This window comes from Paramisgurnus dabryanus, chromosome 4, assembly GCF_030506205.2.
Source record: "Paramisgurnus dabryanus chromosome 4, PD_genome_1.1, whole genome shotgun sequence".
Taxonomy (NCBI): Eukaryota; Metazoa; Chordata; class Actinopteri; order Cypriniformes; family Cobitidae; genus Paramisgurnus; species Paramisgurnus dabryanus.
Window position 1 is genome coordinate 34,477,193 of NC_133340.1, and position 1,000,000 is coordinate 35,477,192.

The 1,000,000-nt window shown below is 37.0% G+C and overlaps 26 protein-coding genes and 1 pseudogene across 50 annotated transcripts in view; 11 read left to right on the top strand and 16 right to left on the bottom strand.

Moving 5' to 3' along the window:
* Positions 1–312: 312 nt before the first annotated feature.
* Positions 313–6,601, top strand: pip4p1b (phosphatidylinositol-4,5-bisphosphate 4-phosphatase 1b). The gene is made up of 7 exons (XM_065254327.2): positions 313–520; positions 1,759–1,952; positions 2,060–2,166; positions 2,329–2,434; positions 2,575–2,627; positions 5,279–5,369; positions 5,454–6,601. Exons 1-7 carry the CDS (start codon positions 418–420, stop codon positions 5,595–5,597), a joined length of 798 nt encoding a protein of 265 aa, XP_065110399.1. The 5' UTR covers positions 313–417; the 3' UTR covers positions 5,598–6,601.
* Positions 6,602–8,837: 2,236 nt separating this feature from the next.
* On the bottom strand, positions 8,838–19,518 carry LOC135735491 (FERM domain-containing protein 7). 2 transcript variants are annotated; one of them, XM_065253913.1, is made up of 12 exons: positions 19,196–19,518; positions 16,956–17,060; positions 15,256–15,298; positions 14,286–14,364; positions 14,092–14,189; positions 13,097–13,208; positions 12,489–12,636; positions 12,273–12,368; positions 11,820–11,983; positions 11,231–11,299; positions 10,952–11,021; positions 8,838–10,692 (listed from the first exon to the last, which is right to left on the bottom strand). In XM_065253913.1, the coding sequence occupies exons 1-12, from the start codon at positions 19,322–19,324 to the stop codon at positions 9,637–9,639; spliced, it is 2,169 nt and encodes a 722-aa protein (XP_065109985.1). In that variant the 5' UTR covers positions 19,325–19,518; the 3' UTR covers positions 8,838–9,636. The 2 variants fall into 2 exon arrangements, with proteins under 2 accessions (XP_065109985.1, XP_065109984.1); XM_065253912.2 differs by having other exon boundaries at positions 13,097–13,211.
* An 11,720-nt stretch (positions 19,519–31,238) lies between these two features.
* Positions 31,239–81,551, top strand: dachb (dachshund b). 6 transcript variants are annotated; one of them, XM_073814390.1, is made up of 12 exons: positions 31,239–31,847; positions 50,168–50,283; positions 59,428–59,550; positions 67,544–67,657; positions 67,759–67,928; positions 71,924–72,065; positions 72,458–72,529; positions 74,319–74,359; positions 74,444–74,591; positions 75,668–75,805; positions 75,894–75,959; positions 81,067–81,551. In XM_073814390.1, the coding sequence occupies exons 1-12, from the start codon at positions 31,405–31,407 to the stop codon at positions 81,102–81,104; spliced, it is 1,611 nt and encodes a 536-aa protein (XP_073670491.1). In that variant the 5' UTR covers positions 31,239–31,404; the 3' UTR covers positions 81,105–81,551. The 6 variants fall into 6 exon arrangements, with proteins under 6 accessions (XP_073670491.1, XP_065110405.1, XP_065110403.1 ...); XM_065254333.2 differs by having other exon boundaries at positions 31,240–31,847; positions 59,431–59,550; positions 71,927–72,065; positions 74,229–74,359; XM_065254331.2 differs by having other exon boundaries at positions 31,241–31,847; positions 74,229–74,359.
* Positions 81,552–88,311: 6,760 nt separating this feature from the next.
* Positions 88,312–96,184, bottom strand: cnpy3 (canopy FGF signaling regulator 3). The gene is made up of 6 exons (XM_065254337.1): positions 95,973–96,184; positions 94,994–95,120; positions 94,803–94,899; positions 94,501–94,623; positions 92,020–92,137; positions 88,312–91,534 (listed from the first exon to the last, which is right to left on the bottom strand). Exons 1-6 carry the CDS (start codon positions 96,070–96,072, stop codon positions 91,269–91,271), a joined length of 831 nt encoding a protein of 276 aa, XP_065110409.1. The 5' UTR covers positions 96,073–96,184; the 3' UTR covers positions 88,312–91,268.
* Positions 96,185–100,277: 4,093 nt separating this feature from the next.
* trpc5a (transient receptor potential cation channel, subfamily C, member 5a) lies at positions 100,278–194,318 on the bottom strand. The gene is made up of 11 exons (XM_065254340.1): positions 193,702–194,318; positions 174,895–175,289; positions 165,400–165,921; positions 121,694–122,030; positions 121,062–121,201; positions 117,054–117,376; positions 112,423–112,618; positions 109,828–110,037; positions 103,090–103,131; positions 102,786–102,875; positions 100,278–102,617 (listed from the first exon to the last, which is right to left on the bottom strand). Exons 2-11 carry the CDS (start codon positions 175,279–175,281, stop codon positions 101,742–101,744), a joined length of 3,123 nt encoding a protein of 1,040 aa, XP_065110412.1. The 5' UTR covers positions 175,282–175,289; positions 193,702–194,318; the 3' UTR covers positions 100,278–101,741.
* An 8,094-nt stretch (positions 194,319–202,412) lies between these two features.
* LOC135735492 (butyrophilin subfamily 2 member A1) lies at positions 202,413–203,303 on the bottom strand. Its single transcript, XM_065253914.2, has 3 exons — positions 203,178–203,303; positions 202,694–203,023; positions 202,413–202,605 (listed from the first exon to the last, which is right to left on the bottom strand). The coding sequence occupies exons 1-3, from the start codon at positions 203,296–203,298 to the stop codon at positions 202,520–202,522; spliced, it is 537 nt and encodes a 178-aa protein (XP_065109986.1). The 5' UTR covers positions 203,299–203,303; the 3' UTR covers positions 202,413–202,519.
* A 2,694-nt stretch (positions 203,304–205,997) lies between these two features.
* On the bottom strand, positions 205,998–209,112 carry LOC135735493 (OX-2 membrane glycoprotein-like). Of its 2 annotated transcripts, none has more exons than XM_073814560.1 (5): positions 209,004–209,112; positions 208,534–208,875; positions 207,162–207,467; positions 206,785–206,883; positions 205,998–206,646 (listed from the first exon to the last, which is right to left on the bottom strand). In XM_073814560.1, the coding sequence occupies exons 1-5, from the start codon at positions 209,041–209,043 to the stop codon at positions 206,612–206,614; spliced, it is 822 nt and encodes a 273-aa protein (XP_073670661.1). In that variant the 5' UTR covers positions 209,044–209,112; the 3' UTR covers positions 205,998–206,611. The 2 variants fall into 2 exon arrangements, with proteins under 2 accessions (XP_073670661.1, XP_065109988.1); XM_065253916.1 differs by having other exon boundaries at positions 205,998–206,679.
* Positions 209,113–214,708: 5,596 nt separating this feature from the next.
* Positions 214,709–219,066, bottom strand: LOC135735792 (nectin-3). The gene is made up of 5 exons (XM_065254341.1): positions 219,004–219,066; positions 218,544–218,885; positions 216,338–216,643; positions 215,966–216,055; positions 214,709–215,875 (listed from the first exon to the last, which is right to left on the bottom strand). Exons 1-5 carry the CDS (start codon positions 219,041–219,043, stop codon positions 215,841–215,843), a joined length of 813 nt encoding a protein of 270 aa, XP_065110413.1. The 5' UTR covers positions 219,044–219,066; the 3' UTR covers positions 214,709–215,840.
* Positions 219,067–223,138: 4,072 nt separating this feature from the next.
* Positions 223,139–228,761, top strand: mpc2a (mitochondrial pyruvate carrier 2a). The gene is made up of 5 exons (XM_065254342.2): positions 223,139–223,492; positions 224,972–225,012; positions 225,235–225,319; positions 225,897–226,008; positions 228,337–228,761. The coding sequence occupies exons 1-5, from the start codon at positions 223,303–223,305 to the stop codon at positions 228,377–228,379; spliced, it is 471 nt and encodes a 156-aa protein (XP_065110414.1). The 5' UTR covers positions 223,139–223,302; the 3' UTR covers positions 228,380–228,761.
* Positions 228,762–242,830: 14,069 nt separating this feature from the next.
* atp1b1b (ATPase Na+/K+ transporting subunit beta 1b) lies at positions 242,831–252,296 on the top strand. The gene is made up of 6 exons (XM_065254343.1): positions 242,831–243,049; positions 245,126–245,254; positions 247,796–247,951; positions 248,460–248,644; positions 250,783–250,866; positions 250,940–252,296. The coding sequence occupies exons 1-6, from the start codon at positions 242,956–242,958 to the stop codon at positions 251,195–251,197; spliced, it is 906 nt and encodes a 301-aa protein (XP_065110415.1). The 5' UTR covers positions 242,831–242,955; the 3' UTR covers positions 251,198–252,296.
* Positions 252,297–266,339: 14,043 nt separating this feature from the next.
* LOC135736139 (cyclic nucleotide-gated channel alpha-3) lies at positions 266,340–272,699 on the top strand. The gene is made up of 7 exons (XM_065254926.2): positions 266,340–266,413; positions 266,615–266,770; positions 268,383–268,451; positions 268,541–268,630; positions 268,722–268,823; positions 269,649–269,755; positions 270,764–272,699. The coding sequence occupies exons 1-7, from the start codon at positions 266,340–266,342 to the stop codon at positions 272,152–272,154; spliced, it is 1,989 nt and encodes a 662-aa protein (XP_065110998.1). The 3' UTR covers positions 272,155–272,699.
* A 3,237-nt stretch (positions 272,700–275,936) lies between these two features.
* Positions 275,937–285,558, bottom strand: cfap221 (cilia and flagella associated protein 221). Its single transcript, XM_065253917.2, has 24 exons — positions 285,305–285,558; positions 285,110–285,210; positions 284,732–284,818; positions 284,477–284,572; positions 284,290–284,390; positions 283,223–283,326; positions 282,901–283,060; positions 282,507–282,615; positions 282,071–282,194; positions 281,774–281,876; positions 281,603–281,672; positions 281,311–281,394; positions 280,867–280,950; positions 280,685–280,736; positions 280,516–280,601; positions 280,261–280,347; positions 278,221–278,328; positions 277,969–278,139; positions 277,581–277,736; positions 277,333–277,433; positions 277,163–277,258; positions 276,977–277,081; positions 276,843–276,878; positions 275,937–276,254 (listed from the first exon to the last, which is right to left on the bottom strand). The coding sequence occupies exons 1-24, from the start codon at positions 285,426–285,428 to the stop codon at positions 276,146–276,148; spliced, it is 2,454 nt and encodes an 817-aa protein (XP_065109989.1). The 5' UTR covers positions 285,429–285,558; the 3' UTR covers positions 275,937–276,145.
* Positions 285,559–287,765: 2,207 nt separating this feature from the next.
* On the bottom strand, positions 287,766–292,606 carry crfb15 (cytokine receptor family member B15). 2 transcript variants are annotated; one of them, XM_065254355.2, is made up of 7 exons: positions 292,407–292,606; positions 291,164–291,284; positions 290,588–290,754; positions 289,571–289,725; positions 289,120–289,291; positions 288,664–288,788; positions 287,766–288,436 (listed from the first exon to the last, which is right to left on the bottom strand). In XM_065254355.2, exons 1-7 carry the CDS (start codon positions 292,474–292,476, stop codon positions 288,098–288,100), a joined length of 1,149 nt encoding a protein of 382 aa, XP_065110427.1. In that variant the 5' UTR covers positions 292,477–292,606; the 3' UTR covers positions 287,766–288,097. The 2 variants fall into 2 exon arrangements, with proteins under 2 accessions (XP_065110427.1, XP_065110428.1); XM_065254356.2 differs by lacking the exon at positions 292,407–292,606 and adding an exon at positions 291,603–292,186.
* Positions 292,607–293,908: 1,302 nt separating this feature from the next.
* dmd (dystrophin) lies at positions 293,909–446,910 on the bottom strand. Of its 11 annotated transcripts, none has more exons than XM_065254344.2 (79): positions 446,683–446,906; positions 426,225–426,286; positions 423,249–423,341; positions 422,979–423,056; positions 421,819–421,911; positions 419,844–420,016; positions 419,213–419,331; positions 418,549–418,727; positions 418,020–418,154; positions 413,355–413,534; positions 408,762–408,943; positions 408,493–408,643; positions 407,135–407,254; positions 405,254–405,355; positions 404,865–404,972; positions 404,390–404,569; positions 404,006–404,178; positions 403,439–403,562; positions 400,885–400,972; positions 400,382–400,623; positions 396,109–396,289; positions 395,575–395,720; positions 393,916–394,128; positions 393,236–393,349; positions 392,548–392,703; positions 392,182–392,352; positions 388,820–389,002; positions 387,507–387,641; positions 386,522–386,674; positions 386,277–386,438; positions 385,037–385,147; positions 384,773–384,946; positions 381,832–381,987; positions 381,221–381,391; positions 378,248–378,427; positions 375,745–375,867; positions 373,620–373,790; positions 372,965–373,084; positions 372,560–372,694; positions 369,006–369,158; positions 368,538–368,708; positions 368,345–368,455; positions 368,021–368,166; positions 366,424–366,547; positions 364,159–364,334; positions 363,849–363,996; positions 363,574–363,705; positions 363,124–363,273; positions 358,613–358,693; positions 358,391–358,472; positions 358,108–358,274; positions 357,319–357,436; positions 351,346–351,557; positions 351,101–351,255; positions 349,630–349,819; positions 343,931–344,103; positions 341,473–341,629; positions 339,812–339,929; positions 338,493–338,758; positions 338,194–338,340; positions 336,909–336,987; positions 335,627–335,687; positions 327,044–327,105; positions 326,665–326,739; positions 325,383–325,584; positions 322,895–322,980; positions 321,962–322,119; positions 319,046–319,212; positions 317,763–317,874; positions 317,512–317,648; positions 314,925–314,963; positions 313,667–313,732; positions 313,029–313,094; positions 309,818–309,976; positions 307,626–307,869; positions 303,299–303,419; positions 300,296–300,388; positions 296,197–296,222; positions 293,909–295,684 (listed from the first exon to the last, which is right to left on the bottom strand). In XM_065254344.2, exons 1-78 carry the CDS (start codon positions 446,762–446,764, stop codon positions 296,200–296,202), a joined length of 10,746 nt encoding a protein of 3,581 aa, XP_065110416.1. In that variant the 5' UTR covers positions 446,765–446,906; the 3' UTR covers positions 293,909–295,684; positions 296,197–296,199. The 11 variants fall into 11 exon arrangements, 10 of the variants coding, with proteins under 10 accessions (XP_065110416.1, XP_065110417.1, XP_065110425.1 ...); XM_065254345.1 differs by having other exon boundaries at positions 303,299–303,413; positions 446,683–446,904; XM_065254353.1 differs by lacking the exon at positions 296,197–296,222.
* Positions 446,911–455,940: 9,030 nt separating this feature from the next.
* On the bottom strand, positions 455,941–473,238 carry knl1 (kinetochore scaffold 1). Its single transcript, XM_065254927.1, has 25 exons — positions 473,219–473,238; positions 471,939–471,975; positions 471,768–471,827; positions 471,593–471,678; positions 471,443–471,495; positions 470,774–470,795; positions 470,604–470,641; positions 470,397–470,449; positions 466,230–470,264; positions 465,965–466,073; positions 465,809–465,876; positions 465,536–465,634; positions 464,083–464,198; positions 463,379–463,469; positions 463,119–463,235; positions 462,868–462,955; positions 462,700–462,783; positions 462,551–462,590; positions 462,326–462,430; positions 460,006–460,106; positions 459,852–459,917; positions 458,558–458,667; positions 457,457–457,578; positions 457,081–457,206; positions 455,941–456,135 (listed from the first exon to the last, which is right to left on the bottom strand). The coding sequence occupies exons 1-25, from the start codon at positions 473,236–473,238 to the stop codon at positions 456,039–456,041; spliced, it is 5,943 nt and encodes a 1,980-aa protein (XP_065110999.1). The 3' UTR covers positions 455,941–456,038.
* Positions 473,239–473,847: 609 nt separating this feature from the next.
* knstrn (kinetochore localized astrin (SPAG5) binding protein) lies at positions 473,848–477,092 on the top strand. 2 transcript variants are annotated; one of them, XM_065253918.2, is made up of 8 exons: positions 473,848–473,945; positions 474,489–474,594; positions 474,675–474,701; positions 474,797–474,896; positions 474,991–475,105; positions 475,204–475,265; positions 475,672–475,746; positions 475,908–477,091. In XM_065253918.2, exons 2-8 carry the CDS (start codon positions 474,503–474,505, stop codon positions 476,037–476,039), a joined length of 603 nt encoding a protein of 200 aa, XP_065109990.1. In that variant the 5' UTR covers positions 473,848–473,945; positions 474,489–474,502; the 3' UTR covers positions 476,040–477,091. The 2 variants fall into 2 exon arrangements, with proteins under 2 accessions (XP_065109990.1, XP_065109991.1); XM_065253919.2 differs by having other exon boundaries at positions 473,883–473,950; positions 475,908–477,092.
* A 7,637-nt stretch (positions 477,093–484,729) lies between these two features.
* sdk1b (sidekick cell adhesion molecule 1b) lies at positions 484,730–812,970 on the bottom strand. 3 transcript variants are annotated; one of them, XM_065254357.2, is made up of 47 exons: positions 812,771–812,970; positions 811,694–812,531; positions 697,760–697,916; positions 690,832–690,938; positions 690,201–690,348; positions 675,073–675,206; positions 650,916–650,942; positions 641,181–641,292; positions 639,908–640,098; positions 637,045–637,128; positions 633,379–633,576; positions 627,206–627,322; positions 626,930–627,097; positions 626,230–626,332; positions 621,756–621,929; positions 606,787–606,923; positions 586,685–586,832; positions 578,919–579,059; positions 576,318–576,499; positions 574,381–574,496; positions 573,926–574,121; positions 568,565–568,663; positions 561,735–561,926; positions 561,036–561,157; positions 553,802–553,914; positions 550,742–550,892; positions 544,383–544,620; positions 543,094–543,209; positions 540,695–540,884; positions 537,122–537,220; positions 527,502–527,696; positions 526,952–527,153; positions 515,558–515,661; positions 515,375–515,445; positions 512,451–512,583; positions 508,882–508,938; positions 508,213–508,314; positions 497,722–497,837; positions 495,807–495,993; positions 495,307–495,444; positions 493,572–493,733; positions 492,036–492,161; positions 491,483–491,647; positions 488,983–489,120; positions 488,736–488,856; positions 486,654–486,783; positions 484,730–486,373 (listed from the first exon to the last, which is right to left on the bottom strand). In XM_065254357.2, the coding sequence occupies exons 2-47, from the start codon at positions 812,160–812,162 to the stop codon at positions 486,104–486,106; spliced, it is 6,846 nt and encodes a 2,281-aa protein (XP_065110429.1). In that variant the 5' UTR covers positions 812,163–812,531; positions 812,771–812,970; the 3' UTR covers positions 484,730–486,103. The 3 variants fall into 3 exon arrangements, with proteins under 3 accessions (XP_065110429.1, XP_065110431.1, XP_065110430.1); XM_065254359.2 differs by lacking the exon at positions 811,694–812,531; XM_065254358.2 differs by lacking the exon at positions 650,916–650,942.
* Positions 530,514–530,630, bottom strand: LOC135736155 (5S ribosomal RNA; annotated as a pseudogene).
* Positions 812,971–871,671: 58,701 nt separating the features above from the next.
* On the top strand, positions 871,672–874,473 carry LOC135735496 (guanine nucleotide-binding protein subunit alpha-12-like). The gene is made up of 3 exons (XM_065253920.1): positions 871,672–872,072; positions 872,874–873,092; positions 873,435–874,473. Exons 1-3 carry the CDS (start codon positions 871,815–871,817, stop codon positions 873,972–873,974), a joined length of 1,017 nt encoding a protein of 338 aa, XP_065109992.1. The 5' UTR covers positions 871,672–871,814; the 3' UTR covers positions 873,975–874,473.
* A 432-nt stretch (positions 874,474–874,905) lies between these two features.
* On the top strand, positions 874,906–878,470 carry LOC135735800 (guanine nucleotide-binding protein subunit alpha-12-like). Its single transcript, XM_065254363.2, has 4 exons — positions 874,906–875,315; positions 876,691–876,909; positions 877,142–877,195; positions 877,272–878,470. Exons 1-4 carry the CDS (start codon positions 875,058–875,060, stop codon positions 877,833–877,835), a joined length of 1,095 nt encoding a protein of 364 aa, XP_065110435.1. The 5' UTR covers positions 874,906–875,057; the 3' UTR covers positions 877,836–878,470.
* A 2,359-nt stretch (positions 878,471–880,829) lies between these two features.
* brat1 (BRCA1-associated ATM activator 1) lies at positions 880,830–889,637 on the bottom strand. Of its 2 annotated transcripts, none has more exons than XM_065254362.2 (14): positions 889,276–889,637; positions 888,911–889,092; positions 888,642–888,796; positions 888,411–888,558; positions 886,813–887,194; positions 886,124–886,243; positions 885,691–885,770; positions 885,492–885,595; positions 884,491–884,668; positions 884,279–884,352; positions 884,010–884,094; positions 882,279–882,377; positions 882,028–882,194; positions 880,830–881,904 (listed from the first exon to the last, which is right to left on the bottom strand). In XM_065254362.2, exons 2-14 carry the CDS (start codon positions 889,035–889,037, stop codon positions 881,194–881,196), a joined length of 2,430 nt encoding a protein of 809 aa, XP_065110434.1. In that variant the 5' UTR covers positions 889,038–889,092; positions 889,276–889,637; the 3' UTR covers positions 880,830–881,193. The 2 variants fall into 2 exon arrangements, with proteins under 2 accessions (XP_065110434.1, XP_065110432.1); XM_065254360.2 differs by having other exon boundaries at positions 880,831–881,904; positions 885,492–885,598; positions 889,276–889,636.
* Positions 889,638–890,836: 1,199 nt separating this feature from the next.
* On the top strand, positions 890,837–900,698 carry LOC135735801 (eukaryotic translation initiation factor 3 subunit B). The gene is made up of 18 exons (XM_065254364.2): positions 890,837–891,118; positions 891,781–891,973; positions 892,076–892,195; positions 892,554–892,611; positions 893,082–893,210; positions 893,299–893,456; positions 893,536–893,667; positions 893,847–893,913; positions 893,997–894,043; positions 894,221–894,431; positions 894,545–894,617; positions 895,706–895,828; positions 897,762–897,840; positions 897,918–898,056; positions 898,146–898,271; positions 898,480–898,557; positions 898,733–898,841; positions 899,349–900,698. Exons 1-18 carry the CDS (start codon positions 891,016–891,018, stop codon positions 899,444–899,446), a joined length of 2,043 nt encoding a protein of 680 aa, XP_065110436.1. The 5' UTR covers positions 890,837–891,015; the 3' UTR covers positions 899,447–900,698.
* A 3,050-nt stretch (positions 900,699–903,748) lies between these two features.
* On the top strand, positions 903,749–917,395 carry LOC135735802 (kinesin-like protein KIF19). The gene is made up of 21 exons (XM_065254365.2): positions 903,749–904,324; positions 904,765–904,845; positions 904,977–905,087; positions 905,739–905,826; positions 905,913–906,049; positions 906,223–906,348; positions 906,463–906,555; positions 906,652–906,753; positions 906,998–907,150; positions 907,222–907,344; positions 908,316–908,449; positions 909,074–909,238; positions 911,421–911,592; positions 912,659–912,929; positions 913,053–913,153; positions 913,495–913,652; positions 913,741–913,828; positions 913,896–914,264; positions 915,513–915,681; positions 915,790–915,894; positions 916,949–917,395. The coding sequence occupies exons 1-21, from the start codon at positions 904,283–904,285 to the stop codon at positions 917,092–917,094; spliced, it is 2,934 nt and encodes a 977-aa protein (XP_065110437.1). The 5' UTR covers positions 903,749–904,282; the 3' UTR covers positions 917,095–917,395.
* A 297-nt stretch (positions 917,396–917,692) lies between these two features.
* Positions 917,693–920,613, top strand: LOC135735803 (carbohydrate sulfotransferase 12). The gene is given in 3 exon segments (XM_065254366.2): positions 917,693–917,850; positions 918,886–919,016; positions 919,018–920,613. Coding segments are annotated over 3 exon segments (1,218 nt in total). The 5' UTR covers positions 917,693–917,833; the 3' UTR covers positions 920,088–920,613.
* Positions 920,614–936,563: 15,950 nt separating this feature from the next.
* On the bottom strand, positions 936,564–938,780 carry LOC135735497 (galanin receptor 2a). Its single transcript, XM_065253921.2, has 2 exons — positions 938,535–938,780; positions 936,564–938,439 (listed from the first exon to the last, which is right to left on the bottom strand). Exon 2 carries the CDS (start codon positions 938,427–938,429, stop codon positions 937,095–937,097), a length of 1,335 nt encoding a protein of 444 aa, XP_065109993.1. The 5' UTR covers positions 938,430–938,439; positions 938,535–938,780; the 3' UTR covers positions 936,564–937,094.
* Positions 938,781–943,824: 5,044 nt separating this feature from the next.
* Positions 943,825–986,927, bottom strand: ttyh3b (tweety family member 3b). Of its 2 annotated transcripts, XM_065254367.2 has the most exons (15): positions 986,432–986,927; positions 985,929–986,081; positions 973,937–974,106; positions 967,733–967,844; positions 964,675–964,895; positions 964,491–964,586; positions 960,184–960,256; positions 959,879–959,954; positions 956,382–956,437; positions 955,206–955,298; positions 954,901–954,993; positions 953,120–953,256; positions 951,317–951,496; positions 950,606–950,681; positions 943,825–946,824 (listed from the first exon to the last, which is right to left on the bottom strand). In XM_065254367.2, the coding sequence occupies exons 2-15, from the start codon at positions 986,052–986,054 to the stop codon at positions 946,651–946,653; spliced, it is 1,683 nt and encodes a 560-aa protein (XP_065110439.1). In that variant the 5' UTR covers positions 986,055–986,081; positions 986,432–986,927; the 3' UTR covers positions 943,825–946,650. The 2 variants fall into 2 exon arrangements, with proteins under 2 accessions (XP_065110439.1, XP_073670494.1); XM_073814393.1 differs by lacking the exons at positions 950,606–950,681; positions 951,317–951,496 and having other exon boundaries at positions 946,668–946,824.
* Positions 986,928–987,477: 550 nt separating this feature from the next.
* The window catches only part of iqce (IQ motif containing E), a 14,015-nt gene continuing 1,492 nt past the window's right edge, over positions 987,478–1,000,000 (bottom strand). For both annotated transcript variants that reach the window (XM_065254370.2, XM_065254368.2), the window contains 19 exons: positions 999,312–999,467; positions 999,035–999,154; positions 998,865–998,935; positions 998,466–998,579; positions 998,302–998,352; positions 997,791–997,861; positions 996,308–996,380; positions 996,164–996,204; positions 995,916–996,085; positions 993,692–993,747; positions 992,601–992,818; positions 991,896–991,994; positions 990,110–990,203; positions 989,835–989,957; positions 989,655–989,756; positions 989,172–989,284; positions 988,532–988,647; positions 988,381–988,431; positions 987,478–988,224 (listed from right to left, as the gene is read on the bottom strand). In XM_065254370.2, the coding sequence (XP_065110442.1) occupies positions 988,064–988,224; positions 988,381–988,431; positions 988,532–988,647; positions 989,172–989,284; positions 989,655–989,756; positions 989,835–989,957; positions 990,110–990,203; positions 991,896–991,994; positions 992,601–992,818; positions 993,692–993,747; positions 995,916–996,085; positions 996,164–996,204; positions 996,308–996,380; positions 997,791–997,861; positions 998,302–998,352; positions 998,466–998,579; positions 998,865–998,935; positions 999,035–999,154; positions 999,312–999,467 (2,000 nt within the window). In that variant the 3' untranslated portion in view covers positions 987,478–988,063. The remainder of the gene's footprint in view (positions 988,225–988,380; positions 988,432–988,531; positions 988,648–989,171; positions 989,285–989,654; positions 989,757–989,834; positions 989,958–990,109; positions 990,204–991,895; positions 991,995–992,600; positions 992,819–993,691; positions 993,748–995,915; positions 996,086–996,163; positions 996,205–996,307; positions 996,381–997,790; positions 997,862–998,301; positions 998,353–998,465; positions 998,580–998,864; positions 998,936–999,034; positions 999,155–999,311; positions 999,468–1,000,000) is intronic.

Sequence of the window (1,000,000 nt, forward strand, 5' to 3'; positions counted from 1 at the left end):
GAGGCACACCACATGTAATTGAGTGAGGACTCATTAAAATAGGATTAAATTATTTTTTTACTAATACAACAGCGCTCTGAGCTTAGCGCTAAATGGTCTGATCCCTAATCACGTGCTTGTGTTGTTAGGCGTATTCGACTTTACTTTATGCGGCGCTCCGCAGACTTATCGATTTATGATATTCAAGTATCGCGAGAATACAGAAAACGCTTCGCTCTCGCGGTACTTTGATGTCAAACGATGATAAGTCTGCGCAACGCCGTATGAACTCGAACACAGGTTTTGTTGTCCACTTCCTGGTAGCAGAATCATGTGATAATATGACGCTTCCTGAAGCGCTTTAGTTTCACGTATCACTTTTGCTCTACGAGACAACATTTACCAACAGCAAAATTCCCAAATCCGCAACGGATCGATATGGCTGACTGGGAAAGATCGCCTTTGCTGTCGGACAGTCGCGACGGAGTTAACGGGCTGTCACCGGGAAACGAGACCTACCGACCGCCGACCATACCACAAAGTAAGAGTCAAGCCAGATTGGCAGTTGCTGTGTGTTTGTTTTAAAACCTACTGAGCTGCCTTAATTGCCTGCTTAATCATACAGTAATTGTTTGGCATCATAAACACGTTTTTTTTTTTTCGAATCATCCCGGCTTAAGATGACAACAACTATGATGTTATCCAAGTAGACAGGTCAGATGGTTTTAAGACACAGCCAGAGATTCTTTATTTAGATTAATGTTTAAACATAGGCTGTGATTTAAAACTGCTGTTCAGTCTTTAATACAGTTTTATTTAATTGCAGAATAAAATATAAAAGATAAAGTATAAACATGAACAGGGAAATGTATTTTTAGCATAAAGTAAATATCCTACCAGGAGCAAGGAAGTTTTTTTCTTCAGTTTTGACGCTGTAATGCCAACATGATCCACAAATGCTGTCTATATAGGTACCTCACTAAGTTTTAAAACAAAGATTATTAAACAAATATGATTGTATTCATGCAATGATAAAGTAATTTAACTAGAGATGCTAATTATGCTGTATAATTTAAGATTATTGCAGATAGATTGGTGCCAGGTAAAATTGTTGTTCGACGTCATGCGACGTTGCGAGAACCGACTGGCTGATGATGACGATTAAGTACCGCGAGACCGATTCGAGAAATCATACGGACAAGTCTAGTTTCGCATCGCTCTCGCGGTACGTTGACGTCATCCACCTGTCAGCTTTTGCGGTGCCACATGAAATCGAACACACCTAGGTTACACCGAAGTCACGTGAATAAACAGGGTTCGTGGTATTTGCCCTCAGTCTTATCATTATCAATTTTGTATTTAGCCTAAACAGCAATAATACGCGTCACTGATTGCCTTCTGTAAGTTTTGCTGTCTTTTGCATATTGTAAAAAATCTATATTTTTACTTTGCAAGCATACAGTGTGACGGATAATGGAACATCAAAAAAACTGATAATAATGATGCAGACCTAGAATAAAGTAGTAAAAAACATTTTTTGCTCTGCTCACAAAAGTCATTTTAAATAGATTTTGGATAGACATTTTACTCCTGAAAACTGAAAAATAAAAGTCTTTAATAGAATAATTTCTTGTTATTTTACCAACTGAGCTACAGGAACATTACTTACTAAACTAATCAATGTAAAAGCAAAATAAACAAATTGCAACATTGCAATTGATAGTCTGTCGCCATATCCCTTTATATCTGTCTCTATCTCTCTTGCATTCTCCATCCTAGGTTTCTCAGCATTTCCATCAGCGCCTCCACCCCCCTCAGTAATGTTGGGAGAGGCTCCTCCACCGTACTCCTCGTTGGCCTCTCCGGAGTGTGGCAGCGATCCTGTCAGCTGCCGTGTGTGTCAGTCGCTTATCTGTGTGGACGGCAAGATCCACCAGCATGTAGTCAAATGTGGCGTCTGCAATGAGGCTACAGTGAGTTTAGAAACAATTTTCTGTGTCTATTCTGTTTTGGAAGTTTCACCAATGTGGATTGCTGAAGTGAAAGTTCTAACGGTGACATCACTTCCTGTTTTATCTAGCCAATAAAGAACGCCCCGGCGGGAAAGAAATATGTGCGTTGTCCATGTAACTGTCTTCTTATCTGCAAAGTGACATCTCAGAGGATTGCCTGCCCACGCCCTTACTGGTGAGAGAAATTGTAAAGGTTTACATTACGTATTTATTGCTCAAATGGTACATTTCCAAAAAAGATGATTTATTGTGTATTTATGTTGTTTTGAACATTCTGTAATGAATGTGGTGTTGTTGTGTGTGTGTGTGTTGTGTGTTGTGTGTGTGGGGGGGATAGTAAACGCATTATTAATTTAGGGCCAGTACATCCTGGGGCCGTGACTCCAAACCCTCAGCCCAGCGGTGCCAGAGTTTCATGTGGCCACTGTGGAAACACTTTTCTGGTAATCACTGTCACCATCAATATACAAAAAAATCATATTCATATCACCTTACATTTCACAGGTTCTTTTCAATTTATGTAGTCTTAATTGTAGTTTTAAGAGGATACTTGTAACATAATGTCTCTTTGTTGTTGCTTTAGTGGACAGAGTTTACAGATCGGACGTTGGCACGCTGTCCACACTGCAGAAAAGTGTATGTTTAATACCATCCACAAACATTCACACTGCGTCCAATATCGCGTACTGTGAGAGTACGTACTGAAATAGATGAAGTAGTATGTGTGGGTGCAGTAGGTATACATTTCGGACATACTGCATCTGCCATGTTTTCATTGTCGTGTGCCGTGTGTCTTATGATGTACATTCGCAATAATTTACTTATACATTGTTTAACAAGTACAGTTAAATCGCAAATAATTCATTTCTTTGTAACTAAATCACTTAAACTAAAGAACTGCCATGTTCATAGAGTTCTGGTAATGTATTATATTCCCTCTTTTTGTATTTGACGGCTTCTCAGCTCATGTGGCCTCGTGGGAGGCCATCGAATGCACATTAAAGGATTAGTCCATTTTCTTAAAAAAATTCCAGAAAATTTTCTCACCACCATGTCATCCAAAATGTCGATGTCTTTCTTTGTTCAGTCAAGAAGAAATAATGTTTTTTGAGGAAAACATTCTAGGATTTTTCTTATTTTAATGGACTTTAATGGACCCCAACACTTAACAGTTTAAATGCAGTTTAAAATTGCAGTTTCAAAGGACTCTAAAAGATCCCAAACGAGGCATAAGGGTCTTATCTAGTGAAACGATTATCATTTTTGGCAAGAAAAATAAAAAAAATGCACTTTTTAACCACAACTTCTCGTCTTCCTCCGGTCCTGTGGCGCGACCTCACGTAATACGTCATCACGTCAAGAGGTCACGGATGATGTATGGGAAACTACGCCCCAGTGTTTACAAGTGTGGAGAAAGAGGACCGTTCCGACGTTGTTGTATGTCGATTGATACTAATTAATGTCTTTGTGTCAGTTTATTGTTCAAAATGGTCCGCAAATTTGAGTTTCAGATATGTAACACGTGACCTTTCGACATCATTACGCAATTACGCGAGGTCGCGTTGGCTCATCACACAGCCGGAGGAAGAAGAAAAGTTGTGGTTAAAAAGTGCATATTTTTTTATTTTTCTTGCCAAAAATGACAATCATTTCATTAAACAAGACCCTTATACCTCGTTTGAGATCGTTTAGAGTCCTTTGAAACTGCATTAAAACTGTTAAGTGTTGGGGTCAATTAAAGTCCTGCGAAGTTTTCCATGATTTCCATAAAATAAGAAAACATAATTTCTTCTCGACTAAACAAAGACATCAACCTTTAGGATGAATGGTGGTGAGTAAATTATCTGGATTTTTTAAAGAAAATGGACTAATCCTTTAAAAAAAAATCTAGCCGGAAGTGTTAAGTCATCTGATTCGTTTTCGCTTACCGTTTCCCGAATACTATGAATTTGGACACAACACTCGCCTTGTATACTGATTTTTGCATACTAAATAGTACAGAAGTGGGTGATATTGGACGCAGCATCAGTGTACACTACTTATGATTCTCACTGATGATCTTATGATCTGAAAGTTTATACTTGAAATTAGTTTTGTAAAAAATTTAAATGATCAAGTATGTGATTTTGCTTACTTAAAATACTTAAAGTTTAAAGTAATTTTTTTTCTATTTAGGGTGTGTTCATACTTGTTGTTCAGTTCGTTTGGTTCTTTTGGTCCGGACCAAAAAAGAAAACAATTTACTAAGTTCTGGTTCGATTAGCATTCACACTAGGATTTTATTACGTTTTTTTTTTTTTTTACGGTTCGATACGGTCACCACCCGATTTGTTGGCTTTGATGACAAATTTTATGCAACAGAAGTCTGATCATTCACAAGAACAAAGCTGCATGCTGGAGTAAACGTGCTTATTTTATGCGTCTTTATGTGAAGGTATTATTAACAGCTCAGAGCTCATGAAGATATTTTACTATCACCAAACATTTTATAAACTTTTTATAAGCATTTTGTGCGTTTTTCAGCATATGCTTGATGAACCAAACGTTAATAAGGCTATTTACCTCTCCGTTGCTCCACGTTTGCCCTCCACTCATCCCGCTGTAAAATCAGGGTTGCTTTTTGTGATATCACATCCTGTTTTTGGTTTGTTGTGCTATATCTGGTCCATGTGCGTTCACATTTCAGTCGAACAGCACCAGAGTTTGTTTGCAAGCAGACCAAGACCCACCTTTTCAGCTGTCATGGTTCAATGTTTAGTGCGTACCAAAATTTGTGTGGCAGCATTGACATTTACTCAAAAGAACCGTATCAACCGAGCAATCGCCCCAGAGTTCATTTTTATCGAACCAAACATGTCAAGTATGAACATGCCCTTAGAGACCACTGTCACCAAGGGCCTAGCATACATGGGGTCTCATTTAATACTGTTCAAAAAGCATCCCAGAATGCACCGTTTTTTGCTATTATTTTAAATTTAGGATACTTTTAATAATAAAGATTTAGTGCATGTACAAACTTAGGACCGAGTATTGTTATTGCCAATCCTACACAAAATCTGCACCTGCAGAATCTTCTTATAATTACAAAATAGCTACCATTAAAGATGATGAACTCGGCTACTTTTAACATTTTTGACCACAATCAAATCCTTCCTTTAAAGTTCTCAATTTTTTCCAAACTTGTCATGTAAAATATGGAAAAATTCAGCAGATACCGTCTGGTTGTTGCTCATTTGGGAATATGTGCAATGCAGTGCACTTCAATATATCTTTTTTTATCCACATAGCTCATCCATTGGTCAGAGATATCCTAGAAAGCGGAGTCTGATTTGTTTCCTGTTGTGTTTGATCTTCACCATCGCAACAGCAGGACTGATGGTAGGAACGAAAGCAGTATATACTTCAGAATATAGTAAAAGCAGAAAGCCTGCAGACATTTTGATCTGTTCCCCTTTTCTCTAGGCTGGTACTTGGTGGAAGGCACGGCAACATAAAGGGATTTATTCATCCTGGGTTTTCTTCATCGTCCTGGTTCTGATCACTTTGGTCCGAGCTCTACATTGGGCCTGCATGAAGATCAGTGAACCACTGCACAACTACTCATAATAGGAAAGAATAAAATGGAGGTACTGTAGAAAGTGTAAGAGGCAAGAGTCCAAATCAGGGAGTCAGACCGAACAAAGACTTTAGATTGAATTATGTTTTGTTTATGTGAACACCTTAAGGAATATTTCGGAAAGTGCTTTAGACTAAATAGTAGACAATGATGAAGTCAATTATTCTTTTAACGTAATATGATGCTGTTTTAACTTTTTGAGGTTTGATGGATGTTATTCAGTGGATGTATTGTATGGCAATTATTGTCTGTAGTCCAGACTTTGACCAAACCTTTCTGCACAGGGTATTCATTTATTTACTACAGAAAAATGATACAACACTTTTCCAAATATCCAACGGTTTTCACAAACATTGGTTATGTAGTTATATGGCAGCATTAAAAAAGTCCCTATTTGCTATTAAGAAGTGCACCTGCACCTGCAATAATTCAATAAAGGTATTATTCAATAGTAATACAGGCAAAAATTACAATGCCATTTAGTAAATTTTTTACTATTTTAACATTAGCTCTGTAAAGATGTCTTGTTTAACCTTTGCAAAACTGCACATAGAACCATTGTTTGTGGTTAAATGTAAATATTTATGGGCATACAGTACATCAAAGACAACTGATTCACTAAATTAAGATGTAAATATACTGAATTACCAAACTAATAGATTTTATTCAAGCTGGAATGACTTATAACGTGTATATATGTGTATCATACATGTACTACATGAATGTAGATACACAGAATGAAACCTGCACCATCCCAATGTTTTATTTAATGAATTAGTTTATGATTTGTTTACATTGTTTTGCAGCTGTACTGTGCATTTATTCATTCGATTAACACTTTGTGTTGGAAATGTATATGTTCCTTGTTGCACTACATTTTAGCTATACAGTTAACAGATCTCGCTCATGTCAATTGATTTTGTGATTGATTATTTTGTACATTCTTTGTGACTAAAATATTTTAACTACCTCGGAGTATGTGTATGTTTTGGGGTGGGGGTGTTTCTGACTTTCTACGTAATTCTGGTAGCAACCAGCTTTGCTGTCAACCTTATTAAATTAAACGGTTAGTTTACCCCAGAAAAACATTTTTGTCATTAAACACTCACCCTCCTGTTGTTTCACACGTGTAAGAACTTCACTCATCTTTGGAACACAAATGTAGAGATTTTGGATGAAATCCGAGTGCTTTCTGATTCCTATAGACAGCAACGCAACTCTCTGTAAATCTCTGTAAAGTAAAGTCATGTGACTGCAGTGGTTCAATCTTTATTTCATGAAGCAAACAGAAAAACTTCCTATGCTCATAAAGATAGGCATAGATAAATAGATGCCTTGTTATTCCACCGCTCCATAGATGAGAACTGTTAATAGGGCATCTATACATGTATATATCTATGGCTGCCTTTAAAAAAGCAAACACGCTCTGCTTTTGTTAATATGTGTCAGAGACTGACTTTATGAGCACCAAAAGTGTTCTCTTCATCAAATGAAAATTATACCACTGTAATCACATAAACTATTTTAACACTTTCCTTGCCAGCGTTTTTTTTTTAAGTTTCCAGCCAGTGCCACCATTTTTTATGATTTTCACAAAAGTTGAATGCCTTCCAGAAAATGTTCTTCTTAAATATATAAGCATGCAATATATCAAATGAAAGAACAGACCCTCTGCTTTAAAAATAAATAAATGGTAGTTCCATCCTTCCTTTATTTGTTCTCTATATATCACCTCTCAAAAAATATAAATGCGTTTTTTGTGAAGGACTTTTGATAGAGATCAGATCCAGAAAGATGATCAAAACATACACACAGTTTGAACTGTTGTCCTAAGAGGATGCTTCTGGGTTTTATAAGTTGGGTGAGAGCACCACCTGGTGGATAATAGCGAAAATACGGATTGCCGGAAAAACTCGTCATTGGTAGGGAAGCGTTTTCTTTTAATTCACGAGTTAACTCGTCATTGGCGGGAAAAGAGTTAAACAAAGGTCTTACAGATGTGGAAAGACATGAGGGTGAATAATTAACGACAAAAGTTTCATTCTGGGGTGAAGCCCGGAACACACCAGAAGATAGTTGGGCTGAATTTGGGTCGATTTTCCCCTAAATTAAGTCCTGATCGTCTTTATGGTTGAAACGATTATCTTAAAAGATTTTCCTGTTTCCGCAAAATTTTCTGTGCTTCCCGTCAAGACTTGGGTTTTTTGTGAAGAGAATTTGAAGATGTGTGGTGTGCTGTGTTAACAACATAGCAGCAATCCACACACTATACAGGGGTTTTCAAACTCGTCCAAACTGCAGAGTTTAGCTAAAACATCCCTCAACACATCTGCCTGAAAGTTTGGCCCTTTCCCAAATGGCGCATTTCATGTGGACTTTCGGTCTTGTTGACTTAAATTGCGTGTACTTGCTTAGTCTACAAGTCCGTAGGGTGTCCCATCTGTCATTTTTACGTTTTGAAGTGTGCTCATCAGCGCCCCCTTTGCACCCTTGATGCAGTCTTCGGTGAAGTCCTTTGCGAAAGAGTAGTCAGACCAATCAGACGACGGAAGGGAGGAGTTCACACTGACAACTTTTTTTCCTATTTCCAGCATGACACTCAAGTCTTTCCCAATATACGACTCCGGTGCGCCCTCTTGGACTTGCTTCAAGGGTCCCTAAGGTCTGCACTACATGATGTCATCAAAGTGTGGACTCTGAGGAAGTCAATAAGTCCGGAGTGTGCCAGGCCTATCGGCCCTGTGTTCCAGTTCGTTTTTTTATGACCTTCCCTCGCTAACTTCCCTCAGTCTCGTTCACTCGGATGTACGTCATTGCTTACGTTGTACGAGTGCCCACTACTGCTAGAACACTTGAAGTGGGTTCAAATGGATCGCCCTAAGCCCTTGATCACATGGAAAGTGGAGACCGCCCCCTCCATGTGCAAAGCGCGAGTTGCTGAAGTGACGTCACAATCGTGTTGCATTGTGGGATATGAAGCTGCATGAAGGGTACATATGAAGCAGACTCGCTCTCTCTGTCAAAATCGAGGGAGCAAGGGTCTGTCCATACAAACTTCCCTCGTCCACTTGACAAAGTGGAACGCACTACAAAATGGCGACAGGGATTCCCCCGAGGGGAAGTGTTTAGGGAAGTTCGCGAGTGTGTGTCTAAAACTGGAATGGAACGCACCCCTAGTCTGCCTAGTAAGACATTGATGGAACAGGTGTGTTTGATTAGGGTTGGAGCAAAACTCTGCAGAGACACCGGCCCTCCAGGAGCAGGATTGGACACCCCTGCACTATAGGAACAAAACTGGTAAATCATAGATTTTTTTCATCATGTTTGAAAATCACATTTTGAAAATCTAATAAGAATTTTAAAAAGTATTTTGGTGTGGCCCTAGCTTAACGCTTTAAATGCTTGAGTATGGTGAACTTTAGGAAAGATTCAAAGTATTATTGGGGCTTTAGAGAGATTATGGATGGGGTTCAAAGGATGAAGGTGTTGGTGTTGATAAAAGAGGTCAAATTATTTAGTGATAATGAAGAGCAATGCTATAAAAATATCCTGTATATCACAGTGATTGACAAAATTTATTGACAAGTTTAAAATGTATTGACCAAACTCACATCCTAGTATTGAAAACATTGGTACAATAGCACAAATGTCGAAGAATGAATTGTTAGTGTTGTCCCGTCACATACTGTAAGCATTGTGTTGTTTTCATTGTTAGCTAACAGATGCTTTCTATTTGGTACATAACTGGACATAAATAATACTTTGCTGAATTTTAGGATGTACTCAAAATCACCACAATGATTATTTACTTATTCAATAATGTGAAATAATGAAATAAATTCAGTGCAGCTTACCACAAAATATAACTTTAGATCAGCTATGCAAATTTACAGTGATGTTACCTAATTTTCCTGAATAATAATAATTCTCCTCTGTCTTCATTATCAGCCAAAGGTCTGCAGGCCACAGCTTATTGTGTTATTTGTTCAACCCCATCAATAATGCCCACGTTCAACATTTTCCACACGGCTACAACTTCATCACCTTGACAGTAGTGAAAGTTGTATTCTCCTCTGGTTCATCTTGACAATCCTGCTCTTCTTCCTCATCCTCTCCGTCCTCTTCATCTAACTGGAGGCTTCCAGAAGAAAAGCGCATACGTGCCAGGGGACCAGAACGTACCACTTTGCCTAATGCGGGGAAGTAAGGATAGAATGTGTCAGAATCGGAATCGCTGTAACTTCCTGTGCCAAGTACGCATAATGAAGTCGGCCTTTCCGGGAGAGGGACGGGACTTAGAGGAAGGTAGGTGGGCCTGGTGGGAACCTGGTGTCGAGATAAATGTGGATAATAGCCCAGTGGGCGATATTCGGATGCGTAGGCAGCAGCGTTCGAGGCGAGTGTCGGTCTCTGGAATTTGACGTCTGGTTGGCTTGAAGCTCGACGTGGCAAGCCGGTCTGAAAGGTGGAGTCGTCACTGTAATGTCCCGCCTCCACTCTACTCAAGTCCAGTTTTCTATTCAGCCCAAGGCCTCCTCTGGGGTACAGTCTTGATTCAGCCAATCCCTGACCATCGGGGTGGTGTCTCTCCTGCTGCTTCAGTAGTTGCGGTGACAAGCAAGATGATGGCAAGGAGGAGTGGCCGATTTGTCTAGGCAAGTATTGTAGAGGCACAGAGTGGTGATGGGTTTGAGGGAGGCGGTCTAGAGAAGAAGACGTGTGGTCTTGGAATAGGTATGGGTGAGCGGTGAGTGGGAAGGTGGGCAGAACTGGGTGAAACTGCAGATGGGGTGTGTTAGGATAGAGGAGCACCAGATGCTGAGTGCTGGGAGACAATCGTCTCTTTGCTTTCTGTCTCTGTGCCCCTCTCCCGCGATGCTCCGGTCCTGATGTGGACAGGGAACGAAGTTTAGGCGAAGCAGAGTTGCTCGAGAAGGCAGGGTTTCTTGACAAAGGCCTGGATCGTTCTAGCTCATTCGCGAACATGACTTCAACTGCAGATAGGCTGCGCTTTGCTACACCTGGTTGTTCGTTGTGTTGCTCGGCAACAGCCGAGTCAGGAGGTAGATGGGACTGCTCGTACAGCTGTGTGAAAAAGGAGCACAAATTTGAGAAACCAAATTCAAAAACATTTAAAAAATGGTCAAGTGAAAAACAAAAAAACAAAACAAAAAAAAAATGGTCAAGTGTGTGCTGTTTGAAAAAAATTGGTGTAATATGTATGCAGTGTTACTGGGCAGTACCCTTTTGAAAGGTCCTAATACAGGTATGAACCATTAGGTGCAAAGCTGTACTTTTTTAAAGGGTACTGCCCCAGTGACAGATATATTTTGTGGTACGATACCTGCTTAGAGACGTCGGTAAGAATATCAGGTGAGGATCTGCACTGACGAGCATCATATTTACAGTGAGTTCTGTGAAAAAAGCATAATGTTTGGAGGAGAGAGACACAGAAAAACGAAAACATGCATTATGTTGGTGGAGCCCTGTAGTCATAGCTTAAAGATGATGCAATGTCCTCCTTGAAAAGTGTTTTAGTGATTAAAAGAACGTTAACAAAATTTAGTTTCACAAATTGGCCGTGTCTTCTATCCATATAATGACATCCGATATAACATCTTACCTTTCAAAAGGCGAATGTTTCTTCTCTCCAGAGCCTACACACTCAAGTAGTTGCCTCTGCGTCCTCCCGCTACGACACGAAAAGCATAAGCATACAATGACTTTTACAAAACTGCGCTTTAAGAAATGTTGGGTTGTGTAACCCCAGTATGGACAAACCCAAATTAACCTAGAAATTTGCATATAGGTCAACAACTTAGGGCGCGCTTACATTATCGCAACCAAACAGCACCCGAGCGCGTCTGACCAATGTGATGGCTCTGTCCCGTGCCCGGGTGCAGTTTGGTTAATCGTGCCCTGGCCAGCTTGCAGGTGGGCTTGGTTAACTTTGGCTCAGGCGCAAATGCGCAGTGTGATCGCAAATTGCGTCGGGGTGCGGTTCACCTTCATCTGCCTTTGTACCTTAAGGGTGCATATTTGTACCCCAAGCATTAAGCATACATGTTGGCACTGTAAAGACACTTATTGTTAACTCCGAGGCTTTTTGATGTTTCATAACGTAATGTATTTACACAACTGGGACTTCATATCAGATTCACAATTCATCTAATCTAAGGTTCTTGCAGGCACATGCTGTGTCTCTTTCATACCTGTATCTGAAACTGGATCCTTTGCTGGAGAGAATGGATTTTGGTTGTGACTTGGGTTCCTCGGCGAGTCTGAAGAAAGCATGGTACTCCACGCACATCTTCCAAAATGCCTTGCAAACATCTCTGCTGGCCATGGAGAACTCAACGGTGTCCCTCCTCGAAGGCTAACATGTAAATATGTGAATGAATGACAGATAGACTATTGAAAAAAAAATCAGCTTTTTAAAACATTACTGTCAGTCGTTAATATGATGAAGACTCGTGCGGCATTAAAAAGTATTAGGCTAGGGCTTTTCTGCTATAATGTATTAAAAAACATTTTGGCCAATCGTTAATATTACCCATGCATGACCAATTAAAATGTCCTCACAACCTCCTTGGTGCTGTCTAAAATAGATAAAGGTTGTGATAGTGCAACTTGCTTTAATTTAGGAGAAACCCTATGCATCTCACCCCAGTCTCAGTGTGGAGTTTAAGAAGGAAATGTTTCTTCTTGAAGCTCAGCTTACGGATCTTGGCCCAGCTGAAGGTATTGATCTTTGTATTTCCCTGATAAGGGTGATAGATGGTAAATGTTTTGGTGCATTTTAGGTTCTCATTGCATTCATATTGTACAATCCATACATCTGTCAAACTTCTTTTAAAAAGTGTGAGCGTATGTTTTTAGACCTGAAAGACGAGCACTCCCATGTGTGTGACAGCGAGGTTGATTCTCATGCCTTCTCCGTCATGAGCAGGATGCGGACGGATCCCGTACATGTCCATTTTGCGGGCGACCTCCAACAAGTGCACATCTGATTCAGAAGGAGTGTGACCTCTGACCCCAGACAACAAAAAGTATTATGTGAATGATTATGGTTGAAATCATCTCACAATGCTGGGTATGTATCATGGTATGTATTTTAAAGTGACTTTTTGGTTTATTTTTACGTTTATAACCCATAAAATAGCTTGAATGCAGCTGTGACTTTGGATAAAAGTGTGGTAAATGCAGTGTGATGTGACTGTATAAGAAAGATAGATAACATATATACCGGTACATTTCTGCGGATTACTTCATTGTGCATGGCATATTTTTACAATTGTCTTTTTTTACATTTATAAATATTATGATAAATATTATGCTAAATTGATAAATTATTATGTACACATTTGATATCACTTATGAGGTACTAATATGACCGCTTTAGGTACAGAGGTGTACTTTTTTGAAAGGTTACCGCCCCAGCAATAGCCAGGGCCCAATTTTGGACCATTTTTTTCTGATTGTGTGTTACCTGTGTCTTTTATGAAAGCGGATGATTTTGTGGTCCAAATACTCCTGGTTTGGCACATATTGCTTACTTTCAAGATGATGAGCATCCAGCTCCTCATCATAATCCCCGATTTCTGCTACAAAGGGAGGCAGAGAGAAATTTATATTATGTATTATAAATAGCAAAAATGTTTTGCTGTCTCTCTCAATTTTCAAATGCTGCTATAACCTGAATGGATTGTGTTAGGGGTGGGGCCATTGCTTTGTGGCTCTACTGCGTTAACCATCTGAAATTTGAGATAGTGTGACTTTTTGTAAGACTGGCCCAATTTCATCTTCATTGCGTGTCGTCTGCCGACTGCCGTGCATTGTACATGGAGAAACTACAGGCAATTAACCTCTCCCGACCTGCAACTGGATGGTCGGATGAATTTCTGACATGTTGGAGATTTTGGTTGCTCCTCATGAGGCTTTTGCGCAGTTGAAGCAGAGATACAAACCAATTGCTTTTAACTCAGTGTTTTTGCTTCTTGAAACACTGGCTTTATCGAGCCACTGTTTTAGCCCCGTCCAAATAATCCTAAACACAGAAATGTTGAAAATCTGTTTAACAGTGTTACATATTACTAAATAGTTCACATTCTTTGTAATGTTTTTTAAGCAATACGTTTTTAACATTTATAATAAGGTTCATTTAACCACGTTCGGGAGGAGCATGGTCATGTAATCCAACCAATCAGCGCGAAGAAATGTCCCTCGCCTCTGTCCCATGACAGTTTTTTCAGCATCCCTCCTCCACCCCATCACCTCACTCTCAGCTAGTACATCTATCCCAGTTAAAGAGGGGGAATAGCCTAGTCTGGGTTCAGGGCTAAAATTCCGAACTCTGAGCCCTGCTTCCGGACAGCACGCCAAATATGCTTTATTTGATTCCCTATTGATTACATGTTAATGAACTCATGAAACGGGTTTAGAAACAATTCTGTGAAATGAATTTAAGCCAGTGAAAGGGATTACCTTGCAGTATATGAGAGACCAGCAGGGCGGCACTGTTGTCATTACAGGTTAGGCTGCCATTAGACAGATCCTGTTTGATCTGAAGGGCAAACAGATACCTGCATAAAAAAGGTATGAGTCAGACTGAACCCATATCACATATTGTCATCTATCTATTTATTTGTATGTCTATGGTAAACGTGCTTGTGGTTTACCTGGTCAAGCCTCTCTGCAGTTGTCCTGGGTCAGGGGGGAAGAACTTTACAATAAAATGAAACGCCACATCACTGGTATCTGTGGGAAGCACAAGCAGTGAATACAGTCCAACATGATCTCACATAAAGTTGTGTTATACAAAAAATTTGATTAATTTATTTGTGTCCATGGCACGAAATTCAGCATTTTTCATGTCTTGAGCACAAATGTCTTTGTCGTGTCACTCATTCAAATTTCTATTTATATAACTTTCTTTTTCATGTGATTTTATGTATTGTTTTCTAATTTTTTTCTATTTTTAAATCATTGTTGTCTGGGATTAGATTTGGGGTTTGGATGTACTTTTATGTATTGGTTTCTACATGTTTTTTTCAATTATAAAGAAGTCAGCCATGGCTGATTAATTTCAATTTTGAAATGACCTTATTCAAGATATCAAGGTTATATTTTCACAGAATGTTTTTATGTTGGATGATTTTATGAAAATGATTAATCACAAAAAACTGACTTTAGCTAGTCTTTACAGACTGAGTCACATATTGTTGATGCTTTCTACAGGCACACCAATATAATTCAGCTTTTTTTTTACTTTCGCCCTTGTATCATTTCTCATACCATATAAGACCCTACCCTACTGAAAAATCCAGCTAAGACCAGCATACGCTGGTAGCTGGTTTTTGCTGGTTTAAGGTGGCAGTAGCTGGTTTAAGCTGGTCCTCCCAGCCTGGCAAAGCTGGTCAAGCTGGTGAGTCAGCTGGTCTAAAAAGTGACCAAAACACAGCTAGACCAGCTTGCTACACCAGCAATACCAGCAAAAACCAAGCTGGGAGATCAGCTAAAACCAGCTCACCACCTTATGCTGGTCTAAGCTGGATTTTTCAGTAGGGTACTCTGTAAATTGGGATGACAAGTAATCAATCAAAGCTAAGTGATCAGACTTTGTCACAGGATTATTATTGTAAAACTTACTCTTGATCTGTTTAGTCACAGGCTTTAGATGTTCGAGCCAGACCTGCAGAATAAAGATTTCCTTTAGATACATGAAAAAACAGCCAGCAAGAACGTACGTAAAAGTGGTGCTTTAGGTTTTCTGGATACAATGATTGTGACCAACTCTTCACCATTATAAAATAACTCCACATGACTCAATATGTACATTCCAAGTGTCTTAAAGACATATAAGTGTGTTTGGTTAAAACCCCAAACCTATTTTAAAGGTGCCAAAGAATGCATTACAATGATTTTTTTATAATTGTTCTGATATCTACAGAGAATATGTCTTTATTAAGTGCAGCTTTACATGTCCGTTTACAGATTTCCCTTTAGAATAAAATGGTCTCTTATTACCTTATTTGAAAGGGTCATGAATAATAATCTGATTGGCTGTTTCACAGAGCAGCTCCTTTAGTAGCTCTCTCTGTGTGTAAACAGACCTTATGTTTGAGCCTGTATCAGACAAATTGTTGGAGATTGTTAATTGACGTTTCTGAGTGATAAGTTTATGTTTTTTCATCTGCAAAACGTAACTGTAACATCAATAGTAGAACTTCAGCCTAAATGCTAGCATATAGCATTAACTAGCATATAGCGCCGCCTTATGTTTGAGCATGTATCAGACAAATTGTTTGGAGATTGTTAATTGACGTTTCTGAGTGATAAGTTTATGTTTTTTCACCTGCAAAACGTAACTGTAACATCAATGGTAGAACTTCAGCCTAAATGCTAGCATATAGCATTAAATAACTAGCATATAGCGCTAACTCAGCAGTCAACACTTTTTTTAGCATTGTAACATTGCACTTAAAGGTATAGAGGAAGATTTTCATGAAAAGAACCGCCCTCTCCACTTTAAAAAAAAAAATGGGGCTAGCATCGCTAATCATAGCTTACATCAACTTTTACTAGCAGTGATTTTAAATGGATTTCTCCAAATAGCATTCTTCAAACTTTTCCTGTCGAGTAGAAACTTTGCGACTGAGGCATCAGAAGCCCAACCTGTGTGAAATATTCTCCCAAAAACACTCTGGTCTTGTTTCTTTCTTCAGAGGCCTCTCTCTTCTGTCATACAATTCGTAGACACGTTTTCTCTTGCGACCCTCAGACATTTTGGAAAAACACGGTGAGAACGCAAGCTTCAATGAATGGTTGAAACCATAGCTCACCACATATATACACATGAAAGTGTGCAGTTGCAAAAAGCGAACCTAGGGACGACCATGTACGACGGCCTTACGCAAACATAACACAAGAATGATTGACAACTGGGATGACCAATAGTCTTCTTGATGATCCACCTGGAAAAAGAAAATCTTCCGCTATACCTTTAATTGAATGTGTAATTTAATGTTGGGTGTGTACACCCCGACATCACATGTTGTTATGTTGAGATTGGTCTGTTTTCCAGTGGTCTTTTGCATGCACAAAGTTTACATAAGGAGGAAACAATCGTGTTTGAGGCTCACAATATCTCATTACCATGTACAGAACTCGTATTATTCATCTATGCCTAGGTAAATACAGTTTTACTTTCTACGGCACCTTTAAAAATCCACGTTTTGGTTCTGAAGAACAAAGAAATGAGCGATTGGGTGAGTAAATACTACATTTCGGGATAAACAAATCCTTTAACACAGTTGCTGACAGGTACACTAAAGGTCTTGTGTACTCACATAACTGCCAGTATGGTGACGAAACTCCAGGGCAAAATATTCCTTCTCCAGCAGTTTTAAATGACCACACACCTTATTGAAGAAATCCGAACCAAGGATGTTTCTCTGTGGGAAAGTGAAGAACAAAATAAAGGAGAAAATGGCATACTTGTTTTAGTGCTGCTTGAAATTTCTTGAAGTAGTCATGGCCTGATGGTTAGAGAGTCAGGCTTTTATGGTCACCGGTTCAATTCTCAAACCGACAGGTATGAGGTGCGCTTAAGCAAGGCACCCTTCGTACAATCGGTCCCTAATACTGCAGTAACAGTTGCTCACTGCTTCGGGTGTTTATGTTCACTGCTCACTGGGATGGATAAAATTTCGAGTATGCGTTATCATATTTGACAGTCAGGTCACTTTTTTTGTGTGATGTAACTGCAATGTCCCTGTAAAATTACTCAATCAGATTTGGTTCTTACTGCATTACTTGTGACTTGATAAGGTTGGTAATGAGATCGCAAGACAGACTTTCATTGCTAATTGTGTCTGCAGCGACTGATGCGCTCAAATGGAATTATGGGAAAGTCAGATGCTCACTGAGTCAGCTTCAAAATACAGGGTTGGTATCTTGATGAGTGTGTTTGTGAGCGGTTATGTGTGAGAGGATGTGTTCCCAAACCCTGTATTTACTTTGACAGCAAGGAATAACTACCCTTACATTATCCCGTCAGAGGGATGGAACAAGAGAAGAAGATAGAGAGATAAAGTGTGAAACAAGCATGATGGGTTCAAGCACACAGTATAAAGATAAAGTGGGCAGAAGAAAAACACATTTTTTATCAGCATGTTAAAAAACACAGATTTTAAGAAATAAAGCAACCATTTGCATAAACCATTTCTTTTATGGGTTTATTCAGGACTAAATTGGATTTTCAAGTGTGAATCATTGCTGCCCATATAATCAAATTCACTGCTAACTTTATTTAATGTCCAGTGAATACAATCTGCATTAAATATCTCGATCTAGAATTTAACGTCGCATGATAATGCAAGTGATGCTGGCCTGTGCAAAAGGATATTGCTAAATTATTGCTAGGGTGTTCGGGGCAGTTGCAAGGTGCTGGCCCGAGCCAAAATAGCCAAAGCCTCTACTCTGGTACATGGATAAGACTCAGACGCCCCCTGTAATATAAGCATATCATTTTTCCCTTTTTTTTGCAGGTGCAAGTGTGATGGCTTAAAGAAGTACACTGTTTCTCAACAAGTCCCACAAAGAAGCATCATTGGCTGCAAGACGAGTTACTCATCTGAAAGTTAGTGATTTTTTAAAAACTCGACATTTATGAGCAGATCAGCAGAAGGATTAGGAATGCTGACTAAAGATCATCTATTACCCTGACCTGTAATTTCTGTATTTTCCTGCCTCTTTTGCTAATTGTCTGTTTTGCCCGAGGATGTGAGGATTGCTGGCATGCTGTCTGGAATGAGGCCAGGAGAAGCTCCTGCACAGAAGCCACCATATTCACCCTATTCAGACAGAAACATGCCTCACAGGCACTTCTCTATCCATCCCTTTTTTTTCCTTCCCCTCCTCTCTCACTTGATATCTTACCTGCTTTTTACCCCTCATCCTGACTGGGACAGCAGGATTGCTCTGCGTAAAAGCAGCTAACGCCCCTCAGGCACACACACACACAGAGCAACCCCCATAAAGATGCAGCAAGCACATATAGGACATAAAATGATGCTCCTTTACAAGCAAGACAGCTGGTCCAAAAGTGAGACACTCTCTCTCTCTCTCTCTCTCTCTCTCTCTCTCTCTCTCTCTCTCTCTCTCTCTCTCTCTCTCTCTCTCTCTCTCTCTCTCTCTCACACACAATGGTGCATAAAGATATTCCTTTAAAAAAATAGATATTTTTTTTCTAAAATAAGCTATTTTATTCAGAATTGATTAAAAGAATTAGCTTACATTCTGAGAATGCTGGTCCGTTTTTACTCATGGTTTTGGATGCAAAAATTATTTGAAATAATAAATACAATTTAAATAAAATTGCCTTCTTAAGTGACTGTTTAATAAATATCACAAACATTACAACTAAAAACCAAGTGGATTATATATGTAACTATATTTCTATACTCTGAATACATGTGTAAAATATTGTAACACAATATAACATTTTAAAATATACAATAAGATAATATCCAGTTGCATTCCAGCTAAACACTGGACACGTGAATATAAGATGAATATGATTTCTTACCTCCACCTCAAAAACTCTCTCGCTGTCGTCTAAGAAGATGACGCGCAAACGCAGTTTCTCATTCTTGCTTTTCTTACGCACAGCTCTCCTGTTGGCAGGTGTCTTCAGCAGCTCGAACTTATCCCCCATTTTATTCTAGATGTGCATGTTTTGTAAAAGGACTCGGTTTTCTTTTAAATAAGTGAAAGAGTGTCCATAAAGTGGGTCATTATCCGTGTAATGGTCTGTAGCGCGGGAGTTGCGCGCGGCTGTCTCGTGACGACTGTTTACGCATCCTACTGTTAAACCGCGCAGCATCAGCATCACTTGAGATCTGAACCCACATTCACGCCATACGCTTTACAAGTAAACTACAGAACTGATCAATCCAAATACATGATTATTGTCCAAATATTGCGGGAGGTGGTTTCCCCCAACGATTTTTTCCCCTTACGTATCTTACTGAGTGAAAATGAACAGACTACACAGGAATGTAATGCGTCAGAATAAACAAACATGAGGTAAAATAAAAAGTTCGAGTTCACAAAAAAATATTTTTTTTACAAATTTTTTTTTTAAGATTCGATCCTCCACGTTGACACTTAAAAGGCGGGATGATTTGATACACACTAAGTAAATAAAAATTATTTAAAAAATAAATTATAGATATTTAAGTTGTTCGATTCCCAGGGATTACTGTTTGGTAACATGTAGCCATACTATGTTTGTTGCTTTGGATGAAAACGTCTGTTAAATGCTTATATTACATTTATTTAAATATATTAAAATATATCGGTTGTATTGTACAATTAGAGACATTGTGAAAAATATTACACCATCTACGCATGACATAAACTTTATCAAACTTTTTCTTGACTGACTGCGCTGCGACTGGCAGCTAAACTCATGCAGTAGTAGGCAACGTTGAAGCGAGTCACGTGACAGGGCCGTCAGCTAGCCTACAACTGCTCAAATGCGCCACGCGGTGGAAGTATTTCCTAATATATAGAGAAACTTCCTAAAACAAAGTTGACTGTAGTATACAGTACTTTTGTATTCACTATAGTAAACGATGATGAACTTTCTAAATACTATAGTGTTTTTAAACCATACCATTGTATTTACAAGTAATCTAGCAGTATTTTTGTAAGTGTTTACTACAGTTTACTATAGTATACTTTATCAGAATGTGGTAAATACTGTATTATACTATAGTATTAAGTACAGTTTACTATAATAAATTGTAAAATATACTACATTATATTTACAGATCACCTACCATTTTCACATTTACATATTTACATGCAGACATTAAAAAAACATATAATCAGACTACTTTTAACATTGGCCTTATTGAAATACCTTTTATTAAACAAATAATATCATTTAGTTCTTTTGTGTACTGTACTAAGGAAAAAACTGTAGAGATGGTCTGCCCCACTCTCTTTCTCTATCTCTCTCTCTCTTCCTCACCTTTTGTGCTCTGTATACCTGGGCAGGTGAATGTAATCTCTTGTTTTGATACGACAGAGCGGAACGTGTAACGGGAGCCGAGGTAAGAGCTCTGCTGACCAGCTGCTGATCTTCATCACATATCATCATCGGCTCTGTTTGATTTTCCGAGCACCTGTCGGACTGTATGTTTTCCGTCGGTCCCTTTGAGTCTGTGGTGCAGTGCATGGGTAAGCTACTAACTGTGCAACATCTGGATGTTCATTTCTTGCTGTACATGCATTTTAACACAGAAACACAAATAAGGCATTATTTACAATGACAAAACCAGGCAAAAAAGCCAGAAACTCAGACTCAATTACAAAAATGTTTTTTCTTTCAAAGTTTTGAAAATGTTTGTGCGTCATGTGAACCTACACTCAAAGGATTATTAGGAACACCATACTAATAGTGTGTTTGACCCCCTTTCACCTTCAGAACTGCCTTAATTCTACGTGGCATTGATTCAACAAGGTGCTGAAAGCATTCTTTAGAAATGTTGGCCCATATTGATAGGATAGCATCTTGCAGTTGATGGAGATTTGTGGGATGCACATCCAGGGCATGAAGCTCCCATTCCACCCCATCCCAAAGATGCTCTATTAGGTTGAGATCTGGTGACTGTGGGGGCCATTTTAGTACAGTGAACTCATTGTCATGTTCAAGAAACCAATTTGAAATGATTCGAGCTGTGTGACATGGTGCATTATCCTGCTGGAAGTAGCCATCAGAGGATGGGTATATGGTGGTCATAAAGGGATGGACATAGTCAGAAACAATCCTCAGGTAGGCCGTGGAATGTAAATGATGCCCAACTGGCACAAAGGGGCTTAAAGTGTGCCAAGAAAACATCCCTCACACCATTACATCATTGCATTAAAAATCCTTTAGGTGAGTGTATGTGCATCATGCATCATGTCAAAATATGTGCCTGCTTGACACGCATCGAATGGGTTTATAATAAAAGTGAACCTCACGTCCACTCTCAAGACAGTAACTTTACTTTAAACTCTCTACACATGAGATTAAGCGAGTATCTGGTAAACTTAATCATCTGTTTTATCATAAACCCATTCAAGCATCTGCAGCAGACATGTATTTTGACACGACTCGTGATGCACATGACGGGTTAAATACATGTTTTGACAAGCTTCGCATCATGTGCACTCGAAAAAGAAGTCACCGGCCACCACTGGTGACAGCATGCCCACCTAATTGTCACCAAACGTCAGTATTTGCTAAATGAACTGTATTTTCATTTTATATTTTAAATAGCACACATACACTTGACTTCTTAAACCTCATGTAAAAGGAGTGTTGGTGTTCGTGTCCTAGCTTACCTCTCTGTGAATGTGTGTTTGTGTGTGTACCGTTGGGTGTAAATGACAAATTGTCTCATCCATTGTTATTACTCATTTTCCACTTGAAGGATATAAAAGCACAAATGCTCAGGAAAAGTTACTACAAAATGTCAAGAGGGCCATTCAGAAAATGTCACACACCGCCTGGCATAAGAAGGGTGATATATTTTAGAGCTTTGCTGTTAATTTACAAAATAGTATGCGGTCCTCTGGTTCATCTCAGCCTGGGGGTCTGAGAAAAAAATAGATAAAAGGTCTAAACCATTTCAATTTATGCTCTTGGTAATTCATTCACATGCACACTCAAATTCACATATCCAAACACCTGCCTTAAACTGTATTATCATTTAGCTCATTCGTTTTGGTTGTTTTTCTTGCCTGTTTGCATACAAGTGTAGGCTACAACAAAAACATTTGATTTTTTTAGTGTCAGGTTAAATGCACGGTTTATAGTTCAAAATTTAAAAAAATGTCATCATTACTCACTGTACCTGTTGACTTCCATAGTATTTATGGGAGTCAATGGGTACCCTCAACTGTGTGCTTCCCATTATTTATCAAAATCACAATTTTCATTTTAGGTGAACTATCCCTTAAAACTTGCCAGTTTACTGTAAACCAAATTTAAATTATATATATAAAAAAAGATATCTGTCAAAGTATACAAAGTATAAAATTAACATTGGTGTTTGAAATAAGTCATATTTTCATATGACACAGGACATTCAAGAATAAATGTAGTCTGTTTTGGAGAGAATGGAAATTGTGTCCAAGGATCCAGGTCGTATTTGAGCATCTACCTGCTGGGAACTGAAATAGCAACTGGGACATGAAAGGCGGTGAAGGTCAAGTTAGCTCTCAAGAGTGTCTCGGTGTATACCAACAGTGACGTTTTCTTTTCAAATCTATCATTAACCAATAGTCGGTGGGACCTATGGTGAAGTCTTTTCAAATATTTTAATGAAAGATTACCAAGGCATGCATGTACTTTCAGAATACTGTGTGCTGATGGTTGCATGAAATTGACATTAAAAAAGTTGCATTAAAAAGTTAATAGCAACTTTAGGAGTTGGACGTTTAAGGGCTTAGAAAGCTTTTGAAGCCTCTTAAATGTAAATGTAGTTTTTAAATAAAGTGGAATGATTTATGAATATGTCACATCACATTTTACATTGTCATCCCCTGAAGATAGAAGCCTCATCTTTATATGTGTATCAAGAAGATTTCCTTGGAGACCTCTAGCTAATGTATGTGCAGCTAACGGGTAAGGCTTACTTATAAAGAAAAGAATATGAAAGTGAGTCCTTAATAACTTGTTCACTTGTCTCGCAGGACAAACCCAAGTCCTTTTCCAGGCCCACTTGTCCCTCTTGGGTACACATCTTAAGAGAAGTGTGTCTGCGTCTTTATTCTTCAGCTGATGTCACAATCAAGGACAATGTCACAGGCTATTAAAATCGTCCACACTGTTGGATCACATTTTGTCTTTGGTTCTCAAAAGAAGTAGGGAGAACAAGATTGGAGCGCAATCCCTTTATTCACACTAAAAATGAAATTTAAACCCCTACAGTTTCATACGGGTGTTAATGTGGATTCATATTTTGTAAATCTTCTGTGTTTTAAATGAGATTACGTGTCACGGCTTGAAAGACTGAGGAATTTATACGAAAAGAGAAGATCAGTTTCATGGTTGCTTTGTGTGCTAATTGGGATGTTTAATGGTTTTTATGGAGAGAGCTAAAGTTTTTATAAAATGTTTGATCATTAAGTTCAAGGCAGAGCTGCTGTCTGTGTGGGCGATGGACATCAAGGCATTTTATTTTTAGTAGATTTTTACATTTATACGGACCATTCACCATTTTTTTATTTCTAAGGCTGTGCACATTTACATTATTGTTTTTTGAAATTAGTATGGTGCTGCCAACACTTTTAGAAAAAATGGTCCAGTACCCTTTAAAGGGTCCTAAAATGGTTGATTTGTCAATGTAACCTGCATTGAATCAATATCACATTTGCAACCTCAGTTAATATTGAAAAAATATTGAAATTTTAACGAACCATCATTATGGTGATCAGTGTTTGCTTACTTTCAGTAAGTTAAATCTTTTTTTTTCAGTGTATGTGTTTAAGTAGAAACACATGTGTCAAGTTGAGATAAAATTAAGCTGCTTTACATGATGAGGTGGATCCCTTTATGAATGTCATAATTGTTCTGGTTAGTAAATGCATGGTGACAAGGTAAACAAAAAGTAATTACTGACACATTCAAACATCATCACTCACCCTAGAAACCTCAATAATGGTGACAATTATCAAACCAATTCAGCTAAAACGATGGACTGCAATGCATGCTGGGAGTCATCATGGATTAGCTTAGTACTACGTTGATAGCCAGCATGCATTGAGGCATGAAACTTTCTTTTGTTGATTGTCACCATTGATGAGTTTCATGGACTGATTTATGATGGCAGAGTTACCTTTTTTAGTGTATTTTTATCATTCTGAAAATAATAGATGTGACACTGCTTTTATCAAGTAATGTAATATCATACAATATTTTCACATTATTAACACAGCACACAAGAACTACTATTTAGGTACACTTACAAGGATTAAATTAATTGATCCATTAGATCTAGTTTTCTTTGCAATAACAGATTATTTTAAAACACTGCTTCAACTGCCAAAGAAAACATGACATTAAAACGCAAGAGTCAGGAGCTCAACTAAAGCAAATATTGATCACCATAATATTGGTTTGTTGAAATTTCTATATTTTTTCAATATCAATGGAGGGTGCAACATGATATTGATTCAATGAGATTAACTTTGCTAAATCAACTATTTTTTTTACATTTTTTGAATGGTTGCTTGCTATCTGGGGTCTCACTCATTCAGTCTTGCTGTCCTCGGAAATGTGTTGTTTTAATTCAGACGCACGGTGTTGCCAGCGAGAAAGAGAGTTGACTGCTGAAAGCTGGGATGATTAATGGCTTTGCTTATGATTTCATTAATCTATTAATACCACTGATAAGTGTCCTGCTGCTGAGAGAGAAGGTCAGTGTCAGAATAAATCTGTACACTCATTAACCCCTCAAGTCAAGCCTGCTTCACAAAAAGGTCTGTGAGAAAGAGGAGAGAAATGCATACTGAATGTGTTTAGATAGAGTAGTGGTTTTGAATGTTTGATGTTCATGTAGACTCAGTCGAGCCATCATCAGGGTGTGACATACAGGCAGAATATGTTTTTCTCAGGCCTAACACCCTCAGAAATAAAGGTACAAAAGTTGTCACTGGGACATTACCTTTTAAGAGGGTCCTTAATTGTACCATTTTCAAACAGATATGTACTTTTCATGTACCAGTATGCACATTTTAGGTACAAACGTCTCCCGCTTTCAGGTTCAACCGATCTCAAATGCCATAGGAAAAACACTCGTATCCATTGTTCAAATTATGTCAAAGATTATGGGGGACCCCTAGCCTACCCCCCAACCCCGCCATTAGAGTTCACAAAGTAAGATGTGATCCTGGATCAACATTTTTTGGATTACTTTGTTGTAAAATTGGGGCACATAATGGACAGTATCGCTTTGTGGCAGCGCAGCACGAGAATTTTAAACTCATGTAGTATAATTTTAATAAAAACCAAGGGACCCCCTAATTTATATTTTTGTGCTTTATCCCTCAATGCTTATAGGAGGTCTGGGACCACCCCAGCCCCCCCCCCCATTAGAACACTGCTCGTATCATAATGCAAAACTCCCAAAAACACCAGATCCTAATTTTTTTTATCCCCATAACAAAATACGAGATGACCAGGACTCATGGGCATGGATTTTTTATGAATTATTAAAGGAAAACACCACCATTTTCAATATTTTACTATGTTTTTACCTCAACTTAGACAAATTAATACATAATTATCTTTTTCCAAAGTGTGCACTTCATCTTTGCACAGCGTGTCGTGAAGGTGTTTACATTTAGCCTAGCCCCATTCATTGCTTAGGATCCAAACAGGGATGAATTTAGAAGCCACTAAACACTAAACTAAACTGTTTCAATGAGTAGTTACACGAGTAAGTATGGTGGCACAAAATAAAACGTGGTGATTTTTTAAGCGGATTAAAATAAGAACTATATTGTATGGTGGAAGAGCACTCTTAACCTGCGCCCGTGTTCGGCAAACTAAGTGCAGGTATAACATTTTACTTTTAACATTTAGGTATAAGTTTTTGTCTTTTGTATGATTGATTTTTTGTGAATTTTTTCCTTCATGTTCATTTTTTTAGTTCTTCACTATATTTTTGGCCTTGTGCCTATATCCTGATAATGCTTGTATGCATTAAACATTCAGTGGAATTCTCAAGTTGGCCAAAAAGATAATTTTGTACATACTGCGTCGTTTCGATTCAATTTAATGCAGGCGTAACAAATATTTATAGTCACAATTAAAACCTCTAGCACTTCTTGGTCCATTTTAATTAAAGCGATAGCACTGATGGCATTGGTCCGTCGAAGATAGAAGAAGTAAAAAAGATTTTTAGTGCTTAATCAATGCTTAAACTTGTGAGATTTTATATCAGCAGGTTCCCTTCACTCATACTAATGCTATCCTTAAAGTGAATGACACTTTAAACTGTGCATTTGGTTCATTTAATTTGTGCATTTGAGTATTAAAACATTTACAATTCGTTGTTAAAAGTGTCAGAAAGGAATATAGTCCTAAAAATGGTCTCAAGCTGTCACTTGGCCTTTAAAAAGGTCCAAATATGTACCATTTAGGTACAGATATGTATACATTTGCTAACAAAATGTACCTTTGAGGCACTAATATCCACTCTATGCAAACCTGTACTTTTTGCCCCAGTGACAGCTATAGGGACAATTTATTGCGACAAAGTTTATAACTTTGGGATAGAGGTTTACACGGACCGAAAAGTTTGGAGGGATGAGGGTGAGTTAATATTTACATAATTTTTTTTTTATATTTTTCCTTAAAAATGATGCTTGTTTTTTGTGATATAACTGGACTGGGGTTATATCACTTTCTCCAGGCCATGAACCCAATGTTTTTCTCAACTTTTACCAAGACAGTGATATCTAAAACATGGCGGAAAAAATAAACCTGGCCAGGCATTTTTTCCCCTCTGGTTTTTATGGAGAATGAACGGAAAGTCATAAAATCCAATGCCAGGATTTACCTGGCCTTCCAAGCATAGAGATGAACTTGAAGCTGAAACAGGAGTCAGAAGCGATACACCCGTGATTTAAAGCCTCACAGTTGCTGGTCTTCGGAAAACTCAGAGGAAACTCCTCTCGTCCGCCAGGAAAACTGAGATGAGAGAGGTCAGTGGAGGAATGATAAGATCTATCAGACAATCCTAACAATAAGTAAGAAAATCTATTTCTATACAGGGAGACATAATAAATAGGTGGGAAGGGATGGAAAAGTTGTGTTGGACACCTGAAGTACCACATGAGAAGCAGTGAAGAGAGTAATATGTGACACTGAATGAGAAACGCAAATCACTGAATTGTGATTTAATGTTTTGTACATAAAATCATACAGCATAATGTAAAGAACTTTCTGTGAAAATATAACCTTGATATATTTAATATTAACTAATTATGCTCCCAATCTCATCATTAGATTATGAGACTTTAGCCATGATTTTGACATCTGTGTTTAAGGAAGTTTTGTTGGCAGTGAAAAGTCAAGGGTTCAGATCCTAGGGAAAACACACATAAAAAAAATGATACCTCGAATGCACTGTAAGTCACTTTGGATGAAAGCGTCTGCCAAATGCATAAATGTTAACTCCATTGACAGCATGCAGCATTCTGTCTATTACTACAAAAAAATCAGTTTTGCCTTGACCCTCAGTTTATGAAACATTCAAAAACATTGACTTAGTATTAATCTTTAGTCAAAGTAATATCATGGCTTTTCCCCACTCGTGTGAATCATTAAAAAGTTTCAGTTGCAAGAACATTGAATTACACTTGTGGTAGTAAATCACAGAATTGTCCAAGCTGAATTCCAGATTTTGTGCGCTCTGCTGTATACCCTTAAAGTCATTTAGTATTTATTGACTTTACGTGCTGTGTAGGAGACATTAAGCACATGTTACATATGTAGCATATGAAAGACATGTTAAAAATGTTAATACTGTTAAAAGTGAAGTTCGATACTTAAACAAATTTCTTGATAACACTTTAAAAAATTGAGTTCTGTCAAATAAAATTTTCTCACTTGAAGTGGAAAATTGTAGGTGATAAAACTTTCAAAACGAATTCAATTGGTAACACCTAAAACATTTAAGCTTTATATTCTTCAATTTTTCACTTCAAGTGAGAGAACTTAAACTGAAGAAATTTGTATAAAGGCGGGGTGCACAATCTCTGAAAGCTAATGTTAACTTGACATTTGAAATCACCTAGACAAACACGTCCCTACCCAAATAGAATCTGGACCTTCTTTTGATAGACCCGCCCCACACATACGCAACCCAGGCAAAGATGTTGTAGACACGCCCCTTACTGCTGATTGTCAAGTGTGTTTTGATACTCAGCCTGACTCCCTTTTCCAAAGCATTTCTCAAAAATCGTGCACCCCGCCTTTAAGATCCAACGTTCAGTTTTTACAGTGTATATCTCTTGCTTACTGACTAATACCATTTTTTTAGGAAAATAAAGATTTTTATATGCAATACCTAATTATCAATTGTATTTTTTTTAGGTTTTTTTTACAGCTTTGTCAAATTTCCCAAATTATTTGGTACACATTTGTAAGAGGCTTTCATCCAAACCAATTTACAGCACATTTGGAGAATGCATTTTATGAGCACATGCTTTTCTGGAGAATTCAAGCCCATTATCCTTACATTGCTAACATTATACTACTACACTAAAAAATAAAAGTTCTTAAATTTGTTATTCACAGTAATGCAAAATGTGTTTTCCAATAATAACACAAAGATGTGTCTAGTTAAACTAACACAGAATGTGTTGTTTTACAATTTTCATTTAAAATGTTGAGTTACTTTGACATAAAAAAATTAGTTGACTCAGCAATGAATTGACTTGAATTAACTCAAAATTTTACGGTAACCATGTAACTTACGTTTTTATGTTAAACCAACAATTTCATTATAAACTATGATTTAAAATTGATAAAATGAAATAATTCATAGAATTTATTTGACAACATTGTTTTTCCATTTGCTGAAAACACCTCGCCCCTCGTCTGGTCTTTTATTATACATCATTTGTGTAGGCCTACTGCTTTTTTAAGTGGCAGACCCGTGTCTGTCTGTCTGTAATGCATCTGTGTGAAATGGGAGAAAAGAGAAGAGAGGTGAGACTGCACTTAAAATATGGTCCACACTCATTCTTTAAACCATTGAAGTGATTTGATGCATAGCCAAAACTTGACCAACCTCACATTTTCTCTCTTTACAAATTATCCAGTACAGTACACTAACATTGAAGTAGCCTACACTGTAAAATAAATCTTTGCTGCCTTCAATTTTTTTATTTAATCAATTGTTTTGTGAATATCCATCAGGACCAAATTACATTTTCTTTAACTATCTTGTTAACATTACATAAAATACAGTATAATACAAAAACTGGAAAAGTTATAAGTAACAATTTAATCAGCAGGTGCATTGCTATCCTGTCCAATTTTTTTGTTTTTTCTTGTTCATCCTTTACATTTTGGGGCATGTGTCTCACTGCAGTCCTCCCTTTACTCTTTATAATCGTGTTTTAAAGCGAGTTACTGAAGTCCTATTAATTAACTGTCCATTGTCCGTTTAAACAGAGGCATGTCCATCTGAAACTAGTTGTACATGTTCTCCTTTAAATTGGATTGAAATGGATTAACTCATGTCTCATTTCCCACAAAGTCTCATTTGTGCAAGTCATAATTACATGTCACACTAAAATGTAAATTTATTTCATGATGTGAATAAGGTCACTCAAAGTGTATTTTGTCAAAGTGTGCTTCTTTGCAGCAGAAAATGTTTTACAACATGATCTGTACATGTATGATTATAGAAAAGAAAAAAGAAAGCTTTTAGCTAAATTATATTGTATCTAAATACTGTACATGCCATAATAAAATCACATTTAACAATCATCAAAAATTACTATTTTTTAAAATGCCTAATGCATCCAGTTATTACATAATAAACTATCATATTCTGAAGATGTTCAGATTGAAGAAGATTAAGTGGATGTGGGAAACCAAATGTGTTCGAAGGCATGTGTGGGATATTTTTATGGCATTTCTCTCAAAGGATTTCTCGTTGCTCCCCGGAGAGGGGCGCACAGAAGTCTTTCCACAGGCACATCCAGATGTGTGAGCGTGTTTTCACAATGATGCTGAACAGATGGCATTCAAACGCTTGAGTACCTGACTTACCCTGACCTATAAAAGACAAAGCTGATTCTTCTCTTGCTCAAAGATCATGCGTTATTTTCTTGACTCACTGTGTGTGCATGGTTTATACACAGGGCTGTGCTGTGCATTACACACTGATGTATGTGTGTAGAGTCTGTCTGTCTTGTTTTTTATGAAATAAAAATGATATGTATGTGCTGGATGAATCGATGGAGTGTGACAGAGAAAGCGATACATGGAAAACAGATAGATAATGTGGGTGATAGTGTAATAGATTAAGACATACAGACAGACAGACATGTGTGTGGCATAGAGATTAACAGATGAAAAGAGTGATGGGTGATAGAGTGAAAGATTTTAAAAGAGTAAAAGATGTAGTGCCTGATAGAATGATAGCATTGAAAGAGTATGCCAGACAGACAGATAAAAAGTGTGTGGCAAAAAGAGTGACAGATGAAAAGAGAGATATGGTGTGGGTGATAGATCGAAAAAGTATGACAGACAGACCGACCGACATGAAAAACAGGATCCTTTAAAATAAAACTTTATTTTGTATCAGCTATAAACAGTTTTTTTTATATGAGGGAGACAAATATTAGCCTACTCGTTTAGTATAAATGGTCCCTAAACACAAAACACATTAGTTTTTCTGAATCATTGAGATAGACACAGGCTCAATACTGAAGGGAGGGCTCTTATTTCTCCTCCTCCAGTCAAGTCTTTCCCCATAAATTGAAGCACATGTGGTTGGCAAATCCAAACATCATTCTCCAGTAAGAGGCGGGGCCACGCGCACCGAGAAACTCCGTTCATACGCGTTTTCACACGGGTAAAGAGACGCGCACAGATCGGTGGTGTCAGTTTGCGATCTGAACACTGAAAAGAGTGCGAACGTGTGGGGCAAGGGTATGATAAGAAAATATAGGGCCTGATACAACACATTGGGAAAGTAAATTGTAACGACCACCATGGCCGTTCCTGCGACTCTTCCGGTGCACTCGGGGACTTCTGCCGTGTCCGGTAAACTCTTCATCACTGACCCGTTTTTCACGAGTCCCATGGACTCTCCGAGACTGATCAGCTCACTGAACGCGACGCACCCGGGTGGCGCGGCGTCCAGCGAGTGCAAAATCGTGGATGTGCACGGGGTGAAAGTCGCTTCTTTTAATGTTGACGGCCAGGAGCTCATTTGTCTCCCTCAAGTATTCGATCTTTTTCTGAAGCACCTCGTTGGCGGATTGCACACCGTGTACACGAAACTGAAGCGTTTGGATATAAACCCGGTGGTGTGCACTGTGGAGCAGGTGCGCGTGTTGCGCGGACTTGGTGCCATTCAACCCGGTGTGAACAGATGCAAACTCATTTCCAGAAAGGACTTTGAAGCCCTGTACAACGACTGTACCAACGCGAGGTTAGTTTAATGATATTTTCAAGTGTAATTTTCAACCGTTTATATATTGAATAATACGTGTATTAACTTTTTGACTACATTATGCGCTTCAAAAGGCTCTTTAAAATAATAATTTCCACTTTTATCCGTTGCTAACACAATGCTCTACCAATTGAGCTATTTTAATTATTTTTGCATTTATCCTTTTTATGGTTCATGCTTTTTAATAGGTAAAAAAGTTGTTCTTCTTTTACGTGAAGCAATACGAACTGCTTTGATGTGGAAATGTTTAAAACTGAGGCAGATTGTATTGAAAGAGAGCTGGAAAGAGGAACAGAGCGTCCCGTTATGTTATGTTGCTGCTGCGCCCTTGACAAACTCAAGCCTCTTGAATTATTTCAAGATCCGAAGCAACAAGTACAGAATCACCCAAGCCTTGTTTATCGGATCTGTGTGCTTTCCTCACAAAAAAATTACCACATTTTATCCCACAAATAAGATGTCATTTAATGTTATCCACTTTCGAAGCGCGTCCTCGTCTTCTAATTGGACGCAACAGCTCCGTCAGAAAGCATTAGTCCCGTGAATACACATCAGCTTGTACATTTTTCGTGGTCAAAGTGTAATGGCCATTCTTTGAAGCCCAATGCACGCCTGTCCTGTTCAATCTCATTTGATCCTCGCGTTTACGTGACACAAATCAATTTTCCAGATACTCTATTATGCGAGCGCATGGGCATTGGTCACTTGTGATCCATTATGCACTTTCACAGTCATTTGCACAAAGTGTTCTTGTTTGTCCACTTGGATTTGTTCATGCTGCGCTGTGCTGGACAAGGACAAATACATCATTTTACTTTTTCCTATACAAGCGTACATTCTTAAAAATAACGGTTGTATATGGTTCTTGGTTGTGAGAAGAACCAGTTATGATTCTTTAATGCAGCAGAATGGTTTTGTGGATGTTAAAGGTTCTTAATAACCTTACAAACCAACAAAGGTATCTATATGTTTATAGGAATAAATGAAAAACTATTCTGAAAAGTGGGTTGCACAGGAAAACTATGGTGTACTATTTTTAATTGATGGTCACTAAAGGTACACATGTGTCATATGGATGTCTGTAATTGTTGTGACATGTCTCAAGCTTGTTAAGTTTAAAGTAGTTTAACTTTTAAAAATGCCCTCTGACCCCTGGTTCCCCATCTTCTTTGTTGCTCCTTTTACAAATATATTGCTGAGAAAGGTTCTTCGCAATGATGCCATAGAGCAGTGGTCTCAAAAATGTATTAATATTCTCAATTTTAATATTTATTTATTAAGCTTTTTAACAATTATAAAACATATAAACAAGTAAAACAAAATAAAAAGTTTTGAGAAGACTATAACAAAAAAGGAGCTCTCCAGCTCACAAAAATGTTGGAGACCCCTGCCATAGAGGAACCATTTTTCACAACAAACCTTTATTTTTAAAAGTGTAGCTTTTTTCAAGTGGAAGAACATGTGTCATGTGAATACCCCATAATAAACAGTAAATAAAATTCATCAAAATAAATATTTTTCCCATTTTTGCCTCTAATAATCTCCTGTTTTAAGTGAAACTGTGTGTTAATTTGAATGGCCAATGTTCCATAAAAAACCTTTAAGACTATTAAAGGGTAAATAATGTTTACTAAACTAAAAGGTCCTTTGGGAAGCCAAAAATGGTTCTTCTATGACATCACTACTATAAGAACCACTTTATCACCTTTATTTTTAAGACCAAAGTCTGATAATTGTATGCATGTATACATTTGCTTTGAGTATAAGCACGATTTAGTTTGATCTCTAATCCTCTTAAAGAGATTTACTACATAACTGTATGTGTTTTAGTATGTTTTGTACAGTGCTGAGAAAACATTGGGATCGTGTAACCTTTACAGAGTCAAGTTTCGCTCACGCTTTATCCATAGCAAACAAAAGGTTAAAATATGGCTCTTTGAACGTGATGTCTTAATCCTTCTCTTTGTTGCGGTCCATTTGTGCAGAGAGCATAACTGAAAAGAGGGAAGATATATTGTCCCATTAGGTCATGTGTTTTGAAGAAAGCCTGTCATCATGTTTCAAAGGGATTTTCGGATACATTCAAAGGTTGGCAGAAAGTCTTTTATATGGGGTGTGAAAGTCAAAACTGTTGCCGCTGGTTAGATCAGGCCTATCCTAATTTATACCTAATAGACTGTGAGATTAAACATTGTTATTGTATTACTGTATACCCCAGCAGTTAGTTTTTAATAATATTCTGTGAACAACTTCGTGTTTACATTTTAAATGAGTTTCAGACTAAATCGCTAAAACGAAATAAGATTAAATGGTTCCAGGAAAGGCATTATTATTTTTATGATTGTATTAAGAATTTAGTGTTGGTCAGATTTCACCTTTGTGTTATCTGAATTGGATTATGTTTCCAAGCAGATGGTTTACACTGGTGTGCATGAGTGAACTGCTTAATCACCTGTAGCACATTGCAGAAAAAAAAGCGCACACACACACGCAACACACACACACAAACAGACAATTGTATTCCTCTGTATAAACAGTGATGTCTCGCCATATGTGATCTCGAGTTAGAAGCACACATACACTGTCTTAAGCTCAAAGGGTGTTTTATTTTATTGCCTAACAAGTCGTGACCAGTACTTTATTTCTTTATTGTTTAGATAGGACTAAATAAACATGACTCGCATTTATTGAGCAGAATGCACAAACAAAATGTTTAGTTTAATAAAAGAATGTTATGTTCAAGGATCTTTGTGAGACATCCTTACCAATGTATTGGGTCATGAGTCATGAAGAGTCAGTAGAAAGTACCCACATGATTCAATAGTGAGTCTCCTACTGTGTAAAAAACACTTTGTCTGGTACACTCCATATTTGTCTCTGTTTTAAGACAAAATGGCATAATGCTGAACCTAATAATCCTGTACATCTCAGTGGTTAAGCACTGTGGTAGCAGTTCAAAAGGGCATGCGTTCGAACTCAGGGAACACACATGCTGATAAAAATGTATAGATAAAAGCGTCTGCCAAATGCATAAATGTAAATGTATTGCGTTGTAGAGCTTGTACTGTATGAGTTGTTTCTTAGCTGAGGCAATGGCGGTTTAGTACATTCAGTACAAATGAGCTGCAGTTGTACTCCATGAGGTTAATGTGTAGCATGCAGTGGACATTATGATAACACTTAATTACATTTGTCCAAATCAGAGGCGGATGTTTTTCATGGTATGACTTCTACCTCACAGCTTTGTGCCTCCTATCAGGGTGTATATATTAAACATTAAGACTTAAATCTACAGTTCAAGTGAAGTTCTGCAATATATGAATAATAAAGCTATTTTCGGCTTAGAATATGTATAATCTACAGGTGTGTATATATAATTAGGTAGAGGGGTTCCCAAACTTGTTTAATCTCAAAAGCCTCCAGAATAGTTTTGGTAACAATTTGTTAGCATAGTAAATGTATTAGCTAAGCCAGCACGAATTTACAATGAGAAATATAGTTTTAGAGGATTTAATATTATTTGTACATGTTAGTTATTGCTAGTACAAATGTTCATGTTAGTTCGTTGTGCATTAACTAATGTTATACTACGGGGCTGTTGAATGCTGTATTCTGATTGGCTGAGATATGTTCCATGGGTGTTGATTATTTTTTGTGGTAACCGTGGTATAAGCGGAATAATTATTTCTTACTTAACAGTTACGACTTTTGATTTTAAAAATGTTATAAATGTTAAAATTAACACAAACTAGGAAAAATAAATGCGGTTGAAGTATTGTTCATTGTAAGATCAGGTTAGCTAATACATTAACTATGTTAAATATATATAACCTTATTGTAAAGTTTTGCCATGGGGGGTGGTGCTGCTGGTCATTAACTGCACTGAACAGTTTTTTGTGTCATTTACCACAACAGAAAAGTTATTTTTTGCACCCCATTTTGCACTGTGTGACCCACAACTGGGTCTGGACCCATAGTTTAAAAACCTATGTGGTAGGGGAGTTTTGTGATGCAACTGATTGTTTTGTGGTATGTAAACATGGTGTTGACCAATCAGCATCCAGGAACAGAACTATATGTTTTGTAATGCAGGGGTTTTCAAACTTTTTTGTGAGCCAAACCGTCTTGACCTAAATTATTTACTTAAAGTAGCCCTGATTTTTTAGTAAAGTAAATATTTCAATAAACACATTTGCATGTTTAACTTAATTTTGTTACTATTTATTGGATCTTCATCTGGTAATTTTTTTATTGATACATAAAATCTGTCAATTTTTGCATGAGTTTTCAGTTTTCTGATATATTGTAAACTAGTGTTGTGTAAAAGTCATGACATGCATATTAGACAAACAAAATACTATGTGTGTGTATATACATATAGTTTATGTTTTATAAAAAAATCAATTAAAATGATTTATTTACATTTTATGACTTAATGAATAATTTTTTTTCACAAACCCCTCAAATTTGTCAGCGATCCACCAGGGATTCTCAAACCCTAGTTTGGGAAACCCTATTGTAATGTAATGGCACTTTTGCATTGGATAGTACCCCATACGGCAAAAAATATATATTTTCAAATATCATTTTATATATATTTCAAAATATACAAAAAATATATGTACTGAAATATATTTTTTAAATATGTTTACAAAAATGTATTTTTCACAGAAATATTTTGTGGCCATTTTTTGTAATTTTTTATTAATACATTTTAAAAATAAAAACATTTTAAAGCATTTATATTATATAGACTGTTTCAGTAGTAACAACATAAACAAGCGGCTTTCGTGGTCCACACGTAACTTCCGGTAAACTCCGCTAAGAATAAATAACAGCAAAGTCCTTTCGAAGTAGTTTTATTAGTAGATTTATATAACAAGCAAAATAAACAACACGTAGATTACCTAGAAAACCAAAACATTTGTTATTTTCCACAAGGTATTTGTTCAAGAGTTCAGTTTAGCAACTAGTCAGACCATTTAAAAAAACTGAAACCGGAGGTAAAGTTCTGACCAAACGCGTAATCATGTCACCGCACGTGCGTCCGATAAAACTATATATTGGAAGAAAAACTTTGTATGTTACAAACTTTCAAACAGGTTTGAAAAGGTTAAAAATAAATGTATTTTCAACTGCAAAAATATACTTATGATTTTATATTTTATACATATAGGAAACATATATATTCTTGCTGTATGGGTTGTAAAATTATGTATTTGTTTCCCCTGAAATATATTTTGAAATTTATGTTGGTAACAACTAAATGCATTTTCAAATTCAAAAATTGGTCCGAGAGAATCGTCACTACCAGCGCCATTGTTAAATGCAAGATTTGCTTACCCTTATGCGCCATCGAGCAAACCTAGTGTTTTTGTCATCTGTGCTATCTTGTACAAACTCCCTTTTAGTGGTGAGAAACATCCACATGCCGACAATCAAGAACGCAATTCCATTGATATGTTTTGTTACTACCATGTTGAGCATTTGTTTGTATCGCGTTTACAATAATGTCACGGTAGTAGAGGTGCTGCAACTGTAATGATAAGTCTTTAATCGCATTCACTCTAAGCAACACTAAACTGCAATGGAAAAGCAAACTGAGACAAAGCAAAGCCAGCCGAACCGCATGGTGTCGAGACGCATCATACCACACAATGGAAAATTGACTTAAGTTTAAGTCTTGAATGGGAAAAGTAATAGGCAGAGATAGCATCTTTTGTTAATTCACTTTTTACGAAAGCTATTTTGTGCAGCCATCTTATGATCCTAGATATGTTAATAAGTTGCCATGTGGTTCAGGAACGTTTCAAATCAAAATGGTAAATAATACCAAACAATAATGCATTTGAAAATGTAGTTAACCATTCAATTATAGGCTAAGCAATCTGTCCTAAAATAATTTTGTCTGGCTAAACATTGTTAAAATGTGCTAAAGCAAACAAAACTACAATAAAGCTAACATGACTTGTTTGTTGAGAGCTTTATACCAGTTGTGTAGAGTTTGCTTAGCGATTATTTCACAAAGAGAGGTTCTGTAGGCTATGCTATGCTAAGCGATTAGCTGATTGTGAGGTGCTAAGTGACAGGTTAGCATGTTAAGTGGTTGAGATACTGAATGAAACAAGAGCAATCCGACATCTTTTTTTCATGACCCGAGTCTGTGCGGTTCAGAGACGCATAAATGAATGATCCCGTCTAGACGAAACAAGAGTCATCTTGTTTTCAGACGAAAAGATCTCGCTACTCCAATCCCTATAGCATCATGACCTGTTTATGACTCTTGTTGAGCGTATCAGTGCGTCAATGTTTGCAGTGCGGTTGTGCAGACGGGTAGCATGCGGATGGAAAGATGCGATGCGATAAAGTTTCTCCGAATTAAATAAACGAGACTTCTGTTCGGCTTTTATCTGACTGAGCGAGATAAGCTGCTGTAAAACAGTCAGTTTCCCTTAAGACAGTCAGGCAGACGGCACGCTCACAAACACACACGCTGCCCTCCCCAACCCCTTTTCCTGTAGAGGTGTGGATGTTATGGATGGATGTTAGACACATGATAAGCCTTCTCTTCCTTCTTACCTCTCCATTAAGGGCTTACAAAAAACCTCACCGATCTGGTTGTAGAGAATGACATAAATACTGTTTTTATCCTCTTGTCCTCTCTTAGCCACTTTTCACCTGCCTTTATTATGTGTACTGTTTGACTCTGAAATATGATTGGTTAAGTCACGTCCAAAGATGTTGTAATGATATTCACACATCAGATTAATCATTTGAATACCGTATAACCCATAGTTAGACTCCAATACTTGGGAAACATTGTCACGTTGTTAATGTCTAATCTATTTTGAGCTTAATATTTAAAGCTTAATAACTGACCAATACCCAACATATCCGAACATGCAAATCATAGACTGTAAAAAATATGACGATGATCTATTATAAAAAAAATTATTTTACGCAGAAGATAAAAATAGTCCCCTTACTATCTTTCAATAGCAGGGGACTATTTTCGGGCACTACGTAATATCATTGCCCCTCCTGCAGCCATGTTACGGCAGCAAAGTCCTTGATTATTACGCCAGAATGAGAGTATAGGTCCTAGCCATATCTGCCTAGAAAATCTCAACTTTTAATTTTCCGTCGGTCTTAGTACACGATGTCAGAAGAGTCAAGTTTTAAATAAAAAAATGTCGAAACTCTTTGGTTATTTTTTAGGTGCGATGCTAATGGTCTAATCGGATTCAATGGATTGTGCTAAGCTATGCTAAAAGTGGTATGGCCAGACCCGGAAATATTTAACTCTAGTGGAGCTGGAAAATGAGCATATTTTCAAAAAAAGTGGAGTGTCCCTTTAAGTCATTTGGATCATTTTGAAAGCATTTTAATATAAAATCATTTGTGTTCTTCAGAAGAAAGGAAGTTGTATACATCTGGGATGGAATGAGAGTAAGTAAATTATGAGGCCGTGCATCGTTGGTGTTGAGCCTACAAGCAAACCATAACCATAGGATAAAATAAATGCTTAATTTCTAGTAGTTGTTGCCGTTTGTTACCCTAGACTCCTCTAGTAACCCGTTCTCCCAGTTTCACCCATTCCCGCTCTGCATCAATGTTGAGAATTCAGCTCGCGTCTCTCCGTCCGCTCACAAGGTGTCATCCCTGACTCTGCTGACTCCGCTCTTTTCTGACAAACACCCATCCATAAACACACAGAAGATTGTTTATTGGCTTGCGAATGTGTCCTCTGTCTAAAAAAAGGACAGAGAGGAAGGAAGGTAGAGAGAATCAAATGTTTTAATATGCAGGAGGCAAAGAGGGCAAGATGGAAACTATGAGAGAAAGTATTCATGAGCTATAGGTAGAAACTGGAAATAATTCAGAGCACTACGGTGACTATTAGTGAATACTGTGAGGGCAGGCATTACTAGTACACTCTGAACATTTTACTAGTAAGTTGTTGCTTATAATTAAAGTTTAGAAAATTTATGAAAATTAGACTTTTTCCAAGTGCTATAACTTACGTTTCGAATCACATTACGGTTTTTGAGGCACGGATCGGATCATTTTTCAGATCGGCAAAAAAGGTAAACAAATAAAAAAATTACAAACTTTTATAAAATAGAACAAAGTTGCACATTAAGTAAGGTCTAAAATTGGCATTAGGTACAGAAATCGAATTAAATTAATTATAACAGTGTCTTTATTGTATAAATTAAATATACTTATTTTTTAGAGCTACAGATATGAATTGCTCTTTGTCTTGGGTTGTTTGATTAACATTAATGACACAGGCTTACAGTAAGTAGATTCATTGAGGTTACTGTCTCTTTAAAGGTCCCATGTCACAAGAATTTTTAAAGATGTCAAATAAATCTTTGGTGTCCCCAGAATTCATATGTGAAGTTTAAGCTCAAAAAACCTTTTAAATGCAAATGAGCTGATGAAATGCAAACACTGATCGCAATGATGGGGTTTGTTGAAATTGAAACTCAATTGTGCTGTCAATTATTTATTTTATTCTCTCTTTTTCTCTCTGCACTAAATTGCAGTGCCATGGTTGGATAGTGCAGATTAAGGGGTGGTATTATTATAATAAGATCCCCTTATGACGACATTTTTTCTAGGTTGATAGCACTGTGGACCCAATTATAGCACTTAAACATGGATAAAGTCAGATTTTCATGCTTTTGGACCTTTAAGATAAGCACAGACCTGGTTTGTGCCTCTAATCCATACAAACTTTTAAACACATAAAAAAAGTTTTATTATAAAAAGAATACTGTGGTATTTCGAGATAATTTTGTTTATATGTGTCCTGTCACGAGCAGAAAGGTTTTATTTCTTGCTTGCTTTTTGAAACGCATCTCTCCGTGTGTACACTTTTGAGTGCACTTAAACGCGCGCCCACAAACAGACGTAGGGTGAATTCTAAACGGTGCTTCGGAAAGGAGATGCAGCATAAATGCACTGCAAAAAATGATGTGTTAAATTTTTACACATTGTGTGTGTCATGCCATTTAAGGCCTAATTTTATGTTAAAATAAATGAAAGCAGTGACGGGAGTAACGCGTTACAAAGTAATTCCGTTACTGTAATTTCACTACTTGTAGCGGTAATGAGCATGTAGCGAAGTATTTTTAATTTTTTTTTTTATCAAGTAATGCAGTTTCAATTACTGAAATTTAAATTAGTTGGTGTGTTAAGTTGCTAAACGCGTTACTCCCATCACTGTTTTTAACACAACTTGTGTTGGCCCTTTCATTAATTTTAATATGAAATAACGCCTTAAATGGCATGACACACACAATGTGTAAATAATTAACACATCACACATCATCACATTGTTTTTTATTGCTCTATTCAAATAATAAAGTTTTCCTATTTAAGTGTGCATATTATTCTGCGAATCACATGCAAGCTGAACCGTGGGTCATGATCTGTACAGATCATGGATCAAGTGCGATGAAATTATGATTTCCCCATAATTCATTGAGAAGCATAGCAAGCATCATCGGCCGATTTATCGGTACACACCTAAATATGAACCCTTTAAGTTGTAAAAGCTATGTCTTCCATCACATTTTTATTGAATATAAACTAAAAAACTTTTACACGCATGCACAAATCCACATTTATGTTTAAACCGAACACTTATATACATTATATACATAACAGCACAATGTTTTGAGATGATGGATTAAATACATTGTGTCCACGCTCTTATGACACAAAGTACAAACTCTTGGTCTTTTTTTCTCTTTGAAGGATTTCTATATTTACATAAGCAATAATAAAGAACATGCTTGAAGCCACCAGTTGTGTCCTTGTGGCCGTCTTCCTCTTTCACTCTATGAATAGAAATCAGCATTTATTATTTGTCTTCTGTGATTCTTTTAGAAAGCGAATGAATGCTGTCTTTGTGCAGTCTCTCTCTCTCTCTCTTTCTCTCTCACTGATATTTCGCTGGCTTTAAAGAAGTCAAATGTCCATTTGTTAACCCTAAATCTTATACAAAACTATGTTGATAAATATTCAACACTTTTTTTTTAGTGTTTTTCTTTTTGTATTAAGGTTACATTAAAATTCTTCTTATTTGCTGAATACTAGAGAATATTAAATATGTCATTGTGAATATGAGTTTTTTTTTAAATATTATTAATTATTGTAATGTATTACATAACTTGTACAACATCTTTATTAACACACCCTTGTATCATTCGAATGACATTTATGATATTTTAAGAAACAAAATAAAAGATTGGTGTGCGACTGTCCGCCCAGAGACTTTCATATAGAGAAAGGCAGCTGAAAACGGTCAAATAACATTACATGATCATTTAGTTCTGTTCATACTGTCCTCTATTCACAGTATAATACAAGTGCTGTATTCAACGCTTTTGTAGTTCTGTACGACTATAAAGTGTCAGGGGATGTAAATGATATTGGTTCGAGCATTGAATAAATTCAGTCTCAAATAGTCTCGTGTTCTCTTCTTCACTTTTCTCTTTGTTATTTTCTGTCACAAGCCTTTTTTCGTTTCTTTTTGGTTCTTGTCTCTGTCATCTTCTGTCGGCTCATCTTCTTACTCGATTGAAAATGAGAGACCGTAATTAGCCCTGCTGCGGTCTATACAAAACCGGCCAGAGAAAGATGGAGCTATTGTATTTCTGAGAAGAAAGTCAATAGATGTCATTGTGTATGTGTGTGTATATATACAAGTGTGTAAATGTGTGATTGAGCTTGCGTGTGTGTAAGCCTCTGTTTATGTGTGTGCTGCTTGTCTATTCTCATTATCATATGTGATAGCAGACTACATAAAGTCAATACATTGTTTGAATTCAAAGAAAGAAAGTAAGAAAGACAACCCTAACCAATCAATAAAGGGAGGGATTCCCTTCAGAACTGAACTCTGTGACATCATAGTAGGAAAAAAACATTTGAGACACAAAGAAACAGATGCTCTCAGTTTTGAAAGACAGCCCTTTGGACAGCGGTCCGGTTAAGGTCAATTCAATGAAGTGGACTATTTGATCAAAAGTAAGAATTTACGCGGGATCATAATCCACCCCCAAAACAAAAAGCAAGGAATAAGAAATTAAATGAGGCAAATACTTGTAAGATCATTTATGATTTGGTTGCGCTGATGCAAAATGCAATAGGTTTCCATAAGTTAACTACATTAGTTAACATGATCTAACAATCAACCTCTACAGAATTTATTCAAAGTAGGATATTTTCATGATTTATTAAATCAAAATTTGCATTTGTTAAATCAATGCATACTGAGCGTGAACAAACAATATTTATTAAACAATTAATTATTGTGTTTATTGGTATTAAATAACATTAAAAAAGTACAAACAAACTTGAAAGATTGAAATCGTGAATTATATTTCACAGCAGTATTTGTTGTACTGCCTTTACTGTTTAGAATCTAATTTTCTTGAAAAAGTTTTCCTTAACAATAAATAATTGTTTTCGTGGTAAAATGCAAAGTGGAAATTTTTCTTGAAATGTACCTTTAACAGTTATCGATAGAGGAACTACAATAATGACCTTTGGTAATGCCTATGACAGCTGCCTGATATCTATCACAGCAATAAATAGCAGAACTACACTGTGTGTGTGCGTGTTTAGACAAAATGGTTATTTGTTGAACTGTGTGTGTTTGCCTGAGCTTTAGTAATATGTCTTTGATCTCGTGGGGAATCCACCCCTGTCCTCCATCTGCCACCAATCATCACCGATGACACCGTATTGATTGAGAAGACGTTACTATAGTTACAGGCTCCTGGGTGTGATCCGATATATGTTTTATGCAGAATGGGGGGATAGTCTTTGATGAAATATAATTATATTTCTACTTGGACTCTTGGGCAAACACATCAATATAGAAAGAAATATTGTTTTGTATTCATTGCGATACAACAAATAACATCAAGAAACTCACAGATAGCTTTATGTGAGGGAGTCTACTGAACATACAGTAGATATGACACATTTTTGCATAAAAAATTGTTAAGCTTATGTTTTTATAATGAAGTACATTTTTTAAAGGGGTCATATTATGAGATTTTTTTTAAAGATGTAAAATAAGTATTTGGTGTCCCCAGAGTGCGTATGTGAGTTAATGTAAGTTTTAGCTGGAAATACTTCACAGATAATGAATTATAGCACGTTTAAATCGCTACTCTGTACGTCTGATCAAAAGTGTGACATTTATGGGTGTGTCCTTTAAAATGCAAATGAGCAAATGAAATGCAAACACTAATCGCAAAGATCATAGTTTGTTGTAATGGAAACTAAATTTGCTGTCAATAATTTTTTCTTTCTCTCTGGACGTGCCGTGTTTGGATTTATTGTAATTTGCCTTGCTACCTACCTCACAAAACAGACGAAATCTGAACGACCTAAGGTTGATAGAAGCACTACGGACCCAATTATTCATGATTGTGATCAGATGATGTCACAACTGAGGTCACTCACATCTCAAACTAGTCTGCCGCCATCTTGAGAACCTGATTCGCCAAGATAGATATGTCAGTCTATGTGTTTCTGTACTTTGTTTTATATCAAATATTCAATCAACAATCATAAACCTTGCATTATTTGAAAGGTAAAACACTCAAGATTCATGTTCTGAGCTTGTTTTTGCCATCAATATACTGGAGTGAAAAGGATTAAATGAAATGCAGACAGACTGCATATTAATATGAATTAATACTTGCCTATTCTTGCTATATGGTTCTGATCATTTTTGACAAATCCCAAAAACTTCAGCGTTCATTGCAACGTAAGGGCCCACTCTTCGAAATGCATCCCACATTTTAATCCCAAACAACGAAAAAGAGGGAAAATCTCGCAAGATCCTCCTTTGTTTACATGCACGCTTGCGGTTAGTGGGATCAATCATATTTATTTAAATATCCACCGTATCACTAAAAATGCATCTCTTCCTGCTTCGTTAGACTGTTTTTTTCTGTTTTGTCCAATCAGATAAGGCTTGAGAACTTAAAATGTCCTGGAAGCGCACATTGGGTAAGCAAGGTGTCATTTTGCGCACCTTTGTTTTTGACTAGATGAAGCCTAAATGAAGCCAGCATTTACCTATTCAGCAAAGTTTTGATTGATGGGGGTTGTTACAATCATGAAACGATTACAAGGATTCAACTTATGTCAGTAAGTGTACTTACACAAAATTTGGTACATGGATGCCGGCAAGCACAGTGGTTGTATCAGATGGTAAAGCCACAGTATTTTGATGTACAGTATACCATGATACTAAAATTCATGTACTTCACGTCCTCTTGAAAGTATTTACTATTAGTATTTACTATAGCAAACTCTAGTAAAATTCCTTAGTGTAGTACATACAATACAATACAATACAATACAAGTTGCCTTCTGTACACTGTATCAACTTACTATATGTTATACTATAGATTACTGTTCTACATGTAATTCAAGAGTACTATAGTATATTACTATAGTATAGTACACTATACTACAAGAATACCAAGTCCAGATGCTTTTAGCAAAGATAATTGCTGTGATATACCGGTAAAAGTACCACAGTATTACTATCTGATGTCATCACTATAGGTGTCAGTCATGTTTAAAGAGTGTGTTTCCAGTCCCTAAGCTTGGTGTTTCACTCATTTTTATGAGAATTGATAACTTGTGTGTGCAGTGAACTCGGGGTGACTTCATCGCTTCATCGGTTCGCCCTGACGTTCAGTAAGAGAGAGAGATTCCTTTTCTCTCTGATAATACAGAACAAAAGAGCCGTTGTCGGTAGATCTGGATTAGCTTTGTTGCCCTTCTGTATGTGCATAGACGGAGCAAAAGAAAGACAGACTGAAGTGGTATCAAGAGATGAATGCGTCTCAGAAAGCCGCATTACTGTAAGCTTTGTAAACAGCGTTCTTCCTTTTGTCTGCTCTTTTAAGAAAGAGGAAACCATTCGCACCCCCGTACATCAACATACTGTCCCACACACACACATACGCACACACACAACGCACATTCCTGTTGGGCTGACACAGCAGGTTAGTGGATGTATAAACATCACACACAGGGATGAAAAGAGAGATGTAAACGGATGGATCGCTTTGGAAATGCTTTTTTTGTCTCTTTGTTTGGATTTATCATCACATGCTTGCTGCTTTTTTTAAGTGTCAGACTAATTAATAGTACAAGCGTGCACAATCCTTATCCTTATTGTTTTAAAATCAGAATGTTATCTAAACACCCTCATTATCTGGATTTTGGAACCGGAAAATTGGATTTTCCTTGTTCTTTGGAATGGATGCCCAAAAGAGATGTTAGGTGATACGATAAGGCCCAGGTTTATTCTTCTTCCCATGCTTATGGGTAGATAAGTTGGAAACAGCTGAGCAATGCTAAACTTCTTAATAATATTTAAACACCATCTCCAATGTCATTTAAATGCAACTGAGAAAATTAACCTAAAGGGCGAAGTACAGACAACTTTTTAAAGTGTATGGCCCTGTCCCAAATGGAACACTCTGGACTTGTGGAAGTCCACACTTTGACGACATCATTGACGCAAGTCCGCGAGGGCACACCGGAGTTGTATTTTGTGACAGACTTGAGCATCATGCTTGAAATAGTGAACTCCTCCCATCCGGCGTCTGATTGCTCTTTTACAAAGACTTCTGGGTTGGTAAAGTGTGTGAAACCGGCAACAGTGTGGGCTTTGCTGAAGACCGCATCAAAAGTGCAAAGGGGGCGCTGATGAGCATACTTCAAAGCGTAAAAATGACAAATGGGACACCCTACGGACTCTTCGAGTATGCAAGCACGGGCAATTTAAGGCCATGAGACCGAAAGTCTACATGAAGTGCGCCATTTGGGACAGGACCCACCGTGGGGTGTTCTCGCACATTGCGAGTGACGCAATTTTCATCATTAGAAGAGTGCGCGCGTACTGTATGCAAACCAACTGATTTTTTAAAACCCCACGTACATTGTTCTTGTAGGTCGTGCATGCGCCTAAAGGCCAATAAAGTATGTAGCCCAAGATGTATTGCATTTTGTAGCCAATGCGCATGCGTTAAAGGTCTGTGTACATGTACAAGCCCAATGAACTATTCTTTGCAAGGCTGTGCTTTCGACTGTGCACGTTCCTTCGCGTACATGTAAAAACAGACTATATCCTGGGCTTTAAGGTGTTTGTATCAACGTAAATGGAGTCCTGTCTCACACCCACCTGTTACAGACCAATACTACACTCTAAAAAATGGGTTGTTTTAACCCACAGTTGGGTCAGATATGAACCAACCCAACAGTTGGGTTGATTTCAACCAAAATGCTGGGTTGTTTCAACCCATAGTTGGGTAACAACGACCCATCATAGGGTTATTTAAACGGGACATATCATGAAGATCTGACTTTTTTCATGTTTAAGTGCCATAATTGGGTCCCCAGTTCTTCTATCAACTTATAAAATGTGAAAAAGAACAACCCAGTAGTAACTTAGTCTTGGTAAATCATTCTCTCCAAGCATGTGAAAAATAGGTCACTCCCCTTGTGATGTCAGAAGGGGATAATACCGCCCCTTAATCTGCACTATCCAACCACGGCACTGCCATTTAGAGCAGAGATCAACTCATTTGCATTTAAAAGTACACACCCAAAATGACACATTTTTGCTCACATGTACAAAGTGGCAATTTTAACTTGCTATTATAAATTATCTATATGGTATTTTGAGCTAGAACTTCGAATACGCGCTCTGGGGACACCAAAGATTTATTTGACATCTTTAAAAAGCTTTGTGAAATGTCCCCTTTTGTCCCATATTTGACCAAATTTTGTGTTGAAAAAAAGACAAGGATTTTTTTTAAGATTGTAGTAAGAAATATTCCCAAAAGTTTATGCTGGCATTTTTAACCTCTGAAAGAACCTCAGAGCACCTTTTTGTTTTGGTTTAATTTTGTTCAAAATGATGTCACACCTTTTGTTTTTTGTTTCACTTTTGGTTGTGGAAAGAAGATTAGAAACTTAAGGCCTTACAGCCTTAGTCATCATTGTTTTAACTGCATGGACAAAAGGGAAAATGAAAGTAAATGAAGAAAAAAAAGGAGGTTTGACAAACATAAGGATGAGTAAATCATGTTAGGGGTTTTTTTAGTCAACTTTCCCTTTGAAATATGAAAGCCTGCTTACATTTCAACACTTTTTAGCAATATCTTTGTCTGTCTCGATATACAACAGTGTGAAACACTGATATGCATTATAATGTTCCTGTAGCTCAATTGACAGAGCATTGTGTTAGTAATGCAAAAGACTTCGGGGACCGATAGTGTAGTGGCCAGTGCTCCGACATCCGTGCATATAAACCGTTTGGTTCCAAAACGAGAATCTTGTTTTTTGTGCATTCCATTTAATATAAATCAAACTGCATTTGATTTGTTTTGATTTAAGCCTTCATTACAAAAAAATAAAGCTAAGTAGCACAATAAAACAATAAAAACATAATAACTTAATAATACATTTTTTTTGACAATCTTATCTTGTTTTGGAACCAAACTCTTCAGATGCACTTTCGGCGAACCAACTTCGATTCCCGGCTTGTGGTCCTTTGCCGATCCTTTTGCACTGTCTATCAAAAAAGGCAAAATGGCCCCAAAAAAGTAATACAAAGATCTTGGGTTTGTATAACACAAACTAATAGAAAATTTACACCTTGAATGCACTGTAAGTCGCTTAGGATAAAAGCGTCTGTCAAATGCATGAATGTTACTGTCATGTACAGTACTTTGTTAGCCATCCTTAAAGGGACACTCCACTTTTTTTGAAAATTCGCTTATTTTCTAGCTCCCCTGGAGTTAAACATTTGGTTCTTACCGTTTTGGAATCCATTCAGCTGATCTCTGGGTCTCGCACTAGCACTTTTAGCATAGCTTAGCACAATCCATTGAATCTGATTATTCCATTAGCATCGCACCTAAAAAAAAATAACCAAAGAGTTTCGATATTATTTATTTTATTTTCTGCAGTTACATCGTGTACTAAGACCGATGGAAAATTAAAAGTTGCGCTTTTCTAGGCATATATGCCAAGGAACTATACTCTAATCCTGGCGTAATAATCAAGGATTTGCTGCCGTAACATGGCTGCAGCAGGCGCAATGATATTACGCAGCAGGCGAAAATAGTACAGATGTAAAATAAATCTTTGGTTTCCTCAAAGTGCATATGTGTACTTCTAGCTCAAAATATTATATAGATAATTTAATATAGCATGTTAAAATTGCCATTTGGAGGTGTGAGCAAAAATGCGCTGTTTTGGGTGTGTCCTTTTAAAATGCAAATTAGCTGATCTCTCCACTAAATGGCAGTGCCGTGGTTGGATAGTGCAGATAAAGGGACGCTATTATCCCCTTCTGACATCACAAGGGGAACCAGATTTCAATGACTTATTTTTTCACATGCTTGCAGAGAATGGTTTACCAAAACTAAGTTACTGGGTTGATCTTTTTCACATTTTCTAGGTTGATAGAAGCACTGGGGACACAATTATTGCACTTAAACATTGAAAAAGTCAGATTTTCATGATATGTCCCCTTTAACAGATGATTATTGAAGTTTAAAGGTATAGTATGTTGACTTTAGGGTCCGAGAGAATGGAAAATGGCCATATAGTGTAAAACTACATTAGGATTGTTAATGCAATACATTATAAATGGAGCTGAAATACAGTCAAATGCTAGAAAATGTATTAAATAAAAAACATGCCACATAGAGTTTCGCAAAGAACAGATAATGCTCTTTATTTTCAAGTTTACTACCAACGCTGTATAAATCAACGGTGGGATGTTAAGCTCCGTTGTTAAAATCTGTTCTTCTGTCAATCACTGGCCTCTCTTTTGCACATTCTTTGGGCCAAAAGGGTCTCAGTGTCTTTTAACCTTTGACTGACTCTGAAATGGTGTCTCTACCCCTCACATGAACCTTTGGAGTTATAAACAAAAGCTTGACAGGCAAGAAGAGCTACTGGCTGTCTGATCTCTTTCTCCTCTTGTTTCCCCATCAAAGTGAATGTCTTGCTAGTCTATATATTCTGTTTCGCCAAATTTCAACCGAAATTGGAGGTTTATTTGGTCAGTTATTGATTAGGTTGACCTGTTAGGATGTAAGGTCATGTCTCATGATTGTTTGACTGAACAATGGAAGACGGAGTGGGTGGGAAAAGGATTTAAAAACTCCCATTTTTGCAAATTATGACTTTAAGGATGGCCACAATATTAACACACTTTACCCCCCTCACAGCTCTCGCCCTGGCCGACCACCGAAGCGCTCCTACGGGGTCAGTGTTCAAGAAAGCCCCAGAATCCTCCACCACAGAGCAAACAACCTGCTATCACCAACCTTGCTGTCACCCACAGGTAAACCCAACCAGACACACAAGTCTCATTTTTCACCTTGTAATAAATTAAGATGAGCTTTCATTTACTCACTCACAACCCCCTTCAGCGCACATGAGAAGTATGTTTAAATCACTCCCTTCACTGATGTCCTTGTGCACATCTTTCATTTTCTCTCTCTTTCTCTCCATCCCTCTGTTTGGTCATCTTTCATACGTACCTTCTTTTATGGGTGACAGTGATTAATGACACGCACCAGCGGGATCACTCATCCATCTGTTCATCCTTCTCTGTTTCCCCTTTCCTCTCGCTGCTTAAAAGCTTCACACACCCCCGTCATCTCTTCTCAACTGTACTGTATCATATTTGAAGGGGTTGATCTTGAAAATTTGCCATTTGATACAGTGTGTCTTATTTACAGTAACTGGGAGGGACGTGGGTCACTGGGGTCACTTATGAAATTTATGAATATGGTGCCATTTTGCCAGAAAATTTTACTTTTATTGTTATCATCTTAATTGAAATGGTTACTAAATTAATTAAATCGCAATTCATCATATCTGTACAGGTTTGGGTTTTTTTCCGTAAAGGGGACATTTCACAAGACTTTTTTAAGATGTCAAATAAATCTTTGGTGTCCCCACAGTACATATGTGAAGTCCTAACTCAAAATACCCCACAGATATTTTATAATTAGTGCTGGGAAAAGATTAATCACGATTAATCGCATACAAAATAAAAGTTTTTTTTGCATAATATATGTGTGTGTGCTGTGTGTAATTATTATGTATATTTAAACACACTCACATACATATATATACATTTCAGAAAATGTATATATCTTTTTTATTTATATACAATATAGAATATATAAAATACAAATAAAAATATAAATAAAATACATACAATGAATATGTGTGTATTTATATATACATAATAATTACAAACAGCACACACTTATATATTATGCTAAAAATCACTTTTATTTTGTATGCAATTAATCTTTGCCCAGCACTATTTATAATAGCATGTTAAAATTGGCACTTTGTACGTGTGAGCAAAAATTTGCCGCTTTGGGTGTGTCCTTTAATATGCAAATGAGCTGATCTCTGCACTACATGGCAGTGGGGTGGTTGGATAGTGCATATTAAGGGGCGGTATTACCCCCTTATGACATCACAAGGAGAGCCAAATTTCCATGAACTATTTTTTCACGTGCATGTAGAGAATGGTCTACCAAAACAAAGTTACAATGTTGACCTTTTTCACATTTTCTAGGTTGATAAAAGCACTGGGGACCCAATTATCGCACTTAAACATACAAAAAGCTAGATTTTCATGATATGTCCCCTTTAACAGAGTTGAACTGCAGAGTATATTTGAACAATGTGATCAACCATCTTTATGATCTCATAAATATAATCTCAGAATAACCAAAACATTGTTTTTAAAAAGATATTGGCACAGCATAAAAGTGTTGAACAGAAACTACAAATTTTCTTTTTTTTTTCATTCATGCATGTTATGTGCATTTGCACATACTCATGGTGGGCAATCGATTTAATATATAATATTTTCTATAATCGCATAATATATCATTAAAGTTGAAAATCCATGTCATGGTGAGACATATGGCACATAGTTCCATTTTATCCTATGTTTGTTCCCCTCATATTTTGGGTATAGTTATTTGAGTATACCGTTCTTCATGTAAGTTTTTTAAAATGTGTGAGCATGTTCATGTACATTAATGGCATTCTCGTCACACACCAACACAAAGTTGTGGGGTCACCATGGAGGATGCGTTAGACTGTGCAGCGATACTCTGCCGTGTTTCAGCAGTTACCGTGGAGATGTCACTTAGAGTCTTGGCATCGCCAAGTGCCAGATGTCAGAACTCATTAGGAATGAGAGTGGAGCAGTTTGCTTTGATTTGCCGAGTACTCAGTCATTGTTTAGGGCTCTGACAGTTGGGTTCGAAAAAAGGTGTTGGCACCATTTGAGTAATTCAGTGATTATATTCTGACTGCAGAATGCAACAGGCCAGCAAAACCAGGGGGGACTTCAACAAGCTTTGTATTTTGCTAAATAAAACTTTAATATCTCACTTGGTTTTAGAAATGACATTGAATTCTAGGTTGGTAAAATATTATTGGATTGGATTAATTTAAAAAATTACTTCAGTTGACCCTTCACAAAAAACCGCCCCCTTGCTATGTCCTGAAAGCTACGGCATCAGCCATGGTGCTCTCAGCGTCAATTTGTGCACTCCCTAAGGGAAAAATACTGATTAAAGGAACAGTATGTAGGATTGTGGCCAAAACTGGTATTGCAATCACAAAATGTGTGGCTAAAACTGGTACTGCAATCACACAGCTGGTGGCCAATATACCAAACGACAACATAAACATCAGTTGAGGGCTGCAACTCCACTGTTTAAATGACAATATCCTGGCCGGACTGCTGTTGTCAGTGATATAAGTATTTGAAATTAAAATGATTTCTTAATGTCTAGTGATATTTCAGGGCCATTTAATGATTAATTGATATAAATTTCTTACATACTGTTCCTTTAATTACAAAATATTCATTTTTATGATATTATGATAAAAGAGACGCTCGCGTTTGCCAGATACTCGCATTATCTCAAGCGTAATCAGAGTTTACTGTTAAGGGAGTGCTTGCGTGTTTTTTGTGAACGTGAGCGTCTCTCTTATCATAAACGGTTTTGACGGGTGTGCAGCAGGCACTTATTTTGACAAAACACGTGATGCACATGGTTTACATGACGCAACAAACACATATTTTTAATTTGCGCCCCTTGGAAGAACAGTCACGAGTCACCACTGCTACTCTGTGGATTGAATGTCAGACAAAATGGCAAATAGTGTTTGTAACGCATAATTTTCAGTGTTATGATTGGTCAGACCATAATTTTCAGTGTTATGATTGGTCAGACTTTCGCGAAAGGGTCATTTGCTTGCACCTAAAACATAGATTTTTTCTATGTAAATTTTCTCTCTTTATGTGAAAAATGTAAATTGATAAATCTTAAATTTTTAGGGATTACCAATTGAAATATTTTTTTTTGCATATAAAGTGACAACATTTAAGTTGGTAAATTGAAGTGAGTTTGATTTATGAAGGGATACATGTACACAAAAACATACAGCATATAGCTTGAATGTACTGTTAGTCGCAATAAATAAAATCATCTGCCAAGTGCGTAAATGTAAAAGTCTCATGCTTCCCAGTTTTTTTCTCGAGTAAAATACCCTTATCTCACATTTCAGTTCAGAAGACATTTGAAGAATGTCTCAAACTGTGCGTAGGTTTTGTCTGCAATTAAAACGTCAACAACTGTGTCATTTGTTTAAAAGGATTTTCTCATGAGACAAAGCTGAAATGTAAATGAAAACTTCATGGAATCCTTAGTTGTGTATCAGAGCTATGGAAGAGCAATAAAAATTTCTTCTGGGATCTGAGCAGATCGTTCTGTGTTATATGACCAAGGACATTGATATTGCTTCTCGCAGTATGAAAGCTTAGTGAAGTGTAATTTGATTGACTGGGACATTCATCTTAAAACTTTCTAATCTGGTTCTTAATCTGCAGCTGCTGTGAATCCATGGTAACATTACTGGCCTTGTTGGCATGTTTTTGAATTTTTGGAATTGTTTATCACATGACAGACAGCAGGGGGTGGAGCCAAATGAATGACAGATGAATGGAGAAAATATTAGACTTCCAAGTGATGGGTTCCATATCATGAATATACCACAACTGTTGACCAATCACCATCTTTTATGAAGTACTATAAAAGACTACTATATATAAAATAGTTCTATATTCCAAACATTTCCAAAGCATTTGATAGCTTTGTGTGAGGAAAATAAGGAAATATAAAGTCCCCATGATATAAAAATCTTTTTTTGCTTTAGTTTGAATATGTGTTGGCCTTAATTATATCTATAAACTGGTGTGCACCTAAACATTGAGAAAGATTAGGCAGTCAAAATTTGCGGTTTCTCACTTCTTCCAGTACAGATTTTTTATGACGTCATTTTGCACTTAAAGGGGTAGTTCACCCCAAAATAAAAATGTTATCATAAAGCAATTACCCCTGTGTTGTTCCAAACTATTTATTCGTTTTTAATTTGTAAGGTAAAGTAAATACTATTACACTGTAAAAAAAAAAAAATCCGTAGTGCAGCTGGGTTGCCGGTAATTTACCGTAGATTTAAATTTATGTTATTTACTGGCAAGAGTTTGTTCAAAGTTAAATAAATTTTAAATATTAAAAAGTCTTTATCTTTACAGAATAAAACTACACAATAACAGCCTCATGCAAAGCATTCTGGGAACCAGAAATCATCATCAACCTTTTTTTGTTTTTTGCTTCAGATTTTGTTTTCCAGAACGTTTTTCTTGATGCTGTTTTTTTAGTTTTACTCTGTAAAGACAAAGACTTGTAAATGTTAAATGTTCATTTAACTTTGAACAAAATGTTGCCAGTAAATAACATAAATTTAAATCTACGGTAAATTACCGGCAACCCAGCTGCAATTTCTACGGATTTTTTTTACAGTGTAGGTATTTTAACTCTTTCCCCACCAGCATTTTTTTTTAAGTTGCCAACTACAGAATTTTTTATGATTTTCACAAAAAATTTTATGCCTTTCAGAAAATGTTCTCCTTTAAATATATAAACATAAAATATATCAGATTTAAACACATCAGACCCTCTGTGTTTAAACTAGGGGTGCACTGATAAATGCCGATATACACTAATAATACGTGACCGATAACTATTCTGAATCGCACAGCCGATATTATGCACAGCTATGTCATGTACTACGGCTATTGATCAGTAAGTCCTTATCGATCTGAAATCACTGTTAGTTTGAGTCTTTTATAACATGCATCTGAAAAAGCAACATTCGTCAAACATAATCATTATAAATGTTCTTTATTATCATGAAAATACCTAAAAAGGTTTGAAGAACATCAATATAAATATATCCTTAAGCCATTTCCTGGAGCTGTGTGTCATAGCTGCGTGTGTATGGTTCTTCATCTACAGCGCAAATTGAGTTTCTGCACGAGAGCGCCCTCTGGCTTTTGGATGTACTGGCATTTCACCGTAATTCATTGCGCATAGCAAGCATCATCGGCCGATATATTGGTGCACCCCTAGTTTAAACAAAAACAACAGTTTAATCCTTTCTCCATTTGTTCTCTTTTTATCACCTCTTAAGTATGGGTAAATGTGTATATATACATTTTTTTTTCAAAATAAAATACCAAATTGTGAGCAAAAAGCTGAGATAATTGCATTTTTTTAAAGGACTTTTGTTAGAGATCAGATTCAAAGCGATGATCGAAACATACACAGAGTTTTTACTGTTTTTGGATCCATGGATGTTTTGGTGTTTTATAAGTTGGGTAAGACTGCCACCTAGTGTATAATGGCGAAAATATGGATTGCCATAAAAACTCCTCATTGGCGGAGAAGCGTTTTTTCTTAATTGTCAACTTGTCAATTATCCTGGTTTTTTTTTGGGTGAACCCTTTTTTTACAACATTTCTTTGTGAGTTGTATGTAACAAGAACCAAAACCGTACCATAACAGGCATAATTTTCTGCATCGTTTTGAACACAACAGAAAACTTGAAAAAATAAATGAATGGCACTATATTTTTCTAGTTATATTGATTTCATGTAGCTAAGCTTTGTTTCTGCGTTTCTGGTGTGCCTTCAAAGAATTTTCCCTTCAGGACAATATCACGAACAAGCGGTTTCTCGCTTGCGTAACTCGAGTCTCTGTGGATTACCTTTCCCAGATGCCCAGAACAAAGTTTGTGTAACAGCAGTTTACCATGGACTACTTTAGAGCCCTTCAGCATTCACAGAGATGTTAAAGCCATGATTAGCCAAGTAATGTTCTCTTCAGGGAACCTGCCCAGTTTTTGTGTGTTAATGGTGCATTATATTTTCTCATTCTCTGTGGTTTAGCAGAAGAGCATTGCAGGTGTACAAGAGATTGTGATCTTGTTTTGAAATTGAGATTTATACATCCTCTGAAAGCTGAATAAGCTTCTATTGATGTATGGTTTCTGAGGAAAGGACATTATTTGGCCAATATACAACTATTTGAAAATCTGGAATCTGGGTGCAAAAAATCTAAATATTGAGAAAATTGCATTTAAAGTTGTCCTAAAGAAGTCCTTAGCAACCTATAATACTATGATTAATACTTTTTTATACATTTACGGTAGGAAATTTACAAAATATCTTCATGAAACATGATCTTTATTTTTATTTTGGCATAAAATAAAATCAACAATTTTGCCCAAACAATGTATTATTGGCTATTGCAACAAATATACCTGTGCAACCTATGACCACGGTCACATATTTATGCTCCTGCTTACTTTGTAAAGCATTGCATTAACAACTCACAGGTCATGGGTTTTATCCCCAGGCAACACACATAATGATAAAATATATTGCTTAAACGTACTGTAGGTGTATTCAAATGCATAACCATCAAAATATTTTAAACCGATTGGCATTTGTATACTGCTTTTCACTCTGTAAATGTAGAGTAATGTACATGCATGTAACAGGCCAAAGGAAATCTCAAGAGTTGCAGAGTTGAGGATCCATCTTATTTTTGAACACTGAATTAAGTGACACATTTCCTTTTTTTGGTGATTGCGTAGATTATGGTCAAAACGAATGTTTTGTAGAGATTTACTGTGTTTGTACCAGCTATTATTGGCAACCCATAACTGCACAAATAATGTCGGCCTTTCTGGATTTTAAAATAAACATTAACTACTGTAGATCAAAAAGTCAAAAGGAAGGTGGATAAGAGAGAACAATTTTAACATCAATCACTGGTATTGATTACCTACTTAGTCTGTCACTAATCAATCATTTTATTTATTTATTCTTTTTTTTTACTATTTTTGTTGTTGTCCAGAGTAACCAATGACAGAGCTGTTAGCCTGGCTACTGTAAATGTGCTGGCAGTGGGAGGAGTTTAATGTGATTGATTGGCAGATGGTTATTTCTTGGACCACTTCCATGATGTGCTTGTATAAATAATACAGTTCACCTAACAGAGAGCTAATTCAGGTTCCTTATCTCACCGCAACCCTCCCGTTGTTCTGCATAAACCATGTCGATGACAACAATATACTATCTACTGAGGAATTTATTGCTGTCACATCTCTTAGCAGCATGTAACTAGTATATTAATAACTTGAAACCAAAAATTACAGGCCAGATGGAGTTTGCTCTTTCATAAGAGAATTAACTCTTTAGTTATGCTATCTTTAAGTGAACTTTACAATGCTTAGATTACTATTGTTAAAGGAATATTCCATTTTCTTAAAAGAAAAATCCAGATAATTTACTCACCACCATGTCATCCAAAACGTTGATGTCTTTCTTTGTTCAGTCGAGAAGAAATTATGTTTTTTGAGGAAAACATTGCAGGATTTTTCTCATTTTAATGGACTGTAATAGAGCCCAACATTTAATACTTAACTCAACACTTAACAGTTTTTTTCAACAGAGTTTCAAAGGTCTATAAACGATCCCAAACGAGGCATAAGGGTCTTATCTAGCGAAACGATTGTCATTTTTGACAAGAAAAATAAAAAATATGATCTTTTAAACCACAACTTTTCGTCTAGGTCTGATCCAGCGCAACCTAACGTAAATGCGTAGTGACGTAGGGAGGTTACGTGTTACATAAAACGCTAATTTGTGGACCATTGTAAACAATAAACTGACACAAAGACATTAATTAGTATCAGTTGACATACAACAACGTAGGAACGGTCCTCTTTCAACACATTTGTAAACACTGGGGCGGAGTTTCGCGTTCGTCTTCTGTGACCTCTTGACATCATGACGTATTGCGTAGGGTCACATCACGCATCACAACCTGATCTAGACGAGAAGTTGTGGTTTAAAAGTGGATATTTTTTATTTTTCTTATCAAAAATGACAATCGTTTTGCTAGATAAGACCCTTATGCCCTCTTTGGGATCGTTTAGAGTCCTTTGAAACTCCGTTAAAAAAAACTGTTAAGTGTTGAGTTAAGTTTTAAATGTTGGGCTCTATTAAAGTCCATTAAAATGAGAAAAATCCTGCAATGTTTTCCTCAAAAAACATAATTTCTTCTCGACTGAACAAAGAAAGACATCAACGTTTTGGATGACATGGTGGTGAGTAAATTATCTGGATTTTTTTAAGAAAATGGAATTTTCCTTTAATATTAGAAATTCAATACATTATTTTATTACTTAACTAAATACCTATAAGATACAAAAGAGTAACATTTAGGCATGGGCTACAGGAACAATGGTAACAGTAATATATTATATACAAAAATACATAAAAATTCTCCCTAGCTCAATTCTGACATTTAACAAAGGCAAAAAAAATATGTTACTATTTATTAATCTAAAAAAAGAAAAAGTTTATTCCGATTTAAAGCAACACTATGTAGTTTTCATGTAGAAATTACTTACAGCTCCCCCATGTGGTTGAAAAGCGCAACAGTGCCTGGTATCAGACACTCTTTTGCAGGCAGGGGGAGGGGCGGGGCTGTGTTTCCTACCCTCCACCGCCACTTTCAGAGTGTGCTTGTAGCAGCTAGGAGGCTGCTCAGGTTGCAGCAACAGTACAGTTTGTCCAGTTAAAAGTTGTTCTATCACTGAAATAATTTTAGAGACATTATTTAAAGGTAAAAAAACTACATAGTGTTGCTTTAATGTATGACAGTAAAGAAATAAAATTTTTTGTGTTTTTTTCTGAAGTGTATGTAAATATCTGGTTTCAACTGTTACTGTAATATTAATATGACTAGCATAGCACAAATAAATTCACTGTAAAATTATATCATATCAACATATATTTGAATGTAGCTTAACAAATTAACTGTTTAATTGTTTTTCTAAGCAATGTCAACTTATAATGACTTACTGACTTGCATAATTAAGTGGTTATTATAAAAAAAAACTTATTGCACAAAATCTGAAAACAGGAGACATCAGCATTTGAATATTATGAAGATCATATTATAAAAAACAGTATTTACAGTGTATGCATAGTTGTGTGTATGATTAATTTGGCTTGCGTGTATAGCAGGTTTGACGACGGCAGCGATGGCTGAAGCTTTGAAAATCCAGAAGATAAAGATGATGATGGATCTACACAAGAACCACAACGGCTCTGAATTCGATTCGGATGAACGGAGCGCTAATACAGGTATATTTTGCATTTCATTTGCATACTGCATGTGCAAATGTGTGTGTGTGTGTGTGTGTGTGTGTTTGTGTGTTACGTGGGCCCATCTGGGTATTTGCTCGTGTTTGTGTATGTTTGTGTTTCTTTAAGAAGCTTGTTTAAAGTGCAATCTGTAGATGTGCTAGCTAGACAGATGGCCTCGCAATAATAACCTGGGCCTTCTGGGTGAGATGAGCCCCATCACTGAGCTCGCTCAGGGGGCCCATGTCACAGGGCTATGCTTGGTTTACAGAGACTAATGGTGACATTAATGACTGCTGCCTGACTGTGCATTTAGAGAAGACCAACAACAGACAGGAGAGCAGTTAATTGTACACCAGCAGTCTCGGAGATGAAAAAAAAAACATTGGTGGAACGGCACACGCGTGTGTGCGTGCAAGAAAGCCAAGGAAAAATTGCAGGTTTTTTTACATTTTGTGAACATAGTTCTTGTATTTTTTGTTTGTTAAGAGAGCGAAAAAATATGGATGATCATTAAAACTTTGTTAAAACAACAAGCTAAAGGTGTCCTAAGACTTCTGCACAAAACTGTGTATATATACCATATGCATGAGGTGCTATTCATGCTCATGCTAGACACCATAATTCATGACAGGCCCCATTATTCAATCCTGGATCTTCACACGCTTTAGCAGCCACACACTAATTCAGGCTAAAACTAACACAGATAACATCGACATCAAAGGCCACTTTCTCGAGTGTTTGGCGTTCCTGTTGAGAACAGCTGCGGATGAATGAAACCGACGAGAGAATTTGGGGGAGGAAAAAAGACCTTCATCAGAAAGATGGAACACAGTCAAAGAACATCAGCATCAAAGATGACATCAGAAGAGAGGAAAGAGACAATGAGATACGCTTTTTCCTCACGCGTTGACAAGTTGAACGAAACATTCCATGCATTATTTAACAAGATGGCCGAAAGCTGTCATACGGGTGATTGGCTGCGTTAACAGAAACAGGTGTGCGATGTGTGTACGGGTACGGGTGTATGGTAGCACATGGATGCTTGTTTTCACGTCTGCATGTGCTTAGCGGGGAAGTCATGTATAGTTTAACACACACACATTTTGTATTTGCCTCACTTTCTCTCTGTGAGCATATGGTCCACACGCTTTCTCTCTCATTTTATCTGTTTGAAGTCGCCCTCATCTTTTAGATTACTGTCACTGCTGTTTAAATCAGTAGCTACTAGGAAAGCAAACATTGGTCTTGATATACTATAGTGACCTTCAGGCACAAGTAAAAATGCTTCTCTTTTGTGTTTACAAATGATATGAAGAGCTTAATTTAATTTAAAGGTTGAATTAAAAATGTACACAAATTTCATATTTGTTAGGAACCCATACTAGATTTTTACATGTTCTGAAGTTAACTGGCCTCATTTATTAATCCAACATAGAAAAAAGTCCAGATCCGTGTGCAAAATCATATTATAAAACGGGCAGTTCTGGTTCTTCATTCTGATTGGTTGAAACGCGTTCTAAGCCGTGATAAAATACACCGGTAACCTCACGGTTCAGACCACATTACATAAGTATCACTGCGCCACTGTTGCTGCGTACTGATTTATGAAAATAAATCTTTAATCATATTTTTAATTTGTCTACAATTGCACAATTAATGCCGATATCCAGATAACTGTCAATAAATATTGTTGAGTCATCTCATCGATAAAGAGAAAACGTTGTCTGAGGAGTTTATAAGTCAAGTTCATACGTCCGGTATTATCCACTGGGTGGCGATATTACCCAACTTAAACACTGACGCATTCACTCAACACTGAAAACACAGCGTGTAAGTTTTGATGACTTTGAATCTGATCTCTTACTAAAGTTCTTCACAAAAATGGAATTATCTCCGCTTTTAGCTGAAAATTTGAGAGGTGATAAGAGAACAAATGAAGGTAGGATGAAAAGTTTTTTTTGTTTGTTTTTGTTTGAAAGCGGATGGTCTGTTCTTTCATTTGATATTTTATGTTTATTTAAAGAAGATAATTTTTCTGCAAGGCATTAAACTAAAACTTGGGGGCAGCTTAAAAAAAACCCGCTGACGGAGAAAGAGTTCAGCATGCTTCCAAGCAAATTTGATCATCACTTCAACAGTTGCACAATATCAATGCATATAAATTAGATTAATGTTGATTTATAAAATAAACACCACAGTCTTAAATCATATTTTCATTGTGTCTTTGCTGCATCTCTGTTGGTTGTGAACTCTGTTTCAGTCACACTTAATTCTGAGGAACTACTTTGTTTGGCGGAAGAGTAATATTTGTATTAATGTAATTACAACTTATATGTGTTTTATTTTATAAAATCCCTCTAACGTTATGCATAAAGTAACCGTTTTATAAACGCAATAAACCCCCTCGAAGCAGTGGGGTTACAGTGCATTTTATAACAGCTAAGGGGGTTTTAGCTAACAACGCCCCTTAGCTGTTAGAAAATGCACTGGTAACCCACTGCTTCTTGGGGTTTATTGCTTTATTTCGACACTATTCATGCGGGGCTGCTGCCACACCAGCAAGCAGGCTCCTGATTGGTTAACGCGGCCCGAAAACCCGCCAAAGTTCAAATTTTACAACTTTGGTGTCAGGCGCAAATTCATGTCAAATGCAAAAAGCATTAAAAGCAACATTCACACGTACCGCTCATTTATCGGCAGACGCTCAATTCGTACCATTCGCACAAACTAGACGCGCAAATGAGGTGGAATCGCGTCTACCTCCAGACGCGCGTCAACATTCTTCACATTGACTTAACATTGAAATCACTTGCGCTTGACGCCTCTACCGCGTCTGGTGTAAACGCAGCATAAAACCTCCATTCATCTTCGGAACACAGTTTAAGATCGTTTTAGATTAAGTCCGATTTGGTCCGAGCTTGTTGACCCTTCATTGAAAATCTTCATACGGTATAGTGTCCATGTCCAGAAAGGTAATAAAACATCATTAAAGTAGTCCATGTGACATCAGTGGGTCAGTTAGAATGTGTTGAAGCATCGAAAATACATTGTGGTCTAATAATAACAAAAATTACAACTTTTCTCAGGATTGTCTTCTCTCCCACGTCTATTTGCAAAGCGCATGTGCGAGACTAAAGTCACATGACTGCAGTGACGTGTACGACTCGCCTGATGTGTTATCTGGTGTGCCCCAGCTGTTTTTTTGTTTGTTTTTTGTGCGCCCGGGCTTTGTTTACAGTCTGAGGGAGTAGCTGTATGTTTTTTTTTTTTTAAACTTCGCAAACATGTCTGAGGATAACACGTCAGCAGTATCGTAGGCTTGCCGTGCTTCAGCCTCTCACCGGTTAGATCACTTGCCCACCGCGACACCGTCTTTCACCGTCGTTTTGATATTTTCGTGTAATTTAATCATTTAGTTTCATTAGAGAGAGCAAACACTTACAACTGAATGTGTCTGCTGCCTGAATTCAGCGGAGCTGAACGTGCATCACGTCACAGAGCAGCCGGTGTCAGATTTCATTTATTTCTGTCAGTGTGCGAGGCGAGCTGACCGAGCAGACGATTGGAGAAGCCGCGTGCTTACTCGTTTTTGGTATAATATACATATATGATGTTTAATATAAGCGAGATCGTTTTGTTGTTGTGTTTTTCATCAAGAAAAATAATAAACCCATCATTCAATCAGCGCTTTATGGAGAAGTAGCTGGTTGCTCTGCTTGGGACTGGTGGGTTCTGTGAGAATTACCTGCGCACATTGACTCACTCAAGCACTTAATTAAACCAGCTGTTGCACTCGCCTTGCACGCAAATTCATAGGCGATTTAACGCAGCGTAAGCAAGCACTGCATTTAAACAGTTGCGTAATTCAAAAGTGAAAGTAAAATGTGCACGTCTGCATGCGCATTTATAAGCCCCTCCCACCCGGTGATACCGGAATCACCGTGTTTGTGACCCGCCGATTAACCGGTGGGAAAATTCTGTCACCGCGGCAACCCTACAGTGTCGTACGTCATCCGCATCACTGCAGGCACGTGAATTTAGTCTCGCTTAGCTTCTCTATGTGTTTCAAAGCGAGGGATGAGCCGTGGACTGAGCCGTTGGGTGCAATTTGAAACCTCACCACTAGATGCCGCTAAAATGTACACACTGCAACTTTAAAATGTATAACTATAAAATATAGTTGAAATTAGTCAACTTCAAGTTTTTGCAACTCATCTCTTGTCAAGATAAATAATAGTAAGTGGAAATGACTTCTGAGTTAAAGGTATTGCGGAGGATTTTCTTTTTCCGGGTGGATCATCAAGACTATTGGTCCTCCTAGTTGTCAATCAGGAGTGTTGCGCAATTGCATTTTTTTAAAAGTGGAGAAGGCGGTTCTTTTCTAAAATTCGAGAAAATCCTCCGCTACACCTTTAATTAAAATAAAATTAAAGTTTTTTTGCAGTGTGTAGTTAAAATTAACATTTACAGTACAAACAGCTCTCTACCTTAGGTTAGAAAGCTTCACATGTCTTTCAGCTTGTCTGTCAGATTTCTCACATGAGAAAAACTTTCTGTTGTCTATGTTAATGAGTTATAGTCACCTGACAATATTTCAGTTTTTGCATAAATTATTAGTTCAACACTTGCTTGACATCATTAACACGTCTGTATTGTGGAAAAATAGAGGTGCGACAATACCTTGTTTTGCAATACAATGTTGTCAGGAAACAGTGGTGAAGTAAATTTCCTCAGCGATGCATCATACTGTGGTGTGAAATGTACATTTGATACTTATTATTTATATTTTGATTATATTATACACTATTTTGTTTTTTCATGTGAATGAGCGGGTAAAATGTTTTTTAACATCTTTTTGTAACAAATTCTCAACACTAAAGCATGTCAAAACATTTCCAGGGCCCCCTAAACACTCTCAGACCCCAGAGGGTTAAAGCTACAATCCGTAATGTATGAAGCTATATCGCCATCTCTGTTTGAAACCAAAAATTGCAGGTTACTTTATGTCAAACTGACATTTCACACAAAATTGAAGTCAGATTTCCCACGAAAACAGCTCAAATATGAATCATTATTATACACTTACTGTTTCTTTATGGGGAAAAGGAAAGACGCTAGTTGTGTTTCCATTAAAGATTTGCGCAAAACTTTAGTGTTATTTTCAAAAATATCGACAAAAAACTATTGCAAAATGACAGCGTTTTCATGAACTGATGTTATGCGACTAAAACATAATTTTGTTGTGTCACAATAAGTAATTCGAAAAACCAGTGTGACGGGTATGTTTGACTTTATACAGCGCCGCACAGACTGAGAAATTGACTACCAAATCACTTTTGCTGTATTTTAATGTCATGCGCATATTGGTTCAATATATTTCTTTTTCGAATTGCCTGAAAAACCACCTTACCCAAGTGTAAAACTTTTTAGCAATAAATGGGAGTTTATGAAGAATTGCTGTGTTTCCATTGGGCGCGTTTTCAATCTGCGCAATTTGAAGGTAAATGGAAATACAGCTTTGAACACTGATTGTTAGGTATTTGCTCAAGTCAATTTAGTTTATTTTTAACCAAATAAAAGTTATGGATTGCATAAAAAGTTATACTGTTGGTATTCTGGTCTTTAAATGTGCTTGGTTTAATGTAAGTGACAACAATAGCACCAGCACTGTGTACTAATGTAAGCGTAGTCAATTTAAATTTCACGTTGACAGTTCACGGGATAACCTGCCATCGGTTTCTCCTACACAGGCTCGTTTCAAAGATGTCAGTAATCTAAAACAAGGCCGTTAACAACATCCATCAAAATCTGAATGCCGTATCTATTTGAGGACCTGACGCTGGAGAATATACGTGCGGCGGCGCGTGTGTTTGCGTACTCGTGTGTATGTTTGTGTTTGTTTAAGCGTGTTTCGCAGCACAGCTGCGTCTCTTGTTGTTTCTGATTGCTCCTGCTTTTCGACCTCTCATCCATCTTCATCTGCCTGATTACCGTGAATTAGCACCCTCTCACTTACGGTAGAGCCCCAGTCCCAGAAGATATATGAGTGTGTGTGTGTGTGTGTTGACACAGTCTTGATTTCCACAGACGTGCAGATCAGTGCACAGATGGCTGCTCCATTGTATAGTTTCATGTCGTGGTAAAGGGTCCGGGCTGCTAAGGTAGTGTTGTAATGTAACTCTTGTGTTTCGCAGTAATGAGGGAGCTTATTGTTTTTAATCAAGCTATTTTTGTCCGGTGTGAAGACCTTATTGGCTGGAGCATGCGAAAGTCTTCAGGGGACTGACTTTATTCTGGGTTATCATTGATTCCTTCACCACAATCTGCCACCTAAACGCCATCTGCTCGCAGTGGCACTGACATGCATGCAAATGATAGATTATATCAGCCTATTGTGGCTGCTGCTTTTTGGTCAGTTTGCTTGTTTTCCTAACATTTCTCAATGTAAAATGTCTTCACTGCACTGTACTCTACTGTATGATATAAATATTAAAATATAATATAAAAATATATAACATTATGGGGCATTTTTCCAGACAGTGCTTATCTAATCCCAGACTAAAATGCATGTTTAAGCTGCTTTATAAACACCTTATACTGACATATCTTAACACACTGTATATAAGTGTAAATTTTTTGTTTCAAAATGCACACCAGTATTGTTTTTTGTAAGGTATGTTTGTAAAAACTACTTAAATGTCCAACTAAGGACTATTTCTGGATTAATCTAAACCCTGTCCAGGAAACCAGCCTATTAATGTAAAATTACAGAAAAAAAGTCACTTTTTGTATAATGGAAAAAAAAATTATTTATTGTGCCTGTTATTTTACGGTATTTTTCCGGCACCCCAGCTGCCGGGAATTTTACAATTTTTTATACTGGCCTAGTCGGGCCAGTGGTTCAGGTTTTTACTTGCCCTGCCAAAATTTTCACTGGCCCCAATAAAAAAAATGTCAGTGTCGCATATTTAAAAATAATAATTCAAACGTCAACTATAATTGTATACATATACAACAGACAATGTTCCAACGAATAAAGGCTCCCAACTTTTCTGCTTTACCTGTAAACTGACAGCAAACTGTTCAAAATATTTAATTGTTTCTTTCGTCGTATTTTACCTAAGTAAACGTCTGCTTGTTTACAAGATGTTGAATAATATACATCGATGAAATATATATTTTAGTGACTGAGTGTGAAGCACTGGCCCGATCGGGCAAATGAGCTTTAACCTATGCTGGGTTGTTTTAACACATTTTTGGGTCAAATATAAACATATTCTGGGTTGATTTAAAGGGGCCATGGCATGAAAATCTGACTTTTTCCATGTTTAAGTGCTATGATTGGGTCCCCAGTGCTTCTAACAACCTAGAAAATGTGAAAAAGATAATCCCAGTAACTTCGGTTTTCTTAAACTTTCTCTACAAGCACATAAAAAATAGGTGGTTGAAATTTGGCTCTCTTTATGATGTCATAAGGAGCTCTTATTATAATAATACCACCCCTTAATCTGCACTATCCAACCACAGCACTGCCATTTAGTGCAGAGAGAAAGAGAAAATAATTTACAGCACAAATTAGTTTCAATTTCATTAAACCACCATCATTGTGATCAGTGTTTGCACTTCATCCGCTCATTTGCATTTTAAAGGACACACCCAAAACGGCACATTTTTGCACACACCTACAAAGTGTCAATTTTCACATGCTATAATAAATTATTTATATGGTATTTTGAGCTAAAACGTCACATATGTACTCTGGGGACACCAAGGATTTATTTGACATCTTAAAAAAGTCTTGTGACATTGCCCCTTTAACTCCAACAGCTGGATTTGATCCAACGCTTGGTTGAAATTACCAGTAGCATTTTTTTCTTTCAATGACAAAGGTTCTTAACCATACAGCCAACAAAGAATCATTTAAAGACCTTTATTTTTTTTATTTTTTTTTATTTAATATTAACAATATTCGTCTTGTGTGTTTTCAAAGGACATAGTGATTCGTCTTGGGAAAGAGAAAAACATTCTCCACCTGTTTCAGAGAAAACACAGCACAGTGTGAATCAGCTCAATCCTCTCCAACACACCCATCTACTGGCCAACAGTTAGTATTAAACGTTCACATTTACGCTGTCGTGCCCTGATTTATCAGTAATGATCAATATCTCTCTCACACATCCTTCTGTTTTTGTTCTTTTTCCACAGGACTGGATTTGCCCTTTATGATGATGCCCCATCCGCTGCTTCCTGTTGGACTTCCTCCTGCATCTGTTGCCATGGCAATGAACCAGATGAACCACCTTAATACAATTGCCAACATGGTTGCCAGCGCACAGGTGCACAGTCCTGTCTCCAGGCCAACATCTGTCATCAAGGTAGAAGACACACAACACTCGGATGTGCTTTACCGGCTCTTCTGCCGCAAGGTCATCAGGGATTTCTCAGACAAACTCATAGATATCATATAGCTGTAGTTTTAAGTTATTTTTAAGAGGTCAAAAGAATTTAGAAATGTCAATGCTGGTCCAGAGAAGCTTATGTTTACTGGTGTATCTGATGGACCATCATAGTCATGGCATTTAGCCACATGGTTTTTAGCTGGTGGAGAGTAGTTATGACAAAATGGGTGCTTGAGTAGAAAAGATACAGTACTGTGCAAAAGTCTTATGCCACCACCACCAGACTTGTTGTTGTAGAAGTTGTAATGTAAATCCATATTTATTTTTCAATCTATTTTATTAAGATACAAACAAAAAATACAGAAAATATGTAAAAAAAATTCAGGACTAAATGTGTTCTTTAGGCATCATCTGTGCTAAGTGTGACCTCTCCTGGCACTTAACACATCTTGAGCATTTTTTTAGCAGAATGAAGTAAAAAGATTAATTAAAATTATAAATTAGGATTTAATTTTAGAGATCCTGCAGTTTCCTACTATTGCTCAAGTGGAAGGGGAGTTCCCAGATAGCATGCAACCATTGAAACAATGTTAAAAATCGTTGTTTTGTCAATGTTAATACCATTGAATAAATATCACGTTTGCACCCTCCATTAATATTGAAAAAATATTGAAATTTCAACAAATCACCATTACCGTGATCAGTGTTTGCTTTAGTTGGGCCTTTTACTCTTGTGTTTTAATTTTAAGTTTTCTTTGACTGTTGAAGCAGTGTTTTAAAATACATCTGCTATTGCAAAGAAAACAAAGATCTAATGTTCTCAAGCAGTTTAATTATTGTAGATATACCTAAATAATATTAGTGAAATACAGTTAAAGATGTGTAAGAACTGGACATTACAGTACTAGTTGGAGACAGTGTCAGGTCTGTTATTTTGAGGATTATAAAAACACTTAGAAGTTTAAACTACTGAATCTATCTCTGACATCATGAATCGGTCTATGAATCTCATCAATGGTGACGATCAACAAAAGAAAGCTTCATGCTGCAATGCATGCTGGGTATCATCGTAGTACTAAACTAATTTATAACTCCCAGCATGCATTGCAGTTGATCATTTTATCTGAATTTGTTTATGATTGTCACCATTGTTGAGATTTGTAGGATGAGTAATGATGTCTGATGTGTCAGCAATTTTTCTGTTTGTCTTGTCACAGTGTATTTACAAACCAAAACAATTATAAATGTCAAAAATGGATCAACATAATCATGTAAAGCAGCTTAATTTTATATAATCCTGATATCTTCACAAAAATTAACTTTGAAACACATCTTTCTTTTCCAATGCACATGCGTTTCTACATAAACACATACAAACACCAAAAAAGAAAAGAAAGATTTAACTTAGTGAATAAGTCTAGAGTCAAGGACCCAACTAAAGCAAACACGGATCACAATAATGGTGATTTGCTGAAATCTCAATATTTTTTCAATATTAATGAAATGCAGTTAACAGTGACAAATCAACTGTTTTTAACATTGTTTCAATGGTTTGCATGCTATTTGGGTTTACCCTAAAAACTTGACACATCAGTTTACATTTTAATACAGTTTTTAATACTATTTACGCATTCCCTGTATTTTCTGGATGTATTCTTAAGAGACTGAGAAACAATCATATATGATCACTATAACATTGCAAACACAGCAAATCTAATTCTGGCATGGTGGCCTAAGTACTGTACATCAAAGTAAAACAAGCCAAAGTCGACAAAAGATGACATTTCAAAACAATTCGATAATTATACTATAATAAATCTATCTTGTTTTTGTCGCTATGTTGTGCTGACCCTGTCTTCTTTCACTTTGACCAGTTATTTATGTCCATTAGCTGGTCCAAACTGATTTGTTTGACTGTCTGCTGATTAGTTTTACAGTTTTTTTCGATTGCTAAACGACAGTGGGCACAACTGGAGCTACATGTGCAAAACTCTAACTACAGTCTGCAATACCAAAAGTCACATGAGCACAACTCTAAACACATGGCTCAAAACAGCTCCGTGCAGCCAAACACTAAACACAACCCTCACTGAGATAACACACACTGTCACTCACAACACACTGAGAGGAAAAACACTAACATCAAACACCAATACACAAAATACTAACTTTATATCTTTACAGCTTTAACAATTTCAGTGATGTCACACCAAGTAATGTTTTCTTTAAAGAATGATTTATTTATTGATTTATCACAATATTTTTTTTAGAACATCATAATTTTTTAGGGTAAATGAAAATTAGCAGTTTGCTTCAGTTGTCTGTAGTAATTTACGGAATTACAGTAATGAGAAAAAAGGTAGAAACTTAAAGTACATGAAAGGTAATATTATATATAAATGAAATATATATATGAAATTGGAATTTATATTTATATGAAATTGCAATCAGCAGTGTTTGAAAGGCACAAGGCTGAAATCAATTGTGTTTTGAATGTGTGATTCACAGTTTTGACAGCAGTGTGTTAGCATTTGAACAAAGTGCTGTAAATCCACAGTGTTGTGCAGGTTGTGGTTAAAGTCATGGGATAAGTGTGTAAAGTTTTGAAAACTGTGTTCAAGCAATGAAAAACGAACTAGAGTTTGGTCCACATGAACTGCTGCTGTGCAGACTGTAGTTAGAGTTTTGCACATGTGACTCCAGTTGTGCCCACTGGCGTTTAGCAATCGAAAAAAACTGTAATATCAACAAGACCCTAGACTGATGGTTAAATAGCAACATAAGCTTGAAATAAACTTTTACATGTAAATGGTTTCAAATCCAAACCTAAAATTGTATATTTGCTATATTTAAAGAGATGAAAATGAAAAATATGTCATAATTTACCCTCATGTTTAGTTTCTATATTCAAACAAGGTTAAATACTTTGATACTTTTATCAAATACTTTGACTGAATACTTTGACCACACGGTTGGTGGTGCCCATTGACTTTCCATAGTAGGAAAAACAAATAGTATGAAAGTCAATGGAATCGTCAACTGTGTGCTTACCATCATTAATCAAAATATTTTTTGTGTATGTGTGTGTTTTTAACAGAATAAAGAAACTCATACAGAGAGTAAATAATGACATCATTTTCATTTTTGGGTGTACTATCCCTAAGCATTGTTTTATATATAAAAAGAGACTGTCATTTACTTACTCTTACAAACATCTTTGAATAAACAAAAAAACAATAATAAAATGTCTACATTTTTGGGGGGTGAACTAGCCCTTTAATTATGCAGTTACTGTTATTATTGTAAGATATTGTGTATTTATATGTGACCCTGCCTCTGAAAATCCAGCAAAAATATTTTTTTGTAATTTACTGTTTTCCACATAAAATCACCCTTCATTATATAACCTTGATATCTTTAATAATGACTAAGTAAGATCGTGTCAAAGATTGCAATCAATGTGAATTCAGCAGTGGCGGCTCGTGACTGCTCATCTGAGGGGCGCTAATTCAAAATAAGTGTTCGGAGTGTCGTTGCTTGCGTTTTCAAAATATGTGTTTGTTGCGTCATGTGAACCATGTGCATCACGTGTTTAGTCAAAATTAGTGCCTGCTGCACACGCTTCAAAACCGCTTATGCTAAAAGAGACGCTCACGTTCACAAAAGACACTCCCTTAACCTTTAAACTCTAATTACGCATGATGATATGCGAGTAGCTGGCAAACGCGAGCGTCTCTTTTATCATAAACCCTTTAGACGCGTCTGCAGCAGGCACTTATTTTGACAAAACACGTGATGCACATAGGATCACTCGACGCGCGCAACACATATATTTTGAAATTACGTACCACACACATGACGGGCTACATACATGTTGTGACAAACTTTACATCGAGCACCCTCGAAAAAGAAGTCACTGACCGCCACTGGAAATCAATGAGCAAAATCAATCTTCTTCTGTTTAATTTTAGCAGGAGTGTTTTGAGGAGAGTCCCTCTTTGACAGCATCTGTAGAAGAAACGGTTCCTCAGAAACCTGAATCGTCGCCTCAACAAACCAGTTCATCTCTCAGCAGCCCTACAAACTCACACACACAATCTCCTCAGAAAGCAGGTGAATTTACACATTCAGACATGATATTACACATTAAAAACACACCCAGGACACATGGTGAGAGTGAGATTTGAAAGGCAAGAACCACTCGCCATATCTTAAGGAAATGTCGTTTTTGAATCATAATGTATTTATGTGAATCCTGTTATTGCACTGTGATATTATTCTTGTTTCATATCATCTTATGCAAATTATGCCTATAGCAAACAACATTATGTGATTTACATTGAAGAACCATATGTCTTAATCTGATCAACAATTATTGCAATGTTTTGTTGCATACTGTATGCAATAACAGCACAAAGCAATATACGTTCGTAAAAAAGGCTGTACCGGCCTTAAATCCTTTGATTTCATATATTAACTTTTTGAATCTCTCTCTCTCTCTTTAGCATACGACATTCATGAAGAACACAAAGAAACAAACCCAGCTCTGCTTATGAATCGGCTTTCCAACGACAGAGGTGCGTTTAACATAACGTTCATAGTGTATAACATAATATTACATAATCAAAACAAAGGTCTGACCTCATCTATTTCCAATATTGTAGTTCAAATATTACACACAGTTACATCATCTGTGTCGCATGAGATTACAAACTGTAATGCAATATTTTATTCGGTCTGATACATAGGTTAAAAAAAACACGATTAAAACTGCATGCTCATAAGTCATATCCTCTAATAGCAAATATATAAAATTTGTAAACCAACAGATTTTAATCACCAGGTAATGCTTAATGCTTGCATATTGAAGGGATATTAAAAATTATTTCCAAAGGTTGCATTTCAAAAAATAAACAAAATGACTAATTTTAATGTTAAAGCTTTAATAGGTGGTATAACATGTAGGAACATGTATTATTATTATAAATAATGTGCAAGTTAACATGTGCTGGGTTGTTTCTATCCATGGTTGGTTAAAATATAGACATTTTCTACATTGTAAAAAATTCCTTGTTGCAATAAAAATTTTCAAGTTTAAAGTGGGCATATTATCAAACTTTTTTCAGATGTAAAAAAAGTCTTTGGTGTCCCCAGAGTGCGTATGTAAAGTTTGAACTCAAAGTACCCCACATATCATTTATAATACATAGCATGCATTATATGTGCTGAATGTGCTGTTTTGGGGTCCTTTAAAATGCAAATGAGTATAAAATGCAAACACTGATCCCCATAATGGTGGTTTGTTGAAATTGAAAACCAATTGTGCTGTCAAATTTCTGAATGACCTAATTTTTCACATCGATGACCTAATGAAATCTGAATAACCACATTTTTCACATGCATGCTTGCAGAGAATGCTTTACCAAAACTAAATTACTGTGTTGTTCTTTAACTTTTTCGAGGTTGATAGAAGACCTGGGGACACAATTATAGCACTTAAATATGGAAAGGTCCAATTTTCACAATATGACCCCTTTAACTCTTTCCCCGCCATTGACAAGTTATCTTTTCAATTATGAGAAAACATTTGCATAAAAAACGTGTTCCTGGTTTTATGTTAATCTGTAATAACGCGATTATCCACTATCCACAATTTATTAAAACTGAAGCAAAAAATTATTTACTAATTTTAAACTAATTTTATGTGTTGATAATCGCTCGGAATTCCTTCACAAAAATGCAATTATTTCAGCTTTTTGCTATTTTTTTTTTTTTTTAAGAAAAATACCCATATTTAAGGTTTGTTTGTTTTATTGTTTCTTTAAAAGCAGAGGGTGTGTTCTTTAATTTGATATATTTGTATGTTTATATATTTTTAAAAGAGAATTTTCCTGGAAGGCATTTTGTAAAATGTTTGTGAAAACCGCAAAAATGCTGGAGGCAACTTTTCAAAAAATGGCTGGCCGGGAATGAGTTAATCAACTCAAATTTACAATCCATTATAACTTTCTTGATGAGTGAGGAGTTGCTATAATGAATAAAAATAAAGTTGAATTTGCTTAATTTATTTTAACTTTATTTTTATAATTTATAGCAACTCCTCACTAGTCATTAAAGTTGAAATTTGTCATTTCAAATTTATTAAACTTTAATTAAAATTTAAGTGCAACAAGGAATTTTAACAGTGTAGGTTATTGTCAAGTTTGTCTATATTTCATCCATCCATGGATTGAAACGCATTTTTAGGATGTAATTAATTGCATTCTTGATGTGTAGTTGAGCAGAATGCAGTGAAGCCAATGGTATTTGACAAGATCCCTCCTCAAGTGTTTCCCTCGGGGTTCCCTGCTTCTCTCCTATTCACAGATGGTCTTTCCTCTGTTGAGACACTGCTCACTAACGTCCAGGTACAGTCATGGAGAAAGAGACGCAAACACATACATATGAAGCCGCGTCCAAAATCATGTAACATGTTTGCGTGTATGTTTCAGGGCCTGCTGAAGGTGGCTTTGGAGAACGCTCGTCTGCAGGAGAAACAGCTTCAACAGGAGAGGAGAGAGCTGAAGATGGAGCTCTACAGAGAAAGAGAGATGAGGGAGAGTTTAGAGAGACAACTCACATCTGAGCTACACAGTCGAGGTATGAAGATTTTGGAGATATTTGGAGTCTGTTGACTATCATTATCATCATCTATTGACTTTGATTGTCATTGATTCACTATCAGAGTATTGGGTAAATAAAGGAGAAATAACGAGTTTGGTTCCAAAACGCAATAAATCAATTTTGACAAATTTTGGTAAAAATGTGTTTTCTATACCAAGAAAGTGACAAGATGAAAACCACTATTTTCTGTTACAAACTTTCACACAGCATCTTTACTGTAGGTTATAATAACATAAAAAATTCAAATCCATAATTTGATTTTCAAAGATTTATTATAAAAACTGATAATTTTTTTCCACAAAATGCATTGCAAGTCAAGGTCAATATATAAATGTGCATTCATCTTTGCCATGTTATATTCATTTAGTTGACTAGTGGTATACACTGATTAAAAAAATTAACATTAAATGCATTATTCGAAACACTTACTTCATATTAAGAACACTGTCACTGCTACGGTCATCCTTGGGACGTCGTCGCTGAACTTTTTTGACAGCGATCAGCTGTAAAATGTTTTGGTCCTGCTTGATTTTCGTTGACTTTGAGTAAAATAATGGAAAGTTTTTCATAAGATCCCCTGGGGTCAGTGTGTTAGCATGACTGAAGCTTGATGCTGTTGTGTGAGAACAAGCAACAGCCGGCATTTTTCTGTTGCCTGAGTGGCTTACGTTTCTTCCCCACTACAGACAACCAAAGGTTTATCCATTACAACAAAAGTATTATTTAGTTTTTGATTGTTTGTTGATCACGAAGTACAAACTAGATGAGGAAAACTAGGATTCCGTGTGTATTCAACACGCCACCGTTACAGTACGTGGAATGGTGCGCTGTGATTTGTTAAGCAGATTTATTGCATTCAGCAGAGAAGGAGGAGTGGTGTTTAGCACATTTTGGGAAAAAAGGAAGAAAAGATGACAGAATAACACAGCGGATATCGGATTTTACGTACAATTAAGAATTCTGTTTTTAATAAATGTAAACAATACTTAAATGTAAACATAAAAACTAAAATGCTATGTACAGGCCTTTCAATTCTGTCGTTCTCTCTACAGCCAGCATTCAGCGACGTCTAAAGAAGGAGAAGAAGGCAAAGAGAAGGTTACAAGAGGCGCTGGAATACGAGTCTAAAAGACGAGGGCAAATCGAGCAGGCGTTGCAACAGGCCACTTCAACCGACTCTCTCATACACGGTGAGATTCTCAGACCGTCTCTGTGTGTTTTGTTCAGAGTCAAACACTTTCAGCAGGCTTGGTCACCTGTTACTGTCTGTTAACACAGATCCAGTCAGTCTGGATATGGAGACAGGACACTGCAGAAGCCCAAAGGACAACTGCATGTTACAAGGTACAGTATTTTTTTCACAAGAAGGAGAAGAAGTGGCCTGTTTTATATACCATATTTTTTAATGTAGAACACAAATCTGACTTGTTGGTATTTAACTGAATAAAATAGTCAACAAACTTTGAGGGAAAAAGTCACATGCAGTATATTTTAATGCAAAAGTTGCATGATTGCTCATCCGAGGGGCGCAAATTCAAAATAAGTGTTCGGAGTGTCATGTTTTTTTGCTTGTGTTTTCAAAATATGTGTTGTTGCGTAATGTGAACCATGTCCCAGATAGCATGCAACCATTGAAACAATGTTAAAAATTTGTCAATGTTAATACCATTGAATCAATATCAGGTTTGCACCCTCCATTAATAGTGAAAAAATGACGAAATTTCAACAAACCACCATTATTGTGATCAGTGTTTGCTTTAGTTGGGCCCTTGACTCTTGTGTTTTAATGTTAAGTTTTCTTTGGCTGTTGAAGCAGTGTTTTAAAATACATCTGCTGTTGCAAAGAAAACAAAACTATAATGTTATCAAGTAGTTTCATTCTTGTAGATATACCTAAATAATATTAATGAAATACAGTTAAAGAAATGGATATTACAGTACTAGTTGGAAGCAGTGTCAGGTCTGTTATTTTGAGAATAATAAAAATACATTTAGAAGGTTAAACTACTGAATCTATCTCTGACATCATGAATCGGTCTATGAATCTCATCAATGGTGACGATCAACAAAAGAAAGCTTCATGCTGCAATGCATGCTGGGTATCATCATAGTACTAAACTAATTTATGACTCCCAGAATACATTCCAGTTGGTCGTTTTATATCAATTTGTTTGATGATTGTCACCATTGTTGAGATTTGTAGGATGAGTAATGATGTCTAAATGTGTCAGCATATTTTCTGTTTATCTTGTCACAGTGGATTTACAAACCATAACAAATATAATGGTCAAAACTGGATCAAAATTATCACGTAAAGCATCTTCACAAAAAGCAATCAGTTTTAACTTAACTTTGAAACACATCTTTCTTCTCCAATGCACTTCCAATGTTTCTACATAAACACAAACAATGAAAAGAAAGATTTAACTTAGTGAATGTCAAGAGTCAAGGGCCCAACTAAAGCAAACACTGATCACGATAATGGTGATTTGTTGAAATTTCAAAATTTTTTCAATATTAATGGAGGGTGCAAACCTGATATTGATTCAATGGTATTAACATTGACAAATCAACAATTTTTAACATTGTTTCAATGGTTGCATGCTATCTGGGTGTGCTTCACGTGTTTTGTCAAAAGAAGGGCCTACTGCACACACGTCAAAACCGTTTCTGATAAAAGGGACGCTCATATTCACAAATAATCGCAAGACACTCCCTTACCGTGAACTCTGATTATGCATGAGATTATATGAGTATCTGACAAACGCGAGCGTCTCTTTTATCATAAACCCTTTAGATGCGTCTGCAGCAGGCACTTATTTTGACAAAACAAGTGATGCACATAAGATCACTCAATGCGCAGAACACATATTTTAAAATTACGAACCACACACATGAGCGCCATTGAAAAAAGAAGTCACCTGCCCCCACTGAAAAGTTGCATTAACCCAATGCTGGGTTGTTTAAAGCTATAGTTGGCTAAAATATGGATAAATCCAACCGTTGGGTTTAAATTAAACTATACTCGGTTGTTTCATCTCACACCCTAGATTGTTTCAACTCATGGTTGGGCGAAATATGGATATTTTACGGCTAATTTAAATCCAACAGTTGGGTTTATCCATATTTTATCCAACAGTAGGTTTAAACAACCAGCATCTTTTAGATCCTCAAATCTGTACTGCATCACTCAGATCACATTTCTGCAATGTTTGTGGGATTAGTTAGATGCTAAAACAACACGGTCAGGACATACAAATAAACAACGTTATGGGAGGACAGTTCATTTCTCCAAGCAGTCCTTGTACAAAACGTATAAACACACTTACAAATGTAGCATGTATTTTTACAGACATGCACAATTTCAGCAGGAGATTAAGTGGTTTGTTCACATTTGATGTCTTGACCTCATTTACCCTTTCCCATCTCGACATCACCGCGGACCACTCATCCGCATCCTCCAAACAGATGACATCATCGGCTCCCACTGTCTCCGAATGAGACCATTAGCAAATAAACACATAGATGAATCAAAAGACCGGGGATTAATTGCAAGTTTCCTGTGTAAGCAAAGGCTCACCGCAGGAATATTTCAGCTTCACATATCTATTCGCGTATCTGCAGCTGGTCACTCTCTTTTTTTTTATCTAACCCCTTGCTACTATAGCCACATAATAAATTTCTTGAATTAGACATCAGGTTGATCTTAGTAAAATTGATTCCTAATACAGAGAAATTATGCTATATACAAATATACTTAATATAATTCAATTTATTTAGCTAAAACCTACATTTAGCTGTAGCTTAAAGATGAAACGGAGTTTGATTTATTAGTGCATTCCTCTCGAGTGGAATGGATTTGACTGACGACGCTCTGACAAGTGAACAGACATATGCGCTAATCGACACTTGATCTCTGGTCTTGACTTGTACTCGACTACAACACTGGATTGATTTCAATCATTGTCTTCACATTGATTTTAAACTTAATCGTGATTTCAAATCTTAATCAGTCAGTATTAAAGATATCAAGGTTATGTGCCGTATTCTGTCATGCTGCCATTTTGATTCCAAACCGAGGTCGTGAGGGATGGACGTCCAGAGCGGGTGCTTTAAACCTATTGTTTTGTATTAGGATGCTGGTAATTTAGCCATCAAAAACAGAAAATACATAATTTTACAAATTTCCACAGGAAAAAGAACCTCAGAAAACATGGTTTGTTAAAATGAGAAGGGACATATGACCTTATTTGAGATGAGAATGGCGCATTGTGTACATAATATCTATTTTGGATATTAGCCTGTTAGCTAATCGCTAATTTCTCATGTTGTAATCATGTTTACTTTTCTTTAAAACACCAATTTAGTTTAGTAACACAATATATTTAGGGCAGTACATTTTTTTTTCGTGATTAATCGCATACTGTATATATATATATATATATATATATATATATATATATATATATATATATATATATATATATATAAATAAAAAAAGACATAACATTATTCTCGCATGTATGTGTGTAGTCATATATACATAATAATTACACACAATACACACCCAAATATATTATGCAAACACAAACTTTTATTTTGTATACGATTAATCGCGATTAATCTTTTGACAGCCCTAAAATTTTTTAGAACAACTAAGTCCGTATCTCCAGTTTGTATTGAACATAAAAGTGTAAATCATGTATTTTCTTCGTTATGTTTTTTCAAGACATGAACATTATGGCTGTAACGATTAATCGCGTGTCCCATTAAAAATCCCTGTATGAAATCGACTCAGAATCGATTTTAAATCGGTTCTGTGTTTCATGCACAGCTTTTGTGTGTACTACGGGGTTTTGGTCAGTACAAAGTCCTTATCGATCTAAAACCTTTGAGTCGTAGTCGTTTAAAACATGCATTTAAAAAAGCAACACTCGTTAAACAAAAACATTCAAAATATTCTTTATTATCATAACAGAAATATAATAATCCTTATAGACATTTCCTGGAATAGCGTTTGTAATGCTACTTCTTCTGTGGCACAAAGGGAGTTTCTGCAAAAGAGCGCCCCTGGCTTTGGAATGTGCCAAGATTTCACCGTAATATAATTACAATTCATTCATTGAGAAACTGCGTATTTGCACGATTAATCGCTACAGCCTTAATGAACATTGACTTAATAATAAGTTATTGATGTGATAGTTTGTTGTGCAAAACCCATATGAACTCCCATAGTTGTGTACAAATGTTATTTAGTTAAAAATGAATCTTGCTTCTGTTGATTCTTGATTTTTGTGCTTAAAAAAACTTAATGGAGAATTTTTTTTAACATATTCTTACCTGGCTTGAATTTTTTGTAATCTGTACAAATTGGAGATATGTACTTAGTTATAGGACTATATTAGTGTTTTAAAGGGAAGAAAGCATGCTTACAACATTAGAGATTAATGATTAGCCAACAGGTTAATAACAAAACAAATTTTATGTACACATTGCGCTGCTCTTAACGCAGAATTAGGTCATATGTCCCTTCTCATTTAAGCAATCCATGATTTCTGAGGTTCTTTGTCCTGTGGAAATTTGTAAAGTGATGTATTTTCTGTGTTTAGATGGCTGAATGACCAGCATCCCGATACAAAACAAAAGGTTTAAAGCGTGCGCTCTGGACGTCCATCCCTCACAGCCTCGTTTTGGAATCAACCAAGAGGCAACCTTCCGCTAGAAGCTGGCTCCAAAAGGGAGTCAATTCCCAAAGACCCTCATGTTAAAATGCCCATCTTTAGAGCAAAAAAATATGTACAGCCTGGTACAAATATTGTTTTTGGTCTGTATAGCTAATTTTCCCCTTCAAGACAACTGTGAGGGGGGTGAAGTTTTTTGTAACTCATCCGTTTAAATTATACTAAGCTTTAAAGTTCTGCATAATTAAGGGAGTGGCCACTTGAGTGACAGGTGAACCGCCACTGTTGTCACTAGAGTCGAGCTAGGCGTGTGGGGTTTCAGCAACCAACCACCTAGGCTTCACCTAGTCCCGCCTCTTAACCCAATTTCAGATATCCGCGAGTGATGCGCGGTGACGCGCGGCTAATATGGCGACGGCAGACACCGCTTACTATTGGCTTCAAAAATCTTTAGAAACCTATGGGTGACTTCACGGACACTACGTCCATCTTTTTTACAGTCTACGCAATCAACATGGCGGCAGGCTGAACAAGGCGTATGTTTTCACAGAATTTTCTTTACATTGTATGTAGTCAGCAGTAAATCACAATAAAACCTTAAGCTGGGTTTTTACAGACAGGGTCACAACATAAATCGGTTAACCGGTTGCTTTAAATCAAAATGTTGGTCAGATATCCCCATATTTTACTTTATTTCAATGCTGAACATTGCTGTTCTGGACTGATCTGATTTATTGTTTTCTAACATTTGGCTTATTTCTTCCTTACAGAAAACAGAACATTTACAAAGAACCCACTAATGTATTAAGAAGAGGCAAACTTTCAGTGATAGTTCTCCAAATCATGGATACTCTCTACAGTTTTAAATGTTGTTACCAAACTATAGAGGACCTCCTTTAAATAATGGAGAAATGAGAGAGAGAAAGAGAGATAGTGGGATGAACTCTTCCACTGAACCTCACAACATTCCAGATTCTTTTATTTCTACATCCATTTAGCTTCACTCCCTGTTTTTAGTTTTGCTGCTCTATACAGGTAGTAATGTTACTTATTTGGAAGTATGTTCTGAACTGCTGTTATCACTGATGAACAGCTTTACAATGGTGACCTTTACTCTAATACTCAAGAGAGATGAAATGTAAATAATGGAGGATAACAGTGGGCCAAGAGAGGAAGATGAAAGGAGGATACATCTGGGTTTTGGTGTAGAAAACTTTAGTGTTTCTCAAATAAAGTGTGAGAATGTTTCCCTTTTTATTGCTTTCTCTCGTATGTCCATGTATGTCGTATGTCATCTGTCCATTTTTCCTGTTTATTTTAATGATATTTTAAAGCTGCATTTTGGGTTAACAAACAAAAGCAACTACGCTGTAAAAAGTAAAAGTTGGATCAATTAAAAAATTACTTCACTTGGTAGCACCTAAACATTTTAAGTTTTTTCAACTTCACTTAATGTGAGATACAGTGGTAAGATAACAGAAATTGTTTGTGTAATTATTTAAGCACATTATGTTTGGCAATACCCTTGACTTAGTTGAAGATCAGATCATGTTTTATCACAAAATTATTTAGAAAACCAAGAATTTCCAAAATGTTCACATACTTTTTCTGCCGCTATAATTTAAGTAACCAATTAAAGTATGAGCAGCTTTCACTTTTTTACAGTGTACATAAAAGACCCAATCTCACAGAAATTCATGTTATTGTCACAAAATGTTCAATTCATGAGAAAAAAATATTATGGCACAATAAAGAAAGTCATGCCACAGACACAAAAACTATAGAAATTCGTGCTGGGTGACACGAAAAAGACATTTTTGCTCCAGTGGCACGAAAAACAGCGGAAAATCGTGTCAATAACACAAATAAACTAATGAAATATTTCTTGACAATAACACTACAGGTGAGATAGTAAAGATCTGTATCTGCTTACCTTACCCTGATTTACAACTTTAAGCTTATAATAATGATTTATAATTTGAGCTATCAGGTACGATTTCACAAGAATTGTCAGTTTTTTACATTTGACTTGACCTCACATACAGAAGAAATGTAAAGTTACCTGCAGATCACGGTATAGAGGCAAAAGTGACCCATTGCAGCTTTATAGGGGTAGAGGACATGTCATAAAAATCGGACTTTTTCCATGTTTAACTCATTCCCCGCCAGCCTTTCTTTTTAAAAGTCGCCCACCTACATTTTTTTTTTTTTTGATTTCACAAAAGTTTTACAGAATTTTTTATTTTATTTATATTTATTTATTTGTTCTCTTTTTATAACCTCTTAGATATGGGTAGGTTTCTTCAAAAATACAATATTTGTTGTAAAATAGTGGTTTTCACTATCCAACTACAGCACTGCCATTTAGTGAAGGAAGAGATAAAAAGTAATTGACAGAACAAATGAGTTTCAATTTCAACAAACCACCATCATGGGAATCAGTGTTTGATTTCAACAGCACATTTGCATTTAACAGGACAAACCCAAAATTGGCACATTTTTGCTCACACCTACAAAGTGTCAATTTTAACATGTGATCAACATAAATGATCTGTGGGGTATTTTGAGCTAAAACTTCACATACACACTCTGGGGACACCAAAGACTAATTTGACATCTTAAAAAAGTCTTGTGAAATGTCCCCTTTAAGATGTTTGCCTTCAACAGGTCAACTATTTTTTTTCCAGTTGTATATGACTTTGTTTTGTAAATAATTTTATTGACTTTGAGTCACTGCGTCCCATCCCCAAGGTTTTCCTCAATGAAAAACGAAACCATTCTTTATATACATCATTGCAATTTGAATTCTTCTAGTCATATGGTATTGATTGGGAATATTTCAGCCAACTTTAAAGTCTAAAAGTGTATACTATGAAACTCAAATCATGCTGACCAGCCAATGGCAACTGGCCTAGCGACAAGAAGGTGCTTTCTCCGCCTGATTTTGTGTTTGTTTGAACTGTTTAGTGTCCAGTTTTTTTTCTGCTGCCATTTACAAAATTGGCAAGTGTGTGATATGTAGCATTTAAACAAGAGCAATAAACGAAGCAATGCTCATGTCATTGGTGTCACCTTTATCAATGCGATCCCGTATGAAGCAAAAGCCATCAAACAAGCCGATTGATTCAGATCATGCAAATGAGACCCCATTAGAGCTTAAATGTCTCTTCACAGCAGCGTATTGGCCTTTATTGACAGATATCAAAGTACTCATTTACATTCATACTGTTGTCTGGTCTTCTCTGGGTATAATAAGTAACCGTAGATTGGTATAAAAATTTTACGCTTCCAGTTTAACAATTTAAAGAGGGACAGCTAGCAGTTTGACTTTAAGTAGGTATAGTAAAACCAAGGGCTTTGGCATTGTAGTCAAAGCTGCCTGATTATTCACAGTAATACAAAAAACTCCAGCTGTGTAATAATATCCTTTTCCAAACAAGGATATCATGAATCAAAGTGCACACTGTATTGTGGAATTGTAATCTGTTTTTTAATATTTTTTAAACATCACTAGAGACCATAAATCTGTGGGAACCATAAATAGATCTCTGTTGATGATGAAACCGTATTTTTCCATTTACTCCGAATTAGAATCAGTCTCTAAAAATGGGAAATGGCCACTTTGGGACGTGGGAAAAGTGTGCTTTATAAAATACAGCAATCAAAGGGCCTGGAAGGAGCCGGAAAACAAACATATGTTCAGGACACAAGAAATCCAGATGTGTTTCAAAATAATTATTCTGTGAGAAATATATCGATACAGTACATCTGTAAACCTGTTTGTCTTCCCAGTTAATCTTAATGTTCTATGATAATGTTTTCTACAACGCACACTCTCAGAAATAAAGGTACAAAAGTTGTCACTGGGATGATATATTTTACAAAAGATCTTAATATGTACCATTTAGGTACAGATATGTACCTCTAAGGTACCAATGTTTACCTTAGAGTTACCAGTATGCACCTTTTAAATACAAAAGTCTACTTTTTGGAAAAAAAGGTATCGCCCCAGTGACAACTTTGTACTTTCTTGTATCTTTTTTCTAAGAGTGAATATATTAAAATTCTTAGTCAACCTGGAATCAAAATTGACAATAATTATTGAATGCTTTCAACCTCTTTGTGAACCATTGATCTGTGGAAAATTATGTTGCTGTTTTTGTTTACACAATATTTTTTCTCAATCAATATTTTTGTTTGCTCTTAAATATATCCTTATATATGCAAAATGGCTTCAAGAAATGGTTTTTCACATTTATAATTCACTATAGAAATCACTCTTAAAGGAAAACACCACTTTTTTTCAATACTTTACTATGTTCTTACCTCAACTAAGATGAATTAATACAAACCTATCTTTTTTCAATGCGTGCACTTAGTTTTTGTACAGCGTGTCGTGAATGTGTTAGCATTTAGCCTAGCCCCATTCATTCCTTAGGATCCAAACAGGGATGAATTTAGAAGCCACCAAACACTTCCATATTTTTCTTATTTAAAGACTATCACATGAGTAGTTACACGAGTAAGTATGGTGGCACAAAATAAAACGTGGCGATTTTTTAAACAGATAAAAATGAGAACTATTGTATGGCGGACGAGCACTTAGTTTGCAGCACGACCTTGGCGCGCAGTAACATCATCACTCCTGACTACTCCCCCTCTTGCTGAAACTTCCATCAATATTACTGCGCCCGAGGTCGAAGTGCTGCAAACTAAGTGCTCTTCCGCCATACAATATAGTTCTCATTTTTTATCCGTTTAAAAAATCGCCATTATCCGTTTAAAAAAGTGCCATCATACTCGTGTAACTACTCTTTAAATAGGGAAAACATGGAAGTGTTTGGTGGCTTCTAAATTCATCCCTGTTTGGATCAAGAGTGCCGCACAAGCCCTGAAAAGTGAAGCCAAAACGTCTCAATCGCCCCCCAGTGACTGGTCCCAGTATAGGTCATAAACCCCGCCTCCCCATGTTATTCAATGGGACTTGAGACCAACTAAAAAAATTAATTACACTTCAATTATCTTTTTTTCCGAACCTGGTTTCTGTCATTTATTGTAGTTTTTATCACACTGATGTAAATTCAAATGTTTGTTTTTAAAATAAGTTGGTGTTTAGTTAGTAATTTAATGATATAAAAACGGTGGTGTCACGTAATGATTGACAGCTGTGATATCGTGTGATATGCGCATTCTGCGAGAGCGAGGGCGGGGTTTTGATTTCACTTCCTGCTCACTACTGCGCATGACTGGTCCCGAAATCGCTACTGCGCAGACTCAAGACCCAAGATGTCAGCGCCATATCGGGACACTGGCGGCTTCACTTTTCACCAATGGAAGGGAGCGAACAGGCGTCGTCCATCTTATGGTTTGGATCCTAAGGAATGAATGGGGCTAGGCTAAATGCTAACACATTCATGACACGCTGTACAAAGATTAAATGCACGCAGTGAAAAAAGATAGGTATGCATTAATTCATCTAAGTTGAGGTAAGAACATAGTAAAATATTGAAAAACTTTGGTGTTTTCCTTTAAGGTGCATTTACGTGAAGAGGTTGATGTTTTCTCGGGGTGGTCTATAGGTCTTTATGGATCAGATGCATCAATATATTGATGTTCCCATTATCCTCAAAGCAAACAGAAGTTTGCATTCCTGATAAAAGGAGAAAGCGGAGTCTAAACAAATATGTGACCCTGTCTGTGAAGTTCAGGCTAACGTTTTATAATGTAATTTGGAGATTAGGAGCATTAATCTTACATTAATTTGTAAAGATATCAAAGTTATATTTTCACAGAATATTTTTTAAGTTATTTCTGAAGATTTTGTGTATATAAGTAAATCACAAAAATGGCTTTAGCTGGTTTTTCACAGGCAGGGACACATATTTGAAGCAGCGATTGAGAGATATGTGATTTAAAGGTTGTCGTCTCAAGTGAGATATTGGCCTATTTCACGCACCACAGCTTTTAAATAAAGATACATATTGTGAAGGAGGCACTCAAAAAGACATGAATGTTTGTGTAACAAGATTATCCATATTAGGGCACAGTGGAACGAAGGGGAGGAAATGGTTGAAAAGGAAATTATTAAATTGTGATTAAGTCATTGAACCCGGTAACAACATTTCTCATGACATCTAAAGATAACAGGATGTTTTCTCTCATCTTCAACGACTATTAAGTCTTTAATAATACTTGCTCTGTTGAAGTATCATTGTGTTTTAATTAATACAAATAAAATGGTCAGGTCAAAATCTTTCACTTGTCCACTATATATTTTCTGGTTGTTTTTTAAATCAGTATCTGTATTACTTTAAAAAATGTCTTGATAGACTTAAAGTAAACATATTTTCTAAGAAGATGTTATTTACACAGCAGTAAATTGTGTCCATATGTTATTTAATGGTTATTATACTTTCATAATACTCGTACAAATTGCAATGCTTTTTAATGACCAAAATAAGTAATTAAACATAAATTATTTGACTATTTGTTATTCAAAGTGCTTAAAGATCCAAAAGACTTACTTCTTGTAAAGTATATATACAATAAATGAACCTGTGCTCAAGACAACAGTTTGTTTATCTGAAATTGTTTGTATGCCATATAACTCAATATTTTGGATTGACAGATAGAGAAAAAAGATTAGTTGACCATGACAGCTTGCATGTTGCTGCACTTTGAAGTACTTTTCTATATATTTTTGTTTGTTTGTTTTTGGACAGGATCAAATAAGATGTGATACAATTCTTTCACTTACCGGCATGCAGTTAAACACCATGTCAATAATGCAAAACACTGTAAAACTCTGGAGAAGATGCGCTAAAGGAAACATCTGAAAAAACAACAAATAAATAAACAAACAAAGACCCAGAAGAGAGAGATTTATATTCTAGCTCACACTGTCTCTTGTGTAATACGTGGTGATTGCAATGTAAAAGATCAATATTTCAATTTCAGACTGCATTTTTATCCACAGAGATTAGAGAACAATCAAATTCTCGATTTTCTCCATCTGCCGAAGGAGGAAACTCTCGGCCTTACTGATAGCAAAACGAAAAGGTTTTAGCTTGGGTGCGAGATGTTTGTTTTTGTGAATTATTCATCGGGATCTGTTTGTGCAAGTGAATAGCCACTTGCTCCAATATCGAAGGGCAAATAATGCAGATTGCTCAAACACAACAGAGCAGGAATTTGACATTGAAAAGTAGCAAGACGGACAAAGACTTTTGCACTGCAGCAGGGTCACTTACTGATAAACAGACTTGTGGCAGCAAAACTGTATTTTGTATATATTTTAATATCCACTACTCCTTTTACATTATTTTTAACTTGAGAGAAAGTGCCATTGATCTCTAGCCTAGGTGAAAAAGTGCAATAAAACGCACTTTAAGTACACTTTGCAAATGTACTTAAATGTTCACTAACTAATTTTGTACACATGGGGGTCAATTTTGTACACATTTACTGGAGTAGATGTTATTTTCTTGTATTCTAGTGCCTTTTAATCAAACAACTGCTTTTATAGCCTAAAATGTTTGTTTACCTTATAGCAGCAGGCGAAAGTTGTGAAAACCCGGAATGGACTATAAATGAGCCAAGTGGAATGGATTTGAGCAGGAAGCAGGATCGTGGAAGTCAAGGCTGTATAGCTTAAACGAGGAACAGAGTGGTTCTCAAACTTTTTCAGTGTGTGACCCCCATGGCGTTTATGACATACAAGTTTCCAAAAGTTTTTGACTGTTTTTTTGTTTGTTTAATTTAAACAAATTGAATTAAACAAAACATATACAATGCAATAGTGTTAGTAGCCTTATTTTTTTCTCAGGTCAAATTATAATATAAAATTTATAATTTATGTTTTTATAAAATGTCATTAAACTGGTGGCCCCTGGAACCATCTCAGGATCCCCAAAGGGGCCCCGGACCCCAGTTTGAGAAGCACTGAATTAGGGCATTCCTCAAGTGGAATGGATTTGATGACGCCCTCTCACAAGAAAACAGACAAATGCACTAAATGAATGAATTAATGAATTTATTCTTTCTTTTTTCTTCTTCAGAACATGATCATTAGTAACAAAACATACTATAACTGAAAATAAACAAATTAAAAGTCTCAGCATGTTCAAAAGAAATTAATAAAGAAAAAAAGAAAAATGTGAGTGGGTCCAATATCATTGGTCTTAAAAAGTGGATGGGTCTTGTCCCACGGACGCCCATGTTTGTACGTAAATGATACAAAACTTATTTAAATTCACAAAAAATCTAAACTACTGATATTTACTATACTTTTCTCAAGTGCACTAATGTACTACTGAAAAACAACTTTACTTTTACTTTGCGTTCACACCAGAGGCGGTAAAATCCGCTATTCGCAGGTAGTTGGACGCTTGAACTTTGAGGTTACTCACTTCATTCAAGCGTAAAAGCCATGCGTGAAATGTAATGCTGTGTTTACACTAGCCGCGGTAGCGCGGCAAGCGCGGGTGATTTACATGTTAAGTCAATCCAAAGATGCGATTAGGCATCCTGCGGCGCGTTACATGTGGTACGCGAATCGAAAAATCTGAACTTCTGCAGATTTCTGAGCCGCGTTAACCAATCAGGACCTTGCTGTACTAGTGACGTGTTTAGAGGAAGCGAGCGAAGTGCCGGAGTCTCAGCAGAGTCGCAGAAGCCCCTCCCACATAACGTGAATTTCCACGTGAATATCTCGAATGATTAGAATTTCACACGCGAATGAAACGAGTGAACTCAAATGTTCAAGCATCCAACTACGCGCAAAAATCACGTTTTTGCCGGCTCTACCACGGCTGGTGTAAATGCAGCATTATGCTGCGTTTACACCAGACGCAGTAGGGGCGGCAAGCGCGAGTGATTTAAATATTAAGTCAATATGAAGACGCGTTGACGCGTGTCTGGAGGTTCCACGGCGTGGATGAGGCGTAGCGTGGCGCGGTAGATGCGTTTCCGCCTCATTCACGCATCTAGTTTGCGAATTGAGTGCCGTGCGCGAATGGTGCTTTTTGTGAATTTTGCGCTTTACGCGATTTTGATGCCTGAAACGTGGTTGGTGTACACGCAGCATTAGACATTCATGCGGAAATTCGTGTCATGGGAGGGGCTTCGATCTTCTGCCTCCGCTTGCTTCCTGTAATCACGTCACTACTAGAGCCGGCTCCTGATTGGTTAACGCTGCGCAAATATCCGCCAACATTTTCAACTCGCGCATTTCCCGCGTCAACGCTCAATTCGCGTGGAACGCACTGCGCCATTCGCACGTAGCACCATGCAGGATGCCTATTTGCGTCTTTACATCGACATAAAATGTAAATCACTCGCTTGCCGCCTCTTCCGCGTCTGATGTGAATGCACAGTTAGTGGAATTGAAAAAGAAATGGCGCTTTCCCGAGAGTGGGTGTGTTTCAGTGCCTACATTTGTCATTCAAATTTGACTGGGTGATTAAAGAGTATCTAAACCCTGGTCAGAGCCTGACTGAACCGGCAGCAAAAACAACTTTGTATTGAGCGATCTTAGGAAAATAATTGTTTGCCTAGCAACTGCATAGCAACGCATCGCCATGCTCTTAAAAGTGTTTACAAGAAAAGTTCATTCTCTGAACAAGCAATGATCCATTCTTCTCCTCCCATTGATCTTACCTCCACCTTGTGGCAAAGACTGCAAACCCATTGTTAAAACATCTACTCAATTCCTCATAAAAAATAAGAAATTCATTTTTTTATTATATTTTATTCGTCTGCAGTTATTCACCATTCATCAAAATATTCATTAAACGCTCCAGCCACAGTAATGAGCTGATGGCCTTAAACACATCCAGCATATTTTCACCCATACATTTGCATATAGAGTTCAATCTCAGGTCAATAACTTTCGTCCACAAGCTTCACGGTTCACAATTCAAAATAATGGGTGCAGGCAGGCACACAGACACCTGTGGAATCTTGTACGATAACACTCACACAGCTTTTGGAAAAAACAACATTCAGATAAACATTTAAAGTAAACAATACTGTCCAGAAAAATATTAGGGAAAAACTGCACTCAAACATTCCCGGAAACCCACATCACATATGTAAACAGTGCAAAAGCAAAAACAAATATGAAGAGATCAGACAAAATTTGTGCCTTATTTGGTTAAACAAAAACAAAAAGGTCACTGCTTTCGTACTGCCAAACCGCTGTCTCTCGGTTCATAATATTATCCGTATTACAACATTACTGACAAATTTATAGGCTAATATAAGTCTAAACTTGCCAAGTCCAAGATGCCAAGCTAAGATCGGTTAAATCGCAAAACACATTTAGCATTTGTTGCATCACAAAGTATTCTTTTAAAAATAGTTTTTTATGAAACAGGTAAAATATTAAATAAGCTCATATATCTCAGATCTGTGTGATTTTCTGAATGAAAATATCCAAAGTTACAGCCAAACCAAAATAGTGTCTGGATTTAACACTTCAAGTATGCAAGAAACAAACCGTGATCTGTATCTTCCAATGAAATACAATTAAAGGTCAGTGATATTAGGCCTGCTAGAGTATTGTCATTTTAACACCTCCCAAAAAAGTCTAAGCCAAATTTATATACATTTCAGACAACAAGAATTGGGGGGAAGAAAGAGCAAAAAAACACCAGAAGTTAAGTTCAAAAGGCAGTATTTTTTTTAAACGTGTCCAAGATTTACTGTGTAAACCCAAGCAAATGTTTGAATCAAAGGTCTGATTTGATTGGTCAACAAGCACATAACGCACCTGCATATAGCTGCCATTAGTTGGATCTGTCAATGGCATCTTTCCTGTACAGAGTAAATGTAACATAACGCAGTCGCTTCGAATCTCGGTTATTTCTTGTACAACTAACCTAAAATACAACTTACACCTGCTCAGAGATTTAGATGTCAAGGGGACAAAAGTCATCAAAACAAATGAACAAATAGTCTGCAAAGAGACACATCACAGTTCAGTTTTATCTTGCCCAAGAGGAACTTTCTTCTGAATCTCCTCGTCTGAGCTGTATTCAGCTTCCTCGGTTTTCCGCTTGCTTTTCTCAGTCTCGGGAATTTTGGACTTTTTCTTCTTCTTCTTCACCTTCTTCTCTTTATTCTGACTGCCCTCGCCATCTTTGCTCTTCTTGTTCTTCTTGCCCTTCTTTTTCTTTCTGTCCTCTGCGATGGCTGCTGTATCTCCCTTTTTCGCACTCCAGGACTCTTGAAGACAACCTGCCAAGAGACGCACACGTACACACTGTTGACAATTCCAGCTTTTGGACCGACTTTCCAAACTGTTATGTCCAGTTGATTATATCACAACTGTGTGTTCAGGAAATAATACAACTTCCTGGCGGATCTACTCTGGTTGCTATAGTAACATAATGGGCGTCAGCATCACGTCAAATCAATCTGTCCTCATATCACCAGCTTGCCGTTTCCTATTATAGCAGCCGACGGTTGAAATTTTTAGCTCCCTTGGTATTTTCACACAAGGTTCCAATATATTTAATGACTCTGATTCATTATAAGGGCTTGGATGGATGACAAAATACACAAGAGTAAACCCGTCAACTGGGAGAGATTTTGTTTTACCATACTGTGGTAAAAAATATTTTTGGATGGTACTGACTGAGATAAAATTGAATTGTTTAGAGGGGATACAGCACTGTAAGAGATGAACTAAAACAGCTGTGGTTGTGTCAGTGTCCCCATACCCAAGTCCTGTCCTTTCAGCACGTGTTTCTCACACAGGTAGGTGGTGAGATCTTCCTCCTGGTTTCCCTTATACCAATCCTCAATCACTTCTTCATACTGCTCCACCATCACATCACACTGAAAGAGAAACACGTCCCTTACTTCATCTTAACATCTGTCATTTATATGTAGGGTGGCCATTCGTGCCAGTTCCGCCGGACACGTCCCGAACATGTCTTCAGGTGCGTTCTCCGGAAGTCGGGTTGGTCGACCGCATATGTCATCAAGGTTTAATATTTCGGGTTTAATTTCGGAAAAGCAACCGTTACATTTCAAGGTAAGAATGAAACTACAATGATTGTATGTCTTAAAATAAATAAATCTTAATTTTCTAATGTATTTTAACTGAAATGTGAGAACCTCAATGACGTATGCGGTCGAGCAACGCGACTTCCGGAGAACGAACCCGAAAACATGTTCGGGACGTGTCCAGCGGAACTGGACCGAATGGCCACCCTATTTATATGCATTATCATATATGTGACCCTGCACCACAAAACCAGTCATAAGTAGCATGGGTATATTTGTAGCAATAGCCAACAAGACATTTTTATGCCAAAAATCATTAGGATATTAAGTAAAGATCATGGTCCATAATTAGTTTTTTATTTCCAACAGTAAATATATCAAAAATATATTTATCTTAGTAATGTGTGTTTGCTAAGGACTTAATTTGAACAACTTTAAAGAGACATTACACTTTTTTGAAAATAGGCTCATTTCCAGCTCCCTTAGAGTTAAACATTTGATTTTTACCGTTTTGGAATCCATTCAGCCGATCTCTGGGTCTGGCGCTAACACTTTTAGCGTAGCTTAGCATAATCCATTGAATCTGATTAGACCATTAGCATTGCGCTCAAAAATGACCAAAGAGTTTCAATATTTTTTATATTTTTCGAAAATAGTCCCTTTCTATTTCTTAATTGGTAACTTTTAATAGCTGGGGACTATTTTCAGGCATTGCGTAATATCATTGTCCCTGCTGCAGCCATGGTACGGCAGCAAAGTCCTTGATTATTACGCCGGAAAGAGAGTATAGTTCCTAGCCATATCTGCCTAGAAAATTGCAACTTCTAATTTTCAGTCAGTCTTAGTACACGATGTAACTACAGAAGAGTCAAGTTTTAAAAAGAAAAAATATGGAAACTCTTTGGTTATTTTTTTGCGAGATGCTAATGGTCTAATCAGATTCAATGGATTATGCTTAGCTATGCTAAAAGTGGATTCAAAAACTGTAAAAATCAAATGTTTAATTCCAGGGAAGCTGAAAAATCTGTATATTATTTAAAAAAAAGTGGAGTGTCCCTTTAACATCTGTCTGTCATTTATATGTATTATCATATATGTGACACTGGACCACAAAACCAGTCATAAGTAGCATGGGTATACAGTATTTGTAGCAATAGCCAACAATATATTTTTATACAAAAAATCATTAGGATAATAAGTAAAGATCATGGTCCTTAATTAGTTTTTTTATTTCCTACAGTAAATATATCATAAATGTATTTATCATTAGTAATATGTGTTTGTTAAGGATTTAATTTGGACAACTTTAAAGGTGATTTTCTCAATAATTAAATCTTTTTGTACCTTGGCCAAATATTGTCCTACTCTAACACACCACTCATCAATGGAAAGCTTATTCAGCTTTTGGGTGATGTATAAATCACAATTTCAAAAAACTGACCCTGGTTATGACTGGTTTTGTGGTCCAGGATCACATATACAACTTAAACCGCAGCTGAGCATTTATGTAGCCTATCTAATAAAAAACAGCATCATGTGCAGAGGGCGCTAGCAGGCTCGCGGATGATATCTTTACTTTTACTTTAGATTAAGAAAACATTTACTTTTAGCCAAACAGTTAGTTTTAAATTTAATTTTTTATATTTGTCCAATTCTTTACATTAGAATTGATTCAGCACTATTCTTGAGCAAAAACATGGAGAGGAGCGGTGAAATAATGAAATCAATAACTTGAGTTTTTGGTAAATATGAGGTCATCGTACTTGAACGAACATCCTGTAAGTTTCAGAATCGAAAACGTCCTTGTTACTGAAATATCAACTGTTATTCACACCAAGCCCAGGAAACACCAGGTTCTGGAATGTGCCTATCTATGACGTAGTAGCCGATTTTTTAAACACATAACGTCTACTTCAGTAGCCCCACCTACTGGTTCGCGCTAAAACCAATTATTATTGCATCGTCATTATTATGACTACTTGTTTATTGCTCACTTGTGGCTATTTTTATTACCCCAAAATAATAAATGTACATTATGAATTACCAAAATAATTGTTAGCGACAGTCCTAGATTAGTTCCGTCCTAATCTACACCAAAGGATGTATAACTATAAAGAGCCTGTAAGTGTCTCGTCACACCCCTAAATCCTTTTTTACATATATTATAATATTTCAAGATAACACAAAAACACCTGTTTCTTGAGGTCAGCCACTTCTGCACTGGTTTCGTTCCACAGTTCATAAGGAATGTCCATGACCACCTTCACTCCTTTATGGACGAGGTTATGTAGGGTGGAGAATGTCTCAGACATACCCTAAAAAAAGAGTGCAAGGGACTGTCACAACTTACCACCAATATTGATTTAATGCAGTTTAACATAACAGCACACACATTTTTCAATCTATGATCTAAGCATATCATCAGGTCTTAGTCATTTATGTTATAACAAGTAAAGGGATCCAGACTTCTGTACTAAGATCAAGTCATCATTACCTTTGCAAAGCGATTGCTTCCATCTCTTTCTTTGTGTAGATTGTACTGCATGATTCTGGAGCACACATTCTCCATTACCTCTATGAAACGAATATCACTAATGCAATAGAAACAGAAGTAAAAATAAAAATCAATGGTCATTTTTGAGTACACTACCCTTATAAACTTGTAGTCGTGAATAAGAGGCTTACGATTTGACGTATTTGATTGGTGGTGAGCCTTTATCGTCCAAAAAGCGGTAGTTGGTCTCTATGACTTCTTTTGTTTTGCCCGTCTCTTCGAATGCAGACTTCATCTCAATGCTCACAAATTTGCATACTATAAAACACATTTAGAAGATTAAAGGGAACTGAAAGTGGCTATTTCTCATAGCTTGTCATGAAGCCAACCCTTCTGAATTACACACACAGACACTATGCACAATACACGCTTGACATGACAGAAGTAACACATGAATTCTGTTGAAAAGAGGAAATCTGCTTTCTAGATTGTGTGTGTGCGTTGTATCTACATATACTATCTTTGTGAAGACCATTTTTTTAATACTGTACCCTGTAATACCATGATATATGTAATACCATGATGATCCAAGTGATGGACAGTGAGGACATTTTGGCCAGCTCTGACTTTATACTACCCCTTTAAAAGGCTGTTTGAGGGTTAAGACTTAGGTTTAGGATTAAAATTAGGTTAGGGTTGGGAAAAGCATAACGTCTATGAGTGTCCTAACGAGTGTGTGCGTGCACAAATGGCAGTTATGTTATATTTTCCTGTAGCTCATTGGTACAAGAGTCTGCCAAATGCCTACATTTACGTTTACATTTATGCATTTGGCAGATGGTTTTATCCAAAGCGAACCAATGTACAATAAATTCAATCGATACATTTCTTTTCTCAGTATGTGTGTTTACCAGCAGGTGGTTGGTAAAACTGTATTAACATTTGTCGATATGAAATTGTGCAATACAGAGATTAGTGTACCCTATTTTGATGCACAATGTTTTACCCATAAAACCGATCAGTCTCTTAAATAATTTCTTGTATAATACTAATATTTCAATAAGTTAGCGTAAAACAGTTATCTGTGAAAGCGATAGTGATCTGTGTCTGGTGTATCTGCAGCAGAATAATAAATAAGACAATTATTGTGAATAAGGACACTGTTCCTACCTTCACATTTATTGGGCAGATGCACCCATTCATCGTCTCCGCTTTTTTTCCCAATAGCAGCACTTACAAAAGCTAACACGACGCAAATAAAAACATTCATTGTTTGATAGTGTCAAAGACTTAACACGATGATTTACAAAACACTGCACATCCTTATTTCACTGGCCGCTATATCTGATGCTTTCACTTCCGCTTTGGCAGGTTGACGCAGATGCTGAGCAGTGGACCAATCGGCGACGACGGAGTGGCATCGGAGAACCAATGAAAAGCGTGGGTGGGGTCGAGAACATGAATTCATTAGGCGCTGCGCAAACCTATCGTGGTATGACATCAAGGTATCGCGAGAGCTATTTGAAAGCACAGCTCTCGCGGTACTTTACACAGAGCCTCAGATTCACCTCTTCTTTTTTACATGAGAACGTTACTATATTATCAGATATACTTTATAAGTTCAAATTAATTGAGATTTTTAAATGACAAAGATTTATGTAAATAAAAAATGAACAGTGCGAGGACAAACTCATGTACAGTATTTGCATTTATGAAGTTGTAACACGCGTGTTGGTATCAAATGCATTACATAGTTCACCAATAAAATCAATCAATCAATCAATCAATCAATCAATCAATCAAATTTCAATAAACTCGTGTCTTTTAGCACAGTAGTTGCGTTTACTGTATAGGCCTACTGAAATTATGTCTATTTCTATGAGTTGTTTTTCAATTGTGCATTTATGCAATAGATACAAGCAACCACCAGAGGGCATTACACTTCATATAATCACATTTTCTTTAAGATTTGAAATTGCTCTCATAAATTTCCATGTCATTTTTACCAATTACTACACACCTGTTACAGATCAGCACTGGCAGTATTGGCTCATCTTGCCAGGAGGAAAGAAATCAAATATTGAGATATAAATCCATTAGAACTGAACCAGACCACATCGGCTTCTTTTTTCATCTGACTTCTGGTAGCTATTTCTGTTATATAATAGCTATTGCATAATGATTTATTTACAATACCAGAAGGTTCAGGGTCACTCAGTCTTTATGATTTTTTTCACATTTAGAGTGATAGTTAACTCATTAAAACTATGGAATAACACAAATGTATAACTATGAATAAATACTAAAATTTTATATATATATAAATATATTAGCATCTTCAAAGTTAACCACCGTTTGCACTAGAGTGAACAAAATTTTATTTTCGGGTCTCTGTCTACCAGAATCTTGAGGTCTCACCCTAAAATGCTTTCCATTTCAAATGCATTTTATATTAAATAAAACTTTTATTTTGTTTTGTAATGAAAGAAATTATGACATTTTTTAATGATAGAAATATAAGAATTATGATAGAAATATGTTGGCACAATTATATTTTTCTTTACGTAACTAATTTCAAAGATTCAGACATATCCCTAAAAATAAAAGGTTTTCAAAATCATTAAAAACATGTTAGTCAAGCAACCCCAAACTTTTTAGACGGTAATGTATGGAAAGCTCTGTGCTGCAGTCTAATAAAAAAATGTTAATCTGCACTTTCCATGGGCACACAGACAAGGGTTTGCTGGGATACACTACATAAAAAATAAATTAATTAATTTTGCATCATTTACCATCACCCAGATCAGTGGTTTAAACTTTTCTGCATGCGTGCGTCCCTTCGCAGCCCTCCAAAGAAAAGTCTTTACATAAAATGATCTTAAACTTAGATATTGAATTAAATAAAACATATTATATTATCCAATTTAGTGTTGTTAGTTAGCTTTATGTTTCTGAGGTTTAATGATAAATTAATGTATTTAAATAAAGTCATAAAACTGGGGTCCCTTGGTACCATCTCACCCCCACCCACCCAGTTTGAAAACCACTTACCTAGATCACAATATGGCATCCAGATCAGTGAATTGTATACATCTACACACTAATATATCTCGTTCAAGAACTGGCATCAAATCAAACACATTACTACGGTTATTCTGCTTTATTGAATCTGCATATTCGGCATTCCCTTGAGTTTAGCTTCTGGCTGTCAGAACTACGTTTTAATCTTATTCATATGTTCACACATTTCCAAGGAAAAGTACAAACCGATGTAAGAATCATACAAGATGAGCGTGTATTTCATTCAAGTGTTTACACAAGCATTTACAGCGCCTTGACGAAAGTACTCAGACCTGCAACCAAATCTTTCATTTGACTGAATTACACAGTCCTACACTGAATTTTTGTGCTTTGTGATTTTTTATTTCAAGGCACTGCAACTGTAACTAATGTAACATTCCTCTACAGTATGTTATATAATATTCGTAACACAAAGTATTTATTCTTTTGAAGAAGCAACCTGTTGCAGCCTGTGAATTACGGGTCTATATTAATTCACATTCACATTTTCATTTTATTAACAAATCATTTTAAATTCAATTAATGAAAACATGAATCAATGCCAAATTCAAGCCATTTCAGTCTTTAGAAAAATGAAAAGCCATTTCCAAAATTTACTGCGATAACATGAAAGAGTTGGTTATATGTCAAAATGCTTTCGCGAGGCACCGTACATGTTTCATCAGCATTCATCATCGCACAATAGGGGGATTTCGTATTCGATGCATGTCCCTGGACATTTCCCCTGTACCTGATTATTATAACGTACTAATTGATATTCACACACAGTAAAAAGTAAGCAGCCAAACAAAACAAAAATTCAAAAACATTATATTAGTATACTGTATAAATAAAGTCTGTCTAGACTAAAACAGTCTTGAAATTAAATCATTTATACATGCTATTCAAAATACAAAAATAAGATTTCAGTCATGTTAGATTCTAGCATAACTTCAGCCCTCCGGGTGCATAACAGGAGTAATGCCAGACTATGATAGCACTAAAGTGAAAGATCTTATGGGTACACCAGGTGAGCGACACCTTCATCTCACCGATTACTTACTTCAAAAAGTACAGCGGAAAATAGCACATTTTATCACCGGTGTATAAACATCATATCAGATGTTTCTTGCCCCGTACATGGTCCATTGTGAACTTTATCTGAATGAAACACATGGCTATGAATTGACATTTCAGTGCACATTGATGATGCATTTGGAACAGTAAATGATAAATAAAACAAATCAGCAAATCTATGTTTAAAGTCAACATGAAACTTCTTTCTGTAATGTAGATAGTTTGGGCAAAAATGATATTAAACCCATGATTTACTCACCCCCAAGCTGTTCGAGTTGCATATGTCCATCATTTTTTAGACGAACACATTTTCAGTTATTTAAGAAAATGTTTTAGATCTTTCAGTTAATCAAAGGTAAAGTTACGTGGTCCATGTCCTTCAAAGTCCAAAAATGTGCATCCATCCTTCAAAAAAAAAAAATCCAAACGACTCCACGAGGATAAACAAAGGCCTCCTGAGGGTAATCCGCGCGATGTTGTTGTAGAAATATCCAAATGTAAAACTTTATAAACAAAAATAACTAGCTTCTGGTAAGGCCGCCATCTAAAGGGAGTCACACACCGGACGCGCAGCTCAGCGCACACTGCGTCGAGTCGCCGCTAGGACAACTCTTAGGGGTCGTGGAACTGGAAGTGCACATTAAATAGCGCGAGCTTAGTCAGATAGCATCTACTTCAAAATGCTAAATATATGTTAATCGTTAATGATTTGGGACAAATATGATGTCATGTAATGTTAAACTATGTGAGTGGCGCTCTGTGGCGCGACAGGGATTTGAGCAACTTTCTGAGTCGTAGCTGGGTGCTGTGGACAGGTGCCACCTGTCGGCGGCGGTGTGCGTACACTCATAGAAAACAATGTGTTCGATTTTTTTTAGAATGGCGCGGCGCTGAGCTGCCGTGTGCGACCCCCTTTAGGCTCCTCTGTATTCAGGAGAGAGTATTAGCGTAGTGTACGCACTTTTCTTAGTGACGTATGCCAAATTCGGAGGGCGGGGGTACTGAGCAGCAGCAGAGTAGCCTCCGTAAACTGCGTGCACACTCACCTTGAATGCAGACACAACTAAGATGGCGGCGTTACCGGAAGCTAGTTATTTTTGTTTATAAAGTTTTACATTTGGATATTTCTACAACAATACCACACGATTACCCTCAGAAGGCCTTTGTTTATCATCGTGGAACCGCTTGGATTTCTTTTGTAAAGAATGGATGCAAATATTTTGGACTTGAAGGACGTGAACCCTGTAACTTTACATATGATTAACTGAAAGATCTAAAACATTTTCTAAAATAAGTGAAAATGTGTCCGTCTGAAATGATGGACCTATGCATCTCGGACAGCTTGGGGGTGAGTAAATCATGGGTTTAATATTATTTTTGGCCGAACTATCCCTTTAAGAAACACAGGGCCTTGATCTAATCCATTTGGAAATGCTTGGATCATTAAAAGTATTAATGTTAAAGGTAAAGTACTGTACATGCAGGCATCTCAATGTATTCCAATGATCGACATACATTTCATGCATCTCGCCGTCACCTTTTTGCATACATGATTGGAACCGAGGGGCAATTCCCATAGACCTCCATGTTAAAATGGCCAACTTTACAGTAGAAAATAATATGTTTACAGCCTGATAAAAAAAATTGTTTTTGGTCTGTATAGCTAATTTTGCCCTTCATGACAACTGTGAGGGGGGTGAATATTTTTGTAACTCATCTGTTTAAGTGATATTAAGCCTTAAAGTTCTGCATAATTAAGGGCGTGGCCACGTGAGTGACAGGTGAACTGCCACTGCTATCACTAGAGTCGAGATAGGCGGGTGTGTTTTCAGCAACCAGCCACCTCAGCTTCACCCACATCCTGTCTTTTTATCCATTTTTAGTTATCTGAAAGTAATGTGCAGTGACGCGCGGCAAAGATGGCGACGACAGGCACCGCCTACTATTGGCTTCAAAAAAGCTCTTCACAAACCAATGGGTGATGTCACAAACACAACGTCCGTATGTTTTACAGTCTATGGGTCAAACCGGAGATCTTCGCATTAAGAATGCAATGCTTTATCACTTAAGCTTACTATTTGCTATTATTGCTGTAAATTTTATTACATTTAAGACAACCAGCTTTCAATTTGAGAAGTTTTTAGATTAACGTTCACCAAAATGATGAAGTCACTTCAGAGGCGGAGCAAGTTATTACAATCCTCTTTGGAAAAACGTGCGCTCATGAGACCTAGAATGGGGCGATTTTGATTTCATGTTGACTTTAAATTATTGTCATTTTGACACTGCATGACATCACCAGCATCTATTTGCATCTTTTTACAATTCTGTCTGAAAAAAACATGCTGGCTTTGAGTTTGAACACAGCATGACAAAATGAGAGAGAGAGAGAGAGAGAGAGGAGAGAGAGAGAGAGAGAGAGAGAGAGAGAAAGAGAGAGAGAGCAGCACTAATAGGTAATGAAAACAGTAAATAAATGTCTCGACTATATTACTTGTCCAAATATTTGTGTACCTGGCCTGCGGTTTACAGAACATTTCTAATGAAATGTTTCGTCTGTTCTGCTGGTTGTGACATGTTTTGGTTCCTTCTAAATCTATCTGTCGTCCATCGTTTCATTTGCTCATCCCTTCTGCCTTATAAATAGCTTTTGATTTGGTTAAATCTTAGAGAGAAAATACAAATATTGCAGCAGCAAACTAAATGCGATAAAACAAAGGAACCGGTCGGTTGGTAATCGTTATTGATATCGTCACTGATTATTGTTATTATCAAAGTGCTGTACAGTACATAGTAGCGATACTATAGCTGCGTGGTCACCGAATCGTCCTGTTCCGTTACCCAGTGGGAGGAGTCTTGCCTTAGTACGTCACAAGGCCCGACCAAACCCTGGAACACGTCCTCGCTCGAGTCCAAGAGTCGGGAACTGGAAGCTGAAAAACTGGAAGCACAGTGGAGGGAGGTGGGGGAGGACAGAGGTCCTAATGTCAGCAAAACATCCCTCCCGTTAACTCTCTGTCCATTTGTTGCCGTGGCAACACTGTCGCCCTCGTTTAAAGTGGCCGCATCCACCCGATTAAGGTTGGTCTCGCTGCGGGTGACGGGACCATCACCTCTGGTGAAGCCTAAGTCCTGCCAAGCCCCGGGCGGGTGAAGCAATCCATCTGAGATAGTGTAGGTTGCCGCCGTAACACCTGCAGGCTGGGGAAGGTGACTGCCCATGCGCGAGAACAGCAGGCCGAGCCGTCTGAAAGAGTTCTTCTTGGAACTGGAGAAGCGCGAAAAACGCCTCCAAGTCCGTGAAAGTGCAGGTCTCGCTGGAGCCACCGAGGACAGGGAAGAGGAGGGCGATGGGTTCTTCCTCAATCCGTTGATCTTTGGTTTAACCTCCCTGTACGTTGACGATGCTGCAACCTCTACCCCGGAGATGGAGCGAAAGAGGGCGGAGACCCCATAAGCCGGATCCGAAGGCGTGATAGTCTTAAAAGACACGCCCTTGGCTCCGATGCTGCCGCCGTCGCTGTGGTGCAAGTTGTTGCTCGACGCTTCGCCGTCATCGCTCGCCTCGTCTCTTAACGTGGCCTCGCTGCTGGAGGAGTAGTTCCTGCGGGGCGGCTTCCGGTTGCCGAGAAGGTCTAAAACTTCATAGCGGAAACTGGAGATGTCCTGTTTTAACTCCTACAATAAAGATGTATAGTAATAAAGTTTCGCAGGATGAACTGTACCGTACGTTTGTGCATACTTAATTTTTGTAATGATGTTGGCCAGAATTGAATACGTTTTGGTCATAAATGCATACTTTGTGTAATTGTTTGGCACGTCAAGGTTGGCTAAATCCAAAATTACCTTAAAATTCTCCTCCGTCAGGCCTTCTTTCGTCTTAGCGCTGCGAATCATGGATGCCACGTACCTCTTCACCAGACTACGGATGACTTCCTGGTAGGGTGAAGGAAATAAGGAGGTAATCAGTGATATGAAACAGCATCTCCTAATCGTGTTAATCTGGTAATGTACAGCTGCATGTTTGGTATGATGGTGCAATGAAAATAAAGAGTAGGAAAACAAAGCCAGGGGCGCATCAGCGTAATGCAATTACATGCACATTGTTTGTATACTCGCAGACGTGTGTAATCGCAGACCGCTGGCATACCTGATAATGCTGATTCTGGATCAGTCTGTCGGCGTGCTTTTCCTAAAAGGAGAAAGAGATATATTCACACTGTTTATGCAGAGTAATCGATCTCATAACGGCTCCATTTATTTGTTTGTTTAAGGGATACTTCACTCCAAAATGATAATAACCCTGTCGTTCTAAACCACAAAGTGCTCCGATTGTCTTCACAACACATTTTAAGATATTTTTGATGAAAACCCGGGAGGCTTGTGACTGTAATATTGACTTCATTAATTTCACAATTCTTTTCCAAATAAAAGAATAAAATACATCGCCAAAAAGGTCCATCAGTAGTTTATTATATTATGAAGCGACAAGAAAACTATTGTGCACAAAACCCCCCAAAACAAACAATTTTATTAAACAATTTGTTCTCCTTCAAGTCATTCAGTGCATGCTCACAAGCAGACTACGGCGCATGCTGCTGATGTCACCTGCTGCTGATGTTACCTGCTGCTGATGTCACCTGCTGATGTAGTTGCCAATGTTTTTTTTTTTTTTGTGCTTTTTTATTTAAGCCATTATGCAAACATTGTAAACAATACTTAAACAGCCCGTATAAATGTGCAAATTACTTGCCAGCGTATTCTGTGTCTGTTATGTGTCTACGTCAGCAGCAGCAGCATGCGGCGAAGTCTGCTCGTAAACATGCATTGAACAACCAAGGAGGAGAACAAGTTGTTCATTTTGTTTTCTTTGCGCACAAAAGTGTTCTCGTCACTTCATAATATTATTATTGAACTACTGATGGGGTGGCACAGTGGCTCAGTGGGAGCACTGTTGCCTCACAGCAAGAAGGTCCTCGGTTTGAGCCCCGGCTAGTGCAGGTGGCCTTTCTGTGTGGAGTTTGCATTTTCTCCCTGTGTCAGTGTGGGCTTACTCCGGGAACTCCAGTTTCCTCCCACAGGCCAAAAACATGCAAGTTAGGCAAAATTGTCCCTCGCCCAACTTGTGTATGGATTAACTGGTTCACGCCATGAATAAAGTAGTAGATGCTGGAATGGTGTAAAGAAATAAAAGGAAGGAAGGAACTACTGATGGAAAATGGATCTTTTCTTTCAATCTTTTATGGGAAAAAGAATTGTGAAACTATTTAATAAAATCGTTTGTTTTGTTTTCTTTGCACACAAAAGTGTTCTAGTTGCTTTATAATATTATTATTAAACAACTGATGGAACATGGACCTTTTTGGCAATGTCAATTTTTTGTGGGGAAAAGAATTGTGAACTAACTGAAATCAATGGGATAGACAGAAGCCTCCTGGTTTTCATCAAAAATATTTAAAAATGTGTTTTAAAGACAATCAAACCACTTGGTGGTTTAGAAAGACACAAGGCTAAATGTTATATGATAAAATTATTATTTTGGGGTGAACTATCCCTTTAACAATCCATTTAATTTCCATTACACTGCAAAAAATGACTTTCTTACTTAGTATTTTTGTCTTGTTTTCAGTAGAAATATCTAAAATATTTTAAATTAAGATGCTTTTTCTTGATGAGCAAAATGACCTAAGACAATAAGTCTAGTTTTAAGACAAATAATATACAATTTAAGTGAAATTGTCCTTAAAACAAGCAAAATTAACTGCCAATGGGGTGAGAAAAAAAATTGTGAAATAAGATTTCTTTTTTCTTAAAGGAACAGTATGTAAGAAATTTATATCAATTAATCATTAAATGGCCCTGAAATGTCACTAGACATTAAGAAAACATCTTCATTTCAAATACTTATATCACTCACAACAGCGGTCCGGCCAGGATATTGTCATTTAAAAAGTGGAGTTGCAGCCCTCAACTGATGTTTATGTTGTCGTTTGGTATATTGGCCACCAGCTGTGTGATTGCAGTACCAGTTTTAGCCACACGTTTTGTGATTGCAATACCAGTTTTGGCCACAATCCTACATACTGTTCCTTTAAACACTTAATTCAAGTAAAATTTTCTCACCCCATTGGCAGATAATTTTGCTTGTTTTAAGCACGAATTTACTTAAATTGTATATTTTTTGTCTAAAACCTAGTATTATTTTCTTAGGACATCTTGCTCATCAAGAAAATACATCTTGATCATCGCACTAAAAAATAACCAAAGAGTTTCAATATTTTTCCTGTTTAAAACTTGACTCTTCTGTAGTTACATTGTGTACTAAGGCCGACGGAAAATTAAAAGTTGTGATTTTCTAGGCAGATATGGTTGGGAACTAGACTCGCATTCTGGCGTAATAATCAAGTTGCTGATGTAACATGGCGGCAGCAGGTGCAATGATATTACGCAATGCCCAAAAATAGTGCCCTGCTATTGAAAGTAACCAAGGGGACTATTTTCGTGCGGTGCGTAATATCACTACGCCTGCTGCTGCCATGTTACGGCAGCAAAGTACTTGATTTTTACGCCAGAATGAGAGTATAGTTCCTAGCCATATCTGCCTAGAAAATCTCAACTTTTAATTTTCCGTCGGACTTAGTACACGATGTAACTACAGAAGAGTCAAGTTTTAAATAGAAAAAGATCTAAACTTTTTGGTTATTTTTAAGCGCAATGCTAATGGTCGTAATCAGATTCAATGGATTATGCTAAGCTAAACTAAAAGGGGTAGCGCCAGACCCTAAGATCGGCTGAATGGATTCGAAAACGGTAAGAATCAAATGTTTATCTCTAGGGGAGCTGGAAAATTAGAATATTTTTTAAAAAAGTGGAATGTCCCTTTAATGTTTAGTAGTTTTATCAGATATTACAGTATAACTGCTCTTTACTCAGCTCGACATGTAGGCAGGTTTATATAACGATTAAGGTTTGATAGCACTGCCTGAAAACATGTGGGAGAGTGCTGAGTGAAGAGAGAGAGAGATTTGTTACTATTGTGTTATTGTATGTTTCTTGTTTTATGTATAATGCTTTAGCAATATTGTATGCAGACATAATTTGAGAGAGAAAGAGAGAGAGAGAAAGAGATGTACATCAGTATTGATGTATGCTATTAAGGGCCGTGCTGAGAGATGAATTTGTGTGAGAAAGAGAGAGAGAGAGAGAGAGAGAGAGAGAGAGAGAGAGAGAGAGAGAGAGAGAGAGAGAGACAAGTACACCTGTATCGATGCAGGCTACTAAAGGCCGTGCTGAGAGATGAATTTGTAATAAACGCATGGGGCGAACAAGCGAGGTTGTAAATGAAACAAAGGCGACAAGCAGACCTGGCTGTTTCAGGGGACTTACATGGAAACACAGGAGGAGGTTGAACTCTACACAAACTCCGGCCATCTTACGCCTCATTACATCATCAAAGGAAAAACAAAAAGAAATCTTCCTTCGTAGAAGTTTTATTAATTCATACGAATTTCCACTCCACTGATTCAATTGAAATTCAATTTACTATGACTGGAACACGTTTTGAATGTGTGTGATGTCATCGAGTCGCAAAGATTCATCTCATGAATATTAATAAGTTCTGGCTGACATCGCTGGAAACCGTCTCTGTTACATAACCAAATTATTCAAGCGCCAAGCTTTCACCATAGTAGGATTAAGCCGCATCTTGTGGTGTAAGGTTTTGAACTTGTTAATCTAAAACTATGTAAAACAACAGTTTAATATGCATGCAGTTTGTAAAACAGCTCTGTCTAATTGTAAATTAAACATCAATTTAGCTTTTAGTGCTGACAAACGGTGTTAATGTTTTGCTCACACTGCTGTTTAATGTGTTAAATCAAATGCACAAATTGCAGTACGCTGTCTGAAATTTACATAACATTACATTTGGGCATTTGGCGGATGCTTTTATAAAAAGCAACTTACAGTGCATTTAATGTGTACATTTTATTAGTATGTGTTTTCACGGGAAATTGAAACCAAGGCCTTTGCACTGCTAACGTGAAGCTTTTCCAATTGACTGAGCTACAGGAACATACAAAGTTTGGTTTGTGATGAAAGAATCGTGTAGCTTTATTTTCTACTTTTTATTGCACTGTCAATGTTCTGCTTAGGATAAACACTCTTGGGATAATTTACTTTCATTCATTTATTTTCAGTCCAGGGATTTTGTAGGTCAGTGGCTATAGATGGTCCAAACAAGGTGACATTTTTTTCGTTTTGCAACACTGCAATTCCTTTCATTGTGACCTCATTTACAGTAAATACAACCATCAATTTTTTTTTTAATATTTGCAAGATTCCTCAAAATTCTGCACCTCCCTGTTAGCAAAACACTCTCTTTACTATTTTAAAATAATATCAGGTGTGTAAACTATGGTCAATAGCAGCTTATTATTAGGAATGCACTTACAATGTGAGCCAACAGAAATAAATGTGACCCTGGACCACAAAACCTCATAAGGGTAAATTTGTTAAAAATTCAGATTTAAATTAGGGCTGTCAAAAGATTAATCCCGGTTATTTGCATACAAAATAAAAAATTGTTTTTCAAAATAAGAAAAAAAGAAAACACTAACGCGTACCTTCTCAGGAACTGTCCCACAACTGTGGAATGATCTGCCGGTCGTGACACGATCAGCTGACACTGTAGCTGTCTTTAAAACTCGGCTAAAAACCCATCTCTTCCACCATTACCTAACTTCCTAAATTACAGATTTACTATCTTTATTTAGTTACCCTTCTCTTTATCTCTTTCTCTATCTACCTTCCTCTTTATCTAAAAAAAAAAAAAAAAAAAAAAAACTACTAACATACCCTTGGCTATGTATATTGTGTTGGACTTGATGAGACTATTTCCAGTGCACTTATGTATTGCTGTCTTATGTTGCCATAATTGCTTCTATTGTTTACCTCACTTGTAAGTCGCTTTGGACAAAAGCGTCTGCTAAATGACTAAATGTAAATGTAAATGTAAATATATTTCTGTGCACTGTGTAATTATTTTGTATATATAAACACACACATGCATGTATGTATTTAAGAAACACACATATATATATATATATATAGTAAGTATGTTTTTATATATACCTAATAATTACACACAACACACACACACAAATATATTATGCAAACACAAACTTTTATTCTGTATGCGATTAATCGCGATTTATTTACATAAGCTTTTCATTGATGTATGGTTTGTTAGGATAGGACAATATTTGTCACAATATTAGTACAACTATTTGTAAATCTGATATCTGAGGGTGCAAAATATTTAAAATATTGAGAAAATCGCCTTTAAAGTTGTCCAAATAAGGTTGATATATTTATGTTAGGAAATGTTCAAAATATCTTCATGAAACATGATCTAATGATTTTTGACATAAAAGAAAAATCTATAATTCTGACCCATACATTGTATTTTTAGCTTTTGCTACAAATATACCCATGCGAAAGGTTTTGTGGTCCAGGGTCACAAATATTTTCATATAAGTCGAGTGAGTTAAATTAAGTATGGTGGTCTTGACTGAAATTATGTTGTTTTGAAAGTCATGCAAGATTTTTAAGCCGTTAGCTTTGTTCATGTCAACGGTTATTATGTACATATTTTATCTGAACGCATTGCATGTTGATGCAAGTCTAAATACAATTACTGTATCCCGCCATGAGTCAACATCACAGTAGCTCAAAAAACAATAAAAATGTAAATCAGGGCCATATTTTATCTTACAACTATGAGCTCCCCTAAATAGCAATAAGAGTTTCCTTCTTAAACCTATTGAGAAAGCCCAAGAGACCAACTTTTACTAAGGAATAGGTAGAAATTTAAAGCTAAGAGAATGGTTGACCTCGTTGTAATGAATGATAAGAATAATAATAAAATTTTAATACTAAAGTAAGCATATTGAGACAAGTATCAAAGACTTTTAATGAACAGACTAGAATAATCATAGATGATAGTAAAAGACATGCAAACATAAAAGAAAACCAAACTGGATACTAGAACAGCTGTTACTTCTTGGTCAACGTATACATGAAAACAAGGCAACAGCCATTTTAGTATTGTTTGAGATTTGGTCTTAGTGACTTAGGAGTCCTCTCCACTACCCCTAACTTGTAGTAGATTAAGAAGCTAGTTTTAGCATGAAAACGCTTACAGCAAAAATTCAGGAGTCCTAAAATTAGGACTGACACAACCTTTATTTTTAAGAGTTTCTCCTAAATCAGCAAGTTAGGTGCTACTTCTAGCCTTAAGATGTTTTGTGAACATCTTAAATGAACACCAGCTTTTTAAGCATTCTGTGTGGTAAAGTATATTAGGGCTGGGCGATATGTCGAGTTTTGGTATCGGTATTTTTTCCCAGCGGGATATGGGATGAAACAATTCCGTCTATATGGGTATGGTCTGATATGATTTCTTTTTTCAACAGAAGCCCTGCCAGATATGTACACTGAGGTCAGACGTAAGCTTTCTAAGCTCACATTTTGTGGAGCTGTATATTGTCAAACAGTGAGGAAAACCCATCTTTGAATTGTATTTTTTTATCCTATACTGTTGATTGAGACATCTCACATGGGGCTTTGACTTGCATGTAAAATACATGTAACTTTGCAGAAAATACAGAGATATTTATTGTATATGCAACCCAAAAATACAAAGACATGAAATTTGGTCAGTATCGCCCAGCCCTACAGTATATGTGTGTGACAGTGCTGTTAGTTGTCGTTATGGATAACGTTTTAAAAAAGCAAGCTAGATTGTTATTAAAGTGTCATTTAAAACACACACACATTGATGGAATGGCAGCAATAAAGTTCGAATAGATTCAGGATTTTTCCTTACCGTGAACTCCTTCAGGTTCTCTGGTTTGTGGGGGTCTTCGGGCAGAGCAGCCTCTGACCCGCAGAGACGCTTGTGCACCCATCGACACAGGTACCAACATGACTTGGGACTGGGGATGACGTTGAAGGGAGGGGGAAGTGTCCCGCCCTCATCAAAATAACTCATCCACAGCTTGGTCCGAGCAAACTTCCACTCAATATCAGCGTGGTCCTGAAAAAAATATTATGTGGTAAGTGAATGATAAAGTGGTAAATAAGTCATAAATTATCTCAAGTGTGATTGACCAGTATAGCTTAAACATGCTGAATGTTAAATATTTACTAGTATTGGCAAAACTAGTAAAGCAGTGCTGTTCCGGGCAAACCAGGAAACCAGTCCAGAACTATAGTGGCAAACACGGTAAAACAGAGCTATAATGGCAAAACCTAAACCACTGCAGTACCGGCAAAACCAGCAAACCACTAAAGTACTAGCAAAACCAGTAAACCAGTACTGTACTGGCAAAACTACTCAAGCAGCGTTGTACTTGCAAAAACAGTAAAGCAGAGCTGTACTGGCAAAGCCTGTAAACTACTGCAGTATTGGCAAAAACAGTAAACCAGTACAGTTTCCTACAAAAACAGTAAACCAGCACTGTACTTGCAAACGAGGAAACCAATGCAATACTAGCAAAACCAGTAAACAAGTACTGTAGTGGCAAAAAAAACAGTAAAACAGCAATATACTGGCAAAACTTAAACCACTGCAATATCGGCAAAACCAGTAAACCAGTACTGTACTGGCAAAACTAGTAAAGCAGAGCTGTACTTGCAAAACCAACAATAAACCAGTACTGGAAAAAACATTGCTGTACTGGAAAAACTACTTAAGCAGCATTGTACTTGCAAAAACAGTAAAATACTGAAGTATTGGCAAAACCAGTAAACCAGTACTGTTTTGACATAAACAATAAACCAGAACTGTACTTGCAAACGAGGAAACCAGTGCAGTACTAGAAAAAACAGTAAACCAGTACTGTAGTGGCAAAACCAGTACTATACTGGCAAAACTAGTAAAGCAGAGCTGTACTTGCAAAACCAGAAAATTACTACAGTACTAGCAAAACCAGTAAACCAGTACTGGCAAAACCATTACTGTACTGGCAAAACTACTAAAGCAGTATTGTACTTGCAAAAACAGTAAAATACTGCAGTATTGGCAAAACCAGTAAACCAGTACTGTTCTGACATAAACAATAAACCAGAACTGTACTTGCAAACGAGGAAACCAGTGCAGTACTAGCAAAAACAGTAAACCAGTACTGTGTGGCAAAACCAGTACTGTACTGGCAAAAAGAGTAAAGCAGAGCTGTACTTGCAAAAACAGCAAACCACTTAGGGTGGCCATTCGTGCCAGTTCCGCCGGACACGTCCCGAACATGTTTTCGGGTTCGTTCTCCAGAAGTCGCGTTGGTTGACCGCATACGTCATCAAGGTTTAATATTTTGAGTTCTTTTTTAAAAAAACAACCGTTACATTTCAAGGTAAGAATTAAACTACAATGATTGTATGTCTTAAAAGAAAAAATCTTAATTTTCTAATGTATTTTAACTGAAATGTGAAAACCTCGATGACGTATGCGGTCGAGCAACGCAACTTCCGGAGAACGAACCCGAAAATATGTTCGGGACGTGTCCGGCGGAACTGGCACGAATGGCCACCCTAAAACCACTACAGTACTAGCAAAACCAGTACTGTACTGGCAAAACTACTAAAGCAGCGCTGTACTTGCAAAACCAGTAAAGCAATGCTGTTCTGGCAAAACCAGTAAAGCAGAGCTGTATTGGCAAAACCTGTAAACTACCGCAGTATTTTTAAAACAGTAAACCAGTACTGTTCTGACAAAAAAGTAAACCAGCACTGTACTTGCAAACGAGGAAACCAGTGCAGTACTTGCAAAACCAGTACTGTAGTGGCAAAACAGTAAAACAGCACTATACTGGCAAAACCAGTAAACCATTACTGAAGTGGCAAAAACAGTGAAACAGCACTATAATGGCAAAACCAGTAAACTGGTACTGTACTGGCAGAACTAGTAAAGCAACGCTGTACTTGCAAAACCAAGAAACCATTGCAGTACTAGTAAAACCAGTAAACCAGTAATGTACTGGCAAAAACAGTAAAACATGGCTATACTGGCAAAACCTAAACCACTGCAGTACTAGCAAAACCAGCACACAAGTAATGTACTGGCAAAAACAGTAAAGCAGAGATGTATCTGTAAAACCAGTTAACCAGTACTTTACTATAGCAAAACCAGTAAAGCAGTGATGTATCTGCAAAACCAATTAACCAGTGCAGTATTGGGAAAACCAGTACAGCAGTGATGTATCTGCAAAACCAGTTAACCAGTGCAGTATTAGCAAAACCAGTTAACCAATAATGTACTGGCAAAACAAGTGAAGCAGCACTGTAATAGCAAAACCAGTAAACTGAGTGCTGTACTATCAAAACTTTTAAAGCAAAACAGTACTGGGATAAACAGTACCATGGAACCAATAACATACTGGCAGAGCATGTTTCTAGCCACAGGTTACAGAAGTAATGCAGTACTTACGGCGATGAGCTGGTAGGAGTTGTTCATCATAGCGATGAGCATGTTAAGCAGAACCACCAGCGAGATGACGTTGTAGGTGCCGAACATAGTGGCGCCAACAAACTCAGTGAACTCGTGCCGAGCCTTGACGTTGGTCACGTACAGATTCAGGAGGCCGAATATCGACCAAAACAGGGACTGCAGTGTCTCAAATAACCTGAAAAGCAGACAGACTAAAATGAGACACAGTTCTGAATGATCTAAAAATAAAAGTATCGGGACAATATCCCAGATGAATTTTGGAATGGGCCAGAGATCACAAAGCTCCAGGGGTAAACAGTTTATAATCAAAGAATGAAAAATGGATCAATTTAGAAAAAAAAAACTAAAATCTTGTGAAATGCAGTGAATATGAGATATTATGTGTAGGGCAGACCTGAGGCAATTATAAAGCACTAAATTTCTTTGCAAAACAAGATTTGCAAATAATGACTTTTTCTATCTTGCCTGAGAAAAAGAAGTGATCATTTTCAATAAAAATTAGATTTTGAAGTTATTGTTTTGGAACACTGTAACAATTCAATATTATTATCAACCCCAAACGTTTTATTACTTTTTGGCACATTAAGTATTCATGTGTTCTCTTAAAAAAAGATGGCAGGTAGATTTGAAAAAGTTGATGATTTATAAATGAAAACATCAAAACTATTACATTTGCCATCTATACTAGAAATAACACAAAGGAAATGGAACAACAAAACAAGAAGAACAGACAGACGATAAATCAACTTGTGACTTGAATCAGGAAATGAACTATGTTTCTGCACTTTTATATTTATTCTATCGCGGTTCTATTTAAAAACTTTGAGTTTATTGTTCTCACTCCAAAAAAATTATTTAATGATTAATGAATCTCACAAATTGATATTAACCTTTGCACACACACAAACAGCCTGATACAACTGTGTAAATAACCTCACTACAAGCTATCGAAAGCTGCGACATCTGGTCTGCCTCTAAGATTCACCGTTTGTGTCTACGTGCACCCTTCGGGTGAAAGGAAATGTGATTTTTTTTTATTTTCATTGCATTAAATATTCAACGGCGTCAGCTTTCATCAAAGTCTTGGCAGAGATAAATACAACCTGGTTTCCTGAAAACAAGAAAAAAAGGACAGAAAGGACGCAGGAATGTGTACAAGCTAAGCTTATGGTATCTGGAAGCTTTGGGAGGAACACACAAGAAACATGCGGCCTTACTATTGTGAGAAAGCTGACAAAGAAATGTGCCATGCTTGGGGATCCAGGTGGGCGAAAAACTGTTTTATTTTCTGTTTGTCACAGATTTGTAACATCTCAGCGACTTTAATTCCCAATAGCACGTGCAGGGGCGTCATTCGTCTTTTTTCTTTTGTAAAGCCTAAGGCACTTTGTGCTCTGGGCACGATAACCCATGACCAAAGAAAAATAAACAAACTACACTCTTAGAAAAAAGGCATAAGAAGATACAAATGTTGTCACTGGGGCAGTACCTTTTTAAAACATGCACTTTTGGACCTAGAAGGTGCATATTGGTAACTCTAAGGTAAACATTGTTAGTACCTTAGCGGTACATACTGGTACCATCTTTACCAAAATGGTAAATATTTGGACCTTTTTAAAAGGTATCGTCACAGTGACAACTTTTTATTGAGGGAGTATGTGCATGGTATAGTTTTCAAGTTTTCGTTTAGTGTGCAAGAGGATTGTGAACTAAATACATCGTTTAAAATGTCATTAATAATAAATGTTATATATTATAATAACAAAAATGTAACTAAAGAAACTTCTTAACAACGCAAAAATATATTACATTTGAGCATTTTCAATGTAGTCATCCTTTGACTAGAATACATTGTTTGATAAAATAATTCATTTAAAAAAAATTACAACAATTTTGGGTCATTAGATTCATGAGGTGTCATGAAACATTTTGATAAAAAAAGTAAATGCTATCAAAATAAGAAGCATACAGTTACAAACATCTCTTTTGCACATTATTTCAAATGACATCATACAAACCAATTTTGTTGTATTTTCCACATTAAAGGGGGAAAATTTTCATTACCGCAACGTGTCCATGACTGGGTTTGGGTTCTTTGACATGGAAATATTTATAATTAAAAAAATCAAAAAAAATTAAAAAGCTTCAGTTCATGTTATACTATAAACATTTACAGTAAAGAGACATGTGGTATTTGGTGATCATTGGTAAATGTAGAGACAATAATAAGGAATATAAATGTGTCCAAGACCAATTTTCTCATTCTCCGCAACAATTTTCAATCATTGTTTAAGCCCTCAAGAAACTAACATTTTCAAACAACAAAAAAAAATGTTGGAAGTGACATAATTGACTGTGACACACAAGATGGCTACCAGGTAAGCAGTTCTTATTTTTTCTCTCCAGATAAAAGTTAAAATTTTGTTTGTCATAGCACCTAGACATCTTTTTAGTTCTCATTACCGAAACATGAGTTTGTAAATGCATATATTTAATGTAATATCATGTTGCGGTAATGATAATTTTTGAAAATGATAATCTAAAAAATGTAAATATTTCTATAGGAAATATTTTTTAAATCCTCTAAAAATAATGGTAATAGTAAGTTCAGACCTTAATCTTATATGTGCAAAAAAAATTGGCTTTAATGGCTTTTTAAAAATTCTGATGCTGGACACCTTCTAAATCTGGATTTCGTAAGAATCACCCTTTTGGTTTTGTAATGAAACAATACATAACCAATGTTATGGTTGCATTAACAGCATCAGATTAGAAGATTTTCACGGTCAAGAGAAACATTCAGTCAAGTGACCCTAAAAAATTAAAATGTCCCCCTTAAGGCCCCTTCAGTTTAAATAAGCAAAACTCTACTGAGAATGTGCATAGATGAATGCATTAGGGGCGGTTCACATATCGCGTCTTTTCAAGTTATTTCAAATGTTCTCATAACAGAAGCGATGCGCTCGTTTTTCCAGGTGCACCGCATCGAGTTAAAAACATTTCAACTTTTCAGAATGCCGCAAGCGCACTGCACATCATGTGACAAGAACCATCATGTGACAAGCATTTTCCACACGGTTTTAGATGCGAAATGTGAACCGCCCCTTTTGCATGCAATACTTATAAATACACTGTGTAGATTTTAAGTGGTGAAACGCATAGTGAAACTACAGAAACTGCCACAGGACAAACATGTCATCGTCTGAGACAACGTAGTGACAAAGAGCGCCCTATAGAGCAGTTTGTCCATGTAGGGCTACTGTACTAACATAGCGGTGCGAAATGGCGACTTCCATGTAAGGGGACCCGCGGTGTATGTAGATAAAAACGGCTCATACTAAGGTAATAAAAACAATACAGTTCATTTGGTAAGGTCTTTATACACCACTAATAATATAGTTATGTATATTACATTGCATTCCTGTCAAAAGATCCTTCTAAAAGTTACACAATGCACCTTTAAGTAACAGTCTCCATTCTTAACACCTGGGGCAGATTTTGAAGGCTGAGTCCATGCTATACTGTATTTTGGCATATTCAATGTCACCTGTACAATCAGCGAATAACAAATAATGCTTGGAAAGCACCTTAACCGCAGGCCTGCTGTGACAGCTCCTGTTGTGGAGCCCTAATAGAGGCACACAGGTTTGCCTCGAGCACCTCACTGACTCGTAGAAACAGTGACATAACTGCCAGCCCACTTCAGCCTACAGCTGTCCACAAATAAGTCCAGTTCCTGTGCCACTGCGGACGACATTTGTAATTTTGGCTTACGAGCCGAAAGGACAAAATATCACTCTGGACGTTCTGCACTGGTGTGTGTAGGATCCCTGTCAACGAAATCTCTTTTGCCTCTCTGTCTCTTTGAATTGGCACAGGCCCTGTGGAACGTCAAGCCTCTTAATCTGCGAAGGGCCGTCTGGATGACTGCACATTGGAAAATCAGCACAGGAAGTTCAGAAAAGCTTGTTCTCGTGAAGGGATATGGGTTGAGGGATTTGATATGGGACGTGACATATGGAAATGTAACGTTGATGGGAATGTAAGAATATCCCTAGACGTTTCAACAGCATGCTGAGGATTTTTGTTTTAGGGGTTTACGTGTCACAGAGCGGCTACGGTTTCTCTGAAGAGCAAAGCAGGGATATCCTTTGCAACGAATTCCTCTCATAAATATGCATGAGGTGATTTTACACCTGTTGTGCTGTGTTGGAAGATTGTGGGTTATTGATGTGTCAACAGATCATTGGAAAAGCATTAGGTCCTGATGAATATTCAAAACGGCATTAGTTCTGCCCAATCATCATTGAGCTACAGCTGCAATGCAGGGATGATAAATACGTTTTTACTTGGCAAACATTCTGGAATAACCTGGTAAGATTTTAAAATGGTCACAAGTTCTGGGTGTAACTGGTTCTGGTCTGGCATGGTAGTTGGACGCTTCAACAAGAAGGCTTAACACCAATACAATCACATGTAACTTAGTAGTTAAATAATTGTACCATTTTGTTTGCTATCTTTCAACAATGATTGTAAAAATGAATGAAGATATAAACAAACTAAAGGATGGAAGAGAGAAAAAGAGGAACGAGGAAAGAGGAAAAACTCACGTAGAGAAGGCATTGTTCTGTTTCTCACAGCGAATCCCTTTGCAGTGGTTAGGCTCATCTGAAGCCTTGGTCTCGTAGTAAAAGTAAAGCTGGTTAAGTCCGTTAGCGAAAGCCAGCAGCACCAGACAGTAGATGAAGAGAAACTTGAGGATGTCCAGCAACATGCGGCCCAGTGAGATCTGCAGCGGCCCCAGGTGCGAGTTGGCCGTGAAGAGGGAGATGAGCCGCAGCGAGCTGAAGATGTTGGCGATAGCGAACAATGCTTCGGCAATTAGCGTCGGATGCCACATCTCCCATTCCTCTCGAGGACGGGAGCTGTTATACTGCAGGGATAAACATTTAGAAACATCTGATCACTTATTATCATTTAATATCATTGTTAGAACTGAAAGGGGTATTCCAAAGCGAAACCTTGTATCTTTTGAATGCACTGCATGAACAACACAAAGGTCACCATTTCGATTACTGACATACTGATAAAAACATACAGCTTGAATGCACTTTAACCCTCTGGGGTCTTGGCTGATGTTGCATCCTTGAGCAGTTTTGTCCAGCACTGACATCTGTGCTTTTTTCAGTTGCTAAAAACAAACAAAATGGCAAAAGTCTCACAACATTGTGTTCAGCACAAGCTGGGCTACAATAATATATGAGCAACATGTATGTACATGCGTGGTTTTTGTAAAAGGCCAATTATTTTATACTAAACATGTTTTCACAAGACTTTTCAAAACAGGACCTGGTAGTCTAGTTTTTTTTTCTTAAGATGATGGTAAAATGTCAGAGCGAATGGTGAAGTGGGCAGCGCTCCGACATGTGGTGCTTTCGAACTTTTCCCGACACGAGTTCAATTACGGCTTGTGGTTATTTGCCAATCCCAAACCCCTCTCTCTTCCCTGTACTTGCCTTTCCTCTGCCAACCTCACTGTTTAAGGCGAAACTGGCCAAAAATTATAACTTAAAAAAAAAATTATTATGTGAAAATCATTCTGCCTATTCATTCACAAAAAACAATACATTGATTTAGAATTACTAAGACACTTTTTGCTGAGAAAAGCCATATGAGAGAAGGCGTGAAAGCTCTGTGATTGACACCTAAGGAAAAAAGACCCGCATAATGAGCAGCATAATGAGGCTTTTAGGCAGGAAAGTGAGAGGAAACTACTTTTTCTGTTGTAAAAGTGTTGCTTTAAAATGCATGCAATATCCACTTCTCGCCAGATGGTTATAGTATTTTTTAACTAAATACTACAATAAATACGTGAATAAGAACTACCGGAAGTGTTTGATATTTGGAGCTTTCAGTCCTGAGGTGTTTTTATTTTACAGCAACTGTTTGAAAATTTGCATAATGTTAATGACTCGATGGCGCTTGCGGAGTTAGGCTTTGGCAAACTATGGCATTAAAACTATACCTTTTAGGAGCTGAAGAGAAAAAGAGAAAAACAGAGAAAGAAAGGCAATCACTAGGTAAAGGCAGGCCTATTTTCTGCTTTACATTGTTTAATGCCTATGCTAATTTAAAAAAAAATGTCCATCACCCTTTAATTAACCCACATGAAAAAATACTATTATACTATATAATTTACTGCAGTAAACTGTATAGTAAAATTCTTAGATACTAAAAATATACTATAGTGGGGTTCAAAAACAGTATACAGAATACTGTAATACCCTACAGTAATTATTTTGTATTAATATCCATGATGTTTGTATAGCTATACAGTACTGTAGTTTTGTTGCACTACAGTTGTTGCACTGACAACATTGCTTAATATGTTGCACTTAAAGGAATATTCCATTTTCTTAAAAGAAAAATCCAGATAATTTACTCACTACAATGTCATCCAAAATGTTGATGTCTTTCTTTGTTCAGTCCAGATGAAATTATGTTTTTTGAGGAAAACATTGCATGATTTTTCTCATTTTAATGGACTTTAATAGACACCAACAATTAACACTTAACTCAACACGTAACAGTTTTTTTCAACGGAGTTTCAAAGGACTATAAACGATCCCAAACGAGGCATAAGGGTCTTATCTAGCAAAACGATTGTCATTTTTGACAAGAAAAATAACAAATATACACTTTTAAAGCACAACTTTTCGTTTAGGTCCGGTCCAGCGCGACCTAACGTAAATGCGTAGTGACGTAGGGAGGTCACGTGTTACATATATAAAACGCACATTTGCGGACCATTTTAAACAATAAACTGACACAAAGACATTAATTAGTATCAGTTGACATACAACAACGTAGGAACGGTCCTCTTTCACCACATTTGTAAACACTGGGGCGGAGTTTCGCGTTCGTCCTCTGTGACCTCTTGACGTATTGCGTCGGGTCACGCTAGCTCATGACGACCGGATATAAACGAGAAGTTGTGCTTTAAAAGTGGATATTTGTTATTTTTATTGTCAAAAATGACAATCGTTTTGCTAGATAAGACCCTTATGCCTCGTTTGGGATCGTTTAGAGTCCTTTGAAACTCCGTTGAAAAAAACTGTTAAGTGTTGAGTTAAGTGTTAAGTGGTGGTGTCCATTAAAGTCCATTAAAATGAGAAAAATCCTGCAATGTTTTCCTCAAAAAACATAATTTCTTCTCGACTGAGCAAAGAAAGACATCAACATTTTGGATGACATGGTGGTGAGTAAATTATCTGGATTTTTCATTTAAGAAAATGGAATATTCCTTTAATAAAAACTTCTATACACTTAAATATATACATTTTAATTTTTGTCTGTTTTAATTTCACTTGTCAAATTGCATTTCTATAAAAAAAATTTAAACCAGTGGGGCCCATTTTCAAGGTCTCGCCTTGGGCCTCATAACCCCAAGGATGCACCTTTAAGTAACTTTATATAAAAGCACTGGCCAAATGCATAAATGTTAATTTAACACGTGCATTCTAAAATGTCATAACACGATTCATAACTGAATGCAAGTTTGGTGAATTGTGGGTTAAATAGAAATGATGCTAATAGCGGAGGCAACTAATTCATTATTAAATTATGAAAATGACAGTCATTATATAATGTGCTGAACTGGCCTATCTGCCTGACGCAGTTAGCCATGCACTATGACTGCATATAATGACTGTATTTCATCATTTTGTTTTCATTTCTAGCAATCATGTCTGCAGTTATTTATCAAAAGATGTTGAAATTGCATTGAGAAGCATTATAAATCTACACTTTTCTAATCACACTGTAAAGTCAAGCTTTCTTTTAACATTTTAATGAGCTGATTCAACATTATGACTTGCAGTAGTGAACTAAAATTGTACAGTATGCAAAACCATCACATTCTGCTGCAGGCTACATAACCTATGACTTTTAGCACTCGATTTCTAATTAAGTGAAGCAGGTGCAACAACAACCAAAAAGGGAAATAGAGGTTACTCTTTCAAAGCTAATACACATATTGACATAAGCCAGGAGGATTGATTAAAGTATCAGCTTTGTTTTCTCTTCAACTCACCGGGAGAATTAAACCAGTCAGAACTGAGACAAATGCAAGAGTATAGATTGTGGGAAAGCATAACTCTGGGTTTGTAAAGAACAAAAATATAAAACCAATATATTCACAAAGCTAAAAGCTTTCAGGTTTTGTTTTGGATTTCCAAATCCTTTTCCTCCTCAGCCCTATCCCATAATTTCATGTGGGCAGAGAAATGAGAAGTCTGCTCTCCTATACATTACCACATTCACCCTTTAAGATTTTAATCATATTAGAACATAACAACACATCTGTAGACGCATTTCACGCAAACATTTACAGCCTATCAGGTGCATGCTTGACAAACTGACCAAATGATGCAAAACCAAACGTAAAATATGGACCACTGGAACATTTTTATCTCATACATGTACACAATTTACAGTGTTGTAAGCGCTTGGCACCTTTTTCATGCAGGCTGACTAACGCAGTCACAGATGGTCATGCAGTCTGGCATGCGTGAGTGTTCATACATGAACATGAATGACTACCGGGAGTAAAAGCTCACCTTGACATAGGCGACAATCTTTAGGGATATAGTGGCCAAATAGAGCGAATTCATTGCAAAATCCATTAGGTTCCACCAATCATGGACATATTCATTAAAACCTCCATCCCACATCTCCTTGATCTCAGCCCAGATGAAGCCTGTGAGGAAACCCACACACACACACAGGTCTAAACACCTGTATACGTAACAAATCAGCATATGCCTCATAAAAATAGGCACATATAAAACCAAAAATCTGGTTTTGATGCTGACTGCTCAACATACAGTTAATATACGACCTGTTCACAGAGCTAATTGAAGTATATTTAGATCTATTATTAGTATTTTATTGCTTTAATATATCATATACTGTATGTACAGTCAGCTGATTATTATTGCACATTATTGTTGCATACAAAAACATATTTGACTGCACAATGCCACAACTGACCAATTGGAATCAAGTATTCCAGAGAGCCGCACAACATCACATTACTTTAATGCATTATGCGTATGGTATGCATAGTATATATTTTTTTCTAATATGTGTGTCTATTTGGTTGTGGTTTTACTAACAGAATGCTCTATCAGTTGAGCAAAACTATATGCAAACTATACAAGCTACATTAACACACAATAGTAATACTCACCCAGCACCCAAGGTAGTATCATCCACTCCACCACAGTGGGCGGAGGGCCCTGCATGTGTAGGTTGGTGCGTGCTATGTGCTGCGAGGCCAGCAGGAGGAGGAAGAGGAAGGTGAGGTAGGAGGCCGTGTGGCAGATAAATTTGATGAAGGGTTTTTTAATGAAGAGCCCTAACGTGCTCTTTGGAGCCAGTAGGTAAATGATGGAGAAGATGGGAAAGAGTAGGCCGATAATGAAGCACATCACCAACTTCACCGCCCAGTGCCGGCGACGCCAGCCCGGAAAACCGTCGTACCACAGTGTGGCCAAGAGCTGTTGACAGTTTGGCTGAGCCACAAACTGCAGAAAAGGAAAAGAGAGAGAGAGAGATTTGTAAATTCAATGGATTCGGCTGGATTTCCATTCAACGTGAACCGAAACTTTTCAAATTTATAAATTACATTTGTTTCCATCAAGTTGTTTGAGCAAATGAAAGAAGAAATAAAAAAATTTTGATGCAGGCGCTAGTAGCAATGACATTGCGTCAACGTCGAGCCCCATATATGGGAAAGACAACGTAAGCGGAAAAAGCTAGATGGTTAGTCCCTTGGGTTTAATGTTCGCTACTTCAGAATTTATTCGGCTTAAGCTTTCCATCTTCCATTTACTCTTTATCACATAAGTAAAAAAAAGTGCATATAAAAGCTTTTTGCGAATTAAAGGTGCCAAAGAATGCATTAAAACAATATGTTAAATTGTTCTCTGATATCTACATAGAAGGTATGTGGCTTTATTAGGTGCAAAAATTATCCAAAGATGGTTTTACGTGTCCATTTACAGTAAGATTTATCTTAAAGGAACAGGCCAACTATTTGGGACTTTAGCTTATTCACCGTATTCCCCAGAGTAAGATCATATACTGTAAAAAAAGATGGACGACGCGACGTCACCTCCCACCATTGTAATGAATTGAAGCCAAAAATGTCCGACCACGGTCGCCGCCATGTTACGTAAAAACGTCAGTTTGGAGCCAAGGCATGCGCAGAATGAATCGTCCGTGGAGCCAGAGGCGGAGCCGCGGAATCAAACTTCCGCCCAAACGCTAGGGCGACCAATTCAACCACGCCAGTCATAACGACACGCCCTGTTTCTATAGCATTAAATTACTAGCTAAAATGAAACTTACCACAATAATGAACACTTGAAATATATATTAGATCATATATCAGCCCAGTCTCAAAAATTACGTACCTACAGGCACATAATCTTTTTATTCTTTTTGTGATACTGTCAAGAATTTCCTAGTTTTTTTGTGATCGTATCACGAATTTCTGTTTACGTGTCATTGTCACGTATTGATTACTCAACTGTTTTTCTAATTACTAATTATTCTTACCATTGTAACTTCAGTTTAGGGTTAGATTTACATAAAATGATGTCCTTATCCAAACCCAACTCTAACCCTAACGCTAGGTGACAATTTCAAATTTAGAACATATAAAAAAATCTGAAACAATTGTATAAACCAATACTTAAAGTGACATCCTACGCAAACACCAAATATAACCCTAAATCGAAGTGAAAATGGTTTGAAAATACGAAAAAGCAGTTGAGTAACCAATACGTGACAATGACACGTAAACAGATATCCGTGATACGATCACAAAAAAACGTGGAAATTCGTGACAGTATCACGAAAAAAAAATTATGTGCCTATAGGTAATTTTGTGAGATTGGGAAGTCCATACATACCTTTTCATTTCCGTACGTCCTGTAACTCTGTCTGCCGCACCCACCCCTAGCCTAGCTTAGCATAAAGACTGGAAGTAAATGGCTCCAGCTAGCATACTGCTCCCAATAAGTGACAAAGTAACGCCAACCTTTTCACAGAGCAGCTCCTTCAGTAGCTCTCTGTGTGTGTAAACAGACCTTATGTTTAAGATATGGAATTTGAGGAATAATTAATTGTTTGTGGACTTAATGGACGTTTCTGAGTGGTAAGGTTGTGTTTTTTCAGTATGGACCTGCAAAATGTAACTGTATGTCAATAGTAGAACTTTAGCCTAAATGCTAGCATATAGCATTAACTAGCATATAGCGCTAACTCAGCAGTCACAACTTTGTTTTAGCATTGTAACAACATTGTAATTAAAGTGTCATTTAATGGTGGGGCGTACATCGCGACTGTAACATTATGTTGAATTTGGCCTGTTTCCCAGCTGTGTTTTGCATGCAGGAGGTTTGTATAAGGAGGAGGAAACAATCGTGTTTGAGGCTCACAATATGTTATTATCATGTACAGAACTCTTATTATTCCTCTATGCCTAGGTACAGTTTAACATTGTACGGCATAAGATTTTTATTCTAAATTTGGCGTTCCTATCACTCGTGTCTTATGCGATACTTCAAAATGTGCATAAAATCAGGGTGATGGAAACCAAGCTAATGACTGAACGTAAGGGATTGTGTTGTTCCTTCAGTTCGACGTGAGTCAATCTTATTTAACCTTGAGAGAAATCTGCAGAAAAATGATCTCAATTATGAATGTGTAAAAATGACTGATGATTATACTCAATTATATATACTCAAGGATGTTATTGAAGCTCATAATTCAACTGATAAAAGTCAAGCCAAGTAGCTGACAAAATAAAGGGAAAAATAATGGATCTGCTTTGTTTTATTATTTATATACAAAACGCTAATGATGTTAAAACACTATTTCTTAAAACTTTTTACATTTATTTCACAAAACTGTCTCTCAAAGCAACAGAACGGCACAATGATGCATATCTCTGTTGCTTTAACCATGTACACATTAGCTCTGAAATGTGATTCATAGTTGCAGCTGAATAGGAACAGGGTGAGAAAAAGACAAATACAATCGGCAAATGCAAATCTTAATGCATCATTATTATTCTTAATCGTCCTCAAAGCAGGAAGCGGAAGAAAAATGGGGAAAAGCTTCTTTGGAGCGCAAACAAAGTTAATTACTATTTAGCGTTTCGCTGCGGGACGGCGACCCTAAAACATCTGCTTTGAAGCAAAGCGAGCCAAGAACAGACTTGCCTCATATTTCATGGCACATTTATTGTTAAGTTATCCAGTGGCTGTAATGGAAAATGTTGCGTGGGATGACAACATACAGCGTGTGATAGATGAGTAACAACTCTTTCTGAAATTTAAAGTTTCCTTTGTTGAAAATTTCCATAGCGAGTCTTTCAGTAGGTGATGACTTCTGATTCAGCCATGGTTCTGTGAACATCCGCCGAACTCAGAGACGATTCCCGGTTACCCACCTCATCCCATACATCACAAAAAGTCCCTTAGGAAAAGACAATCAACCTCCACTTAATGAAGTAAGCTAATAGAAACACCCAGACCCCAGGGAGGGGGCGTGAAAATGTGGAAAAAGGACTCGGGAGTGAATTCAACAAAGAGCTCAGGGAAAGGAGATAGGACATAGTAATTTGTTTTATAATGAAGAGTTGAGCTTTAAGGTCGTGAGAGTGGGTTGTTTTTCCATACCTGACTTGTTGGTATTTCTTCCCTGGTCCTATGGTAACTATACAGCAATAAGTTAAATTCCCTCTCCATCCATCAATATCAGTACTAACCTTCAGGCGGCCCCTTAGCTAACAACACCATTCCTCAACCTGCCCACGAAATGAGACTGATAACATCCCAGCCAGCGCGCACTGCTGTGGACTTTAGCAATGGTCAACAAGTGCGTGGCTTGCAAGCAAATATATGGCATTTTAATTTTTTAAAGTATTGGTCTTCTGGTGAACATGTGATTCGTACACTGTAAAAAATTGCAGCAGGAAGTTAAAGGCGGGGTGCATGATCTCTGAAAGCCAATGACATTTGAAATCACCTAAACAAACACGCCCCTACCCCAATAGAATCTGCACCTTCTTTTGATAGACCCGCCCCACACATACGCAACCCAGGCAATAATGTCGGTTAGTAGACACGCCCCTTACTGCTGATTGGTGTGTTTTGGTACTCAACCCGACTCCCTTTTCCATAGTATTTAAAAAAATCATGCAAGCAAATGTAAGGTGTCTTAATTTTTTAAGTACTGGTATTCTGGTGAAAATGTGATCCGTACATTGTAAAAAATTGATTAAAATTAAAGGCAGGGTGCATGATCTCTGAAAGCCAATGACATTTGAAATCACCTTAACAAACATGCCCCTAACCCAATAGAATCTGGACCTTCTTTTGATAGACCCGCCCCACACATACGCAACCCAGGCAATAATGGCGGTTAGTAGAAACGCCCCTAACTGCTGATTGGCTACAAGTGTGTTTTGGTACACGGCCCGACTCCCTTTTTTAAAATGTTTTTCAAAAAATCATGCACCCCGCCTTTAAAACAAATTGGTTTTGCAAGTCAATTCGAATATCCTTTTTAAGCCCTTACCTGTGATAAGTTGACATAACATATAAAATCAAGTTGAATTTAGTTTTATAAAAATATATGATGATTTGATATAATTTTTTTACAGTGTATGTACAGAAACTGTGTTTAAGGCAAAAGCGAATGCGAACAGGCATCTAAAACAGGGTTTGCTTCCCGAAATTGATCAAACATATCAACTTACTTATCGTTTCCTTTAATTCGACATTTGCGTCAATTTCGCTTGAATTGGAGAGAAAGGGTGCAGAAAAATCATTGTGAAAAAATGATGTTTAAAGTAAAAATGACTGATGATTATTCTCATAAGAAGAATATAAGAATGTTATTAAATCCCATAATTCAACTGATAAATGTCAAGCTAGTTCCTGACAAACAAGAGAAATATAATAGATCTGCTTGGTTTTATTGTTTACATACAAAATGCTAATGGTGCTCAGATAATATTTCTCGAGTCTCTTGATAGATCTACCCACATACCTTTACAAATTTCCTTAATAAATATATCAAGACTTGTTTTGTTGACGATGACTTAAAGGGATAGTTTGCCCCCAAAAAAAACAAAAATTACCCTATTATTTACTCACTCACGATGCCATTCTCGATGCATATGATTTATTATTTTCAAACGAACACAATCGGAGGTAAATTAGAAAACGCTGTGGCTGTTCCAAGCTTTATAATGGTAGTAAATGGTGCCCAAAAAGTCACAAAAGAATGATTCAAAATCTTTGTATGAATTACATTCACCATTACAGGCAAGCACGTGTCACAGGTAGGGGTGGACCCAGGTGTAAATAAGGCCACGCCCCTTTCTCCACCTCGAGGAGATTCCCAAAGCCACCCCAATGACCAGACACACAAGGTAGGCATAAAATTAAAATATACTTTATTAAATTACTTAAAAATATTAAACAGGGAAGGGGAAAGGGGAACTTAAAATAACGGCCCCTCTAGGCTCTCTTCACAGCTCGGCTTCTCAGGGTTCACGCTGGCTCTTTCTCTCTCTCTCTCCACAGATGACTGCTGGGACACAAAGGCACAATGAATCGGTTTTCCAATGGTTCTCTCACCTCTGCGCTGACTACAGCTTTGGGTAGGTATGGTTCTCTGCACAGTTCGGTATCTCAGTGCTCACGCTGGCTCTTTCTCTCTCTCTCCACAGATGACTGCTGGGACATAAAGGCACAATGAATCGGTCTCCAATGGTTCTCTCACCTCTGCGCTGACTACAGCTTTGGGTAGGTATGGCTCTCTTCACAGTTCGGTATCTCAGTGCTCACGCTGGCTCTTTCTCTCTCTCTCCACAGATGACTGCGGACTACCGCTTCGAGGTAGGTATGGCTCTCTGCACAGCCCTCATAGCACACTCCTCTTCCCTGTTGATTTGGCAGTTTTAACAGATCATATGTTACTTTAACAGGGTGGCGGACTTACGATAACTGGCTGCGCGATGCGTCAGCTAGACAGTGGTTTCCTATGTGACGCCGGGGGCCAAAACACTCTCGGCGAGCTCGTTGGTCTACAGAGGGGCGAGAACGTCACGCCGGCACACCGGGTCGAGCGCTGCCCTTTCCTAGAGACCCGTTGGTCAATCGAAAACTGGACCGGGGCGCCCTTTCGTCGAGACCTCGGGGCGGCGGATCTCCTTCGCCTCCAACTCTGTGATAAAAGGACACAGGTAAGGTAGCAACATATAGGCAATACTCACACACCGTCGATAGCACAGTTCTTCACCGCCACTCCTAAACTCAAGTCCGCCGAGCGTTTTGGCTGGGAAAATACTTCGAGGCGCCACTCCGTGATTTTAAGACTGGAACACACTCACAGCATATTTATATACAGGTCTTGCTCTAGAACCGTTCTTCCTCTTCGTCGTCTCAAGAACGAGTGACTGGAGGCGGGGGTACGTCAGACAAGACAATAGCAATCTCACTGCAATACACAGCATTACACAGCACCACTTCAAGTGAAAATTTCTACATCCAAGACTCCCCCACCACGCTCAGTGCTTACAATAGACGCCCGTCTTCCTTCACCTCCCTCTGGACGAAGAATATGGAGATGGTAACTTGGCCTAGTGTTTGTTTTCGTCACTGGAGCTGTTTCAGCACAAAGGCCCTCTGGCTCACCCACCGCGCTGGTTCAGGGGTAGGGCCACCCACTCTCTTCCGAAAACACTCAAAGAGATATACAGGTCAAATATATGTACAACACATCCATAAAGAGACTCCGTTACTCACAGCTGCTGTACTTTCTTCGTTTCTTTCATCCAAGGTCAGTATTCGTTTAATTCTTCTACCTATAAGGTCTTCGGTATCTTCATCAATGTAAGTCTATAATCCAAACGAGAGAGAGAGCAAATACAGCATTCCAAAATAGCGTACCCGGTGAGCCCAACTCAACGCTACGATACACACCACCAACAGGAATAATAAGCGATTTCGGGGTGCTCCTTTCTAAAAGATCCACCGCTTGCCTTCCTTTCACCCTCTGTGACTCTGTCCTCTTTCCGCCCGCTTCAGCGGTCGCCGGATCAACAGAGCTTCGGGCTCTTCAAAAGGTGCGTGTCTTTGTCTGCCTTTGGCAAAGGAGCTTCCCCGTGTCACTCGCCTCTCGTGTCTGAGTCTCTCGTGTGACTCCGTAAACTGTGGTTTAAACTGCCCTAAAATACTCTCCTGAGTGTTGCCATCGTCCAATCACCCGGCGCTCCTCTTAATGACTCTCAGCTGTATGTAATTTGGCTGATTTCAGCGTTCGCGACGCTACCGGATGTCCGGTGTTTTCCCTTACCGGTCCGGGCGGAAACATCCGGGCGGAACCAAAACTTTCCAAATTTTTGGTTCCGCCTAAAAGATCGTCACCTTGTGACATCCTCCCCCGCCAATCCGTTCTCGTCCCGAGAACGCGTTGTTTGGGGACTGATAATGCGTTGGGGGAACTTTACTTTTTTTTTTTTTTTTTAAAAACCGTGGTAGGTCATTGGGGGACCTTGGTCTCAACCCGAGGTGGACTGCCGACTACGCCAAATCTGTCACAGGTAGGGGTGGACCCAGGTGTAAATAAGGCCACGCCCCTTTCTCCACCTCGAGGAGATTCCCAAAGCCACCCCAATGACCAGACACACAAGGTAGGCATAAAATTAAAATATACTTTATTAAATTACTTAAAAATATTAAACAGGGAAGGGGAAAGGGGAACTTAAAATAACGGCCCCTCTAGGCTCTCTTCACAGCTCGGCTTCTCAGGGTTCACGCTGGCTCTTTCTCTCTCTCTCTCCACAGATGACTGCTGGGACACAAAGGCACAATGAATCGGTTTTCCAATGGTTCTCTCACCTCTGCGCTGACTACAGCTTTGGGTAGGTATGGTTCCCTTTCAGTCGGTCACTACGACGTCACGTCGTGACCGACGAATTGGGAACTCGCTTAGAGAGACCAATCTGCTTCGAATACTACTAAAACGCCAATGAACTTGGCATTGAGATATTTGCATAATGCTGGCGCCGCCCCGCCAGGTGCGTATATAAGCAGCAGGTGCAAATAGGGAAATTAGCTTTTATTCGCTTCGAAAGCCTGCAGTATCTGCTACTGAGAAGCTACTCTACTCTGTTGGGATCTGATTGCTGAAGTTGGTTGTACTAGCAGTACCACAGCGGACGCTTCGCTTATTCCACGGCTCTACATCTGTTTATTGTTTTGAGTTTAGTGTGTGCGTTGCCTTCCTGTGCGCTCATCAACTAAGCATCTGAGTGAATTTCCCTAAAAGAGTGATACGAGAGAGCTTTGTGCCTTGTTAAAGGCAGCCACTCTCTCGTATATTTCCGGACATCAGCGTCCTTTTCAGGATGGCTTTTCGTCCGTGCGATCTTGGGTGCGGCAAATACATGGGTCCGAAGGACGGTCACGAGCGTTGTCTTTCGTGTTTGGGCATCGAGCACGCAGAGGCAGCGTTCGCTGGGGGTAAGTGTTCTCACTGCGAGAGCATGTCCCTTGTGGATTTGCGGAGACGGTTGTCTTTCCTCCGGGAAAAGCGCAACCCTCGTCATGCGAGTGCTGAACGCCGCCACGGTGCGGCTGTGAAGCTCTCAAAGGACGACCTCCGCATCACTGTGCTGAGCCGGTCGGGGGATTCGTCCTCATGCTCTCAGCCTCCTCATCCACAGCCGGTTGATGTGCCGATGGAGACTTCAGCGTCGTGTTCTACGATGTCTCTAGAATCCATTGTGCCTCCCTCCGGGTCCACCGACGCCGCAGCATCCGAGGGTGGGCCTCCTCCCCCTGACGTGGACCCCGACGCCCTTCCTCCCTCTGGTCGGGTTGGGACGCCGGAGTTCGATCCAGAGATGGTGGCCGTGCTCGCTCGAGCGGCGGAGACCGTAGGGTTAGAGTGGGTTCCCCCCCCTCAGCCCGAGCCGTCCCGCCTGGATGATTGGTTCTTTGGAGCTGCCCGGGTGTCACAACCCTCTCCACCGGTGCCTTTCTTCCCCGAGGTGCACGAGGAGCTGACTAGAACCTGGAAGTCGCCGTTTTCCATGAGATTACGGCCGTTTCAGCCCTCCCCCCTCACCTCCCTCACCAGCGGAGCCGCTAAGGGTTACACGGGGATCCCTCCCGTGGAGCGTGCTGTCGCGATGCAACTGTGTCCGGCTCACGCTCCCTCTTGGAAGGACCGCCCAACCCTCCCCTCTCGTGCCTGCAGACAGTCCTCCGGTTTAACGGGCGCTGCCCACCAGGCATGTGGAGAGGCGGCTTCAGCCCTGCACGCAATGGCGTTGCTGCAGGTTCATCAAGCGAAGGCCTTGAGGGATCTGCACGAGGGAGGACACGACTCGCCTGTCCTTTCGGAGCTCCGGGCTGCCACTGATCTGGCTCTTCGCGCTACGAAGGTGACAGCGCAGGCGATTGGTCGTGCCATGTCCACTATGGTGGTCCAGGAACGCCACTTATGGCTATGTCTGGCGGACATGTCGGATGCGGAGAAGAACAAGTTCTTAGACGCTCCCGTGTCCCAGGCTGGTCTCTTCGGTGAGTCGGTGGAGTCTTTTGCCCAGCAGTTCTCCGCCGCCCAGAAGCAGACGGAGGCGATCGCTCAGATCATGCCCCGGCGCAAGCGACCTGCATCTCGCCCTCCAGCGCCGGCGGCCCCGTCTGCTCCTCGCCGAGGGCGCCCTGCGGCGGCTGCCTCCACCCCCCCCACTAGAACATCTTCCAGGACACGGAGGGGGAACAGCCGTCGGCAGCCCGCCCCGCCCGCCCCACCCGCTTCCCGTGGTAAACGGAGATCGAAGCGGCCCTGAGACGGGCGACCTGGATTCGGATGGGATCACTCTACGGGAGACGGTGATGGCATCGCTCCCTCCACCGGTAGAGGGCCGGGTGGAGAATCTTTGGTTTCGTTTTGTTCCGTTCCGCCGGCTTCTCAGCCGGCACCCACAAAACCACAAAAAGAGTGCATTCCTATTCCTTCTCCAGGTCTCCAGAGGATCGAGAGAGATGTGAGCGGGCATTTACGTGCTCTTCCTCCCTCTCCTCTGTCGCCAGCGGGTGTCCTGAGGAGTTCCAGCTCTCCGCTGAGGAGTCGGGACCACCAGCACCCTCCTCGGAGTCTGTGCTCTCCGCTGAGGAGACCAGACGACCGTCACCCTCAGCGGGCTCAGGTCAGTGTCACACACACATACTGTAGATGCTTATGCTGTCACAGCAGACGCACCGGCAGTCCCACCTGTCTCGCTTCGCTGCCCCACCGCGGGTACTTCGGTAGTGTCGTTAATTCTCCTCGTACGGTGCCTGGGTGCTTGGCTTCAGTTCCCAGCCCGTTTCGTTGGGTTTTACGCACAATCCGCCTCGATTACAAGATCCGGCACACCCCAAAATTCTCGGGCTTTCATTTCACTGTGGTGAAAGCGCCCGATGCACATGTACTGCGTGCAAAGGTCGATGTCCTGTTGGCGAAGGATGTATCGAGCCGGTCCCTCTTACCGAGATGATGATGATGATGATAGGGTTTTTCCAGCCTTTATCTCATAGTACCCAAAATACGCGGCGGGTTACGGTCGATTTGATTTACGCACCGGCTCTACAAAGGTGTTCTTTTGGACGATAACGCCGAGGCTCGTGTTTCAATATTCAGATCGTTTGCAGCCTTAGACCTGTAAGACGTGTACTTTATGTGTCCATCTCCCCTCGCTTTAGACCGTTTTTCGCTCTGCGTCGTGGGGTGGGCATATTAATACTAAGTACATCATTCGAGCTGTCTCTCTCTCTCCGTGTCTCCATGTGCTAGTCACGGCTTTAAAATATCAGAGAGAGGGTTGTTCGCATTCTGCTTTTATGTACGTCGACTTATAATAGCCCGTTCTTGGCAGACGTGCGCGAACACAGAGTTAATGCTTCGGCATCTCGCTCGTTTATATCTTCAGGTCGACTGGGAAAGAGTCCTTTGCCCCGTGCAGAGGATCCTTTTTCTCAGTATGGAAATTAGACTCGATCGACTAAATGGCGTGTTTTACAAGAGCGCGCAACCAGTCAGTTCTGACTTGCCTCGGTTTAATTCGAGGGAAGTACGCGGTCCCTCTGAAACAATTTCAGAAGCTCCTGGACATATGACAGCATGCTGCGGCGGTGACACCGCCCGAGCTGCTTCATATGAGACCGCTTCAGCGTTGGCTTACGATCGAGTCTCGAGGAGAGCGTGGCGCACCGGCATACACCGTGTAAACATTACACCTGCGTGTCATTCCAACTTCCCCGTGGTAGACCCGGCATTTCCGATAGACAATGCCCCCTGAAAGGTCTCCTGGCATTCTGTAGCATGTATGCCCTTAGCACGGGATGATCGCCACGTATGACGGGCTTGCAGTCTCAGGGGTGTGCATAGCACCCCAACTGCCGCGAGCGGTGCGCTGTATATCTGGGACTTGTACGCTCCGCTATGGAGATGCGAGGGAAGGATGTATTAGCCGACACCAATAACATTGCGACTGTTGCGTTATTTACCGTTAAGGCGGTTTTGCGCTCTCGTCACCTGTCGCATCTCGCTCGTCATCTCCTCCTTTGGAGTCAGAAGCATCTGAGGTCCCTTCGTGCCATTCACATTCCGGGCTCGCTCAATACAGCAGCGGACGCGCTTCTCGAGCTGCGCGCCCCGGCGAATGGCGACTCCACCCCCAGACGGTCCAGCTAATTTGGAAGAAGTTCGGTTGTGCGTAGATAGATCTGTTTGCGTCGCCGGACGATACCCACTGTCGCCTATTTTATTCACTAACCGAGGGCAGCCTCGGCGTGGATGCGTTGGCACACAGCTGGCCTCGGGGGATGCGCAAATACGCATTCCTTCCAGTGAGCTTAATCGCACAGACACTGTGCAAAGTCAGGCAGGACGAGGAGAGCCTTTTATTAATCGTCCGTACTGGACGACTGGAAATTGGTTTTTCATAGTTAATGCTCCTCGCGACAGCCCTCCCTGGCGGATTCCCCTGAGGAAGGACTTTCTTTCTTAGGAAGGGGCACATTGGCACTCGCGCCCCGACCCGTGGGATCTCCATGTATGGTCGTTGAGCGCGCGCAAGGTTTAGGTGATTTATCGCAAACGGTATCTAACACCATCGACGCGGTTCGAGCACCGTCCACAAGACGGGCTTACGCGCTTAATGAAACCTTTTTCGTCACCTGGTGCTCTTTGCAATGCGAGGACCCCAGAGAATGCCCCATTAACATTGTGCTTTATATCTTCAACATAGGTTAGATGGTAGGCTGTCCCTTCGCCATTAAAGTTGATATCGCCGCTATTTCTGCTCGTCACTCACTCACTTATCAACGGCAGATCAGTTGGCCAGCATGATTTGGTTATTACACTATAAGAGGCGCTCGCAGGCTAAACCCCTCGCGCCCTCCTTCTATTCCTCCTTGGGACCTGTCCATGGTGCTGAAAGCCCTTCAGGCCCCCCCGTTCGAGCCTTTGCAGTCTGCGAGTCTGAAGCTTTTATCAATGAAAGCTCTGACCCTGCTAGCTTTGGCCTCAATGAAGAGAGTAGGGGATTTACATGCATTCTCTGTTGACGACTCGTGCCTTCAGTTTGGTCCTGCTGCCTCAAGCGTAACATTGAGGCCCAGACCAGGCTACGTGCCCAAAGTTCCCACGACTCCTTTCAGAGACCAAGTGGTGAGCTTGCAAGCGCTGCCCCCGGAGGACGCAGACCCAACCGTGGCTTTGTTGTGCCCCGTACGCGCACTGCGACTCTACGTGGATCGCACGCAAAGCCTCAGGACCTCAGACCAGCTCTTTGTTTGTTATGGTGGCCAGCAGAAAGGGAAAGCTGTCACTAAGCAGAGGATGTCTCATTGGATAGTTGATACTATCGCCCTGGCTTAGTATCTTCAGGGTATTCCTTGCCCCTTTAATTTGAGAGCGCACTCCACACGGAGCGTTGCCTCATCTTGGGCTCTAGCTCGTGGTTCCTCGCTAACAGACATCTGTAGAGCTGCTGGTTGGGCGACACCTAATACGTTCATTAGATTTTACAGTGTTCGTATTGAGCCTGTATCCTCTCGTGTTCTTTCCTCACCAGGGGGAGCACGGAGAACAGTCTCACAGGTCGGCTTGCAGCCTCCATCTGATGCTTCATAACTGTGTCCGTATGGAAGGCCTTCAGAACAAAAATGCGTAATGGTTTGAATTGTTCTTCCTCCGCTGCCTTGGCAGCCTTTGTTGCGGAGCATTGGCTGTCAGCCTTCACTAGCTGCATCCTCGCGAACCTACGTGTTGGCTCGGGCTCCACATTGTGTCCCACCGGGTTCCTTTGTGAGTATTTTTCCGTGGGGTTAATCCTACTAGCCCACGTTTCCCTTAGCAGAGCACTGCTTTGCTTACACAGCCACGGCTGTCATTTTACCTCAACTACGGTTGACTTTCGCCCACCATTAACCCTTAAGACGGGTGGTGGCTTCCGCAGCGTTCCTATCCCGCTCAGGTAGGGCGCTTCCCAGTCGCTGGCACTTCTGTGGGGTTAAAGGAACATCTAGTGCCCGGCCTTCTGCCTTAAAACCTAATTCTCCTTATCCTTAAGTGGAACCGGAGGGCTTTACGCAGACACTGGAAGAGGTCAGCCCCTAGTGGCGTTTTGGTAGGGATTCCCAATTCGTCGGTCACGACGTGACGTCGTAGTGACCGACTGAAAGGGAACGTCTCGGTTACGGATGTAACCCTCGTTCCCTGAAGGAGGGAACGGAGACGTCACGTCCCGTCGCCACAGGTGCTGCCACCTGCTGTTACGGCCGGTCACACTTTCCGGCTTTCTCAGCGAATAAGAAGCTAATTTCCCTATTTGCACCTGCTGCTTATATACGCACCTGGCGGGGCGGCGCCAGCATTATGCAAATATCTCAATGCCAAGTTCATTGGCGTTTTAGTAGTATTCGAAGCAGATTGGTCTCTCTAAGCGAGTTCCCAATTCGTCGGTCACGACGTGACGTCTCCGTTCCCTCCTTCAGGGAACGAGGGTTACATCCGTAACCGAGACGTTCTCTGCACAGTTCGGTATCTCAGTGCTCACGCTGGCTCTTTCTCTCTCTCTCCACAGATGACTGCTGGGACATAAAGGCACAATGAATCGGTCTCCAATGGTTCTCTCACCTCTGCGCTGACTACAGCTTTGGGTAGGTATGGCTCTCTTCACAGTTCGGTATCTCAGTGCTCACGCTGGCTCTTTCTCTCTCTCTCCACAGATGACTGCGGACTACCGCTTCGAGGTAGGTATGGCTCTCTGCACAGCCCTCATAGCACACTCCTCTTCCCTGTTGATTTGGCAGTTTTAACAGATCATATGTTACTTTAACAGGGTGGCGGACTTACGATAACTGGCTGCGCGATGCGTCAGCTAGACAGTGGTTTCCTATGTGACGCCGGGGGCCAAAACCCTCTCGGCGAGCTCGTTGGTCTACAGAGGGGCGAGAACGTCACGCCGGCACACCGGGTCGAGCGCTGCCCTTTCCTCGAGACCCGTTGGTCAATCGAAAACTGGACCGGGGCGCCCTTTCGTCGAGACCTCGGGGCGGCGGATCTCCTTCGCCTCCAACTCTGTGATAAAAGGACACAGGTAAGGTAGCAACATATAGGCAATACTCACACACCGTCGATAGCACAGTTCTTCACCGCCACTCCTAAACTCAAGTCCGCCGAGCGTTTTGGCTGGGAAAATACTTCGAGGCGCCACTCCGTGATTTTAAGACTGGAACACACTCACAGCATATTTATATACAGGTCTTGCTCTAGAACCGTTCTTCCTCTTCGTCGTCTCAAGAACGAGTGACTGGAGGCGGGGGTACGTCAGACAAGACAATAGCAATCTCACTGCAATACACAGCATTACACAGCACCACTTCAAGTGAAAATTTCTACATCCAAGACTCCCCCACCACGCTCAGTGCTTACAATAGACGCCCGTCTTCCTTCACCTCCCTCTGGACGAAGAATATGGAGATGGTAACTTGGCCTAGTGTTTGTTTTCGTCACTGGAGCTGTTTCAGCACAAAGGCCCTCTGGCTCACCCACCGCGCTGGTTCAGGGGTAGGGCCACCCACTCTCTTCCGAAAACACTCAAAGAGATATACAGGTCAAATATATGTACAACACATCCATAAAGAGACTCCGTTACTCACAGCTGCTGTACTTTCTTCGTTTCTTTCATCCAAGGTCAGTATTCGTTTAATTCTTCTACCTATAAGGTCTTCGGTATCTTCATCAATGTAAGTCTATAATCCAAACGAGAGAGAGAGCAAATACAGCATTCCAAAATAGCGTACCCGGTGAGCCCAACTCAACGCTACGATACACACCACCAACAGGAATAATAAGCGATTTCGGGGTGCTCCTTTCTAAAAGATCCACCGCTTGCCTTCCTTTCACCCTCTGTGACTCTGTCCTCTTTCCGCCCGCTTCAGCGGTCGCCGGATCAACAGAGCTTCGGGCTCTTCAAAAGGTGCGTGTCTTTGTCTGCCTTTGGCAAAGGAGCTTCCCCGTGTCACTCGCCTCTCGTGTCTGAGTCTCTCGTGTGACTCCGTAAACTGTGGTTTAAACTGCCCTAAAATACTCTCCTGAGTGTTGCCATCGTCCAATCACCCGGCGCTCCTCTTAATGACTCTCAGCTGTATGTAATTTGGCTGATTTCAGCGTTCGCGACGCTACCGGATGTCCGGTGTTTTCCCTTACCGGTCCGGGCGGAAACATCCGGGCGGAACCAAAACTTTCCAAATTTTTGGTTCCGCCTAAAAGATCGTCACCTTGTGACACACGTTTACATGGAAAGGCAGATTTATGAGAAAGGTCAAAAGGTGAACAGAAGGACAGGTTACAGTCTGAGGTAAGATGTTGTTCATCTGCCTTGTTTGACAGAAAGTGATTACAGTGCCACAGATGTCCTGTTCATTTTCTGGTTGCTAGGGAGCAGTATGCTAATGTGCATTGATCTGCCTCTGATAATGCGAAGAGTTTGGGCTGCTGGTTCACTTGAAGAGTCACTTTCTTTAATCCAGACTCAAAGAATATATTAAGCTCCTTATAAGATATGCATCTAACCTGCGTGAACTGCAGTCAAATGATAACGGTTGAGGTGTGGACCAGACGTCCGAAGAACGTAAAGCAGGGGTTCGGCTTTAAAATTGACTGGCCACTCAAAACAATATTATCATTGCATACTGCACACCAAAAAATTAACTCGTAAGTTGCACGGTAACTCTGAAGAGTTACGCCATAAATCCATTTTGACTAATTTGGGTAAAAATGTGTTTTTTTAAACCAAGAAAGTGACAAAGAAACTTCCACATAGCATCTTTAGGTTATAATAACATTACAAATTCAAATCAATAACTTGATTTTCAAAGATTTATTAAAAAAGTATTCTTTTTTTTCGCATTAAAAAGTTTTTTTTTCAAAATGCTATAAATCTATTGAATGAGTATATAATTATGCATTCATTTTTGCCATGTTTATTCATTTAGTTGACTAGTGGTATACACTGATTAAAAAAATAAACATTAAATCAAAACACTTACTTTGTCATATTAAGAACACTGTCATCGCTGCTTGGGACGTAACTGCTGAACTTTTTTGACAGCGATCAGCTGTAAAATGTTTTGGTCCTGCTCAATTTTCATTGACTTCGAGTAAAATAACGTTTTTCATAAGATCCCCTGGGGTCAATGTGTTAGCATGACAGAAGCTTGATGCTTTCATTTGAGAACAAGCAACAGCCGACATTTTTCCTTCGCCCGAGTGCCTCTCACATAAATTATTCGATTTTGATAGCTTACGTTTCTTTCCCGCCACAGAAAACCACCACAGGTTTATCAATGCCATCAAAATTACTTTTTTGTTTGTTTGTTGATCACGAAGTACAAAGTAGATGAGGAAAACTAGGATTCCGTTTCTATTCAAAGCGCCACCATTTATGTTTACAATGCGTGGAATGGTGCGCTGTGATTGGTTAAGGAGATTTATTGCATTCTGCAGAGAAGGAAGACTGGCGTTTGTTGCGGTTTGAAAAAAAAGGAGAAAAGATGACAGAACAACATGGCGAATATCGTAAATATATTAACATTTTTATGAGTGGATTCATAAGGACTTCATTTGGACAACATTAAAGTTAATTTTCTCAGTATTTAGATTTTTTTAAGAGTCCAGATTTGCAAATAGTTGTATCTCGGCTAAATATTGTCATATCCTAAAATTTAGCATAACATTTTTAATTTAGTTTTAAGGTAATGTATGAATTTCATAAAAAATACTCGACACGAGTCAAATTTGGCCAAGAGAAGGGTTCTTGGGTTCTCCAGGGTTAAATTATTCCAAAAGTTCCCAAGGATTTGTAAATTCAAAGAATTTCCACATTTCTATAATGGCTCTTTCCTTGTCACTGGAGCCTATCAATGATGCATTATCTGTGCTATCCTTAGTTTCTGCTTGTAGAAACTATGCCAACACACATGGACAAATGCGGAGGTGGTGGTTATACAGCATCTAGCATGCTGCTGTTGTGTTGTTCAGTCATTGTGGATCACGATTATCTATTGGCATGTACAGAAGACCAAAAAAAATTAATTTATTACCTCATCCATGAATATGATTCATGAATTCCATAAATGTCCGGACGGTAAAATGACATCTCCTATTGTTTCACTCTCCTAGATAGCCTCCTCATGCTTCGCTTTCATCATTGATTTGAAAATGCGACCTCTGGCGAAAAAAACTTACATATTGTGCCTTGAAGTGTCTAAAAATGACAACAGAATCCTTCCAAAAACAAAATCCAAAGGAACAATCCTCTCTCACACGAAAAAAAAGCATCAAATGCGCGTTAATGTTGCAAGTGCAGGTTATGCGGGAATGTTAAATCATTCCCCTTTTGGAAAAGTTGCCTGCCAGCTTTTTTTGTGATTTTCATAAAAGTTTCTCAAAAATGCCTTCCAGGAATGTTTTCTTCTAAAAATATATAAACATACAAATATATCAAATGAAAGAACAGACCTTCTGCTTTCAAACAAACAATAAATAAACAAAAAAACAAAACCCAAAAAAAACTTTTCATCCTATCTTTATTTTTTCTCTGCTTATAAACTCTTAACTCTTTCCCCGCCAGCGTTTTAAAAAAAAGTTGCCAGTCAGTCTTTTTTTCACCTCTCAAATATGGGTAGGTTTCTTCAAAAACACAAATTTTTAAGCAAAAGGCTGAGAAAATTAAATTTTTGTGAACGACTTTTACTAGAGATCAGATGCAGAGCGATCTTTAAAACATACACGGTGTTCTTTCTCTTTCACGTGAGGCGCTACTTCCGGGTTGTATAAGTTGCGGAAAGCCGGAAATTCTCGTCATTGGCAGGGACGCGTTTTCTCTTAATTGTCGAGTTATCTCGTCAATGGCCGCGAAAAATTCAAATATGGGTATTTTTCTTAAAAAATATTTTTTTTAGCAAAAATCTGAAATAATTGTATTTTTGAAAAGGAATTTTGTTAAAGATCAGATTCAGAACAATTATCAAAACATACACAGAGTTTAAAATTAGTAAATAACGTTTTGGTTTCAGTTTTTAGTCTAGTGGATAATCGCGATATTGCAGATTAACATAAAAATTCATCAGGAACACGTTTTTTATGAGATAACTCTTAATTGACGAGATAACTCGTCAATAGTGGGGAAAGAGTCAATGTTAAACTATGATGAATATAATAATACTATAATAATAAATGTAAAACTCTAATGGGCAAGCATGCTAACTATCATAATGAAGGCTAGTGCTATCAACCATATGTCTGACTATTGTCGATAGACAATAGTATCGTCTATCGACACAACCCTTATGCTACATATACACCAAATGCAAAGCATTGCGTTTCTCGTTTAAGATTAATTGCGGGATTACACTTCGTGTCATGCGAATTTTCGCTTGAGTTGAATATTTTCAACTTGCGCGAAGACTCATTTGAGGCGAATAGTACCTGTTTTCGCGGCAATCGTGTCACTTAAGGGCGGGTTTTGATTTCGCGGCTTCACTTCCTGCTCACTACTGCGCATGACTGGTCCCAAAATCGCTACTGCGCAGACTCATGACCCAAGATGTCAGCGCCATATCGGGACACTGACGGCTTCACTTTTCACCAATGGAAGGGAGCGAACAGGCGTCGTCCATCTTTTTTTACAGTCTATGCTACGTACACACCAAACGCAAAGCATTGCGTTCCTCGTTTTAGATTACTTGCGGGATTACACTTCGTGTCATGAAAATTTTTGCTTGTGTTGAATATTTTCAACTTGCGCGAAGGCTCTTTTGAGGCGAATAGTACCTGTTTTCGCAGCAATCGTGACGCCCAAATCACGTAATTAATTTGTATCACCCTGCATGAGTTGGCGTCTATTTAAGTCTTTGCATTGACTTTGTTTGCAATCTACGCAAAACGCTGAATTCGCGTTTGGTGTGTAAGCCCCATTAGGAAGGTTTGTTTAAGGTTTTTAGGTTGTTTGAGCACTATTTTTTGCACTGTGATCAATAAAGGAAGCTAGTATCTCAGCTTTCAATCCTTTTGGGAACAAATATGATTTTCTGATATGATCTAGTTTTTGACTCGCTTTGTATTTTGTATTGTATTTTGAAATCATTTTATATGTGGATTGATAAATGCATGAACAACAGTACAAGTGTGAAGGTTTGTTCAAGGTTTTTGAGGTTGAAGTCATTTCATATGTATGACTATCAACAGTTATTTAGCTTCTACCAAGTATCCAAATACAGCATAGTTGGACGTGGAGCCTTTGACACCAACTACAAAATACATGGCATCATATCCTCCACCTTTTAAAAATTTTATAAGCTTCTTTCATATCTGCATTGTTTTCCTTCTCTACAACCTTATCAGAACGAACGTGTATTGAATTTTCCATCGCAAACCACCAAATAAAAAAGCTGCATGCGTACCACGTAATATTTCCCTTAATATAACATCTAAATGTCTCCGTAAAGTGATGACAAAGATAGGATGAAAAGCATACTTGTGAGGGAAGCGCCCTATGACTGATGTCTTGCTTGTTCTGCCAAATTACATCAATGCTGTAAAAGCGTTGGCAATTGGCCAACACTTTTACAAAATTGATGTCTCGTATAAAAGTGGATGAAACTTCTTAAAGGCATGCTGAAGCCGTTTACATCTCTTGCTATTGTTATGATGCTCATTTGAGAGATCTGCTACGTAAGCAAGTCACGCTTATACTGATGACTGTATATACTGTAGGTGAGCTCTTTTAAAAATGAGCCTTGTCTACAGAATCGTCTCTTTAAGGGGACATTGCAAAATCCCTCTGAAACCCTCGGTGATAAAAAAAAGCTTTGTGCATCAGTTTCTCAAGCTAAAGAAGCAAAACTGCATACCTGGCAATAAAGTGTGGAGCTCTATCTAAGGTCGTAGTAAAGTTAAGGCACAAGGGAATGAAAACATTGTGTTTATTCTCCATGCAATTTGATAATGGGTTTATGTGGTTCAGAGTGTTGCAAAACAATCATTAAAATCACATAAAAAAATGAAAAGTACTTTCAGATACAATTCCAGGCAAATAAACAAAATATTAACTCTGAAGTATGTATTTTGCCATTAATCAAATTTTGTTTTCTTTCCTTATAAAAAGAGATGGTAACCAGAATGAACTAAAGGTTATTCAGGCGCATAAGCGCTCTCTGTGGATTAGAGGTTGAACAAGGGCTATTAAGCTGCCACTTTGATTTTATTTGAGTAATAGAACTCGCAGGCTTGACGAGGCACCGGGTCAAGTCCGCAAGAAACTTTAAGACACATTAGTATGAGCTACTGTATAGGCATGGCAACTACTGAAAATATGGCCTAAAAAGATTCTTTTTTTTATGTTTTCTTAAATCAGAACAAAACGATTGTGAAAAGTTGTCTTCAGCATCAATACAGTAAACTATTATAAGCTGTTGTCTCATTCAACTTTGTTAATATGATGTAAGTTTTGTACTAAATAGCTACATTTTAAAAAATGCCAGTTCTTTCAAATGGTGATACATTTGTACATAGTATTCACCTACACTCTTTTAAATAAAGTTTCTAAGAAGGGTTATTTGCAGCAATGTAATAGAAGAACTATTTTAGTTCCCCAAATAACTCTACATTCAAAGGTTCTTAAAAGAACCATTTTCTTACCTTTTGATAGTCAAAAGAACCTTTTCAACAAGTAGGGCTGTGTATGGGGAAGAATCACACAATACATTAAGATGGGTTGCTGTGCAATATGTGTCGATGCAATATTTTTTATTTCCTATTTTAGAAATAAAATAGTACATAATTTAAGGAAAGTTACACCATCAAATGCAAACCTTAGCAAAAAATTGTGGTGCGCCCCTATGCTAGTACTTCCTGTCACTGCTTAAAGGATTAGTCAATTTTCTTTAAAAAAAAATCTAGATAATTTACTCACCACCATGTGATCCAAAATGTTGATGTCCTTTTTTGTTCAGTCGAGAAGAAATTATGTTTTTTCAGGAAAACATTCCAGGTTGTTTCTTATTTTAATGGACTTTAATGGACCCCAACACTTAACAGTTTTAGTGCAGTTTCAAAGGACTCTAAACGATCCCAATTAAGGCATAGGGGTCTTATCTAGAGAAACGATTGTCATTTTTGGCAAGAAAATAAAAAATATGCACTTTTAAACCACAACTTCTCGTCTTCCTCCGGTCGTGTGACGTGCCAGCGCAACCGCATGTAATTGCGTAATGACGGCAAAAGGTCATGCGTTACACATATGAAACGCACATTTGCGGACCATTTTAAACAATAAACTGACACAAAGACATTAATTAGTATAATTTCAAATACAACAACGTTGGAACGGTCCTCTTTCTCCACACTTGTAAACACACGAGCGTAGTTTCACATAATCATCCGTGACCTCTTGACCTGATGACGTATTATGTGAGGTTGCACTGGCTCATCACAGGACCGGAGGAAGACGAACATTTGTGGTTTAAAAGTGCATATTTTTTATTTTTCTTGCCAAAAATGTCCATGGTTTCTCTAGATAACACCCTTATGCCTCGTTTGAGATCGTTAAGAGTCCTGTGAAACTGCAATTTTAAACTACATTAAAACTGTTAAGAGTTGGGGTCCATTAAAGTCCATTAAAATGAGAAAAATCCTGGAATGTTTTCCTCAAAAAACATAATTTCTTCTCGACTGAACAAAGAAAGACATCAACATTTTGGATGACATGGTGGTGAGTAAATTATCTGGATTTTTTAAAGAAAATTGACTAATCCTTTAAGATCAGAGATAAGAATAATGCTATCAAGCAGTCAGGATGTAAACTCCAAATATAAAGACTGTCATGAATCTTTTTATTGTTAAAATATCAATATTAAAATTTTAAGAATCGTTACAGTATTGCCAAACAAAATGTATTGTAAATTGTACAAACTCACAAGTATTGATTTTTTCGTACACCCCTACTACTAAGAAAGTTTTGTAAAACAAAAAAAGATTATGAATTAAAAATACAAGTATTTATTGAACATTAAACATTTTGCTCATAAACATTTATGCTGTTATGTCAATAAGTTCACAATAGGATGTTAAACTACTAAATTTATTAAATATATTTGCTAACCCTATAAACCAACCATGTGACTTTTCTAATAGGGCACCTATTGTCCGATTCATGTGGTGTGTATGTGTATATTAGTTCATGTTGAAAATATGCAAAAGGTACCATACAAACCACAAAGTAAACGATGACGCAAGTTATCGTCTCCAACGTAAATCTCTTTTCTTGGACTTAAACAAACACACGGATTGTAGGCAACAGTTTCCTTCCAGTTTAATTCCTCCCACTTTGACTAACAGCCTGTAAGTTAACTCCTGTTAGCATTACATTTTGAGCAAATCTTTCAAACATGGTGAGGAGCGTCACATTTTCAGCTGACGTCAGAGATATTCAGGCCAATCACAACGAACAGATTAGCTGACCAATCAGGGACACAGCTCTTTCAAATGGATGAGTTTTGTACAAAATCCGTGCATTTTAGAAAGAGAGGGAAATCTGGAGCTACAAAAATGTACGTTATGTGGAAAATAGTGTGTTTTTTGAACCATAAAGCACACAAACACATTGTATGATCAACGTTTTGCTAAATGTTAAATAAGTTTTACTGCGTAAACTCAATGTGAAGACATTGCTCAGCTAAACTTTGCAATAGTCATGATGAATATTAAGTATTTATGTAAAAAAAGATGCAATCTCCCTGTGAAAAACTGGCATCCGTGATTCATCTTGCTGTGTGTGTTTTAGGGGTGACCCCGAATAGTCGAAGATTCGATGCATCGATAGGAGAAGCCTGATTCGACTACCAATCTCACAGTCGAATCGTCGCAGATGTGTTATGAAATGAGGATCATTCAATTTTGGACGTATATGGGTGCACACATTATCTGATTTCACATATAACAGCTTTCTTACAATATATTAATATACAGCATATTATGATAATGCTGCAAATAATATGTGAAGTAGCAGCTTTCAATAAATATTTTTAAAATGCGTTAATAAATCCAACATCCCCTGTGACCGGGCTACACGGAGGTTTCTTCGTTAATAAACCATTGCCTCTTTGTTTCTACATTTAAAAGACAAAGCTGGCAATTATATTATGGCTATACTTTTCTATTCTTTTAATAATTTATTTTATTTTATTTATAAATCACTCTGGGTTATCTGATTTAACTATTTGGCTTGTGTTTTGTTTCTGTGCACTTGAGGCATTTTGCACATTTGTTCTGCACTTTGTTACTTCTGACCTTATTTTATTAAAAAAATGTATCTATTATAAACGTAAATTCTGATCTAATTTAAGTCTGTAAATTTTGGATAGCTTTTCGTTGTATCGATGTTGCGCTATTGCGTGCTGGCCATGCTTGCGCATGTAATTTAGCCGAACGGGCTAGGTGCTCTGCGTCTCATATTTAGGAGTTCATCAAACTAAACATTAAAAAACTGATGTTTTTCGACAGGTATAAGTTTTTAAAATGAATTTATCATGCATTTTGGTTATCTTGTCAAAAGTTAAACTACAAAACAGGTAAGCCGTTTTTTTATTTCGGTGATAAAACGGAAACTATCTGCACCGAACCTATTTCTGCCTAACACGGATGTCTTTCTTGTGATTTAATATTATGGTTGGTGTTCACTTTTAAATGATAGCAAAGAGATTCCTGAAATAAATAATATCATCCGGTCTTTCTGTATCTAAAGTGAATACAGAGATTATCAAAGTCAGAGCAAGCAAGCAGGTATTTCTGTGCTAAATAATAACGCATAGTGTCTATAAAATCATTAATTTCAGTGTTTTTCATGCTATAAATTAACGTTTAATGAATTTAAATAAAGTTTAGTTTTTATCATTTACAGTCACAATCACAAATTATTTGTCATTTCTCATTTGTCGGGTTTTTTTTGGTCATGACTGCTTTGACGCGCTATATCTCCAAATTAAATAAAAACACTTAATTGTAGCCGGGGTTTCCAAGGCAGAATCACCTTTGTTATTTTTTTTAGGTTTAGTTATCAAAATGTATTTTTGTGTGATGTTCTGTAGATCGTGGCTTTAAAATGTTATGAGGAATAAATAAACAAATGTTGCCTTATATATTTTACCTTAAAAAAATAAATATATAAATGCATCGTCAGTTTTGTCTTCGTTCATCACTTGAAAGACAGTTTTGGTCACTTTAACAGAAAGTTGTTTATGTGTGCTGCTTGTGAAAGAAAATAAAAGTTACCAATTTGTACCTTGTCTGGCCCCCTCCCAACCCATGCACACACATAGATATGATTCGACTATCGGTCGACTATGGAAAGATTCAACAATTCTGATTCGAATATGTAAATCCTTAGTCGAGGACACCCCTAGTGTGTTTACAATTAGTGCATCCTGATGACGTTTATAAACTTGCATCATGGTCTACAAACAGTAAGTAGAACGATACAAAAGCTCTGCTCTCTAAAATGAACTTTTTTACTTTAACAGGAGATAAAAAAGACAAACGTTTCGGCCATTACACACTTGCCCTTCAAAGCAACGTGGTCCAATTAAATCATCTTATTAATCATTACTTTTCCACTGGACTTTTTTCTGTGGATTACACTATTTTCAGATTTTTATGTAAATTTTTATGTTAACTTTTTATATTAACTTCAAGATGAACTCAGGAGCTAATTTAGTGGCAAGGACTCAGGATCCGACCAAGGCAGCATTGCATATTCAAACTCTACGCATCTAATTTCCCCCTCCCCACCTTCCGGATCTCCTTCAGCTTTCCCCCTTCCCGTAATAAGCGATATGCTCAATTTCACTTTGCACAGTTCGGGTCAGATGTGATTTAAATGCTAATTCACTTAGCCTCTCCAGTCCCCCCAGCTGCATTGTTGCTGCAGAGCCACTGCAATATTGTAGTGCCCAGGCAGCACTCCAAACAAGACCACAAACAGCGTTAGCACAATGTCATTGTCCTTTTAGCCGAGCGTGAACGACCGGGAACATAATGCACCGCTGGCTCCAGAACACTTTGGACACGTCTCGAGCCAAAGTTGTCAAACTCATGATTGCTGATTTGATTTAACCTGCTTTACAGATTGGCTAAATATATGTTAGTCACAATAAAATTGAAATAATAAATATATTGTGGATTTGAGACTATGATGATGATGACATCACGCGCTAATTAGCATATATGTGATGTCATTGCATCGTGTTTGCATTTGATCTAGTGTTGGCACCTGAAATATGTTTCAGTTCTACTCTTTGATCTGTCACATTATTTAGCATTTTAACCAGCCTGGTCTCACTGTTAATACGTAGTATTTACACGTAACTTTAAAAAACAAAAAACTTATATTTTGTACGTTTAAATATTTGCCAAAACGTACAATGTAGACGTATTTACAACATTTAAACGTAGCATTATTACGTTTTGACAGCTAAAAAACGTAAAACATTTACGTATCTTTCATTCCATAAATATTACTGTATAATTTGCTTTTAACCATTTTAGCGATATGTTACCACCTTAACCCTACCCCAAACCTTACCCTAAACCCAAACTCTTTTTATACAAAATGTTTAAATACGTTAATGTATTCTTTTTATATTATGCAACGTAATGGACAGATATGTTTAGAAACATATTAGTAACAATATAGCATTCAAAAGATATTTTAATGTAATACAGTCCTACGCAAAACAGTTTATTAAAATCATTTAACGTTACGGTTTAAAAAATCATAACAGACAGACAAGTGTAATCACAACAACTTATTTATTGCGAATATTAAAATCAGTACCAAAAATAGTTAAAATGACGATGTGCTGCAGCCGCGGTCCTCTCTGGAGTATATGAAGTAAATTAAAGAGAAGTATTAAAGTTATTAATCCAAAAGTTTGATCAGCGTTGATCCGGCTTCCCTCTGTCACAAAACGCTTTTTAATTTCAAACGTACATCAACGGAAATGGAAATGACGCAAATATGTCACGTGGCACTCACAGAGCCAATGAGCTTTTGATATCACTGCCGTAAAGCAATATGTCATAAAGTTTCTTGAGTAAATACAGAAATGCTGTTTATTTTAAAGTTTTCAAATGTTAAATATTGTGAAATTCTCTTAATATCATAATCATTTCATTAGGTAAATAGGTAAACTGTCTTAAATAAATAAGTCAGAAAATATGACTGAAAACATGTCATTGTTATGAGTAAGAAACGGCAATGCCCTCGATTTTAATATTTATGAATAGGGATAACTTACATACAAATTTGTATGTTTGTAAAGCTGAAAATACGTAAATAATTTACGTATTAGTCCTGTCCAAACGTCGATATTGTACGTTTCAGTGTGTTTTAAACGTAAGAAAATGTACATATTGTACAACCACACTGAAACGTAAAAATACACATGTATTCTCATGAGATCACGTTGTTTTAACACAACTTAAGCTATTTTTACATATTATCTGCTCTGTTGTCAGACATAAAACGAGTAGGCTATAAAATAGTCACTAACACACATCCCAGTAACACATTGTGTTTAATCCAACCAGCTGTTCCTTAAACTGCTCCTAAAATCCACATCGTTTGACAAAATCACCATACATTTACATTGAAGCCTTACTGATGTTGCCCTCCTCATCAATGTGTTGTTGTGTTTTGAGCGCTTTTAAATTTTTTATGTGAGTGATAGTTTTATTGTATCGTGTATAGCACAGACAATTCGGCGCAAATTCAGAAAGATGAGAGAATACACTGTTGCTGTTACATAGAGTTACGACTACAGAACACAAATGCGTGCATACCGCATCGTAGGGAGGGAGAAAGCTCACACACAGACTCACATCAAGAGAAGAAAACGGGAGTGTGTGGGAAACACTACTGCTAACCTTTCATTAAGTCATGATAAACTCGATCAGTCGTCTTCTCTGTCAGTAACATCCCTGACGCAGAAGCAAAGTTGAAGCAGCAGTGCTGCAATCGTTACAGTGCCGAGTCTATGTGTTGAAGCGATAGGCTACATGTTTGTCGGGCAATTTCAAACCACAAATAAATAACAGCTTTTTTATCGAGAAAATACTCAAAAATTGTGTTTAATCATGAATTTGCACATGGTTTGTCTTAAAGAATATTATAAATACCTTAAACATATAAACAACAATAAAAAATAGATTTTCACCACAGGGGGACTTTAAATAATAAGTTGATACTGAAAGACAACTGAGAACTCCATTAAATTGCAATAAAACAGCAACCTATCAGCAATAAAATGTTCCTCTAGGTGGTCCTTTGGCTTGCTTAGTTGGGGTTTTTAAGACACTTAATATTCAGAATTATTATTGATTTGGCTGCACTGCCATTGAACAAAACTTGAAATGAACTGAGCTGGATGATACCAGCTTTAGTTTCATAACTGACAAATGTTCATCATGTATAACATACACTGTTTATCTCTGAGCTCCAAGGTTAAAAAATTCAACACATTATGGGCTCTATTTTAACGATCTGAAACGCAAGTGCGAAGCGCAACGCGCAAGTGAGTTTGTGGGCGGATCTTGGGCGCTGTTGCTATTTTCCCGGCGTGAGAAATAACTCGCAAATCAATAAGGGGTTGGTCTGAAGTAGGTTCATTATTCATAGGTGTGGTTTGGGCGTAACGTCAAATAAACCAATCAGAACGCTAGCCAACATTCCCTTTAAACGCAAGGGCGCAAGTTCCATGGCGGGTTGCTATTATTATGACGGATTTACCAGGCGCACGCCAGGAGCGGTTCACAGCCGAGGAGACCGACGTCCTTGTACGAGGGAATCCCACGCTTGCCAGCATAAATCGGGCACGCCGTGTAACGGGAGGTGGATCTGCCTCAGGACTTGACGCCAGCAGAGGACATCGCTGCGTCCACCCTCACCGCTGAAAGGGTTTGGGGGCTTTGAAATCGGACCCAAGAAACGCAAGCAAGGTCCAACCCCAAAGTACTCTTACAAATCAAGTTCATATTCATTAAGGTTTCTTATGAAAACATTTTAACTATTATTTACATAAAATAAACAATACAACAAAGTTATGAAAATATTTTAATCGTTATTTGCATTAGAATAAATAAAAACTATCACCACAATGCTCACCACTATGATTCCCCTTATCTCGTGTATTAATATTTTTAAGTGTAACAATTTATGATTTGCAAAAATAACTGTTGCATCTGTGTAGATTAGATAAGCAAAGTGTATGCGCGTTGTGCACGCTATACATTATGGTCAAGCATGCGCCCTTAAAATAGCATAATGAACCACGCACAACGCGCCACTGACTTTAGACTAGTTTTTTTTGGTTAGTAGCGCAATTGTTTTTTGAAACTGCAAAATAGCATAAGAGATGGTTTGCGCCGCAACACGCCTCCTTTTTGCGCTGAACCGCCCAGGGAGCGCAAGTTCATTCCCTAGTTTTCTGAAGTGCATCTGTGGAGGGAAAAACCCCGCTGTGCGCCGGCGCAAAATACGAATGATACATGCGTCACTGACAAAGTCAATTGCGCTGGGTGCAAGATAGGGCCCTATGTGTTGATTTTGTGTTCAAATAAATAAAAGGGACCACACAAGATGCGTTAAGACAGGGGTCTCAAACTGGCTTGGGCCATTTCTGCGATTGACATTTCATCGAAGGGCCACAGAGCTATTTTAACAGTCAAAAAAAGCACAATATTTCTGTTTAAATTATATTATTATAATTACTATATTATTATAATTATTATATTAACATATAATAATACTTAAAATATATAAGCAGTGGTTTCTATCTTTTTATATACATTATTTTATAAAATTAAGTAAATCTGATCTTAAGTAACTTTTAAAACCTATTAAACCTCGCACTAACCTAATAAATTCAATTCCTGAATACATTTATGAACTATTATACTATGAATTATTTTCAGTCACAGTTTTGACTTTATTATGTGCAATCTCTGTTATTCAACAGTTTTAATTAATTTGCTATTATAGTAATATGTAGAAAAATATTAATAATAAGTGAAAGTGATCCTAAAACATTTGAATGGGTAGTCAATGTTGCATAAATGAATATTACTGCTTTATGTGTACAGTAATTGCATAGCAAGCTACATAATGATATATTAGATATGCTTCATTATATACATATTATACTCATATTGAGATGATTGACATAGCAGCATACTTTCATCCTTTGTACGTTTCTCCTTATCTTTTTTCTTTTCCTAACCTGGGCACCTCATGGCTTTTTTTCTCATCCGTAATTCAATATGTGTTGCATTAAATCTAGTGCTCTCCCTTCCTTCGGCTTTCGCCACTGGAACATTAAACCTGTTGTCCATACACAAAATGTGTTGTTTTAACACAACCGTTTTAAGAGTGACATTACATATTCATCACATCCATATTCATAAGTCAAGTTTATAATGGTTTAGGTTAAAGGAATATTCCATTTTCTTAAAAGAAAAATCCAGATAATTTACTCACCACCATGTCATCCAAAATGTCGATGTCTTTCTTTGTTCAGTCGAGATGAAATTATGTTTTTTGAGGAAAACATTGCAGGATTTTTCTCATTTTAATGGACTTTAATAGACACCAACAATTAACACTTAATTCAACAATTAACAGTTTTTTTCAACGGAGTTTCAAAGGTCTATAAACGATCCCAAACGAGGCATAAGGGTCTTATCTAGCAAAACGATTGTCATTTTTGACAAGAAAAATAACAAATATGCACTTTTAAAGCACAACTTTTCGTTTAGGTCCGGTCCAGCGTGACCTAACGTAAATGCGTAGTGACGTAGGGAGGTCACGTGTTACATATATAAAACGCACATTTGCGGACCATTTTAAACAATAAACTGACACAAAGACATTAATTAGTATCAGTTGACATACAACAACGTAGGAACGATACTCTTTCACCACATTTGTAAACACTGGGGCGGAGTTTCGCGTTCGTCCTCTGTGACCTCTTGACGTTATGACGTATTGCGTCGGGTCACGCTAGCGCATGACGACCGGATCTAGACGAGAAGTTGTGCTTTAAAAGTGGATATTTGTTATTTTTATTGTCAAAAATGACAATCCCCTCATTTGGGATCGTTTAGAGTCCTGTGAAACTCCGTTGAAAAAACTGTTAAGTGTTAAGTTAAGTGTTAAGTGGTGGTGTCCATTAAAGTCCATTAAAATGAGAAAAATCCTGCAATGTTTTCCTCAAAAAACATAATTTCTTCTCGACTGATCAAAGAAAGACATCAACATTTTGGATGACATGGTGGTGAGTAAATTATCTGGATTTTTCTTTTAAGAAAATTGAATATTCCTTTAAGTTTTATAATGCTTCCTCCAAGCATCATCATTTGTACACCCCTAAAAATATTTTCTTTAAATATGTTCTTAAGTACGAAGCATCTGATTCTCTTTCTTAACAATCTGTTGTAAACTCCAGTTTAACCTGTCAGCAGTGAAATCCCAGTGCTATACTGTATGACAACTTTTTTGCAGCTATGCTGTAAACACTGATTCACTCAGCAAGGAATCATCCGGGCAGATTCGGTGAGTCTCCAGGGCGCAATCCACCAGCAAGTACTTGGACAACCTGCACACTCACTGCACAACAGCAAACCCACAGACCAGATAAAAATAACCGCTGCCAGTGATGGAGTCCGAACAAGAGGGAGAGATTAGGAGATGGAGGCGGAGGCCAGCGAAAGAATGAGGGATGCTGAAATGCAAGCGTAAGACTCTGGAGTGAAAACTAATGGAGATCCATTGTCCCTGATTGTACTGTAACAGCAGATAGGAAACATCACGGAGGAAACAAAAATGGAAGGCAAAAAGTAATTTAGATTGCAGATTAATAGTTATTCTGCATTATCCCTTTTATATCGCAAACCTTGCCACAGCATTTCCTACTGTAAATATCTGGAAACCACAGCTTGACTACATTACATTTGGCAGACGTCACGGCCGCTGTCCTCGCAGGCCTGAGAAATGATGTTTCAGGGATACATAAATTTACATGGTGCCACTCCAGTAAGCTGTGCCCATTGGCATGTTTAACTACCACAGAAGTGTAATGGCACCCTAGTGGAAAAATGACTTAGTACACAGCAGGTTCCAGTGTTCAGCTGTACAATACAATAAGTAAATACCATCTGGATACTTTCAATTGAATTATGAACAATGCTAATGTATAATTCAACCATTTATATGATGAAATCCCTCATAATTCGTATTTAATCTGTCGACAAACATCTTTAAGCAACTTTTAGGAAACCAGCAATAAATGTTTCATGGGCAGAAATTGCAGCGTAATTGGCGGTAAATCGTGAGCAGAACAGTACTGTGATTCAAATAAAAATATGTGATGTACGTATTCATCCACTGATGTAGTCAAATTTGTTAAATAACCATAACTTGACTTAAAGGGATAGTTCACCCAAAAATCAAAATTCTGTCATCATTTACTCACCCTCATGTTGTTACAAACCTAATAGCGGAACAAACAAGCGGACCGAGACCACCTTGAAGAGGTGGTCTCTGTACGCTTTCAAACAAACTCTAGAGTGGTTAGTTTGTGGTGAGAACACGATCAGAGATCTGCATGTTGATTCTGACCAATCAAGAAGCAGTTTAGGAAATACGTTCAAATATGTGTGGCCAATGAGTGATGTGGATCTTATCACATGACAGAATTTTGGTTCGATTCAACTGCAATCAGGTTCGTTGCAATCAGTGTGGTGTGAAAAAGAACCAAAACCTGCTAAAAAAAAGTTACAATGTACCATTTTTTGCTTTTGGTCCGGACCAAATGAACCGAACTACAGATGTGAAAACACCCTTACTAATGTTTGTACGTTTGATTTTACCAGTATTTGCACCATTATTTAACGGCGAACAAAAGCAAGTCTTAAATCATTTTGCATTTGAAATGGCTGCAATTGTTGCTGATAGAAGAGGCATCGCAGAGATCAGAGAGTGGTAGACAGGAGAGGAGTTTTTAACACATAACAGTTTATATGGAATGCCAGAGAAACATATTATTCAATATTGTTTGCCAAGCCATGTTATTTATTATTTGCTGGAGGAAATAAAAGAGAAGTTACTAGAAGTCACACAATACCAGGTGTTTAAAAACTTCTTGTAAACCTTCATTTTTTTTGTCCCCCAGTTCTTTTCAGTGTCCTATGGCTTCATTATCTGGGACTTCACACCCCAAATTTTCAGCTGAGATGTCCGTGGTGCTGAACTTAGGTGTATCATGTGTTAGTAGATCACCCGCACCTCATCAGCTCTCCTTAGAAATAATTTGCGCTGCGCTTAGCAAATTGCGTTGTTCATTATGGAAATCAGCGTTTGCGCCTGTGTTATTTAATTTGCGCTTTTTTGGTAAATGACCTGTTGATATTAACACTCCCATTGGCGCTTTTTTGGAATTGCGCTCTCGCACTAATTTGCCCTGTTGAGTAAATCTGGCCCTTCATTTACATTCATGCATTTGGCAGATGCTTTGAAATTTACAGTGCATTTAAGCTATACATCTTTTTTTTATATTCAACCAACTGCATACAGTATTACATCCTGCACACGCGGCACTACAGTACTGTAGTGGCTAAAACTAGCAACTATCTCGGTTAAGAAATATGTAATATACGGGTCAAAAGCTAAGATAACTGGTTGCTTAATGGGTTGTTTTAGAGAAATCCCCTGCCACCAAAAACTTCTTTGTGTGTTTAAGCACAATCTGCTTGTCAAACAGACACAGGAGTGCTGGTTAATTTATACAGCCTGTGCTATTCTTACCAAGTGAGATGAATAAATGACAAGGGAAAGGATAAGCATGTGTGTGGACACAGGCAGCCAATGAACCAAATCTCCGGTTCACACGCAAGCTGCTGAGGATAAGCCTGATCTTAGCCAGATCTTATTCTTGCCAGTTTGTTATAATTTTTCTTGTGGGAATAAGCTCTTCTCTCTCTCTTTCTCTCCCAGTACCTTCTTGCAAAGTCAAATTTACGATCCATATAAAGTTTTACAGGGTTATGGTTAAACTCCTGTTAGGACTCTTGTATGACATCTTAAGTAAGCAGGATTAGGTTGTTCACAGGAAACTTTCATTATTAAATAACTATTATAAAAAATCGTACCATATGTTGAGAGTCAGGGGTTTGTAGTATTTACGAGGGTCAACTTTTGTGAGCCAATCACATGAGTTGCATTTACCATGTGACTCATTTCTCTATATTAGAATTTCTTGCATCAGACAGGGAAATGCTTTTTTTCAGTGTTAAGATCCCTCCATAAATGTTGAAACATATTTTTGAGATTTATATGTTGCTTGCAAAATATTTTGTGAAAAAAGGTGGTTAACAAAGTAAGCACACATTGGCACATTGAGCCTTGGTAGGCATTGAATAAAAATGATGAATTAAAAGGCAAATTAAAAAGTTGTTTTGCCAAAGTTATCAGATAAATCCTTTGGACGATATGTCATTATCACAGCTGAATTTCACTGATTTGCACAACAGCAGCAGAAAAAAAGAGCATCTCTCACTATTTTTTCTTTCATTCTTTCTCTCTCTCTCTCTCTCACACACACACACACACGCACACAGAACAAAAGAAACAGTGCCGAGCAATTGGCCATGAGCGATCCAACCTGCCGAACAAGCGGTGAGAGAAATTGATTTGTGCTGCATTATTCTACAACAATTTGTTCTCAGTCAGATCTTCTCTCACCGTCTTTATCTTTCACTCGTCCTCTCCGCCACCCCTCTATCTCTGTGTGTTTGACTTGAAAGCAAAGCAAGCATGAGCATGAAGAAAATAATCCCAGGATGCCGCTAGTCAGAGAGAGGTAAGAACACAGTCAGCAATTCTTCCGGCAGGACGCATTACCAAAAAATATATGGAGAGATCTGATGTTCCCTCGCCGCCTTCCTTATCCATCTCAGCTTGAACAATAGTGTGAAAATCTGTATGATGTGGTCTCCTTGAACTGACCTGGATTGCAGATTGAAAACCGTCTCTTTAAAAAATTGAAGGTGTGCGTTCTGGGAGTGGTGAAAAAATGTCTCAGTTCGCTCAAACATGAAAATTATATCTCTTCAAACCTCTATGACCAAATGTCCTTTAAGGAAAATATCTCTTAGCGAAGCCTGTGCTGCTATTTCAGTCAAACAAAACCATCTACTGTATCTACTTGAATGGGGGAAGAAAGTTCTCTCCATAATCGTTCACCAAGGTCACAATAAACCATCATACTGTATTTCAGACCAATCGCCCCTTCAGATGCTTTAAGCAAACAACCAACTAAGCTAATATACACTCACTGTGCGCAGTCAAACTCCAGAAAAATCACAGTTGTAACCTTTACCTCCATACTGATATCTCAGATGGCCAAAGAGTAATTCATCTTTATGTTATATTGTCCGGGATTCAGTGAACATCAGAGTTAAAAAAAAGTCTTAAATGTGTGCTATGAATAAATAGCACTCATAAACAGCTGTTGAGATTGTAGTCTCATTACAGTGAGTGAAAGCTCGGACCCGGAAATGGTGCAAGTTTACGTAATGACTTAACAATTGGATACTACTGCATAAAAAACTCATATTTGCATTAAAAATTACATAACTGAACAAATGACTCTTAATGACAGTAAAGTCATAAATGTGCAAAAAAAAATCGCCTTTATGTTAATGACACATGTCATGTCATGTTGATTATGTAGGTTTTATGTCAGGCTTATGAACACCCCTTCAAGTAAAGTGTTTCCAAATATTTAATAAAGGTATAATAAAATAAAGGTATATATATAAATGTAACAATTTACAATCACTTGGTTGTATTAGTACATTACTTTATTAATTAAAGTTGTTTGGCTTCCGAATTGTTTTTATTGATGACATTTTCCCAAAGACATTTGCCCAAACCATCAAGGCTGCTACGATTTCCTGCAAACTTCGATGAGCTGAGCATTAAACAGCACAAGCTGAGACCCCTTCTGTACAGTAATGACCTGGCACAGCTGTGTCTATGGATGTACATGAATACAGCATTGCTTTGAAGCAGCGGTCCACATAAGAGCCGAGGTAGGAGATTGAGCACAGCAGAAAGCCGCAGTGGGTATATTGAGTATGTAATCTTTATCGATTCAAAAAAAAGAGAGAGAGCGAGAAAAGGGGGAAGGGGGGCTGACACCGCCAATGTTCCCTTCTGCGGTCAATCAACTTGATTCCCTTTTTCAAAATTACAAGAGGATACTGGGGGTGGAGGAAAGGGGTTGAGGAGAACAAGAGAAAAGCGAAGAAAAAGGTGAAGACGAAATGAGATCTGCCAGCTCACTACGGCCAATAGGACACTAGAGTTTTCATATATGTGTTTCATTTAATGTTACATATTGTGAGAGAGAGAAAGATAGATGGACAATTGCTAGATAATAATATGTCTGTGGTCAACAGTGTAAGATAACTTACAACAGGTTAAATTGGTGGTACCCATGTGTCTTGTTTATAGCTGCCCAGTACTATAGATGCCAAAGTGTTGGTATGGTTATCACTACACAATACCATACTGACATTTGGGACAAGTGTTAGCAATTTTTTATGCTGTACACACATATATAGTAATCTTGCACTAATAAATGTGGTTGTCACATCTACAATGTAGTGTGTACACAGCCATACTTTCTAGTACGGTACACGCGTTTTCCAACAATACTTTTTCCTGACATACTGTAAATGAGCATAAGCTTTAAATAAAATCATCCGCACACGTTGCATTGATTATCTTTCGATGTCGTGTCCCATCAGGTTGGTTGATTCCCATTAGGAGCAAGAACAAAAAAGTTACCAAAAACCATGATCATTAGAGTACAGCTCGAAGCAAGCCCTTGAGTCAAGTTTCAGGCGAACTTGACATCTTTAGCACGACACCAGTAACATTTCCTCAAACGTTAAAGGTGCAGTGTGTAACTTTTAGAATGATTTAATGACAGGAATGCAATATAATATACATAATTATATTATCAGTGGTGTATAAAGATCATACATAATTAACTGTTATGTTTTTATTACCTTAGAATGAGGCGTATTCATTTACATACAGCGCAAGTCCCCTTACATGGAAGTCGCCATTTTGTGCCGCCATTTTCTACAGTAGCCCTAAATGGATAAACTGCTCTACAGAGCGTGTTTTGTCCCTACTGTATTTTGTCTTAGACGACAACATGTTTATCCTGTGATGGCTACTGTAGCTTCTCTATGCATTTCAGTGAACGGTGGACTAAACTGTTGGTTGCAATTTACAGTCTCACTGCTAGATGCCGCTAAAATCTACACATTGCGCCTTTAATCTTATTTTATAAAGCTTTTATCACTACAAATGAAGAGTTTGGTTCCAAAAGCGGTAAACGCCATTTTAAAAAATAGTTTTCTGTGGAGGGGAAGAAACGTAAGCCATTAAAATCAAATAATTTACATGAGAAGCACTCGGGCGAAAAAGAAATTCCCAGCTGTTGCTTGTTCTCCTGACAGCATCAGGCTTCTGTCATGCTAACACATTGACCTCAGGGGATCTTATGAAAAACGCCCATTATTTTACTCAAATTCAACAAAAATCAAGCAGGCCAAAACATTTCACAGCTGATCGCTGTCAAAAAAGTTCAGCGACGACATCTCAAGGATGACAGTAGCAATGACAGTGCTCTTAATATAACAAAGTAAATGTTTTGATTAGGGCTGGGCAAAAAAATCGATTTTCCGATTAATCGTTGTGGTCGATTCAGAATCGATTCTTAAAGAGCAGCTTTCTTTCATATTTATTTCTGCAAACATTGAACGAAAGATTAACGTTAATCTAATTACTAGTCTTCTTCACTAGATGTCACCCTATTTTTTGCTCTGCGCGAGGTTACCAAGGAGCGAGAGGCAAGCCTGTCATTCATTAATTCAGTGGTTAAAATGGCGGTTTCAGGTGCTTCATCAATTTTAATAATTAATTACCAACTTGAAACCTGCTGTTCACTGTTCTTTTTATTAGTATAGTATTTGTATTTAATCTATATTTATTGAGTTGAATCGAGAATCGAGTATAAAAACTGCCCCGAGAACCGGAATCGAAAACTGAATCGAGAATCGAAATCGAATCGATTTGACAGCTTGTGAATCGAAATTGAATCGATCTGGAAAATCTGAATCGATACCGAGCCCTAGTTTTGATTTATGCCATTAATGTTTATTTTTTTAAATCAGTGTATACCACTAGTCAACTAAATGAATATAACATGGCAAAGATGAATGCACATTTATATATTGATTCAATAGATTTATTGCATTTTGTATAAAACTTTGAAAATCAAATTATGGATTTGAATTTTTAACTCTTTCGCCAATCAAGATATCTCGTCAATCAAGAGAAAACGCTTCCCTGCCAATGACGAGTATTTCCGGCTTTCCGCAATACCGCTATTATCCACCAGGTGCGCCCTTCCACGATTTTTAAAACCCAGAAGTATTGCCCTATGGCAAGCGTCAAAATGTGGTGTTTTGCAGAAACCTACCCATATTCAAAAGCTGATTACAAAAGAACTACTGAAAGAAGGATGAAATGGGGTTTTTTTTGAAAGCAGAGGGGCTGTTCTTTCATTTTGTATATTGTATGTTTATATATTTAAAGAAGAACATTTTCTGGAAGGCATTAAACTTTTGTGAAAATTATGAAAAAGCTGGCGCTGGCAGGCAACTTTTTAAAAAAACGCTGGCGGCGAAAGAGTTAATGTATTATAACCTAAAGATGCTTTGTGAAAGTTTGTTACAGAAAACAGTGGTTTTCATCTTGTCAATTTCTTGGTATAGAAAAACAAAATTTTACCCAAATTAGTCAAAATGGATTTATTGCGTTTTGGAACCAAACTCGTCAAATATAACAGCTGTGTTGTAGTGGTGCCTGGAGAAGTGGGTATACTCTAAATTGACGCCCCTGTTTTTTTAGTAGTAGAAGTAGAAGTGGGTATCCCCATGCCATCAAATGAAGAAGTGGGTATACTCCGTATACCTGCATATACCCTGCACTACACCACTGTATAACAGCCTATTTTACAGACTCATGACAATCATGACAGTCTCTTTAAACTGTATAGCAACTTTTGGCTCAAGACAAGTCCCCATATCTGTCTTGACTAGGGTGACCATATGTGCCATTGTTCCCGCACACATCATGGCCCGAATTTCTGGTGCGTCCTGCGAAAGTGGCATTTGTTGACCGTCATCGAGGTTTTTCACATTTCAGTAAAAATGCAAATGAAAATGCATACATACAATGATTGTAGTTTTATTATTAACTTGAAATGTAACGGTTCTTTTTCTGAAATAGAACCTAAAATAATAAACCTCGATGACGTATGTGGTTTGCGACCTTTAGAGGACTCACCTGAAATCCTGGCCAGAATATGCTTGTGAAAAAGGCACGTATGGTCAACTTAGTCTTGAGCATTTTGTTGAGGGCATGCGTTCAACGTCCTGATCTGTATTCACAGCTTTTTTCTTTCAGACACAAAAAACAATTTAAGTTAATTGATGTTGCATCACCACGCTGATAGATCCTCTGTGTGAAAAGTTAAAAAGCTCACTAGAATCTCCCCAGAGAGTTTTTATAATAAACTACGCTGTCTTGCGAGGAAATTGTGATTTAGATAACAAGTCGCTTTACGACCATGATTCATCACTTGGTTTTAACCTCAGTTTATAAGATTCCCTAAAATGTCCTTCAGTGCATCGTTTATGACTTCAGGTTTGCACGTTATTTTATTTTTAGTTTGGTAATAAAAGTATTAGATTAACGTTGTTGTAAATTTATCTGTCTTTTACTCGCTGCCATTTGCGGTGTTGTACTAGGTATGTTAGCATGCTTACTGAAAACAGAAGGCTAAAACAGAAGATCATTTTACTCAGTATGTTACGTTTGTGTACGTTAGCCCCATCAACTTTTACTGTAGCTTACCTGATAACAATGCAAAGGTCATGAGTTCGATTCACACACACACACACAAATAAAATTGGTACATTTACTTCTGGCCCTGTTTACACCTGGTTTTAAGATATGTTTTGGTTGATTGGATCACAAGTGGAAAATGCTTAATACATCCCTGTATTACATATTTTAAAAATGGGCATAATATAGTGCCATTTAATACCAGGTGTAAAAGTCCAGTGTTTCCCATACATTCATTAATTGTGGCACCGCAACGCAGCCTTTTTATTAAACTTTGCATGCGGCTCTGCATCTGAAAATGACAAATCAAGCAGAATATTAGTTACCCATTATTTACCTATTCCCCCTGGAAACACTAAATGAGCCGATAAACTATTTGATTACAAACTCAGTGGCAGCCGGTGACTTCTTTTTCGAGGGCGCACAATGTAAAGCTTGCACAACATGTATGTGTGTGGCTCGTCATTTCAAAATATGTGTTCGGCGAATCATGTGAATCATGTATATCACATGTGATGTCAAAATACAACCCTCCTGCAGAAGTTTAAAAGATGTTTATGATGAAAGAGACCGGTCGCCACTGTTCAAAACTTTTGAAAGTCGAAATTATTTTCGATACGGTTGGCAAACCACATTTCAGTACAAATTTTAACTTACACTAAAACTGGAATATTTCTAATGATTTAAGCATAGGGGTGCGCGGGGCAAAAAGTAATGCGGGGTTAGTTGTAACACGGACTGTTTACATTGTTGCACAAGGTTGAGCATTTTGGTTTTTGGGTATTTTTTCATGCCAAAAGACGATCTCCTGCAAAATTTTGGAAATGTATTAAGTTTTTCCAGAGAGTTATTGATGAATAAGTGTTTTGGTGTCATGTTATTTTTTCATCATGTGTTTTTTTCGGTTTCTAAGTTGGGTGTGTAAGATACCAAATCCAATGCTATGTCATATTAATCAGTGTCTTGTTGACTAAAACATAGCATTATTTTGAAATATGTCTGCAGCTCTTAGCATCTGTTTTGGTGGGACTGAAAATGTTTTGACCCAGCCGGGGTTAATTGTAACGCTGTGTTACAACTAACCCCTCAGCACTTACGATAACGTTAGCGTAATTCTTGCCGTTGTTTTAAATAGGCTACACACGAATGATTGCTGCCTGCCAACAAAATAAATGTGTCTGTCTTATCAAAAATCGTGTGTCAAATTTATTTTTGTTCATATCTTTAATTTTGATCGAATAAGGTCACGTCAAAGATTGAAATCATAATTAAATGATTGGCTAAAATCAGACTTTGATGCTCATTATCTTAGAATTTGATTTTGAAACTGTAGTATAATAACGGTTAATAACTGTAGTATGGTTTACTATATGTAGTAAATATTTTTTTTATCATAATTGTGCTGCTTTTTCTCACATATTTAGTAGTGATGCACCGATGTATCGGCCGCCGATATTTATCGGCCGATTTTTAATGAATCTGAAACCATCGGCATATCGGCAATAGCACGAGAAAGGCCGATACCGATTGTTTATTAATTAAATGCATAAAGAAATCCATTATATGTAAAAAAAAAATCAAATCCATGTTCAGTAAAAATAATTTGATGCAGAAATAAACTAGCTAATAGACCAACTGTATAGTATTGTATACAAGTGTTTAATATCGGTATCGGCATCAGTAGAAACAAACTTCAAATGTTCATTTGTAGTAGAGATTTGTGTAAAAATATAATTAATCAAACTCAAATATTTTTTGAATGATTAAAAAAGGGTAAAGGTTGTGCGCCACTCCCCCTTCCTTTGTGAATGACCAAGCTAACTAAAATAATTAGTATTACAACATCTGAGCATTATCTGACAATTACAATATTACAATAATTACAATATCTGACGGCATTGATGCAGCTAATTGCTACATTGTCATAGCAAGGTTTCTACCGCGAGACAGCTGAGATGAACCATGTGAAAAGACTACCAACCCATGTTCAGAGAACATTCAAAGTCTTCTAAGAAGCCCACAATACAAGAAAGGAAACTTTCGCTAAAAAGTTCATGTAAAATAAATCAAAAGAAAGCTGTATGCTTAACATGCTCAAAAAGGAGTCACATTTCTTGCGCACACAGCTACAGAAGAACTCTGCTTCTGTCTGCAAACATTATAGAGCTACACTTCTTGTCTTTCATCTGCCCTGTTCTTCTCTCTCATTCTCTCCCTATCTCCTGTCTTTCTAATCTCATCAAGCCTCTGGCCTTTAACACCCGTCTCTCTCACATATCAGTGTGGATCAGTCGAAGCTATTCAAGAGACTGAGATAGGGACGATCCGTTGCTTTAGGTTTGGCGAAACATATTTAAGAGAATACGCTGAGGGTCTTCTGCAATACCCAGACAAGTAATTCATTTTCTCTCTCTAGCAGGGGCATTGTGGCATTGAATTGAATTTCAGGTGAAAGAAATCCTTTATGCAAGTGCACCATGCTGCATTTAAGTGCTGGTGTAAAATACGCCTAAAAATATTCTGTAAATACAGCTCTTCTGCTATTTTGGTTAGGTGTATGTCAATTGATCCATTAGTGATATAGAGTTCAATAAAGTTTAAATGTGTGACTTTATAGTTAAGTGTGCATACTGTAACACTTCCAAATCAAACAAAATATTTAATCAGAAAATCATTTAAAGAGGACATTTCATAAAAATCTGACTTTTTCCATGTTTAAGTGCTAAAATTGGGTGCCTAATGCTTCTATTATCTTAGAAAATGTGAAAGAGAAAAACCCAGTGACTTTGTTTTGGTAAACCATTCTCTGCAAGAATGCAAAAAAGTAGGTCATTGAAATTTGGCTCCTCGTGTGATCTTGTGGTCGTCATAAGGGGATCTTATTATAATAATACCGCCTCTTAATCTGCACTATCCAATCACGGCACTGCCATTTAGTGCAGAGAAAGAGAGAGAAAATAATTGACAGCACAATTGAGTTTCAATTGCAACAAACCACCATTATGGTGATCAGTGTTTGCATATCATCATCTCCTTTGCATTTAAAAGGACACACCCCAAAACAGCCCATTTTGCTCACACCTACAAGTGGCAATTTTAACATGCTATAATAAATTATCTATATGGTATTTTGAGCTAGAAGTACACATATGAGCTCTAGGGTCACCAAAGATTTATTTGACATCTTTAAAAAGTCTTGTGAAGTGTCCCCTTTAAGATGAGATATTATCCAACTAGATTGATAAAGTGGGCAGATATAGCAAAATAAGCCAGGCCTTAATGGGAGTTAGCAGTGGATTTACCCACTGGTTAAAAATGAAAGGGTTCATAGCATGAACATTTGACTTTTTCCATGTTTAACTGCTGTAATTGGGTCCCCAGTGCTTCTATCAACCAAGAAAACATGAAAAAGATCAACCCAGTAACTTTGAGTTGGTAAACCATTCTCTGCAAGCATTAGAAAAATTAGGTAATTCAGATTTCACCTGTTTTGTGACGTAGTCCAATTACAATAACCATCCAATTACCACCCCTTAATATACATCCAACCACGGCACTGCCATAGTGCAAAGAGAAAAAGAGGAATAGATAATTGACAGCACAATTGAGTTTCAATTTCAATAAACCATCATGATGGTGATCAGTGTTTGCATTTCATCAGCTCATTTGCATTTTAAAAGACACACCGGCACATTTTTGCTCTGACCTACAAAATGGGAATTTTAACATACTATAATAAATTATCTGTTGGGTGTTTTGAGATAAAACTTCACATACTCACTCTAGGGCCGCCAAAGATTTATTTTACATTAATTTCACAAATGTCATAATATGACCCCTTTAAAGAGAGAGAGGGAGGGAGAGAGAGAAAGAGCGAGAGAGAAAGCAATACAATTGAGTTTCAATTTCAACCACTATTATGGCGATCAGTGTTTGCTTTTCATCGGCTCATTTGCATTTAAAGAAACCCCCCCCCGGAGACAGTGTAGACTTAATTTACATCTTAAAAGTCTCATAAAATGTCCCCTATAAGACCTGCATTAATATCTATGTTGGTCCAGGCCATTACAGCTACACTTGCTGAGCTAATCCCTTTTATGCTCAGCACTACACTATTACAAATAAAAGGTTCTTTTAAAAACTTTACTTTTAAGAGTGTACACTACACGGCAGTGACCAGCAATAGGCATACTAAAGAAGCCACTCACCTCTTTCTGGTGGTATTTAATGGCCAGTTTGAGTTTGGCCAGATCCCTGCACTCTCGCGGGTCCAACTCCTCGCTCTGGTCGTCACGGTGATTGAGTATGGTTTCCAGCTCACGGGAGCTACGCGCCTGGTCCAGCAGGTCTTTAGCAAAGAGCTTACACTGTTGAGAAAGTTCCTCGTACTCCTGCCGAAACTCGTTCTCCACCTTACTGAGTTCCTTGAGTTCCCAGCCCAGCCTGAAGGCAGTCAAGATGGGATCTTCGCTGGACAGGGCGATGAGAGAGGGGCTGGCCAGGGCTTTGTAGATGTTGAGACGAGATCGAGAGTGACGCAAGCTGTCCACCTCGGAGCTGGACACGCACTCCACACAGTCGCATCGGATCTGGTGCGGCCTAGGGATGGTGACCTTCCGCTGAACCAGGAGTTTGATGATTTCGTAGTTGTTTGTATGGGCGGCGAGCATAATGGGGGTGATGTCGGGTGTGAATTCTGAAAACTGGGCGTCCATCATTAGGGATGGGACCTGGGAAAGGGAAGCCAAGAAAAAAGTGTTTAATAAATGCTAAATGTATAGACTGCCTTACCCGCACACGCTGCAGAGTCCATCAGTGTGGCAATCCACACTTCACAGAAATGCAAACCGTGCTGCTAGGCAGAACAATAGAGATGACAAGAGAGATCGCAAGCAGGTCTTCCCATAGGAAAGATAAAAAACACAAATGAGATCTCTATAATAAATAATTGTTAAAATCCTAGGCAGCTATGAGATTCAGAGCAAAAGGAGACCTCTGATGAAGTCTCGGGCTCTTTGAATGTCTCCTGAGAAAAGGCCCTACGTGTGTCTTCTCTACAATATCTCATCTTCATAAACTGTGCTTAGATTTGCCGACAGACCACAATGCGTAACGAAAAGTAAAAATCTTAAAGAGCACCTATTTCATTGCTTAAAGCTCCCATTCTTTCTGTGTTTTTGAAGCTTTGATTGTGTTTATAGTGGGCAATATAACATGTGTTCATGTTTCACGTGGTATTTTTCACACAATTTACTTATCTGTATATCACTGTTTTTACTGTCCTCAAAACGAGCTGACGTCTTACTTGCTCTATGAAGTCCCTCCTTCAGAAATGCGTATCAAGTTCTGATTGTGTAGCTTGTTTAGTGCGTTTTGATTCAATAGCAGCTTAGCTTGCTGTTAGCTTAGCTGGCAACTGACGTATTCCTGTGGGCGGAGTTTAGTCAAAAAAAAAAAAAAAACGTTTTACTGACGTCATTAAAGCAGGAAATAGAGGGCTGTAGTCCAAACCAGCCGTTCGCTGTAGGCTTTGAAAGGCAAATTCTGTTAAAGAAAATATATCGCCTGGCAGTGAACTTTGAGCTTTATCATTTTACAGGTATTATTTATGCTATTATAGCAACATTACACACTAACTAGGGTTTAAAAAATTGGATCAGGAAGAACGTGACCTTTAAAAACTACGTTATTTTTTGTATTTGGTATAATACAATATGTGGGCATGGTTTATAAAACCGTAAATTTTTGTAGCTCCAGATTTCACTCTCTTCCTGAAACGCATGGATTTGAAAAGCGCCTTGTCCCTGATTGGCCAACTAATCTCTATGTTGTGATTGGCCTGAATACCTCTGACGTCAGATGGAAGCGTGAAGCTCCTTACCATGTTTGAAAGCTTTGGTTGCTATGAGGAGTTAAATATTAGGCTGAGTCCGAAGCGGGAATAATCTACATCAACAATCTCATGAAGTAAACTGTTGCATACAATCTGTGTGTTTGTTGTAGTCCAAGAAAAAAGATTTACGTTGGAGACGATAACTCACTTCATCGTTTACTTTGGGGTTTGTACCTTTTGCATCTCGTTAACATGTACTAATACACATTTACACACAAAAGGAAATTAAAAAAACGTGAATCGGACAATAGGTGCTCTCTAAAATATTTCACAATTTTGAATAGGCTATTATTTTCCTAGACCAAATTATCAACGCTACTCAATGATGTTAAGATGTTGAGCTGCAACTGTTCAGCGGCGCACAAATTTAGGATAATTTACCATTAATAGATTTCACAAGTAAGGCGTTTTCTATGCGTATTCATTTTATTACACATACGCGTTTTTGAGAAATCAAATTTTGGACAGTTTCTACGCAGCATTTTTTAAATGAGGCCCCTGGAGTTTTGGTATAACAACTGTTAATCTGTTTAATTAACAGTTAACCAAAAAATTAGATTTTTCATTAATTCCTCTAGTAAATAGTAATGTAACAAGCCAAATAATATAGTTAGCGAGTCATTATAACAAAAACCTTCAGGATACCCCTCTCCACAATGATCATCTGTAAATTTCTACATTTAAACTCATTAAAATTGTGACTATATATCAAAATGATTTTTATGTCTTAATGCAATTTATCGTTAATATTCATCAATTTATTTCTAAAAACATCCGAGACAAACTTAAGTCAAGTTGAACATAAATATAAATGCTATTATATTGTCTAAGCTACATGCAAGTTTCCTCTATATAAATTATGTTGGAATTTTTTTATTTTAAGTATATTTTGGGGCTTAGGGTCTCTTTATAAAGCTTATGCCAGATGAGAAATGTAATGCCTAACGTCTGCTTTTTTAGCTTCAGGAACTTGGTGCTGATCCTAGATGAGTGTTTCGTGGACCCCCAAGGGGCCTCCAGGAGGTTCTAGGGGGTCCCCAGAAAATTTCAGAGAAAAAAGACAAAGATAAAATTGTAAAGTTAATTTATTAAGTATTTATATATTATTTATAGAATATTTCCTTTGTATCTTTCTACTGTGCTTTTTTCTTAGAGTCCAATTTATCTTCCTCTGGTTCATAAGGCATTACTGTAAATAAAGGGTTTATCATATATGGGGGTCCCTTGGCATCATAAAGTTTGTAAATGTTACATACATTTTTTTACACAATATTAATGCTGAGACAAGTTAATTTCTTATTCAAATGTGATTTCTGGTCACCCTAATAACCCCAATTCACGTTCATGTAATCAGCATTAGCATGGTTTGATTTTGTAAGAGTTTGATAGGAAATGTATGGGTAAAATCCCCAAACTGTGATATCACTGCAGATCTGTGCACAGTTTGAGACACTGTTGAGAAAAAAATCTCTTCTTAATGGAAACAGATGAGAGAGTGTGTTATAACATAGAAATAAAAGGAGCAAAAGACATCATTAAAAGTTTCCGACAAACAGCTAAAATATTAATAACATCTTGATTGTGATTTTTATTTCATAAAACAAGATAGAAAGGATTAAAACCCCAATAAACATCTTTCACATGACGCATATTTTCAGAAAAATTGAATAACAGAAGAGTCCAGAACATGTGTCAACCGGAAGCCCCGCCTCCTCTGCCTCACACTTCACCTATCACAGATATTTTACACAGACAGAAAGAGACGACACATGAGCGACTGTGAAAAGAAAGAAAGAAGTGGAGAGACTTGATAGAGGAGAAGCACATATAACAACACCATGAGCTGCTGAGGGAGCTGAACCCTGTCAGAAAGATGAATCACAAGTCAGTCAGATCCCTTCCTCTGTTTAACCTCTCCTTCTTGCTGTCTTTCACCTCTGTTTCTATCTTTTCTACCCATATATTACATACCCACACATCCAAAGGTCTTTTCATGTATCTTCTTTCCCGTAGCTAAACTGGTAGAGCTCGGAGTTTGGAACGGCAAGGTCACGGGTTTGTATCACGTGAATGTGCTGATATAATGTTAACCGCTGAATAAGCTGTGAGATGCTTTAGATATAAGTATGCAAATCTTTTGTTTTCAAAGTATTTTTATGTATGCAACAATATTCTGAATTATGGAAAAAAAATTAATCAAAAACTCAACAAAGCAAGGACATGTCCATATAAAAGTTGTGGTAACCATTTTGGCTAATGATTATTAAAACTATGGTTACTATAGAATAATTTTTTTGTGGTTTGTATTTGTATTATTTGTATTCATTTGCAAGGTTTTTTATTACTATGATTAATTCAGGGTTCCCACACCTTAGTTAACTTCAAATTCAAGGACCTTTCCAAGACTTTCCAGGTCCAATACCCTCAAGGACTAAATGTGGGGACACATTTCAAGTTACATTTTAAGATACATTGTTACAGTTCCCTTTCGAGGGAACTCGCGCTGCGTCACTTTGGAGACGCCTCCAGGAGTAGGTGTGTCCGAATGTGTATATCAAATTCAACCAATGGTGATGCTTAAGGACAAAGACAGGGTGACGCAGGAGCCAGGATGTATGGCAAGGGAGACACTCTTCTCAGGGAACAACAGTTACATACGTAACCAGAGACGTTTTCATGTGTCCAACACAACTAAGCAAAAAGGCATTTTGGTATAAATCAACATTCGCATACAGAAGATTTAAGCATTGAAAGCGAACAGTTTAGCACATGTGCTTAAAAAGTCCAGAATGTTTATGATATAATCCTACACGACACAGGGAATAATATGGATTTTTTTTCCAGAAAACTTCTTGCATAAATTAAATTCAAGCACTTTCAATGACCTGTATCTATGTATGTATATTTTCAAATACTTCCCAGTGCCTTGAATTTTTTTTTCCCCAGATTCACAAACTTTCGAGGATTTCAAGGATTTGTGGAAACCCTGTTAATTTTTTCGGGGGTATGCTTACGTTAGACATTCACTACAGTCGTTTTCTATGGTTTTAATTTGCATACATAATTGCATAAAGTTTGCTATTTTTGCTAAAATTATTTTTTGGTCAATTATTCTCGCTTATTTGCATAGTACAAAAGTAAAATCTAGATAAACTTAATTAACTAATCCATTGCTGGACGAGTAGTTGACCATTGTAGACCATCCTTATAAAAATTCCCCCGTTATCCTTTAGGAGATAAAAACCATGATTTTTAAGAGCAGATGGTTCTTACATGACAGCATGCAAACAGGTATACATCATAATTTATAAATTTTTAAGTGGCCTATATGGCTAAAATACTCATAAATTCACCCGTATCTGCCATGAAAACATTACGGAAATATGATTTGTGATACGGCAGTGTTACAAGCCAGCGAGTGAGTAACTGAGGTTTGCAAACGCATTTTATTTTAAGATTTATTTACAGTCCATTAGTATAACAGTCCTCCCCCAGAACTCCCGAGTGGCTGCAAGGGTTGCTATAGTGATAGCAATGCAAAATAGCCCATGCTCTGAGCGGCAGGCACACGGTAAATGGGCGAGATTCCAAATTAAGGCCCCACGGCACTTCCTGCAACAATCTCACTCGATATATCTGCACCGCCACAGTTCACTTCATAAGATCAAATAATAAAGCTTAAACACAAACTTAGCCACTGGCTTGTTTTGGTTAATGCCCTTACGTTTGATGCATAGAGTATAGTTTCTTAAATTCATACAATACGTCAAATCCATCAGGGAATGGGATGACTGTGCAACTGAGTAGATAACTGCACAGCTATGATGGCTTAATAAATAAGCTTAGCAATTTTTAAAGGGGAGAAAAACGTTTCCCATAAAATAAATTTTATTGTTAATATCAAAAGCTGTCTGCTCAATTCAACTTTCTTACTTAGTATTTGTGACTTGTTTTCAGTGCAAATATCAAAAAATTCTTAAATCAAGATGAATTTTCTTGATGAGCAAAATTACTTTAGAAAATAAGTCTAGTTTTTAGACAAAAAAAATACAATTTAGGTGAATTTGTGCAAGCAATATTATCTGCCAATGGGGTGAATTTTTTTTCTTGAATTAAGCTTTTCAGAAAAAAGTAAACTTATTTTTATTACATTTTTTCTCACCCCATTGGCAGATATTTTTGCTTGTTTTAAGCACAATTTCACTTAAATTTGGTATATTTTGCCTTAAAACTAAACTGATTTTCTTAGTTCATTTTGCTCATCAAGAAAATGCATATTAATTAAAAAATTTTTTATTTAATTTTAATTTAAAACAAAACAAAAATGCTAAGTAAGAAAGTCATTTTTATACTAGCATTAAAACAGACAGGGATTAAAACAATGACGGATATGCAATATCAATCAACAACAAGTTTAGTTATTTTTAACTGATCAGGAATTGAAAGACTAAAAAAAAATTCAGTAAAGTTTTCCTAATGCAATTGTTGTGTATGAATAACATGATTTAAAAATCTATAAAATCATTTAGTGAGAGTTTCTGCAAATTCTACACTTTCTTGGCTTCATCATTTCTATCCATTCAGCTGGAGATGAGACATAAATGATTCAGATTCTCCTTTAAAAATGTCATTAACTTGAATGTCAAGTACTGATAAATGATAGTGATAACTACTTTCAAGCGTCACGCTGTATGCTACTGTCACTTGTCCTCTTTCAGCGCATGTTAGCAAAACTTGCTTCAAGTCCATTTCCCCTTCATTCTCTGGCGACGAAATGAAGCATGTGCCCACTGCAAAACCCAATGAGTGAGAATACAGGAACTCAAGCGTCTGATGTTAATCTACCCTTGAATGGGGTAAAGATTAGAGGATAATAAAATGCAATCCAATAGCGATTTATCGTGCTACGTGAGGTGAAAATTTAATTTGAAACACAAATCTCTGCCACCTTCTACTGAAACACCAACTCATCCAAACACATGTGCATGTTATAACCACACATATGAACAGTTCCCACCTGCATACACGCTGTTAGGAAGCCACAGACATGCAGTCTGCATACATGTTGTACAAGCAACATTTCTGTTGCACAATAGGTTCTTGGTAATGGAAAAACGTGAGAAAGGTGAAAAAAGAAATTAAGATCTCAGATGCAAAAGCCACTAAACCCCAACTCTACCAAAAAATTAGATTATTATATTAACCAATTGCTCTCGGCACGTATTATACGTTCACCAAATACTTTCGCTTCAAATCCGCTTAATACCGGGCTCAGGTCAATCAGAATCATCATCAGCAATCAGTGCATGGAAGACGAATTGTATGAACGTGAGAAGGTGCCAGGGGGCCCCAGTTTTATGACATTTTATGAAAATACATTAATTTATCCTAAATTCTGTGTAATTAAACCTCAGAAAAATAAGGTTACTAACCAACAGCACTACATTGTACCTAAAATGTGCATAATAGTACCTTAAAGGTACACACTGATACTTCAGGGGTACATATCTGTACCAAAATGGTACATATAAGGATCTTTTTAAAAGGTACCAACTTTTGTAACTTGTCTCTGAGAGTGCATACTGTATTGTATCATTAAGTTCATGAATTTTCTTTGGGTGGGGGCAAAGGGATGCACCCTACACAAGGAGGAGGCACACACCAAAATGTTTGAGAACCACTGACTTAAAGGGTTTTGCAGCGAAAGACAGTGAGATTTGTTAAATACAGTACCAATAAAATGGCTTTTGTACAAATAAGGCATATCAATTACTGTCAATAAAAAAATCATTGCCATTAAAATGAATGTATAGACCGTTTTTACTGTTTGTACACAATAATGATGTGGCAACGTATGCGCACGCAGTTTGGCAATGGAAGTATGGCAAGAATCAGCAGTGAAGCAACACAGACAGAGAAAGTTATTTTAAAAAGTTGACTTATCAACTTTTTTAACACAGCTACCAGATCCGTGTACTATAGTGGAGTGGATAGAAGACGTTAGCAGATTGCCAAAAATAAAGTGGCCAGAAACATATATATTAGTATATTATATTAGTGCAACCAAACGCAACAACCAATGTTGATGCTGGGAAGCCGTTTTAATAAACTTTCTGAGTTGCTTACACATTAGAACCAATGGGGAATAACACCACTTCTGTTGCCGAAATGCGCACGCAGGTTATTTGATCACGTGGGCTGTAAAAGGGTCTATTTAACCGAAAAATAAGAGCCTGGTAAAAATGCTAATTTACTTGCTAATTTACTAATAACTGAGTTCTTCAAATGGTACTTTTAAAGTGGACGTTTCAAAAATGTTTTTTAAGATGTCAAATAAATCTTTGGTCTCCCCAGTATATATATGTGAAGATTTAGCTCAAAGTATCATATAGTAATAATTAATAATAATAATAAAATAAAATAGTAAATAATTAAAGGGGCAGATTAAGGGCAGAATTATCCCCTTCTGACATCACAAGGGAAGCCAAATTTTAATGACCCATTTTTTCACATGCTTGCAGAGAGTGGTATATCAAAACTTAGTTACTAGGTTGTTCTTTTTCACATTTTCTAGGTTGATACATTCACTGGGGACCCGATTATAGCATTTAACTCCTTCCCACCATTGATGAGTTAACTAGTCAATTAAGAGAAAACGCTTCCCTGCCAATCTGTAATTCCGCTATTATCCACCAGGTAACTTATAAAACTCGGAAGTAACGCCTTAGGGCAAACAGCTGTATGTCCATGTATGTTTTGAGGATCGCTCTGAATTTGATCTCTATCAAAACTCCTTCACAAAAATTGAATTATCTCAGATTTTTGCTCAAAATGTTGTGTTTTTGGTTAAACATATTGAGAGGTGATAAAAAGAGAACTAATGAAGGTAGGTTGTTTTTTTTAAAACAGAGGATCTGTTCATTCATTTAATATATTGTATGTTTTTATATTAAAGAAGAACATTTTCTGGAAGGCATTAAACTTTTGTGAAAATCATGAAGAATGCTGGCGCAGGCTGGCAACTTAAAAAAAAAACGCTGGCAGGGAAAGAGTTAAACATGGAAAAGTCAGATTTTCATGATATGTCCCCTTTAAGAACTTTAGACTGGAAGGTTTTTCGAGGAACCAAAAATGTTTCTTCTATGGCATCGGTGCCATGAACCATTTGGTAGGACCTTAATTTTTAAGAGTTTATGCAAATAAATAATTTTTAAGTAAACCACATCCTAACCAGGTGTGATGGGTTAGAAATAAAAATCAATGGATGCACAAAAAAAAAACATTTAACTAATTATTTTCATGATGCTTGGTTGCATTAATGGTTTTTTAACAAATTACTTAGAGCATTTAATTAATCTGTCTGTTACAGTATCTGTACTGTGTGATGCTAAAAAGTCAATAAATAGACAACACGTCCTGTTCTATAGCTTTTCCTCCACAATTTACATACAGCACAACCAATAGTCTACTTAATAAACCAATTACTGTATTGCTATAATTAATCGTTCAAAAAATGATTTTCAAATGAATTAAACTCATTAATTATTGATGTTCACTTACTGCCTTGTGTAATATGCTGAGCTAGTTAATTGACTTACTAAGCTATAATTATTTGGGCAGGGGGGTAATGTAATCAATAAGAAACTCATTAAATTCAGTACAATTCCCAAGTTCTGGCTATTCTGTTTCACCTTCCAGAGCCGCACAAACCAGCACTAAAAATCAGAAACATATCTGGACCAGCATGGAAATCCCAAGCTGGTCTTTTTAATTGGTGATATGCATATAAAACCCCAAAACACAAACTGACCTGTTTCTCTCCACTGGGTTTCCTATGGGACAGCAGTAACTCCACAGCCCCCACTACTTCTTTGCGGATGGCGTAGAGCAACGCATCCCCGGTGTTCACCCCGTGGTCCAGTAGAAGCTCCATCACCTCCAAGTTCTCGTTCTCTATAGCGATTAGCAGCCCACTGCGGCCTAATGGATCCACGCAGTTCACGTCGATGTTATAATACACCTCAGCCTCACGCAGGGCATGCTGGACACCTGCATAGTCGCCCTTTTCCACGGCGCAAAGGAAAGAACGTTCCTCTGGAGAAAGTTCTACCTCCGCCCTGACTATCTGGAGCGGGATCCGGTCACGGTATGGTGAGTAGCTGGTCTTTTTGTAGTATAGATGTGACATGGGATTCATGATGGATGCTGGAAGAGAGGAAAACAGAGACAAACTCAGAATCATAAAGAATGTGACATTCTCAGAAACATGACATTATTTTCAATCTTCAATCAAAAGTCAATATTACATTAAACATATTAATATTTTCACAGAATGTTCTTTATATTTTGAAGGATGATTTTTTTTGTAAAAAATAGTAAATTATAAAGAGTTTTCACAGACTGGGTCACATACGCAATTGGATGCAACTCTTACTATCACTTTTATTTAAGCTTACCCAAAATGTTTGACACACTTTACCTCATTCTTCCATTTTGGAAACAACAAAGTCTGTGCCTCACAGAAAAATGTGATATTAACCACATACAGTAGCCAAATCTAAATGATTAAAAAAAACTGTCAAATAAATAAAATAAGTTATCAAAATCTAGAAAAAACAGGCAGGGTTCTCTACTCTCAAACGTTGGGGGCGTGTCCTCTGTCAGCGCTGAAGCCACGCCCACTTCACTATCATTTTGTGGCGGGCCATGATCGGTGGCTCCAGTGCATCATCGAGCCACCGTTTAGTCGCATCAAAATAATCCGAAACACAGAAATGTGGAAAAACTGTTAACGGCATAACTCCACAATTCAGTACTACATAGTTCACAGTCTTTGTAATGTGTTTCAACAATACATTTCTAACATTTATAACGTGTTTAGAAACAATTCTCTAAAAATGTCTTTACACAGACTTTAATGTGTAATCTTTTGCCAGAAAATTCTCATAAATTTACACATAGGCAATTCAAGTACTATTTGATATCAGACCTGCGTAAGTTTACTGCATAAAACCTTTGTAAATGATCTCTAGGTCATTTACATATAAGGTCATGTTACAAATAGTGCGCAGTTTGATAGATTTAAAATAATAAGAGATATGCATTAATAAGTGAACATTCTGCTTGTTTTATTAGGACTCTTTGTTCCGAAATGACTTTTTAATACATTCCTGCGAGTGATTGGTGCCGCAAGACATTTCTCTTAATAGCACAATGTGGCCACAACCAACAGCTACCTAACAGTCATCATAATGCAGTGCTTTAATTCAGCGATGCCAAAACCAAAGGATAATTTGTTGTGCATTTTGTAACACTAAGCACATCTTGCAACAAATGGAGGACGATGTGTGTGTCTGTGGTGATGACATCATTATACAGTAGTCTCAACGCTGTTACTTAAACCATTTGGGTAATGGCACTGGTTGATATTAATGTCATTTGAGATTCACTGCTGACAGTGATAACAGAGTAATTTTCACACATTTTAGTGCTATTTACTTGTGTGTATGAGGCTAGTGTGTATACACTGCCTCATATTTAATCTGACAGAGATAGAGTGTACAGTACCATAAATGAAGCAATACAGTCATTGTAATGATAATCTTGACAGCTTTAAGTGTAACGTTGTTTAAATAGCAAATGCATTTGCGCCCAATTTTGCGCTCATGGGCGTTCTGGTCTGGAAACGAGGTATGTTCAGGCGCATTGTTGGCGCGTTGCTATTTGAAGGGAACTAAAATAGACTACGCCATTGACCAACTAAAACCTAGTCTAAAGTTATGATTGAGTGTATTAGTAATATGCGTCTATAAACGGGACAAAAACGTGCATTTGCTTACTACACAGATGAATGCACAAACATTTTTAAATATGAAAAATTAAAGGATTAAAATGTAAAAGATTATTATTGAGTCTCTTGGCCATAAATTAGGACTGATTATGAGATGTTAGAAGGGGTAAAGAGCTGCTTCACCTGTAGCCTGGTAAGTAATTAAAAATTTTGCTTTAAACAAATATAAATATTGCATTTAATTTTAAATGTTTTTTAATGCTATCCCATGGATTTATTGTATATGATGACTTTGTACCTGTGGATATGATTGGATGCCAACATTTTTAAGTAATGCTTTCAAAACACTCACGGCGCTGTCCGAGTGCTGAAAGTTTCGGCTCTCCAAATGTTTGTAAATTCTTTATGTCTTGTTTGTTACAAATAAAGTATTTTTAGAGTACAAACATTTTCTTGCATATTTGTAAATTATTCTTTGAGAATATATTGATCATGTAGGCTATCCATACATTTAATACAATTACAAGCCTGCTATTTTTACTTCTATGACTGAAAGAAAATGACTTAATAAGAAACCAAAAGGTTTAAATACAAAAAATAACAATTTCAATACAACACAGTTTTTTAACATCAATCTTAAACTGGTGATCTTCTTCCTCTGCTTACTCTTTTAGTTTACAAATTTCGCCATCTAAATAGGGAATTGGTAATGTGCGAGTGTAACTGGCTTTTAAAGGTGATCAGAGATGAGACTCTCATTGGTTTATTGCATGTTGCGCCCAAAACACACCTATGACTCATTACGAGAATAGGAACAACACTTTTAGACTGTACGCTAGGCGCACAAACCATTTTTCCTGTTGTTAAATTAGCAAAAGTTTATTCGGACACGCCCTTTAAGACGGTGTGCCATGCGCTTTAGACCATGCACTTACTGTAGATCGTTAAAATAAGGCCCTATATTTTTTAAAGACCTAAAAGAATTATGCAATGACTGAAAGATGCTAAAATCATCATTTTAAGAGCAACTTTAAATCTAAACTTATTTTATTTATTAACATAAATGCAAAAAGCTTTCAAAAGATACCATGCCTAGTTTGGTGCTCCACAACTTATAGATTTTTTTTTCAAATAAATGTGATGATGCAATATATTGTAACAGGGGTTGACAGAGTTTACAGTTTTTCTCAGTTGCTTTGGAGCAGTTCTCGAATCATTTTTATAATTTGCAAAATAATATGTGCATTTCTCAGAACAATTCGTACAAACTGCACAACATCATGGGTGTCTTGCAAAAGCCCGTAACTTGTTCAAAATCCTTAGTTCATCTCTCAAAAGTAAATTTTTATGATATGTCAAAATGTTTAGCCATGTTGTCAATTTAGCAAGTTATAAGTCAATATAGACAATTATAAGTGTCAGTATTTTCTGATGTAAAATGTGGATGAATTAACATTTTCACCTTTTTTCTGTAATCAAAATGTACACATATTGTCATGAAAAAACAAACATATTAAACAGTATAAATAAAATATTACAAAATTAGAAAGGTACACAGTAAGGAATTACAAATTTTCTGTAACTCAAAATTTCAAGATTCACCTGATGCCAATTTATCAGTTCAGTTCACATTTAAAGGGGACAGAGAATGAAAAACCATTTTTACCTTGTCTTTGTTGAATAATGGTAGTCTACCCACATTCACGAACATACAAAAAGTGCTAAACATGCTAAACATCTCAGTCTCATAGAAATTCCTCTTTTAGAAATGTCAGCCAGAAAACGGCCCAATCTGAAAAACTGATGCTTATGACATCACAGGCATCTAACTGTCCCTCCACTTTAAAATAATTGGCTACATTTTTTGAGTGGAAGCAAAGTCAGCCAATCAGTAATGAGATTGCAAGTTAAGCCAGTAGGGGGAGCCAAATAGGTGCAAAACCACTTGTTTAAAATCTCCCACCCTAATTGTGCTATCTGAGAGAGGTTTTTAGGAAGCTTCTAAGGCATTACAGACCCAAACCAAAACATTTTTGTCTACATGTCACATCACAGAACAAGGATAAATACTCCGTTCAATCATTCTATGTCACCTTTAAAAAATACAAAAAAAACCTATGGAAAAAATGCTTCAACTAAAAACCAGTATAATGTATTTTGATGAAAATGAAATAAGAAACTGAAAATGTAGAAAACAGCAGACAATTGTGCATAATCATCTGCATGATTGGATCAAAGCATTTGCTTTTATATTGTGCACAACTGAGTTAATTATGTGGAGGTTGAACAAAGTGAATTCAGATGTGAGAAATTCTCCAAAGCGACTGAGAAAAACTTTAAACTTAACCCACTTTATTGTGTGTTTTACTTTATCTGCTGCTTTATGTCTGTATAGATAACATGTAATTTGTTTGGTTGGTAAGCAAATCATTGGACTGTTCAGTGGCTTTATTAAGATGCATCAATTAATCAGCCGTTTTGACATCTCGACTCATTCCAAAGTTTACAGATGAGCGAGTGAAAAATATCCAGCTAATTTCTAGGATAAACGCTACGACTTGGGTAATTACGGTGATTGACTGTGTGATGATGGCGCTTCTTGCTTTGATCTTTTTCTCTAAAGATGATCAGACACACCAGGTGGCGTCTTCCATATGGTCAAAAATGAAATGACACCACACACACAACCACACACAGTTATCAATACGCTCAGACTCATTAGCACCTCAATCACATTACGCTGAACTTGACATTTTAGTGTCTAACCAGACGTAGATGCACTACGAATATATCATATTATAAATATATATTATTATATCTTTTACCCAATAGCTGTTCCTAATAGCTATATTCTTTATAACCACGTAGCTTTAACATTAACTAATAGCCTACAATTTAATATGCAAGATAGATTTTTCAAACAGCTGCATAGCTCCAACCTTGATTTCACCGGATGGGTTGTCACAACTTTTCTCAAACTCATTTCTGTTTTCTAATGTGGTAAAACATTTCCACAGCTTGTAAATCCCATGCTGGTGAGCACATCAGCGCTCAGTGCACTTGCCCTCACTGCTGATACACCCACACTGCTTTCTGCTCCTTAATGCTAATTCTGATATACTGGATAGGCACATGGTGCAGGGCTGCAGGCCAACCTATCCAAGATCAATGCTGTTTTTAAAATGGATCCTGGTTGCTTCAGAAACAAGTCATTTTGGTACAAACCCATTGGTTTGTGTGTTTGAAAAGCAAAGATCCTGCATGCTGTTGCTACATCGCAAACCTGATTTCACCAAGAACAACCTTTTCCTTTGAGTTTTTGTTGTTATTACCAGGCCTTTTCACTAAATTGTAAATAAAATGAGCGGTACATTTGACAGGACAGTATTGCAGCACCAGTTACTCTTTAACAAAGCACCAAACGACCAAGTAATTATCTCTTCAGTCTAATCGCAGATGGCTTAATTGTGTAATGAGTCTGCGGTCGTTGGTTCTCTAAGGGCCACTTCTCTAAGGAATATCATTATTAGAGTAGAAGATGGGCTAAGCTGATGAAATAGACGTACTGTAAACGAACTGTTTAGAACGATCCCCAGTGATCCATTTGAGGTGGAGAGCGCTTGCCTGGTAAAAACGGGAGTCATTTCGGAGAGCCTGAACTCATTGATATTTTCTTCTGTACCAACTCAAGCCTTACTGACATATTTGCTGCAATAATAAACAATAACTCTGTTTTAAAACCTAATGAGCTGCCTCTTAAAAATAAAGCTTCTTTACAACAATGCCGTAGAAGAACCATTTTTTGTTCTCCAAAGAACCTTTTAAGTCAAAGTCAGGGCTTAAAGGAATAGTTCATTTTCTTAAAAGAAAAATCCAGATAATTTACTCACCACCATGTAATCCAAAATGTTGATGTCTTTCTTTGTTCAGTCGAGAAGAAATTATGTTTTTTGAGGAAAACATTGCAGGATTTTTCTCATTTTAATGGACTTTAATAGAGCCCAACATTTAATACTTAACTCAACACTTAACAGTTTTTTTCAACGGAGTTTCAAAGGACTATAAACAATCCCAAACGAGGCATTAGGGTCTTATCTAGCGAAATGACTGTAATTTTTGACAAGAAAAATAAAAAATATGCACTTTTAAACCACAACTTCTCATCTACATCAGGTCGTGATGCGTGATGTGACCCCACGCTATACGTCATGACGTCAAGAGGTCACAGAGGACCCACGTGAAACTCCGCCCCAGTGTTTACAAGTGTGTTGAAAGAGAACCGTTCCTACGTTGTTGTATGTCAACTGATACTAATTAATGTCTTTGTGTCAGTTTATTGTTTACAATGGTCCACAAATGTACGTTTTATATATGTAACACGTGACCTCCCTACGTCACTACGCATTCACGTTAGGTCACGCTGGACCGGACCTAGACGAAAAGTTGTGGTTTAAAAGTGTATATTTTTTATTTTTCTTGTCAAAAATGACAATCGTTTTGCTAGATAAGACCCTTATGCCTCGTTTGGGATCGTTTATAGTCCTTTGAAACTCCGTTGAAAAAAACTGTTAAGTGTTGAGTTAAGTATTAAATGTTGGGCTCTATCAAAGTCCATTAAAATGAGAAAAATCCTGCAATGTTTTCCTCAAAAAACATAATTTCTTCTGGACTGAACAAAGAAAGACATCAACATTTTGGATGACATGGTGGTGAGTAAATTATCTGGATCTTTTAAGAAAATGGAATATTCCTTTAATGATCTGAAATAAACCTTGATGACGTATGCAACCTGCATATGCGACCTTCGGAGGATGCAGCTTTCTATTTGACCCTTTTACAGTGCATGCATTATATTTGTCATTTACTGCTTTTGCTTTTTTGTTTAGGTTTCCAATAATGTTCGTTTGTGAACTCGTGTGAAGTCTGAGACGCGTTGTGTTTGTCTATTGATCCGTGTCAGATGTGAAATCTCAGCAGATTAAACCCTCACACAGAGTTACATGATTTAATGTCTGCATGTTCTTGCTCAAAAAATGACAGTGTCTGTATCATTTCTAGTGTAAGGAAATGGACATATATTAAATATTAATATGGATTTAACCATTGTTTGTCTAAAAACAAGCGTTTCTCTCTGTCTAAAGTGAAAGTGAAAGTGAAGACATCGTCCGCGAGGCGAGTCCTCTATCGCCCCCTGCAGGCATTTGATATAATACATACATAATACTTTTTATGCGATTTCAGTTTCTTATTCATTTATTTTATCATTGAGGGTTTCTTAAAAAGTGTAAAAATATCATCTCGTCTCATTCTTGTGAACCCAATCTCGTGTTTCGTCTTGTCTCGTGGATTAAGTGTCTCGTCACACCCCTATTTTTTTGTTCTCCAAAGAACCTTTTAAAGGGACTGTAAGTAGGATTTTAAGTGTTTTATTAATCAAAATAAATGTCTTTATTTATAAATATGTCCTTGTTGGTGTCAAATGACCTCTGCCAGTGATCTGACTTTTCTTTGTAAGCTTAGAATTTCTTCTCTTTATTTACATTGAACGGGTAAGTCCAAGGGGAAAATTCAGAACAAGTGATCCAGCTGAAACGGACAAGAGGATCAGCGATTACATAATGGCGATTACATTCAATTGTTTCCAATAGAAAAAAAAATTCCGCTTGTCAATGAGTCTTACGCCGATTATGCTTAATAAACTGATAACACATGGGGTCATGTAAACGCGTAAAACTATTTTGTTTTATCAGGGAAAGCCCATAAACTGCGTAAGCAAAAACCGATCGGCAGAGGGAGTTTTTTGCTCATTACCCCAATTTTGGGTGACATGTAAACACCTTAACCGGCTTTCTCACGGTTTTGACCATGTGCGCATGTCTCTGCGTGTGAAAGATAAACGTCACACGCGGAAGTGCAAAGCAACGCATAAAAGTCTCTGCTCAACTTAAGCAGTTGGCAAAGAAACTGCTAAAATAGAAGCTTATGTTACATTTACAGGTTCTCCAGACACGAGACGAGATACAGCAGTATAGCTTAAGACAGATATGCCGTCGGCTTTTTGAACGACTATTATCGACTATAGGCGGTGACGCCAATGCCTCAGGAAACCTGACAATTCTAGTGTCAAAGTCCCATGTAAACACAGTTGTCTGCATAGCCGGTTTACTGAGTTGCATGTAAACGCATGAAAACAGTTTTCTATAATATGCAGATTTTTTTGCTGCGTTTTTCCACCAAAGTTCAAATTTTTAACTTGCGTGTTTACCGCGGCAACGCTCAATTCGCGCCAGACTCAATCGCATCTACCGCGCCGCGCTAAATGCCTCATTCGCGCCTATGAGACCTCCAGACGAACATCAACACGTCTTTACATTGACTTAAAGCAACACCAAAGAGTTTTTTTACCTTAAAATAACATTTCCAAAAAAGTTTCAGTGGTCCCTCCACTCAAAACAGGGTGAATGGCAGTTTCAGATTCGCTTTGCAGCCCTCTATCGGCCAAAACCGCACTAAAGAAGTTTCCAACCGTCGGGTAGTGGTCCTGTAGTTCGAGTGAAAACTACAAAAACTTGCTTTACGGCAGACCTACAATCCAATCAGAGCCAGCTATGCTGCAGTATTTACGACAGTGGTAATGAACAATTACGCTTCTAACCTGTAGGGGGAGCAAAGAGCAATAAGTCTTTAGTGTTGCTTTAACATTGAAATCACTCGCGCTTCACGCCTCTACAGTGGCTGGTCTGAACGCAGCATAAGATTAATGTATGTGCATCTTACAAAAAGTGTATGGAATACAAATACAGAAATTAAAATATGTGAAATAATGTGAAAATAAAAAATACATTTAAAGCGTAACTAAACCCCTTGTCAGAGCCTGACTCCACCCACTGGCAATATTTGAAAAATGCAAGAAAAATGGGCAGATCCCAACGGAGATAGAGGGGACGAACTAAGCTCGTACCAAGTGTGTGGTGAGATCTTAACAAGGGCGTGGTGAGCTTGAACCTGCTTACGTCACGAGTCATTTTTTGGACCCAACATCCAATAGGAAAATTCAACTGCAGTAGCCACTGTTCAACCTGAAGAGGGCAGCACTCAGACGTTTTTACACCATATATTGTAGTATTGAAACACTTTATATCCAAATGTCAAAAAACTTACTAAAATCAATGAACAGCACTAATAAAGCATCATTCTTACAGATCATTAACTAAAATAAATTGGCATAGGGTTTAGTTACTCTTTAAAAATATTTCCACTGTGGTCTCAGATATTTGATGGCACTTTATTTTCTGACACTGAAATGTAATATTTATGCTTTGTCAACAATGTGAATTGTGAAATAACACCAAGTGCTCATCATTACTAAGAGATTGATACTGTTCTGCCGAAACTGCTTTCTGTTTTCCTTGTTATCTTAATAGTAGTGAAAAAACAACATCAAAAAAGTGACACTACACTCAGCGAGGGAATAACTTTAACTTGCAGCATCGGTGGAAACCCGCTGACGGAGCCTGGAAGGGCGATCTGAACAAATCAATTCATCGACAAGTATTTTACTGATTAGATCAGACAGAGAATATGGATCACTTGGAGAAACCTCAGGGGAATCAAACAGATGCTTAAAGGAACTCAGCTGGGCTTGTCTGGTCCCCCGACACGACTAAATTAAATTACAAAAAGGCCCTGACACAGCACAGTGGTGTCTTTGTCACAATTCCCTAAATTACAAGAAGCGGGGAGATTAGCACATATAGCTCAAGACGTAACTAAAGCAACATGCTGGGACGAAAGGCAGACATTTACGGGTATTAAGGGCATCAGGAAAGTAAGGCGTCAGGCATCTAAAAAAATGGAGGATGCAATGTTCACAACACTGTAATCCAATTAAGCTTTTGCTGTGTGTATGTAGAGAGAGGCACTGTCTAAACCTGTGTGTGAAATAAATTGTTTTGGCAAAAACCATTTCATCTTATAAGCCCTGATGTGTCTCCCTAGTCGCTGTTTACGTGCAAATAATTTTGTGTGTTCGATGTGAAAAAAAAAGGTGTGCTAAACACCACTTGCTGTCTGATTACTGCAAATACCAGTGACGGTGTTGTGCTTTGTGCTTTACATTTATGCATTTGGCAGATACTTTTATCCAAACAATGCATGCAAGTTTTACATTTTATGTATCAGTATGTGTGTCCCCTGGGAATCAAACCCATGACCTTTGCGCTGCTCACACAATGCTCCACCAATTGATCTAAAGGAACATTGTTATTGTGTGCCGTTGTAACCTTTGCAAAGGGCTTGACAAAAAAATCATGTTGGCCTGACAAAGCTATCATCTTGTTAGTGTAAACACAAAGGCTTTGTTTGCACTGTACCCAATGCGGTTTGTTTTTCAGATATGCCATTTTTAGAGCTGACTCTGCGAACTGTCATTTGCGCAAGTAATGAAATCAGATCCAATGCCAAGGGACCCGAGAGTAGCTCTCAGTATGGAAAAAGCGGACAGAAACTGAATATTTAGCTGCTGGATGTCTATAATGATATCTCACTGGGGTTCGGGACTTGCTTGCTCATTCATTTTTTACTACATTATAGTTTCTACATGTGATGATAATAATACTGTGGAGAATGAAATACATTTTCCAAACATTTAGGCACTCAAAGATTGAGAAAAGAAACTTTAATTAAGTAGGGGTGAGCGGGGCACAAACGCAGGGTTAATGGTTACACGGCTACTTTCCATATTTATATGGGGTGAACAATCTGTGCTCTAGGTCTTTATCTCTTACTGTCAGAAAATGATCTCCTGTGAATCTGTGAAATGTTTTGAGGTGTTTTGCTTAAGATATTGAACAAAGAGTGTTTTGGAGGCATGAAAGTAAATTTCTTTATCTTACTTTTTTTTCTAAGTTGGTTGTGTAAGTCACCAAATCCAACCTTATATTATTTTAATCACTGTCTTGTTATCTAAAGCAAAACACCATTTTGAAACATGTCAGCATCTCCTAGTAACTGATAGCTGGGATTGAAAACATTTTTGCGCATGGGGTTAGTTGTAACACAGTATACAATGATAATGAAATGAAAACATGTCAAATGTTGATTTTTTTTGTCTTGATTGTGCAGCACTTTCAAACAAAATATTTATATGCATTGATGCATAATAAAAGGATGGTTAGAGGACCTATCATGGATGGATAGATGCGTGTATATCTATCTATTATAGGCAGATATATAAACAATATCAACCATATTAAGTTTATTGACAGAATTTTATTGAATAATTTTCTAGCATGTTAATTTTCTAGCAGGTGTAACAAACAAACCCTCTGTTAACACCACCTATGGGGTAAGTTGTAACGTTTGCACTCGTGTCACTTTATTGTACAATAATGGTAGGTCCCACAAACAAATTTTAAAGGGATAGTTCACCCAAAAATGACAATTCTGTCATCATTTACAAAGGAAGATATTTTGAGAAACCGTTCATGGCCCCCATTCACTTCTATAGTAGGAAAAAAATACTATGGAAGTAAATGGGTCCAGGAACGGTTTGGTTTCAAACATTGTAACAACATGAGAGTGAGTAAATTATGACAAAATTTTCATTTTTGGGTCAACCATCCCTTTAAGTGTTTGTTTTGTAGCAGAGATGTTTCTGGTGATTGTGTAAAAAAACTTAAATATTTTTTGAATGATAGTTTGTGCCTGCTTTCCCCTACTTTATTAACTCTTTCACCGCCAGCGTTTTTAAAAAAAGTTGCCAGCCAGCGCCAGCGTTTTTCATGATTTTCACCAAAGTTTAATGCCTTCCAGAAAATGTTCTTCTTTGAATATATAAACATACAATATACCAAATGAAAGAACAGACCCTCTGCTTTCAAACAAAAAAAACCGTTTCATCCTACCTTCAGTGGTTCTAATCAGCTTTTGAATATGGGTAGGTTTCTGCAAAAACACCACATTTTGAGCAAAAAGCAGAGATAATTCCATTTTTGTGACGGACTTTTCATAGAGATCCCATTCAGAGCGATCTTTAAAACAGACACGGACATGCAGCCGCTTGCCATAGGGCAATACTTCCGGGTTTAAAAAGTTGCGGAAGCCACCTGGTGGATAATAGCGGTATTGCAGAAAGACGGGAAAACTCGTCATTGGCTGGGAAGCGTTTTCTCTTCATTTACAAGATATCTCGTCAATGGCGGTGAAAGAGTTAATAAGGCTGTAGTTTAATTTTCACTATTGTTTTCTTTCTTGTTTTAAGCATAAATGTAATTTGTATATATTTTTTCAGGAAACAAACTTAATTCCTTAGGTCATTTTGCTTTTGAAGTAAATGTATCTTAAGAATTTTTTGATGTTTGTTCTGGAAAAAAAAAATATTAAGTGAGAAATCCATGTTTGAAGTGCAACTCCCTAACAACTGCACCGTACCTCTAAGCAACTGCTTAGCAACTGTTTAGTGCCCCTTAGCAACTGCTGAGTACCCCTTAGCAACTGCCTTGCAAACGGTTCAGTACCCCTTAGCAACTACCAACAGTAGGAACTGGTTAGTACTCCTTATTACACATCTTAATTGAATGCTTGATTCTGATTGGCCAGTTGCGACATTTGCAGGTTTGTTATTCCCAGATAACAACCACTTAAAAATAATAACACACGACAACCCGAATGCTGCAAATCATTTTGACAGGTTCATTTTAATATTACACAAAAATTTAATATAAATATGTCTTTATTGAACATGTTTGACATTATATTTACAAATGATCCAACCAAATAGTGTGTTTGTGACATCTAAACGTCTTGTCTTCTCTTAAAACCGAAAGTAAACGGGTATTCCTTGTGGAAGGTCTGCATTCGTAAAAAATGACAAATACGATATTTCAAATCAATATTTAATCTTCCTCACCCGACTTTTGAGGTAAATGGCCATTTCATAAGCGTGATAATGCACAGACAGCCGGTTGTTATTGCAAAATTAGACCCTTTAGTGCGATTCGTGTGATACAAGCACTCATCACACTGTTGGGGCTTATTTCTGCGATAACAATTGCCTGTCTGTACATTATTTCTTACTTAGCAAGTGCCTAACAACTGCTCAGTATTCCTTAGCAACTGCCTACCAACTGCTCAGTACTCCTTAGCAACTGCTTAGCAACTGCTCAGTACACCTTAGCAACTGCATAGCAACTGCTCAGTACTCCTTAGCAACTGCCTACCAACTGCTCAGTACTCCTTAGCAACTGCTTAGCAATTGCTCAGTACGCCTTAGCAACTGCTCTGTACTCCTTAGCAACTGCTTAGCAATTGCTCAGTACGCCTTAGCAACTGCTCTGTACTCCTTAGCAACTGCCTAGCAGGTGAAACCACTGTATCAACCACAAAAAGTACATAAGCCCTAAATCCATCCATTGTCTTCGCAAACTTTCCTTTTATGGTATCAGTTGTTTTCTCCAGCCATAAACTATCATCATGGTCAATTTGTCTTGTCCTACAGTTAACATTTATTTTATCAGGCAAAGGCAACTTCTGCCATTACTCAGCCGACAAACCCTAACAAACACTGACAGGTTGACGTATAATGAAAATTTAACGTACGTCTACGAGGAAGACAAATGCTTCCTCCCGTAAGATTCTCCAACAATACGAAGTGACGCCTCACCTCAGCATATAGTTTCCCTTTTAGTAAACCCATCCCCATGTCAAAAAGCCAGGAGAAAACCCATGAGGCTGTTTTGGAGAGCTTTAGAATTGTATGATGAGCTAAGCTCTGCAATCGCATGTGATCCAAAACAAGCTCACCAAAGACATTGCTGGCTGTGTAAGGTAAAGACTGTGAAGGCAAGAAGGGGCTACAACACCCCGGTGGCCGCTCATCCCAGCATGCCTGTCAATAAGCACGAAAAGCCGTGAAATAGCTCTCCAAAGCTTGTACAGTTACATCTGACAAGCAGGATAGTTGCAAAATTAGTTTTTTGCAAGCTATCGAGAGCTTTCAGATGATCAAAGATCTTCTTTTCTTGCTGTCTTCCGTTTTACACGTCTCATAAGACACATTTACGTCACCTATTATGCGTTAAGGATAATTTGTGACTCGCAATGGTTTGTTTTTATTGTGGTTGCATGAAAGCAAATAGGTTGCATAAAAAGAAACACTTCCGTAATACAGATCATTTCAAATTCAACCTTTCAGTGTATCAGCAAATTAACAACCAATAGTCTCCTTGACATTTGTAACACAACCAATTTTATATCATTTATCCACGTCAACAAACTCGCTGGTCTGCGGCTCTTTAATTCAGTGGCGACGATAATTGCGAGAAGAAAAAGCCATGAGTGAGTTCATCTTGTGAATCATTTTCGGGGTTAAGAGCTGTACAGCGTGACATATGGAGACACGGTGGCAGTGATGTAGAGCTTCAGTGTGAGAGTTTAATATGCCAGGCACGTTGATTTACTCTTTTCCCGGCAAACTTGGGCTGTACTTCAAAGCCGCGCTTTTGTCATGTCTAAAGAATGTCTCATCGATGGGATCAAATATTATCTTTTGCTTCTGTTCCAAAACCTCACCGACAACACAGCCCGCTTGCTTCTAACGAACCATCCCTGACCAATTTGGAACGCTTTACACGTGAAGTAACTACTCACGTGAAGTTCACAGGTGACTTGCAAAGATTTCAGAGTTTGGCATTAGTATTCTGGGTATGCTATAAGCTTGTTAGAAGCTATGAGCACAATACTCCAATAAGCAAACAAATTTTAGTAAAGCAGTCCTTATTTAATTACACTTAACAAAGTGTACCTGTTTTTCTCAGAAAAAATACAATAATGGTAATTTATGCATTTATTTAAATATATGCTTTTTTAGTACTTAATCTACATTTATTGCTCAACATAATGCAGTGCTTACGCCAGTGCATTCTGGGATTGCCAGGGCGCAAAGCATACATGGTTAAAGGGGTGGTCACAGTACACTTTTCAATCTATTGACTTGCATACATACGTATGCAAATGCGAGATTGAAAACGCAAGCTCGTGCGAAGATATTTTACTTTTGGCTGCGTACCAAAGTACATGGAGATATGTGACCAGTGGAAAACCGGAACGTCAAGGCGTGATCTTTCTTTCTACTGAAAAGTTAGTTCATTCATGTGCTTTAACTATACTGTGTATATTTTAATGTGTTAGTAAATGCTTAAAGGGGAAATTTTACAAGAATTTTATTTAAATGCCAAATGAATCCTTGGTGTCCTCAAACTATGTATGTGAAGTTTTAGCTCAAAATACCATATAGATAATTTATTATAGCATGTTAAAATTGCCACTTTGTATAGGTGTGTGCAAAAATGTGCCGTTTTGGGGTTTGTCCTTTTAAATGCAAATGAGTTAATCTCTGCACTTAATTGCAGTTTCGTGGTTGGATAGTGCTGATTAAAGGGATAGTTCACCTTAAAATGAAAATTCTGTCATCATTTACTCATCCTCATGTTGTTCTAAACCTGTATGAATTTCTTTTTTCTGATGAACACAAAAGAAGATATTTTGAGAAATGATGGTAAACACACAGCAGAGAGTGACCATAGACTTCCATAGTAGGAATAAAAAAACTGATAGAATTTAATGGGTACCGTCAACTGTGTGCTTAAGATCATTTGCCAAAATATTTTCTTTATCGTTTATCATAATACTTCCAAAATATTTTTTTCCTACTACGGAAGTCAATGGTCACTCTCTGCTGTGTGTTTACCATCATTTCTCAAAATATCTTCTTTTGTGTTCATCAGAAAAAATAAATTCATACAGGTTCAACAACATGAGAATGAGTAAATGATGACAGAATTTTCATTTTAATGTAAACTATCCTTTTAAAAGGCGGTATTATCCCCTTCTGACATCACAAGGGGAGCCAAATTTCAATGACCTATTTTTTCACATGTATGCAGAGAATGGTTTAACAAAATTAAGTTACTGGGTTCTTTATCACGTTTTCTAGGTTGATAGAAGCACTGGGGACCCAATAATAATTCCCAAAAATATTTTGGAAGTATTGTGATAAATGATGAAGAAAATATTTTGATGGAAAACAACTTAAACATGGAAACACGATTTTCATGAAATATCCCCTTTAACTCTTTCCCTGCCATTGACGAGATTACTCGTCAATTAAGAGAAAACGCTTCCCTGCCAATGACGAGAATTTCCGGCTTTCCGCAATACCGCTATTATCAACCAGGAACTTATACAACCCGGAAGTAGCGCCTCACGTGAAAGAGAAAAAAACTCTTGGTATGTTTTAAGGATCGCTCTCCATCTGATCTCATTCAAAAGTCCTTAACAAAAACTGAATTATCTCAGCTTTTTGTTCAAAATTGGGTGTTTTTAAAGAAACCTACTCATATTTGAGAGGTGATAAAAGAAAACTAATGAAAGTAGGATAAAACTTTTTTTTTTTTTTTTTGAAAGTAGAGGGTCTGTTCTTTCATTTGATATATTGTTTGTTTATATATTTAAAGAAGAACATTTTCTGGAAGGCATTAAACTTTTGTGAAAATCATAAAAAATGCTGGCACTGGCTGGCAACTTTTTTTTTTAAACGCTGGCGGGGAAAGAGTTAAGTTAAAGGGATAGTTCACCTAAAAATGAAAATTACAAAACTGTAGAAATTTCATTGTTCTGATGAACACAAAGGTAGATATTTTGAGGAATGTTTATAACCAAACCCTTTGTGAGCTCCATTCACTTCTATTGTCTTTTTTCCTACTATGGAAGTGAATGGGGCTCACAAACCATTTTTTACAAACATTCCTCAAAATATCTTCCTTCGTGTTCATCAAAACAAAGAAATGTTTACAGGTTTGTAACAACATTAGAGTGAGTAAATGATGCTCAAATTTTCATTTTTGGGTGCACTATCCCTTTAAAATATTAATCGGCTTTGAAGTTTTCCAAAAAAAGTCTTTAGCAGCACATATTACTAATTATAAATAATTGTTGATATATTTATGGTAGGGAATGTACAAAATATCTTTACTAAATATCCTAATGATTTTTGTCATAAAACGATCATTTTGACCCATACAACGTATTGTTGGCTATTGCTACAAATATACCAATCCGGCTTATGACTGGTTTGTGGTCCAGGGTCACATATATTAAATTATATTTTTCCAAATAGGTCCAGTGTGTGAGATAAGCAAGCAAAGTTTAATTCATAATTGATTTTTCATCACAGGGGACAATCATTTAAAAGTTTAGATGCAAATCCGAAACTAATAACAATCAACTTTGCATCTAAAGCACTTTCAGTAATGACCAAAACAGTATGGCACATTCAGTTTTTCCAATGATGGCACATTATTGCTAAAGAGCACTGGCAGTTTCCATAAAGAGTTTTGATCTGATATAAATCACGTAAGCAGCTTGTGTGAGTCTGGGACTCGGTGACTTCTGTTGGTCTTAAACACCCAGTCACAGCGAAGCCAGACAGCACGCCACCCTGAAACTCTATTAGATTTATTATCTTCTCACAGAATAAATCTGACCTTCTTCTTTTGTCCCTATTTCTCTACATTTACCGTCTTTCTCTGACACTCTTTCACTCTTTATAACTCTAATGAAGATCGAGTTACTGTAGCCCAACCTTTAAAGAACCTGTACTTTCATTCTTGCCAGTCTGTTATGTCAACCTTGTGTTCTGACTGATGCCAAAGCCCGTGGCGACAAAATAAGCAGGAGGAATCCAAAAAAAGAGGTTTGGAAAAACGTATTGTCCACCTTGTTTTCCTACAGGCATCCAACGTGGATTTAGCGATAAATCCCTCATAAGAGATTGCTAAAATGATGACGCTTCCCTGCACAAGCTCCGTTTCCAATCATCTGCGTGTGCACCTGTATCTGCCTCCAGTCATCAGTCCAAAATCTGGTTGCCTTATGTAATGCACCATCAAGCAGTGTAATCTTTTTTGAGGGATTCACTCTGTCATTCACTTATAATCAAGAGTTTACGGTGGACCCTGATGGTTCCTGTGCAATTTCATTACAAGCCCAGAGATGAAATACTGGGGACAAGGTTAAATCAATCCCTAGAGACATTAGCCCAAATGAACCCAAACTCAAAGCATCTATCACAGGCCATCAAACCAAATGTTAGTGTAAAGATTTTTTTCTGTCACCTCCTAATAGCATAGCTCACACCAATTTCTCTTAACCCCCCTGAGGCAACAAACATGGGTTATCCAATGGGACAACCGCTGTCTAAATGCTAGACAGCACCTGGTATAGAGTGTAGAAACCATTGTTTACAGTCCTCCCTATGCAACAATAAGCAGAATACAATTATTATTCTGTAGTCACCATCGTCTGCTTATCATGTATGCGAAAAAGAATGATCTTTGTTTACATAACCAATACAATCTGGGAAGTTGAACTCAAACCAACACTGCAGTAATGAGCCTCCATGCAGTGCATTGGGATAAGAAACACTGTTTTATACCCCACACCATATAAGCATCTTTAAGTCTTTAGATGAGAAATCTGGCTTGGGTAAATGAAACATGTATCTGTTAGATGCCATAAAATCAGATTATACAAGTTGTCAACTGCCTGTGAAATCTTAAAGAAAGAAAAAATAAAATTCAGCATTTAAGCAATTTGCAAACGATTGGATATCGGATGATGTGTCGATTTCTGTTGATCACACGCTATACAAACGCATGGGCACATGCATCTGCAGGTGCCAAGGCGCTGATGCGCTTCCACTTTTACAATGCATCAAATTACCCTCGATAAAAAAATTACCTCGTAACTTGAACGTAACGCGTCGCTTACCTGATGCGCTTTACAATTTGGATATTTAATAGCCCCTCGTATCAAACAGGGGTTCTCTGAGGAGGAGGAGCAGGATCCGTGGTGCTGGTATCGTCTTCGTGTGTGACAGGGTCTAAAATACAATTTATCAGCCGCGTCCTCTGGAGATCCTCATATTTCCACTGCGAAATGAAGCGCAGAGCTCGTGGAAACCAAAATAATGCCTCGTTTTCTTTCGCACTCTCTCACATTCACTTACACGCACGTTTACACACACGCCCCAGTGGGTTCTCCACGCGTAAACGCCATTAGGGGCACCCAATACTCCAATGCGCATTTCATGGTTCCGTTGCTCGCAACCACCGACCCCTAATTTTAATATATGTGAAGCGACGACGCATCGGCGTAGTTCTTACTGCACTGATTTTTTTCAACGAATTGCCCGTTCAGGGGTAGCCTATCTAACTCACACTGGTGACGGCCGTTAGATACAGGTGGTTTTGCAGATATCCGACGTCCAAAAGTGCGAAAGGAGCTTAACGAAGAATATTTCAAGAGATGAAGTGCGTCTTGTGCGCGTACGGCGGCATCTTGTCTTCATAATATTTGGCTTGGCGGGAGCTGCACAGATTCCAGCGTTCGCGCGCTGCGGTTGTCATGGTGTCAGACTGATCTGACTGATGCTGCTGTGGCGCGAGCGGCTCGTGACATCATAACGACAAATCACGTAGAAAGTTTATTCAATTGGTTAACGCTAAAGATGTTTCCCTTTTAATTATTTAACCCTTCATTGTTGTCGTAAAATAATTTATTATTAATTAATCCTTTTTAATTTTATTATTATGTTAGAGATTAGGAAAAGCTTGAAATCCGTAGGCTAATTTAAATATTCAAGTTCTTTGCGGTTTTGCATTGCTGCAACACACTGTGGAACAGACAATACATACAGATATAGTAGGTTAATAAACATTTAAAGTAATAATAATAATACAGAAATAGAGAAAATATTTTATTATATTCTAGCAATATGTATAAGTGGGGGAATATGAAAATAACCTAATTCACCCCTTAATTATTTTATCATTTTAAATTTCATTGGCACTGGCACGTGTTCTGCTTACAAGTTTAAAGTCAATGACACCATTGGTTCTAGTGTCTAATAATCTCAGGTGTCCCAAATCTGTTATGTAGGCACCCATACAATTCATGTTATTGATGTCTCCCTTATCTTCAGATCATGGAGACACTAATATTCAGTCAGATGTGTTGTATTAGACATCCTACATGTGCTAGGGGCTAGAAAAACAGGTTGCAATGTGTCAAGTTTAAATACATGGAGATGCTAATGAGATTGAAATTACATTAGGATAAGTAAATGCTGACAACAGACAACATTTTTGGGCGAACTTTAAGATTGCGCCAGACACAATTAGGCCGACTGTCTTTAAAAAAATGTTGACTGAGAAATATTTCTTTACTTTGACTTGCCAGCTGTATTAAAGCGAAGCTACATTACCAGCATCTTAATTCAGAATGTCTTTAGACAGCACTTCAGCAATTTGTGTTCCTGGGTATTGACTGATGCTCGTAATTCTTCGAGCCCCCTAAAGGCATTGATGGTGGAGTCACAATACCTGTTTTTCCCTTATTAGTTAAGAACCTGATGACAAGGGAAACATTACGAAGGCCAAATGTGATCTCATCACCATTAAATTCCCACTTCCCCTGAGTTCAATCCATCATTACAGAGAAATTTACCAAGTCACCACAATTTACTTATAAAGTCTAGGCTCTGCTTTTTCTACAAAGCATCCACATCCACAAGTTTGGTAAATGCTGAATTTCCTGTAGTTTAATTAGCAGAGCATTCCATTAGCAGGTCAAAGGTCATGGGTCGATATCAGAGAACCCACATAATGATAAAATGTATACTATAGCTTAAATGCAACATGTGTCCGTTTGGATCTGCAAAATGTTAAAGTGCACCTATTTCATGGGTAAAAACAACGTTAGAAATGGAAGGAATTAGGATAAAGTCTTGTCTAAATCACCAATCCCAGGAAGAAACTGTTGCCTACAATCCGTCTGTTTGTTGTAGTCCAAGAAAAGAGATTTACGTTGGAGACGATGATTGCGTCATGGCTTATGACGCACCAAACTTAATGTCGGGCATTTATTGATCAGGCATCTTCCAGAAACCTAGAGACCTTATTTGTGACAGCGGGGTGTAGGAACAATTTGAAAGGTAGGAATAACACAGACATGGGTATCGATTATCCTCTGTAAGATTTTAGAAACAGAGTAAAAAATAAAAAGGTCTATAACATTGTAGCAGGTGTCCATTTCTATTGTAAGCATTATTTCTATAATAGAAATCTTGCAGTTTGCCATATTACTTAATTTTGTGAAAAGGGGATGAATTGAAGAACAACTTTACAATAGATGCGACATAGCAAATACTTTCTAGCCCTTGCATTTTTATTATTGAAATGAAAGCGCCTCTGTGCTTGAAGCACACTGGTTATTCTGGACAATTCAGCCTGTTACTTATCTATTAATGCCCACATGTATGCCTAGTTTCTTCTGACTTTTGTATTCAAGAGTAAGAGTAATAAATAATATATTTGCTTTTCCACCACAAAGGAATAGGCTGTTCTTACGGTGTTGTGCATATACTGCAAGACCTTTTTTCAATCAGAAGATATTCTCATAATGTTACTGTTTCATAAATGGTTCTTAAAAAAAAAATGCTGTGAAGAACCTTCTAGTAGTGTTGTAGTCAAGACCACCTAAACCGAGACCAAGTCATGACCAAGACCAAGACAGGCCGAGACAGAGACAAGACCAAGACTTTAAAGGGTCGAGAGTCAAGACCAAGAACAAGACAGGTCGAGACCAAGTCAAGACCAAGACCATTGCAAATCACTGCATTAAAACACTTGATAAAATGTGGAATATGCATATGATTAGGCACTTCTTGTCTGTGTGTGTGTGTGTGTGTGCGTGTGCGCGTGTGTGTGTGTGTGTGTGTGTGTGCATGCGTGCGTGTGTGTGTGTGCCATCAGAGAAGTTGATAAAATAATCAAAGGCATTGCAGATATGTGGGAATTTATCTTTGTCTATATAAGCAAATAAAAGTGAACAAACACTAAAGATCTAAAATCAACTTAACCATTTATTCTGAACTGTCTTTCCATGGCCATCCACTTAACACAATGCAGGTGTTTTTAGTAATAAAATTAGAAAAATTGTTATTGGGAGAAATTTAAAAAATGCTTTAACAATGCCAACATCATAGCCAAACCTGAATAAACTGCATAAAATCTTGAACCTTTTTCTTAAACACTAAATTCAAGAAAAAAATGTGTTTTATGCACAATTTGATATTTTTGATCTAAAAACTAGACTTATTTTCTTGGGTCATTTTGTTCATCAATATAAAGTTTTTTTTATATTCTTACTGAAAACAAGACAAAAAAACAAAGATTTTTTTTCTTGAAAATAATTTTTTGCAGTGTGCCATCAGTTGTGGTCTTGACGGTCTTGAAATAAAATTCCGAGTCCTCTTTGTCTGAGACCGAGACGAGACCGAGTAAAAATGCGGTCAATTCCAAGACGAGACCAAGACCTTTAAAAAGTGGTCTTGAGACCGAGATCGGTCTCGAGAACTACAACACTACCTTCTAGCTCCTTTTTAAAGAGTGTAGGCATATCCGATAATTGTTTATGAAATGCAGACATGTACAGTAAGAGCCTATAAAAGAGACTTAAAAATAGAGATGCACCAATATCGGCTAAGAAATGGTATTGGTCGATAAAAGCAATTTTTCACACTACTGGCTGGTAGTTTAAAAACAGCCATAAGTCATGGCTGTCAATCAAGAGAGAACATGAAAATACAATGAATTTGAGCTCTGTGTATAGAAAATGTCAAAAACATCACTAGTTTAATATTCAATATTAATGGTCATGATATGAATAACATTCACAAAATGTAATCAGGGTATGTGGAAAATAATGTGTTTTTTGAAGCATAAACAACGTGAAAACATTGTATTATACCAAATACACAAAATAATGTTGATTTTCAACTTTTTGACAGTAAGAATCTTTAGTTACTATCTTTAGGGTTATTTTTTTATTCTTCTCACACCTTTATTTAACAATAATGGGGGGGTAGCTAGGGGACCCCCATAATCTTTGACATATCTGAACATGGATCTTGAAGGAACATTTGGTGGCACCTTTATTTTTAAGAGCAAATAACTGACATTAACACTTACAGTCAAAGTTAAATTTGGATATATTAAGTCAAATATACAGTATTATGACATCCAAATCACAGATTCTTGGCACAATCCATTCTGCTAGTAAATAATAGATGCAAAGCTTAAAATCATTCCACTGCATAACAGACACCTACACCACCTCTCACCACCGATCATGAGCCACATTAACAATGGACAAGCTCTTCGGGCCCATTTGACAAAGTGATGCATTTTAACCGCCCAAGATTGTTTTGTTAAATAATAAATTAAACACGGGTGTAATTTGGATGCATGCAAAGCGAAGGGCTAGAACGAATGAGATTGGTTTATCACATTGACATCTAATTATAAAAAAGAGAGGCTGGAAGAGGGTTCATAGATAACGTGAACTGAAAAACCTTTTGCAATTGAAATGTGAAGTATGAGTACAGATACTGGCAATAGCACAAATAGGGTTGTTGACATTTCAATAACATTACGTTTGGGATTATTTTGGTGCTACTAATTTTAAACTAACCTTTTACATAAACTTCTCTGATTGACTGTTTAGTTTACCGTATATGTAACTTCCCTTTTACATACTGTAAACTTGTTCCCTGTTACTGTAATATCATGAAAGCCAAGACTATTTTAGGACAGACACACACAAAATGTGTGATTGACTTGATTTTGTAAAACCTTAGTAGATCTAGGAAATGATGCAGATTTTACAATGGAATCAAATCATTTATCATACAAAAATAACAAAAAATGTCCTTAAAATGACATTTTAAATCTTTAACTGCATAATTATGCCCATGATGATACATTAAAGTTATAGCTAAATTCTACCACTAGATGGCCACGTTAACAAAGGTTACATGAGCAAAAAATAAACTGAAAGTAAAAAGGTTTCAGGAAATCTATTTTTAGGATCTAAAAGTTTCCAAATGAAAACCTCAAAATTACCTGACATCACGTTGTCATCGAATGAGTTCACAGATACGAAAACAAAGGCCAAGGGGAGAGTCTGCATCATGATAACGAGACTGAATGTTGAAAAGCACGTTAAATTAATTTGCCAATTAAAAAATGCGAAACATATTACCACAAAAGTCTAAAGGTCAGGTTTTGACAACAAGCAAGGGTCAGGAAAATGCGTCACTTCCGGAGAAAACTGCGCAAAATACAAATGTAACATGTTTGTAGTTACTAGGAAAGGCATTGGGATGTTTTTAATAAATTAGATTTATTTACGAACTTCTTAAAAAGTTTATTTTTAGTCCGTCACCTGACGTTGAGGCAGTCACACGACTTATACATTTATTTTCCATATGCTTTCGTATTTTTATTCGGCAGATTTCTTTTATATTGAATATCCACCTCACTGGCCTATATGATAAATGTTAATCTCATCTAAAACATTTTATTATACCAATTAAAGCACAGGCGGAGTTTCGCATTGTCCTTGGGGGCCCCTACCGGCAAAGAAGGGTACTGCACTTTGAGAATAGTGAGAGAGTGCGGCTTCATGAATAGACTAGTCATAGACTTAAAGGAACAGTATGTAAGAAATTTATATCAATTAATCATAAAATGGCCCTGGTATGTCACTAGACATTAAGAAATCATTGTCATTTTAAATACTAATATCACTGACAGTGGTCCGGCCAGGATATTTTCATTTAAAAAGTGGAGTTGCAGCCCTCAACTGATGTTTATGTTGTCATGTTGTGTATTGGCCACCGGTTGTGTGATTGCAGTACCAGTTTTAGCCACAAGTTTTGTGATTGCAGTACCACTTTTGGCCACAATCCTACATACCGTTTCTTTAAAGCAACACCAAAGAGTTTTTTTTTACCTTAAAAAAACGTTTCCAAAAAAGTTTCAGTGGTTCATCCACTCAAAACAGGGTGAACGGCACTTTCACATTCGCTTTGCAGCCCTCTACCAGCCAAAACCGCACTAAAGAAGTTTCCAACCGTCGGGTAGTGGTCCTGTAGTTCGAGTGAAAACTACAAAAACTTGCTTTACGGCAGACCTACAATCCAATCAGAGCCAGCTATGCTGCAGTATTTACCACAGTGCTAATGAACAATTACGCGTCTAACCTGTAGGGGGAGCAAAGACCAATAACTCTTTAGTGTTGCTTTAAATCAGTGTTTCTCAAACTTTTTCAGCCCAAGGACCACTTTATCTTCCAATTTTTTTCTGAGGACCACCTAACAGAATCCCACTCTATAACACTCCCCGAAAAAACAACAAAATAGGAAGGATAAGCTAAGTTTAAGTTTAATATGCAACTGTTTCAAGTCAAAAACAAATTTTTTAAAAACAAATGCAATGCTATGTTCAAAAATTATTATATGAATTTTATTTCATTTGAAAAAGTAAATGTGAAATGAGTTGCAGCTTAATATGAACAACAAACTGCACATGTGAAAAAAAATGCAATTAAACATACTATAACAGCCTAGGTCCCACTTAATGTCATTCCAAAGAGCCATTAGTTTAAACTGAGGTGGTGGGTATATGAAGTCTTTGGTTGTAACTACTGTAAGGTAACAATAAAATACTGAAAAAAATTTCCTAAATGTCCAAAATCACTGAAATTACAGGGATTTTACACATGAAACAAAAACTAGTACATTACAAAACTAATAGATCTTTGGATATTAGTTGTTTTCAGTTGACGCTTGATCTTTTATTTTGACCCTCTTTGGTTTAGCCAACCGATCCATTTTTACGTTATTAAAACAGAAAGGCAAGAACTGACATCACAGTTTCGCAAGTGCATTAAAAATCTACTTAAATAAGTGACGATTGTACAAACACTTGCCTAGTTTAGGTCATCTTTTGGTGGACCACTGGGGGGGTTTTGCGGACCACTAGTGGTCCGCGGACCACACTTTGAGAATAACTGCTTTAAATAAATGTAAGAGCTGTCTTAACTGAAAACAGCTTGCACTGACATATCTTAAAATACATCAGTTCCATTTGTTTTGCCTCAAAATGCACACAAGTAATGTTTTTAGTAAGGCATGTTTGTAGTTATATTTCCAAAATTAAACTAGCTAGTCCCTGTCCTGGAAACCACCCCATATGGTTTAAAGCAGTATTTCTCAGTACTTGTCCCAGAGTACAGCCCAGAATGTTTCAGATGTCTTCTAATTTAAAACACCTGATTAACTCGTTCACTTTTAGACATGTTTACCATTTTGGAAGTAGGCTAATGCGCTGAATCATGTGTTTTAAATAAGGAGACATCTAAAATGTCTGGGAGGGGGAACTCCAGGACCAGTATTGGAAGCACTGATTTAAAGAAATAAATATATTCACCTTATGTTACAATATCAAGATTAGACAAATAGAACATGTATTCATATATTTCTATTTCATTAATAGCCTATAATTGGCTATGGCCTGCGGGGCCTGACCCCCCCCACCAAAAAAAAACTTGGCCTGTGAATTAAAGCCCCCCCCCAAAAAAAAAACAAAAACAAACATTATGTACAAAAACAGTAAATTTGCAGGTGGCCCGGACGCATTTGAAGCAGAACAAGGCAGACTGCAGGTCATTCACATCTTTTGGTTTATTATTATTGCCAACAAAAGGGGCACCATTTTCGGTTACTGAACCCAGGTGTGCTGTTTGTTAATTTAATGCCCCACACACACTCCTCTCTAACGCAAGAGATAGAAATAAATGCCTATAAATGCCTACTGGACCCTTAATCACAATTTAACACAGTATGTTAAAGTCTTCATGAATTCAAAACTGACAATTCGTATTTTTTAAGGGAATATTGCAGTGTACATAATGCATGATGTGTGTGTGTGTGTGTGTTCGTGCGTGCGTGTGTGTGTGTGTGTGTGTGTGTGTGTGTGTGTGTGTGTGTGTGTGTGTGTGTGTGTGTGTGTGTGTGTGTCCAATACTTACACATTATGGGTCAAAAATAACCAAGCCATTTTTAGAGTGCATTTACACCCATATTGGTATGGCTGGTCTGAAACACTTACTCCATGTGTGCAAGTATTTACCAACATTCAAACAATAATCACCAATGCAGCATGAAACTGTTTAGCAAATTAAGAAATTGGTAATGCAAATGGTGAAATAAATAAAAATGAATGAAATTGTCAATTGTGCTCGTTTCAGACCAAGTAACCTTTTTAATTTGGGCATTTACAGAAATCACCCAGTAACCATAAAGCCTTGTTTCATCATCATGCCAGTAAACATATATTTGTGGAGGGTTGTCACAACCTAGCTTTCATTTTCACCCACAGGTCTAAACCACAGCACTGCTCTGTTTCACTTACAGTGTAGCACAAAAAAAACATCTACTATTATAATACTCATTTAAATGTAATCTTAATGTCAGCATGCTTTTAATAATACAATGACAGTGAAATAGCAATAAATATCCTAAAAAAAAACAAATCACACTGCTTGAAGCTCGAATGAAAGTCAGTAGTCCAAATTGTTTCTGTCTCTGGTTTATTTTGAATAAAAAACATTTTTTAAATTATGTAAAAAAAATAGATTCACAGCATGTTGTGTGTCATATCCACCCTTGTTTTTGTCCTCATTAACTCCATAAAAGTAAAGCGACACTCAGTGTAAGCAAAGCTGTGTCCACCTTGCTCTGGCCGCTCCATTTTGAGGCTTTCAAACCTTTGTATGGAAAAACACATTCCTAATATTAATAAAAGTTTCATATAGTACAAGAACAAACTAAAAATCTGAAAAAATGAGCTCAAACCTGTCACATTAAGGTGCACGAGATGGCCTTTGCCTTCGGTTCCGCTGCTGCACACTGCATTACACTGATAGTAGGCGGTGTCTTGGCGTGTCAAGGAATTGAAGGTGACAAAAATGCTTCTTTGTCGATATTCTTTCTCTTGTGTCTCATTTACTTGAATTAGGTACCTGGATGGATCCTTTAGGGATGAACAGTGGTCTACTTTGTCTAGACAGCACCATCTGGTTTTAATGTCTTTGCATGTTTTTGGTTCATAGTGCACCATGCACTTGAGCGTTAAAGTATCTCCTTCGGCTTTAGTATATGGGTCTCGTGGATATTTCACAGTCACTGCCAATGGAAAATATTCAGTATAAACTCTTCAGAATTGATTACAAAAATAGCAAATAAGCACATTTAAAAACAAATGTGTCATGTGAAATAACTGAAAAATGTGACACTAATAATTTAAAATTTCTGATCAAAAACAAATTGTGAGACTTACCTCCTGCTAGACAAACCAGCAGATTGCAGAGAACAGCAAGCAATAAAAGCACTGAGGTCGGGTGAGAGATATGCATTGTGCAACTGCAACGCTCTGACAGTTTGAGAGGATGGCTGAACATGGCTACATAAGTTGGTCTAAAGCTTCACCACAATAGAGGACTTCCTATACACTTTGCAGAAGCAACACCGATGCAACAATTCACATCACATACCTGCTGAGAATGGAGGAAGCCGCAAGGACTTACCAACTTTGAGCTGGCCACCATAAAAAATGCTAAATACAATTGCAGTCAGAATGGTAATCTTTTAATACTTATATCTGTTTCAAACACTTTACCAAGCTAAATAAGCACACTGGTTGAGGTGTTGTGTAAGAGTTGTGGTTAACAGCTTGAAGTGCATTATTTTCAAACACTTTGTGAATAGATATATGCTAAGATTTTTTAATAGGCAAACATTTCATTTAGAGAAAAATTCTGATGCATTTTACGAGATGGGCTAATTCATTAAATTCGTATGAGGTAAATTGTACAAAAATGTACAAATATTAGAAAAATGATTATTGTAACCCCACCCCTCCGCAACTTAATCTAATGTCACTGGGGCTAAAAATGATTGTACATAAGTGCACAAAAATTGTTGGTCCGTATAGCATTATATACAAATAATGCATTTGATAAACACAATAAATATGGATGAGCTTTATACATCAAATAAATTCAAAGGTGATAACGGCTGAATTAATGTGAAATGTTTGACAAAGTATGAGTGCTCTAAAGATCTAAAATAAAAATAAACATCACTATATCAATGGTGGGTGTATTTAGTATTTAGTAGACGGTTTCAGCAGTAACAACATAAACAAGCTGCTTTCGTGGTCAACACGTAACTTCCGGTAAACTCTGCTATAAGAAAAAAGTCCTTTTATATAACAAGCAAAATAAACCACACGTAGATTACCTATTTGTTATTTTCGACGAGGTATTTGTTTAAGAGTTCAGTTTAGCAACTAGTCAGACCATTAAAAAACTGAAACCAGAAGTAAAGTTCCAACCAGGCGCGTAATTGCATCACCACACGTGCGTCTGATGAAACTGTCTATACTATATAGAGTAGATGGTTTCATAGGATTTTACACAGTAACGTTAGCTCAGTGTTGTTTTTGATGAACTTTAGCTATGAATTTAACTAATTTACAGAATTATTGGCCAGTCAGGGACACAGCACTTTTCAAATCGATGAGTTTTGAACAAAATCAATGCGTTTGAGGAAAGCAGAATATCTGGAGCTATAAAAATGTATGGTATGTGGAAAATAATGTGTTTTTTTAACGTTTAACCACGCGAACACATTGTAATACTGTAACAAAATACCTTGAGTTATTTGCAGAGTTTACCAAAAGTTTAACAAAAACCGTTTGTTTATGTTGTTACTGCTGAAACCACCTATATTCAATTCTTTCTTTAAAAAAATCCCTCTTTCCTCCAAATATTTCCTTATATCCTTGTACTGTAATTTACTGGATATGGAAGGTCATTGGCCAAGTATTTCCAAGTCATTTTGTGTCACAGCTCTTAGAAATGCATATGTTTGTCATTTCGTAAGTGGGTGTTTTCCAAATGCATTCCTTTTCAGCAACTCCTTTGAAAAATTTCTTTTCTTTTCCTGTGATATGCTAATTTGGTATCATTTTACGTCGCTGTCCTCTTTCGTTTCACATTCAGTTTGAGATTTTTCACTGAGTAAGAGTTTGATAAAGGAGCTATACAAACAAATGAACTTGAGCAATTGTTTTGTAATGACACTCATAAAGCTGACACAATGCATCTTAGCACACTTTCCTGGAAATTAATAATAAAAAATTATGTATGAGTATTAGTCACTGCCATGAGCAAATATCAGAGTTTCCTTTGAGGAAACCACAAATTTCAATGTCAATGAACCGCAACTTTCACTTTTTAGATTACTAAAGGCCTATCCTTTGGCTTTTATGATTTGTAAACTGGAGTCTTTATTTGCTTTAGGATACTGTAACAGAAGAAAATATAATATCCAAATACACTTCTACAGATCTACCGAAAAGGGAATGCATTCTTTTTTTTTAAAGATATTTTTTGGGCCATTTTTGCCTTTATTGGATAGTAATTAAGGAGACGACAGGTAAGGGTGAAGAGAGGGGTAGGGATTGGCAAAGGACCTCGAGCCGGGATTCGAACTCGGGTCGCCAGAAGTGCGTCTGCACCATGTGTCGGAGCACCGTCCACTACACCAACGGCTCCGACAAGGGAATGCTTTCTGCAGGGGGAGGGCCAATTTGGCATCTCCAATTCACATAAGCTGCATGTTTTTGGCCGGTGGGAGGAAACCCCGTAACCCTGACACAGGGAGAACATGCAAACTCCACACAGAAAGGCCACAATAGGTCTCAAACCGTGGGCCATGTGAGGCACTGTGCCACTCTGCATTCGATATAATCCACTATTATGTCAGAGACCACCACAAAATGGCTGTCACTTCTGATATGTGCTATATGTATAGGGGGTTATTTCAGACACAGACAGGCAATGCTTTATGAGTGAACCATAAACAATGAATGTGGACTGGTTCTTAACACAACACTTTACAGCAAAAAAAACTTTTAAAGCAAGAGTTTTGTTTCTGCTAAGATAATATGGTATTGGTACTGTATAATTGTCAAATCACCCTCGTTGTTCAGCATCAGGGGTTGAGGTAAAAAAGTAAGACAGCAAAGGAACATACATAGCATGTATTTTTATTTTGACAACTACACAACAAAATAACAGCTTATATAAATTAAAAAAACTTTAATAAAGAGACTATGGGGTGATTTCCCGGACAGGGATTATCTTAAACTAGGACTAGGCCTTAGATAAATTAGGAAATATAACAACATGTGTGCATTTTTAAGGCAAAACAAAGAGCACTGATGTATTTAAAGATATGTCAGTGCAAATTGTTTTCAGTTTGGACAGCTTTTACATTTATTTTAGTCTAGGATTAGTCTAATCCCTGTCCAGGAAATTAGCCCTATATAAATTAAATAATGAAACAGTTTATAGTTTTTAAGTGTAAGTGCATCATTATGAAAACTATAAAGTGCAGAGCAAATGTGAAATGTTTTGAAATACATGTAGGTGTAACAGACATGATGCAAATACTCTGAAAAATTACAAAATCTGACTAATTTATGGGCTGTGCACACTGCACAGTAATGTAAACATGTGTGAATAAATACATAAAACTGAATATAAAAATAAAATACATAAAAAAATATAAAACTATATAATAATACAACAGACATTCACAAATTATTTAAATAACACAGAGGTAAGGCAAACACAAACATCAAAATACATCCATGAAGGTCATTTGACAGAAATGTTGAGGTAGTTGAGGACTTTTAAATTTCATTCAGCATTCTATTACAACTTCACCACGAAGTGATTCTGCAGAAGTAAATTTCTTCATTACATTGGCACCTTAAGAAAAACGAAGCAGATTTATTTAAAATATTGTTTAAATAATTAACCTTTAAGACTTTAAGTGTTCATTCAAAAGCTAAATGGTAACATTTTGTTACTTACCTTTTAGCAGCTTGTAAAGACAGATGATGACCAAAATAATAATAAGCATGAAAACGACGATGATAACTGTAATGATATAGGATCTTGATGTAATGTTTTCTGTAAAAAAATATATAAACAGTTAGGTAAGGTTTTTGGGGTTTTCTGAATGAAAATATACATTACACTGGAATTTTACTGTGTATTTTACTGTAAAAGTTTTTTTTTTTCAGGTAAAGTCAACTAAATCAAGTGAGTTATATTATTATTAAATAAAATATGATTGTATTTTTTATATATTTGATTGGGTAGAAACTGTTTAAAGTACCAACTATAAAATTTTACTGTGTATGTTTCCTATATCAATCCAATATACATTGATAATATACAATATTTACCTTCATCATTTTCTCCCTTCAAGTAGATTTGGTACTTTTCCTCTATGTTGCCACTAAGAGCCACACATTCCACATACTTCCCATGATATTGTGACGATGTAAGTTTTAGGATACTTGTAGTAGTGTTTGAACCATCATTGTTGACATTTACTGAAGTATTTGATCCAGAAAGTTTGAGGTTCTGGTGTTTCTCTGTGGATTTCCACTGGAGTATCGGTGTGGGTTTACCAGTGGCCGAACACGTGACTGAAACTTCTGAATCAGAACTGGATGCAGGATTTATGTTTGCTGTTATTTCTGATATACCTGGAAAATATCAACATTTAAATTTAGAAAGGTGCAATGTTTAAACACTTAGATACCTACTAAGAAGACTTAATACTTCAGAACCAATAGTGGTAAATATGTAAACATTTTATTAGTATGTTGTTGCCTAAGAATAGACGGGTTGCACGGCGACGTCACTAACTGGTTGCGCGCGCAACCGAGGGGCAGAAAGAAGAGACGTGCATTGTGTTGTATGCTAGTAGCGGTGTCTGTAAGTCAAAATGCCAAGGAATTTTTGCGTGGAAAATAGTACCAACAGAGTCAGTGCTGGGTGCCTGATGTTAAAATACCAGTAGATGCGACTATTACGTTACTAGCATTATAATTATAAAATTATAATTCATACATGTATCACAGTAACACTGCAAAAATAAAGACAGAAAAACAGAAACAACTAAAATCAAGTCTTATTTATGTACAAACATTAAAGAACGCTTCAATAATTAAGGTTGTTGCAGTAGCAGATCAGCTCACCAATCGGTCTTTCTGCCCCTTGGTTGCGCGCGCACCCTGCAATGTTTGTAAACTTGCAACCCCTCTATACAACCCATAAACTTGTTCTTGCTGGCTTTATGGTCTGTCAGCTGAGCTACAGAAACACTTCATATTAAAATCTATAAAAAACTTAAAGTAAAATTTTACGTTTAGATTAAAAGAAACACAAGAAAGATCATAAAGTGGGGCACAAAATAAAATGTATCAGCTAAATTCATGTGGTCACATTAAATTCCCCATGAAGTAGACCATTACTCTACTTTGTTAAATTTACTACGATTTGGGACAAACTAATTATATTTTCGAATACTACTTAGGACTAATGGCATGTGTTAGACTCCTCTTTACTTTTTGGGAAATAATCAGTTTATTATACAACAGTTGGCCGCACATTGGCAGGCTTTAGGACCCAGCAGAAGCCCTTTGCAAGGCTGTCGCTCTTACTAAACTTTCTTTTTTACCTGAGGACTAGTTACTACTGATAATATTACTGACTCACTGAACCTAGTACCTTCATAACATATTTTTGTAAATAGACGTTTCACTGTACCTTTAACAGTTAGACACAATGTTTTCCATTTGGCGCCGACTGGATACGCTTGGAAAGAACAAATGTAGCAAGCCTCGTCCTCAAATGTCACGTTTTTGATCACAATAGACGTTGAATTATATGACGCCGTCGTCAAAGTCACTTTTCCGACGTACTGATCCTCAACATGATGCTTGTAAACCTCGCTGAATGTAGCCAAAGTCTCCGCGCGGTCGTCGGAGCGCGCCCTCTGCCAAGTCACCTGTTTGACTCCAGACGGATTCGATAGCGCGCAGGAAAGCGAGGCTTCTTCACCGAATACAACTGATGTATCTCCTCGTGCAGTAATATCTGAAGAATAAGCTGTGAAATAAAATGAACATGTTATTAGGTGATGTTACAAACGGCACACAGTGTCTTCGTGAAAGCAATGTATTGTTTTTTGGCTATACATTTGATTAGGCTAAATAAAAAATAATAAAACGTATTACCTCCATTCATGAAGCATACAATGATAAGGAGACACAGCATGGTTAATGTTTGCCATGGTCTGCTTGTTGCCACAATATATATTCTTATACCGAAACTAAAAGTTCCGCTTGATTGAAAAAATCCCGTGATTTCCTGAAACATAGGCTGCGCTATAGCCGATCATTTACTGTTGCTCTCTTGCCCATGGTAAAATTCCGACGTTAGGTCACGAGAATTAATTTTGATTTTAAACAGAACTATTTGTTTATTTCGCAATATAGTTTTCTATTGGAGTATAGATTAAATTGTTTAATCTGCCTTTACAAAAGGCACATTAATGTCTAGATAAAAGTTATTAATGTTTATACCCTTACGAAAATTAACCGTGGTGTTTTTATAGTAAAAAAAAAAACATGGTTACTGTAGTAAAACCATGGTAACCACAAATAATCATGGTTTTGACAACCAAAAAACATAGTTAAACCATGGTAAAAAAAATGATTATACCTTTATTTAACCAGGGAAAAAAATCACATTGAGATAAATATCTCATTTACAAGTGAGCCCTGGCCAAGGTGGCAGCACACAACATAAAAACAAATTTATTACATAGAACAATATTCCCAACAATAAATAAGATTAAGAACAAGTGCAGACAGAGTAAGTAAGTGTAGTAAAACCGTGGTTTTGCTGATAGTAATCAATACACCAAAAAACATGGTTACTACACTTTTACCACAAAAAAAACATGGTTAATTTTCTAAAGGGTACAGTAATGTCATGGTGATTTCACTTCTTAACGTAAGGAATCATTTTTACAGGGCATGAATCATCGACATCCAGTAACAGAACTTTTTCCAGATTTATGGGGAGAGAACCAGTGAAATTAGTTAGCATATACAAAAAATATATTTTTGTTTCTAGGGACTTTATTGTGGTACATATATTGTGTGTTTCGTATAGTAGGCGGAGTAAATTAGCTAAGTGTAAATAAAGCTTTATTATTTAATACTGCTGAATATGAGGTCATACATTTTGCATGGTTGTACAGACAACATAGGCATGGAAAAAATATAATTTCTCTATTAATTCATATAGCCTATTGTTTGGCTCTTTAATTCACTTCTTTAAAATTAAGTACAGTCGCTTTTTGAAATAATCCATGATTAAATTTACCTTTGCATGTTTTGTGAATGAATTAGGATTCTTGAGCATCTGGATGTTCATTTCTATGGGAGATCTTTAACTTATTTACCTAGCTTCATTAGATTGGTAGTATGATGTAGATTTCCCATCCTTCTTTCTGGCAAGCTCAGAAACAAGAAACTTTTTATAGATTTATGGTATTCCCCGGCCCTTATCTCTGCGGAAAGCCTGCACCAAGATGATACAATATCACAACTGGGTCGGACCAGCTTTCCTGCCATTGTAGATAAGGACCCTCAATTCCACATTTGGTTCATGCCCCATCCATCGTGGAGAAGCATTCGGCCATCCAGTTTTTTTCCCACAAGCAAGACTTCTTAAAAGCTCGTCTGAAGTACTAAACTTACCACACAGATACAGTCAAAAGGACTCTGACCAACCCCCATCACTCCTCATTCAAAGGCTTACTTTTTACTATACAGATGTGTTTATATATACATTATATGTGTATGTGTGTGTACAAACACAACATTTATTACATAACACTGCAATACAATCAATACCCAAATGCTGCTTATCAATCGCATTTGTTTGTTTTTACTCCATGAATCTTGTAACATTATTTGCTGCTTCTCTTGGTCGTAGTGTATTAACATTATACTGTATGTTCTCTACAGGAACTATGGTTTGCCACACAATGAAAAAAGTTCAATTTGACATAATGAGATTTGCATATTCACATGAGTAACATCACTCATGTGAATTAAGCAGAAATTCTCATCAATGTTATCTTAGCTGCTCTTCCACTTGTGATATTCACTGACCTGGGAATCTTAGCTATCAAAAGTCCGAAATGTCATGTGAACAAAAATACTGGCTATAAATAATTTGAAGAAATCCCAGATTAGCATTTTCTGTTAATGCTTGATTTGTTAATGTACCATAAGCTGATCTTGTACAGATCCTGTAGTCCATCTATAGGAAAGTTTAATAAGAACATAGGAAAAGTGTATTTTCTGCATAGAGAATGTCCAGAAAGATTATCTAAAGCAAGATCAAAAATCCACTAAAATTTCAATCTTTTTATTAAATTTAATTTAATAGAAACTTTTCTTTCTCTATTTGCTTTGTGGATACTTTGTCATATAATAAACTAAATAAAGTTAAATGCAACAATGTGTTTTCAGCCAATTTTTATTAAATTAAATGCTAAAATAAAAAAATAAAATAGCAAAATACGTCCCAAATTATTTATTTTTTTCAAGGTGATAATGCATCTTTCCTGCCAAATTGAAAAATAAAATGCAATTGATGAATTGACATTTCATTTTCAATACAATCTCAAGGCAAGACTGATGATATTAAAATGAAAAGGCAAACTTGAAAATGAATCTATAAATATTTTTTAAAACGGCTTTTTATGCATGCCCAAGCAATAATAGTGACAAGTTTTCATTTATGTTTTCTTTAATTTATTGGTTTTCATGTTGTTGTTTTTTTTTCATTTACAACTTGTATGCAAATTCAATGTTAATCAGTGGGTGTTGTTTACTTGCACAAGAAATGGGGATTGGCTGTAGCAATGTCGCCAACTTAGCCACTTTATTTACATTTACATTACATTTAGTCATTTCTACATTTAGCAACTTTTATACCCATTGAATTTGCAGTTAAAAACGTAAATGAAAACCAATAAATAAAATAGAACATAAAATTAAAACTGAACATTACTGTACATTTTAATTTTGTCACTATTATTGTTTGGGCATGAATAAAAAAACTTTTAATTTTGGGTTAGCATTTTATTTTTCAATTTGGCATGAAATGTGATGTGCATTATCACCGTTAAAATTAAAATTCAACAATTTTATGTTTACATTTTTATTTGAGCTTTTAATTTTTTTTAAATTTGCGACATATTCTGCCAGACACACCAGGTTTTAATAAGAAAAGAGTTTAAGAGGTACAGTGCAAGATTTTAAATGACCAATTTCTGGTTTGTTTCTCAAATAGCTATAGGCTGCAAAACCACTAAAAATATTAGTATTTTTTAAAAAAATGCCCAAAACAGAAGATAAGGATGGCATGCATTCATTTGAGAGAATACCTGAGTTATGTGGGGACTTTTGGGACTGTTTCTACCTCAGGATTTGAAATGAAAATAGCAAACACTAACAAAAACTGCTGGGTTATTTCCTACCCACCGTTGGGTCAAAAAGGGATAAACCAAACCTCTTGGGTTGTAATTTAAAAGGCACATATTACGCAAAATCGGCTTTAACAAGTTGTTTGGACATAAATGTGTGTTGGCTTTAACCCCTCCTTCTTTTGTAATCCCCCACTGTAAAAAAACATGGAAGTGTTTGGTGGCTTCTAAATTCATCCCTGTTTGGATCCTAAGGAATGAATGGGGCTAGGCTAAATGCTAACACATTCACAACGCACTGTACAAAGATAAAGTATGTATTTAAAAAAAGGTATGTATTAATTCATCTGGTAAGAACATAGTAAAATATTGAAAAACGGTGCACCTGATGCTGCGCAGCATCAGGCGCAAATGGGTTAAGAGTAGAAGAAGTGAAAAGGGTAACTCAGCTTGTTATACTGAATATTCACATTTTTGCTTTATTGTAAAGTAAAGATCCAATGAATTTTGTATGAGACAATAAAAAAATGCAGAGCACATAAACAAGGCTACTAAAATGAATTATCTACATAAATAAAAAACCACGAACTCTAAATATTATTATTTATATAGAGTATTATAATTAGGGATGCACCGATACCGATACTGGTATCGGGTATCGGCCTCGATACCACATTTTCTAAAGTACTCGTTAAAAGTCCCCCGATACCTGGAATCGATACCACGGTCTTAGAAATGTCTATGTTTGAGCGGCGTGTAAGGGGTTAATGCCTCTTGTGTTGTCCAAAGAGGCAGAGTTTACAACAAACTGGAAAACAAGTCCTTTGTTTTTTTTTTGTTAAATTATATGACTAAAGCTGTTACCTGTAAATTTAAATCATGTTTTTTATTAAGTACTCGGTATCGGTAAGTACTAAAATGCAAGTACTCGTACTCGTACTCATATTCCAAAAAAGTGGTATCGGTGCATCCCTAATTATAATATACAGTATTACAAAAGTAGTTTATAATGTTAAAGGTCAATATTTTACTATGTTCTTACCTTAACTTAAACAAAATAATACATCCCTGTCTTTTTTCAAAGCCTGCACTTCGTCTTTGTACAGCGCCTTGTGAATGTGTTAGCATTTAGTCTAGCCCATTCATTCCTATGGCTCCAAACAGGGATGAATTTAGAATCAACCAAACACTACTCATGTAATTGTCTTTAAATAGGGAAAACATGAAAATGTTTGGTTGCTTCTAAATGCATCCCTGTTTGGAGCCAAAGGAATGAATGGGGCTAGGCTAAATGCTAACACATTCACAACGCACTGTACAAAGATGAAGTGCACGCATTGAAAAAATACAGGAATGTATTATTTAATCTTAGTAAAGGTAAGAACATAGTAAAGTATTAAAAAACTGTGTAGTTTTCCTTTAAATATAAAAAACCAGTACACAACACTCACAGCAAAATAACTTAAAATCACAGCAAAAAGTGAGCTTATCACATTAGGGTCGACATAAGGCCAACATGTTTAATACACATTTCTTCTTTATGCATGATTCATCACTGCACTTTATTTTAGAAAAGCTTGTAATACTATATGTCATAAAAATGTATAGTTGCAAGAAAAAATATGTAAACCCATAAGAAATAACTGTTTTTTACAGTTATTTGCCAAAAATGTGATCTGATCCTCGTCTAGGTCACAACAATAGACAAACACAATGTGCATAAGCTGACAACACACAAATAATTCTAGTTTATTGTGTCTTTTTTATTAAACATTCATAGTGCTGGAGAAAAATGTAAGTGAACCTTTGAATTTAATAGTTTGTTGAACCTCCTTTGGTAGCAATTTCTTCAAGCAAGCGCTTTCAGTAGTTCTGAATCAGATCTGCACATTTTTCAAAGGCATTTTTGCCCATTCCCCATAGTATGACCATAGTATGAGCACACTGTGAGTGTACCATGACCTCACATTGTGACCATGGTATGAGTGTACACTGAGAGTGTACCATGACTTTACATCGTGACCACAGTATGAGCACACTGTGAGCGTAGCCTGACTTCACATCATGACCATAGTATGAGCACACTGTGAGTGTACCATGACCTCACATTGTGACCATAGTATGAGCTCACTGTAAGTGTACCATGACCTCACATCATGACCATAGTATGAGCACACTGTGAGTGTACCATGACCTCACATTCTGACCATGATATGAGTGTACACTGAGAGTGTACCATGACTTCACATCGTGACCACTGTATGAGCACACTGTGAGTGTACTGTGACCTCACATTGTGACCATAGTATGAGCGCACAGTGCACAGTGAGTGTACTGTGACCTCACATTGTGACCATAGTATGAGCGCACAGTGTGTGTGGTATGACCTCACATCATGAGCTATTCACAATGTGAGGTCACTGTGCGCTCATATCATGGTCACAATGTGAGGTCATGGCACACTCATTGTGCACTCATACCATTTTGACATCACAGTGAGCTCACATAACTCACACTGTGATGATTATGGTATGAGAATGGTGTGACGTCACTATGATCATGGTGTGATCTAACGTGTTAACTGGGATGATGCCATCTATGTTCTTCACGATATGATGTCATGATACACTCACTTGTGCTCTCATATCATGGTCACAATGTAAGGTCATGGCACACTCATTGTGCACACATACCATTTTGAAATCACAGTGAGCTCACATAACTACACTGTGATTATCATGTATGAGAATGGTGTGACGTCACTATGATCATGGTGTGATATAACGTGTTAACTGGGATGATGCCATCTATGTTCTTCACGGTATGAGGTCATGCCACACTCACTGTGCTCTCATATCATGGTCACAATGTGAGGTCACGCCACACTCACTGTGCACTCATACCATGAACTCAACATTTTGAATTCACAAAGAGCTCACATATAGCTCACACTGTGATTATGACGGTATGAGAATGGTGTGACGTCACTGTTATCATCGCGTGATCTCCTGTGTTGACTGAGTAGGCAACTCCAAATAGTGCATTTTGTTTTTTCTTAAGCCAGTCTGTGGTGGATTTACTTTGATGGTCATTGTCCTGCTACATGAACCAACTTTTAATGAGCTTCAACTGGCAGACAACCACCCTGAAATTATCCTGTAGGATACTTTGTTACACTTGGGAATTAATTTACCATCTGATGGTGGCAAGTGGTCAAGTCCCTGAGGCAGCAAATCATTAAGTTCCCTCCACAATACTTCACTGTTTGGATGATGTTTTGATGTTGGCAAGCTGTGCCATTTTGACGCCATAGTAAAGAATTCAACTTTTCATCAGTCCATAAAATATATCCCAGTAGCACTAGGGTTTGCCAGGGTGCTCTTTTGCAAACTTCAGGCTCACAGCAATGTTTTTCGGGAGAGCGGCGGCTTCCTCATCCATAGTGTTCTCTATGGTGTGCTCGTGGGGTAAACATAAAGAGTGATTTTCATAGAAAACAATATTAGGATCTAGACTTGTAGATTTTAAATAAAGTGGCAGCTATACAGTCCATCCGAAATGTTGTTCATGCTATACAAGTAGAATGTTTAACCCCTTCATCTGTAAAAAAATTAAAATTTTAGTACTGGTTAATACCTTACTGTGGTTTAAATTAAAACTGGTATGTTAAAGCTTACCATTGTTGCTTACCTCTGAACCTGATGTAAAGAAAGATAATTACAATACCCATGATAATCAGAAGCGAAATCGTAATGGTGTAATTTCTTAATGTGACATTCCCTGTAAAACAACAAAAAATACAATTAAAATGTACAACTTGACATAAATTGCACACAATGCATAAAATGTATGTTTTGTGAGAATGTGCATTCCTTGCCACCATCATGCTCTACCAGTTGGTTACAAATAAGCTTAACTTTTGCGTTTAAATTAACAAAAATTTTTACTAAAAGTACAAACATGCATCTTGATTATTCAGCTTACTGGTGGAATTACAATATTGCCAATAAAACCTACAGCCCCATACACTTAACATGTACAGTATACGTTGAAGTGAGTTACCTTTATCATCTTTTCTAGGCAAGCTGATTTGGAAACTTTTCTGTGTTTTGCCACTTTCAGCCACACATTCCACATACTTCCCATGAAATTGTGACAATGTAATTTTAAGTTCACTTGTGGTGGTGTTTGAACCATCACTGTTGATCTGTATTGAAGTATTTGATTCAGAGAGATTGAGGTTCAGGTGTTTCTCTGTGGATTTCCACTGGAGTATTGGTGTGGGTTTACCAGTGGCTGAACACGTGACTGAAACATCTGAATCAGAACTGGATGCAGGTTTTATAGATGCTGTTATTTCCGATATACCTGGAAAATACCAGCATAATGTCTTGAATATTCAATCTTTCAAAGCAAAAGCAGAATTGCCATGATATGTGCAACATAATTTATTGCATTTAATTTGAGAATATACATTGTGCATTTAGTTTAAAGCTTAAAGGAATAGTCTACCCTTTTGCCATATTAAACTATGTTATTACCTCAACCTAGACGAATGCGTGCACTGTACAGCGCGTTGTGAATGTGTTAGCATTTAGCCTAGCCCCATTCATTCCTATGGTACCCAAAAAAAAGTTTTATTTTGTGGCACCATACTTACTGGCATAACTCTTCATGTAACAGTCTTTAAACAGGGAAAAGTATTTGGTGGCTTCCCTGTTTGGTACCATAGGAATGAATGGGTCTAGGCTAAATGCTAACACATTCACGACGCGCTGTACAGTGCACGCATTGAAAAAAGATAGGTATGTATTAATTCGTCTAAGTTGAGGTAATAACATAGTTTAATATGGCAAAAAATATGGTAGACTATTCCTTTAAGGACAAAGTTAAATGTAAAGCAGGCTATAAGTGTTTTTAGATTCAATTACTTTCTAATGAGTATCACATGTGCTCATTGAGTTGTGCCAGCTGTTCAGTCTCATATCATTTCTTTAAAACTGAAACTACAGTATCAAATGTGGCTTTTAAACATGAAATGAAAGTGCCAGGTGCAATAAGACTATTTGGTCAGCATTATTCTTAGGAGCGTCTTTTATAAAATATCAATGTTGTCCACCACAAGTTGAAACTCTTATTTAGGTTTCATTTCTGCTTTATGAAGAACCTTTTCAGTAATGCAACACTGGGGCAAATTGTCACAGAAGCAGTCTGAAACTTATGCTGATTAAATTGCATTTAGAGATATCATTCAAAATAAAATTTCAATTTAATTATAAAATACTTATTTTGATAATGGAAAATAAAGTTTTAAGTAAATAATTAAGGTACATTTTAATAGAAAATATAAACTGTGTTCTCTAGTAGTGTATTTTTCATACGTTTTGTTTATTAACATTTTTTGTTAGCCAAAACAGTGGATGTTTTTGCATATTACCTTATATTTTTGCAGTTTTAGGATTGTATTATTATTATTATCAATTTAAGGTTTAATTTTATTTGAGAAGGCACTGAAGAGTCAGTTATAATTATAAAGTACTGTAAATTATTCAACTTTTTAACAGTTTCAATAAACAGCAGAGACCCATTGTGACAACATGCCACTCTATATGACAACGTGTGTTTAATGCTCAGTTATACGGTAAATACATAATGGCTCGGTAACTGTACCCTCTAAAAACAAACGGTGCTATATAGCACCAAAAGTATAGTTCTTTGCTCGTAATCATAGAAGAACCATTTTTGGTGCCATATAGCACCGGTGAAGCACCTGTGTAGAACCATATAGGGGCCATATAGCACCACATATGGTTCTACATAGCATTATATGGTTCTACACGGGTCCTTCACTGGTGCTTCACCGGTGCTATATGGCACCAAAAATGGTTCTTCCATGATTACGAGCAAAGAACCACTTTTGGTGCTATATAGCACCGTTTGTTTTTAGAGTGTCCAATATTTGTTAACAATTAGTTAATGCATATGCTAACATAAACTAACAATAATCAATACTTCAACAGCATTTATTAATCTTTGTTCATGTTAATTTTAATCTTATTAATGATCTTATTTTAAGATCAAGTGTTGTAACTGGTAACATTAGGCTAATTATGTTGCATAAATTGACTAAAGAATTAATACATTCTGAAAACTATATTATATTGTTTGTTCATGCTAGTTAATGCATTTACTCATCTTTACTATTATAGCATCATTGTAAAGTGTTACTAATTGCTCTTTATCACTGCCTTAAGCCAAATGTGCCTACCTTTAACAGTGAGGCATAATGTTTCCCATTTGGCTCCTACTGGATACGCTTGGAAGGAACAAATGTAGCAAGCCTCGACCTCAAATGTGACGTTTTTGATCACGATAGACGTTGAATTAAACGACGCCATCGTGAAAAAGACTTTTCCGACATATGGATCTTCCACACGTTTCTTGTAAACCTCGCTGAATGTTGCCAGGGTCTCCGCGCGCTCTTCGCCGTGCACCCTCTGCCAGGTCACTTGCTTGACTCCGGATGGGTTCGAGAGCGCGCAAGAGAGCGAGGCATCTTTACCAAACACAACATTCGTATCCCCCTTTGTCACTATATCCGAAAGGCAAACTGTAAAAAAACAGCAAAAATGTGTTATAATCCTCCAAACGTCTCCATCCAATTTAAGCAAAAATAGATCTAAATTATTGCGACTTTGTTTTATTAACTAAAATAGCCAATTACCGACCCCCTTTAAGCAGGATGAAAATAACCATAAGAGACAGCATGGTTGACTCTGTATGATGTCTTAATGAAACATCTCTCTTATGTAGCTGTCTGGGAATGTATGGGGATCTCCAGTTCCACGTATTAAATGTGGCTAACAGCTGTGGGGGGAATTTCTGCCAACACCTAAACCATGTTATTAAACTGAATGCATTTTAAATGTACATTAATGTGTCGACTTATATAGCTGAATTACCCAGAGACCACACAGCACCGCAGAGAAAAAAACAATGCATTTTTAATAGTTTCCATAACAAATAACATATGAACTATCAGCTGTTTACGGGTTAAAACACAATTCCTTTGTGGGATGTTTTAGGGCGTTATTCCAGGAAGATAAAGGGATCTTCTTGGTTTCTATTCACCAGAACATCCCAACCAATAGCGCACAATACATTATAGACATAAAGAAACCATTAGTTTACATCAATATCAGTAGGCTACATTTAATAATACAACAGTATTTCTAAAATGTTTTTCTTGCAAGAAAAAGGAAGAAAGCAAGAAAAACATTACAGAAAGTTTTATTATGAAGTGTATTGGTAGAAAACCGATGCCAATAAGTGTGAGTTTGATTTGCATGGGGTTTAAAAAAAATTTCCGGAGAATCTTTGTGAGTCATCCTTTGAAACACTTCCTCTTTTATTTACCAGTAAACAACGAATGCGAAACTGAACTAAATATAAATCGATTGTTAAAAATAGAGATAAAAATACAAAATAAAAAACAAATACATAAAACTTCAATATCGTCAATATCGACACTCCTAACTTTGTTACGTAAATTTTTACTTAACTTTTTTTAAGTAGCCTTTAACAAACATTAGGCTACATTAGTAAACAAAATTGTTTACATTACAAAAATGGACGTCTGTTGTCCTGGACCAAAACAAAAAAAAAAACTAAAAGGTGGCTCGACATCCTAACTAGACATTAACAGAGATGCACCACTGTCTGTAACGAGCAGTCCCGAGAGCTTTGCATTAAATCAGCTAAATCCGCTAATTTCACAGTTTATCCCGAAGAACGACGTAACGTATACAAATATAATCCTTGTGACAACAAAATCCATACACTCATTTAATTGAATTTTCTTAATTCCTTCCTTGATGGTGATGAGTAAAAGAAGTAGCGTACTCTACAGTAATTTCCCGAAATGACGCATGATGACCAACCCAAGATGTTGTCAAAATAAAAGCCCGTATAAAACTCTTAAGCGACACGCTTCAGTAAACGAAAGATGACGTTATTAAGAAGCCTACATGAAAAAGTAGCCTACTGTAGTACACTTTAATATTCACTAAGTAAACTGTATTTCTAGATACTATAGTGTTTAACATTATTTTTATTAAAATATACTATCGTATTTAAATATGCATTTTCAAACGTTTCTTCACTAAAGTTAATACTACTACACAATACTGTAAAATATATTAACAAAGTGTAATCAGTCTTATAATATCCTACAGTACACTACAGTTTACTATAGTGGCTATATTAAAGTATACTACAGTTTTTCCATGCTTACATTTTATTTTACATTTAAAAATGTCAACGTGAACGTTTATAAAGGTGATTTATTATGCTAATTTATGCACATTTAATAACCCTCTTCAGTAGCAAACATGCTGTATAGATGATTTTTTGTGTTTGTTTTTTGGAAAGTATCTGAGCGGACAGCATTTTCTATTACTAATTTTTTTTTTGCCATCCTTTTGTTGCTTTTAGAATGATTGTGAAGACACAGTTTTGTACATATGTGACTTTTTTTTTAAATCTGACATCTGACGTCAGATAATGTCACAAAATTATATTTGGCTTGCTTTTGTTCCAATTAGAACAGAAAGAAATTGGCAAATGAGTCACCATATTTACTGATCAGGAAATCCTCATTAAATAATTGTATGTGTCAGAAAAGTTTGTTAGCAGAAACCAGATATGACACAGGCTGCTGTTCTTCTTTTATAGAGTATGACATAGCATTTTTTGGGGCAAATGAGTGATCTCATCAGTTTCTCTGGTTATTCATTGTAATGGTTATGTATATATTTAACCTAGACTTTAAACATCTGTTGGATTTTGTCCAAAATAATAGCCAAGAAGACATATTTGTGAACCTGTACCTCTAATTGCCTAATCTATATTTCAAGATCTATTTTTTATATATCTGTGATATTTTTCAGAATGTACATTTCCTTAAATGCAGATAGGTAAGGCCTTTAATCAGCATCCATGATTATCTTCCAACCATGGGTGTGTTTTGAAAAATATTTAAGCTAAGCGTCAACAAATTACATAAGTTACTGTTGCTGTATATTTATCAAAGGGAAACTCCACCAAAGGGAATTTAACAGAAAAAAACAACAAACAAGAAAGAAAAAACTTCCAACAAACAAAAACATTCTCAGATCTGCATGCATAATGCATCTTTGTTATCAAAGGTGGCTTCCTTGGTTTTGTTTAATTTGCACAAACATTTTTTGTTGACATTTTTGTTTACATAGGCTGGAAATTTTTAAAAGATTACAATTTACTTTATTATTTCAACATCTTGTAATTTTTATTTACCTGCTCTACAGTACTCCATGCATTCCATTCAGTAGGCTCATCCCTATGCCCCAAGCCCTTCAGAGTGACAGCTTTTTGGAATGCACTTCTACATAATTTTAATGAGCCGATCAAGGAAGTGCCTTCATTGCACTTGTACATTGATTCATACAAAACATGCTTGGACTGAAAAGTGAATATTGAGCCCACTTTTAATAAAAAACAGATATGTTTTGTAAAGTGCATGTTTGGTTTAGTGTTAGTTTGTTTAGGTTTGTGCTCACTTTGGTGGCACCATGGCCAATGTATATGCATTAAGTTTTTATGGATACATTTTGACTATGATTCCTGCTCATGCGGTTTAAAATTCGACATTCCGAAGGGCCCTTTGAAGCACTTCGGTTTGAAATGACCCATCAATATAGTGATTGTTTAAAGTGCCCTTCAAACGGATTCTAACAAGAGGGGATACAACCAAATCTCGGGAGATGTAAGGTTTGGTGGAGTTCTGGCTAGAGGGGATACAGCTATAGTTATATCTTGCAATGTGTTGGGTTTAGGGTTAGGTTTGGGCTTTAGAGATAGGATTAGTGTAAAAACAGTGGTTCTGGCAAGGTAGGATACAGCTACGGCCCAAATCCTGTGAAACGTTGAGTTTAAGGTTAGGTTTGGGGGTAGGATTAGGATGAAAACAAGCACTCATCCGGCAAACTTTCATGAGATTTTGGCTGTATTCCTTCTAGTCACAACCATTTGGGGCTAGGATTAGGACGAAAAACAGCATACTGGCTATAGGATACAGCTACGGCCTATCCCCTTGGGTTTGGTTGAAGGATGAAAACAGCACTCCTTCAAGATTTCACAAGATTTGAATGTAGCTGTATCCCCTCTAGCCCGATCCCTTCGAAAGGGGCAATATCCCATTTGAAATGCACCTGTTTCCTTGAAATTAACATTAATAATTATTTTAAAATAAATTAAATTTAGCGTCATTATTAGAGGAAGTTTCTAAATTTTACTTGTACTCTAAAAATATAATTGACAAATTTATCTTAATCCTAATTTAAAACTTTATTCAAAACTTTTATTTTTGAATTATTTATTATGTCATTGACATTCATGCCATAAATACTAAACAACAACATAGTAATAAAAACTACAGGAAATTATAGTAAAATACAATAAGAACCTACACCAAAATATGAAAAATGACAGATTCTCATAGTCTTCCAAGGCTTTTGATTAAAATAAAATCTAATGTATTCAATATAATCTAATGCTACATTTTAATTGAAAAGGAAAGCATTGTTTTTACAGAAAAAAAAATAGTAATTATAAAAACTTGGCAAAGATTTTATATTGTGTTTTTTGTTGTTTTTAGCGTCGGTATGAGATGATAGAGCGATAGTGACATCTGGTGGCGCAAAGCTGTCATTGCAACTATCGACAGAAGGCGCTTTAATATTCCACTACGCTGTTAACTATTAATAGATCATACGACCACATTTACCCTGCAAAGGTCGAACAGGTTCATTTCACTTTAGCTATAGGTTGATATTTATTAATTTACCGATTCATTTGTTTATTCTAAATGCTATCTTTCACAATCAAACTCACATTTCATAATCTGTATAGGTTCCCCTGTATTAAGCAGGGTCTTCAGCAATGTGATAGGTTACAAACAGAGGGAGGAGAGAACGTGTGAACCACAGTACATGAAGATCCACTGCATTGCTCTGAAGCACTGCATGATACTGGAAACCATGAGTCGCAGCAGGGTTTATATGCAACTGCGATCATGTCGCTTTTATTCCGGTGGTTTGAGAGCGACATATCACCGAACCCTGGACCGGATCGAGTTAATGCTGCCGCCAAAACTGAGACCCATCTACAATCACCCTGCTGGTAAAGAAATTATTATTATCCATCAGTGAAAAGAAATACTCCAATTTATTCAAAATTATATTTACATTAATATGCTCCACTGTGGCATCTGTCTGTGCAAATGAGCTCCATAATTTTAGGTTTACAGTGACGTAATGACTGCACACTTTAGCCATGCTTATAATGAATAAACGCCATTGCATTAGATACAAAGTGTTTGTTTTTTGTTTTTATTTTTATTATGGTAGCACAAGCATTGTTTAGGCAAAATATTTCACTTTTTGGTTAGTAAACAACAATAATCATTGCATGGCAACAGTAGTGGTTTCTCAAAGGGCTCAGCTGTGTGAACTTGAAGGGAAATAAATTCATCTAGGCCTACTTAAAAATGACCTTGTGACCAGTTAATCAAAAAACAATAATTTTGCTAAGAAGTGATTTTAATTTATATGGACTTTATATTAAGTGTGACATTTCTTATAGTGTTTTGTGAGGGGGGTCTGGTTAAATGAGCCAGTCTGATATTAGGGACAGTTTTCCGTACAGGGCTAATCCTAGTCCCAGAATCCCTTAAAAAAATGTTTGACATCTTGCCCTGATGTATCTTCACTAATATCAGTGCCATTGTTTTGTCTCAAGATGCATCCCAGTATTGTTTTTTGTAAGGTCTGTTTGGAAAACTACTTCAATCTCCTAAAATAACTAAGGCCTAGTCCTGGATTAATCAAAACTCGGTCTGGGAAGCCACAATTATGTTAAATGCTCTCTCATTTGTAAGTTGCTTTGGATAACAGCATCTGCTAAGTAGAAATGTTAATGTAATGTTAATCTAGTCTGGCTCACACTGGCACATCACAAGGCTAGTGCAAGACGAGAAGTTGTGGTTAAAAAGTATTTTTTTTTTTTGCAAAAATAACAATCGTTACTCTATCTATAGATAAGACCCTTATGCCTCGCTTGGGATCATTTAGAGCCCTTTGAATCTGCACTGAAACTGCAATTTTAAACGGCATTGAAACTGTAACAGTTGAGGTTCAATAAAGCCCAATATATGGAGAAAAATCCTGTAATGTTTAACTTAATTTCTTCTCAACTGAACAAAGACAGACATGAACATATAGGATGACATGGGGGGTGAGTAAATTATAAAAAAAAAAATTATGGAAGTGAAATAATCCTTTAATGGTACATTTTATGTTTAAAAAATGTAAACATTTTGAATAGGTCATTACACATCTGATTAATATTTGAGTGTCATTTTAATTGTATATAGTTTTTAGTGGGTGGATCTTATCCAATCACAAGCCTATTGACTGTTTGCTTACTAAGCGTAACATTTTTGAGGAATTCAGCGGAGAGTTTTTTGCATATGTGTGGTTTTTCTTTTCTCACATCAGCATTCAGTTCTGGCCAGTCGCATGAAATCAATTCCTAACAATCTCAAGCTTTTAGATCAACATCATTTCTCAAAAATTCTCTCTCTCCCTCTGTCTTTCTTAGGACCAAAGACAGTTTTCTTCTGGGCACCAGTTTTCAAATGGGTGAGCTGGGTGTCCTGTTTGTACCACAGTAAAATACACTCCTAAAATATGCCATGGAAAAAGATTTTTGCTTAATCAGAAACTAACATATAGCACAATGAACTACATTTGCATTTTGCATATATGGCAATTTGCAGTGCTACAGTGAAAGCAGTCTTACAATCAACTGACCTGCTGATCAAAGCCCAATCTTATTTGCTCTCTATCTTTTCTTTGTTGCAGGGTTTAGTTGTGGCTGGATTCTCTGATATGACCCGGCCACCAGAAAAGCTCAGCGTCTCCCAGTCCTGCGTCATTACAGCCACAGGTAGCCTACTGGTTCAAAGTGCAATGACGAAGGAACGCTGCTTGTTGTTTGGTCAAAATTAAATACATCTACTGGTGTTGATAAGTGTCCACTAGATTAGAATATCTAAAGCCTCATAGTAACCTGAGATTAATGTGGCCAAAAATAGAAGTACTTGAAAACGGATCCAAGAAATGAAATAGGAACAGCCCATCCCACATTATTATTTAGTTTTTCTGCAGACATTAATAATGTACCTCAAAATATGTGTGACTTATTGAGGGAAGGATAGTTGTGCTATTACTTTAGTTTACAGGTTTAACTTTGAAGGATTGATCTTACCCATATCTAGGGACCAGAATATCATAGAGATTACAGTAAGCAACCACCCAACTAACAGAGCAACTGTTTAACTGTGCTCTGTTAATCATCTAGTATCTTTAGAAAGTAGTTTATTTAGAAGTAACACAATCAGTTTGTATAATACATCCATGCATTTTCCAATTTGCTGGGTCACAGTGAGGCTGGAGTCTATGGTCATTGCAGGCCTATAGGTACAATGTTGTTGGCTAACTGCAACTCTTTCTGTTTTTTCCAGGAATTGTTTGGTCAAGGTACTGCATGGTTATCATCCCTAAAAACTGGGCTCTGTTTGCTGTTAACTTTTTCCTGGGGATATGTGGCAGCATGCAGCTCATAAGAATATGGAGGTTGGTATGGGAACAGGATAAAAGTTTTACAGATTTCTGTTTTAGGGTCAATATACACGGATAAGCACAGTTATCTTGGATTAATAAGCAACTACACTGTAAAAAAAGATTTTTTTGGTTCAACTTAAAAAAGTAAGTTATCTGGTTACCTTAAAGTTTTGAGTTTATTGTGTTAATGTTAGTTAACCCCTCCCCCTTTAACGTTATTTGTAAATTACAAAATTTGGCCACCAGGTAACTCACAAAATTTGGCACCCAGGTAACTCACAAAATTTGGCACCCGATAACTTAGAAAATTTGGCCACCGGGTAGCTTACAAAATTTGGCCACTGGGTAACTAAAAAAATTTGGCCACTGGGTAACTCACAAAATTTGGCCACCTAGTAATTCACAAAATTTGGCCACCGGGTAACGCAGAAAATTTGGCCACCGGGTAACGCAGAAAATTTGGCCACTGGGTAACTTACAAAATTTGGCCACCGGGTAACTTAAAAAATTTGGCCACCGGGTAACTCACAAAATTTGGCCACCGGGTAACTCACAAAATTTGGCCACCGGGTAACTCACAAAATTTGGCCACCGGGTAACTCGGAAAATTTGGCCACCGGGTAACGCGGAAAATTTGGCCACCGGGTAACGCAGAAAATTTGGCCACCGGGTAACGCAGAAAATTTGGCCATCGGGTAACTTACAAAATTTGGCCACCAGGTAACTTAAAAAATTTGGCCACGGGGTAACTTACAAAATTTAGCCACCGGGTAACTTACAAAATTTGGCCACCGGGAAACTCACTCAATTTGGCCACTGGGTAATTTACAAAATTTGGCCACCGGGTAATTTACACAATTTGGCCACCGGGTAACTCACAAAATTTGGCCACCGGGTAACTCACAAAATTTGGCCACCGGGTAACTCAAAAAAATTTGGCCACCAGGTAACTTACTAAATTTGGCCACCGGGTAATTTACAAAATTTGGCCACCGGGTAATTTACAAAATTTGGCCAGCGGGTAACTTACAAAATTTGGCCACCGAGAAACGTACAAAATTTGGCCACCGGGTAACTAACAAAATTTGGCCACCGGGTAACTTACAAAATTTGGCCACCGGGTAACTCAAAAAAATTTGGCCACCAGGTAACTTACTAAATTTGGCCACCGGGTAATTTACAAAATTTGGCCACCGGGTAATTTACAAAATTTGGCCAGCGGGTAACTTACAAAATTTGGCCACCGAGAAACGTACAAAATTTGGCCACCGGGTAACTAACAAAATTTGGCCACCGGGTAACTTACAAAATTTGGCCACCGGGTAACTCAAAAAAATTTGGCCACCAGGTAACTTACTAAATTTGGCCACCGGGTAATTTACAAAATTTGGCCACCGGGTAATTTACAAAATTTGGCCAGCGGGTAACTTACAAAATTTGGCCACCGAGAAACGTACAAAATTTGGCCACCGGGTAACTAACAAAATTTGGCCACCGGGTAACTTACAAAATTTGGCCACCGGGTAACTCAAAAAAATTTGGCCACGGGTAACTTACTAAATTTGGCCACCGGGTAATTTACAAAATTTGGCCACCGGGTAATTTACAAAATTTGGCCACCGGGTAATTTACAAAATTTGGCCACCGGGTAATTTACAAAATTTGGCCAGCGGGTAACTTACAAAATTTGGCCACCGAGAAACGTACAAAATTTGGCCACCGGGTAACTTACAAAATTTGGCCACCGGGTAACTTACAAAATTTGGCCACCGGGTAACTTACAAAATTTGGCCACCGGGTAACTTACAAAATTTGGCCACCGGGTAACTCAAAAAAATTTGGCCACCGGGTAACTTACCAAATTTGACCACGAGGTAACTTACTTTTTTAAGTTAAAACACTGGAGTTCAATTTGCTGCCACTTTAGCAAAATTTGTATTTGATGGCATCCTTGATGTGTATCATTTGAATATTATTTAAAATGTTTTTGTTTAAAAATGGGGTCATTTGTTCAATTACACAAAAATAGTTTACAGATACTGCAGATTGACCTTTCCGGCAATTGTAATTATTTAAATATTTTATATTGTACATGGTCTATTCTAGTGTACGCAACATTTCATTTCTGCTTTTAAAAGATGACTAAATTATTTATTATGGCCCAAGACATAAATGCTTTCGATGGCTGTGTATATGTGTGTGTATGCTTTAGAGGTCATAGTTGTTTAGGCACACGAGTTTCCAGCTGGCTATTGTGTTCCTTTAGCTCCAGCAGTGCTATGGCTAAACAATAATGCATTCAAAAGTGGTGTGAGACACTTTGTATTTGTGTGTGTGTAGATACAAACAACAGCTGAAAGAAGAGGAAGTACTGCAGTCTTAAATTTCAACCACCTGTGGTCGGTGCAAAGATTTTCGGTGCTGATGAAGAACGTGCCTTATGTTATTTTCAGTTACTGTGATAACCACTTGTGAGCATTTTTGCACAAATGATTTTCTAGCGAACAAAGAAATTAAACCTTGTGTGAATCTAAAATGATAAAATAACATTATTTAATTGTTTTATGATGGTCCTTTTTAAAATTGTAATCATAATGCAATGTGTTATTTATATTGCAAGTTATTCTGATTCTTCATTATTTCAGTCTAAAGTGTTTTACTGATAGAACGTCATTCTGCATAATAGTTATGTTACAGTATATCTATGTATCAATGTATCGTTGATTTAATGAAAGTTCACGTAAGGTATTAAAAATGTCTAGTCTTAGTTTGTAGTGCACTTTACTGCTGCATCCTTAATTGAGTTTAAATAGATCCTTAAGGGTTATTTGGAAGGAAATTTGTGTTGGGTACCGTGATGTGATAATGTTTATATAGTTTGGACTTGTATACCCAACCCTTTTATTTACGTCTTCTACTGTTTACTGATACAGGGAGCGGTTGTGTGCATGAATAATATAGCAAACATTAAGGAAGGGAAACAGGTCAGTGAAAGGCTTTAACTCCCAGTGTTTTAATGGGTTACATTTAGGGATCATTCCAAGATTACTCAAAGAACTTGGAAGGGACAAGCCTATTGCTCAAAATCTCTTCCTATAATCACGAATTAAGGACTTTTAGAAGGATCTCTTGACAGAAATGCATTATAATATATATCTGAACTGAGCTGTGGACTGACCCGTTGGTTGCAACTTACAATCTCTGATGCCGCTAAAAGACCCGTATTGCACCTTTAAAGACCAACTGAGGGGCCTTAAAAGCGCAGCTTTGTTCGATGCATTGGCATAATTTCTACTGAAACAGGAAGTTAAAGGATTAGTCCATTTCCCAAAAAAATCCAGATAATTTACCACCATGTCATCCAAAATGTTGATGTCTTTCTTTGTTCAGTCGAGAAGAAAATATGTTTTTTGTGGAAAACATTCCAGGATTTTTCTCATTTTAATGGACTTTAATGGACCCCAACACTTAACAGTTTTAATGCAGTTTAAAATTGCAGTTTCAAAGGACTCTAAATGATCTTAAACGTTGCCAGCGTGACCTTGCATAACCGTGTAATGCTGGCCGAAAGGTCACATGTTACATATATAAAACACACATTTGCGGACCATTTTAAACAATAAACTGACACAAAGACATGAATTAGTATCATTCCACATACAACAACACTGGAACGGTCCTCTTTCTCCACACTTGTGGGGTGTAGTTTCGCAAACTTCATCCGTGACCTCTTGATGTGATGATGTATTATGTGAGGTCGCGCTGGCACGTCACGTGAATGAAGGAAGATGAGAAGTTGTGGTTTAAAAGGGCATGTTTTTTTTTTCTTGCCAAAAATGACAATCGTTTCGTTAGATAAGACCCTTATTCCTCGTTTGGGATCATGTAGAGTCCTTTGAAACTGCAATTTTAAACTGCATTAAAACTGTTAAGTGTTGGGGTCCATTAAAGTCCATTAAAATGAGAAAAATCCTGGAATGTTTTCCTCAAAAAACATAATTTCTTCTCGACTGAACAAAGAAAGACATCAACATTTTGGAAGACATGGTGGTGAGTAAATTATCTGGATTTATTTATTTATTTATTTTTAAGAAAATTGACTAATCCTTTAAGATGGGATATACGGAGTGGCTCCTCCCCTTTTAAAACAGCCAGTAGGATTTAGTTTATCTCACAGCCTGGAATCTTATGAGAAGTCGGAATGTAAAATGACATCATAAAAATAATTGATTCGTATTAGCGAAGAAAGACACTATAAGTTTTGAATGCTTATATCTTATATCAATATTTTGGAGCACACTAGTTTATAGATATCCTAAAGGCGAATTCATTCTTAAAGGCAAAAAACTTTTTTTAACTCAAATTATATACTTTAATTCGTATTTGCGAAGTGTTTAAAATTGTCTATGTATCTACAAATACTGTACCTGTATTATATACGTGAGCATTTTCCCAGAGAGGTCACATAGGTACACATTAACTGCACTGCACTTTAGTGTACCGTTGCCTTGGTAACGTGAACAGCTCATCATCTTATGCTCTCAAGGTCAAGCTTTAAATTGCTGCAGTGGCAGGTGTAATTCATTTCAGTGACATCTGACACTATCTCTCCTCCATTTCTCTCTCTCTCTTTCCCCACTTCAAAGCACTGTTGAAAAAGATTAAAGCCTCTCTCAGCTTATTAAATGTCCATAATTATGGATATACCATATATGACATTGAAGTCACAGGCCGTGCAATGAGATCCAAAAATAACTTAGCAAGCTGTCGTCACAAAACCTGTGTGCCGAGGTTGTGCACCATACGGCAAACCTGCTTGTCTCCCACCTGGTTTCCCAGGGAATGTGTGTTTAGAGGTGCCTGGAGCTGGAAGAACAATAAAACAGGCCTGTTCTCTAAGGACAAATGTAGACACAGCGATTAATGCGGCATGAAGGACAAGAGATGCGAGCCAGCATAGGCCTTTGTATTCATGAAGAAGAGCAGATTCTTCATCACCTCTGCCTCAAAATGCGACACTATAGCAATTCTATATATCACAAAATGGCTTGGGAATGAGACAGAAATATGTCCTATGCTTGATATAAATTAGCTATAGGTTGTCACCGGGGACAGGATCTTAAGTGAGCCTCATTATTTTGGGATTATGTTTGCTGCAAATTGGCAGCAAATTCCCTCGAAAGGACTTCAGCTACACGCTCTTCAGTAATAGTAAAAGCTGAAAGAATTAGTTTCGTGCAAAACCGTATCTCAGTGATATTGTGAATGAGTGCTGCATAGCGTTTATAGCCCCTTTGTGGGTTCAAGTAACAATGCAATTGTTGTGAAGAGGTAAAACAGGTTTGTTTTCTTGACTGACAGCATTAGCAACATACATAAACAAGTGCCAGTGGTCAAACTGTGGCATTTGGATCATGAAGACCTGCACTGAGATGCCTTTCAATGTTTAAGGAAATAAACTGCACAAGTTACATTTTTATGCGTGTAGACTATCACCTCACATGACCCTGCAGATATTACATAAACACTAATATTCCACTAGAGGGCGCACACAAACTCATTATACACTGAGCGGGGACTTCCAGTTGCCATACGGCCTCTTTAACCAGTCTGTGACTAAACAGTTAACACACTGTTGAAAAAATGTTCTCTGTGGATGTCTATTGGTAAGGTAATGGGTGCTAACGGTGGGATGTTATCGGATAAACGTAAACCAACATTTGTCAGTTTTACATGCAGTGTTGCTTTCATGTGTACATGAATGTTGCCTTTGAAGAAAATTTCTTGCTGCTCTGCGCAGCCCAGTCGGTGTATGACGTCAAAATATCGCGAAAGCATACAGAGTAGTGTGCTCGCAAATCGCTCTCGCGGTACCTTAACGTCATAAACTGGTCGTATGTCTCTGATTCGATTTCCTGTTTGTACGCTTTACGAAAATTTTATTAATAACATTGTTACTATGATTGCTTCTTTAAAAATGTGCATGTCCACCTCATAGAAACATAAATGGTAAAATAACAAGTATAATCTTACCACGGTGCGCACCTTAAGCCGGAAACGGCTATCTGTCAATGTGAGGTAAAAGTGGGAGGGGTAACACATTTGGCCGCATCTCACGGGGAGGATTGTGGCTAGAAATGATACAGCTACGGCCAAAATCTCGCCGGATGAGTTTTGTTTTTGCCCTAACACCCCAAACTAACCGTAAATCCTACATTTCACGGGATTGGTGTCGTAGCTGTATTTATCTAGCCAGGACCGCTGTTTTTCATCGTAATCCTACCCCCCAACCTAACCCTAAACCCAACATCTCGAGAGATTTTGCCGTAGCTGTATCCCATCTAGCCAGAAGCCATGAGGAAACTGGTTATGCAAATATCGGTTTTTGGTTTTTGAAAAAGAAATTAAATTGTATATGAAGACAATGTTTATCTTGGTCATTTGTAAATTCTGTCAATTCCTTTAATAAAAAAACAAAAGTTTTACAACTAGTAACAAACAAATTATTTTCAGCAGGTTTAAATCTGTTTCTCTTTTACAGGCAACACACATTTTTATATTTAGGTGTAGTTGTTTCATGTTGCTCTGGTCAATTTATTTTACTTTCTTTAAGCATTCATATTAAAATTTTTAATATTTCTATTATAATATATTATAGTTACTCAAATAATTACTTTGCGATTTAATACATTTATTTATATAATAATTTAATTTACAAATTAATTTCTAAATAAATGTATACAATTAGTTATTTACTTATGAAATGCTTATCACTTTTTCTGAGACCGATGTGGAGACAAGCGATGTAAACAATACCACGAGACCACCAGCAGATGGCGAGCAGATGGAGTACAGTAAACAGGAAACTCTAAGCACAAGGTGACCTTATGCTCACGCCCGGTTAGTGAGGTCACACAACAAGAAAATATATAAACACTGCTTGAAGACAACCACTATCGGCCTGGGGTGTAACAAAATATGTGTGTTGCGAAAGTCATTTACAACGAGATTTAACATTCAGGATAAGAAATCAATCGAAAGAAAAATTCTATTTGCCCATACGGAAATGTAATATATGTGAATATATGAAATATCCCTATATGAAATATATGGTAATATAAAGTAGAAACATATATGTGCATATATGTACAACTATATATGACACCTATTCGAAAATGGAACAATTTCATATATTGACATATATGTCTATCCCATACAAATGTATATGTCTATGTGTGCAAAAAACATACATAGACATATATGTCATCTTTATAATTATTTATATATGTGACATACATGACTTCACATATATGTGTAATATATGTTGCATACATATACTTATCATATATCATAAAATAATTAAATTTAAACGGTAGTTTTTATCTACTTTTTGCATGTTTCACACCACAAGTAGGACATACAACCCATTCACACAACTTAACACACAAATACAACTTATTATTTGTAATGTACCTGATGAGTCCAGTCGGGCCTCGAACCCAGGTCCTCTCGTTGAAAGTCGCCTGCGCTATCCGCTGATCCACCCAGCAGTTGGATAGGCGGGGCTAACAACTTAAGCTATTTGTGTGTTACTGAAGTAGGCGCTGTTTCGCTTGTATTTACAGTGTTTGATTTATCATTCCTCCTGTTTTCATTTTATGCAGGGGTACACAGTGTAAATTTAACCCTTGTGCATTGTTCAAATTTAATACATCCACTAAATTAAACATCTGTAATCTGAAAATTTATCAGATTATTATTTTTTTCACTTTATTTGCATAAATCTGTTAATCACAGTCAGTACTGATCAAAACTACCAAATCTTTAAAAAAAATTCCATTATTTTAACTCTTTAATTGCCAAGTTAATAAGTGGATTTGGGGAAAAAACTAAATGACAAATTTTCAATATTAAAAGTGATTGTGGACTGGATTTTTTTTACCTTTTTCGCTGTCTTGGGCATGTCAAAGATAAAGTAAAAACATTGGCTTTTGATTATTGTTTTCTCCCTCATTTATTGTTAGCGGCTGTTTTTGCCCCTTGACTTCCATTATAACAACATTTTTTGATTGCAGAGCAATGACACCTTGTTATCATGCATTTTTGAATGTTGGTGGTTTTTCCTTTTGCAAAGAGGTCAGATTTGTCATTTTTACTGTTGATCACCATGTGGCACCATTAACCCTTTAGTAGACCTGTGCAGAGTTTAATTTCTAGCTTGTACATTGAGTAATATGGAGTATAACTATGAAGTATAGTATTGTGTGTGTATGTGTGCGCATGGCTCTCCTGATTTTGCCAAGTGGTTGATGTTTTCCCGGGAACATGTTGACCCTGGGACAACATTTCAATCAACCAATCAGATTTCAGAAATAAGTTTACAGTTTGTTTTAAGTTTAAGCTTACAATCAGGATTAGCTGTTTCTAGACCATTGTTTTTCAGTTATCATGTCTCTCTGATTTTAGGTTTTGGTTATGGTTAGGGTTGGGGTTTGGGCTGGGTTTAGGTTTTATTTAGAAAAATGTTGTCCTTGGGTCAACACAATATGTTGCCCTGAGGACATCAACCACTTGGCAAAATCAGTTTGAGCGTGTGCGCATACGTGCGTGCAAGTGTGTTTTAAAATAATCCTGATCCATTAATAGGCTATTTTATGACTTTATGATCTGGTAAATTGACACGATCACATGAATTTTTGCAATGTTTATCGCATATTGAGACAGAAAAGAGACTGCTTTCATCCCTAATGAATATAACCATAGTAATAATAACATTTTTTCTAAATATTAAAACTAAAACTATAGTGCACAATAGTAGGCCAATGTAGTATAGTCTGGTTAAAAATAATTTTGAAAAGTGTAGCATACTATAGTACATACATAGCCTATGGTGGGGATTGTCAGTAGAATGTACACACTCATAAAAAAAAGTACAAATGCTGCCACCGAGGTGGTTTTAAAAAAAGTAACTTACACCCTATTTGTGCGTGGTATTAGTATAATTAAATGTACATATTACCACAGAGGTACATGTTCCAAAATGTATTCATATCTGTACCTAGTGACAGCTTTTCTTCTGAGACTGCAGTTTACTAAAATAACTAGTATTTTTTCACATGGTTTATTATATTATGATTATAGTGAGACAATTATACATTTGTGGTTAATATGGTTTAACTAAAAAACCATATTAATTTTTATGAAAGCTAGATAGTGTTGGTGAGGTTATTTAAGCTTGCAATAGAAAAATGAATGACACAGAAGAGCTTTTCACTCTGGAAATAGTTAACGCCGTGTTATTCTAAACACCGGGTTAACGGATTCCTGGGTTATCTTCGCTTCACACTATTAATACTTAGCCAGGGGTTAAGAGATAACCCTGGGTATTCATAATCTGACATTTCAAACTATGCATTCCTAAACCCTACCCTTACGATCACTAACCACAGTTAAAACCAAAAACCATGGTTCCTGTAGTAAAACCATGGTTCTCTCTAAACCCCACTTTTAACCCTAGGTTAAGGAGCATTTCACACTTGTAATTTAGAAGCAGGGTTATCCCTGAAATTAACACAGGGTTATGAAACACTGCTCGGAAGCACGGTTAGCCCTGTTTTTGTGGGATTAACCCCACATTGCGGTGCCAAATGCATGCAGTGTGAAACTAGGCAGGGTTATAATGTTATGACACTAATAATGGTTAACAATATATTTACAGACCTATAGGCTATGTTATTTTAGACATCTAGACATAAAACATATTGATATCATATGGTTGGAGCATACAGTACCATGTAAAAATCCATCTTATATGGTTGTAAAATACAAACCCATATAAGAATTCATACATATACATATTTTAAATATATGCATTTAAATACATTTTAATATGAGTATTCCATATAGGTTTAAAACATATATCTTCATATATCAAGAGTATCTATATTTGTGATATTCATATATGTATTTATATACATTTTAATATGAGTATTTCATATAGGTTTAAAACATATATCTCATATATCAAGAGTATCTATATATGTGACATTCATATATGTATTTATATACATTTTAATATGAGTATTTCATATAGGTTTAAAACATATATATTCATATATCAAGAGTATCTATATATGTGATATTAATATATGTATTTATATACATTTGAATATGAGTATTTCATATATGTTTTAAACCTATATATTCATATATCCAGATGATCTATATATGTGATATTAATATATTGCATATATATGTAGCATATATGCCAAGATCGGTTTTGATATAGGGACATATATGTCATATATTACATTTCCGTATGGGTGAACACATCACTGCACAGTTCAACACAAACTGCAGCAAAAAATTTGACTCTAACACTAGGCAGTTCAAATGGTCCATCACGAGCAGGCCTCTTGGGAAAATGTAAACAATGTCACATGCGTAAATGCCATTTTTCCAACTTTCCGAGGAACTACACACAAAGATATTCTCAGAAAAGCATTGCTTGAGCTTAAAACTGTCCCGACCTCTACAGTAAATACGAAAACAAACATCCTGCAAAGCTCTCTGGTAGGGGACTCGTGTGTTGTGGTGTCCTTGACGGCAACGGATGTTCCATTATCTTTGAAATCATGCTGGATATGTTGCTTAAACACATGCTAATACTGCTTGACTCAGCTTTACGGTATATACAAACCTTTTCTGTACACCACAAACCTCTCTATCAAAGAATCTGTCATGAAAACAGCTCTGGGTGGGTGGACTTTACAGAGGTCATGTATTGCGTATGTCTGCATTAAACCGAAAATATTCCATATATCTATATCAGCTTTTTAACATGATTATCTTCCTTTATTAAAATGAATTTTTAAAATGCTAATTTATTTGAAAACCCAGGTAATAATTTTTTTTTACATTTATTCTAGTTACATAATATAAAGAACATTATGTGAAAATATAACCTTGATATCTTTAATATTGAATGAGTAAGATTGAAATCAATGATTGAAATGCAACTTTAATTGGCCAATTTTCATAAGATTATGAGACTTTAACCTGGATTTCACAGACAGGGTTGAATATTTTTATTTGTAAGTTGGAAAAAATGTGCGATTTACCATAGCCCCTTACATTAAATGGATGTTATTAGAAAGCAACTTCAACCATTAGTGTGATCTGTAAACCCAGGCAGAGTTTAACAACTAAGCATCAACTGACGTACTTCATCGATCCTAAATGTCTTATTTCTGTATTCTGACCTTTAGCAGGCAATCGCCGGTGCATTAGGCTAAGCAACGAAACAATGAGATCATAAAGTACAACTGTGTTATTTTTAGCCTGTATTTATTCTGGAGTAGACAGCAAAAAAGCTTCTTTCTGAGGTGATGTGATGGGGTCTCAGGCAGCTCTTTACATGCTCCTGTGAATTCCAAATCCGTCACACATAGATACAGCCGAGCTAGTTGCTGTGGCAACAGAGGCGGTGACTCAGCGAATGTCTTCTAAGGTGATAGACGAGACATATTATCTGACATGGAGAGAAAACCTGCTTCTTACTTTAAAATGAGACCTTTATTCATGTCGAGGGTCTTTGAAGGGCTTGAAGGTGGTCTGAAGACTTGGTGTAATAATGGGAGAGAGAGGTGCTCTGATCACACATAAATGGCCTTCCTCGAGTTATGTGATCGAGATATTATGTAACAAGACAAAGGTTTATTTTAGGCTGAATGGTTCCATAAAGAGCCTTTAATATCCGAAGCACCTTTATGTTTCACAAACAGGTTCTTTTAGGTTCTTCATGGTTATACAGCCAATTAACAGATAAATCAACAAAATTTTGTTGACTTAGTTTAACTAAGGGAATAGTCAGTTATACAGTTTAAGGTCATTCTAACAAATATGAATGGGGGGATTGACTAATCAAAATCAAGTATTCCAGAAAGCCGTGTAATAATATATCAAAAACCAAAACAAATTTTGTTTCATTTATCGTACATATGAAAAAGACACCGTTTTTGCGTCTCCGTAATGGCTGGATTTGCTTGCCCTGTATTTTGTAATTTGTTCCTCCATTGATGCAGTTTAGTATCCTGAGCTTTTCTGAGTAATCCAAGGTAGCAATCACGAGGAGCGTCAGCGTGTTTGATGTGACAATGACTTATCTTATGATCTACAACTCTTTGTTGGGACACCAGCCTTTCTGACTTTAAACTTTTCCTTAGTTTGTCACGTGTCCAATGGTGCCAGAATCCAGAGGAAAAGTGTGTAAGGGTCAATGAAATAAAAGTTTCAAATGTATCAGGCCCACTTCTACACTATTTCTTGAAATATTAACTAATAGTAGTCATTCACTCAAAAAATTTCCCATAATGGGTAAATATTGGACAGAACACACCGCTGGGTTTAAATTGATCCAATGCTGGGTTGTTTGAACCCAACTGCCGTGTTCTGTCCAATATTTACCCATTATGGGTCAAAAATAACCCAGCCATGTTTTCAGTTTGCAATCTTGATATCGATTTTTCACTTACAACACCACACTTGTTAAAATCCACTTAATGTATAGCATTTGAACAGGAAGTGTGTGGCTGGTGTTACATTATAAACCACACTTCCTAATGGGGTAGGTGCACAACTTACTTCACATACTGTATGGGTGGTCAGAAAGTGTCCCTATGAATTCACCTTGATTCTGACAGATGTCATCTTGAGAATTCAGTTTTCCACATTTGTGACATTGAGGTATCGGCCTCTTTTGTGTGCTGTATTTGTGATTCAGTCTACGCTCTGTATACATGTAAACAGTACTCCAAGGTGGTTCAGTACGTTGTCAAGGGTGAGTGTGTAGGTGAGTGCAAACAAATGCAAAGGGGTGTAAGGGTCCACTATCCAGAAATTTCCATGCTCAATTTTTGATAGAAAGTTAAGACTTCACTTATCTAATCATTGTGTAGGTGCATGTGTTTATACGGTTTGTGAAAGCCAGGTTAAAGTTTCATAATTTAATGATGAGATTAGGAACATTAAAGTTTGTTTTATTAATTAATTTCAATCTTTGGCATGACCTTACTCAGTCAATGTTAAAGATATCAAGGTTATATTTTCACTGAATGTTCTTTACATTTTATAGGATGATTGTTTTGTTGAAAACAACAAACAAGGTCACATGTTTGCCTATTATTTTGTGAATCAGATGCAACCACTTTCAATTACTAATTATAGTCTAAGAATTGAATCATCTTATTCAAAGTTAAGGATATTAAGAAGAACATGGGATATAAGATGAATTCAGGCCAGTTGTGACCCTTTTTGACAGCCATCTCAATGTCAAAACTTGTGAATTTTTGTGAATTAACCCTGTATATACTTATATAGGGCCTGCAAGCCATTTATTCAATTCAATTAGTTTTCATCACAAATTACATTAACTGTAAAAATATGCAGCATTTTTGTCAAATCTACACATATTTTATTTTACTTTTAAAAATTTAGTTGAACAATTTTTTTATATCAACTTTTTTAAGTCAAAACTTAAAATGGTACACTGTCAGAAATTAAGGTAAAAAAACTGTACCTTTTCTATCACTGGGGCTGTACCCCTAAGTTTACGTTTGGTTCCTTTACAGGAATACAAAACAGAATACAATTTTGGGTAGATTACGGCAGTGGTTCTCAAACGGGGGTCCGGGGCCCCCAGGGGGGCCGCGAGATGGTGCCAGGGGGGCCGCGAGATGGTGCCAGGGGGGCCCCAGTTTTATGACATTTTAATGTATAATTAATGTATTTTATAAAATGTCATAAAACTGGGGCCCCCCTGGCACCATCTCGCGGCCCCCCTGGGGGCCCCAGTTTTATGAGATTTTATAAAATACATTAATTTATCATGAATTCTGTGTAATTAAACCTTAAAAAATAAGGCTACTAACCAACAGCACTACTTAATTTAATATGTTTTGTTAAATTCAAATGTTACCTTTTAGTAAAATTTCTTTTGGGGGCCGCGAAGGAATGCACCGTACACAAGCGGGGCCTCACACTGAAAAAGTTTGAGAACCACTGGATTACCGTATCTTAAAGGACAAGTTCGGTATTTAAGACTTAAAGCCCTGTTTTCAGATTGTTTATGGTCAAATAGAATGGTTTTGACTGAAATTTCGACATTTTCGGCTGCCCTGAGAATTTTTGCGTGTTTGTATTTCAGCTCACACCTCTACAATGGGTTTAATGGTGCACTGGAACAATCCTTCCTAAAATGCATTAAACTTTCATTTACAAAGACGTGAAACTCACCGAGTGGTCAGGGGTGTTCACTGGTATGCTCACACAAAAATCGCTCCAAAAGACGCATTCCAACAGGTTTTATCGTAGTTTTTACCAACTCCATTGACTTGTATTAGTTGTGCTGTGAGGTACGGTATTACTCCGCGCCGGGAACTTTGTTTCTATTCTTGCAATTGGCAATGGCGGATTAGCGCCACCACCTGGGCTGGAGTGTCTATTATTCAAGCTCTAAGCGGAAGAATGTACGGGTGTGAGGCGTTTGGGGAAATAGGTCCACAAGTTAACAACGAATGCTAAAACAGCTGTTGGAAAGCATCTTTTGCAGCGATTTTTGTGTGAGCATATCAGTGAACACCCCTGACCACTCGGTGAGTTTCACGTCTTTGTAAACGAAAGTTTAATGCATTTTAGGAAGGATTGTTCCAGTGCACCATTAAACCCATTGGAGAGGTCTGAGCTGAAATACAAACACGCGAAAATTCTCAGGGCAGCCGAAAATTTCGAAATTTCAGTCAAAACCGTTCTATTTCACCATAAACAATCTGAAAACAGGGCTTTAAGTCTAAAATACCGAACTTGTCCTTTAAGGACCAACATTGTTAGAAAAAGTCAAAATATGTCCCCTAGCTGTCAGTGGGGCACTCTTTAAAAAGGTAATTGTATGGACCATTAGGTACAGATATGTAAACATTTAGTACCAATATGTACCTTACTAATACTAATATGTATTTTTGAGGTACTAATAAGCTCTCTTTGGTCCCAGTATGTACCTCTGAGGTACTAAAATGAAATCCTTAGGTGCAAAGCTGTACTTTTTGAAAGGGTACAGCCCCAGTGACAGTTTGCAGCTGGGTTGCTGGTAACTTACTGTAGATTTAAATTTATGTTTTTTACTGGCAACATTTTGTTCAAAGTTAAATGAACATTAAACATTTACAAGTCTTTGTCTTTACAGAGTAAAACTAAAAAACAGCATCAAGCAAGATATTCTGGGAAACAAAATCTGAAGCAAAAAAACAGAAAAAGGTTGATGATGATTTCTGGTTCCCAGAATGCTTTGCATGAGGCTGTTATTGTATAGTTTTATTCTGTAAAGATAAAGACTTGTTAATATTTCAAATTTATTTAACTTTGAACAAACTCTTGCCAGTAAATAACATAAATTTAAATCTACGGTAAATTACCGGCAACCTAGCTGCAATAACATTGTAATTTTTTTACAGTGTGTAAGTTGAACTAATTTGCAAAACCAAGTTTTTTTAACTTCATGCTGCATTTTTTTACAGTGCACACAAAAAAAAATCGGCTTTGGTTGAAAATGAAATTATGGACATACAAATTTTTGAAGCCTGCCCACCTTCGGCAGCCAGAAAGGTCAGAGGTCTATAATAGGAGCCCAGATTTCCCTAAAAGTTAATTGTTCAAGTCGTACTGTATCATACAAAAGAAGTTTGAACAGATTAAATGTTGGAGGTCTATGTTGGTTCTGGTTAAGCAAATTGCATTTTTTTGCTATGTATGATATTATGCTAATTATTTGGGCAAATACAGGATCATGTGTCTTATCAAATGCAGTCCCGAAAATATTGTATTTTTAAATATTGTGTGTGTTTGTTAATGTATGTATGTGTATATGTGTATGTATGGATATATGAGTATTCTTTCTGTTTCCTTTCCTTACCCTTTTCTATGTACAAATATTTAAAAAAAACTCATAAAAAGAAAAAAAAAATCAGATGAACGTTAGCATTTTATTGTATCTCTTTTGCTTTAATAACAGTATGCACGTGAGCTGGACTCCACATGTATGTGCAAAGCCTGATCCATGTTATGCCTGCATGATTTGAGAATTTTCTATAGTCCACCTTGTGTGCTTTAACGGAAGTACGGAAATTTGATCTTTCTGTACAACGTTACTATATCAATATGATCAATATCATATTATTATCAAGGTCAATACCACACATTTGCTTTAAAATATTTTAGTCTTAAATAAACATATTAATAAAAATTGTATGTTCAGTGTTACATATTTGACACTCTTAAAAATAAAGGTTTCCATTTCCTTCTTGCATTTAAATAATCTGTTAAACCTTAATGCACTATAAAAACCTTTTGTACCCATACAGACAGACAAAGGAACCTTGATTTTGTGCTGTATCGTGCAGATCTGTCTGTACTGTATTGGGTTGGCTTTTATTGTTAATGTTGTATAACACTTTATCTAAAATCTGGCACAGGTCTAAATATAACCCCCTGAATGCATATACTAACTCGATGGGCATGCTTAGATTCCCACCAGCTGTTTCCACGCGTATCTGGCTCTTGCGTCATGCGTTTTTACATCACCATCCACCTGCCCTATCCATACAGATGCTTTTACATCTCTTTACGCAATCCTATTGTAAAGTGATTCCCATCCGAATTTCGTGTGCAGCACGACTTCGTTACGTGGACGGAGGCTCTGCTTCTGATTCGCCGGTTGGTACCCGAAGCAGCGTGGTGGGCGGGACTTGTGCGTTCCGTTGGATATATTACGCGGGGCACCTTGGCGAGAGCCGGGTACGGCTCCATGTCAAGGTGGGCTTAGTGCTCCGGGAAGGGGTGTAGTGTTTTAAAGGAGGCAAGACAGGAGACACGAAGTTTAAGAGGACAAACTAAACTATATCATTAATCATGCCTGCTAAAAACAAAGAAGAGGGTGGATGGAAGAAGTTTTTATGGAATTCGGAGACGAAGGAACTTCTTGGACGAACAGGCAGCAGTTGGTGTAAGTATGAAGGATATTTCTATGGCTTAATTGGTAGAGCATTGCAAAAGTCATGGATTCGATCCACAGGAAAAAATGTACAGTTTGAAGTCCCCTTGTTGTTGCGTAAATGTATTCAAATGATAAATCTTCTTATTCGCTCTTTATATTGTCGATTTCAGCACGTTGGACAGCGCTGTGATGTCTGTCATTGCCGATTAATAGCTCGTATCGTTTCTATGGCATGTACAGATAGGCTGCCAGACTGGTCACGAAGCACCTGTATGATTTGACTTTGCAGCAAATGTCTCGCGGACTTTCGTCTACATCTGTTAATACACTATATGGATACATTAAAGGCACGATTTGAGATTTTACAGGATGCATTTCGATAGTGCGCACCTTTTTTGGGGTTTACCAGCGTTTTTTCATCACACCTGTTTCGTGTCGAGACGCCTCAAGGTTTTCGCGCTTCCCTTGGGTTTTTTTGCGTTTTATTTCCCAATATGAACATATTTAAATAATGCGTAATGAACGATTTAGGAAAAAAGAAAAGGTCATGAAAGGACAGCATTTGGTTATTGATCGGTTTTGATGTTTAACATTTTTGATCAATTAAATAACAAACACATTTTCTGCGTAAAAATAAACTAGCCTACACGAGAAGATTATTGATGTACTGTAGCTAAAAGTTTAAATGATTAAAATGCACATGTCTGCGTCCTCGCCATTAGATCAATACGCATGACATTCAATTAACATACTTGTCATTATTCATGTGATATAGATAGAAAGGGTTAAAAATGCATCATTGTTCAAGGTGACTCAAGGTGAAAGGCCTGGTCTTTTGGGTGTGAGTGATATCACTCTTCATCTAAGGTTTCATTGTAGTGACATAATGCATTGGTGAGAGCAACAGTTACTAATTGATTCAATTGAACAGCATGTACTGTTCAGGCAGCCATCGCTTTAAGTCCTAGTGTGTGATCTTTACACCTTTAATTGAAGGTTCATAAGTTAATATTATTATATCTACAGTAATATATTAGAGTCAAATGACTTGGAAAGCTTTAATTTATCTCATACTAATTGAAATGACTGTAACCAGTCTTATGTAACATTTAGTGAGTCGTTAAAATGTAAAATCCACATATGAGTTATTTATTAAAAAGTGTGAGAAGTTTCTGAGGATGGGTGGTCATGGTGACAGCAAAGCAATCCATCATTACCTTACAAATAGATATATCTGACATCCATTACATCATCTAATAAGAAACATGTTCAGGATGACATCAAAGAGCTTTTTTCCCAGTGACCTTCTGACATTGGTTAATGCACCACTGGAAGATACAATCAAAGGGATTAGCCCTTGCCTAAATGCTATATAGAAATGTAGATCATTAAAATGTATTTTGTGTCTAATTCAGGTGTGGACTATTTAAATAGAGTAGTTTGGGATTCAAGTGGGAAGACTGGTTTAACTGGTCTGGATGACACTTAACATATGACCTTACTGGTTATGCTTATCCCTACACATTGTTGACGTTTAAAACATGGAGATTACTCATCGTATCCCATCATGCTGGCTCCTCCATGCCTGTCTGTGGACAGACTGAGGACATTTGTATTGCTGGTATGGCGTCAGCACATTTGCCTGTTTGATGTAACATCAAGTTGCACCCAGGGATCAAATGTTTCCGAGTATATGCTTCCAACATTGTATGAATTCGGTATTTTAGGTATAAATATGGTTTGTATATGCATAAATACGTTCTGGTTAATTGTGTCTTTGGTATCAGTAAACATTTTTGGATCTCATTTTACAATTACGCATCCGGACGACGCTTTTATCCGAAGTGACATACAGTGGATTCAAACTGTACATATCATCAATTTGTGTCTTCCTGGGGATTGAAGCCATAACCTTTGCGTTGCTTTACCAGTTGAGCTACAATAATGTATAACTTTAAAATATTATAAACAACTAAAAGCATGGTGCCTTTTAAATAATTAACATGATTAGACTGATAAATACTCTATGTCACGTACTGCTTTCATATCATCAGATGAATAACTGTTTCCCATTTCTGTCCACAGCAAAAATTATCCTGTTCTATCTCGTCTTCTACGGTGTCCTGGCTGGGATTTTCATTGGCACCATCCAGGTTCTCCTCCTCACCTTGAGCGATTACAAACCCACCTGGCAGGACAGAGTAGCCCCTCCAGGTAACACCTGTCCCTGCAACGCTAGCCTTTATGTCCCCCTTGTAACGTGTAAAGTGTTTGTGAGTGTAAACTTAAGTGGTGGATTGATTTAAAACAGGGTTTTAAACTCAGGGTCCATGAACACCTAGTGGTTCACATTGGCACTGCATGGATTTAGGACATTAGGGGTTTTCAAAAATTATTAACTGGATAAATTGGAAACAATGAAAATTTAACACTTTGCTTTTGGTATACAAATTGCGTCATATTTGTATTAATTATATTCACTAAGACCATTTAGAGTGTTGACATCTCATATTGAAATTGAAAGAAAGTAGCACATGTCTGTTTATGTCAGCCCAGCAAAACCAGTTTGCTGTTTCCTTTCTTATTTCTAGGTAATGATATTAGATTTTAGGGGGAGGACATTCACGTTTGCAAGAACAAAAATATTTATGTACAGATGAGTGATAAAATTAAAAGAGAAAGCCTATACAGTGTTCGCTTTAACTCTTTCCCCGCCATCATTTAAAAAAAAAAGTTGCCAGCCAGCGCCAGCATTTTTCATGATTTTCACAAAAGTTTAATGCCTTCCAGAAAATGTTCTTCTTTAAACATATAAACAAACAATATATCAGATGAAAGCGGTATTGAGGAAAGACGGAAAATCTCGCCAATGGCGGTGAAAGAGTTAAATAGCAAATTTTTTTGGTGGGGACATACCAAACGACGGCAATAAAGTAGCGCAGCTGTAAAGTCGGCTCACATTGGCCATGTGCTGGCTGCATCTGTGTCCAAAGTTGCACACCAAATTAGTTTTGCGCCTGTGTAAGATGAGATAACTCTCCAGACCAGCAGGTGGCAGTAGCTGGCGTGCATTGCTCAAAATGTAAAAACCGGAAGAGTTATTGACTGCTGGAATACAAAACATAAACAAAGTGGCGCTCGCTTACCAGTTTCACTCACCAGTTTTTTATTTATGATACTTTCATAATATCTTATGAGATATATTTAAAAAAAATAAATTCACATTGGAATGAGGGATGGAAAAAATGTAGCATTCTGTGCGTTCCCTCTTGACTTCGTCATTTTCTTGCTTTGTTACTTTAGTTTTTTTTCCTTGTACACTGGGTGGCTATGCCGAACAGCCAATCAGAATAATCCGACGCCACTGCTGATTTGACATGCTGAAAAAGGCGAGTTACTTTAGCAGACTAAGAAAAATACAAAAGGGCTCAATATAGTTGTGCGTAAGTTGTATGGCGTAGCGTCGGTTTGCATATATACTTCTGCGTCGTCATCCGCGCCGAGGTGCAATTACACATGCAGACCCCTAGTAGGCAGTATCTACGTGTGTAACCCACAGTAGCAGTGCAACAGCCAAAGAAGAAGCAGCTCGGCCAGTAAACCAACAAACGAAGAAGAAAACGAAGCAGATTGTTGTGTACCTGACGGGAGGGGTTCTAGTGGACCAATCACAGCGCTTGCGGTCCACGTAGAATGGATGCATTGTTAAAATTTTGCAGAGGTGCGAAGTACTAAGTCAGACGACGCTCAAAACCTGGCCGACCGTCGATTTGGTGCATACCTAGCTTTAGGAGAATATACAATGATATTTAAGCTACATGACATGGACTAAGAGTTACGAAACTCCAACTATGATAATATACCGGTTTAAATCTTAAGATTATTAACAAAATCTCAAAGGTTACTTAAGGTCGATATACAGTATAAGGTCAATAAGGGAATATAACGGATATCGTAATTTATCTGTGATGCGGTTTCTGTAACCCGGAGGCAGTGACGCTGATAATGTTCCTGTTTCATTTGCTTCTGCAGTGTGGTCGGAAGGGTTGGTTCAATTTAACAAAAATTTTGTGGGTTCAGAGAACAGATCACTGGCTATAGGACAGCGCCGGGGAAATAGGGTATTAAAAAGCTGTTAGATTTACGTCATTGCGTCAGATTTATAACTCTGAATCATTGCGAGGCGAGCGGGATTTAAGCTTTGTGTACTGCAAATAGTTTTGGATGTGAATCTTTTTAGAAAAGATTTCATTTAAAATGCAGAAACGGTTGGATCTCTTTTTGTGAACAGGGCATTATTTAATTGTGATCTTTTTCCATAAATTATCAAATGAACCAAATAAAAGATTAAATAAAGATTTAACAATACATTGCTTATTATTTAAAGGAAAGGAAACTAATGTTTGACTTAAAAGTGTAATTTAAAGCATTCGCTGAAGGGATAAATCAAAGCTACTGTATAGTAGTAGGCTCATTGAGATCTGAAATTAGTCCAAAAAATATTGCTTTCTTCAATCTCATTAATATTAATCTAATAACACTTGGTGCTGTTAGTATCGCCTCATCTTAACTGCCCACGATGAATGCTAATAGGCCCAAAAACGAATTAGTGGAGCAGGTGTTGGATAAATACAGGGCTGCTTGACAAAAATATGATTACAAATGCAGAAGATGCAATCCAAAAGCGACTTTTCTCTGAGATTTATCGGCTATTTTTATTTTACGTATTAAGCATGATGATTTACCTGTCCGCAGGACTCGCCCATTACCCTCGCTCGGACAAGGCAGAGCTGATCTTCTCCCCAGATGACGTCGAAACGTACCTGAAATACACCAAATCCATGAGAGAATTTCTAGCAGCTTATGACCCTGAAAAACAGCAGGACCAAATGAAGTTTGAAGACTGTGGAGGTACAAAATTAAGTCTTGTGGAACTTACAAATGGCTATTTTGATGTTGTGTTAAATGATACACCATTACTGCATATATTGTTTTACTAGCCCTATCAAAGCAAAAAGGAAAATAAAAGGCTATGATTTAATCCACATTTGTACCCAAGTGAAATACAGCATGCTCTTCTTTTTAGTGTTGCCTCACGATTAGTCATGACTAATCATTTGCAGAATAAAAGTTTTTGTTTACATAATATATGTATACATGTATATAATTAAGAAACATTTGCATGTGTATATACATGTTTATATTTCTATATAATTTATATTATATATAAATATAAATATTTATTATATAAATATATCTTTGTCTTAAAATTATACATGTATGTGTGTGTATTTATATATACATAATTATTATACACAGTACACACATATATATATGTAAACAAAAACTTTTATTCTGCAAATGATTAGTCGCGACAGCACTGATCCTGTTTGGTTTCTCACATCGATATTTATTACAGATCAGCCTCTGGACTACAAGAACAGAGGTGATTTAGAGAGTGACATTGGTCCGAGGAAAGCCTGTCAGTTCCAGAGATCTTGGCTAGGGCCCTGCTCTGGTTTGGAGGACCGTAACTTTGGATTTGCTGATGGGAAGCCCTGCTTGATTGTTAAGCTCAACAGGATTGTGAACTTCAGACCAAGGGTTTGTTTATTTGATTTTACGAATTTATTTAAGATACATAAGTGCAGAGAAATTACACATTTTTGGTACCAGTAGCTTGTAACATGCATTGTTCTTTTTTGGGTATTTTTATTATTACTGTATTTATAAAATATAATTAAATATAATAAAAAAACATCATTATTTCTGGCACCCAGTCACTAAGGCAAACATTTAAATGATCTCAGAAATATTATCACTGGTAACACTTACAATAACGTTGTAATTGTTAACATTATTTAATGCATTAACTAACAGGAATTAAAAATAAACCTCTACAGCATTTATTATGCATTATCATCCAAATTAAACATTTAAAAAGTAAGTTACACAGCTATTTACCTCATAAGTAAGGTAAGGACCATTAAATATTGATTTGAAATATTTCATGAGCTGATTTTTAACAAATGCAGACCATACGCAAAGAAAACCTGTATACTTTTGGATTTTAACTAATTTTTTTTTTTTTGTTAAAAACTCAGTTTCCCATCCAACATTTTTTGTCATTTTCACAAAATGCCTTCCAGGAAAATTTTCTTCTAAAAATATATAAACATACAAATATATAAAATGAAAGAACAGACCCTCTGCTTTCAAACAAATAATAAACAAACAAACAAAACGGGGGAAAAAACATTTCATCCTAAACTCTTAAATATGGGTATTTTTCTTTAAAAATATTTTTCTCTTTTAGCAAAAAGCTAATATAATTGCATTTTTGTTAAGGAATTTTGTTAGAGATCAGATTCAGAACAATTATCAAAACATACACAGAATTTAAAATGAGTAAATAATGTTTTGGCTTCAGTTTTTTTATAAATTTGGGTAAGTTCTTCAGGAATGGTTTTTATGCAAATGTTATCTCTAAATTGAGGAGATAACTCGTCAATGGCGGGGAAAGAGTTACGATAAGATAACGTCCAAATGTCATGAACACACTATTTGTTTTAATTATTTGTAAATATAATGTAATATATTATTAACTTTTTTTAAGTTGCCACCCATTGCCAGCATTTTTTAAGTTTTTCTTCTTAAATATATAAACATACAATATATCAAATGAAAGAACTGACCCTCTGCTTTAAAAAACAAAAAAACATTTCTATTTAATCACCTCTCGAATATGGAAAGGCTTATTCAAAATAGGGCTGTCACAATTACTAAATTATCGTCTCCGTGCGAGTGTTTGACCTCATCTCGATGATTTCAGATCACCGCAATGATTGCACATCTCTTTTAAAAACACAGGGGGAGCTGCAGCGCCTGTATAAATGAGAAAATATCAGATTACTTTTAAATGTATATTATATATGTGTATTAATATTTTCGCCAGGTAAACCTGGCAAAAGATTTTATTTAAATAATCACAACAATATGTGACAATTATTTCATAAACAAAGAAAAAAATGTTTGAGAATTAAATGTCAAATCAACAAGATATACAATTAATCGTTATAATTGTCAAAGCACTAAAACAGGCAATTAATCGTAAAAATTTATAAGACAATTAACCATCAGCCAAATTTCATAATCGTGACAGCCCTAATTCAAAAATGCCAAAATTTTAACAAAAAGCTGAGATAATTGTATTTTTGTAAAGCACTTTTGCTAGAGATCAGATTCAGAACAATAAACAATGAGTTTTTACTGTTTTTGGATCAGTGGATGCTTTAGTGTTTTTTAAGTTGTGTAAGAGTGCAACCTTGTGGATAATAGCGGAAATATACATTGCTTAAACTTATCAATAGCAGGAAAATAGTTAAAGACATATTTATATTTAATTTTGGTGTATTATTCAACTGTAGCTGTCAAAATGATTTGCAGCATCCATGTTACCGCGTTATTAGTTTTGAGCGGTTGTTATTTAGCAATAAGAGACCTGCAAATATCGACTGGCCAATTAGAATCAAGCATTACAACGAGCCATGTAATAAAATCAAAAGTTGTAACTGTTAATGCACAATGAACTAACATGAACAATTGTATCGCATGAAATAACATCAACAAAAATCTATTATTGTTCATGTTAGCTAATGCAATTACCATTGTTATTTGAACAAATACAACCTTATTGTAAAGTTTTCATTATTATTATTAAACAATATAATTTTTTCTTTTAGCCACCAACATCAAATGAAAGCATTCCAGCAGAGGCTCAACACAAAGTCCAAGCGAATGTGATTCCCCTACACTGCACAAACAGGGTGAGCATGATTATTTTGCATATATTAACCGTTGTACTTAAAAATGGTACTAATCCACTTTCTTATTCTGTAGAAAGAAGAAGATGCAGGTAAGCTACGCGAGGTGAGGTACTACGGTATCCAAGAAGGCTTCCCCCTTCAGTATTACCCCTACTACGGGAAGAAACTGCACGAGCACTATCTGCAGCCGCTGGTGGCCATCCAGTTCGTCAACATAACGCGGAACGAGGAGATCCGCATCGAGTGCAAAGTCTTCGGGGACAACATTTATTACAACGACAAGGATCGCTACCAGGGACGATTTGATATTAAAATCGGTGTCAAGTCATGACCTCTGAACTAGTGTACGTGCGCTCTCTCCCTATTTAAAGGCAAACTATGGCCCCTGTTCTGACTTGAGATACGAAGAGATGTTTGTGTCTCACCGGTCTTCCACAGCGTTTAACGGCGGGATGTTTTTTTTCGAATGTATACGAGTGTCTCATGTCAGAAAGTGGCCTCATTGTAGTTTAGGAGAGATACATAATTTAAAAAAAAAAAAATTTGAAGAAAAAAACGAATATTTAAAAACACTAGTCTAAAACGTACCATCTTATACATGTGGGACCTAACATTGTCTGTACTCTTTACTTCGCTTTTTACTACCGCTACCAGTCTAAGGGTTAGAACGTACTGTATACACCTGGAAGCTTAGCCATAGCGTAGGATATTTATTCCGCTAGCGAATGAAAACTGTCCGTGATCAAAAGGGGCATGTTTGTTTTACTGTAAATGACATTTTTCCAGTGTAGCCAGCACTGTTTTGTCCCTCTTGTATTGTATTGCTGCCTGTGTGATTCCCTTATATTTAGTAAGTGCACAGTAGTCGCATATGTAGGTCGTCTAAAGCCATGCCAAGTGTGTGATTTAGCTTCATTGTCAAACATGCCTACGTATGTGTATAGTTATTTAACGGAAGCACACCGGACTCTTATATCATTGCCTTTCGGGGGTATCGATGTTTTCTCTCTGCATCTTTTAGGTGTGGTAGGTGGGTATTTATAACTTTCTTTTCTTGAGAATCACTACAATGTAGGGAAGATTGTTCTTCTATTTAATTCTTGTCGTTCACTCGTCGCTTTTATTTGTACGACTTTAATTTTTTTATTCGTCTTTGTATCGACGACATCACGTGGTGCGGTTGACTATTCTTAAGCGTTCTGTTCTTGCACATGCTCCCTTTTTGCAGAAATCGTCATGAATGTTTTCAAATGCCAAAGCCATTAAGATTATTCTAGTTTCTGTCAAAAGAAATGCAATACCCCGTCCGTTGGGATCCTCTTTAGGTGTGCGCAGTCAGTGTAAACCATCAGAAATGTCAAATTTCACGAGTCCCATGTTGAAACTAAACTGGAATAGACTAACCAAAATAAAGTTGAGCCTCTAAAGTTGTACTGTTTCTCTCTTCTTTTGTGATGAAAATTCATTTTGGCATGCCACATACATTTTGGGGGATACATGCGGGATATTCCTAAATTTTCAGAGGGGGTAACATGACTAAAATGTGAATTTTATCTTAAATATTATGACTTTTTCATGGGTAAAATATATTTAAAGCAAAGATGTAATATGGACCCATAAAACATGCAAAAAATTAAGATATCTAAACAATTGTTTGCTTTATATTTAAAGGTATAGAGATAGAGAGCAGGGACAGATAAAAAAGCAATTTTTCTGTGTAGTTTTTATTAATGTTTTAAAATATTTAGTTTAAATTTGGTGTTAGATTAACATGCAGGACACTTTGCTTAATAATAAAATGTTTTTTGGAGTTAGTTTTCATGCATTTTTATGGGGACAGCAATTTTACTCATTGGATCGTAATATAAAAGCACGGTATAATTTCAATAAAACATTTGAGTTCTTAGATCAGGATATGTACTTGACATTTAGTGAAGCTTAACGTGACCTTTAAAACTGGCGGAAAGACATTTCTAATGAGACATCACTAAAACATCTCTCACAACTGTGCTCCTGCAGATATGCTAAAATTTGCCATTTGAAACAAATAGAAAAATGTCTTCAGTATTGGAGGCAATTCAAGCCGTTTTGTCATAATATTACCGGCTGTTCTTAGATGGGAGTTATCTAATGCAGTGGTTCTTAACGTTATTCCTGGAGGCCCACTGCCCTGCACATTTTGTATGTCTCCCTTATTTAACACACCTGAATCAAATCATCAGCTCATTAGAAGAGATCTCAATGAACTAAACTGAGTCTGCCAGATAAAAGAGATATACAAAACATGCAGGGCAGTGGGCCTCCAGGAATAACGTTAAGAACCACTGATCTAATGTGAGCCTTGATTAATTAAAAATGTGCTTTTGCACCCAAGAGGAGCCTCATGAGCCAGGCAGAGCCACCTGATCTCTTCAGATGTGTACGGTCAAGATCTCACACAGAGAGAAAAATATCTGCTTTAGATGTCTGTTTGTCTGTGGGAGGAAGATAATATAGAACAACAAAGAGAAAAGAACAACATATTTCTATGAAGGTCATCTAATTTAATTTACGAAATATGATGTGATCAATGAGTCATGGCAGCATATGTTTTTACATTTTTTATTCTACATTTGTTTTAGGTTGCAGCAACTCATAACAAGTAAAGATTTATTAGTAATAATAATAATACACTCTCAGAAAAAAGTACAAACATTGTCACTATGATGGTACCTTTCAAGAAGGTCCTAATATTAAGCACCTTTAAGGTACCAGTATGTAACTCTAAAGTACCAATGTGTACCTTTGAGGTACTAAAATGGACCTTTTAGGTAAAAAAATTTGTTTTTACCATAAAGTATAAGGACACAGTTGGTTCACATACCATGTTTTAACGTTAAATATTTAAATAGCAATTCAGTATAATGAATAAGAAATAATGTTTAAAATCGGTAACACTTTATGTTAATGTATTAACTAACATGAACAAACCATAAGCAATACATTTGTTACGGTATCTATTAATCTTTGTTAATGTTAGTTTATATAGAAATAAAGCTTTTAATTTGTAAGTTTGTTCACGTTAGTTCACAGTGCGTTAAATAACGTTAACAAGATTTTAATAAAGTATTACTAATTGTTGAAATTATAATAATATTATAAATAATATTAAAGCAACACTATGTAGTTTTTTTTTACCTTTAAATAATGTCTCTAAAATTATTTCAGTGATAGAACAACTTTTAACTGGACAAATTGTTCTGTTGCTGCAACCTGAGCAGCCTCCTAGCTGCTACAAGCACACTCTGAAAGTGGCGGTGGAGGGTAGGAAACACAGCCCCGCCCCTCCCCCTGCCTGCAGAAGAGTGTCTGATACCAGGCACTGTTGCACTTTTCAACCACATGGGGGAGCTGTAAGTCATTTTTACATGGAAACTACATAGTGTTGCTTTAACAAAAACTAATAAATGCTGTATAAGTGCAGTTCATTATTAGTTCATGTTAACTAATGTAGTTAACTAATGTTAACTAATAAACTTTATTGTGATGTGTTACCAATAAATCTTGCTATAATTAAACATTTAGTACAATGTACACTCCTAATAATGCTTGGTTATTTTCAGCCTATGGTTGGCTCAAATATAAATATTTTCTTAGTAAGAAAGAGAGGAAACAATGTGAACTGGAGTCTTGACGAAATGGCCTGAATCCCATAGATTAGGTTAAGAAGAAAAGCATAAAGAATGAGCCAAGTCCAAGAATAGAGCTTATGGAGATCAGCCCAAAAAAGAAGAAGAGCAGAGAAAAAGCAAAAACGCAAAAAACACCAGAGCTCATGAAAACCTTGACTTTTATCCTCTATCCCTTGACCATGTGACTAAACCTAACATGATACATACAAATTGACCAATCAGAAGATCACCTTTAACCCCCACTGTACTGGATAAAGGACTCTGCCCAGGGGCGCTGTAAAGGGGGGGGTAAACAATGACGATTCTTGGGGCCCACCCGTAAGAGGGGGCCCAGAGAAGCCCCCAAAATTGTGGTGCTTAAAAAATATATTTAATAGTAAAAATTAAAATGACTTTCTTACTTTTTTTTGTCTTGTTTTCAGTAGAAATATCTAAAAATTCTTAAATTAAGATGTTTTTTCTTGATGAGCAAAATGACTCAAGAAAATAAGTCTAGTTTTAAGACAAATTAATATACAATTTAAGTAAATTGCCCTTAAAACAATAAAAATTATCTGCCAATGGGGTGAGAAAAAAATTGTGAAATGTCTTTTTTCTTAAACACTTAATTCAAGTAAAATTTTCTCACCCCATTGGTAGTCAAAATACCATAAAAGCGCACGATTTTATGTAAATTAATATGAAAAAAGTCTCAGCTGTGTTGGGGGCCCTGTCAAGATTCTTTTCATGGAGCCCAAAATCCTTAGCAGCGCCCCTGACTCTGCCAAGAGTCAGTGAGCACAGGAATGCAAATGGTACAGGATGGAAATGGGGCTTGTGACGGAGTAATACATTCCTATATTTCTCACCTCAAAATGTTTATTTTTACTGGTCCCATGTAATAAAAAATGAATGCCACTTCTGATTTAAATTGATGGGCCACACTTAATGGTTGCATAATTGGTAGCTTTTTACACTAGCAACATAACCATAAATCATAATTTATGCTTTTGCCATTTGCTAAATTTAAATCCAACCATAAAGATGTATTGCGACAAGATTAGTGTACTGTTTTACCTTTCAAACATGATTGTTATGCCATTGACTAATACAGTATCATTTAATCCCTCTCTGTATTACCTTTAGACAGTACATTACATGCATGGCTCTCCAGAATACTTGATTCTGAGTGGCCAATTGTGTCATTCAGTGACGAACATTTTAGATAAATTACTTTCATGGGAAAATGCAATTTTCCTTTATAGCCATGTTTATATTTTCAGTATTCTCTTCAATTAATAAAATACAAATATTTAATCTAAAATTGATTTTTTTCATGTCCATATATCTGGGAAGAGGCTATGTACAGTAAATAAGCCTGATAATGCAGCATTAGATGGTCATGAGAGCACAATAAACCGCTTATCCAAGACTTGATCCGGTTTATTTTGCAGTAATGAGTGTCTGGCTGCTTATTATCTCTCATACAGTATGTACATTATCCCTTATATGAGTCGTCCATCTCCCCTTGTTCCTTTGATGTTCTAGCAGGAGAGCAATAATAAAAGACAAGACGTCTTAAACAGATTACAAACACTTCAGATCATTACAGTTCTGGCTTATCTTTATGGTTAGATACCACTCCAATTTTATTGACATTACTATGATCATATACAAATTTTTACACATATTTTATGATCATATAAAATGCGGGGAATTTTCAACCTATGGTTGGGTTGAAAAGGGACAAACCCAGCCAAATATCAAAATTACCTCAAGCCATCCAAGATACAAATATCCATCATCTTTTAGACGAACACATTTGGAGTTATTTTAGTTATTATGCCCTTGCTCTTACAAGCTCACAACTAGAGGTCTTCACAGGTCCACTTAGATCCGAAAACCCGAGGTCCGACCCGAGACCCGATCGGGTCTAAAGGTTTTACGTGTGCCTCGACATGGGTCGGGTATAATAATAATAGTATCAAGTCTCTGGTAATTTAAAATGAATAGCCGTTTCTCAATATGCGTTCCTGTCTGTACTTGTGTTCTTGTGGATTTGTGAAACGTCATCAGCCAAGTACTGTTCCAATTCAAAGTTCGCATCAAGCCCAAGTTCACATAAAATCCCCGGATGTGTTCTTGATCCGCCCATTTTATCGAAGATGAATCAGAGGAGACTTGTGTGGACTTATGACAGCGACGTTTCCCAGAATGCATTTCGCGTAAGGAGTTCGTTCTTCCGAGTCTGAACTTGTAAGTTCGAACTACGAAGGACACAAGTCCGAGTTTGGCGTACTTGGTATTGAGAAACCGCTATTGTGTTTTCGCCGAATGGACCCGAAGACACAAACTCTATCCGGTGTGTGCAAGAGCGCTTGCGACATTGTGTGGCTGGCGGTAGGTTAATTTTCCTTGAGACAGACCTGCAGAGCCGATCCTCCCTATACGCAGGCTACGCGAGCTGCGTAGGGCCCCGCACCACTAGGGTGCCCCCTTGTTCTTAACTTCATGCAGCCCTGCACAGACCAGCTGGGAGTGACATCATTTAATTCCAGTTATCAGTCCATCTATGCAGCTCCGCATGTGGTTGACATTTTACCGGTTATCTTGGTGTCGTCGTCAGATAACAAAGTAAAAGAAATGGAGCAGCTCACCAAATTGGTTATGACACCAGCGGGGTTTCTTTCTGTCTGACTGCTGCGTGCGGGGCTGCAGACTTCACATTTGGGTCCAGTCAAGTAAAAAAAAATTGCCACTGGTTCGGGTCGGACTGGGGTCTAATTTTCTCGGGTTTGTCTCAGGTCAGGTCTTTCTTTAGAAAAAACGTATTTATGCACGCCGTGTTGGGGTATAAAGTGATTCGGGTAGTTTCGGGTCGGGTAAATTTCTTTGGACCCGAAAAGACCTCTACTCACAACGCTAAAAAACAGGGATCAGGAAACCACTTCTGACTTTAAAGTCGAAAAAAATGCATTCATCCTTCACAGAAGTAATCCACATGGCTCCAATGGGTTAATAAAGGTCTTCTTAATCAATTTGATTTTGATATCCATATTTTAAACTTTATAAACTATAATAACTAGCTTCCGGTAACGACGCCATCTTGGACGCCATTCACAAGAGTCTTTAACAGAATTTTTCTTTAACAGAATTCGTCTTTCAAAGCCTTCTGCGAACGGCCGGATTGGACTACAGCCCTCTACTTCCTGCTTTAATGACGTCAGTAGAAGAGTTTTTTGACTAAACTCCGCCCACAGGAATACGTCAGTCGCCAGCTAAGCTAATGGCAAGCTAAGCTGCTATCAAATCACAACAGACTAAACAAACTACACAATCAGAACTCGATACGCATTTCTGAAGGAGGGTCTTCATAGAACAAGGAAGACATCAGCCCGTTTTTAGGACAGTAAGTAAATTGTGTGAAAAATACCGCGTTTTTTTACACGTGAAACATGAACACGTTATATTAACGACTGTTAACACAATCAAAGCTTCAAAAACACAGTAAGAACAGGACCTTTAAAGTCCAATACTGTAGGTCATGTAGATATTATCAGTTCTTAGAGAATAATGACACAAAATATATGGACGTACAGTGATACAGTGGCCATCTGGAACATATTGTTTATGTAAGTGGAATGTGATATTAAGCTTTGGTAAGCACTTTCTGTGTGTATCAGAAATGGGGTTGAACAAAATCAGCAAGCAATGTTACCGTACACTACAGTATGTTATATATGTATATTAATATATGTAATGTATATTCTGTCCTTTCATATAGTTTCATAAGATAATAGCCAATCTTTTTGCAATAATCATGTTTTATTCCACATGTGGCCTGTTTTGATAAAGATGTGTGCTCTTATAGCTTTCCATGTGGAAATGTCCAAGATTCACTGAGACTTAAACCAGATGCAGAAAATCTCATTAAATTGGTTTATGAAATTTGCACAGTGTTTGGAAGTTGTACTCTTAAAAATAAAGATGCTAAATGATGCCATTAAGAAATATGTTTGGTTGTATGGTACATTAAAGAAACTAACGTCTACAGAACCTTTCTGTTTCACAAATATTCTTTGTAGTAATAAAAAGTTAAGACAGAAAGGGTTCTTTTCATTGACTTAAAGGTTATTTGAAAGTGATGTAATGACCAATGTATGGTAACCAATGGAATGTAACCTTTGCATTTATCCCATTCAGTGAGTTAGGGGGCAGATGCCTTGATCAAGGGCACCCCAGTCGCAACCTGCGGGTGATCTTCAGGTTACAAGCCCGAATCTCAAACCATGACTGTCCCATTCGTAGAACTCTGCATCACTGCAAAGAACCAACTGATTGACAAAAGACTGAACTCACTTTGAACTGACACTCTGTGTCCCCTCCCAGGACTCCCCAAGACCCCTTCTATTTCTGTCTCTGGGTATCCGGTGCATTCCCACTGTTAGGATAAATAATTAACATGCGCTTTTGGTTAAGCAGCCCTATAAAATAAGCCAGAGTTAAGCACCACTCATCTGCACTGAACAACAGCATTTTTACGGCGAATATGAAACTCACAGTATGCACAATGCTGACCGTGCACCTGCGCTATTTTTAAATCTCATTTTTGTCAGAGAAGCTCTACTGCTCACATCAGGAATATAATGTATATTGGGTTACAACCTAACTGGAACTGTTACCTTCAAATGTCCTCTGCCTGCTCCACGTTCAGACAAGATGTTTTGTTTTTTACACGCGCACGCACGCGCACACACACACACACACGCGCTGTAATGACTGTGGTCTACATGACATGGCATTAAATATTTGTGTAAGTCTTATTGCCATTTCTAACTACAAGTCCAATTTGAAACAAACAAATTACTTTACTAAACATCTTACCATTTGAGATTTAAGACAACTGCTATCCAAATAATGTTATTTAAGATTTTATGTTATTTAATTTTTTTGAGAAGTTGAATTCTCTTTAAAGTGACATTCCACTTTTTTGAAATTTTTACAGCTCCCCTAGAGTTAAACATTTGATTTTTACCGTTTTGGTATCCATTTAGCTGATCTCCGGGTCCGGCAGTACCACTTTTAGCATAGCTTAGCATAATCCATTGAATCTGATTAGATCTAAAGAGTTTTGATATTTTTCCTATTTAAAACTTGACTCTTCTGTAGTTACATTGTGTACTAAGACCAATGAAAAATTGATTTTTTTGTAGGCTGATATGGTAAGGAACTATACTCTCATTCTGGCGTAATAATCAAGGAACCATGGGTGCAGCAGGCCAATGATATTATGCAACACACCAAAATAGTCCCCAGTTCTGCAAATACCCACACAACTTAGTGCCAGTCACATTGAAAGTTACCTAGCTGGGGACTATTTTCGGGCACTGCGTAATATCATTGCGCATGCTGCACCCATGGTACAGCAACAAAGTCCATAATTATTACGCAAGAATGAGAGTATAGTTCCTAGCCATATCTGCCTAGAAAATCCCAACTTTAAATTTTCCGTTGGTCTTAGTAAACAATGTAACTACGAAACTTTTTGGTCACTTTTGAGCACGATGCTAATGGTCTAATCAGATTCAATGGATTATGCTAAGCTATGCTAAAAGTGGTACCGCCAGACCCGGAGATCGGCTGAATGGATTCCAAAACGGAAAAACAAATAAGAACTTTCCTAGGCAGCTTTTTTGATAAAACAAAATATTCTTAACTTTTTTCTTAAGTTTGAATTCAAAGCCCCCCTAACCAAAAAATGCAATTTTAAATGTATTTCTATCAGAAAATGTGTGTGCAGAAACATCCTGTTATACAAATCCATTTATTCTTCTTTGTATAATCTCCTTTAAACCGCAATAATCACACAAAACAGGCTGTTGGGGATCCACTAGCAATGTGATGTCACATTGATTACGTCCCACCCATGACCGCTCACAGACTCCACCTTATTAGTGGGTAGTTCAACCTTCCGCCAGAGAAACATGTTTTGATGTAGTCCACAGCACATGCGTTCTACCCCCTACTTTGCATACAGGGAGGGAACAAAAACTTTCTTTGCATTTAAAGAAAAATGGCCATGTTCAACATCACATAATGAAAGTTTTTTGAGCTGAAACTTTACAGAGACAATCTGGGGATACCAAAGACTATTTTAATATTGGTGAAAACACCTATGTTAGGGGCCAAATAGCAGTTGAGAAGAATTTTCTTAAGAATGTTTTGTGAATCCAGTGACATTTGTTGTAAAGCTTAACATATGCTAATCGTGCCAGGACTTTGTTAGCATTTCTGACTGAGAGAAATATTATTTACCCTCGTGCTAGAAAGTAGAAGGGAACAAAACTGTGCTGCGTGCACTAGAATTTTTTTTGGCGACAGAAATAATGGCGTTATAAAACCGGGACAAATCTACCGGTTACCTTCCTGTTCATCTCAATGACTGTTACTCGGTTGGTGCAGGATTACCCAGAGGGGCACAATTTAATTTACGAGCCAATCGCCTGAGCTGTATGTGTCATGTGGCTGGATTCATAGAAAATTATAGTGATGTAAAGGGTCTACTCAAATGAGTCTAATTTCATTGGTTGAAAGTCTACTTCATTTAGTTACAGCATCTTAAACTGGGCTGTGCTAACCAGGGAAACCTTGACCCCTTGGATTCATATACACACACACACACACACACACACACACACAATGACATGCCAAATACTTTGTCTGAATTTCACAAACAGGGTCATATATTCAAACATGCCATGCATCCTAATTTTAGTTCCCTTTTCTGCATGCACAGATATGGCACCATGATTGTTTTTGACCGTGGTGCATATAAAATGATCATCTATTCTATGTAGTCTGCACGGACATTTGGACACCCACCTGAGACCGTTTTCATGCTCTGCTTCGTCGGTCCCATAACACGATGCTGCAAAGTCAGAGCAATGTCAAAGAGCCTTAAAATAGCAGCCCTGCTCATATATGCAACGTCAGAGCAACATAAGGCTATTTATTAATAACAACAACAACAGCATCAGACTCTGGCAAATGAGAAATGTCAATACAGCATGGCATTTATATTAGCATAACAGTGGCCAGTGATGCACATTACTCAGACGGCCCAATGTTTCGCTGTTACTGTCACGACACACGCTGAAAATAAAAGCCTATAGGAGATAAGGTTGTGATTGGATAAGGACGGCTGGGCCTTTTTCTCTATGGGGTTTAGAAGTAAACCAAAGAATGGGAGATGCATGATTTGAGACCTACTGTTATTTTCAATAATGCACTTGACTTTAAACCACAAATTTATTTCCATGAAGAATAAGCCTTTAAAATTGAAATGGGAGGTCAATGCATATATCCAGCATTTCTTAAAGTAGGAAAGAGAGGTTGAAAATCTCTATAATATTACAATATTAATAACCTCTATATGTAATGGTTTCTTCCAGACAGCAATGATATCAGACAGGGAGCAATTGCATTAACATGAGAAAGAAATTCAATGTGAACTTCAGCACATCTCATTAAATTCCTCCAAAACGAAATTACTTGTGCTGTGCTATCCACATTCATTTCATAGCTTGATAGTGTTTGTCTTATTTGTGTTTTTATTTCTCCTAAAGAAATTGATGCGTCTCTTGTGGTTAAATCTGCTATAGCTGCTATAGGACAAGACATGCAAATCATAATGGTTATTATATAGAGTAGTCCAGCAGAGGGCCTCCATGTTATATATGTAATCATTTTACTTCAATTGTTGGTGTCCTGAGTTTTGGTGGTGATATACTGTACTGTTACTAAATTTAGATTATTAGAGCATTAGGATTTGCCATCACAAAATAATAAAAAATTATTCATTAAATAAATAAATGTATAGTTACTTTAGTGTCGATAATACTACATTATGTATATATTTAATTACACAAGTATTGTTGCCATTAATATTTGTAATGTTGCAAGTTTAACACAGTTGTGAGTATCACACAAAAAAAGCATTGGGTCAAAAGGACAAATATAATCCCTGTAATTTAACTCTGCGCTGAGTTTTTTAAAACCCAAAATTTTGGGTTGTTTTAAGGTAAAATATAAACATTAATTGAACTCAACAGCATTTTTCAGAGTGTATGTAGGGTATGTATTTGACATTCTTATACATTGATTTTTTTAATCCAAGCATTCTTAAGTTAGTTTTAGTGTAGAGAATGCAGAGGAGGCATATAATCATATAGGAGTGAAGTTAGATACGGAGTCAGGGGAAATAAACAATTATATCACACAGCAATTAGATGCAGACTATCAACAACACCTGTAAACAAGACTTCATCTCCGGAGATAAAGATAGGATGCTTGACAGCGTTGTATTACACTGTGATTAACACAAAAGATCATCTGAACACGAGTTGTTTGATTGGTAATAAAGACGTGCACTACTTAAAATGGCTAAAGGTTTTTGCAAGGTTCTTTGCTAGGCTGTATGGTTCCATAAAAAACTTTTACTCTGTTGCACAAAAGCTTCTTTGAATTCAATCTTTTTAGAACCTTTAACCTTTTTAATTTACACTGTAAAAAGTTGGTTCAATCAACTTAAGAATATTAGTTGACACAAAAATTTGACACAACTTTTTTAAGTCAACAAATTAACATAATAACATAATCAAAAATTGGTTTGACTCAAAATTTTAAGGCAACCTTTACTTTAATCTGAACCAACAATTTTTCACAGTGTAGGCAGGAATTGTGACATCTAACAATATTTTTAATAAACAGGACAACATATTACAAAAATACATGATATACTGCCCTACCAAGCCAAAGCGCGGTAATACGTATTTGGTCAAAATTGAGTTAAGGGTTAAAATGGGCTTTGTGAGATCTGTTGTGTCTTGTGACAAAGTCTCCTGGTTCAATTTTGTCCCATTTCAGAGAAACGTGTGTGCCAAAATTGCAGTAACATGTTTGACTGGCTGGTGTAAAAAACTTTAAGGGCATTTATTTCTTGATTTCAGTGTTTGCAAAGTTGCACTTAGCCTTTGTAGGGCAGTATAGTGAAAATAAATAGGAAGCTAATTATTGGATACAAAATGACTGATATCAATAAGCATGGATTAGAGTAGAGTTGGATTAGAATTTGCCAAATAATACTTAAAATCAGTTTGTAAGAAGCCGTTTGTTTATGTTGTTGCTGCTGAAAAGTTTAAAACAAACAGGCAAATATAATAAAAAAATCTACTCATACTAGCATTCTTATATGAAATGACTCATACATACTGCGCGTGTTTGAAGACATCAAAAGACTAAAGTTAATCTCATTGATGATGGTTTATCTCCTTTGAAAGAAGACTTTTATCAGAAGATTGTAATAAACTACTGGCTCTTAAAGGGATAGTTCACGTTATAATGAAAATTCTGTCATCATTTACTTGTCCTCATGTTGTTCTAAACCTGTATGAATTTCTTTTTTCTGATGAACACAAAAGAAGATAGTTTGAGAAACAAGCAGGAAGATTAGAAAATAAAATAAAATAATAAAAACAGACAAACAGAAAGAAAGAAAGAAAAAGATTATCTCTCTTTTAAAGTGTGTCACGTTTTTAACACTTGTTCCAAGAAAGAGCATTAGTGGGTAAAGCCAGATTATGACTTCTGTTTAACTGCCTGCCTAAACCAAACAGATTCAAAGGATTGAATGGGACTTGATAACAACAGAAATGTGAGATGTTGATGAATGCTTAGAGGGCTATTACAAATTTACTAATGTTTACCAATACATCCTTATTGTAAAGTGTTACCGTGTTTTGACTCTGTACTGTGTTCAAAAGACTTCAAAGCCATACTACTAAATTTAGCACACAGTCAGTAACAGTCTGTCACTATAGGATGGGCCAGGTGCAGTGGGGAGGGGCGGGGCTGTCTGATGTGTTTCAAAGTCAAACATTGAACTCATGGAGGCAGAGAAAGATGCAGTCAGCTCGAAACCTTTAAATACTTCATTGGATTTGAATCAGCATCTAAATGATTTTTATCCATATATTAAAATAATGTGAGCATCTGATGGAAGGAGATCTGGAAAATTACTGTGTGGAGTTGCCTGCTGGACAGTACAGGTACATTTACAAAAATACATTAACAATAAAACCTTACAGTAAGATTCAGTTCATTATAAAAAGATAATGAGCAATATATGTTTACAGCTTCTATTCATGTTAGTTAATAACAGTACAATTGGTATTGTTTGTTTATGTTAGTGCATTTACTAATGTGAACAGCTACAACTTTTAAAATGTAAACAACAATGTAAAATTAACATTAACTAAGATTAAGAAATGCATTAAAATGTTGATTTTCTGAACTAATGGTTACAATATAACCTTATTGTAAAGTGTTATTTATTTATTTATTTATTTATTTGTTTAAGAGTATAAATTTGTTTTAATTAAATAAAATAAAAAATATTTAATTTCAGTGCACAACATTTTACGATTATGTTTTCATGCTAAGGTCTGAATAGGGAATTGCACAGGATATGAACTCGAAATGCTCCAAAACAGATATATTAAATAGTCTGCATTTTAAAGGAAACCCTCAATATCGAAAGACACACATAAAAATGCACTAAAAATAAATAAATAAACAATCATTATTCCTTGTCGGAGGTTGGAAAAAAATAAAAATCCTGTCATCATCCTCATGTTGTGCTTAACCTGTATAAATAACTTTGTTCTGCTGAAAACAGATTAAGATATTTTGATAAATGATGGTAAGCACACAATTGATGGTCCCCATTGACTTAAATAGTATTCGTATATCCTATAATAATAATAGAAGTCGATGGGTACCCGTCAACTGTGCATTTACCATAATTTCTCAATCTGTATGCTTGCCATCATTATTTTGTGTGAACTATCCCGTTCATTTCAGCGCTTTTGCAATCCATTGTTTTTTGCATTGTTTTTTGCAAATTGCATGTGACTGGATGAGGAGAGTAAATGTAAAAGTAGTTGTTTTATGCATTTTTACCCAGATTAAAAACAGAAAGAGACTTTAATGATAGGTTAGATTATTTAAATTTGATTTTGTGTCTTTGGTGGTTGAAAAGTGCCATGAAAAGCTTCTATTAATGTTGCACTTTAATTTAGAAAGCACATATAGGCAAAAATATAGTCACAGTCAGAAAAGTCCAGCACACACAGCACAGCATCTGTCTTTGTCTTAAAACAGCTTATCCTCTTTGAATACACTGCTGATCTCACCTGTGATGTGTATTTATAGAGGATCTGTCTGGTAAGGACCTCACTGTTTCTTATTATCCAATCTTTAAACAAAACAGTTGTATTCTTTCTAAGACAAAAATAGTAACGCTGCTCTAGTTTCACTTTAACCTTACAAAAAAGAGTGATAATATTAATTGAATTCAAGATTATATGACATCATAATTGTAATTCTACAGATTTTGTTAATGTTGTTTGATACCGATTGTTAGAGTTGACTTAATTCTTTACACTATATTTTTTTACAGACAAAATTAATCTGAAAATGAAGATATTGTTTACTCTTTTCAGTGAATGCAATAGCTTGTACATAAAATGAATAGTAGTAAATAAATAAACTGGTCCCTTACTGTACCAGTACGCACCTCAAAGGTACTAATATGTACCCTTTAAGTGCAAAGGTGTACTTTTTAAAAGAGTAGCACCCCAGTGACGGCTATTTTTTTTCACTGTGGATGTTAAGCATATTTATTTGCATGTGCAGAAATGTGCATCTTACCTAAAGTCTCCAGATGTGATTCATCTTGGTGAATGGCACATAGTCGTACACAAAATGCCTAAAATCTGCACAGAGCAGTCGTACCCATCACAAAGATCTGCCTTCACTCCTGAGCCAGATAATGAAAGGTAAGCAGATTACTAGAGCCTAAAATAATCAAATGAACCTTTATGTTCTCTATGCATTATTATTATAAACTTCCATTTTTTTTTTTTTTGCTGCAGTGATCAGCCATCCTATGGATTAATGGACAGGTGATAAAATCTTTAGTGCTAAATGAGATTTTAGAAACTTAGGGTACTAAGAGACCATTGTACCTTAAATTTCAGGATGTCCTGGTTCATTCTGAGGCTTGGCAGAAGGTCCAAACGATGTCACGCATCTGAATGCAGTCATTTAGATTTAGCAGAAAAGTCTGCAGATACTGGAGGACAAGAGGAGTCATGGGGGGACGAGAGAGAACGGGGCAAACTGCATTACAGGAAGTAAGTGAAAATTACACACGGGCCAAAATCTGTAAACACTTCACATATTGATCGAAAAAATGCCTTTAATCTTTAAAACACACTACATTAACTATTCAGACTCTGAAATACTGAAAGGTGGGCTCCGAGATATGCCGTCTCTTTTGATCACCTGAAATCATACTTTGAAATCGTTGATCAAGTCTCTTGCTTTCATATGAAAGTCACTCTTAAGTCTGTATAGTTCAAAGGGTCTGATAGATCAAAATCCATGATGCAAAGCTGAAAAAACCCTCAGTAAACCTTTAAGCTACCAAAATACTTCAATACAGGTGTAAAGTTATTTGAAACTAAAATATGCAGGCGGTCCTGGATGAGTAAGTTCTGCCAACGGTATTTAAAGAGAATAACACAATTTAAAATCCAGTTTGTTCAATTGGTAGAGCATTGCATTAGTAAGGCAAAGGTCTTGAGTTCGATCTCAGGGAATATACGCACTGATATAAAATGTATAGATTGAATGCCCTGTAGAGATAAAAGCCAAATGCATACACATAAATTAGATCGTTTACTGTTTCTTTAAGACACAATTGAGATTTATTGGAAATCGAATCCCAGTCTCACCCCATTTCGTCAATATTTGACGACACTTGACCATTCGTCAATATGTGACGCGGAGGGTATACCTTTCGCGTCATTTTTTGACGAACTGGGGACTTCAATACTATTATGTCCGTTGCATTCTCTTCTCCTATTTTCTTACCAATTTCGCGTCGGTTTAGGGTTAGATTTACATAATGACATCCCTACCCAAACCTAACTCTAACCCCAACGCCAGGTGACAACTGTTTCTAACCCCAACGCCAGGTGACAACTGTTTAATTTCGCGTAAACTGTTTAATTTCGCGTACACGGTTTAATTTTGCGTAATCTAACCCTAAACCGACGCGAAATTGGTAAGAAAATAGGAGAAGAGAATGCAACGGACGTAATAGTATTGAAGTCCCCAGTTCGTCAAAAAATGACGCGAAAGGTATACCCTCCGCGTCACATATTGACGAATGGTCAAGTGTCGTCAAATATTGACGACATGGGGTGAGACTGTGTTAAATCCTCATGAGAGATTTTGCTTAAGTCTCCTGCTTCTCAGATTTGCTTTTCCAGTAAAACTCGAAGGGTCAAAACAGTCATTTTAAATATACTCTATAGGTGCTACATACAGTACACATATACTCTTTATATACTAATAATAGATGGACAGGAAAGTTGGACTCATGACTAATGCAGACTCCATGATCTGTGCTGAGATTAAAAGTCTTTTTTAAGACATCAACAGAAGAGTAGTGGCTGTAACCTTACAGTATAATCCTCTGGTGTCTCCTTACTATCTTACAGTACTGAGATTTAACCATAACCCTTGCATGTGACAAAAATATTCATCATATACACAATTCATCCTTTAATTATAACTGTAAGCACTATTGTAAATATTAATATAGAATAAAATTCATACAGCATTTTACAATGCCATTATTAGAGCTATCCATTTATAATATCGGATTTTAAATTTATACAGTTATTATGCTGTGTGGTACTACAGTATTTAAGTTTTACATAACTTTTCTTTTTACAGCTGCAATAACAATGCTGGTCATTGGCCCTTTGCAACAATGAATATGAACAACTGCAACAATACAGACAAGTATGTGGTAAAGTAACAGCAGGTGCTGTTTAAACAGATTTGTTATATAAATGGTAAATATTTATGATCAAATATCAATTGTAACGCAGCAAAAAGGATGACAAGGGCATAAAGAAAGAGGAGCCAAAAAAGGACGAGAAGAAAGATGACAAGAAGGATGATAAAAAGGAGGAGAAACCGTGAGTAATTTCACTCAATAACTTTTGTTATTACGCCTGATAGCAGAATATATATACATATCCGTCTAATATTTTCCCTTATTTTTTTTAGAAAAGATGTGTGGATAATGGATCCAGCCTCAGATTTGTATTATCACTGGCTGACCATTGTAGCAATACCTGTATTCTACAACCTAATGATGCTTATTACCAGGTGATTTTAAATATTTTGTTTTTTTAATATTTTACCACAATATAATTACTGTATATATAAAAACATAAAGTGCGTAGCTCTGCGTAGCCTGACGCGTACCTCGCAAAAATTTTAACAGCACGTCAACAGCATTTCCGTTTGTGACGGTGAAAACAAAGAAGAGCCAAGTTGAGGAGTGAATTAACTCAAACTGCATCAAAAGTCGCTGTTTATTTATTTCCATCATTGCTGGTCTTCTCAAATTATACACAACAAGATGCTGTTTCTTCTTCGTTTGTGGGTTAACTTGCCAAGCTTCTTCTTCTCTGACGATCGCGCTGCTACTGTGGTTACACGCGTGGATACTGCCCACCAGCGGTCACGCGTGTGTTTGCACGTCGACGACGAAGCAAAAGTATAAATGAAAACCGACATGGAACATACGCCGTCGCTGCTACGCCGTAGGACCTACGCACGACTATAACGAGCCCTTAAGGGCCAGATTTATTAAACGGGGCAAATTAGCGCAATAGTTATGTGCGGGTTATTTACTAAAAAGGTCAAAATAAATAACACAGGCCCAAAAGCTGATTTCCATAATGACCAATGCAATTTACTTAGTTCAGGGTCGCAAATAAGCAGAGCTGATGAGGTGCGGGTGATCTACTAACGCCAGATGCACCTGAACATTTTTTAGGATTTAAAAAAATGGAGCAAATATGTTTAAAAGATCTTTAAAGGCATTTTCATCTGTATCTTGTTTATTATCTTTAATTAATGCAGTGTTTTGTGTATAACGTGTTTTATATAATTTTTATACAATGGTTCTGTTTTATTGTAAAATAGAGCCTGTTTTAATGAGCTGCAGGATGACTTCACCACCTTATGGGTCGTCCTGGACTACACATCAGATGCCATCTACTACATCGACACATTTGTGAGATCAAGGACAGGTAAAGCCCTCTTTGAGATCATTTCGTAAAGCTTATCTACATACATTTAACATGAAATTAGAAAGGTTGTCAGTGCCATAAAAAATTACATAATTATTAATATATTCAATATACAGTACAGTGACGGTCAAAAGTTTACATGCACCTTACAGAATCAGCAAAATGTTGAAAATTTTGGGAGGATTTTAAAAAAAGTTAAAGTTTTTAATTTAGTCATGCCCTGAACAAGTTATTTCACCTAAGAAATGTATACTGTAAAAAAATTCCGTAGAAATTGCAGCTGGGTTGCCGGTAATTTACCGTAGATTTAAATTTATGTTTTTTACTGGCAACATTTTGTTCAAAGTTAAATGAACATTAAACATTTACAAGTCTTTGTCTTTACAGAGTAAAACAAAAAAAAACAGCATCAAGCAAAACATGCTGGGAAACAAAATCTGAAGCAAAAAACAGAAAAAGGTTGATGATGATTTCTGGTTCCCAGAATGCTTTGCGTGAGGCTGTTATTGTATAGTTTTATTCTGTAAAGATAAAGACTTGTTAATGTTTAAAATGTATTTAACTTTGAACAAACCCTTGCCAGTAAATAACATAAATGTAAATCTACGGTAAATTACCGGCAACCCAGCTGCAATAACATTGTAATTTCTACGGAATTTTTTTACAGTGTATACATACATTTTACAACACAGAATAATAACGGAGTTTCAAAAAAATCAAGAGATTAATATCCAACTAATAGATCCAAACGTTTAAAATTCAGGTGGGTGTAAACCTCAGATATGATAATTGGTGCAAATTTTTATTATTTTGTCTTCTGGGACACATGTACTATTTATAGCTTCTGAAGGACAAGCTAAACCTAACCCTACCCCTTTCATGATCACCACTGTATATGACATAAGAAGAATCAAAGACAATTAAGAAAAAAAAAACGATTTTGAATTATGTTAATAATATTTTACATAAAAATAATACTAATATAAAAATATAAAATGTTTTTCCCAGGTTTCTTGGAACAAGGTTTACTAGTAAAAGATTCTAAGAAGCTGTGGGAACAATACAAAAAGGCACCGCAATTCAAGTCTGACGTGATTTCCATGATACCGACAGACTTAATAATGCTGAAAGTGGGTTACAACAATCCAGAACTGAGATTCAATCGGCTTTTCAAGATGGCTCGTCTATTCGAGTACTTCGACCGCACCGAAACCAGAACCAACTTTCCCAACATCTTCAGAATCGGCAACCTCGTCCTCTACATCCTTATCATCATCCACTGGAATGGCTGCATCTTCTTCGCCATCTCGAAAACAATCGGTTTCGGGACGGACACTTGGGTGTACCCCAACATTAGTGACCCAGACTTTGGTCGTCTTACTAGAAAGTACATCTACTGTCTGTACTGGTCTACTCTAACGCTCACAACCATAGGAGAGACTCCACCCCCGGTCAAAGATGTTGAGTACTTATTCGTAGTAGCTGATTTTCTCATCGGCGTGCTTATTTTCGCCACCATCGTCGGTAACGTCGGCGCCATGATTTCCAACATGAACGCCTCACGTGCCGAGTTCCAGGCCAAGATTGACTCCATCAAGCAGTACATGCAGTTTCGAAAGGTCACCAAAGATCTGGAGGCCCGTGTTGTTAAGTGGTTCGACTACCTTTGGACGGAGCAGAAGACCTGCGATGAAAAGGAAGTTCTCAAGAATCTCCCTGACAAGCTTAAAGCAGAGATCGCCATCAACGTCCATTTAGAAACCCTCAGAAAGGTGCGTATCTTTCAGGACTGCGAGGCGGGTCTTTTGATTGAGCTTGTCCTCAAGCTCCAGCCCCAGGTTTTTAGTCCCGGAGACTACATTTGCAAAAAGGGTGACATCGGACGGGAGATGTACATAATCAAAGAAGGCAAGCTGGCCGTGGTGGCCGACGATGGCGTCACGCAGTTTGTGGTTCTCGGAGATGGCGCTTACTTCGGCGAAATCAGCATCCTGGGTATCAAAGGAAGCAAAGCAGGAAACCGCAGAACTGCTAACATACGTAGCGTGGGATATTCAGACCTGTTCGCCCTCTCAAAAGACGACTTGATGGAGGCGCTAACCGAGTACCCGGATGCCAAGAAGGCTTTGGAGGAGAAAGGCAGGGCCATTCTCATGAAAGACAATCTTATAGACGAGGCTGCGGCCACTGCGGGCGCCGACCCTAAAGACATGGAAGATAAGGTCAACGCATTGGAGACAAATCTGGAGGTTGTGCAGAGCAAATTCGCTCGTCTTATGGTAGATTGGACAGCTGGCCAAAACAAGATCAAACTGAGGATTGCCAACATGGAGGCAAGAGTGAAGACCCTTAGGGAAGAGGATTTGCCAGAGGAAGTGGAGGATAAGAAAGACAAATAGTTTTGCACAGAAATAGATTAATTTCACGGCATCCCAGCATGGATTAAACATTTACCCATCCAGTTTTGTTTTGGAGAAACTGCCTGTCATTAAAGTGCAAGTCCAGAACCATGCACTATTTATAGATCAGAGATTTGCCAGTGCACGAGACTAAAGCCAATTGTGATGGCTTTGCTAATGCAGGATGGGCTTTAGGAGGAATCTGGATATGCACAAACACCAGTCGTTGTTGGATTTCGCTGATTTTGTTCCTGGTGCTATCAGAATAAAGTACCGCATGTCAGGATATCAGGAAATTTAACACTTCAAATAGTGAAAATTTTATTTTAAGGGGCGATTGTGCAGCTATACTCTCTGTGAGATGTCATGTTGGATTTTTTTCTAGACATAACTGGTGACTCCTGTATTTTTGCATTTTAAATAATTGATTGCAAACATGCTTGCTTGTATTGAAATATCAAGTATTTGAAGTTTGAAAAATATATTAAGCACCTGCTTCCTTTCTCCCTCTGGGTCTTCAAAGCAATGTAGTTTCATGTTGTACATCCTCACTAAACATTCAAAGGAGTCTATGTGCTTTTTAGAATTTATTATTGTGTATTTTTTCAAATAAAAATGTTTTAGAAATAATTAGATTTTTCCTTTCGTTTAAATTAATTTTATGGAGTTTATTGAATGAAACTATACAAATATTATCTGAAGTAGTTCCCATCAGTGCTGTACGACCAAAAACCCATGCTACATTTTGTTAGTGATGATTATTTATTACACACATCTTTCAAAATGGGCAAAACTGGATATGATAAAAGCCAAGTTATAGCTCTTGTTATGTTGCAAAACATAAAAAGGTATGTTTGCTATAAATCAGGGGTTCTCAAACTTTATTACTTCAATGCCCCCCTATTGTCCAAAACAATATTTGAAGGCCCCCAGCTCACAATTTCTAGCAAATAAAATAAACTAGAGCTAGACAAATTCTATAGAAAAATAATCAAACGCTATAGATTTTGAGTTGTTTTAGCTTATTTAAATGCGTGTTTTGTCTTATTTTGAATAAGTTTATGCAATCTTGAGTCCCCATGGAAGTTTGGGCAAGCACCACAAGTAATATATTTGACATTTGGAGAGTTTTCTCCAGGGTTTATCATGCAAGTTTATCATACTGTGCAGTTTTGTATGCAGTCCTGTTCAGACTTGCCCTTTATGTTGCAGTCTATGACTTCTGTGTGTTGTCTATGGGGAAAAGTAGCCCAGCAATTATCTAACAGGGTAGTTAAGGAGCTGGGCCATATCAGTGCAAACGCTGCAGGTTTGAATCCTAAGACGGCCACACAGAGAAACTGAAAGGGCTGGGTATTGCGACTGATTTGTACCACAAAACTAGTCATAAGTAGCACAGGTATATTTGTAGCAATAGCCAACAATACATTGTATATGTAAAAATGATCAAATTATGTCAAAAATAATTAAGATATTAAGTAAAATGAGATCAGGTTCCATGAAGATATTTTGTAAATTTCCTACACTGTGAAAAATCTCTGCTGCCTCAATGTTTGTTCAACTCAGAAGTCATTTTAACTTACTATTATTTATCTTGACAAGAGATGAGTTGCTACAACTTATAAAATGAAATTGACTTTTTTCAACTATATTTTATTAGTTATAACAACTCATCTGTAACTCATCTCTAGACAAGTTAAATAATAGTAAGTTGAAATGACTGATATGATTCCACAACAAAAAATTTAAGGCAGCAAAGTATTTTTGACAGTGTGCCATAAATATATATTAAAATGTATTTATCATTAGTTATACAGTATGTGTTGCTAAGGACTTTATTTGGACAACTTTAAAGGAGATTTTCTCAATATTAAGATTTTTTGCACCCTTATTCCCGATTTTTTAATAATTGTATCTCAGCCAAATATTGTTGTATCCTAACAAGCCATGCATTAATTGAAAGCGTATTTATTCATGATGTATAAATCTCAATTTAAAAAAATACCCGTTCACTCAAAAATGAAAAATCTGTCATTATTTTCTCATCCTTATGTTGTTCTAAACCTGTATGATTTTTTTTATTTTGATTAACACTAAAGAAGATATTTTGATAAATGATGGTAAACACACAGCCTATTGTAACCACTGACTTCCCTAGTAGGAATAAAAATATATGATGGAATTCAATGGGTACCATCATCTGTGTGCTCACAATTATTTATCAAAATATTTTCTTCATCATTTATCAGAATACTTCCAAAATATTTTTTCCTACTATGGAAGTCAATTGTTACAATCAGCTGTGTGCTTACCATCATTTATCAAAATATCTTCTTTTGTGGTAAATAATAATAATATTAATAATAATTATAATAATAATGATACAGGTTTAGAACAACATGAGGGTGAGTAAATTATTGCAAAAAAAATTTTTTTTGGTGAACTATTCCTTCAAGACTTGTTTTGTTGTCCAGGGTGTTGTTTTGTTAAAGGAACACGCCAAATTATGGGACTTTAGCTTATTCACCGTATCCCTCAGAGTTAGATAAGTCCATACATACCTTTTACATCTCTGTGCGTGCCGTAACTCTGTGTGACACACCCACCGCTAGCCTAGCTTAGCACAAAGACTGGAAGTAAATGGCTTCAGCTAGCATACTGCTCCCAATAAGTGAGCGCTGCTACTTGGGCGAAGTGATTAGCGCAACACTTTGTATACGCTGTGACTATACAAATTACAACATATAAATAGAAAAATGTTGCATTATTTTGTCACTTATTGGGAGCAGTATGCTAGCTGGAGCCATTTACTTCCAGTCTTTGTGCTAAGCTGGGCTAGCGGTGGGTGTGTCAGACAGAGTTACGGTACGCAAATGAAAAGGGTATGTATGGACTATCTAACTCTGGGAATTTATTATTGTGTATAGTATGGTACAGTATACTATGTATAGCCTATACTTTAGTTAATTCCAGCAGAGCAGCTTTAAAGAAAATGTTAGTAGAGGAAAAAATATAAAAAAGATTTTTAAAGGATATTATAGAATAAGGAGGCTGTAAACACAATTATTAATGTAAGCAAGCAAGAACCAGAATAACTTGTGGGCTCTTTTTACTTGGTTTAGGGCAACCACCAAAAACACCTAGTTTGCAACCACATGCAATGCCCTGGCAACTATAACAACACCCTGAATGGTGGCATTTATATTTTCTTTAGTATATGTAGAAAAATGCAGTTATAAGAATATTTTATTTATGGCTGTTAAGAGGTGTCAACCAATCATAAACGTCTGGCAATACAGGGTGAGAATAAGGTTGTTTTGGTCCCTTTTGTTCTTTGGACAGAAATGAGAAGGAGTGCTTTGCTTCTGGTAGGATAATGTGTTATAGTGAGAGCTGGATAAAAGAGAGAATGGGGTGGGCTGACGCTTGCCTCAGGGCACACCAGAATGATTGTTTGTGTACATCGTTTGTCTTGGTTTCTCCAGCTTCATTATTGCAGTCAATTTCATGAAATGTCTCACTGACTCTAACAATGGGAGTCTCATTTTTTGAGAGCATAAGACTATACAGTGGGGTCAAAAATATGAGACCACCATCGAAATGTTAAATATAAAAATGGTAAAAAAAATATTTTTTTAGTATGCCAAGAAATTTCGATTAAAACAACAACAAAAAAATGAATTAACCGAAAAAAAGATTGTGGGTCAGAAAAAGTTAAGATTTTTATATAAATTCAATCAAATGAATTAGAAGCATCTGTACAGATATTAGACATCATTTGTTTTACTGAGATACATCTGCTGAGTTTTATATCACAGACTTTTAATGCCACCTAGTGTCAGTATATTTTACTACAGCCTGTATATTGTACACACAGTAAATTTTATTCAAGTTTTGCTTAAATATAAATTTAAATATACTTAAAATTACAAATCAGTAAGGCTTGCATTTTCTACTCTATTATTTAAGATAAAAGTGCTATTTATTATTATCATGGGATGCTGGTCATGCCTAAAGATTTTAATTGTTTAAATTTCTGCACAACTTTTGGTCCCAGTTTGTTGCTGTGGTTTGACTCCAGTGGCGTCTCACATGGCTCTCTGGGAAGGATAAATGATTACAGAGAGAATGGTTATCTAACATAATCTATTATATCAAATATTTCATTGTCCTCACAGCCAGACTTCAAACTCAACTTCTGCCAATGTCGGTACAGCCAAAAACAAACACAAGCTTTTGTTTTATTTCTTCTTATCTTATTAAGACATGTACACATGCCCTCTTTTCCGATCTCATGGTAGCCACAGTCTGAATATCTATACTGTACTATATGTAAGTGTAAATATATCAGTATTGTAAAATACATTAACTCAAATGCATCGATGGAGAATCATCAATGCTGTCTTATTTTACAAACTGTTTTCAATTTTTCATGTTCTGTGTTCATGTTTCATCAACTGTGGGTAAGGGGTAAGCTGTAAATTTTCGCTGAATGAACGATGCATACATTACATTTGCATAAATTAGCATATAATAAACACATATTGGGATTTGTGTATCTACACAGCTGATAAAGCACATCCCAGTTATATCCAACACCCTTAATGTCAGTTGTAATGATCACATTCTGACTGAGTCACATGTGGAGTATTGAGTATGGTGTGCTACACTGATGTGATGGTGCTCACCTGCTGGTTGTTCCTGCCGATTTTGTCATTCGAATTCTGTGGAAAGAGTGTGGTTATGAGTTTATTTATTCATCTAGCATCAACCCAAAAAAATTGCCTTATGTCAAATGCAACTTTTTAAGAGTGGCACCTACCCATCATCTTTATTCTCTTTCGGAGATGGCGCTGAAAATCTCTCAGGCAGGCCAAACTCTGCTTCCACCATCTCAGGAGTGAGACTGAGCTCTGAGCCGTCTGACCTACAAGAAGATCCAAATTGTGAGTTTACAAATTCTGTCTTATTTTCAAAAGATATTCGATTTATTCCAATCTATATTTACAATCCAGCTTGAATCTCGTCTATGATGCTGTCAGGCAGATTCTTAAGAGCAGGTGGTGCCTCCACAGGAAGCAATATGTTACTGAAGGGATCAGACCTGGCGATAACAAAACCACATTTTAAAGGTTGAATGTTTAATTAAAGTAAGCCAACAAATGGGTGTTTGCTCACATGCATGGGGCGTGATCTCCTGTAAATGTTGTCATGCTAGATATAGTGCTCAAAGCCACTGAAGGAAACTTCTTCCATGTCATAATCCCTTTGATTATATCCTACATTTGATAAGATTAAAATCATTTTTACTGTATGATCATAGGTGGTTTTCTTATTAGTAACAAAAAGCTAACCCTTTACATTTGATTTCACTGATGACAAACAATTGAGATATAAATGACATAAAATGCAAATTTTCCAGGCACCTTTCTGTCTAGAAACTTCTTCTGTGTTGCAGGGGCGTACATGCCCACTACATTGCCCTTCGGAGCATATCGTTGCAGTGGGCAGAGGTGAAAGTCTAGATCACACTCCAGGTACAGCGGGGATGATTTGAAGGCGTAAACATGTGGTGCAGGATTCTGTAATAAAGATAAGACTGAATAAATATTCAATCAAATAAACAAAATAGACAGAATTACAATTAAATTGTGATTTAAAGTGTGTTCAAGGTATACATTTTATTAGTATGTGTATTCCTTGGGATTAAACCAAAGCCTTTGCACTTCTATGGCAGAAATTATAGTATTTAAAATGTGATAAGATAACAATTAACCACATATTATATAGCAGATATAGTGGCTGAATACATACAAAAATCCGGAGAGGATGTGCATTCGGTGGTTTGAGTAATGCTTCAGGAGCACAGAAACTAAGACTGGAATGTAAATCCTGATTTGATCCCTCAGGTTCCTCTGTGTTCCTGTCCTCCTCATCCTCGCTGAGGTCTGCAGATGAACATGCCAGCACTGGCAGAAGCTCATCCTTTAAAAATACAAGAAACTTATCAGACCTTAATTGTGTTGTCATACCAGCATATTAAAGGTTAAATAAATGTTCGTGTACCTCTGCTCCAGTGCGTAATGTGCTAAACAGGTTAGATGGAATTAATGTTGCTGCAGCATCGTACACAGACACTGGCTGATATACAACTGGTCTGATATACTGGGGAACCTTAAAGGGATAGTTCACAGAAAAATAAAAATTCTGTCATCATTAACTCACTCTTAAGTTGTTACAAACCTGTATAAATTTCTTTGTTCTGCTGAACACAAAGTAAGATTTAACCGAACAAATCTGGGGCACCATTGACCTCCATAGTATTCTTTTTTCCTACTATTGGAGTCAATGGTGCCCCAGATCTGCTTGGTTACAAACATTTTTCAGAATATCTTCATTTGTGTTCAGCAAAACAAATACATTTATTATATTTTTTATATCATTTCTGAGTATTAATGGTTACAAATAATTGACTCTTATTGAACACAACGTTTCAGTACTACAAACAATACAATAATATTGCAGACATTAATGTTATATATCAAGTGGTTACAAAATTAAAAATGAGACAAAAACATATAAGGTATCAAATTTGACACCTGTTATTTATCATATTAATTGACTACGCTTGATAGTCAATGAAGAGTATTTATGATTTCAGTATACAGTAATCTATTTGGGTGATTCTCACGAAACCATTGAAACACCACGACAATAAAGATTTTAGCTATAAAATGTGTAATATAGTAATATTAAAAAGCATCAGAATTAACACAATACTGTGTTCTACCTTGCACAATGTGTGATTTCAACATAAGAATTTATAATTTGTCAATTTTATCTCATTTTCTGCTGAAATTCTCATTACCGTAATGTGTCCGGCTGTGTTTGAACATGCGTTCTGTTGTAATTTAATCAAATTAACACAAAAATATTTAGAAAAAAAAATGGATGTTTTACTAGACTACTTTAGATGACAGAAAAAATATTTACTGAATATTCATGTATAATAATAATAATGAAGAAAAATTAGGAAAATGATGTGTCCATGCCTGATGTTCTCATCCTCCGCAACACTTTTTGAGAACAGTTTAAGCACACATACAGAATTTGAATAAAGTTTGATTTTGAGTGACCAAGCACGTGGACCAGTTACTTCAAGATGGCTACCAGGTAAGATCATTTTTTTACAGTTAATTTGAAATATTGTCTTGTCAGAATGCTTACACGACATTTTGATTATCATTACCGCAACAGAGGCTTATTAAATGTTAATTTAATTAATAGAAGTATAATACTTTGATTTTAAATTCATGTGCAGAATCTCCAAATTATGTTCTTTCAGGTTGTCATGTCATTTTGAAAATATGTCAGTGTTGATGTTTTCTGACTGTTGCGGTAATGAGATTTTTTAGGACTAATTTTTTTAATTATGTTACAAAAAGTGTTAAATGATAAGTAAAAGTGTTTAAATTAATGTTCCCATTTACTCCAGACTTTGTTTTTTAATGTCTGGTGGGAAAAAAAAGTAAATTTAAGCAGTTTTTACATTTTCATGTTTGACATTTTTAAATAAGTTTTCGTGAGAATCACCCATTTATACAGACAATACAATTTGGAACACTACTCGATTTGTTGAAATATAATCAAACAAATAATTTTTCTTTTTTTTTTCTTCGTCTTTCTTGTAAAGCTGTTTTAAAGCAGTGAAACCTTGTAAAAAAATATCACTGGTGTCTAAAAGAAATAATTCAGATGCCAAGATTAGTTTTATTCTTACGTGACAGTATACTACATTATAATATACTGAATTAAACTACAGTATTTCATTTCCACTTGTCAGCATTACCAGAAGATATTAAAACAGAAGTTGTTAAGTAAATGGCCTGTGTGTTTAAGTTCTGTGCTTTAAAGTGTTTCCTGTTTTTGTGTCTCGCCACCAAAGATACCACCAAAAACACCATTGACGCACTTTCAGAAAACTTCAACATTTTGCAAAACCACAATAAACATTTTAAGGCATAAGCAACCATATAGATTTTCAGGAATTTTATAAAAAAATTAATCAGAAGTGGAAAATAAGAAGAAGCTCATCTATTCATGTACCTTTAGACTGCAGGATGTTGGAATGGTGCTGGGTTTCATATCCGGTATTAGCGGACTCACAGGAACGTGACCCAATGCACTCACAGCCTTAAAACCACAATACAGGCTTATCATCAGTGCCACAGAAATGCCCTGATGGGTATTACTGTATGTCTCGCATGCTTAAGTGAAATTTCTTGGCATTGTTCATAAAAAGCACTACTTCTTCTTATAAAAAGAAACATGTAAATGATAACCAGATGGAGTGTATCTCACCAGTTCATCAGGTTGGTCTTCAGGCAGAAATGTAGGAAATCTGAAGGGCAGAAGCTTTTCTGGTGTCAGCTTCAAAAGTTGTTCAGCTACAACAAAAGTAGGAACAAATAAAACAGATCTTTAATATGAATGTTACTTTTTCTTGAAAGGTGCGGTTTCCCCGACTTACCCAATTTTTCGTCTGCCTGAAGCCTCTTGTTCTTTCGACATTGACGAACAACCTAATATAAATCATAATGTATCTTTATTAGTACAGCAGCGTACTTGGTTTACTAGGAAACAGCACAAGTGCCACACAAACACTATAGTAAAGACAGGTAAAATATTTTTAGTTTAAATGAGTTATTTTACCTTATGAACAGCTTGCTGGAAGAGCCTAAGTGCTTTTGGTTTGACCTCGAGCTGGCCAGTGTCCACAGCAGGGCATCCTGGGAGCTACAACACAAAGCTATTGTCTGAGTGTCATGATATACATCTATATACTAAACTAAACTAAACCATATGGCGGAAGAACCTATAACTGTTTTCTATAGATTTTTGTATCAAATAAAGTAGATAGTATATGACGCATCTACATGTTAAGATCCCATCACAGATAATTTCCCCTACTCTTTCTTGAATACTATGAATGCGGACATACTACTTGCCTTGACTACAGATTTTTGCCTACTATATGGAAGTAGGCATTTTCGGATGCAGTGCTGGTTTTCAAGGTACACAGTCAAGGGCGAAAGATGCATACAGTATATTCCAGTTTTTACCACACTACTAAAAAATGTATAATACTTTATGTACCTGTCCTGCATTTCTCATAATTCCTTGTGAAGAACGTTTCGGTGAAGATCTTGAAATGGCCATTGACTTACCACTATATTTTTGCTGAAATATACACAGACACACAATATATGAAAATTCTGTGTAAATTAGCAGAATGTGGAAAAAACTATATTAAATCAAAATATAAATATATAATATTTAAAGCTGTGATATAATAATATCTGCAGTGCACACTATAAATGAATTAATAAACAGTACAGACATCTTAACTATGATCTTGTTATAATGACTGAGGATGATGATGGCTTACTTTACATACACCAACAGCCTCATCTTGCATCTTCAACATTTTAAGCTTTTCATTACCCACATCAACCGGCCTGAAGATAAAATTAATTTTAACATATCAAGCACATTATCTTGTATTAAGTGTACATGAATTCAATATGTTTGTAATGTAATATATTACAGAGCAACACACCAGCGTTTATGAGTGGCTTTTTCCTGCTTTTGTTTCACCTTCTTTAAAAATGTGGCTTCCCTCATATTTTTAGTGTGGTCTGCAGGCTTGGTATTAGAAATGGCTTCAACAAATAAAATATAATGGTGTTAAACAATCATAGTCACATTAATTTATATTTGATAAGTTAAACATAGTTAAAAAATCTACAAACAATTCTGTAAATGTTTGGTGGGAACACCAGCATCACATTCTGAGTAGCAGTAACCAAAAAACAATACTGGTCCATATATTACATAAAAATTCATAAAATCCTACCCTCTTGGAGATCCTTATTTCTCAATTCGTCCTGTGGTTGGATATCATTCAGTCCTGCATGAATGGTGAAATCTGTGGTGGAGACCATCAGCTTTGAATCACCTTTTCTTTTCTTCTCACCACCCTGGAAGTGATTGTGAAAATGTAATTGTAAACTACTATTAACTTAAAGTTTTAAACTTTTACATCTGGACTTCCTATAAAGACATTCAGACCCTGTTAAAGAGACAACCACAGATGGTCACCAATGTACGCTGTCCCAACTAAAATGCTTAACTAGACAAAGTTCTAGCCACATTAATTTGCTGGTAAATACTGTGCTGTAAAGGCTGTGCTGGTTAATGCTCGACCTGACCCATGCTAGACCAGCCTGGATTAATTCTGGTCTTTTTAGAAGGGGTGTATGCATACAGTGCAAAATGATTGCTTACTGTACCTTCGACAAGGCAAGAGCCATTTTAGGTCTATGATGGGATGGTAAAGGTTTTCCATCAGCAAGCGTTTGCTTTCCAACCAAGACATCATCTTCAGCAGTTTCTTTTTGACTAAGGCAAAGAGAATAAAACATCACATGTGTAAAAACATATAGAAAATGTGAGTGGAATTTAAGGTCATGGGTTCAAATCCCAGGCAATGCAAAAAGGGACAGAACTTATACCTAATGCAAAATTCATGTCCATAGCACAAACTATTGTATTTGGGGTGACTTATATAAACAAGTTGATATTACACATGCACAAGAGAAGTAAAGTGACTTGGCAAATGTTGACAACCTTTATATTGTAACAGTTTACTTATGAAATAAAAAGAACAGACTTTTATGGTGTTACCTGAGTAGCAGATATGGAGAAGAGGAACCTGTAACTGTCCAAACAACAGGTTTACAGTTGAATTGAGAGATAACCAACTGCAGTGTAATGTCAGCTGTACAATACAGCACAGGTGTGAAAGTCACTTTTATCTCCGTCTTTCCATTTGCTGGAATGATCCCTGAATAACAGAGATAGCAGATCTGTAATCTATGTGATACACAAAGTATTGAGGTCTGTTGTTTTATATAGTGTTTATATAGTGTTTTCTTACTGACAAGAGGGTTTTTTATGTAAATACAGTACTTTATTCTCAGTGTTGACTTGAATGGAAGCAAGTTACCTGATAGAGGGCTCACATTAAAGGCTTCATGGGGTTGAAGGCAATGCACATGAAATTCAAAGTCAATCGGACAACTGCAACTAAGTGGAATCACATGACTGATGCTAAAAAAAACAGAAATAAATATTTTTTTAATCTCTCATTTTAATGATCAAATGTTTCCTTTTGCATAAACTAAATGAAAAGCTATAAATGAGTCTATGCTTATTTTGTTAAATTCATGGACTTCTCAATGATTCTGTATTACTAGGGGCACACAATTTCTTACAGACAGGTTATGGGTTCAAAGTTGCTTTGTATAAAAGCATCTCCCAAATACATAAATGTAAGTGTAAACACATCTTTGCATTGCTCGAGATATGGAGACTGAGAGCCCCACTTATAATTTTGTGCCAGGCCCAATCATTTCAGGTGGTCTCCTTGATTCTTTCCCTAAATTTATCAATTTGATTTCACAAGACATTTTTATATACCTAAATTTTGTTATTGGTTTAATGGGATATGTGGCCCTGTACCACAAAACCATTTATAATAGTCACAAAAAAAACTTTTTTTATTACATATTATTAGTAATATGTGTTGCTACTTCATTTAGACAACTTTATAGACGATTTTCTTTTGATTTTGATTTTTGCACCCTCAGATTTTTTAATTGTTGTATATATTCCTATCCTAATTAACCATACTTTAATGGAAAGCTTAGTAAAAAACAGACCCTTATGACTGGTTTTGTTCTCCAGGGTCACACATTATAGACGGTTTTATCGGACGCACGTGCGATGATGCGATTACGCATCTGGTCGGAGCTTTACTTCCGGTTAAATTTTTTTTAATAGTCTGACTAGTTGCTAAACTGAACTCTTGAACAAATACCTAGTTGAAAATAACAAATGTTTTGATTTCCTAGGTAATCTACATGTTGTTTATTTCGTTTGTTATATAAATAAACTACTTTAAAAGGACTTTGTTGTTATTTATTCTTAGCCACGTTAACCGGAAGTTACGTTTTGACCACAAAAGCCGCTTGTTTATGTTGTTACTGCTGAAACTGTCTATACATTGTTTACCTCTGTCCAAGTGGCACAGGTGGTAAAGTAATGTGAGATGGAATATGAAGATCATTGATAACGGGATATGCGTGAACAGGAACCAGTAAGTTCTCCTCTCCCTAAACAGAGACAAAAACAGAACCCATTACAGCATTAATAGCATTCACTGTGCACGCACAAACATCAGACAAAAACATTTTCTCACCTCGCAGTGAATTCTGATGTTGTCAAAAAAATAATGCCACTCGTCTGGATGGAAGCTCACTGTAACAGTGTATGCCAGACCCGGAACCAGTCGGCACTGTAGTTAAAAAAGCACTTTTTAAATCTTTTATGAGTAATTTGAACTTGAAATTTACTTAGTTTTCATATATTTCCTTTGTTTGCTTTTTGAGATTCCCAACTATATTAAACCAGGAATTTTACAGACCGTAAGTGATATTTGTAAGACGATGGGTACCTTTTTTATGTACTTTATTTGAAAATTCTTAGTCAGAGGTGGAAGAATGTGGACACTGATAACTTCAGAAGAGATGTTGATAAGTTTCTGGTAAGGTAAAAACAGCATTTATCATTACATCAGTCAGTACTTCCTCCTATATTGATTTTCTTCTCCTTTTAAATGATGGTTTTAGTTACAACACATATTTCCCCATAACCACAGTGTAATGTTTTCTCATGGGTTTCAGACAATGGAGTCTATAAACGGTGTGCATGATAATGTATCATTTGTTTTAAAGCAATGTGCCAAAACTCCAAACCCATTTAGACACTCCACAAAAGTTTCCTTAAATATTTTACACCAGCAAGAATAAGTTGAGTAATTGAAAAAACCAACCAAGATCTTCCTATAATCCTTTCCTAATTCAAAGCCACTGAAATGCAGTTCTGATGGTTCGGCTTGAACTACACTGTTACTCTTCAGTTTTGTGAACTCCCCTAAAAAAAGACAAACATTTCATTAATAAGTGGCATTATTAAAAGGCTTTAATAACTTTAAAAACAAGCAAATTCTGGAGGAAACTGGGCTTACTGGTTTCAAGCAGGTGATGGGGGACACTTTTTCTGGTGTCCTCTACCAGTTGGCTCAGAGGAAGCAGGGTTTTTTTCCTTAAACTGCTGGAGAAAGTCTCTGGGGCAGAAAGTACCACTTCCATCACAGCCAGACGTTATACACTTTTTTGCACAACAAACACCCCGAACCTATACGGTAGTTGACATGACATTTCATGTAGTTACAATGATATTATGTCCAACTTCCTCTTGCATGAACTTTTCTGAACTCTTTCTGTACATATTGTATAGGGCACATTTATTCTTGTAAGCCTTGTCCTCAAAAAAGTTATTGAACATTTCCAAGCATAACTGCTTGAAAAAGTGATTTCAGTAAATTTCAGCATTTTTTCCTATTTTCTTACCATTGTCACTTGGGTTTGGGGTTAGAACGACTTTCTGTTACATAAAAATGTTATATTGCGCACTGTAAACACAATCAAAGCTTCAAAAACACAGAAAGAAAAGGACCTTCAAAAATAGGAAAAACAATTGAGTATCAAATACGTGAAACTGACGGGGAAAAAAAAGTCCATGGTACGGACACAGAAAAATGCGGAGATCTGTGACAATGACATGGATAAATGAGCCACTCAACCGGGGGAGCTCCGGCATGGTGACGTCAATGCATACCCTCTATAGAAGATTGGCAACTTCCAGCGACACGCGACAGTGACAGTTCACGACTGGACACAACAATAAAGTTGAGAAATGTTTAACTTTATGGAAATTATGAGCAACTTTCGGGAGCGACTACCAATTAGAACGAAGCAGTGGAGTTCACGTCATCCGCCTCTCATCAGTTACTGGAGAGGACCTTACTCATTTGTTTATGTAAACATGATTTAGAAACGCCTCTTTTGAGAGAGACGAGCAACACACAGCGACAAAGTCTCTTATAATGTTAATGTACCCTTACGCATCTGGTCGGAACTTTACTTCCAGTCCTGTTTGTTTAACTAGTGTCTAAACTGAACTCTGGAACAAATACCGTGAAGATAACAAATGTTTGGGTCTCCTAAAGATGGGGGAGAAGGCGATCGTGGAGTTAACATTGTATAAACTACTTTTTATCTAATTTTGCTTGTTATAAGAAATAAACTACTCTTAAAGGAATCCATTGTTATTCATTCTTTGCAGATTTACAGGCAGTAATGTTTGTTCCACGAAAGCCGTTTGTTTATGTTGTTACTGCTGAAACCGTCTATACCCCCCTTATTTTTTTACATTACGCAAACGCTCTGATCCTAACCTACTTTATCATAACTATAGTACCCTTAAGCAATACGTTTTATCAGTATGTGTGATCCCTGGGATTCGAAAAAACTATTTTTTTACGAGTGCAACATTGACAACATTTCATACCAACGACATACCTGCTGATAAGTAAGTTACAATGTAAGTTAATCAAGGTTTATTTTTCTTCAATCATCAGAGCTTTAAACAAATAACAGACATTAGTCAAATTAAAATACATGGGAAAGTTTCCAGGTTTCCAGAAAGACATGCAACTTCCGTTTTCACGTGCAGTAGCTTTGAGCGGAAGTCGCAGCTGAGGTAAACTCACATAATAAGATAGGCTACTACACCAATAAACAAACAACGTTTATAGAAATTTGTTTAACAATTTGGATATTTTTATTCATTTGTTTAGTTTAAACCGAATCGAAATTGTTGACTTATTAAGCAGACACGCGCAAGAAAAACACAACAGTACCTGCTGATCCTCTGTTGCGGTCACGTCAACAATCCCGTCACCATGGCAATAAGACACGCTGTACCAAAGGCATGAACAAAGGCTGTATTTACAGCACAAAAGTCCAATAATCTTTGAGCAAATAAACGTAAAAATAATTTATATGCTAGGGCTTTTTTATAATGTTTTTACAAAAGGTAAAAAGTAAGAAAGGTACTTTTATAAAACTTCCTATCATTAATACAATAGCTACATACCTTTGTTTTCATTAAAAGCTGTCACTAAAACCTTATACCGGTTAAGTAATATGAAATATGCAAGTAAAATAAAAAATAGAGAATTTTTATAATACATTTTTAATAAATAAATATAGGCTACATATACTACAATGTGTATACAGTTTGTACCTGTACCCTATTTTTTGTGTTTGTGCATATTTTGTATATCCTTCATTGAGTATATTGTGAGCATCGAGGAATTTTATTTTGCACTGTCTGGTGCATGCACTCAAGACTTTACTCACCACTGCAGTTGATATGATACCCTTAACACTTACATCAGTAAGATGTAAGTTAGTTCAAAACAGTATATTTTCCGTATAGTATCTGACCTAAAGGAAGATTGCGTGCAGCTCAGAACCAACAACTTGAAATATTGTGTAAGAATGAACAGACTCAACGTGAATCAGGGAAGTGAAGAGATCACACAATAGATTGTTCCTTTCCATTTTCCATTTACTCTTAAACACATTATTTACAACAATAAATTAAAAAAATAAACTGTTTTCTCAACACAGAAATTATTTACATTCTAACTTATTGCACCAGATATAATATAAAAAATTTCATAGCCTATAACAAACATATTCTGTAACAGAGAAATCTTAAATTGTCCAGCTGTCCCTTCACTGTAAATTAAGATTTGTTGGTTCAACTTTAAAAAAGTACGTTACCTGGTTCATTCAACTTAAAAATATTAGTTGACTCAAAAAAGCTGGGTAAAAATTGTTGTGTCAACTAATATTTTTAAGTTAAATTAACTCAACATTTAATGCAAGTTGGAATTTTTTTACAGTGTTCAGGAAACACTATTAGTATTTTTCTCATCAAAGTTGGTGTCGTTAAAATTGTAGTAGGTCTGAATGGCAATGGAGCTTCCAATCCCAGGTTGATTTAAATGAGTAAGCAGCTTGCTCTTCAAGCACAATGGGTAGATATGGTTTGGGTAAAAAGTAGGTGTTGGTTGTGTTTCCATCAGGTGTTTGTAGTCATCTTCCATTTGAATCGGGGTTAGACAGCATGTTTCCTCCGAAATCTTGTCTTTCACACTGAGTCCATCATGAAGATGTTCCTCAGTTATAGCACTTATTTTATCCAGCCTTTCTTTCTGATTTGTTGCATGTTGTATGGCCTCAAACTAAAAAAAGCCAGTGTTAAAAAGTTAATCAGCAGGTCAGACATATATTTTAACTATTTGTGTACACACATATATAAAAGCTGTCATTGGTACCCTTTAAAAAGATTATAATATGTACCAGTACACATATGTATACATTTGCTACCAATATTGGTAACCCTTTTAGAGGGGTACAAAGGTGTACCTGCACCACCCCAATGTTGTAGAGTTATAAAAGAGCAAGATACCTTGCTGAAACGATCTGGTAGTTTGGTTTTGGGATACAGAAACGCTTTCATTTTATATATCATCCAGGAAGCCAGGATCACCAGAGGAAGCAGGATGGCTGCGGCAATCACACAACTGGTCCCCACTGACGCACAAACAGAAGGAAACATCACTAAAGGTTCTTTGTAAAAATCAATCTTGACATTAATCGTATACACGTGCTTACTTACTATATAAGATATAAGATACAAAAAATTGTAGTTACAAAAAATAGTCCCAAGCTGTCACTGGGGCAAAAAGGTCCTACCTAATATGTACTATTTAGGTGCTGATACTGTACATTTGGTACCAATATGTACCTTTTGAGGTACTTATATGCACTCTTTAGTTGCAAGCTTTTCATTTTTATTTATTTTTTTGACACATGGATGCATGTGGGTTCCATACATTTTAAAAGACAAACAGAGTTCACTTACCAGGAATATTGAGCACACAAACAGGTGTACTGAACGGGGTCACTATTCTGTAGTCCTTGGGAACCACTCGCGCCTGAACACAATATCTGCTCCATAAGCTTAACGCTTTTATGCTTCTCTTGACATCTTCCATACTGTCCTCTTCTGTCTTTTTAATCTTTTTCTCGATCACCTACGGGACGAAAGTTCATTATTTGCAAGCAAGCAAGTCAGAACTCATTCATTTTGTCAAGAGGCAGAGCATTGTGATCTACTATTATAGAATGAATGCACTAAGTTTCTTTGGGGAAAAGTGTGCAAAATGCAAATGTAAATTAATTAATTTACCCAATTTCTTAACTTTAAAACTTTATAAATGGAACTATAAGCTTTATTGCAAATTAAAGGCGTATATCACTAAACCTTATTTAACACAGATACTTGAAATGTGTGAATTAAAAAAAAAACTTACCGAGTCTTCCAAGCCATCAATCCAATATTTGATGATGTAAGACACTGGGGAGTAAACACTTGTAAGTGTGCCCACTTTCAGCACTGGGTCTTGAACACGCACATCCAAAATATTATTTCTGATGGCAAGATGTACAGTAGGCGGTCCTATGATAGCTATGGGGATAAAAGTAGTAATTGTTAAATACAGTAGAGCTCTGTTTGTTTAAAGTTATTTTTAATAAAAAGTAAACATATTTAGTTGTTTAAAAATGTATATAAACTTATTTGCTTTAAATTATTCAAGGTATTCTCTGATACAACATACTTTTCTGTGCTTAAAAAGGCACAAGCAATAATACCCAACAAAAAAGGGACAGCTTTACAAATAACATTTAGGAGCAGTTTCCCGGATTAATCCAGGATTAGGCCTTATTAGGAAATTTAAGTCGTTTTGACAAATATACCATTTAAAAAAAATACTGGTGTTCATCTTGAGACAAAACAATGGCACTGATATATGTTAAGATATATGTTTTTTTTTATCTTATATTTTTATAAGATATATGTTAAGAGAATGAAGGCAGCTCAAACATGCATTTTAGTCTAGGACTAGGATTAGCCCTGTTTGGGAAACCGGCCCTTAATATTTATTTTATTTTAAGTTTTGTATGTGTATTTTTGAGGAAGAAACAATGTTATGGATGTGACATTTCTGACATTTGCACTTACTTAACTTATAAAAACTTTAATAGAGACTTTGCATGGGTATACACTGGGATATTAGCATGGTTAAAATCCATGAATAAAAACTTCATTTTAATTGATAAGTTTGACAATTGCATTTAATTGCCCAATATTTATATTTGGACTTTGAGAGAAGTCAGTAGTTTAGAGAATTTTTTTTATTTTATTATTTTACCTATAAACACACATTAAAAATAAGCGAGTAATTTTAGAGCGGTCTCTTAAGTTTTACCACAGCTGTGTAAGTTAAAAGACATTTGAGTTTGAGCTTTTAATATAAGGTTACACTCACTGTGGTCTTTTGGTATGAATTTAGATGCATTAGTCCACTGAGAGAACCGTCCTTGATGCTCTGCTCGCACCTGAAACCTGTAGCTCCCATATGTAGTAGGTAGGTCTCCTGCGTCACATTGTAGCTCTTTCGAGTTCATACAGATGTAAGTAATGGCTGTTCTCAGGCTGTAGGGGCAGAATTAGGATGTTAAACACAGCACAATGTTTGGTAAACATGTTCACTGTGCAGGTACAGTACAATAGGGTTATTGTTTTTAACTTCTGCAAAATAGAATGTTTCAGATTCTAACGAAAAACCAGTTATGACCCCCCCTTGAGATTAGGTGTCTACTTTGTACTTAAATAAAAACACATACAATGGAAATATTGTGCACAGTATATATGTTTAATTAAACTTTACTTAGATTTTAAGGTACTGTATCGGCATGTAATTACACTCTTGACTCATAACCCCCCCCTCTAACCCAAGACAAACAAATACTTTTATAAATAGGCTATAATAGTGTCCTTTGCTTAATTTTTGTCTTTTTATGGTAGCAATCAGAATGTTGTGTGTGTGTGGATGTGGTCTTACATATATCTTGCAGTATATGTTACATTATCCATAAAACTGTGTGGAGATGTCCACTCAAGAATTGCACCCATGTTGATAGACGTTATCTTCACATTCTGAGGTGCAGCCAATTCTGACATTCCTTAAGTAAAACAGAGTAATACCACTGTAAGTAAAACAATACACAAAATAATATAATCTGACAATGCAGAAATACAGTTGTATAAACCGATTTCCCCTCCAGTGTTGAAATATATTTTTCTTTTTGTAACGCAACCAATAAACAGCGTTCAACTAGAGCCAATCTTGGTGACTTTAGCACCACAAATCACAGATAATTACGGTAACTTAATGGGTAACGCGCTGTACATTCCATAGCGTTTATGTGTACTTTTAAGACATTAGGCTACTTAAAGCAATAAAATACCATCGTGCCTATTGAGAATTGTGTTTTCATTACCTATAACTGAAAACTTCTTAAGAACAACTATCTCCAACTTTTACGTTTTGACTTTTATCCAGAGCGTGAATTTGACGAGAGATGCTGTCCGCAGCGTAGCGTTGCCAAGTCCTCAGCTTTTTTCATATTTAGATTTGGGCTACTGTTTAAATTATTTACACACGTTGTTTTTTTCTGCGGGTTAAAGATGAAATTATTTGTTGATTAGTTATTGATATTTGGGCTGTGGACAGTCATTGATATGCTTTTGGGCTAGTTTTGAATGTCCATTACGATGGTTTTGATAAGCGAATCTGGCAACCCTGACGGTGCGCTTGCGCTGACGTTGGTTACGGATTCTGTAGATTAGAATGTACATGTAAACGAACTTTAAATCAGATTGCAATTTTTAGGGTGCATGTAAACTTTTTGTCGTAATCTTCAATCGTTTTGAATTCAGTAGAATTGACAAAATGTTGTGCATGTAAACATAGCCAATTGGATCGGGTTAAATGCAGAGGTAACATTTCTAATAGGCTATGTGTTGCATCCTTTCACTTTCACTTTTTTCAGCATCATAAAATGTTAAAATCAATGATCTAGGTTATACAGCATGATCAGGTACAATTACAACATTTAGAATATTTGTGAAATGCAAAATCATTATTTGTAATATGTTAAAACAACATAATCTAATCATTAAATTATTTAGATTATAATATAAGATTTCAAAGACAGGGTCACATATGTTAATATAACCACAACAGAAAACATTATAGTTTCAAAACAGTATCACCTAGTTAGAAACCACCAAACAATACTCACCAGCATATGATGGGTGAATGTTCAATATCACACATAATATTACACTCAATGCTCTGATCTCCACAGACATGACTGTAATAATCACTGACAGGACAGCAGTGGCAGGGAATTTAAACTCTGCGTGTGTGTGTGTCACATGATCAACAGGAACCAAGAGTAATGATTACTTTACTTCCTCCTTAAGAGATATGTTTATATACAAAGACTAAGAGGGGGGAAATTAATCAAGCTCATGGAACAACAAAATGAGAATCTGGAAATTTCATTCTTTTTTTGTGACTTACCTGCAGTGGTTCTTGCCCCCCTTGTTTCACCAAGGAAAATTTGAGATGTAAAACAATCTCAAACTTAAAAATTAAATAAAACAAAACATATTCAATTATAAGATAGTGTAAGACAATTATAAGACAAAACCTTTGATAAATTAATGTATTTTAAAAGATAAAATGTCATAACCCCCTCCCTTCACCCTGGTCAGTAATAAGTTGAACCTTACACTTAAAATTGCCAATATAAATATAAATTATTGCACAAATGACTAATGCGAATTATTGTAAGGTAAAATATAACTAACCAGGGAAAAAACAGAGAGAGTTGACTGTTCTTTAGAAATCAACATTGAGGTTGCTGTGGTCATCTGTCACAAAAATACAGAACTGCTTTATTTCGCTCTTTTTGTTTAGTTCTCATGAATGAATCAACCACACACGTATTCAAGTATGAGACCAATGAATCTCCAGTGAAGAAATAACTCAAAGTTATTGTAAAATCCTGTTTCCTTTTATTGATTCAGACCCTGTAACAGAAATGTTGCCAAATAATTTCCCAGATTTTGCTGACGGTAAAATGCACTTATTTTCTTTTTAAATGCTACTCTTGTTGATTCATTTTGTGTGTAAAACTGGTTAACAAAAACAAAAAGATTAGTCTAGTCTAACACAATTACTATTATTTCTAAAACAACCTTGGTGACAAATGAGGAAAAACAAAATGGTGGCCAAAAACTGTAAAAAGTGAAACCTGCTATATAAAAATAACTTTGAAAGTACTTCAGTTGGCAATAATAACTTTAAGGATTTTCAACTTAAAATTTTTATTTAAAGTAAGAAAATTTAAGTTGAAAAAAAATCACATTTTAAGTATTACCAATAAAGTTGATCCAACTTTTATTTTTACAGTGTAATGTGATTCCATGTTTGAAGCACCAAGTTTAAAAAAAACTATTGTTTTTCATTGTTTGGTAAATTATTCATTTTGCAATTACAAATAAAATGTATGATTTCAAACAACAGAACAAAAAACACATATTAAAAATAAATATGTAATACTTTGGAGTGTAATTGGTACTTTTTCCAATAGGATAGATGATAAGATAATATACCGCCTGTATTGTTATGGTCTGATATGCAACAGGAGCTCTGCCAAAAATGTACATGAGGTCAGACGTAAGCCTCACAACCAGTTCACATGTTATTCAGCTGTATATTTTTAAACAGGGAGCAAAACTTTGAATTTTATTTTCATCATTAACTATTTTTTTTAAAAAGGTGATTGTGACACCTCATACGAGACTTTGACTTGAAACATTTATTCCACCTTCTAGAACATACAGAGGGATTTATTGTATATCGTCATTCATCCCAAAATTACGGAGACATGAATTTAGGTCAGTATCGCACACCCTGGTCATAAGTAATATGACAAATATATCATTCCAACTCAAAATGTATTCAGTGACAATGCAAAGTGGAATAGATAGATTTTGCCCAATTTTTTTAATTTACTTTATAACGGTGCATTCACACGGGGTCCTGTGACGCGCCAGCGCGACCTCATGCAATACGTCGTCACATCAAGAGGTCACGGATGCCGAATGCAAAACTACACCCCAGTGTTTACAAGTGTGGAGAAAGAGGACCGTTCCGACATTGTTGTATGTTGAATGATCCTAATTAATGTCTTTGTGTCAGTTTATTGTTTAAAATGGTCCGCAAATGTGCGTTTCATATATGTAACACGTTACCTTTCCACAGCATTACACAATTACGTGAGGTCAATTGTATAGTAATGCAAAAAAAAAAAACTTCCACGTAAAAAAAAAAACAATTACGTGAGGTCGCACTTGGCTCGTCACACAGCCGGAGGAAGACGAAAAGTTGTGGTTTAAAAGTGCATATTTTTTTATTTTTCTTGCCAAAAAGGACATCGTTAAGCTACATAAGACCCTTATGCCTCATTTGGGATCGATTGGAGTCCTTTGAAACTGCAATTTTAAACTGCATTAAAACTGTTACGTGTTGGGGTCCATTAAAATAAACAAAGAAAGACATCAACATTTTGGATGACAAGGTGGTGAGTAAATTATCTGGATTTTTTTTAGAAAACTGACTGATCTTTTAACGCTTTCGCCTCGTGTGAATGTCCCGTTAATGTTTTCTAGCAGTTTTTTAAATAACTTTAGCTTAGCTTTAGATGTGATATTTATAGTAATAAACAACATGTGATAAATAGCTGATGTTAAAAACAATACCGTTTACCTCTCTTTCTTGTGAGCACATTCCAGTATAATAATGGGGATTAATATGAATGCTGTATTTGTTGAGGTATTTTATATGGAGATGTATTAGTCATAAATAGTTTAGGAGTTATTCTCCACAAGCCAATAATAAATAAACATTATGAGGTGGCCAGAACACAACCATTTCTCCTATAAACTATCATGACAAATATAAACTAACAGCTCGAGTTTAATGGGCGGGACACATATGGAAAAAATATGAGTTGCTTTTCATACATACACACTTTCACACGCACACAGAGGACGGAGTTGATTTTTAATATGCATTTGTTATTTTGTTACAAACAAAATGAGTTGATAAAGCACCCTTGCGTACATTCAGTCTAAAACACGCTCCACGCTGTACAAAGACATGGCACGCAACGTTACATGTTATAACACACCGCCCTTTTCGTTTTTGTACAATTGCATAGAAGTTAAAAACCTTTTTGTAAGAAACAGTTCTCATCTTGCAGTAAGAAACTACCGAAACTACTAAAGATCAAATCTACAATGTGGAACCGCGATCCTTCAGAAAAATAGATTTTTATTGATATTCCCATTGTAAACATATCCTTTTCAGTCATTACACTACAAAAGCATGCAAAGAGGAGAAGACGTCTTCAGTCTAAATCCCGCTCCTCGGTTATTACACTAACCAACGACTCCATGGCATATCCGATGTTATCAACCATGTGGAAAAGACTTCCCACATTAGGACCTATGTGAGAGATGGAAAAGCATTAAGCATCTGTTATAACATTCATGTGCTACATTTAAGTTAGTTTATGCTGTGTTTGGACATCTAGTTAGTTTTGAGGACTAAAATGTGTGCCTACATGCACGCTCTTGCATTTCTTAATGTGTAACTTTGTCGTTTTTCAACTCACTTTATATTGTCTTTACTATTTTCCGTGTTGCCAAGACTGGGAAAATTATGTTTATTTATCAGCAAAAGTTAGCCAGATGATGCAAAATGTGTTTGGTTGAAAATCAGTGAAGTTACACTTTTAGAAATATCACATGGCAAGCATATCGACTATACTAAATAGCGGCCCCGGCTGTGATTTATTGAAATGATATTGAAAACAGCACAAATGTTACTTATTGAGAAGCTTATGTTTTTTAATTCATTGATGCAGATGTGTAAAGCGTTGAAATGTCTATGAATATATCTGCAAAGAAGGGTGGATAAGAAAGGAAAGACAGTAAATGGTTAGTTACAGTACTAACCTCTCATGGGTTTAGTCGTCCACCTCCTTAGACAAAGAGGAAAATAGGAAATAAGAAAATCAGTAAAGTTGGAATAGGTGATAGACAGTCAGAATTGAATCTCAACAGGATGTGTATTGCAAGCAAAGGTAATAAATGCAACACTATTTGTTATCTATAAGTACATTTTAATTAAAGTTGCACCCTTGGAAGTATTGCTTCCAATACATAACCTATGAAGAGTCACTGTTTAACTAAGATACATAGAGTAAAATATACCAATTGGAGTACGAAAAGATTTCTTGTTTTTGATTATATATAATTAAAGACTCATTCAATGTCATTTTTATATTGTATAATATTGATGGACATGATGGAATGCATTCTTATAAGACAATAAGAAATAAAAGAGGCAAAAGGGTCATTTAGTGAAGTGATCATGCAAAGATTAGAAGTAAGAAGGGGGAAAACTTATGATAAAAACTTTTAAAGAGAAAACAATTCACTCTGCAAATAAAACCGACTACTCTCTCATTTTTATTCTCAAAAATCATTAAAAAATTACTATTGACATCGTTACTTTCACCTCATCCTACTGTGACGTGTTATTAAAGTTGGTTAAACGCTTTTATATATAACCAAAGAATTAAATCACTCTTATAATTACTAACCACGCTGGAATATAAAAATGCAAAAAACTCTAATTCATAATTTTCTTACGCATATTATTATATTAAAACACCACTTAAAGGGGCCAAATAACAATGAATCTTTTAAAAGAGTTTGGTCATGGTGAGTAAAATAAGTAGGATAAATGGTTTTATAACTAAACAAAACTGAAATACAAAAAAAGCTTCAGTTTCTAGTAGCTCATTTCATAATTTACATATTTGTGACCCTCATTTGTCATTAAGGATTTATACTGGGGATGCATAACGATTAATCACGATTATTCTATAGCGAAATAAAAGTTTTTGTTTACATCATATATGTGTGTGAACTTAACTGTGTATAATAATTATTTATATATAAATATGCACACATGCATGTATAATTTTAAGAAAAAATATATATTTATATATAAAGTATTTATATTATATATAATATAAATTATACATAAATATACAAATGTATATACACATGCAAACATTTCTTAAATATATACATGTATGTGTGTGCATTTATCTATACAAAGTTATTATACACAGTTCACACACATATTTAATGTAAACAAAAACTTTTATTCTGCTCTAGATTAATTGCGATTAATTGTTATGCAGCCCTTATTTATACATCATCATCTAAAAGCTGAATCAATACGCTTTCCATTGATGTATGGTTTTCAACTATTTGAAAATCTAGAATCTGAAGGTGCAAAATATATATATATATATATATATATATATATATATACATATACATATACATATACATATACATATATATATATATATATATATATATATATATATATATATATATATATATATATATACATATACATATACATATATATACATATACATATACATATATATATATATATATATATATATATATATATATATATATATATATATACATATACATATACATATACATATACATATACATATACATATACATATACATATATATATATATATATATATATATATATATATATATATATATATATATATATATATATATATATATATATATATATATATATATATATATATATTAGGGCTGTCAAAAGATTAATCGCGATTAATCGCATCCAAAATAAAAGTTTGTGTTTACATAACATATGTGTGTGTACTGTGTATAATTATTATTTATATATAAAAACACACCCAATCATGTATATATTTAAGAAAAAATTGTTATATTTATATATAAAATATTTATATTTATATATAATATAAATTATAGAAATGTATATACAGTATTTAAATGCAAATATTTCTTAAATATATACATGAATGTGTGTGTATTTATATATACATAATATTTATACACAGTACACACACACATATGCTATGTAAACACAAACTTTTATGTTGGATGCGATTAATCGCGATTAATCTTTTGACAGCCCTACTTTATATATTACAAAAAATTGAATCATTTTTATAATAACTAACCACGCTGAAATATTAAAATGCAAAAAACTCTTATTCATATTTTTCTTACTCATATTATTATATTATATTAAAACACAACTTAAAAGGGCCAATCACAACAAATCTTTTAAAGAGTTCAGTCATAGTAAGTAAAATAAGTAGGATAAATGCTTTTATATCTAAAAAAAAATGAAATTCAAGAAAGCGTCAGGCTCTAGTAGCTTAGTGAAAAAGTTCATCATTTTATAATTTACATATTTGTGACCCTAGACAACAAAACCACTCATTGGGGATTTATACTAGGAATGCATAACGATAAATCTAAAGCAGAATAAAAGTTTTTGTTTACATCATATATGTGTGTGAACTGTGTATAATAATTATGTATATATAAATATGCCAACCTGATCTCACGAATTTCCGTGTTATAGATACGTAATATTTTGCCGTGTCTGTACGACAGACTTTCTTTTCAATGTCAGTTTCACGTATTGGTAATTTTCTAACCATTTCCGCGTGGGTTATGGGGTTAGAACAACTTTCTGTAACATAAAATGACATCCTAACCCAAACCCAACTCTAACCCTAAAGTCCGGTGACAATTGTGTAAAAGACCGGAAAAAAAACTGTAAAAACCAATAGTTAAAGTGACACCCAAACCCCAAATCTAACCCCAAACCCACCCGAAAATGGTTTAAAAATAGGAAAAACAATTAGGTAACCAATATGTGAAACTGACACAGAAAAGAAAGGCTGTGGTACAGACACGAAAAATGCGGAGATGACACGGATAAATGAGCAAAATATTCCGTGACTACACCACGGAACTTTGTGAGATCATGTTGAAATATGCACACATGCATGTATAATTTTAAGATTTTTTATATTAAGTATTTATATTATATAGAATATAAATTATACATTATACATAAATATATAAATGTATATGCACATGTAAACATTTCGTAAAAATATAAATGCATGTGTGTGCATTTATCTATACAAAGTTATCACACACATGATGTAAACAAAAACTTTTATTCTGCTATAGATTAATCACAATTAATCGTTATATATCCCTAATTTTACATCATCATCTAATACAGTGTTTCTCAACCCTGGTCCTCAAGGACCCCCTTCCAGAATGTTTTAGATGTCTCCTTAATTAACACACCTGATTTAAATTATTAGCCTGATAGGGAGACATTCTGGAAGGAGGCTGATGAGTTAGTTCAGGTGTTTTAAATTAGAAGACATCTAAAACTTTCTGGATGGGGGTCCTTGAGGACCAGGGTTGAGAAACACTGATCTAAAAGCTGAATCAATAAGCTTTCCATTGATGTATGGTTTTTAACTATTTGAAAATCTGGAATCTGAAGGTGCAGAAAAACTAAGAAAATCGCCTAAAGTTGTCCAGATGAAGTCCTTAACAGTTCATCCACTCACAAAAATTAAAGTTTTGATATATTTACAGAATAAAATGTACAAAATACTCTGATGATCCTAATGATTTTTGGCATAAAAGAAAAATGTATAATTGTATTGTTGGGTAATGCTACAAATGAAGAGTTTCATTGCAAAACGTGATAACTCGGTTTTTAACATTTTGTCAGAACATGTTTATTATTATGTTATCATGTTATTATTTTGTTTTATGGTGCTACTTAGCTGTATTTTTTAAGTTATGAAGGTTTAAATCAAAACAACCAAATGCGCAACCAAAAAACTAGATTTCTGAAAAATTAAAAGAACGGAATGATCTCGTTTTGCAACGAAACTCTTCAAATATCCCTGTGCTACCTAAAAAAAAGCCTATTTATTTCTAAGGGTCAGGAAGAGGTCGCAGGACGGAAAACTAAATTTTTCAACTAGCATTATTCTCCCATTTCTCCTTTTTCTCTTAAACTAATATTAATAACAAAGGTGGCCAGAGCTCAAATACTGCTCCCTCATGAGTGCCCGATCAGAGCAGCTCATGATTAAAAAAATAAAAAATAAAGATGAGATCTCACCTTGACTGTGAGGAAAGGAATAGTTGAGCTGCTCGATGACGTCCTCTAATCCAGTGCTTGCATCCTGGGAGGGACTGGACAGCTCATCATCACCTGAACACAAAACAAAAGAAGACACCTTACAAACTCTAGACCATGTTTCTGATGTGTCCATGGGACAAAAAAAAAAATTCACGAAGAATCAACTCCAGCAGATTTACTCTCCAAGGAGAAACAAACACATTCTTATTCATATACACACACACTTATATATATATCCTACTGTATATCATAAATAATTATTGTTTCAAACTGAAATACTTTGTTTCAGTGAGTGTGAAAATCAACAAAAAGAGCAAATAAGATAAAATACAAATCTTAAACAATCATGATCAAACTTTCTACCATAATGTGGTACATTATACAGTACTTAAAATATCAGAATATACTGTAGAAGAAATGTAATCCTCTTGATTTTATTACACATGAGCTATGACTGTACCTAATAATCTGAATAAAGTTAGATACAGTAGATGACAAATAACATTCAATTTACAACATCAGGAATTTAAAGTTAGACTTATTAGGCTGCATTTACACTGCAAGTCTTAATGCCCAGTTGACTATATCTGATTTTTTGACGACCCACTTACATCATCTTTTAAAAAGTGACTCGCATCTGCTTCAGATAGGAAGTAAAACAGCACGATATGAAATGGATGCAGATGTAATGATTATATTGTACAAAGTTTATATATATAGACGGTTTCCTCAGACGCACGTGATACACGTCTGGATCCGAACTTTACTTCGGGTTTCGTTTTTTTAATGGTCTGACTAGTTGCTAAACTGATCTCTTGAACAAATTCCTCGTCGAAAATAACAAATGTTTTGGTCTCCTAGGTAATCTGTGTGTTGTTTTTTTGCATGTTATATAAATAAAGTACGTTTAAAGTACTTCGTTGTTATTTACTATTAGCGGAGTTTACCGGAAGTTACGTGCGGACCGCGACAGCGGCTTGTTTATATTGTTACTGCTGAAACCGTCTAGACATAAAACTTCAGCATTACTTCACTAAGTGGATCCGTTGTCCTCTATCGTGTTGCTAAAAAAGACCTGATCCGGACACAGGTGGCCTAAACCTGCCGGTTTTTTATTGAGTCACTTAAACCATGCAGTGTAGATGCCACCTTAGAGGAGTCCATGTAGTTTCTGAATTAAAATGAGGACGTTTAAACCTTAAAAGTGCTAAAAACAAAAGATTATAAGCTTAGGATGATGCAATACATATATAATATAAATTTTGGTTTGATCTATAGCAGTGGTTCTTAACTCCAATCCTCGGGGGACATTTTAGATGTCGCCATATATAAAACACCTGATTCAGTTCATCAGCTTGTTTAATAATAATAATAATAATGATAACAATAATAATAATTATTATTATTTTATTATTAATCTGCTGGTCAATGAAGCATTTAAATATATAAATATAAATATAAGAATGTATCTATACACTGTAAAAAGTGAAAATTGCTTAAAATAACTTACTTTTGTTAATTACAAGTGGTAACACCTAAAAATTTTGTTTTATAAATGTTCTCACTAAAACTTTTAAAATTTTAATTTTCAACTAAACATTTTTTAACTAATTGAAGTAATTTTAATGTGATCCAACTTTTACTTCTTACTGTGTAAAATCAAAACTTTTTTCTTCTTGTAATTCTATAAAATGGTATAAAAATAAACATTTGAAACTGGAAAAAAACAAAAAATTCACCTTTTAGGATTACAGTATCTTGATTCAAGTGAAAAAGAAAAACTGCAGCACATGACTCAATATCTAAATATGTAAATTTCTTACAGATGAACCCATAAAGTTGCTATTAAAGGACTGTTTGCTGAATGTTCTTAAGCAAAATAAAAATAAACGTGAATCACAGATGGGTAAAATGTTAGCTGGTGAAGGGAGAAAATTATTTCAAAGTGAAATGTTGCGATTTAAACAAATTGAACATCAAAAGGAAGTGAAAACATTTTAAAAGCCATGCAGAAAATGGCACTTTGTTTGAATATTTTAAATCTGTTCACATAAAATCTGAAGACAAATACAATTCTGGCTAAAAAAGACACTTCGTTTTGTATCCATACTCAAAGCTTACATTTAATCATTTTGATCGACCCGGATAAGATCATTGCCTCTTTGCTGAAACCAGCCTGGGCTTCAAGCCAAGTATTACAATGAATCATCATAAATATAGTTGTTAAACATAATAATTATTATTCTTATCAATTAATTACAAAAATGTATTTAATGAACAGTGGTCAGTAACATATAGAGGGATCTGTATTAATGGCTTCATTTACCTGCATGTTTTACACACAGTATAATTCAAATGATAGCAAAATTGAACGTGTGGCCAATTAAAAGCCTAATCTTTCAATTCTAAACCAGCTTTAAAATACAAAAACTTTTATTCAAACACTGCAGTCATAATGTAAGGAATTATGTTAGGTCAGTTATATACTAAGGATTAAGTTTCACCAAATCAAGATTAAAGTCCCTGTAAAGTCAGATATAAAATGTGTTCTGAAAAAAAAACGGCTAATAAATAAAAAAAGTTATCAAAATCTTAGGCGGCATTGGCTGGTCTCAAGCGGTAGGGGCGCCGAAACTACGCCCACTCGCCGGGAAAGCTGTCAGTCTCTTTCAACTTTTAAATACTGCTATAATCTAAATGAACGCTCACCATTGAGTTAGGGGCGGGGCCATGCGCGGGTATTCAAGTGCGTCAGTGACCCGCCTAAAAACTCCTAAACTCAGAAATGGTTTAGTACTACATAGTTTAGTCTTTGTGGCAATGCATTTCTAACATTTAGAAATTTATAAGATCGACTGTACAGGGACTTAAAAAAAAAGATGGACAGAATTGCATGATGAGTTAATATTAGTTATTAGTCAAATGTATTGCTAAATTCAAGTTAAACATAAGTTACGTCTGAACTAGTTAAACTGAAGTTACCCATGGTCTCTGTGGTTTGGCTTGCGGCCACACGCAGTGAGGCCAGGCTGGTGTCAGATCTCGGGGAGGCAGTGGACGGTGTGGACAGGGCGGTACCATTCACCTTGGATTCAGTCTGTTGCTAGGACATAGGTAGAAAGGAACCATACAGATTAGGCAGGGGACTGAATGTAGACAGCAGTACTGGGTACTGAAGCATTTTTACGATTTCTAAATTCATCTAACAAAACATTTCTTAAACATATTTTTAAGTTTTAATCAAAGCCTATTTTTTTTAAATATCCTTCCCCCAAAAATGGGCCTCAATAACGTTAAATTTAAATTTTAGTTTAAATATGAAGAGGCGGATTTGTCCTCATTGGATTACTGAATGTAACATTATTTAGTTTGTATAAGTTTTGACAAATAAAATAGACAAACATGCAAACAAAGTGAAATGCAAATACATCTCAAATACTGAAAAGATTCCTTTAATTAAATTTCACTTTCAAGTGTGCGTTTAATTTTTTTCTTCTTTGTAAAGTCACAAAAATCAATATATGATAGTAATCTCAAATGTTGCACATAAAGACACAAAAAGCCTTTTTTTTACAATTTTTAAGCAATAGTACAATGATTTACGTTATTTGTTTACATGTAATCTACATTTAAAGCTGTTGAAATTGTCTAAGAGTAATTTTCCAGTCTGAAATAACTTCAATACGTTTTTGACCACGATATTATAAACTATGCCACTAATACAAATATATATTACATTTATTGTACTGAATATACTTTTCAAAACTCAGACATTTACTAAAAAACATTGAACACTTTAGTTATTCTTCAGCTTCAGCCTGTATTTTAAGCTAATACTATACACTATAAAAAAATATTGTTTTAAGTTTAATCAATTTGAAATTACAATTAATTTTAACTTTCTTGACTAGTGAGCATTTGCTATAAATTATAAAAATAAAGTTAAAATAGCTTAAGCTAATTCAACTTTACTTTTATTATTTATTAAAATCATGATACATGTTGAATAGTTTTTTTGTTTGTTGTTGTTGTTGACAAGAGAAACACATGAGCATGAATTTTATATGGAAAGAAGTTTATTAAAAATAATAATAAAATCATATCTGTCAAGAATAACAAATAAGAATGGTGCATATATGGCAGGCAAAGCCTTGATTGTTAATGCAATGAAAAAATTGTGGGTATGTTTGGGGCAAATCTGCTATAAAACCAAAGGAAAACAACAGAGAAGTAAAGCCAAAGCCTTTGAATAAAGTCAAAAGAAGAGCTCATTTATATGTATACTCTTTTCTTCAGCCCAGGCAGCCGCTGGAAGTCTTGTGAGATTTTAGTTCAAAGGGTGCACATGATGCAATTCTTTCAAACAACACATTTGATATACATTCAAACTAATGCTCTTTCAGAAGTGACTGTATATGCATCAAGTCATGATGAGTAATTTCTGCTCAAGCAGACAAATATGACTTCAAACAAACTCTTAAGAGCTCTTAGAAATGACAGAAAGATAATGGTTGCTTGAATAGGATGCCAGATCCTTTTAAAATGTTAAAAACTCCTCCTCACCAACTAATTTTCTCTGCCTGACGATAACAAATTGCATATTTTTAATAATGAGTTACTCAAGTGTAACCAATGCAGTCAATGTAGTAGTACAGTCAAACTATATGGTTGTAAAATGCATGTAATATTTAATTCTCCTAAAAAATTATTAGGGCTAAACACACCCCATTGACCATATGTTTCGATAACATGTCGCTTCCCTTAGTTTACAGGGAGACAAACATAATGCAATCAGTCCCTCCAGAAAAACGCGATTATGTGATAGCATGATTCAATGCATAATCAGCCAAAGTCCGCATATTTATGCGGAACCCGCATTTTTTAAATACACCACACTTTCGCCAAATAAATTGCAGATTTCTGCTCGCAAAATATTGCACAATTTTATAATTTGCGTCATATAAAAAGTCATATATATCTTAGCAGGAAGTTAAAAAATTTTGTATTTACTTCACACATGCGCAACCATGTCCCGTTGTCATGTTAGGAAGTGACGTAATTACGCGACGTGTAACAATTTTTGCAAGTTCCCCCAATTTTCATCACATAAAATTGCATAAATATCCAGCATATTCCATTGCATTTTTTAAGAAAATGTGCCGCAAGATCAAGGATTTTTACCGAGCCCCTAAGGTGACATTGGAGTAAAAAAATCTATAGTTTAGTTTCATGTGCTCACGTGAAACTTTCATGTGCAGATTTATTTTTTTAAGTTTAGTTTCGCGTGCTCACGTGAAGCTATCGCGCGAGCACGTGAAACTATCGCTTGCTCACCTGAAACGATAGTTTCACGCGAGCGCGCGATAGTTTCACGCGAGCACGCGATAGTTTAATGTGAGCATGCAAAACTAAACTTAAAAAAATAAATCTGCACATGAAAGTTTCACATGAGCACATGAAAGTTTCACGTGAGCACATGAAACTAAACTTTATTTAATTTTTGCTCCATGTCCCCTTTGGGGGTCCGTAGATTTTTGCACGCAACAATCACAAAAAACCGTTCAACTTACAAAAGTAAGTGCACTGCAAATTTTTTTTTTTAAAGTAATTTCAAATATCTTCACAAGTTATGAGTTGCTGTAACTTATAAAAAAACTTTGAGACAACTCAAGCAAATTCAACTTGTTTGAATAAGCTGCCGCAACTCATCAATAGTCAATACAGTTGAGATGACTTGTAAATAAAGTTGATAAAACTTAAAAATTTAAGTTTGACTTCCCTTAGTGAAATTTTGTAACTTTTCTTTTTCTGAACTAATATTTTTCCTCGAAATTTTAAGGTATCACTAACACATATTTTTTAAGTTTAAACAACAAATCTTTTTTTACAGTGTATATAGTCCTGTTCATATCATATCAATTTAATGACCCTTAAATATACAATTTTCACAAACAATTCCTCACAACAAAAACAATGCTTGCTGCAGATCATTTTTATTTTCTGAGAAAAATTGTGTTTCTGTAATACACTACACAAATGCATTGAGATGTCTGCATTTAAATAAAATAACTGAACATAAACAACAACTCCTCAAGTCTTTGGCTTGTCTTATTTGTCTTGTCAATCAAAAAACCTTTAAACTCCGAAAAGTAGCTGTCATTTTGCAGAAAAGAAACAATACATCTTAAGTGTACTGCACAATACATCTTTGAAAGGCTTTCAGTCAAAATATATCAGAGTCTCAAAATCTGTAATAACTGTACAAAAACGCGTAAATGCAAAATCACATTCATTTTCTCTATTGACCAAAAAAACATAAATCATAAACAGTCTCACACTAAAACTGATCAGTAGTTATTAAACCCAACTACATTTAAAAGGTGCACAAAGTCATTTGACTTTTTTTAGATATTTTATTGGCACTTACTGGCGTATATGCAGCATATTATAAAAAAGTTTTGGGTGACTGACGCCATGGCAGAAATACCCAAATCACAGGCACATTAAACATCCATAACACATTTATAAGAGGATTAGCAAAACAAAATCAGTAGCATTTAACTGTGACCTTAACATGACAGCCACTAAATAAAATAAAACTCTTTTTCAATCTTTGTGTTATTTATGTTACTTTTTTACCTTGACATATTATTACTTAAAGCACCTTTTAACTTTCCAAACTATAAAACTATTTATAAAATCAATCTCTTACCAGTGGCTTTATAAAAGTTTAAAAGACGTCAAACAATTTCAACTAGACTAATACAGTGTTTTTCTGTAAATGCTTACAATATAGATTTCCAATCTGTCGAGTAATAATCATTTCTGTAGCATAGTGCTTGCAACACCAAAGTCATGGGTTCAATCCCCAAGGATCACATGTAATTCAATGTCTCTTTGGATAACATTTCTATTTGAAATGTTTAAATATAAATGAAAAACGTAAATCAAATTAAAATGTTAAATTCAATAAACATGCAATATAGAGACAAAAAATGCATTACTGATGTAACAAACAGAGGTGGAAATATCCACCAAGTTCATTCACTTAACTATAAACTTGACAAACAAAAAATGTCATGACTTTTTAAATCATTCTGCATGTCATTTCAATCTTCTGTCAACAATCAAAAGGCAACACATACACAAACAGTTTAACAATCTGTCTGATACTCTATTAAAGAGAGATTCACCTTCAATGCACAGACATTTCGACTTGTTTCTTTTCTGACACGTTTGAAATATGCACTCCTCTGTATTCAGCGAGTAGTCAAATGGAGAAAAGGATTTAAGGATGCGTGCCACCCACCTGCTCGAGTAACTGTCTAAGGCGTTTGAGTTGCGATTCAAGCTGTTTGTTATGATCCTCCAGGATTTGCATTCTCGCCTCCAGACGACCCTTGTGTTGCCGCAGGAGTTTAGCCTCAGCGATCAGCTCGGCGTCTCGTGAACTCTGGGGTGAAACCGGCAGCATCTGAGGGGGCGATGGTAACGGTGACAGTCCCTTGTGGTCGTGTGCCTTTTTCAGACGATCGTACTCAGCTTGTAGTTTCCTGGAAATTGATGAAAATCAACTTCAGAATGAAAGCTGTCAAACAGAAGTCATCCTAAATGATGAACTATGCACTTATAATATACACAATGTACTCATCTTATGCACTTAAGGGGGCACTATTTAGGGTGCACTCACACTATCCAAATCAAACCGCGCTCGGGCGCGTTTGACCCCCAAAGCCTGGTTTGTTTGACTAGTGTGATCGCTCAGGGTCCGCTGCTTGTTTAGCAAGTAAACATGCTGCACAGTGTTTTGTACGTGTATATGTTAAAGCTTTCTCTGAATTTTCAGCCCAATTGATGAAATAGGATCGCGCAACCTTCACACGCTTTCAAAACGAAACTACGGAGATCAGCTGCTTTAGTTTTATCAATGAAAGCTTAAAATAGCACTGTTCACCGTCTGTTCATGCCAGAAGTCAGAAAAGACGTAAAACTTGTGTTTAGTACCTCAGATTGGATAAATGGGCGGAGGGAAGGTGGTCGCGTGTGGCTGTTCGAACGCATTCAACCACATGTGCGTTTACACTACAAAAGCAATCCGATCGAAAGGGGTTTCGACTACCTCTGGAAGTGGTCGAAAGTGGACGAGCTCAAAACGTTTTGAACACCTTTAACACCTGGCATTAACATCGTCCACTTGTGATCCGATCGATGAAAACGAACGTTAATGCCAAGTGTAAACAGCCTCTATATTGTGCATTTAATGGTGCACTAAACACGAAGCACTTCAGCATTATATATTTATACTGCACACTATACACAAACTATGCACTTAGTGATGCACTATACACTTCACACATACTACTTAATTGTGAACAATACACTGACTATATACTTATCTAATGCACTATACACTACACACATACTATACACATACTATGTACTTAATTGTGCACTATACACTGACTATATACTTAGTGATGCACTATATGCCATGCTATACACTATATACTACACTATGCGCTACACACTTATGGCACTTTTCCATTGCATAGTAACCGACGGTTTGGTTTAGGTCAGGTCAGGTCAGCTCACCTCACTTTGGCTTGGTTAGCTTTTCCATCGAGTTAGTAACACTTCGGAGTGGGAGGGATTATAGGTGTGTCGTTATATTTGCGCTGCCTACTGCTGTGACATCATGTGAAAGCGTCGTTGTACATTCCCATACATTCATTTATTTCTCAAAATAAAAATTGACCACAGTTTAAATGTTTGCACATCGCGTTTATTACTTCCTCTGTCTCACATGACAGTTTCTGTACAAACACCTGTGGCGTCGGTCGAAGCGCTCCGCTGAGCCTCATTTAAGTTGCATTTAAGCATATATGCGGACGTGTGTGCCGCGAATGTGCCGCCACAAACTGCAAGTCTGGAAAAAAGTGTTATGGTGTTATGATTCACAACCTGTGGAAGGTTTTTACCACTAAATGGGAGTTTGGGAACTTATAGCAAAGCACAGACGACAACAGGTTTACTCGTGACAGCGCAAGCTAGCACGAAGGTAAAGCTAATCTTTTACATTATAGCGGTGACGCTGGTAGTGACGATTCTGTCAGACCAATCAGTGATCTACAGTGTTTTCGCGTCACGTTTTGGTATCAGCTCGGGTCGCTTGGAACCCCGACCAGGGTGGTACTAAAAAAAAAAGTATCGGGAACTACGTACTGCACCCAGTGGAAAAGCTCCCAAAAATAAGCGGACCCAAACCAAACCGTGGGGTACTACGCAATGGAAAAGCGCCATTACACTATGCTCTTAATGATGCACCATACACTATTAAACTACACACACCTAAAAAAATCATTGTAGTACTTTGATGGTCTGATTAAATATGATACTACATATAAGGAGAATGCAAGCAAACAATTAGAGACATAGCTTTACTATACATATCTGAAGTATGACATCACATAATTGTAACAGGAAGTTGTAATGCATTCAGACCTGTTTTCCTGCTCCAGGTCATTGAGGACTCTCTCCAGCTCTCCCTTCTCCTCTGACTCCATTGAGATGAGGATCTGAGCGGGGCTTTGAGGTTGGCTGAGAGGAGAGCTTTGATTCAGACTCTGGCAGTAATGCTGGATCAGCAGATGCTCATCATCTCTGCAGTAACAACAACAACAACATCAGCTCTCCATTTCCTCTTCGCAATATCACATCCTTCACTGTAGATTTCAATTACCATTTGCCGCCTTAAAATCCTAGAGGGGAATTCACTAAAAATGAATTGCACTCGCTGAAAGCGCTTTTTGTCCCATGAGCTGCCTGTATTATTTCAGTTTGAGTAACTAAAGAGATTATGCAAATCGGGTAATGGCGCAAACACAAAATCTATGCAAAGAACAATTTGCGCATATATGTGGTAAAGCGCTAGCTCTGCAAACACCAAGGTTGTGGGTTTTCCAGGTGCGATCTACAGTGAACCTAATTTACAAAGAAACATTTAAAACCAAATTTAAAACCAAAAATATTGCAAGGAAAATAGTGGTCAGTTGTATAACATGAAAGAAGCATGCAAAAAAGCACATTAGTTTAGTGAATTCACCTCTAATAAACAGTTATAACTAATTATTTTTAGCACTTAGTACACGGAGTAAATAAGCCCACATTTAAATAAATTAAATCACCCAGTTATATGCCCCAGTTGGGCCAGTCATGCCTAACGGTTAGAGACGGGCTTGTAACCCTAGAGTTGCCGGTTCGAGTCTCAAGGCCGGCAGGCTGCGACTGTGGTGCCCTTAAATGCAGAGGTCACATTCCAAGTATGGGTTACCATACCATACTTTCAATTCATAATATTGGATGTTATTTTATTGCATTTCTATCAAGTAAATTGTAAATGTTGCATCACATTATTCTGGAAGATGCCATAAGGAGTGTGAAACACTGGGTTATTTTTAACCCCTAGTTCGGTCAAAAAGGGATAAACACAATTGTTGGGTTGAATTAAGGCAAAAATGTCTATATTTGACTACAACCCTGCATGGGTATAAGGGTCAGTGACAAAAACGGTTTGGCAAGATCTTTTTAAATCTTTCCCAGCCATTGACGAGATATCTCGTCAATCTGCAATACCGCTATTATCCACCAGGTGGCGCAACTTATAAAAACCGGAAGCATTGCCCTAGGGCAAACAGCTGTATGTCCGTGTATGTTTTAAAGATCGCTCTGCATCTGATCTCTATCAAAAGTCCTTCACAAAAATGAAGGTAGGATGAAACAGATTTTTTTGTTTGAAAGCAGAGGGTCTGTTCTTTTTTTCATATATTGTATGTTTATATATTTAAAAAGGAGCATTTTCTGGAAGCCATTAAACTTTTGTGAAAATCATGAAAAATGCTGGCGGTGAAAGAGTTAAAAAACTTGTTTTAAAAGCATGCATCAGGGTTATTTCGATGCACATTGCGTATTTTATGCAATTAAAATTACATTTGCACCATTTTTATGAAAGTTAATACTGAATGGACCTGAAAACCTCACCAAAAAAATTAGAAATATTAAATATTTTATCCACCTTGATGGCATGTAAGCGTAGCTATCAAAAAAATATTTTTATTAAGTTATTTCTAAATGTAAATTTGAATGCGTTTTTGTAATTTTTGTCCTGACATATGCTGAAAATGGATATGGTTTGTTTTCTAAATAATCTTTGACAAATGATGTAAAAGTGTATGTTAAAAAATAATCATATTACACTAAACTAGATGATTATATTTTATTCCACATTTTTTATGAATGTATTTATATTTTTGTTTAAAAAAATACTAGGCCTGGGAAAAGATTAATCGCGATTAATCGCATAAAAAATAAAAGTTATTTTTTGCATAATATATGTGTGTGTACTGTGTGTATTATTGTGTATATTTAACCACACACACATACATATATTCATGTCAGACTGTTTTTATTTATATATAATTTTTTTTATTTATATATAATATAGAATATATAAAAATAAAAAAAAATATATATATATATATATATATATATATACATACACACACATGTAAATGTTTCTTAAACATATACATGAATGTGTATGTATTTATATGTACTTATTACACGGCTCTCTGGAATGCTTGATTCTGATTGGTCAGTTGAGACATTTGCAGGTTCGTTCTTTTCGAATAATAACCGCTCCAAAATAATAACGCATAGCCGGACTACTTTTACGAGTAAGATCGCTCCGCGCCAATAAAGATTACTGTTTGTTTGGCGCCATCTTGTGACAAACACTGGACAACCACGACAAGACACAGAGAGCTTACTGAGACTGAACTTGACAAAATAGAGCATGACAGCTACGAAGCCAACACACAAAAAAAATACAGAATGGGCATTAAAACTTCTCAAAGACTGGCTAAAAGAGAAAAAAATGGAGACAGACAAGTATGAAGCAGAGGATCTTAATAAGGTATTACGATCATTTTATGCATCTGTGCAAAGTTTCGCGGAAGGATAAAAATGTTAATTTAAAACAAATATGCCAATAAAATGTTTCAAATTCATATTCATGTCCAGTTTTTTTTCTTATGTGACAAGTAGCCGTGTAATAAGCGGGATAATGTAGAGTCAGCCGGTAGTTATCGGGAAATAAGCCCCTTCAGTGTGATACAAGACCCTCCGCTTCGCGTCGGGTCCTGATCACACTGTCGGGGCTTATTTCCCGATAACTACCGGCTGCCTCTACATTATCCCTTACATAATAAATACACACAGCACACACTCATATATTATGCCAAAAATCACTTTTATTTTGTATGTGATTAATCGCGATTAATCTTTTCCCAGCCCTAAAAAATACTAGTTACACCAATTGACACCACACTGACATTTTTGCAATTATCCCCCAAATATTCTGTCAAAATTAAATAAAACTAAAAATTTTAGACTTTGTACTCAAAAAGAGAATGTATGCAAGACATCTGCTAATTAATTTAGAAATCTTAACCCTTTTACATTTAAGTGAACCATACAGACAAAAAATAACTAATGTCATGTCACTGACCCATAAATGTATAACTCAATGCTCGGGTTTATCCGTTTTTGACCCAATACTGGGTTAAAAATAACCCAGTGATGTTTCTTTCACATACAAAATGACATTGGTTGTATAATAGTACTTAGTGTCAAGCGTAATAAGTTGCAGGCTCACATGCTTTCATTGGGCGATACATTCTCATTCATATACGAGCCATTCCGGTTCTCCATTTCAGCTAGCCTGTGAAAACACAACATCATTCCTCACTCATTCATGCCAGCTGCATCCATTCATGTCAATACGGCATCAACGCGTTACGCGTGTTAAATATTAAAGCAACACATTTCCTTTGTTACTACACAACCCTGCAAGCAACAAACACACAAGCAAATACGAACATGAAAATAGTGTTAGTTCTCTGAAAGTATTTTTGATTAAAATACACAATAACATTGTCAACAACAAGTTAAGTTGATCTAATTCAGCTTATAAAGAAGAACCATAAAAACACAACAACCTTTACAGATTTGCTCTTGATTCTGATTGGCTGTAATTCATTTCAATCTAATTTAAGAAACTACAAGCACTTGTAACTGGTATAAAAAGTAGCTCTACATACCAGAAAGTGTTTTAAAGAAAAATATGAGGATAACATCTGACATTAAACACTGGTACATGTAGCTGTAGTATAAGACTTTACACTAATTCTTTGAATTATTGAAAAGTTAATGCACATTTTGCTAGCACACAGCAGCACCAAACGTGACTTTCTTGTAAATAAACAAGTTTTAAATGTATTTTAAAAGGCTTACCTGCTAGCGTAGTGCTCGATGCGTGAATGCGTGTCGTCATGAGAGAGCTGTGGAGATGATGAGGGCCTGTCGGTGACAAAAGAAAATATGTTTCGAAACCACAGCTTAATATTTTGTTATGTAGAAACAACATTTAAAGAGCTTAGATGCAAAACCTTCTGTGTGTGTCTAACATGCTTTCTTAAATGAGCATTTTTTATCAAAAGAAATTAAACCACACATCTAGGGGGCGCTATGGTCCATGTGACTGCCACATTCCGATTGTATTGTAGTCCAAGTACTTACAAGGGACACAAGTTCGAATGTCATCTACGGCCAATTTCTGTGCTGTCGTTCATCCAATTCATATTTTGTGCACTTAGAGGACTTTGCTGAAAAATTGATGTTACCAACAAAGCGGTATTTCTGAATGGCCTAAGGCCGGGATTAATCGAATTTGAAGCGAAGGTATCTGATGAATGTATAATACGTTCCAAAAGCATTCGGTATATATAATTTTCAAATTTTTGACCGAGGTGGTGCTTAGGGGCTTTTGCATCTGTGCTCCTCATTTCAAAACCACTGAGCATATTACAATACATTTTTCACAAAGCTATAGAAAGCTATATAAAAAGTGGATATTAAATAAAATATATTAAAAATTATTCTCTAATTTAGAAATCCTGCAGATTTCCACCATCTATTTTTGGTTAATATGCTGCCCCTTGTGGTAAAACAGCGTTTTGCAGTTTATGATTTGGCAGAGTTTGGTTAAATTAGGCAATTTTAATTTTGATAAGCCATAAACGTACAGGAAAAATGAATGTAACTAGTGTCCAGATCCCCAATAAAAGGAGCTCCTAATAACATAGAACTGAAACATGTTTATATCGCAGATGAATAGGGAAAAAGCAATGGGATGAACGTTTCAAAACACTTCACATGTCTGAGGATGAGTGTGTTGTGGAGTGCTGTGTAAATATAAAATAATGTCATAATTTTTTTAATCAAACTATGATGTAGCCAACTATGAAATATTTTACAACAATCCCTGTCAATCATCACTCACGATCCACTTGAAGTGCGTATTGGGGTTTACAAAAAAAACAATTGTTTTTTATCGTTTTCCATTTGGCACAAAGGTTGTAGGTTCAATTTCCAGGGAACACTCATACCAATTTAAATTTTAGCTTAAATGCACTCTTGGATAAACATGTGTGCCAAATGCACTAATATAAACATGTATGGTTGTGTGTGCAGATGTACTGGAAGTACTCACGGATGGTCAACAGGCCAGAAGTTGATCAGTGTTATAGGACTGCAAGACAAAAGAAGATGCAATGATGGACAGGACAAATAGATGCACTGCGAGCAGGATGGTGGCGCGCTTGTTAGAAAGCACCAAACACACAAACCCATTTGCACAAAACCTATAAACTCTCTTAGTGGCCAATAAACCAAAGTGCAAGTCATAAATGCCAGTGTGACAATGATTGAAAATTATACATTTCAAAAAGCACGATCTGATTTGTCATTTTTGGTTGTGTGTTGGGGTTGAGATGAAAAAGGAAAACAAAAAATTAACATTTTAATGTGCGAATGCATCTAGAACTGCCAAATCGCTCCTCTAAAGGGGGAACAAAATCCTAAATACATGTCACATGACTAATGCGAACATAAACGCAGAACACCTTCCAGCTAAATTCCTCTATAACTTCTGTTCAACCAAGCATTCGGAGTAATCTTTATTTATCTTGTTTGATGACCTGTGTTATGTTGCTTAATCATTTACTACTCGTGAAATTATTATAAGCATGCCTCAGATGTTGTTATACATTAACCGTGCATTCACACCGCCGCCGGCGAGAGCGTCAAACTGGCCAAAAGTCAATCATTTTCAATGTGAGCCGGGCTTGAACGGCGTGAGCGTCGAAAACAAAAGCTACACCACACAAATGGCTTTTAATTGGTTTATTTCCTGCAAAAATTTTACTATAATTGTTAAGTTCTTACTTTGACATTTAAACTATGGTTAATGAGGTTAACTTATGCACTACTTGTGGTCAGTCTGCACAAGATCAACATGCTTGTTTGCTTTGCGGCCCCTTTAAATAAAATTCACAAGACCACGAATACAATAGTCAGAGTGTCCATAAATCTTTTTCTACAGCGTTGGTGACAGGGCAGCCAAAGCATATTTTGACGCTCGTCGGCAGTACAGTAAGGTGTGTTATTGGTCAATTACAAATCCATTTTGCTCTCGATAAAAAACTATATTTGCAAAGTGATGTTAAACACGCCAGATAAAAAAAACTATGCTATATAAGAAACACATTTTTATTAAAGTCAAGCTGGAATCAGGATCCAAGTACCATAAACAATGCATCTTATGTTTATAATCAACAGCCAATAGAGTGCCGCAGGGATGAGGTATTTTTATAGGCCAACCCTGAAGTTAGCGGGACACAATACATAGATATGGATCGATTTTATTTCTAATGAGCCGATGCATCATAAAAAATATTTTTTTCTAAAACTACACCTCAGTGATTGTCACTATTGCACATTTTGGCACAAAATACTGAAAGACTTTGACTGCTGCCATCTAAGTTCATTATTATATTAATTTTTCTTTATTTAAATAATTGTAAAAATTTATTTTTTGTTAGTTTATTGTTGTAAATGTTCCAATTGGAACAGAGATTGTGCCATTTTCAAAGAGTTTAATTAAATGTTCATGTTATATATTTTGTAAGTATAAATGAAACTCAGTCCTTCCAGAAAAACGCAGTTTTTTTGTGATTGTTACATGCAAAAATTCTTGATCTTGCAGCACGTTGTCTAAAAAAATGCAATGAAATATGCGTGATTTTTATGGAATTCAATGCAATAAAATTGAGGAACTTGCAAAAACTATGGGAACTTGCAAAAAAATTATGTTCGCGTCACATAATCACGTCAGGTCATAACATTCCCATGGCAACAGGGCACACGGCTGCGCTTGTGTGGGGTAAATGGAAAATTTTTCAACTTTCTGCTAAGATATACGTGAGTTTTGCTACGAAAATGCGGGGATTATGAAATCATGCAAGCCCCGCATATTTTGCTCCAGGAAATCTGCAATTTATGCTGCGAAAGTGCGGCGTATTTAAAAAAATGCGTCCCCCGCTTAATGTTCAGACTTTGGCTGGTTATGCGTTAAATCATGCGATCACATAATCGCGTTTTTCTGGAGGGACTGGTAACTGCTTAACCAGGCACGTAATATAAAAATATTAATAAATTAATTGAACCGAAATCGCATCGAAGAAGCGTTTGATGTATGGGCAAAAAAAAAAAAAAAACGTATCACTGGAGGAGAAAATCAATATTGTATCGGATCGTAATAAACAGTCCATATAAACAGGATGCACCGTATTAAATGTGGGCCGCACGCTGAAAAAGTTTGAGAACCAGTGGTTTATGACACTTAGGCTTAAGGTTACTCCAAGACTAAAACACCTGTTTTTGAGCTGTCTTAACTGAAAATAACTTGCACTGACAGATCTTAAAATATCTCAGTTTCATTGATTTGAATAACACAGCTTTTATAAATTTAAATTCTTTAATGAATTTAAAGTCTAAATTTGTTTTTGTTTTTTTTCTAGTAAACCCATCCAAAATCATAAAAAAAAAAATGTGTTCATTTGTGAAGATTAACTTTAAAACAAACTTTTGTTAAACACAAATCTTATCTTTTGCAATAATCCAAATGTCTATGGGAAAAATGAATGGGCTTTTTGGCTAAAACTTCCGGGTTGACCTACAAAAATGCGTCATCTCTGCGGCACACTACAGAAATGGTATAAAAATAAAAAGTGTCTCACGTCTCCATGTTATCTCCCTCTAGGATGGTCTGGACGGGTAGGTAACCCATGCGGGGGTGCTTTGCAAAATAGCGCTTTGTCCTAAACTTATTCTTCAACACCTTGGCAAAGTCTCTCACATCTTCTCCTGATGTCGTCTACAAAGAAAGATGCACACATGTGTAAAAAGACCACATCACTACACCACATACTAAATTAATAGAGAGATACAGAAAGCTGCATGCAACAAGAAGTGATGTAAACCATCTTACCGGTGTGCAATATTCAACCATAGGATACTGAATCTTGTGACCTTTGGCCACTCTGCCAGAAAAGAAGCAGCTTTGGCAGATGTCGTAGTTAAAGTGCTTTAAGCTTCTGTACCTGTTGAGATCAGACACAAGGCGTGAGGTCTTTTAAACGCTAGAAACGCTGGCAAAGCTTGAAAGAGTCAGAAATTACTCGGATCTGAGTTGACATGCATGGAATGCATGCAGGATTTCTTAGAAAACAGCAGTAACTACTTGATCCTCCAGGTGGAGCTGTTTCATATTAGCATGGGTGTTAATTTAAAAAGAGAATAAGTGTTTATTACTTTATGCCCCTATTTTATTAAAATTCAGTTACTGTAAGGAAAACAAAAAGTTAGCATAACGATTAATTGAATTACATTCTTAGCCTTTAAAATGGTGTTATGCATTGTAAAAACTTCTGTTATCATTTACTCTTCATATTAAAAGTCAAGCTGGGATTTTCGCAAATGTGCATATCACATGCATATCAACTGAATGATATCAATACTTCAAAATATTACGTATAGTCAAAGCTTTAGGATAATGCAGGTAGCAGAAGGACTGGCAAGATGCTTTCTTTTTCCCAGAAATATATATATATATAAATATATATTATAATTTAATTTGACTTTACAAACTTAAAGCATTATCATATTGGATATTGTACATTGCATTTTTATTAAGTTATCACATATTGCACTTTTCTTCAATATCATGCAGAATCTAATCTGGATTTTATTGGATACAAGAAATGTGCCTATTCCATAACAGGCAGCAGCCAAACCTAAACATGACAGGTTAAAACAACACATAAATTCCGGTGTCTATTGTTATTAATTCTGACTTCAGTCTGATCGAAGCCGCATTGACTTTCATAGTATTATTTTTTTATACTATGGAAGTCAGTGGGGCTTCTTATTGGTTTGGTTACAAACATTCCTCAAAATATCTTCCTTTGTGTTCATCAGAATAAAGAAAATGTATACAGGTTTGTAACAACGTGAGAGTGAGTAAACTTCATTTTGGGGTAAAGTATCCCTTTAACAGACAAATAGGATTGTGTTTCCACTAATGAAACTTCTAAGAGCCGGAAACGAATGCGGCAGCTGTTCGAGTCAAACAGACTGCAGACTCGCTTTTTCAACTTCTACCTTGAAGTTTGGTGCAATGCTTAAAAATGCACAAAAAAACTGCTGACACCTTTAAACCATCTGAAGTAAAATCAGTCATACTAAATCTTGACACTAAAGAAAGGTCCGTACCTGAAGCCGATAATAGGACATTCCTTACAAATGTTGCATTTAGCCTGGTGCTTTGCTGTCTCAGCAGCCGCCACACGATGCAGGACGGGAAGCCAAACCATGGACTGAGGCTCTAAACGCATCCAGTCCAGGAAGACCGAAGCCTCCAGCTCTGGTTTGTTGTTGGCCTTCATATTAAGAGTAGAAAAAAAATGTGTTCAGTTGCTGCAAGGGAATATACATGGTTGCTTACTAAATCCTTATATAGTAGGAATTTATGTTTTTGAAACAATACATCATGGCTATAACTTGCCTGAAACTATAAATGACATTGTTTGTGAAATATTGCAGTAAATGACATTATGTTTTTGAAATATTGCAGTAAATCTTAAAAATCTCAGCATATATCAAACTTTGAAATGAAATATAAACGCAACACATTTTAATTGTAACAGACGCATTACAGTGTTTCCCATGCAATCATTTATTTGTGGCGCACTGCCACAATATCAGAATTGAGCAACACAAAAACATTTTTGGCATCAGTCGATGCACTCTGGTGTGTATGAAACACTTTTGGTTTATATTTGATGCGTACGCCATTGGCGCAGAGTACACGTGGGGGTTTGCACGCCAAAATGACCAACCTTACAGCATATTAGTTAACCATTATTCATCTAAAAAAGCCAAGAAAAGACCTCCATAAATATTTTTTTGGCATCAATCGACGCACTCTGGTGTGCATAAAATGCTTTCGATTTATACTTGATGCACACACCGCTGGCACCGCCGAGTATGCATGGCGGTGTGCAGTGTGATTGGCATTTTTTGTAACTTTACATGTGGCCCCAAATCCAAAAATTACTGACATGACCGCATATTAGATAACAAATATTTATCCATCTCCCTGACAAAATTAAAATGTAGCAACACAAAAAATTTCTGCATTAGTTGAAGCACTCTGGTGTGTATGCAATATTTTTGGTTTATATTTTATGCGTAAGCGTGCTGGTTTCCACCCCATTTTTTTGTAACTTTGCGTGTGGTTCCGCTTCTAAAAAATACTAACATGACCGCATATTAGTTAACTATTACTCATCCAATTCCCCCAAAAAAGCTGAGAAGAGACCTCCATAAATACATTTTCGGCATCCGTCGACGCACTCTGGTGTGTATGCAACATTTTTGGTTTATATTTGATGCGTAGGTGTGCTGGTTTGCACACCATTTTTTTTTACTTTGCGTGTGGCTCCGCATCTAAAAAAAAAAAATCAACAACCTGACCGCATATTAGTTAACCATTATTCATCCATCTCCCTGATCAAAATCAAAATTGATCAACACAAAAATAAATTCGGCATCAGTCGACGCACTCTGGTGTGTATGCAACATTTTTGGTTTATATTTGATGCGTAAGCGTGCTGGTTTGCAGGCCATTTTTTTTTACTTTTCGTGTGGCCCCGCATCTAAAAAAAAAAAAAAAAAACAACCTGACCGCATATTAGTTAACCATTATTCATCTATCTCCCTGATAAAAAGCAAAATTGAGCAACACACAAAAAAATTCGGCATCAGTCAACGCACTCTGGTGTGTATGCAACATTTTTTTGTTTATATTTGATGCGTACGCGTGCTGGTTTGCAGGCCATTTTTTTTTACTTTGCTTGTGGCTCTGCATCCAAAAATGACTAACCTGACCGCATATTAGTAAACCATTATTCATCCATTTCCCCCCAAAAAACAGAGAAGAAATAAATAAAATTGGCATCAGCCGACGCACTCTGGGGTGCATAAAACGCTTTTGATTTATACTTGTCGCACACACCATTGGTGCCGCTGAGTATGCATGGCGGTGTGCAGTGTGAATGGCATTTTTTGTAACTTTGCGTGTGGCCCCACATCTAAAAATTACTGACCTGACTGCATATTAGTTAACCATTATTCATCCATCTCCCTAACAAAATCAAAATTCAGCAACACAAAAAAAAATGGCATCAGTCGACACACTCCAGTGTGTAGGAAAAGCTTTTGGTTTAAATTTGATGCAGTGTGCACTGCATTTTTTGTAACTTTGCGTGTGGCCCCACATCCAAAGATAACTGACCGGACCACATATAAGTTAACCATTATTTATACATCTCCCCGTCGGATGTGCCGCCACAACAAAAATATACTCTGAATTAGGGATGGGCATTTGATTAAATTTTGTAGTCGATTGTCGGGAGAATTAACGATCGACTATTGATTAATCATTAATATTTTTATAATAAAAAATAATTATTTAACTTTTATAATTCAAAAATGTTGAATACAAAAATACAGCGTGTTTTCCTCCATGAGACCTTTATTACAAGATCAACTTGAGGCAAACAGTTGAACTACATTTAGTTAGACAAACGGAACATATATGCACTTGAATATGCGGTGCTCTAAAGCAGTGGAACCTGCTGCTGCGAGCCGCATTCTTAAACAGAGACCTCATCTGTTCCAAAACATCATGACCTCTTCATGATTATTTTTTTGAAATCAAAACGGAAGGTCACAGATAACGGAGTATGGCGTCAAATATTGCACCCTGGTGGTAAAATGTTGAATTGCTGCCACACAGTGAAATTCATTTAATTGCTTCCAGACACACGCTACGCTAGGCAACGCAACCTGCATTAGATAAAAAAAAGTATTCGATTAATCAATAACAAATTAACGTCCTCGACTAAATTCTTAACGATCAATTATCGATCGTCGATTAATCATGCCCATCCCTACTCTGAATACAGTGCTTTAATTACACCCATTTATGTAAACTGCTTTAAAGTTTTTAATTTTTGGGAGAATTATCTCTTTAAAAAAAATTGGTCCAATGAGAAATCAGAAAAGATATCAGGATAATGATGCTTTTTCAAACAGGTTTCCTGAACATAGGCAGCACTGACTTACAAACTGAAAGCAGCTTCGCACACTGGGTTCAATATTGCTGCCTCCAAATGATGCCACTTCGCCCAGCTGCCTGGGGATCTGAATGGCGTCGTGCAGGAGGAGGCCGAGTCGCCGCTGGTCGCAGAAGCCCGTGGCACTGGCCACCTCTCTGAATAAGACTGGAAAAACCACAAGAGGATGTTCGAAAATAATTACATTTTTATATATGACGCAGCCATGTGACCAATAGTGTAAAGCAAGATTGCATTTCAAAACAAGCGTAAAGTAAATAAACGTGTGACCTAAAAGATGCATAATAATCAATTCGGGTTTACATAGCCTTAATTCGTAGCTTCCCTTTCTTCCATTTTATCTTAATTTTTCGCCTGAGGCCATAGGGCATGGGTTAGCTCGGGGTGAGTACTTATGTAAACTAATTGGTTATTAACATATAAACTTAACATATACTCAAATTTAGTTGTTTTAAAGAAGCACATGCAATAGTGATTTAACTAGCCCCGGTATAATGCTATTGCAATACTGTGACTAATTGGTCACCTTCTCACATTTAGTGTACTTCTAAACAGATGTGGCAGTATACTGGGCCACATGCTGCAAATAAGCAAACCACAAAACTTTACAACGGTGTTTACTGTGCTGTTCTGAGTAAGCAGTGTAAACAAAATACAAGTACAAACACCTGGGAGAGCAATAAACCGACTTGGAGTAGCACAGCAAAAATCAATTCGAAGACTACAGGCAGAAAAAACTAAGAACTGTACAAAAAACCCAACATAATGCTTTGCATCTCCCCCTGTGAGAAACAGGGGCTGTCAAAACAATTCAGGATTGCAATTTTGCAATAAACCGAGCAAATACTTGATCTCTTTTATTATGACTTGCCTTTTCTTTTATAGACCAAACAAAGCACATAAGATAAACAGAGGAACTTACATCTGTACTTATCCTCAAGGTGAGCTTTGCACAGACAGATTACTCCCGTTTTGAAGGATAGGGTACGGATCTTTCCGGTTCGTCCTCTGCGGGAAAAAATTAAATATCAAGGTGACAAATGACTAAAGCAAGACCGTCAAATGCTTGTTTTATCTTTTGGTTAGATAAAGAGACAAAACTGAGAACAAAACACTTCAGATGTTGCCTCTGGAAAACAGGTTGAAGTTTAAGGGAAAATATATTATTTAAGCTATTAAGACCAGGATTGTTTTTAGCGTTCTTGTCTCAATTTACTTTGGGGGAGAATGAATTGTCTTCTGTGGAATCTACCACCTCTATGTACAAACACTGAAAGATTTACGGCTTCATGTGACTACAAAAGGAAACTTTCTGAGAATCAAGAGTATTCGAATACCTCAGTGATTCTGAGGTAAAAAAAATACACATTTTGATCTATAGTAGTTATGTTACAAAAATAGAATTGTCCCAAGAAATTTCTTTTATAACAAAAAATCATTACAAATATTTTTGAAATAAATGACCAAATAAGGAAATAAAACAGCCAATAATATTCCACTTTCATAAAAACTAATTCTGATAATTTACTCACCCCCATGTCATCCAAGATGTTTATGTCTTTCTTTGTTCAGTCGGAAAAAAACATTTTTTGAGGAAAACATTCCAAGATTTTTCAATGCAGTTTAAAATTGCAGTTTCAATGCAGCTTCAAAGGGCTCTAAATGATCCAAACCGAGGTGATCCCAACCAAAATGATCATCATTTTTGCCAAAAAATAAATAAATTAAAAAAGGCTTGTCATTCCACATCACCGAATTCTATATTCATTAAATTACATAAATACAGGAGCAGCATATAGCTGACTCTCGCGGCTGTAGATGGTAATGTTGTCTTTTGCCTCATAAATGTCTAAATTAATTTATACTGACTTACAAGTCGCACCTGACTATAAGTCGCAGGACCAGTCAAACTATGAAAAAAGTGTGACTTAGAGTCCGGAAAATGTGGGTTGTGGAAAAAAAACACAACTTCTCAATCTTGCACTAGCCGTGTGACGCACCAGCTTGACCCAACGTATTACGTAATCAAGTCGAAAGGTCACGCATGATGTATGCCAAACTACCGCTCCAGTGTTTACAAGTGTGGAGAAAGAGGACAGTTCTGATGTTGTTGTATGTGGACTGATATAAATAAATGTCAGTTTATTGTTTAAAATAGTCGGCAAGTGTGCGTTTCACATATGCGTGACCTTTTGATGCAATTACGTAATAGGTAAGGTCGGACCAGCGCATCACACGGCTAGTGCAAGACGACAAGTTGTGGTTTAAAAGTACATATTTCCATTTTTTGTCGAGAAAGAAACAGTTTAGCTGGATAAGACACTTATGCCTCCATTGGGATCGTTTAGAGACCTTTGACGCTGCATTGAAACTGCAAAGCTTTGAGGTCCACTAAATTCCACCATATGGAGAAAAATCCTGAAATGTTTTCTTTAAAAAACTTAATTTCTTTTAGAATGAACAAAGAAAGACAAAAACATCTTGGATGACATGGGGGTGAGTAAATTATCAGAATTAGAAGTGAATATTCATTTTGAGATGTTCTGGGCTCTTATTGGTGGTTTTATTTCCTTATTTGGTCATTTATTTCAAAAATATTTTTTTTGACAACACACGTTGCCATGGTTACATGCCTGCCCCGAAGTTTATTTTTTGCTCTGACAAAAATAAAATATTTTAAAATACGAGGGGAGTCGCCAAGCATGGATCACTGCTGTGCGAAGAGAGATTTGGCAACCAGGCAAAAATTTAATGATCTGTAGCTAACATAGCATAAATTCTATTTTACAAAGTAACGTTAGCTCAGTGTAGTAGTTACGCTTTAGGTATGATTTGAATTAATGTAATTTACTTGATTTTTTGCATTTTTATTAGAAGTAATCTATTTAAGAGAGACTTTGTTGTAATTGGCGTAAGTTAAAGGTGCTGTGTGTAGATTTTAGCGGAATCTAGTGGTAAGATTGCAAAATGCTCAGTCCACCACTCACCCCTACCGTGCAAAACACACAGAGAAACTACGGTAGCCGCCACAGGATAAACATCATCTTCATCTGAGACAACATAGTGTCGAAATGTATTTTATGGAGCAGTTTGTCCATTTAGGGCTACTGTAGAAACATGGAGGAACTTCCATGTAAGGGGACCCGCAGTGTATGAAGATAAAAACGGCTCATTCTAAGTTAATAAACACATACTGAAAATTTAGTTATGTATATTATATTGCATTTCTTTAAAGAGATCCTCCCAAAAAATTACACACTGCACCTTTAAGTTTGAGCCACGAAAGCATATAGCTGAAACCGTTTAGAAAACGAATCTGTGAGTGACCCTAAACTTTTAAACAACTGATTCTAATCTGATTCTTCCTCTAAATCTCAACCAAGCAAGATGAAACAAAAGAAGGAACGTACGTATCATAGACGTTGAGCAGCCAGTTGAGACACATGTCCACACATAGGGGCACGTTCACCAGACTGCTGTGCTGTTGCTCCAGACGGTCGTAGATGCTGGTCAGACAGTTGATCACCTGCATGATGTCCATGAATTGTTCATTCTGCTTCAGGTTGTGCTGCTCAAAGGCCTCGCAGGCAGCAGGCATGCCCAGCAGATCCACTGCGTGTAGTAAAACAACCAAGGTTACTAAGATGTGTATTATACACATTGCTAAAAGGTTCCTAGTGTGGTCTGAATGGTTGCCAGAGTGTTGCTATGAGGTTGCTATGGTATTTGTAGATGGTTGTCAAGGTGTGTTTCTTTACAGCATCCCTAAACTAGTTAGCTAGGTTACAGGTGTGGTTGCCAGGGTGTTGCTATGGTGTTCTTAGTGTTTAAGCACATTGCTAGATAGTTGTCAAAGTTGAGTCATCACAATAGTTAGTAGATGGTGTTGCTATGTGGTTGCTAAGTTGTTCAGGGTGTCTTTTAGAACGTCGCTAGATGGTTGCTAGATGGTTGTTAAGGTGTGTTTTTTATATAGAGCATCACCATAAAAGTTAGCTAGGTTACTAATGATGTCCGAGTAGTTACCAGGGTGTTGCTATGCGGTTGCTAAGTTGCTTTGAGTGTCTTTTAGCACATTGCTAGATGGTTGCTAGATGTTGTTAAAGTGTGTTTCTTTGGAACAACACTACACTAGTTAGCTAGGCTACTAATGCTGTCTGCGTGGTAACCTGGGTGTTGCTATGGTGTTCTAAGTGTTAAGCATGTTGTTCGATGGTTTTCAAGGTGTGTTTTAAGAGTCACCACAATAGTTAGTTGATTGTGTTGCTAGATGGTTGTTAATATATGTTTCATATAAAGCATCACTACACTAGTTAGCTAGGTTACTAATGTTGTCCGAGTGGTTACCAGGGTGTTGCTCTGTGGTTGGTAAGGGCATGTTGCTAGATTCTTTCCTATTGTTTTCCAAGATGGAGTCAAGGAGTTTTTTTTTAAAGCATCCCTACACTAGTTAGCTATACTACAAGTGTGGTCTGGGTGGTTGCCCAGGTGTTATGATGTCATGTGGTTGTTAAGGTTTTCTGAATGTTTATAGCATGTTGTTTTGCGGTTGCTTTGGTCTTCTTGACGGTCGCTAGATGATTGCTAAGATTCGGACCTCATGACTGACATGTTAGATGCGTGCAACTCCAGAAAAAAGCAGAGTAGACAATGTTTTGTGACTGTGTGAGTGAGCTGTATGCATTGACTCACAGCAAAGAGCCTTCTGCATTCGTCTGAGCTTCATTGCTGTTCTGTATGCTGAGAACCGTACATTGTTCAGATCCGCTGTTCAACAAGAAAAATGGTGCAAGAAAACAAACGTTAGTTGATTTAAATCAAATTAATCCCACAACATCTCTACATCAGATCATTTCTAATTTGGTTTTCATTTTGATCTCCTTATTTGCTGTAATCTAAAGAAACATGAAACGGTTTTTATCCAATTAGCTTTTCAATGTTTGATATTGAGCTTATGCATTGATCAAAATGTTTAATCTAACAATCAGACATTTTACTTAAAGGCAAATTCACTTTTTATGTTTAGATGAACGTGTGGTAAAAAAGTTTTTGCATTTCAGATGAGAATTACCTAAAGACAGGTAGAGCTCGGCCATCTTTGGGTGGTCCCAACATGTTGTTTGGGTCTGATGGCTGTAAAAAAAAGACATGAAAGAAAATAAACACAAATTATTTCTTAAAAACAAGTTAAAAGCATCTAAAGTTATCTCTAAAGACTATACAACATCCAAAAAGTGAATATGACCCATAACAGATAATGGCAACTATTTAATCTTATACAGATCATGACACGTATGTTAACGTATGCATTAGAAGTAGACCGATTAATCGGTTTTACAGATTTATCACAACAATCAGTTATCACCAAAAATCCATGCCGATAGTGTTGGCTATATTAAATAAAAGACATACCATGAAAATTTGACTTTTTCCATGTTTAAGTGTTATAATTGGGTACCCACTGCTTTTATCAACCTATAAAATGTGAATAAGATCAACCCGGTAACTTAGTTAAACCATTCTTTGGAAGCATGTGAAAAAATAGGTAATTGAAAATTGGCTCCCCTGGTGATGTCAGAAGGGGATAATACTGCCCCTTAATCTGCACTATCCAACCACGCCACTGCCATTTAGTGCAGAGATCAGCTCATTTGCATTTTAAAGGACACGCCCAAAACGGCACATTTTTGCTTACACCTAAAAAGTGACAATTTTAACATGCTATAATAAATGATCTATATGATATTTTGAGCTAAAACTTCACATATGTACTCTGGGGAGACAAAAGATTTATCTCACATCTTAAAAAAGTCTTGAGAAATGTCCCCTTAAATATATCCAACAAATTAAAATCTGATTTCCGTTTTTTTTAATCATCACTGCAATATATATTTTATTATTTTGATTAGATAATCATTACATGTTAAAACCACTGATCTATATAAATGACTGGATTGCGCATGATGTCACACTTGTGAAGCCACCGCGCCGCCATGTTGGTATACCCAAACGTTCTATTAAATCAATGGACGTTATCAGATTTTAATGATAAAACATCACTTTACTCGTCTTCGTTTTTATATGTGAAGTTACCCTGTACATTATTACAACACAAACGTCCAAAGAATGTAAATAGGTATTTATTAAAAGTTGTACATTTTGCGTTTTAAACAGTTATTATATATTCGTCTTTATTACAGTATCAGATCAGCAGACAGACCGCAGCATATTTAGTATTAATGACAATAAACGTGCTCATTCTGAAATCTAAATAAATATTCATGCTTTGTACCGTATGTGCATGCAATAATTTGCTAGTTTTGTAATTAAGTTATCTAAACTTACAAGTTACCTAAACTTATTTGGAGAAATAACGCTGACCGTCACAGTGTAGCTGAATGTCAAAAAAAAAACTTTATTTATACCCGTGTCATTAACAAATGCAACAGACACACTCACCTTAACGGTTTTTTATAAATCCATTATCCTGCCCGATTAAAACATAAACATTGCAAATAACACCAGAATTAACAAATAATTAACGTACACATATCCTAAAAAAGTAACCTTGTGTAACTGATACGCTGTAAAGGGGGTAAATTTTGATCATGATTTTGAATGGAAGTCAATGACGCTCTCTGCTGGTTGGGTATACCAAGATGGCGGCTCGAACTCTGCGTTGGCTTCACCTCACGCAGTTACGTCAAGCGTTCTATGCGCAATCCAGTCATTTATATAGATCAGTGGTTAAAACAGAAGCAAAAAGTACAAGACTACGCATATAATATACATTTGTGTTATTTCAGTTGTACCAGTGGGAGTTTTTCACATTTACGTCAATAATTGTTAATATAATTAATATATTTTTATTTATACATTTATTTCATTTAGCACATTTTCATGCTTCAGTACTGTTGTTTTATTACTTTTTTATTTTTAGTGTTATGTTTGTTTTTTATCCACTATCAATAAAAAAAAATCTGTTGATAATCGGTTATCAGCAAGTACGGACCAACCTAGTTATCGGTTAACGTTAAAATCCATTATCGGTCAACCTCTAGTAAGCATATGTATGCGTGTAACTGTTTACCCAGAGAATTCTTGGTATGTTATTGTGCTCCTGTAAAGCATTGCGTTTGAAGTGCAAAGGTCATGGGTTCGAACACTGAGAACGCACATACAAAATGTATACCTTGTAATCCACTGTAAGTCGCTCTGGATAAAAGCATCTGCCAAATGCATAATTACTTAAAAATGTAAATGTTTCTGAAAAATCCTGCCTTAATTCGAGTTTGCCGTCCCGTTGCGTGGCAGTTAAAACAATTTAGAAACTTCAAAAGCTCATCTTGCAATTTATTTGACTTATATGGGAGCAGTCCTGAAAGTTGTTGTAAAAGGAGTCAGTCCACTGTGAATCTCTCACAAGTTTAAATTTCTACATTCACAAAAGCACTTGTTTTGTTACAGAGACCCTAAATGAGTCCATTAATGAAAATGCATTTTGCGCTAGCTAGTCTTTTATCCAAGGGTTGCTACGGGCCGGGATGTTTTTGTGATTTTGGGGCTTATGCCAGGCGAATTGCTCTGTAGAATTCTAATGAGGAAGTGAAACTTCTAAACTAAACTATAAATTACATCTACACCCTACAGTGTTTTAGCAAAGAATAAAACACTCTCTGACAAGGATTTTCAATGCACAAAAATGAGATCATTCATTTTAAGAAACAAACAAATCTTATCATAAAACAAATTTCAAAAGAGAAAGTTTTAAGTTACTTTGAAATAAGATTGTATTTAAATTTAAAACGTCTCGAGTCACATCCACATCCAAACCACTGGCACTTACAAAAAGTTTTTTGGACACATACTGTACACTACAATTACTTTTAGGACATCTACCATGTTAATATCATGTCATGATGTTGGTAATAGTTAGTAATAATATTGTATAATCATCTTGATACCATCACAGTACATTTCTGTATATCAGGCACTCTAAATTGCACATTGACATTACATTTAACCCTGATTTTTGGAGTAAACACTGTTATGTGTAGGTTTACTCGTAGTTATTGATAAACTGCAGCAAATAAATCACTGGACTTCAAGTCATCTGCTTTTCAAGAAACAAATGAAAACCTGAACGCCATCTCAGACTGAATTTCTAAATGCATTACAAGCCCCTGCTCTATTCAATCCAGTGCTCTGTTGACATTGTATTAACAAAAAGAACGAGTAAGCACACAATTTAGCATAGCTCTTTAAAAATTCCCAAAGCTGGGCACACAGGGTGGCTGGCTTCATAATATTAAGATCTGCCTACCAAGCCTTTTGGGTGCCATAAGCAGAGTGCCCCAGATAGCATGTTTGGGCATCACAGGCCTCTTACTATAGTTTGAAGCACAGGGCGCCTACATTTCAAAACCGAGATCTCCCACCACACAGCATTTTTGGGGCATCATAGGCCCTTCACTTGATTTTGAGGCACAGTATCTTCCAGCGCCCCCTAGATTCAGGTAGAGTCGGTGGAGCATGCCAGTGGCCTGATGCCAAATTCCCAATCCAGATCTCCATACCTGCACACTCGAGGCATTGCCACAGGCGGAAGTACAGCAATAACGTGGGCTTGAACGAGAAGCAGGAATGCCCACCTACATGCATGCATGCATGCATCAAACTGCACAGGGTACCCACACGCGCGCGCACGCAGACGCATCTGATTTGCGAATCTGCATGAAAACGCAAATAAGTATGCTGCTAAAACCAAAACAGTGATCATCTGTGTGGCTTCCGAGCCCTTGTGTACATGCACTTTAATGCTAACTGACGGGAAACGCACGAATGTGGAGATTTAAAGGCCAAACATCGTTATAAACACGCATCAAATGTAAAACACAAGGACGGCGCGAGTGATGCATTAGTAACCTTCGATGTTACAAACAGAAAACAAACAGATAATGCATGCTTAGACGCAGAAATGCAAGGCACCTTGAAAATATCGCAGCAAGCACCTGCTAGGCTGTAATGACAACAAGAAACGAAAAGAAACAGCGCTCGTACGGTAGATGGAGGATCGCTGAACTCCTTCGGTGTCCGCTGCTCGCGCGAGCCGACATTTATTTCTCGTTTGCGCTGCACTTACTTTCTCAAGTTCTCCCTCATCTCGACTCCCAACGACCGCCGTATCCGAGGTGTTTATTTTAAAATCCCGATGGATCGTCGTTTGGGGCGAATCACCTTCGCGGTGTTCCCTCTCTACGAGAGAAAAAGCATCAGACTTCCCAGCGATCTCCCTCAGCCGGAGCGGCTCAGACGAGGCGGAGCTTTTCCTCCTCTTGCTCCCTTCCCCCTCGCTCCCTTCTCGCTCACTCATTTACAGACTGTGTCACAAAACATCCCAAACTGCCTATGTAGGGAACATTTTTCAGGGGGCACGGGCGCGTTTGATTTAGACGATGGCCGTAGTGAAACAATTGAAGTCGATTACTAAAAACAACTGAACAATCAAACACTGCTTTAATGACCAAAAACGACCTATATGTACTATATTAGTATTTAACTATGGTAAACTCTACTAGTTAACAATACTAGTACAATACTATAGTATAATTACACTTTCTACAGTACACAACAATATTGTTCATGTATGGAGTGCTTCTAAACATCCAATCAATGCTCACGATTTCCAAAATCACGTGAATTGTACATAGTGCAACTTTATGGGGCCAAAAAGTGGTCCTATCGAACTTAACAAACTAATAAACACATTTATGGTATGAAATAATGCTTAAATTAATCATTTTCATGCACCTTTGATGAAAAGGCTTACTGTGCGTTCACACCAGACGCGAATAAAGCGAATAAATCGTGCTATTCGTGCGTAATTGGACGTATGGACATCTTGAGTTAACTCGATTAATTTGCATGTGAAATTGGCGTCATTCGGGCATAAAATTTAGACGCGAATATGCTCAATTTGCCAGCTTTAGTTAGCTTGTAGTCTCAATATGTATATATATATATATATATATAGCTGAAATTGAGTAAAGGGCGTTTTTTACAACTTACCAGACTGTCCGACCTCCTAACTTAATTTCTTTCAAGTAAAGGTATAGTTCACTTTAAAATGAAAATTCTGTCATCATTTACTCATCCTCATGTGGTTCTAAACCTGTATTAATTTCTTTTTTCTGATGAACACAAAAGAAGATATTTTGAGAAATGATGGTAAACACACAGCAGTAAGTGACCATAGACTTCCATAGTAGGAATAAAAAATATGATGAAATTTAATGGGTACCGTCACCTGTGTGCTTACCATCATTTATCAAAACATTTTCTTAGTCATTTATCACAATACTTCCAAAATATTTTTTTCCTACTATGGAAGTCAATGGTCACTTACTGCTGTGTGTTTACCATCATTTCTCAAAATATCTTCTTTTGTGTTCATAAGAAAAAGAAATTCATGCCGGTTTAGAACAACATGAGGATGAGTAAATGATGACAGAATTTTTATTTTAAAGTGAACTATTCCTTAAGATCCTTTTTATTCCCGTTTCTATAAGAGTACAAAGATGTGTCGTACAGCTCCGGGTGTCCACAGCAACGATGATTTTGTCCACCATTGTTGTTTCGTATTTCTGCCTCCGCTTGCTACCTAATCATGTGACTACTAGAGCAAGCTCCTGATGGGGGTTGAATATCCACCAAAGTTCCGATTTTTTAACTCAAACGCCTGAAATGCTCAATCTGCATGAATCGCGCCCCCTTATTCGCGCAAATCGCACCTCAGGATGTCTTTCACGTCTTTGCATTGACTTAACATGTAAATCACTCATGCTTAACGCTTCATTTCCATCTGGTGTGAACGCACCATTAAAGAACACATTAGGGGGCGCATGTCACTGCCACATTTGGCATTATCAGCGCAGTGTTTTACTAAATATTTTAAAGTTCATTTAGTTGGAATGCATCTCCTGACAGTTAAATAGTAAATGTATGCAAAATGTCAGTAAACATGAAATCATGTTTTCATATTTGACTGTACATATATTGATCTGTCAAGGATTAATGTTTAAACATAATGCCATTCTGACTTTCCACAAATATTGTGGTTTTATATTTTAAACATTACATGATTATCCATTTTCACTGAGTAAGTAAAAAATGCATTACAGGTGAAAACACTGTTACCTGCTCTCTCAGGGGGCTCCCACACAAAGTTGTTAAAAAATATATCAGATTAAATTTTAGAAGTCTTATAAATTGACCTACAAGGGAGAAAAGCCAGCATAACCTCGACTCGATAAAGGAATTTTACAGATACATCAGTCAACCACATAAAGTGGCTAATTTTGAACTATTTCTAAGGAGGATATTGATTTGGAGCCACATAGTTTGGTCAGCAAGATTTTTCAAAGTGGGAACTGCGCAACTGGCATCTTTTTAAAGCCGTCAAAACGTCTCTTTCATTTCAAGTTTCTTAAGAGATGAAGATTGTATTGGAATGTTTTTCCTACTTATACTTCAGTTACAGTAGTTACAGTCCTCGAATCTGATTGAACGAAAAGCTGATATACAGTAGGACCAGAATAAAAGGACGGTTTACTATCCAGTAAGTGTTAATATAACGTATCGTGATTCTGTACCATAAGAAAGTAGCTGTACACTGCAAAAAAATGATTTTAAAGAAAAAAAAGTATTTTTGTCTTGTTTTCAGTAGAAATATCTAAAAATTCTTAAATCAAGATGCTTTTTCTTGATGAGCAAGACGACCCTAGAAAATAAGTCTAGTTTTTAGACCAAAAATATCACATTTAAGTGATTTTGTACGTAAAACAAGCAAAAATTTAGTGTTTAAGAAAGATTTTTTGCTTACCCCATTGGCAGATTTTTTAACTTGTTTTATGCACAAAATCACATAAATTTGATATTTTTGGGCTAAAAACTAGACTTATTTTCTTGGGACGTTTTGCCCATCAAGAAAAAGCATCTTGATTTAATTTCTAGATATTTTTACTGAAAACAAGACAAAAATACTAAGAATTTTTTTCTTAAAATTATTTTTTTGCATTGTATATACCAAAGGACTTTTGGGACACTCGTTTGTTTTTCTGTATTAAAAAAACTTTCTAGTGTTCATTGAGCTGTGACATGACGTGACTTCACTTTTGCTCATGTGATATAGCTTTAATTTACTGTAATGCTATTATGTATGGAGGACGAAAAATGACTTAAGCGTATATAAATAAAGAAATGAATAAATACGTAAATGCATAAATAAATAAATACAGGAATAAATAAATACATAAATAATAAATAAATAAATGAATCAATACATAAATGCAAAAATAAATAAGTAATTAATTAAACACAGAAATAAATGCAAACATAAATAAATAAATAAATAAATATATTGTTTTGTCAAAAGTATCAACTTTTAATTTTATTATTTTTGCACCACTACATTTATTTCTACATTTATATATGTATTCCGATATTATTTATTTCTACATTTATTTATTTTTACATTTATTTATGCATTTCTACATTTATTTATTTTTTACATTTATTTATGCATTTCTACATTTATTTATTTATGCATTTATGTATTATTTATTTCTGTATTTCTACATTTATTTATTTATTTAACTATTTATTCATTTATTTATTTGTGTATTTCTACATTTATTTATGTATTCCTATATTTATTTATTTCTACATTTATCTATTTTTACATTTATTTATGCATTTCTACATTTATTTATTTTTTACATTTATTTATGCATTACTACATTTATTTATTTATGCATTTATGTATTATTTATTTCTGTATTTCTACATGTATTTATTTATTTAACTATTTATTCATTTATTTGTTTGTGTATTTCTACATTTATTTATGTATTCCTATATTTATTTATTTCTACATTTATTTATGCATTTCTACATTTATTTATTTTTTACATTTATTAATGCATTTCTACATTTATTTATTTATGCATTTATGTATTATTTATTTCTGTATTTCTACATTTATTTATTTAATTATTTATTTATTTATTTTGACTATTTATTTATTCGTTTATTTATTTCTGTATTTCTACATTTATTTATTCATTTATTTATTTATATACACTTAAGTCATTTTTCGTCTTCCATATTATGGTATCTAGCATTACCAATTTACATTCATTTGCATAAAAATATCTTAGAGTAAGTTTGGTCACAAGCATTTTCTTCACTCCTTTAAACATAGATATGCATATTTATTTGCCATGTTAATTATGCACAATTGCATTTTATTATTAACCGTTAGCAATGTTTTCCCTGCTGGATGTGGTGTGCTTTTGGGTTGCGACCCACTACGGATGGCAGTAATGCTGTACTTCCGAACCCTATATGATGCAGATCGCCCAACTCACTTTGTCGGGAGAGCCTAATTTATCATCTTAGATTATTCTGCACAAATTTTACAGGGGTGAGATCTCAGTTCAGAAAAGGTCACGAAAAATCACTTTCTTTGGTAGTCTGCCGTCGGCTGTGATGGATTTGTTACTCTTGGAGTTTGCGTAACATCGGAATTAAATTTCCTAATTCAGCGTGGACCTTGAATGCGCAGACCATTAACATGTGGACTGAAAAAACTTACTTGATGTAGTACGGGACATTGTTGGGTGAAATCGAGCGTTCCAGAGGACTTGCAACAGATGCTGAAATAGAAATAGAAACACGTTCACCTCATAGATTTCCTTGGTCAATGACACATGTTAATGACTCAGCAACCCATTACAAAATCCATTATATCACGTCATGTTACGCTACATTATCTTTAAAGCGGAAGCCATTATTATGAATCATGGACAAAATAACTGAAATAATTAGGTCTTTTTTCTATTTATTTCATGTAATGCACATGCTATAGTTGCACATTGGATGAGTACACGACTGTGACATCACACATTGTTAAAAATATGCAGCATGAAGTTAAAACAACTTAGTTTTGCAAGTCAATTCAACCTACTATTTAAAGTTTTGGCTTGTGTTGACATAACTTATAAAAACAAGCTGATTTGTTTAACTTAATTTAAAGTTAAGTTAAAGGGACACTCCACTTTTTTGAAAATATGCTCATTTTCCAGCTCCCCTTAGAGTTAAACAATTGTTTTTGACAGTTTTGGAATCCATTCAGCTGATATCCGGGTCTGGTGCTAACACTTTTAGCATACCTTAGCACAATCCATTGAATCTGATAAGACCATTAGCATCGCGCTAAAAAATAACCAAGAGTTTGGATATTTTTCCTATTTAAAACTTGACTCTTCTGTAGTTACATCGTGTACTAAGACCGACAGAAAATTAAAAGTTGTGATTTTTCTAGGCGATATGGTTAGGACTATACTCTCATTCTGGTGTAATAATCAAGGACTTTGCTGCTGTAACATGGCTGCAGGTGGCGTAGTGATATTACGCACTGCCCGAAAATAGTCCCCTGCCATTGAAAGTTACTAAGGGGACTACTTTCGGCTGCTGCGTAATATCTTTGCACCACATCTGCCTAGAAAATCACAACTTTAATTTTCTGTCAGTCTTAGTACACGATGTAACTACAGAAGAGTCAACTTTTAAATAGGAAAAATATCCAAACTTTTTGGTTATTTTTTGGCGCAATGTTAATGGTCTAATCAGATTCAATGGATTATGCTAAGCTATGCTAAAAGTGGTAGCGTCAGACCCGAGGCCGGAGATCAGCTGAATGGATTCCAAAAAGGTACAAATCAAATGTTTAACTCTAGGGGAGCTGGAAAATGAGCCTATTTTCAAAAAAACTGGAGTGTCCATTTAAAGTAACATATATGTTGATTTGACAAAAATGCTGCATATTTTTTACTGTGCAGTAATATTGCAAAACAAAACCACACAAACACACTTACCATCTAAGAAAGTTTGAGACTGGGGGCCTAAGTCCTTATAGGCTGTGGTCAGCTGGGTCAGACGTTCTTCAATTGAGATCTGAAATGTTTATTTTGGGACAAAATGAAACACAGGATCGTTCACACACATTGGAACCAAATTTGGATTTAAAGGGACAGTTTACCAAAATATGAAAATGGTGTCATTATTTGCTTATTCTCAAGTTGTTACAAACCAGTAAAAATTTCTATTTTTTCTGCTAAACGCAATGATATTTGAAATCAAGCATGAAGTAGAAGCACCATTGACCTCCAACAAAATACTACGGAAGTCAGTGGTGCTCACAAACTGTTTGGTTACACGCATTGCTTAAAATACCTTTCATTGTGTTTGGCAGAACAAAGTTTGGGTGAATAATAGATAACATAATTTTCATTTTTGGGTAAACTATCCTTAATGTCCTAAGCTTCCTAGTTATTTTTAATAAACAACACCTTTTGGTCTCCTCTGTCATATCTTTGAAGTTTAAAGGACAGATTTTTCCTGTAATCGGCTTGTTGTACTATTGCTGACATGAAATATTATTTATGCTGTTTATTGAACTGTTTATTTTCTGTCAATGTAAAGTTTCTCTCTTTTGTTTCTTTCTTTTCTTTTCTTTTAAATGCCATACCAGCTTCTAAGGCTATTTTCATGGTGAAAATAAAGTATAATTAAATAAAGGAAGACTAGAAAATATGTTTAAATTTATTTCCACTAGAACTTTTAAAACCATGTCTGAATTCAATTGATTAAAAACCTTTTCAAAAGTATCAACAAAGTAAAAAAGGTTTCTCACAGGGGCAGCTGTAATACAATTTAGAAGGATCTGTTTAATGGACAATGATGGATTCTGACAAGATGAACATTTTGGATGATTTTCTTCTGAGAGTAAAAATGTATGTGTCATCATATTCTGCATCTTGTCTAGATGACTTGATTCCAACATTTGTCAAAACAGAAATTATGTTTTTTCAGGATTTATTTCATGCTTATTATGTAGACATTGATCCCATTCTGATTGCTATTTATTTCTGATGTATTCATTTATCGTTTGTTTTAAGTCTGTAAAAGGTATAAAACACTTTATTGATTCTGTGGATAGTGCTTCTTTTGCTGCATTGTCCGCTCATTTCCAGCAATTCCTGAGTGTCCCTCTTGTGTTTCAGAATACTGTAAATCAGTGCCTGACCTTTAACATTTGATCTGATCTTTCATGTTATTTTAATGATAGTTATGTTAGATTTGTACAGTAAGGATGGATACCTGAAGAAGCCTCCATCTCATGTTTAGGTCATTGTTTCTGCTTAGGTTGTCTGGAGATAGCTGAATGTCTGGAGGTCCAAATGTGGAGGCCAGTTGGTTGACCTGATTTACATTTTCCTGGATAGGCGCTATCTCCACTTGGAACACCTAAAAACCCATAAAACTTTCATCTATTTTGCCTACAATCCTTAAACTTAAAATAAAATATTAGCTTTATACTACTGTGACATCAGTCCATTGATGGTTCAAATGACAATTGATATTCTTTAGTATTTCAGCAAATATCTTTCTGTACAGACCTTTATTCTATCTATGAGGTTTTGAAGATCATCTACGATCACATCCCCAACTGGCTTCCAAGAATTCTTCATGGATTCAGCCTGGCGAAGCTTTGCATCCAGTTGATCCTGGGCGTCCTGGAGCTCCATCAGTCTCTGCAAGGCCAGTTCCAGCTCCCTCTGCCAGTCGACGGCAGCCGTACCCAAATTCTTCCATCGCACGGTTACGTCGTCCACCTCCTTACGCAGTATGCGGCCCACATTTTGAATGCTCTCTGGACTTACATCTGTGCAGAACGCAAGAAGTGTCTCTATTGTATTCTGTGTATTGTATTCAATCCAGTCTCTGAATGGCTAATCCAGTGCACAGTTAAACTTCAATCCTAATCAAACACACCTAAACTAGTCTCAGCCTCAGATGTCGTAAATTAAAGATTTACTGGTTGCACACCCGTCTGTTATTGTCGAGACATTTCCACGCCCCTAAGCATGACACGGCACAAAGCGAAATGTGATAGGTGGATTTACGTGTCAGTCTTATGGCCTCTTAGGAGGTCTTTGGCTAATCAAAGCAGCCATGATTTGCAGCCCTTTAAAGGGACATCCCACTTTTTTTGAAAATATGCTCATTTTCCAGCTGCCCTAGTGTTAAACATTTGATTTTTACAGTTTTGGAATCCATTCAGCTGATCTCCAGGTCTGGTGGTACCACTTTTAGCATAGCTTAGCATAATCCATTGAATCTGATTGGACCATTAGCATTGCGCTAAAAAAGATTCAATATTTTTCCTATTTAAAACTGTGTGAAAATAGTCCCCTTGATTACTTTCAATAGCAGGGGACTATTTTCGGGCAGTGCGTAATATCATTGCGCTCCTGCAGCCATGTTACGGAGCAAAGTTCTTGATTATTAAGCCAAAATGAGAGTATAGTTCCTAGCTATATCGGCCTAGAAAATGCAACTTTTAATTTTCTGTCGGTCTTAGGAGACAATATAACTACAGAAAAGTCAAGTTTTAAATAGGAAAAATATCTAAACTTATTTTTTTAGCGTGATGCTAATGGTCTAATCAGATTCAATGGATTATGCTAAGCTATGCTAAAAGTGGTACCGCCAGACCTGGAGATCAGCTGAATAGATTCCAAAACAGTAAAAATCAAATGTATAACTCTAGGGGAGCTGGAAAATGAGCATATTTTCAAAAAAAGTAGTGTGTCCCTTTAAGAATGCCCTGAAAGGTTAGTATGTTTGACTAGGCTTGGATCTAAACTCTGGAGGACAGTGGTTCTCCTGGACCAGAGTTGAATTGTAGTATGTGTATGGATTTAAGATTTCATACCCTTTTGACCAGGCCTCTGTTTCAACCCCTCACGAGGCATCTCAGAAAGGAAGGTTTTCACGTTGTCAAGCGTTCCATTGATCACAGGTTCTTTGGCAGCCAGCTCTCGTCTGAAGCCCTATAAAACACAAGGGCTTGTTTTGAACCACAATGACGGGCAAATTCATTAAAATGCACCACATAAACAATAGGATATTTTGAAATGTTTAATTTACATAAATCCTCACATTTCGGCTCCATGTAAATAAAACAGAACGCCAGATTTTCTTTTGTGGTCTTAGACTTTGGACAGTCCAATCAATAAGACTCAAGTACCCTTTCACACAGCCAATATAAGTTTTTCATAGAAATGGCCATTACTACAGTCATTATTACAGGTGAAAAACAGACTCACCAAGTTGCTTCCTCTCAAACTGAAGCGGTTCGAGAAACAAAATCTGTTATTTTATAAAATACACAACGCATCGATCGCTAAAACTTATGAATAGTTTTCCCGCACAAACATATAATTTCATTTCAGAAGACATTAGATTACTTTTATGATAGACAGATATGCTTTTCTAGCTTCGTTGCCCACCATTCAATGTGATTACAAATGCCAGGATATTATTTAAAGGTGCATTGTGTAATTTTCAGAAAGATCTCTTGACAGAAATGCAATATAATATACATAACTATATTATCAGTGGTGTATAAAGACCTTACAAAATGAACTGTATTGTTTTTATTACCTCAGTATGAGCCGTTTTTAACTACATACACCGTGGGTCCCCTTACATGGAAGTCCCTATCATGTTTCTACAGTAGACCTAAATGGACAAACTGCTCTACAGCGTGTTTTGTCACTACGTTGTCTCAGACAACGACATGTCCTGTTGGGGGCTCCCGACATGTCCTGTGGGGGCTACCATAGCTTCTCTATGTGTTTCAAAAGAGAGGGGTAAGCTGTGGGCTGATTTTGCATTCACAATTTTGCCACTAGATCTACACAGTGGACCTTTAATATTACATAGACTGTGTTCAGCTAAAAAATAAATCATTGGATAATTTTCATTTTCAGGTCAACTGTTCCTTTAAAAATAAGCTTTTAAGTAGTTAATAACATGAGATTCATTGCTTTTGATCATTTTAATCAGCTCTATTATTTTAATTTTTAACTTGTAATTAATGCTTTTGTGGTTTAGCAAACCACAATTAAACTCTTAAAGAGCCCTGCTTAAGCCTCCCTGAGGTTGGGAATCACTGAGCTAAAACTGCAAACGTTTTAGTAGTTTGCAAATCAAAATGCTTTAATTACACTTCTGATGGCACTTTCTTCGCAACTCCTACGCATCTGACAATCCTGAACATGTGGACCGACTCTCACAGCCTCCCCTACACAAACTACACTACGACCGCATCCTGTTTACAGCCGACCCCTGACAGCTGACGGCCAATAGCAGATGTTAATTGGTCCGCACAGCCATGCCAGGAGACAAGAGATTTTGCACCTCTCCTACGCAACGTATCATCTCCATCTGTTTAAATATTTAACAAGAACAGACTGTGATACGATTACGCTTCAATACAGAATTCACAAATCATCTTCAACATCATTTTTCATGCCTTCGGTTAAGGGGCGTAAGCCATGTGCCGTAAGCCATGATGGGCCGTATCCTCACCTTGTGCGTGAGGAGTTGTTGGTGCACGGTCGGGACGTCGCCCCCTACTGGCTTCTGATGTTCGAGCTCCTCCCTCTTAAGCTGTAGCCAGTTGAGCAGCTCTTGCAAGGACATATGCAAGTGTTTCCACTGATCCACACCTGCATCCAGATAGGGCCTGAAGAGTCATGAATAAACAATGTTATGATATTAGACCATCCCAATATTTAATGCTATATTAACAGAAACCACCAGAGGGCACTCTTCTATCACATCACGTTTCGAAAAAAAAAAATCACTGCAGGAATAAAGTGTCGAGTCTTTGAGAGATGAAAGTGTCATTTGAATATTTAGTTTGAATATGCATGAGCATTACTGTAAAGGCTTTTACCAGCTTTTTATTTAAAGGCACAAATTATGTGCTCTTATAGGTTTGACACCTACATTTGCATACAAAAGTCATGAATTCAGACTGTGAGCTCAGACACCATGTGAAAGTAAATATTAATAAATTATGTATAAACATAATCAGTGGGTGCCGGTAACTTTTCTTCTGAGGAGGTTCATGTGTTTTGCTTGTCATGTCAAAATATTTGGTCGGTGCATCATGTGATTCTATGTCCATCAAGCATCATGTCAAAATACGTGCCTGCTGCACAAACGTCGAAAGGGTTTACGATAAAAGAGACTCTTATATTCACAAAATACTCATTAAACACACACTGAAGACTAAACTCTGATTACGCGTGAGATTAAGTGGCGCTCTGAACACAAATTTTGACATGAAACGTGATGCACATAAGTTCACATGGCGTGCCGAACACATATTTTGACATGACACGTGACGCACATGAGTTCAGATGGCGTGCCGAACACCTATTTTGACATGGCACATGATGCACATAGGTTCATATGGAGTGGCGTACACAGATTTTGACATTACACATTATGCACATAGGTTCACATGGCGTGCCGAACACATATTTGGACATGACACGTGATGCACATTAGTTCACACAGGGTGTCGAACACATATTTTGACATGACACGTGATGTACATAGGTTCTCATGGTGTGTCGAACACATATTTTGACATGACACGTGATGCACATAGGTTCTCATGGTGTGTTGAACACATATTTTGACATGACACGTGATGCACATAGGTTCACATAGCATGAGAACACATATTTTGACATGATGCACAGAGGTTCACATGGCATGCCGAACACATATTTTTACATAACGCGTGATGCACATAGGTTCACATGGTGTGTTGAACACATAATTTGACATTGCTTGTGATGCACATAGGTTCACATGGCATGCCGAACACATATTTTGACATGATGCACATAGGTTCACATGGCGTGCCGAACACATATTTTGACATGAAGCGTGATGCACATACGTTCACATGGCGTGCCGAACACATATTTTGACATGATGCACATAGGTTCACATGGCGTGCCGAACAAATATTTTGACATGAAGCGTGATGCACATACGTTCACATGGCGTGCCGAACACATATTTTGACATGAAGCATGATGCACAAGTTCACACAAGTTCAAATGGCGTGCCGAACACATATTTTGACATGACAAGCCACACACATAACTAAATACATGTTGTGATGAGCTTTGCATTGTGCGCCCCTCAAAAAAGAAGTCACCAGATGCCACTGTATATAATACACTGTATATATACATTTGTGACCCTCTCCAGCCTATAGGTTATAAAGTGCTCCTGTATAGAAGGGAGCATTACTTTAGTAGCGCAAAAGGTCAAGGCTTCAAACCCCCGGGAACACACATACTGATAAAAATGTTTCCTTTGATGTGCACTGTAATTCGCTTTGGATAAAAGCGTCTGCCGAATGCATAATGTAAATTTAATTACGAGATTTAGAGCATTATAATCATTGATTTCACATTTATTTCAGTCTTGGACATAACCTTACTCAGTCACTATAAAAGATATCAAGGATATTATGTAGGATGATTTTTATGTAGAAAAAAATCTTATATTGTAACCCCTACATAATATTTTCACACACTATTGTATTACTTGTGGCCTGTGGCTTGCCCACCCCATCTCTATTATATCTCTATCCATCTCTATTATATACTGCTGGTCACTAGACGTAGCTTCTTTATTATGTTTTATCCCCGTCGGGCAAAAATGTAACTCCTCAGAAAAGTAATAGGCACACTGCTCATCAAGCACACATGGTGCGGAACGAATTACGCGTCCAAGCTTAATACTCACCGTAAGTATGAGCAATAGTAATAGTGATGTTTGCCCTAGCAAGCACCTTTAAAAATAAACAGGCCTACATTTTGAATATAAAGTAAAATAAATGCAATGGATTACGCAAGCCTGGGGCTTTTATAATATCGCAGCAGAATTTTTCACAGGCAGCTTCCGTTCAGCGTGAACTTCCCCAGGTTAAATTTAGATGATAAATGGGTCTTACCTTATACTCATAACTTTGTTACACAACTCATGCCAACGCTGTCCCATGTCATCAAGACGTTTCTGCAGCACCACGGCATTATCCGTCCCCTCCAGAGATGACACAATACGGTGTCCGTTTTCATCTAATGAATGATACATCTCCCGGTGGCCATCGATCTCCGCTTGGAGATCCTGCGAGGATTAAGATAGATCTTAGACATTCATGAAGTTACGGTTTAAACTTAAATATATGTGACCCTCTCTGTGAAATCCAGGTTATAGTCTCATAATCTTATTACTGTATGAGCATAGATGCATCAGAGTTTGCTTTCATATCTTTGACATGGCCTTACTCAGTTAATATTAAACATATCAAGGTTATATTTTCACAGAATGTTCTTTACAGTATGTACACTCTCAAAAAAAAAAAAAGATAAAAAAGTTGTCACGGTCATCATTTTCAGGGTTCTCACACCTTAGTAAACTTCAAATTCAAGGACCTTTCAAGGACTTATCAGGTCCAATACCCTCAAATTTAAGGAATAAATGTGGGGACACATTTCAAGTGAGAGCAAGATTACATCGTGTTACCTTTAAATATACATTGTTACAGTTCTCTTTTGAGGGAACTCGCGCTGCGTCACTGTGGGGACACTTTGGGGACGCCTCCAGGAGTAAGTGCGTCTGAATGTGTATATCAAATTCAACCAATGGTAAAGGCTTAACCTCAAAGACAGGGCGAAGTGGGAGCCAGGAAGTATATCGCTATCTGAAATATTGCCAAAGATGGCGTTACAGGGACGCAGGAAGTATGGAAAGGGAGACGCAGCGTCTCATTCCCTTCTCAGGGAACAACAGTTACATCCGTAACCCGGGACGTTTTCATTTGTCAAACACAACTATGCAAAAAAGCATTTTGGTATGAATCAACATTCGCATACAGAAGATATATACATTTAAAGCACGTGTGCTTAAAAAGTCTAGAATTTATAGGATATTATCCTACACTACACAGGAATTAATATGGACTTTTTTCCAGAAAACTCCTTGCATAAAATAGATGCAAGCACTTGCAATGACCTGTATCTATGTATGTATATTTTCAAAAACTTCCCAGAGCCTTGAATTTTTCGGATTTACAAACTTTCAAGGATTTCAAGGACCCGTGGGATCCCTGCATTTTGGTACAGATATGTTCCTTTGAGGTACTAATATGCAACCCTTAAGGTACAAAAGTCTACTTTTTGAAAAGGTACACTCTCAGAAATAAAAGTTGTCAAAAAGGTCCACCTTTGTACCCAAAGAGTGCATATTAGTAATTCAAAGGTACATATTTCTACCTAAATGGTACATATAAGGACCTTTTTTAAAGAGTACTGCCCCAGTGACAGCTTTGTACCTTTATTTTTGTCAGTTTACCTCCCCAGTGACAACTTTTGTACGTTCTTTTTCTGAAAATTTAAGATGATTTAATGTGGAAAACATTCAATCACAAAAAAAGATTTTAGGTGGGTTTTCATAGGCAGGGTCACATATATCTACTTTCTTGATTTTATATTTTTTAGCAGTGTGAATGTGCATTCACTCAACATTTTATACTCTCATCCACCTGCAAATTCTCTAAAATGTAAATCTTATTTTGACACATAAAATAATGTGACAGAGCCCTTAGGGATTTTCTCCTTACCGTATGTCTTAAGTTTATCTATGATAAATAAAAACTGTTAAGCAAAAGAAACACTTTATTTTACTTTCTTTGACATTTATTGCAACTACTCTGTACATGGGTAGTTATGAATTACAGAAATAAATTCCTATTGTTGACAGGTCCTGCGGTGTAACATGCTCTATTTCATCTAAAATAGCTTTTGCTATTTATCACATATAATTATGCATACATCATAATTATGCATGCAGCTTTTATGACCTAATTTAAATCAAGTTAATGGAGAAAAACAGCTCCTATAACAATAACTGATTGAAAGTAAGCATGTCACAACACAAATGATCTATGAATGGAATGACTCATACAATTACACAATGATAGAGATTATATTTAAAATTAAGTACTAAAATATTATACTATATGCATTTTCTTTACTTTTTATCATTTGGAATGATCAAAGTCCCAAACATGCAAATCCTAAAGTTGACAATTCAACTCAAACCTTAACATGGTAAGTCTTCCTATGCAACATTTCCAGTAATCCAAAGACATCAAAGGAATCGTGAACAGTCCGTCTGACTGTCGTTAGCAAAGATCCTTTAATTCCCCACCATGTGGACGTGAACGAAGCGAGACGAAAGCGACGAAAAAGGGGACATCGTGAGGATGAGAGCGAGAAAATGTATTCTGCGACCATGTGTCTAGATGCGAGGTGAAATGAGCTTCAGAGCCTCGGTCGCGGAGGCACACTGGCCCTGTTGTTTGTGGCGAGAGTGGGCACTGCTAGTGAAGACTGGGTCAGTGCTGGTTTCTGGAAGAACAGAGGCTTCTCTTTACAGCCCACATCTTTATCTGCCTCTTCATATTTAGCTGCATCTCTGCACCATTGCCAAGTACACATATCTCCCATACCAGCGAGAAGCGGGCGACCCCAACAATAGACCCGTCAGTATCCACGGCCGGCCTAATAAATAACACTTAAACTCTCTTGTTTCCCCAGAGATGCTATTGGAATGAAGTTCAGCAATATTTTCCTCTCGCTAATATCGTTGTGTCACAAAGCTTTAACTGATTAAAGAATTGCATGTATATGTTGCTCATTTACAGTAAGAAGAAAGTCCCTAAGGTCTCTTAGATTATTTTAGGTCTCAAAATGAGACCTGTATTCTAATGCAGAAAATTTGTAAAAAATTTGTATAAATGTGGTATAAATTAACCATAATTTAGTATAATAAGTGTTGTTATGTTTTTTTGTTAAAGCGTCCATAACACACGCTGTTTCTGCGTATCTGATGATAATCTTGAGTACCTATATAGTAGAGTAGTATTACATCCTTCATATCTTCGAATTAGGGATGCACCGATACCGATACTGGTATCGGGTATCGGCCTCGATACCACGTTTTCTAAAGTACTCGTACTCGTTAAAAGTCCCCCCATACCTGGAATCGATACCACGGTCAGCGAAATGTCTATGTTTGAGCGGCGTGTAAGGGGTTAATGCCTCGTGTTGTCCAAAGAGGCAGAGTTTACAACAAACTGGAAAACTAGTCCTTTGTTTTTTTTGTTAAATTGTATGACTAAAGCTGTTACCTGTAAATTTAAATCATGTTTTTTTTAATAAGTACTCTGTATCGGTATCGGCAAGTACTGAAATGCAAGTACTCGTACTCGTACTCGTATTCCAAAAAAGTTGTATCGGTGCATCCCTACTTCGAATAGTCTTTAGTTTTTTCCGATTTATTTAAGATTAGCTTTACCGATTCTTTCAGATAACGTACAAAAACATTCGGAAGGAGGAGTTACGAACTGCGGGAGGAGCGAGTCACGAGTCAACACTTTATACAACACTGAATGAATAACTTATGGTTCACTACATGTTCGTGTCGTTTATATTATATGCACTTACGCGCCTATTTCCAACATAACATGCATGCAACTCATGACCCGGTTAAGACTTTTCAAAGAAATCCAGCGTTAAACAAACACACACGCAAAACTCTGCTGCTACCCTGGATAACAAACTCTATCCATTGTTTCCATAATGCTGGCTTACTTCTTCTTGCATCCAAAAACACACTCATGCCATTGTTGAGTCTTGATATAAAACAAAGCTATCGCGTGAAGTGATGCCTGTAACTTAGCGTCCTCGGATCTCGCGTGGGCATGGTTTCCCGGGGTTGGAAATGATATATTAGAAAAATACAAAGAATTGCAAGGCTGCAGAGAACAGTGCAGTATTGCAGACTTATATAGGCAACTGAGAATTTAATTATATTATTTTAATATAGTCAGTCGTGAACTAAAGTGGGCTGGTCTAATGGTGCGTTCACACGAGATGCGAAAGAGGGGGCAACCGCGAGTGATTTACATGTTAAGTCAATGCAAAGACGCGAATAGGCATCCTGTCGTGCGGCAAGCATTCCGAGCTAATTGAATGTTGACGCATTATCCGTGCGAGTAGAAAAATCTGAACTTTGGCGGATTTTCACGCTGCATTAACTAGGGCTGGGTATTGATTCAGATTTTCCAGATCGATTCGATTTTGATTCACAAGCTATCAAATCGATTCGATTTTGATTCTCGATCCGATTTTCGCTTCCGATTCTCGACTTGATTTTTATACTCGATTCTCAATTCAACTTAATGAATATAGATTATATAGATTTTTATATTATACTATAATATATTAGAAAATAGACTGAATGAATGACAAGCTCGCCTCTCACTCCTTGGTAACATCGCGCAAGGCAAAAAAAGGGTGGAGAAGAGTATTAATTAGATTAACGTTAATCTTATGTTCAATGTTTGTGGAAATAAAATTGGAAAAAATTCGATTTGTGGCCTGTGAGAATCGATTTTGAATCAACCATGGGGGAAAAAACGATTAATCAAAAATCAATTTTTTTGCCCAGTCCTAGCGTTAACCAATCAGGAGCTTGCTCTAACAGTGACGTGATTACAGGACGCAAGCGGAGGCAGAAAAACAAAACAACAATGGAGGACAATCCTCATCGCTATACAAGACATCTTCGTACTTTTACGAGGAGGTAGAAGAATCTGGTAAGTTTACTCAATTTGAACTATATAAGCCCCTCCCTTGAGGCGAAATTATGCGTGAATGTCTCGCATGACTAGTATTTCACTCGTGAATGAAGCGAGTAAACTCAAAATGTTCAAGCGTCCAACTACACGGGAATATCGCTTTTTTGCCGCCACTTACGCATCTGGTGTGAACGCACAGTTAGCCATTAAACTCCAAGACTGAATATGAGAATGAGTCGAACGTCTGTGTACATATGTGTCTATGCTTTGCAAAACTGTGCGTTTGACCCATAGCCTGTATAAAACATGGACGCAGTGTCCATGACGTTAACTGCAGGTTTCTAAAGAGCGTTTTTGAAGCCAAAAGTGGTCGGAGCTGATCACCGCCATCTTGACAAACGCGTAACCGCACATTACTCCCAGATAACCAGAAATGGCCAATTAACGGAATGTGGGTATAACAATAGCTGTGCGGAAAAACAATGGTGCTAAAATGATTTTATTTTTCGTAGTGACAGAAGATCTTTTTTAAGGTTACCCAAAGTAGACTTCCTCTCAAAATGCAACCATACAGCCAGACAAGGAACCATCGATTTTTGAGAAAGTATATCAGCTTATTACCATTAGGAGTGTGTCCTTTTAGATTGTTACAAAACCGGTTCAGTTTTGTGAAGAAGGTCCAAGAAAGCCTGGTGAAACGTTTTAGTGGACTTTCATGATGAAAGGACAAGCTTGCTTCTCTATTCTGGCATTTACCTTTTCTTTATTGTAAATTTGCTTAGTATTATGATTATAGACATGATGCCTGAAACGTCATTCTGGACTCCTCAGCTGCCATGGAGATGACTACAAAACTAGGCACTCTTTTTGAAAGGTGCCTCAAAATCCTACCAAAATGAAGGGACCACTTAGAATTCTTGTGGTAACATGTATGCTTCAAGTTTCTCAGAGAACCACACTTTCTGAAAAAAGTGTCTAAATCTGTATTAGATGCACTTTTTACACACCTGCCATTCATCCAGTAAGTGCTGCACCGTGGCTGGATGTTCCAGCAGTCCTTCCCTAAATGTGGTGTCCTGTAAGACATTGGCTGTGGTTTCTGCTTCAGTGAGCCAATTAAGGAATTTCTCCAGATCCAAGTAATAAAGCTGCAGCTGCCGAAGTCCAGCTTCCAAATCTGCCTCCTTATCCCCTGTACTGTAAAAAGCAACAAAAATCATTTATTTATAGGAACCAAGAAGTTATCACATTACTGTACCTACACTTTGGTAGTCAACATGGTTATATTCACAAAGCATTAACTTATTTATTGATTAAATTGCCCAGAGGAAAATGTTTTTGATCATAGGTTGATCTTTCATAACTCAAGAGATTTGATGGAGTTCTCAGTTGTGTTTCATTTTGTGTAACTTTTAGGAGGATCTCTTGACAAAAATGCAATATAATATACATAACTATATTATCAGTGCTGTATAAAGACCTTACATAATGAACTGTTATGTTTTTATTACCTTAGAATTTACCATTTTTATCTACGTACACTGTGGGTACCCTTACATGGAAGTCGCCGTTTTAAGTTTTGTGACGTTAGTAGCAAGTCCGATTTGTTGAAATTGAAACTCAATTGTGCTGTCAATTATTTTGTTTCTCTCTCTTTCTCTCTGCACTAAATGGCAGTGCCGTGGTTGGATAGTGCAGATTAAGGGGCGGTATTCTCCCCTTCTGACATCACAAGGGGAGTCAAATTTCAATGACCTATTTTTTCATATGCTTGCAGAAAATGGTTTACCGAAACTAAGTTACTGGGTTGCTATTTTTCAAATTTTCTAGATTGATAGAAGCGCTGGCGACCCAATTATAGCACTTAAACACGTAAAAAGTCAGAATTTTCATATGCCCACTTTAAAATACATTAGGAAAACGAATTTAAAGCATTATGGCTTATGCATAATATTTAAGTTTAAAAAAATCTGGATTTGGGTCAATTTGATATTGAGAAATATTTGAGTTCATATTGAAATCTTTAATAATATTTACTTATCGTTGCAGACTTGGCAAGTTTGTGGCATTTCTTTTGAAACTTTTATTTTAGATTTCTGGGAAATTGAGATCCTCGGTAGAAATATATGAGATGCAGGAGACTTAAATTGCTTTCCTTTTAATGTCATTGATGTCTAGGAGAAATAATTGAGGTATTAAAGAGATCTCATCTGTGATTGTCTTACGGTCAGTAACAAATGTTTCAAACATTGAACGTTTTTTAGAAATCTTGTTGTTTCGATGTACTGCATTTCTTCTTAAAGCAATTACACCTTTAAACCTTTGAAATAACCTCAGGGTTTTTATTGTATCTGCAGTACATTATTTTCAGTTCCATAAATACAAAAGACAGTCCAATTAAGTTGTTAAAAATGCTTATCGTTATATGACTGCATTTTAGTATTGTTATTGAACATATATATACACACACAAGCTTACCGCTTTTTAATGTTGGCCCAGGCCAGATTCATGCTATCGGTCATTTGTTTAACTTTGCTGGTGTCATCGTCTACATACAGAGTGAGCAGTTTATTTGCCAGCTCATTGGTGACATTTATCTGGGCTTGCCATTGCTGTATGTCCTTAGAAAGTTGCTGCAATATAACAACAAAATTTATAATATAAAAAAAATTATTTCTCTCATGTTATTAAAAGGAGCATTTTATTGGTTGACCCTATATTACCTTGACATCAGCATTTTGACTTTTTAAATCGCCAGCACCGTGAGAAGGTTTCTTCCAGCCATCCAGTCTTTCATTGGCTTTCTTAATGAGAGGCTCCACCCTTTTTCTGGCCTCCAGCCAATCACTGGAGTCCTTATACATGCTCTGAAGTTGAAGGACCCTGTTTGTCAGCTTGGTGTGGGAATCTTCCCAATGTGCCTGCAATTTTTCAACTTTTAACAAAAGAGAAAAGTTTTGTTATGAATAGCTCAGGACATGGTTATCATTGTGTTGCTATGCAGTTGCTTAGGCGTTAGGTGGGGATCTTAGAATTTAGCTGTTCAAATATTATGGGTGGAACACAAATGGTAGAATTATAAAATAATAAAAAAAAAATAATAATAATAATAAATTTTGCCCTTAAGTAAAATTAAAGGAGCATTTCACCCGTAGAAACATTAATCTTTATTGAAAGGGTGTCATATTTGTAGTCGAAATGTAACATAAATTTAGAATTTGGTGCCTATTTGACCGAGAAAAGGGGTGTTTGTAGTCTCACTCCCTCAACAAAGACATTGCACTTCCTTCTTTCAATGATGCAAAATGATGATTTTTACATCATTGAAAGAAGGAAGTGCAACACTGAAATCTGTATTTCTCCTGTCTAGGCGGCAACTGAGAAAATAATGCATGACCATTCAAAAACATGACTGGGGTTCTAACTATACAAAGCTTAATGCAAATGGGTGAAGTGTCCCTTTTTTAATGGTTTTATTATAGTATGAGTGTAGTAATTGTAGTTTTAACCATTTGTACAACCATGGTTATAATAGTAACCATATTTTTTTCTAGGTAAATTTGTAGTAAAACCATAGTGAATTTTAGTAATCATAAAGCCGAACCCCAAGTCTACGTAATATTCTGTTCCTTAGACGAGAACCAATTAAATTTGAATTTACAGATGAGTCGCCATATTTGAATCCAGCTTTTTGATCTGTTTTTTTTTTACATTTCAATTTTGCTAAATAAGCTTAAAATATTAAACACTTTCTCTCACAAATTTATCATTTCCTTCAGAAGACATAAATTAACCCACTTGAGTCATTTAGATTCCTTTAAATTTAATATACTACGCAAAATTGCCTTTTACAGGGTATTTGGACATAAATGTATGTTGGCAGCGTGTAAACGCAACTCTAAAATGAAAAAAATCCACTGTCTCCTTTTTTAAATCTCATTCAACCAAAGCAGTCTCATAAGACATGCTGCTTTGATTTTCTTGGTAATGTGTAGGGCTGGGCAAAAAGATAGATTTTTCGATTAATCTTTTTTTTACGTGGTCGATTCAAAATCGATTCTCAAAGGAAAAAGAAACTTTTCCCCCCCCATATTTACACTAAAAAAATTCCGTAGAAATTGCAGCTGGGTTGCCGGTAATTTACCGTAGATTTAAATTTATGTTTTTTACTGGCAACATTTTGTTCAAAGTTAAATGAACAATAAACGTTTACAAGTCTTTGTCTTTACAGAGTAAAAGTAAAAAAACAGCATCAAGCAAAACATTCTGGGAAACAAAATCTGAAGCAAAAAACAGAAAAAGGTTGATGATGATTTCTGGTTCCCAGAATACTTTGCATGAGGCTGTTATAGTATAGTTTTATGTAAAGATAAAGATTAGTTAATATTTAAAATGTATTTAACTTTGAACAAACTCTTGCCAGTAAATAACATAAATTTAAATCTACGGTAAATTACCGGCAACCCTGCAAACATTGAACGTAAGATTAACGTTTATTTAATTACTAGTCTTCTCAACTAGATGTCACCCTCTTTTTTGCCTTGTGTGATGTTACCAAGGAGCAAGAGGTGAGCCTGTCATTCATTCATTCAGTCTATATTCTAATATATTCTAATATAACATATATAATACTATAGTATTCTATATAATCTATATTCATTGAGTTAAATTGAGAATCAAGTATAAAAATCAACCAGAGAATCGAGATCAAAAATCGAATTGAGAATAGAATTGATTTGATAGCTTGTGTATCGAAATCGAATCAATCTGGAACATCTGAATCGATACCCAGCCCTATTAATGTGACATCACATTGATAAAGCCCCGCCCACGGCCACTGACTGACTGGTTACTTTTACCCAAAAGCTTTTTTAAATGTGTTTGCAAGCACGCTGTAGCACCAATGTGCTAAAGATACTATTGTCTCAGACTGTATTCACAGGAATCAGATCTATTTTAAACAAAAGCGCGTAATGCCTGGCTCACACTACAGGATTTTTAAAATCCTGGCAGATTTTGAAATCTGGTTGCAGCACACACATAAAGAGAATCTTGTCAGATATTCTTCTCTAAAATCTTAAACATGCTCACACTACAGGAATTTAAAATCCTAGTGCATCACACACTACAGGATATTATTAGGATTATCTTGCCAGAGCAAGCACTTCACTTCACCTCAGGAGAAGAGTATATAAAGTGAAGATTATGACACATTTATTATGATTTCTTTTTTAATATTTACAAAGTAGCAGCTTTCTTTTTGAAACCTAGGCGATTTCTCCTCCTCAGCTCTTGTTTATGAGGCAACAATCATGATATGTTTTAAGGATGTGTTATGCAGGCAGTGTTTGAATGCATACTGTATAGCACCAAGTCTAAGTCTAATCCTTATGCAAGATTTATTTAAATGTAAATACATCTATTTAAAAACATATTTTTAATATAATTGGCTAGCCTATATATCATTATTTTTTGCACATTTAAGAGTTATTATAAGTGATCTAGGCTATTTCTATTAATGCTCTGTTTTCCTGTTCCTTCCTAACAAGAATATTATTGTAGGCTAAGCGTTAAATGACTGATGCTTGGTTAAACTTGTTTTGCACTGTTGTTTGCATTATTTAATTCCACTGTAGGGGAGAGCGGGGTATGTTGTCACACTTTTCACACTGTCTAACATTTACTGAGCACCATACATCAAAATGGTATAAATCTCATACCAAATGAAAGAAGGAAGTCTTGGGCACATATGTTGTATTCATAACATCTTTATATCTTATCTCATTACAGAGTTGTAGACTGTTGAATAGTGACTGTGCACTTGTGACAATTTGCCCCATCGGAGGGTAAGTTGTCACACTAGGGCGGGTAAGTTGTCACACTAGATTATCTAAAAATAAGAACACAACTACTTAATTGTGAATATTGATTTTAATTTTTAAACTCAAACCAAACTGGAAATATAAACATCCGTGCCTGGAGAATCTGGAAAAACAATTATTTCAATCCAAATAATGCACATTTCAATTAAGTGGCAAGACCACTTTACTTTGAACTTTGGTTCAAATGTTCTATGGCTTTCACATAAAACCAGATAACTGAATGGAACGCTGCAGATAACTTGCTTAACTTAACATGTTTAACCTCTGAACAAAACAGATGCCCTGTATGACTAATAGGACTCATCTCCAGAATCACAATTCTGACACACATAAATTGCCTTGCCTGAGGTGCAAGCATCATGGGCCCAATTGTTGCATTTTACACATTTTACCCAGGTCTCCTTTGGACGACTCTTTGAAAATGGCTCTACACAGACGAGGCAGAAGCACTCTTCATCATCTGATGATGACTCTTGCATGATTTTTCTTCCTTCCTTCCTTCCTTCCTTCCTTCCTTCAAACATCTTATTGCAATTAGAAAGAAATTACAATATCACAATTTATCATGTTTTCTGAGCATGTTCGATGTGTTTGTTTGTACAGGGGCAAGTTGTCACATGTGACGACTTGCCCCAAAGTCATTGAGACAACTTGCCCCATACTTACTTGTGTGCTAATGTTGTCTAAATCTCAAGTTTAGCTCATCATATCACTTTAGCTAAAGTATCAAAAGACACTTTACGGTCTCCTCTATTTTGTGCAAAATAATCATTTTAAACATTCACACCTAACAAAGTTGTATTGCATAAAATGTAAAGTGATTTTTTTTTACTTTTTAAGCAGAAAAATAAGAAAATTGTGCTAACCTCAGATTACAGTGATCTTGACCACATGTGAACAGGAAGTTGACTATAGAAGAAGAAGTCACATAAAGTGGCTATTTGATTTTTGAGATAGAGCCTCTACTGTTGGAGTTATGAACAGTGTGACAACTTACCCGTGTGACAACTTACCCCGCTCTCCCCTATATATACTACTCTGCAGTGATATTATTTTGTAGCTATATACTATGTGGATTCTATTTTTGTTGTTTATTCTTCTGAGGCTGCTGGTCTTTGAGAGCTTCTAAACAAATTTTATTATAGTTTTATAATGACAGTAAAGTTTCTATTCTATTCTATTTTATCTTGCAGTGTAGGGTCTAGTGTTTAATTCGGTATTTACATTACCAATGGTTTTGGACAAATATGTCATTTAATGTGAAACGTTGTAAGTGTCGATATGAGGCGCATTAGATTCTCAAGTGTGCGGTATTTCAGCAATCAGTGCTGCACTTGGGTGAGGCTCAAGCGGATCATTTATATTTCGAACAACTAATGGCGTGATAATGTTTGTTAGTACATATCCTACATGCCGGTGAACACTGAACAGCAATGCATGCATGATGACCTTAAATTACTTTTATGGTTACATGGTCATACAGATAAAAACTTTGTGCGTCTGTAAAGTAATATTTAAAACATGATGCGCTTTCTGCCGGCTGCCCCATCGGGTTCTGTGCGTTTGTGGAGCGCGTCACAAAAAAAGAACTGAAAATCGTCATATCATTTTAAATTCATTTTGTAAATAAGCTAATTATTTAAGTGCAACTTATTTCGTGTATGCCTATTTATTTTATTACATTTCCTCTATACACATAATAGCTGCAGGTGCGTGATGTGACTGACCATCATCATGTTCTGTTGTTTTTAGGATATTTTAGATAGCCTAATGTTTATGACAACGTGAATCAAGCAAGGAATTAATTTCTATATTTTATATAGTCTGACTGCCCCAACGAGCTGCAGTTGTGGCGGAATGAGTCCGGCTGCGCTGTCTACCCGTACAGCAGCTTGTTTCGCGGTCCCGAAAGCTGTCAATCATCTACGTCTCTCATTGATTATTGTGAAAGTATGACATAATTATGCGGATTTAAAATCCTAAATATCAAACATGTTTGATAAGATCGGGGCGGCCCCGATTTGCTTGAGAGCATATCGGAAGGTGTGAGTTTAGATTTTTAAACGTCTCACATTACAGGATAATCTGGGCCGAACTTCGGAGCCGATCAAGGTCCGTTGCCCGATTTTCCCTCGGATTCTCGGGAGGGGAAAATCGGGGTAAATTCGGCCCGATTATCCTGTGGTGTGAGCCAGGCATAAGGGAGTGAGGAGCTGTAGCTCATTTGCATTTAAAGGTACACACATGCTCCCACCCAAATAAGGGCATTTTGAACATGCTAAAATAAATGATCTGGGGGGTATTTTGAGCTTGAGACTTATATTACATCTTGTAAAAATGGGAATAACATGTGCCCTTTAATGATGGATGTATCTGTTCTTTGCAGCTTTGCCATGTTGACTGCCATATACGATTAACAGCATTTTTATATAAAATTATTTGTTTGTGTACAACTGAAGTAAGGATGTCATATACGTTTAGTAAATTATTAAACAATTTTGAACTATTCCGTTAATGCAAGTTTTTTTTATATATTTTTTATCATGCAGATTCAAATAACGCTTAAAAAGTAATTCTTTCCTTTAATTAAAAAATTAATACCACAATTCACCTCACTGTTTAACAGCATGTGTAATACGAACAATGAGATGCCCAGACAATTCTTGAAAACACCCATTGTTTGCTTTTTGAATTATTTAAATGATTGACGAATATCTTTAATAACCATCAAGCTGTAAAGCTGTTGAGATATCACCACAAACACAGTGAATTACTGACTCTGGATTAACATAAGGACTGGCAAAGCTGACTTACTCCGATCTGTAATGGCTGCCCGTGCCTCAGGGTTATTGGTTTTGTTCTTCAGGTTCTGGGCTGCAGTGATTTGTTTGCTCAGCTGTGGGCATCTTTGCTCCATGTCTTGCAGGGATGACTGTCAGTTAGAGAGAAAATTACTTTGTGAGGAGGTTTTATGTGCCACCATATAAAGGGGATATAATGGCAAGTTAAAGGGGACACATCATAAATGCCTAAAAGAATCTAAAAAAGAAAAAGATTTGTGGGTTTTTTGTTCATGTCTGTTAGCTTTTGAAGTCATCTGTATAGTATTTTCCTAAAGGTTGACAAAATGTATTGTAAAAAAATTGAACTAAACAAAAATCATATTTTGTGCAATAAGTGAAATGTATCACCTTTAAAGGGATAGTTCACCCAAAAATTTAAATTCTGTCATCATTTCCTCAACCTCAAGTTGTTCCAAACCTTTATTAATTTATTTACGCAAACACATTTAAAAAATGTAATAACCATACTGTACCTGGGGCACCATTCACTATCATAGTATTATTTTTTCCTATTATGGAAGTCAGTGGTGCTCCAGATATGCTTGGTTACCAACATTATTCAAAATATCTTCATTTTTGATTAGCAGAACAAAGACATTTATACAGGTTTGGAACAAATTAATGTTGAGTAAATGATGACAGATTTTTCATTTTCAATGAGCAATCCCCCAGTAGAACAAAGTATAGATGCTAAAACAGAAATCATTTGTAAACATTTAATGGAATAAATAAAAAGTGCATGATGACCTCACAGACTGACCTTGAGTTTTACTGTCATCTCATTAATCTCATCGAGATCTCCGACCGTCACTCTTTGGGTCTGCACCATGTGATCCAAGAGAGAAAGCCAATCATTGAGGTCCGCCCAGGATTTGTTAAATTTGTCAAGGGCCGCATCTCCAGCCGCGCTGCCGGTCAAAGTAGTGGCTGGAAAACAATGTCTTGCGTTCAGAACTCAAATGCAAAATAAGAGTTTAATTTTACAGCAATAGCATGTTTACTGTAAATTCACACAATTTCTGAGACATTAAATGATGTCATACTTGCAAGTTGACATTTGTCTTTCCAATCCTTAAGGAGAACCTGAATGGATGTCCAATCTGCACTGAGACCATCAAACTGTCCCTGGAATATAAAAAGATTTGGCTAATATGCTCATAATGGTTAATACCTAACAATGATGGTATATTGTACTGCTAAAAGCATCTACGGTAGTACTCTAATATCATAGTCATATCTAGGATACATCATGGACAATTTGACACCTTCTCCGGTTGGGATGGTGGCCTCTCCCTGGACAGAACTCTTTCAACTGCGGGCTTCTTTTCTTTGACATCCTCTTCAATCTATAAAGAAATGCCAAACCTTTATTAAAAGTACAGCAAGTATAGTAAGTATAGTATACATTACACCAAATAAGATGCATTATGTATTTAGATAGTAACATAATAGTAAATTTTTAAAATCACTATTTACATCAACTAAAACAAACTTGTTACAAACTAAAAATGCAAATGCTGTTTTTATTAATAATTATTTTCACGACTGTTAATATAGTATAACATTACAGATTTTTGGCCAAAAGATTGGCCAGGGTGGGCCAAGGCTCTGATTGGGTGGGCCAGGCCCACTCTGGCCCCCCGTGGAGCCGGTCCTGGTACAAATGGACAATATGTGTCCTTTAAAAAGCGCGTAAAAACAACAGGACTGAGATCTTTTGGTAATAATCTCGATAAGTCAAGAAACAAATTATTTCCTATACCTATTAGTTTCAACTATGGAGAATCTGAAACCTACGGCCTGATGGGAGCATTCATGGACACAATGCTGGAAGTCTAATTAAATAGACAGCCTGTGTCGTCTCAAATACCCTTACAGTACAAATATAAAAACAGACCAATGACTTTTGTTATTTTTCAGTCGGCCGGAAAACCAACGGGTGTTTGAAAAGGTCAAAACTGACTTTAAAAACTAAGTAAAATATCCATCACTGTAGGATTTTAGCATCATAGTCACGGCTAGTTTTGCTGATAATACTTTTCTTAGTGTTTAAATAAGCCCCACTGGTCTGTTGTTGAATCATTGATTTAGAATAGAGATATCACAAAAGATATCTCATTCATGTTTCAATTATTTATCCTATAATGAGATTAAATGGATCTTAAATAAACACTTCTGCTCAAGTCTCTGCATCTCACTTTGATCATTTACAAAAAAACATTGTCTGTAATCTTACTTGTTAAAATCATATAAAACTGTGTCTCAAACTGTGGTCGGATTTGCCAGCGTCTTTTATTAAACTCACATTTGCTGAGCCATGCTGTCCACATCAATTTTATAACACATATCGTATGTCAGCCGCTCTTTCTTTTATGTGCATTTTTATTAGTATAGTAAGAATCATCCAAGACAAAGTACTCAAATTAAATATATACTAAACAATTCCATTATGTCTCCTGAATAAAATATTCTATAGATGTCACCGTAAAAGCAAAATCATATAATTTTACATTTTAGATTTTACATTTTAGATTTCTTTATTACACTCTACAAACGTTATTATTACCATTCAACCAGGGCTATTCAAAATCTTTAACTTTCATAAAATGTAAACAGATGCTTGTAATGTGTATTAGAGGTCTTGACGAGTCTACTTAGGAACTAGCCGAATGTGACCTCAGTCATTTTGTTGTTCACAATATAGTTGATTCAAAAGAGGACCCAGTTCTTTTTTTGGTCCTCTTCAGAACTGAAGTGATCTCAGACCCTTTCTTCTTCACATCACAACTTCATAAGAACTCAGACCCCAGCTTTCTGTGCAGCAGTTGATTTTAATACAATGTCAACTTAAAACGACACGCGAAGCGGACCGGGATCTCATTGATTTCACAAATCAAAAGAAATCAATCCACAAAAGAACCCAAAAGCGTACCGTACTCAGACCACCTCCGGACGTGGTCTGAGTTTGATTCACTTTTGGGTCCTTTTAGGGGGGTCTGAGATCACTTGGTTTGTTCACATATACACCCTGAACTGCCCCGAGAGCGTTTGGAGGGCTCAAACGAACTAGGTGCCCTATCTTGCAGCCAGCGCAATTGACTTTGTCAGTGACGCATGTATCATTCGTATTTTGCACCGGCGCACAGCGGGTTTTTCCCTCCACAAGCGCACGTCGGCAAACTAGGGTATGAACTTACGCTCCCTGGGCGGTTAAATGCAAAAAAGGAGGCGTGTTCCGGCGCAAACCATCCCTGATGCTTTTTTCCAGTTTCAAAAAACAATTGCGCCACTGACCAGAAAAAAAAAGTTTAAAGTCAGTGGCGCGTTGCGCGTTGTTCATTATGCTATTTTAAGGGCGCATGCTTGACCATAATGTATAGCGTGCACAACGCGCACACACTTTGCTTATCTAATCTAAACAGATGCAACAGTTATTTTTGCAAATAAAAACACATGAGATACAATAAAAAATATTAACACATGAGATAAGGGAAATCAGAGTGGTGAGCATTGTGGTGATAGTTTTTATTTATTGTGTGGCTGCGTTAAAAAATTCTCATGCAAATAACGATTAAAATATTTTCCTAAGTTTGTTGTGTGGCTGTATTACGTTTATTTTATGTAAATAATAATTAAAATGTTTTCTTAAGAAACCTTAAGTGTACTTTGGTGTTGGACTGCTTGCGTTTCTTGGCTTTCAGCGGTGAGGGTGGACGCAGCGATGTCCTCTGCTGGCGTCAGGTGCTGTGTAGAGGCAGATCCACCTCCCGTTACACGGCATGCCCGATTTATGCTGGCAAGCTTGGGATTCCCCCGTCTCCTGACATCATTGTAGCGCTTGGCGCAACGATGGGGATGCCAGCTGGTGAGACAATTGTGGCTATTTCCTCTAACGCCGGTTTAACATACGCTGATTTTGGTCGGGTTTCTCCTATCCCCATACAAAACAACTTCTCTGTCTTTGACTGCTCTTACAAGAATGTCGGTCTCCTCGGCTGTGAACCGCTCCTGGTGTGTGCCTGGTAAATCCGTCATAATAATAGCAACCCGCCATGGAACTTGCGCCCTTGCGTTTAAAGGGAAGGTTGGATAGCGTTCTGATTGGTTTATTTGACGTTACGCCCAAACCACACCTATGAATAATGAACCTACTTCAGACCAACCCCTTATTGATTTGCGCCTGGCGCAAGAGTTATTTCTCCCGCCGGGAAAATAGCAACAGCGCCCAAGATCCACCCACAAAGTCACTTGCGCTTCGCACTTGCGTTTCAGATCGTTAAAATAGGGCCCTAGGTGTGAAAACAGATCCAAAAACCAGAGGTCCGACTCAAGACCCCAGCGGGTTCGGGTCTAAAAGTTTCCACGTGTGCCTCGGACATGGTCAGGTATAATATTAGGTCTATCGGGTCTCGGGGAATTTGAAATTAATGTATTTTTGCTGAACGGTAGGGCTGGGAATTGATTCCAAAAAGAATCGATTCCTCGATTCCAAGGCGTTAGGAATTGAGAATCGATTCCAAAGGTTTTAATCGATTCCATTAAGAGGAATCGACTCCTCTTTAAGATTTTTTTAATACAAACCGCGCCCGAAGCCAATTTCATTTATCAACGCAATCATGTCACCTGTAAAGAAATGAAGTTCAACTAAATAAATGGATCTAGTCGTGTGTAGGCAATCAGCGCAGTGACTGACCCAAAGAAATATTTAAAATCTTACTCGTTGTAGTTTAGAACAAGAAGTATAACTCAATAAACAATAAATCACGCAAAGAAGAATGCCTCCAAGGTCAACATCAGTAGTCTGGTGTTGTTATGCGTAAAGAACTAAAAAGTTTGTATGTGTAAAGTGTGCATGAGTCTGTTTCTGAACGAAATGCTTTTAGATTTTAACAGGGACTTTAACTGTAGTTTTATGATACTGGATGAAATTTATGTACCACAAATAAAGAAATCTATCTATCCACATACATAAGTGTATGTATACGTGTGCGTGTGTGTATGCATGTATGTAAATAGAATCTACCGCATATGGTGAACATATTCCTAGACTTTACATTGTGTCTACTGTCTACACCTGACGCAGGAAGCACGACGTGAGAAATCCCTGAAGTAAATGCCTCATTATTTATGACCAAGCTCGCAAATACGTCTAGGAAGTAAATAGATTTGTAACAGTCGCTTTGTCACGGCCGGTGTAACGTTAGAGAGCTTCTCGCTGTGTGGCACGGTAAGACGTGACAATGTTCGACACGGTGCTGGTTTAAAAAAGAATCAAAAGTAACACTAAGGAATCGATTCTTGGAATCGATTCTTTTGATTCCAGATACAGGAATCGAAAATGAACAGACCCGAGAAGACCCAATCTAATGTGGGGGTCTGCAGACTGCACACACGTCGGTTCTCTTTTATATAAATAAAAAATTGCCACTGGGTCAGGTCGGCCTCAGGTCTAATTTTCTTGGGATTGTCACGGGTTGTTTCTTACTTTAAAAAATAAAAATTATGCACATCAGGTTACATTTCTTTGGACCCGAGAAGACCTCTAATGTGTATTACAGAGTCAATCCCTTTGGAGCGACCTGAGACCACATGCTTTATTAATGTCACAATGTCTTTCATCTCCCTAATTACATGGACTGAATCATCAGCCATTCAGTTGCCAGCCCTGAACGTTTACCACCACACCACCCCATATTTTATGGCATACGACTGAAGTGAAACATCAGGTAGACTATTGACGATATTTTGTGCTTTATCTATGTGCTTTGAAATTGACCTTGGGATCCACTGCACTTGGGGACTTCTCAAGCTGATTCCTCGTAGCCGAGGCCCAGATGGAAAGTTTGGAAAGCTGGTCCTGATACAAAGACAAATCCCTGAGAAGATCCTCGATTTGGCGTTGCTTCTCGGGGAGATCATTGGAGACCTGTGGATGTGAAGAAATAAGCATTCACTTCAAGAACATATCTGGGTCCATAATTCAACCTAATTTCAACCTAAAATTAACCTTAAAATGATGATTTTAGGGTGAAATGCGACCTGGGTGTGTTCGACTGCAGAGTTATAAGTTAAGCTTTATTCCCTAGCGGATTTTGTAAATACCTATTACTGTTTCTTTAATGAAAATGCCTTCTTTAGACCTGTTAACAGGAACAATCCTAATGATAATCCTAATGCATTTAATGGTCCAACAAAAGAAGAGATTACAGAAAATCATTTGAAGTACCTTGGCCCATCGCATGTTGATAACCTTAAGATGTTTCTCCATCGGTTTGACTTTATCACTGGGCACAGATGAGCATTTGTTGGTGATCTGATGAAGCATTTGATTTCTGCTCGGGAGTTCCACCACCCGGGCCTGGCAATTTTCACACACGTGTTAATTATTCTGTGTCTCACATTTGGTAATTTCTCTCATGGGATACTTAGAATACGTACCTAAAAGAAAAGTTTATACTTATTTGCGTAAGCTACCGCTTATACTGCAAATGTCATTTTTACCTTCACTTTCTCCAGGGTTGAATTGAGCTGTTGCTTGTGACCTGGTTCCACGGGAAGCGCCAACACAGTTTCTGCCTCATCCAGCCAAGATTGAAAGTCCCCCATGTCTTCATTTAGCTCCGCGAGAATGAGCTTCGCCCCTGCGGACCTAAAACACACAGTAATATATATGCATTCCTTCAAAATAAGGACATAAAAGAGCAATTGGGTAGGTGCTTGGTGGTCAAATTTAATTATGGTAAAATATTCAAACATCTTTGATGCTCTCACCAGGAGCTTGCATTAATAATCATGGATCTTTCGTACTAACCGTCTCTTAATCTCTGTGAGCTGGTTGGACACTTTGGCCCAGCGGGAATTGATGGAGGCGAGTTGATGTTTAATGTGATCTCTGTCATCCCTGCTGCATTGTGGACTCAAGTCTGTCCCTAGAGTATTCAGGCCTTTAATTGAAGCTTCTTGCTTCTCCAAACCATCCTGCAGCTCCTGTGTAAGTGAATGAAATAGGTGATCATGTGATATAATCCTGCAGACTAATTTAATACGGTCGATTACAAAAAATCAGGTAGCGATTTGTATGATATGCATTTATAAATACATAACTTACATATGATAATTTTAATGTAATGCATTATCAAAAACCATGTTTATTATGAGGTGATGATAATTTCTTTTTTAGAAGTGCAGTGTGGGACTTTTAGAAGGACCTCATCACAGAAGTGCAATATAATATACATAACTATATTATCAGTGGTCTATAAAGACCTTACATAGTGGGCATAATGTGCAATAAACTAATGAGATTCTCATCTCTCATCTCTAGTTGCGCTTACGCCATGCAGATTCCCTATATGGATGGCGGAATTTGTAAACTGAAAAACTAAACGGAGGAAGAAGACCACCAGTTTAAGATTGATGTTCAAAAATTGTGTTGTTTTTATTTGTATTGAAATAGTTATTTTTGTTTTAAAACCTTTGTTTCTTTTTTATTTCATTCATGGAAGTAAAAATAGCAGGCTTTTAATTGCTGTTAATGGATGGATAGCCTACATGATCAGTGTAATCTCAAAGAATAATTTACAAATATGCAAGAAAAGGTTTGTACTTCAAAAATAATTTATTTGTAACAACCTGAAAATAAAGAATTTACAAACGTGTGGAGAGCCGAAACCTTTCAGCACTCGGACAGCGCCGTGAGTGCTTTGAAAAGAATTACTTTAAAAAGGTTCTCATCTCACCATATCCAGAGGTACACAGTCCTCATATACAATAAATCCGTGGGGTAGCATTTAAAAAAAATGTAAAAATAAACGCAATATTTGCATTTGCTTAAAGCAAAAAATTAAATTACTTACCAGGCTACAGGGCAAGCAGCTCTTTACGCATCCTAACATTTCGTAATCGGTCCTAATTTATGTCAAAGAGACTGAATAATAATCTTTTACATTTTAATCCTTAAATTTTTATATTTAACTCTTTCACCGCCAGCATTTTTTTTAAAAGTTGCCAGCCAGCGCCAGCGTTTTTCATGATTTTCACCAAAGTTTAATGCCTTCTAGAAAATGTTCTTCTTTAAATATATAAACATACAATATACCAAATGAAAGAACAGACCCTCTGCTTTTAAACAAAACAAAAAAAAAAAACGTTTCATCCTACCTTTAGTGGTTCTTTTGCTATCAGCTTTTGAATATGGGTAGGTTTCTGCAAAAACACCACATTTTGAGCAAAAAGCAGAGATAATTCAATTTTTGTGACGGACTTTTCATAAAGATCCCATTCAGAGCGATCTTTAAAACAGAAACGGACATGCAGCAGCTTGCCATAGGGCAATACTTCCGGGTTAAAAAAGTTGCGGACTTTGCGAATTATGCACCTGGTGGATAATAGCGGTATTGCGGAAAGACGGAAAAACTCGTCATTGGCGGGGAAGCGTTTTCTCTTATTTGACGAGATATCTCGTCAATGGCGGGGAAGGAGTTAAAAACGTTTGTGTGCTGTCAATGTGTGTAATAAGCAAATGCGCGTTGTTGTCCCGTTTATAGGCGCATATTACTAACGCGCTCTTAAATAACAAAAACAATATTGCGCCATTGACTTTAGACTTTGGACCAGGTTTTAATTGGTCAATGGCACCAACAATGCGCCCAAACACACCTCGTTTTTCAGACCAGGGGAGAAATGCATTTGCTATTTAAACAACATGATTCTGGATGTGAAAATGATAATTGCCCCGGGGCAGAAACTAGCAGAAACTACCTGCATTGCGCCAGATGTGTGATAGGGCCCTTTATGTGATTTAATCATCCTACATAATGTATAGAACATTCTGTGAAAATATAATCTGGATATTTTTAATATTGACTGAGTAAGGTCATGTCAAAGATTGGAATCAATGTGTAATCAAACTTTGATGCTCCTAATCTCATCATTAGATTATGAATTTTTTGTCTGGATTTCTCAGACAGGGTCACATATGAGCCTTTATTAGGATTTATGATGCAAGATTAATTTGTATGCAAGACTTACAAACAAAAGTTTGTAAATGTAAAATAATGCTTTTATTTATGATTACCTTGAGGTGATCTCTGTTATTTATAGGGTCTTGTTCATACTTCACGACCGTCCGCTCGGCATCAGTCAGCCAATCATCAGTCGCTTTGAGCTCTTCGCTGAATTTCTTGCATTTTTCATAACGCCTAGACAGCAATAAACATTAGACACATTGTGAAAAAGAAAGTACTGAAAAGCACAAAAATATACTGCACATAGTATTTTAAACTGCAAAAATCCTTAAAAAATGCTGAGAGCACATTGTTTTAAACAATACGATCTTAAACATTAAACAAACATTTTTGATTTTGTCTTACTTTGTGAAATTACGGCGACCATACCCATAAAGGTACAAAAAGGAACCTTTGATGGTACCATCCCAGTGACAGAAAAGGTACAGATTATACATATATTTCTTTTAGTATCTGAATGTATTCATATCTAGATAGACAGTGCAGTATGGTTAACAAGATGTTACATCTCCAAACTTACATTTAATGCAAATACAACTGATTGATTGCTTGGAAAAAGATAAACTCCAACAGATAATAGCTGAGTAGCAACCATAAATGTTTTTGTAGTTGAGCTGGTAGAGCATTGTGTCAGCAATGTAAAAGGTTGTGGGGGTTCGATCCCAGGGAACACATATACATTCATAGTAATAAAAAAACGTATAGCTTAAAGGATTGGTCAATTTTCTTTAAAAAAAATCCAGATAATTTACTCGCCACCATGTCATCCAAAATGTTGATGTCTTTCTTTGTTCAGTCGAGAAAAAATTATGTTTTTTGAGGAAAACATACCAAGATTTTTCTCATTTTAATGGACTTTAATGGACCCCAACACTTAACAGTTTTAATGCAGTTAAAATTGCAGTTTCAAAGGACTCTAAACGATCCCAAACGAGGCATAAGGGTCTTATTTAGCGAATTGTTATTTTTGGCAAGACAAATAAAAAATATGCAGTTTAAACCACAACTTCTCGCCTTCCTTCGGTCGTGTGACGCGCCAGCGCGACCTCACGTTATACATCATCACGTCAAGAGGTCAGGAATGACGTATGCGAAACGCCCCAGTGTTTACATGTGTGAAGAAAGAGGACCGTTCCAACGTTGTTGTATGTCGAATGATAATAATTAATGTATTTGTGTCAGTTTATTGTTTAAAATGGTCCACCAATGTGCGTTACATATATGTAACACGAGACCTTTTGGCGTCATTACGCAATTACATGAGGTCGTACTGCCGTGTCATACAGCCGGAGGAAGAAGAGAAGTTGTGGTTTAAGAGTGCATTTTTTTTCTTGCCAAAAATAACAACCGTTTCGCAAAATGAGACCCTTATGCCTCGTTTCAGATCGTTTAGAGTTATTGGAAACGGCAATTTTAAACTGCATTAAAACTGTTAAGTTTTGGGGTCCATTAAAATGAGAAAATTCCTGGAATGTTTTCCTTAAAAAACATAATTTCCTCTTGACTGAACAAAGTAAGACATCAAAATTTTGGATGACATGGTGGTGAGTAAATGATCTGGATTTTTTTTTTTAAGAAAATGGACTAATCCTTTAAATGCACTGTAAATGCGCAAATGTAAATAAGTGTATTGTCACTTATACTTACATGAGTCTGTCCTGATAAAGCTTTTTGAGGTTCTCCCAGTTGGTTTTGAGCAGCTGGACCTGCAGACTCTCCACAGGATCGGTGGTGCTCCTGCTCAGAGCGTTTACCACTGGAGGCTCCAGTCTCTCTAGATTTGCTTTAACCTCCTAAATCACAAAATATAATTTTCACGGCCAAGAGAAATTTTGGCTCATGAAAACAACCTATATTGTCTCATACTTTAAAAAAGATAATTAAAGAATCATAATGTATTGCCTGATCCAAAATCTAATGCATAATCTAGGGGATTTTTCTTTATAGATGAGACATGATTTATGAAATCACCTTAAGGCACTTCTCTTGTTGGGGTACATTGATGAATGCTGCAGACCAGCGCTCAGGAGATTTCAGTAAAGCCTCGTTTTCAGCGATACGATGCAGTAAAGCCTCCAGTTCCTGTAAATACATCGGTGATCTATTTACAATGGGTTAACATTACATTGCACACTACATAAAACATGACAAAACGATCACATACACTTCTGTGGTGCACTTGAGCGAAGTTCACGTCAAGCTCCGCCCAGCGTTTATTGACAGGAAGTAGGCGTGGCTCCACAAGCTTGGAAGCTCCACCCTCTGAAAGCACATGGCCCAGTCCACGCAAGTCCTCCAGCTTTGGACGATGCTGTTCAATCTCGGTACTGATCACCTGATGGACAAAGTATTTTTTGCTTCGTAGTTTTCAGGAGCAGAAATTTGAGTTTGAAATGCTCACAATAAACACAGACACAAAGTACACATCAATTCAAATTAAATAAAAAAGTCTGTAAAAGAAGTTTGCAATAAAACAAAAGAGATTTCTGAGCTTTACAGTCAAATCCATCCCTCGCGAGCAACTAATGGTATTTATAAAAAATAGATTTTAAAAAGCATCTCTGAGGTTACGTCTGTAGAGAAACATTTTAACATTTTGGGCTCTGAATGTTCAGAAAACTCATGCTCTCACTTTCACTTTCGGTTCCTCTGGGGGATCTGGAAGCTCGTCTAGGGTCTTCTCAATTTTATCCAGCCAATGAGTCATGTCATCCGTCTTCTTACAGAACTGGTACCACTGCTGAGTAAGAAGCAGGGCCTTTTTTCTCCTTTGGGCTCTCAAGTTCTGTTAGTGCAAAATCAATATATTAAAAATATGTATTAAAGATTATCACCAACCAAACATGATTTAACACAGTCTGACCTGTTGTTGATAAAAATGATAAATACGCTTTGACGTTCAAAGTATAACAAATGCATTTTGACATTGGGACATATTTCAAATACCTGATGTTAAAATCAGAGTGTAGTTCCTCGCCATATCTGCCTAGAAAATCACAACTTTTAATTTTCTGTCGGTCTTAGTACACGATGTAACTACAGAAGAGTCAAGTTTTAAATAGGAAAAATATCGAAACTCTTTGGCTATTTTTGCTAATGCTTATGATGCTAATGGTCTAATCAAATTCAATGGATTATGCTAAGCTAAGCTAAAAGTGTTAGCGCGAGACCCGGAGATCAGTTTAATGGATTCTATAACGGTAAAAATATAAACGTTTAACTCTAGGGGAGTGTCCCTTTAAAAGTAGCCCAAATCTAAACTTGCCAAAAAGCAGAGGACTTGGCAACGCTGAGAAGAAATCGAGAAGAAATTATGTTTTTTGAGGAAAACATTCCAGAATTTTTCTCATTTTAATGGATTTTAATAGAACCCAACACTTAACACTTAACTCAACACTTAACAGTTTCTTTCAACGGAGTTTCAAAGGACTCTAAACGATCCCAAACAAGGCATAAAAAAGTCCTGAAAGTGATGTAGAAAGGTCACATGTTACATATATGAAACGCACATTTGCGGACCATTTTAAAAAATAAACTGACACAAAGACATTAATTAGTATCATTCCACATACAACAACGTCCAAACGGTCCTCTTTCTGCACACTTGTAAACACTGGGGTGTAGTTTCGCATTCGTCCTCTGTGACCTCATGACGTCATGACGTATTGCATGAGGTCGCACTGGCGCTTTCTGGACCGGAGATAGACGTGAAGTTGTGGTTTAAAAGTGTATATTTTTTTATTTTTCTTGACAAAAATGACAATCGTCTCTCTAGATAAGACCCTTATGCCTCGTTTGGGATCGTTTAGAGTCCTTTGAAACTCTTTTGAAAAAAACCGTTAAGTGTTGAGTCTGTATTTCTCCTGTCTCAACGACAACTCAGAAAATGATGCGTGATCATTCAAAAACATGACTGGGGTTCTAACTATATAAAGCTAAATGCAAATGGGTGAAGTGTCCCTTTAAGTTGGACAAAGTTGTTCTTATGAAGTTTTCAAATATATGCAACGAAAACACACTTTTCGAAAGGCACAGCACTATTTTTTGCTTTATGTACTGTTATGAAAGTACACATGAACGCTGCAGAATGTACAGCACGTGACCCCATTACCTTAATAATGCGTGTTGCCATTGCCTTGCTATTGCATGTTTCTGTGATGAGAATCATGTGATACACGTCAATAAGAGATACACACAATTCTTCTGTGCATGTGCACAAGGTATTATTGAATCTGATTGGGAAAAAAACTATGATTCACTCCTTTACTGTACATGCGTACTTTTCCCCTGATGATCGGATCACAGATTGGACCACATCACCCCTCTCAAAACGATTGTAATTTGCATCCGATCGACCTCAATTGTATTGACTGAGGTGTTTATATGAAGGCTTTGAGCCATTAATATGATTACAAACGGATTATTTGGTTGCATGTAAACGTACCTAATGAGGTCTTTAGCAGGCGTTTCTTATTCTGATTGTCATAAATAACTAAGTGCTGTCCACTGGCGTAATGGACAAGAGACGGATGACGTGAACTTTACTGCTTCGCTCTTATTGGTAGTCTCTCATGAAAGTCGCTCATAATTTGCATAAAGTGTAACTTTTCCCAACTTTGTTGCGTCGCTGGACACGCCCACAAACATGTCTGACACGTTAACGCTACATTCACATGGGGGCGTAAGCGTTAACGCTTCCCATTCACTTTTAATGGGTGACGTCATGCGTTGTCGAACTGAATTGTGGATCCGTTGGCGCCGCGTCAGTGCCGTTGCTCACGGCAGAAGTTGAACATTTCTCAACTTTTCAAGCGTCAGCCAATCAGATCACCTAATGCAAATAACCTAGGCATTGCCAGCCAAAGACCGGAGCATGTGTTGCGGCCACTGTGATTGGCTGTTGGCCACGCTTCAGACAAGCCTTCTGTCAACGGTACATTCACAAGGCTTGTCTGAACCGTGGCCAACAGCCAATCACAGTGGCCGGTACACATACTCCGGTCTTCCATAAACGTAATTCGCTGGCTCTGCCTAGGTTATTTGCATAAGGTGATCTGACTGGCTGACGCACGAGTTGCCGCTTGAAAAGTTGAGAAATGTTCAACTTCGGCGGCGCTGACGGATCCACAATTCAGTTCGGCAACGCGTGACGTCGTCACCCATTAAAAGTGAATGGGAAGCATTAAAGCTTACGCCCTGTGTGAATGCACCATTAACGCCTTTGCCCCGTGTGAATGTATCGTAAGAGTGAAAACGCAAGCTAGTGCAAAGATATTTTGCATTTCACTGGGTACCAAAGTTCAACTCTGGTGAACTCTGACCTGCGAATTCGTATCATGTAGAGATAGCGCTTCCCACCCATATTCGTAATAACGTCCGAAAAATATTTAGATGCTCAAAGTGATAAAGTTATCACATCAAAGAAAGAAAAAATAGCTTGTACGTGTAAAAATGTATTATTCATAAGAAAACAATCTGTATTATTGTCTTTTTAGTACAATATATAGATATTTAAAGAAAAAGTTTACCCAAAAATAAAAATCTCTCATCATTTACTCATCCACATGCCATCCCATTTCTTAAGCACACCTACTGTTTCTCTTCATAAGACATTTATTAACATACAGTACAGGAGATTTGTTTTTATGATGGATGAATCTGCTTTTTAAACCTTCAACATTTTAGGAGCTAAATACTGTATGAAGATACAGATGCAAATATTTTTATTAAAAAACTTTTTGGATCAGCTAAAGAAAGGAAATCATAAACATTTGGGATGCATTAGGGTGAGTAAATTATGACAAAACTTTCATTTTTGGGTGAACAATATATTTTTTTAAACAAGATGCAGATGCAAAAAAGAAAAAACATCTAGCAATAAGATATAAATCTTAAAATTGAATTAAATAAATGACTAGCAAGAATAGAGCAATAAAGCAAAGATAATTCGTATGCTCTGAAACTGTATATCACTTAGATATTCTTCACTAGAAAACAATGCAAAATACAATTTGAGAAAAAAAAATGTTTACAGCCTATAATTTTGCATCACGGCAAAATGACATGAAATTACCGGATTGACATGTAGTTATTAAAGCATGTGCTCTGTCAAGAGCTTATACATATACTCCCATAGCCTTGATTTTTTAATAACATGTATTTGATGTGTCAGCGCTGTGAAATCACCTTTAAAGTGTCATATTTGTCATGAAGAAGGTTGTGTTTCTCACGGACGCCCTCTTTCTTCTCTCCGCTAGGAATTCTCTTTAGAAGATTTTCACCTTTCACAAACAATTCATTCAGTGCACTCTCATCTATGCCCTGGGAAGACAAAACCACACAAACCATCACCTTTAGATCATTTAAAGCATGAGCCGATTGCATCAGTCCTGTCTTTCCTTCTGTCTGTCTCTCTTGTGTATTTGTTGGAGGTTTATCAGTGAATACACCCAGTTATACCTTTATTAAAAATACCTAAGCTATTAAATAGCATGCATGCATTAGTTACCTTTCCTAAAACTCATTACCTTTCTGGTTGTGAGATCTTAAAATAAATTTTAGCCTAAGTAACATATTAGTGCATTTTCTTACCGCCGCGTCCTCCAGGAAATCTTCTTCTTTTAGATTTTCACCCAATTTAATCTCCTCGTCCAGCACCTGGAGCCAAATATTGGCCTGTCTGTGATACTCATCTAACTCTTGGTTAGAGGCCTGAAGGAAAATGCGAAGAAATGCATACAAATCCAATGATGTAACGATCCCATTTTGTAAGTGGAATAACATTACAAGACAACACTGTCTCTGTGTTTATTGATATTTCTCTTTCTGGTAATCAATGTATTTAAAAGATGTGATTACAAATGTTCCATAAAGTAGAAAAGCACCATAACGTATTATCATTTTCCTGAACGTTTATGATATTTGAGATAACGCAGGCATTGGTAAAGGTAATAATATAAGTAGCACTATCATCTGATACAATCACTGCACCATTGTACTTTAATAACAAAACTTGTGCCATAAAACCACTATTAGCACAGCTACTGTACACAGTTATTTGGGATTATTATGAATAACACATTTGTTTCTGTTACTTTCACACAGTGATAATGCGCAGAGAACAGGAAATGATATTAGGAATTGAGACAAAACTGAAAAATAACAGGAGCTAGGATCGAACTCACAATTCTCACATAGGCAACATGGTTTAACATGCTTTATACATGCATATGTATACGAAACGTACCTTTCCTGTTAAAATCCTTCTTGTGATGATGTCAAAACGCTGGTTCATTTGTTCTAGCTTGGGTTTCACCTGAGCTCTACAGTGTTGTCCTCTGTTCTTTATTAGTTCCTCGGCCAGACCCTGCACGCCATCAACCTTTCCTTTCATCTCCTCCAGCTCTTTCTGCAAACCCTGCTCACACATTCACATAAGAACAACACATTGCTTTTTAATACACACTGAAATGTGCAAAGGGAATCAAAATGCAAAATTTATATATGTCATCTATATCATGAGTCTTTAAAAAAAGGGGTGTTGGGAGCCCCTCGGGGGTCTGTGGTGGTATTACCGGGGGTCCCCTCAAAATTATTTGAATTCAAAATATAAAAAAAATAAATTAGGCATTTATATTAATATGTTAATAATAAAAACTTAAACTTAATTAAAATAAACAGCATGACATTCCCAGTTTAAAATCTATTCGGTAAAACTGTAAAAAAAAGTTGGTTCACCTTAAAAAGGAAGTTACCTGGTTGCCTTAAAATATTGAGATAATTCAACCTAAAAATATACTAGCTGACACTTCACAACTTTATTTATTTTTTATTTAAACTAATATACTAATATTTCAGAGTTGATTTAACTACAAATTAGGGCTCCCTAACAATTAGTTGCGAATAATCGTTTGCAGAATAAAAGTTTTTGTTAACATAATGTGGATGTACTGTGTATAATAATTATGCATAAATACAAACACACACATGCATGTATATATCTAAAAAATATTTACATGTGTATATAACATTTTATATTTATCATATAAATATATTTTTCTTGAAGTTATACATTCATGTGTATGTATTTATTTATACATAATTATAATACACAGTACACCCACATATATTATGTAAACAAAAACTTTTATTTTGCAAACGATTAGTCGTGAATTTTAAGGCAACCAGGTAATTCACTTTTTTATGTTGAACCATCAAATGATTTTTTACACTGTAGTCAATCCCGCCAGAAAAATGCAATTATGCGATCGCATGATTCAATGCATAATATGCCAAAGTCTGCATATTTATTTTTTCAAATACGCCGCACTTCACTGCATAAATGGCAGATTTCCGTGTGCAAAATATGCGGGGGTTGCATGATTTCATAATTCCCGCATTTTCGTAGCAAAAAGTTAAATATATCCTAGCAGAAAGTTGAAAGATGTTGCATTTACTTCACATAAGCGCAGCCATGTCCCCTGTTGCTATGGGAACATTTTGAAGTGACGTTATTACATGACGCTATTCCGTGACGTAATTACGTGACGTAATTACGTGACGTAATTACATGACGTGAACATCATTGAAAAGCTGCAGACCCGAACCGCAATTTTTGCAAAATCCCGCAATTTCATTGCATAAAATTGCATAAATATCCCGCATATTCCATTGCATTTTTTAAGAAGATCAAGGATTTTTGCCCGCAACAATCGCAAAAAACTCTGCATTTTTCTGGAAGGACTGAGTAGTATGATAACAGTAGGCCTATGTGAATGTATACCAAAAATGATTATTTGTATGTCTAAGTATATATATCTTAATTTGATACATGCACTAGGGGTCCTTTCTCCTGGTCCTTGGCTTGAAAAAAATCTCTAATCTAAATAACATTTAGTTCACATCCAACTCAGTTCTGTTTTATAATATTTATGGACTATTCTGAAATGTAAATATTAAACAAAATTCAAATTTTCTATCATAAATAAGGCATGCAAACTTTCTACAGCTTTAAAATGCTACAAAAAAGCTAAAAAAAAATACAATAACCGTTGAATTAGAAATGCACAGAAATAAAAAAAAATATGCTAGGAAATTGTAATTGTGTTTTACATAGATGATAATAGCATTATAATAAATCTATACTTTATTTGTGACTATCTGTCTGTGTTTTCACTAATGGTCTAATAAAAAAAAAAATATTTGCTTCAAATTAATGAGCCATGCAACTATTACAGCAATAGATGAGATGGATAATGATGTATTTCTTTTGAAGCGCAAGTTAGCCTGCATTAAACAATCTTTAGTGTTCAGCGATGGAAATTGGATGTCAAGGGGATCATTGTGTGTGCCTGTCATGTTTCAGTGAAGACCTTAATAACATGCTCGACGCAGCCCTGGCTTTCCATATTATCCAGAGTTTCTTCAGTCCGATCCATCCAGCCGTTGATCTCAGCGACACTCTCCTCAAATGTTTTTATTTGACTTTGGTAATCCTGTGTGACAGATGGAAAGCTATGTTTACATTTGGGCTATTGTGCAATGTGCCATTACTGCCTCTTAAAATGAATAGCTGATGCGAAATCTTATGCATAAGTGCAGACATTCTACAAACAAATATTCAGTCTTTTTAGTATTTTTAAAACAAAAAACAAACACATTTGTAGTTATTTTAGTATTTGCCTTTGCTCTTCCAAGCTTTATAGTGGTAGAAAACAGGGATTAGGGAAAAACTTCTAGTTTCAAACCTCAAAAAAGTGCATTCATCCTTCCCAGAAATAATCCACACAGCTAAAATGGTTTAATAAACACTGTCACTATCTTTTTGTACTAAAGAAACTGTTTTGAATATGAGTTTAAAATAAAATGAAATAAAATAAAATGTTGATGTGTAAGGGTAATGAGTTCAATTCTCGTAATGATAAAAATGTATAGCTTGAATGCAGGGGCGCCGTTAGGGGGGGTTCAGAGTATGCCAGGCATATGGGCCCATGAGTACGCTAGGGGGCCCCACCGTCATCACTTTTCCGGGTTTTTTATTGTACACATTTAATTATTTACACTGTAGTAATGTAAAGTAAATTAATATAAAACTACTGTAAATTAATTTGTGTTAAGTAAAATCGATACACATGCCACTAAAAAGCGTTCATGCCGATCCGTAAACTGTATGTTTCATGAAAAATGAAAAATATTTGTGTTAATACAAAAGGACAGCAAGAGATTTATTTAAGGAAATATGTATGTTTTATATTTATGTTTGAGTATTGTTGTGTTTAAATATTGTTGTAATGTTGTTAATGTTTTGTTTTAATTTAATTCGATTATTAAGACTCTTATTTTAAACGGCATATATTGGGCGTTGTAATGGATTGAAGGCTAATATGATGGTACAAATGAAGTGAGTCATAAGACATAATTTTCGAGTTTAAATTAAGTTTTGATGCTTCAAATGTTTGCTACAAATGAATTTCGTTTAATATAATTTGTCTCCTAATTTTAATCAATGTTTGGTTGACAAGTGTTGTGAACATTAAAGAAAAAGAACATTAAAAAGAACACCGTGCATCTCATTACGTAACAAATATAAACTACTGCAATATACTACCAAATGTCAAAACATGCAGTATTATCTTTGTAATGATATAGTTGTTGTTGGATGTGCAAAATCATATTATGGAGTATATCACTTTAATTGCTTTTAAAAAACAGCCTTCAGTGCACAGAAAATAAATGTGCTTTTAAAAATCAACGTCATATTTAAAACTTTAGCCGATTGTGCTTTTTGAAATGTCTGTGTCACTGGCGAAGGGCGTGTGCGGGCGAAGCGCACACTCTTAAAGATCAACGTAATATTAATTTTGCCGGCCACGGTTTTCTGTCATGAGCAGAGGACTTATTTGGTTTTTTTCTGACGAATACAGTCAGTTTGTAAGAACATTTTTAAATGGACTATAAGATCTTAAATATGAACTCCGAAAAATGAACTATTATAGGCTAAACATAATTGTACACATTTCGCTTCTAAAACCGCGCAGAAAACCCGACAGCCGCGACTTTCAAAGCACCTTCCATAGATTCAGAAATCCATCTCCATGCATTATTCTTCTTTTGGTGATCTATTTAAAATCACGTGCATGTTTTCTGCCTTTCCAGATTAAAATGGTAGGCTATTCGTTTTTCGAATAAATCTTTTTCTTTTTGCTTCATGCATTTATTTTTAGTTGCAAATGCGACCTGTTAAATTAAATAAACACACTCAACTGAGTAATTTTATATAGCTACACATTATGGTATGAAAATCAAACAATCATCTAAAGGAAGGGGCCCAAAATTCTGTCTTGCATACCCCCCTTGAAACTGTTCATTGCGCCCCTGCTTGAATGTAAATAAACACTTCATATCTTTTGTCTAATGTTTAAAACCTTACAAAAATGTTCCTGTGTTTCCCATCTGGTGTTTGCAAAGCACTTTTGCTGTATCTGACTGTATCTGCTGTAACAAGACAGATAGACTCGAGAACTAAGCGTAAAAATACACATCGCTTTAACCGTCTCATTTTACCTTTGAGGCCGAGCCTCATCCCCTGACGTACCATCAAGTTATTTATAGAGTTATTTACAAAGTAGGAGAGGTGAAAATATATTCAGAAGGATCATGATAAGATAAAAAAGTGGGAAAACCAGCAAGCAGTATGGCAGAGGTAATAAAGAGGAACAAGAGATAAATGTGCTTAACATTACTGTCGCCTCTAGAAATTATAGTGTGGGTTTTAAAGAACAATATGGAGATGTGAAACAGAAATGGATTTTGGCTTTAACACCAGACATATTTAGTATGGGGAAAAAAATGAGATGGTTTCTGTGAATTACTCACCAGCAGCAGTATTAGCCATTGCTCGCATCTTGACGTCACTGCGATCCAGTTGCAGTTCAGCAGACTGACCTTGTCATCAATCAGGTTCTCCTGGGTGTGGAGTAAACCCTTCAGGGTCTCGGCCAGCTCCCGGACCAGCTTCAGCTGTGGTTTGTGTTGCTCGGTGTCTTCCTGCGTTCCCTGGTCGATAAGGTCAGAGAGGTGGTTTAATTGGCTGCTGTTGGCTTGTTTACTTTCGAATAACTAAGTCGCACGGCTTTGCGCTTTTGCTACGTGTCAGCAGTAATTCATCAAATGATGATCACATTATGGAGGACAGCAGTATAACCAGAAATATACAGGTATATAATGAAGTGCATTTTGAACAGTGTAAAGAGCTGATTCAAGTGTCTGGACTGCACAGTGGACTAATAATGTACAGTCCCATTAAAGTTTAATACATCATGTCAATCTGCTATATCCTCCACAATCCTAAACTAAGAACTGGCCTGCAAGGTAAGGAATTTTTAGCCTGATCTCATGGGAATACCGTACGTAAGTATTTTACGAGATGGGAAATTCATAAAAATTTGTACGAAGATGAACTGTACCAAAGCATACAATGATTAAAATAAAATAATACAAGCCCCATCAGTAACTCCACCCCTAAATCTAACTATCGGTGACACAAAAGCAGATCGTACTAAAACATGCAAAGAATATTGTATGAATTGATTTTAATTAAGTCACAGTGATATACTGTAAAAAAAAATATGCAGGATATATTTTTGTTACTTAACATTCACATTGTTGACATTGTTAATTTAATGTCAACTTATCACAAGCCAAAACTTAAAATAGTAGGTTAAATTGACTTGCAAAACCAAGCTGTTTTAACTTCATGCTGCATATTTTTTTTACAGTGTAATAGTTATGAATAGCCATGAAATTATACAGTGCAAATTGCATTCAGTAAAATTTTTTAGTTTTCGGTTTCGCACGAGCAATGCTGAGAGCATGCTTATATTGTAAAAGCACAATTGATGAGCTCATTGTGTCTTTGTTACGGTATAAACACAACTTTGCTGTTCCTGGGCCCGGCAACTAAAAAAAACAAAATCAATCAGAACTGACGATTTCAACCAGCTTTTGCATTCAAAACATGCAAATTTTAAATGAATTGTTTATATCTTATCCTTACACCGTAAAAAAGTGAAAGTTGAATATACTTTAATAAATTACTTTAATTGGTAACACAAAAAACTTACATTTTATCAACTTAAATTTTCTCTCTTTAAGTGAAAATTTTAAGGCAAAATAAAAAATATTTATTTTAATTTGTATTAATTTCTAAAAATGTAAGCTTTCTTAACTTAAATTTGTCACTTAAGAAAATTCACTTTATCAAAATTTTTTTTTTTTTAGGTGCACTCTTAGAAACGATGTGTTAATTTTTTTTACACATCTTTGTGCGTTAAGCTTTTAACACATTACATGTAATTTTAACACATTATGTGTCATATTGTGTTAAAAGTAACACAAAATGTGTTGTTTCAATAACAACACAGATATGTGTGGATTCTGGGACAACGCATTTAGTGAATCAACACTAATGTGTTGTTTTAAACACATTCGTTCTAAAAGTGTGTTACCAATTACAGTATTTTTTAAAGTTAATCCAACTTTCACGTTCACGTTAAGTTTATCCAACTTTCCAATTTTTTGCTAACAAAATCTCAATACTGGTAAACTATTGCTTTGTAACCTGCAGGTTTGTGTAAATTCAGATCTAGTCCAAGGTTTTGTAAATATTTTAACTCTTTCCCTTCAGCATTTTTTCTTTTTTTTTAAGTTGCCAGCCAGCGCTTTTCATAAAAGTTGAATGCCTTCCAGAAAATGTTCTTCTTTAAATATAAAAACATACAATATATTCAATGAAAAAAAAATCAGACCCTCGGTGCTTTCAAAAAAAGGAAAAAAAAGCTTAATCCTACCTTAATTTGTTCTCTCTTTTTCACCTTATAAATATGGGTAGGTTTCTTAAAAAATACCAAATTTGATCAAAAAGCTGAGATAAAGACATTTTTGTGAAGTACTTTTGATAGAGATCACATTCAGAGCGATTATCAAAAAATACACAGAGTTCTTACTGTTTGCCCTATGGGGTTACTTCCGGGTTTTATAAGTTGGGTAAGAGCGCCACCTGGTGAATAATAGCGGAAATATGGATTGCTGAAAAACTCATCATTGGCAGGGAAGCGTTTTCTCTTAATTGACGAGTTAACACGTCAATGGAAAGGATGGAGTTAAACTTGACAACAAGTGAACAATTATATTATGTTTGTGTCAAACAACATTTTTTTTACATTATACAATGATCTTATTTTTTTTCTTGTTCTTCATTGCTATCCCTAAACTACACAATTTTATTGCATGTATGTGGGAGGACCAAGCATTTTACTACATTACTCAACCCAGTCTCACCCCATGGCGTCAATATTTGACGACACTTGACCATGCGTCAATATGTTGACGCGGAGGGTATACCTTTCGCGTCACTTTTTGACGAACTGGGGACTTCAATACTATCAGGTACGCGAAATTCTCTTTCCTATTTTCTTACCATTTTCTACCATTTTCGCGTCGGTTTAGGGTTAGATTTACATAATGACATCCCTACCCAAACCTATCCCTAACCCCAATGTCAGTTGACAACTGTTTAATTTCGCGTACCTAATAGTATTGAAGTCCCCAGTTCGTCAAAAAGTGACGCGAAAGGTATACCCTCCGCGTCAACATATTGACGCATGGTCAAGTGTCGTCAAATATTGACGCCATGGGTGTGAGACTGTGTTGCATTACTGTGTATGGTTGGAAAAAAAATTGACCATTTCTGAATTTTTTAGTAGAACATTTTTCAGCTTCAGGGATAAAAAGCCTGTCTGAATCGTATTTTTGTTGTTGAAATGAAACTGGGATGAATTATTCTTTTACCTTGGCCCATGTCAACTCTGCCTCCAAGTCACTCGGCATCCCTTCAATGGAAGACCGGCGCGTCAGCTCCCCATCAGTAGACGCCAGCCACTCTGTCAGACTGTTTACCTCCTTCCTAAACTTCCTAAGTAACTTCAAAATCTTCTCCAGTTCCTGTTTTCCTTCTGTCACCTGCATAGAGATGAATATGAGAAGCTGTCACTCACGATTACCAATGAATTACCAACTTGTCAAATCAGTGGATTAATGAAAGTCACCTCGAAACAAATTTATAGTCTCTCACCCAAGCAGTATCAATTTTGTATACAGGTAATACATACATATTCTTTATCTAAATGTTTTACTCAAAAATATGTGTAAACAAGATTTTGACAGGCTTTGACATGTATGAATTTGTGCTTGTACTGGAAATAAGTTACTGGGCACATGAGCCTGGCACACAATACTTAAAAACACATGACGTTAAAGATGCCCTAAGTGGGCAAAGCTGTGATCTAGCTATTTTAAAGATGTTTAAACATAACATAGGTTTGTTTCTGGCTCAGTTGAACCACTGAATATGTGAACATTTGACGGGTACTGTACATGTCTTGCATTCAGCTTTACTATACCTGCGATCCCAAGTCATTGTATGCAAATTTAAGAGCCGTCAATCTGTCATCCAGTTCCTTGGGTTGCTCTGTCTGTTGTCTCTGCACAATCTGTCTCCCTGTCTTTATCACTGTCTCCACCTCTGATTTCACTTCACTTAGATTCTTATACAACTTCTGCAAATGAGAAACAGATTGAAAAAATATGTTAAACCTATCAATGATGTGACATAACCTTCTGAGTACATTGTTTGTTTGTTTATTCTTATAATGCCATTCCAGCATCTATGCCTACATTCACGGTGAGAACAGGTTAATCCAAACACAAATTAATCTATAAACACGTTGGAGAAGGGACAATTAGTATCTCCAGTTCAACTAACCAGCATGTTTTTGGCCTGTGGGAGGAAACCGGGAGTAAACCCACATGCAGGGGCGCTGTAAAGGGGGGGTAAACAATGACAATTCTTGGGGCCCACGCGTAAGAGGGGGCCCAGAGAAGCCCCCAAAATTGTGGTGCTTAAAAAATATATTTAATAGTAAAAATTAAAATGACTTTCTTGCTTTTTTTTGTCTTGTTTTTAGTAGAAATATCTAAAAATTCTTAAATTAAGATGTTTTTTCTTGATGAGCAAATCAAGTCTAGTTTTAAGACAAATTAATATACAATTTAAGTAAAATTGCCCTTAAAACAATCAAAATTTTATGCCAATGGGGTGAGAAAAAAATTGTGAAATGTCTTTTTTCTTAAACACTTAATTCAAGTAAAATTTTCTCACCCCATTGGTAGTCAAAATACCATAAAAGCGCATGATTTTATGTAAATTAATATGAAAAAAGTCTCAGCTGTGTTGGGGGCCCTGTCAAGATTCTTTTCATGGAGCCCAAAATCCTTAGCAGCGCCCCTGCCCACATGGACATAGGGAGAACATGCAAATTCCACACAGAAAGGCCACCTGACCAAGCCAGGACATCATATACTCAATTTCATCGGTTTCAAACCTGCATGACTTTCTTTTATCATTGGAATACAAGACTAAATCATTTTGGGTGATGCTTTTTCATCCCAACAATGAAAGTCAATAGGGAATAAAGCTGTCAGTCACTCATGTTCTGTCTAAGGATCTTCCTCTATGTTCCACAAAATAAATTCACACGAGTTTTGGAGCAACCAGTGCCTTACCCACCCACCTCTGTATTTTTATTTTTTTATGTGTAATAAAAGTCATGAAATATTTGCCTAATAGTCCTAACTGTATTTTAGTGCTGCAAATATTGTACAACACCTAGAACTGTTCGGCACTTGTCAATATCAAAATGATTTAGGTTGCAAAGCAAATTAAATAAATCGGGAGTTACTAGCCAATCACATGAAAGCAGGTGGGAGTTACTGTTCAGAGAATATTTGACAACTGTTATATAAAAAAAATGTTGGTGGTCCAGTTGGTGGACCTCATTATTTCAACAACCCTGGGAGCAACATGAGTATATAACATGAGCACATTTTTTTTCTTTTTGGTCAAATATAAAAAAAAAAACAATCATTATTTTCTGTAATAACTTCGGTTTCTTATCACTGATAATACAAACAATTAAACCTTTTAAAAAAAAAATAGTTGGCCTTAATAAACACGTATTTTGATCTAACAATATTTCCCATGTATAAATTAAGCTGCACATCAATGATTTCTACATACTGTACACAACAAACAATATACGTATATATATAGATAGATAGATAGATAGATAGATAGATAGATAGATAGATAGATAGATAGATAGATAGATAGATAGATAGATAGATAGATAGATAGATAGATAGATAGATAGATAGATAGATAGATAGATAGATAGATAGATAGATAGATATTTATATATATATATATATATATATATATAGATAGATAGATAGATAGATAGATAGATAGATAGATAGATAGATAGATAGATAGATAGATAGATAGATAGATAGATAGATAGATAGACAATGACGTGTTTGTCCTGTGATGGCTACTGTAGCTTCGCTATGCGTTTCAAACAGGAGGGGTGAGCTGTGAATTGAGCCGTTGTTTGCAATTCACAGTCTCTCCACTAGATGCCGTTAAAAGTCCCACATTGCAGCTTTAAAAAGACACTCCACTTTTTTTTAAAATATGCTCATTTTCCAGCTCCCCTAGAGAATTTTTTTTTATTTTTACCGTTTAGGAATCCATTCAGCCGATCTTTGGGTCTGGCGGTACCACTTTTAGCATAGCTTAGCACAATCCATTGAATCTGATTAGACCATTAGCATCACAATAAAAAAGTAACCAAAGAGTTGTGCTATTTTTCCTATTTAAAACTTGACTGTTCTGTAGTTACATCATGTATGAAACCACCGGAAAATTAAAAGTTGTGATTTTCTAGGCCAATATGGTTAAAAACTATACTCTCATTTTGGCGTAATAATCAAGGACTTTCCTGCCCTTGGTTACTTTCAATAGCAGGGGACTATTTTCGGCTGCTGCGTAATATCACTGCGCCTCCTGCAGCCAGGTTTCATCAGCAAAGTCCTTGATTATTACGCCGAAATGAGACTATAGTTCCTAACCATATCAAACCACAAAATCGCAACTTTTAATTTTCCGTCAGTCTTAGTACACAATGTAACTACAGAAGAGTCAAATTTAAAATAGGAAAAATATAAAAACTCTTTGGTTATTTTTGAGCATGATGCTAATGGTCTAATCAGATTCAATGGATTACGCTAAGCTATGCTAGAAATGGTACCGCCAGACCCGGAGATCAGCTGAATGGATTCCAAAAAGGTCAAAATCTAATGTTTAACTCTAGGGAAGCTGGAAAATTAGCATATTTTCAAAAAGTGTCCCTTTAAAATATCAAATCACTTTATTGTCACATCTTTGACACAGGTGTACATGGAGTAAAAATATTTATTTTTAAATACAAGCACATTACCCACCATACATTGCTCCAACTGTGACTGTACCACTTCCTGTTCCACACTCCGAACACTCAGCACCCCCAGCTTTCCTTTAACCTCCTCCAGCACACGTTCACATTCCCTCAACCTCTGATCAAAGTTGGCTGGCTTTTGGAAAAGCCGGAACTTGGCTTTCACTTGCATTAGTTTATCCTGAAGAGACACAGGTGCACTTTAAACAGGCTTGATGGATCTAATGTGAAAAAAAAAAACAGCTTTATAAAATAACGTGACGTGTCTTACAATTGTAGCGTCAATGTTTCCCATCACTTTATCGGGCGAGTCAAGCTGTACTGCTTTTTTCCTCATATCGTCTAGTGTCGTCTCATGATCATTCAACTCAGACTGGATTTGCTGTGGAAAGAAGACAATAATAAAGTTAACCCTGATGTCCTTTTATATACAGTAGAGAGCAGACATTACACCCAAACTTTTTCAGTGTGCGGCCCCCCTTGTGTACGGTGCATTCCTTTGCGGCCCCCCAAAGAAAATTTGTGACAAAAAACTGTTCTAAAACTCAACATTTTAATAAAAAAAAAAAAAAAAGTAGTGGTTTTGGTTAGTAGCCTTATTTTTTTAGGTTTAATTGTACAGAATTCATGATAAATTAATTTATTTCATAAAATGTCATAAAACTGGGGCCCCCTGGCACCATCCCGCGGCCCCCCTGCATTACACCATCATTCAAGTTACTTTTTTTAGTTTAGTTTTAGCACATTATGAATAAAAGTACACTGATCAAAACTATTGAGTAACACAAATAGGTAACTTTAGGAATTATATTGTAAAATTTAGATTTTTTGTATCTTCAAAGTAGCAACCAAGAATTTGAATAAATGTACTCTTGGCATTTTATTAAGCAGCTTTATGATACCTCATAGTATCACCCGGTCAGCTTTTTTAGCAGTGTTGAAGGACCTATTCTGGGCTCTTATTCAAAAACATTTAATATTTTAGTTAATGTAATAAAAAGCATTGTAATAAAAGTCATTTATCTATTGGCGAAAATATATCATTATCTATTAAACACCATTTTGAGCACCATTGACTTCCATAGTATTTTTTCCTATTGAGGCCGATCATGCTCCTGCTTCCTGCTTGATTACAACTTTTCCTTTGTGTTCAGCAAAAAAAAAAATATATAGGTTTGACAGAATTATTATTTTTGGTAAACTATCCCTTTAAGCTTGGTAAAATCATTGTAATTCTTACACTCAACTCAACTCAAGGTTTATTGCGTTTTCAAAGAGGTTGGCAATAATGACATAATAAAAACACTAATGTTCATCATTAATTAATAATTCAGTAAATTAATAATTCATAGTAATAGTCTCAAAATAAGCTATTCTTATACACAGTAATATAGTTAATTTGCTGAATGCCAGCACACTTTTTGTAGGATATATCTAGAGCACCATACTCCAAAACCCACAGATATTAACTTTAATGTGTGTTTGGCCCATAGGTGACACAATATGAATACCTGGGCCTCCTGAGGAATCTGTGCGGCGTCTATTCCATCTGCTAGGTAAGCAGTTAAATGTCTGTCAGTGGTATTTAAAGAGTCCTGAATGAGCTGCAGCGACCTGTCGTTCTCCTGAGCCCACTGCAAGTTCTTTTCCAGATGCTGTCGTCTCTGTAAAACCTGTTATCAGAACCAGGAGAACCAAACATGTGAAATCCAGCATATGCGCTTAAGGTTATATGCTTTCAAAGGGAGTCTCTTACCCTTTGCATTAGCTCGTCCCAGCGCGTGTTGTAATCTTCCACTTTTTTGTGTATGAGCTCATCGAGAACCCTGCCGTCCATGAGGGTCTGGGCTAATTCGCGGATCTGGTTGCGATTGTATTCGGGATGTTCCTTTATCATGGTGTCTATGGACTGAAAGAAATGAGAAACCACTTTGATATTTTCTCTTTAAATGTCATTTCAACCGAAAACTCAGGATGGTATTTATAAAAGTTTAAAACATGGTTTTCATGGTGATGATGCAATATTTAATTTTATTATAGCTGGTAGATTTATTAGCCCATAGGAAAGAAAAATTAATTTATATTCAACTTTCCTGTTAGACAGAATAAATTAATTGCTAAATGCGTAAATGTAAATGTAAATTAAGTAAAGACCAAATTTGGACTTTTGTTGTGCCATTTTTCATTCATAAGTGGCTTTATTGCAGATTGAAACCTCTCAGCATGAAACTCTTACATTAAAAAAGTGACGTTAAAGGGACATTCCACTTTTTTTTTGAAAATATGCTCATATTTACGCACTGAACGAAAATAGTCCCCTTGATTATTTTCAATAGCAGGGGACTATTTTCAGGCAGTGCGTAATATCACTACGCCTGCTGCAGCCATGGTACGACAGCAAAGTCATTGATTATTACGCCAGAATGAGAGTATAGTTCCTAACCATATCTGCCTAGAGAATTGCAACTTTTAATTTTCTGTCGGTCTTAGTACACGATGTAACTACAGAAGAGTCAAGTTTTAAATAGGAAAAATATCCTGGTTATTTTTCAGTGCGATGCTAATGGTCTAATCAGATTCAATGGATTATGCTAAGCTATGCTAAAAGTGCTAGTGTCAGACCCGGAGATCGGCTGAATGGAGTCCAAAACGGTAAGAGTCAAATATTTAACTCTAGGGGAACTGAAAAATGAGCATATTTTCAAAAAAGTGGAGTGTATCATAAGTCTTAATGCACTTACAGCCAAAGCTTCTTCGAATTCCTTTACACCTCCTTGAATGTTTTCCGTTTCATCAAGTCTTTTCTCCAGTAGGTCCATCCAGGCGTTCTCCAACTCTAAATATGAGAGGAGTTCACACCAGCAGGCCCACACTTCCTACAACATCCAACAAACACAAAGAGAGATGCACCTTAAAGGGGACATTTCACAAGATGTCAAATAAATCATTCGTGCTCTCAGAGTACATATGAAGTTTTAGTTCAAAATATCATATTTTTATTATTATTATTAACATCATCATAGTTTCACATTAATATGCGACATGCATACTTTCCCTCACATGAGGCTGTATTTTGCGCGAGAGATCTTGTAAAGCTCGCGGATTCCTTCTCGCACACACGTGGACTAAATGCGCACATTTTGGACTCTTACTCGGACCTGAATGCGCTTGGCCTGGACTCCTTCTAGCATCTGAACTTGTAATACATGTGACTCTGACATTACTTAAAGGGACACAAGGCAGCATTTTATGTTAATAAATCATCTTCGTAAGTCGGTATATGGTTAAATGACTCATTACATGACAAATGAAGACTCTCTCGCCCGCCCCTACCGTCTGTAGGAAGAATACCCCACTTGCTTCGCTGTATCCGACCCGGTGTCCTTCAGTCTTGTATAGTCTTAGATATAGAACGCATTTACTCCCAGACACTAGGGGAAGCTAGTAGAGAAATAATACTCAGACTTGCCTTGTGTGCCTTTAACTAGAGAGGTTGTTAGGCACACAGAGGGTTAAAATCAGTGAGTTTGTTGTTCCCAATCTCTGGCACGCAGGACATTTCACACAGAAAAAAGCGCCTGGACTTAATGAAGCGGAAGGATTAATGGCATCAGTTTTAAGAAAATTAACAAAACAATACATGAGAAAACTACTGCCCCGCTCCCCGATACTATCGTGTATCGGCGATCTCACAGGCTGATGATATGATGATCTCAAAATGGGGCATAACGGCCAACACCAGGCAAGCGTGTCAAACTCAAGGCCCCACATTTTATGTGGTCCGCGAGACATTTTTTTTTAAATAATCTGTTAAATATTTGGACACTTAAAAACACGTTGTCATTATTTGCCCTGTGTTTTTACTTTTAAAAGCTAGGTATTAATTAAGTAGTAAACCAAAACCATAAAGACGTCAAATAAGTCCGGCACTTTGAGAGCAACTGTAATGTTAATGTGCCCCGGTATGAAATTGAGTTTGACACCCCTGCTTTGCACCCTGGCACCTGACTTCAACTCCATAAACAAAACTCCACTGAGGTAAACTCAAACTCACCTCTAAAGTCTTGCATTTGCCATCAAGCCGACTGCAGAGTCGCTGGTAGTTAGACGTTAAAACATCCAGTTCTGCCTTCAGGGCATCGTGGGCCGCAGGAGGGGCCTTTGAAACGAAATTGGTGACTTTATCCGTCAGTAGCTTCACCTTTGTTTCTTTTTGATGGACTTCCTCTTGAGCTCTCTGGAGTGGGAGAGAGAAGATTACGAGAGGAATCAACAGGTGTTAAGACTAAAGTCAGCAAAACCTCAGCGTTTCTTAAAGCACCTGTTTACAAGGACAAACCGAATCGGAAATAAAGGAGGTGCGGAGTAAACGAAAGAAATAACTTTACCTATTAAGGTATAGAATCTAACTGCAGGTGTCAGCGAGATGAGATAGCACCTGTTTGGGAATTATTATATCGCAGTTGTTTAAATGTCAGTCTTCTAATTTTATGACAATTGTCTGGGGAGCCTCTCAGGCACTTTGCTCTTAGCGCAGTCATTTTTATTGCCTACAGTTTATTTTATTCCCTTGCTTTATTTTTAGGGTTTTCAGTGTCTTAGCACTTTGAACAAAATTACAAAATAGTACCATTTATTAACGGCGAACATCATGTAATTTATTATTATTTTGTTTAAAGATAACAATATTGAAAATATATTGAAAAGTTATCCTAACTGCAACACCATATCTTAGCTAATGTTTTTTACTGTAGTCAACTATTGCCATTTTAATTTCTCTTATGAAAAATCAGATATGCAGTACTGTGCAAAAGGCCACCACCACCTGAAATGGTGTTTTAGAAGTTTTAATGTCCATCCATATTTATTTTTCTAACTATTTTATGAAGATACAAACAGAAAATACAGGAAATATGTACAAAAAAAATGACTAAAGACTAAATGTCTTCTTTAGGCATTGTCGTTGTTTAATGTGAACTCTCTTGGCACTAAACACATCTTAAGCGTTTTTGAGCAGAATGAAGTAAAAATACGAATTTCTTTACAATTAGAAATTAGGATATCATTTTATTTAGATTTAAGAGATCCTGCAGTTTCCTGCTATTGCTCAAGTGGAAAGGGAGTTTACCCTAAAAACTTGACACATCAGTTTACATTTTTATAAATTTTTTAATCCTATACACATTTCCTGTATTTTCCAAGTTTCCCAATTTTGGGGTGTTTTCAGACTGGGATTAGGGGTTTTTAACCATCCAATAAAAAAAGTACAGAAGCCCTGAAAAGTCATACATCATCATTATTTTTTAACACCTATTTCAGTTTGAAGATGATCCAAAATTGGGAAACGCTTTTTGTTTTGCAAAGACCTCCTTCTCGTATTTTCTTGATGTATTCTATTAAAGAGACTGACAAACAATTATGATCACTATACATTGCAAAAACAACAAAACTAATTCTGGCATGGTGGCCTAATGCTGTGTTCACAGCAGCCATGGTAAAGGCGTAAAGCGCGAGTGATTTCAATGTTAAAAATTTTAAAGAAGCGTTTACGCGCGTCTGGAGGTCTCTTAGCGCGAATAGAATAGCACGATAAACACGAAGCCACCTCATTCGCGCGTTTAGTTCGCACAAATGAAGCTAATTTAGCGTTGCCATGGGAAATGAGTGAGTTGAAAAATCAAAACTTTGGTGGAAAATCGTACCGCGTTTACCAATCAGGAGCTTGCTCTAGTAGTGACGTGATTTAAGGAAGCGAGCGGAGTCGCAGAAGCCCCTCCCATGACGCGAATTTCCGCGTGAATGTCTCGAATGACTAGAATTTCATGCGGATGAAGCGAGTAAACGCAAAATGTAAACTCAATGCGAATAGCTGCCTCTACCACGTTTGGTGTGAATCCAGCATAAGACCTTTGCACAGTACTGTATACGTAAAGAGGTTGTAGTATACTTTTTCATATAACTTCTTACTTTCTTTTTTTATCAAGATACATTTAATTGAGAAGCAAAATAGTCTAGGATATTTGTCTATGATAAGTCTTGTTGTACTTGAATTAAGTTTATTGAATTATGCTAAACGTGAATTAAAGGTATAGCACAAGATTTTCTTTTTACCGGTGTATCATCAAGACTATTGGTCATCCCAGTTGTCAATCATTCTGGTCATATGTTGATGTAAGACCGTCGTACGTGCTCATCTCTAGGTTCGCTTTCTGCACATGCGCACTTTCAGGTGTATATGTGTGGTGGGCTACGGTTTCAGCCATTAATTGAAGCTCGCGTTCTCATCGTGTTTTTTCATAATGTCTGAGGGTCCCAAAAGAAAAAGTGTCTATGAATTGTATGACCAGAAGAGAAAGGCCTCTGACGGCGCATTCACACGGGGCGTCAGCGTTGACGCTTCCCATTCACTTTTAATGGGTGACGTCAAGCGTTGGCGAACTGAATTGTGGATCCGTCGGCGCCGCGTCAGTGCCGTTGCTCGCGGCAGAAGTTGAACATTTCTAAACTTTTCAAGCGGCAACGCGTGCGTCAGCCAATCATATCGCCTTATGCAAATAACCTAGGCAGAGCCAGCCAATTACGTTTATGGAAGACCGGAGCTTGTGTTGCGGCCACAGTGAAAAAAAGAAAGAAAAAAAGACCAGAGTGTTTTTGGGAGACTTTCACACACTGGCGTGCGCTAAAAGCACAGGTTGGGCTTCCACGCGAAGTTTCTACTCGGCAGGAAAAGTTTGGCATGCTATTCGGAGAAATCCATTTAAAATCACTGCTTGTAAAAGTTGATGTAAGCTATGATTAGCGATGCTAGCCCTGGCACAAGTCACGAACCGCGCAGACACGGTTAACAGGCCAACAGCAACTTGTAAACAGAGCGAAGAGAAGAACTAGGCTCGTGCATGCTCTCTCTCGTGCACGCTCTCTCTTGTGCACACGTTTAATAGGCGTTCCCTCTCTGGAGCAGGTAGGGTGTTGCGCATGTGCATTTTTTTAAAAAAGTGAAGGGGCGGTTCTTTTAAAAAATGTGGAAAAGTCTTCCGCTATACCTTTAAGTAAACATTTCTAGTCATTTTGTTAAACAATACTTTGCAAAACGGCAAAGTAGGATCTCTTTAACCCTTACTATAAATGTGTATCTTGAGTCTTTAGAGACCTGGAATGTGATTCGTGCATAACTATAATGTTATATTTTTGGCATCTGTTTAATGGCAAATAAAATGTAAAAACATTACAACATATGCTTAATTTGATCATTTTGTAATTCATGATTGTGATTTGTGTCACTGTAGACATTCATTCAGGGTGGTTAAGACCCAGATATGTAATAATGACTGGTGAAACATCCATGCATTTAAAAGTTAAACCAGACCTCTTGCAATTTGTTTGAGCTATGAAAGAGCAATGTTGAAAAATTCAAACCTTTAGCTCCTCCACAGCCTTGTGAAGCTCCTCGGGTGTTTTGTACTGGAAGTCTCGTTCCAGGTACTCTTCTTCAGCCTGAGTGATCCACTCCTGCATCTCCTGCATCTCTTTCCTCAGACTCACCGTCATGTCCAGTCCTCCTTTCAGGGCAGATTTCTTTGCATAGGCCTGAAAGATCAACAACAAGTTTGATTTGGTTTCCATCTCAAGCATTTTGCCTAAAACTGTAGGGGATGTCATAAAAACACCATTAAGTTTCTTCAAAAGTGTGCATGGATGACTAATTTGTACCTCACCTGATAGCGAATTAGTATACAGTAATGGGCTGTAAGCCCGGTTGGCACGGTAATTACTGTACAGTACCTGTTTGCAAATGAGTTCCCACTGAGCGTTGAGTTCATCGAGCATCTTCTGTATTTTGATGGCAAACGGAGGTTCGGCTTCCCTCTTCAAAGCCATTCCCACCTCATTAATTCCATTCAGACTCGGTTGGACGGTATTGATGTCCTTCACCAGAGCCTGGCAAATCAAACAAGGTTGTATGAAACTGAACGTCCTGGTCATTCTGGAAACCAGGTCACGCCAATGCACTGACCCAATTCTATTTCAAAAGCTAGCTCGGTGTGGGGTACAAAAAAATACCCAAATGGCATTTGAAATAAAAAAGTAATTTCGTGTTCAACTGTGGTCATATCCAACGGTTGTATAAAAAGAGATGGCAAAGCTGTACAGAGTCAGGTCCCTGTGGATTTATAGCTTATTCATTCAACTTAGCAGATCTCCCAAAACAACACAGTCCTTCAGATTTGATCTAAATGAGAAGCAGTTTGTTTTTTCTTTCAGACCGATGCTTTAATTTAGGCTCTGAATATAAAACTCCCTCTGCTGAATTTTAATTTTTGGGCCATGTTCATGAAACACCATGGTGAGGATTTGGAACTCGGTTGTTTTAGCACGTCTTGCTGTAGATCAGTACGGCATCGACAAATTCTGGGCATCCAAGTTTTTGTGTATAAAGTTTTACTGCTAAATAAATAAAGATTGTCCTCACCGTGCACTGTTCCAACTGTTTCTCCAAAGCCTCTGCGTCTCCAAGAGCCGGCCATTCCTCATTCAGGAAAACATCGACTTCTGCCATCCACTTCTGTAGAGTCTTGGTGTCATTCTGCCATTAGAAATAAAATCTTTTAGATGCATTTTAAAGAAAATAAAAATAAAGTTGTTTTTTCTAACCAATGAGACTACTGTAAATGTAGACAAATATTGAGAGATCTTCCTATCAGATCTTTCTCATAAAAACGGAATCTCCTTTATATTCCAAAATTCATTTAAAACACAATTAACTTTATAGACAAAATGGCATAATATATCAATACTTATTTATAGTGAGAGAATATATCTTCAATTGTTTCTTTTCCTAAAGGCAATTTTAGACATTTATACTGGGAAAAGACAAATTTACTAATTAAATTTATGCCTTATTTTGTTTTTTGCCCCATTTGTGCCATCTGTGCTCAGTTTTGTCTAACTTTTTTGCCATCTACATTCATTGATTTTTTTATTCATTCCAAGGCACTTTGGGTGAAACATCTAAAACATCCATTCTAAACAATAAAATACCAACCTTTGAGCAATAAAACCTTCTCTGGCTGTGTAAAATAAGCCAATATCTCCAGATACCTGTATCTGCATTAACTTGAAAAGCCTGCAAGAGGGAAACTATAGCCGTGCCTGAAATTGCTGTAATTTGGTCATGTGATCCTGCAGTTTCTGTACGTTCTCCTCCAGTTGCTCGGACACGCGTCTCCAGCGCACCATCACGTTGTCCAGGTCGGTCCGGTACCTCTGACAGATCTCAGGTGGTGCTTTCTGTAAAACCTGATCAGCCATCTTATTGAGATCGTCAACTTCACTTTGATGGTCCTTCTGTGATGCTTGAATCGCCTACAAAATATTTTGGCATAAAACATTAGTTTTTATTAAAGGTCCATTGTTTACCTTTAAGAAATGCAATGTAATATACACAACTATATTATCAGTTTTGTATTAAGACCTTACAAAATGAACTGTATTGTTTTTATCTACATACACAGCGGCTCCCCTTACATGAAAGTCACCATTTTGCGTCGCCATGTTTCTACGGTAGCCCTAAATGGACAAACTGATCTATAGAGTGTGTTTTGTCACTATACGCTGTCTCATGTTTAAACTACCGTAGTTTTACTATGCGTTTCGAAAGGAAGGGGTGAACTGTGGACTGAGCCGTTGTTTGCAATTCACAATCTCACTAAATGCCGCTTAAATCTACAAAGTGCATCTTTAATGCAGAAATGTTAATTAGCATAATTACAGAATTTCAAAAATTGACACAATTTTTTTTTAACATATGTTTATTCCTCCTCTCCTTCACTGTGATTGGACGGCCATGTGAGAACTGACATTGACGAGCTAAGCTTTTCACCCAAAGTTTAATATTTTAAACTCTTGGGACTCAGTGCTGAGCGCGGAAAAACCGCAGAGCGCCGGCTTCCAGGAAAAAAACACCAGCTGCTGACTTTTTTGAAAAACACAGCGCTTCCACTGGAAACAATTGTCAGCGTTAAAGCTTTGGTGTGCTTAAAATTTTTACGAATGTACTTGTGGCATTTTTTCAAGCAGATTCTTATCCTGACATGCTTTTAAAGTCGTCATGAAACGGAAGTAGCAATTCTTTATTTTTCCGTTTTCCTTGCCGTTATGTACATCCAAGTGAAACGTCTTCTGAAATGAGGAAAAAGGTAGGGTGGGACTTGATTTCATCCAACGAGAACTGATTGTATCATTGGAAGTCAGGTCATGTTGCCAATTGCTAATCGCTGCGATGTTTTCCCAGGCCCCACCCTCGCGCCATTCCTCGTGACAGGAAGTAAAGAGAGGTTGTTTCGAGAAGGGGAAGAGATTAGCGTTTCTGATTAAAGATGATGAGGGCACATGAATAAAAAATATAATGAAGCTCACAGTCATTTATAAAAATACACCAATATTCCTTAAAAATTTTTTTAACTTTAAAACATTAAGGATCGATTCTGGCCTCTTATTGGCTGCTTTGTCTTCATTTTTTGGTCCAAGTGTTTCATTTTAAAAAACAATTCTTCAACCTAAATTTTAATTTTTAATGAAAGATAATATATTGGCACAAATATGTTTGTCCACAAAACCAATTTCAAACATATTACTTCCCTTTTGATCAAAAGGTTTTTAGGATCATGAGAAGCTATATCAAATGAACCTAATATATAAATGACCTGTATTTTACAAATGTTATTAGGTGGCGCTTTTGGCACAAAAAATATTTATTTATTTATATTTTATATTATCAGTTGCCATATCTATAAGAAAAAAGCAACAAACCTTAATGTCTTTTTGTCTCTGCTCCATAACTGGATACTCGGTCACAGCGGTGGAGGGGATGGCAAGTTTATTCTCGCACTGCTGAAGCCAGGCCAACAGAGCTGCCATCACATCTTTATAACGTGCAGGAGGAAGACTGGATTGAACTAATATAAGAAAACATAGGACAAACCAAGTAAACAAGCCGAATATACAGTCTTAAGCACAACCATCTCTCTATATAGACTGTATATACTGTATAAAAATACACACAAACATACTGCATACTGTATATAAACATAATACACACACATATATCATATTTATATATCATCAGGGTCATATTTGTCTTTATTTTTCTTATCGTATCGTTAAGGCCCTGAAAATGTCAAAAGCTTGTGAAGAATAATGAGATGGAGAAGCTTGTCGATTTAAAAGATTTATAAAAATGCTGCAAGTTCAGCATCTTACAGAATCAAACCAGATCACAATGCATCCTGCACATCCTGGTTTCTAGGGTTGCCACGGTTTTGTGTGTTGTAACCTATTGCTCACCCAGAACAAGCTGTCTTTCCCGCGCCCTCAGGTCCTCGAGGACATGATGGTAGTGCTCTTGGAAGGCGGAGATGTCCGCATCAAAGAGGACCGGCGTCTCCTCTTTCTCTCTCAGGTCCTGGAGTTGTTCGTGTAGTTTCTCCACTTGTGGTTGAAGAGCAGACAGACGAGCGATCTCATCCTGTGACAGACACAAAGCATTTTCCCCGTAACGTTTCAAGCTTAGATGATACAAATATAGGTGAAGGCTTTCTCTTCACAACTTCAAAAAAGCTTTCCTCTACTAAAATGAATAAAGAGTTTAACTCCTATATAATATAACGTTTTTATAAACATTAACGTGTATATAGATTAGTTACAATAAAAACTGTAACTTTCCAAAGCTTACAAAAACTTCTTAAAACTTATTATTGCTTATTATATTGCTTATTATAGTATCTTATTATTTCTATTTGAATGAAAATCTTATTTTATGGGCATATGGGCATTTAATTATTTAAACATTACTTTACGTGCGGAGTACACGATTTCAGAAAAATTGAGACAATTACCAGAACACACTTGTAGCCAATCACCAGTAAGGGGCGTGTCTAATAAAAGACATTGTTGCCTGGGTTGCGCATGTGTGGGGCAGGTCTATCAAAATAGGGTCCAGATTCTATTGGGGTAGGGGAGTATTTGTTTTACCAAAAGTTACTTCTAATATTTAATGTTTTAATAAAAACTTGCAGTAATATGATTTATTATAATAAAAAAAATCAGTTTAAACAAAAAAAATCAATTAAAAATTTAAAATGTTAACACATGTATCAACTTTTGCTGAAAAAAGCCACCGAAAGAACATAATTCGGAGACATTGCGGTGCCATTAACTCTTTCCCCACCATTGACGAGTTATCTTGTCAATTAAGAAAAAACATTTGCATAAAAAACTTGTTTCTGATTAATTTTTATGTTAATCTGCAATACCGCAATTATTTAGTATATAGCACTTACCCACTTTATAAAAAAAAACTTTTTAAACTAATTTTAAACTCTATGTAGGTTTTGATAATCAATCTGAAAACACAATTCCTTCACAAAAACGCAATTATTTCAGCTTTCTGCTAAAAAAAATATTTTTGAAGAAAAATACACATATTTAAAAGTTTTTAAGCAGAGAAAAAATATTGATAGGATGAAACTTTTTTTTTTTTTTCGTTTTGTTTGTTTGCTTGTTTGTTTGTTTATTATTTGTTTGAAAGCAGAGGGTCTGTTCATTCATTTGATATACTTGTATGTTTATATTTTAAAAGAAAATTTTCCTGGAAGGCATTTTGTGAAACTTTTATGAAAATCACACAAAAAAAATGCTGGCGGGCAACTTTTCAAAAAATGGCTGGTGGGGAATGAGTTAAATGACGAGCAAAGAGTAAAGCATACATTAGATAGAGACATTTGTCATTTTATAGTTTATTTTATTTCCGTATCACTGTGCAAAAGCATGCTTCACATTTTATATGTGACCCTGGACCACAAAACCAGTCATAAGTCGGATGGGTGTATTTGTGTATTTGTATAATAGCATCCAACAATACATTGTATGGGTCAAAATTATAGATTTTTCTTTTATGCCAAATATCATTAGGATATCAAGTCAAGATTATGTTACATGAAGAGTTTTTGTAAATTTCTACCTTAAATATATCAAAAATGTACTTATTATTAGTAATATGTGTTGCTAGGACTTTATTTGGACAATTACTTTAAAGGCCATTTTTCTCAATATTTTTATGTTTTTGCACCCTCAGATTTCAGATTTTCAAGTAGTTGTATTTCAGTTAAATATTGTCCTATCCTAACAAACCATACATCAATGGAAAGCTTATTTAGTCATCTCAATTTTAGATAATTGACCCTTATGTGGTCCAAGGTCACATATTTGTTTTGCACATGGGTCTTTAATGAGAAAATAATAAAATGTGCTGATCTTTACGTAGCTTTTTTAATAGGAATGATCTGCATTGAAAAACCTGATACTGAACATGTTGGATCTCATGAAACGATTAGATCACAAAAACTCAAGGGCTTTAGGGAGGCATGTCTCTACCTAAACACATAATATCTGATCAAGAGACCGAATTGAGAAAGACATTCATATAGAAAGCTGTCAGGCACACATATTCACGGTTAAAAGTTGCAGAAATAAATGAAAAAAGACAGACATAGACTTTAAACCAGCCGAGCTTTGATCATTCAATCTTTTTATCATACAGCCTCTCTTAGGCTTGCTATATTGTATTAAACAGGCCACTTCTAACACTTTTCTATCCAATCTTCCTGCATAATTACTGTCATTACAGCGAAAGTACACTGCATGAAAATGTAACTGCAGTCACTTTCACCTTGAAAACAGTCATATCAAAAAAATCGATTTTACTTGATCTTTTGAAATAAGAGGATTTGAATACTGCAGGCAATTCTGTTAGTGAAGGATGGGATGTTGACAATCATATTGGAAAACAACACACCCATAAGAAAGTGTTGTTGTTATTTATTTCATATGCAAAATAGGTCATAACAGAGGACATTTACATACTCAGCAGCATGCAGCAAAATGCCTTATTTAATTTTAATAAAAGTGAAAATTTGAATATTTTTGGTGCAAGATAATCATTGACATTATCAGTGGACCTCAGGGGACCATTAAATTACCCTTACAATTAAACTGTCCTTTCTTAAGAAATGCCTCCATCGCATTGTAAAATGATAAAAAGTGATTTACTTCACCAAAATATTGATTCGGCCCCAATATAGATTACCGCCCCATCCTTTAGCAACAGCAAAGCCTGGGTTATAATTGGACAGATAAAACAATTCACAGTGAATTGTACCACATAAATAGCTGAAAAGAATTTAGTTACAAAAAGAAAAGAATTGAATCCTCAGGAACTAAACGTTCGCCACTTTTTTCAAACATTGGGATTTTTCAGTGAGTAGGCCATTCTCATGTGTCTGATCACCAAAAAAAAGACGATCACTCATGTATTTTAGGGTTCCCACACTTTAGTTTACTTAAAATTCAAGTACCTTTCAAGAACTTTCCAGGTAAAATACCCTCAAATTCAAGGACTAAATGTGGAGACACATTTCAAGTGAGAGCAAGGTTACATCGTGTTACCTTTTACGATACATTGTTACAGTTTCCATTCGAGGGAACTTGCGCTGCGTCACTGCGGTGACACTTTGGGGACGCCTCCAGGGGTACGTGTGTCTGAATGTGTATATCAAATTCAACCAATGGTGAGGCTTAATGACAAAGACATGGTGATGTGGGAGCCAGGAAGTATATCGCGATCTGAAATATTGCCAGAGACAGCGTTAAAGGGACGCAGGAAGTATAGCAAGGGAGACGCAGCGTCTCGTTCCCTTCTCAGGGAACAACAGTTAAATACGTAACACGGGACGTTTTCATGTGTCAAACACAACTATGCAAAAAGCATTTTGGTATGAATAAATATTCCCATACAGAGGATATAGACCGTTTCAGCGGTAACAACATAAACAAGCCGCTGTCGCGGTCCGCACGTAACTTCCGGTAAACTCCGCTAATAATAAATAACAACAAATTCTTTAAACATAGTTTATTTATATAACAAGCAAACAAAACAACACATAGATTACCTAGGAAACCAAAACATTTGTTATTTTCGACGAGGCATTTGTTCAAGAGATCAGTTTAGCAACTAGTCAGACCATAAAAAAAACGAAACCGGAAGTAAGGTTCGGATCCAGACGTGTATCACGTGCGTCCGATGAAACCATCTATAAGCATTTTAAACGAACAGTTTAGCGCGTGTGCTTAAAAAGTCTAGATTTTTTTATATTATCCTACATTAAAAAGGGAATAATATGGATTTTTTTCCAGAAAACTTTTTGCATAAAATAGATTCAAGCACTTTCAATGACCTGAATCTATGAATGTATATTTTCAAAAACTTCCCAGGGCCTTGAATTTTTTCCCCGAAGATTCACAAATTTTCAAGGATTTCAAGGACCCGTGGAAACCATGTTGTCGTTTCATCCGTGACATTTGACCATTTAAGCTGTGACATAACCTAAAAGAGCTGAAGAGTGTTACAATTGTCCTCCCTTCTCCCCTACTGAGATCAGATAAGCACCTGAACAGACACAGGAAAAGACTTTGCCCTGCATATGAACATAGAACAGACACACATAAAGACAAATCTAAGGAGCAACGGGACCCCATGCACGCACAAGACATCTACGGTTACCCTGCAACGATCGAGCTGTATCCTCAGTGGCTCCGGCTCGGATGCGGGCGGCGACTGCACCTTCAGCCAGTTTTCGGCGGTGGCCACGGCCTGTTCCAGTTGTTGGAAGAGATTGTAGAAGGCCAGGACTTTGGTCTGGTGGGCCAACCACGCCAGCCTTTCGGAGAGAAGAGTGCAGAAGTCGTCCCAACGGGTGCGTAGCTGGTGAGCCGCTTGCTGGATGTCTTCTGCGTTCTGGCCATCTTTGGATAAAGATCCATTAGGACAAATGAGACTCATGCATATTGCAACAGCATTTGCCAGAGCTATTAAGCTGCCAAAAGCTTTCAAAATAGCTGGAAAATGTCCCTTAGATGTGTATATCACCATGTATTATTAATAAATCTGATATAATGCAAGATTATTACATTTATTACGACCAAAATGCAAATGAATCCTTTTCAAACAAGAATTTGAGGTGTAATAAAAGTTCATATGCAAATAATTATGGAAGCAGAGTTTACCGCTGGTGAGCTGATCCACCAAAGCCTGAGCTGAACGTGTGGCTTCCTGCAACTTCCTAAACTTCTCCGGTTTTTCCCTGTCGATAGCCTTAAAGAATAAGGGATCACAGAGTAAATACTAATACAACACATTTTATGAAGAACACTAGGGCAAGACCCTAACAAAATAATATGTATTGTTTTTATTACCTTAGAATGATCAGTTTTTATCTAAATAAACCACAGGTCCATGTCACCATTTCATGCTGCAATATTTCTACAGTAGTCCTACATGGACAAACTGCTCTATAGAGTTATCTTAGATGACGACGTGTTTGTCCTGTTTCAGGTACCGTAGCTTCACAATGCGTTTCAAAAGGTAGGGGTGAGCTGTGAACCATTAGTTGCAATTCACCGTCTCACTGGTAGATGTTGTAAAACTTCCTACATTGACCTTTAAAGGGATAAGTTAGTTCACCCAAAATGAAAATTCTGTCATTATTTACTCACCCTCATGTTGTTTATTACCTGTATGAATTTCTTTATTTTGATGAACACAAAAGAAGATATTTTAATAAATGATGGTAAGCACACAGTTGATTTTACCTAATGACTTCCATATTTGATATATTGTATGTTTATATATTTAAAAAAGAACATTTTCTGGAAGGTATTAAACTTTTGTGAAAATCATAAAAAAATTGCTGGCATTGGCTGGCAACTAAAAAAAAAAAACGCTGGCAGGGAAAGAGTTAGTTTATCAAAATTTATTATTTTGTGTATGAGTAAATTATGAAAGAATTTAAATTTTTGGGTGAACTATACCTTTAACTATATAAATAAAATTTTCTGTAAACGCTGTGTTATATATTTATTTATTTATCATGCTCCGTGTAATTTTTTATGTATCTTCACAAAAAATCTTTATTACTAAACTGATTATGTTAACATTTACCCCCATGTTTCAAAGCTACCATTTAAAAATAATTTAAAATAAATAAATAAATAAATGTTTTGTATTATACAATAATTTTTAAAATAATATTTTGTCTTCATAAAATTATAAAAAATTGTCTTCATACAATGATTAAAAAACATAAGTGTTTTGTCTTTTTACAATAATTTACAAATATTTTTTGTCTTCATACAATAATTGAAAAAAAATAAAGTTTTGTCTTCATACAATAATAAAAAAAAAAATGCTTTGTCTTCATACAAAATAATGTTTTGTCTTCATACAATAATTCAAAAATAAATGCTTTTTCTTCATACAGTAATTTAAAAAATATATATATTTTGTCTTTATACAATTATTAAAAAACAAATGTTTTGTCTTCATACAATAATCAAAAAAATATGTTTTGTCTTCATACATTAATTATATAAAAAAGTTTTTTCTTTGAACAATAATTTAAAAATATTTTTTTGTCTTCATACAATAATTAAAAAAATAAATGTTTTGTCTTCATACAATAAGTTAAAAATAATGTTTTGTCTTCATACAATAATTTAAAAAAATTAAAGTTTTGTCTTTATACAATAATTTTAGATATTAAAAGTTTTGTCATTTACAATAATTTAAAAATAATGTTCTTCATACTATTTTTTTTTAAATAAATGTTTTGTCTCCATACAATAATTTATAAAAATGTGTTTTGTCTTCATAAATTAATTTAAAAATAATGTTTTGTCTTCATACAATAATAAAAAAAGTTTTGTCTACATACAATAATTTGAAAAAATAAATGTTTTGTCTTCATACAATAATTTATAAAAAGGTGTTTTGTCTTCATAAAATAATTTAAAAATAATGTTTTGTCTTCATACAATAATAAAAAAAGTTTTGTCTACATACAATAATTTGAAAAAATAAAAGTTTTGTCTTTATACAATAATTTTAGAAATTAAAAGTTTTGTCTTCATACAATAATTTAAAAATAATGATCTTCATACTATTTTTTTTTAAATAAATGTGTTGTCTTCATACAGTAATTTAAAAAAAAAGGTCTTTTGTCTTCATAAAATAATTTGAAAAAATAAAAGTTTTGTCTTCATACAATAATTTGAAAAAAAATAATGTTTTGCCTTTATACAATAATAAAAAAAATAATGTTTTGTCTTCATACATTTTTTTTTAAATAAATGTTTTATCTTCATACAATAATTTGAAAAAAAAAAGTTTTGTTTTCATACAATACATCCACTAAGTTGGTTAGTAGATCTACTGTATGAAGACAAAATGTTTTATTTTTTATTATTGTATGAAGACAAACATTTTTTATTATTGTTATTGATAAGCATTAAAAACCATAACTTATTTTATTTCTTATTTTCCGAGTATAACAACAGTATGTAGTATTTTTTCCGTACACATGTGTTATACGAAGAAAGTGCTGATTATGCCTAAATCATGGTTGTTTTAACCCATGGTTGTGAACAATATGGACAAACCAACCATTGGGTCACAAATAAACCTATGCCGGTTTGTATCGACCCAAACGCTGGATTGTTCCAACCCGTAGTTGGGTTTAAATAACCCAGCAAAGGTTTACCGAACAAAGCAGTGTAGCCTTACCAGTACTTTCTCATAGAGATCGGCCACGCTGCCCTCTTTACGGGAAACTGAGAACTCTGGATTTTGCAAAACAGCATCCGACCGAGTGATAAAACTGTGAATTTCAGTGAAGTCCACATCAAATCTGAAGAGAAATTGATGAGAGAGTTATTTTTGTTGGTTATTTAAACTGAGTACTGCATGATAAGTGTTGCTACTATGTTAAGTAGGTGGTTGCTAGGATGTTCTGTGTGGTTGCTAAGGTGTTGCTATAGTGTTCCATCACTATCATCCTCTTATCTGTTCTCTCCTTTAACACAGGCCTTTGGTAATTTTTAGGTCAATTTCTGCCCACAGGACGAATTCCCTAAATCGTATCACTTAGAAAAGCAATATCTCTGAATCTAAGGTTTCGCTTGTGTGTGTAGCTCAAACTTTCCGGGGACGGAGTAAGAGCTCTTAACCTTAACCCTAGTTTAAAAGTAATAATGATGCTTGCCTTAACAATTACTCAAATATCACACAACAAACAAAGTCTCCTATTTCTGCTAAACGGATCCCCGACTGACCCAGGACACATAAGCTCACCTTTTTCGCAGCTCTGAATCCACAACAATCTGTCGCTTCTTCTGCGGTGGGGGAGTTGACATACCCTCTTTAGTATGCTTCACCATCTTTTTCTGGTTCGTGGTCACCTTGGTGACAGTTGCCATGGTTGTCTGTGTGAGCTCCGACTGGGATGTAGTGACAATGGTTGAAAACTAAGAGGGACAAAAGTTGGAAGCCAGGCGTGTCAGAGTGCACACAAGTCTAATTTCATTCGTTTCAGAGAGATGCAAAGCGAGCCATATACATTTTTTCCAAGTGATGACAGATTCATGCAGGAAGCCATTTAAATTTTGAGTGAAACAGATGGGACAGTATTGCAGAAGAGATGACACATAGTAAATGAAACCGCATTTGCATAACCACCTTAGTGTTGGTGAGCTGAAGTGACTGCACCAATTTGTCCCAGCGCTGAGCGAATCTTTCAAGCTTCGCCTCGAGTTTCCCAGCAGCGTCTTTGTTCTTAATATTAGTGAGCAGATCTTGAACAAGGGCGCAAAGCTTGTCCATGGTCGTTCTCTTTAACTCCAGGTCTGCCTTTAAAATCTGGAAAACATATAGCTTTGTTAGCCACCATTCGAGTCGATATAGGTTTTATAAGTCAGTGTTCGATTATAAACACCACCTTCCATTGCATTGCATTAACAGTGCAAAAGGTCATGAGTTCAAACCCAGGGAACACACATATTGATAAAAATGTATATTGTATAATGCACCATACGTTGCTTTGGGTAAAAGAGTCTACCAAATGCATAAATGTAATGTAAATATGTATAGGAAGTAGAACTAAATAAAGTTTTTGAATGAGTTTGGATAAGTTGGTCTGCATGTGGCCACTTACAGCGAGCTTCCTGAGATTGACGGACACTTCGTTTGGGTCATTTGTGCCGCTGCGTTGGATGGATTGAACTAACTCTTCCTTCTGAGTCAGCCAAGAATCAAACAGCAGCTATGAAACAAGCACAGGGGATTAAATGGAGATTGCGAGATGTGTTCTGCACCGGTGCCTTTCTTGTTTCCGTTAAGCACTGACGATGTTATCTTGCGCTCTTGAGAAAAGAGGTCTTGGAAACCTTTATGTTACCCCAGACATGCTCTCATTAGACTCGATTAACAAGTAGGATTCGAAAGCTTTTTAAAAAGAGTCCAGAGAGGATCTATTTGGAAGTGTGGACATTATTTCCATCTGTTTTGTTGACACGGTGTTATTTGGTGGTTAAGATGTGTTACCTGTTCCTCTGAGAAATGCTGCCAGCACAGCAGGATCTTCTGGAGAAGGAGCCAGCGGTCTTCGGTCCATTTACAGATGGCTGCCCATCGTTCCCCTAAATTCTGATTAAATACGAGGGTGTTAGGGGAGTCCTATTTAAGTAAACAGTACATAAAAGTGCTTTCTGGCAGAAACTAGAAGTAAATTCTTTGCAAAGTAGTTTGTCGTTATTTGGCACCGATAGCTTGTTGGATGCAAATTACAGGGACAGTTCACCCAAAAAATCCCTTTCTGACCATGCTGTTCCAAACAAGTGTGACACCAAAAACAATAAAACCCTTTGTAGCTCTCAAATGTTTATTGGTTACCATGCAAATAGTTGAGTTTTATAGTGCGTTTTTGGAACTTGGGGTAACCAGCGCCCATTATTTGTTTAAATGAACCTCCGCCTGACAGTTCAGAATGTGAATAAAGAAAGTCACACATATAGTAAACAATAGCAATGTGTAAAAAACACTATTATACCACGGGGCTATTGAATGCTTTATTCTGATTGGCTGAACACATTGGGTGTGCATTATTTTCAAATAATTCAACAGCCCTTCATCAATTTATCACTATTCTTAAAAATGTGACCCTGTCTGTGAAATCCAGACTAAAGTTTTATAATCTAAATGCTGAGATCAGGACCATCAATCATTGATTTCAATCTTTAGCCCTATTCGGACGGGATTAGTTTTACAGGGGGACCTCTGAGAAAATCGTGCTTCTCAGAGGTCCTCTGTGTTTTTAATCCCGTCCGAATCGGCCATGTCTGTGTTTTTCTCTGACGACCTCCGTAAGAATTCCAGAGCAATTTACCTACTGTTTTTCGCCGAGCTCAGAGGTCCTCTGAGAAATTTAATCCCGTCCAGATGCAAATGTCTGTGTTTGCTCGCAATATCTTTTGAAAACGCGGTTCATTTCGTGTTTTGGCCAACGTGATCTGCCGTAAGGTCTTACTAATGCCCGTTTATTGTATTTCCTGAGTCCCATTCATTCAGATATGGATGTTTTTTCGCATTCGGCAAAATAAAATAATTAAATCAAGACGAGCTGAATATCAAACACTGTTAAGACTGGCCACTGTAATATCAGTAATGTTATAAGAAACCCCGTTCAAAGTTGTTCAACTCTGGAATGGTAATGATAATTAATAAAGATAATAAATTGTTATTAATCATTATTTCTTCATTTTTTTGAGTTTATTATAAGCAGACAGTTATATAAAACACATAGGCTTATGTTACTTTAGTAGGATTTGTTTATTTTATATAAATTACAAAAAACGTATAAAAAAATTTCTGCGTTATCATTTTAGCTTTTCTCGTGCTCCCCCTTGTGGCCGTTTAAGCGCAGTGAAGCGTGGTCGACTGTGAGTGACGTCGCTTCCAAACACTCCCTATAATATAACCCCACCTCCAACACTGTGATTGACAAGTTTTAGTACAGGCATTGGAAACGCAAATGCAAAGAGGATTGCGATTTCATTTGAGTTTTGGCAAGATCCGTACGCGATGCTAGAGGAAGTGAAATAGCAAATTATGAATTGCAATTGAGATTGAAATATTGCAGGGTCATAACTCAAAAGACATAGGAAATTCAATTGCAAATGGACTTTGATTTTACATTTGAAATTTGGCATATATTGTACGTTCGCGTAAACGGAAATGCAAACAGTTTACATTTGTGTTTGAATTAAGTCACAGTTTTTACACCCACAAGTAGGAAACGCAATTGCAAATACCATTTGCAATTCCTTTTTAATATTGTCCGCAAAAACGTTCCATATGCCTCGCACATTACGCTGCATTGCGCCAGGTGTAAGATAGAGCTCTTTGTGTTTAAATGACAAAATCTACCTGTAGTTTGTCCTCCAAGGCTGCTGTGGCGTTGTCACCGCTGTTCTCATCAACTACCACCACCATATGAGTAAGAGAGTTCACCCGCACCTGCTCCAGCTCCAGATCTTCCTGCAAGAGCTGGTGGGACAGCAGACATTTTGTATTTTACAGTACCATCCCAGCAATGAACAGCCATTATTTCTTCGTCTTAACTATAGACCCAATAGAGTATAAATGTCAACATTGGGATATGAAGATAAGGGAAATTTTCCCTCGCGTCAAAAGGGTTTATAATAAAAGCGACGCTCACGTTCACAAAATAATCGCAAGACACTTAACTCGGAGATTAAGCGAGTATTTGGCAAACGCAAGCATCTCTATCGTAAACCTTTTAGATGTGTGCAGCAGGAACTTATTTTGACAAGATGCATGATGCACATGGTTTACATTTTGACATGAGGGCCACACACATGACGGGCTACATACATGTTGTGACCGAGTGGCGACCTTCCGATCTCTCTGATGAAACCAATACGGAAGTTATTTAAACTGCAATTCATCGACTGCCCACTAGAGGCAGGCTCCAAAAGGGAGTCAATTCCCATAAACCTCCATGTTAAAATGGTAAACTTTACAGTAGAAAATATATGTTTACAGCCTGGTACAAAAAGTGATTTTGGTCTATATAGCTAATTTTGCCCTTCATGACAACTGTGAGGGGGGTGAATTTTTTTGTTACTCATCTGTTTAAATGATATTAAGACTTAAAGTTCTGCATAATTAAGGGCGTGGCCACTTGAGTGACGGTTTGAACAGCCACTGCCATCACTAGAGTTGAGCTAGGCGGGAGTGGTTTCAGCAACCAGTCACCTCAGCTTCACCCACGTCTCGCCTCTTTACCGATTTTCGGATATCCGCGAGTGATGCGTGGTGACGCGCGGCCAAGATGGCGACGGCAGGCAACGCCTACTTTAAGCTTCAAAAACTATCTTCAGAAACCTATGGGTGATGTCACGGACACTACGTCCATTTTTTTACAGTCTTTGGTTGTGACAAGCTTCGAATCGTGAGCTATTGAAAAATAAGTCACCTACTGCCACTGGAAAGATAAAAATACAATACGGGATGATGGCAGGATAGAATGGTAAATTATGTGAGAATTTTAGGAAATACAGGAGGCCCAAATTTTGCCTTGTTTAAGATGACTGGGCTGTGTTTGGATGGCTATTAGACATCTTTAAACAAAAAATAAAGCAAAATTATTCCATCACATGCATCATTTTCACTCTTAATAGTTATCTTTATCTGTTAGCTGTAAAAGAATGTAGCAAAAATAGTCAAATATAAATAAAATACATTGAAAGTACAGGACATACTTTTTGCTCCTCAATTTGACGTTTGATATCATCAAGTTCAGGACCGAGTGGCTGTGCACCCATTCTTTTGATTCGAGCTTCGGTCATGTCCAGCCAATCGGACAGCTGCTTCAACTGCTGGTTCTGCAGGTCCATCAAAACTTCATGAAGTCTAGAAATCCAAAGAAATATCCCACCGTGATTGTGAATTTGTTATAACAAAGATCTCTTTGTAAACTGTTACTGGTATATTTTCCTGTCTAAATAAAGGAAAGGAAGCATGTGACAACCTGCTTTGTCGTTCCATACTGGACACACGCAAATGTTCCCAGCGCGAGTTGAGCAGATTCATCTGTTCCCGCACTTCCTTCTCTTCATCATCGGTCAGCTGCCCGCCAGACAGTAGTACACTTCCTGCTTTAAGGACCCGGCCCACACTTCCCTGATGAGATGTTAACTCTACCATGTAACCCTGGACACAAAAAACATTTTTAGGAAATTAGACAATTACAGTAAGTTGCACTAAATTAGGTTCATGTGTAGATCAATTGGCAGATCATTGCATTAGCAGCGCAAAGGTTATGGGTTCGGTTTCTAGTGAACACACAAAAGATCTCCCAAAATGCATTTTGTTGTTGATTATCTCTGTCCTTTAACATCCCCAAATAACTTTTCAGCTCACACCCACGCTAAAAGCGCCTAATGGTTTGATCCCTTAACTCCCATACCGACAATTCCAAAATATGTTGAAATATGAAACTGAGACTAAACTCTCATAATTACCATCTGTCATGAAAGGAGAAATATCATCGCTGCATGAAAGAACCTGATTATTTAGAGAGAGTAAACACATGGGTCATATGCAGAACCGAGTTAATAACTAAAGCCCACATCTCCGTGAAGATAATACATCTTAGTCCTGAACAATTTCCGCCAGCATCCTTCACCCTCTGGGTTTAAAGTTAGTCGGAAGATATAAATCACACGTCCAAATTTAGATCCTTTCCCATACATCTCACATATAGGTGTGAAACATCAGTCTATCCTGGCCAGATGTACAGTAAACGATTGAATAAACATACTGCAGAAACATCTGTTGTTTGTTTATGCTAATCTAATGTTGAATTGTTCAAGAAATAGTTCACCAAATGTAAAGTAATACTCCACTTTCTTAAAAAAAATCTATAAAATGTACTCTACCCCACGTCATCCAAAATGTTGATGTCTGTCTTTGTTTAGTCAAGAAGATTTTTTTTTTGAAGAATGCATTACAGGATTTTTCTTTAATTAGGACTTTCAACAGTTTACAGTTTAAATGCAGTTTAAAATTGCAGTTTCAAAACGATTGTCATTTTCGGGAAGAAAAATTAAAATATGCACTTTTAAACCACAACTTCTTGTCTTGCACTAGCAGTGTGATGCGCCAGCTTGTCTTAACATTATGGGCCCTATTTTAACGATCTAAGCGCATTGTCTAAAGTGCACAGCGCAAACGTCTAAATGGGCGTGTCCGAATCCACTTTTGCTAATTTAACGACGGGAAAAATGGTTTGTGCACCGAGTGCATGGTTGAAAAGGGTTGGTCCTTTTTTTTAATGAGTAATGGAAGTATTTTGGGCATAACGTGCAATAAACTAATGAGAGTCTCAGCTCTCATCCCCTTTAAAAGCAAGTTGCGCTGGCGCTATGTCTAATCCCTATTTAGATGACGGACTTTGTAAACTGAAAAACTAAGTGGAGGAAGAAGATCCCCAGTTTAAGATTAATGTTAAATAATTGTGTTGTTTTTCACTTGTATTGAAATTGTATTTTTTTATTAAAACCTTTAAAACCCGTTTTCTTTAAGTCATGGTAGTAAAAAAGCAGGCTTTTAATTGCTTTAAATGTATGGCTATCCATTTTCATCAAAAAATTATTTACAAGTATGTAAGAAAAGGTTTGTACTCTAAAAATACTTTATTTGTAACAAACAAGAGACAAAGAATTTACAAACGGCTCTCCGCAAGGTTCAGCACTTGGACAGCGTCAGTTTTTTTAAGCATTACTTAAAAATGTTTCTCATCTCACCATATCCACAGAGTCATCATATATAATAAATCTGTGAGGTAGCATTTAAAAAACCATTTAAAAACAGATGCATTTGTTTAAAGCAAAGCATTTATTTACTTACCAGGCTGCAGGTGAAGCAGCTCTTTGCGCCGTCTAACATCTCTTAATTAGTCCTCATTTATGTCCAAGAGACTCAATAATAATCTTTTGCATTCAATCTTTTAATCTTTCATATTTAAAAGCGTTTTTGTGCTTCTGCGCATTCATGTATGTGATAAGCAAACCCGCGTTGTCGTCCAGTTTATAGGCGCATATTACTAACGTGCTCTTTACATAACAAAAACATATTGCGCTATTGACTTTAGAGCAGGTTTTTGTTGGTCAATGGCGTAGTCTATTTTAGTTGCTTCAAAATAGCAACACGCCAACAATGCGCCTGAACACACCTCGTTTTCAGACCAGAACGCCCATGGGCGCAAAAGGGGGCGCAAATGCTTTGCTATTTAAACAACGTTGCGCTAAAAGTGAAAATGATAATCACACAGGGTGGAAACTAGCAAAAAACACTTGCGTCGCACATTGCGCTGCATTGCGCTGGTTGTAAGAAAGAGCCCATTGTGTAAACATGTCAAAAGGTCACATATGATTTATGCAAAACTACGCCCCAGTGTTTAAAAGTGTGGAGAAAGAGGACCGTTCTGACGTTGTTGTATGTAGAATTATACTAATATGTGTCATTTATTGTTTAAAAGGGTCCGCAAGTGTGCGTTTTTAACGCGTTACCTTTTGACGTGCTTACGCGATACTTAAGGTCCTGCTGGTGCATCATATGGCTAGTGCAAGACGAGAAGTTATAGTTTAAAAGTGCATTTTTTTTTCTTGTCGAAAATGATGATTGTTTTGCTAGATAAGACCCTTATGCCTCGTTTGGGATCGTTTAGAGTCCTTTGAATCTGCGCTGAAACAATTTTAAACTGCTGATGTCCAATAAAGTCTATTAAATTGAAAATCTCGACTGACCAAAGAAAGAAATTTTGGATTACAGTCGGGGGAGAAAATTATCTGGATTTTTTAAAGAAAGTGGAGTACTCCTTTAACCATTTACTCACCCCCATGAATCATTGAATCTCATTGGTTCTTGAGTGTCAAGTGACAAAACATGCACATAAGTGTGTTCAACTTCATGCTGTGCCACTAAAACCAACTGGCGTATGACATCAAAGTACAGTGACAGCGATTCGAAAAATCATATAATTCGCTCTCGCTGTAATTTGATGTAGCCTCACATGAAACCTAGTCATGAGACATGCGAGAACCAATGAGATTTGGCGTAACTGACGTCGGTAATACATGTCGCAGCACTGCCCACTACACCACCACCTTGATGTGATGGCAATATAAAATAATTTGCCTGTGTTAAACTGATGAGACTAAGTCATACATCTGGGATGATATGAGGGTGAGTAAATTCAAATTTTGGTGAACTATTCCTTTAAATTTAAATTTATTATTAAACGATCACTTTTATGAAAAAAAAACTAGTGCCAAAGTCATAAAATGACACATCAAACTTATATTTCTCATGCCCTTCAACTATTGGCCAAGGTTGGTCATGAGACTCTTGAGCTTATGTGGGATCCTACAGCTGTCAGCTTAACCTCGTGAAATCACAACAATTACAGCCAGCTTTAATGGCATCACAAACCCAGCTGAAAGACCTCTCTCCTAGAGGTTCTATATAGTCTCTATATCTCCATGTATAACTAGATACATCATCAACAGCTTCTATGGATCATTATATGCATGTTGTCCCCAATATTGGAACGATCCTAGGCTGTATGAAACCAAGTGTTGCCAAGTTGGTGGTTTCCTGCGGAATCTTATTTTAAAACTGTTTAAATGTGGAAGGATTTTGGTCACCTGCTGTAAATATTAAGCTAATATTATTTTATTTCTGAAAGTACATTTTTGGTATTTGGGAAAAGGTAATTGGGTCAGATTAGAATTTTACGCAAATCTGGCAACCCTGCAAAGCCAGAGTGCAAGCCTGTGTGCCAACAACTATACTACTGTATATTTATAAGATGTTATGTGCTGCTCTGTAGACCCAAACATTTTAACTGCTTACACAATACACCAAGACGAAATCGTTAGCGAACACCGCATAAAAAAGTAACTGTATTTTAAAAAATGTGTAATACTGAGTTAGTACAAGATTCACAACCAATCTTCCAAAGGCTATCCATTGAAAAGCTGTGAGTGACACATGCATCAGAACTGTTCCAAAATGGCAGAAACGTCAACTTATAGAGCGGTAGATTGTCGAATTTTGTTATACATAATCTATAGTGCCGCAGCTATGGCCTAACATAATAAAGTAATAATTAAAATATCGTAGAAGAAAACATCAACAATGTTTTGGCCCGCAGCAATGACACATGGTCACATTTACAAGCACTTGGCTGAGGACGTTAGGAGACATCAGCATTCGGTCAACTTTAGCTTAATAGAGCTCCCTCTGCAGGTCAGGAAGAGTAAGGCAAAAAACAAAAACAAAAAGTAGTAGCATGTATGGTAAAATTAAGTTACTTTAACTTAACAAATTAAGTTAGACATTTTCAACTTGTTTTTCTTATGTCAACGTATCCATCACAAGTAAAAACAAAAACTGCCTTGCATGATTAAGTTCAAGTCTCAAGAAAGTTACTAACAAATTTCTCAGATGCATCACCCTTCCACATCCTGAACTTTATCACCTGCGGCCAACAGCAAGTACGTGTCTTAGTTCACCGGCTTTTATCCTAAAAGCTTTTAAAGACAAGCGAGTGATTTACCTCATGGGTGTGAAACTGCTCTTTGACTTCTTCGACAAAAGAAGAGATGGGCGGCTGTGCCTGCAAGCCTTCCTCAGCAGACAGCAGCCAGGTCAACACCTCCTCCAGGGCGCTCTGGTAGCTTTCCAGTTCATTTAATCCCTGAGGCAGAGGACTCTGGGATGGTCGCAGTTCATCGAGCTGTGAGCAGAGAAAATGAAGACAAATGGATTAGGTGATGGTATGAATTTTAAAATAATAATAATATTGAGGTTTATGCCATATTTCATGACTTGCCAAAGAGCTTTTTGGCAACCAGTCAGTTGGAGTGGTCGGCTAATTATGGGTATACAAAATAGACTATTGCTAAAGCCCCTACCTCTGGTTGTTTCATCATTAAAAGTTGGCTGATGATTTAGCCTTCCAATTATCATTTCCTGCTTTGGAAATACCCTGCCCTTGTATGGGGCAGACGTGCTAGTTAACGGATAACATCAGGGTGGTTCTTGATTGGATTTAAAGATTGTTAGGGGCTTGGTGGTGGTTATTCAATCAAGTTCAGTAGAAGTTTATTAGTATTAGGACAGAAAAACTAAATGGGAGGAGTACTATTTCATATTCGGCAAAAGCCTCAATTACAGCTGCCATTTGTGCCAGTTAAGGTGTCCTTTACCCATCTATTTTGGATTTTTTTACTAATAACCTAATCTCCATTATTATTTGTCATTATATTATTTAGTTTAGGATGTTTAAAATTGCAGCTGCTTCACAGAAAGTTTTAAAACATTTCAATAATTCAATGTAAAATCTATTAATCGTCAATAATAATCACAATTATAATATGAAGGTGAATAATCAACAATAATGATTTATGTCATAATCGTGCAGCCCTATGAAAACTGTTTTTAATACTTCTTGAAATAATATAAATTGTTCATTTTAATACTTTTGGTTAAAATGAATGTTACAAATCACCACAAAAAAACTAAAATTTTAACAAAACGTTTGTGAGAGAAAAAGATAAATATTTTTAGCTTATATACAATCTATACGTTGCATATTCATGGCATATTCAACATAGAGATCAGGTTGGCAAATTCAAATACGGCGACACGACAAAACATGAAATCTCATTGGCTCTCGTGTCCCAGATAGCAATAGACCCTGGGGGGATCCACACTGGAGGGAGTAGATCTTTGCTATCTGGGGTGTGCCGTAAACTACATTATAATTACATTTATGCATTTGAGACACGCCATTATCCAAAGTGCTTTACAGTACATTTACAAGACATACATTTCATCAAGCATTTCTGTTACCTGGGACGAAACCCATCACCTTTTACACTGGTACAGCAGAGCTACAGGAACATCAGTTTTCACCACTGTGATATTTTACTTCATATATTAAAGTATACATATGTATAAGGAGCTTAAATCAAAAGCAGTTAAACGCCACCTCTTTCAAAAATGAGGCAAATAATGATATTAACCGAATGCTCTCAGCATAAGTTCATTAAGGGCCGGTTTCCCAGACACGACTTCTCCTTGTCCCAGACTAAAGTGCATGTTTAAGCTGCTTTAATTTCAAAACACCTTGTACTGACGTATTTTAACATATATCAGTGCTATTGTTTTGTCTCGAGATGCACACCGTTATAGTTTTTTGTAAGGTTTGTCTGTAAAATCTTCTTAAATGTCCTACAAAAACTAAGGCCTAGTCTTGGATTAAAGGGACACTCCACTTTGTTTGAAGATATGCTCATTTTTCAGCTCCCCTAGAGTTAAGGGCGATTTAAAGTCGTGCATAGGTCCTACGGCGTAGCCGCGACGGCGTAGGTTCCGCGTCGGTTTTCATTTATACTTGTGCGTCGTATTTTATATATATATATATATATATATATAATTGTTACTTTTTTAAAATTGAGACTTGTAACAATTGGCATCATCATTGTGTCATTTTTATGATGAAAACTGAATGAGCAAAAGCAGTATCGCCTCCAAATATCGGCTCAAGAAAATCGTAAGCCTGAATCGGTCATCGGCACAAAAAAAAAAATCCATATCGTTCGATCCCTACTATTGAATCACAACACACTAAACAAACTACACAACTCAGAACTCGTTACGTATTTCTTAGACATCAGCCCGTTTTGAGGACAGTGAAAACAGCGCTATACAGATAAGTAAACTGTGTGAAAAATACCTTGTTTTTATACGTGAAATATGAACATGTTATATTGCGCACTGTAAACGCAATCAAAGCTTCAAAAACACAGAAAGAACAGGACCTTTAAAAATAAATAAACATACAAATATATCAATTGAAAGAACAGACCCTCTGTTTCTAAACAAACAAATAAACAAAACTGGAGTAAATGTTTCCTCCTATTTATATTTTTTCTCTGCTTATAAACTCTTAAATATGGGTATTTTTCTTTAAATTTTTTTTTTTTTAGCAAAAAGTCAAAACAATTGCACTTTTTAAAGAACAAATATCAAAACATACACAGAGGTTAAAATTAGTTAAAAAAATTCTGTTTTTTATACCTTGTGTAGTGGATAATCGCGGTATTACAGATTAACATCCTCATCAGGAAATTTTTACGCAAATGTTTTCTCTTAATTGACGAGATATCTCGCTAGATTTTGCATAATGGATGTGCTAGGTCCAAAACCGCCTACTTCATACTATATAGTACGCGAAATGCAGTAGGCGAGGCGAGTAGTATGTCCGAATACATAGTATTCGAAAAACAGTATGCGAAAAGTACCCGGATAACCTTCTACTTCCGGTTAGATTTTGGAGTGTGCATACGATGGACACTTCACTATCCCATGATGCCCTGGCAGAGGAGTTATCCAACGAAGAAGAAGATCATGCGGGTGTTTTCGCGCTGGAATGACATGACGTGATGACGACGTATGTCACGTGATGTAGCAACATGGCGGATGTAGTACGTCCGAATCTCATTCATACTATAAGGATTCATACTATACAGTACCCAGGGGCGTCATGCACCAATTTTTTTTAAGGGGGCACAGTGTGCACAGCTTACAGAAATGTGTACATACATAGTGATGGTCGTTTTCGAAGCACTGCTTCATGAGGCTTCGAAACATTTACGAATCTTTTGTTTCGAATCGGTTCTGAGCGTGTTTCAAACTGGCCCAAGTCACGTGATTTTAGCAAACGAGGCTTCATTACGTCATAACTGTTTCGAAAATCCGATGGTTCACCACTAGGGGAAGTTGATCACAAATGACCAGTGTCTAATTTGTTTAGGTGAACTCGGGTCAGTTTTATTATGCAAGTTCATAAAACATTTATCCGATCTGACTAATAACACTACCATTTTGTCTACTTTTTGTTTATAGACAGATTTAATGACAAAAATGTGCATAATTAAAAGGGTAGTTAGTTTTAATGATTTTTTTGCCCCAAATAAAACTAAAAACACATAATACACTTTTAACTATGTCTTAGTTAAGTTAAATATTTTTTAAAACATATTTTAATAAAAATCTTGCTATTATTTTGTAAAAAAAAGTTTAAAATGTTTGGACATATCTGCTTTTACACTCTTTTGACCAGCAGGGGTCGCCAGCGTGTGTGGTGTTTGGAACTACTTTGAAAAACTGAATCAATTTTCGAAGCAATTCGTTCAATCAATATTATAGAGCTTTCAGTCTTTTCCATGGCACTATTTTGAGCCTTCCTGTTCCTGCCTTCATGACAAAAACCTCCAAAATAAAAGTGTTGACTAACTTTCATATCAAATACTATTTAATTGGAATAATGACATATTGGCATCATATTTACATCTGGAACGGCATGTTTTTTATTTACGTTTTGTTAAATGACTTGTTTAATTGTGTCAATGCATTTTGCACAACAACTGCATAATCCTATACAATTAATGTAATTTTAAAAGAAAATTACATAGTCACGTGATTGAGTTTAATGTTCAATAATGATTAAAAGTTTTTTTAGATAAAAATTATTAGAGGAACGGATTTTTGCATTCAACTTTACCTCATATGTGAGCATGTGTGATTCCGCGCCCCCGTGAACTCTGGCGAACTTTGGCGTTGTACCAAGAAGATGAATCTAGAAATCTCTACTAATATAACATTGAGACGGTCACATTTTAAACCATACATTTTCTACACAGAGGAGGTTAACTGCACATTACCGTACTGGGGTTTGGAAATAATGTGAGCGTTTCTTGCACGTTTTAATTCCTCGGATAGCAAAATGCAGCAGCAACAGCAAAGAGCTCGTGAGCGTGCTCTGACGTTGATGGCGCCAGAAGTAATGTAACACGATCAAAACACTATCAAAACGGCGAAAATCTCCGAAAAGTGACAAGGATGCAGCACAGAATTAATAATATTGTGCATAGTAAACAGATTAAAAAGACAAATAACAGATTAATGGGCACTTCTTTGATTTTGAGGCTCAAAAAACCGCAGCCATGGGTGTGGTTTTCGGAGCTTCGCCATGTTAACCCGCCATTTAAAAAATGTATTTGTTTGTGTATGACTGAGATGGCACGGTGATAAATCAAATATAAGAGAATTTTCATACTTTAATTGAACTATTGTTTTAATATAATGTAATTTCCGTTCAGCCACCAATAACATTCATAGATTTTATAAATGGAGAAGACAGCAGACATCATACCTGAGTGGTGAGAAACTTCCTCTGCTGTTCAGGGGTCCTGACGTAGGCAGCTTGAGTGTAGGCATAGCTTTTGAACCGAGGCTTAGAGGAGGGAGAGGGGCTTCGAAGACGACTCTGTGCCACGCTGACTGTGATCTGAAAGATAAATATGAAGAACTGATCTTTAAAAAGAACCCTCTTCTGTTTCAGTGATCCCAATATGAGGATTTTTAAGTCCCAAGGAATGTGCAAAATGTGTAAACCGTACATCATTGAATAAACAAACAAAACAAAACTACTGAGAAGAGCTGAGTGATGGTAAGATAAGTTGAATTTGAATAGGGACGCTGGATGCGCAGGACGAAATTGGATCACATATTAGCAAAAATGTCGGCTTGTTGACAGCTGGAGTCCTTCTTAAAAGTCCTTTTTGTGAAACCAGAGAAGCAGCCTTAACCCTTAGCCATGTTGAATGTTTGTGGGTCAATGCATTATGATCCCCAGTACATACTGATAAGTATAGGGCTATTGATAAATGTGTTTTACTGACCTGCTGGGAATAACGCTGTTGGGTTTGGTAGAGGATATGTTCCTCTTTAGTTACTGTAGCTCGAGGGAGGGTCTCGACCTCCTGGACGGCCTCCAAACTCACTCCATGGGGAAGCACTTGGAACAGGGAAGTGACGTACATAATGATGGACTTCTTATCTGGAGCGGTTGTGGCGACATCTGCAAAGGAGAAACAGTATATTTATGACTTATCCAGTGACTTATGTTCCCATCGCAACCGAAATGAAAGGAAATCAGAGTTTACTGTCTTGACCCAAATGACAAGCAGTAACCAGAGGCGAGTTTTATGGCTCAAGGGATGTTTTTGGTCCTTGGTTATGTTTTATGTATATCGGTGTGTGTGTTGACACACAATACAGTAAGACTAAAGCATAAAAATGTTAAGAAGTGTTTTCAGAATTCACATTTAGGGTTTTTTTTGGTAAATCTGAGCACAGCTTGTTACAGTAAACATCATTTCTCATGGGGTAAATCCAAAAAGCAGACCAATGAACCATATGTCTCAATTTCCTTTCCATCTTAACCTTTGTGAAACGACTGAGATGTTAAAAAAATCTCTCTTGTGATTAACAAAGACTTTTTCGGTAATACTCGAAGCGACTTCAAAGGTTAATTTGAAAGAGTACAAGAAAAGCGGTCAATACCCTCAGGGTCCAGCAGTCGGTCAATGCCTAAACTCTTCTCTGCGATTTTAAAGGCATGATCCAGTCTCTCGATGGCACTGTCCTGTTGCTCCACCAAACTCCAGTTAAAAAGATCGGGCCTGGCGACAAGAAACGCATCAGATGATGTGAACGCTCAATGAAACACACTTACTGTATATTATCTAGTTTTTATGCCCTTGTGTGAAATAGCTAAAAGCAGGTTGGAACATCTGGTTCATAAACTAAATGAACGATGGTAAAAGAAAAAAAGCAATAAAACATAATCGACTTCAAAAACTGCTTCAGGTCCAAACTGTCTCCAACCATGCAGTTTATGACCAATGAATACAAAAACGACATGTTCATATTACACAATGTGAAACAAGTAATCCCTCAGTTTGCTTATTAACAGCATTGGTATAGTGGTTTACCCACCAGGCTTTACGTCAACAAGCTTCATTAGAAAAGCCATGGTGGCTGACTTCCATAAAAACCAGCACTAACCAGAATAAACATCTATTATAAACGACTAATGCTTTCGTATTATCGCAACTTCCTTGGGTAATCTAATTTTTGCAATTAGCTTTGGATAAAAGTGTTGCTTAATGTCGTAACGCTGAACCCTACAAACCTGTGGCTGTGAATGAGAGCATTGAAGGCGACACCGTCTGCCCAGCTATTGGAGAAGTTGACCACATTGACGTCCTTGTAGTTTTTCGTGGACTGCCTGACCCAGCTCAACAAAATCTTCTCACTGTTTGTCTGCTGTAGATCTGCCATGACATCTTTCATCACATCCTTAACCTGTCGGGTGATAATTATTAGTACAGTTACAAATACCAGCCATAGCATTTTTACCATTACAGCGGTGTTTTGGACATGGTACATTCTCAGAAAAATGGCCCAAATTAGTCCCTAGTTGTCACAGGGCTGGTACCCTTTTAAAGAAGGCACACCTTTGCAGCTAAATAGTACATATAAGTATGTCAGAGGTACATATTGGTACCAAATGTATACATATATACTCACCTAAAGGATTGTTACGAACACCATACTAATACTGTGTTTGACCGCCTTTCGCCTTCAAAACTGCCTTAATTTTACGTGGCATTGATTCAATAAGGTGCTGAAAGCATTCTTTAGAAATGTTGGCCCATATTGATAGGATAGCATCTTGCAGTTGATAGAGATTTGTGGGATGGACATCCAGGGCACAAAGCTCCCGTTCCACCACATCCCAAAGATGCTCTATTGGGTTGAGATCTGGTGACTGTGGGGGCCATTTTAGTACAGTGAACTTATTGTCATGTTCAAGAAACCAATTTGAAATGATTCGAGTTTTGTGACATGGTGCATTATCCTGCTGGAAGTAGCCATCAGAGGATGGATACATGGTGGTCATAAAGGGATGGACATGGTCAGAAACAATGCTCAGGTAGGCTGTGGCATTTAAACGATGATCAATTGGCACTAAGGGGCCTAAAGTGCCAAGAAAACAACCCCCACACCATTACACCAGCAGCCTGCACGGTGGTAATAAGGCATGATGGATCCATGTTCTCATTCTGTTTACCCAAAAATTCTGACTCTACCATCTGAATGTCGCAACAGAAATCGAGACTCATCAGACCAGGCAACATTTTTCCAGTCTTCAACTGTCCAATTTTTGTTAAGCTCGTGCAAATTGTAGCCTCTTTTCCTATTTGTAGTGGAGATGAGTGGTACCCAGTGGGGTCTTCTGCTGTTGTAGCCCATCCGCCTCAAGGTTGTGCGTGTTGTGGCTTCACAAATGCTTTGCTGCATACCTCGGTTGTAACGAGTGGTTATTTCAGTCAAAGTTGCTCTTCTATCAGCTTGAATCAGTCGGCCCATTCTCCTCTGACCTCTACATTCAACAAGGCATTTTCGCCCATAGGACTGCCGCATACTGGATGTTTTCCCTTTTCACACCATTCTTTGTAAACCCTAGAAATGGTTGTGCGTGAAAATCCCAGTAACTGAGCAGATTGTAAAATACTCAGACTGGCCCGTTGGGCACCAACAAGCATGCCACGCTCAAAATTGCTTAAATACCCTTTCTTTACCATTTTGACATTCAGTTTGGAGTTCAGGAGATTGTCTTGACCAGGACCACACCCCTAAATACATTGAAGCAACTGCCATCTGATTGGTTGATTAGATATTGGATTAATTAGAAATTGAACAATTTTTCCTAATAATCCTTTATGTGAGTGTGTGTATATATATATAGTATTTTTTCTTAACCATAGTATGTATCAAACTTTCATACTGAAACCTGAAACATCACTGTACCATAGTACCATCACAAGTAAGTGTATGAAAGTGGCTTAGCGGCTTGTGTTTTTGTATTTCTTTGCAACCACATAAAGTAAAGAAAGATGACATCAGTAGCTCTGAACATAAACCACAGTTGGGCATCTTATCAGATGATGAACACAGAGGAAACGAGTCTCTACAGATAAGACGGTACAAATGTGCAGCATATAGTATCTCTAAAACACCACAAAAATGGATGATCGAAAAAGTCCTTGGTGTTGCCCTTTTAGGCCCATCATACAAGGTCTAATTTCACTGTGTTGTCCTACCTGCCAGTGGACAATGATGCTCCAGATGAGACCCAGGATCAGTTTATGATTCCCATCTACAATATCAGCGCCACCAATGTTAACCAACTCAACCTAAAAAAAAACAAAGTGGTAAAAGTAAGAGCTTCAAATACTTTTAAGGGCAAAATCAAAGACAAGGGAAAAGAAACGTGAAGGGTGAAGCGTGACAGAATATTTTACAAGAAAATAAAATGATGTGGATTTTATCCATTGGGAAATGTTTGGATTAAGCCATTTGTAAATCTTTTCACATCTTCTGGCTTGACGGGATAGTTCACGAAAAATATATTTGCCCTCAAGTTGTTCCAAACCTGTATACATTTATTTAAGATATTTTGAAAAATCTTAATTACCAAAAAGATATGGGGCACTATTGATTTTCATAGTATTATTTTTTCCTACAATGGAAGCCAATGGTGCCCCAGATCTGCTTGGTTACATACATTCTTTAAAAAAAATAAATTGTGTTCAGTTTGGAAGAAATAAATGATGACAGAATTTTTATTTCTCGGGAGTGCACAATTTCTGAAAAACGCTTTGGAAATGGGATTCGTGCCTACTAGCAAAACACACTTGTACCCAATTAGCAGTAAGGGGTGTGTCTACTAACTGACATCGTTGCCTGGGTTGCGTATGTGTGGGGCTGGTCTATCAAAAGAAGGTCCAGATTCTTTGGGGTAGGGGCGTGTTTGATTAGGTGATTTCAAATATCAACATTGGCTTTCAGAGATCATGCACCCTGCCTTTAAACCAATAACATAACTTTGGGAAGGTCTTCCTTTACATACGCTGTTTAGGTGGGAATTGATTAGTACGAACAAACAATGGAAAAAGGAAGCAGTCTGGAAAACTACGAACTATTTAACAAAATTTTAGCGTATTAGAAGCACACAAAAACAATTTTCAGTTTTATTCGGCTTTTATGTGTTTCTATAAATTTTTGAGCCGTCTAAATATTTAAATACATTTTATGTATTTGCACTTTTTATGTGAGTGAAATGGATAAGTGGCATTTTATCAATCTGCAGAATTTGTTCAAGCATAATTTTGTCTCGCATTTATTAAAAACAGCTCAACAGAAACATTAAAATTCCAAAAGCCATGAATATCAAAACAGCCGACTGAGCCAATTAACTCACATTGTTCTTCTGAAGGATCTGCAGGGCCCTGTTAACATTGTTAAGGGAGTGCACTCGAGTGAAGCCACGTTCTTTAACCTGCAAATGGAGAATACATCAGAACTTTACTGTGAGCGTCTATTGCAAATAATCCCAATCATTAATGCGCTCATACTAATAAAAAAACGTGTATTTTTCCTTTATAAAACAAGAACAATGAAATGTGTCTCAGAATACAGCCTAGCTGGGCCAATTACAAGCCTGTTTCATAATATTTAAAGATAGACCCACTAGTTCGGTGCCAACCAAGGTCTCTAACAGTTCAAGAAGTCGTCGGCCATCGCAGAAATCGGTAAAGAGGTCTTCAATAGGAGGTCTTCTTGCCTGGAAGATAAACAGAACTGATGTGTATAACCCTAACATTAACAAACGTTTTTGTGGACTAAACACAACTTCCACTAGACTTCCACATAGAATCAATAACAACAGAGTCATAATAAACAGTAGTTTACTTCTGATAACAAGGTAAATAAATGACAAGTAAATTACATTTGTTATAAAATCTAACGTGTATCAACTATTACACCGAGCTAAAATAACTGTGTAATATTAAATACAACAATGTAAGCAGGTCCGTGAATTGTTGTCTGGCTGCCAAACATCTCTGCACAGTTTTCGTAGTCTTTAGTAAACAAATACATTTTTAATAAGGTATTTGTTTCAGAGTTTAGCCACTAGCCAGACCGATAAATAAATACAAGACCGGAAGTTCACTTTGGTTCAGGCCCTATCCACGATACTGCCCTGCGTCTGAAAAACCATCTAAAAAGATCGGATCAGTGACAAAAACGGTTTGGCAAGATGAGAAATAAAAAAAATGTAAAAAAAAAATTAAAAACATTTTAAAAGCACACATCAGGTTTATTTCAATGCACATAGTGTATTTAGTTAATTTTATAAAATAAAAATTACATTTACACCATTTTTATTAAAATGTCAAATCGTGTAACCGCCAATAGCGCCAAAAATTATTAAATATTAAATATTTTATTATTAACCTTGATGGCATGTAAGTGTCATCATCAATAAAAATAATTTTAAAATATAATTTTATTAATTATTTCTAAATGTACATTTTAATTCGTTATTGTAATATTTGTCCTGACATATGCTGAAAATAGCTCTGTTTTCTAAATAATCTTTGACAAATGATGTGAAAATGTATGTAAAAAAAATCATATTACACTAATATTATATTATAGATTATATTTCATTCCACATTTTTTTTATGAATATATATATATATATATATATATATATATATATATATATATATATATATATATATATATATATATATATATATATATATATATATATATATATAAAATCTAGTTACACAACATTGACATTTTTGCAATTATCCCCCAAATATTCTTTCAAAATGAAATAAAACCAGAAATTTTAGAATTGGACGTCAAAAAAGAAAATGTATGAAAGTAATCTACAAATTTATTCTGAAATTTTAACCCTTTTACTTTTAATTGAACCATAATGACACAAAATAATTAACGTCAAGTCATTGACCCAAACACTGTTGGATTGTGACCAACCTGATCTCATGTGAAATCGTACCTATTTTACGTGCTGGCAATTAGGTATGAAGTGGTATCATGTTAGTAACCGAAACGTATAATTATGCAAACTAACTCAAACGTCACTTGGGGGTGAAAGCCGATCGTACATTTTCGAATGAGATTCTACAAATTTATATGAATATATGAACCCCATTTTGGGGTTAGATATTTTCGACAAAGATGTTTAGGGTTATGCTGGAAAGTATTTAGCATTATCACGGACCGTTGGCTGAACGTCTGATGCATATGGAATACTTTTCTGAAAATACTTCAGCAAATGTCGAAGTCGTCCTCTGATTGGTTGGATTACACAGGATTTCCGGGAGAGGTGTTCAATGCTATTTTTAACGGTCCGCCCAAAAACAAAAAACAAAGCCGTATGATCGAAGAAAACAGCTTTCATGTTTACATCAGTAGCAAAATATGCTTTATCAAAATTAATTAATGCTGTATGTTTTGAAGTATTCAAGGCATTTTAACGTGTTCACCATTATTATTAATTTTTTTTACTTTAGAGACGTTTGTGAATGATGGTTGCACATGGTCTGTTATTGAGGAACATTTGCAAGCCCTAAACATGATGCAGCACAAAGCAAAACAACATTGGTTGCTTTCCATGCTCCTTGGCCATTCACAGCGGCCATGTTTCACAGACCTTCAGTATATCCATACAATTAAAGTAGTGAAAAACAGACAATTTTTTGCACCACACCACAGATGACACGCCGGTGTCCAAAGCAGAATGATGTCATTGCAATTTCAGTAGTTGTTCGATTTGGTTCTGTACACACTATGCATATAATGTACTGTAAATGCGACTGTCACCCCATGAATTTTTTAGTAGTGAATTTGGTAGTGGATTGTGATGGTCACAGTTGTAAATAACCTAAGTCTGCATGAACAGAAGGGGATTAAAGACGGTTGGCATTCATATTTAGCGGTAATGTGACAAAAAGCTGTGGGTCAATGAGCCGTTGTAAGTCTAAATACTTAAATCTCATATGAAAATTGAATATTGTCTATGAAGTGCACTTAATGTTTGTTTTTTTAAACTGATTTTATACTTAATAAATAGCAGTGCACAGATCTTTTCATAAGACCTTTTGTATTGAAGTTCTTTTTCGAGCTCTACCTTGAAGCAAGTATTTCTCGGGGTGTGAAGGACGCGAATTGATGTCCTACTTTCATACAGTAAAATAAAAGCAGCAAAGAAACCAACTAATGCATGTGCATGTTTGTACAAGAAAGCCTACATTCACACTTACCTTCACATTTAAACATATGGAGGTGCATGATCTGTGTAAGTTTCAATCTTAACTTTTAACCTTAAAATCAAAACGGTGTACAAGTGCGAATCTTAACTTGTAACCTTGAGATCAAGCTCTTTTGTAACTCGCGTCTTTGCAGCCACCCACCATGCAGTGGGTGTATAAAAAAAAAAAATCACAACGTTTTGGTTTCTACAATATGTTGTTTTAAATTGCAACAGTGGGAATCAATCAAGATTTCTGTGAAAATTTTAACGTTCATTGTAGAGGCTGGCCAGCAAACAGACTTTGCTTGATTATGCATTTGTTTTAGTCATTATTTCAACACATGGTGAAAGAAATAAGCAAATGAGTCACTGTACCTTAGCAAACTGTGAGTTTACCCATTTTGTGAAGGTTTTCTTTTGAATGTCTTCTCTTTCATCTGCAAATTAAAGAGAAAACTCTCAATAATGTCATCTTAATTTCCAATAACATTTCTTACAATACATGAAGAGCCACATGAAATTCACATGTGATAATATCACAACAGTTCACAAGTGACTTTTTCCATGTTTAAGTGCTATAATTGGGTCCCCAGTGCTTCTTTCAACCTAGACAATGTGAAAAAGATCAACCCAGTAACTCAGTTTTGGTAATTCTCTGCAAGCATGTAAAAAAATAGGTAATTGAAATTTGGCTCCCCTTGTGATGTCAGAAGGGGAGAATACCACCCCTTAACCTGCACTATCCAACCACGGCACTGCCATTTAGTGCAGAGAAAAAGACAGACACATGACGGGCTACATACGTGCTGTGACAAGCTTTGCGTTGTGCGCCCTCGAAAAAGAAGTGGAAACTATGGTAATGCAGGACTGTAAGTGGGTGGGGCTTTATCAATGTGACCTCACATTGATAAGGGAATCAAAATGGCATGACTGCTTTGGTTAAATGTGGATTAAAAAACAAGGAGCGGGTGGATTTTTTTATAGTAGGGGGATTGTGTTCACACACTGCCAACACACATTATGTCCAAACACCTTGTAAAAGTGGATTTTGCATAATAGAGGGTATGCACGTGACGTCACCTTCTTAGAAAATGACTGCGGTTATGCCCACTGAGTGGCAAAAAGTCTGAGCCACAGCATTAGCATAACATGAAAAAACGCATCTAAAATGGGAAAAGTAGCTGTGTGATCGACTGTGCTAACAGATTCAACAAAAATGTCAAGCGGTCTGCAAAAAACACTCAAAGGAGGAGAAGTAAATCAGAAGCAGTACACTAAAAAAAATTATTCATTGAATTTAATCAATTTTTTTAAGGTAAGTGGTTGCAATCAATTTATTTAAGCTACATTTAAACAAAAGTTTTATATTTTATTTTACGTTACTAATCTTTTTTGTTTAAATGTAGCTTAAATAAATTGATTGCAACCACTTACCTTAAAAAAATTGATTAAATTCAATGAATCATTTTTTTCAGTGGTCAGGTATGTAAAAATAAAAAATAAAAATCCTATAAAAAGTCAGTCTATAAGGCGTCAACGTATATAATGTCTATGATCAGCTCAGCTCGCTTGGAACCCCAACCAAGGTGGGTACTAACTATTGGGTACTATGTACTGTACCATTGAAAAAGCCCCCAAAAATAAGCTGACCCAACCTGTAAAGTACTATGCAATGGAAAAGCACCAATAGTGACCAATTATGAAAGGCACAGTAACAAATTATCAAAATACATCTTTGATCAAGTCGGCTGTGGTTTATTAAATTAAACTACAAGGAAAGTGTTTAGGCATACCGTGCGTTTGCGCATATGACCATAAATACCAAAAATGCACAAATCTACCTAACCAAGTTAATTTTGTGTATGTGTCTGCTTCGTAACATTCATATTTTATTGAATAAAGCAGCAATATGAACCAGGTTATGCAAAAATGCAAGTCTGGGTAGACATGGCTATATGCAAATAAGAATAAAAAAATCATAGGCATTGAAAACGCTGTGGTATTTGATATGATGAAGGTTAAAATACACAGAGACCATATATGAAAGGCGCCTTTGAAGGCTTTGAGAGATAGGGTTGAGGGTATACAGATCAATGGTCTGCTGCCATTCAAAATAAGATTACTTCTTAGAGATTAAGGGGTAGTTCAGGCAAGCTTTACAAACACACAGACAATGAGTGGTGGGAGATTGATCCGAGAAGCCGAAGCAGAAGAAATTCCTCCCTATTTTCGAAAATGTACAACAATTTGGTTCTTGAAAAAGCACAAAACAGCTCTGGCAATTCTAAATCTCAAACAAGTTATCAACAAGAACCTTCAAGCTCAAAATAGTAGATATTAAATCTAAGTGTGGCATCTTTATGACTTGGTCCACCTTACATACAAATCCAATTTGGTTTTGAAATCTGATATTTGGGACTGACCGTCCAACTCTTTTATTCTGCAAGTGATGAAATCTGATAAGTCTGAGCACTGTCTATATAAGTTGCTATAGTAGGGGTGCGCGGGGCAAAAACTAATGCGGGGTTTGTTGTAACACGGACTGTTTACATTGTTGCACAAGGTTGAGCTTTTTGTTTTTCCGGTATTTTTTTCAAGACGATCTACCGCAAATTATTGGAAATATATAATGTTTTTCCAGAGAGTTATTGATGAACGAGTGTTTTGGTGGCATGTAAGTAAATTTTGTCATCATATGTTTTTTTCAGTTTCTAAGTTGGGTGTGTAAGATACCAAATCCAATGCTATGTCATATTAATCAGTGTCTTGTTGACTAAAACATAGCATCGTTTTGAAATATGTCTGCAGCTCTTAGCAACTTTTTTGGTGGGCTTGAAAATATTTTGACCCAGCTGAGTTAATTGTAACGCTGTGTTACAACTAACCCCTCAGCACTTACGATATGAAAACAGCTAACGTTAGCGTAAATCTTGCAGTGGTTTTAAATAGGCTACACACGAATGATTGCTGGCTGCCAACAAAATAAATGTGCCTGTCTTATCAAAAATTGTGTGTCAAATTTATTTTTGTTCATATCTTTAATATTGATTGAATAAGGTCTCGTCAAAGATTAAAATCATAATGAAATGAATGGCTAAAATCAGACTTTGATGCTCATTATCACAGAATTAGATTTTTGAAACTGTAGTATGGTTATTACAGACTGGGTTACATATTAAAAAATGTTTTGTCAATTGTGCTGCTTTTTCGCACATATTTAGACATTTGTATCCATTTATAATTGAACTATTGTTAGAAAAGGGCTGGATGAATGAATACAGTGTGGATAGCTGTCTATTATAGACAGATATATAAACAATATCCACTTCAAGTATATAGACAAAATAGTATTGAATTATTTGCCAGCAAACTTAATTTTTAGCAAGTGTTACAACTAACCCCCTGCCTGTTACAATTAACCCCACCTATGGGGTAAGTTGTAACGTTTGCACTTCTGTTACGTTTGGTGTAATTGTCCAAGAACGGTAAGTATTAGAAACAAACTTCATATGTTCATTTGTAGCAGAGATGTGTGTGTTGCTTGTGTAAAAATATAATTAATCTAACTCAAATATTTTTAATGATTTAGCCAAAACCAAAAAGCGTTGTGCCCCGCTCTCCCCTACAGATTGCCAGCACAATGCTCAGAGACTTTCTTATACAAGAAGAATAATTACATCTCACCTCAGCACAACACAGAAGTGCATGAGAGGATGTAAGTGGTCAAAAACAGCGGGGATAGTAGCCTTTCAAAAAGTACACGTTTGTAAGTAAAGAGTTCATATTAGTACTGTAAAGGTGCACATTTGTACCAACCCTTGCATTGGTAACTCAAAAGGTACATACATGTCTGTACTTACATGATATTAGGACCTTTTTAAAGGATACTGCCCCAGTGACAGCTGGTGACCATTTTTTAAAAACAATTTGTAAAAGGGCGTCCGGCCGAGTACCAAAACACACTTTTAGCCAATCAGCAGTAAGGTGCGTGTCTACTTAACAACATCATTGCCTGGGTTGCGTATGTGTGGGGCGGGTCTATCAAAAGAAGGTCCAGATTCTATCGGGGTTGGGGCATGATTGTTTATGTGATTTCAAATGTCAACCTTGACTTTCAGAGATCATGCACCCCGCCTTTAATGTATTCTCAAAAACTTCACTATACTGAATTGCATTCCACATACAGATGTGGTTTAGGAAACAGTGGGTTTTATGTTTTATTTGTACTGTTCAAAAGATCGATTTGAGTCTGATATACGAAATTTTTTTTGCACATCAGAACAAAGTCTCAGAGTTGGAAATAAGATCGGCCATTGACAAAACGCCAGAAAGTTGCTCTAGCAACTGGAAAGCATGTGAGGGAAAGGCCGAGTCTTGGGAACATTAAAAATCAATCAGTACAAAGAACACTTGGCTCCCATATCACACATTAAAAGCTTGTATTTTTTCCACGCTACAATATTCTCCAATTGCTTTGGTTCAGATCCCCCTGTGTTTATGGGTTGCTTGGCTTTGAGATTGATTATAAATGTGTAATTCCTATCCACGGGCCTCGATAATACAAAACCATTAAAGGATATAACTATTGCTTTGATTCCTTCGGTGCGGTGCTCCTTATGCATAAAAACGGCAGGTGGTGAATCAGACACTTCCCAAAGTCAGCACGGAGGACAGCTTCTTCATGCATAATGGATTTCAAGCTTCTAGTTGTTCCTTTTCCACTCCATCTAAATAATCATGATGAAGCGGATAGTTTCGCTTCATTGTTCTCATTGGTCGGCCTGAGTGCCAGCTGAGTGTGTAATCACAGTAGCATGGATCGGTCTGGCTTCAAGCTTGACTGCACCATGTCACGTTTATAATCGCATATAAACACACTCGCGCACACACACACGCACGCACGCGCGCACACACACACACCTGTTATTGCTATAATAATGCAATAGAAGAGTCAAGAGCACCAATGTTTAAGAACACTGAGAAAGATAAATTAAAGTTTCAAACTCCAAATGTCAAAAGTTAATTCGTGCCATAATGGCAGTATTAAAATAGATTTGAGAAATCAATAGCCTATTCATACTAAAATTTAAAAAGCAACAAGAAGAAAAATCGCCTACTTTCATATTATACAATAGGTGAAAATTAGTATGTAAGGCAAGTATTATGTCCGAATTCATAGTATGACTCTAAAATAAAAAAATGTGCATTAAATGGACACTTTATTATCCCGTGAGGCTATGTGAGCCGCCAAATTCCAAAAATGAATATTAAAAAAAAACATAAAATCTATGAACTGGGTGGCTCTTTAAGTGAATTAGGTACCAAGAAAGGTCATTTGACCACGTCACTTTCACTTTTCATATTGCATCCACACAAGATATATATAAAAGATCTCTCTTTATACTGTATATATAGCAATTTCTGTTAAGTGCATATGGTATCCTGTGTTATGTCAACAAAGTTGAGTAAGTTCAGAATTAATTGTTTTCGCAACATAGTTTTGAAAAATGGTCTTCCTCATTAACTCCGCGGACGTTTTGAATTCTGAAAGTTAAGGTGAGCTTTCAAAAACATCAAAGCGCTTCTATCCTGAAAGATCAAAGAAAATTAGCTTCCTCGTGAAATGACCCTTTAATTTGAAGTTTTCATGTCTTATCTAAACCTACATTCCCTAGCTGTCACTGGGGAGCTCGGTTTCAAAAAGTACACCCTTGTACCAAAATAGTTCATTGTAGTACCTCGAAAGTATATGCCTCAGAGGTATATGGTGGTACCAATGAGTGTACCTCAAAAGTACAAATTAGTACCTCAGAGGTACAGTACATATTGGTACCAATGAGTGCATAATAGTACCTCAAAAGTACATATTAGTACCTCAGAGGTACATATTGGTGCCAATGAGTGTGAAGCAGTACCTCAAAGGTACATACTAGTACCAATGAGTGCATACTAGTACCTCAGAAGTACATATTAGTCCCTCAGAGGTACATATTGGTACCAATGCGTGTACAGTACCTCAAAAGTTCATATTTGTACCTCAGAGGTACATATTGGTACCAGCAAGTGCAAAGTAGTATCTCAAAAGTACATACTGGTACCAATGAGTGCATAATAGTACCTCAAAAGTACAAATTTGTAACTCAGTGGTACATATTGGTACCAATGCGTGTACAGTACCTCAAAAGTTCATATTTGTACCTCAAAAGTACATACTGGTACCAACGAGTGCATAATAGTACCTCAAAAATACATATTAGTACCTCAGAAGTATATATTGGTACCAATGAGTGTACAGTACCTCAAAAGTACATACTGGTACCAACGAGTGCATAATAGTACCTCAAAAGTACATATTAGTACCTCAGAAGTATATATTGGTACAAATAAGTGTATATTAGTACCTCAAAAGTTCATATTATACCTTAGGGGTACATATTGGTACCAACAAGTGCATAAAAGTACCTCAGAAGTACATACTGGTACCAATGACTGCAAAGTAGTACCTCAAAAGTACATATTAGTACCTCAGAAGTATATATTGGTACCAATGATTGTACAGTACCTCAAAAGTACATACTGGTACCAACGAGTGCATAATAGTACCTCAAAAGTACATATTAGTACCTCAGAAGTATATATTGGTACAAATAAGTGTATATTAGTACCTCAAAAGTTCATATTATACCTCAGGGGTACATATTGGTACCAACAAGTGCATAAAAGTACCTCAGAGGTACATAATGGTAATGACTGCAAAGTAGTGCCTCAAAAGTACATATTAGTACCTCAGAGAAATATATTGGTACCAATAAGTGTACAGTACCTCAAAAGTTCATATTTGTACCACAGAGGTACGTATTGGTACCAATAAGTGTATATTAGTACCTAAAAAGTTCATATTATACCTCAGAGGTACATATTGGTACCAGCGAGTGCAAAGTAGTACCTCAAGTATACATATTGGTACCTCAGAGGTATATGTTTGTACCAATGAGTGTACAGTCCCTCAAAAGTTCATATTTGTACCTCAGATGTATATATTGGTACCAGCGAGTGCTAAGTTGTACCTCAAATGTACATACTGGTACCAACGAGTGCATAATAGTACTTCAAAAGTACATATTAGTACCTCAGAAGTGTATATTGATACAAATAAGTGTATATTTGTACCTCAAAAGTTCATATTATACCTCAGAGGTACATATTGGTAGTACCAACAAGTGCATATTGGTACCTCAGAGGTACATATTTGTACCAATGACTGCAAAGTAGTACCTCAAAAGTACATATTAGTACTGCAGAGGTATAGATTGGTACCAATAAGTGCATATTAGTACCTCAAAAGTACATATTAGTACCTCAGAGGTACATATTGGTACCCAGAACTGCAAAGTTGTACCTCAAAAGTACATACTGGTACAACGAGTGTATAATAGTACCTAGAAGTATATAAATAAGTATATATTAGTACCTCAAAAGTTCATATTATACCTCAGAGGTACATATTGGTACCAACAAGTGCATTTTAGTACCTTAGAGGTACATATTTGTACCAATGACTGCAAAGTAGTACCTCAAAAGTACATACTGGTACCAACAAGTGCATAATAGTACCTCAAAAGTACATATTAGTACCTCAGAGGTATATATTGTTACCAATAAGTGTATATTAGTACCTCAAAAGTACATATTAGTACCTCAGAAGCACATATTGGTACCAGCGAGTGCAAAGTAGTACCTCAAAAGTACATACCGGTACAAACAAGTGCATAATAGTACCTCAAAAGTACATATTAGTACCTTGGAAGTATATATTGGTACAAATGAGTGTATATTAGTACCTCAAAAGTTCATATTATACCTCAGGAGGTACATATTGGTACCGATAAGTGCATACTAGTACCTCAAAAGTACATATTAGTACCTCAGAAGTACATATTGGGTACAAAGGGTTTTTACAGTAAACTGATAAAAACAATACCTCACATGCACTATAAGTTGCTTGGATAAAAGTGTCAAGCAAATTCATAAATAAAGAAAATTTCCAAAAGCAAAGTCATTTATCATGTCAGGACTGTTTTAGTTTTATTATTATTTAGTAATGTCAAAAGTGCAAGATGCAGCAATGGACACCATCTATTTATATCACAGATCACTAGTTTCGGAAGCAAATCTGATATCGCTTAACATTCCATAATGGCAAAAATGAAGTCATGCTTTTACTCGATTATTGCAATCTGCTTCGATCACACTGTCAACCCCCTTGACAAAATGTGTGGAATACAGCGGCTCAGCAAAAAGGAAAAGTTGATTATTAGTCTTGTGCCGCAGAGGGAACCTTTGTAGGCTATTATCTTACTGTATTACTGATACTGATCTTTTAAAAGCCCAGGACTTGATGGGAAAATTTCAGCTGCTTATCTTTCTCTGGTTTAGGAAAACAACGGGGTAGGGGACCTCCCGATGTGCCCCTGCCCAAATTACATTATAAATGCCTACATTTTCAGCCACTGTTCATTTTTTAATACATTGTTATTTCAAAGATGAAATAGTAAAGCATACTAATTGATCAGATTAATCATATACAAGCAAACAAGAATTAAGAAGAGTAAATATCTCTACTGGTTACCTTAAAGGGATAGTATACCCAAAAATATATAAAAAACCCTGTTACATCAATTACTCAACCTCCAATTCCAAACTTCTGTTGAACTCAAAAGGATAAATTTAGCAGAATGTACAAGCTGCTTAAAAAAATCAATGGTGTAGGCAAAGAGACGTCAGGCTCCAATAAAATCCTCATAGTAGTCTGTAAGATTTGTGCACTTTATTCTTTATTTTCTAAAGATATATGACAGCTTTGTTTGAAGCAACTGAAATTTAAATCAATATTTACTGAAAATCGATCTTGACAGCCATGGTCCATGCTTCCATTGTATGGAAAAAGAGCAGTCTGGATTTGCTGCTATAAATAACTCAATTTGCATGCAGCAGAAAACTAAATCAGGTTTCAAAATATATGCGGGTGACTAAACAATGACACAATATTACTTTCTGAGGGAACCATTTTTTCACCATCTGTCCCTAAAATTTAAAGGTACACTATGCAGGATTTCAGTTATCGTTTGTGAACACAGCTTTCAAACTTGTGCACAAAGTAACAAAATATTTAGCTAGTATGTATATGCAAACTTTCAGCAATGAATTTATAGTTACAAACACAAATCTCTATGTCTCGGACATAGGGATGCAGCGATTAACCGGTTTCACTATTAACCGCGCTTTAAAACGTCACGGTTAAGTAACCGTAAAGCCTTCGCTACACCGCATGTTTTTGTTTCACGCACGCACGCACAAACCAGATCCACGAAGCACCAAGAGGCGCATGCGTCATGATGCATTGTATGACAAAGCTCCGCGTTCAAAAGAGTATGTGCGCGTGACGCGTCTTTTGGTTGTTCGTGCATCTGGTTTGTGCATTGTATGACAAAGCTCCGCGTTCAAAAGAATATGTGCGCGTGACGCGTCTCTTGGTTGTTCGTGCATCTGGTTTGTGTGTGTGTGTATGTGTGTGTGTGTGTGGGTGTGTGTGTGCGCGCGCACCTGCATCCGTACATGAAAGAGCCACACTTCAATCGGTCTACTCTGTACAGCATTAAAAACCTCCTGCTCGCGGATCAAACCCGGGCGGGGCTCCTGGTGGTCTGACTGCATTTCATTACGTTGAATTATTTTAACGCGTTAATGATTAATTAATGAATAGCATGAGTTAACACGTTAATCTTGCCACCCCTAACATTTATATTTGATTTTTGTGTAATATTAAGCTACACCTGTCAAAATGACTGGCAGTACCTGGCCCAGGATGACCCTGTGTTATTATTCGTTTTGAGAGGCTCTTATCATTTTTTCTTCATATATTTTACTTCAATACTTCAAACAAACCAAAATAATATAACTTTATTCAGTCCAAATGTAAAGTTACATTTATTCAAAAGATCATTAAAATGAATAGCCTACAGGTTTTAAAGGCACCTATATGGTTTAAGTCAAAGCCAGCTAAGTTATTATTATTTTCATTTGTCCAAGAATTGTAGAAAAAATACACAAACTGAAAATACAGAAAAATGTAGCAATTGATTAAAAATTTATTCATGTGATTTTATACATTAATGTTGTGAAATAAATGAATCCTTAATAACCGTAATAACCGTACAACCGTGATTATTTATCAGACTATAACCGTACCATCAAAATCTATAATCGCTGCATCCCTACTCGGACAATAGCTTGAGTTTATCACTTCTTAACTTGACCCATCTTTGTTTTTACTGTCATTAGCAAAAATCCATATGATGACCTGTTGGGAGGGGTTTTAGGGGACCAATCACAGCACTTGCTATCTGCGTAGAACAGACGCATTGTTACAATTTTGCAGAGGTGCATGTCAGACTTTACGCAAAGCATACGGCGTAGAACCTATGCACAACTATACATTTCACTTTGAGCTAAAATTATATTTCTGTTTTTACACATCAGCAAGGGTCGGCATATAGTGCGCGTGACGCAAATTTCGTCATCATACTTGTACACGTGCTGTATATGCACTGCTGGATTTTTGTAGCCTTGTACGTGTAGGTCATGCATGCGTGTACAGGAGAATGTGGTATATAGCCCAGGAGATTTTCTGTGTACACGTAATATTCAAATATACTATGTTTGCATTGTTTTTTGTGTGTACGCGAACGTATGCGCAAACTATACTCCAGGCTTTAAAGCCTGTCCACACAGCCGCATTAAGCTGTATACGTAAAAAAATGTATTGAATCGGCATTTTTTCCAGACAAATCTGGTATTTTGGGAGCCTGAATCCGCCATTTTTTGAAACTGGGTTCCAGAGTTGATATATCTTAAACCAACACCCTTGCGTCTTCGTATGTACAGCCAATCCATATATTTTAGTCCTTTTCTCACACCGATTATGGAAAATACACAGAATTTTTTTTAAATTTGCTTATCATTTACTATTTCTCTATTGAGAAACCAAGTGTGTGATGCGTGCACATGACGCACACTGTTTTATGAAGCTGGCGATCAATAGTGAGGAGCTCCCTGATCTCTGCATTATTCCAGTTTGCACACATTTCTCTTTGTGAATGTTGATCTGCATTTAAAACTCCTGTGTCAAAGAGCTGAAAGGTAACTTGTTTACAACACGCCCCTTAAAGGGACACACCCCTTTTTTTGAAAATATGCTAATTTTCCATCTCCCCTAGAGTTAATAATTTGATTCTTACCGTTTTAGAATCCATTCAGCTAATCTCCGGGTCTGACGCTAAATTTACTATTAACTATACTCTCATTCTGGCATAATAATCAGGGACTTCGCTGCTATAACATGGCTACAGGAGGCACAATGATATTACGCAGTCCCCGAAAATAGTCCCCTGCTATTGAAAGATACTAAGGGGACTATTTTCGGCTGCTGTGTAATATCATTGCGCCTCCTACAGCCATGTTAGCGCGATGCTAATGGTCTAATCAGACTCAATGGATTGTGCTAAACTATGCTAAAAGTGCTAGCACCAGATCCGAAGAAAGACTGAATGGATTCCAAAACGATATATATATATATATATATATATATATATATATATATATGATCGGACAGCAATGGCTTCGTGTGGATGTGGGATTAGACGAAAAGCTTTATTCAAAACTCTGCAGTCAATTCTGCAGACGTCAAAGGTTTTTTTACAGTAGTAGGAGGACTTAGCATATACATGAAGGGTTGGTTTTCCAGACAGAGTTTAGATAAAGCCCTCACTAGGACTTATTTACATTAGGACAACTTAGTTGTTTTTTAAAACATACCCTACTAAAAAAAATGCATTGCTATTGTGCATCTTGTAACAAAACAGTGACACTGATATTTTTTAAAAATAGGTCAGTGCAAGCCATTTTTAGTTGAGACAGCTCAAACATGCATTTTATTCTGAGACTAGTCTTAAGCCTTGTCTGGAAAACTGCACCAAAGAGTTTTGGTACATTACAAGCTACTATAGGCAACAACACATAACTGTGCAAATAACACAAGGAAAATAAAAACCAACTCCAAACTTGCTCTGTTTTTACAATGAATCTTGTCTGCCTGATGTTTTGATTTGCTTTACAGTATTTGCATAGGTTTTTGCCATTGTCGTAGGTGCTGTACATCAGGTCACTACATTCACCTGCGGGTCATTATTGGCTGGGGCTACACACGCCAAAGGCAACATACCGAGCACCCCAAAACAATAAAATAAATACAGGCAGAGGACACAACCGCCACACTGCACTGACTGCAGACACAAACACCACCACACAACGCCAGCGGATCATAATGATTGACAGGTTTATTTTCATATCAATCTATACTTATTTTTCTATTTCTGTAAAATCCTGAATAGTTGCCATGACACAACATGTTTTACAGTCTGATCTCAAATAATAGATACAGAATCTGTCAACAAATCTAAAGGTAGGATACTTATTGTATGAATGACATAATATACAATTTCAATCAATAGGCCATTAATTGTTGCTCATGAAATAATAATTTGTGAAGAACTCCAAAAATGCAAAGAGTTCCTATAGCTCAGCTAGTAAAACATTGCGTTAGCAGCGTATAGGGAATGGGTTCGAATCCCAGATCCAACACATACTGTTAAAATGTATAGGTTGAATGCACTATGGATAAAAGCGTCTGTGAAACGCATAAATGTAAATGAAAGGTAGCCTTGGCTCTGTATTACAATTGTTTTCAATTAATAGAGCCCGGTCTGGCAGACATACACAGACAGCGGAATAAATGTGTTGCTTGCCATTGATCGGAGGCGTGACTCTAGGCAGGTGGCAGATGTTGTTGCTGGATTATAGCCGCCCTTGTGTAAATAGGATGATGATGTGACGGGTACGAGCCGAAGCTAACGGGCAAATACAAAGCCATTGGATGGACACCTGAGGACGACGCGTATCCATCTAATCCCAGCACGCGCATCGAGACTCAGAATTCTGTTTCTCACAACAGTCACCTAAATTTATCGTGTCACACAGTTTAAAAACGACTTAATGTGTTTATAGTGTTTATATAAAAAAAAACAGTCAGGGTCTTTTTGTTTTAAGAGCGCACTCGCATTGTAAATGTATTGAACTGCGTGTGTAGTTTAAATAGGAGCAAACTTTCTCTATTTTGTCGGTAAAATCACAAACCGTGTTTTAAAACAACACGCTTAATAACACAGACTGTTGTACGATTAGTTAATAAAAAAAAACAAAATCCGTTATAAACAAATCCCTGTGAAGATAAACGCGCCCGGATCTATTGTTAAATCTGGTCGCCACATGCCAGAATAAGCCGTTTGCCACAATCCCCTCACACCGCAAGAGTATTTCAGTTTGACGATTCAATCATACCCAAAAGATGATCCGACACAGAAACAAACGCAACTATTTCCTCATAACGCGCAGCCGCGTTTATGGTGCGGCGATATTTGGACGTTACCTGTATATTGTATATAGCGTACTTACCGAAACCTGCTTTGATTATCTGGCTTCTGCGCTGTTAAATAAACGTGTCGTAACTCTCCGTGCCCGAGCTGTAGACGGTTTGGTGAAGGGACTGAGGGTGGACACTTTAGCGCTTTATTTTCTCGGAGTCGCTCACTTTAGGTGGCAGTTAAAGCCCTGCTGTGATCCACTGATATGCCGGCAGGTGTGACGGTGTTGTGGCACGCGGGCTGATTTACTACCGCTTTATCTAACGGGACCGAGCTTCTTAACGTGGCCTGTATATGCGTAGCTGGCCACCGGAGAGATATCAATATCACATGGATACAATTAACAACTTTACTAACGTGTATTACCATGTAATGAAGTACATACTGATCGTAATGACTAATGCACCACCACATTACAAGTATACTACTGTAGGATACTAAACTGTAGTCACATTCTAGTTACTAGCCTATTTTTATTTTACTGTAGTTAATACTATGAGAATACTTAGTATAAATTAAAGTTTAGTAGCCTAATTGTTATAATATACTAAAAAAAATCGTAATCATAGGGGAACCATTTTTAGTTATATAGCACCTATAAAGCACCAGATATATGGTTCTACACAGGAGCTATACAGGTACAACATAGGTGCTATGGCACTTAAAATGGTTCCCCTATTACGAGCCAGTGAACCACTTTTAGTGCTATTTAGCACTGTTTGTTTTTAGCGTGTACAGTACAATTCAATATAGTTTACTATAATAAATATTAAATGGGACATTTTTGACTTTTTCCATGTTTAAGTGCTATAATTGGGTCCCCGGTGCTTCCATCAACCTAGAAAATTTGAAAAAGAACAACCCAGTAACTTAGTTTTCGTAAACAATTCTTGAGAAGTTTAGGAAAAAATAGCTCCCCTTGTGATGTCAAAAGGGAATCTTATAATAATACCGCCCCTTATACCTACCATCTGCACAATCCAACCACGGCACTGCCATTAGGTGCAGCAAGAAAGTGAGAGAAAAAATAATTGACAGCACAATTGAGTTTCAATTTCATCAAACCACCATCATGGCGATCAGTGTTTGCATTTTACCAGCTCATTTGCATTTAAAAAGGCAAATTTTTGCTCACACCTACAAAATTTTAACATGCTATAATAAATTATCTGTTGGGTATTTTGAGTTAAAACTTCACATATGAACATATGGGACACTTAAGATTTATTTTACAAATGTCCCCTTTAAAGTAAGCTACAGTAGTAAATACTAGTAGTTTGGGTTTTACTACTATTAGTCCTGTAGTACACATTAAAAGTGTAGTAGTTACTACAGTTAACTACAATAAAGTATAGCCTACTACAGTATTTACTATAGTTAGTTAATTAAAGGTGCAGTGTGTAATTTTTAAAAGGATCTCTTGACAGAAATGCAAAATAATATACAAAACTATATTATCAGGGGTGTATAAAGACCTTTTTATAATGAACCGTTATGTTTTTATTACCTTAGAATGAGACGTTTTTATCTACATACACCTTACGTGGAAGTCGCCATTTTGTGCCGCCATGTTTCTACAGAAGCCCTTAATGGACAAACTTTTTTACTAAGTTGTCTCCGTCGATGACATGGTTTCCCGTGGTGGCTACTTTAGCTTCTCTATGCATTTCAAAAGCAAGGGGTGAGCGGTGGACTGAGCCGTTGGTTGCAATTCACAACCTCACCACTAGAAGCCGCTAAAATGTACACACTGCACCTTTAAGGAATAATTGACGACGGGACATTAAATTTTTTGAAAATAATGCGCACCCAAGATGGTAATGTGGCATCAGTTATACCACATTTACCACAGACATTGCTCTGCTGGTTATTTTAAGACATTTGACAGGTCAGATGTGTGTTAATTGAAAAAAAAGTGAACATTTCTCAACTAAAGCATTCAAGAGCACTGTGGTATAATGAATATTACCAAGTACAACCGTATTGTAAAGTGCAACTAAAATATGAAATGTTATGATTAATGTATTCAATGGCTAATGCAACAATCACTCCACTTTTACTAATCTTATTACATTTTATTTCGGTACTTTAAAAGTAGATCTTACAGACGGATATTTTAAGTAACCTATAAAGATGCTGTGTACACCAAACTGCTTTGACTGGTGACATCACATGAATATCAATGTTGTGCTGTAACGACTAAATTGAAAATTATTTCAATTATGCACCATCATCACGCCTAGAAAATGAACTCATATCTAAACCCGTTTTGGTCTATTTTGGTCCCTTCATGGCCTTATGAGTTTGCATTCTCCATCCTCTATATGCTTCTATACAATACTGATGCCGTTTTTACTGTGTCGTGTTTTGGTCTGCTGTAATATTTCTACGGTCCATTAAAAATAAATGAATTCAATACAATGGTCTGGCCTTTCAAAATGTGATTTTTCTCTTAACAAATGGTAAGATCTAAAAATAAGGTGACATGACTGGTTCAAAAATCATATTTTAAGGTCAACACGAAATGTATTTACTGTAATGTGTGTTCCTGGTCTTTATGTACACAATTTATCTGATTACAAAGAAAATAAAATATTTATCTTTATTATCCTCACTGTCAAAATGCCTTGACTCTGAAATGACTTTCCTTTAAAGCGTTTCATGTTCAACCTTTCTACTCCAATCACCTTGCTTCAGTTTGATATGCAAACCCCACTTTTTATAATCTAATCAATTTTTTTTTTGATGCTGCTGCTGGTCAGCACACCTCACATAAAGACAAAAAACACATCATCATGCCATCTGTAAGTCTGTAAATAAAATCCTGAAAAAAAAATCTGTTAAACATGATCATATTTCTCATGGAAATGTATTCCATATATGATTGAACTATGTTGTACCGGACCCCATGTTTTTAGGTAGTGGCTGTTTGTTAAGTCCAAAGATGCAACAACGCTTGAATCAGATGGGCTGGTCAATCATTATTTTGTAATAATAAACTGTATGCCTTTAAGCTATGGGCTTTTATTAGACATTCATCCGAATGGAAGAATGTAACATTTGCCCCTTCAGGGCATTTAAATGCTCCCGGATTCAGTTTAGTCCCTAAATGTATTTCAGCTTTGAACTTCTGCATTTTAGGCCAGCTTGCACATTCTATATTCTTCTAGTTATATAATAAAAAATGATCACAGGTGGTCTCGAGTGACTGAGTTTGCAAAGAGTTATGTTAGGGAAGACCCTTAGCTTACTTTGCTCAACACTGCCTTATAGTGGCTGCTGTATTATATGCCATTGAGTATCTGTGTTTACGATCTTATGTATGTCATATGAGACTGACTGGCTCCATTAGAATTCTCATTCAAGGTAAAAATAGCAAAGCCTGTAAACTTCTGACGCTCCCTGAGAAGGGGCCTACCCGGTTTCTTTTATACTATTTTTATATATTATCTTTTAGTATATTACAGCTCTGCGGTTTTTTATATTAATGTTTTTGAATACAATTCTAGTCTCTGAAATAACTTGATGATTCTGTATTAAACACAAAGCTATTTAGAGAATTTCTAAAATGCACTCACAATGCCCACGTTTTTGCAGTGATATTGACGGCAAAACTTGAGCTCTAGAATGCATACGGTGAGCAGAAGATAAAGTTGCAACCCAAAATTCTCCCAGGAGTCAATCGGTCTCGCCCAGCAGTAAAAATGCCACTGAATACCGGGAGCCTCAGAGGGGTGCGCAATACGTTTTAAATAAGTCAAGATATTTTCCTTAACATAAACAATCATGAACACGAGCCAAAAGCATTGCACTTAAAAATAAAACAAATAAGGATAAAACCAAACAGCCTGCTGCCTTCCTGAAATTTTTGAACATTTTAATATTTTTTATATAATCAATCCCGTCTATGAACTATTATTAAGAGCATAAAAGTTGGATTTTATTCACTGATTTTACTTTAATTTTAATCTTTGACATGATCTTATACTCATTAATTATTAAGGATATCAAGGTTATATACCATATTTACATAATGTAGGATGATTTATGAAAAACAGTAAATACAAATAGCAAAAAATGACTTGATAAAATAATGACTAGAGCTGGGTTTTCACAGTAAGGGTCACATATCAAACACACACAAAAAAAAATTTTCATAATGAAAAATATGTGACTCTGTACCACGAAACCATCATAAGGGTCAAGATTTTGAAATTGGAATTTATACATCATCTGAAAGCTTAATAGATAAGCTTTCTATTGATGTATCATCATTTAGGTAGGGCAATGTTTGGCCGAGAGACAACTATTTGAAAATCTGAGGATGCAAAAAATATAGTCAACATTTGAAGTGGATCACAAACGTTAAATTTGTCCTAAGAAAAGAACGGGTATTAAGAAAACTTTTAGGAAAGGTTTTGATCCACTTCCAATGTTCACTGGTGTATACACTGTAAAAAAAACTTTGCTGCACTTTTTTTTGTTAAATCAACTCAGATTTACAAGTCATTTCAACAGAAATTAGTTGTCACAACTTATAAATTTAAGTTGACTTTTCTCAACTATATTTTATAAGTTATAACAACTCACCTGTAGTTATAACAACTCATCTCTAGTCAAGATAAATAATAGTAAGTTGAAATGACTTGTAAATCCGAGTTGATTCAACAACATTTTTTAAAGCAGCAAAGTATTTTTTACAGTGTATATACAGTGGCAAGAAAAAGTATGTGAACCTTTTGCAATTTCATTTATTTTTATAAATTTGTCATAAAATGTGATCTGATCTTCATCTAAGTCGAGGGTATTGACAAACATAATGGGGTGGTTTCCCGGACAGGGATTAGCTTAAGACAGGACTAGACCTTAGTTAAATTAGGATATTTAAGTCATTTTTAAAAACATAAATTAAAAATAAACATTACTGGTGTGCATCTTCAGACACAACACTCACTGATATATTTTAAGGTATGACGGAGCAAGTTGTTTTCAGTCAAGACAACACTAACATTTAAGTTAGTCTGGGACTAGGCTAAGGCCCTGTCTGGGAAACCGCCCCAATGTGTGTTAAAATAATAACACAAAAATTCTGATCTTGTATGTCTTTATTGAGAACAACCAAAAAACCTCATAGTGTTTGTGTGGAAAAAGTATGTGAACCCTTGAGTTAATGACCTCAAAAATACTAATTGGAGTCAGATTTTAGCACACCTGGAGTCTAATTAAGATAATATGTTTGGAGGTGTGGACTACAGCTACTTTATAAAAACCCTTCAAACTTTTGAAGTTTGCTCTGCACAAGAAGAACACACTTGCAATTTGTGAGCCATGCCTCGCCAAAAAGAGCTTTCAGAGGAGCTATGATCAAGAATTTTTGCTTTAAATAAAGTTGGAAAGGGTTAAAAAGTTATTTCAAAGACTTTATGAATTTCCAGTCTACAGTTAGGCAAACATACTACAAATGGAGACGCTTTTGGACTGTTGCTACTCTACCAAGAAGTGGGCGCCCATTCAACATGACACCAAGGCACAATGACGACTCATCAATGAGGTAAAGAAACAACAACCAAAGATTGAAGTCATCATTGGAACTCGCTAACATCTCTGAGTCTACAATACGTAAACACTGAACTAGCAGGATATCCACAGCAGGATACCATAAAGGAAGCAACTGTTTACTAAAAAGAACATTGCTGCATGCCTGAAGTTGCAAAAGAGCACACTGACACTCCACAGCGGTATTGGCAAAACGTTTTATGGACTGATGAAACTAAGTTTGGACTATTTGAGGAAAAACACACAACGCTACATTTGGCATAGAAAGGGCACGGCGTATCATCATGAAAACATGCCCTGGCAGCTTGCAATCATTGAGGGGAAGATCATGAATTCCCAAGTATATCAGACAATTCTTCAGGATAATGTGAGAATGTCTGTACATCAGCTGAAACTGTGTAGAAGGTGGGTGATGCAACAGGACAACGACCCAAAACACAGGAACAAGTCCACAACAGAATGGCTTCAGAAAAACAAAATCCGCCCTTTTCGAGTGGCCAAGTCAGAGCCCAGACCTCAACCCAACAGAGATGCTGTGGATTGACTTAAAGAGGGCCATACACATGAGACGTCCAAAGAATATGACAGAGCTAAAGCAGTTCTGCCAGGAGGAATGGTCTAAAATTTCTCCTCAACGATGTGCATAAGTTATTACTTATGATAAATAAATAGGAAATTTACAAAATATATGTAAAACTTTACTTAATATCCTAATGATTTTTTGCACATACATATATACATAGTTATATATAATATCGACCCAATATGTATTGTTGGCAATTGCTACAAATTTGAAGACACCAATATGGGAATCGTAATATCAAAGACTTTCCAAAACAACAAGAATCTACAATGCATATAGCAATAAAAAAGTTTTTAATAAGAGAGGATATTGGTGCTACTATCATTTAATATTTTTTAAAAAAAAGTCTAAGTTCAGAAGTAGCACATGCACTTTCAATGGATTTGAACAGATGTGCATCTTCGATGTTTACTGTACTTGTTGTTTATTTGCTAGTTAATTGCTATTGACTCATTCGTTCTAACTTTCCCTGCCGATCGTTAACACGATTACACAAAAGATGATAGAGAAAGAGTTGCTTGCCAGCAAAACAAGGCAAGGCCAACAACAACACGGCTAAATCTCGAACCAGTGAAACTCAACACCAGGCAGCTGCGACTATTTCCAGCTCTTAAAGACCTGTCCTATTTCCACCAGAGAGCATATATAGATCACCCAAGCTCCCTACTGAATACAACATGACAGGGATGAAAAAATAGATATGAATGCACTCGGGTCAGAGATTAGTTTATCAAAATGTTTTAGAATAAATGTCAACCTTGGTTAATAAGAAATGTGAGAGTATAAGAGAGAATATGGGGGTATAAACATGCATTCTCTGACAAGTGCATTACTCTCAATGTCAATGCTGATTTATGTTCATTTTGCATTGGGCGGGAGTGCAATAAAAAAAGAGATTATGACGTCATGCAAGAAAATGATTAAACTGAAAGAGCCCAAAACTCGAATTATACAATAACACTTAATTTTATTAAATAATCTCACAACTATGTATGTATGTATGTATAGGATCTTCATATCTAACATGTAAACAACACAAGTAAATAATTATTTTTTTGTTAATCAATTCCTTAAAATACAAAGCAACAAGCAGGGTGGCTATTTATATGCTAGCAGTATGTACTCTAATCTATAAGCCAATCATGTTTCCTCCTACCTGATCGACTCTTAATGATTTCTCCAAATTCATCCTCAAACCCTTCCTCCCATTGTTCATGCGGGCTCCCTGCTTCAGCCATGACATCAGACCAGTAATCTTTTAATCCTTTAGTTTTATCAGCAGAAAGGAGAACTTAAGAAACTCAAAGGCCGCACCACCACACAAACCGGACTTTAAACACGGGGACTGGATTTTGTGAATGACACTGGGACGAGACTGTCTGTGGACTGTTATGATAGGGGGAACCAAGCTGTCAGGGCGTCCGGAGAAGGAGAGGCAGGTGGCAAATTTTACTCGCCTTAAAATAGAGTTTGTGAAGGGCCCGCTTCGTTTCACTCTCACACACAAATGCGGTATTTCAATAGGTAAAAAATAGTTTACTACATTCATTTTAGGGGAAACTGGAACAGTAAGGTTCTTCTGATATTAAAGATTGTTTATGGAACCATAGAGCTTAAAATGGCATTCCTATGGGACCTATATTTTTATGCATGTACTTACTTGATGGTTACTTAATGGATTGTCGCTATAGTGGGATTAAAACCACCAACAACTAAACTGTCTCCCAAGACCTTCATTAGACTGAAACAAGTAAGCTTTTGTACTTTTGTGCCTTAATGCGACAAAGGGTGCCTGTTTTCATTTCTTCGTTTACAAAGTTTCCTCCTACTCTTAAAATGATTTTGAATTTGAAAAGCTACACACACATGCAACTATACAAAAATAGACAACCCCCCAGATTATTATATTATACTATATAGGCTTGTTTGGTGTACCCACGCAATTTTATTTAAATGTTGTATTACAACACAGTGGGTGGTCTTTTCAATATGTACAGTAAGGTGTGGACTGCTTAATATGGCCATGTCAGAGTTGCAATGCAAGACTCAAACCCCAATAGGCCAGATCCAGACCCAGATCTGTCAGGCCAAAAAGATGCTGTGCATTTTAATGAACTGAAATATGCCGGATTTATTGAGGTAATAATGTTGCTTGCCAAGTTTTTGATAGCTATGTGAAATACACGTAATGGCAGCATTTGCGGTGACACCACCAGTCGGGCATCACCCGAAAATAGACTAAAGACTTACTTGAGATGGTAAACAGAGACATCCTGTTCCAGGCGTCATTCTAATGCATCATACAGTATGCATAAGCTAAAGATATCAAAACTATGAGGTATTCACCATGATTATAGGTCTTCTGACAGTAGATGACCCCGGACCTGAATGCATGAAATACCGTTACCCCCCCAATTCACATTATGGGCCCGTCCCATTTCTCTCCCCTTAAAACTTTCATTTGGTTTTAAGTGCCCTCGACAGTAAAGACCCTCAATGAGGGGAGTAGGAGTTAAAATCTTTCCTTATGAAATGGGACACCACTATATGGAAAGTAGCATAGCGAATGTATCGAACGTGCTCACCTACGTCATGCGCAGCATTGACACGTCTACCGGTCTCGCAAGGTATCCTGGGTAATTTCATCTCCCACTTTTTTTATTTTAAGCCTAAATCATTCCTGACAACTTTTTGAGGGTTGATTCTAAGGGGAAAATAGCATTCCGTCTTGCTCCCTAAAGTAATGGGACACCCTACCCCTACACATGCACGTGCAAAAGCGAGGGTTAGGGCAAAAATGTAGGGGAAGGGGAGGTATTGGGACAGGCTCTAAATGGGGACACACACCAGACGCACAACTCGGCACCGCTCAAAAAAAAAAAATCAAACACATTGTTTACCATGAGTATACGCACACCGGTGCTGACAGGTGGCGCATGTCCGCAGTGTCCAGCTTTGACTCAGGAAGTTGCTCAAGTCCCTGTCGCGCCACAGAGCACCACTCACATAGTTTAACATTAAATAACATCATATTTGTCCCAAATCATTAACGATTAACATTGGCTGCTAACGTATATTTTGCATTTTTAAGTGGACGCTATCTGACTAAGCTTGTGTTATTTAATATGCACTTCCGGTTTACGATACCCCGGAGTTGTCCTAGACCAACTCGATGTGGCGCGTCTGGTGTGCTACCCCCTTAACTCTTTCCATGCCACCTTTTTTTTTTAAAAAAAAGTTGCCAGCCAGCTCCAGCATATTTATGATTTTCAAAACAGTTTTATGCCTTCCAGAAAATGTTCTTCTTTAAATATATAAACAAACAATATTTCAAATGAAAGAACAGACCCTCTTACTTTCAAACAAAAAACGGTTTCATCATATCTTCATTTGTTCTCTTTTTATCATCTCTCAAATATGGGTAGGTTTCTTCAAAAACACAAAATTTTGAGCAAAAAGTTGCGATAACAGCATTTTTGTGAAAGACTTTTGATAGAGATCAGATTCAGAAAGATTATCAAAATATACACAGAGTTTAAACAGTTTGCCCTAAGAGAATACTTCTGGGTTTTATAAGTTGGGTAAGAGCGCCACCTGGTAGATAATAGTGGAAATACAGATTGCCGGAAAAACTCGTCAATGGCAGGAAAAGAGGTAAATTATCAAAACACGACTTCAGCGAGACAAAAATTTGGGTGGGCGGCAAAAATAAAATGCAGAAAAAACATGCAAAAATTATAATAATTAAATAAAATATCATGGGCCACATAATAAAATAATATTTTATAATCTTGAGGGCCACATAAAATGTGGGGGAAAGGTCGGATTTGTTCCGCAGGGCTTAAGTTTCACACCCCTGTGCATAACTTATAAAAATTGCCATTGCTTAACTTATTTGGTGTAAAGTAAAGAGTAGACACATTTTAATAAAGTTGAAATGACAAAAAACTATTTTAATATTTATAAATATGTAAGGCAGCAAAAAAACATTTTACAGTTTATGAGAATAAATATACAAAAATACAAAAAGTTTAGGGTCACTTGACTAAAATGTTTCTTGTGATTTTTAGAATCTAATAATCTGAAATTATAAAGATTATATAATCAATATTACAATTTTATTGAAAATTTGTTAAAATGGATAACCCTGAGTGAATAATCAGCGAATAACAGGGTTCCCACACTTTAGTTAACTTCAAATTCAAGGACCTTTCAAGGACTTTCCAGGTCCAATACCCTCAAATTCAAGGACTAAATGTGGGGACACATTTCAAGTGAGAGCAAGGTTACATCATGTTACCTTTTAAGATACATTGTTTAAGTCCCCTGTCGAGGGAACTCGTGCTGCGTCACTGCGGTGACACTTTTTGACACATCCAGGGGTAAGTGCGTCTGAATGTGTATATCAAATTTAACCAATGGTGAGGCTTAATGACAAAGACAGGGTGATGCGGGAGCCAGGAAGTATAGCGCTTTCCGAAATATTGCCAAAGACATTGTTATAGGGATGCAGGAAGTATGGCAAGGGAGACGCAGCGTCTCGTTCCCTTCTCAGGGAACAACAGTTACATACATAACCCGAGATGTTTTCATGTGTCAAACATAACATAGCATTTTGGTATAAATCAACATTCGCATACAGAAAATATCTTAAAAAGTCTAGAATTTTTATGATATATGTATGTATATGTCTATATATATTAAGAGCGCAAGTAGGTTTGCTGCCTATGCATTCCAAATCTAAATGGTCACATATGAGAATCCATTGCAGTTGCCGTATTATAGAGCAGCAACAGTCTTGTAAGTTTTAAAACGCAGGCGATGACTTTGTTTATGCCTTCTCAAGGACAAAAGCACAAATATCCTGACTCTAGCTCGGTCACACATGACATCCATCTTGTAAACATCTAATCATCCATTTACTGATGGGAGACAGCATTTCAGAAATATGAAATGAAATTCTGCTTGTCTATTGTAACTGCTTGGGAGCCGTAAACAAGTAAATGGCATCCGCTGGCTTGATTTCAGTAAAAGATTTGATCAAGGCAAAATAAGGTTTGTTTGCCTTTTTTACCAGTGTAGTGTGTTATTCAGTTAATGGAATATTTACAACCCCAGCTCTTTTTTGTGTTCGTCTGCCTTCTGAAGGTCTGTAATAGCAAAAATAAAATACATTAAACAAAAGATTTGGTTAGCTGTTCACAAAAGCGCCCATAAAAGCGTCAAACAGATCTATAAACATAAGAGCAACACTCTGTGTTAAATTCAGTAAACATGTTTTGACACCCACCGGATGGGTTTTAAGTAGCATGATCAAGGAAAATTTGTAAGAGGAAAACAAAAATATCACAAAATTATATTAATAACCAGATACCCACACAACGCTCCGTTCAATAAATGCAGCCTCTGGGCATTGCATCAAAATTATAATTACAAATCATCATAAGCAAGAATATTTGGTCATTAAAACAGCCGAACAAGCAGAGTGCTTGCATTTAAAAGCATAACATTAAAATTTAAAACAACGCTTAGAAATGTTGGGTTTGCAAGGCACCTAAATGCATGCTCTTCATTAACAACAAAACACTTTTAGGAATGTATCAGTGTTTGGCAGGGTTGGCTGTTTTTTATATAAAACACTACAGTTCTTACTTTGTAAATGAAATGCTCTCTAGAATAAAAATGATTTTGTAAAGCATGATCTATGGCTCTGACATACAGTAAGTATAAGGGGAAGAGAGGGGGTAAACAGAGGTTTGGGATGTACCCGGGTGATTCTCATGAAACCATTGAAACACCACGGCACTAATGATTTTAACTATAAAATGTGTAATATAGTAATATTAGAAAGCATCAGAATTAACACAATACTGTGTTCTACCTTGCACAATGTGTGATTTCAACATAAGAATTTATAATTTGTCAATTTTATGTAATTTTCTGCTGAAATTCTCATTACCGCAATGTGTCCGGCTGTGTTTGAACATGTGTTATGTTGTAATTTAATCAAATTAACACAAAAATATTTAGAAAAAAAATAAATGGATGTTTTGCTAGACTACTTTAGATGACAGAAAAAATATTTCCTGAATATTCATGTATAATATTAATGAAGAAAAATTAGGAAAATGATGTGTCCATGCCTGATGTTCTCATCTTCCGCAACACTTTTTGAGAACAGTTTAAGCACACATACAGAATTTTAATAAAGTTTGATTTTGAGTGACCAAGCACATGGACCAGTTACTTCAAGATGGCTACCAGGTAAGATCATTTTTTTACAGTTAATTTGAAATATTGTCTTGTCAGAATGCTTACACGACATTTTGATTATCATTACCGCAACAGATGCTTATTAAATGTTAATTTAATTAATAGAAGCATAATACTTTGATTTTAAATGCATGTGCAGAATCTCCAAATTATGTTCTTTCAGGTTTGTCATGTCATTTTGAAAATATGTCAGTGTTGATGTTTTCTGACTGTTGCGGTAATGAGATTTTTTTAGGACTAATTTTTTAAATTATGTTACAAAAAGTGTTAAATGATAAGTAAAAGTGTTTAAATTAATGTTCCCATTTACTCCAGACTTTGTTTTTCAATGTCTGGTGGGAATAAAAGTAAATTTAAGCAATTTTTACATTTTCATGCTTGACATTTTTAAAACCAAGTTTTCGTGAGAATCACCCACCCATGTAAGGTGCTTGACATCTCCACAGCTTTGTGTTAATAATGAGATTAATACGGAAAAATAAAACTGAGCATATTAAGTGATTTTAAGGAAATATCACACAATAGACACTTGGTGGATTTATACACTTACTTCAGACTGCCAAATGAAAACTAGGGATGCATCGGTATTCGATAATGATATTCGATTACTTAGAAAGACATCTAACGATACCGATAGTTTAGCTTTTTACTCATTGTTTCAAAGAATTATGTTAGGAAATCCACAGATCTCACAAGAATTTGTACGCATTATACGAGTTGGCCAATTCGTATGAATTTGTACAAAGTGAAGCGTACAAAATATATGATTATCATAAAAAAACATGATTATCATTTAAAAAAAAAAAATATTACCAAACCCACACCTAACCGCAAGGTCAAAGAGGCAAAAACAAAATGTACAAAAATATTGTACTTATTAAAGGGCACCTATTTCATTGCTAAAAAAAACAACATTATTTTGTGTATTTGGTATAATACAATGTGTTTGCATGGTTCATGGTTAAAATTTCCAAATTTCTATACCATACATTTTTCCAGATTTTACGCTCTTCCTGAAACGCATGGATTTTGTACAAAACTCATCAATTTGAAAAGCTCTGTGTCCCTGATTGGCCAGCTAATCTTTACGTTGTGATTGGCCTGAATACCTCTGACGTCAGCTGGAAATGTGATGCTCCTTACCATATTTGAAAGATTCACTCATAAATACTGTGCTAAGAGGAGTTAACTTACAGGCTGTGAGTCCGAAGTCGGAGGAATTATGATAATGTCGGTGCTGTTGTCTACATCAACAAGCCCAGGAAGTAAACTGTTGCTGACAATCCGTGTGTTTGTTGTAGTGCAAGAAAAGAGATTTACGTTGGAGACGATAACTCTCGCATCATTGCTTACTTTGGGGTTTGTACCTTTTTAATATCGTTAACATGTACTAACACACACTTACACACCAAAGGAAATTTAACATCTTGAATCAGACCATAGGTGCCCTTTAATACGAATTAGCCACCTTGTAAGATATGGAACTCCAAAGCTGACAAAATCAAAAAAAATTAATACATAAATAAATATACGTGAAAATGTAAAAAAAGCCATAAATATAAAAATATATACACAAAGAAATGTAAAAAAAAATTTATTATGTATTTTTTCCCACATTTATTTATGTTTTTATTTACTTTTATGTATTTATGTCTACATTCGTTTATTTTCGCATTTATTTATTTCTATATATTTGTATTTTCACATTTCTTGATTTATTCATTCCTTTGTCTGTAGGCTTGTTTCACCTCAGACATAGCAATGGATCTCTGAGTGCCAGGGCTGAAGCTTTGTCGGCACATTCACACGGGGCGTAAGGGTTAACGCTTCCCATTCACTTTTAATGGGTGACATTATGCGTTGCCGAACTGAATTGTGGATCGGCGCCGTGTCAGTGCCGTTGCTCGCGGCAGAAGTTGAACATTTCTCAACTTTTCAAGCGGCAACGCGTGTGTCAGCCAATTAGATCGCCTTATGCAAATAACATAGACAGAGCCAGCCAATTACGTTTATGGAAGACCAGTGCATGTGTTGCAGCCAATGTGATTGGCTGTTGGCCATGCTTCAGAAAAGCCTTCCGTCAAGCGTTAACGCTTAAGGGCTCGTTACGGTACATTCACACGGGGCGTAAGCGTTAACGCTTAACGGAAGGCTTGTCTGAAGCGTGGCCAACAGCCAATCACTGTGGCCGCAACACAAGCTCCGGTCTTCCATAAATGTAATTGGCTGGCTCTGCCTAGGTTATTTGCATAAGGCGATATGATAGGCTGACGCACGCGTTGCCGCTTGAAAAGTTGAGAAATGCGTAGGTCCTACGGCGTAGCCGCGACGGCGTAGGTTCCGCGTCGGTTTTCATTTATACTTTTGCGACGTCGTCCACATCGACGTGCAAACACGCGCGCAGACCGCTGGTAGGCAGTATCCACGCGTGTAACCACAGTAGCAGCGCGACTGTCAAAGAAGAAGCTTGGCGAGTTAACCCACAAACGAAGAAGAAACAGCAACTTGTTGTGTATGATTTGAGAAGACCAGCAATGATGAATGTAAATAAACAGCGACTTTTGTTGCAGTTTAAGTTAAATCACTCCTCAACTTGGCCATTCTTTGTTTTCACCGTCGCAAACGGTAATACCTATGATTTTTACCTGACGGGTGGGGTTCTGGTGGACCAATCACAGCGCTTGCGGTCCGCGTAGAACTGACGCGCTGTTAAAAATTTTGCGAGGTGCGCGTCAGACTACGGATAGTCTACGCCGTAGAACCTACGCAAGACTATAAATCGGGCTTTACGCCCTGTGTGAATGCGCCGTGAGGCCACAGTGATACCTTGTGGTGTGACCAAGCAAACGAAGTTGCTCAGTGAATGACTGTGAATGACTTAAAATCTTATTTCATGTTTTAAAGGAACAGTATGTAAGAAATTTATATCAATAAATCATTAAATTGCCCTGAAATGTCACTAGACATTAAGAAATCATTTTCATTTCAAATACTTCTATCACTCACAACAGCGGTCCGGCCAGGATATTGTCATTTAAAAAGTGGAGTTGCAGCCCTCAACTGATGTTTATGTTGTCGTTTGGTATATTGGCCACCAGCTGTGTGATTGCAGTACCAGTTTTAGCCACACGTTTTGTGATTGCAATACCAGTTTTGGCCACAATCCTACATACTGTTCCTTTAAGTCATTTTATAATCCCCCTAACTGTGTATATAGGGTCAGTACTACAGACAGCATACATTCTGTACTCAGGACATGGCCATATACCGCCATCCGGTCATGATTTCTAAAATGTCTTGGCACACATCAATGTAAAACGCGGGTCTAATAACAGACCCTTGGAAGTGTATAAAAGTGTAACTTTCCATATGCGACTTAAATACAGCCTACTTATACACACAGTCATTTGCTTTTACACTGCCACAGCCAGCTTGATTCCTCACAATTATCCTGTTATTATACTCTATCCAGACGGCACATCGGAACTCAGATCAGCAGTGGTTTAATAATACAGAAAACAACCACAACATATCATCACAGAAGATGTACTTCTGTGCTCTGTGATGCTTTGATTCTCCTTTGTGGTACAAACCCATCAAACAGTGCTACGAAAAATGCCCATGGTGTAATATAAAAAAGATGTACCTTCAAAAGAAACTGAAGATCCATCATTCTCAATTATATTCCAGCAAACGATGTTCCTTGAACAGCTGAGCTTCTTTAATGCCACAGTCAATGCCTGCATGCCGGTGAATTGTGAGTCACAACATTGTGGATTCAACATTCCCACTTAACAATAGCTTATATCTCTGCTAATGCACGTGCAGACTAATGCAAAGCACTTAAAAAAGTCTTATGGGTTTTACCAGTAACAATCAGACTACATTGTATTAATATTTATGCAATGATGGTTAAATGCATCGTATGCTTCCTATGTTGCATTGATTTCTTCTCAAGAATGAATATTACATACCTGTGTCTCCATCTTATACGGTGGTCTGGTTAACGGTCAACATCATACCTGCATGTTTCTGTCTGGTCTTGGTTCAGTTATAGGTCATTATTATGCTGTATTATTTTTCCCAAACTTGAAAATCAGACATTTAAAATGCCTAAAACAACACAAACTGTATGTGCTTTTATTATTTTTTTATGAAATTAAATCATACGAACACAAATATATACAAACATTTAAATGAACAGAAGTGAAGAGAGAGTAAATACAAAAACTTAAGAGTCTAGCTCAGGAGGTCACTGTGGATCTTCTTCAGGATATTTGTCAGATAGTTTTTGTCTGGTTTGACAGAAGATATGATGTCTTCTATTTGAGCCAACCTAAACAAAGTAAAACATGTTAGCAAAGCATCCATTAATAATACACTAAGGGTCCGGACGGGACCAAAATTCACATGCTATTCCAGAGGTGGAAGTGTGTTTAGTATTTTGGGCGTTGCAGATCAAAAGCTCTGGATACACATGCTTGTGATGTTCCATAATCGTTTTAAATGTAAAGTAAAATTTCAAACATGTCATTTATTAATTTTATTTTATTAAATCAAAATCAATGGCCAATTCGAAAGAGATTACAAACACAGGGGACATCTGAGAAGCAAGATTTTCTCAGAGTTCCCCCTATAAAACTATTCCCGTCCGAATTGGGCTTTAAAGAAGACTCAAGTGTGAACACCATAGATATGTATAATAAAGACTAGATGTCTCACCCGCGCTGCTGGCCAATGGAGGTCGGAGATGTACTTATGACACTGCATACTTATGAACAATTTTCATGAAACATGTTAAACCATCCAGAATTTTACCACATAACGTTTGTAGTAACTAAACCATTTAAAAATCTGTACAAAATTGAGCAAGTTATGGTCATTTAAAACTACATGCACCATTAAAACACAATGCTACAAGTGATGACTTTAGAGACTCCGCCGTAAGAGATCTAGCCTTTATTATACATATCTATGATGAACACTCCCTAGGATTCATTTAAACCTTCACCCGCTATAAGTATTGCACCCTGCCCTTTGGGAAGCACCGAATAAAGGTATGTAAATTGGTTTGTGGTGGAGAGATGATGTTTTGTGATTAAGCCACAAATAAACACGTTTTCTATTAAAAAGATTCAATTCCAATTATAACGAATTTAATATCTTATACTTGTAATCACAGCACACCACTTTAAATCATTTCTTATTAGCAATCCTGGTTTTGTTAACCACGTATATAAACGCACTTAAAATCTTTGTGATACTGAAAATGATTTCAAACCTGGTGTTTCCAATGTGATTTCTGAAGTCCTGAATTTGTAGTGGTTCAAAGGGATAATCAGGGGTGACCATCAGACTTAACTCAAACTTTATAAACGCTTTCAGACTTGAGAAGATGATATGAACTCTGAAATTAAACAAAGTACTTTTAGTTTCATTCATACAGTTATGATCAAACATCTGATACAGAAAACTATTAGGGAAACAAATGGCAATGACTCCACAGTCTACACAAACCACACAAGAACCGCAGTTGGACATGTCAAGAGCATGTGAGCTATCTGCTTTCATTTAAAAAGTATGGATGAGGTTTAACACTACAATACAAATGTTGTAATTAATGAATACTAAGAATGAGTAAATGTCTGTTGACATACTTTGTGTCCACACAAGTGATCTGTCGAATGCAAAGCCTCAGTCCTCCCCACTTCTTGAGCCGATGGATCTCCTCACCCAAGAGTCGAAGACGTCCGACCACCAAACTGACATCATGAAGTAGCTGTTAAGGAACCATAAAAAAAAAAAAAAACACACTCAGACATCTCATATATAGTTCTTATGTATTTGGGGGGGTGGGGGGGGTCTAATGGTATTTCATACCTTCTCACTACACGGTTAATGAGTTGGAATCCTCATGCTAAACATGGGCAAAAGTTCAAAGAACCAGAGTATATCTCTGCCGAATGCACTTCGTCAGCAAATTTTGAAAAGTTTCTTTCGACTACTAAAATCTGTTGTGTGAGCAGTGCAGGAAGTACAGTGGAAGTCCTTATATGGGCACTTCACCCGGAATAGCGCATGCACACACCAACCAAAAGCTGACACAAAAACCAACATCACCAGAAAAGTGTTTTTTTTGTGAGGGAAACTTGGGAAAAAAGAATCCCATCCTTATGGGAACAATGGATGTAGTTTGTTTATCTGGGGTAGAAGCAGAGTTGTGCGTGTGTGTTTGGCGCTGGATTTCGTTAAAACAGGGCGTCCCAACCGGGTCATGAGTCATGGCGGTAAGTAAAACTGTATTAAAATGGTGCGTAAGTGCATGTAAATGACATGAACATGTAGTCAATCAGAGATAGTGTGATAATGTTTTGTGTGCGTTGCCCGCTCGTGACTTGCCCTGCCCGCAGTACGTCTCGAGGAGCTTGGCTTTTTCATAAAGTAGCGGTACAGTTGATTTGTCTTTTATAAATCTGATAAAACTAAAGACTCTTTGGAGATATGAGGGATACAATGCTACTTTATAGCTACTCAAGAATAACATGAGATTAGCAGAAACAGCTGGTGTTATGTAGGCTTTAATCTGACAGATCAAATAGCACAGATTGTGTGGTGCAGACGCAGAGTTAACCAAATACCAACATTTGGCATTTGAGCAAACAGCGTATCCATGTATTAAAAGCATTTTATGTTAAAATGCAATTTTAAATTTATGTAACACTATGTAATTGAACTTCTAACATGTCACATGTTCTTACCTCTGGTATATGTCGGGTTGTGGGGTATTTTTGCATCCATTGAGTTTGCAACTTCTTGTGCAATGCGAGCAATTTGTGAACCATGCTTGCATGACACTCAGACTTATCCACTTCAGAAACAAAAGAAAGGCATGTATACATTAAAGTAAATACAATACAATCTATCTACAAAACTACAAAAACTACATACTATAGACGAGTGCAACAACTTAAACTTTTTTTTTGGCCCAAGCTTAACTTCTGGTAGACTTCCGCATAAAATCGATAACAACAGATTCGAGTTCTTCTAGAGCAGAGGTGCCCAAAGTTGGCCAGCAATGACCTTTAATTTGGCCCGCCATGCAAATTATTTTTTGTACATGCATACTTGAAGGTGTATAGCATGCATCATAAAACTCAACAAACTTGGGTACTATAGGGCTAATAATGGAGAGGTTAAGGAAGTGACATACAGACAAAAGGAAAATTTTAAATTATTGGCAAAATTATTTCTATTTTACAAGAATTACCTATGAAAATAAAACTGCATTAGTAATGCATAAGCAGAGTAATGTTTGCTTATTTAATTTTTTAAATATTAAAAATTTATAAATTAGGAGAATCAGGGCAACTTTGATATAACACAGCAACATTTACTTTCGGCCCTCAGTCAGGTTTGATTTTGGGCACCTTGGTAGGAAAAGTTCGGGCACACCTGTTCTAGAGTAAATTATTTCTGATACCAAGCAAAATAAATAACAAGTAAATTATCTATTCAAATCATAGCTAAAGTGTATGAACTACTATACTGAGCTACATTTAATGTGTAAAATAATGTGTAAAATTAATGTACACAACGTTAGCTACAGATCCTTGAATTCTTCCATGGATGCCAAACCTAGTTTCGTTGAGCAGTGATCCATAGTCATCACCTCACATTGTCTTTAGTAAAAAAAAATTTTTTTTTCAAAAAGTAAGGTCAGTTTAGCCACTAACCAGATAGAAAAACAAAAAAACAGACCGGAGGTTAACTTTGAACCAGGCGCGTAACCGTGAGAACGGTTATTATTATGTAATAAAATATATAATATTATAATGTGATCTTAAATTTGGGATACTGTAGATCTAGGCAATTGCTATCACAAAATAAACACAGAGAGTGATGCATAAGACTAAATAACTGGTGAACTGATGCATATTGGCTTTAATATTTGTATTGTGCTGCAACTGTTTTATAAAAGCAATAAGGTACTGGAGGCTAGTGCTGCATCGTGAATAAATCACAGATGAAGTAGTTGCATTGACACAAACTTACCATTTAGCTGGAAACTAAGGGATACATCCATATTCTGCTCCATACCTTCAGTCATCCATTCCTTCCCTGATAGATGAGATTGTTTTTAGGCTACTTGCAAATGTGATTACAATGAAAATAATTTGGAGTAATTGTAAAACAGTAATGAACTCACCAGCAGGTGTCTGTAGCTTCACCTGCAGGTGCACGGTCTTGTGAAGGAAAGTAAACAAAGCTCCTCTTTCATCCGTCTCATCCAGACGCCACTCATTCAAACTGAAAGACAAAACAAGATTTGATGTTAAACACAAAAAAAAAATTATAAGGCTTGTTTTAAGAATAAACCAAGCAACCTTTTATAAAACAAGACGTGTTATAAGCAAGATTAGTATTGAATTAGTATTTTAGAGCTGGTTAGGACAGATGTATTGATTATAATGAAAGTTTTAGATTTGTTAGCCTGGACCACAAAACCAGCCATGAGGGTATTTTTTAATTGAGATTTATTAATCTTCTTAAAAGTGAAATAAGCTTTCATTGATGTATGTTTTATTAGGATAGGACAATATTTGGCTGAGATACAACTAATTTAAAATCTGAAATCAGAGAGTGCAAAAAAATTGATAAAATCACTTTGTCCAGATAAAGTCTTTAGAAACACATATGATATACATTTTTGATATATTTACAAGTACAAAATATCTTTATGGAACATGATCTTTACTTAATATCCTAATGATTTTTAGCATAAAAATATGTATTGTTGGCTATTGCTACAAACATAGACAATAGTTTCATCAAACGCACGTGCGTTGTTGCTGTTACGCACCTGAACCAAAGTGAACTTCCATTCTGTATTTGAAGTTTATTTCCAAAACGCAATAAACGCCATTTTTTTAAAAAATGAGTTACTGCCAAAATCAGTATTATATCAGGTCAGTATTGTGTACAACTGTTCAACTACATGAATATTAAATGGCAAAAATGAATGCAAATTTATACATTGATTGAATAGATTCATAGAATTTTGAAAAAAAACCTCATGGATTTATTGCATTTTGTGGAAAAAAATAATTTGTTCTTATAATAAATCTTTGTAAATCAAGTTATGGATTTGAATTTTTTTTCTTTTTATAACCTAAAAATACTATGTGAAAGTTTGTAACAGAAAAAAGTGGTTTTCATCTCGTCACTTTCTTGGTATAGAAAACACGTTTTTACCGAAATTTGTCAAAATGGATTTATTGCGTTTTGGAACCAAACTCTTCATTTATTTATTGATCTGACTAGTGGCTAAACTGGCAAAACCCTGAAGTTTCAGTTGATTAACCCAAAACCTGCTTATCCTCATCATGTCTGTTCCAAAACACCTGATAGAAGTTGGTTTAATCAACATCCTACTGGTAACCTAGAGTTAATGTGTGCACACGGGGAATACATTAAGACGTTTTCAATTTCAAACATACAAGGGTATGTCACATAACCAGCTTTCTACAATACCCCCTGAGCTCTAAAAAAAAATACCTTATTCATAACAAAATATTTAGTTTACTAGGGGAGATGGCGAGAATGGATCACAACTGTGCGGAGAGGTTTGGCAGTCAGGCAAGAATTCAAAGACCTGTAGCTAACATTACATTGTATACATTAATTTTACACAGTAACTTTATAGTAATAGTTGATACGCGTTAGATATTATATATGAACAAATTTAATTTACTTGTCATTTATTTACCTTGTTATCAGATTTAAACTACTATAAAAGACTTATTGATTCTATGTGAAAGTCTACCGCAAAGTTTTATTCCAACAAAGCTGTTTGTTTAGTTAGTTGCTGCTGAAACCGTCTATTACCCATGCAACTTATGACTGGTTTTGTGGCGCAGGGACACATTTGTCATTGTGACTTGTGCTGTAGACCAGTGGTTCTCAAACTTTTTCGGCGTGCGGCCCCCCCTTGGGTACGGTGCATCCCTTTGCGGTCCCCCTAAAGACAATTTATGACATAAAACATTCTAAAATGTATAATTTTAATTAAACAATACATATGAAATTATACGACATATTGCTATCGGTTAGTAGCCTTATTTTACGGAGGTTTCATTACACAGAATTCATGATAAATTAATGTAATTAATACTAGGGCCTCCCTGGCACCATCTCGTGGCCCCCCGTTTGAGAACCACTGCCCTGGGGGGTCTTGAGATTGTGCAAGGGGGGCCCCAGTGTAGACATTTAAAAAAAATACATTAATTATTAATAAATACTGTGTAATTAAACCTCATAAAAGTAAGGCTACTAACCAACAGCAGTACATTGTATAATTGAATATGTTTTGTTTAATGCAAATTTTAAGTTTTGAAATGTTTTATGTAATACATTTTATTTGGGGGGCCACGAAGGGATGCATCATACACAGGGGTGGACCACACGCGGAAAAAGTTTGAGAACCACTGTGTGCTGGAGTTTAGCTAGAATTCAACAAAGCAAATAACCTGTTCAAGGTTGCAAGATGACTTTTTAAACCACTGCATTCCTCTTGAAGCTTCTCGTCTTGGCCCTTTAATGTCTTCAGCTGAATCTGTAGCTCATCAATTCCCCTGAAAGTTTCACAATTATTTGAAATTAGCCTATTGGCAATTACTTACCCAAAATTTTTTGATTTAGTATTTAGCAAACAAAAACAGCACAAATCTTTAATATTACACAAACTGGCATACCTCTCTTTCTCATTCAATTCTGAATTTAGCTTGTGTAAATCTGTTAAGTAACAGAAAACAGAAATGGTAAAACATTACAATTTCCTTTAATAATTCTTAAAGGAATAAGACTTTAATAAATCTTCAAGTTAAAATTAAAGAGACATTACCATCTTCTTTTGCTTTCAAGGCTGGTCTGGTTTGGTTAGAGTTGTGATGGTTTCCCTCAATCGTAGCATCTACAGCTGCAAGTTCTGGTTAAAAAGAAACACTGTGTTATTTAACAAAATCATGTGTGCACTTCATAATGTTCAAACCGAGAATCAAGTCTTCTGTACCAGTCTCTAAATTATTAATGCATTCATCCAGCTCAACCATCATTTCGTCCGTCTCCTTAATTTTAGCCATCAGGTGTTCCTTTGCATCCTAAACGTCATAAAATAAGAATATGTCCACTTATCAGAACTTTAAAACACTTAATGCTTAGATGAGAATCAAAGAGAAATGCTTTATCTCTTATAATTTCGGTTTTTAGATCAAATATAAGAATATTGTTTAAATGCAGGTTAAAAAATGCAAAGGCTTTTACCTGTGTTGTTTTTATAAGTTTGGTGTACAAAACTCCCTTCATTTCATGAGAAAGTGCTTTGCTTCTTTTTCCAAAGTAGACTCTCTGCGCTTTCAACTTGGAGCCAAAGCTTTTTAACTGAGGAAAATGAAGATGACTTAATCTTAAACATGAACCTCATTACATCTGACACCACTGAGGCTGTGGTTTGGCGGCACACGCTATGATCGCAATGATCCTTAACCTAAGACGACGCAGGATTGGGTATAAAAACAACATACCTGCTCTTTGGAGAGACTACATATCTGTTGCAGAAGGGCTTCGTTGATGCATATCAGGGACTTTTCTTGTTCGGGGGTTCGTTCTTTAAGTCTATGGAGGAATATAGTTCACAAAATGTTTACGTTTTTGAGAAGCAATCAAAGGTGAAGTGTGTCATCTCAATTTCATCTAGCAGAACCACTAACAAAATTCCAATCTGTATGTTTATGCCTCGTTTCAAAAACATTTTTTTAAAGATAAGTGTTTTGCTTTTTCTCAGGATTTTTTGTATACTGAAAAATAGTAGTATATTTTAATAGTCAAATTAAAAATATTTTTACAGCATGTGCAAATGGCGATTCTCTTGTTAACCACCTTTCGGTATTGTACTATTGTGCTAGGTACTGTAGGGAAGGGCCCTTAAAAAAGTGGTACAGCACGTTGCGCTATTTTGGTACCACTGACAATAAAAACAGACATAATTGCATACCGTATTGTTGAGGCATTAGTGGACCATGAATTCACTGTGTAAGTTTGAGGCCGGACTATCTATTTGCCGTTAGTAAACTTCTATAAACTATCAATGTTTGCTATTCTGTATGGTGCTGCAAGCAATGCATAATTTGCACACTTCATCTTTAATTTGTGTCAAAAGACTTACACTAATTTAAATTCTACAGTGGTGAGTGTCACACAGCATGATCAAAGCAAATCTGATTCGTACCTTTCCACTATATCTGTAAGCTCTTTACATTCATCCTCATACACTCTCTGCTTTGGGTGGTGTATGTATTTCTCCTTGAGCAAATCTTCCATGGTGCGAGTCTCTCCGGCTCTATGCTGCAAAGAGAAAACTTTGTTAAAGGGATAGTTCAGAAAAAAAACTAAGAAAATAAATAACTCCATGATTTACTCACTTTCAAACCAATCAGATAAACCCAATTTAAGTTATATTAGTAAATGTCTTGGCTTTCTAATCGTTATAATGGTAGAGGTGGTAATGGCGCAGTGGATAAGATACACGCCTTTGGTGTGAGAGACCCGGGTTCGAATCCACTGTGACGCACAATTGTGTCCCTGAGCAAGACACTTAACCCCTAGTTGCTCCAGAGGCGTGCAACCTCTGACATATATAGCAATTGTAAGTCGCTTTGGATAAAAGCGTCAGCTTAATTCATATGTAAGTGGTAGTAAATGGTGCTTCTGATTTAAAGCCCAAAAAAGTCTTCACAGAAGTAATCCACACGGCTTCAGCGGGTTAATAAAGGCCTTCTGAGGGCAATCAATGCGATTTTGTAAGAAAAATATAAATATTTAAAACTTTACAAACTAAATAACTAGCTTCTGGTAATGATCAACTAATAAAAGCTAAAACACATGAATGAACGTCGGTCATTAAGTTTGTTAAATATTCAAATTTTTCTAACAAAATCACATCGATTGCCATCAGAAGGCCTTTTTTAAACCCCTGGAGCTGTGTGGATGGAGATTTTGAGATTGAAATCAGAAGCACCATTTACTGCCATTATAAAACTTTAAACAGACAGGGAATTTTCTAATATAGCTCTTGAATTGGTTTGTCTAAAAAATATAATCATATCAGGGCTAAACGCAAATAATTTTTTATACTGTCCCGGTCAGGCCAGTGGTTCAGGTTTTCACTTGCCCTGCCAACATTTTCACTGGCCCCAATAAAAAAATGTCAGTGTCACATATTTAAAAATAATAATTTAAAAGTCAAATATAATTGTATACATATAAAACAGACATGTTCCAACGAAAAAAGGCTCCCAATATTTCTGATTTACCAGTACACTGACAACAAACTGTGCAAAATATTGCATCGTTTCTTTCGTCGTGTTTTACCCAAGCAAATGTCTGCTTCCAAGATGTTAAATAATATACATTGATGAAAATATATTTTAGTGACTGAGGATGAAGCACTGGCCCGATCGGGCAAGTGACAAATCTTTTTACTGGCCCGAACGTCTCTCACACTTGCCCCGGGCAACCGGGCAGTCCTTTATGTTGAGCCCTGCATATTCATTGAGGATGGGTTGAGGGTGAGTAAATCATGGGCTAATTTAAATTTGTTGTTGAACTATCCATTTAAAGGGACACTCTACTTTTTTTGTTAAAAAGAAGTAGAGTGACCAGCAGAAAGTCTGATTACTTACAATGTCTGGAAGAGCACTTGGTCTGGATCTGTGGATGACAAAGTTGATACCAAAGTGGCTCAAGAACTCATTCACGGTGATGCTTCCATCCTCAAGTTTCTGGTGAAATAAACAAAATGAGATCATTTGTGGTATTATTCATTGCCATACAGCAAATAGTGCTAAATTATCAATACATATATACTGAGGTTTAAGACTTTTTTCATCTCTAACGCTGAATATGAACAATGCTATAAAATAATAATAAATGTAAGTGTGTGCGAATGGTAGTACCTTGTTGAAATCAAATTCGAAATCCATTGTCCCATCTATATGAGAATCACACTGGGAGTATCTGAGAGCTGTAAATGAGATGTTTTTCATAAACATATACATCCTCCATCTGAGCTTATATTTGAATGCATCGGATAACACAAGCAAGCAACTCACTGGATTCAGAGACTCCTGTATCTTCCATCATCTTTGCCTTGGGATTCTGAGCGACATGGCTTGTAAAATTACCTTCCCACTGTACACCACCTTCATGACAGTCAGACCCCTAAAGAAACATGAATCTTAGACATTAGCATAATAATGCACATGAATGAAGCCGACGCGTAACACTTTATTACAAAAAAAAATCCTCCAAGCATGTAGCAGGAAATGCCATGCCAACAAATGATTGAGCAGAAAATTATGAAAATTTTGTGCGTACCGTGTCAGAGATGCAGGCTTTCTTGGCACGTTCTGCCGTAACACTGGTCTCCTCCAGATACGGCCTTTTTAAACTTTGGCTCGTGTCCACGTCTGGTTCGAAGACATCATTCTCTAAGGGCTCCTGATTCTTAAGTGCATCCGAAAAATCTACTTGTTCATCTTCTTTGTGGATCGGCCAATTTTCAATACTTCCCGACAAATCTTCCTCGCTGCTCATCTCCGGTAACTCCTCTTCATTGATGTTGACTGAAACGCACTTGCTGTTCTGCTCGACATCCAAATGTTTCTCAAGTGGAAAATGCTGTAAACTGGGAGTGCTTACGGTCACGGTCTTGTTTGGAGTTATAGCCGTACTTCTCTTGGTAAGTTTCGGCAAAATGCCACAGAATGAAATCCTTGATGAAAAAGGCTTATTTTTGAGTCTGAAAGGTGTGGCCTTCTCACTTCTCTGTTTGACGTAAGGTGTAACATTCGAAGCTGGCTCTACGGACATTGCAGATTCACATTGCTCTTTAGGGGAAACCTTTGGAAGTGAAAATGAAGGCAGATGCGCAGTTGCTCCCTTCATGAATTCTTGTTCTGTGTTGATACGCTGTGACATATTTTGAAGCCCCATCTGAAACTCAGCTAAACTCCTCCGCCTTGATTTTTTATGTTGTAGCTCTTCTTTAACGAAAGAATCAGATGTTGAGGAAAGTTCGAGTTGGACTGAGTTTTCACTTTGTTCCTTCGTAGGCCAAAGACCCTCCATTACTTTCTCCTCCATTCTGGAGCCAGAGAAGGTCTCTATTTTTGCCACTTCATTCTGGTTCAATCTAACACTGTCCTGTGTTTCAAAAGGCATCGTGATGACTTTTGTCACCTGCATGTCGTCGTCTTTACCAACAGGCTCTGTGGTTATTACCTTGCTTGCACATGCCATTTTGTCATTTCTATCCACTTCACTGAGGTTGGTGTCCAGATCTGACTTCAGATTGAATGGGATATGGTTTGAGTGGTTATTCCTCTTCGCAGCAATAATATTTTGTTCTCCACTTGACACTGTACATCTAGAAACCGGTATTTCACTTTCAATTTCTTTGATATTTGTGTCAGTGTCCGCCAATGCATCAATTGCAATGGTATTGCAATTTGTAAACTCCATTCCATCTTCTTCACAGGGCATTGCTAGATCTGAAGTACTGGCCTGATGCAATCCTGATCCAGACCTATCCAGCATTTGACAACTTTGTGCAGTAGAAGATAAGTTTCCTTCTGTCTTCCTTTTCTCAACGGTAATGCGACTCTTAAACATGATATTGCCAGTAAACGCTTGGGTCATTTCCATACAGTCAACATTAGGTCCAGAGGAAGCAAGGTTCGGAGTGTTTCTTGATGTATCCAAAGGTTTGCACCTTTCATAGTTTTCGGCCTCAAGCACAATGGTCTGACATCGTGTCATTTCCATTTCATCAGAGTTTGAGAAGTTATTGACTTCAATATTTTCAGGATTGGAAAAGGACATTATACCTCTTCCTGTGGTCATTGACTTTCTTCTGGGCATAAATGCTTTTCGCTCACTGATTGGTAATATTTGCACCGCAGTCATCTCCATGGGTACAGCCACAGTGATGGTTTGATTTGCTCTTCTTGTTGAGGTTGCATCGGCAGCACTTGCTCGCCAGGTAGGATTCGAATCAATGTTAACAGTCGTGCATCCGGTCAGCTCCATTTCATCAGGACTTGGGGGAGCAATTCCAGCGAAGGTACTGGTTTCACCTGTCATGTCCATACAGTCACTTTGATTTTGCTTTGAAGTTGGCAACAAAATACTTTGCTGTTTTACTCTCTTGGAGGTTGAATGGGGGTTCAGTACGATACGTCCAGTGAACGCTTGAGTCATGTCCATCCCATCACTGCTTTTAGTTCCCAAACTTTTTCGTGAGGTGTCTCCACTGAACTGTTTGGCCTCGAGGACGACAGTTTGGCACTGTGTCATCTCCATATCGTCGATATTAGCAGTTTGGTCCGTTACCTCAACATTTCCAGTCAGATTAAAGGACTGTTTGCTTATTTTGGAATATTGAAGCAACATTTTCTCCTTCTCACTGACTGTATATTCTTTGTCTTGAACAGACACTTTTAAAGCCTCGGTCATGTCATCAGAATTAATATATTGAGCTATTGAGACATTGGCTGACTTGTTTTGATTCACTAACTCTTCCTTTCTACTCATATTATTGGAGAAACTCTTCCTTGAATTGCTCGACGGTTTGTCTCCACTGAATTGTTCGGCTTCGAGAATGATCGTTTGGCATTGTGTCATCTCCATATCATCAGAATCAGAAGTTAGGGCTATAGGAAGATGGTAAGATTTGTTTATCTCTGCATTTTCAGTCAGATTAAAGGAAGACTTCTTGCTAATTTGGGAAAAACTGTCCTGAACAGACACTTCTAAAGCTTCGGTCATCTCCATGTCATCAGAATTGGTTGTTTGGGCTAATGAGAGATTGTTTCGATCCATTATTGCTTCATTTCTAATCCCATTATTTGAGAACATCTTACTTTGTTTGTGAATTTGAAGCAGAGCTCCCTCCGTCATACTTGCTGCATAAGGAAAACTCTTCCTTGAGTTGCTCAATGGTTGGTCTCCACTGATCTGTTTGGCCTCGAGAACAATAGTTTGACACTGTGTCATCTCCATATCATCAGAATGAGTTGTTTGGGCTATTGAGAGATTGTTTCGATCCATTATCGTTTCATTTCTAATCCCATTATTTGAGAAAATCTTGCTTGGTTTGTGAATTTGAAGCTGAGCTCTCTCCTTTATGGTTGGTGTATGATGTAAACTCTTCCTTGAGTTGCTCAATGGTTGGTCTCCACTGAACTGTTTGGCCTCGAGAACAATAGTTTGACACTGTGTCATCTCCATATCATCAGAATTTGCAGTTTGGGCAATGGAAAAATTGCCAGATTTGTTGTGATCCATTACCTCTCCACTTCCGATCACATTAAAGGAGGACTTCTTACGTACGGCGGGAAATGAAAACAGGGATTCATTTTTCATATGGGCTGTGTACTCTTGTTCTTGAACGGGTACATCTAAAGCCTCAGTCATTTCCATTTCATCGGAATTAGTAGTTTGGACTATTGAGAGATTTGGTTCGTTACGATCCATCATCTCTCCATTTCCAAACACACTGAAGGAGGACATTTTGCTTACTTTGGAAATAGGACCTTCGTCTTTCATACTGACTGTATGTTGTTTTTCTTGACGGGATACATTAAATGTCCCTGTCATGTCCATTGCATCATCATTCTCAGCGAAATAATGGGATCTATTTTGATCTAGAGCAGATTGGACATTGCTACTGATATTTCCTGTAAGCCTTACATTGATAGCAGCAGTCTGGCTTTGAGTGAGCTCCATGTCATCTTCGCGTGAAAACGCAATACTTGCATTATTTCCAGAAATAAAAGACAGAACAGGTTGATCGTTACTTTTGTTTTCGATTACAACAGTGTGACTCTTGGTCGTTTCCATATCATCGTCTTCAGAAAATGCAACACGGGAACGTCTACGCTGAAGTCCCTGTGGTATTAGTTGTGGGTTACCCTTGCCAATGGAAGGCTGAACTTGTTTCATTAAAAATGCTGGCAACTGATTCTCCTTATCAATTTCTGATGTGCTTGTATTGGCTGAACAGATGAAACCACCACGCTCTTTTTTTGAAGATAAAGGCACCGTATTTTTCACGGTGGGTAGCGATATGCTGGCGAGAAAAGCATTGAAGTCGGAGTCCATGGCTGGATTTTTAGGCTCGACTTTTGTGTCACATGACAAACCCTTCTGACCGGCAACAACAATCTGACCCCCAGCGATCTTCTGAGCCACTTTGAGGCCAAAATTTGGGTTCACCTCATCGTTTTCATAATCCTTATCAATTGTGATTGTGTGACTGTGCGTCATATCCATGTATCCGGTATCTTCTCCAAGCAACATCGTCCTGTCCACACAGTCATCTTGCAGGACAGGATCTGAGAAGAAATTTTCCTACAAGACACATTGATAATAACCACAGTGTCAAAATGTGGGAAGTGGCAGCATATCAAGGCTATCACAAACTGCAGCAACATAAAATGCAATATTATTTCAGTTTCAAGCATTAGATAGGTTGGTACCGACCCTGCTCAGATGTTGGGATACATAAAGAGGAGTGTTCAACAAAGTGTCCAGGCCTGAAAGAAATAAACAGATTTGGTGATTCATTCTCTGTATGTGGGAATCATTTGGAGAAAGAAAACTCACTTGCATGGCATAAGCACCGCTGCGAGCACAACAATATAAGTGCTCTTATACAGATGTACTTTTTGTGCTAAAAAAAAATCTTACCTTTGATTTGATTTCCCTCGTCAACAAAACGCAGAATCCTTTTATTAAAGGACAACAGTTACAATCATATATTTATACAATTACATAGACACACAGAAACATCAAATAAGCAATACGGGCAATTTAATAAAAAAAAAAAATGATATGAAATAGTACAATCTATGACCTACTTTTCATCTTGTCTGTGATCTCCTGTTTACAGAAAAAAAGCAAAACACAATGAAGTTTATAACAGCATCAAAATTCTTATATATAGGCTGTGATATGAATAATAGCACAACCAACAAAGTATATACAATATGTAAGGGATAATGTATAGGCAGCAGGTTGTTATCGCAAAAAAATAAGCCCTGACAGTGTGTTCAGGACCTGACAGAAAGCAGAGGATTTTGAATCACACTGAAGACGCTTATTTTGCAATAACAACTGGATATAACATGGCTATTTACCTCATAAGTATGGTAAAGAACATTAAATATTCTTATGAAATATTTGATTTGCTCATTTTCAAAGAATGCAAACCTTCGTCACACTATTTGGTTTAATCATTTGTAAATATAATGGCATATATGTTATTAAAATACATATTTATATTTAAATCTTTTGTAATATCAAACTGTATCTGTCAATGTGTGTTATTCGTTTTGAACGGTTGTTATCTGGGAATAACAAACCTGCAAATGTTGTGACTGGCCAATCAGAATCAAGTATTCCAATGAGCCATGTAATAATATACCATATAAAACCTACAACTAACGGGTGAGTTACAAATAAATCTAGATAATCTAAAAAAAAAAAGAGAAACTTAATAACTAACTATAAAAAAGAAAAATGCTTACCAACAGTTGGGTTTTGTGCGGTTGCCAGAACAGGAGACTCACCCTTTGCATCTCTGTGAAATTAAAAAACATTGTCCATGTATTACATATATATGCGTTTATCATTTCTATTATTTTTAGCAAACATTAGGCTGAGATCATTAAACTTACTTTGAAAAAACACGGACGTTTTTTGTAGCTGCAAAACTCACTCTCCGTGAATTCCTCTTCTTCTCAATAGGCTTCGTGATTTCCTCCTACGTGAATATGCACAGTAAAAGAAACTTTATTAGAGAAAGAAAAAATAACAAAAATATAACACTTAAAGCACTGAGTCATGGTTTACCTGTTGCACCTCCTGTTCAGGTACAGGTTCTCTCAAAGATGTCCGAGGAGCTTTTAAAATCTATTCGGGGACAATCAAAACACACAATTTTACAGATATATGACTCAGGAGGAATGTATTATTGCCACACATTACTCAGAGCCTAATGTGGAAAATAAAAGAAATACATACCGATGACAACCTCCTCGAAGATTTTACTCCTTCATTTCTGTACAGGACAAAAGTGAAAAACATTTGGTAAAAACAAATCCCCCACATATGCCCACATTATCATCAATATCTCTTGCATTATGTGACTGTTCCAACATGAAAAGAGCTTATGCATTTTGTAGTATTGCAGGGGATAAACACTAATATAAAGTATAGTATCCAAAACAAATGTTTAATGTTAAAAACATGTTTCTTGAAATAGCTGGAAATTATAAGCGTCTAGCTAGAGATGCAACAGCCAGACGCTTATAATAAATGAAGTGCTAGTGAGACTGTGCTACATCCAACACACCATAATGTGACAAAAGGTTAATCAAACCTGAATATTGAATCATTTTTTTGCCATACATATGAAAAAATAAAAATGTACTATTGCAGGCTTCAAGGGATAGTTCACCCAAAAATGAAAATTCCGTCATCATTTACTCACCCTCTTGTTATTACAAAACTGTATACATTTCTTTGTTCTGATGAACACAAAGAAAGATATTTAGAGAAATGTTTGTAACCAAACTGTTTGTGGAGCCCATTCACTTCCATAATAGGAAAAAAATACTATGGAAGTAAATGGGGTCCACAAATTGTTTGGTTACAAACATTTATCAAAATACCTTCATTTGTGTTCATCAAAAACAAAGAAATTTATAAAGGTTTGTAATAACAAGAGGGTGAGTAAATGATGACAGAATGTTCATTTTTGGGTGAAGTATCCATTTCATCATTAATTATGGCACTACAGATGTTTTTGCATTGTTAATATGAGTGTTACAAATCTTGGAATGGGTCAGTAAAATATCAGCAGGGGATCAAATTTAAGATTCTGGTCGAATAAGACAACTATTATTTTCTGAAAGCTCTTGCTTTGGATGCAACACATCATGGACATCAAGAAAAGATAGACTGAACTATAGATGACTGTGTGACTGATTTATTCATCCAAAAATAATACAGATATTAAAGGTCTAAAACTTTTAGAAAGTTGACATGTTAGATGGCACTATTTAAACAGCACTTTAATGTTGGTAAACTTTATTATGCATTAAAACACTATTAGTTTCATATGTATTAAAACATATACAAACAGCTTGAGAAACAACGAATAGCCAAATCTAAAGGAAACGTTCATATTTCTTATATTAAATAAAAATGTTTATGGACACGTTAACAGTCAACCACCCATCTGTCTACACGATTATTTAGTTAACTACTGGAAAATAAAGAACATTTAAATATCAACTTACCCTAAATTTAACTGCTCCATCTTCAATACCTCGAAACAGCTCTCCGGGAAACTATTTATACACCACAACAAAAAAAGACTTGTCTCAGTAACTCTTATCTAGGTAACTCAACGAAATAATGTTATTATTAATCATAAGTTAATGCTAAAGTCAAAACACGAAGGATCCAAATCTAGGAATCTGACAGGCATCAGCGCATAACATCAACAACATGATAATGAAGAAAACAAACAGCTCTCGACATTTCAGTGACTTCAATATATACACACATTTGAAGTAAGTTAAAGCCAGTCGGAGTCCGATTTATATTTCACATAATAAATAAACAATAAAGCGCAATACCTAAATGCAACTTCCCTCCATCCGCCGCTTGTAAAATTTGAACCCAACCGCCGCGTGTCTTATTCGCCCTCACAACGCGAGACAAAAGCCCCTCAGCGTCCTCTGCTGGAGAGGAGGAGGTATAAAACTAGCGCAATATTATAAACAAAACGTATTAATTGACAAATAGATCGATTATCCATTTAAACTGTGTCTAACACATCTTTTCCACTCAAATTTTATTTCATTTTCAAGACTGTTTGTAGTAAAAGCAGATTAAAAGGCTAACCGGATTAGCAGGGGAGGAGGCGGAAGTGACGCATTTTATTTTGAAAATTCGTGGCGCTGAATGAAAACGCAACTCTAATCTTATCTCTTCTCTCCACGTCGATATAACTTTCTTGTGGTAAGGTTATTATTAATATCATAATTCTCTAGATACCACTTTAGAGGTGGTTAATTTATGCTGTAAGATCTGTCGTTAAACTGTGGACAGTTAAACGGACCATCACAAGTTGCAGCAGTGACGCAATTGCTTTCCCTTAGGAAAATAATCATGGTTTTATCACAGTAAACGAGTAACTGTTTTTGGCAGAATAATTATAATTTGTGTTTTGGTATATCTTTGGTTATTATGATCAAATAACGTAAGGATTATTCCAACTAAAATCGTTCAGTATGCAGGAATATTACAAATTATCAGCATGTGACATAACAAACCTTGAGATAAATACGTTTCTGTACTTTGATAGGAAAGCCTTATTTCTTTACAAAAGTTATATTCAGAACTGACCTTCAATGAAACAAGATTGGCATCATTCAGGCAGTAAAAATCAGTTTGTGCCTATTTTTCTCTAACGTTACCTGATTCTAATAAAACGAACTGCCTCCTTTGATAAATGTTGATTTAAAATAATAAAGCAGTTTATGTGATTTAATGTTCCCTTAGAAGTGTGCACAGTCATGAAGAAAGCTCAGGTGAAAGATACAGCCATCCCTCCACAGACCGGTGTGGCATCCAGAGCAGCAAATGCCAAAAACGATGTTGACAATAAGTGAGTTACTTTGTTTTAAACCTTTAATTTTCTTTACATGTACATTTTAAATAAATATGTATATATATATTGTTTTTAAGGAAGAACCAGCCCAGATCTCTAAAAGTGTAAGTGTAATAACGTCTTTATTTTTATCTTTTATAAAGATTTACTCTTGAAAATGCTCTTTGTAAATATTAAATGCATACTTTGCCGTTTCTAGGCCAACCACAAGGTATGGACAGCAAAATGACTTGAGGGAGCAGAATCGAATCTTGACTGCGACAAATGAAGACCTGCAGAGACAGCTTGAAGAAATGAAGGTGATCATGTCAAGCATCTCATCCAATGAATTGTTTTCATTTTATAGCACTAAAAAATAATACCTGCGTTAAATAATATTGTTTGTTTCTAAAGGAAACAGTGACTGAACTGAACCATCGATGCTCGGACCTCCAGGGAGAAAACGGAGAGATTCAGAAACAGCTGCGAGACTGTCATGTCTTACTTGTTGCGGAAAATCTCGACCCAGGTGATTGGTTTTTATCTGTCTGCTGGATCATTAGTCCCAACACATGGTAATGAGAGTTATTTTCTGTTCTGTTGAAATCTTACAAGCCTCAAATTCAGTTTCAGGAGAAAAGTTGGGCCAGACCGCACAACAAAAGGATGAAGAACGAAAAGAAATAATGGTAACTCAGTATGTTTGTTTATTCATGCATATATGTGCTGCTGAGTAGCTCCACCCTCATTTTAATAAGTAATAAATAAAATGTCAGTGATTTATGCATTATTATAACTATTTTGTAAGCATGCACGTTATATTTACTATTAATTTTTCACGTCATACATGGTTAGGACACAGTATTCGGCTAGTGAACTAAATTACTTGGAGGAGGAACTGTTCATTGCACTTATTACATATACATTACATTAATGCATTTGGCAGTCGCTTTTATTCAAAGCGATCTGCATGTGCATTACAAAGTATACATTTTATCAGTATGTGTGTTCTGGGTTTGAACCCATGACCTTTTGCGCTGCTAAGGCAATGCTCTACCATTTTTCCATTAATTTCTTTCATTATTTTATTTACAGACTGTTTCCCAAAATCTTTTGAGTGAGCTTAAACTATTTGGTGAGATGGCGCTGGAGCAAACAGCTAATTTAAATGTAAGTATCATTATTAGCATTTCTTTATCATAATGCAAAATTATGGATTATTTTTCCACATTTAAATATCCCACATCACTCGCTGTGTAATTAATTTCATCACAAGTTTACAGCTATAAAATATGAATTTGAAATATTACGTATTTCTGTGACGCTTTTAGGAAGTGCAGCACACCATGAGAGACCTGACGGAAGCTCATGAAAAGCTCCAGCAGGAACGGGCGTTGTTCAGTTTGGATGTGGAGGAAATGGAGAAAGCTTTGGCAGATGCAGAGAGGCTCTTGATAGAGTAAATGAAAGAAACTCTTTTGTTGGCCATAAGTACTGTTAAACCATATGGTGGCGTTCCAAGAGCTGTCAATCTAAAAACCTAAGAGAAAACCGGGAAAAAAAACAACAACATCTGAACAGAACTGCAATGTAGTCGGTTAAAGGTACATGCACACTGTTATCAAAACCAGATTTTTTAAAAATACTGTTTTTTTTTTTATTAATGGATTGTTCACCCTAAGAGGAAAATTCTGTCATCGTTTACTCACCCCAAGTTGTTCCAACCCTGTATACTATTTCTTTGCTGAACACAAATGAAGATATTTTGAAGAATGTTTGTAACCAAGCAGATCTGGGGCACCACTGATTCCGATAGTAGGAAAAAAATACTATGGAATTGAATGGTGCCCCAGATATGTTTTGTTATTAACATTGAAATATATACAGGTTTGGAACACCAATGGGGTGGGGTTAAATGATGACAGAATTTACTTTTTTCTTTTTGTGAACTTTCCATTTTTAACTTATAAAACAATACTCTTGTTATAGAGATGTTAGTTGATGTTACAATAAGAAATGTAAATATAAAAATTTTGATATAAAATGTAAATAAGCACTTACAAAAAAAGGCATATATCAGATGTTAATTTCTGATTTGAATGCTGTTTAGAAACATAAGAAATTAATAAAAGCTAAACTGACTTTTGTATGTTAACTATTGTTTTTGTTCATATTGTGTCTATTTCTGTTTAAATTTAGCCAACATGCCTATAATAGGCTATAGTAGTTAAAACTTGTTTAGGGCAGGTTTTATTGTGACAACTTATCCTATATATTGTGCAGTGGCGGCTGGTGACTTCTCTTCCAAAGGGCACAAATCCCAATAATTAGGAATGCACCGATAGGATTTTTTGGGCCGATACCGATTTAAACAGACAACTTCTGGCTGATGCCGATACCGATATTAAACACTTGTATACAATACTATACAGTTGGTCTATTAGCTAGTTTATTTCTGCATCAAATTATTTTTACTGAACATGGATTGGGTCTAATTAACATTCAACTGACCAACATAATAAGAGAGGCACAAATTGAGCTAAAACAAATATAATAAGACTGCATGACAACCTACAAAGGTGGTTTTTGTTATTCAGCATTTATTTTATTAACAATATTAACTCATTTTTTTAATATAATGGATTTCTCTATGCAGTTAGTTAATAAACAATCGGTATCAGCCTTTCTCGTGCTATTGCCGATATGCCGATGGTTTCAAATTCATAAAAAATCGGCCAATAAATATCGGCGGCCGATACATCGGTGCATCACTACAAATAATGTGTCCATGTGCAATCATGCATCCTCTTAAAATAAGTGCCTGCACATGTGTCTAAAGGGTTTATGATTAAAGAGATGCTCACGGTTACAAAATACTTGCAAGACACTCATTCAACAATTACACAAGATTAAGCGAGTATCTGCCAAAAACTCGAGCGTCTCTTTTATCATATATACCCTTTAGTGTGCAGCTTATTTTGAAACGACGCATGATGCACTTGGTTCACGTAACGTGTCAAACGCATATTTTGAAATGACAAGCCACAAATATGATGGGCTTAATACATGTTGTGATGAGCTTCGCATTGTGTGCCTTCGAAAAGAAGTCACCGGCAATCACTGATATTGTGACAACATTCCCTAACCACTTATCTAATTATCTAAAAATTTGCCCAGTAACCCTTAAGAAATCAAAATATTATTGTCAAAAATAAAATGGTGTAATACCACAGGCATGCTTTATTCTGATTGGCTGAGAAATGTTTCATGGGTGTTGATTATTTTTCTGTAAACTGCACACCTAAAGTGTCAAATGTGGTAACCATGGTATAAGAGGAATAATTGACTCCGGCCCTTGGGTGTGCATTATTTTCTTATAATTCCACAACCTGTCGTCAATTATGTATATCATAGGCAGCATTTTGGGGGGCACTGAACCGATTATGATTTTGTATAAGCTGTTAATGAAATAGAAGTAAGAATATTTTATATGTTTAATCTTAATATTTTAATGTGTAGAGTAACTGAGTTAAGTCTAAATTTTTTTAAATTCATTTAAACCATATTTAAAAACCATAAAGCCTCTATCTCTCTCTCTCTCTCTCTCAAAGCATGCACTACCCTTGTTTGCCGGTAGGTGCCCCCACAAGCACAGATGTGATGTATTATATGATTTGATTTGATTTAAAGTGAAGTTTTAGGAGTATTACTAACCTTTAGTACACAGTGAGCGTCTTTTTGAGTTTTCTTTTGATGCTTCCACAGAGAACCTGTCAGAATAATTGATCAGGACTAAACGTGGCCTAGAATCAGTTATCCTGACATTGACTTTCAATCTATCTAAGGGATCTCTCTCTATGATCATGAAGATTTAAAGGGATAGTTCACCCAAAAATGAAAATTCTGTCATCATTTACTCACTCTTATGTTGTTAAAAACCCACATAAATTTGAGGAAGATATTTTGAAGAATGTTTGTAACCAAACCGTTAGTGGACCCCATTCACTTCCATAGTAGGAAAAAAGAATTTGGTTAGAAACATTTCTCAAAATATCTTCCTTTGTGTTCATCAGAACAAAGAAATGTATACAGGTTTGTAACAACATTAGGGTGAGTAAATGATGACAGAATTTTCCTTTTTGGGTGAACTATCCCTTTAACACTTTGACAAAACTAAAATGTGATCACTAGCAGAGGAACTACTTTTTGTCTTTCAGCTTTCTAATTATCATACTGTCTGCTTGAATTCATTTCTTAAAGGGATAGTTCACCCCAAAATGAAAATTTTGTCATCAATTGCTCCCCCTCATGTTGTTCTAGATCTGTATGAATACATTTTTTCTGATGAACACAAAAGAAGATATTTTGATAAATGATGGTAAGCACACAGCTGCTGGTAACCATTGACTTCCATAGTAGGAAAAAAATACAGTGGAATTCAGTGGGTACCTTCAACTGTGTGCTTACCATCATTTATCACAATACTGCCATCGTTTTTGTTTTTCCTACTATGGAAGTCAATGGTTACCTGCAGTTGTGTGCTTATCTTCTTTTGTGTTCATCGGAAAAAATAAATAAAGATAATAATAATTTTGACAGAATTTTCATTTATGGGTGAACTATCCCTTTAAACAAGAAAGTCACTTAACCATTAATAACTTTTGTTAGGCCAAACCTGGGAAAAAAGATTATGAAGTGAAATATCTCATCCATTTAATCATAGTAATAAAAACAAGTGCATTACAATGAAGAAGCCTCAATATCACAGGCAGTTACAGTGATGCAGTGTTGCTACAGTGAATCGAAAAAACACTTTAGCCGCAATTAAAAATGCATGAATGTCATTGAATTACATAGAAAATGTGTTTTTAATATAATAACCACAAGTTATTTATTTTAAAGATAACCATGTTAGGTTTTAAGTGTTTTGGTTTGACTTTGGAAAGATGCATCTGCTAAATAAACATGAAATGCATTTCATTTGTTTGCAGATAGCACTTTGTTTAATAGTTTATCTTATGACATTCATACATTTTTTTGTGTAAATGACCACCCACATGCCTTTCAGGGCCACTGTAGATCTCATGAATGAACATACGAGACTGCATTACATTCAAATAGCATTGACTTATTTTAGTCACTGTTTATTATAAATTAAAGAGCTGATGGGGGATTTGTTTTAGCAATAATGTCAGTAAATTATAACGTCGAGTACGCTTAATAATATTTTTGAAAATAAATACTTGTGCAGGTTTGCTGACTAAAGAGTTTGTAATTTTAAACAAATGTGCCTTTATACCTATAGCTGGGTCATGCACAGCTCATTCAATGCTTGTAAAGAATAAAATGTAAACATTCTCTCAGTGTACCTTGTGCTTATGATGTTCTGGGTGGTAGCCACAGCATTGAGATGTGATTTTTAGCATATTGTTGTATATTGTGAATGCAATGGTTTGCTAAAAATGTTTACTTGCTTAAACCCCCAAGTGTCTAAAATATTCTGGACCCTAAACATAGATCTGGTCCCTCTTTTAATGTCTGCCTGTCTCTGGCACATGCTGTCTCTACATCATATTGGCCAATGACTACACACTGTAGGCAGCATAACAAAATTATATTTAAATTATGTGACCCTGTCTTTGAAATCCAGGTCTCATGATCTAATTATAATGAGGAGCATCAAAGTTTGATATGGGTCATTAACACAGATTTCAATCTTTGATATGACCTTACTCAGTCAATATTAAAGATATTAATTATTATTATTATAATTATTTTTCACAGACTGTTCTTTACATTATGTAGGACAATTTTATATAAAAAAAACAGTACATCCCAAGGGTCATATATAAATAATTAACGTGTTGACAATAACCAAAAATTGTAAATAAAATGCAAAACTTTTTCAAGCTCGACCAGTCACCTTCCCCACTTATGCACACTCAGGGGATTGTGGGATATTGAAGGCAGTGTAGAATACATCTATACTGCCTTCAAACATTGATTAGATTAAGGTATCTCAGGAGACAAGAAGTAATGCAAGCATTGGATTTGGTTGGATGTGCCTCGATGCCTTCCTACCTTAGAATGTATCCATCGAAAGCAACACTTTATGGCTTTTAGGACACAGCCAAAGGAAAAGTTATTTGAAGAGCAAATCCTATGCACGTTTTACAAGATGTAATGTAAGTCTTGGGTGTGCCTAGAATGTGTCTATAAAGTTAAAATACCCCACAGATTATTTGTTATAGCATGTCCAAAATGCTTCTATTTGGATGCGAGCGAAAAAGTGCTGTTTTTGTGTCTGTACCTTTAAATGCACATGAGCTACAGCTCCTCACTCCCTTAACAATAGATTACCATCTGATTCCTGTTATTACAATTTGAGACAACAATAGTATCCCTAACTGCATTAGTGTTACAACGTGCTAACCAATGCATTTAGAAAAGCCTTTGGGTAAAATTAACCAGTCAGTCAGTGGCCATGGGCGGGGCTTTTCAATGTGACATCACATAAACAAGAGAATCAAAACAGCATGTTTATTGAGACTGCTTTGGTTTAATGGGGATTAAAAAAGGAGAGGGTGGATTTTGTTCATTGTAGGGTTGTTGTGTTCACACACTGTCAACACACATTTATGTCCAAACACCTTGTTAAAGTGGATTTGCTTAACATGTGCCCTTTAAAATAATATCACACCTCTCTCAAACTCAATACGTTAGAGGTGCAATTCTTGTCTGGAGCGTGAAGATAAATACTTAGATTGAAGGAAATAAAAAATATGAAAATGAATTACAGCAGATGCAAAAATAACAACAACATGAGTGCCAATGTATAGTAAATAAGTTGTGACTTGATTGCTTTGATGGGCTTTGGCTACGTTTACTCTATATCAAGCTTTTAGACACCAGATATTTCTAAATGCCATGATGGTTAAAGGACAAGTTCGGTATTTTAGACTTAAAGCCCTGTTTTCAGATTGTTTATGGTGAAATAGAATGGTTTTGACTGAAATTTCGACATTTGCGGCTGCCCTGAGATTTTTCGCGTGTTTGTGTTTCATCTCACAACTCTACAATGGGTTTAATGGTGCACTGGAACAATCCTTCCTAAAATGCATTAAACTTTCGTTTACAAAGACGTGAAACTCACCGAGTGGTCAGGGGTGTTCACTGGTATGCTCACAGAAAAATCGCTGCAAAAGATGCTTTCCAACAGCTGTTTTAGCATTCGTTGTTAACTTGTGGACCTATTTTTCCAAACGCCTCACACCCGTACATTCTTCCGCTTAGAGCTTGAATAAAAGACACTCCAGCCCAGGTGGTGGCGCTAATCCGCCATTGCCAATTGCAAGAATAGAAACAAAGTTCCTGGCGCGGAGTAATACCGTACCTCACAGGACATCTAATACTAGTCAATGGAGTTGGTAAAAACTACGATAAAACCTGTTGGAATGCGTCTTTTGCAGCGATTTTTGTGAGCATACCAGTGAACACCCCTGACCACTCGGTGAGTTTCACGTCTTTGTAAACGAAAGTTTAATGCATTTTAGGAAGGATTGTTCCAGTGCACCATTAAACCCATTGTAGAGTTGTGAGATGAAACACAAACACGCGAAAATTCTCAGGGCAGCCGCAAATGTCGAAATTTCAGTCAAAACCATTCTATTTCACCATAAACAATCTGAAAACAGGGCTTTAAGTCTAAAATACCGAACTTGTCCTTTAACACTGCGACGTACACACTGTGCATTTTGACAATTTTAACTCTTACCCCACCAGTGTTTAAAAAAAAGTTGCCAGCCAGCTGTAGCATTTTTTATGAATTTCACAAAAGTTAAAGGACTTCCAGAAAATGTTCTTTTTTAAAATTATAAACATACAATCTATCAAATGAAAAAACAGACTTTGCTTGAAAAAAAGTTTTTCATCCTACCTTTATTTGTTCTTTTTTCTCTCAAATATGGGTAGGTTTCTTAAAAAAATACCAAATTGTAAGCAAAAGCTGAAATAACTGCATTTTTGCGAAGGACTTTGATAAAGTTCTTCCTATTTGCCCTAAGGGGTTGCTTCCAGGTTTGTAAGTTGGGTAAGAGCGCCACCTGATGAATAATAGCGAAAATTGTCATTGGCAAGGAAGCGTTTTCTCTTAATTGACGAGTTAACTTGTCAATGGATGTGAAAGAGTAGATAACTCGACTGCAATCTTGGTAAAAACAATCAGATTAAAGGGATAGTTCGGGCAAAAATGATGTTAAACCCATGATTTACTCACCCCCAAGCTGTCCGAGATGCATATGTCCATAATTTTTCAGACGAACACATTTTCAGTTATTTTAGAAAATGTTTTAGATCTTTCAGTTAATCAAATGTAAAGTTACGGGGTTCACATCCTTCTAGTCCTTCTAAATGTGCATCCATCCTTCACAACAATAAATACAAACCGAGGGTAATCTGTGCCGTTTTGTTGTAGAAATATTCATATTTAAAACTTTATAAACGAAAATAACTAGCTTCCGGTAACGCCGCCATCTTAGTCACGTCTGCATTCAAGATGAGAGCGCACGCAGTTTATGAAGGATTCTGTGGTGCTGCTCTGTGCCCCCGCCCTCCACATTGGTCATACGTCACTAAGAAAGTGCGTACACTGACTACGCTAATCAGTGTTGCCAGGTTTACGGTTTTCCCGCACAATTGGGCTATTTTGAAAATACAGTTGCGGGAACAAATTCAGAGCTGCGGGTTGCGGTTTTTTGGGCTAGTTTTATAATGTGCCACGGTTGCGAAAATGTTTATCTGTAGACTTATTTAAAAAATGTGCATTTATCCCATAAGCAATACCTGTCAACACAAGGACCACTGCAGCGTCAGGAAGTCAGTGGAAAAGTGAGTGGAAGGGCGCGTTTTGCTCTTAATATCACGTCAAAAACAAGAAATTACCTTATGTAAGAAGTTATGTCTATACTGAAAGGATATTTACAGACCATGTGAACCCATCTTTGTATCTGTTCGAGTTAAATAAAATTTTTTTTAATGTTAAAAGGGCAGAGTTCATATACTGTCTCAAAATGGCACGGTTGGGTACACTAAGATAATCTTAAGAAGTACTGAAGTAGATTTTTTGTATATTTAGAACAGAATAGAGTGTGAACATAGAGCACTTTAAGTGCATTAAAGGGATAGTTCACTTTAAAATGAAAACCTGTATGAATTTCTTTTTTCTGATGAACACAAAAGATATTTTGAGAAATGATGGTAAACACACAGCAGATAGTGACCATTGACTTCCATAGTAGGAAAAAAATATTTTGGAAGTATTGTGATAAATGATGGTAAGCACACAGTTGACGGTACCCATTAAATTCCATTATATTTTTTTATTCCTACTATGGAAGGTCTACGGTCACTTACTGCTGTGGGTTTACAATCATTTCTCAAAATATCTCCTTTTGTGTTCATCAGAAAAAATAAATTCATACAGGTTTAGAACAACATAAGGATGAGTAAATGATGACAGAATTTTCATTTTAAAGTGAACTATCCCTTTAAGAAAATTTTCATCTGGAAATTCCCTTAAAAACAATAGAAAAAGTTTATTTTACAGCCTTTGTTGTATAACTGTGATTGGACAAATGTAAAAATTGGGCTAGTTTTCATTCCTTTTAGGCGGGTTTTAAGTTGTTATTGGGCTGAAAATTTTTCTTGGACCTGGCAACCCTGATGCTAATACTCTCTCCTGAATACAGAGGAGTCTAAAATGGCGGCGTTACCAAAAGCGAGTTATTTTCGTTTATAAAGTTTTAAATAAGGATATTTCTACAACAACACCGCACGGATTACCCTCAGAAGGCGTTTGTTTATCATCGTGGAGCCGTTTGGATTTATTTTGTGAAGGATGGATGCACATTTTTTGGACTTGAAGGACGTGGACCCTGTAAATTCACATTTGAACAACTGAAAGATCTAAAACATTTTTCTAAAATAACAGAAAATGTATTTGTCTGAAAAATTATGAACATATGCATCTCGGACAGCTTGGGGGTGAGTAAATCATGGGTTTAATATCATTTTTGCCCAAACTATCCCTTTAAGATTCTCTGCATAGTACTTCCTGTTTTGAGATTGAGACCTAAGGTCTTTTGCCAAAATTAGTAGTCGGTCCTTATTTATGTGCTGTTTAGCATGATCATTTTTTTATTACACAAAATAAAAATCGTTTGCCATAAATATGATTCACACAAGTATGCGCATGTTTGACCATTATGTTTCCAAGTATGCAGTCTCGTTGTGCATACTTGCTTTATTACAGTTTTAAAAACAAACCTAATAAAGAAAGGAGCTTCAAATGTCACTATAGAAATACTTTTCATTCATTTGAAATAATGTGTTTCCTCGTATGGCTATGTTAAGAATAGACTGCTAGCTAAGGCAATATATACTGTATACTGCGTACCATTTTTTGAAGTAATATAGAAATAAATATTTCAAAGAGTAGTACACTATTTAGTCAAATAATACATTACAGTATAATCAACGTTTGTGTAAAAATGATCACATAGTATACACACTATATACTAGTAGTATGTATACTAGTGTAGTATGGTAGAGTTCTATTCTGAACATAGCCTTTATTATGGTCAAATAAAGTAACTTATAAGCACTTAAAGCATAACCATTTGGTCACCATCACAACCAACACTTGTATGCACACCGTTATCATATTTGCTGTGTTTTATTCATCAACACTGACGATCTTTCATACTGAAATAAATATTTGTTCACCATTAAAAAAGAGAAATCTGCGTATATTTGGATTTGTTATCAACTCTCCGCATGACTGGATTGTACATACAACGCAAGCCCGTCAAACAAACAGCGTGGATTGTGACATGAACATCACTAAAGTACTACGTCGACTTGGCACAGATCTACACTACGGTAAAAACATTGTTCGTACAAAAGTGATCCTAAAAATATACACACATACAACGTATGTTACATACAGTATTGCTAACCTAAGAAAACGTCTGTCGCGCACATTTTCTTCATCGATTAAAGCATCACTCTTTTGGTTTAAGAGAGCAATACGTGTGCAAAGGCAGTATTTTCAGTCGTCCCACCACAAAAACACACAAACACGTCGTCGTTCCTACCACGCACTGTACAATTCCTGTGATTTTAAGGGATCAGAATGTTATTCGCCCAATCACTCGAGCGTGTTTGCCCACACATTACGGTTAATCCCATGGAACGGGAATTAATTTCCTTCCCGTTTTGCGAAATAGGTGTCGCCTCTTGCTAAAGAGTCTCACAGTGTAAAGTCTTCGCTCCTTTCGGGTTGTGGTTTATCTTGGAAAATCCACCAAGAAACACACGAACAATTAAATACTTTAATACCCTCCCTTCTTTGAAGAGAGTAAAATACACATTTCGGGGGAATTACAGGTCATTCATCTCTGTGCCTCCGCGATGACTCAACTCAGCCCCACATTCTGTTTGCTTGTTTTTGAGTGATTTCATTGGTTAATCAGACAAACGAGGAGAAGCCTGTCACAGGGGTGCGTGTTCCCGGTGCCGGCTGCCCTGTGGGCGTATAGACGCCCCCGACGCTGTGTTGGGTCACCACAGTCTGATAATAACCCCCCTCCGCATCCGTCATGGGACATTCCTCGAAACCTCCTCCCGTCTTTGCACCTTTGGGCTGACGCTTCCACGAGTTGTAATAGGTGGGGTCACTCATGTAGTGATTTACGAACGAATGCTTGGGTTGCTCGTCCTCGTAGTCGCTGTCGCTCACCTGCACACAACGGATAATGGGATGGATGCAGACCAGAGTTATAAAATGGACACTGCTGGTGCCTGATTGTTTAATCTTTGACATGACCTTATGTAGGTGTTTGTCGTGTGTTTATGTAGAAAACAGTAAAGCACAAAAAATGACTTTAGCTGTGTTTTCAAAGTCTTTAAGAGTTACTGAAAGTGAGTTTTGGGTGGTCATGTGATCTCTTCAGTTGACATGATAATGGGATCACACATACTGATAAAAAATATACTTGGCTTGATTAGATATTGTATACCTCTGACTCAGAAAGCTCTGTTGGTTTCTCCGTAAGGGTGGTGCTCTCTGTTAAAGCTGCGCCGTTATAGTTATTACAGATGTCTTCATCCGAGTAGTGCAGTCCACCCGGGCTCGGTCGTGGTGGTGACCTGTGGACCAATCACTAAAGTTAATGTCCAACATCACATTCCTCATGATGATATTACATAGTAACATACCGAATGGATTCATACAGGCACTTATTTACTGTTAACAAGTTTAATATGATGTAAGTAGAAACCATAGGGATCGATTTATTTTTCTGTTGGTGGGTGCTTGGCACAATGTCAGGCAATGTTTAGGTTGCTTAGCAATGGCAGACGCTACGGGAGCGCCCAATCGCTTTGGAAAGAAGGAGGAAAGCGGCACGGCGACGCATTTTCTATGCAGTTTTGGATGCAAAATGTAAAGCACCTCTTACTTATTCATCAAAACATTGTAGATCAGGGGTGTCCAGACTTTTTTGTGTGGCGATCTACTTTTAAAATGATAAAGCCGACAAGACCTACCTGCTAAAACACAGTTACATTTTTAATAACACTTTAAATGTGTGTTAGGACTATACTGCATATATCTCTACGTTGAAGTAAGGGCTGTGACCATTATTTCATTCTTTTTGAGAAGTTTAAAAAAATCATTGAGTACATGCCTAGTACTCCTTAAATTAGCGGAGATGCTGTTTTGATTAAACGCACATACGGTCGCACATACACCGTGCGTGTGGATCAGCTCCTGCATGAAGGCAAGAATGTGCATCCACATTTGGGAAGTTAGACGACTCAGCTGCAGCCGGCAAGCATAAGATTTTTTTGTAAGATTTGTTTGTAAAAACGACTTAAATGTCCTAATATAACTAAGGCCTATTCTTGGATTAATCTAAACCCTTTCCGGGAAATCACCCCAAAGTTATTAGCCTCCGGTTTCACAGACCAAACTTATTGCTACTCCTAGACTAAACCACATTTGAGCTGTCTCAAATGAAAAATAATGGCACTGACAGATCTTAAAATATGCCAATGCCATTGATTTGTCTTAAAGGATTAGTTGATTTTCTTAAAAAAAATCCAGATAATTTACTCACCACCATGTCATCCAAAATGTTGATGTCTTTCTTTGTTCAGTCGAGAGGAAATTCTGTTTTTTGAGGAAAACATTCCAGGATTTTTCTCATTTTAATGGACTTTAATAGAGCCCAACACTTAATACTTAACTCAACACTTAACAGTTTTTTTCAACTGAGTTTCAAAGGATTTCAAACGATCCCAAACGAGGCATAAGAGTCTTATCTAGTGAAACACTTATCATTTTTGACAAGAAAAATAACAAATATGCACTTTTAAACCACAACTTTTCGTCTATCTCCGATCCTGAAAAGCGCCATTCGCGACCTCACGTAATACATCATCACATCAAGAGGTCACAGAGGACGAACATGAAACTACGCCCCCCGTGTTTACAAGTGTTGAGAAAGAGGACCGTTCGGACGTTGTTGTATTTGGAATGATAGTAATTAATGTCTTTGTGTCAGTTTATTGTTTAAAATAATCTGGGTTTCCTACATGTAACACGTGACCTTTCTACTTCACTACGCATTTACGTGAGGTCGCGCTGGCACTTTTCAAAACCGGAAATAGACGAGTAGTTGTGGTTTAGAAGTACATATTTTTTATTTTTCTTGTCGTAAATGACAATCGTTTCGCTAGATAAGACCCTTATGCCTCGTTTAGGATCGTTCAGCGTCCTTTGAAACTCCGTTAAAAAAAAACTATTAAGTGTTGGGGTCCATTAAACTCCATTAAAATGAGAAAAATCCTGCAATGTTTTTCTCAAAAAAACATAATTTCTTCTCGACTGAACAAAAAAAGACATCAACATTTTGGATGACATGGTGGTGAGTAAATTATCTGGATTTTTTTAAAAATAAACACCTTTAACGTATTTTTTCAATGCATGCTTCAACGTCTTAATTTAACTAGGGCCTAGTCCTGGCTTTAGCTAAGCCTTGTCTGTGAAACCGGGCCTAGGTATCGTAAACTGAAATCTGAACTCATTGAACCCTTACCTTGTTCCATTCTTCTTGAGGAAAGAGCTTTTCACATTGAGATGTCTGCTGTTTAACTCTAGTGCTGTGAAGCCACCGTTATCAAGGGTTACAGTCTCTTCTACAGTGGAGATGTGCTTTCCTGTGGATAATATTATATTACATCCGTGTAACTAAATGTGTTGTAATATCACTCATTTTTGATGGAGGTGCCGTTTAGCGGCTTTTGCATCTGAGCTCCTCAATTACTGAATATATAATATAATACCTGTACCACAGCTCCTGTACTTTTTGTTCTGTCCAAGCAGCAGCAAACCAAACACAACCATCAGAATCAGAATGATGCTTATCAATGCCATGACCACCAGGAACCACCACTCCTCGTAGAAGGGCGTTTCAGACAGAGCTAGAAAAACAAATCACGCTATAACAGGAGAACATCCATACTGTATTTGTAACTTAAATTACAAGAGCATTTTGTTAATGAAAGTTTTATTCTTCTAGGTACAGATGTGTGAATGTGAAGATGTTTGACACAAGGTGGCAGTAGAGACTGCAGAATGAGTGAAGAAGATAAAAATGCTCTTTACAGTTCTTCATACTATGCCTTCTTACTTCATACTTATCATTTCCCCTAAAAGTATGTACTGTTTTTGTTATAGTAATTTAAATGCATCAAAATAGATGAGACAAACTAAACTAATTTCGATTACATTTTAGTACTAATAGTATGCAAATATGGATGAAGAGTTAGATGTCTGTACTTTTAAAAAATAGACTGTTAATATGCTGCATTGCATTCTAAGTTTTTAAACAAGTATGTGATATAGCACTAAAAAGTTTTCATCACTATGATTAGTTTTGAAATTATTAATGTAATAAGATGAACGTGTTTAATATTGCATACTTTTAAAAATATCAATGTGCTGTATATGGCATTAAGTTTTTTAAACTAGTGTCTCTGATATAGTATGCAGTATGCAACCATAAACATTTTTCTCTTGTGATATATCAGTATGATCCGTGTTTATATCATTAATTTTATAAAATGAAAATGTTTAGTGTGGCATACTGTATACTTTTCAAAGTAGACTTTAAATGTGCTGCATATGGCATTGTGTTTTGAAACTAGTATCTGATATAGTATGCAGTATGCAACACTAAACATTTTTGTCTTGTGATGTCAGTATGATCTGGGTTTATATTATTAATTTAATAAAATGAAAATGTTTAGTGTGGCATACTGCATACTTTTTAAAGTAGACTATTAATGTGCTGCATATGGCATTGTGTTTTGAAACTAGTATATGATAAAGTATGCAGTATGCAATCATAAACATTTTTGTCTTGTGATGTCAGTATGATCTGTTTATATTATTAATTTAATAAAATGAAAATGTTTAGTGTGGCATACTGCATACTTTTTAAAGTACACTATTAATTTGCTGCATATGGCATTGTGTTTTGAAACTAGTATATGATAAAGTATGCAGTATGCAACCATAAACATTTTTCTCTTGTTATATATCAGTATGATCTGTGTTTATATTACTAATTTAATAAAATGAAAATATTCAGCGTTGCATACTGCATACTTTTTAAAGTAGACTGTAAATGTGCTGCATATGGCATTGTGTTTTGAAACTTGTATCTGATAAAGTATGCAGTATGCAACAATACACATTTTTGTATCAAGATATCAGTATGATCTGTATTTATATTATTAAATGAAAATGTTTGCATGCTGCATACTTTTCAAAGTAGACTATAAATGTGCTGCATATTGCATTATGTATTTTATACGAATATCTGATAAAGTATGCAGTATGTGACACTAAACATTTTTATCTTGTGATATCAGTATGATCTGTGTTTATATTCATATTTTCATAAAATGAAAATATTTAGTGTGGCATACTGCATACTTTTTAATGTAGACTATTAATGTGCTGCATATGGCATTGTGTTTCTTAAACTAGTATCTCATTAAGTATGCAGTATGCAAAAATACAAATTTTGTATTGTAATATCAGCGTGATCTGTGTTTATATTACTTATTTAATAAAATGAAAATGTTTAGTGTTATATACTGCATACTTTTTAAAGTAAGACTAATAAGTGTGCTGCATATGGCATTGTGTTTTAAACTAGTATCTGATAAAGTATGCAGTATGCAACAATAAACATTTTTGTTTTGTTATATCAGTTTGATCCGTGTTTATATTACTAATGTCATTAAATGAAAATATTTAGTGTGGCATACTGCATACTTTTTAAACTAGACTATTAATGTGCTGCATATGGCATTGTTTTTTTTAAACTAGTATATGATAAAGTATGCAGTATGTAACACTAAAAAATTTTGTCATATGATATCAGTATGATCTGTAATTATATTATTAAATGAAAATGTTTAGTGTTGAATACTGCATACTTTTCAAAGTAGACTATACATGTGCTGCATATGGCATTGTGTTTTTTTAAACCAGCATCTGAAAAAGTTTTCAGTATGCAACAACAAACATTTTTGTCTTGTGATATCAGTATGATCTGGGTTTTATATTTTCAAAGTAGACTATTAATGTGCTGCATAATGCATTCTATGATTTTTAAGCTAATATCTAATATAGCATGCAGTATCCAACACTAAACATTTCCATCTTATAGTTTACCTGTATGCATGCTACATTTATCACAACATAACCATCTACAATAAACTTCCAGTCAACAATTGGTTAAATGTACATTAAAATAATAAAGAAGATTACCAGACATGGCGGTAGAAGGCGGGCTGGGATCACCATAGCCGAAACGGTTGATGGCGATGACACGAAACTCATAGGCCACACCTGAACGTAGGCGGTCCAGACTGATGGTGTACGAGAAGCTTCCAGGTGGGAGATGCTTGACAAATGTGTCCCATAATCCTTCATCTGGAAATGTAGGGGGAGTAATTGGTTGGCACACACGGGAGGAAAGATGGAAGATGTGCAAGTCAGAAGTGGAAGGTTAATTGAGAATAAGACCGATTTAAAACAGAACATGTAATACAGAGAAGTCAACCATAGGGGGCGCCAGAGATACAGACAGGGTCACGGAAAATCTATAAACTGTAGATGATCTCATTTATGGTACATTTTGAAAGGTTGTACAGCTGCAGGTTATACCTCAAATGTCAATCTATCTATCTATCTATCTATCTATCTATCTATCTATCTATCTATCTATCTATCTATCTATCTATCTATCTATCATTATAAAAAGTCAATTGTGAGATTAAACTTGAATAGATTTGCACTCAGGTCCTCGGTTACCGCTCACCTGATGGACGGGCTTCAATGACGTATCCTGTGACAGGTCCCGCCCCTTCAGCACCCTTTGACCAATGAAGTGTCAGAGCCGCCGCTGATTTTGTGATCAAGGTCTGCAAGGGCGACCCAGGAGAGCCTATAAAATATAAAGCGTATTATGACTCAATTCTGAAAGCGTCTCATTTCTCAAGGATCGATAACATCACAGAAAGCAGTTTCTAAAAATGGATCTGGACGATTTGATCAATCATAACACTTCAGACTAAAACACAGGCCTCAAACGTCAGGCCGAGGGATGACAGTGATGAAATTCTGATAATTTAATCATTTTTAAATAGATTTTCTCCACTTACAACACGCGCTTTCAAAACCGACAGCCTGATCGGTTTGAAAGTTGTTTAGATTTCATAAAGGTCACAATGAAGCCTCAGGGATACACCTTCTTCAAAACATGTTCTTGATTGGTTACTGTGACCTTACAACATTCACATCCACTATACTGTTAACACTCGACATTACCCACAAATCCTTGCACCTTTAAAATGAACCAGGCTGTTGGAAATGTCATGTGATTCATTCAATTTACTCACACATCAACACAGGAAGTCATTGAGGAACTATCAAGTAGACCACTCCCCTTTTTAAAGTAAAAAATAGCACGTTATTCTGCACAATGTAGGGGGTGGGACGATTCAGAGCATTTGATTGGACGAGAAATTTGAAGAGAAGCTGAAGTGTAGGATGACATCATAAAAGTTAAAAACTTTTTTAACGCACATGCCAAACTGTACTGTAAGGTTTGAATGCTTATATCTTCTGTATATATGAATTTTGTCAGTGTTTTGGGCCATAGCAGTGCATATACATATCTTTAACTCTAACAACCTAAACAAACTGAAAAAAAAGTTTAATTTTAATTTCATGTTGACATTTGAAATCACCTAAACAAACACGCCCCTACCCCAATAGAATCTGGACCTTCTTTTGATAGACCCGCCCCACACATACGCAACCCAGGCAATGATGTTGTTTAGTAGACACGCCCCTTCCTGCTGATTGGCTACAAGTGTGTTTTGGTAGTCGGCCCGAGTCCCTTTTCCAAAGTGTTTTTCAATAATCATGCACCCCGCCTTTAAATGTTTTTGCTTGTTAAGCCTTTGCCTGTTTTTTGGCCTTTGGCAATTTTATCTCCAAATTATTTCTATTCATTTAAATCCTAAATAGTTACTGCTCTATAAATTACAAAAAAAATACAATCATAGTACAGCGCATTACTCAAATTAGTTTTCCGGCCTTATTTCCATCTGCAACTATTTTTAAGCTTTGGAATAATAAAGCATATATCTAAACCACCGACTTCCTGGTGGGTTACAGGATGTACGTCTTAAGATGGAAAAGCACTAGTTCAGTGACTCAGACATTCAACAATTCATTTAATACTCTTTTAATCCGGTCCTGTTTCTATAACAGCAGGGATGGTTCTCATCCATTATGCATGCTGTTTTGCATTATTATTAGTTTATTAACTATTCATATTTGCTCATACCTTCCACTGGTCCGGCAGTAATATTGGCCTCCAGCTCAGGTCCATAACTGATGGTTCTGGCCTGAACCCCAAAGCGATAGACCACACCCCTCATCAGGTCTCGAACCTTCAGCCAACGCTGCCAGTTCCCCTTGATGTCCACCGTAACTGTCTTACTGACACCTGTCAAATGAAGGGTTAAAGTGGTGTGTGTGATATAAAAGTAACAGAAACCTCATTCACACGGCACTTTGGTCCCAGAAAATACGTCCTGTAAATTTTCTGGGATTGCTCCTAGAAAGTGGACCTAGTAACATTTCCATAAGATACCCGGAAAGCCCTCTGTGTGAATGAGACGCAGAAACAATGCCGTAAGGGGCGTGCCGTAATGAGGATGCCGTGTCATGGTAACATGATTTTGTGGTTCAGCTCTTTAAAACGAGTGGTTTGCATGCACATTAACATTCACGATGAGAAATGTCTGCAAACTGGACTGAAGCAGAGATCAGGGATTTCGTCAAATATCCACTCTGAGCTTAAATCATTCATCAACATGACAGAACAGGGCGTCACACACTCTTTTATAGTCTTAAGTTATGATAAACAAAAATGCATGTGAGTGGTTTCTGGAAAGAGACTTAGTGGATAATAAGCAACCTCCAGAAAAAAAACTACCAAGTGCCGGACTTAAAAATACGTCACGTGTCTTTACCGGATTGGCAAATCATTGGCACTGTGTATGAACCTAAAATCAATCAAATCCTGGATGCTTTTTCTGTGTATTTTCCGTAATGTCTGTGTGAAAAGGGCTAGAATGAAATGTTCTTCCTTTGTTACATAAGTCACATTCAATTTGTCTTTAAAAACTATTTACGGAGCATTTCTAATATATTTTAAAGGTCCACTGTGTAGATTTTTAGCGGCATCTAGTGGTTAGATTGTGAATTGCACAGCTCACTCCTCCCTTTCGGAACGCATAGACAAGCTACGGTAGCCGCCACAGTACAAACATTGCATCGTCTGAGACAAGGTAGTGTCTAAACGCTCTTTATAGACCAGTTTGTCTGTTTAGGGCTTCTGTAGAAACTAGGGATGCACCGAATCCAGATTTTTTGGGTTCTGCCGAATACCGAATCCACTGTTAAAGGAACAGTATGTAGGATTGTGGCCAAAACTGGTATTGCAATCATATTTTTTCTCTCCAGATAAAAATTGAAATTTTGTTTGTCTAGGTACCAAGACGACTTTTTAGTTCTCATTACCGAAACATAAGTTTGTAAATGCATATATTTAATGTAATATCATGTTGCGGTAATGATAATTTTTGATAATGATAATCTAAAAAATGTAAATAATTCTATAGGAAATATTTTTAAATCCTCTAAAAATAATGGTTATAGTAAGTTCAGACCTTAATCTATTTAATGTGCAAAAAATGGGCTTCAAGGGCTTTTAAAAAATTCTGATGCTGGACACCACCTAAATCTGGATTTCGTGAGAATCAACCCTTTGTGTTAGACCTAGACCTCTATTGAAAATATAAATCTTATTCCAAAAAAAATCCAAATGAAAGATTAATATGTTGGCAAACAAATTTAGACACGCCTTAAGATCAAAAGGTTTTTAAGACGATGAAAAACATTTCAGTCAAGTATTTCTAAACTTCTGAACAGTAGTGTGTGACTACAGAGGTTTTAATGGTTTAATTTTTGATGGATGGCTATAGGGTGACAACAGTCCTTTACATCATGCTCACCATGAACAGGTGCCGTGGGCTCGTAGATCACTCTGTAACCTTCCAGCACTCCATTGGGCTGTAGAGGTGCTCCCCACGACACATTCAATGAGCTCCCTGTTACCTCCGAGAACAGAACATGACTGGGAGCTCCAGGAGCTTGGGAAAGAGAGAGAGAGAGAAACAACATAAACCTCAAAATATTAAGAACAACATAAATGGGTAAAGTAAGGTCACAAATGCTATGAGTTCGATCCCAGAAAACACACATAGGCAAATGTAAAGACTGAATAAGGATAAAAGCATCTGTCAAGTGCATGAATGTAAATATTAAGTGAACGTATTTTTATTTGCCAAAGCAAGTATAGAGACTCGTAAGAGCAACAGGCTCTGTGTTTAGTTTTAACAGAAGCATTAGAACCAGTTGAGTGAAACAGTTTGACAATATTTTGAACACGAGCGTCTTGCCGGCTGGCACATCTGCCTCCAGGCGAGCATAACGCCGCACCAGCGGGACTCACCAGCCTGCAGTGTTCGTCCTTTACGGGCGGCGCTGAGTGGGCCGTCCCCCGCCGCATTAAACGCAGACAGTTGCACGAGGTAGGTGGCGTATGACGTCAGATTCTTCAGGTGCACGGAGGTATCGGGAACAAACAAGAGCAGCTCCTTCTCCGTCTCATTCTGTTTATCCTTTTCCCAGTAGTGGATCTGTGGAACGTGAGATTGTGTTACTTACAAATGCGGGGGCAAAGAATATTTGTGGATGCCTCTACGTTGCATAAAAGTGCAAAATATCAACAATAATAGCTGATTATTTAGACTAATATCTGCCAATACCAATAGTTTGGTGTTTATGTGAACTTGCATTAAAGGAAAACACCACCTTTTTTCAAAATTTTACCTCAACTTAGACTAATTAATACATACCTATCTTTTTTCAATGCGTGAACTTAATCTTTGTACAGCGCGTCGTGAATGTGTTAGCATTTAGCCTAGCCCCATTCATTCCTTAGGATCCAAACAGGGATGAATTTAGAAGCCACCAAACACTTCCATGTTTTCCCTATTTAAAGACTGTTACATGAGTAGTTACACGAGTAAGTATGGTGGCAAAAAATAAAACGTGCCGATTTTAAAAGCGGATAAAAAATAAGAACTATATTGTATGGCGGAAGAGCACTTAGTTTGTAGCACTTCGGCCTCGGCGCGCAGTAATATTGACAGAAGTTCGAGCAAGAGGGGGAGTAGTCAGGAGTGATGTCACTGCGCACCAAACACTTCCATAGGGAAAACATGGAAGTGTTTGGTGGCTTCTAAATTCATCCCTGTTTGGATCCTAAGGAATGAATGGGGCTAGGCTAAATGCTAACACATTCACAACGCGCTGTACAAAGATTAGAGCATGCATTGAAAAAAAATAGGTATGTATTAATTTGTCTAATATGAGGTAATAACATAGTAAAATATTGAAAAACGGTGGTGTTTTCCTTTAACTAAATTCTAAAGATAACATTATAAATTCATGTGTTTTAAAATCTCTAGCATTATTTATTTGAAGAAGCCACTGTGAAATGTTGTGTCTAATGCAATGATATTTATTGTAAAATGTATGTTTACATGTTCAAAATAAGTTTTATGGCCATGGTTTATTTATTATGCACACCATAATAAGATCTGAATAGGATGTGAATGATGGGTACTTCATGTTTATGCTGAGAATATAAGGATTTATTATCAGTTCCTGTTCAGCTGTCCATGAAAGACAGACGTACAGATGGCGTAAAAACAAAATGAGGATGGAAGCTAATATAGTGAAATCAACAAATGACTGTCAGATAAAGGATTAGAGACTGCAAATGAACTTCAGTATTTATGCGGGCAAACAGATGGAACACCTAACTGCGTTTGGAATTACTTTTTATCCCGGTTCATGTCGGTATTCCAACTAAACATTTATGGATTACGCATTTTTATGCATGAAAGTATTGCCCCGTAGTGTAAAATCTGACAACGCAGAATAAAGCACAATATGTGCAGGCTGGCCAATAGCTGATGGAGTGAAAAATGAGAAGAATGGTTTTCTCTCACAAACATATCGTTTCACTTCAAAAGATTTATATATTAACCTATAAAAGTCATTTGGATTACTTTATTGATGTATGGATGGATGGACTATTTTTAACCCCTTTTAAGATGATAACACTACAGCGTTTTAATAAAAGAATAAAGAATAAAGAAACTCATACAGATTCAGAACAACACGAGGGTGAGTAAATGATGACCTGATTTAAACTTGTGGGTAAACTACCCCTTTAAAAAGAAATTATGTATATGTATATATTTTTTCTGACATAAAAACATGTTGCCTTACATACTTTTTTGTGTACTTCTTTGTGTAAATATTTAAACCCTATATTCACAGTCATTATGGGTCACCTTGTATCCCTGAATGTTCCCGTTCTGTGTCTCTACGGGCGGAGGCTGCCACTCGACGTCCAGCTGAGAGGAGGAAACAGCTTTCACCTGGATGTTCTGAGGGGATACTGAAGGAGCTATAAACACACACACACACACACACACACACACACACACACACACACACACACACACACACACACACACACACACACACACACACAAAATTACTATTTTAGATTCAAATATCAAACAAATCAAATGTGCAATGTGGGGGATGAAATGTGTCATAGCACGAAAGCCATTAACATCATGCACCGTCTGCCTCAGGTGAAGGGTAAATGACATTTCACTGTGACATAATGGACAGTAACTAAAGTCAAAGGAAATATAGCTTCAGTGATTTATTGAAACACATAATGTGGAAACTGTAATGCAACTGTAAACAGGCCGCCATAAAAATCAATAAACATGCATGAGATTTGTACTAATTCGAGTTGAAATGTTTTAATGAGAAATTTAAATGTGCAATGTGTGTTCTCTTGACAGAAATGCAAGATAATATACATAACTATATCATCAGTGGTGTATAAAAACCTTAAATAATAGTTTTGGGCGATATGTTAACCAATCAGGAGCTTGCTCTAGTAGTGACGTGATTACAGGAAGCGAGCGGAGTCGCAGAAGCCCCTCCTATGATGTGAATTTCCGCATGAATGTCTGGAATGACTAGTGTATATAGTTGTGTATATTATATCACATTTCTGTCAAGAGATCCTTGTTACACAATGCACCTTTAACTGAAGAAAGTAAGTCATACATCTTTTATTATTTCCTTGTGAACTATTTCTTTCATAAAATAATCACATAAAATGCAAATACATAAGCAGATTCCATCAGGTTCTATTAATAAACCATTCTAATGTAAATCCCTGTGTGACTGCGAGTCATTTCATCTCATTTCTACCCTAATATAATAAGAGATATGTAAGTAAGATGGCATGGTTGCCTTTCATGTTACAGTCATGCCGTGGGACTTTCTATTTAAGGATGTGACATCACTTTCGTTCAAATCTTTCAGAGGTCAGATGTGCTCAATGATCTGTTTAGTGCACATGGCTCATTTTTAAAATTAGCTTAAGTAATGGGCTTTCATGATGCTCTACATATCAGATGAGTTTGCAGGCAAATTAGTTTTGACATTGTGACACAAGCTTATGCATTAATATGCATTATAGGCAGTGAAATGCAACCGTATTTATCCCTTTTAACCTATACATACAATAGCTCTTTAACTCTTTCCCCGCCAGTGTTTTTTTTTAATTGCCAGCCAGCGCCAGCATTTTTCATGATTTTCAAAAAGGTTTAATGCCTTCCACAAAATTTTCTTTTTAAAATATATAAACATACAATATATCAAATGAATCAGCTTGAACATTTCGAGTTTACTCGCTTCATTCGCGCATGAAAGCCGCACGTGAAATTTTAGTCATCGAGACATTCACGTGAAAACATGCGTCATGGGAGGGCCTTCCATAGGCTTCTGCGACTCCGCTCGCTTCCTGTAATCACGTCACTACTCGAGTAAGCTTCTGATTGGTTAACGCGGCACGTTTTTCCCGTCAAAGTTCAAATTTTTCAACTCGCGCTTTTCCCACGGTAGCACTCGACTAGACGCGCGAATGAGGCGGAATCGCGTCTATTGCGCCACACTTAATGCCTTATTCTCGCCGCGAGACCTCCAGACGCGCTTCAACGCGTCTTTACATTGACTTAACATTGAAATCACTCGCGTCTGACACCTCTAGCGCAGCAGATCTGAAGGCAGCATAAGAGCACCACCTGGTGGATAATAGCAGTATTGCGGAAAGCCGGAAATACCCGTCAATGGCGGGGAAAGAGTTAATTAAATCAGGTATGGCTATTTTTAGACACTAAAGCCTAATGCACATATGATATTTTGACACATTAGATTTTTGTTGTACTGTTTTTAAACAGTATTATTATATTATATTAAAGGAGTAGTCCACTTTATAGATGGGGCCCATTGACTTACCATAGTATATTTTTGTCCTACTATGAAAAGTCAATGGACCCCATCTTTAAAGTGGACTACTCCTTTAAAATATGACATAAACAACTAACAAAATAATATCCAGCCAAGTAAAAAAAGGCACAAGCAGTGATGTTTCCATGAACACTCCTGAAATATTATAGATTATATAATCCAGGCTTAATCTAATAATGAGATAAGGAGAATTAAAGTTTGATTTCAATAACTGATTTCTATCTTTGACATGACCTTACTCAGTCAATATTAAAAATATCAAGGTTATATTTTCCCAGAACGATATTTATATTATGTAAGATGATTTATGTAAAAAACAGTACATTGTGTAGCATGCGGTAGCTTGTGTAGCAGGTGCAAAAGTTTGAGCAAGTTGGCTTTCCATTCATCCTTAGTGTGTTAGTTTTTAATAAGGTCTCGAAATCTAACTGACTCATTAGGCCTTGATCCAAGTCAGGTAATAATAGTTTTACATCTTAATACCTGTAAATTCTCCAAGTCTTAAACACTCAGGGTATTGTGCTGGCACTCAAAAGCTCGAGCTCTCAGTGCAGATGAATGAAGATCTTGAAAATAATTGATTTTCACAAAGAGGAAGGCTATAAAAATATCTCATGCTAGCAAGTACCAAAATAATGTAAAGAAATGAAAGTTAAAAGGTGAAAAAAAGATCAAGAACATGAATAAAATGTCTGGAAGAATCGAATTCGATCTTATACCCCATGTATGTAAAAGGAAAATATAGAATAAGATAGGATAGGATAAGGTAGGATATAGAATAAATAGGGTGGGATAAAATATAAAAAGAATCTGATAGGAAAGGATAAGATGTTAGATAACGAACAATGGATTCCAACAAATCCTGCAAGATGATATCCCACAGTCAGTGAAGACCTGAGACTGAAAACAGGTTGATTATTTCAACCAGACAACATGGCTCTAAATCGACCCTGAGCTATCTTAAGAAAGGAAAGATTAAAGTTTTGGAGTGGCCTTCACCGTTCCCAGACTTGAATGCTATTGAAAATCTCAGGGTAGATCTCGAACATGCAGTGCATGCTAGATGCTGTAACAATGCTCCTGAACTAAATGCACTCTGTTAAAAGTGGGGAATGAATCCAAATGACAAATAGGTAGACTGTTGGCCGGCTACATGGCAATCTTGCCAAAAGAAATATTAACCGGCTGAACGGTTTCTCATTATTTTGCACCTGCCACATTTACATCTTGTTTACATGAGTTTAATACATACACAATAATATAATACCGCTTACACTATGTGCTATATCAAGGCTCGCAAAATTTCAAAATGCCTGGTAGCCCGTCGGGCATGTGCTCTTGCCCGAAATGAATATAAGTAGCCCAAATAAAAAATACATTATTTTTAATGTAAAATATTAATCAGTCCTGGATTTCCAGAGATTGCTTTGTGTGTATGTGTCCGGAGAAGACACGAGAGAGCTGAATTTTGTGTGCGTGTTGTCGGAAATGCTACTCTCTTCTAAACGTAGCTTGCCAGTAGAGTCCTGCAAGCCCGTCGGGGCCAAACGGGGCCCGACAGGCTAAGCCCATTTGGGCCGGGCTCGGGCCGGTTTTTTTTTTTACAGACCGGGCTCGGGTCGGGCTCGGGCTTATTTTAGCATCTCTCCTCATTGTGTGTGTGTTTGCGTGTGTAGCAGAGACAGCGTGCATCTGAGGCTATGTTAACATTAATGCGTTTGTCATTTAAAACGTTACTTTTGCTACGTTTACGCCTTTCATTTACACACCACCGCTTTCATCCCTCATAAACGGATTCGTTCGCAAAAGCTGCAGACCCTATTTTAGTTTGAGAACTCAGACGTTGCGCTGCAGTGTAAATGAACGTAGATGGAGTCTTATGTAAACGAACAGCTCATGTTAATGTGACAGCGCATCATTTTCAAAGTAAAAATTATTTTTATTCAGGTAAATGGAGGTTTGCAACGGAGGTTTTGCCAAAAATAATAAACATCTACCAACCAGCTATTATAAACGCTATATCAGATTGTTTTATGTATCCTTATAGATAATGTCTGTTTTATATTTATGTTTGAGTATTGTTGGGTTTGAATATTGTTGTAATGTTGTTTATGTATTGTTTAAATTTAGTTAGCTTAATACGAAAGATAGACCGTAATTTTAAACGCCATATAGGGCGTAAAGGTCAATTTGAAGGTAGAATTTTAATGATTCAGACATTATTTCCGAGTTTAATTTAAGTTTTTCTTGCTACTTTAAAATAAATTTTGTTTCATATAATTTGTCTCTTAATTTTAATCGATGTTTTGTTGATAAGTTTTGTGACTATAAATTAATAAAAACAAAAAATCAACGTCATATTAATATTTAATGCTCGTTTAGCCGATTGCGCTTTTTGCCATTTCTGTGTTGTTAGCTGAGGACGTGCACGGACCTCGCACACTTTTAAAAATTAACGTCATACTAATTTTTATTTATTAATTGCACACTGAACAGCGAGAGGTAAGGGAAGGGAAGTTATTTAGTGCTTTCTAAAGAATACAGTCAGTTCGTACAAAAATTTTCAAATGGACTATAAGATCATAAATATGAACTGTGAACAGTGAGCTATTATAACTCCCTACATTAAAGCAATAAGCATTTCTGTAGGCTAAAGCTATACTTCACCTCTTATTATGTTTGAGAACGCGCGTCCAAGAGAGAGAGCGCCCATCAAAGAGCGCGCACGTCAGAGAGAACTTAAAAGTGATTGATATTGGTCTCGGGTCAGGTCGGGTTCGGGCTGATAAAATTGCAGGCATTGTCGGGCTGGGGTCGGGTAAGGCTTGAACACGTCGGGTCAGGGCCGGGTTAGGGCTGGAGTTTTGAGCCCGTGCAGGGCTCTACTTGCCAGTACAGAAATACTCACTCAATACTTCAAATGTTGGGGCTTTATTTTGTCATAGCAATCATTGACAATAATATTTCATTTACCCTGAGTTACAGCAAATTGCACTTCTCTGGTCTTTGTTCTTCTCAGGGATTTTTGACAATTCTCTTCACTGCGCATGCTAAATCATGTTTAAGCTTGCTGGGGACCATTTCACTTATTACGTGAGGATAGTAATGACTGAAAAGACGACATTGGAGGAAATTGTGCGCAACAGGTCCAGAGCATTAATGACAAATCAGTAATGCCACTCCCTGTAAAGTTAGAGCGTTTGCGAATAAAAAGCAAAAGTAACTGTGAGCGCAGTTCAACGCGATTCAAGCGCAATTTCAATTGTTTCAAATAGTTTCAGGTATTTTGATGATAATAAATAATATTTTGAATGATTTTATTTAACGAGTGTTGCTTTTTTAAATGCATGTTATAAACGCCTCAGACTCATAATGATTTTATATTGATAAGGACTTCTTATGGCCGTTTCACACAGTACGCGGTAAGCGGCAAAATCGCCGCGCGGCTTCAGCTTTTCTCTTATATTGGAAGTGTTTTGTGCAGCATTAAGTGCAAATATGTGTATCTTCAACGGCGCCTGTCATGAAGTACCATGTCTGGAGAAGGAATAGGATTTTGGGTGCACGAGCAAGGTGTGTGGACCAACTCCGCTTCACCTTTGTAACCGCCCCCGTTTTGCCGCTTTCCGCACGTCTCCTATTGAAAAAGAACTAAACACTCGCGGTTGTACGGCCTTTACTGACCAAAGCAGAGATACGTTTTGGTAGCCCGACATTCACAGGGACGGTATATGTATGTATGTAAGTGCGTCTGACCGCGTCAATTTTCTTGTAAATTAGCATTTTTATGTTCAGTACAAGTTTATGTTCAGTAATTTCACTCTAATGGCAATAAAATAGTTGTTAGTCAATAACTCAATTTAACTATTTGACAAATTTGCCATTCACTGCAAAACCCTCTAACTGTGTGTTCACATCAGCCGCGGTATAGATGGATTTCAGTCATGTGACCTTTTACGTCATGCCGCCATCTTGAGGACCTACCGAGTACCAGTAGGCTATTGACAAGCATTGGCTACCTTGCTACGAACTACGGATTTCTTATCTTTTACTGTCTATGATTCTTACGGATACAGTAAAGGGCTACAAAAGACAACATGTCGCATCTCGACTGTCATGAAAAAAAACGCTATATCTTGGTTAGGGTGTGATGCCTTCTCGATCCCTGGTGCGTTCTTCCAGCCGCTGTCCGCTGCTACCGAACTACCACTATTTTACAACATAAGAAGGCGCGACACAACATCATGAAACTTTGCTCGAAGTATCACCTGGATCTCTACACATGAACGCGAGCATTGAGAACAGTGACTGCGTTTACATGCAGCCAATAACCCGTTCAAATCCGGAATATTAGCAATAACCCGGTCGCGCACATCCATGTAAACACCGGCAAAAACCCGAATATGCTCATATTCCTGTTTTTAAAATCCCGAATATTACCCCTGGGTTACCTCTTTTCTAACCCAAAATTTTGGTCATGTAAACGCGCATCGGGATATTCCCATCAAAAGGAACATTGATTTGTGTACTGCGCATGTTCTATTCGCAAGGAATCTTGGTCTTTTGAGTAGAGGAACTTCTTATGCGCCAAAAAATCCGCAGGGAGTAGAGGTAAGCATGGCGAGAGAGATGCACCACACTTTTAGAGCGAGGAGGAAACCAATTGCAACAACCGCGTTTTTCACGTTAAATTAATATATAGCTATTCTTGTTTTTCAAAGCATACATGTATAATAAAGGTCAAATAGATTGTCAATAGTTATGAGAGTAACTTGTATTTTTTTGTGTGAATTTGAATTCAAAATGTAATACTATGCTATTCATATTTCGTTAAATACAGTGAATGTGTGAAAAAGTTAAAGATGACAGAATAAATGTAGCGTCATCTGCATCTTGATGCAGTTTCTAAGATTAAAATTACTTTAATTTAACTGATCAACACAAATACAAAGCGGCAAATAACTGATTGCTTACCAGCATTAAAACCACTTAAAATAAAAACCTTAGGTTTTTTCTTTGTATACAGCGTCCGCTCCGTGGATAAGGATGTTGCAATAACGCCGGTGGCTTTATTATTAACTGACTGAATACTTATACCTGACATTTAGATATGAAAGTTTATCATCAACAGTACCTGCGTGAAACATTATAAACATTGGTGATCATCTGCCGACTCGACTGTTTCTGCACGTTCTCAGTCCGCTTAATTAACGGCTTTTCGTTCTATCCGCGTGAGGTAAACATTTTTGTTCTGTACTTTTTTACTTGCATGTATTTCTACATATTTTCGGCCAAGTAACACTCAGGATATAATGTAAGTTATTATAGATAGCATATAAGCTTGTTCTGAAAGGATGACAATTATAAAAATTATCCATCCAGCTTAATTTAGCCAAAATAATGATTTATTCGTTTTCATACTTTATAGATGTTAATTTATCTACTAATATATTATTGAAAATGCCATAAATAAATATTCATTGCCTTTTGTAAGCTATTGCATTCGTTTTGTACATTTACAGGTGCATGAATACTTTCTAATTTTAATTTCTTTAAGACACTGTTGTGTTCTGTATTTACCGATGCTCTGTAAATATGCACTTAAAAAACCTTCTTGTTAGAAAATCGTTCTTCAATTAATTTTTTTTCAAAAATATATTTAGCTGAAGGCTAGTATAGCTTGTTAATCTTTTTCTCATAAAAGGAAAGACATGTAACTTAGCCTACCCTGCTTCTACATCGGTGCAGCTTGTTCTGGATTTAAATAATAATTTTCTTTTAGTAAATGAAGGCGGTAAAACCACATAGCGCACTAGTGAGCCACGCAAAATCACCACATTTACCTTTTAATCACAGTTTACATCAGGATATTGCCAATTCCATGTATACAGGGGTAACTCTCTCTGCTCACGCATGTAAACGGGTTATTCCGAATGTTTCAGAAACCCGAAACCCGACCTTAAACTGACCATAACCCGAATGTTTACAGCATGTAAACGTAGTCATTGTTTGTGTACACAGAGTTTACTAAAAAGAAAGGTTTTGTACAACTGACTTTGACTGTTATGGTGTCCGCTCGTCATCTCTGCCAGACGTAAATAATCGATTTCCGAAAGCCGTGCATGAAATTCTAGTAATTTGAGACATTCACGTGGAAAGTCTCGTCATTGGAGGGGCTTCTGCGACTCTGCTGGCTCCCTGTAATCACGTCACTACTAGAGCAAGCTCCTGATTGGTTAACTCCCCGCGAATATCCGCCAAAGTTCTGATTTATCAACTCGCGCATTTTACTGCACCAACGCTCAATTCACGCCATCCGCGCGCTCTGCACCATTCGTACCATGCCGCAGGATTACTATTCGTGTCTTTGCATTGACTTAACATGTAAATCACTCGCGCTTGCCGCCTCTTCCGCGCCTGGTGTGAATTAGAGGTCTTCTCGGGTCCAAAGAAATGTACCCGACCCGAAATGACCCGTATCACTTTAAACCCTAACTCAAAAGGCATATTTTTTTTGAAGAAAAACCAGACCCTAGACAAACCCGAAAAAATTAGAGCTGAGTCCGAACCGAATCAGTGGCAATTTTTTTAACCCGTCTGGACCTGAATGTAAACGGCACCGACGTGTTTGCAGTCTGCAGCACTGCACGCAGAAGCCCCACAGAAAGAAACCCCGCTGGTCTCGCAACCAAATTTGGCGAGCTACTCCATTTGTTTAACTTTGTTATCTGATGACGACACTAATGTAACCACTAAAATGTACATTTACAATAAAATTGACTGACATGTCTGTCTCAATGAAAATTAACCTACCGCCAGCAACACAATGTCGCAAGCGCTCATGGCAAACAGAGGAGAGGTTTGAAAAAGACATTGACGCACACACGCGAGAGAGTTCGGGTCTTTGGGTCCAATCGGCAAAAACAGATTTATTTTAAATTACCCCAGACCCGATGCCACTATTGTTTAAACCTGACCCGTGTCCGAGGCACACGTGAAACTTTTAGACCCGATCGGGTCTTGGGTTGGACCTTGGGTTTTCGGATCTAAGTGGACCCCGTGAAGACCTCTAGTGTGAATGGCACATAAGTACATACTTCTAAAAAAGTCTTTAGTCACTCTTCACTGTCCTGTCTGGATCAAGGTAAAATGCTTAAAAATGTCCTCATATATTTGGTAAACCTCCTTTACCCGGGTAAAAAGTCGACAATTGAAATCTGCACTTTAAAGACTTCAATGAAAAATCATCACGGTGATTCTGCCAACAAACTGGCATTTCTGAATGGCCTAAGGTTGGGATTAAGTGAATATGAAGCATCACTTTGGTACCACCCCGGTATTTTTGCAAGGGTGAGCTAAATTTATGGCATGCTTGTGGTTGGAGTACGAGATCTGTCATATCTTACAGTTTTTCTCAATTGCTTTGGCTCAATTCTCAAATGAAAATTTTATTTTCCAAAACAATAAGATCAGATCTCTAAACAATTAGCTTATTGTTCACATCAGATTGGAATTTCTTATTGATTTGAGCAAATTGCAAATGCTTTGGCACATGTGTGCAAACAATAAGTACAATCGTCTGCAGTTTGCCCAACAACTAATTGCATATGGCTTGTTGATCAAAACTGATGAGTCAATTCTCACTTAAACTGTCAAACTCTTCACAACTTCTCAATCATTTGTCATCGTGTACGCCATCACATTCAAAACGATCCATTCACTTATCAAAAACTACTAAACATGCATGTACATTCCATAAATATCTGACATTGATATTGTTTGTAATGTCTGCTTCATTGGAGATTTTTTCCCTGGTGCATGGCAATAGAAAACATAAGATGTGATGTGAATGAAAATCTTCGGCCTGACCAACAAGAGCGACAGGATGTCCAACAAGAGCGACAGGATGTCCAACAAGAATAATTAGTTTATCATTGAGGTTATTTTGTAGTTATTTTCTATTATATTTTTTTTTGTAACATAGGAAATATGAAATGTACAGCAATTGGACAAGCAAGATTTCAGTTTAAATGTAATACACATACAAAAATAAATGAAGTGAATAAATAGAAATGTTAATTTACTTTTTTCTATGTACTGTTGACTCTTCTCAATTATTACGATTTTTTTATGAAACCTTATTTTCTATGGTGGACTTTCATGGTGAAAAAACAACTAAACATTTTGACCAGTGTTGCTCACACGATGACAAAAATACTTTATATTTTGGTGCCCTTGGCCAAATTACTGACAAGATAACTAGGTTTTGAAGCATGAATTAAATGTTTTGGGTGTGTAACTTCATTTTGCAGACATGCAATTAAGTTCTGAAGTTCCAGCAAACAGTTGTGACATTTGCACTCACAGTTTAGAGAATAATAAGACTGTTGCGAAAAATGTGCCAAAGCAATTGAGAAAAACTGTAAAAAGCCATAAACACATACCTGCTTCTCCTACAAACACCTCAACAGGTGAACTTGAGGGACTTTCTCCAACAACATTAAATGCTGTTATGACAATCTCATAGCGCCGGTACTTGCTGAGCTCTGGAAAAACAATAAATGCATTAAGATAGATAGATAGATAGATAGATAGATAGATAGATAGATAGATAGATAGATAGATAGATAGATAGATAGATAGATAGATAGATAGATAGATAGATTAGATACATACATACATAGATACATACATAGATATATAGATAGATAGATATTGAGGATAGATTCTGAAAGAATAAGCTCTCAAACAAAAACTATCAAAATAATACGTCAGAGAAACACAGCGGGACAAAAAAGTAAGAAAAAAGGGATTTTTTAAAACTAGGCGACAGGATAAAGAAGTAGATTTGAGATGAAGGGTATGGAAATAAAGAAAAAAAAAGACCAAATAGATTTAGATTTCTTTCCTCACAGCAGCTCATGACAAAGACCAGAGGCTAAACAACAAAAACCTGAAGACTAAAGGAAGTGTTTGTTCTAGAGGTAAAGCAGATTAGAGGATTGAACCGTCAGTTTGAAAGCCTTCGGGCTACAATGCCACTTTGTTAACACTTCAAAGTTTACAACTATTGAAACGGCTCAGCAATTAAAATAAAATCAAAACATACTTACGTGTTAATTCAAATTCGGTTAATGAAGGGCTGCTCACTGTCTTAAAAGTGCTCTTGGCTGTTTGAGTAGTGAAATAAAGCGAGAGACAGAGGGAGAGAGAATAAGAGAGGCGTTTTACAAGAAACACGGTTTAAAAGCCCTTATAAAAAGTCAAATAAAAAGGAGCAAAAAACGTACAATATATTCAATATATTAAGCATTATTATTAGTATTAATAGTTATTATTAATAACAAATTATTTCATCTGGACAAAAAAGAATTTGAAACAATATTTTATTTTAATTCAGACCAAAACTCTAGCAGTGATTATAGAGACAAAAAATAAACAGACAGGGACAGAAAACAGAGACAGACAGACAGATAGATTAGAAAACACTCAAGTGGACAGACAGACAAACAGACAGATAAGCAAACACATAGACAGGCAAACAGATGTAAAGACAGACATAATGATAGGCAAACCTATGGTCAGGCAGACTGACAGACAGACTAGTAAGCAAACACATGGATAGGCAGACAGACAAACAAACAGACAGACAGATAAGCAAACACTTAGAACAGCAGAGAGACAGACAGATTGACTGCTAAGCAAAAACATAGACAGACAGACAGAAAGACAGAGAGACAGCTTGATAAGCAAACATGTAGATGGGCAGACAGACCGATATATACACAGAAAGGCAGACAGACAGACTGGTAAGCAAACACATAGACAAGCAGACAGACAGACAGACATAACACTCAAGTGGACAGACAAAGAGACAGACTGGTAAGCAAACACATAAACAGGCAAGCAGGCAGATAAAACACCGAAGTGGACAAACAGAGAGACAGACTGATATGCAAACACATGGACAAGCATACAGACAGACAGACAGACAGACAGACAGACAGACAGACAGACAGACAGACAGATAAAACACTGAAGTGGACAAACAGAGAGACAGACTGGTAAGCAAACACATGGACAGGCAGACAGAAAGACAAAAACACTCAAGTGGTAAGACAGAGAGACAGACTGGTATGCAATCACATGGACAAGCAGACAGACAGACATTAAAACACTGACGTGGACAGACAGAGAGACAGACTAGTAAGCAAACACATAGACAGGCAAGATGACAGACAGATAAGCAAACACTTAGAAATCCAGAGAGACAGACAGATTGACTGCTAAGCAAAAAAAATTGACAGATAGACAGAAAAATAGACAGACATAATGATAAGCAAACATATGGGCAGGCAGACAGAAAGACAGACAGACAGCTTGATAAGCAAACATTTAGATAGGCAGATAGACAGATATACACTCAAAAATGCAGACAGACAGACTGGTAAGCAAACACATAGACAAGCAGACAGACAGATAAAACACTGAAGTGGACAAACAGAGAGAGACAGACTGGTAAGCAAACACATGGACAGGCAGACAGAAAGACAAAAATACTCAAGTGGACAGACAGAGAGACAGACTGGTATGCAATCACATGGACAAGCAGACAGACAGACAGACAGACAGACAGACATTAAAACACTGACGTGGACAGACATAGAGACAGACTAGTAAGCAAACACATAGACAGGCAAGATGACAGACAGATAAGCAAACACTTAGAAATCCAGAGAGACAGACAGATTGACTGCTAAGCAAAAAAATTGAAAAACAGAAAAATAGACAGACATAATGATAAGCAAACATATGGGCAGGCAAACAGAAAGACAGACAGACAGCTTGATAAGCAAACATTTAGATAGGCAGATAGACAGATACACACTCAGAAATGCAGACAGACAGACTGGTAAGCAAACACATAGACAAGCAGACAGACAGAAAGACAGACAGAAAGACAAAAACACTCAAGTGGTAAGACAGAGAGACAGACTGTTATGCAAACACATGGACAAGCAGACAGACAGATAAAACACTGAAGTGGACAGACAGAGAGACAGACTGGTAAGCAAACACATGGACAAGCAGACAGACAGACAGATAAAACACTGAAGTGGACAGACAGACAGGCAGGCAGACAGATAAAAAACACTCAAGTGGACAGACAAAGAGACAGACTGGTAAGCAAACACATGGACAGACAGACAGACAGACAGACAGACAGACAGACAGAAAGAAAGACAAAAACACTGAAGTGGACAGACAGAGAAACAGACTGGTAAGCAAACACATGGACAAGCAGACAGACAGACAGACAGACAGACAAAAACACTCAAGTGGTAAGACAGAGAGTCAGACTGGTAAGCAAACACATGGACAAGCAGACAGATGGACAGACAGACAGATAAAACACTGAAGTGGACAGACAGAGAAACAGACTGGTAAGCAAACACATGGACAAGCAGACAGACGGACAGACAGAAAGACAAAAACACTCAAGTGGACAGACAGAGAAACAGACTGGTAAGCAAACACAAGGACAAGCAGACAGATGGACAGACAGACAGATAAAACACTGAAGTGGACAGACAGAGAAACAGACTGGTAAGCAAACACATGGACAAGCAGACAGACAGACAGACAGACAGACAGACAAAAACACTCAAGTGGACAGACAGAGAAACAGACTGGTAAGCAAACACATGGACAAGCAGACAGACAGACAGACAGACAGACAGACAGACAGACAGACAGACAGATAAAACACTGAAGTGGACAGACAGACAGGCAGGCAGACAGATAAAAAAACACTCAAGTGGACAGACAAAGAGACAGACTGGTAAGCAAACACATGGACAGACAGACAGACAGACAGACAGAAAGACAAAAAGACTGAAGTGGACAGACAGAGAAACAGACTGGTAAGCAAACACATGGACAAGCAGACAGACAGACAGACAGACAGACAGACAGAAAGACAAAAACACTCAAGTGGTAAGACAGAGAGACAGACTGGTATGCAAACACATGGACAAGCAGACAGACAGATAAAACACTGAAGTGGACAGACAGAGAGACAGACTGGTATGCAAACACATGCAAAACACAGACAGGCAAGCAGACAGACAGATAAGCAAACACTCAGAAAGGCAGAGAGAGACAGACAGATTAACTGCTAAGCAAAGAATTAGACAGACAGACAGAAAGATAGACAGACAGCCTGATAAGCAAACATATGGACAAGCAGACAGACAAACAGATAAGCAAACACTCAGACAAGCGTCAGACAGACAGGAAGACAGACCGATGGATAGAGTGATGAGCTAACCAACAAACAGGCAGACAAGCAGAGAGACAAATAGACAGACAGATAAGCAAACACATAGATAGGCAGACAGGCAGAGAGAGAGACACAGATAGACAGACAGATAGACAGACAGACAGACAGACAGACTAATAATCAAACACATAGACATGCAGACAGATTGATAGACATACAAACAGACAGACTGATACGCAAACACACTGGTAAGCAAAGACGTAGGCAGACAGACAGACAAATAGACAAACAGATAAGCAAACACATAGATAGGCAGAGAGAGAGAGAGAGAGAGAGAGAGAGAGAGAGAGAGAGAGAGAGTCAGTAAAGTGAATAGACGGACAATATAGGTATTCTAACCTTTGAACTCTGGACTCATCGTTGATTGGCTGATTTCAGTTTTCGGTTCGGCCGTTGCGTCCTCCCGCGGGAGCTCACGATAATACACGCGGTATCCTACAAGAATCCCATTCACGGTTCCCTCCTGAGGCGGCTACAGACAAATACACATCGCATTTCAATCAGTTAGTGAGTAGCAAACCAGCATCTAATTACTCCATTTAACACAGAGCATGAAATATTCACCTGACTTTTCAGTGTATGACCCGTGATGATACCAAATGAAAGAGTCTCTGTTGTCTGCTGCCGGGCTAATTAGCAGCTAGAGACAGTGACAGAAAGTAATTACGGCACAGTGCACACCAGCCCAGAAGATAGCGCAGATCAACAGAGGACAAGCTGCCTGAGACTGCAGGTCAGCTAAGACCTAACCTGGCTGTGTTACTCATTCTCCTTTTCTATTACGGACGTGTCTGTTTAGTATGTGATCAGTGTTATAGGCAAAGTTAATTAAGACGGGTCAAAACAGACCGGCTTTGTAAACGTATCCTTATGTGTGTGAAAGGATAGAGGAGGAACGTGAAATGATTACCAACTAATTAAAGGGTAAAGTGTGAGGCCGGGAACCTGCTTGCCAAACACAATTAACATTGAGAGGGCAGCTAAATACATCGCACACAAGTTAAATTGAACTTCTGAACCATTGCTTTTTCAAAAGGAGAAAAAGTTCTTTGTGACACATACACTAAAGTTATAAAGTAAGGATTATTAGGAACACCTGTTTAATTTCTCATTAATGCAATTATCTAATCAACCAATCGCATGGCAGTTGCTTCAATGTATTTAGGGGTGTGGTCCTGGTCAAGAAAATATCCTGAACCCCAAGCTGAATGTCAGAATGGGAAAGAAAGGTGATTTAAGCAATTTTTAGCATGGCATGGTTGTTGGTGCCAGATGGGCAGGTCTGAGTATTTCACAATCTGCTCAGTTACTGGGATTTTCACGCACAACCATTTCTGGGGTTTACAAAGAATGGTGTGAAATGGGAAAAACATCCAGTATGCGGCAGTCCTGTGGGCGAAAATGCCTTGTTGATGCTAGAGGTCAGAGGAGAATGGGCCGACTGATTCAAGCTGATAGAAGAGCAACTTTGACTGAAATAACCACTCGTTACAATCGAGGTATGCAGCAAAGCATTTGTGAAGCCACAACACGCACAACCTTGAGCCGGATGGGCTACAACAGCAAAAGACCCCTCCGGGTACCACTCATCTCCAATACAAATAGGAAAAAGATGCTACAATTTGCACAAGCTCAGCAAAATTGGAGAGTAGAAGACTGGCAAAATGTCGCCTGGTCTGATAAGTCTCGATATCTGTTGAGACATTCAGGTGGTAGAGTCAGAATTTGGTGCAAACAGAATGAGAACATGGAACCATCATGCCTTGTTACCACTTTACAGGCTGGTAGTGGTGGTGTAATGATGTGGGGAATGTTTTCTTGGCACACTTTAGGCCCCTTAGTGCCAGTTGGGCATCGTTTAAATGCCACAGCCTACCTGAGCATTATTTCTGAGGTTTATGGTAAGGTGTTTGGTAAGGATTCTAAGGTGTTTGTCTGGTGGCAGCGTATGAACACAACAACCCTAAAAATCCACCATCTTCTTCTTTTTAAATCTCTATTAAGCCAAAGCAGTCTCATTAGACAATAATGTTTTGATTTTCTTGTTAATGTGACGTCACACAAACAAAGCCAAGGCCACTGACTGACTGGTTCATTTTACCCAAATGCTTTTTTAAATGTGTTAGCATGTTGTAACACTAATCCGGCTAAAGATACTATTGTCTTAGACTAGACAATAGTATCTTTTGACACACAAATTAGATTTTTTTAAACCAAGAGCGCTCAATGTCTGTTGGAAAGGAAAGGAGGAGCTGTAGCTCATTTGCATTTAAAGGTACAGACATGAAAACAGCGCTTTTTTGCTCCCACCCAAATAGGTGCATTTTGGACATGCTATAACAAATGATCTGTGGGGTATTTTGAGCTGCAACTTCACAGACATATTTTAGGCACACCTGAGACTTATATTACATCTTGTAAAAATGGGTATAATATATGCCCTTTAAAATGTAGCTACACACAGTACTGTGCAAAAGTCTTATGCCAAAATCCCACTATTAGATTTGTTGCTTTTACATTGGTATAATGACCATATATAATTATTTCTTATTTCTTAGTCTCTTTATTAGAATACAGCCAGAAAATACAGAAAATGTGTATGTAATATTAAAAACAGAAAAAATATTTATATGCTAAAGTTTAGATATTTAGTGTGAGCCCTGCAATAGCAGGAACCTGCAGGCTCTCTTAATCATAAATTAAATGAAACCATAATTTCTAATTATAATCGAATGACTTCCGGATCTTCTCAAAGGAGTTCAAGATGTGTTTAGTGCCAAGAGAGGTCAAACTAAATCAGGGGTCTCCAACCTTTTTGTGAGCAAGAGCTAACACAATGGATAAAAAAATCTGGAGGGCTACTTTCTTTTATAAAGTCTACTCAAAACCTTTTTCTTTTACTTGTTGATTTTATTTTATTTTAATTGTTGATATGTTTAATTTAACATACACAAAAGAAGCTAAGCTAATATAAAAATATGTAATAAATAAACTTGAGTCTAATAATAGAATGTGCTTTGGCGGGCAACTCACAGACTCTTTGTGGGCAACCAGGTGCCCGCGGGCACCATGTTGGAGACCCCTGCACTAAATACCGACTTTTTGCATTTTGGGCTGTAGTATAGTTTGTATCTTAATAAAGAAAGTGAAAAATAAATATAGTTGGTCAATACAATTTTGCTAAAACAACAAAGCTGGTGGTGGCTGTATGAATTTATTGGTATTGGAATAGAAATTTAGGCACATCTAGTGTAATGTTTTACCTGCCACTGGACGATCATAGATGTTGTGGTGGACGGTTTGACCTGCAAAATTGTAGGAGCTTCACTCGGCACTAAACGCGTGGAAAAACACAAACGATTAATCTCTAAACATGAATGCACGACTCACATCCATTCTTCAACAAATATTCAGATCCAGAAACAGAACATGGAGTCTAACATTACCATCTTGCAGTGTGGTTACTGGCTCGGTTTCCTTGCTGAAGGCACTTTCACCCACATCATTTGTGGCCATCATTCTAAATTTGTAAGAGGTGTACGGCTTCAACCTAAAGGGAGAAAAGAAGGGTTTCAACACACAAGCTGGATGGTTCACACAAACCACAAGAGGTGCATTTTAGGTCTTCCTTTGTGAAGAACATCAAAAAAAGACACTGCTGCTGGTAACCTATCATAGAAAATGCATCCATAAATATGGTTAAATGACCTCATCTAAAATCCTAAGTATGAATCACAATCTGGCGAGCAGACCTGTTTACTCCACCAACAATGCCTTGCAGGCAACAAGCTTGTCCAGAGAGGCACCATATCTCTGAAACAAGTGTGGAAATCAGAACATATGCAGTGCTAAAACACTAGGCATCTAAGGTATGAAAGCAAAGTATGCGATGTCCTTGACATAGTCTAGCGTGAAGTTAATATAGACGTATTTCATGATAGATGCTTGATTGTACTTCACTGTGATATCAAAAGTTCCAGCTTACATTATTATAAAGAAACAGCAAACATTAAATGTGCTATCGACAAAATTAGCAATTCACACAATGATTTTTGTTAATTAGATTTTTTTTTTAATTATATTACTAATTGCATTCTGATGTTAAATTGTTGTCATTTTAGTTTTTCCATTACAGCGATAAGCTCTCTACACAGACCAGGGGGCGTATTACAGAAACTTTCTATCTTAGGTCTTAACTTAAGATATGATGTGTTAAGTTAAGATTTTTCACAAATTCATATTACAGAAGCAAATCTTAAATTGATTTAGGATTCTCATCTTATTTCACCAAATCTTATCTCATCTCTAGTTAGGAAATCCCAAATCGCTTAATCCTGTTCGGCTATCAACTGTCATGTCTGTTACCAAGCAACCAGCAATGTGTGAGCTGCTGCTACAGTAAACAAAAGAATTGTCCTTTTAATTTCAATGGGCCAATTTTATTAAATTCATAGTAATCATAGTCTGTGTTTTTTGTATTAGTGTTTTAGCACATCATCTATCAGTTACCTTTAAATTTAAACATTTAGCAAATGTGACTTACAAAAATTAAAAAAATTATTATTCCTAAGTGCTAGGATACTATTGTACATTTCAACATTTGATAGACACATGACAAGAAATAGATGCTGAGTCAAGTGTGTACTGTATTCACTATAATCCCATCAAGTTTTCATGGATAAGATAACTGTTTTTTAATAATGAGGGATGACAGAAATTGAAAGATCGCTCCAGTAGTGAGAAACATTGTGATTATGTGAATGTGTGAAGGTAAAAAAACATTCAAAGAGTAATCCAAAAACAAACATTGATGTTTTTCATCCTCCACTTTGTTAAAAATGTTATGTCATTCTCCCGCAGCTCTATCATAATGTGATTGTTTCAGCTGGCTATCATTAAAGTTTTAAGTTAGGACACTTGTGAGGTTACCCTAAAGTTAAGACCGTTTTTAGGATGTTTTGTCAAGTTAGGATGCTTCTGTAATACCACTTTCCTATCTGCAGTTAAGATAAGATAATGCATTTAGGAACATCATTCTGTAATAGCTTTTGTCTTAAATGAGGTCCTAACTGAAATTACCATGGTTACCAAACAGTTAAGATAAGATTTTAAAGTTAGGACTTTTCTGTAATACGCCCCCTGATCTTTAAGTTAACTAACATTAAAAGGTAATGAAGTAAACATCAAGAAACCAACAAAACTGGCTTAAACTTTTATACAACAACAATTTAATAAAAAACAGAAAAGTTTCTGCTTTGCGTTTTTGAAATTTCACGTACACGCAACAATATTCTCAAAATGATCTGCATTCATGTGGATCTGCGAAAACAACTATAAATGCTGTATTAAAGGGACACAAGGCAGCATTTTTATGTTAATAAATCATCTTTGTAAGTCGGTATATGGTTAAATGACTCATTACATGACGAATGAAGACTCTCTTGCCCGCCCCTACCGTCTGTAGGAAGAATACCCCACTTGCAATTTGCTGTATCCGACCCGGTGTCCTTCAGTCTGTAAAGTCTCAGATATAGAAAGCATTTACTCCCAGACACTAGGGGGAGCTAGTAGAGAAATAATACTCAGACTTGCCTTGTGTGCCTTTAAGCTGCATTCAGACTAGCAGCGACTCACATAGCGGAGCAACATGATCTCATTTATTTTAACTGAAGCTTGCAGACTTCCGGCGACAGTTACTGTTGGCGATCGGATGGGGCGTGTCCAGGGATGCGACAAAGTTGAGAAAAGTTTAACTTTCTGCAAAAGATGATCGACTTTCGGAAGCGACTAATAATGAGAACATTGTTATGTCATCCGTCCCTCGTCAGTTACTGCAGTGGACGATACTTATTTATGACAACCAGAATTAGAAACGCCTCCTAACAACCACACTGAAAGAGATGGGCAACACAAATTGACAAAGTTGCTGGTAATGTGTATGCAGCAATTGAGTTTACACAGAAACTATCTTGCACTTTAAAACTCTTTTTTGAAAGTTAGCATTTTAAGGATCCTGTTGTTGTGTAAACAAACAATAAAAAGCATAAAAAGATTTGTTTTTGTATAAAAAACGTTGCTTAAACAACACCAAATTTGTGCAGCTTTTATCTTATAAATATTACCCAGGCAAAATGTTTGGTTGGTAAAAACTAATAAGGAAAGGTGAATTAATGGTTTAGATTTACGTTTCTAGTCTCCAAGCTGTCACCATGTATTCAAACATTTTTACTGAGTTAATAATTTTGTAGTGTTTTTCATAAATTATTTATCTGTGTACTTAATAATAATGTGCCTCATAATCAAAAATAATAAAAAAAACGTTATCCTTCAAATTCAAGTACAAGTCTCTGCGGAACAAAAAAGGGGGCGTTTACCAATTTTGCGGTGTTGTCAGACTAGGATTATGCGTTTTTAACCATCCAATCAAAAAGTACGGAAGCCCTGAAAAGCCATTCATCATTATTTTTTCTTTCGCATTTTATCTTCATCAATGATTTATGTACAATAATAAAAAGATAAATAAAGACATAAAAAAGAATGCAGCATGTCACTTTTTCTGAGTGCCTAAGTGCACCCTCACGAAAATTAACCATGGTTTTACTACAGTAAAAAAACATGGTTACTGTAGTAAAACCATGGTAACCACAAAATAATCATGGTTTTGACAACCATGGTTTTTAAAACCATAGTTAAACCATGGTGGTAAATGTAGTAAAACCATGGTTTTGCTGATACAGTAGTAATCAATACACCAAAAAACCATGGTTCCTCCACTTTTACCACAATAAAACATGGTTAATTTTCTTAAAGTTCACCCAAACATGAAAATTCTGTCATCATTTACTCACTCTCATGTTGTTACAAACCTGTATAAATTTTGTTGTTCTGATGAACACACAGCAAGTATTTTAAGAAATGTTTGTAACCAAACCGTTTGTGGACCCCATTCACTTCTATATAGGAAAAAGAATACTATGGAAGTAAACGGGGTCCAGAAATGGTTAGGTTACAAAAATTTCTTAAAATACTTGCTGTGTGTTCATCAGAACAACAAAATTTATACAGGTTTGTAACAACATGATGGTGAGTAAATGATGACAGGATTTTCATTTTTGGGTGAACTATCCCTTTAAGGTCAGACGTATGAAAACATTTTCTTTACGAATACGCCTATCCAACATAATTTTAAGTCGCTAAAAGGGAACTACATATCAATAATGTAATTCAGTCAGAAGAATAAACTATTTAAAGGGATACAAACTATTTATTGTGCTAAATTTACAAAAAAGAAAAAAACTATGAAGTAATCTTGAATCATTCATAAACCATTTTATACCATGCCATAACAGTATTATGTTCTTGTGCTTCAAAATATGTAAATAACACAGAAAACTAGCAACAGAGAGCGATAAGGCACTTCATTTATATAGGATATATAAGGCACTTAATTTGAGCCAATTAGACAAAGAGGTGGAAACACACCTATTTCAGTTTAAAGACGCCCCAAAATTGGGAAACGCTTCTTTTTGTTCTGCTGAGACCCCCTTCTCTCCAACTTCCTTGAAAATGACTTCTCTTCCAGTCAGAAGTTACAGCACAAGGGCGGGACTATTGGGGGCTGGCTACATTTGATCGTTCTCATTTTTTGTTAGCAACATCCAACTTGGATCCAATCAGTTCCCGATGGACGAAAATCAAGTCCTGCCTTAATTTTTTTCTCATTTTCATTTCTGAATCCATATCATTTCCGATATAAGTTACGATAGGGAAATAAAGACAATCACAATTTTGGTTTCATGCCACTCGTCTACGTGACTTTCTAGTAAATCCTCAACTCTGGATGCTTATGTGTGTGCTCATAATTAATTTATCATTAGTCAACATGGATTTGTTTTTGTTTTTCAGACTTTGAAGGGACACGGAAGAGAGGCACTGCAGGGTGTTGTGGGTAGAGTTTATCAAAGTGGGCCATCAGTGCTGTGTGTGTCTGTGTGCTTGAATGTTTGTGAGTCAGCAATTAGGGTTTTGAGAAACAGGTCTGTAGGGGTGCTTGTGTCATTGTGGCTGTTTACTTGTGTGTGTGTTTATAATTAGGCGTTGAAGACAAGGACTGATAGTGGCATTTCTGTTTTAATAGCTGCAGGCATTTCCTCCTCTGAGAATCAAGATGGTTTGAATGCAAACATCCTCTTGGTTGAGAACGTTCGCTTCGTACAGAAATGAAAGTGTGATATATTATAATTACTGATTTTCAACAATCTACTCACAGTGTTTTAGTCGCTCTTTTCTGTGATTAAATGTCTCACTTTACCTTCTATGACTTGTCAAATGCCTGAAGAAACATTTGAATTAGATTTAGCAATTAAAATGTTTTTATCATACCCATAACACACTGTTAAGCTAACAGGTGCACGTTAGCTTAGCACGAATGTGTCGCCACAAACTGCAAGTCTGGAAAAAAACTTGTTCGATGTTCCTGATTCTCAGCCTGTGGATGTTTTTTTTCTGCTAAAAGGGAGTTTGGGAACTTACAGTACAGCACAGATGACAATAGGTTAACTCGAGACAGCGCAAGCTAGCATGAGGGTAAAGCTAATCTATTTTATTACACGGCTCTCTGGAATGCTTGATTCTGATTGGTCAGTTGAGACATTTGCAGGTTCGTTCTTTTCAAATAATAACCGCTCCAAAGTAATAACGCATAGCCGGTACTACTTTTGTGTTTAAAATCCCTCCGCGCCAACAAAGATTACCGTTTGGCGCCATCTTGTGACAAAAACTGGACAACCACAATTAACATTGAAAAATTTCGACATTTATTTTAACATGTACAGAAAAAAAAGGTCGATAGATTTGGACAATTCAAATGGCTCCTCAATTAAGACGAAAAAATTATTACGAACAACAAACAACAACAAGACAGAGAGCTTACTGAGACTAAACTTGACAAAGTAGAGCATGACAGCTACGTAGCCAACACACACAAAAATACAGAATGGGCAATAAAACGTCTCAAAGACTGGCTAAGAGAGAAAAAAATGGAGACAGACAAGTATGAAGCAGAGGATCTTAATAAGGTATTACGATGCATCTGTGCAAAGTTTCGCGAAAGGATAAAATTTTTAATTTTAAACAAATATGCTAATAAAATGTTTCAAATTCATATTCATGTGCAGTTTTTTTCCTTATGTGGCAGGTAGCCGTGTAATAAGCGGGATAATGTGCAGGCAGCCGGTAGTTATCGCGAAAAAAGCCCCGACAGTGTGATCAGGACCCGACACGAAGCGGAGGGTCTTGTATCACACTGAATGTGCTTATTTCGCGATAACTACCGGCTGCCTGTACATTATCCCTTACATAGCGATGACGCTGGTAGTGACGATTCTCTTAAACCAATCAGTGATCTACAGTGTTTTCGCGTCACGTTTTGGTATCAGCTCGGCTCCCTTGGAACCCCAACCGAGGTGGTACTAAAAAAAAAGTACGTATACTACGTATTGTACCCAGTGGAAAAGCCCCCTAAAGTAAACTGACCTGACCCAAACCGTGGGGTACAATGCAATGGAAAAGCGCCATAAATTGACCAATTAGAGCAGAGTAGGCTAACGAAAGGTGGGATTTAGACAGACTAAATCTTTGAACGGCACAAATTGTTTGGGGATCTCTGAGATATTAAATTTATATTTTCAAAAGATGACAGTGTTTTATGACCTTGCATAAATGTAAACATTTACAATAATAGAAAGCAGGGGCGTTGCTAGACATAAAGCTCTACTGGGGCACAGGCCCCCCATTTTTTGCTGACTTTTTTTTTGAAAGCCTGCTGTGTGCAAGAGGTGTGCAACACTTCTATACAATGTCCTTTGCTTAACCCACTATTCTACAGTGCAAAAGATACATATATACAAGTGTAATCTTCATTATACCTAACATTATTAACATGTTTGGAGGCATAAATGGCATAACATGTTTGGAAATAATGACAGCAGAGAAATATTTTCTACATTATACAATGATAGCAATGATTAATAACTTATTTTTGCAAGAATATTTTAAGAAACCAGTCATTTTATGACTGCTATACTAAATACTCTCAGTCATAGTTACTGCTAACTGTTTGTGTTATGTCCTAGAGTTAAATATTAGTAAACTTAATATTAATTTCATATCTGAAAATACAGAACAGTATAACACATACATCTGTTGATTTTCTCAGCAACAATGCAATTCTTTAGACTTGACAAGAGGTTTTCCTGAGATTTTTCCTTTAATGTTTGAGACCTGACAGGGTCAGGATGTAGTTTGTCCATCCTCCCTTAAACGTTTCATCTCTCCTTTCTTCTTCTCTTTCCCTGCTTTGCACAAAACATTTCTGATGTCCATCTACAGAAGCCAATAATGATCGAGTCAAAATAAGATTAGCATTATTATTTAGAAACTTACTTTAGTTTCGTTATGCTTTCATAAGCACTCGCGTGGCGTCACCTTTTGAATGCGGTTGTGCGCGGTGAACGCAAACGCGCGCGGCCATGGATACGTGCGTGCACGCATCAATGCGAATGCTTCGTCGCTTTTACAAGCCTAAATTGAGTAACTACTTTGCATAAAGATCCGTTTTTGCCGCGATTGTCTTTGTAAAGGATTGCACTAGTTAACTGCTAAAATTTTAACTTGAGATTTACACCGGGGCACAAAAGATTTACACTGGGGCACGTGCCCCAGTAAAAGGGGTCTAGCGACGCCCCTGATAGAAAGCTTAGAAATTGGACCTGACTGGCACTTTAATTAATTCTGCCATCAAACTGGTATTTCCGAATGACCTATGGCCGGGATTAAGCGGATTTTAAGTGCAAGTATTTGATGAACATTTAATATTTGCCGAGAGGATTCGGTAAACATCACATTTTTATCTCATTTTTGACAGAGATGGTTTTAGAGGCTTTTGCATCGGAGCTTCTCACATATACAGCGTTCAAAATCATCTCTGTGGGGTGAAGATGCCTTATATTAAATGTCAAGAAAAGATGATTAAAATGACAGGCATGATGGAGGTGGATAATCAAGGGGTTCTGAATTCAGGAACGGTTCCACTAGACAACAAGTTGAGAGGAATTGTGTTTGGTGGTAAGCATCTTCTCAAGTGCTTTAGCTCAATAAATCTTTTGCCTTAATGCATGTGGACGTTTTGAGACGTGAGCGAGGAAGACGGCGCGAATCAGGCAGATGACGGTAAGAAGAACAGGCAGGTGAAGGAACATGCGGCGTGCTGAAGGATGGAGGGCAGAAAACAGGTTAGCGAGCGGGTGGAGCTGAATGGATGTTTGATTAGATATGAGGCCACCTGATGGTCAGACTGATTATGATTGCAGTCTGTCTCTAACACACTCACACTCCGTCTTCTCTCTCTCTCTTTATTCTTCTATGTGATGTCTTATCTGTCACACTGGATGTCTGTAGTATAAAATGTCTTACAGGTTTATTTTTCAAGAGATTTCAGCTTTGGTTCATTCAGTTTTATTGTGAGCTGCACTTTTAATATCTATGCACAGTGCTCAGTTCATGGTATTACCATGGTAAAGTCATGATGTCAGATGGTAATAGAAGATAGTGACACATTATCATATTTATATAACTGTACACCAGTGGTTCTCAAACTGGGGGCCAGGGGGGGGCTCAGTTTTATGACAATTTATAAAATACATTAATTTATCATAAATTCTGTGTAATTAAACTTCAAAAAATAAGGCTACCAACCAACAGCACTGCATTGTATAATTTAATATGTTTTGTTTAAAGTGGACATCTCATGAAAATCTGACTTTTTCCAGGTTTAAGTGCTATAATTGGGTCCCCGGTGCACATTTTCTATCAACCTAGAAAAAAAAAACAGTAACTTAGTTTTGGTAAAACTTAATCTTAAAACCACAGCACTGCCATTTAGTGCAGAGAAAGAGAAAGAGAACAAGAGAGAGAGAAAAAGATGTTCTTAATTGCATTGGAACTGTAAACTGTTGAGGTCCAATAAAGTCCGCTATATGGAGTAAAATCCAATCAACATTTTGGATGACATGGGGGTATGTAAAATATCACAATTTTTTTTTAAGAAAGTTGAGTATTCCTTTAAAGGCGGGGTGCATGATCTCTGAAAGCCATTTGAAATCACCTAAACAAACACGCCCCTACACCAATAGAATCTGGACCTTCGTTTGATAGAACCGCCACACACATACGCAACCCAGGCAAAAATGTCGAATAGTTGACCCGCCCTTACAAGTGTTTTTTGGTATTCTGCCCGACTCAACAAAAATCATGCACCCCGCCTTTAAGCTTTAGAATGTTTGATGTTATAAATTTTCTTTGGGGGGCAATAAAGAAGTGCAGCAGGGGGGCCCGCTAAAATTGTTTTAGACTATCAAAAGTTTGTTGCTGTTTCGAAATAGTTAAAACTTGTAACTTGATATAAGCACTTCTTGTATTATTGCCTCCCTTTGTAAGTCGCTTGGATAAAGGGGTCTGCTAAATGTCTAAATGTAAATGTTTAAAGCAGGGGTTTTCAAACTTTTTTGTCAGCCGAACCCCCTTGACCTAAATTATTTACTAGAAGTACCTCCTGAGTTTTAAGTAAATATTTGATTTATTTAAAATCACATTTGCATGTTTAACTCTTTCGCCGCCATTGACGAGATATCTCGTCAATCAAGAGAAAACACTTACCTGCCATTGACGAGATTTTCCGTCTTTCCGCAATACCGCTATTATCCACCATTATTCCGCAACTTTTTAAACCCGGAAGTATTGCCCTATGGCAAGCGGCTGCATGTCCGTGTCTGTTTTAAAGATCGCTCTGAATGGGATCTCTATGAAAAGTCCGTCACAAAAATGGAATTATCTCTGCTTTTTGCTCAAAATGTGGTGTTTTTGCAGAAACCTACCCATATTCAAAAGCTTATTACAAAAGAACCACTGAAGGTAGGATGAAACGTTTTTTTTTTGTTTGAAAGCAGAGGGTCTGTTCTTTCATTTGGTATATTGTATGTTTATTAAAGAAGAACATTTTCTGGAAGGCATTAAACTTTGGAGAAAATCATGAAAAACGCTGGCGCTGGCTGGCAACTTTTTTTAAAAACGCTGGCAGTGAAAGAGTTAAAGGAATAGTCTACCCTTTTGCCATATTAAACTATGTTATTACCTCAACCTAGACGAATTAATACATACCTATCTTTTTTCAATGCGTGCACTGTACAGCGCGTCGTGAATGTGTTAGCATTTAGCATAGCCCCATTCATTCCTATGGTACCAAACAGGGAAGCCACCAAACACTTCCGTGTTTTCCCTATTTAAAGACTGTTCCATGAGGAGTTATACCAGTAAGTATGGTGCCACAAAATAAAACTTTTTTTTGGTACCATAGGAATGAATGGAGCTAGGCTAAATGCTAACACATTCACAACGCGCTGTACAATGCACGCATTGAAAAAAGATAGGTATGTATTAATTTGTCTAGGTTGAAGTAATTACATAGTTTAATATGGCAAAAGGGTAGACTATTCCTTTAACCTAAAAAAACATGTATTTTTAATTCAAAAGTTTTTTATCAGTAGTATTTTACCCAATTATTGTCAGTATACCTCTTATTGGACCTTCATCTGGCCTCCATTTTCTTTTTTTTTTTGGTACTAAAATTTATTAATCGTATCTGTCCGAGTTTCTGACATATTGTTGTGTTGTGTATTGGTCACATAACATGCAGATTAATCAAATAAAAATATATATTTTGTTAGTGTTTTTTTCCAGATTTTTATTTCTAAATTATTTATTTACATTTTATAAATTAATTTTAATTGATTCATGTCTCATCAACTTTCAAACCTCCTGAAATTCCCCAGCGAACCACCAGGGGTTTGCAAACCACAGTTTCGAAAACATGTTTTACAGTATGATCAGATTGGTTGTGCAAGTCATTTTAACTTATGCTGGGTACACACCAAAAGATTTTTTACATCTTATAAGATTTTCAAAATGTGATAGACCACAAACATGAGTATAAAAATCCTAGATTTAACCGTTTTATAGTGTGTGGTGTGCCATGATGTGTCAAAGACAGCACACCACACAGAAACGTTTCAAAAAAAGTCTCGACTGTGATATAAGACTTCAGAATAAGCATGGCGGACGATATGCAGGAAGCAATTTCAGGGATAGTGTTTAAAATGATTTTCACAGAAAATTCAAGGGAAAAAAAGAAAAGGGTTTGGGTGAAGTCATGGAGACATCGGGAACATGTTCTGTACAAGTTCACTTTGCATCAAATTCACTTTGTGCTGCGCCATGACTATTTTCGTCTCCCATCATCTCACTTTCTGATTGGATATAGTTTCGTTTCACGTGATAATCTCAATAGCGTGCACGTGTTTGTCTTTGGGGTTCCCCAGCATTAGTATTTTAAATTCTAACTAGTCTCGTCAAAATTTAAAGAGTAACTAATTTTTTTTACAATGTACATGGTACCTCAAGGTTTTTTCAGTGTACTACCACAGTGCATGTCCAAAAACAAATAAATGAATAACAATAAAGCATGGTATTACCATGGTACTTTTTAATTTTGTTTTATTGTGCAATACAAAAGTTCATTGTTAAACCATATCTTCAGTTATTTGCATGTCAGACTACTAAAATCCAAACGTACCACGACTGTACTCTGTATATTTAAATGCATGCAGCCTGTTGGTGCTAAACAACATTATGCTATAAATAGTGAAAGCTCATGTTTGTGTGTGCATCAGTCAGTGCCTCACAGGCAGTTATGACTAATCAGGGAGAGATATGTGTGTGTGTCTTACCTATCCACGTCCCAGGAGGTGTTGTTATGACCGATGGAGGACGTGTGGATCTTCCATTCTCCATCTGGCAGCTCCGACGTCTGCAGGGTGTAGTAGCGCACAGGGGACGACCCGTCCCCGCCCGCCGTCCACTGAAGTCGAAGCTTACGAGACTCCACCCCTTTCTGCGGCACCGTCAGCCGGCGAGGCGGCTGTGGACGGTCTGTGGGAAATTCATAACGAGATATCACATATGCGCGTGTCTTGGGGCTAAACGGGCACGGATTGGGCTCCAAAGGGCCACATGGTGATTTGGTGGTGCACTTTATATGCTGTATGATTGGCGTTTCACATGGACAAACAGATCATACAAAATCTGGGTAAAAATACAGTTTTAGATAGATAGATAGATAGATACTTCATGAACCAGAATCTTGATGTTATTGGCCTGGTAGACCACTTTGGACCCAACATAAACCAGCTACCATGCTTTAAACTCAATCTTGATCACCTTAAGTCGACATGAGTTATTTCCAGCAAGCCATTAGCAATTCCAGATGTTCTTTCTTACCTCTTTTCTCCGTTGTTATGACGACCGCTTCCTCCGCTGATCCCCAGCCCTGCTGTGTGCGTGCTGTGATTTGAAATACGTATGCAGACTCTGGGCTCAATCCCGTCACTGTAAACTGCCGAGCGTTGGACCCCACCTCGACCGTGGTGAACTTGTTGGGATCATTGACATCCAGTCGGTAAGAAATCCGATAACCTACAGTAACAAAGACGAAATAAGGTCAAAGCTGCTGGAGTACACATAAGTAATCCTTTGTCCGGCTCTGGAATAACATTAGGAAACTTCTGGTAGGCATTAGGCTGAATTTGTAACAAAGTTTGTGAGTTTCGATTCTCTGGAAACACATACTGATGAAAAACGTATACAGTAGCTTGAATGCGTAGTCACTTTGTGTTGTTAAAGCATCTGCTACATGCATAAATGTATTTTTTTGTCTTTGTGTTAAATATGGCGATGACTAACTAAGGTCTACTGAGAAGAAACAATAACCAATGGTTAAATAACATATATTTAAAGCATACAACACTTTTTTGAAAATATGCTCTCAAAGTGGCGTAATAATCAAGGATTTTGCTGCCATAACATGACTGCAGCAAGCACAATGATATTACGCACTGCCCGAAAATAGTCCCCTTGGTTACTTTCAATAGCAGGGGACTATTTTCAGGCAGTGCGTAAAATTACTACGCCTGCTGCAGCCATGTTACATCAGCGAAGTCCATGATTATTACGCCAGAATGAAAGTATAGTTCCTAACCAAATCTGCCTAGAAAATCGCAACTTTTAATTTTCCGTCAGTCTTGGCACACAATGTAACTACAGAAGAGTCAAGTTTTAAATAGGAAAAATATCCAAAGTCTTTGGTTATTTTTTTGCGCGATGCTAATGGTCTAATCAGATTCAATGGATTATGCTAAGCTATGCTAAAAGTGCTAGCGCCAGACCCGGAGATCAGCTAAATGGATTCCAAAATGGTAAGAATCAAATGTTTAACTCTAGGGGAGCTGGAAAATCAGCATATTTTCAAAAAAAGTGGAATGTCCCTTTAGCATATAATGATTTATCCTGTATATGCACTGACCATGGATGTCTAATTTGAGTTAAATACCTGAAGTCATTATGTAAGTTTGCAACAGAAGCCCTTCTTCATAAAAATTAATAATCCTCTTCTAACCACCGACATGGCTCATTTCATTTAAATGTAGACGCTACGACCAAAGTGCCTATGAACGTTTTTATAGTCTACAAGCATGTTTTAATCAGAAGATGTTTTTGACACGTGGTGGAAGAAAGTACAGCGTTTTGTAAAACGTAGGAACCCGGTGACGGGCCATGAGAGTTTTTTTAATCTCTGCCACATGGGGCGTGCACCGTTTGGTAGGATTAGCACGGCGCTAGCCGAGGGTGCGATTTCAATTCAATGGAAATCTCTGTCCTCCGTCTTGTCTTCTTAGATTCTCATTCACCCTTTCTTTCCTTTTCCCGACTTATTAGGAGGCCATCGCTAACCCAACCCAAAAAAAGCCCAGAGGGGCCTATGCAAAATCCTCTTCTTTTCTCGCTTGTTTCTGAGCTCCTTCTTTTGATGGTATTTCTCTTTTGTGCGTGTTACGCTAGGGGCAGGAATCAAGTATGCTTTATTCCCTTTCCTTCGATGTTATTAAGAGTAGCTGGGTGTGGAAATGGAGAGACGAGGGCGAGGGATAAAGTATGGTCATCTGTTCAATTGTTCAGGCTTTGTTTTCTTCGTCATTCATCATGCTAGAGCTGTGATCCATGCCAGGTGGTTAGGTACTCATTTTTTAAAGTCTGGGTTGCCGTGGTGAGAGCAGTAAGCCGTGTAATTGGTCGAATCGGCGGCCCTTCAGTCAGGAGCATTTTATTTGTGCGCCCTGTTACCACAGTGATCACTGATCCCTAACCACAGGACACATTACAACGGACACTCAATAGTAAGAGAGGATAACACAGAAGAGGAGAGAAAAAGAGGGAAGAGGAGGTAAAAAGAGAAGAAAGGAGGGAAGGATAGAGAATGAAAGAGGAGATGAAAGGAGAGGAGGGGAGAAAAGAAAAGAGAGATTGGTCTGCCCATAGCAAATATATGTACAGCAGCCCGTCCACATACTGTATAGCTTGTATCCCTATGTACACTATATTTACAAAAATATTGGGACGCCCCTTCTAATAAAGACGTTTATCTATTCCAATAATAACAAATACATGTATTTATGCTTTTTTATTTTTTTGTATTTTATGTATTTATTAATACCATTTTAAAGAATTTAGTTGCAACAGGTTTGGATGGGCCTTTTTCTGGTATGACTGTACCCCTGTGTACCCACTGCGAATATATTGAACCTTGCTTTGTGCAAAGGATATTATCATGTTAGAATAGAAAAGGTCCATTCACAAACTGTTGCTATGAAATTAGCAATTAATTCTCTTGAGCAGTGGTTCTCAACCTTTTTCACTTCAAGCACCCCCTATTGCCCAAAACAATATTTGAAGCCCCCCCCCCACTCACTCTATTTCTACTTAATAGAATATTCTAGATGTTATTTCATTACAAAAATAATAATTAGTTAGTTACATTTATATAGCGCTTTTCCAGTGCTCAAAGCGCTTTACATATGAATGGGGGAATCTCCTCAACCACCACCAATGTGCAGCATCCACCTGGATGATGCGACGGCAGCCATATTGCACCAGAACGCCCACCACACACCAGCTTATTAGTGGAGAGGAGACCGAGTGATATAGCCAATTAGTATGAGGGATGATTAGTAGGCCAATGGGCAAGTTTTGGCCAGGATGCCGGGGCACACCCCTACTCTTTTTCGAACGACATCCTGGGATTTTTAATGACCACAGAGAGTCAGGATCTCGGTTTAACGTCTCATCCGAAGGACGGTGCTTTTTTTTGACAGTATAGTGTCCCCGTCACTATACTGGGGCATTAGGACCCACACAGACCACAGGGTGAGCACCCCCTGCTGGTCTCACTAACACCTCTACCAGCAGCAACCTGGTTTTCCCAGGTGGTCTCCCATCCAAGTACTAACCAGGCTCAGCCCTGCTTAGCTTCAGTGGGCAAGCTGTCTTGGGCTACAGGGTGATATGGCTGCTGTAATAACCAAACAATAAGAAATAAAGTGATTTTTGGCTGTTTTATCTTATATTAATGCTTTTTTTGGCCTTTTTTCGAATAATTTTAAGTTATCTTAAAGGTGGGGTGCATGATCTCTGAAAGCCCCACCCCAATAGAATCTGGACCTTCGTTTGATAGACCCGCCCCACACATATGCAACCCAGGCAATGATGTCGGTTGGAAGACACACCCCTTACTGCTGATTGGCTACAAGTGTGCTTTGATACTCAGCCGCTTTTCCAAAGTTTTTTCAAAAATCATGCACCGCACCTTTAAGGCCCCCATGGAAACCTGGCTCCCTGGTTGAGAAACACTGTTCTAGAATATAATTATGTCAGGGTTCCCACACTTTAGTTTACTTCAAATTCAAGGACCTTTCAAGGACTTTCCAGGTCAAATACCCTCAAATTCAAGGACTAAATGTTACATCGTGTTACCTTTTAAGATACATTATTAAAGTTCCCTTTCGAGGGAACTTGCGCTGCGTCACTGCGGTGACACTTTGGGGACGCCTCCAGGGGTAAGTGCGTCTGAATGTGTATATCAAATTCAACCAATGGTGAGGCTTAACAACAAAGACAGGGTGATGGGGGAGCCAGAAAGTATATCGCTATCTGAAATATTGCCAAAGACGGCATTACAGGGACGCAGGAAGTATGGCAAGGGAGACGCAGCGTCTCGTTCCCTTCTCAGGGAACAACAGTTACATACGTAACCCGAGACGTTTTCATTTGTCAAACACAACTATGCAAAAAGCATTTTGGTATGAATCAACATTTGCATACAGAAGATATAAGCATTTAAAGCGAACGTGCTTAAAAAGTCTAGAAATATAATTAAATTATTACACTACACAGGGAATAATATGGATTTTTTCCAGAAAACTTCTAGTATAAAATAGATTCAAGCACTTTCAATGACCTGTATCTATTTATGTATATTTTCAAAAACTTCATAGAGCCTTTAATATTTTCCCCCAGATTCACAAACTTTCAAGGATTTCATGGACCCGTGGGAACCCTATATGCTTTTAAGATTTACACCCCAATACTACCCTATATGCCCATTTAGGGGCAAATTTACTAAACAGGGCAAATAATAAAAGCACAAATTTCTGTGGGTGATTTACAGAAAAAATCTAATTAGTGCTGTTGGTTAGTAGCCTTATTTTTGTAGGTTTAATTACAAAGAATTTATGATTTGAATTAATGTATGTTATAAAATGTCATAAAACTGGGGTCCCCCTGGCACCATCTCGTGGCTTCCAGTTTTAAAACCACTCTCAAGGGGGTCGCACACCGGACGTGCAGCTCAGCGCCACGCCATTCTAAAAAAAATCGAACACATTGTTTTCTATGAGTATACGCACACCGGCGCTGACAGGTGGCGCCTGTCCGCGGCACCCAGCTACGACTCAGGAAGTAGCTCAAATACCTGTTGCGCCACTCACATAGTTTAACATTAAATAATATCATATTTGTTCCAAATCATTAACGATTAACATTAGCCGCTAATGTATATTTAGCATTTTGAAGTAGATGCTATCTGACTAAAGGCCGCGGTATACTTTTTTTCCGTGTCCGCGTCCGGCTCGCGCGCGCACGCGTCCGCGCAGCTTTTCGAGTATACTCCCCGCGGCTACACGCGGATGGCCGCGTTCGACACTATACGCAATACAAATGATTTCTTATTCAAATTATTAGTCTAACAGGCTGTCAGGGCAGCACTGATTTGGCGACATTTAAAGTACATTAAAACATTAGGATAGGTGAAGAAAAGTAACTGATCCACCATTGCAAACACAGTTTAGAACAAACAACAAGACAACAAAGAACAGGAATCAAACAAACATGCTCCACAGCTTTCTGTTCTTGGAAGAAGTAAAAGTTAAAGAAGAAAAACGATAGTGTGTGTACAAATGCTGTCTATTTCCTTTGAATAATTGTTTATAGTGGAGTGCACTGTCTAAATATTTTCACGCGCATGCGCTGTTGTACGCGGACTGTCCGCGCGGTCTCAAATTTTGGGCTGCACGCGGCCGGCCGCGGACCCTCTTGATGACGAAAATGACATCATGCGGACGGCGCGCATACGCGGCGTCCCTAGTATACTTTCGGCTTAAGCTCTTGCTATTTAATATGCACTTCCGGTTTACGATACCTCCGAGTTTCCTAGACGCGACTTGACATTGCGCGTCCAATGTGTGACCCCCTTTAGGGTACAACCCCAGCGACAGAAAATGTACAATTTTGTACAGTTCTGACAGGATACAAGTGCATATGCAATAAGGTCAGTAGCAAAAACAACTATACACTACTGTGTGTCTTAAGTAAATCCTGACAGTAGTTTATTAATTCTGGCCCATAGTGTACAATGTTTCATTTTCATAAGTTATGCAAAGTTATTTGGCACCATGCCATTCACTAGTCTTTCTATGCTGCAAAGTTTACGTAACAAAATGCACACTTTCTATTATGCCAATAAATCTCACTTAAATTGAAACTGTGAAAAAAATACAATGAAATAGGTTGACAATGAATGAAAAACGAACGGGAGAGAGAGAGATAGAAAATGAAAAAGCATAATTATAAGAGAGAGAAAGAATGAGTACAAGAGAGAGAGAGAGAAAGAAAGATATATTAAAGGGTGTAGTGAAATGAAACACAACAAGACCTCCACCAATCAATATTCACCATCATCATCTCTCGCTTTCAATACATTCCCATTGAAACTCATCTGAGAGCCACGATGAAAGGTTAAACTGCAATAAAACAACAGTAATGTATACGCGCATTAAACCAGTGGCGGCAAGTCACGTCTTTAATGCAATACAGACATGATCCAGTTCTGGCCTTAAATGGTTTATGGATTTGATGACTGAAATCTACTGAAGGTCACCGCTTCATTCGCACTGTACGGACAGACGCGCGGTAATTGCGAGAGCAATCGACTGCTGTTAAGCGCAATCACAGAACAATGACATACACTTTGTGAAAGTCACATTAACTGCAAATCCCAGTGTATGAAATATATTACAAAGATCTGAGAGGATAAAATGAGCGTTGGAACACTGACAGGTCCGCTCTGATTGAAGATCTGCGGCTCGTATCGCTCAATCCTATAGGGAACGATTGATCCAATCAGATGGGAGCTCTGTGTGCGAGCGTGTGCACGATGGAGACAGAAGGCAGGAGATCATTCGAGGTAAAGAGGCTTCACATTTATATCACTATTAAAGGATTATATGATCCATCACGGGTGGTTAAGTGTCTATAATCCAGTCATCTATAGCCGCACACTAGCGCCCGAATGACCCATAATCTTGACAACGGCATAACTGAGTCGGTATAATCTCATCGCCGTTTCAAAATCCCAATACATGAAAATCTCGTAACACACATACACGGGGTTTGGAAAGGCAGATGTGCTGTACAACAAGTTCAGTCAGTCTGAATCCAATGCAACACTTCAGTGTTGACTCTAATAGTGATGTTTAAATGTGCTTTAATGGCCCAGTTGGCAATGGTTACAAGCAAACCTTGTCACACTTATAAATTCAGTCATTATTCTGTGTTGTGAAAAACATTTATTATGTTAAATAGCTTAGTCAAAGCAGTATTAAAACACTGCATTTTTATGTAAATAGTAACATGTGTCCTGTATGTGGACATGTACACTGTAAAAAAATCAGTACCTGTGGTTGCCAGATAACCTCATGTATCATGTAAACAACTTTGCAGTTAAAAACTAAAAAAAAATAAGGTGTGTATTTAATTAACTGTTATATACGTCTGTTAATATAAATCTCTTTTGTACTTAATAACATATGGCTTACCACCATAACACAAATGATAAAATGGATGGCCACATGCCTAATCAAAGTTTATCACAAGTGGCCTTTTCATAGATTGTTGCTAATATATGTAGAGATGTGTGAGACTAGTTGACTAGTCAACTAAATGGTACAGCTGCTACTAGTCCCCTAAAACGAGTGTTGGGGGTAACGCATTACAAGTAATGTGCATAACGTAATAATATTACTTTTCTGAAGTAATGAGTAAAGTAACGCATTACTTTTTAAATGTACACATTAATATTTGAGTTACTTTAAAAAAAATAATGCAAGTTACTTTTTTAGTTTAATTTATTTGATTTAAAAAAAAAAATGTACTGAACTAAACTAAACAAGGCCTGAAAGAGATCAAGCCTCAGTCAAGAAAAAGTAACGCAAAAGTAACTTAGGGCGTTTTCACATTAGCACTTTTGGTGCGCACCCGGGTTCGATTGACATCAGAGTTCGGTACATTTGGATGATGTGAACGCTGTCTTCCGAACTCGGGTGCGCACCCGCGAAACGTACTCGAGTCCGCTTAAAAAGGGTGGTCTGGGGTTCGTTTCATGTGAACTCCAGATCGGTTCGCTGCTAATGTGAGCGCAATCGTACCAAATCGCGGAAGTGAACCGCTGTTAATTACGTATTATATGGAATGTCCCACCAAAACAGACGTGTGTGTTTGTGTGCGTGCACTTACCTTGACAACAAAATGCATAGAATGCTTGCTTGACTTTTGTTCTTATTTTTTTAAACCTTTGGTTTTGTTTTCAAAGAAATAATACAGAAACGCACTTTTGTCTGTCTGCCGCAAACATACTAAAATCGTTTCGATGACAACGCGGTCTGTCCGCCGACGTCAATTTTTGCGGAGGCATTCAGATATCATCTCTCTGCTTGCAGTTAGTCAATCACACTTGTCGTCTTCTCATTTACAGCGGTTGCCAAGCAACATGAGAACGCGCCGGCTGCAGCTTGATGATGCAAGCGTACCGCGGTTCGGATGCAAAAATAATATGTGAACACAGTCCATGGGGGGCATGGGGAGGGGGGAGCAATCGAACTCGGGTTCGGACCAGGCAATCGCACCAAATGTGAAACCGTCCTTAAAGTAACGTAAGCCTTACTTTCCATGAAAAGTAACTAATTAACAGTTAATTAGTAATTACTAATTAAAAGTAATTAGTTACTTTTTTGGGAGTAACTTAATATTGTAATGCATTACTTTTAAAGGTAACTTTCCCCAACATTGTCTAAAACAGTATTTTTTTAAATTGTTTAATTTCAAAATATTTTAATTTAGATTAAAAACATAATTTTAAAGTAACACATTAAAGTGAAATATTTAAAATATATAAAAAATTATTAGGGGTGTGACGGATCACAAAACTCACAGTTCTGATCACAATACCATTTTTAGGGCACGGATCGGATAATTTTTTTGGATCACCCAAAAAAAAGAGGGTAAAAATCACAAAAAATAACAAATAAAAAATTACATTTATAAAAAAGAACAAAGTTGCACATTAAGCAAGGTCTAAAATTAGCATTAGGTGCAGAAATCAAATTAAAGGAATAATAACGCTGTCTTTATTGTACAAATTAAATTTTTTTTTTTTGAGCTACAGAAGTAATTTTTTCTTTGTCTTGGGTTGTTTGATTAACATTAATGACACAGACTTATTTATTGAGGTTACTGTCTCTTTAAGATATGCATGGACACTAAAGACATCAACAAATGTTTTTATTACGAAAGAATACTGTGGTATTTCGAGATCATTTTGTTTGTGTGTCCTGAGAAGAGAGACTTCATCGAGTCTAATAAGCAGGGAGGAAAATTATCCTATTAAGTTTGGAGCTGGCGCATCAGAACATGTTAAAAAGCATAACCTAACACGAGCGCACCACATATTTATAATCTTTATTTAGCTGCAATAATGATGGGATGGCTGTTTATTTAAAAATAAATAAGATGCACGTTAAACACGCAGGTTTTTGGACGGTTTTTATTTTATCTTTTAGACTAGTCGACTACAAACTTTTTGTTTAAACCAGTGGTTCTCAAACTGGGGTCCGGGCCCCCAGGGGGGCCGCGAGATGGTCCCAGGGGGGCCCCAGTTTTATGACATTTTACAAAATACATTCATTTATCATGAATTCTGTGTAATTAAACCTAAAAAAATAAGGCTACTAATCAACAGCACTACTTTGTATAACTTAATATGTTTTGTTTAATTAAAATGTTACATTTTAGAACAGTTTTTGTCATAACTTTTCTTTGGGGGGGCCGTGAAGGAATGCACCGTACACAAGGGAGGCCGCACACGGAAAAAGTTTGAGAACCACTGGTCTAAACGACTGCTAAATTTGTCGCAGCGCACATCCCTAGACATTAATTAAACATAAACAAAAATAAAGCATAAATAAAATACAAATAAAACACAATTTACTGTAAAATTAAAAGTAATGTTTTGTTAAATATTCTGCAGCCCTAGTATATGCATATAGAGTAGATGTAGATGCATATGCACATGCATACAGTTCTTTAAATAGGATAAAGCTATTGGTATGCCCTCTTTTGTACAGCTAGCTAACCATATATATGTGTATGAGGGGTGTGAGGTTTATGGTTTCTCTTACCCATAATAATACCATTTGGCTCGGAGGGAGGCTGCCAGACAACCCTCACAGATGTGAGTCTCACATCTGGAAACACCAACCTGACAGGTGGACCAGGAACTGAGAGAGAGAGTGAGAAAGAGAGATACAGTGTAGTATTTAAAAACAGATTACTGTAGTTCACATTTTTACATGTTTTTTATGAAGATCATATTTCAAACACTTCAAAACATCTGTTTGCCAGGCCTAAGCTTTTAACTCAGCCACGGCAAACAACATTTTAATCTCTTCATACAAATACTCCCTGTAAACTTAAAATCCATAAATATAAATATTAGTGATTTATAATCCCTCATCAAACACATTTAATTCTGCTATTGGACACTCGGCCAACAACACTGCTAATCCACTAGTTTTGATATGTGCATGTGTGTGAGGAAAGAGACTAGGAACATAGACATCCCAGTATCCCTTGTATCTCTGTACAGTATATTTTAGACTGAATGTCGTTCCATTGAGCCGATTAAGAAAAATGACAGAAATGGGGCATTTGTCATTCTGCTGGCGAGACTCCACAGTCCACATATAAACGCTGTCTCTCATTTAAAATGGGAAGATGGCAGCGTTTACTTCCCTGTGCTGTGGAAAAATATTGCATACGTGCAAGCACATATTTCTTCAGAGATATGTCCCAAAAGAAATTTTATTGCTCAGAGGTCGCTCTTTCTTTACTCAGAGGACTCTCGGTAAGGTGAACTGTCAAGAAACATCTGCATCATTTCTCAAAGAAAATAAGATATTATATTCTGCATAAACAAAATCAAGCCTGTTTTCAAGAACGTATTTTTTGCATTTTCAGAATGTCTAAAACTATTTAGAAAATTGTTAAACAACTATATAAAAATTAGGGCTGTAAAGCGATTAATCACGATTAATCATGATTAATCTCATACAAAATAAAAGTTTGTGTTTAATGTGTTTACATATATATATATTATATATATATATATATATAGAAAAATTGTATTCATATAAATGTTATTTATATATATATTTTTTATTTAAATTTATAGATTATTTATTTAATTTAATTGATTTATTTATTTATACAAATGTTTAACATTGATGAGTTATCTGTGTTTACATATATACATATATCCCTGTTTCTTCATATATGAATTTATTTTTTCCTAAAATTACAACTACACAACTTAGAAAGCATAGCTTGGTGAATTCATATTAAAATCCTGATTTCCGATTTTATACTTTGGTATATTGGCAAATCTGTGTACAGTTTAAGACGTTGTTGAGACCTCTGCTCACACTTTAAGACACATCAGTCAGGAAATAAATCTGAATAGCACAAGGCCTTTAACTTATTTCCACCATGTCATCTCATTGCTGTCTCAACTGAGACATGAAAGGAAGCTCCTTGTGATTTTATCTTTCCTGTAGGTCAGCAAACAATACATTTAGAGATATAGAGGTGGTTCATACAGGTGAATAAAGCGAGGGTGAGGTTTCATGCAGTAAGGGCATCAGGAGGACAGGCGGGTGTATGAGCACACACGTGTGTCTGGAGCCATGTGGGAGGTAATGCCAGTCTAAATGTCGGGCACAGCTGGAAACCAGCAGAGCATGAAGCAGCACATAACTTTGCGTTACCATTTTGAATGCGTGTGTACTGGTGTGTGAGTGTGTGGAGGAACATCTGCTAAATGGGTAGCTTTCACTCAAAGTCTAATTTTGACCCAATTTATGTGTGGACATCAGCCTTATCTCACGGGAATTTGCAACACCGTGCCTACACCGGACACGACAGCGGACGTGACAAAAGAAGAAGAGTAATCCAGTGTTTTGGATGTGACATTTTCAGCCCAAACTTGAAATATAAATTCCTAGAGAATGGATGTTTTCACAATATATTGAACTATCTGTTAATATTTTAGTCCTGACAAAAAATAAAAATAGCCTATTCGGGTGTTTTCTATATTAGATGTGGGAAATATACATATGTTATGGATGTGACAAAAAATACCACATACTTTTTAGAAATTCTGTTACTTAAATTGCACAAATGCAAAGCAATAATACCCAACAAATGGATAAACGATGACTCTCCGAAGAAAATAAATATTTCTTTAAAGGATTAGTCCATTTTCTTAAAAAAATTCATATAATTTTCTCACCACCATGTCATCCAAAAAGTTGATGTCTTTCTTTGTTCAGTCGAGAAGAAATTATGTTTTTTGAGGAAAACATTGCAGGATTTTTCTTATTTTAATGGACTTTAATAGAGCCCAACACTTAATACTTAACTCAACACTTAACAGTTTTTTTCAACGGAGTTTCAAAGGATTCTAAGCGATCCCAAACGAGGCATAAGGGTCTTATCTAGCGAAACGATTGTCATTTTTGACAAGAGAAATAAAAAATATCCACTTTTAAACCACAACTTCTCGTCTAGGTCCGGTCCTGTGATGCGCCAGCGCGACCTCAAGCAATACGTCAGGATGTCAAGAGGTCACGGATGATGTATCGAAACTACGCCCCAGTGTTTACAAGTGAGGAGAAAGAGGACTGTTTGACGTTGTTGTATGTGGAATGATACTAATTAATGTCTTTGTGTCAGTTTATTGTTTACAATGGTCCGCAAATGTGCGCGGTCGCGCTGGCGCATCACAGGACCGGACCTAGACGAGAAGTTGTGGTTTAAAAGTGCATATTTTTTATTTTTCTTGTCAAAATGACAATCGTTTCGCTAGATAAGACCCTTATGCCTCGTTTGGGATCGTTTATAGCCCTTTGAAACTCCGTTGAAAAAAACTGTTAAGTGTTGAGTTAAGTATTAAGTGTTGGGCTTTATTAAAGTCCATTAAAATGAGAAAAATCCTGCAATGTTTTCCTCAAAAAACATAATTTCTTCTCGACTGAACAAAGAAAGACATCAACATTTTGGATGACATGGTGGTGAGTAAATTATCTGGATTTTTTATGTGACATTTCTCCATTATAGACGTGACGAGTCTGGAAGCTGCGCTTACCTAACTATGGCACAAAAAAGTTAAAATGCTTTAAAAACTTGCAAGCGTATTTAAATCAAAAAAATTACATCTGAAATATCAATATGCTTTCAAATCTTTGGTAAAACATGTGGTATGGTCAGAACCGTTTATAGACAGTTTCATGGGACGCTCGTGCGGTGACGTGATACGCGTCTGGTCTGAACTTTACTTCTGGTTTCAGACTTACTAAACTGAACTCTTGAACAAATACCTCTTCAAAAATAACAAATGTTTTGTTTTCCTAGGTAATCTACATACCTAGGAATTAACCTAACCATCACTGGCGTAAAAGCAGTACAAATGTGATTGTATGAATTCATATGAATTAGCAATCTCAAAAAAAAAAACTTAGGAGTTTCCATGAGATTGTGTTGTGCACATACATACACAAATGTGATTTGTTATTACCATTGGGAACATTAAAAAAATTGGCCACGGGGCTGCACAATTTGCTGATTGACATGCGTGACTCTGCATTTGTTTAAGTAGATTATGATGCACATATGCACAAATTGTATTTGTTGCTTACCGTCTTCCTTCGTTCTCTCAGTTGTTGGGGGAAGGCTGGGTGGTCCTTCTCCTACACGTGTAAACGCAAGCACTTGGACTTCATACACGATGAATTTACTCAGGTCCCGCAAAAGAAGAGAGTGAACCTGATGCCCGTTCACCAGCTGAACCTGGGGAGCCCGCCCTGAATCTTTCTCTTTGTATAATACCTAGTGACAGAGGGAAATCATTTAAGTCACACAGAAATAGACAGCATGTTCTAAAAACTCAAATTTTGTGCTATAGACATAAATGATGGATCAAATCATGCTATAAACTATCATGAAAACTGTAGAGAAAGGCTTTCGTGACTTAAAGTGACACTCCACATTTTTGAAAATATGCTAATTTTCCAGCTCCCACAGAGTTAAAAATTAGATTTTTATCATTTTGGAATACATTCAGCCAATCTCCGGGTTCTCCAATCCATTGAATCTGATTAGACCATTAGCATTGCGCTAAAAATGACCAAAGAGTTTTGATATTTTTCCTATTTAAAACTTGACTCTTCTGTAGTTACAACATGTACTAAGACCAACGGGAAATTATGTAAGGATATGGTAAGAAACTATACTCTCATTCGTAATAATCAAATAAATAGTCCCCTTGGTAACTTTCAATAGCATGGGACTATTTTCTGTGTATTCACTGTGTAATATTATTGCGCCTCCTGCAGCCATGTTACAGCAGCAAAGTCCTTGATTATTACCCCAAAATGAGAGTATAGTTCCTAACCATATCTGCCTAGAAAATCGCAACTTTTAATTTTCCGTCAGTCTTAGTACACAATGTAAGTACATAAGAGTCAAGATTATAGATATCATTAACATGTACTAAAACACACTTACAGACCAAAGGAAATGTAAAATCGTGAATCGAATAATAGGTGCTCTTTAAATGCTAAAATCTAGTTTAAATTAGAAGATTCACATTTTGCCTATTTTTGGTCCTGACTTTAAAAGCAATCAATAATTCATTGTTTTTTTTAATTTCCCCACTTTTTACAGTCTTAGCATTTTATCAATCGGTTTCTTCCTATGGTATGTTTCAGCAATTTCATGATGTTGCATCATGTCACCCTAAGAGTAAAAAACTTGAGAAAGTCCTAAAAAAGTAACAGCTCACATGGTTTTCAGCTTTATACAGATTATAGATGTGTTCGGTATGAACTTGATATGAACTATGTGCATCAAAGCAAGATAACCAGAAGGACCTTTTTTTAAGTTGGGTGCATGCCATTCGTTGTGGTACTGTAGGTGTTTTTGGCTTACGACCCAATGTTCAATGTGTACTACTTTACCTTCGGCAACAGTTATTTTGTTTTGCTACACTAAAAAAGGGCAAATGCACTTACAACACAATTTAATTGCTAAAATTGTCTTGCTAAGAAAGAGTTTTTTAAGAAAAGGGCATTTTTCAGGACCTTGCAAAGTGGATATTTCTATTTTATTTTTTAATCCCCTAGTCTCCATGATATTCTGGTGCTTCCTTCAAAGTAATTCTTTAGGATGTTATCATCCATCAGGCAAAAAAGTACTTTTCTCAACAAGCCACACCATTAGGTACACATGCCAAATTTTTTAATACCTAGGAGGATTAAGGGATTGATTTAAACCCCAAAGTATGAGCAAGCAATAAAACCACAGCTAATATATTAAATTCCCATTTTCCCCCCAAAATCTCCACATCCAATAGAAATTCACTCAAATTAGTGTTCAGTAGGCATAATTCCTGTATTTATCCTTGTTCTGTGATGTAGACAACAACATTTTGGTTGGGTCTGTAATGCCTTAGAAGCTTCCTAAAAACCTCTCTGAGAAAGCTATATCAGGGTGGGGGATTTTAAACATGTGGTTTTGCACCTATTTGGTGTCCCTTCGGGCTAAACTGGCAACCTCATTATGACATGCAAGAACTTGATTCTGATTGGCTGCTTTTGCTGTCACTCAAAATAATGTAAACTTCGCCTTCTTCAGAACACGGACAGACCAAAATTTTACAGATAGAAGAGCACACCTCGTAACGCGACTCTCCATTTCGCCTTGAACTTCACAAACACTGCTGCAATTTACTTCCCATTGGAGTCTAGAGGCCGGATGTATGCAAATTATTTTGAAGGGGAGGGAATTGAATGATAGTGGGGGGAGTCAGATGCAATTTATGTAACATGTATCCGTTGTTCAGATTGGGCCATTTTCTGGTGGACATTTCTAAATGAGGGATTTCTATGAAATGGAGATGTTCGGAGCACTTTTTGTATGCTCGTAAATGTGGGTAGACTAACATTATTCAACTAAGACAAGGTTAAACGTTTTTTTTTTTTCATTCTCTGTCACCTTTAAGGGTGTTAATGCATTCCCTTTGATGTAGTTACTGTACCTTATATCCAAGGATTTGGCCGTTCTTCTGGTGTTCAGGGACTGAAGCCCAGTTGACCAGTATACTCGTGGAGCTCATCGCTTCTGCGCTCATGTTTTCTGGAGCCCCAGAGGGAACTGCAAATTCACCATAAAATCAAAACTGAGCATTACTTTTTTTGAATACTTAAATGTTTATGATGATTTATCTGTGCATGTCAACTTTTTTATTCATAATATTTAATAAAAACCCAATTCTGAAATCATATTTTTTTCTATTTCACCATGAAATACGCAACAATATGGAAGAAAAGACCAATCGCTATAAGCCCAATAAGGCTTATTTGTGCCTTATGTTCCTGTGATTTTAGCACAGTTGAGGACATAGTTAATGTTTAATGAGTAAGTAAATACATTATTATTATTATTATAATACAAGCATCAATGATGTCACCAAATGTTCATATAATGTATAAAAATATTATAAAATATTACAAATACTAGCCTAACTGTTAGAAGTTACAAGATAAAATGCATTTTCAAAATGTAAATGTTTTATGACTTATCAAAGCTGTAAATAACTCTTATGCTAATAAAGGGAAAGTTCACCCAAAAATAAAAATTCTGTCATCATTTTCTCACTTCACTTGTCATTTTGTTACAAACCGATCAGAGGCCCCATTGACTTTCATAGTATTTTATTCCCTACTATGGAAGTCAATGGGGCTTCTGATCGGTTTGGTTACAAAAATTTTGTCATCATTTACTCATCCTCATGTTGTTCTAAACCTGTATCAATTTATTTTTTCTGATGAACACAAAAGAAGATATTTTGAGAAATGATGGTAAACAAACAGCAGATAGTGACCATTGACTTCCATAGTAGGAATAAAAACATATGATGAAATTTAATGAGTACCGTCAACTGTGTGCTTACCATCATTTATCAAAATATTTTCTTCATCATTTATCACAATACTTCCAAAATATTTTTTTCCTACTATGGAAGTCAACGGTCACTATGTGCTGTTTGTTTACCACAATTTCTCAAAATATCTTCTTTTGTGTTTATCAGAAAAAAGAAATTCATACAGGTTTAGAACATGAGGATGAGTAAATGATGACAAAATTTTCATTTTAAAGTGAACTATCCCTTTAAAAGTGACAACCACGGGTGATCCATTTGTAAGCCTAGACATCACACTTTTTACTATTTTGTAACATAAACCAAAAAAAAATCTTGAATGATTATTTAAAGACTAGATCCATCAAGCAAATAGAGTATAAAGGAAAGTTATCCAGATGTGTCACCTGATTCTTTAGTTTTGCCGAGCACTGGATTGCTCCAGGGTCCAGAGCCGATGGCATTGAAGGCCTGAACGCTCAGCTCATACTCCATCCACTCCTCCAGATCCTCTACCGTCATCTCTCGAGACAGACGTTCATTAACCGTCTCCATCCGTGGCTGCCCGAGCCCGTCCGACCTCCGAGCGCGTACGCGGTAGCCCACGCTTTCAGGATTTCCATTGTAAGCTGCTTCTGTAAGTGGCTACATGAAGATGAAGGGAACGACATGGAGATGGGTGATAAACACAGAAGTATCACCAAAGTAATCCACAAGCCTTTTAAAGCATGATAGCTTTCGTGACAAACATACCTTAATTTAAGGCCCTATTCACGAATCTTGACATCCCAGCTGTCCTTGACATGTTTATAAGAAACGGTGTATTGTGTGAGTGCATATGTGCATATTTTCCTTGTGTGCTAGTGTGTTTATGCCCGTGTGTACATGAGATGAGACTTATAGTCAGATAAATTGCACTTCAAGGTCAAACTTATTGAGGTGGACAGAAATGCTTTTTTCTATTCAACACATCTGAAATAACCAATCTTTATTATATACATGCAGGCGATGCACTCAGCACCCACCTTAAAGGAATAGTCAATTTTCTTAAAAGAAAAATCCAAATAATTTACTCACCACCATGTCATCCAAAATGTTGATGTCTTTCTTTGTTCAGTCGAGAAGAAATTATGTTTTTTGAGGAAAACATTGCAGGATTTTACTAATTTTAATGGACTTTAATAGAGCCCAACATTTAATACTTAACTCAACACTTAACAGTTTTTTTCAACGGAGTTTCAGAGGATTATAAATGATCCCAAACGAGGCATAAGGATCTTATCTAGCAAAACGATTGTCATTTTTGACAATAAAAATAACAAATATACACTTTTAAAGCACAACTTCTCGTCATGTAGATCCGGTCGTGATGCGCCAGCTGACCCCACGCAATACGTCATGACGTCAAGAGGTCACAGAGGACGAACGCGAAACTCCGCCCCAGTGTTTACAAGCGTCTTGAAAGAGGACCGTTCCTACGTTGTTGTATGTCAACTGATACTAATTAATGTCTTTGTGTCAGTTTATTGTTTAAAATGGTCCGCAAATGTGCATTTTATATATGTAACACGTGACCTCCCTACGTCACTACACATTTACGTTAAGTCGCGCTGGACTTGACCTAGACGAAAAGTTGTGGTTTAAAAGTACATATTTTTTATTTTTCTTGTCAAAAATGACAATGGTTTCGCTAGATAAGACCCTTATGCCTCGTTTGGGATCGTTTATAGACCTTTGAAACTCCGTTGAAAAAAACTGTTAAGTGTTGAGTTAAGTATTAAATGTTGGGCTCTATTAAAGTCCATTAAAATGGGAAAAATCCTGCAATGTTTTCCTCAAAAAACATAATTTCTTCTGGACTGAACAAAGAAAGACATCAACATTTTGGATGACATGGTGGTGAGTAAATTATCTGGATTTTTCTTTTAAGAAAATGGAATATTCCTTTAAAATAAATAGGTATGAGCCTACAAACCTTTGAAAAATGATAATAACTGTATGAATGGGGTGTTGAATGTTTTCTTAAAAAAAATGTGTAGCTCGCAGAAGCGAACTTGACCAAAAATTCAAAACGTAAATTTCTTTATGTTTAATGCTCTCCCATCCCTGTATGCTCGTGTAGCTTAACTGGTTAACATGGCATATGTAACAACAACATCAAGGGTTCGATTGCAAGAATAAACTGCATAGCTTGAATGTGCTATACTGTACATTTATCTGGGTGGCTAGATTTTACAATGATCTAAATAAATTAAAACTAACACAGGCATCAAATAATGTGCATCAAACAGAGAGGATGTTCCTTCAGCTCTTTATGAACGTAAATTAAACATTTCAAATCGTCCATAAAGCATCTCAGCACTGCTTTTTATTGGCACATGGCTCAGATATTTTCCAGCAATGAACGCCAAGGGTTTGCCCACAGTTGCTTTTCTAGGGTTGAAATGCTTTTTTATGAAATGTTTATAGCTACGCACACCGACTGCTTTTAAAGCATTTCATAAAAAACGCTGGGAATTGTGGCTAGCTGGGAAATCAATTGCATCAGTGATTTTAATAAATCATTATTCAAATTCTTGTGGTTCCAAGTTATTTTTTAATACGGCATTACAAACCAAATACTGAATTATGCCCCCCAATACTGGGCTTTATGTTGTGATAAAAGACAACCAATATAAATTAAAACCATGTTATATGTAAAAAACGTAAAAAGTAAAGTATAACATGTTAAAGAAGTTCCCATGTTTTCGGGACTCACAATTTTTTTATTTTAGTTTTTTAATAAGAAATAAATATGCTGGCACAGGTATAGTACATTTATGCCTACAAGCATTTAAAAAAATTAAGATCATGAGAAACATTTTAGTTAAATGACTCTAATGCTGCTGGATATTTTTATTCACACACACACACACACACACACACACACACACACACACACACACACACACACACACACACACACACACACACACACACACACACACACACACACACACACACACACACACACACACACACACACACACACACACACACACACACACACACACACACACACATATATATTTATGTTCTCTTAAATATAAGTTTAATGTGCAGAAATAATGTAAGCCATTTGACAAAATAAAATCTAAACACAGTCGAAATCATTTTGGAGGTCACTGCCACGTTTCCACGGCGACTAGTGATAAAGTACATCTTATTGGAAATCCTTTTCATTAAAGACATTAAAACTTGAAACACTTCAGTTACTTGAGAATTGTAAAAGTATAACCTTATCTTTAATGGCAGCTACATGAAAGTTTTAGAGCGAGCGTAATAAATTACTGTACCCAAGAAATGCATTAATCTGCTATGTGTCCCCAGGGTCATTTTCGGCATCAGTACCTCACAAATGTGTAGCAGACGTTTTACAGAAGTCGTTTTTTAGATTAAATGGAGTCCTGCCTTATGAAATGACAGCCTTCATGTTTTGTGCCTTTACAACTCAAATTCTTCGATCGCTCTTCAAGCTTTGAAAAGGTGAGAGGGGAAAAAAGGAGAAGTGAAGGAGAAAATAACAGCAATTACATCTGATACTGACAGACGCTACGGCTCGTGATAGCAGGAAAACAGAGAGGAAAAATAAGCTGTCAAGCGCTTTCGCCTATTTCCCCTGCCTATAAAGCAGGCGCACAGAAGCGCAACAGACTGCATTTGTGTCTGTATCTGATTGCGTTTGAGTGTGCATGTGTCCGTATCTGTTGTGTTTGTCTATTTATGATAATGTTAAAACCTGTTCACACTAGGGATGTGCATTTATGTACTCGAAAAACTGGGGGCGGGTCTGTCAAAGGAGCCATAGTGTCAGGGTGAAAATTAAAATATTTTTATTAAAAACAATCAAATAAAACTTAACTTAAGCACATTGTCTAAAGCGTACAGCGCAACGTCTAAATGGGCGTGTCTGAATCCACTTTTGCTAATTTATCGACGGAAAAAATGGTTTGTGCGCCGAGCGCATGGTCGAAAAGGGTTCGTCCTTTTTTTTAATGAGTAATGGGAGTATTTTGGGCGTAACGTGCAATAAACCAATGAGAGTCTCAGCTCTCATCCCCTTTAAAAGCAAGTTGCGCTGGTGCTATGTCTAATCCCTATTTAGATGACCAACTTTGTAAACTGAAAAACTAAGCGGAGGAAGAAGACCACCAGTTTAAGATTAATGTTAAATAATTGTGTTGTTTTTCACTTGTATTGAAATTGTTATTTTTTAAATTGTTAACCATTAAAAGCCATTTTCTTCTAGTCATGGAAGTAAAAAAGCAGGCTTTTAATTGCTTTAAATGTATGGCTATCCAATATAATCAAAAAAAATTAACAGTAAGAAAAGGTTTGTCCTCTGAAAATACTTTAATTGTAAGAAACAGGAGATAAAGAATTTACAAACGGCTCTCCGCACGTTTCAGCACTTGGACAGCGTCAGTTTTTTTTAAACATTACTTAAAAATGTTTCTCATCCCACCATATCCACAGGTACAGAGTCATCATATACAATAAATCCGTGAGGTAGCATTTTAAAAAAACATTTAAAAACAGATGCATTTCTTTAAAGCAAAGCATTTATTTACTTACCAGGCTACAGGTGAAGCAGCACTCTTCTAACGTCTCATAATCGGTCCTCATTTATGTCCAAGAGACTCAATAATAATCTTTTACATTCAATCCTTTAATCTTTTGTATTTAAAAGCGTATGTGATAAGCAAACCCGCGTTGTCGTCCCATTTATAGGCGCATATTACTAATGCGCTCTTTAAATAACAAAAAAACATATTGCGCCTATTTTAGTTGCTTCAAAATAGCAACGCACCAACAATACGCCTGAAAACAGCTCATTTTCAGACCAGAACGCCCATGGGCGCAAAAGGCGACGCAAATGCATTTGCTATTTAAACAACGTGGCGCTAAACGTGAAAATGATAATTGCTCAGGGTGGAAACTAGCAAAAGACACTTGCGTTGCGCTGCATGGTGCCGGGTGTAAGATAGAGCCCTTGATGTTTAAATATGAGATGATAACCCTTGTGACAGCGCTGTACATTATGCACTTGACTGACTGTATTTTCGTTTTACCAAAAGCGAATCCGAAAATCATGGCATCCTTCTAAACCACAGTGGCTCAGTGATGTGAGGTGTGTTTGACTTCACAGCATTGTGCAGATCGGCAGGTTGCTGCGGCGGGGATGTGTGTAGGAAATGGACTTATCTGTTTGATTTTGAATCATGCATGGTACAGATGTCATACGCCGGTCTGCGCAGCTCACCACGATGTCAAACAGGGACCCAGTCTTTACTACCAAAGGCGCATCCAAATGTAGCCATAACCACAATAAATAAATAAATAAACCCACGCGATCATCGTTTTTGTGATCGATTATCGATGCCACGTTTGGGTACTCGAGCAATCGAGTACCCATGCCCATTCCTAGTTCACATCAAATCCAGAACCTGTTTAATCCCAATTCTTTTTTTTTTTGACCCTGCCTCTAAAAATGTAGCTAAAGTAATGTTTTGGGTTTTACTGTTTTCTACATAAAATCATTCTAGATAATATCAAAATCATTCTGTGAAAATCTTCACAGAAAGTTCAAAGTTCATGTTGAAATCAATGTGAAATCAAACTTTGATGCTGCAATTATGAGACATTAGCCTGGATTTCAAACAGAATCCTAGTTTTCCTCATCTACTTTGTACTTCGTGATCAACAAACAAACAAAAACAAAATAGTTATTTTGATGGCATTGATAAGGTGGTTTTCTGTGGCGTGGAAGAAACATAAGCCATCACCATCTAATAACGTGAGAAGAAAAAATCCTGGTTGTTGCTTGTTCAAACACGACAGCATCAAGCTTCCTCATGGGATCTTATGAAAATGTTCCATTATTTTACTCAAAGTCCACGAAAATCGAGCAGGACCAAAACATTTTATAGCTGATCGCTGTCAAAAAGGTTCAGCGACAACGTCCCAAGGATGACATCAGCAATGACAGTGTTCTTAATATGACAAAGTAAGTGTTTTGATTAATGCCATTAATGTTTATTTTTTTAATCAGTGTATACCACTAGTCAACTAAATGAATATAACATGGCAAAGATGAATGCATATTATATATTGATTCAATAGATTTATTGCATTTTGTGAAAAAAATTATCAGTTTTTAAAATAAATCTTTAAAAATCTAATTACGGATTTGAATTTTTAATGTTATTATAACCTAAAGATGCTATGTAAAAGTAACAGAAAAAAGTATTTTTCATTTTGTCACTTTCTTGGAATAGAAAACAAATTTTTACCCAAAATAGTCGAAATGGATTTATTGCGTTTTGGAACCAAACTCTTCATATATTTTTAAAATGTTTAGGCATCTAGGTAATTCAATTTTTTTAAGTTGAAGCAACACATCTTTTTTTACAGTAAATATACATATTTATATTATAAAGTATTAATATGGTAAGTTAGCCTACACACAATAGGGATAGTAAGACACCTCCAGAGGTGTAATTTAATTATTAAAGTAATACATTTTTTTATTGTTATTTCCATATGCAATCACAATGCGGAGTCTATAGATAATAGTCTATGCAGAATCAAAACCTGTAATGTTTTTTTCCAAGAAATAAGCTTAATTAAAAATAAGCTATATCCACTTTTTCTTGTTCCTAATGCAGAATAATAAAATAGAAATCATCTTAAATATTACTTTCAAGTGTGTGTGACCAATTCTCACCTCCCACCGAATCCTCAGGCTGGTTTCACTGGCGGAGACCACGCTGAGATCTGCAGGAGCCACGTCTGGACTGGCCTGAAGGGTCTGCATCACACGTGACGGCTGACTGAACGGACTCGAACCCACGACGTTCACCTGCTTCATCCTGAACCTGGTACGCATGTATAAAAGGAGGGAGGTAAAACAATGTTTTTAATCTTCTGGTCTTGCTCTTGAATAGTGGTTGAACAGGGGATTTTGGACAGGATAACAGATCTCTACACCCTCTGATCATCTGTAATCCCTTTAGGACAAGATAGTGTGCTGAGAATCAGAAGACCATCTTTTCACAAGACCTTGAGAAAATCAATTAAGGAGAGAAATGGAAAAGGGTAACGGAGAGAAGGAGAAAGAGGGGAATGAAACACAGGGAACTAAAGCTAGTAACAGAGATAGTGGGAGATGGAGAGATATAAGGAAATCTAAAAAAAAAAAAAGTTGTATGTAAGCAATCCTGCTAAAAAGTGCATCCATGTTACCTAATCCATCTTTCTTAAAGGGACAGTGCACATAAACATAAACAGCCTGTCATTATTTACACCTCAAAATTTTGATTGTTGAGATTAAAATCAACATTCCATTATTTATTCCTCAACATTCTCTGAAATCATTCCAATGAATCCAGTAATTTTCTGATACACAATATCTATTAGGCTCCAAAAAACGATTCGCTGAAAGTCTGGCCCTTCATTGCGGCTCTCATATTTCATTCATTTCAAACATGGAGTATCACTATGTGTTGCGACAGGTTTGCCATCAGTGACAAGATACGAAAACCAATGTGACGCGTTATGACGTGCCATGTTTAAATTGAACAGGAATGAGATTTGACTGGTACTGTATGTGAGATTTACGGCAGTTCTGTCTTTTCCTTACACAAACCTGAGAAACACGGGACTGACTCTAAAACACAGTATCTTCTCTTAAACAAAGAAAATAATGTGGGTCTGGGTAATCCAATTTCATGCTACTTCGTGGTATAGTCACAAATTTTTTTATTTGTTTATTTGTGTTGATGGACACGATTTTCCCTCTGTTTTCATGTCAGACATCCTTACCCAAACCCCCACCTTACCCCAACCCCAAGCGACAATTACTATTAGGGGAGAACCAGGGCAAAAGTAACGCGGGACAAAGTAACAAAGCGATTTTCTACGAGCCCTGATAACATTTGCAACCCAAACTATGACAGCATCTTTAGCATGCAAACCCTTGCCAGAGCTGACAAATATCGCGTTATTTACTCATTTCTGAATTTTTCTTGTATTGAGTAAATTACAGAAAAAAATCTTATTCCATTGGCAGATTTTTTTGCTTGTTTTAAGCACAAATTTACTTAAATTTGATATGTTTTGTATAAAAACTAGACATATTGATTTAAGAAATTTTTGATATTTCTACTGAAAACAAGACAAAAATACTAAGTCAGAAAGTCATTTTTTGCAGTGCAAATAAACAAATAAACTTTTTCCCCATTATACCATGAAATAACGTGAGATAGGGTTGGTTTAGGAGGATGTGAGAGTAAGTAAACAATGACTGAACTATTCCTCTAACTATCCTAAACACCAAGGGCTCTATTTTACACCCGGCGCAATGAGGCGCAATGCGCGACGCAAGTGCTAGTTTCGACCCTGCGCAATTATCATTTTCACGTTTAGCGCCACGTTGTTTAAATAGCAAATGCATTTGTACCCCCTTTTGCGCTCATGGGCGTTCTGGTCTGAAAACGAGGTGTGTTCAGGCGCATTGTTGGCACGTTGCTATTTTGAGGCACATAAAATAGACTACGCCATTGACCAATATGTGTTTTGTTGTTTAAAGAGCGCATTAGTAATATGCGCCTATAAACGAGAAGATAACGCGGGTTTGCTTATCACAAACATAAATGCGCAGCAGCACAAAAACGCTTTTAAATATGAAAGATTAAAGGATTGAATGTAAAAGATTATTATTGAATCTCTTGGACATAAATGAGGAGTAATTATGAGACGTTAGAAGGCGCAAAGAGCTGCTTCACCTGCAGACTAGTAAGTTAATAAATGCTTTGCTTTAAACAAAAGCATCTGTTTTTAAATGTTTTTTTTTTTTTTTTTAATGATACGGATTTATTGTATATGATGACTCTGTACCTGTGGATATGGTAAGATTAGAAAAATTTGTAAGTAATGCTTAAAAAAACTGACGCTGTCCAAGTGCTGAAACGTGCGGAGAGCCGTTTGTAAATTCTTTATCTCCTGTTTGTTACAAATAAAGGGTTTTTACAGTACAAACCTTTTCTTACATACTTGTAAATTATTTTTTGATGATATTGGATAACCATACATTTAAAACAATTAAAAGCCTGCTTTTTTACTTCCATGACTAAAAGAAAACGTGTTTTAAAGGTTTTAATAAAAAAATAACAATTTCAATACAAGTGAAAAACAACACAATTATTTAACATTAATCTTAAACTGGTGGTCTTCTTCCTCCGCTTAGTTTTTCAGTTTACAAAGTCCGTCATCTAAATAGGGATTAAACATAGGGCCAGCGCAACTGGCTTTTAAAGGGGATGAGAGCTGAGACTCTCATTGGTTTATTGCACGTTACGCCCAAAACACACCCATTCCACTCATTAGGAAAATATGAACAACCCTTTTCGACCCTGCGCTCGGCTCACAAACCATTTTTCCCGTCGTTAAATTAGCAAAAGTGGCATCGGACACGCCCATTTAGACCGTGCGCCGTGCGCTTTAGACGATGCGCTTAGATCGTTAAAATAGGGCCACAAGACTATCTTTACATTTACAATTTTGCTGATGTTTTTATCCAAAGCGACCTACGGTGCATTCAAGCTATACATTTAATCAGTATGTGTGCTCCCTGGGGACCGAACCAGTGACCTTTGTGCACAATACAGTTAAGCTACAGGAACACTAGACTCTCTTTTTTTAGATTTGACCAGCACTACACTGCCTAGGAAAGGGTGGAATTGCATGTTTGTGTAATCTTCAGCAGGTAAATAAATGAGAGTCTCACCTGTACTGGGTGAATGGGATCAGATTTGGAATCTCCAGAGAATCTCCAGAAGCTGGCGGATTGTCTTTCTCATACAAGACCTTCCACTCATCTGCCTCTCCCACAGTCCCCACCTACAAACACACAGAGCATATGTTCTGAATGCAAAACTTACTGCATACTACGCTATGCATACTGCATACTATGCTGTCAGAAAAAAATTGTCAAAATGGTCCCAAGCTGTCACTGGTGCAGTAACTTTGGAAGGTCCTAATATTTGCCATTTAGATACAAATTTGTATACATTTGGTACAAATATGAACCTTTGCGGAACTAATATTCCATCTATGGTAGCAATATGTGCCTTTTCAGGTGCAAAGGTGTAATTTTTTTAAAAGGGTACCACCCTAGTGACCATTTTGACAGTGTAATTCTATTGATGGACTAAACTTTAAACAGGAAAAAATGACTGCAAAACACTAAGCTGTCCACAATACTCCGGTGTCCTTTTTATGTGCTTGGTGATTTTTTTTTCTAGTTAAAAGCATATTGTCATAAATTGTCAAGACTCAAGGCTCTAAGAGTGTGAAAAGGCTGTTTTCATCACCACCTTGATCTTAATTAGGCTGTAATGAGATAATGAGCTAATTAAAAGTCAAGCAACTCACATTCTCTCTAGTACCTTATAAAAGAGTCGGTTGCATTTATTTATTAAGCGGTGTTCATTAATACATTTGTGTAAGGCATTTTATGTGATATACTGTAAAACAGGGGTCTTCAACGACTCTTCTTCGAGGGTCAGATTTTAAAATTGTAAATATTATGCGGGCCAAACTTTTACCGTATTTTTATCTTTTATATATTTTTTATATATTAAAAAACATGCAAAAAGATTATTATTACTGAAAACTCATATTTTCTTTTTTAATATTTTAAAAACAATTGCAGTTTAATATTGCAAGAGCCAAATGTTAATAGTTCAACTATGAACATTGCACAAAAAAAGTGTAAGTGTAAATAATCAACACATTTATTTTTGTATAGCACTAATTGTGATGTAAAGTTCTTAAACTTCTTTTGTTTATAACTGTTTAACTTTAATAAATTGTTACAGTCCAAGTATTCACAACATATAGCCAGTCTTCTCCTAATGACTAAAGTTGCACTTCACTTCATGTTTTCTTTTTTAATATTGTAAAGATACATACAGTGTGCTAAACCACCTTTTCATTGTACACTACATTCGTATGTGACTGTCGACGTTCGCCCCCTAGTGGCATTTGTAATGAAATTTCAGTTGAAATGTGTCAACATGGGAGAGAAGCTCATTTCAGCGCAAAAGCCTTTAAAATACAAATTAATTTATAGTTAATAATTTACCTATCAGTAATTAAACGTTTTTAAAGGATTCAAGTGTTACTGATAAAGTTAAACAATTTTTTTTATAATTTTCACCTTGCACAGTGTTTTGACAGGAACACACTGAAATACATCACTTCCGGTCAGCATGTGGTATAGTCGCACAAGTTAATTTTTTTTTAATTCATCCAAAGTTCAATTGGATCCGATAATTACGCACTCGCAGATGGTTGGCACCCCATTTCTGACTCTCCTTCCGGTTTATCTGCTGTTATCTGTCATGTACGGTAGAAAGGTAAAAATAACCATGCTGATTTTAAATCAGACAAAGGTGACCGGCGAGCCAGATAAAGATGATTGGAGGGCCGCATTTGGCCTGCAGCCGTCAGTTGACTAGCCTTGTAAAAAGCAGACTATTTGTGCTACTGTACCTTTAAGAGATTTTGTATCACACTGAAGGGGCTTATTTTGCGATAACATCCGGCTTCATGTACATTATCTCGCTTTTTACATGGCTATTTACCTCATAAGTAAGGTAAGGAACATTAAATATTGATTTAAAATATATTATGAGCTAGTTTTTAACGAATGCAGATCTTCCGCGAGGAACACCTTTTACTTTCCCATTTAGTAACCGTTTTAAGATAATAAAAGACATTTAAATGTCATGAACACACTATTTGGTTTAATCTTTTGTAAAAAATAATGTCATATATTTTATTAAAAGTTATATATTTAATTTTGTGTAATATTAAACTGTACATGGGTCAATGAGGTGACGTTAATTATTTTGTGTTCGAATGGATACATTAAATGTAAACGGGTTAAATTTTCAATATAAATTTGCAGATTACTTGCATACATTCTCTTTTTTGAGGACCAAGTCAAATATTTCTGGTTTTATTTCATTATGAAAGAATATTTGGGAGATACTTGTGTCAATTGGTCTAACTAGTATTTTTAAATAGAAATATTTTAATAAAAAATGCAGAATAAAAAAATCATCTAGTTTAGTGTAATAAGATTTTTACATACATTTTTACATCATTTGTCAAAGATTATTTAGAAAACAGATCTTCAGGAAAAATATTACAAAATGCATTAAAATTTACATTTAGAAATAAGTTATAAATCAATAATTTAAAATGTATTTTATGATTACGCTTACATGCCATCACGGTGGATAAAATATTTAATATTTATCACTCTTTGGAAACATTGGCGGTTACACCATTTAACATTTTCAGGTCCATTCAGTCTTAACTTTCATAAAAATGTGGCAAATGTAATTTTCTATTGCATAAAATTAACATAAATACACTGTGCATTGAAATAAACCTAATGCATGCATTTAAAACAAGTAAAAAATTTTTTTTTAATAATTTCTCATCTTGTCAAAATAAGTTACCAAATGTTATTAGTTTTGAGCGGATGTCATCTGTGAAAAACAAATCGGCAAAAATTACAAACTGGCCAATCAGAATCAAGCAGTCCAACGAGCTATGTAATTATTTTAAATAATGTGTAACAACTGTAACAACAGGGATATCCATAATAAATGAGTAAATGTCTTCAGGACACTTAAAATATACTAGTCAACATTTAAAGTGGATCAATAAAGTTCATCAAAGTTGCCCTATGACAAAACCTGGAATTGGGTATTGGTTTTCAAGACAACTTTTATAAATGGTTTTGATCCACTACAAATGTTGACTAGTTTATATGGCACAAATCGAGTGAAGTTTTTTATTTAACACTTTTAGGGGTCTCTGGACCAACCCGTCACCATCCACTCCCATAGTAACCAGAAAACCCCAAACAAAACTTAAAAAATAAAATCTGAGGCCTTTGGTTCAGAAGAAGTGTTCAAACGACATATGGGTGAGTAAATAATGATAAAATTTAAATTTTGGGGTAAACTATCCCTTTAAATCGAGTCATAACCGTAAACAGTCTGAAAAAAGGAGAGAAACCTTTGCAACATTACAATGAACTCTTGCCTCAAACAGTAAGTGCTTCTTTCAATGAAATGTCCCATTTAATATTGGAAACCATATGTTGAAATGAACCATACTTTTGCAGCGCTCCCACAAACCAGCATGTATTTTTGCAGCCTCTCATTTCACCACAAAAAAAGGTGAAAAGATCACAAAAAGAAACGAAATTGGCAACCGCCCGGTCCAGCGTACAGCTGTGAGGAATTCAGCTGTTAAAAAAACTCCCCTACACAAGCTGATTTCTAACCCATAGACTTAAGACCCCATTAGTCCCACCTCAGTACCTCTAATCTTCTCCTCTCGCATCCCTCCCTCCTGCTCTCCGTCGATTAAACAGTATTAAAGATGGGAGCGAAGAAGAAACAGAGAGAAAAAGGGGGGGATCTCATTAGGAGAAGTTTTTCTCTTCACGCTGCACGAAGTTGAACGCCATCCAATAGGGGCTTAACACATATGCTGCGCACACACACACACACACACAGATGGGCATCACACCTAAAGGGGCCAGGAGACCCAGTGCATGACATCTCCTTAGCCTTCTCGTGCAGTGTCAAATGCAGCGTGTGTGTATGTGAGCTTTTATGCAAGAGCTTGGTGTGCGTTTTCTCCAGGGGACGATGTTTTAGTGGAAGAGCAAGCCTGTTTGTCCCTAGAGATGAAGTACCTGCCAAACAACAGCATCTTCACTGGAGCACAGCCTGCCAGACAAGGGCACACAAATGCACACACATACACCCACCCTTACGCTTACAAGCACACACTGAACAGTCATACTGCGTAGAGTGGTGCTGACAGAAAGAAAATTGCTATTTGTGGCAAAGTTAACCAACAAGGCAAAGATAAAATTGCCATTCGTGGCAAAGGTTTACCTTTTATATAAATTTGTGGCAAAGCTGAACATATGGCTAATGAATATTGATAATCGTGGACAAATGTTACTATTATTTTATATTATATACTATTATAGAGAAAACATTTTTATTTGTGGCAAGGTTAAGCATTTGGCAACTTTCAACAAAAAAGGGATAACGTATAGGCAGCCAGTTGTTATCGCAAAAAAAAGCCCGGACAAGATTTATTTTGCGACAACAACCGGCATTCCAATGAGACGTGTAATAAGCAGAATGAAAACTGACAAATGCCGCAAAGTTTACAAATGTGTAAAAATTTTAATTGCTATTGGTTGCAAAGTAAACAATTTACACCAGGAAATCTTAAGGTTTGCGCGATGTTAAGCAGTTTGCTATCTGTGTAAATGGCAACCATTTTGCACAGAGAAATTTGCCATACTTTAAATGATAAATAATGTAGCTGTTTGTGGCAAACTAAAACATATGGCTGAGAGAAAATTGCCATTGGTTGCAAATTTTATCTTAATAGAAAATTGATATCTGTGGCAAAGTACAGCTAAGAGAAAATTGCTATTTGGAAAAGATTAACTATTTAAAAAATAAAAACTTTCCATTTGTGGCAAGGTTAACCATTTTGCTATTTGTGCATTTTGCAGATAGAAAGGATTCCCTTTTTTAATAGAAAATTGCTATCTGTTGCCATGTTGAATGGCTAAGAGACAATTGCCATTTGTGGCAAAGTTAACCAACAAGGCAAAGATCAATTTGGCATCCGATTTACCGTGTGTTATCAGTTTGAGCAGTTGTTATCTGGAAATAACAAACCTTCAAATGTTGCAACTGGCCAGTCAGAATCAAGCATTCCAATGTGCCGTGTAATAAGCAGAATGAAAGCTGACATATGCCGCAAAGTTTACAATTTTGTAAAATTTAAAATTGCTGTTTGTTGCAAAGTAAACAATTTATAACCAGGAATCTAAAGATTTGTGCAAGGTTAAGCAGTTTTTTTTATCTGTGTAAATGGCAACCATTTTGCAAAGCGAAATTTGCCATGTGTGGCAAAGTTTAACATGACTTTAAATGGTAAATAATGTAGCTGTTTGTGGCAAACTAAAACATATGGCTGAGAGACAATTGCCATTGCTTGCAAAGTTTAAACAAACAAACAGACTAAACAAACAGAAATTTTGTATCATACTGAAGGGGCTTATTTAGCGATAACAACTGTCTGCCTGTACATTATCTAGCTTTTTACGTGCCTATTTACCTCATATAAAAGGTAAGGAATATTAAATGAGAGAAAATTGCCATAGGTTGCAAAGTTTATCTTAATAGAAAATTGCTTTTTGTGGCAAAGTACGGCTAAGAGAAAACTGCCATTTGGAAAAGATTAACTATTTAAAAAAGAAAAACTTTCCATTTGTGGCAAGGTTAAGCATTTAGCTATTTGTGTATTTTGCCGATAGAAAGGTCTACCTTTTTTAATAAAAATTTGCTATCTGTGGCAATGTTGAACACATGGCTAAGAGACAATTGCCATTTGTGGCAAAGTTAACCAAGAAGGCAGAGATCCATTAGCCATTTGTGGCAAAGTTAACCAATAATGCCCTGTTCACATTACAAGCGACATGCAGCAAAAAAGTTCAACTTTATGCAAATGATGAGTGACTTTCAGGAGTGACTACCAATGGGAGTGAAGTAGTGGAGTTCACATCATCTGCCTTTCGTCATTTACTGAGAGGACAGTTACTCATTTATTTATAGTTGCTACTAGGACAACCAGAATTAGGAACGCCTTCTAACGACCTCATTGAAAGAGACAAGCGACACATAGCCACAAAGTAATGCGTTCAGTGTATTAGGTAGAGATCAAATTGCAATTTCTGGCAAAGTTAACCCTCTGGGGTCTGACCATTTTGGGACACTGGCAGAGGTTCTGACATGCTCTTACATTTGGTCTTTTTTCAGTTGCTTCAAACAGATTAATGGCAAGTGTCTCATGCGTTCAGCACAAACTGGTCTACAATATTATATGAGCTACATGTATGTACATGTTTGTATTTTTGAGAGAAAAATGTTTATGCGTGGTTTAAAAAAAAGCAAAATTATTAAGTCTCTGATATAAGTCCACAAAACCCACACTAAACATGTTTTCACAAGACTTTTCTGAACAGAATTGAGAAGTCTAGAGTTTTTTTTTTTTTTTAAATGATGTGAAAGTCATTCTGCCTACTCATTCACATAAAACAATATATTGATTTAGAAATTGTAAGACACTTTTTGTTTAGAGGGGTCGTATGCGAGAAGGATTGATTGACAGCTGAGGAAACAAAAGACTTGCATAATGAGCTGCATAATGAGCCAACAAGGCAGAAATCTACTTGCCATTCATGGACAAGTATAACAAGTCTAAAAAGTTATTTGTGGCAAAGTTGAACAAAAAATATTGCTGTTTGTGGCCAAATTAACAGTTTTGAACAAAGAAACTTTCTATTTGTGGCAAGGTTAAAGTGCACCTATTTCATTGCTAAAAACAATGTTATTTTGTGTATTTGGTGTAATACAATGTGTTTGCTAATCTATACGTTGTGATTGGTCTGAATACCTCTGACACCAGCCGGAAATGTGACGCTCCTTACCATGTTTGAAGGATACAGTTGCTAACAGGAGTTAATTTACAGGTTGTAAATCCGAAGTGGGAGGAATTATGATAATGTCGGTCTTGTCTACATCACCAATCCCAGGAAGTAAACTGTTGCCTACTATCGGTGTGTTTGTTGTAGTCCAAGAAAAGAGATTTATGTTGGAGATAATAACTCTTTTGCATCTTGTTAACATGTACTAATACACACCTACACACCAAAGGAAATTTAAATATTTGAATCGGACAATGGGTGCTCTTTAAGCATGTTGCTATGTGTGTAAACGGCGACCATTTGTGGCAAGAATAGATATTATTTAAAGAGTTGTGCAGAATTGCAAAAAATTGTCACATTTAACGACAGTTTGACAAGATGGAAAGGTTTTACCCAAGTCACACATACACACCTGTCCTTCCACAATCCATTTGGAGATGGCGGTTTTGCCATCGCTGCCAGGGCGAAATCTGATGGTGGTGGATCGAGGACTTATGTTGGAGATAACCAGATTCGAGGGCACACCGGGCAGCTCTGTTCACAAGCAAAGCACATTTATTTACATTACAATTGGCTCCGATTTGAAACATTTCCACATTTTCCCTGTTGGTCCTCTCCATCCTGCGTCTTCATTATCCTTCAAAGAAAACTCATGTAAATGGGCCCATAATTCACTTCAGAGTCGATTAGGTTTTGTGTACAGCACTGTTCATTGTGTTTGGGTATATGATTAATTGGCAATTAAATGGATTGATAATGATATTTGGGTGGCTCATTCAACAGTAGATAAAGCTCCTTCTCTTCTGACTCCATAGCATATCAGTGGGAGATAATGAGTGTAGCTTGGCTTTTGGTCATCATCATTTGTTTCATGTTCTCTCTCACGCACACACAGCATCCCCAGGAGCTTCATACTGACTCCCTGTGATGTATTAGAGACTTACTGACTGTGTCTCGGCTTGCTGGTCTATGTGAAATATGAGCCCTACTGCGGCATCCCGTTTCACGTGTTAGATTTTGAACACTGTGCCTATCGCTCATAGCCAAGGGACAATTTAATACATTCAAATATTGTTAGCATTGGAGTGTTCGTTTGTTTGAGCGTACAGACCTGGAGGCAGTCCTGTCGAGATGGTCGATGAAGTGGTCGTTCCGGTACCGGCCTGTGTTACTGCGGCCACCTGCAGCGTGTACGTGGTTAGGGAAGTGAGACCGGTTACTTTAAAGGCCAGCGTGGAGTTGGACAGTGTATGAGATACACGGGTTTCGTTTTGGTCAGCTTCTTCCCAACATAAGATGTAGCCTGTGTAGAAACAGAGACAGAGGAGGACTTTATGCTTTGAGCTCATGAAATTTCTCACCACATACAGTTTGCATACTTTGGGATCTAAACTCACAGCATCTGATCTTTGAACCTTATTAGTGAATGATGTGAAATGCTCGATATCTACAGCAACTTTACTAATGGTTTCTCATGCAAATACAGACTCAACTACTGTTGCTAACAGTTGCTTCCATCAGACAGGGATTAGCATGTTGCTAAGCTAACAATACAATGCAATTACATTTATGATTTTGGACATAGACTTTTTTATCCAAATGACTTATTCAAGCTATATTTTTTCTGTGTGTGTTTCCATGGGAATGAACCCATATGGAAGAAAAATAATGACAAAAGTTTTTGAATTAAAATAGCCTGTTGAATTGTACTACCTGAAAAAAAATGCATTGTATTAACCGTACTTGAATTTTAATGCATTGTATTTTTATGTTTTTGAATTAAAACAGCCTGTTGAATTGTACTACCTGAAAAAAAATGCATTGTATTAACCGTGCTTGAATTTTAATGCATTGTATTTTTAGGTTTTGCATTTTTAAGGGCTGAAATTCAACATGCGTGTATATTTTCTGTATTAAAAATTCAATAGTCCACATTCACCTTTTAGATTTCACTTTAAAATATTCGGTCTGTTTAAAAATACAACGTAAAATATTCAGCAGGCAAGTTTCAGTCCATTTAAATTCGCGTCCAAAAATTCAAGTCCAAAAATTCAGTCGTACAGATTTCAACATTTAACATCCGGGAACTGCAGGAAAAGCAGTAGAGTACCGAGTATAATCTCATCTGCTGTTAATCGATCTGGCCAGCAGGTGGTGCACGTGTTCGCCAAAACTTTGTACATGTAAGATGATTTATCCACTGCAGTGATGAATGTTGGCTTTTATGTTCAGTTTTAGTAGAACAACTGTAATACACTCATACAGAGAGTGTATTGTTTGGTTATGTTATTGACAGGATACTAAACGGTTTTTAAATGCCATATAAATTAAATAGGGCCTTTCTGCCTGCTATTGGCTTCGTTTCTCAAAAGCTAAGTTGATTGTAGATTTTATTGGTGGCAATCTACCATCTTCTTATGCCTACGAGAAACGGACACGTTTTTGTAATTCGTCACCTCAGTTTATAAACCATACTCGGATTATTGAACTGTTCAAGTTACAAATTGTGCGCGCGGATTAATAAACCATACGCACAATTAAACAATCAGTGCTCTCAGATTTTCAATCCATATCCACAAATTCATAAACAATAAATAAACAGTGCACACGCTTTCGCAATGGTTTTGCAAACTGAGTCCACTACCGCAGAGGTCCCCAACCACCGGGTCGTGGACAAGTTGCCACCGGTCGCAAGAACATCCTGAAAAAATTTGTATAATAGCTATAGTTTAATCAGGTGTTTTGTCCTTTACGAGCCGACTTCAAATAACATATCAATCCACTTCTATACAGGGCCGCGCTCTCTCTTTTTCTTTCTTTCTTTCTCTCTCTCTCTCTCTCTCTCTCTCTCTCTCTCTCTCTCTCTCTCTCTCTCTCTCTCTCTCTCTCTCTCTCTCTCTCTCTCTCTCTCTCTCCCAGCGCATCGGCGATCACATTGCTGTCATTAGAGTTCAAGCATACAGTACTTCTAAAACACAATCGATCAAAGAATTGCAAAGGTATGACTTTATGAATAAAATGAAGACATTCATTTGATATCGCAAATGAAACTAATTGCAGGCAGGCGCGGAGATTGACAGCTGGCCCGCCCAATCAGAAATGAAAAAAAAAAAATAATACTCGGGACGTCGGGGTAGCGATTTTGCGAGCCCTGCATAGGTTTGTTTTGTAGAAAGACTTTCTTTAAAGTGAATTTCGTTTTGTATAAATTGTATCTTAATATTAATCAATGTTTAATCAAACAATTGCCTCGATTTAATAAATAAGAAGCAAACCAAGAACGTCTGTGGTGAGGATTATAGTGAACCCACTATATTTCCGCAGCCTATTCTTTCTGCTTTTAATGCATTTCTCAATTACACAGTAGGCTTATAGGTTGTTATGATAGGCTATTTGTTGCTAAAAGCAATAGACTATATTGTATAAAGTGTAGCAATAAACATGGCGTGACTTAGTGCTGAGTTAGAGAGCTGGTAGGCTATCAAACAACATCACTGTGATCAGATGTTTCCTTTCTATTTTTTACCCCGCTGTCATATTTGTTGTGTGTTTATGTTATTGAGAGGAAAGCGCGCAGCACATATTTATAACGTATTGTTATTCAAAATACGTTTTCCACTTGCTTGCAAAAAAAGTTCTCAAAGTGATCATGGCTGAAAGCTGCTCGGGAATATTTTTTTCATTAGAACCATATAACGCAACATTCAACTTCTTTATAATAGTTTTTAAATAGTTATCAGGCTTACTTATAATTTTACTGTTTTTAACATAACATGCAATAGGTAAAATACACCATATGAAGTTGTATCCATGTCTAACTGTCCCGGGGCTATGGCGAATTCCTGTCGGGCTACAAAGATGTTTCTGCGCCCTGCCCGTCGGAGGAAAAAATATTGTAATGGGTTTGCATTCTCTCAGATTTAGTTAGGTAATTATATTGTATGTAATTCGGTGTCATCTTGTTAGTTATTACTATCCCCACTAACAAGTGAAACTGTCAGGAAATGAAGTGAAAGCATAACTAAACCCATTATTCCTTCGTGTTCACGTCTGAAATGCGCGCTCCTCGGCTTCGCTCTTTACGAGTACCCGCTTCTTATGGTCATCAAAAAGTATATTAAATGTTTATTTATTTGTCATTTCGTTTAACCTCAGAGTCAAACATTATTCTAGCAATTCCCTTTTTATTTCTTTATTTAGTAAGTTAACTTAAATATGTGAGAACGAAAATATATTTTTAGTGATTTGTATGAAGAGAATATGATGTTAGAAGCTTTATTTTATAACACAAAATAGTGACTGCACACTCACTTGCAAAAATTATTTATTATAACCAACGTATCGGCAAATGGCCTTCGTCAAGGTATGTGTTCGCTCAGAGTGAAGCTTCATTTTAAGCATTTAGTAGCTTAATTTATTTAAACAGTTTTAATAGGCTATTTTAAAAAGTATTAGGTTTTTTGTGTTCATTTATATTTCTTGTCACTGTGTGCAGGTTCTTTTTTGTAGGCTATATGACAGCCCAATAATTTTTTTAACCAAAAAGGCTTAATTAATGTCATGTTGCATTACAATTTAAAGTATATCAATAATGTCAAAAATGTGACGTGCAGTTCGGGTGTTCTCACCAATACGCTTGTGATTCCTGAAGTTTTGACGAATTTTATAGACTTGTTATAGTTTCTTATTCAAAAGTGACACCCATAGATTCAGGTCCACCCGGACTTAATCCATGCCCACCCATATGTCACGTTCTGCATCCGCCACTGAAAGGGTGACTTCAGATGATGAAATGTAACCATTGATTTTTTTGGGATGCTTTTAGTCACCAACAAAAATTCTCACAGACACAGTTACATTTGTGCTATTGTAGTTTGGACGTGTTTATTATTATTCTGTAATATGGAAAAAATATAAATAATAAAAAAAATGTAGGGGTTGTCCTCGGTATTTGAAAAATCCTGGCTACGGCCTTAATATGACAGCAATGTGATCGCCGATGCGCTGATAGAGAGAGAGAGAGTGAGAGAGAGAGACAAAGAAAAAGAGTGAGCACGGCCCTGTATAGAAGTGGATTGATATGTTATTTGAAGTCGGCTCGTAAAGGACAAAACACCTGATTAAACTATAACGTAGCTATTATACACATTTTTTCAGGATGTTCTTGCGACCGGTGGCAACTTGTCCACGACCCGGTGGTTGGGGACCTCTGCGGTAGTGGACTCAGTTTGCAAAACCATTGCGAAAGCGTGTGCACTGTTTATTTATTGTTTATGAATTTGTGGATATGGATTGAAAATCTGAGAGCACTGATTGTTTAATTGTGCGCATGGTTTATTAATCCGCGCGCACGATTTGTAACTTGAACAGTTCAATAATCCGAGTATGGTTTATAAACTGAGGTGAAGAATTACAAAAACGTGTCCGTTTCTCGTAGGCATAAGAAGATGGTAGATAGCCACCAATAAAATCTACAATCAACTTAGCTTTTGAGAAACGAAGCCAATAGCAGGCAGAAAGGCCCTATTTAATTTATATGGCATTTAAAAACCGTTTAGTATCCTGTCAATAACATAACCAAACAATACACTCTCTGTATGAGTGTATTACAGTTGTTCTACTAAAACTGAACATAAAAGCCAACATTCATCACTGCAGTGAATAAATCATCTTACATGTACAAAGTTTTGGCGAACACGTGCACCACCTGCTGGCCAGATCGATTAACAGCAGATGAGATTATACTCGGTACTCTACTGCTTTTCCTGCAGTTCCCGGATGTTAAATGTTGAAATCTGTATGACTGAATTTTTGGACTTGAATTTTTGGACGCGAATTTAAATGGACTGAAACTTGCCTGCTGAATATTTTACGTTGTATTTTTAAACAGACCGAATATTTTAAAGTGAAATCTAAAAGGTGAATGTGGACTATTGAATTTTTAATACAGAAAATATACACGCATGTTGAATTTCAGCCCTTAAAAATGCAAAACCTAAAAATACAATGCATTAAAATTCAAGCACGGTTAATACAATGCATTTTTTTTCAGGTAGTACAATTCAACAGGCTGTTTTAATTCAAAAACATTAAAATACAATGCATTAAAATTCAAGTACGGTTAATACAATGCATTTTTTTTCAGGTAGTACAATTCAACAGGCTATTTTAATTCAAAAACTTTTGTCATTATTTTTCTTCCATAAACCCATGACATTTGTGTTGGTCATGGTTCACCAATTAAGCTACAGGAACACAATATATATATATATATATATATATATATATATATATATATATATATATATATATATATATATATATATATATATATATATATATATATATCAACAACCATAATGTACACAATAAATTATTAGGCACAAAAATTCATAGTTAACAAGATTATTTTTAAGTACAAAATTAATTTATAATCAGCATTTCCCATTGAAACACAACATTTGTTATGGATATTAAAGTCTGGATATTAAAAAGAGCACTATAAATTTGCTGCATATTGTTTAAACATCATGTTGAAGTTAAGGCGCTGTGTCCAAAATCGCTCCATATACCATACAGGCAGCATGACTGTCAGTAAACACTACAAAAATGTTGGCTAAATAATGTTCATATACGTGTCTGTTTTTGTTTATTTGTTTTTTTTTTTACAAATAAATACATTTAATACACATTACTGATTTTAAACATATGTGTTTAGGAAAAAAACATATAATAGTATATATAATATATATATGATAAGTAGGGCCACAAAAACTATTAAAAATATTCGATAAAAGTCAATAATATTCAGTAATGAAATTTGTGTTAAACAAACGTCATTATTGAGTAGTTGCTTTACTGCAAAAATGACTTTTTTGTATTTTTGTCTTGTTTTCAGTACAAATATATTTATATACAAATTTCTTGAGGAGCAAAATTGACAAAAATATACAATTTAAGTGAATTTGTGCTTAACTCTTTCCCAAACCATTGTTTTAAAAAAGTTGCCAGCAAGTGTCAGCATTTTTTATGATTTTCACAATTTTAATGACTTCCAGAAAATTTTCTACTTTAAATATAAAAACATACAATATATCAAATTAAAGAACAGTCAGTCAGAGGTTTGAACTGTTTGCCCTAAGGGAATTCATTCGGTTTAATAAGTTGAGTAATAGCGCCACCTGGTGGATAATAGTGGAAATATGGATTGACGGAAAAACTTGTCATTAGCAGGAAAGCGTTTTCTTTCAATTGACGAGTTAAGACGTCAATGGCAGAAAGATTTAAAACAAGCAAAAAAAAAAAAAACTGTCAATGGGGTAAGAAAACTTATTGCTTAAGAAAAGGGTTTTTTTGCTTGTTGTTTAATTCACTTAGATTTTTTTTTTTCTACTAAAACTAGACTTGATTTCTTAGGTCATTTTGCTCATCAAGAAAATGCTTCTTAATTAAACATTTTTTTTATATATATGTACTGAAAACAAGACAAAAATAAAAAATATCAAATATAAGTAAATTTGTGGTTTAAAAAGCTAACAACTCTGCCAATGGGGTAAGCAAAAAATCTTGAACTTTTTTTAAACACTTAATTCAAGAAAATTTAAAGAAAAATTTGCATACCCCATTGGCAGATTTTTTTTGCTTGTTTTATCCACAAATTCACATAAATTTGATACATTTTGTCTCAAAACTAGACTTATTTTCTTAGGTCATTTTGCTCATCAAGAAAAAACATCTTGATTTAAAAATGCAGTGTAAATATGTTTTTTTATTTAAACATTATTTTGTGGTAATAACCATGATTTTACTACGGCAACCATGTTTTTGGGTTTTAACTGTAGTAAAACCATTGTAATTTTCATAAGGGTAGTAAAAGTTCCTGTGATTGGAAGGTGAGTGATTGGCAACTGTGATTTGTCTTGTGTGACTGAATATTATTACCTGTGATGATGCCATTCTTGTCTTCTGGTTCCTGCCAGCTAACCTTTAAAGATGTGTCCAGGATCTCAGTAAAGCTCAGTTGAGAAACCGGACCCGGTTCTGTGGCAAACAGATAAACACAAATAACCGTGCAGTTAAAGATGTGTATGTTTGTCTTAAATCACTCCCATGACTGTAGTTTTCATCTCATATGCATTTCCTAAAGGTATTTTTGTATAACCACATATAAAACCAGCACAATTAAACTTGCTTGTGAGACTGTACAACATACTCAAATAAAAAGAAAATCACACGTGTTTTATGGACGTATGTTAGCTGGTTTGTTCGTCAAAGCATGTACAGTAAACATACACATATGCAATACATATGCAATTTTTATAACTTTATTGGAAGGATATCTAAAGAAATAGAAAACTTTAGTAATCTATAAACACACAGAAATATGATTTTATTGGCCAAGGATATATAAAATGCTAGATAAACAGTAGGTTTGTAAACACCCTGCTGCTAGTATAAACACACGTTTACTTTTGAATGGAACAAAGCTTATTATTTATTTGGCAGCACTTTATAGATGCTTTAAACCCGCTCATGGTAAAGGATTTACCCACGCTCTCTGTCCACCAGACCGTAATACTTCCACGATGAGCTTGTTGCCGTGGAACCGGTCTATTACGAATGCAAATGGGTGAAAGCGAATTATGTGCTTGTTGGTAATTACTAGGGGTGTAACGGTACGTGTATTCGAACCGGACCGTTTCGGTTCAGGGCTTTCGGCACGGTGCGCACGTGCACCGAAAGGCCGAATGCATTTTGTGTGCGCCTGTGCGGAACATAATACGTGCGTTTCCGCACGAACATATTAAGTGGCGGAAGTCTCCGCGTTCAGCGCAAGTCTTCTGTCAAACATATAACATAATTCGGCCCGCAGAAAGATTTTTATTTTACTTAGTTGTATATCCGTTTGATTATTGATGTAAACGTTTACGTGTCGTATCTAAAAGCGCATGTTAAACGCGTGTCAACGCGCTGCTTTGTTCTTTCAAAAGTGCGTGAGAGAATGCACGTCTTTCGTTGCTACGCATCCATGAAACGCGCTTTCTGTGACAGCAAGAATAAGGAATGCGTGATCAGATTTTTCATCTGCATATCACGTCAATCATATCATTGTCACAATGCGATCAGCTGGTCGGGACAGAGAAGAGCTGTAACCCGGGCTTACTCAGCTGTTACTCAGCTGCGGAGGGGTTCGTAAGTAAAGTCACAGCTTACATTGATGACACAAGCAAAGATTAGGAGAAACATGCAAAAGATCAAAGATGGCTATGTATGCAGCTCACTAATCTCAAAATGAGTGTATAATAAGTATATCATCATGTTGCTTGGTATGCAGTTACACATAGAGCAGTAATATTATTTTTATACAGAGATGGTACATAGCCAATTCAATTCTGTGAGTTAAACAATCCAAAATAAATCAAAACAGAAAATTTTTAGTGGCAAAAATGTAGGCTAATAGTTCATAAATGTATTCAGGAATTGAATTTGTTAGTTCAAGGTTTTAGTCGAAAAAGTTTAAGAGAAGGTTAAGATAAGAGTTACCTTCTGTTATAAAATAATGTAAAAAATAACTTTGCAGTAGTATTTTATTTATTATTTTTTCATTTTATATATATTTTATCTGTTATATTTTAATAAAGTGTTTAAAAAAGTGTAAACAAATTGTAAAAAAAAGTTTAAAGTAATAAACAACCTGCAGTTTAATGTTTGCATTTCTCCCTTACTGTACCGAAAATGAACCGAACCGTGGCTTCAAAACCGGGGTTCGCACCGAACCGTGATTTTTGCGTACCGTTACACCCCTAGTAATTACCCTCATGCGTTAGCAGTCATTTAGTGGTTAATCAATCATGCATACACATCCCGCAAGACAATAAATCCGACAGACGTACATGACAGTTGCCTGAAAAGCTGTGGTTAATGTGTGCGGATAAACCTTCAATCTCATTAGATCTAGCGCAAGCGTGGCAAACTCTTATGCCCCGACTGCCAAGCGGACCTTATCAGAGCGGGTCGTCACGCCAGACTGACAAGTGAATCAATCACCCGTGCTTATGAAAACGCATGAGTCCATTTAACTGACTGCACTGCCATTCAAATCCCAAATCAATCTTTATGCGCTTAGATTTTGTTAGTTCCGACAACTTTCGTTCGCATTGTTACTTAAACGGCTTCTTGTCGTACACGTTTGCTTCAGCTACTTACTTAATTTACTTATTTTTGTTTTATTCCAATCTGTTCTTATAAAAATAAAACACTTGACGTTTACAAACAACCACAGAACTTTGTCAAGTTAAATGTTAACTATTAATTATAACTATTAAATTGCAGACGTTAAGCTGTGTATAACATGGCTTAGTCTAGTTTCTAGGTTTTTCTAGGGGAGTTTATATTTTATTTTATACCCAGCCTGATATCAAGAATTTCCATGTTATAGCCACGTAATATTTTGCTCATTTATCCGTGTCACGGATCTCCGCATTTTACCGTGTCCGTACCAAGGACTTTCTTTTCCGTGTCAGTTTCACGTATTGGTTACTCAATTGTTTTTCCTATTTTCTTACATTGTTGCTTAGGTTTCGGGTTACAACGACTTTCTGTTACATAAAATGACATCCAAACCCAACTCTTACCCTAACGTCAGGGGACAATTGTTTAAAAATCCAGAAAAAATTATAGAAACCAATAGTTAAAGTGACATCCTAACTTAAACCCCAAATCTAACCCCAAACCAAAGGTTTAAAAATAGGAAAAACAATTGAGTAACCAATACGTGAAACTGACACGGAAAAGAAAGTACGGATACGAAAAAATGCGGAGATCCGTGACAATGACACGGATAAATGAGCAAAATATTCTGTGACTATAACACGAAACAGGTTGATTATACCATGGCGTTGTTAAATGCTTTAAACTGATTGGTTGAGAAATGTTCTACAGGTACACTGCAAAAAATTATTTTCAAGAAAAAAAATTCTTAGTATGAAGTATTTAGTATGCATAATATCTAAAAAATTCTTAAATTAAGGTGCTTTTTCTTGATGAGCAAAACGACCCAATAAAATAACTCTAGTTTTTAGACCAAAAATATCAAATTTAAGTGATTTTGTGCATAAAACAAGCAAAAAAATCTGCCAATGGGGTAAGCAAATAATCTTGAACATTTTTCTTTAAATTTATTCCGATTTTTTTTTTTTGCTTGTTTTATGCACAAAATCAATAAAATTTGATATTTTTGGTCTAAAAACTAGACTTATTTTATTGGGTCGTTTTGCTCATCAAGAAAAAGCATCTTAATTTAAGAATTTTTTTATGTTTTTACTAAAAACAAGACAAAAATACTAAGAAATGGTTTTCTTGAAAATAATTTTTTTTGCAGTGTGTATGCATTATTTTTCGATAAACGAACACCTTAAATGTCTGTGGTGGTAACCATATAAGCGAAATAATTGACCCCGGTCAGTTAAATTATATGGTAATAATTCACACCTGCGCTTCACATCCTGCCGCATTACTAACTTGGGTGTGCATTAATCAAATAACATTTAAATAATTCAATGGCCCATCGTCAATTATTCCTTACTTTATACCATGGGTCTGTTGAATGCTGTATTCTGATTGGCTGAGAAATGTTCCGTGGGTATGCATTCATTTCTGATAACCGCACACCTAACTTGTCAAATGTCTTACAAATAGGCAAAAGAGCAATGTTTGTTGTAACCGTGGTATAAGAGGAATTATGGCCCGTCGTCAATTATTCCTTATTCTCATTGGTCTCAAATTGATTCCTTCTTTGCTTTAGCTATGTGAAATTTGGTTCACTTAAATCGGTTTCATTCCATTCCTTTCCTAAAACAAACCGAAAGTTTGAAAGAACCCTGTAACGTCAATCAAAATATCAAACTGAATGTTTAAAGAGGACATATCATGACAATCTGACTTTTTCATGTTTAAGTGCTAGAATTGGGTCCCCACTGCTTCTATCAACCTAGAAAATGTGAAAAAGATCAACCTAGTAACTTAGTTTTGTTAACCAATTTCTGCAAGAATGTGAAAAAATAGGTCATTGAAATTTGGCTCCCCTTGTGATGTCAGAAGGGGATAATACCGCGCCTTAATCTACACTATCCAACCACAGCACTGCCATTTAGTGCATAGATCAGCTCATTTGCATTTAACAGGACACACCCGAAACGATGAAACACCTACAAAGTGGCAATTTTAACATGCTATAATAAATTATCTATATATTGTTTTTTGAGCTACAACTTCACATATGTACTCTGGGGACACCAATTATTTATTTGACATCTTATTTATTTCGCATCGGCACAACTAACACAGAATAAATAAAAGCCTGAAACACGGGGGTGTTGGTAACCTGTTGGTCTGATTGAGCTATTCATTGAAAACAAGCTCCTGTGGCTCTCAGTGCAGAAAAGACCACAAGCTGTTATCATCTGATGAAAATTACATTGTCTGTTAACAGCTGCGCACGCACACGCGCGCATATTTGTGCGCTCGCGTGCAATAGGACAATCAATACCGAGCACATGCGAATTGACTAACAAAAGTGATCCTGCTTCAATAATTGCAGGTTAGTCCAAGCCGATTCTCTACGCCTGCGGCGTGGCACAAAAACAGCGCCCGGGTGGCCAATATATATTCAGCAAAGACTAATCAATAGCGATGTAAAAGCACAATTACGTGGCAAATTGCAGTATGCATTGTGAAGGAGCCAAATCTCTCCTCTATATTGATTCTGGTGGCTGAAATGTCAAACAAACGGGCTTGTTTTTGCATGGAGACATCTTTCTCAGTTTTGAAATAAAGAGCATACTGTTAGCCGAATGTCTCCAATTAACTACAGACCGACTGACTGTAAGTGTGCGTATGCACTGCGCGTGAAATGTCAGGAAAACATTACATCCCTGAGGACTATTTAATTGGTCACAGGTTGCTTTTTATCACTCATAGCTTTTGATATTGAGCTTATTGAAGATCTCAGCTGTGTTTAATGGATGAACTGTCTCATACTCTCCTTTCCCTCTCATTGCTATCTCGGAGAAACAACTAAGACATTAGCCCCCTCAGACCCTCCATCCACTGGAATGGACATCACATGTTTTGTGGTTCAAACCAATAAAATGCTGACCAACCAATCAAAATAAGCCACACTGGGGGAAAAATCAGATCTGAAGGGGTTAAAAAGAAAATTTGCGATTTCTTCTGTTGAAAAAGCAGAAGATGAATTGAATGGGTTAATATTGTGTTGTGCCAGGGGTCAGTGAGTGTACTCACTGTCAGCGTGTGTCTGGATGAGCTGTGGTGTGCTAGCCGGACCGTCGCCGGGCGTGGTGAAACAAAGCACGGCCGTTTCGTACCATGTGAACTTTTTTAAATCGCTAATGTAACCATAGTGACGTGACCCGTGGAACTCAGGGGCAATAGTCACCATGGTGATGCATTCGGGACAGTGTTCAGGCCATACCAGCAGCTGTGAGAGAAACATCAAGAATTAGATTTACAGTAACACTGCGCTCACAATATTCAAACATGAAGACAAACCATGATGTTGCCTAATATCAATCATTTTAATATTACTCTATTTCTCTATTTGTATTTCCTGTTTTGTTTTGTTATTGGTAGCCATTAAGGGTTAATCATTCATGCATACACAGCCCAGAAGACAATACATTTTTTACCTCTAACTGGAGATATGAGACCGTAATAAAGGGATGACTCTATACTCTTACCTTGTACCCCTGGTTAATGCCATTGATAAACTGTTGGGGCGGTGGCGTCCAGGTGAATTTGATGGTGGTGGAGTTGAGCGCGACAGCCTCCGCGTCTTGTGGTGGCGCTGTGGGGACTGCAACATGGAAGGACAATTAGTCATTGAAAAATTTGGAGAATTTACAATTATATGTATGCACTTTAATCGTCAATAAGATGTGTCTGCCTCCATATATATGTACTTTATACATAGATACGTAATTTAACCGCTCAGTGTAGATGTGGCCGCCATTTTGGAGCGCTTCAGATGCAGAAATCGCTCACATTTTCCAGTATACCACGACATTGCGCTAAAGGACCTTGCTTTAAAACTATGAGATTATTTCTATTGTCACAACCTGGCCTATGAATTTAAACATTTACCCTGTTTCCCAGTTCAATAGACAAAGCCAACATTCACATAAAAGGTAAATGCTAATTCTACATTTAAAATGATCATTTAAGTACAAATGTGTGTAAACACACAAATTTACAATGAATATTCACTCACTTACTACAGTATATAAGACTTTATAGTCTTTAGCTTATCACTGCTTCGCAGCAGGCCCGAGCATGAGGTGTAAAAAAGGATTTCCATAAAGAATGCTTTTACCATTTAATGTGTTTAAAATGGTCGCTTTAATGGTCAGGCCTGGCGAGTCGAGCACAGATTAGACATCGCTCAATGGGATTGGGCCCTCTCGATTCGTCCCTTATCGTTTCAAACGCAATACGTTGAAGGGAAACGAAAAGACAAAATACATTGATCTTCACCACATACACATCATCAAGTCTTCAGAAAAGAATGTAAAGGGTTTTGTTGACAGCGTGTGAGGAAGGATCTTTTAATAAAGAGAGTAAGTCTCCATTAATCTTGGCAAGAATATCATTACACTGACAGTAAATAATATTAATAATCACGGCTCAAGAAACTCAGAACACCCCCATATATTTCCTGTGCACACACGCACACATCTTTAGGCACATAAAGCAAATTAGATTAATTAATGGGCTATGGTCACTGGTAGCCTCGAGTCCATAAATTTACTCTTAGCAATAATCCTTCAGATGGCCAATCCGGGCAGTAAAGCCAGCAAATGGATTTTACGGTTCCCAGAGTTACTGTAGATCCTTTATGATAATAGCAACCCTGAGGAGAACAGAGAGCGTCTTACTTTTATACTTGTTGCATGGGTTACAAGTATACGTTATTTATAGTCCATTTACTTGCATGGTACTGAATTCTAAGAAATACTCAAAGGGTGATTGCACCCTAAAAACACTTAGGGCCCTATTTTAAGGATCTAAGCGCATTGTCTAGAGCGCACAGCGCAACGTCTAAATGGGCGTGTCCGAATCCACTTTTGCTAATTTAACGACGGGAAAAATGGCTTGTGCGGCGAGCGCATGGTCAAAAAGGGTTGCTCCTATTTTTTTAATGAGTAATGGTAGTAATGTTAAATAAAGGTAAATATAGAACAGATAAAAATGTGCGATTAAGTTGCGATTAATCAGAAGTTAACTCATGACAATCATGCGATTAATCTAGATTAAATATTTTAATCGATTGACAGCCATAGTTTTTACACATACAAGAGGGTCCACATAAGTGCAAATTTCGTCATCTGAATAGGATGCGTGCACTGTACATGCACCCACAAAATTGTGCTTTGTGCGTGTAGTTCGCGCATGCACATACAGGAGAATGTACTGCATTTTGTTGCATGTCTGTGTAGACGTACGAGTCAAATAAACTACGCTTGGTGTTCGACCATGCACAATGTTAACAATGTTAACAAATACCACTGTATTGTTAAGTGTTACCGGCTAAGCTGTACAAGTTTGAAGAATGATTTGCTCAATAAAACATTGATTCTGTGTGTGCGTGTTTTTGTGTGTGTGTGTAGGATTGTCTAACCTCCTTGTAGAGTGTACTCAGTGACAGACTGGCTGTACACCCCCAGGCCGGCTCCAGTGTAGGCAGCCACTTGGATCTCATACTGCGTCCAGATGATGAGGTCTCCAATCAGACAGTAATTAATCTCTGCACTGGTGATGTTCTTCAGCTGAAACTCACCAGGCAGACCCGCCAATCTATATCTGAGTGGGAGGGGGAGAGATTGTGTTTTTTAGGAGCTGATTGTCAAAATCAGCCGCACACACGTTTTACATTTTTGCGTGATATGTGAACTGTGTTCGGATGTGCAGAACTTCCTAAAGAGTGTTGCTGTGCGGTTTCTAGGGTGTTCTTAGTGGTTGCTAAGTGGGCCTTGTCAAAAGGGTTGACCCCAGATCTCAACGATATTCTGGACCGTACGTTCTTAAAAATAACGTTGTTTCAAAAAGGCGAAGGGGAGTTGATAAGACTGATACGTGCCATGAACATGAAGGAGATTATAGCAGGCTTTTAATTGCTGTAAATGTCTGGCTATCCAATATCATCAAAAAATAATTTACAAGTAAGAAAAGGTTTGTACTTTATTTGTAACAAACAGGAGATAAAGAATTTACTTATTTGTTTAAAGCAAAGCATTTATTTACTTACCATGCTTCAGGTGAAGCTGCTCTTTACCCCTTCTAACATCTCATAATCGGTCCTCATTTATGTCCAAGAGAATCAATAATAATCTTTTACATTTAAATCCTTTAATCTTTCATATTTAAAAGCGTTTTTGTGCTGCTGCGCATTCATGTATATGATAAGCACACCGGCGTTGTCGTCCCGTTTATAGGCGCATTTACTAATGCTCATTAAATAACAAAAACACTATTGTGCCATAGACTTTAGAGCAGGTTTTAGTTGGTCAATGGCGTAGTCTATTTCAGTTGCCTCAAAATGGGCGTTCTGGCCTGAACACACCTCGTTTTCAGACCAGAACGCCCATGGGCGCAAAATTGGGCGCAAATGCATTTGCTTTTTAAAACAAGGTGGCGCTAAACATGAAAACGATCATTACGGTGGGTTGAAACTAGCAAAAGACACTTGCGTCGCGCATTGCGATAATGGGCCGGGTGTATGATAGAGCCAATAAGTGTCATTCGTTCAATTATGTCATTTTTAATGCAAAGATGACATTGTTTGAGATGTCTTTGTTATGACACCTTGACATTAACCAATTAATCATAACTTGTCATGACAATTTGACATTACCAAGACAACATAACTGACAACTTTTTACAGTACCGGTAACACAAATTGACATTGTTATTAAAATGTCATTAAGGGTTAATACTCTGTCAAATCACAACATCAAGAATATTCTTCAGTTCATAATGTTTTTTTGTAAGTTTCCTCCATGTGTTTAAGAAATAAAATCAATCATTCAATAATAATAAAAATAGTAACTGAAATTAATAAAATTATATTTTATTGCATTTGGAGACCGATTCACCTAAAATTAAATGAAAACAGTACAATAATGGTTATAATGTACTGGTTTATGTCAAGTTGTCATAACCAAGATATTTCAAACAAAGTCATCTTAAAAATGACATAATTGAGCAAATGACACTTAATGACAGTTGTCATAAATGTGCATAAAATCTCCTTCATGTTCATGACACGTGTCATGTTATGATTATGAAGGCGTCATGTCAGTCTTATGAACACCCCTTCGAAAATGTATGAGTGTATCAGTCAAAGGTTCTTAAAAGAACCATTTCATAACAGTTTAAAGAACCTTGTGGAAACCAGAAAAGTTCTTGAGATGTTAAAGGAACCATACAGATAAAAAATGGTTCATCATGAGGTGTTTTATCATGTACCAGGTGGAAAAACATACATAAATACATATAGTACATGTGCTTCACAATCTGAATCATCATTTATGTTTTTTGGACAAGCTATATACACCAATTTCTAATAATTGGGGTTATTAGTGTACAAAAATTCCAAGAATTTAAACTAATACAGCTAAGGTTTCTTTTTGTTTTATGTAGGTTTGACAGTTGTCACGGTTTGTAAACAGCTTTATCAAGATGGTCTACCATACCAACTTAAATCTTATCAGCTTTGAAGTCCATCTGATCGAGCAACTGAAACAGCTTAGACCAGCTAATGACAACAAATGTCCTGCTTGGACCCACAGATGTTGGTTTTAGTTGGGTGGTCTAGCAGATTTGGAGATAACAGCCTTAGTCGTTAATCTGTGCCATTCATTTACAGCTGAAAAACGATCTAGTTACAGCTAAAGACATTTCTATCACATTATAATTCAGTGCGTGTAAACACCAGTAGCAGCAGTCTCCTATAGCAAGTGTGGAGAAAGAAAAATGATCCAAAAAAATGAAAAATAACAATCCAAAATATTTTTTCAGTACATACCTGACCAATGCTTAATTATATATTTTTTTAACTACAAACAGACTTACTTTTCAAGTTTCAGCTTGTCGTTGTATATTTACCTTCAATGCTGTGTTTACTGTTGGCTCTTACAGCAAATTGCTGCATCATTTGTAAATGGCGTTTTTTACAAGCATCTGCTAAATGAACACATTTAAATGTAAAATACTATTATACCTGAGCACATAACCCCGTAGGACGCCATTTAGCTGTGGCTCTGGAGGCGGCTGCCACTGGACCATGATGCTCTGATTGGTTCTGCCACTAGCCACGATGTTTTTAGGAGGTGCGCTGGGTGGTTCCTCCCGCAGCATCAGCCTGACAAAATAAAATCCTGAGATAAAATCATGCGAATCGCATCATAAGAGAGACATTTCAAAACCCGGGGTCTTATCTCAGAGTTCTCTCCCAGACTCATCAATTTTTTCTGAAAGTTTCAGAGCTTATTCGGTAGTCTTGAAGAGATAGAAATTGATCCTTCTGGTATGTCTATAAAGTCTTTAATAGTACTGAAAAAACACTGTGCTGATCCAGGAGGTGAGTTATGTTCACCAAAAAACCCGAGTTTAACTTGGTGCTATGTAAGTATATACAAAATTGGAAAAATGCATTGTGTTAATGAAAGCATTCATATAAAAAGACCTGAGGAGACACTTATGTTCATTGTGTCGTTTAAAAAGGTTTGCTTTTTGATTAAAGGGCACCAATTTCATTGCTTAAAAACAATGTTATTTTGTTTATTTGGTATAATACAATGTGTTTGCGTGGTTTATGGTTCAAAAACACATTATTTTCCACATACCGTACATTTTTGTCGCTCCAAATTTCCCTGTCTTCCTGAAATGCATGGATTTTGTACAAAACTCATTGATTTGAAAAGCGCTGTGTCCCTGATTGGCCAGCTAATCTGTACGTTGTGATTGGCCTGAATACATCTGACGTCAGCCGGAAATGTGACGCTCCTTACCATGTTTGAAAGATGCGCTAACAATGCAATGCTAATAGGAGTTAATTCACACGTTGTGATTCCGAAGAAGGTGGAATTATGATAATGTCGGTCTTTACTACATCACAAATCCCAGGAAGTAAACTGTTGCCTACAATCCGTGTGTTTGTTGTAGTCCAAGAAAAGGGATTTTTGCATTGGAGACGATAACTCGCGTCATTGTTTACTTTGGGGTTTGTTCCTTTTGCATATTGTTAACATGTACTAATACACACTTACACACCAAAGGAAATATAAAAATGTGAATCAGACCATATGTGCCCTTTATAGCAGGAATATGTTTAATGAAGCTCTTAAAAGCAATGTCAAAAGACTGCCAAACAGAAGCGTGCGTCTGATGAGACCGTCTATACATTTGGGATGGCATGAGCAAGAGTCAATTTTGGAAAAACTATTCCTTTAATTACAGAAAAACCTTTGACTAGATTTTGCAAAACCCCTAAATCTCCCCATCAGCCTCTCTTGTTTGTTGTAATGTGGTTATTTTTCCCAAACCAAATAAGAGCAAATTACGTAGTCAAATGTAATGAAGTAAACAAGAAAATAATTTTTGAAACCAACCTAGAAAACGAATGAACAACACATATTTTACCGAAATACTACAGAAACAGTAAAGTCTATTTATTTTTTAGATTCCCCCCAATTAGTGTAAACCAGTAAGCCCTCTAATTTCTCATTTGATCAATCCCATGGGTTTTGGCACTCAAACGGTGTCTGAAGATTTCCAGAGACTGAAGATTCCCAAAGCAGGCGATAAACAATCCCGGGCTCTAATCTGCAGTTTAAAGGTTATTAGCTTGATTAAGTGAGCAAGCCATACAGTGCCTCAATCAAGCAATCTTGAAGGAAAGTTGCTAAGTCTGATTGATGTTTTGTCAAATAAACAATAATAACCCTAAACCAATTTTCAAGGCTTAGAAACATTCGTTTTAGATAAATATTTTGTATTGTATACATTTTATTCTTCACCTGTTTTAACTGTATGCAGTTTATCAACTCAACAAGGCAACATATTTGTATATTATTTTTTCTAATGTAAGCATCAATTGGCTCACAAGTGTTAAAGGGATAGCTCACCCAAAAATTTTAATTCTGTCATTTAATCAGTTTCATGTTGTTACAAACCTATATAAATATATTTGTTCTGATGAATACAAAGGAAGATATTTTGAGGAAATGTTTGTAACTAAACCGTTCGTGCTCGTGACTGCTCATCCGAGGGGCGCAAATTCAAAATAAGTTTTCTGAGTGTCATGTGTGTTCAAAATATGTGTTTGTTGCGTCATGTGAACCATGTGCATCACGTGTTTTGTCAAAATAAGTGCCTGCTGCACACGCGTCAAAACCGTTTATGATAAAAGAGACGCTCACGTTCACAAAATACACGCAAGACAATCCCTTAACAGTAAACTCTGATTACGCATGAGATTATGCGAGTATCTGGCAAACGCGAGCGTCTCTTTTATCATAAATCTTCAGCAGGCACTTATTTTGACAAAACACGTGATGCACAAAGGATCATTCGCCAAGCAGAACACATATTTTTTAATTACGAACCATACACCTGACGGGCTACATACATGTTGTGACGAACTTCGCATCGAGCACCCTCGAAAAAAGAAGTCACCGGCCGCCACTGTCCCATAGTATTCTTTTTTCCTACTATGGAAGTCAATGGTTACAATCAGCTGTATGCTTAACATCAGTTATTAATATACCTTGATGTGGGTGAGAAAATGATGACAGATTTTTCATTTTGGGTGAACTATCCCTTTAAAATGACACATATAGCATAACTATGTCACAAGGGTCAAAAAGTATAACCCCCAAAAAAATGTGTTGGAAAATGTCCAAATCATTTAAATATATTACTAGTAGGCTACATAAATGCTTAATAAGTTAACTTTGTTTGCCGTGTGCCAAATATGAACATATTGTGTCTACATATAAAACAGCCCCCAATATTTGAGAATTCAAAATGAATAAATAATGAGAAAAAGAAAATAAGTTTGTGCACATTCTGGGAGTTATACTTTTATCTTCGATAGCACTATGCCAAGAAATGAATAAGAATAAAAGAAATAGAGGTTTAAATCTTTCATATAAATGATGAAGATCCAGACATTAATTGAAAATGAAGCCAAAGCAGATAGGTGCTCAAATTTTAATAAGTGCTCTCTCCATCAATATTTGATTTTTTGTGTTTCTCTTCCTCTTCATCATTTTATTCTCTTTCCTCTCCAACTGTTCCTCTTGTTATCACCCAGCTTTATGAATTAAACATTCAGTTTGAAAGATATGCGATAACACACGCAAATCCTGTGATTTGAAATTACATTCAGCCACGACTGTACGTTTTCATCAGCTGAAGAACGCACACAGGAAATTGTGTTTTTTGTGAATTAAATAATGAAAATGTGAAAAAAGGACAAAAAATCTTGAGCATGCAGGTCTTGGCCACAATAAACTGCAGGTTCCTATACGTATGGGAGGCTAACATCACGTCTTTCAAGCACTTATGTTGGGTCGAAGTAAACATACCATGAGTACTTCTGGTGTGTGAAATTGACCCTTGTCTAAACATGCCAATACAGCGTAAGGTACAAATGGTCAAAGCCCACTTAAGCGGCAATCGAAAACGGGAATCTCTACATTAAACATAGTGATTATGAGAGCAGGGGAGACTTAAGCCAGCCTAGCTACTATTCAATATAAAGTGGAAATGTCAGTTTAATGGATACTGACTTCAAATAGAAGCTAAGATCTGCGAAACAGCATGACAACCTTTTCAACATGTCCTTGGTGACTGAGCAGGTCTTCTGCCTGCCATTTAGCATAGAGTCTTTGGTGCATTAGCTTCATGCCTTTGGCTTTAAAACACTCATTTGAACCCTTTAAAGACTTTTTAGGGTTTTTTGCATTTTGATCTAAAATGCAGTCTTTGTGACGCGTGCCAAATTATGCAAGAAAAACACTAAATAAAGAACCAAAAGGTCTCCCTGCGGCTAAGATTTTATTTGAAATGTGCAATTCGCTCTGTCTCAGCTTTTTAAATGGTCCCTAAATATTTCATCTTTTACGTCTGTGTCATAATGGCTCTCGATCTGGGCGTTTAATGTAATTTAATTACAATATGTTTTTCTTCTGAAAGGATTCAAGTGTTGTGCTCACACATTAGTAACCTCTTGTCTAGCTGTGTATGGAGTCGGCACTAAAATGGCAACTGAAGTTACTGAAAATTACAAGTTTTATTGTTTTAAACGGATAGTTCACCCCAAAATAAAAATTATGTCATCATTTACTCAACACAGTCTCATGGCAAGTTGTGTTATAGTAACGAAATTTTTTATTAATTTATTCGTGTTTGCTGACATTAATTTCACTTGGCGCTTTACAGGACCGGAGATCGACGAAAAGTTGTGGTTTAAAAGTGCATATTTTTTATTTTTCTTGTCAAAAATGACAATCGTTTCGCTAGATAAGACCCTTATGCCTCGTTTGGGATCGTTTAGAGTCCTTTTAATCCCCGTTGAAAAAAACTGTTAAGTGTTGAGTTAAGTGTTAAGTGTTGGGTTCCATTAAAGTCCATTTAAATGAGAAAAATCATGGAATGTTTTCCTCAAAAAACATAATTTCTTCTCGACTGAACAAATAAAGACATCAACATTTTGGATGACATGGTGGTGAGTAAATAATATGGATCTTTTTTTTTAAGAAAATTGACTAATCCTTTAAGGTAAGTAAATGATGACAAAATTTGTATTGTTGGGGCAACTATCCCTTTAATACACTCTAAAAAAATGGTGCTATATAGCACCAAAAGTGGTTCTTTGCTCGTAATCATAGAAGAACCGTTTTTAGTGCCATGTAGCACCGCTGAAGCACCTGTGTAGAACCGAATAGTGCTATGTAGAACCATATTTGGTGCTATAGTGGTGCTATATGGCCCACATATGGTTCTACACAGGTGCTTCACCGGTGCTACATGGCACTAAAAACGGTTCTTCTATGATTACGAGCAAAGAACCACTTTTGGTGCTATATAGCACCATTTTTTTAGAGTGTACATTTGGCTGATTGCTACACGACTCTTTTAAAATAGCATTCATATACGTATTGTGTTTGTATTATTCTAGAAACGTGTTATACTTGTAATTCTGCGTCTGCAAGTATTCCTGAGGGGTACAGGAAGCTTTAACCAAATTCCCTGCATGCATGATTGAGAACGCTTAACTTCTTTCCGATTCCGAATCTTTGAAAGATAGTCGAGAGTTTTGTTTGAGACGGTCTGTCGAAAGTACACAGCATAACCTCGAGCACAAATGTATATACTGCTTTGGTTTTAAAGTTATGTTTGTCAAACTGTTAGGAACTTATTGCTTTTAGATGGATGGCTACAAACAGTTCTCTAATACCTTTCAAAGCTCCCTTCATTTGAACAAGCAACTTCTTTGCATGCTGGTCTACTATTATAGATTTACAAGAAGGCTGTGATATTCAATAATGCAATGCACGATACGATAATGCTTGCATGTTTGTAAAATCAATTTGAACTATGAAACTATAAAACCGACATGCTTTCACGTTCTTTCTGATTATTGATCATCTGTCAGAGCACACACATGCACTCATGCACACACAGGCAATAACATTTACATTCCAGTCTCTGCATCAACCTAAACTTTGTATGTACATAACATTATGTTTTAAAAAATTAAAATAATTTAGCGAAGGCAAAACTGTGATATGCAAATTGCAATATTGTGCAGAACTAATTTAAACTGTTTCTTTGTCACGTTACAAAAATGGTGCTAAAAATGGCACTAAAAGTGGCTCTTAAGCATTTATAAGCTGAATAAATATGCTTTCCATTAATTTATGGTTTGTTAGGACAATATTTGGTATGCGGGTGAAATAATTTGATAAAACTTGAAGGGACTGACATGACACATTTATAATCATGACTTGACATGTACTATGAACATGAAGGATATTGTATGCATGTTTATGACAACTGTTATTAGGTGTAATTCGTTCAGTAATGTTATTTTTAATGCAAAATGACAACTTGAAATTAACCAATACATCATAACTTGTCATGACAACTTGACATTACCAAGACAACATAACTGACTACTTTTTACCATTAAAATGTCATTAAGTGTTAATACTCTGTCAAACAGTTTTTTAACAACATCATGAATATTCTTCAGTTCATAATATTTTTTTAAGTTTCCTCCACATGTTTAACAAATAAAATCAATCAATCATTCTATAATAAAAATAAAAATTGATAAAATTATACTTTATTGCATTTGGAGACCGATTCACCTAAAATTAAATGAAAACAGTACAATAATGGGTTAAGCCATGCAGCGTTGGGTCCATATTGCTGCAAAGTTAATTACATTAAATTAAACTAATTAAATGTTTTGTTCGTTTTTTCTTTTATTTAGAACCCTCTGTGTGAGGAAAAACAAGTTCTGTTAGTTGTCAGTTTTTTATGTATTGTGCACAAACACAAAATTAAGTATAATATTTTGACGTGTTTGTTGCATTTTGTTAAGGTATTAAAAATAATTTTACATAGTTTTAACACTTAATGGCATTTAAATGACAGTTTAATGTAATGTTTACCCATAAAGCTAGGTAGTTTCTTAAGTTTGATCTTTATTCTGCTATGTCATGTTAATGACAAATTTATGACAAGTTATAATATATTGGTTTATGTAAAGTTGTCATAACAAAAAAAATTCAAACAATGTCATCTTTGCATTAAAAATGACATAATTGAGCAAATGACACTAATTGACAGTTGTCATGAACGTGCATAAAATCACGTGTCATGTCATGATTATGAAGGAATTATGTCAGTTTTATGAACCCCGTTTCAAGTAAAGTGATTTTGAGAAAATCGCCTTTAAAATTTTCCAAATGAAGTCCTTAGCAAAACACATTACTAATGATAAATACATTTTTGATATATTTTTGCTAGGAAATTTCCAAATATCTTCATGGAACATGATCTTTACTTCATATCCTAATGATTTTTGGCATAGAAAAATATATAATTTTGACCCATACGATGTATTGTTGCCTATTGGTACAAATATACCTGTGCTACTTGCAACTGGTTTTGTGTTCCAGGGTTAAAATAGCACTTAAAGTGGTTCCCCATATGATTACGAGCCAGTGAACCACTTATATAGTTATTTACTTACTTATTTAGTTACTTTTATTGTTATTTTATTGTTATATCTAGACATGGGCCGGTATGAGATTCTGGGGGTATGATAACCGTAAGTAAAAATACCACTGTGTTGCCATTGTAACACTAAAATGTGTTATTTTTAAATGTCTGCGTATAAAAAACATAAACTTTTTAACTGGACACAATACATTTTATTTTTAAGCAACATACAACATTTATGTCAGGTAAAAATAAAGCCTTTAAGTGATAATATTCTTTCAAAAATAAGTAATTGAAATGTAAACATGAATCAATTACATGATTTAATTAATTTTGTGTAAACATTTTAGTGGTTTTGAAACCTTGACTCTTAAAACCTCGGTATAGACCGTTTCATCGGACGCACGTGCGCTGACGCGATACACATCTGGATCCGAAATACTAGTTGCTAAACTGATCTTCTGAACAAATGCCTCGTCGAAAATAACAAATGTTTTGGTTTCCTAGGTAATCTATGTGTCGTTTTTTGCTTGCTATATAAATAAACTACGTTTAAAGAACTTTGTTGTTATTTATTCTTAGCGGAGTTTACCGGAAGTTACGTGCGGACCACGCCAGCCGCTTGTTTATGATGTTACTGCTGAAACCCTCTATACCTTGAAACCAGTAACCGACCCATGCCAAGCACCATCCAGAACAAGCTTTAGTGTAGATCAGACTCAAAAGTTTTGCTTTGCAAGTGTTTACCTGTTTGTCTCAGGGCTGTACTGCCCACGTCCAACCTGATTGACAGCACATATTCTGAACTGGTATGTCCTCGCTGGTGTCAGACCACTGACTAACAAACTGGTTAGTGTAGGACTAACGTCAGCCATGTAAACCTTCCACGGAGAATCTGTAAATCAAAATCAACAGGAAAAAATCTAAAAACGGATTATAGCAGAAACAACAATTTCACCCTTGAATTTAAGTAAAACAGATATTTTTCTCACTAATTTCTATGTTTAATGGTCATAGGGGAAAGGGATGCATTTACTTTCATGTTTAAATAGTTTACAAACAAATCAGTTTTTTTTTTTTAAATGCCCCACACAGTATATGCAGTATAACATAACAGGGGCTAAACATCAATTCATGTGTCATTATCTGGACTCTGTCATATAAATTTACAACACGATGGGCTCACTGTTGCTACAGTAAGGTTAGCCGAGTGTCAAAGTACATATTTCTAGGAAGAAAGAAAAGCCTGCTATTTTTATATCCTTTTTTATTTGATTTATCATCAGTAGTTTGAATCTCTTTCTATACAACGGTTGAGCAAATGATGAATTTTACTGTGCTGTTGTTTATTTGGAGAGTATGACTGCGCACGACACCCAGTTTGTGTGTGTGCAGTACATTAAAAATGATGGGGAGCAGATCAATGAACAATTTAGCTTGAGAAACCACTCAAAGCAGACCCGAGAGAAAAGACGACGGAAACTACGAGGAGCCATGAAAATAAATCATGAAGTCAACAGGAACTGTAAATATTAAGCCGCGGGGACGCCTATGAATATAAATGCAGACAAAAGCACACAGAATAGCTTCTGTAGGACTGTCAATCAATAACACGTTTGAATCGAAATAAATCACCAGATTTGTTTCATAATGACAGATATCGCTTACAGATGTGGCCTTTAAAAACGCGCGTTTTCTCCCGCGGCATTCGCCAAATCGTCTCGCGGAGTCACGCAGAATTCTGCAAGTGTTTTCGGGGGGGCTACTTTCCCTTTTCCCTTAATGTGTTTCGCTTCACAGAAAATCCACCAGGTGGCGCATAAAAAACTACATTTTTATATGCGTTGTCATTGCGGTTGTTTCCAGAAGTTAATAAGGGCATTGCTGAATATTTAATATTTCTATTAAAACAGCAAAGTGACGTCAACCCCTTCTTGCCAGCATAACAGCGCATACATATATTAAGATGACTGTACGTGCAATGGGCATTTATACTAAGTGCAACAAAGAATTTAGTGTGAGCCTAATACCCTTAACTCTATTTACAATGAATATCTTAATTATTTGTGTTGTCGAATTTTGACACCGTTTCATTGTTTGTTTATAATATTAATAATTATGTCCGTTTTTCTAAAAGTATTAATATTTTAAAGAGATTCATGTGGTATAAAAATACATGTTTTAAAGTTAAAAATGTTGTAAAAATATATTAGTATTATTGTTCTTAATATATTAAGAACAATAATATGACACATGTATATTGCGCTAAAATGCTATACATATGGAAAGAGGAATTCTTCTCAACCACCACCAATAAAGTTAAAAAAATATTCTTTAGAAAAATAGCGTTTAAACCCACGCAGAGCGAACAAGAAAACATGGGCCTATGCTTACATACTGTACAGTGGGCATATGATATCTTTATTTAGTTTTACATATTTAAAACTTTAATAATACCTTTCTTGCGCATATAGGCAGTCAGTGTTATGATTTTTTTTAATCCTTTCAGCCGTTATTCATAACAATAAACAGATTTCCTTATTGAAAGGAAAACGTAGAAAATGTTATTATGGGTATAGTTGATGCAAATAAAGTGTGCAGTATACAAAAAATGCAAACAAATTATTTCTAAAAGTGGCAAGATTTTAAAAAGATAAAGGTGGTATAAAGAAAGACATGAGAAAAGTAGAGGTATGCAAAAGAGCACAGTTTAGTTATTGTTAATTAAAGCGGTTTTATACACCTTTGTTTGAATTGACAAGCATTTTATTCGCCACTTTCAACACATTTTGTGATTCATTTACTGATTTATTACAGAAAATTGTTGTCAGAAGCAAAGCTATTGTACAAAGCATCTTTATATGTATGTTTTAAAGTTAAAAATGTTGTAAAAAATATATTAGTATTCTTTAATTTAAGAATAACAATATGATACATTTATATTGCGCTAAAATGCAATATACATTATTCTGCAAGCAATATAAATTATTCTCAACCACCACCAATAAAGTGTAAACATTATTCTTTAGAAAAAAACGGCGTTTAAACCCGTGTTGCGTGGAGCGAACAAGAAAACATATGCTTACATGCTTATTCGGCATATGATATCTTTTTTATTTAGTTTTACAGTTTTAAAAGTGGCAAAAAAGTTCTTAAAATCTAATGAATACTGGTTTTGTAAAATGTATATAACTGCAGATGCGTGCGTGGGATCCGGGCAGGTATCATTTTCCTCCAGACCTTGACGCATGGTCGCGGGAAGGCGAGAAATATATTTTTTTTAGGTTAAAATATTTTGCACAATTGATATATTACTTATGAATATTTTAGGAAATTATTTTTGACACACGTAGGTTATTACGTGTATTTTGGATTTTAATTTCATTACTGTGCCTATCCGTGGCCTCATCCGAGCGCACTTTCTCCGCCTTGCATCTTTTGAAGACATTGGTATGCAGCACCATGACCCAGAAAAGACTCACACACCTTTCCCTGATGCATGCCCACACAGAAATACTGAACTCCCTGGATATTAGTCCTCTAGCTCATGAGAGACTTTGGAATCTCTATTATACAACCGGCGCAATTCGCGAGGCGAGTTTTTTCTGTTCGAGTAAAGAGCGCGTTGATAATATGCGTATTAACGGAATGACAACGCGGGTTTGTTTATTACATGGATGCGCAGCAGCACAAAAACGCTTTTTAATATGAAAAATTAAAGGATTAAAATGTAACAGATTATTATTGAGTCTCTTGGACATAAATGATGACCAATTATGAGACGTTAGAAGGCGCAAAGAGCTGCTTCATCTGTAGCTAAGTAAATAAATGCTTTGCTTTAAACAAATGCATCTACTTTTAAATGTTTTTTTTAAAATGCTACCCAACGGATTTATTGTATATAATGACTCTGCACCTGTAGATATGGTGAGATGAGAAAACATTTTAAGTAATGCTTTTAAAAAAAACATTTCGCTGTCCAAGTGCTGAAATGGCTCTCCACACGTTTGTAAATTCTTTATCTTTTGTTTGTAACAAATAAAGTATTTTTACAGTACAAACCTTATATAAAGCCTATATTCTAAAAATGTAATTATACACCATGTTTTTCTTTATAAAAGTATACAATATCAGAACTAAACCCATTATTATTTTTGTTCAAATTATGAATTATTTATATGTTTAAAAAAGACAGTAATAGTACTATTTAGTAAAAAAAGATCTATATAAAAATATACTAGGTATGTTAATGTGAGAATATTTTACATCTGTTAATCGACGTGTGATCTTAACTTAAAAACGAAAGTAAAATATGTTCGTCCGCATGGACATTGAAAACTGTGAAGTTTAATTAATATTATATGTTGTTATAATATTATATGTTGTATGTAAATTGTAACGAAAGTAATTCCCCCTGGGATAAGCATTTTTGCTTCTGATTAATAGCGCATATTCATCTGAGAACTGATGATGTCTGTGTTTCAGACCCTGGCTGTGTGCCCTGAAGTGTATATGACAATAAAGTAGTAAATCTCAATGTATTTATTTTTAAAATGTATTTTAAATAGGCCTATAGGCTCATAGTTTTTTTGGTTAAAAAAATTCACAGCACCCCCTGTTCAAAATGACTTCCAGCGGCCCTGCCTTGACGCTTTGTGTGTTCGACTTTAAATGGTGCGGCGCTGACTGGTCGGCGTATGACATCAGAGTACCGCGAGAGCAAAGGTAAAGTCGGACCATTTGTAACATTTCGACTTGCTCTCGCGGTACTTTGATGTCTTAGTTGCCGAACTGTCTGCGCAGCGCCACATAGAAACGCCCTTTGACTCTTTAAGGCAAAGTACCAGCAACATGAGAAGTGGTGGCACGCAAAAGAAAGTGAAGGTACGCAGTACGCTAAAATATAAAGTGTCTGTACTGCGAGCACTGGTTTAGTTATTTACATCGTGTGTTGCTCTTTCACCATTGTGCACCCGCGCACTCGCTCTGTAGTTTGTAGCTCGCGCTCCGGCTTCGATAAACAATGCCCGTTTCTCAATACCAAGTAGGGGAGAGTGGGGCAAAGTGAGCCAGTGGGTAAGTTGACCCACCCCCTTTATCTAGGCAACCATACAGATTTGTAGCCGTGTGACCACAAATACAGGTAGCAACCATAATTTATATTTGGCAATGTTAAAGAGAAGGACAAATTAAAGAGTTATGATTAAAGTATGATTTAAAAAAAAAAAAACAGTTTTTATCCTATCAAAGTAAAATGTATACATACCAGGTATAATGGCTGTTATGTCAAAGTAGATTTATCCAGGTCTAAATATTTATACAATACATATTGGTGATAGGCTAATGTATAAAACCATGTGAATGATTTAGCTAAAGATTAGCCTGAATTACTAAGCTAGGCAGTTTTCCAAAACGGTGGCTGTGGGGCAAAGTGAACCAGATGGGGTAAACTGAACCAGGGGTTCAACCCCACCATGAGGCACTGTAACCATTGAACATGTTTCATAACAAAAAGAGCCTAGGTTATATCAACATATGTCAAATTAAGTTACCTGATATCCACTTAATTTTATAAGTTATAAACATTCATTTAAAATAACATACAGCGTATGTATTAGGCCTATTTGCTTAAATTGCATTTTAACAAAGAAACTGCAAGGGTTGAAATTAAAACCCAACGCGATGGTGAAAACTGGATAAACCGGTTTTCTTTTGATTCCCTGATGATGAGGTGATCGATTAGCATTGGGGGTTGGCAAAGAATTGGCAGACCTAGGGGTGGTTTTTAATTTCTTGACTCTGTGTCACTGGTAGCTGCTAAAACAAGCAGCTAAACCATGTACAATTAATTACATTTTGGAATTAACTTCCTTCATGTCTTTTTATTTATACACTGTAAAAAATATTTTCTGAATTTTTAAGTAGTTAGCATTAAATATGTTTACAAACAATTGGTTTACAAACTCTGGGATGTTTGTGATTATCATCATTCAGAAAAGTGGTGCTTGTGTTTAGACTTGTGTTTTACGTGATTAAATCATGAAGATTACATTAGTTTCTTTTCAGTGTAGAACAGTTTGTAATCAAATTGCAAAAATATAGTATATTTATAAACATCGCTGAAACAAAGAGTGAATTAAAATTAAAAAAGTAATAAAGTTAAAGCTGCTGATAATTTTGTTTATATTTACTAGCCTTTTCTGAGTGAAAAATGTTTAGATTTTGTTAAGTAGCCTAAATCCTACTCCAATTTATTTCAGTGTGGGTTTCTCATTTTTATCAGCTTTCTTTTGCTTTTCAAAGGGCCGTCTACCTTTGCTACCGCCAGTGCTTTAATGTGGGCCGGTAGGCGCCAGTACTCAGTACCGCCACTTCCAAATATAGCTCTTGCGTACCACCACCTCTCCCTGCGCCCAGAACGTACTTCTAGCGTACCAGAACGCTCATTTGCACATCTGTTTAAATCAGAGGCTTAATTTAATCCTTTGGCTGCGCTGCCGCTTTTCAAAGCGCCCTTCACAATGCAAGCTACCTAATTCGTCCCACCGAGAGCAGAGACTACATTACCCATACACCTTTGAGTTTTACAAGTTAAAAGCGCATGCGTAGCTTTTGCTGCTGTCAATAGGCTTGTTCGACTTCATGCGGCGCCCCGAGAATCGACAGCCGGAAGACGTCACAGTATCGCGAGAGCGAGGCGAAATATGATTTCTTGAATCATTCTCGCGGTACTCTGACGTCATCCGGCTGTCGGTTCTTGTGGCGCCGCATGAAGTCGAACAAGCATAGTGTTAACAACGTGGTTTGGAGAGGTGTGTGAAACGCGCAACCATAGCTGCTCTGTTAAAATGAAAATACAATGAATACTTAATATGCCTTCCTGGTTTTAGACTCTGAGGAGTAAAAGAACAAGGCCAGAATCAGAGGACTCTCGCTGGCTGACATCCCACCAAGCCAGAATGATATCGCTGCAGGTACCCTTTTGTAGGTACTACGTGACAATCTCTGCTGTCGCGGCTGTCAGCTTGGTTCCCCTCGACGCAACTTCGGATTTCCTCAGACGATGTGCAGTGTAAAAACATTATTGAAATTGTATTATACATACTTGCTAAACTACAAGTGAACAAAATTTCAATGAATTTGAACGACGTGCACAGGAGTTTTATCACCCGCAAAATGGAAAACAATGGGACAAAATAAAGTGATGACTTTCGAGTTTCAAATGGCCAATATTTTGTTATTCTTGAACCCATAGACATGGTCTTGGTGTCCAGAGAGTATCTTTGCCCGACAGCGACAATATGTTATTAAAAAATAAATTACATCATTATGGATAAATGAGTGCTTGCAGAAAATACATATTTGAGAATGCTTATCAGTACTTTTTTGTTTCTTTAACTTTAAAGATGAATATTTTTCTTTAGAGATGGGCAATTTTCAGCAATAGCACATTATATTAAACATTTTGAGCTCATAAAAAAGATTTTTCGCTTATTTAAATGATTTTTTTATGTTTTTATGCACGTTTAGTTTTGGTGCAATTTCATCAAAAGCTTATAATTAGGAAATACACACAACACGCTTAACGTATATTTTCTATATGTTAAAAATGTTGTAAAAATTGCGTATTCTTATATAATAAGAATAACAATATGATACATTTATATTGCGCTCAAAATGATTTAGAAATGGAAAAAGGAATTCTTCTCAACTGAGTGCATGCAGAATATATAGGCTGTATTTGAGAATGCTTGTCAGTACTTTTTTGTTTCTTCAACTTTAAAGATGAATATTCTCCTTTAGAGATGGGCAATTTTCAGCAATAGCACATTATATTCAACATTTTGAGCTCATAAAAAAGATTTTTCGCTTATTTAAATTACTTTTTTATGTTTTTATGCACGTTTAGTTTTGGTGCAATTTCATCAAAAGCTTGTAATTAGGAAATTCACACAACATGCTTAACGTATATTTTCCATATGTTAAAAATGTTGTAAAAATTGCGTATTCTTATATAATAAGAATAAAAATATGATATATTTATATTGCGCTCAAAATGATTTAGAAATGGAAAAAGGAATTCTTCTCAACTACCACCAATTAAGTTTTAAAATTCTTCTTTAGAAAAACGGCATTTAAACCCACGTGCACCGAACAAGAAAACGTATGCTTACATACAGTCCGTGTATGATATATTTTTTATTTAGTTTTACATATTTTTATTTATATGCATTTAATAATAGTCTACCGTAAGGTCATAATGTACACACTGTTAAAAATGATTCAGTGGCTTTGTAAATATCTCTAAAATAAATGATTAAAGTAACTTAATAAAATCTCTTAATGCAGTTATGCGATTTTTTTAGTTGGAAAATAAATTACTTAAAATAGAACAGATATTTTGTGTAAAATGTACATATATTATTTGATGTATACGCCTTAATAATATAAGTATTACATTTACAGATTATTTTAGTCAATATATTTAAAAAGGTCAGAGTAATATATTTAAGTTTTTTAAACTGTAATAATTGCATATTTCAAATTATTATTATTTCTATTTGACATCAAAAATGTGTAAGTTTTACGCCTAACTTGAAGTATGAATTACTTATATTTTCACATTGATATTATTTGAGTAAATGTAGGCAAAAAATAAATTAATAATAAGTAGAAAAAATGTCAATTTTAAACAATCACATAGCCAACGGTTTTTAATCAGCAACAAAGAAACTGCACATTTTGCCGATGACAAACACCTCAGAAACTCCTCCAATTTATGAATATTTACACTCACAATATGATTTTATTTCCTTAGTACAAAAGTATAACATATTATACAAATTCTCAGTGAAATGTATTAAACACCATTGCATACTTTTTATCGTGTTTCATACCATGTAAATGGAAACATGATAATATAAAAAGTAGCCTACTGTTCAGTAATGCAGAAAAGTGCAACACAACCATGTTAAAGCTATTAAAACGTTCAGATGCAAAAATGAACTAAATGTAAAATTAGATAAACTAGTTAATGATATTGCGTAAATGCGCTCGGTCTCTTCAAAGGTCTTCGCGAATTATTTTGTTATAAGACTCGATTATCATACATCACGTCTCTTCTACTGTAAGTACACGGAAAAAATAAGACAAATGATGCGCGTTAGAGTCGGATTTTTATGAAGAATATGTGACTGTTTATGTAACTGGCAAAAGAAAACTTCGCCAACAAAATGTTTGCCAAAAAGCATGCATTTGTATGACATCAAAGTCTATCGCCTAAACATTGATAATCCGTGTCATGTTACTTCAATATCATACAGTATACGCTAAGCATGAAGTCGAGCACACACATTGTCGTCAGTATGGCCTACATGAAACACGCCTGCCCTCTACAGGTTTTTATATTTCCTGCGTCCCCCACCGAACTCCCCTTCTGCGGCATCTCGCAGAATTTCGGAAGTCTCCGCGGCATTCTGCTCTCAGAAACGCGCATTTTTAAAGGCCACATCTGTAGGTTACTCACGTAACCCCGGTTCCCTGAAATAACGGGAACGAAGCATTGCGTCAGTTAGCTGACGCTATGGGGGAAACTCCTGTTTACTCCGTGACTGAAGCCTATTGGTTAACGTCTGTACAAAGTACAGACCAATGACGTTTGAACCCGCGCGCGGGAGGAACGCGTCCTTATATAAGCTTTAGTTTAGTTTTAGTTTTATTAGTTTATAATAACGTGGACAGTCCCTTTTAATAAAAAGAGCAGCTTTAGCCTGTACGGCTAATTTCCAGCTGTAGTCCCCGGCCAGAGTGTTAATAGGCATACATCAAACAAAATACATTACAGTTATATTACAACAGAACTAAACAAAAGAGAATAAAATATACAATCCTGCAACACACAATTTAGACAAGCACAGTCAAAAAACACCAATTACAAAAACATAAAGCCTGTTACATACATGGGAGCAGTACAGATTTCACATATAATTATGCAGGAGCCACATTAAAACACATACATAACCAAACATTAAGGCAGCCAACAAAGATCTAACAGCAGCAGCATGACCATGTCACATCAAATGCCCATCACATCTGTCTGATTAATGTGTGCATTTATAATTGACGGATAGCCAGCTTTTAAGATGTGTAGTAAAGACGGAATATGTATGTAGGTCTTTAATTGTGGTGGGCAATGAATTCCAGTTTTGTATTGCTGTAACAGAAAATGATAATTGACCAAATGTGCTTTTCCTAAATGGGATTGAAAGATCACCGCGTGTAGTGCTTCTGGTGATCTGACTGCTATTTTTACGTTGAATTATAAATGAATTAAGAGGAGTAGGAGCCTTATTATGCAGAATTTTATAAACCAGACAGATATTTTTGTATTTAATTACATCTTCCCAGCTTAACAGTTTATGGTCATCAAGAATGATACAATGATGTGAACTGTTAGGCTTCTGGGCCAATACTTTAAGAGTTTTTTTATAAAGAATTGCTATTGGCTTTAGTGATAAGCTATTTATTTGTCCCCAGCTTGTCAGACAATATGTCAGATGTGACACAATCATGGCATCCATAAATAATTTAGCAGCATTAAAAGTAAGTGCATTTCTAATATATCTAAAATTTGCTAATGTAAACTTAACCCTATTGCACACTTTCTTAATATGAGGTTTAAAAGAGAGATTAGAATCAATAATAACACCCAAATACTTAAATTGTGGCACAATACTGATGTTTTGACCTGAGATCATTATATTTGACACAATATTACTTTGTCTCTTTGTGAAAAACATTCCCACTGTTTTATTTACATTTAGTTGAAGACACGAACGATTTAGCCAATTAGTAATGTGATCCATAGCTATGGTCAGTTTGGCAGCAGCCAGATGTTCTGTCTTGGCATGCACATATATTACAGTATCGTCCGCATACATTAATGTACTGATATCTGGACAAACTGATGGCAGATCATTAATATATAAACTAAACAAAAGCGGGCCAAGTATCGAACCTTGTGGTACCCCTGTAGATAGATTAAGAACTGATGAACGATAATTATTAATGGAAACGTATTGAGTTCTACCAGTTAAATATGACTCAATCCATTTGATTGCAGAAGGGGAAAAATTAAAAGTAGATAATTTGGCAATAAGTACCTGATGGTTAACTGTGTCAAAAGCTTTACGCAGGTCTAAAAACACAGCACCAACAACACCTCCCTTGTCAACCATTGCTCGGACAGTTTCTACAAAGAAACAATTGGCAGTTTCTGCAGAGTGATGGGCCCGGAAGCCAAACTGCATCGGATGAAGAGTAAATGAACTATTATTAAGAAAAGAAACAAGTTGCTCTGATACACATTTTTCAGCAACCTTGGAGACCACAGGTAAAATACTGATTGGGCGGTAATTAGATAAAATTAGAGGGTCATTTGACTTAAATATAGGAGATACAATTGCAGTCTTCCAAATAGTTGGGAATATCCCCTGTAATACTGACTGGTTAACAATATGTGTGATAGGGTAGGCTAGATGTTCATTCAGGGATTTAAGCATTTTAGAATCCATTCCATAAATATCTTTTGCTGTTGAGTTTTTAAAAGAATTAATAATTGCCTGAGTTTTAATTTCAGAAATAGGTTGAATGATAAAAGATGGCTTACTTTTATCTATTTCAACAATATCTCCATTTATTGGAGGAAAATTCACTGCAATTTCATTCACAGAATTAATAAAATATTCATTAAAAGCTATAGCTATTTCAGATGGATCTTGTATCAATTTACCATTCAAATTCAGTTCTACCCGGTTTCTAAGCCTATGGCTAATTCCCATCACATTCTTAATCTGTTCCCAGATCAGCTTTGTATTACCCTTTCCCTCATTAATAATTTTTATAGAAAAGTTAGCTTTAGCTTTTCTAATTACTTTGACTACTTGATTACGTAGTGAGGTGAACCTATACCTATCACTATTTAACTTTGTTTTTAATGATCTTTTTAAAGCAAAATCCCTTTCTTTCATCAGATTAAAAATGTCATTATTAAGCCAGGGGAGTGCATTTGTTTTTTTCTTTCCTTTTACCTTTCTAGTAAACTCCTTAACTAAACTTTGTAGCTTAGTTGCAAACATCTTGCTGACTTCGTCTATATTGATCCCGGTAAGAATATCTGACCATTTAGTCTGCTGTACTGCCCTTTGAAAATTATCCATTTCATTCTTTGGGATCCTAAGTTGCTCCACAGATTTATTAGAATGATGAAAACGCTTTTTTGTAAGTTTTCTTGACAGTAATGTCAGATTATGGTCAGACAGTCCAGTAATAAAATTAAACGTTTTTACAATTCGCTCGGGCTTATTACTGAATATTAAATCTATCTGTGTTTGCGATGATGTGGTTATTCTAGTTGGACCTTCCAACAATTGGGTAAAATCTAGACTGTCTGTGATCTGCTTAAGGGGTTTCCTATTAGTCTTATTTAGCCAATTACAATTTAGATCTCCAAGTAATATTACCTCCGTTTTAAAATCACACGCTTGAAGTAGCTTTTTAAAAGTAATATAAAAATCATTATTATTGGAGGGAGGGCGGTATACAACAATGAGCACAAAGGACATTTCAGATGAGAGCACAATATTCAACCCAATACACTCCAAATCATGATCAAAAGGCCAACATATTTGATGACAGTTAATGTGGTCTTTTATATAAATCATAACCCCTCCCCCTCTTCCCTCAGATCTGTCCCGTCTAAAGATATTATACCCGGGTACATGTAATGCGCCCAACGGAGAGTTGTTATGTAACCACGATTCTGACAGGCCTAAAAAGTCTAAATTAGAGTTAGTGAGAAGATGATGTATTTGTTCAGACTTTGGGGTGAGGCTACGAATGTTCATATGCCCTCCAAAAAGACCCCTAGGTTTAAGTTGTTGATCCCAGATAAGTCGAGAATGATTGACAATTTTAAAAAAGTTCAGTTTGCGATGTTTTATCCGGGCAGGATTTATGATGCTTTTAAATGCATTGTGAGCTGAGCCGTGCAGATTTTCACGCTTACCTTGAGCGCAATGACCAGTTACCGTAACATCATTAGGATCAGAAACGTAGGGCAAGGAAATAGATGTTTGCTCCTTAACGGTGATAGCTCCATTGTTGACAGTACACGTGCCAACAGACGGCCAACCCAGGCTTTCGGCGCTCACCAAGCCCGACGTCTCAGCCCTCTTTAACTGAGGTCTCAGCTGCCCGCCACCGATAGATCCACCTCCCGGTCGATGTCGGATAAGCCCTAGCCCCCGAGAAGCAGGGATTATACTCCCTGCGTTCTTGCAGCTGGCACCACGGGAAGCTGGACCTGGGCACGGGTGCACATCTCCGGACAGCAACAGGTAAAGTATGATAATAATCCCACTGTCATCCTGGCGTTTGCCCCGGACCACATGACCTCGCTTGTATTGGTCCCGGCCGGCCGCAGTGTTTACAAACGCTTGCATTAAAATATGCTTTCCGTAACCGAAATGCTTTATTGGCGTTGTTTTTCTGAAAACGGTTATATCTTGGGTAACTCGCTTTGAGTTTACAGACTCACCCGAATCCGTTAGATTTAAGATAACTCCAAAAACTAAAAGTGCCAGGAGAGCTCCTGACGCACCTGTCCCGCTTGCTCTCGCCATCTTGCCCCTATTACGTTGAAGCGCGGTTCAATCGTCAGGAGCTCATTATATTCGACTGAAGCGCGCAGCCGAATAACACTCGCTGCGTAGACGTTTGTAGCACGGCAAGAGACGCAATGCTTCGTTCCCGTTATTTCAGGGAACCGGGGTTACGTGAGTAACCTAAGCGTTCCCTTTCAATACGGTTCACTTCGCATTGCGTCAGTTAGCTGACGCTATGGGGGAACGTAATCCCATCACGCCGTGCATACACAACGTACTGAAGTGCCTTACCGGAGAGACACTGCGTGTGGCCCTATACCCGGCATATTCACAGCTTAAAAGCAAATGAGTAAGCACCATATAAATTGTTGACGCGCACACGGTGGGGTTTTAAACGCACCGGGGGCACATAACATAGCACAAGACGGCGAGGTACCGAGCGCGCCGCGGCTGTGCGAGATAAGTAAATTCAGAGTCACGTTGGTGAGCTCGCTGAGCGCACCGTGGTGTACACATAAAACGCATGAGCGTGCATGATTGAGCCGAGAGAACCTGCGCTCGTAGGGCAGGGACGTCTAAGCTGTACAATCTGACAACGTAGACGGCGAAGACCAGCCGGCCGCGTAGCAGATATCAAATATAGATATAGATACCCCTGTAGACCAAGTTCATGAAGAAGCCAAACTCGCAGAGAGTGGGCTCTATATAGGACATAGCTCATAGAGGGGCGTGAGCCAGTGCGATGGTTTCAACGATCCATCTAAATAACCACTGTTAGCAACAGACATACGTGGTGAGTGATCTGCGAAGCTCACGAACGGCCGATCTGACTATAATATGCGGCAGAACGGTTCGTAGCGTGGGATTATACAGATACCACAATAGTGTGAACCCAGGTGCACCCTCGAGCGCATCGGGATGCATATAGGCTAGGTAGTATTATAGTGCACAGATCGGTGAGCTTTCCAAGCGCGCCGTAAATGTGTATTGACTATAAATTGCACGGGCACAGGTGAACACTTGAATACATCGTGAATGCATATAGATGAATCAGAGTGTTATAATGCACAGGCCGGCAAGATTCTCGAGCGCGCCGTCATGTGTTCTGATAATAAATTGTGCGCACACGGGTGAACTCTTCAGTGCACCGTGAATGCGTATAGATAAATCAGTGCACAGAACGCGCCGTGAATGTGTACAAATATGATTGATGAACGTAACGGTGGGCACCCAACGCACCGTGAACGTACACAGATGAACAACAATGTATGTGTCACAAATCATAACACAGCTGTGTATACAGGTGAGCTTTCCCAAGCGCATCTTATTGTATACCAAAATGTTATAGCGTGTACATGTGAGCTTCTCTAAGCGCACGGTGGACGCATATAATTAAAAACCATATCGTGCATACAGGTGAGCTAATGGGCGCACCTTTAATGCAACAAACCTCAGTAGTGCGAAGCAGGGATGTCGAAGCTGTAAACTGACAACGTGGACGGCGGGGACCAGCCGGCCGTGTCACAATTGTCAAATGAGAAACCTCTAAGACCATGCCCATGCTCTAAGACAAGTGAGCATAATTGTCACGGGAGGTGATAACGTCAACGATCCATAAATAGCCTGTATTGACAGGTGCTCTAGTGAGTGATCTGTGACGCAGATGAACAGCTGATCGTCTGATGTACGTCAGACGTATGTGTCATCCAGGACCTTGGACAGTTCCAGAGCGCTGTGCCTCGGGCACCGTCCGCATCTGAGAAATGACAGGCTTATGAATAAAGTGAATGGCCAGCCGTAAAAGCATGGTTCGCTGTTACCGCCGCCGTCCGCATCTGAGAGATGACAGGCTTGTGAATTAAATGAATGGTCGGTCGTAAAAGCGTGGTTCGCTGTTATCACGGCCACATAGATATAGGTAGGGGAGAGAGCCGCCGTGCCTCTGTAGTGAGGAGAAAAGTGTTCCACCCACGATTCGCGGGGGGTATTGACTTTCAAATGTCACTAGACAGAATGGATCAGACTTTGCATAAGGACGCCTCGTGAAAGGGGTCCTAGCAGCTTGTGTCAATGTGTCATAAGGCACGTAATGTAGGTCGTGTCCCACGGATGCCATCTCCGCACGCCCATCGTAATGGGTTAATATTGGTAGTTTAAGCATGAGATGCGTATCACTCTGATTGAACATAGCTTATAAAGCGATGCAATGAGTTTATAAAGGAGATGACTCGTCAGCTTGTTCAGGGGGCGAGATCTCAGTCTGGTTCGGTAAATAATGAAACCACCGTAGATTGCCCGACCGCATTATCACAATAACACGGTCGAGCGTGCTGCAGTGCTAAATCATCCTCTTAATGTACCGTATTCACAGTACAAGGTGATTTATATGAGACAAACGGCGTTCCACGCGCCGAAGGCTGATTGCCGTCGTAAAGCGTGTTCAATCCACAGCAAATGCTGGGCTAGCTTGTAATGACAGCACTTCATGCAGCAGTGTGTAACTTAAGCAAGCTTCCCGGCCGTCAGCTCGGGGCGGGACCTTTGCTTAGTCAAACTGAAGTGGACTTATGAACAGAATGCCACGATATTCAGCTTTCTGAGGCTCGTTAGAGGGGTACGTGTGCCCGTCTTAAACGAGATGCCGCGCGCGTCTGACTGTGCGCGCGCTTTAAGCTTTGAAACTTATTGTGGCGGGTAGCAAGCTCACTTGAGGTTGATATTACCCTTAATATCTCCGAGTATTGGAGCGGAGGTGTGAGCGTCTTCGGATCCGCTAATATAAATCAGCTATATGGCCGAAAAACGTCATAAACCGCTTGGCTGTAAGCCTTTGAGTGGCCGTCCGGAGAGGGCGCGATTCAAACGCTTGGAGCCATGCAAAAGTCTGAGGCTGTCCTTCCTCTAGGAAGAGAGAGAATAACAGCCGTAAGACCGTGCTCGTTTGCGCCATCAGCATCGTAGCGGAGAAACTGAGGTGGGCTGCGAGCGAATTTGGCAGAAAGGTGTTAGAGACACCGTACAGTCGTGGGGTGTCAATACACAGTATATGGCCAAACCGGGGTTTTTTCGGCTAGCGTCGATAGAATTATGGACAGCGGGCCGTGTGTGCGTATTACTGATTGCTTGTCAGTAAGGCGATAAAGTGTTTAGAGACACCGTACAACCGTGGATGTCAATACACAGTATAGTAAGCACGGAAATTACTCTTTTCAGAGGAATTAAATACCGTTCGCCACTATAGGGAGGTCGCATAGCCGACAGTATTACACAGTATGTTTGGATAAACAGCACACAGAAAACATTTCAGGGCAGTCCAGCCGAGGCGCGACATAACCCCTTTTTCCCAGACAGTTTCGTTCTCTGCTGATGCAGCTATGCTGCGGAGACCAGAGCTCAGCCGTTCAGGTGCACAAGCCTCAGTAGTGACGGTGACCGAACGGCTCACGGAGCAGGGTAGTATGTCTAGGTAGTTTAATGTCAGACTGAACCCATCGCAGAGAGGAAGTCTGCCGCGAGGCCCGCGGTTTTGCCGTTTATTAAAGGGCAGAAAAACCGGGTATATATATATAAGAATGTACCAATATTCAGCGCACTGATATAGGACGGGACTGAATAAAGGGAGGTATTCGGGCCTCAGTATATTATAAACAAATTCGTTCTGCCTCTGATTCCGTCTAAACCAGAGAGAAATTACCAGGCAGACGAAAAATGAGCTATCTGAAGTGAGATCGGCTCAGGCCAGTAAAGCTCTATAATAAGTGTTTTAGCGCTCCAATAGAGGCGTGTCCGCCTTATCGAGCAGACGAATGAGATCGTGCCGCTCCAGGAGGGGAGGGGCATGAAGCTCTCTATAATGAGTGTTCTTGGTGCTCCAATAGCGGCGAATCGGCCCTATCGAGCAGACGAATGAGATCGCGCCGCTCCAGGAGGGGAGGGGCATGAAGCTCTGTAATCGTTGAACACTGGACAGCTGCATTTAGAGGCAGCGAGCCGTAATACCGCGTGCTAGCTAAGCCGTTAAGAGACCTCACCACTGTGGGGAAAGGAGCGAGGGACTCCGCGAGCGTGGAGCACGAGTGGCTGTGCTATGACAGAGACAGGGGCAGACCGCCCGTGTTTGCTTGTCGTATGCATCTATCCAGGTCTACGGTTCCCCGCTTGTTCATCTCAACAAGAGAGGAACGGCAGAGGGGAGCAGCAACACAGACAGAACAGCCATGCATCGTGACGGTATCACCCGATGCACTCGGGGGATTCATATATGTGCCAGAGATCTCGCCACTGAATGTAAGAGGAGCGAAGGGACTCTGTAAGCATGAACGGTTGCGGTGTGACAGAACACAGGGGGGGTTAGTCCGTGTGTGCTTGTCTATGCATCCATCTAGTCTCATGGCTCGCCGTGTGTTCATCCCGGCGAGAGAGGAACAGCAGGGGGAGCACGAAACATGGATAAGACAACCAAAGCATAAGCGCGGTCCCGGCGTGGGAGGTGCCAGACCGGTAACGCGCTCGGAGGAAATTCATAGCAGAGAGGCTCACAGAGCCGCTGTGCTGGACGCTATTACAACAGCGCCTGCTCTTTTAGCTTATAGCCTTTATATTAAAAATATTGATCTTACCGGGCGGCCGCAGGGGAGACCTCGTCAGGCGTGTGTCCGCTGCACAGGGCTCAAACCACGGCAAGCGAAGGCTATCTTCGGTTCTCGGCCGGAAAGCGGCAGGGGAAGACGCTAGACCTGGACTCTGCTATCTTCGGTTCTCAGCCGGAAAACGGCAGGGGAAGACGCTAGGCCTGGACTCCGCTGCAGGGCTTTTGTCAACGGCGAGGTAAGGCTTCTTCTTTTTCTTCGGAGCAGCGAGAGGTTCGCGCTGAAGGAGAAAATAATGAGCTCCTGACGATTGAACCGCGCTTATATAAGGACGCGTTCCTCCCGCGCGCGGGTTCAAACGTCATTGGTCTGTACTTTGTACAGACGTTAACCAATAGGCTTCAGTCACGGAGTAAACAGGAGTTTCCCCCATAGCGTCAGCTAACTGACGCAATGCGAAGTGAACCGTATTGAAAGGGAACTACAGGTATTTGTAACACAGTGGCGGCTCGTGACTGCTCATCTGATTGGCGCTAATTCAAAATAAGTGTTCGGAGTGTCATGTGTGTTGCTTGCGTTTTCAAAATATGCGTTTGTTGCGTCATATAAACCATGTGCATCACGTGTTTTGTCAAAATAAGTGCCTTCTGCACACGCGTCAAAACCGTTTATGATAAAAGAAACGCTCACGTTCACAAAATACACGCAAGACACTCCCTTAACAGTAAACTCTGATTACGCATAAGATTATGCGAGTATCTGGCAAACGCGAGCGTCTCTTTTATCATAAATACTTTAGATGCGTCTGCAGCAGGCACTTTTTTTGACAAGACACGTGATGCGCATAGGTTCACTCGACACGCCGAACACATATTTTGAAATTACGAACCACACACATGACGGGATGCATACATGTTGTGACGAACTTCGCATCGAGTGCCCTCGAAAAAAGAAGTCACCTACCGCCACTGATGTAACAATAGGAACTCCTTTATATAAAAATAACTGAAAACATTATACTGATGTACTGTATCTCATGTCAATTCATTTGTATTTTACAAGGTGGCTAATGCGTATTCATTTGTACAACCAAATTCGTACATTTTTGTATGATTTGCTTTTGCCCCTGTGACTTTGAGGTTAGGGGCGGGGTAAGGGGTGGGGCTTCATTTTGAATTAGAATTAGCATTCATATGAATTATCCAACATTTAAAATATGTATGATTTTCTTGTGAGATCAGGCTGGTTTATTTTATTTCCATATCACCAGCTTACAGTCCACACCAATCCATTTCCAAAAAATTTATTAATCTGTCCAAAAAAAACGTTCACGCTTAAAATTCTTGCATCTTCTATCAGACATCTTTGGTGTATTTTCAGCATCACGAGCGCCTCGAGATTACAAAATAAGCAGTCAACTTTAAAAAACACATCTCAAAGCCCCTACATCCTTTTCCATTCCGTTGAGCTGAGACTAGCTGACTTCTGAATGTAAGACCGTCACATTTCTTTTGTCTACAAACAGCATATTTACATATTTGTGATGTGAGCCAACGTTAGTTGTCAAAGACGCAACTAGTGACAGGAAAAAACTACTAGTCGAAGCAATCCATAGTGTCTATGTGTGTGTGTGAGAAGGAAAAAAGAGCCGTTCCACCACATTTTTCACTGTCTCTCCGTTGACAATACGCAAATCAATCTCTCTCTCTGCATTTCTCATCACTATCTGTTTCGGCATTAATCTTCCACCTTCCCGGCTCAATACAGTGAAAAACAAACCTCCCACTAGCCCCTATTACAATCAACCGTTTCTATTCAGGTTTGTCCTTTAAGCCTCTCTGTCTGTTTAAGAGCTCAGGAAAGAATACAGTGGGAAAAAACGCATAACAGCTTAATTAAAAGCTGCAGCTATGGTACATTTAGTTTAATAACCATATGTCAACATTCATGTAAAAGATACACCTGCCTGATCTCATGACAAATTGTATGTATTTTACATTGAAATTGAATGTATTTTAAAGGGAAAATCAATTTTTTTTTATCAAATATGCTCATTTTCCAGCTCCCCTAGAGTGAAACATTTTATTTAAATTTTTTTGTAATCCATTCAGCTGATCTCTGGGTCTCGCACTTGCACTTTTAGCTTAGCTTAGCATAATCCATTGAATCTGATTAGACCGTTAGCATCGTGCTAAAAAATAACCAAAGGGTTTTGATATTTTTCTTATTTAAAACTTGACTCTTCTGTAATTCCATCGTGTACTGAGACCGACAGAAAATTAAAAGTTGTGATTTTCTAGGCAGATATGGCTATGAACTATATTCTCATTCTGGCGTAATAATCAATGACTTTGCTGCCGTAACATGGCTGCAGGAGGCGCAATGATATAACGTGGTGCCTGAAAATAGTCCCCAGCTACTTAAAGAAACTAAGGGGACTTTTTTCGGCTGCTGGAAAATTTGCATATTTTCAAAAAAAGTGGAGTGCCCCTTTAAGTTGGCTTATTCGTATGAATCCTTACGAAGTAAATCATACAAAAACTTACATTTATCATCAAAAAACTATAATGAAACCCCAACACACACACACACTTACTGTTCTCAGAGAGTTCAATGATGTAATGCAAAAGAGGGCTGTTCCCATCAAAGGGTCGAACCCACGACAGGAGAACCGTTCTGCTGTCCGTCTCATTCAGTGCAACCTGCAGATTACGCGGTGAATGAGGAAGTTCTCTAAAGACAGAAAGAGACACAGACAGTAAACACAAAAATTATAATTCATCATTCTAACAACATCAAATGTAAAACAGACATTAATGTGTAATTTTTTTTATAAATAGATACTGTAAGACATTATACAAGACATTATACAGGATGTATTATATATTCATACAACATCATTTCTAACAAAGGCAATAAATTAGTGTAATTCAGTATTCTTTAGAGCAAAATTACAAAAGCAGAGACAATTTTCTCATGATCTTGAGAAAACAACAGTTGTTTTTTTCATTATCCTGACATAATCCAAATCTCATGATGCAATTTCCTCTCCATAATATTTAACTCTTTCCCCACCATTGACGAGATATCTCGTCAATTAAGAGAAAACGCTTCCCAACCAATGACGAGTTTTTCCGTCTTTCCGCAATACCGCTATTATCCACTAGGCAACTTTTTAAACCCAGAAGTATTGCCCTATGGCAAGCGGCTGCATGTCCGTGTCTGTTTTAAAGATCGCTCTGAATGGGATCTCTATGAAAAGTCCGTCACAAAAATGGAATTATCTCTGCTTTTTGCTCAAAATATGGTGTTTTTGCAAAAACCTACCCATATTCAAAAGCTGATTACAAAAGAACTACTGAAGGTAGGATGAAACGTTTTTTTTTTTTTTTTTGAAAGCAGAGGGTCTGTTCTTTCATTTGGTATATTGTATGTTTATATATTTAAAGAAGAACATTTTCTGGAAGACATTAAACTTTTGTGAAAATCATGAAAAAACGCTGGCGCTGGCTGGCAACTTTTTTTAAAAACGCTGGAGGTGAAAGAGTTAATGTATGTTTAATAAATAAATAAAGTTGATATTTGTAAATGTAGGGACCATTGCTAAAGTTATAATGTTCACGTTTCAATAGCATTTAACAATTTATTTTAAAGAGCACCTATTTCATTGCTAAAAAACAAGGTTATTTTGTGTATTTGGTATAATACAATGTGTTCACGTGGTTTATGGTAAAAAAACACATTATTTTCCACATACAGTACATTTTTGTAGCTTGAGATTTCACTCTCTTCCTGAAACACACCGATTTGAAAAGCTATGTGTCCCTGATTGGCCAGCTAATCTGTACGTTGTGATTGGCCAGAATATCTCATCAGCCATCAGCCGGAAGTGTGACGCTCTTTACCATGTTTGAAAGATTTGGTTGATAACAGTAGTTAACTTACAGGTTGTGAATCCTGTTGCATACAATTTGTGTGTTTGTTGTCATCCAAGAAAAGAGATTTACGTTGGAGACGATAACTCACGTCAATGTTTACTTTGGGGTTTGTACCCTTTGCATATTGTTATCATGTCCTAATACACACTTACACACCAAAGGAATTTAAAAAAACGTGAACTGGACAATAGGTGCTCTTAAATAAATATCAAAAGTGGAAAAACTAAGCATTGTAACTGACAACCACATGAACGCTGTACAGTTGGTTTTGTGACATTCCATTTAAATGCTGTTAAAAGTAGAAACGTGTTTATTAATTTGTAACTTTAGAGACGGTCCCTAAATTCATAAGTATCAAATTGCCCATTACTGACAGATATATTTCACACAAATTTCTAATCCAAGTAAAATTTAATTTGTACATCTGGGCTAATTTTGCTAAATGTGCTTTTGCAGTCTCTAAACAAAACAACACATTCTATCGAGTACACATACGCTTTAATCACACTTTTATTATCATAAAATCATGAGAAAACAAGCAAGCAAAATTATTATAATACATTGCATTTCTTGGCTTCCATACAAAATACATACGGTTAGACATTATACAGGTAAGATATAGGATATTAAAGCAATATCGCTCAAGTAGGAGTATGATATGCCCGTAGTCCGAGTGCCAGAGGCAATCATAACCAAGCTGATATAGAGCCATATCTATATAGGGCTCAGGTCTCAACAATAATGTACACTCTTAAAATGGTGCTTCATGCTGCATTTATGGCTAAATGGATCCATAAAGAACCTTTGTGTTTTAAAAAGGTTATTTGTAGTGAAAAAAGTTCTTTAGATTATAAAAGATATAAATAAAATTGTTCTTCCTCTGGTTGAGGAACCAAAAATGGATCTTCTGTGGCATCGCTGTGAAAAACCATACAGTATAAGCGCCTTTATTTTTAAAAGTCAACTTATAGTGCGCATGATTTTATTTTTGATTGTTTTTTATCTATCAACAAGCACCAGTAATGAATATTAGTCTGTATAGGCCTGCATCTTTGAATACATGGACAGTTGCTTTGTAGATTTGCAACTTTCTTTCTCTGTGCACTTTTAAAACTCTGCTTCTAGGGTCCTGTGGATGCCGATGGGTAGGCAGGTAAAAGCATTAGCACTCAAAAAAGCTTTTGCAAGCAAAAAGGGGTCTTCATGGCTGCTAGGGGTTCTTGGTGCTGTATCTAAAAAAGCTCCCTTGCAGCTTCTAAAGGGTTTTTTGACTACAAAAGGAATTTTTGACAAAAAGCAGATGGAAATGTTATGCTTTTGAGTTACCAAGTTGAATTCGTTATGTGCATTCTTTGTATCGAGCAAACTAAAAGTCATTTTCTAATCATAAAAACCCTAATTAAACTCAAAAACAACAATATAATGTTGAACGAACAGATGACGTAAATGTAAATTGTCCTTTCCTTGGTACACAAATTATTATAAAAATATTTCAATCTCATCACTTAGGAAATCGATCATGGGTTTTACTGCATAATTCAACTAATGTATTGTAACCCCAGTAGCATCTAATGTCATTAAAAGCGAGAAACTGTAACGTTATAACGTCTAAAACGTGGTAAATAAGAGCACGTCCACTACTGTATGAGATTAACCTGAATGCCACTGGAAACACATTAGCATGTAAAGCATTGCCTCTCCTTCAAGCGCCTGATGAGTTTCCTTCGACTAAATTTGGTTGCTGTAACATTAGAGTTAAGAGCGTATTGAGGTCTCCTGTTATCTTAATTCAGCTGTTGAATTATTATTGCTATTATTTAAATTGCATGTGTTTTCAATTTCTATCTCATAATTTTTACCGTCAGTTGTTGGCTGGCTCTTTGAACTTAGCCTAAAACCAGTTTTTCTATCAAAACAACACAGCTTTGTGTGAGGATAAGGCCGATGCACTCACTATTCACTGTTGTTGCTCTCAAATTGTTCCTGATTCAGTATGCACATTGTCAGTGAATAACAACTTCATGTCTTTTCTTGCCGCATGGTTTCCCATGGAATGTGACTGGTAAACTTAATTTTAAGGATCACATAAAAAACACCTTTTTTAAAGGTAGCAGATATTTATATGCAATATGTACAATACTGTGCAAAGGTCTTAGGCCGCCATGCCAGAATTAAATTTGTGTTTTTGCAATGTTATAGTGATCATAATTATTTCTCAGTCTGTTTAAAATAATACATCCAGAAAATACAGGAAATGTGTATGTAGTATTAAAAACTGTATAACATAGGGATGTTAACCGATGACCGTTTGACCGATCAAAGTTGTCGGTTGTCGGTTAAAAAAAGGGATCTGTAAATTAGGCTATTATAGACAGTGGACTAAACTCTACTACAGTTAGTCATCTCTTTCTTTCCAAGATCATTTTGTGTGAAGTGAACAAATCCCTCACACTCAGTTTTTCATAACTGGTCTGTTTGTACTTTATAAACCAATAAAAAAACATTTGGCGCAAGGTCACTGCGTTTGGTTTTGCATGCTCACAAGGTTTGCGAAAAGTAAATGCTACAGGCTATTTTTTGATAAATTCCTTTATTCGAATAGTAAATAAAATACAGCAATAAAATAATTAAAATTAAAGTCTCTCCTGGTTGTGTTCCAAATTATTAACATTTATGTATTTTAGGCTAACAGTAAAGTGCAGAGTAAGTTTTGTTTCTGTAAATCCTCAGCCATGATTTTTACCACTTTATTAAGTTTTGCTTTGTAGAAAGCATTTCTTTAAAGTGAATTTTGTTTTGTATAAATTGTATCTTAATTTTAATAAATGATTCATCAACCAAATGCATGTATTTAATAAATAAAAAGCAAATACAGGGTTTATACAGAAATGCTTAAGTTAAATTTACTACTTTTTACTACCTTTTTTACTACCTTCAGAATATTTTTTAAAACCCTCACGACACTGAATTGCAAGTGTTAATCAGTGACCTTTCTATTATTTACACAGATTTTGACATATATAACATACAAAAAAGAATTAAAGTGAAAAAAATTCTTCTGACTGAAATATTTTTCAGGCCAAGTCATATTCCTTTTCCTAACACTTAATGTAGGCGAGACCAATAGCATTTTAAGGGGAGATTTTTTTGCCATAAATTCCATATTGAAGTCTCATGTGGCATATAGGTAGCTGTAGTTTGCAGGGCATTTCAGATTAAGGCGAAACAGCTAAATAACTCACTATACTGTATAAAAAGAAAACATGAATATCACCACCTTTAATAAATCTTTTATTAATTATTTATTAATTGTTAATGTATTTATTTTAGAATTTACTAATAATTTTTTAATCAAAGTTGAAACTGTTAACATTAGTGAATGCACCATGAACCACGGTCAATTACTGTAATGACATAAACAAGAATTAATTAATGCTTATATACTCTATATTTTTCATTGTTTGTTTATGTTATATAATGCATTTATTAATGTAAACAAATACAACTTTTTCATATGATATTATTCAGTACACATAAACGAATAATTCAGGGTCTGTTCTGTTCACACAACAGCTTACAGTCACAGCTCTAATACAGTAACGTTATGTATGAATATAAACCCTGAACGAGTAACTCGAGTCAAACTCGTGTAGAAATCGCACATGATGCCTATAACCATAGTGACAGTTGTAAATTGAATGATTGTACCTTTATCAACAAATTATTATGTTACAATAGAGGCAGCGCTGATGTGCTAGTTTATGCGCAATGTTTCTGCTGTTTACTTTCTCCTAAGACCTAAATGGTCGTGTTTATATGAGGATATTTGCAAAGACGGGAATTTTGAGGCATATGTGTTATTTAAGGCCAATAAAGCGGCAAAAATACGTACAACACATGCTCAATGAGAAACGAATGCGCGGCTAGCGTGCTCCTCTGACACAGAAACAGCGGACGCACTGTTGTTTGTGTTTGAATGGCTTAAAATCACTTGTTTTTAAACTGCTGTGCTTAAATATATGTACAAATGTTACGTTTTTCTGACCACACGCAAATGCAACTGCAAGAACCGACAGGTGGATGACATCAAAGTCCCGCGAGAGCATTTCGGAAGCAGTCTCCTCTTATGATTCCTCGTCAATCGCTCTCAAGGGATTTGGATGTCATCTGCCCTTTGGTTGTTGTGGCGCCGCATGAAGTTTACCGACGAGTTAAACAAACCCGTTGTACCAGCCACTGGCTATATCAGCATAGCATTAAAAAGCGTGCCGCGGATGATCAGTAACTTGAGAAATCATTTACCCCCAAAATACAGGACCCCTTACGTTAGTCATACTGTGCAAAGACACGCAATTACCTGTTTGGTTTTCTTAGCCCACGAACTGAAAGGCTTGCAATCTTCATCATTTCGCTAAGCCAAGTCAATCGTCTTTTACACCTTTATCGATCTTCAAAACATCGGAGCCTTCCTGCTTTTAAGTTTGACCATGCTAGCTGAAATAAAGTTTTACCTCAGCTTAACGTGATACAGTCAGAAAACCCGGAGTGGATCCGGTCCGTAGTGATTACAGAACGCTTACAGCGGAGAGAGGAACGTGATTTGGCTCCACTCCAGGCTTTGATCAAATCCCAGAGACGAAAGATCTTTGATTATTTGCCCAGATATGCAGGTGATTTGAACTAATTTCCAGGCATCATAACATTACAAAAGGCAATCGAAAATTTACTACCTCGTCAGATGACGCTTACTACTTTTTACTACTTTTTACTGGCCTTAATTTGGCATAATTTAATTTACTACCTTTTACTACCTTTTACAACCCCGCGGAAACCCTGAAATATAGCAGAGTATATAATTACCGGTCCGTGCATGAAGGCGCCGGCACGGCGCGTTCACTTGCATTGCATTGTTAATTAGAACGCACCTCATCATAGATAAATAAAACTAAGTGTAGGCCTATATGCCTCATACAAGCATTAAATATCTTTGCTGCATTTGTTCTAGAACAAACACAGTGCGAGACCTGCTTTGGCCGGTGCGTCTTTTACACATTCTGAAGGTGCCCGTTTAATCCATTGGTTTTAATCGTGTTGCAGTCTATTAGGCAACATTCCGCATAAGATGGGTTTAGATTTGGAAATACATTACATCTATATTTCAGTGGTAACAGAAAAGGTGATGATGATCATCCTATGTCTTTATTATTACTACCCCAAACTAAAGCGCAGTCTCTTCTGAGCTGTCATTTTCTTAAATGAGCCGCGGCAATTTTCAAATGGGCTTCACAAACGCCTTTATTTTCTCAAGTTCAGCGCGATCACCTAGTACCTAAACTATTTCGAAACTAAGCACGGCGCCGCGTTTGCGGGACTTATGTTTCGCGCTGTAGGGGATTTAAAAAGTGTTGTGAGGTCTGTGTGTGTGTGTGTGTGAGCCGGAGGCAGAGAGATGCAAGTTGCGAAATTGCAGGCGCGGCTCGAAATGGTGACAAAAAAATATAAATACTAGAAAATTCATATATAATTATAAACATATGATAGATAATAAAAAGAACTTTAACATGGTTTTAAAATTATTAAAATCGGATAATTATTAAGAAAGTTATGGAATTTTTTATCTCGAAAATTAGGGGGCATTTTTGTACCCAATTAAAACGATAAAACTATGAAAAACTGTGACCTCTTCCGCTTGACCAAACACTTTAAAATATCATTACTTCCTCATTTCTTGGTCTATTTGCATAATTCAAACACCACATTGTAGGTAATTAAAAGCCCAACAAGATTAAGATGACATCTTTTTAAAAGATATATAAAAATGTTATTATTTTTGATTAACCACTAATTAATGAAACCTAGAGCATCAATCCACGCATATCTTTCCATATGAAATCAAAGCCCTCTCAAATAAAATTGCTGTATTTTTATATATTAAAGAAACATTTAATTGTTTCTTTAATATTTCTTAATTGACTAATAATGCTGGCGAGCAATTTAAATGGTCAGATATTATTAATACATTAATTGATGATTATGTTATTTATCATTCATAAATCAATAAATGCATGCATGTTGCATGCATGTATTTATTTATATGTTTCACAAAATTATGCCAATAATGTAATCTAGAGAGTCTAATCCTTCGTTCTGTATGATTACTTTGAAACATACTGCATGGATTGATGAAAACGGAGAAGTTTTGGAAGCCAGTATGATTGAATCGCAGATTCTGCTTTTGACAACAACGTCACTTGCGGATCTTAAAAAAGCACATGCGAATGTTACAATCAATCAATCCCAAACTTCACCTAATTCAAGTTAAATGTATATTCTATCAAAAGTATTTGGTTTGAAACAAAAAAATACTCGCCTTCATAGAGGATTTCAATGTCAAACACGAGAGAAATTTTGCTTCGCTTTCTTTCTTCTTACGACAGCTGTCTTGGAAATTCGAACGTGAGAATCAACGTGAGGAAGTAATTTATGTCACTAGTATATGGGCTTTAGAGGTATTCACAAAGCAAAGATATGACAGATTTCCTAAGTCACCAACGTGTCTGGCGCTGAATACCTGCTGGGAACACAGCCGTGGGAACGCTCGTGCGTATTACGTCATTTTGTCACATACCTAGAAATGGCTGTTATTTTAAATAGCATAGCATATTTTAAACTAATAGGCCTATCGGTTAACCGGTTTCAACCGGCTAATGAGGCTCGGTGGCCGGTCAAGAAAATTTTTCGTTTTCGCCATCCCTACATGTATACTGATGTGTCAAGCAGGGCCTGAAGTTAACTTTTTTGATCACCAGCCACTGTGGCAGGTGGATTTAGAAATCCACCTGCCACAGAGAGTTTTTACCAGCCAGTTGTTTTTTTTGCCCGAATAGTAAATTATAACACTGTCTTTATTGTATGAATTAAATATACTTTTTTCAGAGCTACAAAAGTGAATTTCTCTTTGTCTTAGGTTGTTTGATTAACATTAATGACACAGACTTAAGTAGGTTAATTGAGGTTACTGTCTCTTTAAGACCAGCACAGACTGGTTTTTGACACTCTATTCATACACTTAAGACATAAAGAAATGTTTTATTAGAAAATGAATACTGTTGAGATCATTTTGTTTATATGTGCCCTGTCAAGAGCAGAACGATTTTATGTACGCATGCTTTTAGGAATGCGTCTCTCTGATGTGCCCTATTGAGTCCCCTTAAACCCGCGCACGCACACAGAGACAGAGGGGGCACAAACTGCGCACATAAACGCCGCACATACGTTGTTTTTCATTACTATATTCGCAAAATGTATGTTAATGTACTACAGTATAAGGCATAGTAAGCGCAACTCTCTCTAAAGTTTACACATCAAAAGTTCTGATCCGTCACAGCAGCACTACACATCTGTGCAACTGTGAATGTACAGCAGTATATGTCAGCATTGCATTCTCATCCCATCTCACCAACAATTTAATACTTACTCGCACATCCAAACGTGTAGTGCCTCATCTTCTTTCCAATCGCATGAACGTTGCGAAACAGCAGTCGCATCCTCTCAATGAATCACTCAATTTGCATCGGTGATATGCGCAGGTTGATAAGAAATGAGCGGGTGCCGGTTACGAGTCATCCAAAAATATTTTAATGATATTCAGGACGCGGTCAGTCGGTCGAGTTGGGTTAGTTGAAAATGTCTGTCGGGAGTGGGTTGTTTATACAATGACCCGCGCATCACTGATTCGCATTGGCTACCCGCCAATGTGGCTGGTAGATTGACAGTGTTACCCGCCAATTGCAAAATCCACCCGCATTTGGCGCGTGGTCGGGTGTTAATTTCATGCCCTGGTGTCAAGTATTTAGAGTAAACTCCTCTTCCACTTGAGCAATAGCAGAAACTGCAGGATCTCTTAAACCTAAATAAAATTAAATCCTAATTTATAATTTTAAAGAAAGTTGTCTCTTTACTTCATTCTGCTCAAAAACGCCCAAGATGTGTTTTTGCCAAGAGTGGTCACACTAAACACTGACGGTGCCTAACGAAGACATTTCCTGAAAAAGATTTTTTTTTTTTTACATATTTCCTGTATTTACGGTTTGTATCTTATGGAGCCCCTAAGGGGACATGGAGCAAACATAAAATAAATGTTATAAATTTCAGGCAATAGTTTCACGCGCGCACGCGATAGTTTCACACGTGCACGCGATACTAAGCACGGTAGTGTCACGTGCGCACGCGATACTACGCGTGATAGTTTCACATGCGCATGCGATAGTTTCACGTGCACACGCAATAGATTCACGCAAAACTAAACTTTAAAAAAATCTGCACATGAAACTAAACTTTAGGTTTTTTTTACTCCAATGTCACCTTAGGGGCTTGGTAGTATCTTAATAAAATAGATTGAAAAATAAATATGGATGGACATTAACTCTTTCGCCGCCATTGACGAGATATCTCGTCAATCAAGAGAAAACGCTTCCCTGCCAATGACGAGATTTTCCGTCTTTTTCGCAATACCGCTATTATCCACCAGGTGGGTGCAACTTTTTAAACCCAGAAGTACTGCCCTATGGCAAGCGGCTGCAGGTCCGTGTTTTAAAGATCGCTCTGAATGGAATCTCTATGAAAAGTCCGTCACAAAAATGGAATTATCTCTGCTTTTTGCTCAAAATGTGGTGTTTTTGCAGAAACCTACCCATATTCAAAAGCTGATTACAAAAGAACCACTAAAGGTAGTTTTTTTTATTTGAAAGCAGAGGGTCTGTTCTTTCATTTGGTATATTGTATGTTTATATATTTAAAGAAGAACATTTTCTGGAAGGCATTAAACTTTGGTGAAAATCATGAAAAACGCTGGCACTGGCTGGCAACTTTTTTTTAAAACGCTGGCGGTGAAAGAGTTAAACTTCAAAAACAACAAGTCTGGTGCTGGTGGCCTAAGACTTTTGCACAGTACTTTAGATATGCAAATTCTATCAAAGCAATCATATTTAATAATATTTTTGAGCCAATACATTCTTCTGAGAGTAAAATTAAGAGAAAAATTTACTTTGTTCAGGCTGCAATAAGTAACTTTTGCCTCTCTATCGCCATCTCTGTTTGAAACATATCATTGCAGCAAGCAATAATCGCAGCAAGCATAAAAAAATAATCATAATTTGAATCGCAATAAACGTGCATGTAAATACTTTAATCACATCTTTTCTTTTTCTTTGCTTTGGTCGCGCACTTTAAACGCTAATTCGTACTAAACTTAGGAAGTTTTTCCTGAATTTTTTCTTCAATATTTTGCTTCATCCAGAGGCAGCGAAAATAATGCAAAAAACTGCTAAGAGGCGTTTATTACGCCGCCAAATAACAAAATACATCCATAGGAATGCATTTGACATAAATTTATTAAAACTAGGGCAACAACTAATCAAATAATTGATAATATTTGATAATGAAAATAGCGTTCAACGAACGTCATTATCATTTATTTTGTTCTGTGACATCAATTGCCCATCGCCCATCACAAAAGCTGCACCATACTGCTTGTTTATTAGGCACGCAACACAAAAAAACGTTATTTACATGATGACAAGAGACGATGGCAGAGGTAAAAGAGCAATGTTTTTAATACAGTTGAATTTCTTCATTTAATATAAGTGACTTTTATTTTTGTTGGGAGCAGGTGCGCATGACTGTATAACCACACAGCTCACGCTGTTGCAATGGGACGATGGGCAAGTGACATTACAAACCAAACTAAAAGATAATGATGTTCATTGAACGCTTTTTATATATATTTTTTATCGATTATTTGATGAGTTGTTGCATCCTTAATTAAAACAGCGTCCACACACCTACTGAATGTGAGTTAATCATTTGTGCTGTGCATTGGGGTGTGTGAATAACAATTCATAGCGAATAAAACAAATAATTGCATTGTATGTAAACAGGAGTGAAAGGGTTGGCTGGAATCATGCAATTAAGTCCTTCCTCTGAATTATATTGGAGATAATCACATTATTGGTGGGCATGTAAATGTAGTCAATGACAAAACAGATATTGAATAAATACTAAGATTAAAGGAGAGAAAATTACACCTCAGCTGCTTCAAATGTAAACCTAATTTGTTTGGAGTCTGCAAGTGCTGTTAAAAAGTGATAAAGATGTTGCATTTATAGATACAGAGCTTTTTAAATGTTCTTTCTTTGTTGTGGTCTCCAACTTTTTGTAAGCAAGGGCTACTACAATGGATAAAACAATCTGGATGTCTACATTTTTTATATATATAGTCTACTCAAAACTTTTTGTTTTACTTGTTGACTTTATGTTATTTAACTTGTTGATATCTTTTATCATTGTTTAAAATGTTAACATACATAAAAGAGGCCAAGCTAATATAAAAGATATGCAATAAATACATATAAAAATTCAGGCTATTAATACAGTAGAATGTGCTTTAGCAGGCAACTCACAGACTCAAACCGCGTGCGGGCAACCGTTGACATTTAAAATGGTAACATACATAAAAGAAGCCAAGCTAATATAAAAAAATATGTAATAAATACATATAAAAAGTCGGGCTATTAATAGAATGTGCTTTGGCAGGCAACTCACAGAGTCCGTGTGGCACCATGTTGGAGACCACTGATCTAAACCATGCGTCTCCTGGAGGGCACCTGTCCTGCAAATTTCACTTCCAACCCAATATGCCAACCCAATATCCAACAATATGCAGGACAGGTTCCCCTGCAGGAACAATGTTGAAACCCATGATCTAAACCCTGTCAATAGTTCACCAAAAAAAATTGTTGTCATCATTTACTCACCCTTAAGTTGTTCTAAATATATGTGTACTAAGGGTGTCACGATTTCGATTTTAAATCGAAATCGGTCGAAATCAAGTCACAACCTCGAACTTCAAATAAAAAAATGGGATCGTCGATGCTGCCGCGCGCCCATGTCACGTCCGGTCGGCGGGGGGAAAAAACTCTCAGAGGTGCCTTTAAAAGCATCGGTCCAGCGGAACGCGATTTATATTTTAAACACGAGGGATGTATTGCTACAACTCCTTGAAATGCATATCATAAACAGGATTACTACCTAGTGGTCTGCCTTCGGACAGACACGTGCACGAGAGTGAGAGAGGCGCCAAGATTCAGCGGGTTATTTTTTAAACAAAAGGGATAGTTTACCTCAGCTCGCTTGAAACGCATAAAACTGAACAAATATGTTAGGATTACTACTTTAGTTTATGTTTAAACTTCGGACAGATGCGAGAGCACGTGCACGTTTCAGCTGCTAGGAGGAATCCAAGTAGCACGCATTAAATCCATGTGCGTGCAAGCATCTACAAGCTCTCTCGCGTAAAGTGAAGCCCACAAACCCCCATGCGAGGAAAAGTACGCAATGTGCATGTTAGTATGAAACTATAATAATAATAATAATAAATAATAATAACGGCATAGCATTTTTATTATATTTAAACAAAATAAAAAATTGAGAATGGAATCGTGACATTATAATCGAAAATGTAATCAAATCGAGGTTTTGAAGAATCGTGACACCCCTAATATGTATACATTTCTTTGTTCTGCTGAATACAAAGTAAAATAACTTGAAATAACCAAGCGGTTGTGGGGCACCATTGACTTTCATAGAAGGAAAAATAGTACTATGGAAGTAAATGGTGCCCCAGATCTGCGTGGTTATTTACATTTTTCAAAATGTTCAAATGTTTTGGAACAATGTGATGGTAAGTAAATAATCCCAGAATTTATTTTTTTTAGTGAATTATCCTTTTACCAGTCCCTCCAGAAAAACGCGATTATGCAATCGCATGATTCAACACATAATTCAATTCAATTCAATTCAATTCAATTTTATTTATATAGCGCTTTTCACAAAAGTCAATTGTTTCAAAGCAGCTTTACATAAATAGAAGCAGTGAAAAGCACAGAAAAACGACAGATAGCACAACAAAATACATGATAGCATAGGCAGTTAAATTTGCTGCGGCTATGACTCAATATTATAAGTGAACCTATTACTAAAGTAACGTCTAGAAGAGGAAGCTAAGTAAAGCCCAAAAAGGCTGCCTCCCCGGGGTGAAAAACCCCCTAGGACAAAAAACCCCCCGGGCTTTTATCCGAGGAAAAATAAGTCCTAGGAGGGAAAAACCCTTGGGTTTAGCGAATCATCCAAAGTCCACGTATTTATGGAGGGGATGCATTTTTTCAAATACGCTGCACTTTCGCACAATAAATTGCAGATTTCTGTACGCAAAATATTAAGGGCTTGCATGATTTTATAATCCCCGCATTTTCGTAGCAAAAATCACATATATCTTAGCAGAAAGTTGAAAAATGTTGAATTTACTTCACACAACCGCAGTCATGTCCCATGTTGCCATGGGAATGTTATGAAGTGACGTGATTATGTGACGTGAACATCATTGAAAAGCTGCAAAAGCTGCAAACAGTTTCCGCAATTACATCGCATAAAAATTGCATAAATATCCCGCATATTCCATCGCATTTTATAAGAAAAATTTGAGCAAAATATCCAAAGCTTTTCTTTGCCAGCTGATCTATAGTCAAACTTTCATGCCCATGACATTGGCAATGCCAGCAGTGACACTTCGTCCCCTGGCGTCTTTCTTTCAAAAATTTGATTACATTTACGCATTTGGCAGACGCTTTTATCCAAAGTGACTTCAAGCTATACATTTTACCAGTGTTTGTGTTTCCTAAATCAAACCCATGACCTTTGCGCTAATGACGCAATGCTCTACCAATTCATCTACAGGAACAGACACAGTATCTTCCTTATACAAACCCACTGTAGCTCACTTCTGTTCATGTAAACAAACTGAGTAACTGTGCTGTAAATCTAGAAGTGTGCGAGTTGTTGAGCTTGACCCCTCACCTTTTGTCACCCTCTTCTCCCACCTTCTCACTCCCATTTCTTGAATCTTTTTTCCAAAATGAAATGGGGCATCTTCGTGACCTTTTAAAAGGAATGTTTGTGTACATTTTCTATTGACCGTGGCAGCAGTAATTCATCAAATGATAGAGAAGAGCGTTTTAACCGGGCGTAAATCCAAATGAGCGGTGTAGACGAGCACCCTTTCGGCATTTTAAAGAGCTGATTCAGGTGCCTGGAACTCAATATTGGAGAAACACTGTACAGTGCCGGAAATGTTGGGCAGGTTAAGGTAGTCGGATTCATCCTCCGCAACCCAGAACCGACTTACAAGGTGTGTACAGCAAATGCACCTGTGACAATAGCATTCAGCACAGATTATCCTTTGCATACATTCATATAACAACACGACATTCACTCATCTAAGTGTACATAGGAGTTTGTTAAATTAGTTACCGGTGCCACCGAAAACTAGCAACTAGGCTAGTCATCAAAATCTTATTCCAGTCTTGCTTTATCTTTCTGCCAGCACACGCATACACAGCTGCACCATCCAGTTTCCTATCATTACAGCCCATTTTTGGCTGGATCTTTTGGCTTAAGGGATGTTACTGGGATCCAAGCATCTTTCATCAACAAAAGCACTCCAGAAAGACACTTGTGCTCGTACGGACGTTTTGTTTTGAGAGCGCGTGTTGGCACGCTCGCTTCCACTTACATGACTTCCAGGCGAGCGGTTTTCGTGTCGTTTCCAGCTGGCGAGGTGACCCTGCAGGTGTAGTCCCCGATGTCTCCTGACCACGTCTGGCTGATGTGAAGGGAACCTTCCTTCATTGACACTCGCCCACCGGTCGTCACGCTCAGCGGGCGTGTTCCCCTCTTCCAAGAGTATCTGAGGAGAACAAGACTGATCTGAGACACAATCTACCGAAAAATATCACACCATGCTTTTAAGATAAAACAGCAAAGAATGACATGACTGCTTTTGTTTCTGATGTGCTCAGTAATGACTTGATGATAATGGGTGAAGATTACAACACCAGTCATTCTTAAATTGCACTTAACCATCATAAGAGACAAATGTGTATTTAATCGGACTAAAATTAATTCATTATTGAACTAGATGTTATCCTGGACCACAAAACCACTCATTACAGTCATTTTTATTGAGATCTATATTCTGAAAGTTGAATAAATAAGCTTTCCATTGATGTAGGAAAATAAATATTTGTTGAGATACAGCTATTTAGAATCGTGGATCTGAGTATACAAAAAAAATCGCCTTTGAAGTTTTCCAAATGAAGTCTGTAGAAACTGCAAACATAAAGTTTTTATATGTTTACGGTAGGAAATTTACTAAATATCTTTAATTAATATTCTAATGATGATTGGCATAAAAGAAAATTTTATACATATATTATACATATTACATATATTCAGTTGCATGGATGTCAAAATGATTGATGCACCCCAGTATATCTGGTCACCAGCAAACGTAGTGTGTTTTGGTCACTTTTACTCATAATAGGATGTTAATTAAGATCAGGCTGTTTACTTAACATAACTAGCAAAACTTGCTTGAACAACCAATCTCACTAACTCTATCTTATTGGTTGTCCAGCATCCACTAACTGGCAAAGCCACTGTACAAAGTACTGTGCCAAAGTCAATAGACCACCACCCGCTTTGGTTTTTAGTTTTATTGTAATTATTTTAGTTTCAATGACCATCCATATTTATTTTTCACTCTGTTTTTTAAGATGCAAAGAAAATACAGCAAATATGTGACTGTGGAGTAGAAAACCAGTCATAAGTAGCACGGGTATATTATAGCAATAGCTAACAAAGCATTTTATGAATCAAAATGATCCTTTTTATGCCAAAAATCATTAAGATATTAATTAAAAATCATATTCCTTGAGGAAATTTTGTACATTTCCTACCGTAAATACCACCGAGGAAAAAATTAAGAGACCACTCCAGTTTTGACTTTAATCATCATTTCTAGATGTATTGTGACCCTTTCAGTCCAGTGTCTGTTGAATTTCAACTAAAGTCACGCAACAGCATGAAAGATCAGGGTTTTTCAATAAAAAATATATAAAAATCCTAAAAATCCTAAATCACTTGTAATTTGTAATTTGAATTTGAACTTGTTTTCTTTGCAGTATTAAAGATCGGAAAACACTGCATCTTTTTTGTTATTTTGACCATGTTTTCCCCCTTTAAATGTTCAGTAAATAAATGCAAATAAAAACATAATTTTTAGAATTTAGAATTTTGCAGAAATGTTGTTGGTAGCTGACAGAATGAAACAAAAAATATAATTTTACTTAAACACATACATATAAAGAGTAAATCTAAAAAACTGAAAGGGACCATTGAAATGATTTTTCTGCAGATTTATATCCAAAATGTATTTGTTATAAGTAATATGTGTAGGTCCGTCACGATAGCTACTTTTCATAAGTCGGTAAATTGCCTCAGAAATAATGGCGATAGTCAATATTATTGTCTTTTAAAGGGAAAGAACACCCAAAAGTGAAAATTCTGTCATTATTTACTCACTCCCATGTTGTTACAAATCTGTTTACATTTATTTGTTCTGATAAACACAAAGGAAGATATTTTGAGAAATGTCTGTAACCATACCTTTCGTGGACCCCATTCATGTCCACCAACGGTTTGTAAAAATGTATCAGATAAATATTTTTTTCTATTTTTTGCATAAATCTGTTAATCAACCAAAAAAATCCCATATTTTACCAGAAGTTAAGCTTGGTCTGCGCAGGTCTACTAAAGGGTTAATGGTGCCACATGGTTATCAACAGTAAAAATGACAGTAAAAACAGTAAAAAAATGTTTACCTCTTTGCAAAGGGGAAAAACACCAACAATCAAGAATGCATGATTATATGTTGTGTTGTGTTGTGTTGTGTTATATGTTGTGTTGTGGCTTTGCAAATCAATAAATGTCGTTATAATGGACGTTAATTGGGCAAAAACAGCCACAAACAGTAAATGAGGGAGAAAAAGATTACTCTGATGCTGCACAAAAACTAACAATGCATCAAAGTCAATGTTTTTACTAATCTTTGACATGCCCAAGACTGTAATAAAGGTAAAAAATCCAGTCCACAATAACTTTTTATATTGAAAATCAGTCATTTTGTATGTGTGTGTTTTTTTTTTACAAATCAGTGATGATATTCATGAATTTGGCCATAAAAGAGTTTTTGTAAACAGTTGGTAGTTTTGATCAGTACTGAGGTGGATTAACAGATTTATTATTAAGAAAAATATATTCATCTGATACATTTTTACAGCCATTTAAATTAGTGGATGGTTTCATCCAGGAACAACAGGAAAGGGTAGTATATTTTCCCCACGGTGTACTGTTGAGTTTTTTTTTTTTTTCAAAGCATTTCCCCAAAAATATGTGTCAATATAAGATTTGTCACCAAAAATCATTCCATTTGCAGAAACACAGAGAAGGTTATGGCCACATTAATTAAAAAACAAAAAACATAGTGGATGAAAACGTTCTCAACAACACATAAGGGTTAAGATGAAAAATATGAAATGTTTACATAAATAAAAATACTAATGACATTAATTTTTATGTAAAGAAACACAAATGTAAAAACTATGGCAATATATCGTCTCTCTAAAAACTACAAAGGTCATGTTCCCTTATCGTGCTACAAGTCAATAAAGTCAGTATGGTGTCAGGCTTAAATATGTGTTGCTAAAGGAGATTTTCTCTATATTTAGATTATTATGCACCCTCAGTTTCCAGATATTCAAATACTTTCCTTATTTATTCAGCTATCAGATGATGCATGAATCTCAATTTCAAAAAATTTACCCTTATGACTTGTATTGTGGTCCAGGGTCACATACTGTATGTACAAAAAATGTAATGGTTGTATTTAATAAAAAGGCTAAAAAATAATAATATATAAAGAGTTTTTTTTATGAGTTACTGCCAAAATCAGTATTGTATCAGGTCAGTATTAAAAAGTCCATTCTTAATTTTACACAAAATCCAATATCCGCCATGTTATTCTGACACCTTGTCTAACTTTTTTCCCAAAACGCGATATACGCCAGTCCTCCTTTTCTGCAGAATGCAATAAATCCGCTTAACAAATTACAGCGCACCATTCAACGCATTGTAAACATTGAATACACACAGAATCCTAGTTTTCCTCATCTACTTCGTGATCAACAAACAAATAAAATAATACTTTTGTTGGCATTGATAAACCTGTGATGGGGAAGAAACGTAAGCTTAGGGTCTTATGAAAAACTTTCCATTATTTTATTCGAAGCCAACGAAAATCGAGCAGGATCAAAACATTTTACAGCTGATCGCTGTCAAAAAAGTTCAGCGACAACGTCCCAGGAGCAATGACAGTGTTCTTAATATGACAAAGTAAGTGTTTTGATCAATGCCATTAATGTTTACTTTTTTTAATCAGTGTATACCACTAGTCAACTAAATGAATATAACATGGCAAACATGAATGCACAATTAAGCATTTAAAAAAAAAATTGTTATTGCATTTTGTGGAAAAAATAATCAGTTTTAATAATAAATCTTTGAAAATCTAATTATGGATTTAAATTTTTTATGTTTTTTTAACCTAAAGATGCTATGGGAAGGTTTGTAACCGAAAACAGTGGTTTTCATCTTGTCACTTTCTTGGTATAGAAAACACATTTTTACCCAAATTAGTCAAAATGGATTTATTGCGTTTTAGAACCAAACTCGTCATAATACCATAGCTAAAACATCGATGTAATAGTGGCATGCCGGTCTAACGGCGCATTCACACGGGGCGTAAGCGTTGACGCTTCCCATTCACTTGTAATGGGTGATGTCAAGCGTTGGCGAACTGAATTGTGGATCCGTCAGCGCCGTTGCTCGCGGCAGAAGTTGAACATTTCTAAACTTTTCAAGCGGCAACGCATGCGTCAGCCAATCATATCGCCTTATGCAAATAACCTAGGCAGAGCCAGCCAATTACGTTTATGGAAGACCGGAGCTTGTGTTGCGGCCACAGTGATTGGCTGTTGGCTACGCTTCAGACAAGCCTTCCGTTAAGCGTTAACGCTTACGCCCCGTGTGAATGTACAGTAAGACTTGTGTACAGTATTATACATATTAAACAAAACCCAGCTTCTGACCTCACTGTGAGTCTTGGGTCATGGGTTGCGGCACAGTTCAGCACGGCAGTGGTCCCTTTGATGACGCGCTGATCCTCAGGGGATGTCGAAATAAAGGTTCGGCCTGATTAACAAAACACAGTTTATTACTTAATCACACCACATTTTAATCAGCACCAACATCATTATTCAAAGTTGCTGTTTAACCTATTAAGTAATTCTCACTGACAGCTCCATTAGCTAAACAGAATGAAATTTACAAAGCATGAAGGTTCTCATACTCCAACCGCATTCCAATGACATACAACAGTACAGCCGAGCAAACGAACACGCTCTCGTCCATAAAACACTGCCTACAACTGACTTGATTCAAGTTAATGGGGGTAATATCTTTGACAGTTAAACTCTCCTACATCAGACTAATGGGAGTTAAAAACAAGACCAACCCAGACCTTGGGTTTTAAAAAAAGACACTATACCAGTGTGAAATTACAAAGGAAGACTCTAAATTTCATGTATATTGTGCCCTGCTGTGCCTTTATAATCAGTCTGGCTAATGAATGCGGCTATTAAGCTGAACAATGACTGCTGATAAAAAGCATGTTTCAAAAACATTTGCAATTCTGCGCCTACGTTCAACAGCGTTCACATTGAATATCAAGTATGTTGTTTGTTTTTAATTTTTAAGTCATTAAAAAGTCATAATATTATGCCTCCGTACTCAAGACCGTGAGAGCCGCGGTGGCGTTGACTAATCCCTCAGTGTTAGACGTCGAGCACGTGTAGTTCCCGGCGTCGCTCTGCATTATGGGTTGAATCTGCAAGCCTCCAGACTCCAGCAGAGTGAATCGAGGCACCTGAACCGTGCCGCTCGCTAGCACCTGAGAACCTGCAAAATCCACAGGGTTCAGTTCACAGTTTGATGTTCCTCTCACGTAAATTGAGACAGATGTCTGGGACTGCAAAAGACATTTCTATGGGATTGTACAGTACGTACCTTTTCTCCAAACAATGGCAGGTTTGGGGGCGCCGGACGTCTTGCAGCTGAAGACGGCTGATGTTCCGTCAGTCACAGTGATGTCAGAGGGGGGAGTGACAAAAGATGGGGACACGCCTACAATGTAAGAAAAACTCGAATATTAGTGGTCTCAGAAGGCATTTGGGGGTTTAAACCACACTTAAAATTCAATGACAATGGCACTTATTGATGAAAATCAGAGGAATGAGCAGTAACATTAATAGCTGTTTACAGATGCCAGTTGGTTTGATATATCAATATGTACATCTATGCATCTATTTGGCAGACACTTTTATCCAAAGTGACTCACAGTGCCAAACCACACATTTTATCACCATGTGTGTTGCCTGCAAATTGAACCCAAAATCTTTACTCAGTGTTTTCAAATCCTGATTCTCGCGTGCCCCCTCGCAGAAAGTTTTAGATGTCTCCTAATCTTAAACAACTGATTTAAATAAGCTGGTTTTATTTGAATAAGGAGATGAAGCAGGTTAAAGCTGGTTAAGCTTCTGTAGCAGGCTAGCTTTTGAGGGGTTTTTGGTACTTTTTAGCTGGTCAGGCTGGGAGACCTGCTGATCCTCAAGCTTAAACCAGCTTGACCAGACTGGAAGCTTGGCCAGCTAAGGTGGTTGGCTGGTCTTAGCTGATTTAAGATGGAAGTAGCTGATTTAGGATGGTCCTCTCAGCCTGGCAAAGCTGGTCAAGCTGGCCTTCCAGCCTGGTTTTAGCTGGTTAAGCCGCCTAGTTTTTGAAGGGGTTAGGACACTTTTTGCTTGTCAGGCGCAAAGGTCATGGGTTTGATCACACACTAATAAAATGTATAGATTAAATGCACAGTAAGTTGCTTTGGTTAAAAGTGTCTGACAAAGGAGATGTAGCAGGTTAAAGCTGGTTAAGCTTCTGTAGCAGGCTAGCTTTTGAGGGGTTTTTGGTACTTTTTAGCTGGTCAGGCTGGGAGACCTGCTGATCCTCAAGCTTAAACCAGCTTGACCAGACTGGAAGCTTGGACAGCTAAGCTGGGTGGCTGGTCTTAGCTGATTAAAGATGGAAGTAGCTGGTTTAAGCTCTTGTAGCAGGCTAGTTTTTGAAGGGTTTGGACACTTTTTTGCTGGTCAGGCTGGGAGACCTGCTGACCCACCATCTTAAACCAGCTTGACCAGACTGGAAGCTTGGCCAGCTAAGCTGGTTGGCTGGTCTTAGCTGATTTAAGATGGAAGTAGCTGATTTAAGATGGTCCTCTCAGCCTGGCAAAGCTGGTCAAGCTGGCCTTTCAGCCTGGTTTTAGCTGGTTAAGCCGCCTAGTTTATGAAGGGGTTAGGACACTTATTGCTGGTCAGGCTGGGAGACCTGCTGACCCTCAAGCTTAAGCCAGCTTGACCAGACTGGAAGCTTGGCCAGGTAAGCTGGTTGGCTGGGCTTAGCTGGTTTTACATGGAAGTAGCTGGTTTAGGCTGGTCCTGCCAGCCAGACAAAGCTGGTTAAGATGGTAAAGCTGACCTTACAGTCTGGTTTTAGCTAGTTAAGCCAGCTAGTTTTATAAAGGGGGTTTGGACACTTATTGCTGGTCAGCCTGGGAGACTTGCTGACCCTCAAGCTTAAGCCAGCTTGACCAGACTGGAAGCTTGACCAGCTAAGTTGCCTGGCTGTTCTTAGCTGGTTTAAGTTGGAAGAAGCTGGTTTAAGCTTGTCCTTCCAGCCTGGCAAAACTGGTTAAGCTGGTCAAGCTGGCCTTCCAGCCTGGTTTTAGCTGGATAAGCCAGTTACTTTTTAAAGGGGGTTTATACACGTATTCCTGGTCAGGCTGGGAGACCTGCTGACCCTCAAGGTTAGGCTATCTTGACCAGACTGGAAGCTTGGCCAGCTAAGCTGGTTGACAGGTCTTAACTGGTTTAAGATGGAACTAGCTGGTTAAGGCTGGTCCTCTCAGCCAGGCAAAGCTGGTTAAGATGGTAAAGCTGACCTTCCACCCTGGTTTTAGCTGGTGAAGCTGGCTTTAGTCGGATAGTTTTTGAGGGGGTGTGGACACTTTTTTGCTGGTCAGGCGAGGAGACCTGCTGACCCACCAGCTTAAATCAGCTTGACCAGGCTGAAATCTTGGCCAGCTAAACTGGTTGGCTAGTCTTAGCTGATTTAAGATGGTCATCCCAGCATGGCAAAGTTTGTTAAGTTGGTCTTCCAGCCTGGTCAAGCTGGTGGGTTAGCTGATTTTATCTGGTGGGTCATCTAAGGCTGGTTTTAGCTGGTGGGTCATCTGAGGCTGGTTTTAGCTGGTGGGTCATCTTAGGCTGGTTTTAGCAGGTGGTTCATCTTAGGCTGGTTTTAGCAGGTGGGTCATCTTAGGCTAGTTTTAGCAGGTGGGTCATCTTAGGCTGGTTTTAGCTGGTGAGTCATCTTAAGCTGGTTTTAGCTGGTGAGTCATCTTAGGCTGGTTTTAGCAGGTGGGTCATCTTAGGCTAGTTTTAGCTGGTGGGTCATCTTAGGCTGGTTTTAGCAGGTGAGTCATCTTAGGCTGGTTTTAGCTGGTCTTTTCATTAGGGTTGTTATGGAGACATTCTGGAAGGAGGCTGATGAGATGAATCAGGTGTTTTAAATAAGGAGACATCTAAAACTTTCTGGTTGGGGATACGCAAGAAAGCGGATTGGAAAGCACTGTCAGAGGAAAACATAGTTATGTTCCTGTAACTCAGTTGGCACAGAATTGTGTAAGCAGCGCAAAGGTCATGGGTTTGATCACACACTAATAAAATGTATCTAGATTAAATGCACAGTAAGTTGCTTTGGTTAAAAGTGTCTGACAAATGCATAAACGTAAATGTAAATCTATCTAATCCCAAAAAACAATCTGACAACTTTAATCTCATTTACAGTTTACAAGTTATTAGCTTCCTAATGAATTATGTCAAAGTCAGGAATCTGCCAGACTTTAAAACTTTCAAACTTCAATAAAAAATGGTGTTAACTGGAGAGAAAGTTGAGAGAGCTGAATAGAGATGAGAATGACTAAGCGAGAGAGAAGAGAGCTGAAGGTGTTGATTAAGTGCTGAGTGTCTGTGTATGTATGTGTGTGTTAAAGGTTGATCTCTCAGCAGACACTGATTAATTACACAGATCAATGAGGGGTCTCTGAACTCCCTGATCAATTCACAACCTCTTCATATGCCGAGAGAGAGAGACTGAGAGAGAGAGAGAGAGAGAGAGAGAGACGGGGAGAGAGAGAGAGAGAGAGAGAGAGAGAGAGAGAGAATAGAGAGAGACTAGGAGAGAGAGTCAAACTTATTGACTTTACAATGCATGGTTGCGTTTACTATATGCATCATCCTCACATTAACTTAAATAGATAGTTGTGTTTGTGGAACACGAAAGGAGAGGTTTTGATCAATATTTATGCTGTCGTTTTCTAAGCAGTCTTCTGGGGCTGTTAGCATCTTAAAAGTGCTATGTGTAAGGAATGTGCATTTAAGTTATTATTAACATATATCCTTTTTGTAACCATTACAAAAATCACATTAGGGAAGTTGCGTTACTCTGCAGACATATTAGCAACGCCTCCAGGGCAGTTATTTTAGTCATGCAAGACTACAATCCTATCTACTTGGATGGGGAATGACAGATATGTCTTAAATAACAATTAAAGGTGCACTGTGTAGATTTTTAGCGGCATCTAGCTGTGAGACTGTGAATTGCAACCAATGGCCTAGTCCACAGCTCACCCCTCCTTTTCAAAACACATAGGGAAGCTACAGTAGCCACCACAGGACAAACACGTCATCGTCTAAGACTTTGTCTAACTTAGTGACAAAATGCGCTATATATAGAGCAGTTTGTTCATTTAGGGCTACTGTAAAAACATGGCGGCGCGAAATGGCAACTTCTATGTGAGGGGACCAGTGGTGTATTTAGATAAATACTGCTCATACTAAGGTAATAAAAAGGTCTTTACACCATTGATTTTATAGTTATGTATATTATACTGCATTTCTGTCAAGAGATCCTCCTAAAACTCCCACATTGCCCATTTTTCTTTTCACCTGTAATATAACTTCTGTTTCTTAAGCTCAAATTGTGCAAAAAAAAAACTTTCTGTGCAAAAAAAAAACTTTCTTCAAGATCGTTTTAGCTACTGCGCATCTGCACATGTTGTCAAGTTCTTCACTTCACTATGTACAGAGCCCCTCCCCCAGAAAACCATCAGTCTTTATCGATTGATGATTGGTTCTTTAAATTTTGCCCCATTAATAGTAATAGCAGTGCCCAGTCTTGTTATATGTCAGTCTTTCCAGAAAAAGCTTTTTTGTGATTGTTGCGGGCAAAAATCCTTGATCCGGCGGCACGTTTTCTTAAAAAATGCAATGGAATATGCGGGATATTTATGCAATTTTATCCTATGAAATTGCGGAAACTTGCAAAAACTGCGGGAACTTGCAAAAACTGTTTGCAGCTTTTCAGTGATGCTCACGTCACATAATCACGTCACTTCATAACGTTCCCATGGCAACAGGGGACATGGCTGTGCTTGTGTGAGGCAAATGAAACATTTTTCAACTTTCTGCTAAGATATATGTGATTTTTGCCAAGAAAATGCGGGGATTATGAAATCATGCAAGCATATTTTGCACACAGAAATCTGCAATTTCTGTTTGTACCAATTGGTACCAAAGAGTGCATATTAGTACATCAAAGGTACACATTGGTACCAAAGAGTGCATATTTGTACCTCAAAAGGTAAATATTTGTACCAAAAAGGGCATATTACTACCTCAAAGGGTCCATATAGGTACCAAAGAGGGCAAATTAGTATGTCGTAGGTGCGTATTGATAGTAAAGAGTGCATATAAGTACGTCAAATGTCCATATTGGTACCAAAGAGTGCATATTAGTACCTCAAAGGTACACATTGGTACCAAAGAGTGCATATTTGTACCTCAAAAGGTAAATATTTGTACCAAATAAGGCATATTACTACCTCAAAGGGTACATATTGGTACCAAAGAGGGCAAATTTGTATGTTGTAGGTGCGTATTGATAGTAAAAAGTGCATATAAGTACGTCAAATGTCCATATTGCTACCAAAGAGAGCATATTAGTACCTCAAAGGTACACATTGGTACCAAAGAGTGCATATTTGTACCTCAAAAGGTAAATATTTGTACCAAATAAGGCATATTACTACCTCAAAGGGTACATATTGGTACCAAAGAGGGCAAATTTGTATGTCGTAGGTGCGTATTGATAGTAAAGAGTGCATATAAGTACGTCAAATGTCCATATTGGTACCAAAGAGTGCATATTTGTACCTCAAAAGGTAAATATTTGTACCAAAAAGGGCATATTACTACCTCAAAGGGTCCATATAGGTACCAAAGAGGGCAAATTAGTATGTCGTAGGTGCGTATTGATAGTAAAGAGTGCATATAAGTACGTCAAATGTCCATATTGGTACCAAAGAGTGCATATTAGTACCTCAAAGGTACACATTGGTACCAAAGAGTGCATATTTGTACCTCAAAAGGTAAATATTTGTACCAAATAGGGCATATTACTACCTCAAAGGGAACATATTGGTACCAACGAGTGGATATTAGTACCTCGATGGTCCAAATTGGTACCAAATAGGGCATATTACTACCTCAAAGGTACATATTGGTAACAAAGAGTGCATATTAGTACCTCAAAGGTACATTTTGGTACCAGAGATTGCATATTAGTACATCTGCTGCGAAAGTGCGGCGTATTTGAAAAATGCATTCACCGCATAAATATGCAGACTTTGGCTAATTATCCGTTGAATCATGCGATCGCATAATCGCGTTTTTCTGGAGGGACTGATATGTATTTTTTTGCCATTACATAGCTGTCTGCCAAATATGAAGACATAACCGAAGTGCATGAATCAGTGTTTTATAAATATCAAACCTGGTTAAAAATGATATATATATGGTGCTTTACTTTCTTTCTAGAGCAGTGAAATATTGTAGAAAGGCCCATCATGAAACTAGTATATACTCTTAAAAATAAAAGCTCCTAAAAAAAGTCTGTCGAGCCTTTAACATCCATCAAAATCTTTGTCTTGTACAAAAAGTTCCAGCAAAATCCCCCTAGTGGGTCATTTAACACAACATGCATCTTATGTGTCAGTTTGCAGTTCATCTTACTTGTGACAACCAAGTTGGTATATGCTTGGATTTCTCCAGCCGTGTTTTCTGCAAAGCACTGGAATATTCCCGCATCATCCGGTTGAATTTTCCGCACTTGTAGAACCATCAAGGAAGAGGTTAACTTGTATCGAGGGTTATTCAGCGTGGAGAGAGGAACAGCATCTTTGTACCACTCCAGTTTTGGTGTGGGAACCCCTGAGTAGTACACACCATCATGCATTTTAATATGACAAAACCAATATAAAACATTTATTAAGTACCCCAAACTCAAAGCAGTAGATTTATACATACACAAACGCCCTGTGGAATTTGGTAGAAAAGAAAATGATTACCCAAGTAGACACTCTCAGACACAACCCTACACATACACACCACCTCACACACCACTTGATTTATCACCCGAGTTAATGTTTCCATCAATAGACCTTCATCAGGGCACACTTTGGTTTAATTAATGAAAATTTAATCTAATAAATTGGCTTTGATTGATTAAACTTCCAATAAAGTTTTGATATGCCTCACCGAAAAGAGTAGACTTGGAGAGGAGGAAAAGCGGGCAGGCGAGAAAACGAATAAAACGGCAATTATACGTATTAGCAATAATTATAAATTTTGTTCATCTGAAAGAGCTCATGATATGCTCATAATGATATGCAAATGAGAAGCGCTTTAAAGAATATATAATGGATAAATCCTCCAGCTCAACGTTTTTAAAAGGTCAAAAAAAACTTGAATCTATCCAGCGCTTTCTATGGATGAGTCGAGGCGTCTCATCGCACCCACTGGGATGCAAGACAAGAATGTTAAAATAAGAGTGTCAAAAACAACCTCGCCGTAATTAAATTTCTGACACTTTATGACAAAGTGCGTACAAACTCAGCTTCACACCCTTACGAAAGCGCAAAGAGAACGAGTCGAGACTCTCAGCAAGTGTAAATTGCATAGGTACAATCTCTGGAACAAGAAAGTCAAGTCGATGAACTTTTAAACTTTCATGATGAGAAAAAATTTAAAAAGCATTGCCTGAGATCTCCCTTTAAAAACATTCAAAGTCACCAAAAGTTTCACTTTTTAGGTCAGATTTGTTTGTTAAACTTAATATTTAGCTGGATCCCACACTCTCATTGACCTTTGTGCCAAGGATATACGTAATGTCTTAACTAAAACGAACACGAGGCCAATTAGCGACTAATAGCGTTAGCAAACGTCTCGGCTTTTCTAATGTACTTGACCGCCTATTCCACACCACTCATTAACTCTTTCCCCGCCATTGACGAGATATCTCGTCAATTAAGAGAAAACGCTTCCCCGCCAACTACGAGATTTTCCGTCTTTCCGCAATACCGCTATTATCCACCAGGTGGCGCCCTTCTGCAACTTTTTAAAACCGGAAGTATTGCCCTATGGCAAGCGGCTGCATGTCCGTGTCTGTTTTAAAGATCGCTCTGAATGGGATCTCTATGAAAAGTCCGTCATAAAAATTGAATTATCTCTGCTTTTTGCTCAAAATATGGTGTTTTTGCAAAAACCTACCCATATTCAAAAGCTGATTGCAAAAGAACCACTAAAGGTAGGATGAAACGGTTTTTTTTGTTTGAAAGCAGAGGGTCTGTTCTTTCATTTGGTATATTGTATGTTTATATATTTAAAGAAGAACATTTTCTGGAAGGCATTAAACTTTGGTGAAAATCATGAAAAACGCTGGCGCTGGCTGGCAACTTTTTTTAAAAATGCTGGCGGTGAAAGAGTTAAGTCAATTAAATAAAAATGAATTCAAATAAGGATGCCTTGCGCAAAGGCGAGTGGGGGTCGATATGACACGCTTGGTGAAAAGGTCAATTTTGTGAGGGTACAATAAAAGCAGCATGTCTCATGGTTGAGTCAGCACATAAAGTAAATGACATTCTCACATCTAATAGCTGTCTGTAAGCACACTAGCCGCAGTAAAACATACTGTATGCTTTGTACACAAAGTGTGGAATTTGAAACATTATGCGATGACTGCACGCTGCTTTCACGAAATACTTCTGGAATATCAGGTAATGTCGGCCTGGAAGTTAAGTGGCTCTTTTGTGCAGCCGCTGGCACTTTTGTATTTGTGACATTATAAAGATTATAGTTTCTCTGAGTCTTGCGAGGGAATGATTATACACTAGTGGAATTTGAGTTATATGACTCCAAAGTGGTCAAACTCAGAGATACTTCAATTATTTGAAGGTACAACACAGCTACATTTTGTACACTGCTGTTTGCCACAAATTAGGGTACACTGTCAGGAAAACGGTCAAAAATGTTCCTCAGCTGTCACTGGGCCGGCACCCTTTTAAAAAAACACCTTTGCACCTGAAGAGCTCATACATGGTACATATTGGTACCAAAGAGGGCATATTAGTACATCTAAGGTCCATATTGATACCAAAGAGTGCAAATTGGTACATCATAGGTACATATTGGTAGTAAAGAGTGCATATTAGTACAACAAAGGTACATACTGGTGAATTTTTGTACATCATAAGGTACACATTGGTACCAAAGAGTGCATATTTATACCTCAAAAGGTAAATATAGGTACCAATGAGTGCATAGTAACTCAAATGTAAGTATTTTTACCAAAGAGTGTATATTAGTACATCAAAGGTATTGGTACCAAAGAGTGCATATTAGTACATCAAAGGTATTGGTACCAAAGATTGCATATTAGTACATCAAATGTACACATTGGTACCAAAGAGTGCATATTAGTACCTCAATGGTCTCAATTGCTATCAAAGAGTGCATATTAGTACCTCAAAGGTACTTATTGGTACCAGAGAGTGCATATTAGTACGTCAAAGGTACATATTGGTACCAGAGAGTGCATATTAGTACCTCAAAGGTACATATTGGTACCAAAGAGTGCATATTAGCACATCAAAGGTACATATTGGTACCAAAGATTGCATATTAGTACCTCAAAGATACATATTGGTACCAAAGAGTGCATATTAGTACGTCAAAAGTATATATTGGTACCAGAGAGTTCATATTAGTACCTCAAAGGTACATATTGGTACCAAAGAGTGCATATCGGTACGTCAAAGGTACATATTGGTACCAAAGATTGCATATTAGTACGTCAAAGGTACATATTTGTACCAGAGAGTGCATATTAGTACGTCAAAGGTACCTATTGGTACCAGAGAGTGCATATTAGTACCTCAAAGGTACATATTGGTACCAAAGAGTGCATATTAGTACCTCAAAGGTACATATTGGTACCAAAGAGTGCATATTAGTACGTCAAAGGTACATATTGGTAGCAAAGAGTGCATATTAGTACGACAAAGGTACATAGTGGTGCATTTTTGTACATCATTTGGTAGACATTACTACCTCAAAAGGTGAATATTGTAAATGTATAAATATCTATACACGGTACATATTAGGACCTTTTTAAAGGGTACTGTCCCAGTGACAGCTTTGGGACAGTTTGTTTTTTTTACTTTTTTTACTAACTCTGGTAGTTATGATGCTCTTATTTGTAATCATCACATTGTGTTCCTACTTAATCTTAAATCAACAGCTCTCGAATCAAAAAACAACAACTTTCCACTGTTTTGGTGGTGCATCTCAGTGTCAGCGTAAACATACATTAAAAAATCTGGGACAGGAGGCGGGGCTTACCTTTGGCCTGACACTGAAGTTCAATAGTCTTCTCAATTTCAGTTATCACCATCCTTTTTGGCTTTGATGTAAAGTACGGAGGCTCTGTGTTTATACCAAAACAAGACCACATACTTATTAGTGTACATAAAACTTGGGTTTGTTACAACCCACACATTTTGCACTTTAAAAACTTTTTTTAAGTAAATATGAAAAGTAGAAAACATCCACTGTGATGGAATGAACACATCAATGTGTACTTCCACTAAACTACATGTAAAAAGCATGGAGGCGCACACTTTAACCAGCATTCTTCGTTGCTACGTTCAGCTCATCTCACTAGTAGCTTTTATACAAAACCCTTTCATCTACTGCTCCTTTATTCTCGCCTTTATTTTCAGATTTCGTGACAGGAAGAGCACGACTCTCGTTACCTTTTCACACACCTGCCGCTTTTTTGCCTTTTCTCTCACTCGAAACAAAAGTGACAAAGGATCTGTTAAGCATGATGCTGATAACAGCTTTTCACCTACTGAAGAATGATGCCAAAAAAGAAGGAGGGGTTGAGCGGGGGAATGGTTAAACAAATAACAACAAAAAAAACAACTGCATAACAATGTCACAATTTCTCTATATCTGTTCTCTTATTCCTCATCTTTTTTGCTCGCCTTTTCTTTCTTACCCGACGAATCAGCCCGTATTCACTCTTATGCAGATCACGAAATACAAATTCAGATCTGGGCCTGGATTGGATTCAACAGCAGAAACAATAAATACCTCCCTGGTTTCTTCTCTTTTTCCGCTGCTGGCTGCTCTGACATGTTCACTTTATCTTTCTATAAAAGTCTCTCTCCAACAGCCCCAATTTATTCATCACTCCATTGGCTGCCTCATGCATATGCATGCCTCTCTTTCGCCCAATCATGTAAGGCGCACACCTGTCAGATAAGCTCATTGAATGAATATCCGTTGCTCTTTCTAATAAGGGTGCAGAGTATAAATATTCATAGCTCATTTTTAGTCAAATATCTTGGTGGTGGAGTGTAATATTTGTGTTTTTGGATCAAAGAGAAGTATGATGGTTATAAGAGGGGCCTAAAGATATATAAAACTACTGACCATATAAAGACATACAGTACTGTGCAAAAGTCTTACTGTGGGTTCACACCAGCCGCGTTTGAGGCGTGAAATTCGCGTTTTCCACGTCTAGTTTGCTGCTTGAACATTTTGAGTTTACTCCTTCATTCGCACATGAAGGCCGCGTGTAAAATTCTAGTCATCGAAACATTCATGCAAAAATTTGTGTCATGTGAGGGGCTTTGGCGACCTTGCTCGCTTTCTAAAATCACGTCACTACTAGAGCAAGCTCCTGATTGGTTAACATGGCATGGTTTTTCCGCCAAAGTTACAATTTTTCAAGTAGTGCGCAATGCTCAATTTGTGCCATTCGCGCGAACTACACACGCGAATGAGGTGGAATCGCGTCTACCGCACACGCTAAATGCCTCATTCGTGCCGCGAGACCTCCAGATGCACGTCAACGTGTCTTCACATTGACTTAACATTGAAATCACTCGCGCTTGACACCTCCACCGCGGCTGGTCTGAACACAGCATTACTGTGCGTTCACACCAGACACGAATGCAGCAAATAAATCGCACGTAGTGGGACGCTTGGACATTTTGAGTTTACTCGCTTCTTTCGCGTGTGAAATTACATTATTCGCGCGGGAAATTCTGATGCAAGTACGCTTAATTTGCACGCTTTAGCTGGCTTGTAGTCTATGTTTACACACACACACGCGATCATGATTAATCTATAGCAGAATAAAAGTTTTTGTTTACATCATATGTGTGAATTATAAATAATAATTATGTATATATAAATATGCACACATGCATGTATTATTTTATGAAAAAAAATATATTTATATATTAAGTATTTATATTTATATATAATTTAAATTATACATAAATATACAAATGTATATACACATGGAAACATTTCTTAAATATATACATGCACGTGTTTGTATTTATCTATACAAAGTTATTATACACATATATATGATGTAAACAAAAACTTTTATTCGGCTATAGATTAATCACGATTAATCGTTATGCATCCCTACTTTCAAGGCAGGGATACCTACTTTTTTTTCTATAAAAGTACGAAGATGTGTCGTACAACTCTGGGTGTCCACATACAGTGACAATGACTTTGTCCTCCATTGTTGTTTCGTAATCATGTCACTACTAGAGCAAGCTCTAGATTGGTTAACGTGGCACGAATATGCGTCAAAGTTCAGATTTTAAACCACATTATGTGCGTAAAACGAGCAAAACCCTAAATTTGCGCAAATAGCGCCGCAGGATGTATATCGCGTCTTTGCATTGACTTAACATGTAAATCACTTGCGCTTAGCGCTTTATTCGCATCTGGCGTAAATGCACCATTAGAGGGTCAGTGCAGTGTAGTTTCAACTCTGCGTTGCACGTTCCAATCACAATGGCGAAGGCATTACTGTGCTTTTGTTATAACATTAGTTGGACCAATCTGAAAACTCAGTATTTTTGTCTGAATTGGGCTGATAAAAAGTTATTTATAATACCTCTGAAGTCATATATTTATTTGTTTATGCATGCATGCTGAATGCCAAATAGCTTTAGAGATTTCTGCTTTTCCCTATTAAGTGTAAGTCGACCGAAGATGTGCTTGTACTAGAAACAGATGTCCAGAAGTTGTCAACAGATAGCAGAGTGAAATTGAAGTTTTCTGTATTATTCAAATAAATCAATGATTATAAGTCTAAAACAGTTTATCAGCTAAACTACCGCTGTTCAGTAACCACCCTAAAGGCTCCTTTCAGAAAACAAGGTCTTACCCAATACTGACAGGTACGCTTTGGCCTCTGTGTTTTTTTGGCTGGTGTTTGTGAGCGCCGCCTCGCAAACATACAGGCCTGTGTCAGCTGAAGTGGGGTTACTGATGACCAGCCTGCGACTGAATGAGTCCACTCCTGTTGTTAGTCTCACCCCATTACGCTTCCAGAACACCTGCAGTCTGTCAAGAGACCTGACTCACACCAAAACACACAGGCACATCCAAAACGGAGTGAAAACAAAAGTTTAAGGAACTGTACAACTACAATAATTATGCTTGAAAATACTTTTAAGTACAGAATTATAGTTTGATTTCATAAACATGTTCACGCCCATAGGAAGACAAATCCCCCAAGAGACCTTTTTATTGGTGCAATGTGTACATTTTAGGAGGATCTATTGACAGAAATGCAATATAATATACATAACTATGTTTTAAGTGTTGTATGAAGATCTTAAATAATAAACCGTTATGTTTTTATTACCTTAGAATGAGCCATTTTTATCTACATACAACACGGGTCCCCTTACATGAAAGGTGCTGTCATGTTTCTACAGTAGCCCTAAATGGACAAACTGCTCTACAGAGTGCGTTTTGTCACTACGTTGTTTAAGACGATGACGTGTTTGACCTATGACGCTGCTGTAGCTTCTCTATTTGCTTCAAAAGGGAGGGGTGAGAGGTGGACTGAGCCGTTGGTCGCAATTCGCAAGCTCAATTCGCTAAAATCTACCTATAAAGACCCAGAAATCCCCATTGGAGTTTCAGAAGAGATCTTAACAATGGCTTGCTAAGCCTTTAGAAATTCTTAGCAATATCGAAAGTCTTTGGTTATTTGTTAGCGTGATGCTAATGGTCTAATCAGATTCAATGAATTTGTGCTACGCTTTGCTAAAAGTGCTAGCACCAGACCCGGAGGTCAGCTAAATGGATTCAAAAACAGTAAGAATCAAATGTTTAACTCTAGGGGAGCTGGAAAAGGAGCATATTTTCAAAAAAAGTGGAGTGTCCCTTTAATGCATTTTAACCATTGTCGCATTTCTGTTTTTATCTCTCCCAAGCCATTTAAGGAAAAACATCTAAGACTAAGTAGAAACACAACTGAGATCTCCATTAAAGGAGTTATAAAAGAACCTCCAAGCAATAAAATGTTCCTCTGGATGAATGCAAAAATACAATGCAATGACGTTAACTGTTCAATAGCCATGACCAACATCTTTGTAAATGGCGATGGAGCGACTGGCGATGAGTCACTGCAGTCGGGGGCAACCCACCTTGCATTAGCGACGCACTCCAGAGTCGCTTCACTCGCCCCGGCAACCACTGATGTGTTCTTAGGTGCGATCACGATCACCGGGGCAACCAATTCAGCGGGTGCAATAATGTCTGAAATGGAGAAAAGAGAAAAACTAGTTAAAAAAATAAAAGACTGGCTGATTATTGGCACAATCAATCAGGTTAATAGACTCAGCATCACAGGAAGAGAGATAAGGCTTTCTGATGAGCCGCTAGGTTTTTTTGCTTCTTTTCATCCTCTCTCTGAATCATTTCTCTATCTGAAACATAATACATGCAGAAGGAAAAGTCAAATGACTGTCTATGGAAGACAGATGAGGGTGGAGGGAAAGAATGAGCAGAAGATGGAGAGAGACCGATGAATGCTGATAATGGGATGTGATTGCATCTTTAAAGGGATAGTTCACCCAAAAATGAAAAATTTGGTCTTTATAGACTTTATTCAGTAACTTCATGTCGCTGGATGACTTTCTTCTAAAGAAACCCAAAACGAGAAATTTTAAAGAATTAAGCAGTCAACTCTTTCATTTGGTTACATAGATAGGGTCTGCAGCTTTCAAGCTTTGGAAACTATGCAAAAGCATCGAAAGTATCATACAAGTGGTTCATGTTACACAAGTAATATATTGCAAATCTTATAGACTCATACACTTAACTCTTTCCCCGCCATTGACAAGCTATTTCGTCAATTAAGACGAAGAGTCAAGAGTTTTTCTGGTAATCTGTATTTCCGCTATTCTCCACCAGGTGGCGCTCTTACCCAACGCAATTTTCAAAATGTTGTATTTTTAAAGAAACTTACCCATATTTGAAAGGTGATAAAAGAAAACAAATGGAGGTAGGATGAAACATATATATATATATATATATATATATATATATATATATATATATATATATATATATATATATATATATATATATATCTTTTTTGAAAGGGTCTGTTCTTTCATTTGATATTCCCATTTTCATTTCATTAATTAATTTATTTAAACAAGGACAGTGTAAAATATACATTAACCTTACGAAGGAGAGGAGCATTTTACCAAGTTGTAGCGTTTGTGCTAATTTACCCCTGCAGTCCCTGGACAGGCTAATGTCAACAAATCAAGTTAATAATACATTTATCCCCAAAACAATATTAAATCTTATTAAACAATTAGTTAAATTAAACAATATGAGATCTTTTTCATTTCCTCAGTTAACATTCGGGCAACATCCTTAATAGTTTTACCATGAATATACACCACTGTGTCATCAGCGTTAATATACACAGACGGAAAATCATTTATATAAAGAGAAAACAACAAGGGCCCTAATATAGAGCCTTGCAGCACACCCATGGTGCATGCTCGTAGGGAAGATGTAACAGTATTTATCAATACACATTGCTGCCTTGCATTGAGAAAAGATTAAATCCAGTTTATTGTACTTCTACTTGATAGAGAGAAATGTGTTAATTTATCTATTAGTAGTCCGTGGTTTACTGTATCGAATGCCTTACGCAGGTCAAGAAAGAACACTCCTACAACTCCTCCGCTATCCAGACTTGATTTTATTTCCTCTATTAAATAGCCACATGCTGTCTCCGTTGAGTATAGTTTTCTGAAACCAAACTGGAGAGGATGTAATGAAGCTTTGTAATCAAGATGTTGCTGCAACTACTTTTCCAAAGACTTTGAAGATAGTGGGAAGGATGCTTATAGGTCAATAGTTAGAGACCTGGACCTGATATATTGTATGTTAATTTATATAAAGAAGAACATTTACTGGAAGGCATTCAACTTTTGTGAAAATCGTAGAAAATGCTGGCACTGGCTAGCAACTTTTTATAAAATGCTTGCATGGAAAGAGTTAAAGAGATAGTTCACCCAAAAATGAAAATTCTGTCTTGAAATTTTGATAAATGATGATAAGCACACATCTGGTGGAAACCATTGACTGCCATAGTAGGAAAAACTAATCATATTAAATTTAAAAGGATCTGTCAACTGGATCTGTCAATATTTTATCAAAATATATTTTTCATTTATCACAATACTTCCATAATATTTGTTTTTCCTACTATGGAAGTCAATAGTTTCTGTGTGCTCATCATTTATCAAAATAGCTTCTTTTGTTTTCATAAAAAAAAGAAAAGAAAAAGAAATTCATACAGGTCTAAAACAACATAAGGGTGAGTAAATAATGACAGAAATGTTTTGGGGTTGAACTATCCCTGTAAGCTGACATTAGGGCGGCACGTTTAAAAATGTTATTTGTACTTAAGGGGTGCACATTAGTATATATCGGTATCTCAAAGGTATATATCGGTACCTGAACTTTAAAGGGGACTGTTCCAGTAACAGCTTTACTGTACTGTACCTTGGTACGTATAAGAAACTGAAATTTACACTATGTTACAAAATGAAATGTACGGTTACAGTAAATTAATTGAATCTTATCACATTCAGAATAGTAGTGATGTTGAAATCTTAGATAAGTTTTCATTTTTACTTGAATCAAGTTCATAACACCAGTCTGAATGATTCATAATGAATCAGACTGATTTGGTTCATAAGTCAATGACTCACTGCTCTAGTCCCATCTTATAACAGCATACTTTGAATGAAAGATTATCAATAAAAAAACAAATGAAATATTCCTATTTTGTACTCGGTTAACGTATCACCTCAGTTGTAAAAAGCACTCTGATGGTATGCTTTGAACACTGAACACTTCAGTCCCCATTTACTTGCCTAGGAGAAAAAAATCAACTAGTCTCTAAAATTGTTTTTGTTCCATGCAAAGAAAAGTCATACAAGATTGAAAAGACATGACGTAGAGTAAATAATGACAGGGTTTTCATTTATGGGTGAACAATACCTTTAGGAATCAATGAAAATGGTGAGAAAATGAATATCGGATGAAAAACCAGCCACACACACAAGGTTTGATCTCATCTGAGATCAGTGAATAGAAAGGCGTAATGCAGTCTCTCAACCTCCAAATACAACCGTGACAGATGCTGTGAGGAATATGTGTTATTTATGCATTCGTAAAATAGGACAGAAAAGCCCAGCTGAAGACGAAAGTGCAAAAATAAAAAATTTCAATGAATGTCAAATGAAGCTGGACAGGAGAAAGCGAAAGGACAGAATATACAGTATAGCAGAATACAATAAAAATAACCAAAATTTTAGTTTTTGTAATGTAGCTAGCATGTGTTGCAAAACAGCTCCTTAAGTTTGAATCTCGCTCCTCAGCATGCACCCTAATTTGCATAAGCTGCCACGTTATAAATGTATGCCCAATTTATAAACGTAAGCAAAACTTGGACATGTATGGTGGTTGTGTTGGACTAAACCGATTTGACACGTCACTGCAGCCTTGACAATGGTGACGCTGAACTTCATTGTTGGGTTACCATGGGAACTGACTGACTGATATTATAGAAAAGTTGTTCCAGCACCCCAATTGCGCTACTTGTCTGCATCAACATATGAGTATTAATACGAGCAACTATAAGCAACATAAGAGTAGTTATTACAGGTAGCATATGTACATTAAAGGAATAGTAAAATTAGTCCATATTTTACTCATCCTAGGTGTATAAGACTTTATTCTTTCAACCAGATATAGTCAGAGTTATATTAAATAGTATTCTTCTCAGCTTTGTAATAGTTTTGTTTAGTGGCCCATTTGTAAACCTCCAAAAAGTGCATCCATCTATCAAAAACTAATCATACTGTTATTAAATGTCTTTTGAAGTGAGGTGAGGGGATTCTGCAAGAAAAAATATTTATATCTCAACTTAAATCTCTTGTGAATGCGCATATGCCGTTGTCTGAAGCTAGTGATAGTAGTTTATAAAGTTTGAAATATAAATATTTTTATACAAAATCCCACTGCTTCTCTTCTGAAGACATTTAATAAAGCATGGAATTACATTTGAATGATGAATGTGCTTTTATTGGAGCTTTGAAAATGGGGCACTATCCAATGCCATTACAAAGCTAGGAAGAGCCAGAATATTATTTAAAGTCCCCATTAATTTTTTTAAGGAATATTGCAGTGTATAAACAATTTATCCGTGTGGGTCATTATTTTTTAAAAGATTCATGTGCCATCATAAACTTAAATCAAAATCTGAAAAAGTACTTCCACTCTCTTTTTGGCGATAACGTCAATTTGATGGGTTGACCCCGCCCCTCCAACTCTCAGTCTGCTGTAAGTTCCATTTCTGAATGAAACGCCTACTATATCCAGTCAATTCACAGTGGAAACACAAGCCATGCCTGCTATTTTCCTTGTGTGAAATTCCTTTACACTTGGAAATACACCGATCAGCCATAACATTATGACCACTGACAGGTGAAGTGAACAACACTGATAATCTCGTTATCATGGCACCTGTCAGTGGGTGGGATATATTAGACAACAAGTGAACATTTTGTCCTTAAAGTTGATGTGTTAGAAGCAGGAAAAATGGGCAAGCGTAAGGATCTGAGCGACTTTGACAAGGGCCAAATTGTTATGCTAGACGACTGGGTCAGAGCATTCTCAAAACTGCAGCTCTTGTGGGGTGTTCCCGGTCTGCAGTGGTCAATACCTATTAAAAGGTAAACCGGCGACAGGGTCATGGGCGGCCAAGGCTCATTGATGCAAGTGGAGAGCGAAGGCTGGCCATGTGGTCCACTGCTGAAAAAGTGAATGCTGGTTCTGATAGAAAGGTGTCAGAATAATAAATGGACTGCATTTATATAGCGCTTTCATAGACCCATGGCCATCCAAAGCCCTTTACGTATTGCCTCACATTTACACACTGACGGCGTCAGCCATGCAAGGCGTCATTCAGCTCGTCGGGGGCAGCTGGGGTTAGAGGTCTGCTCAAGGACACCTCAACACTTGTTTTGGTGGAACTGGGGATTGAACCACCAACCTTCCGATTTTTAGACAACCTATGTGAACCACTGAACCACTGCCGTCAGAACACACAGTGCATCACAGTGCTCCCCCCATGCTGACCCTGTCCACTGTCGAAAGCGCCTACAATGGGCATGTTATTCATCAGACCATGCCACCTTCTTCCATTGGTTCACGGTCCAGTTCTGATGAATCACATTTTCTTTTACATCACGTGGATGGCGGGTGCGTGTGCGTCACTTGCGTGAAGAACACATGGCACCAAGATTCACAATGGAAAGAAGACAAGTTGGCGGAGGCAGTATGATTCTTTGGGCAATGTTCTACTGGGAAACCTTGCGTCCTGCCATTTATGTGTACCACCTACCTAAGCATTGTTGCAGACCATGTACACCTCATTCATGAAAATGGTATTACGTGATGGCATTGGCCTCTTTTAGCAGGATAATGCACCCTGCCACAAAGCAAAAATGGTTCAGGAATGGTTTGAGGAACACAACAACGAGTTCAAGGTGTGGACTTGGATCTTAAAGGGATAGTTTGGCCAAAAATGATATTAAACCCATGATTTACTCACCCCCAAGCTGTCTGAGTTGCATATGTCCATCGTTTTTCAGACAAACACATTTTCGAATATTTTAGAAAATGTTTTAGATCTTTCAGTTAATGAAATGTGACGTTACGGGGTCCACGACCTCCAAGTCCAAAAGAAGTGCGTCCATCCTTCACAAAATAAATCCAAACGGCTCCAGGATGATAAACAAAGGTCTTCTGAGGGTAATCCGCACGTTGTTGTTGTAGAAATATCCATATTTAAAACTTTATTAACGAAAATAACTACCTTCTGGTAGCGCTGCCATCTTAGTCGCGTCGGCATTCAAGATCAGAGCTTTACGTAACTTACGGAGGTTTCTCTGCTGCTGCTCTGTGCCCCCGCCCTCCGAATTTGTCATATGTCACTAAGAAAAGTGCGTACACTACGATAATACTCTCTCCTGAATACAGAGGAGTCTAAGATGGCGGCGTTACTGAAAGGTAGTTATTTTCGTTAATGAAGTTTTAAATATGGATATTTCTACAACATGATTTATTTTGTAAAGGATGGACGCACATTTTTCCCAAACATTAATTTATTTCTCAGTCCGCCACAAAATTTTAATTGACCAGCACAAATAGATGTTTGCACATCGCGTTTATCACTACCTCTGTCCCACATGATAGTTTCTGTACAAACACCCGTGGCGACACGCTCCACTGAGCCTCATTTCAGATGCATTTAAGCATATATGCAGATGTGCATGTCGCAAATGTGCTGCCACAAACTGCAAGTCTGGAAAAAACTGGTATGGTGTTCCTGATTCTCAACTATGTGGATGTTTTTCACTGCTAAAAGGGAGTTTGGGAACTTACAGATGACAACAGGTTTTCTCGAGACAGTGCAACCTAGCACGAAGGTAAAGCTAGAATTTTTCATTATAGCGATTATGCTGGTAGTGACGATTCTCTCAGACCAATCAGTGATCTACTGGGTTTTTGCATCACATTTTAGTATCAGCTCAGCTCGCTTGGAACCCAAAAAAAGTATTGGGTACTACGTACTGCACCCAGTAGAAAAGCCCCCAAAAGTAAGCTGACACGACCCAAACCAAACTGTGGGATACTATGCAATGGAAAAGCGCCATTACAAAACTTAAAGGATCTGCTGCTAACGTTTTTTTTGCCAGATACCACAGCACACCTTCAGAGGTCTAGTAGAGTCCATGTCTCGACACGTCAGGGCTGTTTTGGTGGCAAAAGAGGGGCCCAAACATAATATTAGGCAGGTGGTCCTAAATTTATGGCTGATTGGTGTGCGTCACAATACGTAAGTCGATGGCGACTTCCTGTTCACGGGGACTTAAGAATAACTGTGAAAAATGATAAAATATAGGTATGGGCCAATTTTTGTTTTCGGGGTGACCTATTCCTTTTCAGCTGCAATCTGTAAACTTTCGCCTCTTTATTGCCATTTCTGTTTAAACATAAAACTGCAGTTTACTTTATATACTTAGGTTTATGTGTATTAATAAACAACTGACATTTCACTCGACAGCTCAACTTATTAATCATTATTATACGCTTACCGTTGTGAATTGTGGTATGATAAGAAAACTATTTTAAACACTGTACTTGCTCAATAACTTTTTTTATTTTAAGCTTAAAAAAAGTTACAAATTGCAGCTTTAAAGTAAAAATAAAGAATCACACTCAACATCACATCCTTTACCACTGCTGACAGTCTAATTTTGTAAGTCTGTCTATTCTCAGTCATTGCTTCAGGACCTGCTGATTATAGCTGGGTGTTATTTTTCAAAAGTACAGTACAGTAGCCTGGAGAACGCAGCCAATAAGTAGGATTTTCTTTAAAGGAAAAAAACAGTGTGTCGTGCATCGGAGGTAAAGTTGCTGTCAGTCAGTTAAACAGTCTCCGGCACGAGTCGGAATGGTTTTGACATGGTGTTGACACGGTGTGGTTTTCATCAGGCAAAGAGATTAGCTGCCTGAGCTTGTAGAAATGATTGTAAGAACAATGTAGGACACTGCCATCGGGACATGCAAGAGTCTGTAAAGCGTAGGGGTCATTCAGAGAGATCGGATGCAATAATCTTAATCCAGTGTATACATGTGTAGTGCGGGAGATTATGACATGTGGAGATATTAAATTTGTCTCTGAGGAGAATCCATTATCATAAGCCTCTAATAAATCCATCTGAACACACAACATGAGAGATTACGAACACACACACACAGATATAGAAATGGAAAATCAAGCCTGACAGAAAAGAAGGACCAGGCATATTATTTTTTCCGTAACTCTGATTGGTCGATGGGTGTGCACATTATAAACCAGTTGGATACTGGATATCATGCTGTGTTTATGAGTTTATCTTCAGGATTTCTCATTAACTGTAAAGGGCCCCAAAACCATTTCAAAATACCAGATATAATGCTTATTTATATTAGGATTTATATTATGGGTGTTTTTATGTGTATTTTGCACGACAATGCACCAAATGTGAATTAGAATAAGAAATATTTGCATTGGGTTTGGCTGCATAGTGCACATTTGAGAAAAATAAAGTGTATTATGGAGAAATAGTAATGTTGGCTATTTTACGAAAAGTATAATTTGATATTACTTTCTTTTTCACTTTTCAACAAACCTCTAGTCGTATGACCTCAGTATTACAGTACGTGCAAAGCATGCAAACTGTAATGCAACTGCGGTGCTGTTTATGTTTGTCTATATAATAAATACAACGGAAGTCATTTCATAACCAATATTTATGCTTGTTTTCCAGCAAAAATAACTAAACATCCTTCGCACATATACATTTATATGGGGTGTGTAAGATAAGAGCTTTTTTAAAAGAACATTTGAAGAGCTCAGATGCAAAAACCGCTAAACTGAGATAAAATGAGATAATGATATTACTTAGTGGCAAAGTCCAAAGTGCACTGAAGATGAATTGGGTGAACGATGGTGTGCGCATGTCGACGTGCAAGAACTTTTTACCAGGTAAAAGGAGATATATTAAGTTATTGACCAAATATTTGAGTCTGTAACCTTTTTTTTTTTTAGAAAGGGCAGTAAAGACAGAATGGAGATTTTTTATGTACTTGGAGGGTTTTGCATCTAAAATATTCATTTCATGAATTAAGTTTCATTTTCTTACCCAACTTAAATGTTTTCTTGTTTGGTGATGTACAAACCTCATCAAATTGTGCATTCGCTGTAAACAAGCTTTATGCACATTTTGCTTTTAAAGGAAAAGTTAACCCGAAGATGAAAATAATGTTATTAATGACTCACCCTCATGTTTTAAATTTAGTCAGAGTGCTTGTTAACCCTTCATTGAAAATCTACGTACGGTATACTGTTCATGTCCAGAAAGGTAATAAAAACATCATCAAAGTAGTCCATGTAACATCAGTGGGTCAGTTAGAATGTGTTGAAGCATCGAAAATACACTTTGGTCCAAAAATAGCAAAAAGCGCATGCTAAAGTCACGTGACTGTAGTGATGTGAATGACGTACGACGCGGCTGACGTGTTATCTGGTGCGCCCCAGCTGTTCTTTTTTTTGTGCGCCCGAGCTTCATTTACAGTCTAAGGGAGACGCACGCTGTAAGTTCGAAAAAAACTTTGCAAACATGTCTAAGGATAACACGTCATCTGCATCACTGCAGTCACGTGACTTTAGTCTCACGCATGCGCTTCACAATAGAACCAGAAGAGTAGACAATGCTGAATAAAGTCTTAATTTTTGTTATTTTTGGACCAGAATGTATTTTCTATGCTTCAACACAATCTTACTGACCCACTGATGTCACATGGACTACTTTGATGATGTTTTTATTACCTTTCTGGACATGGACAGTATACCATACATAGATTTACAATGGAGGGTCTAAAGCTCTCAGACTAAACTTAAACATCTTAAAATGTGTTCTGAAGATGAATGTCATTAATGACATTATTTTCATTTTTGAGTGAACTATCCCTTTAAAACAAATTCATCTTGTTTTAAGGAAAGTTTGATACTGGAAACAACTTAGTATTACTAAAAAATTACAGATAAAAACGTTTTAACATGACTCGAAGGCAGAATACGGGTAATAATCTGAACATCATCTGGGCAATAATAGAAAGCATGCCACAAGCTTGGAAGAACTTTATAATTTAAAAGGTAGAGAGAGAGAGAGAGAGAGAGAGAGAGAGAGAGAGAAAGAGAGAGAGAGCTTTAAGAGTTGACTGGAGTGCCTTACCAAGAGAACCACGATTCCTCTTGTTTACTGCTCATCGGGTCACACAGAGAACAGAGAAAGAAAAAAATAACAAAGAAAAAAATCATTCTTCTTATCCAAAATATCTCATATATCCTCAAACCTACATCAACCCCCTGTCGCTTGTACCAAACCACACCTGCCAGGGTTTAGCATTTAGCAAAATTATTACTGCCTAATTACAGTATGGGAATTTGCTGACCCATAACCTGGAAGCACAACAATTACTGCCGGCCTGCATCTGATTACCTAACTAAAACAAAAAGTGCAGAAACTATGAATTATATCTGCTGCATATTTTATCATTCAAGTTAATAATATGCATACTAAACAATTGCATAAATTTGCACATCTCCAACTACTGTGCTCTTATTGGTTCTTCATTTGTCGCACTGCAAGAACAGGAACCAAAATTTGGGACACTGACACGCAACGGCAATTTGTTAGCTGTCTCTGCCAAAGTCACAAGGTTACCAATTGTACCTCACACTGACAATCTGCAAAAACTGCACCATGATTTAAGCTAAAGTTGGCTCCCCATTTCATCTCATTGCTGTCAAGGAGCGATGTTTGAGATATTGAAAAGATCTCATTTGTGACTTCTCTCGTTTCTTCTCCCAGCCATTATTTTTCTAAAAACTTGACGAACAAGAACAAGGGCAAAGCAGAGAGCGGGCGATGAAGTTTCAGGGAGGAAGATGATGAGGAGAAGAAGAGAACGGGGACAGACGAAAAGACAAGAGAATCAGAGGATGAAAGAGAAAAACAGGACTAGCAAGAGAAAAAAGTGAAAATGAAAGACAAGTCATGAAAGATTTACAACATCAGGAACTGAAAGAGGAACCCCAGCAGCATCAGATTTATGATAGAGAGATGGAGAGAGAGAGAGAGAGAGAGAGAGAGAGAGAGAGAGAGAGAGAGAGAGAGAGAGAGAGAGAGACTATTTCAGATTCATGCATGAGCAAAAGCCACACACAAGCATATAACTACATGCAAGATTTGGATTGAAGTTTGATCATCTGTCAATCTTAATCAATGGATCTGTAATTGAACAGCACAAGGTAAACTACCATGAAATAAGCAGATGAACCCCAGCGGTAAACAGAGAAGATCTCTTTTTAACATATCACTTGCCAATCCTCAATATTTTTTCGATGTCAAAGAGCATCAACTCAAATCTGTTGGTCTATCGACATAAAACTAAGTTTTGTTGTTGTGTGAAATGCGTCTTTAACAAAACCAAAATGGCTTTGAGATTTAAAAAAAAATGAAATGAAATATGAAGAAGCATTCCCTCCATGATATTTTATGGATTTAACATAACTCTATACAAGATACAGCAAGACTCGCAAAATTTCAAAATCCTTGGTAGGTAAAATTTTTGGTAGCCCGAAATGAATATAAGTAGTCCAAATAAAAAAATACATTGTATAATGTAGAATATTGATAAATCCTGGTTTTCCATGCAAGCCAACTGTTCCTGCCCACCCCCTTCTAACATCATCTCATTAAAAATCCCAGGATGTCCTTCGAAAAAGAGTAGGGGTGTGCCCCGGCATCCTGGCCAAACTTGCCCATTGGCCTACTAATCATCCCTCATACTAATTGGCTATATCACTCGGTCTCCTCTCCACTAATAAGCTGGTGTGTGGTGGGCGTTCTGGCGCAATATGGCTGCCGTCGCATCATCCAGGTGGATGCTGCACATTGGTGGTGGTTGAGGAGATTCCCCCATTCATATGTAAAGCGCTTTGAGCACTGGAAAAGCGCTATATAAATGTAACTAATTATTATTATAATTATTATTATCTCTCCATATAGACAGAAAGCACTCAAATATATTTTCCTTCTCACATAATTAAGTTAATAAATGATGAAAGAGAACAAAATAAATGCTAAAACAATGTTGTCTCTAAGGTCAAAAATGAAAAGACAATTGTTATTTTTGTAAACGACTTGAATTTGCGCTTATTTGCTGAGTACAAGAGTAATGCTGTGTTCAGACCAGCCGCGGTAAAGGCATCAAGCGCGAGTGATTTCAATGTTAAGTAAATGTAAAGATGCATTGACGCGCGTGTGGAGGTCTTTAGCGCAGCGAATTATGCGTTTAGCACGGCGCGGTAGAAGCGATTCCGCCTCATTCGCGTGTCTAGTTTGCATGAATGGTGCGAATTGTGTGTTGCCGCGGGAAACGTGCAAGTTATAAATTTTTAACTTTGCCGGAAAAATGCGCTGCATTAATCAATCAGGATCTTGCTCTAGCAGTGACGTGATTACAGAAAGCGGCGGAGTCGCAGATGCCCCTCCCATGACGCGAATTTCCGCATGAATGTCTTGATAACTAGAATTTCACGCGCGTCTTTCAAGCGTGAATGAAGCGAGTAAACTTAAAATGTTTAAGCGGCAAACAAGACATGGTAGACGCGAATTTGACACCTCAAACGTGGCTGGTGTGAACCCACGGTAACTGCGTACTTGTGAAGAGCGGAGCCCGGAGAAGCAGAAAAGCGCACACATTACAGACAGTTTCACTTGTTACGTGAGGAATAAGGATAGAAATTATTGACAAGACGACATCGGAGGAAATTGAGCGCTAAACCAGAGTATCAATGACAATTCAGTACTGCCACTCCCAGTTCGAGTGATTGCTAATGGAAAGTGAAAGTACATGTAAACGTGATTTCAATACCTGATGCCCGAATAACATGATTACCTAACTGAATCTGAGAGAATGCAAAAACATAAAAAAATGTCCTCCCTAGGACAGAGCAAAGATACATTTGGGTAGCTCAATAGGAATTCACAATAGCCCCGGGATGTCGGGCTAGTGATTTTGCGAGCCCTGTAGGTTGGGACGGCAGTATATCTAGTCGCATTAGCGATACAACGTGCCAACAAACTTATTTAGAAAAGATTTTGGGTAAAGTTAACCAGTCAGTCAGTGGCTGTGGGCGGGGATTTGTTTGTGTGACATCACATTAACAAGAGAATCAAAACTGTATGTTTAATGAGACTGCTCTGGTGCATTTTTTTCCATTGTAGGGTGGTTGTGTTGTGTATGTCCAAACACTTTGTGTATGTGGATTTTGCATAATATTGGCACATAATAACCCCTGGCACTAAAATGTGTCTTTCATGGCCAATGGGTATGGTTTCTGGATTCATGACTACATGCATTGCTCACTACATCAGTGTTTAAGAAAAACTTGTTATGTAGTCTTTCCTAATCCTTTTCTTAAAGCAAATCACAAACATGATGTTTCCAGCTGAATTTGCAGTAGTTTTAGTGAGGTACCTGATGTGTATATGTGTGCTTTCCTAATCGAGAATATTTTCATTAAAACTCGACAGGTTTATTGGCAGCGAGTGGGTGATCGAATCGGCCTTTAAACAACCAAGCAACTGCGAAAGAATTGTGTGGAAAAGGAAAGAAAATAAAGAGACAGAAAGTTGAAAAAGAAAACAAAAAAGGGATTACAAAGAGATCTTTCCTCCCCCATTGCACACCAGCACCTATTGACCCTCTCTAGTTCCAGTGTCAATCACCTTAATGAACAGGAGAGAGGTAAAACGAGGCCAAGTAGGAAAGAGAGGGGTGTCCACTCTCCGGGCGTAATTCCTTGCAATTTTTCCACTTAACACCAAGTGAAAAACACCAAGGTGGAGCTGTTTCTTGCATTCGTCAGGTATTTCACACACTCAACATTAAACCGGCTCATGCACAAAGCAGATAGGGGTGAGGAAAATAAGTGAAGTAGTACGAAGACCTAATTGGACCTTGTTTGTATCAGTTGGTGGAATATAGCATGGCTGGATAAGGCTCTCAGCCAATCAGATTCCAGAACAAGAAAGTACTGTTGTATAATATGATAATAAAACCTTAATTTGTTCAATATTGACTGAGTAATGATTTTAACAGGCAAGGTCACATATTACAGTTAATTTTTTATATTATATTTAACATGTGATAATTAAACAAATTAAATGTGCATTGTCCGAATACACTAGATCGTAAGATACAAAGAGTGACAGTGGGCTTATCCTTCAGGCTTCCTGGGGTCTAAATGAATTCATAAGAGTTGGATCTCAGCGTTTCCCTTGGGAGTCCTAACAGACTTAGCTATTAATATACTTTCAGGGCTCATTTTAATCGAAGGCATCTCACTGTTCTGTCTGCAGAGATCTTTTGATCATGCCAAGAATGCCGAAGGAACGCCAGTTAATTAAGAAGCGGGAGAGGAACTTCACACATCATCTTTGAACACCTTCTATTCAGTGAATGGCAAATTGCTCGATCAGAAATACTTGAAAGATCCTCACCTAGATTTTAAAAGTTTGGTCCTATCAGCTAAGTTACGTCTTTTAAGTTTAGTTTTTGATGTCCCCGTTCAAAACTTTTGTACAATGAGCTGTGAATTGTTTGTAACAATACAAAAATTTGCTTTACAATGCCATAGAAGAACCAATGGATTCATCAAGAACTTGGATAATTTACCCAAAAATGAAAATTCTGTCATCATTTACTCACTCTAATGTTGTCCCAAACCTGCATAAATATCTTTGTTTTGCTGAACACAAAGAAAGATATTTGTAATAAAGCACGAGAACTATTCACTTCCATAGTGGGAAAGAATATTATGAAATAAAATATATTTGTGTTCAGCAGAACAAAGAAATTGAAACAGGTTTGTAACAACTTGAGGGTGAGTAATTGAAGAATTTTCATTTTTGGGTGAACTATCCGTTTAACATGCGAAAAACCTTTCCTTTTAACCCTTTAACTGCCACACCAAGAAAAATGCATTTGAAAAATTATTTGTTTGCATTTTTTATCTCCTTATGTGGCTAGTTAACACACCCAATGTATTTTTTTTAACACATCCCATCATTTTTTTTTAATCGGCCTCTACCAAAAGAAAAATTATCACCAAAAGAAATTCAAACATACTATGGAAATAAAAAAAAAATGAACTATGATAGTAATAAAGAAAACAATCAAAATAAAATAGTTTTGTATATTAAATCTTCTTTGTCTAATAAAGTATAAAATATTGAAATATTACAGGTTTTCATTTTAACGCAGGAAATTAAATGTTAATTTTTTTTAACAATAAAAAATAACTAAAAAGTAACAAAAATAAAAACATTAAATTTTTCTGCATTCAAAAAGAAGAAAAAATATAGTAATACAATGGCATTTTAGGCTTTTTTATTTAAGAAACACACAGTCAAGTGTGGTAGTGCAACAGTCTTTTTTTTCTTTTTTTAGATAAATGAACATTTCTTTGTAAACCAGCAATGCTGTGTAGAGTAAGCAAACATTAGAAACAATCCTTTAAACAATATAAAACATCATTTAAGAAGAAGTAATTTCTGATTAATTAATCAGTAATTATGATTTCCATACATTAATTATATGAAATCATTATATTTATTTTAAATAAATATCCAGAAGTGGCAAAAAATACATACTTAGGAAATTATATTAATACATTCAATAAGAAATAACAATAGTTGTGTCATATTCATAGCTGTAAATGATCAGAAATTTATATTTCTCAGCAAATAGTACATTGTTACTGCAGAAATGGATGATCTGAAAACATTACCTTAGCTTTTCTACATTTACCATAAAGAGATAAATCAACCTTTTGGTTGAGCACGTTTTTGAAAATTGTTAAAAACATACGAAAGTTTTTTTCATGGCACCAAGTAACATAATTTTGTAAAGTTAGGGCTCTTACAGTGTAATATGTCAAACAATATGCTTTCCTTGCAAAATTTCAACAAAAACAGTTCACATAGCAGGAGTGATTTCTTTCTCTCTGACATCCATCTAAAAAGATGTGTTGTGACAAGTGCTGTTGATTGACACTTTGACATCTAGTGGATTTTTTTGGCATAACATAGCTCAACCGAATAGTAGAGATGGCTCAATCAGCTTGAGTTAAGTTAGGTACTCCTCTCAATAAAATATAGGGACTCAAAATGAGGCAGTTAAAGGGTTAAAAAAAGTTCTTTTTGGTGGGAAAAGCTCTTCGTATTATAAAAAGCTAAAAAAAGAACCTTTGACTAAATGGTTATTTGAGGAACCAACAATGGTTCTTCTCTGGCTTTGCTTTTTTATATTTACTTACTGAAAATATAGTTTAACCAATGATGTATCTGTTAATAGCAACTCAGACTAATGTAATACAACATTAATTAGGGTCTGAGCAAGGTGCAAGGACCCTATTGTTCTTCAATGAGTTATTAATATTATTATCATTATTATCATTATTATTATTATTATTAATGTAATGTTATACAAGCAATCTATGTTTCATACAAAACCATTGATGAACGAATATAAATAAAAAAGGTTGCCTGTTGATTTTTTGTTATGTGTTTGGTATAGCCATGTTCACAGGTACCAATCCAGCATCACATATCAAACATCAAAAATCTTCTGATGGGCTGTGATTTTGTCATTTTATGCAACATTTTGCTTTCAGTGGAGGACAAAAACATTTCTTCAAAAGCATGATGGGTTTAAAACAGACATCCGGTCAGGACACGTATAAGTTTGTTCAAGGTAAATACGCTACATTACATACATTTACAATTCACACTCTTTAAAAACGATTCCTAAAATGTATTTTTAAGGCTGTGTGGTTTCATAAGAAACCTTTGATATCCACAAAACCTTTGTGTTTCACAAAAGACTCTTTGTAGTGGAAAAAGGTCCTACAGACTTTTAAAAGTAAGAGAGAAATGGTCTTTTGGAAACCAAAAATGTTTCTTCTATGGCGTCTCTATATTATTTCATTTCAATGCTTAAAAACAAGGCTATTTTGTGTATTTGGTATAATACAATGTGTTCACGTGGTTTATGATTAAAAAAAATTGTAGTTCCAGATATACTGCGGCCTCAGACGCATTGATTTTGTACAAAATTCATCGATCTGAAAAGCGCTGTGTCCCTGATTGGCCAGTAAATCTGTACGTTGTGATTGGCCTGAATACCTCTGACGTCAGCCGGAAACGTGACGCTCCTTACCATGTTTGAAAGATTCGCTCACAATGCAATGCTAACAGGAGTTAATTTACAGGCTGTGAGTCCAAGCTGGAGGAATTATGATAATGTCGGTCTTGTCTACATCACCAATCCCAGGAAGTAAACTGTTGCCTACAATCCGTGTGTTGTTGTAGTCCAAGAAAGAAGATTTACATTGGAAACGATAACTCGCATTGTCGTTTACTTCGGGTTTGTAGTTTTTGCATATTGTTAAAATGTACTAATACACACTTATACACCAATGGAACTTTAAAATCGTTTATCGGACCGTAGTTGAGTGACCTATTAAGTTTTTTTTATTTTTTTAAGAGAGCGTTGTTTTTTTCTTTATTCATTTAAACTTGGAATTATCAAGAAAATGTTAGGATATTTTAAAATCTTAAACTAATAAACTTAATTTAGACAAGAATACAAAAGATTTGAGACTTCTGAACCCTACTGTAGATATAAACAACTGGACTATAGTCTCACGGTCTATGGAGAATCACTCAGAATGTGAATATATATCAGATAATCCTGGATGTACTAACAACAACCTCAAAAATAAAGAACTGAGGTACATCTGAACTCCAAAGAGCATGTTTCCGTGCACCTATAACACTCTCGAGCTGTTACTTAATAGTACTGAATAAAATGTCCTTGAATTTTCTATTTGTGAACATCCATGCACAAAAAAATACCCCAAACGTCTGTTTGTACACTTCTGAGTGGCTCTTTCATATCTGACCTCTTAACATGCTTGTTATAAGACGGTTAACAATATTAATTCATTAAGTGTCAGACTCATCCACCCACAACCGACCAAATTAAAGAGGCGAGATGATGAGAATTCTCAATGTCAGTGACTAATACATAAATAATAAGTGCAGTGACTCTACAGCTGTTTATAGATGAAGATTAGGGTGTGACCTGAGGACAGTTGTTTTCCAAATAACAAATAGCTGTTTAAAGATATGTGGTTAAACTTGGATAATCACATCATTTGGTCTTTGACTCAAACTCAAGCTGAGGGAAAAACAATTATTTCTTAGTTTAATAAAGCAGGAAGTCTGAGAAGTCAGTTTTCATTCACTAACTGAATTTCTCAGCTTTTCATTCATTTAACCAATCACTTACTCATTTAATCGTTCATATAGATATATATATATTGGTTCATTTACTCATTCAGTCATCATTATTTTTTCAATTAATCATTCGTTCATTCATTCATCTGTTTTTTTGTTCATTTATTGACTTACTCATCGACCTGCTCCCTCATTCACTCTTTCCCTGACTATTTACGTATTCATTCACACTCCCCTATTTACTCACTTATTTCCTTATTCACTTGCATACCGACCCAAACCAACATTCATTCATACAGTTTTTCCATTATTTGTTTATTCAATTGTCCATTCATCCAGTCTCTCCGTATTTCATTAATTCATTCATTTAGTCTCTCTATATTTCATTCATTCATTCATTTGGTCTCTCCATATTTCATTCATTCATTCAGTCCCTTCATATTTCATTCATTCGTTATCTCCATATTTCATTCATTCAGTCCCTTCATATTTCATTCATTCGTTATCTCCATATTTTATTCATTTATTCATTCATTATCTCCATATTTCAATAATTCATTCAGTCTCTTCATATTTAATTAATTAATTCATTCATTCATTCATTCATTCTCTCCATATTTCATTCATTTGTTCATTATCTCAATATTTCATCAATTCTCTTCATATTTTATTTATTAATTAATTCATTTAGTCTCTCCATATTTCATTCATTTATTCAGTCTCTCCATATTTCACTCATTTATTATCTCCATATTCATTCATTCAGTCCCTTCATATTTCATTCATTCGTTATCTCCATATTTTATTCATTTATTCATTCATTATCTCCATATTTCAATAATTCATTCAGTCTCTTCATATTTAATTAATTAATTAATTAATTAATTCATTCATTCATTCTCTCCATATTTCATTCATTTGTTCATTATCTCAATATTTCATCAATTCTCTTCATATTTTATTTATTAATTAATTCATTTAGTCTCTCCATATTTCATTCATTTATTCAGTCTCTCCATATTTCACTCATTTATTATCTCCATATTCATTCATTCAGTCCCTTCATATTTCATTCATTTGTTCATTATCTCAATATTTCATCAATTCTCTTCATATTTTATTTATTAATTCATTCATTTAGTCTCTCCATATTTCATTCATTTATTCAGTCTCTCCATATTTCACTCATTTATTATCTCCATATTTCATTCATTCATTCAGTCTCTCCATATTTCATTCATTTATTATCTCCATATTTCATTCATTCACTCATTATCTCCATATTTCATTAATTCATACATTCATTCATTCTCTCCATATTTCATTAATTCATTTACTCTCTCCATATTTCATTCATTTATTATCTCCGTATTTCATTCATTCATTCAGTCTCTCCATATTTCACTCATTTATTATCTCCATATTTCATTCATTCATTCAGTCTCTCCATATTTCATTCATTTATTATCTCCATATTTCATTCATTCACTCATTATCTCCATATTTCATTAATTCATCCATCCATTCATTCATTTATTCTCTCCATATTTCATTAATTCATTCACTCTCTCCATATTTCATTCATTTATTATCTCCATATTTCATTCATTCATTCAGTCTCTCCATATTTCACTCATTTATTATCTCCATATTTCATTCATTCATTCAGTCTCTCCATATTTCATTCATTTATTATCTCCATATTTCATTCATTCACTCATTATCTCCATATTTCATTAATTCATCCATCCATTCATTCATTTATTCTCTCCATATTTCATTAATTCATTCAGTCTCTCCATATTTCATTCATTTGTTCATTATCTTAATATTTCATTCATTCTCTCCATATTTCATTTATTCATTAATTCATTTAGTCTCTCCATATTTCTTTCATTCATTCAGTCTCTCCATATTTCATTCATTTATTATCTCCATATTTCATTCATTCACTCATTATCTCCATATTTCATTCATTCATTCATTCATTCTCTCCATATTTCATTAATTCATTCAGTCTCTCCATATTTCATTCATTTGTTCATTATCTCAATATTTCATTAATTCTCTCCATATTTCATTTATTCATTAATTCATTTAGTCTCTCCATATTTCATTCATTCATTCAGTCTCTCCATATTTCATTCATTTATTATCTCCATATTTTATTCATTCACTCATTATCTCCATATTTCATTAATTCATCCATTCATTCATTCATTCTCTCCATATTTCATTAATTCATTCAGTCTCTCCATATTTCATTCATTTATTATCTCCATATTTTATTAATTCACTCATTATCTCCATATTTCATTAATTCATCCATTAATTAATTAATTCATTAATTAATTCTCTCCATATTTCATTCATTCATTCAGTCTCTCCATATTTCATTCATTCATTCAGTCTCTCAATATTTCATTCATTCATTCAGTCTCTCCATATTTCATTCATTCATTTGTATCTCCATATTTCATTCATTCATTCATTCAGTCTCTCCATATTTCATTCATTCTTTCATTCATTCATTTAGTCTCTCCATATTTCATTCATTCATTCATTATCTCCATATTTTATTCATTCATTCATTCATTCAGCCTCTCCATATTTAATTCATTCATTCAGTCTCCATATTTCATTCATTCATTCAGTCTCCATATTTCATTCATTCATTCATTCATTCAGTATCTCCATATTTAATTTGCTTGTTTGTTCGTTCATATAGTCTCTATTATTTGTTTGTTCAATCAATCGTCCATTTGTCCAATTATTTATTCATTATCTCCATATTTCATTTATTCATTACTTCGTTCACTCGCTCATTCATTCAGACTCTCCATTATATACCTTTTCATTGATCCAGTCACGCTCAACTTCACTCATTTATTTATTCACTCGCTCATTTACCTACTTACTCACTCACTCACTCACTCACTCACTCACTCACTCACTCACTCCATCATTAATGCCATATTTTACCCAGTCTGTGTGTTCAGAATGATGGACGTGGGTTACAGATGCTCAGGATGTTGTTGCTATGAGAAACTGCACAGTGAAAATAGGAAATAATCCAGTTTACTGTGAAGCTGCTGGAGTGACTCATATGGGGCTTCATTCAGGGACACATCAAATGACACATAATATTCAAAAAAGCACATATCATACAGAGAGAACAAACAAACAAAAAAGACGATATGCATTTATTATTGTAACTGCTCAGACATACAGTATGCTCGCACACACTGAAGACCTTTAGAGATGGAGTTTCTCAGCTATGGGTTTATACTGAGCTAATGAGATTTTCTAACCCTACTCATAAACTAAAAAGTCACAGAAACCTTTTTACATGTTTTAGATTTGATTAAAACACTACTTAGTATATTTATTACAAACTATGCCACTTTCCTTGGCAAACTCAACAAACCCTTCCACACACTTTGGATGCACACCTTTCACATTTGGCCCGCAAAAGATAAGAAAACAGCTATACTAAAACACACTTCTATCATATTTGCTAAAACACATTTCTTGAAACCTTTGCCCACTTTCTCAAAACCTTAAACACAAAATCAAATCTTCAAACTACATTCACACAACCTCTGACTCTACTGACAAAATCAAACGATCTTCTGACCATCAAGATTGTTTTCATTCATTGTTGGTATAAACATACAACACACTTGTCTACTATGAGTTGGTTTATATTGTGTACAATTGGTAAAAAAAACATTATAAGAAAAAGGGTAAACAATTTAAAGTTGTTGTGTTTACTCGAGGATAACTTATGGTTGTGTTCAACTTTTGCTGACTTGTTAAAGTTTAGCAAAAGAAGTGCTGGAGTATTGCAAAAAGTGTCTACCTTTCTAAACTTGTTTAGGGTTTTGCCAAAAGAGTGAATGATTTAGGGTTTAGGGCACTGGGAATTGAATTCAGCAATTCAGAAAAACTGTAAAAGCAAGATTTGTATCTCACAAGCATGGCTTTAGTGTTACCTGACAAAGACAGGTTACTTCTCTGCAGTGACTTGCAATTAAACAGAAACTTTTTCATCAATAGTTCTTAAAGTAAACTAATTGCCGGAGAACACGAAACAGTACCGGGATCCCCGGGCAATGGAATTGAATGACGTACTCTGTGTTCTATGATAACAAAGTGGGATTGTGATTTCAGTAGGTTTCGATGAAATCCATTCTTCGTTTGAACTCGCAGCCTTTATGTCAGGAGCCGAAATTGCTTTAAGGGGGATATCACGGAAAACTGGATTTCCCTGGTTCTTTAAGAGGAAAAATAGTTTGATTTACCATGTAGCTGGGGAATGAGAGAATGAAAGTGAATGAGAAAATAATTGGCACTACAAAACAAAACAAATATCATGAACATGTTTATGTAGTTGTTCATTTTTGTATGCTTTTGGCTATACATTTTACCAGTTTGAGTGTTGCCTAGGAATTGAACCTATTGGGCTCTATCATACACCCGGCGCTATGCAGCACAATGCGCAACTAAGGGTGTCACGATTTCGATTTTAAATCGAAATCTATCGAAATTAAGTCACACCCTCGAACTTCGAATAAAAAAATGGGATCGTCGATGCTGCCACGCCCCATGTCATGTCCGCTCGGCTTGCCAAGCTCGCATGAAACGCATAAAACTGAACAAATACGTAAGGATTACTACTTTAGTTTATATTTAGACTTCGGACAGATGCCAGAGCATGTGCACGTGAGACAGAGAGAAGCGCAGCTGCTTATGACGCACTGGTTTTATTTCAGATGTTAGGAGTCCAAAACGCGCGCATTAAGTCCATATGCGTGCAAGAAAGAATCCTACAAGCTTTCTTGCATAACGTGAAGCCCACAAACCCCCATGCGAGGAAAAGCACGCAATTTGCATGTTAATGTGAAACTATAATAATAATAAATAATAATAATAAAGGCGTAGCATTTTTATCTTTCAAAAAATAATGTAAAAATCGAGAAACGAACCGAATCGTGACCTTAGAATCGAAAAATAAGTAATCGAAATCGAGGATTTGGAGAATCGTGACACCCCTATGCGCAACGCAAGTGTCTTTTGCTATTTTCAACCCTGTGCAATTATCATTTTTACGTTTAGCGCCACATTGTTTAAATAGCAAGTTCATTTGCGCCCAATGTTGTGCCCATGGGTGTTCTGGTCTAAAACGAGTTGTGTTCAGGCGCATTGTTGGCACGTTGCTATTTTGGGGCAGCTAAAATAGACTACGCCATTGACCTGGGCTAAAGTCGCAATATCGTTTTTGTTATTTAATGAGCGCGTTAGTGATATGCGCCTATAAATGGAAAGACAATGCGCGTTTGCTTATCACATTGATGGCATGCAAAATCGGTTTAATGAACGAAAAACTACCTGTGCCGATCGATTTTTGCTTACAACGTTTGTGGTCTTTTACCCAATAGAAAATCGTTTTACGTGTTTACATTATCCCACACGTAATCAGTTTATTAAACATAATTGGCGATGTAAATGCACTCAGTGGGTAAGTGCTAATGAAACAACATGAGGCCATATTTATTTTTTGACGTGCAAAAACTGCACCGGAACATGGATGTTTACACATACTTTTAAAATACCTAGCTTTAGTAGGAAGTGCACCAAAACAAAATATACCAAGGGTCAATAAAGAGAGAGAAAATGAGACTTGTATGTAATGGAAATCTCTGCAATTAAATCAGTAAACTGTTAAGAGATGAACTTCTCTTCGTTTCGTTTCTTAACCCCCTCACCCACCCCAGCAATCCTCTCCTCTTTTCTTTATCTCTAATGATTTGGTTAATTCACTTGAAGGAGACTTTGGCTCACGTTGTGCGAGCGGGCTGCCACTACGAGATAAAATTTTGGCCCGCATGTTCTAACTGGCAAAGACAAGACCCCACTGAGGTCACACAAACTGAATCAACAACGCCTTGTGTTTTAATTAAACATGGCAGAAATAAAACTTCACGATAAGCTGAGGTGAGCAAACGTCACCGCGGATGGACTTTATTACAGGAAAATATGCTTAGACAAGGCAGGAGGAAAGTAGACACGCGAACACATTAATTCTCAAGTTGCTCATATATAAGATCGCCCTATCAAACCCTGTCACATATCCAAAATAATTACCAGCTCGGTGGTGTGAAGACAGAATATGTCCAGTTGCTAATTGCCTAATACACGACTGGAGATCTAGAAAACTAGACTGAACTAGATATGAAGTGAAGGAAATATTTATAACATCAGATGATGTATCGAGTCTCCAAGCTAAACAAGTACATACCTGCCCCATCTACCATTCCCAATGAGACAAATATACTGGATTAAGTACAAAAGACACATCTTAGCACAATGAAGCTACATTTACTGTCCTGCTGTTAAATACAACAAAAGCTATTTTTTCTAGTTAGTATTTTTAAGTTCGTGATAAGATTTAAAAGTAAATGCAAACGCAATAGAGAAGTTAACAATACATAAGGGCTTTCCACATTTCCAAACCTGTTTTACAGTCATTTTTTACTTATTTTATTTTTGATTTAGCATTTATTAATCTTAGTTTATGTAAATTTCAACATTTACTGATATAGTTTTACAATCAAAAGTTATCTTTTCATCTGTTAACATCTCATGAGGATATATTTATGAATATATGTATGTTTAAGTCACACTGTGTACAAATAACAAGGTGATATGAGACACAGCGATCTTTTAACAGTATCACCTTGTTAATTGTACACGGTGTGACTATACAAATCAAAACATATAAATAGGAAAATGTTCGCGTTATTTTGTCACTTATTGGGAGCAGTATGCTAGCTGGAGCCATTCACTTCCAGACTTTGTGCTAAGCTAAGCTAGCGGGGGCTCCGTCAGACAGAGTTACAGCACGCACGGAAATGAGAAAGGTATGTATGGACTTATCTAACTCTGGGGGAAACGGTGAATAAGCTTAATTCCCAAAATCTGCGCGTGTTCATTTAAAGGTAGATATTGGTACCAAATGTATAAATTTCTGTACATGGTACATATTGGGACATTTTTAAAGGGTGCTGCCCCAGTGACAGCTGGGGAACATATTTTGACCATTTTTTTGAACCGTGTACATATTGAGATGCAATGTATTTATTCATATCTAGCTTTCACATTAAACATACAGTTTAGTAAAGAGGTTCAACAACTGTAAATAGCATGCATTGTTTAACATTGGTGCCTTTGATCATGTTGCTATAGTAATAAACCACTTGTGGATGCGTAGTGATTTCACAACAATTAAAGTTGTAATTGGTGCATTTTACTGCCTTATTGCAAAAATTCCTAATTACACGACTAATGTGCTTAAAAACTCTAACGCTGCACAAAATCAAATGACTAAGGTCACGTCCTCCATCTGCTACCCCGTAAGGAATTCAAATAAACGTGAATGCAACTCGTTTAAGTGTAATGAACCTTGTTAAAAGATGGAAAGCAAAGAAACATCTAGAACAGATACTCTCTAGAAGTACACGTTGCCGTGGTGATGTCTTGAAAAGGAAGTTTGTTTAAAATTGACGAGGTAGATAATGACATACCGCAGCCTTAACAAAGACATTTCGGGCTAAAAAGATAACATAATTAAACTTCACCTAAAGTTAACTATGGCGACGTCTTGTATTGAGAATATTCTGCTAAAAATGAGAAAAAACTAAATTAAAAATAATTTTGAACAAAGATGTAATAACTGCAATTAAATTAAATGCTGGAAAAGAAAAATAAATAATCAAAGCTCTGTCGAGTGTCATGAGACATGAAACTACAGTACCACACCGATATAGGAAATTGGTTGCCTGAGACAATGGTCACACAGTTTTTCGGTCACTGCACAAAAATAATTGGCCACAGAATGCAGTGAATGGCCAATCAGAAACAAGATTTCCTAAAAGCAATGACAACTTTAAGTTTTATTATGGATAATAATTATAATACCATACAAGTTCATTTCAAATTTATTTCTGTAGCACTTTTTACAATTTTGCATTGTAGCAAAGCAGCTCTCATTTAAATACAGAGTAGTGCAAGCAAAAGGCTTATGAAAAATATCAAATGTATGTTTTTGTACATTATGTATGTACATTATGTTTACAAAATACATGTACATTAGGAATTGTAAATTTGTAGTGCTATAATTTTTTTTGAAAATTACCTTTTTGGTTTGCTAAAGACGAGGGGAGACGACGAGCATGAATTACAACTGCTCGGAGAGGTTTGGCAGCCAGGCAAGAATTAAAGGACCTGTAGCTAACTTTGTATACCTTGTTATACATTGTACACTCAACTAAAGGATGATTAGGAACACCTGTTCAATTTCTCATTAATGCAATTATCTTATCAACCAATCACATGCCAGTTGCTTCAATACATTTAGGGGTGTGGTCCTGGTCAAGACAATCTCCTGAACTCCAAACTGAATGTCAGAATGGGAAAGAAAGGTTATATAAGCAATTTTGAACGTGGCATGGTTGTTGGTGCCAGACGGGCCGGTCTAAATATTTCACAATCTGCTCAGTTACTGTGATTTTTTTTCAAGCACAGCCATTTCTAGGGTTTACAAAGAATGGTGTGAAAAACATCCAGTATGCGGCAGTCCTGTGGGTGAAAATGCCTTGTTGATGCTAGAGGTCAGAGGAGAATGGGCCGACTGATTCAAGCTGATAGAAGAGCAACTTTGACTGAAATAACCACTCGTTACAACCGAGGTATGCAGCAAAGCATTTGTGAAGCCACAACACGCACAACCTTGAGGCGGATGGGCTACAACAGCAGAAGACCCCACGGGGTACCACTCATCTCCGTTAAAAATAGGAAGGAGAGTCTTCAATTTGCACGAGCTCACCAAAATTGGACAGTTGAAGACTGCCTGGTCTTGATTTCTGTTGAGACATTTAGATGGTAAAGTCAGAATTTGGCATAAACAGAATGAGGACATGGATCCATCATGCCTTGTTACCACTGTGCAGGAGGTAGTGGTGGTGTAATGGTGTGGGGCACACTTTAGGCCCCTTAGTGCCAAATGGGCATCGTTTAAATGCCACGCCCTACCTGAGCATTGTTTCTGACCATGTCCATGCCTTTATGACCATCATGTACCCATCCTCTAATGTCTACTTCCAGCAGGATAATGCACCATGTCACAAAGCTCAAATAATTTCAAATTAGTTTCTTGAACATGAAAATGAGTTCACTGTACTAAAATGGCCCCCACAGTCACCAGATCTCAACCCAATAGAGCATCTTTGGGATGTGGTGGAACGGGAGCTTCGTGCCCTGTATGGGCATCCCACAAATCTCCATCAACTGCAAGATGCTATCCTATCAATATGGGCAAACATTTCTAAAGAATCCTTTCACACCTCAATGCCACGTAGAATTAAGGCAGTTCTGAAGGCGAAAGGGGGTCCAACACAGTATTAGTATGGTGTTCCTAATAATCCTTTAGGTGAGTGTATATATTGTATTTAATATTACACAGTAATGTTAGCTCAGTTACATAGTTGATACGCATTAGACATGATAACAAATGTAATTCACAAATTCATTTATTTCCCTTTTTTATAAAAAAGAAAAACTACTGTAAAAGCCTTTGTTGTTATTGATTCTTGTGGAAGTCTACCAGAAGTTGCGCTTAGTCCACAAAAGCCGTTTGTTTATGTTGCTGCTGCTGAAACTGTCTATACGGGCAAACCAGGAGGTACTTTATGATTTTGATATGGAATATAGGTTTATCATGATAATCGCTGTATAACATCATCACCGGTCACATACAATGACAGTTTTTCAGAGGGTGATGGGTTAAGCTTTCCATTTGATCTGATTTCAATAAGCTCCAATACGAAAGCAGGGCGGTATTATACATTTTTCAAATTAATTCAAAATCTGTAAGTATTTTTAAAAATAAATCCTTTCAAAAACACTGTGGATGAAGCAATCTATCAAGCACTAGACCTAGTAACAGGTGCAAAGAACCTATAAATCTAATCAGGATTAATGAGTCATTTTCCAGATGTGTTAATCCTGAATCAGATAGGTATGTATTAATCTCCAGGATTAAACCTGAATTTAAGAGAATAATAAACTTGACTTGATTACAGTCTGACAGGTTTTGCTGATAATGGAGGAAATATTTCTCAGTGTTCTCAAAGAAATAACGTGCCGTAGCCACCCGGAGAGTAACAAAGAGCAAAGGGAGAAACAAAACTTGTTCTTAGGGAACCAGCAGACATCTCATGAGACACAAAGCGAAAGGAAGAGAGCTTTTGTGAGACAATTAAAAATTTATAAAGTATGACACCGTGGACGAGAGTCTGATGAATTTAAAACGTGTATAACATCTGGCACGCAAGCACTAACAACTAAACAAAAAAAAAAACAGTGGGAGAAAGAGACATACTGTAGAATAAACTTGTCAAAGTATGTGTAAAATGCTTTTATATGCATACATTGCATACATTCATACGAGTGTGGGCTTATACTGTATATTTACATTTTTTTGCATATTTATACTTAATAATTTACTTACCAGTAATCAATCGTTTTTAAAGTATTCAAGTGTTACTGATAAAGTGAAACTAAATTCTTATTTCAGAATTTATCAAGTTGACTATTATTCTTAGTTAATCATAAATTGTTGTAATATGCTTATGATTTGTGAATGTAATGCTCAGTTAACTTAAACTTGATGACGTATATGCATCTGCATATGCGACCTCCGGAGGCTGCAGCTTTCCGGTTGAGAAACGGCCAAAGATGACCGGCGGGCCAGATTAAGATGATTGTAGGGCCGCACTTGGCCCGCGGGCTGCCAGTTGACTAGCCCTAAACTAAAGGAAATGTAAAATCGTGAATCATATAATTGGTGCTCTTTAAAGGATTCGTATTGGTTTTTAAAGTTAAAGTATTAGATGTGGTCATCAGTGATGGGCAGTAACGCGTTAGAAGTAACGCGTTACTGTAATCCGATTACTTTTTTCAAGTAACGAGTAAAGTAAGGGATTACAATTGCAAAACGAGTAATTAGATTACTGTTACTTCCCCGTTAGCAGACTGCGTTACTGCGTTATTTTTTAATCTTGAATTTGTTTCATGAGACTCTCTCGTGCCGTGACGCGAGTCGGGTGACAATGACGTATGAGCACCGCGCCGTCAGTCAGTGTATTGTTGAACGTGAGAAGACAACATGGAGCGCGGAAGAGAACAAGACTATGCAGAGTTTAATGCTTTGATGTACCGACATTACTTTGAGTTTAACCCAGTTAAAGGTGACAAAAACATCAGCGTCCGCTGTACACTCTGCGTGGGAATAAAACTTTTATCCACAGCGAAAAATTCCACCTCAAAACTAAGCAAACACCTAGCAAGCCGGCACAGCAATGTGAAACTTACTGAAAAAATCCCTGAACCCCCAGCTGACATGACCGCTGCGGCTCCATCTCATACACGTCCACACGAAATCTGATGTAAAACAACTGACTATATATCTGTATTTCATGGATTATACGCATTTGTGGACAAGCTGACGTGACCGCTGCGGCTCCATCTCACGTTCACGCGAAATCTGATGTAAACAACAGACTACTATATTTCATGGATTATACGCATTTGTGGACAAAAAATGTCATTTGATGAATTTTATTAGACTGATTTTATGGGTTATTCACACAACTGAAACAGACCGGATTCGACTTGCGATAGTTATAAGGTAAGAAGTCCCGTTTATATTTTGCATGTTGTCATCTGAAATTCTGTAACAAAATACTATATTTATGATGCTTGAGCATGTATCTCAAAACAGAGACCCTCACCAAACACTGATGCTAAACCCGTAGACCTTTTAAACGATGTATAGTAATGTTGATATTAATATTATTAATGTTTGTAGACAGTATGCTATATAGATATTGTTAGCAGGCTTAAAAAAAAACGACGCTGTCACGCCCACGAATTAGTGCGCGTCGAGAGGTTAAATCAGATAATGTTTCATTTGATTCAATTTCAGATGATGGAATATGCAGAAAGAATAGAATTAGGCTGAAAGGTCTTGGCCCGGTTGCATAAAGCACCTTAAGTTTTTCTCTTAAGTATGACACTTAAGGGGTAAATTCCCCTTACCTACAGTAAGAGAAAAATTTAAGGGTGTTGCATACAGTATAATCCCATAAATGGTTCTCTTAGGTAAGGGTAATCGTTAAATGTTTCACGACAGCGACCCAGGTTTATAAAATACTATTGTTGCCATGGAGATGCAACAGAAAAAGCTTAAGTTTTTTTTGCAACACCCTTAAGTTTAAGGGAAAATTACACTTAAGGTGCTTTATGCAACCGGGCCCTGTTGCATACTGTAGCATATTCAGGTCGTGCATCATGTTTTTGAAAAGTAATTAGTAAAGTAACTAGTAAAGTAACTAATTACTTTTGAAAATAAGTAATCAGTAAAGTAACGGGATTACTTTCTTAGGGAAGTAATCAGTAATCAGTAACTAATTACTATTTCCAAGTAACTTGACAAACACTGGTGGTCATATTACAGTTTACATTTTAGTGTCCATCCAAATGCACTCAAATGCCAATGTGAGAGAAAAATCCCAAGCAGATTTAACATTACATGTGTTAGATAAACACTTTGTGTAAATATACCTATGAATACTAACAAGATTGCTCTCTCTCTCTCTCTCTCTCTCTCTCTCTCTCTCTCTCTCTCTCTCTCTCTCTCTCTCTCTCTCTCTCTCTCTCTCTCTCCAGATGTCATCATTTGGTTTCCATCCTCTGGTCCAGATGGATGACTAGTTTCTCTATTCGGTGGAGAGATGAGTCACACCAACACTCAACAGAAAATTCTAATAAAGTGATGCTGCCACCATTTCCATGGTTAAATGAATCTGAATGTCCTTACTATTAAAGCTGTTTGAAGTTCAACAAACAAATATCATGATTTTCCAATATTATCTGTCTACCAAACATGACATCAACATTTCTTTTGCTTTATTTAGCTTTATGTAGAGACCAACTACAGATCAAATCTAATTTTTTATTATTATACTTTAAAGCATAACTAAACCCCTGGTCAGAGCCTGACTCCACCCACTGCAATATTTGAAAAATGCAAGAAAAGTGGGCAGATCCCAACGGAGATAGAGGGGACGAACTAAGTGTGTGGTGAGATCGTAACAAGGGCGTGGTGAGCTTGAACCTGCTTACGTCACGAGTCATTTTTTGGACCCAACATCCAATAGGAAAATTCAACTGCAGTAGCCACCGTTCAACCTGAAGAGGGCAGCACTCAGACGTTTTTACACCATATATTGTAGTATTGAAACACTTTATATCCAAATGTCAAAAAACTTACTAAAGTCAATGAACAGCACTAATAAAGCCTCATTCTTACAGATCATTAACTAAAAAAAGTTGGTTTAGGGTTTAGTTACTCTTTAATAATTTTTCTTTCAAAAAAACAGACCAAAAGTTTTATGACTCATCTTATTACACACAAAATGTACCTACCCAATCACGTTTTTATATAAATGCATCAACACATTGAAAAAAACAACGTATCCATCAAGCGATTTAATGGGTCTTTAATAATAAACCTAATACTGCAAACACAAAGGGGTCTCTGCCACCTTTTAAATCCAGCTACCTACTTCCTGGCTTGTTGAAACCCTGCTGTGTTCCTTCAGAAATGTTAATTTAACTGTGACCAAAGTGTCGCCGTCTCCAATAAAAGCTTCTAAACCGGTACTGCATGAACAATTGTGAAAACATGAAAGGTCCTAAACTTCTCATAGGTCAATGCAGAAAGACCTTAAAAGCCAAAATAATAAATCAATTAAAAAGCAGAGACGTTTCTGTTCAAAATCCCTCCTGCTGTCAGCTCGGAAACCTTTATTTCTTTGTTCTTCCTCCTTCTCATGTCCTTGTCATATTCGTTCAACTCAAAAAATCTGTTTGCCGCATATCGGCTCCTTTAAAAGTACTTTTAACATCTCCTTTGCGTCTTCCTTTAAATTTTAGATTAGCAAAAATGACGTGACTCTAAGCAATATGTTTGACTGACAGTTGCAAACCTTGTGTCTCTAAGACACCACAGAGAAAACCAATTATTTGGTAAAAAAAATATATATTTTACGTGGCTTTCCTAGTCCTTTTGTTCAGCAAGTTTCAACTGAAATAAAATTTAATGATGTCTTCTGCATTTTCCTGCCAGTCTACTTACAAATTAGTAACTTCTTGTGTAAATGGTAAGGTGGGTAAGGTATAAAAAAATCTGGATTTAATTAAGTGCCGAAACAACTTCTAAATTGTTCCCAGTGGAAATACAGAATTAAAGTGCACCTATTTCATTTCTAAAAAAACATTGTTATTTTGTGTATTATAATACAATGTGTTTGCGTGGTTTATGGTTCAAAAAACACATATTTTCCACATACCATACATTTTTGTAGCTCCAGATTTCCTAGTCTTCCTGAAATGCTTTGATTTTGTACAAAACGGTTTGAAAAGTGCTGTGTCCTTGATTGGCCAGATAATCTGTACGTTGTGATTGGTCTAAATACATCTGACGTCATCCGGAAATGTGACGCTCCTTACTATGTTTGAAAGATTTGAATGCTAACAGGGGTTAATCTACAGGCTGTGAGTCCGAAGTGGGAGGAATTATGATAATGTCGGTCTTTACTACATCACCAATCCCAGGAAGTAAACTGTTGCCTACAATCCGTGTGTTTGTTGTAGTCCAAGAAAAAAGATTTACATTGGAGATGATAACTCGCGTCATCGTTTACCTCGGGGTATGTACCTTTTGCATATCTTTAACATGTACTAATACACACTTATATAGCAAAGTACATATAAAATCGTGAATCGGATAATTGGTTCTCCTTAATATTCTTATAAAGCAAACTATGTGTTGTGGATTTTACAAACTGCACTTGTGACAGTAGGCCAATGACATGACATGCATATTTTTGAGTCCAGCGGCATTGTACTATAAAAATAACTTTATTCTATAAAACCTATTTAGTTTGGATATATTTTCAGTATTTTTCAATAATAAATACAAATTTTTGTTGCTATCGCAAACTTGTAAAATGGCAACTGTCTGTACAAATGAGCAGCTTAGGAAAACTGTAAAAACAAAATTAATTCTTAAAAATTAAAAATATGATACCTTGGCATTAAACCTTCCCTATAAACATATTTCATAAATATCAGTAATAGTTGGGATGTTTGGATAATTAAAAACCTTCTGTCCAACTAAATTTGGATGTTCTCAAATGTCAAGGTAGTCCAACCACATAATTTAATAAAAGGTTAAGATGCATAAACAGTAAACATGACAAACATTGCATTATCCAGTGAACCACTCTTTATGGCTGAATGCAAGTTTGTAAATTTCTATCAAATACAGAACAAAAATTATTTATAAAATGTTACCCTGTCTGTGAAAACAAATCTTAAATCACTTTATAGTGCAAAGAAGATTTTGTGGAAATATAACCTTGATATCTTTAATATTAACTGAGTAAGGTCATGTCAAAGATTGAAATCAATGACAGAAATTAAACGTTTGATGCTCCTAATCTTAAAGGAACAGTATGTAGGATTGTGGCCAAAACTGGTATTGCAATCACAAAACTTGTGGCTAAAACTGGTACTGCAGTCACACAGCTGGTGGCCAATACACAAAATGACAACATAAACATCAGTTGAGGGCTGCAACTCTGCAACAATGACTATATCCTGGCCGGACCACTGTTGTCAGTGATATAAGTATTTGAAATGAAAATGATTTCTTAATGTCTAGTGACATATCAGGGCCATTTTATGATTAATTGATATAAATTTCTTACATACTGTTCCTTTAAATGAGACTTTAGGCTGGATTTCACAGACAGAGTCACAAATATTACCACAATAATAAAAATATATTTAAAATTAAACTTTTATAAACATTATGTCTATATAAACGTACCTGCTATACTCAGGTAAATGAAAGGGCTGGTTTTGTTTTCTCCATTGCGTTCATTCACAGCTTGCACATAATACCGGCCTGCGTCTGCTGCTGTTGTACCCAACACCACGAGCTGATTCTCCAATGTTATTGCTCTGAAATTAAGAAAAAAAGAGCATTTTATTATTTTTATGCTGTGTTGCTCCAATCGCTCATTTCAAATCATTACAGTCCTGTAGCTCAAATGGTGGAGAATGGCACTTGCAAGCAACACTACGGTCATAGGTTTTGTTTTCGAAGAATACACTGATAATACAATGTATAGCTAGAATGCACAGCGTGAAAGCATGAATGTAAATGGATACACACAGATACTTATTCACGAAGTAAAACTTTTTGCCTCTAGAGGACAGAAAAACTGATAAAAGATAAACAAAACAAAATGAATTAATGAAGAAGAGAGAGTGGTCTTCTGTGTTTCTCTCTGGTCGATGTTCAATAATGCTCTTGTGAGAAATGTCAATAGCGCTTTCGCATTTTCACACACATATAACACAATCGCACTTTTATATAAGCAAGTTTTTAAAAGCACTAAGAGCTTCTCTATTTAGTCACCACGACTAAAGTGTCACAGCCCGAAAAACCTGCAGAAAGTCTGGTAGGGGAGAGCGGGGCACAACCTAACGCTTTTTGGTTTTGGCTCAATCATTCAAAAAATCTTTGAGTTTGATTAATTATATTTTTACACAAGCAACACACACACACACATCTTTGCTATAAATGACCATTTGAAGTTTGTTTCTATTGCTTACCATTATTGGAAAATTACACCAAATGTGACAGAAGTGCAAACTTTACAACTTACCCCATAGGTGGGGTTCATTGTAACAGGCAGGGGGTTAGTTGTAACACTTGCTAAAAATTAAGTTTGCAGGCAATATTATTTTGTCTGTATACTTGAAGTGGATATTGATTATATATCTGTCTATAATAGACAGGTATTTACACTATTCATCCCTCATCTAACCATAGTTCAATTATAAATGAATACAAATGTCTAAATATGTGAAAAAAGCAGCACAATTATGACAAAAAAAATTATACTGTATGTGATCCAGTTTGTAAAAAAAGTCTCAAAATTAAATTCTGAGATAATGAGCATCAAAGTCTGATTTTAGCCATTCATTTCATTATGATTTCAATCTTTGACGTGACCTTATTCAATCAATATTAAAGATATGAACAAAAATAAATGTTGACACACAATTTTTAAAAAGACTGGCACATTTATTTTGTTGGCAGCCAGCAATTATTCGTGTGTAGCCTTTTTAAAACAAAAGCATGAATTACGCTAACGTTAGCGGTTTTCATATCATAAGTGCTGAGGGGTTAGTTGTAACACAGCGTTACAATTAACCCCGCTGGGTCAAAATATTTTCAAGCCCACAAAAAAAGTTGCTAAGAGCTGCAGACATATTTCAAAACGATGCTATGTTTTAGTAAACAAGACACTGATTAATATGACATAGCATTGGATTTGGTATCTTACACACCCAACTTAGAAACCGAAAAAAACATGTGATGAAAAAAATTACATGCCACCAAAACACTCTTTCATCAATAACTCTCTGGACAAACATTATACATTTCCATAAATTTGCGGGAGACCGTCTTTTGGCAGCGTGAAAACAATACAGAAAAAACAAATCGCTCAACGCTGTGCAACAATGTAAACGGTCTGTGTTACAATTAACCACGTGTTAGTTTTTGCCCCTACTGGAAAATCCTTCCTAAAAAATAGTACAAGTCAAACGAAAAATCCTAACAGCTTTGACTGTAATAATTAAAATACAAAACAAAAACTTTAAACTACAGCTTACCATCTCTAAACCATCATAAAATCATCTTACAGGTATACTGTTGCAGAGAAAGTAGGGGTAAGTTGTCACAATGTGAACCTGCTGCTTATTTTTTAACACTTTATTTTTACTATTCATTATAAAAGGAAAGTAGTTGCTGTTATAAAACCTTTATTTATTCCAACCCCATTTCCTTTCAGATTAAAAAATGTTGTATGGTTTTAAGTGTGCGTAATAATGGTCAGAAATAGGAAGAGTGGTTGTAAATATTCATTTCCTTGCTTTATTCGAGGGGCCAGAGGAACATAAACAGAATGTTCATAAGAAAATAATACAAAAACATCTAAAATAAATAAATTATGCAGGATTAGAGCGGCCATACACTTATACAAGGCTCGTATAATTAATCATTTATTTATATTTTAAAAGACTTATTTCATGCTTCAGAATAAAACATGGATCTCAGAACATAAAAACGCAATATACATTGTGGAAATTCATATGACAAACCTAAGCAGCATTAAACAGTACAGTGATTTCAGCTAGCTTCTCTTCAATGTAGTTATTATTACAATTTCCATGACATAACCATAAAAGCATGTTAAACCCCCAGGTGAAATGATACCCTTGGGAAGGCATACTGTAGGGCTACTGTGAGCAACTTTTATGGACCAATGAAAACTACACTTCAAAAAAATGCATTCATTTTTCAACCCAGCATTGGGTCAAAAAGGGACAAGCATAGCCGTTGGGTTAAATAAACCAAGAATTTTTTCATATTTGACTGAACAATGGGTTAAAACAACCCAGCATACGTTAAATTACAACCCAATGGCTGGGCTCGTCCCTTTAAAGCAACACTATGTAATTTTTTTACCTTTAAATAATGTCTCTAAAATTATTTCAGTGATAGAACAACTTTCAACTGGACAAATTGTACTATTGCTGCAACCTGAGCAGCCTCCTAGCTGCTACAAGCACACTCTGAAAGTGGCGGTGGAGGGTAGGAAACACAGCCCCGCCCCTCCCCCTGCCTGCAAAAGAGTGTCTGATACCAGGCACTGTTGCGCTTTTCAACCACATGGGGGAGCTGTAAGTCATTTTTACATGGAAACTACATAGTGTTGCTTTAAGAAAATAATACATTGTTTAGAAGAGTACATATGCATAAAAGACTAAAATAATGTTATAAGAACTCAGAAAAAGCAAAACAAGTTTGAATAGGAAAATGGAAATACATTCAGCGCAGCTTTATTTAGACATTACTATGTTAAGGCACAGTTCTCCACAGTCACACCCCAAATCTTGACGCAATGGCAAAACTACTAAACCATGGCCAAAATCTACAGTAATCTTTAAACAGAGCAACTTTGTGCTCGAGTCTCTCTGTAATGTCAATAAAGTCGAGTCATGGGTGACTGTCCTCATTTAAATATATAGAGCTCTTATGTAAAGATTTAGGAGACTGTGGAGTTGTTTCGATTATCAGACACTTTGGTACACTAATGTGTGCAAGCATGCATAGAAAGAGTCAAGGTGAATGGCTAGGAACCGTCAGAAACAAAGTGCTCTGCCCTCGAAATTCACCGTGGCAGGGCTTTTAGGGCAGGAAATGCGAATCAGAACAAGCAAACAAGCAGAAAGATGGAGTAAAAGATGTGGTGAGATATTTAATGAGCACTGGGTGTTGTTCATTTGCAGTTCAAGGTGAAATAAAGTCAAGAAGGAGAGAGAGAGAGATAGAGAGAGGGAGGGGGTTTGGGCGAGCGAGAGCAGTGACAGGAGAGAGAAGTAAAGGAACCACATTGAACGTCAAGAATAAGCGTTTTAATCTGTCTCCTGTAAGGAAAGATTGTCCCTTTGAACTCAGAGTCTTTAATTCAACCCTTTCCGTCTGGGGGAAAACTGAGGAAAGGAAAAAATGGAAAGTCTGGCAGTCTGGTTGAGTCCAAAATAAATTCACAGTGGAAAAATCACAGCATGGGATGTTTTGACACATTCAGCTCTGACTTCTGAAAAAAATGTGGTGTTTCGGGTTTATTTAACAGACTAGATTTAAGAAAGTTAAGTGTGTAGGGTGAAGTGCGCAATTTTTCAATGTTAAAATATTTCCTCCCGTCTCGGTTGAACGCGAAGAGACATCTGTATGTAAGCCATTTGTAGGTAGACTTGCCAGAAGTAGAAAGAAGATAATCGTGGCTCTGTGGCGCTTTTTAAACATTGATACGTTTGTCTGTGTGGGACGACTTCAAGCTCCATCAATAGCATGATTTGTGGTTGGACCGAGCACTTGCTTGTCCTTGCTTGAAGTTAAAAATCTGTACTAGAAGGTTAAATGTTCCTGTAGCTTAGTTGGCAAAGCATTGCGTTAGCAGAGCACAAGATCATGGGTTTGATACCAGGAAACACAAATACTGATAAAATTTATTGCTTGAATTCACTGTAAGTTTATTTGGATAAAAGCGACTGTAAATGCTGTCTGTACTTTTAGTACTGCATGTGTTAAAACATTAAGGGTGTAACAGTACACCAATTCTTACCCCGGATTTCCACCGACTGCAGAGCGGCTGCGTGCTGAAGTGACGAGGACCAATGAGGTCTCACAAATTCACGTGAAGATCGCGCGATACCTAGTTCTGTCTCTGCCCATTATTCCGTTGACTTATGACGTTCCAGCCCAGATCACAACATGAGAACTCACGTAGACAGAGCAGTACATCATATCCATCCAAAATTCAAAAAATAAGAAGGCTGCTAAAACATTTATTTATGCTCTATCTTTAATGTATTTATTTGAAACTCCCACTGGCTCTATTCTTGTCTATTATTTGTTGTTTCTGTATTAATGACTTTATTTGTGTGTGTTTGTAATGTTTGTATTGCAAATATTTAAAAAAAAAACACGAGTTCTCGCGTATTCAGGTATGATCACGCGATAAAGTCATGGCTCCGCCCTGCGGAGCTGTCCGGCATCCGTCAAAAATAGAAGCTCTGCGTATTTGTGCCGGAGGGCTGCGGATGGCCGGAGCTGTGACGGATTCGGAGCGCAGTCAGTGGAAATACACACATTGACTTGAATGGAAACCGATTGACTCCGCCGCCGTTCCGCAACGGATCCGCAGCCGTTCCGCAGTCGGTGGAAATCCGGGGTTACCAAACCATTTCGGTGTACCGAATGCAAGCTCTAACAGTAGGCCAGTTTTACGTGCGGAACACACTTCAAATCGTAATTCCTGCACAAGCATTTTAAGTGGCGGACCGCACATTTGTTTAAAGGCGAACACGTTTTTTTTATTCTACTGCACTACTTTTTTATTGCTTTTCTATGTAAACACTTGCTAGATGGGCGTGTTTGACCGTTACGTGCAAGTCTTGCATCTTTCGCAGCTTTTGGCGCTAGTTTTTCAGGCAACAAAGCTCATCAATGTCAGGTCCAGAAAAGTGGACCAATCAGGAAACCCCTGAGGCGGGGCAAGTGTTGCAAGGTTTTGCTGACAGTTGCAAGTTAGAATAGCAATTTCTGTTATTCCTTTATATTTTATCTTATTTTATTTTGTTTAATTTTAAAATATGTTTAAAATGTAAACTATTTTACTTAGAGGTAGACTGATTAATCGGTTTTGCCGATTAATCGGCACCGATAGTTCATTGGGTGGAACAATCGGCTATCTGGAAAAAATTCATTTTGATAGTTTTTCTGAGTGCATCCGTTACTTCATATCGTTATGAAGTAATGAATTTGCTGAATAGATGCTGCATTTGCAAAGAAACAACAGCAGGAACCAAAGTCTGTCTTCAAGGCTGACAAGAAATAATATTAGTACCTCAAACTGTTGTAACAAAAATACACATAGATAAATCCAAGCCAAATGTTTAATTTCATAATTATTACCATCGATTGCATTAATTTATATCCAGCTGGTTACTTTTATCCATGATTTATCCATATTTTAAGTTAATAACGACATGCAGCTGTTGGATACGTTAACATATCCAACTAATCAAAATATGAATTCTTTTATATTATCATTACTGCAATAAATCTTTTATTATTTAGATAAGACAATCATTAATTGTTAAAACAGAAGCAAATAAAGTACAAGACTACACATATAATATACATTTATGTAATTTCAATTTAACCAGTGGGAGAATTTCACAAAATATTACTTCAATACTTATTAATATAATTACTATATATTTTTTTATTTATACATTTATTTAATTTAGCACATTTTCATGGTTCAGTACTATTGTTTTATAACTTTTGTAATACATTTCAGAACTGTTTTACTTTTATGGCCCTATCTTGCACCCAGCACAATTGACTTTGTCAGTGACGCATGTATCATTCGTATTTTGCACCGGCGCACAGTGGGTTTTTCCCTCCACAGACGCACGTCGGCAAACTAGGGAATTAACTTGTGCTCCCTGGGCGGTTCAGCGCAAAAAAGGAGGCGTGTTGCGGCGCAAACCATCCCTGATGCTATTTTGCAGTTTCGAAAAACAATTGCGCCACTGACCAAAAAAAAAACTAGTCTAAAGTCAGTGGCTCGTTGCGCGTTGTTCATTATGCTATTTTAAGGGCGCATGCTTGACAATAATGTATAGCATGCACAACGCGCACACAATTTGCTTATCTAATCTAAACAGATGCAACAGTTATTTTTGCAAATCATAAATTGTTACAATAAAAAATATTAATACACGAGATAAGGGGAATCATAGTGGTGAGCATTGTGGTGATAGTTTTTATTTATTGTGTGGCTGCGTTAAAAAATTCTCATGCAATTTAAATATTTTCATAAGTTTGTTGTGTGGCTGTATTACGTTTATTTTATGTAAATAATAATTAAAATGTTTTCATAAGAAACCTTAATGTATATGAACTTGATTTGTAAGTGTTCTTTGGGGTTGGACCTTGCTTGCGTTTCTTGGGTCTGATTTCAAAGCCCCCAAACCCTTTCAGGGTGAGGGTGGACGCAGATCTGTGTAGAGGCAGATCCACCTCCAGTTACACAGCGTGCCCGAATTATGCTGGCAAGCTTGGGATTCCCCCGTCTCCTGACATCATTGTAGCGCTTGGCGCAACGATGGGGATGCCAGCCGATGAGACTGTGGCTATTTCCTCTCACGCCTGTTTATCCGTCGCTGATTTGGGCGGGTTTCTTCCATCCCCATACAAAACAACTTCTCCGTCTTTGACTGCTCTTACAAGAACGTGGGTCTCCTCGGCTGTGAACCGCTCCTGGCGTGCGCATGGTAAATCCGTCATAATAATAGCAACCCGCCATGGAACTTGTGCCCTTGCGTTTAAAGGGAATGTTGGATAGCGTTCTATAATACTGGATTATAATTCATCAACTTTTAAGTTTATTCATGAAGAGACACTGTAAACAGGTGGTGTTGTTAACACAATAAACTAAGTTTATTTATGAAAAGACACTGTAAAACAATTAAACCTCAGGGGGTGTTTGTAACCCAAATTTGACCCGTAGATGAAAGCGGTCTTCAGATATACAACTCTTTGATGTCTTAATCTATTCATCACAAAGGTTTTTGAACTGTTAGCCTTTAGGCTCACATCACTGAGTATCTGCTGAAATGTATAATGTAATGTATACATATTATGTGGTTTTAAGATTGTGTTTTGTAATATTATTTTAAAGGTCATGGTGCGATGAGTAAAAAGGTCTCATTTCTATATATCTAAAATAAGATGGTTCAAGGGTTTAGATAGAAGATGCATTTCTTTGAGAGGTGGGGTTTTTGCCAGGACACCTCTGGCTATTTTGACCAGATGTTCTTTAGGATCATTTGGTGCAGGTCAAACTGGACTTTGTGGTTTTACGATGTCTTTGTCTCACGCTGTGTATAAAAGGTGGCCTGGCTAGATGTTCGGGGAGCCATTCTGTACTCAGAAGCTCCCACACTTTGTGTGTATTCAAACCTTATGGAAGAAATCTTTAACAAGAATCTTCCTAGACCACTTCGTGTGTCTTTGATTGCCAGGTATGCTTTGTATTTTGTGAAATGTTCATTTTTCTATGCTGATCTTTAAGTGAATGTTTTGATATATTTTTGATGGATTTGAATAACCAAATTATTGATTTAAGTGTAACCTGCCTGGCAAAATAAATTGTTAATCTTTATTCATTCTAAAAACTTGTCAAATCTTTATTATATTTTCAGGGTTTAAGTTAAATGTATTGAAGGGGGCATAGATTAGGAGAATTGCCTCTATTGAAAATATTACTGGAGTAATTGCCTCCCCGTTTAAAGGTTAGATGGAGTATCCTCAACCTAAAACATAGATGGATCCTCTTATTTTCAATGTGTTTGGAGAAACCTCTAACTTTAACTTAAGTTAGAAGGAGAATGCCTCTATGCCCAGCTGTATGGAACTGCCTTAGCACCTTCAGAATTACACCTTATTCCCTATGTGAATATAATTCATTCTAAATAAATATAATAATAATTTTATAAATTATGATCAGCATCAGAATAGTATTGTTAACTAAGAAATTGGAGTCAGATTATAATTTAACCACAGAGGTCAAAGAAACAAATTAAATAAATGGAATTACTCTTTTAGAAGCGCTACGGAGGGAACGAACACGAGACCCCTTCACCCACTCCACTTGTATCTGTCGTTGGGCTTGTGGGTGGCGTCTTACAGTTCTGATTGGTTTATTTGACGTTACGCCCAAACCACACCTATGAATAATGAACCTACTTCAGACCAACCCCTTATTGATTTGCGCCTGGCGCAAGAGTTATTTTTCCCGCCGGGAAAATAGCATTAGCGCCCAAGATCCGCCCACACGCATTGCGCTTCGCACTTGCGTTTCAGATCGTTAAAATAGGGCCCTTAGTGTTTTTTTTATCCAGTATCCATTTTAAAAACTATCTGTCGATTTATCGGTTATGTGTTGTCGCGGTTGGAACTTAACTTCCGGTCCGGTTAACTAGTGGCTTAACTGAACTCTGGAACAAATACCTCGTCGAAAATAACAAATGTTTCAGTTTCCTAAAGATGAAGAGAGAGAGCGATCATGGATCACCGCTATGTGAAAGGAGGTTTGGCAGCCGATCTGTAGTTAACATCGAAAACATTATACATTTTACACAGTAAAGTTAGCTCAGAGTAGTTTTTTATACGCTTTAGCTATGATTTAAACTAAGATAATCTACTTTATTAATATATATAAACTACTCTAAAAGAACTCTGTTTTTATTGATTCTTTGCGGAAGTCTACTGAGGGTTAAGTTTGGGCCACGAAAGCCTTTGTATGTTGTTGCCACTAAAACCGTCTATATGTAAACTGTTGATGTTTACAAATGTTGACGTTTACAATTGTTATTAATAAACGACAAATAGTTTTATGTTCTGGATTTTTACCCCTAACTGTACCAAGGAAAACACACAAGGTTTGTACCGAACCAGGAATTTTGTGTACTTTTACACCCCTATAGAACATATACAAAGAGAAAAATGAATCATAATATCTCCATAATGCATAGTGTCTGGTCTAATTCCAACGCTGGAGAAATTATTACAGGATGGCGATAACGGTGGAAACTTTTTAGCTAAACAGACAGCACCATGGGAAAGATACCGTGAAAGGGATCAGAGTTTATAAGCCAGGGAACTGTACTTCGGTTGAATTTGAATTGCTCCCAAGGAACCAATTACAGTGCACCGCAAAAGCACACAAGTCATGTGTAAAGGTAAAAATAAAATAAAAGCATACCCTTGTATGTTTATATCATGTGTCGGCACAGTGAAAATATATTTAATGTAACCATTACTGGATAAATTGGTCAACATTGCCACTACACACGAAGCACAGCTCAAACAGAAACTATACTCCTGTGCAATCCCAGAAAACAGATTTAATGTTGCATACTGAAGATGTGGATTATCAAAACCTGAGGCAGATTCAGTGTGTTCAGCTGTCACATAAAATACATCTTCACTAAAGCTGTATTGTTGTAAATCACTAAAAGTGAATCAGTATCAGTCTTCATCTATGTCTTAAAGGCTTACTCAAGAACCAAGCACCCTTGACAACTGAGACATCACTGTAAGCTCCAGAGCTTCAGGTTATTGTGATAGCAGCAGGACACCAGCTGTTTAACATCATGTCCATCGGGTGTTTACATTGCCTAAAGGTACGTAATCTAAAATTAAAGATACAAATTTGAGGCTGAAAAGGTTTTGCAGTCAGGGGATAACCTTTTTAAAGTTAAAGTTAAGTGATTGTCAAGTATGGTGACTGACTGGGACTGTAACACTTCAATGACTTTTGCGAATAAAGAGTAATCAATAATAAACCTAGCTTACTTAAAAAATGTAGTCGCGTTTGCACATAAGAACGACACTGATTGTTGCGCATACTGTATTTGAATGCATGGTATTGAAGTGCACCTCCAAAAGTGGATCGCAGGCACTGAATAAACCGCACATTTAAGTTGTGCAAGTGATTAGTAATCGTATTAAAGTCTGAGAAAGTTCGATTGAAAGTCAAGTGAGTATGAGTATGTTGGATGGTGACACTGATGACACTGTAGTCCAATCTGTGATGTTACGCTGTTAGGGTACCAAAGAGCCAATTTAATTATCACAATCAGACAGAGCAGAAAGAGGAAACAGCAAGAAGAAACTGCTAAAATGTGGGAGGGATGGCGAAGGAGAGATAGATGAAGCGAGAAGACGTCTGCCTCTGGAGATGTGAAGTTCAAAGAGCAATCAGGAGTGAAGATGGAAATTTGGAAATTTCATGCAGATAAAAGCAACACGAACGGATTGATTTCAGCAAATTTCCTCTGAAATCGCAAGCTTCAATTTATACTTCAAGCACATGCCAAATTACCAAACCAGATACACAAATTACACCTGCATAAAAACATCCCATCTTTGAAAATTTTGTTCAGATTTTATTGGCCAATTTTGAAAGTTTTAAAAGTTTCTTGTTAAAGGAAAACCCCACTGTTTTTCAATATTTTTCTGTTTTTACCTCAACTTAGATGAATTAATACATATCTATCTTTTTTTCAATGCGTGCACTTTTAATCTTTGTACAGTGCCTTGTGAATGTGTTAGCATTTAGCCTAGCCCCATTCATTCCTATGGCTCCAAACAAAAGTTTTATTTTGTGCAACCATACTTACTCGTGTAACTACTCATGTAACAGTCTTTAAATAGGGAAAACATGGAAGTGTTTGGTGCCTTCTAAATTCATCCCTGTTTGGATCCTAAGGAATGAATGGGGCTAGGCTAAATGCTAACACATTCACAAGGCGCTGTACAAAGATTAAAAGTGCATGCATTGATAAAAGATAGGTATGTATTAGTGCTGGGCAAAGATTAATCGCGATTAATCGCATACAAAATAAAAGTGATTTTTTGCATAATATATGTGCGTGTACTGTGTCTAATTATTGTGTATATTTAACCACACATACATTCATATATTCATTTCAGAATTGTTTTACTTATATATAATTTTTTTAAATTTATTTTTAATATAGAATATATAAAAATATCAATAAATATATATAAACATGTAAATGTTTCTTAAATACATACATGAATGTGTGTGTATTTATTTATACATAATAATTACACACAGCACATACTCATATATTATGCCAAAAATCACTTTTATTTTGTATGCGATTAATCGCGATTAATCTTTGCCCAGCACTAGTATGTATTAATTCATCTAAGTTGAGGTAAGAACATAGTAAAATATTGTTTTATTTGGTTTTATTTGGATTAACTATTGGTGAGGAAGACATTTTAAAGGGATAGTTCACTCAAAAATGAAAATTCTGGCATCATTTACTCACCCTTATGTTGTTACAAACCTGTATACTTTCTTTGTTCTGATGAACACAAAGGAAGATATTTTGAGGAATGTTTGTAACCAAACCGTTTGTGAGCCCCATTCACTTCCATAATATTATTTTGTCCTACTATGGAAGTGAATGGGGCTCACGAACGGTTTGGTTACAAACATTCCTCAAAATATCTTAATTCCTGTTCATCAGAACAAATAAATTATATAGGTCTGTAACAACATGAGAGCAAGTAAATAATGACAGAATTTTCATTTTTGGGTGAACTATCCTTTTAAAATCAAATCAGATTGATCATTTTATTGTATATTGTCCATACTCTATATACTGAAAAAAACATAATCTGTATTTTTACAGTAAATAGTTTTTTTTAACATACATTTTTCAAATAGTTAGGATATGTGATTTTCAAATAGTTGTATCTCGGCCAAATAGTGTCCCATCCTAACAAACCATATATTAATGGAAAGCCTCAGATGATTTATAAATCTCAATTTTACAAATTTGACCCTTCTGACTGGTTTTGTGGTCCCGGGTCACAAACATTGTGATTTTAAATGTGGTTTTAAAAGTAAACATTTTAAAGGCGGGGTGCACGATTTTTGAGAAACGGAGTCGGGCAGAGTACCGAAACACACTTGTAGCCAATCAGCAGTAAGGGGCGTGTCTACTCACCAGCATCGTTGCCTGGCTATGTGTGGGGCGGGTCTATCAAAAGAAGGTCCAGATTCTATCGGGGTAGGGGCGTGTTTGTTTAGGGGATTTCAAATATCAACATTGCCTTTCAGAGATTGTGTACCCCGCCTTTAACTCTTTCACCGCCAGCGTTTTTAAAAAAAGTTGCCAGCCAGCGCCAGCGTTTTTCATGATTTTCACCAAAGTTTAATGCCTTCCAGAAAATGTTCTTCTTTAAATATATAAACATACAATATACCAAATGAAAGAACAGACCCTCTGCTTTCAAACAAAAAAAAAACGTTTCATCCTACCTTTAGTGGTTCTTTTGCAATCAGCTTTTGAATATGGGTAGGTTTTTGCAAAAACACCATATTTTGAGCAAAAAGCAGAGATAATTCCATTTTTGTGACGGACTTTTCATAGAGATCCCATCCAGAGCGATCTTTAAAACAGACACGGACATGCACCCGCTTGCCATAGGGCAATACTTCCGGTTTTAAAAAGTTGCGGAAGGGCGCCACCTGGTGGATAATAGCGATATTGCGGAAAGACGGAAAATCTCGTCATTGGCGGGGAAGCGTTTTCTCTTAATTGACGAGATATCTCGTCAATGGCGGGGAAAGAGTTAAGGATTCCTATTATGTATTTGTAAAAAAATTTGTTTGAACACAATTAAAAACAAAATACAGAGTAACTACTGTTGCAAATGCTAATTCGTGTTGCTTTAGCTTATATTTTATCTGTATTGCTGACTACTGTATCCACAGGTTTGAAGCGAATCTGTCATACAAGGCTTACTGTAACTTACAGTGAGTCACCTGTTAGACAGCCTCTCTAGTAACCGTTTATAAAAAGAAATAAAACGAAAATTGAAAACATGACAGAAATACGCATTACATTCAATAGCTAGAAATATCACCAAGGAAAAATCTGTGCTCTTTGAACGTTCATCCATACTCAAATCTACACCTAGGTTTTAGAGAGTCTTAGCTTTCGTTCAAAGGGAGACAAAGGGCTAATCCCAGATTTGTTAGCAATGCAAATCCAGCCTGTTCAGGCTCAAAGAGAGATCTGCACGAAGGCAGGACTTGGTGATTTATCTACAACTCACAAAGTCTAGTAAAAATGTAATTTAGCAGCTTAAATTCACTCTCATCTGACCCTGATTTTTCATGTGCTATGTGACAGAAATAAGAAGTTGCTGATTTCTTCCTAGTGAAGAAGAATCCAATAAATGACTATACAGTTGGTGTCTGCGGATGCTAACACCTGCAAAAAATACTATAGACATTTAAGAACTTTAAAGGGATAGTTCGGCCAAAAATGATATTAAACCCATGATTTACTCACCCCCAAGCTGTCCGAGTTGCATATGTCCATCGTTTTTCAGACAAACACATTTTCGGATATTTTAGAAAATGTTTTAGATCTTTCAGGTGATTAAATGTAATGTTACGGGGTCCACGACCTTCAAGTCCAAAAATATGCGTCCATCCTTCACAAATTAAATCCAAATGGCTCCAGGATGATAAACAAAGGTCTTCTGAGGGTAATCCGCGCGGTGTTGTTGTAGAAATATCCATATTTAAAACTTTATTAACAAAAATAACTACCTTCCGGTAGCGCCGCCATCTTAGTCGCGTCCGCATTCAGGATGAGAGCTTACGCAGCCTACGGAGGCTACTCTGCTGCTGCTCTGTGCCCCCGCCCTCCGAAATTTGTCATACGTCACTAAGAAAAGTGCGTACACTACGCTAATACTCTCTCCTGAATACAGAGGAGTCTAAGATGGCGGCGCTACCGGAAGGTATTTATTTTCATTAATAAAGTTTTAAATATGGATATTTCTACAACAACACCGCGCGGATTACCCTCAGAAGCCGTTTGGATTTAATTTGTGAAGGATGGACGCACTTTTTTTGGACTTGAAGGTCGTGGACTATGGGTGGACCCCGTAACATTACATTTAATCAACTGAAAGATCTAATACATTTTCTAAAATATCCGAAAATGTGTTTGTCTGAAAAACGATGGACATATGCAACTCGGACAGCTTGGGGGTGAGTAAATCATGGGTTTAATATCATTTTTGGCCGAACTATCCCTTTAATTAAAAAAATTAATTAAAATTAAAATTTTAAAAATGGCACATCCGATAAAATATTTTTACTTTTTTTTAAACTCAAGCGTATCACTGTAAGTTTACGCTTAAGCCATAAAATGGGGAGTTGCGTAAGATGAACAAATCAATTCTGAAAAACTCCTTTTAAAAATCTCTCCTCTTTAGATATAAGTTCTTTGAAATGAAACCCGTCTCATAGGTGTCATGACAAGCGTTTGACTGACAGCAGCGAGGTGAGTTAACCTCAGATGCTGTCGTGAAGCTGACAGCGAGGCGTAATGGGCCGACGCCTCGACCCTGTTACGAACAGTCAGAGAACGAGAAGGCTAACACCAACAACCGTAGGACTTGGCAGTTTCATTTAAAGAATCAATGGCTGTCATGAAGCCCATCATCGCTTCAGGTCCAACTGATGCAATCGGTCTAAATACGCAGTAGACAGTTATTGACGTGTCGCTGTTTTTGTCGCATGCCTGCATGCGAGTGCGAGTGCTTCGCTTAGGACAGATTGTTGCTTTTGGACTGCATTTGCATGATAAATTAAGAGCGGTTTTGATGTCAATATCCATTGATCACTTCACACAACAAGCTTGATGGTTCAGGATAGGGTCAAAAATGCAACTTACATCCGATGGTTAGGGATGATTTTGTAGCCCTCTCTAAACCATGTGACCTGAGGGCGTGGATAACTAGCCACAGCGGGGGGATTCAGGATGGCTGCCCTTCCTTGAGAGATTGTTTTTCTCTGTTCCAGTTCGGCAAAGTCATCCATGTCTGAAATAGAGAAAGAAGGAGAAATAAAGTTACTGTTGCTCTTAATGACCATCTGCCTCATAAAAAACTGTGAATCCCATTGGACCCTTATATTTCGACTGTGTTTAGGTTTAGGAACTACAACGGAGGTAACCATCGGACCGGTCTGTAGGATTTTTTCGCCTCTTTACTGTCTACCAGTACAAAAGCTTGATCGGTTAGATCGCCATGGTTCAAATCACTGTAATACACAGTCTCCTGTGGCCTATTGCTTTACTTGCAAGTGTCTCGTATATCTACTGTATTTTATGAAGTAGATAAAGTGCACTAGCATGACAGCACATTTAGAAATTACTGGAGTGACTCTGAATGTCACTGCTAGTTCATCCCTGATGGGACCCTGTAGTACATGCATAAATGTGTGTTGTAGGTGAGAGTGTTGATGTGTGAAATCCATTTGTGCTTCAGACCCCGAGCACCCTCTCTAGCAACTCGTGTACTTACAAGCCACACGAACATCAGCTCTCGTTTGAATCAGTGCCCCCATCCTGTTCCTCACAACACATTGATATACGCCCGCATCCTCACGATTTAAAGATCCCAGTGTGTACCTGAGAGAGAGAGAAACGCACATACTGATAAAATGTACAGTATAGATAGTAGATAGTAACTGAATTTGGATAAAAGTTTTGCCAAATACACAAAAATAAACAGAATATTATGCAGTGATAAAACTTCTACCAGTTCTACCATATTATTTTGTAAACCATATTGTTTATCTTTATTAACAGTTTTGTATAAATTGCTGTTTTGCATTTCAATTAAACTATGAATCCAAAAAAATTTACCCAACCTGAAATTACCCGAATAACTTTTTACCCGAATAATTTATTTTGAAAGAAAGACCCTACTTGAGAAAACCCCAAGAAAATTATTTTATACCCGACTGGACCCGGATGTAATCGTCACCAATGTGTGTGCAGTCGGAATCCCCGAATGCACCAGTACAACAGAAAGAAACCCTGGTGGCCTCGCATCCAATTTGGCCCATTGCTACATTTATTTTCCTTTGTTATCTAACGACGACAATGTGAACTGAAAATTGATTGACAGGTCTGGCTCAATGAAAATTAACCTATCGCCAGCCACACAATGTTGCAAGTAGGGCTGCACACCAGGGCTGCAACTAACGATTATTTTAATAATTGATTAATCTGTTGATTATTTGTTCGATTAATCGATGAATCGGATAAAAAACAAAAAAACAAGAAAGCATTAATTTCCAACCCCTTATTCAAAACAGAACTAAAATCTTTAGAAATTGCACAAACATTTTGCTCCTTGAACACACCTGCGCTGTTACAATAATAATAAAATAAAATAAAAATGGACTAACACAAAAAAATACACATGTATGCTTTACATCTGCCAAATATATAGACTTTTTTATGATGCATTTCCCATCAAGAAGCCTCTCTTGATGGGATCAAAAAGATAGTATACGAGTACACTCTCAGAAATAAAAGTACAAAAGTTGTCACTGGACAGTACCCTTTCAAAAAGGTACACCTTTGTACCCAAAAAGTGCATATTAGTACTTCAAAAGTACATATTTGCAGTTCAAAGATACATATTTGTACCTAAATGGTACATGTTAGGACCTTTTATAAAGGGTACTGCCCCAGTGACAGCTTTGTACCTTATATTTGACTCTCTGATCGGATAGCTATCTCATTTGTTAAAACTGTTCTATTTACATTTGGCCACATAAATGCGTCTTCTGAAAACGAAAAATGCGTCTTCTACTCCCGCGCAAAATGCAAATACACCATTCATTACTTCGCCTTAAAAAATGTAAGACGATGTTTATGCAACAAAAGGCGGCACTTACTGTATGTTGTACTGTATGTTGGACCGGCACGCGCGTCTCCTTGCTCGGCATGAGCTGGAGCGCGCAGTACAGAACAGCAGGAGAGTGACAGCGCGATGATTTAACATACAGGTCCATGATGGGGAAAAGCGTTCATACAACTCTCTCTCAACGTTTTATTTCTTTGCTAAATATCATTGGAGTTTGTCATTGGAGTTTTTTTTTCGTTCTAGAAACTCTTTTACTCGCTGTCGTCGCTCCATAAAGCATAAGCGTGTTGTCTTTGTTTGTTTACCTCTTTGCCGGCTATAACTTTCAGGTGACGCGCTTACGTTTGGGAGGTCTTTTCTCCGCTGCCCTGTCATTTCTCCACCCTGTCTATGAGGCGCCGAACTCTGCAAGCAACAGTGCGCGAAAGAGACCGACGCTCCGTCCCAAACCACATACTTCCATACTATATAGTTGGCAAAAAGCACAACTTCTCGTACTCTTTGCCTACTATATAGTATGGAATTAGGCGGTTTGGGACGCAGTGCGAGTGTGTTCACGCTTAACTGAAGTTTTTCCTTTTTTTAATTAAACGTCTCTGCGTCACGCGACACAACGAATCGATTATGAAATTCATTGACAACACTTTTAGTAATCGATTTTTATCGATTTAATCGATTCGTTGTTGCAGCCCTACTGCACACTGTAAAAAATGATGTGTTAATTTTTTACACATTGTGTGTGTCACAGTAACAGAGTTACTTTGTAACGCGTTACTCCCATCACTGTTTTTTACACAACTTGTGTTGTCCCTTTCATTTATTTTAACATGAAATAACGCCTTAAATGGCATGACACAAACAATGTGTAAAAAATAACACATCATTTTTTGCAGTGCATATCGATTAATCGCGACTAATCGTTGGCTAAATAAAAGTTTTGTTTACATCATATATGTGTGTGTGCACTGTGTATAATAATTATGTATAAATAAATACACACGCATGTAGATATTTAAGAAGTATTTTGTGTATATACATTTTTATATTTATATATAATTTATGTTTTATATATACATTTTTAATCTATACAGATTTTTTTCTCAAAATTATACATGTATGCATGTGTGTGTTTTATACACATAATTATTATACACAGTACACACACATATATGATGTAAACAAAAACTTTTATTTCGCAAACGATTAGTCGTGATTAATTGCTATGCAGCCCTAGTCGCTAGTGCTCTTGGCAAACAGAGCAGGGGATGGAAAATGACTCGATGCACACACGCTAGATAGTTTGGGTCTTCTTGGGTCCTTTCGGCAAAAACACATTTATTTTTAATTACCCAAGACCCGATGACATTAATATTATACCAAAGTCGTGTTTGAGGCACAAGTAAAACTTTTAGACCCAAACTCCCTTCAGGTCGAACCTCAGGTTTTTGGATCTCAGTGGACCCGTAATGACCTCTTTGCTGACTTTAATGTATTGCTTCATAGTAAAGTCATGTCATAGAAGTGTTTTTAAACACATTAGAAATGTTAGAAATGTATTGCTGAAATATGTTACAAAGACAATGTAGTACTGAATTGTGAAGATATACCGTTAACTCTTTCCCCGCCAGCATTTTTTTAAAAAGTTGCCAGCCAGCGCCAGCATTTTTCATGATTTTCACAAAAGTTTAATGCCTTCCAGAAAATGTTCTTCTTTTAATATATAAACAAACAATATATCAGATGAAAGAACAGACCATCTGCTTAAAAAAAAAAAGTTTCATCCTACGGTACCTTCATTAGTTCTCTAGTCATCACCTCTCAAACATGGGTAGGTTTCTTCAAAAACACCCAATTTTGAGCAAAAAGCTGAGACAATTCAATTTTTGCGAAGGACTTTTGATAGAGATCAGATGCAGAGCGATCTTTAAAACATACACGGAGTTCTTTCTCTTTCACGTGAGGCGCTACTTCCGGGTTGTATAAGTTGCGGAAGTGCACCACCTGGTGGATAACAGCGGTATTACGGAAAGACGGAAAATCTCGTCATTGGCGGGGAAGCGTTTTCTCTTAATTGACGAGATATCTCATCAATGGCGGTGAAAGAGTTAAGCACTTTGTATATCTCCATTCCAACACAATCGCGAGCATCCATTCAGGTGGTAGCTGTATTTGAAAGTTGAGAGCGACGGCAGCTTTCCTGCAAGTGGCCGTGGTTTCAGGGCCAACAGAGGACATTTTTCCATAATTTTAATAATTTATTTTATTTATTTGGTGTTTGTAATCATTCAAATTTGGCAAGGTGGTTAATATCACATTTTTCTGTAGTGTCAAAAACTGAGAACATAGGGTTGTTAAAAGTATCGGGTCTTTGGTACCAAGCTGATACTTAAAAATAAAAAAGTCATCGGTACCAGGATTTATAAGTACCGGAACCACTGTGGAAACAAATTCACCTGGAACTGATGCGCTGTCTGAAAGGTTGCGAGTCGAAAACTTATAGACGCAACAAGAAGACGTGAGCCGCGACGAGCGCTAATAAAGGGTCACTGAACTCAGTTTGACATTTCTTTGCAGATATAAAGCGATCAGCAAGAACGAGTAAAGTGAAAGAAGAAAACACATTAAAGATGTTGGCTCAGTTCAAACAGGTGAGCTTCAGTTTTAATTGCATTTGCATTATGTATGTTGTAGCATTTTAATGTTGGATTGATATACACCCCTGTTTGTAAACTTAATAGTAAGTACAGTACCAGCAGGGCTAATGCTCATTCTGTCATGTGTTCGTATTAACCTTTTAATGCTTTTAAAACTTTTACATGGGTAAAAAAAAAACACAGAAGCTTACAGATTTTACACAGCAGAGACTATTTGATGCCATGTATATACAAAATTCTTGTGTTAGAAAGTAATGAATGTTTTTATCCTTAATTTGCATGCAGGTACTTTAATCTATGTAGTCTTTTGTAAATGTAATATAATTTAAAAACATTTATTTAATGCCAATCATCTAATGTTGTATATGCATCTATGTTCAATCAGTTCAAACTTCCTAAAGTTTATTGTATTTGTCTTTTAAAGCATCATAGGATGATGTTCATCAGCATAAAGGACTCTGGTACAGACTACTGAAATTTTGGTACCATGACAACACTAGGAGAAAACATTTAATATTAGACTGTACATAGACTTTATGTTTCATTTGCAAAAAAAAGTAGTATAATTTATATGTGTGCACAGTAAAAATACAGTACTATACATTTTTATTTAACTCTCGTGCAATAGATCACAGTCAAATTTGCGTTATCCGCCAAACTGCAACATGGCTTCTTGATGTCTGTGCAATAAACAGCTCAATAAACAGTCAAGGCGTTTGAAAGCGATGGCTAACAAGCCTTTTGATTTATTAGCGGATGGATGCGAGCGTGAGCTGTTGAATAAAAAAGATTATGAGCCCAGAAGGTCAGAGTTGTGTTGATTTGGTTTAACAGAAGACAGTTTAATGCAAAACCAATGGTTTACATGGACTGAATGTGCAATCCGCTACCATTAATGAAACTCAACGTATTGCTGGTTACTGTTAAAGACATATTTGTATGCAAGTTCAGTGAATTTTTAATAATAAACATCTGTCTGTCTATTAATAATAGTTATTTGATTAATTATAGTAAATCCCAGATCAGTAAAAACTCACCATTTTATTATCAATTTGTCATCATTGATCCTCCTGTCATCACTGAACTTTTCTTGTTATGTTGCACTGTTCCTTATAATTAACATAATTTGACTTTATAAAAACAGACCTCACTGCTTGTCTTGCTAAATCTGTTCTTATTATAAAGCACTTCTTTATTATACAAAACTCCAATAACATAGTCTCCAAGACCCCAGGGTCGAAGATGGATGACCAGACAGGAGAAAGAGGCCAAAGAAGAGAACAGGACAAATGAGATCCCGCAGGACTCAACATTGTCTCTTTTTGGTATGAAACATTATTTTACACTGCAACACTATTTTGTACCGTACAACCTAAAACCGTCGAAATCAGTGCATGTGCAAGATAATGGTTATTTGTACCAAAACCAACCAAAGCCTCGTCGTGTCTAGTACTGTAATGCTAAAATCGACAACATAGCATTGACATAAATAAAGGCACAATGTCACTAGGGCGGTCCCCTTTCAAAAAGTACACCTTTGTATCTAAAGACTGATATAAGTACCTCAAAGGTACCAAATGTATACATATAACTTAAATGGTACATATTAGGGACTTTTAAAAGCTTTTATACCATTATATATTTATACCAAAATCTGGAAGCTGATGGTGCAAAAAATCAAAATATTGAGAAAATCGCCTTTTAATCACCTTTAAGGTTCTTAGCAACTGCATTCTCTCAAACAAATAAAGTTTTGATATATTTACAGTACAAAATTTACATAATATCTTCATAGAACATGACCTTAATTTGATATCCTATTGATTTTGGCATATAAGAAAATCTATAATTTTGACCCATACTTATTGTTGGCTATTGCTACAAACATACCCGTACGACTTAAAGGGACACTCCACTTTTTTTTATTTTGGAGCGGATCTCCAGGTCTGGCGGTACCACTTTTAGCATAGCTTAGCATAATCCATTGAATCTGATTAGACCATTAGCATCGTGCTAAAAAATAACCAAAGAGTTTTTCTTATTTAAAAGTTACATCGTGGACAGAAAATTAAAAGTTGCGATTTTCAGGGCCGATATGGCTGGGAACAATACTCTCATTCTGGCGTAATAATCAAAGACTTTGCTGCCGTAACATGGCTGCCGGAGGCGCAATGATATTATGCAGCGCCTGGAAGTAGTCCCTTTGGTAACTTTCGATAGCAAGTGGAAAAAAGTGTGTGTCCAGTGTTACATAAAACACATATATACTTGTAAAATTAATAAAATTAATAAAACATAAAAATTCAAACTGACCCTATTTGTCTTTTCTAATGCACGTATTTACTTTCTTTTTTTGACGTTTGTTCCTGTATTTTCTGCAAACATAACAACAATCTTATTTAACATGAAAAATGTGGGAGGGGTGTGATTTTATCCATAGGGCATTGATTGGATCGTGATAAATCAGTATTACATAGCGACCCTCAGAATGCATTTTGAATGCAAGATTGCTAAAATAATGCATAATAGCCATTTGGCTATTGGTTAACATTGACAGAGGTGACATTAGAGGAGAAGGTCCTGTAAGAAGTTTAATCATTTTAATTAAAGATCAGCTCTTTTATTTAGAATCACGCATTGTTAGTGATGACTTTAATAAATGATTTCTCCGCATAACATTATACGCCAAACAAAAGCTGCATTGTTGACGTTAAATGTGTTGTTAATTTTGTTTAATTTTCTTTTTAAAGACGAGTAGCAACTTGAATATTGAAGGTTAAACAACAAAGAGTGTCTGGGATCCCATATCAGCATTGGTCTAAACCGCAGGTTGCTTCAAGAGGATTATCCCTGCTTTGGAGAAGATATTTATCCGAGTCTAAGCATCCATGCAGCGTTATTTAGGATTTCTTCAGTACCTGTACTCAGGAGAATATTCAGTGATGTCTGTAGTGTTTCTGATCCATTTGAACTCCAGCGGCCAGCTGCCCTCGGCCAAACAGGTGAGCACAAGTCTGTTCCCCTCCAGGTGCGTCTGTGCACCTCCTGCCTCGGTTTTAAAGTACGGGGCGATGTCTGTAGAGAAAGCAACAACAAATTAGTTTAAGCACTTTAGAAAGAACTCAGTAATGAGTCTGTCTGTCTGTCTGCCATGAATTCAGTAATGAGTCTGTCTGTCTGTCCACACATTTGACTGAAAATTTGCATGTGTGATCTCTATAACATCTCAGTTCTATGTTTTAGAAGAGATTTCGGCATTGTCTCAAACATGCCTCAGATTTGCCAAAATTTTTTGTCTAGCATAGATAGACAACTTCTTTTTTTTCAAGCCATAACTGATTCCAGTTCCAAGAGTTTGATATTACTTTGCTAAGCTGATGATTTTAATAAGGCATATGATGGATACTGGGTTAAACACCTAATATAATCGCTAAACCATCTACACTAGTTACTAGTATAAAAAAAGTATAATCACAATTGATAATTTGCTTGCACTTGTCACAGTGCATTTTGAGATTGCCACTAAAGTCCCACTTGAAGCCGTCCCGGTAAATGGCCAAAATGAGGCATCCCAGGTCAACGTTCAAATAAGGCATTCTTACCGTTTCTGCAGGAAAAGTGCTTACAGACTGTGTTTTTGTGAAGCTAATGGGCAATTTCTCAGTGCCTCCCACCACACTTGTTAGTAAATTACTCGCCATTTAACGGATGCTTTCATCCAAAAAAGACTAATTGCAGAAACAGGCCTCCTGGAGAAAGTAAGTGCTTCGCTTAAATGCACAAAGGTCAAAGAACATGTGAAGTATTAAAGGATTACTCCATTTTCTTTGTTCAGTCGAGAAGAAATTAAGTTTTTTAAGAAACACATTTCAGGAGTTCTCTCAATTTAATAGAGTTTATTGGACCCCCACAGTTTAAATGCAGTTAAAAATTGCAGTTTCAATGCATAAGGAGGCATATCCCAAACGAGGCATAAGGGTCTTAACTAGCAAAACGATTGTCATTTTCGGCAAGAAAAATTAAAAACATGTACTTTTAAACCACAACTTCTCTTAAGGCGGGCCGGTGTAAGTATTTCACAATCTGCTCAGTTACTGGAATTCTTTACGCGCAACCATTTCTAGGGTTTACAAAGAATGGTGTGAAAAGGGAAAAACTTCCAGTATGCGCAGTCCTGTGGGCGAAAATGCCTTGTTGATGCTAGAGGTCAGAGGAGAATGGCCCGACTGATAGAAGAAATAACCACTCGTTACAACCGAGGTATGCAGCAAAGCATTTGTGAAGCCACAACACGCACTACTTTGAGGCGGATGGGCTACAACTGCAGAAGACCCCACCGGGTACCACTCATCTCCACTACAAATAGGAAAAAGAGGCTACAATTTGCACAAGCTCACCAAAATTGGGCAGTTGAAGACTGGAAAAATGTCACCTGGTCTGATGAGTCTCGATTTCTGTTGAGACATTCAGATGGTAGAGTCAGAATTTGGCGTAAACAGAATGAGAACATGGATCCATCATGCCTTGTTACCACTGTGCAGGCTGGTGGTGGTGGTGTAATTGTGTGGGGATGTTTTCTTGGCACACTTTAGGCCCCCTAAGTGCCGATTGGGCATCGTTTAAATGCCACGGCCTACCTGAGCATTGTTTCTGACCATGTCCATCCCTTTATGACCACCATGTACCCATCCTCTAATGGCTACTTCCAGCAGGATAATGCACCATGTCACAAAGCTCGAATCATTCTGATTCACCCTGGATGTGCATCCCACAAATCTCCATCAACTGCAAGATGATATCCTATCAATATGGGCCAACATTTCTAAAGAATGCTTTTACACCTCAATGCCACGTAAAATTAAGGCAGTTCTGAAGGCGAAAGGGGGTCAAACACAGTATTAGTATGGTGTTCCTAATAATACTTCAAGTGAGTGTGTAATAGTACAATATGTTGCCTTCTCTGGTGCTACTTGGCCACATCATCAGTGAATAAACAAACTACATTAGACATAAATTACCCAACTGGAAGTATTTGGATTACTATGATGATGGATGGATGTGCATTTTGGACCTTCACCGTGTTGACCCCCACAAGAAGATAACGATGGCATTGTAAAAGAAAATTATTAGTTTGTGTTCAATTGAAGAAAGAAAGTCCTAGCTGTATCTGGGATGGCATGAGTTTAATTTTCCCTATTTACATGACCTATTCCCTTAATAACTCTCGACTTCATCGTAATCAATTACAGGTTTCCTTTAGACTGATTACTCAATAAGTCATTCAGGCAAATCGACCGGCCAGTCGAATTTAAAAATGCGTGCACATCCAACGTCACTTTCACACATTACGAAAGCACTACGCGATCTGACCTTTAGTGGGATTCTAATATGAGGTGATGTGACAGCTGCATGCACTTGTTACAGTCACACAATTTGGGGGAGTTAAGTGCCCCCACCACCCATAATGCACCAATCTCTTCCTGTAGCCTAAGGACACAGTTACCCACAGAGAAGATCTGAGCGTGCAGACAGGTAGAAGCAAGCATGAGTAATCAGGTGGAAGAAATGAGGTGATCAGTGACATTTACACATCAAACACGCACACACAAACATTTCGGTGAACTCTAGCGCAAGCCATCCATCCACACACACACACACAAATATCAGCGCTAGTACACACACACACACACACACACACACACACACACGGACTCACGCGGTGGAAGGGACAGGGTGATCAGTGACATTTCCATAAAGTGGAGGCAGAAGAAACTCCAGGGAACAAGAAACACCACATATGCACACACATGCACACACAACCGGCTCTTTAAAAGTGTCTTCAGACCAGACAATCTTTACAGTTCGCTTGAAGAATAGGGAACAGGGTTTGACAGGGAAGGCATGATATGTCGCCCTAATTCTTTCATGTAAAGCCGCTTTCAAACAATGCAATATTGTAAAAAAGCGCTGTATAAATACATTAAAATTGAATAATTTTTTGTAACATGAATAGCTTGAAAAATCTCTGAAAGTCTTCATTCGCTATGTTTACATGTGCAACATTTTTCAGGGCCTGTTTACGCTTGAGGGTAAAAATATTTTATCGGATGTACCTTTCGTTTAAATGGCGACTGTTGGATTATTTCCATACGTCGGACCTTCAAGTTGCCATAGCAGCTCTGATAAATATACAAGAGTCTTTCCAGCAGTTGTATGAAATATTCACAGCTAGTATTACTGATCAGAGAAGGTGCATTAATTACCTCCATCAAACTATTGATGCACCAATTCGTCTGAGGCAAAACAGACGGCTTTGGACGAGACCTGGGAGAACAAGGAAGAACGTTGTACGCAGGGGTGCGGATTTGGTGTTGTTGTGTGTCAGTGCTTTACATTGCCACCTAGCCGCCTGGAGTGCATACTACATCGAATATCACACACTTTTGCGTCACCATATGCACGCAGATTTCCCCTACAAAATGCTCGTATAAACGCTTAATAAAAAGTGATAATGCAACTTTTGCGTTTTCTTTTCAGATCGTTTCCATGTAAACGTAGCCTCAATCCGACTGAATTTAATCCGATTGTTATGACACAACAGTTAACATGCACCCTAAACATTGCAATCTTTTTAAAATGTCTGTTTACATTTAAATTCTATATAATCCAAACCAAATGTATGCGCAAGCGCAGGGTTTCCAGATTCGTGTATCAAGACCAGCCCAATGGACATTCAAAACTAGCCCAAAAACATTCCAATGACAGCTCAAATATCAATAATTAAAGAATGAAATCCTTTCATCTTTATTATCATAATTCCTCCTGCTTGGACTCACAACCTGTAAATTAACTCCTGTTAGCATTGCATTGTGACCAAATCTTTCAAACATGGTAAGGAGCGTCATATTTCCGGCTGACATCAGAGGGATTCAGGCCAATCACAACATACAGATTAGCTGGCCAATCAGAGACGCAACGCTTTTCAAATCAATGAGTTCCGTACAAAATCAGTGCGTTTCAGGAAGAAAGTGAAATCTGGAGCTACAAAAATAACGTTGTTTTTTAACAATGAAATATGTGCATTTTAATTAATGTTATGAAGTTTGTGCTTTTGACTGTCAGTGCATTCGATCAATCTCAATCATATAGACCTTTTGCGAGTCGACGTCACAGTTACGTCACGCGCGCATGTGGTGGCAGAAAAACATTGGAAATGAATGAGACACGAGTGAAACGAACAATATAACTCACTAGAAAATGTTTTGTTGTGCTGTTGAGTGTCAGAATAGGAATGCCAAAATAGATGACATTAATTTTTATAGTATACCGTCGTCAAAGACACCATTTGAAGATAAACGTAGGTGTTTATGGTTGCAATAAAAGCCCTCGACCGGACAGACTGGAGTGATGAAATCATCTGAAAATCTTTTAATAATTTGAATAGAAAATAATTAGAGAAGATATCCGGTGTTCTGTCGAAGTCTGATCCCTCTATGTGTTTCTTATAGCGTTTTCATCACGTTACGTTTATAATTTATTTAGAAAGATTAAAGATTTTAATTAGTTCATAATATCAATAATATTACCATTTATTAAAGTTTTTGTATTTTTTTTTCGTTTTCTATTTCTTTTTACCTTATATCTTAGCCTATGTCTTCTTCCTGTTTGTACTAAATTATGATGTTTACTAATAAATATATAAACTAGGGATGCTCCGATCGATCGGCCGCCGATCGGTATCGGCCGATAACGGCATTAAATGACTCGATCGGTGCTCGCTAAATCTGCCGATCTCATAAACCGATCTTTCTGTTTACTTTTGTCATCAAAAGAATCCTGAATGCGGGTGCAATTAAAGACATTTTTACGTAGCGCGAGCATTTTTACAACCCGTTGCTCACGTGCGACGTGGAGATTTGTATGTCTCTCTTTGCCTTTACAGAGATATGCGTATTTTCTATGAGGATCGCGCTCCGGTAAACAGCGCGAGGCGTCTTCACATCCCCATCAAACAGCGTATACAACACATATCTATCACGGACAATTGCATCCTCATGCCAAAAGTTTCTTATTTGCATGCGTTTTAAAGTTTTGAGCGTTTAAACTTTTATTTTCCTCACAGCTGCTTGTCTGTGTTCAGCCGCCGCCCACACACAGCAGCCTGTCATCAGTGCACGTGAACAGAGCGATCTCTCTCTCACGTCTTAAAGCTGCAGTAACATAATTCATCTCTCAATAAAATCACTCTCTGCTCTTGACTAAAGAATTTTTATACTTCATACGAATGCGTGAATATTTAATTAATACAGTAAAGTCTGTGAAGTGTTTTATTTTCAGTACTTTTAGGAGACATAAGCCTTTTTAAAGCCATATTACATTTCTCTTTGCAGAATAAATATTTGTTGTGCTTATTTATTTGAGTCTCTATTAAAACAATAATATACCTAATTACTGCAAGTACAGATGTGGCCTTTAAAAACGCGCGTTTTCTCCCGCGGCATTCGCCAAATCGTCTCGCGGAGTCACGCAGAATTCTGCAAGTGTTTTCGGGGGGGCTACTTTCCCTTTTCCCTTAATGTGTTTCGCTTCACAGAAAATCCACCAGGTGGCGCATAAAAAACTACATTTTTATATGCGTTGTCATTGCGGTTGTTTCCAGAAGTTAATAAGGGCATTGCTGAATATTTAACATTTCTATTAAAACAGCAAAGTGACGTCAACCACTTCTTGCCAGCATAACAGCGCATACATATATTAAGATGACTGTACGTGCAATGGGCATTTATACTAAGTGCAACAAAGAATTTAGTGTGAGCCTAATACACTTAACTCTATTTACAATGAATATCTTAATTATTTGTGTTGTCGAATTTTGACACCGTTTCATTGTTTGTTCATAATATTAATAATTATGTCAGTTTTTCTAAAAGTATTCATATTTTAAAGAGATTCATGTGGTATAAAAATACATGTTTTAAAGTTAAAAATGTTGTAAAAATATATTAGTAGGCCTATTATTGTTCTTAATATATTAAGAACAATAATATGACACATGTATATTGCGCTAAATTGCTTTACATATGGAAAGAGGAATTCTTCTCAACCACCACCAATAAAGTTTAAAAAATATTCTTTAAAAACGGCGTTTAAACCCACGCAGAGCGAACAAGAAAACATGGGCCTATGCTTACATACTGTACAGTGGGCATATGATATCTTTATTTAGTTTGACATATTTAAAACTTTAATAATACCTTTCTTGCGCATATAGGCAGTCAGCGTTATGATTTTTTTTAATCCTTTTAGCCGTTATTCATAACAGTAAAAATATTCAGTGACTTTGTAAATATATTACTAAAATAATGGATTAAAGTAACTTTATAAAATCTCTTAATGTCACTTATGTATTTTTTAGTTGGTCAAAACAAAATAAATGGCTAGAAATAGAACAGACATTTTAATTTAAAACGTACATATATTATAGGCGTTTATTATAGGTCCTTCCAGATATCTTATCTCAGACGTTCGCAGTCAACACTTTTAAAACGTATTTATATAAAATCTAATATATATATTAAAAAACAAAGTTTTAAGTTAAGACAATAATAAATATGTTTATTTTTATTGAAAGAAAAACGTAGAAAATGTTATTATGGGTATAGTTGATGCAAATAAAGTGTGCAGTATACAATAAATGCAAACAAATTATTTCTAAAAGTGGCAAGATTTTAAAAAGATAAAGGTGGTATAAAGAAAGACATGAGAAAAGTAGAGGTATGCAAAAGAGCACAGTTTAGTTATTGTTAATTAAAGCGGTTTTATACACCTTTGTTTGAATTGACAAGCATTTTATTCGCCACTTTCAACACATTTTGTGGTTGATTTACTGATTTATTACAGAAAATTGTTGTCAGAAGCAAAGCTATTGTACAAAGCATCTTTATATGTATGTTTTAAAGTTAAAAATGTTGTAAAAAATATATTAGTATTCTTTTATATTAAGAATAACAATATGATACATGTATATTGCGCTAAAATGCAATATACATTATTCTGCAATATAAATTATTCTCAACCACCACCAATAAAGTTTAAACATTATTCTTTAGAAAAAAAACGGCGTTTAAACCCGTGTTGCGTGGAGCGAACAAGAAAACATATGCTTACATGCTCAATCGGCATATGATATCTTTTTTATTTAGTTTTACAGTTTTAAAAGTGGCAAAAAAGTTCTTAAAATCTAATGAATACTGGTTTTGTAAAATGTATATAACTGCAGATGCGTGCGTGGGATCCGGGCAGGTATCCTTTCCTTCAGACCTTGAAGCATGGTCGCGGGAAAGCGAGAAATATATTTTTTTTAAGTACAAATATTTTGCACAATTGATATATTACTTATGAATATTTTAGGAAATTATTTTGGACACACGTAGGTTATTACGTGTATTTTGGATTTTAATTTCATTACTGTCTGTGCCTATCCGTGGCCTCATCCGAGCGCACTTTCTTTGCCTTGCGTCTTTTGAAGACATTGGTAAGCAGCACCATGACCCAGAAAAGACTCACACACCTTCCCCTGATGCATGCCCACACAGAAATACTGAACTTCCTGGACATTCGTCCCCTAGCTCATGAAAACGCGAGTTTTTTCTGCGTGAGTAAAAGAGCGCATTGATAATATGCGTATTAACGGAATGACAACGCGGGTTTGTTTATTACATACATGGATGCGCAGCAGCACAAAAACGCTTTTTAATATGAAAAATTAAAGGATTAAAATGTAACAGATTATTATTGAGTCTCTTGGACATAAATGATGACCAATTATGAGAGGTTAGAAGGCTTAAATAGCTGCTTCATCTGTAAGTTCATCTGTAAGCTAAGTAAATAAATGCTTTGCTTTAAACAAATGCATCTACATTTAAATGTTTTTTTTTTAATGCTACCCAACGGATTTATTGTATATAATGACTCTGCACCTGTAGATATGGTGAGATGAGAAAACATTTTAAGTAATTCTTTAAAAAAAAACATTTCGCTGTCCAAGTGCTGAAATGGCTCTCCACACGTTTGTAAATTCTTTATCTTTTGTTTGTAACAAATAGAGTATTTTTACAGTACAAACCTTATATAAAGCCTATTCTAAAAATGTAATTATACACCATGTATTTCTTTATAAAAGTATACAATATCAGAACTAAACCCATCATTATTTTTGTTCAAATTATGAATTATTTATAAGTTTAAAAAAGACAGTAATAGTACTATTTAGTAAAAAAAAGATCTATATAAAAATATACTAGGTATGTTAATGTGAGAATGTTTTACATCTGTCGTGTGATTCTAACTTAAAAACGAAAGTAAAATATGTTCGTCCGCATGGACATTGAAAATTGTGAAGTTTAATTAATATTATATGTTGTTATAATATTATATGTTGTATGTAAATTGTAACGAAAGTAATTCCCCCTGGGATAAGTATTTTTGCTTCTGATTAATAGCGCATATTCATCTGAGAACTGATGATGTCTGTGTGTTTCAGACCCTGGCTGTGTGCCCTGAAGTGTATATGACAATAAAGTAGTAAATCTCAATATATTTATTTTTAAAATGTATTTTAAATAGGCCTATAGGCTCATAGGTTTTTTGGTAAAAAAATTCACAGCACCCCCTGTTCAAAATGACTTCCAGCGGCCCTGCCTTGACGCTTTGTGTGTTCGACTTTAAATGGTGCGGCGCTGACTGGTCGGCGTATGACATCAGAGTACCGCGAGAGCAAAGGTAAAGTCGGACCATTTGTAACATTTCGACTTGCTCTCGCGGTACTTTGATGTCTTCGTTGCCGAACTGTCTGCGCAGCGCCACATAGAAACGCCCTTTGACTCTTTAAGGCAAAGTACCAGCAACATGAGCAACAAGGGTTAAAACATAACCCTTTCATTGTTAAGTATGAGAAATTAAAATGAATTAAATCACGTTTAAACGCCACAGAGATATCAGAGCCAGCAGTCGATTTCTGATGCGCTTGCCGAGGCGAGGCTGCGCTGGGCGGGGTGTGAGCACTTAAGCGCCGGTGATTTTCTGGAGCTCATATGGAGCTCATCTCCGTCCGAAAGTGTCAGAGCACACGTTTAAATAGACGCTATCTTTATTAACCGACCGCATATTTAAACTTTAAGCACATACATTCACGCCTGAACAACTCTTACAATTACATTTTGTGACCAAATAACAGTAATATTAGGAGCATTTTGCTGTCAGAAAACATAGCTGTCATAACTCCACATATTTACCTGATTTGTCTTAATTAGTTCAGTCAACATTAGCCATTCTGAATGTTGACTGGATTTGAAAATAACCATTCATTTAATGTTTTAAACACAGATTTATCTAGACTTAAAATAATATGTCTTCTCAACTAGCTCAAACAAAAAAATTGGTTTAACTTATATATTTTTGCCCGTCCAACATTTCATTAATTTGATTTTTTACAGTGTAGGTTATATCAACATATGTCAAATTAAGTTACCTGATATCCACTTAATTTTATAAGTTATAAACATTCATTTAAAATAACATACAGCGTATGTATTAGGCCTATTTGCTTAAATTACATTTTAACAAAGAAACTGCAAGGGTTGATATTAAAACCCAACACGCTGGTGAAAACTGGATAAACCGGTTTTCTTTCATGAGGTGATCGATTAGCATTGGGGGTTGGCAAAGAATTGGCAGACCTAGGGGTGGGTGGTTTTTAATTTTTTGACTCTCTGTCACTGGTAGCTGCTAAAACAAGCAGCTAAACCATGTACAATTAATTACATTTTGGAATTAACTTCCTTCATGTCTTTTTATTTATACACTGTAAAAAATATTTTCTGAATTTTTAAGTAAAGTTAGCATTAAATATGTTTTACAAACAATTGGTTTACAAACTCTGGGATGTTTGTGATTATCATCATTCAGAAAAGTGGTGCTTGTGTTTAGACTCGTGTTTTACGTGATTAAATCAGGAAGATTACATTAGTTTCTTTTCAGTGTTGAACAGTTTGTCATCAAAATGCAAAAATATAGTATATTTATAAACATCGCTGAAACAAAGAGTGAATTAAAATTAAAAAAGTAATAAAGTTAAAGCTGCTGATAATTTTGTTTATATTTACTAGCATTTTCTGAGTGAAAAATGTTTAGATTTTGTTAAGTAGCCTAAATCCTACTCCAATTTATTTCAGTGTAGGTTTCTCATTTTTATCAGCTTTCTTTTGCTTTTTAAAGCGCCGTCTACCTTTGCTACCACCAGTGCTTTAATGTGGGCCGGTAGGCGCCAGTACTCAGTACCGCCACTTCCAAATATAGCTCTTGAGCGTACCACTCTCCCTGCGTCCAGAACGTACTTCTAGCGTACCAGAACGCTCATTTGCACATCTGTTTAAATCAGAGGCTTAATTTAATTATTTGGCTGCGCTGCCACTTTTCAAAGCGCCCTTCACAATAGCTACCTAATTCGTCCCACCGAGAGCAGAGACTACATTACCCATACACCTTTGAGTTTTACAAGTTAAAAGCGCATGCGTAGCTTTTGCTGCTGTCAATAGGCTTGTTCGACTTCATGCGGCGCCCCGAGAATCGACAGCCGGAAGACGTCACAGTATCGCGAGAGCGAGGCGAAATATGATTTCTTGAATCATTCTCGCGGTACTCTGACGTCATCCGGCTGTCGGTTCTTGCGGCGCCGCATGAAGTCGAACAAGCATGGTGTTAATAACGTGGTTTGGAGAGGTGTGTGAAACGCGCAACCATAGCTGCTCTAATACTTAATATGGCCTCCTGGTTTTAGACTCTGAGGAGTAAAAGAACAAGGTCAGAATCAGAGGACTCTCGCTGGCTGACATCCCACCAAGCCAGAATGATATCGCTGCAGGTCAGATGCAAACTTTTTCCAGTACCCTTTTGTAGGTACGTGACAATCTCTGCTGTCGCGGCTGTCAGCTTGGTTCCCCTCGACGCAACTTCGGATTTCCTCAGACGATGTGCAGTGTAAAAACATTATTGAAATTGTATTACGCATACTTGCTAAACTACAAGTGAACGAAATTTCAATGAATTTGAACGACGCGCACAGGAGTTTTACCACACGCAAAATGGAAAACAATGGGACAAAATAAAGTGATGACTTTCGAGTTTCAAATGGCCAATATTTTGTTATTCTTGAACCCATAGACATGGTCTTGGTGTCCAGAGAGTATCTTTGCCCAACAGCGACAATATGTTATTAAAAAATAAATAACATCATTATGGATAAATGAGTGCTTGCAGAATATATATGTTTGAGGATGCTTATCAGTACTTTTTTGTTTCTTAAACTTTAAAGATGAATATTCTCCTTTAGAGATGGGCAATTTTCAGCAATAGCACATTATATTCAAAATTTTGAGCTCATAAAAAAGATTTTTCGCTTATTTAAATGACTTTTTTATGTTTTTATGCACGTTTAGTTTTGGTGCAATTTCATCAAAAGCTTGTAATTAGGAAATACACACAACATGCTTAACGTATATTTTATATATGTTAAAAATGTTGTAAAAATTGCGTATTCTTATATAATAAGAATAACAATATGATATATTTATATTGCGCTCAAAATGATTTAGAAATGGAAAAAGGAATTCTTCTCAACTACCACCAATAAAGTTTTAAAATTCTTCTTTAGAAAAACGGCATTTAAACCCACGTGCACCGAACAAGAAAACGTATGCTTACATACAGTCCGTGTATGATATCTTTTTTATTTAGTTTTACATATTTTTATTTATATGCATTTAATAATAGTCTACCGTAAGGTGATAATGTAGCTACACACTGTTAAAATTGATTCAGTGGCTTTGTAAATATCTCTAAAATAAATGATTAAAGTAACTTAATAAAATCTCTTAATGCAGTAATGCGATTTTTTTAGTTGGAAAATAAATTACTAAAAATAGAACAGATATTTTGTGTAAAATGTACATATATTATTTGATGTATACGCCTTAATAATATAAGTATTACATTTACAGATTATTTTAGTCAATATATTTAAAAAGGTCAGAGTAATATATTTAAGTTTTTAAAACTGTAATAGTTGCATATTTCAAATTATTATTATTTCTATTTGACATAAAAAATGTGTTAGTTTTACGCCTAACTTGAAGTATGATTTACTTATATTTTCACATTGATATTATTTGAGTAAATGTAGGCAAAAAATTAATTAATAATAAGTAGAAAAAATGTCAATTTTAAACAATCACATAGCCAACGGTTTTTAATCGGCAACAAAGAAACTGCGCATTTTGCCGATGACAAACACCTCAGAAACTCCTCGAATTTATGAATATTTACACTCACAATATGATTTTATTTCCTTAGTACAAGTATAACATATTATACAAATTCTCAGTGAAATGTATTAAACACCCATGCATACTTTTTATCGTGTTTCATACCATGTAAAGGGAAACATGATAATATAAAAAGTAGCCTACTGTTCAGTAATGCAGAAAAGCGCACCACAACCATGTTAAAGCTATTAAAACGTTCAGATGCAAAAATGAACTAAATGTAAAATTAGATAAACTAGTTAATGATATTGCGTAAATGCGCTCGGTCTCTTCAAAGGTCTTCGCGAATTATTTTGTTATAAGACTCGATTATCATACATCACGTCTCTTCTACTGTAAGTACACGGAAAAAAATAAGACAAATGATGCGCGTTTGAGTCGGATTTTTATGAAGAATATGTGACTGTTTATGTAACTGGCAAAAGAAAACTTCGCCAACAAAATGTTTGCCAAAAAGCATGCATTTGTATGACATCAAAGTCTATCGATAATCCGTGTCATGTTACTTCAATATCATACAGTATACGCTCAGCATGAAGTCGAGCACACACATTGTCGTCAGTATGGCCTACAAGAAACACGCCTGCCCTCTACAGGTTTTTATATTTCCTGCGTCCCCCACCGAACCCCCCTTTTGCGGGATCTCGCAGAATTTCGGAAGTCTCCGCGGCATTCTGGTCTCACAGACGCGCATTTTTAAAGGCCACATCTGTAATATAACAAAGGCAACATCCGTGGTATTTTATTTAGAAAGATTGTAACAGTTTCAGTCATCAAAGAGCTTGCATATCAGCTTTAAAAAAAAAAATCGGTATCGGAATTGGTATCGGCCGATCACGAAGATTACAAATCGGTGATCGGTATCGGCTGCAAAAATCCTGATCGGAGCATCCCTAATATAAACATAGCACACACACACGCACACACGATGTAAAGTGTTAATAATATATAAACAGGCCTATACAAATTAATTTGTATGTAAACATAATAGTTTTAGATCAAACATGTAGGCTAAAAATATAAGGAAGAAATTGAAAACAGGAAATGATGAAATATTTAATAAATGATATTATACAGAATACATGATAATATTGCACTTATAAGTACTTCAGCGATTCATACTGTAAAAATAATTGATTTACCAATAAAGAACAATACATATACATTACATACATGCACACAATTAGTAGCCAAGCCATTTAAACTTTTAATTTATTTAAAAAATAAACGTTACTTGGTGAAAACTTTATAAGAAACATTACACTTAAGAGAAATATAGGAGAAACAGACTTCTACAAAACACCGGATCCTTAAAAATCACAGTTTAATGCTAAAACACTTCACACAGCTATTGAGAAGCATTCACTTTCTGCCACCAGTTGGGCTCCGCCCACAAAAAACCTCATCTCTGTTTGCAAACACGCAAAAGGTCTATTGATTAGGTGTTTACATGAATCTGATTGAGCCATCAAACGGATTATTTGGTTGCATGTAAACTTAACTATTGTGTGAAAAAGAACAGCCGTAAACCATAGACTGTAAAAAATATAGACGTAGTGTCCGTGACGTCACCCATAGGCCAATAGTTATCTGAGCCTGCTTTCGCCATCTTGGGCGCGTGTCAGAGCAGTGGCAGTTCACCCGTCACTTGAGTGGCGCCCCCTTAATTATGCAGAACTTTAAGGCTTAATATAATTTAAACAAATGAGTTACAAAAATATTCACCCCCCTCACTGTTGCCATGAAGGGCTATATAGACCAAAAAAACACAGTACCAGGCTGTAAACACATTTATTTCTGCAGTAAAGTTGGGCATTTTAACATGAGGGTCTATGGAAATTGACTCATGAATTGCAGTTTAAGTCACTTCCGTATTGGCTTCATCAAAAAGATCGGAAGGTTGCCCTCTGGGGAATTTTTTTTAAAACGTATCTGTGTTTCACATTGGATAAAAAGTCTGGGATTTGGAATTAAGCAGAGTACAACACAATCTCATGGCACTACATAACTATTTTACAAGGTGGCTAATTCGTATAAATACACATTTGTATGTTTTTGTACAATCTCCTTTCACGCCTGTGGCATTAGGTAAAGGGGGTGGGGCTTCATTGTGGCTTTTTTCTAATAATAAAATAATTTTGTCAGATTTACGTCATATGAATTAGCCAACTTGTAAAATATATCTGAATTTGTATGAGATTAAGCAGGAGAGGAGTACAAGATAGCAGTTTTTTAAGGTGAACTGTCCCTTTAAGTGATTCAGCTAACAGTCTCTGTGTAGTTCAGGTAGATGTGTTTAGTTACAGCTGACAGAGTTAGTTATTCTTCAGAGGGCAGATGAAACAATAGCACAATAATTACTGTGTGCCGCTAGATAAGCCGACAAGCCAAGCATTCAGTGCGATTTGTTTATTTATAATCAAACGAAAGTTCAAAAGGATGCAAAATCTGACAGCTTGAAAATGAAGGGGATGATGAGGGAGACGGAAAACAAAAATAAATGAAACAAAAGAAAAAACACATGCACTTGGACGCTGACAAATTGGCGCTAAAAGTCCATCATTTCCAAATGTCTGGTCCTTAAGGTCATTTTACTTTCTTTTTTTGCTCCCCACCACTGTTTTATTTACAACCTGTACAATCCCAGAGGAAAAAATGTTTAAGCTCATTTTGAAGTCTATGGCTTTTATAACAGACTTTGGCATCTTGGCACAGTTTTGACATTGCTGAGATCTCTGAAACTCTTCACAAAGAGAAGTGCGAGATTCACTGCAAAGACTTGAATGTTTGCCGAAAGCATCGCAAGCACGCAATTATACGTAGTGTTCTCGCATACAGGTATTTTCAGCAATGAAATACAAATATACGTTTTTGAAAGAGAGCTTCAAATACTGCACGTCTAAGTTATACAGACACATATCCTGAAAAGCAGAGAAATGATCTTGACAGTCCCGCTGTTTCACAAGGACAAACATCTCAGAAAAGTCCAACCGCGTCCCAGAAACGCTCTTTCATGTAAAACGTGTGATGGGCCCTATCCAAAAGAGTTATCAGACTCCAAAAGAGAAGTTATGACATGCTCGATTAAGAGTCAACCCCATCAAATATTCCCCCGGTACCCTGTAGACCTCAAGCTTTCAACGATTTTATTAAAAGTTCTCGCTTTAACTTTCTAAAGAGCTGGTCATAGACCTACTTGCTTGTTTTCTCACCGATTCTTTTATGGCTCTTACTGGCGTAACCTTGGTGTGCTTGTCATATATCTTGATATTATGGACAGAAGGATCTACTTTAATTCATTATTTAGGCGGGTTCAGATCAAACACCTTTCACTCCAGATTCAGCCTGATGACTGGACCCTTACAGACAGAAAAGGGCTGCGAAGAGAAGTTCATTTAAATTAAACTGCAATGGTAAAAAGGTTTTAAGAAGTGAAATATTATAGGTATAACAATAAAATACCTGTAGACTCAGTTATCTGTGCTGACATAGGTGGGTGACTAAAGGCTTACAGTAAAAAGCTTGCTGTATTTATAGTAGTTGCATATAAAATACAAAGTATGATGATGATCTCTTTGTGAGGTTAAAAAAGCGCTTACCGAATAGAAATATTACACCAGGCCAACAGTAAAAAGCAAATCGACTGTCAACAAAAAAATCAATGATAACACCTGAGGCAGAAAACTGACACAATGAAGTCTGCGCAGCTACGGCCTTGACAGGACTTTTAATCTAAGGTGGACAAAGACTTAACCTTGTTTTTTCACCCTTTTTCTTTGCTCTTTCCACACCTTTTTTTCTTCTGTTGATTCCATAAATAGCACACAGCGAGTGCCTGTTTCACTTGACTTATGTTTTCTATCAAACGTTAAGTTTTATTTTGATATCTTTTCAGGACCTTTCTACTTTAAAGGTAGGGTAACAGATTTGATCCTGAAACATTTTTAGTTATGCTGGTTAAAAGTCTCCTCACATTCTGATTGCAATCACTGTGTTAAGTTGTTTAAAGGTATTTGTAGAAATTTATGTCATCTGTGAAAGGCGTAGGACCAAAAAATGTTCAACAAATCATAGATTTCGGTCCGAACGGACGTTTACTTTTTTGTCCCTCATACGTAAGCGTAATTTGAATTCCCACCGCGCAGCGAGTCCACCCAGACACCATACGTCATTGGCGCGTTCACGTGCGCTCACCTCCTGTAAACAGCGAGAACAGCAAACTTTTCTGCTGTATTGACAACCTACACAGGAGGCACAAAACTAAAGGCATCTTTTATAACAACAACAGCAAAAACTGCCTGGATCAGCAAGAGCAAAAACCCAAATTAACATCGGTAACTTTACTGCTTTACCACGAGATGCAAACAGCTACAGGAGGCAAAGGGTCTGAAAGGGTCGTTGTTTATTTTGGTAGGTACGCGATTAGTTTGTATTGAGATGGATTCAGATATTCTACTTTGATGAAACATTGTGTTGCTTATGAAATTTGTGTTCGTTTACGGATTAGCGTAACAATACAGTTACTACGTCTACACAATCGAATGTGTGCTTAAACTAATTCTGATGTAAACCAGTTGTTTATGTTGGTTATTTTGGAAGTGTTATTTACATTGTACTGCAAAGTTTTCTCACTGGTGAATGAGACATGAGATGTGACCGTCTGATCTGTGCGTGTTCATGTGGTTGAAAGAGGCGTGACTTTGGATGGCGATTTGACTTGAGGGTGGGATCGGGATTTCATTGCTAGGCGGCTACCGTTAGCATTTTTCAAAATGTGTTACCCTACCTTTAACTTACAGATTTTTTTTTCAACTCTCAGGGAGCGTGTACACCTAGACATTTACATCTGCGACCAGCGTATGTTTTCAATTGTTTTCAGTGGAAGTGCCAGCTTTTAAAAACGCTTTTAAATACAGTTTCTGTCGTGTTTTATTTGGCATTTTGTAAAATTCCATTGACTTTTCTTGGAAGACTCATTGCTCGCTGATATATCACTCCGCCGCCGGGAAACAGAAAAGGGTCTGTTTACATGTGGTTGTAGTTTTTTCGCTCAGTTTAAATAAATTTTTCCCATATTTGATGGCTCAGTGATCAGCTTTAGGTTTGAAGTTGAGATCGATTGTGACTGTCTATACGCTAGACACTGAGCGTACTTGTATGGCAAAGTGGTTGTCGTCATCAAGTGGTCGGGAGTGTGCTAACGCTTCAGACTCAAATATAGAGCGGAAGTATATACGCGGTTGTGAGGTATCTGAAAAAAATAGTTCCACTATAGCAAATAACACGGATTGAAATCATACATTGCGCCAATATATTTGTTTTTAATCATCAACGAACACCACAAACCACTCGGTGAGTAGCACAGTTTTGAAAATGAACGTTAAGTGATGTTTTAATGACATGTTTGTGCATGGTCATTGACTTCCATTCTGAAGCAGTCAAGACACGACCCATTGTCAAAATTTCTGTGTCCATCACTGTAGTTCATCCAAAACAAACCAGAAATGAGACTCAAAGTTTTAAATACCGGAATTATCCTTTAAATGTGTTTGTTTGAGGTTTACAATTTATAAAAAATTATAACTAATAATGTTTTTAAAAGTACATTACTAACTGCACATAATCAGACTACCCACACTGTAAAAATTCCTTGTTGCGCTTAAATTATTAATTTTAAAGAACTTAATTTAAACTTTTTTGACAAATTTTTGAAATTATATAAATAAAATTGTAATAACTTAAGCCCATTTAACTTTTAATAGCAACTCCTCACTAGTCAAGAAAGTTGAAATTACTTGTCAATTCAAGTTGTTTAAACCTAAAAATTGAAGTGCAACAAAGACATTTTACAGTGCATCAGTTTCATACTGTATATCTGCTTGTTATAGTTTCTTTTAATGAGCTGTTCAATATGCAAGAGGAAAAAAACACCATCGCCTTACATTAATCTGTGTTTTTAATGCACTAACAATCCTCAGAAGTATAAAAGCCGAGATAAAAGAGAAGTGTACACATGGGAAGTGCTAATTATTACAGATACCAAAAACCTCTTTGGTGTTTTTCAGGAGTTTTCTGAAAGCTTGCCAGCACTCAACCCAAACTTCAATTATCACTCCTGACTGTTACATGTAGTTAAATAAAGTTCAGGCAGTGACTGTCTCCTGCGGTATGATATTGCCATGGTTTGCTACGTCACACACACGTAACCAATCACATCATCACATTTGCACTCCCTTGTGCTGAACTCACGTGCAATGTGTAAAACTACCAAAATAAACATCTATTTACGTGTATAAAAGGGTGGAGGCAGGGAACAAATTTGAATATTCATATCTATGGTCCGAGCTGTGCGATTGAGTAGAGTCGGAGACTCATTTGCATATTCATAGATCCGCATAATAAATGAGGGAATTACATTCAAGCAATTTCAAAGCTTGTAGAAATTACGGTCACATGAAAAAAACGTTTACATATGATAATATGATGCTCAAAGATGCAAAATTATCGAGACACTTATGTGGGAATGCAGCAAGGTTTAAATAAGGTTCAGATTGCCCCCCTCCAATGTCTCCATGACTTATGACCACCGTCAACTTGTGAAAGCCACTTTATTATAAGGCACAGGTGACTCCTGAGGGACTGTTTCAGTAATAAGTAACCTAAAAAAAGTTATCTTGGATAAGTGTTTTATTCTGACGCTGTAAGTCTAAACAGTGTTTGAGTTATATGCCATCAGTCTCTTTATATACTGAATCAGACAAAATCGATAAATGCAATGTTCATAAAAAAGTGCCTTTCGAAGCATAATGCAGTGCTGTGAATGGCTTCAATTTCTAACACCTTTAAATAAAAAACCTGCTTTTTATCTTCTTTCACATTTATTTTTACCTTAAGAGTGATAGGTAGAGCAACACTTCAATAACATAGAAGAACAGCGTCGAGCTGAATTCCATAGAGATAAACTCCAGGGGTGGGACACAGCTGCCTGGATTAAGTCAAGAAAAGCTGGATTTCAAGTGCCTGATCTGTAATTTTAAAAAAGATTAGACTTGACTAGAACTTAATGTGTGTATGCGAGTTGGCGTACGCGGGTGCCGAGACAGCGGCTTTCCCACGGGACGCACCGTAGTACGTGACCTCATTAAAGGGAGACACTTTAATATTTGGCAACATCCCCTTGAGGACTACGGGCAAAGCATGTCTTCCTGTCTTCCCAGATTGGCTCTGTAGAAGATGAGGGTATATGTGTGTGTACCTGTAAAAAGTACAATTATATACCCACACACACAAATATTTCTATCTGTCATACCACTGCACAGATCAAAAAACAAGTTGCTTGGGCAACTACTTATATTATGTGTGTAAGTTGCAAGAATACTTTATTTGGTTTAATCGTGCTTGACTTTTCCTTATTCTTCATTTTGTGATGTAGTCCTTTGACCAAATACAGTTTAGTTTTGGGTCACTATTTAAATACAAAGAAATCTGTAACATTTGACCGCGTATGTCAGGGCTAATCAATTCCAGTCCTGTAGGGCCGATGTCCTACAGGGACACACGGTGACGCTACACTAAGATGGTGACAGCAAGAAAAAAAAAGCTCTTTACAAACCTATGGGTGACTTCACGGACACTACGTCCATAATTTTTGCAGTCTGTGGTTCCAACCCTAATCTTCCATTAGCTTCTTCAGGTGTGTTGGTTTAGGGTTAAAGCTAAACTCAGACACCGTCCCTCCACGATCTGAATTAAATTGCCCTGGCGTATGTGAACTTCTTTGCATTTTTTATGGGCCTTTCAGTGAAGGCTACAATGGAAGTCCTTATATGGGCACTTTAACCGGAATAGCTCACGCACACACCAACCAAGAGCTGACACGAAATCAACGTCACCAAAGAAGTGTGTTTTTGTTTGTGAAGGAAATTTAAGCTTGTTTAGCTTCCCAAAGAACCCAGCCTTATGGAAATAATTGATATAGTTTGTTTATCCGGTGTAGCAGCAAACCTGTGCATGTGTGTTTATTTAACACTGGATTTCGTTGAAATGGGGCGGTCCCAACCAGGTCATGAGTCACAGGCGGTAAGTAAACCTGCATCAAATGTCAGTGTTTTGTTGGCAATATGGCACATACGTGCACATAATGTAAATGACACAAACATGTAGTAAATCATAAATTACCCAGAGATAGTAGGATAATGTTTTGTGTGTGTTGCTTGCTTGTGACTCACTTCGCCAGCGGTACACCTCCAGGACCTTGGATTTTTTCGGAAAGAATTAATCTGATAAAACTAAAGACTCTTTGGATATATGAAAGATGTAATACACTATAGGTACTCAAGATTAAGATTAGATAAGCAGAAACAGCGTATATTTTGTGAGCTTTAAAGGCATAATATGTAGATTTTTACCACTACAGGTCAATATTTCACAATAACAAAGGCAAAGCTTAATGACATTATGAAGGGGAATGGAACGATAGTAGATGTTGTTTTCACCATCCAGTGACATTGAATTTACTAATCATGTTCACGGATGAGGTAATTAATTAATGTTTTTTTTTACCTTTAAAGGGGAGGTTTAATGCTATTTCATGCATTTTGACTAATTAACACAGTTTAAGAGTTGTAGTCCTCATGCTAAACATAAGCAAAGTGTCAAAAAAGCAGTTGAGCTTGTAACAGAGTATTTCTGAGCCAAACTCACGCCTCCTTTTTCCTACAAGTTTCGGAAAGTTTTTTTTTCAAATGGGGGTATCCGTTACGACTGATTGACCCCATTTTCCTTTTAAGGGCCTTTACCCCCAGAAAAGCACGCCTGCCCTGCACGTCAAGTGAGAGCGCGAACGCGTCACTGGTATCATTGCTCAGCATGCGACGACTTTGTTTTAGCAAGATAGTTCGACAAAAGAAGTGTGTTTTTGGATGTAAGGAGAAGAAAACCTTATTTACCTTTCCCTGTCTTAAGACAACAGTGGATGCAGTTCTGTTTTCCCGGACAGTAACGTAATTGCAAATGAGTTTGTTTGTTCCCTGGCTGCATTTCGGAGAGGACTGCTTTACAAACAAGGCTCAGTTGACGGCGGATTTTCCACTTTTTTACAACTATTGGAGCGGTCAAAACTTTAAAAAGACCCCGTTTAGGAGTCACAACCACAGGCGTAAGTAATTCAAAATCTCACGTGTTTTGTTTGCAATCGCGCATACGTGCTGTAATGTAAACAACACCACAGGCGTAAGTAATTCAAAATCTCACGTGTTTTGTTTGCAATCGCGCATACGTGCTGTAATGTAAACAACACCAACAACAGCGCTTTGTACTGCATTTACAACATTTACACCTTTTAAAACGGGCAAATGCAGTTAAAAACTGGATTATGTTGCTTTTTTATTAAAATAGCGGATAAACAAGCAAGGATTAATTACCTGATAGAGACGTCCTGCTGTAATCGTTGCTGCTATTGTTCCTGTTCGTCCATTACTGACTAAGTATCCGATTCTGGATCATATTATTTATAATATAAGGCTGGTTATTTTAAAAATAAGTTTTTTTAAAGTTTGATTTTCCATCTATGTCGGCTGTGAATCCAAAAGTAGTATCCGAAGCTGCGTATACTCGTAACTCTTCAGCTCCGCCTACCGCACGCCTTCAAGTGTTCGACCTTTTACACAAAAAATCGAAAAGGCTGTTTTTTCTTTTATAAATCTGACTAAACGAAAGACTCTTTGGACAAATGAAGGATGAAATACTAGTCTATATATAAGCAAGATTAACATTCGATTGGCAAAAACGTCTTGTGTTATGTCAGCTTTAAGTGTAATCATTATGTTATCATTAAAAGGACACTCGGTAAAAATCAAATGTTTCACTCTAAGGGAGCTGGAAAATGAGTGAAAAAGAGTGTCCCTTTAATTTATGCTATCGTAATGAATCAGCTGTGAGGCACAACGGTTGCAAGTTAGATGCTGTATAACCGTCACTTCCGCGTTTGACCACACATGTTGCAATAAAACCGGAAACTGAGGATAGTGCAAATATTAAGTTAATAAATGGTGACAATTACAAGGAATGAGCCATTATGTAAAACAGGAATTTCTCTGAATTTACAAATCCTTGGGAACTTTTGGGATAATGTAAGTACACAACTGCATTAAATACATCACACTGGTCCAAGTGTTTTTTTGGATATTTAAGTTACAAAAATCTGACTAATTATGTTTTTAAAGTGCATATATGTATTCAATTTTCCCATTTTTTGTTTCTGGGAACCAACCAATTCACACTTCAAAGTGAACAAAAGAAGCGACCAAGGTCAAATACAGCACAGTTATTTTCTCAAGCTCTCTCTGGCATACAAACGTTGGTGTTAACCCATAGCAAAGACCCAGAGAGAAACTTTAACATCTCTGATGGGTTGCGGGTTCATCTCAGCTCCTATTTGAGGTTCATTTTATCCTGCAGTTCTGTTCATTTGTATTCTGAGTCACAGACAGCATTCTTATAAGGCCTAAAACACACACACACACATACACACACACACACACACACACACACAGGTAAACCAATATCATTTCATCAGCACTCCTTTTTTCTACCACTATTTTTCTTTCTCTCACCTCGCGTTTTGCCTCCCTGTCATTTTCACTGGCTTTGATGAGGTGCTCCATCATTCACGGCCTTCTCATTTTTATTCTATATTTCTAAACTTATTATGACCCCCCCCCACACACACACCCATCCACCCATGACTGACTCATTATCGCTTATATCAAGCTTACATGTCAACACAGGCTGTGATGTCGAGCTCAAGGATGCCAGAATGCGCGCGGGTACGACCGAGCGTGTAAGCGTGTTTACTCGGTCACGTTCGGCATCTCATGAATATCTGATGGGCAAAAACAGAAGGGGTTTTGATGTGTTGAGAATGAGTTTTTGGGCTTCCAAAAACTGCCCGAGCATAAAACGGGCGCATGATGAAATGTTAGGCTTTGAAATAGCAAATCTGTATCAACCGTACGAAATGGGACTGAAGTAAATGGAGAATAAAAGTAGCCTTTTGAGACACGGAGACAGTGAAAAGAGACTTTTCCCATTGACCTGGGTTGTGCAAGATGCATGAAATGAGTTTATTTTGTTTCCTTAAGGCATTTTAATCTAATCTGGCAGGGATGCGACTATATTGATATTTTAAGGCAGAGGGTATTATCAAAGCTTAGCTGTGTCATATTAAAAACTGCCGCCGTTATTGTGCAGGCAAACATTATGAAAGTTGAAGTCTCATTGCTCGGTCTCTACCAAACATCTTAAGAGAAAGTGTACTGGTTTCTTACTGGTTTGTAACAAAATCCAACTACTAGACAGACTACTAGAATTCGTAACTACTTGACGAGGTGGCTAATTCGTATAAATTCAGTCGATGCAAAACTTCCAAAATTGTACAATTGTTAAAAAAAGTGACAGGCATACACTAAGCCTAGTGTCTCTGTATGAAAACGTACAAAAAGTTCATATGAATGAGTCACCTCATAAAATATTTGAAGAGGATCAAGAATGTTCATCAAAGTTTTACTAAGTTAAGAATGGGTATTGGTCTTAAAGACTTTTTTAAGATGTCAAATAAATCTTTGGTGTCCCCAGAGTATGTGAAGTTTTAGCTCAAAACACCATACAGATCATTTATTATAACATGTTAAAATTGCAACTTTGTAGGTGTGAGCAAAAATGTGCTGTTTTTGGGTGTGTCCTTTGAAATGCAAATTAGCTGATCTCTGCACTAAAAGGCAGTGCCGTGGTTGGATAGTGCAGATTAAGGGGCGGTATTATCCCCTTCTGACATCACAAGGGGAGACAAATTTCAATTACTTATTTTTCACATGCTTGTAGAGAATGGATTATCCAAACTAAGTTACTAGTTCTTTTACACATTTCCAGGTTGATACAAGCACTGGACACCCAATTATAGCACTTAAACATGAACAAAGTCAGATTTTCATTAGGAAAGGTTTTGATCCACTTCAAATGTTGACTAGTGTAGTAACGAACTGCTATGAGATTGTGTTGTGATATATAAACACAGAGCCGGCATGTTTCTGCGCTCACAACAGGTGACGTATTATTAGGAAACAAGATATTCAATGAGCAAAAAGTAGGGCAGGTGTTTTAATTTGATTGGACAATATAGGCATCACATCTGTCCGCAGCAGAAATATCCACTTCCACCTCCTGAAACACAACGGGTAGCCGATTTTGAGCCGATTTTTGACTGGGACTTGGAGGCTGAAGGTCAAATTCACCCTCAAGAGCATCTTGACATATTCCGACACTGATGTTTCTTTATGAAATCTAACAGCAAATTGGATCCAAGTTATTACATTTCGAAGAAAGAATAATTTTTCATTTGGACTAACGTCGGATTCCGAATCAACCACAATAAGATTAGAAACATGTAACATTAAATAGAAACTGCAGAGTATATTAAATATGGTAATACAAAATTTATAAATCAAATGTCAATCATCTGCTTATGAAAGAATCAGGTTCAAAAGACATTAAAGTCCCTGTAAAGTTAGATATTAAATGTGTTATATTAAATATTATATTAGGTATTACAAATTTTATTAAAAACCATCCAACCAAATGTGAATGATGGAAGAGATTAAAATAAGTTATCACAATCTTGGAAAATAAGCTGCATTCTCTGCTCACAATCAATGGGGGCGTGTCTGTTGTCTGCACTGAAACCACACCCACTCGAGGAAAAGCTGCAGTCTCTTTCAACTTTCAAATACAGCTACAACCTGAATGGATGATAGCGATTGTGTTAGGGGCGGGGCCATGCACTGTTTTAGGCCCACTTAAAAAATTCTGAACTCAGAGATGGTGTTTAATGATCTAATGGGGCATACACACCTAACGCAAAGTCACAAACAATTTGCGCGAGTAGATTACATACAAAGTCAATACAAAGATGCCAATACATGCGAATTCGCCTGGGGAGATGCGAACGAGGCAAATTGGGCGGGGCCAATCAATCGCCTCAAACTTGAAAAAATTCAACTCGCGCAAAAAATGTGTAAAACCCAACGTTAAATCCAGCAAGTAATATTGAGTAAAAAACGCAATGCTTCGCGTTTGGTGTGTACGCCCTATAACTCTGCAATTCAGTATTACATACTTTATAGTTTTTGTGGCATGTTTCAGCAATACATTTCTAACATGTATAATGTGTTTAGAAACAATTTTAAAGATTGACTTTACAGGGACTTTAAAACACATTAAGGGGGGGTTTCCCGGACAGGGATTAGACTAGTCCTAGATTAAAATAAATGTAAGAGCTGTCCTGAAAACAACTTGCACTGACATATCTTAAAGGGGGACAGAGAATGAAAAACCATTTTTACCTTGTCTTTGTTGAATAATGGTAGTCTACCCGCATTCACGAACATACAAAAAGTGCTAGACATGCTAAACATCTCAGTCTCATAGAAATTCCTCTTTTAGAAATATCAGCCAGAAAACGGCCCAATCTGAAAAACTGATGCTTATGACATCACAGGCATCTCACTGCCCTCCACTTTAAAATAATTGGCTACATTTTTTGAGTGGCAGCAAAGTCAGCCAATCAGTAATGAGATTGCAAGTTAAGCCAGTAGGGGGAGCCAAACAGGTGCAAAACCACTTGTTTAAAATCCCCCACCCTAATTGTGTAATCTGAGAGAGGTTTTTAGGAAGCTTCTAAGGCATTACAGACCCAAACAAAAACATTTTTGTCTACATGTCAGTGACGTCACATCACTGAACAAAGATAAATACCCCATTCAATCATTCTATGTCACCTTTAAAATACATCGATGCTCTTTGTTTTGCCTTAAAATGCACACCAGTAATGTTTTTGGTAAGACATGTTTGTCAAAACTAGTAATATTTCCTAATTAAACTGAGGCCTAGTCCTGGCTTAAGCTAATTCCTGTCTGGGAAACCACCCCAAAATGCTTGTGAAAATGTGATCCAGTTTGAACTTTTACAAGCTAATTTGTATAAATAATTTGAAACAATGTAAAAAACGTACAACTATTAGAAAAGGGAATGATGAAGCCCCAGCCCTAAACCCAACATCACTTGCACAAAATCAGATAATTCAATAAAGCCAGCGTGTAAAATAGTAATAAACTGCCATGAGATTGTTTTTGACTTCTGCTCAAGGTCAAACCGATTTATTTAAAGTCCATCCAAACATACACTTGGGCACCTGAGGAGCCATGGCAAGCCTCAAGATATGTCCACCAACAGACAGTTCAAACATATGCCCACACACACATTTATATATATATAAGAGTTATCATTCTCCTCATCAAGCCTTTGGCAAAACAAATAGTGACAGATACCCCCCCCCCACACACACACACACAGAATGCATACGACATTGGCATGACTGGCAGGCGTTCAGGAATGACAGCTCTGCCGGGTCCTGTCAGAGCTGGATTGTGGCAGACTCTGGACAGATGAACATCTGGGGCCGTTCTGAATCAAAGACCATCACTCACCGTCTCACGCGTGCAAACAGATGCAAAAGCATGAAATCGGTACTGTCTTACCGCTGTGATTAAATACACTAGACATCTGTCACACAACACTGTCAGACCACATTAAAACGTTCATATATTTAAACTCAAAAAGTACTTATGACTTGTTTGCAAGCAATTAAATTTAATTGTGCATGTGTGTTTAAAGTAGTAATTATGTATTTTATATTTAGAAAATCAGCTTTTACATAAAAGCTACTGTATGAAAATGCTATTGAACATTTTTATTACCCAGAAAAAAAATATATAGTTTACTAAACTGACAAGAACATGGCGTTACGTCATGCGGGGTAAGACGTCACAATGGAACTTGCTACTACAGTGGTTCTCAACTGGGGGGGGGGGCGAGATGGTGCCAGGGGGGCCCCAGTTTTATGTCATTTTATAAAATACATTAATGTATCATGAATTCTGTGTAATTAAACCTAAAAACATAAGGCTACTAATCAACAGCACTACTTTGTATAACTTAATATGTTTTGTTTAATTAAAATGTTACATTTTAGAACAGTTTTTTTGTCATAAATTTCTTTCGGGGGCCGCAAAGGAATGCACCATACACAAGGGGGGCCACACGCGGAAAAAGTTTGAGGACCACTGTGGTACTAAACAGCCTCACACAGATATAACATTCAACACATGTCTTTTTAACTCTTTACACATCGTAAGATGCCAAACTGACATAAAAAAAATACCTTGTCCTGCCAAAGTAAAATTAAAGTATTCAAAAGTTTACCAAAAAGACATACTGTAGAGATGAAGATATCAAATTTTTAGTTTGAAAGATGAGTCCCAAAACTGATTTGGGAAATAAAATGGTTACAACTGCAATGGTCTAAAATTAATAAGTGGTTCAATAATAGTTATATTCATAATATGTATCATAAAAATCCAAATAAAGTATTATTTGAAGAAGTTCAGACAAATCTGGCTCTGTTTAAAGGTAATTTAAGATAAAAATTATTATTCAATTAAAATTTCATACATCTGTATGCTCTAATCATTCCTATTTATTATAAGATGCTGACAAGTGTTTTGTTTATATTTATTTTTAAAATGTTGATATATCGGAAATAGACATATTAGCAACGTATTTTGTACAATCCCGAGTAACATCAAGGCAAACCTGAACAGACAGAAAGCATGAAAGAAGTGGGAGAGAGAGTGAGAATTAAGGAAGGAGGGAGGATCTTTGGAGGAGGACAGGAAGGGAGGTAGAGAAAGCAAGGGATGTGGAGTTTTATTTAAAGGTTTTACTGACAGGCCTAATGAATAGCTGCCGGATTAGAAATAGAAAATAAACACGCCAAGCCAAACTAATCAATCAAAGCTCAGGGCTGGAGCAGTGCCTATGTTCATTATATTAAACACACACACATAAACCCGCGCACACACGCACACACACACACACATGCACCCTTTTTACACCCACCTTTAACAACAAACACTTTCAACTAGATCTAAACAGAAATATGAAATAACTGCAATCTCATCAAATAGATTATTATTAAATAAATTTAAGGGCCAGATTTACTAAACGGCGCAAATTAGCAAGAAAGCGCAATTCCTAAAAAACGCTGATTGGAGTGATTATATCTGCGGGTTATTTATTAAAACCGCGCAAATAACCCAGGCATAACAGCTGATTTCCATAATGACCAACGCAATCTACTAAGAACAGAACATATTAGTTCAGGGTCGCAAATAAGCAGAACTGATTTGGAGTTCAGCACCACGGATATTTTCCAGCGAAAGATTCCGAGTGTGTAATCCCAGCTAATGATGCCATAGGAAAAGAACTAGAGGACAAAAAATTAAGGTTTACAAGAAGTTTTAAAAACGTCTGGTATTGTGTGACATAGCGACTCCTATTTTATTAAATCTAGCAAATAAAAAAATAACATGGTTTGGCAAACAATATTTTTGATAAAAATGTAAATAAATATTATACTGTAGGCTTTATGTAAGATTTGTTGCAGGTTTTGCAGTTAACATTGTGGGTAGAATTAGTAAATTAATGACAAATCACATAATGTATATATCGTCAGTGTTTAAATTAACGCAGTCTTATATATTTCTGAGCTTGGACAGCTATTTAAAGCTCTTGAAAGTTAAAGCAATAACTACAGTAATTGCTATAAGTTTTAAATACTAAAGAATAGGGATGCCACAATTCGCAATACATTATTGAACCGTTCGGTTCGACCCCAACGGTCCAATACGCGCAGGTGAATTGCGGTTTTTCGGTTTATCCATCCAAATCTGTCAGTTTTATATTCCCTGCACTTTTGTTAATGTGCGCATGCGCGTGATCTGCACGCTTATAAACTCCACAGCGAGTTGATATCCCAAGGTGCGTTCCATTCGACCGTAAGTGGACTGCGAAGTGGACTTCACAGGGTATTCCGCCATCTTAAGTGAGATTCCAATCCGAAGGGAGCGAACATGTTCAGTTCGAAGGGCACTGCGCACGGCATAGGGAATCAGGGAACATCGATACATCACTTCACAGGAAGTGGAGAGCGATAATCACCCAACTGTCATTGCGCGCATCACGTGATCACCAGTCAGAACGGTCAGACCGCTATTCAATTATATGACAATCGTTTAAAAACACACATATATACACATAGTTAACAAAATAAAAGTTTACTTTCATATTTGCATGACAGTTACAGCAGGGCTTCAATTCTGTTAATAGTCAAGTAATAGCAGCAATAATCAATTAAAGTATATAATAAACATATACGTTTTTCATTACGTAGTACTCAATGTTTATTGTATAGTGTACATATTTTAAATGTGATAGTAAATAAAAATTAAAATATGAATGTAGTTCTGAATATTTATGTTATATCAATCTGCGCGACCCCGTCGTTGACTTTCTTTGATGACGTTTGCAGGCCGTTCCAAATGAGCGGTTATTGTGCGTGAAGTCCACTTCAACTGATATACCGTGCTCAGGGAGTAGGGAGCAGTGAACACTCCGTAGGGACCCTGTCAAATGGAACGCACCTCCAGTCACTGTGCGCTAGCTGCGTTAAACTCTGCTTGAACTCTGCTTGCAATGCTGGTGTCAGATTTCATTCGCGTGCACACACACACACCCAACAGAAGTACAACAACAAAAAGAAGCAGCACGACTGTCTTTTAAATCTGAGGTGTGGATTAATTATTTGCGCGTGTAGATTACATACAACATCAAGATGCAAATTCGCGTCGGGCAATGCGAATGACGCAAATTGGGCTTGTTATTGATGCAAACGCGCGTTATTTGCCTCAAACACGTCTTCTGCGCAAGTTGAAAAAGTTTTACTCAAGAAGAGAATGCGCCTGATGCTAAAATAAATCCCACCAGTAATGTTGATTGAGGAACGCATTTTTGGTTTCTACACAGACAGCATGATGTTGGATTTAACAGTAGTGCAGTAAGGTATAGCCTTCATTTACAATGTAAAGTTTAATTTACTAAGTACAGGTATATAAAATGGCCAATTTATGTAATGTAATGAATTCACATGTTCCCCAGTTTGAATAGGATATTATTTTTATATGTCTTTATTTAATTATATCTTATATTATTGTATCAGTACACTAGAAATATGTAAGATGATTTTTGCATTTACATAAAATAAAGAGAACTGCAATTAAAACCAGTATTTTTTTTCTTCTTAACATCTCAATGTTCCTGTTACCTAAGCATAGAATAATTAAAAACACTTTAATAGGCCAAGGCATCAGAACCGAGACCGAACCGTAAACCGTGAACAAGAACCGAAATATGTATTGAACCGTGAACTAAGTGTATTGTTGCATCACTACTAAAGAATATTTTATGTGGGTAAAATTAAGCAGAAATCTTATCTTCCATTTGTTAAACTAGGAAAACACTATTTCTAACTTTTTTTATTAATCCTTTTCAAATAGGATATCAAACGGGTAAAACATAAATCTTAACGCAAACTCAAAAAGGTGAAACCTGATGTGAGATTTGACCACCGCTTACATCCAAACTGATAAATCTGATCGGCACAGGTGGATTTTTTGCCAATTTTACCGATTTCGCATTGCATAACGGCTTAACCAGCAACTGTTTTACGATTACAGATTAACGGTTACTCAAAGGACCATATCTTTCTTACCATTTAATAATCTGTAAAATCAATTTCCACTGTGGTTCTTCAAATTTTTTAAAGCTTTATTTTTAAAAGTGTGGGGTTAGAGCTTCTTTATTGCTTTTTTGTTGGATTTTTGTCAAAGTCATCACCCCGTAAAATATTTCCTTCCTTGTGAGATCAGGTGTGGTTTCATGATCATGATCCCCTAAAAACTGCATTAAACGCACCAAAACCTATATGCTTTGAACTTGAATGTTGCATTTGATGCTCCTTCTGGGTCTGAAACTCGGCCAATATTTCATTCTGTTCATAATCAGGATGTTGTCAAAATGTAATTTGGTGTTTTTTAATGGCATTGACATTCAGAGCACTTACCAGCTGTTGCCGTGCAACAATTTCCTTTAGCTGTTGATTTAACAGTCTTTCACTGAACCCACATCAGTGGAATCTGATTGATTACTGCAAACCGGCCCTGTGTCCAAATGCACATACTTTCCTGCTACACAGCATGACAAATGAGTAACAACAATACAGTGGGTAAGCTATGTTCAGATTCTTTCATGTGCAACACTTCGCTTTCCCATATGGCCACATGGTCCCATATTCTTTACATTCATGCACTTTGCAGGCATTTTATTCAAAGTGACTTACAGTGCATTCAAGGTATACATTTAGAAGTATGTGTGTTCCCCGGGCATCAAACCCTTGGCCTTTGTGCTGTTACCTTAATGCTCTACCAGTCGAGGAAGACTTTATAGCCAGTACATAGATTCAGACACCATGAATGGCTTTCACAGCATCAAGATGAATCTTTAATTATCTTCTCTTAGATATGCGGAGCGTGGAGTCAAGCACGCATTGAACACTCCGACGTTCCAATCCACTTGAACTCGACAACCTAAAGTTCAATTCAGCCTTTGTCCGAGCTTCATTTTTTATTTTCAAAGGCTTTTTCATCATCTTTAAAGCATTTAATCCCAACCGTCCTCCAACGCTCCGTAACCCAGTCACAACCCAGTCCACTGGCGACTGACACAGTAGAAAGAGCTCAGATCTGAGATAAAACTGAGCCGTATGTCGAGGGGTGCGCTTTTACATGAAATATACATGCAAAAATATATCTGCCCCCGGTGGAAAGAATAGCCATTAAAGTCACAATGAAGTTGAAATTAAAAACTGTACGTTTAAAGGTGGGGTGCATGATTTAAAAAAAAAATTGGAAAAGAAAGTCTTTGAAAGGTGATTTCAAATATCAACATTGGCTTTCAGAGATCATGCACCCCGCCTTTAACTTACTTTTTTGGAGTTTTTTATTTTACAAAAATTAATGTGCCCTCATAATCTTTAATAAAAACAAAATCTGCCTCTTTGGACAACACAAGAGGCATTAACCCCTTACACGCCGCTCAAACATAGACATTTCTCAGACCGTGGTATCGATTCCAGGTATCGGGGGACTTTTAACGAGTACGAGTACTTTAGAAAATGTGGTATCGAGGCCGATACCCGATACCAGTATCGGTATCGCTGCATCCCTAGTTACAACTAACCCCTCAGCACTTATGATATGAAAACCGCTAACATTAGCATTAGTGATGCACCGATGTATCGGCCCCCGATATTTATCGGCCGATTTTTTATGAATTTGAAACCATCGGCATATCGGCAATAGCACGAGAAAAACAATCGGTATCGGCCTATTAATTAACTGCATAAAGAAATCCATTATATGTAAAAAAAAACAAGTTAATGTTGTTAATAAAATAAATGCTGAATAGCAAAAACAATCTTTGAAGGTTGTCATGCTGTCTTATTATATTTGTTTTAGCTTAGTTTGTGTCTCTCTTATTATGTTGGTCAGTTGAATGTTAATTAGATCAAATCCATGTTCAGTAAAAATTATTTGATGCAGAAATAAACTAGCAAATAGACCAACTTTATAGTATTGTATACAAGTGTTTAATATCGGCATCGGTATCGGCCAGAAGTTGTCTGTTTAAATCGGTATCGGCCCAAAAAATCCTATCGGTGCATCCCTAATTAGCATAATTCTTGACATTGTTTTAAATAGGCTACACACGCAAGAATTCTGACTGCCAACAAAATAAACGTGCCTGTCTTATCAAAAATTTATTTTTGTTTATATCTTTAATATTAATTGAATAAGGTTACGTCAAAGATTAAAATCATAATGAAATGAATGGCTAAAATCAGAATTGATGCTCATTATCACAGAATTAGATTTTTGAAACTGTAGTATGGTTATTACAGACTGGGTTACATATTAAAAAATGTTTTGTCAATTGTGCTGCTTTTTCGCACATATTTAGACATTTGTATCCATTTATAATTGAACTATTGTTAGAAAAGGACTGGATGAATGAATACAATGTAGATACCTGTCTATTATAGACAGATATATAAACAATATCCACTTCAAGTATATAGACAAAATAGTATTGAATTATTTGCCTGCAAACTTAATTTTTAGCAAGTGTTACAACTCACCCCCTGCCTGTTACAATTAACCCCACCTATGGGGTAAGTTGTAACGTTTGCACTTCTGTCATGTTTGGTGTTATTGTCCAAGAATGCTAAGTAATAGAAACAAACTTCAAATGTTCATTCGTAGCGGAGATGTGTGTGTTGCTTGTGTAAAAATATAATTAATCAAACTCAAATATTTTTTAATGATTGAGCCAAAACCAAAAAGCGTTAGGTTGTGCCTTCTGCATTGGCAGAAGTAGCAAAAATCCAGTGTACAGTACATGTCCACCAGCGTGAAGTAGCAGTGAGGTGAGCAGACAATGAGTGAGTTTAATTTATTCATTTTATGAGATCTGAGTGACAGGTCACACAGGGCATTGTGGGATTGACAGCAGAGCGGTGCAAGCAGTGATAGCCCTGAAAAATTTAGAAGTTTATGCAAATCATAGCCGTAAAACACAGCTGCCAATCAACGTGTGAAGAGAGTTTTAAAATAAATCTGCCAAACTAGCTGGAGTTTCTAAAGGTTAAATCACTTTGTTATAATGTATACTTCTACTCCAGTGGCCTCATGGGATAGTGTCCATCTGATGCATACTAAGCAAAAGCAGTGGAAGCAGTGGACCATCCAGATACTTCTCATACACTGAAGTTTCTACAAAAAAGTTTTTTCAGATGGTAGAGGTTCTTTATGAAATCATACAGACAAAAATGTTTTTATGGCATTGTGTAACACCTTTATTTTTAGGAGTGTACTGCTCATTTGCATACAGATTATTTGCATGCTAAACACTACGGAAGATGCATTCCCAGCTACATCCAAGTCAAGACAGTAATGTACTACATGTGTGAGAGACGCTGACAGATATTAGCAAATATACAAAGAGCTCCCAGAGCAGTGACTCTTTAATAAGCTCCAGATGCGTATGTGTGTGTGTGTGTGTGTGTGTGTGTGTGTGTGTGTGTGTGTGTGTGTGTGTGTGTGTGTGTGTCTGTGGGATATAGAGTCTCAGACACGCAAGTAAATTATTACATTATTTGCTGTGTCGCAACACGAGACGTACTGGTTAATAAATGATACTGTCTGATGAATTCACTAACAGTAGACGAGAAACGTCTAAACCGAGTTATTCTGGGAAACTGCTTTGTTATTTTAGGAACTTTGTACAAAATTAACACAATTTATGGATCTGCTTGTCTCGGCTGGTTTCTGGGATTAATTGTTAGGATGTAGGACATTATCTCAATGCGAGCAGACAAATGTTATTTGTCAAAGTAGTGATTGTAGGCAGGGAGAAGCTGTGGGCGAATTTTGAAAATGTTCACTTAGTAGGCGGCATTCAAACGTAGACATCAAGGGAGTAAATATACAATGTTTCACTTAACATCCGGCCTACTAAAATGCCTCAAAAAACATTTGAATGCATCATATACTCTTCAGAGGTGTAAAGAGTAGCTGAAAGCCATACTTGAGTAAAAGTACAAATTCCTTACTGTAAAAATTACTCCACTACAAGTTACAAGTCACCAATTTAAATACGACTTGAGTAAAAGTATTAAAGTAACCCAATTTAAAAGTACTCAAGTATTTTTACTCATACTGAATGTTGGCTCAAAGATGCACTAGTCCTCAACACAAAGAGACATTGTAGGTCTGGGCAGTGAAAACTAAGAAAGTTTATTTATGAGGTTTTATTTCCTAATATAGAAAAGAAATCAAACACCTCAAAATTTTGACCTGGCAGAACAAACACAGATTAAACATAGTCATAGTCTTTTGACTCAAATTTAATTTAGTTTTAGTCATATTTTTGTCATCTGAATTGATTTAGTATATTTTTGTATAATTTATTTCGTACAACACATACGAATTCTCGTTGGAAAGCTGCCACCTCCGTCAAAAATGAGATAATGATTTTAACTGAATGCTTTAGTCTGCACATATAATATATGTTCATCACCAATCCGCTTAATTCCAGCCTTAGGTCATTCAGAAACACCGCTTTGTAATCCATTAATAGTCTGATAAAAATATATATTTTTTAATCCCCCCGGCCTTAGGATATGTTGGGGATCTATTCAATGTGTGCATGCGTTGAGCAAGTCTGTTTCTGTTCTGACATTACAGATTAAGAGACAAACGTGATTTACTCATAATCTCTAGGTTTTTAGAATAAGGCAATTTTTCATAGTTATTATTGGCTAATAGTTGTGCATGCAAATGGACTTTTGACTGATTGGGCAGTAAGGCAATAAGGCAGCTGTTTCAGACACAACCAATGTGTGTGTTAGAGAAACAGTCTAGGGAGGGCAAAGAGGTTTTATTAACCCCCAACCGCATTTAAAAGTAATGCATTATGCAAACATTACCACAAAACGATAAACAGATGTGCAATAATATCCCAAAAATTGCCAAAACTCTGATTGTGTGGCTTTAAGCTTTATCGTCATCTATAGAAGGAAACTATGGACCTTTTTTTGCCCCTGAAATAGGGAACCAATCACAGAACGGGGAGGGGGCATCAAGACGATGATGACGTCTATGCGACAGATCGAAGCAGTTTTGTTTATCAAACATAGGCAGACTCGAAGTTACTTTTCAATGCAGCCTTAGATAGTTTTTATATAAACGCAAGTTTATTTAAAAAAAAAAGAGGACCTTTTGCGTTAAAAAATTTAATATCCAAGAAGGATGTTTGGATATGGCAAGACATGATAGACACAGAGTTTTATAGGACCAACCTGCTAGGCACCATCGTTGAAGAAGTACAATTAACTTATAAATGTTAAGTGGTATTTATGAATATCATATTGTCATTATTCCTGTACTGTGGTTGTCACAGTGTCACTAAATTGTGTTGCTTTTCAATATCAATATACAGCTACCGGTTTAGTTGCATAGCTTTCAGCCGTGTGCACACGTACCGATAAAAGTTGTTTACGTTTGAATTTATGTCGCTCTACATACGTCATCTGGTATAATTGAAACGATTGGCTATGAGCTACATACAGACGCATTTGATAGCCATTCGTAGCACCCAATAAACAACTCTGGGCATTCGTAAACCATGCCTCAAATACGAGAAAATAAGCGTGTGGTTCCCAGACCACGTCTCATTCTCTATAAGACTGGTTAAGGGTTAGCCAGGCTACATATCAATAGTAAAAGTAGCAAAACTTGTAAACTAAACTTACTGGCTATTTAAAAAGAAAAGATTGCATTTCAAACAAGTTAATGGGGTCTTCTAGTAGCTAATTTACCAGAATAATGTCCATTTCGGACAACAAACATAAAATTTAGTGCGTATAGGCATTTAGATAAATTAATACTAACTTTAAACTTATATTGTACTATAAACATGTAGGAATGATGGATTTTAGCTGTCAAATACGTTGAGTAATCATCCCAACTCTAATCACAACACACAATTATCATAACAAATGCTGTGAACTTCTCATTTCTCAGTCCTCAGTAATGATCCTTCAGATTGATCAGGCCCTTCGTGATAAACAGACATTAATTCAATCGAAAACATTAACTGAAAGCTGCAGGCTAATACGCTGGTGTATGTGTGTCTATCTGTGTTTTCAACATAGATTTTGTGATTTTTTTTATTAAACACAACCTTTGTTGACCCTTAAAGAAACATGGGAGGGAGGGAAAAATGAAATGGCCATAATGCAATATGTCTGAAGCTAATAAAATATTTTCCAAGTATAATAAAAACAGAGCTTGCAGGTTTTGTCAAATAATATTTCTTATGATTCCCTATTGATTGAAGCGATTTAAGTAGATTATATTGAGAAGACTTCAGAGAAATTGACAACGTTTCAAACTAATGAATAATGAAATTGTTTTCTCTTTCAGAAAGAAATTGTTTTAAGAGATAAACTGAAGTCAAAGTTTATTAAAGAAAAGTTCAACCAACTTTGTATTAATTCACCAACATGTCATTCCAAACATGACAGACTTTCTTATGTGGAACACAAAAAAGTTATGATCAGGGTCTGTCAAGCTACAAATAAAACTACTGTAGTAAATAAAACGAGCTATTAAAGTCAAATGTTTTGGGTGAACTGTTTCTAGGAACTATACTTTCATTCTGGCCTAATAATCAAGGACTTTGCTGCCGTAACATGGCTGCAGGAGGCGCGTGATATTACGCAGCAGCCGAAAATAGTCCCCTCAGTAACTTTCAATAGCTGGGGACTATTTTCAGGCAGTGCGTAATATCACTACGCCTGCTGCAGCCATGGTACGACAGCAAAGTCATTGATTATTACGCCAGAATGAGAGTATAGTTCCTAGCCATATCTGCCTAGAAAATCACAACTTTAATTTTCTGTCGGTCTTAGTAGCCTACACGATGTAACTACATAAGAGTCAAATTTTAAATAGGAAAAATATCAAAACTCTTTGGTTATTTTTTAGCATGATGCTAATGGTCTAATCAGTTTCAATGGATTGTGCTAAGCTATGCTAAAAGTGGTACCGCCAGACCCAGAGATCGGCTGAATGGATTCCAAAACGGTAAAAATTAAATATTTAACTCTAAGGAAGCTGGAAAATGAGCACATTTTCAAAAAAAGTGGAGTGTCCCTTTAAGTGTGTTGCGTCACTCACTGCATTAGCAGTGCATAAGGACACAAGTTTGAATCTCAAATGATCAAAATGTATAGCTTGAATACACAGTAGGTCACTTTGGATAAAAGCACCTGCCAAATGCCTAAATGTAAATGTAAGAGTTAATGGTAAGGAGATTTCTATGGATGCAGAGGCGAGCAGGTACTTCAGCAAGGTGCCACACACAAACGCGCACACACACCATACTGACCATCTGTCATGTCTGACGGCCAATCATCAGTGCCATTAATATTTCATGTCTCCTCCAGACGATCAGAACCGCACTCATAATTCCCCTGCTCTCAGACACAGACACACACTTTGCAAGGTATTGGCAACACATACACATTCAGCCAAGTTTGCTCATTGTGACGCGGTACCAATTAGTTTACGCGATGAAGATCGATTAGGCACATGTTATACAAACAGAGCACAAAATGACATTATGACATCATAGCGTAACCGGTGAATGCGTGTGATCTGCCGATAATCTTCTCTTGGCCTTGGACAAACACTGCAGTCCATTTGAAAGGTAACTCATAAAAAGAACATCTCAATAATACACGGCAATATAACGTGCATCTTCAATAATACAGGACACTTTGAGTGCACTTACATCGCACCGCATCGGCTTTTATTACGAAGTGACTCCAACAAACGTTTATCTTCTTATCTTCTGAAACTCAACCAAACTGCCACATTTATCCTCGGGCACATGCATAAAACTTTAGCCACTGACGTAATCACGATTATAGGCTTTCAAAGAGTTTATACACTTTACCCATTAAGCATTGTGATTTGTATCAAGTAGTACCTTTTGTGTGTGGGGTTGTACAGGTATATGTATTTTTATCATTTCATGAAATCATATGGATTTTGTCCTTCTTATTTAATTTACTTTTTTAATTTTAGCTACCGATTTCAGTATCCAAGGTTAATAAGTTTGGAATAGATACTGTATGCAATATTTTTTTGCAATATTAAAATATTCGAATCATTCGCTGGGATTATTATTATTATTATGATTACATAAAGTTGCCATATATAACATAACCATCAGAAAGCATTGCATGGTTCCCTAACAATATTTTTGAGAGAGGGGATGATTTAAATGACAGAGCCGTTCCATTGCAATTAATAATGCATTGTTTTTCGAATCATCCTTCCATAAATCCATTCCATGTTAATACTTTAGGGACTTCACAAAATAATACATCAACCACCTGATAATAACCAGTTAATAGATTCATAGAAGAAACAAAAATGTGCACTAGAAGGGCACAAGCATTGATTGTTCATTAGCATACATCACAACACCAGCAAACTATAATATGATAGATGCACACAACTTATCATCATAATTGTGTTATTTATTGAAGAATATAACATGGAGCAAACTCCTTTCAGAAGACAAAGTATGCCTGCTATAAATAGGGTTGCCAACCATCCAATACCACTTGAAGTAAGAGTGTTTGTCCCAAAATATTTTAGATTAGAAACGATTCTCTAGTGCAGGGGTTTTCAAACTTTATGATCGCACATACTGTAGCAACCTTTAGCAAGGGACCACTTTGTGTCAAAATGTGCTTAGATTTGCCAACAAATCTAAAGTCTGCCATTTCAAATAAGCTTAAACAGTTTTCAAAATGTATGATCATTTTGTAGCCGAGAAATCAATGACATTTTCTAAACTGTGAAACCGAGCGACTGTGTGTGACACAGGCAGACACACAGAATTCAAATTGGGCATAACCTATAAGCAAAGTATCTTTCTATGCTCCTCTCTATCTATCGATCAATCTCTCCTGCTGGCCACCCGTCACCCACCCACAGAAACAAACAGACAAATGACCTAAACACAACACACCAAAATGACCCCCAGACAAGTTGTTAAACTTGACCCATGTCTGTCTCGTTAAAAAGTTTCCCGATATCTTCTGGCTTATCCATCAAAAGCATTAATGAGCTCCTGTTATCGATGAGCCACACTTCTTAGATGCAATTAGCCCCATGCAGCACTATAGCCTATCAATGAAATCTCAGAGAGAAAGCAATGAAAAGAAAATTAGCTAGTAGATGTTATTTTGTACTTAATTACGTATTTGTACGTATAAACTTATTAGCCAGTTTTAGGACATGATAACTCAACCAAAAAGTGAACTTGGTACAACAAAAGCTTGTTGTTTACTGTTTGCATCCACATACTGTACAAGTATTTGCATATAGCTAAATTACTTAAACTGGTAAAGTCCCACTGTAATTGATCATTTTATCACCTAAAACTCATCTTTGTGCATCATAATAGCATATGTTTTTCTAGTACATGCTTTAAAGGTGCCAAAGAATGCATTGAAATAATATGTTTAACAATTGTTTTCTGATATCTACACGGAAGGTATGTGGCTTTATTAGGGGAAAATTATGAGTCTAATTACAACCCTATGATTTGCCCTTAGAATGAAATGGTCTATTATTACCTTATTTGAAAGGGTCATGAATAATAATGCTGATTGGCTGTTTCTCAGAGCAGTTTGGTTCAGTAGCTCTGTGTGTATGTAAACAGACCTTGGGCCCTATTTTAACAATCTGAAACGCAAGTGCGAAGCGCAATGCGCAAGTGAGTTTGTGGGCGGATCTTGGGCGCTGTTGCTATTTTCCCGGCGGGAGAAATAACTCTCACTCTTTTTCTGGTCAGTGGCGCAATTGTTTTTTGAAACTGCAAAATAGCATCAGGGATGGTTTGCGCCGGAACACGCCTCTTTTTTTGCGCTGAACCGCCCAGGGAGCGCAAGTTCATTCCCTAGTTTGCCGACGTGCGTCTGTGGAGGGAAAAACCCGCTGTGCGCCGGTGCAAAATACGAATGATACATGCGTCACTGACAAAGTCAATTGTGCTGGGTGCAAGATAGGGCCCCTTATGTTTGAGTTTGTATCAGACGAAGATATGGAATTTGAGGAAATGTTTGATGATTGTTCATAGACATTTTTGAGTGGTAAGTTTGTGTTTTTTCCATATTTTTTATTAAATATTTAAAATGAATTTTGATTTAAGATTGGATTTTACAAGATGTAAATGAAACAATTATACCTTACACTGAAAAAAAAAAAGAATCATTCAATTTACTAAAATTTTTTATGGTAAGTCGTTGCAATCAATTTATTTTAGCTTCATTTAAACAAAAGTTTTTTTATTAAAATTTATTTTCCCAATTTTTTTTGTTTTATGATGCAATTTGTATAATCCACGCCGCTAGAGGGCGCCAGATCAAATCAATAACGATGACGTAGATTAATGACGCTCTGAAGCAGCGTAGACTGATGGGATTTGTTGTCTTTGACTCAAACACTGATGGCCATCAATCAGATGGGAACGAGAAATCATGTTACACATGAGGTAAAGTAATCAAGTTGTGTTTGATGACATCGTTGTTTTTTACGGATTTAAAAGAGGAACTATATTGTATGGCGTAATAGCACTTTTGGGAGTACTTCGACTCGCCTGAAAAATCCGCTCCCCTTCTCCCTCTCATAATGGGAGAGGGAGGGTGTTACTGCGCCGAGTCGAAGTACTCCCATAAGTGCTATTACGCCATACAATATAGTTCCTCTTTTAAATCCGCTTAGAAAAGCGCTACGTTTTATTTTGTACCACCAAACTTGCTCGTATAACTACTCGTCTTAAATAGGAAAAACGTTGATGTGTTTTGTCACTTCTAACTTTATCTCTGTTTGATACCATTGAATGAATGGGGCTAAGCTAAATGCTATCGAAGTGTCGCAGTGCGCTCCAGCGCTTACGTGCACGCACACATATGACAGAGGGATGTATCAACAATTCTTAGTTAAGGTAATAACATAGTTTAATATTGGAAATGAGTAGACTATTCCTTTAAGTTGATATTAAAATTAAATGTGTTTGTGGCAAAAATACTTATAATTGTTCATGTCACATTTACTTTCTTCAAACTGATTTCAGTTCAATACCTCACCATCTGTGTCGCCAATTCATTTTCTCCATGGGTCAGAGTTTACTTACAGGTGCGCACATTGTTTTTTTATAGATCACAACCTTTGTGTGGTTGGTGGCATATGTTTTGTGCATACGCACGCTTTATAAATGAGGCCCCAGGGCTGGTTGGCACGTGGTTAACTTTTGCTTGATAATTGGATGCTGTCACGAAAAGTTACATCTGATTGTTTGCCCTCTTGATCCACACTCGTTGATTTTATCGGGACATTAAAAGATTAAAACCTGTCAAGGTAAGGACAACTTTTCGATTTGTCAATGTCAAAACACTGACATGGGAAGCAGATATATTTTCATATAAGATTTGGAAGACTGTGATAAATGATGCCACCTGGCTCACATAATTTACGAAAGAGCGTGAGTGGAAATAGTTGGCACTTCCAACATCTCCCTACTGGTTATTTAAGTGATTGAATATGAAAAGGCATGATTAAACAGTGTTAAAATGGATGAAATGCAAATTAATCATATTAATCATCAAAGAAATTAAATCAGATAAAATGTTGTGTTGAGTGGAGATTGATTTTATTTTTTTTATTCTGTGTTTGTTTTTTATAAAACCACAGTAATCACTGTGCCAAGCATCACCACAAGCTGTGCTTCAGTCATGAAATAACAAAATGTATGATTTTTCTGGTAAAAAAAAGGACGATGAGAGTTTTTTAATGAATCTTGATTTGCATGACAACATCAAACATGAACAGATAAATATACACTACACTCAAAAAGGGACGAACCCAAACCGCTCGGTTGTAATTTAACCTATCCTGGGTTGTAAATATTTGATTTAATTGTTTGATTTAACCCACCGGTTGGGTTCCTCCATTTTTCACCCATACCCATGGTGGATGTGCCACCACAAATAAACTAATTCTGTGGGAAACACTGTAACAATTTGCACAATACTAAATATAAAGGACAATGCACACACTACAAAATTTTTTATCTCATGGTTGGTTGGGTAAATATTGAACAGAACCAACCACTGGGTAATAAATAAACCTATGCCGAGAAGTTTTATCCAAACAACCCACTCAGCATTTGGGTTGAAACAACCCAGCATACATTAAAAACTTAAAAAGTTTTAAAAAAGAGAAAAAGATCTACAAAAATATCAAGTTTCTACAACAGCTGAGTAACAAGCTAATGAAAAGTGTCGACTAGAGATGCATATTTCAGTTAATTACTCCCCAACATTACTACACTACATACTATAGTTTGGGTAAAATGCATTGGCATAGATTTGGAATACAGCCGTTGTTTTTCCGCACCAGGTCTCAGTTCAGTGACGGACAGATGGTAAAGGGCCGTGCCCCGAGTTCGATCAGGTCCCCTACCATGAGGTCACCACACCTGCCACAGCGATAATGTCATCAGCAGGGGACAAACCCCACCGGAGTCATTATACCAAACCTTCCTCCATCTGCTTTGTTAGAAACGAGCCGGCGCACACACAAAAACAAAGAAATATCACAAAGCCACGCCGAGCAACACGTTCCCGCTTGTTTTGCTTCTGAGACGCCACATGAATCCCTCGTGGGACACAAGCTGTCGACTTTGTTAGTTAAGATTGCGTTTTATGAAGTTTGAGGTACCCTATGTAGATCCGCACTGACACCTGTGGAGGCTGTGCTAAATCTTTAGTATTCCCCAAGTGTTTTTAAAGGTTAGCGACTGTAAGCAGATATGAAATTTGTAAAGCTTAAAAAGAACAGCTGACAGTTATAAGCCTTTGATACTATTAATTACAGCCCAGTCTGACAGATAAGAACTTCTAAAGTTCATCTAGCTTTTATAATCTTTACCAGTTAGCATATTGCCAATATATTCAGACACAAACATGTATACTACTTATGTCTACAATGCTTGATTAATATTCTTTGGTAGTAATATAAAGGGAGTTATCATCCTTTGTATTTTTGTTGTGACATATTTTTGTTTAGGCAAATAAATCAAATTATTTTGCAGATACATTATAGCTTGTCTCTGTTTTTCTTTATGACTTTAATTCGGATTTTAATTTGTTTGTTGTTCTTGTATATTTCTATGCAGTGGAAATATGCATTGGCAGCTTCTGTCACCGAGACAAATTCATTATATATGCAACAAATTTCACTCTTGGCAATAAAGCTCATGCTAATTCAGATTTGTTGTGGACTACACTCAGTTATTAATAAAACACATTCAAAGATGCTGTTCATCTATGGGTGAACTCGAACCTTGAGTGAAGTTGTTTATAAAATAACTCAATTGTTATAAAACTTTCTGGTGTTATGGGAGTTGCCATCTTTGTTATTTACTTGTCAATGTCACCATGGTACAACCGTTATTCAATGCTGTTGTGAGCTAATGACGCGGCAAATTATATTCTGGTCCCAAAATATGGCTTGGGTCTCTCCTTTAGTGCAGATATTTCAATGCAGATTCTTAAATAGAGATTCTTCAGAGAGTTTTCTATCCTCCAAGTCGCTTCAGTGCTGATTCTTCAGTGAAGGTTCATCAGTGCTGATTCTTCAATGCAGGTACTTTTGTGCAGCTTCTTCAGTGTAGGTTCTTCAATTGCTGATTCTTCAGAACAGATTCTTTAGGCCTGATTCTTCAATGCATGTATTTCTTTGCAGGTTCTTCAGTGTAGGTTCTTGAATTGCTAATTCTTTAGTACAGGTACTTCTGTGCAGGTTCTGGTTCTTTAGTGCAGGTTCTTCAGTGCTGACTCTTCAGTACAGGTTCTTCAGTGCTGTTTCTTAGAGCAGGTTCTTTAGTGCCGGTTCTTCTGGCTGATTCTTCAATTCCAGTTCTTCAGTGCTGATTCTTCAGTGCAGGTTCTTTAGTACAGTTTTTTTACTTCAGGTTCTTCAGTGCAGGTTCTTCAGTGCAGGTTCCTCAATGCAGGTTCTTTAGTGCAGGTTCTTCAGTGCTGATTCTTCAGTACAGGTTCTTCAGTGCTGTTTCTCAGAGCAGGTTCTTTAGTGCCGGTTCTTCTGGCTGATTCTTCAATTCCGGTTCTTCAGTGCTGATTCTTCAGTTCAGGTTCTTTAGTACAGGTTTTTTTACTTCAGGTTCTTCAGTGCAGGTTCTTCAGTGCAGGTTCATCAGTGCAGGTTCTTCAGTGCAGGTTCCTCAGTGCATGTTTATCAGTGCTGATTCTACGGTGCTGGTTCTTCGGTGCAGGTTCATCAGTGCAGGTTCTTCAGTGCAGGTTCATCAGTACAGTCTTCAGATCAGGTTCTTTAGTGCTGATTCTTCATTGCTGACTCTTTATTGCAGGTTCATCAGTGCTGATTCTTCAGTACAGGTTCTTTAGTTCAGGTTCTTCATTGCAGATTTCTCAGAGCATGCTCTTCAGTGCATATTAATCAGTGCTGATTCTCCAGTGCTGGTTCTACAATGCATGTTCTTTGGTGCAGGTTCTTCGGTGCAGGTTCATCAGTGCTGTTTATTCAGAGCAGGTTCTTCATTGCAGGTTTCTCAGAGCATGCTCTTCAGTGCATATTCATCAGTGCTGATTCTCCAGTGCTGGTTCTACAGTGCAGGTTTTTCGGTACAGGTTCATCAGTGCTGTTTCTTCAGAGCAGGTTCTTAAGTGCAGGTTCATCAGTGCATGTTCTTAAGTGCAGGTTCATCAGTGCTATTTATTCAGAGTAGGTTCATCAGTGCAGTTTTCTTCAGAGCAGGTTCTTCAGTGTAAGTTCTTCAGTGCAGATTCTTCAGTGGAGGTTCTTTAGTGATGATTCTTCAGTCAGGTTCGTCAGTGCAGGTTTTTCAGTGCATGTTCTTTAGTGCAGGTTCATCAGTGCATGTTCTTTAGTGCAGGTTCCTCAGTGCTGTTTCCTCAGTACAGGTTCCTAAGTTCAGGTTTATCAGTGCAGGTTCATCAGTGCATGTTCTTTACTGCAGGTTCCTCAGTGCTGAATTTTCAGTACAGGTTCCTCAGTGCTGTTTCCTCAGTACAGGTTCCTAAGTGCTGTTTCCTCAGTACAGGTTCCTAAGTTCAGGTTTCTCAGTGCAGGTTCTTCAAAGCAGGTTCATCAATACTGTTTCTTCAGAGCAGGTTCTGCAGTGCTAATTCGTCAGTTGATGTTCTTCAGTGGAGGTTCTTCAGTGCTGATTTTTCAGTCAGGTTCTTCAGTGCAGATTCTTCAGTGCTGATTCTTTAGTGCAGTTTCTTCAGTGCTGATTCATCAGTGCAGGTTCTTCAGTGCTGATCTTTCAGTTTTCTTCAGTGCAGATTCTTCAATAAGATTTTAATGCAAGGCTGAATACTACAAGAAACGTTCCTTTAAAGGATAAGGACCAGCACATATAATGAGTTGACGAATGGTGAACAGAAACTAATCCAGATCTGTCTGACCCTCACACTCTTCTCATGCTATATATTTTCTTTTCGGTAAGTCAGCCCCTAACTCCTCTTTTCAAAAACAAATCATATAAATGATAAAACCTCACATACAAACTACAGATGAAGCTGGTCACTGTGGTAAATCATTATTACAGTGAGAGAAAGTACATCTCAATTCTACCCAATGAACTTTTAATGTGGAAAAAATGTGACGGAGGTGAGAGAGACAGACTGAGGTGTAGCAAGACTGAATATGGCAGGCTTACATCCTGAACCAATTATCTTAGTTTCCCAGTATCTCTACTGCCAAACTATGGGCTTTTCTCTGTAAATGTACCTTTTCTTCAGCGTTTTGGTTCTGCTCTGGCTTACAAGAAAATAAAACGTTAAATCTAACTGATGTCAAACTACTGTTAGTCAAACTTACATTTTAACCTGGTGTTTCTGCCATAAATGTACTCTTGATTTCCTTCTCTTCTAAATAGGAAAAACTACCACAAAGCATGTGGCACATATCCAGTTCCATAACCTCATTTTCCTGGATTGTAAACTATAAATAGAAAACGTCTTCTTTATCCTTCCAAATTATGAAAGAAAGCATTAGGAAAAGAGTTTTTGGAGTTCAGTTCTTGAAGTGAGTTAGTTTTTGAGTGCAGTTTCCTTAAATTTGGAAAAGTGGAGGCAGGGTCAGACACTGACTTTGTGTATGTCTATGTGGACCAACAAATTTACTCACACACTCGACGTATCCAGGAAATGCTTGTATAAAATAGATTTTTCAGATGAATCATTAATTCACTACTCAAACATTCAGTGCAGATGGATTTACTGCCTTTTTAAAAAAGCATTAAACTAAATGCTGAATCACACTACATGACTTCAAATCTTAACAGATTTTAAAACACTTGGACCAAATACTACAGACCAACGCTGCAACTGTACACACAAATAGAAAGACTTTAAACTGTGTGACTCACACATCACATCAACACAGTTGTCAACACTATAAATGTGAACTCAATATCAACACTATTAATGTGAACTTGCTACTGTAAAGAGCAGCTGGGGCGTCTTTAGGGCACCACTAAAAGGAAAAAAAAACAAATCTATTTGTGTCTATCTAGAATTCTAGATGGTCTTGTTCCAGTCAAATGCATTTATGAAGGTCTCTCTAAACTGCACAGGCATTTAATTAAGACAGCTTCAGTGTGGACCCAGGTTTGATTTATTTGATCAGAGTGAAAGCCATCTACTGACATCAATACGCACCAAGGAACAACACTCAAGTAAGGATTTGAGAGTTCAGTTTGCTATATATATCATGGTTTGGATGACATAACACAGTTTAAAAAGCTGAGCAGCAGGGGTGGGAGGTTAAATCAAATTCAGATTTGAATAAAAAATAAGTGTGAATAGCAAGATTGTTAATCTGACACATTGTATGCCTAGTCTCCAACCTTTTTGTGAGCAAGGGCTACCACAATGGATAAAACAATCTTTTTTATATAGTCTACTCAAAACGTTTGTGTTTAACTTTTTTACTTGTATGTTTTACTTATGTGTCTTTGCTTATATGTTTTATCATTGTTTAAAATGTTAACATACATAAAAGACCAGCTAATATAAAAATATGTAATACATAAATATTACAATTGAGGCTATTAACCAGTCCCTCCAGAAAAACGTGATTATGCGATCGCATGATTCAATGCATAATCAGCCAAAGTCCACATATTTATGTGGGGGGCCGCATTTTTTAAATACGACACACTTTCGCCGCATAAATTGCAGATTTCTGCTCGCAAAATAGACCCCTTTTGCGCGGACGTCACAGATACGTCACGGCGCTAGCTGGAGGCAAAACAAACGGAAAACTTACTAGAGGCGGCTAATACAAACCAACACAGGGTCGGCTACTGTACACAAGGAGCTTTTAAAATGTCGTCTTGTTGTGTTGTTGGTTGCCAGAATCGACGGAGAACAGGCAATTTGAAGTTTTATCAGATACCTGCTGCCCCTGCCAGACAAAAAAAAAACGACGACAGCTATGGTTAAAGCTAAGAAAACTTGCTAGCTACCGTCTGTTAAAGCGTTGAGGGGAATCCTTCTGCCTCCAGCTAAGCCCCGCCCACACAAATACATCACATTGTTTACCAACAGTAAAAGGGTCTATATGCAGGGCTTGCATGATTTCATAATCCCTGCATTTTCGTAGTGAAAAGTCATATATATCTTAGCAGAAAGTTGAAAAATGTTGCATTTACTTTACACATGCGCAGCCATGTCCCCTGTTGTCATGGGAATGTTAGGAAGTGACATAATTACCATATTTTTCGGTCTATAAGCCGCTTTTTTTAATAACTTGGCTGGTGCTGCATCTCATAGTCAGGTGCGCCTTGTAAGTCAGTATAAATTAATTTTGACATTTATGAGGCAAGAGACAACATTACCGTCTACAGCCGCAAGAGTCCGCCAAATGCTGCTTCTGTATTTTTGTAATTCAGTGGAAGTCATTCAATTTAGTAATGTGGAATGACGAGTATGCGAACTTCACGCTAGTTGGCTTGTCGAGATTTAGCCTATTTAGCCTTCCAGGTAAGTTCTGTATGCTATGGTTTATCGTTTAAATAACTGATAATATTACTTAAACATATGGACATATATTCAGCCTGCTGTTCTGTCTGCTATTGTTTAGTTGAATAACTTGCCTTTCCAGATTAAATGTCTGTTCTTTGGCTTGGATTTTATTAAATAATTTTCTAAATAAACGCGACGTATAGTTCACTGTTATTTTGTCTTAACTCTTTCACCGCCATTGACGAGATATCTCGTCAATTAAGAGAAAACGCTTCCCCGCCAATGACGAGATTTTCCGTCTTTCCGGCTGCTGCATGTCCGTGTCTGTTTTAAAGATCGCTCTGAATGGGATCTCTATGAAAAGTCCGTCACAAAAATTGATTTATCTCTGCTTTTTGCTCAAAATGTGGTGTTTTTGCAGAAACCTACCCATATTCAAAAGCTGATTACAAAAGAACCACTGAAGGTAGGATGAAACGTTTTTTTGGGGTTTTTTTTTTTAAAGCAGAGGGTCTGTTCTTTCATTTGGTATATTGTATGTTTATATATTTAAAGAAGAACATTTTCTGAAAGGCATTAACCTTTGGTGAAAATCATGAAAAACGCTGGCGCTGGCTGGCAACTTTTTTAAAAAACGCTGGCGGTGAAAGAGTTAATGACGCATTTTTGAATACTCCAGTATTATAGTCCGGAAAGTACGGTATGCGACGTGAAAAGCTGCAAAAAGTTTTTGCAAGTTCATGCAGTTTTTGGCAAGTTCCCACAATTTCAGCGCATACAATTTCATAAATATCCCACATATTCCATCACATTTTTTAAGAAAACGTGCCGCAAGGTCAAGGATTTTTGCCTGCAACAATCGTAAAAAAAACGGTGTTTTTCTGGAAGGACTGATTAATAGTATGTCTTTGGCAGGCAACTCACAGACGCCATGTGGCAACCTGGCTGTGGACACCGTGTTGGAGACCCCTGTAATACCGGCTTAGAAAATCGTTTGCATGGGAAAACTGTCAGTTGTATTTTAGTGGTTCATCGACTGTACAAAACTGTTTGACCTCACACTTTCAGAAACCATTTGCTACCATTTCAAAAAGTACACCTTTGTACATGAAAAGTGCATATAAGTACTTCAAAGACACATATTGATACCAAATGTATACATATCTGTACCTAAAGGGTACCCATCCACAGCTTTTAACTGAGAGTGCAGAACGTCACAATTGTCAGAAGTATTTTAGTGATTTGTGTTAAAATGGATTCTGGATATTTAGACAGCTTTCAACTCAGTACCATTTAGTGTGAAACAGCAGCTCAATATCATTTTGCATAAGATCCAGACTCAGTTTTCACCTCAATAAAATGTGAAAGTCAAATCTGCCTTAAAAAAAAAACACTAAAATGTGCTGAATACACATTGAGTTCTTTCTGTCTTCAATAAAATAATATTTCCTTTTGCAAACTTAAATATAGTGTTCGTTCCAATTCTCCGATTTAATGGAAAAGTCTGAGATTTTTCGTTTTCTAGGGCTATTGTTACTCTTCATTCAAACAAATGAATAAAGGATTGTGGATTTAAAATGTTGAAATATGAACATGTACTTTAACAGAATGTGATCTAAATACGGACTAAAAGTGCAAAAAGCCTTCCCAACAATACTGGCTCTTTGTGGTCATTAAAACATATGACTATACATCAAGGCTATTGACCGCTGATGGTCTGGAACGTTGTGAGCTTGTGTATCTGAGTGCTGTGTGGGAGAAAAAGTGTGAAAAGTCTAGGCAATCTTCGGCCACTGTAACAGGTTGAAAGTGAAAAGCACTTTCCAACATAAGTGGAAAGCAATGTTGCTTAGGTTACTGACCATAAATCACTCAAAATAAATAAGCAAATGTCTTTTCCAATATATAATACATTCAAGGGTTCATTTTTCTGACCTTTAAGTTTGTTGCAAGCGCTGACACTAGCTACTGGTTAAAACACTTTTGGATACTTGCAAAAGTAAAACATTTATTTCAATTAAAACAACATAATTAAGCTAGTGGCACCTGTAAACAAATGTTTATTAACTCTTTTCCCGCCAGCTTTTTTTTTAAAGAATGCCTTCCAGAAAACGTTCTTCTTTAAATATATAAACAAACAAAATGTCAAATAAAAAGAACAGACCCAAAAAAAGTTTCTTTTTTTCTTTTTTTCTTTTTACATCACCTCTCAAATATTTGTTAGGTTTGTCCAAAAATACAAAATTTTGAGCAAAAATCTGAGATAAATGCATTTTTGTAAAGGACTTTTATTAGAGATCAGATTCAGAACGATTACTAAAACATACACCATTTTTACTGGTTTTGGATCAGTGGATGCTTCAGTGTTTCATAAGTTTTGTAAGAGTCCCACCTTGAAATAGCGGAAATATGGATTGCCATAAAAATTTGTCTGGCAGGGAAGCGTTTTTTCTTAAATGAGTAGATAACTTTAGAAGTGGGGAAAAATTTGTCAAATTCATAAATATCAATAAAATGACTGAAGTGAGATTTGTCAAAATAATGTATTTCAATTACTAAATAGCTATTTTTAACAAATTGGCCCCACTGTGGACGGTAAAGAGTGACTGGAGACTTTTTAGAAGTGGGGACTTTTGCATGTACTTAGAGGGTTTTGCAGCGAAATACAAATTTGTCAAATTCGTAAATATCAATGAAATGACTGAAGTGAGATTTGTCAAAATAATGTATTTCAATTACTAAATAGCTATTCTTAACAAATTGGCCCCACTCTGGACAGTAAAGAGTGACTCGAGACTTTTTAGAAGTGAGGACTTTTGCATGTTCCTACAGGGTTTTGCAGTGAAAGACAAATTTGTCAAATTCGTTAAATATCAATGAAATGACTGAAGTGAGTGACACTTGTCATAATAATGTATTTCATTTACTAAATAGCTATTCTTAACAAATTGGCCCCACTCTGGACAGTAAAGAGTGACTGGAGACTTTTTAGAGGTGTAGACTTTGCATGTACTTTGAGGGTTTTGCAGCGAAATACAAATTTGTCAAATTCGTAAATATCTATAAAATGACTGAAGTGAGATTTGTCAAAATAATGTATTTCAATTACTAAATAACTATTCTTAACAAATTGGCCCCACTGTGGACAGTAAAGAGTGACTGGAGACTTTTTAGAAGTGGAGACTTGCATGTACTTAGAGGGTTTTGCAGTGAAAGACAAATTTGTCAAATTCGTAAACATCAATAAAATGACTGAAGTGACATTTGTCAAAATAATGTATTTCAATTACTAAATAACTATTCTTAACAAATTGGCCCCACTGTGGACAGTAAAGAGTGACTGGAGACTTTTTAGAAGTGGAGACTTTGCATGTACTTAGAGGGTTTTGCAGCGAAATACAAATTTGTCAAATTCGTTAAATATCAATGAAATGACTGAAGTAACATTTGTCAAAGTAACATATTTCAATTACTAAATAGCTATTCTTAACAAATTGGCCCCACTGTGGACGGTAAAGAGTGACTGGAGACTTTTTAGAAGTGGGGACTTTTGCATGTACTTAGAGGGTTTTGCAGCGAAATACAAATTTGTCAAATTCGTAAATATCAATGAAATGACTGAAGTGAGATTTGTCAAAATAATGTATTTCAATTACTAAATAGCTATTCTTAACAAATTGGCCCCACTCTGGACAGTAAAGAGTGACTCGAGACTTTTTAGAAGTGAGGACTTTTGCATGTTCCTACAGGGTTTTGCAGTGAAAGACAAATTTGTCAAATTCGTTAAATATCAATGAAATGACTGAAGTGAGTGACACTTGTCATAATAATGTATTTCATTTACTAAATAGCTATTCTTAACAAATTGGCCCCACTGTGGACAGTAAAGATTGACTGGAGACTTTTTAGAGGTGTAGACTTTGCATGTACTTAGAGGGTTTTGCAGTGAAAGACAAATTTGTCAAATTCGTTAAATATCAATGAAATGACTGAAGTGAGTCACATTTGTCAAAATAATGTATTTCAATTACTAAATAGCTATTCTTAACAAATTGGCCCCACTCTGGACAGTAAAGAGTGACTGGAGACTTTTTAGAGGTGTAGACTTTGCATGTACTTTGAGGGTTTTGCAGCGAAATACAAATTTGTCAAATTCGTAAATATCTATAAAATGACTGAAGTGAGATTTGTCAAAATAATGTATTTCAATTACTAAATAACTATTCTTAACAAATTGGCCCCACTGTGGACAGTAAAGAGTGACTGGAGACTTTTTAGAAGTGGAGACTTGCATGTACTTAGAGGGTTTTGCAGTGAAAGACAAATTTGTCAAATTCGTAAACATCAATAAAATGACTGAAGTGACATTTGTCAAAATAATGTATTTCAATTACTAAATAACTATTCTTAACAAATTGGCCCCACTGTGGACAGTAAAGAGTGACTGGAGACTTTTTAGAAGTGGAGACTTTGCATGTACTTAGAGGGTTTTGCAGCGAAATACAAATTTGTCAAATTCGTTAAATATCAATGAAATGACTGAAGTAACATTTGTCAAAGTAACATATTTCAATTACTAAATAGCTATTCTTAACAAATTGGTTCCACTCTGGACAGTAAAGAGTGACTAGAGACTTTTTAGAAGTGGAGATTTTGCATGTACTTAGAGGGTTTTGCAGCGAAATACAAATTTGTCAAATTCGTTAAATATCAATGAAATGACTGAAGTGAGTGACACTTGTCATAATAATGTATTTCATTTACTAAATAGCTATTCTTAACAAATTGGCCCCACTGTGGACAGTAAAGATTGACTGGAGACTTTTTAGAGGTGTAGACTTTGCATGTACTTAAAGGGTTTTGCAGCGAAATACAAATTTGTCAAATTCGTAAATATCAATGAAATGACTGAAGTGAGATTTGTCAAAATAATGTATTTCAATTACTAAATAACTATTCTTAACAAATTGGCCCCACTGTGGACAGTAAAGAGTGACTGGAGACTTTTTAGAAGTGGAGACGTTGCATGTACTTAGAGGGTTTTGCAGCGAAATACAAATTTGTCAAATTCGTAAATATCAATGAAATGACTGAAGTGAGATTTGTCAAAATAATGTATTTCAATTACTAAATAACTATTCTTAACAAATTGGCCCCACTGTGGACAGTAAAGAGTGACTGGAGACTTTTTAGAAGTGGAGACTTTGCATGTACTTAGAGGGTTTTGCAGCGAAATACAAATTTGTCAAATTCGTTAAATATCAATGAAATGACTGAAGTAACATTTGTCAAAGTAACATATTTCAATTACTAAATAGCTATTCTTAACAAATTGGTTCCACTCTGGACAGTAAAGAGTGACTAGAGACTTTTTAGAAGTGGAGATTTTGCATGTACTTAGAGGGTTTTGCAGCGAAATACAAATTTGTCAAATTCGTTAAATATCAATGAAATGACTGAAGTGAGTGACACTTGTCATAATAATGTATTTCATTTACTAAATAGCTATTCTTAACAAATTGGCCCCACTGTGGACAGTAAAGATTGACTGGAGACTTTTTAGAGGTGTAGACTTTGCATGTACTTAAAGGGTTTTGCAGCGAAATACAAATTTGTCAAATTCGTAAATATCAATGAAATGACTGAAGTGAGATTTGTCAAAATAATGTATTTCAATTACTAAATAACTATTCTTAACAAATTGGCCCCACTCTGGACAGTACAGAGTGACTGGAGACTTTTTAGAAGTGGAGACTTTGCATGTACTTAGAGGGTTTTGCAGCGAAATACAAATTTGTCAAATTTGTTAAATATCAATGAAATGACTGAAGTGACATTTGTCAAAATAACATATTTCAATTACTAAATAGCTATTCTTAACAAATTGGTTCCACTCTGGACAGTAAAGAGTGACTGGAGACTTTTTAGAAGTGGAGACTTTGCATGTACTTAAAGGGTTTTGCAGCGAAATACAAATTTGTCAAATTCGTAAATATCAATAAGTGACATTTGTCAAAATAACGTATTTCAATCACTAAATAGCTATTCTTAACAAATTGTCCCCACTGTGGACAGTAAAGAGTGACTGGAGACTTTTTAGAGATGGAGACTTTGCATGTACTTAGAGGGTTTTGCAGCGAAAGACAAATTTGTCTAATTCTTTAAATACCAATGAAATGACTGAAGTGACTTTTGTGAAAAAAATGTTTTTCAATTACTGACTACTAACTTTTATTTTTTGATTGCCATTAAAGTGAAATTGCTGTGGTTAAAGTGCTCAGGGGCACCTCAGTCGCAACCTGCAGACTGTGAGACTCAAACCGGCGACTAGGCTACGACTGCCCTAGTTTGAAAGGATACAGCAATTGAGTTTGTTTTTTGATTCAATTATGTAAATACTTACAGAGTATAATGATATTAAATAACACACAATGAAAAAACAATAACTGCTTTATGGGATACATGCTTATTCATTACCTGTCAGACAACAGCAACAAATGAATTCATAATTTACTTACTGTGTTCCTAAATTATACACAGATTGAAAATTATAGTATTAGCCCGGAGTGCTGGAGTGTTTTAGACTGAAATGATAGTATTAGCCTGGAGTCCAGTGTAAACAAAACACAACACGGCATCGAGGCAAGACCACCACTACCGGTGACAGCATTAAGCTGTAAGCTTTCTTTTAAGCCGGAGGGACTTAAAAGCCTGTTGTCATCCCATGCAACATGGATGATGTATACAGGCAGGGTTGTATGTTAGAAAAGCACAAACACAGCCCAGACTTAACATCCAATTGAAATTCTGACCTGAAAACTACTGCCCACTGGCATCTTTATTTATTTTTTTACCCACTGGCATCTTGACAGGTTTAGGAAAATACTCACTTAAATAGGACCTCATACAGACATAGCCAGTAAGTTTACGAAAAGTGTACAATCAAATGTTTTATTTAGAATTATGAATTGTGTAACTTAAATGTTAACCACATGGATGTTTGTACAGTTGCTTCTGCCACTGAGTTTGCTGTTGCTTGTAGTGTTACTGATGTACCCGGTTTTAATTCATAAGGCTTTTTTACCCAAATTCTCCAGGCTTTTTACTCCATTCAGTCAAATCCGGAGCTCTCTAATCTAATGCTTTCCGTGACTCACAGTTAAAATCTGCCCCTTCAGCTCTACACGAAAACAGCAGTGATGGAAAGCAGGAAATTACCATAATATACCAAAAAAAGAAAATTTTCTAATTTGAGGAGCAATTTGAATTTTTTGGATAGCGCAAATGGTTAAACAGTTATGGTAAAATGAATAAAGCTTAGTAGAATGCATCTGCAATGAGTAAACCACATCTGGTTTAATAGGGTTAACAAACTAGGTCAAAATCCTATAATTTCTTAACTGGCATAAGTATATAATTGGATAGTGATAGAAATCTTAAAGCTTTCAATAGCTAAAAAGATTGCAGATTAACTGCAGATGTAAGCTATGAACACACAAATGCATAAGCACAAATATCCGCATGAAACGCCACAAATATCTTTCTCGCACTAAAGAAAATTAAAAATATGCTGAAATGGTGCATAAAACCTGGCACTGTTTAATTCATGTACAATCTGCTGCTATTCAGTAACATAATCCTTTAATTGCTTTGATTTTTGTGAAAGCTTCTCTTTGGAGTAAAACAAAAAGGGGCTTTGGTAATCTACCATTAAAACAAAAACAGACACAGGCATACTAACAATACAGACCAAGAAACCATGAATAGGGTTTAATTTCAGTATATTTTATGAGCTGTCAATAATTACCTGGATGTGTGTAACATAAAAATGAAAAGACAACTAACTTGAAAGTTGTTTAATATGCAATTTGCTAGTGGGCACTGGGCAGAACATTATGGTACATAACGGGAACTTAAACCATGCATTACTTCATTATTTAATACTGGAGAAAAACTGAAATGATCATTCAATTGTGCTTTGCAGCTCAGTAAAACAATCTGCAGTACAACAGATCAACTAAACTGATTTTAAATAGCGGCGCTCATTAGCATTCATATTCATTAGCATAAATAAGTATGGAGATGGAGACCGTGGGCAGTGAATGAAACAAGCTGTTGGTGAAGCTCTGAGTGTGCGCGTCTGAAATATCAGCCCATGAGAAGTTTTGGAGTAAAGAGGATTAGCTCCGAGTTGGAATTTTTTGAAGAGGACAGGATTGGGAATTTATGGGGAATTTAATAAAGAATCTATGAAGTGCTGCTTAATGACAATGCAGATCGTGCATGTATTCAAAGGCCTTCACAAACACAGACAAATTTGGGGCGTGTGAGTATTTGAAACAAACAAGCAATGTTTTCTTCTACATTTTGGGTTTCAAGTCCAATCATGTTCGATTTTGTCAGGGCTTAAATGCAAATCATTTTTTATACTGGCCTGGTCGGGCCAGTGGTTCAGGTTTTCAATGGCCCTGCTAAAATTGGCATTGTCTGTCACATATTTAAAAATAATAATTCAAAAGTCAAATAGCCTGACCGATATGCAGTTTTTGGGGGCCGATATTCATTATCTGTATTTAAACATATTTTTACATATAATACACTATATACATTAACAGAATATACTATATATATAAATAAATAAATACTTTTTTGCCATGATCACTCACACCAACACTTAAAATGACGTGACAAAGATATGTTATATAGGCAGGTGTGTTTAACAAGTTAACAATAAACTTAATTATCCAAAATGATTCTGATATAAGTGCACAAAACAGTAAACTTGACTTATTATAAATAACTTTAAAACACAAACAGAACAAAGTATATGTATAACTTAAATCATTGGCAGTTTTGACGAGAATAACATTATATTGGACTGTATTGAAAATGAAACATATGGAGTAATTGTTTATTAACTTTACAGTAAGTTATGTACTTCACAAATTAGTTAGCAACTTACCATTAAGAAGACAATGCTTGTCTGATACCATACTGATGTAGGTTTATGTGTAATGTACTGCACAAACAACTACTTACATCATTCAAAAGCATTTAATGTATTCTGTAAGAAATGTTCATATCGGCTGCATATCTGCGGCTTATATGCCGAATCAGATATATCTGCGACAGGCTCATATCGGCCGATAAAATCGGCAAAACCATACATCGGTCGGGCTCTATTTTATACAACAGACATGTTTCAACGAAAAAAGGCTCCCAACTGTTTTTACTTTACCTGTAAACTGATGGCAAACTGTGCAAAACATTGCATCGTTTCTTTCGTCGTGTTTTACCCAAGTAAATTCTGCTTCCAAGATGTTAAATAATTAGGTTTTTGACTGGCGCACAATCTTAACGTCTCTTTGCTCTACCAGCTGACGTAGCAAGCAACACACATTAGTGTTCACAATAACCAATAGGGTAAGAGAAACCTCATGACATTGCTGAGAAGTTAACGTTGCGATGCTTAAAATGTGACAATGATAACATTACATAAGAATACATACAGACCAAGCGTGCTGCACAAGCCCTAAAAAGTGAAGCCAAAACATATCGATCGCGACTCGTCCTAATAAAGAGCTCAATATATTTGTGCGTAGGTCCTACGGCGTAGCTTCCGCGTCGGTTTTCATTTTTACTTTTGTGTCGTCATCAGCGTCGACATGCAAACACACGCGCAGACCGCTGGTAGGCAGTATCCACGCGTGTAACCACAGTAGCAGTGTGACCGTCAAAGAAGAAGAAGCTTGGCAAGTTAACCCACAAACGAAGAAGAAACAGCAACTTTTATTGTATGATTTGAGAAGACCAGCAATGATGGAAGTAAATAAACAGCGACTTTTGTTGCAGTTTGAATTAAATCACTCCTCAACTTGGCTCATCTTTGTTTTCACCGTCCGAAACGGAAAAACCTATGACGCAGTTTTTTTTTACCTGACGGGAGGGGTTATGGTAAACCAATCACAGTGCTTACGGTCCACGTAGAACTGACATGCTGTTAAAAATTTTGCGAGGTGCACGTCAGGCTACGCACAGGCTACGGATAACCTATGGCGTAGAGCTTACGCACGACTATAAATCAGGCTTAAAGGTCATAAACCCTGCCTCCCCCATGTTATTCAATGGGACTTGAGACCAACTAAACAATTTAATTACACTTCAATTGTCTTTTTTCCAAAGCTGGTTTCTGTCATTTACTGTTTTATCACACTGATGTAAATTCAAGTGTTTGTATTTAAAATAAATTTGTTGTTTGTTGGTTATTTAATGCTTTAAAAACAGTGGTGTCACATCATGATTGACAGCTGTGATATGCGCATTCTGCGAGAGCGAGGGCGGGGCTTTGAGTTTTTGCCTAGTTTTTGCGGCTTTACTTCCTGCTCACTACTGTGCAGGACTGGTCCCGAAATCACTACTGCGCAGACACAAGACCCAAGATGTCAGCGCCGTATCGGGACACTGGCGGCTTCACTTTTTAACAATAAAAAGGGAGCGAACGGGCATCATCCATCTCTTTTTACAGTCTATGATACAGATATATGGCCACAGGCAGAAAATATATTTTAGTGACTGAGGGTGAAGCACAAGTGACAATGCTTTGCAATACTACTGGCCCGAACGCCTCTCACACTTGCCCCGGTCCACCGGGCAGTCCTTTATGTTGTGCCCTGTTGGTGTTCCAGTGTTTATAAAGCATTAGTCACGATTTTATTTGAATTATGTTATAGGGCGGCATCATTAGGACAAAAATCTTAATTGTCGATTATTCACCTTGATATTGTAATTTCGATTAATCGATTTTACATAGAAGTTTTTAAATGTTTAATAAGTTTCTGTGAAGCAGCTGCATGGTACATTCTAAACATCCAAAACTAATAAATCTAATGTAAATCACAAATAATTATGAGAGTTATGTTGTTAGTAAAAAATCCCAAACGAATGACGAATTACATCAACTTATCAATTTTAAAATCTCTGATTCACCACAAGTATTTTGGTCCCCAAACATATTGCAATTTAGGCTTTTGGCGATTATGTAATTGTTTCACCTGTAATTGTAATCCCATGTTTTTTGTTTAATTACAAGCAAGCAACTTTATTTATATAGCACATTTTTAAACAACAGCCGTTGCTACAAAGTGCTTTACAAAAATAAAATGAACATTGAGCAGCCCTGTTATGTATACAAATCTGATGTTTAATGCACTATTTAACCTATTTCATCATACTTTATTATTACTTTATCATACTTTAATAAAGTATTTACAGTATATAACAATTACTATACATATAATAACGTAAAAAAATGCTGTTAAAATGGTTTTGCAAGTCAATTCAACCAACTATTTTAAGTTTTGGCTTGTGATAAGTTGACATAACTTATACAATTAAGTTGATATTTATCTTTAATTTTTAGTTAAAGTAATATTAAAATATGTGTTGATTTGAAAAAACCAATGCCACAAAAATATTTTTACAGTGTAAAATACAGTATATACACAGTATAGTTTTTTAGCATTTATACATTTGTATTAATTTCAGTTAATATCAATGCAATTGATCATGTTAATTCATTGTGCATTAACTAATGTTAATTTTTTAACTGTATAAGTAAACGATAAAATTAACATGAACTATCAATCATAAATGCTGTTCACTGTTAGTCCATGTTAGCTAAACATTAACAAATACAACCTTATTGTAAAGTGTTACCTTTTAGTTTGCACTGTTGTTTATATAAGATTTTAAGAGACACTCCTTTGCTTTCTCAGACACACCCCTGTCACGTAAAGAGCAACCACCTGCTCCAGTTGCTACTGCCTATGTTAAACCAATTTATAGAAGGTATCCTGTTCCTCTCTGGGTAAAACAGTAAAAGCTAAGATATCTGTGTGTGCGCGTGTCCATCCGTGAGAGTGTTTGCGTGGCTTCGTTGACCACGGACAGCTACGCGATATATATCCAGACGCTTCCAGTGACAAGTCAGGGAGACAACTGCTGACACATGACACATCCACATTCACACCCACATACATTACTGCAACACGATACTACAGGACTCATGCCAACCTGATTAACTGAGATCCATTTACCCCACAGCTGTGGCCACCTGTAAACCAGCAACTGTCATCGAATAAACCGCTGTGCTTATGTGTGTGACTGACAGCGAGAGATCAGATTGGAGAGAAGTTACGCAACAGTTTTCAATGTTCTTGTCTGCAGCTTCTTCCAAAAAAACTGTTTGGGAAGCTATCATTAAATTTCCCATTTTCCAAGACCACATAACAGCAATAGAAAACAGCACTTCATTTCAAAGCAGTAATTGATGCAATAACATGATATTTATACGTGCATTAGAGCATAAATTATTGTATTACAGTATTTTTAAATGTTATTACAGTAATTAGAGTCATCACTGTGTGGTTTCACAGTGCAAAATGTGCAATAATGTGCAATTATTTGATCCTTCTCTTACAAATGACTTTCAGTGGTGTTGCAGGTTGCCTCAGTTATATTTAATAATATTTCTGACTTCAGTCTTCAAATTAAAGATTTTTAATGTGTTCTTGACAGTAATGCCAGTAATGGGACTTCAAGAAGGGGTACGGGGACCCTTGAGGATCTGTGGTGGTATTATATATTGTTTTAAAGCTACGTTTTATTTTTAGAAAAATGAAATAAACATTAAACTAAATGCATTAATATAATAATAGAAAATTCAAACTTGATTAAAAAGAAGAGCATAACATTCCCACAATAAATCTATTCAGATCAATTAAAATGTTATGTAGTATGCCAAAAATGATCATTTTAATAGCTTGCAATGTAAAAAAATCTAAATATTAAGAAAATTGCCTTCAAAGTTGTCCAAATGAACTCCTTACTAACACATATTACTAATGATAAATACATTTGTATATATATAAACGATAGGACACTAATAAAATACTATATCTACATGTGAAATCATCTTTACCTAAAGGGACACCATTCAGCTGATCTCCAGGTAGTGTTGCTTTCGTCAACGAAAAGTATGACGAAATATAGTCGTCAACGAACCTTTTTCACGTGACGAAAACGAGACGAGACGTAACGAAAATGCTGGTCATGTGACGATGACTATAATAAAATGTATAATGCAATATTGTTGACGAATAAAAACGAGACTAAAAGTGGTTTACAAAATAAAAACTAAGCTAAAATGTCTCTTCATTTTCGTTGACCAAAACGAGACGAGACGAAATGTTATAACGTTATTTCGTCTTTTACCCATCTCAGCATCTCCGCGCCCCCACCACCTGACTGCAGGTGATCGCCTGTGTTGTTGGCGCTGCGTAGATCAGTCAAAACATGAAAGTACCGCGAGAGTGAGTAGAAAACATGCGGAGCAGTCTGCTCTCGCGATGCTTTGATATCATACGCCTCCATTTGCACGTTAATGGGCATTTCAAACAGTGTACGCGGCAACCGCGAGACATGCGGAAAGCGGAGAAACGGGGGCGGTTACAGAGGTGAAGCGGAGTTGGTCCACAAGCCTTGCTCGTGCACCTAAGATCCTATCCCTTTTACGGACACGACTCTTCATGGCAGTCGCTGTTGAAGATAAACACATTTCCACTAAATGCTGCACAAAACGCTTCCACTGCATGAGAGAAGCTGTAGCCACGCGGCGATTCCGACCGGGAAGATGCAGCATTCTGGCTCCAAATGTAAAAGAAAAGTCCAAAATAAATCCCGTGCATCACTTTCAGGTCAGTTCAACAAGCCTGTTGAAATCTATAGCTTTGATTGCTGACACCACCAGTATAACAATGTACAAATTTATATCATGTAACAGTTGTTTAAATGACATTGTGCTGCGTTGCGTTTTGAAACATTGTAAATATATCTATGCTAAAGACATTCGTTGTTTTGTATATGCTTAATAACTACACTTATTTATTATTTAAATAAACAAAAAATACTTCGCTGAATACTTGAGTATTAAATCAACACCTGTACTGTTGAGAACGTCTCGGTTACGGATGTAACCCTCGTTCCCTGAAGGAGGGAACGGAGACGTCACGTCGTGACCGACGAATTGGGAACTCGCTTAGAGAGACCAATCTGCTTCGAATACTACTAAAACGCCAATGAACTTGGCATTGAGATATTTGCATAATGCTGGCGCCGCCCCGCCAGGTGCGTATATAAGCAGCAGGTGCAAATGAGGAAATTAGCTTCTTTTTCGCTGAGAAAGCCGGAAAGTGTGACCGGCCGTAACAGCAGGTGGCAGCACCTGTGGCGACGGGACGTGACGTCTCCGTTCCCTCCTTCAGGGAACGAGGGTTACATCCGTAACCGAGACGTTCCCTTTCAGTCGGTCACTACGACGTCACGTCGTGACCGACGAATTGGGAATCCCTACCAAAACGCCACTAGGGGCTGACCTCTTCCAGTGTCTGCGTAAAGCCCTCCGGTTCCACTTAAGGATAAGGAGAATTAGGTTTTAAGGCAGAAGGCCGGGCACTAGATGTTCCTTTAACCCCACAGAAGTGCCAGCGACTGGGAAGCGCCCTACCTGAGCGGGATAGGAACGCTGCGGAAGCCACCACCCGTCTTAAGGGTTAATGGTGGGCGAAAGTCAACCGTAGTTGAGGTAAAATGACAGCCGTGGCTGTGTAAGCAAAGCAGTGCTCTGCTAAGGGAAACGTGGGCTAGTAGGATTAACCCCACGGAAAAATACTCACAAAGGAACCCGGTGGGACACAATGTGGAGCCCGAGCCAACACATAGGTTCGCGAGGATGCAGCTAGTGAAGGCTGACAGCCAATGCTCCGCAACAAAGGCTGCCAAGGCAGCGGAGGAAGAGCAATTCAAACCATTACGCATTTTTGCTCTGAAGGCCTTCCATACTGACACAGTTATGAAGCATCAGTCGGAGGCTGCAAGCCGACCTGCGAGTCTGCTCTCCGTGCCCTCCCTGGTGAGGAAAGAACACGAGAGGATACAGGCTCGATACGAACACTGTAAAATCTAATGAACGTATTAGGTGTCGCCCAACCAGCAGCTCTACAGATGTCTGTTAGCGAGGAACCACGAGCTAGAGCCCAAGATGAGGCAACGCTCCGTGTGGAGTGCGCTCTCAAATTAAAGGGGCAAGGAATGCCCTGAAGATTATAAGCCAGGGCGATAGTATCAACTATCCAATGAGACATCCTCTGCTTAGTGACAGCTTTCCCTTTCTGCTGGCCACCATAACAAACAAAGAGCTGGTCTGAGGTCCGGAGGCTTTGCGTGCGATCCACGTAGAGTCGCAGTGCGCGTACGGGGCACAACAAAGCCATGGTTGGGTCTGCGTCCTCCGGAGGCAGCGCTTGCAAGCTCACCACTTGATCTCTGAAAGGAGTAGTGGGAACTTTGGGCACGTAACCTGGTCTGGGCCTCAATGTTACGCTTGAGGCAGCAGGACCAAACTGAAGGCACGAGTCGTCAACAGAGAATGCATGTAAATCCCCTACTCTCTTCACTGAGGCCAATGCTAGCAGGGTCAGAGCTTTCATTGATAAAAGCTTCAGACTCACAGACTGCAAAGGCTCGAACGGGGGGGCCTGCAGGGCTTTCAGCACCATGGACAGGTCCCAGGGAGGAATAGAAGGAGGGCGCGAGGGGTTTAGCCTACGAGCGCCTCTTAGAAATCTAACAACCAAATCATGCTGGCCAACTGTTCTGCCGTTAATAAGTGAGTGATGAGCAGAAATAGCAGCGATATCAACTTTAATGGTGGAGGGTGACAGCCTACCGTCTAACCTATGTTGAAGATATAAAAGCACGGTGTTAATAGGGCATTCTCTGGGGTCCTCGCGTTGCGAAGAGCACCAGGTGACGAAAAGGTTCCATTTAAACGCGTAAGCCCGTCTCGTAGACGGAGCTCGTGCCGCGTTGATTGTGTTAGATACCGCTTGTGGTAAATCACTTAAACCTTGCGCGCGCTCAACGACCACACATGGAGATCCCACAGGTCGGGGCGCGGGTGCCATAATGTGCCCCCTCCTTGAGAAAGAAGGTCCTTCCTCAGGGGAATCCGCCAGGGAGGGGCTGTCGCGAGGAGCATTAACTCTGGAAACCAATTCTTGCTCGTCCAATATGGGGCGATCAGTAAAAGGTTCTCCTCGTCCTGCCTGACCTTGCACAGTGTCTGTGCGATTAAGCTCACTGGGGGGAATGCGTATTTGCGCATCCCCCGAGGCCAGCTGTGTGCCAATGCGTCCACGCCGAGGCTGCCCTCGGTTAGTGAATAAAACAGGCGACAGTGGGTATCGTCCGGCGACGCAAACAGATCTATCTGCGCACGACCGAACTTCTTCCAAATTAGCTGGACCGTCTGGGGGTGGAGTCGCCATTCGCCGGGGCGCGCAGCTCGAGAAAGCGCGTCCGCTGCTGTATTGAGCGAGCCCGGAATGTGAATGGCACGAAGGGACCTCAGATGCTTCTGACTCCAAAGGAGGAGATGACGAGCGAGATGCGACAGGTGACGGGAGCGCAAACCGCCTTGACGGTTGATATACGCAACGGTCGCAGTGTTGTCGGTGCGTACTAGTACATCCTTCCCTCGCAGCTCCGTAGCGAAGCGTACGAGTCCCAGATATACTGCCCACAACTCTCGGCAATTGATATGCCAGTGCAACTGGGGTGCTGTCCACACCCCTGAAGCCGTAAGCTCGTCGTACGTGGCACCCCAGCCCGTGTCGGACGCATCTGTGTGTACAACAGCATGCTGAGCGATCTGTCTCATGGACACACCGGACCTGAGAAACGCGGGGTCCGACCACGGGGGGAATGTTAGGCGACACGCAGGTGTAATGGTTACACGATGGATGCCGGCGCGCCACGCTCTCCTCGGGACTCGACCGTGAAGCCAACGCTGAAGCGGTCTCATATGGAGCAGTCCGAGCGGTGTCACGGCCGCTGCTGCAGCCATATGCCCCAGGAGCTTCTGAAATTGTTTCAGCGGGACCGCATTCTTCCCTCGGAATGAACCGAGGCAAGTCAGAATTGACTGGACGCGCTCTTCTGTCAAACGCGCCGATAAATCGATCGAGTCCAGTTCCATCCCGAGAAAAGAGATCCTCTGCGTGGGGCAGAGTTTGCTCTTTTCCCAGTTGACCCGAAGACCCAAACGGGCGAGATGCCGAAGCGTTAAATCTCTGTGCTCGCACAGCGTCCGTCGAGAATGCGCTATTATAAGCCAATCGTCGAGGTAAGCCAATATGCGAACGCCGCTCTCTCTGAGGGGTTTTAACGCCGCCTCCACTACTTTCGTGAACACACGGGGAGAGAGGGATAGCCCGAACGGTAAAACTTTGTACTGGTATGCCCGTCCCTCGAACGCAAACCGGAGAAAACGGTCTGTGACGAGGGATTATGGACACATGAAAGTACGCGTCTTTCAGGTCTATTGCCGCAAACCAATCTTGGGGGCGAATTGAATTGAATATTTGCTTCGGTGTTATCATCCTGAAGGACCTCTTCTGCAGAGATTTGTTCAGAACGCGCAAATCCAAGATCGGTCGCAACCCGCCGCCTTTTTTGGGTACTATAAAATACGGGCTGTAGAAGCCCGATCTCATCTCGGTTGGAGGGACCGGCTCGATCGCGTCCTTCGCCAACAGGACTTCGACCTCTGCACGCAGTACGTGTGCATCGGACGCTTTCACCGTGGTGAAACGAATGCCCGAGAATTTGGGTGTGTGCCGGATGAATTGAATTTCGTAACCGAGGCGAACAGTGCGTAAAACCCAACGAGACGGGCTGGGAAGCTGAAGCCACGCCCCCAGGGACCGTACGAGGGGAATTAACGGCACTGTCGGGGTACCCGCGGTGGGGCGGCTGAGCGGGACAGGTGGTACTGCCGGTACGTCTGCTGGGACAGCATAAGTATCTACAGTATGTGTGTGTGTGACACTGACCTGAGCCCGCTGAGGGTGACGGTCGTCTGGTCTCCTCAGCGGAGAGCACAGACTCCGAGGAGGGTGCTGGTGGTCCCGTCTCCTCAGCGGAGAGCTGGAACTCCTCAGAACACCCGCTGGCGATAGAGGAGAGGGAGGAAGAGCATGTGAATGCCCGCTCACATCTCTCTCGATCCTCTGAAGACCTGGAGAAGGAATAGGAATGCACTCTTTTTGTGGTTTTGTGGGTGCCGGCTGAGAAGCCGGCGGAACAGAAACAAAAGGAAACCAAAGATTCTCCACCCGGCCCTCTACCGGTGGAGGGAGCGATGCCATCACCGTCTCCCGTAGAGTGATCCCATCCAATCCCAGGTCGCCCGTCTCAGGGCCGCTTCGTCTTCCGTTTGCCACGGGAAGCGGGTGGGGCGGGCGGGGCGGGCTGTCGACGGCTGTTCCCCCTCCGTGGCCTGGAAGATCTTCTAGTGGGGGGGGCGGAGGCAGCCGCCGCAGGGCGCCCTCGGCGAGGAGCAGACGGGCCCGCCGGCGCTGGAGGGCGAGATGCAGGTCGCTTGCGCCGGGGCATGATCTGTGCGATCGCCTCTGTCTGCTTCTGGGCGGCGGAGAACTGCTGGGCAAAGGACTCCACCGACTCACCGAAGAGGCCAGCCTGTGACACTGGAGCGTCCAAAAACTTGTTCTTGTCCGCTTCCGACATGTCAGCCAGACATAGCCATAAGTGGCGTTCCTGGACCACCATCGTGGACATGGCACGACCAATCGCCTGCGCTGTCACCTTCGTAGCGCGAAGAGCCAGGTCAGTGGCAGCCCGGAGCTCCGAAAGGACAGGCGAGTCGTGTCCTCCCTCGTGCAGATCCCTCAAGGCTTTGGCTTGGTGAACCTGCAGCAACGCCATTGCGTGCAGGGCTGAGGCCGCCTCTCCACATGCCTGGTGGGCAGCGCCCGTTAAACCGGAGGACTGTCTGCAGGCACGAGAGGGGAGGGTTGGGCGGTCCTTCCAAGAGGGAGCGTGTGCCGGACACAGCTGCATCGCGACGGCACGCTCCACGGGAGGGATCCCCGTATAACCCTTAGCGGCTCCGCTGGTGAGGGAGGTGAGGGGGGAGGGCTGAAACGGCCGTAATCTCATGGAAAACGGCGACTTCCAGGTTCTAGTCAGCTCCTCGTGCACCTCGGGGAAGAAAGGCACCGGTGGAGAGGGTTGTGAAACCCGGGCAGCTCCAAAGAACCAATCATCCAGGCGGGACGGTTCGGGCTGAGGGGGGGGAACCCACTCTAACCCTACGGTCTCCGCCGCTCGAGCGAGCACGGCCACCATCTCTGGATCGAACTCCGGCGTCCCAACCCGACCAGAGGGAGGAAGGGCGTCGGGGTCCACGTCAGGGGGAGGAGGCCCACCCTCGGATGCTGCGGCGTCGGTGGACCCGGAGGGCGGCACGATGGATTCTAGAGTCATCGTAGAACACGACGCTGAAGTCTCCATCGGCACATCAACCGGCTGTGGACGAGAAGGCTGAGAGCCTGAGGACGAATCCCCCGCTCGGCTCAGCACAGTGATGCGCAGGTCGTCTTTTGAGAGCTTGACAGCCGCACCGTGGCGGCGTTCAGCACTCGCATGACGAGGGTTGCGTTTTTCCCGGAGGAAAGACAACCGTCTGCGCAAATCCACAAGGGACATGTTCTCGCAGTGAGAACACTTACCCCCAGCGAACGCTGCCTCTGCGTGCTCGATGCCCAAACACGAAAGACAACGCTCGTGACCGTCCTTCGGACCCATGTACTTGCCGCACCCAAGATCGCACGGACGAAAAGCCATCCTGAAAAGGACGCTGATGTCCGGATATACGAGAGAGTGGCTGCCTTTAACAAGGCACAAAGCTCTCTCGTATCACTCTTTTAGGGAAATTCACTCAGATGCTTAGTTGATGAGCGCACAGGAAGGCAACGCACACACTAAACTCAAAACAAAATAAAGATGTAGAGTCGTGGAATTAAGCGAAGCGTCCGCTGTGGTACTGCTAGTCCAACCAACTTCAGCAATCGAATCCCACCAGAGTAGAGTAGCTTCTCAGTAGCAGATACTGCCGGCTTTCGAAGCGATAAAAAGCTAATTTCCTCATTTGCACCTGCTGCTTATATACGCACCTGGCGGGGCGGCGCCAGCATTATGCAAATATCTCAATGCCAAGTTCATTGGCGTTTTAGTAGTATTCGAAGCAGATTGGTCTCTCTAAGCGAGTTCCCAATTCGTCGGTCACGACGTGACGTCGTAGTGACCGACTGAAAGGGAACCATACATACCAACTTTGCTTTTCTTAATAGACATCTGATGTTTTCTTAAAGCTGACTTTTAATTTACTTACAAGAAAAACATTTAGTAATTCTCCAAAATTGCTTGGATTTATACTGACATTTAAGATCCGCTTTGTCACATTAGATTAAGCCAAAGTCCATTAGGTACAATAAACTATAATAATATATAATTACATATGTATGATTGTAGTTTGTGCTGCTTTCAAAATACAATTATAAATGTTAACAGTAGCATATTTCTATTCTCACACATGCTATAGTTGTGTGTGACCCATTTGACCTTGTGTGTGTGTGTGTGTGTGTGTGTGTGTGTGTGTGTGTGTGTGTGTGTGTGTGTGTGTGTGTGTGTGTGTGTGTGTTTGTGTGTTTGCTTAGACTACTTTTGTTTTGATTATGTAGACTTTTATGTAGACTCTTACGAACAATCAAGTCACTCACTCAGAGGATAGTAAAATAAATATCTATTCAAATCAGAGCATCTTCCATGTCTGGAATGGATGTATTCTTGGGTCTATAAGGTAACAATAATATAACTTTTGTTTGAAATGGGATTTGGCTTAAAGAAAATATTGTTTTGTCTATAATACTATTAGGTCATTATACTATATGGGTTAAATAGAATGCATTACTAAAAAGAGACTAAATACAATTTCACTGACTAAAACTAGACTAAAATGTCATCAGTTTTCGTCGACTAAAACTAGACTAAAATAGTAATGGATAAGTCTGACTAAAATAAGACTAAAATGGCAAGAATTTTAGTCGACTTAAACTTGACTAGACTAAAAAGAGTATGACGTGACTAAAACTAATAAAAACTAAAATGACAGCTTGACACAAAGACTAGACTAAAACTAAAATGAAAACAGGCTGCCAAAAACAACACTATCTCCAGGTCTGGCGCTAGCACTTTTAGCATAGCTTAGCATAATCAATTGAATCTGATTAGACCATTAGCATCGCGCAAAAAAATAACCAAAGAATTTCGATATTTTTCCAATTTAAAACTTAACTCTTCTGTAGTTACATCGTGTAGTAAGATCGGCCGAAAATTTAAAGTTGCAATTTTCTATATGGTTAGGAACTATTCTCTCATTCTGGCATAATAATCAAGGACTTTGTCGGTCTTAGTACACAATGTAACTACAGAAGAGTCAAGTTTTAATATGAAAAATATTAAAACTCTGGTTATTTTTAGGCGTGATGCTAATGGTATAATCAGATTCAATGGATTATGCTAAGCTATGCTAAAAGTGGTACCGCCCGACCTGGAGATTGGCCGAATGGATTCCAAAATGGTAAGTTACCAAGGGAACTATTTTCGGGCAGTGTATAATATCACAACGCCTGCTGCAGCCATGTTACAGCAGCAAATCCTTAACTTTTACGCCAGAATGAAAGTATAGTCCTAACCATATCTGCCTAGAAAATCGCAACTTTAAATTTTCCGTCAGTCTTAGTACACGATGTAACTACAGACGAGTCAAGTTTTAAATAGGAAAAATATTGAAACGCTTTGTTTATTTTTTAACGCGATGCTAATGGTCTAATCAGATTCAATGGATTATGCTAAGCTATGCTAAAAGTGGTACCACCACACCCGGAGATTGGCCGGATTTCAAAACGGTAAGGAATCAAATGTTTCACTCTAGGGGAGCTGGAAAATGAGCAAATATTTTATAAAAAGTGGAGTGTCCCTTTAATATCCTGATGATTTTTGCTATAAAAAAAAATACAAACATTTTATCCATACAATGTATTGTTGGCTATTGCTTCAAATATACCTTTTAGGAACCCTTATTTTTAGAAGTATTAAATTAATGCTGTTAAACTTACCACATAAAGCACATTTTTAGTTTAGCAGACCAAGCATTTTCCAATACAGCAGTAATTGCAATTTGGGGGCAGAATGTGCTATTGCATAAAACCCTAATGGCTCTAAATTGGACATCATTATGCTAAATATTTTTTTCTGTTGATTTGGTTCAAACATGTCCTGGACTGGCATTTTGGGGTTCACTAATAAGAAACAAATGTTCATCGAAGTTCAAGAGGTGAGCTTACCTCTTGAACTTCGATGAACATTTGTTCAATGTTCATTTGAATTGATTATCCTTTCAAATACTTGTAAAATACAACAGAAGATTAAAATAAACTAGCCTGAATGCAGACCCCTAGAGTGCACAGCGGTCGCATTGCTTTTATTACATCGGCAATAAGTGCTTGAAAGAAATAGTATCCAGCCTCACAGGGCTGCAGGTAAGAGCAAACAGAATTCAAGAGCCCGCACCACTTTCTCCACAAAAATACTGAACCAGAGCACTTACAGTGGACATCAAAAAGGATTTGCCTGGCACTTACCAAAAAAAGTTCAAAGTTCTATGTAGACACTCTTCACGTTTTCAAACTAAAGCTCCACTCAAACATTCACAAAAATTGGTCATTCAGAAATGATCCCAATATTAACATTGTGTAACGTTATTCCAACGTTATTATATGGCCACCCACATTTACATATCAACAACTAATTTCATGGCAATTCAGAACTATTTTTTGATGAGGCTATGTTTTAGTGCGATCTGCCTTCACCTCAGTTTTGTTAAGGGGCGGAGCTTCATTATTGTTGTTTTCAAATACAGGTAATACTGTAAGTGTGTTTTTGTACGACTCACATTGTACAAATTCATACAAAGGACCACCTCGAAATAGTTATGTTTTTCTGTGAAATCGGGTTGCCTGTTCAGTACTCAGCAACCTGACAGAGGTGCTGTGGCTCAAAAGGTTAGCCAGTCATAACAGAGGTCATTTACATACTCTGTAGTCATTTACATATTACATAGGTCTTTAGAAACATTTTATTCTAAAGGTCAGAACGATGGTCATGTAAAACTAAATTATGAATTTTTTTGAGCAAGAAACTTTGATTAAACCTTCTAAAGCCCTTTTCACAAACAGATTACAGAAAAATACATGAAAAATGCCTCCGGGATTTGTCCGGGGAACAGTTGATTTTGGTTCATTCACACTGCCAGCGATTTTCCGGAACCTGTGCATGCATTCACACACATGCCGTAAAGATGCCGTAAAGACATGTGACGTATTTAAAGTCGGCACTTGGTAGGTTTTTTCCACAGCGTCTGAAGCAACCCAGTCTCACCCCATGTCGTCAATATTTGACGACACTTGACCATTCGTCATATGTTGACGCGAAGGGTATACCTTTCGCGTCATTTTTTGACGAACTGGGGACTTCAATACTATTACGTCCGTTGCATTCTCTTTCCTATTTTCTTACCATTTCCGCGTCGGTTTAGGGTTAGATTTACATAATGACATCCCTACCCAAACCAAACTCTAACCCCAACGCCAGGTGACAACTGTTTAATTTCGCGTACCTAACTCTCTAACCCCAACGCCAGGTGACAACTGTTTAATTTCGCGTAGACTGTTTAATTTTGCGTAATCTAACCCTAAACCGACGCGAAAATGGTAAGAAAATAGGAAAGAGAATGCAACGGACGTAATAGTATTGAAGTCCCCAGTTCGTCAAAAAATGACGCGAAAGGTATACCCTTCGCGTCAACATATGACAAATGGTCAAGTGTCATCAAATATTGACGACATGGGGTGAGACTGTGTTATCTGAAGTAAACCAAATTTTGTTTATGACAAGATCATAAAGGAACGCTGTTCTATTATGGGTTTGTGTTCACACAGAAGGCTTTCTATCAATCTTATGGAAATTTTCTTGGATCAAAGTATTGTGAATGGGGTATAACCTTCAAATATTTAAAGCAACACTAAAGAGTTTTTGCTCTTTGCTCCCCCTACAGGTTAGAAGTGTAATTGTCCATTACCCACTGTTGTAAATACTGCAGCATAGCTGGCTCTGATTGGATTGTAGGTCTGCCGTAGGGCTGAAACGATTCATCGAGTTACTCGATTCAAAAAATTCCTCGAGGCAAAAATTCTCCCTCGAAGCCTCGTTAAATTCCTATGACGCGCACTACACGCGCCGAGATCTGATTCACACGGACCGTTGTTCAATGTTCAGGAAGCACATCATAGCGCGTGGTACATTTTGAATTTAGTTGGCGCGATGGCGAAGCGAATATGTCCATAAACGGCAAAGAGAGAATGTCTAAAGTTTGGGATCATTACATTCAGCATCTGAACCGAAAACATCCACTGCTGTTTCACCAAGCGTCGATGAAACAAGGTAACGTAGCTTCCGTTGATTTTAATCCCATACTGTATTTGTAGCGATGTCGTTATGCGGTTTGACTAGATATGATGTTTAGCTTTGATGTTTTTAAGTAGTAAACGTATTCACGTTCAATTGCAGGACAGTATAGATTAAAAAAGAACCCCTTCACACACACGCATGCAATACAGGTGTGTGTACCAAAAAACGGCACCACAGTGCAATCATATATGGGCAACTTGTAATCTGACATATTCTGTTCAATAATAATAATCTCTGTCTTATTGGAGTTTAGCATAAGGAAGTTATTCTCTCTCACGCAAGTCAGACCGATCGCGCAATGCATCACATATGCTTAAACGTTTATGTAGCCACGCAACAATAATTTCAGCATGCATTCACTGTATACAGCGGGACGTGATGTTGTGATTTTTCGAACGGATTCTTAACCTAAAATGCACCGCAATGCAAGTGATGCAAACCAAATGCAGCGTTCTATTGAAAAGTAATGTATGTATTTCTGCAGTACCAAAATGCAATGAAGCAACTGAACGTCTGACTGGGGTGTCACTCTTCCTCACGCACAGAACGCGTGCACACACACAAACACAAGTGCACGTGCACGTGCGCGCATACACACAGGTTGTTACCATAGCAAATAGGCTCATCCCAGAAATGATATATTATATGTTAAAAGCCTAATGGTAAATGCTGCAGGTGTAGAAATGTACATAAACCAGATATTTACTTTGATGTCAGGGCTAGATTACAGCATGAAACCAGTTGTGCATATTAATAAATTAAAGTGTTTAATTGTTGGCACTGGCACTTATAAACACTAAATGGGTAAAAAATTGAAATAAATAGGCTTATTTCTTGGAGCCAAATACCTCTGTTTTTTTAGAAATAAAAGCCACATGCTTGAACATTTTACAGCCAAGTCATTTTCGTTATGCATTATTTGTTTTGGTTGTTTAAAAACACACAAAAAAATTATCCGATTACTCGATTAATCGATCGATTCAGTGCTAGATTAATCGATTACAAAAAGAATCGATAGCTGCAGCCCTAGTCTGCCGTAAAGCAAGTTTTTGTAGTTTTCACTCGAACTACAGGACCGCGACCTGACGGTTGGAAACTTCTTTAGTGCGGTTTTGGCCGATAGAGAGCTGCAAAGCAAATGTGAAAGTGCCGTTCATGAACGACTGAAACTTTTTTGGAAACGTTATTTTAAGGTTAAAAAAACCTCTGTGGTGTTGCTTTAATATTAACTCAGTAAGTTCAAATCAAATATTAAAATCAATGTGAACTCCATGATTAAAATCAAACTTTGATTCTCTAATTGGGGAATGCACCGAAATGAAAATTCTTGGCTGAAAACGAAAACCCAAAAAAGAGGGAACCAAGGTGAAAACCAAAAATAGAAACACAGAAAACCAGAAACACAGAAAGAAATTATGACGAAAGTAACAATGCGATTTTCTAATAATATTTATTTAAAATTGTAAAAAGATATATATATTTAAAATTGTATTATATTCCTCAAATTTTATGCACAGATATGTAACAAAATACAACCACACCACAAACATGTTGCTTCAGACAAGCATGTGCAGGTCGCGGTTTCTGTTTGTGTCATCACAACATTTCGGCCGTATTGTTTCGGTGACAAAAGTCTTTCGGACGAAAACCGAAAATGCTCTTTTTCGGTGGCCGAATATTCGGTGGATCCATATTCCCAATCTTATAATTAGATTATGAAACTTTAGCCTGGATTTTACAAATAGGGTTACATATTTGCATGTATTTTAAAACCTCTTAATAACACAATATATAAACTGGATAAGTTATAATATATAATTTCTTTTATTACGTGATAATTTATTGTTTTCCAAATTGAATTGATTTTTTTAAGTAAACTCTTTCATGTCTTTCTCCTTTCTGGTGCTCTGATAACCCCATGTCCGTCAATTGTCCTCACTTGTAAACAGCAGCCTACGAACACAGATAAAACGTGGTTGTGTGAGTTTTTATTAGACACTATCTCTCTCTATAGTCAACTTGCGCCGGCGGCCCATTTATCTCAATGAAGACTGATAACACTGCTGTCTACTATCACCCCAATCCTCTCCGGGCTTTTCTTTTTTACCCTCCTCCATATCTCATTCAGGTTAAGTGGTGGGAGACTGGACACAGACAATTCCTCCCCCCTCTCTGAATCAACAACTCTCTTCTGGAATCTGAAGGTCTTAAAAGGTTTTTACTAAACCAACAACACCAAGCAGTTATTGTGGAACCAGCTGTGCCAAAGGTCGGAAACTATGAGCTCAAGCGACGTGTGAAAATCAAAACACAGGACGCGAAACGTCAGTTAGTAACGTTTTCCTTGCTGCAATTCTCTCCGACCATAAAATACCAACGGATCAACATGCTCTATGCTAAAAATAGACTCAAACTGACACATTATATACAGTTCACACAGTGAAACCTAATGGTTTATAATAGAGAACATGAATGGACAATTTATTATTTATTTTGGTGTTGTTTTGAGCATTTATTTGTGCTTATGGTACACTACAAAGGCTACAAAGTCAACTTTGCCAGTAACCTACTTTGGCATTTGCAGACACCTGTCTGTGACTGTACTAATACTCTTCGAAATACATCTACCATCACAGCATCTAATTTAGCATTAGCAAAGATTACCCCTCAACCCTGGGCTAAAACTGCTTCAAATATCCTGTAAACCCGAAACTACATTACAAAATGTGTTTCCTTGAAGATTATCCACTGTAGAAATGCTAAAATTACCTCTGAAATATATGTAACTCACTTACAGCTTATATTTACTCACTTTGCGAATTGCACATACAGGATTGAGAGGAAGTATGTTAACTTATTTTCTAGTAGCTAAACTAATACAAATATAGAGGTATGTGACTTTTTTAGCTTTTGACAAGTTTGTTTTATTATAAATGATAGTGACAAACATGATTTGCAACTTGCTTATCAATATTTTTTGGTCAATAAAGGGAAAGAACGTAAATGTGTGATTCTCACGAAATCCAGGTTTAGAAGGCGTCCAGCATCAGAATTTTTAAATAGCCCTTGAAGCCAATTTTTTTGCACATATAAGATTTCTTCTTACAAACTTACTGTAATCATTATTTTTCGAGAATTTAGAAAATATTTCCTATAGAATTATTTACGTTTTTTAGATTATCATTATCAAAAATTATCATTACCGCAACATGATATTACATTAAATATATGCATTTAAAAACTCATGTTTCGGTGATGAGAACTAAAAAGTTGTCTAGGTACTATGACAAACAAAATTTTAACTTTTATTTGGAGAGAAAAAATAAGAACTGCTTACCCGGTAGCCATCTTGAGTGTCACAGTCAATTATGTCACTTCCAACATTTTTTTTTTTAAATGTTAGTTCCTTGAGGGCTTAAACAATGATTGAAAATTGTTGCGGAGGATGAGAAAATTGGTCTTGGACACATTTATATTCCTTATTATTGTCTCTACATTTACCAATGATCACCAAATCCCACATGTTTATTTACTGTAAATGTTTATAGTATAACCTGCACTGAAGCTTTTAATTTTTTAGATTTTTTAATTATAAATATTTCCATGTCAAAGAACCCAAATCCATTCATGGACATGTTGCGGTAATGAACATTTTCCCCTTAAATTTGGAAAACACAACAAAATTGTTTTAATCATGTGCAAAATAGTACATGAAGAGATGTTTATAACTGCATTGCTTCTTATTTTGATAGCATTTACTTTTATTATCAAAATGTTTCATGACACCTCGCAAGTCTACTTTCGCGAGAATCACCCAAACAGTAAAATGTGCAAACCTTGTGCATAAAAATAACGACTACACAAGATATCAATGGTTATTATTTTGATTTTATATAAAAAAATTCTATGTTTTAAACTGTATTTTGATCCATTTGCCCTTTCGTATAGCTTAAGGAGCCTGACGGTGAAAGATACCTGACACCGACTGACACAGGTTCCCAAGTCCATTCAGGGGGTTCATAAGCTTGTACGTGATTCAGATGATATTTAAGACCGTGGGCACATTTATGCAGCCCTCTGTCTGATCCTACCAGTTGCTAGGTAAATTGGGCCGTCCGAGAATAAAAAACAAGGTCAAGATCTCACCTCTTCAAAAAGCAAGAGAAAAAAAGCATTGCTGTGAACAAGCCAAGCGTGGCATAAGGTGGATTCATGGAAGAGTGAAATTGGTTCAAATCAGCATCTTAAGTGGGTAAACAGACTGCTCTCTCTCTCTCTCTCTCTTTACTGTTCAGTTATATGGGTGTGTGTGCGTTCCTATAAGGGTGCATTTGTTTTCGTGTGACATCTGACGAGATAACAAGAGGTGGAGGCACCTGGAGCCATGAACCGATGCATGACGAGAGACACATTTTGTACACAATGGAATACAATGGAAGGCAACTACCATACTTTGCATGCACGCACAAACATGCAATTCCATGTCACAATTTTGATAAGCCTCTAATGAAACAAAGTCGTGTGAGAGAGGCAGCGCCGTTGAAATTGTCCGACCAAAATGAATTTTAAGCCAGTAAGACTTGCAATCTATAGCTAGCGTTATCAACATTTCTCCTAAGATGTCATTTTGATTTTTCATTTTATCCAATTTATTGCAAGCTCTTATTTGCAGGGGTGCACTGAGATGCAAATTCAAAGATTAATACTAACAAAAAAATTTTTTTCATGTGGTACTGTACTATAGTCTTGTTTTGACTTTACATGCACCATGATAATACTATGGTATTCTAGTTAATACCTTGGACCAGGCCAATGTCATGGTGCATAAACAGTGGAATAGTTCACCCAAAATGAATATTATTTCATCATTTATCCACATGCCATCTTTTAACACTGTAAAAGGTATTAGTTGGGTTAACTTAAAAAGTTACTTTAAACTTTAAGTGAAAATGTTTACATGAACTGAAGTAATTTAAAATGTTTTTACACTGAAGAAAGAATGTCATATACCCTGAGATGGCATGAGTCAATTCTGAGATTTTTCATATTTGGATGAACTACTTAAATCATTCTGTACCACCTAACATGTGACATCATCACTGCAAAGCAGAAGTATTTTGCAAGAAAAAGTTTCAATCATTTGAATCATTCAAAATAAAAGTTAATCTCAAAAATGGTCTGTAATCGTTAAATTAAAAGTACTCATCAATATTAGAAACTGTGGTATGCTGTTAAACTAGTTTTAATAGCGGGGCAAAGGGGTGATTATGGCGCAGACGCATCATGACGACCCATCAATTTGTTGTAAATGTGGCTCACTCTCATGTTAATGATAGAAATGCACGCTGCGTTAAGATTCCAACTGTGTTTTCTGCATCAAACTCTGGAAATTAATTCAGAGAGTAATTATAGAAATTAATTTTTACTTATTTTCATTTCAGCTGCTATCACTCATATGAGAAAAATACATTAAAATAAACAGTGACATGTTTCTGCAAAACGCTGCTAAAAACCCTGAAAATGTTGCAACCAATATGTACTTATTTACATATTTCTTGGAATACCTCAGATGCAAATTTCTTAACACCAAACCAACCGTAAGTATATGGTCAAAATACAGTTATACATTTATGCATTAAGCAGATATACACAGGGCTCCAGACTAACTTTTTTTACTAGGAGCACAGTGGCCCCCAACTGAAAATTTTAGGGGCGCAACTAGGGCTGGGACAACGCGTCGACGTAATCGACGACGTCGACGCAAAAAATACGTCGACGCAAAATATGCGCGTCGATTCGTCACACCCAAAAAGGCGGCGCAGTAAAAGCAACGCAATTGGCTTCAGTCCACGCCGGTTTCACACAGCAAGGGTGAGCAGTGCCTGCGGCCGCGCGGCGCGTGGTTTTTTCAGCGCCCATGTTAACAAGCATGCACCCCGCCGCATGAGCAGCGCGAGCTCGCGGCTCGAAACGGATATAAACGGAGGTCGGAGCCAGCTGCAAATACTTGGGCGGCTCTGTAGCAACAGTGCTGCAATCGTTTCTGCGTGGTTCTGCTGCGCTGCTCACGCTCAATTAAAGTGAAAGTGCTTTGTTTATGGTTTAAATGCTCGTGGATTTACGCGAAAAAGTGTCATTTTACCATAAAATCATGAATGTGATGCCAAGTGTGTTTTAAACAGTCATTTGAGCAATTTAACAGAAAGCAATGAAATATGTCACTGTTGCCAGAAGACTGCGCTTTCATTCACTCTCTGTCCAGCAGTAAATGAGTCCTAATCTATCTTAACAAACTTAAGAGAAAGAGATTTAATAATATATGTGCTTCTTAAGTCTATAATTGTGTTTATATCTGTCATTAAATGGACTAGAACAGCACGAAAACAATGTGGATTTAACAAATCTAGTTATTAAAATTACACAGACCATCAAAAGGCACATTGAAGAGGTTTTGCTCATAAATGCATGTAAAATAAAGTAATTTGAACTTGAGATTTTTATACGGTTACTTAACTGCACAGTATGTACAGTACAAATGCTTTATTGAATGCTACCTCTGTCTAAGAATGCATTATTTTGCACTTGTATAGTCTTTTTTTATTTTGAAATTTTAAGAGCAATAAAGATATATTGAAATGTTTACATTCAGATATGTAAATCAACATGTATAACTTGCTATTAGTTAATTAATGGGGAGATAATCGAGAATCGAATCGAATCGAAGTCGAATCGGACTGACAAAATGAATCGTTAGATTAATCGATGCATCGAAAAAATAATCGCTAGATTAATCGTTAAAAAAATAATCGTTTATCCCAGCCCTAGGCGCAACCAAAAAATGTAGGGGCACACACCGTAAATCAACATGCTAACCAAATTATCACATTTATACAAATTCCCACTGTATTACTAATAAATACTTTGATGATAGATGCAGAAAGTACAATGTGCTGTTTCAAATTCAGTGTCTCATCACAAAAAAAAGATCAAATTTACTGGTCGCACATGTGCGACTGGATGTAAAATTCAGTGGCACAATCTCAAATTTTGGTGGCAAAATGCCCCCATTTGGTGGCAGTCTGGAGCCCTGATACAATATTCATCCAAAACACCTCAATGCTAGGTATACTTTGTATCAGTCAATAAATTATCTTGTATGGATGGATGGATATATAGATATAGATTTGATATGACCTTACTTAGTCAATATTAAAGATTTAAAGGTTATATTTTCACAGATTTTGTTTTTACATTATGTAAAATGATTTATGTGGACAATAGTAAATCACAAAAAAATGACTTTAGCTGGATTTTTACAGCTAGTAGGCTAAAATTATATCTACTATAGGACAAAGTACTGTATTACAAGACTCTTATAATCTTTCAATTTTGTTTTTGATTATCCTATTTCCTTTATCCGGATCCAGCACCTTCCCGTAATTCCCTGCCTCTCTAACCACTTTCTTTCTCTCACTCCACCACATCTCTTTAAAACACCATCAAGAGCATAAAACCATTCTCTTAAAGTCTAATTGATTAAAGCTAACTGTGCCAAACATCAAGACGAATCACCAACCCTAACCATAAAATGAAAAAGTTAAAACACATATATGTACTGCCAGATGTGAGGAAACCGAGTTAATCTAAAATATTCTCAATAGAGGCTCATAAACATAAGCATTCAGCCACTCGCACACAAAAAACCACCTGGTGCAGAGCAGTTTCATCAAGACAAACATCTGTTCAATGAGAATCACGTCAAAAGAACAAATAATAAGGATGGGGGAGTTCAACCATAGACCTTTATATCTCAAACACACACAAAAAAATATAGTTAAGACTCACACAATTACAGACACTTTTCATTCGCTGACTGGAGAAGTGTTACGTAAACAAAATTTGCTCTGGGTTTCATTATAGTTTGAATGTGTTTCTTCTTTAATGACAGTCAAATGTCGCATTTGTTGTGCCCCTGCCGTTCAATATCCCCACAAGATGAAGATGACCGATATGATGGGATGTACGTAGAAATGTGTCATCTAAGATGTCCTGTAAGGCAATCTCTGCCGACCTAAACACTATGAGAATCACTGACATGTTTTTATATATTTTTCCATTAATGTATATTAAATAATTCCCAGTAGTCAATTCTCTTCGCTTCAAACATTTTCCTGTGGTTGCACTGCTTCTAGTAGTTTATTTTTATGTTGGAGCTTTTATCCAATCACATTTCAGCCATTATGTGTTCCCAGGGTCAAGGAAATTTGCCTTGAGGCCTTCAAAATCATCAGTGCCAGCGCCCGTAGCTTAAAATGAATGGCAATGAAGTTGCTTTTACCAATCAGATTTCGAGTTTGCGAGTCCAGGGCCATCTAGCAGGTGTACAACAATGTTGACATTTTCATGTCCTTTGATTGGATGGTCAAAGAGAACACTACCAAAGTCCATTTAAAGGGCACCTGTTATGCCAATTTTTACAAGATGTAATATAAGTTTCTGGTGTGCCTAAAATATGTCTGTGAAGTTTCAGCTCAAAATACCCCACAGATATTTTACTATAACATGTCCAAAACGCACCTATTTGGGCGGGGGCAAAAAAGTGTGTACCTTTAGATGCAAATGAGCTACAGCTTTTCGGTTAAAAATTATTCCTATGAATACAGTTTGGACAATAGTGTCCTTAGCCACATTAGTGCTACAATGTGCTATTCAAAAGCTTTTGAGTAAAGTTAACCAGTCAGTCAGTCAGTGGCTGTGGGCGAGGCTTTGTTAGTGTGACATCACATTAACAAGAAAATTAAAACAGCATGCTCTGGTTTAATTGGGATTTTTTCATTGTAGGGTTGTTGTGTTCACAGACTGCCAACACACATTTATGTCCAAACATAAACGTAAAAGTGAATTTGGCATAATATGGGCCATCCATAAGGCATCCTCTACCAGCCAAAAGTATCTTATGATATACCAGTATGAATATGAATTATATATGACATAAGACACTCGTGGACAGGAATTTGAAGTTAAAGTGCTGCGTTCACACCAACCACAGAGGCGTCAAGCGCGAGTGATTTCAATGTTAAGTCAATTTGAAGACGTGGCGGCGCAAATGAGGCATTTAGCACGGCACACGCGATTCCTGGAAACGCGCAAGTTAAAAAATTTTACTTTGGCGGAAAACCAATCAGGAGCTTGCTCTAGTAGTGACGTGATTACAGGAAGCGAGCGGAGTCGCAGAAGCCCCTCCCATGACGCGAATTTCCGCGTGAATGTCTCGATGACTAGAATTTCACGGGTGGGATTCACGCGTGTATGAAGCAAGTGGTCAAGACATGGTAGATGCGAATTTGACGCCTCAAATGTGGCTGGTACGAACCCACAGTGAGTAAAGGGCATTTTGCACAAGCCCCCCTCGTTCACGGTATCTAATGTTATAACAGTATAAATGAAGGATATTTGACACGAGATACCTATGATCGAGGATAGGTATCTGACATGTGCGATCGCGAATCTCTGAAGACAGTGAACACAAAAACAGCTGCTTATCAGCGTGTACAGAATCGAGTCCAAATGGTGTTTTGGTTTGAGAACGGCAGTCCACCCGTGCCTATATATTCCCAACCCGCATGCGCAACGCAAATGAAACGCTAATATTATTCCACCCGGTACGTTGTTAACCCGTGGGGTGCACGCCCTTTACAGGACTCTGGTATGAATATAAAAGATATTTGACCCGAGACACCTGCAATTTCAAACGGGAATCTAAAGATATATGGCATTCATTCACACTGTATGAGATACTGTCTGTGATGCAACAACCTGTTATAGTGCATTTCAGTACAATACTGATGGTTTATATAGCTGTGGCATCATAATGATGGTATGAAGAGGTGAATTAAATCAGGTAGGACACCACTAAAGGCCTAGGTGTAAAATATTGCTGTACCGTATATGCGTAGCTCCATCTGTGGTCTGGAGATCTTTATATAATTTATATGTGAGAATAACAAAGAATCATAGGGTGATGCAAAAGTTGTGCATGGCTGTTCGACCATTTTGAGTTTGTTACATGATGCAAAGCTGTTTTTCTAATAGTTTGCATCCATGAAGTATGTAATGTTCAATAATTTTCATATTTAATTTCCAAAAATAAGCATTAAAACATAATCATGAACTATTTTTGCAATTAACGTACAAGAAAAATTAAATATAATGTGATACTTACTATAAGTATATTGTGATTATGGTGTTCTCATCATTTTAGGATCCTGTACAATGTTTTTGAAGCATAAATATCTGCGACGTATTAAAAATAGGTAAGAATTACTGATTTAATTATGTTGATTTAATTTTGTTGCAAAAAAATATAAATGAGGTTTGATCAAAACGAAAATGATTTGTGTTAGTCCGAGCCAGATCTTAGAGGAATTCGTAACTATTTTGCGAGGTGGTTAAATCAAATGAATTTTTACAGACTGAATCAGGCAAAAACATATGATTAATCAATAAGGGGGCGTGCACACCAAAGCTTTTACGCCCGCGGCCGGCGCATGTTTTTGATTGTTTCCAATGGAAGCTCTGCGTTTTTAAAAATAGCTAGCAGCTTGCGTTTTTTTCCACGCTGAAAACCGGCGCTAGTTTTGGTGTGCACAACACCTAAGGGACAGGACACACCAAAACTTTTTTACGTGGCTGAAAACACCCATTGCCAGCTGTTTTTTTCAGCTGAGCGCCAGCTCAGTGCTTTGGTAGCTGTGATAATTGAGCTGTGAGCCAGTTGGATGTTGTGATACTTGTCCCGTCCCTCCTCCACTGTGATTGGATGGGCGTGTGAGAACTGACATTGACGAGCGGAGCTTTTCACCCAAAGTTGAATCTCTTTCAACTTCCAACGTTCAGCGCTGAGCACAGAAAAACCGCCGAGCACCGGCTTAGGGGGCGTGCACACCAAAGCTTTAACGCTCACGGCCGGCACATGTTTTCAATTGTTTCCAATGGAAGCTCCCGTTTTTCAAAAAAGCCAGCAGCTAGCGGTTTTCTTACGCGCTGAAAACTGGCACTTTGCGGTTTTTCCGTGCTCAGCGCAGAGAACTTTGGGTGAAAAGCCCCGCTTGTCAATGTCAGTTCTCACACAGCCGTCTAATCACAGTGGACGAGGGGCGGGACCTTACCACAGCAACCAACTGGCTCACAGCTGAAGTATCAGAGCTACCAAAGTGCCCAGCTGACGAAAGCTGGCACTCAGCTGAAAAACAGCTGGCATTCGGCGTCCTCCAGGTGTTTTCAGTCGTGTTTAAAAGTTTTGGTGTGCACGCCCCCTTACAGCGTTTTGAAAAAAGGCTGCGCTTCCATTGAAAACATTTAAAAACATGCGCCCGCCACAGGCATAAAAGCTTTGGTGTGCACGCCCCCTAAAGGAATAATGAAGTCCCACCCCTAAAGTCAATGTCACTGGGGCTAAACCAGATTGTAGTAATTCATATAAATTAACCACCCAGAAGATTGTTTTTTTTAGTCCCCATGACCCAACAGAGGACTAACAGGTTTGGAGACTGCATTGATAGATTTGTGATAGTTGTTGATTTTCGGTTGAAAATCATAAACAGATCACAACGGAGACCATGGGGTGCAACTGAATCCTAGTAATTAGATATTTAGGCTTGTAACATGTTCACGACTAGGTTATCAAACGTTGGCCATTATGTCACTTTTTTTTCTTTCTTCAAGATGTCAAAGAGTTACATTTTAACAGTATCATTTTCAGTAATTACTGCAAATCCTACTTTGACTAGACTACTAAACAAGTCCTCATGTTGTGCCTGCTTATCGAATGATATAAAGATTTTAATTACCGCCTATCCCAACAACACAATCACTTTGTAAAATGATCTCTGCTTTTTTATTCCTCTACAAACACATCTTACGAATGCACATCTGTGGCATGCTAAAGTTTGTGCAATTAAACTTGATGGATGTTCTCTCTCTCTCTCTCTCTCTCTCTCTCTCTCTCTCTCTCTCTCTCTCTCTCTCATGCATGCATATGTGTGTGTGTTGAGGATGAAAGAGGTCATTAGTGAAATTCTCTAATTCTTAAGAGGATCTGAGGCTTATTCTGAAAGCCCTTAATACCACCATATACCTCGACCAAAAATTACACAATCAACCTCGATCCATTTTCTTTCCTTTGCTTTCATATCCGTTTGCAACGCTACCCAAAACGAACTAAATCGTTTAAAGATCAAAAACATCTGCCCGGACGAAGTTGAGATTCATGAAACCAAACAAGATGAGCAAAACATTCTTTTAAGTATCGCAATTGACCACTTACGATAAAGGACACGAAACAAACAAATGAAAGCTATCGTAATTAGTGCTACACTGTAAACACTATGATTACAATTAGATGCTTCGTAAACAAAGCACTTGGCTAATTACCTTATGAAGTCTGCAGGCTATGAGTCTGTGTTTTATGCACAGGAACAAACACAAAGACATAAACCGACTAGATGAGCAAAGAATTGCAGAAAAAAACAGCCTTAAACAGGCTTATCATGGTGAGTCTGGAATCAGGCAGCAAATATGTAAATTAAATTAAAATTCATGAACAATTGTTCCAGCAAACAACAATATCTACACTTCAAAGCCCTTTAACAATGTTTTTAAGCCATGATTGTTATAAAATATCTTTATTGCCTAAACTTCTTAATGCGAAATATTAAACTTCAAAGCATAATTGTTACTGATTGATGATAATGAATTAAATTGTTTCTTTGCAATTACACATACAATTTCTGGTTAAAAATAAACCTAAATATTGACAGAACGACCCCTGTAATATCTACAAGGACTGTTAGAATATGAAAGAGACCTTGGGGTGGACTAATAACTTAGCAACCACACACCAATGCCCTAGCAACCACCCACACACAACTTCTTGTTATAGTTAAAAAAAAGTCATTATGAAAACTAAAATAAGGCCTAAATTAACCTTCAACTAATTCCACAACATGCCAAAAGTAATATAGTGTCTTGTGGAGTACACTACTTAAAGCAAGAAATAAAGTAGATAAAGACATGAATTTCAACAAAACTGTAAAAAGAAATGTAGCTTGACCATTCGTGACTTCCCATTGATTTTTCCAAAGACCAGCTTTGAAGGTCTAACCTTTCCATGTTTAACCAGAGCAGTGGCATACTACATACTTTAAATCATGTTTGTTTGAACAATGGATTAAACACCAAGAGCAGATGTTGAAGAGTTTTGCTAATAATGCATCAACTACTGAAAAAAAAAGATATTTACTTTAAAGAGCACCTATTGTTCGATTCACATTTTTACATTTTCTTTGGTGTGTAAGTGTGTATTAGTACATGCTTACAATATGCAAAAGGTACAAGCCCCAAAGTAAACGATGACGCGAGTTATCGTCTCCAACGTAAATCTCTTTTCTTTTACTACAACAAACACACGGATTGTATAGGCAACAGTTTACTTCCTGGGATTGGTGATGTAGACAAGACCGACATTATCATAATTCCTCCCGCTTCGGATTTACAGCCTGTTAGTTAACTCCTGTTAGCAACCGAATCTTTCAAACATGGTAAGGAGCGTCACATTTCCCTCAGAGGTATTCAGACCAATCACAATGTACAGATTAGCTGGCCAATCAGGGACACAGAGCTTTTCAAATCTGTGCTTTTCAGGAAGTGAGTGAAATCTGGAGCTACAAAAATGTACGGTATGTGGAAAATAATGTGTTTTTACCATAAATCACACGAACACATTGTATTATACCAAATACACAAAATAGCATTGTTTTTAGCAATGAAATAGGTGTTCTATAAATACTGTTTTAGTTTAGTTTATAAATCAAGGAAGTCTATATTCCAATTGTGACCCTAGACCGCATAATCAGTTGGGTACATTTTTAATATAAAAGCTTTGGTGGGTTAAAAGTGGACAGTATTTGGAATCTGGAGTGCAAAAAATATCAAAATATTGTGAAAATTGCCCTTAAAGTTGTCCAAATGAAGTCAATAGCAATAATTGTTTATATATTTATGGTAGGAAATGTACAAAATATCTTCATGGAACATGATCTTTACTTAATATCCTAATTATTTTTTTGCATTAAAAAAATCTATAATTTTGACCAATACAATGTAAGTGCTACTTTTGACTACTTATGTTTTTGTGGTCCAGGTTCACAAATGAATCAGTCGGCCTCTTTTGAACCACATAAAAATAAGATTTTTGTAACCGATGGTGCAATGTTTATAGCAAAACTGTCCAATAATTATATCATCTAGTATCTATTGACAAACCATTTACTAGAAATTTCAAAGAGTGTTTTATCTGCACACCCAAACGTTGGCATATGTGGTTAACAGGGACAATTTCATTGACACAATGCATTTCATACTGTACAAACTGTATATTTTATTTCCCTAACCTACCCCAGTCCCTAACCACAACCATCACAAAAAGATGTTGGTATGTCTTTAATCTATTAAAAAGTACCATTTAGTATGTTTTTTAAGCCGTTCAGTTTGTATAATATAACATGTCATTATATTCGTTCATGTCCCCATAAACCACATATACCAACACACCCCCACCCATGCTACAACAGTGCATTGTTATCTACTTTCTTACGGCTTGGAAACGATGCACGTTAAATCAAAGTCCAATAAAACTGAGAATGGAGAATTGTTTAAGAAAAACTTCCAATGCTACGAAAAATTGACATGTTTAACAATCTCCGCCGCTCTCCGGAGAGCTGAACCAAAAGCGCGGAGATGTCCTAGTTTGGAAGTTCTCAAAAACAAACACTTGGAACATTTCTGAAAGTTTTCCCCTCCCTCTCATCCCATCAGGCTCTGCATGTGGGTCCCTTGATCCACAGCTACCATCAAAGCCCTCGATCACAAAAAAAATCTATCAATACAGGCAGAAGAAAAACAGCATGATGTTGAGTATAACGAAGCGAAAAGACAAGAAAAACATCTGTTAATTTGACTTGATGCTTTATGCAAAAAAAGAAAAGATCATTTCATTCTATCCATCCAGTTGTCTATTACATCACATTCAATCAAAAATGAGAAACCCACAGACATCTGTTTATAAAAGGCAACAAGCTAACAAGAAGAGCATGTGAGAAAATGTTGCATTGCCTTTATTGCACATCACAGCTTTATTGCCAAGTAAATTAACAAAATAAACTAATCAAACACATTTCCTAAAATACCCCCTCTTTCATACTTATGTAGCCTTGGGAAATCAGATTCATTTTAATGAACTGGTTCGTTCAAATGGTACAAAACAACTAAATGATTCACATGGTTACGAACAGGTGCATCTAACAGTCAGTAATGTATTGTAAATTGTGGTTTGTCTTGTTTCATTAGTTGTATTTTGTGTGAATTTATCTTCAACTTTCATGTTTTAAATCCCACGACTTAAAATAAAAATACTGTATAATATGAGAGTCATAAAGTTTATTTCAAATAACATTTGCTACTGTATACACTACCAAAGGGTAACTTGACAACTACTAAATAAAATTGAAGTAACTTGTGAAAACAAATTACCACAGTTCATATCACACAGACTAAAAAACACATTTGACACATAAGACGAGTCATAATTACCAAACTGCCTGACTGGGCACGTATGTGTGCATTGAAGGATAGATATCGTACAATAAAAACAAATCATACAATTCATTATGAGTCAGCTGCACGCCTCATTTGACAAAAATGCAGACGCCGCTCTCTTTGTGTCTCAAGAAACTTGTTCCTATTGCTTAAGAGTATGCAACAAAAAACAGTTATGCATGCTTTGGGACGCTGGGACTCTAGCTAAAGTTGCAATGATTAACTGCATAGGATACAAGACACTGTCATATACTGCATTGCATCTGTCAATTAATTACGAACATAATCACGAAACGTGTTTAAAATAAAATGCACGCGTGTGTATAAACCATCAAACACCACAAATCATCGAGAGTGCTTCCAGCTTGAGCATATGGTTAATGCATGAGGTAAAACGCGGTGAAAATGAATTCTGATTATCATTATTAGAGCAACACATGTTTATTTAATTGCATTTGTGAATAATAAGGCTGTTCGCAAATTGGTCCGCATATAAGTATATGCTAATTACTAGAGAGGTAATATGAATAAACAGGTGCTCAAAAGATTAATAGGAAACGTCTGCATGCACATGTGCCAAACTGGCACAAATATAATAAAGGCACAAATACAGAGTGAAATGGAAAGGACGAGTATGAGGAGCCAAAATGAAGTGAAAAAAGATTGCAATTCGCTCGTATTATCAAAAGCACAGGTGTGCGAAACTTCCAATAACCGTTTTATAGGCCCACAAAAAGGAGGTTTGTTTAAAACCCTCGCATTTACGTTTGTATAGAAATAAAATATTAGCTCTGTTCTAAAACCTATTAAAGGGACACTCCACTTTTTTTGAAAATATGCTCAGCTCCCCTGAAGTTAAACATTTGATTCTTACAGTTTTGGAATCTATTCAGCTGATCTCCGGAACGGCGGTAACACTTTTAGCATAGCTTAGCACAATCCATAGAATCTGATTAGTCCATTAGCATCACGCCTAAAAATAACCAAAGAGTTTCGATATTTTTCCATTTAAAACTTGACTCTTCTGTAGTTACATCATGTACTAAGACCAACGGAAAATTAAAAGTTGCGATTTTCTAGGCAGATATGGCTAGGAACTATACTCTCATTCCGGCGTAATAATCAATGACTTTGCTGCTGTAACATGGCTGCAGGCGGAGCAATGATATAACGTAGTGCCGAAAATAGTCCCCTGCTATTGAAAGTTACCAAGAGGACTATTTTCAGCTGCTGTGTAATATCACTTCGCAGCCATGTTATGTCAGCAAAGTCCTTGATTATTACGCAAGAATGAGAGTATAGTTCCTAACCATATTTACCTAGAAAATCGCAACTTTTAATTTTCCGTCAGTCTTAGTACACGATGTACAGAAGACTCAAGTTTTAAATAGGAAAAATATCGAAACTCTTTGGTTATTTTTGAGCGTGATGCTAATGGTCTAATCAGATTCTACGGATTGTGCTAAGCTATGCTAAAAGTGCTAGCACCGGACCCGGAGATCGGCTGAATGGATTCCAAAACAGTAAGAATCAAATCTTTAACTATAGGGGATCTGGAAAATGAGCATATTTTCAAAAAAAGTAGAGTGTCCCTTTAAGCTTACTTATTGTCTGCTACCTAAATAGGCAATTACTGAAGGCAGCTTAAGACTGTAAAAAATATGGACGTAGTGTCCTTGACGTCACTCGTAGGTTTGTGAAGAATTTTGAAGCCAATAGTTGGCGGGGCCTGCCGTCACCATCTTGGCATCGCGTCACTGCGCATTACTCGCAGATAACCGAAAATGGGTAAAGAGGCAGGAAGTGGCTGGTTGCTGAAACCACACCCACCTAGCTTGACGGTAGTGACAGAAGTGGCAGTTTACCCGTCACTCAAGTGGCCGTGCCCTTAATTATGCAGAACTTTGAGGCTTAATATAATTTTTTTGAAAATTAGCTATACAGACCCAAAACGCTTTTGGTACCAGGCTATAAACATATTTATTTCTGCTATAAAGTTGGAAATTTAAATATGGGGGTATTTGGGGATTGACTCATTTTGGAGCCAGCCTCTGGCGGCCAGTCGATGAATTGCAGTTAGGTCACTTCCGTGTTGACTTCGCGATAGAGATCGGAAGGTTGCCCCTTGCTTCGTAATCATCATGAAAATAATAGTAACTCAACGTGGTAATAAATGCCCCCCACCAAAGCCAAAAATAGCATTTTGTGACAGCTCTATACTCCGAGACCACTTTAATTAACCCTTTAAAATTCATATTTTTAGTCATTTGAAGCTGAAACGCCTCCACATTTTGCAGTCTTCAGATGACAGCCTTCCTTACATTTGTTACCATGTCATACTCTGACAGGTTGAAAGAAAAGAAAAAATGCAAAAAATGAATGAAAGTGAGTGAGATAAAACACATTTGTTGTGGCGTAAGTGAATATACTGTAGTGAAAAAAAATCTGTGTTAATGCCAAGACATCACTAAAATAGCATTTGTGTGGGTGCATGCTAATGTGCCTCTGTTGTTTCTTAAGCAAGTGAGGGCATAAAGATTAATTAACACACGATCAAATGTCGCGGGTCTGACGGTACAATTATAGCACTGATCCTTGATAATTGATTTAGTGAAGGAAAAGAGTGTGGGGTGTGTGAAGTTACCAAAGTTCAATTAATTTTTCCAAAAACGTCTTCTGGTCTTTTTCTGTCAGTAGTTACTGCAGTCATTGCTTATAACAAACATAAGCACAAAGCGTTTTGGCTGAGAGGGTTCTCATCTGCCCAGACAACAATTTTAAGGTTGCTTTTATTAGACTTAATGGAGCTCTCAGTAATGTTTCATTTTAGTACCAATATTGGCCCAAATGCGTCTCTTTCAAGTGTATAGGAGACATAAAAATAGGAACAAACGAGACAATTGCTGACATGCAAGAGTACGGAGCTATAAAATTAGTGTGGATAGCGTAGCTCGGATAGTTTGGTGTTCCTTTATCTCACTTGGTAGAGCATTACATTAGCATCGGAAATGTCATGGGTTCGATCCTAGGGTATACATGTACTGTTTGTCAATGCATAGATCAATTCAAAAACAACATGAATGGATCATAAGCAATTGACAGGGTCTGTACTGTAATAAGCTACAAGAGCCAGTACAATTTTATATTGTGTAATAGTTGGATAAGCATCTTAAAACAATAATTGTTGTGTGTCCATACAATACATGTTTTTGAAGTTTTCAGCTACCAAAAAACATCAATAACCACATCGCCTTTTGTTAATACTTGATGTCAGATCTCATCTGTGTATGAGTGTGTACAAAGAAGATGGAGACACAGGTGGGTGGGTGGTTGTCTATCAGCCAAACTCGCACCTGGTGCTGGGTCTAGTGGGTCTTTTTTATCCTCCTCTTTGTAATTTTACACTCAAGTTTTCGAAATGGAACCAGTGGATTGATTATAAAAGCCATCTAAGACTAAACATGCGTATGTTTGGTACTCTCGCACAAGAGTTTGCGCAAGACTGACATCAAGATGCCCAGCACATTAAAGTTATCATGTAACGGAAGTAGCGATTGTCTTATTTTCCTTGTCGTGACAAATATCCAAGTGAAAAGGCTAACGGAATGAAAAGAAAGTAAAGAGAGTTTGTTTCAAGGAGGGGAGGAGATTCATGTTTTTGATGAACTCTTTCCCCGCCATTGACGAGTTAAAGCGCCAATTAAGAGAAAACACTAAACTGCCAATGACATGTTTTTTTGGCAATCCATATTTTCGCTCTTACCCAACTTGAAAAAACCTGGTTGCAACCCCTTACTGTGCGTTCACACCAGACGCCGAAGTTTATGAGCTTCTTTCGCGTGTGAAATTCTAGTTATTCGATACATCACGCGAAAATGTCCTGTGTAGTGATGATGATTGTACTCCATTGTTGTTTTGTTTTTCTGCCTCCGCTCGCTTCCTGTAATCACGTCACTGCTAGAGCAAGCTCCTGATTGGTTAACGTGGTGCGAAAATCCGCCAAAATTCAGATTCGCTCAACTCACGCTGAACGCTCTATCCATGTCGCACCTTCCGCGCGAAACGCACCATTCGCACTTACCGCGGCTCCGGATGCCTATTCGCGTCTTTGCATTGACTTAACATGTAAATCACTCGCGCTTGCCGCCTCTTCCGCGTCTGGTGTGAACACACCATTAGGCTTAACAGTTCAAACTCTGTGTATGTTTTGATCAACGCTCTGAATCTGATTTCTAACAAAATTCCTTCACAAAAACGCAATTATCTTTTGGTCAAAATTTGGTATTTTTGAAGAAACCAAACAATATTTGAGAGGTGAAAAAAGGTAGGATGAAACTTTTTTTTTTTAAAGCAGAGGATCTGTTATATATTAAAAGAAGAATATTTTCTGGAAGGCATTCAACTTTTGTGAAAATCATGAAAAAATCATTAAAAAAATTGCTTGTGCTGGCTGGAAACTTTTTTAAAATGCTGGCAGGGAAAGAGTTAAATATTATGAGGGCACATGAATTTCATTAATAAAAAATACCACAATATTCCTTAAAAGTTTTTTCATTTAAATTTTACGACGACTTTAAAGAGTGTTTAAGTAAGCATGAAACAAGTGTTTACAAAGAAACCTGGAACTAACTTTTACTTTTGTAATGAAATGAAATGTATGCAATTGATTGGAGAATGATAAGTGGTCTCTTAAAGACATGCGACTGGAAAAGCAATTTCTCATATCAGTCGAAAAATCGTTTAAGACGCAGAGCAGGTTATATCATTTTGCTAGAAAGATTACTGAGACAGGCGTATTAATGAGAAAGTGTAAAAAGATAAAGTCAGCACACAACGGCTCCCAAAAAATGTAGACTTTCACAAAAGTAATGTTTCGAGCACAAAGTAGCCTGATGAAAACCCTGTCTGTCAAAACATTATGTAAGAGTCTGTAAATACATATCTTTTTTGGAGACCTGGTGTGCGGACTTTTTTTGTTCGAGCTTCCACTTTCACAGCTTTTTTGTCCCACTTTTGATTTTGTGCTTTCAAAGAGAAAGTGTTGAATTTCTTAAAAAAAAAAAAACAGCCCTGGCTAAAATCTGAATGCATGGTTTTTAGTTTTTGTACAGAAATGGTGCTTTTTGCACTGTCCTGCGCATTATAAATCAAGTCATTCGCAACCCAATTTCCTTATGTAACAAATTACCGAATGAAATAGGATATTCAAATGAGAAGCAGACTCCAATGGGAATACCACTTTCACCATGAAGAGCATCAAGATGTATCCCAGTAGTAACAACTCTGTTTCTAACCTATTGTCGTTTGCATGTTAACTATCACCAAGATGCTACTTATAAAGGCTGGTATACAATATGCCTCATTTGCTGTTATTTTCGCCCTTGGTGAGATCAGCCAAACGAGAAAGTAATTTCAGAGACATAGAAATTTATTAGATTTTGATAAAAACATCTTTTATGGGATGCCCCATATATGAGGAAAGTAAATATAGTCATTTTAAATATATAGTTGACGTCAAGCAGTGTAGTTTTCATTTAATTAGATTTCTAAACTGACAAACAAAAACAAGAAGTTGAGCTCAGGACCAATTAAATGAAGCGTAATATACAGTCCTATTTCTTTGTGCCCTATCCCCAGTGATTACCCTTGAGGAATTTACTCAATTTATTAATTTCATTTAGTGAGTTAGCGTTTATTGAAGCAATAAAAGCTAAATAAATAAATAAAATAATGAAAGCACTTGATTTCAGAGGTTTATGGCTTTTGAGAGTCCGTCTATGTAGAATGTAATGAGAACAATAAGTCTGCGTGTTTTCTCACATCAGGTCAGTCGCAATCAAGGTGACCTATTTCTAACGGTTATTAGGCGAATTAAAAACTCTTCCCAAAGCAAAGCAATGACTGAATTCCAATCTAAAAAAAACAGAATATCACATATGTGACCGATTTATTTATGGGTACAGGGACCAACAGTCCATATCACTTGTAACCTGTTTGATAAAAGACAGGTTTATAGGTGGCTGTTTATAGCGTTTCTCGCTGCATAAATGCATTACATTATTCTTGTATGCGGCAGTTTTACACAAGCTGTTGATTGAATTCAAGGCCATATGCATTTCTTGGTGTATCATATGGACGTTCATCAACAGAAAGGCTGGTTGTCATTGAGTCTTTTTACAAGCTGTTTCATGGTATGGTTTCTTTAAAGAGCTAGCAATATATTTATAAAAAAAATTGTCTTCTCTACCCTCCTGAATGAAACTTTTACAAACATAAAACTGGTATCATTGTGGTCCGAGCTGGTATATGGTGGTTAGTGCTGGTTTACCTAGTACCAACTGGTTTGCGTACCCAAAACAATGACAAAACTAGCAATGCTAGTACTGCAAACTGAACAGGTATGTGCATTACATTGAGTTGTGGTGTTAAAATGGAACTAGCATGTTAAAGGTATAGCGGAAGATTTTCGTTTTCCGGGTGGATCACCACTGTTATTGGTCATCCCAGATGTCAATCATTCTGATTATATGTTGACGTATAACCGTCGTACGTGCTCGCCTCTACGTTCGCTTTCTGCACATGCGCACTTTCACGTGTATGTGTGTTGTGCTACGGTTTCAACCATTCATTGAAGGTCGCGTTCTCACTGTTTTTTTTTTCAAAATGTCTGAGGGTCGCAAGAGAAAAAGTGTTGACGAATTGTATGACAAGAAGAGAAAGGACTATAAATAAAAAAACTAAGATAGTGTGTACACTCATGGTGCTTTTCCATTGCATAGTTCCCCTATGGTTTGAGTCAGGTCAGTTTACTTTTGGGGGCTTTTCTACTGGGTGCAGTACGTAGTACCCGGTACTTTTTTAGTACCACCTCGGTTGGAGTTCCAAGCGAACCGAGCTGATACCAAAACAGGATTCGAAAACACTGTAGATCACTGATTGGTCTGGGAGAATCGTCATTACCAGCGTCATCGCTATAATGTAAAAGATTAGCTTTACCTTCATGCTAGCTTGCGCTGTCTCGAGTAAACCTGTTGTCATCTGTGCTCTGCTATAAGTTCCCAAACTCCATTTTAGTGTTGAAAAACATCCACAGGTTGAAAATCAGGAACACCATACCAGGTTTTCCAGACATTTGCGACACGCACATCCGCATATATGCTTAAATGCAACTTAAATGAGGCTCCGCGGAGCGAGTTGACTGATGCCACGTGGTTTACCGAAGTGATAAGTGTGGTGGTCAATTTAAATGTTTCGGTAGACTGAGAAATAAATGAATGTATGGGGATGTACAACAACGCTCTCACTTGTATGATGTCACAACAGTAGGCAGCGCAAATATAACGACACGCCTATAATCCGTCCCACTCCGAAGTATTACAAAACTCAATGAAAAAGCTAACCAAGCCGAATTGAGGTGAGCTGACCCGACCTAATCCGTACGTTGGGTACTATGCAATGAAAAGGCGCCATTAGTGTGTAGTTTCAAACTATGTTAATGCTGTCAGACTGCTTTAGCCAACAGAAATAGTGTGCAAAAACCACTGCATGAGGTATTTAATACTCCCATAACCACAATAACCCACAACCAACTTGCTTTTCCTGAAGGAAATTCACTCGAGCTTACTTTAGATAATTCACTGTGGTGTGATGTACTGTTTCACAGTATATCAGACAAAAAAAGATAGTGTGTTCACAGGTCAGTCTGTTCATTTCTCTGAATTGATTTTCTGTTCTAGATCTACAAGTGACTTGACAACGTTTAAAACCGAGAACAGAAAAAGGGATTGACAGAACTCCCACAACACCTTGACACCAGTCTCATTTCATCAGGCCTAATCCAGCAAATCTCTTAAAATGTACAAAAAAATAAAAAGTAAACCCACAGCAACGCAAAGTGATTAAAACGCTGAATTAATTACTTTATAATGACCCGACACAGAAAACTAATTTTCCGCAGAATAATTTGTTTTCGGCGGATACCAATTAAGCATTGATTGTGCATATTAAGGTCTACGCTTCATCCATTATGTTAGTATCAGTCACCAGCAGAGAAACACACACACAAAGCCTTTAACTTTATCCCTTCTGATGTCCGTTGATAAAGTAAGTCTATATTGCACAACACTACATGAAATGGTAACGAGTGCTGTTATCAGACCGCATCAAAAGACATTTCACAGAATATCTCTGCTACTCTTTTGTGTGAAATAAAATTAGATAATGAAGCTTCACAAGCACACAAAACCCCATTACAGATGTTTTTAAACCTTACAATAGCTTTGCGGAAGAAACGATCTAAAATCTAAAGTTGTTACCTTGCTGAAAATACCAAATTGGACCAGCACAATTGTGACCCTGGACCACATAAGTAGCACAAACAAATTTGTAGCAATAGCCAAATAGCCAACAATTATAGATTTTTTAAGCCAAAAATCATTAGGATATTAAAGGTATAGCAGAGGATTTTCTTTTACCAGGTGGATCATCAAGACTATTGGTCATTCTAGTTGTCAATCATTCTGGTGATATGTTTACGTACGGCGTCGTACGTGCTTGTCCCTAGGTTCGCTTTCTGCTAGGGTGGCCATTCGTGCCAGTTCCGCCGGACACGTCCCGAACATGTTTTCGGGTTCGTTCTCCAGAAGTCGCGTTGCTCGACCGCATATACGTCATCGAGGTTCTCACATTTCAGTTAAAATACATTAGAAAATTAAGATTTATTTATTTTAAGACATACAATCATTGTAGTTTCATTCTTACCTTGAAATGTAACGGTTGCTTTTTTTTAATTAAACCCGAAATATTAAACCTTGATGACATATGCGGTCGACCAACGCGACTTCCGGAGAACGAACCCGAAAACATGTTCGGGACGTGTCCGGCGGAACTGGCACGAATGGCCACCCAACTTTCTGCACATGTGCACTTTCAGGTGTATATGTGTGGTGAGATACGGTTTCAGCCATTCATTGAAGCTCGCATTCTCACTGTGTTTTTTACTATAGTATTGTTAAACTTTACCATAGTAAATATTGAAGTATGTCACAATACATACTATAGTAAACTGTAGTGAATTATAGTATACTATATACTTTGTTAATGTATACTATAGTATTTTGTAGTTTTATCTGTAGTAGGGTTGTGCCGATATACGATAGCATTGTGTATCGTTGATCGTCAGACATATTGCCAATAGCGGGCTTTCATGAGGATAGTTGCTGATAGTTGTTATTATCATCATTATAGTTTCCCATTAACGTGCGTTGCATGCTTTTCCTTGCATGAGAGGGTTTGTGGGCTTAACTTTGCACAAGAGAGCTTGGTAATACACGTGGATTCCTTCTCGCACGTACCTGGACTTCTCGCACGCTTCTTGGACTCTACTCGGACCTGAACTCGTGCGGCACACCTGAACTTGTAATGGCATGACTCCGACTCTTCATCAGCTAGCACATGAGCTTGTAATACGCGTGGCTCTGCCATTTCCTTGCGCTAGGGAGGTTGTTAAGCGTGCAGGGTTTTAAACCAGCGAGTGTGTTTTTCCCGCTCCTTGGCATGCAGGAAATTTCAGAGCGCTCAGATTAATGCCATCAGATTTAAGAAGGTTGCGGTCATGATGACAGTGTTGCCCTTAAAGTAAGTCAGCTTCTTTTTTGTCCACCAATCAAGGGACTTGTCATAAATGAGTAAAAAAAAAATAATTAAATAAATGAGTAAACCAATGACGGCTCCTCCCGATACTATCGCATATTGGTGATCTCACAGGCTGACGATCTCAAATGGGGCATATCGCCCAACACTAAAATAAACTATAGTAAATACTAAAGTATACTACAGTATTCCTAATGTGGGGTCTGATGGTGGACCAGGGATCTCCTGATTTTGCCAAGTGGTTGATGTCCTCAGGCCAACATTACAGTATGTTGATCCTGGGACAACATTTCAATCAACCAGATTATATTTCAGAAATAAAGTTTACAGCTTGTTTTAAGTTCAAGCTTACAACCAGGATTAGCTGCTTCTAGACCATTGTTTTCACTTATCGTTTCTATTTGCTTTTAGGGTTATGGTTAGGGTTGGAGTATGGGGTGGGTTTAGGTTTCTTTTTAAAAATGTTGTCCTTGGGTCAACACAATATGTTGCCCTGAGAACATCTCTCACTTGGCAAAATCAGGTCAAGCATTGGACTAACATTGTATTTGTTTGGAAAACTCAACCCATTGGTCAAACCATAAGGTCACATGTTCCCTAAACACAAAAGTGCAATGATAAACACATTACAGAGCCACAGTGTTCACTTCTTAACAAATTACTTATTTATTCCCATTAAAAGTGGAATGGGAGGAAGTATTTTACCATAAAAAAAACAATTGACCTCATTCATAAAACACAGCAGAAGTCATTTTATCAAAATCTCTTAAAACACATTCCAAAGCAAACCTTCTTGAAAACATGTTTCATGAGCTCCAATACTAAGTTTACTTCTCAAACTTTATTCATCAAACCAAACTCCCATGCCAGGGATTTTCTATCTAATCCTTTATTGTTGTAGATTTACGGTGAAGAATAAATAATATTATATTGTCGTTCCAGTGACATACTGTTTATAGAGTTATTGTGTTCAGCCCTGGTGCTTAGAATAAAGTGTGTAACGGTGTCGATTTTGCGGCTCAATTGCTTAAGCCTTCTCATTGCTAGCCTAAAAATGGGTCAGCTTCCTTATAGACGACCACGCACTGTGTTCAATCAAAACCAAACGGTAAACAACTATGACAAATCTGTTATTAAAAAGTCAGATAACTGAGATTGATCGTCCTGCCCACAGTGGATGTTTGGTGTGAACGGTCATTTGTAAAACACGCTACCCACTTTTATTCAGTCTGGAAAGTGTGCAAATGAGATGCCAAAATAGGCCACCTTGGATGTTCTGAACCTGTGCTGACAACGTTTTTCAAAAAGTCTTATAGTATCTTCAAAAGATTTAGCGAACCATAATAAAACTGACTGTGGTGTCAAAAAGCAGTTTAAATGAAAAGAATGCCAAACAAAACAAAGAAATGAATCCGTACAAACAAAACTTTCAAATAAAACAGAATACGTAAACAAAACTGTCCGTCTTGAAAACTTTGTGCCAGCATTTAAAACCTCAAAGCTGCTAGGGTGACAGACTGAAATTGGGTAACTTTATAAAGTGACAATAAAAACAGTGGGAGACTTTTGTGTGAAAACTCAAAGCTGACAAAGTGACCAACTAAAACTGCTTTTCAACTTATAAATCGTTATAAAAACAATAGCTGCGACTCGAAAATTCAATTAGATGGGCCGAGCTCGACCCCCACTGTGAAACCTATGACTTCTACACCTTTCGGGTCAGATGGAAACGGCTGTGATCTGTACAAATGACATTTTGAAACTCTGCATTTCAAATTTCAGCTGCCCAATGTCAAATTCCTGAAGTGCCAGCACAAATGCTTTCTCATGTAACTCGATTTGCAAGTACATTTTTAAGCAGACTCTTCACCCGCGAACAATACTTAAAGCACTTATACTAGAAACCTAGTCAGAAGGACACGATTCTGAATATACTGTTTTTCAAGCTTGAAAATGTATCACCCACAACAGTGCAGCTACGCTCGACTCGTCACATGTCGGGTCATGAAAGCGTGAGTGAGCATTTCGAATGAAAGTCGTAAATAATATTTCATACCAGTAAATTGGAGAACGCCAAAACGTCTCTATGTATGTGTGTAATTTACACAGATGTAACCTGACACAGCATGCACCGGCGCTTTATTTATTACTGTACCCGGCTGTGTGTCTACACAGTGTATGTCTTGCTGTAAACTATGAAAAGTGCCTTCGATGAGAATTTACTGAGAATGTAGCTCTGTTCCAGCATTTAGTGAGCTGCCTACAGACAGAAGTTGAGGCCACTGGAGTGCCCACAATGCGAGGCTGTTTAAAAAATTACCTCCTTGTAGCCAAATGTTACCACTGTGAGTGACACTTCGAAAGAATAATCATCATAATCAATAAAGTAATCTGAGAGATTATCAGACCTATACATTTCTATTTAAAATGCAATAGAAGGATCTTTAGAAGGATCTAATTTGACAGAAATGCAATATAATATACATAACAACATTATCAGTGGTGTATAAAGACCTTACATAATGAACTGTATTGAACATAATGAACTGCCGTTTTGATTTACAAACACCACGGGTCCCCTTACATGGAAGTCTCCGTCATGTTACTACAGAAGCCCTTAACGGACAAACTGTCTTACAGAGCGTGTTTCGTCCCTAAGTTGTCTAATGGGGCATACACACCAAACGCGAGTTCACCGATTTGTGCGAGGAGATTACATACAAAGTCAATGCAAAGACGCGATCAGACGCGTCCTCGCGTCGGGCGATGCAAATGTGATTTGCCTCAAACGCGTCTTCGCCTAAGTTGAAGACGACTACATGTTTATCCAGTGGCAGTTACCTTAGCTTTTCTTTGCATTTCGAAATTGAGGGGTGAGCTCTGGACTGGTTGCAATTCGCAATCTCACTGCTAGATGCCACTAAAAAACCCTTGCTGCGTCCGAAACCGCCTACTACATACTATATAGTACGCGAAAAGCAGTAGGCGAGGCGAGTAGTATGTCCGAATACATAGTATTCGAAAAACAGTATGCGAAAAGTACCCGGATGACCTACTACTTCCGGTTAGATTTTGCAGTGTGCATACGATGGACGCTTCACTATCCCATGATGCCCCGGACGAGGAGTTATCCAACGAAGAAGAAGAGGCACGCGGCTGTTTTCGCACTGAAATGACATGACGTGATGACGACGTATGTCACGTGATGTAGCAACATGGCGGATGTAGTACGTCCGAATCTCATTCATACTACCAGGATTCATACTGTACAGTGCCTACTGTTTTAATGCCAAGTAAGTAGGTACTTCATCTTATTCAGTACCTACTATACAGTATGCGGTTTCGGACGCAGCCCCACACTTGCCATTTAAAATTTAGATATAATAGCAATAATACTTATTTCTGATTTTACTAAACTAGCAAAGCAAACATCGACTGTTAGCTCTGAATTTGTAAGCATTCAGAGAAACAACAAACATGCTAGCATTAAGAAATTAAAATGTTTTAAGCATTCAGCAGATGCTTTTATTCAAAGTGACGTAAAGTAAATTTAAATATACGGTACAGTTTTGGCAGTGTGTGTGTGTTCTCTGAGCATCGAACTCATGATCTCTGTGTTGCTAGCTAGGGCTGTTAAATAAAATCGTTATTATGACACATTGCAATGCTAATTATGTGAACGAATCATTGACATATTAATCGGAATTGAATCGTGAGACCAGTAACGATTCACCCCTTTATTGCTATTGCAGTGCTTTACAGATGAACAGGAATTGAACTCTTTCCCCACCATTGACGAGTTTTCGTTAATTAAGAAAAAACATTTGCATGAAAAAAACTGTGGATTCACACCAGCCGTGTTTGAGGCATCAAATTTGTGTCTATCGATTCTAGTTTGCCGCTTGAACATTTTTAGTTTACTCACTTCATTCACGCGTAGTAGTGAAGTGATTACAGAAAGCAAGCGGAGTCGTAGAAGCCCCTCCCATGACGACAATTTACGTGTCAATGTCTCGAAAACTAGAATTTCACGCGAAAATTCACATAATGGGAGGGGCTTCTGCAACTCCGCTTGTTTTCTGTAATCACGTCACTGCTAGAGCAAGCTTATGATTAGTTAACGCGGCACATTTTTCAACCAAAGTTCAAATTTTTCAATGCTCAATTCGCACCATTCGCGCAAACTAGATGCGCAAATGAGGTAGAATCGCATCTGCCGCGCCGCATTAAACGCCTCATTCACGCCGCAAGACCTCCAGATGCGCGTCAATGCGTCTTTACATTGACTTAACATTGAAATCAATCGCGCTTGACGCCTCTACCGCAGCTGGTCTGAACGCAGCATTAGGGTTATCTGTAATGCCACGATATTCCACTTACCCAATTGATAAAAAAGTAAGCAAAATATTTTGTATTAATTTTACACTCCGTGTATGTTTTGATATTGTTCTGAATCTGATCTCTAACAAAATTTCTTCACAAAAATGCAATTATTTCAGCTTTTTGCTAAAAAAGTTTTTTTGAAGAAAAATACCCATATTTAAGAGCTTATACTGTAAGCAGAGAAAAAATATAGATAGGATGAAACGTTTTTTTTTTTTATTGTTTGTTTGATGCAAGGTCTGTTCTTTCATTTGATATATTTGTATGTTAATATTTTTTTAAGTAAATTTTCCTCGAAGGCATTTTGTGAAACTTTTGTGAAAAATCATGTGCCAAATGCTGGCGGCCAACTTTTCAAAAAAAGGCTGGCGGGGGAATGAGTTATATGTAATTAATCACGAATTAAATTCCGCATCATTTGAATATCACTACTTGTGTGGTACACATAGTTGACACATATGTTGATCGTTCCAAATCAGTCACTTACTGTTAAAGTTTCATGACAAATAGGATTTTTAAAAAACACAGCTGTCTTCGTAGGTAGCAGACAGCACGGCAGCTCACTGAGGTTTGAAACATTGAAACGTGTTCGACTGAAAATTGATAGTGGAAGACTCTAGCAACAAACAGGTGATCAAGTCCATTTTTTCATTAACAGAACAGAACAACTATTGAACCACTGGAGAGAAATGTTAGAAAAGTGCAGTCAGATGGTCCGCGAGTCATTTCCTTAACACAGACTGCTTGAGAAGATTACGAGTGCGAGGAAGGGAGCTGTTGTCAGACAAACTAGCGGTTGTCTGTCGTTTGTTCCAGAGTTGTAAGTGCATTTCTCTGGGTGAAAGCGACTGCTAAATGACTTAATGTAAATATAAATTTCGCTTGAATGAGAGACAGGGAGTGTGGAAGTGGTGGGGTGTTTATTGTAATGCTTTTAGTCCCATGCTAGCGATGTTGGCTCTAGCGCGCATTCAATGCAGTAAAATGAAGATAAACAGCCTCCATTTCGAAGCTTTTTCCAAACCACTGGGGCCTCTAATGCAACTCTAATGTGTGTAATGCGTGTTTGTGTGTGCTTTTGTGCAAGCTAAAAAACAAGACCTGCTACTTAAAATGTAAAAAACATGTTGAAAAATACGTTGTGTTGCTTATTTTCCCTACATCGATCTAATATTTGGAGCACAATCACAAGGGTATGATGTGTCTGAGAGCATTTGGCAGATGTACAAATGTTCCTGTCTCGACTACCAGATGCTTTACTGTAAGTTAAACAGTTTTTTCTTTCTCTCTTTTCTCTAACTTATGTCTCACACATACAAACTTTAATACATACACTCATCTTTATGTGTGTCTTAAAAAACGGACCACTTATTGGTCACAACATTGCACGCACCTGACACAGCAGATCAGAAGTTTAAAAGTACTTAGACAAACTTTCTGCATTGTAAAACTACACTTCCATAACCCAAATACCCTACCTAGCCATCCATGGTCAAGAATTAATAGGCTTTACTGTTTATTTAGGGCTCATTTATGTAGCATTGTGAATACATTTCTTCTGATCACATTATTCTTTAATCTCACATAATATAGTGACGGATTTACAAAACAATATATTTCATACTGACATCGGCCTCCATAATCTATCATAATCTATTCAGATCTTGCTTACTAAATAAGCTCTCATTTGTTATCATTACTTAACAAAATTTTTGAACTAACAATGATAAATACTGTACTTCTACAGCATTAACATATTTTATATATGGTAAAACAAACAAAAATACAGGGTGGCTGCACTTTAAGTTAGCAAACTTAAAGGTCATGTTCTTCCTGATCCCATTATTCAAACTTTAGTTGGTGTGTAATGTTGCTGTAATAGCAGAAATAATACCTGCAAAATGATAAAGCTCAAAGTTCACTGCAAGGCAGTGGCGGCTCGTGACTGCTCATCCTAGGGGCGTGTGTGTTGCTCGTGTTTTCAAAATATGTGTTTGTTGCGTCATGTGAACCATGTGCATCACGTGTTTTGTCAAAATAAGTGCCTGCTGCACAAGCGTCAAAACTGTTTATGATAAAAGAGACGCTCACGTTCACAAAATACACGCAAGACACTCCCTTAACAGTAAACTTTGGTTACGCATGAGATTATGCGAGTATCTGATAAACGCGAGCGTCTTTTTTAACCAACATGATCTCACAAAGTTCCGTGGGATAGTCACAGAATTTTTTGCTCATTTTTCCGTGGCATTCTCAGGGATCTCCGCATATTTCCGTGGCCCTACACGGACTTTCTTTTCCGTGGCATTCTCACGGATTGGTTACTCAACGGCTTTTTCCTATTTTCAAACCATTGTCGCTTCGGTTTAGGGTTAGATTTGGTGTTTGCGTTAGTATTTCACTTTATGTATTGGTTTATAATATTTTTTCTGATGTATGCTTTTATATTTTCTAAACTTTAATCAATTGTCGCCTGGCGTTGGGGTTAGAGTTGGGTTTGGTTAGGGATGTCATTTTATGTAAATCTAACCCTAAACCGAAGCGACAATGGTAAGAAAATAGGACAAAACAGTTGAGTAACCAATCCGTGAGAATGTCACGGAAAAGAAAGAAATATGCGGAGATCTGTGAGAATGCCACGGAAAAATGTGCAAAAAATTCTGTGACTATGCCACGGAAATTCGTGAGATCAGGTTGTTTTTAACATAAACCCTTTAGACGCGTCTGCAGCAGGCACTTATTTTGACAAGACACGTGATGCACATAGGTTCACTCGATGCGCCAAACACATATTTTGAAATTACAAACCACACACGACAGGCTACATACATGTTGTGATGAACTTCGCATCGTGCACCCTCGAAAAAAGAAGTCACCGGTCGCCACTGATACTCATAGAAAGGCAAAATTTATCTTTGGGTATTTTGCATCAGTGATGTAATGTGGCACCACAGTCAAAAGGTCAATTTGTAAAGCGAAAGTAAAATCACAAAGAAGTCGATGAAGTGAGCAAATGTGATATTGGTTACGCAATCACAGGTTCTCTCCCAAACCTAAAAGCCAGCGCGAAATCTTATCTTTTCTAAATGAGCACAGGTCATATTTTATTATGGTCCAATAAAAACTGTATTATTGCTTTGCAAATATTTGGAAGCACAGCCATCACAGCTCTTGACTCATGAGAGAGTAGACCAAAGAAAACCTCTATGTTTCCTTGCCTGCGTTTTGGCTGACAGTGTAAACCTACGTGTCACTTTGCCCTAAATTTATTTTTAATTAATTTTTAATTAACAAGCTTCCAATTCAAGTTGTGCACTGCTCTGAAATAATTCCAATGCAGATAATAAAGTGACAGTGGTTCTCACAGACTAATCCTGCATAACTGATAAACTCAGTTAGCGATGACATGCAGAAATTGAAAAGATGTTAATGTGGCGCTTGTACAATCTGTGTAATGTGAATCGTGGCCTTCTGGGTTTCGAAAAGCCGATGAATGGTACGTAAGTGAGCATTTATGAGCCACTACTTCCATTCAGAGGCAAAGTAGGCACTTGAACGTATAATGCTCGATAACAAAGATGAGTTAATCTCATTATTTATGAATGCAAAGAAAGAAGTTATTTGTGTGGAAGCTGATTAGTACCGTCCAGAAGCCAACGCTGCGGGCGTCAACAAGAGAGATAGAAAACTAAAGAAAAAAGGTTGATTTTCTGAAAAACGAAATGGCTGAAACAGATTTCACAAGGGAGGATGGGAACAGTAAGGGAATTAGAAAAGATGAGGGCTTCAAATCGGAATTGCTCGGTGTGAAAATGCCTTTGATCTTACTCCAAATAAGATTCATTATTGTCATAGAGACAAACCCACTAGTTTCAAGTTGGAGAGGGATAGTGGGGGTGGAAAGACAAAAAGTCGAGCATGTCTTGTGTGTGTAATGATCGCCTGATAATACTTACTGTAAGTGCGGATGTGTTCAGACAGGCGAATTAAACCCACGTGTTTACTGCAAAGCCTTGCCTTTGAACTCTTGTTGCCGAGAAGTTGAGCGTTCATATCATTATTCTTAAATTAGACCACCTGTTGACAACCGCTACTCTATAAATGTTATCCTTCATCATTTTCAACGCTAAATACTATAATTAAACATGGTTGGCATTAACCCATTAAAGTCTGCTATTGAAATTAAGAGGTGTATACTCATTAAACCAATTAGAATAGATGAGGCACAGAAACTTTGGTTAATGAGACAGTCTGGGTCATGGCAGGGGGACGAACGTGTCTACCGCTGGACAATACAGTCTAACAAAGGAGGCACTCATGCATGAACACACACACATTCACACAACATGACCACTTCACATTATCTCAGCGGTGTCAAAGTGAAAAATGAGAGTATGCACATTAAGAAAGCAGCTAAAAGAGAACAGGCACAATGAAGACAATAGGGCAGAGAGGCGTTGGATGTAAATAGGGACCATAACATATGCACTTGTGAACTTTGGGTTCGACATTCACCTCAGTATGTAAAAGACTGAAATGAAAACAGGCTGCATGGGTACCACATATATAAATAGATTAAATCAGAACATGTTGAAGTTGCACTAGCTTTGGCATTGTAGGATGCAAAAAAAAGTTGCTTATTGACAGCCAAGTATTAGATATTTTCCTATTTTCTGCCTACGATCACAGCTAAAAATAGGCGAAGTAGCATAACCCCATACTATACTTGCATTACTTATTTCAGCAGTATATAGTATGTACTCACCATAGTACACATGGGCCCTTTCACACAGAGATTATGGAAAACACACGGAAAATGCACCCAGGATTTGTCTTGGATCGTTTGATTTTTGGTTCATTCATACTGCCAATGATTTTTCGGAATCTGTGCGTGCATTCACACACATACCGTAAAGATAATGTAAAGACACGTCGTGGCATATTTAAAATCCTGCACTTGTTAGGTCTGATGTTCACTTTCTTGAGAAACCATGCACATGCATTTTTGTTAGGGATGCACCGATACCACTTTTTTGGAATACGAATATGAGTATGAGTACTTGCATTTCAGTACTTGCCTATACCGAGTACTTAATAAAAAAACCTGATTTAAATTTACAGGTAACAGCTTTAGTCATATAATTTAACAAAAAAACTAGTTTTCCAGTTTGTTGTAAACTCTGCCTCTTTGGACAACACAAGAGGCATTAACCCCTTACACGCCGCTCAAACATAGACATTTTTCAGACCGTGGTATCGATTCCAGGTATCGGGGGACTTTTAACGAGTACGAGTACTTTAGAAAATGTGGTATCGAGGCCGATACCCGATACCAGTATCGGTGCATCCCTAATTTTTGTTTATTACAATATCATAAAGATCGCATGATGCGCTGATCTGTCATGCTGTTGAATGAACTCAGCTTCAGCCCGGATAGTGACGAGCTCCCTGATCTTTGCTTCAGTCCAGTTTGCCGACATTTCTCATTGTGAATGTTGATCTGCGTTTAAATCCCCATGTCAAAAAGCTGAACCATAACTTCTTGTTGTGATGACACGTGCGTCCTCACTACAGCACGCCCCTTGTGGCATTGTTTCTGCCTCAGGATGTGTTCTGTAAATGTTACGGCAATGTTACCAGGTCCTTTTTACGGGAGCGATCCTAGAACATTTACCAGATGTGTTTGTGTTCACACAGAAGCCTCTCTGCCAATTTTCAGGGACTAAAGTGCTGTGTGAATGGGGTAATGGAGTACTTGCAGGACCTACTCTATTTGTTCATACTACACAGGTACTGCATTTCACAATATACTGTGTTTGCTTTGACCTTTCTTTTGGGTGCAAGGTACCGTATACTATTTTCCGGACTATAAGTCGCACTTTTTCATAGTTTGGCGTAGGGCTGGGCGATAATTCGATAACGATAATTTTACCGATGTAAACTTTTTCGATAAAACGATAAGGACAGTTCGATAAGTGATCGATAATTTTTAAGCACTGTGCGTAATGTTGCGCGACCAATTCCGGATGCGGCACGCGCTCTTGGTTTACAATCACAGTGACAGTCAGACTTGAAGGAGTGAAAGATGAGGCAAGTTCATTTATTAGTAGAGACCTATGATTTTCGCGATGCGGATAACGCGGACGGAATCACGGAATCCAAATGCGCGGAAACATTTTCTTGTGTGTAATGTTGGACGCGCAAACAGGGTTCGTCAAACACAGCAGACACAGGTGCGTGCAGTATACTTTACTTTCATTCAGCGTCCGCAGTGCGCACGCACACGTCCGCCCAGCTTTAAAAGTAGATTTACTGGACATTCACAAATTCATGAAACTGAGGAAAAGCAGCAGATCCACCACTGCAGTGAATATAGTGTTTGGGTATGTGCGCTCCCACAGCAACGTGACAGTCTTGACATCCATTTATCAGCGTGTATAGCTCGTATATGTATAACACACGCGTGATCACTGAACTAAGTTTTCTTTCTTGTTTAAGTGAACATAAAACAGCTGTTACTCAGTATATTGAAACTTAAAGCAGTCTGTATTGGGTCTTAAAGGGACAGTAGTCTGCTGCTTTTGTGTCAGAAATGTGTTGATTTCATAACAAATAGATTTACATTTAATACAGATGCATTAAAACAAGATTTTAGTTTTTGTATTTGTCATGTTCTGAATAAAAAGTAGTTTAAAACCATTATTAACTGTCTGGTTTTTACAATTTTCATTCAGGAGCAAAAATCTGCCTTTAAATTTGACAGGAGTAAAGATTTGTTATTTATCATGATAATTATCGATATCGACTGATATGGAAAACATTTTCTCGATAATTTTTTGGGTCATATCGCCCAGCCCTAGTTTGGCGTGTCCTGGAACTTATAGTCAGGTGCGACTTATACATCAAAATCATTTCATATGAACCGAGAGAAACTATTACCGTCTACAACCGCGAGAGTCCGCTCTATGCTGCTCCTGTATTTATGTAATTCAATGGATTCAGTGATCCGGAATGACTTCAGGACCTTTTAGAACATGATTTGGCTTGTCGTATAAATTCAGCCTATTCAGCCTGTTGTGTATTGTGTAAATAACTGTTTATGTTGCTTAACATGCACAGACACCTATTCAGCCTGCTGTTCTGTGCTATTGTTTAGTTGAATAACTCGCCTTTCCAGATTAAATGTCTGTTACTCGTCTTGGATTTTGTGAAAGCATTTTCTAAATAAACGTGACGTGAAGTCCAGTGCAACTTAAATATATTTTTCCTCTTCAAAACGCATTTTTGACTGATGCGACTTATATTCCGGAGCAATACGGAAAATACGGAAAATACATTTAGACAAACTTTATCCATCATATTTTTTAAATAATTGCAGATACAAGCCTCTCGCAGATATATATGTATTTCAGCGTATATGCCACAGATATATGCTTTAAATAAACCCATAAAACCCATATCTGTTATATGTATTACTAGCAGCTGTTTGCATTTTTTAGCTGTTTAAATTAACGTTATTTACTGGCAACAGTTTGTTCAAAGTAAAAAAAAATCATTAACAAGTCTTTGTCTTTACAGAAAAACAACAGCCTCATGCAAAGTATTCTGGCAAAAAAAAAAAAGACAAATCTTGATGAGGATGTCTGGTTTCCAAAATGCATTCCATGTGGCTGTTATTTTATAATTTTATTCTGTAAAGACAAAGACTTAATTTTTAATGTTCATTTAATTTTGAACAAACTATTGTCAGTAAATAACATAAATTTAAATCTACAGTAAGTTACTGGCAAACAGCTGCATAACTACGGCATTTTTGTTACAGTGACAACAATGAAGCATACTGTATTGTTAAATATACAACGCTTTATAAGAGTATACTACTACATGAAAACATATTGCATGCTTTATAAAGTACACTGTGTAATATTTAGTACTGTCAGTAGTACTGTATGCAAGTACAGTACACGTTTGCCTAAAAGCAGAATGCATATGTTTATTTCAAAACACATTTGAAACAGCCAATTAGTTTTGATGTACTGTGATTGTTGCAACAATCTGGCGAGGAAAACAGGCTTGGTGAATATTTATGGTATTTCGTGTTGTCAGTACGCGTTTGAGCGTGCCAGTGCATGGAGCATGGCAGAGGATTTTGAAAAGGGTGCAGTATGTACCGGAGTGTGCACTAAAAGGAGGCTTGGAGTAATTCAGAGCAGGAGGAGAGCAGTTCTTATTCAGCCCCTGCAGGAGTTTGTCATCCCAGATCAAAAGCCCATCTGACCAGAGCAGCACAGAGAGGCTTCAGACACAAGGAGCGGTTTCATGCAGTCCCGACCCTGCCAGGGCCTACGGACACGCACGTACCCGCGCACAGAGGAGTTATCGCATCAATCTCGATTTCGTTCCCTCTCTCAATCTTTATGCTCTCCTCCACTCAACTTTTAACCCTTTGCGCTCTGCTTTATAACGCTCAATTCTCCTTTCGGTTTTAAATTGACTGACATCCCAGTGACCCCAAAACAGCCCTTCTGTCTGCTGTGATGGATGTATGAAAGGAGACGGTAAAGAGATGCCAGTTCTCTCCTCCGCAGAGATCCACCCATCCAAAACTACTTACTCCATCCCTTCTCTTTCTGCACCGTTTCCTCTTTTTCACGCTCCACTCTTCTTTAACATCTCCTTCCTATTTTATTGTTTCAGCCCACACCTCCTCTCTCATCCCATCTCTCTTGCACTTCCCTTCTTCATACGATTCTCGGTGGGACCTCGATGGCGCATCAAGATGTCAGAGCGTTCGAATACAAACATTCATCACTGACGCACATTGAGAGCGTACACACAGAAAGCCACTCAGCGACTGACATGCCAAGCAAGAGTCATAAATACAGAGAGCACAGGCGAACAACTTAGGATGGCATGTGACAGTTCCCAAAAGTTGTTGGGGAGTTTTGGAGTTTCAAGATGCGGGTCAAAGAAATAAAACAGAAAGACACTTGTTGAAGTGTGTTTACAGGTCTCTCGTTCTGTATGATGTGATTTTAAAAATCATGTCACCTCATAAAACCAAGTCTCTCACCATATGCTGTCAATCATATTTTCACTTATTTTCAAAATACTTGTGCGTACACGACTGCTCCATTAATGAAAGTTACAAAAGCTGTTTTGATTATTACTACAAGCTTTTTACTTGCACATTCTGCATAAAAATTATTTTGGGTAATGTTTGCAAACCATTACTTTGACACTAACAAGCTCGAACTGCCAGAATGGCTCCTTTGCATATTCTAACTCTGACCCTGCCATTTCCTTGATGGGATGTGATCGATAACCTTCTGCCCTTCTTGAGGTTTGGGACCCATCCAAACCTGTAGTGAGGCCTTGACATTAACAAACAGAGAAAGCTGAGTCTGCAGCGCACAGAGAAAGTGAAAGACCGGAAAAAAGTGCTAGAGCAAAGTCACAGGAGTGGGTGTTATCGTATCTGTTTTTGCATTAATCCGACCTCCAAAAGAAAGAGACAAATTTTACAACCCGACACCCAAAAGGCCTGAGGCATCTCCATGCCAAATGCATTTAATGCGATGAGACGTTGCTCGCAATAATACAATCACACTTTTCAATCTTTTAATCTTGCTGCCGTTTTAAAGACTGAGATGCACCCACGCATGGCGCGCAAAATCTGTGCTCTGCTTTTAAACATCCTAATTCAATCAGTAACACACCGCCCCCCTTGGAAAAACAGCCTGCCGAGCACCAGAACGACTCAGCTGGCACTATATGTGGTCTGGAGTCATGAATCCCATTTCAGTGAAGGCTTAAACGAATTCTGCTCCGAATCATAATTCAGCATTTGTGTGTCACTGTCTTTCTTTCGCACCCTTTTTATTTCACACTCATTCTTGTCACTTTGACGTTCAGTCAAGACAACGTGTGTGTTGACAGCATATGACCTTTACAGCTTCTGTTGAGACACATACAGACACAAACTCTCTCTCTCTCTCTCTCTCTCTCGGCGTTTGCTGTATGTCCCTCTCTCTCCTATCCATGTTCCTTTCTTTCTCCATGCATCTGTCTCTCTACAACCCTCTCTTCATTCACCTCACTCTCTCTATGTCCATCTCTTTCCATGTCTCTTTCTTTCTCCATACACCTCTTTCTCTCTTTCTCGTGACCCTCTCTCTCCCGTGACCCTCTCTCTCCAACTCTCTCAATATGTCAATTTCTTTCTCAATGCATCTCTTTCTCTCTATGTCCCTTTCTCTCTATATCCCTCTGTTTCCAACTCTCACCATGTCCTTTTCTCTCTCAATTCATCTCACCCCCCCCTCACCCTCTCTCTCTTAAGTCCCTTTCTCTCTCCATACATCCATCTCTCTTAATGACCATTTTCATCTCCATCTCTCCGTGTGTGTGAGTTCTGTTCTGTCACCATACAAAAAATCCTAAGCATATATCAAAAATGTTTAAACTATAATAAAAAACACCCAAACAAGCAAACATCGTGTCACGATGCTGAACTTGAAACTTACCTTGAGCGCGCAACACGTGGCTATTCCAGAAGAACACGAGGGCAAATATCCAAGCCCACATCCCGCGCCTCGCTGTCCCCATCATCACATCTCTAACATTTCCTTGGCTGTACATAATCCCTTTAACGGGGCTTTGAAGCCCACTAAAGCCAGAATATGTACCCTCGTCAGATGTCGAGGTGGGCAAAGAAAAGTGCGCGCTCCTCTTCACCGCATTCATGAGGCGAATCTTATTCAGAAGCTCCGAGTCCGCGAGTTTGTCTCCGGTCCCTTTACTTTCACGAATCGGGGCTTGTTGAAAGGTTTTATCTTCATCATTAAATCTTGCGCTTAATAAAAAGGTTCCTTCAAACTGCCGGTTAGAAAGCGGCACGGAAAGAGAGGGAATTTGCTCCAAATGTGAGGGGATGCTCCGCAAACAGCTCCGGCATGAGCGCGCGCCGCTCTTCTGTGTCCCGCGCTGGCTCATTGTGATTCTGTACTGATCCCAGATAAGTATTAAATACGATTTAATTTATTGATATCTCCTATAAACCTGCGTTGTTTTGACGTCTCCCAGACGAATTAAGTTAACGTTAACGTTACCTAGCCGATCATTTCGACCATCCTCACGGCAGTTAACGTTGTTTCAAGGGACCTTTTACAATCCAAGCCTGTGTTTATTAACCGTGCCTTCCTTCATCCATCTGAACCCCGCGGGTGTGTTCAGGAGAAAATACTGTTAGATGTATTTGGTTAATTTGTTATCGTATCCAGAACAATTTGCGTATCCAACAGGTTAACCAGGATGCAAAAGACCTGAAAACGTCCCGATTAAATTCCTCGTGAACGAAAATGCCTGCGAAATGGGGGGAAATACATTAAACACAAATAATGACAGCAAAATTAGCTAGAATTTAAATAAAATAAGTCTTCAAGCAGTTGCGGTGGGACTAATGGGAATTAATGGTATAAATGGGAACAGACAACAACACAGGCTGATCTTTATCACTTTAAAACCACTTTATCGAGCTCGTACTGCTGCGCACGAAACCATCACATAACTTTGTTAAGTGAATGGAAAGTCCAATAGCTCACCTAAAATGTTCCGATGTGTCGATAAGTGCGCACGAATCTACCGAATAGCCGTAAACAGTCCAGCGGTCACTGAAACACCTGCTGCCCGAGCTGAGGATACAAACATCTGCTATATACTCCAGTTAGGAAAAATGAGCTTAAACGAGGCGCTTAGAAATGCAGTTTCTTTTTTAGGGTTTGAATGAGTCGATCGAGTTTCCCCTAAGGAAGATTCATTTGTTCAGAGGTTGAATTTGAAGTTGAATTCGGGGTCCCGTAGCTCCACCTCGCTCCGCGCTGATTGGCAAGCGCTTTGCAGACTACAGGCTATATAGGGTGTTCGATTTCATGCGGACCTGCGCAGATCAATCTTTCTATGACATCAGAGTACCGCGAGAACGATTTAAAAACTATGCTTTTAAATTACTCTCGCGGTACTTAAATAACATACGCTAACCAGCCTGCACAGCGCCTCTTGAAATAAAACACGCCCATTGTTTTTCATGGGAAGCACGTGGAATCTCAAAAAGCCTGTGAAACACGGTGCCATGCGCCCCCAATCAGACAGAAACATTAAAGATCAAGTCACACACTATAAAGTTTTTTTAGTACCTTTTCAGAAAAGTATTGATTTCTGTTTTTTGTATTTAACTTTTTTGTCCTATATTGTATTTTGTGTGAAAAGTCATAGCATTTTCCATGACGTGCTGTATGGTATGGCTGTATGTATGTCAGGAGTCCATTTCATTTATTTTCACTATTTCATTTTTCTTTTTATCATAATTTTTATTTTAAAAAATCCTTCTCTTTTAGTAGAAAAGTAGTTTGTGTGTGTTTTACAGCAACTGTCAAGCGACAGGTGCCTTTCCTTACGAAAATTAACCATGGGTTTATTGTGGTTAAAGTGTAGTTACCATGTTTTTTTGGTGTATTGATTACTGTCAGTAAAATCATGAATTTATTACACTAACCATGGTTTAACAATGTTTTTTTGAAAACCTTGATTGTTATAACCATGGTTATTTTGTGGTTACCATGGTTTTAAAATAAAAATTTTAAAACATACAGAATGCAAATGAGATTTAAAGGGATAGTTCACCCAATAATGAAACTTCTGTCATCATTTGTATAAATTTCTTTGTTTTGATAAATACAAAGGAAAGCTTTTGAGGAATGTTTGTAACCAAATCATTCGTGGACCCCATTTACATCCATAGTATTCTTTTTTCCTACTGTGAAAGTAAATGGGGTCCACAAACGGTTTGGTTACAAATATTCCTCAAAATATCTTCCTGCGATATCTATCTATCTTGGGTGAACTATTCCTTTAAAGGTGCAGTGTGTAAATTTCAGCAGCATCTAGTGGTGAGGTTGAGAATTGCAACCAACAGCTTAGTCCACTGCCCACCCCTCGCTTTTGAAACACATAAAGAAGCTACGGTGGCCGCCACCGGACAAACATGTCATCATCGGAGACAACTTGGTAAAAAAAAATGTCCGTTAAGGGCTTCTGTAGAAATATGGTGGCCCAAGATGGCGACTTCCATGTAAGGGGACCCTCGGTGTATGTAGATAAGATGTCTCGTTCTAAGGTAATAAACACATAACGGTTCATTATGAAAGGTCTTTATACACCCCTGATAATATAGTTTTGTATATTAGTTTGCATTTCTGCAAAGAGATCCTTCTAAAAATTACACACTGCACCTTTAAGAGACATGAAATGAAGAAACTTTTTATGGGTGTTATATTGCTTTTTGTCATTATGAATCTCAACAATTCAACAAAACAATTTATTTTATCTTCTATGGAAAAGAGTTGGAGGGTAAATAATGACATCATTTCAAGATTAATGCGAACTACTCCTTTATTTCAGAAGAATGCTTTGTAGAGATAAACAGCAGACAATCTGCATGATAGAATACCTTATATCAGATTTCAGAGGAGTTCATATCAATGACAATGTATTAATACAGAGCCAGCATAATGAGTGATTACTATTAAGAGCTGTGTATTATTAAATGACACATTAATGACCAATATTATCTAAAAATGATCTTAGATTTTATTAGGAATATAAATCACGTCAGACTATTTTCTGTTTCATCAGTGAAGGTCAGAAAATGACCTCATACAAAGAAATTCATATTGGAATGAAGTTATTGATCTTTCCAAGTAAAGGTTCCAAATGATTTTTTTCCCAATAAAACAAGATTTTTTAATCAAAAAACAGTTTGGTTTAATGTCCGACAACAATCTTCATTTAGGCACTAATTTATTAATTGGACAATAACAGTGATGATTGCTTCTGTTTGTCACACAAAGAAAAAAAGCTCTTCGTCGACTTTCTGGTCAAAACATAAGGCCCTAAACTGTAGAGAAGAACAATTTGTAGAAGGCTAATGGAAGTCAGGTGGACATGGAGATTGACCAGTGGTCTGGAGGGGATCTGTGCTTGCTTTCATTACAGACAGCAGTTTCTTCATTTCTCAGTGGCAAAATGTGTTAATACTCTGGCCACTGCCTCTGCCGGTCATTCCTTGCTTTCTATTAAGTATGTAATTGGAACAACTAATTCCAAAACCAATTTGATTTGCAATTACGTCTATCCCCCATTCCAGGGCAGTATTCATTTAAAGCCTGTTTTACAGAGATAGCAACAGTGGACTGACACAAGGACACATGTACACGCACGCCGTGATACATCTTAATGTGTTGCAACTGTGTAAAAGCTTTCCACTCATTTTATGACAGATGCACTTTTATACCATGAACAGATTTAAAAAATATTTTAACTAACTGAGACATCTGAAGACAACAAATAATAGCTTATCTAATGAAGATTAATGCATAAGAAGCGCATAAACATAAAAACACATACTGTAGGGACCAATATTGTGGTTAAAAAATGTGAAAATGTGTACCCCTGCTGTCACTGGGGCAGTACCCTTTAAAAAAGTCCTAAAAATGTAATGAATTACACTGTAAAAAAATTCCGTAGAAATTGCAGCTGCGTTGCCGGTAATTTACCGTAGATTTACATTTATGTTATTTACTGGCAAGAGTTTGTTCAAAGTTAAATGAACATTAAACATTTACAAGTCTTTGTCTTTACAGAGTAAAACTAAAAAAACAGCATCAAGCAAAACATTCTGGGAAACAAAATCTGAAGCAAAAAAACAGAAAAAGGTTGATGATGATTTCTGGTTCCCAGAATGCTTTGCATGAGGCTGTTATTGTATAGTTTTATTCTGTAAAGATAAAGACTTGTTAATATTAAAAATTTATTTAACTTTGAACAAACTCTTGCCAGTAAATAACATAAATGTAAATCTACGGTAAATTACCGGCAACCCAGCTGCAATACCATTGTAATTTCTACAGAATTTTTTTACAGTGTATGTATACATTTGCCACAAATGTGTACCAAGGTCCTAAAAATGTACCATTATACATTTGCCAATGTGTACCTTTGAGACACTTATATGCATGTTTGAGCTAATAAGCACTCTTTGGTACCAATATCTACCTTTTAAGTCCTAATTTGAACTATTTAGGTACAAATCTGTACTTTTTGTAAGGGTATTTAACTGTCAGTGGCGGGAGGTGACTTCTTTTTTTGAGGGCACTCGATGCAAAGTTCATCACAACATGTATGTAGCCCATCATGTGTGTGGTTCGTAATTTCATAATATGTCAAAATATGTGTTCTGCGCGTCGAGTGATCCTTTGTACATCACATTTCTTGCCTGCTGCAGATGCGTCTAAGGGTGCGTCTAAGGGATGCTTGCGTTTGCCAGCTACTCGCGTAATCTCATGCGTAATCAAAGTTTACTGTTAAGCGAGGCTCTACACTTACTTTTTGCACTGGTTGCATTTATTTCTTAGGTGCACCAGCACAAAAGTTAGGTGCACCCAAATTTTTGACTGCATTGCATTCAACACATAATTAGCATTGTAAAACGTACATCTGTTGTTGAACCAGAGGAAGACGTTCGAGTTGCGGATACTTTTTTCACTTGAACGGCTGGTGGCACTGGTGCAACCTCAGATTTTTTTCAATCGCACCATTGCCAACTTGGTCGCACTTTCGAGCCCTGTTAAGGGAGTGTCTTGCGTGTATTTTACGAACGTGAGCCTCTCTTTTATCATAAACAGTTTTGACGCGTGTGCAGCAGGCACTTATTTTGACAAAACACGTGATGCACATGGTTCACATGACGCAACAAACACATATTTTGAAAATACGAGCAACACACATGACACTCCGAACACATATTTTGAATTTGCGCCCCTCGGATGAGCAGTCACGAGTCGCCACTGTTAACTGTAAATGTCGAAAAAGTCCCAATTCCTTCACCCAACCCTAAATCAAACCTAAAAATGTTATTGTTTGTCACAAACATTTTTGCAAGACCAACAAGGACTATGATCCTGGGGGCGTGTGCTATTTGGTGATGAATTGATGGCTAGCTAGTCTACAAATAGTGCCACCTAATACAGCGTCAAATGAAACTCAACCTGGGATGTGCGGAGTTGCTGGTCTTTGATCTTTCATGCTTCTGTCAATCATGTTTATAGCATGCATGTCGATGCACTTTCACTTAGAGATACACTAAATCAGTTTTGTGTTTCAAAGCATCGCATCTGGGGTTTGCAGGTGTGTGTGTGTTGCATGCATGCCTTTATACATTTTCAAGTTTCCATAACACACCGATCAAACCAGAGGTAAGCAAATGCATATCTAACACACTCAAAAGCTTGTTAAAATACAGTCAAATACTCATCTGTGGTTTCGAATAAGCTCTGATTTAAGTACAACCCTGCTGGCCGATACATTAGAGAAACTCATAAATGATTCCCTGTGGGATACGGTTTCATGCTACGCCTTCCCAGGGGAAAATAAGGTGTATGTTAGCTTATTAAAAAAAGGCATATTAAAAAAGGCAAAATGAGATGCTGAAATGCTGTTGGCATATCTATATTTAACCACAGTTTTGCCATTAGCATCCAATGTCCGTGAATAGCAGTTCAGAGGGAGTAAAGGTTGAAGGAAGTTTGATTCTCTAGCTTTGAGGAAACCTGTGGTTTTCATGCCCGAAGGCTAAGTCTCTGTTGCGTTACAATAGAGAAATCTGATCTTTCACCTCCACCCATTTGCAAAAGAGAGATGTTCTTGTTTTTTCATTTCTATCACTAAAGTAAAGAACATTTGAAAAGGTGCGAGTTGTGTGTGTGTACATGTGGCTAGAAAACCAATAGAGTAGGCAATTTTTGAAAAAGAGTAATTGAATGAGAGATGGCTGTTGAGATACAGAACACGGTAGAAAGGCTATCAGTGACAGTAGGAGAGAGAGAGAGAAAGACTGGCAGGGAGGAAGATAGCGAAAGGCAGGGCAGAAGTGATGTGTAGACAGGAGAAGAGATAAGAGTGGTCTGTAGGTGGTACAGGTATATAATATCCAAGCATTAGCTTTCATGAGCCTCCCCTGCAGGGTGTCTATAGAGTCGGGATGAGAGCGAAAGTCTGTCAGACTAATAGACATAGAAAGCTTGAATGTGCTCGTGTAAGTTTAAATGAAACTGCCCTGAGGAAATGTTGCCGTTCAGACGTTGCTATCTCATAACTTCACCATCTCATATATGCTTTATTGAAACATCATCAATATGTCTTATGTTTCTTCTGCATTGCAGAAGTGAAAATAAACTTTTGTGAGACATAAATGACACGTGTATGTGCTTGGAAAATTTGGTTCAAATTTTAATAAAAAAATTCATACAGACTTCATATGGTAGTCTATGAAGACAAGGTGCATGTGAAATGATTAGGTCTCATCTGGAGAACAGAAATATTATAGAAAGCTCATTTGTTATTCTGCTTTCCCAAGGGTTCCCACATCTTGGTTAACTTTAAATTCGATGACCTTTCAAGGACTTTCCAGGTCCAATACTTTCAAATTCTAAATGTGGGGACACATTTCAAGTGAGAGCAAGGTTACATCGTGTTACCTTTTAAGATACATTGTTACAGTTCCCTTTTGGGGGAACTCTCGCTGCGTCACTGCGGTGACACTTTGGGGACGCCTCCAGTGGTAAGTGCGTCTGAATGTGTATATCAAATTCAACCAATGGTGAGGCTTAACGACAAAGACAGGGTGCAGGAAGTATATCGCTATCTGAAATATTGCCAAAGACGGTGTTATATGGACGCAGGAAGTATGGCAAGGGAGACACAGCGTCTCGTTCCCCTCTCAGGGAACAACAGTTACATACATTAACCTAAACATTTTCATGTGTCAAACACAACTATGGAAAAAAGCATTTTGGTATGAATCAACATTCGCATACAGAAGAAATATAAGCATTAAAAGCGAACAGTTTAGCATGTGTGCTTAAAAAAGTCTAGACTTTTTATGATATTATCCTACACTACACAGGGAATAATATGGATTTTTTCCCAGAAAAATTCTTGCATAAAATAGATTAGAGCACTTTCAATGACCTGTATCTATGTATGTATATTTTCAAAAACTTCCCAGGGCCTTTCAAGGACACGTGGGAACCCTGTTTCTCATAAATTTGTCTCTTTTGCACAGGTCTATGCAATTTGACATCAGTGTATATTTGTGCATTTGTATGTGTGTATGATAGCCTGGGGTTATATGAAAAGCTATACGGTAGATATCCATGATCACAGGAATGTTTGTGGCCACACCTAAAACCCCAAAGTTGGGGTTGGCTCAGGTGAGCAGTCATTTCATGAAACCTTATATGGAGCATTCATGCTGCTCTATAAATCACTGACACACCCAACAAAAGGCACAATGGGGACATGAAATGACACAAAAACGGAAAAGTATGAATGGGGCTGAACAATAGGAAATGGCTAAAGTGGCTTGGTTGGTAGTCTCAAAATGTGTGAATATATAACTGATCAAGGTAAACAAAATCATTTAAATGTTTTGTCAACAAATCAAAAAGTAAAGGCATTTTAAAATGTAGAAAAAGCCTCTTTGTTGTGATGAATAACCCTAATGTTAAAAAACAGAAGCAATTGTTCGGTTCATTGAGGAGTGTGTTCATATTTCTCCAAGGAATCGGGTTGATGGTTTTAACAAAAGAAAACCTGAGCTAAATTATATACACAACCATAAAAACGATTGCTGGGTAAAACATAAAACCCAACTGTTGAATGAACATAAAAAGTCCACATTTTACCCATTAGAGGGCTAGTTCACCCTAAAATGAAAATAATGTCATTAATGACTCACCCTCATGTCATTCCAAACTCGTAAGACCTCCGTTCATCCTCCGAACACAGTTTAAGATGTTTTATATTTAGTCTGAGAGCTTGTTGACCCTTCATTGAAAATCTAGTAACAGTATACTGTCCATGTCCAGAAAGGTAAAAAAAAAACATCAAAGTAGTCCATGTGACATCAGTAAGTCAGTTAGAATGTGTTGAAGCATCGAAAATACATTTTGCTCCAAAAATAACAAAAAGTACGACTTTATTCAGCATCGTCTTTTCTTCCGGTTCAAATCACGTGACTGCAGTGTTATCCTCAGACATGTTTGCAAAGTTTTTCTTTTTTTTTTTACTTACAGCATGCGATCTTCCTCAAACAAAAAAAATAAGCTGGGGGGCACCAGATAACACGTCAGCCGCAGACTTTAGTCTCATGCTCGCATTTTCAACCGAACAGGAAGAGAAGACAATGAAAGTTGTACTTTTTGTTATTTTAAGACCAAAATGTATTTTCAATGCTTCAACACATTCTAACTGACCTACTGATGTCACATGGACTACTTTGATGATGTTTTTATTACCTTTCTGGACATGGACAGTATACTGTTACTAGATTTTCAATGAAGGGTCAACAAGCTCTCGGAATAAATCTAAAATATCTTAAACTTTGTTCTGAAAATGAACGGAGGTCCTACGAGTTTGGAACGACATGAGGGTGAGTCATTAATGACATTATTTTTGGGTGAACTATCCCTTTAAGCATTGGCAGAGGTTCACGTTTGTGCTTGGGACACCTACAGGCAAACAAGTGTACTGCAATATTTTGAGAGTACCAAGGTGCATTCAGGCCAGTTACCGCCGAAAGTTTTTAGCTGTCGTGATTGTGGCACTGTGCTGGCAGCGTCGGCTCACTTTCATCACAAGGACATGGGCCAGTGTACTTGGGCCGATAATGGAGATTCATTTATCCCATATTTGGCCCGTGTCTGGCGAACGCAGGGTTAATTTTTCTGAGTAATTATTTGCTTTTAAGAGAAAAGATATCTGTTGTGATTGTGGATAAAAATCTGCCTGACTGCCTGGACATTAGGAGAAAATTTTGAGAATTTTTTACATTTATTTAAAAGTGCAACCATGTTTATATACAATCATAATCAAAACTGTAGGCAGTTACATACTTTTGCAGGACATCCATGATGTTGTGCAGTTTGTACAAATTGTTTTGAGCAATGCACTTATTAAATATAGCTGCAAGCAGCAATCACCGGGGTCAAGCCAAAAAGGGCACAGCAGAAAGTAAAGTTGACTTTGGATGAGCAGTTTAAAGAACCTGGGAAAATCTCATGATTTCAGAAAAAACAATATAACAGTTATCAGCAAAAAAGCTGTGTTCTCATTCAGTGAAGTCTCTCCCTCTCTTTCGACGAGCATTGATAACTAGAACACTGATGTAAAAATGAGTGGTGCTTGCAGTGGCAATACTCAGCTCACAAAATGTTACAGTGGTGTTAATGAGTCAAAAGAGCCCACCCCCGTGTCTCTACGATGTTCTGACACAGAGATATAGCTCTTGCAAAAACGGTTGATAAGGTATTCTCATTGGTTGCTAGGGAGTGAATTGGCAACCACCAGTGATTATAGTCAAAGCCATGAAAGGAATAATCCATGATGACTCATGGTTTTAGATGTGTTGTTGCAGTAGTTTTAGGCAAAAAATGTCATATTTCTATCTCAAAACCAGTAGGTGGCGGAATGACAAAATTGTGCATGCAACCTCAGGTCATAACTGTGTTACATCTAGCTAGTTTTATGACTATACACTTTAGTTTAGTGAAGAAACAGTTGTATGACCATAGGGTGGCTTGATTTCAAAGGTTTTGTTGAATTATAAGGCCAACTAGTGGTGCAACCATACAATTTTCTTTGTGTAGCCTCAGACTGTGGTCGTACATCAGCTTATCAAATCTGGTGAAAAAATCTCTTTTCGTTGCGAAGTTATAACCATTTATGTGTAAAAAATGCAAAATTTAAAGGTAATTTTTCGTTTTTTGCATTTTTCGGCCATTTCTGATAAAAATTTTAATATAATGCCAATAGAACTTTTTGTTCAGAAGGTAACGCAATGTTCTTCCTATGGTGTTTTCGAGTCGATTGGAATAACGCTCGCCGAGATATTCGCGCGTGTTTTTTAAGTGCTATTTTGCTGCGCAGGGTTAACCGTATGACGAATCCTGGCATGTTTGGTATCGTTGGACTCGGCGACTACTCAGGACTCCAAAAAATCAAGTCCCGTGAAAATACTTTTATCGCAGTCAAAGTTATAGGCGTATAGAAAATTCGTCTGGCCACTAGGTGGCGCTGCAACGAAACTGTGCATGCACCCTCAATTCCTGACTGGCATCTCAAGTACCAAGTGTCGTGTCAATAGGCGAAGATACAGCCTAAACTCTGTTTTTTTGCGCTCTATGTAAAATTCGTTGACGCGCTATACGAGAACGGATTGGTTTATCGAAATTCTTTTAATAAATTTTTGCCTTGAGTGTCTCTAGATGCTGCATACCGATTTTCGTGGCAATCGGGTAAAAACTCTAGGACGAGTTCGCAAAAGTAGGTTTTACGAATAATTCAAAATGGCGGAAAAATTTTCATGACGGAAAATAACGTCATAGGGTCTAATCGAATCGTCTTGAGCCAAGGAATCAGAGGAAACAAGAATTTCGTTTCTAGGACTTACGGATCAGAAGTTATAAGCAAAAACGTAAGAGCAACTTTGGACTGTTGGTGGCGCTAGCGGGTTTGAGATAGAGACTCCAAAATTGCTATGGATATTATTTAGACTGTCCTCTGTCAGTGTGCCAAATTTCATAACTTTCCTACATACGGTTCTATGGGCTGCCATAGACCGCAATGGAACAGGAAGAAGAATAATAGTTAAGAAAAAGAAAAAGAAAAAGAAAAAGAAAACTAACGGATACAATAGGGGTCTTCGCCCATTCTGGGCTTGACCCCTAATTAGCAAAATTTAAGAAAGCAACAAAAACTGTTATTGTTCAGACAATCATAATTGTCTCTGACCTGGGGGTGCAAAGCCCGCCCTGCCCCCCCCCAAACTCTGCCTATGCCAATAAGTTAAAAACAACCCAGCATAGCTTCATTTAAACCCCACTGTTGGGTTTGTCAATATTTTACCTAAACCATTAGTTGAAAAACCCAGCAGAGACATAGGCAAGTAAATAAAGCTAGAAACCACCTAGCAAACCCTAGAAACTGCATAGCAAGATGCTAAAAAAACCTGGAATAACCTGGCAAAGCCCAGGTGACCACCCAGAACTCCTTATTATCATGGCTGGAGTTTTGCACAGGTAAGCAGCGCTCACACTTGCCTCAAAAAACGTGAAAATCTAGGTGACCCCAAAGCCATAATAATTTCTTCAGCACTGAGCAGATGCTACAATAATCCCGTGTCCATTATACTGCATCCTAAACATATCCCGAATGAAAAACCCTATGAAATCTGTCAGTCATTCCCCTTGCTAACAAACTCCTACGTGTACATATTCACTACGGTCTCATGTATCTTAACTTACCCTGTTTAAACTCTCTCATCTGTCTCGCCCCCTCCCCGCCACCTCCCACCTCACTGGAGGTGCTTAGGTAATGTAATCCTGTCTCCCTCCATCTCCTATAATAGATGAACTCTGTTCACGTCAGCTCTTAGTGTGACCAATACATCACCGGCATCTACCAACTCGCAAGCGCAAACACACACACTCTCAGGAAAGGGAAATAAATTTGAGCAATAAATAATGAAACGTCCCGCTGTCTCAAACAGATGTATCAAAGGACCGTCACTTGCCGAACTACAGAGAGAGAAAGGGGTAGAAAGAAAACAGGCGTGGTGAGATTCTACTGGGGTTTTGTTGATATTGCATTTACATAAAAGAGAAAAGCTTATGTTTAATTGATTATGTCTGAATGGGATTCTGCAAAGCCCCAAGTCTGAAAAAACAACCATGAGTAGATGGGACCCAAACTGCACATCGCAACAGCGAGATTAGGGTATTAGTCATGGCCTCTTTCTCTTGGTTTGGCTCTCTGAATGCTATTCACCAAGACGTGCATTGAGAATCTTAACAGGTGCGCTGTCGCGTTAGCAGTCTGCTTTGTTGCTTGGGGCAAGGCTTGTGCAAATGCACAATAAAGACTGAATCTTCCAATCTGCATTATATGTATTTTTTACAAGCTCTTGCAATGAATCCTTAAATAGAGTGATTTTTTTTACACGTGAACATGAACACATGTTATTTTGCGCATTGTAAACACAATCAAAGCTTTAAAAACACAGAAAGAACGGGACCTTTAAGATTTTTAAATGGCCGCATACACTGTAAAAAAGTTACTTAAAGTTGGTTTACATATAACTCTTTCCCCACCATTGACAAGTTATCTCATCAATTCAGAGAAAATGTTTCCTTGCCAATAACGCTTCCTTGACGAGTTTTTATGGTAATCTATAATTCTGCTATTATTCACTAGGTGGGGCTTTTACCCAACTTAAAAAAACTGAAACATCAACTAAATAAAAACAACCAGTTATTTTAACTTTGTGCAAAAACATTATAAAATAGCGCAGCGGTAACACTTTACATTAAGGTTCATTAGATAACATTAGTTAACTACTAGGGCTGGGCAAAAAAATCGATTTTCCGATTAATCGTTTTTTAAAATGTGGTCGATTCAGAATCGATTCTCAAAGAGCAGAATCGATTTTTTTCTTTCATATTTATTTCTGCAAACATTGAACGAAAGATTAACGTTAATCGGTTCAGGTGCTTCATCGATTTTAATAATTAATTATCCACTTGAAACCTGCTGTTCACTGTTCTTTTTATTAGTATTATTTGTATTTAATCTATATTTATTGAGTTGAATCGAGAATCGAGTATAAAAACTGCTCAAAGTTTATTGAGTTTGTGTGTGATTTATTTTTTTCTTAAAAGGGGACATATCATAAATATCTGACTTTTTTCTTGTTTAATTGCTATAATTGGGTCCCCAGTGCTTCTATCAACCTAGAAAATATGAAAAAGATCAACGCAGCAACTTAGTTTTGGTAAATGATTCTCTGCAAGCATGTGAAAAAATAGGTCATTAAAATTTGTCTCCCCTTGTGATGTCAGAAGGGGATACTACCGCCCCTTAATCGGCACTATCCAACCATGGCACTGCCATTTAGTGCAGAGATCAACTCATTTGCATTTTAAAGGACACACCTAAAACGGCACATTTTTGTTCACACAAAGTGGCAATTTAAACATGTTATAATAAATGATCTATATAGTATTTTGAGCTAGAACTTCACATACTACTCTGGGGACACCAAAGATTTATTTGACATCTTGTGCAATGTCTCCTTTAAATGATTGGTTTCAGTAAGTCTGAACCACTCCAGCATTAATATGTCAAACTGACAGTAAGCATCATAACTACTCGCTTTACTGCCGTCACAGACCAAGAAGTGCTGTATATACCCTACTTATATTCGTCCCCCTCAAGCCCAACAATAGACACATTCCCTGCCAAGTCACGTTTGTAATACCAGGGTCTTTATATCTAAAACATTTCTGTCACATCATGCAAATATTCTCATTTGTGGAACTGCGGTTCTGTGCTCTGTAACTCTTCATGCAGAACACATACTGTACCATCTTCAATCCTATCATAATAAAAAGAAAATTAATTATTTTTCACCTTGAAAGAAGAACTGAAATGTGTTCTGAATTACAACTATTACCTGAGAGATACCCGTCAAGTTACTGTCAAAGTCTTTGTGATAAACTTAGAAAGGCATATATAGACTATAATTAAATGAGTAATTAAATGAAAACTAATGGCTGTGCTTATATTTGCCATAATTCAGTGCTGATCCTATAGCTCAAGTGATCTGCCGTTGCTGTGGTAACCTCTTCAGGTGAACAAGACTTTTGCCATCAGGTAAATACACTCAAGAAATTGATTTGTACTGCTTGCTCATTTTAGTTAATTAAAATGTCCTAATGCAACACAAATGTTTTAACTACGCAGGATTTTTAGTTACTATCTGTAAGCAAGGCATTCAAACTTGCCTATAGTTTTAGGATGAACGCAGCAGAAGTGAACAAAGTAATGAAATATTGTTTAGTTAGCAAGTATGTAAACTTTCATCACTGGCAAAAAAAGAAAAATTCCTTAAAGGCCATCTATTCTGCAAAATCCGCATTTACATGGTGTTTGGACATAAATGTGTGTTCCAAATTGAATCCAAACTTTTCCTTCAATTTTAATGCTTGGTAAACCAAAGCAGTCTCGACATGCTGTTTTGATTCTCTTGATAATGTGACGTCACACTGATAAAGCCCCGCCCACCGACTGACAGTCCTCCATTACCATAGTTTTCACTCTCAGCGAGTTGTACGCTGTCCGTCATTTCTAAATAGTGAGATACTAGACTGTAGTGACAGCAATCAGATCTATTATAACTGAAAGTGTTCACTGTCTGTTGATAAGGAAGTGAGGAGCTGTACCCCATTTACATTTAAAGGTACAGACATGAAATCAGTGCATTTTTGCAGGGGCATTTTGGACATGCTATAATAAATGATCTGTGTGGTATTATGAGCTGAAACTTCATAGACAGGTACACCTGAGACTTACATTAAATCTTGTGAAAATGGGCATACAGTAGTAGGTGCCCTTTAATCCATTTACATTGAAACTATATTAATACTTTTTGCTGGCCATAACGGATTTAGTCAGAGCCCTGTTGAAAACTGATTTGAGCCACATTTTTACAGTATAGTTCTTTAAGTCATTGTGTTAGCAGCACAAAGGTCATGGGTTTAAAGCCATGGGACTAATGTACTGTAAAAAAAAATAACTACATTAACATTATCCATCCAAGTAGATGGATTTAGTACATTTTAAATACTACTAAGATCCCTCATCATTTTATTTATACACACTAGCAGGTAAAGCAGGTGCAATAAACCATTTATAATTACTCAAAGAGCCCATAACCAAAAGAGTATTCATTTAAGCATTACTGAAGATGCATATTTGGCCAAATGTGAGTATCTGTTTACGCAAGTAATTTTGTTAACAGCATGCATTTAAATTTCTAAACGAATATGTCCATGAATGGTGTTTGTGTGTGAGCAAGAGAAAAAGAGAGAGAGGTTGCAGCTGTTTGTTCTTAATCTAATGTGATCTAATCATGTCAGCAACACTTAGCCACACACCCTCAATCTCTCTTTCTCACTCACTCACTCACTCACTCACTCACTTTCTCATTCACCCAACCCTTCTCTCTCTTGAACACGGTCCTTTCTAAGTCATCCGAGGGCCGATAAAGACACATTCTCTAATCAGACAGAGAAAAACATTGAATCTATTCTAACCAAAGCAACATAGAACAAAGCAGTCAGATAGCTAGACAGTCAGATTGATAAAGCTATGAATACCTAGACAGTCAGATTGATAAAGCTATGAATACCTAGACAGTCAGATTGAAAGACCTAAATAGACACTGTAGATAGACAGATAGACCCTATAGATCAGTGGTCTCAAACTTCGGCCCTCCCCCTCTCTGCGGCCTGCATGTGCTGTCAAAAATAATCAGACCTGCAGAAAGATATTTATTTACTTACAGCACATACAGCAGTAATATAATTTTAGCTGGAACATAATCAAGCCAATACTGTGGCTTAAAAAAATCCTAAATAAATCAAAACAGAAATACCTGATGCCAAAAAACTTATAATAGTTCATAAATGTATTCTGGAATTTAAATAGCTGGTTAAGTGCAAAAGTGTTTTTTTAACAGAAAAAAGTTATCTAAGATAAGGTTAAGAAAAGATTTATATCGTTGTAGTATATTTAGTAAAAGATTGTGTTTTTATGTTAAAATAGCTCTGCGGCCCTCCGCCGAGATGTTAGTCTCAGAAATGTTCCCGGGACAGTTGGAGAGCCCTTCTATAGATAGACACTATAGATAGATAAACAGACATTATAGACAGACATTATAAACAGATAGACAGACAGACAGACAGACACTATTGATAGACCCTACAGATAGATAGATAGACACTACATACAGACAGGTAGACACTACAGACAGACACTATTGGTAGACACTACAGATAGATAGATAGACACTATATACAGACAGGTAGACACTACAGATAGACAGATAGATAGATAGACAGACAGACACTACAGACAGACACTATTGATACACACTACAGACAGACAGACACTACAGACAGACAGACAGACAGGTAGACACTACAGACAGACACTATTGATAGTCACTACAGATAGATAGATAGACAGACATTACAGACAGACAGGTAGACACTACAGATAGACGGATAGATAGATAGATAGACAGACAGACACTATTGATACACACTACAGATAGACAGACAGACACTACAGACAGACACTATTGATAGTCACTACAGATAGATAGATAGATAGATAGATAGATAGATAGATAGATAGATAGATAGATAGATAGATAGATAGATCGATAGATAGATAGATAGACACTACAGACAGACAGGTAGACACTACAGATAGACAGACACTATTGATAGACACTTCAGATAGATAGAAAGATAGACACTACAGACAGACAGACAGACAGACAGACAGACAGACAGACAGACACTACAGATAGATAGACACTACAGATAGACAGACACTACAGACAGAGATAGATAGATAGATAGATAGATAGATAGATAGATAGATAGATAGATAGATAGATAGATAGATAGATAGATAGATAGATAGATAGACAGACACTACAGACAGACAGGTAGACACTACAGAAAGACAGACACTATTGATAGACACTTCAGATAGATAGAAAGATAGACACTACAGACAGACAGACAGACAGACAGACACTACAGATAGATAGACACTACAGACAGACAATTAGACACTACAGACAGATAGCTAGACACTACAGACAGACAAGTAGACACTACAGACAGATAGCTAGACACTACAGATAGACAGATATATAGACACTACAGACAGACAAGTAGACACTACAAACAGATAGCTAGACACTACAGATAGACAGATATATAGACACAACAGAGAGACAGGTAGACACTACAGACAGACAGACAGACACTATAGACAGACAGACAGACAGACAGACAGATAGATAGATACTACAGATAGACAGATATATAGGCACTACAGAAAGACAGGTAGACACTACAGACAGACACTATTGATAGACACTACAGAAAGACAGATATATAGACACTACTGACAGACAGACAGACAGACAGACATATACTAATAATAGAAACTACAGATAGATAGATAGACAGATAGATAGATAGACACTACAGACAGACAGGTAAGACACTACAGACAGACAGACAGACCGACATTACAGACAGACAGACCGACATTACAGACAGTCACTATTGATAGACACTACAGATAGATAGACAGATAGACAGACAGACCCTACAGACAGACAGACACTATTGATAAACACTAAAGATAGACAAATAGATAGATAGACAGATACAGACAGATAGACAGACATTACAGACAGACATACACTAATGATAGACACTACAGATAGACAGATACTACTGATAGACACTACATATAGACAAGTAGATAGACACTACAGATATACAGATAGCTAGACACTACAGATTGACAGATAGCTAGACACTACAGACAGACAGGTAGACACTACAGACAAACAGATAGGCAGACAGACAGACAGACAGACACTATTTATAGACACAACAGATAGACAGATAGCTAGACACTACAGATTGACAGATATATAGACACTACAGACAGACAGGTAGACAATACAGACAGACAGATAGACATTACAGACAGACACTATTGATAGACACTACAGATAGATAGACAGATAGATAGACAGACACTACAGACAGACAGACACTATTGATAAACACTAAAGATAGACAACTAGATAGATAGACAGATATATAGACAGACAGACAGACAGACAGACACTACAGACAGACAGACAGACACTATTGATAGACATTGCAGATAGACAGATAGATAGACACTACAGATAGACAGATAGACAGATAGATAAATAGACAGACAGACAGACAGACAGACAGACAGACAGATAGATCAGATTCTCTGAGACATTGTAGTGGAAGATTATGGAATGGCTCTTGTTCTTTTAATAATGCTAAAATTAAATGAAAGCAAAAATATCCCACAGAACATTAGCTCTCTTACAAACAACACTGATCTTATACAAAATACATAACTAATAAACTATGCACTTTTCATCTAAGCAACAGCAATTGAGACGACTAGGATAGTTTTCTCCGGCTATTATTATAAACGTCCTTGGTTTCAATAGCAGAATTCTCTTTGCTAGAATATTTAGAACATTCTCTACCCCAAATTCTCTTTGCAATCGATCTCCTACAGCACTTTTCCTAATGACAGCTTTGTACTCCTGCCTTTCTAAGATGTGTGCTTTGTCCCTCCACACAAAGTTGTACAGTTTTTAATATCTGGGTTCCCTTGTACATGCATTCACCGAGTTTCTAGTTTTATTCTCTTTCTTCATTTATATTCCCCCCAGCCTCAGTTCTTCACAGAGCAGCACTCTCGTTTCCATCAAACACGGGCGGGCGCGCGCGCGCGTCCCACCTCTCTCCTCCAGAGCAGAACCGCTGTGGATTTTTCTCTCAGAACAAGAAAGATCTACCAGAAGATGTAACAAAAGAAACAAGTAGTTACCGAGTCAAGTATGAGCCCCGTCTGGGAGCTTGTTAGTAAAACCGAAACAAATGAGTCTCACAGTAGACTTGTGTGTTTTGTGAATTTCTCACCATTTGCTTATTCTAGTTCGCTCTAATGGCTCCTCTGCGGCTCGCTCAGTTGGCGCGGCGGAGGGCAGAGACTTGTTGCTTTCATTTGCGAGCACGCGGATGCGCGCCTGGCGTTGTTTTATCTGCGGGGAGAGGAGCACTTCACATAATTGAAGAAGCGATGAATTCATTTTCAAAGACGTGTTAAGAATTGCTCGAGATCAAAGCTGTTCTGCTATCTCTCTTCCCCACCTGCTCTCTGCACAGTTTTTATAAAAGGATTGTGTGAATTGGAGAGCAAAGGATTAGCAATTTTTACGGGGTGATCTTTAAACTTTTCCTATGCTTACAGCTGCCGAGCTGGAGCACATCTGGATCATCTAATGAATTCAGATGGTAAATAGTTTAATCGTAATTGACAATATTATATATGATAAAATGGTTATTGTAGCAATGCTGGAGATCTGTCTTCCAGACACCTGCCTATGATTTTCCGGTGAACTTTTAAAGGCTCAATATGTTATAAGCACAAGATTTCTTTGTATTAAAATATACAAAAATACTACCAAAGTGTTATATACTTTTTCAAATGTAAAACATAATTAAATTATCCCAAATGTTTATAAGAATGTTAGAATTCATAGTTTTAATTAAGGTATAGTTTGGCCAAAAATGATAATTACCCCATGATTTACTCACCAATAAGCCATCCGAGATCCATATGTCCATAATTTTTAGCAAACACATTTTCAGGCATCTGAAACTATCAACTATAGCTTTAATATTATGCTATATTATACACTGTATTGTGCGTCCCAGGCCAGTAGATGGCGATGTTACCTTGTAAAGAAACACTACACATTTGCACACAAACAAATAGGAAACCAATCACAGAACCGGGAGGGGGCAGCAAGACAATGACGACATCTATGCAACACACCGAAGCAGTTTTGTTCATAGATATGTATATAAAGGCTAGATGGCTCAAGGCGGAGTCAGCTGTGTCGTCACTTGGCGGCCATCTTAGGTCAGTGCTCCCATAGTGCTGCTCCCTGCTGCTGTGGACGGAAGGTGAGTGACATACGCCAACTAAAATGCTCGTAACTTGCTGAATTCTTGACGGATTTACAAACGGTTTGGTTTTTTACAAACGTTATTAACGTGGCTATAATTCTGGATGCTTTAACATGTTTCATGAATTTTTTATTTATTTTTAGTATACGTATTCAGTGTCATAGGTACATCTTTGACGTTTATAACAAACCAATCCGTTTGAAAATCGGTAAAAAATTAAGCAAGTTATGGTCATTTAAAAGTACCTGCATCATTAAAACTCAATGCTACGAGTGAGCGAGCGCCCTGTCCTAAGATGGCCGCCAAAATGCGGACGTTCCACTCAATTGGCCATCAGCGCGGACGAGCCATCTAGCCTTTATATACATATCTATCTTGTTCCTATAGCAGTACAGGAGGTATATGATGCTCTTGCAAGGTTAAATGTTAGAAAATCCTCTGGTCCTGATGGACTGGATCCGTATTTTTTAAAAACTGCTGCGGAACATATTGCAGAACCTTTGACACATATTTTTAACCTGACTATTGAAACTGGATTAATACCTAGTGTATGGAAGTCAGCATATGTCACTCCATTATTTAAGGGGGATGATCGAACAAATCTAAATAATTATCGGCCAATATCAAAGCTGTCGGTTTTAGCCAAGATTTTAGAAGGGATTATAAGTGATCAGCTGAAAGATTATTTAGAAACAAAAAACATTTTAAATGATATGCAGTCTGGTTTTCGTAAAAAACACAGCCCTGTCACTGCTACTACAAAAGTGTTAAATGATTTAATAAGTGCTAAAGAATATTGTGCTGCACTGTTTTTGGATCTGTCAAAGGCATTTGACACAGTTGACCACTCTGTCTTGTCTCAGAGATTGGTGGATATTGGAATGTCTTTAAATGCAGTCAAATGGTTTGGTGGCTATTTAAGTGGCCGAACACAAAGAGTTCAGATGGATGGTGTGTCCTCAAACATATTATTTACACAAAATGGTGTCCCTCAGGGGTCAATTTTGGGGCCCATTTTATTTACTATTTATATAAATGACTTGTGTCAGAATGTAACAACAGCAAAATGTCATTTTTATGCAGATGACACCATTTTGTATTGTTCTGCCTCTTCCTTAACAAGGGCCTTAGAGGACCTGCAATCTGCTTTTAACATTATTCAGAAGAATCTTAGAAAATTGAAATTGGTATTAAATTCTGACAAAACTAAAATGATGTGTTTCTCTAAATCAAGGAACAATGAAAATGCATGTAAGATTGTTTCTCTAGATGAGAGAGTAATTGAACGAGTATCAGTCTACAAATATCTTGGCTTTTTTTTAGAAGAAAGTTTGTCTTTTAAGCAGCATATAGAATGTCTTACAAAAAACCTTAGAGTGAAGTTGGGTTTCTACTACAGAAATAAAAGCTGTTTTTCTTTTGGTGCGAGAAAAACACTTATACAAGCTACATTTTTGTCAAAGCTAGATTATGGTGATATTTTATATATGCATGCCAAGAAATCTTCTTTGAAAATGCTGGACTCAGTATACCATGCAGCACTAAGATTTGTAACTAATTCCAGCTTTCGTACGCATCACTGTAACTTATATGAGAGTGTTGGTTGGCCTTCTTTGCATAATCGCAGGTTGGAGCATTGGTATGTTTTTCTTTATAAGGCCATAATGTATAAACTGCCTTCTTATTTATGTTCTCTCCTGATCCCTAAAGTCACTACTGGGAAATGTAATCTTAGATCTAATGGACAAATCATGTATGACATTCCCCGAACGCGAACTGTTTTCGGTGAAAGTGCCTTTAAATTTTTTGCCCCATCAACCTGGTACAAACTGCAGAAATATCTTAAATTAGAACATCTTCCAACATTGATGCAGTTTAAAATTAGGATTAAGGATTACTTGAGGACTATATGCACATGTGCTGATACTGAGTGCTGCTGGTGATGATGTGGAGATTATGTTAATTTGCCATTTTTTTTCTCTCTCTTTCTCTGTTTTATGTTGTCTGTATTTGCTGTATATTTTTAATTATGAAACTTTTATTCTGCTGTCTTGGCCAGGACTCCCTTGAAAAAGAGATTCTGAATCTCAATGGGATTTCTTTCCTGGTTAAATAAAGGTTAAATAAAAAAAATAAAATAAAAAATGGTTTTGTTTATCAAACGCGGGAGCTGTTGCAAAGTTACTTTTCAATGCAGCCTTAGATAGTGTTATAAGTAGTTTTGAACGCAACTTTTGGCGTTTAACAATTTCATATCCAAGAAGGATGTTTGGATATGGCAAGACATGATAGCTATGAAGTTTTATAAGACCAACCTGCTAGGCATCGTCGTAGACGAAGTGCAATTAACTTATAAATGGTAAGTGGTATTTATTAATATGATATTGTCATTATGCCTGCTGTGGTTGTCACAGTGCCACTAAATTGTGCTGCTTTTCAATATCAATATACAGCTACCGGTTTAGTTGTATAGCTTTCAGCTGTGTGCACACGTACCGATAAAAGTCATTTACGTTTGAATTGATGTTGCTCTACGTTATCTGGTATAATTTAAACGATTAGCTATGAGCTACGTACAGACGCATTTGATAGACATTCGTAGGGCCCAATAAACGTCTCTGGGCATTTGTAAACCACGCCTCAAATGAGCATATGGTTCCCAGACCACGTCTCATTCTCTATGAGACTGGTCTGGTGTTAGCCAGGCTACTGTACGAGTTCAAAGACTTTTACAAATCGGACGCACACAAACAAACACCTCTGTAGTTTTATGTCATCGAGCGCGGCTGGGCGAACACATGCTGAAGCAAAGGCCAGATACAACATCTAGACCGATACAACATCTAGAGTTTATTTTAATCATGACTTGTCTCGAGCATAAAAGAAAGACAAAACGAAGACATTTGTATTTCCAGCGCACATGTCCACCTGGTTCTTTTCAACATTTGTCTGTGTTGGTTTGTTGTTGTCCACTAATTGTGTCATCGCGTTGGTTCTATTGGTTCTTGATCTGCCGGTTGTCGTAGGGAGAGACTGCCAGAATTTTGTTGGAGGATAATTTTGATCTCGACGGCAATGCATTCGGTAGCATGTAGGTAGCTCCGAAAAAAGGCAGAAATCGGGTTGAAGTATAAACAGAGAGCTCCTTTGTGATAATGAATCCCGTAATTGAAAACGACAATACTAATTTCTAGCTAGAAATGAAATCAAAAGGTGTAAAAAGTAAAAATTAAACAGTTTACGCTAGATTTGTGCTCCAGCACTTTCTTGGTTGCCATTTAATTTTGACGAACTCGACCAGGCTCAACCAATCACATTCCAATGGAATTGTGGGAAAGGATGATGAACGGACGCATTCATATTTTACACAAAAACAACAAGGTGACAATTTAAAAAACACCTGATTGCATTTCATAGTAGGAATTAGGAAAACAACAATAGTATGGAAGTCAATGATACCATCAACTGTACACTTACCATCATTTATCAAAAAATCTTTTTGTGTGTTTAACAGAATAAAGAAACTTAATACAGGTTTTGAATCACATAAAGGTGAGTAAATGACAGCATTTTCGTTTTTTGGGTAAGCTACCCCTTTAAAAGTAATTACTGTGACTGTCAAATTGTGTGAACCATCTCTTTCCTTTAGGACCTCGATTCCCACAACAACAGCAGATGAGGAGGTAGATCAATTGCTATTGAATACATACTTAAGTCTGTAAATAAATTGCAATATTATTTCTTCTTGGATGCAAAGCAGACTTCAAAGTAAGTAAACATATAAATCAAGTTTCAAATGGACCTTTGGAGGACATACATTATTTCACGACAATACAACCGCTGCTCAACAAAAGGACTCGGGCTCAGTGACATTGCATTACATTTTCTTGCATCCCCCTTACCGAAACGCACCACACAAACTCGAAGGAGGCCAGGAAAATGAACTTAAGTTTAGATCATTAATGTGCCTGCCACGACGTAAACCATTGTAATTCTGCTTGATAAATCAATTGTCCTCTGGGTAAGCGATAGCCGTATGCAGCACGTCCTTTCCTCCGACCGGCTGTTCATCAGGAAATTAGGTGATGCTCAAATGAAAAGACGGTCTCGTATCAGAACCCAGGCTGGCTTGTAGAAGTGAAGTTGAAGGACAGCACATATTAGACTTTAATTGATTAATATGCAAATGTAATTTTCGTCGAGTTGTACCTCCTAGAGCCGCGCGTGACATCTTCCTCAAACAATGTCCCGGGTGTTAAAACAAATGGTTTCATTTAGAAAATCCCTTCGCTATACAACTTATTTAACAATAAATGTAATTTTGCCGCTATCACCCCACTACCGGCAGGAAATTATGGCACTTAATTAACATTCTGTGTTTTCAATCCAATCAATTCTCATTGTGGAGCTAGTTTCACAACTTCATAAAAATGCAGCTGAAAAGAGAAATTTTGTTGAATAAACAACTTTCGACCATAAAATGATTGCAATATGTCAAGGCCACTATTATGTAAAAACTGCAGGCACATTTAACTGTGACAATACCACTGATGGCCTGATAATGTAACAACGCCTATTAAAAAACAGATGTTTCTGCCAAATAGTCCTTCGAGTACAGTTATCAACAAAAACCGTGAGATTCTGATTTACAAAAAAAAAGATAAATCAAACCTTAAGAATTATTGTTAAAGGGATAGTTCGGCCAAAAATGATATTAAACCCATGATTTACTCACCCCCAAGCTGTCCGAGTTGCATATGTCCATCGTTTTTCAGACAAACACATTTTCGGATATTTTAGAAAATGTTTTAGATCTTTCAGTTAATTAAATGTGAAGTTACGGGGTCCACGACCTTCAAATCCAAAAAAAGTGCGTCCATCCTTCACAAAATAAATCCAAACGGCTCCAGGATGATAAACAAATGTCTTCTGAGGGTAATCCGCGCGGTGTTGTTGTAGAAATATCCATATTTAAAACTTTATTAACGTAAATAGCTACCTTCCGGTAGCGCCGCCATCTTAGACTCCTCTGTATTCAGGAGAGAGTATTAGCGTAGTGTACGCACTTTTCTTATTGACGTATGACAAATTCGGAGGGCGGGGGCAGAGAGCAGCAGCAGATTAGCCTCCGTAGGCTGCGTATATGAGGTTCCGGATGCGTAAAGCTCTGATCTTGAATGCGGATTACCCTCAGAAGACCTTTGTTTATCATCCTGGAGCCGTTTGGATTTAATTTGTGAAGGATGGACGCACTTTTTTTGGACTTGAAGGTCGTGGACCCCGTAACTTCACATTTAATTAACTGAAAGATCTAAAACATTTTCTAAAATATCAGAAAATGTGTTTGTCTGAAAAACGATGGACATATGCAACTCGGAAAACTACATTTATTTGTTTGAAACTTGCCACTCCAAATCCATCAAGTAAATCAATGCGCTTAGGTTTGCCGCTTTGTTTCACGTCACGCGAGTGACAGCCAAACGCCGCAAATGAGGAGAAGAGAGGAGAGAAACGATCGGGTCTGATTGGTGAATGAATAGGGTTTGGTTTTACACTGTGTGAGTGTAAGCAAGTTTAACTGACATAACATCTGGATTGTTGTGATGTAAATACGTGAACACAGTATCTGAATACAACAGGGAAATACTGTACATGCAAGACAATTGCCATCATTTACAAAGAGGATCGCGTGTATGTATGAATCCAGATCGTGATTCTTTTTCGATTAATCGTGCAGCCCTACCAGGCATATGGTATTTTAAGCTAAAGTTTCAAATATTTACTCTGGGGACACCATAGATTTATTTGACATCTTAAAAAAGTCTTGTGAAATGTCCCCTTTAATATAAAATTATTTAATGTGCACATCCCATTTAGCTAAATGTACAAAAAACTTGTCTTTACTTTGTCCACCCGGGACTTTTGTAAGATGTTATATATATCTTTGGTGTCCCCAGAGTACGTATATAAAGTTCTGGCTCAAAATACCCCACAGATAATTTATTATAGCATGTTAAAATTTGAACTTAAACATGAAAAACGTCTGATTTTCATGATATGTGTCCCCTTCAAAGTCTGTGTAAAACCTGATATAAAATGTGTTCTCAGTTTGTGACACCACAGAAAATGTGATATTTACCACCAAGCCACATTATAAAAATAATCAAATAAATAAAATCAGTTTTCAAAATCTGGGAAAAACGCTGGTGGTGTCCAATGTCTGCGCTGAAACCATGGCCAGTCGCAGAAAAGCTCTCGTCTCTATCAACTTCAAATACCACTACAACCTGAATGCATGATTGCGAATGTGTTAGGGGCGGCCATGCTTGGTGGCTCCAGTGGGTCATCGCGTCACCACTTTAGCCATGCCTAAATAATCCTAATAAACACAGAAATATGTTCACAAATCTTTGTCGCGTGTTTCAGCAATACATTTCTAACATTTATAATGTGTTTAGAAACAATTGTCTAAAATGACTTTACATGGACTTTAATGATCGACATTTCTGTTCATTTGTAAAAGCCAAATCTGAATTTGTTTCAAATCTGAATAGTTTATCTACATATTAATCAGCAAGATCTCTTTTAACAATCTTTTAAGTGCACGAACAACAGCTTTTTCGAAGGCACAACGTTTCCTGCTAGCCTTGGCTAATTAAGTTTAAGCGTAGCGGATTAAAACTTTTTTCACGGTCGAAACAATAATATGAAATAATCCCGTCTGCAACAATACCAGGATAAAACAATGATCTGTATTGTGTAATTCATGCTGGGGGGATTAGGCTAGAGATGTCTATTATTGTTATTAATAATCTATGCGTGACAGGTTCAGATCCAGTCATCTCTGACCCCAATCCATTTGTTGTTGGTTTTTTTTTGTTTTTAATCCATACTGTGAAGAATCCAGCATTGACACCCACTTTATCAGCCTTGCACAATGCTATCACGCACACACACATTGTCCCTTTCTCTCATCGCATAGCACTTTACCTCCCTCCCGCGCTGCCATCTTGTATCTCATCCGCTAACTTTGCTCTAGGCAGTAACTGTAATGTTCAAACACTTCCCCTCTGCGCTGTTGAATTAGCAAAATGTCAAAGGTCCCCCTCCATTCCCCTTCATTCTGGATTCCCCTAGTATCTCAGTCACACTCCTCCCTCAGGTGCAATGAGAACAAAACAGTAGCCAATGACAAATGATGCTGAGGACTGCGGTTGTGATGAAAGAAATGTGATGCACACTCACACACAATAGCGTGTCACATAGACAGCCTACAGGTAAACAGCGTTCCTGTTTCAGAAGTCATATGGTTAGGAAAATGTTTTTTTAGATGCTATTCTAATTGGCATTCCCTTATCATCAAAGAGAAAACTTTTCTCATGTATTCTGTGCCATGGAGCTCTTTACTGTGCATGAAAATTCGGTCTCTCCGGGATCGCTGTGGGGTGCATAAAATGCTGAAACCGGGATTTGCACACACTCTCCAGAAGGACAGGACCGGAGAGAGCAACTCGTGATGCTGCCTGTGAAGTCTTAATTTAGGATTTTTCGGATTTCTGATTTTCTGGCTTCACAAGAGGGCGCTAAGAGTGTAAACACAAATCGACTAGCAATTAGAGAGCAGCAGGTGTTAAGAGACAAATCAATTTTGCTACGCGCTAAAAAAATTACAGCCTTTTCCACTAACAAGCATACTTGTTTAAACAGTCTGGTAAACATTTTGGAAACTTTATACATTGTAAAAAATTAGCTGTAATTATACAGCTGGTTGCCAGTAATATAATTTTTTTTTTAAGTGTAGACAGTGAAGACCATGGTGTAAATCATGATGTTTACCATGTTTTTGGGCACATGAGTGAATCTCATAAAAATGTAATATTTGAGATTATATAATAAGAGATTATACAGTAAAGCCCAATCCCCTTTCTCTGTCTTAACCCTTTACCTAACCCCTACCCCTTAGTTTTGCACGTTCATGTGAAAATAAGGGCTATCCCAACTAGGCCTTACTCTCACGTGAACGTGCAAAACTAAGGGGTAGGGGAAAGGGTTAAGACAGAGAAATGGGATTCGGCCTAAGGACAATTTGATGAAAGAGTGCTGTAATTTTACAATCGATTGACAATCCAAATGATAGCAAAAAGGGGTGGTTTCCCGGACAAGGTTTAGATTAAACCAGGACTAGGCCTTAGTTACAGTATATTAGGACATTTAAGTAGTTTTTACAAACATACCTTATAAAAACAATATAAGTGTGCATACTGAATCAAAACAATAGCACTGATATATGTTAAGATATGTCATTGCAAGATGTTTTTAAATGAAGACAGCACAAACATGCATTTAATCTGGGACTAGAATAAGCCCTGTCGGGGAAACTGCACTATAATGTCAAAGATCACTTTAAGGTTAATGTCATTAAGCAAAATGTTATAAAATATAATAACTTTATAATAATATGTATAATAATATAATAATTTAATAACGTATTTCATCGCAACAAGAGAAAGGAACAAAATATAAGTCAAATTTTTACATATACATAATATATACATAAGTATACTCATAAAAACAGTCAATTGTGTGTTAAATTGAACACAAACAGTTTAGAAAATAAATCTGTAGCTTTAAAAAGATTATTCATATTTAATTTATTGAATAAAAACAGTGTAATTATTCATTTGATTCTATTTCTGTAAATACTGCTATGTTATTTGTAACTTTGTTCTTTCCTATTTTCATATGCTTATAATTTCTTGATTTATAATTTTTTTTATTTAATCCTTATTTTTTGTTGATACAAAATTATTTAATCCATGACTCAAAAAACTTAATGCAGTCTGTTTAATCACTACTATATTGTAAAATTATATGAAGAGACTTCTGGCCTTGCCACTGCATTGAATGCACTTTAACCCTTAAATGCTGACCCGGAGCATTATTCACTACCCTACCCCTTGTTAATTTTTTTAAGTAAGACCTCCAGTTTCTTTGTATTCCTCAATCTACGTCTTATCAACAATTTAACAAGAGAAAAAACACAAATATTTAATAGAATATTTTTTTTATATTCATTTTAATCTTTTAAAAAAAAGTTAGTCCAACTTAGAAAAGTAAGTTACCTGGTTACCTTAAAATTTTGAGGTAATTCAACTTAAAAATATTACTGGACACAATCATTTTACAAAACTTTTTGAGATAATAGTTTTAAGTTGAAGTAACAGAAAGTTTTAAGGCAACCAGGTAACTTACTTTTTTTTTACAGTGAGCTACCGTCAAGCAGACTTCAGTTTCAACCCAGCTCCAACAAACCTGTCAAGCAATTATCAAGCAAATTACCTTAGTATCTAAGGCCTAGTTCACATGGACACGGGTATTTTTAAAACCGTAACTTTTTTACGCTGTTCGGACGTTTTTCCACACGAAACGAAGTATATCAGGGCACTGAAACCGAACATTTTTGAAAACCCCCGCAAGGGTGAGTATTTTAAGAAATGGCGGTTGCATTGTTGTCGTGTAGACAGTAAAACTGGGGTTTTTGCCTTGCGACGTCACTTTTGTTAAGCTTCTGATTGGCTAAGGTGGCTTTACGATTTGGGTTATATCGCCGCCTGCTTGTGTGGCATGCTCTTGACAGCGCTTGATAATGCGTTTATGCTTTTTTATAAGGACGGAGATTTCTTTTACACCAAGCATGTGTGGACAGGATTTTATTGGAGGAAAAACTCCGGTAATAAAAATCCCTGTGTCCGTGTGGACTAGGCCTAAGTATAACAAAACATGCTTTAATGTATAATTATGGAATTGTTAATGAAATATTAGGACAGCTTTGAATTATTTGGGCAGTTTAGAGATCTAATTTGTGTCACTTAAGACCCAAATAAACACTCATGCATTTAAGGGTCAAGTTGCTTTGAAACATCTGCCAAATGCGTAAATATGAACATTCAGTGGACGTTTATCAGCCTGTAAAAAAAGTAAAAAATTGCAACACCCATTTAAATTAAAGAGAATTGATGTGAATCTCCTACTTATTCGTAAAGCTGATACAAAAGAAACTATCAAACTTGATTTCTATTTTTAAAACAGCATTTTATATTTTTCAAGTGCATGGCAACCACTGTAAAACTCATGACCTATTTAAGAGTGTATGTGTGTTTGTGTGCGCGTGTATGTGACCGCATGAATGAAAGGGAAGGTGAAGGTATAAGGACAAACCAGGACATTACGACATACTTCTTATATGAAAGACCTTGGTAAGATATATGTCCCTTCTTTCAATGATGTGAAGCCCCTGTCAAGCTTTTAGTGGTTCCATTTAAGAAAACCTAAATGACTTCTCTGCTTCCATGTTAATAAAATGTATGGTTAGATATTTCACTGTCTGACAAAATCACTCCTGAAAGCTAGGAAATGCTTTGTCTTTCAAAAATGATATTGAAATTCAAAACCTTCCTTTGAGCAATCAGTATGTGTCCTCTGAAGGTTAAATGTATCTTACTACAATGGTCTGTCTGCCTCTTTCTAAAAAACGATGCTAAAGGAGGAGTAAACAATAGTCTCAGCCTCACATGCCACGCCCGCAGACCACCCACTATTGGTCCAATGCATGCCGCATACAAAACTAAAGTACTCTCTGAAGATAGCAAGGTTCAATCAGATTACTTGAAGTGGTCAGGATGCACAAGATTTATATGTAGAGGGTTAGTTAACCCAAAAATGAAATTTAATGCCTTCATGTCATGCAGTGACTTTCTTTGTTTAGTGAGCATCTTCGTATCAATTCGTATGACCACATTTTTGCGTTTAGTATGATTTGCTTATCATGTCAAAATACGTGTCTGCTGCAGACGCTTTAAATGGGTTTATGATAAAAGAGACGCTTACGTCTGCTACGTACAAAGATACTCACTTAATCTCATGTGTAGTCAGAGTTTATTCTTAAAGGGACAATAAGTAGGATTTACCCCATCTAGTGGTGAAATTGTATTTTGCATTTAAATGAACAGTGCACTCTAGCGCCTCGCTTTTCCAAATGCGTGTTGCAACTACAGTAGCCGTTATGTACTCACTAATCTCCTTGTCCATTTCAGCTGGTTTACGTGTTCTGAATAAAAACGTGTTGTGGAAACGCGATGGTAGGCTAGGGCTGTGACGGTTAGGATATTTTCTCACCGCGGTGAAGCATAAAAAAAATCATGCGGTTATGCGGTTAACCGCACAACAGTAACCCCCAAAGCCCAAAAGCACAACCCCCACCCCCGCAAAGCATCGGAAACGTCTTCTTATTTATTATTAAAACAACAAATTATATTAGCAATAACAACATAAAATAATATTTATTTCCATAGGTATAATATATATATATATATATATATATATATATATATATATATATATATATATATAGCAATACATATATATTTTTTATATATAATATATATAATAATTATATAATTTTTGTCTTCGTTTATAACCCATTTTGTACAATACATATCATAAAATAGCAACCTGAAAAAAAACTAGAAAGAACATGCGGAGCTTAACATTGTTTCTTGTAAGCAAAACCTTGATTCCAATTTCTTTAGACATTTTTAGAGTGTTTTTCGGGTAACACTCCGTGGATATAACGCACTCCTCCAAACGCAACGGGTTGAACGTTAAATAATTTATTGCACAATAAAATGGGTTACAAACAATGACAAAAACTGTTCCATAATTCATATTAAACTCAAAAGAAACGAAAATAAATACTATTTCATGTTACTATAGCTAATATGTTTAATTATAATTTTTCAAAGCAGATACGAAACGAAATAACGTATTGCATCATCCCGTAAATAACTGCGCAAAACTTATGGATACTCCAATCAATGCTTTAAATTACTGCTGTCCATTTACATAATCAAGAAGATAATAAAACTTTTTTGATCCCGAGCTGGAGAAATTAGTTTACAGCATTAACGGGTCACGCGGTCAGTAAGCCCTCACCTGCCTGACTGATGTCACTTTGGTACTTTGCTCCTCTCGCAAAAGTCTTGGAGATTTCCAACTGTCGTTGCTGGGCTGAAGTTTTATGCTTTACTAAAGGTATGTTTGGTGCTCCCAAGTCCGACAAACACCACATGATAGTTAATCATCACAAGATGTGATTTTAGATAGAGGCATTTCATCGCTACGATAGTCCGACATATAGGTCTACAGCCGACCGCGCTAGCCTTCATAACTATAGTTGGCATGTTTGACCATTATAGTTTTAAATAATTATGCTATTATTATCAGTACCAACGCGCATTTCGTGCTGCCCGGTGACCTTCTTGCACCTGAATAATGTAATGCGCGTGGCTGTGAGATGCACTTGCACTTGAGATTTTGTTATTCGCGCAGTAAGTGAGTTGGTACAGTTCCATGGCATGCAATAAATATCAGAGCACCTGGGCATGACGCGCTTAAATTAATGGCTTCATGTTTAAGAAGATTGCGCCCGTGACAGTAGGCTATTGTGTGTATTTAAGTACTGAAACTAAGTAATTAAATAACAATTATAAGACATGCGCACATAATAAACCCCTATATATGTTTAATGCACCGTCCCTCCCCCTTGTGCGGAAAGCAGTTTTTTCTCTAGAACCCTTGAACACAGGATGAAAGACAGTAAATTATGATTAACAATGACTTATGTGTATAGTTCATATCATACACCATATGACTTCTGTAACTTTCACCAGCAAAATAAAGAAAATATAAAAAAGAGCGGTGATGACGATGATGAACTCAGCACCGCGGTTGGCATCTCATTACTGCGGTGATGCGGTGACGCGGTTATCGTCACAGCCCTATGGTAGGCTAGTGCTTTTTGTCCCTCTCTGCTATTATTGTTTATCAATACGGCGGAACGACATGAAAGCCTCCTTGGACTTACCCGTTCAATGTAAGTAAAAAGAAGAAATTCTTAGCTTACAAAGAAAAGTCAGATCACTGACAGAGCTCATTTGACACCAATGAGGACATATTTACGAATAAAGACATTGATTTTGATTAATAAAACACTTAAAATCCTTACAAAGCAGGGACTCATTGGCATATTCATGAGTCTGCATTTACTAAATGAAGCATGAATGTAGAGTTACATTCAGGTATTTTAAGGCATGACGATTTTTACAAGACAAACATTTAAATATGTCATTTTGATGATCAAAGATGAGTTTTAAGGGATAAAATGATTAAGCACAGGGGGACTTTAAGCCTCGAAAAGATACTTCAGGGGTTCTACCAAAGTCAGGTCACACACACAAACACTCAATTAAACACTCGCACACATTCACCCCATGGGTGATAATCACAGGAGTCACGGTGGACGGCATCCATCTCTCGGTTGATGAAGCGTTTGGAGGACGCTGTTGTGTGGCGAACTGACACTGACATAACACACACCTTCAGTCGGCAATGACTCAACCAGATCTCGTCCAATCGGCTGTAGAAATCATTTTCCACCTTCACATACACACGCACACAGATTTCTATCATGCCGTCTAGAGAGAACACTGAGGAGATTATTAACAGAGTGACAGGATTGCAATTTGTCCTGGGAATATATCTACTTTGTCCCCCGAGACACAGATCCGCCATTTCATTCAGATTCATGCTCTTATCTGACACGGAGAAGACGCCATCGCGCTGTTCATACACAAAAGTATCAGCCATGCCACATCGAAATGGCAATGTCATCAAACAATGACCAGTGAAGCAATACTTTTCAAACAGGTAATACCACCATCACTGAAGAAAAAGGGGCCGTAATAGAACTGTCAGTGAGTAATAGAACTTCAGTCAAGGGCCCTTTAGGATGTGGCTCTTTCTAACCTTCTCAGTCAATCAGCGACCGCACAAAGAAAAGTGTCGAGATTCAAAGATGTTTTGAGAAAAACCTTTTCGGGTGATTCTCGCGAAATTAGACTTATGAGGTGTCATGAAAGATTTTGATAAAAAAAGTAAATGCTATCAAAAGAAAAAGCATACAGTTACAAACATCTCTTCATGTACTATTTTGCACATGATTACGAATGACATCATACAAATCAACTTTGTTGTTTTTCCAAGGGGAAAATAAGGGGAAAATGTTCATTACCACAACTTGTCAATGACTGGATTTGGGTGTTTTGACATGGAAATATTTATAATTACAAAATAAAAAGCTTCAGTGCATGTTATACTATAAACATTTACAGTAAAGAAACATGTGGTATTTGGTGATCATTTTTACATGAAGAGACAATAATACGGAATATAAATGTGTCCAAGACCAATTTTCTCATCTTCTGCAACAATTTTCAATCATTGTTTAAGCCCTCAAGGAACTAACATTCTCACAAAAAAAATTGTTGGAAGGGACATAATTGACTGTGACACTTAAGATGGCTACCAGGTAAGCAGTTCTTATTTTTTTCTCTCTAGTTAAAAGTTGAAATTTTGTTTGTCATAGTACCTAGACAAACAGACGTTTAACGGGAGCGTCTCATTGGTGTGGCTTTTGATGAAGTGCACAACGTTGTTCTATGGTGAGTAATGTTGTGTATTTCAATTACTGACTTTTTGCAAGCCGGCTCGTTATTGTGGGGAGTCCGAAACGTGACGCTAGACGAAACAAACTGTGATTGGTTGTTTGACATGTTGGTCAAACAAAAACACCAGACCTTCAGTATTGAAGGTCTGGCTACGCGAGACTAGTTCAGACCTTAAAGGCTCTCTAAGCGAATCTGCGAGACGTTAGTTATTGTTGACATTTGAATCTGTTTTCAAACAGACGGAGCGTAGCTAACTCCTCCCCCTCCCCCTCCCTTCCGTGCTTTCATGAACGCGCCCAAACCCCACCCCCAAATCCTTCTTGTCGTTTATTGGCTGGAATACTTTGTTTTGTTTTGTGAGCTAGGTTTGGCCATTTGTTGATATTGCCGTTTGTGAAGCCTGGGCTGTCTACAGAGATCGCGTTTTTTTACAGTTTGATCAGCGGACAGGCAGCAAGCAGATAGTGAGGAGATGTTTCCGGTATGTAGCAAAAAATGTTTTATGGTCTAAAACGCTTCAATTCGCTTAGAGCACCTTTAATCTTATATGTGCAAAAAAATGGCTTCAAGAGCTTTTTAAAAATTCTGATGCTGGACACCTTCTAAATCTGTATTTCATGAAAATCACCCTTTCGCTAAATGAACAAAGATATCAAACAAAGCAAATTTACAAAAAATTGTATAGGCAAAACTGTTTCCACAGATGTAAACAATTGTACACCACTACTTCACTTTAAAGAGCACCTATGGTCCGATTCACGATTTTACATGTCCTTTGGTGTTTTTTTTATAATTATTTTTTGGGGACATTTTTGCCTTTATTGATAGATAGTAGTTTTTTATGAGAGACGACAGGAAAGTAGAGGGTGGAGAGAGGGGTATGGGATCGGCAAAGGACCTCGAGCCCGGATTCGAACTCGGGTCGCCGGAAGTGCGTTTGCACCATATGTCGGAGCGCTGCCCACTACACCATCGGCTCCGACCTTTGGTGTTTAACTCTTTCCCCGCCATTGACGAGATATCTCGTCAATTAAGAGAGAACGCTTTCCTGCCAATGACGAGATTTTCCGTCTTTCCGCAATACCGCTACTATCCACCAGGTGGCGTCCTTCCGCAACTTACGTTTTCAACATAAATCTCTTTTCTTGTACTACAACAAACACACAGTTTTGCTACCTGGGCTTGTTGACGTGGACAAGACTCTCATTATCATAATTCCTCCCGCTTGGACTCACAGCCTGTAAATGAATTGCATTGTGAGCGAATCTTTCAAACATGGTAAGGAGCGTCACATTTCTGGTTGACATCAGAGGTATTCAGGCCAATCAGCTGGCCAATCTGGGACACAGCACTTTTCAGATCGATGAGACTTGTACAAAATTAGAGCGGCTGAGTCTGAAGCGGGAAAAATTATGATAATGTTGGTCTACATCACCTATCCTAGGAAGTAAACTGTTGCCTAATCCATGCATTTGTTGTAGTCCAAGAAAAGAGATTTACATTGGAGATGATAACTTGTGTCATCGTTTACTTTGGGGTATGTACCTTTTGCGTACTAATACACACTTACACACCAAGGGAAATGGAAAATTGTGAATCAGACAATAGGTGCTCTTTACGAGTGCATGCGAGACTACAGAATGAAGTTAGTAAAATATCTGAAATCGCTCACAGTGATGGCTTTAGTCTGAGAATGTAAGACGGATGGCAAACACAGTTAGGTCAGATTTCAACTAACAGGGACAGACTGTCAGGTAGATGCTTGAATCCACCTTATGGCAATAGGACACTGGGGAAACGATTTAGAAATGCATTTATTCTGCATCAATAAGAAACAAAGTCAAGAAGAAACTGTTTTGTTTAGATATTTTTAGAAAGTAATGGACATTTTTATCTCTCAGTCAAAGTTTGCCTTAATACACATATTATTCATGTTTGTTTGCAATGACTAGCGTAAGTATTGTGAATGCAATCACAGTGTATGAGCCTGTCACAACACAAACAACAGGTGAGCAATGACTAATAAACCTTACTGAGCTAAAGGGGCATTTCCATGCAAATCATCCTATTTATCACTCTCGTGTTTCACGTGTCGCGCACTTGCATGCAAACAAACACACAAACATGCCTGTGCCTCTGTTTACTGAACTGAACCGTGCCGCTGGTATGATAAATGGGGTTTTTAGGAAAACGCTCCACCGCCCATTTATCTGCCCTTTTCTTCTACAGTATGTCTGTCCCACTCACCCTCCAGGTTGACTCTCTGCGCCTCTGCTTTGTATTTCGAAAGTCTCCCGCTCATTAGTATTTCTCAAGTCTCTCTTGAGGTTTTCGTTCTAGCCTCTCGACAGACTGTCAGAAAGCACACTGCCATCCACTCATTCATCATCAACCTGAGAAAAATCAGAGACTTGACTTGAATCACAAGGCCGAAGTGTGAAGTACTTGTATTAAGGTGGGATGTCAGAAATACTTGATTTGATGAATAGGTGGGATATCTCTGATAAATCAAATAATGTAAAGATTATATGAAAATATTTCCAGCATTTAAAACAACTTTGGAATCAAAGAAACTGGTCCAAATGGTGCACCTGACCCCTTTAGGGGCTCTCAAATTGCTAAATTACGTAAAATAGTACTGTACAGTTAAAGTATCATTGAAGCATTTGAAAGATGTGTGCACTATTTTAACTTCTTAATCTAATCGCAAGTGATTTCTGAAACCAATAAGAAAACTGTTCTGAATGTTTGGTCTCAATTTATAATAATGGGATACTCCAGCCAAATATCAAAGTTACCCCATGAATTACTCACCCTCAAGCAATCCGAGATACACAAGTCCATCATCTTTCAGACGAACACATTTGAAGTTATTTTAGTAAAGGTCCTGGCTCTTCTACACTTTATAGTGGTAGAAAACAGGGATCAGGAACAACTTCTGACTTTAAACCCCCAAAAGTGCATCCATCCTTCACAGAAGTAATTCACACTTGTTATTAGAGCTTATACAGTTTGAAATATGGATATTTTTCTTACAAAATTGCAAGACCTTTATAAACTGCTTGGAGCCATGTGGATCACATTTGTGAAGGATACATTTTTTGGGGGGCGGGGGGTTAAAGTCAGTTCCCTGATCTCTGTTTTCTACCGTTAAAAAGCGTGGAAGAGCAAGGACATATATTTTATACACTCAGATGCAAAACCCTCTATGTGCATCTGACCAAACCGATCAGAAGCCCCATTGACTTCCATAGTATTCTTTTTCCTACTATGGGTAGGGGTTTCTGATCAGTTTGTTTACAAACATTCCTCAAAATATATTTGTGTTCATCAACACAAGCCTGTATAAAGAAATGTATACAGGCTTGTAATAACATGAGGGTGAGTAAATTATGACAGAATTTAAATTTTTGAGTGAACTATCCCTTTAATGGATTCTGCCTACAACCCAGTATTTCTCAATGGTCTGAGGTCGGGTTTTAAGCAAAAGTACTGTATTTGATGAACGTACAGTATAATACGTGCGGAGAGCATTCAGTTAATATCATTGACGGAGATGGCGTTTAGGGGCTTTTGCATCTGAGCTCCTCAAATATTCTTCGAACAGAATCATGGTTTGCAATGACTAACGTTAAAGGGTTAATGAATGTTATGTAGAAGTCGATTAACGTTACAATGAATGGGACAGGGGGAATGTCAGTGTGTCTCTACAAACTGAATTTGCGTCATCATAAAAAGCAATGATCCAAAACGAATATATTCTTTAACAAACAATGTTTGAGTTGTATTACGAGCTCTGTGAACTTCATGTGAATGTCAACTCACGTTTTTGTCAGAAATCCAGCAGGTATAATTCCAGATGGTTATCAATTCAAACTTCACCGCCATTAAAGCTTATGTTATTTTGAGAATTTCATTTTTCAACAGGTTCACGCTTTAATCTTTGTTTTGCTGGCCGATATAGCAGATAAATGTCGGTTTTGGTCTCATAATGCCGCCAGCCTGCGTGTAAGAAGAAGTTCATGTCTTACTATGATTTAATTTAACGTATTCGCGATTTAATGCTGCGCAGACTGATTGGCGTATGACATCAAAGCACCGCGAGAGTGACTTGAGCCAGTCAGATCTCGCGATGATTTTTTTTTATTAAGTGTAAAACATTTACAATAAGTAAAAAAACATAGAAGATTATAAACAAGCCACTTTTGCTTTATTTTTCCCTGAATCGTTCTCAAACACAACTCTCTTTTTATTTTTGTTATTCAAAAGCACCAGAGAAGAGACTTGCAAAATTATTTGTCTTTGAATTATGAGTTCAAATACGAACGGAACTCATTATCGGCGGTATCTCGAGCACTTTAAATATTCTTTTGATTTTTGACATAGCTACATCCAAAATCGTGCCAGCGCGTGAATCCAGACGAGGGTGCGTGCGTGCACGCGCTGAGGGTGATCATCAAACGTCAGAGGCGCGTGTACAGTAGAAACACGTTCGGAAATCTTTTTAGTAGTTGTTTAACATTTTCTGTCAAGTTTTTGAACCAGCCAACTAATTTAGGCAACAGTACGGTGCTTTCTAATGCAGAAAGTAAATCTACTCATTTAGGACTTTACCGACTTTACTGGTTTTCGTTATCTTTTGGTCTTTTATGAGCAGCAATTCATTATGATAGATAGATAGATAGATAGATAGATAGATAGATAGATAGATAGATAGATAGATAGATAGATAGATAGATAGATAGATAGATAGATAGATAGATAGATAGATAGATAGATAGATAGATAGTCCAACAATCAATAGTACAACACACATGATGTGCTGTCAAACATGGCATTCACTTTGGTCTTTACAACATTTATAGAGAACCCTCAACCTTGTTATTAATCTAAATATTTACTCTGCAAATTTAGGAGGTTAGGTTTTACCTTTTGAATGCATTATATCACATTTGAAATTCACAATCATAGCAGAAAGACGTGGCAGAGATTTCTATAAATATCCATTCATAACTTCACATAACTTGTTTGCCCATTTTCTTCTCCGCTGTGGCTTATCAACAATTCTGTAAGAAGTTGTTTTGAATGCGCCAGCAAAGGGATTTGTTTGTCCTGTAATCATTGTGGGGTTTTTGTGATTGACAGGTTTGCATGAGAGCTTTGCAAATCTAGATTGACAGTTACAGAGTCATCAGAGGTTACATTGCTGTGAAATACGAACAATGTTAACGATGTTGAATGATGTTGCTGGCTGTCACTGTAACAGAATGCTTTAATTTTAATTATTACATGGCTCGTTGGAATGCTTGATGCTGATTGGCCAGTCCCGACATTTGCAGATTTGTTATTTCCAGATAACAACCACTCAAAACGAATAAAGGTAACCCGGATGTTGCAAATCATTTTGAGAGGTACAGGAATATTACACAAAAATTAAATATAAATGTCTTTTAATAACATAGATGACATTATATTGACAAATGATGCGTGTTCTTGACATTTGAATGTCTTGTCTCGTCTTAAAACTGAAAATAAATGGCTATTTGATTTCAAATCAATATTTAATGTTCCTTAATAATAGGCCGTATACTGTTATTATCGTGAAATAAGCCACAAAAGGTTATTTGGATGTTAAGGTTCTTAAAATGTTTTTTCTATGCATTGCGAAGCAGTTTTATTTTGCATGTCGTGAAAAAAGTGGCATGGATTTACAAATCTCATGTTTATTCATCTCATCCTAAATATCTTTTACGCTTAAAAATATATCCGTATGCATAAGTAAAATGGGTTGCAAATGCCATTTCATGTAGACTGAGACATAATATTTTTGCCACTTTCAGTTTCAAGACTTTTATAGCAGAACTCCTACTGAGTCTTAGAGATATTTTAGATGAAATCAATCATTTTAGATGATCTAATCATATTCTGAGAATTGAGCCCCTTAGAAATGGCCCTTCAAGAGAGACCATGAAGAACTATTCATTTCAATTTTAACTTTCTATTTGGTATTCCTCAAGCATTATAAGAATGCTTGTCTACTGAAGGGAAAAACACCTTGATGGATCTGGTTAGGGTTTGCTTTGGAGCAGAAACATAATACTGTACCTGATTGCAAATGTTCTCTTTTATCTTAAAAACAACCTAGAGAGCACCTGGTCTGTTTATCAAATGCTAATACAAGCATATAGTCACAGATGTTTATGAGTCGGCTTCTTTTGAATCCTAACTGTACAGCTCCATCCCGAAATTGCTATGGTTTACTGTTTGGAAGCTGTTGTCATGGTGATGCTCATCTGGTTGCTCCTCACCTGGCAAAAGTGAGTATGAAATCAGATAGTTAAGATTCTGGATGAAAAACAGGTCGGTGATGTCCTGCTATCTTTCTTAGAGAAATGATTGCATTTTCTCCAATGATGTGCTTGAGCAGGATTCAATACACCGCCAGTGTGCAAATAGGGTTTCTTTTGCAAAATCTTCAAGATCTTTTTAACTTAGTACTCTGCTGCTGAGTGAATCAATATTTACATATAGCCTGCTCCACAAGACATAGAAATTACGTAATCTATACATTTATACTCAAACATCAAATGTTTGCTTAAAAAAACGTCAAAAAAAGGGGATCCAAGACACTCTTTGTATTCAAAAATATATAAATATATAAAAGCCTTAATTTAAACATGCATATTACATTTAAAAACATTAAACTGGGCAGCAACCCATGCGTAGCGCCACAGATAGTCTTCTTCAGGGTAAGATGTTTGCTCAAATGATCACTGAGCATCAATTGCATCTTTATATTTTCATACATTGCACAACTGCATTTTACATAGATTTCAAGTTTTAACCAAGTTTCAAGTTACGTTGGTCACAAATGCACAATACAAAATCCTTGGTATAAATTTCCCACAGAGTTTATGATAAGTAATTACATAGACTAGGAATGATAAGAAAAAAACTAAAAAAAAATTGAATGAAATCTAAAAACTTAAAGTCAGATATTCCATTTGTTCTGAGTTTGTCACACCACAAAAAAAAGTGTTATAAGCCACCAAACCAAATTTGAATGATGGATAAAACGTTAAGTAAATCAAACTCTTGGAAAAGTAGGCATCATTCTCTGATCACAAAAGCTGGGGGCGTGTTCACTGTCAGCGCTGAAACCACGCCCACTTGGGAAAGCTGCCGTCTCTCAACTTTCAAATAACGCTACAACCTAAATGGATGCTCGTGTTTGTGTAAAGGGCAAGGCCATGCACGGTGGCTCACCCCTGAACTCAGAACTGTTTAACAATCTAACTCTGCAATTCCGTACTACATAGTTTAAAGTCTTTTTGCCGTGTTTTAGCAAAAAGTGTTTAAAAAACAGAAACTTTAAAATTAAGAAATATAAGAGAAAGAAGAGAGAAAAACTGATCATTAGTCAGCAAATACAAAGTAAATCTGTTGTTTAACGTGTGGCAGGCCAGTAGATGGCGATGTTACCTTGTAAAGAAACACTACGAGGCGGTTTCCCGGACAGAGTTTAGGTTAATCCAGGACTAAGCCTTATTTATATTAGGTCATTTAAAAAGTTTTTACAAACATCCCTCACAAAAAACACTACAGGTGTGCATTTTAAGACGCAACAATGTCACTGGTATATGTGAAGAGTTTCGTTGCAAAACTAGATAACATTTAACATTTGTGTCAAAACATGTTTATTATGATGTTATCATGCTATTATTTTGTTTTATGGTGCTACTTCACTGTATTTTTTTAAGTTATGAAGGTTTAAATCAAAACAAACCAACTGCAGTTGAATTGATATTAATTGGAATGCACAACCAAAAAACAAGATTTCTGAAAAATTAAAAAAACAGAGTTGTCTCGTTTTGCAACGCAACTCTTCATGTTTTAAATTTAAATTAAATTAAATTAAATTAAATTAAACAGGACAAGGTGTTTTTAAATGAAAGTAGCTCAAACATGCATTTTACTACGCATATTTGCATTCTTCCACAGAGCGATAAATACAAACAATCAAGATTGCAAAAGCATCAATCCACTTACTACAAGTGGCCCTGGAAAAGTGCCCAAATTTTGTAAACTTTGTTGTAGATGCATGCAGTAAGCAGTAAACTCAGTAAGCAGCTCAAACACAGTCCTGTTGTCATGATTTCGGTCTTATTGGCCGCTTTGTCTTTGTTTCACCATGTGTTGTGTTGTGTTTATGTTTTGACAGCTCCACACGTGCGCGCCTTCCACCTGGTGACCTCATTATCTCCGACTCTTCTCACCGGCGTCCCACACCTGATCCTTATTATTTGCCCATCCGGTTTGATTTAAATTCCCCTCGTTTCCTCTGTTCCTTGCAAGTTCGTCTTAGTATGTTCCTGCCCGCTAGCTTGTCTAGTTCTAGTCCTGTCGTGTCTTGGTTTCTGTCTCTTGTTCTGATTTTGGATTACTCACCGTGCTCTCTGCTGCCTTTACCCCGTAGACTCCGAGCCCTGCTGTCAGTCTCTCCCGAGTGGTGTGTCACCGTCAAACCTCAGTGTTCTCTCTGTCTGTGGATTCTCCGAGCGCCAGTCTACCTCTTGCGCTGTCCAGCAGCAGTGCGCTTTCGGGCGCGTAATTCTGCGTAAGGCTCGGACTGCCGCTGTGCGCTGTCCAGCACAGACTCTGCTGAAGACTCTGACTGCCTCTCTCTCTCTCTGTGCCCCGCCAGGATTTCTTCTCTGAGGAGTTCGGATGTGCGAGTGGACGTTCTACGGCCGTGCTGTGTTTCCCACTCTGAGCCTTTCCCGAAGGGATTCCGTTGAGCCTGTCTCGTCTGTGTTGTCTCCTCCTCGCATACATCTCCACGAACACAGAGTGTCTTCTCTTATACATATTGACTTTCACTGAGTGTCTCCTGTTACACATATTGACTTTCACATTTGTGTCATCTATTATACATACTGAATAAACACCTCTGCGCTGGGATCCTTGTATTTGTCGTTCCTCACAGGACGAACTTGCCAGAATGGATCCCGCGGAGGTTGAGGACTTATCTGCCCGTATGTCGGACCTTTCCTCACGTTTGGACCAGCTCAGTGCCGATGTCACCCAACTCAGCCTGCCATCGCAGACGGAGCCTCATGTTACTGCCCCACCTCCATACGACGGTAATCCTACCTCCTGTCGGGCTTTTCTGACTCAATGCTCTTTGATTTTTGCCCTCCAGCCCCGCCGCTATTTCTTGGAGATCACCCGGGTTGCGTTTGTGATCACCCTTCTGATTGGCAAGGCGCGCGAGTGGGCTACAGCCGTGTGGGACGCCCGCGATCCTTGCTGTCGGTCGTTTCATGAGTTTCGCGAGGAGATGGAGAGGCTTTTCGACCGTTCAGTGCGCGGGGACGCCGCTGCGGCTCGGTTGGCACATCTGGTTCAGGGAGGACACACAGTCACCGAGTACGCCATCGAGTTTAAGACCCTAGCGGCTGCCTGCCACTGGAATGAAGCGGCTCTCCGAGCGCAGTTTGTCGAGGGGTTGTCTGATGATCTCCAGGACGAGATCGCTGTCCATGATCTTCCTCCCTCATTGGATGCCATCATTGACCTCGCTCTTCGGATCGAAGCCCGGAGATTGCTTCGCGAGCAGCGACGCTCCATTCGCCAGCGAGCGTTTTCGGACAAGACCACCACTTTCCCCTCTTCATCATCTTCACCCTCTGCCGTGTCTGAGCCCATGCAGCTGGGGCGCATGCGCCTGTCACAGAGAGATAGAGAGAGACGTTTGCAGAAGGCTCTGTGTTTGTATTGCGGGAGATCCGGACATTTTGCTAAGACCTGCCCGTTAAAGGGCCGCTGCCCATCTGTGAATACGGGAGTCCTGGTGGGCGCCACTTCTTCAAAGCTCTCCCCTGCTTCTAGTACCCAGCTTCCCATCATGTTGTCCTTCGCCGGGCGTGACCATCCATCCACTGCCCTTCTCGACTCTGGCGCGGAGGGCAACTTCATTGATGAAGCGCTGGTGCGCGCCTGGGGTGTTCCGGTTGTTCCTCTCCAATCCCCTTTGGATGTCTGGTCCCTCAAGGGGCAGCAGATGGCACGGATTACACATTGCACTTCTCCTGTGAGTCTCTCTGTGTCTGGTAATCATCGTGAGGAGATTGTGTTGCACGTCCTTCATGCGTCTCTATCTCCTATTATTTTAGGGCATGGATGGTTAGCGCAACACAACCCTCACGTTGATTGGCAGCATAGTATTATCTTGTCTTGGTCCCAGTCTTGTCATGTGTCATGTCTTGGTTCTGCTGTTTCTGGTTCTGTTCTTTCTCTTCCTCAGGTTCCGGCGGTCGATTTGACCGGGGTCCCGGCGGAGTATGCGGATATCGCTCAGGTGTTTAGTAAAGCCCGGGCCACCTCCCTGCCTCCTCACCGGCCATATGATTGCGCTATTGATCTCCTCCCCGGCACTTCTCCGCCTAAGGGTAGACTTTAGTCGTTATCGGGTCCTGAGAGAGAGGCTATGGACCAGTATATTAATGATGCCCTGCGTGCCGGTCTCATCCGTCCCTCCACCTCGCCCGCAGGGGCGGGGTTTTTCTTTGTTGGCAAGAAAGACGGCTCCCTGCGCCCTTGTATTGATTATAGGGGCTTAAATGACATTACTGTTAAGAATAGGTACCCCCTTCCCTTAATGTCTACTGCGTTTGAGCTCCTGCAGGGGGCGCAGTTCTTTACTAAGCTAGATTTACGCAACGCCTATCATCTGGTATGAATAAGAGAGGGAGATGAATGGAAGACAGCCTTTAACACCCCTACCGGACACTTTGAGTACTGCGTTCTGCCGTTCGGCCTTTGTAACGCCCCCTCTGTCTTCCAAACTCTGGTTAATGATGTGCTGAGAGACATGGTTAACAAGTTTGTCTTTGTGTACATAGATGATATTCTCATCTTTTCTCCCTCTATGCAGGAACACACTCAGCATGTTCGCCGAGTCTTACGCCGGCTGTTAGAAAATAAGCTGTATGTCAAGGCGGAGAAGTGCGAATTCCATCGTAAGTCAGTTTCGTTCCTGGGTTTTGTTGTTGCCCCCGGTGAGATCCGTCCCGACCCTGCCAAGATCAAAGCGGTGGCCGAATGGCCAGTCCCCGACTCCCGTAAGGATTTATTAAGATTTCTGGGTTTCGCCAATTTTTACCGGAGATTTATCAGAAATTATGGTCAGATTGCTCAACCTCTTACTGCTCTCACTTCCACTAAGGAGAGGTTTGTCTGGAATTCCAGTGCTCAGGAGGCCTTTGATATTTTAAAGTCCCGGTTTATCTCTGCTCCTGTTCTCTCTATTCCAGATCCGGCTGCTCAATTTATTGTGGAGGTGGATGCTTCGGATGTCGGGGTAGGCGCCGTTTTGTCTCAGCGGTCTGCTAAGGATGGCAAGGTGCATCCCTGTGCCTTCTTCTCCCATCGGTTAAACCCAGCAGAGCGAAATTATGACATAGGCAATCGGGAGCTGCTGGTGGTCAGACTGGCTTTGGGTGAGTGGCGTCACTGGTTAGAGGGGACCTCGGAGCCCTTCCTGGTCTGGACGGATCATAAGAACCTCGAATACATCCGTTCAGCCAGGAGGTTATCTTCTCGTCAGGCTCGTTGGGCGCTCTTCTTTGACAGATTTAACTTCACCCTCTCGTACCGGCCCGGTTCCAAGAATACTAAGCCCGATGCTCTCTCTCGTTTGTTCGAAAGCCCCGGTTCCGCTGGGGACGAAACCATCCTCCCGGAGGGGCGGATGGTGGGTGCCCTGCGCTGGGGAATAGAACAACGGGTGAGACGGGCCGGCCGGGAGGGGGAAGTGCCAGAAGGGTGCCCAGCGGGTCGATTGTGGGTTCCGAATGCGCTTCGCTCCGAGGTCATCCGGTGGGGTCACGAGTCCAAGTTTGTTTGCCATCCGGGGGTTCGGAGAACGTTGGCTACCGTACGTCAGCGTTTTTGGTGGCCTTCTATGGGCCCCGATGTCAGACAGTTTGTGTTAGCCTGTCAGGTTTGTGCCCGTAATAAGGCCTCTCATCAAGCCCCTATTGGTCTGCTTAAACCACTACCCATTCCCTCTCGTCCTTGGTCACATATCGCCATCGATTTTGTAACCAATTTGCCTAGTTCTAAGGGAAACACTGTAGTTTTGACCATTGTCGACCGCTTCTTCAAGGCGGCTCACTTTGTCCCTTTGCCCAAGTTGCCCACTGCCAAGGAAACTGCCCAGGTTATGATCGAACACGTCTTTCGCTTACATGGTCTGCCCACAGACGTTGTTTCAGATAGGGGTCCTCAGTTTATTTCTCGTTTCTGGCAGGAATTTTGTAGACAAATAGGCTCCACAGCTAGCTTGTCTTCAGGGTATCATCCTCAGACCAACGGGCAATGTGAACGGGCTAACCAAGATTTAGGTAGAGCTCTCCGCTGTCTGACATCGCAATATCCGAGCTCCTGGTGCCAACAGTTACCCTGGGTTGAATACGCCCATAATTCTCTCCCTGTTTCTTCCCTTAACATGTCCCCTTTTGAGGCGTCCATGGGGTTTCAGCCCCCTTTATTCCCATCACAGGAACCCGATGCGGTGGTTCCGTCTGCGCTGGCTTTTGTCCGTCGTTGCAAACGCACCTGGAGAAAAGCTAGATTTACATTACGTCAGGTTTCCAGACGAACCAAAGCCGCAGCCGACCGTCACCGTAGAACTGCGCCCCGTTTTATCTGTGGGCAGAAAGTATGGCTTTCGTCCAAGGATTTACCTCTCCGTGAGCCTTCTCGCAAGCTGGCTCCACGATTCCTTGGGCCATACAGCATTGTTAAGGTCATTAATCCCGTGACGGTCAGGCTCAGATTGCCCCCAGCACTCGGTCGGGTTCTTCCAGTTTTTCATGTGTCTAAACTGAAGCCTGTGTATTTTTCCCACCTTAACCCTGTTCCCTCTGCCCCCACCCCTCCCACCCCTCAGCTTATAGATGGTGCCCCTGTGTATTCGGTTAAGTCGTTACTGGATATGCGGCGCCGGGGTAGGGGATTTCAATATCTCGTTGACTGGGAAGGATATGGTCCGGAGGAGAGGTGTTGGGTACCGGCCCGGGACATCCTGGACCCTGGGCTGATAGAGGATCTCCGCCGGCGACGGGGTAAGCCCCCTCATGGACCGCCCGGTGGCGGTCGTGGGGGGGGAGTCCTGTCATGATTTCGGTCTTATTGGCCGCTTTGTCTTTGTTTCACCATGTGTTGTGTTGTGTTTATGTTTTGACAGCTCCACACGTGCGCGCCTTCCACCTGGTGACCTCATTATCTCCGACTCTTCTCACCGGCGTCCCACACCTGATCCTTATTATTTGCCCATCCGGTTTGATTTAAATTCCCCTCGTTTCCTCTGTTCCTTGCAAGTTCGTCTTAGTATGTTCCTGCCCGCTAGCTTGTCTAGTTCTAGTCCTGTCGTGTCTTGGTTTCTGTCTCTTGTTCTGATTTTGGATTACTCACCGTGCTCTCTGCTGCCTTTACCCCGTAGACTCCGAGCCCTGCTGTCAGTCTCTCCCGAGTGGTGTGTCACCGTCAAACCTCAGTGTTCTCTCTGTCTGTGGATTCTCCGAGCGCCAGTCTACCTCTTGCGCTGTCCAGCAGCAGTGCGCTTTCGGGCGCGTAATTCTGCGTAAGGCTCGGACTGCCGCTGTGCGCTGTCCAGCACAGACTCTGCTGAAGACTCTGACTGCCTCTCTCTCTCTCTGTGCCCCGCCAGGATTTCTTCTCTGAGGAGTTCGGATGTGCGAGTGGACGTTCTACGGCCGTGCTGTGTTTCCCACTCTGAGCCTTTCCCGAAGGGATTCCGTTGAGCCTGTCTCGTCTGTGTTGTCTCCTCCTCGCATACATCTCCACGAACACAGAGTGTCTTCTCTTATACATATTGACTTTCACTGAGTGTCTCCTGTTACACATATTGACTTTCATATTTGTGTCATCTATTATACATACTGAATAAACACCTCTGCGCTGGGATCCTTGTATTTGTCGTTCCTCACACCTGTAAGCTACCATTGTTGTTTTAGTTATATTAAAACATGGTTATAGACTGAATTAACACATGCACATGATGTCACTGTTATTACAGATTCGCGTTTACGTTAACAACAACAAGTACACTGAAAAAAATGATTCATTCAATTTACTCAATTTTTTTAAGGTAAGTGGTTGCAATCAATTTATTTAAGCTATACATTTAAACAAAAAAGATTAGTAAAGTAAAATAAAATAAAAAAAAAACTTTTGTTTAAATGTAGCTTAAATAAATTGATCGTAACCACTTACCTTGAAAAAATTGAGTAAATTGAGTAAATTGAATGAATCATTTTTTTCAGTGTAAGTATGCATTTATATAATTTTAACAAATGTTTCTCGATAAAAATTAATTAAAGATACATATTTGTAATATGTTAGTATAAGTTCTCAAGTAAATTATTTTTGTAAAACCGCACTGCTCTGTGCAAAAGCAAAGGCTTTACATTTCAATATTTCTTGTTGTTTATTATATTTCCTAGAGGGGCAGATGGTCAACAAGGATGGTGGGTGACACGAGTGGAGACAGAAAGAGATTGAGCGAGACACAAACAGCGCCAAAGAGGGAGCATAAATAAATGTTGAAATATAGGTCAGAGACTGGTGGCAGACGTCCCTTTGTCATCAGGGAAGACTAAAGCAATCTTCATGTGAATATGTGTGTGTGTGCAGTCATGCAAGAAGATAACCGGCACACTGAGTGCGTTTTCACGCAGAAAACAACAGAAGAATATGAAGAACGATGCCATTAATAAAGATATGTGAACCATTCAGCACAACAGATGTCAAGATGTCAAACCAGTGGTGTCAAATTGAAATTATTTATTTAAGTTTTGCACTTGTACTGGCTGCACAAACAAAAACTTACTTTTATAAAGTGATGACATATCTGATGCATCAAATACATCCTATGCAGGTGGATCTGAGACCACATTTCACAATTTCAGTATTTTGAAAATGCTAAAAAGCTATGGGGAAATAAATACGAAAGATTCTGCAAGATTAATGAACTGGAAGCAATATTGTGCTGTGTTACACAACTACTTTGCATGAAAGATGAACCGTGAGACTTTTTGAAATCATGTTGGGATAACAAAGTTCATCAGGTTTGCAAAAAAGTTTATTAAAGGTGTAACTTTTAGAAGGATCTCTAGACAGAAATGCAATATAATATACATATTTATATTATCAGTGGTGTATAAAGACCTTACATAATGAACTGTATTGTTTTTATTACCTTACAATGAGGCATTTTTCTACATACACTGTGGGTCCCCTTACACGGAAGTCGCCATTTAGCGCCGCCATGTTTCTTCAGTATTCTACAGTAAATTCGCATCATGGGAGGGGCTTCTGTGATTCCACTCACTTCCTGTAATCACGTCAGTGGCGTAGGATCTGGGCATGCAGGGTATGCACGTGCAAATGGGCCCGAGCCAATAGGGGGCCCTGCCCTGGGCCTGCCCCAGCTTTTAATAAAAAATTTTTTTCAATTTTATTTTTATTTGTGGCAGCAATAAATATATTTTTGTATGCATATCATGTGTAGTGATTTCTGATTTCTCCGTAATGTCTAATTTCTCCGTCATTTCTCGTTTGCGTTTATGATTTTTTTTGCACTCCGCGGCTGCCGTAGACTACTACGCCATAATTTTTTACATGACGCATCACCGCGCAAAAAAACAAACAAACAAACAGTGTGAGAGGTTACTATAGCGGCTATTTACATGAACATTAAGGATGGACAAATATAAACATAAAAGTGGCCTCAAAGAGAAAAGAGAAGGCGGAGAAGTTAGTCACGAGTCAAAAACTACTCAAAACATTTCATTTTTCTTTATTTAAATCTACCATTTAAAGTAATAAAGTAAAAAAGTAAAAATATTTGACTACCTTATTAAAAGTATATGTTGTTAACAGACCTTGCGCCACAGTTAACAGTGCCAACGGGCAATGTTGGGGGGGCTTTGGCTTAAGGGGGCCCATAATTTTTTTTTGCATATGGGCCCGGGACTCACTTGCTACGCCACTGAATCACGTCACTACTAGAGCAAGCTCCTGATTGGTTAATGCGGCACGATTTTCAGCCAAAGTTCAGATTTGTTAACTTGCCTGTTTCCCTGTGGCAATGCCCAATTCGAATCCGAAACGTGCTAAATGCCTCATTCGTGCCGCGAGACCTTCAGACGCTCGTAAACTCGTCTTTACATTTACTTAACATTGAAATCATTTGTGCCAGATGCTTTATTTGCGTTTGGTGTAAACACAGCATTAGTCATGGACTGCAATTCACAATCTTACCACTAGATGTGCTAAAAATCTACACACTGGTCCTTTAAATTCTCCAGTTGTTACTGAAGCAAAGGGGTATAAAAAGTAGATGCTAAATTTAATTACTTGCTCACAGGGGGAAAGGTGCACTAAAATTTCACATATTTATTTTTAACACTGATTTCACACACTGATGTTTTACACAATATTAAAAAAAAATTGTCCTTGGTACTTAAGATAAACTTGGGAACATCTAAGTGTACTCAACTAAGCTATTTTGAGTCAACATTTATTTTAATCCACTAAAAATCACTGAACGAATTACTGGTATTAGTATACTTAGTATATGTTAGTATACTTTGTCAAGTGCTTTGAAGTTTCAACGACGTAAACTTTTAATTAGTATATGTGTAATGTATACCTTTTATGTAGCACAAAAAAGTATTTAAATACAGTATGTCTAAGTAGACCTTATTTTTACCTGGGATAACTTATCTGACGTTTCACGCACTGGCGAATCATCACCTTAGCAAAATGGCAATATAAATATTGGATGTTATTCAAGATGTAAATGTAAGCAGAAACTCTAATACTCACTCACAAAACTTTCTGTCAAAGTTCGGGGCTTTCATGGATCATCAGTGGCTTGCACAAAAACAGCCATTAACTTCCTGTCGGTGTCTGTATGCACACAGCAGAATGCTAATGGAATGATAATAAAACCATTTTAAACTATGCTCTACAACCAAGGTGTGATTTAGGCGAAATATAATCAAAACTGCAGAAACCTATGTAAGTATGCAAAACAAGTGCGCATGCAAACATAAACACGCAAACATATGCATACATCTAACCCTGCAGCACTCTAAACTGAATATAATTAGTCTCTAATGCAAAGTGAAATTCTTGATTCGTTTTTTTTTTAGGCAAAATCTGGTTCCTTTGGGTTTATCACAGACAAACAGAGTGGGTGATAATTAAAAGGTGGTGAGGGATGAGTTTCCCTCGGGTGAGAGTGTGTGTTTGTGTGTGTAATTGTTAGAGAAAAGTCACATCTTGGAAAGTTATTTACCTTCTGTAATTGGCTTTTTTAATCAACCAGCCCGCTCTTCTCAGTCTGCACATGTAGAATGAGAATTGTACTGATCTTTGGTGATGCACATAGGCAGATTTCGGCAAATAAACACAGTGATCCCTGAAAGGCACTGATGCTTTAAACTTTATTAAAAGGATAAAAGTTTAATAAAAATGATGATAACGTGTTAAGAAGACGAAAGTTTACAACTGATCAAATGTATACATTGAATGCAATGTAAATCGCTTTGGATAAAGGTGTTTATACAATAAACTGCATGAACATGTATGTGCCCTGTGAAATCCAGGCTCAAGTTTCATAATCAAATGATGAGATTAGGAGCATCAAAGTTTGATTTCAATCATTGATTTTAATCAGTGACATGACCTTGCTCAGTCAATTTTAAAGATATCAAGGTTATATTTTCACACAATGTTCTTTTATGTTGGATTTTATGTAGCAAACTGTAAAATGTGACTTTAGCTGGGTTTACAAATTTAAATTGTTAATATTTACAACAATTAGAACATTAAAAACTATTAAATATGACAGTAGTACGGAGCCCCTAAGGGGACATGGAGCAAAAATTAAAAAAAGTTTAGTTTCATGTGCTCACGTGAAACTTTCATGTGCTCACGTGAAACTTTCATGTGCTCACGCAAAACCTTCATGTGCAGAATCTTTTTTTAAAGTTAAGTTTCGCGTGCTCACATGAAACTATCGCATGCTCACCTGAAGCTATCGCGCGAGCACGTGAAACTATCGCATGCTCACCTCAAACTATCAGAGTTTCACGCGAGCACGTGATGGTTTCATGCGAGCACGCAAAACTAAACTTAAAAAAATTCTGCACATAAAGGTTTTGCGTGAGCACATGAAACTAAACTTTAGATTTTTTTACTCCAATGTCACCTTAGGGGCTCGGAACAAATGGAAGTATGGGAATTAGTATTAAAACTGTTATAGCTAATTTGTAAAGGTTGGGTATAAACATTTTGGGTAAAAATTTATTTGGGGAAAGTTATAAATTTTTGAGGTGCATTTATTTTTACTGGGCTGCTTTTTACTCACTATCCATTCCCACTCATAAATTTATATATGTAAATATATATATGAATTTATTTATTTATTTATTTTTACTGGTTTTGTGAAGAAATTAGGCACAATGTATATTTGTTTACAAAACTGAAAGATTAAAGCATGTGTCTGTATTTGTCTACTATACTATGTCTGAAAAGGCAACGAAAGTTATTAATCCCAGTTTTTGGGAAGGTGTCATTTGCGGCTTTAGGATCACAAGTGTACGTTTTTTATAAAATCTGACCCTGTTAAAAAAATGCATCAAAATCAATGTTGGTACTATTTTTTGATAGTAATCTTCTAATAATAATAATCATCAAATGGCTAAGGTGGCATTGGAGTAAAAAAAATCGAAAGTTTAGTTTCATGTGCTCACGTGAAACTTTCTTGTGCAGAATTTTTTTTTCAAGTTTAGTTTTTAGTGTGCACATGAAACCATTGCATGCGCACGTGAATCTAACGCGAAAGTTTCAAGTGTGCATGCAAAACTAAACTTTATTTAATTTTTGCTCCATGTCCCGTAATACAGTAGTTCAAATGTTTGGTTTTTTGGGGGGGGGAAATTACGGAACCCCCAAGGGGAAATGGAGCAAAAATTAAATAATGTTTAGTTTTGCGTGCGTACTTGAAACTATTGCGTGCACACGTGAATCTATCGCACGCGCATGTGAAACTAAACTTAAAAAAAAATTCTGCACATGAAGGTTTCTCGTGAGTACAGAGCCCCTAAGGTGACATTGGAGTAAAAAAATCTAAAGTTTAGTTTCATGTGCTCACGTGAAACTTTCATGTGCTCACGCAAAACCTTCATGTTTAGAATTTTTTTGTTAAGTTTAGTTTCGCGTGCTTGCGTGAAACTATCGCGCGCGCATGTGAAACTTTCGCTTTAAGGACATAAAGGTTTCGCATGAGCACATGAAAGTTTCGCGTGAGCACATGAAAGTTTCACATGAGCACATGAAAATAAACTTTATTTAATTTTTGCTCCATGTCCCCTTAGGGGCTCCATACGTGAGCACATGAAACGTAACTTTAAAAAAAATTCTGCACATGAAGGTTTCGCGTGAGCACATGAAATTAAACTTTAGATTTTTTTTACTCCAATGTCACCTTAGGGGCTCGGTAGAAAATATTTAGGGTTTTTTTTCTGTTAAATAAAAATGGGTTAATGTAAACAAACGTGGATATAAAGGATTACAATTTTCACAAATGTAATTAATATTTCATAAGTATGTTTCAGACACAAGTAGTTTTAATAGATTGACTCGTTTAAAGTGAAAAAAAAGTATCGATGTATGATATTTTTAGAGCAGTTTTTGGGAAGGTGTCATTTTTTGGCCTTAGGAACACATACGTACGTTTTTTCAAGGATCTCTTTTCAACTATTTCAACTTGGTTTTCTAAGTTATGTCAGCTTATGTCAAAAATGTAAACAATAGATTGAATTGCACAATTAAGTTGTTCAAACTTCATGCTACATTTTTTTAGCTATGTTGTCCATTAAATATATGTATACTTTGAATAAAAGTGTCTGCAAAATCATTTTCTGAAACATGAAAAGCTATAAGGTTGTGCTATACAGACAGAAAGTTACACACACATACACACAATTTCAGTGACATCCATTGTGTGCGTCCAAACCTAATCATACACACACAAACAGGTGTGTGGTAAAGTTCATGGGAGCAGAAGGAAAGCTGAGTGATTGTAAATGGAACGGCACCTCGCTGTGAGTTCAGCTCCAGCACCCACACAGAGTGCAAATATGTCGCCCGCAGAGTCCTCCGAGCGGCCTGAACATTAGCTAACATCACACTTTCAAACTATACGCAACACGGAATAAAAAACACATAAGTTAGCATGAAAAATGGAGCTTTGGTAATGAGCAGGTTGTGTTTTTTCCCCTAAAATATTTATTTCCCCCCGAGGACATGCTGTATATCATGATCATAATACATTACTTAAATTCACTTGGTGATTCACAACGGCATACTGGAGATGAGTTTCAGAGTCCTTGAACGTTCTCAATAATTGCTTTTTTAAGGAAAAGTTTCTTATGATTTACTTATCCACACACAATGTGCAAGTTTTTTCCAAAAACAGAGATGTTTGGCAGGATGCTCACGCTGCTCATTTCTATGCAATGAAAGTAAATGGTGACCGGAGGCTATCGAGCTCTGAAAATGCTAAGCATTCCTGTGGCAAAGATCATAGGTTTGATTCCAAGGGAACTTGTACTGACCAAAATGTATAAACTGAATATATAAAAAAATAAACATCAATGCTGCATGACAAATGTGCATTGATCCAAATCGCACACATTGTGAAAAATGATTTTAGAATCAATAACATCTGAAATTTCTGTATGTTTCGGCTTGAGAAGACCTGGAGTACTTTCATGGTGCTTTTTATCATATGTGACCCCTCTCTGGCTAAAGTTTCATCTAATTATGAGATAAGGAGCATCAAAGTTTGATTTCAATCTTTGCAATATTCATTTCAGTGCCTGTCTAGTACTGTATATACACGTTGCATTCATTATAGGCAAAAGTGATGCGAACAGCCTATTTCAGAGCCAGTAGTCTGTAAATGTTGGACTTGGCACCTCCGCAGTGCAGGAGGCGTAATGATGCCGTAGCTGTACCGTGCCCTTGGGTCATACCGAGCTGTGATCTGACCGCAGGGCTGAGATCTGTAGTCATCAGTCATTCACTCAGTGCTGGGGGAACATGATGGAAATGCCATTATGTCTCAACAACAGAAGAGGAGCATATTAATACGAAAGGCGTTTTTAAAAATGCATTCGTTTCGGAGTCATGTGTGATGGGGAGCTGTTAAAAGGCTGTATTGCGGTGGTGCATTTCACACATGAGTGAAAGAGTCACATGTGGGGGGTTCATAAAAAGCACTCGTATGTGCTAATTAGACTGAAAGCTTTTTCATTAGCCAAGCTTTTGTCTAAAATGTAATAAACCGGTGAATGAACAGATAAAGTACTCGCTTCGGCTCTAATGTACCGGTGAATGTAGGCTACTGATATTCTGATAGAAGCACATGCACTGGAACATTTTTTGGTTGCTAATTCGTTTTTGTTTGTTGTTGAGTTCATCTGTTATTCATTTAACAGCTGGTGATAATAAAAAACACAAAGTAGAAATACTAAAGTTGAAAAGATGTGGCTTACATACTCTTATTACACGGCTTTTGATTGGCCATCCCAGATTCCCAGACATAACAAGCGGTAACCGTTTGCAAATCATTTTGACAGGTACAGTTTAATATTACACACAAATTAAATATAAATATGTCTTTTAATAAAATATACCACATTGTATTTACAAATGATTCAACCAAATTCGTGACATTTGAGCGTCTTGTCTATTTTAGAACCGATTTCATTGCTAAAAACAATGTTATTTTGTGTATTTGGTACAATGTGTTTGCGTGGTTTATGGTTTAAAAAACACATTATTTTCCACATACCATACATTTTTGTCGCTCCAGATTTCCCGAAATGCACAGATTCTGTACAAAACTGTCCCTGATTGGCCAGCTAACCTGTAAATTGTGATTGGCCTGAGTACCTCTGACGTCAGCCGGAAATGTAACGCTCCTTACCATGTTTGAAAGATTCGCTCACAATGCAATGCTAACATGTACTAATACACACTTACACACCAAAGCAAATGTAAAATCATGAATCGGACGATTGGTGCTCTTTAAAGTCGTAAGTAAACGGGCTCTCCTCGCCGAAGGTCTGCATTTGTTAAAAATGACCAAATAAAATAGTCTTTCAAATCCATATTTAATGTTTCTTACCTTACTTATGACGTAAATAGCAGTGTAATAAGCGGGATAATGTACAGGCAGCCTGTTGTTTTCGTGAAATAAGCCCCTGCGCTTCGCATCAGGTCCTGATCACACTGTCAGGGCTTATTTCAGCAATAACAACCTACTGCTTTTATTACCCCTTACTTATATATAATAAAATGAGGGACGAAATTATGATAAACATAAGACCATAACTGAATTTTAAAATAATAGAATAGAATAGAATAGAATAGAATAGAATAGAATAGAATAGAATAGAATAGAATAGAACAGAATAGAATAGAATAGAATAGAATAGAATAGAATAGAATAGAGCTTTATCGGTCAAGTATGTCTGAGCATACAAGGAATTTGTCGCCAAATTTTGATGTTCCGCAAAAAGAGTGGGTGTTTAAAATCTTTGTTCAACAGGTCAACATTAACTTAATTAAACTCATTGATTCGGATGATTATGTATTATTTCTTCTTATGCTTATCAGAGTGCTAAAGTGATAAACTCACGGGTGGGTAAATAGTTGAGTTTGTAGTCTACCACTTCATCCATGTGTATAGCGCTCCACCCACTGGCGAAACACAGTACTGCAGCTTTTCGTGACTAGAAAATAAACGAATGGCAGTGCAGGACCACTTTTAAAAAGAAAAGAATACACAGTAAAAAGTTACTTACAACACGGGAAAACAGAATAGAAATCTCATTATCAGTGACATCAAAAATACCTATATGTGGGACAAGCAACTGTATAATAAGGGGTTAACACAGCTCAATATATTATTTTGTATTAGAACATGAGTTTGCACACATACCTTGCACACAAATACCCATATGCACATATATGCACACATCTCCTTGAAATCCTTGAAAGTTTGTGAATCTGGGGGAAATAATTCAAGGCTCTGGGAAGTTTTTGAAAATATACATACATAGATACAGGTCATTGAAAGTGCTTGAAACTGTGTTATGCAAGAAGTTTTCTGGAAAAAAATCCAAATTATTCCCTGTGTAGTGAAGGATAATATCATAAAAATTCTAGACGTTTTAAATGCTAATATCTTCTGTATGCGAATCTTGATTCATACAAAAATCCTTTTTTGACACATGAAAACGTCTCTGATTACGTATGTAACTCCCTGAGAAGGGAACGAGACGCCGCGTCTCCGTTGCCATACTTCCTGCATGGCTGCATCCCTGTAACGTCGTCTTTGGCAATATTTCAGATAGCGATATACTTCCTGGATCCTGCATCACCCTGTCTTTGTCATTAAGCCTCACCATTGGTTGAATTTGATATACACATTCAGACGCACTTACCACTGGAGGCATCCCCAAAGTGTCACCGCAGTGACACAGAGCGAGTTCCCTCGAAAGGGAACTGTAACAATGTATCTTAAAAGGTAACACGATGTAACCTTGCTCTCACTTGAAATGTGTCCCCACATTAAGTCCTTGAATTTGAGGGTATTGGACCTGTAAGTCCTTGAAAGGTCCTTGGATTTTAAGTTGACTAAGGTGTGGGAACCCTGTATATATATATATATATATATATATATATATATATATATATATATATATACTATACTGTAAATATTATAACAAGCTGTTTTATACATCAGGCATTATGACATATCATGAAAAGGCCAACTTGCTAAGAACAAATTCTCTAATCATGTCTCTCTTTCTAAACAGGAAGTGTCTTTAAGAAATGTTAAAAGTTTGTAAGCTGTACGTAACTTGTGTAACACACACATTGCCTCACTAAGATGAATTGATTGCTTTTCTAAAATTCTGCTCCTGTAAATGCCTAAATGTAAATGAAACTTTATAGTATGATAAAGAAATCTTTTATATTTGAAAATTGCCCCAAAATCATTGCCTTGACTTTCTGCTTTATGGATGTGCATATGCAACCCATGCATTAAAACTGAGAAAGACATTAAGGGGCGGTTTCCCGGACAGGGATTAGACTAGTCCTAGACTAAAATAAATGTAAGAGCGGTCCAAACTGAAAACAACTTGCAATGACATATCTTAAAATACATCAGTGCCCTTTGTTTTGCCTCAAAATGCACACAAGTAATGTTTTTAGTAAGGCATGTTTGGTTAAACTAAGGCCTTGTCCTGGTTTAAACGAATACCTGTCTGGGAAACCACCCCATAGTGACCTAAAGAAGTAATTTATGTTATTGGTGAGTCGAGTGAATTGACATTTAAATATTTGGCAGACATGATGTTATTACATTGCATTCAAGATGCATTTTATTATACGTGTTCCCTGAAATCAAACCCATGACTTTTGCGCAATGCTCTACCCAGATTTTCTTGGATAATTTGAATTTTGTGTAGAGGTTGAAACATGTTACAGCAGCGCCACTTGCTGGTTTGCGTAAGAAATGAACACGCTGTACTTGCAACACCCTCTACGACGTCAGTACTTGATTTCGGGAAGTCCTTAAAGCGTAACTAAACCCCTGGTCAGAGCCTGACTCCACCCACTGCAATATTTGAAAAATGCAAGAAAAGTGGGCAGATCCCAACGGAGATAGAGGGGACGAACTAAGTGTGTGGTGAGATCGTAACAAGGGCGTGGTGAGCTTGAACCTGCTTACGTCACGAGTCATTTCTTGGACCCAACATCCAATAGGAAAATTAAACTGCAGTAGCCACCGTTCAACCTCAAGAGGGCAGCACTCAGACGTTTTTACACAATATATTGTAGTATTGAAACACTTTATATCCAAATGTCAAAAAACTTACTAAAATCAATGAACAGCACTAATAAAGCATCATTCTTACAGATCATTAACAAAAAAAAATTGGTTTGGGGTTTAGTTACTCTTTAAGAAAAAGTGGAAAGTCAATTTTATCTTTATATTCATAATATAAAGTGACTGACATGAAAAATCTGTTTACAAGAAACCTCTTAAGTAAACAGATTTGACCATTTCGCCACTTCTTTAAGAATAAACTTGATCATATTGGAAGATGTCGAAAACGTTAGGCTGGTGTCTTCTACCGACAACATCGGATTTTAAACAGGAGCGCGAGGCGCGGCGGAGCAGCCGCGATATTGACGTCATGCTAAAGCGGACCTCACAGGAGCCTGTAGCGATCTTAGTGTTGGGCATCAGTCAAAGCGGCAAATCCACTTTCATCAAACAAATGCGCATTATTAACGGACCAGAGTTCAGTCAACAAGAGCTGATTGACTTCAGACGGACAGTTTACCAAAATATAATAGAGGTATGTTGAAATATACAATGTTGTCACATTAGCAAAAATACATTTATGATAAATTATGTATCTAAATTAAAAATAAGGCTACTAACCAACAGCTCTAGATTATATATGTTTTGTTTAATTTAAATATACATTTTTGGAATGTTTTATGTCATAAACTTTCTTTGGAGTGGCCATGTATGCACCGTATACAAGGGGGTCCGCACACCGAAAAAGTTTGAGAACCACTGGTTTAATAGATTAAAGTGCACCTATTTATTGCTAAAACACTATTATTTTGTGTATTTTGTATTTTATGGTATTTGGTCCGCATTTAATTAAAATGCAGCATTAGATCTTCTGTTCGGCCCTTTCACAGTTAGTAATATAAATGAAGAATAATACAGAAAACATACTAATGAAATTAGATAAAGACAAAATAAAGACGATCTGAGAGGTAATAATGTGCAAATGAGAAATAAAGAAATCTCACATGAAAAACTATAGAAGATACCATAATATTTACTATGGTAAACTGTAGTAATATTTCACAGCAACATTACACATCATGAATTTCAGAACGCGAAACATAATGGCGGCCCCCATAGGTTAGTATGAGTATTACATGTTTTTTTTATGAAAATATTTAATGTGTTTCTATCAATGAATTTAAGAAGTTAAAGGCAAATATATAAAGTATTGAAGCATACAAGTCTTCATAGTAGGGTTACCTTTTAAGAATCCTGTAATATGACATAAATACAATACTTATGAAAATGTTAAACATTTATTGGTACATATTAAAGACTTCGTTTCGTCATCTAGGGTTTGCAAGAATTGGTTGTAAAAAAAACCAAGATGGGCATCCCATGGGAAAATTCAGCCAATGAGACGCACGAGATGTTGGTGATGTCTGTTGAATCCTGGAATATGAATTTAGAGCCCCATACATTTCAAGGCTTTGTTACGGCTATTAACTCTTTGTGGAATGACTCTGGGATTCAAGAGGCTTATAGCAAGACTAAGAAAATAAATTTTTTTGTGGTAAGTGTTTAACTGATCAGCTTCTGTGTTTGTGCCCTCTCTAACATATAAAAATGATTACATATATAACTTACACAAACAAGTTTGTATCTAAGCAATGTAAAATCCACCTAAGGGGGTGAAGACATGACATACTTTTGCTAATATATGCTTATTTTATATTAAATTATATTATATTAAATAGGCCTGATTTCACAGACAACATTGTGATATCACTTTCTGTTTTTTGCAGAAATACTTCCTTAACAACATGAATCGCATCAGTCAACTGGTGAGTATTAAATCATCACTTTTAGCATCTGAGTTAAAACTTGTCCTTTTAATTCAATCATTCTGTTGCAGAGCTACATTCCCTGCAAACAGGACATTCTTTATGCACACAAATCCTGCAGAGATAGGGATTATTTTGTGCACCGTAATATCTTGATAACTAGAAGTCGTTCAATGTGGAAATACTGCTTCTTTGACCACAACACCACCATCCTCTTCATGGCTGCCTCCAGTGAGTTTGACCAAGACTTGTATGGGGACAACAGCCTGGTTGAGTCCTTGAATCTCTTTAAGTCTGTCCTCTGCAATAGGTTCTTACGCAAATGTACCATCATCCTCTTCCTCAACAAAACTGACCTGCTGGCAGAGAAAGTACAGACTGCAGATATCCGGAAGAATTTTCCAGAATTCCAAGGTGACCCGCACAGCCTGGAAGATGTGCAGAGATTTCTCGTTGAGTGTTTTAGGGAGAGGATTACGACAGTGGACGACAGTCACTCATTTTTCTATCACTTCACTACTGCAGTGGACACAGAGAACATTCGGATTGCGTTTGACAGCGTTAAAGAAACAATATTTCGGGAAAATGTAAAAAATTTAATGATGCAGTGAGAACCAGATGGAGCTGTTGTTTAGCAGTATAATAGTATAGTAGTTCACATACTGTGATATTGTAAAATTGCCACTGTTTATTTGCCTTTTACTTGCATATTTGCACACTTATCTCAATACAAATACAGGTATGCACATATATTGTATGTGAGCATCTGCACTTTAAAGACATACGTGCACACACCACACATGCTTATATATTTTATATACTGTATCTATATGGTGGTAAATAATATTTTAATAGATGTTTTATTTCTTTGACTGTTTTTCTTTACTGTCTACTGTATTTTGAAACTTTGTCTGGTTGACCAAATCCCTTACAGCATTCAAAAACAGCTATAAATGTATCTTTTCATGAATACTTCACAAGGACCTGTTGAATGCTTTGCCTATTAAAAATAAATCCTCTATTCATTTCTCTCCCCTTCAGAACTGTTAAAAGTTTGTAGGCTGAAAAGTAACTTAATAACACTTTTTATATATTTGCATACCTATTTATTGTCGCTTTGGATAATGTTGTCTGCTACATTTTAATGTTACTTGAATAAAACTTGAACCATTATTGTAGCCTATAAAAGAGAAGCATTGCATTTGCCTTAGGATGTACTGTTTTACACATGAAATGTCAGAAACACAATGACTTGAGCAAGTCATTTATGTTTTTGTTGAGTGACATTTTATTTATCCATTTGCCAGAGACGTTTATCCAGAGCGACTCACAGTGCATTCAATGTGCATTTTTTTTATATGTGTTCCCTGGACTTAAACCTATGACTTTAACGCAGCTAACGCAATGCTCTCATTGGTTTTTGTTGGGTTTTGGGTACAGTAGAGGTTGAAACCTGTTACAGCAGCGCCACCTGCTGGTTAGTGTAAGAAATGAAAACGCTGTGTTTGCAACACCCCTCCTTTTTTTTTTTGCTTGTTTTTTCCGCTTTATGTCTGAAGAGATTGATTTCGGCCAATCCTAAAGAAAGTAGTAGGAGTTGATTGACAGATAGATAAGATCTGTTTACTAGAAATCTCTTCTTTGACCATTTCGCCAGCTCTTTAAGAATAATTCGCTAATGCTCATATAGAAAGATGTCGAAAAAATTCTGTTGGAGTTTTCTACCGACTGTTTCGGATTCAAAACAGGAGCGCGTGGCGCGGAAGAGGAGCCGTGAGATTGACGTTATGCTGAAGCGGACCTCACAGTTGCCTGTGGTGCTCTTACTTGCCGGAAATCGTCACAGCGGGAAATCCACTTTTATTAAACAAATACGCATTATTAGCGGACCAGAGTTCAGTCAACAAGAACTGATTGACTTCAGACAGTCAGTTTACCAAGACGTAATAGAGGTAGGATGGCGTTTTATTTATTAACATTGACAAGCAAGCAATGCCCTGCTGAAAAAAACAGCTTATGTTGTGTTTTGGTGCTGGTTTGCTAGTGAACACCAGCTAAACCAGCACCAGCATTAGCTAGACCAGCATAATTCCCATGCTGGTTTGATGCTGGATTTTTCAGCAGGCTGTTCACAGCTTTAATCAATTATTGTACAGGGTTTCCCGCAGAAATTTTGTTAGTTAATGTGGTAGGGTTGTACAGGTGGGCGTGGCAATCAAAGGGGCGGGGCGTACGCATCATGTTGAAAATATTTATATTTAAAACACTCAAATAAAACTCAATTTTGAAGAAACTATGACAGAAATTAACAAATACTAGATTATTAAGGAATTAAATGTTTTATCAACAGGCTAGTTATCCTCCAGACATTGACGGACCATGACATGTCTTTCTCTCATTTCGGCCATGTGGCGCGTGCCCGCTCGCAGTGTGAACGCGTCCATGTTATTCTCCGAGATGCACTTGACGCCCTTTTGTGCAGCGATTTTTTTTTTTGAAGACCTTGTTAAAGTGGTAGGGTATCCCAGCTTAGGTGGGCCGCCCGAAATTAAAAGTGCTGTTGTAATTACAAGTTAATACAAATACAGTTGTTCATTGTGCATTATACAGTACTGTTGCCACAAGTTTTGATTTGAAATATGCATTGTAAAAGTGTCATGCATCGTTAGTTCATGTTAGCTAATGTAGAAACAAATCGAGTCCTAGTGTAAAGTTATAAAAGCAAAGTATAAATAACTGCATTAAAAATACTAAACAGGCATGTTTTGGACATGTATGTTGTAACCATAGACTGTGGTTGTAAGTAACCCACCAGCTTGACCAGGCTGGGAAACCAGCTACTTACAATTTAAACTAGCTAGGACCAGCCAAGCCATCCAAAAGTGGCCAAAACTTCTCTAAAACCATCGAAGTGCTGCAAACGAAGTGCTCTATACAATATAGTTCTTATTTTTTATCCACTCAAAAAATTGCCACGTTTTATTTTGTGCCCCCATACTTACATTTCATTTTTGGATCGTGTGCCCTGAATCGTGGCGCTGCGGGGCTGCAGCTGAATATATATCCCCAAGCCAGCAGGTCATCACTGATATCAGTTGCCTCCCCTTGCAAATAGCGCACTAACTCTGACTCTGCTGACCGTTTTGCGTTCACACAAACTTGAAGACATCTCGCGTGGGGAGATTGTACTTTACATTTTTCATAATGACATGCACACCACTAAAGGCCGCACGTCATCACCGCGGTGGTGCAGGGGTTATGACAACTGTCACTGTCCTACATTTAGTACACTGGTACATATCAAAGACTTGCTTTTGTCATCTATAGGGTTTGCAAGCATTGGTTAAAGAAAAAAACAAGATGGGCATCCCATGGGAAAATTCAGCCAATGAGATGCACGAGATGTTGATGATGTCTGTTGAAACCTGGAAAATGAATTTAGAGCCCCATAAATTTCAAGGCTTTGTTACGGCTATCAACTCTCTGTGGAATGACTCTGGGATTCAGGAGGCTTATAGCAAGACTAAGGAAATAATTTTGTTTGTGGTAAGTGTTTAACTGATCAGCTTCTGTGTTTGTGCCCTCTCTAACATATAAAAATGATTACATATATAACTTACACAACGAAATTTTATATCTCTAAAGGGTGAAGACAGGACATACTTTTGCAAGTTATAATATATGTTTATTTTGCTATATTAAATAGGCCTGATTTCACTGACAACATTACCAACAATCAAAACACCCAGCCAATGATATCACTTTTTGTTTCTTGCAGAGATATGGATCAGTGAAATACTTCCTTAACAACATGAATCGCATTGGTCAGCTGGTGAGTATTTGAGTAAATCATCCCTTTTAGCATCTGAGTAAAAACTTGTCCTTTTAATTCAATCACTCTCTTGCAGAACTACATTCCCTGCAAACAGGACATTCTTTATGCACGCAAATCCTGCACAACTAGCAGTTATTTTGTGCACCGCAATATCTTGATAACAGAAGGTTGTGCAACACGGAGATTCGACGGTTGCCACAGCATCCCCAAAAACATCCTCTTTATGGCTGCAGCCAGTGAGTTCGACCAAGTCATGGATGAGCCCTACTACACTTCAAATGGGAGCACCAGCCTGGTTGAGTCCTTGGAATTCTTTAAGGTCCTCCTCGGCCATAGTTTATTACGCAAATGTACCACCATCCTCTTCCTCAACAAAACTGACCTGCTGGCAGAGAAAGTACAGACTGCAGATATCCGGAAGAATTTTCCAGAATTCCAAGGTGACCCGCACAGCCTGGAAGATGTGCAGAGATTTCTCGTCGAGTGTTTTAGGGAGAGGATTACGACAGTGGACGGCAGTCACCCATTTTTCTATCACTTTACTACTGCGGTGGACACAGAGAACATTCGGATTGCATTTGACAGCGTTAAAGAAACAATAATACAGGAAAACCTTAAAAATGTCAAGATCCCGTGAGAACCAGATGGAGCTGTTGTTTAGCAGTATAATATAGTATAGTAGTTCACATACTGTGATATTGGACAATTGCCACTGTTTATTTGCCTTTTACTTGCATACTTTGCACATATACTGTATGTGAGCATCTGCACTTTAAAGACGTACGTGCACACACCACACATGCTTATATATTTCTATATACTGTAAATAATATTTTAATAGATGTTTTATTTTTCACTTGCTGTTTTTCTTTACTGTTTACATTATTGTGTCTCACATCAAGCATTTTAATGCACTACTTTAACTTCATCTTGTGAACATAACAAATAACTTGAAACTTTGTCTGGTTGACCAAATCCCTTACAGCATTCAAAAACAGCTATAATTGTATCGTTTTATGAATACTTCACAAGAAGTTGAATACCATCTTATCCATTCTTTCTACCTAAACTGTCTTTAAGAACTGTTTAAAGTTTAAAAGAAACATCTTAATCCTCATAAGCCCTATTTTCCTGTATAAACGTTTTCATCGGACGCACGTGATACACGTCTGGATCCGAACTTTACTTCCGGTTTCGTTTTTTAATGGTCTGACTAGTTGCTAAACTGATATCTTGAACAAATGCCTCCTCGAAAATAACAAATATTTTGGTTTCCTAGGTAATCTATGTGTTGTTGTTTTTTTGCTTGTTATATAAATAAACAACGTTTAAAGAACTTTGTTGTTGTTTATTCTTAGCAGAGCTTACTGGAAGTTACGCGCGGACCGCGACAGCCGCTTGTTTATGTTGTTACTGCTGAAACGGTCTATACGTTAGAGTTTCCTGGGGGTAAAAATGACCCCAGAAATTAAAAGGGTGATTACAAAAAATATATACATTTTTAATGATACAAATAATATATAATTTTTTAGTTTACTTCCCATCTATACAATAATGCTGTGTTTTGGGAGATATGAAGTACTTTTGTACCCATTTACCACTCAATTCCTCAACTACACAATTAGCTTGCCTGAAAAATATTAAATTTTTATGAAAAATTCACATACATAATCTAAATTTGAAATTGTTTTTAGATATTGATCTAGATGTTATGTGTTGAATTCGACCATTTGGTGTTTAGAAAAAAAACAGTTTTATGGTTAGTTTAGGAAATAAATCACTTCGACCCGCAGAGGCCCATAGAGACCCATTCATTTTACTGGATATGGCCAACTGCTCAACAACATTAATACTTTAGTGAAACATTTTGTGAATTTATGTTTATATAAACATTAGAAAGGTCATTGAAAATAAAAATATTTCAAATAGTAGAAGTTTTTGTAGTTTTTGATGCATTTTGAAATGTCTGTTTTTACAAAATCCCACAGAAATTTGCCTAGTGTAAATGTCTGTCTGTGTGTGTCTTTGTGTGTGTGTTAATGTGCGCACGTGCGTGCGTGTTTGTGACTTTGTCTTTTTGTGTGTGTCTGTGTCTTTATGTGTGTGTAATTTTACTGTGTCTTTGTGCGTGCGTGTGAGTCTGTGTTTGTGTGTGTGTGTATACACCTGTGTGAGCATTTTACATCTTTGTTTGCATCTGTGGCTGTTTTTTGACTAATTCTGTAAAAAATGCTCTCTGTGGCAGTCATACCTTTGTGTGTGTGTGTGATTGAGCATGTCTTTTCTATATTGCATTTGTGCTTTAGTACCAGCCCCACCTTTCCGTGTCAAAATTTTCAGATATATTCTGGATGCATTGATTTTATTTGATGAATAACAAGAAAAAAATGTGTTTTTTTTGCATTTCCCATTCATTTCAATTGGGGTCATTTTTACCCCCAAAGGGCCTCTTTTGGTGAAGTTTTTTTTTTACATTTCTTAGAACGACTGAATCAAGCCCAGTTTTTTATATGAATCTTGAGAGATAATCTGGAAAAGTCGCAAAGTCTTATTCCACTGAGATGAAGGAAACCATGTTTTTAACTAAATAAAAGTGGCTTGGGGGTTAGATTGACCCCAAGGGACTTATGAGTGTTAAGTAAACAGCTTTGACCATTTCGCCACTACTCTCTAATGCTCAAATAGGAAGTTGGCACCCCATATAATTAAACAATTTCCAAAACTATACCATTCGTTTGTGCTTATTTGTGCTGGTTTGAGATATTAAACATGATTTTTTTGTTTGGCTGTGTGACGTCATTCTCCACCCCACGTTGTCCAAATCCCTCCAAAATGGTGGCGTTCGTTTGTGCTCGATTTGTGCCACGACAACAAATGCTGTAATAACTTCCCTTTGTGAGATATAAGAAGAATATTTTCGGTACTATTGACGTCACTCTCCACCCCATATCGTCCTAATCGAATCAAAACAGCGCTGTTCGTTTGTGCTTGATTTGTGCCGTTAAAATGACCAGTGTATCTATTTACCTTTCTTAGAAATAACAAATTTGTTCCTGGTCAGTGACGTCCCTCTCCACCCCACGTCTTCCAAATCGACCCAAACCAGCGCTTTTTTCGTTTGTGCTTAACTCTTTCCCCGCCGTTGACGAGATATCTCGTCAATCAAGAGAAAACGCTTCCCCGCCAATGACGAGTTTTTCCGTCTTTCCGCAATACCGCTATTATCCACTAGGTGGCGCCATTCAGCAACTTGTTAAACCCGGAAGTATTGCCCTATGGCAAGCGGGTGCATGTCCGTGTCTGTTTTAAAGATCGCTCTGAATGGGACCTCTATGAAAAGTCCATCACAAAAATGGAATTATCTCTGCTTTTTGCTCAAAATGTGGTGTTTTTGCAGAAACCTACCCATATTCAAAAGCTGATTACAAAAGAACCACTAAAGGTATGATGAAACGTTTTGTTTTGTTTGAAAGCAGATGGTCTGTTATTTCATTTGGTATATTGTTTGTTTATATATTTGAAGAAAAACATTTTCTGGAAGACATTAAACTTTTGTGAAAATCATGAAAAACGCTGGCGCTGGCTGGCAACTTTTTTTAAAAACGTTGGCGGTGAAAGAGTGAATTTGTGCTGGTTTGTGCAGTAGAAAAAAACAATGTAAGTTACTTAGAGGGTTTTGCATCTGAACTTCTCAATTTGTGTAAAACTTACATAAAACCATGTAAATTGTGACCTGAACCTATACAATTTGGCACAATTTAATTAGTCAATTTATGGTGGTTATGTCTTTCCAGTGGACAAAAAGGTTTAAAAACATGAATTGTAAAAATTAAATCTGTGATAAAAAAATTTTTGTGTTTTTACTTTATGAAAACGGACCATTTAAGGCAGAGCATGATACATGACCACTGGTTTTTTTAGACAATGTTGTTGATGTATCATATATTCAACACCTGTGCTATGTTCTCTCTGGTACTTAAAAAATATGTATATTCTCAATAGCAATCTACTATATTGTCCTCAGTCTGCTGGACTGATGAAAGGATGTCCTCCATTAGCGACCGTGGAGAATTCACTATGTGATCACTACTCAAAGTCAAAGTCCTCTGCATAAGATCCAGATCCAGTAACTGCAGGGTTTTCGTCAAACTAATCTCTTTGATGCCAAGAGGATCACAATCTGTCCTCTCACAAGACTCCTTAACTCCATTTATCACACACAGAGACCTTTCTGCCTGCGGTTTGTTAAGGTATCGACTTCGAACTTCATCGCCCCATCTGTTACCATAGACATCCAAGACAAGAGCACTGCCATCACTTGCCACTGTTCTCAGCTTGAGCAAAAGCCTGCAAGCTTTCTCACACACCGGCCTATCACAGTCAAACAAGCTATTAAGCAACAAATCCAGCAGCCCGATATCTTTGAGTTTGCCCAAAGCTTCTGGCAAACTGAAGATCTCGACGGCGTACGGACAGCAGGTCAGCGTCTTCTCCATCAATACTTCAGCTAGCTCCAGTGTGTGCATTTTGACCTCCCAGTCAAAGTCGTTGCCTCCCAGTGACAGCACGGAGCTTAGGGATTGGTCCAGAGCTGGTAGAGGGTGTGGTCCTTTAACCCATGATGTGAAGGCTTTGATCACAGCTCTACGAGGGAAGCCCTCGGTGTCTTGAGAAAGAATGGCCATCATCTGTATCAAAACCTCCTCCTAAAGTCCAGCAATACAAGAGGGTGGAAGTACATTTTCGATACAAATATTAAAAATAAAAGCCAAATATAACTAGAACTAAAATAACTTTTCATCCATTTAAAAGAGCCTGAAATGTCTCACCAGCGTGTTGTTGTTAAGAAGCTCCCTCTGTTGGACAGACGAGGTAACTGCTTCACCGACGGCACTCGCAGCACTCGCCCTGACATAACCTTCTGCATCTCTTAATGAAGAGAGAAGAATGGAGAACATCCCAGAGGTGTGCAGGGCTTCAACATATTCACCATTACCTGATAAAAAAATTACAGCAGTGGTAAAAAATAACCCTTATATAAAAAGAAATGAATGTGAAATATTAAAATCATTCAACTTACCACCCTGGATGGCTGTCAGCTGAGTAATAAACTCTAGTGCAGAGTCTCTCACTTCCCATCGCAAATCACACGTGCGCTTCTCCAATACAGGGAAGAGGTCTGCAGAGCACACGTGTTCAATGCATGACCATATACTGGAGTATTTGCATGTAAACTAAGAGTACGTTTGCATGACAACGATTTGCTACAAGAAAAAATGTCTAATTTATCCCTTGTTCATATGTATGTGTGTAAATGGTGTATTTTACGAATGCTGGGCAAGTAGTTAGCGATGTCTGAACATGTTAAACAAATGCGCATTATGGCAACGTTTTCGCAATTTTGCATTGTTGTTTACCCAAACATCCAGGTATTGTTTTTTAAAATGTGCACTTTGAAATTCGTTTTAAATGTTTCCGTTTTTAGGCCCATGAAATGCAGTTGTCGTGTAAATGAATGGCCAAAATGCATAAAACATTTTAAGTAAGTATCGGGAAATAAGCCCCGACAGTGTGATCTTGTATCACACTGAAGGGGCTTATTTCCCGATAACTACCGGCTGCCTCTACATTATCCCGCTTATTACACGGCTACTTGCCACATAAGAAAAAAACTGGACATGAATATGAATTTGAAACATTTTATTGGCATATTTGTTTTAAATTAACATTTTTATCCTTCCGCGAAACTTTGCACAGATGCATAAAATGATCGTAATACCTTATTAAGATCCTCTGCTTCATACCTGTCTGTCTCCATTTTTTTCTCTTCTAACCAGTCTTTGAGAAGTTTTAATGCCCATTCTGTATTTTTTTGTGTGTTGGCTTCGTAGCTGTCATGCTCTATTTTGTCAAGTTCAGTCTCAGTAAGCTCTCTGTGTCTTGTCGTTGTTCGTTCTTCTATCCACTGTTTAAATGTTTTGTTTTTTCCGTACATGTTAAAATGAATGTCAAACTTTTTCCATTCTTAATTGTGGTTGTCCAGTGTTTGTCACAAGATGGCGCCAAACATTAATCTTTGTTGGCGCAGAGGGATTTAAAACATACAAGTAGTACCGGCTATGCGTTATTACTTTGGAGCGGTTATTATTTGAAAAGAACGAACCTGCAAATGTCTCAGCTGACCAATCAGAATCAAGCATTCCAGAGAGCCGTGTAATAAGTTGAAACATCCCACTATGATGACATTTTGAATGATGAAATACAAGGCTGCAGCAGGCGCAATGATATTACGCAGTGCAGTGCCCCGAAAATAGTCCTTTGCTATTGAAAATTACCAAGGGGACTATTTTCGGGCTACTTAATATCATTGTGCCTCTTGCAGCCATGTTACAGCAGTAAAGTCCTTGATTATTACGCCAGAATGAGAGTATAGTTCCTAGCCATATCTGTCTAGAAAATCACAACTTTTAATATTCAGTCGGTCTTAGTACACAATGTAAATACAGAAGAGTCAAGTTTTGAATAGAGAAATATCGAAACTCTTTGGTTGTTTTTGAGCGCGATGCTAATGGTCTAATCAGATTCAATGGATTATGCTAAGCTATGCTAAAAGGGCTAGCGCGAGACCCGGAGATCGGTTGAATGGATTCCAAAACTGTAAAAATCAAATGTTTAACTCTAGGACAGCTGGAAAATGAGCATATTTTCAAAAAAAGTGGAGTGTCACTTTAAGTATCTTAAGAAAAATATCTCATAACCTAATGTTGTGAGATCATTGTAACAGTACCTCAAATGGCTGAATTTTCCTTACCGCGATTGATGAACGGAAGCAGATCGGGGAAAGATGAACACACATCAATCCACCTTACAGTGGCCTGAAATGCCTTTTTCAAGACCTTGAAATGACAAAAAATGTGAAAAGTTGAGGTCAACCCTAATATTAGTGTTACTCTAGCACAGTTGGTAGAGCATTGTACTAACAATGCCAACACCAAATGCATAAATGTTAACAGCATAAATTCTAAAGCAACTAATATTGATTTAACACAGCAATATTTTTAGTGCTGTATGCACACTCACTGTGGCATGGGAATCTGGACTCTGTAGATACTCCAGGAGGACATCAAATACCTTCTGTCGTAAATCCATGTTTTCTAGAAGATCATTCAAATGATAAACCAAATTAATACCAAGTGTTTGTAACTAAGTGATTCCAAAAACAGGGGCTACCCCTATTAGTTCATTTCTGACATCAACCGTGTGACTTAAAATCTGTATGCATGAGTCATCACCTTTATATACGCTGAGGGCACTTAACGTATCCAAGCCAGACCTCTGAACCTTGCAGCAGCCAATCAGGTGAGTGGATTCAATAATACCCAGTGAAGAGGATGGACAATGTCCAATGCAAATTCTCAGGAGCGACATCACAGAGCAGGTGATTGCTGAAATGTCTTCAAACTTATATTTCTTAGAAAGGTGAAAAGAAAATAACGTTAAATGACTGGCCACATACAAAAGAACTGATTTTACAGTATGACTTAAAAGTAAAAAAAATTAAAGGTGCCAAGGAATATATTGAAAAAATGTGTTAAAATTGTTTTCTAATATCTACACAAAAGGTATGTGGCCTTATTAAGTGCAAAATTATACAGAGACTAATTTACAGCAATAGGATTTGTCCCTAGAATGAAATTGTCTATTATTTCCTTATTCGAAAGGGTCATGAATAATAATGTTGAGCTCTGCTCTGATTGGCTGTTTCTCAGAGCAGCTCTTTTAAGTAGCTCTGTGTGTGAAAACAAACGTTACACTTGAGTCTGTTTCAGACAAAGATACAGAATTTGAGGAATAATCAATTGTTTAGAGATTGTTAATGGACGTTTCTGCATGGTACGTTTTTGTGTTTTTTTCCAGTATGGATCTGCAAAACGTAACTGTAATAGAAATAGTAGAACTTCAGCCTAAATGCTAGCATATAGCATTAACTAGCATATAGCGCTAACTCAGCAGTCACAACTTTGTTTTTAGTATTGTAACAACACTGCACTCTCGACTGTAATGTCATAGTTGGTGTTATGTTGAGATGTTTTCCAGCGGTCTTTTGCATGCACGAGGATTACATAAGAAGGAGGACACATTAGTGTTTGAGGCTCATGATATGTCATTACCATGTACAACAACTCTTATTATTCAACTATGCCTAGGTAAATACAGTTTTACATTCCTTGGCACTTTTAAGTGAGTGTGTGGAAGGTAACCTATAAGTTTGACCAGACAGAAGTCCACCCACTTTGTGTGCCAGCTCTGCTATGCCGGATAAACTCTGCATAAGAAGTGAAATGCACAAGGATTTCTGGGATAGCTGTTCCTCCAGGACTATTTCCAGCTCTTTTGCTGCAGGAGATGTACATTTTTTGTGAAGTTGAAGCAGCGTAGTTTTACTACAGCATATATAGCATAATATGGTAACTTTTTGTAACATTTGATACCTGCATCTTGGGGCTTCGCCGGCACGCAGCGCAAGGGGAGCAAGACGATATTGGCGGCCTTTCTTTTTAAAGCCTCAGGACTAACAAATGAGGACAAAAGGCAGTAAGGTTTTACAATAAGGTTGTTTTTGTTAACGTTAGTTAACAGAATTAGCTAACCAAAGTAGTAAATGTAACATTATTTAATGCACAATGAACTAACATGAACAGCGGTATTGGCCTAAACTTAACAAAGATTAATAAATGCTTTAAAACTATATAGCTCATTGTTAGTTCATTTTTATCTAATGCATTGACATTAATGGTGACAAAAAAACTGTAGTGTAAAGTGTTACAATAGTAAAAGAAAATAAAGAGACATTGATAAGACATATCAACTCAACACATGATCGACTGCGAGTTTACTGTACATGTGTGTGTGTGTAATAGTCACCATTTTTCCAGCTTTACGATAAGTGCGGCACACTGAAAACAGTCCTTTCCATTTTCAGCACCCAACATGGCTTCCATTAATTCATTTACTTTATATTCTGATTGGCCGAGGAGAGGAGATCTGTGACAGATAATAAAAACAATTAAATCAGAAACAAAGATGACCACATTCAATACCAAAACGCGATAAAGGGGTCTCCATCTCGATTGTCAGTAAATTATGTTAAAAAAGTGATGTTGAAATAATGCTTATTTATAAATCAATCCAGGTGGGACATCAATTACATATCACAAAACATATTAAAAAATCAAATATAATTAGAAACGAGTATATTAATTGCATTAAAATTTAATAAAATTTAACCTTAGTCAATATTATAGATTTCAAGTTTATATTCTACAGAATGATCTTTAAATTATGTAGGATGAGGTTATGTAAAACAATGAATGATTTCAGCTGGGTTTTCACAGACTGCGCCGTATTTACTTATGCAATATAGTATGTTATAAATAATGTTAAAATATTGTTTGTAATTGTAAGAAATGTAATTATAAAACATTCATGTACACACATTTTTGCCTTATAAATTAATATAATTAATTGACATTTAAAATACAGGCTATTAAAACAACAAAATATTAAGAAAGAAATGCTAAATATACATTTAAAAGGTGTCCTATTAAACCCACCTGATAGCAGCCAGGAGCACAGTCATAAGAGGCTGTGTCAATAATCCTGATCCCCTTTTGATCAAGACCTCCAGAGGTACCAGGACATCTTCCCATCGCATGATTTTGATTGGTTCCCCACACTGAGAGAAAACCAATGACAGCAGTTTTAAGCCCTGGAGGACCTGATGATGCTTCTCTGAGCCCAATGCTTCAACCATGACACTCATGATCTCTGAAGTGACAGAGCCCAGAGGAGACTGACTTGAACCCACAGCATCACTGCTGTTATTCATCTTTGATGATGTCATGAAGTTTAGGATATTCACTAGAAGCTGATTGGCTAAAGAGCTGACGAACAGGCTCGGGTCATTCTGCAGATGAAGAAGAACTTTGACGAGTCCTGTGGAAAGAAAGGCATGTGGTCATACTGAAGGCAATTAATCATTTGCAGGATAAAAGTTTTTTTTTACATCATATGTGTGTGGGTACTTTTTATATATTTATATTTAATACGCACACATCTATGAATATATTTAAGAAATATTTACATGTGTATATACATTTTTATTTTTATATATAATTTATGTTATATCAAAACTCATTTTTTTCCCTTAAAATTATACATACATGTGTATGTGGGTGATTATATAATATACATAACTATTATACACAGCACACATATATATATATGATGTAAACAAAAACGTTTATTCTGCAAAGAATTTGTTGCGATTAATCGTTATGCAGCCATAACTTTCATATTCGTTTTATTCATATGATACTATACAGCTTACACTTTATAGCCAGGTTGCAAAATTATCTCTATAAACTAAACATATTCCCTTACCTGCAAAGACTCGGGGCCAAATGCAAATTACCTGTTTTCACTGACTAAAAAGCTGAAATTTTGCCGTGGGCCTGATAATGTAGTGTACATTGTGAGTTTATACAAAATTTTGCTTAACCGCGTGAAATGAATAAACAACGCCAAATTAACGGCTGTTTAAATAAGTCTCACTTAAAATGAGTGGAGGCTTGGACCCGGAAACGACAATGGAAATTTCTTATGTCACAACTTAAAGGAAACACCACGGTTTTTCAATATTTCAACACGTTTTACTTTATTTATTTAAAAAATACCCTTGTGTAACTACTCATATAACAGGGAAAACATGGAAGTGTTTGGTGGCTTCTAAATTCATCCCTGTTTGGATCCTAAGGAATGAATGGGGCTAGGCTAAATGCTAACACATTTATGACACGCTGTGCAAAGATGAAGTGCAGGCATTGAAAAAAGATAGGTATGTATTAATTTGTCTAAGTTGATGTAAGAACATAGTAAAATATAAAAAAAGGTGGTGTTTTCCTTTAACAAGCAGATTACATTTTGTATGATAAATGCAAACAAAAATTTCAAACGACAAAAAAATCCCTGATATTCCAAGACTTTGACAAAAAATATATTTAAAAAATCCATATTCCAGAAATTCCACGACTAGTAAGAACCTTGAAGAATTTTTTTTTTTACAATAACCAAAATCAAAATATTTTTCACAAGCTACAAACTTTATTTTAACTTTTTTAAATTCTTATATAAAGTAAATAATTGTGTTTACCATTTCCACAAATAAAGTCAAGAGCTTTCCAATGGTTCAGCATATTTAACAGTCCCTGTACCCAGCCGCTGCGCACCGAAGCATCATGCCAAAAATCTGGCACGCACCAACCATCCCTCTCAAACACGCACGCCAACAGGCCTTCCTCCTGATGAGCACCAAAACAAACCAGTTACAAGCATATTTATCCTCCTAAACCTGCCAATAATGCACCTGCAGGTAAAACCTCACCTTAAGCAAGCTGAAGCCTTGCTCGGTGTCAGCCAGATGTCCGGTGAGTTTGAGGGTAAAGGACAGGATAGTGTGATCCGTATCTGTACATTTACAAACGCTGGATATGAACTTCAAAAGACACGGCTGTTGCTGCAGAAGACAATCCCCATTAACTGCATAAATAAGAAACATGTTTCATTTAAGTGGATGGGTTTGTGAGAACTTAAGACAGCAATCACAAACAGTCAGGATGTGTAACTTAATTTGCTTAAATAATCTTTGCTCACTTTGTCTGGGCAGCTCTTTAAACCAATCCAGCAGCTTTACTAAAGAGGTATCATCAGGTGGAGACTGCCTCGGATCTGCCAAAGCCACACAGATGAGTGGCAGCAACGATAAGCAGTCATCGTCCATGGCACAAAAGTCCCAGGATCACCAACACGCGTATGATCTCTGGAGATCTTCAAGACTGAAAATTAAAACAAGAGTAGTTATGCATTTATAACATAAAGGTTGACCTTATTACCAGAAACAAAATGATGGTTAACTTGTCACATAAGTCTGAACAGTGAGGTAAGACCACCACAACAGGTTACAAACATTTTATCCGTCATACTAACCAACGAAACAACGTTATTGTAGCAAACGTTACCTTAAAGGTAAGTGAAAATGTACACTTAACACTTTGGACGTTGCTAGGAAAACTTAATGTCGCTCTTTCTGTACCGCTCTGTACTACGGAGTGCTGGAAAGGACATACAGGTCTACGAGCTGAGAGTTGACATTTTTATTTTGGTATGCGTAAATACTGCGCACTTTAATGTTCTCAAACACAAGACGTACCAAAGTACCTTTGAGGAAGGTCGTCCCACTCTGCGGCCGTATTTGCTAGTGATGGGCGATTTCGAAGCACGCTTCATGAGGCTTCGAAACTTTACGAATCTTTTGTTTCGAATCATTGGTTCGGAGCGTGTTTCAAACTGGCCAAAGTCACGTGATTTTAGCAAACGAGGCTTCATTACGTCATAACTGTTTCGAAACGTTTCGAAAATCCGACGATTCACCATTGTTTTGGAAGGATGTGGCATTAGGTTTGTGGACTATGATAAATCTAAGATAAATCAGTTTTTTATTATTAATCTGATATTGCTACTTGCAAAGTTCCACATTCATAAATCTAAATACTTGAAAGCAAAACCTCTTTTTCTTGTTTATTTGAAAGAGTTTGAAAAATACCTTACTACTATCAGAATGTCTGAGAACAAAAAAGCTCTAAAAACTCTATCTGTATGTAATTCCTTTCCTTTTTTTGAGGTCTTATAATTCTATTTATTTTTATTTATGAATAACACACTTAACCTATACCTCCCACTGGTTGTTCTATATTGTTTTGTTTTGTTTGTTTTTTATACTCTTGTTGTTATTGTTATAATTTGTCATTTTTGTTATCTGTACATTGTTTTTGAATAGAATAAAAAAAATCCGACGATTCACCACTAGGGGGAGTTGATCACAAATGACCAGTGTAGGTGAACTCGGGTCAGTTTTATTATAAAAGTTCATAAAACATTTATCCTTCTGACTAATAACACTACCAATTTGTCTACTTTTTGTTTATAGACAGATTTAATGACAAAAAATGTGCAGAATTAAAAAGAGAGTTCGTTTTAATGATGCGTTTGCCATAAATACAACTAAAAACACAGAATACACGTTTAATTATGTCTAATTAAATTAAATACTTTATTTTTCTTAAAAACATATTTTTAGAACAATCTCGGTTTTATTTTGTAAAAAGTGTAAAATGTTTGGAAAGATCTTGCTACTTTTACACTATTTTGACCAGCAGATGTCGGCAGCGTGTATGATGTTTCGAACGCTTCGAAAAACTGAATCAATTTGTGAAGCAATTGGTTCAATTGATTCGAAGCTTCGAAAAGCTTCGTTTCTCCCATGACTAGTATTTGCATCTTCTCCGGTCATTTTAAGAAGGCGTCATACTACTTGAAGGGGAGAAGACAAATATCTCTGACAAAAATCATTCACTCAGACCACAATAAAACAACATTAAAAACCAACAAGTATTCATGACACCAATTGTACCGGAAATACTGTTTTTTTTTCACAACACTCTCTACAGAGCTTAGACAAATCGTCCGTCTTTGTCGATTGATGATTGGCTCTTTTTAGAAGCCAAGATGAGAGCACTGCACCGTCTTGTAAATAAATAGTCTTTGGTCACACACGCATGACAGAAGCTGACGTCACATGCGTTTCTAACTGCGCACTCGGGTAGGAGCCGGCATTCACGTTATCTTACGCATTTCCATCTATTAGTTACTATACTTAAGTAACCGGACTGCATTCAAAGGCAACGATTACAGTGCATTAAATGCAGGATTTGGCAAACATGGCGGCCGAACCTGAATTCGATGAAGAAGACGAGCCTTCGTTCAGCGACCCGGAGGATTTTGTGGATGACATCGATGATGAAGGTAAAGAGTCTGCTGTGTGAAGAATCCGCTATGCGCTCGGCCTCAACACTCTTAACATCTGATGGAGCAAAACTGCCATAAAATTGCATGTCATTGCATTTAATGTAATGATAATATTATTGCAAAATATATAACTATTACTTTATAATAGCAGAATTATTATAAATGAAATAAATTAATGCGTTTGCAGATTTGACAGCTGTTTGTCATATCGTTATGTCTGTCAGTTTTTAAAGGGAAATAATTTATAGATGCTGTCAATTAAATGTTACAGTTTTAGCCGTTTGATATCGACAAAAATACCACTGTAACCGTGGCTTTCGTAATTGCTGCTTCATTAAAATCATATAAATATAGTGAATCTTGTAGAATAAGTCTCTTCCTACTAATAACAAAACGTACCATGATGTTTAGGTACTATGTAAATAACATGTTACATGCATATTTTACACATTTTAAAATACCATAAACACTGTATAACAAAATACCACAGTAAATCTTTGATACCATGTATTACCAGTGTTTCTGTTTGGAATTAATGTAGGATCTGTGGTAAAGTACTTTTGAAATAGAATATATATGAAATAATTTTGATGTTTTATGCAGGCCTAAAATAAGTGCTCATATATTACGTATAAGCTTTAATGTTTGTTTTAATGTAGAGTTGTTGGAGGATGTTTTGCGAGAGAGACCTCTGGAAGCTGATGGGATAGATTCAGTGGTCGTAGTGGACAATGTTCCCCAGGTGGGCCCTGAACGTCTGGAAAAACTGAAAAATGTGATCCATAAAATCTTCTCAAAGTTTGGAAAAATCACCAATGAATTTTACCCTGATGCCGCTGGTACCACCAAAGGGTATGCTTTTCATTTTTAACAAATTTAAGAGTTTACACCATTAAAAATTAACCACTGAAATATATTATATAATAATACTGTAAGTCTTGTATGTGTCCTCAGGTATATATTTTTGGAGTATGCATCCCCTATCCAAGCCCTGGAAGCAGTAAAAAATGCAGATGGTTACAAACTGGACAAACAGCACACATTCAGAGTCAATCTGTTTACTGATTTCGATAAGTATGTTTCAAGATGCTTTCTTTTCAGCTACTACAGCTAAATAAATGTAAAAAGCTTAAATAAAAAAATACACATACCACTGATTATTATGTACACTGTCGTAAAAATTGTCAAAAAAATTATCCATAGATATCACTAGGCCAGTACCCTTATAAAAAGTACACATTTTCACCTAAAGGGGTCATTAGTAAATACATATGGTTCCTTAATGGTACATATTGGTACCAAATATATACATACGTATCTGTACCTAAACTGTTAATATTATGACCTTTGTAAATTTTAGTGGCCCAATGACATCTAGGGAATTTTTTTTGACCATTTCTTCTGTGTTCTGAACAATTTGTGTGTGTTTTAGGTACATGAACATCAATGACCAGTGGGAAACACCTGAAAAACAGCCGTTTAAAGACTTTGTATGTGTTTTTTTGTGTATACCTTTGAGAAAATTATAAATAGACCATATAAACTATTTACTATATGGTCATTTTTATTATAAAACAGTTCAAAAGTTAATGGGGCGGATTCCGGACAGAGTTTAGATTCATTCAGGACTAGGCCTTATATTAGGACATTTAAGTAACATATCTTACATTAAAAATCATTACTGGTGTGCATCTTGAGACAAAACATTGGCATTGATATATGTTAAGATTAGAAAACTTAAACAAGCATTTTAGTCTTGGAATAAACTTAGCCCTGTCCAGGAAAGCTTAGGTATTAATATGTTATATCAGAATATTTATGAAAACATTTATGTTTATTTAATCCAAGCTTCAGTTTCAAGCTTATTTAAATTAATTTCAATAATATGTAGTTACATATTTTAAACATTTGGTGTATCTTACACCATAGATTTACATAATGTCTTGTTTCCACTTATCAGGGTAACATGAGACACTGGCTGGAAGATCCAGATTGTCGTGATCAGTATAGTGTCATTTATGAATCGGGAGAGCGAACTGCCATATTTTCCAATGATGCAAAGGAGCCAATATTGGTTGAGGAGCGAGCTGTAAGTAAAAGTATTTGATTTCAAATACTACCATGACAATACGCAATGACATACGCCCTGGTGTGATTCATTACTTATCTGTCTTCAGCGGTGGACGGAGACATACGTCCGCTGGTCACCCAAAGGCACGTACCTGGCCACCTTCCATCAACGAGGAATTGCATTGTGGGGTGGAGAAAAGTTTAAGCAGATACAAAGATTTAGCCACCAGGGTGTATCGCTTATTGATTTCTCCCCGTGTGAGAGGTAAATATGCGAGATAAACAGAGCGGCTGTGTGTTACACAGTTACAAACGTGTAATAACATGTTAATATCGTTGGTCAGGTATGTGGTGACCTTCAGCCCATTGATGGATACCAAAGAAGACCCTCAAGCCATCATCATTTGGGATATTTTGACGGGACAGAAGAAACGTGGCTTTCATTGTGAGAGTTCAGCACACTGGCCTATTTTTAAGTAAGTCAAATAATCTTGTAGCTCAACAAGTAGAGCACTGCATTAGGGTTAACAATGTACGCTGGGTTTCAAAAATCCCGCGGTGATGATGATAAAAATTGCATCACGCTTGCTGTACGCACACTCTCGTGTACGACCATACTTCAACCTAAAGCATTATAAAACTGCTTCTTTTACAGGTGGAGTCAGGATGGAAAGTTTTTTGCTAGGATGACACAAGACACTCTGAGTATCTATGAAACACCTGTAAGCCAACTTTTTATTTTGGTGAATGTTTATATGCATTTTCTGAACTTCCTGTTTTTGTAATGCACTTTCACTTATTACAGTCGATGGGTCTGCTAGATAAGAAGAGTTTGAAAATAACTGGAATAAAGTAAGTTTTCACAAATGCTTAAGGAATTAAAACTTATGATAATTCTCTTGTTATTTACCATCCTCATGTTTTTTACATAAGAAAATATATAGCAGAATTGTTTTTTTTTTAATTTTTTTATTATAGAGATGGGAGCTGTAAATAACTATTTATAAACTATTCCTTTATTTGTTACAGAGATTTCTCTTGGTCGCCTGGGGACAACATCATTGCCTTCTGGGTCCCGGAAGACAAGGACATTCCGGCGAGGGTCACACTGATGCAGTTCCCATCCCGTCTGGAGATTCGTGTTCGGAATCTCTTCAACGTGGTGGACTGTAAACTACACTGGCAACGGCAGGGTGACTACCTGTGTGTGAAGGTGGACCGGACGCCCAGGGGAACACAGGTGTGTGTTTGCCCGTAAGAGTCATTAGAGAGTCTAATAGGCCGGGACAGTGAGTACACGGTGTCATTTGAATACAGTCATACTTCCCTGATGTATTTTTTGTTTTTCCACAGGGTGTTGTCACTAACTTTGAGATTTTCCGAATGAGAGAGAAGCAGGTTCCTGTGGATGTGGTGGAGATGAAAGGTCGGTTTTCATTTATACTTCTGCATCGTTTTCGCGTCAACATGCAGTTATATGCAGATCGCTAGTGGGCAGTGTTCACGGGCATGTTACAGTATCAAGGCAAAAGCCGAAGAAGAAGCAACATGTTATGTACGTTGTTGGGGAAGCATCGGTGGTGAAGGTACTATTGTAGTACTCGAGAATGGTCTTGGTTTCTAGACCGGTCTCAAGACCATTTTTGACTGGTCTCGACTGTCTTTGGTCTCGTCCTTTTAAAGTCTTGGTGTTGCGTGGTTTCAACACCCTCTGGTCTTGGTCATGTCTCGGTTTATGTGGTCTCTTCTACAACACTGGATGAAGGTAAATAGACAGTGAATTTTGTTGCAGGTGAGGTTGTTAAATATCGCTCCTTTATTGCAACCGTTTTTATCGTTTCAAGCGGAAATGCACATTAGGAAAAACAACGCAAGTTTTATTTGGTACTAGCAGACCAATCACAGCACTTGCGTAAAACTGATACATTGTTAAAGTTTTGTGAGGGGTGCTCTACAAACAACCTACACCGTAGCTACGTATGTCAGACACAGAAGTATAAATCACGCTTAAAGGAATAGTCTACCCTTTTGCCATATTAAACTATGTTATTATCTCAACTTAGACGAATTAATACATATCTATCTTTTTTCAATGCGTGCACTGTACAGCGCGTCGTGAATGTGTTAGCATTTAGCCTAGACCCATTCATTCCTATGGTACCAAACAGGGAAGCCACCAAACACTTCCGTGTTTTCCCTATTTAAAGACTGTTACATGAAGAGTTATACCAGTAAGTATGGTGCCACAAAATATAACTTTTTTTTGGTACCATAGGAATGAATGGGGCTAGGCTAAATGCTAACACATTCACAACACGCTGTACGGTGCACGCATTGAAAAAAAGATAGGTATGTATTAATTCGTCTAGGTTGAGGTAATAACATAGTTTAATATGGCAAAAGGGTAGACTATTCCTTTAACACCTGTATAAGATTAGGAAAAAACTAAATTATATTATTGGGTGAGGATGTTTTGTCACCCATGTCCTTTCTTAACTTATGACTATTGTTTAGAGAGCATCATTGCATTTGCCTGGGAGCCTAATGGAAGCAAGTTTGCTGTACTACATGGAGAATCGCCCAGAATAAACGCCTCCTTCTATCACGTCAAAAGCAACGGCAAGATAGAGCTCATCAGTAAGTGCTACTCTTATTTGCTTAAAAACTAAAGTGGTTATAAATTCAATGTTATAGATGGGATGGTATATACAATAGATGTATATACATCTATTACTTAAAGGATTAGTCAATTTTCTTAAAAAAAATCCAGATAATTTACTCACCACAATGTCATCCAAAATGTTGATGTCTTTCTTGTTCTTTGTTTTTTGAGGAAAACATTCCAGGATTTTTCTTATTGTAGCCTCTTATGGAACGGCTGAAATTCCACAAGGGGGCGCATTTGTTCCTCAGACGTTGCACAATAAACATGACATCCGAATATATTCATTATAAATCATGAATGAAAAGTGAGATTCGAACGAATGTCTGTTAGTGAACTTATTGTATACACTATTTATATCGTAATTCGGTCAGAAACTTCAAGATTGTGAGATGAACAAATCGTTTTGGATTAAAAGGCTTGGATATTCCATTTCCTTGGACTTTTGGGGATTTATGAACAATTTGTTTTGGACAATTTCACCGAAGCGGATAAAGGAAAGATTTTGAAGGTAAGTAAATATCCTAAATCGGCGCCGCCCGGTTCAGGTAACTAACAACTAGATTACAGTTTTATGACTGCTAAAAATCATATTATGCTTTCTGTGTGCGCTTAATGGAATCCCGAAAGTCTAAGCTTTACAACGATGTGCCGCATGACCGTATATTTTGAAGATTTAATGCTTCAAAGTAACAATGACGTAATGCAGCCTCACGTGCAAGGGAGGGGGTGTGCCGTGTACGGCACAGTGTTCCTTATCAGGTTAATGAACTTTAATGGACCCCAACACTTAACAGTTTTAATGCAGTTTAAAATTGCAGTTCAAAGGACTCTAAACGACCCAAACAAGGCCTAAGGGTCTTATCTAGCGAAACGATTGTCATTTTTGGCAAGAAAAATAAAAAACATGCACTTTTAAACCACAACTTCTCGTCTTCCTCCGGTCGTGTGACGACAGCGCGACCTCAAGTAATACAAGTGTGGAGAAAGAGGACCGTTCCGATGTTGTTGTATGTGGAATGATACTAATCAATGTCTTTGTGTCAGTTCATTGTTTAAAATGGTCCGCAAACGTGCGTTTCATATATGTAACGCGTGACCTTTTGACGTCATTACGCAATTACGTGAGGTCGCGCTGGCGTGTCAAACAAACGGAGGTTGTAGTTTAAAAGTGCATTTTTTTTTATTTTTCTTGCCAAAAATCACAACCGTTTTGCTAGATGAGACCCTTATGCCTCGTTTGAGATCGTTTAGAGTCCTAAAACTGTTAAGTGTTGAGTTAAGTGTTAAGTGTTGGGGTCCATTAAAGTCCATTAAAATGAGAAAAATCCTGGAATGTTTTCAAAAACATAATTTCTTCTCAACTGAACAAAGAAAGACATCAACATTTTGGATGACATGGTAGTGAGTAAATTATCTGGATTTTTTTTTAAAGAAAATTTATTAATCCTATAACTTTTTCCCCGCCATTGACGAGTTATCTCGTCAATCTGCAATACCGCTATTATCCACCAGGTCCGCAACTTATAAAAACCGGAAGTATTGCCCTAGGGCAAACAGCTGTATGTCCGTGTATGTTTTAAAGATCGATCTGCATCTGATCTCTATCAAAAGTCCTTCACAAAAATGGAATTATCTCAGCTTTTTGCTCAAAATTTGGTGTTTTTGATTAAACCTACACATATTTGAGAGGTGATAAAAACAGAACACATGAAGGTAGGATGAAACTGATTTTTTTGTTTGAAAGCAGAGGGTCTGTTCTTTTATTTCATATATTGTATGTTTATATATTTAAAAAGGAGCATTTTCTGGAAGGCATTAAACTTTTGTAAAAATCATGAAAAATGCTGTCAGTGAATGAGTTAATAATCTGTGATGTCTTCCCACTTTAATTCTGTGATTTATCAGAGATGTTTGATAAGCAGCAGGCCAACAGCATCTTCTGGAGTCCTCATGGTCAGTTCATGGTGCTGGCAGGACTACGCAGGTTAGTTCAGTCTGCCCTAAACATCCATGTTGACATCTGAATTGCTTGGCTTACGCAAGTTATCTTTTCTTCCTCAGTATGAACGGCGCGCTTACGTTTGTAGACACGTCAGATTGTACCGTTATGAGTTTCGCTGAGCATTACATGGCATCCGATGTGGAGTGGGACCCTACGGGCAGATATGTGGTTACTTCTGTCTCCTGGTGGAGCCATAAGGTAATTTCCTTATAGTACCATGTTTTTGCTTTACTGTGGAAATCTGCGTCTTTGTTTGTAACCTGATTTTATTGGCCATTATTTTCCAGGTGGACAATGCGTACTGGCTTTGGACGTTTCAGGGTCGGCTCTTGCAAAAGAACAACAAAGACAGATTCTGCCAGTTGCTATGGCGACCACGTCCTCCTTCTTTACTCAGTCAAGATCAAATAAAGGTGCCGATGTTTTCTACTGTTCACACTCGGTTTTTTACATGTGTAAAGGTTTAAAGAGCTAAAAGTTGTTCCTGGAGCTCAACTTTTGTATAAGCAGCAAAAGGTCATGGGTTCGATCCCAGGAAACACACATCGTGTTTTGGATAAAGAGATAACCAAATGCATAGACGTAAACGTGGAAATACTGACAAATTTCTCATTTTAACAGGCAATTAAGAAGGACTTGAAGAAATACTCAAAGATCTTTGAGCAAAAGGACAGACTGAGTCAGTCTAAAGCTTCCAAGGTTATTTTTCTTTCTCCCTTATTCCTTAATCACTTATGCATTTTTATTCAAACTTATTATCATTATTGTACAGAAAAAAGTAATGAAATAGATTTATTAAACTTCTTTGCACTACCAGATTGTTTTGCTGATATAAATGTATTGATGCAATGTTCCTGCAATGCTTTCAATCCAGGAGTTGGTAGACAAACGTCGGCTGATGATGGAAGATTACAGGAGGTACAGAGATAACGCCATTCAGCTTTATAACCAACAGAGAGATCTGCGCATCCAGCTTAGAGGAGGTAAGAAACATTTGGTGTTTCCTCTCTTTCTTTTTTTTTCTTTATTTCTGTACCTATATTGTACTCAGTTAACGTATATTTCCATCTGTCTGAACATCCATCAGCTATTTCTGAATTGTCATGTGACCCTGGACCACAAAACCAGTCATAAGTAGCATGGGTATATTTGTAGCAATAACCAAAAAAAAATTGTATGGGTCAAAATTATTTATTTTTTTATGCCAAGCATCAATAGGATATCAAGTAAAGATCATGTTCCGTGAAGTTTTTTTGTGAATTTTCTTCTGTAAATATTTTTTAAAATTATAATTAATAATATGTGTTGCTAAGGACTTCATTTGGACAACTTTATAGGTGATTTTTTGCTTCCTCAGATTCCAGATTTTCAAATAGTTGTATCTCAGCCAAATATTGTCATATCCTAACAAACCATCAATGGGAAGCTTATTTATTCATATAGACTCTAGAGATGATTTTATTCTAATTATAAAACAACATTTTCCCCAGGTGTGGACACGGATGAGCTGGACAGTAATGTGGAAGAAGAGGAAACCATTGAGTTCTTCATTAATGAAGAAATTATTCTTCTGGGAGACATAGAGTAAGGTCTACACGAAAAGTCTTGTTTTCAACTACAATGCATAAAGCCCGGGTCCATTACAAGTGTTTTATATGACTATCATGCTGATTAACAGTGTATTCCTACAGAAAAGTGATGCAGTTTGATTTTAATGTGAAACCCAGGGTTCATATTCCATTCATACATTCGTCAACAATATTTCAGGCTTTACAAACTCATGTAACAAACTCCATTTATATAAAGAAATAATCGGCAGTGAAGGGTACTGTTCTGTAGTGTACGATTTTTCAAAAGGAAACATAAAAAATGTACAGTGGGTTTGTGTTTAATGTAAAATTTTGTTATAGGGATTTTTTTTAATACTATTTCTCTTTTATCCAACATTCCAGAGGAACTATGTGTAGATAACATTTTGATGTTCCCAAGTGTTTCAGTATCATGAGGCATGAAGTTAATCATGATATTTAGAAGTCCCAAATTCAAGCTGCTTGTACTTTAAATAATTTATAATTTTAATTGAGATTTGTGAAAAAAGTTCAGTACATTTGTCACAACATTGGACATTTTAATATAACATTTTTCTTTTGTATTTTATTTCATTTTGTTTTTATAAATTTAAATGTTAAAATACTTTCTATTATCCAACCTTAAAGGTGCAGTGTGTAAATTTTAGAAAGTTATTTTAACAGCAATGCAATATAATATAGATAACTATGTTTTCATTGGTGTATAAAGACTTTACAAAATGAACTGTATTGTTTTTATTACCTTAGAATGAGTCATTGTTATCTACATACACAGTGGGTCCCCTTACATGGAGGCAGCCATTTTGCGACATCATGTTTTTACAGTAACCCTAAACGGAAAAAGTACTCTACAGAGCGCATTTGTCATTATGTTGTCTCAGATGATGACATGTTTGTCCTATTACGGCTACCGTAGCTTCTCTTTGTGCTTCAAAAGGGAAGGGTGCAATTCACAACCTCACCACTAGATGCCACTAAAATCTACACACTACACCTTTAAAAATAAAGGTTGATTTTCACAAAAAGTAAACTACTGATGCTGCATAAAGATACTGCTGTGTTTGTTTGAGCGAATTGGGATGCAGGCTAACAAATTACAGACAGGGTGTTTGGACAACAGTCAACATTCATTTGTACAGTTTTACTTGGTGATACTAATGGTGAGGAGATGCTCAATTTCCCATAAATCATAATAATGCTTTAAATGAAGACTACTGTATGTTTACTTCAAAATAAATGTAATTAAATTCATGTGTTATGTTTTTAGATTGCATTTTGTTGCAGTGACTCATGATTGCATTACATAAGTGTTATGTTCTGAAATGCACCGCTGTCCCTTAAGTCAAAAGGTATAAACAGTCCAACTTCAATTAAAGCCCTGGGGTCAGAGCTGTGACGCAGTGGGTACTGTGTGTTCGCAAGATACAAACTGCTTGTTCACAAACATACAGGTTCAAATCTGGCCTTGGTGTTATACAAACACATTCATACTCTCTCTTTTCCAGTCTATCTTTAAATATCCTATACTCTAAGTCAAGGTTTCAGGGTTTTATGAGAGAGCCAGAAAACGTGTGGGATTGCAACAGAAGTAAAAGCAATTTCCATAAGATGTACAGCTATAAAGAATAAAAAAGCGTAATTTCAATATAATAATAACTTCATATTTTGGAAAGTAAATACTGCTTAAAACACTTCATGCATAAAATAACTAATATAGACTACTGTTCAAAAGTTTAGGGTAATTTACTCATTTAAATATATATGGGCCATTCTACCGAATTTGTGCAAATTGACACTTCAAAACTTCTTGAAAAAAGTGTGTTTTTTCCTGCAAGCTTTGTAGTCATAAACATAGTAGAACATCTAAGGAACACTAATCTAATGATTGGACACTTTAGTTTCCTAGCATGTTTTTATACAGTTTCGAAATGTTTTCTCTCTCCCAAAATTTGTCACTACCGAAACAAAACAACATTTGATATAAAAATTAGGTTTTTAATAGCCAATTCTGATTTTCTGTACATTAACCTTCTAAATATATTTTTTACATTTTTTTAAAGACAGTTTCATGGTTATATTGATTAGAAATATTATTTTTACAAAACTATAAGAGTGGTTCGTCAAATTAAATGCATTTTGAAAGCAATATTTCTCTGTAATTGCCATACATGCACTAATACAATTTTCAAATTCAAGGATTCATTAGCTTAAATTTTTATCTAACTAAATAAAATATGTTATCTTTTCTGATAACAAAACCTATTTTTTTTTCCAGAACATTATTTGTTTCGGTCGTGACATCAAATGTTCGGTAGTGACGACCATATTGGATTGTCCATATTTTGTGTAAAAAAAAAAGTAATTAGTTAATCAAAAATGGTTGGCATTTTGCAGTCAAAACATACAGCACAAAGAATATCTAACGCAACACCACATAAAGCACTTTGCACTGAAATTACGCTGAAGAGATGGCGGATAGTTCAGACTTTGAAGGGATGCAAGATGCTGTGTTGATTTTCACATCTCTTGAGAAAAAGATGACAATTGTTGGAAACTTTTTTAGCGAACACCAGGAGACCTCTAAATAACTCTCACATAATTTAATTCTAAACCTTCATAAGTCCATTCTTTGACATATGTTGGTTAACATAATGTCCCATCTTCTAGTCTTGTAACATTGGAAGTTACAGTCAAATTTGACGTGTGTGAATTGGCACAGAATATCATGATTCTGTTTTTTGAAAGTTTCTATTTATTTATAAAAATAAAGAAATAAGTGTCATTTTGTCACTACCGAAACAATCACGTCACAACCGATATGTCAACAAATGTTTCGGTTGTGACTGTTTCGGTAGTGACGATTTAAGCTAATTTTACTCCTACTGCTAAGATGCTAATCAGTACGTAGTTAGCTAGCACAGTTCTCAACATTGAAACATGAGTGAAACCTAAATGACTAGTAGAAAAAAAACTTAATTAATCATTGAAAATGTGTGATCGGTAGTGACATTCATAAATGTCACACACTGATTTCCAAACTTTTGATCACATTTACTTCAAAACCATGGGACTGATCTTATCACCATGTCACCACAAGGGAGAGAGGCACAGACAAAGTTTCTGGTTCAAAATGGAGGGGAGTGGCTTAAAGCAGTATTATATTATTGACCAAACTATGCAATGTTTCGGTAGTGACGTGAAAATGCGGGACAGTGTTTTTTTTTTACATGATTTTTACTGAAAATATCCAATAAATATATTTTTGGTTTTAATTAACAAAAGTATTCAAAATGATACTTCTTAAAACAATGATAAAAAAAAATGTAAAAATTATTTCATATTTTTTTTCCTATGGTGAAATTCAGACCTTGGGGTTTGGGACAACCACCTCTCAATTGAAAGCACCATATAAACGATGATATTTTATATATATAAAGCCTGCTGCTACCTCAAATATTACTTTGGGTTTTGATTGCTATTTGCTTATATTTTTAATTATCAAACATTTTCCTACATTAATGCTTTTTAAATTAGTTTTTTGGTTCCAGGACAGCAATTTGCACGAATTCTGTAGAATGGCCCATATATATATTTATACAAAGTTTGTAATGTTTGTAATCAAATAGTTTTTAAGAAGCAGGAGCATCATTAACTTCCATAGTATTAGTAGAAAAGAAAAATAATATTGAAGTCAATGATGCTCTTTCTTCCTGCTTAATTGCAATTATTTTGCTTTTTGTTCTACAGAACAAAGATATTTATACAAGTTTTGACGTGGGGAAATATTGACAGAATTTTATTTTTTTGGGTGAACTATCCCTTTAACTCATCACAACTGTAGAATATCACAAATGTATATGGGAATTATTTTGTAGCAAAAAATCTAATTCAATTAAACTGTAATATATGTATTTACTCACCCAAAATGATGGGGTTAAATATAAACATTTTCTGGGTTAATTTAACCCAATGGCTGGGCTAGTCCTTTTTTGACCCAGCGCTGGGTTGAAAGCATAGACTGTAAAAAAGGCATTTTTAGAGTGTGGTTTATTATTCAGTCCAAGTCATGCATTGAATTTTTTAATAAAATAGTTTTTAATAAAATAAATTTATATTTTTATATAAACAATTATATTGTTGTTTTCACAAATAATACAAATTCAGGTGATTGTTTAACATCTTTTCAGGGAACCCTAAACCTTGAAACAGCAGTCTCGTGTGTATTATATGTTATGTGTATTTTAATTTATTTAAAATAATAATTTAATAATAATTTAATTGAATAATGTGTGATTGTCAAACATGCAGTAGTTGTTGAACAGTATACGTTACTGGTTGATTCCGTTTGGCGCTAAACGTGTTATCAGAATGTAACCAATCAGTGTATTATCTGTCACCATAACAACAGTAACAGCTTGGTCAAGCCCATGCGCGGTGGGAGTGATTTGACTCGTTAAACTGCCGTTGAACTTCAAGTCCCTCTGACTGGTAAACATTCGGATGACTATCTTTTATTATTGATCTGAACTGCAGTGCAAATGATGGCTTTAAATAGTAGTAGCACGGTGGAAGCCCGTCGGGTTATTTCACACCTCTGTGGGATTTTGTTACTGTTAACAACAGGCGATTGGTGACTTCAGGACTCCGCCGGGGAAAGACCACAATCCCGCCTGATCACAACAACGGGATTATACTGTAGCCATCAACAAGATTAACTAAACCTTGTGTAGTTTCCAGTTTATTCTTTGGATCTAGTCGATGTGTGTTTTGGTCTCGTCTGTACAATACTTTGGTTCGGTATATAGCGTCAGCCTGAGGTAACTTTGGGTGAAAAGATGAAGGATGTGTCGGGAGAGTGGAAGGACTATCAACTCACGGTAGGCTGAATTTACACGTAATTAAAGTTTATTTAACAGTAACCTTACGCGATAGGGTTACAGCCTGTAATACACATAAATGATGCTTATTTAGATGAATAAACTAACTGTTTATTATTGAGTTACACGGCTCTCTGGAATACTTGATTCTGATTGGTCAGTCGCGATATTTCGAGGTCTGTTATGTGCGATCATGACAGGTGCAGTTTAATAGGCTAACGTTACTTATAAAAATGTAAGTATAAACATGCATAATTAATAACATAGATTACATTAATTCTCTTGCATACTATTAAATCAAACTGCACGTTCGTTTTCTTTAAACTAAGTAGTACCTAAAAATGTTATTAATTCAGCTGGTTGTTATTGCAACAAATTGTAAACCGCTGTAATGCTTAGGCAGAATCATCTGTTTAACATAGCATGTTCATTGATTCAAGGTTGCATTGCGCATTCGTCCTCTGAACGACGCAGAGATCGAGGAGGGCGCTACCGTAGTGGCGCATAAGATTGACCATCAGGTAGGCAATAAGGAAGGTTAAACTTAGCTTTACTCAAACCTATGCTTCACATATAACTTTGCAGCTAGGTAAACATTGTAGAATTAATCTACTACACAAACTGGAGTTAATCTACTTTACTAATGCTTTAGATGGTGGTGCTGATGGACCCCTATGAGGACCCCGACGATATTCTGAGGTCCAAACGCTCCCGTGAGAAAACATACATGTTTGATGTGGCATTCAACTATACTGCCACCCAGGTGTGTATATAAAATATAGAAAATAATTACACTGTCTCTTAAAGGCGGGGTGAGTGATTTTTGAAAAACATTTTGGAAAAGGGAGTCCAATACACACTTGTAGCCAATCAGCAGTAAGGGGCATGTCTACTAAACGACATTGTTCCCTGGGTTCCATATGTGTGGGGCTGGTCTATCAAAAGAAGGTCCAGATTCTATTGGGGTAGGGGCGTGTTTGTTTAGGTGATTTTAAATGTCAACATTGGCTTTCAGAGATCATGCACCCCGCCTTTAAATCAGATGTTTGCTTATCATATATTTTCTTCTGTTTATATGAGATCCTTTGGCATTTTAAGGGCAACTCTTAAGGGCTTTTCACATGGTACGAGTGTCCAGTTCATTTTTAATAGGAGACGTGCGGCAAGCGCCAAAACAAGGGCGGTTACAGAGGTTGAAAATCCTGCCCCTTCCTTGGACACAGCTATTCAGATAAATATATTTGCACTCAATGCTCCACAAAACACTTCCACTACACGAGAAAAGCTGTAGCCGTGCAGCCGCGTACCGTATGAAACGCCTATAAAAAATTGCTCAATAGTTTAATCATCAAGTTGATACAATTTTGAAATATTCAACATGATCAAGAAAACAATTTTTTTTTCTTTATTTCAGGAGGATGTCTATGTTGCAACAACAAAAAACCTTATTGATGCTGTGATCTCAGGTTATAATGCCACAGTCTTTGCCTATGGACCAACAGGTAATGTTAAGTGTTCTTATTAATGTTTGGATAAACATTTTAAAAACTGAAATAAAAAGTAAAAACACAAAATTTATTTCTTTTAGGAGCTGGAAAGACATACACTATGTTAGGTTTAGATTCTGAGCCTGGCATTTATATCCGGACCCTCAATGACCTCTTCAAGGTTATTCAAGAAAGCAGTGAGGACTTGGACTGCAGTGTTTATATGTCTTACATTGAGGTAAGGGCAACTGTAAAAGAAGGACTTTTAACCTTTTTTGGTCTCTTACGTTTAGATTTTACAAATAAAGTTTTTACAGTATCTGTAAAAACTAGCTGTTTTCAGCGTTTCTGACAGCTTTATTAAAAATGTAGAGTAGTTGAATTATCAAAATACTAATAAATTGTTTGCAGATATACAATGAGATGATCCGAGATCTGTTAAACCCATCTTCTGGATATCTTGAGCTTCGCGAGGATGCTAAAGGAGAAATACGAATCACTGGCCTTACAGAATTCTCTACATGTAATGCAGAAGAGGTACCTTATAAATATTTGTAATATCTAAATACTAAGATGCTTGCTTTGCACTGACTCGCGTTCATTTTCATCATTTGACTCTCATCATAATGCATGATGAACTTGTGATTTTAGATCATGGCTTTTTTGATCAAAGGAAATAAACAGAGGACTCAGGAGTCTACTGCTGCCAACAAGACATCATCTCGCTCTCATGCTATACTGCAGGTCAGTGTAGAACACAAACAGACACCCTAACCGGGTATACAGTATGACCTTAAATTGGCACACAGTCTGAGCATCTGCCTGTCTGCTGCAATACAGGTGACAGTCAAACAAAAGAGCCGAGTAAAGGATATCAATGAGGAGGTCAGAGTCGGAAAACTATTCATGGTAGACTTGGCAGGAAGCGAGCGGGCGTCACAGGTCTGTGTGTGTTTAGTCTGTGTCTAAGTTTGTGTACTGCATTGAAAGCTTTCCACTTCTTTAGGGACTGTAGTCTAATAATGTCCTCTATCATCTTTCAATTAAATGAATAAGTTAGTCTTGTCTCTCATTATTAACATGCATATAATATGTATATAATAAAGTATTTGACTGGCTAATATTGCAGCAATTAACACTAGTAATAAAGAAACATCTGTACTTCAGTACTCTTATTTTTTTCCAGACACAAAACAGAGGCAAACGGATGACAGAAGGTGCACATATTAATCGTTCTCTGTTAGCGCTGGCCAACTGCATCAATGCTTTGAGTGAAAAGTGTGGTAAAGGTCCTCAGTTTGTCAATTACAGAGACAGCAAACTCACCAGGCTTCTGAAGGTGAGCTAAACCAGGATTAAACCGTCTCAAATCTCAAACAGTTGCTTTAAGTTCTGGCCTGTCATTCCCAGGATGCTCTGGGGGGAAATAGTCGCACAGTCATGATCACTCACATTAGTCCTGCAAGCTGCAACTTTGAAGAGTCGAGAAACACGCTGGTTTATGCTGACAAAGCCAAAAATATACGAACCAAGGTAAAATATGGATAATCTGCATAAACCAAAATTTAAGTGCTTATTTTTGTACCAGTACAAGGTCATTTTTAGTGATTTACTGCTTTTACATACATTTTTCATTCTGTGAAAATATAACCTTAAAGGAGTAGTCCACTTTAAAGATGGGGTCCATTGACTTTTTATAGTAGAAAAAAAATACTATGATAAGTCAATGGGCCCCATCTATAAAGTGGACTACTCCTTTAATATGTATAATATTGACTTAGTACGGCCATGTCAAATATTGAAATCAATGATTGAAATCAAACTTTGATGCTTTTGAAGATTATGAGACTTCAATCATTATAAAAGCATTATACAAACAGAGTTTAGTATTTAAAATGACACAAAAGCTTGTTTTCAATTAAAAGTGACTATTGTTCTTCTGTGGCACTCTTAAAGGGGGACATATAATGAAAATCTGATTTTTGTTCAATGTTTAATTGCTATAATTGGGTCCCCAATGCAACCTAGAAAATGTGAAAAAGATCAACCCAGTAACTTTTTAACATTCTCTGCAAGCATGGGAAAAAATAGGTCATTGAAATTTGGCTCCCCATGTGATGTCAGAAGGGGATAATACTGCCCCTTAATCTGCACTATCCAACCACGGCACTGCAATTTAGTGCAGAGATCAGCTCATTTGCATTTTAAAGACACATTTTTGCTCACACCTACAAAGTGGCAATTTAAACGTAATAATAAATTATCAATATGGTATTTTGAGCTAGAACTTCACATATGTACTCTTGGGACACCAAAGATTTATTTGACTAAAAAAGTCTTGTGAAATGTCCCCTTTAAAACATTGCTCTGTATGTCCATTTGGTCACTTTCATACAAGACACTTCACATAACCTAAATTCTCATAAAATAATCTCTGAACTTTTTTTGCCCTTAGCCTAGAATATAGTCTGTTTTTTAAGTGTACGCTGTCCCCTTTTTAACAGGTAAAATGTAATTTGCTGAATGTTTCCTATCACCTGGCCCAATACACAAGCATTATTGCTGACCTACGGAGTGAAATCATTCGACTTCGTGCAAAGATCAACCAAGAGCAGCAGAAAGACATTGGTGAGATTCAAGGGGGGGATTTATGTATTAACAAAATGAGAGAGAGGTTAGAAAGGTAAAAAAACGTGTAGTGAATGTTGTCTGTGGTATACCTTAGTGATTAAATGTTTTCACATGTGTATTAGTTTGATAGAAGAATCCTGTGCTTGCCAATTAAATAAATGTTTTTCTTTAAAAAAAAAAAACTGAATAAAGTCGCACACAAAATCAAGGACCTTGGAGAATTTGGGCTGAGACTTGGCTTTGCTAAACCATACTTTTAACAGGATTAGGACAGAAACCACCTCAGCAAGCCATCTTTGAAAACATGGTGAAACCATGTTTTTAATTCCACCCCTTCAATAATATTCTCTTAGTGAGAACCGTACCAAGCATGTAAGCATGTGCCAGCTGCAGGTAATATGGCAAAGAAGCAACAGTGTCAGAATAGCCAAAATCGCCCGTCCAATTTCCGGAGAGGTAGTCGGCTGCATAACGATTAAATACGTCTTGCCAATAGTTATGGAGCTTAAGGCAGAACCAAAAAGAGTGAGATAAAGTCCCTCTGTGCACAAACATAAGGAAAATGTATATAGAAATGTATATTCAGACTGAATGTATTGATTGGTCTGTGTGTGTACTGTGATTTTGTGTTAGCTGATGTGCAGCAGTACGGTCAATATGAGATGGGTGAACTGCGAGAGCAGCTCTTGTCTGCCTTCAGAGAGCAAATGGAGATCAGACGGAGTCTGATGGAGTTGGAAAACTGCAACATGGAGCTCCACATAGACACCTCAAGACATCTGCTCACCATCTCAGAGTAAACACAAACCAAAAATACAACAACAAACATGTTTTCCATTGCATTGATGCAATAATCTTTTAGTTTGAGAATCTTGCCATCCCCTAGCGGTTAAAAAATATATATATAATTATTTATTTAAAAGTGCTGGAAACGTGTTGCCTTTCTTATCTATTAAGGACTTTAAATAAACACTTTTCAAGTAAATGCTCATTCCTAGATTATACCAAAATCCATTCAGTCCACTTTGTAGATTTTTAGCGTCATCTAGCCGTCCGATTGTAAATGGCGTGAGTGTAGGACCGTTTTGACATCTCGTAGTTCTGTGTGATTGGACAATGTCAAGTTACGCCCCTGCTTCAAGTAACACCCTTTCCTGTTACACCCCTGTCTTGCAGTCCGCAGACAGACGCATCTCACAAAACGCGTTCTATAGACCAGTTCAAAAGATGTAAACAACACTGGTCCAGAAGCACTTCCTGTTTCTGTTTTTTAACACTAGATAAACGTTGGGATAAAATAAACCAACAGAACATATAAACCTCTTAAAGATAATAATATATGTAAAATAAAAAAATAACTGTCACAAACTGTAACAGGAAGTGTTTCTGGACCAGTGTTGTTTACATCATTTGAACTGGTCTATAGACAGTTTCAGCAGTAACAACATAAACAAACGGCTTTAGTGGAACACACGTAACTTCCGTTAAACTTCGCTAAGAATCAAAAACAACAAAGACCTTTTAGAGTTGTGTATTTCTGATAACAAGCAAAAAAACAACAACATGTAGATAACCTTAGTTCAAATCATAGCTAAAGCATATCAAAAACTACACTGAGCTAACGTTACCATGTAAAATGTGTATTATATAATGTATGCAATCTTAACTACAGATCGGTTGCCAAACCTCCCATCAAATAGCGGTAATCCATGTTTGCCATCTTCCCTCGTCTTTAGGAAACAATTTGTCATTTTTAACGATGTATTTGTTCAAGAGTAAAGTTTAGCAACTAGTCAGACCATTAAACAAACAGAGACCGAAAGTTAAGTTTCACTCGTGACCGCTTGTCCATCCATAGAACAGTTTGTCTGTTTAGGGCTACTGTAGAAACATGGTGTCGCGAAACGATGTCTTCTATGTTAGGGGACCTGTCATGTTTATAGATTAGGGCTGTGTATCGCCAACAATTCCCCGATACGATGCGTATCCCGATACAAGGGTCCCGATACGATGCACATCACGATACAAGACTATTTTGAATTACATTTTTGTTCAGAATTTAGTAACATTATTATTATTATTATTATTATTATTTGTTTATTGTACATTGAATAAGCAGTGTTGTAACAGTTGTGTTTTTGCCATTCATTTATTAGCTATTAGAAATATTTAAAATCCCAGAGTTAGTACTTATGTTTTTTTAAAAGCAGTTTTACAAAGATGGTGCCTTACTCTTGTCTCTCATTATTCTACATCTATGAATATATCTATAAACATGCAGTCAGACTTAATACTATTTAATAGAAATCAGATTATTAATGTGACAGTTAGTTTGAAGTAGCTCTGTATCTCTTCTCTAGACATACACTTTTCACATGCAAATCTTTGTCGTGTTTCTTCTCAAATGCGTTAGTACTGTTTTATAAGAGCATGGCTAATAAAGCCCTTTGCAGTAGTATAGGCTAAGATATCTGCGCTTTCATACTGAACTCATTGACTTTAAGGCGCGCGCGCACGAGAGAGAGAGAGAGAGCGCGAGTACGCGGCTCACTATGCAGACACGTGCGTCAGCGAGACAGACACGCAAAGTGAAAGTATACTCCGCCACCTTTAACTCTACGTACTTCGCGGGACACATGCGTCCTTTTCATATGGATCACGGATCAACAGCAATTCGTCACATTACTTTCAAAAGTACATGCGAATCGATACGGAAGGTGCTGTATCGATGCGCGCATCGTCAGGCGTCCATGACGATGTATCGTCGTATCGATATTTTGAACACAGCACTATTATAGATAAAAACATTGCTCATTCTAAGGCAATAAAAACATTACAGTTCATTTTTTAATGTCTTTATACAGTACAACACTTATAATATAGTTATGTATATTATATTGCATTTCTGTCAAGCGATCCTTCGAAAAATTACACAATGCACCTTCAAGTGTTTCAGCCTTCATTCTCTCAAACTGTAGTTGGGAACGGGATCGAACCCGTCGAAGACAAAAAGAGGTGAATGGAAGGAAAGGAGACAAACTGAAAGATGAAGACCAGGAGAGTGGAACTGAGGAACCGCAGGATGTTGCAGCAGCACGAGAGGAGATCGGCCCCCTACTGGATGAACAGAGAAGAACAATGGCACTTATAGTGAGTAAGACACATTCCTACTAGAGATACTCGGGTCACTTGAGTTGGTCTAGGGTTGTGGTCATGTTCCCCTCTTTCTCCTATGTATCATTCTTTACTTATCTGTTAAATAAAACCGAACAAATGTGCATTGTGTAACTTTTAGAAGGATCTCTTGACCGAAATGCAGTATAATACACATAACTATATTATCATTTTTGTAAAGACAAAATGAACTGTAATGTTTTTATTACCTTAGTATGAGCCGTTTTTATCTACATACACCGTGAGTCCCCTTACATTTTTCGCCGACATGTTTTTACAGTAGCCGTAAACGGACAAACTGTTATATAGATTGCATTTTGTTACTACGTTGTCTCAGACCCTGATGTGTTTGTCCTGTGGCAGCTACCAAAGCTTCTCTATACATTATGACAAGGAGGGGTGAGCTGTGGACTGAGCTGTTGGTTGCAATTCACATTCTCACAGCAATATGCCGCTAAAAGTCCTACATTGCACATTTAAAGGCAAAAAAGTAACAAAAAAGTCCTTTTAAGTAACACACCAACTTTTTGGGAATTTAGCTTATTCACTGTATCCCCCAGAGTTAGATAAGTCAGACAGCCATCTTTAAACCATATACATACTGGGAACTATATTCTCAGAAGGCGAAGCACTGCTACTGGGCGGAGTGATTTGCTCGCAGAATCTGAGAAGCCCCGTGGTGATGAGCAGAGAGTTCGCTCAGAGTTGCGCTTATCACTCCGTCCAAGTTGCAGTGCTTCGCCTTATAAGAATATAGTTCCCAGTATGTATACGGTTACAAGATGGCTGTGTGTCATATGACCTTGTTATTTGTACACGGTGTGACTATACAAATCACAACATATAAATAGGAAAATGTTGGCATTTTTTGTCACTTATTGGAAGCAGTATGCTAGCTGTAGCCATTTACTTCCAGTCTTTGTGCTAAGCTATGCTAGCGGTGGGTGTGTCAGACAGAGTTACGGTACACACAGAGCTGAAAAAGGTATGTATGGACTTATCCAACTCTTTCCCCTGTTGGTTTCCTCTCGATTTCTTTTAGCATGAATTGGAAGAAAAATTTATGAACATGAAACTGAAGTCGTCTAAGATTGAGGAGCTGTTGCCTCAGCACATAAGCAATGATGAACAGAGAGAGATTCTGACTTTGCTCTGTAAAGTCCATGAACTTGAGCTGGGGAAAACTGAGATTCAGTCAGCTGTGCTTTGCAAAGAAAACACCATCCGAAATAAAGACTTCATCATTCGGCAACACGAGCAGCACATGGAGCTCTGTTATGACATCATACATCAGCAGAAGGCTCTGATTGAAGGTTCGGGTCACTCGGACAGATAAAATATGTTGTAGACTACTGTAAATATGTTAAAAATACAAAATAATTTAAAATATATATAAACAACAATCCAATATTGTTTTTTTTATATGTTTGTTACAGAACAAGGACTTTGTGTACCTAAGGAGTTACATGAGCTTTATTCATTATATTTTAGTGAACACAGTGATGGAGACATCGAACATTTAATCAAACCCAGAGCTGTAAGCGGTGTTTGTTTGCTCATTTCTTTACTCCTCCATGTATATATGTGTGTATATATAATATATATATATATATATATATGTGTGTATATATAATATATATATTATATGTGTGTATATATTAGTATATATTATATGTGTGTATATATATATATATATATATATATATATATATATATATATATATATATATATATATATATATATATTAGTATATATTATATGTGTATATATATATATTAGTATATATTATATGTGTATATATATATTAGTATATATGATATGTATATTATATATGTATATGTATATATATATATATATTATATTCTTTGTTTAAACAGGATGACTCTATTATGGCTACAGCCAGACAAATGACACACAATGTCATCACAGATTCAGACGCTTGTCAAGTGGAGAAAACACGACGGAAAAGCAGGAAGTTCAATCGGTTACATAAACATGCACCTGATTCCTCTTCTTCTGGACTAGATTATGATAGGTAAAGTCATCTGATGAGAAAAGCAGACTGTAACTTAAATGCACTAAATGTGGATTCATCTTGTATATATTATCTATCCATCTGACAGTGACAGTAACAGAGTTTTCGAATCATCATCTAAAATTCAAACACACAGTCGGCACCACTTGTCTTCTGGGCCATCGCATGCTGTTAAGGTAAACACGCACACACATTCTGTCAAGAAGTAAGCGATGTATAGCGTTTGAAATTGTCTTTGAGCAGGTGTATCGTAGTGAGGAATCAGCACCCGTATGTCTTGCTGAAGTCATGAGTCCAAACACACTGAGGGAAATCATCAGCGACACCAAGACCATCTCAGTCATCGCTGCCAAACGACGCTTTCATCTTCAAGTGAAAGAGTCAAACTTCAGGACGGCCGGTGGGGGTTTAGCGGCAGGGATCAAATCTTCATTGAGCATGGATAGCCTGTTTTCTATCTCGGCCGATGAATCTTCTGAGGTCAAAGGAAACTCTGCAAGACATGGAGGCTGTCGGTCAAAGCAGGATCCGAAAAGAACAGAAGGAAGGATGGGGTCACGTGAGAGACTACGATGCACGAAACGGTCAAGATCTTTTGACGCCAACAAAAGGGTATCTATCCTATTTCTGCAGATATAACTGCATGTAAATAGCTCAGATGCAAAGCCGCTTAACACCACCTCTGTCAAAAATAATATAAATGTAAGAGCTGTCCAAAACTGAAAACAACTTGCAATGACATATCTTAAAGTACATCAGTGCCCTTTGTTTTGCCTGAAAATGCACACAAGTAATGTTTTTAGTAAGGCATCTTTGTTAAAACTAGTCATATTTCCTAATTAAACTAAGGCCTAGTCCTGGTTTAAGCTAATCCCTGTTTGGGAAACCACCCCGTTATGATGATAATGATATTAACCGAATGCCCCCCTGCGCAAATTATGTGTTCATCAAATAGTTTTGCTTTAAATCCGCTTAATCGCCAAATATTGCGTTGTTGGCCGAATCCATTAAACGCTGTGATGATTTAGTAGCAAAGTCCTCTAAGTGCACAGAAGATTAATTGGGTAAATGACGGCCCGCGCACGTTGAGGTGCAATACATTTTTACCTGGTAAAAGGAGGTTCACTGAATATATTAGATATTTTTGAGTCTTTACCTTTTTTTCAGAAATGAGAGTGAAGAGAGCCTGGAGATTTTAGTAGTTGAGATTTTTTACTTAGAGGGTTTTGCATCTAAAGACAGTCAAATTTGTTAAATGTCAATTAAATTCCTAAAGTGAGATTTGTAAAAATAGGGCAATTTAATCACTGACTAATGATTTGAAAACCTTTTCATTGCCATGAACCCTTTTCCTGTTAAGTTGCCAGCCAGCACCAGCATTTTTGATGACTTATTCAAAAGTTTAATGCCTTCCAGAAAATGTTCTTTAAATATATAAACATACAATATATGAAATGAAAGAACAGTCACTCTGCTTTCAAAAAAACCCTTTTCATTCTATTTTCATTTGTTCTCTTTTTATCACCTCTCAAATATGGAGATTGAAGTTTCTTCAAAAAGACAAAATTTTGGGCAAAAAAAAATGAGATAACTGCATTTTTGTTAAGGACTTTTGTTAGCAGCCATATCACCCTATGGCCCAAGACAGCTTGCCCACTGAAGCTAAGCACGGCTGAGCCTGGTCAGTACTTGGATGGGATGTTTTGAGGGTGGGACAGGAAACAAATGGGAGAATAAAGGGGTTGTGGATTTGCAAATTAGTTCAGTCACACCAGCTTCAGAAGAGGAACAAAATGTAATTTTCACCATAGGTGGTCTTAATTTAAACCCCGATTTAATACTGTTTTAATTTTGCCACAGCAGGTACAAAAACCACCGCAAAACCCCTCCAGACGTCCAACTTTGGAGAGCATCTCAGACAATCTTCTTGTGCGACCGGCTCTAAACATGATACAACTGCACAACAGTCCTAGAAACCCTGCAACAACTCCCACAGCTACAGTAAAGAACCCCATCTTTCAGACTACAGGTACAAAACATCGGCTGTTACAAATTGCAAACAATTTTTGCATAAATTGATATACATCAAACAGGCCTAAAAATGAGAAAATCTTGATGTTTTATCCATATGATTTAGGTGAAGTTCAGCTTCAGAAGCTAGAGATCAGGGGAACACCACCCAGCACCCTTCCTCAAAGACATTCAGACCTCAAACGAGGACAAAACTGCAAAAAACTGCAAGGTAAAAATTAGGGCTGCACAATTTCAGCAGTAGATGTTTGGGCACCAAATACAGTGGTGAAACTGAGATTTTAAAATTGATAAGTTGACATGTGCATTAGCAATTGTTTTTGGACATAGCTTCAATAATTATTTGTGATTTACATTATATTATTTAGTTTTGGAAGTTTAGAATTTACCATGCAGCTGCTTCACAGAAAGTTATAAAGCATTTAAAGGAGGGGTGCATGATCTCTGAAAGCCAATGTTGACATTTGAAATCACTAAAACAAACACGCCCCTACCCCAATAGAATCTGGACCTTCTTTTGATAGACTCGCCCCACACATATGCAACCCAGGCAACAATGTTGGTTAGTAGACACGCCCCTTACTGCTGATTGGCTATAAGTGTGTTTTGGATCTCGGCCTGACTCCCTGTTCCAGAGTGTTTTTCAAAAATCATGCACCCTGCCTTTAAAAACTTCAATGTAAAATCTATTAATTGCGAATAATACAATTACAATATCACGGTGAGTAATCGGTGTCATAATCATCCAGCCCTATTAAAGGGACTTAATGTAGGATTTAAAGTGTTTTATTAATCAAAATCAATATCTTTTTTCACAAATATGTCCTCATTGGTGTCAAATGACCTCTGCCAATGATTTGACTTTTTTTGTAAGCTTAGAATTTCTTCTCTTTACTTACATTGAACGGGTAAGTCCAAGGAGACTTTCATGTCATTCCGCCGTATTGATAAACTATAATAGCAGAGAGGGACAAAAAGCACTAGACTACCAACGAGTTTCCACAACAGCTTTTCATTCAGAACACGTAAACCAGCTGAAATGGAGAAAGAGATCAGTGATTACATAACGCCTATCGTAGTTGCAACACGCATTTGGAAAAGCGAGGCGCTAAAGAGCACTGTTTGTTTGAATGCAAAATACAATTTCTCCACTAGATGGGGGAAAATTCTACTTACAGTCAGTCCCTTTAAACATTCTTGTCTTACTTTTGCAAAGCTATTCAACCAAAAGTTTCTTATGTTTCAATTTTTAATTTGATTTTCAGGTTTTGCGGATGGTTCCCAAACCAGTCACCTTTTGCAGCAACAAAGCAATAACAAGAAGGCCACTTATAAAAATGTTAAGCATAAAGCAATAAACAATGTCAATAGAAAGACTGAAGTTCAGCAGAAATGCAAACATACTGTATAAAATCATTTAAAGTCATACTTTTGTATGCTACAATAAAGGGAGAGGTTATTTACTGTAGCTTTGTCTTGAAAATCCTTGTAATTTTTTATTGATTTTGCAATAAAATGTATTATAGTAAAAATGTTTTATTCATTTTTTTTATTTAAATTACATTCAGAGTCAATGGTGTAGTGAGCAGTGCTCCGACATATAGTGCAGACACACTTTTGGCGACCCGAGTTTGAATACCGGCTCGAGGTCCTTTGCCGATCTTGTACCCCTCTCCTCACTGCACTTTCCTCATTACATTACTATCTGCCAAGTAAAGGCAAAAATTATTATTTTTTTATTTTATAAATATTTCTGTGTAGCTCATAACCCAATTTAAATTCACTTCTATTTGCATCATTTTTGTGCAGATGATTACAAGTTATACAGCAAAATGATATACTGTATAATTACAGTTGTACAGTATAATTACAGATATATTATAATCATAGCATAGGATGCATCCCATAGAAAGTGCTTTTGTGTTTATTCACTTTTCCTCCACCCCTATAAACAATAGTATACATATGGTCTCTCTCTCTCTCTCTCTCTCTCTCTCTCTCTCTCTCTCGACGTACTGTTCTTTCAAATCCCGCGAGACGTCTCTCACTCACATGTGTTCTCATGAGTTTATTTCAGTAACCTAAGACACGACTCTGCTCTGCTGAATGTACCGTGTGGAAGAGGGAGAAAATGTCATCACAAACTTTAAATGTCAGCACGCAAAAGGTAATAAAATCACATTTTGTATGTGAGATGTGTGAACACTATAAATCTACAGTTAAGTGATGTGCATTTTGATTTAAGAAGAAGTGACTGTTACAATACATTTGATTGCACATGCATTGTTTTTTTTCATTGTAAACTGTAAAAAAATGCAGCACGAAGTTAAAACAACTTGGTTTTGCAACTCAATTTAACCTACTATAACTAATACATACAAGTTAAAATTGTTTAACCTAATTTGTTATGTTAAGTTAAAGTAACATAAAAATATATGTTGATTCGACAAAAATGCTGCAATTTTACCGTGTATTTTAAAATGAAAACTATGATAAAAACAATGCTCACAAAATCTTTTGTTAGCTAAAGCAGTGATTTATGTTGATTTCAAATTCCTAGTACCTAACTGTTTAAAGACGGTAACCTTTAAACCAACACAGAAATATTGATATTAAATAGCAATAAAACCTCATTCGAATACATTAAGATTAAGAGTACTTTCTGGACTCATGTTTGCAAACTATAAGTCTCATATATTTCATGTTTAATTGTTTATGCATTTTGTTTTATGCAACTTTCATTTAATTACAATATCTGTAGGCTAAACCAGCTTAAATATGGTTTAGTGTTGCATAGTTTTACATTTTGACGTTTTATGAAATGTGTATAAATAATGCTGAAATGTTTTTGATAAAAAAATGCCTCTGTATATATTTCCACATTATATGTAAATATATATAAATTGTGAAGTGAACACTTTAACTGGAAGCTTTTATTTTTAGATGTGGTTTCCTGTGGATAGTTGTGGTATCTCTGACTGAACTTTCTCCATAGCAGCATACCATTTTAGTTATGGGGGTGTGCGTTTCTCCAGCGATCACACCCTACTGTTAGTTTAGATATTTAACTTGAAGAATTCCTTCTCTTGTAATGAAAGTTATAAATCAAGTTTTGCTATGTGTACAAACTACTGAAATATGCAGAAGTAAAATTGAATCTAATCTTTAAAATATTATATTATGTTCTTTGTGTTTTTTCCAGAATTCGTATCATGATGTTACATATCCAAGTTGGGATCTGTTTTAGACTTTGCTCCAATGAAAATGGGAATTCTGAGGCAGCTCCAATGTTTCCTTCTGATGGGAACAATGTTGAGTGTCATCTTCATAATTATTTACTGGGATGATGTGGCAAAAGGCACTTATTACGTCCCCTCTGTTGACTTGAACTCCAGTTCAGATAACTCCAAAAAGTCAAGCTGGTCAGTCAAACTAAACCAGACATTCATCACAACTCCCCTTAAACATATCTTAGAAGATAACAACTTAAGCTTACACCCCGACCTCAAAGTGCGGCAAGCTAATCGTACACGTACGGTAAAAGAGCTATGTTTGGCCAACAGCAGCCTTCATTTCCCTGGAAAATTTAAGACATTTGATCAAATTCCAAGCCACGCCTTGGATCATCTCATTGTGGATGATCGCCATGGTGTCATTTATTGTTACGTTCCGAAAGTGGCATGTACCAACTGGAAAAGAGTCATGATCGTGCTCAGCCAAAACCTTAAGAGACCTGATGGAGCTGCATACAGAGATCCTCTTGACATCCCATCATACTTAAGCCACAATGCCACCCTTCATCTGACCTTCAACAGGTTTTGGAGACGCTTCGGTCGCGCCTCCCGTCGTTTGATGCGCCACAAACTCAAGACTTACACAAAGTTCATTTTCGTAAGAGATCCATTTGTACGACTTATATCTGCTTTCAGAAACAAGTTCGATCAGCCAAATGAAGATTTTTACAGACAGTTCGGCTCTGTAATGCTTCAGCGTTACGCTGATATTTCAAATCCGCCGAGTTCAGCTAAAGAGGCATTCGCTAAAGGTATTCGCCCCTCCTTTGCAAACTTTGTTAAGTACCTGTTAGATTCTCAGACTGAAAAGGAGGAGCCATTCAATGAACACTGGCGTCAAGTCTACAGGTTATGTCATCCGTGCCAAATCGAGTATGACTTTATTGGGAAACTAGAAAGTCTTGATGAGGACGCAAAACATTTGTTGAAGATTCTTGGAATGGATCAGATTCACTTTCCGCCAGGGTATCACGATAGGACAGCGACAAATTGGGAGCGAGAATGGTTTGCGAACATTTCTGTAGCTGACAGGACAAAACTTTACAATCTGTATGAACCGGACTTCAGATTGTTTGGATACGACAAACCTGAGACACTTCTCCATGATTGAAATCGTAATAACTGAAAATTGCACATAAGATTTTTTATTACATTAATGAAGTCCTCTTTCACTTTATTATAATTAAATTAAGTATTAGCAGTGTATATTGCAGCTAATGCCTTCTGTAATATATATTAAATGAACTTTTATGTGTATTATAAGTTCATGACTTTTAGATTTTTAATAATGACCAAGATTAATAATAATAGTTTCAATTTACTAGGTTTAATTTACCTCGATTTCATATAAAAAAAAAAGTTGTAATAGTTCAGTTTTGTGTGGACATATGCATGGAGTTTAATGGGTAAGAAAGTCTATAGCTCATGATCTTCACCTTGTGGAAACCACTTTCAAATAAATGTTTACAATTACACTGACTTCTAAGACACCACTGAAGCCTGCAGACCTTCATTTCAAATTGTGGTCCAAAATTGTAGACCTTCCCCTTCATTAAGTCAAACATCCAAAGTTAAAGAGTACCTTTCACTATATGTGGTCATCTTTTGAAGGCTATTTTAAGGCTGCTGACTTCTTCTTCTTCAAAAAAAAACCTCACATTTTAATAACATTTCATATGACTATCAGAGAATAATTAATTAACACAAGAAAAAAGGCAATTTACCTTAGCAATCATCACAAAAAAATTGCTTTTAATAATTTAGGAATTTTAGAATTTGTATCTATTACACTGCAGGGCATTCAGATTAAATTTACTGACTGAAATTGATCTGTGTGTGAGTTGGATTTGGGTCATTGCTAAGTTAAACCCATTCAAACCATTAAGTGAAATTATAACTTAAATATACTTTCCAAATTAAGCTTTTCTCCTAATCTGGTTTGAATGGCTCAAGCAATGCATTGATTTGCTTTGGCCACCAGAGTGCAGTGTGCTTTAAATGAGTTCTTAAAGGGATAGTTCACCCATTTACTCACCCTCATGTTGTTACAAACCTGTATAAAATAAAAACGTTTGTGAGCCCCTTTTCCATATTCTTTTTTCGCAACCCATTCTCACCAAATTATCGTGCAATAGATTTTGCGTACACCAGTCCTTCCCGTTCACTTATTTGGCACATCGTTTTTATTTATTGGTTTCTCATTTGTTTTCCGTTTTTTAAACCATTTTCGCTTGGTTAAGGGTTAGATTTGGGGTTTGCTTTAGGATTTAATTTAATATATTGGTTTCTCCATGTTTTGTCTATTTTTAGATCATGGTCACTTGGAGTTGGGGTTAAAATCGGGGTTTGGGTTAGGATGTAATTTTATGTTACAAAAAGTTGCTCTAACCCAAAATCCAATCGACAATGGTAAAAAACAGAAAACAAATGAGAAACCAGTAAATAAAGTGACATGAAACGATGTGCCATAAGTGAACGGGAAGGACTGGCGTATCATATGCATGCAAAATCGGAATTTGGCATATCTATTGCACGCTAATCACACTGCGTGTCATTTGTACGCATTTTGGTGAGAATGGGCTGTTTTTCCTATAATGGCAGTGAATGCGGTTCACGATCGGTTTGGTTACAAATATTCCAAAAAATATCTTTCTTTGTGTTCATCAGGACAAAGAAATATATACAGGTTTGTAACAACATGAGAGTGAATAAGTGATGACAGAATTTAATCCAATTCAAGTACAATCGTACAATTTATTGGATCATTATACATTTGAAAAATCTGATGTGCATATTTGCTTAATAGCACAAAATAGCAATTATTTTTGCTTGTTTATAGCTTTAATGAATATAAGGGTCAGATTACTGTAGTCTATATATTTCATAAGCAATATACTGTCTCTACTGTCTGTACTTATATTTATTTACTGTAAAGCTGTAAAAAATACTATAGAAATAAATATGATCTGAAATAAAAATGTTGATGCCTAAAATGCATAATTTATGAAAGGACACATTTTAAAGGCGCAGTAAAAGGTATTCTTATTTTTGCTAAAGCAGATCCCTGTTTTTTATTGTAAAAATTATATTATTTTTTGAATGCAGATTATGAGACACAAAACGTCTGCACAAAGGTTGATATATAACTGCAAAAGGATCAAAATAGGAAATTATAACTGCAAGTTTAGGATTCCTTATTTCCTTAACCTGTACAAAAATGATTCAGCATGGTTTGATTAAGAAGTGCTATCTGTAAAAAGATTAAAGGCTATTTCAAGATTTGAGCACATTAATGCAATCTCATAAATTGAATATATTATCTTTAATGAAAATCATTAACATAAAAACCGGTGTGCATAAATTTTTCTAAAAGTCCCCAGAGAGGCTTTTCTCAGTTTTATTTCATCAGGTATAACTTTTTCTAATTGTTATATAAAACATTGCAGAGGTTTCTTCATGTTTGACTAATATTATTTAATCTATTCTTTTATTTTTATTTTGTTCTAGTTTGATTATTTGGCCTAACGTAAAATGCTAATTTAACACTTAAGGTTAAATTTGCATACATTTATGTAAAGTTGTAAAGTATTATTAATGTTGTTGTCGAAGACGTATAATTTATTTTTAATTATTTTTCCGTGTTCATAAGTTATTTAAATTCAGCTAAAATGATGCTGGGGGTTTTGTTTACAGTAATGTTCATTAATTACAAATGGGGCAATGAAAAGGTCACATCATATTCTACAAGCAAACGGTTTGCTTGTCTCCCCCTCTTTCTTCATTTCTCTTTTTACCTCTATCAAACTGACTGGGTCTGGTCTGTCTTCACAGGTCAAGGTCAAATTCACAACTGTTTCAAACCTCCGGCACCATCAGCTATCTTCACAAGCTACACTTGCTGTATGACATCTCAAAGGGTTGTGTGGCAGCTGCTTTTGAAGTCGTCTCCTCAGATGTTTTGGACTGCTGTCACCTACAGTAGAAGCACAAGAAGCAAATGTACTGTAAAGGGTTTACTTCTGCGTTATCCATTTTCACATAAAGGATAGGGTGAAGTTGTAGTGTATTTATTGATCGGACAAATCTATAAGCAAAAACATTTTCCCTCGCTATTCCTCTCTTCACCATGAGATGGAGTGAATGAGTACACAAATTACACGCACTATTACACCTGTGTTATAGGAAAATGTATAGGCAGCCACTTCATGCCGGGTCCTAATCACACTGTCGGGGTTATTTCTGCCATAACAACCAGTTGCCTATATATTATTTTACTTATTACACTGCTTTTTACCTCATAAGTAAGGTAAGGAACATTAAATTTTGGTTTGAAATATTTTAGTAATTATTTTTTAACGAATGCAGAGGAAAACTTTTTTTTGAAATAAAACAAGACGTTTAAATGTCATGACCACAGGATTTGGTTGAAACATTTGTACTGTTAAAAAAGTGAACTTGCCTGGAGTCAGTTTTACTAAATAATTTCCTGTTTACTTTAGCCTACTTAACAAACACAAGTAACTGCATATAATTCATTTAACTTTAACTTGTTCTGTAAAACACACAAATACAAGAAAACCAAAACTCGATTTACCTTTGCACACACCATATGTAAATGCAGCAGCGCCAAAGACAGACGAACGTTGAGGAGATGACATTGGCGACTTTGTGAGGAATGAATATTTTGTTCAAATCATTTGCCATCCTGAAAAAAGTATATGTAGTACCTTATAGTTTTATTTGTTTCTGAAAAATAGTAGTCTCTGGTTATGTTATGGTTTTCTTGAACACTTGTATGGCAAAGTATTGTAATTACTAAGCAACTATAATCCTTAAATGTTTATTGCACACTAAATGTTCGCAAATTTAGCATAACATTAATTGTGACTTTACTAGGATTTATAACAGCATGACATTAAGTATAATCCAGAAGTAAACATAACTTAATATTTTGAGTTTTGGTTCATTTTACTTTTAAGCGTACAAAATTCATTAACCTTAAACATTCAAGTAAATTGAACTTAAAATTCTTAGTTTATGTTGTGAGGAATACCCATAATCCTTTGCACCTGAATATTTTGATTATTTTCAGCTTTTTCACAGAATAAAAACTGATAAAAACTTTCATTACTTAAATATTTGTTAATAAAATGTCATAGAGGCTTAGTACCTGTCAAAATCATTTGCAGCATCTGGGTTATTCCTTGTTTTTAGTTTTGAGCGGTTGTTATCTGGGAATAACAAACCCGCACAACTGCCTGGCCAATCAGAATCAAGCATTTCAACAAGTCGTATAATAAATAATGTTAACCCAAAATGAATACACACCTGCACAGAAACAAAATATGCACTTTCTGTCTCCATAGAAACCCAGATGTTACATATAGAGTCAAAGTCTTCTCTTGCACATCCCAAAGACTTTTGGGGCTCTGTAAAAATGAACAGTTGTTAGTGTTTTCTGCTTCTTCCGTGTAATTTGTCCCAAATAAAACGTTACATCTTTTCCACAACAATGGAAAAGGTCTTCTGGCATGGTTGCTTTAAAAACTGCACACTGCACCAGTTAGGGTAAACAATCAATGCAATAATCATCCATGAGGTGTAATTTAATTAATGCAAATAAGTAATAATACATGAGAAGGAAATACTTGACTTTTTATTACATCTCTTTAAAAGACTTTCTCTGGACACTTTTTTACAATTGGTTATCTTAAAGTGTTTATCTCCTCCACATTATCATCAATATATATGCAAAATAGTGTACGGCTATGAAGCTGTTCATTTAATGTTACTGATATAACAGGAACATGCATATTAAAGTTACAGTACATCATTATCATATTGTGTGTAAATACCTAAAAATTGCATTTTTCTCTGGGTATTGTGGGTAAATTAGGTCTCTTTGTGTATCAAATGAGAGCTCTTGTTATTCAACCTAAAGAGATTTGCTCTTCCTTAAACCATTTAAGATAAAAACCAGCCACCATTGATTCCAGGACAACTAAATGTTCACTGACAGAATCAATAACTTCTTTAACCTCTTCAACCTTGTGACGTCTATTTCTTGTGTTTTGTGCTTATGTGTGCCAATACCAGAAAATAAGTGTTTATGTGTGACTGCTACCTCCGGCCTCAAGCCCCTTTTTCTGAGTAGCATTTTTGTTTCAATTAACAAAAAAGCAGAAACCATATAGCTGGAGGCAAAGGTGTCACAATCCATTTAAAGCAGTGGCATTAAAGGGATAGTTCACTTTAAAATGAAAATTCTGTCATCATTTACTCATCCTCATGTTGTTCTAAACCTGTATGAATGTCTTTTTTCTGAAATGATGGTAAACACACAGCAGTAGTGACCATTGACTTCCATAGTACTTTGGTAGTATTGTGATAAATGATGAAGAAAATATTTTGATAAATGATGGCAAGCACACAGTTGGCGGTACCCATTAAATTTCATCATTTTTTTTCCTACTATGGAAGTCAATGGTCACTATCTGCTGTGTGTTTACAATCATTTCTCAAAATATCTTCTTTTGTGTTCATCAGTAAAAAATAAATTCATACAGGACTAGAACAACATGAGTATGAGTAAATGATGACTCATTTTGAAGTGAACTATCCCTTTAAAGATAACTTGTCTTTAGCACACTGTTAAATGATGCAGCGTTAAAACAGGTTATGGAAGTGAATTAAACCTACTATTTTAAGTTGTGATAAGTTGACATAACGTAAAAACAAGTTGAAATTGCTTAATTTAATTGGATAAGTTAAACTAACATAAAATATGTTGATTTGATATCATTTTTTACAATGGACATATTTTGCATTTTTGTCTGACAAAAAATGATTGATGAACTTCCTATAGAAACCTGTTGAAAATTCTTGGTGTGCAAAAATTTTGGTAATGAATGCATTCAGGAATAAAATAATATTTTGTTCTTAAGATATTGATGTAAGATGTAATTGTGTTTTAAAAGACCTGGAGTTCAGTATGCCTGAAATTGCTAGCCCTGCGTGCTCAAGATGAGGAAGATTAAAATGTGCCATCACATTCTGTATCTGTTAAAATGAGCATTATGTTCTTCACTGTTTCTTCTCCTTAACAATTATCACTGCTGTTGACTGAATGCCTCCCGGGCTCACTTTAAGCAAGGATGTGTGATCTCATAAAAATGTGTGGGCAGTGATGTCTTGGAGCGGTGTGTGATCATTTTCGAGTACCTTTAGGCTGAGATCAGATAAAATGAGCATAACATGGTTAAACACCAGCGTTGATGCACTGAAGGCACTTTTCTACACAAACACCCAGCGAGGCAGGAGAGAGAAAGGGGTGAATAATGGAAAGAAGGAAAGGTACTGTAGACCAGGAAGAGGAGGAGAGTGGTAAATCTTTGCGATTTAAGAAGCAGGAAGGAAAACAGATTGCTCTGAGAAAAGAAAACAAGCAAAACGTCCTGTGAATCATGCTGTGTATCGAGTTTTAATCTCAAAATGAATGAAATGGATGTTTATTGTATAAATCAAAAAATGATTTGTCATGTCATGCCAAGGAAACAATTTTTTACAAGTTACAGTAAGTGCTCTGAAATGTTTTATTCAAACAATAGAACGTAAAAATAGAGTTTGTTTCCTCCATAGAAAAACCAGAAAGATCCACGTACACTCTGAAAATGTTTATTTTCAACAAACCATTGGGACAAAAAAGGACGAACCCAGCCATTAAGTTCAATTAGTTGAACACGTACTAAACTTCTGGGAACTATAGCCGCTTAGAATGGCCAAGGACCACCCTATGGCCTTATATGACTGACACATAAAGCGACCAATAATGTTTCGCTTTGTTTCACATGTTTAGGTGTGTAGAAAGTCTCCACAATAACAGACTGGTGTGCAACCAGTAAAACATTCATTCACAAACGTCTCTGAAGTTCATAACAACAATGGCAAACACATTAAAGGAACACGCCCACATTTTGGGAATTTAGCTTATTCACCGTATCCCCCAGAGTTAGATAAGTCCATACATACCTTTCTCATCTCCGTGCGTGCTGTAACTCTGTCTGACGCAGCCCCCGCTAGCTTAGCACAAAGACTGGAAGTGAATGGCTCCAGCTAGCATACTGCTGCCAATAAGTGACAAAATAACGCAAACATTTTCCTATTTATGTGTTGTGATTTGTATAGTAACACCGTATACAAAAAACAAGGTCATATGAGACACAGCCATCTTTTAATGCATACATACTGGGAAGTATATTCTCAGACGAAGCACTGCTACTTGGGCGGAGTCATTTGCTTGGAGCACCCGAGAAGCCCCCTGGTGAGGAGCAGAGAGTTTGGTCAGAGTTGTGCAAATAACTCCGCCCAAGCAGCATTGCTTTGCCCTCTGAGTGTTAATTTGTCACTTATTGGGAGCAGTTTGCTAGCTGGAGCCATTCACTTCCAGTCTTTGTGCTAAGCTAAGCCAGCGGGGGCTGCGTCAGACAGAGTTACAGCACGCACGGAGATGAGAAAGGTATGTATGGACTTATCTAACTCTGGGGGATACGGTGAATAAGCTAAATTCCCAAAATGTGGGCGTGTTCCTTTAAAATATAGATTCCACTAACTGCGTCAATCAAAACTCTTGGACGTCTTTTAAAGACTATACTGTGAACCGTGCATACTTTGTGTTGCTTCCAGTTGAACAGAACGCGACACACACATCTGCTGAAAATTGTGTAATTCAACCAATCAGAGGACGACTTTCAAAGATGCTGTGTTTCCAGAAAAGTGTGCATCAGACATTCAGCCAACGGTCCGTCGGCGTGACGTCTGAGGCTGACACTAGGTTCAACTAACCTATAAAATGTTTATATATGACCACAATGGTTTGAATAAACTTAGCCAACAACCCAGCTTCTATTAAAGGGACACTCCACTTTTTTGAAAATATGCTCATTTTCCAGTTCTCCTAGAGTTAAACATTTGATTTTTACAGTTTTGGAATCCATTCAGCTGATCTCTGGGTCTGGCGCTTCCACTTTTAGCATAGCTTAGCATAATCCATTGAATCTGATTAGACCATTAGCATCACACTAAAAAATAACCAAAGAGTTTCGATATTTTTCCTATTTAAAACTTGACTCTTCTGTAGTTACATTGAGCACTAAGACTGACAGAAAATTCAAAGTTGAGATTTTCTAGGCAGATTTGGTTAGGAACTATACTCTCATTTCGGTGTAATAATCAAGGACTTTGCTGCAGTAAACATGTCTGCAGGAGGCGCAATGATATTACGCATTTTCTGAAAATAGTCCCCTGCTAAGGGGACTATCATTGTGCGTGCTGCAGCCACGTTACGGCAGCAAAGTCCTTGATTATTACGCCAAAAGAGTGGAGTGTCCCTTTAAGTTACAAACCAATAAGTTGGGTTTGTCACTTTTTGAAAATTACCCAGCCATTTTGAGAGTTTATAAAGGTTAGAGTCTTATAGTTATTTTTTAATCAGAGTTATTAATGTTGTAATTCATCTCTCAAGTTAATAGTGCCTACGTGTGAATCTGTCCTCAGATGTAGCCTAATATTTCTGCATCAACTCAATCTATAAATCACACCAGACATTGCCTGTCACAGGTAATCAACATAAATTTCCTATAATGACTGACTGGAAACAAGAAGCCCCCAGTTGACTCTGTTAATCAGTTCCTTAATATTCTATCCTGTGCGCATCTGTTACATTAATCAAGATGTTTTTAATTTGTAGTTTATTAGTGGTATTAGTTCCACGGTACATGGATGGTATATGGATGAAACATATTGAAGATAAATTACATTACTGCCTTCTGTTCAATTTCAAAAATTTGGCTGTAGTTTAAAGGGACTGAAATTGGACCACTCACATAAATAGACAAGACACATGCATCTGATGATAAGCTTAAAGGCAACGACTAAATCCTTCACAGATTCGAGAATATATGAACAGGAAAGAGTGTGACGGATTCTTCACAGGTGAAGGTCACATGCAAATTACATGTCGTTGGTGTAGTTCAATCATTCTTTATGTCCTGATGAAATATAGGTAACGCTATACCATAAGAATTCATTGACATTAGTTACTGCACTAACATGAACAAACAATAATCAATGTATGTTCACAGCATTATTACGTAATACAAGTGTTCCCTGTTTATGTATGTTAGTTCAACCAACCCATCCTCACCCCATGTCGTCAATATTTGACGACACTTGACCATTCGTCAATATGTGACGGGGAGGGTATACCTTTCGCGTCATTTTTTGACGAACTGGGGACTTCAATACTATTACGTCCGTTGCATTCTCTTTCCTATTTTCTTACCATTTTCGCGTCGGTTTAGGGTTAGATTTACATAATGACATCCCTACCCAAACCTAACTCTAACCCCAACGCCAGGTGACAACTGTTTCTAACCCCAACGCCAGGTGACAACTGTTTAATTTCGCGTACATTGTTTAATTTCGCGTACACTGTTTAATTTTGCGTAATCTAACCCTAAACCGACGCGAAAATGGTAAGAAAATAGGAAAGAGAATGCAACGGACGTAATAGTATTGAAGTCCCCAGTTCGTCAAAAAATGACGCGAAAGGTATACCCTCCCCGTCACATATTGACGAATGGTCAAGTGTCGTCAAATATTGACGACATGGGGTGAGGATGTGTTGGTTCAACAGGCATGAACTACGTTATATTTATGCATTTGGCAGACACTTTTATCCAAATGAAGTACTTTTATGCACTTTTTAGGTACAAATGTTTACTTTTACCACCTCAGTGACAACATTTGTACCATCTGACTCTTTGTTCCAAGAGTTATTATTATTAATAATTTTTTGATGACTTTTAAAATGTACATTGATTTAGGATAATCCCTCTTGCAGGTGACTGCTAAACAAGAGAGCTTTTTAAGTTTTGCCTCTAATTATCATCTGCACTATAGCTTAAATGAGACAAAGCAAGATCAATATTGCGCAGTAGTGTACAGAGAAAAACGTCACGGCTGGTACTGTGGTTTTCTCATCCTGTGACGCACACAGGTTGAGTGAGTGAATCTTACACCCTGAAACTCATGAGATTTCACTGCAAGAGCTGTGATCATGATGGCAGTCACATTTAGATATAGTTTACACCCTCAGGAGACAGGCGAATTAGCTGATGACCTCATCTTAAAGGACCATGCACACAAAAAAAGATCGGGCTGCCTTGTGGCATCTGAGCTGCTTTGTTTTCACAATTTTTTATAGACTGTTTCATCGGACGCACACACATTGCCATGTTTAGGCACCTGGCCCGAATTTATCTTCTGGTCTGTGATTTTTTATCGGCCTGGACAGTGACTAAAATGTCGAAAATAAAAATGTTTCAGGTTCCTAAAGACAAGGAAGGGTTTTTATTTCCTAACCAGTGGTTTGTTTTGCTCCCTGCGCATCTGCGTTCGTCACTACATCCCATGTGTTATGTCCTACATCAGACACTGGAAACGCACTCATTCATGAACGCATGCCGGTCATTACCAGAAGCTAGTTATTTTAGTTTGCCAAGTTTTAAATATTGACATGTTTCTTGCAAAATTGTATCGAGTACCCTCAGAAGGCCTTTATAAACCAGCAAAAGCCGTGTGTATTACTTTGGTGAAGGATGGACAGACTTTACTCTGTTGTGTGCTCGTCTGAGAAAATATAATCATATACATAGAAGATGGCTTGGGGATACGTCAATCATGGGGTAATTTTCCATTTTTGGTAAACTATATCTTTAAGCTCTTTTGTCCCTCCCCAGACCCAGACTACTACTATGATTACAGGCAAATCATGAGGAGGGGAAGGAGGAGATATGCCGAAAGAACTAATACATAATAGAAGAAGCTGCTTTAACATCCTGGTAATGATTAAAAGATTTGATGGGCATACTTAAATTACATGTCATAACTTCCTTGGTTTATGTGTCTTAAATACATTTTTTTTATTTGCAGACCAGGGATATATTTTTATGGGTCTCCCCATCCCTGCCGAGTGGGCTATAATATATCACACGCAGCGCACATACATTATAAAGGTCACAATTGCTTGTTGGTGCACCTCATTTATAAAATAGTAAAGAGGCCGCCGCACTATGCATAAATACTTTATTTGCAAGGTCATGTACAATGATAATGTTAGGGCATCTATATTGCATTGTCCTTTCGTCCATTTATTGCTACTTTTATGGCATATCGTTAAAGGACTAATCCATCACTGCCTTCTCACACATCAAGGAGCCCGGGGGAACAATTCAGGTTGATCAGGAATGATCAAATCAGTAAAGTCCTCAGGCAGTGGAGTAAATGCTCCAGCTCTTTTGTGCTGTGAATTTTACATCAATTCTGAGAAATAGATTGTTATGTAAGCTGACAAAGAAAGAAATGTACAAATAAAGAGAATGCAAAATCAATTCAAGATGCTGTAAACTGCTTTAAAAAATACCTTTTTGCTTACTTACTGAAAAAAGACAGTAATAGATGATAGAGAACGAATCATTATGCTTGTACGTTTTTGCTATTATTAAAGATATACAAATTCAGTTCGTCAAAACTAGTGTTCGCATGCCAACCGGATTTGCCCACAATGCTTCAGTTCAAAGTTTTACACTGTATAAAGTGAAAGTTGGATGTACTTAATAAAACTAAGTGAAAAATATAAGGTGAAAAAGTAGTTTTTAATCCAACTTTCACTTTTTACATTGTAGGGTCACTTACCAAGTTTTTCTTTTTTTCACATTTTAAATTAAACTTAGAATGACTTAATGTGCTGAAGTACGAGAGTTGTGACTAAATATTCAAACTATTTCAAACTGTATGTTTTATGTGACTCCAAATTTTTGGAGATCAACCAATTAGATTCAAAGGATTTTATGTACCTGTCATGCTTTCAATTAATCAGTAATTATATGTTTAATAACTTTTTTATTTGCATGACTAAAGCACAGCTGGATGCCAATTTGAACATAATCAGCATCAGATTTTAAATGAAGTTCATTTAACTTAGAAGCAAGGTCATGAAATCCAACCAATCAGCGCAAAGAGGTTTCTATATGTGACTGTCCCTCACCTTTGTCTCGTGACAGTTTTTTGAAGCATCCAAGCAAGCAATTTTGGGTAAAACAAGGCTAAATTTGGGCTGTCAGTGAAAGTCTACAAGACGTCTACCAAAGCCCAAGAATAGACGATACATTTAAAACATATGAAAGCAAACACCTTGAACACCCGCTGACTTTGCTTACATGTTGGAATATCATACATCTTCAAGGTTTTGTGGCAAAATTGGCATGTAACCAAATTCAAGGTTATTTAGGGTAAATTGGGTCTATAGACCCTTTTACAGCCCATGTGATCAAATAGCCTGCACGCGCATTTTGGCAACAGAAGTGGTGTTATTCCCTATTGGTTCTAACGTGTTAGACACTCAGAAAATTTATAAAAACTAGTGATTCACCGATGTATCGGCCGCCGATATTTATCGGCCGATTTTTTGTGAATTTGAAAGCATCAGCATATCGGTAATAGCATGAGAAAGGCCGATACCGATTGTTTATTAATTAACTGCATAAAGAAATCCATTATATGTAAAAAATGAGTTAAATGTTGTTAATAAAATAAATGCTGAATAGCAAAAACCACCTTTGAAGGTTGTCATGCTGTCTTATTATATTTGTTTTAGCTTTATTTGTGCCTCTCTTATTATGTTGGTCAGTTGAATGTTAATTAGACCCAATCCATGTTCAGTAAAAATAATTTGATGCAGAAATAAACTAGCTAATAGACCAACTGTATAGTATTGTATACAAGTGTTTAATATCGGTATCGGCATCGGCCAGAAGTTGTCTGTTTAAATCGGTACCAGCCCAAAAAAATCCCTAATTAAAACGGGTTCCCAGCATCCAAATGTCTGGTTGTTGCGTTTGGTTGCACTAATATAATATACTAATATATATGTATCTGGCCCCTTTTATTTGGCCCTCTGCTAACGTCTTCTATCCACTCCACTATAGCTGACAGATCTGGTCAACTTTTTAAAATAACTTTCTCTGTCTGTGTTGCTTCACTGCTGATTCTTGCCATACTTTCGTTACCAAACTGTGCGCGCATACGCTGCCACGTCATCATTGTGTACAAACAGTAAAAGGGTCTATAGTTAGCCGTCATTTCAACTTCTCGGTTTTTGCTTGCTGGGATCCCGCTTCCACCCCATCACCTGCTGGTTATCTATCCCAGATAAAGAGGGGGAGGTTTGAGCAAATATTCCGAGCTTGAAGCCCTCCCCTCGGACAGCATGCCAAATATGCTTTATTTCATAGTTATTTGCATGTTAATGTGAACTCGTGAAAGGTGTGAAATACTGTTATCACACATCAGGCCCGGTTGAATTTAATACTTCAGTAAAGAGTTTAGAGACTTACAGCTGTAAAAATGCAATATTTCAAGTTCCATAAGAACACAAGCCTGCAAAAGCCTTTTCCTTTTAGTTTTGTATAACAAAAATCTGCCACATTAAACCATTTATAGTTCACATATTATGTGTTGGTGTAATATGAGTCTTCATAGATGGACAGGAATTTGACTGCAATTATCTTAACTTTTGATATAACAGACAGGAGAGTTTAATCAGTCCAAAGGGAAAACACTTTGAGAGTTCATTCAAGCGAAATTATTGCAATATCACTGTCACAGAGAAATCCTTAGAGAACAGTGTATCCACCCACATTTTCATCGCCTGTCTGAAAAGGTCTGTCTAAATGAAGTTCCTAAATGAACCTTTGGGAAAAACATGCCTATCTAATCTTTTAATTAACCACCAGAGTATATACACCACTGCTTACCTCACTCTGTCTGGTGTCAATTCATTTGGCATTCCTCCACCCCTAAATCTACCGCTTTATCTTCGAGCCTGTTTACACCTGATATTAAAGGACAAGTTTGGTATTTTACACTTAAAGCCCTGTTTTCAGACTGTTTATAATGAAATAGAAAGGTTTTGACTGAAATTTGGACATATGATGCTGGCCCGAGAATTTTCGGTTTCTGTTATATCACCCCCCACCTTTACAATAGTTGCATAGGTGCACTGGAACAATCCTTCCTAAAATGCATTAAACTTTCATTTACAAAGACGCGAAACTCACCGAGTGGTCATGGGAGATCTCAGGAGTGGTCACTGATATGCTCACACAAAAAAATCGCTGCAAAAGATGCTTTCCAACAGGTTTTATCGTCGTTTTTGTCCAACTCCATTGACTTGAATTAGATGTGCTTTGGGGTGTTTTAGCATTCGTTGTAAACTTGTGGACCTATTTTTCCAAACACCTCACAACGGTACATTCTTCAGTTGAGAGCTTGAATAAAAGACACTCCAGCCCAGTTGGTGGCGATAATCCACATTTGCCAATTGCAAGAAGTCAATAGAGTTGGACAAAAACTATGATAAAACCTGTTGGAAAGCATCTTTTGCAGCGATTTTTGTGTGAGCATATCAGTGAACACCCCTGACCACTCGGTGAGTTTCACGTCGTTGTAAACCAAAGTTTAATGCATTTTAGGAAGGATTGTTCCAGTGCACCTATGCAGCCATTGCAGAGGTGGGGGATGATACAACAAACACCCGAAAATTCCCTGGCCAGCATATGTCCAAATTCTGAAAACAATCTGAATACAGGGCTTTAGGTGTAAAATACCAAACTTGTCCTTTAAGATGCGCTTTGTTAATTGAATATATCTTAAACTATGCAAAAAAAAAAAACTTTTTAAGGGGGAACAGTGTGCACATCTTACAGAAATGTGTGCGTGAACAGACATTAAAAGAAATATTATACCATTAAGTCTTTTTAATGGCATTCCCATTTAAATTTCTAACAATTTGAGACCCCCTGTCTTCATGTGAAAACCACCCAAATAAATGTGTTGACTAACTTTACACAGCAAGATTACCAGTGTTAAATGTACACTTGTTGTCTGGTGGTACTCAAGCTCAAAATACACTCTATGTATTCATTATTCAAAGTCAAAGCAATAATTTACATACCTAAACTCAGTGCATATCAACCTTGGCCGAACCATCTCAGATTCTGCTCATACTACAGACAGAGTTACACAACACTGAAGGTTTGACGTTGAAACTGGAAGGCAGATTTAGGACTGCTGCTGGTACACCACATATTATACAGACCTACAAACACATGAAGAATTTAGTCAATTAATCACTTGGCTTTTGTAAGACTATAGATTTAAAATATGTACATGCATAGTATACTCAAAAGTAATGTTTGAATTATGTTCTTTTGAAATCAATGGTTTATGTACAGTATTTAACAACACACACAAATACACACAAGTCTTACAACATCTAAATATTACCCTCACCCATCATCCCTTAGGCAAAATGTCATTATTAATCTATGCAGCCCAGGGACCGTGCTGATAAAGATGGACTCATTGATAATGTATGCAAGAGACACTCTGTACTTGCAACACACAAAGAATTCAGACAGTCATTAAGACTAAGGACGCAGGTTGATGCTTCACCAGAACATTTTTTTTTATCTAAATGTAAATTAGATATTTAATATGGCCACATTATAAACTTTCACTTGTTCTATTTTAGTCAATTGCTCTTGTTGCTTAATGTTCAACATAAAAATATTAGTTTTATTAACATAATATTTCAAGTAATTACAAAAAAAATTCCTGTATTGAATATCACTCATTTATAACACTCCATAATTTCTTTCTTTCTAAATGTAATTTATCTACATATTTCTAACTACTGTTAATGTATGTACTAAATACATAGATATAGTTTTGTCTGTGTGATCAGGTATCCAGGTTCAAATTGTTCGCACCAATCGATCAAATTACCTAAATTCCCACCCCAATTGTCCTGAGAGATCCTGACCGTTCAGAGTAAAGTGAGAAACGCTGTTAGAAAATAAAACGGTCGAAATATCTACCCCAGCTGTCACTGGGATCAATATTTTGATTGATCGAGTCTTTTCCTGTATCTTTTATACCTGTCAATTTTTTAGCTTCTTACGCAAGTGCCGCAACATCATCAATAAAATATTGAACATTTTCACTCCACACTAAAAAGACTGCACAGCCAATTTTAGGACATCAGCACAAAACATCAGACTTTTCCCAAAAAATAGATTTGGGACATTCGTTTGACTTTCTTTTTCCTTTTACAGTTTAGGATCTTAGCAGAATCACAAACTGCTTACACGTTAGAAAAATTACAGAAGAGGGTGATGTACCGAGATGCTGATGTTTCTACATTTAGCATATGAAGTGAGAAGTCGTGAGTGTTCGCAGCAGACTATACCATGTGTTTCTTCACAAGTGCGTAAGCAAAGGTGTCAAGTGTGTGTACTGTATGTGTGTTTGGGTTTTACCTCTGAAGATCATTTTAATTAAACCATATTGGAGGATGACATTTAAATAGTTTTTTTGAAGATGTTTCTCCATGCAGGGTTTTGCAACAGAACACAAGCACAGATTTGGCATTACAGACGACCATTTTATTCCCTCATGGTATAGATTCCTTACATATACCCTAGTAAGTTTCAATGAAAAGATATTTTAATATTTACAGCAGATGTAAACAATTTAAGCAAAAACTATTACAACAACTTTCTTTGTGTTTATGCAATATGAATGTTAAGCTTAATACTCAGGAAGCATATAAAGAGCTCAAATGCAAAACCCTCTAAGTGCATCTGACATATTTTCTTGTAAATGTGCATTTTTATCAGATTCTTAATGGATTCTGCCAACAAACCGATATTTCTCAATGGTCTGAGATTAAGTGAATTTGAAGCTAATGATGCTTGATGAACGTATAATATGTGCCGAGAGCATTCGGTTAATATCATTATCTAATTTTGACAGAGGTAGCGTTTAGCGGCGTTTACATCTGAGCTCCAGATGTAATCCTCCTCAGTCCTATTTCTACATGAGTCTAAAAATCCACTAGAGTTTACCAGTTTTTCTCAATCCTTACTAGGTATACACAATAATTGACATCCTAGAAGCACAAAATACAAAGCATTTCAGACAAATCTTATCAGGTGTGCTATGTATCAAGTTTAATGGCTGTGTCAGTCATTCCAAGGTGATAGGGTAACCCTATTGATCCACATGCGCTAGATGGAGTCCACCAAATTGACAGACTCAGATCCTCAGCATCCTCCCCACAGGAGTTGGATTTGTTTGCACCATCCACAGGTGTTTTCTTATCATTTTGTAACTGGAAGATTGTAGGGAGTGAGGCTAGCGCTAGCGCTGAGGCAGGGGACGGGCCGATGAGGCGTAGACGCAAAGCCTTGGCTGAACGGTGGAGATCTCCAATGAAGCAGTAGCAAAAAGGGTTGAGAGATGAATTGGTCAGTCCCAGCCACTGTGCAAAAGGTCTGGCCTGCAATAGCCAGTGTGGCGGATGAAGCAGTTCACGATCCAGCCAGATGTCAGCCACGTACATAGGCAACCAGGACAGAGCGAACAGAAGAACCAGAGCTGCGACCATACGGGCGATTTGACTACGCCCTTGCAATCTTGCTTCGTGAAGTACCTGAGACCGCGGGTCCAGCTCTGTAAACCGAACCTCTCCAGTATTGCTCCGCAGCCGGCGATACGTGAGGAAGGCTAGGGTTAGATTAAACGCAACAGGTAGGCAATAGAGGGCGGTGAACAGCAGGACATTGTACACCTGTCGCGAGCGTGGCTGAGGCCACACCTCTCCACAGACAGGCAAAACGATAGCCAGCCCTTCAATCAAAGCTACATCATCACGTCTGGTAACTATGGCAACCGGCATGCAGATCACTGAGGAGATCAGCCACACGGCTGCAACGGAGACGAGGATGCGTCGACGGGTGAAGTAAGCACGGGACTGTAGCGGAGAGTGAACCGCATAGTACCGGCTAATGCTGATGACCGTTATGCTCAGGACGCTGGCGGAAACAGACACAGCCTGCGTAAAAGGTACAGCGCGGCACAAAAAGTCTCCATACACCCATGGCGTGTAGATGCGGTGGCCCAGGGTGACTGGCATGCACACGCAAACTACCGCCAGGTCACACACCGCTAAGTTTATCAGCAGGTAGCGTGTGGCACTTGCGCCTGACAGACGCACACTTCCATTTTGCCCTAATAGGACTTTAAGGGACATGACGTTTCCAGTGAAACCTACAAGAAAGGAAACTGAGTACAAGACAGTCAAGATAATAGTGCCAGGCTCTCGAATGGTCAGAAATAACTCCCATTCTAAAGCTGCATTATCCTGGAGGAAAAAGGTGTTGTTGAAAAGCATGGCTCGAGCTGTAAGGTCCAGCCTGCTTTTGTTTTGAAGGTCCAATGCACTGGAAAGATTAAAGAGCTGGGTCGGTGGCTGATCTGGAGTCAGATTCATAGTGTCATTCCTGTAACGTAAGCAGGTTACACCATGACATAATGGGCTAACACTTTATTTTTCTTTATCTCTAATTTTTGTATTTTCGACTTTGAGGGTACTAACGTTTCTTCTCATGTATGTGAAAGCTTGAAGACCACGAGGGAGCAAAGACGACCCCAAATCCATTGTTCTTCCTGTAATCCCTTTTTGAACTTTGATGCATTACTGCTGGACATAAAACCAAAGATAAAGTTATTATTGTCCTTGACGAATAATAATACGAATGAGAATAAAGGCAAAAAAGATCCTCTTCTATATCCACAACACATTTTTTTCAGTTCCTTCTCTTCCTCTCTTCACACCTCAAGATCATCTGTACCCTGTGTGACCTGAAAAAGGAAAGAGCGACAATTACACACATGATATATTGCACTTACACAGCTATACGCATATCAAGTGCCCATTGAAAGCAAGGAGAAAGACCAACAAATTTTAACAAGATACAGCTTTCTAGATAAGTTACTTTCATCAGTGCCACATTTCTTTGTAAAGGCAGCCGAGATTCCCACATTAAATGCTGCAAATTAAATGTTTAAAAGCAGTGTATAAGTAAATAGCCATATGTCTATTGTTTAAAATTTGACCTGCTGTATCTGAATTAATGTGTTTGTACAGGCACTAAAACTATGTTTTATAGTCACAATATAACGTAATTTAATTTGTTATCAATGGTTGTAAATACAATTTTAAAACATGTAATGCTGATTAATGTAAATCTTTAAAAATGAATGTCTTCATATTTCATTATCCAACTGAAGCAAATAAACCTTAAAGTTATATTATCAATATTATTAATATTTAAGAATTATACATTTGGTCATACTAAACAGTTAATATAATGTAATGGTTTTACTTGCCTGCATTAATCTGTCTGTAATCCTTTGTCTTCGGATAACTTTCAAAATATCAAATATTACGATATGTCCTCAGGGTAAAAATTCTCACGTAGATTTTCCCAAGCATTTTCATTAAATCCAGCGCGGCGATGTGTCGGCTACCTGTTCACAACCACTGGTGATGCAGAAGAGTTCAGTCAAGATTTAAGGTTTTGCTTCAACTGTGTGCGATCGCTGCGCACATGCGCCCTCTCGTGGCAGCACGAAGTTACAATGATTGACCCGCAGGTCTACCTGCTCATTGCCTGATATCTATTTAGTTTCATATAAATATTAAAAATAGTATTGTTATACTTCATGAAATTATGAAACACACACGCACACACACACCGTACAAACTGTATATTCTGTTCCCTAACCCCAACCATCACAGAAAATTTACGAAACGTTACGTTCGATTTTCAATAAACATCATTCGGTTTGATTTATAAGCTTGCTCTCCCAGTTAAGTTACATATATCTTTTATACCTTAGATTTTGCTGTTAAAAGTGTCCACTATGTCCAAATATTTACACAAAATATTACACGATAGTGTTACTGAGAAAACTTTGTAACGTATGTGTTCTGTTGTAACGTGAGGCCTACTCTAAATTGTATGTTGTTAGACGTAGTTGTACGTTTTCTGTCACCAAAATAGTGTGTTGTTTCTCCCCTTTTGAATTATGAACTACTTTTTGTCCATCAAATGCATTAAATTTGCGTTTAGGGTTGATACACGCGCAAAGCTGTTAAACACGATATATTGTTCAAGCAAATTCACTTTCCAATACAACTCCAATAATATAAAGTGATAAACATCTTACTTACAATGTTATGAACTTAAAAACATCAACATTAAACATTTTTGCTCATGTGCCACAGGAATCCCAAATCCGCTCGTGCTCTCAGACGTCGAAGTCCGCGGGCTCCTGCCCCCGCGCTTATTTTACTTTAACGGTTGGTAAACATTGTGACGTATTTGTGTGGGCGGGGCTTAGTTGGAGGCAGAAAGAGCCGCGGAGCAATGTTGACAAGCTTAAACTAGCACGTTTTATGAGGGATTTATTAAACATGAATGCAGACGAAGTTTCGGATCTGTCCGAATATGTACAGTCACTGATTCTGCGGGACCGTGACAGCTATTTTTGTAAATTAACTATCGCGATTTTAACCAGGTTTTGGATATTTCCTAGACAACATATGAATTACTTTCGGGTGGTTTCGGGAATTTTGTCAAGGCTTATTCTTATTGTCTAATGTAACCTATCGCTGGGCTAACTATGATTAGCAATGGGGATCATTTTAAGAGATCATTCAAAGGATGGCACACACATCTATCGCTGTGTATGTTTGTTTAACATTTAAGCTAAACAATAGCGCGGTTGGTGACTTTTCGCCTATAAAACAGAAACATGCTGATTTGTACTAGATAAAACCAACACACCAGTACATATGCATAGATTATATTCCCTGATATGAAGTGTGCACTGCAAACACAAGCATTATTTATGATCGTCTCCGTCCAGTCTGTACGCCGTATTGCATTCAACCACAATTTTCTTGATTTCTGTGAAGGAATGTCTGCCGGGATCCGGTAAAACTTTAGTTTTGAACCAAAAGTGCTGTTCCTTCTATTCTAGCAGCCAAAAACACGTCAAGATGACATTTTAAAGTCAAAACCTCAAACGCACCGGCTGTTCCTACTTATTTTTTGCCTCCAGCTAGAGCGGTGACGTCACAGTGACGTGGGCGATTAAGGGGTCTTTATTGATGTTATGCTGAAACGCAAAAACATTTTAAAGTCAGTTATGTTTAAGAACTAACTTGTTTTATAAAGTGATTTCTAAAATTTTAGCCAGGTGGCCCCTATTACCCTGCTGAAAAAAACAGCATAGGCCAGCACAATTCCCATAAAACACAACATATGCTGGTCTTGCTGGTATGCTGATGAGCACCAGCTAAACCAGCACCAAACCAGTATGGATCAGCAGGCTAAACAGGCATAATATTTCTAAAATGATGTAAAGTATCAACTTTTATAAGATTATTTTTTCGTAAATATAAAAGGCTACAGCCAAATTTGTGTATGGTCCTTTGGATGCAGTAAAATTTAGTAGAAACATTTTCTACTAAAGAATTTTAATAGAAAAATGTATACATTATTCCTTAATAACTTGTATATCTATATGTTAGTTGTATGCGCACTCCATGGAAAAACAGGTTTGACACAAGTGGGATATGATTACAGAATTTTCATTTTGGTGTGAACTGTTGCCTTAATACAAAATCAATGCACAGCATTAGAGAACCTAACTACAATTATTTTATAGCAACTTCAATGTTGTAGTGCATATTTTTGTAATAATACAACAACATTTGAGGAACAACAGACAAGTTTAGACTACTTTCTCTATGGCATTGAAACATATAGTAGTTTATTAACAGCCCAACTGCATATTTTTGTTGTTGTACTACAACATGGCCTATTTTTAAATGTGGGCCCGCTTACAGATTCATGCAGTTTTCAAACAAACATGTGTACAAATTCTCTTCAAGAACTTTGGCATACGCTCATAGCTTATTTCCTATTGTAAGCATTAAAATTTAAGGACCAACCGTTTTGTTTTTAAAGTGATTTTTTTTCTCTGTCTTCAGGCACTGATGCTCAACACCCTGCACCAGATAAGTTCATTTTAATATATTATTAAAACATTGAATCCAGGCTCAGAAAATCAATTTTCTGACATGTACAACATCTTAATCACAAATGAAAAAACATGAAAAATCCATAAGAATTGTTATCAAAACATCAATTTATGACGAATCGTTCTTATTCACATTTAGAAAGGAGTGAGTAGGTTTATTTGTTATGATCTATACAACAAGAAAAGCTATAGAATTTAAAAATGTGTACATTTAGAGAACGAAAGGATACCGTATGAAAATGTTAAGAAAGGCAGATTAATTCTTCCTCGTATTTCCTTTTGTCATGCAATGGCATCGTATGGTACAGAATCATAGATCCGAACATCTGGATTGTCTAAAAGATGGTTAGTGGCTTAAACCATGTAATTACAAAAATCATTATATAGCGGTTTAGCCACTAATGTTTTCTGTGTGTGAAACAAGTTTTTAGTTAGTGTTCTGTGTTTGTCACTTGCATTGCTTTATTTTTCCTATGCTTTTGTGCACAAGTGTTTTCCTAGTAATGTAATTTAAGTGGCTGCACACTACATCAAAAAGTGTCTGTATATGTGTACGCTTTGACGGTAAGGGACACAAGTCCTTTCCTGTTGGCATCCGAACACAGCATCCACTTTTGTTACACAATAATTCACAAACACACAACCTCAATTGACTGAGGGTGTCACAAAGTCAGCATAAAAGATTTCACATGACATTTCCTAATGACATTTCTACCTGCTAATGTATTTTATGATATTATTCATAATACAAATTAATCCATAAAGTTCAAGAATAAAGGTTTGATGTTTTGATAGTGGCATTAAATACCATATCTTATGCATGTTTCAAACACTGTTTTGTCAGATTTATGACACTGGATGCAAGTAAATGAAACCAACAATACTGCACTTGGTAAAGACAGCTAGGTTATCTTACACTACATCCACACAAGTCTTACTAGTGAGTGCATGACAAGGAGGAAGTTCATTTCAGTTTTTCATCCTCCATATTATTTTGTCTAAGAGGCAAATTGCAAGTCCTGTTAGTGTCAGGCATCCAGATCCCGATGTCTTCGTCCATATTAAACGATCATTCATACCCGAGAGAAGCGTTTCCCCATGAACATAACAAGAATAAAGGCTGATCGTGGTGAAAATCAAATCTTATTCCCAATCTGAATCCATCAAAAGTCTAACAAAATGAAACTAAATAAAAACCAACTCACTAAGTCTGAACACCATGAAAAAAAAGATTTACATGTGGGGAAGTATTTCTCTATTTGTCCATTTATCCCTTCTTTCCTCTCAGCAAATTTTCCCCCATTAGAAATGTTCACATTTAGAGTGTGCACATACACACGAGCACCCACGAATTCAAGTGTTATGTCTACAAAACATGTACTGTTATTTTATCACAGAAATCATTAATGACTTTTTTCAGGTTTCTTAAACCTGAAGTATAGTCACGTTTTATGTGTACGCGAGGGTCAGCGTAAAGTGCGCAGGAGAGTGCATTTTTTTGCATACTTTGTACACATTGATCGCACATGTACAAGAGCATGTAGTATGTAGGCGTTGGAATTTGTCGTAATGCGTATGCGTCGAGTATGTACGAGTATGAGCCATATAAACGATGCTTTGCGCATACGCTCACGTACATATAAAAACTGAACTATACTTCAGGCTTTACATGTATTGTTTACTGCAGCTTTAAGCCACGGCAAATGTCACACTGCACTGTTACACAGAAGATAAGTAGTGCACTGAGTTTGTATTGTTAACATTTTTTTACGTATAAAAACACTTATTATTTACAAAAAGCAGAGCTTGAGATTTGTGTCATCTGTAAAAGGCAAACACACCACGCACATGAACACAACCGGAAAGTGTACTGTGCAATTGTTTCCCTTATAGATTAAGATACCGAATGTGCGTAATGGCTTAACGGCTCGATGGCTGTCAATTCACACTGTGGTACACCATAGATTACATTGTAAATACAAACAGTGGCCTTATATGAGAGGACAATTTGTTAAGCCACAGTGTTAGAATGTGACTCAATAGAGTGCCACATGGATGACGTATTTTTGTAGGCCAACCCAGAAGTTAGAGAGATACTGGTTCTCTAGCCAAAAAGTCCAAAAAGATTATAGCAAAAAAAGCTCAATAAGTTCAACACTTCAACGTTTTGTCCAATAGGACAATCTTCACAGATGAACACAACTTTTATGAATTTTTAAGTTTTATTATACGTACACACCAAACGCGTAGCATCGCGTTGCTTGCTCTAGATTACTCGTGGGATTTAACTTTATGTCATGCTAATTATTTCGCTTGAGTTAAATATTTTCAACTTGCATGAAGGCGCATTTGAGTTGAAAAGCACATTTTCGCAGCAATCGCGGCGCCCAGTTCGCCTCTTTCGCATCGCCCCGCGCTAGGATGCGTCTGATCGCGACTTTGCATTGACATTGTATGTAATCTACTCGTGCAAATCGTTGAACTCGCATCTGGTGTGAACCCACAGTAATGGTAAGCGTTGAAGGCGCGAACGTGAAAAATAGTTGTACAATCTGAATCTGAACTTTGTCGGATTTTCGCACTGCATTAAATCAGGAGCTTGCTCTAGCAGTGACGTGATTACATGAAGCGAGAGGAGGCAAAACAACAATGGAGGACAATCATCATCACTACACGAGACATCTTCATACTTTTACAGGAATTAAAAGGATCTTGTTTGAAATAGTGAGGAGGTTGAAAAATCTGGTAAGTTTACTCAATTTGAGCTATATAAGCCCCTCCCATGACGTGAATTTACGCATGAATGTCTCGAATGACTAGAATTTCATGCACAAATGAAGTGAGAAACTCAAAATGTTCAAGCGCCCAACTACATGCAAATAATGCGTTTTTGCCGCCTCTTCCGCGTCTGGTGTGAACGCGCAGTAAGTTCTTTGACTAGAAATTCAAAGCTAACCCTAGGCTACAAGCGAACAACACCAGGATCTCTCGACATCAACGTCATCACCACCAACCTTCTGAAAGCTGTTTCAAACTTTATTAAACACATTTAAAAACATGTTCCCTAATAAGAAAATACTGTGTGGATAAATAATTGTTGGTAATTGACATTTAAATTCCCTGACAAATTCTGTAGTCCCAACTTGTTAGCAACCACCCTTTAAAAGACACTTAAAAGCTTTAAAAATTCGCAAGTGGTGGTATTACTGGTGTGTTTTATGTCATAGAATAAAACGTGAAAATATCTTGGGCTTATGTTTTTAAGAAGTTTAAACCAATTAAACCAAAACCTCATTCAAAAAACCATTGACTTCGGTATGATGGAACCGGAAGTGCTAAAATGCTAACTCGCTTCCGGGTTTTGCCTACAAAAATACGACATCCCTGCGGCATATTTGTTAACATTTGTAAACTGGTAAAAGAAATAATTGACACAATAATGATATTTCTGTCTTCATTTACTTATCCTTACAGTATGTAGTTCATTGAATGTAAACTTATACAGAAACAGAAAGTAAATGGTGAACATGGTTGGTCCCCATCCACTTTTATTGTAGGGTAAAAAGGAGGTCTTAAAAAAAGTGAATCAAAAACATTTCGGTCGCCCCCTGGTGGCTGGCTCCAGTATAGGTTATAATCCCCGCCATCTCCATGTGAACGAATGGGATGTGTTCTTTTCTATTAAGTTTGGTTTAAATGTATTATTAAATGCTGTTAAAAAGGGGTGTGATGACTTGTTTTGTGCATTTATGTTTGAGTCAAACAAGGAAATTGGGCGGGGCCTTAATACAGCAGCTCCACCTCACGATCACTACTGTGCAGACTCCAAATGACGTCATTGGCCATTTCTAAAATATTTTGGCTTCGTTTTTTACCATGGAGAGACGTCGTCCACTTTTTTTTTTACAGTCTATGGCTTAGACATTCAGGTAAATAAATACTTTTTCAAGGATAAGTAAATGATGATGAAATATTCATTCTTGACAGAACAATTTTTTCAAATAGTAGTCATGAGAATCTGTAAGATAAGAAGAATGCTGCCATATTGCCAGGAACTGCAGAGAAAGCACAAAGGGTGCACCTTTAAAGCTATTTCAAATGATATTATCAGTGTCATAATTTCGAAAAATACCTAAAAATATAAAACCATCATAAAATCAAACGTCATAGTGACATTTCTTGTCTGATAGGAAAAGTTTAAAAACGACAATGTTATATAAACCATCCTGCTGTGGTAATGTGGACCTGCAGTCCTTGCCAATATGGCTGCCCTGAGAGACTCTGTAAGGGTAGCGTGAGATTTACTGTGCAGACAACAGAGACGAGTCCTCCAGAAGAGGGCAGTTTAGTTGCTGTGAAACACTGTGTGAAATTAGGGAAGTAAAAATGGCAGTTTGGTTGAACGTTTGGCAGAATCAATTCTGCAAAAGCAGTGCCGGATCAAGTATGCTTGTTTGCCTAAACCAGAAAACTGAGGATTGATGTTAAAGTAAACCAAAAGAAAAAAAATGTCTGGAGACAAACTTCATACTGGTGGACTTGATAACAGGTAGTTGCTTTGCGTTTTTGAATGATGACGCTTTTTCACTTGAGGATGGTTAATGGATGGCGGAGTGGGGTCGGTGGATAACTGAATTTGGTCGGCTGTTGGGAGCGGAGCGGCTGCTTAAGTCTGGTCGGATGCTGGGTTCCAGGCCGTTCTGGGATTCCGATGGCCTGGATGGGTCCGGGCGACTGGTTGCCAGATATTTAGCTCTCATGCTTGAGGTGTACTGCAAAAGAGGAGAAAAACGAGACAGGAGAGTGTAAAACACCATTATGTCATACTGCAAAGTTTCAGGTTTTTGTCATGTAAGGTTTAACAATACAAAATATTCAAGTGATTGAGCAAAATTCCTTTTTTTTTCTAAAATTGGGACTCAGTTATGAAGTAAATGAAGCACATATAAATATGAACCTCACCCTGTTGCTTTCGGTAACTCACATGGATAAGACAGAAAAAGACAAACTGACAGTCATTTGGACAGCCTGATGATTTTTGAAGCCAAGTTATTATGATGATGCACAGCATAATTATGTGATTAATTTGTTTAATGTGAATAATTTAATTTTCCCTGCCAGCAAGGAGAAAATCTGATATTATGACAAACAGAAAAAACAGCTGTGGATGGCAATGACCATTTACGCAGATAGACAAAGAGAATGCAGGTGCTAAAGGATAAAAAAAAAATCCAGATAATTTACTCACCACCATGTCATCCAAAATGTTGATGTCTTTCTTTGTTCAGTCGAGAAGAAATTGTGTTCCAGGATTTGTCTAATTTTAATGGACTTTAATGGACACTTAACAGTTTTAATGCAGTTTAAAAGGACTCTATCCCAAACAAGGCATAAGGGTCTTATCTAGCAAAACGATTGTCATTTTTGGCAAGAAAAATACAAAATATGCACTTTTAAACCACAACTTCTCTTCTTCCTCCGGCTGTGTGTGACGAGCCAGCGTGACCTCACGTAATTGCGCAATGACGTCAAAAGGTAACGTGTTACATATATGAAACGCACATTTGCGGACCATTTTAAACAATAAACTGACACAAAGACATTAATTAGTATCATTCAACATACAAAAATGTCGGAACGGTCCTCTTTTTCCACACTTGTAAACACTGGTGCGTAGTTTCGATACGTCATCCGTGACCTCTTCCGGTCACAGGACAAGAAGATGTGCTTTAAAAGTTTTATTTTTCTTGACAAAAATGTCAATCCTTTTGCTAGATAAGACCCTTATGCCTCGTTTGGGATCGTTTAGAGTACTTTGAAACTGCAATTTTAAAATGAATTAAAACTGTTAAGTGTTGGTGTCCATTAAAGTTCATTAAAATGAGAAAAATCCTGGAATATTTTTCTCAAAAAACATAATTTCTTCTCGACTGAACAAAGTAAGACATCAACATCTTGGATGACATGGTGGTGAGTAAATTATCTGGATTATTATCTGGACTAATCCTTTAAAAGAACCATTTTTGGTTCCCCAAAGAACCATTCAATCAAAGGTTCATAAAATAGTAATTTCTTTCATACCTTTTTTAGAATCTAAAATACCTGTTTCACAAAAAAAAACTTTTGTGAAACAAAAAGGGGTTAAAGGTTCTTTATGGAACCATTTAGCCAAAAATGGTTCTTCTATGGGATCGTGATGCACCTTTATTTTTAGTGTATATGTGAGATTGTTAGCAGCTGTTTTGGGATTGGGGTTATAATGTGGACAGACATTTTACAAGGGACATGCATGAGGGATGTAAGTTTTCAGATTCGTACAAATTCATGCATATTTTGAATAAGAAAATCCAGAAAAGGAGAGACAAATCCATAATATATAGGCTATTTCAATTCCAACATAAACAGGCACCGCATCCAGGACCAAGACATTACTTGAAAGAGTCAGAATCGAACTCCAGTACATCCTTTCAAAGTAACAAGGTTTCTTGTTCGGTCTCTCCAGTCTGGAGGTTGAAATACGCATGCGTGTCACGTCCAGGATCCGTAAACACAAAAACGAAAGGAAAGCAACTTAAAAGAGTGTCGCTCATTAGAGTTCTGTGTGTTTCCACTTTATTACCTCAAACCTATGAGAGGATGAAGGATGCCCTCACATGCCAAGTCAATTGAGGGGAGCCACCATGATCCCAGAGAGAACCATGCTCCCATATTCACTGCATGTAAATCAGGAGAAGCATTCTTGCCATAGACTCAACATGCAATCGTCATGCAAACTCCAGGATTTTGCAGAACCCTTTTTACCATTTTACTTTGGGGTGGGGGGGGCTTCATATAAAAGAAACTGAATGTCATCTCAAAATATACCTTAAAGGAACATGTCACCCAAAAATGAAAATCATTTATTGTTTAAACTTTAAAGACTTTCTTTATTCCATGGAACACTGAATGTGAATGGGTGTGAAGGAGGACCAGGGGCCGGTTGCACCAGCTGGGCGTACACCTGGTCGTAAGACTAGTCCGGGCGTAAAATGCATAAAAAGTCTGACGTTTAATTTACACCTGTTGCATCATCTAGGCGTAGCGGACGTCTGAGACCTAAATCTTACATCTAATCAAGGGTAGGCGTAAGTATACAATTTAAACTTGTTTCTATGCCAAAAATAGAAATAATGAATTTTGACATTGGCGCATCTAATACACACGATACGTGAGCAGTGTGCTTTCGTGCATGGCAGAGTGAGAGACCGCACAAGAAATTATATCATAAAATAGATAAATATTTACAAAGACACAGTAGAGAACTTATTAAAAGCGTTAACATTAAAGGCTTTCGAAATATGCAGGTTGTGTTTGATGGGTCTGCATGTGACCCACGTATCTTGAGGGAGAGCGCACTAGTAAACGTGAGTAGGGAAAGCTGTCATTTGTCATCTATTAGCTGACGGCAATTGATGTAAGTTTTTAACCAAAGTAAAAGGGAATGGCGTCTTAATATCATTGCGGTTAAACGCATACGCGGGGATGCGCATCATCTACGCCTAGCGTAGCTGCGACTGGTTATAGTTTCAGATGGTGCAACAGGCGTAAATATTTTTCACAACGTCGGACGTAGCTAAGCCCGACGTAGGGCTTACACCCAACTTTTTTACGTCCGGCTGGCGCAACCGGCCCCAGGAGATTTGGTCTGATTCCGGTAAATACAGTCTGTGACAATAGTGTTTTTAGCCGCATTAGCGTTACACTGCGCTAACAAACACATTAGAAATTAGGTAAAAAGAACAAGTCAGTTAGTGGCTGTGGGCGGGGCTTTATCAGTGTGATGTCACATTAACAAAATAGCATGTTTAAAGAGACTGCTTTGGATTAATGGGGATTAAAAAAGAAGGAGAGTGTGGATTGTAAGGGTGTTGTGTTCACACGATGTCAATATACGTTTATGTCCAAACATCTTGAAAAAGTGGATTTTTTGTGGATCCTTAAATGATGACAGACTTACAGTCTATGATGGAATTATTCGGTAAATAATGACATCAAAATTTTCTATGTTTTTTCTACATAAAAAGCTGTTTAGCTAGACAATATGGATTTTGGTGCATGCTTGTCCCCATTTAGACAATCGTAACCTAATAAAGGCAAGCTACTAAAAATTCTCCTTTTGTGTTCCACTGAAAAAATAAAAGCATAAATATTTAGGAAAATTTGAACTGTTCCTTTAAGACAAAAGTAGGATTGGCCAGTGCCATCCCACCTTGAAATGAATTCTGCAACGATTTGCCGCATACAGGCTGCCAAAATGACCATCGAAAATTGTGTGTGTTTGGGTTTGCAATGTCAGTTGATGTATTAAACGTTGCTGTAGTTTTTTAAGTTATAATCATATTATATCAGACAAAAATATTTGATATTTAAGTTAAGCACCGGGCAGGGTTTCAGGAACAGCTGTGCCATTTGTTCAATTAAAAAACTATTCGTGTGACTGTCCTAAATAACGCCTGTAAATCTACAGATGATGAAGATGCATGCGTGCTTGTGTAAGTGTGCTTGTGCACTTACTGACGGTGGGGGGGATTCTCTGCCAATGAGTGGCGTGTTCTCGCATCGAGGGGTCTGAAAGTTAGCGTTCTGGCTCCTGCGTTACAAACGAGACACCAGTTACTCTGACTCCATCTTCATGGGAGGAATTTCCACACCGAACGGCATATCCGAGATCCACTAAACTCTTTAAGATTTGCAGGGTAGGAGTGTGCGCGAAGAGATACCACTACGCACATATTCACTATCGGAGGAACAGAAGATATCGTCTGTCCTGCTGAAAAGACCAGTTTAGACCAGCTTTCATACTGGTCCAAGCTGGTGGACCAGCATAGCCACGTTGTTCAACAGCAAAATAATCCTAGTTTCAGTTTCCAAAAACATCATCACAATACTGGCTATGCTGTTTTTTCAGCAGGGACATTATCTATCATAGAGTAGAAGTATCTATGTTAAACTTGCTATATCCATGCCGTAATGTGTTTGTTTCTATACGCCAAACAATGACTTACTCTATAAGTAATAACTTAATGATAATAATAAAAACCCATGCAATATTATCATGACCTTAAATCTATGATACAGTAAATAAAGCCCATGCAGTAACATACACTAGCGAGTCTACCCTACAGGAAATGTAATCCAGATTATCGCATAAAAGTAATAGTAATCCGGTAACGCCCTTAATATTCAGCCCATGCATTAGGATAAGGTTAGTGTGACTACACTCACATGTACTCAGTGACTGGTGCGTTGCTGACAGTATGTGCCGCAGCGGGGAGGCTAGCCTCGCTGCCGTAGGTGCTGCTGCCACAGCTGTACAGGCTAGGCATGTGCACGCGGTACAGGTTATCGTGCGGCGCTCGCGAGCCGAGGGTGCCCGAAGTCTCATCGGCATCCTCCTCCTCAGACCTTCAGACAAATTAGCACAGGTCAAACACGCGGCCCCGGGTCAGAGGGGAGGGCAAAAGATCTTTTCGATACACTTGGTGAACAATTTTTTTGCCGTTTCTTATCTGACTTATATTCTAATATTTTATCTGCTAAAATACATTACATAGGGGAAGCATTTTAAATCATTTTATAGATCCTTGAAGTGTTTAAAGGGGACATTTTTAGATGTCAAATAAATCTTTGGTGTCCCCAGAGTACGTATGTGAAGTTTTAAATCAAAATATCATATAGATAATTTGTTATAGCAAGTTAAAATTGTCACTTTGTAGGTGTGAGCAAAAATGTGCCATTTTGGGTGTGTAATTTTAAATGCAAATGAACTGATCTCTGTACTAAATCGCAGTGATGTGGTTGGATAGTGCAGATTAAGGGGTGGTATTATCCCCTTCTGACATCACAAGGGGAGCCGAATGTCAATGACCTACTTTTTCACATGCTTGTGGAAAATGGTTTACCAAAACTAAGTTACTGGGTTGATCTTATTCAAATTTTTTAGGTTCATAAAAGCACTGGGGACACAATTGTAGCACGTAAACATGGAAAAAGTCAAATTTTCATCCTGTGTCCCCTTTAAAGGAAAATCTAATATATAATATACTCTTGCTGCCATGTCTTGACTTCAAAAGGGACTTTGATATAAAAACGCATAAAAACGGGCGTGGAATGTCCAATGGATCGTCAAGTAACCATTGAACACTAAATTAATAAACATAAATCACTATGAATCAGATTTGAAACACAAAAGAGATAAAATATTTCTAAAAAAACAAAAAGGAAAGAAAAAGTTGAGAAAAAGTGTAGATTTGGATGCCACTTTTATTCAGATACACTACAGTGTGTTGTATATATAACCGCTAACTCCGAAACCATGATTTCCAAACCACTTTGCCCAGTGCAAGTGTGACCAGCTTTGCTGCATATCACCAAAATTTGTTTCACAAATGCATGTCAGTATCTGTACTTTTCCAAGTAGTCCAGAGGGAGGCAGCATAATCCACGAAAATTTCAGTTTGCCTTAGCACAGAATTTGGAATAGGGTCTCTTTGTTCTCCCTTCGCGTAGAAAGACACGCGCTAACACGAGCACGCATGCAGACAATGTCATACCATAAGTCAACTACCACTATCAAATAGCTCTGCAGTAATTTGCTCTTTGAAAAATGTAAACGAAGACCAAAACACAATTTGAGGCTCCAGACTGCTACTGTATAGAGCAAGTTTGTGTTTCACACATATTAAGGGGAGTTTCTCTACTACGAGGCAGTGGGTTTTCCAAATCTATTACACAAAGAGGAATGAACAACCACGACAAGACAACCGAAGCTACAAACAGTCATGAGAAGATGATTAATGTGAGAAAACAGAGGGGGCAGATGTGAAAATTAAAACATTGAATACACGTGTCAGACAGTGGCAGTCAATTCTCCCTAACTTTGCTTAATATAACAGATTAATGAAGCGTAATTAAAAATTTGTTAATGTTGGTGTATTTTGGTAAGTAGTAAGTTAAGAAAAACTAAATGGCATCCTTCACATTTTGCCCGTCTTGTTTGGCACAGCAGTTTGACCTCTGCCCTCTCACCTCTTGCCCTGCCAGGTATGAGGCACGCTGCAAACGATGGAGCTAAACATCAGAGCGGTGACGAAGGAGAACAGGACCAAATAAATCAGCCCCTCGACCCCATCATAACACAGTCCAGTCAGAGCCTGCACATAATCCTGTAAAAGAAGGAAAGATATGAACAGTCCATCATTGCTTTACAGGGCAACAATTAAAAGCGGCATAAGAGACACTTGAGCAATTTCAGCGTTATGGATGCCATTGATTTGCAGTCAAAACTTGAAATATAAATTCTCAGAGAATACATTTACTGTACAAACATCCTGTAAATATTCTTTGAAGGAATTCTGTGAACCAAAATGCAGAAATCAATACTCAAAATGCACAAGCAATAATACTCAATAAATGGAGAAGGCTTTTCAAAGAACATTTTAAATTTATTTTACTTATAAATGCATTAATGTGAATTTATGAGAAAAAAATCGGGCTGTCAAAAGACTAATTGCGATTAATTGCATACAAAATAAAAAAGTTTTTTTGCATAACTTATGTGTGTGCACTGTGTGTAAATGTGTATATATACATTAATGTTTGTATTTAAGAAACATTTACATGTATATTTACTGTATATATATTTTGATATACTTTATATTATACAGTAAATATAAATAAAAAATATACCTTAATAATATTTTTTCTTAAATTCATAAATGTATTTATTCGTGATACATTTTTTGACAGCCCAAGAAAAAAAACTATGTTATGGACGTGGCATTGACAATTTTGAAATTGCGCTTAATTAACTATGGAAATTAATAAAATAAATTCTTTAAAAAATATAATCGAGACTTTGCATGAGTATTTAAACCACCAAATATTGCTATTTAAGGTATCACTATGGTTAAAAATTTGGGTAAAAACTTTACTTCTCATTTTAAGGTGTACATTTGCATGGAATTGCCCACATCTATACCTATATCTATATATCTGTATCTATATCTATATATAGATATAGATGTGGGCAATTCCATGCAAATGTACACCTTAAAATGAAAAATAAAGTTTTTACTCAAATTTTTAACCATAGTGATACCTTAAATAGCAATATTTGGTGGTATAAATACCCATGCAAAGTCTCGATTGTATTTATATATATACATATATATATATATATTAGTATAATACACCATCAAAAGGTGCAGATGGCACCAAAAGTGGCCAAAAAATAAAGGCAGAATTATTGAATGCAATTATGCCTGAATGTACATTTTTAAGCTACTGTAGCTTTTGTGAACCAAACATATTTATATACTAATACAAACAATACCGAAAATAAAAATATGCAGTGTTTCTCATATTCCTGTAAAACGTCAGGTGATTACAAAATCATGAATTCCAGGCTTGGAAATGTGACTGAAATTCATATAGTTCTATAAAGTCATATAAATACATTGAAATGTCTATAAATGTCAATCTTATATCTTCTACTTATGCTAAGCGGTAAGAAATGCTTTACGAGTGCAATCTCTATGTAATGATTTTTCAAAATTCGTATCCGATAATCACAAGACTGAAAAAGTAATGAAAATTCATTGGGAACGCTATGTTATACACAAACCATCTTTTTACATAAAGTAAAACATTTACAGAACCTAATATGTGTATATTTATATTTAAGAAATCACTATATGCAGTATTATGCAACTAAGATATATTTTTATCATAATAGAGAATATACCCCTATACATTGTACAGCTCAGCAAGATCACAACACACACAAAAACATTTAAACACACGCGTACCATGTGTAGGCTCCGACAGTCAACCAAGGCAGTGAGGTGGTGAAGGCTGATCTCAGTGGCATTTAACACCGCCTGCATCTCCTCCAGGTTACTCTGATAACCAGCCCAAAAAAAAGAGACAAAGAACGTAACCACATGCCACAGTGTCAATCTCATTTATTTACAGTTATGCGTTTGACAGAGTGCCATCCAAAATGACTAAAAGCTGATATTTTATTAGTATGTGTAGTCTCTTCGAATGGAGGCGCTGCTAATGCAATGCTAAACCGAACTACAATGACATACTATCAAACATGCACTCGCACCTTTGTCTTGGGGTATTCTTTCATAGCTGAGCGCAGGAGCTCGGAAACATCATCCTGCATCTCTACAAGTGCTTTGTGGCTTCCAGAGAGTTTCTGCAAATGGGAAGAGAAATTTATAATTAATGGCTTACATCAGGAATTAATAGAGAGAGAGAGAGAGAGAGAGAGAGAGAGAGAGAGAGAGAGAGAGAGAGAGAGAGAGAGAGAGAGAGCCCTTTTCACACAGAGATTATGTAAAAAACACAGAAAATGTGCCCGGGATTTATCCGGGAAGGTTTGATTTTTGGTTCATTCACAATGCCAATGATTTTCCGGAATCTGTTCATGCATTCATACCTTAAAGATCCCGTAAAGACATGTGACTTTTTTCCACAGCGTCTTACGTTTGCTAATTATCCGTGATTTATCTCTCTAGAAACCGTGCATGTGCATTTTAGTTATGACAAGATCATAAGGAGCGCGTGATGTGCTGTTATATCATCCTGTGTAATGATCTCAGCTTCAGCGTGGATAGTGACAAACTCCCCGATCTCTGCTTCAGTCCAGTTTGTTGACATTTCTTGTCGTGAATCTTGATCTGCGTTTAAATCCCTGTGTCAAAGAGTTGAACCATAACTTTGGTTGCGATGACACGCACGTCCTCACGGTACATTCACACGGGGCGTAAGCGTTAACGCTTGACGGAAGGCTAGTCTGAAGCATGGCCAACGGCCAATCATAGTGGCCGCAACCCCAGCTCTGGTCTTCCATAAACGTAATATGGCTTGCTCTGCCTAGGTTATTTGCATAAGGCGATATGATTGGCTGATGCACACATTGCCGCTTGAGAAGTTGAGAAATGTTTCACTTCTGCCGCGACGCCGACGGATCCACAATTCAGTTCGGCAATGCATGACGTCACCCATTAAAAGTGAATGGGAAACGTTAACGCTTACGCCCCGTGTGAATGCACCGTTAATACCGCACACCCCTGCATTGTTTCTGCATCTTATTCACACAGAAAGTTTTTCGTGTATGTTACGGCATGTAACTAGGTCCGCTTTACGGGAGCGATCCCAGAACATTTGCAGGATGCATTTGCGTTCACATAAAAGCCTCTCTGCCAATTTTAGGACCAAAGTGCTGTGTGAATGATAGAGAGAAACAAAGAGAGACAAAGAAAGAAATATTAACTACCTGCTGAAATGGGTTGGTCTGTCCCATGCTGCACTTGAGATAGTACTGCAAGATGTCTAAAACACATAAATGCACATTAGAGGTTAATATTAACAAACATAATAATTTACAATTTTCTTTTTGGTGCATTTGATAAAGGTTAAGGTAAGGAACCCATGCGGTTTTGGCACTGATAATGCACTTACTATGGAACACATTTGTAGTATTTAAAGGGATAGTTCACACAAAAATGAATATTTTGTCATTATTTACTCACCCTCGTGTTGTTACAAACCTGTATGAGTTTCTTACTTCCACACAAAATACACAGATATACACAAAGGATAAATAAATGGTAACCACACAGTTGACTATACCCAATGACTTTTATAGTAGGAAAACAAATACAATGGAAGTCAATGAGTACCGTCAATTGTGTGCCATCATTCCTCAAAATATCTTTTTTGTCTTTAAAGGGATAGTTCACTTTAAAATGAAAATTCTGTCATTATTTACTCATCCTCATGTTGTTCTAAACCTGTGTGAATTTCTTTTTTCTGATGAACACAAAAGAAGATATTTTGAGAAATGATTGTAAACACACAGCAGTAAGTTACCATAGACTTCCATAGTAAGAAAAAAATATTTTGGAAGTATTGTGATAAATGACAAAGAAAATATTTTGATAAATGATGGTAAGCACACAGTTGACGATACCCATTCAATTCCATCATATTTTTTTATTTCTACTATGGAAGTCTATGGTCACTTACTGCTGTGTGTTTACAATCATTTCTCAAAATATCTTATTTTGTGTTCATCAGAAAAAAGAAATTCATACAGGTTTAGAACAACATGAGGATGAGTAAATGATGACAGAATTTTCATTTTAAAGTGAACTATTCCTTTAACAGAACTCATACAGGTTAAAAACAACACAAGGGTAAATGATGACAGACTTTTGATTTTTGGGTGAACTATCCCTTTAAAAGTGTACAATTCTTAATGCATAAGTGTGTACAGCTTTAAACCAGTCCCAAAAAAAAAAACGCTAATGTAAATAACAAAACACTAAGGAGAACTATGTTATAGATGAACAGTAAATCTGTTGGTAACACTGCGGACATCTGCCTCTACCATGAGTCACTGTGATCTGCTAGTTCACTATTTATGAAGCCAGCTGGACACAACTACTAACAATGCCAAGAAGCATTGTGATTTGTTAAGATATCGAGTTTCCAATCTGTGTGTGATGGCACTGGATGATATTTGGTTATTACTGCGTGGTCGTGGTGTGCTAGAAGAAATATGGACTGAAATGAACTGCAGTGACCTCAGCTTGAGATTTAATGATTAATTAACCTCACAATCTGATCCATCAGCTACTCTCACAGCAGGTGCAGATGGATAAAGGGAGTGATGCGGTAAAGTGTCCACCAGGTTTAACATTACAGAGTATAGGTATGATGAAATGTACACATGTGAGAGCATTATGTTGAGCATTAATGTAGAGTATTAAACACTTCCAGTATTTGAGGCTTTAATGTATTCAGTTTACTGGACAAGGGGAAATAAAAAAAACACGTCATTAAAGTGCATTGATATACTGTATAAATTGATTGTCAGTGTGTTGTGTAGCACTGCATTGGCTATGAATCGTATTCCCTGTGGGAACTAATTAGCAATTATGTTCATGTCTGTCCTAAAAAGCCGAAGTCTGAGAGCAGGACACAAAACCGGCTTTGTACACAGACACCCTTCAAAGAAAACCCCTTCTGCATAGCAATGCTCCAGAACAGTTTAAGGGAATGAATTAGTGTGTATGTTTGTATATGAACTTAACATCATTTTGGGGACAAATTAATACGTAAAATTTAACAAAAACTCATTTTGGGGACATGCACATGGTATTTATTCTAGCCAGGTATAAAAACAATTGCAGTCTAATGCTGGATTCACACCAAACGCGATTGTTTCACGCGCTATTTGCACGTAGTTGGAAGCTTGATAATTTTGAGTTTACTCGCTTCATTTGCGTTCATTTAACAAAAACTCATTTTGGGGACATGCACATGGTATTTATTCTAGCTAGGTATAAAAACAATGCAGTCTAATGCTGGATTCACACCAAACGCGATTGTTTCACGCGCTATTTGCACGTAGTTGGAAGCTTGATAATTTTGAGTTTCCTCGCTTCATTTGCGTGTGAAAGGAGCTAGTGAAATTCTAGTCATTTGAGACATTCACGCAGAAATTCACGTCATGGGAGGGGCTTCTGCAACTCCACTATCTTCCTGTAATCACATCAGTACTAGAGCAAGCTCCTGATTGGTTGCCGTGGCGCGAATTTCCTCTAAAGTTCAAATTTTTCAACTTGCGCGTTTCATGGAGCAACGCTCAATTCGCGTCATTTGCACGAACTAGACGCATGAATTAAGCGAATTTGCGTCTACCACGCAGCGCTAAATGCCTCATTCGCACCGCGATACCTCCAGACATGCGTAAATGTGTCTTTACATTGACTTAACATTGAAATCACTCGCGATTGATGCCTCTACCGCGGCTGGTGTGAACGCAGCATAAGGCATGTCCCTATTTAGAAAGCTAAGTAAACGTGTGTTTGTGGATGTGTATTTTTAATAGTATTTTTGGAGGCTACTGTACTTGATATTGGGGGGGGGTTGACAGTATGTCATGCATTGTGACTTATTAACACTGTTTCCTCACGCTAAAAATTGGCAAAGGTAAAAAAAAAACATTTGGACGTATGACGGAGTATTTCTGTGCTGAATGCAATTCGTCTGGGTTCGTAAAAGTTTCGAAAAGTTTTTTTCGACTGCTGAATCTGTTGCGTAAGCAGTGCTACAAGTACAGTGGAATTCCTTATATGGGCATTTCAACCTGGATAGCGCACGCACACACAAACACAAAATCAATTCCACCAAAGAATTGTGTTTTTGTTTGTGAGGTAAATTTAAGCTTGTTCAGCTTTCCAATGAACCCAGAAAAATTTATGTATTTTGTTTATCCGGGGTAGAAGCGGAGATGTACGTTTGTGTTTGTTTAACGCTGGATTTCGTTGAAATGGGACGGTCCCAACCTGGTCATGAGTCGCAGACTCTAAAACTGCATGAAATGTGTTTTGTTGGCAGTGTAAGTGTAAACGACACAAACATGTAGTGAATCATAAGTTATCCAGAGATAGTGGGATAATGTTTGGTGTGTGTTGCTTGCTCGTGACTCGCTCCGCCCACGGTACGCCTCCAGGAACTCGACTTTTTCCGGAAAGTAGATGTACAGCTGAACTGTCTTTATAATTCTGATAAAACTAAAGATTTTTTAAAAATATGAAGGATGTAATACAACTCTATAGGTACTCAAAATTAACATGAGATTAGCAAAAACTGCGTGTGTTATGTTACTTTTAATATTGGTAATCATAAATCATAACATTTATAATTTAAAACATGCAAATTAAACATAACAGATTTAACTCTGATGTGTTTGTCTGAGGATACCTTGGTTCATAACTGCTTTCTCATGTGTCACTTTGGTGATGTAAGAGTCAGGGGCAAAACAAAAATCACTGGCAGTCTGAGAAAGAGAAAAATACATTAGGCAGAGTTATTTACAACCTTCGAGAACTGAATTGGGCTGTCAAAGATAGTGACAGACTGGTGAGAGATGAGCTTTATTTGAGCCTGGCTTTAATTATGTGCCTGAAGTGCCTTTAGATTTATTTTAGGATTAAATGACTGAACCTTTAGTGTCCAAAAGAAATACAGGCTTAGAGAATTAAAAGCATTTTTGGACATTTACTCACCACAGCAACAGAGAACTCCAACCCAAGAGAAGTCCAGCTGATCACCAGTGTCAAAACACCCAGCAAACAAACACTACAGAAAAGAGAAACAGATTAAAGAATGTGATTGTGATGTCTGATTATATTGAATACATATATTTACCTTTATGCATTTGACAGACACTTTTAAGTGACTTACAGTCTGTTCAACAAGTACATTCACATATACATTAAAGGTGCATTGTGTAACTTTTAGAAAGATCTCTTGACAGAAATGCAATATAATATACATAACTATTATCAGCGGTGTATAAAGACCTTACAAAATGAACTGTATTGTTTTCATTATTACCTTAGAATGAGCTGTTTTTATCTACATACACCGTGGGTCCCCATACATGGAGCCGCCATGTTTTAAATTATTTTATTAATAATAGCATTTTTACAGTTTAAATATTTGTGTTGAAAGTTGTGTTGATGTTGTAATGTTGCAATACAAAAAGACAAAAAATAGAAATATCCCATAACTAAAAAAAACAGAAATGAGTTTTCTTTAACCTCCTAAAACCTAAGATACATTTTTTAGTTGTTTGCACCATAATACTTAATTCTGGAACCTGTTGTACAAAAAACGTGGATAATTACACTGCTTCGTGTTAAAAGAAAAATATGTTGGTTATTATATTTATTGGTTCTTCCTAGCCCCAAAATAGCTGGAAGAAATCTGAAAAAAGACAAACCTAAGCTCAGGTCTTATGAGGTTAAAGGGATAGTTCGGCCAAAAATGCTATTAAACTGATGATTTCAATAAAATGGGTCCATAACTTTACATTCAGTCCAAAAAATGTGCAATTTGTCATATGTCACTATGAAAAGTGCGTACACTACGCTGATACTCACTCCTTAATACAGAGCAGTCTAAAATGACGGCATTACTGGAAGCTAGTTATTTTAGTTTATAAATGTTTAAATATGGATAGTTCTACAACAACACGTATGAAAAATGATGGACATATGCATCTCGGAAGGCTTGGGGGTGAGTAAATTATGGGTTTAATATCATTTTTGGCTGAACTATCCCTTTAACTCTTTCGCCGCCATTGACGAGATATCTGGTCAATCAAGAGAAAACGCTTCCCTGCCAATGACGAGTATTTCCGGCTTTCCACAATACCGCAATTATCCACCAGGTGGCGCCCTTCCGCAACTTTTTAAACCCGGAAGTATTGCCCTATGGCAAGCGGCTGCATGTCCGTGTCTGTTTTAAAGATCGCTCTGAATGGGATCTCTAAAAGTCCGTCACAAAAATTGAATTATCTCTGCTTTTTGCTCAAAATGTGGTGTTTTTGCAGAAACCTACCCATATTCAAAAGCTGATTACAAAAGAACCACTGAAGGTAGGATGAAACATTTTTTTTGTTTGAAAGCAGAGGGTCTGTTCTTTCATTTGGTATATTGTATGTTTAAATATTTAAAGAAGAACATTTTCTGGAAGGCATTAAACTTTTGTGAAAATCATGAAAAACGCTGGCTGGCAACTTTTTTTAAAAATGCTGGCGGCGAAAGAGTTAATATTCCAATTATTTCTCATAGATGTTATTTCTCAACAAGATTAAATGGAGAGAAGATGGAAATGTTTGCTGAAGTCTCCTGCGTCCCCATAAAAGTTTCAGTAACAATCTCAACAATGTCACAAACTGAGCTCAGACTTGCCAAGTCTGCAACTTTAAGTCAATAATATTGAACAATTCAATATTTACATTTACATTTTTCAAAAAAAAAATCCTCTAAATTAGGACATACCCCAATATACAGTCTCATTTTATAGCACCATAATGTGCCACAACATTACACACTTGGCCTTGCTTATTGGGTCATGTGTCTCCAGTGTCTTATCTCTTGTCCCCGTCCCCATGTTCTCCTGCTTTGTTTTGTTTCAAAAATCTTTTCATTTGGGTTCTCATCTGTAATTCCTGACACCGCAACCCGTGACATTCTTGCCGATACGCAACCCTAATATGAATTAAATATGAATAAATATGAATATTTTTCATCAAATGTACCCAAATCCAGATAATTTTACATGTACATTACGGTTTCATTCGTTTCTATTTTTATTTCTTATAAGCATTATTAAGAGAAACAAGAGACTTAAAGGGACCATTTAACATGTCCGCCCAAAAAAAAATCAATTCATACTCCACACGCCAAACAGACGGGGGCAGTATACCTCCAGAAAAGTGAGTTGGTCTATTTTAATTTAGCAGCTGCAAATTCAGCAGCATATATCAAGTTTGATTTACATTAGCAACTAAGTTATCATTAGTCACAAAAAAAACATTCTGTCTCATTAAAATTGCAATGTTTTCCGCTACGTTTCGTGCGTCCATTTGGTATTCATTATAATCGAAGACATTTCAAGCTTCTTAGCTAATGTTACATTTTAGCATCAGCTTGGTAGATAACGGGTGAAAACCGGATCGGATCCGTGGGTAGAGCTAACTATTAAACGTTAACAGATAAGGATGCGCAATAATTTGCATGCGATAGTCATTGCGCTTCTCGTCAGTGAAGCAAGTTTATTGATTAAAAGTGAATCGCCATCAGCTGCTTTCAGAGGGAGCCACATTTACTGCACAAAGCCGTAGTTCATGTACAAGCTGAGCATAGGTTATGGCAATGCCTATTATAAGTGAACTTCTAGCGAAATACTAACAGCATCTTACTTACCAATCGAAAAGAAAAGTTGTCATTTCGGAGTCGAACCTCATTTCTTTCATGTTCATTAGTTGTCTCCAGCGATGAAAAGCAGTGCCAGTATTTACTCTGGTTCGGTTACTTTATTTATCATATTTTATTTGTGATTCCGAGCGCGTTGTTCCCTGCAGCAAATGTTTGTGGTAGTGGTAAATGTCTCTTGCTTTAGCCATTCTTCCGCTCTCTTCCCTGAACTGAAATACGTCCGAAACCCCTATTGCAAGGCAGGAATGCATCAAGGCATGTCCGAATCCATGGCTGTCCGAATTGCATTTCTCTGAGCTGCATTCATAAATCTTAAATCAACAAGTCAGCTGCCTTAGTTTTCAGACGCAGCGGTACTAGTAGAGGGCTGTACTCCCACTTATTCGTGTATTGCAGTTTGGCTGGCGGTTATGTGCGTGGCCCGCATACCGCCTCCCATGGTCGAAACTGGTATTACAACACCAGTCGGGCTGTAGCTAGTAATTTAGCATGCTAATTCAGATTGATATTTCTGCAGCACTATACCTTGTCATTTTTTTTATGACATCTTTGCCCTTATTTCTTCTCATTCTTTTGATGCGTGTAACTAATTTTTAAAAATCTTTTACCTCAATTATTACAAATGGCACCTTTAAGAGATAAGTGAAACAACTGTAAACTTTGCTATTAAAGAGCAAACTTCATTCACATTCATATGACTGACGTTTGACTTTTTGGGGCTTTTTACACCTGGGCGCACCAGATTCGGATTCATATCCGTTTTGCAAAGACGCATTTATGTGGCCTAAATGAAACAGTTTTACCATATCAGATAGGCATTTGATCTGACAAAACACATGAAGTGACCAGGTGTAAAAAGGCCCTTAGAGTGAACTATTGCTTTTAGCCATGTACCGGTAAGCATCTGATGCATTCAGGTTTCAACTCTTTCTACAGTATGTTTACTAGATTTAAATAGCTAAATGTCAGATTTATTGAAGACCCAATTAGATGCTTCTGATGGATATTTTTTGATAGCTTGTTTAGATCTAAGCTCACAGTGAGTAACCCAGTTAGTAAACATCTCTGGAGTTACAAACAACCTCCTACTGACCAAATGTGCTTCTACATACACATGCACATGCATGAACCCACAAACGCTAATATAAACACAAACAGAAGCAGAACGGGTGTATGATTTTAGCGGGAGGAGTGAGAACGTGAGTCAGGCCGAAGCAAAGGGAGATCTTCACCATTCCTTGAAGACTAAATAGATTTTATTTAGCCCCAATCTATTTCTTCTCCTCTGCCATCTCCTCTCTCTGATTCGTGCTCTCTCTCTCTCTCTCTCTCTCTCTCTCTGCATTTCTAAAGCATAAAGAATGGATTTCAATTTTGCATAGCTACAGGCTAAAAATAGATGGTTTTTACAAAATGGGTTTTTAACAGAAATTTCCGAACTGGAATTTGAATCTCTGGACTGTCTAGTGTTACTTTTTACTTAGAGTCTAAAGCTTACCAAAACCTATTTGTCTACATATACCGAACTTGGCCCATGTGTTTGTTTTAGTCTAAGAAAAGACATTTGTGTTGGAGATGATACTCACCCAATCAAGATGCTTCTTGAGTTGCGTATGAGACCAACCAAAACGAGCAGACAGATTAGCACATCAAACAGTAGCAAGCCAAGATAACCCAGCCACCTAGAATACACACAACATACAATACACACAATCAATTTTTCAACTCTCATCATGAATCTCTAAGATAAAATCCAAGGTGCAAGATTACCTGTACCAGTCGTACTGTTCGGTGACAGACGCCAGGCGATCCAGTGAGAGATCTGTATTGTTCCAGAAAGGCACCTCCACAATCAGCTTGATCAGCTCGTCCAGTTGGCCCTTCAGTTTGTGGACGATGGACAGGTAGTCTGTCTGTTTGGAGTACACAGTCTCCAGCTGAATCAGGCCCTCCTGTACGGTTTCATTTAGGCTACTGGTGCTCTCCGATACCTAAGGCAAGACAAGCTCACTCATTAGGAAAATAAATTGGGTCCCATTAAAATTAACTTAACTTAATTTAGGTCCGAGCAAATTTATATTAGGAATGTCACAATATACCGATACTGACAATAACTAATAATTCAGCAGCCATAAACCACAAAGGTTACAAACTCTCTTTCCGTTTCTCTACTTTATAGTCTTTTGAGTATAATTCATTGGCCAAAAATTAATAAAATAAAATGGTAACACTTTACTTGAAGGGGTGTTTATAAGACTGACATGACACCTTCATAATCATGACATAACATGTGTCATAAACATGCAGGAGATTTTATGCACACTTATGACAACTGTCATTAAGTGTTATTTGTTCAATTATGTAATTTTAATGCAAAGATGACGTCTTTATGACGACAACTTGACATTAACCAATACATCATAACTTGTCATGACAACTTGACATTACCAAGACCACTTTTAACCAGTGATCCAAACTGAATTTGTCATTAAAATGTCATTAAGTGATAGTTCTCTGTCAAATAGTTTTATAATATAATATTTTTCTTGACCTCAACTACAGTTGTACAAATATAATTTGTCATTAAAATGTCATTAAGTATTAATAATACTTTTTTTACTCTAATTTGACAGAGTATTAACACTTAATTACATTTAAATTACATTTTAATGTAATGTTAACCCATTAAACCTGGTAGTTTCTTAAGTTTGATAATTATTTTGCTATGTCATGTTTATGACACGTTATGATGTTTTGGTTTATGTCAAGTTGTCACAACAAAGACATCTCAATCAATGTCATCTTTGCATTAAAAATGACATAATTGAACCAATGACACTTAATGACAGTTGGCATAAACGTGCCTAAAAATTTTCTTCATGTTCATGACACGTGTCATGTCATTATTATCAGTCTTATGAACACCCCTTTAAGTAATGTATTACCAATAAGATAAACAATACTTAAGATGAACTTGACTGATAGTACTGAGGGGGTAGTCAATGGATATTGTGATAATATCACAATATTTTTTGCATAATAATTGTGTACTGAAAGTCTAATATTGTGACAGCTCTAATCTATATACACATTGGAATAACACTTTACAATAAGGTTTTATTTGTTAACAATTAGTTAATGCATTAGCTAACAATGAACAATACTTCTGAAGCATTTTTTAAAGCAACACTATGTAGTTTCCATGTAAAAATGACTTACAGCTCCCCCATGTGGTTGAAAAGCGCAACAGTTCCTGGTATCAGACACTCTTTTGCAGGCAGGGGGAGGGGCGGGGCTCTGTTTCCTACCCTCCACCGCCACTTTCAGAGTGTGCTTGTAGCAGCTAGGAGGCTGCTCAGGTTGCAGCAACAGTATAATTTGTCCAGTTAAAAGTTGTTCTATCATTGAAATAATTTTAGAGACATTATTTAAAGGTAAAAAAACTACATAGTGTTGCTTTAATCTTAGTTCATCTTAATTTCCGCATTTACTAATAAATTTTTAGAATCAAAAGTTGAAACTGTTAACTTAAGGTTACTCATTCCCCGCCAGCCTTTAAAAAAAAAAAAAAAAACATACAAATATATCAAATGAAAGAACAGACCCTGCTTTCAAACAAACAAAATGGGAAAAACTTTTCATCCGATCTTCATTTGTTTTCTTTTTATAACCTCATAAATATGGGTAGGTTTCTTCAAAAATACCAAATTTTGATCAGATTCAGAACAATCAAAAATATTTTAAACTCTGTGTATGGTTCGATAAATTATTTTTTGCATCAGTTTTTTATAATTGACGAGATAACTCGTCAATGGCGGGGAAAGAGTTAAAGGCCAATGAACTAACATAAACAACTGTTCTGGCATTAACTTACATTAACAAAGATAAATAACGGATGAAAAACTATATTAATCATTATTAGTTGATGTCAGCTAATGTTAGCATTTACAACCTTATTTTAAAGTGTTACCCACATTTTTATCAGTGGCGGCTCGTGACTGCTCATCCGAGGGGCGCTAATTCAAAATAAGTGTTCGGAGTGTCATGTGTGTTGCTCGTGTTTTCAAAATATGTGTTTGTTGCGTCATGTGAATCACGTGTTTTGTCAAAATAAGTGCCTGCTGCATACGCATCAAAACCGTTTATGATAAAAGAGACGCTCACGTTCACAAAATACACGCAAGATACTCCCTTAACAGTAAACTGTGATTACGCATGAGATTATGCGACTATCTGGCAAACGTGAGCGTCTCTTTTATCATAAACCCTTTAGACGCGTCTGCAGCAGGCGCTTATTTTGACAAGACACGTGATGCACACACAATCTCTTAAAGCGCAGGACACGTATTTTGAAAAAAGAAACCACACACATGAATGGCTACATACATGTTGTGATGAGCTTCGCATCGAGCACCCTCGAAAAAAGAAGTCACCTGCCGCCACTGATTTTTATTAGTCATTAACATTTCCCGTTCAACAAAAAAAAAACATTTATTCCATACTTTATTCTAATGTAGGTCTTGTTGACCTCTCAGGCTCCAAAAGTCTATAAAACACATAATTACTTCCTACAAAATTTCCAGGCCAAACAATTAAACACTGCCTTTGTAAATATATTTTAACACCCATGCAAGCTGGAGTGTGTTACTAAGCCAAGGTAGTCAAGCAGGGTACAATCAGGAAGTGTTTAGTTAGGGTCCAACAGTGGTGTTGAGATGCTTTGATAGCAGACTAGACCAGAAGGGCAGCAGTAATGCATTTTATAAGTATTTTAAGCATCTGAAGAAATCAAGATGTCCCCAGCTCAGCGCAAACAAAAATGACTCACCAGTTTATCAACGCCCGCCACTGTTTGGTTAGCATGGCGCAGGGAATATGTCAGTCGTGTCACTCCGTCGCACGTTTCGCCGTTTCCATAGAAACCAACGGCAATGCCAGCACTGCAGGAATGTGATCAGAATGGAAATTAATTCTTGTGAATGTGACACATTGTTTTCAAAAGGCTATAATGACATAATCTGAAAGAGAAAAGATAGGAATATGCCATATAAGAAATCTGCATTTAATAACAACCTGAAATTTCGATAATTTACAGCATATGATGTATTTATTTATTATTTATGTGCAGAATCACATTTCGCCATTTTTGTGACGTAAGGATGTGAAAACGTCATACATTTATACCGTTATAAAAACACACTATTGATAATGTGGCAGGAAATGGGTTCTTTAAATGGGCAAAATGTCTTTCTTTGCAGGTAACACTTCACCTGCTGTTACTGGTCCTGAAAAATCCCTGAAAAACAGTCCATGGCCATAAAAGGCTAACAGGAACCTGATGGTTTCCCGAACCTTGCTGACCTCTTTGCTTTAGCCTCAGGACAGGAGAAGACATACGACTCAATTTCTCTCCAGCTCTGGTAGGAATAATGAGGAGCTCTAAACCATCTACTAATCTTATCACTGTTACACACACACAACATCTGAAAGTTCAACTTACAGTCTTGGACCTATGCTGGTTCTTATATTAAATTAAGAGCTACTCAGGGCTCTTAAAGGGCTAGTTCACGCAAAAATGAAATCATTTACCATGCAAAAATGTCTTTGTTCTGCTGAACATAAATAAAGATATTTGTAATCAAGCAGGAAGCAGGAGCACCATTTTCTTCCGTAGTAGGAAAGAAAAATACTATGGAAGTCAATGGTGCCCCAAAACTGTTTGGTTACAAACACTGCCCAAAATATCTTACTTTGTGTTCAGCAGAACAAAGAAATGTATACAGGTTTGGAGGATGAGAAAATAATGACAGTATTTTCATTTTTGGGTGAATTATCCCTTTAAGCAATCGGATAGCAACATCCGGCAACCTTATTTCATAGCATCATGGCTTCAGCACATTTAAATATCACTTATATTCAGACATAAAAAAGCAATATGTCTCCCTTTTTGGTATTTTAAAAATATGTTTATCTGTTCCTAAAATTGTTTAACTCATTCCCCGCCAGCCATTTTTTTAAAATTTGCCCGTCATCATTTGTAGTTTCACAAAGTGCCTTCCAGGAACATTTTCTTCTAAAACTATATAAACATACGAATACATCAAATGAAAGAACATACCCTTTGCTTTCAAACAAACAATAAATAAACAAACAAACAAAACGGGAAAAATGTTTACTCCTATCTATATATTTTTCTCTGCTGATAAACTCTTAAATTTTTTTTAGCAAAAAGCTCAAATAATTGCATTTTTGTGCAGGAATTTTGTTAGAGATCAGATTCAGAACGATTATCAAAACATACACAGAGTTTAAATTTTGTAAATAACGTTTTGGCTTCAGTTTTTTCATACATTGGGTAAGTGAACCATCTAGTGGATAATCGCGGTATTGCAGATTGACATAAAAATTCATCAGGAACACTTTTTTATGCAAATGTTTTCTCTTAATTGCGGGGAAAAAGTTAAAGTGGGTCCAACATTGTTGGATTTTCAGATTTTGGTCTTATTTTGTAGGCATTTAGGCAAATTAAAGCTTTGCATCAGGTACATGAATGACAGGGCAGGTTTATTATGTGTATGCATGTTTTATCTTGTACCAGCATCTACATTTTCATACATGTTTCTATTTGTCTCTGTCAATCAAATACTAGAGGATTTAGGCTGGAGACCTCTTGTAAGCTTAAGAGTGTGTAAGTGAGAGAGAGAGAGAGAGAGAGAGAGAGAGAGAGAGAGAGAGAGAGAGAGAGAGAGAGAGAGAGAGAGCTGTCTCTCTTTGTTAAGGTCAAGGGTCACGTGGGCTCACAGACATTTCCCAGAATCCTCGACTCTGAATGCACCGACCACAATTTGTGTTAATCTGATGTATTGCCTGAGTAGACATATAATTAGTTCAATGATAAAAAAGTTTTTAAAATACACAAGTATTTCAGCTATGAATTATTAATTAGGGTAATTTGCATAACATTAAAACCCTGCTGGAAAAGTACATGCCATAATGCCTTTAAAGAGCTCCAGTCATACATATTAAGATATTTTTGGCCGTTGAATCATGTCTGTGTCCACGCCACAACTGTTGCATTTTTAACATACCATGTCGAGATAAAAATAGTTCAACTTTTAGTTTTAAAACATCTGCATTCTCCTTTATTTTGCAGCATTTGGTCTAGCAGGATTGTAAAAAAATAAGATTTTCTAAAGTACCATGTCCAAAATTTATGGTGGTAGCATAGCATGTACTTTAAAATGTATCATAGCACTAAATCTGTATTTAAAATACATGGCATTCCAAGACTACAGCATGTAACGCATTACAAACAGTAGTACGATAGTATTGTCAGTACAAACAACTCAAACAGAAAAGACTTCTCTAATGACGTTGATGTTTCGTACTAAACTGCACTGAGGTTTTCACCTTTCAGAGATTCGACTGGCCCAGACCGATGACATATATGGGTCACTTACAACTGCAAATGTGAGTAGTCAAAGCAAATAGCATCAGACATTTAACCCTAACAAGATCAAATCAAGTAAACAGAATTGCTATAAAAACAAGCCATTACTTTTGCAAACAGAATCGATTCTGGCTTGATGGGTCAACTGCTCATCCAATGCATTAGCTAAAACTGACTCGCTCAAAGGTTGCAGGATTAAGCAATAAGTAAACAGTAGCACAAGCACACAAAGAGAGAAATCTTTGTGATGATCTGGCCAGTGTTAGATAAGAGAGAGATTTAATGACGACTGTGTATGCGGTGAAAGCACACACATGTGTAGAACCCACACACACTTGCAGAGAGCTGCAGTGCATTATTCATCTCAAAGCGTGGATGCTCAAAAATCTGATTCTGTTGCCATGGCAACATCGCCAAGGCACCATGGGGGCAGCACCAGAGAGAGAGGGAAAAAGGAAGATGCAATACATAGAGGAAGAAAATGTTTTTATTGAAACAAGAGAGACAAAACACAAATAACATCCTTGTCTTGGTTTGCCGTATAAAGCAAGTTTGTACATGTTAAAATTATTCAAGTTTTGGGCTGGTCTGTTTCTAGTCTAGTGGTCTAGTTAAAGGAATAGTCTACCCTTTTGCCATATTAAACTATGTTATTACCTCAACTTAGACGAATTAATACATATCTATCTTTTTTCAATGCGTGCACTGTACAGCGCGTCGTGAATGTGTTAGCATTTAGCCTAGCCCCATTCATTCCTATGGTACCAAACAGGGAAGCCACCAAACACCAAACACAATTCACCAACTAGATGCCCCTATAATTTATACACACCACCTTAATAGTACTAAACTCTATTAAAATCACTTTCAATCCAGTTCCTTCCTAACCCTAGTGATATATCTCAGCTGATACACATAACCACTGAAGCTCAAAGACCAGACACTGGGGTCAAGTGGCAATACAGTATTTTAGGAAGTCACTGTATGCATGTGTGCACAATGTGATGCGTATAATGATGACTGAGGCACCCCACATGCAATACCACATTAGCATGACATCTCTCATCTCTGCCATGCATTCGTCGATTCCCATAATCAGAGCACCACTGTCTTTTTTACTAGCCTGGATCAATCTCTCTCTAAGGAGGAAATGGTTTCTCTCTGTCAATCTTAGGATAGATGTGTGCTAATGAGGGAGGGAAGAAGAGAGAAGAGGGAGCAACGAAGAGGAAGGGACCGTTGGCTTTTTAGTGAAGTACTGAAAAGCATACAAATTATAGATTTTTATTTATGTAAATAAAAAATTCAGCTTCCGCTAACTTAAAGGTATAATGTGTTTTAGCGGCATCTGGTGGTAAGATTATTAATTGCAACCAACCTCAATTTCGAAACGCAATGAGAAGCCACAGGACAAACATGTTGTCGGAGACAACATAGGGACGAAATGCACCCTGTAGAACAGTTTGTCTTTAAGGGCTACTAAGGCTACTGTAAGGAGACCCGCGGTGTACATGGATAAAAACAGCTCATTCTAAAGTAATTAAAACAGTACAGTTCATTATGTAAGGTCTTTATACACCACTGATAATATAGTTATGTATATTATACTGCATTTCTGTCAAGAGATTCTTCTAAAAGTCCCACATTGCACCTTTAAGAAAATGTGAAAATCATGCCAAGTCTTCCCTTATAAAAAACTAAAGGGCAATATTTCTATAAAGCAAGCTATTACAAAACCTTTTTCTACATAAAAAATGCAGGTTTTAATAACTAAAGCCATTGCAAGAGATTTCAACTAATGTTATTCTACCCCATAACTAATGTAGACATTTCATTAAAGCACTTAACCACTTTGTTCATGGGTCACTGCCTGACCTCCATCTACGTTAAGAGCCGTTGCGTGATTTTTAGACTGATAAAACACTTTCGCCAAAGCAGCTTAATATGCAGGGACGACTCTTTCCCATTTCCCCCAAGTCATTTTTTAAAACAATGATTCTTATATATGTCTTTAACACACGCTTGTGTGATATTGCTTTGATATATAACCACAGTGGTACAGACACTCGATTACATCATTCGTAATGCATAATGTGCACTGAGCTCTTTGCCACGATTTACTGCTTCTCTAGATGCATACATCATCGTTTTATCACTGAGCTCATGACAGGTCCGTCTTAAAGGTACATTATCACACAAAGAAAAAAAATTATGGGATTTTTCGGACCTGCTGCTCTCTATGCACACACATTTTGCTCTTCTGTTTTCTTTCACATGCTAGTAAACAATTTATTATCCAGTATAATAAAGAGATTAAAGGTCCCGTTCTTTCTGTGTTTTTGAGACTTTGATAGTGTTTACAGTGCGCAATATAACATCTGTTCATGTTTAACGTTCATGTTTTTCACACAATTTACTTATCTGTATATATATATATATCTGTTTTCACTGTCCTAAAAACGGGCTGATGTCTTCCTTGTCCTATGAAGTCCCTCCTTTAGAAATACGTGTCGAGTTATGATTGTGTAGTTTGTTTAGTGTGTTGTGATTCGACAGCAACTTAGCTTAGCAGAGCCGTTTGAATCAAAGTTGTCGACTGACGTATTCCTGTGGGCGGAGTTATTCAAAAACTGTTTTATTGGCGTCTTTAAATCGGGAAGTAAAGGGGTGTAGGCTTTGAAAGAGGAATTCTGTTAAAGAAAATATATCGCCTGGCAGTGAACTTTGAGGTTTATCATTTTACAGGTATTATTTATGCTCTAACAGCAACATTACACACTAACTAAAATTTGAAAAACTCAGGAAGAATGTGACCTTTAATAAATAGGTTTGCTGTGTACTGAGATACATGGAGGCATTATTACTAAGGCTATGTTAACTTCATAGTCTTTATGGCATCATTACGTTTATTCTCAGACGGTTAGGGGTTGTGTACACCAAAACTTTTACGCCCGCGGCCGGCGCATGTTTTCAATTGTTTCCAATGGAAGCTCGGCGTTTTTCAAATAAGCCAGCAGCGAGCGGGTTTTTTCCGCGCTGAAAACCGGCGCTCGGCGGTTTTCACGCGCTCGGCGCTGAGAGTCTAGAGTTGAAAGAGATTCAACTTTGGGAGAAAAGCTCCGCTCGTCAATGTCAGTTCTCACACGGCCGCCCAATCACAGTGGAGCAGGGGCGGGACATTACCACAGCAACCAACCGGCTCGCAGCTGAAGTATCACAGCTATCAAAGCGCTCAGCTGATGAAAGCTGGCACTCAGCTGAAAAACAGCTGGCATTCGGCGTCCTCAAGGCGTTTTCAGACGCGTTTAAAAGTTTTGGTGTACACAGCCCCTTACTGTAGCTTCTCTACGCGTTTCAAAAGGGAGGGGTGAGCTGTAGACTGAGCTGTTGGTTGCAATTCTTACCGCTAGATGTTGCTAAAATCGACACAGTTGACCTTTAAAGCTAATACGTTGACAGTTGAATAAACTGTGGTAATGCTGTTGGTTTTAAAACTGCAATGCACAATAAACAATAATTGATTTAGTCAGTCGTGAGGTGACATGTTTTGTGTTAAAGCGCATATGATGGTAATGTACTGACCTGCAAACGAGTGTGGCGATGATCACGCACCAAGCGGTGCAGCAGCAATCCGCATTAGGCGAATCCTGGTTCTTCCTGCGGCGACAACAGAGCCAAAAAGAGTAGAAGAGGAGGAAGAGGAGGTCCAATGCCAAACACACCAACGCCACTGCCCCAAGCAACAACACGGCCTGCAGAGAAAAATAGAGCGGGCTGTGAGCCAAAAAAGTGATTTAAGCCTCATTGTTTCTAGTGAAGCATTAAATGTACCGTGAAAGGTTCATAAAACAATGAGGTCGATTTTGTTATTGTACAGTATCTCATGTTTACCTTCATTCTTTGTCTAATGAGGATTTACTGAAGGCACATATAATGGCAGCATGTCAACATGTGATGTATCAAATCATTCCTGTATTTATTTATGATGCACATTTCCAAAAACACATAGTGCAAATATAGTAGCATCATGTAAAACTAAATTAATGGAATTGCCAGTGGCACCATACCATTGTACTTTTATAAGTGAGGTGCTATTTTTCCACCTTGTTTAATCCAGATCAACATGTATTAGGTATTTAACATAGACTCTGTGACGTCACCCATAGGTTTCTGGAGATCGTTTTTAAAGCTTAAAGTAGGCGTTGCCTGCGTTCGCGATCTTGCCGTGCGTCACCGAGCATCACTTGCGGATATCTGAAAATGGGTAAAGAGGTGGGACGTGGGTGAAGCTGAGGTGACTGGTTGCTGAAACCATGCCCGCCTTGACTCATGCAGAACTTTAAGGCTAATTATAATTTAAACGGATTAGTTACAAAAAATTCACCCCTCACAGTTGTCATGAATGGAAAAATTAGCTATACAGACCAAAAACTATTTTTATACCAGGCTGTAAACATATCATTTTCTTCTGTAAAGTTGGGCATTTAAACATGGAGGTCTATGGGACTCCCCTTTTTGGAGCCAGCCTCAAGCAACCAGTCAATGAATTGCAGTTTAAATTACTACCGTATCGGCTTCATCAGAGAGATCGAAAGGTTGCCCCTCTGTATTTAATGGTCCCCGAAGTGACTTCATCTAGATTTATTGACACTACGGCTACTTTGCGCAAGTCTCCACATGCAGCACAAGTAGGTCACATTTAACAGGGGCGACTGTTCTTGGTCTCTAAATTCTGATGTAAGCACTTAGTATTTAAACTGTATGCAAGTCCTAAGTCCTGGAACTTGCAGTAACAGTAAAGGGCTCGTTATAGTCGTGCGTAGGTCCTACGGCGTAGCCGCGACGGCGTTGGTTCCGCATCGGTTTTCATTTATACTTTTGCGTCGTCGTCCGCGTCGACGTGCAAACACATGCGCAGACCGCTGGTAGGCATGAAACCACACGTGTAACCACAGTAGCAGTGCGAACGTCAAAGAAGAAGAAACTTAGCAAGTTAACCCACAAACGAAGAAGAAACAGCAACTTGTTGTGTATAATTTGAGGAGACTGTGCAATGATGGAATTAAATAAAGTTTGAGTTAAATTATTCCTCAACTTGGCTCATCTTTGTTTTTACCGTCACAAACGGAAATACCTATGACGGAGTTTTTTACCTGACGGGAGGGGTTCTGGTTAACCAATCACAGCACTTGCGGTCAGCATAGATCTGACGCGCTGTTAAAATTTTTGCGAGGTGCACGTCAGGCTATGCAGAGCTACACACTAATGTTGTAGTCAAGACCACCTAAACCAAGACCAAGTCATGACCAAGACCAAGACAGGCCGAGACCGAGACAAGACCAAGACTTTAAAGGGTCGAGACCAAGTCAAGACCAAGACAGGCCGAGACCAAGTCAAGACCAAGACCATTGCATTAAAACACTTATGATAAAATGTGGAATATGCATATGATAAGGCACTTCTTGTCTGTGTGTGCGTGTGTGTGCATGTGTGCCATCAAGTTGATAAAAATAATCAAAGGCATTGCAGATATGTGGGAATTTATCTTTGTCTATAAGCAAATAAAAGTGAACAAACACTAAAGAGCTGAAATCAAATTAACCATTTAATCTGAACTGTCTTTCCATGGCTTGCAATCCACTTAACACAATGCAAGTGTTTTTAGTAATAAAATAAAAAAAACTGTCATTAAGAGAAACTTAAACAATGCCAACATCATATGCCAAACCTGAATAAACTGCATAAAATTAATGATAAAAAAATAAATTTGTGATTTTCAAGAAAAAAAATTCTTATTAAAGTATTTTTGTCTTGTTTTCAGTAAAAATATCTTAAATTAAAATGCTTTTTCTTGATGAGCAAAACTACCCAAGAAAATAAGTCTAGCAAAAAAATCTGCCAATGGGGTAAGCAAAAAAATCTTGAAAGATTTTTTTTCTTGTTTTATGCACAAAATCACTTACATTTTATAATTTTGCTCTAAAAACTAGACTTATTTTCTTGGGTCATTTTGCTCATCAAGAAAAAGCATCTTAATTTAAGAATTTTTTGTTATTATATTAACTGAAAACAAGACAATAATACTAAGAATTTTTTTCTTGAAAATCATTTTTTTGCAGTGTTCAATCAGTCGTGGTCTTGACCGGTCTTGAAATAAAATTCAGAGTCCTCTTTGTCTGAGACCGAGACGAGACCGAGTAAAAATGCGGCCGATTCCAAGACGAGACCAAGACCTTTAAAAAGTGGTCTTGAGACCGGTCTTGAGACCGAGACTGGTCTCGAGAACTACAACACTACTACGCACGACTATAAATCGGGCTTAACCCTTTAACCTAAACACAGGCATAGTTTACCCATTACCCGTTGTCGATAATCACCACAAGGTCAGGATTTACTAAAAAAAGCAAGATCACTAATTGCCCTCAAAAGCCCACAGTGACCTGGTTTGCTCAGATGCAGATGGATACACATTAGGATCACTACCGCAGCACCCTTACAATGATGTCATTTCCACTGTGAAAGCTCAATTCACATGTTGATCTGAAAGAGTGGGCTGATATTTGTGTAATAGCCTGAGGTTAGATTTTCACAGCGTCTTTTACTGTGAGCTTAGAGACTCATGAGTGAATGTCAACTCCTGTCTGTTGATGTGTCAAAGCTCATTAGAGTCAGTCACTCCTGACAAAGATTACAGAGGATTAATTATCAGCTCACACATACGTTTACTCACGGTAGATATATAAACTAGGACATGTCTTCTTTATAGTCTTCTATTGCTTTTACAGAAAGCTATCAAAATTTAAGGGCAAGTTACATAAAGAGCATAATTATAGGAAACATGATTATATTATCGAAAGGACATTCAATCAAAATTAGTCTAAATGTTTAGAGGGAAGGTTTATGAGCTCACACACAATATGTGATTCATTGTTAGCTTGTGTGTATACTTGCAAACAATCTTAAAATTGTTGAAAAGTTTACTTTAATTTAGAAGTTAAAGTAAAAAAGTAAAAAATTTGGGGTATAAAGGTGATCGCACACCGGACGCGCAGCTTAGCGCCGCGCCGTTCTAAAAAAATCAAACACATTGTTTTCTATGAGTATACGCACACCGGCGCCACCAGCTTTGACTCAGAAAATTGCTCAAATTCCTGTCGTGCCATACAGCGCCACTCACATAGTTTAACATTAAATAACATCATATTTGTCCCAAATCATTAACGATTAACTTTGGCTGCTAACGTATATTTTGCATTTTGAAGTAGACGCTACCTGACAAAGCTCGCGCTATTTAATGTGCACTTCTGGTTTACAAAACCTCTGAGTTGTCCTAGACGCGACTCGACGCGGCGTGACGCTGTGCTGCGCGGCCAGTGTGGGACATTATGTGAACCGTACCAAAGTACGTTTGGTTAGTGTGATCGATCCATACTGTACCAGGGTGCATTGCGCTTAAGCATCAAGGGGTTGATGAGTTTTTATGCTTATATGTAATACCGCAATTATCCACTAGATTGCCAATTTTATTTTTTTTCTGTTTTGTTTGTTTGTTTGTTTGTTTATTGTTTGTTTGAAAGCAGTGGGTCTGTTCGTTCATTTGATATATTTTTATGTTTATATATTTTTAAAAGAAAAAATTTGTGAAGATCACAAAAAAATGCTGACGGTAACTTTTCAAGAAAAGGCTGGCAGGGAATGAGCTGAAGCGTTGTGGTGTAAACCATGAAAACCGTTTTCAAAGTGCGAGATTTTGTAAATAATATTGTTATCGTCTTCGTTTAAAGGAACAGTATGAAAGAAATGTATATAAATTAATCATAAAATGGCCCTGATATGTCACTAGACATTAAGAAATCATTTTCATTTCAAATACTAATATCACTGACAACAGTGGTCTGGTCAGGATATTGTCATTTAAAAAGTGGAGTTGCAGCCCTCAACTGATGTTTATGTTGTCATGTTGTGTATTGGCCACCAGTTGTGTGATTGCAGTACCAGTTTTAGCCACAAGTTTTGTTATTGCAATACCAGTTTTGGCCATAATCCTACATACTGTTCCTTTAACTTCAAAAACACACATTTAAAAAAAGGTGACGTTATGTGCATACATATTTGTGACATTTTCCAACTACTGGCCTGGGATGCATATCTACAGATGTTTATATGTCATGTAAACGTACCCTCACTCGACTGCTTATAGTGGCATATATTGTACTTCATAAAGTGGATATTTCCCCCATCTTTTCATCTCAAAGCCAATTAAAGTGTATTAATCGAAAAGCGATAACTTCTGCTTCAGTATTCAGTGTGTTTATGTGCCAGTAGTACACATGTATGTGTGTACAGCGCAATGTTCTCATGTAAACCGTTTCATCACCACTCACAAGTGACTTCCTGCCAGCTGGGCCTCTTTCCTGCCCAATATGCTTTTAATTATTCCAGCGTTCCCTGTTGAGAAACAAAACACGAGCTCTTGTTTCACACGTAAAACGAGAATAGTGGTAACACAGCTGCTTGAACCACAGTCAGCTTACAGAAATCCAGATTTAGAAAGAGCAGATTCATCATGAATTCTTCTTATTTCATATACAAAGAACAAAGTTATGCTGAGACCATCAGTACTTTACCCCGAGAAAACAGAATCTTGATTCTTTAGAGGTATCATCCCAAGCATATGTAGAGCATCTGCTAATCCCATTTCCTAAATACAGGAAGGAGACCACTAGACAAAGGTGGACAAACTGAGGCTAAGGTCTGCATGGGACACAATAATAGCAATTTGGAGGACAACTTTGATGCCTTAAGGTTTTTAAATCACAGCCTAATTGTTTATTTGGGAATAATGACAGACCTTTTCATTTTTAGATTTTTGATGGTTTATTTAAGTGATCTGGTCCTAAAAGTTAATTCATGGGTTGATTTGCATCATCATTAAATGGTGACGTAGATTGTCTCTTCCAATAAATGTTCATAACAACTGTGTAACACATACAGAATGACTAAATCATTAAAATTAAAAAAAAAGAGTCATTTGCAAAACAGACATGACCATTACCTTCTTAATGAGGTCCATGTGGCATTACAGTACAGAAGAAAAACGACAAAGTGCTGACAAATTTTGGCACCCATTGGTTGACCAGATCCAGACAGACTACTAAGCGAGTGAGATCCAAGCGAACCCTTCGCCACACAGATGTTTCCAATCCAAAAGTGCATATATACCGTATGTCTTTATCTCGGTGCCAGGATGTAGGCAGTTTTCAGTTTTGGTGAAGAGAAGCCTCAGGGAGTAATGCTAAAGTGATACTGTGTACAGTATGTGCCTGTAAGAGTTTTAAATGCTTGTGTTTCTTTGTCTCATATAAAAAAATCGTGTATACTAACAATGAGAGTATAGTTCCTAGCCATATCTGCCTAGAAAATCGCAACTTTTAATTTTCCATCGGTCTTAGTACACAATTTAGCTACAGAACAGTCAAGTTTTAAATATTGGAAAACATTTCGAAATTCTTTGGGGGTTTTTGCGCGATGCTAATGGTCTAATCAGATTCAATGGATTGTGCTAAGCTATGCTAAAAGTGGAGATCAGCTGAAAGGAAAAGAAGCATATTTAAAAAAAAAGTGTCCCTTGAACACGTCTTCTAAAGCAAGAGATGCACCGATATAACATTCTTCCATGGATACCAATAGCTGATTATTCAGAATGATATCTGCCGCTAATGATGCCAATACTGATAGTCTGGTGGTCATATTGACTTGAATTAACTAAATTCTGTAGATTAAATTTTCTCAACGTTATTCATTCATATAATGACCATTAATATTAAACATTATACTAGTGGTGTTTCTTTAAATTTTCTATACAAAGAGCTCAAATTCATTGCATTTTTCTGTTCTCTTTTAATCGACAGGATAGATCGGCCAAGACAATCGGCTGTTTTTAAACTATTGACCGATCGCCGTTAGTGTGAAAAATTGCTTTTATCGAACGATACAGATTATTGGCCAATATCAGTGCATCTCTAAGCAAAACGATACATTTATGGGGTAAAATTTGCTTATGGTAACAGAGATCATCACAGTAAGTTTAAATATGGCAGCTTGTTGATAACACTGAGGCTGCGACCATTAAAACAGTAGGTACTATACAATATAAATATGGATAGTATGAATTAATTTGTAAGTTAGTTGTTAACTGGAATGATGTTAAACAAGCGCAATTTAAACTCAAGGTACAGCTGTTTAATATATGTATGTGCATTTGAATAGACCCGTGTTACCGTTATCGAAATTTTTTAATAAAACAGCACCCTTCCGTCTTCTTCTTCATTGGATAACTCCTCTAGCAAAGTGTCTATCGAATGAACACTTCGGGATCTTGCCGGAAGTAGTAGGTCATCTGGGTACTTTTCGCCTTGAATACTATGAATTTGGTCATACCACTAATAACCTCACCTACTATTTAGAATGAAATAGGGTTGTGCCGATAGACGATAGTATCGTGTATCGACAATCGGCAGACATATCGCTAATAGCGGCCTTTAATGACAATAGTTGCCGATAGTTAGCGAGAGAGCTTGTAATTTGCTCAATGCGTGCGGCATTGACTCCTTCTAGCACCTGAACTTGTAATACGCGACAATAATGTCATGACAATAGTTGGCGATAGTTATTATTATTATCATCATAGTTTCACATTAACATGCGCATTGCGTGCTTTTCCTCACATGAGAGGGTTTGTGGGCTTCACATTGCACGAGAGAGCTTGTAATTCGCACGGATTCCTTCTCGCACGCACGTGGACTCAATGCGCACGGTATGGACTCCTTCTAGCACCTGAACTTGTAATATGCGTGGCTTTGACATTTCCTTGCAGGTTGTTAGGCGCACAGAGGGTTAAAACCCGCAATTTTGTTGTTCCCACTCCCTGGCACACAGGACATTTTAGAGCGCTTGGACTTAATGGACCGGATGGATTAATGGCATCAGTTTTAAGAAGGTTGCGGTCATGAAAGTGTTGCCATTGCTTCGTTTTTGTCCACCAATCAAGTGACCTGTCATAAATAAGTAAAAAATGAACAAATAAATAAATTAGCAAACTACAGCCCCGCCCCCGGATACTATCGTCTTTGGTGATCTCACAGGTTGACGATCTCTTGAGGCAATCTCAAAATGGGGCATATCGCCCAACACTAGTATGAAAGTAGGCGGTTTCAGCCGCACCCTGAATCTTATTAGTTCCACAATAAGATGTCACTAGTTATCGTGCATATTTTTTTACAAGATTGATTGATATCTTTATTTCAGACTCAGGAAGAAACACAAGAACCAGAGTTTTGAGCCAATGAGATCAAACAAAGTCATTTGGATGACTCTAATGATGAATGGTTGCCACACTGACCCCCATACAAGAAGATAACATGATGACAGTTTAATATAAAATTATTTGTTTGTGTTCAGCTGAGAAAAGTCATATACATCTTAGATGGCATAAGTAAATATTGAAAGTGAGATTTTTTTTACAATTCAAATTTGAAATATTAACCAAAATCTTGATGTTACTGAAAATAAAATGTAAAAAGTGCATAAAATACAGTAAATTTATATGTTTAGGCCACTTTGTGCCTTAAAAACTTTTCTAATGTGGTCTGCAAAACCCAAAAAGTTTGCTTCCTCGATGTGCTGGTGTGAACGAGTGCAGGCCCCATGTGTTCCAGTATGAGCGTGTGAGAGTGTGAGAAAGACAGCGATGGGGCAACCGACATAAAGACTGTGTGTCTACTTGACAAAAGGATGCCTACAAAGCACTCTGGGAAACATTGGGGATTAAACCCCATATTCACAGACCCCCGCAGAAAGGGGTGCATTCATCTTTAATCAAAAACACCCAACCCCCTCTTCTTCCTCTCCTCACCCTCCCTCCCTCGCTTGCTCTCTTCTGCTCTGCTAGGCCAGACAGACCCCAGGGTTTGTCATGACCTCATCTCATACGGACCTACCCCCCCCACACACATTCCCCAGGCTTTGCAGTGACCTAAGATCGAACAAGCAGACCAGCCAGTCCAAGCACATACCCAAACATTACTGTAAAAACTGGCCACAATGTATGTGTCATCACATTCGCGCAACACAGAAGTTTTGTATTCCTTTAAAGGTAAAGTGTGTGCAATTTTTGCTTTCTACATAAACTAAAGTACCGCCCCAAATGGATGCATTAGACTGGATGGGAGAAATATTTTGATAGTGCCATAATGTAACCATTAGATGGCTTATTTATAGTTGACTACGCATATTAAATTGAATTTAAAGGTGCATTGTGTAACTTTTAGAAGGATCTCTTGACAGAAATGCAATATTATATACATAACAATGTCATTAGTGGTGTATAAAGACCTTACATAATGAACTGTTATGTTTTTATTACCTTAGAATGAGCCGTTTTTATCTACATACACCGCGGGTCCCCTTACATGGGAGTTGCCATTTTGTGCCGCCATGTTTCTACAGTAGCCCTTTAATAGGACAAACTGCTTTACAGAGCGCATTTTGTCACTACATTGTCTCAGACGATGACATGTTTGTCCTGTGGCGGCTTCCATAGCCTCTCTATGCGTTTCGAAACGGAGGGGTGAGCAATGCACTGTGCAGTTCACAGTCTCACCACTAGATGCCGCTAAACACAGTGGACCTTTAATACTTTAATAATACTTAAAATAAGGTTCATAGCAAACTGAACCTCTGGGTTTTATTTGTATTCAGGTATTTTCACTGTGATTAAGAGTTGGTGGTGTCTCTCAAGGAACAAATTGCATTACAATCAAACGATCTCGCCACAAGGCGATGTTTAATCCTAAAATCAATTTCTATTACAGAAGCCTTGAGTTTCGTTCAGTCATTCTCATCACTGATCATCCTTTGAAAACAAAAGACGATTGATGGTCATTTTGCCTCACAGTGTTAACCGGCATGCTCTGGTCATAGCCAGTGACAGCTATAACCAGCGAGAAGAGATGCAATTTCACGCAGCTGGATGTTATTTCCTACTGGCTCTCTGGAGAATATCTGCTTTGATAAAAGAGCCTCTATTACGAAGTGAACAGTAAGCAGCACTTCTTGACATCTGAACTTGAAAACTTTAGCTTTAAGTTAAGTTGCTTTAGTTACTTAAGCTTTGTCCAAATGAATACCTGAATATCAGCTATCAGTTATGTACTTTTGCAATAGGAAGATGGATCTTACATGGTATGATATTAGATTGAAATACCATGGTGCCATGATACTGAATGATTATCATATCCATTTGTTATGGCACGTACATGATACTCAATTCAACTACTATGAATCACATGATAATACCATTTTTTGTTTCGGTACGATGAAACTCATAAATGTTTATGTGATGAAAAAATAACTGTCCTGAGAACTAAACAGATCTGTTTAGATAAATTGGAATGAATATTGAATGTTTACACCCAAAGCCAGAGAAAGACAGGTGAGTTTATGAATTATTGGAGGTATTTCCCCTTAGTAATAATGTGACTGCAAGATTAACATTAAAATTAGCACCACCAGCTATTGAACTAAAAAGCATTATAGGGGAGACAGGGGCAATTTGTCACATTTTTACATAAAGAGGACCTATTTCATTGTTTAAAAAAAAACAATGTGATCGCGTGGTTTATGGTTAAAAAAAACACACTATTTTCCACATACCGTACACTTTTGTAGCTCCAGATTTCACTCTCTTCCTGAAACGCACACATTTGTAAAGCTCTGTGTGCCTGATTGGCCAGCTAATCTGCACGTTGTGATTGGCCTGAATACCTCTGACATCATCCGGAAATTTGACGCTCCTTACCATGTTTGAAAGATTCGCTCACAATGCAATGCTAACAGGAGTTAACTTACAGTCTGTGAGTCAAAGCGGGAGGAATTATGATAATGTCGGTCTTGTCTACACCACAAATTCCAGGAAGTAAACTGTTGCCTACAATCTGTGTGTTTGTTGTAGTCCAAGAAAAGTGATTTACGTTGGAGACGATAACTCACGTCATCGTTTACTTTGGGGTTCGTACCTTTTGCATATTGTTAACATGTACTAATACACACTTACACCAAAGGAAATGTAAAATTGTGAATCGGACCATTGGTGCTCTTTAACATTATATTTCTCAGAATAGGTTTATTCTCAAAAGCTATTTTTTGTTTGGATACCCTAAAGTCATCATGCCCTAATATAGTCACACTATATGATTTTAAAAACGTTTATTTTTAAAAATTCTTAGAACGTAAATTTTTTTTAGAAGTTGTATTAACGTTATTATTTGGTTACAAGAATGTTATTCATAACGTTTTTAGAACGTTAAATTGCCTACGCATTGGTAACATCTGACATCACAAGGGGAGCCAAATTTCAGTTTCAAAACCAATTTTTTTACATGCTTGCAGACAATGGTTTACCAAAACTAAGTTACTGGGTTGTTCTTTATACACATTATCTAGGTGGATAGAAGCACTGGAGACCCAATTATAGCACTTAAACATGGAAAAAGTCAGATTTTCATGATATGTCCCCTTTAAACTGTAAAACCATGTATTTTGTGACCTATTATATATCCCTTGCCTGAGTGAATATCATTGTGGTTTCATTGTGTTTAATATTCACATCTTTGCCCTTATTGAAATAATTGCATGAGATATAAAAGCAAAGCCACAGCTAGGAAAACAACCATCTGTGTATTTGAAACTACAGCCCTTAGACAACTACCCTGTGTGAAAACTTGAAACGTACAGAAAAATGTTGCATGTGCATGCAAATCTGTGTTTCATATGTAGTCTATACGTGCACATAGTCATACGTTTTGGTGGTAATTGATTTGTGTGGGCATGTAAACCCAAATGCAGCATGAACCAACAGCATGAAATCTCAGAAAACACTTCAGCTTCCAGAAATAACATCACTTCTGGATGGTAACTGCTCAGCGATTGGACAATCCGCTCTGGTGTACCGTGTGAGCTCGGTGAGATGAAGTCATTACAAACAGATTAAAAATCAATGCCACTCTTTAGGCATAAAAGCAGCGCTTTATTGAAACCAAGTCTTTTCTAATTGACTTTTCAATACTACATTGCACCAGAGTCTAGCATTTCTCCAAAGTCCAACCTCACCACCATTCTGACATTGAGTTTAATCAAAAATCCTTATGAATTATGTGTTACATTTTTACATATGCCAGATGGTTTTCAAACGGACTTACAGTGCATTCAAGCTGTATGTTAAATCAGCACGTGTGTTCCCTGGAAATCAAACCCATGGCTTTACCAATTCTTAACCAACTAAGCCAAATGAAAACACAACCCATTTGGATGTCAAAATATGACATATATGACACACTCTTAATTTAAGAGTCTGAATAAAATGTCTCACGATCTAATAATAACTATTCGCCTGAGTTGCCCACACTGCAGTAAACGCTTCATGGGATGACGTCATGCCAGAGAACATACTTTGATGCTCCCGCCGTCGCGCGCGTGCTCGTCTATCGTAATGTTGGCTCGGATTTTCTCGACCCACCTTTTGATACTCGGAGTCCTCAGGTCGGAAGTCGCTACTGGTCAGCTGAAACTGTAGGTTGAAGTGGGGAAGGCGGTGGAAAAGGTTCACCCACCACGGCGGGGAATAATTCACCACGGCAGCCATAGCGGTCACGCAGCTGTAGATGTTTTACTGTAAAACACACATACAATGTTGTATTCAGGAGCCGAGCATAAACACACATCGGCACCAATGAGATCGCGTCGCATTGCATCAAATGCCTTTTAAGTGTCCCTTTACAAAACCCCTCTCCAGTTAGGCAGGGGTTAAAATCTGCAGCAAAGACCCCCAATGCAAACAAATGCAACTATTTCTGTAACGTTAGTCGGTATTTTTCGTCCACTTGCATGATTTTTTTTTTTTGTTATTGGTTATTTATCAATCATTCGCTGTATTATTTGAATATGTGATTTATTAATTATTCATAAATTATTTTCATCGCTAATTTTGGAAATACATAATGAGCAGACAGGCTTTCTTACCCTTTAAAGAGGCTAATCCATATTTCCAGAAGAAATCTCCAGTGAGACTGGTGACAATAAATGCATAAAACAAATTTCACCAAGATCCCAGTTGGAAAGAAGTCCTTGATGCAAACAGTCGCGTGCCTCGATGAATGAAACGTATTCCGTCTCGCGATGTTTTAATCGGTTTATTTCTGCTCAACATCCAATATGTTGTCCACTTGATCTAAGCACCGGTGTCTGTGTTGTCCAGCGATCTAGCTACACACACTGAGAATGAAGGGAGAGCTTTAAATGCCTTTGATGTCCTCCGAAAGCAAGATCGTGCGCTTTTGTTTTATGGTGGTCACGCGCCGCTCCCCTCCGATTGACGGCTGTGATCAACCCTTCTTTATTTACATCGAGTTAGAATTGAATTATGTAGAAATATAGCCGATGATATTAAACATTACGAGGTGAACCAGTGATTTACGAGCTGGAAATGCGGCCAGTTGATGTCAGTCGGTCATCCAGATTCAATAAATGATTTAGTGCGTTCACTGGCCTCTAGTGGTCATGAGATGCAACAGCAACTCACCCATGCTAAAAACACAAATTATAATAGTGTCCTTAGAAATTTAAAACACGTTATTATTAACCATTAGATTTTCCCGTAAAACCATTAAATATTTACTTTATGCCGTGTGTTTTGGGCCTTATTCCAGTAGGATTTAATGGTGCTCTCTGGGTTCCCATCGGCAAGATAACATCCCACCAACACAACAGATTACCAGTAGTGAGCATTATAGTTTCCATTAAAACCAATATAATTCCCTATATATATATATATATATATATATATATATATATATAGTTATTACTGAAGTCTTCTCTCTTGCAATCCTAATTGGTATTTTCCCCTTGCATTTATTTAACCATGTGCAAAAACAATATACAACATTTCCGACATTGCAGTTAACAAATTTATATACGGTATATATTAAAGACCATGGTGAGGTTTTAGGATGAAGTTTTTTCTATACTAAACGCTTGATTGATATTTTCACTTTAAATACGCACGACAATGACCAAAACAAAGTTTTTAATAAAAAAACACATTCAAGCACATGAAATAAATGCATTGGTTTAAACCTAACATTAAACCAAGACGACAGAAACAGCAAAGAACACAGAAAGTAGTTTTTAAGGAGTTTTCAGTGCCATTTGCATTACTGTATATACACATTAATGACAAACAAACAAACTTTTAAATGACACAGCAAAGGATTTATGTCACAATACGTTACATTGGTGGTGTTTGACAACAAATTTGTATCTATCCGAGGTACCTTAAATGCATACATGGCTTCAGTTTCCTTTATAAGACTTTTCCTCAAGTTAACTTAAAAATGTTATTGAGCTGTCAGAACTAAACAAAAAAAAAACATAATGATCCCTGGTAATCATTTAATTAATATGAGCATTTATCGCAAGGCACGTTTGAAGTGTGAAAACAACTTCTCTTTACAAATCATCTCCATTTTGAAGGCTTAGGAGTCAAAACAATCCAGTTTTTGTTGAATGATAAAGTGTGATAACCACCATAATGATCCATCATTTGTGTACTCTTTGTTATGGCCCTCATAGATGTCAGTTTATATCCTTAAATGTTTAGAACGAAATCAAGTCATTTGCGTCAAGGGGATACAGGCATGTTTCTCTTTTTCTCAAAGGCCTTGAAGGAGACATGATGATGTCATCGTCGGAGTCGTCCGAATCGACTGTCTTTGGGACTTCCGGTGCTGATGGATGTTCTTGGAAGTTTCTTTCAACTTAATAGCGACAAACCAAAATCATGAACGTCATTCCAATAAACAGACGATTATGTATTGTGAAGTTATAAAGGCAGTTTATATATGAAGATGCGAGTATAAAATTGTGGTTTCAGAAATATTAATGAATGATGTTAAAAAATCCTGTATTCTAACCTAGAAGTGAATTTGGTTCTTCTGTAATCCCCTCACCATTCTGAGTTCCACCTAGAAGAACGAAATGAACATATGATAACAGCCACTGGGGTTTAAAAGAGAGGTTAATTTAAAGGGTGGCCAGACTAATCAAAATGAATCATTTCTTGACCTGAGGTTGGCACTTTATTCTTGAATGTGGCCTGCGAGGAGCCTCTGGACAACAGTGGAGGAATAGAGAGAGGCTGCATTTTCACATAAGTGGAAGATTCTGTATTTGTAGATGCCCTGCAACATTGAATACATATATGAAAAACCTAAAACAAAAGTATACTGCACTCATTTAAAGCAACAGTATGTAGTTTTTTTACCTTTAAATAATGTCTCTAAAATTATTTCAGTGATAGAACAACTTTTAACTGGACAAATTGTACTGTTGCTGCAACCTGAGCAGCCTCCTAGCTGCTACAAGCACACTCTGAAAGTGGCGGTGGAGGGTAGGAAACACAGCCCCGCACCTCCCCCTGCCTGCAGAAGAGTGTCTGATAACAGGCACTGTTGCGCTTTTCAACCACATGGGGGAGCTGTAAGTCATTTTTACATGGAAACTACACAGTCTTGCTTTAATAAGAATATAAGTTAAAAAACATGCTTGGCTCAAACTAATTTGGCTTTATGAGGATTTTTTTATTTGATTTACTCATGAACCACACTTACTTTAGTGTTAAAGATTTAGTTTGCGTCTATGAAGTGTACTGGGTGTTGTTTGTGAATCAATGAAGTATGTTCGTCTATATAAGATGTCACATCACCTTTCCGTCCTCAGCATGCTGCGTTTGATATGAGCCCTAAAAACAGACTGAAGCAGGGTCACTTCTGCATCCTGGACACAACCAACAGCCCGAGTGTTTGTATCTGACTGTATCTGAAAAACACAGTTAACTTGCATCATTAATTATTTTACTGCTGCGTATACAGACAACATTTCCAATTGTTCGAGGTTTATGCAATAACATGGTACTAGTATTCAAAGTTAACACTGACCAAGCATCATATATATAATACTTGCTCATGTGGTACCCTCGTATCGTATCGCATCTTATCATCATTTTATCTATCTATCTATCTATCTATCTATCTATCTATCTATCTATCTATCTATCTATCTATCTATCTATCTATCTATCTATCTATCTATCTAAAGCCAAAACAGTTCACTCAATTATTGCTCAGTTTGACTCAAAACACGACATACTGTTCTATAAACATCCTGTAAATAAGCAAAAAATGGTTACCATGGCAACAGAGGCAGGTCCTGGGTCTGCCATTGTCTGTCTATTTAATTGCCTATGTCTGGTTAAATGCCCTCTGATGCAGGACTGCAGAAAAACCAGATCCTTAGAAAAAGTGAAAAAAGTGGTTAATATTTAAATGACAAATTATGTAAATATTGGGTTGGCGTGTGTTTTACCAACCCGCGCTCGGTGTGAACGCCAGTGTGTCTGGATAACATTAGCTGCTCTGTTTTTAACCATCTGTTCCGGCAATAATGGTGATGATTTTTCCATGCATGTTAGTGACAAACAAGCGTCCGGGACCTGTGAGAGGAGGTGTGTGATGTAAGGGTTTCATTTTGTTTCATCAGATATGTTCAACGTGGGTAATCATGCTCAGTACAGTTGGCGTATTCCCTGTTTGAGTCAACCTACTTAAAAAGAGATTATCAGTGAAAGAGACGGTCAGGATGTACCTGACTTGTTTCCTGTACGAATCTGATTTTTCTCTCCTCCTCCAGTTTTTCCTTTAAACAGTTGAGTTCTTTGATAAGCGCTCCCATCTCCTGCCTTAAAAAAACATGAAATCAAAAAACAACTTTTTAGTGTTTTATAAATGTTTCTGGTCATATTGTTCATGATTTATTACTGTTCATTTACATTTATGGATTATTTGGCAGACGCTTTAATCCAAAGCGACTTTCTGTGCATTTCAATACATTTTTTATTAGCATGTGTGTTCCCTGGGCTTGAACCCATGACCTTTTGCGCTGCTAATGCATTTACAGGAACATGTGCAAAATATGCCTATTTGCTGACATAACTAAGGCCATTTGGGTGAGGAAAATTATATTAACCAATAATATCACAAACTAACATATTGCATGTTGTTGTTACATACAAAAAAATATGAAACTGATGAAAAATTTTGACCCTAGACCAGTAAACCAGTCATAAGTCGTATGGGTATATTTGTAGCAATAGCCTACAATACATTGTATTATTTTTGCAAAAAATCATTAGGATATTAAAGGGATAGTTCGGCCAAAAATGATATTAAACCCATGATTTACTCACCCCCAAGCTGTCCGAGTTGCATATGTCCATCGTTTTTCAAACAAACACATTTTCAGATATTTTATAAAATATTTTAGATCTTTCAGTTGATTTAATGTAATGTTACGGGGTCCACCCATAGTCCACGACCTTAAAGTCAAAAAAAGTGCGTCCATCCTTCACAAATTAATGCGTCCGCATTCAGGATGAGAGCTTACGCAGCCTACGGAGGCTACTCTGCTGCTGCTCTGTGCCCCCGCCCTCCGAATTTGTCATACGTCACTAAGAAAAGTGCGTACACTACGCTAATACTCTCTCCTGAATGCGGACACAACTAAGATGGCGGCGCTACCGGAAGGTAGTTATTTTAGTTAATAAAGTTTTAAATATGGATATTTCTACAACAACACCGCACGGATTACCCTCAGAAGACCTTTGTTTATCATCCTGGAGCCGTTTGGATTTAATTTGTGAAGGATGGACGCACTTTTTTCGGACTTAAAGGTCGTGGACTATGGGTGGACCCCGTAACATTACATTTAATCAACTGAAAGATCTAAAACATTTTATAAAATATCCGAAAATGTGTTTGTCTGAAAAACGATGGACATATGCAACTCGGACAGCTTGGGGGTCCAGTAAATCATGGGTTTAATATCATTTTTGGCCGAACTATCCCTTTAAGTAAATAAATCATATTTTGCAAACTTCATATCATAAATATATATAAAAAATATTTATCATTAATAATACTTGTTGCTAAGGACTTTATTCGGACAACTTTAAAGACGATTTTCTAATATTTAGATTTTTTTGCCACCTCAAGATTCCATATTTTCAAATAGTTGTATCTCGTTCAAATATTATCAAACCATGCATGACATGAAAACTGAATAAATAGGCTGGTTTTGTGGTCCAGGATCACTAATGTATTGATTAAATGCGCTCTTTACATAAAAGGATCTGCCAAATGTATAAATGTAAAAAAAAAGTGTGTAAGGTATGATACAGACATGTGCTGTGGTAAAACTCCACTAAAATTTAATTGTAAATGTAAATCCATATAAAATAACTTTTAAAAGTGTGTCACACATAATATCACATTTAGATTTAAGATTCTTGAGAATTCATCAACAGTTAACCCTTTCTAGGATGTGTCTGGTGCATTAGCAAAAACCACAGTATACTACGTATTATATTCCAAACCTGTGTGTCTGCATCAGTCTTTCATGGTCTTTGATTTGTTCTTTAAGCACTTCTTTCATGCTTTCATCCTTCTCAAAAGACAGCTGCTTTTTCTCCTCACTGAATAAAACAAAATTATTTAAAGAATAACTCCAAAGTACTTTAAACAACCTGAAACACTTTGCAATTAAAGGTACACTGTGTAGATTTTTAGTGGCATCTAGTGGTAAGACTGTGCACTGCAACCAACGCCTAAGTCCACAGCTCAACCCTCCCTTTCGAAACGCATAGTGAAGCTACGGAAGCCGCCACAGGATAAACAAGTCATTGTCTGAGACAACGTAGAGACAAAATGCACTCCATAGAGCAGTGTGTCCGTTTAGGGCTACTGTAAAAACATGAGATATATGTAGATAAAAACGACTCATTCTAAGGTAATAAAAATAATACAATTCATTATGTAAGGTCTTTATACACCACGGATAATATAGTAATTATGTATATTTATTGCATTTTTGTCAAGAAATCCTTTTAAAAGTTACGCAATGCAACTTTAGCTAACACAACAGTAACGGATCACCACACATAATATGGTACTACTGTACATTATAACATCATGGGACCATTTACATAAACCATTGCTATTGCCATTCTGTATGAATTATTTTGTTGTTAATAGATAGTATTGTACTGTGCTATGATGTGTGTATGTCTGTGTCAACTCACTCTCGGCAGGTTAGTTTTTCCTTTAATTCTTTATTCTCCACTTGAAGTTTCTTAAGCATGTCTCTTAGATGCGCATTAGTCTCAGTATTCAATGACAGGTTTATCTCTGCATCAACAGATTTGCTCTGATTGGCTAATTCAGACTCGGTGACTTCATCTGGGCCCTTCTGTGACCCTGACACTTTAGAGACCTGAAGATTCTTCATCTGCTCGACTCTCTGTAAAAAAAATAGATATTGTAAGTAAATTTATATTGAACACATATTTGAAAACATTTGCATTGCTTAAACAGACAAAGACTGTTGTGTGTCCACCTAATCCACCAAAACAGGTGCATACAAGGGCAAAAACTGATTAAAGGGAGTGATTTTATGTTTTCCTTTGTCTGAAGTGTTAAAAGCTGTTTGTGCATATATAAGATCTGTAAAGTCTCAAAGATTAAAGTCTTAAATCCAAAGAGATATTCTTTATAATAGTGAAGGCTCATCCACGCCTTCCTAAAATGTGTCATTTAAACATGCCTCCACATATTCACGAAAAATAAATCAAAACAAAAATTGCATTACACCAAATACACAAAACCATGTTCTTTTAAGCAACATCATATAACCCCTTTAAAGGGCACCTTTTATGGCCTTTTAACAAGATGCAATGTAAGTGTCAGGTGTGCCCAGAATGTGTCTGTGAAGTTTCAGGTCAAAATACCCCACAGATCATTTATTATAGCATGTCCGAAATGCCCCTATTTGGGTGGGAGAAAAAACGCGCTGTTTTAATGTCTGTACCTTTAAATGCAAATGAGCCACAGCTCTTCACCCCCTTACAAACAGTCAGTTAAAATAGATCAGATTAATACAGTCTGAAACAATAGTATCTAGTGGACAGAGTACAACTCGCTGAGGGTGGAAACTATTGTAATGCAAGACTGTAAGTGGGCGGGGCATAATCAATGTGACCTCACATTGTGATCTTGCACTATGTATGCGATACAATCCCAAAAGATTTAGCATTCAATCGGATGATATATAAATTATACACTAGTGATCATGCTTTCTATGAGGTAGGGTGTCTAATATTAAAGATGGCAAAACCTTTTCGAGGTCCAGGATTCGTCGGACCAGTCTCTGTTTACTCCAATCCATATAACCTATAAACACAAACACGTATTATATGGTTGACTTCCACTCAGAACATATAAATATCCTAAAATACCTAAAAACATATTTATTATATTTATACATTATTTTATTTAATATTAAGGCACACATCAGAATGCCCATAATTTTAGGTTGAAAACAGAAACAATGACCACGTTTACATGCACCCTCATAATGTGATTTTGGCAATATTGCGATTATGCTTTGCTTCATGTAAACATAATACTTTGATAAAAATAATGCATATAAGTTCATAATCGCAGCAAGAATAGAAGTTTTAAAACAGGTGGCGTACGCCATTTTAATTCGCAGTATGCAGCCATGTAAACACTTTTATCGGATTTATACCGCACTAACTGAAGTGTGCGCACCCCAATCGTCAATTCGTTTTAAACTAGGAAGTTTTCCCCGAAATCTGTCAACACGACTCTGTCAGCAGTCTGCCTTCATCCAATAAACAGCTCAAAAAACGTGACAGCAGCGTATAAAACCGGGCCTAATATGTCTCATCGTGTGTTTGTCTTTTAACGTAAGTAAATTAAAACAGTGGACAGTATATGTGTGTTCATCATTTGTACTCTGCATTGGGCTATGTGTGAATAATAAGCACAATCATTAGCGAATAATCAGAAAATAAAAACTGCAAGCAAACAGGGTGAAGAGGTTAGCTCCAGTCATGTCAACATCTTACTGCGATTAAGTCCTTACTCTGATTATTGGAAAAATCCCATTATTAGTGTGTATGTAAACGTGGTCATTGACATGTATTATGTATGACATAAAAATGGCAGCACATTGATAACATTGACTCTGATTGGTTCTTGCGTGTTTCCTGACTAGTTGTCACATGCTTGTTTCATCATGTTTTAATGGCTTAGAATCACTTGTTTTTTTAACTGCGGTGCTTAAATACTTGTACATGTTAAGTTTTTGTGACCAGGCGCACAGCAATGTGATGTGGGTGTGTAACCTCGATAGTGACGATTGTCCAAAATCTCTACCGGTTGACAAATATTTACCAGTTTATCATATCTCTACTGGCCGCCATATAAGAAAATGACATGACAGCATTTTAATATAAAGTGATTTTTGTGTTCAACTAAAGAATGAAGGTTATATAGATCTGGGATGGCACACGGCTGAATAACTTATGAGGGCATTTTCATATTTTTATGAACTATACCTTTAAGTCTGGTTAAAGATGGAAAAGAGGATGTTTGTTTAATACATTTTTGCAATATTACTTGAAACTGTCTTTACTAAATGATAAAAGACTATTTATTAGCTGCACTGAAATTAATATTATTAATATACGTCATCTGTGCACAAGATAGGGCCTTAAAAACATCAGCCAATTGCTCATGCGGTCATTGCATAAGCGATTGGCCCTCTGGCTTGTCAATCACTGCCATTACGATCCTTGTGAGAGACGTGCGCGCTCCAGTAACTAAACACAGGCGACGCATGCGCATAGCGCATGAAACTCCGTCTTAAGTTTCGGTTTGTTTTCATTGTCGATCCTGCTTTCCTCCTCGAATTTGCACCACGGTAGAGAAGAAACTCGAAGGAGGACGCAAAAGAAAGACTTTTTTAAGCCGCTTGGAATAGGAGAAAATTGTCAGAAGAACGTAATGTAAACAGAGTCATTATTGGAGAAACATTTCAACGCTGGAGAGCAATGAAGGAACAGAGAGGTGTCAAGACAGACGCGCAGTTCGCAAAAATTCTTCCCGACAGGTAATAGTGATTATTCTTTCTTTGTGGAATAATTATTGTTGTACTGTTATTCAAGTATATTGACGTTGTTCTTGTACTGTAGTTGTAAGGCAGTTACCAGTCTGCTACATGCTAGTTGAAATGGGAGTAGCGTAGACTGATCTAACGTTTTAACGTCTTATTTGTTTATTATCATCATTTCACATAATGAATCCACTGACACGAGTCACGCGACACAGCATATGCCATTGTTAAACAAACACTCGTGTTCAAATATTCGTGCACGAGTTTTGGAAGGCGTTCCCTAGAAATGAGCTGTGAAGGAGGGAGGCTGTTCTTACGCATGCGCTCATTTAAATGCGCTCGTTTTTGGATTCTCAGTCGGCGAAAAACATCTTCTTTTGCGCCTTTAAAATGTGAATTGTAAATGTACTCTAAGTACCCTTGGCCCGGCACACAGGGCTTTCCAGCATGCTGATCTCTTCTCGTGTCATTTCTTGTTTTAGTTCCTGGTTCTCATCCTCCAACTGTTTAACAGTCTTTGTGAGTTTCAGCACTGTTGCACTAAGGGCTTTGTTCTTTTGCCTGGCATCTTTGCTTTCTGCATTATTACTAGAGACAGAGAAAGAGAGATTCAAATCACATAAGATCAAGAGATATCATTAACTTTAAAATAAACAATGTTTGTACCTTTTCTCTGCTAACTCCAACAGCACACGCAACCTTTGAACCTAAGCATGAAAATACAGACTTTTATCACTTAAGCTGAACACAAAAAATCTGAGTACATTTAATTAAAGGATTTTTTGTATAATTAAATGCACTTTAAGTTACCTCTTCATAGTAAGTTTCTACGGTGATCTTCATTTCCTGCATGTTGGTAGTTTTAAGGTCACTCTGAAGTTGACTGTGAAGACAAATACAATATTTATCAGTTTTGGCACTACTAGTCTCAACTTCAGACGCCACACCCACTGACCGTGGGCTGAACGTCTGATGCATATGGCTCTCTTTTCTGGAAACATTTCAGGAGCTTCGAAGTCTTCCTCTGATTGGTTGAATTGTACAAGAATTGTTGAATTATTAATTTCTGGGAAACGTGTGTGTCACGTTCTTTAACGATCTGCCTGGAAACAACACAAAGCTGAACAGTATGCAAGGTTCACGGCATAAAGTCTTTAAAAGACTTTCAAGAGTTTTGCTTGACGCAATTAGTGGGATCTAAAAGAGATATTTTTATGTGTTTGCCACTGTTGTTATAAACTTCAGAGATGCTTGTGAATTAATGATTTACTGGTTGCAAACTGGTGTGTTATTGTCGAGGCATTTCCTAGTCCCTAAACATGACACGGCTCAAAGGGAAACGTGATTGGTTGCTTTACGTGTCAGTCATATGGCCTCTTGGGCGGCCCTTGGCAATTCATAGCAGCCATGGATCCCAGACATTCAGTATATTATTGTTGTTGTTTTGTAATAAATGGCATTTCCTGACAAATTATATCACCAGCATAACAATTCAATAAAATTTAACTGAAATCTTTACATGCATTTCAGAATTTATTATTTTTTAATATATCTCCTCTTTTATTTTATTTGACTGTATGCATTTAGACTGGCATAGACTCCAATTGTGTTATCATATTTTAAATGAAAGTAAAAAAAAATTTACCTTTGATTTTACAAGTGTCTTTACATTTTTATCATGGTAATCCTATGATTACTATAATTGTAACTATTCTTTACTCTTATTTAAAAAAATATTTAACTCTTTCGCCAGCGTTTTAAAAAAAGTTGCCAGCCAGGGCCAGCATTTTTTTAAATAATTTTCACAAAAGTTTAATGCCTTCCAGAAAATGTTCTTCTTTAAATGTATAAACAAACAATATATAAAATGAAAGAACAGACCCTCTGCTTTAAAAAAACAAAAAAACATTTCATCCTATTTTAATTTTTTCATTTCATCACCTCTCAAATATGGGTAAGTTTCTTCAAAAATACCTAATTTTAAAGCAAAAAGCTGAGATAATTGAATTTTTTGAAGGACTTTTGATAGAGATCAGATTCAGATGATCAAAATATGGATTGCTGAAAAACTCATCATTGGCAGGGAAGTGTTTTGTCTTAATTGACGAGTCAACTAATTAATGGCAGGGAAAGAGTTAAACAAATATATTTATATATGAGATTTTTATTGTGATCTCTTTTGGATCCGATGGTATCCATTGTGCATAACAATGAGTTTTGTTCTTCATCTGTAGGATACTGATTCACCATAAGCTGAATAATAGCATGAATGTATAATGTGAATGAATCAGACCTCAATGCATTCTCCTTCTCTCTGCACTGCTGCTCCAGTCGCATGACTCTGTGTTTCAGTCCATTGATGACCTAGAAGTGTAGGAGTTAAACAAAAGAAAGAGAAAACAATTTTATTTTGCATCACATCATTTTCCCATACTACCCCTGGACTACAAAACCAGTCATTAGGATATGACAATATTTGGGCGAGATAAAACAATTTAAAATCTCTTATTTGAGAGTGCAAAAAATCTGAATATTGAGAAATCACCTTTAAAGTTGTCCAAATGAAGTCCTTAGCAACACATATTATTAAAAAGAAATACATTTTGATATATTTACGGTAGGAAATTTACAAAATATCTTTATGAAACATGATCCTAATATCCTACTTTTTTTTTGCTATTGCTACAAAAGCATCTCTTCTACTTATGATTGGTTTTGTGGTCCATGGTCACATACAGTATGAAAAGGTAAAGATATAATTAACAATAGATGGTTGTGCAAAATTATCATAACTGCATACTCACTGATCTATGATCGGTTTTCTTGTCCACTAAGCCCCTGGCATACTCCGGGTCCTACGTTTTTAAAGCACAAATGTAAAACATTTTCAAATAGACGCCTTTAGTTTGTGCAAATGATTACATAAACTTATCACTGTTGTGAGATTTGTTGATCATAGGTTCATAACCTTTGCTGGGTCCAGCAGCTGTTCGATTTGTCTGTCTTTCTTAACGGTGTCCTCTTCGAGACGTCGCAGTTTGGCCTTTATCTTGTCAGATTCAGCCTTTTGGGCTTGGATGGTCTGAGAGAGACAGACAACTAAGAGTAAAAATCATGCATTCTGAAAAAATTGTGTATATCAAATGTACTTCTTGGTATACTCATACTGATAGGAACGCACATACTTCTGATACTACAACAGTATTAAAACCACATCATAACATTGCATATTGATACCTCATTAGAGAATGGTTGACTTCATTTGCATAACAAAAAGGATTGTGAGCAATATCAGTGAAAAAGAGTACACAAATATTAATTAAGAAACATCTAATAGAAATGTTATTGTTAACAAAGCAACATTTACCTTTTTTAAATCAATTATTTCATCATACATATCCTCCTTCTCTTTGTAGTCTGGAGTCCCTGGAGCAAAACCTTATTAAATAACACAAAAATGAAATAATTAACAACCTTTCACGTGGACAAACATGCTATTCAAAATTACAATATGTCATAAACACACAAGTCACTAACCATTAGATGAGGATCGAGAATATTTGGGCTTTTTCATTCCTAATGCCTCTTTCAAGTATTCAGGTATGCTGGCCTGTGTGATACTGTAATCCACTCCTTTAGGAGACTTTGATAAGGCCCCTGATATAAAATGCATTAACAGTAAAGCTCTATACATGTACAGGTTTAATAGTCTGAGTATTTAGACCTCTGAGTGTGATTAATTCGTAAAATGCAGATTATAGCAGAGACAGAGAACGGTACAGTTTTAGCCACAATATTAATAAAAAGATCAGACCGTGTGCATCATTTTGTAAGTGCAGCCAGACGTCCCTGCTGGGTGTACCAGTCGGAGAGGTTTCGGATTTATGGAGTTGGGTCTTTATCGCAGTCCTCCAAGATGCTACTTGGTTTCTTTTCGGATGCAGATTTGCACTGTTCAGGTATGGCGACTCTAAAGAAACACACAAAAAAATATTTAAAGGTGCATTGTGTAACTTTTAAAAAGATCTCTTGACAGAAATGCAATATAATATACCTAACTATATTACCAGTGGAGTATAAAGACCTTACAAAATAAAATGTATTGTTTTAATTGTTTTAAAATTAGCCATTTTTATTTACATACACAGCGAGTCCCCTTACACGTAAGTGGCCATTTTGAGCGCCATGTTTCTAGCCTTAATGGACAAACTGTTCTATAGAGCGCGCTTTGCCACTATGTTGTCTTAGGCAATGACGTGTTTGTCCTGTGGCAGCTACCGTAGCTTCTCTATGTGTTTTGAAAGTCACACGTCAAAATACATTTTGGTGAAAAAAGAACAAAAATTACGACTTTATTCAGCATTGTCTTGTCTTTCGATTCTGTTGTGAAGCGCATGTACAAGACTAAAGTCACGTGACTGCAGTGACGCGGCTGACGTGTTATCTGGTGCGCCCCAGCTGTTTTGTTTTTTTTGTGTGCCTGGGCTTTGTTTACAGTCTAAT

Bases quoted from the DNA above. Each gene is read 5' to 3' on its own strand.
- LOC135735800 (XM_065254363.2), top strand. From the start codon at position 875,058: ATGTCGAAAAAATTCTGTTGGAGTTTTCTACCGACTGTTTCGGATTCA. The intron at 875,316-876,690 runs GTAGGATGGCGT...TGTCATCTATAG, and splicing joins TTTACCAAGACGTAATAGAG to GGTTTGCAAGCATTGGTTAA. The intron at 877,196-877,271 runs GTGAGTATTTGA...ACTCTCTTGCAG, and splicing joins TGAATCGCATTGGTCAGCTG to AACTACATTCCCTGCAAACA.
- LOC135735801 (XM_065254364.2), top strand. From the start codon at position 891,016: ATGCAGGATTTGGCAAACATGGCGGCCGAACCTGAATTCGATGAAGAA. The intron at 892,612-893,081 runs GTATGTGTTTTT...TCCACTTATCAG, and splicing joins AACAGCCGTTTAAAGACTTT to GGTAACATGAGACACTGGCT. The intron at 894,044-894,220 runs GTAAGTTTTCAC...TATTTGTTACAG, and splicing joins TTGAAAATAACTGGAATAAA to AGATTTCTCTTGGTCGCCTG.
- cnpy3 (XM_065254337.1), bottom strand. From the start codon at position 96,072: ATGAATGTTTTTATTTGCGTCGTGTTAGCTTTTGTAAGTGCTGCTATT. The intron at 95,121-95,972 runs GTAGGAACAGTG...TGTGTTTTATAG, and splicing joins TCTGCCCAATAAATGTGAAG to TATGCAAATTTGTGAGCATT. The intron at 92,138-94,500 runs GTGTTTTTGTGT...TTTCTCTTTCAG, and splicing joins TGGCTGACCTCAAGAAACAG to TGTGATGTGATGGTGGAGCA.
- cfap221 (XM_065253917.2), bottom strand. From the start codon at position 285,428: ATGGAAGTGGTACTTTCTGCCCCAGAGACTTTCTCCAGCAGTTTAAGG. The intron at 277,737-277,968 runs GTATGTATTCAG...TCTTTATTACAG, and splicing joins CACATCCTCTCCGGATTTTT to AATCCTGCACCACATGTTTA. The intron at 276,255-276,842 runs GTGAGCACCATC...TATCCTTCCCAG, and splicing joins TCGGCAGGAACAACCAGCAG to AGAGCCATGTGAGACGCCAC.
- crfb15 (XM_065254355.2), bottom strand. From the start codon at position 292,476: ATGTCTGTGGAGATCAGAGCATTGAGTGTAATATTATGTGTGATATTG. The intron at 290,755-291,163 runs GTAAGACCACAT...CTGCCCCTACAG, and splicing joins ACATATACTGCAAGATATAT to CCTGAGAACAGCCATTACTT. The intron at 289,292-289,570 runs GTAAGTTTTTTT...TTCGTCCCGTAG, and splicing joins TTGATGGCTTGGAAGACTCG to GTGATCGAGAAAAAGATTAA.
- dmd (XM_065254353.1), bottom strand. From the start codon at position 446,764: ATGGCTGAAGCAGGGAGCCCGCATGAACAATGGGAGGAAGGGTTTGAG. The intron at 335,688-336,908 runs GTAAGTGTGTTT...TTTCTATTTCAG, and splicing joins GTCTCAAACTTTCTTAGATG to CATCTGTTGCAAGTCCTCTG. The intron at 322,120-322,894 runs GTAAGTTCCTCT...TGGTTTTTCCAG, and splicing joins CCTTGAGGATAAGTACAGAT to TCTTATTCAGAGAGGTGGCC.
- atp1b1b (XM_065254343.1), top strand. From the start codon at position 242,956: ATGCCTGCTAAAAACAAAGAAGAGGGTGGATGGAAGAAGTTTTTATGG. The intron at 243,050-245,125 runs GTAAGTATGAAG...TTCTGTCCACAG, and splicing joins ACGAACAGGCAGCAGTTGGT to CAAAAATTATCCTGTTCTAT. The intron at 247,952-248,459 runs GTACAAAATTAA...TATTTATTACAG, and splicing joins GAAGTTTGAAGACTGTGGAG to ATCAGCCTCTGGACTACAAG.
- LOC135735497 (XM_065253921.2), bottom strand. From the start codon at position 938,429: ATGAATCTGACTCCAGATCAGCCACCGACCCAGCTCTTTAATCTTTCC.
- brat1 (XM_065254360.2), bottom strand. From the start codon at position 889,037: ATGGACGATGACTGCTTATCGTTGCTGCCACTCATCTGTGTGGCTTTG. The intron at 882,378-884,009 runs GTAAGGAAAATT...TGTGCTCTGCAG, and splicing joins GCTTCCGTTCATCAATCGCG to ACCTCTTCCCTGTATTGGAG. The intron at 882,195-882,278 runs GTAAGTTGAATG...TTTTTTTATCAG, and splicing joins GCTGACAGCCATCCAGGGTG to GTAATGGTGAATATGTTGAA.
- mpc2a (XM_065254342.2), top strand. From the start codon at position 223,303: ATGAAGATCCACTGCATTGCTCTGAAGCACTGCATGATACTGGAAACC. The intron at 223,493-224,971 runs GTAAAGAAATTA...TGTCTTTCTTAG, and splicing joins CATCTACAATCACCCTGCTG to GACCAAAGACAGTTTTCTTC. The intron at 225,013-225,234 runs GTGAGCTGGGTG...TCTTTGTTGCAG, and splicing joins GGGCACCAGTTTTCAAATGG to GGTTTAGTTGTGGCTGGATT.
- LOC135736139 (XM_065254926.2), top strand. From the start codon at position 266,340: ATGCCTAAAATCTGCACAGAGCAGTCGTACCCATCACAAAGATCTGCC. The intron at 266,771-268,382 runs GTAAGTGAAAAT...TTCTTTTTACAG, and splicing joins GGCAAACTGCATTACAGGAA to CTGCAATAACAATGCTGGTC. The intron at 269,756-270,763 runs GTAAAGCCCTCT...TGTTTTTCCCAG, and splicing joins ATTTGTGAGATCAAGGACAG to GTTTCTTGGAACAAGGTTTA.
- LOC135735496 (XM_065253920.1), top strand. From the start codon at position 871,815: ATGTCGAAAACGTTAGGCTGGTGTCTTCTACCGACAACATCGGATTTT. The intron at 872,073-872,873 runs GTATGTTGAAAT...TTCGTCATCTAG, and splicing joins TTTACCAAAATATAATAGAG to GGTTTGCAAGAATTGGTTGT. The intron at 873,093-873,434 runs GTAAGTGTTTAA...ATTCTGTTGCAG, and splicing joins AGAAAATAAATTTTTTTGTG to AGCTACATTCCCTGCAAACA.
- LOC135735492 (XM_065253914.2), bottom strand. From the start codon at position 203,298: ATGTTCAGCCATCCTCTCAAACTGTCAGAGCGTTGCAGTTGCACAATG. The intron at 203,024-203,177 runs GTAAGTCTCACA...TTCCATTGGCAG, and splicing joins GCTGGTTTGTCTAGCAGGAG to TGACTGTGAAATATCCACGA. The intron at 202,606-202,693 runs GTTTGAGCTCAT...TTCCATACAAAG, and splicing joins CGTGCACCTTAATGTGACAG to GTTTGAAAGCCTCAAAATGG.
- ttyh3b (XM_065254367.2), bottom strand. From the start codon at position 986,054: ATGGCTGCCGTGGTGAATTATTCCCCGCCGTGGTGGGTGAACCTTTTC. The intron at 956,438-959,878 runs GTATCCTCAGAC...TATGTGTTTTAG, and splicing joins GAAAGCAGTTATGAACCAAG to ACATCTTGCAGTACTATCTC. The intron at 950,682-951,316 runs GTGAGTGTAGTC...TTTGTAACGCAG, and splicing joins GCACCAGTCACTGAGTACAT to GAGCCAGAACGCTAACTTTC.
- sdk1b (XM_065254357.2), bottom strand. From the start codon at position 812,162: ATGAGCCAGCGCGGGACACAGAAGAGCGGCGCGCGCTCATGCCGGAGC. The intron at 553,915-561,035 runs GTGTGTATGTGT...GTGTGTTTGTAG, and splicing joins AATGGATTGTGGAAGGACAG to GTGGGGACTGTGGGAGAGGC. The intron at 486,784-488,735 runs GTAAGGGTTCAA...ATTGGTCCACAG, and splicing joins CTCAAGAAGAATGGAACAAG to GTCACCACCACGACCGAGCC.
- pip4p1b (XM_065254327.2), top strand. From the start codon at position 418: ATGGCTGACTGGGAAAGATCGCCTTTGCTGTCGGACAGTCGCGACGGA. The intron at 2,435-2,574 runs GTAATCACTGTC...TTGTTGCTTTAG, and splicing joins ACTGTGGAAACACTTTTCTG to TGGACAGAGTTTACAGATCG. The intron at 2,628-5,278 runs GTATGTTTAATA...TTATCCACATAG, and splicing joins TGTCCACACTGCAGAAAAGT to CTCATCCATTGGTCAGAGAT.
- LOC135735491 (XM_065253912.2), bottom strand. From the start codon at position 19,324: ATGGGGGATAAGTTCGAGCTGCTGAAGACACCTGCCAACAGGAGAGCT. The intron at 17,061-19,195 runs GTAAGAAATCAT...ACTTTCCCACAG, and splicing joins AGAGAGTTTTTGAGGTGGAG to AGAAACATCCTTGGTTCGGA. The intron at 10,693-10,951 runs GTATCGTACCAC...TTTTTCACACAG, and splicing joins TTACCGACGTCTCTAAGCAG to CTGTACGAGCAGTCCCATCT.
- dachb (XM_065254331.2), top strand. From the start codon at position 31,405: ATGGCCGTTCCTGCGACTCTTCCGGTGCACTCGGGGACTTCTGCCGTG. The intron at 59,551-67,543 runs GTATATTTTGCA...GTGTTTTCAAAG, and splicing joins TGAACGGAGCGCTAATACAG to GACATAGTGATTCGTCTTGG. The intron at 67,658-67,758 runs GTTAGTATTAAA...CTTTTTCCACAG, and splicing joins CACCCATCTACTGGCCAACA to GACTGGATTTGCCCTTTATG.
- LOC135735792 (XM_065254341.1), bottom strand. From the start codon at position 219,043: ATGCTGTCTCTTATGGTTATTTTCATCCTGCTTAAAGGGG. The intron at 216,644-218,543 runs GTAGGCACATTT...GGTATTTTCCAG, and splicing joins ATTATGCCTCACTGTTAAAG to GTATATCGGAAATAACAGCA. The intron at 215,876-215,965 runs GTAAGCAACAAT...ATTTTTTTACAG, and splicing joins TCTTTACATCAGGTTCAGAG to ATGAAGGGGTTAAACATTCT.
- knl1 (XM_065254927.1), bottom strand. From the start codon at position 473,238: ATGGAGCAGTTAAATTTAGG. The intron at 470,796-471,442 runs GTAAGCATTTTT...TTCTGTAAACAG, and splicing joins CGCACAAAACCCAACTGTTG to GAGATCACAGACAAGATGAA. The intron at 463,236-463,378 runs GTATGTTGTTTT...CATTTTCCTCAG, and splicing joins GTAGTCTCTCCAAAGAGCAG to TTAAAAAGCTTTGGCTCCAA.
- LOC135735802 (XM_065254365.2), top strand. From the start codon at position 904,283: ATGAAGGATGTGTCGGGAGAGTGGAAGGACTATCAACTCACG. The intron at 905,088-905,738 runs GTGTGTATATAA...TCTTTATTTCAG, and splicing joins TCAACTATACTGCCACCCAG to GAGGATGTCTATGTTGCAAC. The intron at 913,653-913,740 runs GTAAAGTCATCT...TCCATCTGACAG, and splicing joins TCTGGACTAGATTATGATAG to TGACAGTAACAGAGTTTTCG.
- trpc5a (XM_065254340.1), bottom strand. From the start codon at position 175,281: ATGAATCCCATGTCACATCTATACTACAAAAAGACCAGCTACTCACCA. The intron at 110,038-112,422 runs GTAAGTACTGCA...TATTTTTTTCAG, and splicing joins ACTCCTACCAGCTCATCGCC to GACCACGCTGATATTGAGTG. The intron at 103,132-109,827 runs GTAAGGAAAAAT...TTCTCCTTTTAG, and splicing joins AGAACCTGAAGGAGTTCACG to GAAAAGCACGCCGACAGACT.
- LOC135735493 (XM_065253916.1), bottom strand. From the start codon at position 209,043: ATGCTGTGTCTCCTTATCATTGTATGCTTCATGAATGGAG. The intron at 208,876-209,003 runs GTAATACGTTTT...TTTATTTCACAG, and splicing joins TGTATGCTTCATGAATGGAG to CTTATTCTTCAGATATTACT. The intron at 207,468-208,533 runs GTACAGTGAAAC...GATATTTTCCAG, and splicing joins ATTGTGTCTAACTGTTAAAG to GTATATCAGAAATAACAGCA.
- knstrn (XM_065253918.2), top strand. From the start codon at position 474,503: ATGAAGAAAGCTCAGGTGAAAGATACAGCCATCCCTCCACAGACCGGT. The intron at 474,897-474,990 runs GTGATCATGTCA...TTGTTTCTAAAG, and splicing joins GACAGCTTGAAGAAATGAAG to GAAACAGTGACTGAACTGAA. The intron at 475,106-475,203 runs GTGATTGGTTTT...CCTCAAATTCAG, and splicing joins TGCGGAAAATCTCGACCCAG to TTTCAGGAGAAAAGTTGGGC.